General features: G+C 44.1%; 4 protein-coding genes across 34 annotated transcripts; 2 read left to right on the forward strand and 2 right to left on the reverse strand.

Annotated features, from left to right (window-relative positions):
• The first annotated feature begins 2,529 nt into the window (after window positions 1–2,529).
• Window positions 2,530–42,776, forward strand: TNFAIP6 (TNF alpha induced protein 6). The gene is made up of 6 exons (XM_029605459.1): window positions 2,530–2,677; window positions 10,948–11,085; window positions 29,922–30,083; window positions 31,624–31,852; window positions 33,230–33,270; window positions 42,548–42,776. The coding sequence occupies exons 1-6, from the start codon at window positions 2,584–2,586 to the stop codon at window positions 42,697–42,699; spliced, it is 816 nt and encodes a 271-aa protein (XP_029461319.1). The 5' UTR covers window positions 2,530–2,583; the 3' UTR covers window positions 42,700–42,776.
• Window positions 42,777–87,562: 44,786 nt separating this feature from the next.
• RIF1 (replication timing regulatory factor 1) lies at window positions 87,563–525,765 on the forward strand. Of its 3 annotated transcripts, none has more exons than XM_029605462.1 (36): window positions 87,563–87,826; window positions 88,263–88,379; window positions 101,883–101,961; window positions 115,462–115,558; window positions 115,770–115,900; window positions 115,998–116,092; window positions 127,165–127,354; window positions 134,634–134,726; window positions 134,821–134,959; window positions 146,116–146,267; window positions 185,934–186,048; window positions 197,622–197,795; window positions 240,908–241,018; window positions 252,930–252,992; window positions 256,818–256,918; window positions 258,475–258,561; window positions 262,952–263,025; window positions 263,447–263,627; window positions 264,734–264,841; window positions 274,187–274,336; window positions 288,536–288,635; window positions 311,349–311,628; window positions 315,863–315,902; window positions 327,056–327,258; window positions 346,129–346,228; window positions 347,565–347,693; window positions 366,974–367,119; window positions 405,589–405,678; window positions 405,763–405,817; window positions 431,799–434,603; window positions 451,369–451,518; window positions 463,501–463,578; window positions 463,692–463,807; window positions 484,669–484,822; window positions 493,502–493,610; window positions 525,090–525,765. In XM_029605462.1, the coding sequence occupies exons 2-36, from the start codon at window positions 88,270–88,272 to the stop codon at window positions 525,299–525,301; spliced, it is 7,017 nt and encodes a 2,338-aa protein (XP_029461322.1). In that variant the 5' UTR covers window positions 87,563–87,826; window positions 88,263–88,269; the 3' UTR covers window positions 525,302–525,765. The 3 variants fall into 3 exon arrangements, with proteins under 3 accessions (XP_029461322.1, XP_029461320.1, XP_029461321.1); XM_029605460.1 differs by having other exon boundaries at window positions 87,563–87,785; XM_029605461.1 differs by having other exon boundaries at window positions 87,826–87,963.
• Window positions 525,766–541,647: 15,882 nt separating this feature from the next.
• NEB (nebulin) lies at window positions 541,648–962,906 on the reverse strand. 28 transcript variants are annotated; one of them, XM_029605469.1, is made up of 161 exons: window positions 962,815–962,904; window positions 962,095–962,181; window positions 961,425–961,489; window positions 953,389–953,433; window positions 949,837–949,998; window positions 946,987–947,094; window positions 945,243–945,347; window positions 940,360–940,464; window positions 928,036–928,140; window positions 917,484–917,588; window positions 915,177–915,281; window positions 913,680–913,787; window positions 912,388–912,504; window positions 903,768–903,869; window positions 903,569–903,676; window positions 903,357–903,461; window positions 899,554–899,652; window positions 897,685–897,789; window positions 895,291–895,398; window positions 895,085–895,198; window positions 894,225–894,422; window positions 893,049–893,156; window positions 889,702–889,800; window positions 887,383–887,487; window positions 887,186–887,293; window positions 884,849–885,160; window positions 884,542–884,748; window positions 883,676–883,780; window positions 881,957–882,064; window positions 881,092–881,403; window positions 880,049–880,255; window positions 878,145–878,249; window positions 876,461–876,568; window positions 874,298–874,609; window positions 871,980–872,186; window positions 871,479–871,583; window positions 871,206–871,313; window positions 867,522–867,833; window positions 867,017–867,223; window positions 858,051–858,155; window positions 848,080–848,187; window positions 846,826–847,137; window positions 846,514–846,720; window positions 845,496–845,600; window positions 843,186–843,293; window positions 842,438–842,749; window positions 841,620–841,826; window positions 839,909–840,013; window positions 832,986–833,093; window positions 822,469–822,780; window positions 821,701–821,907; window positions 820,994–821,098; window positions 810,338–810,445; window positions 792,744–793,055; window positions 791,717–791,923; window positions 791,068–791,172; window positions 788,027–788,134; window positions 786,958–787,269; window positions 786,564–786,767; window positions 785,793–785,897; window positions 782,874–782,981; window positions 782,084–782,395; window positions 778,531–778,734; window positions 776,572–776,676; window positions 774,378–774,485; window positions 772,408–772,719; window positions 770,700–770,903; window positions 769,362–769,466; window positions 767,103–767,210; window positions 765,441–765,752; window positions 765,153–765,356; window positions 764,650–764,754; window positions 763,825–763,932; window positions 762,441–762,752; window positions 757,267–757,470; window positions 748,189–748,293; window positions 747,200–747,307; window positions 743,568–743,879; window positions 742,904–743,107; window positions 742,398–742,502; window positions 733,214–733,321; window positions 729,732–730,043; window positions 717,565–717,768; window positions 717,265–717,369; window positions 717,056–717,160; window positions 715,382–715,693; window positions 713,381–713,584; window positions 712,634–712,738; window positions 712,420–712,524; window positions 711,782–712,093; window positions 705,582–705,686; window positions 702,863–702,961; window positions 702,433–702,534; window positions 700,560–700,667; window positions 698,967–699,278; window positions 698,692–698,796; window positions 698,504–698,608; window positions 696,687–696,791; window positions 694,871–694,978; window positions 694,665–694,778; window positions 692,925–693,122; window positions 689,993–690,097; window positions 689,382–689,486; window positions 689,198–689,302; window positions 688,751–688,858; window positions 686,462–686,575; window positions 678,408–678,605; window positions 677,571–677,675; window positions 676,623–676,727; window positions 674,368–674,475; window positions 670,834–670,941; window positions 670,503–670,610; window positions 669,873–669,977; window positions 669,077–669,181; window positions 668,487–668,585; window positions 660,500–660,610; window positions 658,053–658,157; window positions 657,507–657,611; window positions 654,192–654,296; window positions 653,307–653,411; window positions 651,475–651,579; window positions 649,468–649,572; window positions 649,166–649,270; window positions 647,378–647,482; window positions 645,310–645,414; window positions 642,301–642,408; window positions 638,551–638,655; window positions 635,237–635,341; window positions 634,436–634,540; window positions 632,885–632,995; window positions 631,044–631,154; window positions 630,086–630,196; window positions 629,705–629,806; window positions 629,350–629,454; window positions 628,035–628,133; window positions 618,297–618,407; window positions 618,065–618,172; window positions 617,212–617,316; window positions 615,489–615,593; window positions 614,673–614,783; window positions 613,583–613,693; window positions 608,967–609,080; window positions 607,233–607,337; window positions 604,268–604,372; window positions 603,422–603,526; window positions 602,642–602,734; window positions 601,179–601,271; window positions 599,105–599,197; window positions 598,561–598,653; window positions 595,920–596,012; window positions 587,256–587,348; window positions 586,383–586,475; window positions 583,938–584,030; window positions 579,494–579,586; window positions 579,010–579,102; window positions 577,588–577,695; window positions 569,793–569,976; window positions 547,831–547,923; window positions 543,996–544,136; window positions 543,790–543,896; window positions 541,648–542,568 (listed from the first exon to the last, which is right to left on the reverse strand). In XM_029605469.1, the coding sequence occupies exons 3-161, from the start codon at window positions 961,458–961,460 to the stop codon at window positions 542,395–542,397; spliced, it is 22,428 nt and encodes a 7,475-aa protein (XP_029461329.1). In that variant the 5' UTR covers window positions 961,461–961,489; window positions 962,095–962,181; window positions 962,815–962,904; the 3' UTR covers window positions 541,648–542,394. The 28 variants fall into 28 exon arrangements, with proteins under 28 accessions (XP_029461329.1, XP_029461326.1, XP_029461323.1 ...); XM_029605466.1 differs by having other exon boundaries at window positions 543,790–544,136; window positions 961,425–961,482; window positions 962,815–962,905; XM_029605463.1 differs by having other exon boundaries at window positions 543,790–544,136; window positions 962,815–962,905.
• An 80,608-nt stretch (window positions 962,907–1,043,514) lies between these two features.
• ARL5A (ADP ribosylation factor like GTPase 5A) lies at window positions 1,043,515–1,118,418 on the reverse strand. Of its 2 annotated transcripts, none has more exons than XM_029605492.1 (6): window positions 1,117,921–1,118,372; window positions 1,110,878–1,110,938; window positions 1,096,047–1,096,194; window positions 1,077,806–1,077,889; window positions 1,051,089–1,051,240; window positions 1,043,515–1,044,306 (listed from the first exon to the last, which is right to left on the reverse strand). In XM_029605492.1, exons 1-6 carry the CDS (start codon window positions 1,117,964–1,117,966, stop codon window positions 1,044,258–1,044,260), a joined length of 540 nt encoding a protein of 179 aa, XP_029461352.1. In that variant the 5' UTR covers window positions 1,117,967–1,118,372; the 3' UTR covers window positions 1,043,515–1,044,257. The 2 variants fall into 2 exon arrangements, 1 of the variants encoding a protein (XP_029461352.1); XR_003857339.1 differs by lacking the exon at window positions 1,043,515–1,044,306 and adding an exon at window positions 1,091,944–1,092,103 and having other exon boundaries at window positions 1,051,198–1,051,240; window positions 1,117,921–1,118,418.
• Window positions 1,118,419–1,137,741: the final 19,323 nt, after the last annotated feature.

Here is a 1,137,741-nt window from a genome sequence, read left to right on the forward strand (position 1 = left end):
TGGACCAATTTTCAAAGATGGCTCACTTTGTGGCATTACCTGGTCTACCTTCAGCCCGGAATTAGCTAAACTATTCATCCGCCACATCTTTCGCCTCCACAGACTCCCGAGACATATACTCTCGGATCGAGGTGTTCAGTTCATGGCCATATTTTGGAGATCACTATGTAAAAAGTTCAATATTGCCTTAAGCCTCACATCAGCCTATCACCCTCAGGCCAATGGTCAGACAGAGAGGACAAACCAAACCCTGAAGCAATTTTTTCGGGCATATGTGAACTCTTGCCAAAAGTCCCCCTGGTGGTCCAGCGGGGGTCCGGGAGCGACCTCCTGCACACGGGCTGTCGGCTGCCAGTATTCAAAATGGTGCCGATAGCCTTTGCCCTCACTATGTCACAGGGGCTACCGGTGCCATTGGTCGGCCCCTGTGACATAGTGAGGGCAAAGGCTATCGGCGCCATTTTGAATACTGGCGTGCAGGAGGTCACTCCCGGACCACTGCTGGACCACCAGGGGGACTTTTGGCAAATCTTGTTGGGTTCAGGAGGGTCTCCCAAGACCAGCAGGGGTCCGGGAGTGACCTCCTGCACGCGGGCCGTCACCTGCCAGTATTCAAAATGGCGCCGATAGCTTTTGCCCTCACATGTCACAGGGGCCGACCAATGGCACCGGTAGCCCCTGTGACATAGTGAGGGCAAAGGCTATCGGCGCCATTTTGATTACTGGCAGCCGATGGCCCGAGTGCAGGAGATCGCTCCCGGACCCCCGCTGGACCACCAGGGACTTTTGGCAAGTCTTTGGGGACCCTCCTGACCCCCACAAGACGTTCATTCTTATTTGTTTCCCAGCTAAAATTGAATTAACTACAACCCCCCACCCTCCTGACCCCTCCAAGACTTGCCAAAAGTCCCTGGTGGTCCAGCGGGGGTCCAGGAGCGATCACCTGCACTCGGGCCGTCAGTTGCCAGTAATCAAAATGGCGCCGATAGCCTTTGCCCTTACTATGTCACGGGGGCTATCGGTGCCATTGGTCGGCCCCTGTGACATAGTGAGGGCAAAGGTATCGGTGCCATTTTGAATACCTTCAGCCAAGGGCATGGGTGCAGGAGATGGCTCCCAGACCCCCGCTGGACCACCAGGGAGTTTTAGAAAGTCTTGGAGGGGTCAGGAGGGTGAGGGGTTGTAGTTAATTCAATTTTAGCTGGGAAACAAATAAGAATGAACACATTAACGTATCGGAGGCCCCCCTTGCCGAATGCAACGTATCTGCCCCCCGACAAATATGAATTCCGAATGCAACGTATGGCGTCTCTCTGCACATCCCTACTGCGAACCATTACCGTGTCATCTCTACTGAGGAACCGTCATTGGTGTACCCTGCTATGCGGACCATTACTTTCTCATCTCTGCTAAGGAACCCTCATCGGTGTACCCCGCTCTGTGGACCATTGACATATCATCTCTACTGAGGACCCTCACCGGTGTACCCCGCTCTGCGGATCATTGCCGTATCATCTCTACAGAGGAATCCTCTCTCCTGGGTATACCCCACACCACAGACCCTATGGCACCTCTGTGTCTGTGTGACTTTCTTGCTACACTCCCCGCTCCACAGGCAGTACCTCTCTCTCTCTGCTCTCTCTCCAGTACCTGTTGTCCTGCACACCCAGCAGCTGAGACCTCGCCTCCTGACGGTGAGGCTCACGGGGCTCTTCCCCGTGGGCGGTACCACCTCTCACCTTGGCCCAGGGCCCACAAACCCACAAATCCTAACACATGGATCCCGAATATGGTCACTAGATGTCACCCTTGAGCAGTGATCATGACTCCCTCCCCCTGGGAGCTATGAATGTTGCCTTTACAGCATCCCCAGCTGATCAAACTCGGGAATTGAATGAGGGACCTTCCACATGGCCGTCTATAGCACTGAGCTACTGGGCTGGTTCCTTAAGGAAATTTTTAAATAGCCCATGGGGCTTGCAGACCTGCAAATACATTGTACCTGCAGATTTGCAAACTTAATTTTAAAAAGGAAACTCCCTGCAGAGTTCCCCTCTGAAAATCTGGGATGATGGGGGAATGTAGTAGCTTTGTACCTGCGTCCTTTGCAGCTGCTTTGAAGCAGGTGCAAAGTATTCATGTGAAAGTAATTTTTTCCCTCCTCCGACATAACCCTGCCCCTTTTATCCCATAGAATTACGCACGTCGTTGACAGTGTACATACATTTCCTACTCTTGTCGGGGGGGGGGGGGGGGGGGAGAACACAATTTTCAAATTGTATTTTTATGTGGGCAAACACATGTTTACTCATATAAATTCACCCGAAAATTGCCTTTTCCGGGTGAGAAGTACATGAGATAGGATAGTAACTCATGCTAATGTATTCATGCCTCACAGTAATTGCAAGCTACTACAGCTGAACATTCCATTGGAGCATGCTCGCTGATCTCAACCATAATAAAAAAAAAAAAAAAAGGCCTTTAAAAGATCTGGCTGCCAGATGTTACAGCAGTACTTAAGCAGCTGCTGACAAAGTTTTACCTCTCAGGAAGTTGCTTTTTTTTATTCGCTCCAGCTGAAAAATGATATTCGTCGTTTTCTTCTTTGCTGTTCAGTGGGACAAGGTTGCTGGCTGGGGATACAAGGATGGAATACTGCACAACTCCATCTGGTTAGGTGAGAAATATTTAATTTCACATATATTACTGTAGACAAAGCTTTCAGCTTAGATGAAATGTCCAAAAATAATATTAATAGTCATTTACCAGTTAGTCCAATTATCTGTCTAGCTGAACATATTCATTATATTTGTTAAGGTACTGCAACTGTATGTATGATATGTAAAATATACCATGAAGAATATGCAAGCAATGTAGTTACATTTCTTTCTGCTTTGCTGCAGGGAAGGTCTTGTAAGTAAAAGTACAGGATATCATAAAGCACCGTAAAGAGAACACGATTAGACGATTCCTGCATAAGCTCACACGGAGACTTGCATAAACTTGAAACTTAACATATTCAAATGAATTCCTCTTTCCATGAGTGAAAATACTGTGGATTAGATTTTTTTGTTCAAATATGGTTGGGTCTTGCTTTGCATGTCAACTTAGAAATAGGAAAACATGAGGGAAAAATCCACTTTAAGGGAGTCAACTTGGATAGCAAGATCTAGAATCTATGGCACTCCAGTGATTTTTTTTTCCCTGTTTCTCTTGGTACAACATGTGGCACCCAAACTTAAGAGTCATTCTGTTCATCTTTTTGCTTAAGATGTTCCACTACAATTTTTTTTTTTTTAAGAAGGTGTCTTCCTCCTTGTTATCTTTCCAGCCCACAAATGTGGTTATTTATTTATTTTATTTCTTTAAAAGTATTCATTACCCGCCCCTCCACAGCAAGTCCAGGGCAGGGTAACCCAAAAACCTGCATAATTTGTTAAAAACATACGATAAAACAGGACACATCCTCTTTTCTATAAACGTTGAAACTTTTCCTTAAGGTGGAATCTGTCTTTTTTTTGTGTACACAGCGAAACTTTCATATTAAACTTCCATCGTGGAAGTCCAGATAAAGGAACCTTTTTTAAAAGTCCTGTTTCCTTCAGTGTGTTTCTGTATTTCTGAACAGCAAATATCCTATTAGACTGAAGGATCTCCATGTTGCACTGAACAACCACAGAACACCACAAGTTACTGAAATGTTGTACATATCACTTTACGTTTTCATGCTGCATTTGTTCGTTAGCCATCAAATGCAGAAACAAATTCAAAATGTTTTCCTCAAAGGAGATAAATATGTTCATACACTCTTACTTTGTTCTCTGTGATATGGATCTTTCCTTATTGCTGGCATAAATTATGTATAGACCGTCTTTTCCAATGATTGAATGAACATTCATTAAAAAAAAAAAATAGGAGATCTCGCTAACGAGGTTCAGGGTACAGATGCAATACCCATGGTTTGGGGAAAATCTGGCATGACAAAACAGAGAAACTGTTATAATATGAGTTTAATAATACAGCTGTTAACAAAATGTGAAGTCAACAAATGGAACAGAACTGAAATGGTATGCGGCTGAACTCTCCGAGGGGACCCAGCTGTCTGTTATCCTAGGGGGAAGAGCTGAGAGAAACCTGTATGCCATTCACAGTCAGTCTCTGCAGAGAGTTACTTCATGATATGAGATTTCCTGCCACACAAGGAGACTGGGTTTTTGGAAATCTGACATCACTGAAATGAGATACATGGTTAGGGCGCTTAATTGTTACTTTCTCCGCCCATATTCAAAATTCTAGGATAAAAAATCCTCTCTTTACCTCATTGCTACTTCAGTTATTCCTAATAAATGGTCAGTTATTTTTATGTGCAGAGTGCCAAAATGTTGTGCATCAGAAGGGAAATAAAGTGGTAATAATATGCAAAGAAGAGAAGAGAAATCCCAGGCTCTGGCTGGGGGTTCAGGTGGGGGCTGCTCACTTCTGTTTTTACTTTGCAATTTTCTTCTGCTTTCTTCGCAACCAAGAAAGTTGTGTACATTTTTTAAGTTACAACCTATTCTCTTGCCGCTTCAGAACACAACTTCATACTGAAAATATCATATGACAGAGCACGAGGCCTGCAAAAAACTCTAAAAGGTAGATTTGGATTCTGTCCAGTCAGAAGCAAGTAATCAGCATACCCAGTATGCCTTAAATAAATAAATAAATAAATAAATAAATAAATAATTCTAAAATTTCCATGTGAGTCCACTGTGCTCTGGAAATGAGGCACCTTGCAGACTAGCAAGTCGCAGGTTTAGTTCCAAAGGCGGAAGGGTTGGTGGGGGTTGGGAGGGGTGGAATATCACTTGCCAAACAGCATTGGGGAAGTATTTGGGGAAAAGGAAGAAGGGATAAATAGTGTGCTGTACAGGTGGGAAAGACAGGAGGCAAGAGGACAGTAAAGTGGGAAGGAACGTGGATGGTACAGCAGTCGGGGTAAATGGTAGATTGAAAGGGAAAAGAATAGCTGCACTGTGCTGTGGAAGAAAGAAAAATTGGGGGGTGGGGGTGTCAAGGAACAGGTAGGCATACGGGATGTTTGGGGGCCCATGAACGTCAGTGCAATGGCACATCTGCAAGATAAAAGGTGAAAAAATGTAGGCCCACCCGAGGGTCTGAATAAACTTATTCAGGCCGAAGCAGCTCCATTTCTATAAGGAAAAGGCTGAGCCGGTCTTGATGTTTCACCCACTACATGCATTAACCTGTTCTTAAGAGACTGGAACTTCCCACCCATGCACAGAATGTGAGTAAAACCAGGACTTGCTCAGAGCCTCCCCCGAGACCTGGAGCTATTTGGTAACCCTGGTCTGGAGTCGTATGTGTGACTCCCAGGACGAGGCCATAATAGCTCTTTTGGTCGTGGTGGGGGTGAGTGTGTGTGTGTTTGGGGGTTGGGGGACACAGAGTTATAGACATCTAAGAATGCTATAGTGGTTGTTCTCACTCAGTGACAGGAGCCCAGAGCTGAATGAAACAAAAGATGTAGCTTGTGTTTCATATTTAGCGTGAACACTAGGAGTGCGCAGCTGAAAACTTTTTTGGTGGTTTTTTTTTAATGCATATTGAAACCCATTTAGAGTGCATTAACGATTCAACAAGCATTAAATCAATATAGTGCACACTAAAAAAAATGAGCAAGTTCTCACTGAACGGAATCGCATGACAGCACATCCCTGATGAACACAGGCATGAGTTCTTTCCATAAGGTCATGGAGATATAGAATTGGACCTCCAGTGAGGTACACTTCATTATTTGCCTTGCTGAACAAATAGTATTCTACACAGAAGTTTTATATTCCCAAGGAGTTGCAGTTTATTTTGCCGTGATAGATATTTACAGAAGATTTAGGAAAAACAGTCTGTTTACAGTCGATATGTCTGCTTGGGCTGGAACGATACTTTTTTTCCTGTCCCCCTGCTCCTCTGTGCTAAAGGGCAATCTTCCCAATGGGATCATTTACGTTTTGGTCTATAGATCCCAGAGCAGAGGGGATATCTTTTTGTTTAAGGCAGCAAGAGTTCAACATCATCCAACCCAAGCACTTAGGTCCAGCAGCAGGTTGCTGTATAGCTGCCATCTCAAGGCTCAGGTTTGTAATCCTAATCCCCCCTCCCACTGAAGCATGATTAGAGATTGATCAGGGATGCCATTCCTCAGAATCTACTCACAGAGCTCCTGGAAGTGTGGCTCAAGATACTGGTAAGTTTGGGTCACTTGATCATATGCAGCCTGCCCAGTGCCCTGCCTGTTGCTTAGGACTGAAAATGACAAATGGGTCCTATTCAGAAGAGGGAGTTATGGGGTCATGCTGGATTCCCACAGTGCCTCCAGAGACGTCTGGCATCCTGACTCTTCACAGAACCACTATATAATAATGTATATAGTAACATAGTAGATGTTGGCAAAAAAAACAAAAAACAGTCTAACTGGCCTATACAGTCTGTCCAGTTATTCTGGTCCACATTGCTAAGGATGTATCTCAGCTGCTAGCCACAAAAGCTTGGCTGTTTGTAGGATACTGTAACTCGGGCACGCCATAGCTCACGGACGACCGCCCCTCCCACCCTTGACCACGCGACAACAGAGTAGGTAAACCAAGATAACCTTTATTGAGTGGAAGAAACGGCCACAGCCAAAATTAACATTATAACATTATTACTTTATATTGCAGCAGCTTAAATGCAATTGGCATTATCTAAAGCCCACGCCCTCACCGGTACCTTCGTTGTTCTTCCCACCCCTCTGTTTTTTGGAGACGGCAGCCCTCCATCCTTCCGCTCCGTGAAGGGGAACACCCGCCACTGGCACCCCGCTCCGTGAATGCCAATCCCGCCTTCCGCTCCGTGAAGGGGAACACCCGCCACTGGCATCCCGCTCCGTGAACGCCTCCGTGGCTACTGCCGCTTCGTGCAGTATTCTGCCGCCTCCTCCCACCCCTGGCCTTGCGGGCCGCGGTTATTGCTTATGCCAGGCCTTCATTGGGCCACCCCCAGACCGGCCATTATCTCGGTCTCCGCCATGCTTAGTTCTATCCATGCCCCCGCTTTCCCCCTATGCAAAGTCCTTGGTGCTGTGCTCCTTCCCTTCCCCCTCCCCCAACACCAAAAACTTCCCCCCCTAAGCAGCGACACATCCCCTTATGCTCCGGTGAGGGCACCCGCTGCTCCTTTTGTTATGGCTGTGACGACTTATCCCCCAATCCCAGTGCCCCCTTGCGCTGTGGGGTGGTGGGAGGGTTGCTCTCGATTCCAGGCTGCAAATGTGCTCCCCCCACCCCGCCCTACCTCTGAGCTCAGAGACGCCGCCCTTCTTTGTCTCATTGGCTCATGCTCAGGTTTGAACTGGCCCCTAATCCTATTGTCCGCCCCTTTCCCCACCTAGCCCAGCGCCGTTGGGCTGTGCCCCCCCCCCCCCCCCCCTTCTTGCCTGCAGCATGTCTGCCCAGTTATACGGCCCTTGCCTCAAGAGGCAGGGCCTCCTATTTTTATCTAAGCCCGTTTCTGTCATCTTCCTCTGTAGTCTCCTGGAGAAGTGTCTGAGCTGCTTCTAGGCATCATGGAATACCCCCTGCCAGCAGAAAACATGTATTGTGCAACCAGAGGGGGTGCACTAGACTGCACTATTCTCTGTGCGACAGTATAATTTACTTCAATTAGGCAAAGGGCAATACAAAATTGTGGCATGGATATCTCTTTGTAGTCACCCATTTGCATGCATTAGGCAGAACTGAGGCCACTGTGAATAAAGCATTCAGTAGCACTATAGAAATGTTAAGTAGCAGCAGTAGTATACTGCATCAGGTTGGAACTGGAAGGCTAAATGTTTGTGTGATACTGAGCGCTTATTATCTACTGCAGATTTTGCACAAAAAGCCCTAAAATGAGACTCAAAGATATACATATTATATGTATACCCTGGGGGAGGGGGTGGGGGGCCGATACAATAAATGCATTCAAATACCTCTCAACAATTATAACGCAAAGAAGCAAGTATTTTTCAGAGAAAAGAATAGTTTAGAACAATGAGTTACAGTGTGAAGCTCCAGGGGAGCAGACTGAGGAGTAGCTTGAGGAAATAATTCTTCACTGAGAAGCTGGCAGATGTATGGAATAGACTTCCAGTGGAATTGGCAGAGACAAAAACTGCAACAGAATTCATGAAAACATGGGATAAGCACAGAGAATCCTTAGTGAAGAATTGACAAGCAAAGCCAGAGATCAAGTGGGGACTAGAAGGGCCACATGATCCGTATTGTAGCTGCTGTGATGTTCTGTGCTACTCCTGGGGAAATTCCCATGCAGAATTTCAAATTAGTGAGGCCTGGATATGAAGAAGGGAGAGAAGGTATTACAAAGGGAGCTACCAAGGTCCTTGAGATACACACCACTCTCTCCTCTCCCCAACCCCTCCAAACTGGTACCCACCAATTTGAGAATCCCCCCCACATTCTCGTTCCAATATTTCCAGCTGATGCCACCCTTGGAAGAGCTATTGCCTTCCAACACTGTGTGGCTGTCAGTGGGTTTGAGCTGCCAGACGTCAGCACAGTTTGTAGCTCAGAGCTCCCCTTGAACTACATGGATTGCCAAAGTAATATCTCTGATAAGCAGAAGCTCTTGTTGGGATGCAGTATGATAGGACTCCTAGGGAAATTCTGTAGCAATAACAAAAATTCTGCATGTTTCAGTGAGAACTTTTTTCTGTACTATAGTTTCAATAAAAGATACTGATTATATTATTTTGCCAAATAAAGAATGCAGAATTTTAAGAATTTAAAAATATTGTGTACATAATCTTTAAATCTGTGGCATAGAATTCCCCCAGGAGTAAATACTAGGGGGTGAATTGTCAAAACTTCACGTGCATAAAAATGATCATATACGCGCATAGGTAACCTCTACTCACATATTCCATATTTTATAAAAGTTGAAAATACATGCATATTTTCACTTTCACACGCACACATATGCATGTAAAAAAGAGTGGTCTAGAGGTATTTCAGGATGTGGCCAACACTTAATGGGCATAAGCTGCTATTTTAAAAGCACATGCGTAAATTTGCTAACTTACTTGCATATTTTTATACCTGCTAATTAAAGTGATATGAAGCGTGTGTATTGCATAGTACTGACTAGAGATGTGAATCGTGTCCTCGATCGTCTTAACGATCGATTTCGGCTGGGAGGGGGAGGGAATCGTATTGTTGCCGTTTGGGTGTGTAAACTATCGTGAAAATCGTTAAAATCGTGAGCCGACACACTAAAACCCCCTAAAATCCACCCCCGACCCTTTAAATTAAATCCCCCACCCTCCCGAACCCCCCCCCCCCCACAATGCTTTAAATAACCTGGGGATCCAGCGGTGGTCCAGAACGGCGGCGGTCCGGAACGGCCCCCTCAATTGAATCCTGTTGTCTTCAGCCGGCGCCATTTTGCAAAATGGCCGCCGCAAAATGGCGGCGGCCATAGACAAAAACGATTCGACGCAGGAGGTCGTTCTGGACCCCCGCTGGACTTTTGGCAAGTCTTGTGGGGGTCAGGAGGCCCTCCCAAGCTGGCCAAAAGTTCCTGGGAGTCCAGCGGGGTTCAGGAAGCGATTTCTTGCCGCGAATCGTTTTCCGTACGGAAAATGGCGCCGGCCATACGCGGGGGTTCCGGACCGCCGCTGAACGACCTCCTGCAGTCGATCTCCTGCCGGCGCCATTTTCCGTACGGAAAACGATTCGCGGCAAGAAATCGCTTCCTGAACCCCGCTGGACTCCCAGGAACTTTTGGCCAGCTTGGGGGGGCCTCCTGACCCCCACAAGACTTGCCAAAAGTCCAGCGGGGGTCCGGAATGACCTCCTGCGTCGAATCGTTTTTGTCTATGGCCGCCGCCATTTTGCGGCGGCCATTTTGCAAAATGGCGCCGGCTGAAGACAACAGGATTCAATTGAGGGGGCCGTTCCGGACCGCCACCGTTCTGGACCACCGCTGGATCCCCAGGTTATTTAAAGCATTTGGGGGGGGGTTCGGGAGGGTGGGGGATTTAATTTAAAGGGTCGGGGGTGGGTTTTAGGGGGTTTTAGTGTGCCGGTTTTCCTGCCCTCCCTCTTCCCCCGATTTACGATTTTTTAACGATAAATCGGGGGAATTGGTATTGTATCGTGGCCCTAACGATTTTTGACGATTTAAAATATATCGGACGATATTTTAAATCGTCAAAAAACGATTCACATCCCTAGTACTGACTGGATTGGAGGTCTGGATGAACTGGGGGAGCTCAGGCTGAAGTACCAGGAGGGTCTCAATGACCTGTTGAAGGACTGGGTGAACTGATGGACTAATTGGTAAACTGGTTAACTTCATTGACGCGTACATGTTTTAAATTGGCCTACATATGCACGTAAATTGGGACTTATGCAAGTAAGTTCTACTTTACTTTTGCATATAAAAACTGCACACAAATATTTTTGAAATAGGTAGGAAAAGTGAATGCATTCAATGCATTGATATACGCGGTTTCAATGCATTGCATGTATTTGCACATAAGCCTACATATGCCTGTATGTTGCGGGGTAGAGATACGCATATTTTATAAAACCCGCATACATCATACATACAGGTTACAAAATATTTGCGTGGAACTGCTGGCAACTATATACATGCATGAATGTTGCCAAGCTCATTTGTTTGAAAGTTATTGTCTCTGTTTCTATGTTACTCTTTTATCTAAGAACTCAGATTTCCCTATGTGTACTCTCAGTTCCCTGTAGGATGGGTCTTTACAGCCATTTATCATCCCAAAAACAATCATTACAGAAGGGTTGTTACTTTTATATGCTATTGATAATTATATCAACTTGTCTGCATGCACTAAATGTCTGAGAAATACTGAAATTATTATCAAATTCTGTTTCACAGAGCAAGCAGCAGGTGTTTATCACAGAGAAGCTCGGGCTGGAAAATATCAACTCACCTACAATGAAGCACAAGTAGTCTGCAAATATGAAGGAGGAAAACTAGCTACATATAAGCAGTTGGAGGCAGCACGGAAAATAGGTATGAGTCTTCTCTGGTTCCAAGTTCCTAACTGGGGATCTCAGGATTTAAATTTATGAACCTCTGGCTCCAAACCAAGGACTCCACTGCCAAGAGGACTCCCCTACTGGACTAGTAGGATAGTCATTCCACCAACTGTAACCTAATCACCATTTTACCCTTCCTCACTCTATTATATTGTATAAAAGTTGGTAATAATAGACCGAGGGAGTAGTGCATAGAAAGCCCACAGGACTCCATTACTTACTGTACATCTTATACACTATTCCAATTTAAATAATGTTTTTTGTCTAAGAAGAGACACTCATTAATGACTACGGGTCAAATCTTCTAAGTTGCACATGTTTGTGGTGTTAGCAGTTTAAAAATTGGAGCATAATTTTTGCAGTTGTCTATGTTAATATTTGGAGGCAAAGAAGCTGCATCTTGGATATTCATATTCTAAACCAAATAAAATTGCTCACATAATAAGTCACAAAAGGGAGGATTTCATCTGGAAAATTACTGTACTGCCTGAGAATATATTACTAGCATGCAGCTGAATGAACATAAGAACATAAGAAATGCCATGCTGGGTCAGACCAAGGTCCATCAAGCCCAGTATCCTGTCTTTGACAGTAGTCAATCCGGTTCACAAGTACCCAGCAAATCCCAAAAAGTGGATCCAGTTTTTGTTACTTACTCCTAGGGATAGCAATAGCTTCCTTTAATCTACCTGCCTAATAATGTTTGATGGACTTTTCCTCCAGGAACTTGTCCAAATCTCTTTTAAATCCCTCTATGTTAGTCACCTCGATCACATTCTCTGGAAACAGATTCCACAGTTTGATTGTGCACAGAATGAAAAAGTACTTTCTATGATTTGTTTTAAATCTGATGTTTGTTAGTTTCATGGAGTATATATCCCCTTTGTTTTAATATTATTTGAAAGGGTAAATAACCATCCTTTATTTATACTTTCCATCCCTACTCCTGATTTTATAAACTCTTATTATCGGGTTAATACAATACAGTGCGCTCCAACGGAGCGCACTGTTAACTCGCCATTGGACGCGCGTTTTTGATGCGCTAGCATTACCCCTTATTCAGTAAGGGGCCGAAAACACGCGTCCAATCCTCCGAACCTAATAGCACCAGCAACATGCAAATGCATGTTGATGGCCCTTTTAGGTATTCCTGCGCGATTCAGAAAGGAAAATGTGCAGCCAAGCCACACATTTTGCTTTCAGAAATTAGCGCCTACCCAAAGGTAGGCGCTAATTTCTTCGGGCACCTGGAAAGTGCACAGAAATGTAGTAAAAACTGCTTTTCTGTGCACCCTCCGACTTAATATCATGACAATATTAAGTCGGAGGTCCCGAAGGGTAAAAAAAGTAAAAAAAAAAAATTTTTTAATTTAAAGTCGGCCCGCGGCTGTCGGGTCGAAAACCGGATGCTCAGTTTTGCCGGTGTCCGGTTTCCGAGCCCGTGGCTGTCAGCGGGCTCAAGAACCGATGCCGGCAAAATTGAGCGCCGGCTGTCAAACCGCTGACAGCCGCCGCTCCAGTCCAAAAGGAGGCGCTAGGGACGCGCTAGTGTCCCTAGCGCCTCCTTTTGTCTGTTTTTACCGCCTGGCCTCATTTAAATACAGAATCGTTTGCTCAGGAGAGCAAACGTGTGCTCAGGAGAGCGGGAGAGCGTTTGCCCGCTCTCCCGCGTTTTTACTGTATTGGCCCGTATGTTTCCTCTCAGCTGTCTTTTTTCCAAACTGAAGAGCCCTAGCCTCTCATCATAGGAGAGATTTTCCATCCCCTTTATCAATTTTTGTCATCCTCCTCTACACCTTTTCTAGTTCCGCTATATATTTTATTGAGACAGGAAGACCAGAACTGCACACAATATGTTATGCTGGTGGACCCTTGGACCGAGGGAGAGTTGATGTTACCTGTGGGGAGGAGCCCAACAGGTCCCCACTATTGGTAGGCGAGGCTGATGAAGAAGAGAGACCCCGCTGGAGCTTCACCACTGCCAGCCCATATTCCCCTTAGGTTGAGCCCTCGGGTTCTAGAGCCAGCTGGAATTACGGGGGATCTCTGAAGCGATGAAAGTCTAGGAGGAAGAAGAGATACTGAGGTGTAGGCCCAGTCCAGGAACAGACAGAGAAGCACGAGGTCAAGTTCCAGGCAAGGGTCGTGGCAGGCAGCATATCTCGAAGTCCAGTTCCAGGCAAGGGTCGTGGCAGGTAGTGTATCTTGTGGTCAAGTCCAATCCAAGTCAAAAGCCAAACCAGTCTGAGGAAAGGGGGAAGGAACTCAAGAATGACAATATACTTCGCAGGAGCGAGGAGACTTATTGCCAAGGCGTCAGCTGGAAGCAGGGACCTAACTTATATAGTCCCTGAGCAGTGATGTCATAGGAAAGGGCTGCGGACATTTTCTTGCTGTGGGCCCTTTAAATCCAGAGGAGTGGAGCATGTGCATGCCTAGAAGGAAGCCAGGGTACAGGAGAGTTGACGGCGTCCCAGCTGCGAGGCAGCAAGGTGGCAGCAGCGGCGTTCAGCCGCGAAGAAGGGAGAGACCATGGCGAGGAGCTGGTGGCACAGGGTTGCGGAGACAATAGAAACAGACGGCAGCTCAGGGCCTTGAAGAAGGATGGCTGTGGCTCCCCACCATTACCAGAAGGCCCGGGTGCCTCCTATTCCATGACTTTTTAATTTCCTGAGCAGTCTATCATAGGGAACTTTGTCAAATGCCTTCTGAAAATCCAAATACACTACATCTACCAGTTCACCTTTATCTACGTATTTATTTACATCTTCAAAAAATTCTAAAAATTGGTAAGGCAAGACTTCCCAGTACTAAAACTATGTTGACCATTTCCCATTAAGCCAGAATTTTGTTTTTTAGAATGGCTTCCACCATTCTGCCCAGCACTGACATCAGGCACATTGGTCGATATAGATGATCCTTGGAGCCCTTTTTAAAAATTGGATTCACATTGGCTACCCTCCAATCTTCAGATATCATGGCTGTTTTAAATAATTAGTTACAGGTTACTAGTAGCAATTTCATATTTGCATTCTTCTAGGACTCAGGGGTGGATATCATTCTGTCCTGGTGACTCCAACTATCTGTTCAGTTATCCTAGCACTAAGAACTTTACATCTAGAGCCATCATATCCTTCTATAAAGCAACCCAAAAGATATAGCACAACATGATGTGCTTAGGCACCAAGCAATATGAATAATTCAGAAAGCAGACATTTACTGCAGTTAATCCTTATCTGAATGGGATATTCAAGCATTGCGTCCCAAATCGCTAAAATGCAACTTCAATGAAGTCACTCCCAGCTGTTCTCAGAACCAAACCAAAGGTTTCAACCAATGAGGAACTCCCTTGTATAATTTTGTATTGCCTTCTGAATAAAGTGCCAAAAATTTCATTTTTCTTTTTGAAAATTGCATATATACATTATACATTAGTGGACTGGAAATGTTAGCCGGTGCTTAAGAATAGGGGGAAAGTTGTGTGTGCAGGAATGGACGGCACTGGAACAAAGCTGGACAAAGCTTGGAAGACAGGGCTTATGACATAAGCCTCAAGCGAGGACTTGGAGACAAGAAGCTAGGGACTTGGAGGACATGAAGCTTGGAACGTGGAGCTTGGAAGCAGAGACATGAAGCTTGGAACTTGAAAGCGGAGACATGAATCTTGGAGCTTGGAAGTGTTATGGTTAAGTGTATTTTGGTGGATCCTTGAGTGCTGTGGGAGATGACCACGCCCATGGGGAGGAGCCCCGTGAGGAGCCACAGCACTTGGCTAGACTCAAAATGCACAAAACACAGTTCTTTATTAAACAGCTTGAAGAGAGCCACCAGAGGTGGCAGTAGTGAGGCAGTCTAGTGAGACTCCCTCGGCAGAGGGAGCCCTTCTCTCCTTGATGATGTCAGGAGGTTTTGCAGCAGGTTTCCCAGCTAGGAGATACTGTGGATGAGATAGACTGAGAGTTAGACTACTCACTAGGTGTTTTGTTGTTGGTATGCGAATCCACCAGGTATGTTGTAGAAGGTACAGGCACCGAGGCAGGGAGCGCAGGCCCTCGAGGAGCGAGTACCTATTCCCTGTAAGGCACCTGAAATAAAGCAGAGGGCTCCCGAGGAGCGTGTACCCAGGTTAGCAGTTACCCCGAAGGGCATAGAGAGAACTTCCAGCAGCAGCACAGAAGCGGCAGAGTAGCATAGACAAGAACAAATTTGATTCCTTGCTATCTCAATGAGCTAGCAAACTAGTGAAAGTAATATACCTGGATGGCGTGACGTCAGCATGAGGGAATGCCCTTGAGGTTCGCGCCAAGGGTGGTACAAAGACGTGGGTTGCGGGCATACGTGCACCCTAGTAGGTACCTGGGAGGAGCAATGGTGGGAGGCTGCACCATAGCCGTTCTGGGGACACCGGAGAGGTCGGCTTGTAGATGCTGCAGTAGCCATCTTTTCTGGGTAAGTGGGAGGAGCCATGAATAAGGTGAGGCAAACGGGGTGAAGCTGTCTAGCACCAATGGATGCAACAGGAAGACATGGAGCTGTGAAGCTTGGAGCTTGGAAGACATGGAGCTGTGAAGCTTGGAAGACATGGAGATGAAGACTTGGAACTTGGAGACGAGGAGACAAAGACTTGGAACTTGGAGATGAGGAGACGAAGACTTGGATCTTGGAGGAAACACAAGAGGATAGAGCAGGACCCCTCAAGTGCCCTACGCAGCCCATAGGCTGGTCACGGACCACCTTGCCCCCTACGCACCCTACACAGCTTGGACTGGTTGCAGACCACGAGGGGAGTGGGGTGAGCTAGGAAGGTCTCATAGCACTGGAGCGACAATACCCATGGTTCCTCTGGAGTCAAAAGGGTAAAGTCTTAGAACTTGGGAACTTGAGGACCGGAACCTCGACATTAAAAACAGGAACCTCTGGAGGCATGAAACAGACAGGACCTGGAGCATTAGGACCGGGGTGAAACATCAGGACTGGAACATCTGCAGAACTACTGGACAAGGAACATCAGAGGAACATCTGGACATGGAACATCGAAGGACAACTGGGAACGGAACCATCAAGGGACCGCTGGATAAGGCTGGAGCGGAGTCAAGGGACTTGACTGGAGTGGAGTCATGACGTCTCACTGGAGTGGCTTCACGGACATCACTCTGGAATGGACTCACGGACATCAGGACTTGGATCGGACATCAGGACTCGGACTCACAGAGATCAGGATTTGGGTCAGATCTCAGGACTCAGATTCATGGACAACAGGACTTGGGTCAGACAACAGGACTGACTCATGGAGATCAGGACTTGGATTAGACATCAGGACTCTGACTCTGACATCAGGATCTGGATACACGGACATCCAGACTTGAAACAGGCATCAGGACTGATGAGAACTCTTCAGGAGCATCTAGGTAGATGCGAAGACAATGGAGGACTGAAACAAGGCCTTCTTATAGTACAGACCCAGGAAGAAGGCGGAGACTGGCATTAGATGGGGCCGCGGCCACTTCCTGCCACTGGTCCTTTAAAAGGAGGAAGGAGGCGTAGCCGTGCGCCTAAGGAAGGCTGGAGGCAGGCTGCAGGACCCTGGACAGCAGCCCTGCAGAGGATGAAGAGGCAGGCCGTGTCAGCGCATTTCAGCCGTGTAGGAGGAGGGCCCAGAGGCAGGCGACTTCAACGGCGTCCCTGCTGGGTTGGAGAGCAGGCCCGAGGGCCTCACCCAGCCGCGAAGAACCTTGAGGGCAGCCTCCTGGCTGGGAAGGAAGCGGCGTCCGAGGGCAGGCAGGCCTGACAGATCAGCGGCGGCATCCAGGCCGCATGAGGCCTGGTCATCTGCGGCTCCAGCCCTGAAGGCGGCAGCGACTCCGAGCTGCGGGGGGCAGCAGAGGTAAGGCCCTGTCCGCGGGTACCGCGGGCAGGGGCGCAACACACATGTGACAGTGATTTGCAAGTGTCAAAATTGTTCTCATATACAGTAATGGGAGGTGTGCAGTGGCGGCTGCATTCTGGCCTGTGCTTACATCAGCTTTGAGCAAGAATATATAGTTTTAGGTCTGTGACCTGCCAAAGATGAAAATATAAATATGTATTTGGGTAAATGGACCACCTCCTCTTCCTCCTGCACACTCTAAATACAGGAAGTCCTGAGTCCTGCAGCATCCAAGTTCCAACATTCCTGACTCTCATTGCTGCTGATTTTAGACTCCGCTCTGAACCTGTCTCCTGATTTGGCTTCTGACCGACACTGAATGTGCAGAAGGCACTGATGTCAGCACGTCCAAACCCGCATGCAAGAGTCTGGCACTGATGTTAGTGACTGCGAGAGGAACATGCGGAGCTGCATTAGGAGCCCCCAGCTCCAGTCCCGCAATGATCAGTGAGCCACAGTGCCAGTTGCTGGACTGCCAGCATTTAGCTGAGGCAGTGAATGATAGCCATTGCCAATAGGTGTAAACAGGATTACCACATGAGGAGGCAAATTTGTTTGCGTTTTGAGGTGGGCAAAGTCAGCCCACATTTTGTGCATGTGGGGTTGGTGAGAAGGAAAGAGTGAATGTGGCTTGTGTGTCTCAGGGTGATGACAATTAATATTCTCATAGAGCTGCACTCCCTGAATCCCTACAGAATTGATCCGGATATACAGACAGCCCTCAGACCTAAGACACAATTGGCTCCTGTAATAAATTCAGGGTTATTTTGCTGAAAATAGAGTACTAGTCCTTAGTGAGGGCAAAGCCGGTGCTAGCATTTTTGCTGCCTTGTGCGAAGAACTGCCGTGCTGCCCATGCCCTGCCTCCCCCCCCCCCCCCCCAGGTTCTGTTTTTTTTAACACAAAACTTTTGTTGTTTTCCCCAATAACCAACACACAGTAGAAACTGTCCGCCTCACGCTCTGTCCCAGACTCCCTTTCGCTACCAAAAAAAAAAAAATGCCCTGCTCCCTCTGGCAATTCAAACTATCAAAATTGACAAACTCCCCCAAACTATTTTACTTCATCCACAGGTCCAAAATTTCTATATTGTGCAGGAATGATCCTCAGGTGTTCCTTACCTACCTACCGGTACATAAAATTGGTGCCGACTAGGTGCTGTAGCTAGCACCAGTTTGTTGTATAGTCAAACATGCACTGATATAGCGCCAACCAGAAAACCCTGGAAAACAAAAAAAAAAATCCACTTGGAACCCATATTTTGTAACGTGTGTTAGGTGTGGGTTTGGCCCTTGGACAGCCTTGAGTAAACTGAATGACAACAATATAGTAAAATTACCATACCAGAACAGTACTAACTGCAAGCACTCAAACAGGAACAACCTATCCATAAAAAGATAAAAGCAAGTTTGCTTACTGTAAATGGTGTTTTCCAAGGATAGCAGGATGAATTAGCCCTGCTATTTGGGTGACATCATCGATGGCGCACTCTAGCGGTGACTTTCTTCAAGATTCAAAGTCTTTTGTGCTACACATGCGCAGCACTTCCCGCGCGCAGCTCGCGGTCACTGTCTTCAGTTAATAAAAAACCTAGAAGGTATCGGCCCCTAGTGTATAGAAGCAGAAAACATGTACAGGGAGGAGGGTGGAAAGCATGGCTAATTCATACTGCTATCTATGGAAAACACCATTTACGGTAAGCAAACTTGTTTTTTCCGTCGATAAGCAAGCTGAATTAGCCCTGCTATTTGGAGTCCCAAGCATATAAACAATAAATCGAGGGTAGGGAGTAAAGGTTATGGCTTATCTTACCTACTATTCCATACCCTACATATCTTCTGGTTTGTTTTTTTTACTCCTTAGTGGACATGGTTTTCTGGTCTTTTACACAGGACCAGCTGCTATCTGCAGCTGTTAAATAGTCTAAGCAGTAGTGAGCAATCAAGGTGTGAACTGAGGACCAAGTAGCAGCTCTAAAAATGTCCTCTATGGGAACATTCCTCAGATGTACAATGGAAGACACTCTTGTTCGTAGTTGATGTGCTGAAACTGAACCTGATATGGGAATCTGTGTTAAAGTGTGACAGAATTGAATGCAGTTTGTGATCCAGTTTGATATGGTTCTTTTGGAAACTGCCACTCCTAAAGAGTTTGAGTTGAATGATATGAATAGTTGGGAAGACTTGCGGTAAGGCTGAGCTTTTTGTTTATAGTAGGCCAATGCTCTTTTGCAATCTTAATGTATGTAGCATAGATTCTCTCTTATTGGCATGAGGCTTGGGAAAGAAAATTGGAAGTGCGATGCTTTGATTGATATGAAAAGCTGACACTACCTTGGGAAGGAATTTAGGATGAGTTCAGAGAACACCTTTGTCATAGTAAAACTGTAGGTAAAGTGGGAAATGAACCAGAGCTTGAAGTTCACTTTCTCTTTGGGCTGAAGATATTGCCACTAGAAAAACCATTTTCCAAGTTAGATATTTCAAATGAGAAGACTGAAGTGGTTCGAATGGGAGTTTCATTAAGCTGGATAAGACTATGTTGAGATCCCAAGGGACCAGAGATTTTCTGACTGGAGGGTGAAGATTAAAAATCCTTTTATGAAATGAGATATTAAAGGATGTGAGGATATGGAGATGCCGTTAAGTCTTTCATGATAAGCTGCTATGGCGCTGAGGTGTATTCTTACTCAGGGCCAGTGCAAGGGTATTAGGCACCCCAGGCAAACCTTACAGCCTGGTGCCACCTCCCCATACACAATTTTATGCATTTATAACAGATTTTACATGAAAAATAATATTCTGAGGTAAAAATAATATACATGTTATTGTGATAGTTACATGCACTGTTGTAATGCCAACAAGAAAACTTTGCAACTTGGAATTCAAATGGCATCACACCTATTGTAACATGTTTCATGTCGGCATGGTCCTCTTGTATCAACACAGTACTATCTGCCAACACTCAAAAACAGTCACAACCCTACCTATGAAAAGGAATACCACAAATATTACACCAGAATCAAAAATATCAATATACCTTCTATCAGGAAAACAGAAAAGGCCAAGCTACTACAGATCCCTACAGAGAAACCACATGCTAACAGAATGCTTCACCTCAGTCTCGCATGCAGAACATAGACCCTCATCAAATACAGAATAAAGCCACCATAAAGTATAAATAGAAATGTGCAGACAAAAACTAAATTGTAAAACGCAACACGCCAGACTCTATACAGTGCAACTATGGAAAAACAAAAAATGTCCTCTATGGGAACATTCCTCAGATGTACAATGGAAGACACTCTTGTTCGTAGTTGATGTGCTGAAACTGAACCTGATATGGGACATTAAATAAAATCAAGATACATAAATCATTAATCATAATAGTAAAATCATACTAATAAAATAATTTCAAAACAGCTGATGAATAGAATAACCAATAAAGACTCATGCAAATTTTGAAAGTTTTCCCAAACACCAATAAAATATTTCAAAACAGCAAACACATAAACACCACCCTTAAAATAAGGATAAAAAATCTCCCACACTCATACCTGGGAACTTTTGATTTTCAGTCTGAGCTTGCCATGGATTAATGGGAGGACGCGGTGGTTGTGATACAAAGACTTTCTCCTCTCTCCTCCTCTCTCACTTTCTCCTCTCTCCTGCTCCAACACAAGCATACTCGCTTACTCACACATATTCATACACACACTCACTCTCTCCCCCACATGCTTTCACATACACATACACTTGCTCTCTCTCCCCTACATGCACACACACACACACATACATTCTCCTCCCATGCTTTCTCAAACACAAATGCTCTCTCTCCCCCACAGACTCACTCTTCCTCACATGCTCTCTCACAAACACTTACTCTTTTTTCCCCCACATGCTCTCATTTATTTATTTATTTATTTGACATTTTTCTATACCGACCTTCATGGTAATAACCATATCAAATCGGTTTACATAAAACAGGGAGGAACTTTAACAATAAATAATAAATAGTCATTTAACAGAAGGAGCAAAGTTACAATCAACAAGGAGAATAAACTTGGAAGCGTAGGTAGCTGGAAAAAAGAGTAGAAGGAGACAAATAGCTGAGAACATAATAACAATATACATATACACATGCACTCACACATGCTCACACACATGTACTCTTTTCTTTTATTCTTCCTTCTAGGTGTAGGCAGCAGCAGCAGCTTTCTTCTTGGACTTCCACAGTATCAGGAGGCCTCCACTGTCTTCCTCGTTCAGCAGATATGCTGCCTCTCTTCTGCAGCGCATCCAGCTGATCCTGTCTCTCTCCTGCTGTGCGGCCCGGCCAATCGCTGCCTCTCTCCTGCTGTGCGGCCCGGCCGATCGCATCTTTCTCCTGCTGCACGGCATGTGTGATGCTGCAATTGACCCTCTCAGTCTTTTCTTCCGGCCACTCCTTCCAGCTACGATGACTGGGTATTCTTCTTCCTGCCTCGCAGGCCCACAAAACATTTCCTCTTCCAGTTCTTGAGAGTTGTGCTCTATATGGCTTTCTTTGACAGTAGAAAGGCTTCCTAAATATCCTCAGGGAGACTGGACTGCTACATTTTGCTCTTTTAATTGAGCTACTGTGTCTTTGAATTTCTCCCCAAATAAATTGTCTCCTACGCAAGGAAGATTTACTAGTTTCTCATGGATGTCTTCTCTGATGGAACTAGAATGGAGCCATGCCATGCCATGCGATGAGCTACAATGGCTGTGGCTGAAGTTCTGGAGGATGTCTCAAAGGATTCATATACTGTTCTTAGTAAATGTCTCAGACCTTCTTTCATATCATAAAATGATTGAAGTGTAATTGGTTGGCCTGACTCTATATGAAGAAACGGTTTTAACAGCTGAAGAGATTCACAAAGGCATTGGACAATGTAAAATTGATGCTGTTGTATATGAGAAGTGAGCATCTCACTTTGAAAATATCTTCTAACATTTTCATCAAGAATTCTATGATCTTTTATCAGGGGAATGGATGAATGTAGCTTGGTCTTTTTCACTCGCTTCATCACTGACTCTACAACTACCGATCAATGGGGAAGCTGAACTACTCCATAGGTGTTGGACTTCTGTAATCTGAATTTCAAATCTAGTTTTCTGGAAATGGGAGGAAATTGATTGGGGAGACTCCCTTGTTTTTGAGAGAATGGAGACTAACAGTTTGTGCAATGGTACAGCTGATGGTTCAGCAGAAACATCCAGAATTTTGAGGATTCCAAATTCTTCCTCCCTAGGGTCCGGTAATTTTCAGATTTCCACTCCCAGAAGGTTCATCAATTTTTCAATAAATTGAGAATGTGAGGTCTTCAGGCAGAAAAGAATGGTCAGGAAGTTCCTCTGGCGGATCAGAAGGTATATCAATAGAACTTTCTGGAGAATGGTGCCTGGGGAATCTATAGGTATCGAGTGAGGTGAATGCTCCTTTTCCCTAGATTCCTCTGGGGTAGGAGAGGAGAAGGATTTAGGGGAGGTGTGTGAAGGAGCATCCCCTGCTGGATTTTAAAAATGAGGAGGTATACTTGCGGATGTAAGGATGAGAATAGATTTGTTATAATTGAAGAAATTTGGCTTATGGCTTCCCATGAACAAGATGTATTTAAATTCTCTTGATGCTGGAGAGAGGGGAGAAGAAGGATCACCTTTCGTTGGTATACATCTTGCCCGCAAACCTGCCTTCCAGGGGCATTTTTCCAAGCCCCGACGGTCGCAGAGAGAGAGCGGATGGTAGTGGGCGGAGCCCCGGGCCGGAAGAAGGAAGCAGCCCATAAGAACACACTGCAGGAGGCCAGAAATTGAGAGAGAGGGGAGAAGAAGGATCACCTTTCGTTGGTATACATCTTGCCCGCAAACCTGCCTTCCGGGGGCGTTTTTCCAAGCCCCGACGGTCGCAGAGAGAGAGCGGATGGTAGTGGGTGGAGCCCCGGGCCGGAAGAAGGAAGCAGCCCATAAGAACACACTGCAGGAGGCCAGAAATTGAGAGAGAGGGGAGAAGAAGGATCACCTTTCGTTGGTATACATCTTGCCCGCAAACCTGCCTTCCGGGGGCGTTTTTCCAAGCCCCGACGGTCGCAGAGAGAGAGCGGATGGTAGTGGGCGGAGCCCCGGGCCGGAAGAAGGAAGCAGCCCATAAGAACGCACTGCAAGCGGCGCGTAGCAGAGCCGGCGCGTCGCTGAAGCTGTGCGCGCTAAATGGGCGCGCGCTCATCGGACTTTGCTGGACTTCGCTGGACTTTGCCACTGCCACTGCTCCAGGTATTTAATTTACTAAATAATTTCGAATCTCTCCCCCCCTTTTGAACTCTAGCAAATAGAGTGGCAATTAAGAGACCTAGTGAAAGCCTGCAGGTGAGAGTTGCCAACATGCCAGCCAAAAGAAAGGGGAAAGTGAGGGTTTTTCCCTCTCTGCCCTCTTCATTAGCTTCCCCCCTCCAACAGGCAATCACAAATTCTATGGTCTCACCTATCTCGCAAACTCAGAGAGCCAAGGAACCTGATGAGTTGGGAAGTGTGGGAGGACTCCCTAACTCCACAGAGGAGGCTTCTTTAAGTCCAAATATTGGACTTCCCCCAGTTTAGAGGAAATCAGGACAAAGCAATGGATCAGCCCTAATTGAGATCAGTTCCCAAGAGGTTATGGCAGGAGAGATACGAAGCCCTGCCACAAGCCCAGAGGAACTAAGGACTGACACTGATGCAGATATGCCATCTACTAGCAGAAAAGTGGAATTGCCTGCCCGACCTGAACTGATAACATTGGACTCAATCTGGGAAATGATGGCAGTGATGTCAGTAAATATTAAGGAATTAGAAGGGAAAATGGACATTCACAATACGAGATATCTGCAGGAATCTGTTCAGATTCAAGACCATTTAAAGAGATCTGATGAAAGGATTAAAGATTTAGAAAATAAAGATATTAAAAATCAGGAATTTAACAGTGCAGTTGTTAAAGATAGGGAACAAATTGCTAATAGATTAGAAGCACTTGAGAACAACGCAAAGCGCCTTAATGTTAGAATTTTAAATTTTCCTAGAGTGACAGGAGAAACACCTGTGTTCACTCTTACAAAATGTTTCCAAGAAGCGCTAGGCGTGGCCCCAAGTGAACTTCCTATAGTCAACAACTGCTATTTTCTTCCAAAGACTTCAAGGATGAGAAATTTATCTGAAGAGATGTTCCAGGGAGACTTAACGAGGTTTTTGGAAGATTCAAATGTGAAAATTATTGATTGGGGAACCTTATTAGTAACTTTTTTTTCTGTTAATGATCTGAACAAGATAATGAAAAAGTATTTTAACAGGTTTCCCATTTTATATTTGGAGAAACCAGTTAAAATTTTTCCTGATTTGGCAGCGATGACACAACAAAGACGCAGGGTATTTTTATCCTTACGTCAGGAGGTGTTATCACTGGGTTTTTCCTTTAAGTTAAGATTTCCCTGCAAGTGTCTCGTAACTAAATTGCAAGAGTCATATATTTTCTTTTCCCCTCATCAACTCAAGGTGTTTCTTGAGCATAAGAAGGAACAGCATCCTCCAACATCTTCCCCGATAGACCAATAGGGTAGTAAGGCAATGAGATGGGTTTTTGCCACTTGTATGTTTTGATAAATAAGTTTTCTCTATATTCTCCCATTATTACTTTAGCTAGAGATTCATTGTCTCTCCATTTGTATTGTTATTGAAATAGGTTGGAACTCAATTCAGGGTTGATGGGTATGTTTTTGTTTTTTTTTTTTTGTAAAATTATCATTGATTTCCAGCCTGTGTATTTCGTTGAATACAATGTATGATAATTGTATTTGAAAATGATAAATAAAGAATGAAAAAAAATCCTCTTGATGCTTTGGTTGTTGTGGATTTATGTGTGGAGAATGGGAGAACATCTTCCAGCGGAGGATACCTGGGGTGAGAATTTCTGAAGAAGGTTGAGGTGCTCAAGAACCCTGTTCTTCCAGAGGAGGATGTCTTCTTGGAGAAAGTTCCTCCTGTAGGTTTGATCTTTCCCATTCAGAGTGGGAAGATAATCCAGAGCACTCCGAACAGCTGCTTTGCGAGGAACCCAAGCTAATGGACAATGGCAATATGCGTCAAAGTAGAATGCTTCAATTTGTGAGCTCTTGATGGTGTCAAAGCATCGTGCGTCAATCTCAGTGCGGCACATAGCATTGATGCTCCCTTCAGCTCCTGCATCGTGCGCCAAATACTTTGCGGTGAGATGGCGCACCTGTGTCAGGTCCACATGGGGCTTGCCTGGCTTTACCTGTTGTGATCCAAGTTGGAGTGATTTTTTTTGGCCTCGATTCAGTGGAAAAGGTATTCTTAGGCACATTTTGAGACTTCATCTGCAAGCCCGGGGATGATTGAATTGAACGTCATGGAGTGAGCGCATAAGAACCTGCAGTCGGTGAATGACTCTCCCGGAGGCTGGCTATTTTTGCGGCCCTTTGTCTCTGGGCTCTGTGGGACATGTATCCACAGTCCCTACATAATTCTTGCTCATGGTCCGGGCCCAGGCAAATATAACAATAATTATGATTGTCAGTTACAAATATTATGTGTCCGCACTGACAATACTTGAAGCTCATTTTTTTTTGAGGCCATGATTTTTATTTATTTATTTATTTATTTATAAGCTTTTATATACCGGCATTCGTAGGACACATCATGTCGGTTTACAAGTAACTGTGAAAGGAGGAAATTACAATGCACAATGATAGAGGGCTAGCTAAGGGAGAGGGGGGAGGGTCGAGAACAGGGAGGAGGGGGGAGGGAGGGGGAAGAGGGAAGAAGCAGGGAGGAAGATAAGCCAAAATTACAAAGGGAAGAAAAAAATTAACAAATAACAAAGCATGTCACAAATGTGTTAAACAGAATAAACTTATAAACAGTTAAAAGCGAAACCATATGATCTTATGTACAGAGAAGCAATATTGCAAGGGGGTTAGGTGGGGGGTGATGCTGGGGTGATGGAGCTGGAGGGGGATGATCAGGGAGCTAGATTGGTTCAATGGAGATCGTTGTCTGGGTTTGATTAGAGTCCGGATAGGCCAGCTATCCAGAGAGTGGGGCCGGCAATGGAGAAGTTCCTTTCTCTGGTGGAAGTGAGGCGTGCCGTTTTGAGTGAAGGGGTATGAAGGGTACCTGCAAGGGAGGTTCTGGTGGGGCTGTTAGAGGATCGGAAATGTGGCATTTCTTCGAGCCAGGGGGAATTGTTCTTGTGTAGTGTGTTGTGTAGAATGGTAAGTGTTTTGTATAGGGTGCGGAATGAAATGGGGAGCCAATGTAGATCTTTTAAAATGGGAGTGATGTGATCCCTTTTCCGGGTATTTGTTAGAACTCTCGCCATGGCGTTCTGTACAATTTGTAGGGGTTTGATAGTGGAGGCAGGGAGGCCCATGAGGAGGGAGTTGCAGTAGTCAAGTTTTGATAGAATGGTAGTTTGGAGAACTGTGCGGAAGTCATGGGCGTGGAGGAGGGGTTTAAGTTTTTTAAGAATGTGGAGTTTGTAGAAACCCCCTTTTAGAAGCAATCTGATGTGGGGTTTAAAGCTGAGGTGTTGGTCTAGGGAGACGCCTAGGTCTCTTACAGAGAGAGGAGGTATGTGAGTTTGTGTAGTGTTTTGAGTAGTTTGCTGGAGAATGTGGTCTGGTTGATTTGAAAGGATGAGAATTTCTGTTTTTGATGCATTGAGCGTGAGGTGGAGATTGGAAAGCAGGGAATTGATTGATACAAGGCATGTTTCCCATAACTGTAGAGTTTCCTTGAGGGATTTCTGAATGGGGATAAGTATTTGTACATCATCCGCATTCAGGAAGAATTTCAGGCCTAGGTTGGAGAGTAAATAGCAGAGTGGCAGTAGATAAATATTGAAGAGGGTGGAGGATAGGGAGGATCCTTGGGGAACACCTTGTGTGATGGGTATCTGTGATGATTCAGAATTATCAATTTTTACTAAGTATTCTCTATGGGTGAGGTAGGATGAGAACCAAAAAAGGGCTGTGTCGGAGATGCCTATCTCTGCCAGTTGGGATAATAGGATTTGATGGTTGACCGAGATGTCTAGGAGTGCAAGTAAGTAAGATTGGCCATGGTCCATGCCTCTGAGGACAGTATCTGTTATTGCGAGTAGGAGCTTTTCAGTGTTACGATCTTTACGAAAACCATATTGTGAGGGGTGTAGGATGTTGTGGTCTTCAAGGAAGTTGGTAAGTTGTGAATTGACTACTTTTTCAAGGATTTTGGATATAAAAGGCAGATTGGAAATGGGCTATAGTTTGTGGGGTCAGTGTGGTCGAGGGTAGGTTTTTTTTAGGAGGGGCTTGACGATAGCAGGTTTAAGTGGGTCTGGGACTAAACCGGAAGTAAGGGAGCAATTCATTATGTCTGCTAAAGGTTTTGCAATGGTTGTGGGGATGGAGAGGAGAACATAAGAACATAAGAAAATGCCATACTGGGTCAGACCAAGGGTCCATCAAGCCCAGCATCCTGTTTCCAACAGTGGCCAATCCAGGCCATAAGAACCTGGCAAGTACCCAAAAACTAAGTCTATTCCATGTAACCATTGCTAATGGCAGTGGCTATTCTCTAAGTGAACTTAATAGCAGGTAATGGACTTCTCCTCCAAGAACTTATCCAATCCTTTTTTAAACACAGCTATACTAACTGCACGAACCACATTCTCTGGCAACAAATTCCAGAGTTTAATTGTGCGTTGAGTAAAAAAAGAACTTTCTCCGATTAGTTTTAAATGTGCCCCATGCTAACTTCATGGAGTGTCCCCTAGTCTTTCTACTATCCGAAAGAGTAAATAACCGATTCACATCTACCCGTTCTAGACCTCTCATGATTTTAAACACCTCTATCATATCCCCCCTCAGTCGTCTCTTCTCCAAGCTGAAAAGGGATAGTGTCTGCGATGTGGGTGGCCAGTCTCATCTTTCTTAGGATGGATTCGACTTCCTTCGTGGTGGTAAGCTCAAGAGCTCCAAGGTTACCTTTGCTGTTTTTGGGAAGTGGGTCGAAAGTGGAGGGTTTAGAAGGGAAGCGGAGGAGAACGTTGGCGACTTTGTTCTTGAAGTATTTTGCTAGTTCTTCGCATTTGTTTTTGTTATTTTGTTCATGGGTGGAAGGAAGGGCTGGTTTTGTGAGTTCTGCAACATATGAAAATAGGGCTTTTGGATTGTATTGATAATTATGAATTTTAACTGCATAGAAGTCTCTCTTGGCTCAGAGGGTGGCTTGACGGTAAGTATGTAGGATATGTTTGTAAGTAGATTTGTGAGTGGGTGTGAGTGTGATAGTACTGAAAAGTGCTGTTTGGGAGAGTGAAAAAGAAAAATGTCCGTGCCTGAGTGCAGAAAAAAAGTAACTGAAGAGAGTGACCATGAGCTGCGTGCGGGAAGTCTCTCGTGCAGCACAAAAGATTTTGACTCTTGAAGAAAGTGTCTGCTAGAGTGTGCCATTGGTGATGTCACCTGAATAGCATGGCTAATTCAGCCATGCTATTTGGAAAAATATTATACCAGGCCCTAAAACACCTCCTATTAGGAAAGCAGAACAAACCAATCTGCTCTTACTTCCTACATAGAAACTACATGCTAGCAGAATTCCTCACCTTACTTACACATGAAGAACACAGACAGACCCTCACCAAATACAGAATAAAGAAACCATAAAATACATATAGAAATGTGTAGACAGAAATTAAACTGGAAACTGCAACAACCTGGAATCTATATGCAATGAAGCAATGGAAAACAGAAACATCATCAGTCCTCATAAATCATCAAACAATAAAAACTAGAAATATAAATTGAACATAATAAACAATACTAATAGAAAGAATATTGCCAAACAGATGGCAAATAGAATAACATCCAATAATTAAGAACTCATATTTTAAAAAATTTTGAACAGCAATAAAATATTTCAAGATAGCAGACACATCAAACACCCAATATTTAAAACAAGAAGGGAAGAATCACCTGCTTCCCAAACCTGAAAACTTTGATTTCCAGTCACACTAAGCTTGTCGTGGATTAGTGAGGGTGGCATAAATTTTTAGCTCCCTCAAGATAGGTTCTCATTCACACACACACACTCACACACACACACACACATAAATATTGCCATCCCCCCAGGCAGGCCCCCATTCACACACACACACATACACAAACACACACATACACACACATCAGGCAGACTCCCTGCTTTTGCAAGTCACTGTTAAGGGTTTGTTTTTTCTCACTAATCGCCCTCTGGAGGCCAAAAAGAATTTGAGTGAATCAAGTCCTAAGTGTGCAATCTGCAAAATGTTCCCAGTGAAATGGAATATTGCTTTGGTCTCCAAGAAAGGATCCTGGAAAATATCTTTACAACAATGCCCAGCAAATGTCCATAAAGATTCTAGCATAGATCATTTTACAAAATGAGGGGAAGGCTGAGCCCCTTTTATAATGCTTGCTTAGATCTATAGAAGGATAAAGAATTTATGTTGCAACCTAGCTTGTACCAAAAAAAATATTGGAATCCTACATTTACTCTCCAGGGTTTTCAACTTGCCAGAGCATATGCATTTGATTTTACTTTTCCTAAGAACAGAATAATGCTTTTGTGTAAGGGAAGAAGTGCTTTTTTGTACTATAATTCACAAATCTCCAAGCAGGAGGGAAAAGAGGATTTATTACTAACAGGATATTGTTTCCTGTGAGAGTTGATTTCATTGCATGTTGAACATCAGGAGCAAAATGTTGTTAAACTAGGAAGCAAGTTCTGACTAGCTTTAATATTTGTATAAAGCAAAATCCTCTAGGAGCTATAACACTTTCTTTCTTTTTGTAGGTTTCCACATATGTGCGGCTGGATGGTTGGACAATGCCCGAGTTGGGTATCCCATAGTAAAAGCCAGCTTTAACTGTGGGTTTGGAAAAACTGGCATCATTGATTATGGCTATCGTCTGAACAAAAGTGAAAGATGGGATGCTTATTGCTACAACCCCAATGGTGTGTTATTATCATTCTTTTCAATATACTGAATTTAGCATGCCTCGAAATTTCATACTTCAGAAACATGCATGAAACCACCAGAGAAGTGAATGGCCTAGGGAAGCACATTTCTGGAGCCTAGAAGGCTTGAAACGTTCAAAGGAGAGAAAGAATATTATTATTATTATTATCCAATTACAGTTGATAAACAGAGGTACAAAAATACCTAAACCGTGTATTGCATAAGGACATAGGCAGTGCTGTTGACACTGGGAACTTGAACATCCAATGAATTCTCACGACTGAAGGTTCAAGTTTATATCCACTGGACCTTTTCCCTTAGTTATCATTATTAAGGGTTGAAACGGGGGAAAAATGTGATTATTCTCTGTCCCATCAGGCTCTCCAATCTCTGTTTCTTCCTCTGCCTCTGTCACTCTTCCAGTCAACCTGCCCACAGTGCCATTCATCTTTCCCTCTTTTCTCTCTCTTCATCACCTGTTTACTTCTCTTGCTCCTCTCCCCATCACCTTCCTCTCTTCCTCATCTCCTCTTCCATGTTCTTATTTTCCCCATCTTCTCCCTCCATCCTCATTTCTCCCTATCCCTTCCTACCAAGCTTGCCTGTCCCTCTTCAGCTTCCTCTATACCTCCCTACCCCCTCTGTTTTCTGCTTCCTTTCCCCCATTCTTCCCCTTCTGGAATAGTGTGCATTCTCCACTAGAATAAGGAGTATGGAAAATAATCCCTTTCACTAGGATTCACATCAGATTCCTGCTCAGAGCATCATTACCTCCCTTTCTTTTTCAGGTTCCTTTCTCCTTCTACCTTTCAAAAGTGCTTAAGCTTCCTCTCCCTTACCCTCAGGATAGATAAGTCAGAGTGGTAGCAGGCATGCCACAAGCATAGAGTCACAGAGAGAGAGAGCATGCAGTTCCAATTCCCTTAAACAGGAAGCATGAAGGAAAAGGGGAGGATGAGCACCCTTGATGATCACCAGCACATGCTTTGCAGTGCCAGCTTGCTGCTCATCTGACTTACTTGGTGGAAGGGAGAGTAAGACAGGCATCCATGCTATCTCTGGCAGCCAGGGTGTGATGGACTCCATCAGACCATGGTGAGTCCTCTTCTTTCTCTTACCTAAGCTAAAGAGGGTCAGAGAAAAGTGCTCGTTCAATGCATTAGTGCATATTGCCTGACATCAGCACTGAGTAGAGAATTGAATGGTTGAGACCAGGCTTGTTCCGGATAATGGGAATTTTCTAATAAAAGAATACCAAATAATGGGAGGTTTTCCAGATAGCAAAACATATGAAGCAAACCAATTTTCGTATGCTAGAAGTTTTCCAGATAATGGAACACAGGTTGATGCCTATGATTTAATTTTTTTTTTTATAATTGGCATTTCAAATAAAGAAGCTTTGGCTATAGGGTGCTCCACTGCATATGAAGCAAAAGAGAACAAAATAATTACTGTGATTCAAAACAAGTCATTATAACCTCCCAAACTTCTTCTAGATGACATCGCATACCCTAAATTGTTTTTTCTTTCTCTTAGGAAAGCATTGTGGAGGTGTTCTGACAGACCCAAAAAGGATCATTAAGTCACCGGGCTTCCCCAGTGAATACGAAAATGAACAAATTTGCTACTGGCATATTCGAGTGAAGTTTGGCCAGCGCATTCATCTACATTTCCTGGAGTTTGATGTGGAGGATGACATTTCTTGCCTGTCTGATTACCTGGAACTGTACGATAGTTATGATGATCTTCATGGCTTTGTGGGCAGGTATGCCTGCGAAATTTATTTTATTTTATTTTTAGATTTTTATATACCGGTGTTCCTATATGAAATAAAGAAGAACGAAAGGATGGATCGGTTAAAATGGACTTTATTGAAACTTGGGCAAGTTTCAATAAAGTCCATTTTAACCGATCCATCCTTTCGTTCTTCTGCTTTCCGCTACATTGGATCGGCTACCAGTTTGCTTTCTTGGACCATCCCTATATGAAATAAAGATCACATCGGTTTACATTGAAACAGAACATGAAAATTGCCAAAAGGCATTACATAGAACAAGGTTATGAAACTTGGAACAGTGTACATAAGTTCAAAATTTAACAATAACGTTGTAACACTGATGACCAAAAGATAAAGGAGAAAAAAAAAAAAAAAAAGACTTAAACGCTGAACGACCTCCTGCAGTCGATCTCCTGCCGGCGCCATTTTCCGTACGGAAAACGATTCGCGGCAAGAAATCGCTCCCGGAACCCCGCTGGACTCCCAGGAACTTTTGGCCAGCTTGGGGGGGCCTCCTGACCCCCCCCCAAGACTTGCCAAAAGTCCAGCGGGGGTCCGGAACGACCTCCTGCGTCGAATCATTTTGGTCTATGGCCGCCGCCATTTTGCGGTGGCCATTTTACAAAATGGCGCCGGCTGAAGACAACAGGATTCAATTGAGGGGGCCGTTCCGGACCGCCGCCGTTCTGGACCACCGCTGGATCCCCAGGTAATTTAAAGCATTTGGGGGGGGGTTCAGGAGGGTGGGGGATTTAATTTAAAGGGTCGGGGGTGGGTTTTAGGGGGTTTTAGTGTGCCGGCTCACGATTTTAACGATTTTCACGATAGTTTACACACCCAAATGGCAACAATACGATTCCCTCCCCCTCCCAGCCGAAATCGATCGTTAAGACGATCAAGGACACGATTCACATCTCTAAAGACCATGCTCTCTCTTCTGCAGCTCCAGGCTCTGGCCTGGAGCCTCGGACTGCTATGGAGAAAAAGCACACACTGACCATTTTCCTCCATGACTTTTCTCCACTTATCAAACCTTAAGACACCTTCTTAATGGGAAGTATCTGAAAATATTCCAAACCGCCCCTTTCCGACATCAATGCTATGTGTCTGTGAAGACACACACATTCCAAGTAAGGAACAATGTCCCTTTTGGACCCCTTACATATCTATAGGATCAAAAGAAAATATGAAAACAATCATTCCATTGGTCAGTAAGTAGAAGAAAATTTTAGCTTTATTGAAATTAGGAATGGGTGAACCAGCTCAGATTTAATTACAACCTCCTGGTAAAAATGTATTTTCATTACTTTGGCATATCTTTAAATAATGTTACATTTCTGACATCATTTTAATTATATTTTTCAGATATTGTGGATTTGAGCTCCCAGATGACATTATTAGTACAGGTAATATTGTATAACCCTGAAGTTGAGAAACATTACTCATTGTACATATCATTAGAGGCACAAGATTGCCCCCTCCTTCTCCTCCCCTCCCTATTTTCGATTGGGTTATGAGTCCTGTTTTCAATTACACACACTTCCATTGTGGCTATTGAGACATCACACTGAAGCTGGATGACAAATTAGCTGCAAACACATCCAGACACAAATCTGGCTCAAAGGGTGCTTAAGGTGCAGGAACGTATTAGCTCAGCCAATCTGAGTGGGCAATTCAAAATCTTTAGCTGTGCAAAACATTTTCCAAAGCGTCTGAATTGGGTGTTCCAGATTTTTGTCGTGGTATAAAATGTGAGTGTATTAGCCCCTTTTTCAAATAATTTCTGAAGAAGTAGTTTGCGCGGCCTCTAAAGCCCATGTGCAGCCTCTTTGGATAATTTTCAACTTGGTCCAATAAAAGGTGTGGCAGGCGGCAAAGATTCCATCTTTCTCAAAGACCAGTGCATCTACTAGAACTCTAGACTACGTAAAATGAAAGGAAACCATCAGCTAACCACTTCACTGTCCAGCTAACGCAGCGCTTTAGCCTTGTCTCCGTTGTCCTTTCCTATGGCTGGCACATTATTGCAGTTGCTATAAGAGGAGTTTCCAATGATCATCTTACAAGTCTCAGAAATAAGGGTTAACAAAAACCCAAGCAAACAAATAAAGTGATACCTTTTATTGTGCAAACTTAATACATTTCAATGTCGATATTCAGCCGCTATCTGACTGAGAAAGCTAGCCGGATAAAATTATCCGGCTAACTTGGCTGATATATTCTCAGTGTGACGGCACCACTGAATATACTTGACTATCTTATAATTAGCCAGATAAGTTTATCTGGCTAACTTTAGGCAGTCAAATATCAATCCTAGACTTATCTAGCTAACAATCAGAGCCACTAAGCCACGATGCTTTTTTGTGGGGGGGGACCCCTCCCCAAAAAACATTGTGGCTTAATCGCGCATGACAAAACATCGCAGTTAGAGGCCCTTTAGGTGCGAAGGCAGCCCCAACCTCAAGAAACTGCCATCGCCTTAAAGGGCCGACTGCATTAAAAAATGCATGGCAAAAAATATGAAATTGAGCAGAAGTCAAAGCCCAGGGCTGCCACTCAAGGTGGCTCCAACACCCCAGGGTTAAAAAAAAAAAAAAGAATAAAGTGCATGTGTGGCAATGCACCCCCCACCGCCCTCAATCCTATTTCCCATAAAGTCAATGGCCCTCCCACCCCTTTCCATTTAAATAATGGTTGCCATGCCCCCCCCCCCCCCAAATAGTTATACACACCTGTTGATGGTTATAGTGCCGAATGGCCTAGATCTGATCCCCGGATCTTGCCCCAGTCACATGATCGGGTCAAGGTCAGGTTGGCACCATCCACCCCAGGAGCAGGGGGCACCACTGAACCACTGATGGGGTTTTTCTTGTACATTTGGAAGGGACGGGTGGGGGGCACTATATCCCCAATGAATGTGTGTAACAATTTTGGGGGGGCTGTGACAGCCATTATTTAGATGGAAAGAGGGAGTGGGGGTGGCAGCCCTGGGTTGAGCCGGGGATCAGCCTTGACCTCCCCCCCCCCCCCCAATGAACTTCATCTTTTTTGCCGTGCATTTTTTTATGCAGCTGGCCTTTTTTTGTTGTTTTTTATATTTTATTGATTTTGAAAGACATATATAAAACAATTACATTGAAATGCAAAGCATAATAATACATGCAAACCCTGAGAAAACAAAACATGGGAACAAATTGTGAAGAGACATGCCAGGAACAATTCTGATACATTGGTAACTATAATCACATCTCGTTTCATTCTGCTGGATTTACAAGGATCATAAAACTTGAGAATTCTCCTTCCCCCCGTTCCCCTTCCCTCCCCTCCCTTCCCTTATGCAGCTGGCCTTTTAAGGCGATGGCGGTCCCTTGAGGTTTGGGCCGCCATCGTACCTAAAGGGCCTCTAGCCATGTTGTTTGTTTATTTTGTTTATTTATTTATAAACTTTTAATATACCGACATTCGTAGAACACATCACGCCGGTTTACAATTAACTCAAAGAAAGGAAAATTACATTGAACGAGGAGCAGGGAGAGGGGAGCAGGCAAGAAAAGGGGAAGAAGAAATGGGCAGGGAGCGAGAGACTAAGGGAGAGATAAAGGAACGAAGTGAAGCGGAAAGAGCGGAGAGTAACCATAATAAGTATAATAGACAGATAGTTAGCCAGATAAGTAACTCCATTCCAGAACTTCCCCGTCCTACTCCTTACCCTGCCAGATAACTTTTTAACCAGATAAAAAGTTCTCCAACTACATAGCAGCCATTGATTGCAGCTGAATATTGAAATGGCACCACTTAGCTTTATAAGGGACTCATTTTCTTAGCATTTTTCCCATAGACACAGAATGGGAGAAAAGTCTTAGTAAATCAGACCCTAAGTTGAAACTTAACCAGCTAAGTGGCGCTAAATATTGACCTCTTTTTGGAGCTCTTATTCTTTTCCTGGGTCAGAATAGAACGAGCAAAAGATGATGTTACCAGAAAATAGAAGTGAATCATAAAAGGCATTGCAATGATAGTGTGAAGGGGAAGGGGAGTTGGGATGTAGTTAATGGGTGATCAGAAAGTGACAGTATAATTTTATTACTCATAATATGTTAAACTTTGGTTTTTAAATCCTTTTTTGTCAGTTCTTAAGTGTCTTATCATTTTAACTTTAAATGTCTTATATTCATGGATTACTTTGCATTTTTCTTAAATTATCCTGATTACAAAGGTTTTGAAAAGTGCTTCTGTACGGAAGTGTCACCTTAGTCTTCTCTGTAATGTTTGATCTTGTGTCTGTGAATTGATTCCTGCCTTTAATGTCTGGTCTGTTTCACTAGCCCGGAATGCTTCTTCACATTTTCTGCAATGAATAATATACACAAACGGGTAGATTTTTACTCGGCCACGCGAGTAAATTCCAGCCTTTACGCGCATGGCCGGGCCTTGCGAGCGCCGAGCCAATTTTCAACAAGGCCCGGCTACCACACGTAAAGGCCGGTATGTGCACAAGTGCCGGCCTTCCTGCAAGGGGCGGACCCAGGGGCGTGTTTTGGGTGGAGTGGGGGGCAGGCCAGGACAGCGCCATTGTTCGCTGTCCCGGAGCCTTGCACACCGGCCGGCTTCCGGCTCGCGCAACTTACTTCAGGTCGGGCCCTGAACTAAGTACTGAAATAAAAAAAAAAAAAGAATAGGTAGGGTTTAGGGAGTGGGAAGGAGAGGAGAGGGAAAGGGGAAGGGAGTTTAGGGTAGGGGGTAGGCTCCAATTAAGGAGTGGACTGGGAGGGAACTGGGGAAGGTCGGGATGTGTTGCCATGCAGAAATTACATAAGGCCCCCCCTTGCATGCGCCGCATGCACATGCGCGTGTGGATTATAAAATCCAGTGTGCATGTGCGCAGGCCCCCAGATTTTATAACATTGACGCACCTGCGTGCGCACGTTATAAAATCGGTGCATCCATGTGTGTGCGCACACTTCTTTTAAAATCTACCCCTATATTAGAGGAGAAGTGAAAGTAGGATCCTCTTGTGTTGAATGTCTTTCCCATGGGCTGGATTTTAAAAGGGTTACGCGCATAAAGTACGTGCGTAACCCTTTTAAAACGCCCCTGCGCGCTGAGCCTATTTTGCATAGGCTTCCGGCGCGCGCAAAGCTCTGGGACACACGTATGTCCCGGGGCTTTCCTGGGGGGGGGAGCGTGTCGCGATCCGCGCGTCATCGGGGGGGGGCGTTCGGGGGCGTGACTCGGCCGACACATCATCCAGGGGCGGCACCGCGGGCGTGGTTTCAGCCCAGGGGCGTTCCAGGGGCGTGGCCGCGGCCTCTGGACCAGCCCCCGGACCGGAACATGGTGCGCGGCAGCCGGCCTGGCGCGCACAAAGTTACGCCTGCCTCGAGCAGGTGTAACTTTCGCGACAGAGGTAGGGGGGGTTTAGATAGGGCCGGGGGGTGGATTAGGTAGGGGAAGGGAGGGGAAGTTGGGGGGAGGGGGAAGGAAAGTTCCCTCCGAGGCCGCTCCAATGTTCTGGCGGGTCCGATGTGTGACCTGTTCAATAGATCCCTAGAAACGGGAGTGGTGCCGAGTGATTGGAGAAGAGCGGTGGTGGTCCCGCTTCACAAGAGTGGGAACAGGGAGGAGGCTGGCAACTACAGACCGGTTAGCCTCACTTCGGTGGTGGGAAAAGTAATGGAGTCACTGCTGAAAGAGAGAATAGTGAACTATCTACAGTCTGGAGAATTGATGGACCAGAGGCAGCATGGATTCACCAGGGGAAGATCCTGTCAGACAAATCTGATTGACTTTTTTGACTGGGTAACCAAGGAATTGGATCAAGGAAGAGCGCTCGATAATCATATACTTGGATTTCAGCAAAGCTTTTGATACGGTTCCGCACAGGAGACTGGTGAATAAAACGAGAAGCTTGGGACTGAGTGCCGAGGTGGTGACCTGGATTGCAAATTGGTTGACGGACAGAAGACAATGTGTGATGGTAAATGGAACCTTCTCTGAAGAGAGAGCGGTTTTAAGTGGTGTACCGCAAGGATCGGTGTTGGGACCGGTCCTGTTCAATATCTTTGTGAGCGACATTGCGGACGGGATAGAAGGTAAGGTTTGTCTTTTTGCGGATGACACTAAGATCTGCAACAGAGTGGACACGCTGGAAGGAGTGGAGAGAATGAGATGGGATCTAAGGAAACTGGAAGAGTGGTCGAAGATATGGCAGCTGAGATTCAATGCCAAGAAGTGTAAAGTCATGCATATGGGGAGTGGAAATCCGAATGAACTGTATTCGATGGGGGGGGGGAAAGGCTGATGTGCACGGAGCAGGAGAGGGACCTTGGGGTGATAGTGTCTAATGATATGAAGTCTGTGAAACAATGCGACAAGGCGATAGCAAAAGCCAGAAGAATGCTGGGCTGCATAGAGAGAGGAATATCGAGTAAGAAAAGGAAAGTGATTATTCCCTTGTACAGGTCCTTGGTGAGGCCTCACCTGGAGTACTGTGTTCAGTTCTGGAGACCGTATCTACAAAAAGACAAAGACAAGATGGAAGCGGTACAGAGAAGGGCGACCAGGAAGGTGGAGGATCTTCATCGGATGATGTACGAGGAGAGATTGAAGAATCTAAATATGTACACCCTGGAGGAAAGGAGGAGCAGAGGTGATATGATACAGACTTTCAGATACTTGAAAGGTTTTAATGATCCAAAGACAACGACAAACCTTTTCCGTAGGAAAAAAATCAGCAGAACCAGGGGTCACGATTTGAGGCTCCAGGGAGGAAGATTCAGAACCAATGTCAGGAAGTATTTCTTCACGGAGAGGGTGGTGGATGCCTGGAATGCCCTTCCGGAGGAAGTGGTGAAGACCAGAACTGTGAAGGACTTCAAAGGGGCGTGGGATAAACACTGTGGATCCATAAAGTCAAGAGGCCGCCAATGAAGAGTGGGTGACTTGCCAGAATGATGGCTACTGCCTGGACACAATACCCTTATTCAATAAACATACACCTGCTTACTGTGACTCCAACATCGCTCTAAGCTTCAACAGCAAGAGGAAATGTGAAAAAAGGATTTGCACTTACAAAGAGGGGAATAGCTGGCTTGTTATGGCGGTTACTACCCCAAACCAAATATGCCTGATACTTCACTTTCAATGCATATACAGCATAGCTCTCTGCTTCAACGGCAGGGGAGAAGAATAACTGATACTTCACACATCCAGCAGAGCTCTCTGCTTCAACGGCAGGGGAGAAGAAAAAAGGGTTCGCACTCACAAAGTGGGGAGTAGCTGGCTTGTTACGGCGGTTACTACCCCAAACCAAATGTGCCTGATACTTCACTTTCCATGCATATCCAACATGGCTCTTTGCTTCAACGGCATGGGAGAAAGACTGATACATCACGCATTTCCAGCATAGTTCTCTGCTTCTACAGCAGGGGAAAAGAAAAAACTGATGCTTCACGCATATCCAGCATAGCTTCAACGGCAGGGGAGAAGAAAAAAGGATTCGCAATCACAAAGCGGGGAGTAGCTGGCTTGTTACGGCAGTTACTACCCGAAACCAAATGTGCCTGATACTTCACTTTCAATGCATATCCAGCATGGCTCTCTGCTCCAACGGCAGGAGAGAAGAAAAACTGATACTTCACGCATATCCAGCATAGCTCTCTGCTTCAATGGCAGGGGAGAAAAAAACTGATACTTCACGCATATCCAGCATAGCTCCCTGCTTCAACGGCAGGGGAGAAGAAAAAACAACCAACAAGGGCTGTACAACATAGTCTGGGTAAAACAAATAAGCATGGGTGTAGCTTGCTTATTGCGGCGGTTACTACCCCTACTACCCCTAACTAATCAAGCTAGATATTTCACTTGGATGCAGCTCCATCACTGCTCTCTACATTAATGGTGGGGGTGGAAGGGAAATAGAACCAAGAGCTAAGAGAAACAGATAAGTATGAGAGAAAAAAAATGTGTGAAGCTTGCTGGGCAGACTGGATGGGCCATTTGGTCTTCTTCTGCCGTCATTTCTATGTTCCTATGTTTCCAACTCTAGTTGAGTGGCAATGCTAAAATGCAAACTCAATATTTGTTGCAGAGCCGGATTTAAAATGATAGTGCCCATTGGCAAAGAACCGAGAAATCAGGCAGCAGCAAGGGGAGTCCCAGTTTTTGGGTGCCTTAAGATGTTGGCACCCAAGGCACTTGTCTATGTAGCCTAATTCTAAATCTAGCCCTAATTTGTTAAAAGTGCCTTTTTAAATTGTGACACTTCAAAGCGGATTACATTCAGGTACTCTAGGAAGTCCCTGTCCCCAGAGGGCTTACATACCTACACAGTAACATAGTAATTGTTGCACTGTGATGGAAGGGAGCGCTAGGGGGCGCTCCCCAGTGTTGGACAAGGTGTGTGTGCCCTTGCGGGGAGGCTGTCCTTGTCTGGGAACTGAAGAACCGGGGCCCTCCACCGGACCTGCACACTTCCATGAGGCCACCAATACAATGGTGGTCTCTGAGTGGTCCTCCGACCACTCCAAGCCCTTTCAGACCTGCTGCTGGATAACGGCAAGAAGCAGCAGGCTGTACAGAGGTCAGGGGCGGAGGAAAACATCTGACACAGGATGAAGATTCAGGCGTTGAGGAAGACGGAGACTCAGGCGAGGCAAGGCATGGCAAGGCAAGGCATGGCACGACAAGGCATGGCATGGCAAGGCAAGGTTAAAATCAAGTAGTTAAAAGTCTGGAACCTCCAAGCAAGCAATGTCCCTCCGGCGCCCTACACAGCCCAGCCGGGCTGGTTGCGGACCACACAAGAAGGCATCAGAATCAAGGAAATCCAAGGACAGGATGAAACAGACATGCGGGCAAAGTCCCTAAGGCGCCCTAGACAGCCCAGCCGGACTGGTCACGGACCACACTGAAGGACAGGCCCTGCCCAGGGAAGGGCAGACATCAGGCTTACAGACATCAAGGCAAGGCAGACATCAGACACGGAAGACGTCAGGACATCAGGACATCAGGAACCAGGCAGGTCTGACAAGGGACGAGAAGGCTCCTTGGCACAGTCAGATGGAAAGACCCACCAGCACCCTACACACCCCAGCAGGGGTGGTCGCGGACCACTGGGCCACTACATGCCCTACTCAACCCAGCCAGGCTGGTCATGGACCACGAGGGACGGGTCAGAGCAGAGCTGAGGACATCTGGACACTGGACGAAGACATCAGGGCTGGATTGGAACATCAGGAAGAGACCAGGAACGGATTGGGATCCCAAGAGAATGTGCCAAGCTGGAGCAGAAGACGAGGAATCCTGGAGAAGGACTGGCTCCTTGCGAAGGCAAGGAAGGACTGACCTGCAGAGCCTTTTGTAGGCAGAAGAGGGTGTTCCAGGAAGTGACATCATCAGGGTGGACCAGGGAGCCACTCCTTCGCTGGCCCTTTAAGTTAGAGGAGGCGCGACCCCGCGCCTAAGGAAGAGGAGGACAAGCAGCAGGACCCTGGACAGCGGCCTGGCTGAGAGAGGAGGAGCTGGAACTGGGCCGTGCAGGCCCCGACATTGGAGGTGGCATCCTGCCGCTGAAGAGCAGGCCTCTGGGAGCGGCACCAGCCGCAAGAAGACCCCAGGGCCTGCGGCTTCTGGCCCACATCGAGGAGAATTACGTCAGCAGCCTCCAGGCCGCAGGACAGGGCAAAGTTTGTGGCTCCCTGCTGCGGTGAAGAACCCTGGCACGGCTCCTGCCAGGCCGGCAAGATGGCGGCGTCTGGCTGCGGAGAAAGACTGGCTTGATGGCGGCTCCTGCTACATGGAGGATCCGGGGGCGGCTCCAAGCTGCGAGAGAGGCCCAAACGGCGGCGGTCCGAGCCGGGAAGGTGGCGGCTCCTGCCGCATGTGAGAACCCCAGCGCGGCTCCTGCCGCACCGGCACGATAGCGGCCCGGGCAGCGAAGGTAAGAGTCTGCTTGCGGCCCTGCTGCGAGCAGGATCGCAACAGTAATGATGGCAGAAAAGGACCAAATGTTCCATCCAGTCTGCCCAGCATGCTTAAGGTAGTAACTACCACTCTGTGCAGTTAATTCCCATATTCTTCTTAAAGGTAGCAACTCTCGCTCTGTACAGTTATCCCCAAACCTTGATACACATACAAATTTCTGCTAGTAACATTTTTTTACTGGGTGCTGAACTATTTTGCGTATATGGAAAAAATGCTTAATAAATAGGGCCCTAAGTGTGTACCTGAGGCAATAAAGAGTGAAGTAACTTGCCTAAAGTCATAGGGAGCATCAGCAGGATTAGAACTTTCCTGTTCACAGAATGCTACTCTAACCACTAGGCTACTCCTCTACTCCTTCACTTCATTATTGACCTCATTTTCAACAGAGTTTTCCCATTCTATATTTTTGGCAAAACATTTGAAAACAGGGCCATCAGGCCATATCTCCTAAGCATTTTCCAATAGAGAAAGAATAAGAGAAAGCACTTTGTATATTTGGTCCTATATGTCAAATGAAGAACAATCATGAATGGCCCTGTATTTTGCATTGGCAAAGTAGAAGTAGAAGCTGTTGTTTAGACTTTTAAATAATCAATGATAATAATTCTTCAAAATATGATTGGAGTGACGCAATTGTCAACCTTGCACATTTGAATGATTCCAAACACGAAATAACTTCTGAGTTTTTTTCTTTTGCAGGAAATGTCATGACATTGAAGTTTGTGTCAGATGCTTCAATCACAGCAGGAGGCTTTCGAATTAAATATATTGCTGTCAACTTGCCTATGGCAAAGAAATTTTGGCGTGATGCAACCTCTGCTCCTGAAACAAATACCTACTCCTTAAACTGACATTATTTGGCAAAGTCTGAAAAGGCTTTTTACTGATACAATTAAAAATAAAAAAAGATAACAACACCCCTTTTAAACTTGTGTTTGTTGTATTTTTAATTGGGATTGCTCGCACATAATGCTTCACCTGCGTTTGAATTTCTATCTAATTTGAGTATAGCTCTAAATTCATCATCCTGCGCAACTTCAATATTCACGTCAACTCCATCCCTATGTTACCAACCTGTGAGCTCTTTCTTAATATCATGGCAGCTCTAGTTAGTACAACATGCAACTCATAAGACCTCGTTTTTATTATATAGTAATAAAGTAATGATGGTAAAAAAGGGTCAAACGGTCCATCCAGTCTGCCCAGCATGCTTCGTAAGGTAGTATCTGCCGTGCCGAGCAGGGTAACCTCATGTTTCTCTGAAAGGAAGTAACTGCCACTATGTGCAGTTATCCCCAAGCCTTATAAGGGTAATAATATTTACAATCATAGCCAAGCAACTGTCAAACCCCTAAAAAGTTACTGCTAGCATTATTTTTACTGGGTGAGGATTCTTCTTGAAAATTCAGACCATGCTGTTTGACATGCTTTATTCTTTGAATTATTATATAACTTAGTTACAGTGCTAGAGATTCCTTGGTCTGACCATTGCCTCCTACCCCTGAAATTTAAACCATTGACTGAGAATTTAGGTGCATTATGTAAGAAAGTTTCTATAATGAAAAGTAGTCATATTGATCCTGATACATTTAAAGGAATCCTTATACACCTCCTAGATGATTTGAAATTTAATACAATCTCTTCAGCTGTCAATACTTGGCATGAAAAAATTCAGTTGGTGGTGGATGACATTGCTTCTATGAAATGTATCCGCTTGTGCCATATAATTTCCACTTTTTAGTATGCAACAGAATTAATATCCTTCAAGTGCCTTGTTAGGCCGGCTGAAAGGCGCTGGAAGAAACTTAAAAGACCTTTCCATTTGGGGGAACATAGAATATTACTCACCAAATATTCTGCTTGTGTTGTTGAAATAAACAAAAGATTATTTTACTCGTAAAATCCAATCTGCTAACCAGAATGCTCGTGAACTGTTTTCACTAGTAAAAATATTAACCCAAGCAGATAAAAAAAATCAAATCATAATATACTGCCCTTTAACTGTGAAGAACTTGTTAGTTTTTTCACCAACAAAGTGCTTAAACTTTGTGATCAGTTCAATGTTGGTACAATTACCTTTCCAACTTCACTTTTAGATCTTTCAGTCAATTGGAGTGATTATGCTATGTACACCGGACTGGAAAACATAAACACTGCCCAATTCAATTTGTCCATGAAACTCACGTGGAACCACTTTGCTCAGAGAAACGATATTGCAACATCCTTGTCATCCACTGTAAATTTATCTTTGAAGGAAAGTGACTTGCCATTGTCGCCAAAACAGGCATCTGTTCACCCTATATCTTCCCTTCTTTTCTTTGTGAAAGGTACTGCAGTAGTAGTGTTAAAACAATTAACAGATTACCTCAACAATCATTCTCTGCTTGATTGCGATTAATATGGATTTTACAAAAACTTGAGCGCAGAGGTTTTGTTAGTTTCTACCTTTGATTCGGTTTGCAGAGGTACTAGTTATCTGCTAGAAATTTTGAGGTCAATATTCAAAAGCCATTTAGACGGATATCTTAAAGTTATCCGTCTAAATGACATGATTTGGCTAAAATCCAGCCCCTTATCCGGCTGGATTTTAGCCAAATAAAAAAAAGCATTCTGGGAGTATTTAAGGGAGGAATTAAGTTATCTGGCTAACTTAGCCGATTTTATATTATAATGGCTAGGTTAGCCAGATAACTTTAGGCCTGCTTGTTGCCAGAGAAGGTAGTTAGTGCAGTTAGTGTAGCTGGGTTCAAAAAAGGTTTGGATAAGTTCTTGGAGGAGAAGTCCATTAATGGCTATTAATCAAGTTTACTTAGGGAATGGACACTGCTATTAATTACATCAGTAGCATGGGATCTTCTTAGTGTTTGGGTAATTGCCAGGTTCTTGTGGCCTGGTTTTTGGCCTCTGTTGGAAACAGGATGCTGGGCTTGATGGACCCTTGGTCTGTCCCAGCATGGCAATTTCTTACGTTCTTATGTTCTTAACGTGGGTCTCCGGGCCCAACTCCCACATGACCACCACTAATCTTTAAATCCCAGCAGGCAAGGCCTCCTCCCCTTCAGATGCTACTAGATTTAAAAAAAAACCCCACATTTACCGGCACCTGCCCTCCATCCCTCTCCCGTGCCCTTTCCGGTAAATATTTAAAAAATAATGCCTCCTCCCTCCCCCCCCCCAGACCTCCATCCACCACAAATGTGCCCTTACGTGGCTCAGGATCACAGTCTGTGACGGTGCCGGGTACTTCCAGCCAGTTAGGTTTTAAGTTATCCGGCTATGTGTAGCTGATCCAGGCCAGCTGCATCATTGGACAGGGATGGTGCTGGTTACTTTGGCAAAGGTCCTGGCTCTCACATTGAAGTTTGTTTGCTAAAGCAGTCCCCGCTTGAAATGTAGTTGTTAGGATTTGTAGGTTAGTGGGCCCTTGGCCCGAGGTAAGAGGTGGTACTGCCCACGGGGAGGAGCCCCATTGAGTCTCACCATCGGGAGGCGAGGTCTTAGCTATGAGTGTATAGTCCAGAGGCACAGGAGGAGTGGAGACTGAGGTGTGCTTGAAGGTAAGTCATCCAGGGTAGGTCCCTCTAGAGGTGGAGGACTGGACAGTGCATGTACAGTAAGAGAAAGCGAGCAAGAGCGACCCCCTGGGGGGGAAGCCACCGGGATAGTCACACAATGGAAGACGAAGGCTACCCGAGACACGGGAAGCCTTAGAGTCTCTGGCAATGAGGGAGCACGCTAACCCCAAGGAGCGGGGTGGTGCTGCACAGTCACAAAGGGAGGCAAGCGCTACCCCGAGGGCAGAGAGCGAGTATGTAGCAGGAAGAAGGGCGCTGTCCCGAGGAGCGAGAGAAGCGTGGCACAGTCTAGATCACTTAGTGCAGGCAGTGGGCCGCGGAGCGGGGTACGCCAGTGCAGGTTACAGGAAGCAGAGTGTTGAAACAGTGGGCCCCAGGGCAGGGTCCACTGTTACAATGTTTTTGTTATTGTCTGCAAAGCCTGTTCTCTGTAAAGCCAGTTGCTAAATTATTGTTCCCTGTAAACTGAGGTGATGTATCTTCTTACGTGCCGCGGTATATAAAAACCGCTAAATAAATAAATAAATAAATAAATGATGGTCTCCACAGCAGAGTGAACGGCAATGGTCCGCAGAGCGGGGTACACTGAGGGTGAACTCACTGCAGAGTAGAACGGCAATGGTCCACAGCACGGGGTACACCGAGGTGGAGGCTCACAGTAGAGTAGAATGACAATGGTCCGCAGAGCGGGGTACACCAAGGTAGCGAGTCACAGAAGGAAGTCCCTGGGCTATCCCCGAGGAGCGGGGGTAGGCAGACAGCTAGAGGCGTAGGGCCCTCCGAGGAGTGGATAGCCAGAAACAGGAACAAGGCCCCCGAGGAGCGGGTACCTGAGAGTGACTCACGCCAGTTGTAGCAGGAATCACATCTGTAGCGAGAAGAGCAGGATTCAGCTAGGAGGGAACTCGTTGCCAAGTCGATTTGAACCAGGCCCCGATGGTGCTTAAAAGTCCATGGCTAGTGATGTCATCATGGGGGGATACCTCTAAGGTTCCCGCCCTGGCATCCTTAAAGGAGGGACCTGCAGCGTGCATGCGCGCCTTGGGAGGCCTGGGAGCAACCTGGCGGTCGATGGCGTCCTCGCTGCCTTGGAGAGTCCTGGAACGAGACCCAGAGGGTCGGAGGCGGCTAGTTACAGCTGCGAGTCTTCAGCAAGGAGAGAGGGCAGTGGCACACGAAGTGAGTAATAGCGGTCGCAGCTGTCTGCGACCGACGGTCATAACAGTAGTGAAGATCACTAGGTACTAAAAAGGAAGAATGACATATCCACATAGACTCTGAGAACTTCTTCTCTACTCTTCTATCCCTGTAAGTGGAGCCTTGTCTTGCCTGCATGGCTTTTCTATCACCTCCCCCACCCCCACTGTGCTTTCTGAAACCCCTCCCCCATCCTACTCCTATGACATTTTATCTAGTTCCTCTTTTTACTGCAGTCTTTCATCCACCCATCCTTTCTTCCTGCCACCATGGCTGCTCATCCTTTCCCTCTGCTGCTGTACCTTTGGACCCATTATCTGCTTACATATGATTATCCAGATAATCATATGTAAGAAAAATTTGTAAGTGAAAATCATACATGAGGAGGAGAAAAACGACAAAGCAGGTAGAGGAGGTTAAGAAACTGACAATTAAAAAATGAAACTAAGATAGAAACTAAAAATAAAAAATAAATGATAAAAAAAAGGAAAAAAGAAACCAAAAACCACCAAATTTAAAAGAAAAAGAAAAATTTTAATTTTTTAAAAAAAGAGGGGAAACAAGTAAACCAAAACTACTGAACAGGGAAAAAGTCATATGAGAAAGAATATGGAAGACTAAAAACTTACTTGTATGCTAAAAGCGCTGAAAGTTGTCAGCTGATTGCTGGAGAAGAATAAATAAAATACACAGAACAGGTGAGCAAAATGAGAATGGCATCGGGCCAGTCAGAGGTCGAACAATCTGAGGAACCGAGTGTACAATACCTTAGTAGTTAATATGCAGCTCAAAGCAGGAAGTCAGGAAAACAAGACATAGTTGTGAAGCTGCGGGAGTGACAGTGACACCAAAGCATTGAATAGTCTGAAACAATGTGACAAGACAACGATCTCAGTGGTAACTCAAAGATAAAAGGCTCAAAAATAATTATGTAGCCCAGTAATGGGAGACTGGACTGTTCAAAAAGGCATTTCTCAAGTTTGGCGTAGAGATGGTGGTCCCTAAGCTGCTGGAGGACGGTCTGGACATGAGAGCGATGGGAGTCAAAGTCTTTAGAGAAGATCAAGATGTCATCCAAATAGACTATGACGAAGGAGTATAGGAGGTCTCGGAAGATCTCATTCATCATTCTCTGGAAAATGGCAGGGGCCTTACATAGCCCAAAGGGCATCACTACATACTCATAGTGTCCATCTCATGTATTTATTTATTTATTTATTTAAAAATATTTCTATACCGTCTTTTCAAACTAGTTTGATCAAGACGGTTTACAAGAATCAATTATATAGATCAAGTTAACCAAAAGATAAATTAAATAAAATATAATAAAAAATTAAAAATAAATCAGCAAAAAGTTAAAGAAAAGTACAGAAAAAAAAAATACAATAAACCATCATAATCCCTGCTCAAAAATAAGTAAACTAATTTTTTACAAAAAACAGATAAAGAAAGAAAGGAAATAAGTGAGCCTAAAACTTTAACTTGTACAATCCAGGTTCCTAATAAGTGTATAATCAAACAGTCAGAAACTGCAGAGTACATGGCTTATAAAGGTGGGGTGTTCAATTTTCAAGATGACCATATGCAATCTTAAATAAATAAGTTTTTACTGCCTTCTTAAATTCATTATGACTGGAGATTTGACTGGAGATTTGCCTTAAGGTGTATTGAACGCTGTCTTCCAGATGCCCTGGGTTGAATGCAGACCAAATTATAGGCCCCATGCAGATCCAACTTGGTAAAGATCCGGGCCCCCTGGAGCTGATCAAATAGCTCATTGATGAGCAGAAGTGGGTACCGGTCTTTTCGGGTAACGGCGTTCAGGCCGCGGTAGTCAATACACGGCCTTAAGGTACCGTCCTTCTTCTTTACAAAGAAAAATCCGGCGCCCGCAGGGGACGTGGAAGGCCTGATAAATCCTTTAGCCAAGTTTTCCTTAATGTAGGCTGACATGGCCTGAGTCTCGGGAAGCGAGAGTAGGTATGTTCTTCCCTTGGGAGGCATGGTACCGGGTAACAGCTCGACTGGGCAGTTAAACTTCCGGAGAGGAGGTAAGATGTCGGCTTGTTCTTTTGAGAAGACATCTTGGTAGTCAGCATAGGGCGTAGGAAGTAGAGAAGGGTCATGGATGTTAGCATAGGTACAGACGGGTTACCCGCCGTAAGCAATCTGGCATCGAGAACTCCACTCGATGAACTGGAGCGACTCCCAGTCGAAGTGGGGAGTGTAGTTGTAGCCATGGTAGACCGAGGACGATGGGGTGTACCAACCGTTTCAGGACCAAGAGAGGAATTTCTTCATCGTGGAGAGTCCCTACAGTCAGCCAGATGGCTAGGGTGCGATGGGTAATGCGATCGAGTAAAGGTTCCCCATGGATGGAGGCTATTCGTAGTGGAACGTCCAGGGGTTAAGTAGGAATCCGGAGTAATGTGACTAGGTCTTCCAGAATAAAATTCCCACCGGCCCCAGTATTCACGAGGGTGGTGGTGGAGAACGAATGTGCCTCCCTGAAGAGGGAGACGGGAAGCAGCAGTTGAGGGCCTGTAACAGTAGTGTTGAAGCTCAGGACCCCCGCCGGGCTTAGGCTTTGGAGTTTCCTGGACACACTGGACAGATCTGGATATGGTGGCCTGAACACTCACAGTAGAGGCAGAGACCAGACTTCCGCCTTCGGAGGTGTTCCTAGGGAGTAAGATGACCGCAGTTGATCTGTATCGGTTCCTCTTAGGACTGGGAAACCACTGGTGGTGCCCTTGATCTGGGGCTAGCAGACCGAGGTGGTTCCAGAGCTGCTCATTGTATGACCCTTACTTCCCGATGCCATTCCCGGAGGCGGTGGTCAATCCACCCGACCAATGAGATGAGGTCCTCCAACGACGCAGGAATCTCTCAGTCTGCCAGTTCGTCTTTCAGAGCAGATGAGAGTCCTTTGAGATATAGGGCCCGCAGGCAGTCTTCCTGCCATCCCAATTCCGTTGCCAGGGCTTGGAACTCCACGGTGTATTCTGTGAGGGAATGGGACCCCTGGCGGAGGTGGAGGAGATGGTGCCCGGCGACCGCCTGTTGGCCTGGGTCATCGAAGATGCATCGGAACATAGAAATGAATTGAGGGAGCTGCCGTAGTAAGGAATCAGAACACTCCCAAAGTGGGGAGGCCCATGCCAGGGCCTTCCCCTCCAAATGCAAGAGAATAAAAGTGATCTTTGTCACTTCGTCTGGAAACAGAGAAGGTTGTAGCGCAAACTGCATATAGCACTGGTTAATGAAGCCTCGGCAGAGACGAGGGTCCTCATTGAATCGGCGAGGAGCTGGGAGGGCCAGCAGTGCCTGTGAGGGCGATGAACCAGAAGAAGCACTATTAACAAGAGTCCCAGGGTTGGCCATGGCGGATTCTGCCAGTTGTGACCATAGTCCTTCGACTGAGGTGGCCAATGCCTCGAGGGATTGCTGTTGCTCCCGGACACGTGTAGCCAGGCCCAAAATAGCCTGCAGGGCGGAGGACTCCACTGAGTCCATGGCCTTGGCAACCTGTTGCGCTGCAGATGGACCCTTGGCCTGGCGCAGGATTGGTATGGCCCTCTGAGGGTTCCCAGAGGGCGCCTGCTGCCAGGAGGTGGAGCACACGAGGAGACAGAGGCAAACTGGAGCTTCGCCAATAACGGCCCGGGGGCTCCGCGGGTTGAGCCCTTGGATTCCCGGACTGCCTGGGCTTAATTGGGCCTCTGGGGGACTCCCGGAGAGATAGCGGAGAGGTGCGTCCACCAAAAGTAGAGGTGCGCAGCTGACGGTGAACAAACGAGCTAGACCGGAATAGAGGTTACCGGACACCACAGGTGCAAAGCAGGAACTGAAGGTCTTCCGAACAGGGTAGGCAGCGCCTAGTGGTCTAGCTCGAGGAAGGCCCAGACAGCGTCAAGGCAGGTGGACCTGGTGGTCTCGGGAGAAGCAAAGAGAGTGTCCGAATGGAGGGCAAGGGTGAAAGCCAGGATATCCGTCCGAGGATGGGCAGCCAAAGCAAGGATCAGTTCCAGATATGTCCGAGCATGGTCAGAGGCAAGCAGAGGTTAGTTCCAGGTATCAGTCCAAGCATGATCAAAGGCAAGGAGAAGTCAGTTTCGGGTATCAGTCCAAGCATGGTCAGAGGCAAGCCGAGGTCAGTACCGGGTATCAGTCTGAGAAGGTACTACCTGGGTAGCGGAACATGGAACAAGGACTCAGGAACGAGGGAACTCAGGAACAGATGCTGGAACACAGGAGGACTCACAGGAATACAGGAGCAACGCAGGAACATTGGAACAAGCACAGGAACAAGGAACACTGGAACAAGCATAGGAACAAGGATCACAGGAACACTGGAGCAAGCACAGGAACAAGGATCACAGGAACACTGGAGCAAGCACAGGAACAAGGAACACTGGAACAAGCACAGGAACAAGGAACGCAGGAACACTGGAACAAGCACAGGAACAAGAGCAGCAACTAGTTTCACCCTGAGGTGATGACCCGTTTGCCAAAGCGAAGAAGCTAAAACTGAGCCCAGCCTTTTGTTGCGTCCGTCGCTGCTCGATGCCCTCACTCCACCCTCTTTATCTCTGTGGAGACTCCCTCTGGGTCTGATGGACGGTTAGCTGCCGCGGCATCTTCTTGCCGTCTCCCTCCAGCGTCCCCGGACCAGCACGAAGCTGCGGATCCGCCATGTTCCTGATGATGTAGGGCGCGCACGTGTGCTCCGATTGATGTACCAGCAAGGGCACAAACCTCAGGGGTGTCCCCCTGAGATGACGTCATCCGCTTCCAATATAAAAGGTCTCCGTATTTGCTAACGAATCGAGTTAGCAAGGGTAACACTACCTAAGTTACTCTGCCTCCTCGGACTTACTAGGGGTACCCACTCCTCAGGGGCCTCGCTCGCTTTTCTTTATTTCAGATTGCAAATAGGAACCGGTACTCGCTCTTCGAGGGCCCATGTTCCTGAACACTCTGAAGATTCTCTACTGCCTGGAAGCTATCGCAGATACAGACATTTGTGAGTTACCATCGCTCACTCAGAGCTTTCCCTGGAACCAGGTACGCGCTCCTTGAGGGCCTAACTCTGGCCAGCTACTGAGCTTCCTAAAGACCTTATGTGAGTTTTGTCATACAGTTCTGGCTATGAACACAGCATTTATTTTTATTTATTTATTTAAGTTTTTTATATACCAACATTCAAGACAAAAGTCCCATCATGCTGGTTCACATGAAAATACCCTGTCTACTCACTATCTATAGTTTCTCTACAGCTCAGCAACTCTGGGATCGCTGGTCCAGTATCTGAGGGACTTCAGCCCTGCTGGGCATATCAGCTCACTACTGCCACCTCTGGTGGTTCTACTAACCTGCCTAATAAAAGAATTATCTGTGTCTGTCTCCATACCCAAGCCTAGCCGGTAGTCCCTCTCAGGATATCCTCCTGGGGGCGCAGTCATCTGCCATCGGCCCAAGGATCCACCTATCTACACTCCTCTACAGCTGAGTGTCCTCTCCAAGCATTCTGCTGGTAACAGATTGCTACTCCTTCTCCATCAGGAGCCTTCAGCAACAGATTCATTACAGATTGCTATTCCACAGTCTAAACCCTAACAGAGGACCGGAAGGCTCATCTGCATACTGCTCCCAGCATCCCCTGGGAGAGGAGTCCAGAGGTCACCGCAAGCGATCCAGGGATTGACTTCCACGCCCCAGCTTCCAGAGGCCCCGCACGGTTTGCAGTAGAGGAGGACCGGAAGGCTCATCTGCATACTGCTCCCAGCATCCCCCGGGAGAGGAGTCCAGAGGTCACCGCAAGCGATCCAGGGATTGACTTCCACGCCCCAGTTTCCAGAGGCCCCGCACGGTTTGCAGTAGAGGAGGACCGGCAGCATGCACTGTTAAAATCTTTCCTTTGATTGAGTGAAGATTAATTTAACCGTGGTTTAAGAGGATTGGTAAGTATAGTTTTCAGAAATTTTTGAGCTTATAAAGGTTTGGTGAAAGGTGAAAGTAAGGGATATATTCTTTAGAGTTTGTGTGTGTCTGAAGTAATAAGCAAGCCAGAGATAGTTAATTCTAGTGTCTGTCTTTCCCACCCACTCAACCCCATATTTTTAGGCACAAGACACTTTCTCATTAAAAATCAATCAGGGTCTTATCTAAAACATAATATTGTACCAACCCTTATTGAAAGTTTAATCATCCCCTTGTAGGACACTAGCTGATTAATTATTAAATTTACCTGTAAGTTTAAAGTACTCTCATTCCAACTCCCTTAATATCCTAAATTTAACTAGGAACTCAATATTACTAAGATGAAGGCAGCAGTCCAGCAGCAAGAGGGGGGCTTTCCAGGCTTTTGCATTGAGTGTCACATGTATGATTTTTTACCCACTGGTGAGAGATTGTATGTGTGCACTTGGTGAAAGAGCTCCTGGCTCTCAGGGAACAAGACCGATTTCTGAAGGCTAGAGTAGCAGACTTGGAGGAGCTGAGGGAGACAGAGAGGTACATTGACGAGACCTTCAGGGACATAGCCAAGTCTCAAATCCATTCTGGCAGCCCCAGTGCTGCCTTGGATCAGAAAGGTCTCTCATTAGGAGAACATCACCCTGGTGTAGCAGGAAGTGATCCTGTAGCAAGGACCTGTTCTCCAGGTGATGTATTGTCCTCTCGCACTGAGGACAAATCTCCCAGAGCTACTGCACAGAAGGGAAGGGTTAGGCCGGCCATCATAGTTGGTGATTCGATTAGAAATGTAGATAGCAGGGTGGCTGGTGGACGTGAGAACTACCTGGTAACTTGCCTGCCTGGTGCGAAGGTGGCAGACCTCACACATCACCTAGATAGGATTATAGACAGTGCTGGGGAGGAACCGGCTGTCGTGGTACATGTGGGCACCAACGACATAGGAAAATGTGGGAGAGAGGTTCTGGGCAGGATTGAACAACGCTGGATCTTCACGTTAGACACCGTGTCCCCAAAAGGTTTAAATCGGGAGATCGAATGGTTTTTATTTATCTAGCAGGTTAGGCTGACTTACTGCTTGGGTGCACTACAGGAACGGGAACCAATGAAATCATTTTTTTTCACTCACGTGGTTCCCTCCCCTGTAGTTTTGGCGCCTCCTTTAAATACCTGTCAAGTTTGAAGGGCGTTGCGCTCCCTGTCACTGTCAAAACGCTGCTGTCAGGTATGTTATGCTTGTGTGGAACTTATTTTGGTCGGTTGTAAGTCCCTTTTATTATTCTGACTCTCTATTAATTTGTTTATGTTCTAGCTTTTGTGTGAATTCCAGCGGTGGCGATCCCCCCCGATGCAGCCCGCGGCGAAACACGGGACCGTGTCGGGGGACGCCATTAAGCCGGTGCTCGTATAACCTTGTGGAGTTGCCATATTGAAAAAATAAAAGACATCCTGTTTTATAAGACTGTTTGAATCAGTTTTGTCAGGATTACACATCCTCCTGCACTATATGTACATTGAGATTTCAATTACCCCAATATTGACTGTGTAAATGTAACATCAGGACTTGCTAGAGACATAAAGTTCCTGGATATAATAAATGATTGCTTCATGGAGCAATTGGTTCAGGAACCAACAAGAGAGGGAGCTATTTTAGATTTAATTCTTAGTGGAACGCAAGATTTGGTGAGAGAAGTAATGGTGGTGGGGCCACTTGGCAACAGTGATCATAACATGATCAAATTTAAACTAATAACTGGAAGGGGGGCAATAAGTAAATCTGCAGCTCTAACACTAAATTTAAAAAAGGGAAACTTTGATAAAATGAGGAAAATAGAAAAAAACTGAAAGGTGCAGCTGCAAAGGTTAAAAGTGTTCAACAGGCTTGGACATTGTTTAAAAATACAATCTTAGAGGCGCAGTCCATACTTATTCCGCGCATTAAGAAAGGTGGAAGGAAGGCAAAACGATTACCTTCATGGTTAAAAGGTGATGTGAAAGAGGCTATTTTAGCCAAAAAAAATCCTTCAAAAACTGGAAGAAGGATCCATCTGAAGAAAATAGGATAAAACATAAGCATTGTCAAGTTAAATGTAAAACATTGATAAGACAGGCGAAGAGAGAATTTGAAATGAAGTTGGCCATAGAGGCAAAAACTCATAATAAAAACTTTTTAAAATATATCCAAAGCAAGAAACCTGTGAGGGAGTCGGTTGGACCATTAGATGACAGAGGGGTTAAAGGGGCTCTTAGGGAAGATAAGGCCATTGCAGAAAGACTAAATGAATTCTTTGCCTCCATGTTTACTAATGAGGATGTTGGGGAGATACCAGTTCCAGAGATGGTTTTCAGGGGTGATGAGTCAGATGAACTGAACGAAATCACTGTGAACCTGGAAGATGTAGTAGGCCAGATTGACAAACTAAAGAGTAGCAAATCACCTGGACCGGATGGTATGCATCCTAGGGTTCTGAAGGAACTAAAAAATGAAATTTCTGATCTATTAGTTAAAATTTGTAACCTATCATTAAAATCATCCATTGTACCTGAAGACTGGAGGGTGGCCAATGTAACCCCAATATTTAAAAAAGGCTCCAGGGGCGATCAGGGTAACTATAGATCAGTGAGCCTGACTTCAGTGCTGGGAAAAATAGTGGAAACTATTCTCAAGATCAAAATCGTAGAGCATATAGAAAGACATGATTTAATGGGACACAGTCAACATGGATTTACCCAAGGGAAGTCTTGCCTAACAAATCTGCTTCATTTTTTTGAAGGGGTTAATAAACATGTGGATAATGGTGAACCGGTAGATGTGGTGTAATGGATTTTCAGAAGGCGTTTGACAAAGTCCCTCATGAGAGGCTTCTATGAAAAGTAAAAAGTCATGGGATAGGAGGCGATGTCCTTTCGTGGATTACAAACTGGTTAAAAGACAGGAAACAGAGAGTAGGATTAAATGGTCAATTTTCTCAGTGGAAAAGGGTAAACAGTGGAGTGCCTCAGGTATCTGTACTTGGACCGGTGCTTTTCAATAAATATATAAATGATCTGGAAAGGAATATGACGAGTGAGGTTATCAAATTTGCGGATGATACAAAATTATTCAGAGTAGTTAAATCACAAGCAGACTGTGATACATTACAGGAGGACCTTGCAAGACTGGAAGATTGGGCATCCAAATGGCAGATGAAATTTAATGTGGATAAGTGCAAGGTGTTGCATATAGGGAAAAATAACCCTTGCTGTAGTTACACGATGTTAGGTTCCATATTAGGAGCTACCACCCAGGAAAAAGATCTAGGCATCATAATGGATAATACTTTAAAATCGTCGGCTCAGTGTGCTGCAGCAGTCAAAAAAGCAAATAGAATGTTAGGAATTATTAGGAAGGGAATGGTTAATAGAACAGAAAATGTCATAATGCCTCTGTATCGCTCCATGGTGAGACCGCACCTTGAATACTGTGTACAATTCTGGTCGCCACATCTCAGAAAAGATATAGTTGCGATGGAGAAGGTACAGAGAAGGGCAACCAAAATGATAAAGGGGATGGAACAGCTCCCCTATGAGGAAAAGCTGAAGAGGTTAGGGCTGTTCAGCTTGGAGAAGAGACGGCTGAGGGGGGATATGATAGAGGTCTTTAAGATCATGAGAGGTCTTGAACGAGTAGATGTGACTCGGTTATTTTCACTTTTGAATAATAGAAGGACTAGGGGGCATTCCATGAAGTTAGCAAGTAGCACATTTAAGACTAATCGGAGAAAATTCTTTTTCACTCAATGCACAATAAAGCTCTGGAATTTGTTGCCAGAGGATGTGGTTAGTGCAGTTAGTGTAGCTGGGTTCAAAAAAGGTTTGGATAAGTTCTTGGAGGAGAAGTCCATTAATGGCTATTAATCAATTATACTTAGGGAATAGCCACTGCTATTAATTGCATCAGTAGCATGGGTTCTTCTTAGTGTTTTGGTAATTGCCAGGTTCTAGTGGCCTGGTTTTGGCCTCTGTTGGAAACAGGATGCTGGGCTTGATGGACCCTTGGTCTGACCCAGCATGGCAATTTCTTATGTTCTTATGTACTCCCTCTACAGGAGCTGAGCATATCAGATTGCTAACTCCTCCTTCCACAGAAGCAGATTCATTACAGATTGCTAACTCCTCCCTCCTTGAGGAGTAGATCATAACAGATTGCTAACTCCTCTCTTCATAGGAGCTAGTTCATAACAGATTGCTAACTCCAGTGGATCCGGCTTTAAATTGGAAAAGCAGAACTCCTGGGAATCCAGCTTAAGGTATGAGATGTCAGTAACCACATGGACCCGGCACACCTCTCCGCCTTGCAGGCTATACCGGGCCTGGCTCAAGGCATCTCAGAACAGCAAGAAACCTTGGAGAAATTTACTGCAGCATTCCATCAGCCTCACACACAGAAGATACAAGGCACAGCTTCTACCCAAGAAGGTCAGTTACAGGAGGTAACTTTAAAGACTGCTGTTCCACTGGCTGCTCCTATTTGCTTCTCCGGAGAACTCCAGAAGACTCGGGGCTTTTTGAGCCAATGAAGCTTACATTTCACCTTACAGCCTTCATTGTTTCCCACGGGCTTCTCTAAGACCACCTACATCCTGTCATACTTGGATCAGAGAGCCTTGTCGTGGGCATCTACCTTGTTGGAACGCAAAGACCCTATTTTGCAGGACATAGAAGGATTTATGGACTTGTTTAAAGCCATTTTTGATGACCCTGCTCGTATGTCTGTGGCCGGGTTTGCTTTAGTGGACTTGAAGCAAGGCAACAGATCATTGGCTGGATTTGCCATAGAATTCAAGACTCTTGTGGGGGTCAGGAGGCCCCCCCCAAGCTGGCCAAAAGTTCCTGGAGGTCCAGCGGGGGTCAGGGAGTGATTTCCCGCCGCGAATCGTTTTCGTACGGAAAATGGCGCCGGCAGGAGATCGACTGCAGGAGGTCGTTCAGCGAGGGTTCCGGCGCCTCGCTGAACGACCTCCTGCAGTCGATCTCCTGCCAGCGCCATTTTCCGTACGAAAACGATTCGCGGCGGGAAATCACTCCCTGACCCCCGCTGGACCTCCAGGAACTTTTGGCCAGCTTGGGGGGGGCCTCCTGACCCCCACAAGACTTGCCAAAAGTCCAGCGGGGGTCCGGAAGGACCTCCTGCCGTCCAATCGTGTTCGTCTATGGCCGCCGCCATTTTTCGGCGCCATTTTGGAAAATGGCGCCCGCTGAAAACAACAAGATTCAGTAGCAGGAGCCCGTTCCGGACCGCTGCCGTTCCGGACCGCCACTGGACCCGCAGGTTATTTAAGTCATTTGGGGGGGGGGGTTCGGGAGGGTGGGGGATTTAATTTAAAGGGTCGGGGGTGGGTTTTAGGGGGTTTTAGTGTGCCGGCTCACGATTCTAACGATTTATAACGATAAATCGTTAGAATCTCTATTGTATTGTGTTCCATAACGGTTTAAGACGATATTAAAATTATCGGACGATAATTTTAATCGTCCTAAAACGATTCACATCCCTAATTAATTGCATCAGTAGCATGGGATCTTCTTAGTGTTTGAGTAATTGCCAGGTTCTTGTCGCCTGGTTCTGGCCTCTGTTGGAAACAGGATGCTGGGCTTGATGGACCCTTGGTCTGACCCAGTGTTACGAGCGCGCGCGGGCGCGGTCGTCTCGAACTGGTGGTGAGCCCTTGGGCCACGGCGAAAGCTAGGGAGGAGCCCCAGCCACACCGTGGGAGGTGAGCTGAGCAGGCATGGTGAGCCAGGCGGGTACAGAAGCAGGCACAGAGTCTGACCCTCAGCCGGACCTGCACGCCCATGGTAGCCAACACTGGGAAGTTGACTGATGAACGGTCCTCCGACTGTTCCCGGCCCTTTCGGACCTGCTGCTGGGAACGGCAATGGGCAGCAGGCCGGACAGAGGCGAGGGCAGACAGAGTCCTCTACACTGAAGACGTCAGACGGGGGCTGAAGCAGACATCATAGACAAGGCAGGTGCAGACATCGTAGACAAGGCTGGAAGGAAACATGGCACTGTCCATCAGGGCGCCCTACTCAGCCCACCCGTGGGACTGAGTCGCGGACCACCCCATCCCAGACGCGCCCTACACAGCCCAGGAAGGCTGGTCGCAGACCACGCTGAGGAAAGGAGGGTGCAGGGAAGACAAAGCGGAAGATCCAGGCGAACAGGAACTCCGATGCTGGGATACTGACATCCGAAGCCCCATCGGCTGGCAGGCAGGGAAGCTCAAGAGCCCGGGGGACGAATCCCTCCTGTTGGCCACTCCAGGGCCCATCAGGACAGAAGGCTCAGGAGCCAGACGAGGACATCAAGGAAAAGCAGGAACTGGATCAGGCACAGGAACACATCAAGGCAGACATCAGGAACACATCAGGTAGTGGATATCCGGACCAAGACAGGACAAGGAGCCATCAATACATGGAGGACCTGGATCGGCAAGGTTACAGGCGACTGTAATACTCAATCCGAAGGCCAGTTGCAAATGACAAGAAAGTCCTTATATACTGGAGGTTGTAGGCAACTCCCTAGGAGGAGCTTTATTTATTTATTTATTTATTTATTTATTTATTTAAGTTTTTTATATACCAACATTCAAGACAATAGTCCCATCATGCTGGTTCACATGAAACAGGAGTGCAAAATAAACTTAAACTTGAACAATAGTGCGGAAAAAGCAGTTACATGTAACAAGGAAAATTGAACTTGGGAGTGAGAAGGAAAAAGGAAAAGGAAAACCAGCTAATTACATATAATTACATTGTAAGAGGTAGCTAATAGTGATGTTGATGGTGATGTGTGTTGATTGTTAGGAGTTAAATAATATTGGAGTTAGGAAAAGCCTGCCTGAACAGCCAGGACCGCCCACCGCTGGCCCTATAAGTGGTGTAGAGAGCTGCGGGCCGGCCCCTAGGAGAAGGGCGTCGCCAAACAGGAAGTCCAAACACAGAGGCATGCAAGCCACAGGCAGGCCACAGGAACAGCTAGGCCTCTCAGGCCCTGGAGCAAGTCCCGGATGGTGCACAGGAGAGGCCCTGGCTTCGAAGCGGCCTCCAGGAGGAAGGTAAGAGACCACCTGTAGCGCAGCAACAGGGGGGATCGCAACACCCAGCATGGCAATTTCTTATGTTCTTATGTTCTTTCTTGCGCTTGAATTTTTGCTTTCTTGATTAGTTTCTTCATCTCCCTCAGTTTTACCAGATATTCTTCCTTGAGATCCTCCCTTTGGGATCTTTTATATTTCTTAAACACTGTTCTTTTATCTTTTATTTTTTATAATAATAGCAGTTTATGGATTTTTCCTGTAGGAACTTATCCAAACCTTTTTTAAACCCAGTTACACTAACTGCAGTAACCACATCCTCTGGCAATGAATTCCAGGGCTTAACTATGCATTAAGTGAAAAAGAATTTTCTTTTATTTATTTATTTATTTATTTGTTTATTTTATTTAGAGACTTTTTTATACCGAAGTATAGCAGAGTGCCTTCACCCCGGTTTACAGAGAAAAAAAACAACTTCATACATGGAACATGTTATAACGCAAGTACAACTAAGTGAGGTTAACATCTCAGCAAAGGCAGAGTATAACATATTAGTAGGTAACAATTTACAAATCAGTATAGATGATTCTTAGAAAGGAAGGTTTGGGATTCAAGGTAAAGACTAAGGTTCTTCTGATTAGATTGTGAATGATTGTCTAAACAACCATGTTTTGAGTTTTAAATGAGATTTTAAAAAAAGATTTCTTTTAAATGAGCTATTTGCTAACTTCATGGAGTGCCCCCAGTCCTTCTATTATCTGAGAGAGTAAATAACCGATTTACATTAACTTGTTCAAGTCCTTTCATGATTTTGTAGACGTCTATCATATCCCCCCTCAGTCGTCCCTTCTCCAAACTGAACAGCCCTAACTTCCTTAGCCTTTCCTCATAGGGCAGCCATTCCATGCCCCTTATCATTTTGGTCACCCTTCTCTGCACTTTCTCCAGTGCAGCAATATCCTTTTTGAGATGAAATGACCAGAATTGCACACAGTATTCAAGGTACGGTATCACTATGGAGCGATACAGAAGCATTATGACATCCTCTGTTTTATTTGACATTCCTTTCCTAATAATTCCTAACATTCTGTTTGCTTTTTTGATCACTCCAGCACATTGGACCAATGATTTCAATGTACTATCCACTAGGGATGTGCACTGAATTTTCTTTTGTGTCATTTTCAGTTTGGGTCCTTATCTGATTTCATTTTTAAAATGGTTCGGGAAGTGTTTATTTTGGGTTTCCCTAATTTTGGAGTTAGTGTGCACTAATGGGACTTAGTGTGCACTAACTGCATGTTACATGCCTGGTAACAAGTGTAAACAAGTGATAGCATCAAGTTCTAGTGCAAAAGCATGTAATACAAATGCATATTTACAATTTGCCAATCCCTTTTTATTTTCGGAAAAGGGACATGACAGTTTGGGATATGCATACTTTGAATTTCCCTGGTTTGAGTCTGTGTGTTTGGGTGGGGGGTGACTGGTGAGAGGGGAAGTGACTCGGGTGAATGTACGGGGTGACAGGTGGGAGAGAGACTAGTTGGGGTGGTGACTAGAGAGAGAGATTCAACCTGGTGTGTGTTGGGGGTGACTTATCACCCCATACAGTTAACCCAGTCACCCCCGAAACACCCACACACCACACCCTGCCTCTCTTTCCCACGTCACCCCAGTCACTTCCCCTTCACCAGCAACACCCACACACGACAGCCTGCTTCTCTCTCACCAATCACCACCCCAAGCAGTCTCTCTCTCCCTAAATGTTACAATTCCTGGTCTGAAGAAGCCTGTCCCTACCTCTCAACACCGGGTCCGAGCTGCAGCCCTTCTCACTCCGGGTGCACCTGCTGGCCACCGCCACATTCCTGCCACTTCCCTGTTCCCTGGCTTGGCCCTGAAGTGCTCCTTCACCAGGAGTCTGGGTCTCTTCTCCAGCGAATCTTGTAAAATAGGAGAACGATGGCATCTATGAGCCCTGCAGGAAAGACTTGAGTGGACTCTCTGTCCTGACTGGGATAACGCAGAAGAGGCAAATGAACATACTTGCACTGGTGACTTTTCTCCTTTCTCTAGCTCTGAAAGCTGAAGGAGATTTTCTGGCAGCAACCCTGCCGAGGGAGTTTGCTTCCTAGGTGGTACACGTTCAGTGGAATTGACAGCCATTGATTTAGGATTAGCTATCTTGGTTGATGCATCGACCTGCATCTAACGTGCACACCATGCATCAAGAGGTTTGTGCTTCTACTGCTTTGAGACTACATGGTGCATCGATGCACTGTGCATCAATCTGTGTCATTGTGTTTGCAATGCATCGATGGCTTTGGACGCATTGGCACCTTGCTTGCATCATGTTTTCCGTGTCAGATGCTCCTACGCCTTGTGCATTGACTGCTCTGGTGCTGTTTGCATCGTGGTCCTTTTTTCTAATGCACCTTTGGCCATTTTGGCCTTCCTTTTTACAGGTAGCACGCTGGGACTTTTGCCCACCTGGCTACTCCTTGCCATGGTCTCTACCAGGCCCATGGATGAAGATCTTCTTATCAGGTCTGGGTGATGAGATTTTGGCCCTGGGATGAGGGCATGGGGTGGCCGTCGTGTGAGGGGCAAGGGCACGTAACTGCCTATCAATGATCCCTCTCTGAGCTCCGATATTTTTGTGGCCCTCTGTCACTGAGCCCGAGGGACATCAGCCACAGTCCCTACAGGAGGCCTGGTCATTTTCGGGACTGAGGCAGAGATAACAAGTATGGCCATCGGTCACAGACATCATCTTATTGCATTGGCAATACTTGAAGCCTGCTGCCTTCAGCATAATAGCACTTAAAAGTGCTATTTTGGGGCTTCACATACAAGCTGATCCAACAAATCAGCGCGGTAAACAGGCGCTCACTGTTGAGCGCCTGCTTTCCTAATGTGCACCCAGCCACCTCTCCTGGGTGTGCAATCGAATATTTAAATGAGGGGTTGCACTGCCAAGGAGGCGCTAGGGACAAATGTGCACCCTTAGCGCCTCCTTGGCACAATATTAAGTCAGAGGAAGTACAGAAAAGCAGTATTTTCTTCTTTTCTGTACACTTTTTGGGCTGCTCAGAAATTAATGCCTGCTCTGGGCAGGCATTAATTTCTGAGGGTAAACATGTGTACGTTGGGCGCACATTTTTTTGAATCTCGGGATTATAACTAATAGCCTCATTAACATGCATTTGCATGTGATGAGTGCTATTAGTTTCTCTGGGGGTTGGACACATGTTTTGGACGCACTAATCCTCTTATAGAATAAGAGGTTGTAGACGCGCATCCAAAACCCGCGTACAATCACTGTATTACATCGGCCTGCTAGTGAAGGAAATTTCTCTGAGGATAAAAAATGCATAGAGGTACGTGCCTGCGCTACCGCCTGAGGAGCAAAGAAAAAAAACAGGAGACTCGCAGGATATGCACAGGAAGAGCCACGCAGGCATACAGCTCAAAGCTCTGCGAGCTTGGAGAGACAGATCCTCCCCGTGATGCCCAGATGATGTCACTCAGATAGCATGGCTAAACAAGCCTACTTATCGATGGAAAAGAAAAGTTAAACAACCTCTTCAGAAGTGAAAACATAGGTCAAAATCTGGATTGCTCGGCTATTTTACAGAGGGCTTAAATCTCACTTAAGCATTTGCTCCAGTGAACTGTGTCAAAATATCCCTTTTCAATGCCACAGGAAATTGCACCTCAAAACTGGATCTTCGAGTACTATGAGATATTAAATTGTACAGGAAGCTGGTCAAGGCATTCTATTTTAATACTGCTTTTAGTGAATATTTTAGGTATTGTTTTATATTCTTTTTAGCACTGATTGAATTGTCTGTACTATGTAGTGACTATAAAAAATGTTAACTGCACCGAACACTGTAATGGAGAACGGGGGTTATAAACGCTGCTAAATAAATAAATAAACGGAAAGAAAAGTGGCATAGTTTTAGGTCCTTATGAAATACGGCACATTTTGCTTAGTGCAGTTTCCTTTGTGCAACATGTTGGTCGAGGTCTTAGATTCCTTTGTTAATTAGTAATCTATCTTTGATGACATATCATGCATCTCAGTTCATTAAAACCTTATTAAAATGCCAGGGTTTTCCTTTCGGTTCTTCTTCTTGTTACTTCTCTTTAACTGTAAATATGATGCAGATGTACCATTTCATAAGAAAAAGCTTAGCCTGGCTTTCTTTTTCCATATGAGATAGCCACAGAGATTGTCATCCACTAGTGGGGGAGGGGGGACGTGAGGAGGGGAGATTAATCTGAAAGACCACCAGGGAAGAGCAAAAGGCAGACAAACACTTGTTCTCAGATAAAACAAAGCAGTCCCCAAGGTCGTTTCTCTTTTTATGTACAATAAATTTTGCAAATATTAACAGTTTATATATATTCCGTCCAATAAGAGCTGGCATGGATAAACTGTCATTTGTCATGCAGTTTGCTACAGTTCAGAAATATCCCGGCCTCAGTCCTGGACAATCCTTCAGGCAGTTGTATACAAGTCTCTACATGAACTGAGCACTCTGTGCTTTATTCCATTCCAATCATTTAGATTAGTGTTTCTCAAACCTCTCCTGGAGGTACGCCTAACCCAGTGGTCCCCAACCCTGTCCTGGGGGCCCACTAGCCAGTTGGGTTTTCAGGATATCCACAATGAATATGCATGAGAGAAAATTTGTATGCACTGCCTCCATAACATGCAAATGGGGACCACTGGCCTAACCGGTCTGGTTTTCAGGATATCCCTAGTGAATATGCATGAGAAGATTTGCAAAAATTGGAAAATGAGCCCATACAAATCTATCTCATGCATATTCATTTTGGTAATCCTGAAAACCCGACTGGCTAAGTGTGCCTCCAGAAAAGGATTGGGAAACAGATTAAGATGACCAACACCTGGCTCCCCATATATTACTCTGGGGTTGTCTTGACTAGAGGTTGGAAATGAAAATAAGGGGTAACCTGCATAGTAACATAATGCTTACTGATTGAAAATATCCTAAAGGCCCCTTATACTGGGAACTTGCAGTTCCAACAAGGATATTCTCTTTCCCAGAACAATTAAGAGAAACAAGATCTTATTTACTTAGAGCCCGACTTCCAGGATTTGAAACAATGGTCATCAACTGCATTGGACCAGCCAAAACCGTTTTACACTGAGTTAGCCCAAGGAAAACATACATTAGGGATGTGAATCGTTTTTTGACGATTTAAAATATCGTCCGATGTATTTTAAATCGCCAAAAATCGTTAGAGGCGATATTTAATAGGAATTCCCCCGATTTATCGTCAAAAATCGTAAATCAGGGGAAGGGGGAGGGGAGGGGGAGGGCGGGAAAACCGGCACACTAAAACATCCCTAAAACCCACCCCGACCCTTTAAAATAAATCCCCCACCCTCCCGAACCCCCCCAAAATGTCTTAAATTACCTGGGGTCCAGTGGGGGGGTCCCGTTGTGATCTTCCACTCTCGGGCCACGAGTGCGTTGATAGAAAATGGCGCCGGCGCTACCTTTGCCCTGTCATATGACAGGGCAAAGGTAGCGCCGGCGCCATTTTGGTTCCTGTCCCCGACGTCACGAGTGTAGAAGATCGCTCCCGGACCCCCGCTGGACCCCCAGGGACTTTTGGCCAGCTTGGGGGGGCCTCCTGACCCCCACAAGACTTGCCAAAAGTCCAGCGGGGGTCCGGGAACGACCTCCTGCACTCGAATCGTGTTGCTGTAATGAAAAATGGCGCCGGCCGTATGGCCGGCGCCATTTTGCCATACAGCCATATGGCCGGCGCCATTTTCTATCAATGCACTCGTGGCCCGAGAGTGGAAGATCACAACGGGACCCCCCCCACTGGACCCCAGGTAATTTAAGACATTTTGGGGGGGTTCGGGAGGGTGGGGGATTTATTTTAAAGGGTCGGGGTGGGTTTTAGGGATGTTTTAGTGTGCCGGTTTTCCCGCCCTCCCCCGATTTACATGATATTTTAAAAAACAAAACCGCGACAATCCGATTCCCTCCCCCCCAGCCGAAATTGATCGTTAAGACGATCGATCACACGATACACATCTCTAGCATACATACACAAGGTGGTTCAAAATAAAGGACTATAAGGACTGTCTTAAAGCTGTTGCCAAATATTATCACACCACATAAATAAGTACCTGTAACCTCTGTTCACCTTCCTTTCGGACACAAGGGCACAGCAGGGAGTTATAGAGCCATCATGCATCTCATCAGTCTCCAAATCTTCCAAGGGAGGGGGTGGGGGAAAGTTGCCTTCTAGGCCCTTATATTTTGGACCTCTCAAAGACCTCCAGCAGCAAAAACCACACTGCCATACAGGTTTGGGTAAAAATAAAATGTTACATAGTAACATAGTAATGACAGCAGAAAAGGACCAAATGGTCCATCCAGTCTGCCCAGCAAACATCCCATGGTAGTATCTGCCACGCCGTGCAGGTTACCCCTATGTTTCTCTTAAGGGTACCGAGGTACTTGTGAAATGGTAATAATTCAAAAAAATGTACATCTTCTTCAGGTTACATCCACATATAGAACAAAATCCAGTCACAAAATTCACCAACACAACAACATGGCCATTTCTTTATTATTTGTGACAAGCCCTGAACCTAGGCCCTGTGTCACTAGAGTTTTGCTAGAGTTGCCAACTGTCCAGTATTTGATTGGAAAGTCCAGTTTTCTGTTTTTTTGTACAGTGTCCAGTTACAGTAGTAAGCCAACACTGTAATGTCCGGCCAAGCTGTGTGGTGGGGAAATGACTTGAAGGCAGCCCACAGAGCCTGCACCGCTGCCTCCAGTTGGCTCATGCAGCTCTTGAATTTATATTTTGCACAGATGCAGAAACAGTACAGGGGAGAGAGGCATGTGCAGCGGGAGCTCATTCTCTGCATGGAGCCGCTGAGCTATTCTTACATTTGCCAAGCAGTTTGAAAGAGAAGGACCACTTCTCGCTGCTCTCACGTCTGCAAGCCGACTGGCCTGATCAAAGGAGAAGAAGAGTGCTGTCTACTTCCATTCTGCCATCGCATCCACACTGGGTTCATTAGCCGAAAGGAGAGTCAGACAAAGTTTCTGTAAGGGTGGTGCTGTCCTTCCTCTTTTTACTCTCTGAATCTCTCCAGGCTGTTACGGGACCGGGCCATGCCCTGGTCCCTCCACTCACCTCGGGGCCGGCCCGGACGACGCTCTCTTCAGCCCCCTGGGCCTGCCCTGCTGCCTGCCACGGCGTCTCCACTGTGAGGGAGATGCCGCCAACTCCCGTCGCTGGCCCCGCCCCCCAGGCGCGCGCGGGGACTCCTTTCTTAAAGGGGCCAGCGCGGGAAAACCAAGGACTGCCGGCAGATGATCTCAGACGCTGCAGGGTATATCATCCTGCAGCTCAGAAGAGGATCTTCGCCTTGCAACAAGGTTCCTGGCCTTCGGTCTGCTGTTGCTGCGTTCCTGGATTGCTCTTCGTTCCGACCCGGCTTGTCTCCTGACTCCTCTCTGCCTCATCCTTGGTTCTGGTTCTTCGTCCCACTTCTGCTCTACCCTCCTTGCTGGATTGATTCTTCCGGACTCCGACCCCTGGACTGGCTTTGGACCGCTCTCTGGACACCGACCCCTGGACTGGCTTTGGACCGCTCTCTGGATACCGACCCCTGGACTGGCTGCGGACCGCTCTCTGGACACCGACTCCTGGACCGGCTTTTGGATTTTCTTCAACTTCTCTACAGAGACTACCTACGACCTGCTGGAGGCGCCAGCCATCTGGAATCCACGACCCGCAGGAGGCGCCTGCATCCAGACCGTCTTCAACCTTCTGGGAGTCGCCTAAGTCCCAGCGGCCGAGTCCCTACGGGCTCCTCCTGGGGGGACTCCGGCTTCCAGGGTGAATCTCCAAAAGTCCCAGCGGCCGGACTCCTAAGGGCTCCTCCCGGGGGGAGTGCCGGTCTCCAGGGTGAAGACTCTTCAATCACCAAGGTCCAACATCGTTGATCCTCCCATCAGGCATCGTGTCCTTGGTTGCAGAGGACTCCACCGGGAAAACTTGGAACGAGGATTCATTCGGCCATCTAAGTCCCCGGCAGGAGCCGGCTTCTTCTTCGTGGCTAAGAAGAATGGATCACTCTGCCCCTGCATAGACTACCGTGGTTTAAACAGCATTACCCGCCGTGATCGGTATCCTCTGCCTCTGATACCGGAGCTCCTGGACAGGCTACAAGGGGCCAAGGTATTTACTAAGCTGGATCTCCGTGGGGCCTATAACCTGGTGCGGATCCGTCCTGGAGATGAATGGAAAACCGCATTCAACACAAGGGACGGTCATTATGAATACTTAGTTATGCCCTTTGGCCTCTGCAACGCCCCGGCAGTTTTTCAAAACCTCATGAATGAGGTTCTCAGAGATATGCTTCACTCTTCGGTCATAGTTTACTTAGACGATGTCCTTATTTACTCCAAAGATCTGGAGACGCACCGCCAGGAGGTTCGACGAGTGCTACAGAAGCTGCGAGACAATCAATTATTCACCAAGTTGGAGAAGTGTACTTTCGAGCAGGATTCCCTACCCTTCCTAGGGTATATTGCATCCTCCACTGGGTTTCTTATGGACCCTGAGAAGGTTGCTGCGATCAAGGACTGGCCACAACCTCTGGGAGTGAAGGCGCTCCAACGCTTCCTGGGTTTTGCCAATTTCTACCGGCAGTTCATTCCCCACTATTCCCAAAGGGTGGCTCCGTTAACGGCTCTTACCAAGAAGGGCGCCGACGCTAAACATTGGCCGCAGACGGCTATACAAGCCTTCCAGGACCTAAAAGAAGCCTTCCTCCAGGACACCTGCCTCCGCTATCCAGATCCTCAAAGACCATTTATCGTGGAGGTTGATGCCTCCGACGTAGCGGTTGGGGCCGTTTGTGTCAATCATCAGAGAAAGGAAGAATTTTTCCGTGCTCCTATTTTTCCCGCAAGTTCTCCCCTGCTGAAAGGAACTATGGCATAGGGGACAAGGAGTTACTAGCCATTAAGCTCGCCTTCGAGGAATGGCATCAATGGCTGGAGGGGGCCCAACACCCGATAACCGTCTATACCGATCACAAGAACTTGGAATACTTGTGTCACGCCCAGCGCCTTAACCCTCGACAGGCACGCTGGTCCCTCTTTTTCAGCCAGTTCAATTTCACCCTACGTGACCGACCGGCATCCAAGAACATCCGGGCGGACTCCCTCTCGCATACCTCTGAGGCTGAAGAGGACTCTTCGCCGCCACAGTACATCCTGGATCCAGCCAAGGTCCTCTTAGCAGCTGCTGAGGTGGCTCCCGCGGGGAAGACTGTAGTTCCTGTTCGTTCCCGTAGGAAAGTATTAGCCTGGGCCCACGATTCTCTGACTGCCGGACACCCGGGAATAACCAGGACCTTGAATCTCCTATCTAAATTCTACTGGTGGCCGCAACTGAAGAAGGACGTTCGTCTCTACGTCCAATCCTGTCCCATCTGTGCCCAGCAAAAACCCCTGCATGGACGCCCCTGAGGTCTTCTTCAGCCTTTACCAGTCCCTACCGAACCTTGGACTCACCTGTCCACTGATTTTATTGTTGACTTACCAGCCTCTGACGGGAAGACGGTGATCTGGGTCACAGTCGACCGTTTTTCTAAAATGGCCCACTTCGTGCCTCTCGCTAAACTGCCATCGGCACCGGAACTGGCCACCCTCTTTACTCAACATGTTTTCCGCCTCCATGGTCTCCCGTCACATATAACCTCAGACCGCGGCCCGCAGTTTACTGCAAAGTATTGGGAGGCTCTCTGCAGGAAGTTTGGCGTGCAGCTTCACCTGACTACGGCCTTCCATCCCCAAGCCAACGGGCAAAGCAAGCACACCAACAGGACTCTGAAGACATTCCTTCGCTCCTTTGTGGGGGATCTCCAGGACGACTGGGTGTCCTTATTACCATGGGCAGAGTTCTCCTATAACCGGCACAAGCACTCTGCGACGGACCAATCCCCGTTTCAGTTGGTCTATGGGAAGGTTCCTAGACCTCCTCTACCTCTATCTCTGATGGTGCCATCTCCAGCGGTCCAATTTACGGCACAGCAGTTGCACCAACTATGGAGAATCACCCAGGAGAAACTTCATCTGGCAGCAGCCAAGGCTAGGAAATCTGCGGATAAGTCTCGCCGGCCTGCTCCGGTCTTCCTTCCGGGGCAGAAGGTATGGTTAAGTACCAGAAACATTCATTTACGGACTCCATCTATGCGCTTGGCCCCTAAGTACATTGGCCCATTCGCAATACTCGAGCGAGTCGGGGCAGTCTCCTATAGATTACGTCTGCCTTCCACGTTGAGGATCCACAACGTGTTCCACGTATCCCTACTCAAGCCTGTGATCCTCTCCAAGTTTCATACGAAACCGCCCGAGCCGGCTGCCACCACAGCGGATCCTGATATCACATACACTGTAAAAGATGTCCTGGATGTTCGATTCCACCACCGCCGGTGGGAATACCTCCTCTCGTGGGAGGGGTATGGCCCTGAGGAGAATTCCTGGGAGCTGTCATCCAATATCCTGGACAAGAACCTCCTCTGCCAGTTCCATCTCGACCACCCAGGTAAACCCAGGCCTCCGGGGAGGGGGCGTAGGAGGGGGGGGGGGGGTACTGTTACGGGACCGGGCCGTGCCCCGGTCCCTCCTCTCACCTCAGGGCCGGCCCGGCCTGGACGATGCTCTCTTCAGCCCCCTGGGCCTGCCCTGCTGCCTGCCGCGGCGTCTCCACTGCGAGGGAGACGCCGCAGACTCCCGTTGCTGGCCCCACCCCCCAGGTGTGTGCACGGGGACTCCTTTCTTAAAGGGGCCAGCGCGGGAAAACCAAGGACTGCCGGCAGATGACGTCAGACGCTGCAGGGTATATCACCCTGCAGCTCAGAAGAGGATCTTCACCTTGCAACAAGGTTCCTGGCCTTCAGTCTGCTGTTGCTGCGTTCCTGGATTGCTCTTCGTTCCAACCCGGCTTGTCTCCTGACTCCTCTCCGCCTCATCCTTGGTTCTGGTTCTTCGTCCCGCTTCTGCTCTGCCCTCCTTGCTGGATTGATTCTTCCGGACTCCGACCCCTGGACTGGCTTTGGACCGCTCTCTGGACACCGACCCCTGGACTGGCTTTGGACCGCTCTCTGGATACTGACCCCTGGACTGGCTGCGGACCGCTCTCTGGACACCGACTCCTGGACCGGCTTTTGGATTTTCTTCAACTTCTCTACAGAGACTACCTAAGACCTGCTGGAGGCGCCAGCCATCTGGAATCCACGACCCGCAGGAGGCGCCTGCATCCAGACCGTCTTCAACCTTCTGGGAGTCACCTAAGTCCCAGCGGCCGTGTCCCTACAGGCTCCTCCTGGGGGGACTCCGGCTTCCAGGGTGAATCTCCAAAAGTCCCAGCGGCTGGATTCCTAAGGGCTCCTCCGGGAGGAGTGCCAGTCTCCAGGGTGAAGACTCTTCAATCACCAAGGTCCAACGTCGTTGATCCTCCCATCAGGCATCGTGTCCTTGGTCGCAGAGGACTCCACCGAAGTCCAGTATCTCAGCTAACTCCGAGTCTCCGAACCGCCTCCTGGTTGGGACACTTGCTGTGGACCTCTACAGCACTCCATCTTCTGTCCCGACCGGCCCAAGGGTCCACGAACACAACACAGGCTGGGTAAAAGGAGCATGGCGGCAGTGCTAGGGGGAAACCAGGGGATGGATATTTGTATGCTGTCCCAAGCAATTATCAAGGTGTGTGTGTGTGTGTGTGTGTGTGTGTGTGTGTGTGTGTGTGTTTCGAATATTGCTGGCCTGGTGGTAGTGGTGGCGGTTGGGGGCGGAAATGAGCTTGTTTGTGGTTACATGTTGCCTCCTCAGTCTCCTCTGTTTCAGTTGCTGGGGGCTAAGAAAGGTGTGGGAGAAGGAAAAGAGATTCGGGAGATGGAGATGGGCACTGGCTACCTCTTGGGCTTTTTCCTGGCCAAGGCTTCTTCCAGAATGTTAATGCAACTCTTGTGTCACTACCGATGGACACCTCCCAGTGTTGCTAGGTGAAAGCAGAAAATGGGAAGGGGGAGGGGGCAAATAAAGTCTCATGCTAGGGAGAAAGTGGGGCATGCTGAGAAGATGGTCAGGAGGATGGTGGTCAGAGGATGAGGAGGAAAGGGGCTCAGGGAAATGGTGGGCAGAAGATGGGGGTCAGGAACACTGGGCAGAAGGTGGGAAGTAGAGGGAGGCTCATGGAATAGTGAGCAGATAGTGGGGGTCAGGGTGATGGGGGTCAGAGGGGGAGGAGAGGGAAGGAGCCAGGGTGATGGTGAGAAGAGAATGGGAGAAAAAGGAGGCTCAGGGTGGCTCACCGGAATGGTGGGCAGAGGATGAGTAGGAGAGGGGGGCTAGTGAACAGAGGGTAAGGGTCAGAAAGATAGTGAGCAGAGGGTGGGGTTTCGAGTATAGTTTTTGTCTGCACGTTTCTATTTCTAATTTGTGGTCCCTTATTCTGTATTCGGTAAGGATCTGTGTATTCTGCGTGTGTGAGATGAAAGTGCGTATGGTTTCTGTGAAGGGACTCTATAGCACTATAGCAGTCCAGCTTGTTCTGTGGGAGTTTATTTATTTATTATTTTATTTTATTGATTTATTTACTTTTATGTACTGGTGTTCGATTTTACATATCACATCAGTTTACATTTAAACAAAATTTGCAGGAACTCATGCTTTACCTTTGTCAAATACATTAAACATTTAAATATGGGGATTGTTAACAAGGGATATAAAAGAACATGGGGAATGGCTAACACTACGGGATGCTCGAAGGGGTGCACAAAGGAAAGTGCTGCTTTGTCGCACCCCTGTGGAGCGCGACGCACAGCACGCGACGCCTGGTGTTCTGGCGCTGTTTAACGTCCGTCACAGTCCTCAGTGACGTCAGAGGGGGCGAGTCTCCCGATCAAGGATCACACACCGCCCTTCCCCTCTCAGTTCCAGATGGATTCTTTCACCTTTTTTTTCTTTCTTTATGTCTTTCTCATCACTGTTAGTTATTTCAGGGAGCCCGGTGGTGATGGTGTATGGCATTCCTGTGCACAGGCACCCGGTGTTCTGGCGCCATTTAATGTCCATCACAGTCCTCAGTGACGTTAGAGGGGGCAGGTCTCCCGATCAAGGATCACACACCGCCCCTCCCCTCTCAGTTCCAGATGGATTCTTTCACCTTTTTTTTCTTTCTTTCTGTCTTTCTCATCACTATTAAAAGAGGTGCATTGATATTCTAGGGCCCAGTGCAATATCTGCAGTGCCGATAAGTTAAATTGATCAAAAGTAACCAGGCCCGGTGCAACTGGGTGTGCAGACTGTGGCACACTCAGTGGGATGGTGGTGGCAGCGGTGCAAGTAAGGGCAAAGGCTATGCCGAAAGATGGAAAGAATCCCCACGGCCACCAAAAATGAGGATAGGCTTTCTTAGCTCTTAAATTAGTGGCAATGTGTTTCTTTCAAGGTGTGTGTGTGTGCACTGCCACGCACGCCACACCTCAGACTCCACATGATCCAACCCGGGAGGAAAACAAGAAGAGGAAGCTTGTTCCGCCGCTTTTCCTTCCTCGTGTGTGGGCCTTGTAATATTCAAACTGGCGGCCTTCACTTCCTCTATGCTGATTTTGCGATGCACAAAATCAACATGGAGGAAATGGAAGTCTGGCCAGTTTTAAGCACGATACCGGGTCAGAACATGGGGAGGAGTGGTGGAACAAGCTTCTGCCACTGATGACTGATCTCCTGCTTTCCAATGCTGCAGTTTCCCCCATTGCTAGACTGGGCTGGCAAGAGAGAGAAAGAAGCTCCAAAGTGCTGTCAGCAGAGCTCATGTCGGCAGCCAGAGAAAGAAAGGAATGAGAATGAGAGGCCCCCAGCTGTGTAAGAAAACATTTATGTGTGAGAAAGAAAGCATGAGTGTATGCGCGCGTATGAGGAAGCATGTATGTGTGTGAGAAAGCATTTGCGTGTTTATGAGAAAGCGTGTCTGTGTGTGTGTGCATGTGAGAAACCGGGTGTGTGTGTGTGAATGTGAGAGGGTGCTTGCCTGTGTGTATGTATCTGAGAAAGAGAGGGCGTCTGAGCCTGCCTGCCTGCGTGTGTGTGAGAAAGCGTGTCTGTGTGTGTGTGCATGTGAGAAAGCATGTATGTGTGTGTGCATGTGAGAAAGCGTGTCTGTGTGTGTGTGCATGTGAGAAACCGGGTGTGTGTGTGTGCGCGAGTGAGAAACCGGGTGTGTGTGTGTGTGAATGTGAGAGGGTGCTTGCCTGTGTGTATGTATCTGAGAAAGAGAGGGCGTCTGAGCCTGCCTGCCTGCGTGTGTGTGAGAAAGGGAGAGAGCAGGCCCAGCCTGAATGACAATCCCAATACCAGGGCCCAGGCCCAGGTCTGGATGCTGGAGATCAGGCCATGGAAATCCTCTTTGGTCTTCTATCTTCTTAAAATTACATCCTCCAGAGGGGGTTTGTTGGATGCTATGGGATTCTGAAATAAGATCACAGAGCAGAACCACTTCCAAATCCAGGAATTTTATTCTAAAACCCATCGCAGTGTATATTCCTTAGACATAACCATTTAAGACCTAGGAGGCGGGCAGCAGTGAAGGTAGCCCAGTGAAGTACTCCAGGGGTCCTCAGCAGAGGAGACCAGTCTCGCATTCGATTAAGTAATAGGCAGCGCGGCGTAGCAGGGACAGGTCCTGGATGTAATCCTGAGCGCTGAAGCTGAAGGTGAGAAGGACTGAAGGTAGTACTCACTGAGCAGAAGCTGTACTGAAGAAGGTCCTGGCAGGCAGACGTTGTTCAGTGGCAGGCACCAGATTAGGGAGAGCAGGCCCTCGAGGAGTGAGTACCCATTATCCCAGGATAGGCACCTGAAATAGAGCAAGAAGGGCCCCCGAGGAGCGGGTACCCAGGTTAGCGAAGAATACCCCGAAGGGCAGAGAGAGCTTCTTGCAACAGCTGGAAGCAGCAGAGCAGCTTAGACCGGAGGCAGTCCAATCCTTGCTAACTCAGTTTGTTAGCAAACGAAGGGCAGGCTAAATACCAGGATGTGATGACGTCACTCAGAGGGGACGCCCCCGAGGTTCCCGCCATGACGTGGATATAGACGTGGGTGGCGTGCGTGCGCACACCCTAGGAGGCCCTCAGAAAAATCATGGCGAACACCTTCACAGTTGCCAATCCAGGGATGCCGGAGAGAGCGGCATGAAGACGCGGCAGCAGCCATCTTCTCAAGGCTTGAGGAGAGAGAAGGAAGAAAGGTGAGGTACAGAGGTCGAAGCCGTCTGTGACCGACGGACGCAACAGTACCCCCCTTCAAAGGGCCCCCTCCAGACTCCTTATCTGGTTTAGTTTTTTGAGGATGCGATCGATGAAATTGGATCCATAAAGTCTAGAGGAAGTGAATGAAGCATAGGTCGGCCCCTGTGACATTGTGAGGGCAAAGGTAGTGCCGGCGCCATTTTGAATACTGGCAATACGGCCAGAGTGCAGGAGGTCGCTCCCGGACCCCCGCTGGACTTTTTGCAAGTCTTGTGGGGGTCAGGAGGCCCCCCCAAGCTGGCCAAAAGTCCCTGGGGGTCCAGCGGGGGTCCGGGAGCGATCTCCTGCACGCGGGCCGTATTGCCAATATTCAAAATGGCGCCGGCGCTACCTTTGCCCTGTCACATGGTAAGGGCAAAGGGCCATCGGCGCCATTTTTTTTAGCACAGCTGATAGCGTGGGAACGGGAGATCGCTCCCCGCGGCCCCCCTGGACCACCAGGTATGTGTAAAAAGTTTTTTTTGGGGGGGTCGGGAGAGTGGGGGAGGCTAAGGGGGTAATTTTAAAGGGTCGGGTGGGTTTTTTTTTTATCGGGCCATCGGCGCCATTTATATTAGTGGCAGCCAAAATGGCGCCGATGGCCCGAGAGCATTAGATCGCGCCAGGACCCCCCCCCCCCCACTGGACCACCAGGTAATTTAAAACATTTTGGGGGGGGTTCGGGAGGGTGGGGGATTTGTTTTGGTGAGCCGGTTTCCCCGCCCTCCCCCCCTCCCCCGCTCCACGATAAATCGGGGGAATTTCTATTGTATCGCGACTCTAACGATTTTTGACGATTTAAAAAATATCTGACGATCTTTTTAAATCGTCAAAAAACGATTCACATCCCTAATCTGTAATAGCTTCAGGGCAGTAGAGAATCTTCAGAGTCTTCAGGAACATGGGCCCTCGAGGAGCGAGTACCAGTTCCTATCTGCAATCTAAAATAGAGAAAAGAGAGCGAGGCCCCCAAGGAGCGGGTATCCCTGGTAAATCCGAGGAGGCAGAGTAGCTTGGACGAATCCATATTCCTAGACCGAGTACGATTCGTAGTCCTTGCTAACTCGAATTGTAAGCGCAAGTGAAGACCTTTTATGTTGGAAGCGGATGACGTCAATACAGGGGGACACCCCTGAGGTTCGCGCTCTTGCTGGTACATACTTCGGAGCGCGCGCACGCCCTACATCATCAGGAACATGGCAGATCCGCAGCGTTGAGCCGGTCCGGGGACGCAGGAAAGAAGCGGCATGGAGACGCCGTGGCAGCAAGCTGTCCATCAGACCCAGAGGGAGTTGCCACAGAGGTAGAGAGGGTGGAGCGAGGGCGAAGAGCAGGCCCGAACGCAACAGTGAGCTGAGCCGGATCCATGGAGTTAGCAATCTGTTACAATAACGTGTGTTTTGTGGATCCTTGGGTGCTGTGGAGATGACCACACCCATGGGGAGGAGCCCCGTGAGGAGCCACAGCATACACACAAAACACAGGATAGTTCTTTATTAGACAGCTTGAAGATCTCCACCAGAGGTGGCAGTAGTGAGACAGTCTGTGGTTGAAGTCTCAGGGACCTCGGCAGAGGGAGCCCTTCTCTCCTAGATGACGTCAGGAGGTTCCACAGCAGGTCTCCCAGAGAGGAGATATTGTGGATGAGATAGACTGAGAGTTAGAGTACTCACTAGGTGTTAGCTGTTGGTATGCGATTCCACCAGGTATGTAGTAGAAACTACAGGCACCGAGGCAGGGAGAGCAGGCCCTCGAGGAGCGAGTACCTGTTCCCTGAAAGACACCTGAAATAAAGCAGAGGGCCCCCGAGGAGCAGGTATCCAGGTTAGCATATACCCCAAAGGGCAGAGAGAGAGAGAGCTTCCTGCGGCAGCACGGAAGCGGCAGAGTAGTGTAGACAAGAATGGATTCGAGACCTTGCTAACTCGGGGAGCTAGCAAATTGATGAAGGTAATATACCCGGATGGTGTGACGTCAGCATGAGGGAACGCCCTCGAGGTTCGCGCCAAGGGTGGTAAAAAGACGTGGGTTGCGCGCGCGCACCCTAGTAAGTACCTGGCAGGAGCAATGGTGGGAGGCTGCACCATAGCTGTTCTGGGGACGCCAGAGAGGTCGGCTTGTAGATGCGGCAGTAGCCATCTTGCCCAGGTAAGTGGGAGGAGCCGTGAATAAGGTGAGCAAACGGGGCGAAGTCGTCGAAGACCAACGGACGCAACAGATGTTTCATTATGAAATTTCCCCCTGCCCCAGAGTCTACTAAGGCAAGGGTCTGATATTCCAAAGGCCCGCAGATTAAAGATACTGGAAGAGAGAGTGGAGGAGAGGGTGCAGTTAGACCTAAGAAGAGTCCTCCCACAGGACTTAGGGCTGCCAGTTTCCCAGACATATAGGGCATGTTTGTACAGCATGACCAACTTGTCCACAATATATGCATAGTCCTAACCTCTTTCGGAATCGTCTCTCTTTGGAAGTCAAATGACTGCGGCCCACTTGCATTGGTTCTTCTTCGCCAGCAGCAGGCCCTGGGAGTGTAGGCCTGGGTACAGACTTGGCACGAATCTCTGCTTGAAGTGGTCTTCTGGGACTCGACCTCTTGTACTTTGTTGCGAATTCAGTGATCAATCTTTGCTGCCAATTGCATAAGTTCTGCTAAGGTCTCAGGCATCTCACGAGTTACCAGTTCATCTTTCAACCTGGAGATCAGACCTTCAAAAAATAGGGTTTTCAGGCACCTAGGGTCCCAATGTAATTCAGAAGCCAACGTCTTGAATTCAATGGCGAAGTCTGGTAAAGGTTTGTTACCTTGTTTTAGATTAACCGAAGCTGATCCTGCTACCGAGTACCGAGCAGGGTCGTCAAATACAGACTTAAACAGTTCAAGAAGCCCGGCAAGATCATTCAGGATAGGATCATTGCGCTCCCACAGAGGTGAGGCCCAAGCCACCGCTCTTCTGTCCAGATACGAAAGGATATAGGTGGTCTTGGCATACGCTGTAGGAAAATGGTTAGGTTGCAGAGAAAAGTGCATGCAACATTGATTAATAAATTCTCTACACTTCCAAACTTCACCCGCGAAGCGTGTCGGAGCAGAGAGAGAGGCACTGTAGACTTGACTGTCACTTCTGGTGGTGTAACTTCTTTACCTGCGGCAGCTGGTGTATTCATCTGTGCATGAAGCTGGTTAAAGGCAACAGTCAAGTTATCTAGCGAATTCTGTTGTTCGGAGATTTGCTGGGCCAGGCCCGGAATGGCCTGCAAAGCGGTGAGCTGAGCCGAATCCATGGAGTTAGCAATCTGTTATGGTTATGAGGTGTTGGAGTGGATTCTTTGGTACTGCGGTGATGGCCACTCCCACAGGGAGGAGCCTCGTGAGGAACCGCAGTACTAGGCTAGACTCTATACACGCAGACACAGAGAAGTAGAATTTATTGTACAGCTTGATGGTACTGCCCAGGGCGGGCAGCAGTGAAGGTAATCCAGTGAAGTAGTCCAGGGGTCCTCAGCAGAGGAGACCAGTCTCACATTCGAGTAAGTGATAGGCAGCGCAGCGTAGCAGGGACAGGTCCCAGATGTAATCCTGAGCACTGAAGCTGAAACAGATTGAAGGTAGTATTCACTGAGCAGAAGCTGTATTGTAGAAGGTCCTTTAGGCAACAATGCAGGTTAGACACCAAGGGTAGTGCAAGTTTGAGCTTTATTTCAATGGAGACATATATTTTGTATTTGTTCCCGACTAAGGCCGAGTTTCGCCCCGCCAGGGGCTGTATACAGATGAACACTATGTTTACCAGAAAATTCTCTTAAACTTAGTACACCAAAAATCAAGTGGTCTGGTGGTTTCAGTAGTATGGTGGTCTAATGTAGTCTCCGCTCAAGTACGACTACATTAGACTGAGCGGAGACTACATTAGACCACCATACTACTGAAACCACCAGACCACTTGATTTTTGGTGTACTAAGTTTAAGAGAATTTTCTGGTAAACATAGTGTTCATCCATATATAGCCCCTGAGGCAGCCCCTGGCGGGGCGAAACTCGGCCTGAGTCGGGCACAAATACAAAATATATGTCTCCATTGAAATAAAGCTCAAACTTGGACTACCCTTGGCGTCTAACCTGCATTGTTGCCTAAACGGCTTTCTTAGATAGCCTACCCTCTTGCTTTATTGGTCCTTGTAGAAGGTCCTGGCAGGCAGAAGTTGTTCAGTGGCAGGCACCAGATTAGGGAGATCAGGCCCTTGAGGAGCGAGTACCCGGTATCCCAGGATAGGTACCTGAAATAGAGCAGAAGGGCCCCCGAGGAGCGGGTACCCAGGTTAGTGAAGAATACCCCGAAGGGCAGAGAGAGCTTCCTGCAGCAGCTGGAAGCGGCAGAGCAGCTTAGACCGAAGGCAGTCCAATCTTTGCTAACTCAGTTTGTTAGCAAACGAAAGGCAGGTTTTATTGTAACTGCAACCCTTAACTTTCACTTGTATATTGTTACTATTACTACTACCTTTTTTAATTTTTGTTATTTATTGTTATTTATGACCTCTTGTTACCTCTTCACTTGTTAATTGTAAACCGACATGATGCGATACCCATCGCGAATGCCGGTATAGAAAAATAAATAAATAAATACCAGAATGTGATGATATCACTCGGAGGGGACGCCCCCGAGGTTCCTGCCATGACGTGGATATAGATGTGGGTGGCGTGCGAGCACGCACCCTAGGAGACCCTCAGGAAAATCATGGCGAACACCATTGCCATTGCCAATCTGGGGACGCCGGAGAGAGCGGCATGAAGACGCATGAAGACGCAGCAGCAGCCGCCATCTTCTCAAGGCTTGAGGAGAGAGAAGGAAGAAAGGTGAGGCACAGAGGTCAAAGCCGTCTGAGACTGATGGACGCAACAGGGGCCTAATGCATTTTGATGAATGACCCTGTTAGCTGGACAAACATGCTGAATATGGATCTAGAAATAAGGTAGAGCGACAAAGTACAACATTGCTGTCTTGCTTCCAAGAGAGCTATGTAATACAAAGATCCAGTGATATTTATATGCATTCCCTTGTCCGCTAGTATGCTCCTCCTCCCAGGGCCTGGGCAAGCTACTCAGGTCTTTCTTTGATCTCATATTTCAATCACTCTTCCTGCTGCAAGGTAAGGGTGTATGCCCCTGTTTACAATTTGATCTCATTGCACAAGTTAGCAGAGTCGGGTTTATCCCCAATTGTTTTCGGCTCATATTATTTGCCCAACTATTGGAAACCAGGTCTGCAATGTATTTGTGATGAGATCATACCAGCCTACTTGTTGCATCATGTTATCATCACATGTACAAAAGCTGCAGAAGAGGCAAACCTGTTGATAGCTAAAAAAGCAAAAGGTACTGGATAGTGCATGTTGGTGGTTATTAATGGATACATCCATCATTGCATTTGAATTAAGGGGAATTTAAGAGCTTCTGCCTTCTGCTGACTTAACAGTGCCTAGAGTGTGGAAGAAAGTTCTATTCAAAAAAACAGGACTGTGGGATAAACAAATTGGATCTCTTACTGGCAAGAAGATGGAAACCATGGAACAGTGGTTCAACCAAAAACCACACTGAAATGATTGTATTGTGCATAGGGCAGACTGGATGGGTCAGTTCAGTCTTTTTCTGCCATCATTTCCTGTTATAGCCAGTGACAGATTTATTATTTTACCTCCCCTACGCACTGTGAATCATCCCCCTCCCCCCATACAAGGGACAACAGAACAGAAGGTCTAAGGCACAGCCTTCTTTGCTCTGCTGTGTCTGCTCCAGGGTCACCTCCTCCCTTCAAATCCCTGAATGACAAGAAGAGAGAGGCTGATTAGGAAGCAGAATAGCTTTTCTTTGTTCTCTGCTGTGTGCGCTGGCCTCATCCCTCTCCTCCAGTTCCCTGCACGGGACAGGAAAGGAGAGACTGGAATAGGAAGTAGAACAGTTTTTTGGTTTTTTTTTGTTCTGTCCCTTCCAGCCTCGCCTGCTATTCTTTGCACTGGGAGGAAGCAGAAAGAAGGCTGTTCTCTGCTGGGTGAAAGTTGGCACAGCTGGGAGTCAGCAAATTTACAGCTGGTCTGCTGCCTCCAGATTTTTGCCACCCTAGGCACATGCCTGGAGTGCTTATTGGCAAATCTAGGCCTGATTATAGCTATCTTCTGGAATACAGGCACCAAAAAGAGGTGAAATAAGTGGAAATAGAAATAATTGGTTGTCATGTTCAATTAGGAGTCACCACTCAGGAAAATGATCGAGGTGTCATTGTTGAAAATACTTTGAAATGTTCTGCTTAGTGTGCAGCAGTAGCCAAGAAAGCAAATAAAATGCTAGGGATTATTAGGAAAGGAATATAGAAAAAAAACTGAGAAGATCATAATGCCTCTGAATTGCTCCAAGGTGCAACCTACTCCTGGGGGAATTCTGCGCTACTGCGGAACGCAGAATTTGCACAGAATTCCCCCCTGCGCAGAATTTGGCAATTCTGCGCAGAAAATAGCAAAGGAGACCCCGGCGTGCCGCGAACGGAGTGCATCCCGCGGCACACACTCTGTTCACGGCGAAGATGAAGGCCCGGCACGCCGTTCGCGGCACACGGGGGCCTTCCCTTTTCGCTGCGAACAGCGTGCTGGGCCTTCATCTGTGCCGCGAATGGAGCGCGTACCGCGGCATGCTGGTGAGAGAGAATGTGTGTTAGAGAGGGGAGGGGAGAGTGAGAGAGAGCATGGGGGGGGGGGGGATGCCAGTGAGAAAGAATGTGTGTGTGAGAGAGGGGAGGGTGACAGAGACCATGGTTGGTAAGAGGGGGGTGGGGAGGGTGAGAGAGATCAGGAGGGTGTGAGAGAGAGCATGGGAGGTAAGAGAGGGTGGGTGGGGGGTGGATGCTTGAGCGTGGGTTTCAGAGAGGGAGCCTAAATGAGAAGAGGGATTGTGGGGGAGGGTGAGAGACAGCTTGGTTGGTAAGAGGGGGAGTGGGGGGATGCTTGAGTGTGGGTTCCAGAGAGGGAGCCTATATGAGGGGAGAGTGACAGAGAGCGGGAGGGTGTGAGAGAGAGCATGGGAGGTAAGAGGAGGGGGCTGGGGGGATGCTTGAGAGTGGGTTTCAGAGAGAGGGAGCCTTTATGAGGAGATTGTGAAGGAGTGTGTATGAAAAAGGGATTGTGTGTATGTGAGGTGCTAGCCTGTGTGAAGGGATTATGTATGTGTGAGACAGAGCCTGTGTGAAGGGCTGCGTGAGAGAGAGATATTGGTAGCCTGTGTGAGGATGTATGTGTGAAAGAGAAAGGGAGCTTGTGTTGGTGTGTATGCAAGAGAGAGAGGGTCCCTGTATGAGGGGATGTGTGTGTGCGAGAGACTGAGGTAGCCTGTATGAGGGTGTGTGAATGTGGAAGGGACACTCTTACAGTGAATTTCTAGGGAAATTCTGCTCAAAATATTTAAAATTCTGCAATTTTAAGTAATAACTTTTTTCTGAAATAATTTAAAATGTAATTACTTAAAAACTGTCATGTAAATTGTGTTATTTTGACCAATATAAAATTTGCAGAATTTTCAGGTTTTTTGTGCAGAATTTTCAGTTTTTGTGCGCAGAATTCCCCCAGGAGTATTGCAACCTCTTCTTGAGTATTGTGTGCAGTTCTAAGAACATAAGAAGCTGCCATACTGGATCAGACCAAAGATCCATCAATCCCAGCATCCTGTTTCCAACAGTGGCCAATCCAGGTTACAAGTATCTGGCAAACAGATCCCATGCTATTAATGCCAGTCATAGCAGTGGCAATTTCCTAAGTCAATTTGATTAATGGACCTCTCCTCCAAGAACTTATACAAACATTTATTAAACGCAGCTACACTAATTGCCCTAACTACATCCTCTGGCAACAAATTCCAGCCGTCTCTTCTCCAAGCTGAACAGCCCTAACCTCTTCAGCCTTTCCTCATAGGGTAGCTGTTCCATCCCATTTATCATTCTGGTTACAATTCTCTGTCTGTACCTTCTCCAGTGCAACCATATCTTTTTTGAGATGTGGCGACCAGAATTGTACACAGTACTCAATGTGTGGTCTCACCATGGAACGATACAGAGGCATTATGACATTTTCCATGTTATTCATCATTCCTTTCCTAATAATTCCCAACAATCTGTTTGCTTTTTTGACTGCTGCAGCACACTGAGCAGACAATTTCAAAGTATTACCCACTATGATGCCTAGATCTTTTTCTTGGGTGGTAGCTCCCAATATGGAACCTAATATTGTGTAACTACAGCATGAGTTATTTTTTCTTATATGCATCACCTTGCACTTGTCCACATTAAATTTCATCTGCCATTTGGATGCCCAATCTTCCAGTCTCGCAAGAACCTCCTGCAATTTATCACATTACGCTTGTGATTTAACTACTCTGAATAATTTTGTAGCATCTGCAAATTTGATTACCTCACTTGCTGTATTCCTTTCCAGTTCATTTTTAAATATATTGAAAAGCATCAGTCCAAGCACAGATCCCTGAGGCACTCACATTTCAAGAAAAATATAGCAGAATTAGAAAAGGTACAGAGAAGGGCAACCAAACTGATAAAAGGGGATGGACAATTCACCTATGAAGAAGGATTAAAGAGGTTAGTTAGGTCTCTTCAACTTGGAGAAGAGACAGTTGAGGGGAGATATGATAGAGGTCTATGAAATAATGAGTGGAATGGAACAAGTAAACGTTAATCAGTTGTTCACACTTTCAAAAAGTTCAAAGACCAGGGGACACACAATGAAGTTACTAGGTAATACATTTAAAACTAAGAGAAAATATTTTTTTACTCAACGCATAATTAAGCTCTGGAATTCATTGTCAGAGGATGTGGTGAAAGCTATTAGAGTAGCTACATTTAAAAAAAGGTTTGGACAAGTTCCTGGACAAAATCCATTAACCATAATTCAGGTAGCGCTGCAGAAATCCCCTGCTTATTTTTGGGATAAGCAGTTTAGAATCTATCTATCCCTTGGGATCCTGCCAGGTACCTGCAACCTGGATTGGCCACTGTTGGAGAAAAGATACTCGATGGACCTTTAAGAACATAAGAAATTTCATGCTGGGTCAGACCAAGGGTCCATCAAGCCCAGCATCCTGTTTCCAACAGAGGCCAAACCAGGCCACAAGAACCTGGCAAGTACCCAAACTCTAAGAAGATCCCTTGCTACTGATGCAATTAATAGCAGTGGCTATTCCCTAAGTAAACTTGATTAATAGCCGTTAATGGACTTCTCCTCCAAGAACTTATCCAAACCTTTTTTGAACCCAGTTACACTAACTGCACTAACCACATCCTCTGGCAACAAATTCCAGAGCTTTATTGTGCGTTGAGTGAAAAAGAATTTTCTCCGATTAGTCTTAAATGTGCTACTTGCTAACTTCATGGAATGCCCCCTAGTCCTTCTATTATTCGAAAGTGTAAATAACTGATTCACATCTACTTGTTCAAGACCTCTCATGATCTTAAAAGACCTCTATCATATCCCCCCCTCAGCAGTCTCTTCTCCAAGCTGAACAGCCCTAACCTCTTCAGCCTTGCCTCATAGGGGAGCTGTTCCATCCCCTTTATCATTTTGGTTGCCCTTCTCTGTACCTTCTCCATCGCAACTATATCTTTTTTGAGATGCTGCGACCAGAATTATACACAGTCTCACCACGCTGCGACCAGAATTATTCACGGTCTCACCATGGAGCGATACAGAGGCATTATGACATTTTCCGTTTTATTAACCATTCCCTTCCTAATAATTCCTAACATTCTGTTTGCTTTTTTGACTGCTGCAGCACACTGAGCCAACAATTTTAAAGTATTATCCACCATGATGCCTAGATCTTCTTCCTGGGTGGTAGCTCCTAATATGGAACCTCACATCGTGTAACTACAGCAAGGGTTATTTTTCCCTATATGCAACACCTTGCACTTGTCCACATTAAATTTCATCTGCCATTTGGATGCCCAATCTTCCAGTCTTGCAAGGTCCTCCTGTAATGTATCACAATCCGCTTGTGATTTAACTACTCTGAATAATTTTGTATCATCCGCACATTTGATAACCTCACTCGTCGTATTCCTTTCCAGATCATTTATATATATACAAGCCGTTAAGCCCGTTAAAACGGGCTACATCCCTCTGTCTCTCACCTCCCCCTCATTCTCTCTCCCCTCACTCTTCACCACCTCCTCCCCCCCTCCCTCACCCACTCCTCCCTCCCTCCCACTCAGTCTCACTCACTCCCTCCCTCTCTCTCCCGCTCAGTCCCACTCACTCAGTCCCACTCCCTCCCTCTCAGTCCCACTCCCTCCCTCCCTCTCAGTCCCCCCTCTCCCTTTCACTCAGTCCCACTCTCCCTCCCCCCTCTCACTCACTCAGTCCCTCTCTCCCTCCCCCCTCTCACTCACTCAGTCCCACTCACTCCCTCTCCCTCAGTCCCCCCTCACTCACTCCCTCCCACCCATTCTCTCTCTCCGTCCCTCCCACTCAGTCCCTCCCACCCACTCTCTCTCTCCGTCCCTCCCTCCCACTCAGTCCGTCCCTCCCTCGTTACTGGCCGCTACCGCCGCCGCCCGCTGCCGCTACCGCCGCCCGCTACTGCCACTGCCGCCGCCATTTTTTTTTTTTTTACGCACGGCTCTGACCAACGTGCTGGCCCGCACATGCGCGGTAGAGCTGCTCTCTACTGCGCATTTGCGGGCCGTCGGTCAGAGCCCATTTATAAGGTAGATTGAAAAGCACCGGTCCAAGTACAGATCCCTGAGGCACTCCACTGTTTACCCTTTTCCAAGGACAGAATTGACCATTTAATCCTACTCTCTGTTTCCTGTCTTTTAACCAGTTTGTAATCCATGAAAGTGTAACCACGGATAGGTAAGGGGTCCGTATCCGCCAGACACAAAAGGGTCACAATTGCCCTGACTAGAACACGGTCGCCCGGTCTAGAACTGCGAGGCCATTCACTCTCTTTCACACAACAAGAAACCTATTCCCGCTACTTTACACTTTACTCGTTACTTATAATTCTCTTCTTTTGCGCGTGGCTTTCGGAATACAATTCCTACTAACCCACGGCGTGGGGTGTGATCAAAGCCCCCTCGGTCCGCTTGGGGATGGACCGGTTAGTTGCTACTCTTTTAGCTATTCTTTACTTTTCCCACCATTCCCATAATACTCGCCTGCAGGGTTCTTCCGATCGTCACGAAAGCCTTCTTCCCAGATCACCAGCCCAGAGGTCTCAGAAGACTGTCTGTGGAACGGTCCCCTCAGAAACCTGATCGCTGAACTCAGCGGTGGCCACTCACCAGGTGCGCCTGGGGGATCGCTCCGCCACCAACCTACCGGACTCACTGGGGGGCTAAAATAGCGTCCCCGGTACCTCCTGGCTGGCTCGCCAAATGTAACCGTCTCTTTTTTAGTCAGTAAGGAGGCCCAGACAACTGATCCGTAAAGATAGACTTTTATTGCCAGCAAGATGCAGCTAAGACAAAGGCTTAGTACAACTGCATGCCACGCCCCCTCGGGAGCAAACTTTTATGCACTTTACAACTCTTATCTTTCACACATGCGTTCTGGTTTTTGCTGAACAAACAATTTACAAACTGCTGAACAAGCATTAGCTAGCGTGGTCCCCTAGTGGGTGTAGCTTATGATCATACTGTCGTTTCGTCATTTAATTGACGTGTTAGACATTTTACAGCGGCATTCGTATTAATGCAATACAAATTATTATTCCAAAATGGAGTTACGTTACGTATTAGTGCGCAACTGCGTCACTACACATTACGTGTCATTTGCTTTGCAAACATTAGTACATTCAAAATGGTTGTGCGTTTCACTGCTGGCATGATTAGTCGGAAGACTTTCAGTTGTTTCATTTTTCAGGGGTCATAAAATTGAACCCCTTCAAAAGGACATCTCCTCCTATCCCATGGCTTTTTAGTTTTCTTAGAAACCTCTCATGAGGGACTTTGTCAATCGCCTTCTGAAAATCCAAATACACTACATCTACCGGTTCACCTTTATCCACATGTTTATTAACCCATTCAAAAAATGAAGCAGATTTGTTTGGCAAGACTTCCCTTGGGTAAATTCATGTTGACTATGTTCCATTAAATCATGTCTTTTCTATATGCTCTACAATTTTGATCTTGAGGATAGTTTCCACTATTTTACCCGGCACTGAAGTCAGGCTCACTGGTCTATCGTTACCCGGACTTTGGCAAGTCTTTACAACAGATAACCATCATCACCATCAGACCTACTAGGATATCATAAGCTTTGCAAGAAATGTACCACTGTTTATTTATAACAAGATATCCTAAAACATATCTTGAATTTTATTAGAATATACAAACGTAAGAACATAAGAAAATGCCATTCTGGGTAAGACCAAGGGTCCATCAAGCCCAGAATCCTGTTTCCAACCGTGGGCAATCCAGGCTACAAGTACCTGGCAAGTAATGCTTCTCTAACTTTTCCAGGATCCCTGTTCATCCCGAAATTTAGCAGGGCTATGAAGATATTCCGTTTGTGTAAGGAATAAGGATACGTTGGCGAATTTGACCACCTGCAGCAGCCAGCCAACCAACGAAGGCATGAAAGAAACGAATTGCTCGGCGCTCATATGGCTGCCGCCTCGATGAGTTCGGCGCTCCTGCTAAATTCCGCGCCATTTTGGTCGGGTACAGAGGAGACAGCGAGGAGTCGCGAAAGGTGGGTGGAGTTAACGAGAGCGCGGGAGTTCTGCGGAAGAGGTAGGAGTTGCAGAGAGCGCGGGAGTCCGGCGAAAGGTAGGGGGGGCGTTACGGGAGCTTGCTGGAGCCCGGTGGAAGGCGGGGAGGCGTTACAGGAGAGCGGAATAGCCCGGCAAGGCGGCGGATGACTGAAAGCGGTAAGGCATGGAAGAAAAGGAAACAATTACCAGGGAAGCGAGACGGGCGAGAGATGAGACGCCCAATCACCCGCTAGGGCCAGGGCTGGAGTGCAAGGGAGACGGGGCCTGGGGAGGGGGGTGGGTGAAAGGCCGCGCTCTCTCCTGCTGTTGGGCGTTTTTGCGTGGCTGTGTACGTCGGAAGTTGAGCCCAGTTTGGGGGGGGGGGGAGGGGGTGTTCATAGGAGTTTTGTGACGGGTGTTGTGGTGAGTAACGCCCGTCTCTCTCTCCCTCCTGCTGTTTGCCCTTTTGCTTGCAGCGGCATCATGACTGCTGTGTGCGCGGAAGACTCGCCGCTGCTGCCGCTGCTGGAAACCTTGGAGGACTCGTCGGTGTCCCGAACGGAGCAGACCGATGCTTACCTTGCCATAGCTAAGTAAGTGCTGGCGTGAGCGAGGGGCCCAGTGTTGCCAGTTTGTAGCTCAGGGTAACCTAGCTCAGCAGTACTCCAGTGTTCAAAAGAGCGACCAAGTAAAAGGCTAATATAAATAGTATTTCAATAATTCTATTACTGATTAAAATACAAATGTAGAGTGTTTGGCAACATCCAAATGTACAGGTGGATATGCAAAACAGCATCAAGCAAAAATCAAAAGAAATTTAACTTTTTAATAAATCCTTAAATGCTCTCACAATTTTATACATTAGCAGGGCAATTTAAAAAAGCTGTTTCATGACACAAGTCTTAGAAATCCTAGGAGAAATGCAGATGCTCATATAGCTAGGTGCATGTAGCAGTCTATCAGGCCGATACAGTAAGGAGCAGTAGGAAGAGGTGCGTTACGGCCGGGTGCACCCGCGTTTGCCGCACGCACAGTTCGGATCACCTTCTGCTCGATACTGTATTGAAATAGCATGCAAATGCAAGCCGCGTCCGAGAAGCGTCTGTGAAGCGTTAGGCCCGCGCAATCCATTTTACTGTATAGAGCGCTATACAGTGCCTATACAGTATCCTGGGTGCGCTGGTACCTGTCATTTCAAATGTCATTTGAAATGACAGGTACCAGGGGGGATTGCGAGTCCTCTCCCCCCCACCCGAAGCAAGGCAGGGCGAAAATTAAAACAAAAGTGAATAAAGTGTAATAAAAGTGAACTTACTGCATGTGAATTTTCTTTGAACAGTCCTCTCTCTCTCCTCCCGAGACGCGTACTGCGGCTCCCCTGCCTCCCGGGGGGAGCCGGCGCGAAAGCAGCTTCCAGCAGCCCCCGCCAGCGGTGAATGAATGCACGCCTGTGTACGCCTGTGTGTGCAATTTGGGAGCTCAAGGCGTGACGTCACGATGTTTGGCATCACGGCGTGTGACGGTGTTCGCTAATGCACTGCCATGAATGCACGCCTGTGTGTGCAATTTGGGCGCTCAAGGCAGTGCATTAGCGAACGCCGATGTCAAACGTCGTGACGACACGCCTTGAGCGCCCAAATTGCACGCACAGGCGTGCATTCATTCACCGCCAGCGGGGGCTGCTGGAAGCTGCTTTCGCCGCCGGCTCCCTCCGCCTGGATGAATGCACGCCTGCCGGCTCCCTCCGCCTGGATGAATGCATGCCCGCCGGCTCTCTCCGCTGGATGAATGCATGCCCGCCGGTGAAGGTGAGTGAATGAATGCATGCCCGCCGCGTACGGGCGTGCATTCATTCACTTTCGCCCGTACGCTTTCGCCCGCCCGCTCGTACGCTTTCGCCCGCCGCTTTTGCCGCCGGCTGCCCCCGGGAGGCAGGTGAGCCGCAGTGTGCGCCTCGGGAGGAGGGGAGAGAGGACTGTTAGAAAATTCACATGCAGTAAGTTTATTTTTATTACACTTTATTTACTTTTGTTTTAATGACATGTCGAGCCAATTTTTGCCCTGCGCCTTGCTTCGGGAGGGGGGGATTTTGACCGGAGCCTGCCTATTGCTGTCACACCACACTAACGCCAGGGTAAGGGTCCCGGGGGGTGAGGGGGTCGTTTGCCCATGAAATTTCGTCTCTCTGACCTGACACTCCACACTAACGCAGGGGTAAGGGTAGGCAGTAAGTTAGCAGGTTAAACGCGCGGCAAAACTACAGGTTAAAAAGGAGATCATCGGGGCGCACATTGCTGTATGGGAGGGAATAGCTAATCGGAGCATTTACATCTCATATACATGCTGCGGGCGGAAAGGGTTACCGGTTGATTTAAAGAAGAGGTAAGGATGAGTTAAAAGGGATAGTGAATCGCAGGTTGGACTTACGCGGCCAAATTGTGTGTTAGAAACGGGTTAGAAGCAGGGTAACCGCGGCCGCGCTTTACTGTATCGGCCTGTATATGAGGGACTTAGGAGGCTCTCAAGTAATGGTAACTTTTTAGATCATATTGAGATGTCTGATTCAAAACTAGCATCTGGGTCTGTCTGGCAGGCTGCAAATTCTGTAATGTAACTAGAATTCCTAGGGGAAATGCAAGTACTTATCTGGCAGATTGTCTGGCATCCTACACAGGAGACCTGAAAAGCTAGATGTAGTTGACTGTTTAGATTACAGAGCCCTGTGTTTATGGGTGCTGGGAATCTTGTATGCTATTGTGCCCAAGATAATGGAGTACAAAGAAGTAAAACAAGACTGTTCTGGGTAAGCAGAAAACTGGCAGGTGGGATTTATCCTGAGCGGTATGGACAGAAAAACTGGGCAGACTATATTGGTTGGATGATTTCTGCTGTCATTTGCTCTTATGAGGGCTTTGAAGATTGACTACATTTGTATAAAATTATGTGCTTAATGGGGCTGGAGTTGGGTCTGGATTAGCAATTGCACATATACTTTTGCAATTTCAAAAATGTGCATAATTTTAACTGGAAAAACACTTGTGCGTGTGCGCATGTAAACTTTCGTTTAGGAATTTTCAAAAGGGGAGGTTTTCCCTTTTGTAAACTGATGTAAAAAGCCCCCAAGGACTTTGCTTAGGCAACCAGTTTGAAAATTGGCCTGACAGATGCAAAATGCAATTTACTTTAGCTTAGCGGTTCTCAACCAGGGTTCTGTGACACATTTACTCCTGGGGGAATTCTGCGCACAAAAATGTTATATTCAAAATAACACAATTTACATGACAGTCTTTAAGTAATTATTATATAAGAAGTACCATAAAGTCCGAAAATCCTGTATTCTTGATTCAACGAACCTATGTTAGTTTGACTCTCATAATAGGCTTCATCGTATAGTCTTAGAAACAACTTTAAAATTCCGCCTTATATTTAATCATCGGTCAATCGCTATTCAATTTTTTAAGATTTTTTTTCATTTCCCATTATTTGTGCAAATAGACTTGTAACGAATCTGGATAAATTCTTCAAATTGCTTCACCACATCACTTATCTTAGAACTGTAATTTTCTCCTGCGCTGATATAGAAGCCTTCTGCTACGAAGAAGCTGCCTTCTGCTACAAGGAAGCTCTGCCCGACACAGGACGTGTTTCAGATTTAACGATCCTTTTTCAAGGGCTTAAATCATATTGCGATGGTCAGTGTTCAAATATAGCATAGTGCCGTTCCATTTCCGGTCCGGTGTCGGGCAGAGCTTCCTTGTAGCAGAAGGCTTCTGTGGTGAAGCAATTTGAAGAATTTATCCAGATTCGTTACAAGTGATTTTATATATATATATATATATCACATGTAATATTGTATGGACTACAGTCTATTTGCACAAATGGGAAATGAAAAAAATCTTAAATTGAATAGCTATTGACCGATGATTAAATATAAGGTGGAGTTTTAAAGTTGTTTCCAAGACTATACGATGAAGCCTATTATGAGGGTCATACTAACATAGGTTCATTGAGTCAAGAATATGGGATTTTCGGACTTTATGGTGGTACTTATATAATTGTCACATATTTACATAAGGGTCCAGTTGAAAAACTGTAGGTGACCGAGGCTTGCTAAGTGATTTTCAGTCTTTAAGTAATTACATTTTAAATTAATACAAAAAAAAGTTATTACTTAAAGATGCAGAATTTTAAATATTTTGATCGGAATTTCCCTAGAAATTCACTGTTAAATGCCCATTCCACTCGCTCTCCCTACTTCCCTGGCCACTTTGCATACGCGCATGTATTTTTCCAGTTAAAATTATGCACATACTTTTGAAACTGCAAAAGTATATGTGCAATTGCTAATCCAGACCCAACTCCAGCCCCACTAAGCACATAATTTTACATAAATGTAGTCAATTTTCAAAGCCCCTCATAAGAGCAAATGACAGAAATCATCCAACCAATATAGTCTGCCCCAACTCCTCCACCTGCCAGTATCTCTCCCCTCCACCTCTAGGCTCAACCCCTTCCATTCTATTGCCAGTCCCAGAGTTTGACCCCATTCTCAGTAGTGCCCCTCACACGGGCTCCCTCTGTCCCTCCCTCTCTAATACACATACCCTCATACAGGCTCCCTCACTCTCTTGAACTCACACACATCCCCTTTTTCATACACACGAGCTTCCAATCTCTCACACACATACACACTCCTTCACAATCTCCTCATACAGGCTCCCTCTCTCTGAAATCCACACTCAAGCTTCCCCCCGCTCTCTTACCTCCCTTGCTCTCTCACCCTCCCCTCCCCCCTCTCTCTCTCCGGGGCCTTCCTTCTTCGCTGTGAGCGGAGTACACTCCGTGGCACACGGGGGGGGGGGGGCTTCCATCTTTGCTGTGAACGGAGTGCGTCCCGCAGCACACATGGGACGTGCTCCGTTTGCAGCATGCCGGGGTCTTCTCTGCTATTTTCTGCGCAGGGTGGGAATTCTGCGCAAATTCTGCACTCTGCAGTAGTGCAGAATTCCCCCAGGAATACAAATTGAAGCATCATCAAGAGTGGGGAGGTACTACAAAAAATGTGACAGAACGCATAGGGTTCCTGTCTAACAAAAATGTGTGCCTGCTGGCTGAGGAGAGCATGGAGCCGAGAGCTAGGTATTTGAAAATCTAATCACCGATCCCTGTTGCTGCTTTCTCACCATTCCCTTTGATCGCTACTTCTGCCAGCCCAAGCCAAAAATGTTGCAGGTGTGCTGGCTCTGTCCCCTATGTGACACCACAATTTGCACTACCATGAGCAGCCCGAGCTGGAAATGCATCTTTCTCCCACCTCGGTAGTTGTGATCACTTCTGCCACTGGCTTGGAATGGAAATGTGGTTTTCTATTCCCTCTGCTATTGCTGCAATCACCACCGCTGCTGGCTGTGGAGGATGAGATGGCTCAAGTCGCTTCTCCTTTCTCCTCCTGTTGGCTCTGATTCTTGTGTGGAGAGGGTGAGATTTATAAGGGAGACTGGTGGGGAAGGGCTATTGAAAGGGTAAAAGAGTGAGTTTGGGGGATGGATATGAAAGAGAAGGGAAGAGCTTGGTGCAGTTGTCACTAAGGTGGAGGAGGAGCCAGGGGGTAACTAATGCCCTTCCCTAAAATAAATGGTTTATGGGATTGAGATTAGATGGGGATGGAAAAGAACTCAGTTTGGGTCGGAGTGTGCAGGCTTGATGGTTGGATGGGAACTCAAGGATGGGGAGGGGAATGGGGACAGTGGGTACTAAGCAGTTTGGGTGTTGTGTGTAGGGGTATGTCTCAAATTTAATCCTGGTCAATAAGGACTAAACTTGGTATCTATCAGAAGTCTCCTTGACACTAGAACTCTTAGAACATAAGAATTGCTATACAGGGTCAGACCAAGGGTCCATCAAGTCCAGTCTCCTGTTACCAACAGTGGCTAATCCAAGTCACAATTACCTGGCAAGTACCCAAACATTAAATAAATCTCAAGCTACTGTTACTTAATAATTAATAGCTGTTTATGGATTTTTCCTCTAGGAGCTTATCCAAACCTTTTTTTAAACCCAGCTACAGTAACTGCTGTAACCACATCCTCTGGTAATGAATTCCAAAGCTTAACTATGCGCTGAGTGAAAAAGAAATTTCTTCGATTTATTTATTTTTTTATTTATTTTAAATGAGCTACTTGCTAACTTCATGGATTCTCTCCTAGTCCTTTATTATCTGAGAGACTAAATTACCGATTTACATTAACTTGTTCAAGTCCTTTCGTGATTTTATAGACCTCTATCATATCCCCCCTCAGTCATTTCTTCTCCAAACTGAACAGACCTAACTTACTTAGCCTTGCCTCATAGGGCAGCTGTTCCATGCCACTTATTTTGGTCACCCTTCTCTGCATTTTCTCCAGTGCAAGGCCCTTTAAATTTCCCCTACCCGCGGCGATCCCGACGCCGAAGACGTGGTGATCGGGTTCGAGCCGTCCCTCCACAAGGCCCTCCGTTTGCCGCACCACCGAGACCGGCCAATCAGCGAGCCCCCTGCCTGCCAGCCAATCACATACCAGAAAAGGGATTTAAACTACAGAGCTCCACAGGCACCGACCATTGCCACAACTGCCGCTTAGAGGAAGGGGAGGCCTGCGCGATTGGCGCCAGGACCCGCCGGGGTAAGGCCCTTTAAATTTCCCCAACCCGTGGTGATCGGGTCCGAGCCGGCCCTCCGTTCGCCGTGCCGCTGAGACCGGCCAATCAGCGAGCTCCCTGCCCGCCAGCCAGCCACATACCAGAAAAGGGATTTAAATTACAGAGCTCCACAGGCGCTGTGCGCCGAAGGAGCGTGTCAAAGGGGCAGGCCCCTTTGTGCGCCCCTTCGTGCAGCCCCTGAGAGAAGCCGCTTCAATCCCCACCACCGCCTCCCTCGCCGCAAGTCAAGCTTTTTCCTCGCTAAACAACCACTTACCGCCTCGACCTGCGAACCTAGCCACCTACCGAGCAACGCTGCCAGCTTCCAACCCTTCTCACCACATGGGCTCTCCCCGGTCAACTTACCCCACCACCTGCCTACAATCGAAAGCCCGAAGTCAGAAATTGGACTTGAAGCTCAATTGAGGCCTCTGCCCATTATACACAGGCTAGCCCCCTCCGACGATAGGCGTCACGCTGGCGTAGGAGCGCATCTAAGGACCCTAACCATTGGATTTGCACCTTTGTACTGCCCCTATATCTCCTAAGTTAACCTTACGACTACCCTAGCTGAGCTTTCATGCCAATCTAAATTCTCCACCTTTCCTGTCTCACATCACTACCCCATCCCCCGCCATCCTAACACTCCCGCCTCACTCCCCCTCATTCCTCTACCTCCCCAATACACATTATCCAGACATATTCACATATCCAGATATTCTACCTCACACTCTTTCCCCCCAATCATGTTACAGCATCACATTCCCATTATCAAATACAATAAATTCAGATACCTCAACCCCTCCCCCCCCTCGGCAGCACACACACCTTAAACACATACTACCAACCATGATTTCCCCCCCCCACTATCCCAGATAATCGTCATCACCGCTCTTTCCCTTATCCTTTTTAATGCGCAATCTTTATGCAAAAACCCCCCCATACTCCATGACCTACTCATTGACTAACACCCAGACATATGCGCAATAACTGAAACCTGGCTTAAGGAAACGGACTTGGTCCTCCTTAATCAACTCCCCAATAATTCCTACGACATATTCTCTATCCCCAGGCCCAAAAAGAGAGGAGGTGGTATCCTTCTAGCTGCTAAAAAAGAACTCAAATTGATCCTTCAACCTATAGCTTCTCCCCCTAAAATTGAAATAGGCCACTTCAAATCCCATACAATTCAAATTTGCCTAATATACGCGCCCCCCACCCCCAGGTACCATAGATAGTGATCCTTCACCCCTTATTGAACACATAGTAAAAAAACATCAATACGGACACCCCAACAATCATCTTAGGCGATTTCAACATACATGTTGACAGCCTAACTCGCACATCCTCTTGTGATTTATTCCTAGATTCCCTAACTGCCCTTGGCTTCACACAATTCATAAACTGCCCCACCCACAAGGCTGGTCACACCCTTGACCTCCTATTCTTCAATTCCCCCATACAAACAAACGTACCTACCTGCACTCCCATCCCCTGGTCAGACCATTACCTCATCAGAGCTTCCTGCACAATAACGAAACCACCTTGCCTCCCTTACACAAACAAGACCATTCACTACAGGAAAATCTGCCGCAGTGATGACCTTATTTCAGCTATCTCCAATAAACTAAATGACCTCTATCTCACAAACGCAGACACAGCTCTATCCTCCTGGCAGAACATCATTACCTCAATCGCTAACACTGTTTGCCCTGTGCAAACTAAGAATATCTACCCACAGAGCAATAGCAAAAAAACCCTGGTATACACAAGAATTGAGAAACCTTAAGCAACATCTTAGAAAATTAGAAAAGAACTGGCGTAGCAATCCATCCTGACACACCAGGCACAGTTCAAATTCTCTCTACGTACATACAGTGAACAACTAAATAAGACCAAAAGAGATTACTACGCATCCAAAATACACCAATTCCAATTTAACCCCAAGGCCCTATTTGACTATGTTTCCACCCTCACCAAATCTTCACCCCCTGACATACCTGAAGATGTGGCGAAAACGAAATGCGAAGAGCTTGCTACATTCTTCCATAATAAAATCAGCAAGCTGCTAACACAATTCCCTACTACCACATCCCGCACACCAGTCGCTCCCTAGAAACCCTGTTAAGGGCATGTCCACCCTCGACTGCACTACTGCCATTGAAGTAGAATCTTTCCTCAAGAAGGCCAGGCCATCCTTCCACCCCTCTGACACGATTCCTACCAAACTCCTCTTAACTATTCCTAAACTTATTGCTAAACCCATAGCCAATATCATAAACTCATCAATCAACTCCGGCCATGTACCAGACTCCCTCAAGCAAGCTATTGTCAAGCCTATTTTGAAGAAACCAAAGCTTGATCCCTCTGACCTTTCCAACTACCGCCCCATTTCAAACCGCCCATTCATCTCTAAACTGCTAGAAAAAACTATTAACAAACAACTCACCGAATTTCTTGAGGACAATCAAATTCTCTACCCCTCTCAGTACGGCTTCAGGAAATTCCACAGTACGGAGACCCTTCTACTCTCCCTTTCTGACCATCTTTTAAAAGGTCTTGACAAAGGGCAATCATTCCTTCTCACCTTTCTAGACATTTCTGCTGCCTTTGATACCATTAGCCATCACATTCTTCTTCAATGCCTCACTGAGATTGGAATCTCTGGATCTGCCCTAAGCTGGTTCCAATCATACCTCAGTATTCGCAATTTCAAAATTAAATTAGGAAACCACAATTCCAAAGCTATTCCACTTAACCAAGGAGTCCCGCAAGGCTCCTCCCTGTCATCCACCCTTTTTAACATTTACTTCCTACCTCTCTGTCATCTTCTCTCCAGTCTCAAGCTGCCCCACTTCATCTATGCAGACGATGTACAGATACTTATCCCTATATCAGACACTCTCCCGAATGCCATGAAAATCTGGAATTCCACGCTTCTCTCAATCAACAAACTACTAAACTCTATTCATCTTTCCCTCAACACCACAAAAACTGAAATTATGCTAGTCACGCCACCAAATCATCCCATTACTCCTCCCAACCCTCCTCTTTACAGCTCTCCCAGGGGTCACCCTCGACAGTCACTTTAATCTTAAGAAGTTCATCAGCAATACCCTACGAGATGGTTTCTTCAAACTCCAAACCCTCAAAAAATTGAAACCTCTACTACACCCCCTGACTTCCGCACTGTACTTCAAGCAATGATCCTTTCCAAACTTGATTACTGTAACTCCCTTCTCCTGGGGTTCCCTAAAAACGTCATTCAACCCTTACAAATTCTCCAAAACACCACCGCTCGAATTCTAACCAATACATGCAGAAACGAGCACATAACACCTGTACTCATGATCCTTCACTGGCTCCCCAATCCTTCACGCATTCAGTACAAATCCCTTTCTCTCATTCATAAAGCCCTTTACAATCCTGAAATCCACTGGCTTAATGGCTCCCTTAAATTCCACCAAGCCAAGAGACCCTCAAGACACCAATACCATGCAAACCCTTTTGCACAAAACCACTAAACTTGCCTCCACCGGAGCTCGTCTATTCTCAGTATCTGGGCCAACCCTTTGGAACACTATGCCAGTAGATCTACGCCAAGAGGCTTGCCATAAAACATTCAAACGAAAACTCAAAGCATGGCTCTTCACTAAGGCATACTCATAGTGCTCTTCACCTCAATATACCCATAGTGCTTCTCAACACTATCCTTGTTGCTGACTGTATTCTCTCCCTTCCCACACAACCGCTTATCCTCCTTTCTCCTCCTCTCAGCCCACCTACAGCCCCTTCTTAATTCCCCTCCCTTAGTCCCGTCCCTCCTCCCTCAATGCACCACTTTCCCACGTCCCTACCCTCGACAGATCCTTCAGTTCTAAATACATAGTCTCGCATATGATGTCTATTTCTCACAATCACAATTATCTTGTAAACTTAACTATTATGTCATGATTTATATAACCACACATATGTATATTTTGTAAATAGATCCTTGCAATCTATGCAATTCTTCTTTCCCTCCTGCTTCCGCCCCCAAACATTTCTCCCAATGTTATCTATGTTTACCAGTAACTACTAGTTAAGTTTCTATATTAAGCCTCGTTTCTAATTTTTGTAGTTTTATTCACTGTTTTCTTATAAGTTCTATGTAAGGCCCTTGTTGCTGATTCTTGAATTTTACTGTAAACCGATCTGATGTTTCTTTACGAAGTTCGGTATATAAAAGCCACAAATAAATAAATAATAAATAAATACATATCTTTTTTGAGATGCAGCGACCAGAATTGGCACACAGTTTTAAAGGTGCAGTCTCACTATGGAGCGTTAGAGAAGCATTATGACATCAATTGTTTTATTTGCTATTCGCTTCTTAATAATTCCTAACGTTCTGTTTGCTTTTTTGATTGCCACATCACACTGAGCTGATTTCAATGTATTATCCACTATGATGCCTAGATCTCTTTCCTGGGTGGTAACTCCTAAGATAGAATCTAACATTGTGTAACTATAACAAGGGTTATTTTTCCCTATATGCATCACTTTGCATTGTCCACATTTAAATTTAATCTGCCATTTGGAAGCTCAATCTTCCAGTCTTGCAATTTGTCACAATCTGCTTAAGATTTAACTACACTGCATAATTTTGTGTCTTCCGCAAATTTGATTACCTCATTCATCGTAACCCTTTTCAGATCATTTAAAAATATATTAAAAAGCACTGGTCCAAGTACAGATCCCTGAGGCACTCCAATGTTTACCCTTTTCCATTGTGAAAACAGACCATTCAATCCTATTCTTTCTTGTTTTTTAACCAGCTTGCAATCCACAAAAGGTCATTGCCTCCTATCCCATGACTTTAGTTTTCTTAGAAGCCTCTCATGCAGGACTTTGTCGAACGCCTTCTGAAAATCCAAATACACTACATCTGCCATTCACCTTTGTCCTCATGTTTATTCACCCTTTCAAAAAAAAATGAAGGAGATTTGTGAGGCAAGACTTCCCTTGGGTAAATCCATGCTCGCTGTGTCCCATTAAACCATGTCTAGCTAAATGTTTTGTGATTTTATTCTTTATAACATTTTCCACGATTTTTCCCAGCACTGAAGTGATGCTCACCAGTCTATAGTTTCCCAGATCACCCCTGGAGCTCTTCTTAAATATTGGGGTTACCTTGGCCATCTTCCAGTCTTCAGGTACAACGGATGATTTTATTCATAGGCCACAAATTGAAATTTCAGACCTATTTCAGTTATATTTTAGTTCTTTTAGAACCCTAGGTTCCGGTCCAGCCGATTTAGTACCACATCTTCCAGGTTCACCATGATTTGGTTCGGTTCATCTGAATCATCACCCTTGAAAACTGTCTCTGGAATGGGTATCTCCCCAACATCCTCTTCAATAAACCCGAAGCAAAGAAATCATTTAATCTTTCCCCCATGGCCTTATGTTCCCAAATGCCCCTTTAACTCCTCTATCATCTAATGGTCTATCCGACTCCTTTGCAGGCTTTCTGTTTTGGATATATTTTAAAAAGCTTTTGTGAGTTTTTGCCTTTACGGTCTCCAACTTTTCAAATTTTCTCTTAGCCTGTCTTATCAGTGTCTTAAATTTTAACTTGCCAGTGCTTATGTTTAATCATATTTTCTTCCTATTGATCCTTCTTCCAATTTTGGAAGGAAAGTCTTTTGGCTAAAATAGCCTTTCACCTCGCTTTTTAGCCATGCTGGCAATCGTTTGACCTTCCTTCCTCCTTTCTTAATGCGAGGAATACATATGGACTGTGCTTCTAGGATGGGTTTTTTTTTTTTTTTAACAATGTCCACGTCTCCTTCATTCTGTGTGTTACTTTTCGAATATGTTGAACCCCATCTTGGGTGAATTTTATTAAAAAAATGTGGGTATTAAATTCAAATAAAGAGAACACTTGAGATAGGATCACATGGGAAGGGAAGAGAGGACTGGGTAAGGAGCTGCAAGGAGGTAAGGACAGGAGATGAGGCATTTGGGAAGGGATCATGGGGGGAAGGGTGTGCAGCACTCAGAAAAGGACCATGGAGGAAGGGCAGGAGGGACAGAACTAGAAAAAGGGGGCTGCAGGAAGGGTCCATAGTTGGAGGGAAAGCAGGGCACGAGGAAAGGCACTTGGTAATAAGCCATGGTGGAGGTGGGGAGTAGCAGCTATAAAAGATCCATGAATGGAGGGCAGAAGGGAGAGCACAGTTTATATCAGAAAAAATTATTTAATACTCAATTTTATACTTTAAAAATGATTCTGGTATGTTTACTCTCTAGGAGCAAGAACTCGCAGATTTATGATTAAACAAAACTAAAAATTAAATTTTATAAATAATTGCTATTGTGGTTTGACTATTGTACACTGTTCTGATCAATCTGGTACTGGGTTGAATGGTATATACAATTTGGATAATCAGTTTTCTGTATGGCATCTAACTGTGTGTAAAAATTAGAGATGCTTGTGGGGGTCTACAAAACATTTGGAGGCTGAAGGTTGGGAATACATGATTTAGCACATATAAACTCAGTCAAGAAGTTGTTGCAGTAATGTTCTTAATCTCTCAGCTATATTTTAGTTTATTGCTCACATAGTGAAGTTCTTGTTGTTTCTGCTTATTCCCAGTCCAGGTAAAGGTCAGTCCATCTGTCTCATAGCTTTCCTTATTAGTGGAAAGATGTGTTCCTCCATGCTCTGTTTCCAGTGTCCATTTCCAAACCAGAATCTACAGATAACTGAAATTTTTGTCCAGTTAAAAGCTGTGTTGTATTGCAGGCGCTCTATAGAGACCAGATCTGAAAGTGACAGATCCATGTGTTTTTTTATTGCAGCAACAAAACCAATTTCTGCAGTTTAGACCCCAACAATATTCAGGGGAATTGAACTGTGTTCCTCTACATTGGCCAAACCAGGAAGGTTAAAGCACCTCTATTTTTTGTAAAAAGTAGTGTTTGAAGTGGTGCACTGAAGCATTTAAGCATATCTCTTTCACTCTAGATCGGCACTTCAGCAGTAGAAAAAGCTAGCTAGAATTTAGAGGCTGAACAAACTCTTGACATGCTTTGTCATTTATATAGATGTGTTGTATTTTACCATTGAAATGTATATGCCTGTTTTGGGCATGATTATTTAAATCAGTAAGGTACTGTTTAGAACACTTTCTATTCCAAAAATATCTAAGGCTTAAGGATAATCAGTGCCAGATTTTTTTCCATTTTTTGAATCATGCTTAACAGCTCATATTGTCGAAGCCATGCAGAATGGGAGAAACATTTTAGTTTACTTAGATTGTGGGAACTGGCCATGTCTGCAGAGAAATATTTGCTTGTCATTACAATGCTGCTATTTTGATTTGGTCTTAAATGTGATATTTTCTCTCTCCTTCCCCCACCTATGTTTGAAGTCGTCTGAGTGGTGAGGAAGGCCAAATATTCACTGGATTAATTGGAAAACAGTTTACTAGACTTTGTAAAGTATTTAAGGTATGTATAAAGTATTAACTTTTTTTGATTATTAGGTAAAAACTGTCAAACTCTGATCACATGATTTCAGTTCCACAGAACAGTGGCAAAAATTACCTTTCTTTATTTTAAATCTCTGGTAATCTGAAACTACTAAGTACTTTGAGGCCTGGACAAAATAAATATTCTATTAGGTGCTGCTTTCTTGACAGCTTGGAGACTATCACTGTTGATACAAATCTGTTTTCCAGAAGAGTTTTACTGTTGACAGTGTATGGGGATAAATGAAAGCAGCAGTGGTTTATACTTGTACATTTTGGTCAGATTTGAAGCATACAATGATCCCCTGCTCCAACCAGTTGTTGCATGTTTAACAGAATTGATAGAAAAATATGTATTGTCAAATTTTAAGTCTTGCCATACCTATCCTCCATCCCTTTTGTCTGAAAAGCCAGAATGGTGAGAGAGGTCTAGGGATATTATAAATGTACTGGGCAGAAATGAAAAGAAGCTTGGCAATCTTTTATAAGGACTGATGAGAAAAACATGCTCTAAAATAGATGAAAAATACAGAAAACTATTCCTGAAGGTGAGGATCAACAGTTGAACAACTTTTAGACATGTCTATAGCAGTGTTTCCCAAAACAGTGTGCTTCGGATGTGATTTGGTGTGCCATGGAAAAGTCACCACTGCCTGATGCTCACATCCAGACCTGGACTCTGCTCTCAGCAACAAGACAACTAGTGGTGGTTTTTAAATGTGTAGGAGCTGCTTTGAGAACATGTAATCATTCTTGCCGCCTCTTCCTAGCTGGAGAATGATTACCAGTGTGGTAATAAGCAACATGCTGGGCCTCCCTTTGTGCAGCACATACACGTGATACAGCACCTCCTTTATATTTTTTTTTCTCCTGAGCTATCTCCTTTTGAGTCCTCCTAGCATCTTTATATCTAGGCTGAGAGAGATGGGCAGGATGTGCACCAAGCTCTGAGATGTCATTCCTTCTTGAATGTTGGGAGCAGCAGTGAAGGAGCTGTGGTAGCAAAGGTAATTTAACTGAGCTGCATGCCCACACCACATCAACTTCTCTCTTCTTCTTCATTTGCATATAGAAGGAGCAGGTCCATTGTGACCGATTCATGTAAGTCTCTGACCCCCCCCCCCCCCCCACCCCCCCATTCTCCCTTTGTTCTAAAATTTAGAAGAGAGGCTGGTGGAGCTTCCATTGTTTCCCTTGCTGCTCTTTTAGCCCCAAAAGTCCTCTTCATGCCCGCAATGCGTTTTTGGTGAAGTCCAATATGCCACACACAATTTTTGTTAGTGTAGGTGTGCCTTGGGTTTGAAAAGGTTGGCAAACACTGCTGCTTCAGGATACTTTCTGTTTGGTCAGAAAGTTCAAATTGTCAACACATAATGGTTTTCAATTAAAAAAAAAAAGCCTCATAATAGCACAATGTCCTGTAATGCAGAATTCTATGCTTAAGTAGGCTAAGAGTTAGGAAGACGAAGATGGCACTTGTAGTTCCTAGCAGAATTGCCTTTGGTGAGAGAGAGAACAAAACCTGCTAGCTCAGGCAAGCTGCACCCATACCTTCTGACCAGAGGAGTTCACCATAGTGGCCAGCGCTCAGCAGGAGAAAGAAGATAGAAGGGAGGAAACCACCTGTTGAAGAAATGGCATATTGTCATGCTAGTGTGCAAGTGACTTTTGAAGGCGAACATTAACCTAGAAATTGTTCTTTCTTTCCTGTTTGACTGTGAAGTATGAATTTCAGATAACATTCATTTTAGTTTTCAGGTTTTCACTTTTGATTGATATGCCAAATTGGAGTGCTGAAATCACAAACACCTAAATGGAATCAACTTTGAATTGTATGGGTTAAATATTCACCTTTTTTACGTAGGAGGTACATGGGCCTTGTTCAGGTCCTGATCAGGACTTGCTGTTAAGTAGTATAGCAGAAGCCTTTACAAGGAGATAAAATTAGTCTTTTTTTTTTTTTTTTTTTAAACTTTATATTCCTCAGCATCCCTACCAGACCAGTGGGTTATCCCCCTGCAGATAGAGAGAACCTTTGTAAAGTAGACTCCACCTCTCCATATAGGGAAAGGCTATTTACCTGTAACTCTTAAGCAGGCCTCAGTATGGCCCATTAAAAAAAAATAAAATAATAATTTCCTCTGTACTCAGGCAGGGCCAGTCCACACCAGTGGGATTATGTACAGTATGCCAGTATTCTCCATCTCCAGTAGATGGTGGACATGCATCTCTCTACTGGGGATTGCTTGTAGTAAAAGAAGAGAAGTTACAAGACGTAGGCGCACCGCTTGAGATCCCGAGGTGACATCCCGTTTGGTCCCTCCCTTAGTTGAGGGTTTCACAGAGACACAGACAGACAGACACAGACACTTTTGTTTTTAAGGCGGTTAGAGAATGAGGGAGAACTGAGCAGTGAAGGCTTGTGCCCTCTCCTCTCCCACAGCTGGTGACTCAATCATGCCCTCAGTCAGGGAGAGCTGAGCTCATATCTTAAAAAAACAAACAAACAAACAAAAAACTGGTTATAGCCCCCCCCCCTTCTTTTTCCTTACCAGGCCTTCTTCCCTCTGCATTTGTTGCTCTGCATCTTAGCCCCTTTCCCTCTCACTTCTTGGGAGAGTTAATGTAGAGCCAGAGGCAACTCAGGTTCGGCGGGTTGAGCAGCTTTTGGCTAAGCCCCACTCCTCAGGCTTGGTTCTGTCAGTTGCATGGTAGGCTGTGGCAGCGAATTTTTTTTTCCTTCTCTCCCCGCGCTCAGTTGTATCCACGCATTATTGTTCTGCGGCAGTGTGCTAATGTACACGCACGAGTACTTGCACGTAAGGCTGTGGCCTATATTGGTGCGTGTAAGGCCGCGGCCTAGATTAGGGCGCATAGTTATGTGTATACTCCCAGCCACTGTTGGTTGGTGTGCAGGATGCTACCCAGTGCAGGAAGACCATGGCACAAGGGGCAAAAAGGTCTAAGCGCCTTCAATCTGTGAGGATTGCCATATAAGGGCAATCCAGCCATCGCTTTCTCTATGCCTGTGTCAGCACTGTGTGGATGCTCATGGTGATTTGGCTGCTGCAGATTTTGCTGATGTTAGGCCATCCCCTTAGACTATAGTGTCTCCAGAGAAGAGGTGTGCAGATGGTGACACAGTTGTGTCCCCTCCCTCTTTGTTCCTGATGACAGTCATCTCCAACAGAAGGGTCGGAAAGTGTCAGGTTTGGACTTATGGGCCCTGGTTTGTATCCATCCTCCTTTTCTAGGGTGGAATTTTTCCAGGGCTTGCAGACTTTTCTGCAGGGTGCCAAGTGAAGGCGAAGCAACCTATTGAGAAGGTTTGCGTGCTCTGGGTTCCCACTCATCAGCCACTGAGGGCAAGCACCATAGGGAGGCTGTCCCTAGTGATGTTCAGGGAGATGTGGATCATATGTCAGATGACTCCAAAGGAAACTTGGATTTCTCCCCTCCGGAAGAGGTAGAAATTCCACCTGATTTAGATTTGCATTGGACTTTGTTCTGTTTTTTTCCACAAAGATGAGTTGTTGAGTGTGTTGACTGAGACCCTGAAGACGTGCGGTGTGGACTTGCAAAAGAAAGATCCCGTATTAGTCACCATACACAAATCATGTTTCTCTTCCTGGATCCAATTCAAGAATTGATTGACCTTGAATAGAGTGCCCTGTAGGCAAGTTTTTTAAAGGGGGTAGAACTTTAATGGGTTTATACCCTTTGGATCCGAAGGCAAGGAACAGTTGTGATTCTCGAAGATGGATGTCTTGGTATGCACTGTTACTAAGCTAACCACCATGCTGGTGGAAGGAGGGGTAGCTCTAAAAGATGCTCCGGGTAAGAGGATTGAGGCTATTCTTAAACAAGTTTTTGAGGCCATGGTAATGTATTTGAAATTGCTTTTTGCTGCCTGGTAGTTTGGAATGGTTTGCACATCTCTCAAGAGATGCAAGGAGTGGGGTCCATTGGCGATTGGTGATGGAACTGGGAGCTGCATTCTTGGCTGATGTCGGTTGTGACTTGGTGCGGATGGCCGCTAAAGGGGTGACTTCTGTGAATATGGCTAGGCGCCAGTTGTGGCTACGAACTTGGTTGGCAGACATTTCCAAGTCCAAATCTCACAAGGTTACCCCATAAGGGTTCTCTCTTTTATTTGGATGTGAGTTGGAGAAGATGGTGAAAGCTGGAGTGAATTCAAGGCTCCTTGATTGCCAGAGGACAAGAAGGCAGCATTGCGTCCTTTTGCGGCAAAGGTTTGCTCCAGGGATTCCCATCCTTTTCATCCTTACAGAGGAGCAACTAATCATAGTTCTCATCTCTTCGGAAGATCTCTGTACTTTTGGCCTAAGAAACCTTGTTAAGATGAGGGTTCTGGGGGCGAACAGCAGCTGCAGAGATTCCCGTCCTTTTTGTTGTTACAGAAGAGAACTACTCATAGGTCTCTTCCCTTTGGAAGATCTCTGTAATTTTGGCCTAAGAAACCTTGTAACGATGTGGGTTCCAGGGCCAGAGCACCTCTATCTTCACAATGGTGGTGTGGGGCTCACCTACTGGATAAGGAGATTGATAAAACCGAGAGAGAATGTCCACCTAAGGTGGGCCCAGATTATGATGGACCAGTGAGTCCTGGAAGTGGTAAGGAATGGCTGTGCTCTAGAATTTCTCCAAATTCCTCCAGATGCATTTATGGTCTCCATGCAGCTCTCTACAGAAGAGAGTGGCAGTGGAAACCATGTTAAGGAGGCTGTTGGATTTAAAGGCTGTAATTCCTGTTCCCAGATCGCAAGAAAATACGGTGCAGTATTCCATTAATTTTGTCATTCCCAAAAAGGAAGAGGGGTTCTTTCAACCCATCCTGGATCTGAAGGCAGTCTGTTGACATTTGCATGTAACTCATTTCAGAATGGAAACTACGTTCCGTAGTAATGGCAGTACAACCAGAGGAGTTTCTCATGTCTCTCGACCTGATGGAGGCCTATCTACATATTCCTATTCACCAGCCACATCAACATTTCCTTCGCATCACCGTTCTGGGATGTCATCAATTTCGTGCCCTGCCCTTTGGGATGGCAACTGCACCTTCTCCAAGAGTCATGATGGTGGTAGCAGCTTCTCTGCACAAGGAGGGCATTCTGGTTCTTAAGTGGACGACTGGTTGATTCAGGCCAAAAATGCAAATAAGTCACTTGGCATCTTGTAAGGTGATCTCCTTGCTTCAGGAGCTAGGCTGGGTGGTGAACTTGCCCAAGAGCAGTTTACAGCCATCTCAGACACAAGAGTATCTCTGCGTGTGATTCAGTATGGAGCAGGGCAGTGTGTTTCTAACGGAGAGTTGCATTCAGAAGTTAGTTACTCAAGTTCAGGCACTGAGATGGACTACTTGCTCGACAGTGTGGTCTTGCCTGCAGGTCCTGGGATTGATGGCAGCTACATTGGGTGTAGCCCTCTGGCGTGAGGGCAAACATGCCGTGCCCCTTCAGTGCGGATTGCTCTCTGGGTGGAATCCGCAGTTGCAGGAGTACACGGTGAGACTTCACTTGCCATTGGAGGTGAGCCTCCAGTTGCAGTGGTGGTTACAAGCCGATCATCTCAGGGAGGTTGTTTCCTTGGAGACACCAGACTCTGGTTAGTGCTCATGACTGATGCAGGCTTTCTAGATTGGGGGGGGCTCACTGTTGAGAGTTGATGGCACAAGGCTGGTGGACCATCAATCAGTTGGAAGTGTGTGCAGTTCAACTGGCATGCTTGCTGTTCACCAAGCAGCTGTAAGCTTGAGCGGTAAGGATAATGTCTGATAGTGCCACGACAGTGACCTGCATCAATGAAGGCAGAACCAGAAGCCACCAGATGTTGCTGGAGGTAATTGCACTCATGGTGTGGGTAGAACAACATCTCTAGGACTTATCAGACTCCCACATTGCCAGGAATGTAAGGGCCAACTTTTCAGCAGGCAGGTCTTGGATCCAGGAGAGTGGGAGTGGACAGACGAGGTCTTTTAACTCAGTGATGTGTTGGGGGGTCACCCATACCTGGATTTACTGGCGAGCTCCAACAGTGCAAATGTATCAGTTCTTCAGTTGCAGAAGGGTTCTGAGTGCTGTGCATTGATGCTGTCGTTCAAGCTTGCCATGGAGTGGGGTGTGTTATGCCTTCCCGCCATGGTCAATGATAGGCAGGGCCGTTCAGAAGATTGTGAGTCAGACCGAGACTGTATATCTGGTGGCTCTGGATTGGCTCTGGAGGCCGTAATATGTCAATCTTCAGAAGCTACTTGTGGACAGTCTTCTCAGATTACCACTCAAGAAGGATCTTTACCCTCCATTGCCTCAGGTACAAACTTAGATTGTAAGCCCGCTGGGGGTAGGGAAATACCTACAGTACCTGAATGTAATCCACTTTGAAGCTCTGTGAAAAGTGGAATATAAATCTAAATAAATAAATCTATTGCATCAGGGGCCCATACTGCATGATGATCTAGGTCTGTTTTGTCTTACAGTTTGGTCCTTGAGAGGGCTCTGTTGCTGAAGCCTATTTATTATGCGGTGATTTCCACTTGGCTCTAGGCCAGGAAATTTTCTACATCTCCAGCATATGTTAGGGTCTAGAGAGTGTTCGAGAGCTGGTCTGAAGAGCATGGTTCTCACTCTCTTAAAGTTGAAATTCTACTGATTTTGGAATCTTTGCAGGAAGGAATGATTAAAGGGTTGGTCTTAAACACTCTGAAAGTGCAAGTAGCAGCTCTTGCTTGCTATAAGGGGGTAAGTCAATGGTGGACCCTTGTCTTCCCTTCCAGATGTGTCCTGGTTTATGAACGGAGTTAAACATCTATGTTCTCCCTTGCAGCTACTGGTGCCTCTTTGGTACCTTGATCTGGTCTTGTATTTTTGGCGGGTCCTTCATTTCGGCCACCTCATGGTCTCTTTGCAGCTGCTCACCTTGAAAACAGTGTTTCTGGTAGCAATCTGTTTGGCACCATGCGTCTCCTGAGCCACAAGCTCTTACTTGCCTTGAGCCGTTTCTGCAAAAAAACTCTAGGGGTAGTACAGTTTAGGATTGTACCTTCCTTTTTGCCAAAAGTAGTTTTGGAGTTTCGTTTGAATCAGTTTATTTCCCTGCCCACGCTGGACAGGAATAGAGTTGAGTGTGATTGTCTGTCTGCATTCCTTGGATGTCAATCAGCATCTTGTGCGGTACTTTAAGATTACTTGTATTTTCAGGAAGTCTGACTGTTTATGCCTCAGGGTGGAGGTAAACAAGGAACCACCGGTGAGACAGGTGATTTATAGCCCGTTGGGTGAAAAAAGTCATCACGGCCACCTGTGTGGATGCAGATGTCCCATTACCTAGATTCCACTAGAGCTCAGGCGGTTTCCTGGGCAGAGCTTTGATTGTCTCCTGTTGAGATTTGCCGAATAGTGACATAGCCCTCCTTACACACTTTCTCCAAGCATTACTGCTTGGACATTAGGACTCAGGAGGACACGGCTTTTGCACATGTGATGTTGATGGGACCATGGGCAGCCTTCTGCCCTTTTCAGGAGTAGCTTTGGTATATCCCACTGGTGTAAATTGGCCTGCTTGAGTGCAAAGGAAGGAGAAACTACTACTTACTGAATTTTCTTTCCTCTAAGGAAAACAGGCCAATCCACAACTCACCCTGAGCTGCCTACTTTATATGTGGACAGTGAAGAATAGTGTTTCTGTTCCTTCATTTGAAGGACTGGTAAGTAATATAGCCAGCTCCTAAGATTAATTGATAACTTTTTTTGCAGAGCTCAATATTTCCCAGTTGGTTGGAATCAGGAGTGGTTGACAGTTAATAGTACTGTTCAAATTAGTTTGTCCACAGTTTAGCTTTTCTAGAGATACTGGCAGGCTGATGTTGGGGCAGGGCTATATGAGAGTGATGTCAGCAAGTCAGCTTTACTCTGTCTTCATCTGCTGGTAGGAATGCATAACCCACTGGTGTGGATTGGCCTGCCTTCCTTAGAGGAAAGGAAATTATCAGGTAAGTAGTAATTTCTCCTTTTGTGCCCTATGAATAAAACTTGTACATTCTGAAAATGCAGGCACAGAATTAAAATCCTGTTCTTGTGGGAAAAACAGAGTTATAAGCATTACCCTTGTGCAGAAATTTTAAGTTTCTATAGCAAGAGTTAGCAATTTCTGTGGTAAACTTTTCAAAACTCTGTGGCAGTTCTGTCGGATGTGCATAATTTTACATGTATTTGCAATTCATATAAATGTTTGTTTTACTTTAAAAATAAAGTCCTTTTCTGAAATTTGTGTCCATTTAAATTTTATTACAGGTTAAAGGTATTTTGTAGTTATTGGTACTGGAGGAGACAGAGAATTGATTTGGAAATGGGTAGAGGAGGAACCTCCAAAGAGAAATGAAGGGATCTCTGGCAGGAGGGTTACAATGATAGGGGAGAAAGGAGGATAGAGACACTAAGGGAAAGGGAATGAGAGGAGATGTAAGGGAGGGGGAGGAGAATGGGGCGGGTGAGGAGAAAGAATTGACCACGCACCCGGTTCCTACAGACATCTGTTCTCTCACTCATTACACCTGGGTTGTTCCAGATCAAGTGGACCAGGGGCCTGCGCTCAACCTCCTCCAACTTGAACAACATTTTACACGATGTTCTCTAGCATCTCAAACAAATCTGTACTACGTTTTTTACCTGGATCTCCATTGGTTAGAGAGCTAGAAGCAGTTGAATAGAGGTCACCACTGAGTACCATGCTCTGTGCAACCTAAAATGGCCATTTTGTCCAGGTACTATAAACAGACAACACCTCTCAGGCCTGAAATTTTGTGGATAGTGTACAACCTCTGGTGGTAAGTCCCAGTCAAAGTTTGGAACATAACGTGAGCTTCCTCCCTTATTATGGGCCATCAAAGTATATGAAAAATTTTACAAAAGAAATATAAGGCCTAATTTGACTCCTCATTGCTTCTGACCTATGCTTTGATTCAGGCCCTAACTGGTCCAGTAGCCATGGCCCATATGTTTAAGATTTGCACTAAGGCTTTACAGGCAACTGGAAGCAAAGGTATAATTACATAAAGACACAATATCACTTTTATGAAATTTTTGCCAATTTTGAGGTGCAAATCTCTACTATGTAGTTTTTAAATCTTTTCTTTTTTGTCAGTTGAAAGAGCATCTATTTTTTTTTTTCTACAAAAGTCAGTTTCATTTTGAACCCGATCTTGCTTTTGTCAGAACTAAGGCCCTCAATGATATGCATTTGCATGTGTGGGTGCCCTATGTAAAAAAAATAAATAAAAATAAAATAAATAAAATAAAAGGCATCTTTGGCGCCCTACTGTGTAACATGCAAATGAGCTAGAGAGATGAAATTTTACAGTGCGGCAAAGCTTGTGCTTACCATGCTTGTAGCTTGACATATCTTGTTTTGACATACTTTTATCATTGACCCCTCAAAATGGACACTTTATTGTGCTATTTTCTGCATGCAAGCCTGACCATGCAAAAGTATCACCTTCACAAGGAACTATGGTAATGTCATGTTAGCAGTGTGTTATGGCAGAGATTTTGGGAGCATGCCCTGGCCTGTGAACCATTGTGTGCTTTGTGGTATCAAATTTTTCTTTGTGCCAAAGGAGGACATTGAAGCAAAAAGACCTGTTCCTGAACATACCCAGATCAGTCCAGACAAGTGGGTTTTATTCATTCCTACCAGCAGATGGAGGTAGAGAACAAAACTTTGGGCACTGCCACATATACGAGAATGCTACCTGCAGTCCCTCAGTATTTTTCTACCTCCAGGAGATGGTAGAGGTGCTAACCCTGCAGTACTGACTGACTGGATATTTTAAGGAAATTTGCTCCCCGAGATGACAGGCTCCTGCAGAAGGGTCGTCCCTTGGGTTGAGCCGGGCGAACGGGGAGTTGATACCCCTGGCCAGCTTCAGCCCGGGACCACTGACAGCCAGTGATCTTGTTCCCTTGGTGGGCCCGAAGCCCCTCCACCTGCCCAGGAAAGGGAAGCACCCTTACTTTTATTTTTGTGCTTTCCTGTGTGTCTGGGCCATTAAATCTTTGTTGTAAAAAAAAAAAAAAAAAGTCACCGGCAGCTGTCTGCTTTTGCAACAGCAGCCGCATGTGAGCAGGCTGAATGCAACAGCAGAAGCGTGTAGCCTAGCAGGCTGAAATCCTCGGCGAGATCGGGTGCAGGCTGGGCAATAAGTGGGCGGATTGGGGGATCATTCGGAGGAGGGTTGTCCCGGTCTGGGCAGATTCACTCCAGTGGGGGCTGGCTGTACTCCTGAACGAGCTGCGCAGTTTTCAGTCGCAGCAGCGGCCTGTTCACTGCGCTGATGGGAAATTCTTGGGGCAGTGCGCCCTCTTCAGGGTTTGACAGCTGCCACGTGCTGCGCCTCTCCCCCTCGCGATCCGGGCCGCGTGGAAGCGCAGCAAGCATAGGATTGCCTGTTTGGAATTTTATTTTGCCTTGCTTTATTTCTTGGTGCTTGTTTTGACAGACAAGCAGCTCAGAGAGACCTGCAGGGCCTGTGGTAGCCTGTTGGTCAGCCTGAATGACTTCCTTTGCACGGCGTGTGCTGGAGGGGGGGGGGGGGGTCTGAAAGGCAAGCAAAGCCGCAGAGGCATTCGTGGACCGCAGCGGTGGCGCTGGGATCACAGGAGGGAGTGGCTATGGCTGCAGAGACGGAGCTGGATAGGGGGGCTTCTACCCCGCTGCTCCTGTCTCCCATGGTTCGACCTGGGGAAAACGGTCTGGATGTCTCGGGCCCTAGCAGCCCCAAGAGCCCTTCTGGAGCCCCTGGGGATTTTTGCCCAAATTTGTTCTTTTACTGCACGAGCCTTCCTGGCTAGGCAGGCAGGTAATTGCGGTGTCACAGAAGGCCCAACAGGTTCAGCAAAGCAGGGGAAGGTTCTGTGGGCCCGCAAACTCTGCCTCCCGAGGGACGGCTAGCGTGATTGGAATCGGACTCAGAAGATTCAGATGAGTCTAAGCAGCAGGATGAGGTCTCCTCGGAGGCCTATCAGGATGGGGACCCGATTGGGGGTACCCCTCTGGACCCAGGGGACTCTAAAACTGAACAGGGGACCTTGGAGGGTCTGGAGGCTGAAGGCGATGATCCACGGGTGATCCAGCTTTTCAAGAGAGAGAGGAGCTTCGCCTGCTTATACCTCAGGTGTTGGAGGAGCTGGGGATTAAGCTCACCCTGGAGGATTCAGATGCTGAAGGGGTTAAACTGGTTCTGGATGGCCTATAGAGACCCCCCCAGCGCTTTCCCAATTCCGAAGAAGATCCAGAAATTGATCAACCAAGAGTGGGATTCCCCCGACTCGGGTCTGCGAGTTGGCAGAGCGATGTCCAAGCTTTATCCGCTTCTGCAGCACCATCTGGACGTTCTCAAGGTCCCGAAGGTGGATGCGGCAGTTTCGGCAGTCACTAAGAAGACCACTCTTCCGGTGGCTGGAGCTTCTGCTCTGAAAGATGTTCAGGCTCGGAAGTTGGAAGTGCATCTCAAGCGAGCTTTTGAGGGCCTGGGGCAGGCAGTGGTATGTGCAAGTCTGATGCAGCGGGCCTGTTTGTATTGGATCCAGAAGCCACAGGACCAGTCGGCCTCTGGGACTCTTTCCCGACCTATCCTAGACCTGAAGAAAATCAACCAGAGTTTGAAGGTACCACGCTTTCGGATGGAGACGTTGCGCACTGTAATTGCGGCGGTACGGGGAGGAGAGTTTTTGGCATCTCTGGATCTCGCCGAGGCTTATCTGCATATCCCCATCTGTCAGGAGCACCAGAAGTTTCTTAGATTCATGGTTCTGGGACAGCACTATCAGTTTCAAGCGCTGCCGGCTGGTCACAGCCTCGTGGACCTTTTACAAAGGTGATGATGGTAGTGGTGGCAGCGCTGCGACAGAATGGATTACTGGTGTACCCATACATGGACGATTGGCTGATACAGGCGAAGTCACTAGAGGAATGTGTGCAGTCCGTGGACTGAGTTGGGTAACACCTGGAATCTCTAGGTTGAGTTATCAATGTGCAGAAGAGCCATCTGGTCCCCTCCCGTTCCCTCGAATACTTGGGAGTCCGTTTCGACACCCAGCAGGGCAGAGTGTTTCTTACAGACAGGGTGAACAAAATTCAGGGGCAAATAGCACGTCTGCTTTGTCTACAGGTGCCGAAGGTCTGGGATTACTTACAGGTCCTGGGCTTGATGGCGTCCACATTGGAACTGATGCCCTGGGCGTTTGCTCATTTGAGGCGTCTGCAGAGAGCCTTGTTGTTCCATTGGAATCCTCTGTTGCAACAATATTTTCTGCCCCTGGCTCTGATGGAGTCAGCCAGGGCCAGTCTGGCCTGGTGGATAAGAACATAAGAAAATGCCATACTGGGTCAGACCAAGGGTCCATCAAGCCCAGCATCCTGTTTCCAACAGTGGCCAATCCAGGCCATAAGAACCTGGCAAGTACCCAAAAACTAAGTCTATTCCATGTAACCATTGCTAATGGCAGTGGCTATTCTCTAAGTGAACTTAATAGCAGGTAATGGACTTCTCCTCCAAGAACTTATCCAATCCTTTTTTAAACACAGCTATACTAACTGCACGAACCACATTCTCTGGCAACAAATTCCAGAGTTTAATTGTGCGTTGAGTGAAAAAGAACTTTCTCAGATTAGTTTTAAATGTGCCCCATGCTAACTTCATGGAGTGCCCCCTAGTCTTTCTACTATCCGAAAGAGTAAATAACCGATTCACATCTACCCGTTCTAGACCTCTCATGATTTTAAACACCTCTATCATATCCCCCCTCAGTCGTCTCTTCTCCAAGCTGAAAAGTCCTAACCTCTTTAGTCTTTCCTCATAGGGGAGTTGTTCCATTCCCCTTATCATTTTGGTAGCCCTTCTCTGTACCTTCTCCATCTCAATTTTATCTTTTTTGAGATGCGGCGACCAGAATTGTACACAGTATTTCATTCCTGTAGTACCACAGATCAATCCAGAGACCTGTGTATATAGTGTGGATTTATTGGAGGTTTTCAATACTGATCACTTATGTTAAATTTGGAAATAAGTTTTCCATTGTCTTTTTGGGCACCTTCACCTTCCTCCAGCTTGTTGGGGGGTGGAAGTTTGTTTAGAAGCTTATGATTATTACTTGTCATGTTGGCTTGGGTACAGGTCAGTGCTGAGGGGACTACAGGTGGCACACTGGGTTACGTACAGTGTCAGTGAAACTTTCTCTGTCTCCATCTGCTGGCAGGGAGGCAAAACCCAGCATTCTGGACTGATCCTACAGGAACGAATATTAGCAGGTAAGAACCAATTTTTCCTTTTGGCATTCAAAAGCATAAATATACAAGAAGTTTTGTTATAATGGCATTAGTGTGCAATATCGAGTCTGGGCAAAACAGACTTTCTTCTTATAGGCAGAAATCCTGTTATATTACTAATACATTTTTTTTTTAACAGGTACATATATCTATACAGGATTCAGAACTCAACAATGCTGCACTACAGGCATTAGGATTTTGTGTTTTTAATGCACAGATTGCATCAGAATTGTCAGGTAAAAATACTCAATTTTCTATTTCAGATTTAGTGTTGTAATTAAGTTGGTAGATAGAAAAACGTGATTAGCCATTGCATTTCGAGAATACCACATTTGTATTGTTCTTACATACCATATAGGAAGTGGCCTAAACTCTTTTCCAAAAATTACTGTTGGCACTATATGTAGCTAGCTTTTGATGATCAGTGTGTGTATTATATATTTTCAGCGACAGAAATACAAGAATTGCTTTCAAGTCTCAACAGCATAGCCATAGAAACATCAGACAAAAACACTTGCACTCGAGCACTTTGGGTGATCTCTAAACAGAGCTTCCCTCCTGAAGAAGTTGGAAAGGCGGTATGTGGATTGCATTTTTGTTTTAAAGCTTTTTAAAACATTTACATAACCTTTAGAGACTTTAAGTATTTGCTGCTTTTTTTTTTTTTTTAATCAGGTACCATGTATACTTTCTACATTAGAAACCGTACTTAATAAAGATGATGTTCAGTCTATGGTAGTTGAACATGAAGCACTGAATGTTGTTATAAGGTATGTAATTTCACACTGCATTTTTTTCTCTTGTTATATTTCCTATTTGGTGTATTATTCCTTATAGGACAGACAAACATGGAAAAGTAGGGTTTCCCAACAATGCTGCATTTGTTTTTTAAAAGCATGATCAGGATATGATTTGTCTTGTAAATGGACTTTTTCTCCTCTGCAATAAACCTTTGTTTTATTTGACCTGACCAGATGCATGCGTTTTGCTCCCCTTCCAGTTTCTATTTCTTTTTTTTTTTTTTTAAATTTCTGAATATTTGACAATAATGAGCAAAGAACAAACTTTGATATACGGTTACAATAGTAAATATTTTTAAGTCACAAAAACAAACTTCAGGAGATACAATCGTATAATCCTGTTTTACTTTACAATCGAACCTTAATAAAGAAATTAAGGGGGAGTAATTTCTATATTTGAGGAATTAAACACAATCTCATAAAAAGAATATTAGAGGCGACCGAATACATTTATTAACTTTATGCCCCAGTACTATCTATGGCACTGTTGTGTCTTCTACTGTCTAGGAGTTGTTTTAAGTGATCTGGGATGAAAAAAACAAAGGTATTGTTAGACATCCTTATAATACAGCGACATGGGTGACGAAGTAAAAATTTCGCCCCTATCGCTATTACATCAGGTTTTAGTAACAAAAACTCTTTACGCCTATTTTGAGTTGGTCTGGCTAGATCTGGAAACAGATGTACTTTTTGACCATGAAATAGAGCATTCAAATTTTTAAAGTAAGCTTTCATAATAAAGGCAAAATCCTGCTCAGAATAGCAGGAAATAAACAATACAGCTCTATCCACCACCTCTAAATCAGAGTTCTCCAAATAATGAGTCAAATTAAGAAATTCTGAATTCGTCTCTCCTCTTTGTTGAGTTGAAACCACTCTCTGAACCAGGAAATTTATCTTTTTTAAAGGCAGGTATTTTTTCTTCTTGGATCTTTAAAACATCTTTTTAAATATCTTCTCAATGTAAACAGCGGTAATTCTCCCATTATCTTGGGAAAATTCAAAATTCTAATATTTCCAATGGAGAAAAGTGAATAGTGGAGTGTCCCAGGGATCTATTCTGGGTCCACTGCTTTTTACTATACTTATAAACATCATGGAAATGGGGACAGCAAGTGAGATGATCAAATTTGCCGATGACACCAAATTATTCGGTTATTAAATCACAAGCGATTGTGAGAAATTGAGAGAACCTTGCAAAATTGGGAAACTGGGCATACAAATGAAATTTAAAGTGGACAAGTGCAAAGTGATGCACTTAGAGAAGAGTAACCCAAATTATAGCTGCCCAATGCAAGACTCCACATTAGGAGTCACCATTCATGAAAAGGATCTAGGCATCATAATTGATATGTTGAAATCTTCTGTTCAGTGTGCAGCAGTAGCCTAGAAAGCACATAGAATGCTAGAGATTATTGGGAAAGGCATGGAGAATATCATAATGCCTCTATCGCTCCATAGTGCAACTTCATCTTGAGAACTTTGTACAGTTCTGGTCACCACATCTCAAAAAAGATATAGCAGAATTAGAAAAGGTACGGAGGTCAACCAAAATGATAAAGGAGATGGAACAATTCCCTAATGAAAAGCTAAAGAGGTTGGGATTCTTCAGCTTGGAGAAGAGACTGCTGAGGGGTAGATACGATAGAGGCCTATGAAAAGATGTGTAGTAAAATGAGTAAACGTTAATTGGTTCTTTACTTTTTCAAAAGAGTGCAAATTAATAAGAGAACATTATTTTCCTGAACATACTCAGATCAGTCCAGACAAGTGGGTTTTGTCTCCCTACCAGCAGATGAAGTCAGAGAAACAAAACTTTAAGGCACTGCTACATAAGAGAGTGCCACCTGCAACCTGTTCAGTATTTCTCTGACTCCAGCAGATGGTAGAGGTGCAACCCTGTAGTCTGAGATTAAGAAAAGAGAAATTGAAGTAGGAGAATTTCGGAGGAAGCTCCCTGAGATGTTAGGCTCTTTGGACCATCCCTCAGGTTGAACCAGGTGTCGGGGGGTTGGGAACCCCTGCCTTGTGCTTGTCCGCACCAGGGGCCCTGAAAGCCAGGGGCTGGTTCCCTCAGGGCCTCCGAGGCCTCTGTCTACAAGGACCCAGAATCAGGGAAATACCCCTGTGTATATTTTTTGCCTTTTTTATCTGTGATGTTAAAGTTTAAAAAAAGAAGAAAGAAAGGAGTAGAAAGGCAAAACAGCTGGTTGCTGGGGGGCAGAAGGTACGGCCATGAGGCAGCGAGGGCCTCAGGTCTCGGCAGACCAGAAGGTAACTGCTGCCCCAGTCTGCGTGTTTCCTGGGGATCCCAGGGGGAGCAGCATTAGCGACCAGGCCTGTAGCGGAGAAGGCGCAGCAGCAGTTGGTGCATCCGCGTTTGTTTTCCTGCGCGTCTCTGGGGGCTGTGCTGAGGCCAGAGAGCAGCGGTCTTTTCAATGGCGGTGCCTGGCTGATTTTTCCGCGCCGCGGGAAATGGCTCAGCATGGTTAAGGGGAAAAAAAAGGCACGTGCCAGAGCAGTGATTGAGGCTGGTGGTGATTGCAGGCCGATGGCGACCGAACCACGCAGAGAAGTGTGCTACACGTGTGGCTGGAGTCTACACGCTTGAATTCTCACTCCCTCTATCCTGGTTGCGCATCGGGAGAGGAGAGTTCCTCATCGGGGGCGCACTGGGGATAGCGGATTTCCTGCCATTCGGGGGGGGGGGGCTTCGGTGTTGGCTGCTGTGGGTCCGGGGGGCTCCGCGAGGCAGCTGGATCCACAGAGGGCTGTGGGCAGGAGTCCTTTTTTAAGTAGGGAACCCAGAGATTCCCCTCTTCAGTTTTCTCCTGTGGTTCAGGGGGACTCTGAGGGGGAGACTGACGACAGCCTGGAGCAGGGGATGGATGACCCTGAGGGATTTTTGCCGACATTTAACCTCTTGATGCATAAAGCCTTCCTGGCAAGGAAAGGGGGGGCAAAGGGGAAGTGGGCGAGAGTCAGGCCTCCCCAGTCCACACCAAAGAACCCAGAGGGCTGCAGGTGGGTTTGGGGACCACCTGCTTCATCTGGGATTGCATTAGGCGGAGTCAGATGTGGACCCCTGATGGGGGGGGAGGGGGGGAATGCATGGATGATCTGCAGGATGCCCCTTTGGATAACCAGGGTTTGGTTCCAGACGGTGACGTGTCTGGGCACCGGATGTGGACCCGGATGTGACTAAGGATGACCCGGATCTGGATGAAATATTGGTCTTGGAGAAACTGGGGTTTGGGGATTGAGTCCGTTCCAGGATGGGCTGAGACCCCCCCCCCCCGAGTGACTTTCCCTTACCTAAGAAGATCAGGAAGTTGGGAAGCTATATTTCCTGATGGAGGAGACTTTGGAGATAGTGTCAGCAGTCACGTAAAAGACGACCATCCCCATGGCGGGGGCTGCCATTTTGAAGGATGTGCAGGACCGCAAGTTGAAGATTCACCTAAAGTGGATGTTTGAGGTCCCTACGCAGTCTTTGGGCTACTATTTGGGCCAGCTTGATGCAGAGGGGTGTGGGGGTGCAGAAAGCACAGGATCTGGCTTCGTCAGGAGATGGTGCCCCGCAGTCAGCTTGTTTAGAGGCTGGGGTGCCTTATATAGCTGATGCGTTCTATGATTTGGTCGCATGACAGCCAGGAGTATCGTCTCGGTGGTGGCAGCCCGCAGGTTTTTGTGGCTGTGCAATTGGTCAGCGGATATCTATGAAGTTTGCTCCTCCTGGCTTTCTACCCCACCCATGGCAACTGATTAAGAACGCTGTCTTTGATTAATCCATATCTCTTGGTACCTTGTATTATAGTTGTCGTATACATTGTTATGCTCCTCAGCATTATATTTATTTATTTAATTTATTTATTGGAGATTTTTTATATACCGCGGTACGTAAAGGTCTACATCACTTCGGTTTACAGAAAACAATAACATAGCACAATGCTTTACAAGTAACAAGTTATACAGTAAAGAAAACAATAAATAGCAACAGGTTTTGCATATAACAGTAAATAGGAATGTGAACAATTAACTTCAACAGTAGTTGACAACTTTATACAGAAAATTAATTTTTTAAATTAGACATTGATCATCTATGGTATGCTTGTTCAAACAACCAAGTTTTGAGGTTTTGTTTGAACGTTATATATAAAGTTCTTGATACTGTAGCTGCCTAAAATACCCCTGTATATAGTCCTGGTTCTTAATACATATATATCTTAACACATTTATATCTCTTATATATATTTTGTTACTTTTCTTTTGATTGTTCTTTGTAAGGGCCATGCCCAAAAGTTATTAGTTGTATGTAAACCGATACGATGTGCAAATAGCTATCGGTATAGAAGAAAATCTAAATAAATAAATAAATAAATATGTGGTAGAAGGCTCAGCTGTGAAATCTTTCAAAGGGAAGTTTCTCTCCAGGGAGGATTTGGATCAGCTGATGCAGACATTGGGGAAACAGGCTGCCTGAGGATAAGCACGCTAGTAGGAAGGTGTTCCCGCCTCAAACCTGGTTCAGGGATTTGAGGAGATTTTGGTCTGGTAGGACCACCTCCAATGTGTCTGCGGAGCCGATGGGCAACCGCCAGCAGTCCTTTCATGGAGGCCGTAGAAGCTCCAGGGATGTGGCCGGTCAAGGGGCTGGTGGTGGAAGGTCAACACAAGGAAGCCAGGGTGTCCTCCTGCATAGAACCCATAGGGGGCAGCTTGTCCAGCTTTTACGTGGCGTGGACCAAGATTACCTTGGACTGTTGGGTGCTAGAGGTCATAAGAGACAACTACAGTCACATTTTTGTGCTCAGGGAGGCCTTTCTCGAGTCTCACGAGGCCTCACAGCAGGGTGGTGGATGCTGCAAAGATTACTGGATCTGCTTGCCATAGTGCCCGTGCTGCGGGAGGTACAAGGGTAGGGCAGGTACTCCATTTACTTTGTGGTTCCCAAGAAGGGAGGGCACCTTCCATCCCATTTTTGACTTGCAGAAGGTGAACAGGGCCCTTTGGGTGCCAGTTTTCTCTACTGGGAGACACTGTGCACGGTTGTAGTGACAGTCTGCAAAGGAGAGTTCCTGGCGTCCCTGGACTTGACGGAGGCATACCTTCATATTCCGATTTGGGTGGACCATCAGAAGTTTCTTCATTTCATAGTGCTGGGTCAGCATTTTCAGTTTCGGACCCTTCCTTTTGGACTGGCGATGGTGCCACGAGCCTTCACCAAGATGATGATGATGATGGTGGTGGTGGCTGCGGCCCTATGCAAGGAAGGAGTTCTGGTTTGTCCATACCTGGATGATTGGCTCATTCGAGCAAAGTCAGAGGAGGAGTATGAGAGGTAGCTTCAGCGGTGATGAACACTTTGCAATCACTAGGTTGGGTCATAAATATGTCAGAGCCATCTGGTTCCAACCCAGTCCTTGAAGTACCTGGGGGCTCTGTTTGATACCAGGAAAGGCAGAGTGCTCTTGTCGGAAGACTGAGTGAGGAGGTTGCAGGCACAGCGACACGCCTGTTTCGTCTTACGTTGCCAACAACTTGGGATTACTTTCAAGTGCTTGGTTCCATGGCATCCACGTTAGATTTGAGTTCATGGGCGTTTGCGCACATGAGACCTCTGCAGCTTTTTCTGTTGTTCAAGTGGGACCCATTGTCGGGACAGTATTGTCTGCCGTTGCCCTGCTGTGAGAATCCAGGCCTTCTCTCTATTAGTGACTGTCTCAGCACATTCTGATGAAGGGAATGGACCCTGAAACCCACGGATGCAGGTTTATGTGTTTTCGGACAATATGACAACAGTGGCGTTCATCAACCATCAAGGCGGGACAAATAGGTGGTGGTGGCTCTGGAGGCACAATGTTTGTTTGTGTAGGCAGCGTGCCATCTCGAGGGCATAGCATCTTCGCATGTTGCAGGGGTGGAAAACACAAGCAGACTTCCTCAGCAGGCAGCATCTGGACCTGGGAGAATGGGAGTTGTCCCACAAGGCTTGGAACCACATTTGTGCCTGGTGGCGGGTTCCCCAGCTGGGCCTCATGGCGACAAGCTTCAACGCAAAGACAGTTTTCTCAGTTGCAGACGTTTCGGTGGGTCTGGAAGCTCTAGCCTTCCCAACAACAAACACGAATGAACCCCAAACCAAGCCCTAACCCCCACAGACAAGGAAAACACCACTCGCACCCAACACACCATAATTAAATGTCTATCCACTCTATAGTCTTTATGCTATATCTATCAGGTTATTACCCATGATGTTTCTCCCTAGCATCTAATATTGTAACATACTAACACTGTCTCAGTTTCACCATATGTGTATATTTAACATGCTCCCCATGCCATTGCCACAGATACACCCTACATCAACTGTTACTGCTTATTACGATTACAAATGCTATTTATTGTTTATTACTATCACTACCATATTGTTTATTACGATCACAAATGTTATTTAACTATTTACTATTACCACCATCGTTTTTAATCATGTTACTGTTACTCCGCACTTTACTGCTTCTAGTGTTCTCTGTACCAAACAAAAGGAAATGTTTGACTTCCTGCACTTTTTAAGTTTTATATGTAAACCGATGTGATATGCAAATCGAACACCAGTATATAAAAACAAATAAATAAATAGTGTGCCCTAGATCATCGGGGATCCTGCTCTGTGTTTCTTCCTTGGCCTCTGGTCGGTCAAATTTTCAGGCATATAGAGGCACATCCTGGTTCCGTGGTGTTGATAGCGTCTGAGTGGTCGTGGTGTCCGTGGTTTGCAGATCTGGTGCATCTGGCGGTGGTCGGAGCCCTTTGGCTGGCTCATCTACCAAAGTTGCTGCATCAGGGACCCATATTTTCGGATTGAGAGGATCCCTTTTGTCTCACTACTTGGATTTTCAGAGGTGGCAGCTGTGTCTGGAAGGTTATTCGGAGCAGGTTATTTCCACGTTTCTTCAGGCTCATTGACCTGCCACTTTGGCGTATATTCAGGTCTGGAGGGCGTTTGAGTCTTGGTGACTTCGGAGACAGGTGCATCTCCTGTCAGTGGAGGTTCCTCTCTTTTTGGAACTTGTGCAGCAGGGCTTGTCTAAGGGTCTCACCTATAGTTCCATTCGCATTCAGGTGTCAGCTTTGGGCTGTCCTTGGGGCAAATGGTGAGGGAGGTTCTTGGCCTCGCATCTGGATATGGTGCGTTTCTTAAGAGGTCAAGCATTTGTGACTTATGGTCTGGAAGTTATACCCAGTTTGGAGCCTTAATTTGGTCTTGAGTTTTGTGTGGGGCTATGTTTGAGCCTTTGAGAAGAGCGACATGGAAGGCTTTGACTCTGAAGGCAGTGTTCCTAGTGGCTTTCTTTTCGGCCAGACAGGTTTTGGAGTTACAGGCTTTGTCTTTCAAGAATCTCTTTCTGCGGATTTCCTTGTGGACGGTCCCCTCTTGGTCTAAGGTGGGTGACCTCCTTTCATGTTAATCGGTAGACCTTCCGTATTTTCCGGATTGGTCTAAGATTCCCCTAGGGGCAGAGAGCTACATCTTTTGGATGTGAGGAGAACTCTGTTGCGTTATCTGGAGCTGTTGAATAGTTCCGGTGTTGTGATCACCTTTTTGTCCTGTATGGGGGCAGGATGAAGGGAGAGAGAGAGCCTCTAAGGCTATCATTTCCCATTGGTTGAAAGTGTCTATTTGTACGGCCTATATCTGTAAGGGCTGTCAGGTTCCAGCGGGGCTAAAGGCGCAGTCCACAAGATCACTAGCCACTTCCTGGGCAGAAAGTCAGGTGCTGTCGACTCAGTAGATTTGTAGGGCTGTGGTGTGGTCCTCATTGCATGCTTTCACCCGACATCACTGCGTGGATATGAGGGAGCAGGGCGAAGTGTTCTTTGGTGAGTGTTCTGTGTGCGGGTCTTTCGGGTTCCCGCCCAGCCTAGGGGTGCTTTGGTACATCCCACTTGTCTGGACTGATCTGGGTTTGTCCAGGAAAGGAAAATTAGTTCTTACCTGCTAAATTTCATTCCTGTAATACCACAGATCAGTCCAGAGATCCATCCCGTCACTGCTGAAAGACTGTTTTTTTGCCAAATGGTGGTTCAGGTTGGTTTGTATTTCAGGGTATTTGGGCAATTGTTGATCATGGTTTGGATTTTTCTGATTTAGTTTTTGGGCATGTTTTGGGGGCTTCCAACCTTATAGTTTTCCCTGTTAGCCCAAGAAAGTGGTTTTGGGGTTACATCTTGGCTTGGGTACAGGTCAATACTGAAGAGGCTGCAGGTGGCACTCTCTGTTATGTAGCAGTGCCTGAAAGTTTTGTTTCTCTGTCTCTATCTGCTGGTAGGGAGGCAAAATCCACTTGTTTTTGGACTGATCTGTGGTATTATAGGAATGAAAATTAGCAGGTAAGAACCAAATTCCCTTTTTTACTCAATGCATATTAAGCTCTGGAATTTGATGCTAGAGGATGTGGTGAAAGAATATTAGTGTAGCTACGTTTTAAAACAAAGATTTGGACAAATTTCTGGAGGAAAAGTCCATAAACAATTAAGGTGTACTTGGGGAAATCCACTGCTTATCCCAGTGATAAGCATCATGGCATCTATCTGTTATGCCCCTTAGGATCCTGCCAGGTGATATGGATTGGCCACTGTTGGAGACAGGATGCTGGGCTTGATGGACCTTTGGTCTGACCCAGTATGGCAAGTCTTACGTTCTCTGTTCAAGTTCCTCTATTTTGGGGGGATGTTACATTTGGCTCAGTTGAGGCCCATCATAAACCACTCTGCTCATTGGAGCAGAAAGGGGAGAATTTAAAGTATTTGCTTTGATACAGTAATACTGAGGTGCTGCAGTTGGCACAGTAATCTATAGCAGAGGTGCACATGTGATATTTCAAATCACTGAGAGGGCTGGAGTGGGGGAGACCTAAGATTTCCCCCTTGGAGTCTGGCCCTTTGAGGGATTTTAGATGCTGCAGAAGTGGGGCGATTTGGGCACAGGATTACCACAGAGAAATTTCAGATAAAGTGTCCGTAAAAATATTCTTAGGAATTTGGCAACCTTGTTACCTTCCCAAGAACTCTACCACCTGCCTCCCCCTTCCTCAGCATCTCTCCATTGATGCTGGGGGAGGTGACTGGTACAGGAGTGTGTGGATTACTCTCTTCCATTCCCACATATCCAATACACTCTCTTGTTCTCGCCTACTCCCTTCTCATCCCTTTACTTAACTCCCTCTCTTTTTCTTACTCTCAAATCCCTTCCTTCCTGTCATTCTCCCACATTCTTCCCATCACTTTCCTCTCCTCATACACATTCCCTTCCCTCCCTTCCTCTCAGGCTTATGTCCCTCACCCTCCATTCCCTTCCTTTCACACTCTTCCTGTTCACTTGTCCTCTTCTGTTAGAGAAGCTGGGATCCCTGCCAGTATCGAGGCCCTCACTGCACTGGAACCACTTCTTTTGCTGGTGGGGATTTAGGTCTCCAGCAGCATTTTCTGCACCACTTGGCTTTCATTTGCTGACAGAGGGTGGGGACCCCAGCAGGATTTCTGTGCTGCTGGACCTTCTCTTTTTCTGGTGAGGTTGGGGATCTTGGCCACCATTGCAGCCTTCACTGCTTCATATGAATTTTTCAGCATTGTGGCTCTTGCTGTGTCCACTGGGACAACTTATACTGGCAGGGGTTGTGAAGCCCACCAGCACTGAAGCCCTTACTGCCACCATGTGTGTGTGCAAAAAAAAAAAAAAAAAGTAAATCTTTGCAGGCCATTTGAGCTGCAGACAGAATGTTTGGGCTATAAAAGTAGTTTTGGGCCTGTTGTGATCTGAGGGCTATAGCTTGAGTACCCCTGCTCTATAGGGTAATCTCAGCAAAACAATTTTCTGTCTCCATCTGCTGGAGGGGAGCAAAACCATGCATCTGGACTTGTGTGTTAGGATTTGAGGAAATACAAACTAGCAGGTAAGAACTACATTTTTCCTTGTCTTAGTCACCAGATTATTTAGTATGCATGCTTCTTAAAATGTTGTGCTAAACAGAATGAGAATGAGCAAACAAATATTTCAGAAGATAAGTGAGAAATGTGGAAAACAAAGTAGAGATTTTTATTGCTATCTGAGAACTGAGCGCTACAGGACTGCTTTGAGATACAGGCCTAGAGCATTATATCTCCACCGCTGATCTATGGACTGGCACTGTTCCATTGCATTATTTTTGCTGGTCTGCAGCACTGAGGTGATCAAGGAAGTGAGACCAATGCCATCACTCCCCTGTTGCACACTGTACACCACAGCAATACCCTCTAATATCCTTCCTGGCCATTTTTTTCAGATGGCTAGCCCCAATGACATGATCACTGGAATGGTAGTTGTAGCAGCAGCATCTAAATATTAAGCAGCTGGCTAGAAACAGCATGCACTCCACGCTCAGGCGCTGCCTCATTTATGGAAGCTAGGAAGGAGGCAGGGCCTGAGAGCAGAGCAGGTTCTGGCTCCGTCTCCAGTGGGCAGTTTAACAATTAAATGCTGCAGCTTCTAAGGAGAAAAAGGGGGAGGGTTTTTAAACTGATTAGCTAAGATGGAGGGGGGAAGGGGCTTTTTATTTTCTTTAACTGATTAGCTGACTGTGAGGGAGAAAGAGGAAGGTCTTTTTTTTTTTTTTTTTTTTTTAACTGATGGCTGACTGGGAGGGAGAGGTTATTTTACTAAGAGCAGAGCAGTTGCTATTTACCTTCCTAAAATTGTGGACCAGCTGCATGACTGATCCATGAGAATGAGCCACCTCCTCTGCTCTTCGGTTCTTTGGGGGGTGGAGGCCACCCTCCCCTCCTAGTCATCAGCTCTGCAACTGGTTCAGATAATTTAAAAGAAGGTAGCTAGCTGAAGTTCATATAAACATTTGTGAAACACTAGCCTAGAGCACTGCATGTATATATCTAGATGGATGGAGTAATATCTAGGTAGATGGATGGATAGGTATAGCTACATAAATAACCAACCCTTTACCATTTCCCTGACTTTACTGATCCTGCACTTTTATTGTGGGTAATTTCAGACTTCTAGAACAAACTCCTGCTCAGATGGAAGTGGAGGCTGTCAGGTGGGCAAAGCTGATTATTCCTTTGGTGGTTCATGGCGCGTATAAGGTGCGGTTAAAGGGTGCCACTGCACTAGAGATGGGAATGCCACTTCTGCTTCAGAAGCAGCAGGAGATAGCAGTCATAACTGAACAGCTAATGACAACAGTAAGTAGAAATTTGGGGGTTCATTATAACAGCTGAGTGCCTGGAAATATTTTTATAGCTGTAATAACTGGATTCTTTTTAGACTCTGGAATATCATGTTTCAAATTGCACTTGCATGTTCATTTTTCTTTTCGCTGTAGAGTTCCTCGATCACAACTTCCTGTTCATACCCCAGATCAGTCCAGACAAGTGGATTTTGCATCCCTACCAGCTGAAGGAGGCAGAATAAAAGCTTTTCAGGCACTGCTACTTAACAGTGCCACCTGCAAGACTTGCTAGAGACATAAAGTTCCTGATGTAATAAATGACAGCTTCATGGAGCAATTGGTTCAGGAACCATCAAGAGAGGGAGCTATTTTAGATTTAATTCTTAGTGGAACGCAAGATTTGGTGAGAGAAATAACGGTGGTGGGGCCACTTAGCAATATTGATCATAACATGATCAAATTTGAACTAATAACTGGAAGGAGGACAATAGAGCTGCAGATTTACTTAACACTAAACTTTCAAAAGGGAAACTTTGATAAAATGAGAAAAATGAAAAAAACTGAAAGGTGCAGCTGTAAAGATTAAGTGTTCAACAGGCAGGGACATTGTTTAAAAATACAATCCTAGAGGCGCAGTCCATATGTATTCCACACATTAAGAAAGGTGGAAGGAAGGCAAAACGATTACCGTCATGGTTAAAAGTGAGGTGAAAGAGGCTATTTTAACCCAAAAAAAATCCTTCAAAAATTGGAAGAAGGATCCATCTGAAGAAAATAGGGTAAAACATAAGCATTGTCAAGTTAAGTGTAAAACATTGATAAGATAGGCAAAGAGAGAATTTGAAATGAAGTTGGCCATAGAGGCAAAAACTCATAATAAAAACTTTTTAAAATATATCCGAAGCAAGAAACCTGTGAGGGTGTCAGTTGGACCATTAGATGACCGAGGGGTTAAAGGGGCTCTTAGGGAAGATAAGGCCATTGCAGAAAGACTAAATGAATTCTTTGCTTCCGTGTTTACTAATGAGAATGTTGGGGAGATACCAGTTCCAGAGATGGTTTTCAGGGGTGATGAGTCAGACGAACTGAATGAAATCACTGTGAACCTGGAAGATGTAGTAGGCCAAATTGACAAACTAAAGAGTAGCAAATCACCTGGACCGGATGGTATGCATCCTAGGGTACTGAAGGAACTCAAAAATGAAATTTCTGATCTATTAGTTAAAATTTGTAACTTATCATTAAAATCATCCATTGTACCTGAAGATTGGAGGGTGGCCAATGTAAACCCAATATTAAAAGGCTCTAGTGAGCCTGACTTCAGTGCCAGGAAAAATAGTGGAAACTATTCTCAAGATCAAAATCGTAGAGCATTTAGAAAGACGTGGTTTAATGGAACACAGTCAACATGGATTTACCCAAGGGAAGTCTTGCCTAACAAATCTTCATTTTTTTGAAGGGGTTAATAAACACGTGGATAAAGGTGAACCGGTAGATGTAGTATATTTGGATTTTCAGAATTCATTTGACAAAGTTCCTCATGAGAGGCTTCTAACAAAACTAAAAAGTCATGGGATAGGAGGCGATGTCCTTTCGTGGATTACAAACTGGTTAAAAGACAGGAAACAGAGAGTAGGATTAAATGGTCAATTTTCTCAGTGGAAAAGGGTAAACAGTGGAGTGCCTCAGGGATCTGTACTTGGACCGGTGCTGTAAAGGAATAAGATGAGTGAAGTTATCAAATTTGAGGATGATAGAAAATTATTCAGAGTAGTTAAATCACAAGCGGATTGATACATTACAGGAGGACCTTGCAAAACTGTAAGATTGGGCATTCAAATGGCAGATGAAATTTAATATGGACAAGTGCAAGGTGTTGCATATAGGGAAAAATAACCCTTGCTGTAGTTACAGGATGTTAGGTTCCATATTAGGAGCTACCATCCAGGAAAAAGATCTAGGCATCATAGTGGATAATACTTTAAAATCATCAGCTCAGTGTGCTGCAGCACTCAAAAAAGCAAACAGAATGTTAGGAATTATTTTGAAGGGAATGGTTAATAAAACGGAAAATGTCATAATGCCTCTATCGCTCCATGGTGAGACCGCACCTTGAATACTGTGTACAATTCTGGTCGCCGCATCTCAAAAAAGATATAGTTGCAATGGCGAAGGTACAGAGAAGGGCAACCAAAATGATAAAGGGGATGGAACAGCTCTCCTATGTGGAAAGACTGAAGAGGTTAGGGCTGTTCAGCTTGGAGAAGAGGCGGCTGAGGGGGGGGATATGATAGAGGTGTTTAAGATCATGAGAGGTCTTGAATGAGTAGATGTGACTCTGTTATTTACACTTTTGAATAATAGAAGGGACTAGGGGGCATTCCATGAAGTTAGCAAGTAGCACATTTAAGACTAATCGGAGAAAATTCTTTTTCACTCAATGTACAATAAAGCTCTGGAATTTGTTGCCAGAGGATGTGGTTAGTGCAGTTAAGTTAGCTGGGTTCAAAAAAGGTTTGGATGGGTTGTTGGAGGAGAAGTTCATTAACGGCTATTAATCAAGTTTACTTAGGGAATAGCCACTGCTATTAATTGCATCAGTAGCATGGGATCTTCTTAGTGTTTGTATAATTGCCAGGTTCTTGTGGCCTAGTTTGGCCTCTGTTGGGAACAGGATGCTGGGCTTGATGGACCCTTGGTCTGACCCAGCATGGCAATTTCTTATGTTATGTTCCTTAGTATTTCTCTGTCTCCAGCAGATGGTAGAGGTGCAAACCTGCAGTCTATAGATTTAAAAAAAAAAAAAAAAAAATGAAGAAAATAAGGAAAAGAGAGAAGTTAAGTTCTGTCCTTTAAGAGGTGGTGCTCCCTGAGGTGCTAGGTTCCTTCATGGGCCTCGAGCAGAGAGGGGCGAGCCAGGGGGTTGGTGATCCCTGACTGTTTTCAGCCTTCCTCTTCCAGAAGAGGTGAAAGCCAGAGGTCCTGGTTCCCTCCCTACCTCTGAGGTCTTCAGTCCCCCAGCCTACAGCCGAAGTAGGAAAGTATACCCTTCATTTTTACTGGGTTCTTGGTTTATTGCTTGAACTGTTCCTTTAATAATAAAAAAAAACAGAGCAGTGCAGGGCTGATCGGACGCTGAGTGCTGAGCTGCAGGGTTGAGAAGCAGGCACTTTTGTGACCAGAGAGTGTTTTCGCCCCAGCAGGGAGCTGCTTTTAGCTGTGCTCCTGACATTGGGGTGACCTGTGGTGCTGGCAATTGCTCAATGATGCCACTCAGCGTGGGAAAGTGTGCCGGGCCTATGGAGTGAGGCATTCGCACCTCAATGCAGCCTCACTGTTCTCCAGCCGTAGCTCAGGAGGAAACCTCTGCGGAGGCTACAGTTGGCAAGCTGGATATGGTAGATGGTTTTGGCAGTGATACGCAGAGGGAAGCTTCTGGAGTTGACTTGGATGGAGGCCTATCTGCATTTCCCCATATGATTGGACCATCAGAGGTTTCTGTGGTTCAATTTTGGGCTCTTCCCTTCTGGTTGATAACAGCACCATGAACCTTCATGAAAATGAGGGTGGTAGTGGCGGCGTCTCTCAGAAAGGAAGGAACATAAGAACATGCCATAATGGGTCAGACCAAGGGTCCATCAAGCCCAGCATCCTGTTTCCAACAGTGGCCAATCCAGGCCATAAGAACCTGGCAAGTACTCAAAAACTAATTCCCTGTACATACCCGGATCAGTCCAGACCGTGGGTTGAGCCTCCTTTCCAGCAGGTGGAGACAGACTAAAACTTGAAAGGCTGTCCTACATGAGGACAGAGCCTATCCTGTAACCCTTTAGTATTTGTCTCCGGCAGGTGCATCAGCTCACCCTTCGGTCTACTGATTTCGGCTAGTTAGCCGGCTATCCTTTTTATTTCCTTGGATCAAGCAAGTAATTCTTTTTAGTAGTTAGATTGGCTCTTTCTTTCTTTAAAAAAAAAAAAAAAAAAAAAAAAAAAATTTTTTTTTCTGTGCAGGAGATGGTACCGTCTCCTGGCTCTTGCCAGACTCGGGGGGGCTTCGCCCCTTGTGCGGAGCATAGCCTGAGTCCGTGGTTGCTTCCAGGTGTGGGGACAGAGTCTGGTGGTCCAGTTCTCGTCTCCCCCTCTTCTGGCTGCCGAGGGGGCTTAGAGCCCCAGTGCTGTGCTCAGTTAAAAAAAAAAAAAAAAAGTGTCTAAAGGTTTAAAAGTTATTTCTTTAACTTTTTACAGCACTTACAAAATATTTTTCACATTTTTATTCTTTTGGTTCTCAGGGGGCTTGAACCGGCAGCCAGACAGGCAGGAGTCAGCAGGTTTTCTCCCCTGCTTCACTCCTGCCGGGGGCTGCCAATCATCTCTATTTTTGATTTTTTTCTCCTCAGAGCGGCTTCCCTCATGCTGCGGCCGGCAGTCTGCCTTGCCCGTGGGCAGACCTCGTCGCGATTTTAGCTAACTCATCAGGGCAAAGCCAGCGTTCGATGTGGTAAGTCGCGGAGAAGTTGCGGTCTCTTGGCTGGGTGGTGAACCTGGCAAAGACTCTTCTGCAGCTGTCTCAGTTGTTGGAGTATCTGGGGGCGCACGTCCAGACAAGGTGTTCCTTGCCGCGGACAAGATTACAAAGTTGCAGTGGCAGGTGCTGTGGCTACTACATCTGTTGGTGCTCAGTCTGGGATGATTTGCAGGTCCTGGGCTCTATGGCTTCATCCTGGAATAGGTTCCATGGGCGTTTTCTCACTTGTGGACTCTTCAGAGGGCGCTTTTGTTCCGTTGGAGGAGTTTCAGCTTCTGTTAACACTTCAAGAGGGTTCCAGGGCCAGTCTCTCTCGTGGTGGCTGTTGTGACCCACTTTGGAGAGAGGAGTGGATCTGGATATTCCGAACTTGGGTGGTAGTGACTCCGGATGACAGCCTCAAAGGTTGGGGGGCTATGTCAAGGTCAGTGGTCATCTGTGGGAGATGTCCTTGTCAATCAACCTTTTGGAAATGAGGATGGTTCGCAGGGAGTTACTGGCCTCTTCTGCCGTGGATTAAAGGGTGACAGTATGCGTGTTCTCGGACAATGCGACTACAGTGACATATGTCAGTCGTCAAGGCAGGACAAGGAGATGACTTGTGGCTTTTTCAGGCCCAGGAGCAATTTCTCTGACCTGAGAAACATCTAGCGGGATTAGTGGAGGCTCATGTGGCTGGAGTGGATGAGGTGCAGGTGGATTATCTCAGCCGGCAGCAGCTGGATCTGGGGGAGTGTGAGTTGGCCACAGAGGCTTTGGCTCTTTCGGACTGAGTGGGGCCTTCCCCACTTAGATCTGATGTTGTGAGGGAATGCCAAGGCAAGGCGGTTATATGACCGCTGGAGGGGGAGGTCAGGTCTGAGGGGATTGATGCTCTAGTTCAGCCTTTGCCAACAAGATGACTCCTGTACGTGTTTCCCCCATCACCTCCTGTAGGGTTAGTGTTGCGTCACATAGACTAGCATCCTGGACGGGTGATCCTTGTAGTGCCAGAGAGGCTGTGACTTGCGTGGTTTGTGGTTCTAGTTCATCTAGCAATAGATGGTCCCATCTGATTTGGTTCATCTGAAGAGGTTCCAGCAAAAAGGAACCATCTCTTTGCATCAGGCAGATCAGCTTTGTCTCACAGCTTGGCTTTTGAAAGGCGGCAGTTTTGTTTAAAGGGGTACTCTTGAGCTGGTGATTGCTACTTTGCTCCAGGCTAGGAGTCCAGCCACTTCTCTGGCGTATATCAGAGTGTGGAAAGTGTTTGTTTGAGTTGTGGTTTTTGGCAGAAGGCCTAGAGCCTTTACGAGTGGACATCTAAGTCTTAGCCTTTTTGCAGAAGGACTTGGCAAAGGGACTGGCCTACAGTTTGCTTTGAGTAGAGGTAGCAGCCTTAGGATGTTTTTGAGCAAGCTATGAGGGATGCATTTGGCTTTCCATTAGGACATTGCTTGTCTTAAGGGAGTGAAGCTTTTGCGCTTGCCGGTCCGTAGGATGTGCCCATCGTGGAACTTTAATCTGGTGTTTCAGGTTCTGTATGGTCCTTTGAGCTGTTAAGACAGGCATCTTTCAAAGATGTAACCTTGAAGACCATCTTCTTAGGTGGCTATTTGTTTGGCCAGGCAGGTTTCGGAGCTTCAATCTTTGTCATGTAAGTCTCCTTTTCTGTGGATTATGAACGACAGGGTTTTGTTGTGAACAATTCCTTTTTACTGAAGGTCTTCTCTTCCTTTTATCTTAACCAGACAGAGGAGCTATTGGCATCAGACACGACACATGTGAAGGAGCTACGCTTATAGGATGTTTGCTGGGCGAGGTTGCATTGTGTTAAGGTCACTAGCAACTTTCAGCGGTCAGATCTTCTGTTTCCACTTTTCTATGGCGTAAAGAAGGGAAATAGGGCATCCAAAGCCATGATTGCTCACTGAAGGAAACAATTTTCTTGACTTATTTCTGATAGGGTTAAACATTTCCAAAGGGGTTGCAGGGACATTCTACTAGAGCGCAGGCAGCCTCCTGGATGGTGTCAGCTGGTATCACTGCAGGAAATCTGTCAGGTGAAGACATGGACTTACTTGCACACTTTTTACCAAACATTAACAATTGGATGATCGGGAGTTGGAGGAGGCCATGTTTGGGGAAAGTGTTTTATGTGCGAGTCTTTCGAGTGCCCACCCAGTGTAGGGGAGCTTGAGTACATCCCACTTGTCTGGACTGATAATGGGTATGAACAGGAAAGGAAAATTGGTTCCTACCTGCTAATTTTTGTTCCTGGAATGCTGCAGATCAGTCCAGAAGCTCATCCCCTTAGAGACTGAAAGATCTTTGTCACTTCTGTATATTGATAAAGCTGATCTCTGTGATGTGGTCATTTCCTGTGTATGTTCGGGGCTCCAGCTGTGTTTTTCTCTGGTTGCCCTAGTTGGGGAGTTAGTTGGTTTTTCAGAGTAGAGATCTTGGCTTCAGTACAGGTCAATACTGAAGGATTGCAGGTGGCACTCTCGGTTAAGTAGCAGTGCCTGCAAACTTTTTATTCTCTGCCTCCATCTGCTGGTAGGGATGCAAAACCCACTTGTCTTGACTGATCTGTGGTATTCTAGGAATGAAAATTAGCAGGTGAGAACCAGTTTTCCTTTTCTTGTCTGTTTTTAATTTTTTTGAACTTTATAAAATTGAAATGGTGCTAGTCTTGTGCAGAGAATGGAAGATACTTTACTGTTTTTTGTCTATTCCTTTTCCACTGTTTTTTTTTTCATTATTCTTCTGTATTTTTTACTTTCAGAAAATTATTTCAGAACTTCAGAGATTATTCTCAACTAAAAATGAGACGTTTGTTTTGAAACTGTGGCCTCTCTTTGTCAAGTTACTTGGAAAGGTAAAACATGAAGACGTAGCTTTCTTGTTGGTCTTAATATTTTTTTGACAATGAATTTTACCCAATTTCATTTTCTTTACTTCTAAAACTGCAGACATTGCATCGTAGTGGGAGTTTTATTAACTCCTTGTTACAGTTAGAAGAGCTTGGATTTCGAAGTAGTTCTCCACCAGTTAAGAAAATAGCATTTATTGCTTGGAAAGGCTTAATAGATAACTTCGCTTTGAATCCAGGTAAGCTAGGCATTGAAAAAATCTTGTTGGTTTCTTTTGCATTTTAGTTTTGAAGCACTAGAAAATTAATTTTTCTAAACAGGCTAAATGATCTGACCTCTCTTATTGTATGCACAGTAATATAAGATTTGCCAAACTGGGTCAGTCTATGGCTGAAGCCCAGTATCCTTCTCTAGACTGTTGCAAGATTTTGGTGGTTAGGGCCTTTATAAGATGTGTAGAATTATCTATCTGCCGTAGTGCAGTTCCATTTTCTAGAAGTCGGATATATTGAAACTGGATTGTGGCATTCCTGACTTATGTTAATAGCCTGTGATCTGTCTTTCATAAATGTCTTCTCCATATTTGAACAGTGTGCTGTCATCACATTGGTACACTAGAAGCTGAAATTACGTCTTACCTAATTTCCTTTCCTCAAATTTATTTATTTATTTATTTATTTATTTATTTATTTAACATTTTTTTATACCGGCATTCGTAGGACACATCATGTCGGTTCACAATTAACTGAGAAAGGAAATTACATTGAACAGGGGGGTTTTAACTGGGAGATATTGGATAATAATTGGATAAAAAGAACAAGGTAAATAGCGAAGTACGAGAGAAAGAGAAAGCAAGCATGGATAACTTAAATTGGAAATTAAGGCAAGCCAGACCACAGCAGTGGGTTGTGCACTCCAACCAGCAGTTGGAGATGGAAAGCAAAGACCCGCTGTGCTCAGGTGCCAGCCAGCCAGTATTTCTCCAAAAGTAAACTGTAGACACTAACCACTAATAATAATTTTGTGGCCTACAAACACTATTTAACTTAACCTTGTGGATTCTTTTAATTTTTTTTTTTTTTTTTTAAATAATGGAAACGCTGGACTCGGCTCCACTAACAATAGTCCCTTAGGACAGAGTATTTTAGAAGAAGAACAGAACTCACCCAATTCATGGGAGTCAAGCTGCATTAAAGATCCTGGAACCTCATTCTTTTCTGGACAAGGATCTAGCAACACAGAAAAAAGTTGGCCACCTTAGGGCAGCCCCTGGCAGGAAGGTGGACTGGCTTGCCTTACTTCGAGGAAAGGAAATTATCAGGTAAGATGTAATTTCACCACCTTCTTCATCCAGGTAATCCAGTCCACACCAAAGCTGCTACAAAAGGCAGGAGGCTGCCTGAGGCCTAAGCAGCACTGCCCTAGCAAAGGTGGAGTCCTCCAGCGCTGCCACATCCAGTCAGTAATAACTGGAAAACGTTTGCAAAGAAGACCACGTCGCCGCTGTACAGATCTCTGCCGTAGAAAGCAAACACAATTCTGCCCAAAAAACCGCCTGAGCCTGTGTCGAATGCGCTCTGATTTTTGGAATCCACATAGGCTGCTGACACTACTCCTTTAATCCAACGAGCCACCATGCCCTGAGAAGCTGCCTCTCCCTTCACACCCCCCCCCCCCCCCAATGAAGAACAAAAAGCCTATCCAAGTTCGAAACAACATTTCCCTGTACGTACCAGGATCAGTCCAGACTGCTGGGTTATGCCTCCCGTCCAGCAGATGGAGTCAGAGAGAAACTGAAAAGGCACCACTCATATACCCTGGTGCGCCCCCTGCGATCCTTCAGTATATCTCTGACTCCAGCAGATGAGAGAGCATAACCTGCGGTCCTGATCTCCTGTAAATTGGGAGGGGGTTTTCCCTATCAGGTTTGACTTACGATTTTCTGAGGAATCCTGTGACTGGATCAATTTAATTACAGGCCTAGTTTAACACTGTTATTTTCTGAGGAATCCTGTGACTGGATCAATTTAATTACAGGCCTAGTTTAACACTGTTAATAGGAGCAGTAGCAGGCAAGGCAGGGCACTGCCCTTCAGCCTTTTCCCGGAGTTTCTCTCTGCCCTGCCCAGTGAGAGGAGGGGAGAATTAATCGGTGGGCCGGTCACTCTCCCTCTCCGCCTCCTGAGAAGTTTAATTCCTCGGAGAAGTTAGTCAGATGGGTATGCTACACCCTCTGCAGGCTCCATTGTATAATTGAATTGTGAGGTTTTTCATAGCTGCCGGTAGCAGCGCTATACACGTTTCAAAAAAAAACAAAAAAAAACGAGGTAATTTATTTTTACTCTGCCTGCCTTACTCACTGTGGTCTCCGGAAGGGGTGGCTTGTCACCCGGCCCCTTTTCGCGCCGTTTTTTCTTCTTAAAAAAAAAAAAATGCCCAGAGGGTCAGTTTGTACTGCATGTGGGGAGCCGGGCCGCCGGCTCTCCCGCGAGGGCCTTTGCTCCCGGTGCCTTCCCGGGGGTGAGGGCTCCTCGCGGGGGCCAGCCGTGGCCGGGAGCTCTCCCTCACCGCGACTTGGGGCTCGGGCAGCGTCGGGCAAAACGCGGCAGTCCTCGCTGCCGGTATGAGGGAAAATTCGGCGGCCATTTTAGAAGTGCCTGATTGCAATGCCGTTTCGTCGGAGGAGGGAGAGGACCTCCCACCGCTGTCCCCACCGGACCTTAGCCCCCACAGACCCCGCGGTTTATCAGGGCTTCTAGATTTGCCACCTATGGGAGCCAAGGGAGGTTCTTTAAAAAGACCTCATCCATTTACCTCACAATATGTTCTTTTGCTCCATAAGGCCTATATGGAGGCCGAAGCTGAATGGGAGCAGGGTGCTCCTGCCCCAGATAAATGTGGCAAAATTTCTACTAACTTGGGAGGGGATCCAAATCCAGATCCTCCTCCTCCTCCTCCTCCTCCTAAACCTTTACGGCATATAGCTCCGGACCCTATTTCACCGGACCCACCCGTTCCGGATTCTGGTACGGAGGTGGGGGGTACGGACCCAGCTGACCCAGTTGAAGGGGACGATCCTCTCATTCTTCGGTTATTTCATAAAGAAGAATTAGATCCCTTGATCATTCATGTTCTTCAAGAACTAAGAATTCCGGTACCCCAGATTGAAACGAATTCCCAGCCAGGGGATTTTGAGTTAGACGGGCTTGCACACCCTCACATGCTTTTCCTTTTCACAGTAAACTGTTTCAGCTTGTATCCAAGGAATGGGATAATCCGGAGGCTACTCTGAGTCAGCCGCGCTATGGATAAGCTTTACCCACTCCCTGCTGATTCTTTGGAGCTCCTTAGGGTGCCAAAGGTGGATTCGGCGGTCACTGCCATGGCAAAACATACCACCATCCCCGTAACTGGGGGTACGGCCCTTAAGGATCTTCAAGATCGGAAGTTGGAGATGTTGCTTAAGCGAATCTTTGAGGTTTCAGCATTGGGAGTACGGGCGGCCGTTTGCAGTTGTATGGTACAAAGGGCTACCCTTCGCTGGGTACAACAGATGTTGACATCTCAGGATCTGCCTCCGGGGGAAGCTGAGAAAGCAAACCGCATAGAATCCGCGGTGGCCTACGCCGCGGATGCCTTCTATGATCTCCTCCGCACTTCGGCACGGTCTATGTCTTCAGCAGTGTCCGCACGGCGGTTACTCTGGCTGCGTCACTGGGCAGCAGACTCTTCCTCCAAGGCCCAACTCGGTTCCTTTCCTTTTCGGGGCAAACTATTATTTGGCACAGAGTTAGAAGACCTTATTCGATCTTTGGGGGAGAATAAGGTGTTCAAGTTGCCAGAGGACAAGCCGAGATTTTTTCGTACTTCGGGTAACTTTCGCGGGCGATTTCGCGGGCAGCGCTGTTTTCGATCGGGGAGGGGTTCCTCTTACGCTTCAAGACAGCCGTCTACGCGTTCCCAAGCATGGACTCCTTCCTTTCGTGGTAGAAGGCCAGCCCGCGCAGGGGCGTCTCATACCTTCGCCACCTCTAAGGCGGCTCAATGAAGGGACGCAGGTCCATTCCTCCGTCCCGGAGGTCGGAGGACGACTCTCTTACTTTCGGGAGGAATGGGCCGCAATTACCACCGACCAATGGGTCCTCGACATTATAACTCACGGATACGCCTTAGATTTTGCACGGCCCCTGCGCGATTTGTTCCTTATCTCTCCCAGCGGTTCTCTGGTAAAACAACAGCGGATTGCTCAAACCCTGCAGCGGTTGCAGGCGATGGGAGCCATAGTGCCAGTACCGCCCGCCGAACAACGCACAGGCCGTTATTCCATCTATTTCATCGTTCCCAAAAAGGAGGGCACATTCCGCCCTATTCTGGATCTCAAGCGGGTCAACAAGGCATTGCGCATTCCGCGGTTTCGGATGGAAACCCTGCGCTCAGTCATCGCTGCGGTCCACAAAGGAGAGTATTTGGCTTCCTTAGATCTCACAGAGGCTTACTTGCACATAGGAATACAAGAGTTCCATCAACGATTTCTCCGCTTTATGGTCCTGGGATCTCATTTCCAGTTCTGTGCCCTTCCGTTCGGACTGGCGACCGCTCCAAGAGTATTCACCAAGGTAATGGTGGTGGTGGCAGCGAGCCTCCGGAGGGACGGAGTATTGGTCCACCCGTATTTGGACGACTGGCTCATTCGGGCAAAATCGCGTCGTCTCTGCGAGGTCGCAATTCAGACAGTACTCCACCGACTACACTCCTTGGGTTGGGTAGTCAATTATCCCAAGAGCCAACTGATTCCCTCCCAGAGTTTGGAATTTCTGGGCGCCTCGTTCGATACAAGAGTGGGAAAAGTTTTCCTGCCGCAGGCAAGGATGGAGCGTCTGATGGCGCACGTTCGTCGTCTCCTAGCCCTTCCCTTGCCAGTGGTATGGGATTATTTACAGGTTCTTGGTTATATGGCGTCCACCCTGGATTTGGTTCCGTGGTCTTTTGCGCATATGCGGCCGCTACAGAGGGCGCTTCTGTCGCGTTGGGATCCCAAATCAGAGGAGTTTCAGATATCTTTGCCACTCCTACACCCAGCAAGGACCAGTCTGCAATGGTGGTTGGATCCGGTCCACTTGCTCCAAGGCATTGATTTGGAACCACCCCAATGGATCATTGTCACGACCGATGCCAGTCTGACGAGGTGGGGAGCAGTCTGTCAGTCTCAATCCGCTCAGGGACGTTGGACGCTTTCTCAGGCCAAGTGGTCTATCAATCGTTTGGAAACCAGGGCGGTTCGCCTAGCGTTACAGCACTTCCTGCCTTTGATTCGGAACAGAGCGGTTCGGGTTTTGTCCGACAATGCAACCACGGTGGCGTATATAAATCGGCAAGGCGGTACAAGGAGTCTTCCGGTAGCAACCGAAGCCAGCCAACTGATGGATTGGGCAGAGGAGCACCTGTCTCGGATTGCTGCGTCGCACATCGCCGGAGTCGACAACATTCAAGCAGACTATCTCAGCCGGCAGCGATTAGATCCGGGAGAGTGGGAACTATCTCCCGAGGCACTCAGACTCATCTGTCACCGGTGGGGGACCCCCCGGTTGGACCTAAGGCGACTCGTTCGAATGCCAAGGCGGTTCGCTTCTTCAGTCGCAGAAGGGAACACGGGTCGGAAGGCGTGGACGCGCTAGTTCTTCCCTGGCCCGCGGAAGTTCTTCTGTACGTGTTTCCACCGTGGCCATTGGTGGGAAAAATATTGCGTCGGATCGAATCCCACGCAGGACCCGTCGTTCTGGTAGCTCCGGAGTGGCCAAGGAGGCCATGGTTCGCCGACCTCATCAACCTAGCGGTGGACGGCCCCTTGCGTCTCGGTCATCTGCCTCGTCTCCTACGGCAGGGTCCAGTATTTTTCGACCAGGCCGATCGCTTTTGTCTAGCGGCTTGGCTTATGAGAGGCGGCAATTGAGAAAGAGGGGATATTCTGAGTCGGTCATTACTACTCTTCTACAGGCTCGGAAGCCCTCTACCTCGGTTGCTTATGTCAGGGTATGGAAAGTTTTTGACTCTTGGTGCCAGGGTTTGAAAGTGTCGTCACGGCAGGCTACGGTGTCTCATATTCTGGCTTTTTTGCAAGAAGGTCTAAAGAAAGGTTTGTCCTATAATTCTCTTCGTGTGCAGGTGGCAGCCTGCGACCTCCGGTACGCCCTATCTGTCCTTCTTGGAGTTTAAATTTGGTTCTCCGGGGTCTATGTACGTCTCCGTTTGAACCGCTACGAAGGGCTACTCTCAAAGATCTCACTCTCAAAACAGTTTTTCTCGTCGCTATTTGTTCTGCTCGCAGAATCTCTGAACTTCAGGCGTTATCCTGTAGAGAACCTTTTCTCCGTATTTCTGACTCGGGGGTTTCTCTGCGTACCGTTCCTTCCTTTTTGCCTAAGGTAGTTTCCGCCTTTCACGTCAACCAGACTGTGGACCTACCGGCCTTTGCGGTGGATGGTGCTGAGGTGTCTCGGCACCCGGAGCTTCGCAGGTTGGATGTTCGAAGGACACTCTTACGGTACCTGGACATTACCAACCCTTTTCGGTTGTCTGATCATCTTTTTGTCTTGTGGAATGGTCCAAAGAAAGGCAATAAAGCTTCCAAGGCTACTATAGCCCGCTGGTTGAAGGAGGCGATTGTTTCTACTTACATTTCTCAAGGTCGCGCCGTTCCGGACGGTCTTAAGGCTCATTCTCTGCGTTCCCAAGCGGCGTCTTGGGCTGAGAGTGTTTTATTTCCTCTCAGGAAATTTGCCGGGCGGCTACTTGGAAGTCGTTGCACACTTTTGCTAGACATTACCGATTGGACGTCCGCGCTCCGCCGGTAGACTCGTTTGGCAGTGGTGTGCTTCGTGCGGGACTGTCAGGATCCCACCCCGTTTAGGGCAGCTTGGGTACTTCCCAGCAGTCTGGACTGATCCTGGTACGTACAGGGAAAGGAAAATTATGTTCTTACCTGATAATTTTCGTTCCTGTAGTACCAAGGATCAGTCCAGACGCCCGCCCATGTCAGTGCAGAGTCCTGCGTCTGTCGTGTTTCCTTTTCAGATTCCATTGTTTTTTCCGAGCACTTGTTCTATTTTTCATATGGTTATGTTTCATGGCTTTTGCCTGGTTTCCTCGTTTTCCACATGTTCATATTTATCTTGATCTAGTCACAGAGAGTTGCCATGCCATTGTTCCTAAATTCATACTGCTTTGTTATGGATTATACTGAAGGATCGCAGGGGGCGCACCAGGGTATATGAGTGGTGCCTTTTCAGTTTCTCTCTGACTCCATCTGCTGGACGGGAGGCATAACCCAGCAGTCTGGACTGATCCTTGGTACTACAGGAACGAAAATTATCAGGTAAGAACATAATTTTCCTTTTTGTAACCTTCAGATAGCACTTTCTGCTGCACATCCAATGGCTGCAATTTCCAGTATTCCTAACCATCCATATCCTTATCCAAGGTATCACAACAGACTGGTTTAAATGAAATTCCAAAACCACCTTTGGGAAAAAAGGCAGGTACCATCCGAATCTGCACCTTATCTGGAGTAATAATCAAAAAAGGATTTTGCACGACAAGGTTTGCAATTTTGAAATCCGCCTTGCAGAACAAATAGCGACCAAAACACAGTCTTCAGAGTCGATAACTACAAGGAAATACCCTGGAGAGGAAGAAAGTTCGGACTCGCCAGAAAGAAGAGAACCAGATTCAAATCCAAGGGTACTGGGAAACACAAGGGAAGTCTAAGGTGTTTTACTCCCCTCAAGAATCTAGATTCTTCTGGGTGAGGAGAGAGTGGCCTCCCTTGCATGCGGCCTCAGTAACATGCTATAGCAGCCACCTGTGCCTTCAGCGTGTTCAATGCTAATCCCTTACTCTGACCTTCTTGTAAAAATTCCAAGATTAAGGGAACAGGTGCCAAAGTGGGCAAAGAAGCATGATGCTGTCACAAGTGCTCAAATGCCTGTCACACGCGAATATATGCCAAGGAGCTGGAAAACTTGCACGTTCTTTAAGAGTTTCCATCTCTGCCCCTGAGTAACTTTGCTTCCACTCCAGGTGCTGCAATAACTGAATTACCCTGGTGGTCAGCACTCTGCTCTCTTCCAGTGACTCAGCTCTGATTAGCCAATCGTCCAAGTACGGATGAACTTAATGCCTTCCTTTCTGGAAAAAGTCCTGAGTGCTGTGGCCAAACCGAATGGCAACTCTTGGAACTTGTAGTGCTGACCTAACAGTGCAAAGTGCAGATATTACTGATGCTGCTTGCGAATTGGAATATGAAGGTAATCTTCTGATAGGTCCAGAAAAGTGAGAAATTCTCCCTTCACCACGATCACTGATCTTAATGTTTTCATCTGAAAATGGGTAACCCGGAGGGCTCAATTGACCCCCTAGAGATCCCAAATAGGTTGAAACAAACCCTCTTTTTTGGGACCCACGAAGTAAATGGAATAGCGCCCTGTGCCCTCCTGATCCTTTGTAACAGGAACCACTGCCTTTATGGTGAGCAACCTTTGCAGCGTGGACTGAACCGTTGACGACTTTTCTACGGAGTTGCAGGGGTAAACCATAAAAGTGTCAGGACTGATAAGTTCCAAAGCATATCCATCATGAGCCACTTCCAAAACCCACTGGTTGGAAGTGATGTGGGTCTACCTCCGATAAAATTGAGACAGGCAACTGCCTGTCTCCAGCACCGGAAGATGGACCCCCAAAAGTTCATTGGGAGGAACATAGGGTTCTGGAGCCGGAGACACCATCTTTGCCTGGCTTCCTTGGCCGAAAGGACTGAGATTTCCCAAATATCTAAGATCTCTGGAGGAGCGAAAACACCAAGAGCTCCAAAATTGCCCCTTGGCTTGAGAAAACTGGGGCGTCTACTCCTTAACCTCCGGTAACTGAGGAAATTGACTCTCCCCATCGATCCGCCATCTTCTCTAACTCCTCCCCAAACAAGGACCCCTTAAAAGGTAACTTTGCAAGGTTTGATTCTGAAATATCAGCAGACCAGTTCCATAGCCATAGGAGCCTTCGGAGTGCATCACCGAAGCCACCCCTTGAGCTGTCGTGTGTGCCAAATCATAGCCAGTAAACGCCATGAAGGCAGCTTCTGGCTCCAGATATGGGCCATTCTCTCCCAGAGCATCCTGGGTCTCATGGGCTATCTGTAACTCGGCTCTGGCCACCATACAACAGTAAGCGGAGATTTGTGGCCATTGCTTCAAAGGCCTGCTTCAAAATAGCCTCAATCTTCCGATCTTGAGTATCTTTTAAAGCCGCACCTCCTTCCACCAGAAAGGTGGTCCGCTTTGTTACAGCACAGACTAATGTGTTCACCTTAAGAAACTGGAATTGCTCCCTAGCTTTAGGGTCCATAGGATACAATCCCACTAAGAAGCGACCTCTTTTAAAATTAGCCTCACGTGTGCTCCATTCCAAATCTGTCAGCTCCTGGACAGCCTTGTGCAGAGGAAAAAACCAGGATGCCTTGCGCATGGTGATCATTACAGGGTTCCGCTTTGGATCTTTGGCCGCTGCTGGCAAGATCTCCTCACACCCAAGGGCTTTCAAGATCTGTAAAATTTAAACCGCACATCTTGTCCCTGTGAAAAAGCTGCAGCATAGTTCTATGAGGCTCAGCATCTAGGGGAATCTCCCCTTCTTCCAATAATGGATTGTCAGGATTCCCCCACCCCCGATGATTCAGACACATCTGAGTCTCCTGAAGGGATCCCTGTCCTCTCTGCCTTCTCCCTCCATCTGCCACCTTCTCTTCTTCCTGGAAGGAGTCAAGGACGCCCTGGAATGCTTTCTAGGTCCTAAGGAGGAAGACTTCTGAAGCGGGTGTTTCTTAGCCTCTTCCCAGAGAGCTCCTTGCCCCTGACAGAAGGCTTGGAGACCCTTAAATTCCACCTACGAAATGGCAGAAAGATCCATCCCCCGGGATAAGAAAGATCTATCCCCTGGGATTGGCAAAACCCTCTCGGAACCCACTCCCGATGGGATTGGCAGGAGAGAAAGGGTGGGGAGGAGGACTCAGCTGCTCTGGTAGGAGTCACCACCACAACCTCTGCCTATAAAGTGGGGGCCTCTGAGGTCCTGCAGGAACAAACTCCCCAGTAGACATTCCCCCTGTTCCCCCACACCTTTTGACTCACATAGAGTGACCTCCTAAGACTAAGGACCCTCATATGGCGTGCTGAGCAGATGCGAAGCTTCTTCCCGTGCTGCTCCCCCTGTGCCATTTCACACGCTCTTCCTCTAAAAGCTGAGCAAACGTGTCCCACCGTGTGCCTCAGCAGTTCCTGCCAATCAAAATGGCACCTGCTGCGTATAGTTTGGTGCTGAAACTTTGCCGGTTCTAAAATTAGCTTGTCAGCCCTTCTGAGTTGCTCGGCGGCTCAGCGAGGCTGTGATCGCAGCTCTCTGCTGCCCAGCCTGCAAAAGATCGCGCCAGCAACCGTTCCCAGCACTGCTCGGCACGTGCTATTTTTAAAATTTACTTTTCACAGACAAAACCAACAAAATAAGAAAGAGGGACAGGGAGAGGGAAAGAAGGCAGGACCAGACTGAGAAGAGGACAGTGCAGCAAGGCTGAGCCCAAGGTCTCTTTACCCTACCGGATCTCTTCTGCTTCCTGGAGGAAAGCTAGGACCGCAGCCTTCACTTCACACCTGTCCTTTATTTTTGCTTGTCTGCTGAAATTGGTTCTCAGACACTCAGCTGAGGGAAGGACCTACTGCTTTCACCATAGGAGGTCAAACTGGCCTGTTCAATCCAAGCAGTCAATGATCCACAAGCACAGATGCATGTCCTCTACCTGCTGGAGACTGAGAAAAACTGGCTGGCTAGTGCCTGAGCAGAGCTATTATATGAGGGTGACGTCAGTGAGTCTTTGTTCTCCATCTCCACCAGCTAGTTGGAGTGCACAACCCACTGGTGTAGATTGGCTTGCCTAGATGATGAGGAACAATTGCTTTCTTCTGCTAAGTGTTAAGTCTGTAAAGAAAATGCAGTTATGAAATATTAAGTAAGATAGGTTCCAAAAATGAATTTTCAAATCCAAGAGATGTTTTGGAACAGACAGCTCAGTTTTGGTGTTTTCACTCCAAACTAAATACTGCCTTGTACTACAAGACACTACACACATTTCCTTGCATCTGAATACACAAAAGATGAGGGAGTAGATATTAACCATTCTTAGGGAAAAAGTTGTCTTGTAACATGTAACAGCCAGAATATCCAGTTTGCTAATAGTTTAACTTATGAAACATCTTTCTGAAAATATAGCACATTTAAACATTGTTTAAAATGCAGTCTCTGCAGAATTATATTGATGCCTGCATGTAACAACAAGTTTTTGTTTTTGTCAAGATATATTGTGCAGCACAAAGAGACTAAAGTTGCTAATGCAGCCGCTGAGTTCAATCCATGTGAGATCAGAGTCTTTGGCCTTAACAAAACTGGAGGTCTGGTGGTATTTACTTATGAGGCTTGGGCCTCAACTTCCTGTGAACTTCGAACAGGTAATGAAACAGTAGTGTGACCATTTATGGCAAAACATTTCTATTTTAATATGATTATTTTTAAATATTTCTTATAAATATCTCTTGTTGTAAAACATTTTTGGAGGTAGTTTATCACTTTAGCCTGTGTAACTCCCCTTCCTGTAGAGATCTTACATACTTGGAAAAGATCTTATTGTGTAATTGGGTTTGCTAATCAAACCTTGTCCAACATATATATATATCAAAATATTTTTGAATTGGGCCCTTTGTGCTTGTGAAAAGTTACTTTTCACTTACTAACTTGCTCCAAAATCTCCTATGAAAGTAATTTTTAGAATAAATCAGTTTTGTGTCCCTGAGCAGTGAATGCAGTGGTAAAGAACTTATCTAAAACATTATTCTGCTATTTCCCTGTACGTACCCGGATCAGTCCAGACTGTGGGTTGAGCCTCCTGTCCAGCAGATGGAGACAGACCAAAACTGAAAGGGTATCCTATATCAGGGCAGAGCCTACCCTGCAACCCTTCAGTATTTGTCTATCTCCAGCAGATGGATCAGCTCAACATGTGGTCTCCTGATTTGGGCTAGTCAGCCTTTCTTTCCTTTTCTTCCCTTTGGATCAAGCAAGTACTTCCTTCCTTCGGGATTCTATTAGGATTTAAAAAAAAAAAACAAAAAAAAAACCCAGTCAGATTTTTTAGGTTTAGTTGCCTTTGCAGGAGATGGTCCTGTCTCCTGGCTCTTGCCGGACTTATGGGGGCTTTGCCCCTTGTGCTGGGCATAGCCTAAGTCCGCGGCTGCTTCCCTGGTGTGGGGACCGAGGCTGATGGTCCAGTCATTCGTCTCCCCGCTCTGGCTGCCTAGGGAGCTCAGGGCTCCATTGCCTGCTTCTTTTTTTTTTCCTCAGTGAGGCTTCATTTAAAAAAAAAAAAATAATAAAAATAGGAGGAAAGTAAAATAAATAAGCTTCAGTTTCTTTTCTTGGGCAGCCAGACAGAGGAGCATGCAGGCTTCACTCCCCTGCCTCCTCTCCTGCCGGCAGTGCTGTTAATCATCTATTTTTTTTTTTTTTATTTAGATACCAGCTGATATTTTACTTAGCTTGCGGCTCCTCTTTGCTGCGGATGCCGTGGCCAAACGCCTGCCTAGCCTATGGAGAGCCCTCATCGCGCGAGCTGCTCTGCTCAGGTCCCTCCTCGGCAGGGCAGGCAAATTTAGCTCGGGAACGAAATCCCCCGCGCATGGCCAGGCCATTCCCGGGTCGGCAAACCGCGGGAACGGCGGCCATCTTGGGGATTTTGGCAGCTCCCGATTTGGAGCTGCTGGGGAGCAGATTTTAACGGATTTTCCCCCTGATTTAAGCCCCGAGCTGCACCAGGATGTGGTCCCCACCCCCCCCCCTCCGGTAAATCCAGGTCCTGGTTTTCTTCGGATTTTGTTCTCCTCCTGCATAAACCATATTTGGCCAGCTTGCAAGGAGGAGGAGGAGGACCCTTCCCCAGGCCTCCTCCCGCCGAAAATTCTGCGTCCGGCGCCGCTACCCGCTCTCCCTGTCCCGGAGCCCCAGGAGTCAGGGTGCGGGTGGTCCCGGGGGTGGCCCCTATTCCTGACCCACCGTTGGCCCCAGTCGATCTGGATCCCATGGCAGATTTGGCGAGCGCACTCCCACCCCTGGAGGGGGATGCTCTTAGGGTTCTCCGCATGTTCCAAAGGGAGGAGTTGGAGCCCCTCATCCCCTTTGTCCTTCAGGAGCTGGGGCTGGAGGGGTCCCCAGCGGACACACTTACGGCCTCTTTGCCCAAGGATATGGACCCGGTCCTGGCGGGACTCAGGGCTCCGGCAAGCGCTTTTCCCTTTCATCTGATGCATAAATTGCTGCTCCTGCGGGAATGGGAGACTCCCGAAGTGGGACTCCGGGTAGGGCGAGCTATGGACAAGCTCTATCCCCTCCCGGAGGAATGCTTGGACATTCCCACCGTGGACTCTTCCGTTTCAGCGGTCACCAAGCACACCACTATCCCTGTGGTGGGATTGACTGCTTTGAAGGATGGTCAGGATTGTAAGCTTGAAGCCCATCTGAAGCGTATCTTTGAAGTCTTGGTCCTGGGAGTCCGAGTGACTATCTGCAGCAGTCTCATGCAGCGGGCAGGTCTCAGGTGGGTTCAACAATTACTCGGCACCCAGGACCTCCCGTCTGCAGAGGTGGAGCAGGCTGAACGTCCGGTTTTCAACCTATGAGCCGCGGGCCGACTTCAAATTTATTTATTTTTTTAACTTTTTGTAATTTCGGGACCTCCGAATTAATATCGCCATGATATTAAGTCGGAGGGTGCACAGAAGAGCAGTTTTTACTGCTTTTCTGTGCACTTTCCCGGTGCCCGGAGAAATTAGCGCCTACCTTTTGGGTAGGCGCTAATTTCTGAAAGTAAAATGTGCAGCTTGGCTGCACATTTTCCTTTCTGAATCGCACGGGAATACCTAATAGGGCCATCAACATGCATTTGCATGTTGCAGGCGCTATTAGGTTCGGGTGGGGGTTGGATGCGCATTTTCGACCCCTTACTGAATAAGGGGTAACGCTAGGGCGTCAAATGCGCGTACTGTATCGGCCTGTCATTTAGATATAAATCAGCAGCCTGATCTAAATCCTTGGACTTATTTTTAACTAATTGAAATGATCTGTTTAAAAACCTTTCAGATTAATCAAGTTTTGCATTCATATTAGAAATTGAGTTGCCAGTGGTGTTACAAACTTTGACATCTGGAATAGTTTCAGGGCAAAGTGAAATTGAATTGCATTGTGTGTTAGTTTGACCCAGTGAAGTAAGTATAGCTCTTGAACTTTAGTCACAAATGTGTTGTGTTTGAGAAAAAAATCACCTACAAATTGTTGACCCTTATTTTTAATGTAGATAACTAATAGAATTATTCTTTCCCTGTCTAGACTCTTGGGTTTTGCCTCCCTGCCAGCAGATGGAGACAGAGAAAGTTTCACTGACACTGTACATAAACCCAGTGTGCCACTTGCAGCCTCCAGCAGATGGTAGATGGTGAATAACCTGCAGTCTGGAGAGAGGAAAAAAAAAATTCTGGATCCTCCCGGGGGTTGTGAGGTCCTGGTGGGGCCACCCCCCCCCCTGGTATGAGGCAGACGAGCAGGGGGTTTGTGTCCGTGGGGTGGACATCTGGTTGTCCAGATCCCTCATCCCCCACAAGACAGTGGTGAAACCTGCTGGCAGTTCTGCACTGTAAACCTAGTGGAGCAGGGAAGTTTCCATTTTATATGGTTTGTCCTGGGCTGGGTCACTAAATGTTTGGCGAAAGGAGTTGGTTATAGCCAGTGGACTGGCTCTTTTCTGATCTGCTATGCGGCCTTCGTTCCTGGAACTTGAACCTCTGTACCAAAGGAAAGTATTTTGTTTCTGTGTGTCTTTATTTGTTCTCAGAGTAAAAAAACAACAAAAAACAAAATAAAACAAGGAACTAGATAGAGGAATTTGTGAAGCAACGAGGATCGGGAAGGGGGGATGGGGAAAAGCTACCTCAGCAGCTACTCTTCCTGCAGAGGAGACCAGGTGTTGGCTCTATGGTGCAGAGGGCCAGTTTCCCTGCTTGCCATTGAGGTGCTAGTGGTGTCGCAGAATGGATAAGTTAATTGGTGCCCTTCCACCGGTGCATCCGAGGGAACCAATGGCCCTGATTCCTTCCTTCCTCACCGGTACTCTTGTCATCGGAAGAAGAATAATCACCAATCTCCATTCCGCCCTCGAGTGCTACCACAGACACATCCATCGATGTCACCGATTCCATTGGTGCCCCCATCGATGCCTTCGATTCCACCTTCAAGGCCATCGATGCCTAGGCCCGGACCTTCCGGAATAACACCATTACTCCCTTCTGATGAGCATATGGGAGCTGGTGATGAGCCATACAATCCCTGGACTGATGATTCGTCCCAGGATACAGACAATCTGCCTTCACAGCCGTCTTCTCCTGATGAAAGGAAGTGTTCTCCTCCAGAGGACTTGTTCTTTATCAATTTTGTAAAAGAAATGCCTGAAGCAGTTCATTCCAGCTTCAGACTGAAGAGGACTCTAGGCATCAGATGTTAGAACTTCCAATTTCTTGATGCTCCTAAGGAAATCATGTCTATCCCTATTCATGACATCCTCTTGGACCCTTTTAAAGAGAAATTGGGAGCACCCTGGCTCTGTGGCACCTGTCAACCGTAAGGCAGATGCCACCTATCTAGTTCAGCCAGCCCCTGGCTTCCAGAGAGCTCAACTAGATCATCATTCAGTAGTTGTGGAGTCAGCCCAGAAGAGGGCATGACGCTCCAAACCCCACTCTTCCATTCCTCCAGGAAAGGAACAGAAATTTCTGGATGCGTTTGGAAAGCAAGTATTTCATGGGTCAATGCTCATCTCTTGCATTGCTTCCCATCAATTATACATGACCCAGTACAATAGGGCCCTGTTTACGAAGATTCAGGAATTTCCTGAAGCCTTACCTCTGCAATTCCAGGACCAACTTCATGCCCTAGCACAAAAGGGTCTAGATGCTAGCAAACATGAAGTTCGGTCGGCATATGACATCTTCGACACCACCTCCGGAGTTTCGGCGGCAGGAATTAGTGCGAGAAGGTGGGCCTGGCTAAAGTCTTCAGACCTCAGACCAGAAGTACAGGACAGGTTAGCTGACTTGCCCTGTGCTGGGGATAATCTTTTCGGAGAAAAGATTCAAGAAGCAGTGGTGCAACTCAAGGATCACCAGGAGACACTGCGCCAGCTCTCCTTACTGCCTTCTGATCTCTCGTCCTTTTCCAAAAGATCTTTTAGGAGAGACTCCAAGAGACAATTCTATCGGCAGAGAAGATTCTATCCCCCGGCGTCCAGGGCTCGAGCTTCTAAGCCTTACCAAAAAGGCCAATCCAAACAACCTCGAGTACAGAAGTCTCAGCCAGTCCCCCCAGCCAGGTCCAGCGTCTGGCTTTTGACTCCTTCCTAGAGAGCAGTATCCAGTCTCCACTTCCGACCATTCCCGTCGGAGGCCGGTTGTGCCACTTCTCCAAACCACAGATCAGTGGGTACTCGCTGTAATAACCCAAGGTTACCACCTCAACTTTCTCTCTGTTCCACCGGATTCCCCACCTCGGCTGACGTGGGAACATCCGACCACTCACCGCTTCTGGAGCAAGAGGTCTCCCTCCTCCTCCAGTCCCAAGCAATAGAACCAGTGCCCCTCTCCCAACAGGGGCAGGAATTCTATTCCCGGTATTTCCTGATACCAAAAAAGTCAGGTGGAGTTCGCCCAATACTGGACCTTCGCAACTTAAACAAATACCTACAAAGAGAAAAGTTCAAGATGGTGACCTTGTGTTCTCTTCTTCCCCTTCTCCAAAGGGAAGACTGGCTCTGCTCTCTAGACCTCCAGGACACCTACACACACATTTCCATTACTCCGTCACATCGTAGATTCCTGTGCTTCTTAGTAGACCCGAAACACTTCCAATATAGAGTGTTGCCATTCGGCCTAGCATCTGCCCCATGAGTCTTCACCAAGTGCCTTGTAGTGGTAGCTGCCTTTCTCAGCAGTCAGTGTCCACGTCTACCCCTATCTCGACAATTGGTTGATCAGGGCTCCTACTCAGCAAGCTGCACTGATGTTTATAAGTCTCATGTGCCATACCCTGATCTCCCTAGGGTTTCTCATAAACTATCCAAAATCCAGGCTAGTTCCCTCTCAAACCCTATTGTTCATAGGGGCCGACTTGGACATTCTAAAAGCGAAAACCTTCCTACCTCAGGATCGAGCTTTCACTCTCGCTTTTCTGGCCCATCGACTGCAGTCTCGACAACACTCAACTGAACGTCACTTTCTGATCTTACATGGTCATATGGTCTCCTCTGTGCATGTCATTCTCATGGCCCGCCTGGCCATGAGAGTAATGCAGTGGACTCTAAAATTGCAGTGGATTCAGTCTTCTCAGCCAATGTCCACAATTGTCCACATCACCAACCAGCTCCGCTTAACGCTGGCTTGGTGGATAAACCAATCCAATCTGCTTCAAGGCCTTCCATTTCAGCCTCCAGCCCCTCAAATAACCTTGACATTTGTTCAAGATGTTCCATCTGGTTACAAACTCCTTATTTTCTGTGTGTAAATGCGGCTCCTTTTGCATATGAAGCCCACGAGGGATCCTCTTGACTTGGCAATATTCAATTAATGTCAAGGCATGCAGTTCTACACGAGTTATACGTTTCTGTAAATTGATTATTTCAGCCCAAGATAGACTTTCAGCAATAGTACCAACATTAGAGAAGAAAGGAGTATCTGTTAGTACTGCACGAAAAGCCTCTTCCGAGTAACTAAATGTGAGGTCATCGGCAGCAGTGCCCATCTAGTCGCTCCTGAAGAAAGGAGAAGATCCAACACGCAAATAGGAGGAATGCTGCTCTCCAACACACTCAGAGCAGAAAGAATCATACAGTCCAAAAACTCGTAGTGTTGCAAAATAGGAAATTGATTTCCTTTTATTTTTTCATAAGCGGCTACTCCAGAAGCTCAATGCGATATACCATAGTTTTCAACCAGGTCCCCCGACACGGACAGTGTTCCCACCCCTTCTGACGGTTGTTTTTTGATTACCTTAGATATAATTTCACTCTACTCAAACATCCCACAAGATGAAGCCCTGACTCTGAGGAAATTTTGAATCTCCGTGCTGCTCCTATCCGCATCTCTACTGCTTTTTTGTTAACGCTAACACAATTAGCCTTAAAAAAAATTTCAATTCGAGTCTACTATCTTTCAACAGGTTAAAGGCACTGCCATGGGGGCCACCATGACTCCCAGTTTGGCATGCCTTTGTCAATAAGTTTGAAGAACTATTTGTCTATCCCTCCTCATAGGCCTCTTTTATTCATTTTTGGAAGTGTTACATTGATTATGTTCTGTTGATTTGGACAGGCACTGATGCACAGTTTTACATGTTTTTTGATTGGCTAAATTCATGTAATAGACATTTGCAGTTTAATTTTAGCATCAGCCCTCATAGTATAGCATTTTTGGACATTACAGTTTCATTTTCATCAGGCACTTTTTCCACTTCCATTTTTAGGAAATTTATGTAATACCCTTTTGAAATTTGATACCCTCCACCCTTCTCATTTAAGAAGGAATATACCAGTGGGATAATTATTACGGCTTCGTCGCCTTTGTTCATCCAAGGCTGAGTTTGTACATCAAACTAAGCAAATGATCTCACTGTTTCAAGAGAGAGGGAACCCTCGCTGGGTCCTACAAAAGGCTTTCAAACGTGCACTTTTTGTTAACCGTGATCTTTTATTTTTGCCTCAGTCTCGGTCCTCTGACAGCTATATAAATTGCATTTGCCTTTTTCTACCCATACCCGTGATCTCACAACCATCATTAAACATCATTGGTCTATTTTAGCATTACATGATTGTTTAAATTTTCCCTTGAGATTTTCTTTCCGACGAGGTCATAATTTGAGGGATATTTTGGTACATTCTCAACTTATTGACATTACCATTTCCAACTCTTCTTCCCACTCTGGTTTTATACCTTGTGGACATTGTTCAGTATGTCCACATGCTCTTTCTAGTACTTGTTTTCAACATCCTACTACTCAACACGTTTATGACTTGAAATTTTCCATTACTTGTGCTTCGCGGGGGGGGAGGGGGGGTCATCTATGTAATCATTTGTCCCTGTCCCAAGTTGTATGTGGGTAAAACCATTAGGCCGGTACGAACTAGGATTATTGAACATTGGTCCAACATTCGGACCGGCCACGAAACCTCTTCTTTGGTACCCCATTGGTCTTCGCACGCGCACTCTGAATCTGATCTTAAGTTTCTAGTTATTGACATTCTCTCCCCCATTACGAGGTGGTAATTTTGCAGAAATTTTGACACGTAGGGAACAAAAATGGATTTTTAGATTGAATTGTTTAGCCCCGAAGGGACTTAACAATGAAATAGAATGGTTCCGCTTTATTTGACTGTAATTCGTTTGCCTTCTGTATGCTCTCTGATTGGTGAATGTTATCTGTGTTGGTGTTCTCTTATTGGCGCTATTTTTCGCGCCATAATACATTCCTTTAAATGAGCATCTCTGTTAGTATTGCCTGCTCTCCTCTGACTTTAAATTGGACTAGACTTAATGTATGTGTCCCGGCACTAGTATGTTAGTTTGCCCATTGCATTACAGTCCTTTGTTATCACTGATGTATAATTCTCTGTTTTAAGTGGTTGAAATTATACACTGTGTTCAGTCCCTCCCGACACAGCTCTGAGCGAAACACGGTCCGTGTCGGGGGACCTGGTTGAAAACTATGGTATATCGCATTGAGCTTCTGGAATAGCTGCTTATGAAAAAATGAAAGCAAGGAAATCAATTTCCTATTTTGCAACACTACGAATTTTTGGACACTATGATTCTTTCTGCTCTCTTTCATTGTGTGTGGATAATAATTGGAGAGCAGCATTCCTCCTATTTGCGTGTTGGATCTTTACCACTGGTTCAGTGAGAGAAGGGAGTGGGCAGGGTTTGATCGCCTGCACTCACTCCTCTCTCCAGCACTGCTCATCTGTTTTCCCCTGCTCGGCATTTTCCCGCAGCTCGGCCCTGTCAGTCATCTGCGAGCTCTTTCCTGTTTAGCCCGCGGGAAGCTTTTTGCTACGGCTCCTCCTTGAGGGGGTTTGTGTTCGTTGCCTGCCGGGCAGGGAGGGTCCCTCTGCGGCACAGTCAGTCAGTGACCCGGGGGCGTTTCTTTTGTTGCATGGCCAGGCTGTTCCTGTCTCAGCAAACCGCGGGAACGGCGGCCATTTTAGTTTTCCGTGCAGCTCCTGATTTGGTGCTGCAGGGGGGAGGGGATTCTGATTCGTAGGTTTCCCTAGCTGATTTGAGCCTCAGGCCGCCCCCCCCCCCCCCCCCCCCCTGGAAACTAAGGCCATGTTTTTTCTTAAGAATTTTGTGCTGTTGCTGCACAAAGCTCCTCTGGCTAAGTTTTACGAGGATGAGGACCCTCCCCTAGGTCCCCCGCCCGACCACATTCCGCGGATTCCCACTCCGCTCGCTCCGGCGGTGCCAGATGCGCCAGGCTCCGTCAGGATTAGGCTGGTTCCGGGGGTACCCTCCCCCGCCCCCCCGATCTGCCTCAGCCATTCGCTGCTCCGGGCCAGGATCCAGATGCAGTTTTATTTCTCCAGGATCCCCCTCTGAGGGGATGACTCCCCGGGTGCTCTGTTGGTTTGAAGGGGTGGGGCTAGAGCCCCTCCTTCCTTTTCTTCTAATGGAACTGGGGGTCGAAGTCCCTCCAGATGCGGCGGTTAGTCGCGATGCCAGCTCACGTGGGCCCGTTCCTGTCGGGACTCAGGGTGCCTCCACGTACCTTCCGGTTCCATCCCATGCACAAGCTGCTGCTCCTCTGGGATGGGAAGCTCCCAAGACTGGTTTCCGTGTGGGGAGGGCTATGGACTAGCTCTATCCTCTTCCCGGCGACTGCCTGGAGATGCTTAAAATTCCTAAGGTGGATTCTTCCATCTCTGTGGTCACCGAGCCCACTGCTATCCAGGTGGTAGGCGCCACCGCTCTTAACGATGGCCAAGGCCGGACGCTTGAATTTTCCTCAGGCGTATCTTAGAAGTCTTCGTTCTGGGCATCCGGACGACGATCTGCAGCAGTCTCATGCTGCGGGCAAGTCCTAGGTGGGCTCTACAATTGCTTGGCACCCAGGACCTCCCGTCTGCAGAGGCGGAGCAGGCTGAACGACTGGCAGGTGCTGTGACGTATGGGGCGGATGCTCTCTACGACGACTCTGTGTACATTCCAAAGCGATGGTCTCCCTGTGTCGGCCAGACGCCTCTTCTGGCCGCGCAACTGGTCGGCGGACCCTTTTTTCCAGTCCCAATCGGGCACACTTCCTTCCGAAGGTAAGTTGCTTTTGGTGAGGACCTGGAGCAGCTTAATGAATCCTGGGGTGAGTACTTGAGCCATAAGCTGTCGGAGGACTGTCCTCAGCAGGCTAGGTCTTACTTCCCACACATTCATCCACAAAGCCCGCTTCCCAATGAGATCTGGCCAGCCTCCGGTGGACATCTCTCCCGTTTTTTGCAAGAGTGGGTCAAAGATCACGTCGGACCAGTGGGTCCTTGAGGTGGTAGAGAAGATTTACGTTTTGGAGCTTGTTTGAGTTCTGCCGGATCTGCACATCATCTCTCCTGGCGGGCATCGGAAGCAGGCGGCCGTCTGCCAGACTCTCTCGCCAGGCTTCAGGATCTGGGAGCCGTAGTCCCGGTGGAGGAACAAGGCGTCGGCCAGTATTTCATCTTCGTCGTCGTGCCCAGGAAGGACAGTTCTTCCGTCCCATCTTGGATCTCAGGATGGTCAGTTGGGCCCTCAGGGTACCCCGTCTCCGCCTGGAAACCCTGAGGGCGATGGTTCGCCCAAGTGAATATCTGGTCTCCCCTCGTTTTGCTGGAGGCTTATCTCCACATACCCATTCGACGCAAGCACCAGCAGTATCTCCGCCTCCACATTCTGGGCCAGCACTTCCAGTTCCGGGCCCTATCCTTCGGACTTGCCACTGTTCCGCGCATCTTTACAAAGGTCATGATGGTATTGGCGGCCACTCTCCAGTTAGGAGTACTGGTCTTGTAAACCAGGGGTCCTGAGTTCAGTTCTCATCAGTGCCTTCAACTATGCTTTTTGCAAGCCAAAAAAAGAAAAAAAAAGGCTTGTTTTCTTCTGGAGGGAGCACCGGGCCGGAATCTTAGTCCATCCCTGCCTGGTCGATTGGCTTGTGCAGGCAAGGTAGTTGTCTCTCTGATGAATGGCGGTCGACCAGGTCCTTGCTCTTCTTTCCTCCCTCGCGGGGATAGGCAATTTTTCCTAGAGCAACCTTCATCCCTCCTAGCTCCGGGAAGTTTTGGGGGCATGCTTCGATACCCGAGTCGGCACAGTATTCCTCCCAGACGCCCGGGTGCTCAAACATATGGACCACGTGCGCAACCTTCTCTCGCTCCCAATTTCCATGGCAGGGGACTACCTCCAGGTACTGGGGACCATGGCCTCCGTTCTCGACCTGGTCGCCTGGGCTTTGCAAATATGAGACCATTACAGAATGCCTCGCTCTTCCGCTTGAAGCCCGTGTCCGAACGATTTTCAGGTGGTGCTACCACTTCCCGACTCTATCATCGCCGACATACAATGGTGGCTGTTACTAGCGCCCCTCTTCAAGGACAGACCTTTACGGATTCCGAGGTGGATCATAGTCACCACCGATGACAGCCACTTAGGGTGGGGCGTGGTCGGCCTCCCAGGCTACGCAGAGATACTGGTCCCCAGTCCGGTCCCCAGTGCAGTCCCCCGGCGCATCAATCGCCTTGAGGCTTGAATGGTGCTCCTGGCCCTCACGGTTTTTCTTCCTCTGATCCGCTGCACGTGGTGCGCGTTCCCTCGGACAATTCCACCACAGTGGCCTATACCAATCTGCATGGGGGCCCCAGGAGTTGCCTGGTGGCTCTCACAGCCGGCAACCTCTTTGGGGGCGGAACGGCACCTGTGTCGCCTGACAGCCTTCCACAGGGCAGGCAAGGAGAATGGACAAGCCCATTGCCTCAGTCGTCACTGCCTCGATCCCGGCGTGTGGGAGTCATCAGACGGAGCGATGGATCAAATTCTTCGCAGGTGGGGGTCCTTCTCGCCTGGACCTCATGGCTACCTTGCACAATGCCAAGGCTCCGAGCTTCTTCAGCCGCTGGAGGGAGCACTGTTCAGAGGGAGTGGATCCCCTGGGCCTTCCGTGGCCTCACGACGTCCTTCTGTACCTGTTTCATCCATGGCCCCTAGTGGGCACCATTCTCAGAAGAGTATAGCTTCATAGGGGTCCGGTCATTCTCATAGCACCCGAGTGGCCCTGCAGACCATGGTTCACGGACCTGATAAAGCTGGCGGCAGACGGTCCTCTCCAGCTCGTCCATCTTCCATGCCTACTCTGGCAGGTTCCCGTATTTTTTGACCAGGCGGATCGCTTCGGCCTGGCGGGTAAGGCGGAGATTGAGGAAGAAGGGGTACAAAGAGGAAGTTATTTCCACTCTGCTGCTGGCTCAGAAGCCATCTACTACTCTCGCTTATGTTCGGGTCTGGAAACTTTCGAGACTGCGTATGCAGACTTTGGCGTACCAGCTCATGAAGCCCCGATACCCCAGGTTTTTGTCTTTCTCCTCCTTAAGGACCTATCTAACGATTGTTTTTCAGCTCCCTGTGAGTCCAAGTGTCCGCCCTCGGCTCCCACTTAGGCAGCGTTGTTGGTTGTTCGGTGCTGGCTCACCCAGGTGTCGTTCATTCCTCCAGGGGGCAAAACGCTTACATCAGACGGTTCGGGCTTCTTGTCCTTCGTGGAGTCTTCACTTGATTCTTCGGGCGCCTTGCGAGGCACCTTTTCGAAGCTCTCCACCGGCTTACTCCTTAGGATTTGATGCTTAAGGCTGCGTTTCTGGTTTCCTTCTCCCTAGCCGGTACCTTCCTTCTTGCCCAAGGTTGTTTCTTCTTTCCATGTCACCCAGTCAGTGGACCTCCCAGTTTCCTCCTGACAATATAGCGGGTACGTTGGGGATGGTTCTTAGGCGTCTTGTTGTGCAGCGGGCTCTGTAGCCTTTTATTCCGGTTACCAATGTGTCCCGAGTCTCAGCTCAGCTCTTGGTCCTCTGGAGAGGGCTCAATAGGGGCTTCTAGGCTCCCAAGACTGCGAGTGCTCGTTGATTGCAGGAGGCGATATCTGTCATGGCCGAGCGATTCCGGACGGTCTTCAGGCTCATTCTTTGCGTTCTTAGGCTACGTCGTGGGCGGAGAGTCCATTGGTCTCTCCTCAGGAGATATGCAGGGCAGCTATGTGGAAGCCCCTCCATACTTTTAATCTTTTTCGTCTGGATGTTCAGGCACCAGTATTTGCGTCCTTCAGACGGCAGGTCCTTCGAGCGGGACTGTCTCGATCCCCCCTATGTAGGGAAGCTTTGGTACATCCCACGGTCTGGACTGATCCGGGTACGTACAGGGAAAGGAAAATTAGTTCTTACTTGTTAATTTTCGTTCCTGTAGTACCACGGATCAGTCCAGACGCTCTCCCGTCTTTACTTGTCCGCTCGAAGTTTTCTTCTTGGCCTTACAGTTTCTCTTGAAAGTTCTTTTCTTGGATTCTCTTTAATGGCACCGGAAGCATCACTTAAGATGACACTGGATATTGATACAAGAGCGCTAATTTACAGAGTTCATTCAGTTATTCTGTTGTTCACTTAACAATTTTATTGATTATCTCGTTACTTGCTTGACCTTATACTCGTCCGTATACTTTTCTGCTTTGACAATGGTTATACTGAAGGGATGCAGGGTAGGCTCTGTCCTGATATAGGATACCCTTTCAGTTTTGGTCTGTCTCCATCTGCTAGACAGGAGGCTCAGCCCATGGTCTGGACTGATCCGTGGTACTACAGGAACGAAAATTAACAGGTAAGAACTAATTTTCCTTGTAAGTGTCTTGTTTCTTTTCTCTCTGTATCCAATTTAAGAGATATTGGATTTAAAGAAGGTAAATACAGCTCTCAAGGTTCCCCATTTCCACATGGAAACTGAGATCCAACTCTGAAGTACATCATAGAGGCGGTACGCAAGGGAGTGTTCTTGGCATCTCTCAACTTGATAGAGGTATATCTGCACATAGCCATCAGGCCAGAGGTCCAGAGATTCCTGAGGTTCATGGTCCTAAGGGAACATTTTCGGTTTCAAGCCCTTCCATTCGGCTGGCAACTGCTCCATGTATCTTCACCAAGGTGATAGTGGTGGGGGCAGCCGCATTGCAAAAGCAGGGTGTGTTGGTGTATTTGTAGCTGGATGACTGGCTCATTCATGTGAAATCAAATGACCTCTGTCGATAATCAGTATAAAAGGTACTGATGCGCTTGAAGTCTCTAGGATGGATGGCGAACCTAGCAATGAGCCATTTAGTCCTCTTACAAACTCTGCAGTATCTGGGAGCTCAGTTCGAGATGGTGGTGGAGAGAGAGTGCTGAAATTGCAGAGTCGGATTAGGCTTCTGCTAGAGCTTTCAGTCTCCGGGATCTGCAACTGTTTACAGGTCCTGGGTTCTATGGCATAGACATTGGAATTAATGCATTGGGCGTTTGCACATTTCCCTATACGTACCCGGGTCAGTCCAGACAGTGGGTTGAGCCTCCTGTCCAGCAGATAGAGACAGAGAAAAACTGAAAGGGTATCCTATATAAGGACAGAGGCCATCATCTGTCCCTTCAGTATTTCTCTGTCTCCAGCAGATTCAGACAGTTGAACCTGCGGTTCCCTAGATTTATTTCCTTTTCTTCTCCTTGGGGATTTCTCCTCTCTTCTCCCTCGGGGTTGATACAGGATCTTCTTAGTCTCTCCCTGCAGAACGCGGAAGTGACCACCGGTGTGCCAGACCTTGACAGGCTGCTAGCCCTCGGAGCGATAGCCCCGGTTTCCCCCACAGGAGCAGGGATCCGGCCAGTATTCCATCTGCTTCGTCGTTCCCAAAAAGGACGGATCCTTTCGGCCGATCCTGGATCTCAAAGAGAGTCAACCGGGCCCTCAAGGTCCCCCACTTTCGCATGGAGACTCTGAGAGTGGTCATAGTGGCAGTTCGCACGGGCGAATACCTCTCCTCTCTGGATCTTATGGAAGCCTGCCTTCACATCCCGATCCGGCAAGATCACCAAAAGTTCCTCCGCTTCAACATCTGGACAGACACTACCAGTTTCGGGCGCTTCCGTTCGGTCTAGCCACCGCACCCCGCACATTTACCAAGGTCATGGTGATAGTGGCAGCCTTTCTCCGGCAGGAGGGAGTTCTAGTCCATCCGTATCTGGATGATTGGCTCATTCGGACAAAGTCAGAGGTCCTGTGCGTGACAGTGGTCAACAGAGTCCTGTCTGTCCTCTCCTCCCTCGGGTGGATTGTCAATTATTCCAAGAGCTGCCTGAAGCCCTCCCAGGTCCTTGAATTCCTGGGAGCCCGTTTCGACACCCGCTTGGGCAAAGTGGTGTTACTCGAAGCCCGGGCGCTCAAGCTCATGGATCAAGTGCAACATCTGATCTCTCTCCCGGTCCCCATGGCTTGAACTATCTCCACGTTCTTGGCTCGATGGCTTCAACTATAGATTTGGTTCCTTGGGCTTTTGCGCATATGTGTCAGTTACAGAAAGCCTTGCTGTCCCGCTGGAAGCTGGTCTCGGAGGAGTTCCGAACGCCCCTACTGCTCTCCTATGCTACCATCGCCGACATACAGTGGTGGCTTTCTCTCGTCCATCTATTGAAGGGGATGCCCCTGGAAACACCTTGCTGGATCGTTGTAACGACAGATGCCAGTCTCTCCGGCTGGGGAGCGGTGTGTCAGACTTAATCTACGCAGGGATGCTGGTCCCCAGTTCAATCCCGCTGGCACATCAATCATCTGGAGGTGTGAGCGGTCTGCCTGGCACTCAAAGCCTTTCTGCCTCGGATCCGTCGCGTGGCGGTGCGAGTCCTCTCGGACAATGCCATCTCGGTAGCCTACATCAATCAACAGGGGAGCACCAGAAGTTGCCTGGTGGCCTTGGAAGCCAGCAAGCTGCTCGCCTGGGCGGAATGTCACCTGGAGCGGTTTGGTGGCCTCCCAGATAGCGGGGAAGGAGAATGTTCAAGCTGACTTCCTCAGCCGGCAGCGTCTAGACCCCGGAAAGTGGGAGTTGTCCGACCAGGCGATGAAGCTTATTGTGCGCAGGTGGGGGATCCATCACCTGGACCTCATGGCCACTCTGAACAATGCAAAGGCTCCCAGATTCTTCAGCCGCAGAAGGGAGCACTGCTCTGAAGGGGTGGATGCCCTGGTTCTTCCTTGGCCCCATGACATTCTTCTGTGTTCCCACCTTGGCCTCTGGTGGGAAAGGTTCTCAAAAAGATAGAATTTCACAGGGGACCTGTCATTCTCATAGCACCGGAGTGGCCTCGGCGGCCATGGTTCACGGAACTGGTGAACCTGGCGACGGACGGTCTTCTTCGCCTCTGCCACCTCCCAAATCTGCTCCGTCAGGATCCAGTATTTTTCGATCAGGCGGATCACTTTTGTCTAGCATCCTGGCTTTTGAGCGGTGGCGTCTGAGGAGGAAGAGCAAGACTGATATACTTCACTTCAATGCAAAGCCAGCATAGCTCTCTGCTTCAACGACAGGGGGGAATGAAGAAGGTGGATCTATATTCAGGCAACAACCAACAAGGACTGAATTATATAGTCTGGATAAACAAATAAGCATGGGTGTAGCTTGCTTATTGCAGTGTTAATACCCCTAACTAATTAAGCTATTTCACTTAGATGCAGTTCCTACACTGCTCTCTACATTAATGGTGGGGGTGGAAGGGAAATAGAATAAAAAAGGTTACTAAGAGCCAAGAGAAACAGATAAGTATGTGAGAGAGAGGAAAAAAAAGTACGAAAGCTTGCTGGGCAGACTGGATAGGCCATTTGGTCGTCTTCTGCCGTCATTTCTATGTTTCTATATATGTAGGAAGAGGTCATATCTACTCTGTTGCGGGCCTGCAAGCCATCCAGCTCCCTCGCTTACATCCTGGTCTGGAAGGTGTTTGAGAAGGCTTGTGTCGTGGCCTTTCCAAAGGTTTGTCTTTCAATTCTTTGAGCGTGCAAGTTTCGGCTCTCGGGTCTTTCCTTGATACTCTCGATGGTTACGCGGTAGCGGCTCATCCGGATGTCGTTCGCTTCCTCAAAGGGGCAAAGCATTTGAATTCGCCTGTACCGGCTACTTGTCCTTCCTGGAGTCTTAACTTGGTGCTTCGGGTCCTTTGTGAGGCGCCATTCGAACCCCTCCGGCAGGCTATGCTTAAGGATCTTACTCTTAAGATAGTGTTTCTAGTGTCTATTTGCTCCGCGAGGAGGGTCTCCGAGCTCCAGGCGTTGTCTTGTAGGGAGCCCTTTCTTTGCTTTTCTGATTCAGGTGTTTCTCTCAAGACGGTCCCATCCTTCTTACTGAAGGTTGTGTCTTCCTTCCATGTCACAGTCGGTGGAACTCCCTGCTTTTTCCACTGAGGATGTTGCCAGCACCTCTGGTGGTGACCTGTGGCATCTCGACATAAAGAGTATTACTTCAGTATTTACACGCCACCAATGATTTTCGAGTCTCTGATCATCTCTTTGATGGAGTGTTCCAAATAAGGGAAACAAGGCTTCTAAAGCTACACTTGCTTGTTGGTTAAAGGAAGCGATTGCTTCGGCATCTGTCTGTCAGGGTCGACCGGTCCCGGAGGGCTTGAAGGTTCATTCTTTGCGTTCGCAGGCTGCCTCTTGGGTGGAGAGTCAGTCGGTCTCTCCTCAAGAAATTTGCAGAGCAGCTATTTGGAAGTCTCTGCATACTTTTGCTTGTCATTATTGCCTTGATGTACGGTTAAAACATGCATTAAAATAAAAATATGCATTAAATACTCCTTAATGTACGGTTAAAATACGCATCATCCACCTCCCCACTATTGTGATGCGCATTTACCAAGCACCACGTAGACAAATGGGCCATCTGGTTCTATTATCCCCCCCCCCCCCCCCCAACCTCACCTTAGACAGAAATGCACACCTTCTAGACTACACATCCACGCCACTCTCCTCCTTCCTTGAACTTCTTACCCCCCATCTCTTCACCACATATCATACCCCCCATCTTCTCATTACATGTCACCCCTGACTCCCATTGAGCTACTCCTATAACGACACATTCCATGACACTCCCAACCAGTGAAACACCACTATGACTTATTCAAGCTAAGAGACAATTAGCACTTAAAATGTTAAATAGAAAATGTTATCAATGCTGCTAAACGTTATATTGCTGTTAGTAAATGCTAAACTTTATATTGCTGTTAGTAAAGCACAATCATTATCGATTACCAATGCACAAAATTATAAGACTATAAGCACTTCAAATGTTAAATAAAAGGTTATCAATGCTAAACGTTATATTACTGCTAACAAAGCACAACCTATAGCGGTTACCAATGTACAAAATTATCTGTTATGATTTAATGTAATACGTTATTATATCTGTAAACTGGAGTGAAGGCTTGTTCCAAACTTCGGTATATAAAAGCACACAAATAAAAATAAATGATGTCCAGGCACCAGTTTTTGGCTCCTTTGGTAGGCAAGTGCTTCGAGTGGGACTGTCTCGGTCCCACCCTATTTAGGGAAGCTTGGATATATCTCACTGTTTGGACTGATCCAGGTACGTACAGGGAAAGGAAAATTAGTTTCTTACCTGATCATTTTCATTTCTGTAGTACCACAGATCAGTCCAGACTCCCGCCCTTCTCGTCATCGGCTCATGTCGTTTTTCCGCTCGAAGCTCTCATTTCACAGAATATTGAATTGATTACTTTTTATCTGAAATACAAGGCATCGGAGGTACTCATTATATTACTTCTCATGTAAGAGCAAATACTTACCTGTTGAACCTATGGGTTCCATTTGAATGTTCCAGTTTACATTTTATTACTTGCTTGATCTTATTTTGTTTTATCTTTAACTGGTTCTTGTCTGCTTTGATAACGTTTATACTGAAGGGACGCAGGGTGGACTCTGTCCTTTATATGGGATACCCTTTCAGTTTTTCTCTGTCTCCATCTGCTGGACAGGAGGCTCAACCCACTGTCTGGACTGATCTGTGGTACTACAGGAACGAAAATTATCAGGTAAGAAACAAATTTTCCTATGCGGTCTATACAGGGAGGCTCTTCTCCCACTGGAATCCGTTATTGGAAGAGTGTCATCTTCCTCTTCCATTAGAGGGGGAAGCCAGGGACAGTCTTTTGTGGCGCTTACTTGCACCAATCTCGAGCATGGTGCGGAATTGGAGATTACAAATTGGATAATAGTCCCCATCGATGCAAGGCTCTCTGGCTGGAGGGCTGAGTGGCCAGATCAATCTGTGCAGGGCCAGTGGTCGAAACAGGAGGCGTATTGCCTGCCAATCGGTTAGAGACGAGAGCAGTGCATTTCACATTGCTTGCCTGTCTGCCAAGGTTATGCAGTCATCCAATATGGATCCTATTAGACAATTCCATGACTGTAAACTACTTCAACTATCAAGGCGGAACAAAGAATCGGGCAGTGGCTCAAAAAGCCCGGGAAATGATTCTCTGGGCAGAAACCTTGGAGCGGCTGGCAGCTTCTCACATCGCTGGAGTGAACAAAGTTCAGGTGGATTTTCTCAGTTGGAGAAAGTTAGACCCCAGGAAATGGGAGCTGTCTGAGGCAGCGATGCGTCATTCACGGAAGATAGGGATATCCTGACCAAAGAGAATACCAAGGTGTTGTGGTTTTACAGCTCCTGAATAGAGCATGGTACAAAGGAATTTGAGCTCTGGTGCTGCCGTGGACTCAAGGGATTCTTTTTTGTGTTCCCTTCCGTGGCCTCTGGTGGACAAGGGATTACGCTGGATAGAGAAACATCCAGGCATTGTGATCCTGGTAGCTCCAGAGTGGCCACATTGACCATGCTTCCCAGATCGGATCAACATGGCTATAGATGGGCCCCTGAGGTTTGTGCATTGGTCAACTGTTTTTCCACCAGGGCTCAATATTTTTGGGTTAGGCGGTTTCTGTCCTGCGAGAAGACGACTGAGATGGAGGGGATATTCCGAAGTGGTTATTTTCTCCTTCTACATCCTTTATATATGTGCAAATTTGGAGGATCTTCAAGTCCTGGTCTGCTGTTGACAGAGTGCAGTCTGTCTGTTCAGGCTATGGAATTTGCATATTTTAGCTTTTCTACAGAGAGGATCTGGTCAAGGGACTGGCTTTTAATTCTGAGTGTCCAGGTAGCGACATTGGGTTGTCTGCAGGGTAAGGTGCAAGAGTATCCTCTATCCGCACATCCAGATGTTCTATGGTTCCTGCAGGGAGCTATGAACTTGTGTCCTCAGGTGTGGAACATTTGTCCATCTTGGAATCTGAATCTAGTCCTTAGAGGCTCGGTTTGAACCACTGAAGAGAACTATGGTTAAAAACTTGACTCTTAAAGTGGTTTTCTTAGTGGCATTTTGTTCAGCCAGGAGAATTTCAGAGCTCCAGGCGCTGTCGTGTTGAGATCCCTTCCTACAGATGTCTGATTCAGGGTTATCTTTATGCATGGTGCCTTCTTTTCTGCCTGAGGGTAGTCTTGGCGTTCTATATTAGTTAGACAGTAGAGCTTACAGCTTCTATGGATTTGGATTAGTCTATGTCTCATGCAGGGGTGTTTAGGCTCTTAGATTAGAGCCATAAATTATTGAGATATCTAAAGGTCACTTATGATTTCCATAAATCGCATCACCTCTTTATAAATTGTATCACCTCTTTGTACTGTGGAGTGGTCCAAAGAAGGGAAATAAGTCATCTAAGGCTGCAATTGTCTGGTGGCTGAAGGAAGCAATCGAGTCAACTTAAATTTCTAAAGGGTGCACACGGCTGAGTGTTTTAGGGGTGCACTTGACGCATTCTCAGGCAACTTCCTGGGCTGAATCACAGCAGGTGTTGCTGCATGAAATTTGCTGGGAGGCTACTGGGAAGCCGTTGCCCACTTTTGCTAGACATTATTGCTTGGATGTCGGGGATCCAGCTTCCATGTGCTTCTGTGAGAGTGTTCTATGAGCGGAACTCTCCACATCCCACCTGAGTTAAAGGGATCTTAGATACATCCCAGGAGTCTGGACTGATCTGGGTATGCACAGGGAAAGGAAAACTGGTTCTTACCTGCTAATGTTTATGTAGTACCACAGATCAGTTCAGAGGCCAGCCCATCTACTGGGGGGAGAGTCCACCGCTTGTACTGTTGCTTTGTATATAGTGCAGAGGAGTTAGAGGTTTTTAATGCTAATTGCTTATGTTAATTTTGGTAAACGAGTTTTCCATTGTCTTTTTGGGCAACTTCACTTTCTTCCAGCTTGTTAGAGGGGAGTGAGTTTGCTTAGCAATTAATGGTTCTTGCTGTCATCTTGGCTTGGGTTCAGGTCAATACTGAGAGACTGCAGGTGCACACTGGGTTAATGTACAGTGACAGTGAAAATTTCTCTGTCTCCATCTGCTAGCAGGGAGGCAAAACCCAAGAGTCTGGACTGATCTGTGGTACTACAGGAATGAAAATTAGCAGGTAAGAACCAATTTTCCTTTAAGCCAGTACTTCTCAACCCAGTCCTCTGGGCATACCTAACCATTCAAGTTTTCAGGATATCCACAATGAATATTCATGAGAGGTTAGCATTATTATCGCAATATTCATTATGGATATCTTGAAAACCTGACTGGTGAGTACTCAAAGGGCTGAGTTGAGAAGAACTGCTTTAAGCTACCAGGGCTCTTATTGTATCTGTTGTTTTGTCCCTGTACTTTGAATATGAGCATTATATTTGAGTGCTGTTATATGTATTGGTTACACACTAAAAATAACTTTACAGTATTAATCTCCTGCCCTGCCAACCCCCTCCCCCATCAAAACAGTAAGAACATAAGAACATAAGAAAATGCCATACTGGGTCAGACCAAGGGTCCATCAAGCCCAGCATCCTGTTTCCAACAGTGGCCAATCCAGGCCATAAGAACCTGGCAAGTACCCAAAACTAAGTCTATTCCATGTAACCATAGTAGTATAATGGGTACACGATCAATCAAACTGATTGACAGGTGAGATAAGGATGACAGCAGCCAATCAGCGTTCACTTCCGGTCTAAGCCCCGCCCACGCCCCGCCCACTCCCCATAGAAGTGAATGGGGGCGTAGCCACGCCCCCTCCCGCCTCCTCCCGCCCTCAACCACGCCCCCGGCCACACCCCTTCCGCCACAGGCCCCACCCCTTCCGCAGCAATCAGTGTTCACTTCCGGTCTAAGCCCCGCCCACTCCCCATAGAAGTGAATGGGGGCGTAGCCACGCCCCCTCCCGCCCCCTCCCGCCCTCGACCACGCCCCAAGACCCACCCCTTCCGCCCCAAGTCCCACCCCTTCTGCCCCGGCCCCACCCCTTCCGCCCTGGCCCCCGCCCCAGACCCCGCCCAGACCCCATCGATGCTCCTCCCCTCCCAATAGAAGTGAATGGGGAGCCCCTCCCACCCCAAACCGCCCCCCCACGATGTCACGGATGACCCCGCCCACACCCCAACCCCAAGCCACACCCCCCTGTGACGTAGCGGGTATGACATCACCGGAAGTCCACCCCACACCGCCCCCCAAAAACACACCCCCTAAAACGTCATCAGAAAGGGTCCTGTCGCTTTTTTAATGATGTCAGTATTAATGGACTCTGGCTGTTTTTGATGATTTCACCGGAAGTACAATACAAAAGTCCCGAAATATGCGCTCCTAGAACCTCCTGATGCCTTTTAATGATGTCGGAGCCGGTAGTATGCTTTTAGGAGGCAGGAAAACTGCAGGAAATATGCTTTTTTTCTAGCCACTCTGTTTTTAAAAAACCAAACAAAATACAAGCTGATAGGAGGCAGAAAAACAGTGGCTCGTTCTGTTGACAAGGATTTGGTTTTTTTTTTAAAACAAGTGATTGAAGCTACCGGTGGTGAATTGTATGAACTGCAGGATCAAACTTTGCAAAAGACAGGTTTTTTTTTTTCCAAAAGACTAGGGACCGGGTAGTATAAAGGGTACGCTGTCACTCAAACCCCCAAGCCAAACCCCCCAGTGATGTCACCAGAAGCCCAAGCCCACCCCTCCAAGCCCTTGCTGTAGATAGGCATGCCCCAATAAAAAAAGTTACCAGCGAGCAGGCAGGAAACTGTGACTCATTCTGTACACAGAGACAGGGGAGAATCCAATTACACCCCTTCCCTCCGCACCCTCTGCCTCAATCCGACCTTCCCCCAGACCTAAATCTGAGCAGAGGATAATTGAAAGCAGTGGGGGGTGTAGGTTTGCAATGGTGAAACACAAGGCTTTAGTTTTGTTTTAAAAAAAACAGACTTCTGTATTTTACAGCCATATAAAAAAACAAGAATGCACCAGCGGATCTTAAAGAAAATTTATAATGAGCCAGGAAATACCGGCAGTTTTGGCGGTATAACACCTCTTTTGCAGGCAGCTAAAGCATGTATGCCGTCTGTGACCAAGAAACAAGTGATTGATTGGCTTACAGAACAAGATGCTTATTCTTTACACAAACCTGCTAGGGTACGATTTAAAAGAAATAAAACCATAGTGTCAGATGTGGAGTTTTGTTTTAAAAAAACAGACTTCTGTATTCTCCCCCACAACCCTTCCCTCCTCCCCTCTCTGTTAGACACGCCCAAACTTGCAAGACCGGATATAGAAATAATCATGTGATAGTGATCACGTGAGAACAATCTTCAAGCAGAGTTGTTGTAATTGTTCCTGAAAATGGCCGTATATGAAACACCTAAGCGTCTTGAAATGAAAATCGTTCAACAGCCAAAACTAAAGAGGAGCCACAAGCGAAAGCGGAGGGCAGAAGAAGAAGGAGGAAGCACTGACCCAGATTTTGATGAACTTCCGTTGGGGCAAAAGCTTTTTGATTCGCAGGATCCAAACTTGATCAATGAAAATGCTTTAGATTCTGAAGATTTAGAGCTGCACAAAGCTGCTCTGGATGCCGAAGCAGATTATTTGTTGGAAAAGCTTGAGTGTAAGGTAAGAAAAAAATCTCTTTCCTTCTAATGATGCATTTTAGGGGTGGCGTGTTTGGGAGCTATCTATAATAGAGAGTTTGTTTAGAAGAGGTTTTAATTTAATGTTTTACATTATGTTTTATAGGAAAATGAAGGATCTTTACAAACAGAAGAATATGGAGACACACCAGGTATCAAAATGAACTGTATTTGCTGCTTCTGTCCAAATATAAAAGAACCAGATACATGTGATCAAAAAAAAAACAACAATCCTGAAGATGTGCACGATTTCAGCTGGTGGAGCTATATAGGATTCCCAAAACCACCACCTGTGCATGGAGTTTTTCGAAAAACAACATTTAGATCGATCGTAAGGGTGGCTGTCTATAGTATTCTTAAAAAATGTCTGTCTGGCATACGGTATGAAAATTGCGAAGGCTGTGTTCTCGACGATCCGAGTCAGGATGATCATAGTTGCGTTTATTGGACTGCCTCTGACACACAGGAACAATTAAGGACCGCTTGTAACAGGTTGTGCCTAGAACGTGTTTTGAATCTTGTGGTACTAGCTGCATATAAACGAGGTGTATTAAGCCTAAACAATGACGATATGAATCTGATCATATATCTTATACACAGTGTGAAAACTGCTGAAAATCCTGTTCAAAAACTAAACAGTTTGCTTAAACCTACAGATGAGATTTTAATGATAAAATATATAAATGCCATCATCTATGGTAGAAAACACCAGTCCTTTTTTAAAAATGTATAATAAAGCAGTCTTTGTTTTTTCTTGTCTGTATTTCAGAAGTATGTATTGACAATGAAATACTTTGTAATATTTTAACAAATTTTACCATGTGTATAAATTAGTTAATAAAAACAACTAATAAATATATCAGAATTAACAAAATGTGTCAATTGTGCTTTAAGGTGATATGGAAGTTTTTAGGGGGATATCTTATGGTTTTATTAAGTCTCTTTGATATCAATGCACAGGCTGTAAAATGTTTGATACAGCAACTATTTCATTAACTAAGGAATGTATATTGCTATGAGCTATGTGTGTGTGTGGGGGGGGGGGGGGAAGTTGTCTGGATCCAAGATCTGTAAATGGTTAATCTAATCAGAATGAGACAATGTTTGGAAGGGAAAAAAAAAGACCAGAATGACAAGACATTCAAGAGAGGCCGATTTTTATTTTGTAAAGTGCCCCAAGACCTAAGAGGGCTCTGGTAACACACTACCTTTCATGAACAAAAGGGGGGGATGTATATTGTAATGAGGTAGGTGCGGATAGCTGTCTGGGGCACATAATCTAATCAGGGAAAAACAATGGTCAGCAAAACATTAAATCACAAAAAAAAAAAAAAAAAAAAGGTTCAATATACTATAGTTTTGTGAATGGGCTTCAGATCTAAAGAGATATTGATAATACATACAAAAAGCCCTGTAAATGATAACCCAAGCAAGAGAACAATCTTATTCTATAAGATGTCCATCACATGACAGAGAGGCCAGGTAGCTTTTTTTTTTTTGGTTTCAATACACAGGTTTTTGAGGTTTGTTGGTGGTTACGCCCCACCTAATGCTGGTGATAAAAGGGTATAGCCGGTGACCAGAAAAGATTCAGCAGTCTGGAGTTTGAAACAGAAATGGATTCTTCAAACAAAGAAAGGCAGAAGCCTGTGTTTATTAATAAAATGTCACTTACTAAACGCAGAAAACAAAGGAAATTGAAAGGTGAGTTAATAGTTTTAATGTATATTTTTAGATATGATTTTTAAAAAAACAGTAGTAAAAACAGTGTGTGTCTGATTTTGCAATATTTTCCTGTTCTAATGATAAAACAGACAAACACTGTTTTTACTACTGTTTTTTTAAAAATCATATCTAAAAATATACATTAAAACTATTAACTCACCTTTCAATTTCCTTTGTTTTCTGCGTTTAGTAAGTGACATTTTATTAATAAACACAGGCTTCTGCCTTTCTTTGTTTGAAGAATCCATTTCTGTTTCAAACTCCAGACTGCTGAATCTTTTCTGGTCACCGGCTATACCCTTTTATCACCAGCATTAGGTGGGGCGTAACCACCAACAAACCTCAAAAACCTGTGTATTGAAACCAAAAAAAAAAAAAAGCTACCTGGCCTCTCTGTCATGTGATGGACATCTTATAGAATAAGATTGTTCTCTTGCTTGGGTTATCATTTACAGGGCTTTTTGTATGTATTATCAATATCTCTTTAGATCTGAAGCCCATTCACAAAACTATAGTATATTGAACCTTTTTTTTTTTTTTTTTTTGTGATTTAATGTTTTGCTGACCATTGTTTTTCCCTGATTAGATTATGTGCCCCAGACAGCTATCCGCACCTACCTCATTACAATATACATCCCCCCCCTTTTGTTCATGAAAGGTAGTGTGTTACCAGAGCCCTCTTAGGTCTTGGGGCACTTTACAAAATAAAAATCGGCCTCTCTTGAATGTCTTGTCATTCTGGTCTTTTTTTTTCCCTTCCAAACATTGTCTCATTCTGATTAGATTAACCATTTACAGATCTTGGATCCAGACAACTTCCCCCCCCCCCCACACACACACATAGCTCATAGCAATATACATTCCTTAGTTAATGAAATAGTTGCTGTATCAAACATTTTACAGCCTGTGCATTGATATCAAAGAGACTTAATAAAACCATAAGATATCCCCCTAAAAACTTCCATATCACCTTAAAGCACAATTGACACATTTTGTTAATTCTGATATATTTATTAGTTGTTTTTATTAACTAATTTATACACATGGTAAAATTTGTTAAAATATTACAAAGTATTTCATTGTCAATACATACTTCTGAAATACAGACAAGAAAAAACAAAGACTGCTTTATTATACATTTTTAAAAAAGGACTGGTGTTTTCTACCATAGATGATGGCATTTATATATTTTATCATTAAAATCTCATCTGTAGGTTTAAGCAAACTGTTTAGTTTTTGAACAGGATTTTCAGCAGTTTTCACACTGTGTATAAGATATATGATCAGATTCATATCGTCATTGTTTAGGCTTAATACACCTCGTTTATATGCAGCTAGTACCACAAGATTCAAAACACGTTCTAGGCACAACCTGTTACAAGCGGTCCTTAATTGTTCCTGTGTGTCAGAGGCAGTCCAATAAACGCAACTATGATCATCCTGACTCGGATCGTCGAGAACACAGCCTTCGCAATTTTCATACCGTATGCCAGACAGACATTTTTAAGAATACTATAGACAGCCACCCTTACGATCGATCTAAATGTTGTTTTTCGAAAAACTCCATGCACAGGTGGTGGTTTTGGGAATCCTATATAGCTCCACCAGCTGAAATCGTGCACATCTTCAGGATTGTTGTTTTTTTTTTGATCACATGTATCTGGTTCTTTTATATTTGGACAGAAGCAGCAAATACAGTTCATTTTGATACCTGGTGTGTCTCCATATTCTTCTGTTTGTAAAGATCCTTCATTTTCCTATAAAACATAATGTAAAACATTAAATTAAAACCTCTTCTAAACAAACTCTCTATTATAGATAGCTCCCAAACACGCCACCCCTAAAATGCATCATTAGAAGGAAAGAGATTTTTTTCTTACCTTACACTCAAGCTTTTCCAACAAATAATCTGCTTCGGCATCCAGAGCAGCTTTGTGCAGCTCTAAATCTTCAGAATCTAAAGCATTTTCATTGATCAAGTTTGGATCCTGCGAATCAAAAAGCTTTTGCCCCAACGGAAGTTCATCAAAATCTGGGTCAGTGCTTCCTCCTTCTTCTTCTGCCCTCCGCTTTCGCTTGTGGCTCCTCTTTAGTTTTGGCTGTTGAACGATTTTCATTTCAAGACGCTTAGGTGTTTCATATACGGCCATTTTCAGGAACAATTACAACAACTCTGCTTGAAGATTGTTCTCACGTGATCACTATCACATGATTATTTCTATATCCGGTCTTGCAAGTTTGGGCGTGTCTAACAGAGAGGGGAGGAGGGAAGGGTTGTGGGGGAGAATACAGAAGTCTGTTTTTTTAAAACAAAACTCCACATCTGACACTATGGTTTTATTTCTTTTAAATCGTACCCTAGCAGGTTTGTGTAAAGAATAAGCATCTTGTTCTGTAAGCCAATCAATCACTTGTTTCTTGGTCACAGACGGCATACATGCTTTAGCTGCCTGCAAAAGAGGTGTTATACCGCCAAAACTGCCGGTATTTCCTGGCTCATTATAAATTTTCTTTAAGATCCGCTGGTGCATTCTTGTTTTTTTATATGGCTGTAAAATACAGAAGTCTGTTTTTTTTTAAACAAAACTAAAGCCTTGTGTTTCACCATTGCAAACCTACACCCCCCACTGCTTTCAATTATCCTCTGCTCAGATTTAGGTCTGGGGGAAGGTCGGATTGAGGCAGAGGGTGCGGAGGGAAGGGGTGTAATTGGATTCTCCCCTGTCTCTGTGTACAGAATGAGTCACAGTTTCCTGCCTGCTCGCTGGTAACTTTTTTTATTGGGGCATGCCTATCTACAGCAAGGGCTTGGAGGGGTGGGCTTGGGCTTCTGGTGACATCACTGGGGGGTTTGGCTTGGGGGTTTGAGTGACAGCGTACCCTTTATACTACCCGGTCCCTAGTCTTTTGGAAAAAAAAAAACCTGTCTTTTGCAAAGTTTGATCCTGCAGTTCATACAATTCACCACCGGTAGCTTCAATCACTTGTTTTAAAAAAAAAACCAAATCCTTGTCAACAGAACGAGCCACTGTTTTTCTGCCTCCTATCAGCTTGTATTTTGTTTGGTTTTTAAAAACAGAGTGGCTAGAAAAAAAGCATATTTCCTGCAGTTTTCCTGCCTCCTAAAAGCATACTACCGGCTCCGACATCATTAAAAGGCATCAGGAGGTTCTAGGAGCGCATATTTCGGGACTTTTGTATTGTACTTCCGGTGAAATCATCAAAAACAGCCAGAGTCCATTAATACTGACATCATTAAAAAAGCGACAGGACCCTTTCTGATGACGTTTTAGGGGGTGTGTTTTTGGGGGGCGGTGTGGGGTGGACTTCCGGTGATGTCATACCCGCTACGTCACAGGGGGGTGTGGCTTGGGGGTTGGGGTGTGGGCGGGGTCATCCGTGACATCGTGGGGGGGCGGTTTGGGGTGGGAGGGGCTCCCCATTCACTTCTATTGGGAGGGGAGGAGCATCGATGGGGTCTGGGCGGGGTCTGGGGCGGGGGCCAGGGCGGAAGGGGTGGGGCCGGGGCAGAAGGGGTGGGACTTGGGGCGGAAGGGGTGGGTCTTGGGGCGTGGTCGAGGGCGGGAGGGGGCGTGGCTACGCCCCCATTCACTTCTATGGGGAGTGGGCGGGGCTTAGACCGGAAGTGAACACTGATTGGCTGCGGAAGGGGTGGGGCCTGTGGCGGAAGGGGTGTGGCCGGGGGCGTGGTCGAGGGCGGGAGGAGGCGGGAGGGGGCGTGGCTACGCCCCCATTCACTTCTATGGGGAGTGGGCGGGGCGTGGGCGGGGCTTAGACCGGAAGTGAACGCTGATTGGCTGCTGTCATCCTTATCTCACCTGTCAATCAGTTTGATTGATCGTGTACCCATTATACTACTATAATGGGTACACTCTTTTTGCCTTAACCTCTACTTTTGACCTTTTGACCTTCAACTCTGCTCTGCCGCTCCTACTCACCAGCATGGCTGCTTCCTTAACACACAAGTTTGACCTTCATCTCTGCTCTATTGCCTCTATTGATCAGCTACACTCTTTTTGCCTTAACCTCTACTTTTGACCTTTTGACCTTCAACTCTGCTCTGCCGCTCCTACTCACCAGCATGGCTGCTTCCTTAACACACAAGTTTGACCTTCATCTCTGCTCTATTGCCTCCATTGATCAGCTACACTCTTTCTGCCTTAAGCACTACTTTTGACCTTCAACTCTGCTCTGCCACTCCTACGCACCAGCATGGCTGCTTCCTTAACACACAAGTTTGACCTTTATCTCTGCTCTTTTGCCTCTATTGATCAGCTACGCTCTTTCTGCCTTAACCACTACTTTTGACCTTCAACTCTGCTCTGCCGCTCCTACTCACCAACATGGCTGCTTCCTTAACACACAAGTTTGACCTTTATCTCTGCTCTTTTGCCTCTATTGATCAGCTACGCTCTTTCTGCCTTAACCACCACTTTTGACCTTTTGACCTTCAATTCTGTTCTGCCGCTCCTACTCACCAGCATGGCTGCTTCCATAATATATAAATTTGAACCTTCCGCTATTCAACAGCATAGAAACTGCCTTGACCTAGTCCTTTAACTGCTGTCTCTTTCTTCATCTCAGTTCTTTCCTTTTATGGTAATCATCCGACAACTTTCACACTTAAATACCCTTACCCACAGCCTCATCCAATCACCACCACCCTGCTCACAGCTGGGTAATGGAGACTGATCCTGTGCAAAACGCTCCTTCATCAAGTTGTGAGCGTTTTTTGAAAGACAGCAAAGAAGGTTTAATTTGTGAAAAGTATAAAATATAATGTAATTCAGTATAAAGTATTTGATTTTAAATTAAATGTATTCAAATTGTTGATATATCTTGATACCAGATGCATTACACCCCCATTTTTGTAAGGGCTTGTAGTTAAGGCTAATTGTATAGATACATTTCTAGGGTTATTTTAAATTTAGAGATTCAGAACTACAAATTATTCAGTTTCATTCATTCCTGTTACATTTTTTATTTCAAATACTGACATATATTTTGGATTTTGATACCCAAAATATAGAATTCCTAGACTGTCTTTTGGTCTGGTTTCAAAGTGGAGATTATTCTCAAACTGTCTTTATAGATGTTACTTTTTGCAAATCACATTTAATTATAGCAATTATTTTTATTTTTTCTGTTTTGTGCTTTTTCACTGATGACAGACGGGCAACAAAGAGCTAAAAATAATTTATTTTTGTATCTCATTTTTCCTTAAAATTGAGAATGTTTTTGAAAGAAAATGAGACTGGCTTTTGAAGGTGTTTTCTGAGAAAACAGACTAAAGGATAATTATACCATAGTAATAAAATCAGATTGTGTAGATAAACTCACTGTATTAATTATAATTACTACTCCAGTCTAATAAACTTTTAAAATAAGAATCATAAAATGTATACATGTGTACAAACAATACATACTGAAGAAAAAAAACTAAGGGGTAGATTTTTAAAAGAACATGCGTATGTCCATGTGCTCGCACTATTCGTCACGCGCACATGGACGCGCAATTTTATAACATGCGCAAACATGAGCACGGGATATTATAATCCACTCATGCATGTGTGGGCGGCGGGCGGCTATTTTATAAAATTACGCGATGCAATTGGGCCTCCCCGAGTTCTCTCCCAGTCTGCTCCAAAGGAGCGAATTTGGAGGGAACTTCCTACCGTCCTATCCATACTCTCTCTCACTTCCCCTCTCCTCTCCTCTCCTCCCCACCCCCTAAACCCTTTCTCCTACATTTCGTTATTTCTGTTTTGTTGCTTACTGCTCCGTTGGAGCAGAAGCAACTTGCGCACACCGGCCAACTGCCGGCACGTACTTCCCCAGCACAGCGGCAAATGGCTACTGTATCGGCTGCCTGCCTTTTGCCTGCCCCAACCTTGACCTGGACCTCGACACCACTTTATTTATTTATTTATTTAGAATTTTTATATACCGACATTCTTGAAAGAAGATATCAAATCATGTCGGTTTCCATTGAAACTGAACAATCGCAAGCGGCGTTACATTGAAACAATCGTCAGATAACAGATAACATTATAAGTAGAACAAGTCTTATAAGTAGAAACAAACGCGGCAGTGACGTTACAATAAAACAAGTTGTCAGATAACAAATAACATTATAAATAGAACAAGTCTTTTAGAACAAAAACAAACCGATGGTGGATGTGATTGAGAACAAAAAGCAAATATAAATATAGATAGAGCATATAAATATGGAGCATCAAAGCAGTGATAATAGGCATTTCACAAATAAGGTAAGCTTGTTGTATGCCCTGATCTCGGCTTTCTACGTGACTTTGTCTGACTGCTCCTTATAGGACTCTCACCTAAGCCCTGCCAGCCCCTGGAACCCAAGGACTCAACCTGTGGGGAACAGGGTTAGTATAGGTGAAGTCCTAGTCTTAGTCCTTGTAAGAGTGCGTCTACCAGCTGTCGGTGTGGAGATATAGAGAGTTCACCTATTAGGCTACGTCAACCATGCCACAGCCAAGAGCTCACATCCGTATCACAAGGCAATAGAAATAAGGCTCCCAGTAGGGAATGGGGTCCCCTAATCAGCAATGGTTCCCCCTTCCCAAGATTAGAAAAATACCTGAGGTCAAAGATATTCTCCAAAGACTGAATCTCCCAGTTCTTTCGGTTTCAGGGACAGAGACCCCTATGAGGGTCTCTAAATGAAATCCTTAGAAGTTCTCTACACTGTACTGAGATGTTAACTAAATCTTTCTGGGTAAAAGGCCCAAAAATAAAAACTACATAATATGCCCATGTAAAAAACATGCGATAGGAAAAAAAATGCACCTAAATCTGCATTAAAGCCCTGATGCAGAAAAACCACGGAAAAAAACAGCATTAGAAATAGCACTAATTTAAAAAATGCTACAGCATTCCTTATTGGCTGGTAAAAGTGACATGGGCCAAACTGTGATGTGATTGGTATTAAGAACATAAATAAATAATAATAGAATAATAAAAATGAATAGTTACCTGGGACTGAAGCAGGAGCAGGACAAGCAAAAGCAGAGTTCCAGGGGTAGCCAGAATTTTTTCTTTAAAGAAGTAGAGCTGTCATTGAGGTTATTTTTTGTGTAACAATTGCTGCACTTGTAGGGAGGAGTGTGGACAAGAGAGAGAGAGGGCTTTGAAAGCCCCAGGGCTGTTTAGACATGTCCCAGTGCTGTTCGAGGCATGTCCCAGGGCTGTTTAGACATGTCCCAGTGCTGCTTCAGTCCCAGGTAACTATGGATATATTATGTAGTTTTTATTTTTGGGCCTTTTACCCAGAAAGATTTAGTTAACATCTCAGTACAGTGTAGAGAACTTCTAAGGATTTCATTTAGAGACCCTCATAGGGGTCTCTGTCCCTGAAACCGAAAGAACTGGGAGATTCAGTCTTTGGAGAATATCTTTGACCTCAGGTATTTTTCTAATCTTGGGAAGGGGGAACCATTGCTGATTAGGGGACCCCATTCCCTACTGGGAGCCTTATTTCTATTGCCTTGTGATACGGATGTGAGCTCTTGGCTGTGGCATGGTTGACGTAGCCTAATAGGTGAACTCTCTATATCTCCACACCGACAGCTGGTAGACGCACTCTTACAAGGACTAAGACTAGGACTTCACCTATACTAACCCTGTTCCCCACAGGTTGAGTCCTTGGGTTCCAGGGGCTGGCAGGGCTTAGGTGAGAGTCCTATAAGGAGCAGTCAGACAAAGTCACGTAGAAAGCCGAGATCAGGGCATACAACAAGCTTACCTTATTTGTGAAATGCCTATTATCACTGCTTTGATGCTCCATATTTATATGCTCTATCTATATTTATATTTGCTTTTTGTTCTCAATCACATCCACCATCGGTTTGTTTTTGTTCTAAAAGACTTGTTCTATTTATAATGTTATTTGTTATCTGACAACTTGTTTTATTGTAACGTCACTGCCGCGTTTGTTTCTACTTATAAGACTTGTTCTACTTATAATGTTATCTGTTATCTGACGATTGTTTCAATGTAACGCCGCTTGCGATTGTTCAGTTTCAATGGAAACCGACATGATTTGATATCTTCTTTCAAGAATGTCGGTATATAAAAATTCTAAATAAATAAATAAATAAAGTGGTGTCGAGGTCCAGGTCAAGGTTGGGGCAGGCAAAAGGCAGGCAGCCGATACAGTAGCCATTTGCCGCTGTGCTGGGGAAGTACGTGCCGGCAGTTGGCCGGTGTGCGCAAGTTGCTTCTGCTCCAACGGAGCAGTAAGCAACAAAACAGAAATAACGAAATGTAGGAGAAAGGGTTTAGGGGGTGGGGAGGAGAGGAGAGGGGAAGTGAGAGAGAGTATGGATAGGACGGTAGGAAGTTCCCTCCAAATTCGCTCCTTTGGAGCAGACTGGGAGAGAACTCGGGGAGGCCCAATTGCATCGCGTAATTTTATAAAATAGCCGCCCGCCGCCCACACATGCATGAGTGGATTATAATATCCCGTGCTCATGTTTGCGCATGTTATAAAATTGCGCGTCCATGTGCGCGTGACGAATAGTGCGAGCACATGGACATACGCATGTTCTTTTAAAAATCTACCCCTTAGTTTTTTTTCTTCAGTATGTATTGTTTGTACACATGTATACATTTTATGATTCTTATTTTAAAAGTTTATTAGACTGGAGTAGTAATTATAATTAATACAGTGAGTTTATCTACACAATCTGATTTTATTACTATGGTATAATTATCCTTTAGTCTGTTTTCTCAGAAAACACCTTCAAAAGCCAGTCTCATTTTCTTTCAAAAACATTCTCAATTTTAAGGAAAAATGAGATACAAAAATAAATTATTTTTAGCTCTTTGTTGCCCGTCTGTCATCAGTGAAAAAGCACAAAAACAGAAAAAATAAAAATAATTGCAATAATTAAATGTGATTTGCAAAAAGTAACATCTATAAAGACAGTTTGAGAATAATCTCCACTTTGAAACCAGACCAAAAGACAGTCTAGGAATTCTATATTTTGGGTATCAAAATCCAAAATATATGTCAGTATTTGAAATAAAAAATGTAACAGGAATGAATGAAACTGAATAATTTGTAGTTCTGAATCTCTAAATTTAAAATAACCCTAGAAATGTATCTATACAATTAGCCTTAACTACAAGCCCTTACAAAAATGGGGGTGTAATGCATCTGGTATCAAGATATATCAACAATTTGAATACATTTAATTTAAAATCAAATACTTTATACTGAATTACATTATATTTTATACTTTTCACAAATTAAACCTTCTTTGCTGTCTTTCAAAAAACGCTCACAACTTGATGAAGGAGCGTTTTGCACAGGATCAGTCTCCATTACCCAGCTGTGAGCAGGGTGGTGGTGATTGGATGAGGCTGTGGGTAAGGGTATTTAAGTGTGAAAGTTGTCGGATGATTACCATAAAAGGAAAGAACTGAGATGAAGAAAGAGACAGCAGTTAAAGGACTAGGTCAAGGCAGTTTCTATGCTGTTGAATAGCGGAAGGTTCAAATTTATATATTATGGAAGCAGCCATGCTGGTGAGTAGGAGCGGCAGAACAGAATTGAAGGTCAAAAGGTCAAAAGTGGTGGTTAAGGCAGAAAGAGCGTAGCTGATCAATAGAGGCAAAAGAGCAGAGATAAAGGTCAAACTTGTGTGTTAAGGAAGCAGCCATGTTGGTGAGTAGGAGCGGCAGAGCAGAGTTGAAGGTCAAAAGTAGTGGTTAAGGCAGAAAGAGCGTAGCTGATCAATAGAGGCAAAAGAGCAGAGATAAAGGTCAAACTTGTGTGTTAAGGAAGCAGCCATGCTGGTGCGTAGGAGTGGCAGAGCAGAGTTGAAGGTCAAAAGTAGTGCTTAAGGCAGAAAGAGTGTAGCTGATCAATGGAGGCAATAGAGCAGAGATGAAGGTCAAACTTGTGTGTTAAGGAAGCAGCCATGCTGGTGAGTAGGAGCGGCAGAGCAGAGTTGAAGGTCAAAAGGTCAAAAGTAGAGGTTAAGGCAAAAAGAGTGTAGCTGATCAATAGAGGCAATAGAGCAGAGATGAAGGTCAAACTTGTGTGTTAAGGAAGCAGCCATGCTGGTGAGTAGGAGCGGCAGAGCAGAGTTGAAGGTCAAAAGGTCAAAAGTAGAGGTTAAGGCAAAAAGAGTGTACCCATTATACTACTAACCATTGCTAATGGCAGTGGCTATTCTCTAAGTGAACTTAATAGCAGGTAATGGACTTCTCCTCCAAGAACTTATCCAATCCTTTTTTAAACACAGCTATACTAACTGAAATTCTGTCAAACTAAAATTTATTTATTTTTATTTATTTAAATCTTTTTCTATACCGTCGTTAAGGTGGGTACAGTCACAACGGTTCACATAAAGGCACATAAAGTAATGCTATTGTAATCTTACATTTTACATGGGTGCCATACGGTTCGGTAACAGTTTTTAAGCAAGATTAATTAGTAAATAAGGTTGAAAAAACATGTCTAGTTCAATTCTATAGCAGTTTGAGTACAGGACTCATTCTCTAATTGTAGCTTTATCCTTTACTGCAGAGTTCACTTAAAAACTACACACTTAGTGATTACTGTTGTGTGGTTGGGTGTTTCTTGTTCGTACCATGCATTTCCCTTAAAAAAAAAAAAAAAAAATAGGAAATTTAATCATACTTGGTGACAGAGTGAAATAGCTGTTTCAAAAGTGGTTTTAAAATAGAGCAGAGTTAAAATAAGTTTGGGGGTTGACCTGGTAACTAGAAGCATTGTACACTGCCAGTCATAAGGTCTTTTTTTGTTCAAGACTCGATCATGTTTAGTAATGGTACGTTATGATAGTAATGTGTTTGGTTTCTCGTATAGAGAATTCTAAACATTACTACCTAGTAACTAACTTGCTCTCTGCAGGTTATTCTCAGTTTAAGAGAGAGTCATTTGATCTAAGGGCTCCTTGTGAGTCCCATAGATTTTAAACCCTCATGGGCAAAGGTATGGAGAAGCATGCAGGTTAGAGGGAAGGAAGTAGTCGCAAAGTTGTATTCCCTGTACGTACCAGGATCAGTCCAGACTGCTGGGTTATGCCTCCCTTCCAGCAGATGGAGTCAGAGAAAAGCTGAAAAGCACCCCCTAGATAACCTGGTGTGCCACCTGCGATCCCTCAGTATTTCTCTGACTCCAGCAGATGCAAGAGAGCATAACCTGTGGTCCTGATCTTTGTCTAAATTCCTGTTTGGGATGTTTCTTCTGACAGGTTTGATTTAAGCTAAGTGGTTAATTTACAAAATCTCTTCAATTTTGTCAGAAGGGCAGCTAGCTGTAGGCAGGGCATTGCTTAGAAGCTGTTTACCCGGAGACTTGTGCCCTGACCTGGTGAGCTGCAGGGGAGGATATTACCGGTGGGCCGGTCACTCTCCCCCTTACTTGCTAACCCAGAGAAGTAAACTTCCTCTGGTGGGTGCTTAGACTGGTTGCTCAGGGATGTTTGTTCCCCTGTTTGGGGGTTGAGATATATATATATATATATATATATATATATATATATATATATATATATATATATATAAAAAAGACAGTGCAAGTTGTTAGAAACAGGTGCGCTTTTAAAATCAATCGGCTCTAGCCTGCCGCAATCTCCCGGGCCTCCGCAGGGGGTGGAGTGTTTTGCGCGCTTTTTTCATGCCACATTGGTCCGCTTGTGGGGAGCTGGGGACGCTGCTCTCCCGCGAAGGCCTCTGCTCCCGATGTCTCCCTGGGAGCGAGGGGCCTTCGCAGCGGCCGATTTCGGGACGGGGGTCCGCTTTGCCGTGACTGCGCGGTTCTCAGAGCTAGCAGTCACCTCGGAGGCAGAGGCCTGGCCCACCCCCGATTGGCGGCCCTCTTGCTTCCATCAGGCTCCGATTCTGATTGTCCGTCCTGGAGTTTAAATTTGGTTCTCCATGGCCTTTGCGGTTCTCCTTTTGAGCCTTTGAAGCGGGCTACGCTGAAGGATTTAACGCTTAAGACAGGGTTTCTCGTGTCTGTACGGCTAGACGGGTTTCAGAGCTTCAAGCGTTGTCCTGTAGAGAGCTGTTCCTGCGCATCTCTGACTCTGGAGTTTCACTTCGGACAGTGACTTCCTTGCTGCCGAAGGTAGTATCGGCCTTTCATGTCAACCAGTCAGTTGAGTTACCGGCGTTCTCAGATGAGGATAGGAATTCTGCTCAGGATCTGAGGAAATTGGATGTCCGCAGAATCCTCTTGTGGTACTTGGAGGTAACTAATCCTTTTCGATTGTCGGATCATCTTTTTGTCTTGTGGAGCGGTCCTAAGAAAGGGACTAAGGCTTCTAAGACTACCATTGCCCGCTGGTTGAAAGACACTATTGCTTCGACTTACATCTGTCACGGGCGGCTAGTACTGGATGGTCTTAAGGCGCATTCTCTTAGGTCACAAGCAATGTCCTGGGCAGAAAGCCAATGTTTGTCGCCCCAAGAGATTTGCCGGGTGGCCACTTGGAAATCTTTGCACACGTTTGCTAAGCATTACTGTTTGGATGTCCGGGATCCGAAGGTGGATTCTATTGGCAGCAGTGTGCTTCGAGCGGGACTCTCCAGGTCCCACACCTTTTAGGGCAGCATGGGTACATCCCAGCAGTCTGGACTGATCCTGGTGCGTACAGGGAAAGGAAAATTGGTTCTTACCTGATAATTTTCGTTCCTGTAGTACCAAGGATCAGTCCAGACGCCCGCCCATGTGCAGGAGAGTCCTCTCAGCTACTTGTATTTTCTCTTTGCAGATTTTTCGAACATTGCACACCTACACGACATAGTTTTTTGTCACAAGTTATAGTTTTTAAGAGGTTAATATTTGGCTTGATCTAGTCATTGGTTGTTAAATTTTACTTCATTCTGCTTTGATATTGATTATATCAGGTTATCTAGGGGGTGCTATTCAGCTTTTCTCTGACTCCATCTGCTGGAAGAGAGGCATAACCCAGCAGTCTGGACTGATCCTTGGTACTACAGGAATGAAAATTATCAGGTAAGAACCAATTTTCCTTTCTGTAGTGCACTGCCCATGTGTCTGCCCTCTGTCCCACTTACAAAGTAGGAAGGCTTGAGACAGGTATGGGGCTTTTTTAAATTTTATTTTTTAAAAGTTGGAAATGAATGAAGGCCCTGAAGGTAAATACATCGGCCAGGAGTTGGCAGTCCCTGGCACATGTGCCATTCTCCCAGCATGCTCCTTCCTCTAATATAGATATCCTGCTCATTTTCAAAAGTCTTATGCTGGCTTTAATCTCTTTTGTGTGAAATTAGCAGAGCTGGTTTTCAAGTTTAAAAAAAAAAAATGGGTCTAGGTGGTTAGAAGAGCCAAGATTTTACCAGCCTTTCCTGTTCGCCCCTCCTCCCTTTCAGATGCAGGATTATGTAAATGTCAACAGCATCTTAAGATGTGTGATTTGGATACTTCCCCAAAAAGGTTACTGATTTCTGAAATAGTAAACTATTTTAGGTAACAAAACAAGAAATACTATTTATTTTACACTTGAGTTTTGATCAAAAATTTCCATGGATAATACTTAAAGGTTGCATTTATCACACATTCCAAATGTTCTTTATTTTTTAGTTGATTAGTGCACATTAAAACTGACTTATGAACACTGGGTTGTGTAGTTTCTTCTGATACCAGAGTTTCCTCCTTGAAGTTCATAAAGTACCATTACAATGTTACATTTTTTCATATGAACTGTTTCTTCACTACATCCTCTTTAGGTGTGATGTATTTCTTAGTTTTTACACCTGTTTTTGATTAAAATATTAAAACACATGGCCACACCCCTTAGGATTCTTAAGAAACTCAACATAGCAATGCCCCAATTTGTGAATTTAAGGAAAGGTTATTTCTAAATCCAGGTCATTTCAGGAAAGAAAAATGAAAGTGAGCATTAATGATTGAACTTTCTATCAAATTCTTTAAGAAAAGCTATTTTTTTTAGTAGTATTTCCTTTGCATATTAGTAACTCTGCTTTTCAACATCTGGCTTTACTTAGTTTTAAGAGATTTTCAAGGACCTCATCTGAGCAGTTTCATCTAAGTTGAGACCTTGGGAGACTACAGTTTTTTGAGTGCCATATTATTCTTGTAACTCCTTCAAAATATTAGGTGCTTAGTTTTTAAACATAACATTGATTTTATTACTTGAATTTGTTTTCATAGGTTTGTGCTCCGTTGATTCAAAATACTTTAAATACAGATTCTTCTGCTGCACCTCAAGGCACTCCACGCGGAGCAGCTAATCAGACTTTAAACTCAACTGCTATACAGAAAGCAGGTGGAGTAGGACTTGCTTTTATTGGGACTTGGGCAAAGAACTGTCACATTTGTATAGACTAAAAACATAAAATACTTGAGTAATAAAAAATAGCTAAATAGCTAGAGATTCTGCCAGTGTTGTATTTTTCATGCTGTAATATATTCTTTTTTTGGGTGGGGGGTGGGAGGATATATTCATTTCTGTCCCATGGAATTGTTTACTATCAAGCCGATGCAATATCGGCATAGAAAAAACGGGCACTCAATCATGAGCGCCTGCTCTCCTAACACTCACCGATCAACCTCCAGGGTGCCCGATTAATATTTAAATCAGCTGCCATGGTAAAGGAGGCACTAGGGGAAATTGTGCTTCCCTAATGCCACTTCGGCAGCGGGCGCCCCGGAGAGGTATCTGTCAGTGGGTTAGGAAAACGGATGTCTGTTTTCCTAACCCGTGCACAGTCACGGGTTAGGAAAATGGATGCTCATTGTGTCCCTTTTCCTAACCTGACTGCCGGCACACTTTAAAAAAAAACATTATTATTATTTTTTTTTTTTAAAGGTTCTCCATTTTGTTCCGACGACTTAATATCGCCATGATATTAAGTCTGAGGAAGTACAGAAAAGCAGTATTTTCTGCTGTTCTGTATACTTTAGGATGCTCAATTAATGCCTGCTCCAGGCAGGCATTAATTTCTGAGGATAAAAATGTGTGTGTCGGGTGCCTGTTTTTTTTTTTTTTTTTTTTTGCATCAGCGGAGAATAGCTAATATCCTTATCAACATGCATTTGCATCTGATGAGTACTATTATCTCTGCTTGGGGTTGGATGTGTTAATCCCCTTATAGCATAAGGGGTTGTGGACGCGTGTTCAAAACGCACGTCCAACCATTAGTTAACCAGGGTGGTCGACTGAGCGCACCGTATTGCATCACCCTGTATGGTTTTGTAGATGGAGGTCTTTTTGTTTACGTTCCTGAACATACCCAGATCAGTCCAGACAAGTGGGTTTATTCATCCCTACCAGCAGATGGAGGCAGAGGACAAAACTTTGGGCAGTGCTACATATCTAAGAGTGCCACCTGCAGTCCCTCAGTATTCCTTTGTCTCCAGCAGATGGTAGAGATGTTTACCTGCGGTCTCATCTGATCTGATGTTTGGAAGATTTCTGCTCCCAGAGGTGATAGGTTCCTGTTGAGGGCCATCCCTCGGGTTGAGCTCGGCAAATGGGGGGCTGGCTATCCCTGGCAGTTTTAGCCCGCGACCCCAGGACCACGGATAACCAGGGGACTGGTTCCCTCAGTGGGTCCTGAAGCCCTCCTCCACCTGCCCCTTGGACTCAGAAGTAATCCCCGGTGGGGATCCTTTTCCTTCCTGAGTTTTTGCTGCTGGGGTTTCTTAAAAAAAAAAAAAAGGTGGCACAACTCTCTGTCTGGGCTGCTGGTCAGGTGGCCTGCTCGGCGGGATCGTCGAGGGTCAGCCTCAGAGGACCCGGGCTGTGCGGGGGGGTGGGGGAGGATCGGCCTTTGCCGCCTCAGGGAGGTGTACCCCTTCTTTGCGTGTTAGTACGGCGATGCCCGCATGCGTTTCCCACAGTGTCGGTGCTTTTGTTTTGCGCCGGCAGGAACTTCATGGCGGTGTGCCCTCTAGTTCCTGCTCTGCGGTGGCCGTGTGCTGCGCCCCCTCATCCCTCGCGAATCCAATGCAATAACAGGCCGCTGGTTAGAGGCCTGCTGGGCCTGTGGAATCCTTTGCATGGAATGTGCGGGGGGGGGGAGGGGGTGTTGTCGGCCAAGCCTACAAGAAGGAGATCTTCGCAGTCATCGAGGGCCACGGTAGGGCCTCAGGCCTGTTTCTTCCCCTGTAGAGGGGGAGCTGAGTAAGGGGGCCCAATCCCGGGGCTCCGGAGATTTCCCCCCCCATCCCTTGTGATACAGCAGCATGTGGAGGGGGGCGTGTGGGCTGGATCTCGGTGGCCCAGAGGGACCATCAGGGGACCAGAGGGGCTTCTCGCCCAAATTCGTCTTTTTGCTCCATGAGGCTTTCCTGGCTAGGGAAGCCGGGAAGAGGCACGTTAAAGACAGTTCTTCAGACTCCTCTAAGAGGCTGAGGGATGACCCGTTGAGCTCCATGGGATCACGGGGACAGCCTCATGGACCCAGCTCAATGCGCTTGGGCTCAGATATCAGGGATTCGGAGGACTCTGATGACCCTCAGGATGAAGTTGGCTTGTTCCCGATGGAGGACCCAGATGCTGGCCCGGATGGGGGAATTCTCCAGGATCCAGATGACCCTAAGGATGATCAGGGAGCCTTTGAGGGGCCCAAAGCTGAGGGCGACGACCCGCGAGTGGTCGGTCTATTCGAGAGGGGAGCTGAGACCCCTTATCCTCCAGGTGCTGGAGGAATTGGGGGTAAAGCTCTCCCTGGAGGAATCTGATAACGAAGGGGTTAATCTGATGTTGGACGGGCTGCAAAAACCCCCTAGTACCTTCCCCATTCCTAAGAAGATCCAGAAGCTGATCAGCTGGGAGTGGGACTTCCCGGACTCTGGCTTGAAAGTGGGGAGACAGCAGTCCTTTTGAAGTCCTGGAAAGTCTTCTAGAGGCTGGTCTGTTCAGGGAGCAGGCGGACTCAAGTCTTTCCAATGAAGCCAGGCAGATCCTGTTTTACAAGGAGTGGACCAAGATCACTTCCGACCAGTGGGTATAAGAGGTCGTCAGGGAAGGCTACGCCTTAGTTTTATTCCCATCTCAGGTCGACCTTTCTGGAATCGTGCTGTCTTTCCCAAAGCAAGAGAGTGGCCATCGAGGGAACCCTCCAAAGTTTGTTAGATCTGGAAGCGGTAGTCCCAGTTCGGATTTTGGAGCAAGGGCAAGGAACGTACTCCATTTATTTTGTGATTCCGTAGAAGGAGGGCACTTCTCGACTTTTCCTGGACCTGGTTTGAAGGTTCCACGTTTTCGGATGGAGACGTTGCACACCATGATAGCAGTGGTCTGAAAAGGAGAGTAGCTTCTCTGGACCTCACTGAGGCCCATCTGTATATCCCCATTTGACAGAACCACCAGCAGTTTCTCTGTTTCAGGGTGCTGGGACAGCATTTTCAGTTTTGGGCCCTTCCCTTCGGCCTGGCCACCGCTCCTCGTACCTTCACGAAAGTGGTGGTCGTCGCGGCCTCCCTGAGGAAGGGCAGAATTCTGGTGCATCCCTGTCTAGACGATTGGCTGTTCAGGGCAAAATCACAAGAAGAGTGCGCCTGGTTGGTGTGTTCTCCAACGGAGTCGCTGGGTTGGATCATCAATCTGCCGAAGAGTCACTTGGTTCCTTCTCAGGTCCTGGAGTACTTGGGCGCCTGTTTCGACACTCATCAAGGAAGACTGTTCCTCACTGCGGACAGGGTGGTCAAGATCCAAACTCAGATCGCCTGCTTCACCTTCCAGTTCCCAAAGTCTGGGACTATCTACAGGTCCTGGGATCGATGGCTTTGACGTTGGAGCTGGTGCCTTGAGCGTTCGCTTATGTGCCCCCTGCAGAAGGCATTGTTGTCCCGCTGGAGCTCCCTATTGGAACAGTATTTTCTGCCACTACCTCTATCAAAGATGGCCAGGTCCGGTCTGGCGTGGTGGATGACAAGGAGCAATTTGGAGAAAGACATGCCCTTCAAAGTCCCGGATTGGGTGGTGGTGACCCCAGATGCCAGTCTTCAGGGCTGAGGAGCGGTGTTCCTGAGCAGGTCAGTGCAGGGCATCTGGACTGTGTCGGAATAGTCGTGGTCCATCAATCGACTGGAGACATGGGCAGTGCGCAAGACCCTTCAAGTGTTTGTACCCTTGGTCCACAATCGAATGGTAAGAGTGTTTTCAGACAACTCGATGATGGTGGCATACATCGACCACCAGGGGTGAGCCAAGAGTCACGCCGTGGCCCGGGAAGCTCAGCTCTTGTTCGGATGGGCTGAACGCCATCTCAAAGGTCTTGCTGCCTCACACGTCGCAGGAGTGGACAACGTCCAAGCGGATTATCTCAGCCGGCAGCAGTTGGACCGGGGGAGTGGGAACTTTCCATGGAGGCCTGGAATCATATTTGTGCCCATTGGGGGACTCCTCAGCTGGACCTCATGGCAACAAGATCCAATGCCAAGATGGAGAGGTTTTCCAGTCGCCGGAGGGAGACCGGGGCGGTGGGTCTTGATGCTCTAGTACGTCCTTGGCCTGCCAGAATCCTTCTGTATGTTTTCCTTCCATGGCCCCTCATAGCGCGGGTGCTCAGGCGAATAGAGGCTATTCCATGTTCGGTGATTCTTGTGGAGCCGGAGTGGCCGCGACGCCTGAGGTTCGCAGATCTGGTACATCTGGCAATGGATGAGCCACTGCGTCTAACTCACTTGCAGAGCCTTCTACAGCAAGGTCCCATATTTTTGGATCGGGCGGATCGCTTCTGTCTCGCGGCCAGGCTTTTGAGAGACGGCGGTTGCGTCTGAAGGGGTATTCGGAACCAGTTACTGCTACCCTCCTTCAGGCTCAGCGGCAGGCTACATTCCTGGCCTATTCCAGAGTGTGGAAGGTTTTTGATTTCTGGTGTGGGCAACAGGATTTGGACCCGCTGCTTGTTTCCATCCCACACATTTTGGCTTTTTTTTTAGCTCGCTTAAGATCCAGGTCTTGGCTCTGGGTTGCCTCCGAGAGAAGGTACAGGGCAGGTCTTTGTCTTCCCACCCTGACGTTGTGTGCTTTCTAAGGGGTGTTAAGCATCTGCATCCCCCTGTACAGAAGATGTCTGGAATGGAATCTTAACTTATTGTTGCGGGTTCTTTGCAAGGATCCCTTTGAACCTTTGGCTCGAGCATCCTTGAAGACTTACCTTGAATGTCTTTTTGGTAGCCATTTGTTCGGCTAGACGGATCTTGGAGTTGCAGGCTCTTTCCTGCCGTGATCCTTTCCAGCTGATATAGTCTGACATGGCTTCCTTGCGTACAGTATCTTCCTTTCTCCTTAAAATGGTTTCAGCCTTTCATGTGAACCAGATGGAGTTACTGGGATTTCCGAACTGGTCCCATGATTCCTCTCTGGGACGGGCTTTCCATCTTTTGGATGTGCGATGCGCCCTGTTACGTTATTTGAAGATCACCAACTCCTTCCGTCGATTTGATCTTTTTGTGCTATTCGGGGGTCCAAAAAAGGGAGAAGAAGGTGTCTAAAGCTTCCTTAGCTCGCTGGTTGAAAGATATGATTTGCTCGGCCTATGTTTCTAAGGGCCGTGCAGTGTCTGTGGGGCTTAAAGCCCATTCTGCTTGTGCTGAGGCGTCGTCGTGGGCCGAGTGTCAACTGGTGTCTCCTCAGAGATAATATAGGGCTTCGGTTTGGTCCTCACTTCACACTTTCACTAACAATTACTGTTTGGATGTGCACGCCCCTGAGGCGACTTCTTTTGGTGAGTGTGTGCTGAGAGCGGGTCTTTTGGGTTCGCGCCCGGAATCGGGAGGGGCTTTGATAGATCCCACTTGTCTGGACTGATCTGGGTATGTTCAGGAAAGGAAAATTGGTTCTTACCTGCTAATATTTGTTCCTGTAATACCACAGATCAGTCCAGAGGCCCACCCTTGGGATCTGTGCCGAAAGACTGCTATTTCTGCTGCTGGACCTTTAGGCGCTCACGAAAATGGTTTCAAAGCTAGGTTGATATTTACAATGTTCTGAAGTTTTCCCTGTTGACTGTGATTGGTTATCCAGTTCAGGGGTATCCATCCCAGAAGCTTGGTTCACCCTATTGTTAAATTATCTTGGCTTGGGTACAGGTCAATACTGAGGGACTGCAGGTGGCACACTCAGATATGTAGCAGTGCCCAAAGTTTTGTCTTCTGCCTCCATCTGCTGGTAGGGATGAATAAACCCACTTGTCTTAACTGATCTGTGGTATTACAGGAACAAAAATGAACAGGTAAGAACCAATTTTCCTTTATTTCAACTGTCATCCATGAATGGATAAGTCTGACTGTTCTGCAAATAATTGCTAGTTTTTCCTTCTTGTATGTATATAGTTCTTCCTGCCTAACAAACTTTAGATTTTAGAGAGAATTGTCCTAACATTAGCATTAGTTTTCCACGAGTTCATCTTTATAGAAACTGTACGTACTCGGATCAGTCCATATTCCTGGGTTTCGCCTCACTACCCACAGATGAAGACAGAGAAAGTTTCACTGGCACTGTACATAACCCAATGTGCCACTTGCTGTCCCTCAGTATTTCTCTGTCTCCAGCAGATGGTGCAAAACTTGCAATCTGGAGTATATAAAAAAGAAAAAGAGAAGATAGATCTCCAGTTCCTCCCAGGGGTTTTTTAGGTCCTGGTGGAGCCATATCCTCCCCCCCGGTTTGAGGTGGATGAGCAGGGGGTTGGTGACCCTTGATGGCAGCTTGCTCCTAGATTCCAATGGCTCGTGTATCTGATGGTCCAGATCCCTCATCCCCCACGAAGCAGCGTTGGTTCTGCTGGCAACTCTGCATTTTGGGTCCTGTTGGAGCAGGGAAGTGTTGCATATCTGTTCCTCTCTGTTCTGGGACTAGTTACAGCAGTGGATGCAGTTTTAAAGTTTGTGTAAAAAAAAAAAAAAAAAAAGCAAGAGCAACTAGGATGCAGTGGAAATGTTGTGCTGGTCTCTCAGGGTCTTGATTCTTGCTTCAGAACTGGTCGCACGAGGGTTTCTTGAGGTTCAGGTAAATGGGGTGGTGATAGCGGCATGCTAATCGGGCCGCTTGGCAATGGTGTGAGGCAGACAGTGCCATTCATGTGCATACTTGCAGTCGCGCCTAAATTCAAACTGCTTGGTGTGGGGAAAGCACTTTGGGAGAGTCCATCACTAGACCGATGGTTAAATGAGTCTCGCAGGTGATGTGGTCTAGCGCTGAGGCTTTCCCTGTCAGCGCGGGAATGGCGGTCATTTTAGATTCCCTAGCAGCATCTGCAGGAGAGGCAGGAGAATCCTTTCCTCAACAATTGCTGGCGGTTCCCTGTCCCACTGAGGTGCAGAGAGGAAGAGTCTCAAATTCTCGTAGAGGTCTTCTGCCGGTTTTAATTTGCTTATGCGCAATGCTTGTTTGGCGGAACAGGCACCAGGGGATGCTGGTTCTTGGCCGGTTAAGAGGCATGAGCTGTTGAGAAGCTCTTCAGGCCTTTGTTGATTTTCGGTGCCGGATATTGAACGAATCCAGGCCTAAACGTGCTGAAGGTGCAGTCAGGCTTTGCTTAGCCGCGTGGTAGGCCATAGTGGCAGTTCTTTTCCTGTGCGCATTCTTGCCACATGGCAGTTGCATGCACAGGGCCCTGTGCAAGTAAGGTCATGGTCTAGATTTGAGCATTTACATCTGTGACAGACCTGAGTGCATATTTGTGCAGGTGCTTGAGCGCATACAACTGCAGTGTAGTCTTGAGCATGTATTTGCCTATGTCCTGGAGGGGTGCTCATACATCCAGGTGGTGTTGGTGTGCGCACAAGAGGCTGCCTAGAGTAGAAGTTCAGGAGAGCTAGCTTCCGGGAATGAACAGGTCCAAGCATCTTGCTGTGAGCAATTCAGTCCTCGCACTCTCTCCATCTGTCAGCGCTGTTTAGATGCTCATAGCAATTTGAATGCCACAGCTTTTGCCCATTTTGGGACATCCCCTCTGCCTATGGTGTCTGTGGGGGGGGGGGGGGGGGGAAGTGGAGTAGCAGGCGAGGCAATGATCAATTCTCCTCCTCCCTTGTTTCTGAAGGCAGAAGCTTCCCCAAGAGAGAGAGAGGTTGGAGAGAGCAAGGTTGGGCCTATAGTCTCCAGTTTATATCCATCCTCCTCTTCCTGGGTGGAACGTTTCCAGGGCCTGCAGACCTTTTTGCACGGTCACCCAGTGAAGGCAAAGCAACCTACTATGTAGGGATCGCGTGTTTGGGCCTCCCATTGTCAGTCATGGTAGGCAAACGCCACAGGGAGGCTGTCCCTGGTAATGTTTAGGGGGATGTGGATCATGAGACATCGGAGGATTCTGATGGGGAGTTGGCTTTCTCACCTCTAGAACTGGTAGAAATTACATCTAATTGAGAGCTGCCTTGGATTCTGTTCAGATTTTCTCCTTTTTCACAGAGATGTCTTAGTTGGTTGCTCAGACCCTGAGCACGTTCTTTGTGGCCGGAGGTCAATTTAAGTTGTCCTGTTTCATTCCCCCCATATCCAATTAATGAGTTAATTGGGCTTCAGTGGAATGCTCCTGAGGCAAGATTTGAAAAGGGGAAGAACCAATTTTCCTATATTCCATCTTTCGTGGCTCAAAAAAAAAAAAGGACATTTGGTGGATATTAGATTTCAAAAAAGGTAAATGCGGTTCTCAAGGTTCCCTGTTTCTGCATGGAGACTGAAGTCCAACTCTGAGGTATGTCATAGCAGCAGTACGCAAGGGGGAGTTCTTGGCATCTCTCAAGCTGACAGAGGCGTATTTGCACATAACCATCAGGCCAGAGCACCAGAGATTTCTGAGGTTCATGGTCCTAAGCGAACATTTTCAGTTTAGAGCCTTTCTTTTTGGCTGGCGATGGCTTCATGTACCTTCACCAAGGAGGTGGTGTCCGCATTGCAAATAGAGGATGTGTGGTGCATCCGTGTCTGGATTACTGGCTCATTCATGGGAAATTGGAGGACCTCAGTCTACAATCAGTACAAAAGGTACCGATGCGCTTGAAGTCTCTAGGATGGGTGGTAAACCTGGCAAAAAGCCATTTAGTCCCCCCTCAACTTTGGAGTATCTGGGAGTTCAGTTCGACACACTGGCAGAGAGAAAATGTTTCTCATGAAGAGAGATTGCTGAAATTGCAGAGTCAGATTAGACTTCTGCTAGAGCTTTCAGTCCCAAGGGTCTGGGACTATTTACAGGTCTTGGGTTCTATGGTATCGACGTTGGAATTAATGCATTGGGCATTCGCACATATGCGGCCTATATAGGGGGGTGCTCTTCTCCTGCTGGAATCTGTTATTAAGAGTGTCATCTTCCTCTTCTAATAGAGGGGGAAGCCAGGGACAGTCTTTCGTGGTGCTTACTTGCACCAATCTCGAGTGTGGTGCGGAATTGGAGATTACGAATTGGATAATAGGTCACCATTGATGCAAGGCTCTCTGGATGGAGGGCGGTGTGGCAAGTTCAGTCAGCACAGGGCCAGTGGTCGAAACAGAAGAATCGGTTAGAGACGAGAGCGGTGCGTTTCACGTTGCTTGCCTGTCTGCCAAGGTTATGTAGCCATCTAGTATGGATCCTATCAGGCAATACGATGATGGTAAACTACATCAGCTGTTAAGGCAGAACCAAGAATCTGGCAGTGGCTCGAGAGACCCAGGAGATGATTCTTTGGGCAGAACACTTGGAGTGGCTGGCGGCATCTCACATCACCAGGCAGATTTTCTCAGTCTGAGAAAGTTAGACCCCGGGGAATGGGAGCTGTTGGAGGCAGCGATGTCTCATTCACGAAAGATGGGAGAAATCCCAACCAAAGAGAATACCAAGGTGGTGGTGTTTTACAGCCCCTGAACAGAACACTGTACAAAGGAATTGCAGCTCTGGTGCTGCCGTGGACTCGAGGTATTCTTCTTTGTGTTCCCTCCCATGGCCTCTGGTAGACAAAGGATTACATTGGGTAGAGAAACATCCAGGCAACGTGATCCTGGTATCTCCAGAGTGGCCACATCGACCATGCTTCCCAGATCGGATCAACATGGCTATAGATGGGCCCCTGAGATTTGGACATTGGTCAACTGTTTTCCACCATGGCCCAATATTTTTGGGTCAGGCTGCTCACTTTTGTCTTGCAGTTTTGCTTCTGTGAGGAAACAACTGAGATGGAGGGGATATTCGAAAGCGGTTGTTTCCACCTTCTACATCCTTGATGAATGTGCAAGTTTGGAGGATCTTTGAGGCCTGGTCTGCTGTTGACTGAGTGCAGTCTGTCTGTTCAGGCTACAGTGTTGCATATTTTGGCTTTTGTACAGAAAGATTCTGGTCAAGGGACTGGCTTTTACAGGTACTGACATTGGGTTGTCTCCAGGGTAAGGTGCAAGGGTATCTTCTGTCCGAATATCCAGATATTCTATGGTTCCTTCAGGGAGCTAAGAACTTGTGTCCTCAGGTACAGAACATTTGTCCATCTTGGAATCTGAATCTAATCCGTAGAGGATTGTGTGAGGCTCTGTTTGAACCACTAAAGAGAACTACGGTTAGGTCTTAACTCTTCAAGTGGTTTTCTTGTGGATATTTGTTCAGCCAGGAGAATTTTGGAGCTCCAGGTGCTGTCGTGTTGAGATCCCTTCCTACGGATATCTGATTCGGGGGTATCTTCTTGCATGGTGCCATCTTTTCTGCCTGAGGTAGTCTTGGCTTTCCATATTAGACAATAGAGCTTCCAATTTTTATGGATTCGGATTTGTCTACGCCTCATGGAGAGGAGCTTTGCTTCTTAGATGGAAGCATGCATTATCAAGGTATCTAAAGGCCACTTATGATTTCCATAGATCGCATCATCTCCTTGTAGATTGTATCACCTCTTGTACTGTAGAGTGGTCCAAAGAAGGGAAATAAGTAGTCTAAGGCTCCAATTGTGTGGTGGCTGAAGGAAGCGATCAAGTCAACTTACATTTCTAAAGGGTGCCCGCTGCCGGAGGGTTTAGTGGTGCACTCAGGCGAGTTCCTGGGCTGAGTCACAGCAGGTGTCACTGCATGAAATTTGCTGGGCGGCTATTGGGAAGCCATTGCCCTCTTTTGCTAGACATTATCGCTTGGATGTCAGGGCTCTGATTTCCATGTACTTTAGTATGAGTGTTCTATGAGCGGAACTCTCCAGGAGTTAAGGGGACATCGGGTACATCTGAGGAGTCTGGACTGTTCTGGGCATGTACAGGGAAAGGAAGATTGGTTTCTGCCTGCTAATTTTTGTATCTGTAGTTCCACAGATTAGTTCTGAGACCCACCCATTTACTGGGGGGGCGGGATAGTGCGCCACTTGTACTGTTGCTTTGTATATAGTTCAGAGTTGTTGGAGGTTTTTAATGCTAAACGCTTATGTTAAATTTGTAAAACAAGTTTTCCATTGGTTTTTTTAATGCAACTTCCCTTTCCTCTGGCTCGTTAGAATGGAGGGAATTTGTTTAGAAATTTATGGTTGTTGCTGTCACCTTGACTTGGGTACAAGTCAGTATTGAGTGTCTGCAGATGGCGCACTGGATTTTGTGTAGGTTAAACTTTCTCTGACTCCATCTACTGGCAGGGAGGCAAAATCCAGGGTCTGGACTGATCTGTGGTACTATAGGAGCGAATATTAGCAGGTAAGAACCATATTTCCTTTTGAGTTTGTGAGGGTTAGAAAGACAATTTCGTTCAATAGACAGCACTTGGATATTTACAAGGATGCTAATTTTTGGGGTCTTAATAGACAGTAAGCAGATGGGATGGTTTCTTGTTTGCTAAGTTCCATCAATGTTTGGAACTATATATGTTTTCTGTATATCTTACTCAAATCTCATGCACATATGTACTTGTGATATATTTGGAAAATTCAATAAACATGTATGCTTTTCCATAGGCTCCTTCCCTTTCAGCACTCCTGCCACGCCTCGAATGAACTTGAATTCTAGTGTAGTTGGAACACCAGTGATCCCATCCATTCAACTTTTGGGCATTGAAATGTTGCTTCATTTCTTGTTGGGTCCAGAGGTGTTAACATTTGCCAAGGAAAACAAACTTGTACTCAGTCTAGGTAGGTGACCTTCTTTTATCAGTATACCCAGGACACTTGTTAACACTAAATAGGTTAAATAATTTTTGTAATTTTAATGAATGCAGGAAATTTCAACACTTTTTTAAAATATAATTTGAAAAGTTCAAGCTTTCTTTTTTTAAGAAATTTTAAACTATGGGTTTTCCAGTGATTCACTGCCATGCGGAGAACCTGGTTATGCTTCCTGGGGTATGTCTTCACTTTTCATGTTGGCTAGGGATGTTGCAGAAACAGCATTCACTGTCTTTGGAGGGGAGTGAGTGTTGGTCATCGTGCAGTAGTGACACTTAGTGGTCTGATTTAGGGCCAATGATTGCAGGGTTCTGGAAAGAGCCCTGGTACCTGGCCCTAGTCGAAGACTGTGACTACAACTGACTAAAGTTAGAAGGGGATATAAAATAGGTGGAAAACATCTGGGTAGTCACAAAAGAAGGCACTTTGGGGCCACATTCCAGCCCTGGTTCCAGTTGTGCTGAAAGCCAAAAGGAGCAGGCGGGAACTGCCCAATCAATAAAGGAATCTTCCTGTTTCAACCAGTCAGAGCAATATTAACAAATGGGTTATGCCTACCAACCAGTAGATGGAGACAGAACAAAATGCTTGCTGACATCACACTTTATATGCATCTGTGCTGATCTCAGCCTGCCAGTATTCTCTGTCTCCAGTATCCTGTGCCATATCTGAAGGCCTGGTTAGATTGTTTCCACAAGAAAGATGTGGGCAGCTCCTATAGCGAAAGGCTCGTCCTCCCTCCCCCAGATGAGCAGTCTACCAAGATAGAGAATCCTTGAAAAACAGCGGCTGTCAAGATGAAAGTGGGTTTTTTTTTTTCCTCATCTCTCCATTATTAAAGCAGAGCAGGAACTAGGAGACTTCCAGTCTTTCTGTTTAGGACTGGGCTAGTTCACACTACCCATTTTCCTTCCCCTACCACCTTCATTGAATAAAAAAAAATAAAGGGAGAAAGGGGAGTTACAGGGTTCCTTTCCCTGTTTGTGGCTGATAAAGTTAAAATAAGCCAGGTCCTGAATGATGAGAGAGGAGCAGCGGTACAAATAGGGACACAGAGGCACAAGCAGTGGAGCCATTGGAGGAAAGTTGCAAGGCACGCTCTAGTTTCTCCCAAGCCACGTGGGTGAAAATATTTGCTGGGGACACAAGGCTTTCATGACAGAATGCAGGAAAAAGACTATGCGCTGTAGCAGCTGCAGGACCAACAGGCAGCTGAGTGGGGAAGCAGAAACTTTGTGCTGGGAGTGCCTGGGTGAGAGGGGGAACATAAGAAATTGCCGTACTGGGTCAGACCAAGGATCCATCAAGCCCAGCCTCCTGTTTCTAACAGAGGCCAAACCAGGCCACAAAAACCCAGCAAGTATCCAAACATTAAGAAGACTAAATGCTACTGATGCCAGTAATAGAAGAGGCCATTCCCTAAGTCAACTTGATTAATAGCAGTTAATGGACTTCTCCTCCAAGAACTTATCCAATCCATTTTTAAACCCGGTTACATTAACTGCACTAACCACATCCTCTGCCAACAAATTCCAGAGCTTAATTGTGCGTTGAGTGAAAAAGAAATTTCTCCAATTAGTCTTAAATGTGCTACTTGCTAACTTCATGGAGTGCCCTCTAGTCCTTCTATTATCCGAAAGTGTAAATAACCGATTCACATCTACTCATTCAAGACCTCTCATGATTTTAATCTTATTTCCGCCCCCCCCCCCCCCCCAGCTGTCTCTTCTCCAAGCTTAACAGCCCTAACCTCTTTAGCCTTTCCTCATAGGGGCGCTGTTCCATTCCCTTATTCATTTTGGTTGCCCTTCTCCATCGCAACTATATCTTTTTTGAGATACGGTGACCAGAACTGTTCACAGTATTCAAGGTGCGGTCTCACCATGGAGCGATAGAGGCATTATGACATTTTCCATTTTGTTAACCATTCCCTTCCTCATAATTCCTAACATTCGGGCTGATTCAGTGAAGTCCGCGGGAGAGCGGGCGATTCAGTATTTAAATGAGGCCCGGCGGTAGAAACGGGCAAAAGGAGGCGCTAGGGACACTAGCGCGTCCCTAGCACCTCCTTTTGGCCTGGATCGGCGGCTCTCAGCGGGTTTGACAGCCGACGCTCAATTTTACCGGCATCTGTTCTCGAGCCCACTGACAGCCACGGACTCGGAAATCGGACGCCGGCAAAATTGAGCGTCCGGTTTTCGACCCGACAGCCGCAGGCAGACTTCAAAATTTTTTTAAATTTTTTTTTTTTACTTTTTTTACCCTTCGGGACCTCTGACTTAATATTGAAGTCCTGCAAATCCCTGAGGGCTGCTCCTCCAGTTACAGGAATAGGTGTCCTAGCCGTGACTGCGGATACCGACGCATCCACCTTCGCTACCTTAAGTAGTTCCAGGGACTCCTCGGGGAGTGGATTCAGTCTGTCCATAACTCTGCCAACCCGCAGAGAGGCCTCTGGAGTCTCCCATCCCCTGGACAGCAATTGGAGGAGCATAGGATGAAAAGGAAAGTTTTTGAAGGTGGCTTGAGCCCTGGTAGGACGGGATCCCCCCTCTTCGGTGCAGTGCTGGTGGCGGGGGCCTCAATATCTAATCCGGCCAGGACATGTGTGATAAGCGGAACCATCTCATCGCTCTGGAAAAGGCGTAGAACCCGAGGAACATCCCAAGGGCGTCGGGTCATCTAGATCAGGGTCCACTGCAGGGTCCATCGGGGGTGGAGGGTCAGGACCAGTTGGATGGGCAACCAGCTGAATCCTAGAGGATCCCGAAGGGGCCACTGGAACGGCAGGGAAAGAAATACAGTAGGGACAGTTTTCATTTCAGGAGACAGACCGCAGTGTTTTCCTGCAGGTCGGGGTCTCCCGCCTCCCAGGGGGTTGTGAGGTCCTGAGGGAACCATCCCCCCTGGTTACAGAGACTGTGAGTGTTGTGGGTTCAGGACCCATCGATCAATACATTCTACTATTGGGGGTGATACCGGCAAGCCTGGCTCACTCCCCCCAGTAGGTTCAGGACACAGAGGCGCCGGACAACTGGGGGAAGGACAGCCTGTGCGCCGCGTGTGTTTCCGGGGGCGAAGGTGCCTCTGCGGCCCCGAAGGGGGTCATTCTCCTGGTCCAGACAGTGATGGGCGCATTTGGAGAGCTGCCGGATGCGATCCCTGCTCCGTTCCTGGGCAGCGCAGGAACGGGCGCCATTTTAGGTCCCTCGAGGTCGGCGGCTCAGTCTGTGAGCGCCATTTTGCCTCCGTTCGTGGTAGCGCAGGCAGCGCCAGGGGAGGAGGAACTTCCTCCCAGTTTGTCCCTGCAGTGCAGGGTCCCTGAGGGGGACAGGCCCGTGGATGGGGCAGGCCTAATGCTGATGATGATGCTGCAGGGGATACAAATGATACTTCATTGGAGTCTTCATTTTCCTTCGATTTTGTTCTACTCATGCATAAGGCTTTTAAGGCCCACAAGGCGGGTAAGAAGAGGCCTCTCCTCATGGACTCCCAGCCCCGGCCTCCGAAGCAGGCTCGGACTCCTCAGGACGCGGGTTCCTTGCCTGGCCAGCGACCAAAGCCCTTAAGAACCCCGGTGGCGGACCCAGATTCTTCCTCAGCATCGGAGGACCAAGGCGACCTGGAGTTGCCTTCCCAGCCCCCGAGGGGGGGGGGGGTGGAGGGAGATGCAGAGCAACCACAAGGAGGGCTGAGGGGAGTCCATGGGACGGACAGGGATGATCCAAAGGTGGTCCGTCTTTTTCGCAGAGATGAACTAGGACCTCTTATCCCTGCTATCCTGGGGGAGCTAGGAATTCAGCTTCCTCAGGGGAAGTCTCGGCTTGGGGCTACGGACCCTGTGGTGTTGGGTCTCCGGGGGCCTCCTTTGTCCTTCCCCTTCCATTTTTCAGCCACAGATTTGCTTTTTAAAGAGTGGGACACTCTGGACTTGGGCCTGAAGGTGGCAAAGGCCATGGATAAGCTCTATCCCTTACCCGAGGAGGCCTTGGAACTATTGTGGGTCCCTAAGGTGGATGCAGCAGTGGCTGCGGTCACAAAGAAGACCACTATCTGGTCACGGAGGGAACAGCCCTGAAGGACCTGCAGGATTGTAAGCTGGAAATTCAGCTTAAACAGATATTTGAAGACTCCGCCCTGGGGATTCAGGCAGCAATGTGTAGTAATTTTTTGTTGTGAGCAGGTCTACGTTGGGTACAACTCCTTGCCAAGGAGTCTTTATCCCAGGAAGAAGCTCTACAGACGGGGCGTCTGGAGGCTGTCATTGCCTACAGTGCGGATGCCTTTTACGATTTGTTTCGCACATCAGCCAGGACCATGGTATTGGCGGTGTCCGCTCGACGTCTCTTGTGGCTACGTAACTGGGCTGCGGACGTGTCTGCGAAGGCTCAACTAGGCTCCCTGCCGTTCAAAGGTAAGCTGCTTTTCGGCAAAGAACTGGAGGACCTAGTCAAGTCCTTAGGCGAGAATAAGGTACATTGTCTGCTGGAGGATAAGCTGAAGTCGAGAGGAGCTTTTCCCTCTAGGTCTCGTTTTCGCGGAGGTTGGAGGACCCGGACTTCTCGAGGATCAGTTTCTTCCTTTCGTCACAACACCAGTAGGCAGCAGTCCTACACTCTGTCCTTTCGAGGGCAGCGTTTTGGTAGGCCTGGCTCCGGCCAGAGCACACTGGGTGGAAAGACCTCACAATGATGGGCAGCCGGCTCATTCCTCGGTCCCAGTGGTGGGCGGCAGACTGGTTCTGTTCTATGAGGAGTGGGCCAAAATAACGTCAGATCAGTGGATCCTTTGTGATAAGACACGGTTACACGTTAGATTTTGCACGTATGCCCCACCAGTGATTCCTGGTCTCTCCCTGCGGCCAGGCACCAAAGCGCAGAGCGGTACAAGAAACGCTGCAGCGGGTGCTCGACCTCAGAGCCATCGTGCCGGTGCCGTCGGAGGAGCTTCGAAAGGGCCGGTACTCCATTTATTTTGTGGTGCCAAAAAAAGAAGGAACCTTTCACCCCATTCTAGACCTCAAGCGGGTCAACAGATGCCTGTGGATTCCTCAATTCCGTATGGAAACACTAAGATCCGTCATTGCATCGATGAGACGGGGGGAGTTTCTGGCATCTCTGGATCTCACCGAAGCGTATCTGCATATCAGCATCCGAGAAGATCATCAAAGTTTTCTACGGTTTTCTGTCTTGGGACACCACTATCGGTTCCAGGCATTACCATTCGGACAAGCCACACCACCCAGAACATTCACCAAAATAATGGTGGTAGGGGCGGCGCAGCTCCGCAAGGAGGGATATCTGGTACATCCGTACTTGGATGATTGGCTGATCCGAGCAAAGTCGGAATTGCATTGTCAGGAAGCAGTCCATTGGTTGCTGCAGTTGCTATGGAACCTTGGTTGGGTGGTCAACCTGGCCAAGAGTGGACTGGCTTCCTCCCAGTCCTTGGAGTTTTGGGGGGCTTTGTTCGACAGTCGTCAGGACACGGTATCCCTAACGGAAGAGCGTGTAACCAAGCTTCAAGGTCAGGTTCGGGCCTTGTTAGCCAAGTCTTCTCCAATAGTTTGGGATTATTTACAGGTGCTGGGTTCCATGACATCGACTCTGGAATTGGTTCCTTGGTCTTTCGCTCATATGTGGCCTTTGCAATCAGCGTTACTCTCCCGCTGGAACCCAGTCTCAGAACAGTTTCATATTCCTTTGCCTCTGATGGAATGTGCTCATTCCAGCCTAGGCTGGTGGCTCAACCCAGGCAACTTAAGGCGGGGGGTGCCTTTGGTGATTCCGGATTGGACAGTGGTCACGACAGATGCCAGCATTTATGGCTGGGGGATGATTTGTCAGAGGAAGTTGGTGCAGGGCAGGTGGTCCTCAGAGGAGGCTCGGTGGTCCATCAATCGCCTGGAGACCAGAGCGGTGAGATTGGCTCTGCAAGCGTTTCTTCCGATTCTCCGTGGCAAGTTGGTGCGGGTTCTATCCGACAATGTGACCACGGTGGCTTATATCAACCGTCAGGGAGGAACAAGGAGTCAACCGGTAGCATTGGAAGCTTGTTTGCTGATCTCCCCCCAGGCAGTCCCTCGCCGACAGCGCGGCTCATTCAGCAGCAAGGCAGAAAAAAAAACAGCTGCCCACATTTAAAAAACCGCACCGAGAACGCCGCGATCGGAAGCCCCGCCCGCCCTCCAATAGGAGCCAGCCCAGAGGGGATTTAAAAAGTCTTCAGCCAGGCGCCGCGCGTCGCGCGCCGAAGGAGCACAACAAAGGGGCCTGCCCCTTTGTCTCGCCCCTTCGTAGAGCCCCGAGGAGGCTCGAGCCATACCTGCGAAACAACCTAAACCCCCAACATAGGCAACAGCCAGCAAAGTTATGGAACAGACCTTTTCACCAGTATGGAATAAAAGTCTACCTCTCCAACAACTCTCCAGCCACCTCTGAGACCCCATACAAAGGGCATCACCCCCTACCCTCCCGAAGCGCACAACGCTCAGCCCTCCCATCCAGACAGACGCAAACAGCTCGCTCAAACATCCAGCTCTTCAGCAAACAGACTCATGCTTCACTCTCAATTTGACCTAAGCTCTTATAACATTCCTTCCACAGTCAGACTAGCCTTCCACCACGACCCACTTCCTTCCTAGAGAAGTCAACATGCAAATCTTCCCTATTCCTATCATATACCACCGCCACCTCCATCACACAAAAGCCTTTCAACAACCATCAAGACACACTACCAGATCTCTCATTCCAATCATGACGTCTCCGCTCACGCAGATGCTAGGTCTCACCATGTTCTCCCTTACCCTTCTCAACGCACAATCGCTGACAAAGAAAACACACGTCCTCAATGACTTCCTCTCAGATTCAAAGCCAGATATTTGTGCTATCACAGAAACCTGGCTAAAAAGCTCAGACACAGCCCTAATAAACCAGTTACCGACTCACCTCTACGACATCATCTCGATCCCCAGAAAAAAGAAACGAGGAGGTGGTATTCTTCTAGCCTCCAAAAAGGAATTCAAACTTATTTCACTTCCAATCAAAATCATCACATCTACAAAACTCGAATTAGGCCTTTTCAAATCTAAACTCCTACAAATTCTTCTAATATATGCTCCGCCAGGACTTCTGGACTCAGATATCTCCCCCCTAATAGAAACAATAGCCAAATACATCAACATGGACTCACCAGCCATAATAATGGGGGACTTCAACCTCCATGTAGACGCCTCTCCCCTCACCCCTAACTGTGAAGCACTCCTTTCCACCCTGGGTGCAATGGGCTTTAAACAAATCATAGAAAAACCTACCCATAAAGCAGGACACACTCTGGACCTCATCTTCATCAATTCTAATATATCTTATAAAAATGATCCTATCTGTACCACAATTCCCTGGTCAGACCATTCAATAATTACAACCACACTCATGACTCAAGAAAACCCTAAACCTCCTCAACCACCTTCCACCATCCAATTTAGGAAAACCTGCACTTCTGACACACTCAGTGATCAACTCACCAAAGAACTCCCCAACCTGAACACCACTAGCCCAGATGCAGCCTTCCTCTCTTGGCACAATATCACTGAGGCAATAGCAAATAAATTATGTCCTAAAACGGTGAAAATAATCAACTCAATACAGAAGAAGAAACAACCCTGGTTCTCCCCAGAACTCAAGCAGATGAAACAAAACCTCAGACACAAAGAATACGAATGGCGTAAGATCCCCAACTCCACTAATTTATCTGATTACAAACGCACCCTCCACAACTACAGGATCACCATCTTAAAGACAAAAAGAGACTTCTATGCCCACAGAATACACGACCTTCAATTTGATGCCAGGACCCTATTCTCTTACGTCTCCCAACTCACAAAATCCCCTACACCCACCATTCCAGACGACCAAGCACAAACCAAAGCAGACGAATTAGCACTCTACTTTCAGAAAAAAACTGCAGACACATTAGCACGCCTACCAAACAATGCAACTCCACCCTCCATAATTTTCAATTCCAGGACTTATATTGGGGCCATCCTTGATTCCTTTGAACCTACAACACCACTGGAAATCGAATCTATACTTAAGAAACTAAAACCATCAAACCACCCAACAGATCACATTCCAACTAAACTACTGCTTCTCATCCCGAATACTATTTCCAGAGCATTGGCCAACATTATAAATTGCTCACTCTCCCAAGGAATCTACCCGGACAGGCTGAAAACCGCATCCCTCAAACCACTCCTGAAGAAACCTAACCTCGACACAAGTGAACCCTCCAACTTCCGCCCCATATCCAACCTCCCTTTTTTAGCAAAAATCATGGAGAAAGTTGTTAATACACAACTTTCCGTATACCTGGAAGAGCACAATATCTTTCACCCATCCCAATATGGCTTTCGTAAAGCAGCTAGCACAGAAACCCTACTTATCTCCCTTGCCGACCACATCCTCATGGGCCTAGACAAAGGTCAATCTTTTATCCTAGTCCTTCTGGACATTTCATCCGCATTTGACACCGTGAACCACTCCATCCTACTAAATCGCCTAGCAGAAATCGGATTAACAGGATCTGCACACAGCTGGTTTAACTCCTTTCTAAGTAACAGAAGCTTCAATGTAAAAATCAATAACAACGAATCCCCAGATGTCAAATCAACATTAGGAGTACCACAAGGCTCCTCCTTGTCTCCCACACTATTCAATATATACCTCCTGCCCCTCTGTCAACTGCTCACGGACCTAAAATTAAAATTCTATCTCTATGCAGATGACGTACAGATTCTGATTCCCATTACAGAATCTCTCACTAAATCCCTCGCCTTTTGGGAAATCTGCCTCAAATCTATAAACAGTCTGCTCACCAACCTGAATCTAGTTCTGAACGCAAATAAGACTGAACTCCTAATCATCTCCTCGGACCACTCGGCCTTAATCAATCCACCAGCAGGCAACACCCAGATCACGCAAGTAAGGGACCTTGGAGTAATCATTGATAACCGTCTGAATCTTAAGAAAGCCATCAATAACACTACCAAGGACTGCTTTTATAAATTACAAGTCATGAAAAGGCTCAAACCCCTCCTCCACTTCCAAGATTTCAGGACAGTGCTCCAAGTCACACTCTTTTCCAAAACAGATTACTGTAACTCTCTTCTCCTCGGGCTCCCTACTTCATCTATCAAACCATTACAGATGCTCCAAAATGCTGCGGCAAGAATCCTGACTAATACCAACAGAGGAACACACATCACCCCCATACTACAGAACCTGCACTGGCTGCCAATCAAATATAGAATATTACACAAGGCTCTCACTATAATTCACAAAGTCATTCACAACCAACAACATCTAGACCTCCAGATTCCTCTCAAATTATACACATCAGACAGACCGATTCGAGAAGCATATAAAGGCACCCTGCAACCCCCTACAACGAAATCTACCCGCCTATCATCTACCAAAGAACGAACCTTCTCTACAGCTGGCCCTGCCATCTGGAACAAGATGCCCACAGAACTCAGATTAGAACCATGCCCGTCTACCTTCCGCAAAAAACTTAAGACATGGCTCTTCACCCAGGCCTTCACTTAACCAACAGTTCCAGCAATCCCTCACTAATTCAGACACTGACTCCTACCTAAACTCTATGACAAGTGTAGCCTATACACTTACGCCTCTTCTCATCATATTATTGTATTATCTAATTTGTTCAGTTATGCCTTCTATCGCTCCGGCTATTCTAGCCCTCCAGGTTAATAACCCTTGTTATATGTAACTTACATTTCTTGTTATATGGTTGACTTTGTTATTCCCCTCATGTTATCTGTAAACCGATCTGATATGAATTTCTTTCATGAAGGTCGGTATATAAAAATGTTAAATAAATAAATAAATAAATCACTTGGGCAGAACGGAACTTATTCAGCCTAGCGGCCTCCCACATTGCCGGGGTTGAAAACGTTCACGCGGACTTCCTCAGTCGACATTGTCTAGATCCCGGGGAAAGGGAGCTCACGGACGAAGCCTTTCATCGCATTTGTGCCCATTGGGGAACACCCTGTATAGATCTGATGGCAATGTTCAGAAACACCAAGGCGCCACGCTTCTTTGCCCACCGCAGGGAACCGTGCGCGGAGGACGTGAACACCATGGTTCTCCCCTGGCAGGTGGATGTCCTGCTTTGTGTTTCCTCCTTAGCTGCTTATTGGTTGAACTCTTCGCAGAATAGAATTGCATCCAGCGAAGGTGATTCTAGTAGCTCCCGAGTGGCCGTGGCACCCATGGTTTGCGGATCTGATCAATCTGGCCATCGGTCCTCTGAGGTTTCAGGAGCTACCGGACCTACTCCATCAGGGTCCGGTTTATTTCGACCAGGTCGAACGCTTTTGTCTAGCAGCATGACTTTTGAGATGAAGCGTTTGAAATCCCAGGGGTATTCAGATGCTGTGGTAACTACGTTGTTGCAGTCCCGTAAGGTCTCCACTTCCTTATCTTATGTCCGGATCTGGAAGGTTTTTGATGCATGGTGTTTCGCCAGCGGTGTCGTATCTACCCGGGCGGGAGTCTCGGACATCTTGAGCTTTCTTCAGGGTGGTTTATCAAAGGGCTTGTCCTGGAGTTCCTTGCGGGTGCAGGTAGCAGCGATCTGTTCTTTGCACAGTAACATACAAGGGGTGGGCGTAGTGGCTCACCCTGATGTGTCTCGATTTTTGCGGGGAGTGAAGCATTTGAGACCCCCGGTGCGAGAACCGTGTCCATCTTGGAATTTGAATTTGGTTCTTAAAGCCTTGTGTGCGGCGCCCTTTGAACCTTTGCGTAGAGCGACCTTGAAAGATCTCAGAGTCGGCGCGCAGAGGCAATTGCCTCTGCGCGCCGACTGTCTGAGATTCAAGCATTGTCGTGTAGGGAACCCTTTTTGAGGATTTCTGATTCAGGCGTTTCCCTGCATGTACAGTTCCATCCTTTCTTCCCAAGGTGGTGTCTTTCTATTTGAATCAGTCTGTGGAGCTTCTGGCTTTTTCTGATTGAGAAAGGTCAGTCCCTGATTTTAAGGATTTGAGGAAGTTGGATGTTCGCCGAGCTTTGCTGTGCTACCTGGAACTTACCAATGAGTTCAGGGTGTCAGACCATCTCTTTGTACTCTGGAATGGATCTCGTTGGGGTAATATGGCTTCTAAGACCACAATAGCTCATTGGTTAGAGGCCATCAATTCTGCTTATTTGTTGAGTGGTCGGCTATTACCCATGGAACTCCGGGCTCACTCTACTCGATCTCAAGCCGCTTCCTGGGTGGAAAGTCATCAGGTGTCCCCAGAGGAGATTTGTAGAGCGGCTTCGTGGAAGTCACTCCACACTTTTGCCAGATTACCATTTGGATGTTCAGGCGTCAGGGACATGGGCATTCGGAGCAGGGGTACTGCGTGCGGGCCTCTCCGGATCCCATCCCAAATAAGTAAGGCTCTGGTACATCCCAGGAGTCTGGACTGATCTGGGTACGTACAGGGAAAAGAAATTTAATTTCTTACCTGATAATTTTCGTTCCTGTAGTACCACGGATCAGTTCAGAGTCCCATCCTATTTCAGGTCTTAACAGATTTTGGAGAGTCCACGCTATTGTTTTTTTCTGAGTTCTTTTTCTTGCAGACCAGTTGAGTTCTACTGAATGCTTTGGGTGCTGATCCCATTTGGGGATTTCATGAGCCGATTTCAAGTTGTTAGGTTATTGTATATAGTTTGGGTTTTTTGGAATCCATTATGCTTTGACATTAAGTAATACTGCCAGACTGTAGGTGGCACCATCCTAGATAAGGCGGAGTTTTGTTGCTAAACTTCTGTCTCCGTCTGCTGGGGGGGGGGGGGGGGGCGAAACCCAGGAGTCTGGACTGATCCGTGGTACTACAGGAACAAAAATTATCAGGTAAGAAATTAATTTTCCTTTCCCTTCATTTTGCAGGAACTGGGAATTGAGTTGCCCCCGGCGGATTTGGTTATGGCCGCAATGCCTGCCAACATGGACCCGGTCCTGGCGGGACTTAGGGCTCTTCCATGTACTTTTCCTTTTCACCCTATGCATAAGCTAATGCTCCTTAGGGAATGGGAGTCCCCTGAGGGCTATGGACAAGCTCTACCCCCCTTCCTGAGGGCTGCTTGAATGTACTTAAGATGCTCAAGGTAGATTCCTCTCTCACGGCGGTTACCAAACCACACCATCATCCTGATGGTTGGGGCTACGGCTCTAAAGGATGTCCAGGACCGCAAGTTAGAATTTTATCTCAAACGCATATTTGAGGTCCTGTGCTTGGGAGTTTGGGCAACAATCTGCGGCAGTCTCATGCAGTGGGCAAGCCTCAGGTGGGTTCAACAATTACTCAGCACCCAAGACCTCCCGTCTGCAGAGGCGGAGCAGGCGGATCGCTTGGAAGGAGCGATTGCATATTTATTTATTTAACAGTTTTTTTTTTGTTTTTTTTTTCACAGAAGATCACAGAAGATCGTACAGGGCGGATACCCTGTACGATCTTCTGTGAGTGCAAGCCAAGGCAATGGTCTTCGCGGTCTCGGTCAGGCGCCTCCTCTGGCTGAGAAATTGGTCTGCGGACGCCTCTTCCAAAGCGCAGTTGGGAACCCTTCCCTTCAAGGGCCAATTGCTTTTTGATGAGGACCTAGAGCAGGGGTCAGGAACCTTTTTGGCTGAGAGAGCCATAAACGCCACATATTTTAAAATGTAATTCCATGAGAGCCATACAATATGTTTAAAACTAAATACAAGTAAATATGTGCATTTTATGTAAGATCACACTTTTAATGTACAATAAGTCTCAGAAAATATTACACCAGGCCTTAAGACACCAATACATCTCCTATTAGGAAAACGGACAAAGTCAGGCTGCTATAGAGTCCTACACAGAAACAACACGCCAGCAGAAAACCTCACCTGAATCACATGCTGTCCCTCACCTAACATAGAATAAAGAGACCAAAACGCATAACAAGAAGCATGCAGAAAAAACTGAATTGGAAACTGCAACAAGCCAGAGTCTCTGTATGCAGTGTAACAAAGGAAAAAAGAAACATCACCCATCCTTATAAAACAAATCAAGAAATATAAAATCATCAGCAGTAAAACTGTACTAACAAAAAGAACATATTTCGAAACAGCTGAGTGGAATATCCAATAATTAAAAACTCATATAAAACATTTCCAGATACCAACAAAATATTTCAAAATAGCAGACACAAAGATCCAGTAATGAAAAATAATAAGGATACAAAATTTTTTTTGCTCTGCATACCTGGGAACGTTTGATATCCAGGTGTCCTGAGATTGTTCTGAATTAGCAGGGGGTGGTTTGCTTGGAACTTTCTCCTCTCTGTCACATACCAGCACTCTCTCTCACACTGGCTCTCAATGACACACCTATACACACATGCTCTCAGTACTCACATATACACATGTTTTTTCTCTCTCATATAGGCTCTTAATTACACATTTACACATATGCTGTCTATCTTTTCACGCTTACACACACACACACACACAGGCTTTCAATCACATAAATACATGCTGTCTTTTTCTCTCACACACAGATTCTCATTCACATGCTTACAAACATGCCCTCTCTTTCTCTCATTTACACACAGGCTCTCAATCACATACTAACATGCTCCCTCACCTAAATCAGCTCTCAATCACACACAGACACACATGGTCTCTCTCTCTCATTGAAACACAGGCTCTCAATCACATACTCCATCACCTAAACCAGCTGTCAATCAGACACAGACACACATTCTCTCTCTCTTACTTATACACACAGGCTCTTAATCATACATACACATGATTTCTCTCACACACAAAGGATCTCAATCATACACACATACTCTTTCACACAAACAGGTTTTCAATCACAAACTTACACATACAGGTTCCCAATGGTAAACTTACATTCATGCTCTCTCTCTCTCTCTCTCTCTCTCACAGGCAGGCTCTCAATCACAGACATACTCTCTTTCACATATACAGGCTCTCAATCATTCACATACATGCAATCTCTCACTCACACACACAGGATCTCAAACACACATGCTTGCTCGCTCATTCACTCTCTCTCTCCCCCACCCCCATCCCGGGAACTCGAGGCAGCAGCAGCCTCCTCCCAACGCTAACCTTCATTTTCAGCCCTCGCGGAGGCGGAGTCCCATCGGTCGCGGTTGAAACTCTTCATTTTCCTCCGAGCCGCGCTGCAGTCTTCTTCCCGTCGGACATTAGCGTGGCCTCTTCTTCCCGCGCAGGCACCCGATGCTCACCACTTCCTCTTCCGGGCCGCGGGAAGAAGAGAGCGCACCGGCGTGCTCTCTTCTTCCCGCGGCCCGGAAGAGGAAGTGGTGAGCATCGGGTGCCTGCGCGGGAAGACTCCCGCGCAGGCACCCGATGACTCCAGCGCTGGCACCCGGCTGACACCCGATGACTCCCGCGCAGGCACCCGGCTGACTCCAGTCGTGCCGCTGACTCTCTCTTCTCCTCCCCCCCCCCCCCCCCGCAGCCCGGAAGAGGAAGTGGAGAGCATCGGGTGCCTGCGCGGGAAGAAGAGACCACACTAGCGTGGTCTCTTCTTCCGCGCAGGCACCCGATGCTCACCACTTCCTCTTCCGGGCCGCGGGGGGGGGGGGGGGGGAGGAGAAGAGAGCACGCCGGTACCGCTGACTCCAGCTGTCCTGCCGCGTTCCGCCCGGGCTGACAGCATTTTAAGCCCAGGCGGCGGAGGACCAGGGAGCAGCTGGGTCAGCGGGGAACCGCGACGTGTGGCGACACTTGTCCGCGAGCCAGATGCAGCCCTCAAAAGAGCCATATCTGGCTCGCGAGCCATGGGTTCCTGACCCCTGACCTAGAGCAACTTATCAAATCCCTGGGAGAAAATAAGGTTCATAAATTGCCGGAGGACTGCCCGAAACAGTTTGTCCTTCTTACCCTCTCGCACTAGGTTTAGGGGGCAACGCCGTTTTTCCACCAGAGCAAGGGGCTCGTTCCCGAGGGGTAATGCTTCCCGATCTCAATCCTGGCCTCACTCCTTTCGGGGACATCGGCCCTTCAGGGATAGTAGCCAGCAACACCCGGTCACCAAGTCCTCCTTTCAATGAGATGGGGCCGGCTCATTCCTCTGTTCGAGACTTAGGTGGATGACTGTCCCAGTTTCTCGTGGAATGGGCCACCATAACGACGGATCTGTGGGTCCTAGAGGTAATAGAAAAAGGCTACGCGTTAGAATTTGCTAGAGACATACCGGATCTTCACCTGATCTCCCCCTGCGGAAGTCTAAAGAGGCCTGCGGTTGATCAAACCCTGCGCAGGCTGCTGGAACTGGAGGCCATAGTCCCAATCCCAGTGGAAGAACAAGGGTCCGGCCAATATTCCATCTACTTCGTCGTGCCCAAAAAGGAGGGCTCCTTTCATCCAATTTTGGATCTCAAGTGTGTCAACCGGGCTCTCAAGGTTCCCCATTTTCAGATGGAAACCTTGAGGACGGTGATAGCGGCAGTTCGATCCGGAGAATTCTTGGCCTTGCTCAATCTGACGGAGGTCTACTTACACATCCCGATTCGCTGTGATCACCAGCGGTATCTTCGGTTCGAGATACTGGGCCAACGTTTTCAGTTTCGAGCACTCCCCTTCGGTCTTGCCACGGCGCCGCACACTTTCACCACGGTAATGGTGGTAGTGGCGGCCACCCTGCGTCGAGACGGAGTCCTAGTCCATCCTTACCTAGACAATTGGCTCATCCGGGCCAAATCAGTCTCTTTGCCAGCTGGCGGTCAGCAAGGTCCTGTTGTGTCTGACCTTTCTGGGGTGGGTCATCAACTTTCCCAAGAGCAAGCTTCAACTCTCCCAGACATTGGAATTCCTGGGGGCGCGATTCGACACTCGAGTAGGCAGGGTATTTCTTCCGGAGGACTGATCGCTCAAACTCAGGTGCCAAGTGCGCAATTTTCTCTTGCCCTGCCAATGGCCTGGGATTATCTCCAGGTTCTGGGGTCCATGGCCGCCTCCACTATCGATCTGGTCCCCTGGGCTTTTGCGCATATGCGTCCGTTACAGAAAGCCTTGCTACCCCACTGAAAACCGGTATCTGAACAGTTTCAGATGCCCCTGCTGCTCTCAGAGTCTACCGTCGCAGAACTGCAGTGGTGGCCATCGCCTGCCCATCTTCAGAAGGGGATGTACCTTCTGACACCGCAGTGGATCGTGGTAACAACGGACGCCAGCCTCTCCGGCTAGGGAGCTGTATGCCAGACCCAGTCTGCTCAGGGGTATTGGTCACGACCCAATCTCGCTGGCACATCAATCGACTGGAAGCTCGAGCGGTCCGACTGGCTCTCAAGGCCTTCCTTCCCCTACTCCTCCACAAGGCGGTGCGGGTCCTGTCGGACAATTCCACTACTGTAGCCTACATCAATCGACAAGGGGGCACCAGGAGTTGCCTAGTCGCTCTGGAAGCCAGCAGGCTCTTCGCATGGGCGGAACGTCTCCTAGAGCGCTTAGCGGCGTCCCATATTGCGGTGAAGGAGAAAGTTCAAGCAGAATTGTCAGATGCAGCGATAAACCTGATCATCCGCAGGTGGGGGTTCCCCTCACTTGGATCTGATGGCCACCATGACCAATGCGAAAGCTCCTCGGTTCTTCAGCCGCATACGGGAACATTGCGCGGAAGGGGTGGACGCCCTGGTCCTTCCCTGTCCCCATGACAATCTTCTGTACGTGTTCCTTCCCTGGCCGTTAGTGGGCAAAGTACTCCGAAGAATCGAGCTTCATCGTGGGCCTGTCATTCTAGTGGCTCCGGAATGGCCTCGCAGACCGTGGTTTGTGGACCTCGTGAATCTAGCCACGGATGGTCCCTTACGCCTTGGTCATCTTTCCCATCTTCTTCGGCAGGTCTCGTATTTTTCGATCAGGTGGATCGCTTCTGTCTAGCGGTCTGGCTTTTGAACGGCGGAGATTGAGAAAGAAGGGATATAAGGAAGAAGTTATATCCATTCTATTGCGGGCCAGGAAGCAGACTACCTCGCTTCCTTATGTCAAGAGTATGGAAGGTTTTTGAAAATGCGTGTGTCGCTTTGGGTATTTCGGCTCGTAAGGCTGCGATTTCCCAGGTCCTTCCTTTTCTCCAGAATGGTCACGCCAAGGGGTTGTCTTTCAGTTCCTTGCGAGTGCAAGTCTCCGCTCTCTGTTCTCTCTTAGGTACCATTGACGGTTACTCAGTGGCGGCTCATCCAGATGTCATCCGTTTTCTCAAGGGAGCCAAGCACTTGAATCCTCCGGTCCGGGTTACTTGCTCCTCGTGGAGTCTTAACTTGGTTCTCCGGGTTCTCTGCGAAGCTCCTTTTGAACCTTTAAGGAGGGCACTTAAGGATTTGACTCTCAAAACCGTCTTTTTGGTGTCCATTTGTTTAGCCAGAAGAATCTCAGAGCTCCAAGCGTTGTTGTGCAGAGAACCTTTCCTACGTTTCTCAGATTCAGGGGTATCCCTTAAGACGGTACCCTCTTTCTTGCCAAAGGTCGTGTCTTCTTTTCATTTCAATCAGTCCGTGGAACTACGGCTTTTTCTTCATCAGAAGTAGCAAATACAGCTGGGGGTGATCTGCGGCACCTTGATGTGAAAAGGGTCTTGCTGCGTTACCTTCAGATTACAAATGAGTTCCGGGTCACTGACCACTTGTTTGTTCTGTGGAGTGGGCCAAATAAAGGTAATAAGGCTTACAAGGCCACTATCGTGTGTTGGCTAAAGGAGGCCATTGCATCTGCTTACATCTGTAAGGGTTGGCCAGTGCTGGAAGGCGTAAAAGCTCATTCCTTACGGTCTCAGGCTACTGCTTGGGCGGAGAGTCAATTGGTCTCTCCGCAGGAAATATGTAGGGCAGCTACTTGGAAATCCCTGCATACTTTTGCTCGTCATTACTGTCTAGATGTACAGGCTCCAGTTTTTGGCTCCTTCGGGTGGAAGGTTCTTCGAGCGGGGCTGTCTCGGTCCCACCCTGTTTAGGGAAGCTTTGGTACATCCCACGGTCTGGACTGATCCTGGTACGTACAGGAAAAGGAAAATTGGTTCTTACCTGCTAATTTTCGTTCCTGTAGTACCATGGATCGGTCCAGACACCCGCCCGTACTAGATCTGATATGTCCGCTCGAATGTTCTGTCTTTTTTCTACAGGTTTTTTCAATTATCTGATTTGTTGTCTACTATTTCTAAAGGCACCGGAATCATCTACCAGATGAAAATAAAATTGTGTGCAAGAGTGTTTTTCTTCATACAGAATCCTTTCAATTGTTCACTTGTTCAATTTGTTAGTTTTTCTTATTGCTTGCTTGATCTTTGGGAAGTTATATCTGCTTTGAAAGTACTTTATACTGAAGGGGTGTAGGGTAGGCTCTGTTCTGATATAGGATACCCTCACAGTTTTGGTCTGTCTCCACCTGCTGGACAGGAGGCTCAACCCACAGTCCGGACTGATCCGTGGTACTACAGGAACGAAAATTAGCAGGTAAGAACCAATTTTCCTTTTAGCCTGTCATATCAATGTTTTTCACTTAACCTGACAATGCTTATGCTTTTCCTATTTTCTTCAGATGGATCCTTCTTCCAATTTTGAAGGATGTTTTTTTTGGCTGAAATAGCCTCTTTCACCTCACCTTTTAACCATGCCCTTAATCGTTTGCCTTCCTTCCACCTTTCTTATTGCGTGAAATACATCTGGGCTGCGCGTCTAGAATTGTGTTTCCTGAACATACCCAGATCAGTCCAGACAAGCGGGTTTTATTCATCCCTACCAGCAGATGGAGGTAGAGAACAAAACTTTGGGCTCTGATATACAAGAGTGCCACCTGCAGTCCTTCAGTATTTCTCTACCTCCAGCAGATGGTAGAGGTGCTAACCCTGCAGTCCTGACTGACTGGATATATTAAGGAAAATTGCTCCCCGAGGTGACAGGCTCCTGCAGAAGGGTCGTCCCTTGGGTTGAGCCGGGCGAACAGGGGGGTTGGATGCCCCTGGTCAGCCTGAAAGCCAGTGGTCTGGTTTCCTCGGAAGGCCCGAAACCCCTCCGCCGGCACAGGAGCAGGGAAGTACCTTTACTTTTGTTTTGTGCTTTCCTGTGTATCGGGCCTTTAAGTTTAAAGTTTTGTTGTAAAAAAAAAAAAAAAAAGTCACTGGCAGCTGTCTGCTTTTGCAACAGTAGATGCAAGTAAGCAATCTGAGCGACCTAGCAGGCAGGCCACCTCGGCGGGATTGTCGGGTGCAGGCTGGGGCAGTAAGTGGGCAGATCGGGGGATTATTAGGAAGAGAGTGGTCCCGGTCGGGACAGTTTCACTCCGGTGGGGACTGGCTGCACTCCCGATCGAGCTGCACGGTTATCAGTTGCAGCAGCGGCCTGTTCAGCGTGCGGGCGGAAAATTCTTGGGGCAATGCACCCTCTTCAAGTTTTGACAGCTGCCATGTGGTGCGCCCCTCCACCTTCTGATCCGGGCCGCGTGGAAGCGTGGCAAGCATAGGATTTGCCTGTTGGTTTTTTTCTTTTTGCCTTTATTTTTTGGTGCTTGCTGTGACGGACAAGCAGCTCAGGGAGACTTGTAGGGCCTGTGGCAGCCCGTCGGTCTGCCTGAATGACCTCCTCCTCTGCATGGAGTGTGCTGGAGAGGGGAGGGGGGTCTAACAGGCAGTCAAAGCTGCGGAGGAATCCACGGACCGCGGCAGTGGTGCTTGGGTCACACGAGGGAGTGGCTATGGCCGCAGAAGCGGAGCCAGATAGAGGGGCTTCCCCCGGGGTTCCAGAGGGTCCCTGCCGCTCCTGTCTCCCTTGATTAGACCAAGGAAAAAAGGTCCGGATATCTCGGGCCCTAGCAGCCCCAAGCGCCCTTCGGGGACCCCAGTGGGATTTTCACACGAATTTGTACTTTTGCTGCACGAAGCCTTCCTGGCTAAGCAGGCAGATAAGTGCGGGGTCGCAGAAGGCCCGGCGGGATCGGCAAAGCAGGGGAAGGTTCTCTCTAAAGGTGCTGCGAGCCTGCAAATTCTACCTCCCGAGGGACGGCTAGCGCGATTGGAATCGGACTCGGACAAGTCTGAGGAGGATGAGGTATCCTGAGAGGCCGATCAGGAGGGGGGGACCCGATTGGGGGTCACCCTCTGGACCCAGGGGACACTAAAACAGAACAGGGGACCTCAGACGGTCCCGAGGCTGAAGGCGATGATCCACGGGTGATCAGTCTTTTCAAGAGAGAGGAGCTTCGCCTGCTTATACCTCTGTTAGAGGAGTTGGGGATTAAGCTCACCCTGGAGGATTCAGATGCTGAAGGGGATAATCCGGTTCTGGATGGCCTACGGAGACCCCCCAGCGCATTCCCTATTCCGAAGAAAGTTCAGAAGTTGATCAACCGGGAGTGGGATTCCCCCGACTTAGGCCTACGAGTAGGCAGGGCGATGTCCAAGCTTTATCTGCTTCTGCAGGACCATTTGGATGTTGTCGGCAGTGTCGGCAGTCATTAAGACGACCACAATCCTGGTTGCTGGAGCTTCCGCCCTGAAGGATGTTCAGGATCGGAAGTTGGAAGTGCATCTCAAGCGAGCGTTTGAGGTCCTGGGGCTTGGCCTGCGAGCAGCGGTCTGTGCAAGTCTGATGCAGCGGGCCTGTTTGTGTTGGCTCCAGAAGCCACAGGAGCAGTCTGCCTCCGGGATTCTTTCCCCAGTCCAGGCGGCCCACCTGGAGGCGGGGGTTGCCTATGGTGCGGATGCCTTGTATGACCTGGTGAGAACCATGGCCCGCGTTATGATGTCGGTGGTGGCGGCCAGACAACACTTGTGGCAACGTAAATGGTCAGCGGACCTGTCGTCAAAATTGCAGCTCTGTAATCTGCCCTTTCAGGGGAAACTACTGTTTGGTGAGGATCTCTATCGTCTGATGAAGTCACTGGGAGAGACGAAGGGTGATAGGCTGCCAGAGGATCGAAAGTCTGACCCGAAACAACCCAAGAAAGAGATCTAGGTGTCATAGTGGATAACACATTGAAATCGCCGGTTCAGTGTGCTGCGGCAGTCAAAAAAGCAAACAGAATGTTGGGAATTATTAGAAAAGGAATGATGAATAAAACGGAAAATGTCATAATGCCTCTGTATCGCTCCATGGTGAGACCGCACCTTGAATACTGTGTACAATTCTGGTCGCCGCATCTCAAAAAAGATATAATTGCGATGGAGAAGGTACAGAGAAGGGCTACCAAAATGATAAGGGGAATGGAACAACTCCCCTATGAGGAAAGACTAAAGAGGTTAGGACTTTTCAGCTTGGAGAAGAGACGACTGAGGGGGGATATGATAGAGGTGTTTAAAATCATGAGAGGTCTAGAACGGGTAGATGTGAATCGGTTATTTACTCTTTCGGATAGTAGAAAGACTAGGGGACACTCCATGAAGTTAGCATGGGGCACATTTAAAACTAATCGGAGAAAGTTCTTTTTTACTCAACGCACAATTAAACTCTGGAATTTGTTGCCAGAGAATGTGGTTCGTGCAGTTAGTATAGCTGTGTTTAAAAAAGGATTGGATAAGTTCTTGGAGGAGAAGTCCATTACCTGCTATTAAGTTCACTTAGAGAATAGCCACTGCCATTAGCAATGGTTACATGGAATAGACTTAGTTTTTGGGTACTTGCCAGGTTCTTATGGCCTGGATTGGCCACTGTTGGAAACAGGATGCTGGGCTTGATGGACCCTTGGTCTGACCCAGTATGGCATTTTCTTATGTTCTTATGTTCCTCTTGGCCTCTCTTTTGGGAGTTGAGGCGTTTTCGTCAGCCGAGGTCCTCGGGGGTCTCGGCCCCACGGCAGTCCTCGCACAGGCAACAGTCCTTTTGGAGGTCTGAAAGGTCATCTAGAGGCAGATCCATCCAGGGAGCGGGTGGCAATAAGTCCTCACAATGAGATCCGGCAGGTCCACTCCTCATCTCTGATAATCGGGGGCAGGCTGGCCCAGTTCTACGGGGAGTGGACCAAGATAACTACCGACCGGTGGGTCTTGAGCGTGGTGAGAGACGGCTGTGTCTTAGAATTTTCTTGCCCTCTGCAGTCTGTGTTTCTGGAGTCGCGTTGTCTTTCCTGAAGCAAGCGGACGGCAGTCCAGGAAACGCTTCAGCATCTAAGTCTGGAGGCGGTTGTGCTGGTACCAGTGTCCGAACAAGGCAAGGCAGATATTCCATTTACTTCATGGTGCCCAAGAAGGCAGGCATATTCCGCCCTATCTTAGACCTGAAGAAGGTCAACCAGAGTTTGAAGGTACCAAGTTTTTGGATGGAGACGTTGCGCACCGTAATTGCAGCGATACGGGGAGGAGAGGTTTTGGAGTCTCTGGATTTCAGAGGCTTATCTGCATATCCCCATCCGTCAGGAGCACCAATATATTTCTCAGATTCATGGTTCTGGGACAGCACTATCAGTTTGAAGTGCTTCCTTTCGGACTGGCCACCGCCCCGCGGACCTTTACGAAGGTGATGGTAGTAGTGGCGGCGGCTCTGCGACAGGAGGGCTTTCTGGTACGCCTGTATTTGGACGACTGGCTGATCTGGGCGAAGTCACTAAAGGAATGTGTGCGGTCCGTGGACCAAGTTTGGTCACTCCTGGAATCTCTGGGCTGGGTCCTAAATGTGCAGAAGAGCCATCTGGTCCCCTCCCGTTCCCTCGAATACTTGGGAGCCTGTTTCGACATTCAGCGGAGCAGAGTGTTTCTCACAGACGACAGGGTGAACAAGATTCAGGGACAGATAGCGCGTCTGCTGTGTCTACAGGTGCCGAAGATCTGGGATTATTTACAGGTCCTGGGCTCAATGACGTCCACATTGGAACTGGTGCCCTGGGTGTTTGCCCACTTGAGGCCACTGCAGAGAGCGCTGTTGTCCCGTAGGAATCCTCTGTCACAACAATATTTTCTGCCCCTGTTTCTGACTGAGCCGGCCAGGTCCAGTCTGGCCTGGTGGATGACGCGGAGCAATCTGAAGAAGGGAATGCCTCTCGAGGCCCCGGATTGGGTGGTGGTCACCACGGATGCCAGTCTTTTGGGCTGGGGAGCGGTTTGTCTGGGCAAGTCTGACCAGGGCCTTTAGATGACGTTGGAGCAGGCATGGTCCATCAATTGCCTGGAGAAGAGAGCGGTATGCAGAGCTCTAGAGCAGTTTCTACCCTTGGTCCATGATCGGATGGTGCGAGTTTTCTCAGAGAACTCTACCACGGTAGCTTACATCAACCACCAGGGCGGAACCAAGAGTCCTGCGGTAGCGCAGGAGGCACAGCTGCTGTTCGAATGGGCAGAGCTTCATCTCGAGGGAATTGCCACGTCGCAGGAGTCGACAATGTCCAAGCGGATTACCTCAGCAGACAACAGTTGGATCCGGGAGAGTGGGAACTCTCTCTGAGGGCCTGGGAGCTCCTCTGCGAGCAGTGGGGGACCCTGCAGTTCGATCTCATGGCAACGAGTCTCGATGCAAAGGTTCTTCAGCCGCCGGAGAGAGTCCGGGGCGATGGGGCTCAATGCCCTGGTATGTCTCTGACCACTGGTGTCCTCCTGCATGTCTTCCCTCCGTGGCCGCTGATAGCGAAGGTGCTCAGGCGAGTAGAGGGTCACACGGGGTCAGTGATAATGGTGGCTCCAAAGTGGCCTCGCCACCCGTGGTTCGCGGTTCTGGTGCATCTGGCAGTGGACGGTCCGCTACGCCTGACCCACCTACCGGATCTCCTTCATCAGGGTCCTGTATTTTCCGATCGGGAGGATCGCTTCTGTCTCGCGGCCTGGCTTTTGAGAGGAGGTGATTGCGTGTGAGAGGGTATTCAGTACCTGTAATTGCCAGCGACGCCCCTTCTCCAAGCGCGACGCCCTTCTCCAAGCGCGACGCCCTTCTCCAAGCGCGACGCCCTTCTCCCTCGTGAGCCTGTTCCAGGGTATGGAAGGTGTTTGAGGCCTGGTGTGGACACCAGGGATTGGACCCTCTTCAGGTTTCGGTGTCCCATATTTTGTCCTTTTTGCAGGAGGGTTTATCCAAAGGATTAGCCCATAGTTCCCTTTGAGTTCAGGTTTCCGCTTTGGGCTGTCTCACAGGGAGAATACAGGGGAAGGCCTTGGCTTCCTATCCGGGTGTGGTGCGTTTTCTACGGGGAGTCAAGCATCTCCATCCACCTCTGCATTGCATTTGTCTGGAATGGAACCTCATTCTTGTGTTGCGGGCCCTTTGCGAGGAGCCTTTCGAGCCTCTGAGCCGGACATCTTTGAAAATCCTTATTCTGAAGACTGTCGTTTTGGTAGCTACCTGTTCGGCTAGAAGGATTTCGGAATTGCAGGCACTTTCGTGCTGTGATCCGTTTTTCCGGATATCGTAGGATAAGGTGTCCTTGCGAATGGTGCTTTTGTTTCTTCCTAAGGTGGTGTTGGTTTTTCATGTGAACCAATCAGTGGAGTTGCCCGGGTTTCCATATTGGGATAGGGATCCCTCGATGGGTCGGGAGCTTCATCTTTTGGATGTGAGACGAGTGGTACTGCGTTAATTGAAAGTCACTAACGCTTTCTGTTCTGATCATTTGTTCGTCCTGTTTGGGGGAGCGAAGAAGGGTGAAAAGGCATCTAAGGCATCTTTGTCTCTGTTGAAAGAGACGATCTCTGCAGCTTATGTATCCAAAGGAAGAGCAGTTCCAGTTGGGCTTAGAGCTCATTCGACTCTAGCTCAGGTGACATCTTGGACTGAGTGTCAGCTGGTGTCTCCACAGGAGATCTGTAGAGCTGTGGCGTAGTCCTCATTGCTCACTTTTACCAAGCATTATCGTTTGGATGTGCAAGCCCCGAAGACGGCCCCTTTTTGGGGAGAGTGTTCTTCGAGCAGGTCTTTCGAGTTCCCACCCAGTATAAGAGGGCTTTGGTACATCCCGCTTGTCTAGATTGAGCTGGGTATGTTCAGGAAAGGAAAATTGGTTCTTACCTGCTAATTTTCGTTCCTGTAATACCACAGATCAGTCCAGAGGACCGCCCTGAGGATCTCTGCCGAAAGACTGCTTGGTCTACTGCTGTAGTTATTTGCAAAGCAGATTTGTCATTTTTTGACTTTGAGTTCTCGGTTGAATGTTTTCTGCATTGTTATCTAGTTGGTCAGGGATATCCATGTTGAGAGCCTTGTTCGCTTTTTATTTTACTTATCTTGGTTTGGGTATCGATTAATACTGAGGGTCTGCAGGTGGCACTCTCGTATTTCAGAGCCCAAAGTTTTGTTCTCTACCTCCATGGTAGGGATGAATAAAACCCCCTTGTCTGGACTGATCTGTGGTATTACAGGAATGAAAATTAGCAGGTAAGAACCAATTTTCCTTTTTAAACAATGTCCATGCCTGTTGAACACTTTTAACCTTTGCAGCAGCACCTTTCAGTTTTTTTTCTATTTTCCTCGTTCTATCAACGTTTCCCTTTTGAAAATTTAGTATTAGAGCTGTAGATTTACTTATTGTCCTCCCAGTTATTAGTTTAAATTTGATCATGTTATGATCACTAATGCCAAGTGGCCCCACCACCGTTACCTCTCTCACCAAATCCTGTGTTCCACTAAGAATTAAATCTAAAATAGCTCCCTCTCTCATTGGTTCCTGAACCAATTGCTCCATGAAACAGCTGTTTATTACGTCCAGGAACTTTGTCTCTAGCATGTCCTGATGTTACATTTATTTATTTATTTAGCATTTTTCTATACCGACTTTCCAATAACAAAATTATTGATCAATTTGGTTTACATTTTAAACAATAACAACAATGACAAGTAAATGTCTTACAATGAACAGGTCGAATTAACTTGGATTAAGATATATGGGGGTAATAACATAATTAACATGAGAGGTGCCTAATATAGGCTAGAGGTTGGGTTTTGATAATGGACTGCCAAAGATAATAGACTGCCAAAGATAATAGGACTGCCAAAGATCATGTGATTTCTAGAGAAGATCTATATAGTTCTCTAGCGTGTTACCACTGAGGGGATATTGGCAGGGATATTTCGCAGGTTGATGTTATGGGAAAGCTTGGTTGAATAACCAAGTCTTGAGTCTTTTTTTAAATGTAGTGGAGCATTGCAGTGATCTGAGCTCTGATGGGAGAGAGTTCCAGAGTTTAGGCCCAGCTGTGGAGAAAGCTCTTTTACTTAATGCTGACTTCATCGGTGGAATTTGAAGGTTGTTTTTGTAGGCTTGTCTCACTGGTCTGGAAGGTGTGTGGAGTTGGAGAGGGAATGTGAGCTCGAGTGGTGCCAGGTTGTGTATTGCCTTGTGGGTTACTGAGAGCACTTTGAATAGTATTCTGAATTTGACGGGAAGCCAGTGTAGGCTTTTTAAGATGGGTGAGATGTGGTCTCTTTTGTTGGACTTGGTTAAGATCCTCGCTGCAGCGTTCTGCAGCATCTGTAGTGGTTTTATGGCGTTGGCAGGGAGACCCAGTAGAAGTGAGTTGCAGTAATCTATTTTCGTGAGAATGATTGCTTGTAGAACTAATCGGAAGTCTTTGAAATGTAGGAAATTACCCCTCAATATTGGGGTAATTGAAATCTCCCATTATTACTGCACTGCATTTTTGACATTTTTAAAGGCTTTGAGGGACAATGAGCAGTTGGTATTATCAGGGCACACGGTAGTTAGCGGATCCAGTAGCAGTGGTGGCCATTATAGATGCCAGGATGAGTCCAGGCCTCCATTTTCTTTTTAAGCACCGTGGAGCAGGAGACAAATGTTTTGAATTTCAGATCCTCAGCTCAAAAAAAGGGCCATTCCTGTTCATACCCAGATCAGTCCAGATGCCTGGGTTTTGCATACATACCAGGAGCTGGAGACAGAGAAGAAAAGCCACCTGCAGTCCTTCAGTTTGACTTCTTATTTCTCTGTCGGGTAGAGGCATAAAGCTCCTGCAGTCTTGGGAAGAAAAAAAAAGATGTTAGGAAATGCTCCCAAGTGCATTAGGGCCTGATAAGGACTTCCCCTCGAGTATGGCAAGCCTTGTGTGTTTCAGCCTGGAGTTGGGGGGATTGAAAGCCGGTGGTCAGGTTCCGTACCTTCCTATGGAGGTCTCCTGAAAGCCCACAGGAGAGAATCAGCACAGGGAAGTATCTTTCTTTTTGGCCTTTCTTCCCTGTGGGCTGGGTTGCTTCCCAGGAGAGAGTTACTATGCCTGTTTAAAAAAAAAAAAAAAAAAAAAGAGAGCACTCCAAGGAACACTCCATGCCCAATCTATCAAACCTTTTAAACTCTCCTCCACCATGAACAGAGCTTTTTCCCTTGCCGGCCCAGCCATATGGAACTCACTGCCACATGATATTCGCATTGAGACCTATACTCCTGCCTTCAAAAAGAAACTTAAAACCTGGCTCTTCCAGCAAGCTTACTCCATCTCACCCCCCATTACTTAATTGCCCATTACGAATGTTTTTCTGATATCCTGGTACGAACGCCTTTTTGCCTGATGATTTTGTACTGTGCAATAATCTGTATATAGGTTCTGTTATAGCTCAATCCCTTAGCATATACCCTTAGCATTTCCTCCTTGATGTTTATATTTCATGTAAGGGCTCCTCCCAACTATTTTTATGTTACCTAGTTACTATATTATCTGTTATTTGTAAGGGCTCTGCCCAATGGTTTTTTGTTCACTGTAAACCGATGCGATGTGCAAACGGTCATCGGTATATAAGAAACGTTAAATAAATTAAGAGTAGGGCGATGTGATTTTGGGAGAGGAGCTCGTTATGCTCAGGAGAGCTCTAGACTAGTGACACGTGGGATTGCACTGATTAAGTTTGGAGCACACTTTCACAGGCTTGGGGAGCAGCATGGCAGAGCTGGTAGCACATGCAACGTGCTTGATGGTGGCTTCGGAGCGTGGAAAGTGCTGCTGCGCCTGCAGAGAGCAGCGATGACACTTGTCTGTGGTGGAGCTGTGCAGGAGCTGCAAGTCGGGAGATGAAGGTGGTTCCAGCGCTGGCAATCCCCCATTCCTGAACATACCTAGATCAGTCCAGACAAGTGGGTTTATGCATCCCTACCAGCAGATGGAGGCAGAGAAAAAAACTTTGAGACACTGCTACATAATCGAGCATGCCAGAGCAAAAAGGCCCCCCCCCCACCCCGCCCCAAGCGTTGGCAACTACTACTCCTCACTCCGGAAAAAGATAACCAAAGAACCAAACCGCTGACTGCTGCGGCCCTGCACTGCAGGCCGACTCTCCTGGCTGTCCCTCAATCAGTGCTTAGCTGCTTTTGTTTAAAAAAAAAACAATTTACTATCAAAAATAGAGAAGACAAACACCCCTGCGAGGAAACCTCCCTGAGGGTGCCAGAGGCGGGCAGGAGAGGACCTCAGGGCATGAAGAGAGAACCAGTCCCCTGGCTACCAGGAGCCCTGGAACCTGTGGGCAACAGCAGCCAGGGGTATCCAACCCCCCCCCCCCCCCCCCCCCCCGTTCGCCAGACTCAACTTGAGGGATGGCTCACTAAGGAACCTGGCAGCCTCGAGGAGCAGATCCAACTCTCAAACTCTGGATCAGTCAGGACTGCAAGTATCCACCTCTACTATTGCTGGAGACAGAAAAATACTGAGTAGCAGTGCCTCAAAGTTTTGCTCTCTGCCTCCATCTGCTGATGACCCTAAGGTGGTTAGTATGTTTAGAAAAGAAGAGCTGTTTCCTGTCATTCCCCAGGCTCTGAAGGAATTGGGTATAAAGGTCCCCAAGAAGAATATGATCACTCGGGTGCAGATCTGGTCATAGATAGACTTGGATGGCCAGTGAAGGCCTTTCCTTCTAAAAGACAAGAAGCTGGTAGTAATAGAATAGGAGGCACCTGAAGCTGGTTTTAAGGTGGGAAGAGCTGTGACAAAGCTTTACCCTTTGGCAGAAGATGTGCTGAAGCTGCTACAGCTACTGAAGGTGGATACATTGGGTTTTTGGCTATAACTAAGAGGACCACCATAACTATGGTAGGGTCAGCAGCTCTAAAAGATGCTCTAGACCAGAAGTTAGAGATTCACCTCAAAAGGATGAGGTTTTGGGTTTTGGTATTCACTCTGCAATTTGCAGCAGTGTTTTAGCACATGCCTGTTTGCGCTGGATTCATCAGTGCCTGTTCAAGACTTCAACAATATCAGCTTCAGGGTCCGCCAAGCAGGCTGAGCGCTTGGAGGTGAGAATGGCCTAGTTTATATTGCGGATGCGTATTATGATTTGCTCTGCACGTTGGCGAAAATTAAGATGTTGTCAGTATCAGCTAGGTAGCTCCTGTGACTGAGAAGCTGTTTGCTAGATGTGTATTCCAAGTCTTAGCTTGGAAATTTCCTGTTTAAGGGAAAACTTTTATTTGGAGAAGACCTGGAACATTTGATTAAGGATCTGGGTGATTCAAAAGGGCATAGGTTTGCAGAGGACAAGCTCAAGAGTTAGGAAGAAGGGTGCCGTCCAGGTCTAGATAAAGAGTTTCAAGAAGGTATTGTCCCGGTAGGGTGGTTCTTCCATCCAGAGGCAAGGGTCAAACAGGTCGCAGTCCTTTCGTGGCCTGCCGCAGCCCCTCCTGAGACAGCTCCAGCCAGGGAGCAGGATTAAACAAGGCTACACAATGAGGCAATGCAGGTCCACTCTTCCCCTGAAGCTATTGGAGGACATCTAGCTCTTTTTATGAGGAGTGGACCAAAATAACTTCGGACCAGTAGGTTTTTGAGATCATAAATGAATGTTATGCATTGGAGTTTTCTCACCCACTGTGTTAAACATATATGATGTTCTTTTGCTCCTCTTAAACCAAGAGAAGCAGTACATTCTACCATGGAGCAGTTAAGACTCCAGGACACAATAGTTCCAGTGCCCGTAGTGGAACGGGACAGAGGAAAATATTCCATCTATTTTTTGTGGTCCCAAATAAGGAGGGGAATTTTTGTCCCATTCTAGACCTCAAGAAGGTGAACAGGGCTCTAAAGGTGCCACGTTTTTGGATGGAAATGTTGCATTTAGTTATTTGTGGTGGTCCGCGAAGGGGAGTACTTAACGGCCCTGAATCTGACAGAATCATATCTGCACATCCCTATCAGGGACGAGTATCAGAAGTTTCTACGCTTCCAAGTGTTGGGGAAACATCAGTTTCGGGCTCTTCCATTTGGCCTAGCAACTGCACATTGGACGTTCACCAAGGTGATGGTGGTAGCCATGGCATTATGAAAGGAAGGGGTGCTGGTGTACCCGTATTTGAATGACTGGCTTATTCAAGCAAAAACAGAGGCTCTGTGTCTGGACTTGGTATGACGGCTCATGCAGCTTCTATGGGCCCTGGGCTTGGGTGGTCAGTATGTCAAAGAGAAACCTGGTTTCGACTCAATTGCTAGAATATCTAGGAGCCCAATTCGATACCAGTTTAGGCAAGGTGTTCCTAACAGAAGAGTGTGGAAAGTGCAGTTGCAGGTTAGTATAGCTGTCAGTTCCCAGAGTCTGGGATTATTTGCAGGCCCTGGGTTCTGTGGCGTCTATGCTAGAACTTGTTCCCTGGGTGTTCGCACATACGAGACCTCTCAAGAGGGTTCTTTTGTCCTGCTAGAACCCTCAGTCGGAGGAGTTTATTACTGCTGTCTCTAAAGGGAGACTCCAGATCCAGTCTGTTGTGATGGCTTTCTCGAGCATACCTGAAGAAGGGAGTGGAGTTGGAAATCTTGGAATGGTTGGTTACCTATGATGCTATTCTCAAGGGCTGGGGTGCCGTTTGCCTAGGGCAGACGGCTCAGGGGTGATGGTCGGTAGAGGAGGCATCGAGGTAAATCAATCATTTGGAAATGAGACCAGTATATGAAGGCCCTCGTCTCTCTCTTCCGCTCCTGAAGGATCCATGTAATGAGTCCTGTTGGACAATGCAGTTACAGTGGCCTATGTCAGTTGACAAGGGCGAAATCAGTCTCATGGTGTCCAGAGAAGCGCACTATCTATTCCATTTGGCAGAACAACACTTGAGAACTCTGGCAGCATCTCATGTGGCCGGAGTAGACAACGTCCAAGCGGATTTTCTTAGCTGTCAAGCCTTGGATCATGGGGAATGGGAGCTAATGGAAGAGGCCATGGTTCTCATTCGATCCAGTTGGGGAGTTCCGCAATTGGATCTGATGGTGTCGAGAGGAAATGTCAAGGCCCGTCACTGCTTCAGTCGCAGGCGAGAGAGGGAAGCATAAAGTCTCTATGCCCTGGTTCTCCGGTGGCCAACAGGGATTCTGCTATATGTTTGTTCTCCCTGGTCTCTCATAGGAAGAGTGCTCAGATGCATTGAGACTCGCCCGGTGGAGATGATCTTAGTTGCTCTGATGTGGTCGTGTTGGTCGAGGTTCGCAGATCTGATCAATCTGGCAATAGATGGCCTGCTAAGATTTGGGCATTTTCAGGGGACCTTGATCCAGGTGGATCACTTTTTGTCTCGCAGCCTGACTTTTGAGAGGCACCGCTTTCATTTGAAAAGCTACTTGGAGGAGTTCTTTACAACCTTCCTGCAAGGTGGGGGGGGCCATTTACTTCTTTAGCTTATGTCCAGGTGTGGAGAGTGTTTGAGGCATGGTGCCTCGCTGAGGGTGTAATATTTCTTCAGGTTTCAGTGGCCTGCATCTTGGCCTTTTTGCAGAATGGCCTCAAGAAGGGGGGGCTGGTGTTCAACTTTTTAAGGGTTCATGTAGCAACCCTAGACTATTTTAGGGGTAAGGTGCAGAGCATGGCTTTAGCTTCACACCCAGATGTTAACTGATTTCATCAGGGGGTAAAGCATCTGCATCTGCCTGTGTGGCGGATTGTCCATTTGTGGAATCTGAATTTGGTATTGAGGGTTCTTTGCAGTCCACCATTTGAGCTGTTGAGAGAGGCAACATTGAATGACCTAATGTTGAAGGTGGTTTTCCTGGTGGCAGTTTGTTCTGCCAGACGGATTTCAGAACTTCAGGCCTTGTGTCTGGATTTTTTCCTTTGGTTTATGGAGTATGGGGTGTCATTGTGCACCATACCTTTTTCTTACCGAAGTTGGTTTCTGCTTTTCATTTGAATCAGACACTGGAGCTTCCCTCCTTTAGGGGCCTGAATTCGGGTCTACAAACTAGGGACTTGCACTTGTTGGATGTTCGGGGGTTGTTGTGCTATTTGAAGGGTGATCAATAGCTTCCATCATCCAGAATATCTTTGTCCTTTTTAGAGGAGCAAAAAAAGGGACTAAAACATTTAAGGCGACTATCGCAAGATGGCTCAAGGAGAACTTTGCGTCAGCTTATATCTGTAAGGAATGTTTGGTTCCTGAATGTTGTGGACCCATTCTACCAGGACGCAGATGGCCGCCTGGGTGGTGTCAGTTGGTATCGCCACAAGAAATTTGTCAGGTGGCAACTTGGTAGTCTTTGCACACTTTCGCTTGACATTACTGCATGTATGTGTGAGCATCACAGGAGGCGAGATTTGGAGAAAGTGTGTTGCTAAGTGGGTCTTTGAGGGTCCCACCCAGTGTAGGGAGCTTGGGTACATCCCAGGCATCTGGACTGATCTGGGTATGAACAGGAAAGGAAAATAGGTTCTTTCCTGCTAATTTTCATTCTTGAAATATCACAGATCAATCCAGATCCCCACCCTCTCTGAAAAGACCACTCAATTCTCTGCTTTGGTTCTAAGTTCTGATTCTTCCATGCAGATATTTGGTTCTTTGACTGTTTTTTGTTTTCAAATTCCATGTTGTACGATGGGGTCCGGTTCTAGGGCTTAACCTTTCCCCTGCTTTTGTAAAGGGGGACAAATAGTTTAGAAGTTTCACTCAGCTTGGCTTGGGTACAGGGGTACTGAGGGATTGCAGGTGACACACTGCCTAAGTTCTACAGGCTCAGCAAAGCTTTTCTTCTCTCCATCTGCTAGTAGTGATGCAAAACCTATATGGTATTCCAGGAACGAAAACTAGCATGTAAGAACCAATTTCCTTTTCCTTCCATTCCCCCCCCCCCCACATCCCCACCCCCCTGGATTTTGCCTCGATGTCCAATTAATTTGTCCGTTGTTTGCACCATACTTTCTGCATGCTTCAAAATTTGGTTCTGCGTTCCATCTGGATCTTCCTGTTTGAGGACATCAGGGTCCCAAGGGGTTGCAAGGGCAATTTTGGAGGAAGGCAATATTCTTCTGGATGGGGATGGCACTTTGTCCACAGTTCAACTTATTCATAAAGAAGAGCTGTCTTCTCTCTATCTCCCTGAATGTCTCTAGGTAGAATGTAGATGAGCCCTCTACTTCCTCAGAGGATCCTATTATGGTTAACTTATGGAAGCCCTCAAAGCGCTTTCTGCTGCATAAAGCAGTGCAGGATTTGATTGGTCTAGAATGGGTATCCCGGAGGCAAATTTTAAAAGGGGGGGGGGGGGGGGAGGTGGTCTTTTAACGTTAGCAGCTGCCACGCATTCTTACGTCGGTCGTCCTGTCTAGATTGGCAGGTCTGCGCACCCATATTTTTATTGTTTTTACCTTTTACTAGAGATCACGCTGAGACTGTTTTGGAGGTAAAATGGCCGCAGCTTTATTTAAAACATAACATGTTAACACTGGCTACCCGAGCCGGGGGCTTTGTGTTCCGCTGCCCGCCGCCTGTTCCTAGCAAGGCAGCCCCGCTCTGTGGGCCCCCCGCCATGTCCCAAGCAAGGGGGCCGTCGCCTTTTACGCCTCCTGGCGCCATCGGTTACCATACTGTTATTCGATGACACCAGCATCGCTTGTCATCCTGCCCAACCGGCCCGGGTACCGGCCATCTATCAGCTGCGACAAAAACAGAAACATTAACTGCATATTCTCTATCTAACTAACATGAGTCACCTCACTGCGGGTAATAGTAAGAACTGTGGGAGGGTGGGTGGGTCTTGTTTCGCTCGTGCGAATCGGGGCGAAAAGGGGTTCCCCCCGCATGTTCGGCCCCTTTATAGGGCATGGCACGTCATCGGTGGGCGCCGCAGGCCTCCCTCTGATGACGTCAGGGCCCGCTCTCGGCGCAAGTGCTGGGGTTCTCCTCCTCTACGTCTGGGTAAGTGAGGCATGGATGGGGGGAAACGGGGGCGAGGGGTGGGGGCTCGCAGTTGGCCCTCCGGGCTCCCCTGCCCCTCCCCTTCCCCCCCCCCCCCCCCCCCCCCCCCCCGGCCTCCCGTCGTTTTTTCTCTTGGGCTCACTGCCGTTAAAGGTGGGCTCCGATAATTCGTTGCGGGCCCATCAATTAACGTTAGCAGCTGCCACGCATTCTTACGTCGGTCGTCCTGTCTAGATTGGCAGGTCTGCGCACCCATATTTTTATTGTTTTTACCTTTTACTAGAGATCACGCTGAGACTGTTTTGGAGGTAAAATGGCCGCAGCTTTATTTAAAACATAACATGTTAACACTGGCTACCCGAGCCGGGGGCTTTGTGTTCCGCTGCCCGCCGCCTGTTCCTAGCAAGGCAGCCCCGCTCTGTGGGCCCCCCGCCATGTCCCAAGCAAGGGGGCCGTCGCCTTTTACGCCTCCTGGCGCCATCGGTTACCATACTGTTATTCGATGACACCAGCATCGCTTGTCATCCTGCCCAACCGGCCCGGGTACCGGCCAAAACACGGGGTAGGGAGGCCCTTGCCCCGTGTCCCCCATTCAATAAAAGCTGTGGCCATTCTACCTGTGTTGTGCCTCAATGACATCTTGTAACGTGATATTGAAGATGTCGTATCCTAGGTCGGATAGGTGTATCCCATCCGGGCGGAAAAGCCCTGGGGACATGTCATCTGCCCATTGGTGCCTTATGTGATGTCCCCCAATTTTCTGTACCCATGAACCAATTTGCCTGTTCACTTTCTTTCTCCCCCGACCCCATAACTTTGATTCGCTCCATTTTGGTCTGGGAATGATGTCAGACCAGCATATGATGACACCTGGGTATAACTGTAAAATCTCCGTTATGTCGCATTTTGCCATACGGATCAGCCTCTTACATGTGATAGATTTCAAATCATTGCCTCCCAAATGCGTTATAACAACATCTGGTGGTGCCCTTGATTTCCTTTGTTGCCGCATCGTGGGCAGTAACTGCTCCCATTGCATGCCTGGTTTTCCCATCCACTCGATACTCCATCCTTTTTGCGCCATGCCCAAGTGTAGTCCATAAGGCCGGTCACGAGCTCTCTTGGCCGCCCATCGGACATAAGAATGCCCGATAATCCATGCAGTATGTTGCTGCTGCGTCCCATCTGTGAAAGACAAGCGAAGAATGCTGGTTAGCTGTTATGAATGTTTGTTTGCAGAGTGAACCTTGTCCAGCCGGACGTAAGTGTTAAAGGCGCCGGACCTCCAGCGCCCAATTCGCTTGATAGCCTCGGATTGTAAACCGGCTTGCGCTGCACTTGTGGCTGCACCAATCCTGAAGGAGTGTGATGTGAACTTTTTTGGGTCCAGCTCCATTTTTGTCGTGGATGCTTTTAAGATTGCAGTGAATTGGAATCTGGTAAGAGGTGATAAGTCTGCGTGAAGCAGCAGGTGCTCGCCACCGGTCGGCCGCACTGCCATGTACTGTCTCATATTGTCGATTGGGCATGTATCGCAGGCCGGAACTTTCAGGAGTGATAGCGTGGTGCCTCTTCCTTCCTGGTCAGTCTTTGACTTGTGTATGGTGATGGTTATTTTCTTCGGGGTCCATACCACGTTCTTCGCTAGCAGTCCGGTCCGTCCTTTATCTGCTCTGTTTTCAGCCACTAGTTCGCTGATGCGGAAAGCACCGAAGAATGCTAGAGAAAAGGCTAGTCGAAAGAGTAGGGTTTCGAAGTGAGATGAGCAGATGGAAGATAACTGTGTCCACAGTGCTCTGAGCAAGTCGTGCGTGATGGGATGTCTGGTATCTATGGCATAACCCGTCTGCCTCGCCCATCCGGACATTACTTTCTTGATGAGGAAGGACTTGGAGGGGTCACCCCAGCCCCTTGCTTTTGTGAAGAATGCAAAGCCAGCCATATGTTTGATGACGGTGTTCCGTGTGATGCCGTCTTCCTTTGCAGACACAATGAATTTTACCAGCAGGTCATCGCTTGTGGGGCCGGGTCGCCAGCCGTTCTGCGTCAGGAACTTGGCAACAGCCTCGTATCCTCTGCAGTAGGAATTCCAGGTTGAAGGGGCCAGAGATCTGCGTATTAAGTCTTGTGTGTTTGACGACCAATGTTCCATAATCGAGCCGGCATCTTCGTTCCCACGTCTTCTGCCGCTGGTACCTGCTTGCGAAACAGAGCCCATTTAGCGCGGGACAGGGAATCAGCTGCGCCATTAGATATTCCTGGCACATGTTTTGCACGCAGTGTGATATTAGTATGCAATGCTTCTAAGACGATTTCCCTGAGTAACGTGACCACCCTAGGGCACTTAGCCGTTTGCGCATTTAATACCTGCACCACGGCCTGATTATCGCACCGAAACACAATGTACTTATCTCGTAACTTTTCGCTCCAAAGTACTAGAGTTACCCATATGGGAAAAAGTTCAAGGAAGGTGATGTTCCTTGTGATACCGCTTGTTATCCAATCGTCTGGCCACCTCTCTGCGCACCAGGAGTTTTGGCATATAGCGCCAAAACCCCACCCTCCCGATGCGTCAGTGTAAATATTCAGCTCTACGTTGGACAGTGGTGCTCCTTGTAACACAGATATTCCATTAAACTTCTTGAGGAATGAGTTCCATATGGCAAAATCATCGCGGATGTGCTTGGATAAGCGCAGGAAGTGGTGGGGTCGCTGTATTCCCGCTGTTGCTGCTGCCAGTCGCCTCATGAATGCACGCCCCATGGGGATGACTCGGCAGGCGAAATTTAGGGAACCCAAAATGGATTGCGCTACCCATAAAGTAATCTTCTTTGATGCGGCCACTTGCTGGATGATTGATCTTAACTTGCTGACTTTCTCGTCCGGGAGTTTGGCTATCATTTGATTGGAATCAATCTCAATCCCGAGGAAGCAGATAATGGTTGCAGGGCCTTCCGTTTTTTCTTGTGCTAATGGGATCCCAAATTCCGCTGTAGTTTTCTGAAATTCTGCTAGGAGTTCGCCGCAGGAGTTGGTTTCTCTTGGCCCAACGAAAAGGAAATCGTCAAGGTAATGGATTATGTTATGGGAAGCTGTGCGCTTTTCTGTTACCCAGTGTAAGAAGGAACTGAATAGCTCGAAGTAAGCACAGGACACCGAGCATCCCATGGGCATGCATTTGTCGAAGAAATACTGATGATTGAATTTGAAACCCAATAAGGGAAAGCTCTCTGGGTGCACTGGGAGTAATCTGAATGCAGATTCAATATCTGCTTTTGCCATCAGGGCTCCACGGCCGCACGTGCGCACCAAGGCTATCGCCGAATCGAAGGAAGCGTATTGTACCGTGCATTCCTCCTGTGGTAAGTGATCATTGACGGACCGACCTGGGGGGTATGAGAGGTTCTGAATGAGTCGGTACTTTCCTTTTTCTTTCTTTGGAATGACCGCCAGTGGTGAACAAATCATGTGTGGAAACGGTGGTTCTTGGAATGGACCGGCAATTCTTCCGAGTCTGATTTCGGCATCCAATTTATCTTTTACAATGTCCTTGTGCTGCAATGCCGAGCGTGCATTGCTCGTGTTGATCTCAGCTATGTTTCCCTGGAAGGGGATAGGGAAACCTTGATGAAAACCCATGGCCAATTTGTGTGCTTTGTTCTGATTGGGGTATATGCTGAGCCATGGTTGCATGGCTTCCAATCTTACCGGGGAATTAGCTTTTTCAAATGGAGCCATTTTGGGTGGCTTTTGGCTTACTCCCTGCAGCCTGTTTTTTGGGACATCTTGATAATGGGTGGGGGAGGGCGCATTCGGTGCAAATATGCTTATATTTGCAATCGGGAAAGGAACAGCCGGTTTTATTAAACCTCCAGCATGTGCTGTCCTGAGACCTCGGTTGCTTAGTCATGAATCGGGTGGGAGGGGATGCCCTCCTTGTAAACCGTGACCTGGTTGCTAGTTCGGAGGGTTTGCGCGTCATCTGGTTGATCCATAGGCTCACATCTTGTGTGCCCCATGTCATGAAGCGGTTCTCCTCCATCTTATCCCGAAATTGTTCATCATAATTGAGCCAAGCCCAATTCTCGTGCTGCTGATATGCCTTTAAGATGGTGACTGCATAACTCAGCATTGGCCCGTATTGCGTGGGATCGTGGTGACCTACGACGCTTGTCATGTACATGAAAGCCATGGCCCAGTTGACGATAGTTTTCGGTATTTTTACTTCCTTACTCAGTGTTGTAGAAGCAGCCCTGCGTTTTTTGCGCTCTTCTGGTTTTCGTCGACCGTGGAGAATAGAGAAAATGTCTATATATTTTCGTTTTCTGATTTTTTTTCTTAATTTTTTTGGCACCCCCTCCCACAATTCGGACAAAGTGGTGAGGGCTGGTGGGCCCCTGGACTCCCTGTCTATTACCTTGGGGGTGACCTGACGGTCGCTGTCCGTCGATGAGTCAGAGGACGAGGTAGAGGTAGCGCTGCTAGAGCTAGAAGTAGATCTGCGCCTGCGCTTTGTCCTGTGTTTTGACCTCTTTCGTGATGTACCAGTAACTGCATCTGGGTGTTTAATGTTGCATCTAGACTCACCAGTGTCGTGTTCCCGGCTGCCTTGGCGTCTTTCGACCTGTGCGCTGGTGGACGGTATGCCGTCATCTCCACGACTGTCTAGCGCCACTGTGTTCTCATCGTGTCTTGGTGGTTCGTCCGAGGCCACGGGCGTGATGTCTGTGGTGCTGATGCAAGGATGCTCAGCCTCCGTTTCTGCTTCACCGCTGTGTCTGTTGATGTCGGTTGCAGGTCTCGTCTGCTGTGGTGGCTCTCTCCCTTGATCGCATTCTGCGCTCGGAGGTGGTCGCCAATACCACCACGGCGGCTGGTCGTAATATCTGCGGTTCGTTCCTCGCTGTTGCTCGTCTTCGAGATTCCAATGGGGTCGGTTGTTCCTGGGGTCGCCCTCCCATGGTGGCCTTGGATACCAAACGTTGTCTTCTTCTTGGTATCCTGTGAATCCGTAGCCATGCGTCTGTGTCTCCCATCTGGGCTGGAATCCTTGCGTAGGGCATCTGGGCTGTAGCCCTTGAGGTGGGTAGTAAACTTGTCGCGGCAAGCTGTCGCCCCCGCCTCTAACTGGTAACCTTGCATCCGGAGTAAACTGCGGTGCTGTGGAATGCACTGCTGGCTCCTCTGTGGGGGCGCCGACCGTCACTTCAGGCTCCACTTCGCGTGTTGGTGTAGTAGGTGTGTCCTTGCCATTATCGGACTGTCGATTCTTCCCCCTGAGTGTCCGACTCCTGCCTCTATTTTTTGATGCCTCATTTTTCTTTGCGGGTATGGTGTTCTGCTTGGGGTTTTTCTTCCCTTTTTCCAGTCCCTTTCTACTGGATCTGCGCGTTTCCATGTTGCAACTTGTGCTAGTACCGTCACCTGCTAGCGATGGGGAAGTAAAGAAAAGTTAGAGTGAGCACTCATTTATTACTTATTGATGACAAGGCATAGTAGGTCCTGAAGAAAAAGGGCGGAATGGGGAATTAAAATTATTAAAGCTTGGTAGAATACAGCGAACAATGCATTAACCAGCTGGCGGAGTAAAGGTGAAATATCAGGTCAAAGGAGTTGTAGCCCACATTTTGCTGCTCGGCGGCCTATGGTGATGCCTCCTAACGCTTGGAAATGTCCCTTATCCTGCACTCGTGTGCTTTTGATTGTCGCAGGAGAGAAAAACAATACTCAATGTTTCTAAAGTAAACCTGCTCAAGGTGAGGCACGAACTTAATACCTTGGCGTAACACCATGCAAGTATTGCCATATCAGTACCCCACGCTAACCCAAATGTGCCACCAGAGCACTTTTTTTTTTTTTTTTTTTTGTAAATCGGGACTTGCACCCTGGTTTTCTGGAACATAGTCCATGGCTCTAACCACTAGGCTATTCTTCCTCCGTAAAAGAGAGAGAAAAGAAGACACAAACTGACCCGCCGCATGTGTTTGGCTCAATTCTCGCCCCCCTCCCCCCCCTCTAGCTCGGCTTGCTGGGGGAAACCAATCCCCTCTTTTTTTTTTTTTTTTTTTTTAAATACGCTCAACCCTTTTTCAAAGCCTGAATTCTCCCTCGCAGCCGCTGGCGGTCAGAGGAGCGAGCCCTTGCAGACCAAGCCACCTGCAGCAGGGGGGGGGGGTGCTTGACTAGTGCCCACTCTCAACCTCCTTCCTTCCGTGGGATTCGAAACCCATGACCTTCCTTGTCTACCCTCGCGGGCGATGGGGTGGTAAGGGGGGGGGGGGGGTTGGACACCGAGCACTGGCAACACTAGCCCCCATCAGAAGAAAGAAAACATTTTCTCGTCGCCTAGTACCACTAACCGTCTCAGCACCTGATTAAATTTTGTGGTGTGCCTGACTGTTGTTGCGTGCATGGGCGTAATTACCAGAAAATCTCCCCCTTCCCCGCATTTGCCCTTGCGGGTCCCGTTATAGAATTGAATTGTAGCTCCTTGCCGCGTGTGCGAGCATAATCCGGACGTTCCCCGCCCTGCTCCCCCCGGGGCCTCACCAGTCGATCCCATCGACTCGGGGGCAGCAAAGGGACAACAGAGAGAAGGAAAAAACCTAACCCCGCAGAAGTAGCCCCGTCGCGCACCCCAAAGTTCGGAAATTCGCGAGGTTTTACTTGCTCTGATACTGCTTGCGAGGGAACCCTCCGCTGGGACGGCACGCACGAGGCGCGGTGCCCCAGTGTAAACCATCCTCCCATCGGCCAGCTTGTGGAGGGAGGAACGCGAACGGGAGCGTGAGTGAGGAGGGGGCCCACGCCACGGCACGGCTGGTCGTGCGGAGGGACAACTCCACTCTCGGCGCGCTGGTCGGCCCCTCTCAGCGAAAAGTAAAACTTTTATTCAGTTTTTGTTTTTTTTTTTTTTTGTTACCTGTGCTGCTGCGCTCTGCACTGCGTCGTGGGAGGCCCGGAGGACACCCGTCCTGCTCTCCTGCTTGTCTCCGCTCGCTCCCTGTCCTGCTCTTGTTTCGCTCGTGCGAATCGGGGCGAAAAGGGGTTCCCCCCGCATGTTCGGCCCCTTTATAGGGCATGGCACGTCATCGGTGGGCGCCGCAGGCCTCCTCTGATGACGTCAGGGCCCGCTCTCGGCGCAAGTGCTGGGGTTCTCCTCCTCTACGTCTGGGTAAGTGAGGCATGGATGGGGGGAAACGGGGGCGAGGGGTGGGGGCTCGCAGTTGGCCCTCCGGGCTCCCCTGCCCCTCCCCTTCCCCCCCCCCCCCCCCCCCGGCCTCCCGTCGTTTTTTCTCTTGGGCTCACTGCCGTTAAAGGTGGGCTCCGATAATTCGTTGCGGGCCCACCAATGTCTTAAGCTATACCCCTTGAGACTTACTGATAAAAAAAGAAACTTCAGTTTCCTAGGATGGGCGCTCTGGTTTATTCCATTACAAAGCAGACTTTTCCTTCTGCGGTTATGGTTTTGTTTCACATCTTCTCGTTCTTTCTGCACTTTTCTCCCTCTTCTCTTCTATCTCTCCTGATCCCATTCCCTTTCTCTCCTGCTCCCGACCCCTGCTCCCTGTTCATTGTAATTCCTCCTTCTCTGAGTTAATTGTAAACTGGCGTGATGTGTCCTACGAACGTCGGTATATTAAAAAGCTAATAAATAAATAAATAAATATTCCAGTCAGAGGCGATGCTGCTTTAAAGGATGCACAGATTAGGAAATTGAGTCTAAAAGAGTCAAATTGCTTTAACAAGTCTTTGAGGTGTCTGCTATGGTGCTGAAGATAGTGGCTTGCAGCTGCATTGTAGTGAGATCAGAACTGTTGATTGAAGTGTGCTTAGGAAGAGGAGTTGCATGTGTGTGGGGAAGTTCTAGAAGATACCTCCCACTTGGAGCCTGGAGCTGTGTTTCTCGCATCTGCCTCTTCTGATTTGGTGAAGAACTCTGCCAAGAGTATGGCCTCCATAGTAGCAGCAAGATGGCTGTTATGGTTGAGAAATTGGTCAGTAGATTCGATTTCTCAGTCCAATTGACAAAGCTCCCCTTTTAAGGAGGTGTTGCTGATTAGTGAGAGTCTAGAAAAGATGGCCAAGATTTGGGGCAATTCTAAAGTTACGAGGCTTACGTGGACAAAGGTAAACCTTTGCCCCCAAGCAAGTTGTAGTGAATTCCATGAGTAGCTATGTGGTCTGCCTTGTATTCCTTTTCACAGCATTACTGTTTAGATGTGAATGCTAGGGAGGATGCTTCATTCGCAGTGGAGGTTTTGAAAGCAGGTTTTGTAGGATTCCCCCCCCCCCCCCCCCCCCAAAATCAGGAATGGCTTGGGCATATTTAAGAGCACTTATTGAGTGCCTTACAGATTAGGTAAATCTCTCAAAGTGATGTACAATAAACAGAAACATTGGACATCGAACTAGAACTATTAAAACAAGAGTTTGAACTAGAACATACACACAATAACATCCCATTCACCTGGCCTGCTCTGACTGATTGAAGAGGAAGGAGATATTTATTATGTGAAACTTTCCAAAACCTGCCCTTTGCTGTTAAATGTGTTTTTCAGCTGTGAAAGAATGTCTGCGCTGGACATATGGTACAACTTTGGGTCATGAGTGCATTGTATATGGTTTGTTTTTTTCTAACAGATTAGTATTCCAGAAGCCCTGTGGTTTTATGGGATTTTAACCTTCAGTTTATTTTAAGAAGCTTCTTATAGAAAATACTGGAGGCTGAGATCAGCACAGATGCATGTAAGGGGTGATGTCAGCGAGCTTTATGTTCTCTGTCTCCATCTGTTGGTTGATGGGCATAACCATTTCATTTGGACTGGTCTAAAGGGAAGGAAATTATTAGATAAAATAACATTTATCTTTATTGGTTGTATTTAATTTAATTTTTTTTAAATTAAAGTCTGCATTTTGAGGTACTCTTACTTATGCAAGCTGATTTTATAAGAGATGTCCTTTCTTTCTAGAGCCTCTTCAGCATCCATTAATCAACAGTGCTTCCTTTTTCTGTAAACATGCCAGCACAATTCTAAATGCAATCCAAGAAGGCTTTATTGCTGTTGGAAAAGATGCTTCTGGTAAGAATATAAGAATATAAGATTTGCTATAATGGATTAGATCAAAGGTCCATCAAGCCCAGTTTCCTGTTTCGAGCAGTGGCTAATCCAGGTCATAAGTACCTGGCAGGAACACACAAGGTAAGGAGATTCCTTGCTGCTTATCCCATGGGCAGATTTCCCCAAGTTCAACTTAATGGCTTATGGACTTTTCCTCCAGGAACTTGTCCAAACCTTTTTTTAAATCCAGCTACACTTAACAGTTTTTATCACATCCACTAGCATGGTGTTCAGAGCTTAATTTTCCTTTGTTTTAAATGTACTCCTTATTAACTTCATTGTGTCCCCCCCATGTCTTTGTAATTTTTGTAACAATAAACAACCAATTCACGTTGATGCATTTCACTCAACTCATTATTTTATAGAACTCTTATCATACCACCCCTCACCCGTCGCTTCTCCAAGCTGAAGAGCCCTAATCTTTTTAGTCTTTCATCATAGAGGAATCATTCCATCCCCTTTATCATTTTGGTTGCTCTTCTCTCTACCTTTTCTAATTCTGCAATATTTTTTTTGAGATGTAACAAGAATTGCACGTACATAGACATTTTGATGAAGGCAGAGAGAACATATATATTACTTGTATGATCAAATTATTGGTAAATCTTGTATGTTTGTTTTATCTATTGCTGACCATAGTCTTTTTGTTGTGTTTAAATCTGAGTTCCCTGTACGTACCAGGATCAGTCCAGACCGTGGGTTATGTCCCCCTTCCAGCAGATGGAGTCAGAGCAAAAACTGAGAGGGCGGTCCCTCATAACTGGTGCACCCTCTGTAAACCTTCAGTATTTCTCTGACTCCAGCAGAAAGCAGTTGCACCTTCGGTTCCCCAGTTCATTTAGAGGATAGTTTACAGAATTTCTTTATTCTTTGTTTTCTTCTAATTCTTTCCTTGGATGGATCATAGTAATAAAGTTTAAAAAAAAAAAAAAAAGCCTGTGTTCAGCTTCTCTGGAGACTTGCAGGCAGAACTTTGTTTTCAGTGCCAGATCTGTCTTGTACATTCCGTTTTGTTGTTCTGTTGTTTATGGGGTAAGTGTTTACTTATTTCTTACAGCCAGTATTTCAGCTGCCTTATGGGTGAATGTTGGTGGTCCAACCTCTCCCCCATGACCCCCTGCTGACCTGAGATGCCATTTCTTCCTCGGGGCATCCTAACTGTTGCAGAGACGCGCCATTCCTCTGACTGAACGGGAGAGCGGGTTGTTTCTGACAGGTAACAGCACTGAATTTCATGTTCCTGTGAGGAGCTGGGTGCAGGGGGAGGGGTGGTCCAGTCCCTTCCCCCGTGGAGACCCCTGAGAAGTCTCATACCTCAGGGGTCTCATCAGAGAAGTAAAATCCCTCTGTCATTTTCACATCCCTGAGAAGCCTCATACCTCAGGGGTCTCATCTGAGAAGCAAAATCCCTCTATCACTTTAGGCTGTCTGGAGGGGAAAAGAAAAAGGGAAAAGAGGAAAGGTTTTTACTTTTTATTAATCAGTACCCTGTACAAGGATCGGCAGCTTACAGGGGAAGGAGTGGAGAGCAGTTTTCTCTCTCTCCCACTCGCAGCAACCAGGCACAGAAGGACTTTGCCATTTCCGTGGCAACTCCTCACCCCCCCTCCCTCCCGATGCCTCGATTGCCATTCTGTATCCACATATGGAGAGCCAGCCTGCTGCACCTGTTTCTTGGCCAGATGGGGGGAAGGGAATTCTCATTTTTCTACCGATGTACTTTTATTACACCTAATTTAAGCCCTGTGCAACCGGCTGACCTAGAGCCTGCCTCTCCTCCAGATGCGGCCCCTTCCCCGGGGGGACTTTAAAGAGACAGCAGGCCTTTTCTTCTAACTTTGTGATTTTAATGCACAAAGTTTTTTTTAGAAGTGGAGGCTGATTGGTAGGAGGAGGGACTTATACCAGCAAAGGTCCCCAGGTCATCAGGGGTGTTGGATCCCTCTAGGGGACAGTCAGGACGGACAGCTGTTAATTCCTTGGGGTCTTTAGCTCCTAATCTGCCGGACCCTGGTCACAAGACCTTCTCCTTGGGGATGCAGACGGGGACACTGATGGGTCCGCCCCAGACGAGTTGGACCAGATCATTAAATCGCTTGGAGAGAATAAGGTGCATAAATTGCCGGAAGATCGTCAGTACGCGGACCCTGTTCAGAGGCCAACGGCGTTGTCATCAGACTAGACCGGTGCCTCACAGGACTCCCTCTTCGAGGTCGCAGTCCAGGTCTCATTCCTTTCAAGGCCGGAGACCGGCTCGGAACTCCTCTACGCACGGAGCTTCTGCTACATCTACCCAATGAAACGTTGCCGGTCGACTCTTCAGTTCTCAGGATAGGAGGCCATCTTCCCCTCTTCTATGAGGAGTGGATCAAAATCACCTCAGACCGGTGGGTCTTGTATATTCTACAGCACGGTTTCGCTTTAGAATTTGCTCGACCGCTCAGAGACAGGTTTGTCTTCTCTCCGTGCGGTCTCATCAAACAGTGCGCAGTGCGACAAACACTGGATCGGCTCCTGGATTTGGGTGCCATTCTCCCGGTACCGGAACAAGGGTTTGGCCATTATTCAGTCTTTCGTAGTCCCCAAGATGGTCAACAGGACTCTCAAGATACCACACTTCAGGATGGAAACCCTGCGCTCAGTGATTGCTGCGGTACACCGGGGAGAGTTCCTCACTTCCTTGGACTTGACAGAGGCTTATCTTCATATCCCCATCCTGTAGGAGCATCAGCACTTCCTCTGCTTCAAGATTTTAGGGCAGCATTTCCAGTTCCAGGCCCTGCTATTTGGCCTGGCGACCGCACCTCGCCACCTTCACCATGGCGGCCCTACGGAGGGAAGGGATTCTGGTTCATCCCTATTTGGACGACTGGCTCATCCGGGCGAAGTCCACTGATTTGTGCCAGCATTCAGTGGAAAGAGTATTACTTCTCCTCCAGTCATTAGGCTGCATCGCCAATTTTGCCAAGAGCAGCCTCACTCTGGCGCAGTCACTCGACATTTTGGGAGCTCATTTCAGCACCAAAGTGGGCACAGTTTCTCTTTCTTTGGATCGGGCCCAATCTCTCCTCTCCTCAGGTTCAGTGCTCTCGGAACCTCCGACTTCCCACTGCTTGGGACTATCTCCAGGTGCTGGGCTCCATGGCCTCTACTATAGATGTAGTGCCTTGGGCGTTTCCCACATGCGTCCCTTGCAAAGAGCATTACTCTCCCGTTGGAAGTCTGTGTTTCTGGAATTTCAGACTCTTCTGCGGCTTTCATCTCTAGCCAAGGGCAGCCTGACCTGGTGGCTCAACCTGGATCACTTGCTAAGAGTGGTGGACCTAGAGGTTCGCAGTGGGTGATCATTACGACAGATGCCAGCCTCGCCGGCTGGGGGGCTGTGTGCGGACGCCAATCGATGCAGGGGCAGTGGATGCCAGTTCAGTCAGCGTGGCCCATCTGGAGACAAGAGCGGTTCGTCTGGCACAGAAGTGCTTTCTGCCTCTAGTCCAAGGCCGAGCAGTCCGAATCCTCTTCGAAAATGCAACGACAGGGGCATACATCAACCGTCAGGGAGGGACAAGGAGTCTCCATCTCGCTCAGGAGACGAACAAGCTAATGCCATGGGCAGAACTTATTTGTCCCATCTGGCGGCATCTCACATTGCAGGCGTACACAATGTTCAAGCGGACTTCTTAAGTTGCTAACGCTTAGATCCCGGGGAGAGAGAGCTGTCCCAGGAAGCAGTGTCACTCCTCTTCACGCGATGGGGGACTCCCCATCTCGATCTGATGGCCACTCAAAGGAACGCGAAGGCTCCATGCTTCTTCAGTCACAGAAGAGCAAGGTGCAGAGGGTGTCGATGCCTTAGTCCTCCTGTGGCCGCAGGACCTCCTGCTCTACGTCTTTCCGCCTTGGCCCCTAGTGGGAAAGGTGCTCCGAATAGAGTCACCAGAGGCCCATGATCCTGGTAGCTCCGGAATGGCCTCGATGGCCATGGTTTCCAGACTTGGTCAACCCTAGTGATTGAGACATCTGCCGAACCTTCTCCGACAGGGCCCAGTATTTTTCGACCAGGGAGATCGCTTCTGTCTCGCGGCCTGGCTTTTGAGCGGTGCCGGCTGAGAAGAGGAGGGTACCCAGAGGCTGTTATCTCCACTCTTCTCAAGGCTAGGAAGTCTTCCACCTCCATGTCCTATGTCCAGGTCTGGAAAGTTTTTGAGTCTTGGTGCCAGTCCACACAACTTTCTCCACGTCATGCGACAATACCCCAGATCTTATCTTTCTTGCAGCAAGGTCTGGAGATGGGATTAGCCTACAGTTCCCTCAGAGTACAGGTGGCAGCCCTTGGTGCCCTCTATCCTCAGGATGGAACTACTCTTTCATCGCACCCTGACATAGTCCGGTCCTTACAGGGAGTAAAGCATGTGAAACCACCGATACGCTTCGTGGAGCTTGAATTTGGTCCTTCGAATTTTAGGCGGTCCACCGTTTGAACCTCTGAAGAGAGCTACCCTCAAGGACCTCACTCTCAGGACAGTATTCCTGGTGTCTATCTGTTCTGCTCGCAGAATTTCGGAGCTTCAAGCCTTGTCATGTAGAGAGCCTTATCTACGCTTCACGGATTCAGGGGTATCCTTGTGTACCGTCCAAAGAAACAAACCGGAAACCGATCCAATATTGCAGTAGCAACCAAGAAAAAAGAACCAGTAAACACCAAGGATTCTTGATTCTTTATTCAGCACTAAGCATCAAAAAAGCCTGACTCAAGCAAAGTTTCGCTCATTTGAGCTGCTTCAGGGGCTAATAAAACACATATAAAAACATATGAACAAATAAATACATGTAAATACATTTAAAAACATATGAAGCCATATATACCAACATATCATAAATAATTAAAAATAATAAAACACAAAATGAGATGTACATGAATGTCAACATATACTTAAAAACAAACAAAACAACTTTCATTCAAATAATGCATCTTTATGTATGATTCCAATTATGAAAATGTATAGATGCAAAATATGACTTATGATGGGAGGGATCAAAAATGAAAATAAAACTAGAAAACTTGTGTGACTTAAATGAACAATCTGATTAGATGGAATGGACAAAGAACATCTAAAAAATGTGAATAAATACCTATAGCACAAGATGCCAAAGTGTAGCCTGCATCCAGCAGATCGACTTCACTGTATGTACTAAAAAAACAAACGTGACATCAATTGTAACAAACAATAAAAAAATTAAAAATATGACTGGCAAACATGATAGCGATGGGACAACACTGAATCATTCAAACTACCAGAAGCATACAAAGTTACTTAATGCTAGTGTGCAACTTTGTACCATTAGAGGTGACAATGAAATTTAAACCACAAAGGTAATTTATTTTAGACACCAAAAGACACTTAACACTTGACACATTAAGGAAAAGTTCTAAAAACCGCCAGAATATGCAAGAAAACGCAATCGCCGCAGCGAATGGTTCACCGCCCAACCAGGAATAACTCACTACCGGCATTTGAATGTCATTAATGGCGCCAAAAAATATTAATTTTTTTATTTTAAAACGGGAAAGCCAAGATGAAAACTAAAATAAACATTAAATTAATAATAAACAAACGAGTAGGCAAAAATTAGTATATCTATAAAAAAAACCTGGTGTATCTAAAAAAAAAAAAAAAAAAAAAAGAAAAACTGGAGAGACTCCGATTTAGTTGCAGCCATAGCGAACAGAGGCAATGTGAAAAACAGTAAGATAAATGGTAGGGTGTCTCTCCAGTTTTTTTAGATACACAAATTTTTGCCTACTCGTTTATTATTAATCTATTTCCTAGCGTGTAGCAGATGGACTCAAAACAAGTGGGGTATAGTGTGCTCGTGCTAGCAGTTGGAGACGGATCTGACGTCAGCACGGGTACATATACCCCCGCAGGAAGTGCAGCAATTCAGTAATTTCCGACTCCAAAGCAGTTTGGAGCTACCTCACGCTCGCTGAGCGTTTTTCCAAATTCTAACGACTAAATTCATAGAAGAAACCTACTTGAAGACGAGCACCGCACTCCTGCGGTGATACCATTCGGTCCCTCCCCCAGTTGAGTTTCCCGAGGCGATTTCCGTGGTCCCCTCGGAGGTAAGATCCTTGGTCCGGTGGCCGACTCGCAGCAGGGACCTAGCCCCCGAGGGAGAAGGGCTCGGGCGTGGCATAGGCAGCCTCGATCCCGGCGTGGACTTGGCCCCCGAGTGAGACGAGTTCGGGCGCGGCCTAGAGGCAGCGGGTGCACTTCCTCGAGCACAGTGGTGACTGTACTTACCCTCTCCCCCCGCAGCCGGAGACCGCCCGGGTCGCAGCCGGGAAGCGCCGAAGACAAGGTAAGGCGTACATCTTTACTTGTTGGTCTCCGAGGAAGCGAGGATTAGCAGAGTCTGCCTACGTGGCAACCCGCCAAGGGGGTCGCCATTTTGCCTGCCTGCTCGCCTTCTGCCCTGGTTCGTCAGCCGTGCAATAGGCGCATGTTGCTAAGCGCACGTGGATAGGCGCCCGTTGCTAAGCGCACGTGGATAGGCGCCCCTTGCTAAGCGCACGTGGATAGGCGCACTTTCATGGGTGCACGTGGCTACGCGCATGTTGCTAAGCGCACGTGGCTACGCGCATGTTGCTAAGCGCACGTGGCTACGCGCACGTTGATAAGCGCACATCTTTCGCGCATATTACAAAGTGCAGACTCCAGCTGGGTTCACAGACGAGATGGAGCGTAAGAGAGCCCATGTGTCAGCGGAGCCGGCACCTCCAGAATCAGGCATAAGCCTCTGCTCTGCATGCAACCTCAGAGCCACTCAGAGCGAGGAAGCAGACTCTCTATGTGCCCAATGTGAAGAGACCCTGGGAGTTCCAGGCCAGGACCGGTCGCAGCCCAGCGTACTTGCCAGTTCCTCAGGGAACACCCCGGACCTAGCAGGCAGCGGTGAGCTGCCAGGGAACCCGAGAGACCTGGTGCCCCTAAGGTCAGATCCGGCTTCGCTCTCCTGGGTGGAATTATTCAAGGGGATTCATGCCTTTGTCACAATGCAGTCTGCTCCCCGAACGGGTCCATACGTACCGAATGACCCGGGCCCTGGACCCTCAAGGCCTAGGCACGGCCACTCGCCACCTGGAAGCCCCACTTATGGGGATTCAGATTGCTCTGAGGAAGATGACGAGCCCCCCGAGGAGGGAGAACTCCCCTCTGGGATTGAACCATATCGGACCATGAGGCGTTTCTTTCTGAAAGAGGATCTCCCAGGCCTGATCTCACAATGGCATGCCTGCGATTTGCCCACAGACTTCGAAACAGAGCGGTCAGAGTGATGTCGGACAACGCCACCACAGTGGCATACATCAACCGACAGGGCGGAACCAGAAGCTGACAAGTATCCCTAGAAATAGCCCCCCTGATGACTTGGGCAGAGGCAAATCTCCAGGGCATCTCCGCCGTCCGTATCGCCGGGAAGGACAACACCACGGCAGACTTCCTCAGCAGAGAAAGCCTAAACCCGGGGGAATGGCAGCTGTCGCCCACAGCTTTCCAGATGATTGTGGATCAGTGGGGGACGCCAGGCATGGACCTACTAGCGGACAGGTCCAACGCTCAAGTACCCAGATATTTCAGCCGCAGGCGGGATCCTCTATCCCAGGGGATCGATGCCCTGGTACAGCCATGGCCTCAGGGGGGATCCTGCTATATGCTTTTCCTCCATGGCCCCTGCTGGGCGCCATTATGCACAAGATTCAGCAGCACAGAGGTCTAGTTCTTCTAGTGGCCCCGGACTGGCCAAGAAGACCCTGGTATGCGGACATGAGAAGATTACTGGCAGGGGATCCACTACCACTGCCTCCACACAGGGACCTGCTGCGGCAAGGCCCCATCCTCCACGAGGATCCAGCTCAATTCTCTCTTACGGTCTGGCCATTGAGAGGGCTAGACTGAAGAAAAGAGGATACTCGGGTCCGGTGATAGATACACTCCTCCGAGCACGCAAGTTCTCCACATCACTAACATATATAAGAATCTGGAGAGTATTTGAAGTCTGGTGCGACACCCACAGCACCAATCCACATGCCGCTAAAATCCCTATCATTTTGGATTTCCTGCAAGATGGACTTCAGAAGGGTTTGTCCCTCAATTCCATCAAGGTTCAGGTGGCAGCGCTATCCTGCTACAGTCTCCGGAGTGACAGCAACAGCATCACCACACACCCAGACGTTTCACGTTTCCTGAAAGGAGTCAAACACATTCGCCCGCCACAGAAGTGGCCAGTGCCCCTGTGGAACCTCAACCTAGTTTTGGAATTTCTAGCGGGATCCGCCTTCAGGCCCCTTCGAGGCCTGTCCCTCCGTTTGTTGACCTTGAAGATGGTGTTCCTGCTGGCCGTATGCTCAGCACGCCGCATCTCAGAGCTACAGGTGCTGTCCTGCCGTGATCCGTTTCTCAGAATCACTCCAGAGGCTATCCATCTTTGCATGGTTCCTTCCTTCTTACCCAAAGTAGTCTCACACTTCCACCTCAACCAAACCATATCCTTGCCCACCACGGAAGGTTTGAAGAAGTCTGAAGAAGGCCGAATACTGCGCCATCTCGACATCGGCAGGCTACTGTCCAGATACCTGGAAATGTCAGAAGCAGTACGAAAGATGGGACCACCTGTTCGTCCTTCACGGCGGGAAGAAGCAAGGGGAAGCGGCCTCACGGGCAACCATCGCCCGCTGGATCAAAGAAGTTATCAAGGCAGCCTACATAGAGGCGGGAAAACCACCACCTCTACGGGTCAAGGCTCACTCTACCAAGAGCGCAAGCGGCCTCTTGGGCAGAAACTAGGATGCTGTCGCCTGCAGAGATATGTAAAGCGGCAACGTGGTCCTCCCTCCATACCTTCTCCAGATTCTACCGTCTGGACGTCCAGGCCAGGGAGGACACAGCATTTGCGAGGGCAATCCTGAACGGACCTCGGGCAGCCTCCCACCCAGTCCGGGAGTAGCTTTTGTACATCCCACTTGTTTTGAGTCCATCTGCTACATGCTAGGAAATGTAGAGATTACTTACCTGATAATCTCGTTTTCCTTAGTGTATGCAGATGGACTCAGCATCCCGCCCGGCTGCCGGTATACATGGGGATTCACCGACTCACGGTAAGCCATGTTTCTTATAATAGGCCATCCATCCTGTCGGGTGTCGACGCCTTCCAGTTGAGAACACTGGCGGTCTCCAGCTACTATCAATCCGTCAGGGTAATCCTGTTCATTTAATCGATCGGTCAGCTACACATATATCTATACAGCTTTTGCAAGGAAGATTACTGAATTGCTGCACTTCCTGCGGGGGGTATATGTACCCGTGCTGACGTCAGATCCGTCTCCAACTGCTAGCATGAGCACACTATATATACCCCACTTGTTTTGAGTCCATCTGCATACACTAAGGAAAACGAGATTATCAGGTAAGTAATCTCTACAATGTTTATTTTAGTTTTCATCTTGGCTTTCCCGTTTTAAAATAAAAAATATTTTTTTGGCGCCAAAAAATGGCATTTATACGCCTGTAAGTGAGCCGAGTGAGCCATTTCCGGTTGGGCACTGAACTATCCCCTGTGGCGTTTGTTTCTGCCCTGCATATTTTGGCGTTGTCAGAGCTTCTCATTAAAGGTGCTTCAAGTGACGGTAAGTGTAGTTTTTGGTGGTGCAAGATGCAATGATCACAGATATGTCACCATTGTGGTTTTAACCTTTAATCACTGATTAGTGCTGAGTGACTCAGTATTTATTTTGATTTCATGTATTCGGCGTTGTTCCTTATATTTACCCTACTTTCCATGGCCGTATATAATTTAGGTTGTCAGTTCAGGTTTAATACTTTTAGTATAGTTTCCCACTTAATTTTTGTCTCTTTGCCTATCTCACAAATAACAAATACGTGTGGTTATTTATTTTATTTTTATCATAGTTGTCCCGTTTATTTTTTGGCGCCATTCAAATGCCGGTAGTGAGTTATTCCCGGTTGGGCGGTGAACCATTCGCTGCGGCGATTGTGTGTTCTTGCATATTCTGGCGGTTTTTAGAACTTTTCATTAATGTGTCAAGTGTTAAGTGTCTTTTGGTGTCTAAAATAAATTACCTTTGTGGTTTAAATTTCATTGTCACCTCTAATGGTACATAGTTGCACACTAGCACTAAGTAACTTTGTATGCTTCTGGTGGTTTGAATGATTCAGTGTTGTCCCATCGCTATCGTGTTTGTCAGTCATATTTTTAATATTTTTATTGTTTGTTACAATTGATGTCACGTTTGTTTTTTTTAGCACATACAGTGAAGTCGATCTGCTGGATGCAGGCTACTTTGGCATCTTGTGCTATAGGTATTTATTCACATTTTTTTGATGTTTTGTCCATTCCATCTAATCAGATTGTTCATTTAAGCCCCGCAAGTTTTCTAGTTTTATTTTCATTTTTATTATATTTTTTGATCCCTCCCATCATGTCACATTTTGCATCTATACATTTTCATAATTGGAATCATACATGAAGTTGCATTATTTGAATGAAAGTTGTTTTGTTTTTAAGTATATATTGACATTCATGTACGTCTTTATCATTTTGTTTTATTAATTTTTAATTATTTATGATATGTTGGTATATACGGCTTCATATGTTTTATGTTTTTAAATGTATTTACATGTATTTGTTTATGTGTTTTATTAGCCCCTGAAGCAGCTCAAATGAGCGAAACTCGGCCTGAATCAGGCTTTTTTGATGCTTAGTGCTGAATAAAGAATCAAGAATCCTTGGTGTTTACCGGTTCTTTTTTCATCCTTGTGTACCGTACCATCTTTTTTACCAAAGGTAGTCTCGTTCTTTCATTTGAATCAGTTGGTGGAGCTGCCGTCCTTCCAGGACGAGGATTCCAGAGAGCTTGGACACCTCGATGTCAAGTGCGTCCTCCTTTGATGTCTGGAGGCTACCATTGCTTCCATTTATCGGATCACCTCTTGTCCTCTGGAGTGGTCCCCAGAAGGGACACCAGGCTTCTAAAACCACCATTGCCCGCTGGCTAAAGGAAGCAATTTCTACGGCGTACGTTGGCGCTGGGCATCCACTGCCAGACGGTATAAAGGCTCATTCTCTCCGAGCTCAAGCAGCCTCCTGGGCAGAAAGCCGAGCAGCCTCTCCACAGGAGACTTGCAGAGCGGCTACCTGGAAGTCGTTACACACATTCGCAAGTCATTATCGCTTGAATCTTCAACCACCGATCATGGGCTCCTTTGGGGCTCAGGTCATTCGAGCTGGGCTATCAGTGGCCCACCCTACTTAGGGAAGATTTGGTACATCCCATGGTCTGGACTGATCCTGGTATGTACAGGGAAAAGAAAATTATTCCTTACCTGCTAATTTTCATTCCTATAGTACCATGGATCATTCCAGACGCCCACCCTATGGATTGTTGGGGGTTCTTTGGGATAATCTTTCAGCTCGACTGTAATTATGGGACTGATTAAGAGTTCAGGTTGCAAGTTTTTTGCTTAGATTTGTTTACAGTTGATATTCAATTTTGTATTGATCCATGATATTCAATTTGTATTTATCCATCCAAGGTGTTTTTCCTTATTGCTTGGATATTCTTAACACTGAAGGTTTACAGAGGGTGCATCAGTTATGAGGGACCGCCCTCTCAGTTTTTGCTCTGACTCCATCTGCTGGAAGGGGGACATAACCCACAGTCTGGACTGATCCATGGTACTACAGGAACGAAAATTAGCAAGTAAGGAATAATTTTCTTTTTTTGCTTGAGCAAATGAAAAATTAATTCCTGAAATTATTGTAAGAGGTGGACATATTTTTGCTTTCTCTTTAGATGCCATGCTAAATGTCATTTGGAAGGATGTGATTGCATTTGTTAAAGCAGCTGTTGAAGCTGGTAAGTGTTAACATTTTCTCCATATGTTGTTGTTACCTGAATAAAATGCTTAAAGCCAGCAGCTGTAGAGAAAAACATTTTTTATTAAATGCTACAAAATAATATAAGGCCTCATGGAGACAGATTGGCAGAATACTACGCAAAGCACAGTATAAAACTCTCTCTAATGATTTTACTGATAAGCCATTATATAGGATTTTACAGTTGTACATTTCCAACACTTAAACTAGGTAATATGATTATCAAAATTTCTATGATTGGCTTTCTACTATAAACCAGCAGTTCTCAACCAGTGTGTTGCGAAGCTCTGGCAGATGTCGCGCACCCGCTGCTTCCCCCCCCCCCCCCTCCTCCTCCTCAGTGGGACTAACACTGCTGCCATTCCTGCCTGCAGCATATTCAAGCCCAGAGGGGAACAGCAGCAGTGTTTGTGGAAGCCGGCAACAGAAACATGACATTTCCTTCTTCCTTCCCCTGTGGCACGGAAGAGGAAGTGATGTTTACCGGGCCCGCAGGAAGAAGAATAGGCCATCCTGCTGCTGCCGCTGCAGAAATCATGTCCCAAGGCTCCCCCTGGTCTTGCAGTGATAAGGCAGCATGCAGCTGTTTGCTTGTGCTACGATCATCGCAGCACAGAGCAGTCAGGGAGCAACTGATAGGCTGCTGGGATTTCCTGCCACGTGGCTGTTGGGGCAGCTAATGGATGGAATTCTCCAACAGCCATATGGCAGGAAATCCTGAAGCTGAAGATCAGTTCTGGCTAGCCACTTTTGCTAGGGGCTGCAGGAGTACGGCTCTGCTGCCCACCTCTCACCCTGGCCTGTCTCAGACTTCTTCTCTTGCCTGCGTGACACATGCAAGAAATATAAAAATAATCAAACTGCATAAAAATAGAAGGCTGGGGTGGGGAGAAGAAAAAGCATAGTATTACATTCTCAGCTGATTGTGTTGTGATCGCAAAGAGAGTGAGCCAGCATATGTGTGATTGAGACTGTGTAAGTAAGAGAGAACCTGTGTGAGAGCAAGAGACTGCTGAGGGACGTGACTGTGTGTGAGAGAAAGAGATTGGTTAGGGTCATGTTTGTGTGTGTGAGAGAGAGCTTGGTCAGGGAGCTGATTGGTGTGTGTGTGTGTGTGTGTGTGAGATAGACTAGTCATGGGCCTAAGGAGGAGAATCATGAGGACAGAGCTTCAGCAGCCATTGCTGTTTCTGGTGTGTGCTATTGGCCTACAAAGGAAGGGAGTAGGAGAGTTGCTGGAGAGGGTAAGTAAAGGTGGCTTTTTAAGTTTCTTTCTTGATTGACTGCCATTTTAATTATTGGATATTATTGAAATATTTTATTGGTGTTTACAAAATTAAAAATTCTCTTAAGTTTTTAATGATGGGATGTTATTCTATCAGTTGTTCCTTGTACGTACCAGGATCAGTCCAGACCGCTGGGTTATGCATCCCTTCCTGCGATCCTTCTGTATTTCTCTGACTCCAGCAGATGAAGGATGGCATAACCTGCGGTCCTGATCCTTTGCAAAATTCTTTATTTGATTACTTAAGTCTAAGGGGTTCTTCTAACCTTAGTGCCTTTGACTAGATCAACTTGTTATAAGTAGCAAGCTAAAAAAAAAAAAAAAGGTAAAGAGTACAGTTCACTGGCTAATAGCAGGCAAGGCTGGGCTTCTGCCCTACGTCCTTAATACCCGGAGAATCTTTACACAGCCTGGTGAGTTGGGGGGGATTTACTGGTGAGCCGGTCCCTTCCCCCCCCCCCCCCCCCCCCCCCCCATACAGGTCCAGAGATGTCTTAATTCCTCTGGTGGGAGCTACTACCTGTAGATTAAGCTCAGGGATGTTCATTCCCCTGGATGAGTGGCTCTGAAAAAAAAAAGGAAAAAAACCTTTCAAAACAGAGCTAGCCTGCTGAGATCTCCTAGGGCTCCGGAAGGAGTGAATTTATTCACTCAGCTGATTTTTATTTACTGATTAGCCTATCATGCTGCGGGGATCGCAGTGTGCAGCTTGTGGAGAGCCGGCAGCGCAGCTCTCTCGCGAAGGCCTCTGCTCACGCTGTATCCCTGGGGGCGAAGGTCCTTCGCAGCTGCCGATTGCAGGGAAAAGATCTGCTCTTCTGCAATCGCGCGGCTTAGGAGGCAGTCAGACAGCTCAAAAGCAGAGGCCTGCCCCGTCCACGATAAGCGCGGGAACGGTGGCCATTTTACCTGATTCGGGTCCCGATGCTGCTCAGGGGGAGGGGATTTCCCTCCACTTTCCCCGCCTTCATTGAGCCCTCAAAGGCCTCTAGATTCGGAGCATGATTCTTCTCCTCCCCCTGCCTTGCCTTGGGGGGGGGGGGGCGCCCTTAAAGAGACAGCACCCATTTTTTTCGCAGTTTGTTTTATTGCTTCACAAGCCTTGTATGGAAGCTGAGGCAGACTTGGGTTGCCAGTATATTCCTCCTGCTAAGATCCCTAGGCCTGCAGAGGATCAAGGGGCTTCTAGGACCCGGCTTCCCCGTCCCGTCCTTGATGAGGAAGTTCTGGCGTCTTCCACTCCTCCGGAGTCTGCGCTCCCGAACCCCTCCCTGGTGTCTACGAGTGATGATGTTGACAATTCCGCTCCGGTGGAGAGGGATGATCCGTGGGTGTCCGATTATTCCGTAGGGAGGAGCTAGACCCTTTGATTCCTCATGTGCTAGCGGAACTGGATATTCAGGCGGATTCTGTCGGGTCTGCGGGCTCCTCCTAGAACCTTTCCTTTCCACCCGATGCTTTTACAGCTTAAGACCCAAGAATGGGATGCGCCTGAAGCCACTCTACGGGTTAGTAGGACCATGGTCTAGTGAATTTTTATTGCTTGTGGTAGGTAGCAAATTGAAAGCCTGGAAAGTGACATCCTCTGTTCATAGAATATCTACTGTATAGGTAGTGAAGACTTCCCCATGTTTTCCTGCCCTTATATCAGCCTTGTTCCGTAGGGACTACGTCTAACATTGATAGGATAATTCAATGCTCTTGGTTCTTCAATTTTGTGTTCTCTGCATCATGTAGCTGTGATTATTTTAGATGGTAATGGCTTCTAGTCTTTTCTGATCTGGGCTAAATTTGAACGGATGCCTGAGTGGTGAAAGTCTTGCTAAACCTGTTATATCCACTGAGAAATCCCTTTAACCTTAAGAGAAACTAAATTGTTCTTCCCCCTTCTATGACATTTGGTCTGTGCCTTAATTGAATATTGCACAATTATTCAGTGAACTATCAGATTTGAGTGACCACAGCCATTACGCAAATATTTGTCAGCGGTCTGCATGGGAAGTTTGCAAATAAGATGATTTATATCATAAGAACATAAGAAAATGCCATACTGGGTCAGACCAAGGGTCCATCAAGCTCAGCATCCTGTTTCCAACAGTGGCCAATCCAGGCCATAAGAACCTGGCAAATACCCAAAAACTAAGTCTATTCCATGTTACCATTGCTAATGGCAGTGGCTATTCTCTAAGTGAACTTAATAGCAGGTAATGGACTTCTCCTCCAAGAACTTATCCAATCCTCTTTTAAACACAGCTATACTAACTGCACTAACCACATTCTCTGGCAACAAATTCCAGAGTTTAATTGTGTGTTGAGTAAAAAAGAACTTTCTCCGATTAGTTTTAAATGTGCCCCATGATACCTTGCACTGGTTTCAATGAGGTATTCCGATTTGATCATAAGTCCCTTTGTTCCTCCATGTTTTGGCATATCCAAGCAGCTACTTATGTTGTGTGTAAACTTTAAACCTTTAGGATTATCTGTCTAATCTTGACAGGCATTTTTCCTTCTCACTTTTAGGTAATAAGCGAGAACGGCAAGGTTCAGAAGTGTTGACACTCTTGTTAAAGACCTTAAAAAACATAGTTGTGTCAAATGCTCTTCCTGTACAGAAAACACTGGTACGTTTCTTTTTAGTACAAAATATACTTTGATGAAATCTACATGTTTGAGGTAATCAATGTGTTATAAAAAAAATTCTTTCAGTTTAGGTTAGCAAATATCTGAAGGCAGGTGCTTAGACATGAAACCTTTGGCAGTGTGGAGAATAAAGGTAGAAGTAAAATTGTGTATGTTTTTTTAAATTTTAATATAGACTGTATCCCTCAAGATTGGATTTAGTCTGGAGACCAGTATAGTGTAATAGATTAAACATGAGAAAAATAAGAATAAAACCCCCAAAAACCATCATTAAATTTTAAATAGTTTTAGTTTTAAGGAAAGAATTGCAAGTTAATTCTTCAAGGAAAGTTAATGCTGATTCTGATGAAGGAATATTTACACGCTGTATGGAACATATAGATTGTGCCAGTTATAAACAAACAATTTTGGTCCTTTATTTTGATACATACAACTGAAAGACATGATTAATTTTAGTATTATCGAGGGGGCCATGATCTGATTAGAAATCCAGGGGGAATTTTCTGAGGTTCAGTGTGTGTGGTTTTAATGCTTGGTCTTTTGTTTCTAATAATAAAAAGATTGTCAGCCCAAGATACTTAAAGTTCATTTAGTAGATAACTATACATGAGGAAAACTTGCATGCACAGCCTTAGAAACACCTTGTATTTCTCAAGTTTGCGACATCAGATGGGATTGCTAGGACCCCCCAGCTTGCCACAATGCTGCAGCAGGTTCCTTGGACATTGCCTTTCTTACAGGACAAGCAGTATGGAGGTCCCTCACATAGGTGACATTATATGGCATCTGGCATAAATCTTTGACTTCAAAACTTCTAAAAGCTTAGAGTATGCCCCTTTGGGCATGTGCAACCATGGCTACTCTCCAAAAGTCTCATCTTCTCTACAGAGCCCGCAGGATGCAATTCATCTGTCAGCTGCTGCAGTGAAAGTTTCTGGAGCTGCAGGAACTTTCTCGCAAAACCCTATGGATTATTTTTCTTCTTTTAGTCCTTTAGTTAGGTCTTTTTTGTCTATTTTTCTTTGAACAGCTTGGAAAAATGTATTCTTACGTGATAATTTCATTTCCTTGAATCCTGTTACACCTGTTGAGAAACTTTCCTTCAAGTTGGGTCTGCACAGTTTTTGAAGCAGTATACCTTCATTTACAGAGATTGAGACAACTGGAGGTTTGCTTTTTGCTGCTCCTTTCCTTTTTCTTCCTCTTCATTTATCCAAGAAGTTTGGAAGTATCATTTCTTTGGAGGCTTTTTTAAGTGTTTAAAATTATGTACACGTTTGAGTTTGAATCTTTGTTTTTTCTTCGGCTTTGGCATAAGAATACTGGCATTTTCTGGAGCTGCACCATCGAAGCTACCAGTGATGATGCCAAGGAAAAAGGTGTGTCCTCTGTCTGCATCTGCTAGTAAGGGGAGATGGCCCACATATCTGGTCTTGTTTAGCAGGATTCAAGGAAAAGAATTTAGGTAAGACTAAATTTCTCCTTTTGGGTGCTATCAAAATGGCTTGTTTAACAGACCTTTTCTTCTTTCCCAAAGACTCTTCTTGAAGCTACAATTAAAGGACTACCTCAAAAAGTACTGGGTTCACCAGCATATCAAGTGGCCAATATGGATCTTCTAAATGTAAGTGCTGGGGGAGTGTATTTTCATAGAATGCATACTAATGTAGATCACTGTTTTCATCTACTCAGATTATTGGCTTTACACCTATGACTGTATGCTCTGTTTCCTTTGTATTGAAATGCTTCTGTGGGGTCAGTTTCCACTAACCTCTTTAGCAGAAAGCTAAATGGGTACTTTTGTGTTTGTGTTTCTAGATTAATGATTGTGCATAGTTTTTATAAATTGCGCATTGCCTATTTTCTTCTCTAATGCAGTTAAACCTGTTTTAAAGAAGATTGTTTATCAGATAATGTGTGCTAAAATTCTCTGTTGGTTGTATTTGTGTCATAGTTGTTTAACTGAAATGCTCAGACAGACCATGAGGTGGGAGGAGAAACCAGGCTGTGCTGCAGATAGCAAGAGATGATGGCCTTGCACTTTAGCAGCCCTTGGTGGCAGCTGTGATCTATTGCATTCCTGAGTTAGAATATGTACATCAGTACTGACTGTTCAGAATATCATAGTATTCTGGATGGTGGAACATAACCTGGGCTTCTTCTGTCACTTCTCTATTGTACTGTGGATGTAGAATCTCAAAACTAGAATTCTTCTTCATCCAGTCAGACCAGTGAAGGCCAGTGGGTTATGCACACCAGCCAGCAGGCTCGCTGCTGTCGCTCCTTATATATCTCTGGGCTGACACCAGCCTGCCAGTATTCTCTGTTTCCAGCAGATGGTGGACAAGCATTTTATGCTGTGAACTATGGCCTGGTAGGCCGAACATAGGGTGCTCCTGAGGTGAAAAGCTTACTCTAAGTATAGTAAGCCTTTTGTGCTGCAGTGAGGTTCATATTGCCCGGCTGGCAAACCAGCTAGGCCCTCACCCAGCAGTAGGCAGACGCGCTGATGCTAGAACTAGAGCTAGACTTCACCTAGATCAACCTCTTCCCCCGCAACTTGAGCTCTTGGGTTATGAGGCTAGCAGGACTTAGGCGACAGTGATCCAAAAGAGTGTTCAAAGGTAGACCAAGACTCAGGGCATGCAGCCATCAAGACTGAGATGGTCCAAGCTGAGGTCAGAACTAGAATCAGGTCAAGACAGATGAGTCAGCGGAACAAGACAGATAAGACGACAAGGCAGGGAGACAGGGCAAGGACAGGAACAGAACATGGCAGGGGAGGACAAGATGAGGTAACAAGTTCTACAGGCTAAGCAGGGGACCTGGAAGCTCTCCTGATGTTTAATTCTCAGCCTGTAGTGATGCCATCCCCACGGCGCCTCTCTTGCTTTCCCGCCATGGGACCTTTATCAGCAGGTGTGTGTTGCACAAGCATGCCTTGGGGGTGGGGGGAGGGGACGACCTAGCAGGAAGGAAACATGATGGCATTCAGCTGCGCGGCTATCTAAGGGGAGTGCTGCTGATTGTGGTCTGATGCCGCAACTGGCAGATGTAACAGTGCCCCCTCTCCAGATCTCTTGCCTTTGGCTCCTAAGAAGAACTTTGATGGAATACTTTCTTGGACAAGCAGGATGGTATACCTCACGCATGGCTGACATCAGATGGAGCCCCGATGTGGAAAACTTATGTCAAAGTTTCTAGAACTTTGATTAGGCACACTGAGCATGTCCTATACCACGCGTCTGTGCGTGGTCCTTCTCCAGTCTCTTCTTTTCCTCAGAGCTGTAAGCCTTACAGTATGAGTGAGCTTGCTTTGACTGTTTTTGGCATAGTGGAAAACTTTTTTTTCTTTTCATCACATTTTTTTCGAGGTTATTGGTATCCTGTCCTTTGCTGGGTCCCTTTCTGTTCTTCCCCATAGTGTCCTAGTCAGGGTTTTCAGCGTTTTTCATGGTAGATTCCCCCTGTGTCAGTGGTGCATTGATGGCCGCCACCTTTGTTTTGTGTCTGGGGCCCCCTTTTGTTTCATTCCCTCATGGCCATGTCCGATTTTCGTTGATGCCCCCAGTGCCTGAGGAGCATGGCCATCACAGGTCCACATGAGAGATGTTTCCTCTGTTTGGGGGCATTGAATGATATCTGGGGTTGTCGCCTGTGCACCTAAATGACACCGAAGGGACTTCTGCTTCAATTCAACAAGATGGATCAGTTCTTCAGGTTGAAGTCTGAGCCATTGGCATCTGTAGTATCTGCCCCGGGCTGCTCTCGCTTTCGCCGCCGGCTGCCCCCGGAAGGATGGGAGAGAGGACTGGGGCTGCCCCGGAGACCGGCACCCATGGACACGGCCAGGGCAGGTGAGCGGGGGCTGGGGAATGGGATTAGTCGCAATCTGAAGAGTGGCTTTCCTGGCGCGTTGGATTTTAGGTTGGGCAGGCAAGAGTTTAGGTTATGCTTGGAAACAGGTCCTTCCTTCCTGTTCCGGAGCTGTCAGCGCGCCCGCACGGGAGACCGGCACCATGGACGCGACCAGGGCAGGTGAGCGGGGGCTGGGGGAAAGTTTGCCCGATCCTGGCCCTTGTCCTGGGGGGTGAGGGGGTTGTTTGCCTGTGAAATTTCGTCTCTGACCTGACGCTCCACACTAACGCAGGGGTAGGGGTAGGCGGTAAGTTAGCAGGTTAAACACGCGGCAAAACTGCAGGTTAAAAAAGCGATAATCGAGGCGCACGTTACTGTATGGGAGGGAATAGCTAATCCGATCGTTTACATCTCATATACATGCCACGGGCGGAAAGGGTTTCCCGTTGATTTAAAGAAGCGGTTAGGATGGGTTAAAAGGGATAGTGAATCGCGGGTTGGACTAATGCGGCCAAATTGTGAGTAGAAAGCGGGTTAGAAGCAGGGTAACCACGGCTGCACTTTACTGTATCGGCCTGTTGGTTTTGTACCTGAGGCAATGCAGGGTAAAGTGACTTGCCCAAGGTCATAAGGAGCGACAGTGGGACTCAAACCCTGGTCTCCTGGTTCGTAGCCCACTGCTCTAACCACTAGGCTATTCCTCCTCCTATTCTGTATCTCATTAGTTTAAGAAAACAGAGGTAGGCGATCTATAATAGCCGTCAGGATAACAAAGAAGAAGAATAGATGCCTTGATCTTTTTCAAATATTTTATTAAAGTAGAGACGTTTTTTTTTAAAAATGCCCGACTCAGGCCGAGGTTCGCAGCTCAACAGCCGCTGCCTCAGGGGCTTAGATAATCATGATTCTTGAATGTGTTTTAGTGTTGTAGAATCATAAAGGAACAGATTATTGTAAATCAGCAGTGCAATGCAACTTGCAGTGCACAATCCAGCGTTCAGTCTCTACTCGTTGTCTGTAAGGTATCTATTCTTCTTCTTTGTTATTCTCATTAGTTTAATTCAGCAGGTATTAAAACTAGGTATACTCTTATTGCCATGCCAGTTTCAATACTGCTTTGTATATAAATTGTGTGGTTTCTTGATATCTAGGATTTTAGGAATGGTACATTATTGCATGATTGTTTTGCATGCAAAGGGACTAGCTTATGCATCTGAATTTTAGTTTTTGTATATTGATGTTGAACTGCTGGGAAGGGGAATGGTATATTGGCTTTCTGCCCACTTCCACATACGTTCTACAGCTCCTCGCTATCTCCTTCACTTACCTGCTCATCCTGTACCAGAGGTGGTCAACTCTGGTCCTTGAGAGCCATAAACAAGCCAAGTTGTCAGGATAACCACAATGAATATGTATGAGAGAGAATTGAATGGACTCCCTTCATTGTGTATATAAATCATCTCAAGCATTTTTATTTTGGATATCCTGAAAACCAGACTTGTTTTGTGGCTCCTGAGGACCGGAGCTGGCCACCCCTGTCCTATATCTTTCCTCATAACCATCGGGCAAGTTGCTCGTATCTGTGCCCTTCTCCACTGCCAGTTTTTGATTCTGTACTTTCCACCTTGTTGCTCTATGTGCCTGGAACAGATGTCCTGAGTCTGAAATGCTTCCTCTGGCAACAATCAAATCCAGTCTAAAATCCTTTTTTTTTTTTTTTTTTTTTTTTTTTTAAAGAATACTTTTAACTCTTAACCATTTCTATGGAATAAATACACATCCCATTAACTCTTGTTTGCCATGTATGTTTGTCTTGGTTAGATTGTAAGCTCCATGGATGGTCTCTTGTATATGTCTCGTAGCACTTAAAAAATGTTTTAAGTTAGTAGTAGTAGTACATACACACACTAAGAGTTTTGTTGCTTAATCATCCAGATGCATGGCTTTCTGAGCTTGATGCAAAGTGAATTATTCTCCTATTTTGGACAGCTGTGAAACTTAAATATAACATCTGACTTGTTTAGAAGTACGGGTTTCCAGACCCTTTACTAAGTGAACATCTCAATAGAATACTTTCTGGAATGAAATTAGCTGTGTTTTAGTATTCTGAAGCACTGTTATTTTAAGGCTAGCTAAATATTTGTTTTTTCCTTTAGGGAACTCCAGCTTTATTTTTGGTTCAGCTGTTTTTCCACGACACTCTCTTGGAGTATTGTGTAAAGGAAGAGCGGTAGGTGCCCAAAGAAATGTTTATTTTTACAAACAAGGTTTCTTAAGATTGCTGTAACTGGGAGTATATAAAATTGGGGGGGGGGGGGGGGGGGGGGGGGGGGAATTATTGATCATGGTGATTTAGAAGATAAATAACTGGAAATTACTGTTGGGAGATTGAGAAGGAAAAAACGCTACAGAGATATATGCACATGTGATTATTCGTATCTAATGTAAACTTGTGTAAATTGTGTATTTTGAGAAGTTCTAGTGGGCTATCCAGGTAAAACTGACTTAACTAGCAGGTATTCTGTGGTCTGCACGAAGTACTATGACTGCATTACTGACTTGAAGCACTTAACTGGATCAGAGAAATCTGAAATAATGTATTAGTTCTGATGTGTGCAGCATTTTCTAGTAATATTTTATTTTCTCTTCAGGTTTTTTGTTAATCTTGAAACCCTTGTAAGCTATGTACTGTCTGGCCCGACCTCTCCTCTGACTTTTAGTGAATCTGTACTTGGCATTCTCAACCAGAGTGCTACACTATTGGAAAACAAGGAACATCTCTGGAGAATGTGGAGTATTGTGGTCACTCCTTTAACTGAGTGGATTAATCAGGTATAATACTGTATGCTTAACATTTTTGCTGTTGTATTGTGATTTGTTTCTGAAAGTTACATTTTTTTTTTATAAATACCCATTGATTAAATAAAGCCCATCCATTTTTGGAATACTTCTCTCACTCCTGGGTTTGTTCACCAAGTACAAACTGACTAGGATACAATAAGTAATTTTATATGAACTTAAGTCTTCATTGCTACCCTGTGAGGCTCGTTACTTATCTGTCAGCAGAAATATCCAATTTCTTTTTAAGACTTATTTTACCTGAATTCAGCTGCTTTAGAAGTCACTGGCCAAATTGAAGTCTTTAGGAGGGCATACCTCAATGTATTCAAGATCCTCTGCAAAGTCTTGCACTCTCATCATTTCTGTGTGATCTTCCTTGTTTGAGCTTCTGTGCTGGTGGTTTTATATGAAGTCATGGATGGAGCTTAGCTTGTCATCATAGGAATATGCCTCATGAATGGCTGTCCTTTGGTGCAAACCAGTTCATAGACACCTGGTTGATTTGCATTTTATGGCAAGTCTTCCAAATATGACTGAGTTTGCTATCATAACTTGATTAGTTCTTCTGGCCCTGAGGGATGCCTGACATCATCGGAGTTCATTGATCTAGTTCAGAGTTTAGACATTACATGGTCATCATGATCTTCTCAGGAAATGGAAAATGCTATTTTCCATCTGGTTAGTTCAGATGTTTTTCTGTAAAATACTGGGCTCTGCTCTCAGGTCCTTGCTTACAATTGCCTCATATTAGTGACTCGTCTTTTCCGTGACTGCCAAGATTCAAAGCTATACTGCTCATTCCCACTGCCCCCCCCCCCCCCCCCAATTGGATATTTCTGTGGTTTGTAACTTCTGTTAGCTAGAACAGAGAAAAAAACACCAGTTTGTATTTTTTGTGTTTAAATCCTATAGCTAGAAATATGTAAAACTGACAGCTACAGACCTTTAACAAATGATACTTAAGAATCTTAGATGTTCTTTAATGCACCTTAATTTATCTACTCTGAATTCTTTCATAATTATAGTAAACATAAAAAATAGCAAGTAGGTTCCAAGGAATTTACAGTATGTTTAACAAGTTGTTTGGTTTGTTTCAGACTAATGAGGTAAATCAGGGAGATGCTTTGGAACATAATTTTAATGCTGTGCACAGTGCATTGACTCTACCCATTATCCATATTTTCCAGTTGCAGGGATTTCCACAGGTAAGAAATAAGACATAAATGTATGGCTGCATAACAATGTATTATTAGGAGGGAAAGTAGAAAATGAGAGGTCAAGGCTGTTTGAACACTATAGTGTAATTTCCTTTTTCTCAGAGGACAAACAGGATGGTGACCTCATCAGATGGAGCCCGGCATGGAACTTTGATCTTAAAGAATCTAGAACTTTCAAACATACCCTACTGAGCATGTGCAAACATAGTCATCACCCTGCCCCCTAGACAGAGTCCCTCTGTCTTTTTTTCTGTAAAGCCATGTGTTCACGGTATTCAGCGTTGCTCTCTTCCTCAGTCTTTGTAAGTTATCTTTTTTTCTAGAGCTGCAGCTGTTTTATTTACTCTACCTTACAGTAGTTTTCTTTCTCTTTTTCTTCTCTCCTCTGTCTGCCAGCCGCATGGCAGGACTTAGTCAATGTGTAGTCTGGTTGAATCTGTTTCTTCCTTTCCTTGCTCTTTTTATTTTTGTACCTTTTGTCTGGTGGTGGCAGGACTGATTGAGTGCAGTCCGTGGGTGATCTGTGTAGGCCGCTGAGCCTGGGGGACTTGATGGAGGTAAGACAGTGAAGAGATCGAGGACCATACCATTCCTGTGTGTGTGTGTGGGGGGGGGGGAGCTCATCCTCCCCACACCCAAAGGAACTAATCTCCACGGGCAGGAGCCCCGGATGACGTAGCCTCCCCTCCTGCTTGCCAGTGATGGCAGTGCAGTCTCCCTGGGAGAGAGGGTGAGCAGGAGCCTGAGCAAGCAGCTTGCAGCTGCACCTTCATTGCCATGCCCAGTAATAGTTGCCCATGCACTTCTGTGACAGTGCACAGTTAATCTGATGCATTGATGTCAGGTCCGCGTTGGAGACTAGGACTGCTGTTGAGCGCCATGGTCATCCTTGATATTATCAAGGGGCTGGAACGCCCTCGATACTGTAAGGGCCTTCCATGCTGTAGGCATTTGTGGATTCGAGGCACAGGAGTCATCGAACGCCTGGGGCTTCGAGGTGGCAGACCCATCCATGCCATGGATGCCTCAGTTGCATTCCATGCCATGGCTGCTTCTGTTCAATTCTATGCGATGGATGCCTCAGTGAGGGGCGTGGCCTTGATGCCATGGCCACCCTTGGAGCCGTCGAGGTGTGTGACCTCGTTGCTATTGTGGTGCAGAGCTGCCTTGTTACCATCGACATCCTCAATGCTATCGAGGTGCAGGGTTGCCATGAAGGCCATCTGGTGCTGGTCATCCCCATGGCCATTGACTGCCGGGACTCTTGGGACCCCTCAAGTGCCACAGAAGCCCTCAAGCAGTAGGGACTTCTGCCTTGAATGGATCTAGCGCCTGGGTTGCCTTTTACTTAAGGCTCCCTGGAATGCTGAGGCATACTGGCATAGTGGTCTTGTGCTCTTGAGGCACCTTGGCAGTGTCCCGACGGAGCAGTGAGGGGCATTGTGTGGTTCCATCAGTGGTCTAAGGCTATCGCGCACCATGGATGCAGATTCTCGGGCTCCCTGAGCCACTAGGGCCAGGAGGCATCGCAGGCGTCGCCTGCATACGTACACCATTGGTGTTAATGAGCGCTAGCGAGGCTATTGTTATTCATAGCTGCTGGTGAGAGATATCATCGAGCTCACAGTATCGATGTCCTCAGACAGGTGAGCCGAGGGGAACAGTCGATGGCGCTGGCAGTCATCTTTTTCCTCTGGGCAACAATGAGGCATGTCAGGGCTGTGTTGGGGCTGCAGAGCCTTTGCCTGCAGGCGTGCTTGGTACCGCCGGTCTATCGATGCCTTCAGGCACTGGGGTCTCTTGGTACCGCTGGGCTGTTGATGCTGTGGAAGCCCTGGGTGCAGCGTTGTCTGGTGCCCTGGATGGTGATCCATTGTTGGTGAGTGTGAAAGGGCTATGGGACCTAACACTGTGGGCACCAGTGGATTTGGTCGGTTGCCATGGACTTTGCTTTTGTCGTTCCATGAGGGAAATGGCAGTGAGCCATTCCTGATGCTGTGTCTAGCCTCTTTGATTGTTATTAGGTACTGGGGGGCGATGCTATGGAACCCCACCCACCACCCCACCTCAGCAAACAGTGATTGTAACTCAACTCTCAACGGGAGAGTTGAAAGGTTTTTGGGATCGGGAGGCCCCGATTCCCATTACTACTCTCCCTTCAAGAAGGGGATATTTGATTGGGTTTCCCTCTGGGAAGGTATGTCACAGCTTCTGACTGGCGATTGCTCTCGATTCCTCGTGAGCTCAAAAGCCGGTCGAGTGATAGCGCACTTCTCAGCAGGTCTAGTTCACGAGGGAGCCTTTTCATCCAGGAGTCACCTTGATACCTGCTGAGCTCCATGGGCTGTTCTGGCCTGTTATTCTCGTCTTTGGGACCCTACCTCAGTGAGGAGGGTTCTAGTCCATCTAATGGGTGAGTATGCCTTTCAACCTATTGCTATATCCATGCCTGAGGGAGTTGGGGGACAAGGGACCCTGCATCAGAGGTGCTGCTCTTAGTTTCTGTGGTTTTTAAGCTATACTCCCTCCCCCCCCTCCCCATTTTAGAGAGAGCCCTGTCTGCGGACAGGGGAGTCTTGTCTCATGCAACTGTTCTATTACTGGACCACGTGTTTCCTTGGGGGAAGTATTTGCAGTCATGGCTGCGATATTAATTCCTGAGCCAGATGTTTCGCATTCTGTTTCAAGATCACCCTGGCCCTGCCCTGGTACCATTAGGGTTTTTGTGCTGGTGAAGAAATCCTGTAAGACGGGTTGAACTTGCGGCAACCCAGCTTCCTTTCTCTTAGTGGAATATTTCTGTATTTCTTCCTTGGGGAATTGGCTCTGTTTCAGCTGTTCCAAGTAGGCTGAGGGCTCTATCTTGGTGGGTGACCCCCTACTGGAATCGGCAGTGGGTTATTTGTTTAGGGTTGGGATATACACCTAGCGACTTGTTTACCCCGGCAGTTCCAGTAGTTTGCCTCCTTGTGTTCTCGCTTCCTCAGTCTTCAAGTTGGGATGCCGGGAGGAGGAGAAGAAAAGCTAAGGCATTTGTAATATATCTTAGTGTATACCTACAGGGGAAGATACACCACGTTTTCCCTATATTTTTGCCAGGCTCTGACCAATACTGCTTTTAGCTTTTCTTTCTTCACTAGGTTACCCAAAGTGCCTTCCTGTTCACCTGACCGATCTGTAGACAGGATGTATAGCCCTGCCCTTGTCAGGGTGCTGTGTGGGTGAGCTTCAGGCCTAACTTCTCTCCCTGCTCAGGAGTTGGGCTAGTGATCTGTTCAGGGGTTGCCCTTCATCCCTTGAAACTCTTGACGCTGTCCTGCATGGTCAGCTAGGTCTGATGGCTGTCTTCTAACACCGAAGGAAATTGCTGACCAAGAGTCCTTCTCTTGTTTATATCTCTAGGCTTTTTCTGTACCCAGGAGGTTTTAGGCCTATTTCATTGTCTGATCCAAAACTCTGCTTGTTTTCTGATCCAAAACTCTGCTTGTTTTCTGGTCCAAAACTCTACTGCTTGTTTTCCATGATATACGGAGTGTGCTGCTGCTGGTACTCGCATCATTCCTCTGCCTTAGGTGGCTCTGCAATGCATGAGAGTTTTGTGTCTGTCATTTCTATGGCTTTTCTTTGTAGGACCCAAACTCTTCTCCAGCCTGGACCCCTTGTGGATCAGCTGCCTCACAGGCAAAAGGGAGACAGGTAGTGCTTCTGCATTGTGCGGTTTCCCGCTTTCTCCTGCTTGGACAGCCTATAGCTAGAGATTCACCCATGTCTGAGGACTATCATCCTGCTTGTCCTTTGAGAAAGCAGAGTTGCTTACCTGTAACAGGTGTTCTCCGATGACAGCAGGATGTTAATCCTCATGAAACCCACCTGCCTCTACTGGGAGTTGGTTTCTCTATTTATTAGCTATATTATGGATTGAGGGACTCTGCCTAGGGGGCAGGGTGATGACTACAGTTGCACTTGCTCAGTAGGGCATGTTTGAAATTTCTAGATTCTTTGAGATCAAAGTTCCATGTTGGGCTCCATCTGATGTCACTAACATCCTGCTGTCTTTGGAGAACACCTGTTACAGGTAAGCAACTCTGCTTTCTTCATTGGCAAGCAGAGCTGAATTAGCCAAAACTCCTAGGTGACGACATCTGATGGCCAGGAACAGATCTGTCATGTGCACGGCATTATGACCCCTCAGTCTTATCTGACCTATCACATGGATGTGCTCTCTAGTGTGTCTTTTTCTTTTGGCTTCATTGCAGTCTTTTGACTACCTGCTGCTTCAGCAGCCCTTCAGTAGGACTTTTAAATACTATTAAAAAAATTTTTTAAAAGGGGCATCTTATGCAACTCTTAAGAATTTTAAAAGTAAATCCAAAGGCTGAGAAGCTTGCCATTAGTGGTTTCAAAGTCTGCATTTGTGGGTGCCAGATTTCCATTACCAATGCCCATGAGATGTGTTGCAAGTGCCTGTGCCTGGATTGTGATGTGGCAAACTGCTTCAACTATGGCTGTAGGTCTTCCAGGGTGCAGCAGAATCGGGCTTGGAAAATACAGGACTTCAGAAGGGTGCTTAAGGATAAAAGCTGTTATGAGTCCGGATATTGGAGTCATCCTTCACAGAGTGGGATGTCATCTGGCTCCCATCATGTGGAGCCAGGTGGGGATCCCTCTGAATCGGGAAAATCCCATCCCCTTGCGATGCTGGTTCCCAGATCTGTCTTTGATCAGGGGTTGAGTAACGCAAAAAGGCCTTCAATGTTGCAGGAGACATGGAGCAAGGTGCCTAAAAAGGGTCTGTCTCTGGGGAAGGACTTGTTGGAGCCAAAGAAGCAGAAGTTGGGCCCTGTGCCTGGATGCCATCTTCAGTGCAAAAATAAAGCTACGTTGGTGCAGGTGGCATCTTTCATGATGTGTAAATTCCCAAGATGCTGACACAACTTTTCTACACAGACTGCAGCTCTGCGAAGGTGCAGTCTGTGGCATCAGCATGAAGCAAACCCTCAACACCATCAGCACACTCTATGCCAGTGATGGCTAACCTATGACACGCCGAGCCGTTTTTGCTGACACGCATAGCGTTTCGGGACTATCGATTTTTTTTTTTATCGGCTGTGCCGAGCCTTTTTTTTTTATCGGCTGTGCCAACCCTTTAAAATTAGTTTTTTAGTATCCCCCCACCCTCCAGCCCCCCCCCCCACAATGCCCTCGGGCGCAGGGAGGCGCATGCGGCGCAGCGACAGGCAGATAGGCAGGGCCGTGGTGAGGATCACTTCACCACAGCCCAAAGAAAAAGATCGTGTTGAATGCGCTGATGCTCCTCCTCCTTCCTGCCTGTGCGGCCCCGGAAGTAAACGTTGCCGGAGCCGCGTGGGCAGGAAGGAGGTGAAGCATCAGCGCGTGCAGAAGAGGAGCATCGCTTGCGCTTACGGGCCGCCGCGAATCTCAAATCGCAGCGGCCCGAGAAGAGGAAGAAGCCCGGTAGCAGGGCCGCTGCAGAGCCCATCCTGCGGCAACCCGCGAAGAGGAGGCCCAGAGGTGAGAGAGAGGCTGAGGGTCTGTGTGTGTGTGTGTGTGTGTGCGTGCGTGCGTGCATGAGATGAGTTGAGAGATTGTGTGTGAGGACCTGAATGTTTGCAGAGACTGCATGTGCTTGAGCAAGACAGCATGTGGGAGTGAGAGAGAGCCTGTGTGTGAGAGTCAGACAGCATGTGCCAGTGAGAGACTGTGTGTATGAATGGTTGTATGAGAGAGAGCATGTGACAGTGAGAGCCTGTGTGTGTGAGAGAGAGAAATGCATGTGAGAATGAGAACCTGACTGTGTGTTTGAGGGAAGAAGATGGAGAGAAAAGAAACAGAAAAAAAGACAATATAAAAGGAATTGGAAAAAAAAATAAAGGGAAGGTGGAAAAAAAAAAGCCTGTGACCAACCAATTAGAAAACTAAGATCAGACAGCAAAGGTTAAAAAAATATATATTTTTAGTGATTGGCACATGTAATCTTTGGGAATGTGCAAGAATAGCAACATCCCCAATAGTCATGTGGCAGCAGTGACAGTGGCAGCAGAGGAATGAGAGAGGTTCCGAGGTTGCTGGCAAAAGAGGGGGTCTGCCTTTAGTGTGTTCATGTGTATGAATGGGACTCTGCCTGGGGGTGTGTGTGTGTGTGAATGCATAGGTGCCTGCCTGGAGGATGGAGCGGGAGTGGTGTGAAAATGAATGGGAGCCTGCCTGGGTGTGTGTGTTTGTATGTATGTGAGGGAGCCAGTGAGTGTGAGAGCATGAGTGTGTATGAGAAAATCCAGGGGAGTAAGAGTTTGTGTGGGAGGGGGGGATGGAGGGGGAGAGAGTGTTTTAATTGAAGATTTAGCAGACGAAATTCAGCAACAAAAAAGTCACTAAGCAGGCAAGGTAAAGAATTATTTGTTTTTGCTTTATTAATAAATACAGTACATATATTAAAATTATAACTTCTTGTTATTAGAGCTACAAATATCACAATTATGGATTTTTCTAGAAGTGACACACCACCCGAGTTATGCTCGGTTTTTTTATGAATTTTGACACACTGAGCTCAAAAGGTTGGCCATCACTGCTCTATGCAGAGACACATGGTTGCCAGTCCTGTCTCTGCCGGCGCAGAAGACAGTCTGGAGCAGACAATAGGGATGTGCATTTGTTGCTCCATTTGTTTCATTTGCTGTGGTGGCACATGTGTACCTTGTGGATTTATAGTATGTACGTAACTTATTGTTAAACACGTATGTGCATATTAAATATACTCTAGAAAATGGAACAACAAATGCATATCCCTAGCAGACAATAGCCTCATCTTTGGATCCATGTACTTCAGTGTTGCAACAGAGTGAAAAACAACCCTTATGGGTCTCAGAAAACGAGAGAATACTTCTGACCCCAGCCCAAAGGCCACATCACCCATGAAGCAGTTAACATAGTTGGTGAAGGATAGGAGGTGGAGTTTGGAGCTGCTCCTGAACAAGATGAAATATTTCCACATAGTGCATGCCTTACCACAAGAGTTGCTAGCTATAGGTCTAAACCCACAGAAAATGAGGCAGGATTCATCTTTTCCAGGGAAGTCCTTTTTTTTGGGGGGGGGGCTGCTGAAGACCTTTTGCAAGAATATGCATTGCGACATGTCTAAAAGAGGATGAGATATTCAGCATGAAGGGTGTTCAACTAAGAGGGGAAGGGGAAAAGGCTGTTTGTCCATTTCCAGGAGTCTGTCTGTCTATATAGGGAATATAGTGTGCACATATCACTTCCAAACTCATCACAAAGAAAAATATTCTGCAAGACTTAAAAGTGGACTTTCAGTGGAACAGATTTTTAAACAGAAATCTGAGAAGAATCTGTCATCTGTTTAATGGCAGTTTTTATGTTGCTAAACTGATTGCAGAGAGTGGGGACTCCTTTACAGATGGGGACATTGTAAAGCAGTGCATGGCTGCAGGGTTGTGCCCAAATAAGAAATGTGGGGATAACTTGTCTGTCAAGTTGTAAACAATATTTAACAATTTTGATTTTATTTCCACTTGCACTTGATGAAAGTAATGATGTAAGTGACAGGTGCAGCTTCTACTTCTTATCCATGGGGTTAACTCTAATTTCAACTTCTAAGGTGCTTGCTAGTCTCCTAAGCCTCAAGGGAACAAAGGAAGGGACATTTTTGCACATCTTTGTGAAACAGTTGGTAATTTGGCTTTAGACTGGGCAAAGTTAGGTGTGACAACTGATGGTGCTGCAGGCATGGTGGGTAAAAGGAAGGGACTCAGCCACATAAATAGGGAAATGGATGAACGTGGTCTTGCACATCCAGTACAAATCTTCTACATAATTCATCAGCAAGCATTATGCTGCAGCAGAGTAGTGCAGTGAGAGTCCGTCATGAGGGTACATTGTGTACATTGTAATTTTTATCCAAGCAAACGGTCTTGATCACAAATAATTTCAGGAATTTTTCTCATCTTGACTGTGTATGAAGATGTGCTGTACCACACAGAAGTGCGATGGCTGAGTAGGAGTAGAGTTTTAAAACATTTTTATGAACAGCTTTCTAAGATGAATGTATTTCTATTGACAAAAGACAACTGTCCCTGAGCTCCCCAATCAAGAATAGAAATGGTACCTCACCGTTTCAACTGAATGCTTGAACTATCTTAATCTATAGCTGCAAGGCAAAGTCATTTGAAAGTACTCTAAGTCTGTTTGTAAAGCACATGAAAGAGGGAACTTGGCTTATTTTTCTGCTGAAGCACCAGGAGTCCCATTGCGAGTATAAAAAAAAAAAAGTGCTGATGTATTGAAATGTTGCAAACTGAATTCCACAAAGATTTTGTGAACTAATTATCCATGTCAAAGATATTCGATTTTTTTTCAAAGTCCATTTTCAGCTGATGTATATGAAGCCCTGCTGCCATATCGGGTTGAGTGGTGAATTGACAATCTAGTGATGTCCTGAATGACTTGTTTAAGTCAGTGACTTATTCAGACACCAAAAAATGGTTCTTAAAATGTCTAACATCTTTGGCAGAACCTATATATGTGAACAAACATCAAGAACGAAATTACTTAAATCTTGGATGAGATCATGAATCACTTGACAAAAATCTGCATCAGTCATTGAGACTATGTGGCTACCTTAGAGCATGTCAGTTAGAAACAAGCCCACAATTCACGCTGATTAGAAGAAAAGATAAAACCGTAATTTCACTGAACTTAAAATATTTTCGGAATATGAAGTGTAACTATACGTTTGAGATGTTTTCCTGTTGTATCTTGTCAAGAGCAACTTTTTATAATTATATGGGTGACGTTGAAATTAATAAATTTGTGCCACAGCAAGATTTGTTTGATTTATCCCCTACTTTTCAAACTTCCAGTCCCCTCTCCCCTTCTGCTTTTCCCACCTGCTCAGCACAGTCCATGGCCTTCTGAATAGTTCCAAAGGTCCAGTATGGCCTCATTCCAAAAGGTTTGGGAACCTTCTAGCTTAGGACATGTTAAGTGTATTAAATGAATCTCATCTGCAATGCATTACCAACCAGGGTTTTGCATTTTTAACTTGAAAATCTGAAAACAAGAGTAATAACCTGCATTTTTCTTGTAGTAAGAGGTAAATTATTTCGGTTCTTCCTTAAATCCTTAGTTTCCAAGCCTGGCAGAACTGCATACCAACATATCCACTATGTAGTTTCAGGGCATATTCAGCTGGCTAGTTGAAATGCTGGGATGGGAAAAGTTCTTTAGAACATTTCAGTAAAATGTCCCTATATTAGCTTATTCTAAAGGCATATTTATATCTGTTTGGTTGTAAAGCCCACAATGAAGTCATTGCTGCGCACCTGGTCAGAACTGTATAGAGCCTTTGCTCGCTGTGCGGATCTTGTGTCAACAACTGAGGAGAATGTGTGCTGCGAGGAGCTCTGTGCAAAAATACTGCATGGAATAGAAGATGAAGCCTTAATAGTGAGTATTGTAAATATCAACCGACAAATATTATGTTGCAATTGCATTAGAAGTAATGTTAGCATCCATATTTGGCCTCAGATTTTATATATAACTTCTACTAAAATGTACTGACTGAGGATCTTACAAACATTTCACTGTGGCTCCAATTTTATAAATTTCAAGAGTTCAGAAAAGATGTAAAATTTGCTGTTTGTACATTGCTCTGCTAAATAAGTAGATTTATGTAAACCGAAGGGTCATATCTCAAGCATTTGTGCTTGAAAATTCTTAAAACATTTTGGAATCTATACATTAATGGGCATACCTTTTGCTCCAGTGAACGTGCTGCTTTGTGCTGCAGACATGGGTTGATTAAATGATGAAAGGAACTCCTTTGACTATTTTACTGTTTTATAATTTACATTAATCAATAGTATTTTGTGTTGCTTTGTTTGCCTCGTACAGTGTGACATTCATTATATAAGAATTAAATCATACCTCAAATTCTTCTAAATTTTTACTGCTCATAAATGCATGTTTCTTGGACTGCATTGATTCAGATCGCAAGTTTCTTGTCTTGACTAGAAAAATCAAATTAATTGAACAATGAGTATTTGCCATATAATATGGCCAGTATCTTAATTTGGTATAGTTATTAAATAGCTTAATTAAATTAATTCCTTATTGTCCATTCCAGGTTAGTCCAGACAAATGGGTTATGTCCTCCTGCCAGCAGATGGAGACAAAAGTTCAAAGCTGACCACTCTGTTTCACAGTCTCTAGCAGATGGTAGAGACATGTGGACTAGTGCTGCAGCTGGGAGTGGGCTGCTCCCGGTTAGGTTGTAGACTCAAGTTCTCAATGCAGCATAGGCAGAGCCATGGGGTGCTCTGGGTAATACTTCTATTAGGACAAATTCTTCCTTCCCCCCTTGAGAACCGACTCAGTTGGGGTCTGAGTTCCTGTACTGATGGGTCAAGTACTGTGTGAGCAGCTGTCACTTTGTTCCCTTGATGAGTCTGACAGCAGGAGCTACTGACAGTACACACTTGTCTATTTTGGGGGAGCAATGGGGAGGCAGTAAAATATATTAAAAAAAAAAAAAGGGGGGGGGGGACCTGATAGCACAGCATTTTCCTTGGACTGCTTCACGGTCTCCTGTGATGTGTCAATTTGTACTTGATCAGAGGGTCTGAAGTTATCAACCCCCTTCCACCCACCCCTCCCCCACCACCTATTTGCTTCTGGTATGGCTGTAGGGAGGAGATGTGCGCTTCAGGTATATCATGGCAGCTCAGTGTATCAACCAGCGCATTCTGCTTGGCTTGCGACTAGGCAGATGCGATCCACAGAGGGTTGTCACCCTACCAAAAGGTGGAACTGGGAGGGTCTGCAGATTAATCCCTGGTTCCTATGGTGGAAAGCAGCACTGTAGTGCACATCAAATAGGACCCAATTAATGTTCCCTTTATGGTAGGATCAGCAACCATTTTACCGCCACGTCATCCCAAAACTAAATTCAAGCATGCTAGACTGTTTCCTTTCCCTTTCCCTCCAATAGTCGAACAGGGAATTTGTTGGGACCATGTAATTTTCTCAGACACAGCAAAGCTTGTGCAGTTCCAGTTCTCTAGAGATATATTTCAGCAGGTGACATCACAGGCATGTTAGAGATCCTCTCTCCCACCCTCTGCTAGCAGAATGATGGAGGGAATACCTTGCAGAAGTCTCTTCCCTTCCACAAAAATGAAACTTCCTGTGGGTCTTTCAAGGCCAAATTAGGCTTGTGCTTGCTGTAGCCTGTTAAAAAAAAAAAAAAAAAAAAAAAAAAGACACAGAACAAATCCTACCAAATATTTAATTACCCCCAATGGGAGTGGTGAAAAGAAAGAAAGATACTTGGTATGAAAAATTACACCAATTAAAGTGTAATCATTAGTCAAAAAAACTTCCAGTAGTTGAAAGTGATTTTTATAACTCAATATAATGAGCTCTCTTCAAAATCCTTATACAAATTAGTGGATAAATAAATTGTAAAAATGACTTACTTTCATACTTACATGATATGCAAGCTATTACGATGTACAAAGTCCAACGTGGCACATGTTTTGCAACACGGCAGCCTCAGGGATACTCCTTAAATGATTACAAAAGGATACATTAGAACAAACACAGTTTGTATTATTCTAATTGAAAATAAAACAAATCTTTCATAAAGATGATTCTCAGTGAAAATAAGGGGCCCATTATTCAAAGCGCATTCAGCGCTATTTAGCCAGATAAGCAGGACTTATGCAGCTAAGTAATGGCCTCTGGATATGCATCTGTGTTCATCAGCCACTGTTTAGCCGTAAAAGTCCCTTATATGGATAAAAGTTACTTGCACAAAAAGTAGGCGTGTACTGGGAAGATCTGGAGCAAATCGACTTAGCTTATAACTTATATGGTTAACTACTGATATTCGGAATTAGCCACATAAGTTTACGTCTAAGTTTAGATGCCCCATAAAGCAAGTCTAAACTTAGCCAGGTAGACTTATCCTGCTAAGTGTGTGCATATATTCAGTGGCTGGCCTGTGCCGCTGAGTCTACATTGGAACTTAGCCGGATTAGTCATATCCAGCTAACAGGGTAATTTATCAAATAGCGTTAAGGGTTCTTCGCATGAGATAGCACCATAACATATGGTGTGATGCAAATCAGAAAAAGAGGAGGAGTTAGGGGCGCGAGTGGGCTGGGTTCACCGTTTTGCGAATCCCTATCGCACGGCTTTAATGCCTATTTTTAGCTACACCTTTTTCAGTAGCGTTAAGCCGTGCAATAGGTTGTGTTAAGACTTTATCGCATCTTGCGATGTATTCTTAGTAGTTTTGAAGTTCCAGGAGCATCAGAATAGCTAACAAAGCCATCCGAGAGACAGAGGGAGACTAGCCATAATGCCCTCACACTAGGTGGGCCTCTCTATGGGAGGCCCACCTAGTAACTCGAGGTGAGGTTTAGGTATTAGTGTTGGGGTTAGGGACCACTTTGACATTCAAAGTGAGATGTACGAACAGAACAGTGCTCTCTTGAGAAGATTTGATGACCTTCGGAGTGAGAAAACTCACTCAAAGATTAGATTTGTGCATTGTTCTCTCAACCTAGCTTGATGTTACCCAAGTAGAGAGTCCCATCAAGCTAGGTTGAGAGAACATTGCACAAATCTCATCTTTGAGTCAGTGTCCTCACTCCAAGGGTCATCAGATCTTCACAAGAGAGCACTGTTCTGTTCATACATGTCACTTTGAATGTCAAAGTGGCCCCTAACCCCCTACACTAATACCTAAGCCTCACCTCGAGTTACTAGGTGGGTCTCCCATAGAGATAATAAATACCTATCTATTGTGAGAGCATTATGGCTTTTCTCTCTCTCTCTCCCCCTCCCTCAGTGGCCCTGATAGTAAACATGGTCCCCCCCAGTGGTTGTATGTAGGAAATACAATTCTGGCACTTATCTCAAAGTGCGAAAAAGTTATCGCATTTTGCAGTAACTTAGCGCTTCGCAGAGGTATTACAAGCCCCTTTTTCTATCTCATGCGATATTTAGTGCATTTTGATAAATCCAGGCCTAAGTTACTTAAACAGCCAGCTTTCAATCTTGGACCCTAGTTTCCTAAGTAGAAACTGTCTACATAACAATACTCTTAACAAAATGGTGCATATACCAAATGATGCACTGTTTATATTTTGAAAATATCCAATGAACAGTTGAAGAAAAGTTTTCATTGTGATGAATGCTTTTCTCTAAATTTATTAGCCTCTGAATATTGGGAGCACTAATATAAAAAGATAAACTTAATCTGCAACTAATTTGAATTATGGATTATTACAAAAAAATGCCACTCAGTGTCTGCTTTATTCCTAGGTGCTTGTAGGTTTGCATCCCCATATGTTTCCTGCTTCATTTGACTGTTGAAGATGGGATCTTTTCAGTGAGATATACCTGATTCCGGCCTTAAATTGGCCAAGACTAAGGGGACCTATATTTCTTTCCTAAGGAAGAGAAGGATATGGTGTTGGATCACCTGGTAGGGAAGGAGGGAATGTCCTTGTCTTTTGAGACCATAGTTAGTGGATGGAATCACAACATTCAGTGCCCCCCCCCCCCCCCCCCTCATGATAGAAGGATTGAGTCGATGGTTATCTATTTCAATCTTGCGTCCCTTTTGTTTTGTCCCGTCATGTTTGCCTATAGTTTTAAACGATGCCTCCAAATGTAGGAGGGCTATGACTGTCACGGATCCCCATGATAGATGTGTCCTCTGCCTGGGGGCATTGCATGACATCTGGGGTTGCAGCAGATACACCTAGATGATCCCGAAGGAATGTCTGATCCGATTCGGTAAAATGGAGCTCTTCTTTGGGTCGGAGAAGGCCAAGCCATCAGCATCAGAGGCATTGACACTGATGGACACGGAGCTATTGATATAGGTGGGGCCGTCTGTTCCGTTGATGCTGTCAGCTGTTAGGGGCACCAGGGACGGGCCATCGTTGAGCTCCTCTAGGCTGAGGACAATCGGGTTCCTTGTCATCTGCCTCAGCACCGGGGATGGACCCTGTTGAGCATCAAGGGAAGCCGAAACTTCGACACCAGTCACCATTGATGCATGTTGCCAGGCATGAGGATGGGCTAGCTCACACTGTGATGACCCCGTGGTGAGGAGAGCCAGTTGTCCTCCAATGCCGAGGGTGCACCACCTACTTAATTGGACCCTGTGCAATCCACCAATCCTTTTCTCGGTTCCAAAGAGGATCTGGTCATACCTCTGTCCCTGTCTGTTCTGGCATGGGCAATGTTAGAGGAAGAGCTTGAAGGGCATGTGTAGCTGGCAGTTGAGAAGGTGATGCAGAGCATCTGTGCTGTGACACAGATGCCAACACCGGTGCTAGAATCTCTCTACATGCTCAGCGGTGAGTTACCGACTTAGCCAGTGTCAGTTCCCAGGATGGTATCTATGCCCGTCGGGACATCGCTGCCACCCTCTGATGATATGGTGTTTGTGGCTGGCTCCTCGAAGGAGGAAGATCTGCCCAGGCCAGCTGAGACACTGAGGCCTGTGGCATCCTGTCTGGTTCTGCCGGTGCCTGTGCTGCTGGCAAAGGTCGAGTGCCAGGGCCCAATCTCGTCAATGATAGTGGGAATGAGGGATTCTTACCCCCTTGGGGATGACTCAACAGTGGTATCCGATGCCTCCAGTGGTCTCCCCTCGGATCTGTCGTCTCCAGAGGAGCGAAGGAAGTCCCTGCTTGAGGACCTCTCCTTCGCACAGTTAGGTTGATGGCAGAGGCTATTCCCTTTCATAGAAACATAGAAATGATGGCAGAAAAGTTTACCCAGCAAGTTTATGGTAGTATCTTCTGTGCCAAGCAGGTTACACCCATGCTTATCAGTTTCCCAGACAGTAAAAGTCAGGGCCCTCATTGGTTGCTGTTTGAATCCAATTCCCCATTACGCTTGCTGTTAAAGCAGAGAGCCATGATAGAGTTCCATCAAAGTATCAGGCTTATTGGTTAAGGGTAGGAAACGCCACACAGCAAGTTACCCCCATGTATTCTTTTCTTCATTTCCATTCTCTAGCCTTTAGAGGGAACCACCATGTTTATCCCATGCCCCTTTGAATTCTTCCACAGTTTTCATCTTCACCACCTCCTCCAGAAAGGCATCCGAAAAATCCACTACCCTCTCCGTGAAGAAATATTTCCTGATGTTGGTTCTGAGTTGTCATCCCTGGAGTTTCATTTCGTGACCACCTAGTTCTACAGATTTTTTATTTTCCCCCAACGGAAAAGGTTTGTTGAAATTGCATCACTAAAACCTTTCAGGTATCTGAATGTCTGTCATTTCCCCACTGCACCTCCTCTCTTCCAGGGTATACATATTCAGATCCTTCAGCCTCTCCTCATAGGCCTTCTCATGCCAACCCCACACCATTTTCACTGCTCTTCTCTGGACCGCCTCCATCCTTATTTTGTCTCTCTTGGCTGAGGAGGATGCCAGGCACAAAATACTTGAAATCCTCCAGTTCATGGAGCCTCCTAAGGAAATCGTGACAGTCCCAGTGCATGAGATCTTTAAGGAACTGCTTTTGAGGATGTGGGAACACCCCCTTACAGTGCCTCCTGTGAACAAGAAGGCGGACACAGTCTATCTTGTCTAGAAGGCTTCCGATTTCAACAAGCCATAGCTGCCCCACCAATCTGTGGTAGTTGAGTCTGCTCTCAAGAGAGCCAAGCATTCTATGACCCATTCTTCGGTGCCCCCAGGGAAGGATCCACAGAGTGCTAGACACTTTGGGGGGGAAGGTTTTTCAGGGGCCTATGCTCACTGCCCGCATAGCTTCCTACCCAGCTGTACATGAGCCAGTACTTGCGGGACATCTGGAAGCAAGTTCAGGAGTTGGCCAAGCAATTGCCTAAGCAGGACACGCTCATCGCTGGTGCATAAGGGCCTGAAGGGTGGAAAACACAGGTCTGCGTGACCTACGATGTTTTCAAAACAGCATCGAGGGTTGCTGCAGCAGGAATCGGTGCCCGCAGAATGGGATAGCTGCAGGCCTCTGATCTCCAACCAAAGGTACAGGAAAGCCTTGCTGATATGCCGTGTACTGGATAGAATCTCTTCAGAGATAAGATTAAGGATACGGTGGCATAGATTCAGGACCACCATGAGACCCTTCAGCGAGACTCTGCTAGCACTCCGGACCTGTCCTCAGAGAAGGGCTACCAAAATAAGGGGAATGGAACAGCTCCCCTATGAGGAAAGACTAAAGAGGTTAGGACTTTTCAGCTTGGAGAAGAGATGGCTGAGGGGGGATATGATAGAGATGTTTAAAATTATGAGAGGTCTAGAACGAGTAGATGTGAATCGGTTATTTACTCTTTCGGATAATAGAAAGACTAGGGGGCACTCCATGAAGTTAGCATGGGGCACATTTAAAACTAATCGGAGAAAGTTCTTTTTTACTCAACGCACAATTAAACTCTGGAATTTGTTGCCAGAGGATGTGGTTAGTGCAGTAAGTATAGCTGTGTTTAAAAAAGGATTGGATAAGTTCTTGGAGGAGAAGTCCATTACCTGCTATTAAGTTCATTTAGAGAATAGCCATTGCCATTAGCAATGGTAACCTGGAATAGACTTAGTTTTTGGGTACTTGCCAGGTTCTTATGGCCTGGATTGGCCACTGTTGGAAACAGGATGCTGGGCTTGATGGACTCTTGGTCTGACCCAGTATGGCATTTTCTTATGTTCTTATGTTCTTAGAAAGTCGGCAAGATCAGGACAGAAATAATCTTTCGTTTGCCAAAGGAAGTACTATCCTCTGCCTTCTCGCTCCCGTTAGCAACACCAGAGCTCTCGCAGCTGTCCCAGGCAACAGAGAGCTCTGAAGTCCCGGCCAGCGCCTATCAACTCCAGGGATGGTATTCTGACAGATTGAAAGGAGTGTAATCCAGTTACCCATACCCGGGTCGATGGATCTGTCTATCGGGGGAAGCCTGCAGTTCTTTGTGAACCAGTGGCCCAGTGTAACCCCAGACCAGTTTGTTCTTTAAATTGTCCATCAAAGGTACCGATTGAACCTATTAGATGCCCCACCAAATTTCCCTTCAAACCCATTTTGGGGTCCAGTAGCACAACAGGAGATACTGCTAATGGAGCCTCTCCTCTCTTTTAACAGCCAGAGCAGTCAAACCTGTTCCTTCAGGGCAAAGAGGGGTGGGGATTTTACTGCAAGTACTTCCTGATTCTAAAGAAAACAGGACAACTCCGTCCCATCCTAGATCTAAGGGTCTTGAACAAATTCATCAGAAGGGAAAAGTTCAAGATGTTTTCACTGGGCACCTTGATCCCTTTTCTAAAACATGGGGACTGGCTAAGTTTCCTCGATCTGAAGGACGCGTATACACACATTGAGATCTTCCACAGTCACCAGAAGTATTTGTGATTCGTGGTAGGAAAACAGCACCTACAGTATCATGTTGCCATTGGGCTTGCATCAGCCCCATGTGTATTTACAAAATGTCTGGCCATGGTGGCAGCGCACCTCTGTAGCCTGGGAGTACATATTTTCCTTTATCTGGAAAATTGGTCAAGAGTGCCTCTCGGGCAGGGGCTGTCAGGTCCATGTGCTTGACCATCTGGGTGTTGGAGTCTCTAGGGTTTGTCACCAACTATCCAAAGTCTCATCTTAGCCCATCACCTCAATTGGACTTCATAGGAGTCCTGCTAGACCAGCTCAGGGCAAGGTTTTTCTGCCTCGACAAAGAGCCATCAACCTGATGACCATTGTGGCAGAAATTCAACAGAGCCAGCAGGTGTCAGAAATATAGAAATGACGGCAGAAGAAGACCAAACGGCCCATCCAGTCTGCCCAGCAAGCTTCACATTTTTTTCTCATACGTATCTGTTTCTCTTAGCTCTTTGGTTCTATTTCCCTTCCACCCCCACCATTAATGTAGAGAGCAGTGATGGAGCTGCAACCAAGTGAAATATCAAGCTTGATTAGTTATGGGTAGTAGGGGAAGTAGGGAAGTCAGCTTGGCACATGTTAAGGTTGTTGGATGACGTGGCCGCAACAGTTTGTCACTCCCTTGGCATGCTTGTACATGTGAAAGGCCCAATGGACCCTGAGATCATAGTGGTGTCAGTCCATAAAGAGCCTCCAGGACAGCATCCAAGTCACCTCGCCCCTCTGGGACTCTGTCCTGGTGGCAGATAATTTCAAAACTGGAACGGGGGATCCCTTTTCAAAGTCCCCCCTCCACCCAAATTGTCTTAACCACAAATGCGTCCACCCTGGATTGGGGAGCTCATGTAGATGCGCTCAACACCCAGGGTATCTGATCTGCCCAGGAAAGTTGTTGCCAGATCAGTTTCCTGGAACTCCGGGTAATCAGGTATGTGCTTTGGGTTTCAGAGATCAGCTGCCCTACAAAGTCGTCCTGATTCTGACAGCCAACTAGTGATGTATGTCAGTAAGCAGGGAGTTACGGGCTCATACCTCCTGTGTCAGGAGGCAGTTCAGATGTGGTACTGAGCCCTCTCTCATGGAATGGTGCTCAGGGCCATGTACCTGGCTGGAATGGAGAATGTTTTAGCAGACAGACCGAGTCGTGTCCTCTGACCCTATGAATGGTCTCTGGACCAAGGGGTCGTTAATTGGAACTTCCGCCTCTGGGGAAGCCCGGATGTGGATCTGTTCGCAGCATCTTAGAAAGGAAAGGTCCCTCAGTTTTGCTCCTGGTGCAGGACATGCGACAAACCAGTCTTAGATGTCCTCGCCCAACATTGGGGCTTGGGTCTTCTGTACGCATATTCTGTGACTCCGCTGGTAGTGAAGACACTCTCTTGAAGCTTCCTGAGGATAAAGGGACTATAATCCTCACTGCCCCTCACTGACTGAAACAGGTCTGGTTTCCACTCTAGTGGAAGTTATCCGTCCGGAGACAAATCAATTTGGGGACTTCCCCAGATTTCATCATACAGGATCGAGGCAGGTTGCAACATCTCAACCTCCAAGCCCTGTTGCTCACAGCCTGAATGTTGAGGGGGTAATTCTGCAACCACTCAATCTCAGAGATTGTGTCTTGGGCCCTGGTGACTTCTAGAAAGCCTTCCACTAGAAAGTCCTATGGATTAAAGTGCAGGAGGTTTTCCGTGTGGTGTGAGCAGGCCTTAAGATCCTTTCTCCTGCCCCACACAAAAACTACTTGATTACTTTCTATACCTATTGGAAGCTGGCTTGAAGACAAACTCAGTTCATCTGAGTGCAATTGGTGCATACCACAATGGTGTAGATGGTGTGCCGATCTCTGTATAGCCTATAGTTGTGCGTGTCATGCGACATGTGCTTCGGTTTGACTCCCTGAAGGCCTCTCACTGGTGAAAGCTCCTTTTGAGCTGCTGCACTCCTGTGGCCTCTGAAATATCTGGCCTGAAAGGTCATATTTTCAGCAGCGATCACTTCAGCACACAAGGTCAATGGGCACCAGGCATTAGTGACTTATCCATCTTATCATAAATTCTTTCATGACATTGTGGTCTTGCGTATGCTCCCTAAGTTCCTGCCTAAGGTGGTGACTGACTTTTATCTTAACCAGTCCATTGTCCTGCCAACATTCTTTCCCAGGCCCCATTCACACCAAGGTGAATGAGCCCTGCACAGCTTGGACTGAAAGTGAGCCTTAGCCTTTTATCTGGAGCAGACATAAGCCTATAGACAATCCATTCAGCTTTTTGTTTCTTTCGATAGTAATAAGTTGGGCATTGCTGTTGCCAAACAGACACTCTCTAATTGGCTAGTGGACTGCATCTCCTGTTATGCCCAGGCAGGACTGCATCTTGGGGGTCATGTTAAGGCTCATTCTATTCGAGCCATGTCTGAATCTGTGGCCCACTTGCGAGCAGTTCCTGTGGAGGAGATGTGACTGGCTGCGACATGGTGTTCTCTTCACACATTCACATCTCAGTATTGCTTGGATAGGGATGGCCAACGAGGTAGTAGGTTTGGCCAGTCTGTCTTTCGGAACTTGTTTGAGGTTTAGAAGCCAACTCTGTTCCTGCCTGGGTCTAGTTGTTTGTGTTCAGGCTGTTCCCCCTTGTTACCAATAATACCATTGGCATCTGTTTTGGGTGTTTTGTTGGTCCCTTTTCTGTTGGGGGACAGCCTGGAGCTAGGGATTCACCCATATGTAAGGACTACCATCCTGCTTGTCCTCTGAGAAACAGTTACTTACCTGTAACAGATGTTCTCAGAGGACAGCAGGATGTTAGTCCTCAAAACTCACCTGCAATCCAGCAGAGTTAGGTTTCCAGTACATGGGTTTCCTTTTTATTTTATCTTTGTCTTTGAAGGGGACCCCCGTGTGGATGCATGCCATAGTGCATGCCGGGCTTGCTTAATTTATTTTATTTATTTATTTAGAGTTTTTTTATACCGGCATTCGTGATTAAAAATCACATCATGCTGGTTTACAAATAACAGGGGGGTGTGAAAAAAACCCAAAACGGAACATTAACAAGTGCAAAGAGGTCATAAAGTTACATTACAACAAGGTTGATCTAACTGGGGAAAGAATTAGAGCAAGATAACTGAGCAGTTAAGGATTAAATATTTACATTATATTTAATGAGGCTAAGTCAAAGTTCTAGAATGTTTGACATAAGTTTTCTGTGCTGGGCGCCATTTGATGTCACCCATGTGTGTAAGGACTAACATCCTGCTGTTCTTGGAGAACACCTGTTACAGGTAAGCAACTCTTCTATTTCAGGTCTCCCAGAAAGGGCTCCTCTTAGGCATTTCCTCACATGGATACACAGGGGTATTCCTGCTTATCTTCCCTAGGGTTACTAACATATTTCTTAGATAAGTTATCATAGATTCCTTAATGACAGCTATCAGGCTCTTCCCTTGTGCTAACCATGACCCTGGATACCTGCTGGTCAAGGAGTAGAAAAGGCCTCCCTATGCAGAGATGTACCTTGGTTACTCATTTATTCAGATGTCAAATATTCAGGGTCAAGTTAGTGCAGGAAAGCCATTTGGCCACAGTTAGGGTGATAGTTGTGGAATTCCTAGCTGACTGATCATCTCAAAGAGCAATTAACCTGAATGTAGCCTAGGACTTGCAGAACAAACAGGAGATCTGGAGCCCTTGAATTCCAAGGCCATTTCTTCTTTTGGATACAATGTTTCCTTGTGTGCCAAAGACTGAGGAAAATATTGCTGAAACAGGCTACAAACCAGAGAAACAAGGGTTCAAATCCCACTGCTTGTGACTTTGGGCAATTCACTTTATCCTCAGTTGCCTCAGGTACAAATGTAAGGCCTTATTTTTTCCTTAGTCACAGAATGGAAAAAAAGCCTTAGTAAATGAGGCCCTTGGATTGTAAATCCTCTGGGGATAGGGAAATACCTACAGTACCTAAATGTTATCTGCATTGAAGTGCCAAAATTGCTGTAGATCTTTCTTGGGAGGTTAGAAGGAGCCTGAGCACATAGCTTTCATATGTGTTTCCTGTATGGAATTGATTTGGAGTCTTTCATGGTTAATTAGCACTGATGTAGGGACAGGAGTCCTGGTGGAGAGCCAGTAGGTCCAGTTTGAGGGCCAGAGCCAGCTGTCTAATATTCCTAGAAATCCTGGCCTCCATCATAGAAGTCAGCCTGGGTTGTGGTTGTCATTGTAATGCCATTAGTTGGTGTGAACAAGCTGAGGGAACTTAGCAGCTTTCGCATACCATGTTGACTCAAATTTGGTCTGAGACAGTTCCCCTGCAGGACCTTGCAGGACCTCACATGTCCAACAGTCTTCACACAGATGGATATTTTGAGCTGACACTCTTGAGACTCTGAAGTTTTGACCTACTAGGGGTCAAGTAGGCCCATTTTCCAGCCTTGAAAAGCTCCAAAATGAATTAGTTCTTCAGCTGGAAAAAGAAAGCAGGAGTTTGAGGAGAAGAGGATTTAGATATCCTGATAGAACCATAACTGGCTTCTTATCTCCAGCATGTTTTCCCACCAGGAGCTTGGACATTCCTGGGACCAAGTTCTGAAAGTGCAAGTAGGGATGCTCCTTCACCCTTCTCCATAGTCAGAGAATTCTTCCCTAGTAGATCCCTTCCATTCTCTTTTGCAGTCTTTTCTGTTGAGAGAATCAGGCTACTTAGGGTCAGGGGTTACAGCTTTTGGTACAAGTAGTGGACCTGACTTAGTTTGGAGGCTTTGAGGTCATTTTATGGAGGAGACCGTATTTCTCTTTGAGGGATCTATTCCTTCAATTTTGTCCTTTCATCAGAGGAGACTGGGATGAAGGCATAACCCATAAATCTTGCAGAGGGCAGGGACCAACTCTGGCTTACTGCAAGGGACACAGTCTCAGAAGCTCTCTTGCTACTCTTGGATGGGATACTTCCAGGGAGTCAAGAATACATGTCCTCTGCCTGAACCTAGCCCTGAGCCTAGTTTTGAAGAGAGCTAGCCTCTTCTAGAGCCTCATAGGGTAGCATCTCTTATTTTATTGAAATCTCTTTGGTAGTCTTTGGTAATATTAAAGGAAAGGGTATCTCTGTACCCAGAACTGTCCCTCTTTGGAGAGTAGTGCTTCTCTTCTGTCTGAATCGGATTTGTCTGACTTATGGTGAGAAAGTTGAGTGATGTAGACCAAAACAGAGTCAACTATTCTCAGTCCATTTTAGGTCACCTTTTGAGTTGTTTATAGGTGACAAGATCCTTCTGAATTTTGAATAGGTCTTTGGTGTATTGATGTGTCCTATTAAAGCACAGTGGTTTCTAAGGTATCAGTTTCAGAAAGATCATGGACATGAACACTTTAGCTTGCTGCAGTAAGAATTTGCAGATCCCAGAGGACTGATGAGGGCGCAAGAGTCCTCATAAGCAGTGTCAGTATAAGTCTTTCTTTCCAGAGGATAATGGCAGGGTAATGCTCTTGTCTCCACTGTATCTCTTCTCTAAGTATCTCATCATGGGTGTGCAGCCTTGAATGCAAGAACTCTGAGAGCTATCATGGCTTCCTTTCACTTGGCTGGATGGACCTTGGGTACATCCCACTTCTCTGTATTAGTCTGGCATGGATGATAAAGGGGGTGAAATTTAAACTCTCCTGTTAATTTCCTTTCCTTTAGTCCTGCCAGACCAGTTCAGAGCCCACCCAGGGAAGCCATGGCAGATGGGGGGGGAGCTGTATCTGACAAGTTCAGAAAACTAACAGCAAGCATGATATTGCCCACTCTGAAGGTCCTTAGCTTAATCATGACCTTGGTGTTGATTTTTATTCATGGTTTAATGCCCATGGAGTGAAGTGTTTTGGCTGCATCAGCTTTGGTTTTGGTGGTGATTTGGAAACCAAACAATTGCCTTTGGTTGTCTTAGCTTTTACATAGGATGCTGAAGTACTGAAAGAAGCATGAGAACTCTGTAGGGGGAGTGAAGTCAGATTTTAGCCTTTTTTTTTTTTTTTTCCTCGCCAACTCCAACTGTTGAGAGGGAGACATAACCCATTTGTCTGGACTGATTTGGCAGGACTAAAGGAAAGGACATTAACGGCACATTTTTCAATTTCACCCTATTCTGCCTATATTTAATTATAGAATAAATACACTTTCTGTGTTTTATGGTAACTAAATTTAATGTTGTAAATAGTTTTTTATTTTCTTCCTCAGAGCTTGTCGTTGCTTGATGGTATTGCTCAGTGTGTCACTGTTGTAGTTGAGTGCATCAACTTCTCACCATATAATAACAAGTTTCAACCAAAGATTAAAGGTGAGATTTGTGATTATTTGACATTTTAGGAGCATACCTATTGCAAATAACTCTTTTTTACAAGTTGTCTAGAGCAGGGGTGAGCAGACTTTGAGCCATGGCTCCTCCTTCCATTCATGCAATTGGTTGGGGTCCCCCAAGACACACGCCACTCAAGACAGGCACAGACACACAGACATATACTACACCTATTCAGAAAAACAGACACACACAGAGAGGTATAGACACAACATACCCAGACAGACAAACACAGCCACATTCACCACACAGAGAGAGAGAGAGAGACAGACCATCTCACACAGTCATAGTCCACACACTCAAACCAAAGCACACCAGACCAAAAGACATAGGCCACACACCACAATGGTAAGACTGGAAAATAAAAATAAAACAGGGATGGTAACTTTAAAACAAGCACGAGCATGCCCATATAAGTGCATATGTGGGTGCGAGCACACATGCACCTTAATTTTATATTTTATTTGGATTTATTTACTACAAATGAAAGAAAGCAAGTATAACGATGAAAAAGAAAAAAATACATAAAAAGAATACACATACTGCATCTGAGTCTTCATTAAATGGAGATCGCCAGAAACCTTTTGAAATGTTATCAATACAGGAGGATATTTAAAAAAACCCAAAAAAACAATAATCTCCAAACAAGCAAAATTACCCAGCCAAACTATCCAACAGCCTTATCCTTAATATAAGTTTCAGGACGTAGATCAGTAAATACAAATGTGTTTCTTTGAAAAGTCACCTTTTTTCTTAAGTACCCATGTAAATGTATTGTATCTCCTATAGCAATAACTGTTTTTCAACTAAAGAAATTGTTTCCTATAACATTGTATAGTTCAAGAGACATCAGGGAAATATCTATCTGTTGACCACAAAATAGTCTTCCTTTGTTTTTACAAAATTTCTGAAAAATCTGATCCTTGTTCTGCTGTAAAGAAAACGTAACTAGAAGGGTAGCTGTTACGGGAATGTCATCAATAGAACATTCAAGAAAAGCAAAGTAGAGGGGTGGAGCAAGATGGCATCTACTTATTGATCTTTCTAGCTGCATAGAGCCCTTTTCCTTCGATTTTCTATGTTGCCTATATCATTATGGTTAAGCGAAAAGGGAAAGTTAGAGTTTACCCGACTGAGCTCTCATGTGTCCCTGGTCCGGGGCAGATTGAGCAATTTGTCCGAGAGAGTGCCCAGTCCAAAGTATCTTCTGTGAGAACACCTTGCAGAGAAGACTGTAGGGAAAGGATTTGCTACAGTCTCCTGAGGCTTTGGACATCTCACTGAGTCTGGAGGAAAGAAGGCTAGTATATCAAGTCGGAGAAAGTTTTGCGTCTCCAGTTAATGACATCATTCTATCTGACACATTGAGGAGGGCTGGATGGAAGCCACAGAGCTGGCAGCATCAAGTGGTCCTGAAGAGATGATGGTCAGGATGCCAGAAATTACCCTCATGAGAGACCAAGATACAATTGTTTCTCAAGAAGGAACATATCGCAGTATGCTTCAGGTGAGATTACAGAAATCTTTGACTAAGACTCAAGTATTTACTTTGGAAGAGATTTGGCTAACTATTGAAGGTCTTGGGAGAGCTTTGCATCTCCAAATTGCCCAGGTTGTTGTAAACTTAAGATACTAACCATGATTTGGTGACCAGGAAAAATCTATGGCAGAGTGCTCTAAAAGAGTGGACACTATGGAGCAGAAAGCTGAGCAACTTCAAACAAATGTCACTGCTCTGATTAAAGATAATTCTGTGATTCACAGAAAGTTGGAGAATCTTAAAATATCTCTAAAGTGAAGTCTTCGTTTGATTAATTTTTCTAAGATTGATTTGATTTTTCTAAAAGAGATGTTTAGAAAATATCTAACTGAAGTTTTAAAAGTTCCAGCTGAATCTGTTCCACCAGTTGCTCATGTTTTTTTACCTGCCTGCATTCCAAAAGGAGAAAATCGCAATTTTAGAAGGGGACTTAGTTTCAACTCCTTATTGGACACTGGAAATTTAACAGCTTTTGTAGAAGACTCTTGTGAAAGTCATATTAATGTTGCAACCTTAGTGGTTAATTTGGTTTAGGAACCAAAGTTTGGATTATGAAATTATTCTTTCAGCATAGATGAGTTATTTTATTGTAAAATTAGAATTTTTCCTGATGTAGCTCGTGCCACTCAACTAAGACATAGACAGTTTCTGTTAAAACACAAGGTATTGCAGATTGGTACTGCTGTTCTATCTGAAGTATCCAGCAAAATGCTTAGATATCGAAATGTTAGCTATGGAGTTCTTGAACCCAGCCAATTGTCTTTTTTGTTTTGTGTGTGTGGTAATGTTCCTTCTGTATCACGATTGATTCTCTGTTTTCTTGGTTAAGAGTGAGGGACTATCCACATTGTGTATCCCATCACCCCTTCATGAGAAGATATAACCTTTCTATTTTTAGAAAGATATTACATTTTTGACAATGCGGAATAATTATTTATCGAAATAGACATTATCTCTGTTACTTTTTTTTTTTTAAACAATTCAAATGCAAACAGCCTGGTCATTGGAAAATTTTAAAAACACAGATTCTTCCTTCTCGTGCCATTTTCAGTATTCTCCAACTGAAAATACTGAAAATGAGGGCAGCTATCTGAGAATTCACATTAAGGAATTATCTATAGCATTCAAAAAGAGATCTTGCTCTTGAATTTTAGACCTTGTCTACTGTAATCTTTCTCAGTTCTGAACTCTAACAGTCTTATCAGCCTCAGATACTACTCACCAAATATCATAGTTATATTGGAAGGCTCCTCAATATCATCTTGATCAATAGGAAGAGATATTGTAGAAGGTTAAGGTACCCGCTGAACTAAACTATTGGTTTCTGAAGGTACCACAAAAGCTCCTTCCTAAATATCAGAATTAGAAGCCCATTTCATCTTACTACCAAATCAGGAGATATAGAAGATAAATCCACTTCCAGATGAGTCTTAAGACCACTCTGTTTACTAGGAGAATTAGTTTCTCCCGCAGTTCTAGTGACTAAAAGTGTAGCAGCATCCTAATCAGGCTGTGGAGGGGCAAATTCATACCTGGAGTTAGTGAAGTGCTCGAATTCAACGACGACTCTTTATTTCTGTCCATACTGGTATTAGCTGGTAGCCACATTACGTGATGGTCCATCAGGCCTTGGATGGGAGTTGTAGATATAAAAATCTTGCCCTTCCTCTTCTTGCCCATTGAAACTCCTCACGAACCAGAAAAAAAAAATCATGCAATAGGTATGTGCCGCAGCCCCAATGGTTTTAAAAGGCCCAAACGTAGGCAGTTGATGTAGCCTGTGAGGAAGGGGGAAGGGCAATATCTGCCTAAGTCTCACCTGCTCTCCTCCTCCCGGCTAGCGATCCCCTATGCACATGAATTTTATTTCCTCTTCATCCAGGCAGGCCAGTCCGCACAAGTGGGTTATGCACTCCAACTAGCAGATGGAGACAGATCAGCTGACTTGCTGATGTCACACTCATAGCCCTGCACAGACAGCCTGTCAGTATTCTCCGTCTCCAGCAGATGGTGGGTGAGCTTCCTGGGAGGCAGCAACGGGACAGCATAGCATAACCGCAGACAGATGCAGCCTTGCTAGCTGAATTGAGTATGCAGGCTCCTGAGTGTGGCAAGGAACTTTTATTCACCCGGTGATTTACCTCTAGGCAGTATCTGTGCCGCATGGGGAGGTCTCTGTACGAGCGTTTGGTGATTTGTGCCATGGGCTGTCTCTGTGCTGCATGGCGGGGAGGCCTCCATTCAACCGCAGTAACGTAAACTGGTGGAATCAGAGCCTCTTGGAGAGTGCGGGAGGTTTCCATGGCTGTGATTCTATCTGCGGCAGCAGTCTGAACAGACCGAATCTGGTCACAGACTCCATTTTGTTAGTTCTAATGTCCTCGTACTATGTGGTGCAAATTTTCGCCAGGTTTGACAACTATGGGCATGGGTGGCTCAAGAGAGATTCTCTGGCACCCCTATACCAGGATGAAAAGCATGGATCTCCTAGGTTGCCTCTATTTATTTTATTTTATTTAAAAGTGTTTGTATACTGTCTACAAACAGTGTTTAATCAAAACGGTTTACATAACTAAATAAAAAAACAAACATAAGTAAAGGTTAAACTTAAAAAACGTAAGATTATAAAAAGCATAAAATTACAAAAATACTCAAAAAATAAAAAAGTATCTAAAACAATTTACATAAGATAAATCAATATATAATAATGTTGTGCCATTTTATTTGCATGCATGAGAGAAAAGAGGTTATGTTATTTAGAATGTGATATGGAATGCTGATTGAAATAGGTGTGTTTTAAAGGATTTTTTGAAATGTTTAGAGTTGGATATGGATCTTAGAGAGTCCGGTAGTGCGTTCCATAAGATTGGTCCAATGACTGAGAATGCTCTTTTTCTGGTGATGTCAAGACGGGCCTGTCGTGGTGATGGGATATCTAGAAGGTTTTTGTCCAGTGATCTTAGATGTCTAGCGGGTTTGTATATTCGGAGAATGGAGCATAAAGTAACAGAATTAGGAGTGTAAATGAGAGAGTGTATAATGGACAGGATCTTGAATTGTATTCTGTGTGGTAGCCAGTGTAATGATTGAAGTATCTGGGTAATGTGATTTTTTATGGAAGAGTTTAAGATACGTGCTGCTGCATTTTGGATCAGCTGAAGTGAGTGAAGTGTGTTATCTGGGAGACCTATATAAAGAGAATTACAGTAATCAAGCCCCGAAAAGATAAGTGATTGAAGTATAGTCCAAAAATCGTGAAAGAAAAGTAGAGGGCAAAGCCGTTTCAGGAGTTGGAGCTTATAAAATGAATTTCTGGTAATTGTGGATATGTGTTGCTTTAATGAAAGGTCTGAATGGATGGTTATACCTAAGTTTTTTGCAGATTTGGAAATGGGGATAGTGATTCCATTAAATACAAGTTGGGAGGGGGGACCTATGGATGAATCTGTAATTGATGAGAGATGGACTATTTCTGGGTTTTTTTGGATTTAGTTTCAATCTGTTGTGAGAAAGCCATGTGTCAATAGTTGTGAGAGATAAGGATACTAAAGATAATGTATGAGTCCAGGAGGTGTTGTATGGTACCATAAACTGTATGTCATCGGCATAGATTTTAAGTTGTATGTTAAGTGAGGCTAAGATGCGGCAAAGTGGTAACAGATATTAAAAAGAATAGGGGATAGAGAAGAACCCTGTGGAACACCCGATGCAATAGAGTATGGTTCGGAAGAATGATTGTTATATTAACTTGTTGAATACGATCAGATAGAAATGAAATAAACCATTGTAATACAGCACCCGAGATACCTATAGATTTAAGAATAGAAATGAGAATTTGGTGATCAACAGTATCAAAGGCTGCGGAAATATCTAAGAAGACAATAATGTGATCTGTGTAAGAATCGAAAGCCCGAAATATAGTGTCAGATGAAGTCAATAGAAGAGTTTCAGTGGAGTGACCCTTGCGAAATCCATGTTGATTTGTATGTAGTATATAATTTTCTGATAGATAATTTGATAGTTGAGATAACACTACTGATTCGATCAGCTTAGCTAGGGATGTTAATGTAGCAATGGGTCTAAAATTGTTAAGATCGAAATCTTCCTTTGATTTATTCTTAATAATTGGAAGTATGGAAGTTTTTTTGAGAGAAGATGGAAAGAGACCATTTTCCAAAGATTGATATACTAATAGTGCTAAAACATTTCTAGCATGGGGACCTAAGGCTTTGAAGAAAGTACCAGAGCACGGATTATCGGGTGAGTTGGAAGGGTTTTGTTTTCTAATAATGGTTTGTATAGTGTTTTCAGAAACTGGTGTAAATTCGGACCATGTATAAGTAGATTCAAGGTTATTATAAGAGGGTAATGGTAACTTGGAGAGTTGATTTGAAATGTCTGTAACTTTTGATTTGAAATGATTAGCAATTTTATTACATAAGGCCGTGTCAAAAATGGTGGAACATTCTTTTTGGGTGGTTGTTAGGTTTTACTATATTGAATAGTATGTTAGGGTTTCCATTAGCTTTAGCAATTTGATTTGCATAGTAAGATTTTTTTGCTAGGTTAATGTTTTTGTTATATTGACATAATAAGGAATAGTAAGCATTTTTTGTTTCAGGAGTTTTATTCTTCCTCCATTTGCGTTCAAGTTTTCTAAGTGAGGTCTTTAATGAATGCAGAGCTTTAGTATACCAAGGAGCATTTGTTTTATTTTTTTTTGTTTGATTGTATTTTTATTGTTTTTAAAGGAGCAATTGAGTCTAATGAAGAAGAGATAGCAGAATTCCATTTATCAATGGTTTCCTGAATATTAGGAGCTAATGTAATTGGTAAGTTGGGTATTACTTTATCAAGGAAAGAGTCTATGGTGGTGAACTTTTGTTTGACTATGGATTGCAAATCCTTTTTGTTTACTGTTTTTGTATGGGTGATATTGAGGGAAAAGTTAATAAGATAATGGTCTGACCATGGTATTGCAATGATCTTGGTTTTTTCTGGAATATTGGAGAAAAAGCTGGAATTGATAAAAACCAGGTCTAAGGTTTGACCTTTTGTATGTGTGGGGGACTGAATGAGTTGTTCCCAGCCCAGGCCTGACATGGCGTCCAGAAAGGCATTTACTGTGGGTGAGGGGCATGTAATATGTAAATTGAAATCGCCTACTATGATAGTTTTACTTAAATCAACTGGAAGAAAGGTTATAAGCTCAATGAAACTTGATAAGTCTGATTGTAGGCATCCTGGTGGAGAGTAAATAATACAGATGTTTAAGAAAAAAGTTGTTATAAGTAGTACTTCATGGCGACCTGAGACAGTGAGCTGTTTTTTTATAGGTGAGAGAGAAGATTTAATAATGGCTAAAATACCACCACCTCTTCTATACAATCTGGGTTCTGAGAAAGCTGAATAAACCTGATGGACATAGCGAGTTTAGGAGAACAGTGTCGGTTTCTGATAGCCATGATTCTGTTATTAGGAAAAAATCAGGGTTATTTTCAATATTAGATCTGGTGGAATCAGATGCTTTTTCTTGTCCTGTAGTATTAGGTTCAGGCAAGTATTTTGTTTGTCTGGCCCAAAGCACAGTTCGCCCGCCTCAGCTTCTAGCAGGCTGTGTTTAAAAAAAAACAAAACAAAACATATATATATATATCTATCTATCAGAAGGCAGTGATATGGCCAAAGGAAGGCTTCATTTTCTGAGGGTTGCAGAAGCCCAACTGGAATGGTTGAACCAACTAATTAGTGAAGAAGAAATAAAGGTGGAAATCGGGTAAACTAAATCATTGAAAGCCCCAGGGCTGGATGGCTTTAGTGGTGAATTCTATAAAATCCTGCTGGAATAATTAATACCCTTTAGCAATATCTTTCAGGCTTTATTGAGTAAAGGCATATATCCTGTAGGAGATATGGCCGAAATCATTGTTATCCACAAAAAGGGCAAAGAATCATTGCTAGCTTCTTACCACCCTATCTTCCTCTTGAATTTTGATCAGAAATTATTGGCAAAAATTTGGGCTAATAGACTAGCTGTCATATTGCCTAAGGTGATTAAAGGTGGATAGGTGGGATTTGTGCAGGGCAGGTACGCACTGGCGAATGTTAGACTGGTAATGACAGTGATGACATGCTGTAGATAGCAAGAAGACCCCTTTTTAGTTGTCCGCTTTGACGCTGAAAAGGCGTTTGATAGAGTGGAGTGAGATTACTTATTTGAAGTTATGGAAATAATGGGTTTGAATGGCCATTTTCAAAAAGCTGTGAAGTTTTATTTTAAACCAAAGTATAAAGAACCGCAGCACTTGTTTTGTGTATCAAACTGTATGCAACCAGAAAAACAAAGTATAGAAGCTCTATCCACAATGTGCTCTTATCCAAACGTATTTGATATTCTTTTAACAATTTTAATTTAGAAAATGTATCTAAGACCGCATCAGCAAGCCAGACGACGGCAGTGGAACCCACTTGCCGTCCGGACTTCTCGTCATGTGCGGCGTGATGTTAAATAGATTTTTTATGTGTAAAGGTAGCTTGTTAATTGTCCTCTAGATCCCGTTTATGAATTGAAAAATGCATCATATCCCAAATAGCACCCGACAACGGCCGGTGTTTCGCGATCAGAATCGCTTCATCAGGAGCAAATTTTACAACCAGTTTTTGTTACGGCAGATGCTATAAAGTCAAGAGGACACAAACAATTATATGAAAAGAATAGATTCAAACCAGGTACTTAGCTTGGCGTTGAATGCAGCACCACCAACCTTTCTGTTGGACCAAAATGTCTCTTAGAATCTTGCAGCCGTACGGGACAGAAAAACCTTGGACGCCTTGTCCTTTTTAAAAGCCCGCGCTTTTACGCACGTCATGACGTCATCACGAAGCTGTCGTCATGGGATGATCGTAATTGAAAATTTGTCTTATTGATCTAATGAACCAGGTTTAATTAAAGGAAAACTTGCAGTTCTAATGACGAATTTAGACCCTCAGGTTCCACTGTTTTAAGCCGATGAATCCATCGCTGTTCTGCTCTTAGGAGGCGGTTATTAAAATTCCCGCCTCGCCAATTTGGAGACAGTTGTTCTAAGACACAGACTTTTAACTGTTCAAAACTGTGTTGAAAAGACATACAATGTACTGTTAATGGGGCAGAGATCCGGCCTGTTGAAATACATGACCGGTGCTCAATGAGCCTGGTCTTGAGAGCACGTTTCGTTTTGCCTATGTATAACCTATTACAGGGGCACTGTATCACATAGATCACTCCAGTGGACCGGCAATCAGTGAAATTTCTAAGTACAAAAGTGAAATTCTCACGGGTGAAATGTATTGCTGATGTAGTAATCATAACTGAACATACTGTGCATTTTCCACTTGAAGTGTGAGCTCCGATAGTAATTTTAGGTTGAGGCATCGTTGTATCAGAGTGTACTACCAGGTCTTTGATATTCGAACTCCTGGTGAAGGCAAATCTGGGAACATCAGACAATTCATGGTGAGTTTGTAGAATGTGCCAATTGTCAAACATGATCTATTTCATAGTCTGAGACATAGAGGAGTAAGGCAAAACACAAGTTAGTGTGTCTGAAGTATCTGGACTGTGTGGTAGAAACAACCAATCTCTATTTGTAAATCTGGCCCGACTGAGGGCTCGCTTAACGCAGCGTGAAGGGTAACCTCTTTTAATAAAACGGTCTGTAAGCGATGTGGCTTGATGTCGAAAATCATCCATAGAAGTGCACAATCTTCTTAATCTGAAAAATTGGCTCACTGGCAAGTTTTCTTTGAGAGCACGAGGATGTGCGCTGCTAAAGTGTAGGAAAGTATTTGAAGAGACCGGTTTTCTGTAAATTGAAGTTTCAAAACCTAGATGTCTCTTCTGGATTTTTATATCCAAAAAATGTATCTCTGTAGAACTTGTTTCAGAAGTAAAATGTAAATGACTGTTGCACCCATTCAACCAAAGTAAGAAATCTTGAAACGATGATGTTGTCCCCTGCCAAAAAATCAGTATGTCATCGATATACCTCTTCCATATTTTTATGTATTGATGGAAAGGGTTATTATTGTATACCCAACTTGTTTCAAATACTGCCATGTAGAGATTCGCCAGATCCGGTGCCATGGTGGCACCCATAGCGGTGCCACAAGTTTGATAGAAAGCCCCTTCGAACGCAAAAAAATTTTTTGTAAGGGCAATCTCTAATAATGTTGTTAGAAAACTGGTGGGGATCCTGTGTGGTCGAGGTCTCTCTTCGAAAAATGTTTTGGCTATTAGAATCATCTCATCCTGGGGGATACTGGTATATAGTGCTTCCACATCCAGGGTGACTAACAACAGCTGAGATGTGTCTTCATTGAAAGATTCTAAATATTGAACAATTTGTTGCGAGTCTCTGATGTATGATTCTTGTATTGCCACAAATGGTGCCAAAAAGAAATCTATAAAACGAGATAGTGGTTCAAGTAATGACCCTCTACTGGAGACTATTGGCCTTCCAGGAGGCTGTTGGATGTTTTTGTGTATTTTTGGTAAGTGATAGAAAACCGGGATGATTGGAAACTTATTTACCAAAAAAGAAATCTCATGTGCAGTCAAGAACCCTTGATCTGCCCCTTGTTGTATCAACTGTTCAATGGACTGTAAAATCGATGCTGTGGGATCTTCTTGAAGAGGTGTGTAAAATTGTCTGTTGTGGAGTTGTCTCAAAGCCTTTGCTTGGTATTGATGACTATCCATAAGCACAATTTTACCGCCCTTGTCTGCGGGTTTAATAATAAGATGATGGTTATCTTGTAATTCTCTTAGAGCTTGAACATCCAATCGTGTCAAATTTGTATACAATCGATCCGTAGTGAAGGCAGCCTTGAGATCAAGGCTTTTTTTTTTACGCACGTCATGACGTGCGTAAAAGCGCGGGCTTTTTAAAAGGACAAGGCGTCCAAGGTTTTTCTGTCCTGTACGGCTGCAAGATTCTAAGAGACATTTTGGTCCAACAGAAAGGTTGGTGGTGCTGCATTCAACGCCAAGCTAAGTACCTGGTTTGAATCTATTCTTTTCATATAATTGTTTGTGTCCTCTTGACTTTATAGCATCTGCCGTAACAAAAACTGGTTGTGAAATTTGCTCCTGATGAAGCGATTCTGATCGCGAAACACCGGCCGTTGTCGGGTGCTATTTGGGATATGATGCATTTTTCAATTCATAAACGGGATCTAGAAGACAATTAACAAGCTACCTTTACACATAAAAAATCTATTTAACATCACGCCGCACATGACGAGAAGTCCGGACGGCAAGTGGGTTCACTGCCGTCGTCTGGCTTGCTGATGCGGTCTTAGATACATTTTCTAAATTAAAATTGTTAAAAGAATATCAAATACGTTTGGATAAGAGCACATTGTGGATAGAGCTTCTATACTTTGTTTTTCTGGTTGCATAAAGTTTTATTTTAAACCAGAGGCTGTTTTTGTTAACTTTACCCATTCTGACACCATTACTATTGAGAGAGGAACTAGACAGGGTTATCCCTTGTCTGTTGTTTTTGGAGCCTTTATTGTGCACTCTTCAAGGGGGAATATGACTTTAAATATGCAGCTTTCGCAGATGAAATTTTGATTTTTCTTACCAAACCAGTGTCCTCTCTAGAAGTGCTACTGCAACTTTTTTCTCATTTTGGAGTATTTTCTGGATTTCGATTGAACGCTGACAAATCCGAAGGCTAGCCTTTCTGTCTTCCTTAAGACCAGTGGGGAGGTTGTTTTCCTTTTAAATAAGCTGATACGGTATTTAAATTCTTAGGTTTGGAAATGTCCGCTAATCCGGTGAACTCTCTAGTCTAAATCTGACTCTGTTTATGGAATATATCAAAAAAGGAAGGGGAAGTTCCATACTTAGAAGGGACTACCTTTATCCTTGGTTGGGAGAATCAATCTCTATAAAATAGTGATCTTTCCGAGATGGATTGAAGAGGGAGTAATTACTATAACGAGAAAAATTTATGTATACGGTTTAAACCAAGAACAAAGACAGCTGTTTACATTCACAGTATATTATTACATTACATTGATCCCAAGTTATTAATCGACAGTATTTTATCCTCTGCCATTCAGGAAATCTCTCAGATGCTCTGGGTTGAAGAAAACAAAAGCATTTCCAGATAATTTTATTACACAGCTGCATGGATAGCGCATTTGAAATGTTGCTCCTAGAGCATTTACTTTGGTGCGCATCAATAGAAAAGCCTTCGTCTTAATTGTGTTGGTCTTGCCAGGTCTGGATATATGCGAACAGTCTCTCCATAAAATTGTGTATTTAAATTTTTAAAGTACGCCTTCGTTATGAAACTGAAGTCCTGTTCAGAGTATAAGGAAACAAATAAAAGCCTCTTGAAGGAGGATCAACTTGGTGGGGGTGTGGCACTTTGTCCTCTTTTTGCGTCCTCTTTCAACTCCCATCACAATTCGGATTCAGGAAACACAGAATCTCTCCTTCTCTCATTAATGGACAACATCCTGATGGGCCTCGACAAAGGTCAATCATACCTGCTAGCTCTTCTAGACATCTCCGCTGCATTTGACACAGTTAACCACACAATCCTCATCAACCACTTGATGGAAATAGGCATCTCAGGCTCTGCACTCCTCTGGTTAAAATCTTTTCTAAGCGACAGGTATTTCAAAGTTAAAATAATCAAAGAATTTTCCCCCATAGCGTCCAAGCAAGGAGTACCCCAGGGTTCCTCGCTTTCCCCGACCCTATTCAACATCTATCTTCTCCCCTTATGCCATCAATCGTTATGGTGATTACACCCACTAATGGACTCTGACACCTCCAGGTTAAAGCACCATTATGCTTTAACCCGTACGCCCTATGGTATCACCTCATATTTATTTCCTGCCTTATCTTCTTTCCAGCTTGTTGCAAGCTTCCAAGTTCTCTTACCCTGTTGATTGTAACTTTTTGACTCATTCCTACCTACTGTTTTTTGCTGTACTTGAATTGTTACCCCAGTTATTTTCATGTTAATTGTAAACCGATCCGATATGGTTATTTACTATGAAGGTCGGTATATAAAAACTATTAAATAAATAAATAAAAATAAAATCTACTCAAAAATCTCAATCTCACCTACTTTATTTATGCGGACGACGTGCAGATCATAATCCCCATCAAGGATCCCATCTCAGACACTTTAAACTATTGGAACAGCTGCCTCCATACTATCAATATCCTTCTCATGAGCCTCAGCCTGGTTCTCAATACATCCAAAACCGAACTTCTGGTCATCTCCCCCAACGATAATAACCCACTAGCCAGCACCACAAATATACCATCAGTAAATCAAGTGAGAGACCTTGGAGCCACCCTAGACTCCAGAATGAACCTTAAAAAATTCATTAACACCACCACGAAAGAGGGCTTTTATAAACTTCAGGTCCTAAAACAATTAAGACCTCTCCTTCACTTCCATGACTACAGATCTGTCCTTCAAGCCATACTATTCTCAAAAATTGATTATTGCAATGCTCTCCTGCTCGGTCTCCCGGCCTCCTCCTCCAAACCTCTTCAGATGCTGCAAAACGCTGCAGCCAGGATCCTTACAAACACTCGCCGGATGGACCACATCACACCGATACTAAAAATACTACATTGGCTACCCACACACTTCAGAATACTCTTCAAGACTCTGACCATCATTCACAAATCCATATATCAGCAATCCTCTCTGCAACTTACCATACCCCTCAATTTACACTCCTCATCAAGGCCAACCAGATCTGCATACAGAGGCTCCCTCCAGGTTCCCCCTAGCAATTCCACTATACACAACTCCATCGAAAAACGAGCGCTATCAACCGCTGGTCCACATCACTGGAACTCCCTCCCACCAGACCTACGCCAGGAACATTGTCATCTCACATTCAGAAAAAAATTGAAAACATGGCTCTTCGCCCAAGCTTATCGCTGAAGAAACCCATGGTAGCCGCAAGGACCACCACCCCTTGGTTGCGGCCTCTTTCAACCTCAGTAAGGATCTGCTTTCTAGAACCGCTCGCATATATTAACTTTTCAATTGAACTCCATTATGTAAATTTGTATTTAAGTTTACCAGATAAGCAACCACTCTTTGCTTACCTGCCCTTCTATACATTAGAATAGAAATTGTTAATCTATCCCTTTTCTTCAAACAGCCTGGTTCTACTTCCCTGTTTTAATGTAACTTTCGCTTTCTGTGTTAACTGGTTTCCCCCCCTTGTTTATTGTAAACCGGTACGATAAGACCTAGTCTTGAGCATCGGTATATTAAAAGAACTTAAATAAATAAAATGTCTGGGAGGGTATAGAGTCCAACAGGGTAAAGATCATACAAGAGAGTAAATGCTCAGTAGAATCTATATGGGTAGAAATCCCATGTGTGTTGGGTAAGAGTATAGTGATAGGAGTATACTACCGTCCACCTGGACAAAATGGTCAGACAGATGATGAAATGCTAAGAGAAATCAGGGAAGCAAACCAATTTGGCAGTGCAATAATAATGGGAGATTTCAATTACCCCAATATTGACTGTATAAATGTTACATCAGGACTTGCTAGAGACATAAAGTTCCTGGATGTAATAAATGATTGCTTAATGGAGCAATTGGTTCAGGAACCAACAAGAAAGGGAGCTATTTTAGATTTAATTCTTAGTGGAACGCAAGGTTTGGTGAGAGAAGTAACGGTGGTGGGGCCACTTGGCAACAGTGATCATAATATGATCAAATTTAAACTAATAACTGGAAGGGGGACAATAAGTAAATCTGCAGCACTAACACTAAATTTTAAAAAGGGAAACTTTGATAAAATGAGGAAAATAGTTAGAAAAAAAACTGAAAGGTGCAGCTGCAAAGGTTAAAAGTGTTCAACAGACTTGGACATTGTTTTAAAATACAATCCTAGAGGCGCAGTCCATATGTATTCCGCGCATTAAGAAAGGTGGAAGGAAGGCAAAACGATTACCGTCATGGTTAAAAGGTGAGGTGAAAGAGGGTATTTTAGCCAAAAAAAATCCTTCAAAAATTGGAAGAAGGATCCATCTGAAGAAAATAGGATGAAACATAAGCATTGTCAAGGTAAGTGTAAAACATTGATAAGACAGGCGAAGAGAGAATTTGAAATGGTTGGCCATAGAGACAAAAACTCATAATAAAAACTTTTTAAAATATATCCAAAGCAAGAAACCTGTGAGGGAGTCTGTTGGACCATTAGATGACAGAGGGGTTAAAGGGGCTCTTAGGGAAGATAAGGCCATTGCAGAAAGACTAAATGAATTCTTTGCCTCCGTGTTTACTAATGAGGATGTTGGGGAGATACCAGTTCCCGAGATGGTTTTCAGGGGCGATGAGTCAGACGAACTGAACGAAATCACTGTGAACCTGGAAGATGTAGTAGGCCAGATTGACAAACTAAAGAGTAGCAAATAACCTGGACCTGATGGTATGCATCCTAGGGTTCTGAAGGAACTCAAAAATGAAATTTCTGATCTATTAGTTAAAATTTGTAACCTATCATTAAAATCATCCATTGTACCTGAAGACTGGAGGGTGGCCAATGTAACCCCAATATTTAAAAAAGGCTCCAGGGGCGATCCGGGTAACTATAGACCAGTGAGCCTGACTTCAGTGCCGGGAAAAATAGTGGAAACTATTCTCAAGATCAAAATCATAGAGCATATAGAAAGACATGATTTAATGGGACACAGTCAACATGGATTTAGCCAAGGGAAGTCTTGCCTAACAAATCTGCTTCATTTTTTTGAAGGGGTTAATAAACATGTGGATAAAGGTGAACCGGTAGATGTAGTGTATTTGGATTTTCAGAAGGCGTTTGACAAAGACCCTCATGAGAGCTTCTACGAAAACTAAAAAGTCATGGGATAGGAGGCAATGTCCTTTCATGTATTACAAACAGGTTAAAAGACAGGAAACAGAGTAGGATTAAATGGTCAATTTTCTCAATGGAAAAGGGTAAACAGTAGAGTGCCTTAGGGATCTGTACTTGGACCGGTGCTTTTCAATATATATACAAATGATCTGGAAAAGAATACGACGAGTGAGGTTATCAAATATGCGGATGATACAAAATTATTCAGAGTAGTTAAATCACAAGCAGACTGTGATACATTACAGGAGAACCTTGCAAGACTGGAAGATTGGACATCTAAATGGCAGATGAAATTTAATGTGGACAAGTGCAAGGTGTTGCATATAGGGAAAAATAACCCTTGCTGTAGTTACACGATGTTAGGTTCCATATTAGGAGCTACCACTCAGGAAATAGATCTAGGCATCATAGTGGATAATACTTTAAAATCGTCGGCTCAGTGGGCTGCAGCAGCCAAAAAAGCAAACAGAATGTTAGGAATTATTAGGAAGGGAATGGTTAATAGAACAGAAAATGTCATAATGCCTCTGTATCGCTCCATGGTGAGACCGCACCTTGAATACTGTGTACAATTCTGGTCACCGCATCTCAAAAAAGATATAATTGCAATGGAGAAGGTACAGAGAAGGGCAACCAAAATGATAAAGGGGATGGAACAGCTCCCCTATGAGGAAAAGCTGAAGAGGTTAAGGCTGTTCAACTTGGAGAAGAGACGGCTGAGGGGGGATATGATAGAGGTCTTTAAGGTCATGAGAGGTCTTGAACGAGTAGATGTGACGCGGTTATTTACATTTTCGAATAATAGAAGGACTAGGGGGCATTCCATGAAGTTAGCAAGTAGCACATTTAAGACTAATCGGAGAAAATTCTTTTTCACTCAACGCACAATAAAGCTCTGGAATTTGTTGCCAGAAGATGTGGTTAGTGGGTTCAAAAAAGGTTTGGATAAGTTCTTGGAGGAGAAGTCCATTAATGGCTATTAATCAATTATACTTAGGGAATAGCCACTGCTATTAATTGCATCAGTCTTCAACAAACATCAAAATAAGGGAATGCTTGTGTAATGGTGATTTTGTGTACGGTGGCTATATTCAAGGGCAACCAATTTGAGGCTGTCCTTTTATTCGCCCCGTCTATTTCTCTTTATTATCGTAATCTTGCAGTAATATAATTTTTTAATAGCGATATTTTCTTTTTTCTTTTTGATAAAACCCCAACTCTCTGTTTGCTGAGGCGACCCGTGAGTAGATAAATGAATACTTATCGAGGCATCTGTCTCTATTCCTTCTTATAGGGTCGCGTCTGCTTGCCCGACATGGGCCATGTTTCGGCACGGGTGTGCCTGCTTCAGGGGCTACAGGAGGGGTAGCTACTGCGTCCTTGCTGGGTACACAGTGGCTGGTGTATCTTCAACTATGTAAAATTAAATACAAGTAATCTAAGTTTACTACTTGTTGTAACCGCGTATTTTTCTCACTCACCATTTTCAAGTCGCAGGAACTTACTTTTGTATTTACCGTGCTTCTGTTCGTGGGCGACGCCTCCTTTTCCCGTCTGAGGCGCGTATGCCTATTCTGTGCTTTTATACTTACCGTGGGTGTACATCCATTTTCTTCACTAAACCGAGGCTAAATCAGGTGTGCTAAATGAAAATGATTATTGACCTGTGGGCATTTTCCAAAAAACCTTGTATGCACGGTATCTTAACTACTTACTGCTTTACCTTGTGGAATCTAGATTTTCCTTCTTCCGTAGCCCTACATACCCTTAAATCTACATTTAATTGATTTAGATCTCCTGAACTGACCTTCGAAGATGTGATGCGGACCTGGTGGGAGACTGATTTGTTCTTCGGGGATGTGGTGCGGACCTGGTGGGGGACTGAACTCTCTCACGTCCGTCTAGAATCTTAAAAAGGAGCCTCAGGGATACAGAAGGAGGCTATAGAAATCGGACATTATTACATGAGAATGCCGCATACACCTTAGTAGCAACAATTCTAGTAGAGCCACGCCCCTCAGCTAGCAGACACGTCCCTCCCCCCTTTTTTTAAGATTCTAGACGGACGTGAGAGAGTTCAGTCCCCCACCAGGTCCGCACCACATCCCCGAAGAACAAATCAGTCTCCCACCAGGTCCGCATCACATCTTCGAAGGTCAGTTCAGGAGATCTAAATCAATTAAATGTAGATTTAAGGGTATGTAGGGCTACGGAAGAAGGAAAATCTAGATTCCACAAGGTAAAGCAGTAAGTAGTTAAGATACCGTGCATACAAGGTTTTTTGGAAAATGCCCACAGGTCAATAATCATTTTCATTTAGCACACCTGATTTAGCCTCGGTTTAGTGAAGAAAATGGATGTACACCCACGGTAAGTATAAAAGCACAGAATAGGCATACGCGCCTCAGACGGGAAAAGGAGGCGTCGCCCACGAACAGAAGCACGGTAAATACAAAAGTAAGTTCCTGCGACTTGAAAATGGTGAGTGAGAAAAATACGCGGTTACAACAAGTAGTAAACTTAGATTACTTGTATTTAATTTTACATAGTTGAAGATACACCAGCCACTGTGTACCCAGCAAGGACGCAGTAGCTACCCCTCCTGTAGCCCCTGAAGCAGGCACACCCGTGCCGAAACATGGCCCATGTCGGGCAAGCAGACGCGACCCTATAAGAAGGAATAGAGACAGATGCCTCGATAAGTATTCATTTATCTACTCACGGGTCGCCTCAGCAAACAGGGAGTTGGGGTTTTATCAAAAAGAAAAAAGAAAATATCGCTATTAAAAAAATTATATTACTGCAAGATTACGATAATAAAGAGAAATAGACGGGGCGAATAAAAGGACAGCCTCAAATTGGTTGCCCTTGAATATAGCCACCGTACACAAAATCACCATTACACAAGCATTCCCTTATTTTGATGTTTGTTGAAGAATTATTACTGCAAGGGAAAGAGGTTGGTTGATGTATAGTGAACATTAATTGCATCAGTAGCATGGGTTCTTCTTAGTGTTTGGGTAATTGCCAGGTTCTTGTGGCCTGGTTTTGGCCTCTGTTGGAAACAGGATGCTGGGCTTGATGGACCCTTGGTCTGACCCAGCATGGCAATTTCTTATGTTCTTATGAAGATATTTTTTAAAGGTAATTATGGATAGTTCACCCATAATTTTAGGGAAATTCAATAATCTCATATTTAAGTGTCTTAGGAAATTTTCAACTGATTCCAGTCTCCTAGAAGAGGTCAAGCAATCCCGGACACTACCTACAGAAGTATCTTGTAATTTTTTAACATCAGCTTTGATGGTCTGAGTAGCCAGTGCCTGCTCATGCAATGCCTCTTGGTGTTCTTTTGCTACGAAGTCCAATTTTTTCCCCATATTTTCCACCCGACGGGACTGTTCTCTGAATACAATGGACATACCTGCCACCAGGTCCCACAGTGAGTCCAGTGTAACAACCTCCGGTTTTATAATCTCAGCCATCTGAAAGATGTTTTCTTCAGGGTCTCCCACCGCGACTCTTTTCTCTCCCGCCGAGGGGCCGGTACCACCAACCGCTCCTCTCTCCTCGGTCCTCAGAATGCTCGACCCTCAAGTACAGACGATTCATCTGGGTAAACGCCGACGTTCCTAGCCGACTGAGGCTATGCAGTGACATTCTTTGCCCCAGTAGCGACGGCGGTAGGTGGCGGAGAAGCCGCAGGAGGTTGTCTGGAATCAGGCGGGCTCAGTGAGACTTCCCCGGGTGACAGCGGGGCGCCTCTCCCTGCAACGCCATTGGGGCTGGAAGCCCACGAAACCTGTGAGGGAACAGCCAACTCAGAAACTAGTCGCTGCTCTGATGGAAAACTGGGCTTGGCCAGGTAAACCCTTATTTTCCCTTTTCTCTTATGAGGCATCTTTTCTTTGCAGCTTTCAATAGGTAACAAAAAGCAGGAGCAGCATTGAGAGCGTCTGTTCAGGCAGCCATCTTGAACTCCCTTCCTCTTGTAAGTGTTGGAATTTAAAGGAACCTGGTCCAAGATTATTCTCTTTGCTCATGGGGGGTTAGTTTAATGTATTTATTGCCTTGAGACAGTGATACTGAAGAGCTGCAAGCTTCACAGTGTATAAAGGGGTAGCATTGGCAAATCAGGATCTTGTATATCTCTGGGCAAAACTTAATTGTGCTGGTCTGGACTGGAAAGAAAATTGACAGGTAAGAAACCTAATTTTACCTTTCAGTTTGTAACTTAACGAATTTACTTGGTAAATTTTCTTCATGGTAATTTTTGTATTTGTATACAGGTTAAATGTTTACAAATAATTGAATGAAAAATTGACTTTTTTGTGTAAGGAGAGGAGAAATGATATGCAAAATTATGCAAATTTTTCACAATTACTATAGAATTTTGACAAATCTGCCAAAACATTTGCAGGGAATTGTGCATAACGAGAGAGAGGCAATTGATATTCTCCTATAAAATGTCCTTCCAGTTAGGGTCCTGCAAGGAACATGCTGGTCAGGTCATACCTCAGACCATATTGAACAGATGTTTAGCACTGCCTTCTTTATAGCTGAGTTATGCTCCTGGATCTCCAGGAGGAAGTTGGTTCCTCCTATCTTGCAGATCATCTTTGGGAGGAAATTCAGAAATTTGTCTTTGTAATGGACTGTTCTCTACAGTTTCCCAGTGTAATTCTAGAAAATGTATGCATTTAAAAATTGACTAATAGATGAAAATATTTCATGGTAATGGGAAAGTTTATTTTCCAACTTTTATATTCTATACACTCAGCAAAAGCTGTCTAGAATGGTGCACAGCCAACAGAATACATAATACAATCTTTATTAAAATAACCTACTATAAAACAAATAGAAAATTATGACTGAACACTTGAATCCAATTCTGATCTTAGACAAACAAGAAAAATCCTCTATCCCTAAACTTTAACACCTCCCCCCCACCCCCACCCCTGAGGAATAACCTTGCATTTACCCTCTCCCTGAAAGCCAAATAATTAGACTGAAGCCTAATATCCAGCAGGGTAGAGTTTCATTCAGGAACCCTTTAACCTCTTTAACCTCTTTAACCACTGGAATTAAGTACCATAAGCTCCTATTAAGCACATAGGTCTTAACCAGCTGTTTAAGATATCCTGTCCCTGACCCCTGCTTGAACTTAAACATCAAAACCATGATCTTAACTTGGATTTGTTCCTTAATTGGCAACTAATGAAGCTTATTAGTAATGGTCACGCTCTGGCCCACCGAGGACTAGAATAAACCAACCTTGCTGCATGTTCTGCATTATTTGTAAATGCTGCAAAGTTCTCTGAGATACCCAACACCACCCCATTATAATAATCCCAAACTGGGAGACTAGTGCTTAAATACTGTTCGGAATGCTGCAAAGATCAACAAACTTCACTTTCTGCAACCGACACACTTTAAAAAAAAAAATCTGCCTAACCTGATTAGAAATTTGATACTCAAGACATTTCTTCATCACACACAGCTCCCAAATTCCTCACCTTTGAAAGAACTACTCTCTTCCTTAATAATAAGGACCCCAGGTGGGGAGGATGGAACCATTGTCCTTTCCTGAAACAAAAAATCCATTCAGTCTTTTTACCATTTAAGATCAATTTATTTCTCTCAGTCCAGTGCACAGTCTTCTCTAAACCATTCAGAGCTTACTGCAAAAAAAAAAAAAAGATTAAAATCTTGCCCTATAGGCCATACCAATTGCATATCATCTACGTATTAAGACACTTTAAAACCCAAAGAATGAATAAAATGGCCAAGGGGCTATAAAAAAAATATTTAATAAAAATGGGTACAAGGGAAATCTCTCAGGGACCCTGCACTGAAATGGAAAACAACCTGAACATTTCCCCCTAACCTTCACCACTGCTGTTCTGTTTGAGAGAGAGAGGATCAATCCACTGCAACACTAGCCTCCCAGTTCCATATATCCACAAGAAGTTAGTAGGATCTTGTGATCCATTAAACCAAATGCACTTGTTAGATCCAAAAAAGTCAAAAGTGCTGAGATACCCCTATCTCTTAATTGCAAAATGCACATTTCAGAGCTAAATCCCTTTCTGAGTCCTGATTGGCACTTATCTAACCCATCAATCTCCTCCAAATTCATAGATAATTGCTAATAGGCCTTTTTCTCAATTACTTTAGCCAAAAAAGGACTATTTCGTCACTAGTCTGTGGCTAGCACAATCTTTCTTCAGCAAAAGAGAAATCGCCATTTGTTTCAACGGAACTGGCAAACAACTCTCTAACGAAGATGAATTTACAATTGTCAACCATTCTCAGGGGATTGTTTTATCAGAAAAGATGAACACAGATTAAACACATGTATTTAACATGTGGAAGATTTTTATTCTTAAATGCTAGCACATAACTTTGAAAGGATATCCTCTGAGAATGTTGATTTATATTAACTGGGAGATATCAGACTCACGTCGCTTTGTAACTCACACACTCTCTCCCCCGTCCTTTAACCCCCTTTCCCCCAAAAATTACAGACATCGTTTGTATGGTAAAATAAAGGCCACAGTTTATTATCAAGACCCGAGCCCTCAATTTTTAATACAATACTCAAATACCCCCATATTTTAAACATTTCAACTGCGCCCCCCACCTCTTCCAGTGGTAGAGCTCCTCTTAATCACCGCCTCTGAGCATCGGCCCCCCTCTTGCTCATTGGCAATCTTGTGCAGCAGCCCCCCCCCCGCGCTACACAAGATTCCCCCCCCCCTTTCAACTTTTAACAACAATCAAATCAACAACCTTTTGGGCTCGGGTTTACCGCTCACTGCGACAATGCACTGCCTTTCATAACATCGAACTCTATTACACTTCCTTGGGCGGGAGGGAGGGAAAGCCTCTGCTCACTGCCTCAGCCGTTCCTCACCGACTGAGACGCGCAACAGATACCCTTTCGACCCTTTCCTCATATACCCAATCCCCTTGCTACATTTAAACTTCTTCTCTCCTATTGGTTCCTTATGCTATCTTAACCACCTCCCCCCACCCCCTCCTATCTCCCCACCTAATCTCTGCACTACCCGCTTGCTTCACTCCCGTTATGTACGCAGCACGAGACAGGCTCGTTCTGCTTCACTATCTTTAGAGGAAAAAAGTAAATTTGAGGCTAAAATGACATCTAAGAAGAAAGTTAATATAAGAAAATATATTTAATGTATTAATTTTATTTTTCCCTTAGCCCCACAGACTCCTACAGATTGGTCTAAGAAGAAACAGGAACCCCTTGGAAATCTGACTTCATTAGTGAAGCTTTTGGTGAAGATGATAAATTCCTTTCATGCACTTAATTCCAAAGAGACTCAGCCAGAAACTCCCACCACTGCCTTAGTTTGTGTTGGCAGCTCTATCATTTGCATTCTGTCCAGCTTTGTCAGCCATATTTCTTTGACATCTGCTATCAGAAAACTATTTGCTGTTTTAATACCGCCACTCACAATATTTTATGAAAAAAAGTCAAAGTAAGTATTGTAGAAATGTTCTTTTTGCCCTAGTGGTTTATATCTTATTACATTTCAGTTCTAATGTGAAGTAGGAGTAGTAGATGTAGTATGCCCACTTGTACTGACGGTTTAATCCCAGCATCAAGTTGCTAATAGTCAGCTACATCTTTCTACCACAGAGCCCCATTTTGCAAATTTGGGCAAAATTTTCTGGACATTTATTTTCCTCATTGTCAGGCTTGGTGCATAGCTTTGCAGGTTCCTTGTGATAAAAGCTGTAAAAAGGAAAGGGACTTTTACATCATCTGTATTAGCTGACATTTGTGTGTGCTTATTTGCTCCTTCACAAAGTGCGCAGGTACAGTGATCTGTCCCTTCAGCAAGAAATGTGAATTTACAGGAATTATGAAAAAAATGGATTTGTGGTTCCCTGAAAAATATAGTAACATCGTAAATGATTGTCAATAAAGTCCAAAATGGTCCATCCAATCTGCCAAGTGAAATGTTTAGGGTTGTAATTACCATTCCAAGTTATCCCTATGCCTTCTGTTCATGGTTGTAACAGCTTTTCCATACAGGTTATCCCCATGTAGAAACATTACATCAAAAGTTACCACAGATTACTCTGTTTCTTTATTTCAGTTATGTAGCCATTAGCGTTCATCTGTGCTTCTCACACACTTTTTAATTCTGTTGGAGAACATGGCTTTGTTTTTGCTAAAAATACAATTAAGAGTTCATCTGTTTTCAGAATAGGCTCATTAGTTTTTTAAAACCTTGCTAAAATCTTGATTTGTAAAAAGCATTGATGTTTTGGATTTGACTACCTTTAATAATCTTATCTTAAAACAAGAAATAATTTATGCCAATAGGAAATATATTTGCATGCCTTTCTATCAGGTGCTAAATTCTAGGAGTGCATTCATTAGAATGATTCTCAAGTGCAAGAATTGCTCCAGTTTTTCCCCATTGAATATACTGGGGTATTTTCATTGATTAAATCTGGAGGAAAACATTTTACAAATCCACCTGGTGGAATGTATTGCTTTCTTCAAATTTTTTGATTACCTTTCTTTTCATGCTCTAGATTCTTTTCCATGCCTCGTTATCTTTACCAATTTAGCTTTCTGGTTTTTTTTCTCTTCTGTCCTCCTTCCTTGTTTACCAATTGCTCACTTTTTATTAAAATTAAAGAAAACCAGATTTCTAGTCAGTCCAGACAAATGGGTTATGTTCACCAATCAGCAGATAGAGACAGATCAACAGGCTCACAGATGTCACTCCTTCTGTGCCTCTGACACCAGCCTGCCAGTATTCTTTTTTTATTTATTTATTTTTATTTATATTCTGCTTTTTTCAGCGCTTCAAAGTGGATTACATTCAGGTACTATAGGTATTTCCCTATCCACAGAGGGCTTACAATCTAAGTTGTTGTAGCTGAGGCAATGGAGGGTAAAGTGACTTGCCCAAGGTCACAAGGAGCACCAGCGGGACTCAAACCCTGGTCTCTTGGTTCGTAGCCACTAGGCTACTCCTCCACTCCACTATTCTGACTCCAGCAGATGGTAGGCAAGAATCCTGTGCTTGTGCTGTGAACTGTGGGCCGGTAGGCTGAAAGGGAAAATTATTGCAGAGTTTCCTGAGGTGAAAGATTTAAACTCCCTCCCTCAGTTGAGCATAGGCTCTTGATTGGATTAATTCAAATTAACTCCATTTTGAGGAATGGCTAGTTATTGAGAAGAAAGCTGTGTGCTCCCCCTCTCTGTGGAGCAGGAAAGGATAATGGGCTTCTAGGGGAACTGACTTCATCTTTTTCTCCCTTCTGTTCTCTCTTGCCCCCACTTTCCCTCCCTCCCTATTCAGCTGCTCTGTGTGTTTTTTCAGGCTCAGTATTTGCTGCTTCTTTAAATACTGGAGTGTTAAATTTCTGGGAACAAAAAAAAGCCAGCAGCACTTAGCCAGGTCTTGAGGAGCCAGTTGCTGCACAGTGGCGATTATGTGGCTGTGTTCAGCATATTGTAAGATCCAGTACCATCATCGAACTAAGTAGCTGAAGATAGTACCACACCAAATTTATGGCCACCACAAAGGCCACAATTTCTGAATCTTCTGTTATGTCAGACAAACACAGCCCATCTTTGTGTTGCAACACAACCAAATAATCTAGCCCATGATAGGTAGTGCTTCAAAGGATCTCTGAGCATCTGGGGCTGGTAATCCTAATGGCACTGTATGTATTGGCCATGCCATTCTTAGTATGGAAATCTCATGCATCGGATACATGGCAGGCCTCTGAAACTTCCATCTCACAAGGAAGAGTTTTTGCAAGGTCCGGTTTTACATGACAGTTCAGATTTATTTTGTCTTATGACTTGATTCTTTTCAAGGACTTGAGTCCTGAAGAAGTATTTTTAGGATGTAGTTACCACTCCCTTGAAGGCTAGGAAATTTTCCACATCCTTGGCCTAGGTTTAGGTTTGGAGAATATTTGAGGACTGGTGTACTGAGCATCGTTGTACTCCTGAGAAGGCTTAGATACCATTTATACTGAATTTTTTTTACAAGGTGGTCTTGCTAAGGGTTTTGGCTCTTAATGTCTTAATAGTGCAAGTTGTAGCTTTTTCTTGATGTAGGTAGGCCTTTATCCTCACATCTGGATGTCTGTTGTTTGAAAGGTGTTACGCATATTAGGCTGGTATCAGACCTGCAATTGGAAGTGTCCTTTCTAGCAGGAACTCAGTTTCTACTCCTCAAGCCTATTTTGCTCAAGTTGCTTACCTTGAAACCTGCCTTCTAGTTGTCCTTTGATCTACTCTGAGAGTTTTGGAGTTACAGGCACTCTTGCAGAAAGCCCTTCCTTTTCATTATGTAAAACATGGTTCAGTTACATATTATCCATTGTTTTTGCTGAAGGTAGTTCTGGATTTCCATCCGACTCAGTGATCTCCCTGCCTTCTTACAAAGTTAGTATGGTTGCAGGGTATGATAGTGGTGTTTGAGCCTTGGATGTCAAGAATCTCCTTTTAGGATATCAAGGTCACTAGGGCCTTCAGGAAATCAGACCATCTTTGTTCTATATGGCAAAGTACACATGTGTGAAGCAGCCACCAAGAGTATGTGTGTTGGATAAAGGAGCTCCCTTGCCTAAACAATTGTGAGCGCATACTGTTAGGGCTCAGGTTACCTCTTGGGCAGAGATGTTTGGTATCTCCTTGGGATATCTATAAGGCAGTGACTTAGGTGTAGATATTCAAAAACAAAGCTGAGCTCTTAAATCTAGGCCTCTAAATTAGATGCCTATTAGGCACCTATTTTCATCCAAACTTAGGTGCTTAAGTTTTCAGCTGAAAATTCACATAAATTTAAGATCCTAAAAATCTAGTTCTGAAAATCAGTGCTAAGCGCCTAACTTTTCCTGCCCTAACTCCATCCCCGTAGCCACCTACGTTTTAGGTTCCTAAATGTAGGACCCTAATGAAACTAGGAGCCTAAATTTTAGACAGACCTAGAAAATTTTCAGAAGGGTTAATTTAAGATGTCTCATTCCAGGTTGTCAATTCCTTTCCTAATAATCCCTAGCATTCTATTTGTTTTCTTGGCTGCTGTTGCACACTGAGCAGAAAAGTTCAATGTGTTAACTGTGACGCCTAGGACCTTTTCCTGAGTGGTGACTCCTAATGTGGAACCTTACGTTGTGTAGCTATAATTTGGTTTACTCTACCCCTAAATGCATCACTTTGCACTTGTCCACATTAAATGTAATTTGCCATTTGCATGCCATGTCTCCCAGTTTTGCAAAGTCCTCTTGCAATTTCTCACAATCCTCTTCTGATTTAACAATTTTGAATAATTTTGTGTCATCAGCAAATTTGATAATCTCAGTTGTTCCCATTTACAGGTCATTTATAAATATAATAAAAGAACAGTGATCCTGGAACAGATCCCTGGGGCACACTACTATTCACCTTTCCTCATTAGGAAAATTTACCATTTAACCCTACTTTGTTCTATCTTTTAACCAATTGGCTATCCACAATAGAACACTACCCCCTATCCCATGACATTTTAATTTCCTAAGAAGTCTCTCATGAGGGGCTTTGTCAAATGCTTTCTGGAAATCCCTCTGTCACCTCTTTTTTTAAAGTTTCCTTTGTATGGATGTGTGCCGCATTACTGAACATCAAAAGTTGGGAAGGAATGGTAACTAAATGACAGTGACACCTTTTGTTGATTACTTTTGTTTTCTTTTCAGGTCTCAAGCTGTTAAAGTATACAACAGTCTCAGCAGCAAAGTAAGTAATACAAAAAATTAATTGTGATAGATATGAAGTCATTGTGCATGTCATATCCTCAGTTACTGATTTGACTAATTAAAGTAAATAGAGTTTATAGAGGCATATAAATACTGCTTATAGTATTAATTGCCTTAGTGATACCATAAAATGTATACTTTCATTTTGTAGAAATTTAATGAAACTTTTATCTAGACTCTTCTTCATACATCAGGAGCCTGTCACAAGTTTGCAGCATTGAGAAAAGTAATTTGGTTACTGTTAGCCCACTTAAATACATTTATATAACCAGAAAACAAGATGTAGATAGGTGATAATTTTTTTGGTGTAAAAATGTATTTCTGACAAGCTCTTGAACGGTTGTGTACCTTATATTAAGTCTGTGCAAAATTATCCATTGTATGACAAGCCATATTCTACACTGATGGCACATTCCAGAAAATTAATAAATATTTAGAGGATTAATGATAGTTATAGGGAAACATTTTTTCTCTGAAGATGAGCAGTTAACCAAAGTCACAACTGAGTATTATGACCTGCTTAGCACTGCATGAACATTCTTCCAGAATTCTTTGGATAAGTGCTAGTCCTTTCACCTGTGCATGCACAGCAGATCCCTTGCTGCTGCAGTGCCACATATCCCCTCCTTCCCTTTTTGTCTGCTGAGATCATTATACATGTCTTACTGTGCTGTAGAGCAAAACAATAGCTAAAAAACTGCACATTCCTGAACATACCCAGATCAGACCAGACCAGTGGGTTATTCATCTCTTCCAGCAGATGGAGTCAGAGAATAAAACTTTGAGGCACTGCTATTTAACTGGGAGTGCCACCTGTAGGACCTCAATATTTCTCTGACTCCAGCGGATAGTAGAAATGCACCTGCAGGATGTTAGTTATTTAGTTTAAAAAAAAAAAATAAATAAAAGGTTTTTTTTTGTTTTACTGTAACTTTAGGTTCCAGATCATAGTCACTCCCTGAGATTAGTTTTCTTCGTGGGCCATCCCTCAGGTGGAGCCAGGGGCTCTGGTGGGGCCTGACTGGACTCTGTCAGCGTTCCTGAGAACTCCTCGGTGGGGATTGCATCCGTTCCCGGCGGCGACTAAGTGGGCCCCAGTCCAGCGTATGTCGCTGCACAGGAGGCTTAGTGGGGGATCCCGTGGGATGCAATCGGGAGACATGGCACCAAAAACTAAAATGTCTGCCTGCAGAGTGTATGACATGACGGCAGTGGGTCTGAACTCACGTTCCCTTTGCCCGGCGTGCATTTTGGGGCTAGAAGACCCCTCGAGCCGTGCAGGAAATCTCGGCAAGACGTCAGCAGGGTCTGCTCCCCTTGCTGCCAGGGAGGCATTGCAGGAGACCGCAGGGTGGTTGGGTGATTCTCCCCCCACTCTTTCCCCAGTCAGGCAAGATGCCTCGGAAAGGGAGGGTGAGGCAGCTGACTGTCCCCTGGGATCGGGGGAATTTTCCCCAGATTTTATTCTCCTTCATAAGGCCTACCTGGCTAGGAGAAGTGGAGGAAGAAGGCGGGCAGGGGATTGCCTGCAGTCCCTCACCGCTAAAAAGTCTAAAGTGGCTGCTTGGGGGAATGGCGATATTCTTCAGCGCCAGGGTTTGTGCTGTGTAGCTGCAAAGGCTGGTCCCAGAGACAGTGAGGACTTGGATCTGTCCCATTTGGACCCCCTCTATGCAGGAGCTGACCCGGAGGCGCCGCCATCCCATGACACAGACAGGGCAAAAGATGACCGTGATCCCGATGAGTTCCCGGTCCAGGAGGGAGATGATCCGTGGGTAGTGCATCTATTTAAATGGGATGAACTGCGCCCCCTCATCCCGCAGGCGCTGGAGGAATTAGGAGTGAAGGGCACTCAGGAAAAGTCTGATAATGAGGATGTTAACACAGTCCTAGATGGGCTGAGTGTACCCACTAGCGCTCTTCGGTTGCCCAAGAAGATGCGAAAGCTGGTGAATCGGAAATGGCACTCCCCAGATGCTGGCCTGAAAGTGGTCAGAGCGATGGCCAAGCTTTACCCTTTAATGGAGGACTCCCTGGAATTGCTGAGGATCCCGAAGGTGGATGCAGCCGTCTCAGCGGTAACCAAGACGATATCGGTGGCCAGGGCAGCGGCCCTGAAGGATGTCCAGGATCATAAGCTGGAGGTGCAACTCAAATGGATGTTTGAGGTCTCAGCGCTGAGTCTTCGGGCAGCTGTCTCAGTTTAATGCAAAGGGCCTGTCTCTGGGTTCTGACGTGGATGGTGGAGCGTTGCAGGCCACGTGTCTGGAGGCAGGCATAGCCTATGTGGCAGATGTATGATTTGGTGCGTACGTTGGCTCGCTGTATGGTCTCCTCGGTAGCTGCTCTTAGGCTGCTATATTTACGTAACTGATCGGCCGATTTATCGTCTAAAGTCCAGCTCTATAATCTTCCCTTTAAGGGGAAGCTGTTGTTTGGAGAGGACCTGGATCAGTTGATGAAGGTTGGGCAGAGACAGCGTCGGGCAGGGCACTGGGAGGAGAAAAATCAGCCCAGTGAAAGCCAGGGCTCCCCTCTTCTTCGTAGAAGCTGTAGGAGGCAGATTGTCTAGCTTCTATGAGGAGTGGGAAAAGATTACCTTGGACTGTTGTGTGCTGGAGGTGATACGAGAGGGCTACGCTCTAGATGTTTTGTGTCCGCCTCGGAAGGCCTTTGTGGAGTCCCACATGGTCTCATGTGTCAGCAGAGGCAATGTTGGGGATGCTGCAAAGGCTGCTCGCCGTAAAGGCCATTGTTCCTGTCCTTCTGTAGGAGCAGGGTCAGGGAAGGTATTCCGTTAAATTTGTGGCGCCGAAAAAGGACTCCTCCTTTCAGCCCATTCTCGATTGGCAGAAGGTGAATCTGTTCCTTCGGGTTCTGCGCCTTCGCATGGTGACGCTGCGTACCATGTTGGCAGCAGTTTGCAAAGAAGAATTTCTCGCTTGCCTAGACGGAAGCATACCTGCACATCCCCATTTGGCAGGAACATCAGAAGTTCCAGCTCAGAGCCCTCCCATTCGGCATGGCGATGGCACCCCGCACATTCACCAAGATGATGGTGGTGGCTACAGCTCTTCGCCAGGAGGGAATTTTGGTCCACCCATATCTGGACGATTTGGTTCGAACCAAGTCCAGGGAGGAATGCGAGAAGTCCATCTGAAGAATGGTCATGTTATCAATGTGCAGAAGAATCAGTTGGAGCAGACTCAGTCGCTAGTTTACTTAGGGGCCCACTTCAACACTCAGCGAGGTAGGGTTTTCCTGGCAGCGGACCGGGTGTCAAAGTTGCAGTCTCAGATCAAGCATATTCTTTGTCTGGAAGTGCCTAAAGTGTGGGATTATTTACAGGTTGTGGGGTCCATGGCATCCACGTTGGACTTGGTCCCGTGGACGTTTGCACCCATGAGACCACTGCAACACACGCTGTTGTCCAGGTGGAGTCCCTGCTTGGAGGTGTTTCATCTTCCCTTGCCTCTGCTTTGGGAGTGCAGGTCCAGTATCTTGTCCCAGTTTAGAGAAGGAGATGGATCTGGAGCCTCCGGACTGGGTGGTGGTCTCCATGGACGCAAGCCTCTCCGGCTGGGGAGCGGTGTGCTTGGGCTGATCAGTGCAAGGTCTGTGGTGAACGGAGGAGAAGTTCTGTTCCACCAATCACCTCGAGATGAGGGTGCTCTGAGCCATGGAGGTTTTTCTGCCCCGGTCCAGGGTCATATGGTTTGAGTATACTCTGACAGCATGATGGCTATGGCATACATTAATTGGCAGGGCGGCACGAAGAGTCATGCAGTGGTGTTGGAGGCCCGGAGATTATTTGCCTGGGCGGAGCATCATCTTGAAGGCCTAGCCACATCGCAAGTAGTGGGAGTAGACAATGTGCAGGTGGACTTCCTCAGTAGGCAGCAATTGGATCCTGGGGCGTGGGAGTTGTCCCCGGAAGCGTAGAACCACATCTATACGAGATGGGGGCACTCCCCAATTGGATGTTATGGCGCGACGGCTGGAGCCTCCAGCTTGGGTGACAGTGTCATCTGATGCCAATCTTTTTGTGAGTGCATATTGTCTAATGTCTCAAGGGATCTGGAGTTTTACAGAGTCCATCAATTGGATGGAGTTGAGAGCCATATGGTTGGTGCTCCTGAATTTTGTCCCTTCCCCATCCCTTTCCACTTTTCAGGGTGTGAATTCTCTTGGAAAATGCTATGCAGTAGCATATGTGAATCACCATGAATGAACTAAGAGTTTTCAGGTAGCAGAAGAGGTGGATCTGATCTGCAAGGGTGTGGAAGGGAATGTGAGGGTCATATCAGCTAGTCACGTTGCAGGAGCGGCACTTGTTCTGATATTATTCCTTAACTAGAATGCTCTAGGTCAAGGGGGGAGGAGTTAAGATGGCCGACTAGACTGGTTGTCGGTGAGAGTTGCTCCTTGACGTCTTTTCCTTGGTGGCGAATAATGCCGCATTCTGCGTGAAAGCGCTGGGCTAAGGAGAGCGAAACAGCTGCTGCGACCCAAGCTGTTTCTTTTACAGGCCTGATGAACGCTCACCTGATCCGGAGAGGAGAGGAGTCAGGTGGAGGAGATTCGCTGCAGGGTTCCCGGGAGGAAGAGGAATCCGGGACCCTGCAAGAACTGCAGACATCACTATCCCCGATATTACGTATTGCTCCCGAAAATCCAGCAAAAGCCAGGCTGGTAGAACGACTCCGAGAGGAAGAATGAGGGGCAGGAAGTGAACCCGCTGATTTGGGGATTCACGAGCTGGAGGCCCCACCCGGAAGAGATGGGACTCTGTCCATACTACCCGCCGGCTCGGGAGAAGCAACAAGCGTCGGAGAAGTTCATCCAAGAAGTGCAGAACTACCTGCCCTGGTAAGACCAGAGCATATTACACTAGAAGAAATTTGGCAGGCGATTCAGACTCTGAATGTGAACTTGCGGATGAAAATAAATCCTGTGTTAGACGCTCAAAGAATATTGGAACAGCGGGTAGAGAATATAGAAAAGAATGTGACTGAGAAATGTGAAAATACAGAAATGTTAAAGGAGGAAATTCAGGAAAGTAAAAATCTTTAGTTGAATTTGGTTAAAGAAAATAGAGACTTAACGAATAAAGTGGAAAAACTGGAAAATCTGATAAGGGGTAAAAATTTGCGGATACTGAATTTTCCAAAAGAATCTTTAATATCTGCTAAGGAAGCTATAAAAACAAATATATGCTTCAAACCCTAAAAATATCAGAAAATGCTTTGCCAATAATATCGAAGGCATTTTTTGTACCACCATTTAAAAAAGGCCCCTTAAACCAAGAGGGCCTTTAACCACTTTTACCAGCTTCTCCTCCGGTGAATATATCTGAAATATTGGAGTCAACAAATGAGGAGCTGTTAGTACATTCCGCAATGGTTGTTACTTTCCGTATACAATCAGATAAAGAATGGATCTTGAGACTTTATTTTAGTCATCGATAAGAATTGTTTATGGGATTCAAAATAAGCATATTTCCTGATGTATCAAGAGTTACGCAGAAGAAGAGAAAAGAATTCTTAAATTTAAAAAATAGTGTTCGGAATAGGAGCATTCTATTTAATAAAATTTCCTTGTAAGTGTATCCTGAAGTAACAGGGGAACACACATTTTTTACACCAGAACAGGTATTGGATTTCCTGGCAAATAAAACACCTGGGGACGTAGGCTCAGCATAACTTGGAGAACACCGTAAGAAGCTTGTTATATACGTAAAAAAAAAAAAAAAGAAACCTCTCTGTATAACAGTCTAGTTAGTTTTTCTTCTTGTGTTTTTGGGAATTCTAGTGAGGTTGTGTGTACCTCCCCCCCTCTTAAGTGTGAGGACTTGGAAAGAGTAGATTTCAAATGTTTTGTTAAAGCAAGTAATACCTATATATATATATATATAATTGGTTTTGTGAATTCTCCTTTTCTGTATATGCATTTTGATTATGAATGTATAATTGATGATTAGAAAAATAAAATTAAAAAAAATAAAGAATGATCTAGGTCCAGGAGAATAGAAGTGTCTACGGAAGTGTTTTCCTTGTTTGTGGACAGATAATGGACTCCGGAGATAGACAGGTAATGGAACTGAAGAGGCAAGGACATTTTTTCATTGGCTTTAAGAATTGAAGTCAGCCAGACCAGAGGTCCTGATTTAGACCATTCTGAGGCAGTTTTGATGCAGTTCCAGATGATTAAGAAGTGAGGCTCTTTGACCTGAAGATACGTGCCACATTCAGATAAGTTTTCAGACCCTTATTTACCCTGATGCAGTTTTGATTACAAAACAGCTAATGCTGGAAGAATGCTGTTGCAACATCAACTTTAGTGAACATTGTTTGCATATTGATTTTTAAAGACTTATTTGATACTGTTTTGATGGCACTCACTTGCATATGAGTTCTTGGGGGAAGTTCATTTTTATTTTGAATTGATGTTGAGACTTTATTTGGCACACATGCACTTATACAGTGATTGTCACTATACCTGTACAGAGCAAAAAAATCAATAATTTCAATTGGGGTTAATGATCAAGAAGACCGCTGCTGGTTCTGTTCTAAGCCAGACGAGTCACCAGCTTGCTGAAACCCCTTTTATTCATTTGCTGTCAAGCTTAATTACTTTTGCATTTCTGCAGTTAGTTTATCTACCTTGGCTCTTTTATTGTTTCATCTTTTGAGCACTAATTTTCTTTAACTTGAGTATGAGAACAGATCTGGCAGGGTCCTCCTGATTATGGACTAGCTTCAGTACTTACCTTGCAGTGGCGTAGCTACGGGTGGGCCTGGGTGGGCAGTGGCCCACCCACTTTCCATTCAGGCCCACCTAAATTTCCTTGCAAGACACTGCAGCCAATAAAAGCAGGCAGCATCAGCAGGCACCCAAGGGAGAACAAAAAATAAAATCAGCTGGTGTGTTGCGGCTCCCGGTGTCCCACAGCCCCAGTAATACTTCCCTTTACCTTCTTCCTGCCCCCGCGGGCCAATGGGAAACCTCCTATCTTCTTCCTGCCCCCGTGGGCCAATGGGAAACCTCCTATCTTCTTCCTGCCCCCGTGGGCCAATGGGAAACCTCCTCCCTTCGACCTGCCCCCGCGGGCCAATCGGAAGCCTTCTTCCTGCCAGTGGAAGGAGGAAGCCTCTGATTGGCTGGTGGGGCAGGAAGAAGGGGGTCATCAGGGTGGGAGGAGTGGCAGTGTTCAAGCCACGGGCTGGAAATGCAGGGCAGGGAGGGTGACTGGGGTGTGTGTGAGACAGAGACTGGGCAGGGAGGGTGACTGGGGTGTGTGTGAGACAGAGACTGGGCAGGGAGGGTGACTGGGGTGTGTGTGAGACAGAGACTGGGCAGGGAGGGTGACTGGGGTGTGTGTGAGACAGAGACTGGGCAGGGAGGGTGACTGGGGTGTGTGTGAGACAGAGACTGGGCAGGGAGGGTGACTGGGGTGTGTGTGAGACAGAGACTGGGCAGGGAGGTGACTGGGGTGTGTGTGTGAGAGACAGAACTGCTGCTCCTGGTATGTGCTTTCAAGGGAAAGGAGTAGGAGAGTTGCTGGAGATGGTAAGTAAAAGTGGCATTTTAAGTTTATTTTTCTTGATTGACTGCCATTTTAATTATTGAGTATTATGTGATGTGTCTGCTGTTTTGAAATATTTTATTGATATTTGGACAATGTTTAATAATTTTTATGAGTTTTGTTGGATGTTATTCTGTTCATCAGCTGTTTTGAAACATTTATTAATATAGTTTTACAGTTATTTCTGTGTGGGGCTCTATAGCAGCTTGGCTTGTTCTGTTTTCCTAATAGGAGGTGTATTAGTGTTTAGGACCTGATTTAATATTTGTAGTGTTGCCTTTTCATAGATAGGGTTGTTATATGTTCCATAATGCAGGTGTAACTTTCTGCAGATTAATTTCTGTGCATTATTGCAGATCCTGGGACTGTTAGGTGCTATATTTCTCTTTCCATTTCTCCAGGTTTGCACTGCATGCAGAGTGGCTTTTTTTGGTTTTCCATTCCAGTTTCTATCTCCATATTTATAATGTGTGGTCTTTCTGTACTTTGGTGAAGGTCGGTTCTGTGTGTGTGCCTGAGGTGAGGTATTTTACTAGCATGTAGGCAATTGTATCAATCTTATTTGTGGATGCAGAGTGTATGTTTACATGATGATAGCTTAGTAAATGACAGGGCTGGATAGCCTTTTTCTCCTGTCTACCCAGTTATCCTCTCCACACTGCTAAGGATACATCCCAGCTGTCAGCCAAAGGGTGTGACCACCTTCAAGACATCTCTTTATCCAGAACAGTCTTTTTTTCTGTTCTTCCTTTGTAAAGAAATGGGGATGAATGTCAGGAGCCCCTGGATTCGATTCAGCAAATGTCAGCATCAGAGGAAGACTAAAACTAAATAGTTGAGTCATAGGAAAGGAAAAGAAATCTTCAAAGATATTTATCTGTTTTATTGATACAGATTAATAAGGCATTTGCTCAATTATGGTAAATATTTTGGTACAAATTCAATGATGAAGGAACCCTCTTTCCTATTTTCTTAAACTTATCAAACGCAGTAATTCATGACCATCATAATAGGCATCATTGTGTGGTAAAGTATACCTTTGTCACTCTGCCTTATGCTTAATCATAGGTCAGTCCATATTTTTAAGTGTTTTTGTTGCTTAATTCACCCCAGTGATATACCCCAAATTTCTAGCAATAATCTTGTGTTACATCAATTCAAGGTTACTTTTGTTGAAAATTATGAACCAAACTTATCTGGATAATACAATGTTATTACTTCTTCTTAACCACCATCGACTTTGAGCTTGATGCCCTCAAACTGTCAGCAATATGAGAATTCACTATATTGCTGTTCTATGCCCGACATTGCACAATGTTTCAGACTAGCATCGAGTCCTTCTTCAAGGGCGTAATATATTCCACAGCATGGCGTATCTTGGCGTGGCATCAAGCTCAAAGTCGATGGTGGTTAAGAAGAAGTAATAACATCGTATTATCCAGGTAAGTTTGGTTCATAATTTTCAACATAAGTAACCTTGAATTGATGTAACAAGATTATTGCTAGAAATTTGGAGTATATCACTGGGGTGAATTAAGCAACAAAAACACTTAAAAATATGGACTGACCTATGATTAAGCATAAGGCAGAGTGACAAAGGTATACTTTACCACACAATGATGCCTATTATGATGGTCATGAATTACTGCGTTTGATAAGTTTAAGAAAATAGGAAAGAGGGTTCCTTCATCATTGAATTTGTAATTAGTTTGAACCTAGTTCCATCTTAAAAGTACATTGCCTTTCTGAGCTTTTTTCAAGTAGAAATATTTTGGTACAACATTCCAGAGGGTTTTAAAACATCTCACAGAATACTGTGATGTATGATGAGATATCTGTCTTTATAGTAGACTAGTATATGGTTCTTTGTAAGTTATGAGATACTGCCACTTGAGATCTCTTTAAGTATAATTGAAATGCTTTCATAACTATATATTAGGTTTAGCATTGGTAGCTGCTTGAAGTAATTGAGTTTAAAATATTAAAAGTATAACAGCTGTAGCAGATTATTTAGAAATCTATTGTCAGGTGTGTGTGTGTGAAAGTATTTATCAATAAGAATATGAATTCCATGGCTCAGACTTTTAGTGCCCACCCATGTTAACCTTGGGCCCAGCCAAAAATTCATTTCTGGCTACGCCACTGTTACCTTGTGTCTGGACTGGTTTGGCTGGATGGAGAGAGGAGAAATTTAGGCCTACTTGATAATTTCCTTGAGTCCAGCCAGATCAATCCAGGCCCCTTCCGGACTGCCAGAATGGTTTGTTCTTTTCTGCTGTGGGTATGTATGCGGAGCAGAAATTTGTCTGCAATTCATATTTTATATATAGTTGGTTAACTGCAATTGACCTGTTTCCATAGCTTAGTCTCTCTGGTTGAGGGAACTTCATGTTTGGTCTTCCTGGTTAACCTCTGATTTAAAAAAAAAAAAAAAAATTGGTTTTCCCATCGATAAGCAGGCTGAATTAGCCATGCTGTCTGGAGACATCCTCCAGCGGCCCTGGGAAGGAACTTCTGTCCAAGATCACAGAGCTTTGACTGTTTGTGCCTGTGCGGGTCTTCCCGCGCGATCGTGATTTCTCCTCGGTCTGTCGTCTTCCGCGCTGCTAGCTGCATGCGGAACTCTTCTCAGATTTTTTCACGGAAGTGAATCACTCAAACAGCACTTGTAAGTGCTACCATGGCACCCAGGCCGCCTGGATTTAAATACTGCCAATGCGGCAAGGTTATGTTCATCACAGATGGGCATAACTATTGCTACATCTGCCAGGGCCCTGAACATATGCATGGGATCCTATATATTGGGTGACATCTGTAAACTTGTTCTCTGCCTCCATCTGCTAGTATTGGAACATAAACCCATGCATCTGGACTCAAGGACAGGAAATTATCAGGTAAGCCTAAATTTCTCCTTTCCATAGAAAGATGTGTGTTCTTTCTGATTAAGGCTGTATGTCTTTACAGACAAGGCCTTAAAGGTAACTTAAAAACTATATAAGAATACAGGATATTTGTTTTAAAATGTAGGAACATTTTAAGCTCAAACACAAAATAACTCTGTGAAAGTTTCTTTGCACATTACCACACAATGCAGTTGTAAATTGTTCCCCTTTCCCCACACTGTTACTCACAATTAACACACAAATATACCTGAACAGGTGGCAGAAAGGGCACCCAAGTATATTCAGCCTCTGCTATCTTTTCTGTCCTTTCACTAAATCCTTTAACTTTTAAAACACACTGACCTTCTAATCCAAGCTATAATTTGTACGTAGGTGCAAGCAGCATCAACTCAAGCTCATTTTCAGTTGACTTTATAAAGAGATGAATGGAAAGACTCATGAAAATTTGTCACCAGTGTATTTGGTTAACTCAGTAAAAATGTGTAACCTGCAGCTTTGTCTACTGATCTTTATTTCTACTTGTTTGCATCATCCTGTAATGCTTTGGAATGGAAAAGGAAGCTCTACTGAAAATCTGGCCGCCTGTGCTACCAGTTTGCAGTTTCAGACTTGCACACTAAAGCTTGTACATCTTCCATTTTTCAGCTGGAAAAACTACTGGGAGACCTTCTTCATTGTTTGCAATCTTGCTATACTGGGACTTATGACAGTGAACTGCTGGATGACTTGTCTTCATTACTTTGTGTTATATTTCCTCATAAGAGCAAACAGATCCGCAATCAAACCATTCAGTTCTGGAATGCAACATTTGCTAAAGCTGCAGTGCTAAGATATCATGAAGAACTTAGGTATGACACCATTTAATCTATATTTATAGTATTGTAATGAAGATTTGAATATGCACCCTCTTGTGTTTCAAAATGAGTTTTGCTCTATATATGTCATAGATGTATAACTTCATCATGATGTTAAAATTTTAGATGTCACCAAATCTATACTGCAGTGGGGCAATTGAGTCAGCAAGAATTTTTTCAAGTATACTCATACAACTGACTGAAGCAAAAGATTTCATTTGCTGAGTAACCATATTAAAACTTTTTGTATTATAAGGGTACAAAATATTTTGCAATGCTTAATTTGTAAACACAATTACTTCATTTGGAACCATAATTAGAGACAGTTGACTTTTAAAAATAGCAGAACCAATGTTTTTCTCTTTATCTATTTGATTTTTTTTTTTTAAACTGGCAACAAATTATTTGTCAGCACAGAGTGATTGTCAAGGTCCTTTTGGTGATTTTGAAATGAGAAGCATATTCTAATCTTTTTTTTTCACCCTCCCTTCCCCCACCCCAACCACCACCACCAGGTTGTGGGCAGTCCCAGTACCTCTTATAGAATGAGAGATGGAAAGTGAGAAGTCCTTTTTTTAGACTAAACTCTTCAGTTCCACTGAAATGCTAGCAAAACTTACTCCTACAGCATTTATTATACTGTCCTCTCCAAAAAGCAAAATATCACCTCTGTGACATGCCTGTACTCTGGCTTATGGGGCTGATGTTATGTACTGCAGTCCAGGTCAGAAGCAATTCAGTATCCCAACTTTATACTGCTAGCTAAAAAAAATAATTAGTTTTAATACATGCTACTTGCTATGTTACTATTTATCAATGAATAAGCATAAGAACATAAGAAATTGGAATGCTGGGTCAGACCAAGGGTCCATCAAGCCCAGCATCCTGTTTCCAACACAGGCCAAAACCAGGCCACAAGAACCTGGCAATTACCCAAACACTAAGAATTACCCATGCTACTGATGCTATTAATAGCAGTGGCTATTCCCTAAGTATAATTTCCTAGCGTGTAGCAGATGGACTCATTACAAATGGGTATAGTGTGCTCGTGCTAGCAGTTGGAGATGGATCTGACGTCAGCACGTGGTACATATACCCCTGCAGGAAGTGCAGGCGCTCAGTAATTTCCGTCTCCAAAGCAGTTTGGAGCTACCTCACGCTCGCTGAGCGGTTTTCCAAATTCTAACGACTAAATTCATAGAAGTCCTACTTGAAGACGAGCCCTGCACTCCGGTGATACCATTGGGTCCCTCCCCCAGTTGAGTTTCCCGAGGTGATTTCCGTGGTCCCTCGGAGGTACGAGCCTCGGTCCGGTGGCCGATTCGCGGCAGGGACCTAGCCCCCGAGTGAGAAGGGCTCGGGCGTAGCATAGAGGCAGCCTCGGTCCTGATCCGTTCGCGGTGAGGACTTGGCCCCCGAGCGAGATGAGTTCGGGCGCGGCCTAGAGGCAGCGGGTGCACTTCCTTCAGCGTGGCGGTGACGGTAATCACCCTCTCCCCCCGCAGCCAGAGACCACCCGGGTCGCAGCCAGGAAGCGCCGAAGATCAGGTTAAGGCGTACATCTTTACTTTGCTGGTCTCCGAGGAAGCGAGGATTAGCGGGGTCTGCCTGCGTGGCAGCCCGCCTAGGAGGTCGCCATTTTGCCTGCCTGCTCGCCGTCACATCTGCCCTGGTTTGCCGCCTCGCCCTAGCGCTCAGACCAGACTCAGCGCACAGGTGACGGGCGCGTATGTTAGGCGCCCGAAAATAATTGGGGGCACGTTGCTAGGCACACGCTGCTAGGCGCACGCTGATAAGCGCACGTTGATAGGCGCACATCTTCGCGCATATTACAAAGCGCATAGAGATAACAGACACGATGGAGCGTATGAGAGCCCATGCGTCCGCAGAGCTGGCGCCTCCAGAATCAGGCATAAGAGCTCTAGGCCTCTGCTCAGCATGCCACCTCAGAGCCACACAGAGCGAGGAAGCAGACTCCCTATGTGCCCAATGTGAGGAGGCCCTGGGAGTTCCAGGCCAGGGCCGGTCCCAGCCCAGCGTAATTGCTAGTTCCTCAGGGAACACCCCGGACCTAGCAGGCCGCGGTGAGCAGCCAGGGAACCCTAGAGACCTGGTGCCCCTAAGGCTAGAACCTGCTTCGCTCTCATGGGTGGAATTATTCAAGGGGATTCACGCCTTTGTCAAGATGCAGTCTGATCCCCGAACGGACCCATACATACCGGATGACCCTACCCCTGGACCCTCAAGACCTAGGCAAGACCACCCGGAAGCCCCACTTATAGGGATTCAGATTGCTCTGTGGAAGAAGAAGAGCTCCCCGATGAGGGAGAACTTCCCTCGGGGATAGAGCCGTATCGAACCATGAGACGCTTCTTTCTTAAGAAGGATCTCCCAGACCTGGTCTCTCAATGCCTGTCAGAGCTGGCTATCCCGGGCCACGGCACCCCAGGGGAACCTAGGATGAACCCCCTGCTGGAAGGCCTTCGTCAAACGGCCCACCACTTCCCCCTCCTACAAGCAGCACAGCAGCTAATCGATCTCGAGTGGAATGCGCCGGAGGCCTCATTCAGAGGGGGTCGGGCCTCGTCTGGCATGTACCCCCTGGACCCGGCAACCAAGGAGCTGCTGGCGTGCCCCAAGGTAGACGCCATAGTTTGCGCAATTGTGAAGCGCACCACCATTCCGGTGGAGGGAGGGGCGGCCCTCAAGGATGCACATGACCGGCGCATGGACGCTATTCTGAAACAAGCCTTTGAGGTGGCAGCCATGTCCCTATGAATTGCGACCTGCTGCACCGTGGTGACGCGTTCCTGTTTATCACAAGCCAGGAATAACACCCCGGGAGAAGAAATGGAATCAGCCCTCTCGTTCCTCACTGACGCTGCCTCCGACCTAGTCCGTACGGCAGCCAAGGGAGTGTCATCCTCAGTGGCAGCCAGGAGACAGCTCTGGCTACGAAATTGGTCGGCCGACTCCTCCTCCAAGACGCGCCTTACAAGAATGCCCTTTAAGGGATCCCTCCTGTTCGGCAGTGACCTCGAGAAACTGGCTAACAAATGGGGCACCTCTCCATTGCCCCATCTACCAGAAGACAAGTCGAGGAGGAACCAGCGCCCTTTTCCTAGGCCGTCCAGAGGTAGAAGCTCTCAACGCTTCAACCCTTACAGTACTCGCTACCAAGTACCTCGTTCTCAGACCAGGAACCAGTCCTTTCGGACCAGGCACAGCAAGCGGGGAACCGGCTCGGGTTTGGGTCCCGGCCGCACCCCACAATGAGAATCAGCCGACCCATCTGGGGGAAGAAGCCATAGGGGGCAGGCTAACCTTATTCTACCGCAGGTGGGTCGAGATTACTTCGGACCAGTGGGTCCTCTCCATTGTCCGGGAAGGGTATTACCTGGACTACTTCACCTCCCTCCGGACAAGTTTGTGGAGTCTCCTTGTCCACCCCTCAAGAGGGCGGCGCTGGAAGCTACCTTGGGAAGGCTCCTGTCCCTAAATGCCATAATCCCAGTGCCTGCATGGGAGATAAATTCTGGGCATTACTCCATTTATTTCATCGTGCCCAAGAAGGGGGGCACCTTCAGACCCGTCCTGGACCTCAAGTCGGTCAACCGGCACTTAAGGGTCCCAGGATTTCACATGGAAACTCTGCGGTCAGTCCGAAGTGCCATACAGCCAGGGGAGTATCTCACATCCCTGGATCTGTCAGAAGCTTACTTGCATATCACAATCCATCGGGATCATCAGCGCTACTTACGCTTCAAAGTCCTGGGACAACATTTTCAGTTCCGGGCTCTACCCTTCGGGTTAGCCACCACGCCACGGACCTTTACCAAGGTAATAGTAGTGGTGGCGGCGTCACTCAGGAAGGAAGGAATTCTCGTCCATCCCTACCTAGAAGATTGGCTGATCAGGGCAAAGTCACCGGAGGAGAGCCACCAGGCAACCAACAGAGTTATATTTATTTTATTTTATTTATTTTAGTTTTTTCTATACCGGCATTCGTGAGAGTATCACATCATGCCGGTTTACAATAAACAGTGGAGTGATAAAAGGTACAGTGAACGAAATAAATAACAAGTGCTAAACAAAGAGATAGTTACAATAAAACAGGGATAAGTACAACTAGGAGCAAGAAGAAAAATGATAGGAACTTTAACATAGTATATTAACCGCAGTATGACTGGGTACATTACGAAGAGTTATGTGATTTACAATGGCTTGTTCATTTGAACTAATTGCAGTTTTTTACATAAGGGTAGTGATCAGAAGTATTGGTTTTCTGCAAATGGGTAGTGCTTGGAGGTTGGTTATAGGTGAGTTAAGAGTTTAATCAGAGTCTTGGAAGGCTTTTTTGAATAGCCACGTTTTGAGTCTTTTCCTGAATGTTGGGAGGCAAGGTTCCTGCCTTAGCTCCGTTGGGATGGAGTTCCAAAGAGGAGGTCCTGCTGTGGAGAATGCCCTGTCTCTGAGAGTTATGTGAAGGGTGGTTTTGGAATGAGGTACCTGAAGAGAATCTTTATGGTGCTCTCTTATGGGTCTGGAGGATGTATGTTTTTTGAGAGGGATTTGTAGGTTGAGCGGAGCGATTTGTTGGATAGCTTTGTATATTGTGGTGATGGACTTATATAGTATTCTGTAATGAATCGGCAGCCAGTGTAAGTCTCTGAGGATTGGGGAGATGTGATCTCTTCTCCGTGTATTTGTCAGAATTCTGGCTGCCGTGTTTTGAACCATCTGAAGAGGTTTAGTATGTGATGATGGGATGCCTAATAATAAGGAGTTGCAATAGTCTAACTTGGAGAAGATTATTGCTTGTAAGATTGTCCTGTAGTCATGGTTGTGGAACAGTGGTTTTATTCGTTTTAGGACATGCAGTTTATGAAAGCAGTCCTTGGTGGTTTGGTTTATAAAAGCTTTTAGGTTTAGCCGATTGTCGATGATAGCTCCCAGATCTCTCACTTGGGCTGTTTGTAATTTTGCTGAAGGATTTGTGGGGGGGTAGCTGTTCTCAGAGGATATGAGAAGGAGTTCAGTTTTTGAGGAATTTAGGATTAAATTCAGACTGGAGAGGAGAGAGTTGATTTCTCAAAGGCATGTTTCCCATAGGTCTAGGGTTTTTTTTGATGGATTCTTTGATGGGTATCACAATCTGGACATATCTCTCCTGGAAAGCCTAGGATGGGTAGTCAACACAAACAAGAGTTCCCTACAGCCTTCGCAGTCGCTGGAATACCTAGGAGTCCGATTCGACACCCAGGGAGACAAAGTCAGCCTGACCTCCAAGAGGAAAGTAAAACTCCGGAATCATTTGCAGACTTTGCTGAGCGCCACCCGGCCCACAGCTTGGGATTACCTACAGGTCCTCGGCCTAATGGCCTCCACTCTGGAAGTGGTACCATGGGCGCGGGCTCATATGAGACCGTTACAACGCGCCCTTCTATCTCGGTGGAGCCCACGATTACAGAACTACACCATGCATCTACCTCTACCGGCCAGAGTACGGCATCAGTTACGGTGGTGGCTGCAGCCCGGCCACATGAGCCGGGGGTCAAAAATGTCCTCTCCAACCTGGACCCTGCTCACTACAGATGCCAGCCTGAGCGGCTGTGGAGCACACTGCGAAGAACTAACCGCCTAAGGGCGGTGGAACAGAGAAGAGTCGGGGTGGAACATCAACAGACTAGAGGCACGGGCAGTCAGAATAGCATGCCTGCGATTTGCCCACAGACTTCGCAACAGAGCAGTCAGAGTGATGTCGGACAATGCCACCACGGTGGCAAAGATCAACCGACAGGGCGGAACCAGAAGCCAACAGGTATCCTTAGAAATAGCCCCCCTGATGGCGTGGGCGGAAGCAAGTCTCCAGGACATCTCCGCCGTCCACATCGCCGGGAAGGACAATGCCACGGCAGACTTCCTCAGCAGAGAAAGCCTAAACCCGGGGGAATGGCAGCTGTCGTCCACGGCCTTCCAGATGATCACGGATCAGTGGGGGACGCCGGGCATGGACCTACTAGCGGACAGGTCCAACGCTCAAGTACCCAGATATTTCAGTCGCAGGCGAGATCCTCTATCCCAGGGGATCGACGCCCTGGTACAGCCATGGCCTCAGGAGATCCTGCTATATGCCTTTCCCCCATGGCCCCTGCTGGGTGCCATTATACACAAGATTCAGCGGCACAGAGGCCTAGTTCTTCTGGTGGCCCCGGACTGGCCAAGAAGACCCTGGTATGCAGACATGAGAAGACTACTGGCAGGGGATCCTCTACCCCTGCCTCCTCACAGGGACCTGCTGCGGCAAGGTCCCATCCTCCACGAGGATCCAGCTCAAGTCTCTCTTACGGTCTGGCCATTGAGAGGGCTAGACTGAAGAAAAAGGGATACTCGGGGCTGGTAACAGATACACTCCTCCTTGCACGCAAGTTCTCCACATCACTAACTTATATAAGGATCTGGAGAGTATTTGAAGCCTGGTGCAAAACTCGCAGCACCAATCCACATGCCGCTAAAATCCCCATCATTTTGGATTTCCTGCAAGATGGGCTCCAGAAGGGTCTGTCCCTAAATTCAATCAAGTTTCAGGTGGCAGCGCTATCCTGCTACGGCCCCAGGAGTGACAGCAACAGCATTGCCACACACCCAGTTGTTTCACGTTTCCTGAAAGGAGTCAAACACATTCGCCTGCCACTGAAGTGGCCAGTGCCCCTGTGGAACCTCAACCTAGTTTTGGAATTTCTAGCGGGACCTGCCTTCAGACCCCTCCGAGGCCTGTCCCTCCGTTTGTTAACCTTGAAGATGGTGTTCTTGCTGGCCGTGTGTTCAGCACGCCGCATCTCAGAGCTACAAGCACTGTCCTGCCGCGATCCGTTTCTCAGGATCACCCCAGGGGCTATCCATCTTCGCACGGTTCCTTCCTTCTTACCCAAAGTAGTCTTGCACTTCCACCTCAACCAAACCATATCCTTGCCAACCACGGAAGGTTTGAAGAAGTCGGAAGAAGGTCGAATACTGCGCCATCTCGACATCGGCAGGCTGCTGTCCAGATACCTGGAAATGTCGGAAGCAGTACGAAAGACGGACCGTCTGTTCGTCCTTCACAGTGGGAAGAGGCAAGGTGAAGCGGCCTCACGGGCGACTATTGCCCGCTGGATCAAAGAAGTTATCAAGGCGGCCTATGTAGAAGTGGGAAAACCACCGCCTCTACGGGTCAAGGCTCACTCTACCAGAGTACAAGCGGCGGCCTGGGCAGAAACTAGGATGCTGTCGCCTGCGGAGATACGCAGAGCGGCAACGTGGTCCTCCATCCATACCTTCTCCAGATTCTACCGTCTGGATGTCCAGGCCAGGGAGGACACAGCATTTGCAAGGGCAATCCTAAACGGACCTCGGGCAGCCTCCCACCCAGTCCGGGAGTAGCTTTTGTACATCCCATTTGTAATGAGTCCATCTGCCACACGCTAGGAAATGGAGAGATTACTTACCTGATAATCGCGTTTTCCTTAGTGTAGGCAGATGGACTCAGCATCCCACCCGGCTGCCGACATATTATATATATATATATATATATATATATATATATATATATATATATAGGGATTCACTGTTCCAAGGTAAGCTATCTTTCCTTACATTGGGCATCCACCCTGCCGGGTGTCGACGCCTTCCAGTTGAGAACACTGGCGGTCTCCAGCTACTGTCAATCGGTCAGGTTAATCATGTTCAGTTAATTGATCGGTCAGTCACACATATATCCATAAAGCTTTTGCAAGGAAGATTACTGAGCGCCTGCACTTCCTGCAGGGGTATATGTATCACGTGCTGACGTCAGATCCGTCTCCAACTGCTAGCACGAGCACACACTATATCCATTTGTAATGAGTCCATCTGCCTACACTAAGGAAAACGAGATTATCAGGTAAGTAATCTCTCCATTGATTAATAGCCATTAATGGACGTCTCCTCCAAGAACTTATCCAAACCTTTTTTGAACCCAGCTACACTAACTGCACTAACCACATCCTCTAGCAACAAATTCCAGAGCTTTATTGTGCGTTGAGTGAAAAAGAATTTTCTCCGATTAGTCTTAAATGTGTTACTTGCTAACTTCATGGAATGCCCCCTAGTCCTTCTCTTATTCGAAAGTGTAAATAACCGAGTCACATCTACCCGTTCAAGACCTCTCATGATCTTAAAGACCTCTATCATATCCCCCCTCAGCCGTCTCTTCTCCAAGCTGAACAGCCCTAACCTCTTCAGCCTTTCTTCATAGGGGAGCTGTTCCATCCCGTTTATCATTTTGGTTGCCCTTCTCTGTACCTCCTCCATCGCAACTATATCATTTTTGAGATGCGGCGACCAGAATTGTACACAGTATTCAAGGTGCGGTCTCGCCAAGGAGCGATACAGAGGCATTATGACATTTTCCGTTGTATTAACCATTCCCTTCCTAATAATTCCTAACATTCTATTTGCGTTTTTGGCTGCTGCAGCACACTGAGCCGACAATTTTAAATTTCCTAGCGTGTAGCCAGATGGACTCAGAACAAATGGGTATAGTGTGCTCGTGCTAGCAGTTGGAGACTGATCTGACGTCAGCACCGGTACATATACCCCCACAGGAAGTGAAGCAACTCAGTAATTTCCGTCTCCAAAGCAATTTGGAGAGCCTGCATGCTCGCAGAGCGTGTTTTCCAATACTACTTTCTATTTTTCTACTTTCTATATTCTACTTACTAAATTTCTACAGGAACATCGAGCCCCGCACTCCTGCGGTGATACCCTCGGGTCCCTCCCCCAGTTGAGTTTCCCTGGGTGATTTCTGCGATCCCTCGGAGGTTTAGGCCTCCGTCCGGTGGCCGAATCGCGGCAGGGATCTAGCCCCCGAGCGAGAAGGGCTTGGGTCGGGCTGAGAGGCGCCTCGGTCCCGGCGTGGACCTAGAGGCAGCGGGTGCATTTCCTGAAGCGCGGCGGTGAAGGTATTTCCCCTCCCCCCCGCAGCCGGAGACCGCCCGGGTTCCAACCGGGAAGCGCCGAGGATCAGGTAAGGCGTATATCTCTTACTTTTGGTCTCCGAGGTACGATGATCGGCGGCGTTGCCTGTATGCGGCACGCCGGGGAGGTCGCCATTTTGTCGGCCTTGTTCAGGTATTGAGCGCCCATGATAGGCGCCTGTATATGACTAAGTGCATATTATTGAGCGCATATTGTATATCATTGAGCGTATATCGCTGACCGCATATTATTGAGCGCATATTGGATATCATTGAGCGTATATTGCTGACCGCATACTATTGAGTGCATATTGGATATCATTAAGCGTATATTGCTGACCGCATATTATTGAGCACATATTGTATGTTATTGAGCGTATATTGCTGCCGCATATTATTGAGTGCATATTGTATTGAGCGTATATTGCTGCCGCATATTATTGAGCACATACTGTATGTTATTGAGCGTATATTGCTGCCGCATATTAAGCGCATATTGTATTGAGCGTATATTGCCGCCGCATATTAAGCACATATTGTATATTGCTGCCGCATATTATTAAGCGCATATTGTATATTGCTGCCACATATTATTGAGCGCATATTGTATTGACCGTATATTGCTGTCGCATATTATTGAGCGCATATTGTATTGAGCGTATATTGCTGCCGCATATTATTAAGCGCATATTCTTAGCGCTACATTCACAAGCCGCGATGGAACATTCGAACGCTCCTGCGGCGGCGCCTCCTGATTCCGGCGTAAAAGCTCTTGGCCTCTGCTCAGCATGCCAGCTTAGAGCCATGCACAGCGAGGAGCCAGACTCCCTTTGTGCCCAATGTGAGGAGGCAGTGGGAGCCTCGGGCCAGGACCAGTCTCAACCGAGGTTTGCTGACAGTTCCCCAGGGGCCACCCCGGATCTAGCGGGCAGTCTCGACCAATCTGGGGCCCCGGGGGACCTGGGACCCAGACGACTAGAGACCGCTTCCATTTCCAGGGTGGATCTCTTTAAGGGGATCCATGCCTTTGTACAGATGCAATCAGCTTCCCGTCCAGGCCCTGCTGCTGCTCCGGCTGATCCTGCCCCTGGACCTTCGCGCCCTTATCGTGGGCACCCGCCTCCAGGCAGTCCAGTTCAGGCGGACCCTGATGTCTCAGAGGACGAGTCCGAACCCCCCGAGGAGGGGGAACTTCCCTCGGGGATTGAGCCATATCGAACCATGAGGCGGTTCTTTCCCAAGGAAGATCTCTCCGACCTGGTTTCTCAGTGCCTGGCGGAGTTGGCGATTACAGGTCCCAGCACTACGGTGCCCTCTACGCAGAACCCTCTGCTGGAAGGTCTTCGTCCTACAGCCCGCCATTTTTCCTTCTTGCAAGCAGCACAGCAACTGATAGATTTGGAATGGGCTGCACCAGCGGACTCATTCAAAGGGGGTCGGGCCCTGTCGGGCATGTACCCCCTGGAACCGGCAATCAAGGAGATGCTGGCGTGCCCTCAGGTGGACGCCTTGGTTAGCGCTGTGGTCAAGTGCACTACCATTCCAGTTGAGGGGGGGGTAGCCCTCAAGGAGCCTCACGACCGGCGACTGGACGCCATCCTGAAACAGACCTTTGAGGTGGCAGCTCTATCTTTGCGAATCGCAACCTGCTGCACAGTGGTGACGCTTTCCTGTTTATCACAGGTCAGGAACAATGCTCCGGCAGCAGACATGGAGTCAGCTCTCTCGTTTCTCACGGATGCCGCATCCAACCTAGTCCGTACGACAGCAAAGGGGGTCTCATCCTCTGTAGCTGCCAGGAGGCAGCTCTGGATACGGAACTGGTCAGCAGACGCTCCCTCGAAGACACGCCTCACCAGAATGCCCTTTAGGGGTTCTTTCCTGTTCGGCAGCGACCTAGATAAACTGGCCAGTACATAGGGCGCCTCTCCAGTACCTCGACTGCCGGAAGATAGGTTCAAAAGGAACCAGCGCGCCTTTCCAAGGCCCTCCAGAGGTAGAAGCTCCCAACGCTTCACTCCCTATAGGAGTCGCTACCAGGCACCTCGTCCTCAGGCCAGGAACCAGTCCTTTCGGACCAAGCAGCATAAGAGGGGAGCCGGCTTGGGTTCACGTCCCGGCCGTGCCTCCCAATGAGAATCAGCCGATCCATCTGGGGGACGGAGCCATAGGGGGCAGGTTAACCCTCTTCTACCCCAGATGGGTTGAGATTACGTCGGATCAGTGGGTCCTCGCCATCATCCGAGAGGGGTATTTTCTGGACTTCCATCATCTCCCTCCGGACAGGTTTGTGGAGTCTTCGTGTCCAATACACAAGACGGCGGCATTGGAAGCTACCCTGGCGAGACTCCTGTCCTTGAAAGCCATAATCCCAGTACCTGCATGGGAAATGGATTCTGGGCACTATTCCATTTATTTCATGGTACCCAAGAAAGAGGGCACTTTCCGGCCCGTACTGGACCTCAAGTCAGTCAATCGATACTTAAGGGTCCCAGGGTTTCGAATGGAAACTCTGCGCTCAGTCAAGACCGCAGTACAGCCAGGAGAGTTCCTCACGGCCTTAGACTTGTCAGAAGCCTACCTGCATATCCCGATCCATCCGGATCATCAGCGCTACCTACGCTTCAAAGTTCTGGGACGCCACTTCCAATTCCGGGCTTTGCCCTTCGGGTTAGCCACGGCGCCGCGGACCTTCACCAAGGTGAACGTAGTGGTAGCAGCGGCGCTCAGACGGGAAGGAATCCTTGTCCATCCCTACCTAGACAATTGGCTGATCAGGGCGAAATCACGAGAGGAGAGCCATCGGGCAACCAACAGAGTGATCGCCCTTCTGGAAAGCCTAGGATGGGTAGTCAACCTCAACAAGAGTTGCCTACAGCCTTCCCAATCACTGGAATACCTGGGAATCCAGTTCGACACCCAGGCAGACAGTCAGTCTCCCTACCAAGAGAAGGTTAAAACTTCAGACGCATCTCCGGTCCTTGATGGGAGCCAGCCGGCCCATAGCTTGTGATTATCTGCAGGTTCTCGGCCTCATGGCATCCACCCTGGAAGTGGTACCCTGGGCAAGGGCCCATATGAGACCTCTACAACGCTCCCTGCTCTCTCGCTGGAGCCCCCGCTTCCGGAATTATTACGTGCATCTACCTCTGCCAGCCAGAGTGCGGACCCAGTTACGGTGGTGGTTGCAGTCCAACCACACGAGCAGGGGGTCGAAGATGTCCTCCCCCACGTAGATTCTGCTCACCACAGATGCCAGCCTGAGCGGATGGGGAGCATACTGTGAAGAACTCACCTCCCAAGGGCAGTGGAACAGAGAAGAGTCAGGGTGGAACATCAACCGTCTAGAGGCACGGGCAGTCTGGTTAGCCTGCCTGCAATTTGCTCACAGATTGAAGAACAGAGCAGTCAGAGTGATGTCCGACTACGCCACCACGGTGGCATACATCAACCGTCAGGGTGGAACCAGAAGCCGACAGGTGTCCCTAGAGATAGCCCCGCTGATGGCTTGGGCAGAGGCGAATCTTCAGGACATTTCCGCCGTCCACATTGCCGGGAAGGAAAACACCACGGCAGACTTCCTCAGCAGAGAAAGCCTAAATCCGGGGGAATGGCAGCTGTCGCCCACAGCCTTCCAGATGATTGTGGATCAGTGGGGGATTCCGGACATGGACCTATTAGCGGACAGGTCCAATGCTCAAGTACCCAGATACTTCAGCCGCAAGCGAGATCCGTTCTCTCACGGGATCGACGCCCTGGTTCAGCCATGGCCTCCCGGGACCCTGCTATACGCTTTTCCTCCGTGGCCTCTGCTGGGCACCCTTATCCGCAAGATTCAGAAGCACCGGGGCCTAGTTCTTCTAGTGGCACCAGACTGGCCAAGAAGACCCTGGTACGCGGACATGAGAAGACTACTGGCAGGGGAGCCCCTTCCCCTGCCTCCTCTCAGGGACCTGCTACGTCAAGGTCCCATCCTCCACGAGCATCCGGCTCAATTCTCTCTTACGGTCTGGCCATTGAGAGGGCTAGGCTGAAGAAAAGAGGTTACTCGGATAGATAGATACTCTCCTCCGAGCTCGCAAGTTTTCCACATCCCTCACCTATGTAAGGATCTGGAGAGTATTTGAAGCCTGGTGCGACACTCATGGCACCAATCCACATGCGACCACAATCCCTATTGTTTTGGATTTCCTGCAGGATGGACTTCAGAAGGGTCTCTCCCTCAGCTCCATCAAGGTTCAGGTGGCGGCGCTGTCTTGCTACGGTCCCAGGAGGGACGGCAAGACCATTGCACGCACCCAGATGTTTCTCGCTTCCTGAAAGGAGTCAAGCACATTCGTCCGCCACTGAAGTGGCCAGTGCCCCTGTGGAACCTCAACCTTGTTTTGGATTTCCTCGCGGGATCCACCTTCAGACCCCTTCGGGGCCTGTCTCTCCATTCTCTAACTTTGAAGATGGTGTTCTTGCTGGCGGTGTGTTCAGCACGCTGCATCTCAGAGCTACAAGCGCTGTCCTGCCGTGATCCCTTTCTCAGAATCACTCCTGAGGCAATCCATCTTCGCACGGTTCCCTCCTTTCTACCTAAAGTGGTCTCACAATTTCACCTTAACCAAACCATATCCTTGCCTACCACGGCGGGTTTGAAGAAATCAGAAGAAGGGCGTTTACTACGCCATCTCGACATCGGCAGATTGCTGCCCAGATATCTGGAAATGACACAAGAAGTACGAAAGACGGACCATCTGTTCGTCCTGCACAGCGGAAAGAAACAAGGTGAAACGGCTTCTCGGCCCACCATCGCCCGCTGGATTAAAGAAGTTATCAGAGCAGCTTACGTAGAGGCCGGGAAGTCACCGCCTCTACAAGTCAAGGCTCATTCTACCAGAGCACAAGCAGCATCTTGGGCAGAATCCAGGATGCTGTCGCCTGCAGAAATATGTAAAGCGGCGACATGGTCCTCCCTCCATACCTTCTCCAGGTTCTACCATCTGGATGTCCAGGCCAGGGAGGAGACAGCATTTGCGAGGGCAGTCCTACGCGGTCCTCAGGCAGCCTCCCGCCCAGGCTGGGAGTAAAGCTTTTGTACATCCCATTTGTTCTGAGTCCATCTGGCTACACGCTAGGAAATGTTGAGATTACTTACCTGATAATCTCCTTTTCCTTAGTGTAGACAGATGGACTCAGCATCCCGCCCGGCTGCCGGTATACATGGGTTCACCGATTCAAGGTAGGCCATGTCATTTTCTTACTTAAGAGCGTCCCCTTTGCCAGGTATCGACGCCTTCCGGTTGTGAATGCTGGTGGTCTCCAGCTCCTATCAATCGGTCAGGGGAATCTTGTTTCACTATTTCATTGATCGTCAGTACACATACATCCATAACAGCTTTTGCAAGGAAGATTACTGAGTTGCTACACTTCCTGTGGGGGTATATATACCCGTGCTGACGTCAGATCCGTCTCCAACTGCTAGCACGAGCATACTATACCCATTTGTTCTGAGTCCGTCTGTCTACACTAAGGAAAAGGAGATTATCAGGTAAGTAATCTCAACATTTGGTCATAACTTAAAACCGGAAAAGTTGATCGTAACCTGAGTTGTTTGTAACTCGAGGCAGTCGTAACTCAAGGGCCCACTGTAGTTACTTTGGAAAAGGGTAGCCAATGATAAAGGGGATGGAATGGCTCTCTTATGAGGAAAAGCTAAAGAGGTTAGGGCTTTTCAGCTTGGAGAAGAGACTGCTGAGGGAGAATATGATAAAGGTCTATAAAATCAGGAGTGGAATAGAACGGTTATTTACTGTTTCAAAAAATACAAAGACTAGGGAGCATGCCATGAAGTTAGTAACATATTCAAAACAAATTGGAAAAAATGTTTTTTTCACTTAAAAGTGCAGTTAAGCTCTGAAATTCACTGCTTTTATTTATTTAAAAACATTTCTATACCGTCTTTCACAAATAAAATTTGACCAAAATGGTTCACAAAGTTCAAATATAAAAACAAGGTAAAAAGAAGTATAAATATCTAATTAAAAATAAAAAGCTAACTAAACACAAAATAGTGAAGCCACTATTAAAAAAACCCACCCTCGACCAAAATGACCCTGCAAACTACAGGCCCATCTCCAATCTGCCTTTCATATCCAAAATCATGGAGAAAGTGGTCAACACGCAACTCACAGATTTCCTAGAAGAAAACAATATTTTACATCCTGCTCAATATGGCTTTCGTAAAGACTGAAGCACCGAAAAACTCCTACTTGCAATAACGGATACCATCCTCAAAGGCATGGATCACGGCCAATCTTATATACTTGCCCTTCTTGATATCTCTGCCGCCTTTGATACTGTGAACCATCAAATCCTAATTTCACGCTTAGCGGAGATAGGCATCTCTAACACAGCCCTATCCTGGTTCTCCTCATACCTTGACCACCGAAAGTACATAGTCAAGCTTGATAACTTTGAATCCACTCACAATCCCCTTGCACAAGGCGTTCCCCAAGGCTCCTCTTTATCGTCCACCCTCTTCAATATATACTTACTTCCACTCTGCCACCTCCTTTCCAAATTAGGACTAAAATTCTTCTTATATGCAGACGACGTACAAATACTTATTCCCATTCAGAAATCCATCAATGAAACCCTTCAGTACTGGGAAACATGTCTGACATCCATCAATTCTCTCCTCTCCAATCTACATCTAGCACTCAACGCCTCTAAAACTGAAATCCTCATCCTAGCAAATCAACCAATCGACTCGATCCACCAAATGATCCAAAATGCCTCACAAAACTACACACTGCCACCCAGTGTCAGAGATTTAGGTGTCTCCCTAGACAATCAACTAAGCTTCAAACCTCACATTAAATCACTTCTAAAAGGGGGCTTCTATAAACTTCAAGTCCTCAAAAAACTGAAGCCCCTTCTCCACGCCCACGACTTCCGCACTGTTATGCAAACCACTATACTATCCAAACTCGACTATTGCAACTCCCTTCTCCTAGGCCTCCCAGCCTCCACCATTAAACCCCTTCAAATCCTTCAAAATTCCATGGCAAGAATCCTAACAAACACCAGAAAAACTGACCATATCACTCCCATACTCCAAGACCTCCACTGGCTCCCCATCACCTTCCGTTCCCAATACAAAACACTTACCATCCTCCATAACACACTATACAATAACAACTCACCCTGGCTTGAAGATATGCCACAATTCCGTCAAGCTAATCGCCCCACTAGAAACTCCCTTGCTGGCACTCTCCAAACCACTTCACTTAAAATTGGACACCTTACCACCACCAGGGATAGAGCCTTCACCATTGCGGGCCCCACCCTCTGGAATTCCCTCCCCGCCAAACTCCGCCTAGAACCGTCCCTGAGCCATTTCAAAAAAGGAATCAAGACATGGCTCTTCAAACAGGCATACCCCAATTCCTCTCAAACCTAGTCCTTTCCCTCCTCGAACCTCCTCAGCTCCCGCTCAGCCTACCTACCTTCTCCCTGACCTCCCCTATACCTTCCCTGTACCCCCTCCTCCCTCCCCTAGCCCCCCTCATCCTCCGCCTACCCCGCCCTCCTCACCCCGTAGCAAGCTCTCCCTGAAAATACCCTGGCTCAGTTGTACCACTGTTTTCCCTCCACACCCCCCTGCTCCTTTTCCCTTTCTCCTCTCCCTTCCCGCTCCCTCCCTCTTTTCCTCCCCCCTGCACCAGCATTTATCTGTACATACGTGCACTTGCCTCCTTCATACTGTAAATAAGTTCTATATGCTAAGTTCTTAAGTGCACATGCCCCCTTAGCATTGTATATATTTCACTTGCATATCTAACCCTAGCATGAATGCAAAAGTTGTAACTCTGCTCGTTGACTCTCTTCACCTGTACTTTTATATATTATCCAGTTAGCCCCCTTCCCCGTTCATTGTAATTTCCTTTCTTAGTTACTTGTAAACCGACATGATGTGTCCTACGAATGCCGGTATAGAAAATGTTAAATAAAAATAAATAAAAATATAAATAAAATAAAAATAAAAAATGAACAAAATAAAGTAATAGATAAGAAAAAAAATACAATGTATAATTATAAGCCCTAATTCTTTAAAGGTAACTATACTAATTTTACAAAAAACAAGTAAAAGTCAGAAATTTTAAAATAAATCAAAATGTCCCAAAGTTTTCACATGGTTAACAGCAGCATGAACAATAGGTAAATGAAATTGTTGAATAGACACAAATGGTATATAACTCTTTAAAATTAAGTGTTCATTCCGTCATGTTCTGCAAAAGCTATCTTAAATAGGTGAGTTTTTACTGTCTTCTTGAATTCTTTATGGTTAGTAATTTGTCTTAATGTATTAGGAAGCGAGTTCCAAAGTAAAGGTCCTGCCACCGAAAAAGCTCTCTCTAGTTATATTTAATCTTGCCAGCCTAACTGTAGGAACATCAAGTAAATATTTATTAGCAGATCTAAGGTTTCTAGTTGGTTTGTATAACCGTAATGTAGTACAGAGCCAAGTTGAATCCGGATCATGTATTAATGAATGGATTAGAGATAATACTTTGTATTTCACACGGAATTTGATAGGGAGCCAATGTAAATTGAATAAAATGGGAGAAATATGATGTCTCATAGGTGATCCTGTCAATAACTGAGCTGCAGAGTTTTGAATCTGTTGTAAAGATTTTAAGGTGGAGTCAGGTAAACCCAGAAAGAGACTGTTACAGTAGTCTAAACCAGAAAAGATAAGAGATTGAAGAACCGTTTGAAAGTCAGATTTGAATAGTAATGGTTTTAATCTTTTTAAAGTATGTAATTTAAAGAATGAATTTTTTACTAAATGAGAAACATGATGTGTTAGAGATAGATTAGTGTCTTATTGTATTCCTAGGTTACGAGCTAGAGTATATGGTTAAGGCAGTTAGCATAGCTGGGTTTAAAAAAGGTTTGAACAAGTTCCTGGTGAAGAAGTCAAACTATTATAAACCAAGCAGACTTTAGAAATAGCCACTGCTTATCACAGCATGATAGTAGCATGAGATCAATTATTGTTTGGTGTCTTGCCTGGTACTTGTGACCTGGATTTGCTGCTATTGGAAAGAGGATACTAGGCTCGGTCTGACCCCAATGGCAAATTCTTATGTTCTTATTTCCACTTGCTTTTCTGACTGCATCTCTTATTGCTATACTTATAGTAAATCAGGACAAGAACTTCAAAGTAAGGTGAAAGCTTACCACAGCCTCCTCAGCTTATCTTTGCTTCCATAGAAGATATTTGCAAGGCTGCCACCTGGTTGTCTCTCCCCACTTTCACTGTTCATTACTGCCTAGAAAATGATTCATATCAAGATAGCAGTTTTAGTCAAGCATTTCTCAAAAGTTTTAATTCCTTTAATTCTCCCATCACCTCATAATAAGGGTTGCATGTTGGTTTTTTTTTTTTTTTTGGTTTTTTTTTTTTTTACTAGTGATGTAAGAGCACAAAAGACTTTTAATGCAACCTTCTGCTTGAGAGTCCCCACTTGTGTAGCCGATTGTCCTGCTTGTCCATGGAGAAAGCAAAGTTGCTTACCTCTAGCATGTGTTCTCTGTAGACGGACAAATAGGCCCCACAATCCAGCCCTCCTCCCCACAAATTTGCAGATTAGCTTGCTACAAAGACTGAGGAGTCTCATGCTGCAGTAGCTGAGTGGAAACACGTGCACTTGCTCAGAAAACCTTCTCTTTCTGAGCTCTGAGAGAGCCTTTCCATCTCAGTACTATTAAATGACATTGTGTGACTGATTATGTACTGTCTACAGAGAGCATCATTTACAGGTAAGCAACTTTGCTTTTTATTCTGTCTTAAAAGATTTTTTTTTCTTTACAGACCTATATTAAGTAAAATGAAACAAAAGGTTCCACTTTTGTTGCCTGGTTTTGAAAGTGTTGACATAATGGAGGAGTCCAGTGGCCCTTATTCTGATCCTGTAAGCATCTGTTTAATGTTCTTATATAATTATATCATTTGCTTTATTGTTTAAGATAACGTAGAGAGCTTCAGTAGCAGTGATTTCTTATCAGCCTTAATTAAAAATAGATGTTCAGGAAGTTTAAAAATGCAAAAGATTTGTCAAAGTGCTATCAAAACAATACTGAAGGCATTCTTGATGGATATTTCATCATTTATTCTATCACACACTGCTGGGTAGCATTAGAATTTAGCTCCCTCAGTGTTCTAGTGTATATATTAGTTAGAATATTATAGAGGTGTGAATCCTAGTGACCCAGTTCTTTCAACTCCCTATAATTCAAGTATAAGCAAACTTTTTTTGTATGCAGGGCTATTTTTGTGGCTTTTACCTGCACCAGTGGCTGGGGGGGGTGAAGGGGAGATTCCTCTCCCTCAAGAGCTCGGTCAAGTTGTAGTCCGAGGAAAAGAACAGCACAGGTTTATACTCCCAGATTACATAATAAAAGAACACTAATGCTATGCAATATTTTGCTATACTCAGCAGAATTGGTCCTTTTTTTTTATTGCATAGCCTGGGAGTACAATAGAAGACTGAGGCCAGCGTTCTCCCCATTATCCTACTTCTGAGTCTTCCTCCCTCCTACCTGCGCGGGAAGCTGGCTTCCTGTTCTTATGTCCCATGGCAGCTGCCTTTTCTTCTACTTATGTGATGGTTGGCTTCTTTTGTGCCACGTAGCAGTTGGGTTTTTTTTCTATGCAATCAATGGCTGACTCTTTCCATTAAAGTACATAATGGCAGCTACATCCCCCTTTCATCTGGTAGAGAGCAGGGGAACATGGATGCTGTAATTCTGCGGCTGTCCCTGTTCATATCCTCAAAAGTCCACACTATAAGGCCTTTGATGTGAGCAATAAGAGCTGCGGAGCTATAGGATGGCAGGCTAGTCAATCTATTAATTCAGTGAACTCCTTTCAAAGATGAGCATGCCAGATCAAAGGGTTCTGTAAGCCAGTTTTGGCCAGTAAGCCATAGTTTGCCCACCACTGCTTAATTATCATTTCGCAGATGTTTTAGCCATGTATAAGAAGCACAATTGAAACTAAACTGGAATTTAGTGGTTTGAACATTGTAATAAGTTTGATTTCATATATATACATAGAGAGGGATAAACGCTAAATAAAATACTTGATCTGAAATACTTCTAGTGTAGTTGAGAGTGTTAAATATGAATGTAAATAAGCATATATAAGCTAAATGCACTGTACATACTACTAGCAGCACATCCTAAAGAGGATTGTGACTAGTCTACACATCTTTTCATTTAACATTAGAAATTTTTTCTTTTAAACAGACAGAAAATTCTCAGTTAAACCCAAAGATAAGTGGAATTGAGGTCAAGTCAACTGGAAAACGTGATTCCTTGCTGTTCCGAACTGAAGACTCAAAAGAAAATACCACAACTCATGGAACGCACGTTAAAGTAAGATACTCCAGAAAATTGTATTGATTAACAAGCAAAACATGTGAATGCAAGGTTGAAGAATGTGGCATAAGTAACCTTGGATATTAAATGCAAAGATAAGATGACATTACTGGGTAAAAGAAATACTTCCTTCAGATACCTTCCTGTATCCTGCAATCTTTGGGTAAAGATGGCAAATATTGGCCATTTTCACCTGACATGCTTATGTAAGGTAGTTGTTTTTGTGTGGGTGTATTATAATTTCACTGTCATAGTTCTTCAGAATTCCCCAGTAATTTTTTGTGTTGATTTTGATAGAGCGTAGTGTACTATAAGCAGTCAAGTTTCTTTAATTGGGATATATGGTTGACAGTATTGGTAAGAATAAGTGGGCAGACTGGATAAGGCCAGTTTTAATCTGCAATATTCTCATATGTTACTAGTATTTTGTGTGTTCTCTGTATCAAAAAGTCCCATTTTTGCTCATTTGGACAACTTAACTGGGACAAAAAAAAATGTTTTCATAGCATTTAGAAATGAAATAACTTCAGGTGCTGTTCCAGTGGCATGCCCTCAGAGACCTGATTGCATGTTTGAGCTAGACACTTAACATCTTGGTCCGACTGAAGCTGTATGTGCTGTGTAGGGAGATTGCATTTGAATAATGGGAGGAAGACATTTAGAAAGTAGTCACTCTAGTGTAAATGGAGTGTAGATGAATGCATTTATCCAAATTGATGATATGGTGAGATTACAACTTACCTGATAATTTTCTTTTCTCTAGAGCAGGGGTCCCCAACCACCGGGCCGTGGGAGTTTTTTGCCGGTCCGTGGCGCCGCCAAGCACCGGCAGGTGTGTCGCGCGCTCCCGGTCTCTCCCGCTGCCGTTGCCACCGGGCTGTCAGCACGTTCAAACCCAGTGGGAACGGCAGCGGTGCTAGAAGAAGCTGTGGCACCCGTGGCTGGCCTTTTCTCCTTCCCGCGCCTCCCCCCCCCCCCCCCCCCCCCCCCCCCCCGGTGACCCGGAACAGGAAGTGATACGCGGTGCGCGGGAAGGAGAAAGAGCCGCGTGATAAAGTAGTAGCGGCGGCTGCAGCATCGGCCCCCAAGCAATTGAAGCAGCCGGTAATCGGGAAAGAAGACAGCAGCTTGAGCCTCCCGTGGCCGATGGGATTTTTCTTTCTTGGCCTGCGGGGGCTGCTGCAGCTCCCATTTGTGCTCCGGAGGGGAGAGGAAGTGAGTGAGAGAAAGAGAGAGAAGCAGCCAGCCAGCCTGTGTGTGATTGACTGGTCAGAGAGCTGATGTGTGTGTGTATGTGAGAGACAATGAAAGTGATTGCTCAGGGAGATGACTGATGTGTATGTGAGAGTGTGAGACATTAGTCAGGGAGGTGACTGATGTGTGTGTGTGTGAGAGAGAAAAAGCATGGAAGTGAGAAATCTGGGTATGTGAGAAGCATGGGAGTAAGAAGCCTGGTGTTGTGGGGGTGTATGTGAAAGAAAGCATGGGAGTGAGAAACCTGGGTGAGTGTGCATGCATGAGAGAGAGAGACTGCTTGGTAAGGTGACGGTGTGTGTGAGAGAAAAAGACTGGTGTGTGTGAATGTGAGAGAATGTGATTCAGGGAATAAGAAGCCTGTGCACATGGACAGAATGGAAATGAGAGAGAGACTGGTGTGGGTGGGTGTGTGAGTGTGTGTAACAGAGAGAAAGTAATTATGGGAATGAGAAGCCTGTGCATGTGAAGAGAATGAGCATGGGAGTGAGAAACCTGGGTGTGTGTGACACACAGCATGGGAGGGAGAAGCCTGTATATCTGAAAGAGAACATGGGAGTGAGAGACTGGTGAGTGTGTGTGTGTGTGTGAGAGAGAGAGAAAGTAAGTGATTATGGGAATGAGAAGCCTGTGCATGTGGAGAGAACAAGCATGGGAGTGAGAGACTGGTGAGTGTGTGTGTGAGAGAGACAGAGAAAGTGATTATGAGAGTGAGAAGCCCGTAAATTTAACTAGAACACGGGAATGGGAAGCCTATGTGTGTATGGCATGAGAGAAACTGTTCAGGAAGGTGACTGGTGTGTGTGCCAAAGACTGTTTGGGAGATGATTGGTGTGTGAGAGACAGAAACTGGTCATGGGGGCATGACTGGTATGGTGTGTGTGTGAGAGACATGGGCACTAAGGAAGAGGACCAGGAGTATAGAGCTTAGCCACTACTGCTGCTTCTGGTGTGTGCCACGGCCTGCATGGAAGGGGAGTAGGAGAGCTGCTGGAGGGGGTAAGTAAAGGTGGCTTTTTAAGTTTATTTTTCTTGACTGCCATTTTAATTGTGTGATGTCTGCTTTTTTTGAAATATTTTATTGGTGTTTGGAGAATGTTTAATAGTTTTTATGAGTTTTTAATTGTTGGATGTTATTCTGTTCATAGCTGTTTTGAAACATTTGTTCTGCTTATTAGTATAGTTTTACAATTATTTCTGTGTGGGGATCTATAGCTGCTTGCTAGTTCTGTTTTCCTAATAAGAGGTGTATTGGTTTTTAGGACCTGATTTAATATTTGTAGTGTTGCCTTTTCATAGGTAGGGTTGCTCCTGTTTGAGAGTATTCCATAAATCAGGTGTAACTGTGTGCGGATTCGTTTATGTGCATTACTACAGATCCTGGGAGTATGTTAGGTCGGTTCTGTGTCTGTTACCGAGATGAGATATTTTGCTAGCATGTAAGCGTTTGTATCGGTCTTATTTGTTGTGTTTTCTCAAGAGGACATGCATTGGTGGTAAACTGCTGTCTTTTCATAAGTAGGGCTATTGAGCCTGGAAGTAGAAGGAGTTTGAGTTGCTGTTACTGAGATGTCACCAGAACCAGAATATCTTTTTTGTAGGGTGAGTTGTATGGGGAATGTCATAATTCTGCTTTACATCCATTATTGTGGGTCAGGGGGGTTCCCGTGGATACAAACTGTACTTTTACAACTAGCCCCGTGACTATCATGGGTCAGTGTGCCATGCATGTGAGAACCTATGGTGAGTTGAGTCACATTCACATTATAAATGTCATAATTAAATGTGTGCACTAAAATCCAACCCCCTCCATAACCCCGCCCCCATATGACCAAAGCCCCGCCCCTGCCGGGCCATGGAAAAATTGTCTTGCTTGAAGCCAGTCCCTGGTGCAAAAAAGGTTGGGGACCACTGCTCTAGAGAAATTAGGCCAGTCCATTGCATCGGTTATGTATGCCTACCAGCAGATGGAGACGGAGATTGGCAGGCTTGCTGGTGTCATGCCTCATATAGCCTCGTGCTGACACCAGCCTGCCAGTATTTTCTGCAAAAGCAAACTCTGGACAAGTCTGATTAAAAACACTGTTCCTTTAGTAGATAATAGTATTCATCATTATTTTAAACTTCCAGAAGGCTAAACAAAGAAACAAAAAAAACAAACCTAGAAAATCAACCCCACTACATAAACTCGGGGAGTGTTCTTTTTTTTTAACTTGCCAAAACCTCACCCATAGAATCTTCCTGTGTATAGCATCTCACAGCCAACAAGAGCTCCCAAGAATCTGAAAGGTCAAAATTAACAGCATCTGGACCCTTTTCCTAAGTTATAAGTGAGGTCCAGTTTAATATATCATAGGCCTCCGCAAGGTCTTTTCCTTTGGCAGAGCCAGTTGTGGGAATATGAAACTTCAGTAATGTTTTTTATGTACCTTCACAGGAGGATAAATAAAAGCTATATAGCTTATGTCCTTCCAGTTGCTTGGGAGGGATCTGAATGTTGTGTTGCCACAAACAAAATATTGTCCAAGGAGAGCAAAACCCTGTGTCGCATCTGAACTATCTGCCCAGCAGTGGTCAGTATAATATCCGCCTCGGTATAATCGATTGAATACTACTCCAGCAAGGGTCAACTAGGGTGTCATTACAGGAGCCTTTTCTCAGAAATTTTGGGGTACCCTTATTGTTGACAAACATCCAACAGAAACCTTGTTTCATGGACCAGTTATGAGCAGTCCAGCCAAACTTATTAAGAACCCAGATACAACTATCAGAGGAATTACCCAAAAAAGGGACCGTTACCTCAGTTTGAAAAACAAGTGAAAGCTTTAAAAGTGGGTTTGAGCAAAAAGGAAGTGTTAACTAATGTAATAGAACTGTTGTCCCATGTGACAATGTTTCAGGAACCATTACTTATTGGGTTGAAACCATTGAACCAGTAGATAACATTGGCAATCAACTGTGATGGAATCGGGATAAGCTAAGAAGTGCATCCCTGCACTAATGGAAAGGGGAGTTTTGACACATACCCAACACTCAGAAATGTTCAGAGTGGAAGTTAGATTGGTCACATACTTAATTCCAGAGTTCTCATGAAGTATGGCATCAGTGGCAGTAATACAGAAAATAAAGAACAGGAAGGAAAACATTAGAAAGCAAAAACAAATATAAAATGCAATAAAAGTAATTGAAATAAGTAATGAAAATGAAATGCAAATGTGCTTAAGAAGTGGAAATAAGTTAGTCCATGAGCAGTAAAAGGACAAGGGCGAAGGTCAGTTAAGAGAGTCCAGGTAGTTTCTCCAGCAAGAATAGCAGCTGTAGGAGTAACTGTCTCGATCTGAAATGGACCCGTATGCACAGGGACTTTCCAAATCTTGTGTATGAAGTTCTTTCTGTAAACAAGATCCCCAGTGTGATATCGATAAAGTGGTAATAGCAAGGGTGGTACTTCAGTTGTTATGGCTGTTGTTTGCTGAGTGGCCACCTGCAATTTATGGACAAAAACAGAAAGGTGGTCAGGGAGTGCAGGGGTGCTGGGAGCATTCCCCACCAGAGCAAAGCTCAAAAGGAGTAATCTTACACACTCGCAGTGGAGTGTTTGAGAATCATTAACGTGGCAGGCAATGCTTGTAACTACGATTGGCCAGTGGTTATTATCTGGCGTAGCTTAGTTTTCAGCAAACCATTGCATTGCTCCACCAATTTGCTGGAGGTAGGAGAGCATATGCTAACATGCCTCCAGTCGACTGCCACGTGTCCTTTCAAGTCTTGTAAAAGACTATTCCTGAAATGTGACCCATTATTAGTAACTATTTTGTGTGGTGCTCCAAATCCGGGAATGATATGAGTCACCAGTGTCTCAGCCATAACCTTAGCTGATTCCTGTCGGCAGGGAGTAGCCTCTATCCATTGAGAAAATGCACACAGACAAGTAAATATCTAAATCCTTTACATGTGTCAGTCATATCTGTGAAATCACAATGCCATTCCAAGTAAGGACCTAAGGGTTTAGGAATATGTTCCTCTGGGATATATATTCCATGCCTGGGCACAGCAGTTGTACATACCTGACAATAGGAAACAAGTTTCTTCACATTGGCTCATTAGATTACATGCCCAAATAAGTTTGGACAAAGCCATCTGCATAGCAAATGCTGACAAATGGTGTGAGTAGTGGAATTCATGTAAAAGCAAATATAATGTATCAAGTGGACAGCAAGGAAGCCCATTAGGTCCAAACTACCCCACTCATTTTTCATATGTGGCCCCATTCAGACTCTACCTATTCATTCCTTCTTTAGAAGCATATTGTTGGAAATCAGCAACTGACAGCACAGGGGATACAGAGGAACTATTTTGTGTTTGTGCTACTTGTAACTGTAAGTCACGGTAGCCAGAAACAGCCTCATTGGGGCAGTGTCCGCCAAGCTGTTTCCTTGGGTGAGCCAATGATCAGGGCTCTGAGCCCACTGCCAACAAAGAGCAGTCTCAATTTTATTTCTACCTCTTTCTTGTAGAGTCCCAATAATTATTTCCCAGAGTAGCAAATTAGCAATAGGTTCACCCAAAGCTGAAACAAAACCTCTTGTGCCATTTTCTTAAATGTTCATGCAAAGAGGCAATCACATATTGTGAATCGGACACACTAGTTACTGGCTCTGTGGATGATGCATTTAAACAGCACATAACACAGAGCTGCAAGCTCTGCCTGTTGGACTAATTCCCTATGACTGAGGAAAAGGTGGTAGGATGGTACATTTTGGGGTCAGTACTTTTTTTTTTTTTTTTAACAGGAATGGTAAGTGATGCTGTCCTATCTACTAAGATCCATTGCCTTCAGGCTTTGTTAGAAATTATGGCCCATGATTATGAGAGAGTTTTTCATGCACAAACCTCAAAGTTTTATTTTATAGCTTTGTGAATATTTCTCAAGATCACCCGGTCCTGGAGGGACTCGGGTGCATTCTACCCATTCTTAGATCGAATGTCAGCAAGTTTTGCCGCAGGAGAGCTGTAGAGCGGCTACTTACAAATTGTGGCCCTCTTTTCCAGGCATTATTGCTTAGATGTCCAGGCCCCAGAAGCCATGAGTTTTGGTGAGAGTGTGCTTCGAGTGGGACTCTCATAGTCCCACCCTGTTTAGGGAAGCTTTGGTACATCCCAGGAGTCTGGATTGATCTGGGTACGTATAGGGAAAGGAAAATTGGTTCTTACCTGCTAATTTTTATTCCTGTAGTACCACATATCAGTCCAGAGTCCCGCCCACTGGGGAGAGTCCACTCAATTTGTTCATCTGGCTATTTGGGAGTATTGTGAAGAACGTCTCAGCTTTTGATTACTCCTACACAGGTTTTTGTGAAGATGAGTTTGTTTTCTGGTTCCTCTCCCCTCATTCAGGGGAATTTTATTATTCACTGAGTTGGATTTTGTTGTGTTTCTATTATGCTTGGGATACAGTTCAATACTGAGGGACTGCAGGAAGCACTTCGTGTTAAGTGTCAGTAAAGCTTTCTCTAGAGGGGAGGCAAAACCCAGGAGTCTGGACTGATCTGTGGTACTACAGGAACGAAAATTAGGTAAAAACCAATTTTCCTTTGAATATCTTCCTGTCTGTCAGGTACTGGTAAGTAAGGGAAAATTCTAATTATAGTAAGACCTGGTGACAAGCACCTACCTTCCCAATTTTCCTTTGAATATCTTCCTGTCTGTCAGGTACTGGTAAGTAAGGGAAAATTCTAATTATAGTAAGACCTGGTGACAAGCACCTACCTTCCCTGGAAGGTTTAGCCTGCATCAGCCTTCTGATTCCTCACCCCTAACAGGGAGGACAGAGAAAGAAAGGGCTAAACAATACAGACTGGCCTAATTTAACTAGAGGAAAGCAAATTATCAGGTAAGTAGTGATTTCACCTTTCTCACAGGACAAGCAGGATGGTAGTCCTCACATATGGGTGACATCACAGGATGGAGCCCAATCACGGAAAACTTCTGTCAAAGTTTCCAGAACTTTGACTGGCCCCTACTTGGCATGCCCAGCATGGCACTAACCCTGCAGCCAGCAGGGGTCCCCTTTCAGTCTTCTTTTTTCCACGCAGCAGTAGCCTCGCGGTAAAGGAGCTCTGCAGAGATTCCTGACAGGAATTTTCCTCACGGAATTACTAAAAGTTTATTTGCCCCACAGGGGTCCCTCCTATAACTTTTTTCAAGCCGTGGAACTCCGGTAAGTTTTTACCCGTTTTCCGTCGATTACCATCGAGTTTGGCCCTCGCGGCCTACTGGCTGTCGACTGTACCTCAATTTTTTCTATGGCCATGGCGTCGGGGTGCCGTCGGTGTCTGGACTGTACTCGCACCACGTCTATCACAGACCCTCATAAAGGCTGTGTAATGTGTCTTAGACGAGAGCACGATGTCCCAACCTGCACCAAATGTGCCTTAATGACACCAAAAGGTCGCAAGGCCAGAATGGAGAAGATGGAACTTCTCTTCCGTGCTCCATCCCTGACTCCGTCGTTGCATCGACGTCGTCGGAACCGGCACCATCAACTTCGCGCCAGTATCGACCACCGGCTGGTGACCATCCGGCATCGACATCTCGGCCTTCAACACCTTCTACTCCCCCTCAGGACCGAGGCGATCGCAGAGAGAAACATCGCCACCGACATCGTAAGCCTCGGATCATCGAGGGAGCGAAGCCATCATCCGAGCCACCATCGAAAAAGCCCCGTCCAGAAAAGGCACCGACCCTTTTCGGCAACCGGGTCACCGAGGCAACCCTCACCCGAAAGGGGATCGGGAGCCACGACTCTGCCTTTAACGGTGGTCCCTCCGGCTATGCCTCTGCCTCCTTCTGTTCCGGGGCTGCTTGCACCAGGTCTTCGAGAAGAACTGGACCGGATGGTTCAGGCAGCCATGGACAAGGCAATGCAACGACTCCAGATTCCTCCGGCACTGACACGGGTACCGATTGTGGAACCGAGCACCGACCCGATTCCAGCAGCGTTGGCACCACTGCTATCCAGGATGGAAGTGCTCATTGCTGCTTTTCCACCGATGGACCCCGGGTCTCCGATGGCTCTGGTGCCCTCTCCAATTACTCTGTCATTGGGTGGAGAAACACCGTTCTGCATCCCTCCATCCGGAGTCCTGCCTCAGCCATTGATGCCGATACGTCCCTGGCCACCGATACAATCATTGGTGCCGATACGTCCGTTGGCGCCACCAAGCCATCCATCGATGCCCTCTATGCCTGTGCTGGTGCCTTCGATGCCTTCATCGGTGCCTCCGATAATTCCTCCGATTCCTTTGGAGCCTAAACCAGGACCTTCAGGTATCCCAACACCCCGTCCCCCTCTAGTTCCTAGAGGGACAGGTGCTGATCTTTATGATACCTGGACTGATGATTCCTCACCAGACACCGATGATTTACCTTCACCCACTGAAAGTAGGAAGCGTTCTCCTCCAGAGGACCTCTCCTTTATAAATTTTGTGAAGGAAATGTCTGAATTGCTTCCCTTCCAATTACAGACTTAACAGGATGACAGACATCAGATGATAGAGTTGCTCCAATTCCTGGATGTTCCCAAGGAAATAACCTCCATCCCTATTCACCAGGTTCTTCTAGATCTCCTCAAGAAGAACTGGGAGCATCCTGGCTCCATTGCTCCAGTACACAGAAAGGCTGACACTACCTATTTGGTGCAGTCAGCTCCAGGCTTTCAGAAAACTCAATTGGATCACCAATCTGTAGTTGTTGAATCTGCACAAAAAATAGCAAAGAGATCAATGCCTCATACCTCTTTTCCCCCAGGCAAAGAACAGAAGTTTTTAGATGCCATTGGCCACCAGGTATTCCAAGGCTCAATGCTCATCTCCCGGATTGCCACCTATCAGTTCTATATGACCCAATATAATAGGGTCATTTTTAAGCAGATACAAGACTTCTCAGATACCCTGCCTCAATTCCAAGATCAGCTTCAAACCCTAGTGAACAAGGGTTTTGAGGCAGGCAAGCATGAGATCAGATCATCCTATGATATCTTTGACACTGCCACTAGGGTATCTGCAGCCACTATTTCGGCAAGAAGATGGGCCTGGCTCAAGTCTTCTGACCTTCGCCCTGAAGTACAAGACAGGCTATCCGACCTGCCCTGTGTGGGGACAATCTGTTTGGCGAACAGTGGTGGAACTTAAGGACCATCATGAGACCCTAAGACAGCTCTCTCTGATGCCTTCTGACTATTCTTCTAAGCAGCCCTTCAGAAAGGACTCTAAAAAATAATTCTTCCGCCCGAAGAAGTCCTACCTGCTACCAACCGATCCCGTGCCACGAGACCTTTTCAAAAAGCACAGTCTTGTCAAAACACGTAAACAAAAGCCACAAGCAGCTCCTCAGCCAGGGCCTGCTTCAGGTTTTTGACTTTCACCTAGAGAGCAGCAGCCAGATTCCACTGCCTCACATATCAGTGAGAGGTCAATTGTGCCACTTCCACAACATATAGCACTCAATCACCTCAGACCAATGGGTACTGGCGATAATTGCTCAGGGTTACCAGCTGAACTTTCTCTCCGTGCCACCAGACTCCCCACCTTTACCGATGTGGAGAACTTCCGATCACTCCATCCTTCTGGATCAAGAGGTCTCCCTCCTTCTCCAGTCCAAGGCAATAGAACCCGTGCCCTACTCTCAGCATGGCCTAGGGTTCTATTCCCGGTACTTTCTTAGAGGAAAGAAGTAGTTAGAACGAATAAGCAATTATTCTTAAGTTTTTTTTTTTACCCGTCCTTTTATTCATAATTTTATTTTGTTTAAATATCTTATTGTATTTTAACTACCAGAATTTATTGTTGCTTTTATGATTTTATGATTCTATGATGTGAACCGTTGTGATGTTTCTTGCGAATGATGGTATACAAAATTTTTAAATAAATAAATAATCCCCAAAAAATCGGGAGGCGTTCGTCCTGTTCTGGACCTACGGGCCCTCAACAAGTACCTCCAGCGAGAGAAGTTCAAGATGGTAACCTTAGGCTCGCTTTTTCCTCTTTTACAAAGAGGAGACTGGCTCTGCTCTCTGGACCTCCAGGGCGCATACACTCATATTCTGATAACTCCATCTCATCGCAAATACCTGAGGTTTCTAGTAGGCCCCAAGCACTATCAATACAGAGTGCTTCCATTCGGCCTAGCATCTGTGCCACGAGTCTTCACAAAATGCCTCATAGTTGCAGCCTTCCTCAAGACCCAAGGTGTTCACGTCTACCCATATCTAGATGACTGGTTAATCAGGGCTCCCACTAAGCAAGGTGCTCTGTTGTCCCTCAATCTAACATTATACACTCTAATTTCATTAGGATTTCTCGTCAACTACGACAAATCCTACTTAGTCCCATCTCAAACCTTATCGTTCATTGGGGCAGACTTGGACACCTTGCAGGCAAAGGCTTTTCTGCCTCAACAGCGAGCGCTCACTCTTGTGTCTCTTGCACCAGCTGCAGTCTCAGCAATCCGTGACTGCCAGTCACTTTCTCATCCTTCTGGGACACATGGCGTCCCCAGTTCAAGTCACACCAATGGCACGTTTGGCCATGAGAGTCATGCAATGGACTCTACGATCGCAATGGACTCAAAGCGTTCAGCCCCTGTCGACCATGGTCCACGTAACAGTCTCACTCCGTCAGTCTCTTGCCTGGTGGAGGCATCAGACCAATCTCCTCCAAGGCTTGCCCTTTCAGGCTCCAGACCCTCAAATAACTCTCACCACCGATGCTTCCAACCTCGGCTGGGGAGCCCATGTGGCCAATCTGCAGACACAAGGCTCTTGGTCTCCAGAGGAAGCCAAACACCAAATAAATTTCCTGGAGCTTCGAGCAATAACATATGCTCTCAGGGCATTTCAGGATCACCTCTCAAATCAAGTTATCCTGATTCAGACGGACAACCAGATGGCCATGTGGTACATCAACAAACAGGGAGGCACAGGCTCCTTCCTTCTGTGTCAGGAAGCTGCACAGATATAGGCGGAAGCTCTCTCCCACTCAATGTACCTCAGGGCCACCTGGTTGCCGGGAGTGGACAATGTGTTGGCAGACAAGCTGAGTCGCATCTTTCAACTGCACAAGTGGTCTCTCAACCCCTCTGTAGCGAACTCCATTTTCCAACAATGGGGATTTCCTCAGATAGACCTCTTTGTGTCTCCTCAAAACCGCAAAGTAGAGAACTTCTGTTCTCTTATTCGCAACAAACACTCTCAGCCCAGAGACGCATTCTCCCTCTTCGTGGGCAACCGGTCTGCTCTATGCATTCCCTCCACTTCCTCTTCTCTCGAAGACTCTCGTGAAGTTACGTCAGGACAAGGGAACCATGATCCTGATAGCGCCTCACTGGCCATGCCAAGTGTGGTTTCCAATACTGCAGGATCTCTCCATTCGCAGGCGCATTCCCTTGGGAAAGGACCCACTTCTGATCACTCAAAAACGATGGGTGCCTCCGCCTTCCCAATCTTCACGCCTTGTCCCTGACTGCATGGATGTTGAAAGGTTAATCCTTCAGCCACTTAACCTTTCTGAACCAGTTCCCGTGTCTTGATTGCTTCACGGAAGCCTTCCACGAGAAAAGCTTACTCTTACAAATGGAAGAGGTTCACGTCATTGTGCTCTTCTCAGTCCCTTGATCCCTTTTCCTGTGCAATCACGAAGTTTTTGGACTATCTCTGGCATTTATCAGAATCAGGTCTAAAGACTTCTTCCATCAGAATGCATATCAGTGCGGTAGCCCGCCTTTCCCATAAAGGTTCTGGGGATGTTCCTATATCAGTACAACCCCTTGTAACACGTTTTTTGAAGGGCTTGCTTCACCTCAAGCCTCCACTGCATCCTCCAGCCCCTTCTTTGGACCTTAATTTGGTTTTGGGTCGGCTCATGAAACCACCATTCGAGCCTCTTCAATCTTGTGAACTTCGATATCTCACATGGAAAGTGATTTTCCTTTTGGCAATCACTTAATCTCGCAGTTAGTGAATTACAGGCTCTAATTACCTATCCACCTTACACTAAACTTCTGCAGGACCGGGCGGTACTCCGCACTCACCCTAAATTCTTAACTAAGGTAGTTTCGGATTTTACCCTCAATCAATCCATCATACTACCTACCTTTTTTCCCAGGCCCCATTCCAATCCAGGAGAGCAGGCTCTGCATACCCTTGACTGTAAACGGGCTCTAGCATTTTATCTAGACCGTACAGTTGCCCACAGGAAGAGCACTCAATTGTTCGTCTTCTTCCACCCTAACAAATTAGGGCAACCTGTGGGTAAGCAGACTCTCTCCTCCTGGTTGGCGAACTGCATATCCTTTTGCTATCAGCAAGCGGGCATTCCATTTCAAGACCGTGTTAAAGCACACTCTGTGAGGGCCATGGCAACTTCAGTAGCACACCTGCGATTGGTGCCGCTTCCTGACATTTGCAGGGCTGCCACCTGGAGTTCTCTCCATACCTTTGCAGCCCATTATTGCTTGGACAAAGCTGGAAGACAAGATTCCATCTTCGGCCAGTCTGTCCTTCGTAACCTGTTTACAACGTGACGAACCAACACCCTTCCGCCTGCCCGGTGGGGTTCAGGATGCCCTCTACCAAATTCCACTCCAGTTGCTGTGCCTGTTGCACGCCTTTGGGTGCATTTTGGTGCATGTTAGGACATCCTCAGCTCGGTACTCACCCATATGTGAGGACTACCATCCTGCTTGTCCCTGTGAGAAAGCAAATGTTGCTTACCTGTAACAGGTGTTCTCACAGGACAGCAGGATGTTAGTCCTCATGAAACCCGCCCGCCGCCCCGCGGTCTTGGGTTCGTTACGTTTCTTATTTTATTTTTCGTCACTGCCTGTAGCTTTCAAACAAGACTGAAGGAGGACCCCTGCTGGCTGCGGGGTTAGTGCCATGCTGGGCATGCCCAGTAGGGGCCAATCAAAGTTCTGGAAACTTTGACAGAAGTTTTCTGTGATTGGGCTCCATCCTGTGATGTCACCCATATGAGAGGACTAACATCCTGCTGACCTGTGAGAACACCTGTTACAGGTAAGCAACATTTGCTTTCTCTCTGTTCGGTTAGGCCAGTCCATCAAGCATGGGATGTACCAAAGCTGTTCCCTGTGTGGATAGGAAGCTGCTGGAGTCCCTCATAAAACCATTGTAGCAAAGGAAGCCTCCTTCCTTACCTGCACATTAAACTGTAGTACTTTGGTTAAGGGGGGGTAGTAACAGCCGCATCAGCAAGCTTACTCCCCCCCTTCCCCCCCCCCATGCTTATTTCTTTCCCCAGACTGTAAGTCAGTGTTCTTGTTGGTTGCTGTCTGAATCCATTTCCCCTTTTCCTCTTTCCCCCCTGCCGTTGAAGCAGAGAGCAATGATGAAGTTGCATCAACAGTATGAAGGCTTATTGGTTAAGGGTAGTAACTGCCGCACCAGCAAGTTAAACGCATGCACTTTTTTCTTCATTTCCATCTTCTATACTTTAGGGATCCACAGTATTTATCCCATGCCTCTTTGAATTGTTTCACTGTTTTTGTCTTCAAAACCTCCTCAGGAAGGGCATTCCAGGCATTCACCACCCTCTCCATGAAGAAATATTTCCTGACGTTAGTTCTGAGTCGTCCTCCCTGGAGTTTCATTTAGTGACCCCTAGTTCTACTGATTTCTTTCCAACAGAAAAAGTGTATCAGCTGTGCATCATTACAACATTTCAGGAATCTGAAGGTCTGTATCATATTTCCCTTGCACCTCCTCTCCTTCAGGATATATATATTTACATCCTTCAACCTCTCCTCATAAGTCATTTGGAGACCCCCTGCCATTTTGATGACTCTTCTCTGGACAGTCTCCATCATGTATCTGTCCCTTTTGAGATATGGTCTCCAGAACTGAACACAGTACTCCAGGTGAGGCCTTACCAAGGATCTGTACAAAGGGATTATCACCTCCCTTTTCTTATTGATTATTCCTTTCTCTATGCAGCCCAGCATTCCTCTGGCTTTAGATATCGCCTTGTCACATTGGTTCGTCATCTTCAGATTGCTAGACACTATCACTCCAAGAAACCTCTCTTTGTCTATGCACAGCAGCCTTTCACCCCCCATCACATACAGCTCTTTTGGATTACCAAACCCCAGATGTATGACTGCACTTCCTGGCATTGAATCCCAAGCTACCATATCTTCGACCACTGCTCAAGCTTCTTTAAATCACATCTCGTTCTCTCTACTACTCCTGGCATGTCCACTCTGTTGCAGATCTAAGCATCATCTACAAATGGACAAACTTTACCTTCTGTCCCTTCTGTAATGTTGCTCACAAAGATATTGAACAGAACCAGTCCCAACAGAAATCCTTATGGCACTCCGCTTAACACTGTTCTCTCTTCAGAGTAGGTTCCATTTACCATTACATGCTGTTTTTCTCTCTGTCAACCAGTTTGTAATCCACGTCACCACCTTGGCACTCACTCCCAAGCTTCTCATTTAATTCAAAAGCCTCCTATGTGGGACCATATCAGAAGCTTTGCTGAAAATCCAAGTAAATCACATCAAGCACTCTTCCTAGATCCAATTCTTTAGTCACCCAATCAAAAAAATTATTCAGATTTGTCTGACAGGACCTTCCTCTGGTGAATCCATGCTGCCTCAGGTCCAGCAATCCTTCTGAATGTAGATAGTTCACTACCCTTTCCTTCAGTAGAGTTTCCATTAATTTTCCCACCACCGAGGTGAGGCTAACTGGTCTGTAGTTTTCAGCCTCCTCTCTGCTACCACTCTTGTGAAGTGGGACCACCACTGCTCTTCTCCAGTCACTCGGCACCATTCCCGTTTCCAGAGGTCTATTGAACAGATCATGCAGCAGACCCGCTAGCACATCTCTGAGCTCCCTCAGTATCCTGGGTTGAACCTCATCTGGCCCCATGGCCTTGTCCACTTTCAGTTTTCCTAGTTCTTCCTGTACATTCTCTTCTGTAAATGGAGTTTCATCTACCCCATCTCCATATAAGGTCTTGTCAACCAGCAATGGTCCTTCTCCATGGTTGTCTTTAGTGAGCAACGAATGGAAGTATTTAGTATTTCCGCCATTTATTCATCTCTCTCCCCACAGTGCTCCTTATCACCTTTCAATTTCACTATATCACTTGGGGCCTTCTTTCTTTCTCTGATATATCTGAAAAAGGTTTTGTCTTTTCTCTTTTCCTCTTTGGCAATCTTTTCTTCCACTTGACTTTTTGCCTTCCTGATTTTTTTCTTTGTCTCCCTCAGTTTTAACAGATGTTTTTCCATGTGTTCCTTTTTTGGGGGGATCCTTTATACTTCTTGAATGCTGCTTTATGCCTTAATTTTTTCAGCCACCTCCTTAGAGAACCAGATTGGTTTCTTTTTCCTCTTACTCTTCTTTACTTTCCTAACATATAGATTTTTTGCCTTTGTAATAGCTCCTTTTAATTTGGCCCACTGTTGTTGTCTCACCTGTTTTCTCCCAGTCTTCCTCCAGGTACTTCCCCATTTTGACAAAGTCCATATTTGTGAAATTCAAAACTTGGATTTTTGTGTGACTTCTCTGTATTCTATTTGAGATATTGAACCATACCATTTGATAATCACTAGTGCTCAGGTGAGCCTCTACCCGAACATTGAGATATTGTCCCCATTAGTGAGCACTAGATCAAGAATTGCACCTTCCCTCGTGGATTCCATTACCATTTATTTGAGCAGAGCATCTTGAAAGCCATCTACTATCTCTCTACTTTTTGTAGATTCGCAGACGAGTTGCTCCAATCCACATCCGGAAGATTAAAATCTCCAACGAGCAACACTTCTCCTTTCTTTTCCACCTTTTGGATGTCCTAGATCAGATCTCTGTCCAGGTAATCAGTTTGGATTGGAGGCCTGTAGATCACACCAGTAAAAATGGAAGTACCATCTTTTCTTTTTAGGATGGTCCATAATGCTGCTTCTTTACCCCATCCATGTTACTTGCAATCCAGTTTCTCGTATATTGTTTTTGACATAAAGAGCTATTCCTCCCCCTTTTCTGTCCTCTCTGTCCTTCCTTAAGTTATAGCCCAGGATGGCTACATCCCAATCATGAGACTCCGTGAACTATGTCTTCGTAACAGCCGCACTGTCCAATTCCGCCTCTACCATTAGGGTTTGCATTTCTGGGATTTTATTGTTCAAACTACGAGCATTTGTGGTCATAGCTTTCTAGCTTCTCTTCCTAGTTGCCTTTTCTGGGGTTTTTTTGCTTTTTTTTTTTTTTTTTTTTTTTTTAAAAGATTGATTTTTTTACTTTCTTTTCCCACTTCCTGTATTGCTTGGGGGTGACGTTCCAATTTCACTGGCCACCTCCTGCCACCCCCACTCTCTAGTTTAAATGCTTATTAACGTATGACCTGAATCTTTCTCTTAGCATCCTCTTTCCTGCAACGGACAAATGTAGGCCATCCTTACCATATAATCTTTTATTGCTCCATACATGGCACCAACCTCTAATGTATCCAAAACCACTTTCCTTGCACCAGGTTTTGAACCAGACATTGAAATTATGTATATTGCTTAACCTTTCCTTTCCCTTTCCATGACTAGGTAATAATTCTGAAAAGGTATGTATCCAATCTTCTCCCCTAGATTTTGGATATCTTCCTGTACCTTGTGGACACCATTTATAGTGAGGTCATTGGTTCCCAGATGGATAACATTCCTATCAGTGTTCTTACTTTTTTCGATAACTGCATTGACCGCCTTGTTTGCATTTCTATTAGTTGAGCATTCTGGAATGCATTTACCCTTTGTGCCCCCATCAAATTGTGTTCCAAATTGGTTCCTCTGTTGACAGAGTCTCCCAGAAGAAGCAGCTTTCTTTTATGACAGGTGACCATATTGAAGGGTTTCTGTGTACATTGGGTGACTACTTCCTTTTCAGATATCACTTCATGTTCTTTTGCTGGGGCTTCTTCATTTTCCAAAGCAGAAAAGCATTAAGTGTAATAGTTGAGATACTGGGTATCTCTTTATCACAGGCCTTATTCTGCCCGAGCCGACTGTAATCCAGTTATTCCTGGGATTCTGAATCTTGGATGTCTGACTTCTCTGTGGGATTAAGGATGGGTATTCAGGATGCTAGCTAGTTGGGGGGATTGGATGACTTATAGTCACATGTCTTGTTCTACCAGATCCCACAGTAAACCATTTATTCTTGGGATTCTGAATCTTTTGTGGAAGCTGAGGAAGATATTCCGATTGCATCAAGATAGGACAGGTTTTGTGAAATCTGAACAATTCCTCTTTCAAATGCATCAAATGCTTTTTCATTGCCGACAGCTGAAAACAAATTGGACAACCCTTAAATCTCCAAATGGTAGGCCTTGGGACATAAGCACCACAAATGTTACACTGAATAAAAGCCATTCTAATAGTGACTATAATACAAGTTGTTAGATTTGTACTTTAGTCTTTTATTATTTTCTTAAACAAGTCCTTAGAAGAACTATTTAGGAAGAAAGAAACCTGTGAATGGAAGGCAGGGTGGGAAGGGAACAAACAGCTCCTGCAGATACCAGCCTTTGTTCTATAAATTACAAACACAGTTATTTCAATCCACACTAGCCAGGAGTCTAAATTAGAGATTTCAAAACATGCAATAACAGAGGAAAGAAATATAGTAGAAAAGGGAATGTCAGCAAGAAATCAGTCTATATTATGGCTAGCAAATTAAAAATTAAATTTCTCTGGTCACAAGCACAGGTATATGTTTCTCTGAAGAGGCACCTGAACAATTGGTTCTCTTCTATTTAAATTACTTCTTAATCAACCCCTGCAGAGCATTGTGAGTCACCCAGAAAGTCTAAAAACACTGGCTAGATTAAATAGATGAGATTTCAAAACATGCATCAACAGAGGAAATCATACCTATAACGGTGCTGGGGCCGACGTGCCGCAAAAGCACAGTAGAGAGCGGCTCTGCCGGATGTGCCGCACATGCACGGGCGAGAGAGCACTTCGGTCAGAGCACGTAAGACAACATGGTGCCGGGAGGAAATGAAGCCTTGTGAGGGCTGCCTTGGAAACTGTTGGCGTTCTTTACAGCAGACGCACCGTTTTGTGGGCTCAGAGTGATGTGAGCCGGGCTGAGGCGGACAATATACGCCTAGCGAAGTGGCGGGAAGGAGCAGCAGTGGCAGTATCCGAGCGGCGGGCGGGCCAGCAACGAGCCCGGTGGTGAGGCTCGCGAGAGAGAGACACCCTGGAGACCTCCCATCTCTGTTTCTGCGCCGTCCCGCGAGAGTGGGGCTGCGCTTAACGGGACCCTGGGATGGCGGGCGAGCGGCCATCATCTTGCGGCAAGAATGAGGGACCCGAGCTGCTGCTACCTCTGGTGCGACAATATCGGGAGAGGGAAGAGGTTGTGGATGAGGTGAGAGAGGAAGGAAAGGGAAGATGAGGGGATGGCAGGAAAAGGGAAGAGGATATGAGTGAGTAAGTGGGAAGGGTAAGAAGTTGTGGAGAACAGAGCAGCTGTGACTGACGTGCTGGTTTGACCGATGGAATCTCGCCCGTTTGAACGGGCCTAACGGCTAGTATAGTAGAAAAGAGAGCAATGCCAGCAAGAAATCAGTTTATACTATAGCTAGCAAATTAAAAAAATTAAACTTCTCCGGTCACAAGCATAGGTATGTGTGTCTTTGTGTACTTATGCTGTTAGGTGTATATAACCCATGTGTGATGTGCCTAACTGAATGTAGAGGAAAGTTATTTGATACAGAAGAGCCGTTTTAACAGTAGGAAGTGTTTGAAAATATTTTCGCTCTTTCCTGGTGTAATCTAGCTAACTACTAGAGAGGAAATATCTTTAAATGATTTTTATATTATGTATGTTGGAGTAGGTGCCCTTTTTGACATAGAGCTATATGTGCTACGTTTCCATTTAAAATAGTAATTGCGTAATGCCTATATCTCTCCATTGTCGTCTTTTTTTCCTGATATTCTAGCTGAAGTTAGACTTCTCATCTTCAAATACAAAATCTAGTGTGAAGCTCTTGGAAGAAGAAAAATCTGTTGATTTTGTTTTTATCCCTCCTGAAACAAAGCAACGACTGCTGACAGAACACCAGAAAGAAGTGCTTCGGACAAAAAGGTTTGTGATTGATGTGCACACCAAGCCTGATATACAATTATTGTTTGAAATTTTCCATTATGTTTTTAGATTTAATTTCACTTAGATTGTTGTATGCAGATTTGTCTTGCATGTTCATTTTCGATATTAAAACCTGACTTGTGATACTTGGATATGTTTAATCTGGCAACTCTTACAAGAATATTCAAATGATTCAGCTTTCATTTCTTGAACCTTGTGTACATCTTGACATTGATGTTTTATTTAATAGTGTATTTTCCTAAGGTTCAGATGTGCAAATATGTTTTGGTTTTGTCTGATTGGGTGAGGGAATCTTTGGCACTTATCTCTAATATAAAAGCTAGATCTATTTAAAAAAGAAAAAACTTACATTTTTAAAAATCAGGATATAGATAGTTATCCCAGGACAAGCAGGATGCTAGTCCTCACATATGGGTGACATCGGTAATGGAGCCCTATGTACGGAAAAACTTCTTTAAAAGTTTCCATGAAACTTTTGACTGGCACCAGAGTGCCTACTGAGCATGCCCAGCATGCCATGATATTCCCTGCCACAGGGGTCTCCCTTCAGTCTTCTTTTTTCCGCGAAGCACTTAGCATCGCGGTATAATTGGAGTCCTGAGGTGAATTCACCACCTTAAAAAAGTTTATCTTTTTCGGAAAAAAATTAATCCCACCGCAAGGGTTTCCCTTCGACAACACCGCGGTAACTTTTTTCACCTTCGGTTTCCGGCCGGTACCGATATTTTTTGGTCATCGCCGTCGACGGCTGTCTGGCAACATGGCCTCCGGTTTCAAAAAATGCCCGAACTGTGCGCGTAATATGTCGATACCCAACCCGCACTTGGAATGTGTTCTTTGCCTAGGCAAAGATCACAACATAAAATCATGTAATTTCTGTGCGGAGATGACCTCAAAAGGCCGTCGTCTCCGAGCTGAGAAAATGGAGCAATTGTTTAATATACAATTGCTTCCAAAGGCATCGACTTCCGTTCAGTCATCGCCATCAGGATCCGTCCGTCAGGTCCTATTGAAGAAAAGTCGTCCGGAGGCGGGAGACGCTTCAACGCCTTCCCCGTCAATATCATCGAAGGCATCCACTTCTGGGAGTGAAAAACAGAAGGAAAAACATCGACACCGGCATCGATGACGCCAAGCACCGATGACCGAAGACCCATCGACAGGTACGGCCTCACCCGCAAAAATACCTCTGACGAGTGCGGAGGCTTCGAGGCCTACTGATCCAGGGCGATCCCCACCGATATCGGTGCCGGGTTCCGTACCCCCTCAGGGCTCTGAGGGGGTATCGGCATCGCCATCACCGCCTCCCTCCATAGCTGCTCTGGTATCACCAGCTATGAGAGTGGAACTTGACTCATACATAGTCAAGCGGTGCACCAGCTCTGCGCGATGCGATTCCGCCACAGCCACCGACACTTCCATCGATGCCGATTCCGATGCGGGGAGAACCATCACACTTGAAGCCGCCGGCACCGACGATGCCACGGGAACCGCTCCCGATGCCTACCCCGGTACCCTCACCGGTGCCACCGATGACTACACCGATGCCAGTGGAGGATGTCTCGATGCTTCATCCTTTCATCACTAAATTGGACACTCTGCTGGATATCTTTTCAAATAAAACACCAGAAGAGCCTATTCCAGGCCCCTCTGGAATACCAAGACCTCCAAGGCCTCATTCTCCTCTATTACCAGCAAGGCCTAAAGCACCATCCATCATACCGGTCACTCCTCACACTCCACAAGAGGTGGCTACTGACACCAGTTCTGAATATTCATCAGATGCAGATATATTTTCAGAACCCTCTCCACCTGACGACCACAGGAAGTCACCTCCTGAGGACCTTTCCTTTACAAATTTTGTAAGGGATATGGCTGATACCATCCCCTTTCAACTACAAACAGAGGTGGATGCAAGGCAGAAAACCTTGGAGGTTCTACAATTTGTAGATCCTCCTAAGGAAATGTTGGCAGTACCTGTTCATGAAGTGTTTCAAGACCTTCAATACAGAATATGGGAACACCCAGGATCAGTTGCAGCAGTCAACAAAAGGTCAGAAGCAACTTATTTGGTACAACCTATTCCAGGTTTTCAAAAATCACAGTTGCCGCACCAGTCAGTCGTAGAATCCGCCCAGAAAAAGGCGAAGCGACTGAAATCACATTCATCTACACCACCTGGCAAGGAAAGTAGATTTTTGGATAACCTAGGACGTAAAGTTTTTCAGGGTTCCATGCTGGTATCCAAAATAACATCATACCAGCTTTATATGAACCAATATCAGAGGAACCTCTGGAAGCAGGTTCAAGACCTAGCTCTTTCTCTCCCTGAGCAGTATCAAGAGCCATTCCAAAATGTCATCCATAAAGGCCTCGAAACAGGAAAACAGGAGGTCAGAGCCACTTATGACTGCTTCGAGACTGCAGCAAGACTTTCTGCTTCAGGCATAGCTGCACGCAGATGGGCATGGCTAAAGGCCTCTGATCTCCGTCCAGAGGTGCAAGAACGCTTGGCTGATCTTCCTTGCTTGGGGGGACAACCTTTTTGGGGAGAAGGTAAAGGAAGCTGTTGGGACTATGAAAGACCACACAGAAACCCTAAAGCAATTATCCTTACTACCACAGGATACTCAGCCTTCCACAAGAAGGGTTCCAAAGCGTGATACCAGACGTCCTTACTATCGTCCACGAAGGTATTATCCCCCAGCAAATAGACCCAGAGCAGCCCGTCCACCTCAACGCCAACAACCTAGGCAGAGGCCTCCAAGGGCACAACTACCACCACAAACTGCCACTACATCTGGTTTCTGAAACAACCCAGAGAGCAGCAGCCTTGTCAACCCGTTCCCACATTTACCAGTAGGGGGTCGAATAACACATTTCCAAAGCATTTGGGCCTCCATCACCACCGACCAGTGGGTGTTATCCATCACAGCTCACGGTTACAGACTAGATTTTCTTACTGTTCCAAAAGAAAACCCACCACTTCCATCTTGGACAGTAAATCAACATTCCATGATTCTTCAAACAGAATTATCCACCCTTCTGAGAGCCAGGGCCATAGAACCAGTTCCTGGACCTCAAAAGGGCAGAGGATTCTACTCCCGATATTTCCTCATTCCAAAGAAAACAGGAGGCCTTCGACCCATTCTAGACCTCAGAAATCTCAGCAAATTTCTAAATAAAGAAAAATTCAGGATGGTATCCTTAGGCACCATTCTACCTCTTCTTCAAAGGGGAGATTGGCTCTGCTCTCTGGATCTTCAAGATGCCTATGCTCACATTCCCATCTTTCCTCCTCATCACCAGTACCTGCGATTTCTGGTAAAGAATCAACATTTTCAATACAGAGTGCTGCCATTCGGCCTTGCATCAGCCCCACGAATATTCACAAAGTGCATGGCTGTAGCAGTGGCACACCTCCACAAACAAAGAGTGCACGTGTTCCCTTATCTGGACGATTAGCTCATCAAGAGTCAATCAAAAGAAGGAGCTCTCACTTCTCTCAAGCTCACTATCCATGTGCTTCACTCCTTGGGATTTCTCATCAACTACCAGAAATCCCATCTGTCACCAACTCATCTTATACAGTTCATAGGTGCAGAGCTAAATACTGCAATGGCAAAAGCTTTTCTTCCAAGAGACCGTGCTCAAACACTTGTCCTCTTGACTCACACTCTTCGAAACCAATTCCAGGTAACAGCTCACCAGTGCCTCATTCTTCTAGGGCACATGGCTTCCACAGTTCACGTAACTCCCATGGCCAGATTGACCATGCGACTACTGCAATGGACACTCAAAGCACAGTGGATACAAGCCACTCAACCAATGTCCACTCCCATTCATATCACACCAGAGCTCAGATCTGCACTCATCTGGTGGACATCAATGAGCAACCTGCTCAAAGGCCTACCTTTCCAGCAACCAGTTCCATAAGTAACTTTGACTACAGATGCATCCACCTTAGGGTGGGGAGCACACATCGGTCATCTAAAGACACAGGGCAAGTGGACGAAGCTCGAAGCCTCTTTTCAAATAAACTTCCTGGAGCTTTGAGCTATACGCTATGCGCTGCATGCGTTCAAGGACTGCCTATCACACAAGACTGTTCTGATCCAAACGGACAACACAGTAGCCATGTGGTACATCAACAAACAAGGGGGGACAGGTTCTTATCTCCTTTGTCAAGAAGCAGCACAGATTTGGGACTGGGCCCTGACACACTCAATTCTTCTTCGGGCCACTTACCTAGCAGGCATCCACAACATAGTAGCAGATCGCCTAAGTCGTCAGTTCCAACCGCACGAATGGTCCTTGGATCCAGCAATAGCATCCAAGATCTTCCAACGCTGGGGTCAACAGACGATAGATCTCTTTGCATCCCATCTCAACTACAAAGTGAACAATTACTGCTCTCTACTCCGACAGCAGAACAGCCTACCAAAGGACGCATTTGCTCGCTATTGGAATTCAGGACTGTTATACGCGTATCCACCGATACCACTCATAACCAAAACACTAGTGAAACTACAACAGGACAAGGGGACTATGATACTCATAGCCCCATATTGGCCTCGACAGGTATGGTTCCCCACACTGCTAGATCTCTGTCAGGGATCCAGTTCGCCTGGGAGTAGCTCCCAATCTCATAACTCAGGAACAGGGTCAGTTGCGCCATCCCAACCTTCAATCCCTGTCCCTGACAGCATGGATGTTGAAAGCTTGATCTTACAGCCTCTCAACCTTCCATTCTCTAAATCTCAAGTACTTATAGCTGCACGTAAACCTTCCACTAGAAAGAATTATTCCTACAAATGGAAACTGTTTACTTTGTGGTGCACTCAGAAAGATTTAGATCCTTTCACTTGCCCCACTACCTCGCTACTAGATTACCTTTACCATCTCTCAGACTCTGGTCTTAAGACGTCATCTGTAAGGGTACACTTAAGTGCAATCTCAGCTTACCATAACAAGCTGGGAGATGCACCTATCTCCACACAGCCTCTCGTCAGTAAATTCATGAGAGGCCTAACTCACATTAAACCTCCAGTTCATTCCCCAAGCATACAATGGGACCTGAACGTAGTATTAACTAGGCTTATGCGTTCTCCATTTGAACCCATAAATACCTGTGACCTTAAATACCTTACTTGGAAAACGGTATTTCTCATAGCCATTACATCAGCTAGAAGGGTCAGCGAACTACAAGCGCTAGTCACATACGAACCTTTTACAAAGTTCCTACATGACAGGGTAGTCCTCCGTACACATCCAAAATTCCTTCCTAAGGTAGTCACGGAATTTCACTTGAACCAATCAATAGTTTTACCAATATTCTTTCCTAGGCCTCATTCCCATCAGGGTGAAAAAGCCTTACACACTTTGGACTGTAAGCGTGCGTTATCCTTCTATTTAAACCGCACAACAGCCCAAAGGAAATCCAGTCAGCTGTTTGTTTCCTATGATCCAAACAAACCAGGTAAAGCAGTGGGTAAGCATACTCTGTCAAACTGGCTAGCAGATTGCATACAATTTTGTTATGAAAAAGCAGGCCTTACTCTTCAAGGGCGAGTAAAAGCACACTCAGTCAGAGCAATGTCAACCTTCGCTCTGTGCCTATTCTGGACATTTGTAAAGCAGCAACATGGAGTTCTCTTCACACTTTTACAGCTCACTACTGTTTAGACAAAGAAGGAAGACAAGATTCGGCCTATGGACAATCCGTCTTAAAGAACTTGTTTCCAGTATAATCCCAACTCCTTCTACATCCAACCTGCTGTGATCTTCGGCTGATTCATTTCATCAACAATACTTCACTGTTGCTTCACTACAAAATGACTCAGCCTCTAGCTTGCTAATCACCCATATGTGAGGACTAGCATCCTGCTTGTCCTGGGATAAAGCAAAATTGCTTACCTTGTAATAGGTGTTATCCCAGGACAGCAGGATGTAGTCCTCACGAAACCCACCCGCCACCCCGCGGACTTGGGTCCGATACGTTTTATTATTTTATTTTTGGCTAATACTAATTTCTACAAAACAAGACTGAAGGGAGACCCCTGTGGCAGGGAATATCATGGCATGCTGGGCATGCTCAGTAGGCACTCTGGTGCCAGTCAAAAGTTTCATGGAAACTTTTAAAGAAGTTTTTCCGTACATAGGGCTCCATTACCGATGTCACCCATATGTGAGGACTACATCCTGCTGTCCTGGGATAACACCTATTACAAGGTAAGCAATTTTGCTAAATTGGGATTTTATGGTTCATTTAAGTATGTCATATGGCTAAATTCCCAGCTTGTATTTTAACAACTATATTGTGCTGCACAATACAATACAGGAAAACAATTTCAGAAATTAAATTAAAATTAATAATCATGAATTATATACACAAACTAAAAAATAACTGTGGCCACTTAGTTGTTACAAATTATCAAATGCCTGGCTAAAAACTGTGTTTTTACTGCCTTTCTAAACTTTATGTAGTTTGCTTCTGAGCAAATATCAAATGGTAATGTATTCCACAACAAAGGAGCCTGGTAGCTAAAGGATGAATCCCTAGTTGATTCAAGGTGAGTTACAGACTGCATAGCAAGAGATAATAGACCTTTCTGAAAAGAACGTAGGGAACATAATTGGGTATAAGGAACTAAAAGTCTAGCAAGATATAATGGATAACCAGTGTGTAACGCTTGAAAAGTGAGACACACAATTTTAAAACTGATAATTGGAAGCCAATGCAATTCTAACAGAATAGGAGTAATATGATCAAATTTCTTAAGGCCGTAAATTAATCTAATTGAGGTATTCTGAAACAATTGTAATTTTTTCAATTGATAATTTGGTAAGCCTTACAATAAGGAATTGCAATAATAAATTCTTGATGTTATGATTGCATGAACTAGTTTTCAAATCATGAAGCTCTAAAAAAAAAAAAAAAGTTCTTAAAACGGTGGATGTATCTGAGATTTAAAAAAAAATAAAAAATTTGGCCTTCTGCACAATAGATGAAACTTGATGGACCGTTCTGAGTTGAGAAGTAAGGATAACTCCCAAAGTTGTTAGTGTTTTTCATAGGAATTATAGTTTCTGCCATAACAGGAGTCAGTAAAGAAAGAGATGATATAAGATTGAACCAAAGTGCCTCAGATTTTGTGGGATTAATTTGTAGATGATAATCAAATAATCAAAAAGCAACATGATCCAAATGAGTTCAGAATATTAAGATCAAAATTAGAATGAGTTTTAACAGACATGGTGATCTGAATATCATCTGCGTAAAATGAAGGTAGACATTTCATGATCCTGGATAAGAGTAGCCAGTGGTGAAATTAAAATGTTGAATAAGAGTGGAGAAAGTATTGATCCTTAAGGAACTCCAGTGGGCAGTGACCTAACATCAGATGTCTGATTAGCCCAGTCTACTTGAACTGACCACTCTGTAAGATGTGATATAGACCAATGAATGAATGATTAATGGTATTGAAAGCTGCACTCGTGTCAAGAAATACAGTGTTTGCAGCATTTCCTAATTCTGAATGAAGTCTGTCATTTGTTAGTGAGAGTAAAGCAGATTCTGTACTATGATTAGTGTGAAATCTGGATTGATTAGGATGTTAAACATTTGTTTTCTGGACAAAATCATTAAGTTGGTTGAAGACTACTTTCTCAATGATTTTTTAAATCATCGGTAAATTGTAATTCAGCCTATAATTGGCCAGAATATTAGCATCCAAAGATCTTTTTTAGATTGGTTTTACTCTTGCAACTTTCAGTTGATTGGGAAAACAACTGTTAATGAGTGATTATTAATCATAAGAGAGGTTCAAAAAGAGAAAGAGATGGTTCTTATATTAGCTTAGAAGGAAAAGGATCCAATTTTGAAATAAGGTGAAGAGTCTTAAGAGAACTGAAACCCAACTATTGATTGGATGTAGAACAACTTGGAGTAGCCAGCTGGGAATTGGTAGAAAAAGATTTACTAATAGTCTCAACTTTATCCAAGAAAAAAGATGCAAAAGAATTAATCGTAAAATTAGAATTGTCAGGAGAAAGCAGAGGGTTGATTTGCCAATGTTGAAACTAAAATAATTGTATGGGATGATTTAAGGCTAATTGAAACAAATCTCCTTACCTGGATGATACCATGGATAATAAATAATAAATAACATAATACTTATTAGACCAAATAAGAGGGGCTATATTTTCAATTGCAGTTGACAAAGCATTATTCCAAGCCCATGTTCCAGATAAGATAAAATACTGGATATAGAAGGGGTAGTATGTAGATTGGCTCACATTGTTGAGGCACCCTGAAGAGGTGAGGAAGGAAAAGAAAGCAGTGAAGAATCTAACAAAAAACACCAGATACCCAGATCTATAAATAACTGTATTTGGGGTTTTCATATCTTGGACAGCATAACTGGAGAGAAAAGGCCTGAATTTTATACAGGTCTATTGAGGTAATCAGACATAGTTAGATCCCACTGGATCTACAGGAACTAGGCTTGGTAAAATTATGATGAAACGTTTTGAAATAAATTGGCCTGTAACAAGGCAACATCACTGGTTTAGTTTTGTCGCTTAGTGAGATGACTTTGCAGTGGTTGCATTCCTTTCAGCCAGAGTCAGGTCCTAATGGGGTCAACAGTCCTTACGTGGAAGTTATGCGGGCCTGGGAAGCAGGCAACATAAGTTATCCCCTATGCTTGGCTCACAAATTAGTACCACCGAGATATCTTGTTGCCAGTATATTAATGGGGCAATGTACCTGGATGCAGGCTTGTAAGTTTAAGCATAAATGCAGCTGTGGAGAGGTGCACCCAGCCATACAGTGCCAAAAGAGAACTCAGAGCCCCAGAATCCTTGCACACAATGACCACATGGCTCAATAGGTATCTAAATCTTAAGGATATGCCATTACTATGAGAAGGTATTGTGCTGGGCTTCATAATTCCATACAAAGAGCTGAAGGGCACATTCCAGGTAAAGAACGCTGCATCTGTCCAAATAAAAGGGCAAGTACGGTTAAAGCTCCAAATGAAAATTTATCTGGATAGTGTACCTTTGATCCATCCATAATAGCCAATTTGTGAATCTCACCATTGGGTTTAGTGCCCAAAGAGAAGGGAAAATTTTAGGCTGATTCATAACCTCTTTTATCCTGAAGGGCTGGTAGACAGAAGTTTTGTAGACCAAGTATACTGTTCAGTGCAGTATGTGGCCTTTGATAAGGCAGTCAAACTAGTGAGGGATTCTGGATGTGGGAATCTGATGTCGAAAGCCAATGTTGAGTCAGTTTTTTGTCTACTTCTGGATTCTTTCAGGTTATTTTCCTTGGAATATAAAACCTATTTTGACAAGTGAATGCCCATGGGGTGTTTAGTTTCTTTTGCATACTTTGAGGCTTTTAGCACTTTTGTGCATTTGGGTAACAGAGCAGCAGGGTGGCATAGGGTCAGTCATGCATTATCTTAATGATTTCTTATTCATGAGCCTAGTCAGTTGGAAGTTTGCCTGTGTTTATTGTATGTATTTAGGGCCATAACTAAGGAATTTGGCATCCTGCTTGCTGAAGAAAAATAGAAGATCCCCACCCATAGATTGCTATTTCGTGGATTCCATGGCAATAGTGTCTTATTTGCCAGTTGATAAGGTATGGAGGTTGTCCTAGGCAGTACAACATACATTGGCAAGCCTAATCTCTGATAGGACAATTGAATTTTGTATGCAGGGTCATTCCGATGAGTAGAGTATTCATTCTCAGGCTAACATTGACCATGGCAGGGTAAGGCCAAAACACCACTTTATACAGCTATCAAATGTTTTGAAAAAGGATCTCTGTGTGGCAAGCACCAAGGTTATGGATAGGGACTTAATGCTATTCTCTGCTTCAGGAGGGCAAGATTTGAATGTCTTTTTCCAAGATAGTTGGTGTGCAAAGTCTTGGCCTGAACAATGTCACTGTATGGGCAAAACAAGAAACATAGCCTTCCTAGAGTTATTTCCCCATATTGGTAGCACTGGAATTATGGGGCAAAAGTCTAGCCAATAAGCGGGTGTTGTTTTGCTTGGACAATACAGCAGTAGTAGCTGCCTTCAACAAGCAAACAGTAAAAAGCCCAGATTTAGCAAGTTTAGTGAGGGTAGTGGTTCTATATACATAACAGTAATGATGGAGAAAAAGACCAAATGATCCATCCAGTCTGCCCAGCAAGTTTCTTATGGTAGTAACTGCCCTCTATGCAGGTTTCCACCATGTTTGGGTTAAAGGTAGTAGCTGCTGCTCTGTGCTGGTTATCCCCAAGCCTTATGCTAAATGTAATATTTAAAAGTAAAACCAAGCAACTATCAAACCCATAACAAAATTACTGCTAGCAACATTTTCATAGGGTGAGCACCCTTCTTGATAATTCAGGCAATGCTGCTTGAATATACTTTGCTTTAGGACTTGGCTGTAGAAGCAGTTCTGTGCTTTTTCCTAATGTTTGCATATCAGTACCCCAGACTGAAAACTGGGGCCCAGCTCTGGCTGTCATCTGGATACAGTTCCTCTTTTTTTTTCCCCATCTGCTGTCGATGCGGAGAGCTATGTTGCAGTTGCATCAAAAACATCAAGGCTAACTGGTTAAAGGTAGTAATCCCCATGCCATCTGTTATGGGTAGTAACTGCTGCTCTGTGCAGGTGCCCTGTGCACCCTATTTTCTTCATTTTAACCTCTAGCTTTTAGGGATACATAGTGTTTATTCCATGTCTTTTTTTAAACTCATTTACTGTTTTCGTCCTCACCACCTCTTCCAGAAATACATTCTAGGCGTCCACCATCCTCTTCATGCTGAAATATTTCTTGATGTTACAAATATTTCCTGCATTATATTTAAATGTCAATAAAGGCAAAGCATTATCTCAGACATGCACAGTGAATAGCTCATGCTTTGTTTCAGTTTAAGTGGTCAGTTTCAGAATGTTGGTGCTGACAGCAGATGAACAAGGAGCAAAGATTCTACCCAGCCTATGGAAACTTGGGGACAAGATGTTGAGCGTCTTATAATGAAGTCCTTGGTGCCCAGCATCTAGAAAGCTTATCGAAGAGGATAGCGGCTGTTTTTGGTTCCCACTGCACGAAAGAAGGTTCATGCCAGGGATGATCTAATCCATGAGGACTTATGGTTAGTGCAGCAAGGTTAGCTTTAGCTGACATCACCTCCTTCACCAAGTTGTGGGGACAGGTTGGCACAATATCTTTCCTCCAAGCTTGAAACTGGAAGGGGATGCAGGTGAAGCACTTGTACTATGTAAGTCACTAAACTACCAGATATTAGTGAAGATTTGGGGGGCTGTGGCGAGTGTTTCTCCTTGTACGAAACAATGTTATTTCAGACAGCCTTCTCTTGCATTTTTCGCAGCCTTGAGAGTTAGTGATTTAGTGCCTTCCACAAGGTGACCAGGGGTAGAAGAAGGATTGCGGGAAGATGATATAATGTTATAAAAGGGCGGGTTAAGGATCAGAAGATGTAAGACAGACCAGGAAGAGGTGGTAAGGGTGTGTGGTTTAGTTTGTGGGAAGTGATGGATGTAGTCACTTACCCTGTAGCTGATACAAAGTCTTTCATGCAGATTAGGAAGATTGGAGAGGGGTTCTTTTCTGGTTCATTGGGATGGATCTGCCCTTTCCATTCTTCATTTTTCATCTGGTTTAAAAAAAAAAAAGAAAACAAATCTCAACCTGTCAGCTTTTGGTATTCACTCCTTTTGCATTGGTGCGGCAATATAGGAGGGGGCTCTCATCCAGTAAGCCCAAAAAGATTTGGAGGTCAGGCAGATTTAGAAGTTATGTAAGACGGCACATGGTAGCGATGCGTTAATTTATAGGCAAGGATGAGGTGTTGCGTCCAGGTAAGCAAAGTATTTAACCAAATCTGTTGGTTTGTGTTCTAGGGCAACGGGGATATGTGTGGCCATGCAGCTACTCATACATTTTCTGAGCAGGGAAGAGAGCATTAGAAAGGCCGTTGGGGGGGGGGGGGGGAGCATTTGATATTTGTGGCATCAAGAGTCAGGATTTAGTGAATGGATGGATGACAGTGGCATAGATGGGACCAGTTACTCCTGATGCTAATCCATGAAGCTCGTACAAAATTTACACCTTGGTAATATTGATACATTTTGGGGGGACAATGGCCTGGTGGGCCTAAAATGGGTCAAGCTCATCTTAAGAATCAAGAAAGACGTAGCACAGATAGCAGTAATATTTTCTAGGTCACAAATGATATGGTCCGATGATATTGCATGGCGATTGGACAGGGAGATGAAAAATATCTAAATCAGGAGAAAGATGTGGTAATTTCCAAATTTTTCCTTTTAGGGAGTTTGGCATTGAGGCATGACCTGATTTCGATTGCCTGGGGTACCTCTTTTTGACATTGGTATAGACATACTATTGTACATATATTAGGATGCAGTGCAGACAGCTTTATAAACAGAGAATGAAGCCACAGCTCTTGGAGGAAGTTAGAATAAGCAAGGATGCTGTCCTGTCTGTTGGCTAGAGTTTTCACAGATTCCAGGTTCAGCATAACTGTAGGAAGACAGACCCACATAAATAGATCAGTACTTTAAGGCATTGCTGAATTTCTTTATAACATTTCTATTCCATCACTAGCAATCATACTGTACTAAGCGGATTACAATACACATACAATAATAAAAGCAAACAACTTATAGCATTTATTAATAAATATTTAAACAGCTTGACTCCTCTATCATCTCCTCTCTGACAAAACGGTGGTAATTAGTTATGAGAGAGCTTCAGAAAACAATGGTTTCAGTTTCTTATAAAACTGTACATACATAATCTGACATCAGATGGCGTTCACTATGCAAATCATCCCTCATTATTGGACCTATAACTGAAAAGGCTACTCTGAGATGGCCTTGCTTAGCTGAAGGGGCAGATAGCAGCTGCCTTTCCTCAGAAAGCAATACATGAGAGGGAACTTACGGTTTAATCAGACTTAATAAATATTCTCATCCATCCCTATGAATTGGTATATAAAAAGGTACAATATTTTGAATCTTATATATTAAGGAATAGGTAGCCAATGTAATTGTTTTAACAATGGTGGGACGTTCATTTAATGCACTACCCATAACCAAATGTGGTGCAGCATGCTGAAGTAACTTAAGTATTTTTCACAAAAGTCAAATTCTGCCTCTTACATGGGTCACATTTCTCTATATATTGATGGAAACCTGATTCATTTTAAAGATACCATGCAAAATCTAAAGTTCCTCTTGGTTTCCTGTCTTTCACACTTCAGATTCAAATGGGCTTATAGTCGGGTTACTTTAAGCTGAGGTTATTGCATCACCTGAGGTAAATCTTAAACTAAAACGATTTCCGTACTATTGTCCAAGCTTTTGTGCTTACCACATTGGATTATTGCAACTCTATACTGGCCTTCCTCTCTTATTTGAGAGCCATTAAAGTTCTTCGGAATTCCACTGCCCATCTTGTTTTGAGGAGTAGACCTTAGAAGCACATAACACCTTTTGTTGCAACAATTACCTTGGCTCCTGTTTCAACTGCACATTTACATTTAAAATTCTTATGATTAAGTCCTTGTGAGGGTGACTGAGCAAATCACCTAAGCTGGAGCAGAAAAACACACTGACTCCAGCCTTTTCAAATTCAATTTCAAGTATTTTTTTTCTCATACATAGTACTTTCACACAATGGTAGACTGCCTTACCTCAGGACAGTGTACTTATAACCTTCAAAGAGGGCCAGGAGCTCCTTGCTCCTGGAGGTGTGGAGGCCGCCTGATCCCAGGTGGGCTTACTCTTATCCTGCCCCAGCTGGTCCCACCCTCAGGACCAGGTCCCGCTCTCTTCCTCTGTGGGATTTAAGGTAGACAGGCAACTAGCCTGGTTCTGCACATATAAAAAAAGGGGGAAAACAGGGTTGCTTCATCACATAACCCCCCTCCCCAGCTTGGACCCATTAGTCCGAGCGTTTTTCACTCCCCCTGGATCCCATCCAGGGAAGTGCCTCACATCCCCAATCCCTTTCATCAGGCTTGGGATCAGGGTTCTGGGTTCGGGATCACCCCCAAAAATGAGGGTTACCCCACATACTAATAGTGTCTACCCACAGTCCTTTATTTGAGTCCATTGCTGGCTTTGGGTTCAAATTCCACCCTAGTTGGGACCTTTGGACTGGCTGTGGGACTTGTAGTGAATACTTCTTACTCTTCTTTTCAGTGATTTGTGCCTCCTCTGTGCAATCATGGTCAGTGCCCTCCAGTGGCTGTCAGCACCATGCCTTGGCTTCTCTGTAGCCCCTCTTACTGGGGTCTTTACACTCTCTGTCAGGGCTCTCTGTGGCCCCTCCTGGGCTTTCAGTCGCATCTCTGTCTGGGCTCACCACATCACCTCTATCTGGCTTCTGTGTAGCCCTTCTCGATTGGGTCTCAATGGTTTCTGCGGCCCTTCCATCTGGCCCCATTGGCAGCTCGTCTCTCGGGCTTCATCATGCTGCCTTCCTTTGGCCATGCAGTGCTGCATCTGCAGGCCACTTGGTACCGCCCCCTTCTGGGCAGTCTGTGTTGCCCACTTCAGAGCAGGCTATGAAGTTCCAGCATGAGCTTTCCTGTATCTCCCTTGAGGGCTCTTGCCACTCAGGAACTATGTTGGCTTCAGCCTCTTCGCTGCTTTCATCCCTCTCTGGAGTCTTTCTGAAATGCTGATCCACAATCAAGTGATTCACTCAGTTGCTGTACTCCCTCTGTGCACTTCTTTTAATGCCTCTGGCTTCTTTTCTCTTTCAACTGCAGTGCACCCACTGGACACAGATCAGGTTTTCTATAGAACTGCCCAGTCCTCTGGCAGCTGCAGTCTCTTACAGGGACCAACTACTACTTTCTGCACTTGCTAGCAGTTTTACTTTGACTGGGTTATGCCCTTTTCTAACCTCAGTGCAGAACTGCTCTTCTCTTTTTTTTTCTCTCTCTCTAAAGGTAAAAAATAGTTTAAAAAGAAAAAAAGCCCTGCCTCTCCAACACTACCCCTACCAGCAGATGGAGGCAGACAAAACTGATTTCTTGTGACATCACAGCCACTATTTCGGAGGTGATATTAGCAATAGGAATCTAGTATTTTCTACCTCCAGCAGATGGTAGGTCTGTATTAGTGCAGCAGGCCAACACTGGATCTCGATCAGGAGCCAGTCTACTGGCTTAGGCCAGCAGTATGAGCTCATATGTGTCTCCCAGCCTCTTCTGGAGGTACCTAGTTGAGCTGAGGGTTGGAGCAGCCTGAAAAAAAAAGAAAAATCTGAGCTCTATGGAGTATTCTGTGAGGAGGTTTTCTCCTGCTCATGTTCTTTCCACTTTCTTTCCTTCCACCCACCTCGTCCCAGCAGCAAAAAAAAAAAAAAAAGGCAGCGGAAGAAATCCCCTCTCACTGCCTACTTATGGTAAGGTTACAGGGAATATGCTATTGGGATTTGCAGTCGGGTCTCAACTGTTGCTAAGGGGACAGAGTGCATTGGGGGGGGGGGGGGGGGAGACCACCCTCGTGGTTGTTAGAGAGGGTGATGGAAAGGCCTGCCTGAAGTGTCTGGCAATGCCTGGAAAAGGGCCCAGTCTGTGGCATGCGTCCGCACTGGGGAAACTCCCGATCATTACTCTACAGCAGGTTTAGCGCTCACTTCACCTCATTTTTCCGTCTGCCACTTTCTGCTGGGCCTGACACATGGTTGGCTAACAGCCATCTTGGATTCTCCTGTGCTGCAGGTCTCATTCTGGGGCAGCGCTGGGAGTTGGGGGAGGACCCAGAAGGCCCTCTGATTTTGGCTCCAGTGATTCCTCTGGCAGGGTCCTCGCAGAGGGATGTGTTTGCATCGACCCCGGGGGAATTTTTCACCACAGTTCTTCCACTTCTTGCGTCAGGCCTTCTGTGCCTTCACTCAGTCACTGGAAGGCCCCTATCAAGGCCCCCGGAAGGTCTGGGCTTGGGTCCTTCCTCCCATCCTGGTCTTAATTGAGAGGGTACAGCCAACACTTGAGGCCCCTGGGCTTTCCTGGGAAGACCCCATGGATGTGCAGGACTGTGAAAACATGGGAAACTTGGAGTCTATAGAGGAAGAAGAGATCCCTCTTGGCCTGGAAGATGATTTGATCATCTGTCGCTTCCACTGGCATGAGATTAGTTTTTTAGTTGAGCAAGTAGTTGCGTGTTTTCATCTGGAGGAATTAAAGCTGCAGGAGGCTTATGTATGAGACTCCATTATGAAGGGCAAACGTAAAACCATTACCGCCTTCCTACTCTATGTGGAGGAGATGATGGCAGAATGGGAGTCCCCAGAGTCAGGTCTGAGGGAAGGTCAGCCTCTTGCAGCGCTTGTACCCATTCCATAGACGGCACTACAGACGTTTTTTTTAGGTGCTGGTGGTAGATGCCTTGATTATGCCCTTGATCAGGCATACCACTGTCCCTATTGGGGGGAGGGGGCGATCCCTTCCTATCCCAAGGGCCCTTCAGGTGCAGCATCCTCTGAGGAACTTATTTGTATCCTCAGCAACAGAAGTACAGATTTTAATCTGTTTGGCTCTAGTGGTCCAGGCCGTTCTTCGCTGGATTCAACAGCTTCCGGAAAGTGAAGATGTGGCCAGGATGGAGTCTGCTGCAGCCTTTTTGGGAGATGTTTTGTATGATTTGTTGATTTCTGTCTGATCAGTGGCTCTTTCTGTTGCCTCTTGTGGCTACGCATTTGGGCAGCTGGCTCTTGGTCCAAGACTCAGCTGGAATATTGCCATTTAAGGGCAAGTTGGGGTTTGGAGAGGATCTAGATCATTTGGTTAAGAACCTTGGTGATCCCAAGTGCCTGACAGAAGATAAGGTTTGCTCCTTTTATAGAACCGACAGAGGCCATAGGCAGTTCCAGGCAATACTGCTGGCCAATACTTTGGTGCCACCTCCGCTACTTATGCCTGATCAGAGGATGAGGTCAGTTTTTTGTGGAGACAGAAGAGATGCAGACTCTTCGGGGATCGGTAGGGCCTCTTCCTGAAGGTCCATAGATTCACTCACTTTTGATGCCTATAGGAGGTTGCTTGCAGGAGTTCTATAGGGAATGGACCCACATAACGATTGATCAGTGAGTACTGAGATCATTCGTACAGTTTATAAACTGTATCTACATTGCCACATTCAAGAACTCTTCATGGTCTCCCTTTGCTCTGTCCTAGTCAAGCCAAGGGCAGTTTTTGAAATCTTCCTGAAATTACAGCTCTTGTAATACTGACCTTGGCCCCTTCGCAAAGGGGCCAAGGTCGATATTCCATTTACTTTGTTGCACCCAAGAAGGATGGGTCCTTTAGCCCATCCTGGATCTCGGGGCCATAAATCGCTGTCTGTGGGTTCCACACTTCTGCATGGAAAACCTGAGGTCTGTTCTGATGACTGTTTGGCAGGGGGAGTTTCTCTGCCAGCTGAACCTGTCTGAGGCTTATCTCCATATTCCTATATGGGATGAGGGTCAATAATACCTGCAGTTTTGTGTGTAGTTCCAGAACATTTTCAGTTCTGGGCATTACCCTTCAGTCTCACAGCTGCTCCACCGGTTTTCATCAGGGTGATGGTCATGGTGGTAGAAGCCCTCCGGCACGAGGGTATAACCATGCCCCTGTATCTCGTGTTAATTCTGGCACTGATTCACGAGGAGGTGGCGCAAGTGACCCATCGAGTGGTATGGTTTTTAAAAAGTTTGGGCTGTGTAGTCATTTTTGCCAAAAGTTCACTTCAGCCTTCGCAGACCCTGGAGTATCTGGAGGTGCGATTCGACATGCAGTTGGGGGAGATGTTCCTGATGGATGACAGGATGTGCAAAATACTTGGTCACATTCAGGGTTTTCTAGACCTTGCCTTGCCCTAGACATGGATTATCTACAGGTGCTAGGTCTGACGGCAACTCTGGACTACGTTCTGGTTCCATGGTCCAAGACTCGCATGCGCTGCTCCTGACTCTGTGGTCTTTGCAGTAACAATATTACGGAGTTTGCTTTCCATTGAGCCCTATGGTTCACCATTTGTTGAGCTTGTGGCTGGTGCCCAATCATACTGAAGTGCATCAGTATAGCTATGACAGATTGGATTCTGTTCATGATGGATGTGAATCTCTTGGACTGGGGGCTCATTGTCAGGATCAGGTGACTCGGGAGTTAGGTCTGGAGGAGTCCTCATGGTCCATCAATCATTTGGAGACCTCCCACTGCTTTAGGGACAGGCCGTCAGAGTCCTGTCTGGCAATACATATGTGATTCAGCAGGGGGAAATCAGTAGTTGCAGAGTTTTGGCAGAGAAGTGTCGCCTTTTCTCAAGGGTGGAGAGAGTTGGATTCGCTGGGGATTGATGCTCTGGTACATCCCTAGCGAGAGGGGGAACTTTTCTATGCCTTCCCCCATGGGCACTCGTAGGCTGACTGCTGTGGTAGATAGAACTGGAAAGCATTCTGGTGGCTCCAATTTGGCCACACTGGCCTTGGTATGCTGATTTTGTCCGGCTTCATGTGGACCAGCCTTTTCGCCTCCTGAGAGAGTAGGGCCTTCTGGCTCAGGGACCCATAGTCATGGAGGATCTTGCTCCATTCTGTCTTAAGGCCTGGCTATTAAGCAGAAACAGAGCTGCAGAAAGGGATAAGAACGTGAACATAAGTTGCCATACTGGGTCAGACAAAGGGTCCATCAAGTCCAGCACCTTGTTTCTAACAGTGGCCAATCCAGGTTACAATCACCTGGCAAGTACATAAAACATTAAACAGATCTCATGCTACTAATGCCAGTAATAGCAGTGGCCATTCCCTAAGTCAACTTGTTTATTAGCAGTTAATGGACTTCTACTCCAGGAACTTATCCAAACATTTTTTTTTAAACCCAGCTATACTAACTGCCCTAACCATATTATCTGGCAATGAATTCCAAAACTTAATTGTGAGTTGAGTGAGAGAGAATTTTCTCAGATTTGTTTTAAATTTGCTACTTGCAAACTTCACGGAAGAATAGTTCTTCAGATAATAGATCTAATAGTTCTATTATCTGAAAGAGAGAGATTCACATTCACCCGTTCTAGACCTCTCATGATTTTGTAGACCTCTTATCATATCCCCCCCTCAGCTGTCTCTTTTCCAAGCTGAACAGCGCTAACCTTTTTAGCCTTTCCTCATAGGGGAGCTATTCTATCCCCTTTATCATTTTGGTTGCCTTTCTCTGTACCCTCTCTAATAGTACTGTATCTTTTTTGACGTGTGGTGACCAGAATTGCACGCAGTACTCAAAGTGCGGAGTGATACAGAGGCATTATGACATCCTTCATTTTATTCACCATTTCCCTTCTTAATTTTTCTTAACATTGTTTGCTTTTTTGACTGTTGCAACACACTGAGCCGACTATTTCAGTGTATTATCCACTATGATGCCTAGATCTTTTTTCTGGGTGGTAAATCCCAATATGAGACCTAACATCATGTAACTACAGTGTGGGTTATTTTTCCCTATGTGCATCACCTTGAACTTGTTCACGTTAAATTTCATCTGCCATTTAGACACCCAATCTTCCAGTCTTGAAAGACCCTCCTGCAATTTATCACAATCCGCATGCGATTTAACTACTCTGAATAATTTTCTCAATTGCAAATTTGATTACTTCACTTGTCGTATCCCTTTCCAGATCATTTATAAATATATTGAAAAGCACCGGGCCAAGTACAAATCCCTAAGACACTCCACTGGTCACCTTTTTCCATGAGAAGATATCGCCTCCTTCCCATGGCTTTTTAATTTTCTTAGAAGCCTCTCATGAGGGTCTTTGCCAAACACCTTCTGAAAACACAAATACACAACATCTATTGTTTAACCTTTATCCTCATGTCTGTTCTGTCTACATTTTTTTTTTGAAGGAGTTAAGATTTCAGTTGGGTAAATCCATGCTGACTGTGTTCCATTAAACCATGTCTTTCTATATGCTTTGTGGTTTTGTTCTTTAGAATAGTTTCTGCTATTTTTCCTGGCAGTGAAGTCAGACTCACCAGTCTGTAGTTCCCAGATCACCCCTCGAGCCCTTTTTAAATATTGGAGTTACGTTGGCCAAGTATAATGGATGATTTTAATGGTAGTTTACAAATTTTTACTAATATTTATTTATTTATTTGTTTTTCTATACCGATATTCGATTCAAAATATCACACCGGTTTACATACGAGTTGTCCAAAGGCAAGCCTTATGGGGACATGACACATTTTAACATGATACATTTTAACAGATTAATCGAGAAACAGAATATAACGAGAAACTTGCATTACATAACTCTTTTAAGCTTAAATATGTTCTGACTTAGCTTATTATGTACAACGGGTAGAATTGGACAGGAAGGGATAAGGAAGGGGGGGTGGGGGTCGGGGTTAATTTTCTAGGGGGAATGCTTTCCGGAAGAGCCAGGTTTTGAGATTTTTTCGGAAGGAAGGTGTCGAGGGATCCATTCTGAGAGGAGCTAGGAGGTTGTTCCATATTTGGGGGCCTGCTGTTGATGCAGCACATTCTCTTGTGGAGACTCGATGAACTTCCTTAATGGAGGGAGTGGTAAGTAAGGCTGTGTTAGTAGAGCGGAGGTTCCTTGTGGGGTTGCAGGGGAGCAGTGGGCCTTGTAACCATCTAGCCTTGTCATTGTGAATAGCTATGTGGATAAGCATGAGGATCTTATATTGAGATCTGAAAGGGACGGGTATAGGCTTGATGTGATCCGTTTTTTTGCTGTTTGTTAGTGATTTGTGGCTGCATTCTGAGTGAGCTGGAGAGGCTTGAGGGTGGTAGCGGGTAGGCCTGCTAGGAGGGAATTGCAGTAGTCTAACTTGGCGAAAAGGAGGGATTGTAGTACTGTCCGGTAATCTGGAGGATGTAGCAGAGGTTGGAGTATTTTAAGGATTTGTAGTTTGTAGAAACCTTCCTTTAAATGTCATATCCGATAGCACTGTATTTTCCAACACACCCTCTTCATATTAAAATGTCTTTCTCGTCTAATCCCTCTCGAATATACTACATGTAAATACCCCTCGTTTAACATTATATGTTAAAGTTATCACTTGATTGTCTTTTGTTAAGCTACATGTTAGTTATCATTTGATTGTTCCCTGTATCTCGTTGTTTAAAATGTAAACCGGAGTGAAGGCCTTCACCAATACTTCGGTATAAAAAAAACCTATAAATAAATATCAACACCCTGATAAAGTTCAATTCCTTGTCCAGGGTGACTCTGAGGTCTCCGGCTGTTATGAGAGTTGTGCATTTGGGCGGAGTTGTCAGGTTCGTGGATGGAGTTGTAGTTTTCCCGGAAAGGTGCAGAATTTCCATTTTGTTCTGGTTAAGTGTGCGTGCCATTTGGGAGAGTATACATTTTATGTCAGAGAGATGGGATTCCCATTGGTTTAGTGTATTCTCGATGTCGTCTCTGATGGGAAGCAGAATCTGTACATCATCGGCATATAGGAAAGGCCTGCTTTATCCAGATAGTTACATAGTGGGAGCATATAGACATTGAAGAGGGTAGGGGATAGGGAAGATCCTTGTGGGACTTCCTGTGAGAGGGGTATTAGTTCTGAAGTGGTGTTTTCATGAGTAACTTTATAGTACCTGTTTGCGAGAAATGATTGAAACCATTGGATGGTAGTACCATTGATACCAATTTCTTGTATTCTGTGGATTAGGATCTCATGGTTGACCATGTGTCAAATGTGGCTGTTATGTCGAAGTAATAGGAGGAAAGAGGTGCCTTTGTCAAAACCTCTCAGTATTGTATCTGTGAGGGTGAGTAATAGTGATTCAGTGCTGTGATATTTTTTGAACCCGTGTTGAGCAGGCACCAGTATACTTTGGTTTTCTAGGTATTCTGACAGTTGTTGGTTCACTGTTTTCTCGATGATCTTGGCCAGGAAAGGCAAGTTAGAGATGGGTTGGTAGTTGGATAGGATGGTCGGGTCTAGTTGGGGGTTTCTTTATGATCGGCTTTACCACGGCACCTTTAAGGGAATCCGGGAGAACACCTTGTTCCAGGGAAAGGTTGACAATGTCCGCGATAGGCCTTGCTAGGCAGTTTGGGATTAATTTGAGGGTTTTCGTTGGGATAGGGTCGAGTGGGTGTGCTGCTGGGTTTATCTTCTGGACCATGGCTTCCACCTCAGTGGAGGCGATGGTTTCAAATTTCGACCATTTTGGTGTGAGGGATGGTGGTGTGGGAGGTTCAGGGTTTCTTGGCTGGGTTCTTGAGGTCAGTTCAGATGTTTTGTCTTTAAGGAATTGGGCTACTAATTTACTGCTATTAAATCTGCTATTAAACTATTATAAATTATTATATTATATTATAAATTTATATATATATTATTATATATATAATTTATAATTATAATTATAAATTATTATATTATAAATCTATTAAATCTACTATTTACTAGATGTGAAATTTCATTTTTGAGTTTTTTCAGAATCCTGTGATGTATACCATCTGGTCCAGGTGATTTGCTACTCTTTAGTTTGTCAGTATGGCATACTATATCTTCCAGGTTCACCGTGATTTGGGTCAGTTCACCTGAATCATCACCCTTGAAAACAGTCTCCTGAACCGGTATCTCCCCAACATCCTCCTTAGTAAACATTGAAGCAAAGAATTCATTTACTCTTTCCTAGTGCCTTATCTTCCTTAAGAGCCACTTTAACCCCTCAATCATCTAACGGTCCTACCGACTCCCTCGCAGGTTTCCTGTTTCAGATATATTTTAAAAGTGAGTTTTTGTCTCTACGGCCATTTAAAATTCTCTTAGCCTGTCTTATGAATGTTTTACATTTAACTTGACAATGCTTATGCTTTTTCTTATTTTCTTCAGATGGATTCTTCTTCCAATTTTTAAAGGACATTTTTTTGGATAAAATAGCCTCTTTGTCCTCACCTTTTAACCATGCTGGTAATTGTTTGGCCTTCCTTCTTCTTTAATATATGGAATACATCTGGACTGCGCTTCTAAAGTGGCATTTAAAAAAAAAATGTCCATGCCTGTTGTACATGTTTAACCTTTGCAGCTGACCCTTTCATTTTTTTTTTTTATGTCTTCCTCTTATCGATTTCCCTTTTGAAAGTTTAGTGTTAGAGCTGTAGAGTTATATATTTTCCCCCTTCCAGTCAATAGTTCAAATTTGATCATGCTATGATCACTATTCAAGTGGCCCCATTACACAAAATCCTGTGTTCCACTAAGAATTTGATTTAAAGTAGCTGCCTCCCTCGGTTCCTGAACCAATTGCTACATGAAACATTCATTTATTCCATCCAGGAACTTTGTCTCTCTAGCATGTCATGATGTTACATTTACCCAATCAATATAGGGATAATTGAAATCTCCCATTGCTACACTGCCAAATTGGTTAGCCTTCTTGATTTCTCCTTGCATTTTGTCTGTCTCATCATTTTGGGCAGGTGGGCGCTACTATATTCCTGTCACTATACTCTTACTCAACACATACAGGATTTCTACCCATAAAGATTCTATTGTGCATTTATTCTCTTGGATGATTTTTATCCTGTTGGACTCTGCCCTCCTGTACAAAGGGCGCCACCCCCCACCCCCCACCAAGTTGATCCTCCATATTATTGTGGTATAATTTATATCCTGGTATTGCACTGTCCCATTGGTTATCCTCCCTCCACCAGGTCTCTGATATGCCAATTATGTCTATCTCTTCATTCATTACTATATACTCTAGCTCTCCTATCTTGCTAATTAGACTTCTGGCATTGGCATACAGACATTTGTTTGTATTAACAACCTGCTGTTCAGTTGATAGGGATAATTTGGAATCATTTAGTTCAGGTGATTCTTTACTTATAGGAACATGGACTACTTTTGAATGTATTGGAACTTCTTTGTTGGGATGCCATAACTCCTCTGTTTCATTAGTATGGGGTTATCAGGTATTCATGAAAGAACAGGCGCTATTTGCCAACCCCCCCCCCCCCCCCCCCCAAAAAAAAAACCAGCCCAAAACATGTGAGATTAAAACTTTTATTAGAACATATTTATACACAGAAAACACTTAAAATACGTTTGTGAGTGTAATGGTGGAAACACAGTGGCTTGCAAAAGTATTCAGCCTAAAATGTTAGCAGAATTGTGTGGATTACAAATAACACACAGATTGTTCAAGACAGTATGTTTATTGTAAACCAATATGCTCTTAAAGTAAATTCTCAGTCTGCTCATTATTCAGTAATGGCTTCTTTCTAGCCACCCTCCCATGCAGGGCAGTTGTATGCAGAGCTCTTGATATGGTTGACGGGTGAACCTCCACTCCAGTCTCAGCCACTGAACTCTGTAGCTCCTTCAAAGTGATTGTTGGCCTCTCTGTGGCTTTCCTTACAAGTCTCTCTCTTGCTCTGAAGCTGAGTTTTGAGGGGCTGGCCTTGATCAGGCAGTATCTTAAATGGTATGATGCAGCTTCCATTTCTTCACAATTAATTGATCCAACAGTGTTCACTGGGATATCCAAGCACTTGGATATTATTTTATAGCCTTTTCTTACCTTTTGCATGTCTATACGTTATCTTTATTTTCCTTAGAATGTTCTTTGGTCTTCATTTCCACAACTTTCCTTCTGATTCACAGGCTGGCAAATAGTTCTGGAATTAGAGGGGATCTTTAATCTAGAAAAGCTGGATTGTTAAGGAAATATCTTTCATCTTTGTAAACTTGGAGCTTCCACAGCACAGGGGTTGAATACTTATGCAAGCAGCATTTAATTTTAACAAAAAAATGCATAGAAATAATGAATTGTGACTTTGAAAATCTACTTTATTGCAAACCAGTATGCTCTTAAACATACTGTCTGGAACAATCTGTGTGTCAATTGTAATCCACACATCTGACTTTAGGGGGTTGAATACTTTTGCAAGTCCCTGTAATTGTTGTAGATCTCACAGTTAACTAAGAAGAAGGTCTGACAGTCGATGACAACAGCCAATACTACTTCATCCTCTGTATTGTCAGCATTTTCACGATACATATTTTCATTGAATCACTTCCCCATATTGGCTGGTAAGAAGATGGTATAGCAAATATCCCGGCATCTCATTCTATGACGCATTTGCAGTATTGCCAAAAGAGTTGCATTGGCCATACAGTTTCTTGTCTTGGACTTAATTACATTTACTTGAGAGAAGACTCTCTCAACATATGCATTACTCAGAGGCAGTGCTAAAAGCGAAAGAGCAAATAATGCCAAATTCCCATACGTGTGTTCACCACTAGCATATCTGTAGTTGTAAACTTCAGTCCAAAGAGCTTCCGGGTTTGTCATCAGCCATGTTCCACCGCACCAAGCTGATTGAGTTATACTGAATGTCTAGCATTCTTGCGTCACCTTTGAATAACTTGATAAGTTCCAGAGCATAAAGTGGCTGTTTCACTTGAAGATAGTATTGCAGAAAGGTCGAAAGATGTCAGTGATTGCCACAGCAATATATTTTCTGGGAGTCTCTTCTTTATTTGTTTTGTGGCAACGATTCTTTACATCTCTCGCTTTCCTCCGAAATCAACTGCCGCTATAGGCAGAAAGATAGATGCATCAGGAAGATTCAAAGCAATAAGATTCTCATCAGATGATATAAATGCAGGGATCACGAATTGTGACAATATCGAGAAAATAATGACAGACAGCAGGTTGTCTTGCATCACAAAGTGATTACCAGATTCCAGTTGTAATTGTTAAACTGCAGTAATGGTATCAAAAAATGCAGGTATAACTTATTGACAAGATCGTTGTACATACTTGACTAAATTTCAGCATAGTGACATCTTTCCTTGACTTTGCACAAGTTAAAGTGGAGTTTTAATTCATCCCACTGAGACAGAACACATTTGCAGCAATTACACATGGACGACCATCTGGTGTTTGAAAGCTGAACAAGTCTGGGTTTCTTGTCCATCATTTATTGTCCTATACAAGTTTGCATAGTTTCTCTGTCGCTGGGTACTGAGAAAACCAGGAATATGGTCGTCCAACTAAAAACTCTAAATGCTGGGGCAATTGTTGGACATCTTGGCTCGACCACAGCTGAAGTGAGTTACACATGCACTTAACCAACTGTAAATCCGCATTTACTAGTTTCAGGTTGGTGTACAGTTTTGTGTTTGCTGTATCCATCAGTTCCTATTCCAATGCACTTATTGAAATCATTGCTCAGTTTGTGCTTTTTTGGGAGTTTTTTTGTTTTTTTTTTTTGTTTTAGAAACTCCATCACAAGCGAGGTAGTATCAGCTGTTTCACCCTGCAAATCAATTAGACCAATGAATGTAGAAACAATTCTATTTAAAGCTGTGCTGAACTATGTCACAATAACAAAGTTGTTTCATCAAGGTTGTCTGTTTTCATCAATAATGAGTATGACCGGTGTGTCATCTATAAGTTCTTCGAGTAAAATGGGCGCAATCTCATTGCAAATTAAGACTCTACATTTAGTTCTGTGAAGCCTAATATCTTTGTTATGCATCGCCGCTGTCAACTCACATAGGTGATCAACAATAGATGCTGCACAGTGACAGGCTATAAAACAAGCATACTTCAGTTCCTGCTGTTGCATGGTTATGTTAAGCTTTACTTCAGTTAATATCAATGTCTGTGAGTCGCATAGATTATTTTTGTATGTGTTTCTCCATTTTAGCTTGTTGCAGGATGTCTGCATGATGTGCACAAATTTTGCATTTACAAAATTAGCACGTAGCCTTACTGTCATTGCCAATAAAAGGAACAGTAGGTACGGAAGTCTTGCCTACAAAAGTTGTCTGGGTGAAGAAATAAAAAAAAAAAAAAATATATATATATATATATGACATCAACAATGGTGTGGAACAAATAAAAAACAAAACGAAACAAAACCCCAAAAACCCACCATTACAGGTTACCATGGCCCATTAGTTTTTACCTGTATGTCAGCAGGTATGGACAAGCTTTCTTACAAAGGTTGTCGTCTGAAGCTGCTTAGTGTGGAACAAATTAAAAACAAAACAAAAAACCCCCCACCATTGCAGGTTACCATCGCAATTATTTTTAACCTATACGTGAGCAGGTTTGAAGTCTATGGACCATTGGCCTGGCTCTGTCCCCCTCACACTCATTTCCCCTCCCCATCCCCTCCAAGCACAACTCTGGCCCCCTCACACTTATTCCTCCCACTCCCCCTTCCAAGCACATCTTTGGTTCCCTCACTCATTTCCCCCCCTCCCAGCATATCTCCAGCTCCCTCACACTCATTTCTTCCCCTCTGGCCCCCTCCCCCTCTGGCTTCAGTCCAGACACCTCTTCTCTTTTCTCTTCACTCCCTTCAATGTTCAGCCCTGCTATACTGCATAAGAGCTTCCTCTCCTCTGGAGGTTTAGAAAATTGTGATGCAAGGCAGCCAGAGTACCGCGTTGTGCTGTGCTGTGCCTGATTTGGTCACCTGATGCAGTTGCTTGGTTCTATTAGGCCAGTTCCTGCTGTGCTGTGTTCTGCCCATGTGCTCCTCTGGTAACCTTTGCAGCTTTGCTATGCTGCCAGAACATGCCTCCTCCGGGCAGACTCCTCTTGGGTGATGTAGCCTGGCCTCAAGGAAGCTTTCTCCATCTGCACTCGGCTACTGAGAATCCTGCCTGAGTGCCTGGTCTGCAGAGTGCCTGCCCCAGTGCCCTGAGATGGTCTCATTGTTCTGTGTAGTAACACTCACACAGGCCGATACAGCACTGTTAACCCGCATTTGGACGCGCGTTTTCGACGCGCTAGCTTTACCCCTTATTCAGTAAGGGGTAATAGCGCGCCGAAAACTCGTGTCCAACCCCCCTGAAACTAATAGCGCCCGCAACATGCAAATGCATGTTGATGGCCCTGTTAGTTATGCCCGCACGATTCAGAAAGTAAAATGTGCAGCCAAGCCGCACATTTTACTTTCAGAAATTAGCGCCTACCCAAAGGTAGGCGTTAATTTTTCTCGGCACCGGGAAACTGCTTTTCTGTACACCCTCCAACTTAATATCATGGCGATATTAAGTCGGAGGTCCCAAAAGTTACAAAATTGTAAAAAATGTAAAAAAAAAACTTAAAATGGGCTCGCGGGTTGAAAACTGAATGCTTAATTTTGCCGGCGTCCGTTTTCCAAACCCGTGGCTGTCAGCGGGTTTGAGAACCGAAGCCGGAAAAATTGAGCGTTGGCTGTCAAACTCGCTGACAGCCGCCATTCCTGTCTAAAAAGAGGTGCTAGGGACGCGCTAGTGTCCCTAGCACCTCTTTTTACCGCGGGCCCTAATTTAAATAAATTAATTTACTGAATCGCGCGCACAGGAGAGTGGCCTGTGCGCGCGCCGGGATTTTTACTGTATCGGCCCAACAGTGAGTAAGGCAACCGTTAAGTTCCTTCTTCCCAAATCTTATTGCTCTTTTCCTCTGCTGGGGCTGCGCTGCACTGATGCTTCCTGATTGTTATAGGCCATGTGTGCTGTCCCGCAAAACGTTTTGGATGGGTCTGAATGAAAATTGGTTTGGCCATGGCCCACCCAGGTGAACTCGTAGCTACGCCACTGCTGTGGACAGGTCTCATTGGCATAGCAGCCAGTCACAAGAACAGCAGGGCACAAGTCCCGCTCACCAAGCCAAAAACACGATTTAGAAAAAAAAAAAAAGCCTATATTAAGCAACTCACAATTACAAAAAAAAAAAGGTGAATCGCTAAAAAAACCCCAAACTCATGGGAAATGAGAGGTTGGCAACACTGATTAGTATCCTTTGAAGATACCATGCACTGCTGAGTGACTGTCAGTTTTCCCCCTTCTAGTTTAAAAGCTGCTCTATGTCCTTTTTAAAAAATTATTGCCAGCAGCCTGATTAAGGTGGAGCCTGTCCTTTTGGAAAAGCCCCCCCCCCCCCCCCCCCCCCCCAAAAAATGCTGCCTAGTTGCTTACAAAACTGATTCTCTCTTCCCTGCACCATCATCTCATGCTCCAGAGCTCTGCCTGCCTCTGCGGACCTGCACATGGAACAGGGAGCATTTCAGAGAATGGTACCCTGGAGGTTCTGGATTTCAGCTGTCTACCTAAAAATCCTAAATTTGGCTTTCAGAACTTCCCTCCCTCATTTTCCTTTATTGGTGCCCACATATACCATGACAGACAGCTCCTCCCCAGCACTGTCTAAAATCCTATCTAGTGATGCATAAGGTTTCACCACCTTTGCATTAGGCAGGCAAGTTACCAGGCAGTCCTCACGTCTACCTGCCACCCAGCTATGTACATTTCTAATAATCGAATCACCAACTATGTCAGCCGACCTAACCTTTTCCTCCTGGCAATACCCCTAGGAGACTCGTCCTTGGTGCGAGGGGGAAAATACATCACCTGGAGAGCAGGTGTTTGCTACAGGATCATTTCCTGCTGCTCCAGGATGATGCTCTCTGACCAGTAGACCTTCCTCTTCCAAGGCAGCACCAGGGCTGCCTGATTGGAGTTGGGACTTGGCTACTATGTCCCTAAAGGTCTCAACTATATACATCTGTCTGCCTCAGCTCTTCCAGGTCTGCCACTCTTCTGCGGTGATTTCTGGGACACTGCTAAAGTCCCAGAAATGGTCTACTTACTTGGCTTACATTTGGGTCTGATGAGTGTTTGAGCACTTCTGTGAGTCCAGGGTGGAGTCCCCTTAGAGAACTGCAGTTTCCTGTATCTTAACCTTACTTCGGGGAGGGCTAGACAGAGGGCTGGAACTGAATTCTCTGAAAGTGCAGGTGACAGTTTTTTCATACTACTGGGGGTCCATTTTGGGGGTGACTATAGCAGCTCATCTTGATGTGGCTCGTCTTTTTGAGGGGCATGAAAAGATTGCGCCTTTTTGTCCTTTGTCCCACAGTGGAATCTCAATCTAGTGTTGTGAGGTCTAATGGGGGCCCCATTTGAGCTTCTGAAACAGAGTTCATTGAAGGACTTGTTGCTAAAAATGGCCTTTCTAGTTGCAATTTGTTCTGCAAGGTGGGTCTGAGTTGCAGACCTTATCCTGTTGAAATCCTTTTCTGGTGATTTTGCCAGATGCAGGAGTTTCACCCAGTACCTCCTTCCTACCAAAGGTCAATTTGGATTTTCACAAAAGAACATAAGATATATACTGGGTCAGACCAAGGGTCCATCAAGCCCAATATCCAGTCTCCAACAGCAGCCAATCCAAGTCACAAGTATCTAGAAAATACCCAAGCCCTAAATAAATACCATACTACTAATGCCGGTAACAAGCAGTGGCTATTTCCTATTTAGTAATAGCACTTATGCAAACCCTTTTTAAACCCGGCTACACTAACTGCATTAACCATATCCTCTGGCAATGAATTCCAGAGCTTAATTGTGCGTTGAATGAAAAGAGAATTTTCTCAGATTCGTTTTAAATGTATTACTTGCTAACTTCATGGAGTGCTCCTAGTTCTTGTATTATCCGAAAGAGTAAATAACCATTTCACGTTTACTTGTTCAAGTCCTTTCATGACTTTGTAGACCTCTATCATCGTCCCTCTTTAGTCGTCTCTTCTCCAAAATGAACAGCCCTAACCTCTTTAACCTTTTCTCATAGGGGAGCCATTCCATACCTTTTATCATTTTAGTCGCCCTTCTCTGTACTTTCTCTAGTGCAACTATATCTTTTTTGAGATGCAGCAACCAGAATTGCACACAGTGTTCAAGGTGTAGTCTAACCGTGGAGTGAGTGATACAGAGGCATTGACATCCTTCGTTTTATTTTCCATTCCCTTCCTAATACTTCCTAATATTCTTTTTACTTTTTTGACTGCCACAGCACACTGAGCTGACAGTTTCAATGCAATATTAACTATGATGCCCAGATCTTTTTCCTGGGTGGCAGCTCCTAATATGAACCTAACATGTATCTACAGCATGGGTTATTTTTCCCTATGTGCATCATCTTGCATTTGTCCACACTATATTTCATCTGCAATATGAACACCCAATTTTCCAGTCTAGCAAGGTCCTCCTGTAATTTATCACAATCTGTTTGTGTCATCTGCAAATTTGATCACCTCACTCATCGTACCCCTTTCCAGTTCATTTATAAATATATTAGAAAACACCCGTTCAAGTACAGATAAATCAGACCATTGTACTTCTGGCCTTTGCCTCGGAGGAGTGTGGTCCTGAGTATCATTCCCTCATGTGTTTGGATGTCCAGAAACATATCATTCATTATCCCAGGACAAGCAGGATGATAGTCCTCACATATGGGTGACATCATCAGATGTAGCCCTGATACGGAAAACTTCTGTCAAAGTTTGTGAACACAGTCAGGAATAGAGTTACACGGAGGCTTGTCGAGCACTGAGGAAGTTGAGGAGGGATAAAAGAACATCTCTTTGGATTTTATGAAAAGAAAAAAAGGATAAAAAATGAACATGGATAAACCCTGAGTAAGACATTGGATGTCGAAACATGCACAAGTCGGGATTATTCAAGACAATTTAAAGCTAAGTACAGTGGTCAAATTTCTGACGGTCTAACAAATTATAAAGTGTGTTACACAGGAAGAAAATATATGGACATAAGATTGAAGTTAAAATAAAGAAAAAAGAGGGGATTCTCTGTAGCCTATCTCTGAAAGGTTTTTAAAATATATGTTTGGAATAAAAATAACGGAGGTTGGAGGGTGTGTTAATGATTAAACAGCAAGGCACTGAGGGGGTTGCCTATTAACAAATATATGAAACCATCCCCTGTCCTATCAAATTTTCCGGTGTAATTTCCAGTTTAAGAATATAAATTTTGAGTAAGGCAACAGTATATACCTCAAATATACGTGCCAGGTGGGGGTTTTTTTGGTGTATAATATTCTCAGCAACAGGGGTCTCCCTTTAGTCTCTTTTTTTCCGCGGTGCTATAAGCATCGCATAATAGGAGCTCTGTGAGATTTTCTCTCACTTTTTCCTCACGGAAAACATAACTTTTCAGTCACAAACTTTATCACTCAGGGCTCCCTTCGACATAGTAATCGGTGAGTACTTTTTTGAATCATTTTTTAGTCGATTCCTGTCACCTTCACTCGGTACCCGCAGGCCATTGACCGTTATCCGGCCTATTTTCAACATGGCCTCCGGATTAAAAAAATGCCCAAATTGTAACCGAACTATCTTGATCACCAACCCGCACAATGTTTGTGTTTTATGCCTGGGATCAGGCCATGATGTCTGGGCTTGTACAACTTGCGCCCAGATGACACCTTAAGGGCATGCGTGCCCGGTTGGATAAAATGGAGGAACTGTTTCAAAAACTCACTCCATCGTCACCTTTGACATCATCACCAAAGAAATTATCACCCTCTGTTGAAAAACATTGAGGTAAGAAAAGGGCCGATGACCGTCCGTCACAGACCCCATCCAGATATTCCATAGCGTCATCGACATCTAAAGAACATCGTGAAAATAGACGCCATTGGCACTGTTCCGTATCAGATCCATCAGAGGGAACGACATCCACATCGGCACCTAAGGACATCGAGCCGATGCCGAAGCGAGTCCGGGTACTAGAGCCAACATGTCCCTCTGTACCCGAGATACCGAGGCGCTCTCCACCGGGATCGGTGTTAGAGGCTGTGCCACCACGTTCAGTCGTGGAAGAGCCAGTAGCGCCAGTCTTACCTTCTCCTGTGACAGTGGACCCAGTCCCAGTCTCCAGGGAAGAAGTGACTTCCATGGTCCAGCAGATGGTCATTGAGGCGTTCCAAAAATTCCAGCCTCCTTCTATGCCAGCACAGATACCGACGCCAGCATTGACACCAGAACCGTCGATTTTTCAACCTCTACTGAATAAAATCGACGCCTTACTCGGAGCTTTTCTGACACCGATGACGCTGACAGCTCCCCCGATATGGCCATCGACACAATCGATGCCAAAACATCCACTGATGATTCCTTTGATTCCAATCCCAGGTTCATTGGAGGAATATGGGAGAGACTCGGATTCCGTCCCGAGGCCATCGGGCCTTCAACACTTCCAGGCACAGACATTACCTTCGATGCCTCATCAGGTGATGCTGGCCATCGATGCCATCGAGACATTTTGATTCCCCAACAGTGCCTTTGCTGCCTCTAATACCAAAGCAGATTCCAACTCAACCATCGAAGTCTGCTTCTAAGACAAAACATCACCAACAAAAGCATAAACCAGGTCCTTCTGAGGCACATTATCAACCTCAATACAGTCCTTGGGATTATGTAGACACTGACACTGATACAGATGATTTATAGTCAGAGCCTTCTCCACCAGAAGAGAGGAGGAAGTCCCCTCCTGAGGATTTGTCATTTGCAAATTTCATAAAGGAAATGGCAGATACAGTTCCTTTTGAATTGCTTACCAAAGAAGATACAAGACTCTTGAAGCGTTGCAGTTTGTGGATGCACCAAAGGAGGTGATGGCAATACCCATTCATTAAGTGCTTCTAGAGCTACAGCATCGATTATGAGAACATCCTTGCTCTGAACCAGCTGTAAACAGAAGAACAGACGCAACATACCTGGTATAATATACCCCAGGTTTCCAAAAACCGCAATTGCAACACCACTCAGTGGTCATCGAATCGGCTCAGAAAAAAGCCAGAAAACAAAAACCACCCTCTTCTACCCCACCAGGAAAAGAACAGAAGTTTTTAGATGGCCTAGGAAAAAAGGTTTTTCAAGGATCCATGCTGGTATCTAGAATTGTGGCATACCAGCTTTACATGACGTAATATCAAAGAAACTTCTGGAAACAAGTTCAGGATGTTGCTGATAACCTTCCTCAACAACAACGGGCACTAAATACTCTTATTGCCAAAGGCCTGGAATCTGGCAAACACGAGGTACAGGCAGCTTACAACTCATTTGAGACATCCGCCCGTCTATCAGCAGCTGGAATCAATGCACATAAGTGGGCTTGGCTCAAGGCTTCGGACCTCAGATTAGAAGTCCAAGAGAGACTGGCAGATCTCCCATGTACTGGAAACAATCTCTTCGGAGAAAAAATTCAGGGTGCTGTCTCACAACTCAAAGACCATCATGAGATACTCCATCAGCTCTCCAAGTTACCATCTGATCAGCCTTCCTCCATTCGAAAAACTAATAGAAGAGATACCAGGAGGCCTTTCTATAGACCTAGAAAGTACTAACCACCTGCTACTTCAGCACGTTCTTACCTCCACCGCAAAGAGGACGTGCATGCCAACCAAAGCAAACAAAAACCCAGCCACCTCCACAAACTGGTCCAGCAGCTGGTTTTTGAAATACATCAAGAGAACAGAAGCCTCTCCACCAATCCTATGCCCCACTTTACCAGTAGGAGGTCGACTCCATCATTTCAAACAACAATGGAGTATCATTACCAAAGATCAATGGGTATTAGCATACTGAATCGGGGATACCGTCGCAAATTCAAAACAGTACCCCTGCAGTCGCCACCCAACACATTTTGGACAAGAATGTCATCACATCTCAACTTCAAGTAGAACTCTCAACACTGCTGACCAGCAGGGCTATCAAACCAGTTCCCTGGTCTCAGTAAGGCAAAGGTTTCTATTCCTGCTATTTCCTAATTCCAAAGAAAACAGGCGGCCTCCGCCCTATCTTAGACCTCCGTAATCTCAACAAATTTCTTCAAAAAGAAAAATTTTGGATGGTATCCCTGGGAACTATCCTTCCATTGCTTCAACGGAAGATTGGCTCTGTTCTCTAGATCTTCAAGACACTTATGCACACATACCCATTTCCAGACAAACATTGCAAGTACCTACGATTTATCATGAGGAAACATTACCAATATCGAGTCCTGCCATTCGGACTTGCCTCTGCGCCTCGAGTATTCGCAAAATATCTAGCAGTAGCTGCTGCACGTCTAAGAAAAAACAGCATTCATGTTTTTCCCTACCTAGACGACTGGTTAATCAGAAGTCCACCCAGGCAGAGAGCTCCGTCTGCCTTAAAAAGCACAATAAAACTGTTGCACTACCTGGGATTTCTAATCAACTATCAAAAATCCCACATCTAGCCGTCAGCTCCTCACTTTCATCGGAGCAGACCTCGACACCACAGTGGCGAAAGCTTTTCTTCCAAACGACTGTGCCAACAATTAGCACGCTTGGCAAACTCAATAATCCACAGCCAGTTTGCCTCTGCCCATCAGCTTCTAATACTACTAGGACAAATGGCCTCTACAGTGCATGTTACCCCTATGGCGAAGTTAGCCATGAGAAGAACTCAATGGACTTTGAAATCTCAATGGTTCCAAGCTTTCCAACCACTGTTGTACACAGTTCAAATCACCCACCAATTACGCCTTTCGCTCCATTGGTGGACGAATCAAGCTGCCTTAAAAGCAGGCCTCCCTTTCCAGCAATTAATTCCACAAGTCATCTTAACGACAGATGCCTCCAATTTGGGATGGGGAACACGTCAACAGCCTTCAAACACAAGGGACTGGACTACACTCGAAATTAAGTGTCAGATAAACTTCTTGGAACTTCGAGCAATACGTTATGCCCTGTATGCCTTCAAAGGACTGCCTCTCCAACAAGACTGTGCTGATACAAACGGACAACACAGTAGCAGTGTGGTACATAAACAGGGAGGCACGGGCTCTTATGTACTCTTGTCAAGAAGCAGTGCAGATTTGGGCCTGGGCTCTCCAACACTCTTTGCATCTCCGAGCAACTTATCTGGCAGGCATACAAAACGTCCTAGCAAACGATCTCAGTCGGCGTTTCCATCCTCACGAATGGTCTCTGGATCCCGGTGTAGCGAGCAAAATCTTTCAACGCTGGGGTCGCCCAACCATAGACCTCTTTGCGTCCAAACTGAATCACAAAGTGGAAAGATTCTGCTCCCTCCACGGCCGTCAACAAACGTTCCCCAGGGACGCCTTTGCTCGCCCCTGGAACACAGGACTTCTATATGCGTATCCTCCGATTCCTCTCATATCCAAAACTCTCGTGAAGCTACAACAGGACAGAGGATCAATGATCCTCATAGCCCTGTACTGACCTTGACCTCTCGATCGGAGAACCAATTCGCCTGGGTACAGCGCCCACTCTTATAACTCAGAATCAGGACAAGTTGTATCATCCCAACCTGCTAACTCTTGCCCTGATAGCTTGGATGTTGAAAGCATATTTCTGCAACCACTTAATCTTTCTACTCAAGTTTCTAAAGTTCTCGTAGCTTCACGAAAGCCTTCCACACGTAAATCTTACCACTTTAAGTGGACAAGATTTACCAAGCGGTGCACACAAAAAGGTTTTGACCCTTTCTCTTGCCCCACTCCTTCTTTATTGGATTACCTGTGCCACCTTTCGGATTCTGGTCTCCAGACATCCTCTGTAAGGGTACTCTTAATTGCCATAGCGGCATACCACAAGGGAATAGGGGATGCGCCAATAACAGCGCAACCCCTAGTGAGTCGGTTTATGAGAGGCTTACTCCACCTTAACCCTCCCACTCGACCACCGGTTACTGAATGGGATCTTAATTTAGTGCTAACGAGACTCATGTGATCCCCGTTTGAGCCTCTGCACTCCTGCGATGAAAGATTTCTTACATGGAAAGTATTTTTCCTAGTAGCCATTACATCTGCTAGGAGGGTCAGTGAGTTGCAAGTTCTTGTCACATACTCACCCTACACAAGGTTCTTACATAACCGGGTAGTTCTTCGTACTCACCCCAAATTCCTACCAAAAGTGGTAACGGATTTTCACCTCAAACAATCCATAGTCTTGCCTACTTTCTTTCCAAGACCACACTCTCACCAGGGGTGAAAGCGTTTTACATACCTTAGATGTAAACGTGCACTAGCTTTTTACCTGAATCGCACGACCAGTCCATAGAAAATCCCCCAACTCTGTTTCTTTTGACAAAAATAACCAGAAGTTGCAGTGGGAGAAACATACTCTCTCCAACTGGCTAGCAGACTGGATCGAATTCTGCTATAAAAAAGCAGACATTCCTTTCCAGGGGAGAGTAAAAGTGCACTCAGTAAGGGCTATGTCTACATCAGTAGCACACTACTGTTCTGTGCCTATTGCTGATATCTGCAAAGCTGCAACTTGGAGTTCACTTCACACCTTTGCAGCACATTACTGTTTGGTCAAGGAAGGACGACAAGATTCAGCCTTGTACAATTTGTTTTAAAGAACTTATTTCCAGTATAGTACCAACTCCTTCTACATCCATCCTACTGTGATTTCAGGCTGCCTCATTTTTTCCAACAGTACACTAGTTGTGCTTGTTGCACAAGTTGTATGCTGTTGGTCCAATACAAGAATGACTCAGCCTGTAGCTTGCTAATCACCCCATATGTGAGGACTATCATCCTGCTTGTCCTGGAATAAAGCAAAATTGCTTACCTTGTAATAGGTGTTATCCCAGGACTGCAGGATGTAGTCCTCACGAAACCCACCCACCACCCCGCGGAGTTGGGTCCGAAACGTTTTATTTTATTTTTTTCGCTCCCGCTTACTGCTACAAACGAGACTAAAGGGAGACCCCTGTGGCTGAGAATATCATGGCATGCTGGGCATGCTCAGTGGCTTCACTGTGCCAGTCAAATGTTTCTAGAAACTTTGACAGAAGTTTTCCGTATCAGGGCTCCATCTGATGATGTCACCCATATGTGAGGACTACATCCTGCTGTCCTGGGATAACACCTATTACAAGGTAAGCAATTTTGCTTTACCTGGAGGTTACTAATGCTGTCTGCAAGTTCAACAAGCTATTTGTCCTTTTTGGAAGTCCATGAAAGGGAAGGCGGCCTTCAAGGCTACATTAGGTTACTGGATAAAGGAGACACTGGAGTCAGCTTATGTACTGCAGGGCAAAAAGCCTCCAGAGTTGGTGCGTGTGCAGTCCACCTGGGCTCAGTCAGTGTCCTGGGCAGAGGTGCATGCAATTGCGCCAGTTGACATTTGAGGGCAGCTACTTGGTCTTCACTTCATACCTTTTCAAAGCATTATCAATTGGACATACTGGCATGGGGAAGGTATGTGTTAGAGTGGCGGGTTCTCTGAGCAGGCCTCTCTTCCTCCCACCCAGGTAGATGAAGCTTTGGTACTTTTCACTTGTCATGGCTGGACTGGTGTAGCAGGAATAATGGAAAGGAAATGAGCAGCTAAGGAAATGTCTCCATTTCATTTCTATAAAGAGTTTTCAAAATAATGTATTTTGTCTAGAAAGAAATGCCTGCCAAATACATGCATCAATACCAAATCTGTTTTTCTGAATGCAGAATTATGTACCTTGTTTCCTGTTTGCATGTTTGCTGGCTTATGTCTTTTTCCATATAATAAATATTGAAATGAGCTTATCTAAATTTTGTGTTCCAGAGTTGATATTCCTACCATGTACAATGATTTGGATGCATCTCAGGATGTTACTTTATTTAATCAATATACTCAGAGCCAAGAAGACTCCTTGTAAGTATGAACAATAATGGAGTCTGACTTGTTTTCAAGATTAATGTTGGACAGCAGATGTTAATTTTTATTATTTGTTTATAGAGAAAAAACAAATGTCACAGAAACCAAGAAGGAAGATTGTGAGAAGATGTCAAAGGTAAAATGGTCAGGTTCCCACCCTGAGTATATTGAAATGCTTGCCACTTTCAAATTCTAAGCTTCTCTTTATTTAGAGGGCAGTTTTTTCCATGGGTAAACACTTGACTGAGTATGTAAAAGAGAAAAGACTTTTATATATATATATATATATATATATATATATATATATATATATATATATATATATTTATTTATTGCTCTTCTGTAGATGAAAGGTAGGGTGAGGTTAGGTCAGGAAGAAGAAAGGGTATGCGTAATGTTACCATGTGGCATGCACCAGATGGATGTTCAGTGGGAAATTTCCCTTGATACGTGTGGAAAACAATTCAGGTATTCATATTCTCTTCACCCCAGGGTTTCAGCAAGTCGCATGCAAGCGCTCTTAATATGGGTTATAACTAGGGTTGCCTGATTGTTTTCTAGACAGTAAATATTTTTGGGGTCCTGCATGGAAAAAAGATGACTAAAATGTTAGGTAATGTCCTGAATTTAGCCTACAGCTGCAGCTTAACATCTGATCCTCTACATGTATTTTGTGGCACTTGCAGTAGTTTGGCCCATAGGCTGGTAAAAGCAAACCTTTGCCAGAGTAAAGAAATTCTAGAACTAATGGTCATAATATGAGGCTCAGGAGTAACATCAGAAAATATTTCTTTACTTAAGGATGGTGAATGCATGGAGCAATCTCCCAGTGGAGATAAGGCAAAAACAATAATGGTTTAAGAAAGCATGGGACAAGTAGAGAGGATCCATTAATTGCAAAAAAAAAGTGAGGAGAAAGTCATAGATTTACTGGGATCTATGGCACTGTAGCAGAAAGTAAACTGGGCAGACTAGTTAAAATCAGTTTGTTCTATTTTTCTCTTTTTTTTAATGTGAAGCGTGGCAGTAAAACTTGCATGTGCAAAAACCCTCACTGCAAAGATATTAAACATCTCCAGATATTTGAACATTTGACAGTTGAAGATCAAGAGTCCAAGTTAAACAAATTAAAATATTCATTCTCACAGGACAAGCAGGATGGTAGTCCTCACATATGGGTAACATCACAGGATGGAGCCCGGTACGGAAAACTTTTCTGTCAAAGTTTCTACACAGCTTTGACTGACAATGGCACGCTGAGTGCACTGAGCATGCTCAGCCTGCAATTATCCCTGTGAGCCACAGGTGTCTCTCTCAGTCTTCTTTTTTCCGCTCTGCAGTAAGCATAGCGGTTAGGAGCTCTGTGAGAAATTCTAACACTTTTCCTCATGGAAATACTTAAACTTTTACTTCACAAACACTTTTCCCTGCACGGGTCTCCCTCCGCGTACGTTTATTCGATGCTCGGTGAGTACTATGCCCTGTTTTTTCGGCCTGTTCCTGTCACCTTTCTGGCCTGCCAACCGACTGCGGCCTTCCCTCTCCCTATGTTTTCAGTTAGCCATACATAGCCTGCGAGTGCCCCTCTGTGACACACTGCCTGGTTATTAGCGCTAGTGGGACAGGGACTTCCACGGTTTCCGTTGCTGCCAGGGCCTCTGTCGATTCAGGTACTTAGATTTCCTCAGTACCCTCGCGCAGTCGATGCCCCCATCGCTACCGTCTGTACCCCCTTCAGACCGTCCTGGACTCTTAGATGTCATCGGTACCCCTCCCCCCACGGTACTCTGATGCCATCGTCCCTGCATCATTTCTATCGGTGCCATCCATGTTTTTTTATCCATGGCACTGAATTTTCCTTGGGTTTCATCGGTGCCATCATTGCCCGGGTGGATACCAGCAAGGTACACCTTGTCTCGTCTCTGCCATCCATGCCTGGGTCTGCCACCATTGCCCGGGGCACTTCCCTCGATGCCAGGATCATTTCCATCAATGCCATCCTTTATTTTATGGATGCCATTGATGCCCAGGTCCTTTCCATCGATGCCCAGGTCTATTCCATCGATGGGCTTCGATGCCCAGGTCTGTTTCCATCGATGGGCCTCGACGCCCCTATCGATGCCGGTATCTTTTTTCCGATACCAACAATGGTTTTTTGATTATTCGATGCCACATCGTTCCCATAGATACCTACGCCGATGCCGTCAGTGCTCAGTCACTGTCATCATTGCAATGGCAGAGTCATCGACGTCTCTTCATATATATTTTTGACGATACCCTCGAGGCCGCTGAGGCCGCCATAGACACCGTCAATACCGACATAGCACCGCCACGTAATGCCCTCACCTAAACACAGTGCTCCATGCTTTGGGTTCTTTTTAAAGCCCCGTATTAGCCGACGACACTACATAGAGCCAGGAGCAGTGCAGGCAAGCTGATAGTCGCCATCCAAGACAGCGAGGGCATCCATCTCTGCGCTGGGGAAAGACCGGGCCGAGCACCATGGCATGCATCGTCACTGACAAGGTGACTGTCCGCCACAGACGCCATCCAGCACATTGGTGCTATCCTTCTCGATGCTGGACAATGCTCGGGCCGGGCAACATCACCACTACCATCGGTACTGTTCCGCACAGTTTTAGCAGTCCTTGGTGCTCCAGAAACATCGGAACGAGTTCCAAAGAATTCTGCGCTGGTGTCATGAGACATCGAGCCGCTACGATGAGGGTCGGGTTCACAAGCTCGTTAATCGGCTCCTCCGTTTCCGAGGCATGCCCCACCGACATCGGTGGGGGATTGTGGCCCTCCACAAAATACTACCGTGGTTGTGCCAGCCACGCTCAGCCTGTCTCCTCTATACCTGCGCCACCATACCAGGCATCAGAGTTGAGACGGGCGTCTACTCCCTCGATGACTCCATCAATCTTCACCAGCTCGTCCTTCGGCGATCACACTCAGATGGTAAGTAACCCCGCTTCTGCGGCATTCCCATTGAGATGTGTTCTCTAATTCGGGCCACATGGTTCGAAAAGTTCTAGGTCATGTACCTTACAAGAACAGTATTAGTGTCACATATCGCTATGCCAGCTATGTCAGCCACAATACCAAGAGAACCTCTCTATTTTATTTCTTTGGGACTGCATCAGGGCATCCTCCCTTCTTCAGCAACGAGGCTCTGTACTGATTAGTGCTCTGGCTTCTGGTTCCTGCTTCAGAACAAAAGTTCCAGGTGCATTCGCTGATCTGCTAAACACGAGATCCAGCAAATACTGCCTCAAGTGCAAGTCCATCTCGAAGCTTGACGACAGGTCTCGATGTCTCCTTGTACAGCACACAGAAATGCGGGTAAGATTTTACCGCTCACACTCCCGTGGGAGGTTACATGATATCCAGATTACATCAGCCCCTCCAGTTGGACGACACCTGGTCTCCCAACTGGCCGGATATCAGAGCAGCCACCCCAAGGTTCCCGGTACACTCCCCCAGATACTACAAAGCGCAGAGAGGGAAGGGGGGGGGGAGTTGGGGAGTTTTAAGTACACTACTCTTTCTTTCAACAGAAAGTAGTTACTCTCTGCCCATCCTGGACCTCAGAAATACCAACTTTCTTCAGAAGGCACAGGTAAAATGGTATCTCTTGTTACCATGCTTCCATATCGCAGTAAGTACATTACCTCTAATTTTTCTATGTGCTTCATGGCGAGTCAACAATATTACAATCCCAAGCTCTGCCGGTTGCACCAGCTTCGGCAACTGGGGTATTCATTGAATCACTATCATTGAATGCTGCTTCTCTGCGGAGTGCAACATCATTCATGCTTTCCTTGCATGGACAGCTGCATAGCCACAGTCAGTCTACGCAAGGAGCTCTAACTTCTTCATAACTCACTATACATTTACTAACTGGGATTACTGTTACTGCCATAATCCCTTATACAACACTTCTGGACACCACAGTCACAATGACCTTCCTGTCCAGCATACGCGCAGACATTCTAATAAACTCTTACATGTCCCTGCGTGCATTTTCCATAACCTCAGCCCCTCAATTCTTCATTGTTGGGCTATGGGGTTTTTTTCACTATGCACGTTCCTCATAGATCCAAAACTGCTATGGGTTAGATTGAGTGAAATTCCATTATCAGTGGGTCTAAGCTGTTCAACCGCTTTCGTCCCTCATATATATTGCAGATCTAGAACCAAAACCTAATCTGATCCTGTTCATGCTCGCATTTCCTCAGGGTTGTAAGTTTGACCTAAAATCTTCTCAACCCAATATGCGTCTATTCGCTCCAGGCGCCGTTTCACATAAACTTCCTGGAGCTTGTAGCCATGAGTTATACCCTTATGCCTTCCAATACTGCCTCTGCAACAAATCTTTGTGCATACACTCTATGCATCCTCGGGCCACTTATCTAAGAGATTTACCGAACCCACTAACAGACCTTCTCCATATAGGTTCCATCCTCTCGAATGGTCTCGGACTACGTGTGTGGCGAGAAATCTTATAGCGCTGAGGTCAACTGAACTTGCCCTCTGCATCTGAATCGAACCATACGGTGCATAGATTCTACTCCCTACACATGTTTCCAATGCGTTCCCATAGATGCCTTTCTTCCATCAAGGGCCTCTTCAATGTGTCTCTTCCGCTGCCTTTCATAGCCAGCACTCTTCTAATGCTGAACCGGGTCGGGGTTCACTGTTCCTCAGACCCACGTCCTGGCCGAGACCAGTATGATTCCCATACTTCTCAATCTATCACACTAGTAACCAATTTGCCTTCTCACCAGTCAGTCACAAATCATAGACTCACTGATGTTCTCAGGTACTGGTAGCGTCACAAAACCTTCCACACATAAATCCTACCATTCAAAATGGCAAGATTTACCACATGACGCATACAAAAGGGTATTACCCTTTTTCTTTTTTCTATACCATTCTTTTCTCTTGCTCTCTCGGATTCTGCTCCCCAGACATCATCCACATAGGTACATCTCTGTTCCAATTGGTCCATCGTTTGGGAGTGGGGATACCCGCTTAACGGTAAACCCCTTCTGAGTCAGCTTACCATGGATTATCCACTGATCAAGCCGCCTCTGTTTTCACTAGTCACGGAATGGAACCTATATCTTATCCTTATAAGTCTCATACGTTCTCCGTTCGAGCCTTTCCATTCCTCTCAATTTCACAGTTTGACATGGGAAACATTTTCCCTCATAAATGTCATTTCTGCCAACAGAGTCAGTGAGTTACACACCTTGTTACATACTCATCCGACCCAGCGTTCCTCCGTGACCGAGTGGTTTTTACATATACAACTTCCTATCTTTCTTAAGGTAGATGTTGCATCTCACCTTACTCAGCATATACTCTGCCCATTTTTCCCAACACCTCTCACCAAAGCGATAGGGTTTTTTTCCACTCCTTGGACAGTAATAGTGTACTTGCATTCTATCTAGATCGCACTACACTCCATAGGAATTCCACTAACTCTTTCCTTCTGTGGCAAGAGTCAACCTGCGAGTTCCACTGGGCAAACAGACCTATTCCTCCTAATTGACAGTCTGTATCTCTTTTCCTACCAACAAGCAGGCATTTCACTACAACACTGTGTGTAACCACACTCTGTTGCGTCCGTCCCTGGAGCTCTCTCCATACCTTCGCAGCCCATTATTGCTTAGATACAACTAGCCAGCATGCTCCATGTTTGGCCAGTCCGTCTACTCATTCTTTTCGGTTTAACTACCCAACATCCTTCCACCAAACCCGTTAAGGGTTTCAGGATGCCCTCCGTTCCAAAGTCCACCCCCATCATTGCGCCTTCCGCGCGTCTTGGGTGCATTTGGTGCACTCTCGGGCATCCTCAGCTCGGTACTCACCCATATGTGAGGACTACCATCCTGCTTGTTCTGTGATAAAGCAAATGTTGCTTACCTGTAACAGGTGTTCTCACAGGACAGCAGGATGTTAGTCCTCATGAACCCACCCGCCACCCTGCGGAGTTGGGTCTGTATATGTTTTTACTTTTATTTTAGTTTCGCTTGCGCTTTTATCTATAAGATGAGACTGAGGGATTCACCTGTGGCTCACAGGAATAATTGCAGGCTGAGCATGCTCAGTGCATTCAATGTGCCAGTGTCAGTCAAAGCTTTGTAGAAACTTTGACAGAAAAGTTTTCCATACAGGACTCCATCCTGTGATGTCACCCATATGTGAGGACTAACATCCTGCTGTCCTGTGAGAATACCTGTTACAGGTAAGAAACATTTGCTTTTCTGATGTCTTCCATTTTAATCTTGGGTAATTCACGTCAGCAAGCAAGTACTTAACCAGTTGTAGTTGATTAGGAACAGGTTCATTTCCAGTGCTCGCAGTACTCACATATCATATATTCTACTTTCCTAGCATGTAGGCAAATGAACTCAGGACCAGTGGGTTTATGCACCCCTGCTAGCAGAAGAAGTAACTGACGTCACAATATATATATAACCCTGCAGTGACCCCAGCTTGCGCAGTACTTTGTCTCCAGCAGATGGTGGACTTGCATCTCCCTATAGGGAAATGCTTTTTGAAAGGAGAGATGCTTTTTTGAAAGGAGAAATTTGAAATTCTGAATTTAGGAAAAGAATGCCCTGCTCTCCTGCAGTGATACCTAAAGGTCCCTCCCCCAGTTGAGAATTCCTGAGGTGATTTCTGTGGTCCCTTAGAGGTGTGCCTTGGGCCAATAGCTGGGTTTCCCAGTGTGAATTTAGCTGCTAGTTCAGCTGAAAGGTAGCGGGTGCAGGAGGCCAAGCGTGGTGGTGATGGCAGATGCCCTCTCCCCCCGCAGCAGGAAACAGTCTCTGTACTCAGCTGGTAAGTGCTGAGCTCAGGTAAGATTTAAAAATAAAGTTTTACCTGAATCAGAAACAGTTTAGAGGGGTTTCAGGACTTCTTCCGGTTTCCATTCTTGGAGTTCTGTGCCAACATTCGTTCCCGCTTCCATTGGAGTTGAGAAACAGGGCAGCCTGGCAGGTTGAGTGGCCCCAATGGGCTAGGCCCCACCCTTAGGATTTGTTCTTGCATGCCAGGTGGTAGGCCACGTGGTTGTTTTCGCACCCTCTTGTGCGTGTTCTGCTGCCCTTTATAGGCCGTCGGTGTGCGCAGTGTGTCTGTTTTTGAGTGCGCTTTTTACGCGCACAAACTTTTGTACGCACTTGGCACACGGTTTGTGCATGAGCCTTGCCACGCTTTAATTTTTGAGCATGAGCCATCCGCACACTTACTGCAGCAATAGTGCATGTAAGCAAGAAGCTTAAGCATCTTCCCATTTGTGTTGCCTGTCATATTAGAGTTTCTTAGCCTGACCTGGTTTCTAACCTGTGTCAGCACTGCTCAGACTTTCAGGGAGAGTTGTCTTCCTCTGATTTTGCTAAGCCTAGCTCTTCCCATCCTGATCATGGGTTGGTCATGGCCTTGACTGGGGGGGAAGCCAGATCTTGGTTCTCCCTTGACTGGCTCTGCTGGCAAGGGCAGTTCTGTGGGACCAGCTCCAGTTCCTTCTGGGCTTGGTCTGGACCCGGTTGCCTTTTTCTTGGGTGGCATTTCTTCAAGGCTTACAAGCCTTTCTTCAGGCGCAGTCCTCCACTTCCCCCATTTCTGTCCAGTTGGACCCTCAGCTGGTGGCTCCTTCCTCTTCCAGTCCTAGGCTTAAGACCTAGAGCTTGCCTCTGCTCCCTACAGGTATTCCCAACAGGAATCCAGATGGCACTGATGATGAAGTTGATCCTGATTCCCTGGAAGATAGGGAAATTCCTCCAGGGCTTGAACCGTATCGAACCATGTTGCGGATCTTTCATAGAGATGAACTGCCAGCCCTGATTTCCCAGACCTTGAAACAGTTGGGAGTTCCTGGTTTGGATGCTATGTCAGAGCTGAGGAAGAATCCCGTTTTGGTTTCCTTATGGAAAGCCTCTTGTTTTTTTCCTGGTGATGGATGCCATCCAGGAGTTGACTGATCTGGAATGGGATGCCCCAGAGGCAAATTTTAAAGGGGGATGGACATTGGAAGTCCTTTACCCTTTGGATCCAGCTGTGAGAGAACGTTTGTGTTTTCCCAAAGTGGATGCTTTGGTATGTGCTGTGTCTAAGCGGATGACTATCCCTGTAGAGGAAGGAGCAGCCTTGAAGGATATACATGATAGGATTGAGGCTATTCTTAAGCAAGCCTTTGAGGCAGTGACGATGAATTTACAGATTGCCTCCGGTTGCGCCCGAGTGGCAAGATCTTGCCTGTTTCTCTCTCAGGAGGTTAATGAGTCTGGAGAGAATTCCAGAGTGGTTAAGGCGCCTACTGCCGCCTTTTTATCAGACTCAGGCTGTGATTTGGTTTGGACCTCGGCCAGAGGAGTGGCTTCTGTGATCGCGGCCAGGTTTCAAAAGAAAATTATTCCTTACATGCTAATTTTCGTTCCTGTAGTACCAAGGATCAGTCCAGACAGTGGCTTATCTCCCCCTTCCAGCAGATGGAGTCAATTAGAACTTTGAAGGATGCTTCCTTATAAGTTAGTGCACCCTCTACTAATCCTCAGTATGGAGTATATCAAAGCAAAGAGGAAAATCAGGATGGATCAAGAACAATAGAATTAAGTAACAAATAACAGTGTGCAAAAGGCACAAAACAGTGTCAAACAACAAACTTGCAGAATGAACCATTAACCAGCCAAAGGAAAAAAGGCACTGAAGAACAGTTTGAGCAGAGAGACAATCCCAAACCCAATAAAACAGTCAGGGAGGGCGTCTGGACTGATCCTTGGTACTACAGGAATGAAAATTAGCAGGTAAGGAATAATTTTCTTTTCCCTGTACATACCAGGATCAGTCCAGACAGTGGGATGTACCAAAGCTTCCCTACATAGAGTAGGCCCCAGAAAGCCCTACTCTAATGACCCTAGAGCCAAAAGTAGGTGACTGTATGTGTAGACGATAATGACGAGCAAAAGTATGTAACGATTTCCAAGTTGCCTCTCGACAAATCTCCTGGAACGAGACTGATTGCATCTCCGCCCAGGAAGCAGCCTGAGCTCGAAGAGAATGAGCCTTGACATCCGCCGGAGGTTGTCAATATGCTCCAATGTAGGCCACCGAGATCGCCTCCTTCAGCCAGCGAGCAATGGTAGTTTTCGACGCCTTGGCCCCCTTCCTCAGACCATGCCAGAGAACAAAAAGATGGTCCAACAAGCGAAAATCATTAGTGACTTCCAGATAGTCAATGAGGATACGCTTGACACCTAGCTTGTGTAGATCCGCCGATGCGTCCGCTGAGAAGGACGGAAGCTCTACCGTCTGATTCAAGTGGAACTCTGAAACCACCTTGGGCAGAAAAGCAGGCACAGTGCTCAAGGAAACTCCTGAATCCGTAAAACGAAGGTAGGGCTCTCTGCATGATGAGAGTGCTTGAAGCTCGGGCAGAACAGATAACTACAGGAAAACAGTCTTGAGAGTGATATCCTTGAGGGTCGCGGAATGCATGGGTTCAAAGGGTGGACCGACCAAGATTCGGAGAATGAGATTGAAACTCCACGAAGGATAAAGAGCGTGGACCGGGGGTTTCACGTGCTTCACCTCCCTGAGGAATCGGATGATATCCGGGTGAGAGGAGAGGGAAGTTCCCTCTCATTGATGAAGTAGAGAGCCTAGGGAAAAGACTTGTACTCTCAGCGAGTTGTAGGCCAGACCTTTGTCCAGTCCCTGTTGAAGGAAAGATAGGATCTGAGCCACAGAGGTGGTCCGTGGTGACACAGGTATGGAGTTCTCAAAAACTTTCCATACCCTGATATAGGAGATGGAGGTAGACGTCTTTCTAGCCTTGAGGAGGGTCAAGATAATGGCCTCTGGGTATCCACGCCACCTCAGCTGGCGCCTCTCAAAAGCCAGGCCGCAAGATAGAAGCGATCAGCCTGGGCAAAAGATACCGGACCCTGATGCAGCAAGCTTGGAAAGTGACCCAGACGAAGAGGTCCAGCCCACTGCGAGGTTGATAAAGTCTGCAAACCACGGACGACTGGGCCATTCCGGCGCCACCAGCATTACCGGACCCTGGTGGGACTCTATTCTCTGGAGCACCTTGCCCACCAAAGGCCAAGGGGTAAACACGTAGAGGAGAACATGACTTGGCCAGGGGAGGACCAAGGCATCCACTCCCTCTGCGTCGTACTCTCTTCTGCGACTGAAGAACTGAGCTGCCTTGGCATTCCGGGAGGTTGCCATTAGATCCAGATAGGGGGTCCCCCATCTGAGTAACAGGAGATTCACCGCCTCCTCTGAGAGTTCCCACTCTCCGGGATCTAGTTGTTGACTGAGAAAGTCGGCTTGAACGTTGTCTTCGCCTGCAATATGGGAAGCCACTAGGCGGGAGAGATGAGTCTCCGCCCACGCCATCAACCTGTCTCCCGAGAGACATGCTGGCTCCTCATGCCCCCTTGGCGATTGATGTAAGCCACAGTGGTCGCATTGTCTGAGAGTATTCGGACTGCGCGATGATGGACGAGAGGTAGGAAGCGTTTCAATGCCAGACGCACTGCTCTGGTCTCCAAGCGATTTATCGGCCAAGTTGCTTTGGAACGGCGTCCACTTCCCTTGTGCAGAACTCATCTGACACACCGCTCCCCAGCCAGAGAGACTGGCGTCCGTCATGACAATAACCCATTTCGGGATGTCCAAAGGAACACCCTGGAAAAGATGAGACAGGTTGAACCACCACGAGAGACTGCCCTTGGCTCCCTGCGGGAGAGGAAGGATGGCATGGAAGTCCCGAGACACCGGCTTCCAGCAGGAGAGCAAGGCGAGCTGTAAGGGACGCATATGTGCAAACACCCAGGGGACCAGATCGATGGTAGAAGCCATGGATCCCAGGACCTGGAGGTATTCCCACACCATTGGAAGCGAGAGACCGATGAATCGCTGTATCTGAGCTATGAGTGTATGAGCCCTGTCTGAGGGCAGAGGCACCTTGCCCAGCGCTATGTCGAAATGCGCCCCCAGGAAGCCCAGAGACTGAGATGGAGAAAGGCTGCTCTTGGCGAAGTTGACCACCCAATCGAGGGAGTGAAGAAGCGTCAACACCTTGTCGATCGCCCGGTGGCACTGGGCTGAGGACTTTGCCCGAATGAGCCAGTCCAGGTATGGGTGCACCAAGACTTCCCTCCCACCGGAGAGCAGCAGCTACTACTATCATTACCTTCGTGAAGGTTCGAGGAGCAGTCACAAGACCAAAGTGTAGAGCCTGGAACTGGAAATGCTGTCCCAGAATCTTGAATCGCAGAAAACGCTGGTGCGCTTGGAGGATGGGAATGTGTAGATAAGCTTCCATCAGATCCAGGGAGGCCAAATATTCTCCGGAGTGTACCGCCGCTATCACGGAGCGCAAGGTTTCCATCCGAAAGTGGGGAATCTTGAGGGTCCTGTTGACCATCTTGAGATCCAAGATCGGGCAAAAGGAACCTTCCTTCTTGGGGACTACAAAGTATACCGTCCTGTCCCCCCCCTACTTCCGGGGGGGGACAGGACGAATCGCTCAGAGCCAGAAGCCTATCAGGTGTCTGCAGGACTATGAGTTGTTTCTGGACTGGGCCACATGGAGAGAAGAGGAACCTGTCTCTTAGCGACCGAGCAAATTCTAACGCGTAGCCGTGTCTTAGAATATCCAGGACCCACTGATCTGACGTGATGTTGACCCACTCCTTTTGAAAAGGGAGAGACGTCCCCTATCCTGGGGATCGGGGAATGGGCCAGTATAGCTTCATTGTGAAGACTTGGAGGATGTCCCCTGTGTCGGACCAGAGCGGGGCTGTCTTCGGGCATGAAAGGACTGAGTCCAGGATTGAGATCGAGAGGACGGCTGACGAGGAGCTGCAGTCCTTGCCTGGCGAAAATGACATTGATTCCTGAATCTGCTTCTAGTGGAATTAAAAGACCTAGAAGAACAAGGGCGATCCTTTGGCAGTTGTGTACCTTATTCTCTCCGAGGGACTTGATAATCTGGTCCAGATCCTCCCCAAATAGTAGCTTGCCCTTGAAGGGTAGGGATCCCAGCTGCGACTTGGAAGAAGAATCCGCCAACCAGGTGCGAAGCCAGAGGATGCATCTAGCCGAGACTGCAGAAACCATGGATCTGGCCAATACTCAGAATGTAATATAGAGCGTCTGCTCCATATGCTATGACGGCCTCCAGGTGGTCTGCCTGAAGTGCTTCCTCAGGAGGCAACTCCTGGAAGCTGAGCAGCTGTTGAAGCCAGCGGAGGCCTGCACGCTGAGCGAAGGAACTACAAATGGCCGCCCGGACCCCCAGGGTAGACACCTCGAAAACTCTCTTAAGATAAACTTCCAGCTTTCGATCTTGTAGATCTCGCAAGGCTGCACCACCCATTACTGGAATGGTAGTTCTTTTCGTCACCACTGAGACTGCAGAATCTACTTTGGGAACCTTAAGAAGGTCCAGGAAATCATCCGGGAGAGGATATAGCTTATCCATGGCTCTGCCGACCTTGAGGGAGGTCTCCGGAGAATCCCATTCCCTGGATAACAGTTGAAGGAACATGGCATGGGAAGGAGAGGACCTATACAGCGGACGTAGACCAGCCAGAAGGGGGTCCCCTTTCTTCGCTGGTGGATTAGGCTCAGGCGAGTCCTGAGGGGCCTCAATGTCCAATTCCTGTAGGATATGTGGAATTAGGGGGACCAGCTCATCCCTCTGGAAGATCCGCAGGACTCTAGGATCATCCCCTTCCAAATGAGCCGTAGTTGAAGGTTCATCCGGATCTGGGTCCTGCTGAGGAACAGACCCCCCCCCCCCCCCCCCCCCCCCCCCCCGCAGAAGGGTGTACCAAACGGACCCTCGGAGCGCTTGAGGTGGTCAGAGGTACCCCTGGTCCCGGGACCGCTGACCCTTGGGCACTCCCCACAGTCTGGGCATTTCCCAAGACCTCAGTGGAATCAGCCATTCTGGGTACCTTAGGAGGAGGAGGTCCCACCAAAAATTCCTGGTGCTGGCCCATTCTGGCCAGGTAAGCATTGTGAAGCAGGAGAACAAAATCCCTGGAAAACGGAGGTGGCCCCGATGAAGGAAGAGTGGGAAGATCCCCTGATGGGGAGGAAAAGGCTCCAGAGGTGGAACGGGTGTCAAAACCGCAGCTGAGATGAAAAAGGAGTGTCCTGCTCTTCTCCTGTTAGCGCTGGAGCAGCCGAGTCTGGACACAAAATGGCCGCCGTTCCCACGGTCAGCGGGATCGGGGCCAGCCCCTGAGCGTCGAGGCGTGCCAGAAGACTAGAACCAGAGCGGCCAGGCGGTTGAGAGGGTCCCTCCCCACCAGGGAGGCAAGCTGTGCAAATCCCCTCGCGGGAGAGCCTCGACCCGGGCTCTCCACAAGCGCAGCACCTGGACGAACGAGGCATGGGGAACCCCAACGGAGCTGCGAGGGAACCAGCTGTTCTTAATGCGAGAAACAGGCAAGGCTTAAAGCTGCGGGAAGCAGCGGGAAAAACCTACGCTTCAGCCTGTTTTTCCTCACGCTCACCAGGTTCGTGGCTGTAAGAAGCAGGTAATAGCCTCTGCTTCAGTCCTGCTATCTCTCTATCCCTCAGCGACCCACAGATAGAGGCACAGAGGAATAACGCCTCTGTGCCGGCTGCCCCAAGGAAAACGGCGTCTCGGGCAGCGGGTCGGATAGCAGCCCACAGGTAGAGAGGTCAGCACCACAGACTTGCACCCCATAGAGAGGAAGAGAGGAAATAACCTGTCAAAAGGAAATAAAAACAAACTTACCCCAGCAACAGAGATGGGAGGGGTGGGGAGAGCTGCAAATAATACTGCCTGCAAGCAATAGAATGCTCCCACTAAAACAGAAGAGGCTACAGGAAAGCTCTCCAAATAATTCCCTCAGAAAATTCAAAATTCAAAGATTTTTTTTTTATAATTAGATTTGATCCATCCAAAAGAGAGGAAAGCTGAGGAAAATAGAGAAAATTCCTAAAATAGCTGTCTTGTCATCTCAGTGGGGAACGAAAGCCACCACTGTCATCTGCTGGAGTCAAGAGAATACTGAGGATTAGTAGAGGGTGCACTACCTTATAAGGAAGCAACCTTCAAAGTTCTAATTGACTCCATCTGCTGGAAGGGGGAGATAACCCACTGCCTGGTCTGATCCTAGTACGTACAGGGAACTCTTGTTGCGAAATTGGTCAGCTGAGACGGCTTCCAAAGCCAATCTTACCAAGATGCCCTTTAAAGGCTCGTTCTTGTTTGGGAACAAGTTGGAGAAACTGGCCAGTAAGTGAGGTGAGTCTCCAGTGCCTCGGTTGCTGGAGGATAAGAAACAGTTACTGCACCCCTTTGGTATATGAGTTGTTTCCAGGGTTACAGGCATTTTCATCCCTACAGAGGGACGACCTTTCAGCAGACTTGGCCTTTCGGTAGGTCTCCGTCCTTAAGCCCTCAACAGCCCAAGAGAGGTGCAGGCTCAGGTGGTGGACCTTCCTGAGCTTCCCAATGAAGGTTTGCCGACTCACCTTCCGGAACAGGAAATAGGGGGACGTCTCTCTCTCTCTCTCTCTCTCTTATTGGAGGTGGGTCAAGATCATGTCAAACCAGTAGGTCCTGGAGGTGATACATGAAGGGTATGCACTAGAATTTTGCAGTATTCCTTGGGACGGGTTCATGGTGTCCCCTTGCCACTCTCCGCAGAAGAAGCAGGCAGTGGAGTTCACGCTTCAAAGGCTCCTCAGACTGAGGGCTATGGTTCTGGTGCCCACGTCTCGAAGTATGGGGCGATATTCCATTTATTCTGTTGTGCCTAAGAAGGGGAGGGCTCCTTTTTTTCCCATGTTGGATCTCAAGAGGGTCAACTGTCGCTTGAAGTTGACTCATTTTCAAATGAAAACCTTATGCTCTGTAATAAGGGTGGTGCAGTCAGGGGAATTTCTGACCTTCTTGGATCTGTCAGAGGACCTTCATATTCCCATCCAATTGGAACACCAACACTTTCTGTGCTTTGCAGTGTTGGGGCACCATTATCAGTTTCGGGTGCTACCTTTTGGTCTAGCCACTGCTCCCAAAACATTTTCCAAGATGATGTGATGGTAGCAGCGGCCTTGCAAAAAGAAGGAATCCTGGTGCCACCCATATTTGGATGAATGGCTGATTCGAGCCAGGTCTCAGGAAGAGAGCTGCTTGGTGACACACAAGGTGATCTCCTTATTGTAGGAGCTCAGTTGTGTGGTGAACCTGACCAAAAGCAATCTTCAACCATCTCAGTCATCGGAATATCTGGGGGTTCAGTTCGACACAGGGAAGGACAGAGTTTTCCTACCGGAAGTTCGGATCCAGAGATGTCTCGAGTGTATCAGTTGATGAACACCATTTGCCCGATGGTGTGGTCCTACCTATAGGTCCTCAGCTTGATGGCATAAATATGCGTCCTCTTCAGTGCTCTCTGCTATCTTGTTGGGACCTGCAGTCTCAGGGTGGTTTGGCTCCACTTGCCGATGGAAATCTGCTCCGTCTCCAATAGTGGTTGCAGGAGGATCATCTGAGAAAGGGAGTTCCCTTGTCCTCTCTGGCCTGGTTGGTACAACAGATGTGAGTCTCCATGGTTGGGGGGCTCACTGTCTGGAGTTAACAGCCTAGTGGTGCTGGAATGCCGAAGAGTCCTGCTGAAACATCAATCGCCTGGAGGCCCGGGTGGTACCCCTGGCATGCTTGCAGTTCAGCCACAGGCTGCGGAATCAAGTGGTTCATATGATGGTTGGACAACACAACAATGGTGGCCTATATCAATCACCAGGGAGGAACCAAGAGCCAGAAATTGTCGCAGGAAATAGTCCAACTGATGGAATTGGCAAATGTCATCTGCAGATGATCTCGGCCTCTCACATTGCAGGAAAAGACAGCAAAAGAGCGGACTTTCTCAGCAGGGAGAGTCTGGACCCAGGAGAGAGGGTGTTGTTAGCCGAGGCATTTCAGCTGACTGTGGATCGCTAGCGCCTTCTGTTCCTAGACCTGCTGGCAACTTCTCGAAATGCAAAGATTCCTTGCTTCTACAGTTGCAAGAGAGATCCGTGGTCCCTGAGAAAAGATGCTCTCGTACAGGTCTATCTGGAAGACAGATTGCTTTGTGCCTTTCCTCCGTGGCCCTTGCTAGACAGGATAATTCGCAAGATCAAAGGCCACAGAGGGCTAGTACTCCTGGTGGGCGCCGGACTGGCCCAGGCATCCATGGTAGGCGGATTTGCGTTAACTCATGGTGGAGTCCCCCTTTCGTCTTCTGACTCACATGGATCTGCTTCATCAGGGACCGGTTCTTCATCAGGATTTGACTCTATTCTGTCTTACAGTTTGGCCTTTGAGTGGGGCTCGCATGTTAAAGCATTGTTATTCCTCTGCTGTGGTTGCCACTTTACTCTCAAGTTGTCCACTTCCTTGGCTTATGTGTGGGTTTGGAGAGATTTGGAGGCCTGGTGTGAGGAGCGGGGTGTTCTTCCTCGTCCAATTAAGATCCCTCTCATTCTGGATTTTTTGCAGAATGGATTGAATAAAGGCTTGGCCTTTAATTCCTTGAAGGTGTAGGTTGTGGCTCTTGCCTGTTTCAGAGGCCTGGTGACTGGAGTTTCCTTGTCTCATCCTGATGTGGCCCGTTTTTTGAAGGGAGTGAAGCATCTTAGACCTCTCTTGAGGTTATCGGTTCCATTATGGAGTCTTCATTTGGTGCTGGACTTTTTGGCGGGCCCTACGTTTGGACCACTGCGTAGCCTTTCCTTACAGTTGACTTTGAAGACTGTGTTCCTGGTGGCTATATGTTCTGTGCGTTGGATTTCTGAGCTGCAGGCCTTGTCTTGCCAGGAACTGTTCCTTCAGATGATTCCGGGGGTGTTACAGCTGCGTACTGTTCCATCCCTCTTGCCCAAATTAATCTCGGACTTTCATTTGAATCAGTCCATCTCCTTCCCATCCCCTGGATAAGGTCAGGGATGCGAAGGAGTTTGGCTTTTTTGCTCCTTGGATGTTAAGCGTTTTGTCGTACAGTATCTGGAGGTCTCAGTCTTTTCGAAAGATGGATCACCTGTTTGTTCTCCATGGTGGGAGTAAGCAGGGCGCTCCGGCTTCGTGGGCTACCATAGCTCATTGGGTAGCGTTTTGCGGAACATCTCCAGTCATCGAGGGCTGGTTGATATTATTTATTTATTTATTTATTTATTTTTTGTTTTTATATACCGGAAGTTCCTGTATACAATACATATCACTCCGGTTCACAGGTAACAAGATAACTATCGCCGGGATGGCGGTTTACATGGAACATATCAAACGATTAATCTATTATAGAGTAAAATACAACTAGGATCAACTTAAAAACATATAAATAAGGCAAATGAACTTTACATTATTATTGTAATAACAGGAGGGTTATTGCTCTTCTTGCACTTAGCTCTCAGTATATTAGTAGCTTTATATTGACCAAGATGTCCCTGGTATGTAGATCTATTTATCTTCACTTATATTTTGCAGTTCTATAAATATTTACTGTGGATTGCAGTTAACATATAAAACTTAACATAAAGTTTTGCATTTGTAAGGTTACTGGAGGAGACAAGTTGCCCCAGAGCAAGGGTCTCTTGCATCAGGATCTGGTGGTTCAGAAGGCTCTGACTTGGTTTTGTATTATGTCTCGGCCCTTGTTGACTAAGAGAGCATATTTTCAGAAGATTGTGAATAGTTTAAGATCCTGGAAAATGTCTATGTTCTTGGTGTATTTGAGAATCTGGAAGATATTTAAGGAGTGGTAGCAGTGAAGGGAACTCTGGTACCATCTATCTTGGAATTTTTACTGGAAAGTATGGATAAGGATTTGGCCCTTGCCTCCTTTAAAGTGCAAGATTGCATCTATTTAGTGTTACAGAGGCCGGTTGATAGGCAGGCCTTTATAATCTCATTCAGATGTCTCATTTCCTTCAGAGTGTGAAACAGATTCAGCCTCTGGTGAGGGAATTTGTACCCTCCTGGCATCAGAATTTGTCCTGCCTCTTTTGAGCCTTGGAGGGAGGCATTTCATTCTTAAGGCAGTGTTTTTAGTGATTATCTGTTCTGCTAGATGCATTTCAAAGAAACAAGTTTATCTTTGGGTTGGTTATCCTTTGGGATAACCTGGCAAAATGGATATGTCTACATTCTGACCTTCTTTGAAAAGGGTTTGAATCAGGGGGTTAGCCCTTAAGAACATAAGAAATTGCCATGCTGGGTCAGACCAAGGGTCCATCAAGCCCAGCATCCCATTTTCCAACAGAGGCCAAACCAGGCCACAAGAACCTGGCAATTACCCAACACTAAGAAGATCCCATGCTACTGATGCAATTAATAGCAGTGGCTATTCCCTAAGTAAACTTGATTAATAGTCATTAATGGCCGCCTCCTCCAAGAACTTATCCAAACCTTTTTTGAACCCAGCTACACTAATTCCTGAGATTACAGATTCTGGCTACTCTGGTGAGTTTTCCCTTTGAGCTGCTTAGTCATGCTTCTCAAGAGATTTTTCTTTGAAGATTGCATTCTAGTGACCTTGTTCAGCTAGATATATTCTGAATTGCAGAGATCGCTACCTAATGTTTTTTTCCGCAGTTTGTCTTTGTCCTGTGCCAGCCTTCTTACTGAAGATTGTTGTCTTTTTATTTGATGATTTCCTCAGATTCAAGGAGTCTGTTATGAATGCATCAGACCACATGATTAACCAGAAAACACATTCAGTACACTTAATATTGCTCCAAAAACTACACATTATAAATGCAGCATTGAAAAGGACCTTCATAACACCTGTGTTAAGAACTTGTTGTTCAAGGCTTCTTTTAAATACATCAGATCATAATTAATCATTGGTCCATAGTTATCCTTGTTTATGTATAGGTAAATGTTTTTAAAATGTTTTTTACTTGCAAATGAAAACAGGTATTTTCCTTTTAAATATTAAAAAAAACAAAACAAAAAAAGCCCCACAATTGCCCGACACAGTACTGTTTCAATTGCCCTCATCAGGAGGCTTGTACTGCACTTTTTGTCATGGTTGACCTTCCAGAATGTATCTGTAAAGCACAACCAGGTTAGTGAACAAACAAACCATAAAACAGAATAAAATAAAACCACTGCTAATGATCTGCTGGAGCACATCTTTTTTATTTGAACCAGGCAATATCTCTCCTATCAAAGAATCGGGGAATGTCAGAGCAAGGATAAATCTTGCTGCTACTTAGATGTTTGTTTGAATTTTCCTCAGATATCAAAGGTGCCTAATCTTTGAAGAGGACAGGTAGGCTATTTTGTTTTGTTTAGTGTATCTCACATGGGTGAGGTGGCTACAGAATAGTCTGTCCCCATGGACCAAAAAGAGAGTTCCCTTGGATTATTTCTTGAAAGGCTTTCAGGCTATGTAGACACTTTGTTTTTCTATTGGGGCTGAGATGACCTTGGGGTCCAAGGCAGGAGTGGTTGTCTCAGAGATTATTTGTAAAGCAGCCACTTAAATTTTACTTACTTTTGTCTAACATTCAGTTTAGATGTGCAAGCCAAAGTGTTCCAGCCTTTGCAACAGGCTTTCTCAGAGTAGCCCTGTTTTCTTCTCACCCACTTTGAGCTCAGGTACTTCCTATGCATCTGGACTGCTCTAGCAGGATGATAAAGGGGAAAAAAATGTAGTTTTGTCTGTTAACTTTCTGTCCTTGTATCCTGCTAGACCACTCCAGAATCCTGGAGTGGTCTAGCAGGATACAAGGTTTGCTTGGAGTGGTCTAGCAGCTGCATTTTCACTTGTCTTTGGATAAGTGCTCCTCAGGTCTCGAAGGTTCTTAGTCTTTCTTTATGAGAGATCCCACAGATTCTTTTTCTCCACTGTATGGACTTCCTTTTCCTTTTCTATTCCCTGTTATAATTTTAGAGGGGGATTACACTTGCAGTGGCTCCTGTTCAGACTGTTTCATAAATTTTGTAGTTTGGTCATACAAGGTTTCTCTACTCTACTGCTTTGAATAAAGATACTGGCAAGTTTCCAGGCTGCAGCTATCAATGATGTTACTGAAAAAATCATGATTTTATATGGCAGATAGACCAGTCCAGAAGTATGTGTTTATGCTATCAGTATTCATGAAAAGAAATTAATAGGTTAGACCAGTGGTTCTCAACTGGTGTGTCGCCAAGAACACGCATGCGTGTCGCCAGACTTCCTGGTCCCCCGCTGACCCAGCTGCTTCCCCTACCCAATCGCAATAGATCCTCCGCACGGGCTTAAAATACTGATAGCCCGGGCGGAACGCGGCAGGACAGCTGGAGTCAGCAGCACTGGCATGTTCTCTCCTTCCCGCCCCCCCTGCAGCCCGGAAGAGGAAGTGGTGAGAAGCAGGCTCGTGCGCGGGAAGAAGAGACCATGCTAGTGTGGGCAGCATCGGCCCGAAGAAAAGAAGAGAGGTGCGGCCTGAAGGTTGAGCAGCGCAACTCGAAGTAAAATGAACATCAACCCTCATGGCCTTTGGGACTCCTGTCTCTGCAAGGGCTGAAAATGAAAGAGGTTACTACTGCCTTTAGAGTTGGGAGGAGGCTGCCGCTAGTTTCGGGGGAGGGGAGCGTGAGTGAAAGAGCAAGCATGTGTTTGAGATCCTGTGTGTGTGTGTGATAGCATGCATGTGAATGATTGAGTGCCTCTATATGTGAAAGAGAGTATGTATGTGATTGAGAGCTGGTTTAGGTGAGGGAGCATGTGATTGAGAGCCTGTGTGTAAATGAGTGAAAGAGAGAGAGCATATTTGTAAGGATGTGAATGAGAGTCTGTGTGTGAGAGAAAGACAGCATGTATGTGTGTGATTGAAAGCCTGTGTGTGTACTCGTGAAAAGATAGCATGTGTGTAAATGTGTAATTAAGAGCCTATATAAATGAGAGAGAAAAAGCATGTATATATGTGAGCGATTGAGAGCCAGTGTGAGAGAGAAGAGAAAGTTGCAAGCAAACCATCCCTCCTCCTGCTAATTCAAAACAATCTCAGGGCACCTGGACATCAAATGTTCCCAGGTATGCAGAGCAAAACATTTTTCGTATCATTATTTTTCATTACTGGGTCTTTGTGTCTGCTATTTTGAAATATTTTATTGGTATCTAGAAATTTTTGATATGTTTTTAATTATTGGATATTCCATTCATCAGCTATTTTGAAATCTGTTCTTTCTGTTAGTATGGTTTTTACTGCTACTGATTTTTATATTTCTTGCTTTGTTTTATAAGGATGGGTGATGTTTCTTTTTTTCCTTTGTTACACTGCATACAGAGACTCTAACTTGTTGTGGTTTCCAATTCGGTTTTTGTCTGCATGCTTCTAGTTATGGGTTTTGGTCTCTTTATTCTTTGTTAGATGAGGGTCAGCACATGTGATTCAGGTGAGGTTTTCTGCTGGCGTGTAGTTTCTGTGTAGGGCTCTATAGCAGCCTGACTTGGTCCGTTTTCCTAATAGAAGGTGTATTGATGTCTTAAGGCCTGGTGTAATATTTTCAGTGTTGCCTTTTCTTAAGTAAGCTGTTTAATGTTTGAGTACTGGAAATTGGTGCTGTTTTGGTGTGGGATGTTTACTATTTATGCAATCTCTGTTCAGACAGAAAATGTATCTTTCCCTTGTGTCATTCTTAACAATAAAAATAATTACCAGACCTTTATTTTTTATTTCTGCCGAGAATTGTAATGAGCAGTGTGTCACACATGTGAGCTTGGTCTGTCAGGTGTGTCATGATGGGGGAAAAGGTTGAGAACCACTGGGTTAGACTGCATTGCTCCATATGTAGAAATACTAAAACTTCCTCAAAGTAGTAACGTAGTAAATGATGGCAAAACTATTTTAATCTATTGGATATTTCATCACTCCCATAAATATGTTCTGTTCTGTGATGGTTTGCCTCTGGAAGCTTTCAGTGACTGGGAGCCAGAACATGCCAATGCCATCCATCCTAAAGCATGTTTAAGTACTAGATATGACCATGGGGTTAGGGGAGGCGGTAGGGTTTGAAAGCAGTGCAACTTATTGCCCAATTATAGTTGGGTGAACTGAGGCAAAATGACATGCCCTCCTGAGATCATACAGGTAGTGCTACTAGGAGTTGAAACCGTCCAAGAAATTCGTCTAGATTTGACTATTAGCCCATGTTCTTATTCAAAGAAAACAAGATTTCAATGAATCTATAGTCTTCAAATAAAATCTTCAAAATTAAACATTTAATTGCTGTTGGAGGAATTTTTTATGAAAATTTGAGTAAAAAAATTGAGTGAAAACTGGTGTTCATACACTATATAGTAAGGATGTGAATCGTTTTTGAACGATTAAAATCATCGTCAGATAATTTTAAAATCGTCCAAAATTGTTAGAGTGCACGATACAATACAAATGCCCCCGATTTATCGTCAGGGGCATTTGTATTGTATCGTTAAATAGGGCGCGAGAAAACCGGCACACCAAAAAACCCTAAAACCCACCCCAAACCTTTAAAACAAATCCCCCACCCTCCCGAACCCCCCCAAAATGTTTTAAATTACCTGGGGTCCAGTGGGGGGGTCCCGACGCAATCTCCCTCTCTCAGGCCACGGCTGTGTTGAGAAATGGCGCCGGTGGACCTTTGCCCTTATGTGACAGGGCAAAGGTAGCACCGGCGCCATTTTGGTTCCTGGCTCCCGACGTCACGCGTGCAGGAGATCGCCCCCGGACCCCGCTGGACCCAGAGGGACTTTTGGCCAGCTTGGGGGGGGGGGGGGGCCTCCTGACCCCCACAAGACTTGCCAAAAGTCCAGCGGGGGTCCGGGAGCGACCTCCTGCACGCGGGCCGTATTGCCAATCTTCAAAATGGCGCCGGCGCTACCTTTGCCCTCACTGTCATACGGGCGACCGATTTTTAACGATTTAAAAAAAAAACAAAAAACAAACACGACGATAAGATTTCCCTCCCCCCAGCCAAAATCTATCGTTAAGACGATCAATCACACAATTCACACCTCTACTATATAGTGCCAAAATCATTATCTAATCACTTAAGATTAAGTTTATATAATCATTACATACCTTTGAAAAACACTCAAAATAATACTTTTTAGAAAATGTTTATATGACTATGTAAATATACTAAAACTCTACTATTAAAACTTTATGTTGTAAACCCCTGGATCTTCCTTTGTTAATGTTGTACATAATCTTTCATTGAATGTAGTCACTACCCTAACAAGAGGTCCCAGTTTCACCCAATTAAGGCTTCCTCAGGGGACAATATATCAATATGCAAAAATAATCATACCACTTATCTTAAAAGAACATACACAAAGAAATTCCACTCTCTTCTGTTTACAATAATTATACAGTATAAGCATCTCACAATTGTTTATTACCTGCAAAATAAATTCCAAAGGATCACTATAATTTTAACCTAATATACTCTACTAAAAACTTAAATTACAAAATAGTGCTTTTGCCGATATGTAAATCAAATTGACCTCTCACCCCACCGTATCATATCAATTAATTCTTTAATCATTATGCCAGTGGACTCACTATGGACATTGTTTTTGGAGAGCCTTTTAATTTCACTGCATGTCAAACATGACATAAACATCAATGTCACATGATTAACACATTTGGATGAACATGCTTAAATCTTTGGATAAACATACAACTTATTTATAATGTCCCAATTTAACCCATTAGAACTCTGTGTTCTCTCTAAAAATGAAATATAAATTCTCACAAGATCAATGTAAGTGATATATCCCTTCCTCTCTTCAGCATCACTTGGTCATATCAATGCATTTTTTTTTTATTTTTTTTTTATTAGTTTAAACAAAATTTACAAAGGATTATCACTTTGTACAGAAACAAAGAAACATAACTTTCTCCATTTTTGCAACTTTACAGTCACATTAAGAAGAATAACATTTTCAAATATCTTGGCCTCAAATATATAACAGAGGGTGTAGAGCCAGAAATAAGAGGAGATATTCTTTAGAAATTCTTACTAAAGAAAAAGTTTAATGGTCAATAACAACTATTCTTCCTTTTCTATGACTCCACATTTGAAGCATCCTGAACTGGGGGATTACAAGGCAATCTTTTCCTTTTCTCTAATAATTCTTTCATTTGTTCAGGTACAAAGAAAACATAAGTAACATTGTCTAGTTTTAATATACATCGACAAGGATACCTGAGTACAAAACTTGCCCCCAGCGAGCGGGCGTCCTGTCTCATTGACAGGAACCCCCGCCTTCTCTCCTGGGTAGCCTGTGCCAAATCAGGGAAGACCTGCACCGATTTACCCATGAATTCTGCTCTCATGTTGGAAAAGTAGTTCCTCATTACCAGACTGAGGTCTTGAGAATAAATAAAAGAAACTAAGAGAGTAGATCTCTCTATTACTTCTGGCATAGAAGTCTCCAGAAAAGTTGTTAAGTTAGCAAGATCAAGCTCTGGAGCAGCTTCTTCACCTCTAGGCCTTGCATGAGGCATAAAATACACCTTATTCAAAGCTGGAATATTTTCAGGTGCAATCTTCAAAATTTCCACCATGTATTTCCTCAAAGTTACTCTCGGTTGTTCGCCCATAACCTTTGGGAAATTTATAAACCTAAGGTTTAAATTCCTTGATTTATTTTCAAGCTGTTCCAATTTCCTATTAATGGCGATACGATCTTTCAGCATAGCTGCTTGCAATTCCTGAGACTTCTTTACTTGCTCTTCCAATAATCTTTTGTTGATGTTCTAAGTATTTTGTTGATGTTCTAAGTATTTTGCATTGTATTCCTGGGTAAAACCTCCAATTTTCTGGGTCACATTTGATTGTTGTTGAGCTACTTTATATAATACCATCCCCATTTTGGTTATCAGCTCCCAGAGAGCATCCATGGATACAACCTCAGGTTTAGGGAATAAAGCATTTCCTGCTTTGGGCTCAAATTTAAAGAAATCTTCACCATTGAAGGCATTCATTGTGGAAGCAAAGTCCAAATTCAAGCTTGCCGCCTGCGGCCCTGCCGTCCCTTCTCCTGTCTCCTCCAGGCCTGCATTTTCTCTCCCACTCCCCGCGGTGGTTCCTGCTGCTGTACCCAATTCCCCGATAGGGATCGATAAAGCACTCACCGGGCTCAAGGAGTCTCTGGGGACCGGCACTGGAGGCATCCTGGGGTCTGGAGGACTGAGTAGTTTCTCCTGGGTCTGCCACGGCTCCTCCCGTGGCAACCTCCGCGGAGCATGTCGCCTCCAGTTTTGAATAGTTTGCAGTCAGCTCCGCTATCGTGCGCTGCCCGGGCGGCAGGGGTAACGCTGCAGGATACACGCGAACCCGACCTTTCCTTTTCGGGGGCATTTTCGGATATTCTCCGATGAAGAAAACAAGCAAGTGAAGAAATCCGGAGAGCGTCTGATCGGAGCTGCTACACCGCCGCCATCTTGGCCACACCCCATATCAATGCATTTTTAATTAAGGTGCCTTTCCAATCTCACTGTATGTCAGACATGACATGCCCATACTATCATTTAAATAATAAATCATTGATGTCACATGATCAATTCTGTCACACATTTGAGTAAAAACAATTAAACTTTTAAGCATATGAGTTATTTATATAAATGCATTACTTTCAATGTCACAGTTCCCATTAGAGCTTATAGTGTGCCAGAGGAAAATAACATTCCTGCTGGATCAGTGCATATGATATATTCCCACCTCTCTTCAAAGTCACTTGAAGTAAAATAAAACTTTTAAAACATTCAGTTTTTCATATTAATCCAATGTTTAACCAAAATAGCTTGTGTTTTCGTCATATTTTTTATTTTGAAGTTTTTATTTGAAGATTGATTCATTGACATATTATTGTCCCCTTCTTTGAGTAGGTTATATTGGTGGACTTGATTTTTACATTTGTAATTACCTTTTTATTAGCCCATACAGCTAACTTTCTGTTATAAAAAAATTCTGCAGTCTAAGAGTGGAGATTTTTCTTTGGAAGGGGAACTGTGTTTTTCAAAGTGTTTGAGTAATTTTAGATTTGATTTTATTTGGTTTTAATGTCATTTTGTGCATATTTTTTTTTCAGGATGAAAAAGTGGATATTGAAGTATCCAGTAGTATTCAAGAACTTGCAACTGAACCTACAAAGAGAGTACCCCTTGTAAAAAATGAGGATGAGTCGCAAAAAGAAGGTGCAAAAGGATTTAGCACCAAACAAGTGCAAGAGAGTTTCAATGAATCTGCCTGTAAAGAGTCTTCAGTGTGTGATGTTTCTGTTGGGGAAAACACCTCAAATGTCAGCAGCACATCAGGTTCATCTGACATTGTTTCAGGAACACCACCACATCCTGCAAGCAGAAGGCAATCTTTCATTACCTTGGAGAAGTTTGACAGTTCAGGATCTAGGCCTTTTAGCCCTTCTTCCTTAAATACATTTTCAACCAGCTTAGAGACTGTTCTAAAGTCTAATAGTGAGGAAGCTATGAATTCGGCGGAGATGTTAATAAAAGAGGTTGAAGAACTTGGAGAAAAAAATATAAGCACCTCAGTACCTGAACCTAAAAAAGCAGTTGGAATAAAAAGATCAGCACGAAGGTCTATCAATTCCGAACACACCGACAACCAAATGAAGTTACCAGAAAGACATGACAAAAATGAACAAGAAGGCTTGAATATTTCTGTACCTACAGAAAATATTTCTGCTGCTGACAGAGATCTTCAGTTGGAGGGGAGAGAATGTATTTCAGACACTCAGTCTCCAGTTATAGACTCCAGTATGCTGGAACCTACGATAGGGGATAAGCAAGTAATAGATTCTGACATAGAGAGACTGAACTGTTCAAAACCAGATGTTGAATCTAAGGAGAATACACCCCCTGAAGTGGTACCAGATCAGATTAGCATTGATGACACTCAATCTCTGCAGACAGCTTCTAATCAGAAATTGCCGAGACGTTCTTCAAGGCGTCGATCAGATATCTCTGGTAATGTAACAGACAGTCAAGATAAAGAAGAAAATTGCCAGCTAAAAAAGGAAGTAGATAGAGATGAAACGATTTCTCAGAAGAAAGTATCACATACAAAAGATGAAAGTTTACTGAGGCAAAAAAATGCTGATGAGAGAGAGAAAAATAACAATGATTCACATGAAAAGACTCAGGAGGAAAGTGGTAACAAAAGAGAGTCTCTTTCTGAAGACGAACTAAACAAAAGTGCCAAAACGTTTGAAGCAGATGGCTTAAAGTTGCACACAAATGTTCTGCAGGATTCTAGATTAGATAAAGGGAGCCAGAAAAAAAGTAGAGAGCGCCCTAGATACCAGACAAGAAGATCAGCACAAGTATTGCTTCCTAGTGTTGTAAAGTCTGAGACCGACAGCTTACAGAAAAATATTACCAAGAGGAAGAGAATTGGAAAAGTTACAGCTAAAAGTAGAGTAACCCTGGAAAAAGACAGAAGGGGGAAAGAAAAGTCAGAAAATAAAAATATAGCCCTACTTCTACCAGAAACTGTGACCAATTCAGACACTTTTACTAATATGAAAATTGAAAGTGAATCCAGTTCTGACATGGAGGATACGGTATCTTCCCAAATGTGTGAAGTGCAAGATGAAAAGGAGTCTTGTGAAGTTATTAGCAAGTTGACAGGACTAGATTCAAAATGTTCCACAGGTACAAGTAATACAAGTCTAGACCTAGGTCAAACACATGACGTGAGAGAAGACCCTTCTACAAAGTCATTTATTTCTGAACCATCTGTAGAAGTAACAGAGAGAAATGAAACTGATGTCAACAGAGATGTGAAAGAAATTTGTAGCAATTTAGGAAGCTTTTTGACAGAGCCAACAGTTGGGGATTTCTCAACTGCTGTTTCAGATGCCTTTCCACATTCTGAAAACAGTCATTTAGACTGCCAGCACAAAAGAAGCAAACGAGTGAGACGGTCTAAGAGCTGTGACTGTTGTGGAGAGAGATTGCATCTGCATGAAAAATCTTTTGCAGAAGTAAAAAATGCAGAGAGCAAAGATGAAAAAATGGAACAAGAAAAGATGCCACTGCAAGCGAGTAAAGCAATGACAGAAACTACTTCAGGTGACACACAATTTGATGATTGTGTCTTTACAGATGTTTGTGCAGTAAGTACACCACTGCTTTCCATGAATCGTCCAAGCATTTTTAAGGCTTCTGTGAGGGAAGTGAAATCTGATCTAGAATCAGAGCAAGAAAATGCAGTTGTTCCAGAAGGTGAGAGAAATAATGAAATAAGAGAAGAAATGCAGAATGTGCTATTAAATGAAAAATCTGGGCCAGCTATTGAAATAGCACAATCAATGGAGCAAAGTGTTGAAACACCAGTGCCGCCTTCAGATTTTTCTTCAAAAGAAGCCATTGAGCATGACCCCACTTCAGAAACTGAAAACAAGCAGCCACTATCTCTTGGATTAAATAAGGAAGTAAACGAAAACAAGCCAGTGGAAGAAGTAGCTGATGCAGAGATGATTGTTGGTAATATTGAAAATAGAACAATTGATGAGCCAAATACTGACAGTGTGCAAAATATGAAAGAGAGAAGTGAAAAACAATCAGTAGAAACAAACTGTGATACACATTGTGAAACAAAAGACATATTAATAGACCCAGAAGGTGCATCGGATTCCACCAGAGCAGAAAATGTAACTACTGCTGAACAAATCTTAGAGATGGATAGAGATGTAGGTTCTCCTCAGAAGCTGAAAGGACTTGATGCTGTAGCTCTGGTCACAGTTAACGAAAGCCCTAGTGGCATGCAAGCACGCTGTGTCTGGTCACCCTTAGCTTCTCCATGTACTAGTATTTTAAAGAAAGGAGTGAAGAGAACGCAAGAAAATGATTCTCCGTCTCCAGTTAACAAGGTATTGGTCTACAGGTATTAAACATGTTAAGCACTGTGCCTGGTTACTGCTACAGAATAAGGCAGATCCCAGTACTGGGATCTTCTGATAACACACTCAAAACTGTGTGATTGCAGAGGAGGTATGGTGGTAAGAGTAAAAAGGAGAGGGGAAGAAAGAAGCTAATAGATAAGGTAACTGATAGGAGGGCCACACAGAATTGGAAGAAATCTTTATAACAGCATGAGAAAACAGAAAATAATTTGGGTCAAAATGAAGCAAAAGAGAATATAAGCAAGATCAGGAGACAGTCTGAATATTGTGGTGATTTTGCTTTAAATTCTAGTTAAACTCTGTTAGCTATGCTGCCATCTTCAGAGATTACACAGTAGAGCTTATCAAGATGGCAGAAGCAAGAATCAAAGATGACATAGCTAAGCATTGCAACAAATATGCTAGAAAAATAAGGTATTCCAATAATTGATAAAAAAAAAAATGTTTACTGATTTTTGCTGACCCACTATAGCATGTGATGTATCATTCAGAAGCATAGTTGCAACCTGCCTTTCAGTTTATTTCCTAACAGACTTTTTATTACTTCCTGGCAGTATGATTCAAAGCTGAGTGTTAGGAACCTTGTCTAAATTTTCCTTCTGGTCCAAAAAGGAAGATATACATCAATATATAGCTAACATAAGTAAAAAAAATAGCTACTTGAAGAGATTAGAAAGAGAACATTAAGAAACTGAATGCTGATCTAGCAAGATATACCAAAGGTTACGATCTCTTATTTTGGTCTGAACTAGACTAGTTTTGCATTGGATAACCATTTGGCCTTATTACTTTTCAAATGTGACCTTATTCTCATCCATTTTAGTTCTTAAATTGAAATATACTGAAAGATCTGTTCAGGATTTTTTATATATTTATAAAGTAGTACTTACATGTCCTAGTTTACTTCACTAAACTGTATGTCATGATGTAGGCAAGATTGCGTAATCTCATTGGAATTATATTTAAATTAATTGTATGCTGGTTTACATCATATGTTATCAAGAGGTCTGTCTTTAAAAGATCCAGTGTAACTTATTGGTGAATGTTGTTAGTATGAGCTATGGTTTAATGAATATTGCATGCTTAAATGTAGAATGTGGTTGGATATGCTAAATTTACAGTTAGCGTGCGCAATTTATTCTTTTTGTCACCAAAAGTAAACTACTATGGTTCTCAAAGGTTACAAATAGTGTCATTTTCAGAGTAACCACGGTGAATATGCATCCGGCTATATTTGTACCATTTGGTCTCTAGATCAGGGCTTCTGAAATCTGACCTAGAGAGCCCACAGTCAGGTTTTCAGGATATCTACAACAGGGGTGTGCAGTCATTTCGTTTATGTGCACATATAAAATTGTGCTTGTGCACACATTTATGATCTTATGCACATAAAACAATGAAGCGCATGGAAATGAAACAAAAATGTGACAAGAAAGGAATTAAATACCCTGAGGAAAATTTTGCACATGCACATCCTTAATCCACAATGCATATTCATGTAATGAATGTCCATACATTGAATACACTGTGTATGCAGATTTTTCATGTCTATTCATTATGGATATTCACCAGGACAAACTTGGGAATGCCTGCTGTAGGAAATATATGGAGGTAAATAGTCTGGTTACCCAGAAACCAGACATTTCCAGCACTTGGGGGACAAGATTTGAACCCCCACTTGTCATCCTTTGGTGACATATTCTGCATAGTTGCCAGTACAGTGAAAAAAGGTGTTCAGGCAGTGTTTGTTGTAGTAAAATATTTTTTCCTATAAAACTATTTTCTTTTGAATTTGTAGTATAAAGCACTGATGAATTATATTACATTTGTGCAACTTTGAAAGGAAAATTGGCCGTGCAGGAAAAAAAGGAGAAATTACTACTTACCTCATAATTTTCTTTCGTCTATGGAAGACAGGCCAGTCCACACCAGTGGATTATGTATTCCTGTGGGACCGAGCAGTGATCCCTCAGGCCTGGAGGCACAAATTTAGTCTGTTAAAAGTACTTCCATCTTTATTTTACAGCTGCAATCAAGCAAAACAATAGAAGACTGTTAAGACTTCATAATAGTGTACTCTTAATACTCACAGCTTCTTGCAACTTTACATGATACTCACAGCTTCCTTTATAGCTCAGTGTTTGGACAGCAGTATTCTACAGGAGATGCTTTTCTTCCTGGAGGACCCGGGCCTGGTCTGACTATCCCCACCTGGGTCCCAGCTCTTATTCCTCCCCTGCTGAGCTCTTTCTCTCTCTCTCAGGAAATTAAGACATTTAGCCTGGTCCTACAGAGGTTTAAGGGGGAAATTAGGGACACTCCATTATCCCCTCCCCCCCCCCCCCCCCATCAGCTTGGCCCCATTGGCTTGAGCATTTTCAGTCCCCCAGGATCTCATCCAGGGAAGTGCCTTACATCCCCGGCCCCACTTATGTTGAGTTTGTTGGCTCAGACGCTGAACATGCTCATCAAGGCCCGCGTCTCTTGGCTCAGACCCTGAACATGCTTAGTGTGGCCAGAGGCCAATTCTAAGGTAAGCATCCTGTTTCTCTCCCCCCCCCCCCCCCCCCCCCCAATATCTAATTCAAGAGAAAGTGAATTTAAAGAAGATAAATGCAGCTCTCAAGGTTCCCCATTTCCTCATGGAAACTCTTGGTCTGTCATAGCGGCGGTATGCAAGGGAGAATTCTTGGCATCTCTTGCCTTGACACACATCCACACATAGCCATCAGACCAGAGCACCAGAGATCCCTGAAGTTCATGGTCCTAAGGGAACATTTTCAGTTTCGAGCCCTTCCCTTCAGCTTTCGATGACTCCCATGTATCTTCACTAAGGTGATTGTGGTGGGGGCTGCCACATTGCAAAAGGTGGGTGTGTTGGTGCATCCATTCTGGACAACTGGCTCATTCGAACAAATTCAGAGGACCTCTGTCAACAATCAGTACAAAAGGTACCGATGCGCTTGTAGTCTCTAGGATGAGTAATGAACCTAGCAACGAGCAATTTATCCTCTTTCAAACTCTGGAGTATCTGGGATCTCAATTAGACATGCTGGTGGAAAGTGTTTCTCACAAAAAGAAAGTGCTGAAATTGTAGCGTCAGATTAGGCTTCTGCTGGAGCTTTCAGTGCCCAGGATCTTGGGACTATTTAAGGGTCCTGGGTTCTATGGCATCAACATTGGAATTAATGCATTGGGCATTCATGCATATGTGGCTTCTTTGCGGAGCTCTTCTCTTCCGATGGAATCCATTATTGGAAGAGTTTCATCTTCCTCTTCCTTAGTGGGGGAAGTCAAAGATGGTCTTTCATGGTGGCTTACTCATACCAATCTCAAACATGGTGCAGAATTGGAGGCTCCGAATTGGGTAACAATCATCACTGATGTAAACCTCTCCCGATGGAGATGATGTGACAAGATCAGTTGGCGCAGGCCAGTGATCAAAACAGGAGGCCTCATGGTCTGTCAGTTGGTTAGAGACAAGAGCGATGCATTTCATGTTGCTTGCCTGTCTTCCAAGGTTATGCTATATGAATCCTATCAGACAATGTGACGACTATGGCCTACCTCAACTGTCAAGGCAGAACTAGGAATCAGTCAGTGGCTTGAGAGTCCCAGTAGTTGATTCTCTGGACAGAGCAGCACTTGCCGCGAATGGCACCATCTCAATCGCTGGAGTGAACAATGTTCAGGCGGATTTTCTCAGTCGGAAAAAATTAGACCCCCGGAGAATAGGAGCTGTCGGAGGCAGCGACTGTGTCTCCTTCACGGAAGATGGGGGGTATCCTGAACAAAGAGAACACCAAGGCTTCACAATTTTACAGCCGCTGAAAGAATACGGTACAGAAGGACTTGGAGCCATGGTGCTACCATGGACTCGAGGGATTCTTCTTTGTCTTCCCTCCGTGGTCTCTGGTAGATGGGATTATGGCAGGTTGAGAAACATTTGGGCAACATGATCCTGGTAGCTCCAGAGTGGCCAAATCGACCATGCTTCCTAAATCTGATCAACAGGGCCATAGACAGGCCCCTGAGGTTCAGACATCAGTAGACTCTTCCTTCAGGGCCCAATATTTTCCGGTCAGGGCGCTCACTTCTCTCTCAGGGCTTTGCTTCTGAGAGGAGTCGACTGAGAGGGAGGAGATGTTCTGAAGCGGTTATTTCCACCTTATTGCAGGCTTATTTCCCTCAAGTCCAAAATGAGACACCATAGACTGAACAGGCTGAGGCCGCACTCCATCAACAGCAGACCAGGACTTGAAGATCTTCCAAACTCACACAAATGTCAAGGATGTAGGTGACCTTCTACATCCTTGACATTTGTGTGAGTTTGGAAGATCTTCAAGTCCTGGTCTGCTGTTGATGGAGTGCGGCCTCAGCCTGTTCAGTCTATGGTGTCTCATTTTTTGGCTTTTCTTCAGAAAGGTTCTGGTCAAGGGACTGGCCTTTAACTTTCTGAGAGTCCGGTAGCGACATTGGGTTGTCTCCAGGGTATCCTCTGTCCGTGTGTTCTACGGTTTCTTCGGGGAGCTAAGAACTTGCATCCTCCGGTGCAGAACATTTGTCCATCTTGGAATCTGAAACTAGACCTTAGAGGATTGTGTGAGACTTGGTTTGAACCACTAAAGAGAGCTTGATTTAATCAATAAAGAAGAGCTATGGTTAAGGACTTAACTCTTAAAGTGGTTTTCTTGGTGGCTATTTGTTCAGCCAGGAGAACTTCAGACCTCCAGACACTGTGGTATCTAGATCCCTTCCTACAGATGTCTGATTCAGGTGCTTTATACATGGTGCGTTCTTTTCTGCCTGAGGTAGTCTCTGCATTCCATCTTAGAAGGTGGAACTTCTAGTGTTTCCAGATTTGGATTCCTCTACACCTCACATGGGGGAGCTTAGGCTGCTAGACGGCAGACGTGCATTATTGAGGTATCTAAACGTCACTTACGATTTCCGTAGATTGGATCACCTCTTTGTACTGTGGAGTGGTCCAAAGAAGGGAAGTAAGGCGTCTAAGGCTACAATTGTGTGGTGGCTGAAGGAAACAATCGAGTTGACTTATATTTCTAAAGAGCATCCGCTGCTGGGGGGTTTAGGAGCACACTTGATGTGTTCTCGTGACTTCCTGGGCTGAGTCAGAACAGGTGAAATTTGCTGGAAGTCATTGCACACTTTTGCTAGGCAATATTGTTTTGATGTTAGGACTCTGGCTTCCATGTGCTTTGAGTGTTCTACGAGCTGAAATCTCCAGGTCCCACCTAAATTAAGGGGAAATTAGCTACATCTCGGTAATCTGGACTGATCTGGGTACGTACAGGGAAAGGAAAGCTGGTTCTTACCTGCTAATTTTCGTTCCTGTAGTACCACAGATCAGTCCAGAAACACCGCTCATTTACTTGGGGGGAGAGACCACCACTTGTTCTGTTTTGTATATAGTGCAGAGTTGTTGGAGGTTTTCAATGCTGATCGCTTATGTTAAATTTTGGAAACGAGTTTTCCATTGTCTTTTTGGGTAACTTCACCTTCGTCTGGCTTCTTGGAGGGGAGGAAATTTGCTTAGAAATTTATGGTTGTTGCTGTATCATCTTGGCTTGGGAACAGGTCAATACTGAGGGACTGTAGGTGGTACACTGGGTTATGTACAGTGTCAATGAAACTTTGTCTCCATCTGATGGCAGGAAGACAAAACCAAGGAGTCTGGACTACAGGAATGAAAATTAGCAGGTAAGAAACAATTTTCCTTTCCTGCAAAATGGTCTGGCTAAGAGTTTTGCTCTCAATTTTTGAAAGTACATCTTGTAGCTGTTACCTGCTGTAGAGGCCATATTTTTAGGGTGTGTCTTCTCTTCTGAATGTGACTTGTTTCCTGCAGGGAATGTTAATCAAGCTTCTGATTAGAGCTCTTTATCTTGGAGAAGAGATGGCTGAGGGGAGATATGTAAAGGTCTATAAAATGAGTGGAGTAGAACGGGTAAATGTAAATTTCCTAGCGTGTAGCCAGATGAACTCAGAACAAGTGGGTATAGTGTGCTCGTGCTAGCAGTTGGAGACGGATCTGACGTCAGCACGGGTACATATACCCCCACAAGAAGTGAAGCCACTCAGTAATTTCCGTCTCCAAAGCAGTTTGGAGAGCCTGCACGCTCGCTGAGCGTGTTTTCCAATACTACTTTCTACATTCTAACTTACTAAATTTCTACAGACGACGAGCCCCGCACTCCTGCGGTGATACCCTCGGGTCCCTCCCCCAGTTGAGTTTCCCGGGGTGATTTCCGTGATCCCTCGGAGGTCTAGGCCTCGGTCCCGGTGTGGACTTAGCCCCGAGCGAGACGAGTTCGGCGGCTTAGAGGCAGTGGGTGCATTTCCTCAAGCGCGGCGGTGAAGGTATTTCCCCTCTTCCCCCACAGCCAGAGACTGCCTGGGTTTTAGCCGGGAAGCGCCGTGGATCAGGTAAGGCGTACATCTCTTATTTTTTGGGTCTCCGAGGTACGAGGATCGGCGGCGTTGCCCACATGCGGCACGCCGTGGAGGTCGCCATCTTGTCTGCCTCGTTCAGGTATTGAGCGCCCATGATAGGCGCCTGTTGATGAGCGGATATTGCTGACCGCATATTATTGAGCGCCTATTGTATATTATTGAGTATATTGCTGACCGCATATTATTAAGCGCATATTGTATATTATTGAGTGTATATTGCTGACCGCATAATTATAGAGCGCACATTGCATATTATTGAGCATATATTGCTGTCCGAATATTCTTGGGCGCATATTGTATATCATTAAGCGTATATTGCTGACCGCATATTATTGAGCGCATATTGTATATCCTTAAGCGCATATTCTTGAGCACATATTATTATTAAGTGCCGGCGTCCTGCATTCGCCAGCCGCGATGGAACATTTAAACGCCCCGGCGTCTCCCGTGGCGGAGCCTCCTGATTCCGGCGTGAAAGCTCTCGGCCTCTGCTCAGCATGCCAGCTTAGAGCCACGCAGAGCGAGGAGCCAGACTCCCTTTGTGCCCAATGTGAGAAGGCCGTGGGAGCCTCGGGCCAGGACCAGTCTCAACCGAGGTTTGTCGACAGTTCCCCAGGGGCCACCCCGGACTTAGCAGGCAGTCTCGAACAACCAGGGATCCCGGGGGACCTGGTACCCAGACGACTAGAGACCGCTTCCATTTCCTGGGTGGATTTGTTTAAAGGGATCCATGCCTTTGTACAAATGCAGTCAGCTTCCCGGCCAGGCCCTGCTGCTGCTCCGGCTGACCCTGCCCCTGGGCCTTCTCGCCCTTATCGCGGGCACCCGCTTCCGGGCAGCCCGGCGCATGCGGACCCTGATGTTTCAGAGGACGAGTCCGAACCCCCCGAGGAGGGGGAACTTCCCTCGGGGATTGAGCCATATCGAACTATGCGGCGGTTCTTTCCCAAGGAAGATCTCTCCGACCTGGTTTCTCAGTGCCTGACGGAGTTGGCTATTCCTGGCCCCAGCACTATGGAGGCAGCTATGCAGAACCCCGTGCTGGAAGGGCTTCGGCCTACAACCCGCCATTTTCCCTTCCTGCAAGCAGCACAACAACTGATAGATTTGGAGTGGACTGCGCCAGAGGCCTCATTCAAAGGGGGTCGGGTCCTGACGGGCATGTACCCCCTGGACCCGGCAATCAAGGAGATGCTGGCGTGCCCCCAGGTGGACGCCTTAGTTAGCGCTGTGGTCAAGCGCACTACCATTCCAGTTGAGGGGGGGCGGCCCTCAAGGAGCCTCATGACCGGCGACTGGACACCATCCTGAAACAGACCTTTGAGGTGGCAGCTCTATCTTTGCGGATCGCAACCTGCTGCACAGTGGTGACGCGTTCCTGTTTGTCACAGGTCAGGAACAATGCTCCGGCAGCGGACATGGAGTCAGCTCTCTTGTTCCTCACGGATGCCGCATCCGACTTAGTCCGTATAACAGCCAAAGGGGTCTTATCCTCAGTGGCAGCCAGGAGGCAGCTCTGGATACGGAACTGGTCAGCCGATGCTCCTTCTAAGACACGCCTCACCAGAATGCCCTTTAAGGGCTCTCTCCTGTTCGGCAGCGACCTTGATAAACTGGCCAGCACATGGTGCACCTCTCCAGTACCTCGACTGCCGGAAGACAGGTTCAAAAGGAACCAGCGCGCCTTTCCGAGGCCATCCAGAGGCAGAAGCTCCCAGCGCTTCATTCCCTATAGGACTCGCTGCCAGGCACCTCGTCCTCAGGCCAGGAACCAGGCCTTTCGGACCAAGCAGCACAAGAGGGGAGCCGGCTCGGGTTCAGGTCCCGGCCGCACCTCCCAATGAGAATCAGCCAATCCATCCGGGGGACGGAGCCATAGGGGGCAGGTTAACCCTCTTCTACCCCAGATGGGTCGAGATTACGTCGGACCAGTGGGTCCTCGCCATCATCCGAGAGGGTTATTATCTGGACTTCCATCACATCCCTCTGGACAGGTTTGTGGAATCCCCGTGTCCAATCCACAAGAAAGCAGCATTGGAAGCTACCCTGGCGAGGCTCCTGTCCTTGAAAGCCATAGTCCCAGTACCTGCATGGGAAATGGATTTTGGACACTACTCCATTTATTTCATGGTACCCAAGAAAGAGGGCACTTTCCGGCCCGTATTGGACCTCAAGTCAGTCAACCGATACTTAAGGGTCCCGAGGTTTCGAATGGAAACTCTGCGCTCAGTCAAGATCGCAGTACAGCCAGGGGAGTTCCTCATGGCCTTAGACTTATCAGAAGCCTACCTGCATATCCCGATCCATCAGGATCATCAGCGCTACCTACGCTTCAAGGTTCTGGGACGACACTTCCAATTCCGGGCTTTGCCCTTCGGGTTAGCCACGGCGCCGCGGACCTTCACCAAGGTGATCGTAGTGGTAGCAGCGGCGCTCCGACGAGAAGGAATCCTTGTCCATCCCTACCTAGACGATTGGCTGATCAGGGCGAAATCACGAGAGGAGAGCCATCGGGCAACCAACCGAGTGATCGCTCTTCTGGAAAGCCTGGGATGGGTAGTCAACCTAAACAAGAGTTGCCTACAGCCTTCCCAATCACTGGAATACCTGGGAGTCCAGTTCAACACCCAGGCAGACAGTCAGTCTCACCACCAAGAGAAGGTTAAAACTCCAGACGCGTCTACGGTCCTTGATTGGGAGCGAGTCGGCCCATAGCTTGGGATTATCTGCAGGTTCTCAGTCTCATGGCATCCACCCTGGAAGTGGTACCCTGGGCAAGGGCCCATATGAGACCTCTACAATGCTCCCTGCTCTCTCGATGGAGCCCCCGCTTCCGGAATTACTCCATGCATCTACCTCTACCAGCCAGAGTGCGGACCCAGCTACGGTGGTGGTTGCAGTCCAACCACACGAGCAGGGGGTCGAAGATGTCCTCCCCCACGTGGATTCTGCTCACCACAGATGCCAGCCTGAGCGGATGGGGATCACACTGCGAAGAACTCACCGCCCAAGGGTGGTGGAACAGAGAAGAGTCAGGGTAGAACATAAACTGTCTAGAAGCACGGGCAGTCCGGTTAGCCTGCCTGCACTTTGCTCACAGACTGCGGAACAGGGCAGTCAGAGTGATGTCCGACAACGCCACCACGGTGGCATACATCAACCGTCAGGGCGGAACCAGAAGCCGACCGGTGTCCCTAGAGAGATAGCCCCGCTGATGGCTTGGGCGGAAGTGAATCTCCAGGACATCTCCGCCGTCCACATTGCCGGAAGGGACAACACCACGGCAGACTTCCTCAGCAGGGAAAGCCTAAATCCGGGAGAATGGCAGCTGGTCCCCCACAGCCTTCCAGATGATTGTGGATCAGTGGGGAACTCCGGACATGGACCTACTAGCGGACAGGTCCAATGCTCAAGTACCCAGATACTTCAGCCGCAAGCGAGATCCGTTCTCTCACAGTATCAATGCCCTGGTTCAGCCATGGCCTCCAGGGACTCTGCTATACGCCTTTCCTCCATGGCCCCTGCTGGGCGCCCTTATCCACAAAATTCAGAATCACAAGGGCCTAGTTCTTCTGGTGGCACCAGACTGGCCAAGAAGACCCTGGTACACGGACATGAGAAGACTACTGGCAGGGGAGCCCCTTCCCCTGCCTCCTCTCAGGGACCTGCTACGTCAGGGTTCCATCCTCAATGAGGATCCGGCTCAATTCTCTCTTACAGTCTGGCCATTGAGAGGGCTAGGCTGAAGAAAAGAGTTTACTCTGAGCCGGTGATAGATACACTCCTCCGAGCTCGCAAGTTTTCCACATCCCTCACCTACGTAAGGATCTGGAGAGTATTTGAAGCCTGGTGCGACACTCACGGCACCAATCCACATGCGGCCACAATCCCTATTTTTTTGGATTTCCTGCAGGATGGGCTTCAGAAGGGTCTCTCCCTCAGCTCCATCAAGGTCCAAGTGGCTGCGCTGTCATGCTACGGTCACCGGAGGGATGGCAAGACTATTGCCACGCACCCAGATGTTTCCCGCTTCCTGAAAGGAGTCAAGCACATTCGTCCGCCACTGAAGTGGCCAGTGCCTCTGTGGAACCTCAACATAGTTTTGGATTTCCTCGCGGGATCCACCTTCAGACCCCTTCGGGACCTGTCTCTCCGTTCTCTAACTTTGAAGATGGTGTTCTTGCTGGCTGTGTGTTCAGCACGCCGCATTTCGGAACTACAAGCACTATCCTGCCGTGATCCCTTTCTTAGAATCACTCCAGAGGCTATCCATCTTCGCACGGTTCCATCCTTCTTGCCCAAGGTTGTCTCACAATTTCACCTCAACCAAACCATATCCCTGCCAACCACAGCGGGTTTGAAGAAATCAGAAGAAGGGCGTTTGCTACGCCATCTCGACATCGGCAGATTGCTGCCCAGATATCTGGAAAGGACAGAAGCAGTACGAAAGACGGACCATCTGTTCGTCCTTCACAGCGGGAAGAAACAAGGAGAAGCGGCCTCTCGGCCCACCATTGCCCGCTGGATTAAAGAAGTTATCAGAGCAGCCTACGTAGAGGCCGGGAAGTCACCACCTCTACAAGTCAAGGCTCATTCTACCAGAGCCCAAGCAGCGTCTTGGGCAGAGTCTAGGATGCTGTCACCCGCAGAAATATGTAAAGCGGCGACATGGTCCTCCCTCCATACCTTCTCCAGGTTTTATCGGCTGGATGTCCAGGCCAGGGAGGACACAGCATTTGCGAGGGCGGTCCTACGCGGTCTTCAGGCAGCCTCCCGCCCACTTCGGGAGTAGCTTTTGTACATCCCACTTGTTCAGAGTCCATCTGGCTACACACTAGGAAATGTTGAGATTACTTACCTGATAATCTCCTTTTCCTTAGTGTAGACAGATGGACTCAGCATCCCGCCCGGCTGCCGGTATACAGGGGTTTCACCGATTCAAGGTAAGCCTTATCACTTCTTACATGAGTGCGTCCACTCTACCAGGTGTTGACATCTTCCGGTTGGGAACGCTGGCGGTCTCCAGCTACTATCAATTGGTCAGGGGAATCCTGTTTCACTAATTAATTGATCGGTCAGTACACATATATCCATAACAGCTTTTGCAAGGAAGATTACTGAGTGGCTTCACTTCCTCTGGGGGTATATGTACCCGGGCTGACGTCAGATCCGTCTCCAACTGCTAGCACGAGCACACTATACCCACTTGTTCTGAGTCCATCTGTCTACACTAAGGAAAAGGAGATTATCAGGTAAGTAATCTCAACATTGTTGTTCTTTCAAAAACTACAAAGTCTAGGGGACTTGCTATGAAGGTACTGGAAAATACATTTAAGACAGAGAATTTTTTTTACTCAACGAGTAATTAAAATCTGGAATTCATTGCCAGAGAATATGGTAAAAGCTGTTAGTGTAGCTGGGTTTAAAATGGTTTGAACAAATGCCTGGAAGAAAAGTCCATAAACCATTATTAAGTTGGACTTGAGGGAAATCCACTGCTTTTCCCTGGGGTAAACAGCAAGGAATCTATCAACCTTTTGGAATCCTGCCAGGAACTTGTGACCTGAATTGACCATTTTTGGAAGGGAATACTGGACTTGATGGACCTTTGGACTGACTCAGTATGGCAAATCTTATGTTCTTATCCTGTCTCATGCTCCACCCAAAAACTTCTGAATTACCTGGAAATTACAGTCCAGTTAGCCTCACCTTGGTAGTGAGAAAATTAAGGGAGACTCTGCTGAAGGAAAAAGTAGTGAAGTATCTACAATCTGGTGGATTGCTGGACTCAAGGCAGCATGGATTCACCAGGGGAAGATTCTGTCAGACAAATCTGATTTACTTTTTTGATTGGGTGACTAGAGAATTGGTTCAAGGAAGAGTACTCTGTGATCTGCCTGGATCTCAGCAAACCTTTTGTTACGGTCCTGCACAGGAGGCTCATGAAGAAAATGAGAAGCTTGGGAGTGGGTGCCAAGGTGTAGTGGATTATAGAGTGGTTGACTGACAGGAGACAGCATGTAATGGTAAATGGAACCTATTCTGAAGAGAGAACAGTGTTAAGTGGAGTGCCATAAGGATCAGTTTTGGGACCGTTTCTGTTCAATATCTTTGTGAGCAACATTGCAGAAGAGATAGAAGGTAAAGCTTGTCTGTTTTCAGCTGATACTAAGATCTTCAGAAGAGTAGTCAGACCTGAAGGAGTGGAGAGAATGAAAAGTGATTTTAAGAAAGCTTGAAGAGTGGTTGGTTGAAAATTTGGCAGCTGGGATTCATTGCCAAGAAGTGCAGAGTCATGCATCTGGGGTGTGGTATTCCAAAAGAGTGGTATGCCCATGGACTGGGAGAAGGACTTTGGGGTGTAATACTCCTGGCAATCTGAAAGTGGAGAAGCAATGTGGCAAGGCAATAGCTAAAACCAGAAGAATGCTGGGCTGCATAGAGAGAACAATAACCAGCAAGAAAAAAGAGGAGATAATGTCCTTGTACAGGTCTTTGCTAAGGCCTCGCCTGGAGTACTGTGTTCAGTTCTAGAGCCCATATCTCAAAAAGGATAATGTCAGGACGGAGGCTATCTAGAGAAGGGCGACTAAAATAGTGTGGGATCTATATCAGAAGATTTATGAGGGGAGGCTGATGGATCTAAATATGTATATTCTGGAAGAGAGGAGGTGCAGAGGAGATATGATCTGAGAGTCTGTATACCTGAAAGATTTTAAGGATGGACAAACTTTGAACCTTTTCCATTGGAAAGGAAACTGTAGAACTAGGGGGTCATGAAATTAAACTCAGGGGGGATGACTCAGAACAAACATCAGGAAAATGTTCTTCGCGGAGAGGGTGGTGAAAACCTGGAATGCCTTTCTGGAAGAGGTGGTGAAGACAAAAACAGTAAAATTCAAAAGGGCATTCTCGCCTGATGCTGCCGCCACTGACATTGAAGGTGTCATACATTTTGGAGTCTGTTCAGCCGCAGAGATATATTTATTTAGATTTATATTCCGCTTTTCGCACTTTTTCAGCACTTCAAAGCGGATTACATTCAGTTACTGTGGGTATTTCCCTATCCCTAGAAGGCTTACAATCTAAATTTGTACCTTAGGAATGGAGGGTAAAGTAACTTGCTCAAGGTCACAAGGAGCAACAGTGGGTCTCCTGATTCATAGCCTGCTGCTCTAACCAGTAGGCTACTCTTCCACTCCTTGATAGAGGTTCGAAATGAAGAAAAGGGTTCATGGGCGTAACCTGCAAGGAAGGGCAGATTCTACTCTTAACAGAAGGTGTGGGGATTACTATCCTTACTTAGCCTTGATGCTTTTGATGCAGCTGCAACATTGTTCTCTGCTTCGGCAAGGGGCAAAATGCAAAAAGGGGAATAGGATTCAGACAAAAGCAAATGCTGGGCCCCAACTTTTAAGGTCCAGGGTATTGATATGCAGACATTATGAAAAAGCACAGGACTGTTTCTACGGCCAAGTCCAAAAGCAAAACACATTCAAGCAGAATTGTCTGAATTATTGAGAAGACTGCTCACACCTTAAATATTGCTAGCAGTAATTTTATGGGTTTGACAGTTGCTTGGTTTTAATTGTAAATATTACTATTTATTTATTTGTTACATTTATACTCTGTAAAATCCGACATTAGGCTGGGGGGTAACCTGAAAGGGGTAGCAGTTACTACCCTTACCAGAAACTTGCTGGGCAGTCTGGATGGACCATTTGGACTTTTTCTGCTGTCATTACTATGTTATATATGTTACATTTTTAAATCAGGACTTAAAGACCAGCTCAGGGTTCACCTCAATGCAGTGGTCACTTACTACCCCCCATGTAGAAGGTTCACCCTTCTCTGTTCAACCTTTAATTGTTTGTTCATTGCAGTCTACTAGTAAAGTGCATGAAACCTCTCATGAAGTTTCCTGCTGTGTGATGGGACCTCACATGATATTGACCCAGTTGATGAAAGCTCCCTTTGAGCTTTTAGACTCCTGTGAGCTGAAGTACCTGACCTGGAAGGTCATATTCTTGGTGATGGCTACATCGGTTCGCGGAGTCAGTAAGCTCTAGACCCTAGTGACTTATCCTCCTTATACCAAGTGTATTTTTTCACAATAGAATGGTTCTGCACATACATTCTAAGTTCCTGCCTAAGGTAATATTGGACTTTCACCTTAACCGTCAATCATCCTTTCAGCATTCTTTCCCAGATCACATGTCCATAAGGGTGAATAAGCGCTACACAGTCTTGACTCCAAGGGAACCTTGGCTAACTATATGCATAGACTGAAACCTTAAAAAGCCCATTCAGCTTTGTTTCTTTCGACTCCAACAAATCTGGAATTGCTCTTGCCTAGGGCATTCTTTCTAATTGGCTAACAGATTGCATCTCCTCCTATTATGTCCAAGCAGGCATGAATCTGGTGGATGACATCAAGGCTCATAGCGTTAGAGCCATGGGAGAATTGGTAGCCCACATAAGATCAGCCTCCAAGGACGATATCTGCAGGGCTGCAATATGGAGTTATTTCCACAGGTTCACATCATACTATTGTTTGGACCACAGCTTTGACTCCAGGGACTTTAGTCTGTCCTGAGGAATCTCTCCGATGTGTAGAATCCAACTTTGTCCCTGCTAGGGCCCATTATTTTTGTTGGGCAGTCTATTACTAGAGATTACCTCTTGTGAGGACTGCCAGTCTGCTTATCTTGAAGAGTTGCTTACCTGTAACAGGTGTTCTCCAAGGACAGAAGGATGTCAATGCTCACAATACCCACCCACCGCCCTTTGGAGTTGGTTCTCCAAATCTAAGCTAAATTATGGACCAAAGGAGGCCTCGCATGGAAACTTTGTGCTAAGCTCTGTTTGATTATGTCTCCAGTGTGTGAGGACTGACATCTTACTATCTTAGAACACCAGTTTCAGATAAGCAACTCTGCTTGCTTTGTTGGCCAAAAATGTTAAGTCAGGAAAACAAATTTTTTTCTCTTTTTTTTTTTTTTATGCAGCTGTGATTTTGCTTTGTTTTTAAAATCCTCTCTCAGTCCTAGAATGTGTATATATCAAATCTCATAAGGACTTGTCATCAACAGAACTTATGCTTTGGCCAAACAATTCTGAAAACATGGCTTAGTAGATAGAATATCAGGTTATGAGTCAAATAGTCATCCTGCTGTCATCAGAGAACACCTATTAAAAGCAAGCTTTATTGGTTTCTCTGAGGACGAGCAGGATGACCATGCACGCAGCCAAGTATTGCCTTCAACAAAAAAGAAAACACGACACTGCTAATGTGGAAAGAAGGTATAGTTGTATAAAAACAAGAACAGGTATTTTATCTTTTTAAAAATACATTATATTTTAAAGTCACTAATACAAAATAAAATGGACCCGGGGGGGAGATGGAGTTGGATTCTACCCTTCAACAGACCTTGGAAGATAGGCTGACCAAATGTACTGTTGCATTGGGAATCTTTCTAAACAGTAAGGGATATAAATGTGTGGACTGAGCTACACATCATAGCTTTGCACAGCTTTTCCATTGAAGATTATGATAGATGGGCCACTGATGCCTCTCTGATTTCTAATATTGACCTTCTAAAGTCAAGCCTGCCTTGCATAACACAGAAAAGCAATCTACTATCCAACTAGAAATTGGTTACTGCAATCCCAGTTTTAATAGGGTTAAAAAAAACAAAGCTGTGTGGATTTCTGTGGTTTGGTCTTCTCCACATAGAAAATTATTTGGCAGTTCAAACTGTGCAGGGCCTGTTCATCTCTATGACATTGCTTGCTTTTAACATGTGTTCTCTGAGAGCAGTAGGGATGCCCAGTCTTATGTTCCTGCCTTCCTCCCCTGTTGGAAACATATTTATGCTTTAGCAAAAATATGTGAGGTGGGCTCCACAACATGCCCAGGGAAGCTTTTGTAGAACACTCTAGGAGATGCCTTTGCATTGATTCTGTTGGACATCACCCACATGTGTAGTCATTCTGCTAATCTTGAACACTTTAGGTGAGCAGTTTTGTTTCATCAGATGAATATAAACTAGCAAAGTTTTTCCAAAGAACTTGAAGTAATTTTAAGGTCATCCATTCTAGAGTGTTTACTTTTCATTGAAAACCATTGAGCTCAGGGGTCTGCTTTCAATAGACTGTGCATTAACTGTGATTGTTTCCAAGATGTTTATATATAAAGATATATATAGATAGGTAGATAGATATAATGGTATAACGTGTATATACATTTCTACCCCAGATGCGTAGAGTCTCCTTTGCCGATCCAATTTACAAAGAAGAATTGGCTGATAACATAGATCGTCGAAGCCCTATTGTTAGATCCAATGCTGTTTCAAATGGCTCACCATCAGCTAGAACCCTCAAAATTTCACCAAATATGCAAGGCAAGGTAGGTTTTCTTGTATGTTATTTCAGGATGGGCATTATATGACTTTGATACTATTAAGTGTTATAAGGATATAGGGCACAGCTGTAATTTGTGCATAGATTAATAGTGAGAAATAGGAGGGTGAGCCAACTTTGCACTAGAAGAACTGCCTATGAAAAGAAACATTGGTGATCTAAAAACATTTCAGTTTTATTTATAATCAACTAAATATCTACGAGGCTTGAGGCAAGATACAAGTAAATATCACAAAAATAACTACATCAATAGCATAGTGGATTGGCCACTGTTGGAAACAGGATGCTGGGCTTGATGGACCCTTGGTCTGACCCAGTATGGCATTTTCTTATAAAAATATATCAGTATAATACTCCTTGGGCTCCCCTTTTTGGCTGACGTTTTTTTTTTAAACACATAGCCACAAACATTAACAAAGCAAAACATTATACACAAAACTCATGCATAAACATACATGATAAAGCTATATATCGTCACATAGTCTACAAAGAAAGAAGATCTAATTGAAACAATGAGGAACACCTTAAAAAAAAAAAAAAGGTAAAAAGGAACCTATTACATGCATGAAGGACACAAACTTATTAACTTTTGGTGGAATTTATCAGGTATTTGTCTAAGCCATTCATCAGCTGCAACTCAAGATAGTCTCACCTCAGTTCTTAGGGTCTTAAAAGCAATGCAGATGTTCCAGCTCAAAAAAAACCCCCACATTACCCATAATAAGCAGCGATTTATACAGAAAGTATATGGACACATTGGCGCCTAAAGAGAAAATCTCTTGCACATTGCAAGAAATGTTTTCATGTGCTTTTGGATTACCCTTGATACATCAGGAAATATCCACATTTTTGGCCATAGAATGATTGGCACTTCTAAAAAAAAAAATAAAAAAATGTAAGATAGTCTCTGTCCTGGGATAACGCAATGGTCACTGATAAGGTGGCTTGTTTTGCCACCTATCCACTAAGGCCTTCTAAAATGCCAGTCAGATTTAAATGTTCCAGAGATAGGTGTCCTTACTCTGGTCTGTATTTTCGAAAATGGTTAATTTGATTCTAGGAGGGTGTGAAATTGCAGAGAACAGTGGAAATGAAGTACAGATACTACACACCATATTAAATTTATAGACTTGGATGAAGAAAGGATTTTTGTAATGTATTGAGAAAAGACCATTTGTTTTTGCTGTAAATCTACAATTAGGGTGGTCTTAGAGGCAATAAGGGCTACAAAATGTGGCCTTTGTCATTGGTATTGCCGGGTTTCTGTGGAACTACAGGAAACGGGACCCAGCTAGAACCAGAATGTGCTTTGAACCACATGGCACTACAGTGTTCCTCACAGATCCTCCATATCCATATCGCCTCCTTTGCCCTGTAGGGGCAAAGGAGGCGATATGGCGTGAAGAACCACTGATGTCCTCTTCACTAGATTTGATTGATAGTGAGGCCTGGGATGGAGGGGGTGACGAAGGAAGTGGGATTCCTGTTCATATGCTGGATCGATCCAGACGAGTGGGTGTATACATCCTACCAGCAGATGGAGGCAGAGAACAAAACTTTGAGGCACTGCTACATAACCGAAAGTGCCACCTACAGTCCCTCAGTATTTCTTTGTGTCCGGCAGATGGTAGAGATGCATACCTGCAGTCTGGAAGTATTTAAAAAAAAAATAAAAAATGACAAGGGGATTCAGCTCCCTAAGGTGTTAGGTTCCTTCATGGGCCATCCTTCAGGTAGAGCAGAGGGTTGGCAATCCCTGTCAGGACTCGGCCCTTTTTTGGCAGGGTTGGGGGAAGACAGCCAGGGGCCCTGGTTCCCTCTCCCCCTCTGGGCCCTTTTCTCCCTCGGTGTGCCTAGTTCCTCAGCAGGTAGCCTCCAGAAGCAGGGGAGTAGTGCTTTCCCCCTTGTCTTTTTTTGTTCTGGCCCTGTTCTTTTAAAAAAAAAAAATAAAAAATAAAAACAGGAGCAGTGAAGCCAGGGAGGCTGCAGCAGCATTTCTGTGCAGGGCTGAGGAGCAGGTAAGTTTTTTGTTTTGTCTGCTGGGAGGCAGGCAGGAGGGAGTGGGCCGAATTGCCTGCCTTTATCATGGTTAGTGCTGTATTTCAGCACCTGGACAAGAGAATCAGTGTGATCACTGAGGCTCCATTTATTTTTAGGCCTGACCACATGTGCAGGCTTGCTCCCTGCCCCGACATGCCTGTTCCCGCGCAGTGTGACAGACTTGGCTGCAGCCTGAGGCAATCTCGCCTCAATGCGGCCTCATTTTGCTGGGATTGTGTGTCAGGTGAGGAGGGCCGGGATCTCGGCAGGACCCCTGGGAAGCAGTGACAAAGTGCAGGTGGCTGGGTCGGCTCCCGAGGCCATTAGAGTAGTTGGCAGCCATTTTGACAGCACATGCCGAAGTGCAAGCTACCATTTCAGAGCCCATGGATTCCCCTCCATACTTTTTCCAGTGGGAAAGGACCCTGCTGCTGGCAGGGGACTGGAGAGGGTGGTCTCAGGTCTCAGGTTGGAGTTTATCAGGACTTTTCCTCCTCGGACCTGGAGGCCCTTTCCACAGGCTTTGTGCTTCTCCTTCATAAGGCTTATTTAGCCTGGAAGGAGTTAGGAGCAAAGAGGCCTTTGCTTAGGAAGTCTTGGATGACCAAGAAGGCTAGAGGGCCTGTGGAGTCAGGAAGGATCCTGCGGCAGGCCCCGGAGGAGGGCAACTCATCAGATAGCATGGATGATTCTGACCAGCTCCAAGGGCGTCCGGTGGCACAAGAACAAGGATCCTTTGAGTGCCCTGGGAGATCCGACACAGACCCTGGACCGAGACCCATTGGTGGATTTGGAGGATCCCCATGCAAGATATGAATGCTCAGGACTCTGAGGTATTTCCGGTCATGGAAGATGATGACCTGCATGTGGTTTGGCTGTTCCGCAAAGAGGAACTGGGTCCATTGATTCCCCAGGTTCTGGAGGAGCTGAGCCATCAGACGTCCAGGAAGAAGCAGACAAAGGAGGAGTGAATTCGCTCCTGGAGAGATTGTGGGGGCCTCCTACTGCTTTTCGTTGTCAAAAGCAGGTGAAGAAGTTGGTGGATTGGGAAATCTCCTGAGGAAGGCCTGAAGGTCATGAGAGCCATGGGTAAATTATATCTCTTTCTGGAACAGACCTTTGAGTTATAGGGAATTCCCAAGGTGGATGCAGCCGTTTCGGCGGTTACTATGAAGACTACCATCCCAGTGATGGGAGCGGCGGATCTCCAGGATAGGAAGCTGGAAATTCTGTTTAAGCGGTATTTTGAAGTCTCAGCTTTGACTCTTCGAGCAGCAGTGTGCAGAAGTCCGATACAGAGAGCCTGTTTGTCCTGGGTGCAGAAGGCACATGACAAGCATTCAGGAATGGCATCTGAGACAGCGCAGGGGGCCCGTTGAGGTGGGAATGGCCTACGTAGCTGATGCTCTGTACGACATGGTACGGACTTCTGCCAGGAGTATGGTCTCAGCAGTAGCGCGCTCAGGCTCTTGTGACTATGAAATTGGTCGGCGGATGTGTAGTCTAAGGCCCAGCTTTCTAACCCCCTTTCAGGGGGAAGCTTCTCTTCAGAGAGGATTTGGAGAAGCTCATGAAGCAGTTGGGAGAATCAAAAGGCAATAAATTGCCTGAAGACAGGAAGGGTCCAAGGAAGTCCTTTCTGCCATGATACCGGTTTCGTGAGTCCAGGAGATTTCGAGCAAGCAGAGCCCCTGCACAAGCTTCGCAGAAGCAGAATTCAGGCAGACAGCAGCCCTTTCGGAATCAGCACATGTCCCCTAGGGCCAATGGGTCCCAAGGGGGGAATGGAAGTAAGGTCAGACAATGAAGGTGTGATGGTCCATTGCTCTCAGGAGGCTATTGGAGGGAGGCTTTCTTTTTTTTATGAGGAGTGGACCAGAGCAACATCGGACCTGTGGGTCCTGGAGGTGGGAAGAGACGTTTACGCCTTAGAACTTTCTCGGCTGCTCAGGGACATCTTTGTAGTCTCCCGGAGTAAGCAGGAGGCGGTGCAGGACATGCTCCCGCAATTACAATTTCTTTGCGTCATTGTTCCAGTGCCCCCTCTCCTGAGGGGGCAGGGCTGGTATTCAATGTACTTCGTGGTGCCAAAGAAGGAAGGGACCTTTCGGCCCATTCTCAATCTGCAGAAAGTGAATGGGTGCTGAAAGTCTTCTGGGTGCTGCAGTTTCAGATGGAGATGCTGCACCCAGTGACAGCGGCGATGCGCATAGGGGAATGTTTTAGCATCCCTGGATCTGTCGGAGGCCTACCTTCATATCCCTATTTGACCCAATCATCAGCGGTTTCTGAGATTCATGATTTTGGGAGAACTATTCCAGTTTCGTGCTCTTCCCTTTGGGTTATCGATAGCGCTGTGCACATTCACAAAGGTGATGGTAGTAGTGGCGGCCGCCCTCGAGAAGGAGGGCATCATGGTACACCTGTACCTGGACAATTGGCTCATCCGAGTGAAGTTGAAAGTAGTGTGGTCGCTCAGTCCAGCAGGTGCTCCAGCTTCTGTGAGGGCACTTGACTGGGTGATGAACCTCACAAAGAGTCATCTGAAGCCGACTCAGTCCTTGGAGTATCCAGGGGTTCGCTTCGATACCCGTCTGGGGAAGGTGTTCCTGACTTCAGAGTGAGTCTTTAAGCTGCAGAGTCAGGTTCTTCGGCTGCAGACCTTGGCAATGCCCAAAGTCTGGGATTACCTACAGGTCCTGGGGTCCATGGCTTCTGTGCTGGATTTAGTGCCATGGACTTTTGTTCACATGCGTCCTCTGCAGGGGGCGCTGTTATCCCTCTGGAACCCGCTGTCTAAGGAATTTCAGCTTCCATTACCATTGCCAGAGGAGGCCAGGTCCAGTCTGTCTTGGTGGCTGTTGTGGCACAGTCTCGAGAAGGGAATGAATCTGGAAATGCCCAACTGGGTACTTGTAACCAAGAATGCCAGCCTCTCCAGTTGGGCGGCATTTTGGGGAAATCGGCTCAGGGTCAGTGGTTTCCAGAGGCAGCTTGGTCGATCAATCGACTAGAAACCAGAGCAGTGTGCAAGGCCTTGTTGGCGTTCCTTCCACTCATTCGATGCAAATCAGTACGAGTATTCTCGGACAATACAACGACAGCGTACATCAGTCGTCAGGGCGGTACATAGAGTCGTCTGGTGGTGTTGGAAGCACAGGGGCTGTTCCTATGGGCAGAGAAACATCTGGAGAGACTAGCTGCTTCTCATATGGCCGGAGTGGACAACGTGCAAGCAGACTTCCTCAGCAGACAGTGTCTAGATCTTGGGGGAGTGAGAGTTGTCGGCGGAAGCCTTCATCTTGCTATAAGCAAGGTGGGGCAAACCAGTGATAGATTTCATGGCGACTCTGGCAAATACGAAAATGTGTTGCTTTTTTAGTTGCAGATGGGAGGTTGGATTGAAGGATATCGAAACTCTCATTCAACCGTGGCCGACACACCTCTTGTTGTATGTGTTTCCTACGTGGTCGTTCGTAGGCCAGATGCTGCGGCACATCGAAACTCATCCAGGCAGGGTGATTCTGGTGGGCCCTGAGTGGCCGTGGTGGCCATGGTTTGCGGACCTTCTGAGTCTTATGGTAGATGGACCTGTTCGCTTGGCTCATCTCTCAGGGTTATTTCGTCAGGGACCCGTATTTTCAGACCGGAAGGATCGCTTCTGTCTAGTGGCCTGGTATTTGAGAGGCGGCATCTGTTTGAAGGGATATTAAGAGCCGGTGATTGCTACTATGCTTCAGGCAAGGAGGCCTTCCACTCTAATGGCTTATGTCCGTGTGTGGAGAGTATTCAAATCATGGTGTTTGCTGAAGAGGGTACAGCCCTTAGAGGTCCCACAGTTATTGGAATTTCTGTAATGTGGGTTATCTAAGGCAGTGGTTCTCAACCTTTTCCCCATCGAGACACACCTGACAGACCACGCTCACATGTGTGAGACACTGCTAATTACAATTTACGACGGAAATAAAAAAGAGGTCCAGTATTTTTATTGTTAAGAATGACACAAGAAAAAGATACATATTTTGTCTGAACAGAAATTGCATAAACAGTAAACATCCCACACCAAAACAGCACCAGTTTCCAGCACTTAACAGTAACCAACTTACCTAAGAAAAGGCAACACTGAAAATATTATACCAGGCTTTAAGACACCAATACATCTCCTATTAGGAAAACGGACCAAGTCAGGCTGCAATAGAGCCCAACACAGAAACTACACGCCAGCAGAAAACCTCACCTGAATCACATGTGCTGACCCTCACCTAACATAGAATAAAGAGACCAAAACGCATAACAAGAAGCTTGCAGAAAAAACTGAATTGGAAACCACAACAAGCCAGAGTCTCTGTATGCAGTGCAACAAAGGAAGAAAAGGAACATCACCCATCCTTATAAAACAAATCAAGAAATATAAAATCAGTAGCAATAAAACCATACTAACAAAAAGAACAGATTATTTCAAAACAGCGGATGAATGAAATATCCAATATTAAAAACTCATATAAAAAATTTCTAGATACCAATCAAAATAGCAGACACAAAGACCCACTAATGAAAAATAATAAGGGAGGGGGAAAAGCCTAGAGGTTAGAGCAGTGGGCTACGAACCAGGAGACCAGGGTTCAAGTCCCACTGTCGCTCCTTGTGACCTTGGGCAAGTCACTTTACTCTCCATTGCCTCAGGTACAAAACTTAGATTGTAAGCCCTCTGGGGATAGGGAAATCCTACAGTGCCTGAATGTAAACCGATGTGATATGTCTGTATATAGAAAATAAATAAATAACATTTTTGCTCTGCATACCTGGGAACGTTTGATATCCAGGTGCCCTGAGATTATTTTGAATTAGCGGGAGGAGGGATGGTTTGCTTGCAACTTTCTCCTTCCTCTCTCTCTCACACTGGCTCTCAGTCGCTCACATATACATGTGCTTTTTCTCTCTCACTTATATAGGCTCTTAATTACACACTTACACACATGTCTATCTTTTCAGGCTTACACAGGCTTTCAATCACACACAATACATGCTGTCTTTTTCTAACACACACTTATTCGCATGCTCTCTTTCTCTCATTTACACACAGGTGCTCAATCACATACTCACATGCTCCCTCACCTAAACCAGCTCTCAATCACACACATATGCTTTCACATGTACAGGCTCTCAATCATTCACATACATGCTCTCACACACACACAAGCACGCACGTTTTCTCATTCACTCACTCTCCCCAGAACTAGCAGCAGCCACCTCCACTTCTAACCCTAAAGGCAGCAGCAACCTACTTCATTTTCAGTCCTCGCGGAGAAAGGAGTCCCATCGGCCGTGGGGGTTGACGACATTCTTTGTTTTTCTCCAAGCCGTGCAGCTCATTCCTCAGGCTGCGCCTCTCTTCTTTTCTTCGGGCCTACGCTGCCTGCCACTAGCATGGTCTCTCCTTCCCACGCACGCACCCGCTGCTCACCACCTCCTCTTCCGAGCCGCAGGGGAGCCGGAAGGAGAGAGCATGCCGGTGCTGCTGACTCCAGCAGTCCTGCCGCGTTCCGCCCAGGCTGTCAGCATTTTAAGCCCAGGCGGAGAACCTATTTTGCTCGAGAGGAGGAGCAGCTGGGTCAGTGGGGGAACGGGAAGTGTGGTGACACACCGGTTGAGAACCACTGATCTAAGGGGCTGGCGTATAATTCCCGCCGGGTTCAAGTAGCAGCTTTGGGTTCTCTGTATGGCAGGATTCAGAGAAAGCTGCTGGCGTCTGATCCAGATGTGGCTCGTTTTTTGAGAAGAGCAAAGCATTTGCCATCCTCTAGTGCAGCAGATCTGCCCAGCATGGAATCTGAATTTGGTTCTTCGGGTGCTGTTTGGGCCCCCTTTTGAGCCAATGCGAAGGGTGTTGAAAGATTTAACTTTGAAGGCTGTTTTCCTGGTGGCTACCTGTTGAGCTAGATGAATCTCTGAGCTGCAAGCATTGTTGTGTAGAGAACCTTTCCTCCGTTTTTCGGACAATGGAGCCTTCTTATGAATGGTTCCTTCCTTTTTCCGAAGGTAGTGTCCTCTTCACCTTAACCAGTTGGTGGAGCTTCCTGCCTTTTTGAACTTGGTGACCAATTCTTCGATGGCTCGAACTTCACTTATTGGACGTGCATCATATCCTTTTGCGATATCTCAAGGTGACTAATCCCTTTCGGAGATCGGATCATCTGTTTGTCATGTTTAGTGGAGCAAAGAAGGAAAATAAAACTTCCAAAGGCATGATTGCTCGCTGGTTGAAGGAGATAGCGTCAGCTTACATCTGCAAGGGCCGACCGGTGCCGGAGAGGTTGCGAGCGCATTCCACTAGGGCGCAGGCGACCTCGTGGGCGGAATGTCAATTGCTTTTGCTGCAGGAAATCTGCTGTGTGGTGACGTGGTCTTCTCTTCACACTTTTACCAAACATTATCGTTTAGATGTACGCACTCCAGAGGAGGTGATGTTTGGGGAGAGTGTATTGTACTCAGTCTTTCGAGTTCCCCGCCCAGAATAGAGGGGCTTGGGTACATCCCACTCGTCTGGACTGATCCGGGGTACGAACAGGAAAGAAAAATTGGTTCTTACCTGCTAATTTTCATTCCTGAAGTACCACAGATCAGTCCAGAGACCTTTCCCTATCTTTCGAAAGACTTCCTTGCTTCTGGATGTTGCTAAGCTGAGGTTTGATGTAGACAGTGAGAAGTGTACATAGTTGGAGATATGTTTTTTCTGTTAACTCAAAAGGGCCTAGTTCCAGGAGCACCAGCTTTGTCTCTGTTTGCCCTTAGTGTGGGTGAAGGTTTAACGTAATCATCTTGGCTTGAGTACAGGTCAGTACTGAGGGACTGCAGTTGGCACACTCAGTTATGTAGCAGTGCCTCAAAGTTTTGTTCTCTGCCTCCGTTTGCTGGTAGAGATGCATAAACCCACTCATCTGGACTGATCCGTGGTACTTCAGGAACGAAAATTAGCAGGTAAGAACCAATTTTCTTTTGGCAGGGGGTCTGAGAAGGGATTGTTGCCAAACGGGCCGATACAGTAAAAATCGCGGGAGAGCGGGCCAGCACACAGGTCACTCTCCTGTGCGCGTGATACAGTAAATAAATGTATTTAAATTAGGGTCAGCAGCAAAAAGAGGCGCTAGGGACACTAGCGCGTCCCTAGCACCTCTTTTTGGACAGGAGCGGCGGCTGTCAACGGGTTTGACAGCCGACGCTCAATTTTGCCAGCGTTGGTTCTCGAGCCCGCTGACAGCCACGGGTTCGGAAACCGGACGCCGGCAAAATTGAGCATCTGGTTTTCGAGCCGCGGGCCCATTTTAAACTTTTTTTTTTTTTAAACTTTTGGGGCCTCCGACTTAATATCGCCATGATATTAAGTCGGAGGGTGCACAGAAAAGCAGTTTTTACTGCTTTTCTGTGCAGTTCCCTGGCGCCGGCAGAAATTAACGCCTACCTTTGGGTAGGCACTAATTTCTTAAAGTAAAATGTGCGGCTTAACTGGCATTTTACTTACTGTATCGCACGGGAATACCTATTAGGGCCATCAACATGCATTTGCATGTTGCGGGCGCTATTAGGTTTGGGGGGGGGGGTTGGACGCACGTTTTCGACGTGCTGTTACCCCTTACTGAATAAGGGGTAAAGCTAGCGCACGTCCAATCATGGGTTAACAGTGCGCTCCACCGGAGCGCACTGTTAACCCGCCTGTATCGGGTTGAAAGTGTGTGCAACGCCCCTTACCTCCAGACAATTCAGGCATAGCCTCCCACTGTGTGCTGTATTCTAGGGTCTGATGAGAATCACCTGCACTTCCTGAAGCTCTTTTATAGGCCAGGCAGCCAGCACTTCCTGTGTGCTTGGACTGATGTCTAGTATAAAAGGACGTACAGCATAACCACTCAGCACCTCAGCAACAGATCTCCTGCTGTGCTCCTGCCCACAGTGCTAGTTGCTTCATGTTCCTGTCTTATTCCTGCCTGCCTGTGCTCTGGTATTCCTGCCTTGTTCCAGTTGGTCCTGCCTTATGTGCCAATTTTCCATCCAGCCCTGCCTTATCCATGTCTCCCTGGTCTTCAGCTACTCCTTGGCTTCACTCCTCAGTGACTGTCTTTGTCTGCTGCCTGTCTCACCCCCAGCACAGACTCTGATCACTCTTGCTCTGCCATTGGCCTGCAGCCTGCCATGTGGGAGAGAGCTACCTCACAGTACTCCCTCCTCACACTGGCCCAAAGTCCACATTGTGTCATGTTAGTGTGCATGTTTGTGTAAAATTGGGAGAGGGTAAGAGATGAGGATCAGGGATAGGTGGCAGGGGTGGGGAGGATAGAACTAGAGGGCCAGGGTAGGGAGGTGAGGGTACATGGAGAAGCAGGACTGAAGCTGAGAAAATACTTTCTTCCACTGTCTCCTATCCCACTCCCTCCTGATCCAGAAACCTCCTTCCTTCCTGATCCTAGATTATTTTCCCCAGTCTTCCCCCTTCTCCAATCCTAGATCCTTTCCCTTTTTCCTTGCTCACCCTTTCCTCTTGTCCCTTTTCTTTGCCCTCCTTTACTGTCACCTTTCCCTCTCTTCCCAAGCTTTCTCCCTCTTCCATGCTAATATCCAAGATTCCTATTTGCCCAAAATTAGTACAAACGCACAAGCAAGGTGGAAAACTATTGTATTTTTGTGATTTATCAACTCTTCTCCAAGTTCTACTCTAATATTTCTATTTATAGAGAATTAAATACCAAAAGCCGATGATATCAACCATGTTTTTACTTTTCTCCTTCAACTCACACAGTAGACTATTCCTCAGACTAGGAATTGTTGTTGAAAAGGACCTATTTTGTAAACACTTTAACATTCAGAAGCTGTAAAAGATCCTGCTTAGCTGAGGGCAAACTCCTACTTGCCCCATACCACTTCAATCTCCCTTTTAAATGAGGGGACCTATACTCATAACATTTTAAATGCCAACAAGTTTTTACATTTACCAACGTACATTCACAGGTAGCCAATGTAATCCCTGTAACAGAGAGCTTACAGAAGTCCTTCTAGTGCTGCTCGTGATAATTTCAGTAGTGGTCTGAATTAATTGCAATGTACGAATCAATTTCCTTGGAAGCCCCAAATAAAGAGCATTGCAGTAATCTAAATGGGAAAGTATAAGTGCATCGGCCACTGATTTTACTGCTGATAAATCTAAAGGCCTTAACTGCCTTACCATTTTCACCCTAAGTACTCCATGCCAAAAGCACAATATGCCGCCTCATACTCAACCCAGAATCTATCACGATCCCTGGAGTTCTAACATCTTCCTTGGGGACCAAGTCAATCCATTGGTATATCACTGGCCACCAAATATTGCCGTTTTTGAGGGATTCAAAAACAGATATTAATGTGCAAAAAAAAGATAATTTATGTAGATGTGCTTTACAATCTGTTCTTGAGCTACTATAAGAAACTAAGGGCTCTAACTACTAGTTTTATAGAAACATTGTCCTTACTGAGTAGGTTATAGCTTGGTATAGCTACCTCCCAGTCATGGTTCTCTGTGTACCATGTGTCTGACTGCCATTATATCCAAACCAGCCTCTTCCATGATTGCCTCCAGATCTCAGATCTGGAATTTTATTTTCCATATTACAAGTATTAGTGTATATAGCATTCTAGATATTGACATTTATTTCCATTTTTCTACAGATGATATTAAATGTTTTACTTGGTTTTGTTATCTCATCCTTGATCATGGTTTCTATCAAACTGTAGCTAATCTGTTATTTCTGTACAAACTAAAATGTTAAAGGCAATTATAGCACATGCAATATAATCACTGGAACAAACATCTGAACAATGAGTTAATATAACAAGTTTTGAAAATTTTAAATTATAAAATTTATATAAGGCAGTAACTACAACTTTCTATCTCTTTTCCTAGCATATTACTACTCCAACCAAAGGGTTTCTTTCCCCAGGATCTCGTAGCCCAGGATTTAAGAGCTCAAAGAAGTGCTTGGTATGATATACTTCAGTTCACTATAAGTAATGTTACCAAATTAGGTGACTTACCTTCAGTAACAAAACAATATTCAAAGAATTTTAATAACTTTATATCAATTTTATCATCAGATTACAGAAATGACCAAAGAATCACGTTTATCTCCCAAAGAAAGTATTTACCCCGCATTGGTGAATTGTACAGCACCAGTTGATATCATTTTGCCACAGATAACATCAAATATGTGGTAGGTAGACTGCTTTTTAAGCTTTCAGTGGAATCTTTTAATTCACTTTAAAGGATTAAAGCAACAGCACTCATTTTTAAATGTTTTTTTCAAGTTGGGTTTTAGGCTGCATTTACTGAATATCTTGACCTGAAATTTGAATAGTGACTTGCATATTAATATAAATTGAATAGGCTTGAGAAGTTCAATTTAAAGTGGTGCCCAGCAATGTTTTTTGTTTGGAAATGAGATCTTAAGGTGAATTATCCCACAAGGATCAACACTATCAGCCACACTATTTAATATCTACCTTCTTCCACTATGTCAATTTTTTACTAGTCTCTGCATCACTTATTTACGCCGATGGCATTCAACTTCTCATACCGGTAACTGATATTCTCGATAAAGCCTTCAATCTCGCTGCCTCATACCTTAATAACATAAACAATCTCCTAAACCAATTGAAACTTTGTCTCAACATGGACAAGATGGAATACATACTCATCCAAAGAAAAACTCCCACAAATATATCAAACAACTCCATTCAAATAAATAATACTAACATCACTCAGTGACAAAGTGAAGGACCTAGGAATCTGGATAGACTCAGAACTGAATCTAAAAAAAACACGTATCGGCAAAGGTCAAAGGAGGCTTTAACAAATTATTGATACTGAAATGCCTAAAACCACTGCTAAATCATTCTGACTTCCAAACCATCCTACAATCCTTGATCTTCTCAAGCTTCGACTATTGTAACTCTCTGATGTTAGGTCTACCCAAATCTACCACCCAGCCTCTCCAAATCCTTCAGAATGCAGCAGCTAGAGTTCTAACCGGAAAAAAGAAACATCACACCTGTCTTAAAATCACTTCACTGGCTTCCCATAGACAAATGGATAGAATTCAAAACACTATCCATACTCCACAAAACCATACATGGGAATGAAGTCAAATGGATCAACGACGATATACACACACAAATATCTCGGCGCAACACAAGATCTACAAATAAGGCATTATTAGAAATTCCCACAGTTGCAGAAGCTAAACTTACTACAGTACGCGAAAGAGCATTCTCAATAGCAGGGCCGACCCTCTGGAATACACTCCCTGAAAATCTAAGACTACAAAGTAACATCACAATGTTCAAAAAAACTCCTCAAAATCTGGTTATTCCAACAAACCTACAAAGAAGGCATCGGATAAGCTAAACAAAGTGGTACCACACATATCACACACTTAATCACTATCCTGTTAAATAAGCCTATCCAACATTACATATGGTTAACCAATGTTCGTTAAATCTCATGTAAACTGCTTCTAATTCTTAATACTTCTCTAAATAGCTTATAATTCTCTATTACTTCTTCCAAACTTTATAATCCCACAATGCATCTGACATGTATACTATTGTTTTTACTCACAATTTATATCCTATTTACGTTCAATCACAAATTGTATCCTATTTATGTTTGTTTCATTGTACCTGTTTGCTGTTCCATGTACTATTGTTTTCTCTTGTAAACCGTTGTGAAGGCCAGCTCCAAACGGTATATAAAAACACTTAAAAAAATAAATTATAGGTTCATATCTTCTCTGTTTACTGATTAAAAATTGCATCTTTTACTTAGTTACTGCAGGGTAAAAATTGCATTTTAATTTAGGATGATTCTTTCTAGAGTGAACATCATTGGGCTATACCTTCTTATCTCGAGTTGTCTGGTCCAGAAATAATTGGTATAAGCTTTACATTGTTCTTTACCTATATATATCACAAAAGGCCCAATTTAAGAAAAATTGACTGAGCTGACTGAAATATAGGACTTTGCTTAAAATATATTTAAAAGCCCTAAACTTTTTCAGAATTGCAAATATATTCACTGTTTTGGATCCAGTTTCTGAAAAAAATTAATCTCTAGCTATGTGTATACTCTGGACCAGCTTTCCAAGTGACTGTGCTGGAAATATTCCAAATGGGTAGTTTAGAATTTTCCTTTTAGTATAAATATCTTCTCAAAAAAGGTCAACTGTTTTGAAACACACAGAAATTTAGGAGCATTTCCTCACCTATTACCAAAAGGTCCTCCTGTAGCTATAAATTCTATTTGTTTCCCTCAGCTTTCTCGCTCTTCTGTAAACCCACAACCCCGTCCCATCCATTTTTAAATTTAAGTCTTTATTGAATGCCAGTGCATGTTACAAAAACAATTGCCTTGAAGAGATGCACTATTCATGAACAAAGCATTCATAATCGTTTGAGAGCAGACATTAGCCATTGTTTACAGTTCTTCCTATGAGAGGTAGCTACAAGCTGTCTAAAATTATTTGCTTATTTATATCTGGGCTAAGTATATTTCTTGTCTGATTTTGTGCCTTTGGGAGAGGGTTATTTTACTTGTGAAAAAAAGTCCTAAAGTGTGTATTGGGGCTGAAAAAAAAAAAGGTTCCATAAGTTTTACCAGTGTGTCTAGGAGAGGAGGGGCTCTTTGTAGAATTTCATTGCTCTAGAGACCAGCATTTGGGAGCGGACATTAGCCATTATATACAGTTCTTCCTGTAAGAGGCAGCTATAAGCTATCTGAAAAAAAAAAATTCTAGCAAGTAATCTGAACTGTTTATTTCCTTCCTCCCTCCCTCCCCCTCTACCCATCCAACCCTGAGTTTACTTTTCTTATATAGTGTTCCCTGGACTCCTAGATAATTAGCTTCAATTACTTCATCTCTCATAGTAGTTCCTTACAGCTCAGATAGTTGTAACTTAAGCTGTCATATTGCTTGCAAAAATTGGTTTTCATATTCTACCCATTAATCTTTACTGACTAACACATACTTGTCGTTTTTATTTCAAATACATATTAAAAATCTTTGCTAGAACCTACATTTTACCTTACCTTATCTATATGATTTTAAGAAGTTAGTGATAATTTAACAAAATGTATTTAATTCAATGTAACAGTTGTGGTGCTTATGTCCCAAGTCCTGTCATTTGGAGAATCAAAGGTTGTCCCTTTTTCCTTCTGCTCTCTGCAATTAAAATGGAGCTGATTCATCTAAGGGAAGAATTGTCCAGGTTTCAGTTAACCTCCTCTTCCTTGAACCATGCAATATCTCTCGCCCATCTCCCACAGAGGTTTCAGAAACCCAGGAAAAATGGTTTACAGTGGGCTCTGCTAAAACAAAACAAGTTACAGACAGACACCCACCTTCCCCAACTTTTCAGCATCCTGTGCATCATCCCCCACTCCCACAGAGATGTCAGACATCCAGGATTCAAAAACCCAGGAAAAATTGGATAACAATGGGCTCTAGCAGAATAAGGACTGTGATAGACACACCCACTCTCCCCACTGTTACCCCTACATAATGGTTTTTCTACGTTAGAGAATGAAGAAAACTCAGCAATAGATTTTGAAGTGATTTCTAAAAGTGAAGTCACCCAATGCACCCAGAAGCCCTTCAACAGAATCACATTTCATAAAAGAAAGCTGCTTCTGCTGGGGAGACTCCATCATCAGAGGAACCAATTTGGGAGCACATTTTGATGATGATACAACAATTAAATGCCTTCCAGGATCCTCAACTAGTGGAAATGCAAACAGTCCAAGTCATTGAAGAAGAAAGTAGTAACCTTGATATCAGTGTTATCATCTATCTGGGAACCGATGACCTCAATAGAAATGGCATCCATGAAGTACAAAAAATTTCCAAAATCTAGGGAAGATAAGATACACTGAATAGACTATTGCCTTTTTGGAAGTATTACCTGTTCATGGAAAGGGAAATGAGAAGCTATGCCATATAGATCATTTCAATTCCTGGCTCAAAACCTGGTGTACAGAAAGTGGTTTTGAATATATTGGAGGCTGGGGTCGTGTATGGAACAGTAAAAGGCTATATAGTAAGGATGGCCTACATTTTTCTGTAGCAGGAAGGAAGATGCTAAGTGAGAAATTCAGGTCATATATTATCAGACATGTAAATTGAAGAATGAAGGTGGCAGGAGATGGCCAGTGAAATTGACCTGTCACCCCCAAGCAATACAGGAAGTGGGAGGAGAAAATAAAATCAATCAGCCCAAAAAAAAACAAATGTGTCTAGGAAGTGCAACAAATCAAGGGAGAGAGAAAAATTGGGAAGCTATGACTACAAATGCTCGTAGTTTGGGCAATAAAATCCCCCAAAAAAGACAGTCAATGATAGCTTACTATAACAAACTCAAGCACTAAATAGATCTATTTGTTTAATATTTTTCTAATTATTTATTCATTATGAAATTTCTCTTACAATTTAAACATCATTCAAGAGATAAATCTATCTACTCATCTATTTCTAATTCCCTGATATCCACCACATGAAAAACAGACACACACATCATCTATATCCCACAAGAAGGGGAAAAAACCCCGAAAAACACCTGAAAAAAAAATACATATACAACTGTTAAAAAGGTTTAAAAAAAAAGTCCCAATAGTTAAGTTCAAAAGAAGATCTATCAAACAAAGCCTCCGGAAAAGTCAATACTATGGAATTCCTTTAACAAGTAGCAATTCATTCCAAAGAGTTGATACGCCTTACTCTGCCTGCACTGCCATTCCCAAAATGCAATTACAGCGTACACAGGCTAAATCGTTTAAGGTCCTTTGGTCCCGACTCCACGCTATGTCGGACTCAAGCTTAAGTATAGTAAAGTGTGTACTGTCCCGACTTCATACATTCATATATAGGAGTGGAGGAGTAGCTTAGTGGTTAAAGCAGTGGGCTATGAACCAAGAGACCAGGGTTCAAGTCCTGCTGTCACTCCTTGTGACCTTGTCACTTTACTCTCCATTGCCTCAGGTACAAATGTAGATTGTAAACCCTCTGGGGATAGGGAAATACCCTACAGTACCTGAATGTAATCCACTTTGAAGCGCTGAAAAAGTGCGAAAAGCAAAATATAAATCTAAATATATCTCCGCAGCTGAACAGACTCCAAATGTGGCGGCAGTGGCAGAATCAGGTGAGAATGTAGCGATTTTAAAGCGTCCCCAACTTTTCAAACCAAACTCGCTCCAGGATCGCTCTTGAACACTTCCATGCGCTGAGTTGAACAAACAGTCATGGTCACCGCACCCAACATTGCAGTATTTCAGCAGCAACAGCTGCCTGCATTAGGTGACTAGCACAATTATTCTAAAACCAAGACAAAACATAAAATAAATATCAATTTTGTCATATACCAGACCAGAAACACAAAAGACAGGACACCACGACTGACCCCAAGCAGTCCATCTTAACCAAACTGTGATGAATGGTATTAATATCGTGTGAGTGTGCTCATGTCATAAAAAGAGGTAAATCTCTCCCCCCCCCCCCCCACAAAGAAGTTCAACAGACGATCCATCACAAAAATAAAGTAATTTACTACTCACAAAAATAAGAGAAGAGGGGAAAAATGGGTAAAAAAGTCAAAACTCCTTTTATATATGTATATATAGAGAGAGCCCGTAATATACCTCTACCAGATATCCCTCTCAAAGAATTTTTAGAAAAAAAAAATAGGTAAGATTTAAAAAAAAAAAAAAAAAATACAGAGAGGAAACTGTTGATTTATACCTCATGCTCTTTAGAAGGGAAATATCTCTAAAGAAGGGCACTCAACTCAATCTCTTTATTGAGACCCGTGGGGCCACAGTGTTCCACTGGAAGATGTAACGTTGCTCCTTAAACACCAACAATCTGTTGAAATCTCCACCTCTAGGATGTGGAGTGGGTTTTTCTAAAGCCACAGAGGTCAAATCTTCAATCAGGTGGCCTGAAGACTCCCAATGTGTAACCAAGGGGGCTTCCTGCCTACCACACCTAATATAGCTGATATGTTCCTATATGCAGATCTTCAATTTATGAGTGGTTTTCCCTATATAACATAAGGAACAAGGGCACCATATTAAATCACTCCAATTGAATCACATGTCCTAGATCGCAGTGTAAATGGACTTCTATTGGGCAAAGCCACCATCTTGCCATTGAAAGACAATGAATAGACACTACATCTCCCACAGGCAAAGTGTCCTCTTTGGGACTCCTGTGTCAAAGGTATGGGCAAAGCAGAATGGACCAAACGATATCTCAAATTGTGGGCACAAGAAAAAGCAAAAGTCAGTCCTTCATGAAAAACGAGATGAAGCTTCAAAACTTCCCAGTGTTTCAAAATACTTTTCCGAACCTACCACGTGTCAGGTGTAAAAGGTAAAACACAAACCAACCTAGACTGTTCCCATGACGTTTGCAGATGCAAGAGGAGATCCTGATTAGCCCAGCGATCTCTTTTCCAAGACTGTTTTAGAACCTTATTAGGATAACCCCTTTCAACAAATCTGTCAACATATCATGAGCCTTATGCATGTATTCAGTGTGGATGAGCAAAGTTTTCTTAGTCTTAAGAACTATCCTACGGGTACGTTCTGTTTCTATTTCAAGGGATGACAACTGTCAGAATGTAGCAAGGTGTTGTGATCTGTCTCTTTTTTCCTAAACTTTGAAAAATGAAACCCCCTCTTCATCATAGGAGATAGTGCGACTTTGATACATTTTCTAGATATAGCTAACTTAAGATGAAAACTGAAAATTAGGGTCCTGGGTATTAAGCCATGACAAAATATCATCTGTCAATCCGCGAACCTGACCAAAATAAAATATCATCTGTATATGATCTCTATATTGGGAGACAGTTATTTATTTATTTTGCATTTTTTATATACCGACAACCGTTTGCACATCGTATCGGTTTATAAATAACTTGGAACTTATAGGGCTAGGCCTTTACATGGAACAGTAAACTATCATAACAGAGAAACAAGAAACCAAATTACAAAAAAAGAAGTTAATTTACAAAATTATAAAGATACTCAGTGTCAATAATACAGGTGTTCCAGATAACAATCATATGGTGGGAGTGGCGGGTTTACTGTTATCAGTGGGAGGAATTTGCGAGAGAGGTTTGTAAAAACAGCCAGGTTTTGAGGTTTTTTTTTAAATTTAGGGGTAGAGGTTTCTGTTCGTAGTTCAAGGGGCATGGAGTTCCATAGTGTGGGGCCTGCGAGGGAGATAGCTCTTTTTGTTGTGGTAGTGAGTCTAGTAGATTTGATTGAGGGAGGGCGGAGCGTTCTTTGAAGAGTGGACTGAATTGGTCTTGTGGATGTATATGAGATGAATGGAGGGTTGATCCAGTGGAGGTTTTCATTTAGAATACTTTTGTGGATGAGGGATAAGGTTTTGTATAGGATTCTTGATTTTATTGGTAGCCAATGTAAGTCTATGAGTGTGGGTGTGATATGATCTCTTTTTTTTTGAATTGGTAAGGATACGGGCAGAGGCATTTTGTAAAAGTTGTAAGGGTTTGATGTGGGAGGAGGGGAGGCCAAGGAAGAGAGAATTACAGTAATCAATTTTGGAGAAAATAATAGCCTGTAGAATAGTGCGGAAATCTGTGAAATAAAGTAGAGGTCTGAGTTTTTTAATTGTTTGCAGCTTGAAGTAGCAGTCAGGATAGATTTAATAAAAGGTTTAAGGTTGAGTTGGTTGTCAATCATGACGCCCAGGCTGCGTGTGTGGGTGGGGAATGTGTAGGACTGGGATGGGGGGATGGGGGTGGCAGGTTGTTTGTTGGTAATAAGTAGTTCTGTTTTTTGAGGATTGAGAGCTAAGTGCATGTTTGTGAGTAAGTGGTTAATAGAGTTTAGGCATGATTCCCACTTTAAAAGGGCAGATTGCAGTGTGTCACTAAAAGGGAGAAGGATTTGCACATAGTCTGCGTAGATGAAGTGCTTGATGTTAAGATTGTTGAGGAGGTTGGATAGAGGGAGCATATATATGTTAAATAAGGTTGAGGAGAGGGAGGAACCTTGGGGGACACCTCGGTCAAGTTTAATTGGGTCGGATTTATTATTATCAATGAGTACTGTGTAGTGCCTATTTTGAAGGTAGGACTTGATCCAGGATAGTGCAGTTCCTGATAGACCGATGCTGATAAGAGTTTTGATAAGTATGTCGTGATTGACGGTGTCGAACGCTGCAGATATATCCAGCATAGCTAGCAGATAGGAGTTACCGGTATCCATGCCTTTGATTATAGTGTCAGAGACAATAGTAGGGTTTCCGTACTCCGGCATGTTGTGTGGTAGAGAGGATATTATGTTGTTCAAGGTAGTCGGAAAGGTGATTGTTGACAAGCTTTTCTAGGATTTTCGAGAGGAATGGGATGTTTGAAATAAGTCGGTAATTAGATAAACTAGAAGGGTCAAGGTTGGGTTTTTTCAGAATGGGTTTTACTACTGCTTGTTTGAGTATGGAAGGTACTGTACCTTGTTCCAAAGAGAGGTTGAAGATGTTAGCAAGAGGTTTAGCAATTATTTTGGGAATAGAGAGGAGGAGTTTGGTTGGGATTGTTTCAGAGGGATGCGATGAAGGTTTCATTTTTTTAGGATGTTTTCTATTTCTAGGGAGGAGGCAGAGTCAAAAGAAGAAAGTGTGGCTGACTTGTTGGTAGGAGGAAGCACAATGTCAGAGTTGAGGGGAAATTGTGCAGAGAGAGAGGTGACTTTTTGAAAAAAGTCGGCTAAGTCGTTACACCATTTTTTGGAGGAGGATTCTTGTGGTTGTGATGGGGGGGGGGGGGGGGGTTCTGGTGATGTTAGTGATCATAGAGAAGAGAGCTTTGTGAACATTGTGGATCTACCGAACCTGCCCATTTAAAGATTGGCAGTGTTCAGGGCCATTGAGGCCCCCATGGCTACACTCTTAATTTGTTTAAAAAACAGTCTCTAAAACAAAAGAAATTTTGTTTCATTGCTATAGAGGTTAAATTGACCAAAAACTCAGTTGAAACCCAACAGGGATTCGGTCTCCATTCTAAATAGTCACAAACGATGTTAATAGTATCGTCCTGTGGGATATTTGTATAAAGTGAGGCTACATCAATGGTAACCATGCACATTTCTGAAATAGAAACAGTACTGCTTTCTAAAATATTGATAATATGACCTGAATCTCTTATATAAGAGGGTAACTTCTCAACAAAGCCTCTCAAAAATCTGCCCACAAATACTGAAAGTGGTTCCAAAAGCAAACCCCTAGATCAGCGGTTCTCAACCTGTGGGTCGCGACCCCGGCGGGGGTCGAACGCCCAAAACACAGGGGTCGCCTAAAGCAGGGGTCCCCAACCACCGGTCCGCGGACCGGGACCGGGCCATGGGAGTTTTTTGCCGGTCCACGGCACCGCCAAGCACCGGCAGGTGTGTCGCGCGCTCCCGGTCTCTCCCGCTGCCGTTGCCGCCGGGCTGTCAGCACGTTCAAGCCCAGCAGGAACGGCAGCGGCGCTAGAAGAAGCTGTGCACCCGTGGCTGGGCCTTTTCTTCTTCCTGCGTGACCCGGAACAGGAAGTGAATCGCGGTGCACGGGAAGGAGAGAGAGCCGCGCGAAAAAGTAGCAGCGGCTGCAGCATCGGTCCTCGAGCAATAGAAGTAGCCGGTAATGGAGAAAGGAGACAGCAGCATGAGCCTCCCGCGGCCGATGGGATTCTTCTTTCTTGGCCAGCAGAGGCTGCTGCAGCTCCCATTTGTGCTCGGGGGAGAAGAGGAAGTGAGTGAGAGAAAGAGAGAGAAGCAGCCAGCCAGCCTGTGTGTGATTGACTGGTCAGAGAGCTGATGTGTGTGTGTGTGAGAGACAATGAAAGTGATTGCTCAGGGAGATGACTGATGTGTATGTGAGAGTGTGAGACAGTCAGGGAGGTGACTGATGTGTGTGTGTGAGAGAGAGAAAAAGCATGGAAGTGAGAAGTCTGGGTATGTGAGAAAGCATGGGCGTAAGAAGCCTGGTGTTGTGGGGGTGAAAGAAAGCATGGGAGTGAGAAACCTGGGTGAGTGTGCATGCATGAGAGAGAGAGACTGCTTGGTAAGGTGATGGTGCGTGTGAGAGAAAAAGACTGGTGTGTGTGTGTGAATATGAGAGAATGTGATTCAGGGAATGAGAAGCCTGTGCACGTGGAGAGTGAGCATGGAAATGAGAGAGACTGGTGTGTGTGTGTAACAGAGAGAAAGTGATTATGGGAATGAGAAGCCTGTGCATGTGGAGAGAACAAGCATGGGAGTGAGAGACTGGTGAGTGAGTGTGTGTGTGTGAGAGAGAGAGAGAGACAGAGAAAGTGATTATGAGAGTGAGAAGCCCATATATGTAAGTAGAACACGGGAGTGGGAAGCCTGTGTGTGTGTATGGCATGAGAGAAACTGTTCAGGAAGGTGACTGGTGTGTGTGTGTGAGAGAAAGTGATTGAGTGAGAAGCCCGTATATGTAAGTAGAACACGGGAGTGGGAAGCCTGTGTGTGTATGGCATGAGAGAAACTGTTCAGGAAGGTGACTGGTGTGTGTGTGTGAGAGAAAGTGATTGAGTGAGAAGCCCGTATATGTAAGTAGAACACGGGAGTGGGAAGCCTGTGTGTGTATGGCATGAGAGAAACTGTTCAGGAAGGTGACTGGTGTGTGTGTGCCAAAGACTGTTTGGGAGATGATTGGTGTGTGAGAGACAGAAACTGGTCATGGGGGCATGACTGGTATGGTGTGTGTGTGTGAGAGACATGGGCACTAAGGAAGAGGACCATAAGTATAGAGCTTAGCTTCTACTGCTGCTTCTGGTGAGTGCCACGGCCTGCAGGGAAGGGGAGTAGGAGAGCTGCTGGAGGGGGTAAGTGAAGGTGGCTTTTTAAGTTTATTTTTCTTGACTGCCATTTTAATTGTGTGATGTCTGCTTTTCTGAAATATTTTATTGGTGTTTGGAGAATGTTTAATAGTTCTTATGAGTTTTTAATTGTTGGATGTTCATAGCTGTTTTGAAACATTTATTCTGCTTGTTAGTATAGTTTTACAATTATTTCTGTGTGGGGATCTATAGCTGCTTGCTAGTTCTGTTTTCCTAATAAGAGGTGTATTGGTTTTTAGGACCTGATTTAATATTTGTAGTGTTGCCTTTTCATAGATAGGGTTGCTCCTGTTTGAGTGTATTCCATAATACAGGTGTAACTGTGTGCGGATTAGTTTATGTGCATTACTACAGATCCTGGGAGTATGTTAGGTCGGTTCTGTGTCTGTTACCGAGATGAGATATTTTGCTAGCATGTAAGCGTTTGTATCGGTCTTATTTGTTGTGTTTTCTCAGAGGACATGCATTGGTGGTAAACTGCTGTCTTTTCATAAGTAGGGCTATTGAGCCTGGAAATAGAAGGAGTTTGAGTTGCTGTTACTGAGATGTCACTAGAACCAGAATATCTTTTTTGTAGGGTGAGTTGTATGGGGAATGTCATAATTCTGCTTTACATCCATTATTGTGGGTCAGGGGGGTTCCTGTGGATACAAACTGTACTTTTACATCTAGCCCCGTGACGATCATGGGTCAGTGTGCCATGCATGTGAGAACCTATGGTGAGTTGAGTTATTCACATTATAAATGTCATAATTAAATGATAAGTGTGCACTAAAATCCAACCCCATCCATAACCCCGCCCCCATATGACCAAAGCCCCGCCCTCACCCCACCCTCACGGGGCGAGGGCGGGGCGAGGGGTCACCGCAACATGAGGAACTGTATTGCGGGGTCACGGCATTAGAAAGGTTGAGAACCACTGCCCTAGATGATATTGATCTACCCGGAGGTTTAATAAGCCGTTTGTGGATTTTCAGTAACACAAAAAAAAAACCAGACATACTGGAAATTGTACTGACAGGAAACCTCATTCTTAGGTGGTAATCCAATGTGCTGAAACTGCCTCTTCAATCAGCTGATCTATTGTTAATTTGAAAGATGAGGTAGGATCCGCATGAAGTGTCTGGTAAAATTCTCTGTTAGCCAGTTGTATTTCAGTCTTCTCAACGTAATCGCCGGTATTGAGAATCACGACTGTACCCCCATGGAGTGAATTGTTACTCATTAACAGGTCAATACAGTAAAGTGCGGCCGCGGTTACCCTTCTTCTAAACCCGCCTTCTACTCAAAATTTGGCCGCGTTAGTCCAACCCGCGATTCACTATTTCCTTTAACCCATTCTTACCGTCTCTTTAAATCAACAAGTAACCCCTTCTGCCCGCGACATGTATATGAGATGTAAACGATCGGATTAGCTATTCCCCCCCCCCCCCCCGCGTTAGAGGCAGGGGTAAGGGTAGACGGCAAACTTTCCCCCAAAAGAAAACCTAAAATCCCCTCCTCCTGAAGCGACTGGACATGTAAAATATGTAAAACCTAAAATCCCCTCCTCCCGAAGCGACTCGACATGTAAACTATGTGAATAAGTGTAACCAACTTACTTTTTGTTTCTTTTTCAGCTTTCTCTGCCGTCCTCCGGAGGGGGCAGCCGGCGGCGAAAGCTGCTTCCAGCGGCCCCCGCCGGCGAAGACGGACGAACGCACGCCCGTAGTGCACGGGTGCTCAAGCCAATGAAAGCACATGGACGGGCGTGCGTGACGTACGCCATGACGTCACGCACGCGCGTTCATGTGCTTTCATTGGTTTGAGCACCCGTCAATTTGGGCGCTCTAGCCAGCGAAGCGCATGACGTTACGGCATAAGCTTCGCTCACTCTAGCCAGCGAAGCGTACGCCGTGACGTCATGCGCTTCGCTGGCTAGAGCGAAGCGCACGCCCATCCATGTGCTTTCATTGGCTTGAGCGCCCTTGCACTACGGGCGTGCGTTCGTCCGTCTTCGCCGGCAGGGGCCACTGGAAGCCGCTTTCGCCGCCGGCTGCCCCCTCCGGAGGATGGCAGAGAAGGCTGATAGGGCTGAAAAAGAAACAAAAATTAAGTTGGTTACACTTATTCACATATTTTACATGTCGAGTCGTTTCGGGAGGAGGGGGGTTTTAGGTTTTACATATTTTACATATCGAGTCGCTTCGGAAGGAGGGGATTTTAGGTTTTTAGGTTTTACATATTTTACATGTCGAGTCGCTTCGGGAGGAAGGGGATTTTAGGTTTTTAGGTTTTCTTTGGTTAAAGTTGGGATCCACTTCCTGGTGCCTGTCATTTCAAATGTCATTTGAAATGACAGGTACCAGTGCACCCAGGATACTGTATAGGCAATGTATAAAGCACCTATACAGTAAAATGGGTTGCGCGGGCCTAACGCTTCACGGACGCTTCTAGGACGCGGCTTGCATTTGCATGCGATTTTAATACAGTATCGAACGGTAGGTGAGCCGGACTATGCGTGCGGCAAACGCGGGTGCACCCGGCACTAACGCAGCTCTTCCTACCGCTCCTTACTGTAGCGGCCTGTGTAGGAATTCCATAGTATTGACTTTTCAGGAGGCTTTGATAGATTTTCTTTTGGACTTTTTTTTTAAACTATTGACTTTTTTTTAACCTTTTTAACAGTTGTATATGTATTTGTTTTTTTCCCCTTCTTGTGGGATATATGTGTTGTCTGAGTGTATATATGTGGTATATATGGCAGTCTGTTTTTCATGTGGTGGAGTTCCTGTTGGATATAAGGGACTTAGCAATAGATGAGTAGATAAAGATTTATCTCTTGAATGATGTTTAAATTGTAAGAGAAATTTTATAATAAATAGATTTCATAATATATATTAAATAACAATAGATCTATTCAGTGCTTGAGTTTTATAGTGAAGTATCGTTGACTGTCTTTTTTTGGGTGTCCTTTAAGCAATATTGTGATTAGACAGTTTGGAGCAGTTTTTTGTGTTTTGGCTGTTTTTTCAATAAAATCCCAGACCTGCAAGCCCTAATGGTGGAGGAGGACTTGAACATTGTTGTTAGAGACATGGTTCACGGATTCTCTTGATTGGGGTACGGCCATACCAGGCTATAATTTAAGGAAGAACAGAGAGGACAGAAAAGGGGGAGGAGTAGCTCTTTGTCAAAAACAATATCCAAGCAACTGAATAAGCAAGGTATGGTAGAGAAGAAGCATTATGAGCTGCCTTTAAAAAAAAAATGATGTGCATCCATTTTTACTGGAGTGGTTTACAGGCCTCTGGCTCAACCAGAAGAACTAGACAGAGATCTGGTTGAAGACATCCAAAAGGTGAGAAAGAAGGGAGAAGTGTTGATTGTTGGAGATTTTAATCTTCCGGAAGTAGACTGGAGAATCCCTTCTGCAGAATCTTCCAGAAGTAGAGAGATAGATGCCTTGCAAGGGTCTCTGTTCAAACAAATGGTAATGGAACCCACGAGGGAGGGAGTTATACTCTACCTAGTGCTCACAAACAGGGATAAAGTCTAATGTTCAGGTAGGTGCCCATCTCAGCACCAGTGATCATCAAGCAGTATGGTTTGATATAACAAATAGGATACAGAGAAGTCGCACAAAGATCTGAGTTTTGAATTTCAAAAATACGGACTTTGTCAAAATGGGGCCATACCTGAAGGTAGAACTAGAATACTGGGAGAAAATGAGAGAGGTGGAACAGTGGGCCAAACTAAAAGGAGCAATTACAAAGGAAACAAATCTGTTAGAAAAGTAAACAAAAGTAAGAGAAATAAACCGATCTGGTTCTCAAAGGTGGTGTCTGATAAAATAAAAGCAAAAAGAACAGCATTCAAGAAATATAAAGGATCCCAAAAAGAGGAACACAGGGAAGAATATCTGGTGAAACTGAGGGAGACGAAGAAAGAAATCAAGAAAGCAAAAAGTCAGGTGGAAGAAAGGATTGCCAAAGAGATAAATCAAGGTGGCAAAACATTTGCCAGATAGAGAAAGAAGAAAGGTCCGAAGAGGTATAGTGAAATTGAAAGGTGACCAAAGATCAATGTGTGGAGAGAGACTAAGAAATGAACGAAAACTTAAACAAATACTTCATTTCGGTCCTGAAGGACTGTCACTAGTTAACAAGACTGTGGATGGGGGTGGAGTAGACAAAACTCCATTTACAGAAGAGAATGTATGGGAAGAGTTAGGAAACTGAAAGTATCAAGGCCATGGGGCCAGATGAGGTACATCCCAGCATACTGAGGGAGCTCAGAGATGTACTGGTGGGTCCGCTGAAAGACTTTTTCAATAGGTTCCTGGAAATGGGAGTGGTGCCACAAGATTGTAGAAGAGCAATGGTGGTCCTGCTTCACAAGAGTGGAAGCAGAAGGGAGGCTGGAAACTACAGACCAGTTAGCCTCGCCTCGGTGGTGGGAAAATTAATGGCGACTCTGAAGGAAAGGATAGTGAACTATCTACAATCCAGTGGGATGCTCAACCCGAGGCAACATGGATTCACCAGGGGAAGGTCCTGTCAGAAAAATCTTATTGATTTTTTTTGATTGGGTGACTAGAGAATTGGATCAGGGAAGAGCACTTGATGTAATTTATTTGGAGTTTAGTAAATCTTTTGACAGTCCCAAATAGGAGACTTGTGAACAAAATGAGAAGCTAGAGAGTGGGTGCCAAGGTAGTAGCATGGATTGCAAACTGGTTGACTGACAGGAGACAGCATGTAATGGTAATGGAACCTACTCTGAAGAAAGAACAGTGTCAAGTGGAGTGCCACAGGGATCGTTTTTGGGACCAATTCTGTTCAATATTTTTGTGAGCGACCTGGCAGAAGGTATAGAAGGTAAAGTTTGTCTGTTTGTGGATAATACTTAGATCTGCAACAGAGAGGACACGTCTGAAGGAGTGGAGAGAATGAAAAGCGATTTAAGAAAATTTGAAGAGTGGTCAAAGATTTGGCAGCTGGAATTCAATGCCAAGAAGTGCAAAGTCATGTATCTGGGGTGCAGCAATCCAAAAGAGCTTTATATGATGGGTGGTGAAAGACTAACTAGCACGGACTGGGAGAAGGACCTGATCTTCTGAAGATGGCAAAGCAAAGGACCTGATGGTCTGAAGATGGCAAAGCAAGGTGATAGCTAAAGCCAGAAAAATGCTGGGCTGCATAGAGAGAGGAATAATCAGTATGAAAAAAGAGGTGATAATGCCCTTGTACAGGTCCTTGGTGAGACCTCACCTGGAGTACTGTGTTTAATAGTGGTTCCCATATCTCAAAAAGGATAAAGTCAGGATAGTTGCGGTCCAAAGAAGAGCAAACAAAATGGTGAGGGGTTCCATTGGAAGACTTATGAGGGAGAGACTGAAGGATCTGAATTTGTACACCCTGGAAGAAAGGAGGTGCAGGGGAAGATATGATACAGACCTTCAGATATCTGAAAGGTTTTAATGATGCACAATCGTCAAACCTCTTCCATTGGAAAGAAATCAATAGAACTAGGGGTCATGAAATGAAACTCCAGGGAAGACGTCTCGGAGCCAATGTCGGGAAATATTTCTTCACGGAGAGGGGTGATGAATACCTGGAATGCCGTTCCGGAGGAGGTGGTGTAGACAAAAACAGTCAAGGAATTCAAAGGGTCATGGGATAAACATGGTAGATTCCTAAAGGCTAGAGGTTGGAAATAAGGAAAAGCGTGCATGGGGGTAACTTGCTGGTTTGGCAGTTGTTACCCTTAACAATTAGGCCTTGATACTGTTAATGCAACTCCATCATTGCTCTCTGCTTCAACAGCAGTGAGAAAAGGGGAATTGGATTCAGAAAGCAACCAACAAGGGCCCAGACTTTTATGATTTGGGGAACGAACAAACATGGGGGTAACTAGCTGATGCAGCGCTTAGTACCCTTCACCACTAAGCCTGATACTTTTGATGCAACTCCAACATTGTTCTCGGCTTTCATGGCAACGGTTAAGGTAAATTGGATTCGAACAGAATCCAAGGGCCCTGACTTTTAAGGTCTGGTAAACTGATAAGCATGGAGGTAACCTGCACAGTGCAGCAGATAATGGCATAAGCTTCTGGGCAGAATGGGTGGATCATTTGGTCCTTTTCTGCCATAATTTCTATGTTTCTGTTTCTATAATCAACTAACACTTCAACTAGGGGAATGGTTGACATTCATTTGATTTGACACACATCATCTCTGAAAATAAATCCAGACATAATTTCTCAATTATAAAGGAGGTCACTAACTAAATGACTTTTCGAGGACAAGCAGCATGATAGTCCTCACACATGGGTGGCATTGGATGGATCCCGGTCTGGAACGTTGATCTCAAAGATTCTAGAACTTTCAAATATGCCCTACTGAGCATGTGCATCTGTAGTTATCACTCTGCCCTCAAGGCAAAGTCCCTCATTTCTCTTTTTTTCCATGGAGCTGTGTGCTTGCGGCAGTCGTGTGTGTCATGGTATTCAGCTTTGCTCTGTCCTCACAGTTTTTATAATAGATTTTTTCTAGAGCTGCAGCTTTTTTCTTTCCTTTACCTTATGGCAGTTTTTTTTTTCTTTTCCTTTTTCTCTTCTTTCCACTGTCTGCCAGCCACATGAAGAGCCTTAGTCACTGTGCAGCCTGGCAGAGTCTAATACTATCCTTACTAAACTGCAGGTGCAGTATTTATTTATTATCTGTATCCCCTCCTTGCTCTGTCTGTTTTGTACCTTTGTCAGGTGATGGCAGGACTGACAGAATGCAGTCCGTGGGTGATCCATTTAGGCTGTTGAGCCTGGGGATTCACCTGAGTTCTATCCGGGCAGGAGTTCATGTCATTTCACCAATCGATCAGCATCGAAGGAGGTTCGGTCAGTGAAGAGATCAAGGACCACACCATTCCTGTAGCGGGGAGAGCTCATCATCCCCACATTCAAAGGAACTAGTCTCCACGGGCAGGAGCCCTGGATGACTTTGCCTCTCCTCCTGCCTGTGATGGAAGTGCAGTCTCCTTGTGAGAGAATGTGAGTAGGAGCCTGGGCAAGCATTGAGGGTGCCAGAGATGGCACTATATACCGTCAAACTGTTAAAAACCTGGTCAAGCGCCATCGAAGCCCAGGGTGTAGCATCGTTTGATGTCATTGATGTGATCCAGCTCTTCGGGCACTGTCACCACAGTTGGCACCAGTGGACACTGATGCCACCGGACACCATGGGCATAGTCTGTCACCTTGGACTTCGCTGCTGCTGTTCTATGATGGAAGCAGCAGTGATCCATTCCCGACACAATTTCAAGGGCTGTGTTCAGCCTCTTGATGCATTATCAGGGATTTAGGGGTACCATGGAGGCGATGTCATAGAACGCCACCCACCACCATGCCATAATCAGAACCCCAGTGCTCCTGGGGACGCCATCGTCACATTATTCCTATTCGCCATTGGAAGTTAGTGCAACAGTGGAGCGCAGCATGCGCATTCTGGTTCAGTAGGGGTCATCTACTCCAAGCGCCTCAGGTGCTGGCAGGAGGTATTCTCTCTGGCTGTGCAATACACAGCCATGCCAGGGTTCTGCCATCATCGTGTCAATTTATCAGCCTCCTCGTCTGTTCTGCACCATAAGGTGCTAGGGAGCACTGGTGAGGAAGGCACCATCACACACTATTTTTTGGCAGCGTGCAGCCATCGACTCTAACAGGTGGTGCTTAGTCCTTGCTGTGCCATGGGATTTTACCCACAAACATGGCGAGTGGGTTGTTAAGTGAACTGCCATCCATAGGATGGGATACTACTGTATGAGTTCTGGTCAGTGTGCTTTTACAGCAGAGGGCATTATTCTTCCAGTTGCCCTCTGCTGGATCTCTATTGGTTCAAGAGCTAGAGGCAGCTGAATGAAGGTCCCTCTTAGAGTACTGTGTTCTACGCAACACAAAATGGCCACTTTGTCCGGGCATTGCAACCAAACTCCTCCTGTTAGGGGCCTGAAATTGTGTGGCTTATTACAACTTCTGGTGCTAAGTTCCAAGGCAAAGTTTGGAAGCTAACATGAGCTTGCCGCCCATTTTATTGGCCAGCAAAGTAAGTGAAAACTTTTACAAAAAGAATTAAAGGCCAACTTTGACTCCTCATTGCTCCTGATGTATACTTCAATTCAGGCCATAATTGGATCAGTAGTCATGGCCCATGGCATACATCTAGGATTTTCACTAGGAGACTTTGCAGCCAATTGGAAGCAAAGATATAGTTACATAGACATGTCAACTTTTTATGCAAATTTTCTCCATTTTTGAGGTGGAAATATCACTACTGTATAGTTTTTAATTTGTTTAAGAACATAAGAAAATGCCATACTGGGTCAGACCAAGGGTCCATCAAGCCCAGCATCCTGTTTCCAACAGTGGCCAATCCAGGCCATAAGAACCTGGCAAGTACCCAAAAACTGTCTATTCCATGTTACCATTGCTAATGGCAGTGGCTATTCTCTAAGTGAACTTAATAGTAGGTAATGGACTTCTCCTCCAAGAACTTATCCAATCCTTTTTTAAACACAGCTATACTAACTGCACTAACCACATCCTCTGGCAACAAATTCCAGAGTTTAATTGTGCGTTGAGTAAAAAAGAACTTTCTCCGATTAGTTTTAAATGTGCCCCATGCTAACTTGTTTCTTTCTAATGTCATTTGAAAGAGCACCTTTTTTGCTACAAAAGTCACCCTGCTTTGACTTGGACCCAGGCTTGTTTTGGTCAGAATTACAGACCCAAAGACGAGCATCATTTGTATAGGTGATGAATGCACTATGTTAACAAGAGCCATCTTGGTACCTAGCTGTGTGAAACATGCAAATGAGTTAGAGATGTGAAATTTTAATATGTAGCACAATTTACTGTGCTTACAACACTTTTAGCTTTTGACATTCATTTGTTTAGACACATTTTCATGAATTAGTCATCAAAGTCAGTGCAAAACTTTGTATGCTAATTAGTTACCTTGCACTGGTCAGCGATGGCTGAGCCACTGTCAATTCAGCAAAATTGACAACTCTATCACCTAGGGGTCAGTCCAGTACCAGTCACAGGTTTCCAAGCTTTTATTTAAGCACAACACTAGAAAAGGCAAAACAATCCATACTAGAATTGCTTAAACTTTTGAAAGTTAGTCACAAATATTAGTCCAATATTCATCCAAGTTGACTCTTGTTTTTTGGAGAATTCTATTGATATTCAAGAATCTACTAGTTTATTAGTAACTTGTGTATCTGAAGTTAATCTTATTATGCAACATTTTTTTTTGGTAACAGAAGAGTTTGGGTGTTTCTGAACATTTGTAAACAAACACAGGTTAGAAGGACTGCTTTCCTCCAATTTAGGGAGAGTGTTATTGCTTAGGTGGGGGGTGGAATTTTTTCTTTAAAATATCCTGTAAAATATATTGTTGATCATTGTTATATCTTCTTTGAGCCTAATCAGCTAGTCTTACTAGATGATAAAACTGTGAATCCTCCATCAAGCCTAGACTAAGGTGATAGAACGATATTGGTAGATTGTGCTCTTTAGATCAGGAGTTTTGTATTAAATGGTCTTTTTTTTTTTTTTGTCTTCCTTTCTCTTTTTTGTGGATCTCTGTATGAGATTTTGCTGTTTAATTTTTTCTTAATGTATATTACTTTGGTATTTAATATGTAATCTCCAATGTGGTCAAGCATTGTTTGCTGCTTGTTGAATATGTATAAGAGTTAAAAATAAAAAATAAAAAATAAATAAAAATAAATAAATCGGCAGCTTGCTTGTTTGTCCTTTGTTTCTAATATCCAAGTGGGGAAACATGGAAGCAATACTGTTTTTCAAAGGATCACAAAATCACTTCTGTATTGCTTCCAGAAGACCATGTTTAGACATTGTTGTAGACCAACTACATAAGCCACTGCCTGTGACCCAGTCACACATGGGTTTTTTTTCTCTTTTTCCCATAATGGAGAGCTGTATCTGTTAGAGATAGTATACATAACTAAAGTAAAAGAAAATAAATAAATATATGTTAGGACCTAAGCTAACAAACTTGCTAAGTGTAAAACCTTAAACAAAGCCATTCTTGTTCCATCCTTCAATGTTCAATAAACCAATTGACTTTTTTTCTCTCTTTAGGGCAAGAGGACTAGGGCAGCTTATTCGAGCAAAAAATATTAAGACAGTAGGTGACCTGAGTACTCTCACAGCTGCTGAAATTAAGACACTTCCTATTCGTTCTCCAAAAATTTCCACTGTTAAAAAGGCTCTTCGAGTGTATCATGAACAACAGGTAATTTCCTTGCTGGTGATATTTTTAAATATATTTAGGATTTGTAAGGATGAATTCTGTGAAATCTTTTTCTTGAAATAATCTTATTTAAACAAGTTACTCCTTGTACTTTCAGTTGATACCATTGGAACAACAAGTCATAGTTTGACTAAATTGAGTTTGTAAATGTCATTTAAAAGCAGTTATAAATGTTGAGTCATTGAGATGAACATGACAGATGCAGCCGCCATAAAGAGGAGCCTTTTCTCTCAGAATGGAGGTAATAAGGGAGCCTAACTTCACTGACTTCCATATCTGTACTTGCAGCCTTGTTAGAACCTGACACTTATGACAAGGGAAGTAAAATCAAGATACCTTCATTGGTGTGGTGGTCAAGAGTTTTCTCTCAGGTTTAGCTCCCTGTGTTTAACCTAATCATCATCAATTCATGTCCATCATACCAGCTTAGAGCAATGATGGCAATTTGTGTGTTTAAATTATCAGCTGGGCACACCTTCTCTATTAAGTAAACCGGTGCTGCTTTTCAACATAAATTTGTGTTAAGGGCCTGGACAAGACTGTCCCAATTCTGGAGATTTGCTCGTAGCAGCTGACACCTGTGATTTAGTAGTTAGCTTTCCTATGGTGATTCTGATACTGGTGAAATTGTATCTGCTATGTAAATATGTAAGCCAGTGACCACATTAGTAATCCATCTTGATGTAACAGACCATGATTTGCTTCAAAACCCATTCCTGTACATACCCAGATCAGTCCAGACCAGTGGGTTATGCACTCCCACCAGCAGATGGAGTCAGAGAGCAAAGCTTTGAGGCACTAGTATCCCAAGTGTGCCACCTGCAGCTCATCAGTATTTCTCTGACTCCAGCAAGTGGTGGTCATGTATACCTGCAGCTCTGTGTGAGACTGATTTTTCTTGCTCCCTGAGGTGCTAGGTTCAGTGTCTGGGCCATCCCTCAGGTAGAGCCGGGCAGTTTACCCCTGGTTCCAGGTCCCCTGATAGCCAGGAGACTGGCTCCCTCAGCGACCCAAAGGCTCCCCCTCAGTGTCTGCGATACAGGGAAGTAGCCCCTTTGGGGATTTTTTTATATTATTCTTAGCTTAGGCTTTATTTTTTTCTGTTACTAGAAGTTAGTTTTTGTGTGTAAAAAAAAAACAAAAAACAAACAACCCAGCTCCAAGTTCCCTGTTCACCACGGCTCCCAGGGTAAATCAGTCTGCCCGGGGGTGCAGAGCCAGGCAGAACCCTGGAGAGGAGAGTGTTTCAGCCCTGGTAAGAACCTCCGAGGACGTTTTTAGGCTCCCTGCCTCATTTTTACTGCCGGCTCCGGAGCTGTTTTTACCATGGCGGGCATTTTGGGTTTTTTCTTTTTTGACCTCCCATGCAGCTCCCCAACGTTCCTGGGGCTGATTTTTGCAGTGTTTTTGGTGGGAGTCAGCACGGCTGGGTGGCAGCACCTGTTTTCTTCCGGGGGAGGAGTTATATGCCCTTTTTTGCAGGAGGAACATGGCAGAAACTCCTGTGGTGGAACCCTGTAAGGCTTGCCGGGGTATGGTCAGTTTTAGATCCCGTCACTGTACAGACTGTGCACTGGGTGGGGAAGGGACCTCAAACAAGAGGACCAAACCTAAAAAGTCTGCATGCAGGTCAGGCTCTGCGGCTGGGTCTAATGGAAGGAGCCCACCCCCCCACTGCGCACTCTGTGGAAAAGGTCTTCCAGGATGACCCTCCCCCACTGTGCAGACTCCGAGACTGGAGGAATCGAGAGACATGGGCACTGATTCTAGCAGTGACACGACGGGACCAGGGGGATTTTCAACGGAATTTGTGCTGCTCATGCATGAAGCATTTCTGGCTCGCGAAGCGCAGAGCCCAGGATGGGAGCATGGGCATTCCCAAGCGTCCCCATCTGCGAACTGATGGTCATCCGTCGCGGGCAACTTTGGCTCGAGAGGATCTAGTGGGTGCAGTCAACCAGCAGGGAAACTACTCCACTCCACCCCCGAGGGACACCGTTGCAGATCAGGATGAGGTCCCACCAGACGTAGATACGGGCGACAATGATCAGGATCCGGTAGAACCTAGTGCGGAGGGGGATGAACCCCATGTAGTCCGGTTGTTTAAGATGGAGGAATTGCGCCCCTTTATTCCCCAGGTGCTTGAGGAATTGGGGGTGAGACCCTCGCTGGAAGATTCCAACAGCGAGGGAGTGAACGCAATCCTGGATTGTCTCCGGGGTCCACCTAGTGCTTTTCCCATCCCAAAGAAGATTCAAAAGCTCATCAGCCGGGAGCAGGAATCCCTGGTGGCGGGGCTTAAGGTCGGCCGGGCGATACAAAAACTCTATCCACTAATGGAGGAATATTTAGAACGCCTCAGGGTACCGAAGGTGGATGCGGCTGTAACAGCGGGGACCAAGAAGACGACCATTCCAGTGGCGGGAGTGGCTGCTCTCAGAGATGTGCAGGACTTGCAAGCTAGAGCTGCATCTGAAGCAGGTGTTCGAGGTCTCCTCCTTAGGACTTTGGGCGGCGGTGAGTGCCAGCATGATGCAAAGAGCGTGTTTGTTGGACTCAAAACCATAGGATCCATCGTCTTCTGGGACTTTGTCAGCTTCTTAGGTGGCTCGTCTGGAGGCGGCGGTAGCATATGTGGCGGATGCCTTATATGACTTGGTGTGTTCGGTGGCCTGAACTATGTTCTCCTCGGTAGTGGCTCGGCGACTCCTATGGCTCCTCAATTGGGCAGCAGATGTTTCCTCCAAGTCACAACTGTGCAGTCTGCCTTTTCGAGAGAAGTTGCTGTTTGGAGAGGATTTGGATCAGCTGATGAAATCTCTGGGGGATTCCAAGGGCAATAAACTGCCGGAATATAGAAAGTCCTACAGGAAATCATTCGGTCCTCGATTCCGTTTTTGGGATTTCCGAAAAAGCAGTCGGGAGGAGTGTTCCAACTTCTGGTTCCAGACAGACCTCTTCCTGTACACAGTCCTTTTGCGGCTCCAGTAGTCCTGCCAGAGGTGGTTTTGGTCAGGGAACCGGAACTGGGAAGCCTGCCCAATGAAATCAGGCCTGCCCACTCCTCAGACAGGATGATTGGGGCAGGTTGCCCCAATTTTACGAGGCGTGGGCCAGGATGACCTCCGATTGCTGGGTGTTGGAGGTGGTAAAAGAATTTCTCGGCCTCTCATGCCGATCTTTGTGGAATTGCGATGCGTTTCCCGCAACAAGCGAGCCACGGTAGAAGACACACTACAAAGATTGCTGGCCCTGAAGGCGATCGTCTCTGTGCCGTCCAAGGAACAAGGGAGGGAACGGTACTTCATTTATTTTGTGGTTCCCAAAAAGGAGGGCACTTTCCGACCCGTCCTGGACCCTAATAAAGGTGAATCGCTGCTTGAAGGTGCCCCATTTTTGAATGGAAACACTTCAGTCATTGCAGCGGTTCGGAAGGAAGAGTTTCTTGCCTCCTTGGATCTCACCGAGGCTTATCTACACATTCCAATTTGCAGTGCTCACCATAGATTCCTACAATTCAATATCCTGGGTCAGCATTTTCAGTTCAGGGCGCTGCTGCTCAGACTAGCAACGGCCCACGCACCTTTACCAAGGTGAAGGGTCGTGGTGGCAGCGACCCTCCGGAAGGAAGGGATAATGGTCCATCCTTACCTCAACAATTGGCCGATTCGAGCCAAGTCACAAGAGGAAGGTGAGCGGACGGTTCTTCGTGTGATCCATTGTCTCCAGTCCCTTGGCTGGGTAATCAACGAAGAGAAAAGTCATCTGACTCCATCAGAGTGTCTGGAGTATTTGGGAGCTCGTTTCGACACACTCCAGGGCAGGGTGTTTCTCACGAATGACAGGATGTACAAATTGCAGCAACAAGTGCGTCTCTTGTTACAGCTTCCAATCCCCATTGTGCGGGATTACAAACAAGTTCTGAGGTTCATGGCTTCAACATTGGAATTGGTGCCTTGGGCCTTCGCTCACCTGAGACCGTTGCAGAGAGATCTACTGTCGCGGTGGGACACAGTGTCGGAGCAATACCAGTTGCCCCTGCCTTTGCAGCGAATCAGGTCCAGCCTGCAATGGTGGCTGTCGGAAGACAACTTACAGAAGGGGGATGCCCCTCGAAGTCCCAGATTGGGTGAACATGACAACAGATGCGAGCCTTCAAGGCTAGGGAGCAGTGTGCCTTGGTCTTGCGGCGCAGGGAACCTGGTCCTTGCTAGAACGGTCATGGTCTATCAATCGCCTAGAGACAAGGGCAGTCTGCAAAGTGTTGTTGGCATTCCAATCCCTGGTGCAGGGGAGAATGATTTGAGTCTTCTCGGAAACGCCACCACGGTGGCATATCTCAATCTCCAGGGAGGAACCAAGAGTCTGGCTGTGACACAGGAAGCACACCTCCTCTTCAAGCTTCATCTGAAAGGCATCGCAGCCTCTCACGTGGCAGGCTTGGACAATGTGCAGGCGGACTTCCTCAATCGTCAACAGCTAGATCCCGGGGAGTGGGAACTATTCCGGAAGGGTTGGAATCACATTTGTGCCCGATGGGGAGTTCCCCAACTGGACCTCATGGCGACCTGTGTCAACGCCAAGATGGACCGGTCCTTCAGGCAAAAGAAGGAAATCGGGGCAGTAGGAGTAGACGCCCTAGTCTGCAAGTGGCCAATCAGAATCCTCCTGTATGCCTTTCCTCCATGGCCCCTGATCGGGCACATTCTCCAGCATATAGAGGACCATCCCAGTTTGGTAATTCTGGAGGCACCAGAGTGGCTGCAGTGGCCATGGGTTGCAGACCTAGTACAGTTGGCGACAGACGGCCCGCTACGCCTAGTTCATCTGCCAAACCGCCTGCAACAAGGGCAGCCTGGTGTTTGAGAGGCGGTGGTTACGGATGAAATGTTATTTGGAACAGGTGATTTCCACCCTGCTCTAGTCTAGGCGGCCCTCAACATCTATGGCATACACTCGAGTGTGGAAGGTGTTTGAAGTCTGGTGTGACCAGCAGCGTGTAGTGCCGTTGTCTGTGACCATTCCTCAGGTCTTGGGGTTTTTGCATCAGGGATTATCTAAAGGTTTAGCTTATGGTTCCCTGCATGTTCAGGTTTCGGCCTCTAGCCAGCCACTCGAACATTGTTTCCTGAAAAGGGGTGAAGCACCTTCGTCCTCCTCTTCGTAAGTTATGCCCGGAGTGGAATCTCAATCTGGTGTTAAGGGTGCTTCATGATCCCCCTTTTGAGCCTCTGGGACACGCTTCCTTAAAGGACCTCACCTTGAAGACTGTGTTCTTGGTAGCCATCTGTTCCGCGAGGCATATTTCAGAATTGCAGGCTCTTTTCTGTAGGGATCCCTTCCTTCGCATCTTGGCTGATAGGGTGTCCCTGCAAACAGTCCCTTCCTTTTTGCCGAAAGTGGTGTCAGCCTTTCATGTTAATCAGTCCGTGAAATTACCTGGATTCCCTGATTGGGTGACCCCTGCTATGGGAAGAGATCTTCATCTGTTACATGTCCGCCGGGTTCCCCTTCTGTATTTGAAGGTACTAACTCTTTTTGAAGATCGGATCACCTTTTTGTGCTCTTTGGAGGTCCGAAGAAGGGTGAAAAGGCATCTAAGGCATTCTTGGCTCACTCTTGGCTGAAGGAAACTATGTGCTTGGCCTACATCAGGAAGGGCCGCCCCGTCCCGACTGGTTTGAAAGCTCACTCGAAGAGAGCATAAGCGGCATCTTGGGTGGAGTGGCAGTTGTCACCTGAGGAGATTTGTAGAGCCGCAGTCTGGTCTTCCCTGCATACCTTCACAAGGCATTATCGTCTGGATGTCAGGGCTCCGGACCAAGCGCTTTTTGGGGAGAGCGTCTTGTGAGTGGGTCTTTCGGGTTCCCACCCGGTGTAATGTGGCTTTGGTACATCCCACTGGTCTAGACTGATCTGGGTATGTACAGGAAAGGAAAATCTGTTTTATCCTGCTAATTTTCGTTCCTATAATACCACAGATCAGTCCAGGATCCCGCCCGGGTGCTACTGCCGAAAGACTGATTTACCTAACCGTTAGCTGCTGTACATAGGGAATCTATCAGAATGATTCTATAATATTTTGGCTTTTGTTTTGAGCCGTGATTCAAACCTGATTTTCAGGTATTGGGGTAATTTGTTTCGGACCCTTGAGGGAGTTTTTTCCTGTTTGCCCTTGTTTCGGGAATTAGATGTTTTTTTGTCAATTATACTTTGCTTAGGTATCGATAAATATTGATGAGCTGCAGGTGGCACATTTGGGATACCAGTGCCTCGAAGCTTTGCTCTCGGACTCCATCTGCTGGTGGGAGTGCATAACCCACTGATCTGAACTGATCTGTGGTATTACAGGAACGAACATTAGCAGGTAAGAACCAAATTTCCTTTATGTATTCCCCCTAGATCCAAAGAGTAGATATTACTATGGTAAAGTGACTATATCTCCTTCCCTGGGGCTTTTATCATTCCCTTTGTAGCCCCTGATAACTTAATATGCACAAGTCAAGTCCATATAAGAAATGCTATACTGGATGAGACCAAAGGTCCTTCAACGTCCAGGATCCTGTCTCTCATAGACTAGATTTTGAGCGGGAAGCTCTGCAATCATGTAGAAGGTAAACCCATCTCTGTACAGCTTTTTGTTGTCTGATGTAGGGCTTGCTTCACTTGAAGCCTTCTATCAAGCTTCCCAGTGTGTCATGGGACCTCAATGTGGTATTCACTCAACTGAAGAATGCCCCCTTTGAGCCTGTAGATTTTTATGAGCTGAAGTACTTGACCCAAAAGGTCATGTTTTTGCTGGTGGTCACTTCAGCCCACAAAGTCAATGAGCTCCAAGCCCTGGTTACTTAACCACTTTTATAGCAATTTTTTAACAATAAGGTGGTTCTGCACATGCATCCTAAGTTCCTGCCTAAGCTATTGTCAGATTTCTGCTTTAACCAGTCAATTGTCCTTCCAGCATTTTCCCAGACCATATGTCCGCAAAGGTGAACAAATGCTACATAATTTGGACTGCAAGAGCCTTAGTCATTTTTTTTTGTTTGTTTTGGAGTGGATGGAAGCCCGTAGAAAATCCACCTAACTTTTTTGTTTTTTGACACCAACAAACCTAGAATTTCCATTGCCAAATGCACTCTTATTAGATTGGCTAGCAGATTTTTTTCCTGTTATGTCCAGGCTTGTAGTGTCAGAACCATGGCAACATCTGTAGCCCACCTAAGCTTTAGTCAGCCTCAGTGGAGATCTGCAAAACTGCATTGTGGCGTTCTCTCCGCACATTTACATTGTACTATTGCTTGGACAGGGAATTCTGATAAGCTGGTTTGGCCAGTTTGTCCTGAGGTGTCTTAGGCACAGAACCCAACTCTATCCCTCTTACAGGCCGATATAGTACAGTGTGCTCCGACGGAGCGCACTGTTAACCCTCTATTGGACGCACGTTTTTGACGCGCTAGCGTTACCCCTTATTCAGTAAGGGGCCGAAAATGCGCGTCCAACCCCCCGAACCTAATAGCGCCCGCAATATGCAAATGCATGTTGATGGCCCTATTAGGTATTCCCGCGTGATTCAGAAAACAAAATGTGCAGCCAAGCCGCACATTTTGCTTTCAGAAATTAGCGCCTATCCAAAGGTAGGCGCTAATTTCTTCGAGAACCAGGAAAGTGCACAGAAAAGCAGTAAAAACTGCTTTTCTGTGCACCCTCTGACTTAATATCATGGCGATAGTAAGTTGGAGGTCCCGAAAGTTACCAAAAGTAAAAAAAAAAAAATTTGAAGTTGGCCCGTGGATCGAAAACCAGATGCTCAATTTTGTCGGCGTCCAGTTTCAGAACTCATAACTGTCCGCGGGCTCGAGAACCGACGCTGGCAAAATTGAGCGTCTGCTGTCAAACCCGCTGACAGCCATCGCTCCAGTCCAAAAGGAGGCGCTAGGGACGCGCTAGTGTCCCTAGCGCCTCCTTTTGCCTGTTTTTACCGCCGGGCCTAATTTGCATAGTGAATCGCGCGCACAGGAGAGTGGACGTTCGCCCGCTCTCCCACGGACTTTACTGTATCGGCCCGTTAGATAGAGCCTGTTACTTAGGTTCCAAGCTGTCATTATAAAAGGACATAAAATTCAAAAATTACATGTTGCCACTAAAAAAAAAAAAATGTTTTTGCTCATTGACTGTTTCTGGTATTTCCTTTTTTGTTTGTGTGTGTGTGTGTGTAAGGAGGTATGTAGCTAGGGATTCCCTCATGTGTGAGGACTGCCATCCTGCTTATCCTCTGAGAAAGAAGAGTTGCTTACCTGTTCTCTGGGGATAGCAGGATGTCAGTCCTCCCAAAAACCACACACTGCTCCTTGGAATTGGTTTCTGCTCCTTGGAATTGGTTAATGCCATGCATCAATGCATGGCATTAACTTTGATATCAAATTTCTCTGCCAAGCAGCATCCGATTCAGTCAATGTGTATGGACGGACATACTGCTGTCCTTTTACAAGTAAACAACTCTGCTTTCCTGATGACAGAAGATAGATAGATATATAATTTTTTTTGTTCCCATTAGGAAAATAAATCCTTTGGGGAATAAATGTTGGAGATAGAAACCATATAATGGATAAGGTGTGTTCATGCTCATGTGTTTGACATATTGTTTTTTTAAACAAATTCTAGATAAAGTCTCGTGGACTTGAGGAATTTTTAGTCCTTGAGGATGTGGATAAGCCGGTGAATGGCTTAGATGATAAACATTTTACCCCAGAAGAAGAAAAGCTCGAGACAGGTACTTAAAATCATTGGTTTTACTTCCATTTTTCTTGTGTTCTTTTTTTTTTTTCTTGCTTCACTTATGTGGTACCTTCCCATAACCACAGACTAGTTAGGTTTTGTTTTAAATGAATACGTATTTTTATGTCAAAAACGTTTTATTGAGTAACAGAGAAAAACACCACTGATGGTTTCAGAAATAACAATGAAGTATAACAACGAAAAACAGTTAGCTTCATAGCCACTTACATTCAGCAAGTCACTCAGTTTTACAATATGGGCCAGAAGCCCCTTCACAATACCCTGGAATCCTTATTCTTACCCTTACCCCCACACTTCCCCCCTCTCTGCCCCCCCCCCACCTCCCCTCCCAGAAACCCTCTCCTAGGCTTATTACAATGAAAACCTTAAGCAATACTGTTAAGTTGAATAAAACAACCCACTACACATGCTCAATACATCAAGAATTAAGGGTGTTCAAGATTAAGCTCCATGGACGGTGCGGCAGTGTTTGAAGATACAGCTCCCAGATGTGCAAGAATTTTCGCCGATACAAAGGAAAGGTGCAAGCCAACAGTGCCTCCAGGTGCAGCAAGTCATGAAGTTGATTGCGCCAGGTCCAGTAAGAAGGAGGATCTTCAGAACCACAGAGGGCCTTACGCAGGAACACACAATGTCCCCACTTACGGACTTGTAAAGGTGGGAATAAGCCAAAGAGCACCAACTGTGGCCCTGGAACCAAAGCAATTGACAATAAGGCAGACAAATATTGTAGCGGATGCCCCAGAAGCGCCTATTGAAAGAACAGCCCCAAAACATGTGAAGTATCATGCCCGTCTCCCGCTTACATTTCCCACATCGGGAGGCACCAATTTTATAATGTGCCGCCATATTAGGGGGGGTGTAAGCACACCACAAGAATTTAAATTGCAGTTCCCGGAGATACACATTCAAGGCCACTTGCGAGATGGAGCGAAATCCTTGCCTGAGCAGCTCGCAGGATACTAAATTCTCAGCATCCTTATGCCAGCGAGAGACTAAAAGCGCAAACATTCCCTCATCTGGCCTCGTAGTTAGCTGCCTATAATAGTGGGTGAGGAAGGGACTCTGGGATTGGGTAATAGCAAAAAGCGCAGCCCAAGTCTCAAAGTGTATAGGAGAGAGATTCTGCGGGCAATGTGTGAATGTAATGCCGCAATCGCAGATAGGAAAAAACATGGTGCTTTGATAAATTATACTGCTCAGAGAGCGAGGCAAAGGACGCTAAGTGACCATCAGCATCTAGCACATGTCCCAAGTAGATGATGCCCTTGGAAAACCATTCCTGAAATCCCGCTGTGTGAGAACCTGGCTGGAAATCCACATTTCCCTGTAACGGTAAAAAATAGGCGCATTGCCTCAGTAGAGAGAACATCCCAGTGACCCGGCGCCACGCCCTGCGAACCGGAAACAACAACCAGGTAATCAATGGGGAAAAATATCGTGACCCGAGAGTTTTCTCAGCCGCAAGGTCAATATAGATCGATTCACCCAACAGCCAATCTCAAGCCACCCAGAGATTCCCCACCACATTATACAATTTTAAATTGAGAATTCAAACCGCCCCGCCCCCCATCTCACTTGTAAAGATCGGAACAGAATATGGGCCTTCCGTCCTCCCCAGAGAAAGGACCTCAACGCTTTCTCTAGAGTCCAATGATCTCGCCATTTAATCAGCAAGGGCAAATTTTGAATTAAAGCCACTTGGGCAATAAGATCATCTTATAGAGGTTTACCCTCCCCATCAGAGATAACGGAAGTGATTTACACATGGCCAATCGCATCACCGATTACTGGAGAAGAGTGGACACATTTAAATCACATATCTGAAGCTGTGTAGACTGATAAATCCCCAGATATTTAAATTGGCCATCCGCCCACTTCAAAGGAAACAAAGGTCCCCAATTAACACGCAGCAAGTCCGGATAGGCCAATGCTTCTAATTTTTCAATATTTAATTTAAGCCCCGAAAAAGACCCAAAAGTTGTGAAGATTTGTAAGAGATTTGGTGTAGAGGAACCGGGATGGGTGAGAAAAACCAAAATATCATCCACAAAAGCAACATATTTGAAGAGGCTCCAACTGCAAAAGAAACAACAAAGGTTACAGAGGGCAACCCTGACGAGTACCTCACGTTATATGAAAGGGCTCCGATTGGGATGCATTGGCCACTAGGATCACCATCGGTGAGTCATATAAGAGCTGTAGTGCTTTATAGAAAAACCCCATGATACCAATGGGACCGCAACACAAAAAAGAGATAATCCCACTCTACACAATCGAAAGTCTTTTCGGCATCGAAACTGACTAATAATATGATCAAATTTGATTTAATGACTGGAAGGGGGACAGTAAGCAAATCCACGGCTCTCGTGCTAAACTTTCAAAAGGGAAACTTTAATAAAATGAGAAAAATAGTTAGAAAAAAACTGAAAGGAGCAGCTTCAAAAGTAAAAAGTGTGCAAGAGGCATGGTCATTGTTAAAAAAAAAAAAAAATAATAATAAAAAAAAAAATACCATCCTAGAAGCACAATCCAGATGTATTCCACACATTAAGAAAGGTGGAAAGAAGGCAAAACGATTACCGGCATGGTTAAAAGGGGAGGTGAAAGAAGCTATTTTAGCCAAAAGATCTTCATTCAAAAATTGGAAGAAGGATCCACAGAAGAAAATGCATAAACGTTGGCAAGTTAAATGTAAGACATTGATAAGACAGGCTAAGAGAGAGTTTGAAAAGAAGTTGGCCGTAGAGGCAAAAACTCACAGTAAAAACTTTTTAAAATATATCCGAAGCAGAAAGCCTGTGAGGGAATCAGTTGGAACATTAGATGATCGAGGGGTTAAAGGAGCACTTAGAGAAGATAAGGCCATCGTGGAAAGATTAAATGATTTCTTTTCTTCGGTGTCTACTGAAGAGGATGTTGGGGAGGTATCCGTACTGGAGAAGGTTTTCATGGGTAATGATTCAGATGGACTGAACCAAATCACAGTAAACCTAGATGGACTGAATCAAATCACAGTAAACCAAGATTGACAAACTTAAGAGTAGTAAATCACCTGGACCGGATGGTATACACCCCAGTATTCTGAAGGAACTAAAAAATGAAATTTCAGACCTATTAGTAAAAATTTGTAACCTGTCATTAAAATCATCCAGTGTACCTGAAGACTGGAGGATAGCTAATGTAACCCCCATATTTAAAAAGGGCTCCAGGGGCGATCCGGGAACTACGGATCGGTTAGCCTGACTTCAGTGCCAGGAAAAATAGTGGAAAGTATTCTAAACATCAAAATCACAGAACATATAGAAAGACATGGTTTAATGGAACAAAGTCAGCATGGCTTTACCCAGGGCAAGTCTTGCCTCACAAATCTGCTTCACTTTTTTGAAGGAGTTAATAAAACATGTGGATAAAGGTAAACCTGTAGATGTAATGTACTTGGATTTTCAGAAGGCATTTGACAAAGTTCCTCACGAGAGGCTTCTAGGAAAAATAAAAAGTCATGGGATAGGTGGCGATGTCCTTTCGTGGATTACAAACTGGCTAAAAGACAGGAAACAGAGTAGGATTAAATGGACAATTTTCTCAGTGGAAGGGTATGGGCCTCAGGGATCTGTATTGGGACCCTTACTTTTCAATATATTTATAAATGATCTGGAAAGAAATACGACAAGTGAGGTAATCAAATTTGCAGATGATACAAAATTGTTCAGAGTAGTTAAATCACAAGCAGATTGTGATAAATTGCAGGAAGACCTTGTGAGGCTGGAAAATTGGGCATCAAGATGGCATAAGAACATAAGAAAATGCCATACTGGGTCAGACCAAGGGAAAAATAACCCATGCTATAGTTACACAATGTTAGGTTCATATTAGGTGCTACTACCCAAGAAAGAGATCTAGGGGTCATAGTGGATAACACATTGAAATCGTCGTTTCAGTGTGCAGCGGCAGTCAAAAAAGCAAACAGAATGTTGGGAATTATTAGAAAGGGAATGGTGATTAAAACAGAAAATGTCATAATGCCTCTGTATCGCTCCATGGTGAGACCGCACCTTGAATACTGTGTATAATTCTGGTCGCCGCATCTCAAAAAAGATAAAATTGTGATGGAGAAGGTAAAGAGAAGGGCTACCAAAATAAGGGGAATGGAACAACTCCCCTATGAGGAAAGACTAAAGAGGTTAGGACTTTTCAGCTTGGAGAAGAGACGGCTGAGGGGGGATATGATAGAGATATTTAAAATCATGAGAGGTCTAGAACGGGTAGATGTGAATCGGTTATTTACTCTTTCAGATAGTAGAAAGACTAGGGGGCACTCCATGAAGTTAGCATTGGGCACATTTAAAACTAATCGGAGAAAGTTCTTTTTTACTCAACACACAATTAAACTCTGGAATTTGTTGCCAGAGAATGTGGTTAGTGCAGTTAGTATAGCTGTGTTTAAAAGAGGATTGGATAAGTTCTTGGAGGAGAAGTCCATTACCTGCTATTAAGTTCACTTAGAGAATAGCCACTGCCATTAGCAATGGTAACATGGAATAGACTTAGTTTTTGGGTATTTGCCAGGTTCTTATGGCCTGGATTGGCCACTGTTGGAAACAGGATGCTGGGCTTGATGGACCCTTGGTCTGATCCAGTATGGCATGTTCTTATGTTCTTAATAGGTAAGGCTCTCCCACTTGCTGACAAAGCGCCATAGCAGCCATGCGAATATTATGCAGTACATAGCGTTTCTGGACAAACCCAACTTGATCTGCCCGAATGAGCTGAGGCATAAATCCAGCCAACCGATCTGCTAAGATTTTAGCCAAAAGTTTATGATCCACGTCAAGGAGCGAAATGGGTCTGTAGGACTCCGTGCACGTAGGATCTTTACCAGGCTTCGCGATTAACGTGATGTGTGTGCCATATTTCCCCGAACTGGAAAAGCGGTATCCTCTATTAAAGCATTATAAGTACGAGTTAATGGAGTCACAATAGAATCAGCTAGGCACTTGTAAAATTAGACGGTGAAACCATCGGGATCCGGAGCTTTACAGCGCTTGGAGTGCTGAATGGCCAAGCGGACTTCTTTCTCAGAAATCTGAGAGTTTAAATAAGTCACTTGTTCCGCCATCAAGGTCGGTAGCATATAGTTACTACAAAACCGGTCACGATCCAGTGGGTCCGTATTAGTCGCTGGATGAAGCTTCGGATAGTAGTCACGGAATATGGAGAGAATAGTAGGGGTGTCGCGCTAACACTCCCCAGATATACGTAAGGTCGCGATATGGCAAGGTGTCTGATCAGAGTGAAGAAGATTCGCTAACATTCTGCCTGGCTTATTACCATGTTGAAATAGACGAAATTTGTAATACAAAATGCTTTTTTTTTTGCACGTTGGTATAAGGCCGTGTTAAGGGCACCCTGAATGGCAAAATAATGTGTCCGATTCGTAGGTGTGTTATCCCGAGCAAGCACTTGCCTAGCCGCAACAGTTGAGAACCCAGCATAAGTATTTGGCTATTTATTTATTTATTTATTTATTTATTTAATTTGTCTATCTGAAATAGGTATCTCGGGATCGGCTTTACTATGGTTTCAGTCATTCCTGAGCAATAGAACATACAGCGTTAGATGTGGACGAAGTGAATCCAAGCCAAGAAACCTCTCTCAAGGAGTCCCCCAAGGATCTTCTCTCTCCTCCACATTGTTCAATGTTTACCTTACACCGCTATGCCGGTTACTCTCTAAATTGGGTCTTCAACACTTCATCTACGCAGATGATGTTCAAATACTCATACCTATAACCAGCACAATCACAAATGCACTGAGTACCTGGAAGGTAGCTTTATTAGAAATTAAAACAATCCTCACAGACAACCAATTGGCTATAAATACCAATAAAACTGAATTTATCATAATCTCACCTCCAAAACATACAATTTTGATCAACTCTGATATTTCTCAAAACAACTCCTCTATTTCACAACAAGTACGCAGCCTTGGTATCATCATTGACAGCAATCTCACGTTTAAAAAATTCATCGCGGACACGGTAAAAAATGGTTTCTTTAAGCTATACACTCTTAAACGTATTAAATCTCTATTATACCAATATGATTTCCGCACAGTCTTACAAGCAACTATTTTATCAAAAATTGATTACTGCAATGCTCTGTTACTGGGTCTACCTAAAGCCACCATTCAACCTTTGCAAATGCTGCAAAATGCAGCTGCCCGCATTATCACTGACATAAGCCGCCATGATCACATCACTCCAGCTCTTCAGTCTTTGCACTGGCTACCCGTGGCTTACAGGATAATTTATAAATCTATGTCGCTGATACACAAAGCCATTCAAAACAGAGAAATGCTCTGGTTCACAGATCAACTGCAATTCAAAATGTCTTCCCGCCCAACGAGATTCCAGAATTTAGCCAAACTAAATATCCCAGCACCCAATCTGACTAAACTCTCTAGTACAAAAGAACGATCTTTCATCATTGCTGGATCAACTATATGGAACACCATGCCCTCTGAATTACGCCAGGAACTCTGTCACAAAAAATTTAAACGAAACCTTAAAACCTGGCTATTTAAAAAAGCCTACTATCAATGATCTGTATCCTCAACTACTCTTCCTATCCGCCACAATCTCTCATATATTGCTTATATTCTTTTAATACATAGTTATATACTGTATTGTATTTGTTCAGTTACCATGTTAAATTGTAAAGCGCAATGCTGAATTACTGTTTGAATGTAAACCGAGGTGATGTTATTTACGTACCCCGGTATAGAAAAATCTATAAATAAATAAATAAATATTTAGCATGGAGCGGCAGCGCTCCACATAGGCAATAATCTCCCCACACAGTACCGCCTTGGCAGTATGCCAAAATAAAATAGGATCCTCAACATAAACTTGATTAGTGCAGGCATAGGCATCCCATTTCTCTAACAAGCTAATGCCCCTCCCCGACACCCCCTCCTTCTGGGAGGCCGGAGGCCCCGTTCTATCTAAGTGGGAATCACGGAGACTATTAAAGCCTCCCCCAAAAGCAGCGCGCAGCCCATATAGGGGAGCAATTTACCACAAATTGACTGGAAAAACTCCAAGCGAGGGTTATTGGGAGCATAAGTATTACACAGCACCACAATTTTGATACAGTTCCACAATCAAAATGAGTAAGCGACCCATAGGATTTTTAATTTCCTTTATAATCTGGAGTGGGAGACTCTTATGAATCAAAATAGCAATGCCCTCAGATTGGGTTGTGGCGGAGGCATAGTAAACCTCACCCACCCAGGTCTTACGCAAGTTTTGGTGTTCAAGATCCGTGAGGTGTGTTTTTTGTAAATAAGCCACCATGGCGGACTTTTTCTGCAGGGCTGAGAGTATTTTTGTACGCTTGATGGGTGAGTTAATACCGCACACGTTCCAGGAAAACAGGGGGACATTCCTGCTAGTTATCCCCTAGAATATCAATGTGGAGCAAACAAGAAGAGAAAAGAACCACCTGTCAGGCAGGGACCCTCCCAGCCAAGGCCCCCACTCCAGAAGCATCAGAGCATAGAGTAAGATATACCAATAGAACAACCAATACAAATCACAGTAGTTCAATGAGAAGCCATAGGAGATATACGTACCCTCCCAGTATCCATTACCAGTTCTATCCTAGCAGAGCCCACCGGACTCCTGGAGATCATCACTAGAGAAAACCACCCCCACCCCCACCTAGTACATGTACAATAGTGGAGTCCAGAGGAATTTTTAAAGGTAATTCTGAAGCAGAAAAAAAACAGAAAAACAAAATTGGTGAATACATAGAGTGCATATCAAAAATATCCACGGGCACCACAGAAAATAAAAAAGAAATAAATGCTGGCCACCTCCACAGGCCCAGGCCCTATCAATTGAGATGGCGGACGTGGCTTGCGACCTCCCAGCTTCATCCCAAGATGTTAATAACTCAGAGCCGAAGCGAGCTGTGATTGGCCCCGATGTATTGAGAGTCTACTGAGGTGTCTGTGAGCCCTAGCAAGAAGAAGAGAAGAAGAAAAAAGAAAAAAAGGACACTCTCCCGTGCTCCCTGACCAACAATGAAAAATGGTAATCCAGGGGGCAGGCAGCCATATGACACACCAGAGCAAAATTAGGTGCAGAGCAGTCAGGCCGCGAAGGTCCCAATGGAGGAGTTGAATTCGCAAAGCAGAAACTGTCCAGCAAAAGCATGTCTCCAAGCCAGGCCAGACCATCTTCATGGACAACAGTGGGAGAGAACAAGAGAAACCAAAGCGGTAACTCGACAGCAGTAGGTTTGAGAAAAAAAACCCGCCAACCTATAATCCGCATTCACTCAGGGCGGCGCCAGTTAGACATCGCACATCATACGTGGCCCGTTGATGCCTTCAGATCGGTGCCGACAAAGAAGCTTGGCCGCGTTCTCTCTCAGCGAGGTATGCCTGCGCCGATTCTGCATCATTGAACCATCGCAGCTCCACAGCAGTATTTAGACTGAGACAGCTGGGTAGAGCAGGACTGCTTTTTCACCGAGGGCATAGAGTCAAGAGGAGATCGGTGCCATTTTACGACGTCGCTGCGATACAGCCATGGAGAAGTCTTGAAAAATCAAGACCTTATGATTTTCATAAGAAAGCGACTTATCGGCTCGTACTGCAGCCATTATGGCCGCTTTATGGGAAAAATTAAGCACTTTGGCAATGACCACTCGGGGTCGAGTTTCGGACGTACGCAGATGCCCCAGCCTGTGTGCACGTTCAATGCGCAAGGGGCCAGAGGTGAAGTGAAGGCCTAGGGACCGAGGCACCCAATCCTCAAGAAATCCCGCCAACTTGCTTTCTTCTAAAGTCTCTTGGAGACCCACAAAACGTAAGTTTGAACGGCGAGACCTATTTTCCAGGTCTTCAAGCCGTTCAGTATGCTTAACGAGGGAGGCCTTAATGGTGGAGAGGTCCAGTAACAGACTGGTGACCATCTTGCAGGTCGGAGATATGCTGTTCCGCGGCGGCAAAGCACAATTCATAAGCTGCTAAAGATGAAGATAGTTCAGTGAGCTTAGCTGAAATAATGAATAGCTCTGGCCGTAAGATTTCTTGCTTCGCAGTTTTTATATCCGAGAACGTGGGCATTGTCACCGATTCAGGGCCCTCATCCTCGGTGAGGGGGGGGGTCAGCCGGGCGACTTCTCTCGCACTCTTTTTCTTTATTTTTTTGCAGCCAAGAAGTCATACTGATTACCAAAAGTAAGCCCAATAAGTGCCTGAGTAGTAAGGAGTTTATAATTCCTCAATGAGAAGAGATGGGGTTAGATAAGCAGAGAAGGGGAAGCAGAGAAGGGAACGCACGTCTGATCCCTTCACTGCATCACGTGATCTCTCTCATGAATAAGTATTTTTTTTATGATGATGTGAACCTGAGAGTCTTCATTTGGATTAAAATCAGCATTTTGAGTATATGATATAACAGTGTAACTTATTTTAATGACTAATATATGGTGGGTGTTTGGAGATTTAAAGAAATTCCCTCTAATTTTGTTCCACATTAAAAGACAAATTTGTTGCAGTACGATATTACTACTTTTATTTTAAGCACTACAGTATATTACCTGGGGAAGATCATACTTCAAACTCTTAGTGGATGCTATCGAAGTTAGTATATTCAGCAAAGACATATATATATATAAGTTCTAGAATATGCAAATCAGCAATACATGTCTTAGATCATGATTAGTTTAACAGGTTGGCATGACCTAGGTCCTAATTAAAATTAGTTAACTATACAGCAAAAGAAAAGGTTCATGAGTCATAATCTATTTTCTACCAAGTGCAATTAATTATTCAACTTTGGCAAAGTGGTACTCTGCATATCTAAGGATTGTTTAGACTTCAGTATTTTTCCTCATTTTATCTAGTGCAGGGAGCAAGTTTTGCAACAGCTATTACATACCTTTATTCCGAATCTGATAATGGTTAGGCTCTGATTAAAAATTCTTGACTTTGGCTCTACAATGTTTGCAGGTATAGCAAGAGCTAAGTATAGCTTTAAAGAATACTATTCTGCTACCATAAACTAAGTTGGACAGAGAAGTACAATAATTATTTTTAATTTCCTCAGGTGCCTCTAGAAACATCTTGTAAGTACAGTGTCTTGTAATGGTCTTCACACCCTTGTACATCTTTTCACATTCTGCAGTTTAAAAAGTATAAATCAAAATGCATTAAAGTAGGAGTTTCCTCTGCCCTCAGGCAGGCCAGTCCACACCAGTGGGTTATGCACTCCTACCAGCAGATGGAGACAGAGTAAATCAGACTCACTAATGTCATTGACATATAGCTCTGCCCAGACACCAGCCTGCTAGTATTCTCCATCTCCAGGAGGGTGCTGGTAGCATCTCCCACTTGCTGTAGTGGAACCTTGTTTTCCCATACAGGTGTGACCAGATTTTTTAAGAATGTTAAGCCTCTGCAGCTACTGGTGCCTCTTTGGGACCTTAATCTGGTCTTGCGCTTTTTGGCGGGTCCTTTATTTGGCCACTGCGGGATCTTTCTCTGCAACTACTCACTTTAACAGTTTTTCTTGTTGCAATCTGTTCAGATTAACGGATCTCCGAGCTGCAAGCTCTTTTGTACCAAGAGCTGTTTCTAAGAATATCTCCAGGGACAGTACAACTTAGGACATTTTTGCTGAAAGTGGTTTTGGAGTTTCATTTCAATCAGGCTATTTTCCTACTCCTGCTGGTCAGGGGTCGAGATGAGCGTGATCATCTGTTGGATGGTGTGGAACTTGAAGATCACTCGCTCTTTCAAGCCATCTGATCGACAGGTTATGCTCCATGGTGGAGATAGTGAAGGTTACCTGGCAAAAAGGGCAACTATAGCTCTCTAGGTGAAAGAAGTCATCACAACCGCCTATGTGGATGTAGATGTTTTAGTACCTAGTCAGGTCAGGGCGCACTCCACTAGGTCTCAGGCGGTTTCGTAAGCTTCGGTTGTTGACTCCTGTCGAGAGTTGCTGAGTAGCGATGTGGTCCTCCCTACATACTTTCTTTGAGCGTTATTTCTTGGAATGTTCAGGCTCAGCGCGTGCTGTGTTGATGGAGCTGCGGGCAGCCTTCCACCCTTTTGGGGAGTAGCTTTGGTACAGCACACTGGAGTGGATTATCCTGCCTGAGTTCAGAGGAAAGAGAAATTACTACTTACCTGATAATTTCCTTTCTTCTAAGGAAGGCAGGCCAGTCCACAACCTGCCCTGGGCTAACTACTTGTTTTTAGTTCATCCTTTATATGCAGATGACGAATGTTATTTCTGTTAATTTGTTTCAAGAACTGCTAAGTGATATATCCGACCCGTAACATTAGTGCATGTTAATTCTTTTGGCTGACCTCAGTGTTATCAAATTGGTTGGAACCATGAGTGGTTGACTGTTCATACTCATGTACATGTTCAAGTATAATCAGTTTGTCCACAGTTTGGCTTTTCCAGAGATACTGACGGCGGATGTTTGGGTAGGGCTATAGTCAGTGACATCAGTGAGTCTGATTTACTCCATCTCCATCTGCTGGTAGGAGTGCATAACCAGCTGGTTAGGATTGGCCCACTTTCCTTAGAGGAAAGGAAATTATCAGGTAAGTAGTAATTTCTCCTCATCACTAAACTTTCAGCATGAAAGAACAATCATAGAAATATTCCAAAAGAAATTAGAATGAAAAAACAAGTCTTGATTGTATTTCTTCACGCCCCTCATCATAGCAAACCCAAATTAGGTACTGATCTGAAAATAAAATGGCCATAAGACCCATAATAAATTCAGTAAAGCCCACCTATGTCGTCAAAGTAATTGAGCTGATTCAAATACTCCTGGATGAGGAATCAAGATATTTCTGTTGCATGAAGTGAATTTAAAGAAAAGGTCAAAAAATGCTGAATAAATTGCTGCCAAAAGAACTCCATGATAATGTTGTTCAAAGCTACAGATTGCGAGAAGACTATAGAAGGATGTCAGTGTGTCTGAATATTCCTTTGGACACAATCAGGTCCATCATTATAAAGAGGAAACAGTTTGGCACCACCAAGACCCAACCATGATTAGGCTGTCCCCTCCAGTCAGTAGTCATGAGTTAAGGAAACCTCTGTGGATGGTCACTGTTTTTTTGTGGGTTTTTTGGGTTTTTTTTGGGTTTTTTTTAAAAGTAATCTTGGGCCTCACAAACAAACTACAGAGGTATCTGGTTAAGACTGGGAAAAATATTGACTGTTCAACAATTTCAAGATCACTCTACAAACATGATCTGTATTGGAGGATGGCAAGAAGGAAATCACTGCTAAAAGAAATTCATAGGATGATCCACATAGTGTTTGCAAAGAAACACTTAGGGGACACTGCATGCATGTGGGAGAAGATTTGGGGATCTGGTGAGACTAAAGTGGAACTTTCTGATCTCAGTGCTATGCAACGTATGGTATAAAACAAATGCAGCAGGGAATTGTGATAGGCTAGGAGGCAGATATAGACTTCTGCTCTTATGCCACACTTTTGTATGCTTGCATCTACTGGCAGAATCTGAAGAAACAGACTGAGACTGAAATGCTGACAGTGTAAAATACATGGATAACTTATGAAAAAAAAACATGGCAAAGAATACAAGAAAAGCAGGGATGGAGAAATTTAAAACTGAAAAAATAGAGGCTGGAAAGGAACAACTTATGCTGATAATGTTGGAAGAAGTGGCAAATCATCTCACTAAATGTGTATTGGCTGTACTAAATGCAAGTTAGCAAAATTCCAGTCTACTTGGAAGAAGTTCAAGGAGAAAATAACTGTGTACAGTAGAATTGGAGTGAATGAAACTAACATTTTGGAGCAAGAAAAAAACACTGGGAAACTTACAAAGTTGAGATTTCTGCAAAAGAAGACTGAACAATTGGAAGAGAGTAGATGACCAAGAAAACAGAGTTTGGCAAAATATTTGCTTTATGAGGATTCCGGAAACCATAAAAAATCAAGAACTGCAACTTTTGCGTGAACAGATTATTCCAGAAAAGCTTGGTCTGCAACCCAGATAACACATTTTAAAATACAAGCTAATATACAGAATGCAAGTCTACAATGAGATACTAGAATGCCAGAGGCCTGTGATTGCTTACATCCTGAACTATGCAGGTAAGGTTAGGCTTTTTCAAGCTTACCAATCAGTGAAAAACTTGGAATATGACAGGAGGAAATTACTGTTTCAAGATATTTCAGTGCAGACTACAGCCAAATCTTAAATATTGTCTTAGAGTCCAATAGCAAGTGGGAGAGTTGTAAATTAAGTGAATGCTTTATTATAAGAAAGTACAAAAATGGCGGGAGTTTGCTGAGCATAATCATCAACACTGCTCTACATCCATTTTGTATTGGAAACGGAAAAAGCTGTCATATGGGGAGATATAATTAATTATATCTCCGCTAAATGTAGGCCCTTAATTTTATTTATTTATTTTATTTATTGTTTTTGTTATACCGAGTTTCATGATAGGCATCACATCAACCCGGTTTACAAATAACAAGGAGTGTAAAGCATAACGTAACGTAAAAAACAATATTTTCAATAAGAACCTTGAACTTTAAATACAGTGAATCAGAAAAAGGGAGAGGGAAAGTTACAAAAAACAAGGAAAATAAACTGGGGATGGAAGGGGAGAAATTGAACAGCACAATATTTACATTTCAGCCTATTGATACATTAGAATAGCAAGTGAAAAAATAAGACTATGAAACGGTACATGGGTAATCAAATGAATAAATATGACACAGTTGTGAATGGTAATAGTATGATAAATATTCAGCAGGAATTAGTGAGAGAGGGTTTGAGGTTGGTTGGTTAATAAATCTATACTTGTTAATAAATCTATACTTGCATTACACAAGCAGCATGCCACTCATAAAGCGCAGTTTAATACTTTTGGGACCAATGATTGGAAGGAAAAATTCCTGACCACTCCATTATTGAATGATTGTCTCCATAAGAGGGCGATGGGCTCCTTGTTTGCTTTAAAACATCGGTTCTATAGATATGGTAACAAGTCGGGCAGGCTTTTAGATAATCTGGTGAGAACACAGAGGGGGTCAGTTCATGTGATAGGTCAGAAATTTGGGGGGTAATTTGTGTACACACAGGTAATTTTTACCAACAGTTGTACACACAGCAGAGGAGGAAGATCCCACTGTGCGAGCAAATTTTATGGCTAATGTACAACTACCTCAATTGGATGCCAAAGTTTTAACGAGGCTTAATGCTCCAATTACATCAGGGGAAGTAATGGGAATCATTAAGGAGTTATAGTCCTTTAAATCTCCAGGACCAGATGGGCTGCATGCCATATTTTACAAAGTCCTATGTGAACATGTTCAGGATCCTCTTAAGCATCTTTTTGACACTATGGTCCAGATGAGGAAAATGCCAGAATCCCTGCGAGCAGCTGTAATAGTAGTACTTCCTAAACTGGGAAAAGACCCAAATGATCCTGCCTTGTACTAACCTATATCACTTTTAAATCTTGATAGAAAAATATATGCCAAATTGCTTGCTAATCGGCCTTGGAAATGAGTATGCATAATAAAATACCAGATTCCCTTGTGGGTTAGATGTGATGTGGAGAAGGCCTTTGATAGCGTCTCTTGGTCTTTTCTCAGATATGTTTTGGTAGAGAATGGAATTGTTGGAAATATCCTGGAGGCCATACAGGTACTTTATTCTAACCCAATAGCTTATATTCAGGTCAATGGAGCCCTATCAGAAGCTTTTCCTCTATACAGAGATATGAGGCAGGGATGTCCATTATCCCCCTTATTATTCATTCTGACCTTAGATCCCCTTATAAGGAAGATTAAACAAGACGATGCTATGCAGTAGATTCGGATAGGACATTTGGAAAATAAAATGCTTTTCGGTGACGATACTTTGACATTATCAAGGGCTCAGCAATCTCTCCCAACAGTACTGGATTTAGTTGCTGAATTTGGAAAATTTTCCGGGTTAAAATTAAATCTTAATAAATCAAAGGGCTTAGACGTGAGTGGGGTGCTTCAAGAGAGTTGGTCATCTTTTCCATTACGGTGGGTGGGAGAAAAGATTAAATATTTGGGGGTCATGATACATTGAAACCCTGCGCAATGATATAGTTGTAATTTAGTACCACTGTTAAAGGAATTCCAACAGAAAACCCAAGCCTGGATGGCATATCCGGTATCCGTTTTGGGGCGAGTAGCTTTGTTGAAGATGATCTTAATCCCGAAGTTACTATATCTTTTACAAATGGTCCCTATCATACTTAAGAAGGATGTCAAATTTTTAAATAAACTGTGTTCTAGATTTATTTGGAATCTAAGAAGGTGAGACTTCCAGTATCCAAGATCACTTACCCTAAAATGGAGAGGGGTGTAGGGTTTTCTCATATACAATATTATAATATGGCGTATAACCTGATGATCTCTCCTGGCTAGGCAGAAAGTGCAGTGGCAATACTTTAGAGCTGGAGAGACTGTTTTCCTCTTCTCTTAATTTAAAATATATATTAGATGCTCCCCAGGCAGAAGCTTCCCCACTTGATTTCTCACTCAATTTTTCATATTTCAAAGCAGTTATATAAAAATGGACATCAAAATGATTAAAATGCTTGCAAGAATGGTCAAAAGCAGAATATCAATGCAATAGTGTGGTAAATATCAGAGGGGAAATCTGTAAAAAGAAAACAGATTAAGGAGTGTTGAAATCTTTTATGAAAATTTGCTAAATTTGAGGGTTCAAAGGAGACTAGAGAGAATTTCTTTGAAGACCCGAATCCTCCCTCCTTTAATTGAGGATGATCTTCTTAATCCCGTAATTACTTTGGAAATTTAAAAAAAAAAAAAAAGGGTTTATGCCTTTGCGAGTTACAAAACACCAAGACCTGATGGTTATGGGGGAGAATACTGTGCAACATTTAAAACAGTGAATTTCACCTCATTTGGTATCAGTTTTCAAACCTGTACTGGCAAACGTCATACCATCTAGTCAAAATTTGACATTTAGCACAGGGTTAAAAAAAAAAAGGCTCTCTTTTTGCCTGCCTCATATAAGCCAATCTCTGATTCAACTTGATAGCAAACTGCTGGCTAAAATAACAGGCTGAAGAATTTCCTAAACTGGTATTACCAGATCAAGTGTGGGATTTGTGGCTGGGAGGCAGACCAATGGTAATTTTAGAAAGTGCTAGCATCTTTCTATCAGGCTACAAAATCTCATGAGCAACTTTGGTTAGTATTAACATATGGAAAAAGCCTTTGATAAAGTAGAATGGGAATATTTATTTTGGATCCTGACTAGGTTTGGATTTCAGGGCTCTTTTATGCAGTATATTCAGAGGCTTTATGAGAGCGCTACAGCTAGAATTCTGATAAATGGAGGTCACTGAAGAATTTGGGTTGTTATAGGGGACTAGGCTGGAATATCCCTTTTCCCCTTGTTTATTTTATCTCTAGAACCATTAGCAGCTAAATTAAGAGATAAACATGCTTTTAAAGGTATTAAAGAGGCTGTGAATATAAGCTAAATCTTTTTGCAAATTGATTTTCTGCTGGTGACAGATGTTGCTAATTCCATTCCAAATATATTGACTATATTTTGGGCTTTTGGTTCATTTGCTGGTCTAGCTATAAATTTTCAGAAGTTTGAAGCACTTACTATAGATCCTAATTTGTGTAAAATCTGGAGGAGCAGAGTTTCCTTTTCTTTGGGCCAAGCATGAAATGGAAAGACCTTTATAAAATGAATGTGTCCATAGTATTAGGAAAGATGTACACCCCATTGAAGGAATGGCAATATATATTATTCCTAATGATGGATAGATGTGCTGATTTTTGGGAAGAAAATCATTTTAATCTTTCTTTGCATTCTATAGATGCTACCAAGTTGATTGAAGAGAGAAAATATTTTCATTTTTCTAAGAATCTCCATGCCTTTCTGTGGAGAAAGATGGCAGCTAAAATAGCTTTATTTTGAATGAAGGAACTCTGCATCATCTTAACACATTTTCTGTTGATAAGCAGGCTGAATTAGCCATTACATGTGGATGATGGCATCCAGAAGCGCCAAACACTCGTATCTCCAAGTTGGAAAACTTTTATTTATTTATTTATTTATTTATTTATTTCGAGGCTTTTTTATACCGAAGTATAGCGGGATGCCTTCACTCCGGTTTACAGAATAAACAACTTATACATAGTGGTGACCAATTGGTAACTTATACAAATATGAATATAACATCTTATATAACTTAAATAACTTGGTAAACAGGTTGGTGACAAAACAGTCACTGGGGCACTCTAGCAGGGAGCTGAGATAGGGTGGGGGGGGCTAGGGGGAATCAGCTGAGGCGGGCTGGATAGAGGGCTGTGTAGCAAAAATTGAAGAACAAGAGACAAGGAGGAGAGGGCGGGAGGGGGGGTGAAGGAGGATGGGATGCCATAGGGGTGGTAGGGAGAGGGGAGGGGTGGGAGGTCAGGGAGGGGTTGGGGGAGGGTAGGACGGGGGAAGAAGGTGGAGGTGTTTGGGTATTAGTTAGGGAGGGGGTGGTAGAAGGAAAGGAGGGGGGAAGAGGGGGGAAGAGGGATGTGGATGGCTTAGCCGACTCCGTCGCGGAAGGTTAGGTTGAAATACCAGGTTTTGAGTTCTTTTTTGAACGATTTGCTGTCATTGAGTGATCTTAAGTAATGGGGAAGGGTGTTCCATAATGGGGAAGGGTGTTCCATAATGGGGAAGGGTGTTCCAACTAATTCTCACACCATCAACCAAACGTTATCCAGCCAGTCCTACTAGACGTTATCCAACCAGTCCTACCGCCTTCTCCATGTAAATATCTATAGCTTATATTATAGATATTGTAAATATCTTTATCTAATGTAAATATCTTTATCTAATGTTATCCTCTCCTTTTTTTCTTCTCTTCTCCCAGTTTTAATTCCCTTGTTATTTGTAACTGCTCACTTCCACAGGTTACTCTGTTGTTCATTGTACACCCCTGTTATATGTAAACCGGCATGATGTGATTGTATCATGAATGCCGGTATATAAAAATCTTAAATAAATAAAAATAAAATAAATAATTTGGGTCCTGCGACGGAGAATGCTCTGTTCCTCGTGGCTGTTAGTTTGGCTATGCTGGGGGAAGGTATGTCTAGGGTCATTTTGCCTTCTGTTCTGTGGAGAAAGATGGCAGCTAAAATAGCTTTGTTATTTTGAATGAAGGAACTCTGCATCATCTTAACACATTTTCTGTTGATAAGCAGGCTGAATTAGCCATTACATGTGGATGATGGCATCCAGAAGCGCCAAACACTCGTATCTCCAAGTTGGAAAACTTTTGAGTTCTACTGAGCATGTGAGGGAGTTCCTGAGTTTCCTGTCACTTTTTTGACAGAGCACAGCACAGATGTGATCTATTGCCTACATTTTTTTCTTTAAAAATCTTAAGTACTTTATTCAATATATTTATTCTTCTAAAGTTGCCTTGTAACCTCTGCAGCCCCGCAACACTTTTCAATGTTACTTAAAATAAATAAATAAAAGCTTCTTAAAGTGCAGCCTTTCCTTCTACCATGTCTGGGCAAGAGAAATAATCAACCACGGTGAGTGGTTTTAAGAGTTGTATTTGAGGGAAGATTATGTACCTCACTGATGGCCAAGGATTGTGTTTTCAATGCCTCGGACCAGATCATCAACAGAAGAACTGCTGTTTCTGTGGACACATGGCCTCATGCTTTCAAAGGTCCAGGGCTCTTAAAATTGAGAATTTGCATAGAACTGTCCAGAATCGTAATAGGTCGTCATCCCATAGTGCAGCCTTGTCTGCCTTACTGGGGAAGGAGTTGATTAGGAGCTCATCAAAAATCCCCCTGTCTGCTCAGGCCAAAGCCATGGGGTTGAGTTCCACCAGCCACCTGGCATCAAAGGCAAAGCTGTATCAATCACTGGAACCATCACAGGCTGTATCAAAAACTTAAGCATTTTAAGTGCTATGTATCAGCACTGGTGCCAATGACATGGACATCATCGGAACCGTTGGCACCAATAGCATCAGTGACACCTGATGCACTTTCTAACGAAGGCATTTGGCACATGAAACTCCGATGTATGATGCACCACACTCAACACTTGATGCTTTGAGGTCACAGAAGCCTGTGGTCTTCAAACATAATCTTGTGATGCACACTGCGAGAACCCACTATGCAGCTCCAATGCAACTAATGCAATATCGCTGCACATCTTTAAAGACCCGTGGAAGCATGCAAAGGCATCCAAACATTCTACCCTATCAAAGCTATCAACACTTCCACCTCACTTTGATTTATCAAGTTACTTTGTCAATACAGCTATATAGAGGTTCCCTATCATGTAGAAGCCTGTCTTGGTTTCAGATGAGTATATTCTGCCAAGTAAGCCAGGCCAATGGACACATCAGTTGCTCAACCAAATTGCAGACTTGGTGCAATTTTCTGACCAAGGAGATGGAGCATTCCAGCCTTTCCTTTCCACTCTTGCCATAGCAATACACCAGATCAGAGTCCTGATATCACCTATAGAGTACCTACAGAGCATTCATCATCAGCACCTATAGAACATTCATCATCAGAACTCTTGCTTGCTGTTATTCATAGTCTATTGCAGCAGATTCGAAGAGGTGTTAGACGAGGTGGCTTCCCCTCCCTGTTCACCCTCTTCATCATTTGAGACCTGGATAAGTAACTCTCTACCTTTTAGGCTCAGATGAAGACTTTATCAGCATAACCTCCAATCCTCTTACAGATCCTCTGGAACACATCTCACCACCAGAGGAAAAATATGGATACCTCACTGGGCATCCATGTCTGCAAAAGATAGACCCCTGATCCAAGCTCCTAGGGCTTCTTCAAATACTAGACATTCCAGCCAAACCCGCAGCCCATCCAGTTCAGTTCATTGCATTCTCAATGCTGTACAAATGAGAATGATGGAAACTCCCATTTTCCTAGCGTGTAGCAGATGGACTCAGGACCAATGGGTATAGTGTACTCCTGATAGCAGTTGGAGACGGATCAGATTTCAATCTGACGTCAGCCCTAGTACATATACCCCTGCAGGAAGTGCAGCTTTTCAGTATTTTCCTTCTCCATAGCAGTTAGGGACTACCTGCACGCTCTCATAGCATTAGAACAAATCCTACGGAGAAAAATCCCAAATTCAGAAGACTTACCTACAGACAATCCCGCTCTCCTGCTTTGATACCCTCGGGTCATTCCCCCAGCTGAGAATTTCCATGGTCCCTCGGAGGTAAGCCTCAGTTCAGCGGCCGATCCTCGGCAGGAACCTAGCCCCCGAATTCGGGCGCAGCTGAGAGGCAGCGGGTGCATTCTCGAGCGTGATGGTGAAGGTATTTGCACTTTCCCCCCGCAGCCGGAGACCGCCCAGAACGAAACCGGGAAGCGCCGAAGACAAGGTAAGGCAGAAATCTTCTTCTAAGACTCCGGTCTCCGAGGTTCGAGGAGTCGCACAGGTCACCGGCCGGGACCAGTGCCGCCAGGTTGATCCGCCTTAGCAGGGCTAGTCCCCAGTTAGATCCAAGGGTCCTACCACATGGATACCCTCCGAGGTGGTCGCCATATTGCCCGCGTGGTCACAGTCGCCATTTTGGCCCTATTCGCCACTCTGTCTGCCGCCTCGACCCGGGCGCACAAAGCTAGCTAGGCGCACAAAATACATGTGCGCATAAGGTTACACGCACAAATGCCATGCGCATAAGATACGCGCGCAGCATGCGCTTACTGGGTCAGGCGCATATCTGCGGCTTAGGCACACACCTGCGTGCACACAACCCGCACACACATCTTCGCACCGAAGTGCATAAATATTTACGTGCCTATATCCATGGCACCACCGGAAATGGACATCAAGGCTCAAGGCCTCTGCCCAGCATGCCACATCAGAGCCGCACAGAACGAAGAGGCCAACACCCTGTGCGTCCAGTGCGGGGAGGCCCTGGGAGATCCAGCCCAGGGCCAGTCCCTCCCAGGGCCGAGTACTAGCTTCTCAATGAGTACCCCAGACCTAGCAAATTCCAGCGTGACTCCCCCTCAAACGGGGACCCCCAGGGACTCAGCGCCCCCTAGCTTGGACCCAGCATCCATCTCATGGGTGGAATTCTTCAAAAGCCTACACACCTTCATTCACATGCAGACGGAGCCTCCGGCAAAACAGCTGCAGCCTCCACCAGAAGACCCTTATGTCCCAGGCCCCTCTAGGCCCAGACAAATGTTTCCATCGCCCAGATGTCCCACCTACAGGGACATGGATAACTCTGAAGAGGAATCGGAGCCCCTAGCAGAGGGAGAACTCCACCCGGGGACAGCCTCACTGGACCATGAAACGCTTCTTCACCAAGGACGAACTCCCAGACCTGGGGAGCTTGCTATCCCAAGCACAAGCGCTTCAGGGGAACCTAAGACGAATCCCCTGCTAGAGGAACTCCGCCAGACCTCCCGCCATTTCCCTCTGTTACAAGCCGTCCAGCAGCTAATTGACCTGGAATGGAGTGCTTCAGAGTCCTCATTCAAAGGGGGACGGGCTATGGCAGCCATGTACCCTCTGGACCCGGCAGCCAAAGACCTTCTGACATGCCCAAAGTGGATGCCATGGTCTGCGCGGTCTTGAAGCGCACTACCATCCCAGTGGACGGAGGTACAGCGCTCAAAGATGCTCATGACCGAAATCTGGAATCCATCCTTAAACAATCCTTTGATGTTGCCGCTATGTCCCTACAAATAGCGGCCTGTTGCACCGTGGTGACACGTGCCTGCCTATCACAGACCAGGAGCAACACCCCTGGGGAAGCCATGGAACCAGCAGTATCATTCCTTGCGGATACTGCTTCTGATCTGGTGCGCACAGAGGCTAGAGGTGTGTCATCAGCTGTGGCAGCTAGGAGGCAACTCTGGCTCCAAAGCTGGTCAGCAGACGCATCTTCCAAAACGCAACTCACAAGGATGCCCTTCAAGGGGATCCCTCCTGTTCGGCAGCGAACTAGAGAAACTGACTAACAAATGGGGCGAGTCCCCATTGCCGCGACTACCGGAGGACAGGAATAAGAAACACCAACGACCCTTCCCCCGATCTTCCAGGGGCAGAAGTTCGCAGCGCTTCAATCCATACAGAAACTCTTATCTACGCGCCTTGTTCTACAGGCAGGAACCAGTCCTTTCGGAACAAGCACAATAAAAGGGGAACCAGCTCGGGCCCCGGCCCCAACCACACACAATGAGATTTGGCCGACCCGTCCAAAGGAAGAAGCCATAGGGGACAGACTTGCCCTATTCTACCAAAGATGGGTCGAGATAACTTCAGACAAGTGGGTCCTGACCATCATTCGAGAGGGATACTTCCTGGACTTCCTCCGAACCCCTCAGGACAAGTTCGTGGAATCCCCCTGCCACGACCCCTCCAAGAGGGTGGCAGTGGAGGCTACTCTGACCAGATTACTGGCCCTAGAGGCCATAACCCCAGTGCCTCTGCAACAAATAAATACTGGACACTATTCCATTTGTTTTATCGTCCCCAAGAAAGAGGGAATGTTCAGGCCCATCCTGGACCTCAAGTCTGTCAACCGCCACCTGAGGATCCCCCACTTCCGCATGGAAACCCTACGCTCTGTAATAAGGGCGATACAACCGGAAGAGTTCCTCACATCCCTAGATCTGTCAGAAGCCTACCTGCACATTCCGATCCATCAAGAACATCAGCGCTTCCTTTGCTTTAAAATCCTGGACCGTCACCACCAGATCCGGGCATTACCCTTCGGGTTAGCCACAGCACCTCGGACGTTCACCAAGATAATAGTGGCGGCGGTGGCGGCGGCAACACTGAGGAAGGAAGGAATCCTCGTACACCCTTACCTAGACGATTGGTTGATCAGGGCGAAATCCCCAGAGGAAAGTTGCCAGGCAACCAGCAGAGTCAAGACCCAACTGGAGAGCCTCGGATGGGTGGTCAACACAAAGAAGAGCTGTCTGCAATCCTCACAGACCCTCGAATACTTAGGAGTCCGATTTGACACCAAGGAAGACAAGGTCTTCCTGACTCCGGCAAGGAGATTAAAACTGATGAACCAGTTGCGAACCTTGCTGAACGAACTTCGGCCCACAGCATGGGATTACCTACAAGTCCTCGGTCTCATGGCATCCACACTGGAAGTAGTACCATGGGCATGAGCTCATATGAGGCCCCTACAGCGCTCACTCCTATCGCGATGGAGCCCACTGTCTCAGAACTACACCGTACGTCTACCGCTCCCGGACAAAGTTCGAACCCAACTACGGTGGTGGCTACAAGACTGCCACCTGAGCCAGGGAAAGAGACTATCCTCACAGACTTGGATCCTGTTCACCACGGACGCCAGCCTACGAGGATGGGGAGCACACTGCGAAGAGCTAACCGCCCAAGGGCAGTGGAACGCAGAAGAGTTGGGGGTGGAACATCAATCGCCTAGAAGCCAGGGCAGTCAGACTAACCTGCCTACGGTTTGGTCACAGGCTCCGAGACAAAGCGGTCAGGGTAATGTCGGACAACGCCACAACAGTGGCATACATCAACCATCAGGAAGGAACCAGAAGCCAACAGGTGTCCCTGGAAATAGACCCCCTAATGTCGTGGGCAGAAGGGAACCTCCAGGAGATCTCTGCCATCCACATCGCTGGGAAAGACAACATCCCGGCGGATTACCTCAGCAGAGAAAAAGTCTAGACCCAGGAGAATGGAAGCTGTCGACCACAGCGTTCCAACTGATAGTGAACCGTTGGGGAAAACCAACCATGGACCTTCTGGCAAACCGGTCCAACGCCCAAATACCCAGTTACTTCAGCCGCAGACGGGAACCTCGGTCCGAAGGCATCGATACCCTGGTTCAGACATGGTCATAGGAGACTGCTATACGCCTTTCCACCGTGGCCCCTACTAGGCGTGATCATTCACAAGATAAGTCTACACAGGGGACAGGTTCTTCTTGTGACCCCGGACTGGCCAAGAAGACCGTGGTACGCAGACATGCGGAGATTACTGACAGGAAACCCCCTGCCACTACCTCCACACAGAGACCTGCTCCAACAGGGACCAATCCTCCACGAAGACCCAGCTCGATTCTCTTATGGACTGGCCATTGAGAGAGCTCACCTGAGAAAGAGCAGATACTCAGGAGCTGTAATCGACACCCTACTCCGAGCACGCAAATTCTCCACATCTCTAAAATACATAAGGGTGTGGAGAGTATTCGAAGCCTGGTGCGAGGACCACAACATCTTACCTCGCTCAGTCAAAATCCCCGCGGTCTTGGAATGCCTACAGAAGGGATTGTCCCTCAACTCCATCAAGGTATAGGTGGCTGCATTGTCATGCTACGGTGCCAAGAACAAGGGCGGAGGCATAGCCTCTCACCCGGATGTCTCCCGCTTCCTGAAAGGAGTTAAACACATCCGACCACCCCTAAAGTGGCCGATACCTCTTTGGAACCGCAACCTGGTCCTGGATTTCTTAGCAGGAGCCTCGTTCAAACCTCTCCGAGGCCTGTCTCTCCGACTGTTAACATTGAAAACAGCCTTCCTGCTGGCAGTCTGTTCAGGTTCAGGCTCACCCCTGGTCTCACTTCCACCTTAACCAAACCATCTCGCTACCATCGCCAGATGAACATAAGAATTCGGAAGAGGCCAAAAGTCTACGTGACCTCAACATCGGCAGACTCCTGGCCAGATATCTGGAGATGTCGGAATCCATACGAAAGACAGACCACCTGTTCGTCCTTCACAGCGGGAAGAAGCAAGGGGAAACGGCCTCACGAGCAACCATAGCCCGCTGGATCAAGGAAGTCATCAAGGCGGCCTATGTAGAAGCAGGCAAGCCGCCGCCTCTACAAATCAAGGCCCATTCTACTAGGGCCCAGGCAGTGTCCTGGGCAGAAACCAAGATGCTGACACCCGCCGAGATCTGCAGGGCGGCGACATGGTCCTCCATCCACACCTTTTCCAGGTTTTACCACCTGGATATTCAGGCGCGGGAGGACACAGCATTCGCAAGGGCAGTACTAAGTGGGTCATGGGCAGCCTCCCACCCGGTTCGGGAGTAGCTTTTATACATCCCATTGGTCCTGAGTCCATCTGCTACACGCTAGGAAATGGAGAAATTACTTACCTAATAATTTCGTTTTCCTTAGTGTAGACAGATGAACTCAGCATCCCACCCACGGCTGCCATTACTCATGAGAGCCTCGGGGGACAGCTCCGAGAGCAAGGGAATCAAGGGTAAGCCATGCTTTCCTTCATCTAGGGCACCCATCCTATCCGGCGTCGATGTTTCCCGGTTGAGGACACTGGCGGTCTCCAGCTATAGCCAATTCAACCGATTTCAAGTTAATCAAATTAACCAGGTTATAAAGTTAATCAGGTTATTCAAGTTATGAAGTTATGCAAGTTATTCAAATTAGTCAGTCTCACACATATTCACAATGCTTTTCGAGGAGAATACTGAAGAGCTGCACTTCCTGAAGGGGTATATGTACTAGGGCTGACGTCAGATTGAAATCTGATCTGTCTCCAACTGCAATCAGGAGTACACTATACCCATTGGTCCTGAGTCCATCTGTCTACACTAAGGAAAACGAAATTATCAGGTAAGCAATTTCTCCATTTGGTCACCTCAACCGCTAGGAAGTTAGACCTCAAATTCAGAATCCAGGAATCGCCAACCTTTGGTCTTTTTAACAATATATTCTGCTGCCCCTTCTGACCAGGCTGCATCAAATTGAATACAAATAGAAATCTGTACAATAGGCCCAGTCCAAACAGGGCCTAGTTTTTTATCTTTCCAAAAAATCTGTTTCTAATTCTCCAGTAGGGAGAAGAATCCAACACTTTGGAGGAATAGCGTCCAAAGGACCCCTGGGTCATTCAAATTGTTCAGTATTGGTTGTCCAGTTGCATTTCTTCTGGCCTCCATCCCTTCCCATGTTGTTCAGCACGCCATCCAGATATATCACAGGGAGGGGTTGTAACTTGAAATGCCTGAGCAAATACATACACTGAGAGAAATTCAAAATGAACTCCCATAGCATGATCCTACCTTTCATAAAGAAGGAATGGATGTGTGCCTTGCATTTGAAGGATGCAGATGCTCACATACCCATCCACCCTTCACATTGGCACCTTCTCCACTTCCAGGTGGATTCTCATCAGAACAAAGCATTCCTGTTTGGCCTTTTGTTAGCCCCGAGAGTCATAGCATCTCTCATGTGCATAGCTACTTCTAGTGGCTCTTGAACATATGGCAGTAGCCATCCATGTAGACAGGTTAGCAGAACCACATATCCACTGCCACTGCCTCAGGATGGTTAGATCACAACTATGAAATGGGAGTTGTAGTGATTACATCCACGCGTTCTCAAAGAAGCCCTTCATCAATTGCTCGCCTTTGAAATGGATCTTGCGACACATGCCACTTCCAAATGGTGTGAAGCACATACCCAAACTCTGTAAACACAAGACCTTTGGATTCAAGCGAGCTACTATAGGATCAGTCAGATATGCTCTTTCAACTTTTGTGCTTCATCTTCAGGGAAAGTGCATCCTGATTCAAATAGACAGCCGGGTTACCATGCTTTATGTCAACAAGCAAGGAGGAAACAGGTTCATGGTCTCTCAAGAGGCCCTAAAAATCTGGCATTGGGAAAAGAACAATCTAGATGCTCTTCAGGCCACTTTCTGCTAGGTTATTGTTAAGATGCCATAGAAGAGAGAGTACAACAAGAGTAGAGGAGATATCACTGAAGATAGTTTACAGTCATAGAATAATTTATCAGACAATTTGAAAGACCATGACAATTGATGACATTACTACCGTATAACTGAGCACATAGTGCTGTAGTAACTGTGTCTGAAAAGGGCAACTGAAAATCTTACATTCTGCCTATGTAGGTAAAAAAAAAAATGTAATGGGACTAATAGATTCAGGTGTATGTGTCAAATTCTGAGAGAATAAGGGCATATTTATTCATAGTATATACTCATGTAAGGATACAAAACCTCTGGAGAGAAATATATTTCAGAAATCCAGAGATTTAATGTGAATTTATCATGTGATGGTGTAGAAACATTATTGGCTCTGAGAGAAACAGAAGACGGGCTCCTAATAAACATGAGCAAATGATAGATCTCTATTTGAGGGATAGGAAGTGCATTCTTAAGTGGATAGATGACTCTTTACCCATGAAAAATATGTGGTCACATCTCATAGAAATCTTTCAAATGGAAAAAAACAAATGTATGGCAAGGCACATCTGGTTTTGGGAAATTTATGATCAGTGAAAGGCATTTTTATATACTCTTCCAAATGATATAAAAAATGGATCCTTATATAAGAAACATCATTGGAAATGCAAATGAATATGAGATCTAATATTATACCATGTCATAACAGAGTAAGACTTGTATGGGAAATCTCACCGTGAGGGGGGATGTATGGGCATAGATGAGATGAATGCATGTGATAGACATGTGTAAGGTCAGTCAACCAGGGAAAAAGAACACACGAGTGTAGTAGAATGTAGGAAATGCTGGAAGATATATATATATATAGAGAGAGATACTTAACTGAGGGATGTTCTTTATTGTACAAAGCTATGATGGAAATGTCTGATCCTTCTGTTCAATAAAGTTATTTTAAAAAAACACAGCATATTACCCTGCTAATACCATCCCTGCAGTAAAGCATAGTGATGGCAGCATTATGTTGTGAGGATGCTTCGCAACAGTGTGGACAGGGAAGCTTAAGACTGAGGGAAAGAAAAATCATGCAAAGTACAGGCAGATACTGGGAGGAACAATTATTCCAGTCTACCATAGACCTAGGGCAAAGTAGAAGATTCACCTTTCAGCAGGACAAGCATCCTAAGCACACAGAGCAACAGTGCAGTGGCTCAACAAGAAAATGAATGTCCTTGAATGGTCCAGACCTGGATACAGTAGAAAAATCTGAAACAGCTTGAGTTCTTCTGCCAAGAAGAGTGAGCAAAAACCACATCATCCCGTTGTGCAAAATTGATAGACACTTATCCTAAATGACTCATGGCTGTTGCTGCAAAAGAGGCTTCTAGCAAGTATTGAAAGACTTATGTAGTCAAGACTGTTCCTACTTTTCGAATATATCTGTAATTCTCTTGTGACGAATGTATAAAGTATGTTGGATAGATCAATAAAACAAACCGCTACTCTAAAATATTTTGACTTGTAATTTTTAGACAGAAATATGTGAACAGTTGTGATGACTTTTACAAGGCACTGTACAACTGCAGTGGGTGCACCTGCCCACAATACACTGTGGACTTGCTGCATGTAATAGCCACTGATGATCATCCAAGCTAGTAACAAAATGCATTTTGCTTTTCATTTACTAATAAAATTACTGTGAAGTAGGGCAAAAGACTTTGGGAATTTCATTTGTTAAGAAAATGGTTCAAATTAATAAGGCAGTAAGTGGGATAACCAGGTGTTAAGTTTTTAAAAGCAGCCTCAAAAGGGTGAGTGTTTAGACTGGCTTTGAATAAGCCAAAAAAAGGGAGCATGATACACTAACTCGGGAAGACTATTCCAAGCAAACGATGCAGCATGGTGAAATGCATGGTGTTGGGAGCTGGCAGTAGAAGAGTGACTTGGCTGATAAGTGGAATTCATGAGGAGGGATGTAGGGAGAGGAGGAGAGGCAGTGAGGAGCTACAAAGTGAAGGCTCTTTAATGTGAATAAGGAACTTGAACTATATGCAGAAACTGATAGGGAGGCCATGTAGTGACTTGAGAAGAGTTGTGTGGACATAGTGACTTTGTTGAAAGAAGTACACCTGAATTTTGGTTAAATTGTAGTGGAAAGGGATGATTTACTCAAGACTTGTGAAGAGCAGGTGGCAGTAATCTAAGGAAGGTAATGCATGTGAATAAAGGTTCTGGTAATGTGTTCTGAAAAGAAGGGATGGATTTTGTTGGTATAAAAGAAATGACACTAGCAGTGTTTTGGATGTGTATATAGAAGGAGATGAGTTGACGATAACGCCAAGATTTTGGGCTGAAGGGACTGGGAGGATGACTGTTCTCCACAGAAATAGATAAAGGGGGGGGGGAGAGGAATGATGAGTCCTGTCATGGCTATTTTGATTGCTGCCTGGATGTCCTACCACTGAGACAGACAAGCAGGCTGTAATTTGGGACTGGATTTCTAGTGTAAAGAGAGAAATCTGGGAACCTTCAACATAAAGATGAAATCAAGGGAGGAGATTAGAGCAACTGAGGAACTGGATGGGAATGATTCAGAGGAATAAGTAGTTAATTTGGAAAAGGAGAAAAGATGGGCAGAGTCCTCCATTGAAATTTCTGAAGAGGAGGGGAAAGGGTGACGGCGGCCAGAGAGAGGGAGAGGTGACCTGGTTGAGAATTCAAAACTAATTTTGTAAATTTTGTCATGGAAGTAGTTAGGCATAGTCTGGTAAGAGGTGGGGAGGTGAATGCAGTTTGAGGAAGCAATTGTGTGGCAAAGAGATGGCAAGAATGTCAGATGGACACAGTCTTGCTTGGAAAGCACAATAACAAACTGGAAGGAGGTCTGCATGAATATGAAATGACGTTGGGATGGGATTTTAGCCAGAGATGCTCTGCAGAACAGGCACAGGAATTTAGGAAGCAAATGCTGGTGCTGAGCCAAGGCTTGGGATTTGGTGTGCCTTACAGGAGGACAGGTAAAAGGGAGAGAAACTGGTAAGAGTGTCTAAAGCAGAGGAGAGTTTTATAAGAAGAAACTGCCTCATCAGCTGATTCAGTGTAGTGGAGAGGATACAAAGGTCAGCAGCCTGGAGATTCCTGAAGGTATTGGTGGTGACTGGAAGAAGCAATTGAGGGGGTGGGGGGAGAGTGGTTTAGTATGAAAGTTATCAGACAGTGGTCTGATTGGGGAAGAATTGAGGTGAAGGGTGAGATGCAGTAGTTAGAAGAAATAACTAGATCAGTGAGGCAAACTTCAGTCCTTGTGTGCCAAAAACAGGTTTTTAGGATATCCGCAATGAATGTGCATATGAGAGAGTTGCATGCACTACCTCCATTGTATGCAACTCTGTGTCATGCACATTCATTGCGGATATCCTGAAAACCTGGCCTATTTGTGGCACTTGAGGACTGGAGTTTGTCCTCGCCGAACTAGATTAAGACAGTGGGTAATGCTGGTGAGTTCAGGGGTGTAGAGCAGAGGTTGTCAAGGGATTTTAATCTCCACATGGATACACTCATACTTATGCCTCAATCTTCAGGATTAAGTGAAAGGGAAAACGGTTCAAGGAAGAAGCAAAGTCAGAGAGCAGGAGGGGGGATTTATCTGGGAGTCAAATGACAGCTACCTGGAGAGGTAGTAGGATGAATAGGTAGATGGCATGGGCCTCAAAGGAAGGAAAAGGGGCGGGATTGAAGTGGAAGGAAGGTGTTACACTCCTCTTTCTGAGGGGTTTTAACTTTCCATTTCTGCCACCGTGGCGACTTCCTATGCGAGGTGAATGGGAGAAAAGATAACTTCCATGACAGTCACAACTGAAACAGAGTCCTTGGAGGAAAGCTAAGTCTTAGTCAAGGTGAGAAAATGAAGAGTAAATATATGAGAGAGGTCATGAATGTGGCTAAGCTGGTTGGAAATAAAGCAGATATTCCACAGGGGGCATGAGACAGGAAGGGGAATAGGGGTGGTTGGAGGGGAAACAGTTTGTGCACAGATGTGGTGAAAGCTGCCTTAGAAAACTAGGATTGGGACAGGAGGAGCAGGAGAATATGAAGATGAGACATGGAGCTGTGACAAGGATGAGATGCGTTGATGGCTGGATCAAAGGAGGAAACTTTTGAAGCAAGAGCGGTGCACGGGACAGAAGACAGAATGGCTAGTGAGGTGAAGAATGTAGAGAATGGGAGCAGTAGACTTGATAGATTATAAAAATTGAGGATGTTTAGCCTCAGGAAGAATAGATGAAGCCATAAGAAATAGAAAGGGAATACCTATTGACCTGAGGTAATGCTGTAGCGCGCACCACCTCAGCAGCTGGTGGAAGCCCACGTGTGTTAAGGTACCCTGACCTAAGGTGGGAGAAGTATACAGATGCACTGGTTTACATACATATTTAAAAACGGATCCTATTTTGCTAATAGAAAATGGCTTAAACTGAGCTACTCCATTAGAAAGAGCTAAAACAATTACCAAAAAATGTAGTTTGCCTATTTTTAGGCCTCAGTTTACTGCTTTAAAAAAGTCTTTTGTGTATAAGTGATTGCTGAATGCCTTAATGGGTTTTAATTCATTAATGATTTCTCTCATTATTTCTCTCAAAATTTGACAGGTCCAGCTGCTTCAGCTTCAGATACCAAGCCCTCTACCGGCATTCTGACTAAAATCAATACTATTGCCACCCAAATAACTGCAGAAGATCTCAGTATTTATTCAGGGGACCAGCTGTTTGAGATGCAAGAAAGACTCAGTGGCATGTCTAACTGTATTATCAGACATCTACAATCCCGATGGAAGTCCGGGTCTACTGAGAACTCTGCTTAACCTGTTATGGCCATAAGGACCTGTAGAACTGTAGATGTTAGCTTTCAGTTTGAAACTCCATGTGACAAGACATGCAGTTTAACTGTGCTGAACTGTAGTAACCAGTACCATCCAGATCTCTGTGATTGTCATTGGCTTCTACCAGTATGTGCAGTGAGGCCATTATGTTTTAAAATAGCTGACCAGCAAGTCAGCTGTATCAAAATGCTGTGCTTATTGTGTTCTAAGTTTCGTATTTCCTCTCTGGTAACTTGCCTGATCGTGGACCAGTCAAGAGTGCAGTATCCAGACAAAACCTGAAAATATAAGGATAATTTTATTTAAGACATTTACACTTCCCATGGGCAGTGGTTATATACATACCCCACATTTCATGTAGAAGTATGCTTTAGCAGTGGTTTTGGTGAAACTGTGTTATAAATGTTTTATGGGAAAACACTAAAAATACTTAAAAAAAAACAAACCATGCTTGAACATTGAAGCTATAAATTTTCTTTTACTTCAGATAAACGACAGCACTCTTTAAAATGAATATATTCTTTCATTGCTTGAGTGCACACATTACAGAAGGCAAAGCTGCAAAACGTTTTAGAAAAGCATTTCAAAAATCTGACAAAAATAGGGAAAATAAAACATGTATGTCTTTTAACCTGGCAATATTGACTTTTTCCAAGTATTCAATATGCCTATGGTAAAAGGTGAGAAATTGTACATTTCATGTATTTCAAATTTGAATATGGAGCAGAGCCAGCTGTATTATGCATAAACACAGCCCCATTCAGAAAATTAAATTAGGAACCTGCCAATAAGGTATTTTGTCTAAACCCATTTTAATAGCTGGGTAAGATTTAAAATCTTTGCAAAGCTGAGACATGGTGCATACATTTCAGTGTGCAGTTTTTAGAGGATGAGATGCATCGTGTCAAGCCAAATACTTTTTATGTACTTTTTCTTGCTGATATGCAAGATTCTTCAAACATTCTGGGAATAATCCTTTTATATGTTTGCAAAAGACTGAAATTTTAATTCCAAAAACTTGAAAGTTCCTTAAATTGAAACTTAAAAAACCATCCCATTTTTGTTCATTGAATCCTGGTTACATGCAAGTTGCTGCATCTCAAGTAGTTGCTGCTGCTTAGAAATGAAATTGTCATTAAATATGTACCATATGTAGTGTTGAAAGAATGATTCTATCTCATGGGGGCCAAGGAGTTAAAGTACACTATCTCCATATTTATGTTAATTTACCTTTCAGTATCATTCCTTGCTCTGTAGTCTGAATAAATAGTTCCCATAGGGTTATCATCCTGATATTTACCCTCATTTTAGTAACCTTCCAAATAGTCTGGAGAATTTTAAGTTGTTTTCAATCCAGGTTGAATGTTTCTCACTGCATTTCATAGCCTCGGTTCACATTTCTTAACAAAGTTTAATGATGTGCTATTCTGCAGTTTATCTACAGTTACTCCTATGGGGTGCTGTGAGATTTGACATGCATGTTGGTTTTTGTATACTATGTATAGACTTAATTGAAGCTGTTCTAATTTATGAGCATGACCTTCAGTAAATTGCATGAAATGCCCTGCAGCTTCTTTTAAGACCTGGTTTACAAGGGTCAGTGGTTTATTTAGATAGAAACCTAATTTGTAAATATAATATAATATTGTCAGTATGGACAGAGCATCTTAATGTGACTGCTACAAATGTTTTTAAGGAAATGTGTGTGGAAAAAATAAAATTAATATGCATAATTTGTTAATGGAATATTTATTCTAAGATTTTTTTAAATATGTATGAATGACTGACTACATCTAATTTTCTTGATTATAGTTTTCAAGAATTGTACCTTTATAACATTGTGTAAATGTTTTAAGGATGTCCTTCTTTCGTTTGAAAGGAATGATTTGTTTTGAAAACTAAAAAAAAGAACAATTTTGCTCTGGTTTGTAACAAAAAAAAAAAAAAAATTAGCTGGCCCTGGAATTCTACAATCCGAATTCTAGAAAAAAAGAGTTCATAGTTGTGTTGGTCTTTTTTCCCCCCTTAGCCTACCCTCACCCCAAACTTATCTACTTTTCAATATATTTATAAATGATCTGGAAAGGAATACGGTAAGTGAGGTAATCAAATTTGCAGATGATACAAAATTATTAAGAGTAGTTAAATCACAAGTGAATTGTGATAAACTGCAGGAGGACCTTACAAGAATGGAAGATTGGACATCCAAATGGCAGATGAAATTTAACGTGGTTAAGAACAAGGTGATGCATATAGTGAAAAATAACTTGCTGTAGTTACACGATGTCAGGTTCTATATTAGGAGCTACCACCCAGGAAAAAGATCTAGGTATCATAGTGGATAATACATCGAAGTAGTCGGCTCAGTGTGCTGCAACAGTCAAAAAAGCAAACAGAATTTCAGGAATTATTAGGAAAGGAATGGTGAATAAAACGGAAAATGTCATAATGCCTCTGTATCGCTCCATGGTGCGACCGCACCTTGAATACTGTGTACAATTCTGGTCACCGCATCTCAAAAAAGATATAGTTGCAATGGAGAAGATACGGAGAAGGGCAACCAAAATAAGGGGAATGGAACAGCTCCCCCTATGAGGAAAGACTAAAGAGGTTAGGTCTTTTCAGCTTGGAGAAGCGACGGCTGAGGGGGGATATGATAGAGGTCTTTAAAATCATGAGAGGTCTAGAACAGGTAATATGAATTGGTTATTTACTCTTTCGGATAATAGGACTAGGGGTCACTCCATGAAGCTAGTAAGTAACACATTTAAAACATTGGAGAAAATTATTTTTCATTCAATGCACCATTAAGCTCTGGAATTTGTTGCCAGAGGATGTGGTTAGTGCATTTAGTGTAGCTGGGTTTAAAAAAGGTTTGGATAAGTTCTTGTAGGAGAAGTCCATTAACTGCCATTAATCAAGTTTACTTAGGGAATAGCCACTGCTATTACTGCCATCAGTAGCATGGGATCTTCTTAGTGCTTGGGTACTTGCCAAGTACTTGTAGCCTAGATTGGCCACTGTTGGAAACAGGATGTTGGGCTTGATGGACCCTTGGTCTGACCCAATATGGCATATTCTTATCATAAGGTTCACGGAGCAGGAGTAATCCCTAGTAACTCCATTCAAAAGCACTAGCGGAGCAAAAGCATTCTTTTAAATATGAAAATATGGCATTTTTATACCAGTTCTGGAACCCATTTTCAATACGTTAGCTGTCACTGCATAAAACTGATACATACTGTATGAGAAAAGAATCTGCGCTTACAAAAAAGGATGATTCAGCCCACTGGTGCTTTTGAATGGAGCACAAACAGGGCAGAAGCAGCTAGGGATTGCTGCTGCCCTGTGAAATTTACGATTCCAGAAAACTCTAATTAGGAGTTCACATACTTTACTGTGGCACAAACTGCATATTTTACTTGTTAAAGGTGAAACTATGGCATTTTTGTATCCGTTTTGGAGTCGCACTTTCAATAGATAAACTGTCACTGCACAAAACTATTCTTGAGCTAACTCTGATACATGTGAGGCAAGAATCTGTGCGCTTACCAAATAAGTAAAATGTGCAGTTTGTGCCTTAGTGTGTTCTACTGCACTTGTCACAAAGGGGTGCTTAATAGGAATATGCATTTGTTTAAAATAAGTTGACATTCCAAAACAAATATGACACCCATTTTTTTTCTTCAGGGGGGTCCCACAAATGAAATGAGTTTTTTATTCCCCATCCATTTCTCTGGGCCATTGAAATCTATTGACCATAGGAGTAATGGGAAGCAGGTGGTGTTAATTGTAACTATATAGCAAGTTAGCCACCTTATGTCATGAAAACACTTATGCAACAAGAACTAATGCGAGGCAAACACAAAGACCTGATCAATATATCTGAAAAGGACACACTTATTGAAAATGCAGTCACACCAGTGGTGTACACTGGTTAATAAATTACATTTCACAGTTTTGAAACGGGGGACCCCGACACGGCCGTGTGTCGCATCGGGCTGCGTCAGGGGGACGAAGCACGTAAATAATTTTCTATCGGGAGTTTCAAGTGAAAAGAAACCTGAACTGGATGGTTAATTAACATAAGGGATCCTTAAATGCACTAAATTTAGTGAGAGCCGTGACTTGTGAGTGAGACACAAATTTATGACTAAAATTCCAATGGGTGCTAGTCAGTTCTAGAGAAGGGGGTCAAATGACATGAACTGCGGGCGTGCGGGAAAATCCCATCGCGGTTAGAAGAGGGTATGGAAGCTTTAAATCATGGGACTCAATGGGGGAACCTTATAAATTGAAAAGAAGCACTGCGGACCCCGGGCTGTCTTTTTGAAGATTACTAAGCTTCTAAAAGTTCTTAACATGGCTGATGCTGCTTAGGAGGTTGGTTTCTCCTCCCACCCAATCAAGCTGCCTGAACGAAGAATAAAAAGATGGCAACTTGGGCACATACACTCCTGGCTTTCTTTCACTTGCCAGGGAGGGAAAGGTTACTAGCCATCGTGCATCAGTGAGACCCACCAGTTGATTTCAGAGCACGCTTGTAGCTGGATTCAAAAAAGGAGCCGTTGTCCGCCTATCTCAGAAAAGAACGACTATTGGGCTACCTGGAGAATGCACTGATGGCACAGATCTCAGGAAATGGTGAATAAAGCCTTATAAGCAAGCACCATTATTGCTCCAAGCCCAAAAATATAGCAGTAAAAAGCTCAAACAGTTTCCCTAGTTCCTCCTGCAGACTGTCAGGTCTCCAAAGGTCTATTGTTATGTCCCTTCTCCCCTTTGTTTCTCATGGGAATGCTTTATTTTTAGATACATAGTAATAAAAAATCAAATTAGTAAGTAAAACCAAAAAACCTGCACGATGCAGCAATCCTACCAGTTAGACCACGGTGGCCAACTCTGTGGTCCTTGAATGCCACAAACAGGCCTGGGATTCAGGATATCCACAATGAATATGCATGAGATAAATTTGCATAAAGTGGAGGCAGTTCATGCAGACCACTCTCGTACCGTAGTCATTGTAGATGTCCTGAAAATCTGGATTGTTTGTGACTCTCCAGGACTGGTGTTGGCCACCCCAGATTTAAACTATCCATACTGAACTGTGACTGAATGGCATCTGAGCATGTGGCTCCTAGCCACTCAGTTTCTAAAATTAAATTTTCTGTCTACAGAGGAGTGCTTGATATATCTGAAATGGTTCTGAATTATTGTCGCAGCAAACCTAGGACATTTGTTCCTATATGTAGACTCTATTCTGTATAAAGCTGCTTACTGAACTGTGTCCTACTAAGCTTATGTGCCAATGCGTCAGTATGTGCAGCTGCAGGATATTGGCTGCTCAGCAAAAAGCGAAGGACATGGGAATGGCCCATTCTGTATTTACGGTTGTTTTTGCTCTCTCTCACGCTACCTGCATTTCTCTCTTTCCTCCTATCTCCCCCACCCCTCGCCTCTCCTGCTCCCATCCCTTGCCCCCTGTTCATTGTAATTCCTCCTTCTTTGAGTTATTTGTAAACCGGCGTGATGTGCCTTACGAACGTCGGTATATTAAAAGCTGTTAAATATAGGATGTATGTGTGGTCTGTGTGGAAATCTACTACAAAGGGAAATGCAGAAACTGATAAGAGATGATCAATGTTTTCCTACAAGGTATTGTGGGTAGATGGAAATAGGAGGAGAATTGGGCATTTGAATCCGAAAGGAAGAAAGAGAACAGATGTTGGGTTACAGGTGGTCCAGGGAAAGGAAGCCAGGCCAGAATGACCATATAGAAATGATCAATACATGGCAAAGGAAAGCAGAAAAAAATGTATATAAGCCTTGTAAAAATGTGAGCTAAGGAATAGCTTAGGATATCCAGCGACTTGCTGACCCTGCACTTTTCCTTCATAGACCTTTCTATTGTGATTGGCAGTCATTTATTTAGCATTTATTTACCCTAATAAACATTTTTCTAAATTTCTAAAATGTCTCTGAGTCTCATGTCTGGTATATTTGGGCTAAAACCATACACTTTGGTGAGCCCGATGTGATTACCAAGCATGGCCTGGAGGGCTGCAGAAGCTGTTTTCTCCATATGACCGTAGAACCTTGGAATACCCCGACTGAGACGAATGGGAAGAACAGATGAAAGTAAGTGCAGGAATACGGTAGGATCGGAGATTGTAAGTATAATCTTTTTTCTGCTTCTTTATAAGCATAAGTTTTGTTTAGTTACTTGTAGATAAAGGTGTGCTATCAATTTATTCTGTTGTGGGGATGCCCACTTGAGTTTCAGCCACCTTTTCCGCAGATACTGAAAGTTGATTGTCTGACCCTAATGCTAAGCTACCTGTAGATTTAGTTTGTTCTGCTTTTCCCCTCAGTAAGAAACTTATACAGGGACTTAATAAGAAATGGTTTAAAGCCACCAAATCGAGCTCATATGTGAGTTGGCCGGAAGAGGGTTCCCTTTCTGGCTTTGTTCTTGCTGGATTGCGGAATTTTCTCAATGAGCATAATTTTGTGACAAGCATCTGCAAATTTTAGAGTTATGGGTTCTGGTACAGAGTGAGGTTAGGTTGCTGAACTGAAGCATTGGCTCTTCAAATTAACCCTTTTCCCCAGGAAGCTTCCTTTTTCAATTTTCATATGAACATAGCCAGATATGTGATTAAATCATGTTTGGCAGATCCTTGTTGGGATATGGATTATATGTGGGAGGGACTTAAAGTATGGGGAAAATATGAAGAGCGAGGAGAAAATCCCACTACTCCCTTGTTTCCTTTGATATTTAAGCGTCTTGATGGATACATGTACAGCCAGTCCCTATGCATTTTCCCTGGTCTTTTACTGACATGCATAATTTAGTGACCAAACTCCCACGTTATCCCTTGGTGCTGGTTCATGAATAGATGCCTTTTGAGAGAGCCACATCTGGCTTCACTTTATGCTTTGGGGACCTTAAGGCAGACCTAGCTTCCTTGCCTGGAGTTAATGTAGATCTTCTCTCTAGAGAGGCTAATCTGCCCCTTGTCACTCAGACCCAGTTTAACTTCGATGGGCTTCCCTTTAACAAACACTGAGCCCAAATATGGCAAGCTATGCGAAAATTGTATCCCACTGTTAAGGATATATCTGGTCTAATGTCCCGTCGCTGGGATGCTTCCCAGGACATCTTAGTGTTCTTGTCCTCCTTTTAGGAGGAGTGGTCACAACAGACCAAGACCCGTCCTTTGATGCATCTGGCATGTTGCCCTTGTTTTACCAAGCTGTAAAAAAGACATTTTCACAGCCAGTACAGAATCATTTAGATGGTTTTATGGAAGGGAAGACATGGCAGGAAATTCAGGCACCTTTTACATTTTGTCTGTCAGTATTGTGCTGAGTTAGAAAAGCTACAAGAAGAGTTAGTGAAATTGCAGTCTCGTTTGCGTGCTATGCAGCTTAAAGCTACTGAACAGGAAGCTGCAAGGAAAAAGTCTGACAAAAATTCAGGCGCAGTTCAGTCTGAGGAGTCTGATCAAGATCCCGATTTTGATGATTTGTCGGAATTTGATGAGGAGCAGCTGCTTCCCCCTATGAGCTGGCCAGCACTGATTCAGTGGCAAGGTCAGGGAAGAAGACAGGGATTTGATAGAGGAAGCTGTGGCCCCAGAGGACGTGGCTGACAGAGTGGCAATATTCGTCAGAATGTTGATTGTTGGAATTGTGGTAAGTGGGGTCACTTTGCTTGTTCGTGCCCCTCTAATAGAGGGACACGGGTAAAGGAATGGGTTTGCCAATCATGAATGTCGTGAGGGTGGGTTCCCCACTTGGGAACCATCCCGTGACCACCTGGATTACTACGGACCCCAGACCCCAATGACTGCAGACATTAGTGCACCTGCATATAGGGACACGAGAGCCACTTGTCACATTGTACATTAATGGTTATCCTGTTGAAATGTTAATTGATAATGGAGCTACCAGCAATGTTGTAACAATCCTGCCACCCAGTGTTCTCTTGTCTACCAAAACCAGACCCACTATGGGGTTTGAAGGGGTTACTACTCAAACCCAGTTGAATGTTTAGGTCAGAGACCAACAGCTCCCTTTCTGTATTTCCCACACTGTCCTGTTAACCTTTTAAGCAGGGATCTTTTAACCCAACTCTATTTTGAGCTGTCTTTCCTCCCCTATGAGAATGCAGCATTGCGACTTCAGCAAACGTTACATTTTATTGCCAGATTCCCCAGTATGGGCTACCCCGGAATCTCCATTTGGGTTAGCCAAATCAGCACAGACTATTGATTTAATTTTCAGGAGGGAGAGCAGGGACCCTGTAAGGCCCAGTATGAACTTTCCCTGGAGACAATAAGGGGACATTTCAGAATTGTTATCTCATGGGATTATAGAGCCTTCACGCTTCCTGTACAATAAAGCTTTGTACCCAGTTTTGAAAGACAATAGTCATTGGCGTATGGTCCATGACCTTTGTCATCTTAACTACCAAGTTGATCTTGAATTTCCCTGTGTGGAAAACCCTGCCACCTTACTGCAGCATCACACCATGGGCGCAGTACGTACTGTCCCGGATTTCTCCAATGCCTTTTTCTGTGTGCCACTGCATGCATCCTCATACCCCCTGACTGCTTTCCAGTATGAGGAGCAGAAATTTCAGTGGACTAGACTCCCCCAGGGTTATTTGGAGAGCCCCTCTTCTCTTTTCCACAGTTTTGGCCAAGGCTCTGGTGCCTTTCCAAGCGCAATTGCCAACTGATAATAACACTCCTACAGTATGTGGATGACCTGCTCCTCACCATCCCCTCATTTGTTTCCATGCACTTATGGACAGATTGACTACTGCTATTGACCGATAGGAGTTTAAAGTCAACCCAGCCAAGGCCCAGATTTGTCTCCTTAGAGTAAAGTTTTTGGGTATATGGATTGGTCGAGGGAAAAGAAATAGAACATGGAGAAGGAAGCCCAGAGAGTGGCTACACCTGAAACTGTGACACAGATGAGGTCTTTTAGGGCTGTTGAACTTTTGCAGATTATGGATCCCTGCCTATAGTGCCTGCTCAAAACACCTCGGGAGACACGTTAATGGAGATGTTAAGGGTTCTGACCCCATTGTGCTCCCACAGGAATATCAAGAAATCATCTCAGAGATAGTGCAGGCTGTCATGATAGCGCCCCTTTTATCACTTTGTACGGTGGGGCAGCCTGTTTACAGTGGCCATGTGGGCTGGGCAGCTGCTGTCGCTCAGGGCGAATCTGAAAACCCCTTGGCGGGCTTTTCTGGGTCATTTTCAGCATTTGGACTCTCTAACTGAATGTGAGCAAGCAGTTGTGGCGTGTGCACAAGCAGTTTCAAAATTACACAATCATATACCGGGAGTTTATATTTCCTTGATGGTCCCCCATGCAGATGTACAGTTATTGAAAGATTCTTTAGTCAGTTTCTCAGCCCCTAGATTGGGCAAGTATCAGGCAATACTGCTGAGTTCCAGAGTTACAGTAAAAACCCTTTCCTAAGAAACCACCCTATGCCTTTCTGTCTCAAATGTTGCAGGCAATACCATGGAGTCCAGAACATGTTTGTGGTGCAGCAGTATTACCTTTACTTCTCAGCACTACAGTAGGGGCGAACCCTCTACTGCAGGGGTGGGCAATTAATTTTCCCATGGGGCCGCATGAGAAATTGAGATGGTTTTAGAGGGCCGGACTAATATAATTAACTCAGTTCTCAATAGCCCTACTTATGAAAAGACAGCAGTTTACCACCAATGCATGTCCTCTGAGAAAACACAACAAATAAGACCGATACAAATGCTTACATGCTAGCAAAATATCTCATCTCGGTAACAGACACAGAACCGACCTAACATACTCCCAGGATCTGTAGTAATGCACATAAACTAATCCGCACACAGTTACACCTGTATTATGGAATACACTCAAACAGGAGCAACCCTATCTATGAAAAGGCAACACTACAAATATTAAATCAGGTCCTAAAAACCAATACACCTCTTATTAGGAAAACAGAACTAGCAAGCACTATAGATCCCCACACAGAAATAATTGTAAAACTATACTAATAAGCAGAATAAATGTTTCAAAACAGCTATGAACAGAATAACATCCAACAATTAAAAACTCATAAAAACTATTAAACATTCTCCAAACACCAATAAAATATTTCAAAAAAGCAGACATCACACAATTAAAATGGCAGTCAAGAAAAATAAACTTAAAGCCACCTTTACTTACCCCCTCCAGCAGCTCTCCTACTCCCCTTCCCTGCAGGCCGTGGCACACACCAGAAGCAGCAGTAGAAGCTAAGCTCTATACTTATGGTCCTCTTCCTTAGTGCCCATGTCTCTCACACACACACCATACCAGTCATGCCCCCATGACCAGTTTCTGTCTCTCTCACACCAATCATCTCCCAAACAGTCTTTGGCACACACACCCCAGTCACCTTCCTGAACAGTTTCTCTCATGCCATACACACACACAGGCTTCCCACTCCCGTGTTCTACTTACATATATGGTCTTCTCACTCTCATAATCACTTTCTCTGTCTCTCTCTCTCTCACACACACACACACACACACTCACTCACCAGTCTCTCACTCCCATGCTTGTTCTCTCCACATGCACAGGCTTCTCATTCCCATAATCACTTTCTTTCTCTCTCTCTCTCACACACACACCAGTCTCTCACTCCCATGTTCTCTTTCAGATATACAGGCTTCTCCCTCCCATGATGTGTCACACACACCCAGGTTTCTCACTCCCATGCTCACTCTTCACATTCCCATAATCACTTTATTTCTCTCTCTCTCTCACACACACACACACACACCAGTCACCTGATCTCACTCATGCATACACACACACACAGGCTTCCCACTCCCCAGTTCTCTTTCAGATATACAGGCTTCTCCCTCCCATGCTGTGTCTCACACACACCCAGGTTTCTCACTCTCATGCTCACTCTCTTCACATGCACAGGCTTCTCATTCCCATAATCACTTTCTCTCTGTTACACACACACCAGTCTCTCTCATTTCCATGCTCACTCTCCACGTGCACAGGCTTCTCATTCCCTGAATCACATTCTCTCACATTCACACACACCAGTCTTTTTCTCTCACACACACAGTCACCTTACCAAGCAGTCTCTCTCTCTCATGCATGCACACTCACCCAGGTTTCTCACTCCCACAACTCCAGGCTTCCTTCGCTCATGCTTTCCCACATACCCAGACTTCTCACTTCCATGCTTTTTCTCTCTCACACACACACACATCAGTCACCTCCCTGACTAATGTCTCACACTCTCACATACACATCAGTCATCTCCCTGAGCAATCACTTTCATTGTCTCTCACATACACACACACACATCAGCTCTCTGACCAGTCAATCACACACAGGCTGGCTGGCTGCTGCTCACTCTCTCTTACTCACTTCCTCTCCTCTCCCCCCCCCCCCCCCCCCGAGCACAAATGGGAGCTGCAGCAGCCCCCGCAGGCCAAGAAAGAAGAATCCCATCGGCCGCGGGAGGCTCATGCTGCTGACGCCTTTCTCGATTACCGGCTGCTTCAATTGCTCGTGGACCGACGCTGCAGCCGACGCGGCACGGCTCTTTCTCCTTCCCGCGCACCGCTCCGTGTATCACTTCCTGTTCCGGGTCATGGGAGGGGGGTGCAGGCGCGGGAAGAAGAAAAGGCCAGCCGCGGGTGCCACAGCTTCTAACACCGTTGCCGTTACCACTGGGCTTGAATGTGCTGACAGCCCAGCGGCAACGGCAGCGGGAGAGACCGGGAGCGCGCGCCGCGGACCGGCAAAAAACTCCCATGGCCCGGTCCTGGTCTGCGGACCGGTGGTTGGGGACCCCTGAAAAAAGACCACGAAAGGCGGAACTGTGACATACCGTATGTAGGAAAGAAACTCGAGCGAAGGCACGCTGTCCGATTGGCCGGTGCTTGCCCAGCACCAGCCAATCGGGCAGTGTGCCTTCGCTCGAGTCACTCCCTACCCCCCACCGGACGCTGTAAAAAAAAACAAAAACAGTTCATTCTCCGCTCCCTCGCTCCCCGATTGGCCGGCCAATCGGGGAGCGAGGGAGCGGAGAATGAACTGCTGCCTTCCCTCTGCAAGGGAAGGCAGCAGTGCCTCATTCCCCGTCTGCTCTCAGCAGTGGGCGGGCCGGTCACAGACCGTAGGCGGGCCGGATTCAGCCCGTGGGCCGCCCCTTGCCCAGGTCTGCTCTACTGGGAGCCCTAAGTTGGTTCACTGGTAGGCCCTGCAACCATGGAAAGGTAGGGTTCGCTGCCCTTGCCTTCCTGCCTCATACAGGCAGCGCTCGCCTGGGTTTTGTCACAGTCTCCCGTGCAAGATCCGGACATTAATATATATATACACTGATTTGCACTATGTAGTCTCCTCTCTAACCCAGCATCTTAGGAAGTGGCACAAGAGAGGCTTTTTGGGGGCCAGAGGGTCACCCATATCCTTGTGGATTGCTATTTTAGAATTATTAGAGAGCAGACATGAGAAGGGATTAAAAACTTGTTTATTGGTTAAGGGCCCAGGCAGGAAACCAAGACTGGATCTCTTACTGTAATGCAGCTCAGGAAGCTACTGCCAGCTTGCTTTGTGCAGTAAAGGCTCAAGCTCGACCTGACATTCACTGCTATGCAGATTTTTGCCCCGATTAGTGAGACTGCATGCAACGTGAGAGACACTGGGATGTGAGCGCAGAGGAACGTGGAATATCTGGTACTCTTAAGAGGGTTTACCCTCTGTGCCTGCTTCGGTATAATTCCTCATTATCCATGCATTATGTTATCCTGAACATTTGTCAGCAGCTGTGATGTTTTCATAGCTGTCTACCTACCTTTGGGCTCTGAAATTAGAGTAGAAATGAACTGAGTTTGTGAAAACTGTGTGCAATGCTATATCTATGTTTTTACCCCCCCAACGAGGGCTTCGTGTACCACACAGGCATTTACCCGTACCCCAGGGTCCCTTTCTAGAATGGTCTGCAGATTTTACTGACATGGGTGCTAGGGTGTTTATTAGGATTGCTCTGTCCATTCTCCCACTGGCTGGAGGTGTATCTCTGCAAGCATGAGACAGCAGAAGTTATGGCACAGACACCGTTAACACAGATGCTCCCCTATTTCGGACTCCTGCCCACATTTGCACAGACAGTGGTTCACATTTTCGCAGTGACTTACTCTCCCTGCTAACACAAGTGCTGATTTGTTTCTGTTTACTGACCTACTTCCAATGGACTAGTTGAATGATTTAATGACCTGTTAACAACTCAAATGAGGAAAATCCTCAATACCCTGCCTGGTACTTGGCTGCAGGCTTTGCCTACTGCACTATTGAATCTTAGAAATTCCCCAATGAAGCAAACAAGGTTGACCCCATTTCAACTCTGTACTGGCCACACTAAGCACCTTGACCATTTGTACACCCCCCGTTGCTACCCAATATCCTAATTCTTTGTCCACCTATGTTTCTGGATTACAGAAAGTCCTTTGGGAGCTGAGGTCCCGATGGTTGCAGACTGACTGGACGCCGCCTCCAGATTGTACCACCCATGCTCCAAGAGATCTGGTCTATCACATGAATTATACCCACAAGACATGGAAGGATCCAGTGTATCTAGGTCCCTGCAAACTGACCACACTTAACCCCTGCCGCTGCTCCTTTCTACCATCTTACAGACACTCGCCCTTGTCCATTTATTCAGAAAGCATGAAAATCCATGTGGTTTCCCTGATGGTGATTTCTGTAATAATCACTCTTGCAACGGTAACTTGAGTTTTAATTTTATGTGTAAGGGACTGAAAATATTTAGTAACATTACTTGCTATGATGTCTTATTAAAATAAAACCTTTATCATCACAAACGTTCTATGGTATTTTCTAGTTCCATGACTTCTAATACTTATATGCATCTGCTATTTGAGTCAGCTAAACAATTAAATATAACTGATTGGTATGTTCCCTTTTACCTCTATCTACGGAAGTTTGTTTGATCACTTTAACTGATCATCCTGTCCCACTGCTCGCTACTTTTCAATGTGATATGCCTTGGTGTGGATCAGATATTCCCTGTTGCTGCTTGTTTATTCCTTTTTAACTTTACTATGGTAGCAGCAAGTCATCTCCGGCTTCTATCCCTCCTGCTTGTGCTTTAGCTTATTTCTTTAAAGGACCGCAGCTGCGACATTTTCCTCCTTGCCCTTTGTGTATGTGGGGGCGCATCCCAGTTTTGTTTCAGGTCCTAATTGTACCTCCCCGTTGTTGCTCTGGGGTCTTACATCTCAGCTTTCTGCCTGTCTCTGTCTAGGAAGGACAAACGTCCCAAATCTACTCTTATGTAGCAGCTTCCAAGTCAGCCTATCTGTGGTAATGAATCTCATATTACTTTATCTCCTGTTTCTTATGCTTTGAATTGCACCGCTGTTCTGGCCTGTATTGGTGATTACCAAAGCATTTGTCGTAAGGGAGCTCCTGATATGCCCCTGCTTTTGCCCCTTGTTTTACTGGTTGAGGAAGCGTATGAGTCTATGCCTGCTGAAACCTAATGGTCTAATTTTACTCATACTCAGCAGGGCCTCCCTAACTGTAATTCCTTGACCCCTTGGGTCCCAGTAGCCCCTATGTTTCTCACTAAAGTGCTTAATCATAAAATAGACCATCATAAATGTGCTACTGATCAGGAGGCTGTCACCTGGGATCCCTTGACATATATAGAGAGGGATGGTTTTCTTCCAGCCTCTGCCCTCATTTCTGGAGCTGAGCATAGCACGGCCCGCCTCATCACGTATTCTGCATCTACTGGCTATTATAGCGATTTTTAAGAATACTACTGTTGAGGCTTTAAAAATTACCATTCTGCCCTTCAGTTACGTGAGATTACTAAAACCCTTCAGGATCACCCTTTAGCTTTGGATTTGCTCCTGTTATCCCAAGGTGGCTTGTGCCATACTTTAAGGACATATAATGGCCACCAGTGTCGTGTGGAAGTTACTGACTGTATTCTTATTCTCAATTTAACCAAGCACTTAGCAGAAAATTACAATTTACCTTCTGGCTGGCTAGCTGACCCTGAATGGCATAAACCCTTTCTATTATTCTGGGAACAAGGAAAAGGCCGGGGTATGAAAATACTCATCTTGCCGTTGACCTTGGTGATTGTATAATTTTAGCTTGCTTTGTAGCTTGTGTCAGAGCTCTATTAAGTTGTATGATGGTCCACCTTTTGCCTGTAACTGTACCAATTGCTATGCCACCCCACCTCCTTTCCCCCCTTTACCAGCATCGTTTGATGATTTTCCTCCAGAAACTTCTGCTGTCATTTCTTCCACTGTTCCTACTCATGTTCCCATACATGCTGAATCAATTTATGTTCCTGAAGCTTATTCTTGTATCTTACATGGCTTAGAAATGCAGGTTTAAATCATATTGTGTGTCTTTGTTAGTATTGATATTATTAACTAACAGAGACAGTTGTATTTTTGATCCTCTTACATATTATGTTTCCTTTACCAAACATTTCTCAATGAACTATTTTGGTTTCTGGCTCATTAACTGGCTTCATCTCTCGGTGATTCTAGATTTGGGTTGGTGATAACATTGCTGGTCTTTCTTCTTGAACTGCTTGTTCCTGCTCTGCATCTGGGTATGTTATACAGTATTGACTTGCTGCATCATACCTGATTATCTGCCTTCCTTTCCTTTGTTCTCTGGACTTTTCCTTCGCCATTATGAACCTCGTTTCAGCAGTGATTCAAGGTTCAAGAGAGAAATGTATAAAGCTGCTTACTGAAGTGTGTCCGACTAAGCTTGTGTGTCAACGTGTCAGTATGTGCAGCTGCAGGATGTTAGCTGCTCAGCAAAAAGTGAAGGGCATGGGAATGGCCCACATAGGATACATGTGTGGTCTGTGTGGAAATCAATTACAGAGGAAAATGCAGAAACTGAGATGATCGATGTCTTCCTACAAAGTATTGTGGGGAGATGGAAATAGGAGAATGGGCATTTGAACCTAAAAGAAAGCAAAGGAAGCCAGACTAGAATGACGCTTTTAGAAATGATCAATACTTGGCAAAGGAAAGTAGAAAAAAATGTATATATGTGAGATAAGGACAAGCCTAGAGTGTCCAACGACTTGCTGAGCCTGTGCTTTTCCTTCCCAGACACATCTATAGTTATTGGCAATCATTTATTTATCATAATAAACATTTTATTAAATTTCTAAAATTTCTCGAGTCTTGGCTCTGGTATATTGGGACTAAAACCATACAATTCCTAAAGCTAGTACGAATACTGCAGACATGAGAGCTTTATTAGTCACCAGGATACAGTGAATATTGACCCCAGTACAATCAGAGGAAAAAGAAAATGCATGCAGTGTTCAACAAACAAAGGTGGCAAGGCTTCCTTTCAATAGGTTTTACATATTCAGAAGTTAGTGTACTTGATGGTAACACAAATAAATGTCTTAACATTTTTAGAACACAGGAAAATAGAGGCATGACTCCCTAAGTTTTTTCTCCCATTCTCTATTGTTGAAAAGGCTTAGTGTATCAGTCCTTAATTCTGGGGGAAAGTTAGACCTTTTTTATATATCTCCTTAGTACTTTGATACACTCTGCACTGCATAGAATCTTAAAATATTTTTATCCTCATTTGTCTGAATAAACATTTTGTGGCATCATAAAATGTGCGCCATATACAAGTAAAAACTGTAAGGACAGGACAAGTACATTCATGGATCTTTTGTGCAAATAGGTTGTTACTGCATACAGTCTTAAATATTGTAACCTTGGTATGTTTACAACTGATTGTGTTCAGTCTGACCTCACTATTAAGAATTTCCTTTGAAGAAAATATGCAACATTTTCTACATGCTGAATTTTTATGTGTTGCCACACGGTATATGGAAGTAAAAACAATAAGGCGACTTGGAAACTGGTTTCTCATTAGGGGCAGTCATGTTCACGTGGGCATATGGTGCCCTATATTTTTCTTTTTTTAAGCATTATGGCTTTTGGAAGGTTTTTTTGTGTTCAGATGGCTTCTACATAGTTGGCTGGAAGCATGCCGGTCTTGCCAGTTCTCTGTACAGTTCCATACATCCAGCCTTCATCAATAGCCTGAACGTTTAAAATGGCATCCCCATCTCTGAAGGACACTTCATCATCATCTACAGCTGCGTAGTCGTACATGGCACGGAAGGTTTTCTGTATAACAAAAATAACATCCAAAGTGTTATTTTCAGGCTCACTGTAATTACTTATTTTTATAATTGTTTTTTGTGCAAGTGAAAAATGACATGAAGCAGTTGCCAATATATACTAATAGTTTACACAGAATGAACCTGATTTATTCAGGCCCCCTCCCCCTTTCTTACCTCATCAACCACCCCCACCCCTCTTTAGTTCTCCTATAACCCACTCCAAATGGAAAGCTTGAATCCAAGGGCCAGACAGATGGCTGCTGTTGAAAGGGACTGCTTTGACCACCACCTCCACACTCTGATTGGCTTTCATTGACAGAATTTAGGTCCAAGCATACCATGGAGTAACTCTGTAACTATCCGTGGTGTCATGCAAAAAGTGTTACTGCACGGAGGAAGGGGATTCAGCAGCAGCAACAGGTTTAGGTCCACAAGGAGGACCGGCCTTAGACCCAGTGGAAACTGAGTTAGACAGAGGCATAAAGTGGTGAGTATGAAGCAGCTGGGGGTGATGCGTGAGGTGATTGGGGACTGGAAGGGGATGAGCGAGATGGCTCCTGTTTTCCTTCTCCACACTGCCCTACTTTGTTAGAAAAGTAGTTCCCAGTGCTGGTCTGTGCACACTTGTTTTTTCACCTGTGGACTTTGTACCAGTTTCAAAAGGAAAGTGCAAGCCGCCTTTCACGTTAAAGGTTATCCCAGGAAAACCACCCACATGCATCTATACCTGCTTATTTATATGGGTGTGTTTTTTCTGAGAAAGAGTGGAGACAGGTGCAAACCCCTCCCTAGCACCAGCCCCTCCCCCAGAGGGTAAAGCTGCACGTATAATGATGCTGCATGTTTAATTTTACATCACACTGTTCACAAATGTAATAAGATGCAATTAATCAAGACAATGAATAACCATAAACCAGCACACAGGGCGGGCAATTTTCTAAAAGCCCATTTCTGTGGATATAGATTGTTTTGCCTACACAGAAATTGCTTTGAAAATTACCCTCAGTATGACCACAGTTCTTGTAGCTTGCAAGTTTTAGTCTGCGGTCTCATGGTTTTCATGCTTACATATTTCTAACAAGTTGTATTAGGCCCACCAATGATTTGGAAGCATATTTCTTTAACCTATGGGTTGCGGGTAGAAGGGATTTTGTGTGCATTTACATATTCTATTTATCAACACAACAAAATGATTACTAATTCAAATGTTTGGTTAGTCACTTACACCAGCCGTAGAGGGGTGAGATGGGACGGACGATACTGTTGTCTGCTGTGTGGCGACTGAAGAAGACCTTTGTTGTGGCAGCTCTGTAGCTTTAGCTTGTTTGTAACCTACATTAAAAAAAAAAATGGTTGTAACAGTAGACCATGCACACAAAAGGTCATCCAAATTCAATGTCAGCAAATAGTAATAGCGGGTTTTCTTCTTACCTGTTGTCGTTGTGGTAAAGAGGCCGCCATTGCTGTAATAGGACAGGTGGTGCTCAGATGCGTCAGATTTCTCATCTCCCGCACTAAGGCTCAAAGCACTGGCAGAGCGGGAATGCTCACGACTTCGGCGCTGAGCTTGCACTGCAAAAAAAAAAGAAAACAGGAAACTGATGCATCAACTTTCAGGTGTATGAAGTACCTTGCTTCAGCGATGCTACAATTACTGTCGGAATACATAGTTCCCACCATGGTTTGTTATTGCAATTAGAAAGGCATGGCATTCATTGTGAGGACAATTTCCAAATTGTTTGCACTGGTACAAAGTCCTCAGATCCTTTTTACTTGCAAACCACCAATTTTCAAAGAAAGAGGACATGCATTTTTTTCTCACCTTTTTGTATGGGTGCTTTTTTTCCATGGAAAATAATCTGGATAGAACTGAAAATGCAATCAACACCTACACATTCCCCGGCAACATCTCTAAATGTTGCTTAAAGTATGGTATGGCATGCCATTTTTACTTTTAGCCATAGTAAGAGAGGGTAGGCTTCAGGTGGGCCAATTTGTGTGTAAATGGCTTTTATAGCTGTCTTCTGTTAAGTGAAATATTCCACTATGGAAGAAGTGGGCTGGTCGCAATTCATAATCAACCCCACCCACAAAGCTGGACACATGCTACACCTAATATTTGCTAATAACACTACCTGCAGAATCAACTTGTCTCACTATATAGTACCATGCACTGATCACCAATTTATAAAAGCAGAAATAACCCTCCTCAACACACAGTAAAATAAAACAGGAAAAAGATAGAACCACAATTACTTGAAGAGCCCATTAAAAACCAAATTTCTGAATTTAAACCTGATTATGCCTCATCAGCATTTGACTCCTGGGAAAAAAATCTATGACATAGCTGTTAACCTATGCCCAAACCAGGAAAAAAACATACCAGAATGAACACAGCACATCTACAAACAAAAAAAAAAAGGAAACCCTGGTATTGTGAAGAGCTAAGACTCGCTAAACAAACCCTGAGAAAATCTGAACAGCAATGGCGGAAATGCCAATCCACGAAATCACTAGAAATATAGAAATTTCATTTAACAAAATACTGGGAACAAATCAATAAAGAAAAAAAAAAAAAGACTACTACACTAAACAGATTCATGGTGTAATTAACTCCAAACTATTCTTCAAAACTCTTAATCAAGGACCCATCATCCTCAATCTCGAACACCTACAACGTTTCAAAGGGATCATGCAATGAATTTGCCACTTATTTATTAAATAAAATCAATAGATTAAAACCACAATTCTCCACCTGCCTACCTACAAATGAGCATGAAGAAAAACATGGACAAGCAAAATGGAACTCATTTGACATGGTATCAAAACTTGAAATCAACCAAGTCATCACAAAATCAAGCCTGCTATACACCCACTAGACCCAATCCCTGCAAGTTCACTGAAAATGATACCCAGCGTAATTATGCCAACAATCACAACCACTCACTAACAGAAGGATGGGTCCCCAATAAAGCAAAGCAAACTGTGATTAAACCCATCCTTAAAAATAAATCAGGCAGAACTGATGGTTGGGACAACTATCAACCAATCTCCAACCTGCCTTTCATAGCTAAAATCCTAGAAAAAGCATAACTAGAAAGCTAACTAAAAGACAATATTCTATACTCAAACCAATTCGGCTTCAGAAAAGATCGCTCTACAGAAACTCTTCTCATTTCACTAACTGACCCTATACTTCAGAGGTTTTTATAATGATGAATCCTCTATCCTGGTACTAATTGACTTAACAGCAGCCTTCAACACCATAGACCACACCCTGCTATGCCATCAGCTGAGAGAAATTGGAATAGACGAAACTGTTATCAAATGATTCTCATCCTTCCTAACAAATAAAACTGGACAATCATTATGCCTAGTACTAGCAGAATTAAGAATCAAATTTTTCCTCTGTGCAGATGACATACAATTCTACATTCCATTCAACAAATCATTTGAAAAAATCATACATGAAGGCAATACAACAAAGACTAAATCAGATGAAATTAACACTAAACACAAAAAAACCACCCCTGAAATTGTATGTTTGATGAGAAATTCCACAATAATCAAAGTGCCACTCCTAGACCTAGGAAACATGAACATTACTCCCTCAAATCAGGTTCGAGACCTAGGAATAAAGATTAATAAAAATTTGTCAAGGAAAAAACATGTAAGCAAACTAATTAAAATAGGATACTCCAAGCTTAAAAAATTATATTGACTAATACTTCTACTATCAATACAGACTTCCACACGATTACTGCAACTCCCTGTTACTAGGCCTACCTTCTGACCTAATAAAACTGTTACAACTACAACAAAATGCCTCAGCCAGTCTGCTACTAAGGACAAGGAAATTTGACCACATCACCCCCTCGTTGCTAGTACTGCACTAGCTTGCCATACAATACAGAATTCAGTATAAAGTACTGACTCTAATTTTTAGTATCAACAATATTAACCCATGCTTATTAGAAGTGACTCTTCAACCCTACACACTGCGGAGAGCCTAACATTGCAAGACAAATGCCTACAACACGGAGCTCACAGTGAACACAAATAAGAGACCGCATGTTTTCCATAGCGGGCCCCAAGTTATGGAACTCTCTCCCAGAGCCACTATGACTGATAACAGAAAGAAAGAGTTTCAGATGGGAACTGAAAACATGGCTCTTTAGAAAAGCCTTACAATCTAACATAAAAGCCAACAAACTGACAACATTGCTATCAAACCTCTAAACATTAGTAAATTGAGTAAAAAGAATCAAATGATATTAAGCATAAAAGTCTACAGCATGGGTATGGCGCACAGGGCAATGAAATGGCACCTTAATTAATGCATACTTGATAAATGTGTTGACCTAGAATTAGTATTTTTAATTGTAAGAAACTAGATAATGCACGAAACTAAATAATGTATGAATATGACCTTGACTATATATAATATTTTATATATATATATATTAACTGTTTGTATTAAACCCAGCAAATTGTCCCAAAAAAAATCCCACCCTACAAAGTGATCAATAATTTTTTGAAAAATTTTACTTTTAATTAGAAAAAAAAAATTTTTAATTGGAAAAAAAATTAATTGGGAAAAATTTTTTTTTATGGGATGAGGTAAGTTTCATATGTATTCTGATGCATGCCTCCACGGCCTTGCTTCAGTATTCATGTATTTGTAATCATAAACTTACCACCCTCCCACACATACTCCTATGTTTTATTCTATCATTCTTTATTTATTTTGTTTAAAAAAAAATAATTTATATTTATAAACTCGTTTGACTCTCAGTACTCCTTGCAATACCCTATTTTTATCTATTATATTTCCAATTCGATGTTCATTTTAAACAGAATGTCTCTATCTGTATTGTTGGTCAAATCGGTTGAACGGTTGAACTCCCCAGTAAAACTTTCTCAAAGCACCTGAAACTCTTTTCAGTCTCCCATAATCTTTAATCAATTGTGTGCTTGGTTATAAACATCAATCTCAATCAGGATTTTCCTTATATTTTATTTCTGAACTCCTGAAGCAGAGATTATTTTTGCTGTATTAAACCCAGAACATGAATGCTGACCTAAAATGGGAATGTTGACCCAGAAACCAAACAATAACTTTGTAAACTGTTGTGATCTTATTTTGGAACGACGGCATATAAAACACCTAAATAAATAGATAAAGTTCCTGTTAGACCTTAAAGCATTGCATCATATATCTAAATGGCGGATAACAATAAACATGCACACATCGTTAAGTACGGACCAGAGAGCATGTGTAAACTTCTGGACTGAATGTTGTCTTCTGCTGGGTCATAGTCAAAGACAGAGCCAGGATTAGTACGCCACACACGAAGGTCTGTTGAAAAGCAGAAATACATTACAAAATGTGAAATTCCTGAGAAATATAGCAAAGTTTAATATCTTGTATGTATGAGAGGTGTATTATAATCTAACACAAGACAAAGTACAAAGCCAAGATTAGGAACAAGACCTCGTGCCTCCGCATGACACTGGAGAAAATCAATTTATCATTGCCTCAGTTTACCCTACTGCAATAAAGCCACAATATTTTTATGAATGTGAATATGAAGGGTGCACGAATGGACAATAGCCAGGGCTGAACCGTTGAAAATAGATGCTATTACTCACAAGTTGTAAGCTTGTGCTAATTCAACCTCTTTCTTGTATTTACCATGTGTCCAATATAAATGCACATTTTTCTCTCTGAGTATGAAAGTCATATGTCTGTTATGAGTTAATATATCTTCCAAACAACACCCTCTAATCACAAAAAATATGTGCTGTGCAAAGCACTAACAAAATGAATTTAATGAAAAAAATGTTTCCTCAAAACACATTTTTTATTGGAGTGTGATGGTAGTAAGATTATAATAACTGTTCCGAACATTTATGAACTTAATATTTTTTAAGGATCCATCAGTATAAAGAATACAAATATTCATTAGTTGGGAACATAAAGATTAAGTTCATATTACAGATTATTATTTTGCTAAAAAATTTCTTAAAACATTGGAGGGTGGAAGGAAGTTAATGATTAAAGAAAATATGGCTGTGATAACCCGGAAGGTATCATATGTTTAACCCGATGTGAAACTACCATCGATGGGGGGAGGGAATTTTACAAAGTGATGTGAGGCGACGCAATTGAGCCTCCCCCAGTTCCCTCCCAGTCCGCTCCAATTATGGAGCGGACTGGGAGGGAACTTTCCTACACCTAACTCTAGCCTCCCTCCCTCTTGCCCTCTCCTCCTCCCCGCCCTCTAAACCTATCCTAAGTATCCCAAATTTTTTATTTTAATACTTACTGCTCCTTCGGAGCAGAAGTATTCTGCGAGCACCAGCCAGCTGCCGGCATTCGCTACCACGCCCCCCCCTGGCTGCCCCTTTTCCCTTGGCCGTCACTTCTGCACGTACCGGGGTTTATGCGCGTGGCTGGGCCCGTTGTAAAATGCCTGCAGCATGCACAAGGCCTGGCCACACGAGTAAACCTTTGAACATTTACTTGTAAGGTAGCCGGATACCCATATCTGGGTAACATAACCAGGATATTCAACAGCACAGCCGCGCCACTGAATATACCCAGATAAGTTACAGGCCGATACAGTAAAGCGCGGCCGCGGTTACCCTGCTTCTAACCCGCTTTCTACTCACAATTTGGCCGCGTTAGTCCAACCCGCGATTCACTATCTCTTTTAACCCATCCTTACCGCTTCTTTAAATCAACAGGTAACCCTTTCTGCCTGCGGCATGTATATGGTATGTAAACGATCGGAATAGCTATTCCTTCCCATACAGTAATGTGCGCCCCGATTATCGCCTTTTTAACCTGCAGTTTTGCAGCATATTTAACCTGCTAATTTACCACCTACACTTACCCCTATGTTAGTGTGGAGTGTCAGGTCAGAGAGATGAAATTTCACGGGCAAACGACCCCCTCACCCCCCGGGACAAGACCTTTAGAGGAGCCAGGATCGGGCAAACTTTCCCCCAGCCCCCGCTCACCTGCCCTGGTCGCGTCCATGGGTGCCGATCTCCCATGCGGGCGCGCTGACAGCTCCAGAGCAGGAAGGAAGGACCTGTTGTTTCCAAGCATAACCTCTAAACCTCCATAACTAAACTCTTGCCTGCCCAACCTAAAATCCAATGCATCGGGAAAGCCACGCTTCAGGATCGGGCAAACTTCCCCCCAGCCCCCGCGTACCTGCAACGAGCTGACAGAAAGACCCTTGGATAGTCCCCATTGCAGGAAGGTGAGGACTACAGCGACCGAAGGCGAATGCGTCGAAACACCCCACTCCTCGCAGGCATTTTCAAAAACCTTCCAGACCCGGACATAAGTCAGAGACGTAGACTGCTTGTGAGCCCTAAACAGAGTGGAAATAGCCTCTTCCTTGTAATCTTTTTGCCGCAAACGTCGCCGTTCGAAAGCCATGCCGCTAGACAGAAGCGATCCGCCTGGTCGAAAAATATGAGACCCTGCCGAAGAAGATGGGGCAGGTGGCCGAGATGAAGAGGACCGTCCATTGCCAGATTTACCAGATCCACGAACTACGGCCTGCAGGGCCACGAGAATGACCGGACTGCGATGGAGCTCTATTCTCCGGAGAATCTTCCCTACTATCGGCCATGGTGGAAACATGTAGAGGAGGACGTCGGGAGGCCAAGGAAGGGCCAGCGCGTCCACTCCCTCCGAGCAATGCTCCCTCCAACTGCTGAAGAACTGGGGAGCCTTGGTGTTGTCCAACGTCGCCATGAGATCCAGGTGAGGGGGACCCCACCTGTGAACAATTAATTCCATCGCCACTCACTGGGATCGAGATGTTGACGACTGAGGAAATCGGCTTGAACATTCTCCTTGCCCACTATGTGGGAGGCAGCTAGACAATTCAAGTGCCTCTCTGCCCAGGAAAAGAGCTTGCTGGCTTCTAGTGCCATCAGACGACCCCGAGTACCCCCCTGTCGATTGATGAAAGCCACTGTGGTGGAATTGTCCGACAGAACTCGAACCACTTTGCGGCAGATCAGGGGAAGAAAAAACTTGAGGGCCAGGCGCACCGCCCGGGCCTCCAGGCGATTGATGTGCCAACGGGACTGGAGCGTGGACCAATAACCCTGAGTCGCTTGAGATTGGAAGACCGCCCCCCACCCAGAGAGGCTGGCGTCTGTCGTGACTATGATCCATGAGGGAGTCAGAAGAGGCATCCTCTTGAGGAGGTGCACCGGCGAGAGCCACCACTGTATGTCGGCAATGGTAGAATCGGAAAGATGCAGGGCCTCCTGGAACTGCTCGGACACTGATTGCCAGCAGTGTCCATTGCAGCTTTCTGTAATGGATGCATATGCGCAAATGCCCAGGGGACCAGGTCGATCGTGGAAGCCATGGTCCCCAGAACCTGCAGATAATCTCAAGCCGTGGGAAGCGGCAGGGAGACAAAGCTGTCCACTTGATTGATCAGCTTGAGTGCCCGTAAGTCTGGGAGAAAAACTTTCCCGACCCGAGTGTCGAAGCAAGCTCCCAGGAAATCCAGAACCTGAGAGGGCTGAAGATTGCTTTTGGAGAAGTTGATTATCCAGCCAAGCGAAGTGAGGAGGGCTAGTACCCTGGCGACTGCACAAGCGCACAGGGCGGAGGACTTGGCCCTTACAGGCCAGTCGTCCAGAAAAGGATGGACTAAGATTCCGTCCTGGCGGAGCACAGCCGCCACGACTACCATGATCTTGGTAAAGCTGCGAGGAGCGGTGGCAAGGTCGAAAGGAAAATCCCTGAACTGAAAGTGCTGGCCCAGGATATGAAATTGAAGAAATTTTTTATGTTCTTGTAGAATTGGTATGTGGAGGTAAGCCTCTGTCAGGTTGAGGGAGGCTAGAAATTCGCCGGGGCATACCGCTGCTATCACTGCCCTCAGGGTCTCCATTTTGAAATGGGGGACTCTGAGGGCCCAGTTGACCCTTTTGAGATCCAGGATTGGGCGGAAGGTATTGTCCTTCTTGGAAATGATGAAGTAAATGGAATACTGGCAGGCGCCGTGTTCTTGTACTGGCACCGGAGTGATCGCCCCCAGTTCCTGGAGCCTGTCCAGGGTTTGACAGACCGCAGACCTCTTGGATGGGCCACAAGGGGAAACAAGATACAGATCCGAGAGGTCCCAGGTAAACTCTAACGCGTAACCGTGTTCTATCACCTCGAGAACCCAGTGATTGGTCGTGATTTTGGCCCACTCCTCGCAAAACAGAGAAAGACGCCCACCTAAGTTTCGTACGGAGGAATGGACCAGCCCGATCGCATTGGGGAGCAGACTTGGTGGCCGGGTGCTGTTGGCTACCATGTCTCAGAAGCCGCGATGGCCCCGAAAGGAATGAGACCACGACTGGGACCTGGAAACGCCGCCTCTGGGATATGAACTACGTGCCCTGTTGCCGTACCGGCGTTGCCCCCTGAAGCGGGTACGAGTCGGAAAGAAAGACGTAGACTGTTTAGGGTGGTCCTCCAGCAGCTTATGGACCTTGTTCTCGCCCAAGGATTTAATAAGCTGTTCCAGGTCCTCACCAAAAAGCAACTTGCCCTTAAAAGGAAGAGTGCCCAGCTGAGCCTTCGATGAAGAGTCCGCGGACCAATTGCATAGCCAGAGGAGGCGTCTGGCCGAAACTGCGGAAACCATAGCCTTAGCCTGGACGCGAAGCAAATCATATAGGGCATCCGTGCCATATGTGATGGCGCCCTCCAAATGTTCCGCCTGCTCCGCCACTGCAGACGGGAGGTCCTGGGTGCTGAGTAATTGTTGTATCCACCTAAGGCTTGCCCGTTGCATGAGACTGCTGCAGATTGTCGCCCGGACCCCCAGAGCTAGGACCTAAAAAATCCGCTTCAAATAAAATCCAAGCATGCGGTCCTGAACATCCCGCAACACTGTGGCACCCACCACTGGGATGGTGGTATGCTTAGATACCGCGGTGACCGAAGAGTCCACCTTTGGAATTCTCAGCATGTCCAGGCAGTCCTCGGGAAGCGGGTAGAGCTTATCCATAGCCTTCCTGACCCAGAGACCCATCTCAGGGGCTTCCCATTCCCGTAGGAGAAGCACTCTATGCATAGGATGGAATGGGAATGTACGCGGTAGTGCCCTAAGTCCCGCCAGGACCGGGTCCGCATTTGGAGGCATTGCCGCCACCACAGAATCATCCGGTGGGGCATCGATTCCTAATTCCTGGAGCACAAAAGGAATATGAAAGGTTCTAGTTCCTCATGCTGGAATAAATGTAGGATGCGGGGATCGTCGCCCTCGAGCAGGGGGGCCTGAGCCGAGGCCTCCCCATCGAATTCATCAAGAGGGTCCACGGGGAGCTGTGGGGGGGTCCATCGGGAGGGGGAATTCCAGGATCATTTGCACCCTGACAGGGCCTTGTGGATCAAGAAACGCGGCGGGAGACGGCGCGGACATCCGAGGGAGCTTCGGGGGGGGGGGGGGGGGGGGGGGAAGAGGTGGTGGTGGTCCACCTCCTCCTGTAGGCTAGCTAAATACGATTTGTGCAGGAGCAGCACAAAATCTGAAGAGAAACGGGCCCGGGATGATTTTTCCGTGGGGGGAGGGGGGGAAAGGGAGGCAAGGGGGGGGGGTCCGTTTCACTCCCCCGAGAGCGGCGAATTCGTCTCCTCTGCCCCTGGAGAAGCAGAACCTGCATCAGGTGAAATACTCAAAATGGCTGCCATTCCCGCAATTTCTCGGGACGGGAACAGCCTGGCCATGCGTCAAGGAGCCCGACCCCGGGCTCGAGTTACCTGCGCCGCCACGGATGAGCCCTCCCCACCCGGGAAGCATCGGGAGCACACCCCATCTCTGGAGAGCCAGGAGCCCGGCTCTCCACAGGCCAGGCATAAGTTAGAGCGCGGCATAAGCAAAATACACACAGTCGCGAAGAAACAAAAAACAGCTGGAGGGGGGCGGAACCAAGATGGCTACACGTATTGAGACCTAGCCGGAGCTCTCAGCGTTTGTGCTCTTTTTTCCGCTTAAAAAAATGCCAGCAAAAAGGAAGGGTAAAGTCCGGACTTATCCGCCGGACTTACCCGTCTGAACTAACTCCTCCTGTGACTATCCAGACTGAGATAACCGGCTTCTTGAGTCCAGCAGTGATCCCTCAGAGAACTAAGGAGCCCAATGAGCGCGATGGCGAGGAGGAGCCGTTCACGCCTGTGGGGGAGGTGTCTCTAAGCCCGGAACAGAGGGCGCCGCCTGTGCAGGGGCTGACGGAGGAGATGAGGAACGGAGGTATGGTGGATACCCGGGCCGAATCGAACCCAGAAGCCACTTCAGAAACTCCCCTTGGCGTTATTTCGGGCTTTTGTACTTCAAGCCCGATGGAAGAGCAGAGAGGGGAAGGAACAACAGATTCCAGAGTTCGTCTGGGAGAAGGCTCTTTCCCAGAGACCGCCACGAGGAAGGAGCTGATTGCTATACCATCATGCCCTGCACAGGTAACACTTGATTCCCTCTGGGACTTTATGGCCGGGATGGCCACAGCTATTAACTCTTTGGATGGGAAAATAGACCTTTCTAATTCTCAGAGCGCTCAGAAAGCAGTCGCCTTGCAATCTCAGGTTGATGGCTTAAAAGAAAAAGTAATTACTCTGGAGCAGGAGAGTAAACAATTTCAACAGTATAAAATTGCGGCTATAAAAGACAGTCAAATATTATCCAGATGGATGGAATTTATTGAGAATAAATCCAGACACCTGAACTTGCGTATTATTAATTTTCCTAAGGTAGTGGGGGAAATCCCCTATACTACCCTTAAGAAGTTTTTCCTGGAAAATTTGGAAATCACAGAGGCAAATATACCTTCTATAAATACCTGCTTTTTTCTTCCTGCTTCAACGCGTTCAGGAAACCCTCCTAATGCTCCCCTTGATGGGAACCTAACAGGGTTTTTGGAAGACTCAACACTGGACGTAATTAGCAGAGGAACATTGTTGGTATCTTTTGTAACAGTTAAAGATATTGGTTTCGTGATGAAAAAATATTTCAGGAAGTATCCTGTTAATTTTCATCAGGCGGCAGTGAAGATTTTTCCTGACTTAGCCCCGGCTACTCAAGCCAGACGTCGAGGTTTTCTTAACCTCAGACAGGAGGCTATAGGGCTGGGCTATGTAGTTAAAATATTATTTCCTTGCAAATGTTTTCTTACGAAAGGTAATGAGCGTTATGTTTTCTTCACTGTAGATCAGTTAAAAGAGTTCATAGAGGCGAGGAAGTTGAACATACTAACTTCGTAAAAAAAAAAAATGACACTGCTGTTACGTGCATTATATCATACCTATAAGGGAGCCCGGACCGACGTGCCGCAAATGCGCAGTAGAGAGCAGCTCTACCGCTCATGCGCGCACATCGGCCAGAGCGCAGCGTGTCAGAAAAAAAAATGGCACTGGCTCCTTAGGAGCGGCAACGAGCAGTAGCTCCGGTGATGCGCGCGAGGGAGGGACACGCCCCTGTCTGCCGGTTGTGGATGAGCTGTGAGGGGAGGGAGGTGAGAGAGAGGGAGGTGGAGGGAGGGGGGAGAGAGTGGGGTGGAGAGGTGAGAGGGAGGAGGGATGTGGGGAGAGAGTGAGGGGGGAGAAGAGAGAGAGGGAGGTGGGGGGAGGAGAGAGAGAGGGAGGTGGAGGAGAGAGTGAGGTGGGGGGAGGAGAGAGAGGGAGGTGGGGGGAGGAGAGAGAGGGAGGGAGGAGAGAGTGCAGGGAGGAGAGGGAGACTAGAGGGGGGAGATGAGGGGGGGGGGGAGTGGAAAGGAAATGGACCAAAAAATTTTTTTAAATGTAGCCCGTTGTTACGGGCTTAACGGCTAGTATGGATATAAAGAGAAACAGCGTGAGCTTGTCTCACGCTGTGAAGTGTAACAAGGAGCAAGCAGAGCGAGGAGAGAGTTAATAGGAATGGGGGAGGGGGTGGTAACTCATGGAGACAGCAGCAGTTTGAATTGCTACTTCGCCATTGGTTACAGGGAATAAACATTTCTGGCGCCTTTTTCTGTGGTGCTTCAGTTAACCGGGGAGCAGCGAGGCAAAAGGCAGTGCTTGCTTTCCCTCCCACCCGCCCTTAAATGTTGGTTGTAATGAAAGTGTGTATTAAAAGCGTTCGTTGTCGCAGTGGAGGCGGAAACCCGAGCCCTAAGTTATAATTTTGTATGTGTTTATAAAGGACATTCTTGGGGGGGGGGGGGGGGGGGGGTGTGAATCTTGTGTAGTTTGGGGCTGCTACACAGGATGGCCGGTGAGCAAGAGGGGGGCCAATGCTCTGGCCGCCAACTTACCCTCGCAGGAGCTGCGGCGGGGTAAGTGGAAAGGGGTGAAGAAGCGTCTTACCATTCGGACAAAGTGGTAAGAGAAGTACCAGAAGAAGAAGGGGAGGAGGAGGGGGTTGGGGGGAATGTTTTGACTAATTGTTAAAAGTTGAAGGGCTCGGGTTAAGTTATGAAATAAACTGCGGCCCAATGTAAAAGCCAAATCATACGGGGTTTGTCTTTTGTACAAGGGAGGGGGGGGGGGGAGGGTTGTGTCAGCGAGCGAATAGTCTTGCCTACCTATGTTACTAATTTACCTAGAATTTCCTTCATGATCCCCCCCCCCCCCCTTTTAACATGATCTATTCTGCTGGGTTGTGGCTCTTAAACACACAGAAAAATGTTTAAAGGTAAATGATTTCAATTTACCCTTTCGCCATTTCTGTAAAGAGATTATATACCTTGATAGAATTTTGGTTTAAAAAGTTTGTTTTCTTTTGAAATGGGTTGTAAAGGGAAAACTAATCCATATAGAATGTGATTAAGACTCCACAGTATTCTGTATAGGCAAATTGTTTTGTTTGTTTATGTATTAAAAATGAATAAAGAAATAATTTAAAAAAAAAAAGAAACAAAAAACAGCTGATAGGGGAGTCCCAGAGGAGAGGAGCAGGAGATCGAACCCCGCTCCCTCCTACAAATGAAAATCTTGCTGCCTTTATTTTTCTTTTTTTTTTTTTACTTGCACAACAAAAGTTCAAAATTTGACTGTTTCCCTTTTTTTTTTTTTTTTATACAGGCAGTTACAGGGGAATGCGCTTCCCTGGACGTGCACCCGAGGAATGGACGTCCCAGGGCAAGGCAGCAGGCTAAGGGGGAGTGACTGGCACCACCAGTATCGCCCACAAGAAGGTCACCGGGAAGGGAACCTAGGCTGAGCAAATGAAGGGGGCCAAGCCCCCCCCTAGGAACCCCAAGAGTGAGGGAGACGACAGGGCTGTCTCCCTGACACAGTCAATAAAAATGACAGAAATTTAAAAGTTGGGTTTTTTTTTTTTTATACAAAGAAATCACTTGAAAACAATACTTGCTTGAGCTTGCCCCAGCGAAAAGCATCGAAGAAGAAACCCCCAAGGGGAAAAGGGGCAAGCTAACAGGGAACCACAGGGTGAGCTGTTCCACCTGCTGGAGACAGACAAATACTGAAGGGCTGCAGGGTAGGCTCTGTCCTGAGATAGGATACCCTTTCAGTTTTGGTCTGTCTCCATCTGCTGGACAGGAGGCTCAACCCATGGTCCGGACTGATCCGGGTACGTACAGGGAATGGCCCCACGCCATTAAACTGCCAGAGGGAAGAGGGTCAAATAGGAGGAAGTGACAACCTTCCATTCTCTTTGTAGGAAGAGGGAAGAATGGGGGGGGAGGGTGCGTAGTTGGGTTAAGTAGTTAAAGGATCACCCAGGCTTGGGGTCTTGATGAGAGAGAGGTCAGTGGGGGGAAGGGTGGTTGAAATAGAGAGGGTAAGGCGGCAAGAGGATTGTGCAGGGTTTCAGTTGCCATCTGATAGGGAAAACGCTGACTGACACCATTTTGGAAGATGGCGTCAAATGGGCTCGGAGCTGGGGGGTGTCCTGGGCCCTCCACTGATACCAATGAGCTCCTTAAAGGTACAGGGGATCAGAGGAGGCTGCGGTGAGGGTCCACTAGGCCACCAGGATGATTTTTGGGGATTGGGGGGAGGGTGGGCCCCTACCTAGGTTATCTCTTATTGGAAAGAGGGGGATGGGGGATAAAGAGGTGGGGGGGGTAGATAAAGTAAGGGTGTTTTGGACCAGGGATTATTTCAAATCATGGGGAGGGGTTTGGTGCAGAGGTGGGACATTGCCACATTTATTTATTTATTTATTTAGAGTTTTTATATACCGACCTTCTCGATATACATAATCGAATCAGGTCGGTTTCCATAAAACAAAACTTTCGCAAGTAAGGCGTTACATTAAACAATAAAACAGAGTATTGAACTAAGGCGTACAGCATAACATAAACAATAAACTGCGAATAGAACAATAAAACGTAAATCAATAAATATAAATCTTATATATAGATATATATACATAAATATATATATATAAATAAATATATAAAATATAAAATAAAAATGCTTATACATTTGTCAAATATCATGAGTAAGAGGTATTAACTGCAAATTATTGGTGGATGAAATGAGCTGGTAAAGGTAAACAGGTGACAGTGGGCATTTAAAATGGCATAACTATGAGACGAGCACGAGCTGAAGCTGAAGCAACAAGAAAGGGTCTTTCATAATAAGAGAACTGTCCAGGTAGTGCGTGTTTTGGTCCTGAGGGTGTATGGATGGTCATGGACTTTATGTTGAACTATTTTGTTCTTTGACCGGTGTCAAAGTGTTCCTGTGATTCCGGAAAGGCTTGCCGGAAGAGCCACGTTTTTAGGTTTTTCTTGAAAGTTAAATGGCAGGTTTCTAGTCGAAGATCAGGCGTAAAGAGTTCCAAAGGGTGGGCCCGGCTGTGGAGAGTGCTCGTTTAGCTAGTGAAGTCTTAATCGGGGGAGCATGTAAAGAACCTTTGTAATTATATCTAATTGGTCTATTTGATGTGTGAAGGCGGAGTTGTGAGATAAGATTTAGGTGTGCGTTGCCCATGATATCCTTGTGGATCATTGATAAAGTCTTGAAGGTGATTCTAGCTTTTATAGGCAGCCAGTGGAGGTAGATCAGAATAGGTGTGATGTGTGCTCTTTTGTTTGTGTTGGTGAGTAACCTTGCCGCCGTGTTTTGTACCATCTGTAAGGGTTTTATGGATGAGATTGGCAGACCTAGCAGAAGAGAATTACAGTAGTCTAACTTGGACAGAATTATGGACTGAACTACTAAACGGAAGTCGCTGAAGTGGAGAAGTGGTTTCAGATTTTTGAGCACTTGAAGTTTGAAGTAACATTCTTTTGTTGTATTGTGAATGAAAGATTTAAAGTTGAATTGATTGTCGAGGCGCACCCCTAAGTCCCTGACGGAAGGTGAGTGGTTGATGGGTGGTATTGTGGATGGTGTTGTGCTTTGGGCCTTGAAGAGAGTGTGGTTTTCGTCAGGCGAGATGATGAGGATTTCTGTTTTATTTGTGTTGAGTATAAGGTTCAGGCTGGATAACAGGGAATTGATGGATAGTAAGCAGTTGTTCCAATGAGCCCAAGTTTTTTGCAGTGATTCTGTAATGGGAAGAAGTATCTGAATGTCATCAGCGAAAATATAGTGCTTTAGCTTGAGACTGGAAAGTAGGTGGCAGAGTGGAAGCAAGTAAATGTTAAAAAGGGTAGGGGAGAGCGATGAACCTTGAGGTACTCCTCTGGTTGATTTGATAGGAGGTGATTCTGCATTGTTGATTTTGACTTTGTAGAATCTATTTTCCAGGAATGATTGAAACCAACTGTGAGCTTCCCCTTGGATTCCTATCTCTGATAGCCGCTCGAGGAGGATGGTATGGTTAACTGTGTCGAATGCGGCGGATAGGTCGAGCAGAGCGAGGAGGTATGATTGTTTTCTTTCAAGGTTGTAGAGGATGGTGTCAGATAGTGATGTTAGTAAGGCTTCTGTGTTTTGTGATTTCCTGAAACCGAACTGAAAGGGGGAGAGTATGTTGTTCTCCTCCAGGTAATCTGACAGTTGCTTATTGACGAATCTTTCCATCACTCTTGAGATTAGTGGTAGGTTAGCGATGGGGCGGAAATTTGCAGGGTCTGTTGTTGACAAATTAGGTTTTTTTAGTAAAGGTTTCAGAATGGCTATTTTGAGTTGTTCTGGGACCTTTCCTTGAGTTAAGGAGCAGTGTATGATGTTTGCTAATGCTTTGGAAATGGTGTTGGGAGTAGATAATAAGAGATTGGAGGGAATGGAGTCCAATGGGTGAGAGGATGGTTTAAGTTTATAGAGGATGATTTCAATTTCCAAGGATGATGGGGTCTCGAATGATGATAGGCTGTATTTTTTGTTGTGAGTTGAGGTGTTCGGTGGTGTTGAAGTCATATGTTGGGTGGGGATTGTGATTGAGGTGCTAGGGGGTGTTGCTGTCAGATGTTGGGTGGAGATAGGCTTGAGGAGGTTGGTGATCTTGTTATCGAAAAAGCGCTAGTTCCAATGCTTTGTCTGCTGCTTGTTCTTCTGGGATGATAGGTGGAGAGGGTTTAGTTAGGGATGATACAAATGAGAATAGGGCTTTGGAGTCGAAAGCGAAGTTGTGGATTTTTTTTGCAAAAAAATCTTTTTTGGCTTTGAGGATAGCTAGTCTGTAAGTGTTAAGGTGGGATTTGTAGTTTAGAGTTGAGGTGGTGGATGGAGATTTGCGCCAGTTGTTTTCTTTTTTCCTAAGTTCTTGTTTAAGAGATTTTAATGTTGGAGTGTACCACGGATGTCTATTGGCTTGTGGTGGTTTCAGAGATTTGGTGATGGAGGGGCAGGATATATCTGCGACCTCATTTGTTATCATAATCCAGGAGTTGATGGCTGTTGAAGCGTCTGTGAGGTCCAGTCTGTCGAGTTCTTTGTTGAGCATTTTACTAAGACTGTCAATGGAGCAGGGTTTCCTGTAGTGAATGGTGGTAGTTGTGTGGGTGAGACGAGGCTGGTCTTTGATTTCAAGTTCTGCAGTGATAAGGTGGTGGTCTGACCATGGGACCGGGTCACATGAAGGCTTGGTGATCGAAGTTATGCCATTATTGAGAAAGATCAGGTCTAGGGTGTGACCCGCTTTGTGCGTGGGATCTTTGACAATCTGATTGAAGCCAAGGTAGTTTAGTGCTGTGAGAAGGATGTCACAGTTTTGGGTAGGGCGGGCGCTGTTTACATGTAGGTTAAAGTCTCCCATCAGTATAGCTGGTTTGTCCTGTCTGAAGTGTTTGGTTGTGAGTTCAATTAATGGTGAAGGGTCAGTATCTAGCGTACCAGGTGGTGAGTAGACTAGGGCTATTTGTAGATGGTCTGAGTTGAAAAAGGTAATTTCAGTGTTGTTTATTGTAGTGGATAGTTGTGGTGCGAGCCCTAGGCTTTTTTTGGAAGCTAGCAGGATCCCTCCACCTTTTTTTTTGGTTCTGGGGATTGAGTGTACGTCATAGAGGTGTGTGGGGAGCTGGTTCAATAGAACTGTGTCAGTGGGTTTCAGCCATGTTTCAGTAATGGCGCAAATGTCGGGGTTGTTATCAGTCAGGTGATCATTGAGGAGGTGGAGTTTTTTAGTAATCGATTGTGCGTTGAACAATGTGAGCGTAAATAGGGTTAGTCCTAGTGTTTGAGAGATGGGAGAAATCATGATTGGAATCAGTCTCTGTTGTCGGATGCCTAGAATCCTGGGTTTGTTGGTTGAGAGTTTAGGCTTGTAGGGGATTGTAGGTATAGGGTTAGGGTGCATGATGAGGTGCTGGAGAGTGGAATTGAGTCCTTATGTGGGAGGTGATATAAGGATTAGTTGTCCTAGAACGATGGAAGAGTGGTTGCTGGATAAGGATGGAAGAGTGGTTGCTGGGTGAAGGATGGAAGAGTGGTTGCTGGATAAGGATGGAAGAGTGGTTGCTGGATGAGGCTGGATGAGTGGTTGCTGGATGAGGCTGGATGAGTGGTTGCTGGATGAGGCTGGATGAGTGGTTGCTGGATGAGGCTGGATGAGTGGTTGCTGGGTGAAGGATGGAAGAGTGGTTGCTGGATGAGGCTGGATGAGTGGTTGCTGGATGAGGTTGGAAGAGTGGTTGCTGGATGAGGCTGGATGAGTGGTTGCTGGATGAGGTTGGAAGAGTGGTTGCTGGATGAGGCTGGATGAGTGGTTGCTGGGTGAAGGATGGAAGAGTGGTTGCTGGATGAGGCTGGAAGAGTGGTTGCTGGATGAGGCTGGATGAGGCTGGATGAGTGGTTGCTGGGTGAAGGATGGAAGAGTGGTTGCTGGATGAGGCTGAATGAGGCTGGAAGAGTGGTTGCTGGATGAGGCTGGAAGAGTGGTTGCTGGATGAGGTTGGAAGAGTGGTTGCTGGATGAGGTTGGAAGAGTGGTTGCTGGATGAGGCTGGATGAGTGGTTGCTGGGTGAAGGATGGAAGAGTGGTTGCTGGATGAGGCTGGATGAGTGGTTGCTGGATGAGGCTGGATGAGTGGTTGCTGATGTCGGCAATGTGGCTTGTAAGTTTGTATACAGATGCAAGCTTACAAACTTTACCTCTGAAAGATTCAGCCTGATCTAGTTGGTTTAAAATGGAAGCTTGTGGAGCTGATGAGAATTTTTCCGGTGCCGGTCGGCAGGGGATAGCGGCCCTGGCACTGGGACGCTCCAAGGGGCGCGCTAAGGGGCAAGCCCCTTAGGTCGCGCTCCTTCGGGCGCGCGACGCCGGGTGTGGTCGCTGCAATTTAAAGACCCGGTTGCCGCCCTCTGATTGGCCTAGTGCCTTGCAGTGGGCGCGGCTGACTCACCGTGTGGGGGCCGGTGCTGGGGTCCTAGTGCGTTCTGCCGTCTGCAGTTTCCCCTCGCGGTCACTAAATATTTTTGAGCTGTTTCCGGCTAATTTTTAAAAGCGTTGTCCTCTTTTTTCTTTTTTCGAGTTTTTTTGTTTTTTTCCGTTTTTTCCGTTTTTCCATTTTTTCCGTTTTTTCCGTTTAAAAAAGATAAAGGGCACATTGTGCCCTTTATCTTTTTTAAACTTTTCATTGTGGAGCTGCCTTGGGTGGTGGCCCTAGGGTGGACAGGGGGGAGGGGGGGGGTCTAATAAGACCCCTGGTCCCTTTTTTTTTTTTTTATCATTTTGCAGGGGGTTGTGTCTCATGTCAGGTCACATGGCCCTTTAATTCTAGCGCCAGAGCATTGGGATGCTCCCATGCTAAATTAATGTTTTCAGAAAAGGTGTAGATAAAATAACATGGCTGAAAAAATTTGAAGCAGCATTATTTTATTTACATACAGTTTACTATGAATTAGCAGCTTTGTATGCATTATGTGATTTTATGCATGTAAAGCAGCTAATTATAATAGGCAGATTTTTTCAAAAAGCAAGCAATTTTGTGAATATTGCATGATATCGCTGCAATAGGGCTATAAAGGAAAATTGGTTCTTACCTGCTAATTTTCGTTCCTGTAATACCACAGATCAGTCCAGACCAGTGGGTTGTGCATTCCCACCAGCAGATGGAGTCAGAGAACATAGAACTTTGAGCACTGCTACTTAACGAGAGTGCCACCTGCAGCCCCTTAGTATTGACATGTACCCAAACCTAAACAACAAAACTTTACTTAAAAGGCGAAGGGGGTTGGAACCCAAAAACTTAACCGCCAACCCCTTGCCTGGAACAGATTAAAAAAAAAACAAAACACTAGACCACCTCAAAATTTGCCCCTTCTGGTACATTTGCAAAAAGGCCAAATTGTTTCTTCAGGAAATATCACCTCTCAAGGTAGTCTTTCGGAATCTGAAAAGGGGGATGGGTCTCTGGACTTATCTGTGGTATTACAGGAACAAAAATTAGCAGGTAAGAACCAATTTTCCTTTCCTGAACATACCCAGATCAGTTCAGACCAGTGGAATGTACCCAAACACTGGGCGGGAACCTGAAAGACCCACTCGCAGTACACCCTCCCCAAAGGACGATTCATTTTGCGCCCTCACATCGAAACAATAATGCTTGGTGAAAGTGTGCAGGGAGGACCAAACTGCCGCTCTGCAGATCTCCTGAGGCGACAGAAGCTGACACTCAGCCCAGGAGGTAGCCTGGGCTCTAGTGGAATGAGCTCTCAGACCCACGAGCACCTGACGCCCGCAGGCAACATAACCCATGATAGCCTCCTTAATTCAGTGCAAAATCATCGCCTTCGAAGCCTTGTCACCCTTCTTGGACACCCAAATAAGACAAACAGATAGTCCGAATGCTGGAAGTCATTAGTAACCTCCAAATAGTGCAAAAGAACACGACGCACATCCAAAAGATGAAGTTCCCTCTGCTGAGGAGAATCCCTGGACCAGTTCCGAAATCCTGGCAGATCCACCGCCTGGTTCACATGAAAAGCAGAGACCACCTTGGGCACGAAGGAAGGAACCGTGCGCAGCAAAACTCTATCATCGTAAATCCTAAGAAAAGGATCTCGACACGACAAAGCCTATAACTCTGAAATGCGTCAAGCAGAACAAATGGCTACGAGGAAAACGGTCTTCAAGGTCAAATCCTTAATGGGAGCCCTCCGCAAAACACCCGAAACACCAGGTTCAAACTCCAGTCTGGACATAACGGGCATATGGGAGGATATAAATGCTTTACTTCTTTGAGGAAACGCGAAATGTCTGGATGCACTGCCAGTGACCGACTGTGAACTCTGCCCGACCTAAGGCAGCCACCTGAACCTTAAGAGAGTTGAAAGCTAAACCTTTGGCCAACCCCTGTTATTTATTTATTTATTTTTAATTTTTATATACCGATGTTCCTGTATAGAATACATATTGCACCGGTTTACAGAGAACTGAACTGTCGCCCCAGGGGCGGATACATTGAAACAAGGTTGAAACGATATTTACAGTGAACAAGTGGAATGCATTAAAACATGATTAACATACATAATTAGTACAATTAAAACATATTTACAGTGGAATAAGTGGAACAGCGGCTATGAAGAACAATTTGGAGGATGCTGTAGTAAAATGTTATACGGAGTGTAGAAGTGAAGTATGGTGATAGAATAAAGATAATGCTAGCGACTATTACAGAAACAATGATAAATTACCATACGCTATTGGCTATGGAATAGTAAAAAAAAATACAGAGGAGTGAGGAGAAGTAAATATAATAAATAATAATAGGAGGTCGTAAATAATAATGAGGGAACAAAAGATAGCCTCATGGGGCAAGTCTGCTGGGACTTCTAGTCCCAAAGGAGTAACCAAAGAGGGCGGGGAAGGGAGGGTCACCATAGGAAAGCAGGGGAGAACTGAAGTAGCAAGCCGGGAGGTTAAGAAGGGTGTCATCGGACCTTAACTCTCCGGGAATGCCTGGCTGAATAGCCATGTTTTTAGTTTCTTTCTAAAACCAAAGGACAAGGTTCTTGGTGGAGGTCCGGTGGGAGCGAGTTCCAAAGGGGAGGACCAGCTGTGGAGAGGGCGCGTTTCCTTAGTGAGGTTTTGGCTGGCGGGGTGTACAGCATGTCCTTGTATGCTCTTCTGATGGGTCTATTAGAAATGTGCGGCTGAAGTTGGAAGGTTATGTTGAGGGGGGAGATGTTGTGTAGGGCCTTGTGATCATCATGAGGGCTTTAAAGAGTATCCTGAATTTAATTGGCAGCCAGTGAAGCCAGTGTAGGAAGTCCAACACCTGGAGAATCTCCTTTGACAAAGGATCCAAGGAGCGCTGGCGGCACCATGGCTCAAATAACTTCCAGACCCTAACATAGGCCATAGAAGTAGAAGGTTCACCTGCCTGAAGAAGAGTGGAAATGACCTGCTCGGAATATCCCTTCAATCGTAATTGCCGGCCCTCAAACGTCAGGCCTCGAGAGAGAAGTGATCCTCCCAATCCGAAAATATGGGCCCTTGACGGAGTAGATGCGGTGCACCAGCTGTAGAGGACCTTCCAAGGCTAATCACACCACATCTACAAACCACGGGCGACACAGCCACTCCAGAGCCAACAACACTACACTGCCTGGATGCTGCTCTATGAGTTGTAGTAGCTGACCGATGAGAGGCCAGGGAGGAAAGGCATAGAGAAGAATGCTCGTGGGCTACGGACATACCAGAGCATCCAGTCCTACCGAGTCTATTTCTCGATGACAGCTGAAGAAGCATTCCGTCTTCGCATTGGCTCGAGTTGCCATCAGATCCAACTGAGGCATGCTCCACCTGGTGCAAATGAGGTTTCATGCTTCGGGAGCTAACTCCCACTCTCCCGGATCATGCTGTTGCCTGCTGAGGAAGTCCGCCTGTACATTTTCCATGCCCGCGACATGAGACGCAGTGATTCCTTTGAGATGGCGCTCTGCCCAAGCGAACAATAGCCTCGCCTCCAATACCACCTCGACACTCCGTGTCCCGCCTTGCCAGTTGATGTAAGCTACCATCGTCGCGTTGTCCGAGAACACTCGAACCATTGTATCCTTGACCAGAGAAAGAAGTGCTTGGAGGGCCAGCCAGACAGCCCTCTTCTCGAGGCAGTTGATGGACCAGGATTTCTCCATGGAGACCAAAGCCCTTGGGCGGATTTGTTGAGGCAGCCTGCACCCCATTCAGATAGACTGGCATCTGTGGAGATAACCACCCAATTTGGAGGGTCTAAGTCTGTTCTAGGTTGCTGCGTGAAAGCCACCATGATAGACTGACTCTGGAGTCTGGAAGGAGAGGTAACGGTATATGGAACTGTTCCGACACTGGACTCCACCGCGATAACAGTGCACGCTGCAACGGACGCAAATGAGTGAACGCCCACGGGACCAAATCCAAGGTGGAGGGTATGGATCCCAGAATCTGTAAGTGATGCCAAACCATCAGATTCTTCCTTTGAAGCAGGGCTTGGACCTGATCCTGCAACTTTGTTACACGGTCCCCTGCCAGAGAAACCTTGCCTCGGAAAGTGTCGAAGAGTGCTCCCAAGTAGACCAACGACTGTGAGGGCTCCAAATGACTTTTCTGGACATTTAGGACCCAGCCAAGTGACTGCAAGGTGAGCATCATCCTCTGAACTGACCTTACACAGTCCTCCTGAGACTTTGCTCGGATTAGCCAGTCGTCGAGATTCGGGTGAACAAGGACTCCCTCCTTGCGCAGGAACGCCACTACGACCACCATGACCTTGGTGAAAGTACGTGGAGCCGTTGCCAGGCCGAAAGGAGAGCTTGAAACTGGAAATGTTGGCCATCACCTTGAAGCAGAAGAACCGCTGGTGAGCCCGGCAAATCAGGATGTGGAGATACGCCTTGGTGAGGTCTAACGACATGAGAAACTCTCCTATGCGTACCGTGGCCTCCACAGTTCTCAACGTCTCCATGCGAAAACGGGGAACTTGCAAACACCTGTTAACTTTCTGCAGATCCAGAATGGGACAAAAGGTGCCCTCTTTCTTGGGAACCACAAAGTAGACCAAATACCGTCCCTTGCCCTGTTCTGCCAGAGGAACTGGAACAATGGCCTGCAGATCGAGCAGCCATTGTAGAGTCCCCTGTACTGCCTTGAGCTTGACCCGCGAAGCAACGCGAGACTCCACAAAGGCCTCCTGCACCGAGCGTGAAAACTCGAGAGTGTAACCATCCCGGACCACTTCCAAGACCCATCAGTCCTAGGTAATCTTTTCCCACTCTGCATAGAAGCTCGACAATCTGCCTCCGACAGCTCCTATGACAGAATGGGTGCCCATGGCTTCATTGGGTAGGTTTTCCACAACCAGCACCCTGGCCCATGGACTCTCTGCCTGGGCGCCGACCTCCATGAAAGGACTGCTGACGTCCCAAGGCCGGCCTGGAACCCAAAGGAGCTGAAGTCCTACCAGTGCGAAATCTGCGAGAATCCCAAAAACGAGTCCGTGGGGGAAAAACCTTCCCCGAAGGTTTCTGATCCTCTGGCAATCGGTTGCCCTTGGACTCCCCCAGCAATTTCACCAACTGGTCGAGATCCTACCCGAAGAGAAGATTGCTCTTAAAGGCGAGGTTACAAAGTTGAGACTTGGAAGATAAGTCTGCTGACCAATTACACAACCAGAGCAGTCTATGAGCCATAAATGCAGTCACCATACTACGCGCCGAGGTCCTAATCAAGTCATACAACACGTCCGTGACATAGGCACCTCCTGCCTCCAAACGCGTGGCTTGCAAGGGCCCCCCGCCATCGGGACTGGGGGTTGCGGCTGCCTCCTGAACGCAGCAAAGACAGGCTCTCTGCATGAGGCTGGTGCAAATCGCCACCCTGAGACTCAGCACTGAGACCTCGAAGACTCGCTTCAGATGAATCTCCAGTTTGCGGTCCTGAATGTCCTTCAGTGCAGCAAACCCGGTCACAGGAATGGTGGTAGTCTTAGTCACGGCAGACACCGCTGCGTCCACCTTCGGTATCTTTAGAAGATCCAAAACATCCTGTGATAGTGGGTACAGCTTTGCCATGGCTCTTCCCACTTTTAAATCTGCATCCAGCGAGTCCCACTCCTGGGTCACTAGCTTGCGGACCTTCTTAGGTAATGGGAAGGAAGTCAGTTGGACCCCGAATCCCATCCAGGACCGGGCTGACACCTTTGCTGTCCGATTCCTCCTGTGAAACTTTGATCCCCAAGATCTCCAAGATCTGGCGAATGATAGGTCTGAGCTCCTCTTGCTTAAACAAGTGCACTACGCTGGGATCATTGCCTTCCGAGGGTGGGAGGTTATATTGGTCCGGGTCGTCCTGTATCACATCACCCATATCCTGGGTGAGTCCCAGATCTTGATCCGCCCCAGGGTCTGAGATATCCCTGAGTGGGGCCGGCAACCTATCCCCACCTTGAGCCCCTTGGTGAGCCCCTGCAGGGTGATGGCGGTCCGGGGACCTCGTGGGCATCCGCTTTGGTGGAGGTTCCACCAAAGGGTCTAGCTGCGCTGCTCTCTTCAGGCTCTCCTGTTTCCTAGCCAGGAACGCCTGATGTAGCAGGAGCAAAAACTCAGGGCAAAACTCCCTTGAATCAACACCGGAGGGTCCGGTAGCCCAGGGTCATCCCCAAATGTGGAAATTTGGTTCACCGTAGAAAGAATGGGAGGGGCCTCCTCCTCCCTCGGCAGCCACCGCGAGTTACCCTCCCCCACCGAGGAGGACCGTGGCCCAGAGGACCGGAGCCCTTGCCTGCTTGCTGCTCTCCCCGAGGAAGTTCCCTTCTGCCCTGAAGAACAGAGAGAAAACAGGGAACTAGCATTTATGGCCTGCCCTGACACCCCACACATGCGGCAGGTTCCCAACTTAGGCCGGGGTACCATTGAGAAAAAATTCCAATCAGAAAACCTTCGTGTGACTACAGGAGCTAAAAATAGAAAACCCCCCTGCCGACACGAAATTGCTGTGAGGAGAGCTGCCGGCGCAAATATAAAAAAAGAGGTCCACACGCGCGCGAAAGCCTCCCCCCTCCTGCCGACCTACCCGGAACCCCGGGCCGTCGTGAAGACCCATGGGGTTAAGCTTACCAGTCCAGCTGGCCTGCCGACTAAACAGCACAGCCCATCTCCCAAATGAACTCCTCCTACCTTAAAAGGCTTCTTCTTTGCTTTCTTTCTAAACTGAGAGAGTTGGAGTCTGAGGAAGGAGTGAGAGGAGCCTCCTCAGTGCTCAAGGAAACCAGGAGCCCCTGGATATCGAGACACTGGCAGCGATGCGGGCGAGACACAGGCAGGGGTATCCAACCCCCTGGACGCTTGGCTTCAACTGAGAGATGGCCCATGAAGGTGCCTAACACCTCAAGAAGCTACAGAACTAACTACAAACTAGCCTATCCTAGGAAAAAAAACTTTCCCTAACCTCTTTTTTTTTTTTAACTGACTGACTGCGGGTTTGGAACTCTACCATCTGCTGGAGTCAGAGAAATACTGAGGGGCTGCAGGTGGCACTCTCGTTAAGTAGCAGTGCTCAAAGTTCTATGTTCTCTGACTCCATCTGCTGGTGGGAATGCACAACCCACTGGTCTGGACTAATCTGGTTATGTTCAGGAACTCATGTTAAACAGTCATATCGCAGCTTGATAAATCTCCCCCTAAATGAGGAATGTATGTAATGTTTCCTGAAAATATAATGCATGGTTTCTGAAACAAATGTTTTTTATATGAAGCTCACATACATAGCTCATATAGACAATTGTTTTTTGAATTATATTCTGAAAACCAATTAAAATGTAGCTCTGAACAGAAAGAAAGAATTGAGAGTATTTTGTATGTGGTGGGTCATGGGAATACCTGTCATGTTTTCTTGGTCCTGGTCAGTTCGCTTTCTCTCCATTTCCACCACTCGCCTTTGAATGCCACGATAATTAATGTCACTGAAATCCTGCATGTTCTTCTTCACGCGTTCTGTAATGGGGTCAGTAACCACAGGTGTGAAGCTGCCTTTGTGTTTCTCAAAGTCCTCATGGTATTTTACCTTCAAGAAAAGCACAGCAGTGTTGCATTATTAGGAGAATCAGACTGCATAATAAAGTTCTAAAAAAAATCAACCCTGTACATCTTCTGAGGGTTTGGGTATATTTTTTTGTTTTTGTTTCCATGAACTCTTAATTTATCATGGATTATAGTGAATTAAATAGTAAATCTAGCTTCACTGTAATTTGTAGCACAGAATTCTTGTAGCACATATGCATCTTGTGGCAAACTAGATTCTTTGCAGGTTGTGATAATCCTTTAAAATGTATCTAAAGGTTTTGTATATAGGTCCCTTCTTTAGGCAAGCATGCCTACACGGACGCCTTTGTGTAATATCTATATACTTAGAACTGGATAAGAAGTCCATTTACAAAGCTGTGCACCATTAAAAAAAATCATATTCAAATAAACCAGCCATTGTTAAGTCACATTTTTTAAATTCAGATATCTAAAAAGGAGTAGTGCTCTGCTGTGAATATTGGCACATTCTCTGTGTGCGGTAAAGCATTAAACCAGAAGGCGAGTCATTCTAAGCACTCAGTGAAAACTGATATTCATACTGAAGCAGATTCTGTATGTTACTTTTTTACATATTTATGTACAGAAGCAACTGTTTTCTCCCAAGTGAAAGCAGAGACGATTTTAATTGTTTAGAATGTATACAATTGAAGGGGGATCCAGAAAATTGCAATTCAAGACCCTGACCATAATCTGGGTGTTTCCAGTAAGGTGGGATCCGTCTATTTATTTATTTGATTTGTATTCTGCCTTTAATGCACTTCAAAGCAGAATTCATTCAGGTACTGTAGGAGGCAACTAAATCCTGAATTTGATTGTGAATTTCTTAATTTTACTTTTATGGATTTAAAATTAAACCATATCTGTCTGATCTAGGGCTGCGATCCACTTAAGAGGAGGCACGACAGGCTTGTCCTGGCGTGCCGTAGTTAACAGGGTTCGAGCGCGCCGAGCGACATGGGGGGGGGGGGGGAGTAAGGTGATAGGGTAACCAATGGGAGCGCAGCGATTCAAATCGCTGCGATACCATTGGAGGGCCAGGAATAAGTAAGGAGAGAGGACTGAGGGAGCGGGCAGTTGGGAATCCGCCAGCATAGCAGAAGCAGGGTTTTGCTTTGCTGTGCAGCGAACTCCTAACTGTCGTTTTTCGCGGTTTTCTTGCGCCCCCATCCTTGACCATGAGGAGAAACAAGGGCAAGCAGGGTAGCAGGCCCGCGGGAATTCATCTGACGGGCTCGAGGCCGAGGAGCGGGAGGACGGACCGGCTGCCGGGCCGCAGGACTGATGTGCACGGCTCTCCGGTGAGTGAAGGCAGGCCTGCCTCCCCGCCGTCCCCCCTCCCGCCTGTCTCCCCTGCCACCCCGCCGGTTGCGGTAGCTCTAACAGACTCGGGAGAGAGCGGGCCCGAAGCCACGTCCCCCGACTGCGATAGCAGCAAATGTCTGTCGCCTAGAGCACCGCCAGTTCCCCCCTCGTTCGGCCTGCCGGCTGGCGGATCCCCACCGGCTCACCCCCTGCCCTCTGGCCCTTCGGCCCTGGTCCCAGCAGGCGGCCCGGACCCGCCCCGAGCTGGAAAAGCCCCGGATGGGGCACTGCATACCCGCCCACATCGGGTTCGGCGCGGCCCCCGCCTTTTTTCCCCAGAGGAGAGACTCGGAGGCAAACATTTTTCAGGAGCTCGCGGACATACCCAGCTCCAAGGGAGAGGTCGCCTCCCGGTACATCCCCCTCCCCCACCCCGTAAGCCTAGCCGCAGCGGCATGGGGATCCCGGGCCGCTTTGTAAGGGTGGCTGCCGCGGTGAACAGGGACATAGGGAGAGGGCGAAGCCCAGGCAGACCTGGCCAGGCGAAGGAGAGCAACCAGACAGCCCATCAGGGCCCTGTTGGCACTGCTCCCCCAGCGGGTGACGCCGGTGCTCATAACCCGGCAGCCTTGATTGCAGACATCCTGAGCCATATGGCCAGAGCAGGGCACGGGTATATGGCAGGGGATACGGGGCGTGGGCCAGAAGATAATCAGGGAATGGGCGGTTGGCTAAGAGAGCTGAGTTCCCCATTAGGGGATCAAATCTTTCCTAGGGAAGCTACCGGGATGCTTGGCCAGTTTCAGGCCCGCTGGCATCCCTCAGGGGACAGGCAGATGTGGCAGGGATTTTGTAAAGGATAGCCGGGACTTTAGGGCAGGAGGTTTCTCTGCAGCGCGCATCGAGGAAGATATGCCGGGCCCGTCCAGCTGTGAAGCGTGGAGGGAGAGCGAGGGAGCAGTGCGGAGTCGGGTGCTGGGGAGCCCAAGGGCTAGTGCGCGGATGGAGTCGAGGCCGGGAAGGCCTGATGGGGCTGCAGGAGGGCGTGCCGCCAGAGACGACTATGCAGCAGGTAAGGGGGCAAATGGGGGTGAGAAGAAGGGACAAAGGAGAAAGAAGAAGAGGTTGCGCTCCAGTTCCAGTGCCGGATCGTCGACCTCTTCTTCGTCCTCAAGCAACAGCAGTTGCAGCGAACAGGCGATAGGGGTTGAGGGGCCCAAAAGCGACGTGGGGCAGCCAGCACTAGCTTCACTCACTGAATTGTGGGAGGAGGTGCCCTCTAGACTGGTGAAACGCATTAGGAAACGGAAATTTATTAATATCTTCAAATTATTGGAAGGAAGAAGGGGGGGGAGGAAGATGTCTAAAAAAGATAAGAAACGGAATAAGAAGGATGGTACGGGGCCCAGAATTGCCAAAAATATTGTGAATTGGGTGCAGGGTTTCCTACGCTTAGCTAGCGTGGTAAGTCATTTTGATCCCTCGCAGCATGGAGCGTTATTATCTTATGCAGATAGTATTTTAGGAGCCTTTAAGGACTATGAAGGTTGGGCATGGCTCAACTACGATGAAAAATTTCGGGACAAAATGGCAGGCAATAAATTTATGTCTTGGGGTTCGCAGGATATTCATCTTTGGCTTACCCAGATGACTAACAAGGGTGCGAGTGCGGGTAAGGGTGGGTCAGTAGGTACGGGAAACAGCGCAAATATAGGAACGGGGTTTGCCGGGGGTTCCAAGGGTGCTTCCTTTCGGTCAGGAACTTTTCGTAAAAGCGAAGGAGGCGTTAAAGGAGTCGGGGGAGGAGCAGACGTGTGCTGGAGATTCAATAAACTCACATGCCTGTTTCCAGATTGTAAATTTAAGCACGCCTGTGCCACGTGCGGGGGAGCTCACTCTGCCCTCAAATGCCAGCAGGTACAAGGGTCCGTGGGTGGTAAGGGTTCCAAATAATGCATGTTTAAAGTATAAGGCCGAATCACCCATTGCACTGGAGGCTTTGGAGGAAGGTTTGCGCTCCTACCCGAATAGGAGAGCTGCATCATTGTTATTAGCTGGTTTTTGTTGGGGTTTTATTATTCCGTATGAAGGTCCGGGCGAAGGGGGAACACGAAGGAACTCGAGGTCGGCTTATCGGCTGGGGGGGGTAGTCCAGGATAAGCTTCAGGAGGAAATCCGGTTGGGGAGAATAGCGGGGCCTTTTCCTAACAAACCTTTTGAGAGGATGCATTTGTCGCCGCTGGCGGTTATCCCAAAGAAGGTACCAGGCAAGTTTAGATTGATTCTCAATTTATCTTCTCCGGAGGGTGCTTCGGTGAATGATTTCATTCCCAAACATGCTTGCGCGGTTAAGTATGCATCCTTTGACGACGCCTTGGCCTTGGTGAGAAAAGCCGGACCGGGCGCATTATTGGCGAAAGCGGACATAGAGGCGGCTTTTCGGTTATTACCTATACATCCTTCCTGTTTTCCTTTGTTGGGGTTTTATTTTGACGGGTTTTATTTTATTGATCGCTGCTTACCGATGGGTTGCGCAGTGTCGTGTGCCTTTTTTGAGGCATTCAGTACTTTTATTCATTGGGCTACCACATGTTTTAATGGTTGTAGTAATTCCTTACATTATTTAGATGATTTTTTGTTTGTGGGACCGAGTGATTCGAGTTCATGTCAGGAGCAGTTGGATGGTTTCATGCGGACTGCTGATCATTTCGGCGTGCCAATTGCGAAGGACAAGACTGAAGGGCCTTTGACGAAATTGATTTTCTTGGGCATAGAGTTGGATTCCGTGGACATGGTTTCCAGGTTACCCAAGGAAAAAATTGACCAGTTAATGGCCTCCATTAGGGTGGTTAGATCGTCAGTGAAGGTGACTCTGAGGCAGATGCAGTCGTTAATAGGCTCTCTGAATTTTGCATGCCGTGTAATACCGATGGGACAAGCGTTCATTCGGCGTTTGTCGGCTCGGACGGCGGGCGTACGCGCGGGTCATCATTTTATCCGGGTAACGAAAGCGGTGAAGGAAGAATTGGGTATTTGGGAGAGTTTTTTACAATCTTTTAATGGGTCGTGCCTAATTCAGGAGGAAGAAATTTCAAACATCGAATTAGAATTGTTTTCGGACGCCGCGGGGGCATCCGGGCTGGGCGTGTATTTTGGTGGCAAATGGTGCGCGGAGCAATGGCCTGAGATGTGGGTTACTGAAGAAATTGTTAAAAACATTACCTTCTTGGAATTATTTCCCATTATAGTGGCTTTGACCATTTGGGGGGCAGAGTTGGCTAACAAGCAGGTGATCTGGTGGTGTGATAATTTAGGAGTGGTTCAGGTTGTAAATAGACAAGCGGCGAAATGTCCCAGAGTATCCGCATTGTTGAGAGAAATGGTTATGTTATGTTTGAGGTGGAATGTGACTGTTAGAGCAAGTCATGTGCCGGGGACCTTGAATCTTATTGCTGATGCTCTCTCTCGTTTCAAGTGGGATGTCTTCCGCGCAGAAGCTCCGCATGCGAACTCAAAAGGAGAGCCGGTCCCAGCACACCTTTGGGAGCTCGGCATGACGAGAAATGGCAGTTGATCAGGCACTCGGTGGCATCAGCCACGTGGAAGTCGTACATGGCAGGACGAGGAATAGTGTCTCGTTTTTGTTTTCACTGGGATGGGGAGGGGGGGAAGTGAGAGAGAATGAGGTGGTACAGTTTATTTTATGGGCTAAAGATGCGGGTTACACTTTGGCATCGGTTAAGAGTTATTTAGCGGGTTTCGTGTTCTTTCAAAAGATTGGGGGATGGGGCAACCCAGCGGGCGGTTTTCTAGTGAAAAAGATGTTGGAGGGTTGGGGCAGGGGGGACGGTTACTGCATGGATCAGAGGCTGCCCATCAGATACACAGACTTATTAGAGATTGCGGGAGGTTTGCGTTCTGTATGCAGTTCGCAGTTTGAGCTTGTATTGTTTCGTTTAGCCTTTTCCTGGGCTTTCTTCGGGGCGTTTCGAGTGTGCGAATTAGTTGCAAGGTCCAACTCAAGGGCAGGGGTGTCGGGGGTTGATGGTGAAAGACGTACGGATATACGAAAAAAGGGTGACACTTTATATTAGGAAATCCAAAACAGATCAAAAAGGTAAAGGGGCATGGATTTCATTGGTACGGGCCGGCAATGAATTTGTGTGCCCGGTGCGGGGGGCATTGGAGTACTTGCGGATTAGACCAGGGGGTGTTAAAAATTTTTTGCTGCACGAGAATGGTAGTCCGTTAACTATCTATCAATTTACTGCAGTATTGCGCAGGACGGTTAGCCTGTTGGGGTGGGACGTGCAGCGATATAGTTCCCATTCTTTTCGCATAGGAGCGGCCACGACTGCTGCCGAATTGGGGTGGTCGGCACGTCGAATTCAAGAATTGGGACGCTGGAAGTCGGCAGTATTTAGGAGATATGTTCGTAAGTAGGGGGAGGTGCTGTGCATTGGTATATGTAACACAAGCCTTTTGTTTTTCAGAATCTGAAGGGGTGGAGGTGCATAGAGAATGTGCTTGGATTGTGGGCCATTCTTTTGTGCATCGTGCACAACGGAGGGCGCGGAAGAGGCCTTATGGCGAAAATTTGAACATTGCTCACGAAGACTTGAGTGTACAGTGGTTCGGAAAAGGGGGCATGAGGTGGGGGGAGCTGCGGGACTTCTTACAAGGCAATATTGCGAGACGGGGTGTGCCAAGGTTCATATTATTACATTTGGGGGGAAACGATATTGGCCGGTATACGTGCAGGGAATTAATTATGATGATGCGAAAGGACTTAGCCTATTTGATGAATTGCCTGCCGAATACGAAATTTGGCTGGTCCGACATTATAATTCGGATCGAGAAGGCAGAAGAGCCCATATGGTTCAACGGGGTAAAGAAATTGAATAGACAAATTGGAAAATGGCTGGTTAGAGAAGGGGGGTTTTGGATTAGGCATACCTGGTCCTGGGAAAAACTGGGGGGTTATTTTTTGGGCGATGGGGTTCACTTGTCGGAGGTTGGAATGGATCTCTTTAATGATGCCTTGGAAGAAGGGCTGAAACAGCAGTTGATTGTAGAAGGCCGCAGTGGGGGAACAAAACCAAACTAGTTGTTTTGTTAGTGGCGGAAAAACCCGAGCTAGAGCTGTAATGTATTATTTTATATTGTGAAAGCCATGGATGGGGGGGGGGGAAAATGCTCGTGTAGTTTGGGGCCACTACATGGGAAGGCCCAAAGAGCAAGGAGGGGGCCGAAAATGCTCGTGTAGTTTGGGGCTACTACACGGGAAGGCCTAAAGAGCAAGAGGGGGGCTGATGCTCAGGCCGCAAGCTTACCCTCGCTGGTGGACGTGGCGGGGTAAGCGGTGTGGGGGGGGGGACGCCGGCTTACCGTTGGGCCGCGACGGTAAGCGAAGAGAGGCATGCGGCCGAGAAATGTAGGGGGGGGGGTTAAGACTATTTGGTTTATGTTATGTTAATTTAACAGCTCGGGTTATGTTTAATAAACTGCGGCCTTTGAGGTTTATAATGCCATACAGTGTCATGACTATTTTGTGGAATGATTGGGGGAGAAAGGAAAGTGATGGAGAGAGCGGTTGGTCTCGAATACCCATGTTATCCTACCTCCTTACAATTCCCCCCCGTTATAGCCAATGCTTTGGATCACGATCCCCTTAAACTCATCTGGCTGGAAAGATTTTGTGTGATAATCCAGGGCTGTGATTTTCTGGCCCATTTCTTCTTTACAAATTAGGGGTAGATAATCGAACCAGCCGTGGACTGGCCAATCCTGTGGGTAAATATTAGCCCGCACAGTTTGCCACAAAATGAAACCAAAAGTATGCATGTACTTTTGGTTTCATTATTGCTTCTAGAAAATATTACCCAATTACGTCTGGCCAATAAATTAGGGGAACAAGCTTTGTATGACCTGAACTACCGCAGCCCCTGCAACTTGTTCCAGGATGGTATTCCATGCGCCCACCACCCTTTCCATGCAAAAATATTTTTTGATGCCATACCCGTCTACCCCCTCACAACCTCATATCATGACCTCTAATTCTAGAACTTCCTTTACATTTAAAAAAAAAAAAAAAAAAGGTTTTCTAGCGAATGTTGTTTTGCTGCTCCACGACATCGGAACACACAATGCGTCAGGCTTTCAGCACACCGATCTTTGCACTTTAAAGCTAGACATTAGTCAGGACATATTACCATCAAGATTTGAAAGCTTCATTTAAAAAAAAAAATGCTATTGATGGGCCTGCACAAAGAAGAGAATAGCAAATTACCGTTGAGATATGGCGTTGAGTTTCACGGACCCTCCTCATTTCTGGCGTATCCAGGACAAAGGCAGCCTTGCCCTGCACTTGCTTCCGGAAACTGTCTGAATAAAGAACCTGGGCAAATGAGAGAGAGGGAGTAAGTATGGTGGTGCATGGCCGCCCCATAATCTTTAGAGGCACGTGAAGGAGGGGGTAACCATACTAAACCAGGTAGGAAAGGAAGAAGAGCAGGGTAAAAGCCCAAGCCATTGAGATTTAACAACCTTGAACAGTCCTCTTTCTTTTATCAACTCAGAATCTGACATAAGGAGCGCTTGTTAGAGTCAGACACACACACACACGCACGCACAAAAACTTTCCGCATTGTTATGGGCTGCTGTATGGAATCTCAAAGCATAACAGAAAATTTGTGTCAAATCAATGGAATCAAAAACTAGTAAAACTGTGGCACAGCCTTAATCCTTAGAATTGCTGCAAATTGTTTCACTACTGATTTTGTGCAGAATGAAAGTCTAGGGTATGAAAAGACTGAGATAAAATGAAGAATTCACTTTCGGCCCATTTTTAAAAGGGCCACGCACGTGCCGCGCGCATTTTAGAATGGGCCCAGCCAAAGGGGCGGGTGGGGGGCATGGTCTGTGAGGGCTGGGACAGCACCATTAGCTGCTGTCCCGGGGAAGCATGCGCCGGCTGGCGCACGGAGACTACTTCTGCTCCCAAGGAGCTAAGTATAAAAATAAAAAAATTAGGGATAAGTAAGGTTAGGTTAGGGGTCAGGGAGGAGAGGGGAAGAGGTAGGAAGGTTAAGGTTAGGGATAGGAAAGTTCCCTCCCAGTCCGCTCCTTAATTGGAGCGGACTGGGAGGCCCGACTGCATCGCCGCGCGTAATTTTCTAATATTCCCACTCCCCGCACGCAGAGCAGGCCACCCGCCCACACATGCATGCGCGGACATGAAAATCCGGCACGCGGGTGCACATGGGACCTGTATTTTATAACATGTGCGCGCGCCGGGAATCGCATACACATGGACGTGTCCACACTCCTTTTAAAATCGACCCCTTTGTGCATGATTCACAATGTTTGCCCCACACATACTGGACCTGACACATACGCAGAGGTGTGGATTATGCCAGCGGTTAAACGGTTAGGAAAGGATTTGGGAAATCCTATTAGAATAAATTCTAGAAAACTCGTATTTCAGGGAGGTGAAAGATCATAGCACGGGGCGGAATGGGAAAGGAAGCTCTAAGAGGTGACTGGGTATATCGTAGTGAAACAAATATTTAAGATCTAAATATATTAAGATTACAGGAGCATTAGGGTTGAGATGAAATTTGTAGTTAAAAGCGGAGAAAGGGATAAATGTTTTAATGGTGTTAAAGCATTGTGTTTTTAGGGAAGTATTTTTGGTTTTCCTAGAAAATACCGCGCTAATATTTTCTTGATTGCGTTTGACTCTCTCCATCTCTGGAGTGACAGTTGTTGGAGTTGCTTTTCCCATGTCCTCTTTGTATGAAACCTATAGGATGCAAAGAATTATCCAGAAATCACATAGTAGAATGTCATGGATGGATCACAGTTTAAAGCCGAGTTAATGTTTTAAGACCACTCACTTCCACTTAAGAACATTTATGAGGCAACACAATTAAAAAAAAAAAAAAAGTTATTTGATGAAGCACTAGGGATAGCACACCTTAAGATATTCCAAAAATCAAATTAAAAACATGGAATTGTAAAGATCAAAAATTAAAATTCCCAGAAAAATAAAGTTTAAATTAAAAAATTAAAATGTAAAAAACCAAAATAATGCAAGATGTAGTTAACAATTTCTGGATCAAGTTAGGAATAGAAAAACATTTTGCAGACATGTTATTTTCTAAGGGAAGGTATTGCTGGTTTCTGGTGAGTACCATGCTAATGTTTTCTTGATTGCGTTTAACTCTCTCCATCTCAGGAGTTACAGGGGTTGCTGTGACTTTCCCCAAGCTCTCTTTATACAAAACCTACGGGTTACAGAAAAAGCATCTTAATCAGAAGTAAAGAAAACAATCTAGATTCCAAACAACAAACTCTTGATGTACTTCTTTCCATAATATTTGACCACTGCATGAGTGGAAAAAAAAATCTCAAAGACGTTAGAAAGTTTTTTAATAAAGAAAATGAAGAAGAGAGTCAAATTTTAGGAATATACAGGCTGATACAGAAAGAAACGCGGGAGAGCGCACAGGCCAGTGTACTGTGCGCGCGATCCAGTAAATAAAAATATGCTAATTAGGGCCAGTGGTAAAAGGAAGTGCTAGGGACATTAGCGCGTCCCTAGCACCTCCTTTTTGACAGGAGCGGCGGCTGTCAGCGGGTTTGACAGCCAACGCTCAATTTTGCTGGCGTCAGTTCTCAGATCCGCTGATAGCCACGGATTTGGAAACCGGACGCCGGCAAAATTGAGCGTCTGGTTTTCAACCCCTGAGCCGCGGGCTGATTTTAAATTTTTTTATTTTTAATTATTTTTTACTTTTGGGACCTCCGACTTAATATCGCCATGATATTAAGTCGGAGGGTGTACAGAAAAGCAGTTTTTACTGCTTTTCTGTGCACTTTCCCGGTGCAGGCAGAAATTAACGCCTACCTTTGGGTAGGAGCTAATTTCTGAAAGTAAAATGTGCAGCTTGGCTGCACATTTTACTTAATGAATCGCGCGGGAATAACTAATAGGGCCATCAACATGCATTTGCATGTTGCAGGCGCTATTAGTTTTGGGGGGGGGGGTTAGGCGCGCGTTTTTCGACGCGCTATTACCCCTTACTGAATAAGGGGTAAAGCTAGCACGTCAAAAATGAGCGTCCAACCGCTGGTTAACAGTGGGCTCCGCCGGAGCGCACTGTACTGTATCGGCCTGATAATAAGAGTCAGCAGAGACTTGGATTCAGTTTTCCTTGTAAGGTCCTGATTCAAGAAGGAATTGTACAGCTGGTAGAGAAAAACATTGTTTAAAACAGTGCTGTGGTTCATGGCTGCAAACAGCCTATGAGAATAAATTAGGAGGAAAATCTGAGTTTGCATGATCTCTCTTCCCTCAGGCAACTGGGGCAATGACCAGTTGTGAGAATCTAGCCTAAAAGACCCCTGGAAACTGCATCAACCTTACTGAATAAGGGGTAAAGCTAGCGCGTCGAAAACGCACGTCCAACCACGGGTTAACAGTGTGCTCCACCGGAGCGCACTATACTGTATCGGCCTGATAATAAGAGTCAGCAGAGATACTGTGGCCTCTTTCTTGGATTAAAATCATCATAGCCTCTATGCGACTCTTTTAGAAACATTAAATTTGATGCCAGATAAGGACCCTAAGGCTGACTTACTTTCTGGTGCATGATACAGAGCCCAGCTGATCTCTGGTTCTCTCTTCACTTCTTCACAACTAGTGATCCTCTGTACTTATCCCTGGCTTTCTTGAATGCTGTCACCATTTTTTGCCTCCAGATCCTCACCTGGAAGGCAATTTTATGCATCTACCATCCCTTCCATGAAGAAATATTTTCTGACATTACCTCCAATTCTACCCCTTTGAAGTCTCATATCATGAGCTCTTCTTCAGGAACTTTCTTTACCCTGATAAAAGTTTGCCCCTTGTGCATTATTAATAGCTGCAAAGTGTTTGAATGTCTCTGTCATATCCCACATGTTGTTGCACCCCTCTAAGATATAAATATTTAGGTCCTTACATCTCTGCACCATTTTGGCAGCACTTGTCTGACCTGCCTTTATTCTGGCTGTATCTTGGGAACAATACAGGAAGGCCTCAGACTTAAGATACAATTGGTTCCTGAAAATCATGTCTTACGTCGAGACCTTGCAAGTTGAAACCAATTGTCCTCTAAGAATAATTTTATAAATGGGAAATTCAGGGCTGGTGCTTCCATTAGGCAAACTAGGCTGCCACCTAGAGTGCCAAAATTTTGAGGGTGGCAAAATCCAGCCAGCGCAAGCTCCAGAAGGGTATTGTGCTGGAACCACTGTCACCAGCAGGAGGAAGCGCTGTGCTGGACCTGCCACCAGTAGGTAAGTTGGGAGAGAGGGGTACATAATCAAAGGGGTGCCAAATACTCTTGCACCCATTCAGGAGGAATTACTTCCATTACCAAAACCCTATTTTCACCAAAGTAACCCAAAATTTAGTAATAGTTAGTACTGTAAATAGCATAGACACATTTTAAATAATTCCTTTTTTTTTGGTCTGAAGAGGAAAGTGCAAAGGAATGTCTATTGCACTGACTCTGTTTTCAGGATGACCAAGCACCATGGTGGTCAGCACCTGAGGCTGTTGGGAGAGGCTCAGGTGTCTTAAAGTTGAAACTAGTCTTGTAAGTTAGATAATGGGTGTCAATTTAGAAAAGCTGTAACTCTGAATTGTAACTCAACGCCTTACGTCAAGGATTTCCTATACTCAAAATGAGATCTCACTAATGGCCTCTACAGTGGCATTAAACTGGTCGCCCCATCTAAAAAAAAGAAAATACATAGTGGAACTATAAGAGAAAAGGTGCAGAGAATGGCAACAAAAATTATGAAGGGGATGGAACAGCTCCCTTATAAAGAGAGGCTAAACAGGTTAGGGCTCTTCAGCTTGCAAAAGACGTTTATAAAATCAAGAGTGGAATGGAATGGGTAAATAGGGAATAGTTATTTACCCTATCAAATAATCCTATAACAATGGGACACCCCATGAAACTAACAACCAGTAGATTAAAAACAAATCATAGAAAGTACTTCTTCATTCAACGGGCAAACAGTGGAATCTTTTGCTAGAGATCATGGTTAAGGTGACCAGCATAGTGGGGTATAAAAGAAATTTGGACAAATTCCTGGAGGAAAAGTCCATAAAACATTATCAGCCAGGTAGACTAGGAAAAGCCATTGCTATCTCTGGGAGTAACAAGAAATAGATCTGCTTGTGCCCTCGACTGACCACTGTTGGAGACAGGATGCTGGGCTCAATGGCTCTTGGTTTGACCCAGCCTGGCACTTCTTACGTTCTTATTATCACCTCCCTTTCCTGCTAGTTATACCTCTCTCAGTGCACCCTAGCATCCCTCTAGCTCTGGCCACTGCCTTGTCACACTGTTTCACTATCTTGAGAAAATCAGATATGATTACCTTGAGCTTTCTTTCATGCTTGGTGAACAATCTCATATTTATTTAATAAAGTTTTTGTTTTTTTACGCTCAGCGGTTTCCTTCTGCTGCTTTGTACTTGCAGCTCAACTGGAATCAGGGTTGGGATCTGGCACCATGAACCTACATTCTCAACCACCTCAGGAATTTTTCCCATTATTTGATATCCCTCGCCCCCAACATACCTAAATATGGCCATGCCCCAGTGCTCCCTCTGGAATCCTGCGGCCGTGGCTAACCAGATGTCACACTGAGCAATAACCACGACTCCTCCTCCTCCTCCCACAGGGGTATGAATGCTGCCTCTGCAGCATCCCCAGACTCAGCCAATCCAGGGAGTTAAAGACCTTTGTAGCTCAGGGATCAAACTGAGGACCTTTGGCATGGCAGTGCATATTTCCACCACTGGGCTGCTCTTGCCCCTGAATAAAGTTGAATCTTTTTTTAATTTTAACATGTAAAAATAAAGGTCATAACAAGTTGCAGATGCTATCTTTCTATTGGATAGCAATATATTTTTGACTACATTTAAAGAGCTACACTCTTATCAGGTCAAAACAAAATGAGTAGGTTCAATGAAAAGGTCTCACCTACAGCTTGCTGGTTTGCTACATACCCAAGTGGACTAACATTGCAACCATACTGCCCTTCTGTTCAACATAATTTTTTTAGAAACTTCCTGACTGAATATTTTGAATAAAAGGAAAGTATCTGAAGTGAAAAGGAAAGGACCCACTGAACACTTTAATGCTACCCTCCCCGCTTACCCTGACATTACAAGGAATCCCTGAACCTGTTTTGGGGGGCACGGCAGTAGAAGGGACGGAGAAGTTACCCAGAGAAATACAAGAGTTCTACAATCAGAGTTTTAGTGCCGTAAATCTGAACTGACCATTGAGTCTGGAGAATTCAAGGTGCATCCACTGACTCAGAATACTGACCGAATACCACCAGGACATTTTGGAGCACACAATTTAAAAATGAGAAAAATGCATTGAACTGGTACATTTAAAGCAAGGACTATCTGATTCTTCCTCCACATGCCTCAATAGGTGATCCTTAATGAGGCTCCGAAAAATAATGACAAAAATTTCAAAATACAACAGTTAAAAGCTTGAAGAGATATTAGCAGAATAAAATATTGTAGACTTCAATAATTACATATTGATTTTAAAGAATGTACCGAGCTAATGTTTTCTTGATTGCGCTTGACTCGCTCCATCTCTGGAGTGACTGGGGTTGGGGTCGCTTGCCCCAAATTCTCTTTGTACAAAACCTGAGAAATACAAAAAGTCTCCAAAATCACAATAAAATCTAAAAAAAAACAAAAACAAAACAGTACCACTGAATTTTAAAAATACAAAAAATCTTTCAGTTAAAATGGTAAAAAGACAAATTGTTTACTGCCAAAAAAAAAAGTATATATAAAAATAAAAAAGTTAGAAAATATTTGGTACAAAACAAGTTCAAAATCATTAGATAAAACAGTAAACACAAAGAACAAGTAACAGATAGACTGATACCCATTAAGCACAGCTAGAAAGATGCATCAATGAAAAAACTGGACACAAGATTTTAGATAGTTACTGAGGATAAATAGAAGAATTGATCAGGATCAGGAGGCAGGGATTTTGGGTAAGTACTGAGGATAGAAAAAAGGATTATCAATTAGGAACAAGAGGCAGGCTTTTTTTTTTTTTTTTTAGATAAGTACTGAGGATAGATAGGATTGATCAATCAGGAAGAAAGATATATTCACTTAATTATTCAGTTTAAAAAAAACAACTATCTGATCTACCAACACCCCAGGGGGAAAACCTCAGTTATGTGTAAAAGTGTGAATAGAGAAAATACATACTGTAAAAAATAACCAGCACCATACACAGACACACCTCTGTGAATAATAGCCATAAAAAATATTTCACTTTTTGTTTCCAAAAGTAGGTTTTTAAAAAAAATTTAAATGGAGAATAAGAGATAATGTACACAAGCAGAAAACTCCCAACACTCATTGCACCTAACTCTTTCTCAAGAGAATGAGACCTTGTAGTGCAGACTCAGCTGGTTGTTTTCTACAAAGAAAAGCAGGTGTTAAAGAGCTAGAGGGGGTCAAATGTGACTCATATTTACTGAACTTGGATATTGTTTTCCCCAGTGGTGCAAGACAGGAAGAAAACCATCAGTAAATATGGTTAATGTCTCTTTAAACAGAACACTGAATGCATTAAGAAAAAATAGTGCATCCAGAATCTACACAGTCACCAACCACCCAATGGGGCCGGTGCAATAAAGTGCGCTCAACCGAGCTCACGGGCAAACGCGCAGTCAGACGTGCGTTTTGGACATGCTAGACTAACACCCAATGCAAAAAGGGGATTAAATGCACATTCAAACAAACGCGCGGCTAATAGCGCTCATCACGTGCAACTGCCATGTGAGGCTATAAGCTATTACCCCCCTCCCCCCCCGATGCAGAAAAACACCGGTCGCCCAACACACTCTTTTTAACGCGACAAATTTAACACCAGCCCCGGAGTTGGAGTTAAGTCACACCACAACCCGGCGTGCACAGATGTACAACCGATTTTATAACATGAGCGCGCAGCCGCACGCATGTTATAAAATCCGGGGTCGGTGCGCGCAACGGGGCGCACACTTGTGCACCTTGAGCGCGCCAAGCCCTAGGGGAGCCCCGATGGCTTTCCCTGTTCCCTCCACCCCCCACCTTCCCCTCCCTTTCCCTACCTAACCAGACCCCCAGCCCTACCTGACCCCCCCAACCTTTATTGCAAAAGTTGCACCTGCCCCCGGGCAGGCTAGGTTGCAGGACCGAGGCCGATTCGGCCCGCCCCACCCCTTTCACAAAGCCCGGGACATGCGTGCGTCGCTGGGCCTATGCAAAATAGGCTCGGAGCATGTAACCCTCCTGTGCGCGTAAATCCAGCTGGATTTACCCTCGTAGGGCTTTTAAAATCTGCCCCATATTGTACATGTAAATCAACTGCGGGGCGAGAAAATGGAGGCTTGCATTGAGGGCCCATTTTCCTGACACACGCACATCCACAGCTCCTGGGTGCCCGATGCACTAGGGACGCACAATTTCTCCTCAGAACGTGCCTTATAGTGCAGCAGCTCATTAGAATATAGCATCAGGCTCCCAGGAGAGGTGGTTGGGCGTTCATTAGGAAAACAGGCACTCAATACGAGTGCCCATTTTACCACTTTTGATATCCCATTGGCCCCAATACTGTGATTCTTCCAGGCATGATTAGCTTAAGTTTATGGGACCAGATACAAAAGGCCATAAGGGATAGTCTGATCCAGTCCTGGTTTTTTAATCCACTGCACACGTGTAGTCCTGCTTTTCTCTAGGAAAAGCAGGATTACATATCCATACATGCAGTTAGGTAAAACCAGGATTGACTCCATGTGCCTCTCAAGAAGCAGTAATTTACCTTAAGTCAAGCAGAAACTCCTGTTCTATTTAAAGAGACAGTAAATTGGAATGAATTTTATATCATTCCTATGACAAAAAAAAAATCACTTATTGGTTAGCATGTCATTCTTGTCAAGTAAGATTGTAAAAAGGATTATTTTACAGTGTTATTTTTTTTCTCAGATTGAATACCGAGCTAATGTTTTCTTGATTGCGTTTGACTCTCTCCGTCTCTGGAGTTACAGCGGTTGAGGTTCCTACCCCCAAGCTCTCTTTGTACAAAACCTGAGATACAAAAAGAATCCAAAAAGAAAAATAATACATACAACTCTCTGCTTTTTACAACCTGTAGTATCTGAGTGGGTTCACTTCTCATTTCTATTTTACAAAACTATCTCAATGTCTCCCTTGGCAGAGACATATAGAAACATAGAAACGTAGAAATGACGGCAGAAAAAGACAAATTGGCCCATCCAGTCTGCCCAGCAAGCTCCCACACTTTTTTTTTCCCATACTTATCTGTTTCATCAACCACCAAGTTCAGGGCCCTTGTTGGTAACTGTTTGATTCATATTTCCCGATCTACCTTTTATTTCTACTCTATAACAAGCAAATCATAACATATGGAAACAGGGACTTAGAATATTAAAAAGTCTTGTGTTAGCTGAGCTAGTCATGCTAATCTCCAGTGGACAAGTTGACAGTGAAGGGGATTGTGAGGAGTTTAGTGCAATTATGGGTTAAATCAAGGTCCTTATTTTCAGTGTTTTGATCTGCACAGGCAGTCTTTTGCATAGCTTCTGAGCAAGCCTAATATAAAATGAAACATTTTAAGAGAAGCAAAAGGTTTACAAGGAGTGGATTAAAAAAAAAAAGGCTCAAATATTGTAGGAAAATAAATAAAAAAAAAAAGCATTCAAAATTACAATAGTATGCCAGGAAGGACGGCTTGTGTTAGAGGACCTCTTTTATAAGTTAAGGGTTCATCTTGATTGCAAACGGTTAAAATAGTGAAAGGGGGAAAGGTTTGGGGGGGGGGGGGGGTGTCACTTTCTTTGTAAATACCGAGCTAAAATTCTCTTGATTGCGTTTAACTCTCTCGATCTCTGGAGTAGTGGTTGTTGGGGTCCCAGTCCCCAGATTCTCTTTGTATAAAACCTGAAATATATATGAAAGTGCCCAAAAAAAGAAAAGGCAAGAAAAAATAAAAAATAAAACATATTAATGATGATAATAATGTTAACAAATCCTCTCATTTAAGCACTATCCCTTCTCCAGTTGGCCCAAAAGAACTGTTAAGGGTCCAAAAAAATGTTTTGTTTTGTTTTTTGGGGCAAAAGACAGCGCTAAAAGGGTTAAAAGAAATGCTTTTTTTAAGTTCCACATTTGAAATTGACTGTCAAATATGTATTGGATCAATTGACGATTTTTTAAAAGTATCATGAATTAACGTGAACAATATGAGTCACACAACATCTCAATAACTGATGTCGACCTTCCTGTAAAACAAAGTTGATGTCACTTATTAAGGAGTTCCCTCTGGCTTCTGACCTGACAAGCAGCTAACAAAATCCTGCTGAGCATTACTGAAGACCGGCCTGGTGTTTGTGTGCATGTAAAAAGTGCGGCTTGCTGAGCCGCACAAAGCCACCTGTGACACCAGGAACAGGCTGAGCCTCACACAAAGCCCTATTGTTTTCCAACAGCGCGCGGCGCATACACACACCTAACAGCTATAAAAGAAAAAAAACCCCTACATTAACAATTATAAAATTTGTTTTTCGTTCTTTAAAGCCCTTAGTACTGAAACAGGAGTTGAATCCCCCTCGGGATTATGAGATAGGGCAAAAGATTAGTTTATGAAATGCCAGAAATATGGCTCTGCACCTTGTATCGCTCATAATAGAGTTTTTCGTGATGTGGCAAGAGTCTGAATTGGCCAGTCTGATTAAATAGTTACTAGTCTCATAGATAGGGCCTGATTCATTAAGAGGATAACTTGTAAAGAACTGCGTACATGCCCATGTATGCGCATATAAGGTCATGCACAGATCCACCCTACTATTTTATGATACACATGGGTTATAAAGTATGCGCAAATCTACCCTGCAACATCTGCGCGGATGTTTAGATATGCGCGAACATAGAATTAACTTTGCCAGATAAGTTGGGAAAAGAAAGCACTACTTATCCAACTAAAATAGCCACAGAGGTCTTAAAAAGCATTATTTATCAGGATAAGCAGGGGTTTTTGAGTCTTATCCGACTAAATGGCGGCATTTAGAGGCAGCCACTTAACCGGATAAGTCAGAATTTATCCAGCTAAGTGCCACTGAGCCATTGAATATACATGATGCAAAAAAAAAAAAATCGCTTATTTTTCAAAACTATTTTAAAATCATATGTGCAGATAATTTATGTGTGAAAAATAAGCAGGACTTACCTATTTACGCATGCAAGTCAGCAAATTTACCCAAATGCATACGTAAGGAATTTAATCAGTTTTCTGATTCCTCCACAGGTTTGCCCAGCCCATCTCCATATCATCGAGACCCTCCTAGTTCTTCAGCCTGAACTCACCCCATTTCACCCACACCTCCCACCCAGCCAATAATTCAGTATAAATCCATTTGATATCACTTATGCAATATAACTTACAAGTGTAAAATTACACGTGTGAGTTGCCAAATCTACACACAAAATTCTCTCTTAAAAGAGCTGTTGGCCCTGCCTGGAAACACCCTTGGACTGCCTCTTTTCTACACATGTATATTTGTGCATAAACCCTTACTTACACTAACTATTTATGCATGTACTGTGTGTGCTCATTTTTCCATGCTCAACCTTTTGAAAATTTAACTGTAAGGCTTTTCTCCCATTCTGTATCTATGGGGAAAAAACACCTTGATCAGTCAAGCCCAGAGAACCCAACTAACTCACCATGTGACAGGGAAACAGAGCTCGAAGAAAATAGGAAACTAGGTTGTAGGCATAAACGCAGAATTGGTTCAGGCCTTCTGAAACTGGGACCTGTGCTGACTGGAAGAAACAGAAGAAGTGAGCCAGCCGCCAGAGTTTTAACATGTATGGGTTATGTTTAAAAACATATTAGAGCAGGGGTCCCCAAAGGTTTTGGAATGAGAGCCCTATTGGACCTTTGAAACTACTCAAAGGGCCAAGACGTTTGTTGAGTGGGGAGTAGGGAGAGGCTCTTGGGTCTCAAAGTTTGCAAAGTAGGGAATAACAAACAAAACCAAACTTGCTATTGCACAAATTTAGAAATGTAGTTCGACAGCACCTGCTGCATCGTCCAAAAAAACCTTCTCTCAGCAAGGTACAACAGATGAACATCATAAATGATGTACATTTACTGTTAACATTCTGAAAATACTAAAGTTCAGTGACGGTTATGTTTCTACATTTTCTTCTAATTAGTGTGAATTACAGCTTTTTTCTGGCTGACGTGCTCCATGGTGGTCAAATTCAGTCTCAATGACTGATCTTTTCAATGATTCTTGATCTCATCTCATATTTAAGTAATTTCATTCTTGAGAAGGTTTGCTCACATATAGGTGTTGCCAAAGTTGATGGACGTATTACAAGGCAATTTTTTTTAAATGTCTCAATACATCTGATGGGGAAGGGCAGCATAGAATTTAAGATTATTTGACTTGAATTCAATCAACTCAAGCTGGCAGGAAGTCAGGGTTTCATCTACTTCAGTTTCATATGGATTCTGAAAAAGGCTCATGTCTTGTCATGGTCATGTTGCTCACAAAAATGTGTGCTGGATTTCAGTTTGCAATATTTCCAGTATGTCAGCATACTTTTTTAAATGAGCCAAGTTTCCCTCCTTCACGTGCTTTGCAAGCAGTCTTCGTTTACCTTCAAACGCCTTTATATGTGAATACGTCACACATGAGTTTCACTTCACCTTCCAGCTGTAGATTAAGGCAGTTCAAGAATCCTCTTATATCGTTTGAAAAGGTGAGGTACCATTTCTATTCCTGACTGGCGAGCTCAAGGACAGTTTTGTTCTTTGTCAATAGAGATGTATTAATTTTAAGAAGCAGTTCATAAAAATGTTTTAAAACTCTACTCCTACTCAGCCATCGCACTTCTGTGTGGTACAGCACATCTTCATACACAGTCAAGATGAGAAAGATTCCTGAAATTATTTGTGATCAAGACCGTTTGCTCGGATAAAAATTACAACGTACACAACTACCCTCATGACGGACTCTCACTGCACTACTCTGCTGCAGCATAATGCTTGCTTCACCTAAACTTTGGAACACCCTACCTAAATTCCTGAGAACCCAACACGACCTAAAAATATTCAAAAAGGACTTAAAAACACTAATGTTCCGCAAATTCTACACTGACCCTCAGACGTCTGATCATTCCAACTCTCAACTGAACTCTCAGTTATAAACCTCTTAATACATTCTCTTCACCCTGAACTGCATACCCTCCTCTTCCAACCTAATAATGCTCTCTGGACTTGATATGCTTATTTCTGATATTGTTCAAATTGGTTTTTATTGTTGCACAACTGCTAAGAAAATGTATAACGTTCACATTGTTTTTTCTGTTACACAACTGCTAAGAAAAATGTATATTTTTGTAAACCGTTATGATGGCTCTACCGAATGTCGGTATATAAAACTCAACAAATAAATAAATAAATAAAATGTAGAGGATTTGTATTGGATGTGCAAGACCACGTTCATCCATTTCCCTATTTATGTGGCTGAGTCCCTTCCTTTTACCCACCATGCCTGCAGCACCATCAGTTGTCACATCTAACTTTGCCCAGTCTAAGGCCAAATTACCAAATGTTTCACAAAGATGTGCAAAAATGTCCCTTCCTTTGTTCCCTTGAGGCTTAGGAGACTAGCAAGCACCTCAGAGGTTGAAATTAGAGTTAACCCCATGGATAAGAAGTAGAAATTGCACCTGTCATGTACATCGTTACTTTCATCAAGTGCAAAGGAAAATAAGCCAAAATTGTTAATTTTGTTTTGGGCAGCTGGATAGACAGGTATGTCCCCATTCTTTCAATTCTTTGTGTAATTGTACTTGTTAAACTTACAAAACGGAGAGCATGCTTCTTGTTGGGTACACCCCTCCAGTAACTGCAGCCATGCACTGCTTAATGAAGTTTCCATATGTAAAGGAGTTCCTATTATCTGCAATCAGTTTAGCGACAAAAAAACTGATCGCAGAAACATATTTCTGTTTAAAAATCTGTTGCTGCATTGAGAGTTCACTTTTAAGTCTTGCAGTTTTGTCACATCACACCTTTCGTTGCAGAATATCATTTTTCTTTGGTTAAGTCTCAAAGTAATAACATAGTAACACAGGGGCCGATGCTCAGCCGCGCGCACTGTATAACCTGCAGCCGGACGCGGGATAAATAGGCGCTAATCCACCCCCTAATGTAATAGGGGGATTAGTGCCTATTTAACCCGCGTTGGACGCGGAGTGAATGTAATAGCGTTCATCACATGCAAATGCATGGGAATGAGCCTATTACTCATTCATTCCGCATGCAAAAAGATAAATGTGCGTCTCAGATGGACATTTATCGCTCAGATATTAACGCCTGCCTGGAGCAGGCGTTAATAGCTGAGCGCATTGAAAAGAAGTACAGAAAAGCAGAAAAAATTGCTTTTCTGTACTTCCTTTTTAAAGTAAAAAATAACTCGGCAGACCACCGAGTTATGAAGACCAACGCCGGTAAACTCGGCGGCCATTTTCATTACTGGCAGACAGGCAGGTTATGAAAACCGAGGTCGAGTTTACTGGCGTCTGTCTTCATAACCGGCAGCTGAGATGGGTCGCGTTAGCAAGGAGGCACTAAGGTCGCGCAAGCGACCCTAGCGCCTCCTTCCTAGTGCGACCCCCTAATTTACATATTGCATGGCGCCCCCCCCCCTTGCAGGCGCCATGTGTGCATTAAGAAAGCAGGTGCTGAAAAGTCAGCGCCCACATTCCACGAAGATTATTGCATCGGCCCCATAGTACATGATGGCAGATAAAGACCAAAGGTCCATCCAGTCTGCCCAGCAAGTTACTGCTCCATGCAGGTTACCCCATGCCTTCTGTTAAGGGTGGTAGTAACTACCGCTCCATGCAGGTTACCCCTATGCTTTTTGCTAAGGGTGGTAATAACTGCTGCTCCAGACAGGTTGCCCCACGCTTTCTGCTAAGTGTGGTAGTAACTGCCACTCCGTGCAGGTTACCCCATTCTTTTTGTTAAGGGAGGTAAAACTGCCGCTCCATGGAGGTTACCCCATACCTTATGCTAAGGGTGGTAGTAACTGCCAGTGCATGCAGATTAACCCTATGCCTGGATGGTAGTAACTGCCGCTCCAGGAGATTTGTCCCAATGCCTCCTGTTAAGGGTGGTAGTAACTGCCACTGTGCAGGTTACCCCATGCAGAAGTGTTACACCTAATATTAACATAGGTTACACCATTTTTTCATTTCCATCCTTTAGCCTGTAGGGAAATTCAGTGTTTATTCCATGCCCTTTTGAATATTGTATTCCCTAAATACAGATAGAATCCTGACAAATAAGACGAGCAGCCTTTTACCAACACTGTACAAAAAAATAACTGAACACTCTTCACACCAAATCTCTCTTCCTCTTTTCCCCCTTATTAGCCTTATAGCAGTGTATATTCTTGCACAAGGTCTTCAGCAGACCCCCAAAACAGGAACTCCTAAAAATAAGAAATACCTCAATTTGTAGAAAGTTAAAGGAAAATAGTAGGGAGGGAAGGCACGGGAAAATACTATACTTAGATGGTAACTTTGAAACAGTCGTGTGGGGGCACGTGTGCGTGTTTGCTGGCTCACATCATGAGACATGGACATTTTATAACATATGCGCATATATACGTGTATGGTATAAAATAGGCTGAACATGCACACGTGTGCGCAATTTTATGTAGGTGCGCAATTATGTGCACAAATGCCGCTTCTACCATGTAAGTGGGGGGAGTTTAGTAGACACACATACCTACCAGTTTTCCCAGTTTGTTCCCAATTCGCCCAGGCAAGGGATAGGACTTCCAAACCCCCCAGGTTTAATAGTCTCTCTTCCCCCATTAACCCGACCCTTAAAAACCTGCTGACATGCCTATATTTTTTGGTTTTATGACTTACACACCATCCAAAGCAGAGGTAATGTTCTATGGCGGGGACCCCGGCACGCTTGTGTGCATAAGTATTTATGGTCTGGTTTCATTGAGAAATCCAGGAACGCCCACGATCCGCTCCTTTTTGAAAAAAAAATGTTGTGCGCGTGGTGGAAGATACGCGCATACTTGGGCGCCTTTTAAAATCCGCTCTGCGCGTGCTGGCCCAACTTGTGTGCCTGTCTCCCGATTTGGGCGGGCGCCAGGCTTTTAAAATTCACCTATTAGTACAGCAGCTTAATTCCCATGCCTCTCTCACATGTCCTTATTACAAGTCAGCGACGAGGTGTACAGAAGGATTCACGTCGTCGTCTTGCCTTACCGCTGCTATCCTAGCACAAACAAGTAAGAACAAAGTCAATGCAGATGAATGTGCTAGGGCAGCAGGGGTGTTCTCACAATCAACGGTAATTACACTCCCATTAATTATTTTCAAACAAATTCTTAACAGTAAAACGATTTTCATGCTTGAAAACATTTAATGACTGAGCAGGGGGCATAAGCTGGGAAAGTGCAGGGGAGGAGTGCTGGGGGGGGGGGGGGGGGGTGTGCCACTGTTGCTGGGCACAGGCGGGAGAGCAGAGAGGGAGATACTGGGGTGCAGGGATGACTGCAAACTGCAGAAAGAAATTCTTCAACTACTAAAACGATTTTAATTTCTCCTGTTGCTTTTCACCCCTGCCCAGTGTCCCCCATCTATGCCCCCACTACCCATGCCCAGCAGCAGTAGCACCCCCCTTCTCTTCTGCCCGCTACCCAGCATTGTCCTCTCTTTTGCCAAACCTCCTCCCAGGTGCTCCATAAAACATTGGGACCATTTCTCAGAGAAGCCAATCACTGCATTCACTGCTGCTGGGCATGGGTGGGAGGGCAGGGAGGGAGATACCAGGCAGGAGCAAGTAGCATCAAGAGAAATGAAAATCTTTGGTTTGGGGTTGTTTTTTTCTCTCACCGCTCTTCTTAACCACCATGCCCTTTTCCTATCCCTTTCTCTCCCAGCAATGAAAAGGAGTTGATTTGTACAAAGCATCTAGCAGAGACTGCAGTGTACAAATCAACTCCTCTTGTTAGACTTTTCATGGCTTATAAGACTAAAATTCTTTAGTGATGTCAATTTTACAACGAATGCCTCTGAATGTGTCTGTAGCACCACCCCCTAACGCTACCCTCGTACTTTAGGAAGTGAGGAGTGTCTTTCCTCGCATTGCAATACGCGCAGTCCTTTTAAAATTTACCAGATACTGTTGTGGGTTCCACCCTGCTTGGAGCGAGTGCAACTTTGAGCAGGGATAATCACACGCATTCCCCACCAATCAGGGAGGAATTTGCAAAGCAAAATTTCTGTGCTCAAGTTCACTTTGAAAATGCTTGGTAAATCTGTATGTACATTGCACATAGTACGCGCAGAGCTTATCACCATGTGCAAAAGCTTAGCCGTAACTAAACTCTTCGGGAAATTACAGGGTCATTCATCATAGTGCGTTAGGCCGTTATCGATGACCTTAGGGCCATAACGCCCGCAATAATGCCATAACGCATGCATTATTTATCGCATCGTGCAATGCGAATGCAAATTTTTGAAATTTGTTCAAAGGGGAGGGGTTTGGGCAGGGTCTATGAAAATGAGGGACATTACACAGTGTGCCATAGTGTAACAGGGTACTATCAAGCTAGAGCAAAAGAATATTGTAGAAATCTCATCTTTCTGTAACTTTCCTCACTCAAAATCACATTAAACCTTCACTGATGTGCACCGTGCTGTTCACACGTCTCACTGTGCATGTAAAACTGGCCCCAAAACCCTAGACCATCACCAAAACCTCTCCTCGAGTTACTAGCTTGCCCTCCTATAGTGATATAAATAGTTAACTACTATAAGAACCTTATAAAGCATCTCTCCCGCTCTCTCCGTGTTAAACTAGCACTGTGTGCTGTAGCTCTAAAATTATCATAGCCACACTCCTTTTCCTTATCACGGTCATTATTCATGCAAAATTTATAGCATTTTGATAAATCTAGGCCTAAGTTGAAATAGTGCAAAAAAAAGAATGAATAGTACTTTCTAGATATGAGTAAATATCAACATAGCAGAGGGAATATGAATAATCATGTACAACTAAGAAAAATATTATGCTTTAAATAGGACTATGCCACAACAAGCACAAAACTATCGAACCCTGTGAGAGTCTAATATTAATTTTGCATATAAATTCAATGCTAAAAGAGCTGTTAGATTAATAAGGCTTCACAAATTTGCTCAGGGAAGGATAAAAACGTTTCAAAAGAGTGAAAATATTAAATCAACGCTTACACAGAGTTAGTTGGACTGCCCACAATGTACTTCTACGTTTTACTGCACTGCACACCACTGCACCCGGTGAAAAAGTCTGTGTGCAGCTGAAACATTTTCAGCTGTCAAAAAAAGAGAGGGTAAGACCAACAGGCTTTAGGGGTTAAAAAGCTTTCCTTATTATTGTGTTAATGGGACTCTGTTTTTATTGTATTTTATTTTTACAAATACCGAGCTAATGTGTTCTTGATTTCGTTTGACTCTCTCAATCTCTGGAGTGACAGGGATTGGGGTTCCAATCCCCAAGTTCTCTTTGTATGAAACCTGAGAAATACAAACAAAAGTGTCTAAAAAAATAAAATAAAATAAAACCCCAGCAAGAAATGCTTTTTAGACTTCTCTAACATAAACTTTTCGGAATATATTAAAAACAGCAAAAAGCAGTATAAAAAAAGCAGTAGAGTTAGGCATTGAAAAATGAATATTATAATTGCTCCAAGCTAATTACATATATATGGGACCATGAAAAAATATAGCTCAAAGACTTTAAAAATATATCATTTTAGAAGGCATTTTCCTTTGCAAGTCTAATTTTTAATCTCCTGGGCTAGCAGTGCTGCATCTCTTTTGTCACAAATACCTGTAGGATACAAGAAAGTCATCGGCGATTGCAATAGCAAGGAAAAGACAATAAACTGCTGGGTGCTGAACAGTCAACTGTTATATTTTAGTGCAAATGTGCAATGCACCAGCAAACAGCTGATCAGGAAAGGAACAGAGCAATTAGTGAAATGAAAAATATATCAAAAGGGAAAAAAGGTTTCAAGAGTGCAAGTTTGAGAGAAAGCAGGTGAAAAGGATTTAGAATGATATAAACCATATTAAAAAAAACAAACACAAACAACAAGATATGAAGGGAAGGTTAGATCTTTGTAAAAATGGAATACATGGGATTTGTTTAAGAGGCAGTTCTTGTAGGGCTCGATTCACCCAAATTTGGGACTTAGAATTTGAGTATGTTTACTTGCCAAAGTCAACGACTTTTGACTCTCCTCTGGAAAGTTTTCTGTGTTAAAAATAAATGTGGCTCGGAGACCTGGCACATTTTGGGAAACATTTTAAAGATCCCCCTCCATTCCCAGGTGTTTAGCCCAGCCCCAGCCGCCCACTCCGAATCATGTAGCTCGAGATTAGCATCGTTACAACCTGCGTATGCCTCATTCTCCCTTTCCTAAGCGCAATCACTCTCCTGATTTCACCGACCTCTGGATTTGGCTGGAGGAAATGCCATGAGCATGCTCCAGTCACAATGTCGGCTTGAACTAAGGGCTTACACTCTAGTCACTACGACTTTAAAGTACTTTTAAAGTTCAATAACATAGCCTGCTATCCTTTAATATCCCCTAAGTCTATCTCCCCTACTTCATGATACAGATGCCCTCTTTATACGATGTTCCCAGATATCTCTGTTCTTCTATTCAGGGTATCTACACTGTGTTATCTTGTTTCGTTCATTCTCCTAGTTATGTCATTTCTCATTATTGTTAATTTTTAAACTTCAAACATCGTTCAATGTAACTGGTTGTTTTGTATGTAAACCGGAGTGAAGGCAACCCTGCTATACCTCGGTATATAAAAAATGCTAAATAAATAAAATAAATAAATAGTCACCACATTGCCTCATTTAAACATGCTCCCGTGTTTGAGTGGATATTAATGTGCAAAAAGGGTGGGTTTACAAGTAAAGTTTGTGGAATGCAAGTATGAGCGCTTGAGATGTGACAGTCTGTGTGAGACAGAAGGCAAAAGATGTGAATGTAAGTAAAGCTGGATGGCTCAGAATAGGTGAAGAGAGATAATATACATTCTATATTGGCAAACCTGAGTGTAAAAATATGCCAACGCAGCTTCTAAAAGGCGAACACCACAATCCCTGGCAGGAAAAGTGGTACTGGCACTTCAAAATTTTGAATGGGAAACTATTAAGCTCAAGTGAAGGTTATTAAGTATGTTTTTAAAATATGGCAGCAATTTTCAAACAATCCACCCAGGGCACTGTCTGTGTGTGCTTTCTTTCTGTGGACCTTGCATCTAATTTTCAAAGGGAAAAATGTGCGATATTTTCCCATTAAAAATTGGCCACTGTTACAAAGGACCCACTTTGCACCTGATTTTCCGCAGGCAAATTTTCAAAATCCAATCTACGTGCTTCGTTTTCCATCATCACTGCCCTGCCCCTCTCCTTCCCTCAGCCCAGCTAAAAACACACGCGCTATGGAACCCCGCATGTACTTTTAGTTGGATTAAGGATGGGAAATTTTCAGACACCCGATTTACCTGGGTCGTTAATTTGAAAACTGTACTTCCCATGAAAAGTGAAAGTAGGTGCTTTCTTCCAGATAGAATGTGTCTGCTTCCTCTGAGAAGCAGAAACATTTTAAACAGGTTGAAATTGGTCCCCTAAGACATAACGAGAGAGATGAGACTGGAACAACGTTCCAGGCCAGATAAACACCAGCCTGAATCTGGAGTAAAGATATTTCTGCCTGAGAGCTGCCAGAGGTAAATAAAAGCCGCACGTTTTTGTGAGTGGACTCCTGCATGGTCTGAATAGATATACACACCGTATATATTTTGAGCCACAATGAATCTTGCTTTGTTTAATATGTGCTTTGAGGGTGGCTATTACTCAGGGATATTTTTTCCTCCCCAGTACTTGCCCTGCAGAGGCCAAAAGGTTTTTGGGTGAATCAAACCCCTTTAGCATTTTTCCGGGGAACGATGATGGCAATCAGTACGTTCTAAGTGTTAAGAAGCTCTTTGTATTATCGAGTTAAAGGGAGCTCTTTTCTTTCGTTTTATTCTTCAGTACCGAGCTAATGTTTTCTTGATTGCGCTTGACTCGCTCCATCTCTGGGGTGACAGGGGTTGGGGTCGCCTGGCCCAAGTTCTCTTTGTACAAAACCTGAGAGATACGAGAAAGTGTCCAAAGGGGGGAGGGGAAAAAAAATGACAGCAAGAGATGCACAAATTAAAGGCGCAATGCTCGGATCTGCGGTAAGAAGCGTTCACCTTTCTTTGCACGTCACACAAGTGTTCTAGAAGTCGGACACAGAGAAGCGCCAGTGCGGATTATTTTTGTAAGCAACTGAGTTCAGCTGAAAAGCAATTTGGAAGCGTTAAGAGGCACGGTAGTGTGGCAGGGGCTACTATGTTAATTTTACAGCGGACCTCACCAAATCTTTTAAAGCAGGTAATGCAGTGTAAAACACTCAAAAATGTTAGAATAGAAAAAGGCGAAGGGATGAGTAATTATTGAGCTACGGAGGGGGAAAAGTGACTATGGCAGAAAGATGTTATGCATTGTTATTTTTAAAGGGTGAGGGTTAAGGTAGTGTTAAGCCTTTATGAAATACCGAGCTAATGTTTTCTTGATTGCGTTTGACTCTCTCCATCTCTGGAGTCGCTCTGGTTGGGGTTCCTACCCCCAAGATTTCTTTGTACATTACCTGCAGGGGATAAGGAAAAGCACCCAGAGAAAGACGGTCAGGGAGTTAGCAGCTCACACATCTTTAACTTCTCTCTGTAGGAAGGCACACTGACTGAAACCACACCAAACTGACATTTTAGATTTCTAGTTTATACTTCTTCTTTTAGATAACTTCTAATGCTAAATGTGTCAAAAAGTTGTCCTTCCCAGAATTATATATACTGTAAATGTGTTGGTATTTTAACTTTTCTTTGCTACCTTGCATGGCTGCTCTCCCTCTGTTTTCTTTTTTCTTTTTCAAACTATTATAATATCCAGGCTTCACATTCTCCAGTTCTCTCATGCCGCCATCTTTCATATGCCAGACGTGCCCTCGGCCACCTCTTCTGGCTCCACAAAGAAGTTGCAGTGAGCACAAGACCTACTTCAGCCTGCCAGGGTAAGAGCAGCACCTGTGTCTACATCCCCTCCCCTATATCAGGGGCTGTGGGTGCCATGCCAGCCGCATCCTCATCCCACGCAAACTGACAATCAGACCCAAGTCTCCCACCGTGCATCATGCTAGCCTTGGGATTAATGTGTTAATACAGCAGCGCTCAAACTGAACATGGGATGCCCTTCCTCCCACCAGCAGGGTTTTCAGGATAGTCCTAAGGAATATGCATGAAAAGGCAGTGCATGCAAATAAATCTGATGCATGTTGATTAGGGATATCCTGAAAACCTGACTGGCAGGGGGTGGGAGGCTGAGAACTAGTTTGAGCGCCAGTGTATTGATGATAAAAATCAATTGACACTGCTGGACTGCATGAACTTTTGCACAAATAATAAGTTTATCAGTTGGAGCTTTCACTTTCATTCAGGGTAGCTTCCTATGCGATTTATTCTTTGTTTTTTTCACTGTTTACCATAACTCTTGTCTCAGGACCCAGCCACAAGAATAGTGCTATGCACAACTAATGAAAAAAAACACACTGCATAATACATCCAAAAAGGCAATGAAATAAATGAGTTAAATTGTTAGGAAACAGCAATAAAGCAATTAGCATTCGAAGAGGTCAGACAAAATGGACAGGCAGATGAAGAAGGGGATTGTCACTGGCAGAGGGATTTTAGCTTTGCAGTTAACGCAGCACTAGAAGTTAAAGAAATACATTCAGTACTTAGAGGGCAATTTTCAAAAGCCATTTACTTGTGCAAATTGGCTGTCTGAAAATTGCCCACTTTTTCCCTGGGTACAGGTACTTGAGGGGATCAACAATAAGTATACTTTTACCTGTGGGAAAAAGCAGGCAGGCACAGAGGCAGGGTGAGGTCAGGGGAGGCAACAACGCCCGTAGTTTTGCATTTTCAAAACCATGATGTGGTTTTTCAGAGAAAAAATATCCGCAGAAAACAACAGGTGAAAATCTGTAAGGATACTTTTTCCTGGGGCAATTTTGAAAGGGAAAGTATACATGCCCTTTCCTTCTGAGGACTGCTGCAAAGTCAGCAGGGAAAAAGCACTCACGGACTTTGCAACAATGTGGGCACTTTTTAAAAATGGCCTCCTTAAAGTACCAATAGGCCATCACGATCCCAGAGGGAAGTGCTGACAGCACCGCTCGGTTCTACGGGGCTGAAAACAAACCACATTTATTTACTTATTTTATTTATTTAAGTTCTTTTAATATACCGATGCTCAAGACAGGTCTTATTGAACTGGTTTACAATGAACAAGGGGAGAAACCAATTAACAGCAAGGCGTATAAAAGTTACAATAAAACAGGGAGTGAGTAACTTGGTCATTAGAAAATGAGGGATAGATTAAACAGTAAAAACAGTAAGAAAACATCCAGGCAGAGACTCTCCCAGCCTTTTCTGCAGTGTACAAGTTCACAGATTCTGGTAGTGCCATAGCAAGCTGCTGAGCTGACATTAGAAAGGAAACAGCGGATGGTTTAGTAGGGTAAGCAAGGAGGTGCTTTCACACAGACAAATCTAGAAAGTATCAGCCACTACCGAGCTGATGTGCTTCTGTGTCTCCTTGACACGTTTCACTTCGGGAAGGTCAGGAATTGGAGTGCCTTGTCCAATATGTTCCTTGTATTTAATCTACAAAGTTAAACCCATTGAAAAGCAAAGGATCTATATTAAGCACATTAAACATACTCATGTTTAATCTTTGCATCTATCGTACAAATACAAAGATACTTTAAACTTGCAGTTTAGACCGTAGTAGTACGCGCATGTAAAACAGGTACTATATATAAACAAACACAATAGTAGACATACTAATATGTATTTATGTAGTGCCTTTGATCCAGATAAGAACTCAAATGTGCTAAATTGTTGCTCTAAATGTCCAATCTCATTTGGATAAACTGAGGGCTAGGGACAAAATATAATTTGCACAGGTGAAGCCAGCATTGCCAAGAAAGCAAGATTTGGGCTCACAAATCTCAGACACTCTTCTGATTCCTGGCACATTCTACCTATTAGACCCCCCATCCCCCATCCCTCTCTGGGTAATGAATGTAATTTATTTATTTATTTAACACTTTTCTATACCGACCTTCATGGGCAAGCCATATCAGATCGGTTTACATCGAACCAGGAGTAAACAACTGTAGTGACAACAAACTTAAAAACAAAATTTTTATAATTTTTATAATTCATATAGTCGATTTTTATAATTTTTATAATTCATTTTTATAATTCATTTTTATAATTCATTTTTATAATTATTAATTCATTTTTATAATTATAGAAATTTGTATAATTCATATAGTCGATCCAGCAAAGTAACACTGCAATCTCCCTTCATGCCAGAAAACTGGGCTCGTATCCATGGGAACAGCAGCTGTCCCAATGGGGAAGTCTTGTACTTGGTTCTTGGCTGACCAACACTGTCACGGAAGATGAAAATGTACCAAGCTTTCGGCAATGGTTAAAACTAATCACCACATTTGCTCAAGCTTGAAATATTCTCAGTGTGACTAATGGAAAGCAAATGTACACGTCCTCTGAAAAGCAGGACACTTCTTGGGAAGTCACCACCTACTTCCAATAGTACTAATGTTGAAAACACAAACTATAATACAAAAATATAAAATTTGATGTTCCCAAATTCAAACTTTACAGTCCTGTCTGTTATGGGGTGGAGGGGAACCTCAGCGTAGGGTTAAAGGACATGTGTGCAACTGGATTATTCAGGAATCTGAAAAAGCCAATAGTTAATCATTTTCCTAATACAAACTAACCAGAAGTTATATAAGCATAAGCACTTATTTATTAGCAAATATTTTCTTAAAGTGAACAATACTTTTTTAACCATAACTCTAACTACAATTAGGCACATGATACTGATTCTGCCAATCATGTTATAAAACCACTTGTTAGCTCTGTGTAAGGCAGCCGGAGGGCCAGTGGCATTATTTGAGGTGGCTTAGCACAGGGGACAAGCAACAATCCATTAACTGTACCGTGCTAATTGCATCTTGGGTCCGTTTAATTCTCTTCATCTCTGGGGTCGCCTCAATAGGTGTTCCTGTCCCAATATCTTCTTTATATAAAACCTTAATATTCAGAATAAAAAAATATAACAAGTTAAGAAGCAGAAAATATAATGTGATGCTTTTGTCTGATATCAGGTCTCGAGAGACGCTAAAGCACTTGTTATTGTGGGTGACAAAGTTCGGTTTCTCTGCATGGACCACTGAGTACCATCTCAAGAAAGAATAGATCTTGAACACCATGAGTTTGAGTGTCTTGTCTGATGGAGCCAGTAGGGGGGTCAGTCATGTTGTTAAGGCAATGTGCTTGATTTTGGGAGCAAGGGAAGATGGCTGTTGTGATGGATATATCAAAAACATTACACCTGTCATGCAAAGGGACAAATTTAGTGCGATGGGGGAGTACGTTTGCTGCATGTCAAAATGTTTTTTGTTTTTTTTTTTAAACAAGTCACAGCACGTCATGGCTGATGGACACCTTCACAAGGCAAGCAAGGTGCACAAAAGTGTTACTTTCATAAGATCTATTGTGATATTTCCAACATAGACAAAACCAGTTTCCTATCGGGTAAGCACTTAAAGAAAGGGAGAGAGTGTCCGATGTAAGCAGTAGCAGGAAGGATGAGTGGCAGTAAATGTTAGCTTGAGCTATAACCTCTGTAAAGTTAGCATGGGACACTGAAATGTATATGTATTGGAAAAAAAACTATAATTATTTGGGTTAGCACTGAAGATGTGTAAAAGATGTACCGAGCTGAAATTCTTTTGATTTTCTTTAACACGTAGTATTTCAGGCGTGTCCTTCACCACCATTACTTTTCCTTTAATGTTTTTAAGATCATACTGGTATTGAAGCTGTAAGACAAAACGTGACAAGAAAACCGTGATGTTAATACGACTTGATCAGAGTGACATACAAACTTAGCATCGGGAGGCCTAAGGACTTCTCGGCCACAGATAACAATGATTATTATATCAGCGCCTTTTTAACCCTTCAACTGCTGCTTCTAAAGTCATTTTCACACAATTTCTATTTGTAAAAATTCTGCTGCAGCTTAAAGCTATATAACTCGAGAACCAGAAGATTGTGATTTTCAGTGGTTGGGTTTCTGAATGATTTCACAGGTTGAAATCACGTTTGAATTTTGACTAAAACAAAACCATTCGCCGCTCTTCCTCCTTTTCTTGTTTGCTAAAGATGGCTTACTGATGATGCCCATAAGACCAAAATCACAAAACAAGTACAAGTACAGATGCCGTGACTAGCGCAGAACTTATCAAAGTATTTACTTTTTAGGAGAACGAGAATGCACATTTAAGTCTGAATGGGCAAGTTACAGTATGGAAGGGATGTAAGCGCTTCACACTCCCTACAGTACTAGAGATTATTTTTCTATCTTAAGGATCTTGGGGTACAACCCTTTAACTCTATAAAACAAATAAAAAGGGGTTCAAATGCTGACCCAAAGGAGCAGCTTCCCTATTTGAGCCAGCACGGGATCCGTATCTGCTAGGGCCCTCACTTATCGCCCCACTCCCGCCATAACGACAATACTTATTAGATACAAGGAAAATCTGGGGACGGCCAGTACATACAATGCTGAAGTTCTTTTGGTTCTCGCGGACCCTCTGCATCTCTGGTGTGTCCAGGACTGTCTCATAAGACGACATGGTTCTCTCGGCATCCTCTTTATACTTTTTCTGCATACAAAAAAAATGGGAAACTGTTTATGCATTGTTTTATTTGATGGGCGACTGAAGGCTAAACAGCAGAGCAAATAATGTACAGCACTAGAACATGAAAAAAATGAGCCTTTTCAGGGGTTTATACTACTGTAGAATAAGAAATATCAGTAGAATAAATATGTCAGATATTAAAATAAAATTATATTAGTCCTGGGGAATTGGGAGGGCTTATTCAAAAGCCATTTAGACGGATAACCCAAAAGTTATTCGTCTAAATGGCAAATTTGATATTTTCAGCCACTTATCAAGTTAAATTATAGCCAAATAAGTAGTTATATGGCTATAGTTTAGCAGATAAAATAAGGGGGCATTCTGGAGGTGTTCCAGGGAGGAACTGAGTTACCCGGCTAACCTTCCGAATATCAGATGGGGAATCAATGGAACAGGGGAAATGGTAGGGACAGAATCTGTAACAGAATTTACATTAAAAAAAACCATGGGCTAAATACAGAAGATCCTTAGTTGTGAGAAATTAAGGCAAAAGCCAGAGGCAGAGTTGCTTATGCATTACTGCAACAGGAAGGGTAAATGGGCAGACCCTAGTCAGGCCTTATGCTCCTTAATTGTTTCTCTATGTCTGCCCTTGAGGTAAAAATATCACCTGCTTCGCCATTTACCTCTCAAACCTTAAAAAAGGGTCAATGCCCAAACTTCAGGAATGTTTCTTCTCTTTAATTCCCTCTCTAGCAACAGCAGTTACATCATATACCCGACCGCCACAGCACACACACATCATAGCAGCAGCACCTACATCAGTACTATGCACACCCATCAACAACCCATTCATCATAGCACTGCCCAACCCAAAGCAGGCGCATTTAAATCAGTATCATGCACAACCAGCAGCAACAGCACTCACATCACTGCACTGCACGCCTGTTAGCAGTATACACATACCCTCCAACAGCACTCGCATCATAGCACTGCACTGCCATCAGCAGCAGCACTCACATCAGTATCGTGCACGCCCAACTCACATCACTGCCTTGTACAGCCATAGCAGCAGCATTCTCATCATAGCACTGCACTGCCATCAGCAGCAGCACTCACATCAGTATCGTGCACACCCAACTCACATCACTGCCTTGTACAGCCATAGCAGCAGCATTCTCATCATAGCACTGCACTGCCATCAGCAGCAGCGCTCACATCAGTATCGTGCACACCCAACTCACATCACTGCCTTGTACAGCCATGGCAGCAGCATTCTCATCATAGCACTGCACTGCCATCAGCAGCAGCACTCACATCAGTATCGTGCACACCCAACTCACATCACTGCCTTGTACAGCCATAGCAGAAGCATTCTCATCATAGCACTGCACTGCCATCAGCAGCAGCGCTCACATCAGTATCGTGCACGCCCAACTCACATCACTGCCTTGTACAGCCATAGCAGCAGCATTCTCATCATAGCACTGCACTGCCATCAGCAGCAGCGCTCACATCAGTATCGTGCACGCCCAACTCACATCACTGCCTTGTACAGCCATAGCAGCAGCATTCTCATCATTGCACTGCATGGGCCTTCAGCAGCGGCACTGATAGCGGTTTCATGCATATTCAGCAGCAGCAGCATTCACATCCTAGCACTGCACGCCCATCAGCAGCAGCACTCGCATTATAATTGTACACCCATGAGCAGCGGAATTCACATTGTAGTACTGCGCACCCACCAGCAGCAGCACTCACATTACAGCTGTACACCCATGAGCAGCGGAATTCACATTGTAGCACTGCACACCCACCGGCAGCAGCACTCACATTATAGCTGTACACCTATGAGCAGCGGAATTCACATTGTAGCACTGCACACCCATCGGCAGCAGCACTCGCATTATAATTGTACACCTATGAGCAGCAGAATTCACATCCTAGCACTGCACACCCATCAGCAGCAGCAGCACTCACACTGTAGCACTGCACACCCAACAGCATCAGCACTTACACTGTAGCACTGCTCACCCATCAGCAGCAGCACTCACACTGTAGCACTGCTCACCCATCAACATCAGCACTTAGACTGTAGCACTGCCCACCCATCAGCAGCAGCACTCACACTGTAGCACTGCACACCCATCAGCAGCAGCACTCACACTGTAGCACTGCACACCCATCAGCAGCAGCACTCACACTGTAGCATTGTACATCCAACAACAGCAGAACTCACATTGTTGTTATAAACCCAACAGCAGCAGCACTCACATCATAACGCTGCACACCCACCAGCAGGGGAACTTAAATGAGTATCATGCACACCCATCAGCCACACTCACGTCCAAGAGAGCCGTGCACATCCTAAAACTCAGGGGCAATAGTACGTAAAGAAAGAGGTGTCCTGCCAACACCTCGCCTTGCCGACCGCCAATAGAAACGAAGATTACTGAATATCTAATCAGGATGCCAAAAACAAATTCCCTAAGGCTGGCACAGCTGAGAGGCCTTCCCTTGTAAAAAGAAAGAAGGGGCACCACGTTTTTCAAACTTTCCCACGAAACCTTTTGGCCAGATCGTGCAACCAAACTGTCCTTGCATTTCCTTCCTATTCCCTGAGAAAGGATTCGCTTGTTCCTTGAGCCTCGATCCCCTTATGGACTGCAGAAGCCTTCTCTTAAAGCAAAGGCAGTTGTTTAGATTTCCAGCCCCTTTCCTGCTCTGCTGCTTCTCGGCGAGTCTTCTCAGTGCTGGCTTTGTGTTATGTTTCAAATAAACCCTGCCCGGTATAAGGCCCATCACGCAGAGGCTGCTGGATGTGCCTCTGTTCCAGACGTACCGCACATCACAGGGGGTGCACTTGGGGTACTTTTTCACTTGCCTTGCTGGAAAGGTTTTTGACTTGCTGAGCATGAATGATCTCTGGGGTGTCAACAACAGTAGTGTAGTTGGCTTTGTCCATTTCCGCAGAATGTTTGTATTTAATCTGGAAGAAGGAATAACAAGGTAAAGAGCTGATACTGTTTTCAACTTTTTCCCAGCTTAGTTTCAGAATTAAAGAAGACCTCTTACATTTTTAATGTTTTGGTTTTTTTTTTAACCTTGTACTTTCCTCCTTCTCCCTTGGGCTTTCAGCTCAGCTGGAATTAGGGCTAGGCTCTGCCTTCATTCACAACTACCGGGGGATTTTGTCTCCTCCCAATGAACTTAACTTTGCTCACTAGCATGACAGCCCTTCCAGAACTTGCAGTCATGAACCTCAAACCTGGCCAACAGCTGTCACCACTGCACGATGACGATGACTCCCAGCGGTGGATTTAGGCCCCTGGTGCCATTAGGCATGCGGTTAGCTGGCGGCACTCTCCCTCTCCAAATCAGGTCCTCCTTTGATGACCCGCGCACACCTCTCATAGGCATTACCCACTCTGCCTATTGCTAAATCTGCCCTGATGTCTCCTCCTCCCACTCTTTCAAGGGCTGAATATTTGTGTGTGTGTGTATATATATATATATATATATATATATATATATATAGATATATAGATATATATATATCTATATATATATATATATATTTTTTTTTATTAGAAAAGGTTGCGTGAATGTTATGATCCAGCAACAGCATGCACTTTCAAAAAAGAAAAGTAATTTCAATGATTCAAAATAACTAAGACGCATGTGCTTCACGAGAGCCTGGGAATGCGTTTCCTCTATCTCGGTTTCTGAGCAGGTGGCAAGCTGCAGCGCGCAGCGGGTGTAATCCGAGGAGTCCTAGCAGCAGCAGCAGCAGAGCCTGCCTGTCACTAACTGTCTTCGGGAATGGGCATGTGAGTCTGGAAAGGAGTTTAACTCCTAATGTTTGGGTACAGCCTCGTAAAAAATAAAAATACCTTTACGAGTGCGGCAGTAGCTGTTGGTAGTCACTTAGAATCTTTTCTTGTTAGCCTGCATCCTGAAGGGACAAGGCTTATAAGATCACAAAGCCTCTGTGCATGTGCCTGTGCCTGTGTGTGTGTCTCCCTAAACACTTTTGATATCCTTTCCACACCAGATTTTCAGGACATGGTAGGAGGGTGCTTGAGGATCTGATGGAGGCGTTTTGGGGGATTCACATATACATGCAGGACATGCATCCCAGAGAGAAGGCTCCGTTAGTTTTATAGTGTATAGAATCTCTTGTTAGATCTAAGTAAAGTGCTTTGAAAGGTCTTAATGGGGCCAGTATAAAAAGGTTTGGACTGGACCAGTTTATTGCTATTGGAGTGTTTTTTTATGCTAATGCCTAACTATTTGTGCAAATTGGTGGGCTGAGCTTTTTTTTTTTATTTTAACCAAAGCTTGTCAATGCAAATGGAAAGGCATTCCCCAGAGCAAACGAAAGTACACTGGGATACAGGAAAGGACTGTAAAGTGAGCAACAAAACCTGGCAAACAGGCCGCATCTCTTACTTCAGAGCCAGATTTGGAAGGCAGCTGTTGGGCTGACATTGAGGAAACACAAAGTACACATCTGTCCCAGGTTAGGCGCAACATGATGCACAGCCCTTAGCACTACATCAAGGTTTAAAAGCCTCTTCATATATCAGACCCCCATACTCCTTCTCCCAGCACAGACCTGGCTCGCAATGTCAGTGGCATTCTTGGCTCTCATGAAGTCAGGCGTTTCCAAAGCGAGCCCTGACAGACCTCGTCCTTTGATTTCCAACTCCAATGCTTTCTTGTATTCTTTCTGTTGAATACAATTGTAATTTATTTGGGGAAAAAAATTAATGTACATAGGTAATGTACGTGAGTAACTGTTCAATTAATAATTTTTGCACTCTCAATTTTAACTAATGCATAAAACTAGATATAAAATGGAGTATACCTAAAAGCACCTAAAATCAATATGCGGTATAAGCTGCTGCTTTGATCATCACTGCCTTATTATATTACAAAATTATCTTACAAAATACATTCAAATGTATTATACTATTGAACTATAAAGTACATTCAGTACATAAGTGCCATGCTGAATCACACCAATGGTTTAAGTCCAGCATTCTGTCTGACAGTGGTCAGTCTGGGTCTCTGGAAGTACCTGGGAGATCCAAATGGGAAGATCAATTTCCTCTTGCGAACCTTAGTCTACCAGGTTGTTAATAGACCTGTCCTCTAGAACGAGGGTTCTCAACCCAGTCCTCGGGACACGCCTTGCCAGTCAGGTTTCCATGGATATCCACAATGAATATACATGGGATAGATTTGTATGCATTGCCTCAATTCTATGCATAGAGGCAGGCGCATGTCTCGAGGACTGGGTTAAGAACCAGTGCTCCAGAAACTTGTCCAAACCTTTTTAAAAACTCAACTATACTATTAATCTTGACCACATACTTTAGCAACATATTCCATGATTTAATTGTATGTTCACACATGGGTGACATCATCTGATGAAGTCCAGCATGGAAAAACTATGTCAGAGTTTTTAGAACTTTGACTGAACCTCACTGGGCATGCCCACATCACCTACTATGCAACACATCCATGTGGGGTTCCTTCAGTCTTATATGTAGCAGCTGAAATGAAAAATGGAGAAACCAAGTCCATGGGAAGTGGATGGGCTTCATGAGGACTGACATCCCCCTGTCCTTGGAGAACATCTGTTTCAAGTAAGCAACTCTGGGTAATCCCTAGCTACAGGCTGCCCCCACACCGAAAAAGGGGCAACAACAAAACCAGTGCCAACAGGCACAGCAGCAGTGTTTTTGTTGGCAACAAGTCTTTTTTGTATTATATTCTTAACCTATTTGGGGGCAGCCTGGAACAAAAACAACAGACTCTTGGCAGGAAAGAGTTGGGTTCTTTACCTCAAACAAGCTCTGAAGGACAGATCGATCAAACCTGCTGTTACATCGGCCATCATTATCCAAACAGTAATGAGTTGTGAATGAGTGGACATAACTCCACTTTGCAGCCTTTCAGATTTCCTGTACAGGGATTGATCGCTGGTGAGTCACTGATGCTGCCATAGCTTGGACCAAATGAGCCTTGACATGGCCCATCAGATTCAAGTCTGACTGGGCATAACAGAAGGACATGCAATGTGCTAGCCAATTAGAATTAGACAGTTCAGAAATTGTGATCTCCAGCTTGTTTGCATCAAAATCTATGGGGTAGATTTTATAACATGTGTGCTGATTTTATAACATGCTCGCGCATATTATAAAATTGAGTGGCCAATTAAGGAGCGGACTGGGAGGGAACTTCCCTACCCCCTACCTAAACTCCCGCCCTCTTCCCCTCTCCTCTCCTCTCCACCCCCTAAACCCTACCTATCTACCCTTGTTTTTTTTGTTTTCATACTTACTTCAGGGCCCAACCTGAAGTTAAGTTGCATGCACCGGCTGATTGTTGGCTCGTGAGTCTTCGGAACAGTGTTCAACAGCGCTGTCCCGGCCAGCCCCCTCGCCCCTCCCTGCCCAGACCCTGCCCCCTGGTCTGTTCCTTTCAAGAGGCCTGGCACTTGTGCTTGTACCATGGTTTACGTGCATGGTCAGACCTCTTTGAAAATTCGCCCGGTGTGCGCAAGGCCCGGCCCCGCACATAAACCTCTGAAAATTCACCCGTATGTATATACTTATTTATTTATTTATAGAAATTTATAGCCTGCCTTATTACCAGCAAACTGTTCAAGGCAGGTGGACTTTCTATGGCAGGGCTTCCCAAACCTTTCCTGGGGACCTCACAGTCAGTCGGGTTTTCAGGATATCCACAATGAATATGCATGAGATACATTTGCATACCATGGAGACTCAGTATATGCAAATTTGTCTCATGCATATTCATTGTGGATATCCTGAAAACCCGGCTGGCTGTGGGGTCCCCAGGACAGGTTAGGGAAGCCCTGTTCTAAGGGCTTCAGTCCACTCCAGGGAGATGGCTAATGCTCTCTTGCAATTCAAACTGTTCAGTGCTTGTTCACCTTGGTGAACATGCGACCTGGGAAAAAATGTTGGAAGGAAAATTGACTGGTTAAAATGGAATTCTGATACCATCTTAGGCAAGAACTTAGGATGGGTGCAGAAGACCACCCTATCATGAACAAACTTGATATAAGGTGGATAAGTTATTACAACCTGAAGCTCACTAATCCTGCATGCCAAAGGGATCGCCACTAAAAATACAACCTTCCAGATCAGGTACTTTAGTTCACAGGAGCACAGTGGCTCAAAAGGAGCTTTTATCAGCTGGGACAAAACCACATTGAGGTCCCATGACACAGCAGATGGACTGATGGGAGGCTTCAAATGAAGCAGACCCCACATGAAATGTACAACTAAAGGCAGTACAGAAACGGGATTACCTTCTACATGGTGATGGCATGTACCAATCATACTAAGGTAGATCCTTAATGAGATGGGCTTAAGACCAGCGCCAGATAGATGTATAAGGTAATCATGCAATTTTCATGAAAAGCAGAAGAAAGGATCTAGGACCTGTTGTTCACACCATACTGCAAATCTCCTCCAGTTCAGACCATAGGACTTTCTAGAGAAAGCTTTTATTCAAGCCAAAAAAATAGGAGACATCCTCTAAGAGGATCATCTTCTCAACATCCAGGTGGTGAGTGGAAGGGACTGAAGAATGGAATGATGCAACCTGCCTTGATACTTAGATATGAGGTCTAAGGGAAGCTCCAGCCTGATTGGTTCCTGGATGGACATCTCCCATAAGAAAGGAACCAGATCTGTCTCAGCCAAAAAGGGGCTTTGAGAATCCTGGTCCCATTGCCTTTCTTGAGCTTTAACAGAACCTTCGCCACTAGAAGAATTGGAAGATATGCCTACAGAAGGCCTCTGCCCCAATGCAGAGCAAAAGCATCCAAGGCTAGCTTGCTGCATGCCCTATGGTGGAAATAGAAGAGTGGGACCTTCCTGTTCCAGGGAAATATGAACAGATCCACCACTGGAGTTCCTCAGTGATGAAAGATCTAGTTCGCTATCCTCTGTTCCAGGGGCCACTCATGAGGTAATAATGACTGGCTCATTCTAACCACAATCATGTTCTCCACTCTGGTCAGATAAGTGACCCTGAGAACCATTCACTGAGAGATAGCCCAGCCCCACAGCTGGATGACCTCCTGAAACAGGAGGTACAAGCTCAAACATCCTTTCTGGTTGATGTAATATATCACCACTTGATTGTCCATCCGTACAAGAATAACTATGACACAATTTTTCTGTGCCAGGATCCATCAGATGATGTCATCAATGTGGGAGGATTCCCATTCTGCTTGTCCTCGGAGAAAATAATGTCTTATATTTGTTTCATAGTGTGTTCCCTGTCCTAGTACTATTTGAAAGAGTAAATAATTTCCTTTGAACTTCTTCCACCCCACTCATGAATTTATAGACCTCTATCATATCCCCTCTAAGTGGTTTCCTCTCCAGGCTGAAGAGCCCTAACCTGTTTAGCCTTTCTTCATAAAGAAGCCATTCTAGACCCTTTCCCATTTCTAACATTCTTCTCTGTATTTTTTCTAGTAGTCCTATATCTTTTTTTAAATGTTTCCCTTCTAAAAATTCCTTTACTCCTATGCATTTTGGTGGGAGACAGAGAAACTCTCTGTGATCTTGCCAAATATCCTGTCTTAAGAGCTTTCAAATGCTGGCATGGAAGGTATAGAAACAGAAATGCACAACAATACAGGGAACTGCAGCAAAAGAAAATGTTGTCATAATGCAGGACTAAACCTGGAAGAAGTTTTCTTTGCTTGTTATAGTAGAAAACCGAATAAAACAGCTAAAGTACAGATTTTGAGGTCCATATTCCGTCTCTGGCTGGCTAGGAAAGTTAGCCGGTTAACCTTATCTGGCTAATTAGCCAGGATATTCAGCAGCATAGGCACACCACTTAACATACCTGGCCATTTTAAAGTTAGCTGGATAAGTTTTCCTAGCTAATTTTAGGACTGCTCTTTGGCTGTCCTAAATTTATTTATAACTTATCGAAGCGTCTTACAAACATGAGTAACATCAGAAATTTAAAGATGAATTTTTAGTTCTTCATTGCCCGTAAAAAAGCAGATTTGATAAAGGTATAGCACATAAGAGTAACAGGATTTTCGGCTTCCTAACAGGGTTTTCATATGCTATGAATTCAAAATTGCATTAATTTGCCTTATGGATTCGTTGGGTAGAAGGTTCCTCTTTAATGTCATTCTGGTCACCATCTGGCTGGTTGGCCTACCTCATTCAGGATCTGAGTTGCGTTCTTTGCTCTCAACAAATCCGGAGTCTCCTCCAATATAGTCAGACCTTTACCTCTGATGGTTTCATCTAGATCCTTTCTGTACTCTTTCTATGGAACAAAGAAAACAAGGAAACTGCAGAAATAGCTCTCAAAGATATTTCTGCCACATTTTTTGCATTAAACAAAAAACATTCTTCAATTTTCTGAACATCAAAAAGTATAGGGGTAGATTTTAAAAAGGTGCATGCAGGAGTACTTGTGCACGCGCTACCCGGCGTGTGCACATGTACACCTGATTTTATAATTTGTGTGCACAGGCGCGCACAAGTCATAAAATCAAGGGTCGGCGTGCGCAAGGGGGTGCACAATTGTGCACCTTGCGCGTGCCGAGCCACGCTGCCTTCCCCATTCCCTCCCAGGCCGCTCCAAAATCGGAGCGGCCTGTGAGGGAACCTTCCTTCCCCCTAACCTGACCTTCCCACCCCTTCCCCTAACCTTTCCCCCCCCCAGCCGTACTCTAATCATCCCCAAAATTTTTGTTTTACCTTTTGTGCCTGCCTCTGGGCAGGCGCAAGTTACGCGCGCCGGCCAACTGTCGGCACGCGATCCCTCGACACAGCGGCAATGGCTGCTGTGTTGTAGGCCTCTGGCCCTGGACCACCCCACCCCACCCCCTTCCTGCCCCTTTAGTAAAACCCCGGGTCTTACACGCGTCCCGGGGCTTTACGTGCGTCGCCGGGCCTTTTGAAAATAGTCCCGGCGCGCGTAACCTTTTGAAAATCCGGCCCATAGGTTTTCTTTTCCTTGGAGACAAACAGTTACAGAAAGACTATGGATGAACATATAATACAAGAAAAAAAAGTATAAACAGTTGACGTTTTGAACAACGCACGAGTTACAAGTGTTTAACTACAGAATTAGAATTGACTTGGGCATACAGATGTTGCTAGTAGCTATACATTTACATGAACACATGCGTCACACACTGGGTTAGGTGATAATGAACAGGTGTGAGAAATAAAATGGGGAAAAAGAATTAGTGGATTAATCTAACTGGTAACAAATTAAAATACAGAGTGGATGCTACCTCGCTTGCTATTTTGGTTGCATATTTGACATGTATTAGTGATGGTGTGACCTCCAAACCAGCAAGGTTTTTGCCTTTAATGTACTCTTCAAAGTCCTTCTTATATTCTTTCTGATAAGAGTAGGAAGAGAAAAATTAAATATTCAATGCATGTAACTCTAAACAATGTGGATAACTATCACACAAAAAGTGTCATTTGTATGATGTATGCACAGGGCCTTAATCCAATAACTCTGTACTTGTGTCTCATGGGAAATAGCACTAGGCTGTGTGTTTCTAACTGCCAATGTAAAGAGAGGTCTGAAGAGGTGAACATGACAGCAAACACTTTATGGAATACCAAAACAATATGACCCAAATATCTTATACAAGTGTTTAACTTGTATAAGTTTACAAGCATAACAAAACGTTTTCACATTCCAAGCCGCCAGGGAATAGCTGCTTGAAAGAAAGTTAGAATAGGAGAAGGAAAATTATTGACATCAACCCACAAACAAGGATTATACATCATCATAACCACCAGTTCACATAGAAAATGATTTTTTAAAAAAGATTTCCTAGAATCTCTTGTACAATTTTTTTTCTTGGCTGTGATAACCTAGACATCTAATACAAGCATTTAAATTAAAACTAAGGTGTAATCAGATACTTTTCCAGATGTTATGGCTTATATACACTATATTCTTATTTATATATGATTAAAATGTATCCTTCTGATACACTATGCAAAATGCACTCCTATCTATGAGACAATTTTGCTTGTTTTCATGTTTAATAGATTCTATGATTTAACTTTGTGCTAAATATTGATCTTACCTCACTCTGCATTTGCTGTGCTTCCTTGGCAGTGACATATGTTGGAGTTTCAAAATCCAGCATGGCTTTTCCTTTTTCCTTCTCATACTTTTCCTTGTATTTGACCTGATAATGCAAGACATGGGGAAGTAGCTAAAGCAGTGGCTAGGAAAGCACCATTAAATGTGCCATATATTCATCTCATTTTGGAATGACTGTTTACTCCAGTTCTGCAATCTCCTGCATGTGATGTAAATATTCAAACCTCTATTGACTATTTTATTGTATATTTTATGAATCGTCTGACATACTGTTTTATTAATCATCTATCATAAAAATTATATGAAAATTGGTTCTTACCTGCTAATTTTCGTTCCTATAATGCCACAGATCAGTCCAGAGAAGTGGGTTGTGTATCTCTACCAGCAGGTGGAGTCAGAGAGCAAAGAACTTTGAGCACTGCCATATATAGAAGAGTGCCACCTGCAGTCCCTCAGTATTTCTCTGACTCCAGCAGGTGGTAGAGATGCACTCCTGCAGTCTTAGTTAGAGTCACTTGGAACCCACCTAAGAACTAATTTATTTGGGAGCACTGATCGATACCTTGCTTGGCAAAGTTTTTCTGGCTGTGGACCGGGTGACAAATTTACAAGGTCAGATCCATTCTCTTCTTCGGAGGAAGAGTCCCACAGACTGGCATCATCTGCAGCTCCTGGGCTCCATGGCTTCCACTCTGGACCTGGTCCCATGGGCATTCGCTCACTTACGACCTTTACAACCTCTATTGACTATTTTATTGTATATTTTATGAATCGTCGGACATGCTGTTTTATCAATCATCTATCATAAAAATTACAATTGAATTATTATTGATCCTCAAGAAAAAAACCATTTATTTCAATTTTTGTTGCATTTAAAATGTATATATAAATTTTAAACATTTTATAAACAAAATTCATTGCACAAATCTATCTAAAAAATATCAACACAGCTGTCTTTTGAATACTGTTTTGTGAGGACTAAGGTTTATTGCATGAATCATTTCATCTCTGAACAGCCATTGCTTTTATTACTTTTTTAGCATGTGGGAATAATTCCCGTTTTCTGGAAAATTCTATTATCCAGAATAGCCTTGGTCCAATCACTCTGGATAAAAGGAATTCTGCTATATTGACTGTATTTTTTTAAAAATGTTTTTCTGTAGGAAGATTAAAAGACATTCCCCTGAGACATGTAAATGTCACCCTAACAAATTTGTGCTAGGGCATTTGATATTTTTTAAACAGATTGGTTCAATTAATTTTTTTATTAAACATTTAGAAAAATAGTTTTAAGTGCAACAAATATTGATAGCAATTATTTTTTTCATTGGAGTTCATGATTATTTGAATTATTGGTGCTAACAGAAACAAATTGTGTCAGAAGATTCATAAAGCTTATGATTATCTTATTGATAATGAAGCAGAGTAACTGGGATGCTTGAATTAATTTTTGGAAACCTCTCTGAGGCAGATATTCAGCCAGCCATGTGTGGATAAAGTCAACCACACATTCACACAGAAAATACTGCACATATTTTGGTACACATAAGCCAAAAATGGTTGAAAATGAAAGTTGCATTTTCTAGGTAAGATTTACAAATTTCAGGAAACTAAAATCATTAGGGCTTCAGTTAATAACTTTATATACCAGATGCTATACGCTGGGTATAACATTGTGACAGAGTAAAGCACAGTAAACTTACTTGACTCTGCAGTTCAGATGCCTCCTTTACGTGAAGTTGTTCAAGTGTATCTGGCACCACATGGTAGTGACCCTTACTCTTCTGAAACTCCTTCTTGTACTGGTACTGAAGGGAAGGGCCAAGAACCACCTCAATAAAAGCCTAATAACATCGCCTCAATATGCCCAGCCAATCAAAAAAGACTCATGTTATGTATAAAAAGAAAGATTAAAAATGAGAAAAAAAAAAGCAGATTTCAAAAATGTTAAAAAGGATATTTTTCATCTTCCTGGACCACTTGAAAACGAGCAAAAATATATTTAGAAAAAAAAAAGAAAAAAATTAGAAAAAAGCGATATATCTCATAAAAAGAGGAATAAAAATTCGAAAAGGATAAAGTGAATTAATTAATTAATTTGTTATTTCTTGGAATTCTCGGAGTCATTTTTGATCAATGTTGATGTTCTTTAAACTGCGCTACTACAGTTTATGCTGTAGTGCAAATAAAAGAAAAACTTTAGTTACAAAAAAAGTATTAAAGAAAGAAAACATGAAAAGTAAGAAAACTGGTAACAGTTAGTGAGGCATGAGCAGAGGCAGGGGGGCAGGAATTAAAGGGGTTAGCGGATGTGACACAATCAGTGATTCCCATGGTGAAAGAAGGCTGAATACTACAGAGCATGGTTGTATTAATGCTGCTACTTTGACAGGTAAAAAATCAGTAGGCAAGAGAGAAGGGATCACTACCAGATGATGTTCTATGAGCATTAAAAGAGGCAGGTGTTATAGGACCATTAGCAGGTAAGGTCAAAAAGGCAGCAGTAAGAAACAGGGGGGCATCAATTCTACACCATGTTGTTAGTAAGGAGCTTACGTCACTGGCGAGCTTGCTGGTGCTTGTGATGTGATGCATCGAAAGGGATTCAGACATGTCCGTCACTGGTTTGTGGATCTTCTTTAGATTATCTGCCTTATATTTCACCTGCACGCATAAAGGATCAAACAGTAGTCAGTGAAGAAGACCACTACAGGATAAAAGGCATCACTGGTAATGGATATGACTCTACCAAGCAAGGCTCAATTTATTTTAGAGTCTGTAAACTTACTTCGCTAGCAAGAGTGTGAGCATCCTTTAGGGTCTGGTAGATCTTGCTTTCCTTTAGGTTGTACTGTGGCCTCTTACTCCTGTCCTTTGCAAAATTCTCTTTGTATTTCACCTGATTTTAAAGAACAATAGTACAATTATTTCTTGGTTTTCCACAGCTATTTCTGATCCCGCTTCCAGTCAAAAGCCCAAGTTAGGGACCTAGAGGTACTGGCAGAGGATTTTAGTTGTTTACAGCAAAAGGCACATCATCTACTGGACACTTCGTATGATCATGAGAGGCATAAGATCTCAAAGAGCACCCGATTCTGAATTAAAAAGGAAATGACTGGGAAAAGTTGCAAACCAAGACTTGATAGTTGTGAAACACCGTACTTTTAGATTCCATTCTCCATGCTAATCTGAAAATACAAGTTATCTTTTGAGCCACAAGAGACAAAACAATCATTCATTGAAGTGCTAACTGAAATAAAGGGTAAGGATCATCAGAATAAGTTTCATGAATATTTCTCATAATAGAGGGATACTAATTAGAAAGAGTCACTTTACAAAAACTGCAAATATATTCAATACGTGTACAATATACATGTAGGCATATATACAAACACATGTATACTGTTCCGCACATGTACTGTATTTCCCATGAGAAATTATGAGTTGGTTAATATAATTTAACAGAGTATTAGCCCAGCCAATTGCTGGTTATTTGCTTATGGCAGCAGACCAGTCAAATATTAATTGTGAACAGTATCTGTCGTGTAACTACAATGTAATTAATCTAGTAACAATTAGTGTCACCAATTTTAATATTTTATTATTAAGATAATTAACCATAATCAACTGAGAAGTTATGAGAGTTTCCCTGGAAAACTGAGCTCCATATCCTGGATCACTCTCCCGTTAGCAAAACAGGAAAAATGCCACTGGCAGGACAGGCTGCCGGTGATTCAAATCTTCCAAAATTAAAACTTTTTGATTCAAAGAATTTGGGGTGGGAGGGGGTATCAATGTAGGGGGGTATCCCCTTCCCTGTTTTCTGTACTTTCTCTCAGTTACATGTAAACCGATATGATGTACCCATGAATACCGGTATACAAAAGTGTTAAATAAATAAAATTAAAGTGCGATCATTTTGGTCAATTACCATGGCTGACATCTGAAAATGAGGGCACCAAAATCCCCCCTCCTGCCGATGCAGTGCTACTTACTACCCTAACAAGCAGCAAAAATAGTGTGTGTGTTATTTTTACTACAATACCGTGCTGTATTGTGGTGATCTGTGAAGAGAGTTACTGAGCCCACGCGTGAAGGATAGATTTGTGCTTGGAGAGGGACATCTTCAAATAGTCCATGAAGGCCTAAACTGGGTGGCTACAAAGTACGTGCAGGCTTTAGCCTGAATGTTCAAAGCATTAGCCTTGAAAATCTGCAGCTTGTCTCTGTACGTACGTATACGTGCACACGAGAAGTTGCACCCCCTCCGGAGCAGGTATAGCTTTCAGTGCATACATTTATAGGCGTGCTTCCAAAAATCAAAAGTATCGGGCTAATTCTGACACGAGTGCACGTGTGCCCGTACATGAATGTATCAGTGTGAGAGTGGCGAGGTGCTTGAACTTTAAATCATGCGTGCACTCGCGCGTGTATGATTTAAAATATGCTTACCGCGCCTAAGTAGAGTGACTTCACGCATCTTACATAAGACTTTGCTGATTGAACACATGCATGTAAGCGGATTTCACAACATGCTCGTGCAAGGGACATTCCCAGTTTTCCCAATTTTTCCACCCATTTGCCCAGACAATCTCGAGGTCATCCAGATCCCCCCTGGTACTTCATCCTTCCTGCTCCCCAGGTGACCAGGATCCCTCACCCTGTCGTGCAAGACCTAAAACATGAGATCTGCAGACTTGCTCTTCATCAGGAGCAGCAGTAAAGTTGAGCGGCTAACAAGCCGCTGTGCGCTGCGACCTCCGGTTTTAAAATACAGAATTACACGTGTAAGAGTTGGCCCTGCACCACCCCACCCTGGAATGCCCATGCCCACCTTTTTTCCGCTTCCTTATTTTTTTGCTCTTGCACAAATTGCGGCTTTTAAAATCCATTGTTGCTCACGCGAGGCCCACATACTCACATTTTTGCAAGAGCAATGCTTTTAAAATCGACCCCTACGTGTGTAAATGCTCCCACTCGCCTCGATACTGTCCGAGTGTGGGAGAAAGTACATGCATAATCAAGTGTCATAATGTCATAATGCCTCTGTATCACTCCATGGTGAGACCGCACCTTGAATACTGTGTACAATTCTGGTCGCCACATCTCAAAAAAGATATAGTTGCGATGGAGAAGGTACAGAGAAGGGCAACCAAAATGATAAAGGGGATGGAACAGCTCCCCTATGAGGAAAGGCTGAAGAGGTTAGGGCTGTTCAGCTTGGAGAAGAGACGGCTGAGGGGGGATATGATAGAGGTCTTTAAGATCATGAGAGGTCTTGAACGAGTAGATGTGACTCGGTTATTTACACTTTTGAATAATAGAAGGACTAGGGGGCATTCAATGAAGTTAGCAAGTAGCACATTTAAGACTAATCGGAGAAAATTATTTTTCACTCAACGCACAATAAGCTCTGGAATTTGTTGCCAGAGGAGGTGGTTAGTGCAGTTAGTGTAGCTGGGCTCAAAAAAGGTTTGGATAAGTTCTTGGAGGAGAAGTCCATTAATGGCTATTAAACAATTATACTTAAGGAATAGCCACTGCTATTACTGGCATCAGTAGCATGGGTTCTTCTTAGTGTTTGGGTAATTGCCAGGTTCTTGTGGCCTGGTTTTGGCCTCTGTTGGAAACAGGATGCTGGGCTTGATGGACCCTTGGTCTGACCCAGCATGGCAATTTCTTATGTTCTTAAGTTGCACATATACGCTTCCCCACCCCACCCCCAGATCTCTGTTGGTTTGCGTCTGTCTGGTTGGTCTTTGGGGTGCTAGAGCAGTGTATGCATGCATGCACGCACGCGTGTGTGTGCGTATATGTGTGCGTGTGCACGCACATGTATGTGCGTATACGAGTGTATGTGCATATGTATGTGTGTTTCTGGCTGGATATGTGAATGAATGCGAAAGAGTGTTTGGTGAAAGGCAAGTGGAAAAGCACAGGCTTCCTCTAGCAACTCTTTGCCCCCTATTTCTCCTTTTTCTTTTGCAAGCACACCAGCACCAATTAGCTGCTGCACAGCCCTTCCAGGAGCATGAGGAGTACAGTCAAGATGCGTGGAAAAGTAAATCGGTCATCTGTGAAAATGTATCCAGCACTTGAATAAAAAGGTCATTGAGGTGCGCGCTGTTCTCGCTCAAATGTCTGCTTCTCCTGCAGTGCTTGTTCAGGCCTCCCCTCCGGTGTCCTTTAATATTCCCACTCTCCTTCCCCCTGTCTCTCTTTGCTTCCCCTTTTCTTCTCTCTCTTTCTCACTTTGTCTCTGCTGCTGCAACCAGAGTGCAATAAGACACTCCACGTCAGTGAAACATAGAAACATAGAAATGACGGCAGAAGAAGACCAATAGGGCCATCCAGTCTGCCCAGCAAGCTTTCACACTTATTTTCTCATACTTATCTGTTACTCCAACCGCTGAGTCCAGGGCCCTTATTGGTAGCTTTTTGATTCTAATTTCCTTCTACCCCTGCCACTGATGCAGAGAGCAGTGTTGGAGCTGTATCAAAGTGAAGTATAAGGCTTAATGTTTGAGGGTAGTATCCGTCATATCGAGCAAGTTACCCCAATGTTTGTATTCTCATACTGCTCAGATCAATGCCTTGTTAGATGTTGGCTGGATGTAAATCCTATTCTTCATTCCCCCCCCTGCTGTTGAAGTAGTGAGCTGTGCTGGATATGCATTCAAAGTGAAGTATCAGGCTTAATTTGTTAAACGCACGCTTATTTGTTTACCCAGACTGTGCAATTCAGTCCTTGTTGGTTGTTGTCTGAATATAAATCCTCTTTTCTTCATTCCCCCTGCCATTGAAGCAGAGATAACGTTGAAGCAGAGCTTTACGCTGGATATGCATTGAAAGAGAAGTATCAGGCTTAATTGGTTTGGGGTAGTAACTGCCACAACAAGCAAGATACTCCCACGCTTATTTGTTTACCCAGACTGTGCTACATTGTTGGTTGTTGCCTGAATGCAAATCTTCTTTTGCACATTTCCTCTTGCCGTTGAAGCATAGAGCAATGTTGGAGTCGCATTAACTGTGTGAACATTTATTGAATGAGGGTATTAATCACCAGGTAGTAGCCGTCATTCCCGCAAGCCACCCCCATACCTCTTCTCTTCATTCCCATCCTCCAGGCTTTATGGATCCACAGTGTTTATCCCATGCCCCTTTGAAATCCTTCACAGTTTTGGTCTTCACCACTTCCTCCGGAACAGTGTTCCAGGCATCCACTACCCTCTCCGTGAAGAAATACTTCCTAACATTGGTTCTGAGTCTTCCTTCCTGGAGTTTTAAATCGTGATCTCTGGTTCTGCTGATTTTTTTCCAATGGAAAAGGTTTGTCGTTGACTTTGGATCAATAAAACCTTTCAAGTATCTGAATGTCTGTATCATATCACCCCCTGCTCCTCCTTTCCTCCAGGGTATACATATATAGATTCTTCAATCTCTCCTCATAAGTCATTCGATGAAGACCATCCACCTTTATGGTCGTCCTTCTCTGGACCTCCTCCATTCTGTCTCTGTCCCTTTGGAGATACGGTTTCCAGAACTGAGCACAGTACTCCAGGTGAGGCCTCACCAAGGACCTGTACAAGGATAATCACTTCCCTTTTCTTACTCGATATTCCTCTCTCTATGTAGCCCAACATTCTTCTGGCTTTAGCTATCGCCTTGTCACATTGTTTCGCCGACTTCAGATCATTAGACTCTATCGCCCCCAAGGTCTCTCTACTGCTCCATGCACATCAGCCCTTCACCCCCAAAGAATACATTTCTTTCAGATTTCCACACCCCATATGCATGACTCTGCACTTCTTGGCATTGAATCTTAGCTGCTATAACTTCGACCAGTCTTCCAGCTTCCTTAAATCCCGTCTCATTCTCTCCACTCATTCCAGCGTGTCCACTCTGTTGCAGATCTTAGTATCATCCACAAATAGACAAACCTTACCTTCTATCCCGTCCGCGATTTGGCTCACAAAGATATTGAACAGGCCCGGTCCCAACACCGACCCTTGCGGTACTCTGCTCATCACCGTTCTCTCTTTAGAGTAAGTTCCATTTACCATCACACATTGTCTTCTGTCCTTCAACCAGGTTGCTATCCAGGCCACCACCTTGGCACTCACACCCACGCTTCTCGTTTTATTCACAAGCCTCCTGTGCGGGACCATATCAAAAGCTTTGCTAAAATCCAAGTAGATGACATCGAGCGCTCTTCCTCGATCCAATTCCTTAGTCACCCAGTCAAAAAAGTTGATCAGATTTGTCTGACAGGACCCTCCCTTGGTGAAACCATGCTGCCTCTGGTCCATCAATCCTGCTGCTTGTAGATAGTTCACTATTCTTTCCTTCAGCAGCAACTCCAATACTTTTCCCACCACCGAGGTGAGGCTAACCGGCCTGTAGTTTGCAACCTCCTCTCTGCTCCCACTCTTGTGAAGCGGGACCACCGTCGCTCTTCTCCAATCACTCGGCACCACTCACGTTTCCAGGGATCTATTGATCAGGTCACACAGCGGAGCCGACAGCACATCTCTGAGCTCCCTCAGTATCCTGGTATGAACCTCATCAGGCCCCATGGGCTTTGTCCACCTTCAGTTTTCCTAGCTCTTCCCATATATTCTCTTCCGTAAATGGAGTTTCATCCATTCCACTCCCCTCCAGTTTCTTGTTAACTAGTGACGGTCCTTCTCCAGGGTCTTCTTTAGTGAACACCGAACTGAAGTATTCGTTTAATATTTCTGCCATTTCTTCATCTGTCTCCACCCTTGATCCTTTTCACCTTTCAATTTCAGTATACCACTTTGGACTTTTCTCCTTTCACTGATGTATCTGAAAAATGTTTTGTCACCTCGCTTTACCTCTTTGGCAATCCAAACAAGTGATGCTGGGAGGTGTAGGCCTTTCTCTATCCTGCAATCTCCAGATAATACATGCTTAATGTTCATCATTTTCATGTCTATTACCATAGATACATCAGAAAATGAGTTTAACACTGCAACTGCAATAATTCCATTTACCATGTCTTAAGAGATGCAATAAATGGTAGATGGGAAGACGGGTTTATTGCCCGGTAAATGGCTTGAGCATGTGATAAGTATGTTTTTGTACTTTAGGACAACAGTCTCTTACTGTTAATTTGTGTCTATTTGGGTGCCTGATCTCATCCCCACCACCCACCACCTGCTGCCTTATTTAAGGAAAAAGAGACAATCTTTGAGGGAAAGACATATTTGGGGGGGGGGGGGGGGGGGAGGGGATCAGAATGCTTCCACCCTCCCCAGATCCAAATACATTCATCTATATCAATCAATCTTTCAGCACTTTAATTCTCACAAATACTGTAGCAGGATGAAAGACTGGAACATAATAAGGCCTGTGTACTAATGGGTATTAGTGTTAATGGAGGTGTTAGTTAACATCCATACACAAAGCAATTTAATGTGTGCTATTTATTATTGTTAACACTGGCACCCCATTGGTAATGCTAACACAAAGGAAAGTGATCCAATCATAAAAAGAATTGAATTACCTTATCAGGTATTAACACTTGATGTAGTATCCAGCACTAATACCTAAGACACTTAAAAGAGCCTACTTAGGCCATAAAAGTTAACTATAACTCAGGAGGTCTAGTTAAAAGTAGCAGCCTAGGCTGTGTTAACTTAGACCTCCAGGGCCAAACCCTCTCACCCTTCCTGACCTAGACAATGGCCTTATCAGCCATTCAAAACCTCATCCCCGCCACCCAGCTGGCAAGGGTACGTATGGCCTGACAACCCTCACTACTCATATCCTCCAGGCCGGACCATATCTTTGGGAGAGGGAGGAGGAGTTTTGGGGGAGTGTGGGGGGGGGGGGGGGGGGTTGCCAGTTCATCCCAGGTCAATCAAACAGGCTGATCCAGTTCAAACTTTGCTCCCTGCATGCAAGAAGTTGTAATCCTAATTGTCCCATTGATTTTCCTTAGATAAACAGAACTACATCTCCATACACGCAAGGGAAAAAAAAAACCAGGATGGGATTAGTCTGTTTGGTCCACCTCAGATGAATTTGCCACCCTAGTTGGGAAGGCAGCAACGGCCCATTTTTGAGTTTAGGGAGGTGGTGGGCATGGTTCCTCAAGCTAACCAGTCCTTTCTCTTTGTATGCAGGGCCATGCTGCCATATTCTGTATCTCATTTGTTTCGTACACTGAGACAATAACTGCTTACGTTTCTTGTATGTTAAACTGAAGAATTAAAAAATAAGTTAAGAAAATGGAATTATATGACAGGGTAGTACACAGATCCCCCTATGTGCCTATAATCAGTTCCGGAAAAGTAAAAAAAAAACCAAAACTATAAGAACAAATGAATGCAGTTTTAAAGCAATGATTAAAATGATGACAATAATTAGAAACTTATTGTGATGATCCCTTAAATATATTATGACATCAATTATGCTGAAACAAAAAATGGTTTCCAGAAGCATTAGCAAACAGGACAATTTCTGAAATGACATTATTAGTAACAGAAGATGCGGGGCCCCAAAACACATTCCTTTCTTTTGAAGGCCAGAAACTCATTAGCACTGTCCTCTTTGAACTATTGATGTCCTGCTTTTGTAGCACTGCCTGCCTCTGTTCCTTCTGGAGCTCATACACTTGGAGAAGGCATTGATGATATTTTCCGCAGGCCTTGTAGGCCTGAGGCCACTTTGTATTACTGAGGCTGCTGGCACGCACACGGCAGGTACAAATTGTCCATGTACATTGTGCCTGCACTAAAGCAGGGGAAAAGTATGCATCAGAATTTACAAGCAGAGCTTTTGAAATGAGCATACTTTACATTCCTTTGCCCTGCAGCCAAAAGTATGCACCATTAAAGATCGCATTCTGCTACTCTACTGCAGCTGTAAATCAACGAAGATAACCAATTCGCAGATTTAGCAACAGGCTGGCCTCTAGTCTGTGAAATTCAGAAGCCTTGCAATAAATCTTAGCAGGACAGAACCAACCTGAATATCTTTGGTGTGGCCTAAGGAAAAATGCTGCAGCTCAGTGCTCTGGCAGGGCACTATTCCCACTGGCAGGGCGTCACTGGTGCTAATGTCAGCCCTGCCACAGTTTAAATATCCCCAAATATTCACCCCATTTTTATTTTTTTTTTAATATTCCACTTTTCGCACTTTTTTCAGCGCTTCAAAGTGGATTACATTCAGGTACTGTAGGTATTTCCCTATCCCCAGAATGATTTGGGACTTCTGCTGAGCAGAGACTGCTGACAGGCGAAAAGGGCTTAGGTTGTACATTTTGCCTGGGTGAATTCGGGCCTGATAAGTGTGATTTTACACGTAGGAAAAGTCCCTTCAAAGTGGGTGATAGAGACTTGGCCAACAGAAATAAAGTCTGAATCAAGTCCACGGTTTATTTTAGATGCACCAGAAAGAAACTAATCAATAGAATGGAAAATACAGAGCAGCTGAGCAGGGAAGTCAAATGATGCATTGTCAATGATAAAAGGAATGTGGCTTCTCTTAGAGGAAATACAAAAAGAGGACGTGGAATAAGTTAGGGCAGCCTCCTTCATCCCAAAACATGACTGGCCTTGCTTCCTGCCTATGCTACCTGTTCCAAAAGAGAAAATGCTGGGCCTCGGGGACCCTCATACACCAGCCCTAGTAATGAAACCTCCAAGGAACAGCTCAGTCCACAGAGAACTAAAAACTACACAGATGGCATCACTTTCTTTGCTGGTTTTGAAGGATTATTAAATAGGGCATCTTCAGTAATTCAACTGTTTCCCCATTTTTCGTGCGGTAAGTTTTCATGAAAATAGTGTCAGCTCCAAGGTTGCAGAGACTCCTATATATATACTCTTCAACGTAATTCAGCAGCTATGGACATCTACAATTCAGGCAGGGTGCAAGTACATGCAAGTACAAGCACAGGTTTGGAAAACACCCCTTTTATCTCTTGGCTTTCTTATGAGAAATACTCAGGGGCTTTTATACACTCCTGTAGTGGCAAACTATGATACAGTCACCATTTTTCAATGGGCAGGATTACCAGAAATGGATGGCAAAGCACGATCAGCATTATGGCTTTTCCTGCAAAAATGCAGCTGCTGTGGTGAGCAAGGCTCTTCAAGTCAGACCAATTTTCTCTAGGATTCTAAATGGGCCCCTTGGCAAGCTTTGAGGGTCTGCATCAGTGTTTCTTTGTATAGTCATTTGTCGAGTACCCTGCCCAACCTGGGCTACATGCTCAGCCATAAGGAAAAAAAGGGTGTGTTTCGTGAAAAACGGACAATTCTCATTCCATTTTTTCTTTTTACATTCTGCACATCTGATACAACAGGCCTGATTTATCGAGACCATGTCCAAATCAGGCCTGCATGTCATCAGAAGAGTGAAATCAGCACATTTCCCATTTGCAAGACAAGTCCTTTGCATTTCGCTAAAAATGACAAAGATAGACTGGAACATGGAAGAAGACGATCATTCAAAGATCTGGCATTCCCGTTCTTTTACTTTAAATCTGTCTTACGTGACTAATGAGGTCACTTGATTTCTTAAAGTGTCTCATCCATGGAGTGTCATAAGATGCAGCTCCATGCCCTCGCATTGCTCCTTTGATGTATTCGGCCTACAATGTGCAGCAAGATGGCAAAGTCAGAACATCAGAGGACACCAGACAGTTAGGAGCACATGGCTGCTGTAAAAGGAAGACGCTGCTGCAGTCCTTGCCGGAAATGTATTCTTGCTGTCCCCTTTGAGGGGAAAAGTCTTGATAAACCTGGCCACGTGCCTTTTTTTTTTTTTTATGTTCACCACTCTTGAAGAATGAAACCGGTTCTCACTAAGCCAGGACATTTGCTTAACATGGAGCTGCCCACTGCTCCCCTCAGACATTTGCAGCCCTGTCAATGATTTGCTCTGTAGCATTAAGAAAATTATTATCATTTACCAATGGAATATTAACGCATATTCCTATAGACCCTCAACAGTACTTCAAAATCATTTTCCAGTTTGAGGAAGTTCTAAAAAAAAAAACCAGGTAAAGAGATCATGAGGTAGGAAGAAGAGTCAAAAATAATATAAGGAATTATCTTTTCATTTAAAGGGATGTGTATGAGGGATAGATTTAAGATTTTGGCACCCATAACCAACACTGGAGAATGGGATATGATTTTCCCCTGGGGATCAGGGAATGGGAGAAAGAGCCTAAGGTTTTATGGTAGTAACCCTTTGAAGCAGTGCCAGCCCCTAAAGAAAGTGGGAGCAGGCTCATTCTTGGCCTGGGTATTTGGCACCCTAGGCAGTTGCCTATGCCTAAATCCAGGCCTGAGTAAATACCTGGAACAGCCTCCCAGTGGAAGTGAGGGTGGAGAGCAAAAAGGATATCAGGGATAGAACAAATATTTAGGACTTTAGTGGTAAGGATGTGAGGGTAAGTCAGAGATCCAGTAGGGTCTGTAGCTACAGCATACGTAGGGAAAATGGGAGAACTGGATGGACTTGGCAATCATAATCTGTCATCAAGTTCTCAGTTCTTGGTTTCTGGGTTGATTATGTAGAAAGTCTCCCCGACATTATGATAGTTCATATTTTATAGGGTCACCCAGCCTTAAGAGTAAAAAAAAAAAAAAAAGAAAATAGTATTGCTCTCCATTCAGCCAAAATGGCTAGACTTCTTTGACTGGCAAATTGTTGATGGCACGCTAAGCTCTGGAAGGGAGATATGAAACTTTTTTTTTTTAATTTACTTGTGTGAGAATATTTCAAAAGAGCTGATTTTCAAGATAACTGTTAAAGTTCAGTTTTAAAGTATTTCACAGCATAAACATATCTTGTGTTATTACCTGGCTTGTAAGTTTGGATACTTCCTTGGCCAGTTCAATATCTGGTCGATCAAGTATGGTTATACCTCGACCTGCTTCTCCACGTGCTTTGGCCTTATATTGAATCTAAAGAGAAGATGTACAGTTCATTGCTGTGTGTACAATATATGTATACAAATCTATTTGTCTCTTTGACTAAACACAGTTCTTGCAAACAAGCAATTTTAAGATTACAAGTGCTGGAAAAGGTGAAGGGAGTTCCGATAAAATGGGGAGCAATTTAGATGACAATCTGTCTTTATATCACTCAGCATTGTAAAGAGAATCCAGTTTATTCAACAATTATATAAGAGACAGACTGCATGCAAATACTCACCTCACTAACTAGTTTGGCAACCTGGGTTGCCTTCTTGATATCAGGTCGATCTGCTATAGAGGTATAATGGAGGTTAGTCTTGGCATCTTTTTTGTAAGCCACCTAAAGAGGAAAACACATCAACAGGTATAATAAATATTCTATCGTTAACAAGATGATCTAATAGCACTTTGCTCTAATTATTAACTAAAGAGGATTAGCACAAAAAAATATTTCTAAAGGCTTACTTGAAACTAATTGAGAAGAGAGAATATGAATGTAAAGAAACAATCTTGTTACCATGTAGCAGAAAAAATGGGCATAACTCAAAATACTGATAAATGTGTTCGCCGTTAGAATTATTTACTGAAATAATGCTGATAATGCAAGAAGAAACCTTACATTGCTCTGGCACTTCGCCACATCCATGGCATGTTTTATTTCTGGTGGCTCCAACATAATAGAGTAATTAGACTTGCCCTTCTCCTTCTCAAACTTCTTCTTATAATTTTTCTAATCAAAGCAGAAACAAGAAGTTATACAACATCCTTGCAATGCACTCACAGATGTGGAATTACAGAGGATAAAAGCATCTTCCCAATAGCCATCACTGGGCTTCTCATTGCCATCCCTGTCCTCTTAATAGTCATCACTGGATGTTAATGGTCATCCTTGGGTATTATCATAAATCACTAATGGTCATCCCTGTATTGTAATAACCATCATTGGACTATAACAGGTATCACTGGACACTAGAAGTCATCATCAGGCTCTATGTATGGTCAAGGGAATGTGGAGATCCAGTGTGCTGCACCCCAGGACTTCCCTATTCCATTCTCACACTGATCCCGACGCATTTTATTCAGGAGCAGATGAAGCAAAATTAGCGTCATGTTTCAAAGCTGGTCACCAGGACAAAATGTACGTGAAAGAGCAGGATATCTGAAGCCATCCTGCTAACCACTGCATAGAGGGCAACAGAATTCTGTAGCCAAAAGGTCATTTTCATAGACAATTTTAATTTGTTGCTACGTTTAACTTAGCCAGTTTTTGGTAGAACCTACCATATTAAATTAGCTGGGGCTAAACACTTCAGCAAAAGTGCATGAAGTTCAAAAGGTTTTATATGTTCAAATTATACACAGCAGTAAATACATCTCTGCAGGACAAAGTCAAACATCTCCCGAGCCAGATCAAATATCTTTATCACAATATGAAAAAAAATAAAACTACCGATATTGGACCACAGTAGAATACTTAATTTTAGAACAGAAAATGAAGATGATATATTTTAAATAAACATTTTCATATTATCATTAGCTAGTTAAATTATACAGAGGATGATACTAAAGTCATTTACCTCACTAAGAATCTTGGTCATTTCTTTAACATGAGCTGTCTGCTGCGTCTCTGGCAGGGTGGTGAAAGATGGGAACGGAAGCAGCTTTTTACCTTCTTTTTTGTATTTAGTCTGATGAAAACATAAGAATTTATTTTAGAAAGCAAAATGTCAAGAATAACTTCAGATAGTATTTTCTCCAGTCAGGATAATAGGTCTAGAGTTTGTAGAGCACCCCATTCCCTGTACAAATGCACTAACTCAACATGCAACGTATTTATTACTCACTTTTCCATTTTCTGACAGTACTAATTGTTACATAAACCTCTGGTGCCCCATGCCCCTGTCCCCCAATGCCCAGAAATGCCAAAGCTGAAACCTCACTTTGCTGGAGCTTTCCAAGCAAGATGGGTATAGAATAAATGTAAAGGAAAGAGGAGAGCAGAGTGGGAGGGGCATAGAAAGGAAAGTGAGTAGGGCCGGATTATGTAAATGAAAGCAAAGTAGGAGGGGCCTGTAAAGAACAGGAGAGTGGGCGGGGCATGCAAAGGACAATAGAGTGAGAGGCATAGAAAGGAGAGCACGGGATAGGAGAGTGTAAAGGCAAGCAGGGTGGGGGGGGGTATGAAAAGGAGCTTGAGTAGGGCAGAGCATGAAAGGGTAGCAGGATGAAAAGGATGTGTAGAAGAGGGAGGGGTCAGCAGCTGTTTCTGTGATGCACATGCATTCTCCTGCCTGTGACTTGGCCAAGCCACAAATGTCTCCTCCTCCTCCACATCAGGAGTGCCGGATCTTCTGCTGTCACAGAATTTGCAGGACAAATGACTGGCTCTAAATGCAAGATTCTCCCCTCCTTACCCCCTATCTAGAAAAGTCTTTATTTTGTTTGAGCCCAATTCAAATTTTCTCTGCAGGAGATAAACCTCATAATAAAGGTTTGTATAATATCATAAAGATTTCTCTGGTCTCTATTGATGGATTAGTGTCCCAAGATCATTCTATTTATGTCTCTCCTAAGTTCCCTATTCTATTAGTCAGCAATAACTCACTCTATCTATCTAATACAAATGGATCAATATGTTGGCCTTTTCTGTTTACAGTTCATAAGATCTGATGTTGAAGCTAATTTAAAACATCTTTCTCTGGAGGTCCAAAATTAACCTGATAAACTGATCTGGCTAACTTTGGAGGGCTATTCAGTAGTACAGCTGCATTATTGAATATAAGTTTATCTAGCTAACTTTAGGACAGCATTACAGCATGATCAGTGCTAGCTGGATATGTTGCCTCAAATATTCAAAAGTCAGCATTTAATCAGGTAACTTGTGAATTATCTGGCTAAACGCCTCTGAATATGGACCTCTTGAATGAAACTTTTGCAATTACTTTGAATAGTATGTGCTTTGAATGATGTTGCACCAGTTCCCTGACGTCTTGTACGTTGTAATGACAATTTTTAAACCCTGCAGACTTGCAACTCAGCAAAGTTTCCCTTTGACAATTTGGGATTGAAAAACATTGCAGGCATGGATTATACTCCTGCTTCATCTTGCTCTAATCCTGCCTTCGATCCACATCTTTATTGCCTTTGATTAAAAGTACCTGCGTTGTGAGCAGTGAGTATATTTTCTTTCCCCACTGAGTGAGAGAGCAATTTTCACTAGTGGGGATTCACCCAAGTAATTCATTTGTTAACTAGGCAAATCCCTTTGAAAACTGCCATCTCCATGTATTCTTACTAATGAGAACAACTTGCATTTATATCGTATCTTCTTTCTACACCGAAACACAATGCATTTTATCATAAAACGCTGAAAACACACATCTTTCTTCCATCAGATAAAAGAGTATTGTTTTATTACCTCTGATGCAAGTGAGCTGGCAGATTTAGCATGGATTATCTGAGGTGTGTCTGGAACCACCCCAAAAATTCCCTGATAGGTTCCCTTTTCGTACCTCTCTTTGTACTTCACCTGCAAGAAAAGATATCGCGCAAGGTTAAATCTGTGAGGCTCCTGTCTACAGTTTCCTTTCGTTCTGGACTCTGCCTTGCTGTCTTTGTCCAGCACTGTATTCCATCTTTCTTGACTTCTGATAAAAACCTCAGGCAGATGTGTGACAGCTGATTCATGCCCCCTTGTGACATCAGGGATCTCTCTCTCATGTGTCAGTCCAGCCTTTTGGAATGAACATCTATGTACGTGTGCAAATGTTCAATTCTTAGTAGCTTTCTATGTGCACTACAATGGTATGAAAACTAAACATAAATGCTTTGATTACATCATTTTTTGTCTAAATTTACCTTTCCTGGCCAAATATATATATATAAATATATATATATGAGGTTCATATTCAAAAGCCATTTAGATGGATAATTCAGAAGTTTTCCATCTAAATGGCAAATGTGGAATATCCAGCCTCTTAGTCATCTAAATTATAGCCAGATAAGTAGTAATCTGGCTGTAATTTAGCCGTATATAAAAGTGGCATTTTGGATGTTTTCTAGGGAGGGGCTGAGATATCCAGCTAACCTAGCTCATAAGCGGGCCTTTTGTGGCCAGATAACATGCTACTTAACCGGATATCTTTAAAAGACAGAGGCAGCGCTGGAAGCGTAAACTTCAACATAACGTATGCTTCTTCTTTGTGGGTGGGTGGGAAGGAAGGCGGGGAGGCAGCCCGATGGGACCAGGAACCAGCGTAGAATACTGGGCACTTCCTCAATCTTTAAAAAGTTTCTTTTTGGGTGGGGGGGGGGGGGGGGGAGAGAATATGGCCTGACAGGGTCATAATACCCAGCTGTGTTTGAATATAGCCGGTTAGGATTTTAGTTATCTGGCTATATGTAACCGTACTTTAGGCTGCTATTTTCAGTGGGATAAAGATCCCGCTGAATAGATGGAACAAGTTATCCAGCTAACTTTAGCAGGATAATAATTTGTCCTCTAACCGGCCTACTACATATGGACTTCATATCTATAAATATAGAAAGAGAGAGAGAGAGAGCCTGTATTGTAGATCTGACATTTGTTGCATCCTATAACTACCATTTGTATGTACAAAGTGCTGTTTTGGTAAAATGCAACAGTTTACTTCACTGATCATATCAGCTAATGCACTACATGTGTAAACTGATGTTTTTCTTCTGTGTCTTTAGGTTTCCAGCTCAATCAGAACTTGACTTTCATGTGGGCTGTGGTACAATGAGCCTTTATTCACAACTTCCTGGCACTTCCCTAAACATGTGAGGCCCCTGTTATCTAGCCTAGTCATCCCAAGGGTCCTCTACCTGAGGACCCCTCCTATACCTGGCACAAGCATATTCTTAGCCAGCCAGTGTTACTAAATGTGCAATGACTGGGACTTCCTCCTTTCCCTCTAGAGCATCCCCATATTTCCTACAGAATACTCACATCACTATTCATTTCTGCATTCTTTAGTGCCAACACAGTATTCTTATCATCGGTGACAGACAGCTTGCATCCCTTGAGGAATTCTCTGTCCAGCTTGTACTCATACTACAAGAAGGGGGAGAGAAATTTACCAGCAAATCAACTAAACCCACACAGAAAGAAGCTCACTGCATGCTCGATTGTAGTAACATTTATTCAGACATTCAGTTTTGAAACAGCATTATCAAACAAATTTGCCTGTTTCTTGATTTGCTTTCTTTTTTCATTTTATTCCTAGGCCTCCCTTCTTCTCTGTTTTATGCATTTTATTTTTTATATATTTTTTTATAGATGTTCATGCTTTTTCAAATAAAAGGTTTGCATCTTTTAACCCTTTGTTTTATAACAATCCTATTTCACTGAGCCCATTTTTAAATTATTCATCCTATATTTCTGCTCCACATGATGCCACATGTGTTTCTGACATGCTGAGAACAGCAGCACCCCAATTTATTTAGCTAAATAATGTTGGGAGTCACTTAGTATGAAGAGTTTTGACGTTTTAAACAGTTCTTCCTTAGGAATAAATAAAATAAGGACCCAGGAGTTGAACTGCCCTACAAATTCTGTAAAGTTGGTCTTCTAGTGGTGCTGCTGTAAGAAACCGATTTACATATTTCAAATACTGAACGCAGTAGAAACAGAGACTAATGTATATAAAGCACTGTAGTCAAAGCTGATAAGGATTTCCTCGCCCTGTTTAATCAACAAAGAGCAAGATTCTCAGACCCTCTTTCCATGATATCTCATAGCGTTCCTTACATCACTTTGCTGCATGGTTGTCTTTGCATTTTGGATGAAATCGGGTCTGTCTGCAGTCCATATCCAGTGAGCCTTGGTTGCTTCATACTTCTTCTTGTAGTCCAGCTGCAGAAACAAGAGAAAGATGAGGTGGAAGCCTATCACGTATTTCTGTTTCTACCTCCTTATGGCAGGGTTGTCTCTCATTTTGGGGCCTATGTAAAAATAACTCATGCTAAAAACGTCTAGCGTGCCCTGGCAATTAAACAATTAAAATAATGTGCAAGTTAAAATGCCACTCAATGAGTGATTCAATACATTTTAGAATGGCTGTGATAAAAGATGTCAACACTAGTATGGTTATGCTACTGTTGTGTATGGGAATCAATAAAATGCATTGGCTAAATAGCATGTGCATGTTATGTACTAGAGGGAGGATAAATAGCGTGATGGTACTAAACTGAGTATGTTTAGTTCTCGTTTCCTCTTGGTTCCTCCTGTTTGCTTCCAAAGGGTATGGAAGCAAGCCTGACATATTAGGATTGTTTATCAGTGCAGAGGGAAAAATTGAGAATTTTACCACATTCCAGGAGAGGAGGTAAAAAGAGAGCAGATTTGCAGGATTGCAGAAAACTGACATATATGTATGTTTAGAACCATCTGTCTTCTGTGTCAGTAAGGGTCTTCAAAGCGCAATGTGAGAGGACATGGTTGAGGTCAGAAGGGAGCATGGAAGGGGGTGACCCAGGGAGGAATCTGGATGCTCTGACTCAGAACACCAGCATCTGATCATTTTCTTCTTTATAACCACCTTATAGCATAGGCACCACAGTGTCTGCATCACACAGTGCTTCAAAGCTCACAGAAATGAGGCCTGTGCTTAAAAAAACCCAATTGGTCAGCTCATAGAAGCTTCTGGTTTGTGGATTGCTTGATTTGTGTAATTCAGGAGAAAAAAACAAATAAAGCAATAAAAAAAAGTCAAAAATCGAAAATGAGGGCTCCTGCCCGCCTGCCAAGAGAAAAGCCAGGGCCAGGATCCCCCTGACCTCACTTACCCAGTCCGGAGAACATCCACCAGTGAGGCGCCTAGGCCCAGGCTAAACTCTAGGCCTTGCGTAGGCCACCTTGGCCTAAGCAAGGCCTACACCCCAGCCAAACCTGGGTCCTGAAGCTGGAGCCGAAGCCTAGGCTGAAGCCCAGACCTAGGCCTGATACTGTGACCCAGCCCAGAGGTTGGGTCCTGATGCCAGGGCCATGGCCAAGATCCAGGCTGGGTCCCAACGCCAGGGCCTTGGTCTGGACCCAGGCCCAATGCTGCAACCTGGCCCAGAGGTCATGTCCTGATGTCTGGGTCTTGACCGGAGCCCGGACCCAGCCTGACAATGTGACCCAGCCCAGAAGTCGTGTCTCGACGCCAAGGTCTCAGCCCGAACACAGGCCCAATGCCGCAACCCAGCCCAGAAGTCAGGTCCCGATGCCGGGGCCTTGGCCCAGATCCAAGCCCAATGCCGCTACCCGACCCAGAGGCCAAGACCCGTCACCTGGGCCTCGGTTTAGGTCAGAACCCAAGCCAAGGCCTGACATTTTGACCAAGCCCAGAGGACAAGACCTGAGGTCTGGGCCTTGGCCTGGGCCAGAGCCTGACACTGCAACCCAGCCCGGAGGTTGAGTCCTGATACTAGGGCCATGGCACAGATCCAGGCCCGATGCCATGACCCGACCCGGAGGCCGGGTAATCATGCCGGGTCCTTGGCCTGAACCCAGGCCCGATGCTGTGACCTGGCACAGAGGCTAAGGTCCGATGCCAGAGTCGAGGCCTAGAACCAGGCCCAACGCTGCGACCTGGCCAAGAGGTGGGATCCCGATGCCTGGGCCTTGTCCAGAGCCCAGACCCAGGCCTGATAGTGCGACCCAGCCCAGAGGTTGGGTCCCAATGATGAGGCCTCAGTCTGGACCCAGGCCCGACCATGCTGACCTGGCCTAGAAGTCAGGTCCTGACGCTGGGGCCTCAGCCCAGACCCTCGCCCAATGCCACAACCCATCCCAGAGGCCAAATACCATCACCTGGGCCTCAGTCTAGGTCAGAGTCCAGACCCAGGCCTGACACTGCGACCCAGCCCAGAGGTCAGATCCTGACACCGGGGCTGTGGCCAGAACCCAGGCCTGATGCTGGGGCCTGGCCTGGAGGCCGGGTCTCGATGCCTGGGCTCCGGCCTAGGCCAGAGTCTGGATCCGGGTCATGACCCAGATCTAATGCCAGGGCCTGGCCTGGAGGCTGGGTCTCGATGCCTGGGCCTCGGCCTTGGGTCAGGCCCAGGCCTAGAGCCCAGACCTCGCACTGCTCCCTCATCACCCTCTTCCTTCTTCTGAAACTGTCCACTGGGATTGCGCCAGTGAGATGAATACCCCAGAGTTAATTAACTCCAGTGCAACCCCAGTGGATAGTGTCAAAAGAAAGGAGAGGACAACAAAGGAGCAGCACGAGGCCTGGGCTATGGGCCCGGGCCTGACCTGAGGCATCGAGACCCGGACTCCAGGCCAGACCCTGGCATCAGACCTGGGTCCTGGCCTGGGTCCAGGCTCTGGCCCAGGCTGAGGCCCCAGCATTGGGACCTGACCTCCAGGCCAGGTTGTGGTATCAGGCCTGGCTCCTGCCTAGACTGAGGCCCAGGTGTTGGGATCCAACCTCCGGGTTGGGTTATGGCGTCAGGCTGGGTCCGGAATGAGGCCCCTGTATCAGGACCCGACCTGTGGGCTGGGTTGTGGCATTGGGCCTGGCTCTGGGCTGCAGTCTAGGTCAAAGCTCGGACATCGGGACCCGCCTTCTGAGCCAGGTCACAGCATTGGGCCTAGGCCCTGGCTCTGGCCCATGCCCAGACTTCAAGACTAGAGGCCCTGCCTTACCATCACATACCTCTGACAGATCAGGTAAGAGACCCCAGCCAGGACCTCAGTCTATGCCCTAGGTGAGGTCCTGGCTTTGGGCCTGGGCCTAGGCTAAAGCACCGGTGTCACGCTAGGGCATAGGCCGCAGCCCCTACTAAATACTTAATAAGCATTTTTCCACCCAGAGACAAATAGGGGAGAAAGCCAGGGCTTAGGATGTTCAGAATATTAAGTATTTCCTGTAGCACGGCATTGTGTTTGTCTCAAACTAAAATGTTTTACTGAGTTCTCCCAGATATACTTAATCGTAATAATGATAGAGAATAAATATGAGATACTTTATGTCAGTACTCATGTGGACTCCAACTTATGCCTCACACAACAAACATATACATTCAAAAAGGTTTGCAGAAAGAAGGAGAGAGAGAGAGAAGAAATAAACTTACATTGCTGATGCATTTGTAGGCCTCCTTCGCGGTCTTGATCTGAACAGCATCGGGAATAAGGTTGCAGTGGCCCCTACTCTTTTCATACAGTTCTTTGTACTTCAGCTGCAGAAACGAATGACATTCAGAATATTTCTTAATGAAGTTTAAATAGGAGAAAGCGATGACGTGGCATAAACAGTCTTTAAAAAGAACGTTCAGTTTAAAAGAGTGCATCAACTTTTAACTAGCGGATCAAGCTGACATGCTCCTTCATGATGTACAGAAATGAAATGTAATGCTATATATATATATAATCTCAAAAGAAGGAAACCGCTTTATACCAAAAAGCTGTTTCTGCCTCGGTGCACTCCGCATCCCTCTCTCAGCCTGTAAGGGAGTTTCTCTAGGGCCATATGGCCCCCTGGCAAGTTCAGAAGGGGTGCCACTGGTGGGGGGGGGGGGGGGGGGGCAGGGAAGAGAAGGGGGGTTCTCTTGATACATGGGACTCCTGCAACCCACAAAAAAATCCCTTTTGCATTTTAATATAGTGGATTTGATAGACCTCAGGTCTTTTTTCAACTTAACCAACTGTGCAAGCTTCAAAGACAATTTTTTAGCTCTCTTTTTCAGTCAGCTAAGCCTGCACGGTCTTTTACATAATAAATATACCAGATAAAGAAAGGCCCAATCAGACTAGAAAATAATACCATACTCAGCAGCTAATATTCAGCATGGCATATCAGAAAAATAAGCCCAGTCCTTATCATTGCACAAGCACTGCCTCACGGCATCTTTTATACGTTTATTGTTTCAATACTTTGGCTCTGAAGAGAAACATCCTCACCCTTTTAACCAGTAAGAAAGAAAATCATTTTTGTTCCCAAATATAAACAGAGATAAAGCCTCTCTAACCCCCAATAAAAGAGAAAAAAACCCCCCAATACAAGTCAGTCTAATGTAGACATTGTTACATTTCAATTGTCAAGTTTTATATGTGTCTGCCAAATGTAGTATTCAGATATTTATTCCATTTCATTAAAAAAACAACTTGAAAAATACTTGATTTTAAGGCAACAAAGAAATTATTGGCCAATTCAATTGCTCCCTTTCAGAAAATAGTGGTGCTTTGTTTTAGTGTGCTAGCAGCTTCCTTTACAGCTCCTGCATTTCGCTTTTCTGTGATTTGAGGCCTTTTTTCATGGGTAAATGCGAGGGTGAGCCCATCTCGGATATCATCCCTCCAGGCACCACTGGAGCACTTTCGGATCCGTGCCCCTGCAAGCCGGGCATTCTTTGGAGACTGCGACTCTGGGCGCGGTGGCCCTCGTAATCAAGTCAGGTAGAATCTCCCACCCTGGATGCGCTGCAGCCAGCCAAGCTCTGACTCCTCTCTCTTCAGTGTTTTACCCCCATGGCCCAGTCTGCTGAGGACCTTGTGGATTCCGACAGGAGCTCAGCTGGTTCGTGGGGTCTCCCTTCATGCTGGGTGATATTGAAGTGGGGGGCTCATTTTGATAGAGACAGCTGTTGATGGCCCACAAATGAGGTCCCTCTACCATCAGGCCCTGTAATTTTGTTGATTTGTTTGTTTTTTTTATTATTATTATTATTACTTTAGAGTCTTCTAAGGAAATCTTTTGGGGTAAAGGAAATTTTTGAAAAACTTATCCCTCCTAAATAGGTTATGCTTGAAAATTTGTGCTTGGCTGTTTTAAGTTTGGCAACCATAGTGACTTGGTGGAAGAGTTTTTTTTTTTAGAAGAGATTTAAAAACTAAAACCATTCAGCAGGGTATGGTTATGTTAACAACTTTGGAAAGGGTTGATGAAATTGAGTCACGGTAAGTTGAAAAATTGTGAGACATTTTTGTAAACCTGAGAATTGACTTAAGACTAGACACTATATATTGTAAATCTTGAAATTGTCTGGGAATTCTCCCTTCCGGCTGTGGCTAAGGCTTTCTGTGGTCAACACTAGCAAAGGTGGTTTGGGCTTCTCTTTAAATAAAGCTCCAGGAGATGGGGACATGAATCTCTCCGACACCTCGGATAATTTGTTTCAGCTAAACCCTCCAAAACCTACCTTTAGTAATTTAATTTGCTGTTCAGTCTGACAAAGAATGGATTGTGAAAACCTTGCTTCCCATTACAAGAAGAATCTTTCTTAGGATTAAATAAATGATGTATCAAAATCCATCCAAGTTCACAGGTAGACATTTCTTACATTATGCCCACAGTTTATTGATAAGGGGGCAACTCCTCTTTCTTTTCTTAAGCTAATCTTGGATCCTTTTCTACATTTTGGGGCTGTTAGTGAGATGAAGACCAGTTTTCTTTTATTGTTCTTTTGTGTGTTGTAATATTTGGAGTTTTTTCTTACTCGCATTCTTGATTGTATTTCGTACCATAATAATTTCGGCAGAAATTATTCCAGTTCTTAAAACTCCACCCTTGCACTTCCTTTCTGGAGATGGTAGCAGAGGAGCATTGTGCTGCGTAACATCATTTTAACCAAAGCAGGAAAATGCCAAGGTCACCCATTCAAGGATTTGATTACAGCACACAAAAACATTAAAAAAAACCAGCAGTTTCCCCTTTAACTAATAGAACATCTTAGTAATTAATGTTTGTTTTATGACTTTTGTTAACAATGAATTATTTTATTTCATAACTTACTGGAGTATATTTTTGAAAGCTAAGGCAGGAGCTAGGGATGGATTTTCAAAACCTTTTATGCACATAAATGTGCATCTGAAAATTGCTATGATATACCCTACTTTTACATGTGTAGGGGCGGTTCTATAATGAGGCAGCCGCTTCAGGTGCAAACTCAGGGGGCAGCAAAACCTGCCCCTCCCCCTGAACTCTTCTCACGGCTGCCAAAACAACAAAGGACCCACGGGCTTCCGGTGGATAGTCCTGGGGGAATTCTACACTACTGCGAAGTGCAGAATTTGCACAGAATTCCCCCCCCCCCCCCCCCATGCAGCTGGGGTCTCCTCCATCTTTTATTATGCGCAGAAAATGGCAAAGATGGAGGAGACCCTGACATGCCGCGAGTGCAGGACGTCCTACTCACGGCGAAGATGAAGGCCCCAGCGTGCTGCAAGCTGAGCCTCTCCTGCTCGCAGCGAAGATGAAGGCTCCGGTGAGAGTGAATGTGTGTAGAGGGGTGTGTGTGTGTCTGTGTGTGTGAGAGAGAATGCGAGCCTGGGGGTGGGGAGAGAGCATGTGTGTGTGTGTGGGGGGGGGGGGGAGTGCAGAGGGGGGCAGAGGGGGCACCATCTCATCCCTCGCCTCAGGCAGCAGATTGCCTTGAGCCGCCCCTGCTCCTTTGTGTAAAGTAGGCAGTTATATGGGCAGGTTGGCTGACTGCATTAAGGAGATTTTCAGCATCCTAAAACTACATGCGCTTTCATAATGCTACACAAACTTGAGTGCATGAAAAAGAGGTGTTGCGGGGGACGTGTATTAGATGTGCACATGTAACTCGTATATTTAGCATTCTATCAACTACAGTTTTCAAATTCAATTTAGGCAGGCATCTTGTGTTTGAAAACCAGCTTGTTTTGTTCTAGCTTCGAAATACACGCAGAACCTTGCAATTAACAAATTAAACCCAATAAGTGAATATAGGTACTATTTATATACGTATATGAGATTTGCATATTATTTAGAAAACAAGTAAGAGCACCCTGTACAGTACAATTAAAGACATCATTCACTGTATATCCAAACCTTGCAGATAGTACAGCAAGGCTAAACCTACCTCACTTATTTTGTCCTTCACGCTGCGCATGTGTAGTAACAGTGGTGTGTCATGGATAGTGGTGTAGCCCTTTGCTTTCCCCCTGTTGTATTCCAATTTGTAAATAATCTGAATGCAGGGACAAACAAACACATTACTTTACGAAAGTCATAGATATTCTTTAGCACAAGCTGATTTTCAATACATTGGTTGGAAAACATTCTGAGTAACTTACGGGTCTATCCTGTAAAGTGCGGCCGCATTTACCCTGCTCCTAAGCCGCTTTTTACTCACTTTCCGGCCGCGTTAGCCCTTCCTGCGATCCCGAATCCCCTTTAACCTACTCCTACCACGTCCTAAATTCCCCGGGCAACCCCTTCCGCACGCGGCATGTATACTGCATGCAAACGAGCGAATTAGCTATTCCCTAGCATCCCGTATCCCGCGCCCCGACTATCGCTAGTTTTCCCTGCCGTTTTGTCGCGCGTTTAACCTGCAAACTTACCGCCTACCCTGACCCCTGCGGTAGAGGCAGGGGTAAGGGTAGGTGGCAAGCTTTCCCCCAGCCCCCGCTCACCTGCCCCGGCCGCGATCATGGGTGCCGGTCTCCATGGCAGCCCCAGTCCTCTCCCCTGCTCCCGAAGCCAAAAAAAAAAAGCGAAAAAAACATTGCAGCCCACCTCTGATGTCCGGACTGGGGCTGCCACGGAGACTGCAACAGCGAAGCAACGGCGAAGCAAAAAAATGGCGAAGCAACGGCGAAGCAAAAAAAAACCAAAAGCAATTTTGGTTTTTTTTTTCCAAAAGCGACAATTTTGGTTTTTTACCAAAAGCAACTTACTTTTGGGATCTGTCAAGATCCCAAAAGTAAGTCGCTTTTGGACGCCTGCACAACTTACTTTTTTGCAGCCATCAGCAGGAACACGATCGTAGCTCCTCCCGACGAAGACGAAGATGGCCGCCTGCACGGGGGAAAGCGTGCAATTGGCCGCTGAAGACGTGACTCACGACGTTTGGCGTCACGGGATGTGACGCCACGTCTTGAGCGGCCAATTGTACGCTTTCCCCCGTGCAGGCGGCCATCTTCGTCTTCGTCGGGAGGAGCTACGATCGTGTTCCTGCTGATGGCTGCAAAAGTAAGTTGTGCAGGCGTCCAAAAGTAAGTCGCTTTTGGAAAAAAACCAAAATTGTCGCTTTTGGAAAAAAAAAAAAAATTGCTTTTGGTTTTTTTTTGCTTCGCCGCTGTCAGTGTCTCCCCTCCTCCCGGAGCAAGGCTGCTTTTCGCGCCCTGCTCCGGGAGTAGGGGAGACACTGACAGCGGCGAAGCAAAAAAAAAAAAGCGAAAAAACCAAAAGCAAGAAGTAAGTCGCTTCGCCGCTTCCCTCCTCCCGGAGCAAGGCTGCTTTTCGCGCCCTGCTCCGGGAGGAGGGAAGAGTGAAGCGGCGAAGCGACTTACTTTTTGCTTTTGGTTTTTTCGCTTTTTTTTTGCTTCGCCGCTGTCATCTCTTCTCCCCCCCTCCCGGAGCAAGGCTGCTTTTCGCACCCTGCTTCGGGAGGAGGGGAGGGGGGACTGGCAGTCCCGACTTCCTGGTATCTGTCATTTCAAATGACATTTGAAATGACAGATACCAGCGTGGCGTGAAGCCTTAGGCCCGCGCACCCAGGATACTGTATAGGCGCTCTATCCAGTAAAATGGGTTGCGCGGGCCTAAGGCTTCACGGACGCGGTTTACATTTAAATAAAATTAGTGTTCAGGATCGAGCGGTAGGTGAGCTGCACTGTGCGTGCGGCAACCGCGGGTGCCGCAGGCACTAACGCAGCTCTTCCTACCGCTCGGTACTGGATAGACCTGTTAATAAATAACTCAAAAGTTGTAGATGAAAAGTATTGTCAATATTTTTAATTATGTTTTCATTTCTTCCTTCCCTTTCACCATAACCTCCCATTTCTTCCTTCCCTTTCACCACAACCTCCCATTAATGTTCCAAACCTTTTTTTAACTCACTTTCATTATAAACATACCAGATGCCCTTCTGCATGTAGCACGTGGTTTTACAAATTCTTACCTTTGCAAAACTAAACTGTCAAAATTAATTTCTTCCATTTAGAAGCAGAAAGGTTTTAATTATCACTCCTAATGTAGAAAAAGGGGCCTGACCAATGTCAAGACATCAACTGAGGACTTCTCTGGCACAGCCAGTATCTGTCTGGTCTGTCTGCCATCTGAGCTGGCTTGGCCCCATTGTGGCAGCAGATTAGCAGCCCCCAGTATGCTCATGAGAAATTGGAGCAGAGGACATCTCGAGCGCAACTGGGATCTGCCTGCCATCTAGGCCAATGTGCCACAGTGTGGCAGCAGACTGGAGATCCCCAGAGTTGTCATGGTATGGTCTAAACAGTTAGAAACCTTGCTTGAACATGGAGCCTTGCCTGGTAGCATCCTGCCAAGAGCTAACCACCAAGAAGAACTGTGGCCTTGCTTGCATGTGATGGGCCTTTGTTTCCAGAGGCAATTAACCTATGTTTACCCCCTAGCTCAGCTCCTCCTCTCTTATGCCCATTTTCCAAAGTGGGAGGCCTGGGCATATATATCTATCCCCCTGTTTATATAACATATATACATACGTAGATGGGAGGGCTAGAGTACAGAGACTAGATTCTTTATCAGGTCATTAATGAAGCCACGGTCTTATATATTTCCGCTCAATGACGTGGCCTCTGTACTGACTGTGTATTATGCCATTGTGATACGGGAAAGAGAGAGCCTGGATTGATCATGACTGCCTCCTGTTGAGGTTCTAATTCTCTATGTGCATCCACTCACCCTCATCCCCAAGCTTGCACATGCAAAGTCTTACTGGAATTCCTCTATGTAAGGTCGGGACTATAGATATCAGTCTGAGGTCCGAAGGCTTAAAGATACTGGACCTTATTCCAAAAAGGATTTATTCCCATCCTGTGTCTACATTAAAAATAAAAAAACCTGACTTGAATAAGGCCCATTGTATTCTGATATCAACCATACTTACATCACTTATCTGCTTGTCAGCTCTTTGGGCTCGATGATGTTCAGGAGTATCCAGAATAGATGTGTATTTGTCCTTATGCTTTTCATAAAGTTCCTTGTATCTCCACTGATTACACAAAAAAAGACAAGTTGTGTAAAGCAGGTAATACATATGAGTAAACTGATTATCCCAAACAGCAAGTACAGAAGAGACTGTATCTAGGAAATCAGTGGAGTTTAACATGCACTAGCTGGGCACATTCACTTTTTTAAGAACTGGATTTAACTGGGAAAATAAAGCAGACCAGTATGAAAGATTTATTATACATTGCTTCAGATACTACTTACTATCAAGGGTATCCAGAAAATATTTATCTTTGCAATGATTAATTACTATAATCTATATGGGATACTTTTTCCAGTTCAAACAACTGTATGATATAAGCAAGTACTGACAAGATGGATTCATTTTTCAAATCACCTATTATTATGCTATCTGGTACTATGAAAATATGGGATATCATGGTCACAAATAAACAAAAGGAGTGTGCATCTTAGAAAATGCAGTGACGCACACAAAGTGCAGTGCAAACATGTAAAGAGATATTTCAGCACAGACAGAATTAAATCTGAGCTGCGGTAGGGTAAATGATTTCTATGAATAAAGCACTCCATGCGGCATGCCCAGAAGGCACAAGTTTCAATTTAAAGTACCCTTCCAGTATACATTTTCTTTGCTATTGAAAGGGTCGGTATTAAGGACATAAGAGTTGCTTCCAGTGACATCTTTTGCATGCATTACCTCCCTAATAAGGCGCTTTCTTTTGGTCTCCCCCCTCGGCAGACTCTCCTGTTGCTTGACCTTCCCAGATGGCTTGCTTCAGCAGCTCTCCAGTTTGAAGGATCTTTCCTCCAAGGTGCACCTTCTGCGCTGCTCGTGGGCTGACATGGAGTCTGCCACACTAATGGCTGCCCGTCCTCCCCCCCAGCCTGGGTCTGTACCATTCGTGTGCCAGCACATTATAGTTAGTGAGGCTGGGATGGGATTGGTGAAGGAAGAGATTATGAAGTACACAAAACCCTACATTTGGTAGGGGAGATTAAAAGGTATGCCGTAAATAACGGCCGAGATGAGATATAAACAAAGATCTTCAGAGCTTGTTCACTATATTACGGTTTCATCCTAGCGGAGGGGAAGAGCAACCTTTTCCGGTATAGCCCCAGAGGTGCAATTCAAGAGGAGCTGGAATGCTTTCTTTTTCCTTCAGTAGGAAAGTGCTAACATTTACTTATTTTAAATCACTTTTATTCCACACATTCCAAAATCAATATGTTCAATGCAGATTCCAGTTTAACATTCATACATTCTGTCACTGGGGGTAGGTCTTTTCACTGTATTAAAGTTACAGTGAAATGTCTCTAAAGTTTAAGGATAATATTTTCATGCAGTCAGATTATGCTACATTGCTTTAAGTTATCAGCCATTCTTCTGCTTTTCTTTAACCACATCCTAGCATGGTCATGGGAGAAATTCAAATGCTGAGGACCTGATTTACTAAGAGCATTCTTGATATTACTAAGGTTTTTCTGTGCCTAAGCTATTCGGTGTTTATAGAAAACAAGCTGAATAAATCAGATCCTAAATATGGTCATGTATATCTGAACAAAAATGTTTTAAAATGGTTATAAAAGATGGCTCCTTTTTTCTTGAAAGCTTGTCATTTGTGGCGTGCTGTTATTGTGGGACACGGGATGCGAACAGCGGGATTATCATTTTGAAGAATTCTTCTTGCCCCTTCCAGCAGTGAGAGAAAAATGGCAATGAGGGTTGGTTTGCACGCCGGGCCCATGCTCGTCAAGACAGGCGAGGCTGGGCGCGTATTCAGGAAAGAACATAAGTCAGAATCGCACTGAGGGGAAAAAAAGACAGCTAATGGGCCGGCAAAGAATAGCAGAAGAAGCAGTTCTGTAAGATGATTAGCCTACACGTGACTGACAGGGAGGGAGTAAAGCAAAAGGCCTTGCAAGAGATGAAGAAAAGCATAAAGCGGTCCAGAGCAGGCAGGCCAGAAAGAAGTGGTTTGTATTACCTGGCTCCACATCTTTGAGTTGTAGAGAGCCCTCAAAAGATCTGGCCGCAGAATTTCATTGCATCCTTGTTGCAGCATCAGCTTGGCCCTGGTTTTATATTTTTTCTGTCCGTGCAAAGAGCAGTAAAGCATAGGAAAGACACAGGAAGACAAAAAACAGCAACACCTTAGACCCCGGCCACTTTCTGCATGAGATTTCAGCAAATATATTACATGTTCTTGCGTTTACAGGATAATTGACGTCATCCGTACTGAACTTATTGGTCTGCATCAGTCAGAGAATGCAGAATCTAACTATCATCCAGATGACTTCAACATTATTGATCCAATGCCTTCTATAAATCACTTATAGTAAACAGAGCACAAAAAGACCAGCGCAAACATGTTATTTTCTCATTTCTGCTCCAATAATTAAAATCAAATAACTAAATAAAACTGTCTTCTTGAACTGAAGCAATGATACCAAAATAGGAATATTAATGTATGTTCAGTGCTAAACATATGCTTTAAAATATTCATCTGCTTGCCTAAGAGTACATAAGAGTCCACTCAGAAAAGCTTGTGTACTTTTTGAGTTGCAGAAAAGACTGAGAAAATGCTACCGCATCATAAGGCACAAGCTATAATAGACTTTGCTTCTGACATGTTCAGAGATAGATGAACAGTCGTGCAAAATAGTTCTGCAATTCACACTGGCCAATATGGTTGTGTAGCCAATGTGCTTGCCTGCAGTTTTGTCTAACAGATATCTGGCGTCATGCAGAACAGTGCTGTACTTAGTTTGCAAATTCTCATAGCCAGCTTTCTAAAATTTCTGCTCAAAACAGTATAATTGGCGATAGCATAACAAACAATTCAAACATCAGAAGTACAGAAAATAATTCCCTATCCCCTTCAGTATATAGAATGCTGGGGATATCCCTAAATCAGACCCCCAATAGCAGTCACTCAGGTATAGTGAGTTGAGAACAGAAGTTTGTACATTACAGTTCATATACTGTATACATGATGGAAAGGAATCAGAAAATGTCTCCATTTTACATTTAAAAAAAAGAAAAGCTTCATCACTACTAAAGGTTAAAGTTTGCAGCCCTCATTTTGAAGATGAAATCAAAGGCATAAAATAGCTCTCTCTTATTTATGAAATACCATTAATATAAAACGTTCTAGTGGATTAATTTTGCATTGTATTATAAGAATAAGTTAATAATATTGGACATCATCCATTTTAATACTATGTTTCATTTATCATCCAAACTGGGCAAATGACAAAAAGAGGGGGAATAAAGAATACCATTTACTTCAGCTAATTTTGTTCACGTGGAAATGACCTTTTCTAATATTTTGCTTAAAACGGTAAAATTGTGATTAGAAAATCCAAATTTTACCATTTTAAATAAAATGTATATACACAAAGACAGAAAATTAATAAATAGCTTAGCTATACCGATATAGAAGTACGATGTGGATGGTAGTAGATAAATATAAAGGCAGTGAGAAAATGTCTACAGTTGTAATGGTGCTCAAGAAGCTGGGGAGTTTGTTTTAAGGCATTTGTCAAGCAGGTCTAGGTTAGCTGCACGCAGCGAAAGGTTCCACGTTATCTCTTGGAAAGAAGGTCCTGGCTTTATGTGAAGAGGCTCTCCCCGGATGGACAATGAATGGTAATTACAACGCTCTTTGGTAAAAGGTTTCTCTTTACAGCTAACACAACAGAGAAAGAAGGAGAGAATACACAATGATGGCATCATTCAAGAGACTGCTAGTCAAGCCGTATACTTTCCTTACCGCATCCAACAGCGCTGTGGCATGCTTATAATGGGTCAGCAGGGGTGTTTCAGCGGTGTCCTGGAACTTATCCTTTATCTTTTGGAAGGTCTCACGGTACTTATACTATGGAAAGAAAGAGATACGGTAAAATAAACCGGCTGGAGCTATTAGCAACACAGAACAATAAGGAGTATGATAACGTTTCACTAACAGCGTTGTTCAAAGCAACGTTGTGATTGCTTAGAAATGATAAGTTTCAATGTACAATTTAAAACGGATGAATAAAACCAATCTGAAATGTCCTATTGTGCTTCCCATACCATGCTGTAGAGTGCCTTGTTCTGTTCTGCCAACAGAAGGTCGGGTGTGTCCCATACGTAACAACCAATGCCCTTCAGCCATGTTAGATCCTCTTTGTATTTATGCTGTAGAGAAAAATAAAGTATCATTGTACCTGATTATGACTACGTAATAGTTCCTAGTAGTTTCTAGTAAATTATTATAGTCATTATCTATGCTGTAAAGGTCCACTTTGTTTAGACCATCCCCTTCTGTTTTGCATATGTCAAGCAGATGTTCCAAAAGCTAGCAATAAAGTTTGACAAATGTGTTCAGTGTCTTTGCTAGCTGAAATATTTGCAATCCTGACACAGCCAAAGGACATTTTCACAAATTATTTCTACAAAAAGGTTCTTTATGAAAATAATTAAAAACATCAGATACAAAAATGTAGCATGCACGTCACTAAAAATTTTACATGCATGCTAAAACACCACAATGAGTGATGCAGTAAAGCTTAGCATGTAGACCAGGGGTGGCCAACTCCAGTGCTCAAGAGCCACAAACAAGCCTGGTTTTCAGGATTTCCTCAACAAATGTACATGGAATAGATTTGCATGCACTGTCTCCACTGAATGCAAATGTATCTCACACATATTCTTTGTGGACATCCTGGAAACCAGGCCTGTTCTAGCCATCCCTGATGTAGGCACTAAAAGATTACCACAATTGTGTGCACACCTATTAGCAGGAACATTAACTGATAAACTGTATTTTCTAGGCGCCATTAGTTTCTGAGTTAAATAATGTATACACACAAACTTAATATGCAGAGTCCCCATGCTGACAACCTGTATAAAAATAAGTCTGGCGTATGGGACTGGATGTCAGTGCTGAGGGGAAAAGCAGGAGAGCATGTGGAATACAGGAAAGGATGTGAAAGGAGAGCAGACAGTTCCAGAAGAGGACAAACCAGACATGAGGGGATGCCTCTGTATGTTTTTGGTATCAAGTATCTTGAAAGAGCGGAATGGGAAGATGTGGCTGGTGAAAGAAAAGGGAATGAAAAGGGTGATCCAGAGAGGAATCTGGTTACCGTGTACTTTACTCTTTCTTGAGGACCCCCCCAGCACTGAAAATCAGCCTCACAATTTTTTGGACATTCTGAAAGGTCTTAGTGTACACATTAAGGGGCGGATTTTAAAAGGGTTACGTGTGTAATATACGCGCGTAACCCTTTTAAATCCGCTCCTGCATGCGCCGAGCCTATTTTGCATAGGCCCGGCGATGCGCGCAAGCCCCAGGATGCGCGTGTGTCCCAGGACTTGAAAAAAGGGGCGGGGCGGGGGCGGGACAAGGCCTCCCGCACAGTGGCTGTGTTGGGATATCGTGCGCCGGCACCTGGCCGGCGCGCGCAACATACGCCTGCTCAGAGGCAGGCGCAACTTATAAAATAATGGTGGGGGGTGATTTTGGTAGGGCTGGGGGTCTGGTTAGGTAGGGAAAGGGAGGGGAAGTTGTGGGGGGGCGGAAGGAAAGTTCCCTCCGAGGCCGCTCCGATTTGCGTGCGCCGAACCTGGATTTTATAACATGCACGCGGCTGCGCGCGCATGTTATAAAATCGGGCGTAGATTTTTGCACGCCGGGTTGCGCGCACAAATCTACACTCGCACGTAGCTACTAAAATCTAGCCCTAAGCTTTAGTACGTAAGTCCATAAATACTAAATTTGTTTCTATGACACGAACAAGAGTCTACCTAAAATGAACTTGAATAAAATAATTATGTTTTTGGCAAGAAGGAGAATTTTAAGTTATACAATGCATATAAGCATTTGCCCTATTCAAATTTTTTTTTTGGTATAGAAAATGGCTTGACAGATAAGCTTGACAAAATGATCTGGTTTTATTTAATAAATCAATGCACAGCAAGCAGTAATGCTTCATTGTCTGACTTTGGCATTGTCGTCAAATTGTTAGCATCTGGAATGTTTACTTGAATAAAGACACATGGCAATATTGAAAGAAATCATTAAAAATTAAAACATACATCACTAATGGAATCAGTAACTGCACGATGATGGAAGTGCTCAGGACGGTCAGGAATGGATCTCCAGATACCCAACTGACTCATGTATCTTTCCTTGTATTTCACCTGTATTGAGACAAAAGGAATTTTAAGAGGTATTAAAAAGAGTGTTCCCAATTTAAAACAATAAAATCGAAAAATTAAATTATCAAATTTCAGTGTGTCGCTCTAACTCCAGCCACTAAAATGCTGAAGCCTAATTTTCCATTTATGAGTCAATTTCAGCATTTCTAGTTTCCAAATTGGGCATGCTGCCTACAGTACGTGACTGTAATCTGCTTTGACGTGTCTGAGAGTGGATTAAAAAAAATAGTCCCCATACTTAATCTAGCAAGAGGGCTCGACCTACTTAAACATAGCTCTCAATTTTTCCTCCCCTTATGAAAATATCTAACCACATATATTTTTACCAAATAGTTGTAAGAGTGCCACCACAGCATTCCTAACTATATGTATAAAAGTCTTCACAGCTTCTGGATGTGTAATGTCAGTGAGAGTGGGTGCATGTAGTTTTCCATGACGCTCCCCACTGGCATTCTGTTCCTCTGGTCTCCTGTCCAGAGAGAATGCCCAGGCCTGAGGACTTGGGAGACTTTTTTTGGGAATCCAAGGAGGATCTTGAGAGTTGAGTGGATAGAGGGGTGATCCAAATGAAGAGGGGAGTTAGTCTCATATTCCTTATACCCCATGGAAGATTACCTAAGAATTAGAACTCCCCCTTGAGAGTTGAGTGGATAGAGGGGTGATCCAATTGAAGAGGGGAGTTAGTCTCATATTCCTTATACCCCATGGAAGATTACCTAAGAATTAGAACTCTCCCTTGAGAGTTGAGTGGATAGAGGGGTGATCCAAATGAAGAGGGGAGTTAGTCTCATATTCCTTATACCCCATGGAAGATTACCTAAGAATTAGAACTCCCCCTTGAGAGTTGAGTGGATAGAGGGGTGATCCAATTGAAGAGGGGAGTTAGTCTCATATTCCTTATACCCCATGGAAGATTACCTAAGAATTCTGGAGTGAGTTTCTGGTTGGAGTCAGCTTGAGGACTGGCAGACTAGGAAATGCTTTCAGAGTTACTGTTGAAGGAATGTTATCAGCACAGATTCATCTGAAGTTCTGCCAGGAGGGATTTCCTGTTTTCTGCTAGGAAGGAGACTGCATCCAGCTTACAGGAACCATTTAAGAGAGGTACCCAAGGAGGGGTCCCTTTTAAGAGTACCTGATGCCAGAGGGTGTAGATTTATTAGTGCTGTATCTGTGATTTCTTGAATTTTCCTTGCTGTATTGAAATCCACTATTTCAGAGTGTGCCTGTTATGAATTTTCCTCTGCAATCAAGTAACCAGTAAAAGAATTTCATTTTTGAATAACTCCAATTCATTCTGTTGTGTCCTTTGTTTTATGACTGAGACTTGACAGACAACTTCAAGAAGGACTAAGGGCCTTGAAGGACAACATTTCTGCCTTTCGGGAAAAGAACCCAGTAGCAAGGGTCAAAGGGTGCCTCTGTACTCCCAAGCGAGCCCCTAAACCTTACCAACTGGTGGCACTGGAGAAGGAGTTACATAGTTATAAGACCTGTGAACTTTAGATTAGTAACTTAGCTAAATGTCAGTACAATTGTTTCAACAGGGACACTGACAAGTTTGGCTCTGTCTCCATCTGCTGGTGCGGAGGCACAACCCAGGAGTCTGGACTGATCCGGTACGTACAGGGAATGAGGATTTGCATAAAGTGAAAACACAAACGTTAGAAAAATAGAACAACTGTAGTGAGCGTGCCCCTGGTACATACCGCACTGACGTCATCGGTGACCTTGCGATGATAGACAATGTTCAGGGCATCTTTCACCGTGTGATATTTGCCCCTTTCACTTTCAAATGTTTCTTTGTAACGCAACTGGAAAAAAGAAATGCCCCATCAATTATCTTTTTATAGTCTAATACTTATTAAAGATAGGAATTCTTAATTTATTGATATTTAAATGATAGGTACAGTACGTAATAGTCAACTTTACAAAATTGCCTATTGATTTGATATGATACTGCAGTAAGTTCCAAACAATACAGAGCACCCACAGCTAAAATGAACTAATTCCCAAATCTAAAAGGCAAAAAGGCTATTTTTAGTCACTTCGGTTGATTGTTAAAACGGAACCAGTAGTTTCCACTTTTTTCCCTGCGAGATTTATGTCATTCCTGAAGGCTCCTCTGCTCAGGCACACTATTATAACTCGAAGTAACCTGGGATGTACAAATGAAGAACCTCATCAGAATCCCCTGACACAGGAAAAGGTATAAATAAAGCCATGACTTCTCCATCCCGAGCTTGCTGTCATTTCATGGGAGCAGCAATCTCACCCACCACCCCTGAATCCTCTGTGCTCAGAGATATAGGGGACCAGGGGAAGCGAGAGAGAGATTCTATTGAATCATCTTTTACTAGCTAGAATCTCACCAAATCTGAATACCCAGCAATATTACTGAACTCTAGAAACTCATCCAATGTCATTTTAAACATGGTTACTGGATCAGTCTAGAAGTTTATTTCACTTTCAAAATAAAAAGATTTCTATCACAGTATCCCTTTCCCTCCTTCAATATTCTTTTATCAAGAAGAGGCCTAGTTGAGTTGTTAAACAGTAACACAACAAGTGGCCAATGTCTGTAGGATACCTACATCACTAGCATTCCAGTAGGCCTTCTTTGCCCTGATGAGGATTGGAGTATCTGCTACAGTGGTGTATTTGTGCTTCAGCTTCTCGTATTGTAATTTGTATTTTTTCTAGAGAAGGAGAGAAAAAATAAAAATACAGTTAACTTCAAGGGCATTTATTTCATTGCTGTAGACAAGCCAGAGTACTGCCATTTGTTCTGTATCAGGGATCTAACAAGGGGTGGCCAAGAGGAGTAGTCAGTCACTCAGGACACCAAGCCCCTTAGAAACAAGCACTAAGACCCGCACTCCAATTAAAGAGCGGACTGGGAGGGAACTTCCCTAACCCTAACCCTATCCTTCCTCCCTCTTCCCCTCTCCTCCCCAACCCCTAACCCTACCTAGCCCCAATGTTTTTATTTTTATACTTACTGCTCCTCGGGAGCAGAAGTTAACCCCGCACACTGGCTGCCTGCCGGAGCACACTTCCCCGGAACAGCGTCTAATGGTGCTGTCCCAGCCTGCTCCTCCCTACCCAGACCTGGCCCCTGGCCTGCCCCTTTCGAAAGGCCCGGCACTTCAGTGCATAACAGGGGTTACGTGCGTGGCCGGGCCCTTCCGAAAATGTGCGTGATGCGCACAGGGCCCGGCCACGCACGTAACCCCCGTAATTCACATGTGCAGGGCTTTTAAAATGTACTTGATCCCCTCAGTTCGACATGCACAACTGTTTAGTACCAGGGAGACATCTTGTTCTATAGCAGCACCAACTCAATGGAATCTCATTCCTTTTGAATTGAGGTCTTTGGATGATGTTAAAAGATTTAAATTGGCTTTAAAAGAGTTTTTGCTCCGGGGTGCCTATAATATGTAACAGTCTGATGTAAGTGAGAATTCAGTTGCCGGAGAATAACAAGTGAGATTATTGTTATCAGTAAAAAGTGAGAATATTGTGAGTAGAGAAATTGTTATGAGTCTCGGCTAATACCAACTGATGAGTGATAGAAAATTTGACTCCGTGTTAATGTATAATTAGTACCACTATATGGTATTATTTATTTTTAGTTTCTGTGAAACTGAATTTTTTTTTTGTGTGAAGTATGTGTTAATTAATGTTTTTATTATGTGTGTTTTCTTTGTTCATCGCCTAGGCCTATTTGTGTTAGGCGATCAATACATTTTAATAAATGAAATTAAATGAAATAAAACCATCGCGCCATCCAGTCTGCCCATCCACCACTTCCATTTAGTTTTTCAATTCATTCCTTTCACTCAGAGATCCTCAGTGCTTGTCTAATGCTTTCTTGAACTCTGATTCAGTCCCTGCATCTACCATCTCCACTAAGAGGCTGTTTCATGCATCTACCACCCTCTCTATAAAGAAATATTTTCTTAGATTACTCCTGATTTTACCCCCCTTTCATCCTCATCCCCAGACCCCTCATTCCAGAGCCTCCTTTCCACTGCAAGAGACTTGCCTCCTGTGCATTTAATCCTTGGTGGTATTTAAATGTCTGTATTATATCTCTCTTTTCCCTCATTTCCACCAGGGTATACGTGTTTAAATCTTTAAATCTATCTCCCTAGGCTTTATGATGAGAACAGTTGAACATTTTTGTAGCCACCCTCTGGACAGACTCCATCCAGTTTATATCCTTTTGAAGGTGCAATTTTTAAAATTGTACACAGTACTCCAAATCAGGTCTCCGCAGAGACTTATACAGAGGCAGTATTGCCTCCTTTCTCCTGCTGGCTAGGCTGGCTATGCCTAGGCACCTAAGTAACCTTCTGGATTTTGCTGTCGCTGTTTCTACCTGTTTGGCAATCTTAAGATCATCAGATATGACTATCTCCAGATCCCACTCTTGTTTTTGGCACAAAATTTCACCACCTACACCAGGGGTGGCCAGCTCCAGTCCTCAAGAGCCACAGGCAGGTCTTTTTTTCAGGATATCCACACTGAATATGCATGAGATAGACATGCATATACAATGGAGGCAATGCATGCAAATCTATCTCATACATACTCATTGTGGACATCCTGACCAGATCTGTTTGTGGCTCTTGAGGACTGGGCTTGGCCACACTGTTCGTCTTTAATACCCAAATGCATGACCTTGCTTTTTTTTTTTTTTAGCATTAAATCTTAGCTGCCAAACTGTAAACCATTTTTCAAGCTTCACTAGAGTCCCCTCATGTTTTCCACACCTTCCAGTGTATCTAAGCTGAAAGGTGTCTACTCTTGGAGCAAGAAAAATGAATGAAAGGCAAAAAAAAATCAAGAAGAGACTTGCTCTCCCTACTAGCAATCAAAAAGGGGCTTGAGAATCAGAATGGAGCGAGAAGAGGGTAGAGAGAAGCAGGGATCAGGGTGGGAATGGGAAGGAACAAATGCACTTACTTATCCCTGGCGCTAAGATACATTCTTACAGCTTTGCTTTGTATTCAGAAGCATAGTTCATTATTTGACGTTTTTAAACTGGGCGTTTCATATTCGGCCGCTGAGCGACTCAGCTAGTTAGCAGGATAAAGTTACCCGGCTATCTTAAAGTTAGGACAGCCCTATGACGTGACCAGAGTTAGGCAGTCAGGTTAACTGGCTAATTCCACTCCTCCCTGGGACACCTGCTTCTCACCCCTGGAACGCCCTCATCTTATCCAGCTGAATATAGCCATGTAAGCCATTTAGATGGATAACTATTAGGTCAGCCGTCCAAATGGCTTTTGAATATGAACCTCATCATCATTTGTATCGCATGCTTTGCAATAGCTCAGAATGGAAAACAACAAAATATAAAAACATAGAATTTATATTCTGTGGACCTGATTCACTAAGGGTTTTTCCCTTAGACACAAAATAGGAGAAAAGCCTTAATGAATCTGGCCCTCTGTTTGTCCAGAGCTGTAATTGCATTGGTTGAAGGGGCTGCCTGAATTACAACCTCTAAATAGCACCAATATAACTTTAAAATCCTTTTGTGGCGTGGCACAATGTGGGTTTTATCTGATATCGGAGTTACGTGGTCATGGGCTTCATACCACAAGTCATACCTGTAATATGCTAGCTGGACATCGATTTTTGGTATTGCATGTTAGATAACCTGTGCAGTGCACTTAAAGAGCACACTGGATTAGAGAATGCAAACAGCAGTATTCCGACACGTTTGCACCCTATCACTATGAATCATTTTTTACAATACGGTATATTTTTACAAAGTTGTATTTTATCTTAAATGCAAACATCAGGAAATGTAAAAAATAAATAGTGCCAATTAACAACTTGTGATAGCCTCTGAGTTTATATAAAAACCAGTGCTGGATGACAGTTATCAGTCTTACCTCACTGACCAGATCCTTCACGTGTCTGGCAAGTTTCAGGATAGGTGTCTGGCCATCTGCATGGTGATGGGGTCTTTCTTTGGTAGCCACTTCTACATACAGATACTAAAGAAAAAAGAGAGACAACAAGATGTAAAAGACAGATGAAACCGTTTTTATTTCCCCTGAGTATTCTGGATTGCAATTAGAATATAAAAGACATGTTTTATTTTTACAAATGCTTGTCTTTTATGTGTTTTCCTTGCCCTCAAGCATAGATCATTGATGCATAGCTTTTTTTCCAGTGCTTAACTTTATATTCTATTACTATGTTTCCAGTTCTATATACTGGCAGTGTTAGCTGTTTCTTCATTTTGGTGGTGGATTCTTGGCATCTGGTTATCGAAATTACAAGATGAAGCCACTGCGTATATACCTCCTGTATCTTTTCAACATAACTATGTTAATCTCTTTTCTTTACTTATGACCTCAAAGAGGCCACAGGGAAGCAGATGGGGTTGGCTGCATGTTCAGTGACTAAAAACTTTACATGTATCTGCTTGTTACCTGGCTCTGTATCTGCTGCCCTTTCTTGGCTCTTAGGAAGTCAGGCGTGTTGAGAATAGAAGTGTATTTTGTCTTTTGCTTCTTGCCCACAGCTCTGTACACCACCTAGAAGAAAATTAAAAGCTTGATATTTTCTGAGCAACAAATGGTTACATACCATTCAGCTGTTGTCAAAACAATAAAATGATAAGATTACAGCACCGAGAAAGTAAAAATAAATACATTTTGATGCAGTAACTGGCTACAGAATTGTAAATTTGGTGGGATAGACTCCAATAATTTGCCAGTACCATCTACAGCTTTTGGTACTTCATGTATTTTAGTACATCTCAGAGAGCAGCTTAATATGGTTTAAAAGCATGCCCTATACAAACATTATGAACAACAGAGAGAACACCCAGTCCATGGCGTTCCTTCCTGCCCTTACCGAACAATACGGTAGAAACAACCCTGAAAGAGACCAAGTACTGAATGCTAGGAGGTCAGATGATATGAAAAGATTTTGGTAAGATAAATTGACAGGCCCGACATAGTAGCAGACAGACTAGGGACACACATTAATCCTAATGTAATTATATTACAGCAAAGTGATCAGTGAAATATGCCTTAGCCTCATGTTTCATGGCAAAATCAATTAATGTATGTATGTATGTATCTACAGGTAGAGGTGTAGGTATGGGAGAAAGAGGCCGAAATACTAAGCTGTGATAAAGTAGGCCATTATCACACATTATTCGATGTATAATGGCCCATGTTAATCGCATGCAAATGAGTCTGGAGGTAAATAGCATGAACTACATTTCCTGAATGAATGTAGCCAATTTTGCAAAATGTTTAACTATACCTGCCTAAGGTGTAGTTGTTTCTTGCAATAATAGTTCTGTGTTGACACTGGCATTTTTTAACGCTCTTTATTTTGCTATGCAATCGTGACTAATGAGCAGATTTGCATAATTATGCAGATCATTGCCTAGTTTTGCATAGGTGTTGCACCAAAGTTCACAACGGCTAAATAACAAGACAGCAAATAAAAGGCACAGAATTTCACAAATGGAACAGCAGGTGTTGTTTGCCATTTTAGCGCACGTTAAAGTGTTTGCAAACTTCGTCGTTGTTTAGTACACGGGCCATAGATAGAGAGATGGAGAAAGAGAGAAACTGAGCCACTGAGGAGTCCTGAAAGTCCTTTTGAAAGGTTATTCTGAGAAATTAAAGGCTTATGAGTTAATGATCCAGTAAAATAACCTTAATGACAAGACCTGAAAATTAAACACAAGTGACTATACTGCTGTGGAAGAGTCTTTCAGGCGGAAATGTAGGCAGTTTGAACAAGGTCAGCCCCTGAAAGAACTATCCCAAGTCAGAAGGCATTTTTACAAGGCAGTAATAGAATGTGCTAAAAAGATCATTTTAACCAGGAATAGTCGCAGAGCTACCACATGTAGGCAGCCAGTCGCAGAGTGACTTTCATACCTGGGAACTTTCTATCTCCACTTAGCCTGAGATTTTCATTGATTAAAAGCAGGGGGGTGCCCTGAAGGGGCAGGATAGGCGGTATGCACACAGGTTTTTTCCTCTTTCAAACACACACACACACAAACACATTTGCATGTTCACTCTCATGCTCTCTCACACACATACAAGCTCACTTTCACACTCATGCTCACTCACATTCCTCTCATTCTTCCCCCTCCCCACCCACACATGCCCATTCACATAGACTTCCTCCCTCCCTACACACACAAACTCACTTACGAATACATAATATACATATTCCCCCTTCCCATACAATCCCTCCCCCCCCATACTCACTTACTTACTATCTCTCTCCACTCCAAACCTACCAGTGACAGAAACTTCCTCCTTAGGCTCCCAATGTCAATGGGACTCCTTACAGTCATGCCATCTTCATCTGCTGTGGCCATTGAGACTCCTCCTTACAGTCATGTCATCTTCATCTTCTGCCATTGGCCTATGGAACTCCTTCTTCCAGCCATTCCATCTTCATCTTCTACTTCTTCCCTGAGCTGAAGGGATGCTCAACTTCTTCCTGCCCCCTCAAGCCAATCAGCGGCCTCCTCCTCCTTCCTGCCAGTAGGGGACAACCAGACGCTTCCTCCCTTCTTCCTGCCTGTGGGCAGGAGAAAGGGAGGAGGTCTTTGATTGGCCCACGGGAGCAGGAGAAAGGGAGGAGGTCCCCCACTGGCCTGTACAGGCCAATCGGATGCCTTCCAGTCTCTGCAGCCACTGTAGTAGCAGCAGCAGAAGGGCACGCAGAGATTTTAGGTGTTGGCCCAGAGACCCAGCAATTCTATTAGAATTCCAGAGTCTCCGGGTCAAATCCGAAGAGTTCCCATGTATAGTGACTTTGATCTCCAGAGGTCTACTTTACTGGTATCAAATGGTAACTCTATTAGACAAATGGAATTCAAAAACTAGTTTCTTACTTCGCTCAGATGTTTCTTCAGTTCCTGGACTCTCCTGTATTCTGGGGTGTCCAGAACAGTGATGTACTTATCTTGTGTCTTCTTTGCCGGGGTGGTGTACACATAATGAGACTGCAAGGGAAACAACCAGCAATGACAGAAGCTATAAAATTCCAGATAAAAATAAGGCTAATGCCTGGTTTATCTTAACAGACACAAAACTGTTGATAAAATAAAAATTATCTTGAAAAATCAAAATGCCACAGTGCCATTTGTTCTGGATACATTTTACATTAGCAATTGTGATATAATACAGTTAGTTTTGCTAAAGAGGATCTAAGGAGCGTATTTATTAAGGCAAATTAAAATTGGACATTAACGCTTGCTGGGATTTTAATTGGACATTAACACTTGCTGGGATTTTAACACCCAATTTACTGAAGTAGGAGTGGACAAACTACTGGTCCGTCCCCTCCCTTTTTTGTGGCCCACCTACCTCGACTGTGTTCAGTATTGTCTCTGGCCGACGTCGCACAAACACCATCCTCCAGCAGCCAGCCTGATGTTATCAATGTCATTTCGGGCCTTTGCTGATGAGGTTGGGCAGATTGCTGGAGGACAGCAGTAACATGGCAGCAGGATGGAGACAATGTAAAATGCTTCTCTTTGGTGACTACAGCCTCTTTTCAAGACCCTGCAGGAGGAGAAGGGCCAATTGTGTGTGTGTGTGTATGTATGTGTGTGTGTGTGTGTGTGGGGGGGGGGGGGGGGCAGCCAGTCATAAAATATTTTTAAAAAATAGCCTTCTTTGTTAACAGCACTTTCCTCCCTATTCCCAGGCAGCCATCCAGCCCATTAGTGCAGCCCAAGGAAAAGGTGGGAGAGAAAATAAGACTATGGAGTCCTAGTACCTGCTCCACTCAAGGGGTCATTTCATTGTCACAGTGCTCCAGAATGCCCCGTGAAAGAGCTTTAAAAGAAAACAAAAGTCTGCTAAGTGAATGGGGTGTAATCTGGGGAGGGTCTGTTCCTTCATACTGCTTTTTTTCTCTTCCCTGTCAGCTCTTGCAATATTCAGCTGCACACCTACGCTACTGCCTTCCAGGCAGCTCTCATATCATTTCTTTGCTGTGCTGTCTTCACTGACTTCCTGCTAAATTTTGCTCCTTGTACAAATGTCTGATTACTACCTACAAGTTCATTTCTGGTCTTGCGTAACTGTTTTTCATTTTCATAGCTTCTCTGGAATTCATTGCCAGAGGATGTGGTGAAAGCTCTTAGTGTAGCTGTGTTTGGACAAGCTCCTAGAGGAAAAGTCCATAAACCATTATTAAGGTGGAGTTGCAGATATCCCTGCTTATTCTAGGGATAAGCAGCTTGGAATCTATCTACACCTTGGGATCCTGTCAGGCAGGGATGGTGGAAGCACTAGGCAGACTAGATGACCACCTAGGCCGCCACCAGTCAGGGGGTGGCATCGGCATGGTCTCTCACTCTTCCTGCCCACATGTCTGGAAGAGAACATGCCGTGGCGCAGTCCCGCACAGGGGGGGGAAGAGGGAGAGATCATGCTAATGCCAACGTAGGCGGAAAGAAGAAGAGCACGTCCTCACTGCAAGAAGATGCAGCATAGACCTGGGCTGTGCTGCAATGAAGAGCAGGAAGAGCAGCAGCAGCCAACCAGCGTGGCCACACCCACTCAGGAAGTGGTAACGTCAGCCCCGGTTCCTGTTTGGCTGTAGAAAGCTGCGCAGTAGGCAGAGAAGCGTCAGCCCCCACAGGCCTGAAGAAAGAGGAGGAGTACCGTGGGCTGCAGGGGCTGAAGGACGAGGCTGTTGCTGTTGGCCTTGTGCTGCCACGGGAGAGGAAGTGAGTGATCACGTTTGTTTGTGTGTGTATGAGAGAGGGCATGTGTGTGTGTGTGTGTGTGTGCGTATATGAGAGAGAGGACATGTCGGTGTGTGAGTGTGTATGTATGAGAAAGAGCATGTGTACATGTATGAGTGGGCATGTCTGTGTGTGTGCATGTATGAAAGAGAAAGCATGTGTGTGTGTGTGTGTGTGTGTGTGTATGTATAAGAGAGCAAGCATGTGTATACATATGAGAGAGAGAGAATACAGTTTATGAGCAACAACCCCTCTCCTCCCCCCATGCTAATCCACAACAATCTCAGGGCATCTGAAATTCAAAAGATCCCAGGTATGGACACAGCAGGGGATTTTTTAAAAATCTTTATTAATTTTAATTATTGGGTGCTCTCTGATTTGTCTGTTGTTTTTAAATAGTTCATTGGTGTTTGGAAAATGTATATAAGAACATAAGATATGCCATACTGGGTCAGACCAAGGGTCCATCAAGCCCAGTATCCTATTTCCAACAGTGGCCAATCCAAGTCACAAGTACCTGGCAAGTACCCAAACATTAGATAAATCGCAAGCTACTATTGCTTATTAATTACCGTAGAAGCAGTTTATGGATTTTTCCTCTAGGAACATATCCAAACCTTTTTTAAACCCAGTTACACTAACTGCTGTAACCACATCCTCTGGCAATGAATTCCAGAGTTCAACTATGCGCTGAGTGAAAAAGAATTTTCTTCAATTTGTTTTAATTTGCTAATTTCATGGAGTGCCCCTGGGCCTTTTATTATCTGAGAGAGTAAATAATCAATTTACATTAATTTGTTCAAGACTTTTCATGATTTTGTAGTCTTCTATCATATCCCCCCTCAGTTGTCTCTTCTCCAAACTGAACAGCTCTAACTTCTTTAGCCTTTCCTCATAGGGCAGCTGTTCCGTGCCCTTTATCATTTTGGTTGCCCTTCTCTGCACCTTCTCCAGTGCAGCTATATCCTTTTTGAGATGCGGTGACCAGACTTGCACATAGTATTCAAGGTGCAGTCTCACCATGGAGCAATACAGAATCATTATGACATCCTCCGTTTTATTTGCCATTTCCTGCCTAATAATTCCTAACATTCTGTTTGCTTTTTGATCACCACAGCACACTGAGCTGACAATTTCAACGTATTATCCACTATAACGCCTAGATCTCTTTCCTGGGTGGTAACCCCTAAGATAGAACCTAACATTATGTAACTACAGCAATGGTTATTTTTCCCTAAATGCATCACTTTGCACTTGTCCACGTTAAATTTCATCTGCCCTTTGGAAGCCCAATCTTCCAGTCTTGCAAGGTCTTCCTGCAATTCATCACAATCTGCTTGAGATTTAACTACTCCAAAGCATTCCTCCAAACCTAACTATCACTGCAACAACCACCAGCTCCAATGCTGTAAACCCAATCTCTAAGTGAGCCTCTAAGCACTTAGTTACACAATAATATTAAGACTGTTTATACCGTTACTAAGTATTCTGTATAGTTACATAAGGAGTTAATACTGTTTTATACTGTTCACTAATTTATTCTGTAAGAAATAAGATGCATATGCCTTATTCATTCTAATCATTTGCTGATTAGACCGTTTATACCGTGACTAATATAATTACATAAGGGTGTTTTAATATTGCTTTATACTGTTTACTAAGTTACTCTGGAAGAAATAAGATGCATATGCCTTATCTGTTCTAATCGTTTGCTGGAAACCGATGTGATATCTCGGCTCGAATGTCGGTATATATAAATAAATAAATAAATAAATAAACAAAAATAAATAAATAAATACTCTGCATAATTTTGTGTCATTCACAAATTTGATCACCTCACTCGTTGGGCCCCTTTCCAGATCATTTATAAATATATTAAAAGCACGGTCCAAGTTCAGAAACTTGAGGCACTCCACTGTTTACCTTTTTCCACTGTGAAAACTCTCTATTTCCTGTCTTTTAACTTGCTTGTAATACAACTTATATGACCAGCTTGTATAACTTAAATTACTGAAAGTTGTTCTATCGTCAGCCATTATGAAATATTTATTCTTTTTATTAGTATGGTTTTACTCTATTAATAATTGATATTTATTGATTTTATTGTTTATGTTAAATTATTATAAATGCATAATTTTGTGTGTAGGAAGGGTGTGACCGGGGTCGAGGGCAGCAGACTGTAAGTTTTGACTAGGGCACATAATAACCTTGTACTGACTCTGCTGTCAGGTATTTCTGACCACTGTTATACACAGGTTGATGGGCTTGATAAACCCTTGGTCTGACCCAGCATGGCAAGTCTTATGTCCTTATGATCGTAGGCCCCTTCCATTTGATATCCAGGATGCTGCATCTGTATTTTTCTTCCAAATCTGGGGGAAACTGTATTTGTTTTTAGTGTTTCTTTGATGAGAGAGGGAACAATTTTAGATCTAATTCTCAGGGGAACACAGGATTTGGTGAGAGAGGTAACAGTGGTGGGGCCGCTTGACAACAGTGATCATAATATGATCAAATTTGAATTAATGACTGGAAGGAGGACAGTAAGTAAATCCACAGCTCTAGCACTAAACTTTCAAAAGGGAAGCTTTGAGAAAATGAGAAAAATAGAAAAAAACTGAAAGGAGCAGCAACAAAGGTAAAAAGTGTGCAAGAGGTGTGGACATTGTTAAAAAATACAATCCTAGAAGCACAGTCCAGATGTATTGCACACATTTAAGAAAGGTGGAAGGAAGGCAAAATGACTACCGGCATGGTGAGGTGAAAGAAGCTATTTTAGCCAAAAGATCTTCATTCAAAAATTGGAAGAAGGATCCAAAGAAGAAAATAGGGTAAAGCATAAGCGTTGGCAAGTTAAATGTAAGACACTGATAAGACAGGCTAAGAGAGAATTTGAAAAGAAGTTGGTCTTAGAGCAAAAACTCACAGTAAAAACGTTTTAAAATATATCCGAAGCAGAAAGCCTGTGAGGGAGTCAGTTGGACTGTTAGATGATCGAGGGGTTAAAGGGGCACTTAGAGAAGATAAGGCTATCACAGAAAGATTAAACGATTTCTTTGCTTCGGTGTTTACTGAACAGGATGTTGGGGAGACATCCATTCCGGAGAAGGATTTCATGGGTAATGATTCAGATGAACTGAACCAAATCACAGTGAACATAGAAGATGTGGTAGGCCTGATTGACAAACTGAAGAGTAGTAAATCACCTGGACCGGATGGTATACACCCCAGGGTTCTGAGGGAACTAAAAAATGAAATTTCAGATCTATTAGTTAAAATTTGTAACCTATCATTAAAATCATCCATTCTACCTGAAGACTGGAGGGTAGCTAATGTAACCCCAATATTTAAGAAAGGGCTCCAGGGGCGATTCAGGAAACTACAGACCAGTTAGCCTGACTTCAGTGCCAGGAAAAATAGTGGAAAGTGTTCTAAAGATCAAAATCATAGAACATATAGAAAGACATGGTTTAATGGAACAAAGTCAGCATGGTTTTACCCAAGGCAAGACTTGCCTCACAAATCTGCTTCACTTTTTTGAAGGGATTAATAAACACATGGATAAAGGTGAACCGGTAGATGTAGTGTATTTGGATTTTCAGAAGGCATTTGACAAAGTCCCTCATAAGAGGCTTCTAAGAAAAGTAAAAGGTCACAAAATAGATGGCGATGTCCTTTCATGGATTATTTATTTATTTATATGGTTTTTATATACCGGTGTTTAGTTGAAGGACCATCACATCGGTTTACAAAATATACAATTTAAAAATTCATGATACATACATCAATACAATAAGTAATAACATTATCTAAAGCTATAAAATTAAAAATAACTTAACGATGAAAAAACTTATATAAAATCTATGTTCGCAGCTTCTACATTGGTTAAAAGATGTGAAACAGAGAGTAGGATTAAATGGACAATTTTCTCAGTGGAAAACAGTAAACAGTGGAGTTCCTCAGGGATCTGTACTTGGACCGGTGCTTTTCAATATATTTATAAATGCTGGAAGGAATACGATGAGTGAGGTAATCAAATTTGTAGATGATACAAAATTATTCAGAGTAGTTAAATCACCAGCAGTTTGTGATAAATTTCAGGAGGACCTTGTGAGACTGGAAAATTGAGCATCCAAATAGCAGATGAAATTTAATGTGGTGATGGATATAGGGAAAAATGTGGTGATGCATATGTGGTGATGCATATAGGGAAAAATAACCCATGCTGTAGTTACATGATGTTAGGTTCCATATTAGGAGCTACCCCCCAGGAAAAAGATCTAGGCGTCATAATGGATAATACATTGAAGTCGTTGGCCCAGTGTGCTGCAGCAGTCAAAAAAGCAAACAGAATTTTAGGAACTATTAGGAAGGGAATGGTGAATAAAACAAAAAATGTCATAATGCCTCTGTATCGTTCCATAGTGAGACAGCACCTTAAATACTGTGTACAATTCTGGTCGCCGCATCTCAAAAAAGATATAGTTGTGATGGAGACGGTACAGAAAAGGGCGACCAAAATGATAAAGGGGATGGAACAGCTCCCCTTTGAGGAAAGACTAAAGAGGTTAGGGCTGTTCAACTTGGAGAAGAGACGGCTGAGGGGGGATATGATAGAGGTCTTTAAAATCATGAGAGGTCTAGAATGGGTAAATGTGAATCGGTTATTTACTCTTTCAGATAATAGAAGACCAGGAGGTATTCCATGAAGTTAGCATGTAACACATTTAAAACTAATCATAGAAAATTCTTTTTCACTCAACGCAAAATTAAACTCTGGAATTTGTTGCCAGGGGATGTGGTTGGTGCAGTTAGTGTAGCTGGGTTTAAAAAAGGGTTGGATAAGTTCTTGGAGGAGACGTTTATTACCTGCTATTAATCAAGTTGACTTAGAAAATAGCCGCTGCTATTACTAGTATCAGTAGCATGGGATATACTTGGTTTGTGGGTACTTGCCAGGTACTTGTAGCCTGGATTGGCCACTATTGGAAACAAGATACTGGGCTTGATTGACTCTTGGTCTGATCCAGTATGGCAATTTCTTATGTTCTTAAAAAGCACCAATGACACCTTAGCACCTGCCCCGATATACCAAGCAGGACACCCCCATGAATATGATGATCCCCCATCCTGGAGATACCAATAAGCCCCCACCATGGGTTCAAAGATCCCACCCATCCTCAACCCATGTCAGCAAGAAAGGCTACCCCACTGGGGCAATGTCCCCATTCTCCTTCCATATCTGCTCTTCAGAGGTCTTCCAAATATATGTTGAGGGCAAGCAGCAGTCTTCCTCTATCATTCCTTGCTGGTGCTGACTACTGTAATGGTAGCTGCAGACTTCATGCATTTCTTTGCCTTGCACAAGCAGGGCAAAGGAGTGCATGGAGTCATTGGTTGGTTTTATGGCAGTTGTGCTAGTGGGGCAGGACTTAAAACTGCTCCCTGCTGCCCCCCAGTATTCATTTTGAAGACCTCAGAGTGAACTGGTAGACAGGGTAGGGGGGCTGGTCCCATGTGGGATCTTTCATGTTGACTCAGGGTAGGGTGGGGAGATCTTCCGCTCCACAGGGTGGCTTTGATGAATCTCTGGGAGATGGAGGGAACCTTCAGCCCCACAGGGAAGACTTCTTGCTCACTCAGTGAAGGTGATGCCACCCAACTCAGCAGACTAACATGCCTGCTGAGGCAACCGAACAGAACTTTTTAGGACTGAATTGCTTAATTGTCTTTTATTGTCTAATTTGCAGTGTTTAGTTTAATTTTACAGTAGAAAGATGAGATATAAATTGAAAAAATAAGTAAATAAACTTAATTACACATCCAGTCTTGCCTGTGCTGGCAGGATACTACAATTTGCACTAACTACATATGAATATTAATGAGGCACTTGGCATACATTTGCATGAGATTCAGTCCATTTAAATATCCCTTGTGTGAAATTTTCTGTTGCTATTAAGGTTGGCTTTAATGTATGTTAAAAGCATTTGATGCACGTGTAGGAATTAATGCCCTTTAGTAAATAGTTCACTAAGTATTCTTTCTGAAAGAGAAACATTTTAAATATTGTTCCAATAATCTGTGGTACATGCAGTAATCCTGTCTAGTGAAATGCACTTACCCAGAGCTTACGTAGGTAACGGGCACGGACCATGTCGGGGGTATCAAACAGGAAGCATCCTAAGCCTCGCAACCACTGCAGGTCCTCTTTGTATTTATTCTAGGAAAGAGAATGTTAGGGCAGAAAATAAGGATTATGCTAAAAAAAATAAAAAATCGGCCAATGTAAATCCGAACATTAATTACTAGAAACAAGACATAAATGTATTCTAGGGGGACAATTCGCAGAACGACCTGCATAACTGTAAATTCCTCAGAGACTTCTCCCTGTGAACATTGCACGAGTTCTGAATGAGAAGGTCCAGGCATTCTTTCCCTTGGAAAACTGACTAGGGACAAAAATACCCCGCAAAGATCTGCACCTGCTTTAGGTTTAAAAATGGAAAACCAAGTGCATTGTTGCTTCCCCCAGACCTACCCTGCCTACTTTTCCTGCGGGTATAAGCGTACATGTTGTCGATCCCTGCGCACACCTTTTCTCGCAACTGTCAGACAGCCAATTTACCCAGGGGAGCGATTTCCCTCTGCACGTCTTTCGTTTGATTTCCTTTTGATAATATTGTGAAAAGGATGGCTAACTTTTATACTCACATCGCTTGTTATGTCTCCAACATAGCGGTGGTGTACGAGTTCCGGTGTGAAGGGCATGGAAATCATCTGCCCTCTCCTCTTAAAATACTCTGACTTGTAGATGAGCTGAAGATAAGAGGACAGAACAAAGATTGATTTATCAGATGGAAAGGCTTCTATGGGCTTTTTTTTGGTCATATATATATATATATATATAGAGAGAGAGAGAGAGAAAGAGAGCTATACAGAGGGATATATATATAGAAAGAGAGAGAGAGAGAGCTATATAGAGGGAGATATATATATATATATATATATACACACATATGGTCCATTTTCAGCTGCTGTGCAGCTCAGCTAGTTAGCCAGAGAAACATGTATGGCTAACTAGCAGGGTATATTCAGCGGTGTGTTCACGTCGCTGATTATACCCAGCTATCTTAAAGTTAGCCAATTAAGTCTAACCGGCTAACTTTAGGGCAGCTCTACAGTCCAACCAGAATTAGATGGTTAGGTTAGCAGGCTAACTCCAAATATCGTACTTAGCCAGTTAATTTACCCTGCTAACTCCGCTCCTCCTCGGAACGCCTACTGCCTGCTCACGGAACGCCTCCATTTTATCTGGATAAATTCTAATTACCCAGCTAGAATTTAGCCTGATAAGGGCTAAATATAACTTAGACGGATAACTATTATAACTATTAACTATTATGTTATCCATCCAAATGGCTTGTGAATATGGACCTCACATGTATATATAAGCGTATACAAGCCTGAGAATAACTTGTTCCAGTATGAACCTAAAGAAAAGGCTTACATCACTGACTGCTTCTTGAGTAGCTCTCACTTGACGGATTTCTGGAGTATCTGGTGTAGTGTGGATTTTGTCCTTTAATTTATGGTATAGCTGTCGGTAGAGTCTCTGCAAGGGAGAACAGCAAACAATGCACCCACTAATGACTGGTGTGTTTGAGAATAATTACACAAGTAAACGTCTGGAGGGACAAACCAGGTTATAATGCAGAATCTAAACAAAGACAGGAGATAGATTTATCAAGCACTTTCACATTGTCATAAATAGGAAGGAATATTTTGGTACGTTTGACCTTCTACACTCTTGCCTCAATTTAACATGCACACATTGAAGAACATAGAAAGTTAAACGGCATTCCTTTTATAAGCTTTTTCCAAATCAATGCTATTGCTGATTGGGCCCCCAAGTCTTCCTCCATCTCCAATACTCTAGAAAATACAGAAATATACCAGACTAAGAAGGCATTTTCAACGCAGAAGTATGCAAAGGCCTGAGTGTCCTACTCTGTACTGATGTTTAATGAATTTCTTTAAACCGATAATGATGTTTTAGTTGCCTTTAAACAGAATTATAAGCATATACACAAGGTACTATGTAAAATTAAACCTTATTAACTGGGAACGATCACAGTACCTCGTTAAGGACCTTATTGACATTCTTTATATTGACCATGCGAACATCGTTGGGCCCGAGGGTGTAAGCCTTCGCCTTTAGGTGCTCATAGGCTTCTTTGTATTTTAACTGTAAGGCACAAAAAAGAACAAGCTATGAACTAGGCAAAAAAATATCTGCTTTACCTTAGTTGTCACGTACGAGGACCATAAATATACATGTAATTTTCTGAAGAGAAGCAAGTGGGATTTTAGATCAAGTGCAGAGGGAGTTACTGTGTGCAGTAAAGGCTGAAGAGAGAAAGCAATCAGTAGCTATCGTATTACTAAGTCACCCATATATTTGTACTTACATCGCTGCCAATCAGCTGGGCTTTTTTAGCTTGAGTAATATTCGGCAAATCAGCTGGGAGCTTATATCCTTTGGGGAGGAAGTGAACACCAGCCTCGCGATACAAATACTGAATGCGAAAAAAAAAGAGGAAAATGAGTCACAAGCAGAATCAATGCGATCTTGAACTGCAAGGTTATTTGCGCTGTGCTTACTGCATCATTTATTTATTTATTTATTTATTTATTTATTTAACAGTTTTTTATACCGACCTTCATAGTAATAACCATATCGGATCGGTTTACATCATACTACATTGAATCTCTTGCAGCATTTATTTATTTATTTATTTATTTATTTATTTAGGATTTTTATATACCGGCAATCATGAAGACATATCTTGCTGGTTTACATAGAACAGGAGTGCATTATATACAAAAACTAGAACTGTGGTGACGGAAGGTACAGTTACATTTAACAAGGGAAGCCGAACTTGGAGAAGGAAGAGAAAGGAGAGAAGAGAAATAGTTAAACAATCATACATCATACTACATTGAATCTCTTGCAGCATTTGTTTGGGTCAAGGAGTTCCAAAAATGTTCTGTGGTTATTTCTGTTTCGCAAGTACCTCTTAGAAAAGCGGCCATGGATGGGAGAAGAGCTGCATAATGCTTGCCACCCTGGCTCACCGAGGGGAGGAGTGGGGGGTGAGGGTGGGGTGGAGGGCTTCAAATAAAAAAAAACAAAAACTAGGAAGGGCCAGAAAGTTGAAACTGATTAGAGGGATTTAAAAAGGCAGCTGGAGGAGCAGGAGCTCTCTGCCAGGATCCAGGGGAGAGGGGGGCAGGGCACTAATGGTAAAGAGGAGAGCAGGAAGGGTTTAGGCAGCAAAATTGAAAGCAACCCACCGACCACTGCCTTGAGAGCAGAGGCAAAAGGAGAGGTGAGAAGGAGAAAAGAAAGAGAAGGGGGAGGGCGTTTCACCAAGGCTTTATTATAGGTGTGAATATTTCGTTTCTACATTTTATTGTATTTACGTATTATGATTTTAATTGTGAACCACTGTGAGCTTTTTTTTTTTTTGTGAATGGCGGTATACCACATTTTATTACAATTAAATCAAGAAACAGCTGGTGAGGGCAGCACCTCACTGCATGCCTAACGGAGTTACTAAAAGCACTTAGGTTTCATGAGCAGAGGATTGGGGCCTGGGGAGGAAACGTATGGCAGGATAACAGTAACAGTTCTAAAATAATGCTGTTTATCCAAATCCTTTAGGAATAAGGGAGGTTTGGGGAAGTCGCTGGAGAAGGTAAGGCTGGAGTAACCTGCATGGAGTGATCAGCATCAATGAACCTGAGGCAGCCAGACGTTGAGGCAACAGCCTCACTAGTTTTGATAGCTGTTAGATTATCACAAAACCTAGTGGTACCCTCCTTTACGGGCTAATACAGTAAAAGTCTCGGGAGAGCGGGCGAATGCCCGCTCTCCCGTGCGTTCGATTCTGTATTCAAATTAGGGCCTGAGGCAAAAAGAGGCACTAGGGACACTAGCGCGTCCCTAGCACCTCTTTTTGGACAGGAGCGGCGGCTATCAGCGGGTTTGACAGCCAACGCTCAATTTTGCCAGCGTCGGTTCTCAAACCCGCTGACAGCCACGGGTTTGGAAACCGGACGCCGGCAAAATTGAGCGTCCGGTTTTCAACCCGCGAGCCACGGGCCGATTTCAAAAATTTTTTTTTTTTAACTTTTTTTTAACTTTCGGGACCTCCGACTTAATATCGCCATGATATTAAGTCGGAGGGTGCACAGAAAAGCAGTTTTTACTGCTTTTCTGTGCACATTCCCAGTGCCCGGAGAAATTAACGCCTACCTTTGAGTAGGCGCTAATTTCTGAAAGTAAAATGTGTGGCTTGGCTTCGCGCTGGATCACGCTTGAATCGCGCTGGAATACCTAATAGGACCATTAACATGCATTTACATGTTGTGGGCACTATTAGGATCGGGGGGGGGGGGGGGGGTTGGACACGCGTTTTCAACGCACTATTACCCCTTACTGAATAATGGGTAAAGCTAGCGCATCGAAAACACGCGTCCAATCATGGGTTAACAGTGCGCTCCGCTGGAGCGCACTGTTAACCCATGATTGGACGCACTGTACTGTATCGGCCTGTTAGTTAGCAGAAGGGGAAGGGCTGGAGAAAGGAGCAGAGTAATTGTTTTTTGCTTTGAGGTGTCCACTCCAGCTTCACCCCCTCCCCCACCCCCAGCATGTGGATAGAAACAGGAGAGGAGGGGCTGGAGCAGGCACAGCGGAGTCTGCAGTCCTCTATGATCCCAGAGACACTGGACTCAGCTGAAGACAGAATGGGAGAGGAGGATAAGGAGATCCCAGAGCAGAAGTCAATAAGCTAGGAGTGATTTATGGGCTGGGATGGGAAGGGAAGAAGAGTGCTGAAGTCAAGAGGGCAGGAGAATACCACTGGGGTCACCTCTGAAGGGGGAAAGAAAGAGTGTGTGTGGATTAATGGGGTGCAGAGGGATGGAAGAGAGAAAGTTGATATGCATTCTCCCTCTGTTTCCTGCACTAATCAACAGCAATCTTAGCGTGAACACAATTCAAAAGTTTATAGGTATGTGGATGGCCAGCATTGTATCAAAGCAGATGAAGACCTGCCAATCTGAGCGGAACATCCCTGATGTGGACGTGATACAAACCTGAAAAAGTCCATCATGAAATGAAATACAGCAAGTTAAAGCCCAGAGTCACACTTACACTTCCTTAATTAGTCATTAGACTTTGCTTCACTTCTAGGGATTTCATTGTAGTGAAAAGCAACAAACAGTATTGCCCAGGCCGTCCCCAGGGCCCTGTTGTTAGTCCTGTGCAAACCCCATTTGCAGAGCCAGATTCAAGAATGATCCTGAGTCTCTCACCCCTCAGACAGCTGGCAAGAGCTGAGGGTCTTGGAAGCGGCAGAAGGGGGAAAGTGAACAAGTTGCATCAATCTGCAGTATACCCTGGTAGCCAAAAAAAAACAAACCAGAATAGCCAGCCTGCAGAGATGGTCAGCTTTATTAGTCACCAGAGGATATGCAAAATCATTCATGCTTTAAATAGGAACCAGACAGGTTGAGGAAAGGAAGGAAAAAGCTTTAGAGCAACTCAATACACCTCCACCCTGGACCTTCCACTTCCCCAATCCTTAGGGAATTATAGCATCCCAAGTCGGGCTCATCTCCCCCTTGTGTCTCGCTCCTTACCATGAGAGAAAATACCCACACAGGAATGGTGGTGTTGGATTCAAGCTACAGCATTGCCCATTCCTCTTGCTCGCTCCCTCTCAACCCCTGGAAAATGAAAACCTGCACTACATATAAACACATCTCTGTATCCCTTTAGATTCAATGAAAGCAAACCAATTCCAGGCCTCCCTCCCTTGACCCATTGGTATTGCTGCTCACGTACAAACTTCTGTGGTCAAGAATGGCCAGCTACGATGCATGACCAGGCAGAAGCTCACATGCATAAAGGTACATCAATTCCTGGTACTCACTTCACTCTGTATCTTGTGAGCATTCTTGGCTCTATCCAAATCTACTGTTTTGGAGGTAGGAATCAACTTGCCTCTAATATTTTTTTCATAATTAGAGTGGTACACAACCTATGGAATTAAAAAGCAAAGTCAGTTTCTGCATTATTCCACATTATTCATGTTTTGTAAAAGTTTTCTTTTATTGTTGCCACAGAAACGTTGGGGGGGTGGGGGAGGGGGTTTGTAGTCAGTACATTGCGCAGGATTATGGTTTCAAACACAAAAAAATACATTCATGTAAAGCCTTTTCTTTTTTACTAAAGGAAAATTTTAAGCACAATTTCAAATCCTGCTTTTCAATCCTAAGTACCTCTATGTAATACTTCTTACGGATTTATGTTTGTTATGTATATTTTAACAGCTTGAAGCAGGGAATGTCTCTTATTTATGTCTGTCAGGGCTGGATTTGGGTATATGGCACCCTGGGTGAAAAGTGCCCTGCCCTCCCACCAGTTGGGATGGAGTCTGCTGCTGCCACCAGGCCTCTCTTCAGTCGCGTTGGGATGGGATGTGCTGCAGGATGGGTGATACTGGTTGTGCCCAGGGCACCTTCAGCTCATGGTGACCGTCCAGTTTGCCCACCCCAAAATCCAGCCCTGGTAGTCTGTATAGGGCTGCGAATGTCTAGTAGCACTTTAAATATGATAAATAGGAACAGTAGTAATTAAAATCATTAAAGAAGATTCCTAAATGTTAGGAAGATCAGCAGTAAGGCAGGGTGGTGCCATATAGAGAGCAATTATCAAGCTGTCCGTGATACTTCTGCAGGCAGCGAGCAGAAAGTTGGCAGGTCCTTTTCACCCCTGGATTTTACACCAGTTTTCAACAGGAAAACTTTCGCTTTGAAAATTGCCAAAGGAAAAGTACCTGCTCAGCTCTGCACCTCCTTTGTCTGCAGACACACTTTTTTTCAGGGTAAAGTTGCATACACTTGTTTGAAAATGTAAAAGTATGCAAGTGTTTATAATCCCCTTCCAAAGGCCCCCACCCTCCCCTCGGAAACACCTCCTTTCATCATAGGTAAAATTACGTGGGTAATAGCACTCAGTCGTAATTTTACCTGCACATGGAGTGGGCAATTTTCAAAGACCCCCATTTCCACATGTAAAGTGTATTCCCCATTTTGTATGTCCTGCAAAATACTTAGGAATTCAGGTCCTAAGGAAGTTGCAGCATTCATTTGTTAAAAGTTTACTGATCATTTTTTGTTATCATACTTCTAGATCTTAGAGTGTTGCAGAATGCTAGGACATGGATCCTTTGTTCAGATTTGCCATGGTGGGTATTATTCATGGACTAAAAATACCTCAGTGCCTTAACACACTGGAGAAATTCAGCATTCTTAATGTAGTAAGATATGCTGAAAATCGTTAAGGTGAGCTTGCGCTTTAAAATCACTGTTGGCAGGTGCGCGCATGTTATAAAATCGGGGGTTGGCACTCGCAAGGGGGCGCACAATTGTGCATCTTGCACGCGCTGACACCCTCGGCCTTCTCCCGTTCCCTCCCCATAATCTAACATTCCCACCCCTTCCCCTAACTCTCTCGCCCCCTAGCCCTATCCTAACCCCCCCAATTCCTTTAAGTTACCTTTTGCGCCTATTCCAGGCAGGCGCAAGTTGCACATGCTGGCAGCCTGCTGGTACACGATCCTCCAACACAGTGGCAAATGGCTACTGTGCCGGAGGCCTCTGGCCCCGCCCCTTTTTTGAAGCCCAGCGACTTAGACGTGTCCCGGGGCTTTACGCGTGTCGCCGGACCTTTATAAAATAGGCCCGGCGTGCGTAATTCACCCCCCCTCCACGCGCATAAGGCTTTTAAAATCCAGCCCAAACTGTTTGTGAGCTTCCATGCAATATCAGTTAAATTACCTGCACTAAAAGATTTGCAAAAGCAATATTACAAAAAAAAAAAAAAAATTAAGTTTATCTCAGGGAAGTATAATTAAACATTTCATGCTAAAGTCTATAGGTAAAGTAGGTGCATTATTTATCTATTGAGCTCATTTGCATATAATGCCCACACACAAAATAAAGTGTGCGCTTTCACCAAGTTTGGCTCACCTAAGACCACTGATCTTCTAGTGCATTTAAAGGGAAATGACAGCACAGTGAAAACAACTTTGCTAGTTAAATAAAACCAATAATCTTCCTTGATTATTACCATTCTTATTTTCTGAAGCAGTACATTAAGTCAGATATATGGAAAGAGACTTACATCGCTGCTCTGTTTTCCACTGGTGACAGCCTGATCATATAAGGGAGTGTGAGTTACCAGGCTGTAAGTTTTCTTCATTTCCGCTGCCTTTGCTTTGTATGTGATCTAGGAAGAAAAGGATATTCAGTTTATTCTATGAGGCTGTTGTTTTTCAGTTAGAAAATGTAGCCAGGTATGGCATTCCAACTGTTTAACTGAGAATAGATTTTTTTTTTATTTTCCTTAATTCTAAATTATGTTTTTATTTTCAAAAACATTACATTTTTAAAAACAGAGCTCCCCAAATAGCTATACTGTTTTTAAACTTTGAAAAGTGGAATAAAGCTTTGTTATTAGTGTGATCTTAATGGTGATTATTACAATAACATAATTATTACTAATTATAATAATAATAGCCCAGAAGATCCTTCTCATGGGTTTGGAACCCAGCTAGGTCAATCACACCAGGTTCTGTATAGCATCACATTAATGAGAGATATCTTGCACTGAGATGACCAAGGTCTGAATCTATCAAGTTCAATCTCTTTGATTGCTACCCACATCTCATGTTCTGCCGAGTCATGGGACGAGGACTATGTCTCCCTCTATATATAAGTGGTATCCTCCAGAATATAGTGCAACCATGGCTCCCTCCCTCCCTCCATTACCTGATTATAACCCTGCTTCCTCCACAACCCAATACAAGTGTGCCCTTGAGTCCTCAAGAATGAATCTCTTTCAGAATAATGAATTTAATAGCAAAGCTTTAGAAAAACAAACAGAATGTCCTTTCCAACTAACCAACCAAATAAATAAATAATGTTCTTTCCAATTTCCTTTTTCTGCTGGAAAAATACAACCCACTTACACTTAATTTTCTAACTTTTCTTTTTTAAGTAGGAACAATTTTTTCTATTGAAAATTACTTTTATTTTGTTTAAATAAAAAAATCTACTACAAATTACATACATCATTGCGCAGATCATAGGCATGTTTGGCATGGAGAATTTCTGGAGTGTCCCATACAAAGCACCCGGCACCTTTCAGCCAGTTCAGGTCATCTTTGTAGACAATCTATGATGAAAAATAAAGTTAACGATAGTAAACATAAAATCTTATTTGCAATATAAAAAATCACATAAGCCTCTTTCCTCAATGACACTTTAGTCTTTACTAAAAAGACATGCATTCTGAAGGGAAAATGAATGATTGATTTGTTTAAAAGTGCCGATCAAGAAAGCCGGATAAATACAAAGGTCTTGTTGAGGTCTCTGCAGCATATTTGCACCCAGTGGCACTCTTATATACAATAAGAGGCCCCAGATTTGGGTATATCTTAACTTGCAGCTCAGACAGGACATTAAATAGAAGAAAGTGTGTTCAAGGAAGAAATGTTGCTAATTTATGAATGCTTTTATTAAATATTTTAGATCTATAAACTGATTTTCACGGATGTGCTTAAAGCTGAGTACAACAGATTAAACATAATACACGAAAACAATATCGAAATAAAATGTATCTTAAATAAATGAATTAGAATGAGTAGTTTTTGGAAGGCAAGAGAAACAGGACAATTGGAGGGCATTAATGTCCTGTGTCTGCACCAATCAGTCCACTGCAAATTGAACTGAATATTTTGTTTAGCTTTTAATTTTATGCTTTTAATTAACTGAGCCATATTTTAAGTCATGGTGCTTAGAGCTGAGAGTTGACATTCATGTTTCAAGGAAAAACCAAGATATATGGATAAATGTCATTTTCAGGACAGTAAGCTCACACTAGGGCAATAGAAAGGACGAAGCTTACATCGCTAAGCTGGTCGTGGACTTTTCTAGCATGGACGTAGACCTGAAGGTCAGGCAGGCAGATCCATTCATGGAGATGCTTGCGATAGTCAATTTCACTGACTTTGTCCTGTGTTTTTCTGGCAGTAACAATTTCCAGCATGTCTGGAACAATGTTGATTTTCATCTTGTTCTTTTCATAGGCTTCCTTATACAAGCGCTGCAATAAAACAAACCATTTACTTTTGAAGAATGCATTTCTTGGAAAAGCTAGAGTTAGCACATTACCAATAAAAAACCCCCCCCAAAACTATTTGGAAAGAGAGCTATAAAGCTAACCTGGTGTATTTCTATTCCATATTATAAATATTTTCATGTTTATGCACACTTTGCCCAATAGTTCATGTGGAAATATGTAGGCATATGTTACGGGAAAAATAATCAAACTGCCCGCATTGGTGCAAATACCATAGGCACTTGATATCCGCAGGATTTGTACTAATTATGGTCATGAGCACAAAGTAGCTGCAGTATTTGCAATTGCATTTTGTTGGGGAGTGGGAGGGGGAGTAATTTAAAGGAAAATAATGCACATACATTTAAAATATGATCTGTGCTGATTAGTTTCCTCCCTCAAACTAAACATGCCCTCAGGAACACCTCCTAACAAAGCAGGTTAAGTAAAAGTACGTGTGTGCTTCTACCCATGCTAACAGTGGTCAATTTTCAAAAAGCCAAGTTATGTATGCACAAAGCATTTTACTTGTTTAAATTGGCTTCCAAAATTGCTCCCTCCGTGTATACAATAAAGATTTAGTAATTATACAAAAAAGAAAAAAAGGGTAGCCATTGTGCCAGATTGCCAGGATGCAATCCGTAACGGGGCATCCATGTGCTGACCCAATGCTGCCCCGGCCTCACCTGCCCCCCCCCCACTCCCCACCCTTGACGTAGCAACTCTCTCCCCAGGCTAACAGCCACATGGGCTGCATCTTACCACCTTGTTGCTGTGCCATGATGGCATCAGCCATGTGGCTTACTGGCCCACACTTCTGGGTTATCACCCCAATCACTGGCACATCCTGATGACATCAGCCTTCAGCGGAGAGGAGCACACCAGCAATGTGAGGCTACATTTGGCCAGCTGTGAGTTTTAGGAAATACCAAGGGCCAGAGTTTTGGGAATTATAAAAGGGGAGGCAAGCATTTGTTCTCGCCCTTCAGCCATTGCTTCCAAATGGCCCAATCAATTCTTTTTCAACTTCAACACCATAAGACCAAGACAAGGTAGGCATTAGAAAACTGCAGAGTGGCAGAGGCCTGGGCCCAGGAGAGAAGAGGGAATTAGACATTAGATGGGCTCAAGTGCCCAGATTAGATGCCATTGTTAAGCAACTAATAAAGGCGATGGCAATTTATTATCACTTGCAAAGGTTTATATGATGTGTTTAATAAGTTCATGATAGTAGAGGCAGCTGGGCCAGGAGGAGTTGCAGTTGCCACTGTTATAGATTTGCAAAACATCTAAACACATTAGTTAATTTGCAATAATCTGATTTACAAGCCACAATCACTTTGGTTGCCAGGTTGCATGTTAATAGCACAGATGAACTTGATGGTATTCAACACTGGGAAATAAGTGGATTCTTCATTCTCTGCTGCATACAACAGTAAAGGAAAATTGGTTCTTACCTGCTAATTTTCTTTCCTGTAGTACCATGGATCAGTCCAGACCGCTGGGTTATGCATCCCTTCCAGCAGATGGAGTCAGAGAAAAAACTGAAAAGGCACCTCCTCTTAACCCGGTGTGCCACCTGTGATCCTTCAGTATAATCCTTACTATAGCAGAATGAATGTATCAAAAAACCAAATTGAGGAACCAATGGCTACATCAAACCATAGTTTAACCAAAAAACTGTGTGACCTATATACAAGGAGGGAGACTTTGCTAGTCAAGTAGAATCTTGAGTGTTTCATGAAAATACACTGTAGTATAGAAGAAAAAACAGACAAAGTAGGACACCGAACGGACTCTCCAGATCAGAATACCCTGGGCGGGCATCTAGACTGATCCGTGATACTACTGGAATGAAAATTATCAGGTAAGAACCAATTTTCCTTTCCCTGTACATACCCGGATCAGTCCAGACTGCTGGGATGTACCCAAGCTGCCGTAAATGGGGTGGAACCTGGAGAGTCCTGCTGGAAGAACACTGCTGCCAAAACTGTTGACATCCGGAGCTCGGACGTCCAAATGGTAATGTTTGGCAAAAGTGTGAAAGGATTTCCAGGTAGCTGCCCTATAAATCTCCCACGGCAAAACACACTGGCGTTCAGCCCAAGACGCCGCCTGAGACCTGATCGAATGAGCCTTCAAACCTTCCAGGACTGGTCGGCAATGACAAATATAAGCCGAAGTGATGGCGTCCTTCAACCATCGGGAAATAGTAGCTTTGGATGCCTTCTGACCTCTCTTAGCACCATTCCATAAGAATAAAAGATGGTCAGAGAGTCAAAATGCATTGATCACCTTCAAATATCGAAGCAGAATTCTGCGAACATCTAACCTCCTCAAATCCCAAGCCTGAAGGGACTCCCGATCTAAATCCGTGAAGGCCGGTAATTCAACGGTCTGATTCAGAGGGAACACCGATACTACCTTCGGTAGAAAGGAGGGCACTGTTCTAAGGGACAACCCTGTATCTGAAATCTGCAGAAAAGGCTCCCTACAGGACAACACTTGAAGCTCAGAAATTCTCCTCGCGGAAGTAATAGCCACGAGAAAAACTGCCTTGAGTGTTAGATCTTTTAAGGTGGCCCGTTTGAGAGGCTCAAAAGGAAGGCCGCACAAACCACAGAGAACCAGATTCAAACTCCAAGAAGGACACACTGGATGAATGGGGGGATTCAAATATTTAGCACCTTTGAGGAAATGTGCCACATCCGGATGAGCTGCCAGAGCTATCTCGTCAATCTTACCCCTTAAGTAGCCCAGAGCCGCCACCTGAACCTTGAGGGAACTACACGCGAATCCTTTCTTCAGACCCTCCTGCAAAAATGCGAGAATATGAACAATGGAGGCACACCGCGGGGCCATGTTCAACCCGTCACACCAGGAATCGAAGACCTTCCAGACGCGAACATACGTAAGTGAAGTAGACGCCTTCCGCGCATGAAGGAGTGTGGAAATGACTGAATCCGAATAACCTTTCTTCCTTAGCTGCCGCCTCTCATAAGCCAAGCCGCTAGACAAAAGCAAGCCACTTTATCGAAAAATACTGGACCCTGACGAAGAAGATTGGAGAGATGACCGAGCTGGATAGGTCCGTCCACCGCCAAGTTGATCAAATCTTCAAACCACAGCCTCTGTGGCTACTCCGGGGCTACGAGAACGACTGACCCTATGTGAGCCTCTATTCTCCTTAAGACCTTGCCCACTAACAGCCAGAGAGGAAACACGTAGAGCAGAATGTCGCAGGGCCACGGAAGGACCAGAGCATCCACTCCTTCCGCTTTGTGTTCCCGTCTGCGGCTGAAGAACTGGACTGCCTTTGCATTCCTCTGAGTCACCATCAAGTCTAGTTGGGGCACTCCTCACCGATGAACCAAGAGGTGCATTGCCTCCTCGGAGAGTTCCCACTCCCCGGGATCCAGCTGTTGACGACTGAGAAAATCTGCCTGGACGTTGTCTACTCTGGCTATGTGAGAAGCCGCTAGGTGGACAAGATGGCATTCCGCCCAGACCATTAGTCTGTCCATTTCTTCAGCCACCGGATGACTTCTTGTTCCCCCTTGCCGATTGATGTAAGCCACTGTCGTGGCATTGTCGGACAACACTCACACCGAACGATGATGCACAAGGGGAGAAAACTGCGCAACGACAGGCACACTGCTCTGGTTTCCAAGCGATTTATGGACCACTTCGCCTGCTGAGCTGTCCATCGCCCCAGTGTGGCCTGCGATTGGCACACAGCTCCCCAACCGGAGAGGCTGGCATCCGTCATCACAATCACCCACTGAGGCTTCTCCAGGTCCATCCCTTTCTGCAAGTGGTCCGGGATGAACCACCAATTGAGACTGGATCTGTCGGGCTCCAGGAGAGGCAATGGGACTTGGAACTCTTCTGACTTCAGGTCCCAACGAGAAAGTAATGCCCTCTGCAAAGGTCTCATATGAGCGAAAGCCCAGGGGAATAACTCTAGAGTAGGCGCCATAGAACCAAGCACCTGCAAGTAATCCCACGCTCGGGGCAGCGGTAGGGACAATAGTCTGCGAATCTGTGCCATTAGCTTGTCGATCCTCTCCTGCATGAGAAAGACCATGCCGATCAACGTGTCAAACCAAGCGCCTACAAAGGTCAGTACCTGAGACAGGACTAACTGACTCTTGGCAAAACTGACGACCCATCCGAGAGTGAAGACGGTGCAAAACCGAATGAACCGCCGTCTTGCAAAGCTCCTCCGACTTTGCTCGTATGAGCCAATCGTTTAGGTAGGGATGGACCAAAATCCCCTCCCGCCTGAGAGCTGCTGCTAGAACCACCATTACCTTAGTTAAAACAAGGGGAGCCGTCGCCAAACTGAACGGAAGTGCTTGGAACTGATAATGCTTGCCCAGGATCATAAATCTGAGAAACCGCCGATGACACTCCTGGATCCCTATGTGCAGATACGCCTCCGTCAAATCTAATAAAGCCAAAAACTCGCCAGAGTGGACGGCCGCAATAAAGGATCGGAGAGTTTCCATACAAAAACGAGGTACCTGAAGCACCCTGTTCACCTTTTTGAGATCCAAGATCAGATGGAATGAGTCTTCCTTCTTGGGAACCACGAAATATATTGAATATCTTCCTGTTCCGTACTCCGCAGGTGGAACCGGGGCGATGGCTCCCAGAGCCTTCAACCGATTGAGTGTCTGAAGTACCACCGACCGTTTGGCATGGGACCCGCAGGGAGAAATCATAAACAGGTCTCGTAGAGGGCGACCAAAATACAAAGCATAGCCGTGTTCTATGATGCTTAGGACCCACTGGTCCAATGTAATCTTGACCCACTCTTCAAAAAACATTGACAGGCTGCTGCCAATCACCGGAACTGGAGAGGAGTGGGCCAGCACACCTTCATTGAGAAGACTTGGTTCCTGTCGATCCCTGAGGAGCTCCGACTCGGGGAGGTCTGCGGCCACGAAAGGAATGAGTCCAAGCCTGTGACCTCGTAGATGGCTGATGTGGAGAAAAGGAAGTGACTCTGCCCTGATGAAAACGACGCTGCCCTCGAACATGAGCACGAGTCGACCCCAAAGTCCGTGAAGGTCTAGGTCTGTCCTCTGGCAACTTGTAAACCTTGTTTCTCCTAGGGACTTGGTAAGAGCTTCCAGATCATCCCCGAACAAGAATTTCCATTTAAAGGGAAGATTGCCCAACTGGGATTTAGAGGAAACATCCGCGGACCAGTTGCGGAGCCACAAGAGCCTCCTAGCAGAAACTGCTGAAGCCATCATGCGCGAAGAAGCCCGAAGAATGTCATAGAGGGCATCTGCGGTGTATGCGACTGCAGCTTCCATCCGATCCACCTGCTCCGCCTCCACAGAGGGGAGCTCCTGAGCAGTAAGCAACTGTTGAACCCATCTCAGGATCGCCCTTTGCATGAGACTACTGCATATTGCCGCCCGGACGCAAAGCGCTGACACTTCAAAAATCCTCTTAAGAAGAACCTCCAACTTCCTATTCTGAAGATCCTTAAGCGCAGCAGCGCCTGCTACCGGAATGGTTGTCCACTTCGCGACCGCCGAAATGGCTGCGTCCACCTTAGGAACCTTAAGGATGGCTAAAGATTCCTCTGGCAGTTGATAGAGCTTCTCCATAGCTCGACCCACCCGAAGACTCGCCTCCGGAGCATCCCACTCCCAGGTCATGAGCTGCAGCAACATTGGGTGGAAAGGAAAGGTCTTAGGAGGAGCCCGTAGGCCAGAGAGAACGGGATCCACATTGGAAGACTCCGCACTCGGCTGTGGAGCCTCAATCCCCAGCTCCGTCAGCACGTGAGGGATCATGGGGTCAAGCTCCTCTCTCATGAATAACCGGAGGACTTGTGGGTCCATCACCCTCCACCGGGGTGGACTTATCAGCGTCTTCATCTGTATCCCCACAAGGGGGTCCTGAGATGGTGGATCTAGCTGATCTGGAAGCCGTGCTCCCGCGCCACCAGAAACTCCGCAGCCAGACCGAACTCTAGAGGGGTCCAGTCCCTCAGACAGTCTGGTAACCTTTACAGGGGGAGGATCCAATGGCTGAAACCCAGCCTCCGCTTCCATATATGCCTTGTGCATTAATAAAATGAATTGCGAAGAAAAGGGATGCTGTTTCTTTAATTCCCCCACTCCCCCGGGAGGGGTCTGCATTGGCAGGAGAATCAGGCTCCTCGTTCCACGGCCTAAGGGGGCTCAAAGTCGGTGGAGACAGCTGTGGAGGAAAATCCCCTCCCCCTGCACCCAGCCGCGGATCGGCGCGTGATGGAGCCAAAATGGCCGCTGTTCCCGCGCTGGCTGGGATTGGGTCAGGCCAAGGCCTCTGAGTGTGCCGATTCTTCCCTGCACCTCGGGCCCGTGAAGCCGACACTCTGCTGTCGCTCCCTGATGCCCCCAATGGACCTTCCCTGCCCAGGAGACATCTTGAGCACAGGGCATCGCGGGAGAGTTGGACTGCCGGCTCCCCGCATGCAGAGCAGCAATTTCCCCGTGGCATGTTTAGCTGGCGCTGACAAAATTGAAAAATTGAAAAAAGTTGAATCGCTTCTCTGGAGGCCCGTGGGAAATAATCCTGACCGCCAAAAAGCATCTGCCTCTCCTTTTTGCATGTTTTTTTTTTTAAAGATCCAGTCAACCAGGGGAAATTACAAAAAAACGATGTCCCTGGGATAGCAGACTTGGCACAGGCTGCGCCAGAGGAATGGACTCTTCTCTGAGTGCTAGGGGGAGGGACCGGCCCACCGGTAAATCCCCCTACTCACCATCCACGAGGACCAGCTCCGGGCAAACTGGTTCCCAGGGTCACTAACTCCAGCTGCAACTCTACCTTGGGGGAGAGCCTTGGGAGTACAAGCACTGCTCACCTCCTGACTGGAAACCTCTTTTTTTTTTTTTTTAAACTAGCTTGATGTAGCCATAACAATTTTAAAGGAACCATAGCCTAATAGTCCAACCAAATTATAAATCTTTTTTTTTTTTTTTTTAAAGGATCAGGACCACAGGTTCTGCCACCCTCATCTGCTAGAGTCAGAGAAATACTGAAGGATCACAGGTGGCACACCGGGTTATGAGGAGGTGCCTTTTCAGTTTTTTCTCTGACGCCATCTGCTGGAAGGGAGGCATAACCCAGCGGTCTGGACTGATCCAGGTAGGTACAGGGAACAAAAATTTTAGTGGCTTGAGTATTCAACTAAAGTAAGTGAAATCAGTCTCATTGGCTCAGCAAGGTCTTGTGAAGTTGCATTCACATATGATGGTAGTAAAAATGCAACCTAAAATATTGCAGGTTTTTACATCAATTTCAATCAGAAAATGAATAATCTGTGGAACAAATACTCTTACAAGATGAAGACATCTGACCCACTGACACCTTCAGGGTGGGTAATTTTCAAAGGGACTTCTGAGAGTAAATCAGTGCTTTACCCATGGAAATAATCCTTTCGAAAATTGCCCGGCTAATATGTGCATAAAATAACGTGCATATTCCCTGTATGCATATAATTTTAAGTGCTTCGGAGAGAGGCATTCCCATAGGAGTGAGGGAGGCATCTGGGTGAGGTTTGCATTTACTTTCGTACTTACCGATTTTCAAAAGTATGCATGCAAATCTCACCAAACCTTTCCCTGCACAAAGTAGCAGGTGTAGCTTAGTACGGGTAGTTTTTATGGGATAATTTTTAAATCAAACTTGTCTGTGTAAGTTCATTTTGAAAACTGGTGTAACTAAGGCATATAACAGCCCACAAATTTATGTGGGCTATTTTAAAATTACCCCCTTAATGAACTGCAATGCAATTCAATTCATGGACATTTTCTCCTATACATACTTACATCAATGTTAAATTTGCCTACTCTAAGGCATCTTGCTGTGTTGGGATCATCCTGAACACCTCTGGGTAAAGTATAGAGTGCTTTAAACTTCTCATATTCTGCCCGATATTTCACCTATACAGAAAAGAAAAATAGAGATGATTCACTATGGCCTGAAAAGCAGACTATTTAACTGATTATGTCACTTGGTGAGTTTGACTAGATAGATAAGGTTGCCCAATCTAGAGCAGTCTTTGTTAGATTTTATAACCAATAAGGGAAAGAATTTATATTTAATTAATACCAAGGAACAAAATGCATAAAGGAAAATGATACTAATTCATATGTGCAAGATTCAAGGAAGCTGTCAAGGCCTAAGTCAATAGCTTACTGTTTTAAACAATTAACTCCAGGTGCCCACATGGATTGTAAATTCTTTGGAGCAGGGATTAATTATACTGATATGTAATTTATTTGAAAGCATCCTGGTTTAGGCTACTATACAAATGCTTAAATAATAATAATAATAATTTTCCATCATACAAAATAACACATCAATAAATACTTGGTACCTCCTCTGTTTCACTAATTGAAAATTATGTATTCTATAAATCTGTTTTGATTTATCCTGATAAAATATCCCTTTGGTAACAGCACATCCTAAAAAAACATGGAGGCTACAATACCGAAACAGCACCTGTCTCACAGAACTGTGATATGTGTGTTGTGTCATCAGGGTAAGCAATGCTAATGCCGGTACAGTCCGTACTGCCTCGAGTTCTTGCAGCAATTTTTCCTGTCCTGGGGTGAAAGTCACCAATCCTTTTAATTGTTCCCACAAACTAGAAGTTCATGTACTAAATGCTAGTATCCAGAGACGGCAGAAACATAGTACTCCTAAATTTTTTGATGGTTCTTGGTGGTTTAAATTTGGGTGGGGGTTAGAGTAGGGCTAGGGGGGGAAAGGTTAGGGGAAGGGGTGGGAAGGTTAGGCTAGGGGGAAGAGAAGTTCCCTTCCAGGCCGCTCCGATTTTGGAGCGGCCTGGGAAGGAACAGAGGAAAGCTGCGTGGCTCAGCGCACGCAAGGTGCATAATTGTGCACCCCCTTGGGCGTCGATCCTGGATTTTATTACTTGCGCGTGCCTGCAAAATCAGGCGTACATGTGCACGCGCCGGGTAGCGCACGCTGCTTTTAAAATCTACCCCTGTATGTAGAGGCTGCTGTTCTTGACTAATACATGGTTTCAACACAATAAGGGCATGAGTTAAGGCTTCGTTCCCCTCCACCCCCCCCCCCCCCCCACCCCTTGAAACTTAAATTGATCACCAACACGTGGTCAGAGCAGAGCAAAGTTTTATTATTGGACGGATTCGGCCGCAGCCTCATAGCAAAGCAAAGCAATGCAGCATGAAAGACACAATGTACTTATCCACTAATCATTAACATTCGATCACAATAACCCCTGGTGACCAAAGCGCCAGAACCCCATATGCCAGCAGCCACTGGCAACCCAAGATACGCCCGGCCGTAGAAGCCAACGTGTCGCCAGTGTCACTGGCCTCACAAGTCCCCGACCATAGAAGTCAGTTGGCCTTGGTTGAGCCCTTTCCTTCTCCCCTGGCCTCCGCCAAAGCACCAGGGGTCTGGATCTTGATCTGTCAGGCCGCTGGCCCTAGCACAGTCTGTATCTCAATCAATCGGGCCACTGGGCCCTGCCACGACTCTGGCCCACCTCTTGACCTTGCTCCCCCCTGCGGGCAGCTGCCCTCAAGGGAGGGTAGGGCGGGAAGCCGGCCAGACAGCGAGCCGGGGCAAAAGGAGCCGGCAAGGAGGCACCCTTTTGAATTCCCCACCTTGGCCAGTCGTGAGCTCCCCGATCCCTCTCTCCTCCCTCTTTCTCTCTCCTCCCTACCCTCTGCCCCTAGTGGACTCCCCGTGCCCTCTCCGACCCTATTGTGCCCTGCTCCCTCATTGTAGTCACAGGGTCTTTATTGTAACACGTTCCTCTTTCCTTTTACAGATTTAAAGTGCATACCTTCCTTCCTCCCTCCCTCCAGACGCAGCCTCCCTGGTGAAACATGGCCATGTCAGGGGAGTGTACTCATATCTATATCACCTTACTATTCGTTTAATGCCACAAGGAACAGCTGAAGATATTGTTGGCCACGCACCTCTCTGCCTGCCTTATCAGCATGCGTGACTGTTGATTACTCCACGCTTTTGTCTGCCTACATTATGTACAATACCACACTGAGCTTTGAGTGTAGAATTAGTCACCTGCCATATGTCTGTATTTAAGTTGCACTTACATAACTGGGAAGATGCTTCTGCTGTCTGTGAAGAGCCAATGAGAAGGAGTCAGATGGCAGCTTGTAACTGATGGCTTTTATTTTATCCCAGGCATGCTTGTACAGGTTCTAAGAGACAAAAACCATGTCTGCTATTATTTCTGAAACATTCACAGTATCTTCCGCACATTACAATACAAAATGCAACACACAACTGGGTAGCATTTCTATATTTATTTCCCTACCAGAAAGAAATCAAAGCGAAAGGCAAAACGTTGAGGCACTCGTGTGTCATAAAGCTTTAGGGCCTGATTCATCAAAGTCTTTTCCAACTGAACAGGAGGAAATCTTTGTGAATCTGGCCCTTTGGAAATAGCATCTAATTTAAAAAAAAAAAGAAAGAAAGAAAGAAAGAGGTAAATGTATCATTCTGACCAGCATTTAGAAATTACACACATAAAAACTTACAGTGCTGAAAAGGTCCTTCAGGCTGTGAATTCTGTTATAATCCACTGTTTCCAGAATAGATGTATACTTATCCTTGTTATTATGGTAATCTTTTTTATAGTTCACCTGCAATAAACAAAAGTTTATTACTTCTTCAGTTTAGTTACTTGTTTCTTAGCACGAGTAACAAACGTTCACAACTTACATCGCTGGCCTGAATGCCGCTCTGAACAGCCGTCACGTACACTGGCGTATCAGTTACCATACAATAGTTTGGGAAGTTTTCTTTGCCTGCTGCTGTGTATTTAAGCTGCAGATGAGAAAAGAAAAGGAATCCTGCATCAGTTTGGGAAGCCACAACTAATTTTGCATGCATGTATTTATTTAATTTCTGGTACGCCTACTGCCATGCACTGCTCTTCAGACCCAGTACAGTGGAAGCTCACCATGTGCTCTGGAGGATATGCACAAGTATAACCTGAAATATTGCTTTATCGTTTTTAAAATCTACATAATGTGAGACATTCCTGTCAGTCTGCTCTTTGCACAGACAGCTCCTAGATGGGTCAACGGATTTTTCTGAGTGAAGGGCCACGCGAAAGCTTAGGACCCCCCTAGATTCTACCAAATGGGCAAAGGGCTCAAATAAATGTTTCCGATTGTAAATGCCTTTAGTTTACTTTCAGAAGCAGATGGAAGTAGTCGATTTTCTTTAGAACTATTCCACCCCTTGCATACATGGGTTTAACAAAAACTTTGTAACACAACATAATTTATTTCACAAGAACAGAGAAACAACCATTGCATGTCACTTACTTGACTCTGCAGGTCATACGATTTCTTGGCATGTAGGATTTGTGGAGTATCCCAGACATAACATCCAATGCCCTTCAGCCAGTTTAGATCATCTTTATACAGTATCTGTAACGAGGAATAATACTTAGGAAGCAACATTCTAAAACTGGAAAAAAAAATCCCTTACTGCAATCATTTCACACTCCTGTCGTGTGAATATTTCTTATTTTCTTTTTACTCTATGGCTGTGAAGGTATCCAATCAGTATGTTAGTATAAGAGTGCAAGAAGGCTGGGAGAGCTCAAAGGATGCAGACTACAGCTCATCCCAAAAGATGAAGGAAAAAGTTTTAAGATGAAAAGCCTTTTCCTGGTCTATGCAGACATCATAAAGCTGAATGTAGAAAACATTTTCACTCCTTTCCTACACGTACTACCACTTTATTCGGAGACATCATCAGTGGGCTTAATGTGTCTTATCCTATAGGCACAAATTGGGAGAAAACCTTTCAGAAATGCCTGCCACAGAGTTTGATTGAATGTATTACAAAATATCATTGAGGCCAACTGATATTATTTTTGTGACTAAGCGCTTTGGGAGAAATGCATCAAAGGACTTGAGTAGCAGATCCAAGACTGTGACTCTGCAACTTACAGGTGTTGCGCTCCTCCCACGGCTGGACCCACAGGAGGCGCTTACCTCCATGGCCCAGAGGCCACCCCGAAGCCTCATTCCTTTCGCGGCATGGAACCGTCCCTGGAGTTCCGGCGCAACAGGCCGCCGCGGGCCTGTCTCCTTTATCTGTGGCACAGAGGCCCCAGTGCCGTTCCTTCCTCCGTGGCTGGGGCCGCTGACATCATCCGCTTCTTTGCGGCCAGGAGGCCGCGTCCCCGGTGCCCTCTTCACGGCTGGAGCTGCCCTCTGTCCTCCGGTGCGGCTTGGAGGCCGCCTCCCACGTTGGGCCTGCCCTGAGGCCCAGCTTCCTCCTGCTCCAGCTCCTGCGTCTTCGGCAGCAGGGCCGCCACTGTCCAGGGTCCTGCCCGGCTTCCTCTAGGGGCGGGCCAGCCTCTCTTCTCTGGACTTTTAGGGCCAGTGCAGGTGTGGCCCTCCGGTAGCTCCTCCCAGGGAGTTGCCTCTCCTGCCCTACTTAAGGGCCCTGAAGCCATTTCATCGTTGCCTTGGCAAGGAGTTAGTCTCCTTGGAGCAGTCCTCCCTTGGACTCCGTGATCTGCTCCATTGGACTTCTTCAGTTCCAAGTTCCATTGGATGTCTCCTGTCTTCTGTTCCAAGTTCCTGTGATGTCTTCACGTCCTTCGTCTCCGATGTGTCCATGGCTGTGCAAGTCTCCTGAGGTTCCTGGCTTTTAACTTTCCTTCGCTGAGTTCTGCCTCAGTGTTCTGGCTCAGAGTTCCATCTCTGGGCATCTGGCTCCGAGCCCTGTCTCGGAGCTTTCCCTTGAACTGTGTCCAGGTCCTCAGAGCTCCTTGCTTGAGCCTTTGTCTCTTCAGTGTCCAAGTCCTCGCCTTCAGTTCCAAGTGTCAAGTCTTCTTGTCAGAACTCCTTTCCCAGACAAGGTTCGTCTCACCGCAGGGGCACACACACTCTCCGCCCCCCGCTGGGGAGCACCCCCTAGCATTCCCTTCCACTGCAGCGCAACAACAGGGTATTTATTGTTATAAAGGAGGCTTAATTTCTCTAACTGCCATTGGTGAAAAGTATAAAGTGTGGAGTTACTGTGCTGACATTAATGATGCCAAGTGACCAGACAAGATTAGAGTGATGCAGGCACAGTTGGTGTAGCCCCAAAAATACCCCTAATGGGATGCTAGATTTTTGGAAGGTCCCAGAGAGTTGGGGGAGGGCAAAAGCTAGGAGCTTAAGAGGAGCTGAACCTGAGTTTTCTTTGAGGAAGGAGTGCCAGCCAAGAGCTGGTGTGAAGAAGAAACTAAAGGCCGGCAGCCTGTGAGTAGCAGTGTTTCCAAATTGTGCAGCGGACGGGAGGGCCGGAGTTAAGGGACAGACAGTCCAAGGGTGGAAAGCCACTCAGAAATGAGAGAGGGCTAAAAAAGCTGTTAACTGACATATAACTACGTTAATCTGTTTTGCAAGGATTTTGTTGATGGAAAAAGATAAGCTACCTCATTGTTCAAGTGCCCGAAAATAAAAGGACAAGCTGAGTGAACTCCCAAAACTGTTTCTGCAGTGTTTTAAATCATTGAACTGTTTCTTTTTGGAGTGAACGGAGGAACATTCCTTTTCCACTAAGTGGAGGAACCACAGTGCCACCAGAGGGCTGAAGGAACTGACTAGGAGGGAAGCTGTGTGCTTTTGAAGAGTTTCCACATAGATACAGACACAGCTTCAGCTTCCTTCACTTACAGGATTATTGCTCTTACTTGCAAACAAAACACTTAATAGATCATATAGGTATCAAAGAAATTCTAATTAAGCCAGTTCCACCACTGACAGAACTGTGTTTAAAAAGTAAATCCCCTACAGATTTAAAAGCAGCCTAAAAAAGTGAGTGTTTACCCTGGATTTGAATAGGGCCAGAGAGGTAGCATGACCCACCGACTCAGGAAGTCTATTCCAGCACAATAAGGTGGAAAGCACGGCGTCGGGAACTAGTGATGAAGGACACAGATAAGAGCAGCTAGCCCAATGAATGGAGTTCACGAGGTGTATGTAGGAAGCAAGAAGAGAAGCTGATAATCTAGCTGTCCTGTTTCTTCTTTTGATTACTTATTTCTTTTTCTAATTTTTCATAACAAAATAACATGAAGTGAGACAAGCTATTACTCTTTACCTGATCACAACTTTTACTTATTGCATCTTAGAGTTGCAAGTGTGAAAGCTATCGATTTCGATTTAATATTCTGATGGCTTTGTTTCACTTCAGTAAAACTGTAAGTTCAAAAAAATGTGCATTAATGCAGTATAAAATGATACATACGTCACTTAGAATATCATGGGCTTTTCTGGCATGGATGACATCATTCTCTTCGGGTGAACACGTCCACTCGTGAAGGTAGCGGCGATACTCAATATCGCTCAGGATATGCTGGCATCTCTTCACCAAGATGTTATGTAACATATCATTTGGAATATGAATCTTTGCCTTGTGGTCCTCATAGTTCTTTCTGTAAGGCAGCTGGAAAGCAAGCAAAAATAATGTCAAAGTGTATGTTAATAACTGAACAAAATGCTTTCTGGCCTAAATACTCAGAATGTCATGGGGGATGAATCATTTCTGTTGGAATGGTTCCAGCAAAGAACTAGAAACAGAGAAAACTGAGAACAGAAAAAGCCTAGTTTCCACCACCATATGCTCATTGTTGTACAAAGGACATGGGGCACAGGAATCCAAAGCTAATTTCAGATTCATTTTGAAAACTATGGAAAAGATCCAATCTGGTCAGAATTTTTAAAATGTTGAATCAAACATGTCCATCCGCTCTGCATATATAGGGGTAGATTTTTTAAAAATGTGCGTTCGCGTACTTTTGTTGGCGCACCAGTCGCAAACAAAAGTACGCTGGATTTTATAAGATACGCGCGTAGCCGCGCGTATCTTATAAAATCCTGGATCAGCGCGCGCAAGGCTGCCGATTTTGGGCAGCTGGCGCGCGCCGAGCCGCGCAGCCTGCCTCCGTTCCCTCCGAGGCCGCTCCGAAATCGGAGCGGCCTCGGAGGGAACTCTCTTTCACCCTCCCCTCACCTTCCCCTCCCTTCCTCTACCTAACCCACCCCCCCGGCCCTATCTAAACCCCCCCCCTACCTTTGTCCACGGATTTACGCCTCCCGGAGGGAGACGTAAATCCACGCGCGCCAGCGGGCCACTGGCGCGCCGAGACGCGACCCGGGGGCGGTTCCGGAGGGCGCGGCCACACCCCCGGACCGCCCCGGGCCGAAACCACGCCCCCGGGCCCGCCCCTGAAACGCCACGTCCCGCCCCCAAAACGCCACGTCGATCGCCCCGCCCCCGACACGCTCCCGACAAAAAACCCCGGGACTTACGCGAGTCCCGGGGCTCTGCACGCGCCAGCAGGCCTATGGAAAATAGGCCTGCTGGCGCGCAAGGCCCTGCTCGCGTAAATCCAGGCGGATTTACGTGAGCAGGGCTTTTAAAATCCGCCCCATATAGTATGAAAATATCTCTCATTAGCTCAATTAGTTTTTGGATTGTTGAAATAGTGTTCCTACACATCATAGCATCATAATGTTGTTCAAATTGAGCAAAGCATTACAAATCCCCTGTGGCAGACAACTTTGTTGCTAAATAACTGCCTGTGACCTAGCTAAGCTGTTTCAAGCCAATGTTGAGAACAGCCAGTTAAGCTGAGGGTAATCAGTCAGATTACAGAATCCTCTATCAAGGGGGACTATTGACATAAGAAAATAAAAACTTAGAACAGACATTTTAAACATCAAAACCTGCAATTGTTTTGTTTTCCTTTTTTTTAAATTTTTTTTTTAAATTTTTCGCTTCAATTGGAAATTTCAATCAGGCTTTTTTTTTTATTGCCTATTGGAACTTGATTGGCACAAACCTTTCATTTTCTATCGTAAACAATATTACATTATTTTTAAAAAGATTTTCACCAAATAAGAAACTTTGCTACATGATATGTATAAGAAAATGCCAACATGCTATAGACCTAAGCTGAAAATCTGAAGCAAATGTTGTCCTTACCATGCTCCTCATTTTTTGGAAGGATAATGAATGAACAACACCAGGGAAATCAGAGATGTGTTTGCCTGCCAGATAGTGGCCCTTCTGCTTTTCATAGATTTCCTTATATTTGAGCTGAAAAGTAATAGAGAAATCACATTATAACAAACAGAGGCAAACATTTAAAAAGAGGAAAAAGTCAAACTCAAAGACGTGTGCACACTTACCTCACTTGAGACTAGGTTGGCATGCTTGGCTCCAACAATGGGTATATAGTCCGGAGGCAGATGGTAGCCATAGGCCTTGCTGCCTTCCCATATACTTTTGTAAAGATTCTGGAATCAAGTTTATGTGGATACATAGTCAATAGATATACACATGTAATCATAATTAATATATAGCTGGTATTTACTATATTTGAGGAACAACTTGTGAAGAATTATAATAAATAAAGTTGGAGCTACTCCTATAATATTAAAAGGGAAGTTTTCAGACCAACTGGGTCATTATCCCCATGGCCCTGCAAGCCTATTTTCAAAGGGAGACCATGCCAGGTTTCCCTTTGAAAATGTGACCATCCACTGAATGGTTTCAAGGCGTTCATTTGCACACTGCTTTGAAGAATGAAAGCCCCATACATTATCTTTCCTCCTCGACCTCTGTTCAGTCCATCATTGCCCGTTTTTTGAGCGGGTAAGAGTAAGCCCCCTGTTCATAGCGTGCAAACTTTTACCTGCTGAAAGTGATGGGGGGGAAGGCATTTTGGCAGATAAATCCCTATTGAACTACAGAAATCCCTTTCAAAATTGCCCTTCTTAGGGGAAATTTTCAAAATGATGCGGATTTTTGAACCAGTTCTCAAAGAGAAAGTATGTAGGTACCATCCCTTTGAAAATTCCCTAGGGAAAGAATACCCACAGAGATTTGCATCTGCATTTTCTTTGGATACTTTTTTTTTTCCCCTACAAAACATTACTTCTAGTTTTGAAAATGCAAAATGATGTACATTGTTGCCTCCCCTAACCTAACACTGTCTTTCCCACACGCAAAGGTATATGCATTCTTGAGCCCCATACACACTTTTACCCGTGTACTGGGTGGACAATTTTCAGATATCCTATTTACCTGGGTAAATAACTTTTGAATATTGTCATCTAAGGACCTAATTCACAAAGAGGTCGATAGTAAAAAAAAATGTGCTAAGCATTTACGTTGACTAAGTCAATTTACCAGGTTATCTTTGCACGGATGTGCTTCGTCTGCTAATTGTGTAGTTAAGTGCCTGGCTAAATCTACTCTCTCAAATTTTAGGCCTGGTGGCTGGTTAGATTTAGCCAATTAGCGCTGAGCATTGCTATAACCATCTAAGTTCAAAAGCCTGCAGCAGGAACATCACCAACCTGGCCTCCTTTTTTCCCCAAGAAAAGTTCTGCTGCTTGTAATTTTAACTATACAAATTTACCAAAGTGGCCTCATTTCTAAACAGCTTGATTTATCTAGATAAAATCTGAATATCGACCCCTAAACTATTTCCCATTGACACCGAATGGGAGAAAAGATTTAAGGAATTGCATCCCATATATTTAAGGACCCCTTGACAGACTCTTATTTCACATTAAGGAGGCTTTATGTACAGTGGCTTGAAAACTTTGATTTTGGTTCTTGTTTTATTGCAGACTGCAAATAAGGCTTACAAACCCTCCCCCGCCCCATAATCAAATATTGTAAAGCAAACTTTGCTCTGTTTATTCTGAATGATTAAATACATTACTTTTTTGTAAGTCAGCATGATTTCCTCAGCCACAACCTAGAAGATTCTCCTGCCCTTCCATGTCATGAAGCAATATTGTTTGCCAAAAAACCAGCAGCGGAAATTTCAGCCAAGTGATGTGATAGCCTCCCTTTGCATCCCATCAAATTATTGGAAAGGCTCCCACATACTGTGCTTAATGTAATGCAGTTCCATGGTACTGGAGCAGGGCTTAGAAGCAGAATATATTTGCAAGGGATATGTCAACCTAGAACATGTCTAGCAAAACTTACATTACTCGAGAGTCGGGACATTTCTTTGGAGTGGGTCAGCTGAGGAGTTTCTGCCGAGCCAATTAATTGGCCTCTCTCCACATTAAATGTTTCTTTGTATTTCACCTGAGGAAGAAAATGAAACGTGCTGCTAGATGATGCCAAGAAAATGACATAATTATTATCAACAAAAAAATATCACATAGATAAAAAGGGCCCGGTTACGTTTCGCTTGGGGCAATACCGGAAGGGCGGAATACAAACCCGTAACACAAATAAATAAATAAATAGGAGTGATCGGCACTTTATGGGAGCGATTTTCAAACTGCCAGCACTGCTGCCCAAGGTCCGTTGGTTCCTCCCCCCCTCCTGCTGTCTTTGCACCAGAATCCAAAGGCTAAACGCACCTGCACCTCGAATTGGAAAATTGCCTACAGGAAAAAGAACTCACCGAGATTTGCACCTCCTTTTCCTGCGGATAATCTCTGCGACTAAAACTATCATGTTCCTAGTTTTTGAAAAACCAAAACCATGGTTGCAGTTTTCTCCCCTGAGCTAACCCCAGCTCAGGAATGGCCACACTACGATGCGGGCAGAGATGTGCGTCTCCTAGAGCTGTGCCGGCACTTTTATTTGCACACAGGGTGGGCGACTGATGTGGCAGTATTTTCCCGCTAATTGTCTAATATCTCCATATATGCATAGCTGTTATCCCTACTTATTGTTATACTTAATGTCCTCCTAGTAAGTACATGCCTGGGTCATGTCCAATGTGAGGTTTGGTACACAGTGGGGTAGATTTTAAAAAAGTGCGCCTTCGCGTACTTTTGTTGGCGCACCAGGATTTTAGTAGATACGCGCGTAGCCGCGCGTATCTTATAAAATCCTGGATCGGCGCGCGCAAGGCTGCCGATTTTGGGCAGCCGGTGCGCGCCGAGCCGCGCAGCCTGTCTCCATTCCCTCCGAGGCCGCTCCGAAATCGGAGCGGCCTCGGAGGGAACTCCCTTTCGCCCTCCCCTCACCTTCCCCTCCCTTCCTCTACCTAACCCACCCCCCCAGCCCTATCTAAACCCCCCCCCTACCTTTATCCCTGGATTTACGCCTCCCGGAGGGAGACGTAAATCCACGCACACCAGCGGGCTGCTGGCGCGCGGAGACGCAATCCGGGGGCGGTTCCGGAGGGCGCGGCCACGCCCCTGGGCCTGCCCCGGCCCGAAACCATGCCCCCGGGCCCGCCCCCGAAACGCCGCGTCCCGCCCCCGAAACGCCGCGCCGATCGGCCCCGCCCCCGACACGCCTCCCTCGAAAAACCCCGGGACTTACACGAGTCCCGGGGCTCTGCGCGCGCCAGCAGGCCTATGGAAAATAGGCGCGCCGGCACGCAAGGCCCTGCTCGCGTAAATCCGGGCAGATTTACGCGAGCAGGGCTTTTAAAATCCGCCCCAGTGTGTTTACATTTCAAAGCCTTTATTAATTGAAATGAAGCAGCTAAAAGTATCTGAGACTGGAAAGGAAGAATTCTAGACCAGGTTACCCTATGCAAGGTGAAGCATAACTTGCATATATCCCTCATAAAGAATAAAGGTGAGGGAAAATCAAAAAGTAAAAAACCCCTCATGTTTCCCCACAGCATCCTATTTTGATATTTATTGCAAGATGGGAGGATGAGAATGGTTGAAGAGGTTAGATCAATGGGAATGAGTACTGATGAAATATGTTAACGTTTTTCCCAGTTTGTACTTCAATCCTAATAAAGCTATATAGTTCATGTATTATAATTATTATTTAAAAAAATTATTTTACAGTGGCAAACTCTAGTTATTAAATGAGTTACTTACATCACTTTGATTGATAGCGTTAACTCTAGCTAACACAATCTCCGGAAGGTCGACCACATGTGTAAAATTTTCATAGTTGTCTCTGGCATCTTTCTTATATATTCTCTGTAATAAGAAAGCTACATTAAAATGCGATACACATTTTGCCATTTCTTGTCATACTTGTCATTCGTCATAATTTCACTCACCTCATTCACTAGCTCCTGCGCTTTCTTAACTTTCCTATGCTCCACTGAATCCAGAGGAATCCATCCACAGCCACGAATCCATTCCAGATCAGACTTGTAGATAATCTAAGGCATTCAAATAAGCCCAAGAAAATAAATGTAAACGAATATTAGATAGCAGAGTGAGCATAAAATGAAGTGAATTCTTTTGTTTCAACATTGATGTTGCATGAGACATTACCAAAAAAAAACACCCCCAGTTTACAAATGAGATTTACAAACAAATGCATACTTACATCACTCTGCAGGTCGTAGGCTTTCCTCGCCTGGATGCAGTCATTTTCATCTGGATGGCAGGTCCATTGGTGCAGGTAATGACGGTAATCAATATCACTGGCCAATAATTGACCTTCCTTAGCTGCATGGATTGCGACCATATCCCCTGGTATTGTAATCTTGGCTTTATTTTGTTGGTAGTGCTTTTGGTACTCTCTTTCATTCTGCATCTTCCCTACATGCTTAAACCACATCAACTTGGGGTCATCCTTCATGGTTGGGACTCCAACATAGTGACCTCTCTGCTTTACATAGTCAGACTTATATTTAAGCTAATGGGGGAGAAAGACACATTTAGATGACAACAGAGAAAGCACCTCATATAATATATATTTATCTGTTACAAATGTATTACAGTGCGCATACAAAGTCCTTGCATGGAATGTAATCATGAACAATTCTCTTTTTACAGTTTCTGGTCCGTTTCAGAGACGAATATGAATTACTACCAGGAATTTCTGTTTTAATACATTTTTCTTTAATTTATAAACTCCCTTCACAAGCTGATCTCAAGATGGTATGCACAAGCAACATTAAAAGAGATGAGTGTTTCCTTCAGGAGTAATTCTGCTACGTTTGCCTGGAAGATGGGTCAAAAAGGGAAAAGCCTCTAACTTCTCAGTTGAGAAGATCCTGCAGGTCAGAAAACTTTGTCCACCATGAGCCTCAAGCCAGTCCAGATTAATACTAGTGTATTCTCCTGGCAGGCTTCAACAAACATAGGGCCTCATTTTCTAAAGTATCGCAGGCCTGCAATACTTTAGAAAATCACGCTAACGGGGGGCGGGGGTTGAAATGGGGGGGGGGGCGGTCCTGCGCTAGCCGGCAGCGATCGCACTGCCACGGTGCGATCGCTGCCGGTTTCACACCCAATAGCGCCACCGTGAAAGGTGGTGCTATTGGGCGCAAAATAGGACGTGAAAAGGCTCCTTACCTTTTCGCCGCCCACGCCTTCTTTGCAGAGTCGGCCCCGGTGACGCCCCGACTCCTCCTCTTCCGGGGCTGACTCCGCCCCCATATCACTAATGCAAGCTTGCGCTGATAACGCAAGCCTGCGCTGCTAGCGCAAGCGTGCGCTAGTGTTGGAAAATGAGGCCCAGAGTGGCATATAGGGCACAAAATGTTTTCCCACATATGAAGTCCATGATGATATAGAGCCATTAATTTGATACACATGCTTTGAACTGTACTTAGTGACTTTCCAGAGGATAATGCATTTTGCAAAGGACAGATGACACTGGATCTCTCTTTCAGGAATACACAAGATGAACTTAGGGCAATAATTGTTGTCAACTTTAAATGTATCCAATGATGGATAATCTTTGGGTTTGGTTTTTTTAGCAAATGCTACCTTCAAATTTATTATTACTACTACCTACAAAGACTTCATCGATATGACAAAAAAGCCACACGGCTATAACTATTAACAAGAAAAATTCTGTTTCTGACAAATTCTTTTCAAAGGAAAAAAAATAAGGAGCTTTAAAAATTCTAGTTTCTGCAGAGACAGTATGGAAACCAGATTGGTAAGGAAACCAGAACTCGGGTATTACCTCACTCTGAATCACGTTGCCATGCTTGGCATGAGAAATTGGTATAGCATCACCAGGCAGATGGTAACCAGTCGCTTTCACTTTCTCCCAGTCTTCTATATATAGTTTCTGTTTGAAGAAAATAGAGATGAGAAACTTATGCAGGATATGAAACAATCTGCTTCTCAAAGTAGGGATATAAAAGGTAAGAATTAAAAAATGCTATCTGCAGTGGAATACCAAACTCTTACATTTTGTCTGAGAACCATCTTTATTCCAGTTACTCACGTAGGAGAGAATACTCTATGGTAAATATATTAAAATCTCAATTACGTTCAAGAAGTCTGATTTGAAATCTAATATATAACACTCTCTCTACAACTGCAGGCTTAAATGTGAGCGCGGAGAATGGAGAGCAGAGGGCAGAAGGATACAAACGAGAATAAAAATGTGACAGCTCTGTAGCCTCAGTAAGAGTTGGTTCTGATGAAGTTAGAAACCCAAAAGACATAGGGGAAAACTGTCAGGCAAACAAGTCGAGAAAGCATGCAGAGCATGGCTTCAGACATACTTTCCAACCTAGATTTGTAGAAGGAATGTTGTGTGTCAGTGAGTGTGTTTGTATGGAGACGGATGCATGAGGTTGTGCATGGGGGATGTGTTTCTGAGTGGATGGAGGGCTGTGCAGGCATGAAAGGGTTGTGTGAGAGGATGTAGAGATTTTGGAGGGATAGATGGTGTGTGTATCTGGGAGAAGGTGGGTATGTATGTAGATATGAGGGGATGGGGTGGGGTGTGTGAGTCTGTGTTGATAGGGGGTTGAATGGAGGTTGTTTGTGGAGGGTTGTGATCAATGTATGTGGGTTGGTGAAGGGTTGTGAGTGTTCATATTGATGTGTTTTTAGGGAGGCTGTGAGCATGTTATTTATTTATTATTTATTTGATTTATATTCTGCTTTTTCGGCACTTCAAAGCAGATTATATTCAGGTACTGTAGTAATTCTCTCTCCACAATCTATTATGGGGTGTGTAGAAGGTGTGTTTGATGGTATGGGTGTGGGTATGTGTGTGTGTGTATGTAGGGGTATTTTTGGAGGGGATGGCTGTGTGCAGAGGTATATATTTGGATGGGTAGGAGTTTGTGTGTGGGAGGAGATTGTTTGGAAGGCTGCATATAGCAGGGTTGTGTGTTTTTGGGTATAACTGTGTGTGTGTTGGTAGGGTGTGTGGTTGTGTGGGTAGTTGGGCAGGTGATGTGTATGGGGTGTGTGGAGGGGGTATGTAGGGGGTAAGAATTGAGAAATGACAGGGAGGTGGCTTAGAAGACATTTTATGGCATCATCCTTGCCAGTTATTATCCCTATCTGTCTCTGTGGGAGGTGGGGGTGGTGGTGTGTGGGTGTATATGTGTGTGTGATTGTGATAGGGGAAAATGTGCATGTGCGTATGTGTCTGTGGGAGTGTGTGGGCATATGTGGGAGTCGTGGATGCATTTGGGTGGATATGGATGTGGGTATGTGGCGGTATAGGAATGTGTGTGTTTCTACCTATTGGTGCCATCCATCAGCTGCTTCAGTTATTTTTTCCTGTTTCTGTCTACGTTGCTCTGTGCCAAAATGCTGGAAGAGTGATGGGGAGCTTTTGAAACAGAGCACTGATCAATATTCTGCAGCCACTCTTTCCCACAGAAACCCAATATTTCTAGATTTCAAACTTGGCTGAGATAGTCACTCCTGGTGAACAGATGGATGGACAGAAATTGATCTCTTTCACATTATTCTTTCCAACTTTTGGTATGTTGGAAAGCATTAAAAAGTGTATATACTTGAGTTAAGACTATTCTTATTAAACAGCTCTCCAGTCGGTTTGGTGCTGTGTTTTAAGACCTCCATACATTTTTCACGAGCTTGGCTGCCTCCCGTGCCGTTATCATTTGTGGGGTTTCAGCGAGGGTGTAATTCATTTTTGCAGCATTCCAGGCTTCATGGTACTTAATCTAGGAAACAAAAGGTAAGAACAATGAATGGAGTGTACAGCCTTCTACAAAATGCCATATCAAAACTACTCTTGTGACCTGTTGAGTCAGCCCAAGATTAATATTAAAATCTTCCTCGCCCAAGAATAAATCAGAGAAAAAGTTCAGATTTTAATAGCTATGACTCTTTTCTATTTTACCTCATTAAGGGTCTGATTTACTAAGGCTTTTCACCCATTCTGTGTCTATGGGCAAAAATGCCTAGTAAACAAGGCTCTAGCTTTGTAGTACTGAAAATGTAACCCCAAATTGGTAACACAAACTACGTGAAAATGACTTCCACACTTACATCGCTCAGGAGTTCCCCAACGTGCTTAGCGGTGACATAATCCACTCGGTCAGTCACTGGGGTAAATTCCAGCGTTTCTGGTTTAGTGCGGTATTTTCCCTGGAAACAAAATGCAGAATCAAACAGACTGAGCAGCAATCAAAGGTTTCCACGCATATTTACACATATAAAAATCACAGTTTGCATATTCTGTGCCCCCCTCCCTTTAGAGCAGATTCATGCTGAGGAAGAAACATGCAATGATTGTATTTTCAAATCGCCTCATGTACTTTTCAGAATAAAGTTTGCATCTGCTCCTTTGCAGGCGAAAGGTGCACGAGTACAACAGAGCTCGCAGGGAGTTTCCCTTTGACAATGAGCATGCCTGCAGCCAGCATCAGAATTCACCCTCTGCTCATAGTACATTACATAGTACATAAGCATGTGAAAGGGTGTGCAGCCCTAGCAATCACTATAGTGCTATTTTACATATGTAATTTGGGTAATCTGAAGCGCAGGGAGAGAGCATGATTAGCTGGATCGATCACCTGTGTGTCGGGATTAGAAATCAGGGTTCTAGACCCAGAATTGCACCCTCTCCATGCATAGGGATGGCCTGGTTCTTATTCTATTCTGCTTGATAGTTTCATGATCAGTTGACTAACTTTGGTTCTTAAACAATTTTGGATTGTGTAATCTTCCTTAAATTTCCATTATTGTATCCATTTGAAGGCAGCCATGTCATAAGAACAGTGAAACTGCGGATTGTTTTGAATGAGGTTTATACAGCAGTATACCAGTTGGTAAGAAATTTGATGATTAATTTTGTTTGTCTTTTCACACGGAATGTCTTCAATACTAACAGGACCGTTCCCTGAAGCAAAACACTGTCAGTGTTGGGCAGAGGTTCCCATGATTTTGGCCAGCTAACAAATCCATGTAAAATAGAGAGCTAAGAAGCTAAGTACTGCAAATTCCAATATTGGTTTTAGAGTCCCAGTCATGGCATTGCTGTAAATTCATTCACTGGAGACATAACTTTGTAGCTTTCAGTAGTGCTCGCATGGACTTTAGAGCAGCTATTGAGATTTTTAAGTGCAAAAAGAAAAAGAAAAAAAGCAAACTTTACAGTATAGGAGCCTGGTACATGATTAAATCATTGTGCATTTGCCGATTCTATTGGCTGCATTGCACAAAGGATGATACCAGCATGGTAGATTATTATTATGGACTTTCGTATAATATGGGTTATTTCAGGTGTCATTGTGTGCCAACTTATGGATGGGACCTGCTTTGGAGAAATTTAGGCAAGGGGTATGCCACTGTGCGTACATAGTTGTAATACTGAAGATATGATTTATTGGTGGTATTAATGTGCGCCTCAGACCCGCACGTCCACTTATAAAGAATGTTTACTTTTTGATTCACTCGTGTGTCGGGTGGAAAGGCGGGGGGTGGGGGTGGGGGAAGGAGGACATAAAAGCAGTTCAAATGCCAAATGTGCACCTGGATGTGGTGCGCATTATCTATTCAAGCAAATGAGGGGCGGATATTCAAAAAAAAGCTGATACCCTAAATTTAGGTCCCTAACAGGGTCATTCTTTAAACTGCGGAGTGCCGTTATCGCAGTGGTACAATTTAAATCAGGGGAAGGGGAAGAGTGTGGGCGGGGATATGGACCGGCAGCGCTGTGGGAGATGTTGTTTTCCACATTATCGCCGGCAGTACCGCGGGAAATAACAACACCTTTTCCCAAGGCACTACGGGGGCGAAAGTTGAGGCCCAGGCACAACCACAGCGGGCAAAAATGCATCGCCGCGAAGCAGCCGGTTGCATATTTTCATTTTTTTCCCATGGTTCATCATTCTGCTATATTTATAGCGGAATGATGAATCCCGGGGTAAGTTAGGTACCTATTTTCAGTCAAATTTAAGAACCTTGTTTTCAGCTGAAAATTCACATACATGTAGGGCCCTAAATCTTAGGCCCTTAAATTTTGACCTTCTATTCATTTGCCTTGATTTAGGATAATATATTAAGTGCCTAGTTCTGAAAATCAGTGCTAAGCTTCTTATTTTGTCTCCCTGCCCTAACTCGTCTCTGTAATCACCTACGTTTTAGGATCGTAAATTTAAGAGCCATGTGGAACTAGGCTAGTAAATGTAGGCACTCAGCCCTAGTAAATTTTCAAAAGGGCCAATTTAGAAGCCTAACTCCAAAAGTTAGGAGCCTAAGCTCTTTGGAAATTGGCCCCAAAATATTTAGCATTTATTCTAAAACATTCAGGGGGCAATTTTTCAAACAGCTCCTCTGGTTGCAAAGTACACGGGGACTTGGCACCTGCAGACTTTGTACAAATTTTCAAAGGGAAAGCCCGCTTGAACTTTCCCTTTCAAACTGTCCACGGGAACAACTAGCCTATGGGCAAGTGAGCTACTGGCCCAACGACTTTGTACCTGCTTTTCATGCAGGTTAAATATGGCTGGGAAATAGCATGTATATGTTTGGAAATGCAATGCACATGCACGAATTTCTAATCCTGCCCAAGACATGCCACTGAGATTGTCTCACCTTACCCTGGCAAAAAGTCTAGATGCGTACTTTTAATGGGGTTAAGGATGGGCAAGTTTCAGATAGCCCTTTTACCCAGGTAATCAATTATGATATCGATAAGTTATTAGATTAGTCATTAATGCAACTCTTTATTCAGTTTTAACACAAACGTAAAGTATCACTGTACCTCGCTTATAAGGTCCTGTGCAAATTTAACTCTCTTGACAATGGGAGAGTCAGTTGGAATCCAACCAACACCACGCAACCATTCTAGATCAGACTTGTAAATTGCCTATAGAGACAAAGCAGGGCATTACAAATGACTACTTGCTTCATTTCAACATAACATTATAGTATTATTAATCACTATCGGGCCGATACAGTAAAGTGCGCTCCAGCGGAGCACACTGTTAGCCCACGTTTGGCCGCGCATTTTCAATGCACTATTTTTACCCCTTATACAATAAGGCGTAATAGCGTATGGAAAACACGCGGCCAAACCACCCCCCCCCCCGAAACTAATAGCGCCCGCAACATGCAAATGCATGTTGATGGGCCTATTAGTTATTCCCGCGCGATCCAGAAAGCAAAATGTGCGGCGAAGCCACACATTTTACTCGGCCGGCACCAGGAAAGTGTACAGAAAAGCAGAAAAAACTGCTTTCCTGTATACCCTCCGACTTAATATCATAGCGATATTAAGTCGGAGGCCCCAAAAATAAAAAAATTAAAAAAAAAAATTAAAAATCTGCCCGCGGGTTGGAAGACAGATGCTCAGTTTTGCCGGCGCCCGTTTTCTGAACCTGTGGCTGTCAGTGGGTTTGAGAACCGGTAAAATTGAGCGGTGGTTGTCAAACCTGCTGACAGCCACCACTTCTGTCAAAAAGGAGGCGCTAGGGACGCGCTAGTGTCCCTAGCACCTCCTTTTACCGTGGGCCCTCATTTGCATGTGGGCCGATACTGAATCGCGCACCCCGGAGAGTGGCCTGTGCACACGTCGGGAGAGCGGGCACTCGCCGGCTCTCCCCCATTTCTTTCTGTATCAGCCCGTATATAACTATGCAATAGTTTTTCTTCACTAATATTGAAGGAGTGTGTATGCTCCATGTTTCCTGTTAGTCTTTGGGAAATATTAACTGAACTCTTGTAGTGTACAATATCCCACCTGGCACCTGAAAAAGAAAATTATTCCTTACCTGCTAATTTTCGTTCCTGTAGTACCATGGATCAGTCCAGACAATGGGTTTTTCCCCCTTTCCAGGAGATGGAGTCAGTTTTTTCTCTGACAGGGCGCTCTCCCATAATCTGGTGTGCCCTCTGTAACCCTTCAGTATAAAGTATAACAAAGCCCGAAAGAAATACCTTGGATGGATCCATATAAATTGCATAATAACTATAAAAACTGTAAACATGTATAATTGCAAACTTGCAACCAGAACTAATAGTCAGTCCCATACCGGTCCTGAAAAGATTAGACAGTCAAGCTGAAAGTTTTGGTCCCAAAAAACCCACAGAAATCCTTAGGGTGGGCATCTGGACTGATCCATGGTACTACAGGAATGAAAATTAGCAGGTAAGGAATAATTTTCTTTTCCCTGTATGTACCAGGATCAGTTCAGATAGTGGAATGTACCAAAGCTTCCCTAAGTAGGGTGGGCCACTGATAACTCAGCTCGAATGACCTGAGCTCCAAAAGAGCCCACAATCGGCAGTTGAAGATTCAAGCTATATTGACGTGCAAATGTGTGCAACGATTTCCAGGTAGCCGCTATGCAAATCTCCTGCGGAGAGACCGCTCAGCTTTCTGCCCAGGAGGCCGCTTGAGCTTGGAGAGAATGAGCTTTTATACCTTCTGGAGGTGAACACCCAGCGCCAATGTACGCTGTAGAAATTGCTTCCTTTAGCCAGCAGGCAATGGTGGTTTTAGAAGCCTTGTTTCCCTTCTTGGGGCCACTCCAGAGGACAAAGAGGTGGTCTGATAAACGGAAGTCATTGCTAGCCTCCAGATAACGAAGGAGGACACACTTGACATCGAGGCGTCTAAGGTCTCTGGAATCCTCGTCCTGGAAAGACGACAGCTCCACTGACTGATTCAAATGAAAAGACGAGACCACCTTTGATAGAATAGATGGTACAATACACAAGGATACTCCCGAATCCGTGAAGCGTAAGGCTCTCTACCTGACAGGGCTTGAATCTCTGAGATTCTGCGCGCAGAGCAGATAGACACCAGGAATACTGTCTTGAGAGTGAGGTCCTTGAAAGTAGCTCTTTTCAGAGGCTCAAAAGGTGGACCTCCTAAAATTCGAAGGACCAAATTCAAGCTCACGAGGGGCATACATTTCGGATCGGTGGTTTCACATGCTTTACTCCTCTCAAGAACCAGACTACGTCAGGGTGTGACGAAAGAGTAGTTCCATCCTGATGATGAACTAGAGCACCAATGGCTGCCACCTGAACTCTAAGGGAATTGTAGGCTAATCACATGTCCAGACCTTGCTGTAAGAAAGACAAGATCTGGGCTATGATGGCATGACGTGGAGAAAGCTGTGTGGACTGGCAGCAAGAATCAAAAACATTCCAGACTCATATGTAGGAAATTGAGGTGGAAGTCTTCCTAGCCTTGAAAAGAGTGGAGATAATCGCCTCTGGATAACCCTGTCTTCTCAGCCAGCACCGCTCAAAAGCCAGGCCGCTAGACAGAAGCAATCTATCTGGTCAAAAAATACTGGACTCTGTCTCAGGAGGTTCGACAGATGTCCCAGGCAAAGTGGGCCGTCGACCGCTAGGTTGACCAAGTCTGCAAACCACAGCCATCGAGGCCATTCCAGAGCCACCAGGATCACGGACCCCTGGTGGTTTTCTATTCTTCGGAGCACTCTTCCCACCAGGGGCCAAGGCGGAAACCATAAAGTAGGAGGTCCCGCGGCCACGAGAGGACTAGGGCATCGATGCCCTCTGCGCCAAGTTCTCTTCTGCGACTGAAGAAGCGCAGAGCCTTCGCATTCCTTTGAGTGGTCATTAGATCTAGCTGAGGAGTCCCCCATCGCGAGAAGGGACACTGCCTCCTTGGATAGTTCCCACTCCCCGGGATCTAAGCACTGGCGACTTAAGAAGTCCACTTGGACATTGTCCACCCCTGCAATGTGAGATGCCGCCAGATGGGACAAATGGAGCTCTGCCCATGGCATTAGCTTGTCCGTCTCCCGGGCGACATGAAGCCTCCTTGTGCCTCCTTGACGGTTGATGTACGCCACTGTCGTTGTGTTGTCAGAGAGAATTCGGACTGATTATCCCTAGACAAGGGGAATGAAGTGTTTCAGCGTGAGGTGAACTGCTCTCGTATCCATACGGTTGATGGGCCAAATTGCCTGTGCTGATGTCCAATGGCCCTGCGTCGAGTGCTGTCTGCACACTGCCCCCCAGCCGGCGAGGCTGGCATCTGTTGTAATGATCACCCATGGCGGGACCTCCAGGTCCACCCCTCGTAGCAAGTGATCGAGGTTGAGCCACCAGGTCAGACTGTCCTTGGCTAAGGGCGGTATCGGTAGAAGTGCCTGAAATTCCTGAGACACCGGCTTCCAGCGGGAGAGTAATGCTCTTGGGAAGGGACGCATGTGTGCAAACACCCAATGTACTACATCTATAGTGGAGGCCATGGAGCCCAGCACCTGAAGATAGTCCCAGGCTGTGGGAAGCTGTATGTCCCGAAAGCGCTGAACTTGCTTGAGGAGAGCCTGAGCCCGATCCAATCAAGAGAGACAGTGCCCACTTTGGTGTTGAAATGGGCTCCCAGGAAATCGAGGGACTGTGATGGAGTTAGACTGCTCTTGGAGAAATTGACGACCCAGCTGAGCGATTGGAGAAGAGTATACCCTCTCGACCGCGAGCTGGCACTGATCCCTGAACTTTGCCCGGATGAGCCAGTCATCTAAATAGGGATGGACCAGAATCCCGTCTCTCTGCAGGGCCACCGCCACCACCACCAATACTTTGAAAGTGTGAGGAGCGGTCGCCAGGCCAAATGGCAGGGCCTGGAACTGGAAATGCTGCCCTAGAATTTGAAGCAAAGGAAGCGCTGATGGTCCTTCAGGATGGGAATATGAAGATAAACCTCCGTCAAGTCCCCGGTGCACCGCAGCAATAACTGAACGCAGGGTTTCCATCCGGATGTGCAGAATCTTGAGAGATCTGTTGACCATCTTGAGATCCAAGATTGGTCAGAAGGAGCTTTCCTTTTTGGGGACTACGAAGTAGACAGAATAATGGCCGGACCTGTGTTCCGACATCGGCACAGAAAGAATGGCCCCTGAATCCAGGAGACGATCCAGAGTTTGTCGCACTGTGCCCTGCTTTTGAAGTCCACAAGGGGAAAAGACAAACCTGTTTCTGAGAGGTCAAGCAAATTCTAAAGCGTAACCATGCTGTAGAATATCCAAGACCTATTGGTCTGATGTAATCTTGACCCACTCTTCATAGAAGAGGGCAAGGCGTCCTCCTATTTGGGGAGTTGAAGAGTGGGCTGGCAATGTTTCATTGGGTAGATTAAGCAGAAGCTCCTTGTGCAGAGGATTCTCGAGCTGGCCTCCTGCCTCGAAAGGAATGAGACCAGGATTGCAACCTTGATGAAGGAGTCCTGTGAGTAGCTGGTCTAGTCTGATGAAAACATCGTTGGCCTCTGAAATGGCTCCGTGTAGTGTTGAAGGTTCTGAAGTTCCGAGGGCAATCTTCCGGAAATTTATGGACTTTATTCTCACTGAGCAATTTGATGATCTGGTCCAGCTTGTCTCCAAATAGTAACTTACCCTTGAAGGGAAGTAAGCCCAACTGATCCTTAGAGGAGGAATCTGCCTACCAGTTTCTGAGCCAGAGGAGCTGTCTAGCTGAGACTACGGAGACCATAGATCTGGCTAGGACCCGAAGCAGATCATATAGCATGTCTGCGCCATAAGAGATAATAGCTTCCAGTCTTTCCGCCTGCTGTGCCTCCTCAGGAGGGAGTTCCTGAACACTGAGTAGTTGTTGGACCCACCGGAATCCTGCTCTTTTCATGAGGGAACTGCAGACAGCAGCCCTAACGCCCAAGGCGGACACCTCGAAGAACCTCTTCAAATATACCTCGAGCTTGAGGTCCTGAAGATCCCTCAGGGCGGCTACACCCATCACCGGAATAATGGGCCTCTTCGTGACTGCCGTTACCGATGCATCCACCTTGGGTACCTTAAGCAGGTTTAGCGACTCCTCCGGGAGCGGGTACAATTTGTCCATGGCTCTGCCTACCCTGAGAGAGGCCTCCGGAGTCTCCCACTTCCTGGACAACAACTGGAGGAGCATCGGATGAAAAGGGAAAGCCTTTGCTGGAGGGCGAAGACCTGCCTGAACGGGGTCTCCCTTCTTTGCCGTCATACTAGGTCCCAGAGGATCCTGGGGGGCTTCTATGTCCAACTCTGCCAGGACATGAGAGATAAGCGGGTCCAATTCGTCCCTCTGAAAAAGTCGTAAGACTCGGGGATCATCACCCTCCAACTGAGAAAATGGAGTAGGAAAGAAAAGACAGATCTGTCACTGAAACAAAGTTCTGCCTGCAAGTCTTCAGACAAGCTGGACACTGAGGATTCTTTTTTTTTTTTTTTAAACTCATAACTATGATCCATCCAAGTCAAACAAAAAGCAGAAAAGAAAGAATGAAGGAATTCTGTAAAAGTATTCTCGCTAAATTAAGAGGAGAACTGAAGGTGCAACTGTCATCTGCTGGAGTCAGAGAAATACTGAAGGGTTACAGAGGGCACACCAGATTATGGGAGAGAACCCTCTCAGTTTTTGCTCTGACTCCATCTGCTGGAAGGGGGGTGGGGGGGAACAACCCACTGTCTAGACTGATCCTGGTACATACATGAAATATATTTTTAAGTGGACTAATGTGGCAACCACACTACTATAACTAGAAAAAAAGGCTATGTTTAATACTTAGACAATATAGGTAATGTTAAGTGTTTTGTACAACAGCAGCTATTGTATATCTCCTAATGTTATAATTAACATACTACAATATGTTGACAGAAATACCCAAGGTTGATTCATAGGTAAAAGCATGCAACCCTCAGTAATTTTCCCATCAACTAAGATAGAGAAAAATTGAATAATAATAAAAGGGACAAAAAAATGGTGCACAGATCCAAAAACAATAATAATCACTCTTCAATAAGGCTGCCTATGCTCTATGTGTATGTTTACTCTAAAAATATATTAGATTAATATGTTTCACACAATATTCTAAAATATCATGTCAAGATGTTTTGAATCTAATGTCCTGGAATATATAATGTATGAATGATGTGCAATGAAAATTGCTAAATCGAAGGGCACAAGAAACATTTGACAACTTACATCACTCTGGAGGTCGTAGGCTTTCCTCGCCTGGATGCAGTCATTCTGATCCGGATGGCAGGTCCATTGGTGCAGGTAATGGCGATAGTCGATATCGCTCACTAACGTCTGGCATTGCTTGGCCGAGAGGACTGACATCATATCTACTGGTATGTTGATTTTGGCTTTTGCTTTCTCATAATCTTCCTTGTAAGCCAAGACACTGTGCAGCTTGCCTGAATTTGCTAGCCACGACAACTTCTGGTCATCCTTCAAAGTGCGGCTTCCAACATAGTGTCCTTTCTGTTTCTCATGAGTTAATTTGTATTTATACTGGATAAAAAACAAAGAGAACCATAGGCATTAAAGCTTCCTAGAAGCTGGGGTTCCCCCTGCATCGCTTTAATCAACTTTGAGGATGGATTACATGATTGCAAGCAACCCCAGTTGAGCAAGTACTTGTAGAAAGGCATATGACTTTTCCTACGTTGATTCGTCACACTTGCTTTTATTAACGTGTAGCAGGAAACAAAAAAGGAGTAAAATATGTTTCTTTCCCATTTCCAATTGTCCCCTATAACTGCCCAAGAAATTATTGGTCATTTTATTTTAATCTTCAAAGATATGATCCAACACAGCTTTTTAAGTCCCATACTTACATCACTGGCAATTTCCCTTGAGGCTCTGGCAGATTTAATTGGAATGGCATCAGCTCTGAGGTCGTAGATCATCTTCACGGCATCCCAACCTTTCCTATACAGTTTCTTAAAATAAAATAAAATCGTTAATGTAGCAACATTTAAGATAAAATATAGCAATGTAAAACAACTTTTAAATGTTTGTTATATAAAAAAACAACATAATAAGACTTACATTGCTAACATTAATTGCATTGGCTCTTGATAGCACAATCTCAGGAGTGTCTGGCATCACATGTATGCTTGTCTTGTCCTGGTCCCAGACTTCTCTGTACTTCCACTATTTTTGAAAGAAAAACGATATTGTAAAGAGCTAAGACAATACAGGCTATAGTTTGACTTGCTTCAAAATATTGTGATGCTAAAGTTTAAAGAACAACAAATTTGGAATGATAGTAAAGACTTAGATGTACTGTTCTTCTACCATTTAGTAAAAAACAATGACAACAGTACATTTTTAAGGACCAGCCTGGTGGTCTGTGGCAAATGCTATGAGCTGCCATGTATATTGTCCCCAATTCAATTTCTGGATCTTGTCTTCCAGACCATGGATCAGCCGGTGCTGGGAACGCTGTGATGACAGTGTAATTCACAGCCTTTTGCTGGGGAGGGGGGGAGTGGGAGCCATGGTTATCTATCAGGGCAACACTATATGGTCAGATATAGAAACAATGATACAAGATTCCATAAGGAGCTCTGGTGCATGGCTCACCGGTTCAGGACTGTTGCTGCCATGACCAGATTAAAAACATTAGGAGGAGCTATTAAAATAGGGGGAAATCCCCAGGTAATTGTAAAGGAAGGCTCAGGGCAGCAGGATTCCAGCCCCGGTTCTGATTTAGCTAAAAGAAAACAGAGAAAGGAGGAACAAGTGGGCCAATAAACAGACAAATAAATATATGTTTGAAATGAATTTACATACATCACTGATCTGTTCTGCATTAGTTTTAGCCAGTAAGACAGAAGGTAGGTCAACAATGCTGGTGTATTTCAGTTTTTCTGGAGGCTGGCGGTACAGTCGCTCATTCAGGATGTCTTGGGCATTCTTCACTCTGTTCACTTCTATGGAGTCATTGGGCATCCAGCCGCAGCCACGGATCCATTCCAGGTCAGACTTGTATATTGCCTGTGACAGTCAAAAAGGGAGAAAAATCAATTTCATATGCAATTAATTACAATCTGCCCTCAAAATCCAATTTTTATATGGTGCAAAGTTCAAAGTTCAATAACCAAAAATAAACAATTCATTCAGCAAATAAATATAGTAGTTCATGTTATACTGAATCATAGAAAGCCACTTCCAGTCTCATAATGCACCCTGTATCCCTCACAGCTTCTGAACGTCTATGTCTAGGTCCCTTTGGAAATGTGAGATAAATAAGACAACTAGACATGGCATCCACCTCTTTACGTCCTATTGAAGGCCTTTTCTTTCACATATCATAGATTTCCCTCAGCGGACAAATAATATGTGGAGATTGCAATCTGACAGACCTCCTCCCAAATTCCTACTGGGTATAATGACTATTTGCAAAACAGGTCTGCAAATGAGTCATGTGATTGATTAATAAGCCCCCCTGCCAACCATGTATTTTAGCAGTCCCTGACAGAAAAGACTTCCCCGTATCACTTAAATCCATGCTTTAGTTTACTTTAGTTTATTATTTGCTTAGTTGCCTTTCTAATAATAAATCAAATCCGTGCAGCTTCCCGCCCTTAATTAACAGACCACTGCACATCTACCGCTGTTTGAGATAAGCTGACATTTGCAAATGCCCTCCCTCTTTCAGAGTCAATTTCAATCAGCAGAAAAATGTCCGCTGCTTATTAAAGCTGAACTGCCTATAAATTTCCTCCGCAATGCTACCCTATTGAAAGTTCCCAGGTTTCTTATATAGCAACAGTTACAATTAACTGAAGAAGGGTCAGACTGCCCAAAGCCTTTAGACTCTGTAAATATCTGAAACATTGGCTCTGCAGATTTTGAAAACCTTGAAGCAAATAAATGTTAAATTTTAAAATGCAGTCATTTTCTGAAATGTTTTCCCTTCCTCCAAAGTTGACAGCCCAAAACAGGAGTCTTTGTCATTTTTGGAAATAAAAATGTCAGAAGCACAGACAACTACATCTGAGTCATATGTCAAGTTGTGTGCAAGAGAATTAAAATATAAGATTAGTTGTAATGATCTCATTTTATCATTCTAATTTCCAATGTCATTATGCTGTCAAAGGAGATCCAAGAATAGCTGCTGTAGCAGCTTTTACTATTTTCCAGGTTATGTGCAATTGTATTGTAATGATAGTATAACATTGTTTTGGTTTTTGGAAGCCGCTCAGAACTTTTGTAATTGGGCAGCCTATAAATATTTTAAATTAAAAAAAAAATATAATAAAACAGACTTTTTATGAATAAATAATTACTTCGGCCAGAGTTTTTTAAACACTTTCCTCAAGTATCTCCTAGCCAGTCAGAATATTCCCAAAGAGTACGCATTAGATAGATTTGCATGCACTGCCTCCATTATATGTAAATTTACCTCATGGATAGTCATTGGGGATTTTCTGAAAACCGGACTAGCTAGAGGGTATCCAAGGACAGGGTTCAAAACCCGTGTTTTAGGCCAAGAGACAAGACGAGGTTCACCAAAGCCAATCATTGACTGCCTTTTCATTACACTGCAAGAACATTTAATATAATACTGTCTTAATCTGCATTTTTATATTATTTTTTGATCAGATAAGAATGTTTTAAAGGTGTAGCAACAGTGTGCATGAAACCTGATTTCACTAAGGTAAATGACTTCTTGAAAATAAAGATATAAAATGAAACACCATTTCTGCAAATGCCCTCTCAGTTGTGTATCTTTCTCTCTGTTATTGCTTATATAAGGTACACAGATAAGATGTGCCTAGGAACACTTACATCACTCTGGAGGTCGTAGGCTTTCCTCGCCTGGATGCAGTCATTCTGATCCGGATGGCAGGTCCATTGGTGCAGGTAATGGCGATAGTCAATATCGCTCACTAACGTCTGGCATTGCTTGGCCGAGAGGACTGACATCATATCTACTGGTATGTTGATTTTGGCCTTTGCTTTCTCATAATCTTCCTTGTAAGCCAAGACACTGTGCAGCTTGCCTGAATTTGCTAGCCACGACAACTTCTGGTCATCCTTCAAAGTGGGACATCCAACATAGTGTCCTTTCTGTTTCTCATGAGTTAATTTGTATTTATACTGAATAGAGAGAAAAGAACCACAGACCATAAAGCATTTCTCTTTGGATCATAAATGACTTTTACCAATGTTAAGCAAGTTTAAACCTATATTCTATGTCATCTGTTAACTTTCTACTGATACCTGGACATTTAACATCCCTGTTACTCATATTTGACATAAAGAATTATGAAACCTAACCCCTCTTTAAACATTCATTCCTGCTTTTGTTCTGTATTTCTTTATGCTTATATCTGTTGTTTTTCTTAATGGCTTTCTATCCCCAGCTGTCTTTCCATTTCCTTACTGATGTATTTACTTTTACTTAGGCTAGTATACTTTGAAGAACTTATAGCTCTTTTCTTTGTAGAGTCACCAAAGAGTCATTTCTGTTTTGCTTCACCGTTTTCTACTGGTAAACCAGTTCTCAATGAGTGTTACAATGCATGATCAATAAAACATATATTACAATAATAAATCAATAAATACATATTCATATGGCATGTCACGTTTCATGATGTTTCTCTCATCCATCATTAAATGCATGACAGAATCATCATCAAATTAAGGGGTCAATTACCAAGCATTTTTCCCATAGACAGAGAATAGGAAAAAAGCCTTAGTAAATCAGGCCCTAAATCAGCATAAACAAACATTCCAACCTAATAAATCACACATTGGGGTAGATTTTAAAAAGGAGCGCGGGGCAAATGGCCGCTGTGTGAGAGGCCTCTGGCCCCGCCCCATCCTCTCCCCACCCCTTTTTGCAAGCCCCGGGACTTACACACCTTTTGAAAATCCGGCCCATTTTGTTTAAAATGGGATAGAGAAGCTGTCCATATCATTTTACTGATCAGTAGTGGAATGCACCTTAATCAATCTATATGTTTAATAACACATTTTTAGAATTATGCTAGGGAGGGAACCATGAAGATAGGTAGCCACCTGAAGGAAGAGGGAGAGAGAGCCAGAAGCCAGGGAGAACAAGAGCAGAGGAAGGGACTAGCAGGTCAATCAAAAGAGAAACGTGAAGGAATAGAGCAATGGCCAGATCTAGGCAATTAGTCTGGGCTGGTGCCAGGACTGATGAAGAATTGACCTAAGAGATCCTGGGAGAGGAGGTGATCAAATCCTTCCCATTACCACTCCTCAGCAGTCCTAGGATGGATCATGCGATCACAATGCAGGTGAGTAAACACTTTGGGAAGGGAAACCTGACTCTGCCTACATCCATGTCACACATGTGTGCATTAAGGATCAAAATAGTTTTCTATATCATTTGGAACTGCCCCTATAACTACCAAAGGTTTAATGGTCATTTTGGGGGAGCTTTCAAATCTTCAGACATGATCCAGCACTTGGCTTCTTAAATCCCGTACTTACATCACTGGCAATTTCCCTTGAAGCTCTGGCAGATTTAATTGGGATGGCATCAGCTCTGAGGTCGTAGATCATCTTTACTGCATCCCAACCTTTCCTATAAAGTTTCTAAAAATAGTAAAAAAAGAAAACAAAACACATTCATGTAACAGCAATGCAAAGTCAATATTTACATTGTTGTAGTATATTAAAAGCAACATAATAATACTTACATTGCTAACATTAATTGCATTGGCTCTTGATAGCACAATCTCAGGAGTGTCTGGCATCACATGTATGCTTGTCTTGTCCTGGTCCCAGACTTCTCTGTACTTCCACTATTTTTAAAGAAAAGTGATCTTGTAAAGAGCTAACACAGTATAGGCTATAGCTTGAATTCTTTCATAACATTGGGATAATAAAGTTTAAAAATGAAAAAATTTGGAATAGTAGCAATGTCTTTGATGTACTATTATTCTCCTATTTAGTACAAAGTACTATCAATGATAAATGTTTGAAATAAATTTGCATACATCACTGATTTGTTCTGCATTGGTTTTAGCCAGTAAAATAGAAGGCAAGTCAACAATGCTGGTGAATTTCAGTTTTTCTGGAGGCTGGCGGTACAGTCGCTCATTCAGGATATCTTGGGCATTCTTCACTCTATTCACTTCTATGGAGTCATTGGGCATCCAGCCGCAGCCACGGATCCATTCCAGGTCAGACTTGTATATTGCCTGTGACAGACAAATGGTCAGAGAGGGAGAAAAATCAGTTTCATATTTATTTATTTTATTTATTTATTTGCTTGCTTTTATATACCGACATTCGATCTCGATATCACATCGGTTTACATAAACTGGGTGAATAGGGCAAGGTATGCCTTATTTTACAATGTAACATGGTAACTTGTCATAGAAGTAAAGAGAATAGTATATATTTTAACATTAATAGGGTATATTTTAATATTAATAGAATAGTATATATTTTAACATTAATAGGATTTTAACATTTATAAGATTAGGGTGATAGCATTTAATATAACGTTATAATATAAAATTAAATACAGAATTACAAAGCAGATAGGAATTTTGTAAAAATTAAGGCTATTTAAATTATTGCTATTTTTAATAGGGATGTGCATTCATTTGAAATGGTATAGAGATTTGTTTTTGCTTTCAAAATGAAATGACAGAAACCCCCCCACAAAATTTTGTGTTTTTTTCTCCTATCACTTTTAGTGCTCATTTTTCTGAATAGTGAGCCCTGTCTGGAAACAGTGTGCACTATTTCCAAAACAGTATATATATATATCCCAATGTACCCAAAAAGATCATTGGGATTCAGGAGGAAACCCCACCCCCCAACCTTCCTCCCGCACCCCCCAAACCTTAAAAAATTGAAGAAGCTCCCTCGATGGACCCCAGGGCGCCTCCCTAGCTCTGGGTCCCTGACTAGGGAAAAGTCCGGGGATCAGACGTCTGCTACATGGCCTAGGTCCGACTAAATGGCAGCCACTGATTGTAGCCAAATATTAAAATAGTGCCATTTAGCCAGAGAAGTCCGAACTTATTCGGCTAAGTGACGCTGAATAGCGGGCCCCTAATTTCCATATGGTACAATTTTCATAGTTCAAATGCCAAAAATAAGGAATTCAATCAGCAACTTAATATTGTAGTTCATGTTAGATTAAATCATCGAAAGTCACTTCCAGCCTCATAATGTGCTGTTACCTTATCAGCTTCTGAAAGCCTTTGTCTAGGTTCTTTTGGAAATGTGAAATAAATATGTCAACTGGACATGGCATCTACTGCCTTACATCCTATTAATGGCAATTTCTTATGGCCTCTTTCACCTATCACCTGTCAGCGCTACTGGCATTTAGTATTCAGCTAAAATGGGAGGAGGTGAGACCATGCCCTTCCCCCACCTGGCTTGGGTTGAGAGATTCAGGACTTAGCCAGTTAGTGGTGAATATCAGGCACTAACCAGTTAAGTCATCTTAAATCGCCCTTCTCCCCCCAAAAAAATCTTCAAATAGACAGCTAACTTTTTAAATTGGAAAAAAGTGCCAGACTTGTAAACCTATCTCATCACTCTCTCTTTCCCTCTAACCCTTCAGGACTGAATCTCTCAACCCAAGCCAGGCGGGGGAAGGGCGTGGTCTCAGCTCCTCCCATTTTAGCTGAATACTAAGTGCCAGTAGCGCCGACAGCCTGCCGGCATTAGTAATAACTTCTTTACTGCACTGTCAGCAAGGGAACCATGGCTTGCAATGGCCTGGGTTAGATTTTGGCGCAGGAGTGGCCATCTCCACTCCTCGTGAGCCAAGTGGGCCTGGTTTCCAGAATATCCACAATGAATATGTAGGAGGTAGACTTGCATACGCTGGAGTCAGTACATGCAAATCTATCTCATGCATATTGATTGTGGATATCCTGAAAGCCTGGCCTGTTTGTGGCTCTCGAGGACTGGAGATGGCCACCCCTGCTTTAGGGGATTGGAAACCTGGGCATTAAGGCACATATATTTTTTTAAGAAGAAAAAGAAGGGTAAATGTGTTTTTGGAGCTGCACTACCTTTCTTTATATTATTTTGAGCAGAAGGGGGAGGAGAAGGGTGCTTTGGGGTAGGAAAGCAGTACCTCTCTCCCTGCCTCCCTTCTCTCTCTATTTGAAAAATATGGCCCCACAGCAGGGGCATCTCCCCTCCTTCCCTGCTGCCCCGTTGGGGTCCCTTGTTCCCCTTCCTCCCTCCCACCTGGCCTAATCCTTCCACAGAGGAGGAATTTGAAATCCAAGCAAACATGTTAAGAAACAGATTTCAAGAGAGAGGATACCCTCAGAAAGCAATACAACGGGCTTATAAGAGAGCCAAATTAAGTGATCGCCAACAGTTGTTACAATACCAACCGAAAAAGGAAGAATCCAGAATGGTGAGTGTGCTTCAACAATCCACAGCAGTAAGAGTCATAAACTCAGCTATCAAAAAACACTGGCATGTTTTAACACTTCACGATGAGTTTAAAGTACTCCCCTTGTTTGCCACCACACGGGACAAAAACATCAGGGACAAACTAGTGCATGCTCAATTAGCATCCACTGTTCCCTCAGGAGAAATAAGAGGCCATCAGACTTGTGGCCACTGTAGTTTGTGTACACAGGCTGTAACAGGGAAAGAATGGGTGGACCCGGTCACCAACTACAGAGCCTGGAGAAAATCAAATACAGACTGTAATTCTAGTAATGTTATTTATGCAGTAATATGTCCCTGCCCCAAAGTTTATATAGGTCAGACCAACCGTCCGGTATGAGTAAGACTAGGGGAACTATCTCACACAGAAGCACCATTCCTTTCTCACTTACACATCACATACACACGCACAGAAGCCCCACCCTTCCTATCTCACATATACACCACATACATACACACACACAGAAGCACCATTCCTTTCTCACTTACACATCACATACACACGCACAGAAGCCCCACCCTTCCTATCTCACATATACACCACATACATACACACACACAGAAGCACCATTCCTTTCTCACTTACACAACACATACACACGCACAGAAGCCCCACCCTTCCTATCTCACATATACACCACATACACACACACACACCATTCCTTTCTCACTTACACATCACATACACACGCACAGAAGCCCCACCCTTCCTATCTCACATATACACCACATACACACACAGACAGAAGCACCATTCCTTTCTCACATACACATCATATACACACACACACACAGGTGATTGCCTAGTGCTTCCACCGGCCCTATCCTGCTCGTGCTGCAGGGCTCGTCACTGCAAAACAGCCACGCAGCGCCCTCAATGTGAGCAGGAGCAGAGGAGGCCACGTGATCCGCTAGACTGGCCCACCGGGGGAAGCCCAATCCCCCGATAGGCCAATCCACCCCTGGATCCCGCCACGGCCTTGCAGGTCCAGTGCTCCACTTCTGGTTCTGAAGGGGTCTGAACGCTTCAACCTGACAAAGGACTTCATGTACCAGAATTCCCTGCTTCATGACGGGTTTACTTACAGTCTGCAATACAGCTGTAATTAGGACATTGAGAAACTCTCTGTCAGCACATTGCACATTTTCATTTTTTTTGGCTTCGCTGTTCTTATTCTCTGATAAGCTTTCACTGCTGTAACCTAGATTAGAACAATGGATGTATTATGTGATGGGCTGTATTACTGCAGACTCGCGAATTCCTTTCCAGAACTGCAAGTCCCAGCAGCCTCTCCTGCAGAACATGGGAGAAGTTTCACGAAAGTTCCAGGGTGTCTAGGGAGGGGGTCAGTAGCCCCTTCAGCCGGAATATGCTCGCTCAGCAATGCTTAGAACGCATGTGTAAAAGATAAGAACTGTAAAGTGCATAAGAGTCTGCTCCTGGAGGGGAGGGGCATGCAGTTGTACTGAGCCTTTGTCTTAGCTGCATCTTGCTGGCAATAAAAGTCTATCTTACGGATCAGTTGTCTGGACCTCCTTACTGACTAAAAAGAGACGGTTACATTTGGCGAGCCTCAGCCAGGAGGTACCGGGGACGCTATTTTAGCCCCCAGTTGGTCCAGGGGATTTTGTGGCGGAGTGATCCCCCAGACTTGCCTGGTGAGTGGCCACCGCTGAGTTCAGTGATCAGGTATCTGAGGGGGTCATTCCACGGAGATCCTCTGAGACCTTTGGGCTGGTGATCTGGGAAGAAGGCTTTCGTGACGATCGGAAGAACCCTGCAGGCGAGTATTATGGGAATGATGGGAAAAGTGAAGAATAGCTAAAAGAGTAGCAAATAACCGGTCCATCCGTGAGGGGACCGAGGGGGCTTTGATCACACCCCAAGCGGTGGTTTGGTAGGAATTGCATTCCGAAAGCCACGCGCATAAAAAGAGGAAAAAGAAGTAACGCGTACGATAGTGGGAATAGGTTTCTTGTTGTGTGAAAGTGACCCTTTTGTGTCTGACGGATACGGACCCCTTACCTATCCGTCTTCCCTTCCCTCCTTTGTCTGTGAATTCTATCCTGATGGGAGGGGGCGGTTCGACTCCATTAAAAGTCATGACGGAACACTATAGGGAAGTGTTCGATAGACATAAATGTACTAAACCCGGAATGATTCAACGATGCACCCATAGGTGGCCCAGTTTGTGTGTAAACTGGCCTCCGGTAGGAACTTTCGATTTCCAAACGGCCACGAGGGTCCAGAAAATAGTTAGTGAAGAAGGGAATCCGGGTTGCCCTGAGGATATACCGTACATAACTGCTTGGATTGCAGTTATTGAGAATCCTCCGTCGTGGGCAAAGAAGTTAGTGGAGGGAGCCGCCCTCGTAATGGTGGCTCAGGCACACAAAATGGGGAACTGGAAGTCCCCATTATTAATTAAGGATTGTAATGTATGTAACTGCTATCTGTGAATTGCAAGCACATGTACCAGGGATTCTTTGTTTTTAATTGTTTTAAACCCTAATAAGAAGAGATTTTGGTTTACAGATGCTGCACAAGACTACTATACAACAAATTAATGTACAGTGTTAAGTTAAAATACTGATTTGATTGCTGGAGAATGCATTTACTGGTGTTGAAGTTTAGAACTTGATGGCAGTTAAGGGTTAACGGCAGAGATAATTACAGGAGAGAGGAGGGAATCGAGCCAGAGGAAAAAAAAAAAAAAAAGACGTTGAGCCAGTGCGTAGTGCATTCAATATGGCTGTGCGTTTCAATGCTGACGTTATTAATCAGAAGCTTTCAGTTTTCTCATATCTTCTATCCCAGTGTCCTCCCTATGCTTATCTTTCTATTCTCTAATACCATGTTAATTATTGTTCTTACTTGTCTCCTATATATTATCTGTTATTTAAAAGTTACATTGGAACGCATGATAAAGTATGAACTCTCTTTTGCTGACGCAGTTTATTTTGAAGCTGTCTCTGGGAAATTTAGAGAAATGATTAAGAATGGGTTCTTTGTTAAAGTTTTTCTTGTTGCTTCTTTGGCTAGCAGTAGTTAAATATGCAGAGCTACTCCCTGTTTTAAGGAACTGGCAAGATAAGACAGCCAAGCATGTGCAGCGCTGACTGTGGGAATTACAGGATGCCGTTTGTAAAAAAAAAAAAAAAAAAAAACCGGAGAAAACAAAGACTTAATATTAAAAATTTTGATTCAGTGGCAGGCGCAAGATAAGGATTATTGGAAGTTGTGGGCAAGAGAAGGGGCCACTATGCAAGATTAGGAACAAGAGCAAATATGAGTCGGCCCAAATGATAAAGTAGTAGCCCCCACACACACACATATATATATATATATATATTGCAATTATGTTCTTTTACCACTGGTGGGGGCTGGGCTCTGGCTATTACCATATGTTCTTAGTGGTTGCAATGTAATTGGTACAAGGCTTCCAAGGGTTTGATCATCACTCCTGCACACCTAAAGCCTGCAGATCCAGGTTGACTTTATTGAATTAACCCAATGCCAAACTTACAAGTAAGAAGGAAGCAATGTTTTGCAGCTTCTCAGCCTCGTCAGAACTGATTTGCCTCCAGGCGCAGGTCACCTATTCAATTTCCAGATGGACAGTGATCTTTTCATCGTATTTTGAGATGTATGGGAACAGGGATCAGGAAGAGAAGAAAAGGGCCCGTCCCTGCAACCAGGAACTTAATAATAGAGACCCGACATCCGAAAGAAGCTGCAGAAGGCCGAAGGCTTTGAGGGCATGAGCCTCAGCCAGTTAAAAGCTATAGCAGACCAGGTATGTGGAAATAGAGAAGTGGAAGAGAAAAGAGAGAAGCAAGTAGAGACATGAAGGAGAAAGTGACTGTTAGCCGCCGCTCTCGAGGACACGCGGACGGGAAGGAGCCAAGACAATGGCAGACCGCGAAGAGGAGGGGGAACAAGACCCCCCCTTTGGGAAAGAATCAGTGTGCGTACTGCAAAAATGAAGGCCATTGGAAGAGAGACTGTGAAGAATGGCAAAAGAAATACGGGAGCCCTGCAGTGAATACTAACGACAAAAATGGACCTGCACCGACACAAAAGGGCCGAGGAGGAAGGAGATCGGACAACCCCCACTGGCAGATGGCGGGGGAGGCGACAAGGAGCATACAGCCTGAAGAGACCGGGAGGGAAGAATCCCCACTGACCCTCTGGTGGAGATCCACGAGGTAACACAACAAAAATCAGGGGCCTGTTGGACTCAGAGGCCAACGATCTGTCATGACTGCACCAATCGGCCCCCCCGACGAAAGAGACTGTTTCTATAGTGGGTGCCTCAGGTCAGGTACTCACTGCCCCTCTGCAGAAAGAATGAAGTATACAAGTAGGCGGGACCATGGTATCCCTTATCGAATGGAACCTGCTGTGTAAGCCTCAGACCACATTGAGATTTCAACCAACAGGGGAAGTTAAAGCCTCCTTCGGGGACCATCCAGTGATACTCATCTGTCCCCTCCAAGAAGAATGGAGACTACATCTTCCCATAGTCGAACGAACCATCGAACATCGATATGAAAACAACACCCCCCTCAACAAAAACGAAGACAACTGATGGATAGTGTACCCCAAGTATGGTTCGAACAGAACCCGGGAGGAATAGCTATCGACGCTACCCCCATATGGATAGAGATGAAACAGAATGCACAGGTGATTAATCAACCTCAATACCCCATTCCATATATGGCCAGACAAGGAATCCAGATACACCTGCAAAGACTGTATGATTTGGGCATTCTTCGGCGAATCCGATCTGCTTGGAACACCCCTTTGTTGCCAGTAAAGAAGCCTGGATCTAACGACTATCGACCAGTACAAGACTTAAGAAAAGTGAATAGTCAAGTAGCAGATCTAGTAGCCCTCGTCCCAAATCCGTATTCAATCTTGGCTCAAGTCTCTCCTGCATCAAAGTGGTACAGTGTAATTGATCTCAAAGATGCCTTCTTCTCCGTCCCGGTGGAAGAGGAATGTCAGAAGATTTTTGCTTTCACATGGGAAGATGCAGATACTGGAGTAAAGCAGCAGTACACATGGACTCGGTTGCCTCAAGGGTTTAGGCACTCACCTACGCTGTTCGGTGAGCAACTGGCAAAAGATTTAAAGATGTATCAAGTAAAGTATGGGCCAGTCATACAATACGTGGATGACCTTCTGTTGTTTCGAGAGACGTACCTCGAATGTGCGGTATCCACTCTTCAGCTGCTAAAGACGTTGTACTCAAAAGGGTATCGTGCAAGTAAAAAGAAAGCGCAAATCTGTGAATTGGAAGTAGAGTATTTAGGCTTCCAAATACGTGGAGGAACCCGATGTCTGGGGATTTCTCGCACCAGTTCTATAAGAGATCAACCTGTACCCACTTGCAAGAAAGAGCTCCGGGTGTTCCTTGGAGCTGCAGGATACTGTAGGCTGTGGATTGCTAACTATGCAGTTATTGCCCAACCCCTGTACGACAAGCTGCGGGGTAAAGAGGCAGAATCTCAACCCTTCCAATGGGAAGGAAACGAACTGGCAAGCTTACGTCAATTAAAAGAAGCCTTAATTGAACCACCTGCCTTAGGATTGCCAGATGTGATGAAACCATTCCATCTATTCGTCGACGAGAAAAAAGGCATGGCCATAGGGGTATTGACTCAAACCTTAGGCTCATGGGAGCGACCTGTTGCATATCTCTCAAAAGGAATGGACAATGTTGCAAAAGGATGGCCTGGTTGCCTTCAAAGCATTGCGGCTGCATGCTTACTAATTCCAGAAGCAGTCAAATTAACTTTTGGTCAAACTCTGAACGTAACAACTCCCCACACCATTCAAGGACTGCTAGAGACCCATGGACCAAAATGGATGACTAATTCACGTCTTGTAAAGTATCAAGCTCTGTTATGTGAAACTCCTGAAATTCAAATACAAGACAGCAAAAACTTGAACCCGGCCACTCTTATGCCGGCACCTGAACCAGTTGCCCATGATTGTGAAGAAGTCATGACTACAATACATTCCAGTAGACCAGACCTGAGGGATCAACCCTGGCAAGGAGCTTGGACTTTATTCACTGATGGGAGCAGCCAAATCATTCATGAGATACGTTCTGCTGGATATGCTGTTGTATCCGAAGATGAAATCATTGAGGCTCAACCTCTTCCCCCAGGAACGTCTGCACAAAAAGCTGAACTAATTGCCCTTACTCGAGCTCTGCAGTTGGCAGAAGGACAAACTGTAAATATCTATACAGACTCTAAATATGCCTTCCTTACAATTCAAGTGCATGGAGCATTATAGAGGGAAAACAATTGAACAATGCATCAGAAGTACGTGAATTACTAGACGCAGTTTGGCTACCCCGCAAGGTGGCTGTAATGCATTGCAAAGCACACACCAGGAAATCAAACCCTATTGTCAAGGAAATCAGAGAGCAGATGAAGCAGCAAAAAGGGGCAACTCGGGAACCCTTCCAAGCAGTATTAATTGCATCGAATCATCAGGCTTCAGGCAGTCCTGGAGCTCATCACCAACGACTGCTTTCGCTCTTAAACTCTGGGCAAAACAAAATACCAAAATTATGACTGCAGTGTACCAGAATAGATTGGTTTTAGATTATCCTCTGGCCCAGGAAGGAGGGTTTGTGGAACATTTAACCTCTCCAATTGTTGTTTACAGGTAGATGACCAAAACAAGGTTATCCAAGACATCACTGATCGCATGGTCAAGATGGCACACGTCCCTGTCCAGCAATGGAATAGTGCTTGGGACTGGACCAATGGATTCCGTGGTTGGTTTTCCATGATCGGTGGATTTAAGAGCTTGTTTGTTATCCCAGCCAGTTTAATTCTGTTTTGTTTTTTAGGACCCTGAATTATTCCTTTCTTGCTCAAACCGCCTTCGTCGGGTGATGAAGGACATTGCTGAACGCAAAACAGCCACGCAGCTTCTGTCACTGTACATGTATTCCTCTGAGCCTATAGAACCTGTTTAACCATCCTCATGTTTTATCCTGGGCCATCTTCCCATACATGACAAGTTCGGGCTACAAAGGGGGGTGGAGCCAATAGGGCCCATCCGTCTCAAACCCGTGAAGAAACCATCGGACTGTTTGGGAAATTAGGGCCCCCTGAGAACTCAAATTGCTAATTTTCCTTGTTTCTGTTTCTTTCAGCTCCACAGTTGCATTGTGATGGTGTGATACTTTTCATAAAAAATGATAAGTATCAAAGGGGGGAATGAAGGGGTCTGAACGCTTCAACCTGACAAAGGACTTCATGTACCAGAATTCCCTGCTTCATGACGGGTTTACTTACAGTCTGCAATACAGCTGTAATTAGGACATTGAGAAACTCTCTGTCAGCACATTGCACATTTTCATTTTTTTTGGCTTCGCTGTTCTTATTCTCTGATAAGCTTTCACTGCTGTAACCTAGATTAGAACAATGGATGTATTATGTGATGGGCTGTATTACTGCAGACTCGCGAATTCCTTTCCAGAACTGCAAGTCCCAGCAGCCTCTCCTGCAGAACATGGGAGAAGTTTCACGAAAGTTCCAGGGTGTCTAGGGAGGGGGTCAGTAGCCCCTTCAGCCGGAATATGCTCGCTCAGCAATGCTTAGAACGCATGTGTAAAAGATAAGAACTGTAAAGTGCATAAGAGTCTGCTCCTGGAGGGGAGGGGCATGCAGTTGTACTGAGCCTTTGTCTTAGCTGCATCTTGCTGGCAATAAAAGTCTATCTTTACGGATCAGTTGTCTGGACCTCCTTACTGACTAAAAAGAGACGGTTACAGTTCCAGTTGGGTGGGCCTGGGTCCAAATTGGGTGGGCAGCTAGAACAAAAAGGGATGAGCGGGTCCAGCTCCTCCCGTTGGAACAAGCGTAAGACCCGCGGGTCGTCCCCTTCGACCGGTGGATTCTGAGTTAAAGGATCTGCATCCGGATCAGGCTCCGGGAGCTGAGGAGGTGGGGTAGGAGGATGGGGCAGGTTTTGTACCCAATTAGTCCCCTGGGAATCTGGGAGCTTGGGTCCCTGGTCTGTAGATACCCTAGGCACCTTGGCAGGTGGAGGGTCTATAGGAACCTTCACAGGTGGGGGGTCTTTGGGGGGGGGATCCTCCTGCTGCAGCAAGCTAGCGACATAAGCTCTGTGTAATAAAAGCACAAAATCAGTAGTAAAATGAGAAGGACCTTTCCCTGGAATTGGAGGAGGGGGGGATATCGTCCTGAGGGTCCAGGATCAAATCCGGAGAGTTCACGGGGCTTAAATCCAGAGGGGATTGATGAACTACAGAATCCCTTCCCCCACCCGGCAAAGAAACAGGCTGGATATGTGCAGCAGCAGGAGGCCGGCTCTCCACATGTTGATACAAAATGGCAATCGAGGCATGGGGTGAGGAGTTGCCATGGGAACGGCAAAGTCCTTCAGTGCTATTAGGACATTGTTTTATCAAATATAGGGTGGCAGGGAGAAAAGGGGGAACTAATGCTGGGTCAGGGTTGTAATTGAAGGGTTGGAGGGAGAGAGGGAAATGGTCCTCCTGCAGCAGAACCATTTTGTTTTACATTGAAGGATTAGAGAGAAGGAGAGAGTGATGAAATAGGTTTAGAAGTGTGGCACTTTTTTTTCAAATTAAAATATTTGAGGAATTGTTTTTGAGAGGGGCGATTTAAGAGGACTTAGCTGGTTTGTGCCTGATATTAACCACTAACTGGCTAAGTTTAGCAAGGGAACCCAGCCACACTAAACCTATACGGTCAATTTTTGATTCAGGTGACTCTTCAGCAGAAAACCTAGCTAGCTAGATTCAACCAAAACATTCCTAAAGATAACTGTCTAAAGTTAGTAGTTTTCTTACCAGCTGAGTAGGTTTTTAAATCCTGACCTCTTATAAGCTTCCCCAACAGTGTCCCCTCTTAATAATTTCCATTTTATAAGAATTAGGGGCTCATTTACTAAGGTGTGTTAGATCATTCGCCTTCAAGATCTAACAAATAGCAAAAAAAAAAAACTTGGCACAGCAGATTCTAAAATAGATGAAGGCAATGAAAAATTAAAATGTTCAGCTTCATTCTTTTTCAGATTTTTTTCATCTTCCTCCAAATTTGAAAGCCTATTAAAGGTTAAATCAAAGTAGAATTTTTTTGGAATTACAAATTTCAGGGTCTCATATATATTTGACTCAAAATTCTAATTCTGTGCAAGGGCCCTGCAATAGTCTAGATTTTTTTTTAACTGATCTTATATTTATATTTCATTTAATTTTTGTTTGTAATGTCATTCATTCATTATATCATCATAATGTCATTGTGATATAATACTGCAAAACAGTTCCAAGCAAACCATAACTCAGCATTTCAATTCCATTAGAATATTAATCTGACAGATTTTTTTTATTAAGTTCATAATTATTTATTTAGCTCGAGAGAAGAGGACAAAGATCCACAGAGTCCAGCCATGCACTGACTTTTCATTACACTGCAAGAACCTTTGATATAATTCTGCCTTAATCTGAATTTTTATGTATTTTTGATCATATAAGTATGTTTTATAGGTGTCATTCATGAAACCTGATTGCACTAAGATAAATTACTTCTTGAAAATAAAGATATAAAATGAAACACCATTTCTGCAAATGCCCTCTCAGTTGTATATCTTTCTCTCTGTTATTGCTTATATAAGGTACACAGATAAGATGTGCCTAGGAACACTTACATCACTCTGGAGGTCGTAGGCTTTCCTCGCCTGGATGCAGTCATTCTGATCCGGATGGCAGGTCCATTGGTGCAGGTAATGGCGATAGTCAATATCGCTCACTAACGTCTGGCATTGCTTGGCCGAGAGGACTGACATCATATCTACTGGTATGTTGATTTTGGCCTTTGCTTTCTCATAATCTTTCTTGTAAGCCAAGACATTGTGCAGCTTGCCTGAATTTGCTAGCCACGACAACTTCTGGTCATCCTTCAAAGTGCGGCTTCCAATGTAATGGCCTTTCTGTTTTTCATGTATTGCCAAGTATTTGTACTAATAAATAAATGTAACAAAATACAATAAAGATAGTCAATATATATATTATATATATATATAGAGAGAGAGCGAGCACAAATGTATGTATACCTGCACATATTATATTTATTATATTTCTTCAATCCTTGCAATTATGTAAAAATGAAAAGCATTTAAGAATATTTTGAAAACTGTAATGTAAAATGTTTCACACTTTATATCACTAAACCTCCAAACTTCAAAACATAACTGCTTTACCACGGAATAGGTTTTATTACATATTTTTTTAGGACTATTTTTACAAATTTTGGGACGACAGAAGTATTAGTTTAACAGGTAGATTATATATCGCCCGCGTGTGTAAAATCGGAGGTTACGAGTGTGGCCAGGTCTTGCATGCGCCATGCGCATTTTAGAAGGTGCCTGGCTGCGCATAACCCCCGTTACATGCATAAGAGCCAGGCCTCACATAAGGGGCGGTCCGGAGCTGGAGGTGGCCATTTGCTGCTGTGCCGGGTGATCGCGTGCCGGCAGACTGCCGGTGTGCGCAATGGTAGGAGCATTTAAGGGGTTGGGGAGGACAGGGGAAGAGGGAGGGAGTATGGGAGTAACGGGGGAAGGCTGCAATGCAATGCCGACGTACGCATGTTATAAAATTGTGTGTCCATGTGTGCGCACCGGGTAGCGAGCATAAATGTACATGCGCATGTATGTTTAAAAATCTACCCCTAACTGTAGAAATACGGGTAGATTTTTTAAACATGCGCGTGAAAAATGGGGGTTACGCGCGTGGCCGGGCCTTGCGCGTGCCGCACACATCTTCAAAGGGGCCCGGCCACGCGCGTAACCCCTGTTACGTGCAGAACTGCCAGGCCTCCTGGAAGGGGCGGGCCAGGGGGTGGGTCCTGGGCAGGGAGGGGCAAGGAGAGGGGGGCGGGCCGGGACAGTGAGCAATACCACTGTCCCGGAGCCTCACACTCTGGCCAACCGCCGGCGTGCACAACTTACTTCAGGTTGGGCCCTAAAGTAAATTCGAGGAAAAAAGGAAAAAAAGGGGAAAAGGTAGGAATTAGGGGTTGGGGAGGAGAGGGAAGGGGAAGGGGAAAGGAGGTTAGAGTAGGGGTAGGGAACTGAGGAAGGCCACAATGCGTCATTGCACAAATTTTGCAAAACTGTCCCCTCCCTTGCGCGCACACAGATTACGAAATCCGGCACACATGTGCGCGCAGCCTGCCGATTTTATAACATGCGCGCGCCAGTGAGCGCATGTTAGCGCATCCATGTGTGCGCACCGGGTAGCGCGTGCACATGGACATGCTTGTGCACCTATTAAAATCTACCCCATAGTGCAGAGTCCCAAAGATGATTAATTTGACAGGCATAATTCAAAGCATAAAAGATCAATTGTCATACCCTATACTATGGTTTAGTTTGGAGAGGTGCATAGAAAACATTCTCTGATTTATACTGTAATGATTTTTAAAAGCTGTATCTCAGAGTACTGAGAACCAGAATGTAATAGAAAAATTCTTGTTCATATAGAACTATTCATAATGAGTGATATATTTATTTGCACTCTATTTCGTGTCCTACAGCACCTGAATGTAATCCTGAAAGGTGGAATAAATAATGCTCAAAAGCATGTCCATGAAAGGATTTTGAAGCACATCCTTGGTGCAAGCCCTTAGCATACAGGAAGTGCATTTATGAGTAAAGAAAGTGAGAGGTGACACAAAAGTGAGGGTCTTGGACTTCAGGAGTACACATTTTTTTGAAACAGGGAAGCACTGGCAGAGTGAGAGGATCTAGGTGTGGTAGAAACTATAGGAGCATCTGTAAAAGTAGCAATTGCTTACGTTAAGAAAGCTTAAGTAAGAGAAAAGGGGCTACTGTGGTTATCAAAAGAGGCGACTGAGAAAAGCTAAGGGGTGCAAGGGTTAGCCTTGAGAGGTTACAGAGGATCCCAGAAAGAGAAGGAAAGGAAAAAGTTAATGAAAAAGCTGAATCAAGGAGCTAAGACACAGTCAGGAGTGTGTAAATAGCACAAGTGCCATGCCCAAGCCAGACCAAGGTCCATCGAGCCCCACATCCTGTCTCCGACAGTGGCCCGATCCCAAAAAGTAGATGCTCATCCCCAGCAACAAATACTGGGTTTCCTGTTGACGGAGTTTTCTTTCAGGAACTTATCCAAACCCATTTCAAACCCCGCTATGTTAGTTGCTGTGACCACATCCTCTGGCACCAAATTCCACAGCATAAAAGCGCACTGAGTAAAAAAAAAAAATACTTTCTCCAATTAGTTTTAAATCTACCACCTGTGAATTTCAGGGCAAAAGCCCAAACAGAGGAAAATAGCTAAGGCAGTAAAGCAAGGCAGCAAGTCTTTTTTTAAAGATATGTTAGTGAAAGGAGGGCATGCAGAAACGGGATTGCAAATCAGATATGAAACCTTATCTTGGGGATGAGGAAGTTAGTGGGGCCGATGTAATAAAATCCAAGCTAAAATCAAAGTCAGATTTTAGTGTGGATTTTTATTTAACGCAGTCCCTACGGGATGCAGGAAGTTAATGACATGCAAGAGTTTAACAAAAAGTGCACTAAACAGCTTTTCTTGCACGACAGCCACTTTGCAAGTCATTACACCTTTATAACCACGCTAAAATTAAAAAAAAAAAACAAGTTCCATGACCTTCCGGATAGAACTCCCACAGCCCAATTATGGCCGGGCCAGCAAGCTATGCCTCCCATCCCATCCCCTCCCGAGCATGTCAAATCCCGTTCCTCGCCAGGCCGAAGTGAAACATACCCCTCCTCTCCCAAACCCTTTGCTACCCTCCCTCTCTCATTTAAAAAAATAAGTTCGGCTGGAGTGGAATCCCCCTTTCCAAACAATTCTCTCACATTTTCAGAAACATAAGCAGGGCCAGAGTAGAAACCGCTCCCCCTCCCCTCCCCGAATCTCTGTGGTGTACACTAAGCTTTAGTCCAGATGCTCCTAATATACACAAGGACTAGGAAAGTGATAACTGGTAGATTAGTCTCAAAGTAAGTTCTCTTAACTTCATGAAAAGCATATTTAGCCATTTTCATTATACATCTATAAGGCAAACAGCTTTGTTTATAGCTGAATACACACATTTTCAATTATAAATTGTGTTTATTGTACAATAAAAGACTGGGAAAAGTACCTGACTTGCAATGTCCATTGCTGCCTTGGCACTCTTAATTGAAATAGCATCAGATGTCAAGTCATATCCTTTTTTCTTGGCTTCTTCCCAGGCCTGTTGATATAGTTTCTGTGAAAGACATACAGATGTTATGAAGACAATCAAAATAACCAGGCTGATGCTTACTTTAAATATGGTACCATGTAGAATTATTATACCAGTAATCCAAGTCAAAAGTTGCATGTTTTCTTACCTCAGTGGAGGGCAATAATCAAAGCCATTTCCGCAGGGAAACAGCATTTTACCCATGGAAATGGGCTTTTTCAGTTAGGTCAAAAGAATTCACATTGTGGAAGAAAATACATACTTTTACCTGCATTGTTTTGAGGTGAGTTTTTGTTTAATCAAAATTGCGTACATTGTTTCTGATGGAAAAATTAAGCACAGAGAAAGCAGATGCAATTCTCTGTACATAATTACTCATTAGGCAGTGATTACAGCAAAACTATGCGGGTAGTATTGCTTTCATTATTGTGGTCAACCCCACGGAGCAAAATTACCTATGGGGTTTGCAAGACCACATAAAAACTGATTAATGCCCCCAATAAGTCACATTAATGAAAATTAGGGATGTGCATTCATTTTAAACTAATGCAAAAAATTAGAAATGAGGCTATTTTCCATTCGTTCTAAATAGAAGGAACCAACTATAGCACCCAACAAAAGTAGCTGAAAATTTTTAGTTATTTTCATATTCATTGTATTTTTATAAAAAAAATAGGCCTCCTGCTGTCTCAACCATGCTCCTGCTTTGCACAGTTTAACTTGGGGCCTGAATCTACCAAATGAACCTCCCTTGGTCGAGCCAGGGACTTTATTCTGACTTCTGTTCCCAGAAGAATTCAAAGTATGGCTGTAACACAAAATGGCACCGACTATTTCAGAGGAAGGCACCAAAGTTATGTCAGGACAATACTGTCCACCAGGTAGATGGCACCATTTTTAAAGTTCCAGACCCAAGACAGGAGTGGGTAGACTTTGCTCTTGCACTTTAGGCTTTTTCAAGCCCCTAGAAAGGGGGCAAGTAGGAGCAGAGATGGGAGTTCCCCAGTCCAGGAAAATTTGAAGAGGGCAGCGGAGGGGGGGGGGGGGGGGGGGCCTGTGGAGGCATAGGCCAGCTCTGAGCCCCAGGCTGGATTTGAATAGTGCAGAAGGGCAGGCCCAGGCTTGGATTAAACTGTAGAAGGGCAGGAGGATGGTTGAGGACCATGGGAGGCCCTGTTTGTGATTTTTATTGGGTTTTTTAATATTTGTTTTCTTTCTTGTTTTTTAATGTTAGTTTTCAGTTTGGAAAATACAGCAAACCAAGAAACTGCTACATAAACCAAAAAAATGACATATCTTCCTTCAAAACATGAAAAGCAAAACGAAAGTTTTAGGGCTGACAATCCCTAATATATTATTCATCATCTAGCAGCACTAACTATAAGACATCATATAGGGGTAGATTTTCAAAGCAGCGCATAGGCGTACATGTTCGCTCGCTAACCGGCGCACACATGTACGCCCGATTTTATAACTTGCGCACGCAGGCACGGCAAGTTATAAAATCAGAGTTATAAAATTAGGGGTCGGCACGCTGCCTTCCCCCGTTCCCTTCCCCCTAACCTAACCTTCCCACCCCTTCCCCTAACCTTTCCCCCCCCCAGCCCTACTCTAACCCCCCCAAAATTGTTATCTAACCTTTTGTGTCTGCCGGCAGCCTACGGGCACGCAATCCTCCAACACAGCGGCAATGGCTGCTGTGTCAGAGGCCTCTGGCCCCGCCCTCGCCCTGCTCCCGGACCGCCACGCCCATGCCCATGAGGTTTTCTCATCAATTCTAATAAAACTTGTGGGTAGACATCATTAGAAGGGTAAAGCCATGCCAGTATGTCAAGACTATGTCAACATGGCATCGAAAATGACATGAATAGCCTATTGCACCATAAAGAGGCAAAAGAGGTACCAGTAATGGCAGGAGTTCTCCACCATCAGAGGGGAAAAACAGCAGCAAAAGGGGGAAGAACATCCCAAGGCTTCAAAAGAGGGCACCAATAACAGTTGCATGAACCCTTAAAGGCAGCACGAAAGGCAAAGTATCACTAAGAGAGGCATCAAAATTCTAAGGCATCATGAAGAGGGAACAAAGCGGTAAAGGTGACAGAAAGATCCCCAAGGCACCAACAAAGAAACAAAGCAGAACAAAGAGAGGCATCAAAACACTAAAGCACCAGGAGAAGTGCAAAGTATCTCCCTACAGTTGCAAGAACATCTCAAGGTATAGAATCTGGAGTAGGGCAGCAAAGCAAAATGGCAGAAAGAACCCCAAGGTATAAAGTCTGGTTATGGCAGAATGGTTGAGAGTTTCAGAAAAACCCCAAGGTATAGCATAAGGGGTATAGCAGCAAGGCAGAATGGAATGGGAAGAGGCTGTCTTCCTGTTGAAGCACTTGTCAGATTTAGTACAAGAGAATGATCTATCATCAGTATCACTTTTTTGACATAAGCTTCTATTACATTCCCTACTTGAAATGGATCTTGTTGCTGGGTGGAATTTTGATTTCTTATGAAATTTGCTTTCCAATTGAAACTTTTGTCAGAATCAGAATACGTAAATGGTCTTTCATCAGTGTGGTTTTCCTGGTTATTTGTGAGGTTTACTTTATTAAGAAAGGTTTTCCTATATTCTATAGCTGAAAACAATCTCTTCCCTTTGTAGATTTTCTGGTGTTATATTTGTTCTCTCTTCCTATTGAAACCTTTATCACATTCAGAACATGTAAAAAAGTTTATCATATACATCTTCTTTTATTTTCTGCCTGCATTTCTTCCATCTGACTGAGGGCTTTTGGGGACAACCTACCTCAGTATAACCAAGAAAGAAGGGTGGGAGAACTAGGCTGAGATCCTAGATATGTACAACAAAACAGTAAGGTAAAGATCCAGAAAAAAAGATGAGATGGGAGAAGAAACTTGCTTCTTTTTTCAAATTTGTTTTCTGGGTACATAACACCCCAGTATGTAGAATATACAGTATACAACAAATATACAGGGTGGGAGAACTAGGCTGGGATTGAGGAGGGGTACAACAAAGCATAAAAGAGGTGGGGGTGGAAGGAAAAATGTATATTTTATCTTTTTCCACATTTATTTCTATCAACAAAACACCTCAGTATAACCAAGAGGTAAATAAACAGGCTGAGGTTCACAGAGCAAACAACAAGGATGCACCAAAACTCTCATGCTAGTACATAATAGATATGGCAGGTAGGCAAAGCAATAGCAGCAAGACCCCTAAGGTGGTACATCTATGGCATGGCAGGTAAGCAGAGTGACAGCAAGATCTTCAAGGTGCTTTTAGCATCTTGCCATTCGCATGAAAATTCTGGAAACCCAAGCAAAGGCAGATTGATTTTAAAAAAGATGAGCTTTTCCAATAATTCTGGTGCTAGCTTTGAGTGATGAAGGCTCGCAATGTTCCCTGTCTAACAGGCCGATGCAATAAAATGGATGCAAAAATGTGCATCCAAACTGGATGCACGTTTTTTGAACATGCGTACAATCACCTCTCCTGGGCGCTCAATGCAAAAGGCAAATGAGCCACTGCACTAAGAAGGACACGCTAGGGATAAATTGTGCTCAGAGCCACAGGTTAGAAAAACAGATACCCAATTAATGGGTGTCCTTTCCCCTAACCTGACCACCAGCAAGAATTATTTTTTTCATGCTGCTTTTGGGCTTTTTTGTGGCTTTAAGGGACGTTTTTCAAATGGCTCAGAGCGCATAAAGACTTATCGCCAGCCCTGGACCTGATGTTACGTTTTCTGTGTTAAAACGTGCACGTCGAGCACACGGCAATGTTTTGCATCGGGGAAATAGCTAATAGCCTAATTTACATGCATTTACATGTGATGAGTGCTATTAGCTACACACTGGTTTCTATGCATGCTTTGGATGTACTAATCCCCTTATTGCATCGGGTGTTAGCCTAGCGTGTCCAAGCACTCGTTAATCTGTGCGCTAGGCTCAGCGCGATGGTATTGCATCAGCCTGATTGAGACTATGGCCCTCCTTTGCTGGAGTGGGCTGAGGGTCTCTCTTGCCAACTGCTTTAGCTATGGCCTGTTTCAGGGGAGATGGTTCTTTGCGGGCAACATGGCTTTGGCATATTGAGGTGGGGGAGCAAGTGGTAGCTGACAGGGTGATACTCCTGTTTGCACTATTGTCTGACTTAGCCACTCTTTCCGGTGCTACACCCCCCTTATGGCTCAGTCTCTGGCACTCCTGTTCATTCACCCTAGCTATCAACATCTCCTTCATGAATGTGAGACGATGAAACTAGAGGGTGCCATGCCCTTTCACCCATGGATCACAAAGTATAGCAAGCATGTATGCATTGTTTTGTGTGAAAGGTTTCAGTCTCTTTTGCGCCTGCTGCTGCAAGGAGTCCAGAAACAGCAATAGATCTGCTTCCATTCCCTCTGCTCATGGAAGCCTTCTAATTTTTCCTCCAGAATATTTACTATAGGGGTGACATTGTCCAAGTAGGAGCTTCTGGAACTCCAGTCCTCAGTGGCATTCTTGAAGGGCTTAGGATTTGTACTACCTGTCTCATCACTACCCAATCATGATGCCCAGATGCAATGCACACCTATTTTTATTTTCAGAGGCAGATTATGAAAGGGTGTCTGCTGCTCCACTAACCTCTGTAGCATCATATAGGTGGAATTCCAGCAGGTGCCAACATCTTCGATCAGATGCTTATGAGGTATCTTAAATTCATCCTGCTTCTCAAGGAGAACCTGCCCTACCTTCATACTTCAATGGAAATGCCCTGCTATTTTCCTGAACTTCTCTATTAGATCCTTCAGGAATGGATTCCGGTCATCATTGGGCCCTAGCCCCAGGATATTCCTCACCACCAGGTGCAAGTGTGTACAGCAATGGACACCCTGAAAACTCCCCATTTTCTATTGTCTTTACTATATTTGCACCACAATTTGTCACAAAGAAACCTGCCTGAACACTCTTGCCTTTCTGGTCAAGCTGCCAACCCTTCAGAATGTTTCTTATGGTTGATAGAATATTGCATGAGGTATGGAGGCTATGCATCAACTGGGTGTGCAGTAAAACTCACCTGCACCCTGATCTCCATCCCTACAATAGCTGATACCTTCCCCTGCCTCAGCCAGGTCCCACCAGTGTGCTGTCAGGGAAAGGTAAGAGTGCATAGCATTTGTGCTGTCCAGATATCACTAGTGTAATGTATACTGTTCCCCTTTGTTTTAGCCAGCTGCATCTGCATATGACTGCAGCACTAATTGTATAGAATGAGGATGAGAACATGCAGCAGATGTTTAAAGCTCGAATTCTCTACCACCTGCAGGGGCTGGTCATCAATTATTTCCCCAATGCTCCTCATTATTATTTTAGTTGCTGCCTGCCTCTTGCCTCAGAACAGTGCTACAAAATACCACCCCATTTCCTCTATGGTGGTTTACCACTTTGCATGCATGACTGGGGACTGCTGGCCTGCCACCTGACATCTGGACGCAGTGGTGGAATCAGCGTGGGGAAAAGTCTTCCCCTTTTCAACACTTTTTCTTTGGCTTTTACTTGCCATGACAGAAGGGGTCCCCAGGCTAGTACTGTCTAGGGATGTGAATCGTTTTTTGACGATTTAAAATATCGTCCGATATATTTTAAATCGTCAAAAATCGTTAGAGCCGCGATACAATAACAATTCCCCCGATTTATCGTCAAAAAATCGTAAATCGGGGGAAGGGGGAGGGGAAGGGGGAGGGCGGGAAAACCGGCACACTAAAACAACCCTAAAACCCACCCCAACCCTTTAAAATAAATCCCCCACCCTCCCGAACCCCCCCCAAAATGCCTTAAATTACCTGGGGTCCAGAGGAAGGGTCCCGGTGTGATCTTTTACTCTCGGACCTCCGGTGCTTGTAGAAATGGCGCCGGCGCTACCTTTGGTTTTTCCGTATGGAAAAACGATTCGCGGCAGGAGATCGCTCCCGGACCCCCGCTGGACCCCCAGGGACTTTTGGCCAGCTTGGGGGGGCCTCCTGACCCCCACAAGACTTGCCAAAAGTCCAGCGGGGGTCCGGAACGACCTCCTGCAGTCGAATCGTGTTGTCTACGGCCGGCGCCATTTTGCGCAAAATGGCGGTGCAAAATGGCGCCGGCCGTAGACAACACGATTCGACTGCAGGAGGTCGTTCCGGACCCCCGCTGGACTTTTGGCAAGTCTTGTGGGGGTCAGGAGGCCCCCCCAAGCTGGCCAAAAGTCCTTGGGGGTCCAGCGGGGGTCCGGGAGCGATCTCCTGCCGCGAATCATTTTTCCGTACGGAAAAACGATTCGCATGCAGGAAGTCGTTCCCGGACCCCCGCTGGACTTTTGGAAAGTCTTGTGGGGGTCAGGAGGCCCCCCCAAGCTGGCCAAAAGTCCCTGGGGGTCCAGCGGGGGTCCGGGAGCGATCTCCTGCTGCGAATCATTTTTCCGTATGGAAAAACGATTCGCATGCAGGAAGTTGTTCCCGGACCCCCGCTGGACTTTTGGCAAGTCTTGTGGGGGTCAGGAGGCCCCCCCAAGCTGGCCAAAAGTTCCTGGGGGTCCAGCGGGGGTCCGGGAGCGATCTCCTACGCTCCTGACCTCGGGGGACAAAAAACAAAATGGCGCCGGCACTACCTTTGACCTGTCATATGATAAGGCAAAGGTAGCGCCGGCGCCATTTCTACAAGCACCGGAGGTCCGAGAGTAAAAGATCACACCGGGACCCTTCCTCTGGACCCCAGGTAATTTAAGGCATTTTGGGGGGGTTCGGGAGGGTGGGGGATTTATTTTAAAGGGTCGGGGTGGGTTTTAGGGTTGTTTTAGTGTGCCGGTTTTCCTGCCCTCCCCCCCACTGGACCCCAGGTAATTTAAGGCATTTGGGGGGGGGGGGTTCGGGAGGGTGGGGGATTTATTTTAAAGGGTCGGGGTGGGTTTTAGGGATGTTTTAAAAAACCCAAACGGCGACGATCCGATTCCCTCCCCCTCCCAGCTGAAATCGATCATTAAGACGATCGATCACACGATTCACATCTCTAGTACTGTCACATTCCCTGTTGCCAATGCTAGCGAGTACTACTTCTGCAGGTGATACTGCGTACCAGTATTTATGAGATGCCTCACTTGCTTCCCTCAACTAATATCCTTCCTGCAGTGAGTACACTGAGCAAAACATGAGTCTTCCCTTACTTTAAAGTGCTTCCAGATCAGAGGCTTCTTCTGTGATCCCTTCTCTATATCCTTGGAGGTTGATGCTAGCACTGGAGTTGAGGTAGAGAGTGAACCCTGAGGAAAAATGCCAGGGGTATCACTCACACTCTCCAACTGCACTGCCTGCACTTCCTGGGGTTTGATCTCAACATCATCAGTATCATCTCTCCCCAATCACTGAAATGGAATCTAAGGCGCTGACTAAACTTCCAAAATTCTCTTTGTCTACTAGCTCTTCAATATCTAATGATTCAGAGAATCCTAGCCAAGATTCTTCCTCTGAATCAGTTTGTGCAAATACTCCCCTTCACTGCCTCAGAAGCAGGAACCAAAGATCAGCGTGCTGCTGGCTTTGAGTATTGCACTTCTGCTATCCCTGCCCTGCTAATGCCAGTTTTGAATCACTCTCCCATTTTTCCCTCTGTTCCAAAGCAAGAGGGAGAGGAAAAAAAGTGGTGGCACATGTTCTCTAAATTTCAAATTCTTCTGTATTGAACAGCCTTTTTCATCTGCCATTCTGGATCTAAATAAGTCCCTCCTTAATTTAGATGCTGACTAACTTTTTTATTTCTGCCTCTGCCAACCCTGCCAAAATCTCCTCCTCTCTCTTTTCCTGACATGATAGAATTTTCTGAAGTGCACTGCCTACCAAAGGTTTGGATATTACAAATGAATTTATTGATACTGTAACTGTATCCCCACTCACAGTACCATTCACTGTATGGAGAACTGTATGTCACACACTCACAGACACATATACAGTATGTGTGTGCTGTGCTGTGTGCAGTAGTGCTGACTGACTCTGCACAAAAAAAATGTTAAAGATTAACAGACAAAAAAGATTGGCAGCTTGGTAAAACTCTTCTCTTCAATCTCTGAGTGTGTTATGCTCACCTCACTGTCCACAGACAAAAGAAATCACTAGCACTACCACAACTGCAGTCTCTACACTGCCTCTCTCCCTGGCCCTTCCACAGTGGTAGTGCACTGCCTCTCTTCCTGGCACAGTGAGACCACTACAGCATAGGGAAGATTAGAAGCATCCATTTACCAGTACCAAATCAAAATGTTAAGCTTTTTAAAACTTCCAGAGAGCTTCTCCTAGCACGCCCTTCTCTGTGAAGTGTTAGAGACTGCTTCTTGCACAAGCTTGGACTTTACAGTGGGAGGATCTTATCGTTACTTGATCTAGATAGTAGTTATAGGCAAGTTAAAAAGATGCTGCATCGTGATTTATCCTCTGAATAGTCTCCTTGCCAACTTGTCCTACCTTGGCTCTGATAAGACTCTGAGGTCATAAAGCAAGAGCTGGTTGCTGTAGTTACCAGTTGCTTTTTTCTCAGCAGTACAAAGCCAAAGACTTCAATGGGCCAATGAAGTGAATGGGAAACAAATATTATGAAGAATAATTGTTTAATTCATGGAAATCTTTATTCATTTCAGGAGCCACAAATGAAATAAACATGGACTCATTCATTATATTTTGCCCATTCACATCCCTAGCTGCCACTGTTCTACTCCCTCAGTTTCAAAAGTTTTCATTCAAAAAAGTATAAAACTCATGGGGTGAGGCAGAAGATAGCCGGAACGACCAAGCTTTCTCCTCAGTTCTTCTAAATCTGTGTTTATTGGGCATATTAAAAAATTACATTTTGCCTTGATTCAGCTGAAAATTTAAGTAAATGTAGAACGCATAGTGACAACACCAATTGTGTCAATTAGTGCATGTCATTGAGCTTGCTATGACTGGGTCATCATGTTGTCTGAACAGTTCATTGGACCATTTCAACACCAGTCACATGAGGCAGTATGAGATATCACAATAATGGATTTTTCTCAGCCACTTCATGAATTCCAGGCCCTTGTTTTTGTTTGTGCTCTACTTACATTGCTGAAGTTGACAGCATTGATTTTGGACTGCACCATTTGTGGAGTGTCAGCAGGAAGGATGAACTGTGTTTTCTCTTTATCCCATGCATCTCGGTACAGAGACTGAAAGAATGACATAGTAGATACAAAGTCATTCAACACTATATTTCAGGTGCTCTTATACTGTGTCATAAGCATTTTTATCCTCATATTATGACTGAAGAATACTAAGCTTAAAAACACAATACATAATGCTGGAAGCACCCTGAATGCAAGATCAACAAATGACTTAAATAGTAAATGCATTTGAGAATATGAAATATGCAGAAACAGTGTGAATTAAAAGATTTCCACAAACAGTAATGGGCATTCTATTAAGTAAAACCTACTGAACTGCAATATCTTTACTAATAACACAGACATATACAATACAATTTAAGACAAATTGATATATTTGTCATATCAAAATTATTAAGTCTGATTCTACAGTAGCTCATTTATACCATTACAGAAACCAATCTTACTTCACTGATTTGTTCTGCATTAGTCTTTGCCAGGACAATAGCTGGCAAGTCAACAATGCTGGTGAATTTCAGTTTTTCTGGAGGCTGGCGGTACAGTCGCTCATTCAGGATGTCTTGGGCATTCTTCACTCTATTCACTTCTATGGAGTCATTGGGCATCCAGCCGCAGCCACGGATCCATTCCAGGTCAGACTTATACAAGGTCTGTGCCAGATCAGGTAAAAAAAAACCCAGCAAAATCAGTTTATCTAAACTCCAAACACTCTTAAAGACAAAAGTCTAGCATTTATTATTATAATATTAAATTATATCAGTTAACATACTTAATATCTATTTAGCATTTTATAGAAAGATGTGATATATGCTATATAAAACAATGAAATTAAAAAATAACTAGTTAACAATAACATTAATTAGCAAAATTAATTTTCAATCAAGACTATATTTTATCTTCATTTAATGTCATTTTTATATTCTTCAGAGATTTTTTTCTTGAATAATATTTTGTCTGAATAAAGGCTTGCTATTTCAGTTTACGAAACTGTTTCAGGGGATCTGTTTATTTGACATGCTCATATTCCTTGAGAAGTGAAACATTCTATCATGCTCAAATACCCTCACAGATACATGACCTACATGTGACACCATCAAAAAGAACACTTACATCACTCTGCAGCTCGTAGGCCTTCTTTGCTTGGATGACGTCATTCTGGTCAGGCAGACATGTCCACTGGTGCAGGTAGTGACGATAGTCAATATCACTAACCAGTTTCTGACAATTCTTGGCCAATATAATTCCCAACATATCCACAGGGCTACTAAATCTGGTTTTGGATTTCTCAAAATCTTTCTTGTATACTCTGTCGCTCTGGATCTTGGCCACATGTATGGCCCATACTGACTTAGGGTCATCCAGGAGACTGCGGAATCCCACGTAGTGACCCAGCTGCTTCCGATAAGCCGCTTTATATTTATACTACGAAAGTGCAAAAAAATATCATGAATGCAAGAATAAAAAACATATTTCTCAATTATTTTATTTTTATTTATTTAAAAATATTTATGCTTCATCTATAGTGACAATGCCATGCTAGGCAAAGAATAGCAGCTATATTTTAATTGATAGTTAGATAGTAATAGATAGATAGAAATTCATAAATTAACTGGCCACATAGGAAATACATTTAGAGACTGATATTCAGCACCACATAGCTGGATAAGTTCCAACTTATCCGGCTAAGTGGCACATTTAAATATTTGGCTATGGTTAATATTTATTCAGCTAAGTGGTAGGAGGGGAATGGGCATAATGGGTAGGAGTTGAGTTAGCCAGATAAGTTATCCGGCTAATTCCAATATTCAGAGTTATCCGGCTAACTCTGGTCAGTCCATAGATTTGGCCTAAAGTTAGCCGGATAAGCTTATCTGGCGTACTTTAAGATAGCCAGATATATTCAGCAGTGAGGCTATGTTATTGAATTTATAAGGTAAGTTATTCAGTTAATTTTATCTGGCTAACTAGCCAGACTGCACGGCGGCTGATTATCAAACTCATTAGGGATGTGAATTGTTTTTGAACGATTAAAATTATCGCCAGATAATTTTAAAATCGTCCTAAATCGTTAGAGTGCACGATACAATACAAATGCCCCCGATTTATCGTCAGGGGCATTTGTATTGTATCGTTAAATAGGGCACGGGAATTATTTGGGGGAGGGCAGGAAAACCGGCACACCAAAACAACCCCTAAACCCACCCCGACCCTTTAAAACCAATTCCTTACCCTCCCCCACCCTCCCGAACCCCCCCCCAAAATGTTAAATTACCTGGTGGTCCAGTGGGGGGGGGGGTGTCCCGGCGCGATCTCCTGCTCTCGGGCCATCGGCGCCATTTTGGCTGCCACTAATTAAAATGGCGCCGATGGCCCGATAAAAAAAACCCCCCACCCGACCCTTTAAATCGACCCCCCTGGACCACCAGGTAATTTTAAAAGGTTTTGGGGGGGTCGGGAGGGTGGGGGTCGATTTAAAGGGTCGGGTAGGTGTTTTTTTTAAGCGGCGCGGGCCTCCCTAAAAAAAAAAAAATTAGCGATGTGAATTGGAATCGGAAACGATTCCAATTCACATATCTTAACGATCAGATTTTTCCACCCCCCCCAGCTGAATCTGATCATTAAGACGATCTGGCACACGATTCACATCTCTAGAACTCATAGAGCCTGAATTATTGAGAGGTCGATATTCAGTGCCACTTAGTTGAATAAGTGAGGACTTCTCTGACTAAGTGGAGGCGGCTGAATTTCTGGCAGCCGTTAGTGGTTGCCAATTAGCTGGATAAGTACTAAATGGTGGGGGAGGAGCTACATATCCAGATAACATAGCCAGATAAGTAGAGATATTCAAACGTATCTGGCTATGTTAAATTGATTAGTTAGTCCTGCTCAATAGCAGATCTAGAGTGAGCCAGAAATGACTTATCCAGCTATGTAGCAATTTATTTGGGGATATTTGGCAGCATAGCTGTGCTGCACAATATCCCGTGTGAGTCAGCTGGAGGTAGGTTGGTGGGGGTTGGGGGTCTCACAGACCCAATGTTTTTTGGGGGGATAAGGGAAGGGGAGGGGAGGGGAGAGGGAAGGAGCACTATACCCCCAACTAACTGGGACTTCTATTGGAGTGGGGGGCAGTCACAGGTCATATTTTTTTGGGAAGGGAGTGTGGGGGAACACTTTTTAATGAGTACAGGGTTGGGGGTGAGGGGGCATTTGCTGCACATCCACTTAAATCTTTTTTTTTTTTACTTTGGGGTATCGGGGCTGCCTCGAGTGGTGACTCTGGGTTGTGTTGGGGGTTAGCCATGACCCCTGTTCAACTTCATCTTTTGCTGGGCACTTTTTTCCTTTCGCATAGAACTTTAAATGTAAAACGGGAGCCTCGGTACCTGCATTTAGGTCCCGGGGCTCCCGTAATACATTTTATGATTCCCCCAGCAGGTGGTCTTATTTTATCACAGCTGAACACTTTCTCGGTCAACTTTAATAAAATATTAACCTGAAATTGCCTAGTAATGAGCTGCTTTGCATACATTTCCAATGTTCATGCATGCAAATCGCATGCAAAGCAGCTCATTGTAATAAGCAAGGGAATCTGGGCAGGGCCATGCAAAACATCGCACATATCATGTGACATCACGTGATATATGCTATTTAACACACGTCAGAGCTCTACCTCCGCTTGATGCATTTCCCAGTTATTCCAAAATCTTTGACTATCAAGCCCCCAAGAGCTTTTCCCCATTACTTGCTGACAGGAAAGCCCTTACTAAATAAGGTTTATGACATTTTTACAGGCCTATTCACTAAAATATGCTACTGTGTTACCACACTTTAAGACGTGATAACTCACTTTGGGGGACATTTTCTATAGCTTTCCATGTGAAAAGTCCCTTTTCTCGTGCGATCACTAAAAAGGGGCGGAGTTGGGGCGGCATCTGCCCCGGAAGAGGAGGAGTCGGGTTGGCACTGGGGCGGATGCCGTGAAGACATTGCGAATGGCGAAAAGGTAAGAACCCTTTTCGCTGCCCATTTTGCGCCCAATAGCACCACCTTCTACGATGGCACTACTGGATGCGAAAGCCGGCAGCGATTGCTCACGGAGGTGCGATTGCTGCCGGCTATCTCAGGCCCGCCCCCCCATTACCGTGGGATTTTCGAAGGTTTGCGACCTTAGAAAATCCCGGCCTTTATTAAAAACACTAGTGAATAGGTCCTATTTGCTATAATGTAAGCAGCATTAAAATCAGCAGTTAATAACATGCATTACAATGACCAATTTTTAATGTGGCTTGGTGAATAAGGCTGCATAAAATTATGGACTATTTAGCAGTTACTCTTTGACTGGTTTGGCCTGAAACAATCATAGAAAGATTATTTTTCAAGCACTGAGAAAAAAAGTAAAATAAAAAAATACTAACAAGGTATTTAACCTCTGTTCTTAAATAGTAGTAATGTTTTTGGGAGCATGCACATCCTTTAGTTAGCAAGAAATAAGCAACAGGATCCTTAGCTTTGGATGGAGATGAAGCAGGGTTGGCGATACTGCCAAAGAAATGGAAAATTGGCAGACCAGATGGGTATTCCAGTCTTTATCTGCCATCATATACTATGTTGTTTATGTTTCTAAATATATTCTAGCCACTGACTTCATCTGACGTCTCTGAATCTGTACTGAGTGTTCTTTATAATATCATGAACTGACACAAGAGAGGATGCCTGAAGATGGAAATAAAAAGTCATACATCACTAGCAATTTCTCTTGAGGCCTTGGCCCTCTGGATTGGGATGGCATCAATCCTCAAGTCGTACCCATCCTTCTTGGCATCTTCCCAGCTTTGCTGATAATGTTTCTATAAACAAGAAGCAAACGAATGAACTTACACCTACGGTACTTGCAACATTCACAACCGTTTTGCATTGTTATTTAGGCAACAATTATTATAGGAGAATTTGATTATGTGCCTGACAAGGACCAGTAGGAACAGTGACAGGCCTACGATAAATATCACAAAGTTTATTCCTATTTAAATAATTTAAAATATATATCTCAAAGACATACAGATATGTTGAAGTTCTTAACATTGTTTTATAGTGTAACGTGTAATTTAAAAAGAGTTCTGCTACAGGCACAGAATATTCGATAGATAAACTGGTCCTTAAAGCTGCCTTTATATAGGGTAATGTTTCATGAGCTGGCCTGCAAGTTTATTTTCAAAAATTTCTTTCCCAGCATGATCCGTAAGTACCAAGGTACCACAGAACTTGAAGATGCAAATTCCTCTCTAGGAAGTACGATCAGGTACTTAACAATAAACTCCCCACAAGTACCTTGCAGAACCGGCACTGATCCCACTCTGGCCCTTCCCCCTGCACCACCCTTTTCCCCCTGTTGACTACATGGGTTGCTTTAACCCAAGGGGGGAGGAGCAATTTTTAACATCTGTTTACTCTCAGAGAATGCCATTGGAAATCGCCTCATAGCTCTGAATAGAAGGCTAATAGTTGAAAACTTGCAATCAAAGGAAGAAAGACCAATATCATGAATTACATTGGGTAGATGATGACAGATGATGGGAAACTAATTTAAGGGTCACTGGAAGCTTAGCTTCTTATTCATTTTCTAACCATAAAGGGGATCCTATATAGGATCAGTCAGTTAACAAATAAACAAACATATTCACTGTACAATTATACACCACACAAAAGCACTTGACTCTTATTTAAATCTTACATTGCTGATGTTGACAGAGTTGATTTTAGACAGCACCATTTGAGGAGTGTCGGCAGGAAGGGTGAACTGTGTTTTTTCTCTTTCCCAAGCATCTCGATAGAGAGACTAGTAACACAATAAATATTGAGTTATTCCATTGGAAACACATTCTGGAAAAATTAACATATCCTTTTTTTTTTTTTTTTTTTACCAGAAAGAGTAACAGGAATCCATAATTAAAGAACAAAGAAGACATATTTTCAATTTTTTTTTCTATGAATTAGGGAACATCCTCCTTTATGGTTTAAATCCAGATCGGTTTAAATCTTGATTTGGATCTAGGAATTTTTGACTAATTTTTATTAGATAATCAGAGTCCTCTTCAGCTTGACTTTAAAAAAAAGTATATATATGTATATTAATGCAGAATTATGTGAATACTTATAGACACTATTCAAAGCATTTGAGCACTTGAATGCAAAATCTGCAGATGTTCACATCCAAACAAGTGAAAAAGTTCCAAGCCAGGTACACATGAAGCTCTAAGTCAGTCATGAAGGAACCCAATCCAATCAAATGCAGTTATCCAACAACCCTACCCTTGCACTCACTCCTGCTCCTTCATTAGCTAGGGTGGAGTTCAAATCCAAACCCAAGAAGAATTGCTCACTTATTTTTTTCATTGCAACAGAGAAGACGTGTGGCTGAGGAAACAGGGTTTAGCTGTGAGGCTGGAAATGTATGTGCTCTTAAATTTCTTTCTTCATTCTCTAGTACTTTTCCCCTAAATCATATTGGCTACCTAATTGCACTAGGCATGAGAATGAATAACAATAGTCTAGAAATGGGAAACCTCTCTTGAATAAATCTGTTTCCTCTATAACATAGCTCTTTTTATATGTAGTTAAAGCTACCAACTAGCTCTGGGTTATCAGGGACTGGCATAGCTGGCAGGATCTTGCCCTATCCAATTCATATCTAGTATTTATAGTTTTAGTACATTAATGGAAAAATTCTGCAAATTATTTTGTGAGGCAAGGCCAGATGAATTTTCTGCAGTTGCTGAAATCCCATTCCAACATGACTGTTTTCTATTCTTTCACGATTGTTTTTAAGAGGACCCGAGCTTCACTGCACTATTTAACGTTAGAAAAGTGTACAGGATAAAAATTGTTGAGGTTGATATTCAAAAGGGTTTGTCTGTCCAACTTTTGAATTTAGCCAGACAAACCCAAAGGTCTGAATTTCCGACCCCAGCAAGCAGTAAAGTTTTTTTTTTTTTGAACATTGTGTTTATTGTATTCAGACATAAACATATCACACAACCGCTCAAGAAGCGCAGTTAACAATATAGATAACTATATGACAACCAACAAAGAATAGGTAAACGGATGGCCTGGGAATCCAGGTATTTACGTACAGAATAGATTAACACAATAGGATATCCACCCGCCCAGGTACATCCCCATGGAAGATACCAACACAGAGAAGGCCAGTTGCATATATATCATGACCTCAATACCATGAGCCTAATCAAGTATCGGAATCCATAACCGTGTATGTCCAAATACAAATAGAGATTCTTGTTTTCTCCCCTATCCCAAACCCTCGTCCCTTATCCCACCCCAACTTATTCCCACCTCCCCTCCCCCTTCCTGAAGGTACAGACTAGGGTATATGGGTTGTGGTCCGTTAAATATGGGTTATAAACCAAAACATAAGAGGCATCAACACAGTACAGTATAAGCATATGAACACGGGCAGGAATGTCAAGCCAGTAATGGAGGACCGTCTTCCCCAAGGTCCCAGCCCTAGTATTCCGTCTACGAGGAAGGTGTTAAGTGATGCCAGGATGCAAGCGGTCCCTACACTACGGACGGGCTAGGTCGGAGATGCTGTAAAAAAGGGTGCCATATTTGCTCTACGTCCACCTTTGGTGTGGGTTGTTGCCGGTATATATAGAGTTCATGAGAACAAAGCCTAAACATAAGTTTAAACCAGAGATCCCACACTGGTCCCTGCGTACCCAACCAGCAGGTGAGTATCCCCTTCTTTCCCAATACCGCAGCCTTAGACAAGAAGCCCAGGAGCCCTGCACGCAGAGGGCCCACCGCCATGTTATCCGGTGGGATCCCAAAAAGCCACAACTGCGGGTCTAGCGGGATGGACTCCTGCCAGATAGTCTCACAAAAAAGCCTGATAGCATTCCAAAAGGTTTGAATAGCCGGACATTCCCAAAATACATGGAAATAGCTCCCCGGTGAAAGTCCACATTTCTGGCAGATAGGGGAATCACAAAGATGAGCCTGACAGGCCCGCACAGGGGATATAAATCCCTGCCACAAAAATTTATATTGGGTCTCTCTCAGGTCTTCTGTGAGTGTAATAGAAGCAATCTGGGAAAAGCATTTGAGGAAAACTGCATAAGGTAAGGAAAACAAAGGCCACTGTTCCCATCTATTATATAGCTTTTTCAAGCTGGTATCAGAGATCCCGTCACCCAATTCTCGGTAAAACTGAGAAATTTTTGGCCTTCGAGAAGCCCGGGTCGAAAACAGATTTCTTAACCGTTCGGTGATGGGGAGCTGTTTCCAGTTAATACAACATGCCTGCATAAAGTGACTAATCTGTAAATAAGCAAAATAGTCCACTTGGGGAATATGGAATAATTGTTGAAGCTCACAGAAACTATACAACTGCCCCGTAGCGGGGTGTAACATTTGGTAGACATAACTAAGTCCTAATTGTCGCCAACGGTGGAAGGCCATACCATAGGTACCCGGTAGGAAGTATGAGTTATGAGTCAGGCTAAGTAAAGGAGTAATACCCTTAGGTTGCCCAAGTATTTTACAAATCTGTAACCAGACCTTCCTACAACTGACTACCACTATGTGATCTTTGATCTGCTGTGGGACATCAGTGTCCTTCATGTGTAGCAAAGAGTTAAGGGAGGGAACCCCGTACCAGTCTCGTAGCAAAGAATTCGGTGTATAATGCGACGTGTCCCACAACCAGTCCTGTACCAGTCTCAACATGCAGGCCAAATTGTAGAGTATCAAATCTGGACAGCCTAAGCCACCTTTCTGTTTATGTAGCTGTAAACTGTGTAATGAAATACGCGCCTTCCGACCTCCCCACAGGTATTTCCGCAGATCTTGGTGGAGGGTATGAGTGTCATGTGAAGTGAGCAGGAGAGGCACCATTTGTAAAACGTATAACCATTTGGGGAGGATGACCATTTGAAATAAATGGACCCTCCCCTTCAAAGATAAGGGCAGTGCCCGCCAACGCTCAAGTGTGGTATGAGTGTATGTCATAAGTGGTCGTATATTGACCCCGTAGATAGTACCCAAATCTCGTGGTATTTTCACCCCTAGATATTTTAACACGCCAGGAGCCCATCTGAGGGGAAACAAACCCAGCCAGCTGTCACGGAGCTCTCCTGTTACATCCATGGCTTCGGATTTTTCCCTATTTATTTTGAGCCCCGCAAAGGAGCCAAAAAGTTCCTGTATACTTAACAACTGAGGTAGGGACTTGGCGGGTTGAGATAAAAAGACAAGGACATCGTCAGCAAAAGCTGCCACTTTGAATGTGTCCCGTCCTCCTTTAAAGCCCAAGATCCTCGGGTGGTCAACTATTTTTTGCAAGAGTGGATCGATAGTGAGAATGTATAACAGAGGGGACAGGGGGCAACCTTGCCGGACTCCCCTTTGGATCTCTACCGAATCCGAACTTACTCCATTCACTATAATCTGTGAAAGAGGGGCCATATATAATAACCGGATAAAGTTAACAAAGTCCCCATCCAGCCCATATCTATTCAACACAGAGAACATGTAAGACCACGACACCCGGTCAAACGCTTTCTCTGAGTCAAAACCTATCACAAGCGCAGGAATCGCCTTTTGCTGACATAATTGTAGCGCAGAGATAAGCTTAATAATATGACTGGTGGCCGATCGACCCTGAACAAACCCCACTTGCTGCTCCGTGATCAACGTTGGAATAATCAAAGCCAATCTGTCTGCTAAAACCTTGGCCAGGATCTTTAAATCACTATTAAGTAATGACATTGGTCGATACGCCTCCGGCTTTTGAGGGTCCTTCCCTGGTTTAGGAAGAACTATGATATGGGCTTGGTTAAATTCCCGGGGAAAACAACCCCTTGTCAGGCCGTCTTTATAGAAGTCAGTTAAGGGAACTGCAATTTGCGACTTAAGCATTTTATAGAAATCGTACGAGAACCCATCGGGGCCCGGTGATTTCCCAGAAGCCATGGATGTAATAACCCGCATCACCTCATAAGATTGAAGAGGGCGATTCAAGAACTCTTTCTGTTGTGCAGTAATCTGGGGTAAATGGATATCAGAGAAAAACTCCTGTTCATTGTGGGTTGGTGTGGAAAGATCCGCCCGATACAGGGCAGAGTAAAACTCCCGAAAAACCTCTCCTATGTCCTTAACTGCAGATACTAAATGTCCTTGAAAGTTTTTCATGGAATAGATTAATGATTTGGATCGAGTCGCCGGTACGAGGTTTGCTAATGGTCTGCCCGACTTGTTCCCATATTGAAAGTAATTATGTTGAGCTACCTGCAAAGACTGGCTGGCTCGAATATGGAGCACTGTGTTCAGTTGGTTAAGGACGCTAAAATATGCCTTTCTCTCGCCGTCAGAAGGATTCGAAATCCAAGCCTTCCGAGCCCGTTTTGTAAGGGATTCCAAGCGTAATATATCTGCATTGAGCCGCTTATATCTGGCACTGGTATAACCCAAAATGTCACCCCGTAGGACGGCTTTACCCGCTTCCCAATATAAATGTGGCGTGCAGGCATGTTGAGCATTATGCTTAGCATAATCCAGCCATTTGTCAGTTAAGAAAGCTTGGAAATCTTTGTCATTTCTAAGATGCGCAGGAAACTTCCAGTGTTTTTGCCCAGCCATTCGGGGCGCCAGATTCAATGTCAATGAGATAGGGGAGTGATCAGAAATAACCGGCAGTTCAATATCTGCTTTAGCTACCTTCGGGAAAACCTCCCCATCTATTAACATATAGTCTATACGGGAAGATGTTCCATGAGGATTGGAAAAGAAAGTATAATCCCTATCCAAGGGATGCAGGGTCCGCCATATATCTATAACTCCTAATTGGGAACATACCCCCTCTACCCCTTCTCCTCGCCGGGAAAGCTTTTGCCCACTGATCTGTGTCCTATCCAGAGAACCATCCATCACACAATTAAAATCCCCAGATATTAGTAGTGTTCCCTCCCTGTGAGTCAAAAGGAGACCATTTAAAGATTTAAGAAAGCGCTGGGGATTTGTCGTAGGTGCATAGAGGCAGCAAATAGTAACTTGTTGGCCCTGCCACTTACCAGGGTCGGACATAGAGTGAGTGGGTACAAAGTCGGTGGATTTGCTTATAAGAATCGCTACCCCCGCCTTTTTATGTAGCGCTTCAGCAAAGAAGCACGTCTTCACCCAATCTCTTTGTAGTTTCAGAGATTCTTTGGCACTTAAGTGGGTTTCTTGAATACAAACTATGTCTCCCTGTAGTTTTTTTAGATGAGATAAAACCTTCTTACGCTTTATAGGGGAACCAAGGCCATGTACATTCCACGAAATTAAGCGAACCATAAGGTTAACCAAGTGATACAGGAACAAAAAACGTTTCTGAACATATGGCTAGGGTCAGAGGTCCCAGCCGCCTCTGCCCTACACCAATCACCCCATTCCCTCCATAACATCCCTGAAGTGCCTCTACTGTGAGCTGTACCATATCGCTGTCTATATACCCCTCCATTCGACCAATCTGTACCCACCATCCATACCCCCACCCACCATAAAACATATAACCAGATATACCCAAACTGAACCCTACCCCTTCCCCCCCCCACCCCGTGTGCAAACTCCCCCCCTCCCCCCAAAAAAACCCCTAAGAACCTTAGAATAAAGATATGATCGATTCCACATTCTCATATGTGGTGCCAGATCAGGGGGACCGTAAAGGGTGTCCGGGTGCCACGGCCAAAATAACTATCGGAACAGTCCAATTTACTCCACAACTGAAGCATAACTCAAAAATAAACCACCATAACATTGCAGGTTCAGAGACAACAGCGTCTAAAAGCCTGCCATCATGGACAGTCCAAGTGAAAGTCCCACTCGCGCAGCCATCGTCTCCAGCTAGCTGTAACCCATTCCGGTTAGGCCAGCTATTGGTCCTGCCTGGGAAACCAGTGTTCATAAAGGAAGAATCCGCAAGCCGAAAGTCAGGTTGTAGGAGAGACAGAGCCATTCATACGGGTTTGCAAAAATGTCATGGCCGCCTCCGGTTCCCGAAACACGTGGGTAGTATTGTCATGCCAAATCCTAAGAATGGCTGGAAACTGTAGTGTAAAACGAATCTTCTGGTCAAACAATTTGGAGCATACGGGAGAGAATTGCTTCCGTTGTTGGGATACATGCGCCGAATAGTCTTGAGTAATCCGGATTCTATGGCCTTTATAAGTAATCTCCTGATTTTTCTTGTAATGCAACCAGATTCTTTGCTTGATAGCCGAGTTCAAAATTTTTGCTATCGCCACTCTGGGTCTGGGGTCAGTCGGGCGTTTAATCCCCAGCCTATGTACTCTTTCAACTTTAAGTTCGCCCTGGAGCTCTGGGAGACCAACCGCGTCCGGCAGCCACCCCTCCAAAAACATCCCGAGGCCTTGGTCGTCCACCTGTTCAGGGAGACCTAAAAAACGTAAGTTGTCTCTTCTTAGGCGATTTTCTAAATCGTCTAGTTCTTGCTGGCATTCCTGCAGCGATTTCGCCGTCGCAGTCACTTTCGCGCCCTGCTCGCTCAGCCCCTCCTCCACCTCCACGACTCTGTTTTCTAACCCGTCCATCCTCGGACCAAATTCAGAGATCTTAGACTGTACCTCTGCCAGTTGCTGTCGAATCCCCGCAAGTTTAACATCCAGCGTTGTCTCCAAAGTCGTCTGCAGGAGTTCTACGGTTAAGGGAACAGGTGAAGAAGGGCCCGATTCCTCCGTGCCGGACGCCATCTTAGAGTCGGCAGATTTCACCTTCTCCTTTTCTTTATCCCGTTTCCCGCTCCTGGAGGCCATAGGTTGTGGGGATTTATGCATAAATTTAACAATCGACATCCGATAGCACCTTTCCTGTGGTCGCCGCTTGGATTCGCCGGTATTTGGAGGTAATATTTGTGATTTTCCGGCCGTGGCACCCGGAGCTACGGGAGAGCGCGTCTTCCCTAGCACATCACCCCACGTGACCCCCAGTAAAGTTTTAACTGACTAAAGTCATTAATTACCTACTTAATATTTAGCCAGGCAAGAAAGAAGCATTTTGTGGTCATGGCTTAAATTTATCTGGAATTATCATCACTAGCTGGATAAAGGTATCTGGTTGTGAAAATTTCAACCGAAAGTTAGCCAGATAACAACCCCCCACCCCCCCAAAAAAAAAACTATCAACACTTCCACCCCCAAATGTGAATAAAAAATGTTGCATGGCCAAGCAGCCCTTCCTAATATATGCAGACCTAGTACTGCATCCAAAACAGACCCACCTCCTGCCCCCAATATAACTTTAAATTGTCCTGCAGGAAGCAGCACAGATTCTCCCCAACCCATACCTGTAAAAACATTTTGCCAAAAGTCCTCACCCCTCACCCCCAGCACTGTCCCGAAAGCAGAGAAGGAGCAGGAGAGGCTGTTACCTGCTCCCGCTCTGCTGAATACTAAGTGCTGATAGCTCTGCCAGCTACCGGCACTTAGCATGAATTTATCCACTGCACTCAAGCAATAACTGATCCCTTCACTGACAGCTGTGATTTTTAAAAATGTGCACATAAATCTAGATGAAGAAATTACATCTGCTCTGAGCATGGTGTCTAAGCTTGTGGGTGATTCAGGAGCAACCTGAACATTTTCAAAGTGTCTTTAAATGCAAAGAAAATTCAGCCTAAAGTCTGCAGATAGAAAGTATCCTCAGACTTTAACCTTATTCAGGCTGTTTGAAAATTACCCTTCCTGTGGGTAAAGCTATGAGCACAGAGCTTCTATGTGCATTCTTTTTCCTATAGCATGAAAAGACTTCTTGTAAGTAGGGTTTGCATTAGGTACATACATTGGAAGTTTCAAAAATATCGTATGTGCATACGTTTTCTCTGAAAAAATATGTAAGAGAAGGTGTAAATGTGTGTGTACAATTTTTCTGGAATAATTTTCAAAGGGAAAGCACATGCATACTTTTCTTTTTAAAATTAGTGTGATGTCTATGGGTAAAAAGTACTTGCAGATTTTGCACAAATGTGAGTAATTATAAAATTACCTCCTTTGGGGTAATTTTCAAAGGAGTTACATAAGTAAATGTAACATACTGTCACAGCAATTTTCAGAAGCCATTTACTCAAGTAAAACCTAGTTTTACGCATGTAAATGCTTTTTAAAATCTGGCCTTTTGTGTTTAAGCAAAAAATGCTTAGTACATAGGTTCCAAATATATGTTTGTAACAGCCTGAACAAGTACACCAGTGTTGGACTTTATCTTACAATGTATATATTGATTGGATTTTTCAGAGGTTTTCGCAGGAGTGTCATGAAATGTTAGACAAGGCAAATAATAAGATATAAGTGCATTATATAGATGGAATAGAAATCAAAGATATGTTGAGCCATAATGCATAGAGGAATTAAAAACAACCAAAATGATTTGTTTTAAATTAGGGTAAGACCTTAACTATAGTCAGGAACACCAGTATACCCAGTTTTAACCAAGGATAACCCACACCCAAAGAACTGAATAAATGATCACCACAGATTTTATTCCAGATATTTAGAGGGCCCTTAAAATGATTGGGCAACCGAATTGCCATCATCAGAGAAAGTCTTTTAAAAGAGTCTTATAGAGAAGTATACTTAGATGGAGATATTTTATTTACTTAATGACTATAGGCAGTGGGGTGGTCTCCAAAATCATTCTAGTTTTGTTTGTAGAAAGCTTATTTCCCATGTTATGTAAATTATACTCTACAGAGGGGATGCCACCAAAAAATAAATATATGCTTATGTGTAAAAAGCCTTACATCACTGATTTGTTCCGCATTAGTCTTTGCCAGGACAATAGCTGGCAGGTCCACAATGCTGGTAAATTTCAGTTTTTCTGGAGGCTGGCGGTACAGTCGCTCATTCAGGATGTCTTGGGCATTCTTCACTCTATTCACTTCTATGGAGTCATTGGGCATCCAGCCGCAGCCACGGATCCATTCCAGGTCAGACTTATATATCGCCTGCAAAAATACATTCAAAATTATACATACAAGCAAAATAAGTGCATGCTTCCAGAAGAAATTAAACTGAAAATACATTTTATTGAGAATTTTTTCTCTAAATGTTTAGATATTTAGTGAGGTTGGGTCCTATTTTAACCCAATAGAAACAGTCAATCTCAAGGTCGACCTTTTTAGTAATGATTTCAACAAGTAAGGGTCTGATTTTTTGAGGCTCCTCTCCCATTCTGTGTCAGTGGGAAAAGACCTTTCTAAATTAGGTCCTAAATTTGCTAATAAGCCTCAGTCTTAGAAAATATTTTCCCTTTCTGTGAGTATGGGGAAAAAAGCTTAGTTAATAGGCCCTTAATTTTCAGAACTCACTTTGGAGTTCCCTAAACTAGAGCTGCTAATCACACAGAGCTGTGTTAAATTACATGGGTTTGTAGTGCTTTTATGCACCTGTCATTGACAACATTAAGGATATGAAACCTATTTTCACTTCTCATCTAAACCAGGTTAGTGTTAGAAAGCCTAAAGCATTATGGACTAGATTTTCAAGGCAATTTAGTCACCTAATTATGGAATTAGATGGCTAGACTGGCTCCTTTGAAAATCTAGACCTACAGAGAAGCTAGATTTAACTATTCAAATTCTGGGTAATTCCATAATTGGACTCAGTTTGGGTTTGGAGCAGGGGGAGCAACCAGTGCTATTTTTCAGTCATATCTGGCTAATTTTTGGTGGCTATCTTTGTGCACAGGATTAGCTGTTTTAAATCTAGTAATGTTCAAATTTATCTGGTTATATTTAGTCGTATATATTCAGCCGCAATCTATCCAGCTGGATTGTGGCTGAACTTCCCTAAATCTGGCCGGCTAAAACTTAGCCAGCTAGATCAGAGGTGAGAAAATATTTTGAGCGGTGGCCCCCCTTCCATTCATGCAATTTATTGGGCCCCCACACACCGATACACACACACACATACATATGTGAAGGGTATTTACTAGGCAGCCACACTGCTCAAAGCCCCCATTTTGTTTCTCTTTAAGTTGCTGAAAGGAGTAAGCTCACACTTACACACGCACACTTGGGCACAGAAAGGCAGACACACTATACCCAGACACAGAGAGCAATAGATACCTCATACCCAGACAGACACAGACACCCCTCACCCAGATCAACAATAAGCAAAATAGATACCCAGACAGACATAGACATAGAGACCCCGCAGACATATGTTTACCCCATTCCCCGACACAGAGAGAAAAAGACAGCCCACATATAAACACAGACACCCCAGAGAGGAACAGAAACTCAACACCCAGGAGGTGAGGAGAGAGAGAGGCTCTAGGGCTGGGAGCTGCCCGAGTCCGGTTTTGCTTGCTGGAAGCGAATTGAGAAATAAAAGAACTGTTTCCTGGGCTTGGAGAGTGGAGACCCGGATCGAGGGGGCGGACCCGGTGTGACATCATCAGCAGGAGCCCCGGGACAGCATAAAAAGAAGGGCCCTGCGGCGATCGAATCCGAGGTGAGGAGAGAGAGAGGCTCTAGTGCTGGGAGCTGCCCGAGTCCGGTTTTGCTTGCTGGAAGCGAATTGAGAAATAAAAGAACTGTTTCCTGGGCTTGGAGAGTGGAGACCCAGATCGAGGGGGGCGGACCCGGTGTGACATCATCAGCAGGAGCCCCGGGACAGCATAAAAAGAAGGGCCCTGCGGCGATCGAATCCGAGGTGAGGAGAGAGAGAGGCTCTAGTGCTGGGAGCTGCCCGAGTCCGGTTTTGCTTGCTGGAAGCGAATTGAGAAATAAAAGAACTGTTTCCTGGGCTCGGAGAGTGGAGACCCAGATCGAGGGGGCGGACCCGGTGTGACATCATCAGCAGGAGCCCCGGGACAGCATAAAAAGAAGGGCCCTGCGGCGATCGAATCCGAGGTGAGGAGAGAGAGAGGCTCTAGTGCTGGGAGCTGCCCGAGTCCGGTTTTGCTTGCTGGAAGCGAATTGAGAAATAAAAGAACTGTTTCCTGGGCTCGGAGAGTGGAGACCCGGATCGAGGGGCGGACCCGGTGTGACATCATCAGCAGGAGCCCCGGGACAGCATAAAAAGAAGGGCCCTGCGGCGTGCAGCCGCCGGCGCGCTGCCGAAGCCGCGCGCCAAAGGGGCGCGCACCTAGGTAAGGAAAATTATGGGCAAGAAAAGGAAAAGTAAGAGCTATACTTCATCGCCATCAGCCCCATTGTTAAGAAAAATAGGACCGATGGACTCTCATATAGTTCTTATGTCAGAGTCCACCGTAAGAGGGAGTCAGGAGGGAAACTCTATACTAGAAGTTACCCTCAGCCCCAGGTCCACACAACCACCTTTACAGCCAGTAATGGATGGTGTACAAACAGAAGAAGCAGTGGTAGGACCCTCTGGGAGTCATGCCCCAAGCCCTAGAGGACATGGGGAGACCCCAGGGGAAAATACACATTTCCAAATGTTAACATTGGGTGGCGAGGCCACAGCCTGTAATACTAAAGTCAAATTGCCATCATTAATTCCTGATGCTACTAGTGAAGGGGAGGAGTATAATGAGGAGCCAGAAAATGTAACATTATTGGATGTTTGGAAGTTATCTGTGAAAATAGATAAGAAAATGTCTAGATCAATATCTAAAATACATGCTTTTTCTGATGAAACAAGAGCAAAGCTCGAGGAATTAGATAATAGAACTGACAAAGTAGAACAGGCTGTGGCAAATTTGAGCCCTTTAGTAAATAATTTGCAGGCTGTTAATACATCATCCATCAAAGATAATTTGATACTGCATAATAGATTAGAATCAATGGAGAATGAATTAAGATCTTTCAATTTAAGATTATTGAATTTTCCTGTGTCCAGGTTAATGTCATCTGAAGAATTGTATAAAAAATATGCAGTTGAAATTTTAAGTTTTGAAGTAGAAAAAATTCCTGTAATTTCTAAGATGTATTACTTACCTAAAAGTAAAACGATCCAAGGGCTAGAAGGGGGAGTTGACATATTGCAAAGCCCAGGAGTATCCACATTTTTGGAAGACTCCTTGGACAGAATTGATACAAGAGCAACTTTATTACTTTCTTTTTCTTTAAAAAGAGAGAAAGACTTGTTCTTTACAAAATATTTTCAAAATAAAGATAATATTTTTTGTGGACATAAGATACAAGTCTTTCCCGACGTTTCCCGAGCCACACAGGCCCGTAGGAAACAATTCCTATCTTTGAAGAAGCAGGCTCTAGATATAGGGGCCAGCTTCTTCTTAAAATTCCCGTGCAAATGTCAAATTATGTATCAAAATAACAAATTTGTTTTTTTAGACCCTACTCACTTGGAACGTTTTCTTAGGGATAAATCCTAAATTGGTAATAAGGGAATGGTTGTTAAATAAAGTAAAGACACACTATGAGACAATAGTTTCTCCTCTCCTCCTAGACGTGGACTGGAACAAATTGAAAAATTATGGAAAAATTTCGAAAAGAATTTACCTGTATTCTTGTTTTATATCATTCTTATGTAAATGTTATAATTCAATAAATATTAAATTAAAAAAAAAAGAAACTCAACACCCAGACAGGCACAGACACACGGACATACTATACCTAGACAGACACCATACAGAAGAAAGATACACACAGACAGACACAGAAAGAGCAAAGACACAAAACCCCCAGACGGACAAGCACAGGCAGGCACATCACACCCAGAAAGAGATGCAGGCAGACAGACCACATCACAGTCAGAGATATAGACCACAGTACATCAAACAAACACACATACTCCACACCCAGACAAACCCTGATCTAGAAAGAGACAAATAATAATGGTGAGGGCTGAAAAATGTTTCAAAAAACTTAAGATGCCAGCAAAATATTTTTTAGGAGATGAGGAAACACTCCATCCTACCCTCCCCAACTTTTTTTTTCTTTTTTTTATTAGGTTTATTAATTTTTCTTATATTTCTCTATTTTTGTATTTTTCTTAGTTGCTCATTTTAAAAATTTTCTCATGTTTTGATTTGCTTATTTCTCTCTCCCCTCCATTTCTCTATTCTCTCTGGCCTCTTTGCCCACTCCCCTCCCCAATTTCATGACTTCTTTTCTCCTGGAAGGCAACAGCTGTGATCTCGCTCCCTGGGAAGGGACCCAGCGGCAGCAGTAAAGTCCTCCTGTGCTGCGCCCGAAGGTGGCAGGATCTTCCTGGGTTATGGAGCACCGCAGTATTCCCATGCCCGGTTCTGCTGCAGAGTAAGCAGCTCCCCACTTGGGCCCGCCACACAGTATATCTTCCTGGCCCACCAAAAAAAGACACATTCCTAAGCCATGGCAATACTTATTTATTTAAGGTTTTATTTATTTAAGGTTTTTATATACCGGCATTCATGACAGAATCACATCATGCTGGTTTACAATTAGCAGGGGGAGTGGGTGAAACAATGATGTTACTATGCTCTGGCAGCTCCCTCCCGAGCTTGAGCGCCTTCATGGCACTGAGCCTCGACAACGGGGCCATTTTTTCTTCCCTGATTGGGGAGCTGGGGTTCCCCCTTTCAGGATTGTTCAAGAAGCCCTCCCAGTTTGCTCATGCCTGGGCTAGATTTATACCACATGCCCTTTTGAAAATCAGCATCTAAAACTACTATCAAGCTGGGTATCACATTTGATCCAAGTGCATATATTTTCAGAGCAGTGGTAGGAAATAGTTGTTCAGCTTTTTCACTGGTTAGGCCTCTGTGACTCATTTTTAAATGTAACATCAGATCTAAACGAAGAAAAACATTGATTTGTGCCTAATGGCTTTATTATGCAAATTATGACCAAGTCACTGGGTACCATGTGTGTGGAAACATTATAATAACATAATTAACATAATTCAAGATGGAAGTAGTCCAATATATATATTTCTTAGTATACCTAACATCATTGTTGATAAGATTTCAGTTCAAAGATTAAAAATGCAATTTTATTTTACTTACATCACTCTGCAGCTCGTAGGCCTTCTTTGCCTGAATGACATCATTCTGGTCTGGCAGACATGTCCACTGGTGCAGGTGGTGGCGATAGTCAATGTCACTGACCAATTTCTGACAATTCTTGGCCAATAGGATTCCCAACATATCCAGTGGAGTATTATATTTGGTCTTGCATTTCTCAAAGTCCTTCTTGTACTCTAGGTCACTCTGGATCTTGCCTGCATGAACGGCCCACAATGACCTGGGATCATCCTGCAGGCTGCGGAATCCCACGTGATGGCCTCTTTGCTTCACATAGGCTTTTTTATATATATACTGTTAAATAATAATAATAATTTTGAATTTCTGAAAGATTTGTTTGTGATTAAAATATGCATACCACATAAAACCAAAATTTAAATACTATAAAATTATATTAAATAATTATTAACTAGTATATACTCATAACTAGAAAATTAATTCATGAAATAACTGCAGGAAAACATTAGAATTTCCTGGACTATTTATTTCTCAATCATATAAAACATGTGATTATATATTATACATTATGCAATATATATATATTGTGCCATGCTGGGTCAGACCAAAGGTCCATTGATCCCAGCATCCTATCTCCGACAGTGGCCAATTTGGATCATTAGGAAGCATTCAGCAGATCCCAAAGAGCACATCCAATTCCTTGTTACTTACCCTAAGGGATAAGTAGTGGCTTCACCCACGTCCACTTGGTTACAATTGTTTTTGTACTTTTCATCCAAACCCCTTTAAACCCAGCTGTGCTAGATGCTTTCACATATCATCTGGCAACAAATTCTACAGCCTTATTGGGTATTGAGTAATAAAGTACTTTCAATTTGTTTTAAATCTGCTACTGCTAGTTTCATAGAGTATCTTTTAGTCCTAGTAGTATTTGAAAGGGTATGTTTTTCTAAAATCTCCTATCATATCCCCTCCCAGTCATCTCCAAGCTGAAGAGCCCTAATTTTCATAGAGGAACCATTCTAGCCCTATTTTCTTTTTCTTTTTTTTTGGCCTTCTCTGTACCTTTTCTAGTTCTGCTATATCTTTCTTGAGATGGAGCAACTAAAACTGCATATAATACTCAAGGTGCATTCACACCATAGATCTATACAGAGGCACTATGAAATTCTCAGATTTATTCCTTCTCAAACCATTCCTAACATTGTATTTGCTTTTTCGACTGCTGCCAGACACTGAGCTGAGGATTTCAATGTTATTGTCCACAATGACTCCAAGGTCCATTTCCTGGGTAGTTACTCCTACTTTGGAACCCAGCATTATTTGCAATGGATTTTGAATCTCTGTCCTTGAACTGGCTGTTCATACACTGAGCATAATCTTTGAAATTAGAAATGGTACCACTTACATCACTTGCAATGTTCCTTGACTTCTTGGCACTTTTGATAGAAATTGCATCCACTCTCAAATCATATCCCTTCTGCTTCATGTCCTCCCAACCTTGTTTATAAAGTTTCTGCAAAATGAGCATTTATGAGAAAAATATGAAGAAGTTCAAACGTACACTCACAAAGAAATTGCAGGTTCAACATAAAGCCATCGGAGACTGAGAGGTTTTTTTTCACAAACAACTTTGCACAATAAAATGTGCAAAAATACCCTAAAATGCACAAAAACTAAAAAATGTCCGGGTTTTGCACATTTTGTCTTGCACAAAATTTGCAAGTTTGCCACTTCATAAATAGTAAACTTTTATGCATAATCTGCTTTGTGTGAAAGATATGTACATTCAAATTAATGACACAGAAGGACTTCAGGTTATCCACATGGGTTCCCTATGCTGGATCCCAATGCTACTCTAATTGTAATTTCTGATTTTGATTGTAAATTGTTCAAATGCCACTATTCATTTTAATTTGTCTTAATCCAGCTTGAGACCAATTTCGGGAAAAGGCAAAATATCAAATGCCTATGAATAAATAAATAAATAATTTTGCATTTGATGAAAACCAGCACATGAAGATGGTTTTGCAGACCAATTTTCAGAAAAAAGATAACTACACCTCAGTGAGATGTAGTTCTCTTTTTTTCAGTCAGGCCTTGCAGTAAATGGAGCTCATTTGCATCCACAGAAAAACTGGGCGTGAAATCCCGCGGGTTAGCACATCGGTGTCTAAAAAATTTACATAATACCTACTCTGGTAATAATTATTAATTAGAAAATTGTTCTTACATTGCTAATGTTGACCGAATTGCTTTTAGCCAGCATGATCTCAGGAGTATCTGGCATAACGTGGATTGTTCTTTTGTCTTGGTCCCAGGCTTCTCTGTATAGGTGCTGCAGAAGAGGAATCAAGCAATACATTGGGTAATAAACATAAAACAGGCTTTGTTTTTACAGTTACCCTTTTAACATCTTAGCACCATATGGTGTGAGTTATTTAAAAGAAAAGAGAACTATTTAGATGTGAACATAATATCTATCTAGAGAGCATATGCTGTACAAAAATTACAATATTTTCGTTTTTGTAAGTTATTTTTAAGGGTTTTATACACTTCAGTTCTGAGATATCACATTTCACAAATTAAAATAAAGTAGGACATTTTAGGCAGTCATGGTGCATGGGTTTTGCGGCAGGAATTTGTATTAGCTCATAAGAGAGAAAGCATCTATCCCATCACTGCCTCTGACAGAATTCTATTTCATTTGCTTAGGTGGAAAATGGTAAAACCTACCTTGCTTATCTGCAGTGCATTGTTTTTAGCAAGAATCAGTTCCATGGTATCGGGGATACAGGTGAACTTGAAGGTGTTCGGAGGCTGACGGTAACTCTTTTCGCTGAGGATTTCACCGGCCTTCTTCACCTTTTCAACCTCCAGCGAACCAATAGGAACCCAGCCGACTCCTTTCAGCCAATCCAGGTCTGATTTGTATACTGCCTAGAAATGGAAGAAGTAATCTTAGAAAGTGATAAAATCATAAATAGATAATTATCCGGGGTACAAGTAGCAGCAATAGCTTACATCACTCTGCAGCTCGTAGGCCTTCTTTGCTTGGATGACGTCATTCTGGTCAGGCAGACATGTCCACTGGTGCAGGTAGTGACGATAGTCAATGTCACTGACCAGTTTCTGACAATTTTTAGCCAATAGAATTCCCAACATATCCACAGGGCTACTAAACCTGGTCTTGGATTTTTCAAAATCTTTCTTGTACACTCTGTCGCTCTGGATTTTGGCCACGTGTATGGCCCATACTGACTTAGGGTCATCCAGGAGACTGCGGAATCCCACGTAGTGACCCAGCTGCTTCCGATAAGCTGCTTTGTATTTGTACTGTAGAAAAATAATTAGATTAGTTTTTATATTTACATTATCCCACTGAATATTCAGGATAATATTACATTATCCGGCTGCTAACTTTAGCCGGATAACTTATCTGTGGAGAGATTAATATTCAAAGCTGGCTGGTTAAGTAAGTATAGCATCTGAATCACTAAGGGTTTTTCCCATAGACACAAAAATGGGAGAAAAATCTTAATGAATCTGGCCCTTAGCCAGCTATAACATATCTGACTAAGTAACAATGTATATTCAGCGGCACAGCTAAGCAGCTGAATACATTCATATAACCATGCGCTTAGCTATATAAGTATAACCAGCTAAGGGGTTCATTTTATATCAAATCATATTCTATGTGGATTGCACCAAAAAGTCCCTTATCGTGTGTGATACCAAGATCGGGGTGGAGTCGGGGCAGCATCAGCCCCGGAAGAAGAGGAGTCGGGGCGGCACCGGGGCTGATGCCGCAAAGACTTCGCCAACAGCGAAAGGTTCACTTCTTTATCGCTGCCAGTTTCACGCCGAATAAGTACACCTTTTATGGTGTAGTTATTCGGCGCGACGCCGGCAGCGATCACACCGCAGAGGTGCGATTGTTGCCAGCTATCGAAGGACCACTCCCCGCTTCGCCCCCCGTTACTGCGGGATTCACGCCGCCGCGGTGTTTTTGTAAATCCAGGCCTAAGTTTAGACCTGCATTTGGCTTAGCCGCATAACTTATGTGGCTAAATCTGAATATCGGCAGTTAGCCACGTAAGTTGTATGGCTAACTTGCTCTGCCCTGATCCACCAACTACATGCTCATAACTTATGCGGCTAACTTTTTAGCAGTAAAAGTGACTTATACAGCTAAGTGGCAGCCGCTGAACAAGGGCGCATATTTAGCGGCCACTACTTATTCGCTTAAGTCCCGCTTATTTAGCTAAATAGCACTTGGCGATTTTTTAATACTGACCTCTAGATGTTTTCTTAAATATTGGCCTCACTGTCCAGGCTCTTATTAGTTTATGTTAATTACATTATTTGCTCTATTTGTTTTGTTTGATATATGTTCCTCTATTCCATTTGTATTAAAACATTATTTTAAACACTGTTTTATACATTTTCATTCGTTTGGCACAAATCGCATGTAAATCTTCTAGAACCTTAGCCTGCTGACTTACAGTGTAATTGTGAACTTCTAGGCTAGCTACTCAAACTTCCTAGTATTCGAAACAAGCTTTAAATTGAAATAAAAATTACATTGCATTGCACAGGCTACAGGCATTTTGAAAGAGAGATAAGAAACAGCAACACTTTGGTATAATCACTGAATCTTGAAAGTCTCATGAAATAATTACTTACATCACTGGCAATGTCTCTGGATGCCTTAGCAGACTGGATTGGAATGGCATCGAGTCTCAGGTCATAGCCTTTTTTCTTTGATTCCTCCAAGGCATGTTTGTATATTTTCTACAAAGACAGAAGGCTATATTTTTACTCTGTGAGTGTCGCGTTTAGTATATCTCTTCTTACATCATATTAAAAGACAAAATGACAATTTCTGGGTCCAAAAAGCATTATAGTGAAACCGTGTCACAAAAACCCCACACCTAGCATCTGCCCAGAAGCGCCAACCTCAGTACTGTTCTGCAACCTCATGGTAGGCAACACAACAAAGATACTAAGTGCCATAGGTATTAGTCTTGAACACAATGTAAGTTGTTTTTGACTTGTACATCAAGGAAAATAATTTCACTCTCACTCTGCAGAATTGCAACATTCAACAAAACCAATATTGAATTTATCACTTATATTTTTATAACATTACTTGTTCCCCTTATTTGTTACACAAAGGAATTAAAAAAACAAAAGAGGAAGACTGGCTAAAAGTTAAAATTGTAACTTACAAAATATATTGATGACCATGAATCCCTCCCCATCACCCTCTCCCGAGGAGTTCCACAGGGCTCCTCCCTGTCCTCCACTTTTTCAATATTTACATGCTGCCCCTCTGCCGTCTCCTATCCGACCTGGGCCTTACCCATTACATTTACACAGACGACGTCCAAATCCTCATCCCAATCACCAATTCTATCTCCAACTCCCTGCAAACCTGGCAAAACCACCTAACCTCCATCAATTCCCTGCTCTCCAACCTGAAACTTGCACTAAACACCTCCAAAACTGAACTCCTCCTACTCACGCATGAGCTTCCACCCACCTCCCCCCCCCCCAACCTTACTCCACCAAGCATGAAGCCTTGGGTTACTCTGGACTGCAACTTCAACCTCAAAAAATTTATCAGCTCCACCATCAAGGACTGTTACTACAAACTCCACGTTCTGAAAAAACTCCAACCCCTGCTTCACTTCACTGATTTCCGCACAGTCCTCCAAGCAGTAATCTTCTCTAAAATCAATTACTGCAATGCTCTCCCCTCCTTGGACTCCTACTTCTTCCCTCAGACCACTGCAGATGCTCCAAAACGCCATCACACGCATCCTCACTAGCTCACGTAAATGCGATCATATCACCCCCATCCTTAAAGACCTACGCTGGCTCCCCATCTCATCTAGAATTCTATACAAGACCCTCACCTTAATACACAAAACCCTTCACAACCCAGACATGCAATGGTTCGATGAGTCCGTACGCCTCCACACTCCCTCCAGACTCACCAGATCCTCTAACACCGGCATCCTATCCATCCCCTCCACCAAACACACTCACCTCACTTCCACCAGAAACCGAGCCCTATCCGTCGCCAGTCCTCACCACTGGAACTCGATGCCCACTGACATCCGTCGAACCCTCCACCCAGTCCTTCAAAAAGAAGTTAAAAACCTGGCTCTTCGCTCAGGCCTTCTCATGACCCTCCGCCATTCACACCCTGAAACGCTAACCTCCTGCCCCTCCTGTACATACTCCCCCCTATTGAAAGTTACTAATGTTTTTATGTTTGATCGCCTTGCATTACTATCTCCTGTTTTACTTTTCCTCTAACTCTCTACCCCCCCCCTCCTATCCATCTGCACTTTCTTCCTCTCTAGTTCTTTTTTCCCAATATTTATCCAACCAACTGTTTTATTGTAACTTTTATTTCCATTCCTCTTTCTCTCTGCATCCTTTGTTATTATGTAAACCGAAGTGATGTCCATATGAACGTCGGTATATAAAAGCGTTTAAATAAATAAAATAAATAAATATCCAGTCTACTTAGGAAAGGTAATTTTATAACATCGCCAGTAACTTATGTGGCAGCAATGTGCATAAGTTACACCAATGTATAAAACACATTGTTGCACATAAATTAACTTTAAAATTACGCAAAAGTAATGAAGAAACTCCCCTGCACCAAGGCACACCTGCTTTATGCAACCTGTATGTGTAAATTTACACACTCATTCTTTTTAAGATCAAAAGCATGCATGTAAATCTAAACTCCACCCCAGCTCTGCCCCTCCCGGGATTGTGATTGTGAAAGAAAATGCCAAATAGGGTTTTGGTACTCTTTTAAATGAACAAATCACAGACAATTTAACAATGAGCTGTTTATGAACCTAAATCTATATTTTATGCATGTAAATGGCTTTGAAAATGTACCCCTTAATGAGGACTTACTTCACTGAAGTTAATTCGATTTACTTTTGCTTGCAGGATTTCTGGCGTGTCAGGCATGACATGGATTGTTCTCTTGTCCTTCTCCCATGCTTCGGTATATAGGTGCTAAGAAAGAAAATGTGATTCAGTTATTTTCCTTCTGGGGAAAATAAAGATCTTTCCAAATTCAGTCCAAAACTGCAACAAAGTGCAGAAAATGAGAATATTGCATGGAATAATAAAAGATCTAGAGAAAGTGCAAGGCAGGCCCCCGAAGTGAGCTACAGCAGCTCTCACAAGCATCTGGGTAGGTGGGCAAGGCCCACAACATGGCTGATATGCAGAATACCAATTTTCCCCACAAAAAGCCACAATTTGGAAAGAGGAGGGGAAGAAAATGGGACAAAGGTAAGGCTTTACCAAATGCCAATAATTATGGGAAATAAGGATGAAAAATTTTGAAAAGACCCAAAGACATGGGCTAAAAGGATGATAATCATAAAGGCAGGAATCAGCTTTGGAGGGTTATTGAGTTTATAGCGTCAACTTGGACTGGCCTAATAAATAAATACAATTAAATGAGATGTAGCAAGTGAATTACAGAATTCATAAAGATGTTAGCAAAGAAAGAGGAGTTGGACACAAGGATATTACAGAAGGTAGCAGATTTTATCATTTAGGAGTCATATCCAAGAAGTGGGACTGTCAAATTTTTTAAATTTGAGTTTACAAAACTTTTTTTTTAACATTTTATTTAACAAAAAGATCACATCTAAATGACATTACAGTTACTTTCCAAACAGACAGCCATTGAGTCAGCAATCCAGAATACAGAGCGTTTTCTTGAAGGAACTTGAAGGAAAATTTGCTTACAGCAAATTAATTAAAGCTATTATATGATCATAAAATTATCTAGAACTGTTTCACATAATGAAATAAAAGTTACAGTAATAGAAAAAAGCACTGCCTTCCAATGACTCAACCTTAATTTTTGGGCATTCAATAGAGCACTGCCAAACTCAGGTCTGCCGTAACTTTGGCAAGTCTTTATTTTTTAATAGTCAAGAGGAATGATATTTTGAAAGCACAATATGAATATAACACATTTAAATCCCATTACTTATCAGAATCTGTGCGTAACTTTTGTGCCCCACAAAACTTTGAAACTCACCTTAGAAGTCAGAATTAGGATATTCCGAAACTTTTTACCATCATTTGCCTTGCTTGAAATAACTGAGACAGCCTTTGCTATGAAGCACTTACATAGGGATTTGCTTACGAAACATTTTTTCCATAGACACAAAAAAAAAACCCCTTTACTACATAGGCCCCGAAGAGTCTGTTGACTGGTAAACCAACCTTGTTCATCGTTTCTGCATTAACCTTGGCTAGCTGCAGCTCAAGGGAATCCGTTATGCTGGTAAATTTGACTGTTGATGGATGTTGGCGGTAATTCTTTTCGCTCAGAATATTTGAGGCTCTCTTGTTTTTCTCATCATCTAGAGACCCAATTGGGACCCAACCAATACCTTTCAGCCAATGAAGATCTGCTTTATACAAATTCTGTTAGCAGTAAGAAAAAAGTAAACTATTTTAATAACATCTAAATATATATGTCTGAGTGTAGATATCACTGTCATAGTTTCAAGGTTTCATTTGGTATAACACTAATCCTAATGAAACATGAATTAAGCAATTTCTAAATAATGCATAGGAATTCACAGTTTTGAGGGAACAACTGGGTTCAGGGGTAAGAAATCTTGTCCTAGAGAAACTAAGAGGCTATTAAATGCACTAAACTTTGCACATTATTTTATTTTAGGATGCAATATTTTTGTACAGAAAATTTTATGAAAATAAGCCCAGTATAATAATGAATGGAGTTTTTCTATGGATTTTAATGTGAAATGCTTAATTATATACAGACTATCTCCTTCAAGTGGAGATTTTTTTTTTTCACAAAATTAGAATTGCAAAACTATTTAAGTGAAATTTTACTTTGTGTTCATAGCTAATAAACTGCTTTGTATATTTTTCCATTACCCTCATTAGCAATGAATTTGTGAAAAAATTCATGCACTAACAGGGCCATTCATCAAAATGCGTTATGGTATTAACACACGCAATAACACGTTAATGCATGTGTTAACGCCATAGAGCATGCGATAATAATGCTATCACACGGTGTAGATGAAAATTTCGGGAAGAGACGGGATAAGGAAGGAGTTTGGGTGGGAATTATTAAAATGAGGGGCAATATCACACCATGCGATAGCATAACGCATGTTATCGCATGGTTTTAACACCAGAAATAACTACACCTGTTTTCCTGGCGTTAAGCTGTGAGATATGCCTGGAATGGCTGTAATGTAATATGCGATACATTTTTAGAATTGCATTTTGGCCATTTCTGGGCTTGGGAGGGGAGAAGGGGAGGAGAAAGAGAGAGTGCATCTGGGGAGGCCCTCACAGTGTTCAACTATTTATATGCCTATAAGAGGGTCATCTAATAGCTCAAGGTGAGGTGTTGGTGGTGGTTTAGGGGCCAGTTTTTCATGTAGAGTGAAATGTACAAACAGCACAGCACACCTCTGTGTTGATTTGACATTATTTGGAGTGAGGAAAGTCTCACAAAAATGAAATTTTGTACTATGTTATCTCACCCTAGCTTGATGGTACCCTGTTATAGAGTCCATCAAACTAGGGCCTTATAAGTGGCATTTATCAATTTAAGTTCATATTGTGGACAACACTATACATAAATATCAACTTTGTTATTGCCCTCACCCTAAGAACATAACAATCAAATAAAAATAATAGGAAACAAAATATAGCTTTTCCACTTTATCTTGGATTTTTAAACTGAGATAATCATGTTACAAGACTACAATACTGAAATACTCTCTAATGAATTAGAAACATAAATTTTACTTTTAAAATTGATATTTTTTTGTTTACTTTCCAAGTCAGGAGAGAAGGTAGAGTAAAGCAGCCCACAGGTAATCTGCCTGGTCTGTCTGGGGGTAAGGATGGTAGTTGTACTTTCTACAGTTTAAGGCTCACTTACATCACTCTGTAGATCATAGGCTTTCCTAGCATGAATAACATCATTTTGATCTGGCAGACAGGTCCATTGGTGTAGAGGGTGTTTGTAATTGATATCGCTAACCAAAGTTTGACATTTCTTGGCCAACAAAATCCCCAGCATATCCACGGGACTATTAAATTTGGTCTTCCACTTCTCAAATTCTTTCTTGTACAATCTGTCACTCTGCATCTTGGCAACATGAGCAGCCAGTACAGACTTGGGATCATCCTGAAGACAACGGAATCCAATATGGTGGCCCTGTTGACTGCGATAAGCAGTTTTATATTTGTACTGGAATGTAAAAAATGACAACATACAATTATAAATTAATTGACTGTATTTACTTTGGTTTTATTATCTAATTCAACAGATGTTTCAGATGTGACCCGGTTCTTAAAAAAGAGCCTCCTTGCTCTATTGAGCCTACACTATACTGGGACTTGGACATAAATACAAACTGGATAGTGTTTCAGACTTGTTTTACTGAGCCTAGGGGTGTTCAGCTGCTAACTGCCCCTTGGCACGAGGAAAAAAGGAATCAAGGAGTTTGAAAATTTTTTTTTAAAAAACGATTGTTTTACATCTTTGAGTTGCTGTTTACAGAATCCACCTCCTAGGGGTTAACAAGAAAAGAAATGATCTGGATGGGAGGGTGGAAGCTTCACAGAGAAACAAGGACCCCCAGGAGCCAATGGGAGCTGCAGAATCTTTTCACCAATCAGGGAAGACCTGAAAAAAACCACCAGCACATTTGGAGTTTGAATCTCTCTTGGGCAGAGGATGGCAGAAAAGGCAGGAGAGACGCAGCTTCCTGCCTCTGAGGAGTGTTCGGGAACAGTTCAGTAGTGATCTAGGGACAGGAGAGGAATGTCTGCACTTATCCATAGCTAGGACTGAGAAAGGACTTGGACTGCTGCATCTCGCCATGTGGAAAAAAAACAGCTAAATGAATGGAGTTTGTTTTCTGGAAGAGTGCACCAGTTACTTTAGACACTGCTTTTGTGCCCTGTCCTTCCTGTGTGATCAGAGAGGGACAGCATTTGAAGACAGGGGAAAATAACCCCACCAGCCCTGCCAGATTTCCCCAGAAATTCTGACTCTACAGCTTATGCTGTCCAAGGAGCTGCACTGTGGAGCTGTCATCCAGTTGCCAGCAGGGCTCCCAGGGATTCAAAGCCAGGGTCTAGTGGGCTGGGAGAAAAGCGGGCATCAAATACAAGGGAAAATGAAACTTCAGTTTGCCAGCACTGGGCCCTAATTGTTTTCTTTTCTGCACATATATTGATGTCAGAGATATTTGTTTCCTTTCTGGGTACCTGGTTTTGCCTTATTTATGCATATGGTTACTGTTATAAATGTTTGATCAGGTATTTGTATAGTGCATGGAAGGGAATGAGACTATCGCTTAGTTCACCATTTGGCGGTGAGGTTCTGCTTCACTTTACAGGTATTGTTTGCTCCCAATTACACTATTTGAGTGTTTGCTAGTAAATGTTTTGCAAACTCTTGACCTGGGTCTCCCTGTGTGGAAAGGTAGGGGAACATTACTGCCCAGGAAAAAAGCTGTGGGTGAAGACCTTGGTGTGGTAATGGAGGTTCTTGGGACACTGGCGAGCGAACTTGCATGAAATTATAATATTGGTTCTTTTATGCTAACAAGTAGCTCCCCCTCCCTTGGCACTGGGTAATCTAAACTCACATTTATATAAGCACCTGCAGACATCTAGAAGTACAAAGATGAAGACCTGGTAGTATAGCGTGACTGTCAAAACAAAAACGTTTAAAACTACATACACCATATGCATCATTCCACTGAAAATATCTTCAACATATGACAATGTTAAACTCCCTTAGAAAACTTGATAATCAGTTCTTAGCATCATAACAATGAGAACAAATAACACACAGGACAAAAGACTTCATAGAGGACAACAGAAATCACGCCTTACATCACTGGCAATGTCTCGGGAAGCTTTGGCAGCTTGGATTGAGAGAGCATCAATTCGCAAGTCATAGCCTTTCTTCTTTGATTCCTCCAGCGCATGCCTATAGAGGCTCTTTGGAAATAAATAAATAACTGGTGAGTACATTTGTTACACAGGACATTTATTTAATTTAGTTATAATCTGCATCTTTGGTGCTTCAAAGTGGATTACGTTCAGGTAGTTCCCTGTCCCCAGAGGGCTAACAATCTGAAAAGTGAATTTTAAAAGCCTGGCGGGTTCCAAAACCGGGAGCTGTGCGTACAAGTCGGGCCGGCACGCACCGAGCGGATTTTAAAAGCCACCCGTGTACGCGCGTATCTCCCTCTGTGAGCACAAATGAAAAGTTCCAAAAAGGAGGCGGGATGTGGGCAGGGCTGGGCGTTCCTGGATTGTAACTTGAAATCAGCACGTAAATACTGGAGTCCCCTGCAGCGTAACTTTAATTCTGCTAGGAAGAACGTGCAAGTTGTAAAACAAAAAAATCTAGATAGGTCAGCGGGGTTTTAAGGGTCAGGTCTAAAAGGGGAGAAGGGAGGCTGTTAAACTAGGGATGTTTGGAAGTTCTTAACTCTTAACTCGACAAAATGAGAATGAACTGGGAAAACGGCTAATGGCATTAGCTCATGAGGCTTTCAAAATCCCACTTATGCGGTAGAAATGGCATTTGTGCACACAGGCTCCCGTGCACAGTCAGGCTATTTTATGTTGTTTTATATGTTATAAAATGGATGCGTCCCCCGCTGTGGGCTGACGAACATGTGCACTTTTAAAAGTTACTGTCCCAGTTTGTACCTGAGGCAACAGATGGTAAAGTGACTTGCCCAAAGTCACAAGGAGCAGAGTGGGATTTGAATCCTTGTTTCCCTGGGTCATAAGCCCTCTGTTCTAACCACTAGGCTACTCCCGCACTCTATGAAAATAGAAGATGAATATGACCCTTAAACAAGGTAACACAATTTAACTTGCAGGATACTGTATTACTTCAACTTATCCTCAAAACCTAATCAATGCTTTTATCCATCTATCTCCTCCTTTGAAAGACACTATGGTGGAGTTGTCATTTTTCTCCGTTTTGTATATGCTTTAAACTTTATCATGGTCTGCAATGGCAGGATCTTGTAATGTTAAATGCTTTGCGAATGCTTCACTAATTACACAAAGCAGGATCATCCAGGCCCTATATCAAGGCCTGCAATGTGGGAAAGTCATCAGCACTGGGGCAAACTGGGAGCACTGGAAGCAGTGGTTGACCAATGAGTGAATGAACACTTTCTTTATGGGGATCTTTGGGTGGGCATGTATTTTTATTTTTCAGATGTCAGATAATCCTGTGTCTCCCTAATGCGAGTGAGGTTGGGTTATGGTTGTTTGTTGGATAGGGGGAGAGGTTAACTTTTGATATTATTGTATTTTATGAGGTAGGTATTGCCACTGTACAGCTGAGATAATTAGCCAGATAAACATATCCAGCTAAATTAGCCATGATATTCAGTGCACCACTGAATATACCCATCTGTCTAAAAGCTAGCCAGATAAGCTTATATGGCCAAGCTTAGACCTTAACGTATCTGGCTAACTTAGCCAGATAAGGCTGAATATTGTCTACGTTAGCTGGATAAGTATCCACACCCTGGAACGCCCTGCCTGTCCACCATTTAATTATCTGCCTAAGCAGCGCTCGCTGAACATGGCCGAATATTCAAACAGTTCGAACTTATCCGGCTAAGTGGCATTGAATATCGTAATTCTGACTTTTGGGACTTTATTTCGACTAAATGTCCACCCAGTCCATGTTTTGCTTTCTTATACTTTAGATGTAAGTAGGAAGAATAAAGCCCTCCCGTCTAATCTGTGCAAGATTGATAGCATTTGGCCAGAGAGGAGAAACCAAATTGCATCATCCAATTCAGGGAGAGAAATAACATTTCTCTAGTTCAAGTCCATCTTTTGTGCACCTTTCATTTTAGCAGAAAAAAGCAATAGCAAATAGTCTCCCACTAATTCTATACAACCAAATGATAAGATAAAAAAATACTTTCGTGAGGAAAGCTATGTAAAATGCAGAAAAGGAAAATGTTAAATTTAAATCATTTTCTGCATTAAAAGTTGAGGGCTCATTTTTTCCAGAGTAGGAAGGTGTTCCTTAGATTTTGCTTACATCGCTAAGGTTGATTTTGTTCTGTCGTGACAGTATGATTTCAGGTGTGTCTGGCATGATGTGGATTGTCGTCTTGTCTTTATCCCAAGCCTCCGTATACAAACGCTTAGAAAAATAGAATAATTGAGGTTAAACAACCTGGAAAAAATAACTTTCGTGATCTGATACATTGCAACATAACAACATTTTCCAAGGAAACAGAAAGCAGAATAACATATGAAAACATCAAGATTTTATAGTAATGTATGACACTGTATAACTATTCTTAGATCCTTTAATGCAGTAAAAATAAAAATAATTTGAAGAAGAAGCAGCACCCTGAGTATTACAGTTGATCTTTTTTTTTTTTAATTATGGTACTTGATTCAAATACTTTACTAGTTTCACTGACCTAGATTTAGATACCTAAGTTAAGTGCCTCATGCTGAAAACCAGCACGCGACTCCTAACTTTCTTTGCCCATTCTAACTCTGCCCCGCCAGCCATCCACGTTTTAGACTCCTAACTTTCTTTTCCCATTCTAACTCTGCCCCTCCAACCATCCACGTTTTAGACTCCTAAACTGAGGAGTAAAAATAGGTTCCTAAAAATAGGCTCTTAAAAATAGGCTCTTAAAAATAGGCTCCTAAATTTAGATGTTCAGCCTTAGTCAATGTTCAAGAGAGACAATTTAGAAGCCTAATTCCCTAATTTAAGCTCCAAAACCCTTTGAAAATTAACCCATAACCTCAGATAATTAGTGGCATACTGAGGGGGAAGGGAGGCCAAAGCTTCTAATCAGTGGGCTGCGGGGGTGGCGGCAGAGAAGCCCGGAAGTGGATTCAGGTTCGCCATTAAAAAGTGCTTCTGTGTCAGCGCCTGCTGCTCTTCCCTACCAACACCTTCACCTCTGCCTGCATAACCTCTTTGCCTTCCTCTTCGGCTGCTAATTGCAGCCAGTGATTATGAGGCAGGAGGTGGATCAGTGACAGGCATTGCACAGATGCACAATAGTGCTTGCTGAGGAGCGCAGGAGGCACATGGAGCTGAGCCCAGAGAGCCTGCTTGAGCACCGCCACCAGCAAAATTCACTCCGAGGGCCCAGCCCTAGAGCACCACCACTGCCCCCACCTGGGAGCTGACCAGATTTGGCCCAGAGACTCCGGAATTCTGAAGGAATTGTCGGGTCTCCAGGCCAAACCTGCAAACTTCCGGGTACAGCAAAGAAATGCCAGCGTGAGCCCCGGAATAAGAAATCATCTGGGCCTGTGCGGGCAGAAAGGAGGAGGAGGAGGAGTGTCAGCTGCATGAACAGACAGGAAGAAGGAAGAAGAATCCCATCGGCCCACACAGCCACAATCAGGCCAGGTTTTCAGGCTACCCAAAATGAATATGATTGAGATAAATTTACATACAATGGAGGCAATGCATGCAAATCTATTTTATGCATATTCATTTTGGATATCTTGAAAACCAGGCCTGTTTGTGGATCTCAAGGATTGGAATTGGCCACCCCAGAAATAGTGCAATATATCATTACAACATATAATAAACACAATAATAATAATAAAAGTCCCTAATACAGAAATACCATGTCCCTACTCTCACTAGGAGAATGAAAAACCATATCATAGAGCTAAAATAACATTCCCTACCCTAATACAGCAAGTTCCTCATTAAACAAAAAATGCTACATAGTAAAATATATCATAATAAAAAAATAATGCAGTATCACACAAATGTGTGAAACATTTAAATTAGCTGATAAAATGCAACAATATCAAGTCAGCTTATTTGAATGTAACATACTTTGTGTTTTGTAATGCATCCGCATTAACACCTCGGTTAACAACACCTTCTGGTAATTACATAAAGAGTGATAAAAACATCCACCTGCTCAAAAGTAAAAAGATGCATTGACAGTATGAAAGGCAACCTTGGCAGAGAGTCTGAATAGTGATAAAGCATGTCAGAGCTTACCTTGTTCATCGTTTCTGCATTAGCTTTGGCCAATTGCAACTCTAAAGAATCTGTCACACTGGTAAATTTAACGGTGGATGGATGCTGGCGATATTTCTGTTCACTCAGGATGTCTCCAGCTCTCTTGGTTTTCTCAACATCCAGAGAGCCTATTGGGACCCAGCCAATGCCTTTCAGCCATTGAAGATCTGCTTTATACAAATTCTGTTGAGTTCAAGCATAAACTTTATCATTTAACATACAAAGCAAAAAGCTCATTAGAGGTGTTTTAATTTAAATATTACTGCCTATTGAAATAAATGCCATAAAAGTTTATATTTGCTGTTCTATTATTATCCTGATATTTGTTCTGCATATATACTTAAAACAATTTTATGTAAAGTACCTAGCTGTTACTATATTATAAAATGTATATAAAACACAGTAATATACAATATAATACTACTTCCAGGGAATCACTCAGATTCTCAGTAACAAAAAAATATCTGAGAATATACAGGATCCAAAAGGAATATATATAAAATATGATGGCTTTAAATTAAAATTAGCCTCCAGCAAATGAGAACCTGAATTGCTCACCACTGTATTGGTAGTGAATCCACTCTAGCTAATTAAAGGGGTCATTTATCAAAGGCTTATCACATTCGATACGGCCATATCACGTGCGATAGCATGCAAAATCAATTGGGGGCGGAGTCGGGGAGGGGAGGGACAGAGTTGTGGCGGGGAGGGGTAGAGTCGTGGCAGAGAGGGGGCGGAGTCTTCGCCGCTGGCAATAATGTTACTAACATTATCGTCGGCAGTAGTGCGCCCAATACCACCTTTCACAGTGGCACTATTTGGTGCGAAAGCCGGCAGCTGGCGCCCGCCCCCCGTTTTCGCTGGATTCATCATTCTGTGATGAATGATGAATCCAGGCCTAAGTGCCTCAATGTGCTAATCATCTGCACATCTTGCTGGCATGGGACTGTCTGCAAAAAATGAGGTCACAGCACATGACTGTGCCAAACATTGTGTGCCTGAAATAACATATTTATAAGAAAAAAAGTTGATATAGACATGTAAAACTTAACACGAATGAGTGGTGGATGTGTAGAGATGGTGGAGGCAGAAATAGAATCAAAAGTTAAGGACACGTGTGATGAGCGCAAAGGATTCTCAGCTAACTAGATGAGCCTTGAGGTCTCTGTCTCTATGTTTATTTGGGAGGGGATCATTACGCACATATTAAAACTTCTTGGAGTAGTATAGTAAATTGAAACAAAATTCCCAAACAGGAAGACTAAAAGAGGAACCAATGAACCAATAATAGGCATAAAAAAACAGAACTGTAAAGAAAATTGAAAAAGTCTTTAACAGCCGAAGGCTACAATGTCTCATCGGCCTTCTTGTTTCCCAGGAATGGCTTCTGACATGAATACTCTAAATCAGTGGTTCTCAACCCAGTCCTTGGGGCACACCTAACCAATCAGGGTTTCACAATATGGAGGTAGTGCTTGCAAATCTACCTCATGCATATTCATTGCTGATATCCTGAAAACCAGATTGGTTATGCAAGTCCGCAGGACTGGGTTGAGAACCCCCTGCTCTAAAGCAAAGGACAGTAAGAGGCTGATTCATTAAGGCTTTTTTCCCCATGGGAAAAGACCCTGATGAATCAGGCCCTAAATGAAGCTGAAGGTATGATACAGGGCTGGTGGAAGCAGTAGGTGGCCTGGGCGGCCATCTAAAGCAGCACAGTTTTGGCAATAGCAGGATGGGGCTGGGCCAACATTAATTGGTGCCCGAGTCTTGCCAATGTGCTCCCTGCTGCTTCTTCTAACTCCCTCTCTTTCTTGGCTTTCAACAGCACCACAATCCGGTTTCATTTCCAGATTTACAGCAGTACTAAAACCACCAGCCTTGCTCGCAGGACCTCACCTTTGGCAGCAGAAGCATCCCCTGGGTCCTAGAGCTGGGAGAGAAAGAAGAGAAATGCTCCTAGGATTGGGGGTGGGGAGGAACTGAGAGGTGAAAAGAAATGCTTCCGGGGCTGGGAGGTGGAGAGAGAGGAAGAGGACTAGTCCTGAGGCAGGAGAGATCGCATAGCTGAAATTTCACCTTGGATGCCTAATGCCTTTGCACTAGCCTGGTATGATATCAAATGCAACAAACATAACATACTTAATAATTGGCATAGTTTAAGACTAGTAATAGTTTACTGTTTATTCATAAAAGATAGGGGAGATATGATAAAGACATTTAAATACCTCCTAGGTTTCCATGCACAAGAGGTAGGCCTCTTTCAAAGGAAAGGAGGCTCTAGAATGAGGGGCCATGGGATGAGGGTGATTCAGGAGTAATCTATGGAAATATTTCTTTACAGAGAAGATAGTCAATGTACAGAACCGCCTTCCCGTGGAAGTGATGGAGACTAGAACAATATCTGAATTCAAGGACGCATGAGACAAACATCTGAGGGAGTGGTAGGATTTGTAAAGCTGAATAGATTGGTATGGATGGGCAGACTGAAAAAGCCATATTTTTGTTTTCTGCCATCATGTTCTATGTTTCTACATTAAATTATGGCTTCTGAGTTTTGATTTAAACTGACAACCCCTGATAAAATCCCCCTCAAGGAGAAAAAGTGACTCCTTGTATTAAAGCAAAAACACCACCATAATATCAACCCAACACTCTTTTCATATTTTCAATTGAAAACTGCCTGACCCACTATTGCCCCGACATCGACCACTGTCTGACCAACTGCTGCCCCAATATTCCTCCTCTTGCCAGTTCCATTGCTCAAGTCTCCATAGCTTCCATACTCCTATGTTCTCCTTATGAGGATAACACTTGGGTATAGAAAGCATATAGTCTCAAATTTAATGAGAACCACACAAAGACAAGCAGCAGCAGAGAGAGGACCAGAGGTGGAGCTAGATGTGACAGTGGAAGTAAGAGTGGTGGAGATAAATGGAGAAAGAGCTGATCACAGGGAGCTGGTGGAAGGTAGAGAATGGGAGTAGCAGTGGAGAAGTCCAGAGCAGTGGTAGTGTGAGTATGCTGGGGGCAGGCTGTGGAGGATAAGTATGCTAGAGAAGGAGCTGCTGGAGGGCAAGCTTATAGAGCATGGGCTGGTGGAAAGGGGTGGAACGTGCTGGAGATGGATGGGTGAGAGATGAGAATGGGCAGAGGATGGCCTGACCGGGTGGGTGAGAGTGATGAGTTGGTCAAGAAGAGGGTGATAGCATACAGAGAGTATTGGGGAAAAATCCCCCAAATTAATCTCATTACAGTTTCTGAAACATGGAAACAATTAAAACATTGATTTTATTCATGCACATAAAAACCTCAAAATTGTTTTATAAATACATAGAATCAGAAGCCCTAAAACAGGGTAGGGGATTGCTTCATGAATAATTTAACTGAGTCTCACATAGCTCATATTTGATTATTTCAGACTCATACACATTTTTATAAATCTTGCATATTCAATGTCATTTATGTTTTCAAATTTAGACCATGTTATGGCTGTATATAATAATTTATATATATATCAATTTATACTTACATCACTCTGGAGATCATAGGCCTTCCTAGCATGAATGACATCGTTCTGGTCTGGCAGACAGGTCCACTGGTGCAAAGGATGTTTATAATCAATATCGCTGACCAAAATCTGGCATTTTTTGGCCAAAAGGAGACCCAGCATATCTACAGGACTATTGAACTTAGTTCTCCATTTTTCAAAATCTTTCTTGTATTCTCTGTCACTCTGAATCTTGGCTACATGTATGCTCCAAACAAGTTTGGGATCATCCTGCAGGCTGCGGAATCCAACATGGTGGCCTAATTGTTTTCGATAACCTGTTTTATATTTGTACTATGCGAAAAAAAATAAAAAATATATAACATCATTAATCATAATACTTTATTAGTTATAGCATATGTTTTAGTTGAGAACACAAATTCTAGTTCAATAGAGGAGGTGGCAAATTAAGTAAGCTGAAGTAAAATGGCTGTAGTAGAAAGAACTTTCCAACAGTTTAATCTAAAGTTTATTATTCTGCATAATCTTATCCCACAACAGACAATCAATTATGAAATAATCTTGGTTCAAAGATCCTTAAGTAGATAGTAGAATATGATTTCCAATAAAGAACAAACATTTATTACACATCTGTGTAAATTGTGAGGACAATACTTGATTAGCGACTGTCTTTGACTATTGGAAAGATTTGCTGTTTCATATATTCTTATATCAACTAAGTTACAACTTTAATTGACAAATGGATGTGTTGTCATGCAAAGGAATGGATCATCTTTGAGCAAAATAATAACTTCTTTGCAGTTTTACTTACATCACTTGCAATATCTCGGGAAGCTTTGGCTGCCTTTATTGGAATGGCATCTGTACGCAAGTCATAGCCTTTCTTCTTAGCTTCCTCCATGGAAAGTCTATAAAGTTTCTTAAAAGAAAAAGTGATTTGTTAGGATCAGCTGTGGGTCTATTGATTGCACCAAGTGTGGAATTGGGCACACTAGATTGGCAAGTGTTCCTCATTTGCTATCATAGGGGGTCATTTATCAAAATGCGCTAAGGCGTTTTCGCATGCATTAAGGGCTTATCGCATGCGAAAAGTCCCATTAACGCATGCAAAAGCACCATATCGTATGGTGCAATGCAAATTTCAAAAAGAGGAGGAGTTGGGGGCTGAGTTTGCCAGTCTGCAAAATGCTATCACACAGACTTAATGCTGATTTTAACTACACCTTTGTGAATAGTGTTAAACTGTGCAATAGCTTGAGAGAGAGAGAGAGAGAGAGAGACTAGTCATAGGGTCCTCTCCCTAGATAGGTATTTGTATCCCTATGATAGGCCCACCTAGTAACTCGAGGTGAGGTTTAGGTATTAGTGTAGGGGGTTAAGGGCCACTTTGACATTCAATGTGAGATGTACAAACAGAACAGTAGTCTCTTGTGAAGATTTGATGGCCTTCGGAGTGAGGAAACTCACTCCAAGATGAGATTTGGGCAATGTTCTCTCCACCTAGCTTGATGTTACCCAGGTAGAGTGTCCATCAAGCTAGGTGGAGAGGACATTGCCCAAATCTCATCTTGGGGTGAGTTTCCTCACTCCGAAGGCCATCAAATCTTCACTGTTCTGTTCGTACATCTTACATTGAATGTCAAAGTGGCCCTTAACCCTCTACACTAATACCTAAACCTCACCTCGAGTTACTAGGTGGGCCTATCATAGGGATACAAATACCTATCTAGGGAGAGTAGGGAGAGGACACTATGGCTAGGCTCGCTCTCACTCTCTCTCTCTCTCTCTCTCCCTTTCCCCAAGCTCATTAACAATTGTTCCCCAGTGGTTGAATACAACAGGTCTGGCACTTATCGCAAAGTCTGAAAATGTTATCGCAATTTGCGCTAACTTAGCTCTTCGTATAGGTAATTAGCGCAAATTGCGATAAACTGTATATTAGCATAAAGCACGCCCCTTTTGCTATCGCATGCGATACTTATCGCATTTTGATAAATCCAGGCCATAATTTGTACGAGGTAGAACCATGGTCGAGTGCTGCAATACTGCTTCCACTCCCTCAAGAGCAGAGGCAAGGGAATAGATAATAAGGACAAACAAAGAGTGGAGCAAGGAAGCACAACCCAGCAATACTAAAGGCCATGGGGTAGCTGAGTTAATGCTAGCATACTACAACTCCCCAGAAACTAACCAGGTCAGTGCTGGTAAGCTGATGGTGGCCAGGTAATGTTCAGTAAGTCCATGGGGACCTAGGATGTCAGATGTTAATTTTGGTAACTGTTTAGATGATTTTAAAACTTGGTATAAAGTCAGCTAGAGAGCTGAATTTGGGATTGAGCATGCAATCTTGTATGCTAATCTAACCAGGATGCTAGATAAACACCAAGTAACATGAACGGAGTGGCAGCTACAACCCTAAACAGCAGTAGTTTGACTACATCCAGCTTCCAAGAAAGCACTGGGATAAACTATGTGGAGCTGTATAAGGCTTCCAAGAAAGACTAGGGAAACCTGCAAAGAGTGATCCATAGTTAAAACCCAAACACAAATGAGCATGGGGAGGCCAGGAGTTTTGCACAATGGTCTCACAAATTTTAGTATGGATTATTCTAAAACTTGGCAAGAAGACAAAGATGGAGCCCTGGATATTGGATTAAGCATTGAATTTCTAAGAATAAAACCTAGAATGGCCTACTAGTGGAGATTATGGAGGCCAGCACTGTGGCAGCTTTTGGACAAGTTTGGGAATGATGTGGCAGGCAATGATAGGAGGAGTTTGAGAGATCAGGAGGAAGACATGGGTAAAGGGGAGTTGGTATTGGCATGCATATGGAAATTTGTATGTTCTTTTAACCAGGATGGTAGAAAATCAGTGAAAGAATCTCAACTGGGCAGACTGGATGGGCCAATTGGTCTTTAATATTTCTTTGAAATATAAGACAGCTACATATTTTGTTGTTGGTTATTTTGATATGTGCTGTTATGTTACATTGCAATTATGATATATTGTTAATAACACTGGGGTAGATTTTCAAAGGGGTACGCGAGTAGGAATCGCGTGTACCCCCCGAAAACCTACCCCAAACCCCCCCTGCGCGCGCCGAGCCTATTTTGCATAGGCTCGGCAGCGCGCGCAAGCACCGGGACGCATATAAGTCCCGGGGCTTGCATGGAGAGGCGTGTCGGGGGGCGTGTTAGGGGGCGTGGCGGTCGTGACCAGCGTTTCGGGGGCGTGGCGCGGGTGACACAACGTTTTGAGGGCGGTGCAGCGGGCATGGTTTCAGCCCGGGGGCGTTCCGGTGGCATGGCCGCGCCCTCTGGAACAGCCCCCGGGTCAGGTGATGGCGCACCAGCAGCCCGCTAGCGCGCGCAGATTTACATCTGCCTCCGGCAGACGTAAATCCTCCGATAAAGGTAGGGGGGATTTAGATAGGGCCGGGGGGGGTGGGTTAGGTAGGGGAAGGGAATGGAGGCAGGCTACGCGGCTCGGCGTGCGCAGGCTGCCCAAAATTGGCAGGCTTGCACGCGCCGATCCCGGATTTTAATGGCTACGCGCGTATCTATTGAAATCCCTCGTACTCTTGTTCGCGCCTGGTGAGCGAACAAAAGTACGCACTCGCACAAAATTCTAAAATCTACCTCACTTTATTTTAAAAAAATAGCTCTATACATGGGTACATACATAGACTAACAGACCCCAATGGAAATAGAGACATGCAGATCCACTTACATCACTGAAGTTGATTTTATTTTGTTTTGCAAGCAGAATCTCTGGTGTATCTGGCATGATGTGGATAGTAGTTTTATCTTTGTTCCACGCATCCACATACAGGCGCTAAAAGAAAGAAATAGTAACAAAATAAAATAGAAAAAAAAATAATCTTGAAATTATTCTAAAAACTAGCAATGTATAGATTCTCCCGGATAAGTGGTAAATAAAAATTGAAAAATCATAAAACCAAAACAAAGAGAGGGAATTCAATATTTAACGGAGATCACAAAAATATATAAAAGGTGGTAAAAGAAAACCAATACACCAAAACCTGAATCTCCAGCCTTACATCTTGCAATGGACTTTAAGCTGAATCATATATGGCATAAACCAAGCAATTATTTACCACCTCATGCATTAAACTTTATTCCAAACATGTTATCTCTATTTCTTATGCTGACAATATCCACCGAAGATAATAAAACTCCAAGCTTATCTTAAATTAAAAAATATGTGCCTCATGTCTATGTATAAGATGGTCAGAAACAGCACCCATAAGAGTCAATTTTCAGCCTTCGGAAATCTGGCTAACTTAGACCTAGATTCATCATTTCAATATAAATATAGTGAAAATAGTGCCCACAATAAAAAAGAGTGTGGTTAGGCTAATTTTCCTGATATCACATCGCATAGGTATTTTCTGCAAAGCATGATACATTTATCGCACCGCATGTTATTTTCACATTGCACACTGAGTAATTTATACTAATCAAGCAAGGTAAAGCTTACCTTGTTCATTGTCTCTGCATTAGCCTTAGCCAGGACCATTTCTAATGAATCTGTTACACTAGTAAATTTGACTCTATCAGGGTGCTGACGGTACTTCTTCTCACTCAGAATCATTGAAGCTCTCTTGTTTTTCTCATCATCCAAGGAGCCAATTGGCACCCATCCAATGCCTTTTAGCCAATGGAGGTCTGACTTGTAAGAAATCTAGAGTCAAAGAAAATAAAGTTATATTACATTAGGTGACTAATTTTATTACATTATGAAAAGCATGTAGCAATGCTTCAAAGTGTTTGAAGCAAATCTACAATGAAATAGATACAGATCAACTTATATTGATCAACTTAAACAGTGCAAAGTGAAAATATATTATTAAAATATTCAAACAGATACATACATCACTCTGAAGATCATATGTCTTTCTGGCATGTACAACATCATTTTGGTCTGGTAGACAAGTCCAGTTGTGCAAGTAGTGCCTGTAATCAATGTCGCTGACCAAAGTCTGGCATTTCTTGGCTAGCTGGATTTCCAGCATATCTACTGGCGTATTGAACTTTGTCCTCGATTTCTCATAATCTTTCCTGTACTCTCTGTCACTCTGTATCTTGGCTACATACATGGCCCACACCGATTTCGGATCATCTTGCAGACTGCGGAATCCAACATGATGGCCTATCTGCTTACGATAAGCTGTTTTGTATTTATACTGTAAGAAAGTGAAATTGTATTTGATTAGCACTCCTTCTTTGTACAAAAGCTCTAAGTGGGTAGAGGGGAAGTAATCTGCATGGAGTGGTGATTACAACCCTAAATAGCAATTGTATGATTGCATCAGACCTTCAAGAAAGTATTGGAGAATTCTGCATGCAGAAGGTTACAACCGTAAACAGCACTGATATATCAATATCGGGCTGGTAAGAAGTCTGATGTTTTCTCCATGGAGGGACTTTGGTTGAAACCTAAATGTCAATGAGCATGGGGAAGCTCATTGACCTTAGTGGACAAGGAATAATTTAAAAACTTGCTTTTTATAAGAAGCAAAGCTGAAAAAGGCAAGACCTGAAATGGCCTAATAGCAGGAGTGGTGGAGGCAGTCAGTGGAATAGATTTTGATTATGCTTGGGATAAATACAGGGGAAAGGGGATAAGAGGTCAGGTAAATGACATGGGGAAAGGGGAGTCAGTGTTGGGTTGCATATGAGAAGTAATGTGTTTTTCTTCTCAAAGTGGACAATTCCGAACTGGGAACTAGATGGACCATTTTGGTCTTTATCTGCCCTCATTTACAATGTTGCTATGATACTATGCAATCTTTTAAACTACGTAGCAGAAATTAATTTAAATCAGTTTTGGAATTAATTGCTAAAGGTAAATCCAAACATGAGTTCAGTAAATATGTTAGAAAACAAGAACCAATGTCTAGGAGCCTCGGCTAAGAAGATGAGTACAGGAATGATTCTTACGTCACTGGCGATGTCTCTGGATGCTTTGGCTGCTGTAACTGAAATGGCATCAGGACGGAGATCATAGCCTTTCTTCTTCAGTTCTTCATATCCTGACTTGTAGAGTTTCTGTTGAAAAGAAATGAAAAGGTTCCTGCGATATCGGCCTGACCATTAATAAAACAGTTATATTGATAAAAGTGATAATAAAAGAATAGTTGTTGTCTGTCAATGTCTTCACCACCATCCCTGTTTATTACAGCAGGAATGAAATCTGTTTCCCAGAAACAGTCATTTATTGAACTTGTCTAACTTTCCCTTTCACGTTAAGAGTTTCCTTAGCAGGGGGTCACAAGGAGCTCATTTAAACTGCTAGGGAGTAATGTTATAACAATCTGCATGCATTTATGGGTTGTTATATGCCCAAGTTACACCGATTTTCTGGCAAAACTACATTCAAGCTGTCACAACTGCTATTTGGTAAGTGCAATTTTGCAGAGAAAATTTGTGCACGTATTTTTATAATCACAAAGTAGGCATACAAGACCCAACCTCACCTAACCTCACCCTCTGGAATGCCTCTTCCATAAGCGTGCTCATAAGTTACACGCGTAACCCTTAAAAAAAATCCCTGCGCGTGCTGAGCCTATTTTGCATAGGCTCGGCGGCACGCGCAAGTCCCGGGATGCGCGTGTGTCCCGGGGCTTGCAAAAAGGGGCGGGGCAGGGGAGAGGGCGTGGACAGAGCCTGCAGGCACAGCGGCCATTTGCCGCTGTGCCCGGGATTGCGGGCCGGCCCTAGGCCGGCGCGGGTAAGCTACGCCTGCCGGGAGGCAGGCACAACTTACCCAACAAAGGTAAGGGGGGGTTCTAGGTAGGGCTGGGGGGCGGGTTAGGTAGGGGAAGGGAGGGGAAGGTGGGGGGAGGTGGAAGGAAAGTTCCCTCCGAGGCCACTCCGATGGAGGACGGCTGCGTGGCTGTGCGGCTCGGCGCACGCAAGTTGCACAATTGTGCACCCCCTTGCGCGCGCCGACCCTGGATTTTATAACATGCGCATGGCAGCGAGCTCATGTTATAAAATCGGGCATAGATTTGATTGCACCGAGTTGCGTGAACAAATCTACGCCCGTGCACACCTTTTAAAATTTGGCCCATAGTGTGTATGGGTGTTTTTTTTCTGCATTTAGAGGTTGCAAATTTTTCTAAAGGGCCATTTCTGCGGATAATGCACTATTTCACCTGCAGAAATCCCTTTGAAGATTACTCTTCTAGAAGTTCAATTTTACAACAACTCACATAACTTATGCAATTCAAAACACAGATATTACGCCAGTTTTCTAAATGAAAATATGGGCATAAATATTGCACTTAGTAAATTATCCAAAATTGTGCCCAAACTCATCTGCACAAAATTACACCAGCTCTTTGCAGGGCGTAAGTTGAGCATGTTCATTTAGGTGAATACATTTGAAAAGCAAATTCCAACTCCATCCCCCTGGAACGCTTACATTTTGTATGCATCAAAGCAGGTGTGAAATCAGGATATGCACACACTTATGTACACAAACAATATAACAAGCCAAATATAGTTCATGCAGAAACAGTTTTGAAAATTACCCCCTTGCTGTGATGTCACTCGAATTGACTTTCCAAAGCAGCCACTTATAATTTATTAATTTAAACAGCAGTCTTTTTTTTTTTTTTTAAATCCAACCTTCAATTTGAGGTTTATTGGACTCAAAACACATGCCACTGAAATCCTAAAGGAAATCACTTTTTAAAGGTTTAAAAAGAGTGAGGGAACTTCCGTGGCTCCTGGTTAGGATCCATGACTGCTGCTGTGCTCCTAGCCTGTCATAAAGCTCAGCGTATGCCTCTTCATGCGTGCATCACATCATGCTGATCAGCAGAGCAAATAAGCAGTCAAACCAGGTCGTATCCAGGAGCTCCAGAATTGTTTCTTAATTAATCCTTTTCACAATTTTTAACTGAGCATGCAGAAATGACATTTCACAAACCCCTTTTTCTGGATCTGCTGGTCCTGGGGAGCTCCCTCTGCCATCCTATACCTCATCTCCCAGCCCCCTCCCTCCTCGCCCAGTACAGTCCCTAAATATGACACAGGGACTCTCTGAGTTGGGGTAAGCACATGGATGCAACTTCAATTACTCAAATTAATTTATTCAATATATGCAACTGGATAGAATTCAGTTTTGATTTGTTAATTAATTGATTCAATTAGACATCACCTTCCTATGGGAAGTAGCCTCCTAACCGAATGAAGTACAAGAAACGTTCTCGACTTCCCTTAAAGTTCACAAATGGGCGGTGTCAAGTTCTGCAGGTCTGGAGGCCCGATCCAGATATACAAACTGTGACTGGCCTGACCTCCCACCATTCCAATGTTTTTCATGGGGATGAAGGCTGCACCCTCTGCCTCCATTTCAAATTTTGTGCCTTGTTCACTTCAGCAGTGAACGGAGGACCCGTCCCTGCCATAATGGCATGTGAGCAGGTCACCACAGCCATACATCATCATAAGTGAACTGTAACAACTTTATTGAGACTTGGCAGGTAGCAGTAAAATACTGGTTAAAAATCACATCGATGCATGAATGAACCCCGAGTTTCCACCAAAGCTATAAAGAATAGAACCCTATCTCCCCTTACCCGCCCAAATTCCCCTACTAACATATCCCAAGGCACAAAGTCCCTGATCCTGACATGTTCCTACTACAGCATTAGTGGAAGAGTGAGTCATGCCAGATGCAATAATCAGAGACAGAGGCCAGGCATGCAACTACCAGGAGCCTTTAATCCTTATCCCTGCCTCCCCAGCATCCACTAGCCACCCTGTTGTGCCTGGCCTTGTGCCTCGACCACACACACACTGAGGACACCGGTCTAGAGTCAAAATCCATGCTGCTCTTCACACCTAACCATGTTGCCACCTCTGACCATGTGGCTGGCAGCCAAGTTGTGCCCTTAGCTGGATAGCAGAGGCGGTGGCCTCAAGGTCTAAACCTGATCAGACAAGCACACAAAATTTATAGTCAAACTTACCTCACTCATATTGATTAAGTTAGCTTTAGCCAGAAGGATTTCGGGTGTGTCAGGCATGACGTGAATCTGTGTCTTATCCTTCTCCCATGCTTCTTTATAAAGTTTCTGGATGAAAACAAGTATGTCAGTATATATATTTGTACACATTAAAGTAATACATTTAGAATCTAGATGTACTAAAGGATGTCAATATTGAAAGTGGGGTGTTTAGCTAGCTGCACAAACCATGGGTTTTAAAAATCCAGTCAATCTGACTGCCCTAAACGTAAATGGCTAACATTTAACCCAGCTAAAAAGTTAGCCAGACAAGTCTGGGGCAGGATCATGGTGATTTACGGAGAAGCCATTTATCCAGCTAAATTAGCTGGATTAACACTGATTTTTAATGCTATTATTATTATGTATTCAGTTTATGAATTGCATGTACAAAACAGCTCAATGCAATTTAAAATACTTTGCACAGAACTTTTATTTATCCAGATAAATCTAGGAGTGACATATCTTATGGAGAAATTCTCTTTTGCTTAACCACAATGCCATATGTACATTGTATGCTTTATTATGTTATGTGAACCAACTTATTAATTCATTTCTTGAATCCTTGCAACTATGCCAAATGAGAAAGTACACATTAAAAAGATGGTCTTACCTTGTCCATGGTCTTAGCATTATTCTGAGCTAGAACCATGTCCATAGAGTCCATGAGGCTTGAGAATCTAAATTTGTCTGGGTGTTGGCGGTAGCTTTTCTCACGTACTGCCGCCATAGCTTTCTTATTCTTCTCATCTTCTAAAGAGCCCAGTGGCATCCATCCAATGCCCTTCATGTAGTCATTGTATTCAGATTTATACACATTCTGAAACAAACAAAATGATGGTCAAAATAAGTCATTAGATAAAAAATAAGAGGTAGATTTTCAGACATACGTAAGGGCATATATTTGTTCGCGCAACCCGGCGCAAAGAAATCTGCGCCCGATTTTATAACATGCGCGCACAGCCGCGCGCATGTTATAAAATCCATAGTCGGCGCGCGCAAGGGGGTGCACAATTGTGCAACTTGCGCGTGCCGAGTTTCGTAGCCTTCCTCCGTTTCCTCCCTTCCCCTACCTAACCCGCCCCCCCAGCCCTATCTAAAAGCCCCCCCCCCTGACCTTTATTGTCGAAGTTACGCCTGCCTCTGGGCACGTGTAACTTGCGAGCGCCGGCCAGTTGCCGGCGCACCATCCCTCAGCACAACCACAATGGAGGCCTCGGCCCCGCCCCCGGAACGGCACCCAACCCACGGCGCCGCCCCTGGAATGCCCCTTTTTCGAAGCCCCGGGACATACGCGTGTCCTGGGGCTTGCGTGCGCCACCGAGCCTATGAAAGATAGGCTCGGCGTGCGCAGGGGCAGACAGGGGCAGGTTTTCGGGAGTTACGCGCGTAACCCTTTGAAAATATGCCCCTATATGTGTTCAATTATTTACATTTAGCTTTTGCAAACTAATTTAATTTTGTATTACTTTACTTTCAGTTTGTGAAGAGATGACTAGATTAAACCTCTGTCTTTCAAGCTATTGCTGCTGCTTTGATGATTATAAACATGTGTACTGCATACAAACAAAATAAGCCATGTGGCACTTTCCCCACAAAAGTTATGTTCTTTCTTGAATTCAAAAGAAAAGAAGACTTACATTACTCTGTATTTCATTAACCTTCTTGGCATGAACAACATCAGTTTGGTCTGGTAGGCAGGTCCAGTTGTGCAAGTAGTGCCTGTAATCAATGTCGCTGACCAAAGTCTGGCATTTCTTGGCTAGCTGGATTTCCAGCATATCTACTGGCGTATTGAACTTTGTTCTCGATTTCTCATAATCTTTCTTGTACTCTCTGTTACTCTGCATCTTGGCTACATACATGGCCCACACCGATTTTGGATCATCTTGAAGACTGCGGAATCCAACATGATGGCCTATCTGCTTACGATAAGCTGTTTTGTATTTATACTGTAAGAAAGTGAAATTATATTTGATTAGCACTCCTTTGTACAAAAGTAAGTAGGTAGAGGGGAAGTAATCTGTATGGAGCGGTGATTATAACCCTAAATAGCAATGGTATGATTGCATTAGACCTTCAAGAAAGTATAAGAAAATTGGTTCTCACCTGCTAATTTTCGCTCCTGTAGTACCAATGGATCAGTCCAGATTCCTGGATTTATTCATCCCTGCCAGCAGATGGAGACAGAGTAAAGTCTCGCTGACACTGCTTGAAAAGCCCTGGTGCCACCTGCAGTAGCTCAGTATTGATCTGTACCCAAGCTGAAAAAACACTATGTGCAATAAACTGACTAAAAACTTGTCAACAACTTGAAAAAATTTATAAGTTTACAACAAAGAATGGAAGTTTGCTGAAAAGGTTATAGCTGAGTAGATGACTCTCCCCTCCAACCCGGGTGGGTTCTGGACTGATTCGTTGGTACTACAGGAACGAAAATTATCAGGTAAGAACCAATTTTCCTTTCCCTGTACGTACCCGGATCAGTCCAGACTCCTGGGATGTACCAAAGCAGAGAGGGTGGGACTTGGAGAGTCCCGCTCGCAAGACATCTTCACCAAAAGACCTGGAATCAGAAAATCCCAAATCCAATGCCTTGCAAAAGTATGCAGCGACTTCCAAGTCACCACTCTGCAAATCTCTTGCAGAGACACCAACTGAACCTTCACCCATGAAGCGGCCTGAGCCCACATCAAGTGGGCTCGCAAACCCTCAGGAACTAGATGGCCCTTGAGAATGTACGCCGACCCAATAGCCTCCTTAAGCCACCTAGACACAGTTGCTTTGGAGGCATGGGTACCTTTCTTTGGACTGCTCCATAAAAAAAATATGATCAGATCTTCTGAACTCATTAGTAACCTTGAGATAGCGAAGCAAAGTTCTGTGGACATCTAACAACTTAAGCTCTCGAGCATGCTGCGTAGAATCATCCAAGTCTGCGAATGCTGGAAGTTCGATAGTCTGATTAACATGAAAAGCAGAGATAACCTTTGGGACAAAGGAGGGAACCGTATGCAATGTAATCCCTGAATCAGAAATTTGAAGAAATGGATCCCTACATGACAAGGCTTGCAATTCCGAAATCCTCCTGGCAGAACAGATGGCCACCAAGAACACCACCTTGAGAATCAGATCCTTAAGAGTCGCTCTACGAATTGGTTCAAATGGAGCGTCACACAATACTTGCAGAACAAGATTAAGATTCCAGGGAGGACATACTTTCCGCACCGGAGGACGCAAATTCTTAACTCCCCAAAGAAATCTCTACGTCCAGATGAGAAGATAAGGAATACCCTTCAATCTTTCCTTGCAAGCAGGCAAGAGTCTCTTCCTGTACTCTAAGAGAATTAAAGGCAAGGCCTTTAGCTAAACCCTCTTGTAGAAAAGACAAGACTTGAGAAATCGAAGCCTGAACCATATGTATTCCTTGTTCAGTAAAAGCGATCTACCTGGTTGGAAAATACGGAACCCTGACAGAGAAGATCCGGAAGATGATTGAGGCGCAACTGACAGTCCACCGCTAGATTGACTAGATCTGTGAACCATGGTCGATGTGGCCATTCCGGAGCTACTAGGATCACCTTCCCGGGGTGCCTCTCTATTCAGTGCAATACTTTGCCCACCAGAGGCCACGGCGGAAAAACATACAGCAAGATTTCCCGAGGCCAAGGCACTACTAGAGCAGTGACTCCCTCTGCCCCGTATGCTCCCCTACGACTGAAGAATTTATTTATTTTATTTATTTTACTTTATTTTAGTTTGTAGGTTTTTTTTATTAGATATCTTTGAATTTAAGTACATTGTTGTAAACCGTTTTGATCAATATTTGTATTGGTAAACGGTATATAAAATACGTGAAATAAATAAATAAATAAATAAATAAAAAATAAGAATCGAGGGGCTTTCGGATTGAGCCAAGTTGCCATCAAATTGACATGGGGGCGACCCCACCTTCTTCGAATGAGCCGCATCGTGGACTCCGCCAACTCCCACTTGCCTCGATCTAAGCTCTGACGACTGAGAAAATTGGCCTGGACGTTGTCGACCCCTGTGATATGAGAAGCTGCTAGCTGTTCAGTGCTGCTCCCCAAAGGGGAGGAGTAGCAATTGATAATACTCCGTAGGCGGAGTTATCGATCCGTAGTGGGTAGGTTCCCCACAGAGTGACAATCTGTATGGTACAGCTCTAGTAGTGTGGGGAAGAGCACCCAAAGTAAGTTGGTGAATCCCTGGGCTGATGGCAGATGACAGCGCCCCCAGGAGGATACCCTGAGAGGGACCACCGGCTAGGCTGGAGTATGGAGACTAGGGATGTGAATCTGGCTTCAGACGATTGAAAATATCGGACGATATTTTCAAAATCATCAGAAATCGGGGGCTCCCGATAAGAGAGCCCCACAATTTTGTTCCTGGGGTTCTCTTATCGTTTTGTGGGAGGGCAGGAAAAACGGCACATCAAAACAATCCCTAAACCCACCCTGACCCTTTAAAACTGTTCCCTTAGCTTCCCCCACCCTCCCAAACCCCCCCAAAATTTTTTACAAGTACCTGGTGGTCCAGTGGGGATCCCGGGAGCCATCTCCCGCTCTCGGGCTGTCGGCTGTCACTAATCAAAATGGCGCCAATGGCCCTTTGCCCTTACCATGTGACAGGGTATCCGTGCCATTGGCCGGCCCCTGTCACATGGTAGGAGCACTGGATGGCCCGCGCCATTTTTAAAGATGGCACTGGCTGTCCATTACTCCTACCATGTGACGAGTACTGGTTCCTATATGCAGTCTGGAATAAGAACTCACAATATCTGTGTATAAGATGGCTTTTGGAATAGACGAGAGTCTTTGGAGAGTTTTAGGAACATAGGCCCTCGTGGAGCGAGTACCGGTTCCTATTGGTAATAGAACTCACAGTGTTCACGTCTGCGATTGCTTCCAGGCAATAGGGAATCTTCTGAGCATACAGGGACGTAGGCCCTCGAGGAGCACGCACCGGATCCCGTCTTAGAACCTGAAATCAAGAAGAGAGAGTGGGGCCCCCGAGGATCGGGTACCCCTAGGTAAGTTCAAGGAGGCAGAGAAGCTTGGGCAAATCGTATCCAAGGGAGAGTGATTCGAGTCCTTGGAAGCGGATGACGTCACTACGGGGGGACGTCCCCGAGGTTCACGCCCTTGCCGGTACAAACTCTGGAGCGCACGCATGCACCCTTACATCATCAAGAATATGATGGATCCGCAGCATCAGGCCAGCCCGGGGATTCCGGGGAGAAGCGGCAAGGAGACGCCGCGGCAGCAAGCCGTCCATCAGGCCCGGAGGGAGTCACCACAGCGGTAAAGAGGGTGGAGCGAAGGTAAGAAACAGGCCCGAACGCAACACTAGCTGAATCAAGAACTGCTCCGCCCACTGAAACAATTCTTGAGCTTCCAGTGCCACCCCCTGGCTCTTGGTCCCACCCTGATGATTGATGTAAGCAACCGTTGTGGCCTTGTCTGATAGAACCCTGACCGAACGACCCTGAACGAGGGGGGAAAAGGCTTGAACAGCCAGCCACACCGCCCTAATCTCCAACAGGTTGATAGGCCTTGAGGCTTCCACCGCTGACCAAGTGCTCTGGGCTGACTGCCGCTTGCAGACCGCTCCCCAACCAGAGAGACTGGCATCCATAGTGAGAACCACCCACTCTGGAACTTTGAGACTGACTCCATGCTGTAGATTGGAAGACTGTAGCCACCACGAGAGGCTGGTCTGTGCTGACACATCCAGCAAAACCAGTAAATGAAAAGCCTGCGATAGGGGATTCCATTTGTCCAACAGGGCCCTTTGAAGTGGACGCTATGCACGAAGGCCCATGGCACCAATTCCAGGGTTGAGGCCATCGAACCCAGAACCTGTAAAAAGTCCCAGGTTCGGGGTATCTTCAACGCCAACAAGTGTCAAACGTGTGACTGTAGTTTGAGTATCCTCGCCTGAGTGAAAAATACCCTGCCTTGGCTCGTGTCGAAAACTGAGGTATTCTAGCACCTGAGACGGCTCCAAGTGACTCTTCATCCGGTTGACCACCCAGCCGAGAGACTCCAACAGGCGAACAACTTTCTGGACTGATGATCGGCAGCCGTCTAACAATTTCTCTCAAATTAGCCAATCATCAAGATAAAGGTGCACCAACACCCCTTCGCATCGTAGAGCTGCCGCCACCACCACCATCACCTTGGTGAATGTGCAAAAAGCCGTCGCTAGACCGAAAGGCAGAGCCTGGAATTGGAAATGTTGACCCAACACCGCAAACCGCAGAAACCGCTGATGCTTTAGATGAATAGGGATATGCAAGTACACCTCCGTCAGATCCAGGGAGGCCAAAAACTCCTGAGAGTGGATCGCCGCAATTACTGACCATAGCATCTTCATTCGAAACCTTGGAATCTTTAAGGACATGTTGACCAATTTGAGATCAAGGATGGGTCGAAACGTTCCGTCCTTATCGGTACCATGAAATAGATGGAGTAACGACCCCTGCCCCTTTTGTGAGACGGTACCGGGACCACCGCTCCCAAACTGCACAACCTGCGCAAGGTCTCCCAAACTACACAACCCTTCGCTCTCGCATGGGGAGACCAAGAAGAGGTTGCGAACGGGACGTGCAAACTCTAAAGCATAACCGCCTCTTATCACTGAAAGGACCCACTGATCCTGCGTGATTTTGGTCCACTCCCTGTAAAAATCTGCCAGCCGGCCCCCTATATAAGGAATGGCTGAGTGAACCGGCCTTGCTTCATAGGAAAGATTTGACTGCTGCTGCTCCCCCTGCCGAGGGAGCTCTAAAAGGTCTTCGTCCGCCTCGAAAGGACTGGCCCCAATTTGAGCCCCGCGGCTGAAAAGTCATTTGTAACTGCTACCCTACGGGACCTCTAGAAGGACGAGACCATCTGCCGTCCCTGAAGCGGGCCCAGGATTGAAATGCCTGGCGATTCCTTTGCTTGTCCTCCGGCAGCTTGTGCACCTTTATCTCACTCAGTTGCTTGATGAGCTGTTCTAGCTGCTCTCCAAACAAGAGACGACCCTTGAAAGGCAAAGAACCTAACTGGGCCTTAGAAGAAACATCCTCAGACCAGTGATGGAGCCAAAGTAAACGTCTGGCTGCGACCACTGAACTCATAACACGCGACAGTGAACGCACCAAATCATACAGCGCATCTGCCACATAAGCGACCGATGCCTCCACGCGATCTGCATCCGATGGGTCGGAACCAGGAGGTGCATCCTGAAAATTCTGCACCCATCTCAGACATGCTCTCTGCATAAATCCTGCGCAAACGACGGCCCATAGCCCCAAGGCCGCACTCTCAAAAACCCTCTGAAGAACATGCCATACTGGGTCAGACCAAGGGTCCATCAAGCCCAGCATCCTGTTTCCAACAGTGGCCAGTCCAGGCCATAAGAACCTGGCAAGTACCCAAAAACTAAGTCTATTCCATGTTACCGTTGCTAGTAAAAGCAGTGGCTATTTTCTAAGTCAACTTAATTAATAGCAGGTAATGGACTTCTGGACTTCTCCTGGACATCCTTGAGGGCCGTGGCCCCATGACCTGCAGAAGCGCAAAAAGCTCCAAGGTCTGTTCTGGCAAGGGGTAGAGCTTGTCCATAGCCCTACCTACCTCCAACCAGAGTCTGGGGAATCCCACTCATGCTCAATCAACTGCCGCACTGACCTATGATACGGGAAGGCGGAAGGAGGAGCCCGAAGGCTTTCCAGAACGGGGTCCGCTCCATCCAATTCTGGAGCCTCCTGAGGAGGTTTTAAACCCAGCTCCTCAAGAACCTACGGAAGCAAAGGTGCCACCTCCTCCCTCCAGAACAACCAGAGAATCTTGGGATCATCCCCTTCTGCCACTGATGGCATTCCGTCATCACCTTAATCTGGGTCCAGAGAAGCCAGATCCTGTGCTGAAGAGCCCGGCGCTGTGCCTGCCGGAGGGGCCGGGACTTGAGAGCCCCCAATTGCCCCCCCTGGAGCTGAGCACCATCGGGATACCCGAGTTCCGTGGCCGCGTGGACCCTGAATCAGAACCCGGAGGCTGCAGACCCGGACCCTGCGGAGCCAGAGGCAAACATGACCCCCCTAAACCATCCTGCTGCGCCAGGTAAGCTTGGTGCAGCAGAAGAATAAATCTGTCGAAAAAGGCCGCGAACCCGGAGGCAAAATGGGGATCTGGTCTCCCCCAGGTCCCTGAGGTAAAGGACATGGATGATTTGCCCCTCCGGAGAGCCCCTGCACATCGGAGGATCCGGGATGGGCCGGGGAGAACCGCAGTGGAAGATCTCCCTCCTCTTCCAAAGATGGCGCCGCTCCCATCTCAAGGGAGCCGGCAGCAACGGGATCCTTGGGAGGCTGAAAAATGTCCCAACCGCGGCAGCCATGCACTTACACAAACGCCGGCATTTAGAAACCCCCGGGAGGAGTGAGGTCCCTTCCCCCTCCGAAATGCACCACGAGCAGAGCCCCAACAGACTAAGCCACGCTGGGACAGCTCCACACGAACGGCAAGCCGAGCCGCGAACCTTTCCGGCAAAAGCAGTAAGTATAAAAACTAAAAAAAAAAAAAAAAGAAAAAACAATCACTAAAAACCGGCGCGACCCGCGGGAGTGGGGGAGCAGGGGGGAGGAGTCGCCCCGGAGCCTTACCCTTCAGCCGACTTCCTCTTCCTCTGTAAAAACTTTTTTTTTTTAACTTTAAACAAGTTAAACAGTGACAGGAAGACTTAAGAACATAAGAACATAAGAAAATGCCATACTGGGTCAGACCAAGGGTCCATCAAGCCCAGCATCCTGTTTCCAACAGTGGCCAATCCAGGCCATAAGAACCTGGCAAGTACCCAAAAACTAAGTCTATTCCATGTAACCATTGCTAATGGCAGTGGCTATTCTCTAAGTGAACTTAATAGCAGGTAATGGACTTCTCCTCCAAGAACTTATCCAATCCTTTTTTAAACACAGCTATACTAACTGCACTAACCACATCCTCTGGCAACAAATTCCAGAGTTTAATTGTGCGTTGAGTAAAAAAGAACTTTCTCCGATTAGTTTTAAATGTGCCCCATGCTAACTTCATGGAGTGCCCCCTACTCTTTCTACTATCCGAAAGAGTAAATAACCGATTCACATCTACCCGTTCTAGACCTCTCATGATTTTAAACACCTCTATCATATCCCCCCTCAGTCGTCTCTTCTCCAAGCTGAAAAGTCCTAACCTCTTTACTCTTTCCTCATAGGGGAGTTGTTCCATTCCCCTTATCATTTTGGTAGCCCTTCTCTGTACCTTCTCCATCGCAATTATATCTTTTTTGAGATGCGGCGACCAGAATTGTACACAGTATTCAAGGTGTGGTCTCACCATGGAGCGATACCGAGGCATTATGACATTTTCCGTTTTATTCACCATTCCCTTTCTAATAATTCCCAACATTCTGTTTGCTTTTTTGACTGCCGCAGCACACTGAACGACGATTTCAATGTGTTATCCACTATGACACCTAGATCTCTTTCTTGGGTTGTAGCACCTAATATGGAACCCAACATTGTGTAATTATAGCATGGGTTATTTTTCCCTAAATGCATCACCTTGCACTTATCCACATTAAATTTCATCTGCCATTTGGATGCCCAATTTTCCAGTCTCACAAGGTCTTTCTGCAATTTATCACAATCTGCTTGTGATTTAACTACTCTGAACAATTTTGTGTCATCTGCAAATTTGATTATCTCACTCGTCGTATTTCTTTCCAGATCATTTATAAATATACAAGCCGTTAAGCCCGTTAAAACGGGCTACATTACATTTTGTTTTCAGTCCATTTTCTAACACAGCACCCTTCTACACTTTTTCTCCCTCTCTCCCTCTTTCCCTCGTTCACTCCTCCCCTTTCCTCCACTCAGTCTTACTCACCCTCTGTCTCCCACTGCCTTCTTCCCCTCACTCTCACCTCCCTCCCCTTCCCTCAGTCACTCCCACCTCACTCCCCTTCCCTCAGTCACTCCCCACCCTCTCTCAATCCCATCCCCTCCCCCTCAGCCCTCCTCCACTCCCTTTTTCTCTGCTCCACAACTTCTTACCTTTCCACTTACTCACATCCCTGTCTCTCACCTCTCCCTCATTCTCCCTCTCCCCTTCCACTTACTCACATCCCTGTCCTCATCTCACCTCTCCCTCATTCTCCCTCTCCCCCCTTCCACTTACATCCCTGACTCTCACCTCTCCTCATTCTCACCTCTCCCCTCACTCTTCCCCCCCCCCTACCTCCCTCCCACACACTCACCCACTCCTCCCTCCCTCTCACTCAGTCCCCTCCCCCTCACTCAGTCCCTCCCTCCCAGTCCCTCCCCCTCACTCAATCCCTCCCTCCCCCTCACTCAGTCCCTCCCTCCCTCCCACTCAGTCCCTCCCTCTCACTCAGTCACTCCCTCCCTCTCACTCAGTCACTCCCTCCCACTCTCTTTCTCTCCGTCCCTCCCACTCCCTCCCTCCCACTCAGTCCATCCCTCCCTCTCTCTCTCTCCTCCCTCCCTCGCTACTGGCCGCTGCCGCCCGCCGCCGCCGCTGCTACCGCCGCCCGCTGCCGCCGCCCGCTGCCGCCGCCACCGCTGCCGCCTGCCGCCGCCATTTTTTTTTTCCTGACGCTGCCTAAGACCGACGTGCTCGCCCGCACATGCGCAGTAGAGCTTCTCTCTACTGCGCATTTGCGGCACGTTGGTCAAGCGTCGTTTATCTAGTTAGATTGAAAAGTAAGGGTCCCAATACAGATCCCTGAGGCTCTCCACTGTCCACTCCCTTCCTCCTAAGCTGAGAGGAGCTGTCCAGCTGTCTAGCACAAATAGGAAAATTGGTTCTTACCTGCTAATTTTCGTTCCTGTAGTACCATGGATCAGTCCAGGAAAGCTGGTTTTGCCTCCTCTCCAGCAGATGGAGACAGAAAAAGACTTCGCGGACTCTGTCCTATACCCCTGAGGTGCCACCTAGGTGCCACCTAGTGTCTGCCAGTATTATACTGTACCCAAGCAGAAATTAGAAAAACCATAACGGCAACTATAAAACCACTTCCCCCTGAGGAATAGAGGAAATGAAAACACCGGAAACCTTATGAATAAATGAATAAATGAACAACATGCCCAAAACCTTTCCCTGAAAAGGGGGGCATTCAATAAAACTTGCAGAAAAATTGATCAGCTACCGGCCGAGCGGACTCTCCATTTTCCCCCCGGTGGGCATCTAGACTGATCCGTGGTACTACAGGAATGAAAATTAGCAGGTAAGAACCAATTTTCCTTTCCCTGTACGTACCTGGATCAGTCCAGGACAGCTGGGATGTACCAAAGCTTTCCTAACCAGGGTGGGACTGAGAGAGTCCCGCTTGAAGTACACTGGTTCCGAAAGAACCGGGCTCTAGAGCCTGGACATCCAGTAGATAATGTCTGGCAAAGGTATGACGTCCAACTGTCTTAAGTCCCTAGACTTGGAAGCAGAAAGATCTAGGCCCGCCAAGGATGAGAGCGCCACCGTCTGATTCAAAAGAAAAGAGGACATTACTTTCAGAAGAAAGGAGGGAACCATTCATAAAGTAACTTCTTTATTAGAAATCTTTAAGAAGAGCTCCTGACAAGATAAGGCCTGTAGCTCCGAAATGCACCAATACGATAGCCATGAGGAAAATGACCTTCAACGTCAGATCTTTTAAGATCACCCGTATCATTGGCTCGAAAGGCGCATTACAAAAGGGCACGGAGAACCAGGTTGAGCTTCCATGAAGGACAGGGGTTCCGAATCGGAGGACGAAGATGTTTAATGCCACGCAGAAAACGAACCACATCCAGATGAGATGCTAGAGCGAGGCCCTGTACCTTTCCCCGAAAACTACCGAGGGCTGCCATCTGAACTCGTAGGGAATTGAAGGCTAGACCTTTTACTAGACCTGCCTGCAGAAAAGTCAGAACATCCGGAATAGTAGCTCTGGACGGCTCCACCGCGTGGTTCAGGCACCAGTCCTTGAAAATACCCCAAACTCTGACGTAGGCTATGGAGGTAGAAGGTTTATGGGACTGTGAAAGCGTAGTAATCATCTCCTCTGAGTAACCCTTATTTCTCAATTTCTGCCTTTCAAAAGCCATGCCGCTAGACAAAAGCAATCTACCTCTGTGAAATAAACGGGACCTTGTCGCAGCAGACTCGGCGATGGATGAAATCTCAGCGGGCCGTCTACCGCCAGATTGAGAAGGTCCGCAAACCACGGGTGTCTCGGGCACTCTGGCGCGACGAGTATCACTTTGCCTGAATGAGCCTCGATGCGGCGTAGAATCTTGCCGACCAACGGCCATGGCGAAAAGACGTACAACAGAATGTCCTTTGGCCAGGGAAGCACCAGAGCATCTACACCTACCGCTCCTGGCTCTCTTCGCTGACTGAAAAAATTGGAGAGCTTTGGCATTGCGATACGTCGCCAACAGGTCCATCGCGGGCCTGGACATCGGTTGCACAGGAGACTGAAAGCCTTGGTGGAGAGTTCCAACTCTCCTGGATCCAACTGGTGGCGGCTGAGAAAATCGGCCTGCACCTTGTCCACTCCGGCAATGTGAGAGGCTGCTATCCTGTACACGTGCTGTTTCGCCCAGCTGATTAAAAGTTGAGCCTCTATCGCCAACGGACAACTCCGAGTTCTGCCCTGACGACTGATATAAGCCACCATTGTCGCATTGTCGGAGAGAATCCGCACTGATCTCCCTTCTACTAAGGGAAGGAGGGCCTGTAGCGCCAACCAAACTGCTCTGGTCTCCAACCAATTGATCAACCAAGAAGACTCTGACCTCATCCACTGACCTTGAACTGCTGTTCCTCAACAAACCGCTCCCCACCCAGAGAGGTTGGCATCGGTGGTTACCACTATCCAAGAGGGAATTTCCAAATCCACACCCCGTCGTAATTTGGACACAGCCACCAAAGAAGACTGGACCGTGCCGAATCCATCACGGCTGGGAGCCTGACGAGAGGAGGATCCAGAAGACCGTGAGGCCCAAAAATGACAATTCCCCCGGAATCTGGACCTCTGAGGAAAAGAGCCACTGTTCTTGGGCCTCTCCTCTGGCAGCTTGTAGAACATATTCTCTCCCAGAGACTTAATCATGTCCTCCAACTGTTGGCTGAAGAGCAGCTTTCCCTTGAAAGGCAAGGAACTCAGCTGAGCTTTTGAGGAGACATCGCCGACCAATTTCTGAGCCAAAGGAGCCTACGGGCCAAAACGGCAGAGACCACTGTTCTTCCCGACGTGCGCAGGAGATCATACAGTGCATCCGCACTGTAAGCCACCGACGCCTCCAAATGACCAGCTTGAGCTGCGTCCACTTCCGAAAGGGATGCCATAAATTGTAAGTGCTGCACCCAACGCAGGCTCACACGCAGAGCAAAACTGCTGCACATGGCTGCCTGCACTCCTAGGGAGGAGGTCTCAAATATCTTTTTAAGCTGTACCTCCAACTTTCGGTCCTGCAAATCTCTTAGGGCCGTCGCTCCCGTGACTGGGATGGTGGTCTTTGTAGTGACTACAGAGACTGCCGCATCCACCTTGGGTACCCTGAGCAGCTCCAGCGCATCCTCCGGTAGCGGGTACAACTTATCCATAGCGCGGCTGACTTTCAAACCTAGATCCGGAGTGTCCCACTCACGGAACAAGAGGTCAGTGACCGACATATGAAAGGGAAAAGAGCGAGCCAGACCTCTTAGACCTAACATCACAGGATCCACCGCTCCCATACGCGAATCCTCCTGCAGGACTTCAATTCCGAGTTCTTCCAGAATATTCGGGATAAGTGGACCCAATTCATCTCTCCGGAACAAGCGTATTACCTTGGAATCATCACCGTCCACCACAGAAGCACCTCCCTGCTTGGGCACCAGGGGCTGACCATCCTGGCTGCTTCTACCCCCTGAAGGTCTTGCGGGGAAGGGTCTCCTCCATCAGATAGATCCAACGAAGACAAATCATCTGGACCTGCTACGGATCTGAGAGGGCGCTTAGACTTAGTATGCTCCCCCACCGGCGGGGACTTGGGACTCTTACAGGACGAGGGAACCACAGAGACCTTGCCCCTCTTGCGTTTGGACATTCTCCGTGCCTTGAACATTTTGTGAAAAAACTTCACCAAGTCCGAGGAGCATGACGAAGAAGACCCATCTGAGGCCCCCTCAGGATCACTATCCGAAGTATCAGCCCGATCCTCCTGCGACCTGCCCCCGTCCCTGGAGGGCCCCGGTCGTGGGGAGAGAGGTGGCGGGGAACTCCATGCCTCCATCGCGGCTCTCTCTGCATCCCTGAATGTTTTCAAAATGACCTCCGTCCCTGCACTAAGCAGGAACAGATCAGGTGGCTGCGGCTGAGCTGAAAGCCTCCCAGGATCTGGGCACCGTGAAGAACTGCTGCTGCCACGGGGATTCCCCTCAGCGGACCTCCCAAGACACAATCTGCACAGATGCCGGCTCTAGAGAGGCAGGTGCGCTCGCTGCCGCACATGGAGCAGGCCGCACCATGAGGCATAGCCTTGGACTAAATTTAGCTCCGATCAGCTGAGGTAAGCGCGCCAAAAATAGACCAGGCGACAGGGGCCTTCATGCAAATCGAAACGCGGAGTAAGGCAGGCAGAGAGGAGCTGGAGAGAACGCTGGACCGGCCAACCAGAAACATTTTTTACCTTTTTATTTATTTTCACAGTGCTATGAAGGCTGTGCTGAGCTGTCTGCCACGGTTGAGCGAGCCGGGCTCCCCGGTATCACCCGCCGGCGGTAGTAGTCCCCGGGTCTTCAACCCCCTGCTCTTTTGCCTCTGATTCCAGGGGGGATGGTCCCACCAGAACCTGGGAGGCTCAGAGAAACTTGCTGCGCCTTCTGCTGCTGTTTTCCACAATCTCGAGTAAATTTTTTATTATTTTTTTTTAAAGAGCTAGAAACCTTCTAAGACACATCTACTGGCCTGGCCAGCTGGAGCTGGTGATCCTGATCCACATTCGGTCCCTCACCAGGGGCTTGCAGAGGAGACTCTCCTTCATCCACCCCATCTATATCTGAACTGTCCACCTGACAGGAAAAGGACCGGAGAGGGCGTTTGGCCTTGGGGGCTTCTATGCCACTGTGTGACTTGGTACGCTTGTGGAGTGATGAAGCTCCTGTCCCAGCCCCCAGCGACAGTGGGACCTCACGGGTTACCTTAGTACCCTGGCTTTTTGTGCTTTGAAGGCTTTATGCAGCAACAAAACAAAATTGAAGGAGAACGAGGAAGAAGACTCATCCGAGTCCTAGATCTGTGCTGCCTGCAAGTCGCCCCCCCCCCCCCCCCCAGGGGCAGCAGGACGCAGTGAAAGAGGTGGCGGAGAGCTCCCCTCCCCCAGGGCAGCCTTCTCCTGCTCCCTAAACATTCACAGTAAGGCTTCAGTACCTGAGCTGAGAAGAAAAGGGTCCTGAGGCTGTCGCAGCAATTCTGCCCTCCCAGGGTCCCTGCGTGCTCTAGAGCTGCTGCGATGCGATTTCGCTGGAATCTGCTTCCCTGAAGAGCCTTCCCCTCCCAACAAGCACCCGGTACAAACTCCGGCCTGCAGGCTGCACCATGCGGCATGATCCCCGAGCTAAATTAGGATCGGCGTCCAAAAAAAGAACCAGCTCGACCAAGACAAACCCCCAGGAGCTTGTAGGAACTGAAAAGGACGGGGAAAATGGCATCGGAAGGAAGGGGGACCGATGGACCTTCTCCGCCTGACAAACAGGCTGTGCAAACCCCAGCGCAGGAAATCCACGCACGCGCGCACTACCACAGGCCAAGCAGTCCGCACCATGAGGCATATCCCCAGCCTCGATTTTGGCTCTCCCCGAAAAAAGAACCGCGACGAACGAATGGATTTCCCTGTCAAAAACAGGGCTGGGAAAGCTGTGAAAATCAACGAAAACAGAGCGGCGCACGGCCAGAGAACCCCAAAACACCAAACACACAATTATATATATATATATATATATATATATAAAACTTCACCACAGCTACCATTATCTTGCTAAAGGGCTTCAGTGCTGTTGTCAGACCAAGAGGGAGCATCTTGAACTGAAAATGTTCCTGTAGGACACAAAAACAGATACTTCTGATCTTCCTGCTTAATGGGAATATGAAAGTAAGCCTCTGTCAAATCTAGGGAACCAAGATATTACCCCTTTCATACTTCCATGAGAACTGAGTGAAGATCCACTCCTTTCACATCTAGAATAGGCCAGAAAGATCCTTTTTTTTTTTTTTATTTCATGGCTTCCAGGCAGTAACCGGAGAGGGAGGCAGGAGGGCAGGCAAGGCAAGGCAGCTGCTCCACAGAAAGCAAATAAACAAGTTTTATCACCCCCCCCCTTTTTTATTTTTAAGATCTACCCCCACCCCTGGGCTCTACTTAGTCTCCTCCGGGACTAGGAGCATCTAGAAAAGCAGGCTGGCACTGCTGGCAAATACCAGTGGCCTGGCCCTAAGCGTGCTTTAGAAACCTGTTCAAGTAATTATTCTGCTGCATCACCAGCTGTTTCCATTTGCTACAGGCAGAAGATACTGGATTTCCTCCCAGCTGCACCACCCCTAAGTAGTGGTAGGGATGTCACAGCAAATGTGTGCTCTGCCTCCACCTGTATGGTGGTGTAACAGGATGAAATGGAAGAAGTATTCTCTGAATGCTATGCTCCTGTCCTGTGCAACACTTTGCTGATCCACATGATGTGGTACTTGCACACCATATAAGAAGGGCCCCAGGAATTAGAGATACTCCTTCAAGAGAAACAGAGTTCAATCACATGATATGATTTGAGGAGTATGAAAAGCATTGTGTGTGGCCTGTGAGTCTCTTGAAATAATATCAAGCGTCACTGTAATGGCTAGTGATGCCTGCAGATTCTTATGGCTATGGGCTCATCTTTTTGTGAGAATGTGTAGGAAAAGCTTGCAAATATGCCTTGCAGTGCTGGAAATCTCTTCAGAGGTAAGGGAAGGAGTGGAACTCATGAAAAATCACCACTCTGTACTTCAAATCTTATCTACTGCCATCTCCAAAGCATATACTACATCTTGGTTTCGTAGTGGATCTACTCATGGCGAAGTAACTGAGCTGTAGATAGAAACATAGAAATGACGGCACAAAAAGACCAATTGGCCCATCCAGTCTGCCCAGCAAGCTCCCACACTTATTTTCCCATACTTATCTATTTCATCAACCAGCAAGTTCAGGGCCCTTGTTGGTAACTGTTTGATTCAAATTTCCTGCCATCCCCTGTCATTGATGCAGAGAGTAATGTCTCATACCCCACGGATGAGTCTCATACCCCACGGATGCGTCCATTTCCGCAACTCAAAGGAACTGTTGTTCGACTAATTGCACTATCTTATAACTTGCTTAATTCATATACACTATGTAAATTTGTACATAATTCTTATCCTGTAAGCACCCTCTCCTGCTTTTTGCCCTTCTCTCCAGTTAGAATTTGTTTAACCTATCTTTTCTCTAACAGCCTAGTTCCACGTTCCCTGTTATAATGTAACTTTTGCTTTCTCTGTTAACTGGTTCCCCCTAGTTTATTGTAAACCGGTACGATAAGACCTGGTCTTGAGCATCGGTATATTAAAAGAATTTAAATAAATAAATAAATAAATATATATATATATATATATATATATATAATTTTTTTTTTTTTTAACCTGGCTGAAGACAGGCTGGCTGAGGGTGAGTGAGCCGGGACCCCCCGGATTCAGCCCTCGCCATGGCAGTTTCAGAGTTCCCAACCCTCTGCTCTCCAACCTCAAATACATGGGGGGATGGTCCCACCAGGATCTGCCAACCCCCTGGGAGGCTACTCGCAACTGTCCGATCACTGCTCTAACCAAACTTTTTTTTTTTTTTTTAATTTAAAGGGATCCTTAAACTAAGCTTCCCTTGTAAAATCAAGCGCTAAGAGACTAAAGTCAGACCAAATCCAACCCTAAACTCAGCACCTCTATCAGACACTAGGTTTTGCACCTCCGCCATCTGCTGGAGACAGAAAAATACTGGCAGACACTAGGTGGCACCTCAGGGGTATAGGACAGAGTCCGCAAAGTCTTTTTCTGTCTCCATCTGCTGGAGGGGAGACAAAACCAGCTGTCCTGGACTGATCCGGGTACATACAGGGAACAGCTTTTTGTATAAGGTGGAAATCCCCTGAAAAGAAAAAGAAGAAGGGCTGGAAGCCGCATGGCAGGTCTCGTGAGGGGAGGGATCTGGACCACCAGATGTACACCCCATGGCACCAAATTGGACCTTAACTGGTCCACCTCAACCGAACAAGGAAAGGTTCCACAAGGAACCAGTCCCCTGGGCAGAAGGCTCACCTAAAAAGATAGAAAAACCTAAAAGCAATGGTAAAGAAAAAAGACTGCAGGTTTATGCACCAGCCATCTGCTGGAGACAGAGAAATACTGATCTACTTCAGGTGGCACCAGGGCTTTTCAAGCAGTGTCAGCGAGGCTTTTCTCTGTCTCCATCTGCTGGCAGGGATGAATAAACCCAGGAGTCTGGAATGATCCGGATACGTACAGAGAATGGAGAATTCTGCATGCAGCAGTGGTTACAACCGTAAACAGCATTGATATATCAATATCGGGCTGGTAAGAAGTCTGACCTTTTCTCTGTGGAGGGACCTTGGTTGAAACCTAAATGTCAATGAGCATGGGGAAGCTCATTGACCTTAGTGGCCAAGGAATAATTTAAAAACTTGCTTTGTATAAGAAGCAAAGCTGAAGAAGGCAAGACCTGAAATGGCCTAATAGCAGGAGTGGTGGAGACAGTCAGTGGAATAGATTTTGATTATGCTTGGGATAAATACAGGGGAAAGGGGATAAGAGGTCAGGTAAATTACATGGGGAAAGGGGAGTCAGTGTTGGATTGCATATGAGAAGTAATGTATTCTTCTACTCAAAGTGGACAATTCCGAACTGGGGAACTGGATGGGCCATTTTGGTCTTTATCTGCCTTCATTTACAATGTTGCTATGATACTATGCAATCTTTTAAACTACATAGCAGAAATTAATTTAAATCAGTTTTGGAATTAATTGCTAAAGGTAAATCCAAACATGAGTTCAGTAAATATGTTAGAAAACAAGAACCAATGTCTAGGAGCCTCGGCTAAGAAGATGAGTACAGGAATGATTCTTACGTCACTGGCGATGTCTCTGGATGCTTTGGCTGCTGTAACTGAAATGGCATCAGGACGGAGATCATAGCCTTTCTTCTTCAGTTCTTCATATCCTGACTTGTAGAGTTTCTGTTGAAAAAAATTGAAAATGTTCCTGCGTTATAGGCCTGACCGTTAATAATATAGGTTATATTGACAAAAGATACGATGAAAGAATATTTCTACTGTGTTTTAATTTCTTTCTCCACCATCCCTGTTTCTTTCAGCAGGGAATGACATTTGTTTCACAATAACAGTCATTTACTGGACTTGCTTACGTCTCCCATTCACAATAAGAGTTTCCTTAGCAGTGATCAGAATAAGCTCATTAAAAATGTAATAGTGAATTTTCAAAATGTCTGTGTGTAAAAGTTAGCGTATACATGCATACATAGCCTCTATTCGCTTATTCCGTGTTTTATAAAAGTCCAAAATACACACGTATTTTCACTTTCGCGCACGCATATACTCGTGTAAAAAAGGGTTGGTCTGGGGTGTTCTTGGGTAAGGCCAAAGGCTTTACATGCAAGTTGCTATTTTAAAAAACACTGATACGCGTACATTTGCCAAATTATGTGTGCTTTTTTACACCTGCTAATTAGCTGGCATACATGATTTTAAACACATAAATTATGTAGTACTGACTGGGTGGGCGGTCTAGGTGAACAGGGGAGTGTTCAGACTGAAGAATCAAGAGGGTCTAATTGTTTAAAGAGCTAATTTGACTCACACACACTTATGTTTTCAAATACACTGCTTTATGAGTGTAAATCCCGACCTATGCGAGTGAATCCAACTTTATTTTCACATGTAAAATATATGCCTGTATATTTTTAAAATACAGTAGGTGGGTAAAGCAAACACGTTCGATGCATTGGACTACAAGGCTTCAATGCATTGCATGTATTCACACGTTGGCCTACATATGCATGCATGTTATGGGGTAAACATACCTGTATTTTATAATATGCACATATGTAATATGTGCATGTTATCAAATACTATAGTAAAACTACATGCGGCCACATATACATGTATATGCCACCTTGTGCAGTTGTTTGAAAGTTATCCTCCCTGAGAGAAATCTTATAACAGGCTGCATAAATTTGTTGAACATAAGAACATAAGAAATTGCCATGCTGGGTCAGACCAATGGTCCATCAAGCCCAGCATCCTGTTTCCAACAGAGGCCAAAACCAGGCCACAAGAACCTGACAATTACCCAAACACTAAGAAGATCCCATGCTACTGATGCAATTAATAGCAGTGGCTATTCCCTAAGTAAAATTGATTAATAGCCATTAATGGACTTCTCCTCCAAGAACTTATCCAAACCTTTTTTGAACCCAGCTACACTAACTGCACTAACCACATCCTCTGGCAACAAATTCCAGAGCTTTATTGTGCGTTGAGTGAAAAAGAATTTTCTCCGATTAGTCTTAAATGTGTTACTTGCTAACTTCATGGAATGCCCCCTAGTCCTTCTATTATTCGAAAGTGAAAATAACCGAGTCACATCTACTCGTTCAAGACCTCTCATGATCTTAAAGACCTCTATCATATCCCCCCTCAGCCGTCTCTTCTCCAAGCTGAACAGCCCTAACCTCTTCAGCCTTTCCTCATAGGGAAGCTGTTCCATCCCCTTTATCATTTTGGTTGCCCTTCTCTGTACCTTCTCCATCGCAACTATATCTTTTTTGAGATGCGGTGACCAGAATTGTACACAGTATTCAAGGTATGGTCTCACCATGGAGCGATATAGAGGCATTATGACATTTTCCGTTCTATTAACCATTCCCTTCCTAATAATTCCTAATATTCTATTTGCTTTTTTGACTGCTGCAGCACACTGAGCTGACGATTTAAAAGTATTATCCACTATGATGCCTAGATCTTTTTCCTGGGTGGAGCTCCTAATATGGAACCTAACATCGTATAACTACAGCAACGGTTATTTTTCCCTATATGCAACACCTTGCACTTGTCCACATTAAATTTCATCTGCCATTTGGATGCCCAATCTTCAAGTCTTGCAAGGTCCTCCTGCAATGTATCACAGTCTGCTTGTGATTTAACTACTCTGAATAATTTTGTATCATCTGCAAATTTGATAACCTCACTCGTCGTATTCCTTTCCAGATCATTTATATATATATTGAAAAGCACCGGTCCAAGTGCAGATCCCTGAGGCACTCCACTGTTTACCCTTTTCCACTGAGAAAATTGACCATTTAATCCTACTCTCTGTTTCCTGTCTTTTAACCATCTTGTAATCCACGAAAGGACATCGCTTCCTATCCCATGACTTTTTAGTTTTTGTAGAAGCCTCTCATGAGGGACTTTGTCAAACGCCTTCTGAAAATCCAAACACACTACATCTACCAGTTCACCTTTATCCACATGTTTATTAACCCCTTCAAAAAAATGAAGCAGATTTGTTAGGCAAGACTTCCCTTGGGTAAATCCATGTTGACTATGTTCCATTAAATCATGTCTTTCTATATGGTTTACAATTTTGTTCTTGAGAATAGTTTCCACTATTTTTTCCGGCACTGAAGTCAGGCTCACTGGTCTATAGTTACCCGGATCGCCCCTGGAGCCTTTTTTAAATATTGGGGTTACATTGGCCACCCTCCAGTCTTCAGGTACAATGGATGATTTTAATGATAGGTTACAAATTTTAACTAATAGATCAGAAATTTCATTTTTTAGTGCCTTCAGAACCCTAGGATGCATACCATCTGGTCCAGGTGATTTGCTACTCTTTAGTTTGTCAATCTGGCCTACTACATCTTCCAGGTTCACAGTGATTTCATTCAGTTCGTCTGACTCATTACCCCTGAAAACCATCTCCGGAACTGGTATCTCCCCAACATCCTCATTAGTAAACATGGAGTCAAAGAATCCATTTAGTCTTTCTGCAATGGCCTTATCTTCCCTAAGAGCCCCTTTAACCCCTCTGTCCAGCCGACTCCCTCACAGGTTTCTTGCTTTGGATATATTTTAAAAAGTTTTTATTATGAGTTTTTGCCTCTATGGCCAATTTCATTTCAAATTCTCTCTTCGCCTGTCTTATCAATGTTTTACACTTAGCTTGACAATGCTTATGTTTTAACCTATTTTCTTAATATGCATCCAAGTTACACTGATTTTCAAAGAGAATTTAAGTGTGTAGGTTCTCTTTGAAAATTATCCTGGCAAAGCTACATTCAAAAGTTACACCTGCTTTTTGGGATGCATAGTTTGGCAAGAAAATTCATACACATAATTTCTATAATGACAAAGTATGCACGCAAGTCCCAGCCTCACCTAGATTCCATCACCTGGAACCTCTATTTAAGCCCACACACAAGAGTATATTTTCAGAGAGGTTATGTGCGTAACATTAGCATATGTGTGCATAAGTAACCTGATTCCCATACTTGCTATATTATAAGCATTAAAAAAGTATGTGCATATTTTCAGTTTTGTGCGCACATTTACCTGCTTTCCTACACAGGTCCAAGAGATAGATGCGGAAGTTGCTATTTTATTTTCATATACATTAGGCCACCTAATTCCCACAATTTTACATCTGCTATGTAGGAAAATGGTGGGAAAAGTAATGGAGTCTCTGCTGAAAGAGAGAATAGTGAACTATCTACAGTCCGGAGAATTGATGGACCAGAGGCAACATGGATTCACCAGGGGAAGATCCTGTCAGACAAATCTGATTGACTTTTTTGACTGGGTAACCAAGGAATTGGACCAAGGAAGAGCGCTCGATGTCATATACTTGGATTTCAGCAAAGCTTTTGATACGGTTCCGCACAGGAGACTGGTGAATAAAACGAGAAGCTTGGGAGTGAGTGACAAGGTGGTGACCTGGATTGCAAATTGGTTGACGGACAGAAGACAATGTGTGATGGTAAACGGAACCTTCTCTGAAGAGAGAGCGGTTTTAAGCGGTGTACCGCAAGGATCGGTGTTGGGACCGGTCCTGTTCAATATCTTTGTGAGCGACATTGCGGACGGGATAGAAGGTAAGGTTTGTCTTTTTGCGGATGACACTAAGATCTGCAACAGAGTGGACACGCCGGAAGGAGTGGAGAGAATGAGACGGGATCTAAGGAAACTGGAAGAGTGGTCGAAGATATGGCAGCTGAGATTCAATGCCAAGAAGTGCAAAGTCATGCATATGGGGAGCGGAAATCCGAATGAACTGTATTCGATGGGGGGGGAAAGGCTGACGTGCACGGAGCAGGAGAGGGACCTTGGGGTGATAGTGTCTAATGATATGAAGTCTGCGAAACAATGCGACAAGGCGATAGCAAAAGCCAGAAGAATACTGGGCTGCATAGAGAGAGGAATATCGAGTAAGAAAAGGGAAGTGATTATTCCCTTGTACAGGTCCTTGGTGAGGCCTCACCTGGAGTACTGTGTTCAGTTCTGGAGACCGTATCTACAAAAAGACAAAGACAAGATGGAAGCGGTACAGAGAAGGGCGACCAGGAAGGTGGAGGATCTTCATCGCATGACGTACGAGGAGAGATTGAAGAATCTAAATATGTACACCCTGGAGGAAAGGAGGAGCAGAGGTGATATGATACAGACTTTCAGATACTTGAAAGGTTTTAATGATCCAAAGGCAACGACAAACCTTTACCATAAGAAAAAAATCAGCAGAACCAGGGGTCACGATTTGAAGCTCCAGGGAGGAAGATTCAGAACCAATGTCAGGAAGTATTTCTTCACGGAGAGGGTGGTGGATGCCTGGAATGCCCTTCCGGAGGAAGTGGTGAAGACCAGAACTGTGAAGGACTTCAAAGGGGCGTGGGATAAACACTGTGGATCCATAAAGTCAAGAGGCCGCCAATGAAGAGTGGGTGACTCGCCAGAATGATGGCTACTGCCTGGAGACAATACCCTTAGTCAATAAACATACACATGGTTACTGTGACTCCAACATCACTCTAAGATTCAACAGCATGAGGAAATGTGGAAAAAAGGATTTGCACTCACAATGACGGGAGTAGCTGGCTTGTTACGGCGGTTACTACCCCAAACCAAATATCCAGATTACTACCTCCACCTTCCTCTATTCCTGATGCCTTTCAACTAGCTTGATCACTCCATTCTTATACTTCACTTTCAATGCATATCCAGCATAGTTCTCTGCTTCAACAGCAGGGGAAAAGAAAAACTGTTACTTCACACATCCAGCAGAGCTCTCTGCTTAAACGGCAGGGGAGAAGAAAAAAGGGTTCGCACTCACAAAGCGGGGAGTAGCTGGCTTGTTACGGCGGTTACTACCCCAAACCAAATGTACCTGATACTTCACTCTCGACGCATATCCAGCATGGCTCTCTACTTCAACGGCATCGGAGAAAGACTGATACATCACGAATTTCCAGCATAGCTCTCTGCTTCAACGGCAGGGGAAAAGAAAAACTGATACTTCACGCATATCCAGCATAACTTCAACGGCAGGGGAGAAGAAAAAAGGATTCACACTCACAAAGCGGGGAGTAGCTGGCTTGTCACGGCGGTTACTACCCCAAACCAAATGTGCCTGATACTTCACTTTCGATGCATATCCAGCATAGCTCTCTGCTTCAACAGCAGGGGAGAAGATAAACAACCAATAAGGGCTGTATAACATAATCTGGGTAAAAACAAATAAGCATGGGTGTAGCTTGCTTATTGCGGCGGTTACTACTCCTACTACCTCTAACTAATCAAGCTAGATATTTCACTTGGATGCAGCTCCTCCACCGCTCTCTACATTAATGGCGGGGGTGGAAGGGAATTAGAACCAAGAGCTAAGAGAAACAGATAAGTATGGGAGAAGAAATGAGGGAAGCTTGCTGGGCAGACTGGATGGGCCATTTGGTCTTCTTCTGCCGTCATTTCTATGTTTCTATGTTTCTATATGTTTCTATTTAAGTAGCAAAACTGATATCAGACTCGTTTGTTGTCTACTCATTTGTTGTCTGCCGTATTTGGGTGGGAGATCGGGGTGAGATGGGGGAAGTTCAAGGTGAAGTAGTACTAGAAGAGTCTCAGGGAACTGGAGATGGACTGGGTGAACTGGCAGAGGCATCGGCAAACTGGTGATTTCAGTAACCTGTACACATTTTAAAATATACTGACTTCTGGAGGATTTTTCATGTTATTTCTTTTTAATGCATAAAATATACGCTCATATGTTTATAAAACAGGGAGAGAAAGCAAGTGCTTTCATTGCATTGCTAATATTCACACATACTAAAATCTAAGCACATACTTTCAGAATTATATTACGCTGTATTTTATAAACTGCAGCAACCCCCTGCACAGTTTATAAAATATTACAATAAATGGTCACACACGCAAATACAGTAATGCGTGTTACAGGTGAATTTTCAAAGGCTTACTTGTGTAAAAAAGACCAGATATATATAGACATGTATATGTGGCCCGATCACACATGATGCCTGTTTTAAAAAGGTGCTATATGTATGTGTATATGCACCTTAGTACGTAATATTACATGCACAAAAAAGGGGCAGGTTGAGGCGGGATTTGCATGTACCTGCATAATAAGATATTTTAAAAGTGATGTACGTGCAAACATCATCCAATTTACGCACATTCATTTTCTGCTGCTCTTTTATTTTTGGACTTGGCATTTGGCAGGTTGATTTCTCTGGGTGTATGGACACAGGACCAGGCTAGGGGGTAGAAAAGAATGTAGCAGGGACAGACTGGGACCTGTAGCAGGCAAATGGGATACACTGGCTCATACTGAAGGGTGACTTGGTCATACCAGGAGTGGGGGGGGGGGGGGGGGGGGGGAGGGGTAGAAATGAGTTTACCTGGGATAGACAGGGTCAAAGAGGGGAGTGGGAGTAAGTGTATCTGGGATTGACATGGCCTTACTGGGTGGTAATTGGGACAAGCTGGGCCATACTGGGGTTAACTAGATCAGACTGGGGGTAACTGGGACATACAGAGCTCTACTGGGGGCGGATATACTTGCATATTTTACAGGGATATACTGGGATGCCATGTACAGGAGTGTGGTTTACACATGTAAACATTACACATGTATATAATGGGGTAGATTTTCAGAGCCCTGCTCGCCTAAATCCGCCCAAAACCGGGCGGATTTACGCGAGCAGGGCCCTGCGCGCCGGTGAGCCTATTTTACATAGGCTCACCGGCGCGCGCACAACCCCGGGACTCGCGTAAGTCCCGGGGTTTTCGGAGTGGGCGTGTCGGGGGGCGTGTCGGGGGGCGGGGCCGGATTGCGCGGCGTTTCGGGGGCGTGCCGGCAGCGTTTTGGGGGCGGGTACGGGGGCGTGGCTACGCCCCGGGGCGGTCCGGGGGCGTGGCCTCGCCCTCCGTACCCGCCCCCAGGTCGCGGCCGGGCGCGCAGGGGTCCCGCTCGCGCGCGGGGATTTACGCCTCCCTCTGGGAGGCGTAAATCCCCCGACAAAGGTAGGATCGGGGTTTAGACAGGGCCGGGCGGGTGGGTTAGGTAGGGGAAGGGAGGGGAAGGTGAGGGGAGGGCAAAGGAAAGTTCCCTTCTAGGCCGCTCCGATTTCGGAGCGGCCTAGGAGGGAACGGGGGTAGGCTGCGCGGCTCGGCGCGCGCAGGCTATACGAAATCGATAGCCTTGCGCGCGCCGATCCAGGATTTTAGCCGATACGCGCGACTATGCGCGTATCTACTAAAATCCAGCGTACTTTTGTTTGCGCCTGGAGCGCAAACAAAAGTAGGCTGTTCGCGCTCGTTTGAAAATCTACCCCAATGAAAATAGGAAAAAGTACACGTTTGTTAGTTACGTAAATACGTGTGACTTTCATGTGTAAATTCTCCTTACTGATGTGGTATAATTTTTCCAATTATGTGTACAGAGGTGGTTTATATCAGGGGATCTCAACAGTCCCAAAGTTTCTGGATATCCACAATGATAAAGCATGAGACAGATGATTAACATACAATGCATGCTAATCTAGCTCATGCCTGCTCATTGTGGATATCCTGGAAATCTAACTGCCTAGGTGTGTCCCGAGGACTGGGTTGAGAATTCCTGGTGTATACTAGGGATACCAGCAGGAGCCATCTTCTCTGGGACTACTGGATCCAGCCTGTTCTTTCTCCAGGAGGAAAGCAATGTGCGAAAGACATGGACTTGAAAACACATGCCATTCAAATCCTAAAGGAAATCACTTTATCAAGGTTTTAAAAAAGCAAGAGAACCGTACTGCCAATATGCTCCTAGCCTGATGCAAAATTTCCTGTCAAAAAGTACAGCATGTGTCTCTTCATGCATGCATTACATAATACTGTTCAGCAGAGTGTTTAAGCAGTCATTTCATTTACGCAGATGACGTTCAGATCCTGATACCTGTCAAAGAATCAATCACAAAAACGCTCACTTTTTGGAACAGTTGCCTACAGTCTATTACCACCCTCTTTACTAACCTTAGGGGTAGATTTTCAGACGAGCGCGAACAGCCTACTTTTGTTTGCGCTCCAGGCGCAAACAAAAGTACGCTGGATTTTAGTAGATACGCGCGGAGCCGCGCGTATCCACTAAAATCCTGGATCGGCGCGCGCAAGGCTATCGATTTTGTATAGCCTGCGCGCGCCGAGCCGCGCTGCCTCCCCCCGTTCCCTCCAAGGCCGCTCCGAAATCGGAGCGGCCTCGGAGGGAACTTTCCTTTGCCCTCCCCTCACCTTACCCTCCCTTCCCCTACCTAACCCACCCGCCCGGCCCTGTCTACACCCCCCCCTTACCTTTGTCGGGGGATTTACGCCTCCCGGAGGGAGACGTAAATCCCCGCGCGCCAGCGGGCCTGCTGCGCGCCGGGCCGCGACCTGGGGGCGGGTACGGAGGGCGCGGCCACGCCCCCGAGCCGTAGCCACGCCCCGTACCCGCCCCCAAAACGCGGCCGACACGCCCCCGGAACGCCGCGACGACCGGGCCCGCCCCCCGACACGCCCCCCGACACGCCCCCCTCCGAGAACCCCGGGACTTACGCGAGTCCCGGGGCTCTGCGCGCGCCGGGAGGCCTATGTAAAATAGGCTTCCCGGCGCGCAGGGCCCTGCTCGCCTAAATCCGCCCGGTTTTGGGCGGATTTAGGCGAGCAGGGCTCTGAAAATCTACCCCTTAATTTAGTACTCAACACATCTAAAACGGAATTACTAATCATCGATCAAGAGGACAACAAACATGCTCGGACACTCCACAACCTCTCTTCACTCCAAATATCTACTACCACTAATGTAAGAGATTTGGGAGTAACTATAGACAATCGGCTGAATTTAAAAAAATTCGTCAACAACACAACAAAAGAATGCTTCCATAAATTACGCATTCTAAAAAATCTGAAGCCCCTCCTTCACATGCAGGACTTCCGAACAGTTCTCCAAGCCATCTTATTCTCAAAAATAGATTACTGCAATGCTCTACTAATCGGCCTCCCAGCTATCACAACCAAACCATTGCAAATGCTACAGAATTCTGCAGCAAGAATATTGACCAACACCGGTAGAGGAGACCACATCACTCCTGTCCTTATGTATTTACATTGGCTCCCTATCAAATACAGAATTCAGTATAAAGTGCTAACTATGATCCACAAAACGATTCACTCTCTAACTTCCCTCGAACTATCCTTCCCCCTGCAACATCACTCAACCTCCAGACCAATGAGAACAACATACCTAGGTACACTCTATGTTCCCCCGGCCAAGTCAGCTCTCAAGAAACGAGCTTTCTCAATTGCAGGACCATTACAATGGAACAATCTGCCCTCGGAACTCCGAACAGAACCCTGCCTGCGGACGTTCAAAAAAAAACTGAAGACCTGGCTCTTCTCAAGAGCATTTACTTAAAGTCCCATACTTGTCCTTACTTTTTAGAACTTAGGTTCAATCGTGTCTAACCGATCGAAGTTCCCCGTAACCTCTATAATGTACTCCCTGTGCTGATTATCATGTTTTTCCCTTTTTCGATATTCCCTATATTCCACTCGTTATGCTTGTTCAACTACAGTTCTACTCTAGTACAATTTTGTTAATTATGTTCTTATTGTTTGCTGTACAAGGTTTAGTTGAATTATGTTCTTATCGTTTGATGTAATTTCCAACTGTTGGTTCACTGTAAACCGAACCGATATGTACTTGTACATGATCTTCGGTATAGAAAAGTATTTAAATAAATAAATAAATAAATAAAAACCAAGTTGAAAACACATTAGGCCAAATTTTAAAAGCCCGGTGTGCGCAAAAACTGGGCCGTGTGCGTCCAGAGCGCATTTTAAAAACAGCCCGGCTATGTGCGTATCTCCTGATACGCACGGAAGTGCCGGGCTCAGTAAAAGGGGCGGGACATGGCGGGGTCTGGGCGGGGCCCTGTCCTGGGTAAGCGTGCACCAGCAAGCTGGCCAGTGCACGGAACTTACGTCAACTCATCTGAGGAAGTAAGTTCTAAAACAAAAAAATGTAGAATATTTAGGTGGGGTTTAGGGGCTGGGGAGGAGAAGGGGAAAGGGAGGAAGGCTAGGTAAGCAGATAAGGAAGTTCCCTCCTAGTCCACTCTTTAGCTGGAGTCTTGGGGTCTAAACCTGAACAGACAAGCACACAAAATTTATAGTCATACTTACCTCACTCATATTGATTAAGTTAGCTTTAGCCAGAAGGATTTCGGGTGTGTCAGGCATGACGTGAATCTGTGTCTTATCCTTCTCCCATGCTTCTTTATAAAGTTTCTATGTTGGAGAAAAGTATGTAAATTTGTATATTTGAGTACATTGAAGTAAAACATTTAGGATCAGATAAACTAAAGAAGGTCAATATTGAAAGCAGAATGTCTAGCTACTTCCAAGGATATAGCCAGACAAACCGTAGGCTTTAAAATGACTGCTTTGAATAGAGACACCTACTATTAAATCCAGTTAAAAAATTAGCCAGCTAAGTCTGGGGGCAGCAGTTTTCTTGGATAACTTACCCAGTTTTCGTGGATAACCTACCTAGTTAAGTTATCCAATAAATGCCAATTTTTGTTATTATTTTTAATTATTATTATGTGTTCAATATTTGTATCGCATTTTAAAAAAACAGCCCAATGCGGTTTACAATACTTTGCACAGAAAAAATTTACAAAAGAAATAAAAATAAAATACAATAATAATGTTAAAAGCACAAGGAATAGAGACAGAACCTGAATAAAACCATATAAAAATGTTAACATATACAGCATTTAACCAAAATGTTTCCAGACTGCTGGATAGCAGCCCTAAAGTTAGGTGGATAGCCTAATCTGGCAAATATGCCAAATAATAAAAATACATATAAAAAGCAATTGTCTTACCTTGTCCATGGTCTTAGCATTATTCTGAGCTAGAACCATGTCCATGGAGTCCATGAGACTTGAGAATCTAAATTTGCCAGGGTGTTGGCGGTAGCTTTTCTCACGCACTGCCGCCATAGCTTTCTTATTCTTCTCATCTTCTAAAGAGCCCAGTGGCATCCATCCAATGCCCTTCATGTAGTCATTGTATTCGGATTTATACACATTCTGGAAGAAAATGATAGTTAAAACAAGTAACAGTATCAAACAATGTGTGTTCTCTGAAATGAATTTAATTTTTGATTACTTTATTTTCAGTTTGTGAACAGAAGACTAGACTACATCCCTGTCTTTCAGATTAGTACAGTTGTAGATTCATTACAATAAAAAGGAGTTATGTTCTCTGTAAAGGGGATTTTTAAAACTACAAACCAATGATATTAAAAAGATAGACCAACGACGAATGGGCTGAATCATTCCAGCCCCATACTGAACAAAAGGGCCACCCCCATATAGGCTTGTCTTCCTGAAAAAAACCTGATAAACGACTGAGCAAGGCTACATGAGGGGACTGAATTTAGCCTTAATTATGTTTTCAATAGCCAAAATTATGGTCAATATTTCTGAAACCAAAGAATGAGAGAAAACCTAACTTCATTCCCAGTGAGAATAGCTGCTGCTTTGATGATTATAAACATGTGTGCTGCATACAAACAAAATAAGCTATGGGCCACTCCCCCCCAAAAAAAGTTATGTTCTTTCTTGAATTCAAAAGAAAAGAAGACTTACATTACTCTGTATTTCATTAACCTTCTTGGCATGAACAACATCAGTTTGGTCTGGTAGGCAGGTCCAGTTGTGCAAGTAGTGCCTGTAATCAATGTCGCTGACCAAAGTCTGGCATTTCTTGGCTAGCTGGATTTCCAGCATATCTACTGGCGTATTGAACTTAGTTCTCGATTTCTCATAATCTTTCCTGTACTCTCTGTCACTCTGCATCTTGGCTACATACATGGCCCACACCGATTTCGGATCATCTTGCAGACTGCGGAATCCAACATGGTGGCCTATCTGCTTGCGATAAGCTGTTTTGTATTTATACTGTAAGAAAGTGAAATTGTATTTGATTAGCACTCCTTTAAATTTTCACAAGTGTTGCTTCATCATACAAAAACTCAATGTGGGGGGAGGGGGATGTATTGGGGCAATTGCATGAACCGCTCATTACAACCAGGGGCGGATTCGCCTACTGGGTATCTGGATATGCTCTAGTAGGCGAGTCAAGCAAGTCACATAGCTGCAGAATCACTTGCTACAGGCTTCTTGAAGCTAAAGAAGAGGAGTCCTTTCACTCAACATGTTAAAGCAGTTGTAAAATCTTCTTATTTAAGCTGCAGATGCTAAGGAGTGTATGCCCTTTGGCTGGTGGAATGTAATGATGAGATCCTGAACAGCTTCATGAGTGTGAGTGCTGTCTGTGTGAATTTTGTGACAGGAAGGAGAGGTATATCTAAGACCCCCATAGGGTTCCAGAGATTCTACACCTTGGAGGAAACTGGGGTGATATATAGGAAAAGACTGCCCCTACTGAGAACCGTGAACAGAGACTATGGGGAAGTGAACTGGGGCCTGGAGGTTCTGGGAGTAACCTGGAGGTGTGAAGTATAGGGGAAATGAACGGGGGCCTTTGAGACTCTGGGGGTAACCTAGCAGCGAAAAGGTACAACAGCAGGAGAATGAACTGCCTTTGTAACTGGGAGTTTGTCTGGAGAAATGGCCCATTTGCTAAGAAAAGGTGATCTATAGCGGCCTGGCTTATTCTGTTTTCCTAATAGGAGGTGTGCTGGTGTTTTAAAGCCTGGTGTAATATTTGCAGAGTTGCTTTTTCATAGGTAGAACTGTTACTGTTTGAATACTGGCAGCTAGTGCTGTTTTGATATGGGAGGTATACTATTTTGTAATTGTAATTTAGTTTATTTATGACTTACTGAGCGCCAAGTCCACACCCATCATGCATTGCAATATGCCTAATACCATATGGGTTGCAAGTGTCTTTTTTGCTTTTTATACTGGATTTTCTAATTGGCACCACAGCTGTGCATGTAAATATATTGTATGTGATATTTTTACCTTAGAAGACTGCAATTTGTCTTTTTCATGTAAAATCTGATATAAATGCATAATTTTTTAATTGTTGCTAGGTAGACTGAGGATGGGGTGGGTGCATGGCTGTAAGGTTTGCCTAGCGCATCTACTTCCCTTGCACTGGCCCCGAAGGTGGGTGAGTGATACTGCTGGGGAAGGATATGGAAGGGTCGGGGGGGTGGGGAATATAAGTGATTTTTCAATAAAAAATATTTTTTTACAAATCCCATAACAGTGATAACAGTGTAATAAAATTACAGGTTTAAGAAAGTACAATAACAGTTTCAAGGTTTCAGATTTCATTTCAGGCCATGGAGGGATAACGCATATTTTGTTAGAACTGTTTCTCCTGGGGGAAGTTTTTATATTAGAAGATAATATAGTTTTGAAATAAAGAAAGTATTTTGCTAGATTATTTTCTGTTGATGTATTTGTAGATATTTTATGCTTATTGTTGTACTTATATTCTTTTGTATACCACACTGGATCTCTTTTGGATTGGAAGGCAGTTTATAAAAGTGAATGTTATGGCCTCCTTGAAGATTTTCCTGCTTCTTTTGTGACAAGTGTTTCATTTTTTCTGTCAGTTTTGGGAAATGTGTGTCTCTGATGCCTTCGTATTTTGCACAGAAGGAAATGTGTTTCTTTTTCACCAGTTTTGCACTGCCAATAGACTAAGTTCTGGGGGGTTTCCAGTTCAGTTTTTGTTTGCTTATTTCTATTTCAAATCTGTTGTAACATTCTTTATTTGGTAAGAGTCTATCTGTGTTTTACATGTGCAACCAAGATTAGGTATCTGTAGCAGTCCAGTTTATTCTGTTTTCCAATCTGCACTTTCAGTAGAGTTCGAGGACATTGGTTCTCAACCTTTCATCACTACTGTGCCCTTTTGAAGAGTTTTGGATATCTTGTGTGCTCCTAGGGTCACAACATTCTAAAATTCAAAGCAAATACTATAGCCCCATTCAAAAAGGTGTAATAAGGCATTTGTCATGAAAAGAAAGTTGAAGGATATGTGCTAAATTATGGTAAACAGTTTTTTCATAACACCCCATACTTTGCAACAGTGGCGTAGCCAGAATTGATTTTTTGGGTGGGCAGTAGGGATGCAGGTCTGAGACCTACTAGTTGTATTCTTATTGATAAATAATGCCATATACTGCACCTTACAATGGCTTTCTAAGTAGTTTGCAACAGCCATCATGCATCATGCATGAAACTTTAAAATAATTTACCTCAATTATTTCAAGCACTTACTAGAATTAAAATTCCTTATTAATCTGAATCTATTTTATATTTATTGCAGTTTATAAATGCACAAGTATATTGTTTAAAAAGCAAAGAAAACAATCAGATCCAATCATGTATAATAAAACAAAAATTAATGTATTCTTTCATGAATCCTCTTTTCAGAAAGCCAGGAATCATCATAACTACAATAAAGTATAATTAATCATCAGAACAGGTGCAGAGCAGAGTTAGGACAATTCACATTACAACTAACTTGAAAAAAAAAATTCAAATTCTGTTGCACCTCAGCAAAAAATATCCCTCCACTGCTAATTTGTGAAGTAACACAAACTCCCGCAAAGAAAGAGACATCTAGAGCCTCTCCATACCATACAGTCACAGCACTGACTATCAGGATTCAAATAACAGCAACCTTACGAAAACGCAGCAATGCAAATACTACACTAGGCCCTAAAACAGTAATACATCACCTACTGGAATAACAGAACAAGTTGGACTACTACAGAGAAAATACACGCTAGCAGAAATACCATATTTCAGTCACACACATGCAAACAGAGACCGACCCTTTCCTATAATAATAAGAGTCTACAAATTAGAAACAGAAACATGCAGATAAAACCAAAATAGAAAGCATGAGAAACTAAAGTCTCTGAACTGAGGAATACTGAAGAAAGAGCAAAGTACAAAAAAATAAGAAATGCACATTCCCAAAGATGGCATATTTAAATTGCTATAACTCAGCTCAGAGCGACCAAATTTTAAATGGAAAAGGTGGATATTCTGGATGCGTTCAGCAGTTCCAACAGGTTTAAACAGTACCTTTGAGTGGTATTCTTTGTAAAGCAGAAGTGACGTATGAATGACGTCACTAGCGTAGGGGGTTTAAATTTCAGCTGGGAGAGAAACCGGAAGAGAAGAATAGATAAATACGCTGAGAAACGCCATGCCGCTTTGAAAGTGAGTACTGCTTTGTTTGAATAGCAATATGTTAAAATGTGAATAATAAAGATGGTGATATATGTGATTTTTCAGATGCAGATATGAGCCCTTGACGAAGGACATCACAGAGTCCGAAACACAGTACAGTGTCGGGCACGAAGAGAGCAGTGGGTGAATTGTCCTCATTGCTAAATGTTTGGGCAGAAAAATTATGATGGGTTTACGGCAGCAGAAGTAATAATAGTGATAAAGTCAAGAAGAGAACATGTGGAATAAGATGACAAGATAAGTGATTTACATTAAGTTATCCATTGGATTGTAACAAAGATTTTAAATGCATGGGTGTGAGAAGCACATAAAAAATTGAAAAAAAATAGAGTTCTAATAATGGACTGACCAATGATTAAATATAAGGCAGAGTGATTAAGGCTGTATACCACTACACAATGATGCCTATTATGATGGTCAAATAATAATAGTAGCGTCTTAAGAGAGGGGTTAAAGAGGAATTGTGGTCATAAGAAAGATATTATATTTAAATTGCTAACTTCTCAAAATATATTTTTTTTTACCTTTGTTGTCTGAACTTTGTATTTTTCTAATCAGTTGGTCCTGGTCTCTCTTTCCTATTTTTTCCCTTGTCGCTAATTTCCTAATTTCTTTTCAGTGTCTCTCTTCTACTACTGCCTTCTTCCCTTCCTCACAAACAGAAACACACACGCTTTCTCTCACAGACTCCCTCACACATTCAAGCTCTCGCTCTCATATCTTCTCCCCCCACACATACAAGCTCACATTCTCTGCAGACACACACACAACCTCTCACTTTCTTACCCCTCCCCAGGCTCTCATTCTTATGCACACACAAACCCAGGCTCCCATTCTTACCCACACTTAACACACATTAAGCTCCCATTCTCACCCACACATTCAAGCACCCATTCTCACTCACACACAAACCCAAGCTCCCATTCTTATCCACACATACACATTCAAGACCGCGCAAAGCCCCCCCCCCCCACCCCCAAAGCAGGAAGATCAGTTGGCCTCTCCTGCTGCTGCAGTTGGCCTCTCCTGCTGCTGCCTGCTGCTATCTTCGGGCTGCATGGCCCACCGATCTTCCTGCTTGGGGGGGAGGGAGCAGAAGCTGTGCACGGCGCTTCTGCTCCCCCCCCAAGCAGGAAAATCGGTGGGACATACAGCAGCAGGAGCAGCCATGGGCCACTGGCAGAACCTATACAACCAGCGACCCGCAGTCTCTCCTCCTGCCGCCAGCCCGCCGCTTCCCCATTTGTACTGCTCCATTACCGTACAAATGCATGGAATGGCACACCTGGTAGAGCCGGGTCTGCGCCCTCTTTGTCATCGTGCCGGTGCTTTTCTTCCAGTTTGGGCCTTGGTCCAAATTGGGTGGGCAACTGCCCACCCAAGCCCACCAGTGGCTATGCCACTGCTTTGCAAGATATAATAAATAAATAGTGGAAACAGCAATCATTTTATATGGAAGACTGCTATATAGGTTAATTTGAATCCTTGACAGTGTGTGTGTCTGAGAAGAAGAGTGTATGTGTGTGTACATATAATAATAAAATTTCCTCATTCTGAAAACTGTCTGACTTAGCTTGTGTGTGTGCATGTGTGAGACCGAGCCACTGGCTGGCAGCATTGTTGCCTCATTGCTTAGCAACTGGTTCTAGAACTGATTGGTTGGCAAAAGACAAAGAGCAGGCCAGGAATCTAGAATAGATATATAATTTCTAAAATATAACCAAACATGTGTGTGGGAAGGGGGAGGGGGTATGTCTCAACCAACTGCATGAATGGGAGGGGGCCTACCCCTGGTCTAAAGTGTGCTCTATTTTTTGGTTATTAGGAAAAATGTCATTTGTTTGCAGATTTTTTGACTCGTCTGCCAGGTCACATGATGAACTGAAACCAGAACCTCTCAAGGGTGTGCTTGGGGGCTCATGCTGCAGAGAAAGCGCATCAGGTTGTCGGATGCCTTGTGGGCCAGTTTTGAACTGATATTTTCCCTCAATCAGTTAGTATAGCTGTGTTTAAAAAAGGATTGGATAAGTTCTTGGAGGAGAAGTCCATTACCTGCTATTAATTAAGTTGACTTAGAAAATAGCCACTGCTATTACTAGCAACAGTAGCATGGAATAGATTTGGTTTTTGGGTACTTGCCAGGTTCTTGTGGCCTGGATTGGCCACTGTTGGAAACAGGATGCTGGGCTTGATGGACCCTTGGTCTGACCCAGTATGGCATGTCCTTATGTTCTTATGTACAACCTTAGAGGATAATTTTCAAAAGGCTTTATGCACTCAAAACTGGATTTCACGTGTATAAATGCACTTTAAGTAGTATGTGGGCTTTTGAAAATTGCTAGAATATTCATTATTGTATTGACAATAGGTTTTACCCAACCTTTCTATAAATGGGGTCTCATTGATTTCACTTCTTGTGTTCAAAATTCTGGGTTTTTATTTGAGTCTCTCTTGGTCTTGAAATCTCAGATCCCTATCCTGTTGAAATCTGCCTTTTATAAATTATACATGGTAAGAAGTTTAAAATATATTGTATTTATGCAGGATTTCCATACAGTTGCCCAAGCTTTTATAATTACATCATTAGATTACTATAATGCTTTATATATTGGTCTTCCTAAAACTCAGTTGTGAACTCTCCAATTGATACAAAATGCTGCTGCCCCGCTTATCATTTCTACTTCCATTTCGATCATATAACTCCTGTGTTAAAGCAATTACACTGGTTACCTGTGCAATAAACCATATTATTTAAGGTGCTTTCATTAATTTTTAAAGTGATACTTGAAGGGAAATTTCAATAGTTGAAAGATATTCTGTTTCATTCCCTTGATGGATATTACGTTCACAGAACCAGGAATTATTAACTATTCCTTCAATCAAGAAAGTAAAATTAATTTAAACAAGGGACTAGACTTTTTCTATAGTGGGTCCTAAATTCTAGAACTTTCTTCCAACAGAATTGCATTTCATTTTGGATATGGAAGAGTTCCATAAGAGTTTAAAGCATTACCTTTTTATACAAGTGTAGCAAGCTTATCATGTGTTAGAACTTTACAATGTGGACTGAGCTGCATCTCGATCTGAGTGACGTGCTTTGGACTTGATAAAATAAGGGTTTTCAACCCTGCAGAGATTGCAAGCTGCTGCAGCCAAAAACCCATATGTGCTCTCCTATGAATGCCAAATGTTCTACAAGAACCAGCATCCAGCACTCACAGTGTTAACAAGTTGGAAAAAGGGCTGTACTGTTTAGCCTGCCCAGAAAACAGCAGTAAATAGCCAGAAGAGGAGGAAGCCAAAAGAATGCTGGGAGACCATTTAAAGAAGAAAAGGCACAAATTTGGCTGGCTCTGTCTGTGTGTGAAGGATGAGAATGGTCAGGAGTTGGATCCAGCAACCAGGAAGAGAAGAATGCATCTGGCAGCCCTGCAATCAGTTCTTCTTCTGAAGAGCTAATTATTGAGAGGGAGAGACAGAAGTCTGTGCTCTGAGGAAAGAGAGAGACTGACAGCTGTTCTTGCCTCATAGATGAGCTACATGTAAAATCCCTACAGGGGACAGTGGAGCCAAGAGCAGAGAAACTGAGAGACTTTTTTCCAGAGCCATGAGCACATGGATGGATCACCTCCTAAGAGTCTGAGTTAAGTAATTTAAACTTTGTGAACCCCCACCCCCTCAAGGGAGAGAGGGGTAAGGAGCATGCTACCATTTAAGTGAACTGCAGCAGAGAGAAAAAAAAGGACAATGCAGCTATGAAATATGAGCCGCCAGCCCAGGAAACACAGAATGAGATTGAAAAGGTTGCCAGACCTCTTAGTGTGAAGGTGCTTAAATGACCATAATTGAGTCAGAGACTCAAGTAGAGGAATTTGCATGTCACAGCCCCCGGACTACTGTTGGTAACTTGTAATGAAATATGACTTTAAATCATACAGAACTATGACTGGAAAAGTTCTACATTGGAGAATTCTGAATGAGAAAGGGATTTATGAGAGAAATGTATTGAATATACAGTCCTAGGAAGCAAACAGATTCTCACCCTGACTAACAAGGGGAGTCAGAACCTTGGGTACCCAGTTCTCAGACAACAGAGAAAAAAGCTAGGCAGGATGGGTGTGCATACATTCTCTTCCCATAGCCTTACTTGGGTCTTGGTCTTTTGGCTAAGAGAAAGTGACCCATCCAGGCTGGGTAACAACAAATGACTGGCCGTGAGCCTAGTGAAGCTAAAATCACTAAAAGCTGAGACTGCAGAGGGCCTTAATCACTGAACGCTAAACAAGCAACATGTTTAGTGGAGCTGTAAATCCAAGCCAGGAAAAGCCTCCCTACCAAGGGAAAGGAACCGAAGGACAGCAGCAGATCCAGAGGTAGAGCAGTCCCCCAGCAGCAAAGGGACACCAGTGGCAGATTGAGTGGTCACCAGGAGGGTGGGGACCCCAATGGCAGATTGGGAGGTGACTTGGGGTCCCCCTTGAGCAAGGGGACCCCAGCGGCAGATCAATCGGTCCCCCAAGAAGGCATGGACACTAGCGGCAGAATGAGTGGTCCTGCAGCAGCAGATCGAACGATTCCCCCAGGAGGGCATGGACCCCAACAACTGACTGGGAGGTGGGTTCATGTCCCAAGCACAGTGTGGACCTCAAAATTAGAATGGACCTTTCAATGGAGCAGAAATGGCACCGGGGAGGTGGCAGCAGTTTAGATACAACAGAACCCCCAAGCCAACACTCCCCACCAGCCCAGTTGCATCTTTTCACATGGGTGAGACTAGAGATTAAAAAAAAGGGGGCAGGATAATAATAATACTTGATTAAGCGGGAACTCAAGAGGTCCCTTCTATTCTATATGGTGGTATACTGTGGGGGCCAACAACCCCAAATTGTCAAATATTATATGTTCTTGCTACCTAGTAGAAATGTATATAGTTGCGTGGCCTGAGACTACTAACCATGAGTAGATAAGTGTGCTGTTTGACATCCTATTAGCAATATACATAGTCATTCCTATGTACATTGTATATTCCTATATAGTCTATAGTACATTCCTATATAGTCTAATAAATCTGTATATATTTGTACGCACTGACAGCCTTGTTCGCAGTCCCATTTGTTTTCCTGGGGTGAAGGGAGGGAAATCCCACGCACTAACACCTTCTTTCCCAGGTGGAGGCACCATGCGCTAAGAACGTGAGGACCGACGGAGTCTGCCCTAGGGGAGCTCCTGCCAGGTGGATCCCAGACCCAGGAATGCCCTGCGAGGTAAGTGGTCAAGGGGACATTACATTTGTATTGAGAGTATCTTAGCAGAGGAGAAACAAGGTTTATTTGCTTGCCTTTTGTTCTCAAATTCAGTATATCATCTTAATTGCTTCAGCTTTTCAGACAAAGTCAAGCATAACCCTTGCGGGGAAAGAAAAACTGGTGGACTGTGATCTTTCTCTAAGAGACTGAAACCAAGCCCGCTTTCAATTATTACCAAGTAAACTATTTGGGGAAGCTCCCCAGGAGAGAGAGAGATCTTTCACACACTACGGTGCTCATCTATTTGGTTTGTCATCTAGTCAGCTCCACCATCAAGAGGGGTTTCTAGCAGGGATCGGGGCCAGCTCAGCAGCCATTTGCCTTTGGGTCCACACAGCTTTTTCTGGCAAGCCGCATTGTCATCCCGTAGTTGGGCTTCCCTTACTAATCTGGATTCCTCGACTGAAATGAAAGGCAAGCGGAGGATGCAAAAACAGTGATAAGGGTTCTAATATCCTGATGTTATGGGATGCACAGGGGGAAGGCACCCGGAGCTCAAGGCAGAACGTCCTCCACGCTCACCGCATCACGTGATCTCTCCATATATGCTACTTTTTTGCAGATAAATCTTTTTGAAAATTACCTCTTATAATAGCAGTGTCATGATTACATTGGACTTCCAAGCAGGGCCGGTGCAAGGATATTAGGCGACCTAGACAAACTTTCTGCTTTGCGCCCTCCGGCCCCAATGTCATTCACTCAGACAGGCACCCTCTCTTATACACACTTAGGTTCCTTGTCTCATTTACACATAAACCCTTACACAGGCTCCCTCCCTCTCTGCTCTCTCGTAGACACACACACAATCCCTCTCACTCACACACACACAAAGGTGCAGCTCGTAGCCCGCCAAGACTCTGCTTCTCTTGGCCACGAGCAGGATGGGCACTGCTCACAGTCCCATATGGCTACTCTTTGCCGCCCCCTAATGGCTGGCACCCTAGGCAACCGCCTAGTTTGCCTATTGGGATGCACCAACCATGCTTCCAAGAAGGAATTCGAGAAACCTGCATGAAGCAGAGGCAACAGCCCTAAACAGCAGTGTTATAAAAGTTTCCAGCCTCCAAGAAGTCCGGGGTGACATGCATGGAGAGAGCAAGGTTGAAACCCAAATGTCAATGAGCTTGGGGGAAAATGGATTATTTTTATCAGACTTGCCTACCTTGATGGTGTTGGGATAACTACAAAATTTAGTATTAAGACTTAGGAGACCAGGGTATTTGGCTTAAGTCTTGATTTTCTAAGACGCAAAGAAGATGACAAGGCCTAAAATGACCTACTTAAGCAGAGGTGGTAGAGTAAGAGATTGAGAGGTCAGGTAAAAGACACGGGGAACGGGAAGTCGGTGTAGGGTTGCATATGGAAACTAATAATTCCTTCTATTCAAAGTGAACAATTCCCAAATGGGGGAGCTGGATGGGCCATTTTGGTCTTTATCTGCCCTCATTTACAGTGTTACTATGATCTTAAACTACTTAGCAGAATTATTTTAAATCACTTTTGGAATTAATTGCTAAAGGCAAATCCAAACATGAGTTCAGTAAATATGTTAGAAAACAAGAACCAATGTCTAGGAGCCTCGGCTACGAAGATGAGTATAGGAATGATTCTTACGTCACTGGCGATGTCTCTGGATGCTTTGGCTGCTGTAACTGAAATGGCATCAGGACGGAGATCATAGCCTTTCTTCTTCAGTTCTTCATATCCTGACTTGTAGAGTTTCTGTTAAAAAAAATTGAAAAGGTTCCTGCGTTATAGGCCTGACCGTTAATAAAACAGTTATATTGACAAAAGATATGATGAAAGAATAGTTCTGCTGTGTCAATTTCTTAACCACCATCCCTGTTTATTGTCAGCAGAGAATGAAATCTGTTTCCCAGAAGAAGCTAATTTATTGACCTTGTCTCTGTATCCTGTTCATTTTACTTAGCAGGGATCACAACCATTTTATTTAAACATCTAGGGGGTAATTTTACAATGGGCTGCATGCATTTTGGGTTGTTATACACCCAAGCTGCACTGATTTTCAAAGCAAACTTAAGTATGTAAGTTTGCTTTGAAATTTAACCTGGCAAAACTACATTCAAGCAATCACCCCTGCTATTTGGTATGCACAGTTTTGCAGAGGGAATACAGAGGCATACTTTTTACAATCACAAAGAGATGCTCTAGATCTCTGACTAGATGGTCTTATCCTAAGCCCTGGGTTTGGAAGATAGGAGAGGGGCGTACCATTCTTAACAGTGCCTCCTCTGAGGCTTGCTGGAAAGGGTAGCACTGAGCTCCTGATTGAATTTGGGGGAGGGGAGCGAGTACAGAGGATGGTGCGGCAGTTTTGGTTAGCATTTCAGGAAGTAGCAGCCGTTTCTTTTCTCCAGTTCCAGGCCTCATGGGCAGAGATACTTGAAGAAAAGAAAATTGGTTCTTACCTGATAATTTTCATTCCTGTAGTACCATGAATCAGTCCAGACCATGGGTTATGCCTCCCTTCCAGCAGGTGGAGACGGAGAAAAACTTGAAAGGCACTCATAGTTAAGCTGGTGTACCACCTGCATCCCTTCAGTATATATTATATCAAAGCAGAGTAAGACTAGCAATGAATCAAGCAAGAACTTTAAGAACTTTAAGAACATATAAACTTGTAACCGTAGTTTTCTTTCTTAATATGCTGCAATAACATAATCTGAATATGCGTGCGTGGACTTTACTGATTCCCCTGTTATCTACTCCTAGTCTTTGGGCAGGCGTCTGGACTGATCCGTGGTACTACAGGAACAAAAATTATCAGGTAAGAACCAATTTTCTTTTCCCTGTACATACCCATATCAGTCCAGACATGGGATGTACCAAAGATTCCGTAAACTGGGTGGGACCTCGTTAGTCCCGCATGCAATACGCCACTGCCAAAATCTCCATGCGCCTGAACGTCCAAGCAGTATTGGCGAGCAAAAGGGTGGAGCGTTTCCAAGTAGCAGCTCTGCAAATCTCCTGAGGCAATACCAATTGGCATTCGGCCCACGAAGCTGCTTGAGAGAGAATAGAATGGGCCTTCAGTCCCAGAGGAATAGGTTTTCTTTTAAAAATATATGCAGACGAAATGGCTCTTTCAACCATTGTGCAATCATTGTCTTAGACACCTTGTGACCCTTCCTGGGACCGCTCCATAGTACAAACAAATGATCTGAGAGCATTTGTGACTTCCAAGTAATGTAACAAGGTATGTCGGACATCAAGCCAACGCAGCTCTCGTGCATGTAGTACATCATTTGACAAACTAGGAAAAGCCGGAAGCTCAACTGACTGGCTTAAATGAAAAGATGAGACCACTTTGGGCAAAAAGGACGGAACCGTTCAAAGAGAAACCCCCGAGTCAGAGATCCTCAAAAAAGGTTCCCTACAGGAGAGCGCCTGCAAGTCAGATATCCGGTGAGCCAAGCATATAGCCACCAAAAATACAGGTTTCAAGGTGAGATCCTTCAACGTTACTGCTTTAAGCGGTTCAAACGGTGGATCACACAATACTCGAAGAACCAAATTAAGACTCCATGATGGACATACTGGATGGACAGGGGGCTTCAAATGCCTTACTCCTATGAGGAAACGCACCACATCTGGATGTGAGGCCACTGAGCTACCAACCAGAGTGCCTAGGGCTGCCACCTGTACCTGGAGGGAATTAAAGGACAAGCCCTTGGTTAATCCATTTTGCAAAAAGCTTAACATCTGAGCAATCATAGTGTGTCTGGGAGGAATCTCTCTCTCACGACACCACATCTCAAAAGCTCTCCACACCCTAATGTATGAGAGGGAGGTAAATGGTTTTCTGGCTTGTAGCAGTGTAGTGATAACTTCCTCAGGGTACCCCTTCTTCCTCAATCTCCTCCTTTCTAAAGCCAAGCCACTAGACAAAAGCGAGCTGCCTGGTCGAAATATATAGGCCCTTGATGGAGAAGATGTGGAAGATGCCCGAGCCGAAGACGACCATCCATGGCCAGATTGACGATATCAGCAAACCATGGACGTCGGGCCCACTCGGGAGCTACTAGGATTACCCTCCCTGGGTGGACCTCTGTCCTGCGAAGCACCTTGCCTACCAGAGGCCAAGGAGGAAACACATACAGGAGAACTGAGGTTGGCCGGGGAAGAACTAGCGCATTGATGCCTCTGCGCGGTGATCTATCCTGTGACTGAAGAATTGAGGAGCCTTGGTATTGACCTGCATTGCCATCAAGTCCAGGTGGGGAGTCCCCCATCTGCGAGAAATGAGATTCATTGCTCGGTCCGAGAGTTCCCACTCTCCTGGATCTATGCACCTGCGACTTAGAAAGTCCACTTGTATGTTGTCCTTCCCGGCGATGTGAGATGCCGCTAGCATTGCCAGATTCCTCTCTGCCCAAGCCATAAGTAGCTCTGCTTCGTCGGCTACTGCTTGACTTCTGGTACCTCCTTGATGGTTGATATAGGCCACTGTTGTCGCATTGTCGGAGAGGACGCGAACTGCCTGATGGCATAAGTGGGGAAGAAAGTGCTGCAAGGCCAAGCGATGTGTTCTGGTCTCCAGGTGATTGCATCCGGACTCCTCCGGAGACCATCTGCCCTGTACTGAAAGATGCTGGCAGAAAGCTCCCCAGCCGGAGAGGCTGGCATCCGTGGTCACCACTGTCCAGTGTGGGACTTTCAGATCCACTCCTTGAGACAGGTTGAGCGGGCAAAGCCACCACCCAAAACTGGACCTGGCGTGTTCAGTGAGTGGCAGAGGGAATTGGAAATTCTCTGACTTGGGATCCCACCGGGAAAGTAATGCTTGTTGTAACAGTCTCATATGAGCAAATGCTCAAGGAACCACCTCCAGCATGGATGTCATTGACCAGAGAACTTGAAGGTAGTCCCAGGCCTTGGGCAGTAGAAGAGCCAACAAGTGACGAACTTGCCCCATCAGCTTGTTTCTTCGATCCGTCGAAAGAAAAACTTTTCCGACCAAAGTGTCGAAATTGGCTCCCAGAAATTCCAATGTCTGAGAGGGAACCAGGTTGCTCTTGGCCTGATTGATTACCCATCCGAGGGAATCCAAAAGAGTGGTCACCTTGCGGATCGCTTCCTGACAACAATCCCTTGACTTTGCCCTGATGAGCCAATCGTCTAGGTAGGGATGAATGAGGAGGCCTTGTCTCCGAAGAAACGCCGCCACAACCACCATGACTTTGGTGAAAGTACGGGGTGCGGTCGCGAGACTGAACGGCAGAGCGCAGAATTGGTAATGCATTCCCAGGACCATAAAGCAAAGGAGCTTCTGATGATCCTCGCAGATGGAAATGTGCAAGTATGCCTCCATCAAATCCAGATAGGCCAAGAATTCCCCCTTGCGTACAGCCGCGATGATTGAATGCAGAGACTCCATGCGAAAATGTGGCACCTTGAGAGACTTGTTTACCTTTTTGAGGTCCAAAATTGGCCAGAAGGACCCTTCTTTCTTTGGAACTACAAAGTAAATGGAGTACCTTCCTTTCCTCCAGTGTTCTGGAGGAACCGGGTTTACCGCTCCAGAGCCAAAAGACGTTTGAGAGTCTGACGAACAATCTGCCGTTTGACCTGTGGACCACATGGAGATATTAAGTAAAAGTCTCTGAGAGGCCGAGCAAATTCCAAAGCGTTGCCTCCTTCTATTATGCTTAGCACCCACTGATCGGAAGTAATTCTGGCCCATGCCTTGTAAAATTGGGACAGGCTACCCCCTACCCGAGGGATCAAGGGATGGGCCTGCTCCGTCTTATTGTGTAGCCTTGGAGGCGAGATAGGAGGAAGAACCGCCCTCTTGGGCGTTTCTGCATCCCCAAAAGGACAAGGACCAGGTTTGGTTCTGGCCACCAGTTGGCGCTGTATGGCCACTTGTTGCCTGTTCTGCCAAAACCTCCGTTGTCCCCGAAAACGAAGCCCAGGTCGGCGTTCGCAGTCCAGCCAGGACTGGATCCACTGTGTCTTGTGGGGAAGCATGTGGTGGGAGCTCCACTCCGAGCTCAGATAGAACTGCAGGAATGAGGGGTTCTAATTCCTCTCTCTGGAGCAAACGGACCATCTTTGGGTCATCCCCCTCCAGAGGGGCCTGTTTGCCCTGCTCATCATCCAATGAGACTCCTGCACCTGCAGCCGCACAGCCCGGCACCACCAGAGCGGCTGAACCTCCTGAAGCCACAATGCCTCTCAACTTCACGACCCGTACAGACACGGGCATGTCCGTGCACTTGGCTACCTTGGGGAGTGGTCCCTGCATGGGTCTCATAGGCAAGGCACCACCTTGCATAGACCTGGAAGCCAAAAATTCTTTATGTATAAGGAGGACAAAATCCAAAGAAAAGGGATCAGAATCCACATCCTGTCCCCCTGGGAAAACAGGATCCTCCTGTTAAAAATCCTGGTCCTGATCTAAAGTATCACCAGGACTAGCAGGGACTGGAGACAGTGCTGGAGGAAGCTCCCCCTCTCCCACAGGCTTTGCCTGAGCTGCAGAAAATGTGCTTAAGATGGCCGCCGTCCCTGTACTGAGAGAGAAGGGATCAGCCTGCAGCTCACTCTGAGCAGGTCTTTTGAAGCCCTCGAGGCTTGGTTACTGCTGCCACATGCTGGTTCTCCACATTCCACACATACAGGTGGTTGTGGCATTGTGGGGGGGAAAAACTGCCCAAAAAACATGAAAACACGGTGAAATTAGTCAAAAACATGGCAATTCTGATGGGGGGGTCCTGGATTGCAGCAGACCAAAAAAAGAAATTTTCTTTTTTTTTTGCATGTGCTCAGGATTAGCAAAGGGTAAGAGAGGGACTGGACCACCAGTAATCTCTTTCCCCGGCTGCTTACCTTGCTGGAGCCCCACGGGGTTCCAACCCCAGCTCCAATAACTTGCCACCAGAGAGGATGACCCCGCAGGATCTAATAACCCCTTGGGAGGATTGGGAAACACTTCCCTCTGCAGAAGAACTTTTTCTTTCTTCTTCTTTTTTTTTTTTTTAAACTTGCTTGTTTCACAACTTATAGCTAGTTCACTCTTAGTTACTTTTAAGGGATAGCCTAAACCCCAGAAACAGGGCAAGACTGCAGGGTTTGCATGACCTCCATCTGCTGGAGACAGAGAAATACTGAAGGGATGCAGGAGGTACACCAGCTTAACCATGAGTGCCTTTCAAGTTTTTCTCCGTCTCCACCTGCTGGAAGGGAGGCATAACCCCATGGTCTGGATTGATCCGGGTACATACAGGGAAAGGGAGAGATATTTTCCTGTACAGGGCACAACCTGCATGCAAGGTTATGCCTCAGGTTTTTGGAATAAGTGAATTGTTTTTGTGAAATCATTTTGGAAGGTTTTTTGTTTTTTTTCACTTTTGTGAATCTCTCATCCTGGCTTTAGGAGAGAAAGGGATAGAGAAGACTTGCTGTGCCTATCTCATAACTTGGGGGGGGGGGGGGGCATTGTGTTTGATAGAGTTTTGAGAAGATATTTTTGTATTTGCAGAAAGTTTGCTGCCACTCTTCATTCCCAGAGATTAAGGAAAGAGAAGATCTGACCTTTTGTTCTAACCACGGGACCTTTCGACCAAAGAAAACCAACTATATAGTTTTGAGAGGAGATGAAGAGAAAGAAATGTAGGACATTTGGAGTCTTCCCCCCTGGCTGTAGGAGAAGGCCTGGAATATATCTGGACCTCAGGTGCTGTTGGGGAAGGGGGTCTCCCTACACTTGTCCCAGATGGGTGGGGATATCCTATCTTTCCACACCCTGAAGGGTAAGAATATCTCAGGACCCAGTGCTAAGGGACACCTTTACAGAGAGAGGGAAAGAGAAGAAGAGTAAGGAAATGGGACATGGATGCAACTGGGAACACATTTTTTTTATGCAAATGGATTAAATTGAACTAATCACAGTAATGTTTTAATTTGGAATACCCAACCAGAGTGAATTATCATAATATACACTCAGTGAGGAGGTTCTCACATTTGTGTCTTGGGCCTTGGAGACGAAATCATGATATGCACCCACTTTTATGTATACAAACCCCTGGCAATTTTATAACAAGTCATTTACATGCAGAAACGGTTTTGAAAATTACCACCTTATTGTGATGTTACTTGATGTTACTTCCAAAGGAGCCCTTTATTATTTAATCATTAGTCCATTTTTTTAAATTCAACCTTAAATTCTAAGTTTATTGGACCTGAAACACATGCCACTTAAATCCTAAAGGACATCACTTTTTAAAGATTTTAAAAATGGCAAGGGAACTTCCGTGGTTCCTGGTTAGGATCCATTACTGATACTGTGCTCCTAGCCTGTCATACAGCTCAGCGTATGCCTTTTCATGCGTGCATCACATCATGCCGTTCAGCAGAACAAACAGTCAGTCAAACCAAATCGTACACACATTTTGAATCCAGGAGTTCTAGAATTGTTTCTTAATTAATCCATTTCACAATTGTTAACTGAGCTTGCAGAAATGACAATTCAAAACCTAAGAAGACACACGCACAAAATTCATAATCAGACTTACTTCACTCGTATTGATTAAGTTAGCTTTAGCCAGAAGGATGTCGGGTGTGTCAGGCATGACGTGAATCTGTGTCTTATCCTTCTCCCATGCTTCTTTATAACGTTTCTATGATGAAAAAAATAATCTCAGTATCACTTATATGCAGATTAAAGTAAAACATTTAGGATCATATATACTAAAGGAGATCAATTCTGAAAGCGGTTTATCTTCCTAAATTTTGGACTTAGTCGAACAAATCGCAGGATTTAAATTCCCACCAATCTGACTGCCCCAGACCCAGCTGGCTAATTTTTTTATCCAGCTAAAATCCTGGGTAGGGCAGGGCAGGGGAGTACCAGGGAGGGACTGGTTATCTGGCTAAATTATCCGTACAAATGCCAACTTTCAGCATTAGCCAGAAAACATAGCCAGATTGTCCTAAAATTAGCCGAGTATACTGATCTGGCTTTGGCATAGCCGGGTATATTCAGCAGCACAGCAAAGTTAGGGGGTCATTTATCAAAATGCGCTAAGGCGTTTTCGCATGCGAAAAGCTCTAAGCCCTTATCTCTCTCTCTCTCTCATCTGAGTTCCCTGGGACCATTAAAAATGGTCCCCCAGTGGTTGTATGCAGGAAATACAACAGGTCTGTCATGTATCTCAAAGTGTGAAAACGTTATCGCAATTTGCACTAACTTAGCTCTTCGCATAGGTATTAGCGCAAATTGCGATAAACTTTCTATTTGCATAAAACACGCCCCTTTTGCTATTGCATGCAATACTTATCGCATTTTGATAAATCCAGGCCTTAGCCAGTTAAGTGGCTGAAAATGTGCTTCAATAGTTTTCCTTTTTGAGGTCAATTTAGAAAGGCTATTTTCCCATTCTTTGATAAATCAGGCCCAATTTGTGTACGAGGGAAAATGTTTAAAACATCTAGTTCTCACTAATAATTTGTTCATACAATTAGCTCCTGAAAATGCATACTATGAATTACAGATGATTGAGATATATCAAGTTGGGCATGAAGCATATAATCTCTAATTATATTCAAACTCTTTTCTAGTCTAGCTTTTAAATGTTTAGCAAATGTGGGAGTTTCTGCAAAATAAATTCACTGAAATATTCATTGAACCTGGTAAATTCAGATGTTTCAATGAATGGATCGTCAAGCTATTTTTTTGTATGGAAAATGTGAAAATTCTAAATTGGATCCAAAAACCCACTTCAGATCCTTGAAAAAGATGAATCTCTTGGACTGGAGGATTCACGCTGAGATTCTTCTGTATTAAGTTGTTACAGACTTTTGCGAATTATTTTTAAATTTCACCCAAATCCGCCATGGAGAATTCCATAGGTTTCCCTGAAGTGACTGGCTAAAATCCAAAAGTTTTGTCAAACCTGAATGAGGCTGAAATTCAGCTGTTCTGTTTTTTGATCATACATTATTCACACATCTCCAATGCATAAGCCAGAGGATCACGATTCTTTAACTTGCCAACATATTTGATTGAACATAGACATGAATGCCACACAGCCTTGAGTTTAGCTAGTCTACATAAATCTAGGAGTGACATATCTTATGCAGAAATTGCCTTTTGTGTAGCAATGCTACATGTGCCATTTATATTAATATGACATCGTATGCTAGGTGAACAAACTTATTAATTCATTTCTTGAATCCTTGCAACTATGCCAAATGAGAAAGTGCACATAAAAGAGATGGTCTTACCTTGTCCATGGTCTTAGCATTATTCTGAGCTAGAACCATGTCCATGGAGTCCATGAGGCTTGAGAATCTAAATTTGCCTGGGTGTTGGCGGTAGCTTTTCTCACGCACTGCCGCCATAGCTTTCTTATTCTTCTCATCTTCTAAAGAGCCCAGTGGCATCCATCCAATGCCCTTCATGTAGTCATTGTATTCGGATTTATACACAAGCTGAAACAAAAAACAATGGTTAAAATAACTGTTTCAAACAATATGAGAATAACCTTAAAACGTACACACATGCACTAAGATGCCAAAATTCCTTTATTTCCAGTTTGTACAGAAATGACTAGATTATACCCCCATCTTTCAAGCTGTTGCAGCTGTAACTTAAATACAACAAAAGGTTTAAGTTCTCTGTAAAGGGTATTTTGAAATCTGCAACCCAGTAATATTAAAAGATAATCCAACAATTTATGGACCATATTCCCTCATGGGCTGAATCATTCCAGCCCCATACTGAGACTTTACTGGAAAGGGTTTAATTCATCAAACATATGGGCCAATGTATGTTTGTCTATTTGAGAAAAGCCGGATAATTGACTGAGATAAGGCTAAGCAAGAGGACTGAATTTGGCCTTAATCATTTTTTCTGCAGCCAGCATTAAGGTCAATATTTCTGAAACCAAAGAATGAGAGAAAACCTAACTTCATTCCCAGTGAGAATAGCTGCTGCTTTGATGATTATAAACATGTGTGCTGCATACAAACAAAATAAGCTATGGGCCATTCCCCCAAAAAAGTTATGTTCTTTCTTGAATTCAAGAGAAAAGAAGACTTACATTACTCTGTATTTCATTAACCTTCTTGGCATGAACAACATCAGTTTGGTCTGGTAGGCAGGTCCAGTTGTGCAAGTAGTGCCTGTAATCAATGTCGCTGACCAAAGTCTGGCATTTCTTGGCTAGCTGGATTTCCAGCATATCTACTGGCGTATTGAACTTAGTTCTCGATTTCTCATAATCTTTCCTGTACTCTCTGTCACTCTGTATCTTGGCTACATACATGGCCCACACCGATTTCGGATCATCTTGCAGACTGCGGAATCCAACATGGTGGCCCTGTTGCTTGCGGTAAGCCGTCTTGTATTTGTACTGAAATTTAGAAAACAAATTTGAATTATGGTGCTGCTAACCTAATTCCATCCTGAAAAGTCATTTGCAGTTGCCAGGTCTCAGCCTGCATAGAAATCATGGATTGCACATAGTGCCTTATTCGAAATTGACCTTGTACCATTCTGTACCTATGGAAAATATTGTTACTGAAAAAGACTCACTCTTGTTTACACCATGAATCAACTAATTAGAGTGGTTGATCCAAGGTTTATTATACAGGTGTGGACCAAGATTTCGGTGTGCACCATTCACAAATAGAAAATAGGACGCATAACAACAGTGGTTCTGATGGAATACTCTGGAGATTGTTGCTCAGCGACGGCTGATGGAAGCTGAATAAGATCTGGGGTAGCTTGCTTCGTCTCGAGTGGTGGTGGGAAGGGGTTGTTTTGATAAAAATGGAAATGTTACTTACATCACTAGCAATATCCCTGGAGGCTTTGGCTGCTGTAATTGAAATGGCATCTGGTCTGAGGTCATAACCTTTCTTTAGTTCTTCTTCCCATCCAAGCCTGTAATGTTTCTGAAATGATAAATAAAGAGTCGTATGGTACATGCATTTTACAGTTTTTGGCATTGCGGCATTCACTTTCTGTTTATCAACTTTAACTTATTTTGCTGGAAAGCACTTTGTGAGATCACATCTTAGGCGTCAAATTTCCTAAAGCTTTTCTCCTATTCTGTGTCTAAGGGGGGGAAAGGCTTAGTGAATCAGGCCATCAGATTTGATAGTCTTCAGAAGCAATAGAGATAGAAGAATCGCCTTTTCTTGGGAAGAAGATTCAAGCTTTCCCTGATGTCTCCAAGACCATCCAGGCCAAAAGAAAGTTTTTTTCTGGCTATAAGCCAGGATGTTGCCTCCTTGCAAGTGGAATTTTATTTTATTTTTTTTTTAGTAAATTTAACAAATACATCCAAGATAAACTTGAACAAAAGAGTAGTAAAAGCATGCAAACAGCATAGATGCATACACAAAAAGAAAAACAATGATAGCTAGATGGAAAAAGCAAAATATATATTAGTACAGAATTCTATTTAGTCCCCAAGAGTGGGAAACTCCAAGAAAAGAAAACTCAAGAGCCAGGTGTATTATCCTGAAATTTTAGGATTTCTTCAAAACTCCCTAATGAGACATCAGAGGAATGAATATGGGTTTCTTTATTTTTTACCACCAGCAATAGTATTTTTTCAGTTGGATACACTGAAGGCTGTGGTAGCTGTACTTTCTGCTTCCTGCCTTCCTTGTTATTATGGGAATGAGTCTCTTTATAGATTTATTTAGCAGCAAGAATTAAATGAAATTGATATATGATCTAAAGGTAGCATGCTGTTCTCTAAATTTCCTCTATCCCTTTGTGAACTGGATTTCCACCTTTTGAAGGCTGGGATTAACCTCATCTATGGGGTGAGGGGGATTTACTTGATGTACAGACAATGTCTCCTACATTGGGCATATTGAGATTTAAAACAGTAACTGGTGGAGTTTAAAAGTGCCACATGCACCAAATACATGCATATCTCCTGGTACACGCACAAATCAAAAAGGTTTTTTTTAAAAAGGGCGGGCCGAGTCTGTAACATGAAGTCTGTGTGTAAGTATTTACATGCACAAGTACATAACTTTACTTCTGCTTTGGATGGCAGTAAGTTATAAAATAAAAAAAACTAGGCTAGTCAGTGGGGTTTTAAGGGTCAGGGCTAACAGGGTAAAAGGGAAGCAAGTTAGCTAGGGGATTTAGGAAGTCCTCTACTTTACTGGAGAGAACTGGGAATGAACTGGGGAAACAGGTAATTGCGTCGTCGCGTGTGTCTACTAAGATCCCCCTACTTACGTGATTGAGGCAGCATTTGCGCGCCCATGCCCGTGTCAATATAAAATCGTGCACACATGCACGTGCACATAGCATGTATACACGCATATTCGCACATATGTTCTAAAATCGCCACTTCCATGTGCGCGAGGCGGCAAACGCACGCACATGGGCGCAGGTCTTAAAATTCAGCTCTTAATTTCTACAAAGATTATTGGGAACACAAACAGTTTTTGCTTTTCAGTCATTTTTCTTTCCAACAATACTTCAATTTCTTCATTATCTAAAACATATTTGCACTAAAGTTACACAATGTATACACAATCAAGTACATTTTAAAAGCCCACCGTGCGTAAAAAACTGAGGTTACGCGCAGAAGTGCCGGGCCCTGAAAAAAGGGGCAGATGGGGGGGGGGGCGAGATCTGGGTGAGGCGGAGGCTGGCCAGGACAGCAGCCATTAGCCACTGTTCCGGGGAAGCGCGCGCCGGCAGCCGGCCAGCGTGTGGAAAATACTTCTGCTCCAGAGGTGCAGTAAGTAGTAAAAAAAAAAAAAAAAAAAGCTGATTGCATTGCCACGTGCAATTTGAAAATCCCTCCCCCTGCGCACGCGAGTCACGGTCCGCCCGCATATGCGCATGCGGATGTTATAATCCCGCACCCGTGTGCACGCGAACATTCGGTTTCATATCATGCGCATGCCGGCACGCGCATGTTATAAAATCGGCACGTCCATGTGCGTGTGCCAGGAACCACGCGCACGTGTGGTTTTGAAAATCGACCCACATATGAAGTATGCCATACACCTAGAGGTAAGATATAGGGCCTTAGTCAAAAATAATTTCTCCCCATTCTGTGCCTATGGAAAAGTCTTTATTGTGTAAGGCCCACAGCCTCTAGCTTTAAAGTTCCTTACCTGGCTGAATATCATCTTGTTCAGTTTGGCCTGTTCAATCTCTGGTGTATCTGGCATAACATGAATCTTTGTCTTATCCTTCTCCCAAGCATCAATGTATAAATGCTGTTTATAAAAAAAAAAAAAGGGTGGTAATTACAAACTAACTTTATAGTATCTACTTATACAGTCAGTATAGGAATAAATCACATTAACTCATTTGTAGATTGATAAATTTAGTCCGTGTTTGAGTTTTCATCTCAAAATATAGTATCTCTTTAACTGAGATAATATACAATGTAAATCTGCACCAGCAGGAAATGTTAATGTTCTGTCAGCTGCAACCCCTTCTACCTCCCTTTCATTCATCCTTCTCATTATGCTCCTCTACTTCCCTCATCTTCTATATTCTATTGTCTATGCTCCTTTACTTTTTAACCACCTGGGGGTTTTTTTGTTTTTATTTTTTTTTTTACAAGGAAAATATCAATCCAGAAGAAAACAGACAAAACGCAGAAAACATTTGAGAGTCAAAGGAAGAGATCCAGAAATATGGAAGGAGAGTAAGAGAAAAGAAAACTACAGTAGATAAAGAAATCCGATAACCAACAAGCAGGCCGATGCAAAACTGTGCGCCACACGGCTCAACGCAAACAGCCACCTCTCCTGGGCGTCCGCTGCTGAGGAGGCATTAGGGGCATGTGATTTCCCCTAGCGCCTCCTTTTTACCACGGCACCCGATTTAAATATTAAATCAGGCACCCGGGAGAGGTGGATTGGCAAGCATTAAAGGAGCAGGCGCTCAATCATGCCGATATTGCTTTGGCCTGAAAGCCAGTAATCCAGACTGAGATCTCTTACAAACAGACTACATAACCAGCCATTTTTATTGGAAGCTCCTCTTTTTGTTTTTTTTTTTTTTAGCATGGTCCCTTTTTTGTTGCATTTATTGTAAAAGACAACACTGTGCATTTCAGCCCTCCTCCCTGCTCCAGAAAAGTGATTATTTTTCCAGATCATCTACGCTCTGTCTTCTTACCTTATTCATAACCTGTGCGTTCTGTTTAGCAAGCTCCATGTTCATAGAGTCGGTCAAGCTGGTAAAATGAAATTGACTTGGGTGCTGGCGATATTTTGCTTCACTCACGATTTCAGAAGCTCTCTTGGACTTTTCCACATCAAGAGAACCAATTGGGATCCAGCCCATTCCTTTGTACCAAGTATTATAGTCCTGCTTATATTCATTCTATCAGAACGAAATTATAAAGAGAACCATGATTTAATGAACTCTGCTGCACTCAGAGGCAACAGAACATAACAAGAATTATATAAGTGGAAAACAGAAGCTTACATCACTCTGAATTAAATTCCTGGTCCTGGCCAGCTCCAGGCTCTGTGCATCTGGCAGGAGAACGTAATTGTGGATGAGCCGCTTGTAGTTAGTGTTTGATATAGCCGCTTGAGCCTCCTTTGCTGCCATGACACTGAACGTAGTCACAGGTGTATGGTACTTGGTCTTGGTCTTCTCATAATCTTTCTTGTATTCTCGCTCTGACTGCATCTTAGCTACTTTCATGAAATGGACCAGCTGGGGATCATCTTGTAGACTGCGGAGGCCAACAAGTTTCCCTTTGGCCTTCTCATAGCTCTCTGTGTACTTGTACTGTAACAAGTTAACACATGCTAAAAATAATTTCTCATTAACAGAGGAATAGATTAAATACATGAAAACAATGTTTTACTAATGATTGCTTTTAATACATTTTAAAAAAATAGTAATGTTGCATTTATACAGTAACTCGTTTCCTAAGACCTCAGGGCATTTTATAAACAAGTTTGATGACATTACTATCAAATCATCCCTCATTTTATTAGCCTTAAATGAGATAAATGCTAAATGGACCAAGCAAGGGTTTGAATTTATGAGCCTCAGGTTTATATGCATGCTACAGAAAATCTCTGTTGATAGCAAGTTACCCCTCCCGTAATCCTTAACATTATCTCAAACTGTTCTAGTTGCTGCTTCAATGTTTATGCCGTTGTGGGGAAACTACTCAAGCAAGCTTGTGAGAAATTGCAGGCTGCTGAGGAGAGTATATGATACCTGCTAGAATGGCAGCCAAATTCTGCTGCTTTTCACTCCCAGCCTGCAGCAAAATAGGGAGAACACTAACTGCTGTGGTAACAGAAGCTGCTGCTCTGAACACCTCTCCCCTTCCTCCTTCAGGACGACACTTGCAGCTCAGAGCCAGTCTTGCTGCTAGTCTGCCGGAGAGAAGCACATCTCCTCCATCTACTCCTAAGGCGTGTGTGTATTTTTCACTTTGAGCCAGCTTTCTCGATCACCTTTGCTGGCTCTGGTTGCTTCTGGCCCCCCACGTCAAGGAAGGACATCTGTGTGGCAGATAGCTGACTCCTAAGAAGTGTGTCTCAATTTCCTACTAAAAGTAGTGGTGGCTAAATTATCGCAAAGGTTTTTCAAAATGGTTTGTTTTTATTATCAGGTCTGCCATAGATTTAAATAACAAGTAAATTACTTATTCATCTAATTGACAATTAGACAATATTTAATGATACAAGTTTCTTTTTTTTTTTAAGGACTTACCTTACTAGCAATGTCTCTAGAAGCTTTAGCAGCTTTGATAGAGATAGCATCAACTCTGAGGTCATATCCTTTCCTCTTAGCCTCTTCCATGGAAGATCGGTATTGTTTCTGCACATTTAAATAAAACAAGTTTTACAGTGTAGGGGAGTCCCCAAACTGCCCCTAACCAGTGCATCAGTGTCTCAACAAATCCTATATGAGGTGCGTGATATCAGAGTAGATTAGGAGTGTTAGAAGAGGTTTGACACTCCCCATGGGCGGTGTCATACGTTTAACAAAACTCCTGTGCCCTCGTAGTTCAGGGCTCTTCGAGCCTCTCTTTCTAAGCGAGAGGTTCTTTGGAGCTCTCCCTCAAAGAAGAAAAGTTCTTCATGGGGAATGTATCTCAGCAGAGCGGTGCTGAGAGCTGGTTCCTATCCTGGGAAGGTGGCTAGGGCCCAAGATCACTGAGCCCAGGCCTTCAGAATTGGGGAAGTCATGCTGTGGGGTCCTGGAGTGATTCTTGAGAGTTTTGGTGAGGAACTCCAGGTGAGGGGGAAAAAACCCGTAAGGGCCTTGAAAGACTATTTACCCCTGTGAGGGAAGAACCCAGGACCATGGGTGAAGCAGTGGCTCATTACTTCCGCCATGAGCCCTCCGTGCCAGGAGAAGTTGGGGCAGGCGCCTCAACTGTTAAATACATGCATTTACTTATTTATTTACTTATTTCCGATCATGACCCACATGCCACCATAGGAGCTCCATGTGAAAAGAACAACAAAAATAACACATTTTCACTTCTTAAAAACTAACCTTTCTTAATAATCATATTGACATCCAGATCTCATCTTGCGTGACTTGTAGTAAAGAAGTGCATTTCCTATATATTAAATGAAACTTTTATTATGCATTGATCTAGCTACCTTTCCTAGATCGTACTGGGTGAATTGGTGAATGCATCGATGTTCAGCAAAGCACAAGGCTGGGCACAGAGCTCACCGGAGGCTGGACAGGGGGCTTCTTTCTACAATGCAGTCCCATCCCATCCTGCATTAGCACTGCCTCCTTCAGCTCAACCAGCAGTACTCTACCTTCTTGGGAAGTAATTAAAATGAAGACAGCCATGTTCAGAGTAATCGTCACTTGAAACTTGATATTGACTTTTCTTCCCCAACACAAATTTCAATGTTTTCCAGTTTCAACAAGAACTGCTTAGGTCTTATGAGGGCCAGGGAAAAGATGAGATTGTTTAATTTTGTATGAAAGCATAATATTGCCAGTGAGAGGAATCGGAAGCTTGTCTGCTGTAATCATGTTTAACTATATTTTGTATTAAAACTTCATAATTCAAAGGAATAAGGATTTTCAACATAAGGAAAATAGGGATTTCCAAATACTCTAAAGGATACATCGAAAAAGTGGCTAAAATGTCTTCCCTCCTTCCACTCCCCTCCCCTCTAAATGTATTTTAATTTTTGACATTTGGTAGCATTTTTTTTTTGTTTCCTTATCTATTCACCTAAGTTTTGGAGCTGCCACGCTTCTTTCTTTCTTTTTTTGCTTTTGAGTTAGTTGCCTTAGTCTATTGAAGGAGCGGTAACCCTGGCTATGGCTACAAAGGACAAGTTTGCCAGTGAAAATCTTAATTTATATTTCTCCAGCTAGATCATGATTTGAAGACCACATTGTAAAAAAAAAGTCCAAATCATGCTCCAAGGCCCTGATTTTTTTGATCTAAGAACCCTAAAGTCCTTTTATTTTAATGACCTGCTAGAGGATTTACACCCCACTATATTTTGCATCTCTGAAACCTGGCTGACTGACAAAGATAATGTACTCTTAAAGCAAATTTCCCACCCTAACTATGAGGCATTTCATTTTCCTAGACCCAAACGAAAAAGTGAGGGTTTATTAATAATTTGTAAAAAAAAGAACTTAAGCTAGTACTTTACAAAATAGAGAGTAATCCTCCCTGCCAAGTTGCAATTCTAAAATCTCCACAACTAAACATGGGATTGCCCTATTGTCCTCCAGGTTTACCACAAAAAGTCTGCTCACCATGACAGTTGACATTGCTAGTAAAGTCTCTGCCCTGCTGGTAAGGTAGGTAATAATTAAATAGTTCCCGAGACAGCCGTCCTCGGGACTATAAACAACCACTAATTGAACTATTCGCTAAGGTGTTTCCATCACCAGATTTCACCTTAATTGTAGGAAACTTTAACCTCCATGTAGATAAAACACAGAGAAACAAAGCTTGTGAAATGTTTCTAGAGACAATTGAAGCTTTGGGATGGTCCCAATTTGTTTTCAAAGCAACTCAAAACGGGACATATTCTAGACCTAATATTTGCCAATACCAGTAACTGTCTAATCAATACTGTTATGGTTGTGGACCCTTGAGCCGGAGCAAGTGGTAGATATCCACCGGGGGATTGCTCCCAATGGAACTCATCTCCAGGAGGTGGTGATGGTGACAAGGTTAGCAGTCCGGGTCTGTGCAGGCAGTGAAGAGTGAAACCAGAGTCCAGGCAGAAGATCCGGGACAGGCAACGAAGAAGCGGAAATGGTGAAACAGGCCAAGGGTCAAGGTGGGAAGCAGACCAGCAGAGATGAGAAGACAAGCCAAGGTCAAACCTGGAGATCAAGCCGAGGAATGGAGACAGGAGCAGGAATGAGGCAGGAACTGGAGCAAGGCAGGAACGGAGAGTGGAGCTGGAGCAAGGCAGGAACGGATGCTGGAACTGGAACAAGGCAGGAACGGAAGCTGGAACTGGAGCAAGGCAGGAATGGAGGACGTCTGTAGCAACTAGCACTCAAGTAGAGAAGACCTGTTGCAAAGGCAATGTTCAGAGGGAGCTGTGGGGTTTAAACACCCCTGCTGGATGACGTCATCTTCCGGGACCGGACTTGACATTCCCGCTCCTGTCCCTTTAAAGGGCGGGACCTCCCACGCACACGCCTAGGGAGAGCCCCGCTGAAGAGAGGAGGACGGCGTTGGCAGCCATGCGGCAGGCCGTGGGAGGCCGGCCGCAGAGCGGAGTGTGTTGTGGCGAAGAGAGGCAGTGGAGCAGGTAGGGGGGCCCAGTCGGGGGTTGCCGTGACCGAGAGCCGCAACAAATACCTCTCACAACAGACTGCCCTATTCTGATCACCAATTAATAAAGGCAAAAATAACCTTTCTCAACTCAACCAATGAAAGCATAGATAATAACCATACTTTTACCTTCAGGAAAAAGATAGACATGTAGGTACTTGCAGAATCATTAGAAGATAATTTCCTTGAACTAGTCAATCAAATGCTTGCTCAGCATTTGATTCCTGGGATCAGATAGTCAATGACATAGCAGAAAACCTCAGTCCAGTCTAAACAAAAACCATTAATAAAGAAAGGAATACCTCTAAACAAAAGAAGCCCTGGTACAATGAAGATTTAAGATGCTTAGAACAGAACCTTAGAAAATTAGAGAAACAATGGCAGAAATGCCCATCTTCTGAATCCCTAGGAAAATAAAAATCTCTCCTAACAAAATATCACACACTAACCAATAAAGCAAAAAAGGATTACTATGCTAAACAGATTCACGGGGTAATATTTAATTCTAAATTGCTCTTTGATGTTGTTAAACATCTAATTAAGGACCCATCATCTTCCATTTCGAGAAACTATAACTTCTCAAAGGCCGCTTGCAATAATATGCCACATCCTTTTTAGATAAAATCAACAGGTTAAAAATTCAATACACTACCTGTTCTCCAACAAGAGCACCTGAAGATTCACATGGCCTGGTTAAGTGGGCCATGTTCGAAAGAGTAACAAACCTCAAAATCAGTCGAATCATTGCTAAAAATTAAGCCTGCTAATCACCAACATGACCCAATACCAGCCAGTTCCTTGAAACAAGTAAACCATGTTATCACCCTAACAATAACAACCTTAATTAATCATTCTCTATCAGAAGGAATTGTACCACATGGATTAAAACAAGTGTGATAAAGCCGATCCCCAAAAATAAAAATGGTAGAATTGACAATTGGGACAGCCATCGTCCAATATCCAACATGTCTTTTCCATCAAAAGTACTTGAAAAAAACAGTATTTACCCAACTGGTAAATCACTTGGAAGACCAATATATTTTCTTCCCAGATCAATTCAGATTTAGGAAACAATCAACTGAGACACTTCTCTCATTAACGGACTCAGTTCTACGAGGATTTGATGTGGGTGAATCTTATTTTCTCATGCTAATCAACTTAACAGCCGCCTTTAACACTGTGTGAGCCATACCCTATTGTGCCATCAGCTGTGCAACATTGGGATCAAAGGTGATGTTCTCAAATGGTTCCCTTCCTTCCTATCTAATAGAACATTCCAAGTCAAACTGGGCAATCACATATCTGATACTTTCTAAATTGATACAGGGGTCCTTCAAGGCTCTGCACTCTTGCCAATATTCAATATCTATATGCTCCCACTGTGCAAACTACTGGTGGATTTAGGAACTACATTCTTCCTATACGCTGACAACATACAGTTTTACATTCCACTCTCCAAAACATTTGAAAACACAGCATTGACACTTTCAACCTTTATGAAAGCAATGCAGCAGGAACTATTGAAACTTAAACTAACATTAAACCCAAAAAAAACTGAAATCATTTGGTTAAGGAGAAACTCTTCGATAGCTAAACCATAGACTCTAAACCTAGGTCATTTTCAAATTACTCCTTCAAACCAAGTACGGGATTTAGGTATCCAGCTAGATGACAACCTTACTATGAAAAAGCACATCAATAAATTAATCAAGACAAGTTATGTCAAGCTGCATATATTACATCGATTGAAACCTTTATTAACTCTTGAAGACTTCCAAACTGTATTGCAAACTCTAATTTTCTCAAACCTAGACTACTGTAATTCCTTATTGCTCAGTCTTCCCACATAACTCTTAAAACCATTACAAGTACTACAAAATGCCACTGCAAGAGATTGAAGGGTTATCTGAAGTGTTATCTGAAAAGAAAGAAGAAACCCAATGCATACAGAATTCCATAATACAATCAGTAACCAAAAGAAAAAGCTCACTATGCTGGGTGACTCTGTCATCAGAGGCACTAATCTGGGAACTCTCAGTGAGGGAAACACTATAGTTAAAAGCCTCCCAGGATCATCGGCCAGAAGAAATGCTATTCAAACATTGACAGTAGGACATTAGAATGTCACCCCCCAAATACAAATACAAATGCAATAAATAAAGGCAAAGTGGATAACAAAAGTCAGCTAAATAAGTCACACAGAACAACTGGAAAGCTATGTGCACAAATGCTCATAGTTTGGGCAATAAAATCCCAGACCTGCAAGCCCTAATGGTGGAGGCGGACTTGGACATTGTTGCTGTCACGGAGACGTGGTTCACGGATTCACATGATTGGGATACTACCATACCGGGATATAACTTATTAAGAAAGGACAGAGTGGACAAAAAAGGGGGAGGAGTGGCTCTTTATGTCAAAAATAATATCCAAGCATCCGAGCTGCAGGGAAGATGGGGCAAAGAAGAAGTGGTTATCGGTGTGGTTTATAGGCCTCCAAATCAAATGGAAGTTCTAGACAGAGATCTGATTGAAGACATCCAAAAGATGAGTAAGAAGGGAGAAGTGGTGATTGTTGGAGATTTTAATCTACCGGATGTAAACTGGAGAATCCCTTCTGCGGAATCTAACAGTAGTAGAGAGATAGTGGATGCCCTGCAAGTGGCTCTGTTCAAACAAATGGTAATGAAGCCTACGAGGGAGGGAGCTATACTCGATATAGTGCTCACTAATGGAGATAATGTCTCTAATGTCCGGGTGGGTGCCCACTTCAGCACCAGTGATCATCAAATGGTATGGTTTCATATAACTAACACGATACGGAGAAGTCGCATGAAGACCAGGATTTTGTGTTTCAAAAACACGGACTTTGTTGAAATGGGGAAGTACCTGGAGGAAGAACTAGAAGGATGGGAGAAAATGAGAAATGTGGAACAACAGTGGGCCAAACTAAAAGGAACAATTACTGAAGCGACTAATATATATGTTAGAAAAGTAAAGTAAAGCAAGAAGAGAATGAAACCTATCTAGTTTACAAAGGAAGTGGCTGATAAAATAAAAGTTAAAAGAACAGCATTTAAGAAATATAAAAGATCCCAAAGGGAGGATCACAAAGAAGAATATCTGGTAAACAGAGGGAGACGAAGAAATTAATCAAGAAAGTGAAAAGTCAAGCGCAAGAAAGGATTGCCAAAGAGGTAAAGCGAGGTGACAAAACATTTTTCAGATACATCAGTGAAAGGAGAAAAGTCCAAAGTGGTATAGTGAAATTGAAAGGTGAAAAAGATCAATGGGTGGAAACAGATGAAGAAATGGCAGTAATATTAAACGAATACTTCAGTTCGGTGTTCACTAAAGAAGACCCTGGAGAAGGACCGACGCTAGTTAACAAGAAACTGGAGGAGAGTGGAATGGATGAAACTCCATTTACGGAAGAGAATGTATGGGAAGAACTAGGAAAACTGAAAGTGGACAAAGCCATGGGGCCTGATGAGGTTCATCCCAGGATACTGAAAGAGCTCAGAGATGTGCTGACGGCTCCACTGAGTGACCTGTTCAATAGATCCCTGGAAATGGGAGTGGTGCCGAGTGATTGGAGAAGAGCGGCAATGGTCCCTCTTCACAAGAGTGGAAGCAGAGAGGAGGCTGGAAACTACAGCCAGTTAGCCTCACCTCGGTTTGGGAAAAGTATTGGAGTCGCTGCTGAAGGAAAGAATAGTGAACTATCTACAAGCAGCAGAATTGCTGGCCCAGAGGCATTAACTGTGTGTATGTTTATTGAATAAGGGTATTAATCACCAGGAAGTAGCCGTCATTCCCGCAAGCCACCCCCATGCCTCTTCTCTTCATTCACATCCTCGAGACTTTATGGATCCACAGTGTTTATCCTACGTCCATTTGAAATCCGTCACAGTTTTAGTCTTCACTACTTCCTCCGGAAGGGCATTCCAGCATCCACCACCCTCTCCATGAAGAAATACTTCCTGACATTGGTTCTGAGTCTTCCTCCCTGGAGTTTTAAATCGTGACCTCTGGTTCTGCTGATTTTTTTGTGATGGAAAAGGTTTGTCGTTGACTTTGGATCATTAAAACCTTTCAAGTATCTGAAGGTCTGTATCATATCACTCCTGCTCCTCCTTCCCTTCAGGGTATATATATTTAGATTCTTCAATCTCTCCTCATAAGGCATTCGATGAAGACCATACACATTTTTGGTCGCCCTTCTCTGGACCGCCTCCATTCTGTCTCTGTTCCTTTTGAGATACAGTCTCCAGAACTGAACACAATACTCCAGGTGAGGCCTCACCAAGGGCCTGTAGAAGGAGATTATCACCTCCTTTTTCTTATTGGTCATTTCTCTCTCAATGCAGCCCACCATTCTTTTGGCTTTAGCTATCGCCTTGCCACATTGCTTTGCCGTCTTCAGATCGTTAGACACTATCACCCCGAGGTCCCTCTCTTGCTCTGTGCACAACAGCCCTTCATCCCCATCACGTATAGCTCTTTTGGATTACCACACCCCAGGTGCATGACTCTGCACTTCTTGGCATTGAATCTCAGCTGCCATATCTTTGACCACTGTTCAAGCTTCCTTAAATCACGTCTTATTCTCTCTACTCCTTCCGGCATGTCCACTCTGTTGCAGTCCTTAGTATCATCCACAAAACAACAAACTTTACCTTCTATTCCTTTCGCAATGTCTCTCACAAAGATGGTGAACAGGACCAGTCCCATCACCAATCCTTGCGGCACTCCACATAACACCATTCTCTCTTCAGAAGAGGTTCCATTTACCATCACATGCTGTCTTGTGTCTTCAACCAGTTTGTAATCCATGCCACCACTTTGGCCCTCACTCCCAAGCTTCTCATTCTATTCACAAGCCTCCTATGCAGGGCTATATCAAAAGCTTTGCTGAAATCCATGTAAATCACATTGAGCGTTCTTTCTCGATCCAATTCTTTAGTCATCCAATCAAAAAGATCAATCAGATTTGTCTGACAGGATCTTTCCCTGGTGAATCATTGCTGCCTCTGGTCCAGCAATCCTCCTGTCTGTAGATAGTTCACTATCCTTTCCTTCAGCATCTCCATTACTTTTCCCACCACTGAGATGAGGCTAACTGGCCTGTAATTCCAGCCTCCTCTCTGTTCCTACTCTTGTGAAGCGGGACCACTACTGCTCTTCTCCAATCACTCGGCACCACTTCTATTTCCAGGCATCTATTGAACAGGTCACGAAGCAGACCCGCCAGCACATCCTGAGCTCCCTCAGTATCCTGGGATGAAACTCATCAGGCCCCATGGCTTTGTCCAATTTCAGTTTTCCTAGCTCTTCCCATAAAACTTAATTTACAGAAGAGAATCTGTCTGTTCCATCCATTCCTCCAATGTCTTGTTAATTAGTGACGGTCCTTCTCCAGGGTCTTCTTTAGTGAACACCGAACTGAAGTATTTATTTACTATTTCCATCTTTTCTTCATCTCTCTCCACACATTGATCCTTTTCACCTTTCAGTTTCACTCTACCACTTCAGACTTTTCTCCTTTCTCTGATGTATCTGAAAAATGTTTTGTCACCTCTCTTTACCTCTTTGGTAATTCTTTCTTCTACCTGACATTTTAGCTTTCTTGATTACTTTCTTTGTCTCCCTCAGTTTCATCAGATATTCTTCCTTCTGTTCCGTTTTTTGGGATCCTTTTTATTTATTGAACACTGTTCTTTTTGTTTTTATTTTATCAGGCACCTCCTTTGAGAACCAGATCAGTTTCTTATTTCTCTTGCTTTTGTTTACTTTTGTAACATATAGATTAGTTGCCTTGAAATTGCTCCTTTTAGTTTGGCCCACTGTTATTCCACCTTTCTCATTTTCTCCCAGTCTACTAGTTCTACCTCCAGGTACTTCCCCATTTCAACAAAGTCCGTATTTTTTAAATGCAGAACTCAGGCCTTCATGTGACTTCTCCGTATCCTATATGCGATATCAAACCATACCTTTTGATGATCTCTGGTGCTGAGATGGGCACCCACCCGGACATTAGAGATGTTATCCCCATTACTGAGCACTAAATCAAATATAGCTCCCTCCCTCATGAGTTCCATTACCATTTGATTGAACAGAGTACCTTGCAGGGCATCCACTATCCCTCCACTCCTATTAGATTCTGCAGAAGCGATTCTCCATTCTATGTCTGGCAGATTGAAATCTCCAACAATCAAAACTTCTCCCTTCTTTCCCATGTTTCAGATGTCTTCAACCAGATCTCTGTCTAGTTCTTCCATTTGAGTCAGAGGCCTGTAAATCACTCCAGTAAAAATGGATGCACCATCATCTTTTTTTTTAGGACTGCCCATAATGCTTCTTCTCTACCCCATATTCCTTGCAGTTCAGTTGCTTGGATATATGGTTTGTTTACATAAAGAGCTACTCCTCCTCTTTTCTATCCTGTGTGTCCTTCCTTAACAAGTTATAGCCCGGTATGGCCATATCCCAATCATGAGATTTCGTGAACTATGTCTCCATAGTCTGGGATTTTATTGCCCAGACTATGAGCATTTGTGGCTGGGAGGAACAAGAAAACCAGAGCCATTTTTCCCAATTCTGTGCCAATGATAAAAGACCTTACCAAGAACCTCAGAAGTGTCAGGCTGGGTCATACCAGTGGTCTATAGAGCCCAGCAACCTGTCTCTGACCATGGCCAATCCAGGTCAATAGCAAGTACCCAGCAGACACTAATGGGGAAGTTGATTTCTTGTTGCTCCATCCCAGAAGTAAGCAATGACAATAGCAATTCTCAAATCTGCCTGACTAATAATTATTAATTAAACTGTCACCCAAAAACATATCCAAACCTTGATGAATCAGGTTCTAAATATTTCTGAGTGATTGTGCACTTACCTCACTTATGTTGTATGCATTTACTTTTGCCAACAGAATTTCAGGCATATCGGGCATTAGGTGAATCTTTGTCTTGTCTTTTTCCCAAGCTTGTTTATACAGGTGCTAGAAAAGAAATTGTTGTCCAAATTAAACTAATAGAAAGCAAGACATTAAAACATTCTGTACTAACCACCAAGCTGTCAATTTGTATTAAGCCTTCAGTGCATAAGTAAAATCGGGCATGAACCAGCCTAACCTTAGCCAGTAGCCACTTCAGAATTATAGCCAGCTCACCTAAGCCAACTTCAAACTTGGGATGGTGATAAAAAGAATCACCACATTTTAGATTTTATTTTTACCTGCCTCCTCTTCTTCCCCTCTGCTGCACGGGCAATAGGAAGTCCTTTATGATTATTCCATAGACTGCTAACCTAAAGGTGAATTTTAAAATCCCTAATCGCGCCGAAGCTGAGAGATATGCACAGAAGTCAGGCCGGTGTGCGCTGCGTGGATTTTAAAAAGCGCGCATCTCCTGGTAAGCACTCAAGGGTTTTTACAAAAAAGGGGAAGGGCAAGGGCATGGTCTGGGTGGGGAATAAGCATTCCTAGATTTCTCGGTGAAATCTGCACGTATTTACACGCAGTCCCCTCCTGCATAACTTTACTTCTGCTATGGATGGCGTGTAACTAATAAAACAAAAAAAACAATGCAAGTGAGCAACAATTTAAGAGTTGGTGCTAAAAGGGTAAAAGGGAAGCTTATTAACTAGAGGGGTTAGGAAGTCCTAGGCTTTAACTGAGCGAACTGGGAATGGACTGGGGAAACCAATAATCGCGTCGGCACGTGTTTGTACCAAAATTCCCCCACTTGTATGCGTGCGTCCATATAAAATTGTGTGCACACGTATGCATGTACAGCCTACTTTATATCATGAGAGCATATACGTGCATATGTTATAAAATGGCCATGTCCATTAGCGCAAGCTGGCATATGCGCATAGATGTGCACCCGTGCAGCTGTAACTTTTAAAATGCCATGGGTATATACACACATGATATAAAATAGGCTGTAACGGGCGTACGTGTGCGCGCAATTTTATATGGGCATGCACATGTGCATGCAAATTCCGTCTCTACCTTGCAAGTGGGAGGATTTATGTATATATTAGGGATGTGCATTCGTTTGCGATGAAAAGCAAATGTTGCTTACCTGTAACAGGTGTTCTCACAGGACAGCAGGATGTTAGTCCTCACATATGGGTGACATCATCAGGATGGAGCCCAATCACGGAAAACTTCTGTCAAAGTTTCCAGATCTTTGACTGGCCCCTACTGGGCATGCCCAGCATGGCACTAACCCTGCAGCCAGCAGGGGTCCCTCTTCAGTCTTATTTGAAAGCTACAGGCAGTGCCGAAAAATAAAATAATAAAACTTTCAGAACCCAACACCGCGGGGCGGCAGGCAGGTTTCGTGAGGACTAACATCCTGCTGTCCTGTGAGAACACATGTTACAGGTAAGCAGCATTTGCTTTCTCACAGGACAAGCAGGATGGTAGTCCTCACATATGGGTGAGTACAGAGCTGAGGATGTCCGAACATGTACCAAATGTACCCAAAGGCGTGCAACAGGCAAAACAACTGGGGTGGAATTTGGTAGAGGGCATCCTGAACCCTACCAGGCAGGTGGAAGGGTGTTGGTACGTCACATTGTAAAGAGGTTACAAAGGACAGACTGACCGAAGATGGAATCTTGTCTTCTGGCTTTGTCCAAGCAATAGTGGGCTGCAAAGGTGTGGAGAGAACTCCAGGTGGCAGCCCTGCAGATGTCAGGAAGCAGCACCGATTGTAAGTGTGCTACTGAAGTCGCCTTGGCCCTCACAGAGTGTGCTTTAACACGGTCTTGAAAAGGAATGCCCGCTTGCTGATAGCAAAAGCATATGCAGTCCGCCAACCAGGAGGAGAGAGTCTGCTTACCCACAGGCTTCCCTAACTTGTTAGGGTGAAAAGAGATGAACAATTGAGTGCTTTCCCTGTGGGCAGCTGTACGGTCTAGGTAAAACGCTAGAGCCCGTTTGCAGTCAAGGGTATGCAGAGTCTGTTCTCCTGGGTTGGCATGGGGCCTGGGAAAAAAAGGTAGGTAGTTTAATGGATTGATTAAGATGAAAATCCGAAACTACCTTAGGTAAGAATTTTGGGTGAGTGCGGAGCACCGCCCGGTCCTGCGGAAGTTTAGTGTAAGGTGGATAGGTAACTAGAGCCTGCAATTCACTAACTCTGCGAGCTGAAGTGATAGCCAAAAGGAAAATCACTTTCCATGTGAGATATTTAAGGTCATAGGAGTGAAGAGGCTCGAATGGTGGTTTCATGAGCTGACCCAAAACCAGTTTAAGGTCCCAAGAAGGGGCCAGAGGACGTAATGGAGGCTTGATGTGGAGCAAGCCTTTCAAAAAACGTGTTACAAAGGGTTGTACTGATATAGGGACATCCCCGACACCTTTATGGAAGGCGGCTACCGCACTGACATGCATTCTGATGGAAGATGTCTTAAGACCTGACTCTGACAGATGCCAGAGATAGTCCAGAAACTTCAGAATTGGACAGGAAAAGGGGTCAAGGGACTGAGAAGAGCACCATGACGTGAACCTTTTCCATTTATAAGAGTAAGATTTTCTCGTGGAAGGCTTCCGTGAAGCAATTAAGACACGGGAAACTGGATCTGAAAGGTTAAGTGGCTGAAGAATTAACCTTTCAACATCCACGCCATCAGGGACAAGGATTGAAGATTGGGATGGCGTAGGCACCCATCGTTTTGAGTGATCAGAAGTGGGTCCTTCCCTAAGGGAATGCGCCTGCGGATGGAGAGATCCTGAACTTTTGGAAACCACACTTGGCGTGGCCAGTGAGATGCTATCAGGATCATGGTTCCCTTGTCCTGACGTAACTTCACGAGAGTCTTCGAGAGAAGAGGAAGTGGAGGGAATGCATAGAGCAGACCGGTTGCCCATGAGAGGGAGAATGCGTCTCTGGGCTGAGAGTGTTTGCTGCGAATGAGAGAGCAGTAGTTTTCCACTTTGCGGTTTTGAAGAAACGCAAAGAGGTCTATCCGAGGATATCCCTATTGTTGGAAGATGGAGTTCGCTACCGAGGGGTTGAGAGACCACTCGTGCAGTTGAAAGACGCGACTCAGCTTGTCTGCCAGCACATTGTCCACTCCCGGCAAGTAGGTGGCCCTGAGGTACATCGAATGGGAGAGGGCTTCCGCCCAAATCTGCGCAGCTTCCTGACACAGAAGGAAGGAGCCTGTGCCTCCCTGGTTGTTGATGTACCACATGGCCACTTGGTTGTCTGTCTGAATTAGGATGACCTGATTTGACAGGCGATCCTGAAAAGCCCTGAGAGCATATCTTATTGCTCGAAGCTCCAGGAAATTTATTTGATGTTTGGCTTCCTTTGGAGACCAAGAGCCTTGTGTCTGCAGATTGGCTACATGGGCTCCCCACCCGAGGTTGAAAGCATCGGTGGACCTGGAAGGGCAATCCCTGGAGGAGATTGGTCTGATTCTTCCACCAGGCGAGAAACAGACGGAGTGAGTCGGTGACGTGGACAATGGCCGACAGAGGCTGAATAGCTTAAGTCCATTGAGACCTCAGAGTCCAGTGCATGAATCTCATGGCCAAGCGGGCCACTGATGTGACATGGACTGAGGACGCCATGTATCCCAGGAGGATGAGAAATTGGCGAGCAGTCGCAGCATGCTGAGACTGCAGCTGGTGATCGAGAGACACGAGAATCAGTGCTCGTTGTCGAGGCAGAAAATCCTTTGCTTGTAAGGTGTCCAAGTCTGCCCCAATGAACAACAAGTTTTGAGATGGGACTAAATAGGATTTGTCGTAATTGACGAGAAATCCTGACGAAATTAGAGTGTGTAAGGTTAGACTGAGGGACGACAGAGCAGTTTGCTGAGTGGGAGCCCTGATTAACCAATCATCCAGATAGGGGTAGACGTGAACACCTTGTGTCCTGAGGAAGGCTGCAACGATTATGAGGCATTTTGTAAAGACTCGTGATGCAGATGCTAGGCCGAATGGAAGCACTCGGTATTGATAGTGCTTGGGACCTACTAAGAACCTCAGGTACTTGCGATGAGCTGGACTTATCACAATATGGGTGTATGCGTCCTGGAGGTCCAGAGAGCAGAGCCAGTCTCCTCTTTGTAGAAGAGGCAGAAGCGAACCCAAGGTGACCATCTTGAACTTTTCTCACTGGAGGTACTTGTTGAGGGCCCGTAGATCTAGAATGGGATGGACCCCTCCCAATTTTTGGGGGATTAGGAAGTACCGGAAATAGAACCCTAGGCCTTGCTGAGGGTATGGAACGGGTTCTATTGCTCTTGACTGGAGAAGGAGGGAGACCTCTTGATCCAGAAGAACGGAGTGATCGGATGTTCTCCACGTCTGTAGAGGTGGGGAGTCCGGTGGCAGGGCAAGAAAGTTCAGATGGTAACCCTTAGCAATGATTCCCAATACCCATTGGTTGGATGTGATTGAATGCCACATGCTGTGGAAGTGGCACAGTCGACCTCCCACTGATATGTGCAACAGAGGAATCTTGCTGCTGCTCTCTAGGTGGAAGTCAAAAACCTGAAGCAGGACCTGGTTGAGGAGCTGCTTGTGGTTTTTGTTTTCGGGCTTGACGAGACTGCGATTTTTGGTAAGGTCTCGTAGCACAGGATCTGGATGGTGGCGGGTAAGACTTCTTCGGGCGGTAGAACGACTTCTTAGAGTCCTTCCTGAAGGGCTGTTTTGAGGAGAAGTCGGAAGGAATCAAAGAGAGCTGTTTTAGGGTCTCATGATGATCCTTTAATTCTGCTACCATCCATTGGATCTATTCGCCAAACAGATTATCTCCGACACAAGGTAGGTCGGATAACTGGTCTTGTACTTCTGGGCGAAGGTCAGAAGACTTGAGCCAGGCCCACTGTCTCACCGAAATAGCAGCTGCAGACACTCTGGTAGAGGTGTAAAAAATGTCATAAGATGCTCTAATCTTAAGCTTACCTGCCTCAAAACCCTTGTTTACAAGGATTTGTAATTGTTCTTGAAATTGCTGAGGCAGGGAGTCTGAGAAATCTTGTATCTGCTTAAAAATGACCCTGTTATATTGGGTCATATAAAGCTGATAGGCAGCAATTCGGGAGATGAGCATGGCCCCTTGGAATACTCGGCGACCAATGTTGTCTAGGAACTTCTGTTCCTTTCCAGGAGGAACAGAGGAGTGAGGTTTTGACCTCTCTGCTCTCTTTTGTGCAGACTCTACCACAACCGAGTGGTGATCAAGCTGTGATTTTTGAAAACCTGGGGCTGACTAAACTAAATAAGTAGTGTCAGCTTTCCTGTGTACTGGAGCAATTGATCTAGGATTTTCTCAGTTCTTTTTGAGGAGATCGAGAAGGACCTGATGGATGGGAATAAAGGTGATCACCTTGGGGGCATCCAGGAATTGGAGCAACTCCATCATCTGGTGCCTATCATCCTGTTCCGTCTGTAATTGAAAAGGAATCAATTCAGACATTTCCTTCACAAAATTTATAAATGAGAGGTGCTCTGGAGGAGAACGCTTTCTGCTCTCAGTGGGTGAAGGTGATGAAGGTAAGTCATTGGTGTCTGATGAGGTATCATCACCCCAGGTATCTTAAGGATCAGCAGCCTTCCCTCTAGGAAGTAGAGGGGGTTGGATACCTGAAGGTCCCGGTCTAGGCTCCAAAGGAATCAGAGGAATTATTGGAGGTACTGATGATGGCATCAAAGGCACCGGTGCAGGCAACGAGGGTATCGATGGATGACTCTGTGGCGCCGATGGACGTATCGGCATCGATGGATGAGGCAGAACTCCTCATGGAGGGATGCGGAACAGTGTTTCTCCTTCCGATGATGTTGTCAGTGGGGAGGGCATCGGAGCCATCGGAGACCCGGGATCCATCGGTGGAAAGGCGGCCATTAGCGCTTCCATCCTGGACAGCAGCGGTGCCAGCACTGCCGGAATCGGGTCGATGGTCGGTTCCACAGTCAGTGCCGGTGTCGGTGCCGGAGGAACCTGAAGTCGTTGCATCGCCTTGTCGATGGCCTCCTGAACCATCTGGTCCAGTTCTTCTCGGAGACCTGGAGCAAGCAGCCCCGGCTCTGGAAAAGAAGAAGGAGGAAGAGGCATAGCTGGAGGGACCACCGTTAAAGGCGGAGTCGCAGCTCCCGAACCCCGATCGGGTGAGGGTTGCCTCGGTGACCCGGTCGCAAGAATGGTCGGTGCCTTTCCTGGACAGAGTTTCTTTGACAGCGGCTTGGACGATGGCGAGGTCGATGATTTCGCTCCCTCGATGGTCCGAGTCTTACGGTGTCGATGGTGATGTTTCTCCCTGTGATTCCTTCGATCCTGAGGGGGAGTAGAGGGTGTCGATGGCCGAGAAGTCGTCGATGCCGGTCGGTCACCGTTTGGCGGTCGATGCTGGCGTGAAGTCGACGGTGCCGGTTCCGACGACGTCCATGCAATGGACGGAGTCGGAGTTTGAGCACAGAAGAGAAGTTCCATCTTCTCCATTCTGGCCCTGCGACCCTTCAGTTGCATTAGGGCAGATTTGGTGCAAGTCAGGACTTCATGCTCGCGGCCTTGACACATTACACAGACTTTATGGGGGTCTGTGATAGACATGGTGTGGGTACATTCCGGGCACCGACGAAACCCTGATGCCATGGCCATTGAAAAAAAATCAAACCGTGGTACAGTCGACGGCCAGTAGGCCGCAGGGGCCAAACTCGATGGTAATCGATGGGAAATGGGTAAAAACATACTGGAGTACCGCGGTCAGAGAAAATTTAGAGGGACCCCTGCGGGGCAATTTAACTTTTAGTAATTCCGTGAGGAAAATTTCTGTCAGGAATCTCTTCAGAGCTCCTTTACCGCGAGGCTACTGTTGCACGGAAAAAAGAAGACTGAAGGGGGACCCCTGCTGGCTGCAGGGTTAGTGCCATGCTGGGCATGCCCAGTAGGGGCCAGTCAAAGTTCTGGAAATTTTGACAGAAGTTTTCCGTGATTTGGCTCCATCCTGATGATGTCACCCATATGTGAGGACTACCATCCTGCTTGTCCTGTGAGAATAGGAAATATAGACGATATTTCCTATTTCGTCGCGTTTCAGAGGGGTCGCCGAAACGATAGGAAAACCCACAAAATTTCATGTGGTTTTCTTATCATTTTTGGGGGGGGGGAGAGAAAGGGCACATTAGAAAAAACCCCAAACCCACCCCAATCCTTCAAATTTAATTAATTGCAACCCCCACCCTCCCAACCCCCTAAGCATGCCCGACCCCCCCCCCCCCCCCAAGACTTACAGAAAGTCCCTGGTGGTCCAGCAGGGTCCCGGGAGCGATCTCCCCCTCTCGGGCCGTCGGCTGCCACTAATCAAAATGGTGCCGATGGCCCTTTGCCCTTACCATGTGACAGGCGCTATCGCTGCCATTGGCTGGCCCCTGTCAAATGGTAGGCGCAATGGACGGCCAGCGCCATTTTTTAAGATGGCACCGGCCGTCCATCGCTCCTACCATGTAACAGAGGCCGGCCAATGGCACCAATAGCCCCTGTCACATGGTAAAGGCAAAGGGCCACCAGCGCCATTTTATTTACTGGCAGCCGACGGCCCGAGAGGGGGAGATCACTCCTGGGACTCCCGCTGGACCACCAAGGACTTTAAGCAAGTTTTGGGGGAGTCAGGAGGGTAGGGGATTGTAATTAATTAAATCTGAAGGGTTGGGGTGTTTTGGGTTTTTTTGGTTCAGGACAGCCGAAAAAAAATTGCCCGAACCGTGGGAAATGAAATTTCCCGCGGTGGGCTGATAACAAAGGCCGAACCAAAAGATTCGGCCGAATCACATCTCTAGAATATATGCGCCAGCACAATTACCAGTTTTCCCAGTTTGTTCCCAGTTAGCCTAGTTAAAGGATAGGACTTCCTAACCCTCCTAGTTCATAAGCCTCCCTTTTACCCCAACCCTTAAAATATCAGTAATTTGCCTCGGTTTTTTTTGCTTTATTAGTTTCACACTATTCATAGCAGAAGTAAAGTTACTTGGTAGGGGACCCCAGCACACAAATGTGCACGCAAATAGGTGCGGATTTCATTATGAAATCTAATAATGCCCATACCCCTCCCGTTTCTGTAAAAAAAAATTTGTGTGCATACTGGGAGATATGCACGTACTCACACGCTTTTTAAAATCCGTGTGGTGTGCGCTGGCTCAACTTCTGCGCATATCTCCCGGCTTCAGCGAGTGTAGGGCTTTAAAATGTGCCTTTTAAATTCTACTATAAACCTTCAAATTTAGGATATCAATATATTCACTGTGAACCACTTCGTCAACATGATAATGTGGAAAAATGGCACACAGTGCTACTAATCATGTTTGCGAATTTCAAAATATGCTATTTTCCCAGATGTAAATTTGTGTTCGCACCAAGTTGTTTGCAAAAATTCATTTAAATTGCTAATGAGGTGAACAATTGTGCAAGTCAGCGCAGTAGCAATTTTTCCATAGTGAATTTGGGTGTGGAAAATCACACAAAGTGCTGATTTTCCACAAAATTACATCTCCAAAAGACAGAGTTCGGGTGAGTGGTCTTGCAATAAATTCCACTATTTCACAGACCTTCTTGCCACAAAATCACTTCAAAGTCATTTGCATAATATGTCAATGAGGCAGTATTGTGAGAAAAATTCATAGTACTGGTTCGTTTTAGTGAAGAACCTCAACACTAAATATGATGGCCTCATATTAAAAAATCTTACTAATAAAGACTCAAGAATCTAATTTATTTGTGTTTTGAAATCTTTTGGAACTCATTCTAGACGGGTGAAACTCTTAAAGTTGACAAACACAGTTATCTACATATTTGATCCTATTCTTCCACCACTAATTGAATTCAGACATTGTCTTACCGAGTCCATGGTCTTAGCATTATTCTGAGCTAGAACCATGTTCATAGAGTCCATGAGGCTTGAGAATTTCAATTTGCCAGGGTGTTGGCGGTAGCTTTTCTCACGCACTGCCGCCATAGCTTTCTTATTCTTCTCATCTTCTAAAGAGCCCAGTGGCATCCATCCAATGCCCTTCATGAAGTCATTGTATTCGGATTTGTATGCATTCTGAAACAAAGCAATAACAAACATAAAATAAGACTGCCTAACCACTGAGAATAAATTTGCTAATAAATTTTTACACTGCATGCATACAGTTAACCAAACATGATTACTTTTGAAACTTTGTTTTAGTTTTAAATTTCAGGAACTTTTCAAGTATAAAGACATGCATTTTGCATGCAATTTTAAATATTACTTTTTATGTACAAGTGTAATATTAAAATGTGACATACAATTTACTGTTTATGTATACATAAGGCACTTAGACCTTAGGCCATGCCTTTAAAGTCTGTCTTTCACTTACATCACTTTGTATCTGCATCCTGTTTTTGGCCAATTCAAAACTCATGGCATCAGGCAGAAGTTTATAATCATGGATCAGCTGTTTGTAGTTTGTATTGGTGGTCACATCCTGGGCCTGCTTAGCGGCGGTAACGCTCAACATATCCGCTGGGATGTGGAATTTAGTTTTTGACTTCTCATAATCCTTCTTGTATTCACGTTCAGACTGCATTTTAGCCACATGCATGAAATGTACCAACTTGGGGTCATCTTCAAGACTGCGGAAGCCAATGTGCTTCCCTTTTGACTTCTCAAAAGCTAGTTTATATTTATACTGCAAATGAAAAAAAAACACCATTTACTGCAGATACTGAAAAAAATCAATAATATTCTGTCAGACTTCAGGTTTTCAGAGAATATTTACCCAATTGCATGAGTCTATGTAATGAATATAGTGGTAGTTAGTAGCAGATACAATTAAGTTCCTTTTTCTATTTACATTTCATGAAGTAGATAGCCAGATTTCCCCATCTAGTATGTGAGATATTCATATTCCTGTAATGGGGCTTAATGCAAAGATAATCAGTAGGGAAAAAGAACAAAGCATTTATTCCAAAGAATACTGAGCAAATGAATATCAGAAAGAGAGGGATTTTTTCCCTTAAATTTCCTTCCCATTTTCACTAGCATACAAGAAAAATACAGTAACATATTATATATTACTGCATCCCAGTGGTACTAAGTATAATTAGCACAGACACTTATGGTGATTACCTTCATTTTCCTTGCATGTTTATGTGAAAATAACTCAACTTTACCCACGTGAGTATGCTTGTGAGGTTACTCTGAGGGTCCACCTCAGTACCATTATCATACAATAACAATGAAGTGCTAATTTAGGGAGCATTTTTCCAATAGATACAAAATGGGAGAAAAACTTAAGTTAATAGGCCTCTAGCGATGTCAATGCTACAATGATGTTTTAAATAGTTAAATACTTTAATGACACACATTCTCAGGTCATATAGTATATACTGGGCCCAATATTCAGAACCATCGGGCCAGCCAGCTTTAGACTTAATATGTCAAATGGTGGGATTTTGAAATTCCACTGTGATCAGTGACTGCCATGTAGCTGGCTATAAAGATAGCTGGTTAAGTGAGGGGTAAGGTGGGGGCATTACAGAGTGGAACCATTTATCCTGCTAATAATGGGGCTTATTTACTAATCCACAATATTTTCCCCAGAGGGAAAAAATACTATGAGGTTTACTAAACTGTGGTATCTAGTAAAGTACTGCTGAGACTAATAGCTTGTAATGGCGGACCTCAGCTGTGGAGCTGCTATGAATTAAATGGCTGCTCTACCCCGAGAAAATGTCCCCCTAAGTATGGTAAAGATCTCAGGGGTATCTCAAGATCCACCCCTTAAGGCAGCGAAAGACCCCAATATAAACTTTAAATGACCTTAAATTGTGGCTCAGGCCTGTCCCCAAATCCCCAAAACTCTCCCCTTTTCAAAATCCTCCCAAAAGGCTGGCTCCCCCCAACTGGCCCTCCTCCTGGACTTACCAAATGTCCCTTTGTAGTCTAGTTGGATCCTGGAATACCCCTAGGTTATGCAATTGGTGGCAGCCATTTTACAAAATGGCACTGACTGCCCCTACCATGTGATAGGGCCAAAGACAAGCTGCTGGCTGGCTGGTGCCATTTTGGAAAATGCAGCCAGCAGTTCTGGAGCCTAGAGTGCACTCTGAGCCTCACTAGACTACCAGGGCAAGTTTTGTAAATCCAAAGGAGGACGGGAGAGTGAGCTATGGTAGAAGGTGGGGGGGACTGGACTCTAGAAGGAAATTTTGAAAAGAGGGAGGAATTTGGATGCAAAGCCTGCACTACAAATTAAATGCCTTTTAAATATTATTTTGGCCACTTCAAGGAGCAGTGGCAGGGACAAGGGCTCTTGAGATACTCTTGTGGTGTTTACCATACATGGGTGGGGTTTACGCAGGGCAAATCGGCCCCTTTAATTCATGATTCAGGGGCATCAGGATGCATTTTATCATCCTGATACTCCTGGGTGACCTTAGCTAGAACTCTTGAGCTACAGCAAACTTTGAATCAAATAACACACCTTGTGATTTTTGAGGCAAGGCTTGTTATTAGATTTGTATGTATTAGGCTAATAATAAGCTGATTAGCCTATATTTATATGAATATCTCAGCCAAGTTAACCGAATAAGTTTATCCAGATAACTTTAGGCAGCCAAAATAGCTGTCCTAGACTTATCCGGTTAACTAAAGCAGATAACGCTGAATATTGGGTCCATTATATCCAAGTAATTATATGGTCTATCCATTTTCACTAGAGCTTCTGTATTTTATTGTGCTAGTAAATATGTGAATCAGATGTGCTCAATATTTTCTCCAAGCACAGAAAATAGAAGAAACTCGTTAATATATTTGGTTGATGATATGAATTTGAAAATTTGTTTATGTACATTTCTCAGGTTGTAACTAGCATTAGTTATAGCGAATGCAGTCTATCATTGGCAATGATCATGAATCTTTCAACTCTTACCTTACACATTTTTACTTAGGAATTCTAATTTCAAAAAATTTCCTTCTAGTGTCTCTTAGTTCTTGTAAATTATTTGTAACGTTTACTGCAACTCTAGAAATTGTCTCTAATAGGGCCATTCATCAAAATGCATTATGGCATTAATGCCATAATGCATGTGTTAGCAATGCTATTACATTGCCTGGGCAAGGAGTAGAGTGGGAAGAGAAAGACAGCGCACCTCTGCAGAGGCCTTCACAGTATTCAACTATTTATAGCACTATAGAAGGGCCAGCTAATAACTCAAGGTGGGGTGTTGGTGGTGGTTTAGGGGCCAGTTTGACATGCAGAGTGAGACGTACGAATACCTCAGTGAAGATATGATGTCATTTGGAGTGAGGAAAGTCTCACAAACATGAGATTTCTACAACGTTTTCTCGCCCTAGCTTGATGGTACCCTGTTATAGAGTCCATCAAGCTAGGACGAGAGAACATAGTAGAAATCTCGTCTTTGTGAGACTTTCCTCACTCCAAAAGACGTCAAATCTTTACTGAGGTGTACTGTGCTGTTCGTACATCTCACTCTGCATATCAAACTGGCCCCAAAATGCTAAATCAGCACCAACATCTCACCTTGACTTATTAGCTGGCCCTCCTATAGTGATTATAAATAGTTGACTAATAGCCTGTCTGGTCTACTTCGCGAGTAGCAAAATACAAGTATCGCGGGATGCGAAAACGTTAATGCATCCTGTGATTCACTACCTCTGTGAAGCGCTATGTTAGCGTGTGGTACGGTAATTCTAAAATTATCATTAACATGCCCCCTTTATCTTATTGCAGGCATTATCCATGCACAATGATAGCATTTTGATGAATCTAGGGGTAAGTTTGCAAATACCCAATGTAAATTTTGAACTTCAAAAAAGTGCACAACAATAATTCACACATCACAGTAAGAAATAAAAATGCTTACATGGGCATTTCCAAAGGGATTCTGAAATAAATACTAATTAATTGATTATTTACAAATCTACAAATCCCTACATATCAGAATGGAGCACAGGGAACTTTGAAGGAAATATACCAATAATAATACAAGTAGTTTACTTATAGCACATAGCAAAGTAAGTGAAAGATGAAACTTACATCACTGGCAATGTCTCTAGAGGCCTTTGCTGCTTTTACTGGAATAGCATCTGGTCTCATATCGTATCCCTTCTTCTTTTCTTCTTCCCAAGCAAGTTTGTATAATTTCTATTTGAAAAGAAAAATGACAGTAACATCACAGGTGATATTTTGAAACTTTTGAAAAGCCTTTGTCTATGTTTTCCAATTCAAAACTTTAGGTAGGGTATTTTTAGGATATGAGTATACAGAAGGCAATGTAGCATGGGTTCTTGTACTCTTATTGTAACTTACATCACTCATATTCATTTGGTTCACCCTGGAGAGCAAGATTTCTGGAGTATCAGGCATAACATGGATTTTGGTCTTGTCTTTGTTCCATGCATCCGTGTAAGCTCTCTGCAAATGAGATATGAGAATACAACTCACTGATATGCCACTATACAATATGGAAGAAAGTGTATTAATACTAATAGACTATATTGCAAGCTCTAGTAGGAAATAGGTCACATTCATCCTACTTCAGCTGAAGCTCATGATCTCGTACGATTTCACAAGAGGCCTTGTTCAATAGATCTCAACACTTATGTTTACTGCCTGTCAGCTTATGCCAATTGCCTAACAATTATACAACCCAGACCATGTTCAAAAGCATCTTGCAATGTTATATTATTAATTGGCCAAAAATTAACCAGTGAAAGAAAGCCCATCTTAAATCAAGAAAAAGTATAAAAGAACAAGCTCTTTATTTTGAATTTCATTACCCAGATAAGATTTGATCTTATGGAGTCTCACCTTATTCATAACCAGTGCGTTACTTCTGGCAAGTACTTGATCCATTGCATCATGATCAATGGTAAATTTCAATTTATCTGGACGTTGGCGGTAATTTTTTTCACTAAGGATTTCTTTAGCCTTCTTTGCCTTCTCAACATCCAAAGAACCAATTGGAACCCAACCAATTCCTTTAAGCCAGTTATTAAAATCAGCTTTGTACAGGTTCTAACCAAACAGAAGAATGAGATACAATCATTTGTTAAAATGATCCTATATGAAGCATGGATTTGATCTGCAACCTCAAAAATTACTGACTACAAGAAGAAAGGAATGCGTCAAGGAATAATGGTAAATAACTGAATTAGTCTATGTTCTAAGTTCTATTACATTTGTACCCTGCCTAACCTAACCCAAATGATCATCCTAAACAACTTACAATTATTTGCATGCACATAGGCTCCCAGTTGATAAATTAAAATATTTTTTCCTGTTCATTAAAAGATGACTGACGTAGTAATAATATTATAGTATCAATACAATGCATATGCAGTGATAAAAACTTTGCAACATGGATGCCCATCTCCTTTAACTACTAGCCAAAGTACTCCACCCAAAACCTCTATCCTTCTATACCCAAAAGTTTAAAATGGGCATATTTGTAGCAATATCTTCTCCCATAATCCCACCAGTATTTACTTGATACAAACTAAAGCAGCCTATCTGCTAATACGTGTTTTTAACACACATTAGTTACCACTGTTATTTACTAATGTAAATACTGCAATAACAGTTTTATGACAACCAGTACAGTGCTAGCCTACTGAGGTGCTTGGCCAAGTTAAATACATCTCTTAAGGTATATTCAACTTTTTTAGCCAATCCAAATCATAACATTTAATGTAACTTGTAGTAAGCTATTTTAATATCAATGAGCAGGTCTGCATGTATTTACATGCAATACAGTACATTAATATTTTCAGTGCAAACACATTTTTTTTGGTGTGAACATATATTAACGCAGATTTAATGCACATTAAATACCACACTGGGTAGTTAACACACATTAACACACCTTAGTAAATAAGCCCCTGAATTCATATAACAATAATCATTTTTGGATTTTTAGTCTGCCTTTCCAAATAATACAACATTTTTCCCTGTCCCCTCAGCCTCAGAATCAGTACTGATCTTGTAAATGTCCAGGGAGCAAATCAAAATAATGAGGGTAGCACCAAATTTAGTATTTACAGAAGTATTAGAACACTGAATTATGAAATTATAAAAGCCAATTTTATAAATATGGAATGCTGTATCTCAGTTTCCCTGGGGAGCAAACAGTACTCTGTTGAGATATGCCGGAATTTAACATGGTCCATAGTCAGTCCTGCTCTGGTCATCTCAGTCTGGTTTAACCTCCTCAGTATGTCATGATAAACTTTCCATTTCACACAAGCTATCCTTCTCTAGATGATTATTGCGAGTGTACTGTTTTCTAAGATGTAACAGAGAGATTAGAATTAGAAAGTATTTGCGCTTGCAGCCTACTAACTAGTTGGACGATTTGTTGTAACACGAAATCCCAAGTGGAAGATTCAGATAGGAATTATCAAATATTGGAGCCTTAAATTTAGTTTGCCATTACACCTTCCTTGAAAACAAAGTGATATACATGAACACAGTAACAACATGAGGGCAAAAGAAGTAAGCTACTTAGCAGGATACATTTAGACTTATCCATTTATGTGGTGACAACTAAATATCCCGCCGCATTCAATGGCTGCTACTTAATGGGATAATTATTTAACCAGATAAATGAAGGGCAGGATAGAGCGCAATGGGCAGGAGCTACTTATCCAGTTAACTTAGCTGGATAAGTAGTGATATTCAGCCATATCCAGCAAAGTTAACCAGATAAGTTAGACCTGTTATTGACCAGGTCTAAAGTTATCCAGATAAAGTTATGCAGCTAACTAAAAGTTATTTGGGTATATTCAGCGGCATGGCTGCACCACTGAATATCCCAGCTTAGTGAGCTGGGATATGTTTATCCAGCTAGCTTCTCTAGCTGGCTATCATTTGAACATCTATCTCATAGTACAAATCTTACTCATAAATGATTCCCTTGTATTTTGTTCCAATTGCAAAACAAAGTAAACCAACAGCATAATAAACAAACAAAACTAGACAATTTTATGTAGACTAGCATGTTTTTTTTGCAAATGTCAATTATCCAATAGATTATTAGTTATGGCCTTTTTAATAGCCAGATCCCAAAATCTGCTCAATTGAATAAAATAAAAACCTTTCAGCAAAAAGTTAAGATATATATCACGTACATCACTCTGGATCTGCATCCTGTTTCTAGACAGCTCCAGGTTCATGGCATCAGGCAAGAGAGTATAGCCATGGATTAATTGCTTGTAGTTCGTGTTTGTAGTAACCTCCTGAGCTTTCTTTGCTGCTGCCACACTCAGCATATCCAGAGGAGCATGGTATTTTGTCTTGCTTTTCTCATAATCTTTCTTATACTCGCGTTCTGACTGCATTTTTGCCACATGCATGTAGTGAACCAGTTTGGGATCATCCTGGAGGCTGAGAAATCCAACCTGCTTGCCTTTCTCCTTCTGGTATGACTCCCTGTATTTGTACTGCGGGAAAAAAGGAACGCATGGAGATTGATCTCTAGGAATCTTGCTTACATAATTTCATTTCACCATCAGTTGTTGCTGTTTTGAAAGGCAATTATCTAACAAGTAATGCTCATTTATAAACCACAAGATAAAAGCAATGAATTCAAACACCAGGCCAAACATGGAACCCCCAAATCACTACAGTTGTAGGGCAGGGCTGGATTCAAGTTTCGCGTGCCCGTAGGCAATGGCGGGGAGGTCTTTGCCCCCATCCTTCCTGCAGGGTGGGGAGAAGGCAATTCCTTCTGCCGAAATCCTCCCCTCATAGGCTACTCCTCCCCCCCTCCCCAGGGCACCTCCAAGTCGCAGCATCACTTTGTCTCTGCTACTGGCACTGGTACCAGAGCAGCAGCAGCAGAAGCAACTGAAGGTTAAAATCATTCAGCGCGGGGCCTCTTCCAGCCTTTGTGCCCTGACAGGCCCTGAAGTGCCCCACCCCCCTCCTCAAGCACAAGCTTCCTGTTACCATGGAAACCCATGCAAGGGCCCATCTGTGAGGGTTGCAGGAGGTCCCTTGCGGAATTAAAAAAAAAAACAAAAACCAACGTTTAGTTGCTACCAGTGCTACTGCACTGAAGCCGGCACTGTTAGGCTCGGATTTAGGCATGGCAGTGGCGCTGAAGCTCCAATGCCTACAAACGTTTGGCACCGGAGGCGGTTGACTAGGCCAAATTCTGGGCCTGCTGCAGGGAATGCCTTCCACCGCCTCCAGCAACTAAAGCAGAAAAAAAACCCATACATGCAGAGAGCCAGCCTGGCCATTCTGATATAAGCATTTGTCCTATCCTGACCATTGAATGTAGGTCTCCCACAAAAATGCCTAAAATTTCTACAGCGAGGGCAGAATGCTGCAGCACGGATATTATCTGACTTCATGGATATTACCACATTAGCCCATTCCTCTGGAATCTACACTGGCCTCCAGTCCTATTCCAGGCTCAATTCACTTCTCCACATGCCTACTACGGTGTGCGCATTCGCTAGAAATGAAAAGGGAAGTTTTAACAAAATAATCCCGTTTCATTTTGGTTTTAAAATGAAAGAAAAACAAATATAATTTTGTTTGGTTTGTCCTCTCAACCTCATTCCCCGCTTCCCCCCCAGATCTTATCTATTGTTAAAAATTTTCTTTTTGGGGGGCAGAGTGAAGCCAGCACCATTATGGCAGTAGCCAGCCCAGGCCAGCACTATTTTGTACTGCAAATGTTTACAATAGCAGCAGCCTCAGTCTGCACTAGCAGTGATCAGGGATCACTTCTGCCCCGTGACGCAGTTTTCAACAAGAGGAGAAAAGGGGTCTATGAGGAGGATCAGGAGAGGACCCAGGAGTCATTGGCTGTGAACCAGACATGTTTGTTTTCTTTTTCCTTTTTTTAAATTTTTTTTTCATTTTAAATAAATGAAAAAAAAAAAATAAACAAAATAGAAAACAAAACAAAAAAAATGCCTGTGCACACCCCACCAGTCCCCATAGTCAACTCTCATAATTCTCAATCTGTATAAAGTTTTCAAAAGGTCAAATAATTTGCTATTATCATTTAGAAAACTATCGCCATTTCCTTTCCTATTCCATGGTAATTCGTTCTTGCCCCTTGAAAGTCCCTCTCTTACATAAGTAATTAGTATCTGATATCATTCCTGATGTCGGCCGATTGTTAATCAGGCACTGACCTCAGCTCTGAGCGAAAGTCAGGTACAATATGATGTTTTTAGGGGGGGAAATAGGAGGGTCTCACATTTCTGCTGCTCCTATGGGTTTCATTTCAAGGTTGCACTAGTTCTTCTGTCTTCCATTAAGATTATACTTACGTCACTGGCTATGTTTCTTGAAGCTTTAGCAGCAACTATAGGGATGGCATCTGGTCTCATATCGTACCCTTTGGCAAGGCGTTGGTTCCAGTCTGCTTTGTAGCAAGACTTAATAAAGGAAAAATAAAAAGGGTTGTTTTTTTTATTGGTTTATCAGTTTACTTTTATTTTTTCTTTAACAAACTGAAGAAAGGTTTACATCCTCTTTACATAAGCAATAATCTTGGCATGTCTTCATACTTGTATATATCCTTAGCATTTTGAAATGGGCAGACTGGATGAGCCAACTAGTCTTTTTCTGCCATCATCTACCATATTCCTTTGCTACTGTGTTACACCAGCACTTATAGGATGGTTGCTACTCACTTTATTCACTCATGCACAGCATAGAAAAGCAAGCAGATAGATGTAAATTTGTATGTATATGAAAATGAACATAGATAAATATATAAATTAGAGAATGAGTGAGAGGAAAAAAATATGTCTACATAAGTGAATTACGAAGGGATGCCCATTTCAATGACTGCTACTTGGACTAGGTAAAACAAAAAATATATTTGTACTTTTGAAGTACCATCTCTGCTGGTTTATGTCACATAAGGAGGCATATTCAGGAACAATGTCAGGAGATATATTTTTCATACAGAAGGTGATGGATGGCTGGGATACCTTCCCAGAGGAGACGGTGATCACAAGGGCAGTAACAGACTTCAAAAAAGCATGGGATAAATCAGAGGATCCCTAGTGGCAAGAGAATGGTAATGAAGCATGGGGCAAACCCTACTGATCGACAGTTGCAGCTACATTGTGTTTCCTGGAAAGCATGGGGTAACCTAGCTGCAACCCTACAGGGGGACATAGCAGTGGTGCCTTTTCAGCTTTTTCTCTGACTCCATGTGCTGGAAGGGAGGCATAACCCAGCGGTCTGGACTGATCCGGGTACGTACAGGGAACGGTGGCTTGGGTTCCAAGCAAAAATTGGATCTGATTTAGTTAGATATGCATAAAATTGCATCTAGATGGACCTTTTTTTGTTTTTATCTGCTGTTTATTTATTTATTTATTTATTTATTTAACATTTTTATATACCGGGATTCATGTAAAATTTACATATCATCTCGGTTTACATTGTAACTCAGAGAAACAGGCATGTAAGAATGCAATTACATAGAACAGGGCATAAAACTTGGATTATAGATACATAGAAAGGGATATATAATTATTATAAGGGATATATATATTATTAGGGATAATAGATACATAGAAAAGGGCATAAAAATTGGATTATAATGGAAAGGGGAGAAACACATATTGTATTAAAGGGCGCATAGATTATATTATAAGGGTCATGAAAAGAAACAAGAAAGAGGAACCATGTTTAGTCTTACTGAAGGTTCTATGTACATACTGGAATTAAGAAAACTTTGAAGTGAGCTGCTGTAGAGCAGGTTTTGCTAAATTGTACAAGTGGCATGAATGGAATATGCTGTAATTTGTCCTGTTGGCTAGTGTGGTGATTTACTATGTTATGTTTACTATGTTATGATGAATAAATCTTGATCCCTTTCTGACAATGTCCCTATGTTCTTAACTTTTAGGCAGTGAATTACATGTACAAACCTGAATAACATCTAAACTGTACCTGAGGCACAATGTCAGTCATTTTAAACAATGTCATACTTACATCACTTATGTTATAGGCATTAACTCTGGCTTGAAGTAAGTTAGGATGATCAGGCGGCAGAGTATACTTGTGCTTAACTTCTTCTCCAGAAGCTTTGTAAGTTAACTGAAAGATACAAATATATAGCTCTATAATGCCACATAATGCAGATGTGCAAACTGAACTGCATTAATACTGTTTTTTATGGCAAACTTCAAAAATTAAACCCGGTGAACAAATTTGGAAAAGATTACTTAATTTTTATCTTAACTTTCTACTAAATTTACTGCTAAAAATTAAAGCTTTTGTTCACATACAGAATGTGCACAGAGTAAGGAACAGTGATGACAGGAAACGTACCACAACTCTGTTCTAGGAGACGACGACATGTAAGACTGAAGGAGAAGATCAGTTTCTAAGTACACTCAATAATAACGTTCATTACTTGTCTAATGCTGATAGTGTGCACAGGATCATACACACCTCTTGGAATTTACCACTTATGTTTGCAATACACGGAGTTTATATGACTTGCTCAAGGGCTGTTGCAAAGGTTGGGCAAGAAGGGTGCCCACCATAGGCGCTATGCCATGTGGAGGCAGCAGGCCACCCTTTTGAATGTGTCGGCGGGCACCGGAAAGGGGTGCCAAAAGCAGCCCTTGCCCCGGGGCACCATTTTGTCCTGCAACCGCTCTGTCTCTAGGTTCACAACACAACCCTACCAGATGAATATAATCACTGATTTCTGGGTAAGGGCTATCCCTGAGAAACTGGACAGAAAGATAAAGATGTACCAGGTAGATCACAAAGACTCCTTTTAATGCTTCTAAGCCACTACCAACTAAGGCTCTATTTGAACCAATATGTGACCTGGAAGTGAGATGTTCCACATTCCCCTAAACATCGTAAACCTCAAAAGCTTGTGGATCAAAACAGTGTGTATATCTTTTCGGTCAGCACTAATGCACCACCCAGAATAATGTTTTTTTAATGGAGAAAAATAGCAATCGTTGTTGAACACTTAGGGGCGGATTTTCAGAGCCCTGCTCGCCTAAATCCGCCCAAAACCGGGCGGATTTAGGCGAGCAGGGCCCTGCGTGCCGGTGAGCCTATTTTACATAGGCCTACCGGCGCGCGCAGAGCCCTGGGACTCGCGTAAGTCCCGGGGTTCTCCGAGGGGGGCATGTCGGGGGCGTGTCGGGGGGTGGGCCCGGTCGTCGCGGCGTTTCGGGGGCGTGTCGGCAGCGTTTTGGGGGCGGTTACGGGGGCGTGGCTACGGCCCGGGGCAGTCCGGGGGCGTGGCCGCGCCCTCCGTACCCGCCCCCAGGTCGCGGCCCGGCGCGCAGGAGGCCCGCTGGCACGCGGGGATTTACATCTCCCTCCGGGAGGCGTAAATCCCCGGAGAAAGGTAAGGGGGGGTGTAGACAGGGCCGGGCGGGTGGGTTAGGTAGAGGAAGGGAGGGGAAGGTGAGGGGAGGGCGTTAGAGGATTCCCTCCAAGGCCGCTCCGATTTCGGAGCGGCCTTGGAGGGAACGGGGGTAGGCTGCGCGGCTCGGCGCGCGCCGGCTATACAGAATTCATAGCCTTGCTCGCGCCGATCCAGGATTTTAGTGGATATGCGCGGCTCCGCACGTATCTACTAAAATCCAGCGTACTTTTGCTGGCGCCTGATGCGCCAGCAAAAGTACGCCTATTCGCGTTTTTTGAAAATCTACCCCATAGAGTGATACATATATCAATGAGTTTTGTTAATTAAGAAGCATATCAGTAAACAATCCAGTAAAAAAAAGTATTCTGCATTCATTTTACAAACATTAATTTAATTTAAATATATTCAAAATAGGAAATAATGCAAGTTAAGTTAAAACAATGAATTCTCTAATCTCCCTATAATGGAACAGTACTATTAGTAAGAGAGTGCTCACATCACTCCGCTGTTTAGTGTTGGCTTTGGCCAGAACGAGTTCCATTGAATCTGGAATACTTGTGAATTTGATGGTGTCTGGGTGCTGGCGATATTTCTTTTCATTTAATGCCTCTCCAGCTTTTCTAACTTTTTCAGCTTCTAGTGACCCCAAAGGAATCCATCCAATGCCCTTGAACCAGTTGTTGTAGTCTGCTTTGTACAAATTCTGCAAAGGAGAAAACAAAGATTGGTGAATAATCACAATTACAGGAATGTGCCCATTCATTCCATGATCCCTGCAGAAACAAAGCACTGACACCTTCTATGCATACTGCATTTGCACTGTAGCTTATAGAGAAACTGTTTTACACAAGGTTTCATGATCAGAAAAGAGACCATCTCAGAGGCACACCACTTTCTACCATGACTTCCTATGGTTAAGAGGTAGTAGACTAAAAAACAATGGTCAGTTTACTCCTTAAAGCAACCAGATTGGTTAGTAATTCCAATGAAGTCTTTATTCTAAGAGCGACATCCTATAAGGAGTTCAATATTTCACGAACATTGTGTCAAAGGCAGAGTGATTAAGGATTTGCCTTGATAATTTATCACAGAATTGCTGCAAAACAATAGGATTTAGCACAGCTGGAAGTTATGGTTTCCTAGAAGAAAACCAGCCTCCTTTTAACTCAGCTGAAGAAGACTTACACTATAACTTTTTGAAGCATATTACTTTTGTCCAATAATCAATTCATATCCCCACTGTATTCTGTGATCACATCAAATTTCCTTTGACTTCAAGTCAAGCCACTCATTAATTCTGTCTTACCACAAGCCTGCATAGACATACCATCTTTTATTTTCTTTTTCAAATTAGTCCAATGACGTTCCTGATTATGCCAAACGCAAAGCAACCTTTCAGAAAAGACTTTTCTTGTTTCTGACATCTCAATTTTGAAAACAAGAAATGCAAGTAAAATATAAAATCTGTTCACCAATCTTTCCTTTGAAAGCTAGAGACATCCGTAAATGATAAAATAGAGATCAAGAAAAAAATCTTACATCACTCTGGATTTGCATTCTGTTCCTTGAAAGTTCAACACTCATAGCATCTGGTAAATAGGTATAGTGGTGGTGCAGCCGCTTGTAGTCCACATTGCTGGCCACTTCCTGGGACTTTTTAGCAGCTGTAATGCTGACCATGTCCAAAGGTGTATGATACTTGGTCTTCGTTTTCTCGTAGTCCTTCCTGTACTCACGCTCAGACTGCATCTTAGCCACTTTCATAAAATGGACCAGCTTAGGATCATCTTGAAGACTTCTAAAACCAACGTGTTGACCTCTTGCCTTTTCATAAGATTCTCTGTATTTGTACTATGAAAAAAAGGCACATTATAAAAGGCTCACAATGCACATCGCAGTCTTTAATCTTTATCTGATACATAAAATATGTTGTAGAAAAGGCAACTTGCCCTTAAAGTTAACTTTGTGTACTTTTGTGGAAGTTCTTCAGGTTGTTCTAATTAGTTGCAGTTCCGTGATTGTTCATTTAATACGCTACTGGCTGCTTTTCTGACTAGCGGAAAACTATATTTGTATTTGAATTACTGCCTGCTTGTTGGTTGTTTTGTTTTATTTTCTTTGTTGTTATATGTTGTATGCTATTTTGAATGGTCTTTCAAGATCAGGAAGGCAGCCTAGGAGAATTTGAAATAAACGAGGGCTAGCTGCTTTCTGATTGCTTGCTTACTACAGCAATGAAAAGCTCATAATTATAGCAATCTGATGAGCAAATAGATTTTGATTAGCATTATTAGAAAAATATCTAAATAATTTACACTAAACATCACCTAGGCTAAAACGCAAAAACAAATCTCTTTACAAAAAAGGAAAAGAAGAAGCTTTACCTTATGTTTTAGGTACTTACATCGCTGGCAATGTTTCTTGATGCTTTGGCCGCTACAATTGGAATGGCGTCACCCAACACATTGTGCCCTTTAGCGATTGTCTGGTGCCAGTCATGCTTATAATAAGCCTGCAACAGAGAATTCAAGTATTAACATTGCAAACCTGTAACAGTAACTGTCATTCAAAACAACATCTCTCTGAGACAAGCACTCAGAAGCATAACAGGAAGACGGGACACTGAATATTAAGTCATCTTTATTTTACAAGTAGATTCACACTAAGCTAACAGGCAAGATAAGCAGAACCAAACACTGTCAGCTTAAACTATACAATCTTTGTGCATCATTTAGAGTAGAGGTCTTCAACCTGCCCAAACTTAAGACCCACCTTTAAGTTTAATTGGAAACCTGGGAGCCACTTTTAATTTTAGCTTGATTGTGGTGACTTATTTGTAGTTCAATAGATGCACGGTAACCATTTCAAAGAATAGTGTGACACTGTGTACTAACCACAACCAACTACCCAATCACTCATTCCCTCACTTAACCCTCCCAGTCAATCATACTCTCCCACTTCGTGCTCAGGTTTCCCATTCCCACTTTATTCTCACTTCCCTCCTTTGTTCTCCTCCTCTCTCCCCTCTCCCCTCTCTTTTCTCTTTTCCTTCTCTTTCAGCTTTTGATTGACATGACACAAGCAAAACTTTCAGGCCAATGAAATGCAGTGCGTTCAGCCGAGCGCACTGGTTAACTTGTGCTTGGACACACGTTTTGGTCGCACATCCACAACCCCTTATACTATAAGGGGATTAGCACACCCAAAAGGCGCGTCCAATCCCCCTGTGACGCTAATAGAGCTCATCACATGCAAATTCATGTTGATGAAGCTGCCTGGAGCAGGCGTTAATTTTTGAGCAGCCCCTAAAAGTGTACAGAAAAGCTGAAAAGACTGCTTTTTTGTACTTCCTCTGACTTAATATCGTGGTGATATTAAATCAGAGAAACAAAAAGGAGGAGAATGATTAAAAATAGAAAAAGTGTGTGCCAGCGGTCAGGTTAAGAAAAGGGACGCTCAATTAATGAGCATCAGTTTTCCTAACCCGTGGCTATGCACAGGTCAGGGAAACAGACGCTCATAAAATTGAGCATCCGTTTTTCCTAACCCGCTGACAGGCACCTGTCCTGGGTTCCCGCTGCCGAGGAGGCGCTAGGGACGCACAATTTCCCCTAGTGCCTCCTTTTCACCATGGCGGCCGATTTAAATATTAAATCGGGCTCCCCGGAGAGGTCAATCGGCACACATTGGGAGAGCGGGCGCTCAATCAAGAGCGCCCTTTTTCCCCCACGCTGATATTGCATCGGCCAGATTGAGAGCAGCCACTGGGGAAAAGCAGAAAGAACTGGTGTCCCTGTGGCTGCTCCCTCTTTCCCAATTACTTATTGTTTGCACTTGCGCAGAGAAGCAATAGGCAACCCAGTCTCCTCTCCTCCATGGCCAGAACAACATGGCAGATTTAAAGAGTCACCGCTGGTGCCAGAGGCACCTCCTGAGCAGCTGAGGCATAACTCTTTCTAGGTTAGAACACAACCCCCAATAGTTGAAGACCACTGATATAGAAAGTAAAGACTTATTTCACGTAAGACAGCTTACATAAATATGTCATAGTAATCAATGTCGTTATTTATTTCTCTAACAATACATGGATTGCACATGCAGGGCACTCTTACAATCTACTTACATCACTCAAGTTGAGAGCATTGTATCTAGCCTGAATAAACTGCGGGACGTCTGGCGTTAGATTGTACTTATGCAAGTACTTCTCTCCTGATGATTTGTATAGTCTCTGTGGAACAAAAACAAATAAACCTTTTTTTTACTAACAGTAGGTCAATATTTTAGTAGGTGTTCCATCGGCTGCATTAAGAAAAACAGCTACAAACACAAATCACAGAAAATGCTTCCAGAAAATGTTTAGTTTGGGAACTTGATGGGAATAGAAAATGTTTAGTTTCGGAACTTGATGGACATGGGTTTCTTTCTCTGAGGACAATCAAAATAGCACTGACAGAGATAATAAGTCAGCTAAGAGCATTGGTTTATGTGCAAACAGATTTATATCATGGATGACTGCATTAATTATTTTAAAGCAAGACTAAACCTGATATCACTCTTGCTTCTTGGAGTCCCCATAATGATATTGACTTTTCAGTTAACCGTAGAAGAAATGATATGGTGTCACCCTCACAGGCTACGTAGGCATTGCTTTAATGATGGTGTTTCTGAGTTTGTCTGAAACAACTGTGTCAGTTCTACAGATGCCCACTCATGATCTGGAATCTAATCAATTTGGACTTTCCAGCACATAAAACAAAGCAAGAATGCTTAGAAAATGTCCACTCTGTTTTGGGGATCAGATATCTATAATCCAAGAAAGCAAATTTAAATAGGATCAGAGAGATCTTGAAGTACAAGCAAGGGAAAGCTAACTAGAGAGCAGAAAGCAGCTGTTTCTGCTGAAATATATGCCAAACACATCTAGCATATTGGAATCTCCTGTTCTACGATGATCACTTTATGGTGATCATTTGCTGATGCTGTACTTACATCACTGAGTTGAAGAGCATTGGTTTTAGCTTGAACCATAACTGGTGAATCTACTACACTGGTAAATTTGATGGTATCTGGGTGCTGGCGATATTTCTTCTCGTTCAAGGCATTTCCCGCCCTCTTAACGTTCTCTGCTTCCAGAGATCCAAATGGAAGCCATCCAATGCCTTTCATCCAGTTATTATAATCTGTTTTATACAAATTCTGCAAAACAACAAAAGAGAACGTTGCTTATATTTTTCAGCTCTTGGCAAATGCCAACTGTGAAATCTTTCCATTTAGAATAAAAGCGGGTGTCACTCACATCACTCTGTATCTGCATCCGGTTTTTGGACAGTTCCAAGCTCATTGCATCAGGCAGGTAGGTGTAATGATGAATCAGCTGCTTGTAATGAGTGTTACTGGCAATGTCTTGAGCTTTCTTAGCACTCATGACATTAAACATATCCACTGGGGTGTTGTACTTTGTTTTTGTCTGCTCGTAATCCTTCTTGTACTCACGGTCAGACTGTATCTTAGCTACTTTCAAATAATGGACTAATTTGGGATCGTCTTGTAAGCTGCGGAAACCAACAAGTTTTCCTTTCTGGTTTTCATATTCCTTCTTGTACTGCACCTGTAGAGAACAAAATGAAATGCAATGTTGGACAGTGGAGTGAGGGGAATAACGAAGAGAAAATTCCTGGGGGAATCTAAATGTGTAGCACTACACTGCATGCTTGTATATCCCCCTGTTACTAGTCATTTTGGTATGTTCCATTCATCCCTGGCAGAAGGCAATAATGGTTTACCTGGAATATACCGGGCCTGCTCTTGCAGAGTGTATGACAGTGTGATTTTGAGGAGCAAGAGAGCTGCAGCAAGCTGGTGTCTGTGGAATGGCAATTGTTTATATTAATCCTGCTCTCTGTTAGAGTCTCTCAGGTGCTCTGAGACAGGAACATGCACAGATTTATATACAATTTGGCGGGATTTCTAAGACTGCCCTGTATGAGTACAGAGAGAGTTAATACTGTAATATTCCTAGACAAGTCCAAGAGTTATCGGTAATTCTCCAAATTAAATATAAATAGGTGGAAAATCAAACTGAGATAACATTTGCTAATATCTTGGGAGTCACATTGTAAAGTAGTATCTGTATAAAGTTTTGGGAATGCCCATGCAGTTGTCAACCATCATTTTTAACGTTGTGCCATAGTGCTGAATAAAGACAAGTTGGAAACAACCAGCTGGTTTTAGTCATTACTGTACCCAACAAACAGAATGAAGGTAGCTTTGGGACGCCTTAATTGCACCCCTAATAGTTGTTGTGTCACTGAATGAAGACTGACACTGTACTGAAATGAGAAAGGGATGTTACACATGGATACTGCAGGCAACATGGCACCTGTGCATCTGGCTGACACCCAACATTTACCAACCTAGTGGAGAGAGAGAAGATCTTCGCTGCAGCTGCATGGCCTACAGAGATGCAGCCGCGGCCACATGGTCAGCCACGACACCAGGTTTGCCCTTCTGTCAGGTCACCCAGCTTCTGCTGGCTCATGTGCCTGCTCACTAAGCTGGCACATGGGTGGACAGGCTGCAGCATTATTGATCGGCTACAGGGATTCACAGGATCATTGGTAGGGGGACGGCAGGTAGGAATAAAAGAAGGGGCAGGACAATGCTTCGGCCCTCTTGCTTCCTGCCTCTGTACCATTGCCATAATTCCCACTCACCCTTCCTTGGCTTGGGGAGACTGGCAGCAGGGATATAGCTGTAGCATGGGCTCAAAGATACGACATGTTAAATGTTCACATCTATATGAACTGCTACCACTGGCTGGGTTTTTTTTTTTGCTTTGTGCCATTTTGAACTTGTACTAATTGTCAGATTGGCAGGGATGATGCAGTTTGAGGGGATGAGATGAGGGAAGGGCCTGAGTGGCTCCCAAGAGAGGGCTTTAAACACTGTGAGGATTTCTGACTGAGGACTTCTCAGGAGTAATCAAGGATTTCACTATCAGCAGGGCCCACTTGGCCCTGGTGAAGCAGTGGCCCATTTGACACCCCCCCTCAACCCCCCAGGGCAGTCGTGGCCTGCAGCTGTGGGCTGGCAGTCATGCTTTGAGTGTGCTGGGCTGCCTTGTGATACCAAAAGTAAAAAAATATGTAAAGTGATATATTTTTATTTGATTAACTTCATAGTCAAGAAATGTCTTATTCCTGTGATGTTCAGAGTTGGACAGACTCCCTAAGAGGACAAAAAAACCTTCTTTACCCAGGGGATTCGGGAAAGCACACGCCCTTGTGTCTTCTCTTTCCTCATTTTGGAGATGAAAATCAATCCGTGTATTTATGAAGGGCTCAGGTACCTAGGTTAAGTTCCCTTGTTATGGCATCTGATAATACTGCAGCCTTTATTTATTTCACTTGATTCTATGTGTCTCAGGGTCTAGAGACTTGGTATCGTATGTAGTTGTTTCCTGGTAAGGGACTAGGGGAGGCTGGGTTGGTCACAATTGTCCATGTTATAGAAATTAAATTTCATAAACAAATGTAAATACCAATGGTGAAATTTTAGGATGCCACCCCATTAAAAGTAGCAGGAATCACAGGTATAGTGCATGTTTGCAACCATTGAAAAGGACGTCGCTTACATCACTGACAGCACGTCTAGCAGCTTTGGCAGCTCTGATGGGAATAGCATCGATTTTCAGATCATATCCTTTAGATTTCAACTCCTCCAAGCCCATTTTGTAGTAATTCTAGAAAATAATAGGACATTTCTGTTCAACATTTAGAAATCAGTGACAACAGCGCATGTTATTCAGCCAATCAAGCGTGAACCACTTACGTCGCTGAGATTGTAGGCATTCACTCTAGCTTGGAGGAATTCAGGGACATCTGGGGGTAAAGTGTACTTGTGGATAATTTTCTCTCCTTCAGCTTTGTACAAGACCTGCCATAAGAAAAAATATACGAAACTGAATGTTTAATGGCAAAATTGTGCCACGCTGGTTCACATTTTTCACACTGCCCGTGCATATTCACTGTGAATATCCTAAAAATCGGACTGGTTAGGTGTGCCCTGAGGACTGGAATGAGAAGCACCAATATAAACATGGAGAAACAATACGCAACAATCATAGTCTGCATATGCCAACATAAACATTATTTCAATTTATAATGATTTCCAGAGTCAGTACTTCTGGTTCTTCTTGAACATGGCCTTCTTAATTCAAGCATTTTTATAATAAATACAAATTCTCTTATTCATCTTGTCTGCATGTCTTGACTGTATTGTAAGCTCCATGGAGCAGGCAGGGACTGTCTCGTAATGTGTTTATAGGGCACCGTGTACCTCTGTAACTGCTATAGAAAGAATCGTAGTAGTAGTTCAGTGTAAAACACTGACTCTGGCTATAGGATTCTGCCTTCAATGATTGCTTTCCCCATGCCAGATGTTAAAAGCTGACCATGAGAAAAGAAGGCAAAATCAGTTGCTATTAGGGAAGGATCATTTTAAAGCTCCCCATATAGTGAAAAGTCTGCATGCTCATAATATGCGCATACTTTACCAAGCACATTCAAAGCAAACTTATGAGCACAAGTTTGCTTTGAAAATCCTTCCTTAATTGGCTATGCACAGAATTGTTCATGCACAGAATTTTAAAACTGTACAAAGCAGGGCGTAACTTGTGCATGGTAACTTAACTCACACACTTTTGAAGATAACAAAAGTGTGCAGGCCATATCCTCAGCTCAAATTTGCCTTCCAGAACGCCTACTCCCAGTTTTTGCACAAGTATTGCTTGAGACCGAGTTATGTGCGTACATTTACATACACTGTGCCTGGGGCTACTTTAGAACAGAAATCTGGGTTTCATGCGCATAAACGGCTTGGGTAATCAGGCCCTAAAGTGACAGACAGAAGAAGAATTTACCGTAGAAGCATTTTCCTACGGCATCGTACAAGCTGCTAAGAGGGGCCAAGGTGTAGCTAAGACTTCTGCTCTAGATTGCAGCTCTTTAGCGACAATGCGGCAGAACGGGATCTTCCTTTCTCATCGGTGGTTGTGGTGGATATTTACGCCTAGGAGCTGTGCGCGGCTGTGCTTTTCATTTGGAATGCTGCACTCTTCTGAGGAGGGATTCTTTGTTTCAGAATTCTTTCTTTGTTAATTGGCTTACGTAGAAATAATGGGATTTGCACGGGGAATCTGTCGTCCGTCGTTGTGATTTATTTCTTTATTTTAAAGTTTTTATATACCGCTAATAAAATTAGTAACAATCCATCTAGGCGGTTCACAATGATACACACATTGGGCCAGATTTTAAAACCTACGTGCGGGCGTAGATTTCTGCACGCAACCCGGCGCGCACAAATCTATGCCCGATTTTATAACATGTGCGCGCAGCCGTGCGCATGTTATAAAATCCGGGGTCGGCGCGCGCAAGGGGGTGCACACTTGTGCACCTTGCACACGCCGAGCCCTAGGGGAGCCCCGATGGCTTTCCCCATTCCCTCTGAGGCCGCTCCGAAATCAGAGCGGCCTCGGAGGGAACTTTCCTTTCGCCCCCCCACATTCCCCCTCACTTCCCCTATCTAACCCACCCCCAGCCCTACCTAAATCCCCCCCTACCTTTATTATTTAAGTTGCGCCTGCCTCTGGGCAGGCGTAGGTTGTGCGCACCAGCCGAGTGCCGGCGTGCGATCCCCCGGCCTAGCAGGCCTCGGAGGCCTCTGGCCACGCCACACCCCAGACCGCCCATGCCCCGCCCCTTTTTTCAAGCCCCGGGACATATGTGCGTCCCGGGGCTTGCGCGCATTGCCGAGCCTATGCAAATTTGGTTTGGCGCGCGCAGGAGGGGTTTAAAAGGGTTACGCGCGTAACCCTTTTAAAATCCGCCCCATAATGATTAAACTAAAAACAATATGACCGGAGTATGCTGCTGGGGTAAAGGCTATACGTTCTGAACTATGACTGGTCCCAGAAAATATACAATGATGACTTCTAGGATTCATATCACAGGGATCTAAGGGTGCAATAGAATGTAAATCTTGCAGCTCACTTCCCAGTTGATCAGGATTGTTTTATTAATACACTGATTATATATTGAATACCAAGCATTAATCAATCATATTTGTTCATGTCCAGACCCAATGACTTACATCACTCCTTTGTGCTTGATTGATTTTAGACTGTACTACAATAGGAGCATCTTCAATTGCCGTGAATTTAATGGTACCTGGATGTTGACGGTATTTTTTCTGTTCAGAGAAAAGGAAACATGATTAATTTACACTAGCACAATAGTAAAAACTAGCTATATTATTTTCTTTAACTGGAAAACAAGGATCCATTAGTCTCTACAACCCAGGAACAGAACAGTCTAACAATTAGTGAGCAGAGAAGCAAACAGACAAATATTATAATGAGGTTGACGATATGCACCCAGTAAAACTGAACACTTTTATATTTAGAGGCCAGGAAAGCAGTCTATAAGCACAGTAAATAAATATTTTCACAAGAAATTAATAAAGAATTGCCAGTTAAAAGTTTTTAACCTAATTATTTGACCATTGTATGCATTTAGATTTTTTTTAATTTGAAATCTGAAAAGAACCACTACCGATCCATCCTCTATCTTCCATTTCCCATTTGATAAGATAATGTTGCTGAATGTTTCCTTTCTAATTTGCATATGGGGAAAATGCCAGAGTTTTCTAGTCTAACTGATAAAGACTATAATAAAAAAAAGGTCAGGGTACAGTATGTGGGTCCAAGCATCTGATGTACGATAGTGCCTATGAATAAAATAGGCCCAAAGACCTTGATCAAGCCTGGCAGGTCTCGCTTACTGAGAGGGGGACCTGCACACTGGCTGAGGCTAAATCAGCCCCTCAGAATGAAATTCCAGCTCCATCACTGCAATAATGTCAGAGCAAGACACCAACAGGGCATGAACGCAGGTCAGTTTGGGAGGCAGGACAGGAGCCCTAACTACTGGAGCAGTTCACAAGTCAGAGGGAACTGGAGTTGAGACAGGGGACATAACTGTCAAATAGCCCTTGCGGCCACACACTCAGGTATCGGGATTGGCTGGGGCTCAAATAAATCAGGTTGCTGGGAATCCAGAAGTTGATCCAAGCAACCAGAAGGCTGCCCATCGCTCTTGCTAATCGAACCTCTTGTGCTCCAGCCTTCCTGCTATTGAATTCCTGTTTCTAGTTCCTTGTTGCCAGCTTGCCATAATTCCTTGTTTCTAGCCCTTTGTTACCAGTTTGTTACAAGTTCCTGCTCTGGACCCTTTCCACCAGCTTCATGTTACCAGCTATCTGCCCTCCATGTTCAGGCCACAAAGTCTGAGCAACTGCCCTGACCCTATAAGTTCTTGGAGGATGGGAATCTGGTAGCCAATTACCAACTTAAAACTGGTTTACTTTTATTACCAAAATGTTTACATAGAAGCCAGTTAGTCTCACTTCCCACTTCTTATTTTGTTGAAATAGGAAACAATCTGGAAAATTAGTTTTAAACCACAGGTGCTCGTATTTATTACAGAAAGGAAATATACAGGTACAACTGTTTTCAAATAAGAGAACAATGTAATAGACCAGAGGTGAAGAGTGGAGTCGTAGCCTAGTGGTCAGAGCAATGGGCCCTGAACCAGGGAAGCCAGCGTTCAGCTCCCACTCAGGGATTGCTAAGGGCAAATTACCTCTCCCTCTGAAACAAATAAATGCGGTGAATTTAAATAAGCCTTGATGTTTTTGATGTAACTGCAACATCGCTCTCAGCTTCGAAGAAAGAGGAGGGGGTGGAGGAAAAGAGAAATTTGTATTTGGGGACAACCAACACGAGCCTTGACTTTTTTACAGTCTGGGGTACTGATGCGCAGACATTAAGGAAAAAAAACCACAGGACTGCATCTACAGCCAAGTCCATAAGCAAAGCAGGTCAAGCAGCACCGACTGATACATGAGGGTAACCTGCATGGCAGATAGTATCATGGGAAGCTTGCTGGGCAGACTGGATGGACCATTGGCCCTTTTCTGCCGTCGTTTCTATGTAAGAGGATAAATATAATCCTGAACTATTACAGTAAATCACTCCATATTAATCAGAATCCCTTGAAATGACAATCCAGCTTTGTGGTTAGACATGAGAAGGGAGGAGCCCTGGGTGGGAAGTGAACAGGAGATCTTGCATACTCATCTGTCCAAAAAGCAGGGCCAGATCTGGCATTAGGCAATGTTAAGGGTACCACACCATTGCCGTTTCCCAGATATCTTCCTCTCCTCCCATCTCTGCAGAGACACTGAGCCTGGCCAGCCCTCACCTGCATCCCGTACCTCCACAACCTCAGAAGGGGCAGCAACCCATAACGGAGCACTTAGCTCCCCTTCATGTAGTTGAGGTGGAGTCTATGCAGTTGCAGAAAGATCCCCGAGGCCGCCAAGAGGAGAACAGCATTCTGTGCATGTGTGCCCTCCTCCCCTGAGGAACTCCATCAGCCCATGTCTTCCCAGAGTATCCTGCTACTGACTGTGTGCCTGCTGCTGCTGTGATGGAAGGACCGCAAGGAGCTGGGCTCGTCCAGCCTGCCAAGGAGGAGAAATGGAGGGAAGCTGGCAAAGCTGAACCCCACTGTCAAGTAGAGGAAAGCAGACCGATGCCAGCCCAACATCCCATCCCCCCCTCCCCTCCCCGGTCATTAAAGGGGACCTCTCTCCTTTTCGATGGCTTCATTTTTTTTACAGAAAACAGAAAGGTCAGCTGTAGGCAAAGGAAAGACACTGAAGCTCCTGCTCCTAGGGGTGCATGAGATGTAAATCTGGTCCTGTCCCAGAGGGCAGAATACAAATAGGGGCCTTCATTTTCACGGGATCAAAGCCAATGGATGAAAATGACTATTTTCCAATGATTTTTCACCCTTTTGTGTGCCAGAATACTGATAAATTTTCAGGAAAAATAAAATAAGCATAAAAGTGGAATACGTATGACAAAAACTGACTTGGATAAGAAGTGATATGGGAACCGAGATAAAACCTTGGTAGTGTGGACAGGAATAACTGGGCAGAATGGATGGGCTAGTTGGACTTTTTCGGTCATCAACTGCAGTTCTATGATTTACACATTCATGGTCTGCAAATAACCAGGAGGAATCACAAAAATCACAATTAGGCATTGGTCACAACTAAAAATCACAAATTTCAGTTTGCATTTTGAAAATGGCTGAAATACCACACAGAGTGAGAATGAGTGATATATTGCAACCATTTTTTTCTCATGCTTTCCCCAGAATTATTTCAAATAGGTCCCAACCCCCTTTCTTCTTAAATTGATTGCACAAAAATGATTCACGGATCCAGAATCATGAATCACGATGTATGATTAAAAAAAAAAAAAAACCAGTACAGTAGAATGTGCACTAGAAGAAGCAGGACATAAGATAAACACTGCCTGCATAGTTTTAGCATGCCTTAGATATGTTTAGTAGTTATCAATTACTTACCTCATCAAGAATCTGTGAAGCCCTCTTGGCCTTTTCCATATCTAGAGATCCATATGGCAGCCAGCCACAGCCCTTCATCCAGCTATTATAATCCGCTTTGTAATCAACCTGGAACACCATGAGGAGGAAATGCCAGAGAAAGAGAACGCTGTGAGTGGGACACATTATCCATATGCATTTTGGTACTCAAGCTTTGCTTCTTTGTTCTCTGAATGTGATTGTATACTGGTGCTTTCCTTAGATGTTCCCTTTCCTTATCAAAGAGCCTTATCCTGCACCATGAGAATCTTCCTTTTTATTTGTAAAACCATGCATAATGAATTTAAGTTATGCATACAAAATCTCTAAAATGACAAGGTAATTTAAATTGCAGAAAAGTTGAGTTTTAACTACATGAGTTTGTGTTATTTTTCAATAATAAAAAAGGTTTAATGGAAATGGTGAAACATTCAGTTGGCCATATTTAACAAAGCAAAACATTTGCATCTGTCTCTTGAAGTCTGATTTGTATTGCATTTTGCATTGTGGATAAAATGAGGGCCTACACAATGCAAACAGAAATGGAAAAATCCATTGGATAATGACCATGTTACCCACATTTCCCACTTCCCCTTTAATGTATCCTACTGCTTGCATTATGAATTAAGATGCTTCTGCAGAGGTATTCATTCCCAGCACTTGAGGATCACCAACAGGTCAGTTTTCCGGGTATCCTTGATGAATATGCATGAGACAGATTGCATACAAAGGAGCCAGTATGCATGCATATTCATTAGGGATATCCTGAAAACCTGACCTGTTGGCAGCCCTTCAGGGCTGGGAGTGAATACCACCGTACTAGTGTCACCCCTCTTCAGAACTCCCCCCTCCCTGCTAATACAGGTAAAGGACAGGAACAGTAGAAATAACTAATTAATGGACTGTGAATATTAAAAAATATATATTATATGGTGGAGTTCTCTTAATTGGCTCACATTTTTTATTCCAAGGTAAAGATAAAATAAAATATAGTAGGGCAAAGAAAAAGACAAGAAATGAAGTGCTAAGAAACAGATAAGATGATATTTTTAAATAATATGGTAAGTTCTGCTTTCAATGTTCTTCTGCAATTGATTCCTGCAGGAGAATTATGTTACAGCACAGAAGTACTGCATAATCAGACCCTCAATTACTTACGTCACTCTGCAGATTGTATGCCTTCTTTGCGTGAGACAAACTAATACTATCAGGAGGATAGGCATAGTTATGCAGGAGATGTTTGTAGTCTACGTTGCTTGCAATAGCTTGCGCCTTCTGAGCCATATTGACTTGGACCATGTCCAGTGGGGCAGAGTATACGGTCTTTGTCTTCTCATAATCCTTCTTGTATTCAATCTGAAAAAGCCAATTCAACGGCTATAAGAAACACCTGCATTGCCACTGCAAGATAGATTGTGCTTTTGAATAAAAAAATAAATAAATAAAAATAAACTTTGATCCGACTTCAAAATATGATAAAATGTTTAGATGGAGCAATTTCATTAGAAGGGCTAGTGGTGGGATACATGGGTACTTCTGTAACTGCAAAACTTGTAGTGGATTTTCAGAAAGAAAATCTACCCATGTAGTTTCTCTATGAAAATTCACTAACATTCACATGGGTACAAAAGTACCACACATTTCCCCATTTACCTGTGGATGGGATAAAGCGGTAAAACCTATGGAGTGAATTTTCAAAGGAGTTACGTGGGTAAAAGTAGCAATTTTCAAAAGTCCATTTACGTGCATAAAACCTTTTGAAAATTGCCTCCTATATGTATGCATTATATTTCAATCTTCACCATACTTGCTCGACCTAAGCCCACCTCCTGAAACCCCCATTTTTTTTTTGGAGGAACTAACAAAGATATAAATATAGATGCATAGTGAATCTATTTAGCCATTCAGTGGAAACAATTTTCGTAACCCCAGATCCAGCCGGTTATCTCCTTAGTCAGATGTTTTTATTAAAAGCAGAGCCCCGAGACACAGTGCAAGGTGACTTGAGTGACACTTACGTCACTCTGTATTCGGGCCATCTTCACCGAATGCAGCATCTTAGGATCATCATGAATGCTAAGGGCTCCAACCAGCTTCCCTTTGTTCTTTTCATAGTCCTTCTTATAGGCCACCTGCAGGAAGAGCAAATATATTTCAGGCACAGCCCTGAATCAAGAACCAAAACTAAAAGTGCAATTGTGTGGATCCAAAATACGGCACTTACATCGCTGGCAATTCTTGCACTTGCTTTAGCTGCAATAAGTGGAATTGCATCAACTTTTATATCAAAATTTTTAGATTTTGATGTCTCCCAGTCATATTTGTAGCATGTCTAGAACAAATAAAGAACGATTTCACATTAAAATCCAAATGGCTATTAAACAGCACACAAATATTGGCTCAGGCAACTGTGATAATTAGTTTCCTTCTGGTACAAAGTCAAGAATTAATTTGATAATAAATACTCCCATGCAGTCTAAAAGAAATGAAGGATTTTTCATGAATAAGAGCTTCTGTTGTAAGAATTTAAAACTGATAGATGCACATTTTAATCATCATAATTATTTTCTATGGACACATCCTTTCAGTACTCAGCTTTGCCTTTTAAAACAAGTCCATACAGCCACATCATTCCTACATTTATTTATAAAAAGCGGCGACACATAACCGTGGGGGTCACTTTGTAAGGCTTATGGCGTGCGATAAGCCGCTATCGAACGCGAAAAATCCCTTTTCGCATGTGATAGCATGATCGGGGAGGAGTGGGGGCGGAGTCGGGGCGGCTCAGGGAGGAGTCAGGGCGGTGAGGAGGCGGACTCCGCGGTGTCTTCGCTGGCGGCGATACGGTAAGCCACGTTATCGTCGCCAGTAGCGCGCCCATTAGCGCCACCTTTCACATTTTTTCTAAATATTTTAGGTAATCAGAAACTCCTTGGTCTCCCCCATCTAAAACATCTGGTATGCCTAGAAGTGAAAAGGGCATAAATTTGGGGGTATTCGCACATCTGATAATTCTGAGATGATTATATGAATTTCCAATCAATATCAATGAATGCAGTGATGTCACTGGAATGGATGTAGCTTACATACCAGCTTGTAACCATGAATGGTAACTTAAAGTGAAGATAATTTGCAAATTTGTGATTTATCTTCTACACAACACAAAAGATGTTAGCACATTTTTTTGCTCTCTCTCGCTGTTGGCAATTTTCACACTCTATCATATTTGCTGTATCTGACAAACTCCTAATAATAAATTATACACTGATTATTATGACATATTTTTATATGTCGACCACTGATGTAGCCTACACCTATTGTAAACCCAAATTCCACTCTAACACACTTTCATCTCCTCCGCTGGACTATAAATACATGATGATCTCAGGAAGAACATCTCCTTATGGTGCCTAGGAAGAGAAGGGAACCTGGCAGATAGAACCATACATTCAGGGGATTTACAGTTTACCGTCATCTTCAAGTTTTGAAGAGTCACGGAAGAAAGGGAATAAAAAAAACAGCCATGCTCAAAGCATGGACACCTCGTGCTTTGAAAGCATGCAGTATTCAAAAGAAAACAGAACCAAAGATAAATGCTCTAGCACTACTACCCTGCTCACGTATCGCCTTTCACCAAGACACTTTATATAGACCAATAGCTCAGTTACTACGGCCCAGTTACAACGCTGTTCATCGTATTGACCTTGGAAGCATGTATGGCTGAGCTGATCACCGAGGTGAGATTTGAAACTGCTGACCACAGATTTCCACAGACGTACAGGCTGAGCAGAAAGGTACATTCAGTTGAACGGACCTTTTTGCCTGCACTTCAGCCCCCACTTTCTGCGCAAAAAACGTACTCCCAGTGCCGCAAAGAGTTTTGCACGCAGACAGTGCGCACTTCTAATCAGGAGTACTGCTTAGCAAGGAAATCCCATGCAAATGAGGGCATTAACTAGTACCACCTCTTATCTGGCCAGTGCACATTTTTTAACGCCGGAAATTTAACTCCAGGTTAGAGCTGGGGTTAAGTTCCCAATGCTACTGCACTGGCACTTAAAACCCCTAAAAAAGGGGAAAATAAGTTTTTAAATAGTTTTGAAATGTCTGCGGATAAGTACCGACTTATCCATCTATTTGGCAGAGGGTAACAGCTTTATCTGGATAAGTAGCGGTGACCTGCGCCAGATAGCCAGATAAATACTAACTTATCTGGTTATCTGGCAGCTGCTTCCCGCTGCCAGACAGACGGATAAATTGGTATTTATCTGGGTAAGTGGCAGTGATGGCTGCTGCTACTTATACCATAGCTGTCTGGGATGGCCCCCATCCCTTCCTGAGCTAAAATGTGCATTCGGCCTGTGCCAAATGCACATTTTAAAGTCTTTGCACATTTTTTAACTCCCAGTGAATTAGCATATCATTAGCTTACTGTATCAGGACTTTAAAAAATATATGGGCATTAAAACAAAGCAGTACACATTTTCTTCAGTACACATTTAGTCAGATTACTATATTGACCAGTCAGTAAGCAGATGCTTTAGACAGCCAGGCAATCTATCCAAAATAAGTAGGTAGATAGACAAAAAGACAGCCATCCAGACAGAACTATACTTACATCACTGAGGTTATAAGCATTAAGTCTAGACTGGAGAATAAAGGGAGCATCTGATGGAATACTGCACTTGAATTTCTCTTGTTCATGCTTGGCTTTATAATTCAGCTGAAATAAGATCAGAATGCAGGTATATATGTTAGAAGGGTGAACCTGTGACTTGATTTGAAACTTTTAAGCTCAGTACACAGGATTCAGCAAAGAATTCCTCAACTTTTTACAAATGTACTGCATAAACATTGACTTCTAAAAGGTGAAGAATGAACAATCATTATATTTTATATTTCTGTGCCATATCACTCTGAAATGCCCCAGATACTAGTAGATACTAAGTGCTCAATATTCAAAAAAACAGTTTAAGTAGGTTAGCTAGATAAGGCTTATCCAGCTAACTCTACAAGGGATCCACCCTTTTGTTCCCCTCTTCCCCCAGAATACAGACGTAACCACCCCATCACCCCACTAGGGCTTCCCCTTACCATCTCCCCGAGTACAGAATTGGCCCTGATGGGACCAACCTACCCCCTTAAAGGTCCAGGAAGTGAAGTTTGGGATAGGATGGAGCACTCATCCAACTTGCTCTGTTGATGCCAACTGTCAAAATGATGGCATGTGCTCCTTTGCCCTTCACATAACGGGCAATGGAGTGTAGAAGGTTGCCAGGAATTATTTTCTCAGTTGGTAGCAGTGAGACAGTTTGGAAGAGTGTTCCATCCTGTCCCCAACATTTGTTTCCTTGTCAGCCATGGGAGTAGGCAGGGGGATGAGAGGATCAGTCCTGTTGAAGCCATTTCTACACTCAAAAAGGTTAAGGCCTATGGAAGGCAACTTCTGCATTGGAAGGGTAAAAGATGTAGGGGATAAGTCACAGAGAGGCAGATTCTGCACTCAGTGGAGGAGGGGGGGCAGGCGGGAGATCAGAACCCCCATAAGAATTCGTGTATCTGTGTCTTGTAATGCGGATGCATTACTAGCAGCAGGAACACTGATGCATTGCAAGCTGCAGTAAAACTCACTTGGCATGGTGTTCACTAAAGGCTTTATATCTTATAGTTAATAGTGCATTAAATGTGCCATTAAAAAACATTCATAAAAATGCATGCTAATGAATTTTTTAATGTACTCCAGAGCGTAGGCCATCAAGTTAGCATGAAGAATAATTCAGATAAATCAATAGCATCCAAAACACCTAGGATCTTCTCTTAAATATGTTTAAAATAATTTAGTGTACTATGATAACTATTATTAACTAACAGCAGTTGTAAACTGTAGTGAGCAGCACCATAATTGTCTTTGGTGCACTCTGATGTTAAAATCAAGAAGCCACTGACAAACATGATTGCAGAAGAACAAAGAATGTTTATGATTTCAATTGCTAAAAAGCAGCCTCAGTAGAGTCTAGGAGAAAGTCTTCTATGTACAATCTTGTTGACATCATCTCAATGGACTATCTTATGTCCGGTCCCATGAGAACATGAACCTATAATTGTTTTCACACAGTCATAGGACTGAAATGAGACTTCTAGATACCATCTAGCTAATCCACAGCTTTCAGCCTGGGTCTATTGTATCTAAGCTATTAAAAACCTCTAATGACGGAGATTGGTCATTTGCTCCCGTCTTTAACTATCTTTTAACTTCTTCCTAATGTCCAGGCTAAGTTTCCCCATCTGCAAAGCAAGCTTACTACTTCAGGGACAGATGGACAACAACTAATCACTATCTTCTTTATAATTTCTAGGTATCTATCTTAATACTACTATCATGTCTTTCCTTCACTAGACTAGGTAAACTAACTCCTTCTGCTCCCTCTAAGATTTACTATCTAGATCGTCTGTCTTCTTATTTCATTGAATTATTCAATATACTTACGTCACTTAGTTGCCGGGAGTTCACCTGTGCTTGAAGAAGTACTGGAGAGTCAGCCACTTGAGTATACTGAACTTTGTCAGGGTGCTGTCTGTACACATACTAAAAATGGGAAAATAGACAGCAAACATACAGTCACCACTAGATAGACACTATTAATTGTATGCTGTAGATGCAACGAGTAAGGAAATTTCTTTCTCAGTTTACAGTCCAAGGGGGTCATTCACTAAGCTGGATGGCAGTTGGTGTGATGTCAAATTAATCGTGCATAGTTGCTGGAAGGGTTAAAATATTGTGGGGGGAGTTCCTGCGATATTTGACCCCTCCCACAAGAAAATATTGTGATATTACGGGGAAATTATTTTTCCTTGTGGAAAGATTCCACAAAAAAAGATCACTGGGAAAGGCCTCCTTTGCAAGTGGCTGCCATCTTCTAAGAGAACCAGCATCGGCTCAAAATATACCCCTCCTAATGTGCCAGAACACCCTCTTGGGGTCTGTGCAGACTCCTGCTCACCTCCTCGCTGCCTGTCGAGGCAGCCCCACAGTAAAAAAAAATGTTTAAAAAACCCTTATAATGTAGCGCAGCGATGTCCCACCCTCTTCCCAAAACCTCTCCCCTTTCAAAAAATATTTCCTTCCATTTCAACCACCCCGAGTGTCTCCTGCCCCCACCTTCTCAAGGTGCTCCCAATCCCCCCCTACATTATCACAAGTTCCTGCTGTCTAGTGGCACCCCACCCTCTCAGAACCTCCTCTTTCTTTCATTAAATCCCTGGTATCTAGTGCCCCTCCACCTAGTCCATCCCCCATACCTTTAGATGAAATCCCTGGTGACTAATGAGGCCCACAAAATCCCCTAACTCTGGGCCAATCAATGCCATCTTTCAAAATGGCACCGACCGGCCTTTGCCCCAGAGCATGATAGAGGAATAGGAGCGAAGGCCGGTGGGTGCCATTTTGGAATATGGGGTCGACTGGCTCAGAGCTAGGGGGTGTTCTGGGCCTCACTAGACACCAGGGTTTTCATCTAAAGGTATAGAGGGGGTCCAGGGGTACTAAATGCCAGGGATTTAATCAAAGGAAGGGAGACCAGGGGTTGGAGGGGCCACTAGACACCAGGGATTTGTGATAAAGTATGGCGGGGGTCTGGGGCAGGCGAGGAGGGGTAGGAATCCCTCGAGGGCATTGAAACAGAGGGAATATTTTTTGAAAGGGGAGGGGGAGGGGATTGCCCCATGGCATTATAGGGAGTTTTGTTTGGAGGGGGGGAGGGGTTTCACTGTGAGCTGTGCTCATTGGGAGTGGTGCTCATTTTGAGCCATGTGGCCTTTTAATTTCAGTGCAGGAGCATCAGGACTTGAGTTAACGTCCTGATGCTCCTGGTGAAAAATTATCTACATCTCCTGAGTTGTAGTTAATTTTTCGGCAAATAACACAACTGCGGTAAACCATGTTATTTTATTGCATTAGCTGCTTTGCACAAATTAGTACATTTTATGCATACAAATGCGTGCAAAGCAGCTAATTTCAATAGGGCGTGGATTTTTTTAACAAACTATTGCACAAAAATGCGAGTATCATGCAATAACAGCGCAAAATGTGTATATCACATGCTGTAACCTTATTGTGGCTTAGTGAATGACCCCCTAAGAAAGGAGATCTACTTGAGGTAGGAGGCTAGAGCTGAGTAGGAGAAGGCGTTCAGAGGAAGCGGTTTATTTTAAAGGTAATGCTGCTTTCTGAAGAAGTGTGTCTTCAAGTGGGATTTGTAGGTGTACATGGAATGGGTGTGGGATCTGGCAAACAAGAGTGAGTTCCAAACAGGGGACAGCAAGAGAGAGGACTTGGAGGAGAGACTGAGCTAAGCTGAACAAAAACAAACAAACAAAGCAAAGAGAATCTGTACTAAGTATAGGGTGGGCGAGAGGACCGGAGCAAAAAATGAGGGTTGAGATATTGGGAGGGGCGAGAGTGCATGAGTGGGAAGAAGATGTGTGGGGGGGGGGGGGGGGGGGGGGGAGCTTGAATTTAAAGTGGAAGCAGATGGAAAGCAAGTGAAAGGACAGGGTAGAGGGAGTCAGAGACAGATCAGGGCCTGATGCTCATGATGATAAGTAGAAGGGGGGTAACACTGCTGTGATGAGATTAGGTTCCCGCATGCTGAGTAAGGGAGGGAGTCCAGTCTCATAGGGGGCAATTTTCATACTGCCCGCAAGGCTGCAAAGCCCATGGCTACATTTTATCCGCAGTCTTTGCACCAGTTTTCAATGCAAACATTCGCACATGGCTTTACTTGGAACACTGCCTAAGAAAAAAATATCCCCACAGAACTGCACCTCATTTTTCTGCAGATACTTTTCTTCCCTGACTTGATCCCGCCCTGGGAATACCTCCAGTCAAAGTGCGGGCCTTGTGCATGTGCTTTTATCTGCACGTAGGCTTTGGCAAAGATAATGCACATTTTACTCATGGAAAGCCCTTTGAAATTCTCTTCCAGTGTTCATTTATGAAAGGATCTTGTTGACGTGCATGTGATTTCCCTATCAGCTCCTAGCATTCTATGCTCCAAATTTGAGATCACCTACATTCTGTGTATATTTCAGATTGTTTCTCTTTTTGTGCTGGTAACATGTTTTGTAATGGCTTTATTAAATTCGTAGAAATGAGTGGAAATGTCACTGAGTCTCTTTGACATGCAGCTGGATTAGAAAAGCAGGCGACCTGACCCTGAGGTCAGAAGGCGCCCCTGGAATTTTAGTTCAGAGCAAAGAAACACGTTCTTGAAGCTTATTTTAAGTATTGCGCTAATAGTACAGGCTGCTCCTTCTAAAGCAACGTGAAGAAAGCCAGCAGCAAAATATATCACAAATCTCACCAATAAATGTTATAATTGCCTCTGGGGCATAAATTGATAAGAAGCTGGCTGGGGCCATTTTTATTCAGAGGGCTCAGGGCCTGGAGGCCAGGGGGCACTCTGGGCCTCACAAGGCCACCAGGGATTGAAAGATATGATGGGGTTGAGAGGTCAAGGGTTGTGGACTAGGTGGTGATCTGGAGGGGTCCTCAGGCGTGGGGGAGTTTGGAGGCTGAGGGGTCAATTGATACAAAGAGAAGGGATTGGGAAAGGAGGGGAGCTGCCTCTGCCACGTGATTGTAACATTTAAAATACATTTTTATTGCCCTAGGGCCACCTCTAGAGGCAGGAAAGAGGTGGGAAAGAGGGGTCTCACAAGATCTCAATTTTGGGGTTTGTTTGGTTTTTTTACTATTTGAGATGGGGAAGCTACGAGCTGTTCGCACCCTTTAACATGATGGTGACCCCAGGCTGTGGGGCCGCCATTGTGCCTTATTTCTTTGGGCAGCTATGCTGTGGAATTTTTCTTGGTGATATTTTATTGCTGAGGAAAAGTAAATGACTGCCCCCCCCCCCCCCACTCTTCTCCCTATGGGTCAAATGAACCAAAATAACAGGATTAGAAAAGGGTTTGTTTTGGGGGGTTTTTTAAATAAGGAGAAAGTGTAACCAATTGGGTTTTGTGGGGTCCTTCCATAATACTGGCCACATACAATGAAGATGTACATGGCAGGGAATTCATCCCTACACATCCAGAACACACAGTCCCGAGAGAGGAAAAGGACTGTGCTCAATGATTTCTTTCTGAGGGCTGCAGGAAAACGCTCAAAACAAATTCAGTGCTTAGCAGAGAAGAGCAGCCTGCTTGCAAAGCTGAATTACACTACCAGAATGAATGCAATCTCCCTGTACGGTTGCCTGAATACAGAAATTATTGTTGTGCACATACGTCTTTAATCTTGTCTAACTTCTTGACTGTTTCATATTCCTGAGTGATAGTTTGTGGAAAGAAGCATTTGGTCTTGTCATCTTCATAATCTGCTTTGTAGATTTTCTAGGGGGTAGGGGAGAAAAGAAATGGGGTTAGGATGAATTTTTTTGAAAGGTTTTCAGGGTACCTTAAACGAACAAAACCTGAGATGCATATAGCGTTGGACTCACATCACTCCTCAATGATCCCACTTTTAGGCAGTGCAACATGTGTGGGTCTTCATAGCTGCCTAGGTAAGTTCCCAAAATATTCTTCTGATATTTATCCTTATAGTGAATCTGCATAGGAGGAAAGATCAGGTGAAATTTGACTGCATGCATAGATACATAAAAAGCATGCAGCAACGAAAAAAAACAAACCCATACTTACGCCACTAAAATTTTTCAAAACAGTATCAAGTTGAAACTTGGGCGTGTCACAGTAATTGATGCTTTTTCCTTTTGTTTTCTCATAATTTTGTTTGTATAATATCTGTAAAATACAAAGGAAAAGGTTATATGTAAGATTTTATTCTTGCTCCGCATTAGTACCATTTCCTTACAGTAGATAATATTCCTCCACAGAGGATTTCAGTAGCTGTAGGTGCATATAGACTTCCAGTAGGTACAGTCAGGTTAACTAATAACTACACAGACTAGACAATTTCCCTATGTGTGCATCTATGGTAAAGGAAGAAGAATCTTTGTATGTACAGAGTGAATGTTCATACAGTTTTCTTGCTAGTCTGACAGAGGCTGCATGAGGGCCTGACCTCAAACCAGTAGTCTGGGGGTCGTGTCTCCAGATGGATTCATTTTGCAAATTAACGGGAAGGAAGGAGCCTCACTCATAAATCAGGGTGCTTATTATTTATTTATTTATACCTTCGTAGGCAGCCCAAAGTGGTGTACAAAATCTAAAAAAAACCCTCTCCTATCCAACCGTACAAGTAAGCAGGTATACTGCGTCTGATCTCAATCGCTCTCATTTACTGTTAATGCCCTTCTTAATTCTTGCATTGTACCAAAGAAGCTTCCTTCTGGAGTTCAAAGCATGTAATATGCACATGCAACATGACAGGATGTGGCTAAAAGTTCTTCCTAATCAGACCAGTAGCACCCAGTACAATTGGGACTATTTCTGTATCTTTCTGCTACACTTTCTTGGTCTCTTATTGCATCATTTGGTACCTGAGGATCTTCTCTCTCTCCATTTGAATAGTCATTTGGTACTGACATTTATGTCAGCAATAACTTTTTTACGCCTTTCACCCTTACCATAATGCCTGGTTTTCTTGCATCACGTCTTTAATCGGTAGGAGAAGTTATGTCCCAGGTGGTCACAACTTCTTCATTCTCTACATTTCTCTCAGAGTCGTGTTCCCAGTGCTTTTCTGGTACAGCGATGTTATAACGTTTACACAATGTCCGGTGGATAAGATGTGCCACCTTATTATGCCTCTCTGTTTACAGGCCTTCTGACATCGGCACTTGACATCCAGTGATGAGGTGCTTAACTGTTTCCAGTTCTGTTTTGCAGAATCTGCATGTATCTGCTTTTACTGGGTTTTTTTCTATGCTAGCTGTGAATCATCCTGTGCTACAATTAGCAATCTCTCATCTTTAGGTTTAAGCTTACTTCTCCCTAGCCATTCTTGAGACAGGTTTGAAGGACATGGGGTTTCTGAAACAACCCCTCCCGCTATATCTGTGCTTTTCCTGATTTGCTTTCCTTGTTTACTAGTCAGATTCTTTAAAGAGTTTTGCTTTTGTTTTGCAAACTCTGTTGCTTCTTTCCCCTCATGTACTGGTAGATTTTCACGTGTTCCTTCCACTCGTCAAAAAAATCGTTCATGCTTAAGGATGGAAACTGATTTTGGCTGTTTACTTCGACACTTTTTGAGTACTGGGATTCGTTGATGATGTTAGGTGTGCTTGCAGGCCTATAATAGCAGTTCTATATGCAAAATCTGTTTCTATAAGGCCCATACTGCCTTCAGCTCTTGGAATGCACAATCTCTTACACCGTCCCATCAGATCTAGGGCACAGGGGTCACTCAGGGAGGGCCACAGACAATGCGTGGCCCCATGACCTCCTTAGGGTTTTGTCTCTTTATGGGACTCTTCTGAACATCAGTCCACTCAACAGCTGTTGTTCAAAATAAAAGTCTTTACTGTAAACTGGTGGTAGGAAAACCAAAATTCAAAGCACCTCAACCCATTGGTAGTGTAGTCCAGTATCACAACATGTAAAAATACACCACAAATCCAAATATAGTCTCTTTAACACACTCCTTCCCACAAAAGTAGGCTCTTTAGAACTGGTACCCTTCCTTCCTGGGTCCTCCCAGTACCTTTTGGATGGTGGAATCTTCTCTCTTCCTCCATATTTCCCTTCTGTTTCTCTCTAGAGCCTTTTCACTGAATTCCTTGATCAATATTTGACTGTGTGAATTTTCCCCAGAAAGGCTTTCTCTTCTATGGTAAACTCATCCAGTACTCTGAGGAGTCCCCTTCTCTCTTAGGTTTCCTCAGATTCTCTTCTGGTTTCAGGAACTCCTCCAACACACTCTGGAACTCTTAGTCCTGGAGTCCTGTTTCTCTTCTCCCAGACCTTCTCTGTGGAGGGACAAGGTCTACAAAGTGTCCTTTGCAAGGAGAGACACTCGCATACCTTCAGCGCAGAGCTAAGGCTGGTGCTGAATTCCTTAACTCTCTTGGACCCTCTGTCTGCATCACAAGGGTGCAGGGATTTTATACACCCGGGCAACTCCTCCCAGCGGGGAGTGGTACTCTAGCTTAGCTTGCTGACATCACTTTGGAGGCAAGGTCTGGTAGAGGCTTGGAGAGTTCTCATACTAGCCAAAATCACTACTTTCTTGCAGGTCAAGGGCAAAAACTATTCACAGGGGCACAGAATTTGACACCCTGTTACACTGGCATACATTGATTCTTATAGATTACTTGATAGACATGGAAAAGCTCTCTTGCTCTTATATCCAACTGTTTAAAATCTTAATTAGGCCAGTTTACTATTCAAAAATATAGGAACATGTGGGAATTTCAAGTTAATTGATAGTTTGTATCTTATTCGGTGTTAAAGTGCTTTTCAAAATCATTTTCAGTCTCCTACAGTTGGTCTTTTTTTCTCAGTAACTTGTATTGAATTGTTGCACCCTCATCCACCCCTAGATATTTATGCAACAGTCCTCAGTTTGAAAAATATTTTCACTTTTGCTTAATTTTCCCTTGTTTGAAGTTGCCTTAGCACCATTTATCCAGGCCAAATGTCATCCTGATGTCATTTGAGAAGATCTTATTAATTTCTTTATTGATTGATATTTATTTGTAAACATTTCATATTCCGCCTTAACCAATCTGGACTCAAGGGGAATTACAATCAATTTATAGAAGAATTCTTATACATTAGTGCTTACATTTATACTAAGCATATGGCAATTTCCAGAAGAGTTGGAAGGGGTGCTATGCATAGGGAAAATCTAGAAGGGTGTAAGGAGATAGAGGTTTGAAGAGGCAAGGAGAGGTTAGCTAAGGAGACACAAGAAGAAGTAGTAGTCAGGGACTGCTAGATGTCAAAAAGATGGAAGATGCACTGGAAAGGGTTCAAGAGTAGAAAGGAAGCAGCTAGTGCGGGGGAAGGTGAGTTGAAAAGGGGGAAAGCAGTCCAAGGGGTGGAGGGACGGTTGAGAGGACATGTGCCGTAGTCAAGTCACAAAAGGAATTTTTGTTGCTGTCTGGATGCTGTGGTCACAGTGATTGCAGTTAAGGAAAGGCTTAGTTAAATAGCCATCGTTGATAGCTTTTGATTTTGGGAAGCGAGTCAGATGTATTTCATACTAGTTTCTGTATTGCCTGCCTTCTTGTTAAATAAAGGGTTCTAAAAAATAACAGCCAAGCCCTGGTTTTCTTTCTGATAGCAAGGTGGGAAGTCTTAAGACAGAAAGACACTGGTACCTAATTTCAAAGTTTTGAGGCACAGCTGCAGAATGCGTGGAGTCTGGTGCAAGACAATCTTGCAGAAGCCAGGGGAGGGGAGAAAAGGAGAGCTAATTATGAGGAGTGAGGAGGTGTAAGATAACTGGAGTTGGGTAAGGTAATTCGGTACTGCGTTATGAACACATCTATAGACAAAGCAAAAGTTTTGAAATGTACTACTCTAAGTTGTTCTGCTACATGACAATCATAGGTTCTGTAAAGCTTCAAGTCATCGACAAACAGTAAATGCGATGTCCGTGCAACATTAGTGTCTCTGGAATTAAGGCAAACTCCATAGCCCAAAGAGTTAAGAAGAGTACTCAGTGGGTTCAATGCCAAACAAAACAAGAGTGATGAAATATTCCTCACTGGATGCAGATGTAGTGTAGTATGCCACATTTTCATAGTAAACTTGATGTAGTCAATCAATCCAGGATTCACTCTGTACATTTCAAAACAATATATTACTAAGGAGTAATAAATTGTTGGTCATGATGGCTTTATTCACCATCAACTCGTCATGATGGCTTTATTCACCATCAACTGGTCCTTGGTTCCATATACTCCTCTTCTGTTGGCCTTCTATTCTATTGCCATTATGTTATTAAAATCCATGGGATTATATATTCTCTCTGCCTCTATTGCAGAGAACAGCTTGTAAATTGTAGGTAGACATGTTATTGATTGATAATTTGGGGGGATGTTGCTTTGATCTCCCTTAGGAAGGAGAAGTCTTCTTCTGGTTATTAACCAATGTGGTGCTAATTCTGGTTAAATGATCAACTGATTTTTGCAGTTTACCAGATCTTGGTAAAGAGATACTAACTGCTTGAGTCCAAAACTGGGCACCACATCAGGGCCAGAGCTCTTCCAGTGTAGGGCTCTTTTTAACCTGGCTTCCAGCTCTCTTGTTGTTACTTCAGGTCATCAGATAGCTTTGATGTCTGCCCTTTCCATATTCTCCCCTGTGCTGGGTAGCCATTCTGCTTCTCTGTTATACTCTACAGGTCCTCATATACATTTCTCCAGAACTTTTCTTTTTCACCTTTGGTCAGTGGTGTTGAACCCTACCAATGGTCTTTCCCAGATCCTGATAGAGTTGCTTTGAGCTCTGTCTAAATATTTTATTTTGATATTTCTACTTTCCATATTCTTTATATCTGTGCAGATTTTGTGTTTCTGCTGCTATTTTCAATTTATAAATTCAATTAGTTCAGCATTTTTCAGGTCATGCTTTTCAATTTTTCTTATTATTTTTGATGTCCTCAATCCAATGAAGTATTCATCTACAATGACAATTCCACATGTAATGAGTTAATTGTTTCCTCTAGATGTTTTTTTTTCCAGGGAGGATTTTTTATTTTTCTCCTTTGCTTTTGGCCTTGTGTCCTTATTGTATCTCAGTAGTGATTTTCATTGCCCAATACTGTATCCAATTTATTTCTGTGATATCAGTAGATAATCCCTTTATGCAGATTATGGCCTTGTTAATCTTACTGATCATGCTTTTTCACTTTGGGTGTCAAAGTTATCTTAGTTAGTCTTTCCCTCTCCTGGGCTCCAGCTGACAACCAGTATCTATTTCCATATGAGTCAGCAACTCAACCGCCAGTTCCTTCATCTCCTGATCTCTCTTCCACATTTCCTTTTCACTCAGCTTCCTGGCCTGCCTTACATTGCTTTCATCCTCATGCATTGCACCATCCTCAATCACTGGTATCTTACCTGTTACCTCCAAATGCTCTGGTTGTTTCTGCTTCTTTCTCCTGGTGCTTCTCAGTTGTTCCAGCACACCTCCACTAACACTTCTTGTCAAATCTCCTCTTTCAGCATCTATTTCTCATTCTGCAGTAGCTCTTAAATGCTTTAAAATGATATCACTTACATACGTGCTTCTTTAGCTTAATTTTTGTTATTAGAGACCTTAAATTTGGGTCAGTTGATTTTAGCTGCTTTTCCTTGCATACTAGTCCTCTTTCTTCCAGTTTTTGACATGCTCTTTGCAAACCCTTGATTTAAATATAGGGTTTGTGGCATTAAAATTGGAATCCAGTCTATCCTTTCTGTCTTCAGTACTCCACATAACAGTATCTCTGCCTCTTATTTTATTAAATTCTGTGGTTTCTCAAGTGCTACAGCAGGTCCATGAACAAGATCACTATGGCCTATAGCTATACCAGGGTTGTTATCTTTGCCTGAAGGATCTGCCCTATCCCTACCACCATCATGAACCCTAGTGCTAAAGCTAAGGAAAGGCACATTTTTATCCTGGGTGCTGTCGGGCCAGTATGACTTTTCTTTTTCTTTCCCATCATACTTTAATAGTAGAGTTCACTAGGGGTGTGCATTCGGATTGACCGCATTAGTAAAACGCAACTCATATTTTTTTTTTACTTAAAAAATTGATTCGACATAAACGATCGGATTTCCCACATATCGAACATAGATATGTTCGATATGTGGGAAATCGCGATTGTTGAGCCAAAATAAAAATATAAACCCCCTCACCCTCCTTAATCCCCCCCCCCCGACTTACCACAACTCCCTGGTGATGGAGCGAGGAGTGAGGACGCCATTTCTGCAATCCTTGGCGAGAAGCATGTGACGTCGGCGGCACGTCGAGTGACGCCGGCGTCACGTGATTCCCGGCTCGTTCGCGCCGGACGGCTCGTTCGGCCCAAAAAGAACTTTTGGCCAGCTTGGGGGGGCCTCCTGACCCCCCCAAGCTGGCCAAAAGTTCTTTTTGGGCCGAACGAGCCGTCCGGCGCGAACTCGCCGGGAATCACGTGGCGCCGCGTCACTCAGACGCGGCGTCACGTGATTCCCGGCTCGTTCGCGCCGGACGGCTCGTTCGGCCCAAAAGAACTTTTGGCCAGCTTGAGGGGGTCAGGGACGTCACGTGATTCCCGGCTCGTTCGCGCCGGACGGCTCGTTCGGCCCAAAAAGAACTTTTGGCCAGCTTGAGGGGGTCAGGAGGCCCCCCCAAGCTGGCCAAAAGTTCTTTTTGGGCCGAACGAGCCGTCCGGCGCGAACTTGCCGGGAATCACGTGACGTCGGCGTCACGTGATTCCCGGCTCGTTCGCGCCGGACGGCTCGTTCGGCCCAAAAAGAACTTTTGGCCAGCTTGAGGGGGTCAGGAGGCCCCCCCAAGCTGGCCAAAAGTTCTTTTTGGGCCGAACGAGCCGTCCGGCGCGAACGAGCCTGGAATCACGTGACGCCGCGTCACTCGACGTGCCACCGACGTCACATGCTTCTCGCCAAGGATTGCAGAAATGACGTCCTCACTCCTCGCTCCATCACCAGGGAGTTGTGGTAAGTCTGGGGGGGGGATTAAGGAGGGTGAGGGGCTTTAAATTTTTTTTTTGCACATATGTACATATACCCAACTCATTGGATTTTTTTTATGTCCATATTGGCCGCAAGTGGGACCCCCTTTCGGACATAAAAAATATGAACATAAAATTTTGCTCTGCACATCCCTAGAGTTCACCCTGCCCAGCTTTACTCCAGTTGTTATACAACACGGTCACCACTTGAAGTGCTCAGCAAGACTTGGCAAAAGAATTGTACTCCATTCAGTTTTACTCTTTGTACTCTTACTTCAGACCTCTGTTGAATAAGAGGCTGATGCTCTGCCTTAGAGCCACTGGGTAGCTCTGGTAAGTTTAAGGTTGAGAAAGCCAGGGGGGGGGTGGTTGCATAGAGTCTGAGGCTATAATCTATAATCCCACCTCTGAGGAACTACAATATATTGGTCCTTAAGCTTATACAAGGGACCTCTGGGAACAACACCGTGTTCCCAGCAGTTTGAAGGCTGTTGAGCCATGCAGCAGAACCCAATGGGAAATCCGTGAAGTCTTGTTATTTGAAGTAAGTTGTATATATGCTTGTTAAAACAAAGAAACAGAGTAACTGGAGATACTGACCTTGGACTGGACTTACATGAATGACATGATCTGAATTTACATACATATGCTTAGAATTTAAATTCCTATTGTGTAAAGTCCTTTGAAATAATTAGACTTGTGTTTATGTTGAAATCTGCTACATATAAACTAGGACATTACTGTTATGTTGCTATTTTGAAAAAAAGTCAAGTTTGACACCCTAAAAGACTGTGGCTTGCATTAGCAGAGGCTTAAAACCTGACAGGCTGGTGACACCTAATTGACTAATAGATTAATTGAGGCATAAACTTTAGGGAACAAGAGTTCACATCGTCTACATGTCATGCATCTGATGAAGTACGAGCTTGCCCTCAAAACATTATGCCTCAATAAATCTGATAGGCTATAAGGAATTGGATACCATATTGGAATACAGTATATGGGAGAAAAAATGTTACTTTTTTTTTAGTAGACAAAATTATGTATAACAAAAGAAAAAACAGTCCATAGATTAAATTTCAAGAATATTAAATTAAAATTTATTTCAAGTTGCAGTTTTAAAATACTCTTGGAAATTAATCTATGGTCCGTTTACCTTTGTTAAGCTACAAGGTATTACCAGCCTTGGTATCATTTGCTTTTCATAAGAATTTAGAACAGGAGATAAGACATAGATTAGTCCTATGGATTACTCCCATACTTACAGTGACTCCAGAGGAACTATTCAAGGTGTTCTATTTTTCCAAACATTTAATAGGTTCTGAATCCGGAATTTTCTATTTCAGTACTGACTCAGGGGAGAATATTAATTGTGGAATATGATTTTGCTGTGATTCAAAGGAAAGCAGTTTCGGAAGACTGCTTTCCTTTGAATCACAGCAAAATTTCCTAAGCCAAGATTCAATCCAATGGAAGTCTGCATTCAACTAGATTAAGTACTGAATTTGCCTCTCTAATTAAAACATAGGTGAGCAAATTTACTCCAAAGAGCCATGCATCATGCGGGCTCAGTGTAAATACTCCCAAAAACATTATCAGTGAGAAGAGATTTCCTCACATAGCACCCCATGTCATCTCCTTCATATCCGGCTCCAAGGGGAAACCCAAGTTCAGAGGCAGAGTACTTACATCACTCAGGGCATTTCCGGCATGCTTCAGCTGTCTAAGCAATGGATTCTCAGTAGCTGGAAGCACATGATAAGCAGTAGCGCCTTTGGCCTTTTCATAATCTTTTTTGTACTTTATCTGTGGTGATAAGAAGAAAAACTGTTTTACTGAAAAGGACTCATGTCATCTTTAGTTTTATTTGTGCAGCTAGGTTCAATTGCTCAAATATATGGTGCGCCTTTTAAGGGGATACTTCTATAGTGCGTCTGGGTACCTCCTCAGAATCTTCTTCATGGTTTACTTACATCCCAGAGTACTGATATTAAGTTGCAAAGTAATAATTAGGGCCTCTATTTTCAGTGTTTAAAAAATTTCTAAATTTGTGTATATTTTTTTAGCTAATTAGGGGGTTTTTTTTGTAAATGTTTAAAATCAGTGATTTCACGTTGCTACAACATTATTGGGCTGCTTTTTTGGTTATTTCAAATTGCCAATTTTCTTAAAACGTATTATCAGAAGCCCTACTGTGTTTTCTTTCCCACAGCTTCAGCACAGTCCCGATAGTCCCACCACTCTTTATCTCCCCAACTCAACACACTCACTCCCAGCACAGCCCCAGTGCACTTCCACTATAGCCCCCCCCCCCCCCCCCAGTTCCAGCACTCTCCCTCTCACAGCCCCAGGACTCCCCCCTGGTGATTTGATCAGTTGAAACCAACAGGCCCGATTTTGACATCAGGGTCGATTGGTTTTAACCAATAATCAGAAGTCCTAGTAATAAGCTAGTGCAAGTAACTGAGATTTGTATTTTACAATGGCAATAATAATAATAATGATAATGATAATATTATCCTATGCAAGACTCTTAGAATACAAGTGATTGATGCAATGGAACATTCCACTTTTTACAGAGAGCCAAGGGTCTCTCACATCAGCGGCAATTTTCAAAGAGGTTCTCCATGGATAAACGAATGTAGAAAGCCCCTTTGAAAATTGCCCCTTCCCCCAAATGCAGGGAACCGGGACAGCGCACAAGAAGGGGCAAGGGCAGGGCTGTCCCGGAAAAGTACAGGTGGGGAGTTATATTTAATTTCCCACGTGTACTTCCTGGTGGGGAGTTCAAACCTGTAAACCTCAATGCCTGCCAGGAGGGGAATTTCAAAGGGAAAGTGCAAGAGGACTGAAAATTAGCCTCATCACATCCACATTTCTTTTGGAACAGGGAAGAGCGGGACAAAGATTGTCTGTTTGCTGTCACATAGGAACAAGGTTCGGCATACAAATAAGTTTGGGAATTTTTGTTTTTAACATACCGCACTGGCATTCGCCGCAGCTCGCTTGTTAACACTGTACTCTGGAGTCTCAGTCTGCATGAAATATATTTGGTCTTTCTGAGCCTCAAACTCTTCCTGGTATTTTTTCTAGAAATAAAGGAAAACAAGAGATGACGTGTCTCACACACACTAACAATTCATCATAGTCACGTGAAGAAGATGCACAACTCAGAGTTGGCTTTTCACACTCGGTAAAACAGAATGGATTAAGTTCCCCAAAATAAGTAATGTCTCACGTTGCAGGGGCGGATTGGCCTATCGGGGGAATCGGGCATCCCCCGGTGGGCCGGTCACGCTAGTCACGTGGTCTGCCGAGCGCGACGGTGACAGAGCCGCGCACGGCAGACCCCGTGGTGTCTCCTGGGCCGGCCTGGGCGGCGAATGCCCGGGCCGGTCTTCATCGGGAATCCACCGCTGTCACGTTGTTTTACAGTCGTTCTATGCCTTCTTCTCTTGTCTGTCTGGTGGGCATGCACCGGAAGTGCTTTATTAGGGATCCTCACACAACATCTGTCCTCTGCCCCAGATGCTATTTAAAGCTTTACTTTTAACACAGCCTTCTCCCTGGCTGCGCCGCTATTCGTTGGGGGCTGCAGCAGGACGGGACTGGGAAGCAGGGCCAATAGGAGTAAATAATGACCGAGGGCCACCTCCTTTTCTGAACTGAAACCTATTTCTACTTCTCCAGGAAAAAGACAGAAGGGGCCTGATTTTTAAGACTGCGTAAAGCCAAGTGCAAGCAGGGCTACAGGTCTCTTTGCGTGTGTGGTTTTGAAAGGGTTCATCTTTTGCTCTGGGCCATCATTCCCTGCAACGTCTGAGAAGGAGAAAATTCCACAAGAGGAAAAAAAAAATTCATACAGGCTGTTCCTGATTGAACTGGAAGACCCTTCCCTCCCTTACAAAAAAAAAAAAAGAAAGAAAGAAAGAAAGAAAGAAAAATGCGGCCAACAAAAGGAGAGAAAGTGAAAGAAGGCAGACAGGAGCAATTGACAGAATATTCATTGGTGCAGAAAAGGTTTGAGCTGTCCATAGGCCAGGGCATGCAGTACTCCGGCTGAGGGTGGCCTGGATTGGTTGGCACTGCACAAACCAATAAGCTCTGCCCCTGCATCGCCACGGAGCGACAGCTTAAGTTTACAGTCTTCTGCCTGTGGAACAAAGGCAAACGGGTAATGCATGTGCAGTATATAGGAGGCGATTTTCAAAAGGATTTACACATGTCAAAGCAGCATATATCGTAGCAACTTTCAAAAGCCCGTTTCTAGGCGTAAAGCCCAGTTTTATGCCTGCCTATCCTTTTGAAAATCACCTCCGTATTGTTTCCCTACAAACTCCTTCAGTTTGGCAGCTGCGATCATGCACGCTCTTAGCTTCAGGGTGTGTGTGTGTGTGTGAGTGTGTGTGTGTAACACAAATTAACAGCTGCCCAACAGGACTCTCATCTGTTTAAAGGCCGAAGGGGCATTAACTTACCGCACTGATATTGGCAGCATTCATTTTTGCAATTGCCACATCATAGCAAGGAGTCTGGCTCCACTTTCCTTTGACCTTCTTCTCATAGTCCTCACGGTATTTGCGCTGTGGGCAGGCAAAAGAGAAACAAAATGAAGCAAGTGACACAAGAGAGCTGGTGGACGTATTGGACGGGTTTTATGCAGTTCCTGATGTCCCTTCAGTAGGTCAGAAAACCAAATAGATTTGTAAGTCTCATCGGTACAAAAAATGTAAAAATATGACAAACAGAGAGGGAAAAGGATCAAAGTCCAAATCACATGAAACAATCCTTTAAATCTTTTAAATCACAAATGACAATATCATAAAAAACAGCTCCCAGATATTTTAATCTGCAGCCTCTCGCCAAGTAATGGGCCACAAGCTGTATTCAGCCTTTAGGGCAGTATGAAATTTTAATCATTTATTGTCATTTGCAAAAAGATATTTCCTTATATAATTTTTATTCCTAATATAAGTACAAGTATACCCAACAATGATTTTTATGAGTCAAAAATCTCAACACTCCCAATTTTTAAGCATCAAATAATTCTGAAAAAGTAGTTAAAAATAGAATACATAGCCCGAATAGTTGAAACGTTTAAACCAGCAAAAACAGCTTATCCACCACAATTCTCAGCATTCCCAACATGATTCATGTTTCAACTGTACATCAGTCTTCTTCAGGGGATTTTATTATAATTTCATATAGGCAAATATTCTCCAATTCCGAACGACAATACCCGTCTCTTCAAACAATTCAAAACATGGCGCCACCCATTTGAGACGCACTGGCGCCATGTTTTGAATTGTTTGAAGAGACGGGTATTGTCGTCCGGGATTGGAGAATATTTGCCTATATGAAGTTATAATAAAATCCCCTGAAGAAGACTGATGTACAGTTGAAACATGAATCATGTTGGGAATGCTGAGAATTGTGGTGGATAAGCTGTTTTTGCTGGTTTAAACGTTTCAACTATTTGGGCTAAGTATTCTATTTTTAACTACTTTTTCAGAATTATTTGATGCTTAAAAATTGGGAGTGTTGAGATTTTTGACTCATAAAAATCATTGTTGGGTATACTTATATTTATATTGGGAATAAAAATTATATAAGGAGATATCTTTTTGCAAATGACAATAAATGATTAAAATTTCATACTGCTCTAAAGGCTGAATACAGCTTGTGGCCCATTACGTGGCGAGAGGCTGCAGATTAAAATATCTGGGAGCTGTTTTTTATGATATTGTCATTTATGATTTAAAAGATTTAAAGGATTGTTTCATGTGATTTGGACTTTGATCCTTTTCCCTCTCTGTTTGTCTTTATTGTTGATTACTCTGAGAGGTGGTTGCTTCTGATTTTTGTGACTAAAACAATTTTTGCCACTATATCTGAATGACTGCTATGTTTGATCATTTCTAATTCATAGCATTTCCCTTAATTGATTACAAGATTTAGTTTCTTATGTCCATGAACTAATTTCAGCCTGCAAAGAAGATGGGACACACAGCAATTAGAGAACTTTTTGGAGAGTTGTACCTTTCGCTTCTGTCCAACTCCTTTTGCTTCCCAGGTAATTTATTTTTTTTTACTCTTCATTTGTTTGAATAATAATGTGGCAGATTCTGAACTAATTAATTCTATTTAAAATGGAAAAAAAAGACAAATCTTTGCCCAAACGAAGTCATTGCGGAGTCTGAGCAGCCACAGTGATGCTGCAGAAAACCATGTTCTTTGTAAATTGTAAACCATCGTATTCCACCAAATTAAAATAGTCCAAAAGCGACAGAGTGTGAGCCTTCAAGACCACCTAGGCCCAGCACAAATTATCTTAGGAAAAAAACCAGAGGATTTTTAAATTAAGGCTCCAGGGCTGGAGCCAGCAGCAGCCTCCGCCTTCCACACCGGCTGTAGCGGGGAACCGGTCCCAGGTGGGTGACTTGGCATGACCTGGCAGCAAATCTGCACCACAAAGGAACCCCCCCCCCTTCTTTTGTATGAAGAAGGAAGCTCTGTGGTCTCAAAAGCTCCTGTCTTAACAACATCTCTAGACTGTCTTTACTTTGCTTCAATAAAAGCTATTGCAGTCTATATGCAATGTTATGTCAATTAGAAACAAATCCTTTCCAGCATTCTCAACAGGGGTGAGCAAGCTTTTTGAAGTGAAGATTTTGCTGTTCATGGGATGAGGAGTATCGAAGGGAGCGGCTAGGAGTATCTGGTCTGACAGAGTCAAAAGGCTCTCTGACGCTCATGATCCACACGTGGCATGGCAGTATACTCACATCGCTGAGCTGATTGGACACTTTCTTGGCAAGTTCCACATCTGGGGGGTCGGCTACTGAAGTATATTTGGACTTTTGTTCATCATGCCCTTTTTTGTAGACAATCTGAAAGAACAAATCAAACACTAATACCAGCTTCCTTCAGTTTTATGTAAGCCTTCCTTGTTGTTCCAGTCTCAAAACAAGTGCTATGATCTACATAACGTAAGATCTTCAGAATGTACACCGAATTGTGATTTTCACAGAGCAAGTTTATTCAGCAACAGTAACAAGAATAAATATGACCTCTAAAATATTATTGCTATTGCTACCTGGAGAAATAGAGCAACATTCATAGAATCAGCATTCAGAAGTGACCACAGACTAACATCAATGTGCAGGCACCTCTGGAGTTAAACTACTTAGATACTCGCACACTACACAAAAGTGCACATAGGAAAATACCCCTAAACAAAGGGACCAGGATAGCTCTTCTGTTGCTGGAAAAATGCTTTGAAACATTATGTCAGCGACATAAAAAGGGCCTTGTTTTAATAACTCATGCAAAGGACAGCACCTCCGACAAAGTCACATGCCTAGCTCTGCACTGTTGTTATTAGGTGTGAGTCCAAGCCCTGGTACAGCAATGCAACCAGGTATATAACCTTCTGTCTCATGGCAAGAATGGCACCAATTGGGTCATGGGAACTGAGGAAATATAAATGTACGGGATATTTTTTTTTATCATACTATGCTGGATTTAACCATTCCAACATTAAAAATGGCCTCAGAGTGAGACTCATAATATTTGTATTCTTTTTACAAATTATTTCATACAGCTTTGCCAGTTTTGTACAAAATACAATATAGCTTTAAATAGAAACCTGAATTAATGAAAATAAACACCAACTTGCTTGGACTTGGTTTTCAAAGCTCAATGCAGCTCTTGAGCATTTTGAAAAAATATGATTACAGAGCAGAGCTAACGAAGCTTGTAAATGTGAAAAGCTGCTGCCAGCTTTGTGGTAAAACCTATTTCACCATTCACTTTAAGAGGATTTCTTGTCATTACAAGGTTCTGATGACCATCGGCAGTTCAAGTCCAAGGAGGCAGAAGATTAGGAATTAATCAAATATTATTGATATAAATCAAATGGAGATGATGGTACAATGTCAAGACACACAATGCCAGTGCAAGCCTGTGAAAACAATACTTGAACATCAGAATGAAACAAAGTTCATGGAGGACTGCAGACACCAAGCTGCATGTGATGCACAGGCACTAACTGCCTGGCTTGGTCTTAACTCTAGTGTTTGGCACCAGTGCTGCAAGGTTTGTCCGAGAAGCAGACGACCATCTCATATAGTCTTCTGCAGGATATCTATTTATGTGTTGCAGGAAATGCAGAGTGCCTTATCTATTGTGGTTGATAAGAAAATGGCCTGTGGTATATGCAAATATTTACAAGTAGCTGGCAGAGCCATATGATGCACCAACCATCACACTGTGAATCAGCTAATGTGTGGCTATCCTATATGCTGATCGACAACTATTTTCCATTATCTTTTCTTTGACTGGGTGCATTTACCAGCACGATATTTACTACCTCCACCAACCCATGTTAAGATTTTTGCTGTTGTGTTTACATCTAATGGGGCAACTTTAAGCAGCTGTGATCTGTTACAGCATCCACATTACTTGTCCATCAAACACAAAGGGCCATGTTATAAAATATGGGGTCGGCGCGCACAAGGGGGTGCACACTTGTGCACCTTGCGCACGCCGAGCCTTAGGGGAGCCCCGATGGCTTTCCCAGTTCCATCTGAGGCCGTTCCGAAATCGGAGTGGCCTCGGAGGGAACTTTCCTTCCACCACCCCCACCTTCCCCCACCTTCCCCTATCTAACCCGCCCCCCAGCCCTATCTAAATCCCCCCTACCTTTGTTGGATTATTTACGCCTGCCTCCAGGCAGGTGTAGGTTGTGTGCGCCGGCTGAGTGCCGGCATGCGATCCCCGGGCCCAGTGGCAGTGGTGAGGCCTCTGGCCATGCTCCGCCCCATCCATTTTTTCAAGCCCCGGGACATACGCACGTCCTGGGGCTTGTGCGCGCAGGAGGGTTTTAAAAGGGTTACGCGCGTATATTGCGTGCGTAACGCTTTTAAAATCCGCCCCAAAATGTTAAACGTGTCCACTTGCCAATGGCAAGAGTAACTCAGAACTCTGTATGCTGCTGAGCAGAATGGAATGGATTTTAAGCAAGGCAGCAACAGCAGCACAAGCAGATTTTTCCAGAAAAAAAGCAGAACAAAGAGGCTCGTCTATGGCAAGCATGAAAGATGTGGCTGCCTTTATGGATGATACTGAGGGCAACCAAATATGACACATGAGCTTGTAAAACTGAGGATTTCCCCTCACTGTACCAGTTTCTTCTGCTGACCGGTCTCTTTCAGGTTTAATGGCCTACTTGTGACCAACAATGGGACAGAGCAGGCTGCACTCTCTTGCTGTGATCCACTCTCACTCTGATCTGGCTGAAGGATTAAATATGGAGGAAAATTTAAATGAGTTCATAAGAAAAAAAAAAACATCTCAGGGATGGAAAACATTTCATCCTTCATCGACTAGGTCCTGCTGCAGGGAACATGCATGTTTCTCCTTGTCCTATACTGGAGGCTTAAGAGACTTTCCATAAACACAGATCTCAAGATATAGTGCAGGGCTCCCCAAATCAGTCGTAGGGACAGATACATTGCAAGGCCGGTATTTGCAAACTCATCTCATGCATACTAATTGAGGATATCCTGAAAACCTGACTGTGGGTTTCCTAGGACAGGTTTGGCAAGCCTTGCTCTAAGTGAGTTTGCAGTGAATTCTCTTTTAATGGCTCAACACTACAAACGTTACAAGCACTTATTCAGATGCAACTGAAGTTCCCCTTCAATTCTGGCAGCAGAGTCACTGCTGTTGGAGGCCATTTGTTGTTGGAGATTCTTATTTTCTCCCAGGATTTGATTTTGTAGTTGCCTATTATTTTCAATATTGGTAAAAACCTTTTTGCTGAGAAGAATTAAGCAATGGGATTAATTTCCTGGCCCACATCTAGTAGCTGGTAACTGTGGTCAGACTGATTTTTTTTGAGCGTTTTGGAAGTTTCATGATTTTTATGATTGGGAGGAAGTTTTGCTCGAGAGAAGAGTGGGGGGAAAAGAAGGATTTTTTTCCCCCCTGTGGCAATGATTTTGCATCTGAGAAGACTTTGGGAGAATGAAACAACACCATTTGGAGGAGAGAGGAGAAACCTGAGGCTCCACACAGGAGTTTCTGCCCAGGCAAACAGGACGGAGAGGTCTTAAGATGGAGTCAAGCAGTGGAACACAAGTATATGGAAGAGGAAATGCAACAGGCACAGAAGATCCATTTCATCCTGGATAGCCTAATATTCCACTCTCAGGAAGAAAGGGGACCCCTGAGGCCAAGAGGCCACAACGCAGATTAATTTTTGGACTTGAATTTTTGGAGCGATTATGGATGTAACATGAAGAAAATGTGTTTGGGGGCCATTTGATTACCATTTACCAAGTCATACAGTAAACTATTGGTTTTGGAATACCCTATTTGAGTATCCAGTCTGTTTATTTGGCGCAGGAAATTCTAGAGAGCAGAAGACTGAGCTTACATCCCCAGAGAGATTTTTTGCACAATGCCCTGGGTCCTTGACATATACCTTTCCCTCCCATTCAGAGAACCCATGCCCAGATGTGGGAAGACTTTACCTGGAATATGCCCTGGTATTGTGTCCACTTCCTTCATAGCTTACACTAGAAGAGAGGCTACACTTATAATGCCTTTTATTTTTCATTTTGGCTTTCCATAATACAGTAGTATGTCTACTGCAAATTACAGAGGCAACACATCTAGCAGTCAGTACTATGATCATTTCCAACAGACAAAGTACCATATAGGTACCCTTTATTTACACAACACTTTATCTTCTTAGGTACTACAAGGATTACATAGGGATTGTGGCCAGCTAGATTTATCACCTGTTGTTTTCTGTTCAGTTGTCCGACAGATAGGTTTATGGCACTCAGTTTAAAGCTGCAGTATTACCTGCAGTTATCAGAAAGCAGAAAATGGGCTCTTTCTGCTTTTCAATAAAGCTTAGCAGCATTCTATAATGATGGGTTAGACTAGGAAGAAAAAGCTTTTGAAACTTTTGAAAATGTAATTCTCATCAGGAAAGAAATCAAAATGAGAAAAAAATAATTGTAGGATACCACTAGGATCCCTACTAAGGAGTGTGGGCTAGTAGCTAGGTCAGGCAGCACAAAGAAGAGGAATGTGCCATCCCTGCCACAGCACCCACCTTGGAGGTTTGCTGCAGTGGCTTATTCCTGCTTCCTTATTAGCAAGTGACTCTCAGTGTCTATGTAGGTTTCTTGGTTTGAGAAAGTAGGAGCTGTTCTTTTCCAGTTTCATTAAGCTTTGAAGTACAGGCCCAAAGCCTTGGCTGAGGAGTCAAGTTAGTAAACAATTTATTTTTTCATCCTCATTGTGTAGTTAGAAATGTATTTATTCTGTATTTTTGAGAGTTGTTTATTGTGTGATTTTTGCTTTGAGGAAGATCTTTCCCAATCTTCCTACTCCAGAGAGAGAGAGAGCAGAAGACATTTTTATTAGTTATTCTGGTGTCCCTTAGTTGTAGGGAATCTATAGCCGATTTGGCAAATGGTTGAGAAGGAATGGATACCTAGCTGGTACCGTGCACTTGAAAACAGCCACTACAATAATGTTTCCCTACAGTGAACAGCTACAGGAGTGCCCACAAGGTACAAGACAGAGCACAGAAGAGAAATCAAAATCAAGCATAGGAAGAAATCAAAGGAGTATCCTTTGCCAATTTGGCTAGGACATCTTCATATTCCATCCCAGAAGAAATAAGGAACCCTGAAAGATAGTGTGAGGGTCCACAGAGTCACTGATTTATTGCGTTCAGTTGCATTATGGAAAATGTATCTGAGACATTTGTATCCAGTGTATAGAGTATTTATGATGAATATTTTCTTCAGTAAACTTTTATGAAGGATCATCACTATAGAAGTGTCTTTATTGATAGGCAGATGAGGATATTACACTTAACACCCAGGGTCTTGGAGGTTTATCTTTCTCCCCAATGGAAGACCTGCATTCAGGGCTGATAGAGTGTATCTAGAAGTTTGTTCCAATGTTAAATATGTGCCATTACACCTGAAGGGGAACCTGAGTCAAGATTAATAAAAATAAAATAATAATATTTTATATTTCTAGACCACCTTTCCAATTTTAGCTCAAGGTGGTTTACACATTTCAGAAATAAGTCCCTTCCCCAAACAACTTACAATCTAAAAGGTAGATTTTAAAAGTGTTGCTCGTTCAAAAACGGTCAAATACACGCATATGCGGACCGTGAGTGAGCAATGCAAAATTTAAGAATCCAGGAAGTGCACACGTCCATACCTGTGCACACATCAAGAATATGGAGGTGGAAAACGAGTGGAGCTTGGGAATTCCCAAATCTTACACATGTAACCCCGAGAGAGATTCTGTAAGAGTCAATATGACACTCTATATATCTCCCACTGTTAGAGGGGCACTTTCAACTCAGAGTGGGTTTTGAGAGGGCCATTGTTACATTGATCTGTCTAGAGTGCAAGGGTCTGCAGACCCTTGTAACACTGCCAACCCCCCCCCCCCCCCCAAAAAAAAACCCCCACCCTGAGTTGAAAGTGCCCCTCTTACAGTGGGAGATATTTAAAGTGTCATATTGTTTCTCTCTCTCTCTCCCTCCCCCCTGGTCACTTGTGCAGGCATGTTATTAAAATATGTGCATAAAGGCTGCACACATACGTGCAACAGGGATATTTTAAATATCTTGGGCGCACAATATAAAATTAAGCGTATCTCTGCTCGTGTGTTTATGGGCACACGCCCATACCTTTTAAAATTAGCCAGTAAGCAGGTACCCAAGGCAATTAGATATAAAGTGACTTGCCAAAGGTCACAAGGAGTATCAGGGGGAAATGCAGAATTTAAACATTGCTTTCCTGAATTAAAGCCCATTGCTCTAACCACAGGGTCAAAAGGAATAATAAATGTAGGTCAGTGACTTAGGAGGAAGTATTAATGTAAAATATTTTTCCCTCTGCCTAGTTAAAGTTTAATTCTAGTGACAATTGAACATGAAACCTTTTTTCTCCTAGTTGAAGAAGGAAATGTTTCACAGTAGGAGGGGTTCAAACATCTTTTTGAAAAACATAATAGAAAGGCAATATTCTCTTGTTTATGATAGGCTATTCAGGCTGCCTGGAAGTTTAAAAAAAAACAACTCTGGGCAGTCCTTCTTAAGAGGGGAGGATATTATAATTAACTAATCTTCGAAAGCCTATCAAGCACTATTGAAATTCAAACTGGTGAATGACAGACCTTTACTTCAGAGCTTAGTTAAGTGATACATTATTTATTCATCCCTGTAGCCATAACAGGCAAGGGATCAAGTACAAATGAGAATTATTAACCAACCAAAGCTGTCTCTTTGAAGTCTAGAAAGAAAAGACAGGGGCTTTCTTTATTTCAGGGTCAGAGAGAGAGGGAAAGAGACAGGGACTATGAAGTAATTAAAGAATTGCAGCCTCTATTGGGCTGAGAGAAAAAGAAAGGGAAAAAAGTTCTTTTCGCAGGTTATTTTCTAATGATCTAACCTGGCAAGAAATCCATTATCCAGTAAACTGAAACAAGCATAGTCTTTTGTTGTTTTGTAGAAAGAGCAAGTAAGGAACATTTTAGATCATTTGGGATTTTTTTTTATTTTAACTTATCTGTACAGTACAAGGATAGTTGCTCATATTCTATTAGTATTAGGCAAACTGAGTTAGAGAATAATCAGAAGAATTGTTACAATTTTATACAGCATAAAGAAGGAATTTTAATTCCATTTTGGTGAAGTTTTGATAAACTTCAGGCAGAAAGATCTCCTGTTCCACATGGAGAGTTAGAAGTCATTGTAAAATCTTTAAACAATCGACTGCTGAACTATCACCCAAGGTCTGTAGAGAAATTCATTGTAAGCATTCAGCAAATCCTTGAGATTGAACTGAGAAAACATTTGCTAATATTTAAGCCAGAATTTAAATGGTACTGACAAGTTTTTAATTTGTTTGAACTAAGAACTGAAGAAAAGGCAGTTGGGGAGAAAAAGGCAGTTGGGGAGTTGGGCAGTTGGGCAGTTGGGCAGTTGGGCAGTTGGGGAGTTGGGGAGAAAAAAAAGGCAAAAAGCTAAATATTCTTACTTTTTCCTTTGCTAATAAATTCTTCTTCTACTATAAGGATATGTGTTTTTGTGTCATATAGAGCATAAGATTCTAAAGGTATTCTATAAATGTGCATGTACTGGTTTTGCCTGTATTACTTGTAAGGTAATCATTTGTGTTCTTTTATTTTTATATTTTTTTCTGCTCCAGCCTCTGCTCCTCATCCATGGGAAAACCTCTCATTATGTTGGTATGTTACACATGCCCATTCTAAATCACACATTTGAGCTGTGGAGTTATTTATGTAGCACCTCCTTCCACTGGAGTTTATATTAATATCAATAGTAATAATACAACTAATGAAGTCCCCCATTTAAATGTCTTTTAAATGCACTCAACACACTCTGCTAATAACTGAATTTAATAACACAACAGGAGAAGACCTTAGAACTATTAATAAGAACATAAGAACATAAGAAAATGCCATACTGGGTCAGACCAAGGGTCCATCAAGCCCAGCATCCTGTTTCCAACAGTGGCCAATCCAGGCCATAAGAACCTGGCAAGTACCCAAAAACTAAGTCTATTCCATGTAACCATTGCTAAAGGCAGTGGCTATTCTCTAAGTGAACTTAATAGCAGGTAATGGACTTCTCCTCCAAGAACTTATCCAATCCTTTTTTAAACACAGCTATACTAACTGCACGAACCACATTCTCTGGCAACAAATTCCAGAGTTTAATTGTGCGTTGAGTAAAAAAGAACTTTATCCGATTAGTTTTAAATGTGCCCCATGTTAACTTCATGGAGTGTCCCCTAGTCTTTCTAGTATCCGAAAGAGTAAATAACCGATTCACATCTACCCGTTCTAGACCTCTCATGATTTTAAACACCTCTATCATATCCCCCCTCAGTCGTCTCTTCTCCAAGCTGAAAAGTCCTAACCTCTTTAGTCTTTCCTCATAGGGGAGTTGTTCCATTCCCCTTATCATTTTGGTAGCCCTTCTCTGTACCTTCTCCATCGCAATTATAATATAAATACCTTATTAATATATATAAGAAAAATATAGTCTCCTGGAGAACCAACCCATGTATTAGGTGCCAGGCCAAGCAACAAATATATTTTGGAAATCCCTAAACTGCTGTCTAGGTATGCTGTTTGTTGTGCATTTGGATGAATACTAATATTTTCAGTTGATTTTATCAGCACTACAGCAACCTGATCACCAAGTTGTTATTCTAGATTTGCATAGTACAAAGGGCCGACCTTAGGGTGAATGGGGATGACTTTTCTGGGCCCCGCACCACCCTGGTAGCTCCATTCCCAACACTTTAATTTCAGCATTCCAGGACCCCGCTGTGGTTGATTTGCCATGGGCTCTGTATCCTTCTTAGGTCAGCTTTTACAGCAATATTATATTTTATTTGCATTAACTACAATCTGAATTATTTAAAATAAATGTTTGATTATGGCATTATTTGTTTTAAACCTCTTCTTTGATCCTCTTTAAGGAGGTAATTTACAAAGACATACACGGTATTAGAGCATGTAAAATCGGGATACAGGATTATATGCAGTCTTTGTGCAGGGCAAGTACATTTTCATAGGGCTGGGTCTATGTGTGTACTGCTAGTGCACAGTGCATCGTGGACAATAATGCACGTACAAAGAAGGCATTTTGAGAGCATTGTGAGGGCATTCTGGGGTGGAGTTAGAAAGTACTTTCACACTCATATATTTTATAAGCAAAATACATGGATACCATATAAGACATGCTAGGCACTTTTACACCTGCTATTTAAGTAATGATAATTAAATCTCACAATTCTTTTTTCAACAATTTTGGGGCAATGGGTCTGGAGCAAGTAGTGGAGGGTGTGTGTGAACTGGTGAAGGCCTCAGCAAACAGGTGCTTGGAAGTACATAAATGAGAAAGTATTTTCATAAGCAAAATACACACATACACCATCTAACTTTCTAAAACACCTGCTTTTGCACATAAATTGAAGATTTATGTCTGCGTACATTATATATATATATATATATATATATATATATATATACACTTTTATAAAACAGGTGCATAAACTATGCTGATTCCCAGCATTTAAAGAAGCGTTTGTTTACTGAAGAATAAATTGTGCAGCTCTCACCACACAATTTATAAAATACAGGCATAACTCTGAGTGCACATACTTATACATGCACTGTTAAAAATGTTCCTTGTTTAGTTTTAGTTTTTTACTTGATTAATCGCAAATCTTACATTCAGAAATCAATGCAATGTACCCTCTTAGTCCCTGACAGATTGCTGTTAAACATCACTTAATGGAGAACACTTGTTTTTTTGTAAGACATTAATGAGCAATGATCCACCTAAGCATGCAGTCTGCTCAGAATCTTCTTGCTTTCATAAATGTCTTATGGGTAGCAGTCACTGGCATAGGCCATATTTTTGTGAGTTAAATTAAACTGTCCCCTAACAAGGGTACAGCACAATATTTAAACAGATACCAGCCATCAAGTTACCTTCAAGCGCAGCTGCTTTTTAACCACCTGAGATTATATCATTTCTGTAGCCCTTGCACGAAAGTCTGTTCGTTCAAGTCTTCATAGAAATCAAACCTTCCACTATCCTCTATCTGTGAATCTAATCTTTAAAGCGTACTTTTAGAAAGTGTCAACATCCATGCATCACTCAGAGCACAATGCAGTCTGTTCATTTCTCCACAAACACTAACCACAGTTTAATTATGATCCCATGCTGCTGCTAAGACTATTTCAGACATGAGGGTGACAGCCCACATATGATAAAGGGCCACTTTAATTACCAATGAGGATTTTATATTACATAGATGACTTGAAAACATGTGATATAAAATTAGAGATCTATATCATAAATATAGTTTCAATGATCTCATCTTTAAATAATATACACTAGTCTACTGAGTCTGTAACATAAAAATGTCAATCAAATTTGGACCGGAGAGCTGAAAAGCTAGTTTTTATTATCCAGAAATTATACCCTACAGATATCAAATTGCAAGTGAGAGTTGGATGCTATGGTTGGCTACAGTTAATATGCCTCTAAATGATATTTCAGTATTATATTCAATGGGAACATTCTTGTCCACTTCAGCCATAAATAGGAGAAAGCTTAACTAGACTGCAGAATTAACAGCAAAGAAATGAATTAAGTTGTAGAAAATTATGTGTCACATTTGGCACCCTGTACCTCGTAAGGGTCTGTTCCTCCAATGTCATTTCATTTGCATTGTTACTTACATCACTAAGAGCCTTCTGAGCTTTTGCAACCCTCCTAAGTTCTGGGCTGTCATGGTAAGGGTAAAACAAAGTTTTGTCTTCCTCCCAGTCTGCTGTGTACCGTTTCTAAAAGGGAAGAATCAATTAGTTCAAAAAGACTTGGAAACAAAGCATCGTTTTAAATAGACTATGAAATCAAATAGTTTTTTTAATTGAGAAAATCAGAAAATAAATGTTTAACCCCTTAAATGAACAATAAATGTTAAGTATTACTGTTGCAATCCACAGTCTTGATTAACACTGATGCCCAGCTGAGCTGAATGCTTGTGCATGTTCCATCAAATGTTCTGTAAGGGCAGTTCGGCCGGAGTGCCGGGCTGCCCCAGGCTAATGGGCGTGCCAGACAAGCTCCGGCAGCTCGAAGCCGGAAGGGGTGGGGAGCCCCGAGTCCCCGGATGAAATTTTGAATACTCCCTCGCGGCGCGACCGGATTGGAGAGCGCCGCGGGGAGTTTCAGGAGTAGGGAGTCCTATTTAAGGGCATGTGTACCGGCTGCGTGCCTCTGACCCGCGGGATTCCTGGACGAGCAGCGTGCAGATCATGGCTGAGGAGGAGCAGCTCATCGAGGTCGCAGTCAGCGACCATGAATCAGATGCTGAGCGCCCAGCGCATCCAATCAGAACGCATGGGGGGGCTCGGGGGCTGAGCAGGGGGGAGGCGGAGTCTGGTGCTCTTTCTGCAGACTCACTGGGCCCAATGGCGTTGGGGAGTGTGAGGGTTCGGCCCAGGGGGAACGTGTCTGTTATACCAATTGGTACAACTGCAGCTGTGGGGGCTGGGTCGGCAAGAGGGGGGAGGAGCAGGAGTAAAGGTAAAAGTTTACTGGCTGCTCCATTAGAAGCCGGTCCTGGGGGATTTTTTGACGTGGAAAATGTCCCTAGCACATCCAGCGGCGGGGTAACGGAGGCTGGGTCACGTTCGGGTAGGGGGTCCAGGAGGTGGGCTGGAGTGTCTAACCCTAGTGGGTCACAACCTGCTCAAACCAGGGGTAGCCAGGCACAGCGGGGGAAAATTGCAGCCAAAAAGGCTTTCCCCTTCAGCAGCATTCTGGGGCAGGTGGAATAGGGTGTGTGCGGACTCAGAGGAGTGTGTCCAGAGGCGGGGTGCATCTGGGTTAGTCAGTGGGACCAGAGCTGCTTGGGAGGGAGCTTACAACCAGGCAGGTCCTAGTACTGGGGCTGACTGGCCGGGGATAGTAGATGAGCAGGGTTTTGTGGGGGAGGGATCGCGCATGGCTCAGGATTGGTCTGGGGGAGAGTCTAGGACATCCTGGCTAGGATCGGCTCCTTTTCTGAGCGAGTGAGCCCCCCCCCCCCCACAGGGATACAGACAGGGTTTTGGCTTGGGAGGTGAGGGGGGAGTGAACCCCTGGGGATGCGCCCCCCCTCCCCCCCGTGAGATGGGACTACAGAGGACCTGAAGGGATACAAACCGCCACGCAGCGGGGGAGAATTTTTTTCCTCTGCTGGTTCGGCATGGGGGAGAGGTTATCCCCTGGGCTGAAGTTATCCTTATAGTGTGGATTGGGTTTCTTCTCCAGTGGCTGCTGTATCTTCTGCTGTATTGCAGGTAGGGTGACCAGAGCAACAGGACGTGAGGATAACCCCTGGCAACCTGGCAGAGACCTCACATACTGGATGTGGATCGGTTCCAGTGGGAGTGGCTGGGAGAGCAATGGATGCTGCGGCAGCTGGTGCCTCCGGGATGACCACGGCCCTCATGTCACAGGGTGAGTTAAGCGCAATGGGTGTCCCAGTGGGTGAGGTCGTGAGCGAGGACGGTGGGAATACGGGGCGGTCTGAGGGAGTGAGGCCATGTCACAATAATGTGTCCGGGACAAGCAAGGAGAGGGTGCTTCTGCATCCCAGGCGGAAGCCGGGATCAGAAAGCGGGGAAGGTCGAAGCATAGATGCAGGTGGAGTAGATACAGCTCCCCTAGTTCATCTTCTTCCTCAACCACATCATCTAGCTCCTCATCTTCCTTGACCACTGGTAAGGCCGCTGTAGCTAGTGAAGGGGGAGCACAGTCGTTAGACAGGGGCGCCCTGGTTTGTTAACCCTTTTGGAATTGTGGGAAGATGTATCGCACTCCATGTGGCGGAAAATACGGAAGCGTAGGTATATAGATATCTTTAAGCTTTTAGAAGGCCGCAGGGGTGGGAAAAAGGAGGACTGGAAGAAAAAAGATAGCAAGCACCCACAGGGGACACACAGGAAGGTTCCTAAGACGATCCTGAATTGGGTCCGCTGTTTCTTAAGAATGATTAGTGGTCCTATGCTAGCCTATGCTGATGCTATATTGGCTGCGCACAAGGACTATGAGGGTAGGGCATGGCTCAACTATGATGAGCACTTCCGAGACAAGATGGAGGAAAATAAATTTATGTCTTGGGGTACTCAGCATGTTGGGTTATGGCTAACTCAAATGACTAACAGGGCAACTCCGGCGAGTCAGAGTAGCGTTCCTCTAGGAACCTGTGGCGGGTTAGGTGTTAGGCCCTTTCAATCAGGGCCCATGCGGGAAAACTTGTGGCTGGAGTATCTGATGTGTGCTGGTGTTTTAACAGGTCGGTCTGCAATTTCACAGACTGTAAATTTAAACACCTATGTGCCAACTGTGGTGCCAGTCATCCGGCAACCAAATGTGCAAAGAAGGGAGTAGATTTATTTCTTTCTTTATTTATTTTAACATTTTTCTATACCGAACTTCATGACAAGCTTCATATCAGACCGGTTTACATCAAAACTTAGGGATTAACTGAACATAACCATAATAACAGGAAGGCCGAAGCACAGTTACAAATAACAGGGATAATGAACTTGGGGGCTAGAGTAGCCAGGAAATAAAGGACAGAAAAACTGGAGGATGAGAACGTATGTCTATACAGTGGTTGGGTCGGTCATTTAGTCTATTGGGCTAAATAGAAGTATTGTTGCTATGTTAGGCTTAAGGGAAGGCTTGGAGGAAAAGCCAGGTTTTGAGTTTTTTTCGGAAGGTAATCAGGCAGGGTTCCAGTCTTAGGTCAGTCGGCAGGTTGTTCCAGATGATGGGGCCAGCTGTGAAGAATGCCCGTTCTTTCGTGGAAGTTAGACGAGAGGATTTGGTAGGGGGGACTTGAAGGGTTCCCTTTGTGTGCCGCTCTGATAGGTCTTGCGGATGTGTATAGTTTGAGTGGGAACTGCAGGTCTAGAGGTAGTTGGTTGTGGATGGATTTGTGGATAATGGTGAGTGTTTTGTGCAAGATTCTGTATTTAATAGGTAGCCAGTGTAGGTTTCTAAGTATAGGAGTGATGTGAGTTCTCCAGTTGGTGTTGGTTAATATCCTGGTTGCTGAGTTCTGGAGCATTTGTAGTGGTTTGGTGGCAGAGATCGGGAGTCCTAAGAGGAGAGTGTTACAGTAGTCCGTTTTGGAGAATAGTGTTGACTGAAGGACAGTTCTGAAGTCCTGGAGATGGAGAAGGGGTTTGAGTTTTTTCATTACTTGAAGCTTGAAGAAACAATCCTTCGAAATCTTATTGATTGATTTTTTTAGGTTCAAATGGTTATCAATGATGACTCCTAAATCTCTAGGATTTTGTGTTCCTCCAGGAAGTCCGAGAGCTGTGTGTTCACCACCTTCTCGGTGAGTTTTGCTAGCAGCGGGAGGTTGGATATTGGTCGGAAGTTGGAGAGCTCATTTGTGTCCAGGTTGGGTTTCTTCAAGAGAGGTTTAATAGATGCTGTTTTAAGATCATCCGGGTATATTCCTTGGGCTAGGGAGCAGTTGATGATGTCAGCCAGAGATCTGGAGATAGTTCCAGGGATCAGGAGCAGAAGTTTCGTTGGGATGTGGTCCATCGGGTGGCTGGATGGTTTCAACTTCTTGAGTGTTGATTCTATCTTCAGAGGGGTGGTGGGCTCGAAGGAATCTAGAGTGGCTCTGGTGGAACATATGGTGGTGAAGTTTTGCGCTGGAGGTGTTGAGTTGGTAGGGAGGAGCACTAGCGTGTTTGCAATTTTATCATGAAAGAAGAGTGCGAGTTCATTGGCTTTGGATTGAGCCTGATCGTCAGGGATGGTAGGGGCAGAGGGTTTAGTGAGTTGAGATACATAGGAAAACAGGGCCCTAGCATCATACTGAATATCATGGATTCTGCTGGCATAATAGTCTTTTTTTGCTTGTAGAAGAGAAATCTTATAAAGATGCATGGTGCGTTTGTAGTCTGACAGAGTTGTGGTGTTGGGGAACTTCCGCCAAGTGCCTTCCTTGTGTCGGAGGTCTTGCTTCATCCGTTTAAGTTCCGGTGAGTACCAAGGTTGCTTCCTTTTTTGAGTCCAATTGATGATTTTCGTCTCTTTAGGGCAAAGTTTGTTGGCTATAGACTCCGTGATATTGCGCCAGGATAGAAGGGCTGAGTTGGGGTTGGAGGTGTCTAGATTGGGGAGTTCCTTGGAAAGATGTTCACTGAGAATGTCGGAGGAACATTTTCTTCTGAGATGGATGGTGGAGTGAGGTTGTGGTTGAGAGGGGTTTCCTCGAGTCGTGAGAGTAGCTGATATAGGTGAATGGTCGGACCAAGGGACTGGGGTGCAGTCTGGAGTGTTAATGTATGATAAGTGTGAGTTTAGGAAGATGAGGTCTAGTGTGTGTCCTGCCTTATGGGTGGGTTTATTGACAATTTGTTCAAAGCCCATTGCCTGGAGTGTGGATAGGAAGGTTTCGCAGTTGGGGGAGATCGGGGAGGCGTCGACATGCAGATTGAAGTCCCCCAGAATCATAGCAGGTGAGTCAATGTTAATGTATTTAGCAATGGTTTCTATAAGAGGTGAGGCGTCAGAGTCTAGTGAGCCGGGTGGAGCGTAAACAAGGAGAATTTGAATATGTTTTGACTTGAACAAACCGAGTTCTAGTTTTTTGGAGGAGGTCTTGATGGGTTGCTGGCTAAGATTCAATTCTTTCTTGGTTGCTAGAAGCAGACCACCCCCTCTTTTTTTGGGTCTTGTAATTGAGAAGATGTCATAAAGGTGTATAGGTAGCTGGTTTATCAGTGGGGTGTCAGAGCTTTTTAACCAGGTTTCCGTGATAGCACATACATCTGGTTTGGAGTCGAGCAGATAATCGTGAAGAATGTACATTTTCTTTGTGAGGGACTGAGCGTTGAAGAGGGTTAGAGAGAATATCGTGAGTCCTAGTAATTGGGTCAAGGGAGAGAGCATGATAGGGATGAATGATCTTGTTGACTGATTCAAGGTCCGTTGTGAGAGTTTGAAGAGGTGAGAGTGGCGATGATAGACGATGGGAATGGGGTAGGTTTGCATGGTACCTGCTCGAATGTTGAAGAGAGGATGGTGAGAAGAGGAGAGATCAGAGGATGGTGGTAGAAGCTGGTCTGGTTGGATATGGTTGCGGGGGCTAGGCAAGAGCTGGGTGGGTGCTGGTAGGGTGGAGAAGACTTGAAACCTATAGGGGACTGTTGACAGGGTGCCTCTTCAATGTTCCAGGGAGAAACTGGTAGCCTGTAGTAAATTGTGGAGAAGAGTGGTTTGTTCTGAGGTTATCTATATCCGTGACTTCATTTTCTTCGAAGGGAGAACTAAGCTGAGTTCGGGGTGGTCTCGGTTTTTTAGGTCTGAGAAGCTGGAACTAGTACTTTAGGTGGAGATTGATTGATAAGTTACGATCGGAGGATGGTGTAGTTTTGTTCCCAGTGGAATTATTGTAAGTCCGAAGAAGTGAACGCGTGGGGGCAGCCCTCTGGGGCTGCATGAAGGGGCGCACAAAGGGGCCTGCCCCTTTGTTGTGCTCCTTTGGCGCGCGACGCATGGCACGCGGCGCCTAGGAGCCGTTCAAATTTAAAGGCCAATCAGGGCTGTCCCCTGATTGGCTGTACGTCGGCAGCGTGCTCCCTCGGAGGAGGAGGAAGGTCGGCAGGATGGCGTCAGCGTTCGCGGAAGGAGGCAGGGGCTGCCTCGTGGTCGGCGTCGGAGGCGGTGTTTTATTTAGATTAATTTTATTTAGATTTTTTTATATTCCTCTTTTTGCACTTTTGTTTTTTCACTGCTTCAAAGTGGATTACATTCAGGTACTTGTAGGTATTTCCCTATCCCCAGAGGGCTTACAACCTAAGTTTTTGTACCTGAGGCAATGGAGGGTAAAGTGACTTGCACAAGGTCACAAGGAGCGACAGCAGGACTCGAACGCTGGTCTCCTGGTTCATAGTCCACTGCTCTAACCACTACTCCTCCACTCCTGGTCCTGGGCAGGTGGGAAAATGACATATATTTTAAGGCGCCATCCCTGGTGAGGGCTGAGGCCATGGAGCCTTGGCTTAGCATTTATCCTAGGGCAGGGGCTGCGAGGATAGTCAGGGAGGGATTTTCAGTAGGTTTTCACATCCCTTATACTGGTGTTATTGATCGATGTCGGGTAAAGCATTCTGCTGCAGGACTTAAATGAAAGGAAGTGATTGCCAAGAAGCTGGTGACTGAGCTATCTCTGGGTAGAATAGCAGGACCTTTTGAGGAGCCCCCATTTGCGAGAATGATTCTTTCCCCATTGGCGGTGGTTCTGAAAAAGGAACCGGGCAAATTTCGCCTCATACACAATTTGTCTTTCCCCACTGGCAACTTGGTCAATGATTTTGTACCTAGGGAGCTGTGTTTGGTGTCTTATGCTTCTTTTGACTCGGCAGTCCGGATACTTGCCCAGTGTGGGCCAGGGGCGTTCATGGCGAAAGCAAATATTGAGTCCACTTTCTCTGTTGCCCATACATCCTGATAGTTTCCCACTATTGGGTCTTCAGTTTTTGGGTAAGTTTTATTTTGTTAAGTGCTTGCCCATGGGTTGTTCATAAGAACATAAGAACATAAGAAATTGCCATGCTGGGTCAGACCAAGGGTCCATCAAGCCCAGCATCCTGTTTCCAACAGAGGCCAAAACCAGGCCACAAGAACCTGGCAATTACCCAAACACTAAGAAAATCCCATGCTACTGATGCAATTAATAGCAGTGGCTATTCCCTAAGTAAAATTGATTAATAGCCATTAATGGACTTCTCCTTCAAGAACTTATCCAAACCTTTTTTGAACCCAGCTACACTAACTGCACTAACCACATCCTCTGGCAACAAATTCCAGATAATAAATTCCTTTGATAAGTGCTTGCCCATGGGTTGTTCCATCTCTTGCGCCTACTTTGAGTTGTTTAGTACTTTTGTGCATTGGGTGGTGGAGCGGAGATCAGGTTTATCCAACATAGTGCACTATCTGGATGATTTTTTGTTTATTGGACCAAAAAATTCAGAAACTTGACAGGGACTGCTGGGTTGTTTTCTGAGGACCACCAAGGAATTCGGTATCCCAGTGGCATCTCAAAAGACGGAAGGGCCAGGTACTTCTCTAACATTCCTTGGGATTGAGTTGGTCTCAGTGAATATGGTTTCAAGATTGCCGGAGGACAAGCTTGAGAAGTTGAAGGAAATGGTAGAGGGGGCTTGGGGGTGTCGAAAATTAACCTTGCAGCAAGAACAGTCATATGTCAGGAGCTTGAACTTTGCATGCAAAGTTATCCCCATGGCAAGAGTCTTTTTGAGGAGATTGTCCTAGGCAATGGCAGGGGTACATAGGCCTATGCACCAGATTCAAATTTCCAAGGGCATGAAGGAGGACTTAGGAGTATGGCAGACATTTCTGGTGGAATTTAATGGAGTTTGTTTATGGCAAAGAAAGACTGTCTAGCCGAGACTTAGAGCTTTTTTCGGACGCTTCTGGGGGGAAGGGTTTTGGTATATATTTCCAGGGTTCCTGGTGCGTGTCTGCGGGGCCGGAGGAGTGGGTGCAACTGGGAGTTACCAGAAATATAGCCTTCCTGGAATTGTTCCCAATAGTAGCTGCATTACATATATGGGGGCCACGAATGTGTAATAGGAGAATAGTTTTTTGGTGCAATAATTTGGGGGTTGTCGAGGTGATTTGGGGGTTGTTGAGGTGAGAGGGCAGCTAGGTGTTTCTTAGTGTCTGAACTGTTACGAGAATTTGTATTATCCTGCATGCGATTGAATGTTACCGCCTGGGCGTGGCATGTCCCGGGGATGCGTAACAAACTAGCAGATTCTTTTTCTCATTTCAAGTGGGCTCTGTTCAGGACCCTTGCCCCTCCAGTGGATCCTGTCGGCGCATCCATGCCCAGTTCTCTATGGAGGTTCGGTAACTGTTGCGGGCATCACTAGCTCCTTCAACTTGGGCGGGATACCTAGCTGGAGCCGCTAAGGTGGTGGATTTTCTTTTGGCTTGGGGGTGGTGCTGGGGGCCGGTTCACGACATGGAGCTGGTTCAATTCATTCCATAGGCGCACAGGTCTGGGAGTACCAAGGCGGCTGTGTCCCAGCAGCTGATGGGATTTTTGAATTTTATGAGAGCTCATAGCTGGGACTTCCCTATGGGTCACTTCGCGGTGCGTAAGTTGCTGCTAGACTGGGCCAGAGGAGCGGGTGTGTCGCAGGATACCAGGCGGCCCATTACTCACTTAGGCAAAAACTACATTAAAGACAAGGTCTCTATTTTTCGCTCACTCAATGACACAGTAATTATCTAATAATATTTTTATTTTCCATTAATTCATTTCATTTGTGAACTATATAACCTGTATAAAAATACCTTCAATCTACATCATTACATTTTACCGGTATTTTTAAAAGTGTATAAAGGCCCATTACTCACAACATATTGGTGGCACTATGGGAGGTGGCCTCAATAATATGTTCGTCTGAATATGAGGAGTGCGTCTTCCACACAGCTTTTGTGCTAGCCTTTTTTGGGGCAATGCGCATTGGGGAACTAGTAGCCAGGGCTAGCAAAGATGTGGACGAACTGGTTTACAGCTATGTCATGTCCTAGTTGGAAAGGTTTTGTTAGGCTACTAATTAGGAAGTCAAAAACAGACCAGGCGGATAAGGGGACGGAGTTGGTTTTAAGGGCAGTGAAGGATTGCGAACTTGCCCAGTGGCAAATTTAGCGGGTTGTGTGGCCATCCGCCCAGCAGGAGGAAGTCACCTGTTGATTCATCAGGATCTGCGCCCTCTGACCAGATATCAATTTGAGGTGGTCTTTAGGGCAGGGTTGGTCAAAATAGGTTTGGGGGATGCCAATTTCAGGACACATTCCTTCCGAATAGGAGTGGCCACCTCTGCCACTGGGTCAGGATTGGGGGATGAGGTGATACAGAGGATTGGGAGATGGAGATCTGATGCCTTCCGACTATACATTAGGCCGGGGGTGGGGGACTATGGTACCTTGCATTAACTGTATTGTTTCTCCTTTAGATATTGCGCCCAGGTGTTGACAGGCTTGGGTCATTGGGCACTCCTTTGTGGCCTGGGCACATAAGCATGCATGTCATCGGCCGTATGGCCCTCACTTGGGTTTGGCTGCACAGAATGTGGCCGTCCACTGGCTGGGAAGATGCGGGATGTGCTGGTCGGAGCTCCTACCACTGGTGCGACATTCATTGAATTCCCAGTCCATCCCGGACGTGCTGGTGGTGCATTTGGGGGGTAATGATTGGGGTAAGGTATCGGGCAGACAGTTCATCAGCATGGTGAGGAAGGACCTTTCCACGTTAGTGTTATGCTGATCAGACATCATTCCAAGGCCGGCCGAAATAGAGTAGCGCAGTTAGGGGCGCTGCAGGGCGAAAGCCAATCAGCAGATTGGATCCTGGTTGAAGGTTATGGGGGGAGTGCACATAAAGCATGAATGATCCTGGGACCTGCAAGCCAGTTTATTTAGATCAGATGGGTTCACTTATCATTTATCGGCAGGGACTTGTTCATTAATGCAATCCAGGAGGCCTTGGAATGGGTGTTAGGAGGGAACCTATGGCCGCATCTTTGGGGAGGCACGGGATAAGTTTGCCTCCCTGCGTCTTTGGCGGTTTGCCCGAGTCTCTTTAGTGAAAGGTGGTGGCTCGACAGGTAGCCAGTTGGGGGCACATACTGGCTGGAGCATTACCCATTGGTCAACTGGCTAAACTGGGAACTAGCTCCTTGCTGGCCGGTGGTGGGGGCTGGAGTTAGGCAGCAGGTGCTGTCTAACTAGGACCAGGCCGGGTGGCCTGGGGGTTGGTTATCTTGCTGGCTGGTGGCGGATAACTGGAGTTATATGTCGTATAAGAGCTCGGGCTAGTTATATTGTTAATAAAGCTGCGGCCTTGATGTTCCCATACCAGTGTGTTGTGTACTTACTGAATATGAAGTGAAAGGGCAGTGAAAGAAGGTGGAGTGAGGTTCTGGCTGCGTCTGTTATGTAAGGGCAGTTCGGCCGGAGTGCCGGGCTGCCTGAGGCTAATGGGCGCACCAGACAAGCTCCGGCAGCTTGAAGCTGGAAGGGGCGGGTGTGGGGTGGGGAGGAGTCCTGAGACCCCGGATGAGATCTTGAATATTCCCTCGTGGCACAATCAGATTGGACAGCGCCACGGGGAGTATCGGAAGTAGGGAGCCCTATTTAAGGGCATGTGTACCGGCTACGTGCCTCTGACCCAAGGTATTCCTGGACGAGCAGCGACCCTTCCTCCTGCCCTTGTGTTATGTACCATGTTTGTAATATTGGTTTATGGCTGTCGCAGCTGGGGTTGGCGGTTTGCCTGAGCCTCTTTAGTGAAAGGTGGTGGCTCTACGGGTAGCCAGTTGGAGGCACATACTGGCTGGAGCTTTACCTGTCGGTCAACTGGCTAAACTGGGAATTAGCTCCTTGCTGGCCAGTGGCAGAGGCTGAAGTTAGGCAGCAGGTGCTGTCTAACTAGGACCAGGCCGGGTGGCCTGGGGGTTGGTTATCTTGCTGGCTGGTGGTGGATAACTGGAGTTATATGTTGTATAAGGGCTCAGGCTAGTTATATTGCTGCGGCCTTGATGTTCCCATACCAGTGTGTTGTGTACTTATTGAATATGATGTGAAAGGGCGGTGAAAGAAGGTGGAGTGAGGTTCTGGCTGCGTCTGTTATTGCTATTGCAATTCAAAGTTTTCACTAGGCCCCAGCTACTCTTCTCAGCCTACCACAATACAAGCTGCATATTAGAGTGTCCATATACCTCCAAGTAAGAAGAGCAGAGCTCAGCCAGCCCAGTTCTGGTTTTGATGAATATCTCCTAGCTGGCCTGAACATCTTTTACACGGTGTAAGAAAAGCATGCCATGGGTCAAATATCTCCAGATATTTATCTTATATGGATCAGGACTTTTGCAAAACTGAGGCCACAGTGATATACACCATTGGTCGTCAACCGAGTGCTTGGGGATTCCCTGATCTCATGTTCTTATGGTTTTTTGATCCATTTCTATTTCTGGATAGTTACAATGAATAGGCATGAGATACATTTGCATGCACTGCCTCTATTACATGCACATATCTCTCATGCCTGTTCAATTGTCAATATCCTGAAAACCAGACTGGTCAGAGCATTCCCCCAGGACTGGGTTGAGGACCATTATTTTAGACCATCTTATATATTTATGGACAGTGCCATATTCCATATAAGATTTACTGCATTTCTCCTATAAAGGAATTATCAATATAGAGTTGTCAGCGTGCCTAGTACTGTACAAAATACTCAAGACTACTATGCTCATGTCCCAGATGACGGGCAACCTAAGTACCTGATTCACGAAGGTTTTTCCCATAGACACAAAATAGTTAAAAGCCTTCATGAATCTGGCCCTACGTTTGAGTCCAGGGATGTGAAGTCACTTGCTGAAAATCACAGATCAAGTGGTGGATAAGAGATTGGAACTAGGATCTCCAGGGTCTCTGTTCTAATCACTAAGCTAAACCACCAATAAACAGGACAATAAATACCTATGCAACTGCAAGCTGAAGTAACCACTATTACCGTTCCCTCCCAGCATATGCAATGTATCTAGATCTGGTTTTCAAAAAGCAGAATTTAGAAGAGGGAATTATACAGACAGATTACAGATAGAAATCAACATTATTCCCTCTTAGGAGCAAACTAACAGCACAGAGGTTAGTGTAACAATGCCATACATATGGTATAATGCCTTATGTTAAAGTTATTGAAAACCTGAAGGATCAAGACCTGTTTTCCTCTCAGGTTTAGTATCTAGAAACAGACAATACAGTAACAAAACTGATTGCACCCTTTCCTTACTTTTCCTAAAGTGGATCCCGTCGTGTTACCTCTCCATAAAGACTGTATATGTATGTAAACATATATCTTGGCATAGCTTTAAACCTAGTTCAAGTACTGGTCTGCATTGGTTCTTTTGCACACATTAGTGCTAAATGTCCCTTACCTTGCTGAAAAGTGCAGTATTTTTAACAGCTTGCACAAGCTCTGGTGCATCAGGGGGCAATAGGTACTTTTCTTTCGTGTCTTCCCAGTTCTGCTTATACAGGACCTAACAGGAAGGGAAATATATAACATCAGATTTATTTATTTCAAATTTAGAACAAATATATATGAAATGCAGAGGAAGCAAACTTTTCTGAAGAAAGAATGCTTGGTTTGAGGCACCAGGAAGGTAGAAACAGTATCAGAAAATATTTTTTCATGGCAAGAGTTGTGGCTTCATGGAAGGGCTGGTAGTAGAGACAAAACAGTATCATAATTCAAGAATGCACAGGATAAACACAGAAGATTCTTAGCTGTGATGAAGCGAGGAGAAAGTCAGAGATTAACTGAGATCTATGGCAGAAGATGAACCAAGCGCGGGCCTCAGGGGCCCTGTGCCTCCTCACTTTTGGCTCAGGCTCCCACCCCTAATGGCAGGGTCATGTCCCATTTGAGTCAGCTCCTGAAAGATGCAGGAGTTAGAGGGTCCGGAGGCATTAGAATTAGGGATGTGCATTCGTTTTTCACGAATTAGACAATTTCAACAAAATTGTCTAATTCGTCCTGGTTCAGGACGAAAACGAATGCAATTTTTCCGAAATTTCGGAAAAAATGTGTTTTTTCGGGTTAGCGTGCGTTAACTCCCATTAGTGCGCGCTAACTTTAAAATGTTAGCGCACGCTAACCCGAAAATCAGCATCACCCAAAAAAAAAAGCCCGAACCGCAGGAAAAATGAAATTTCCCACGGCAGGCCGAAAACGAAGCCCAAACCAAAGTGCAGTATCGCTGTAAATCTCTAATTAGAATTACTGCCTCTGCCTTTAAGGAGGCAAACTTGAATGGGAAACACCACTGCCCTTGGGCCAGACATGTAATACTTTCAGGCCATCAAAATCTATATTTACTTTTGGCAAGTAATTATTTATCCCCTCCCTCCTCTCAGCCCCTTCAAAGTTCAAGAATGTCTGAGCTGGGTAGAAGCCGATTTACATAATTGCTTTTCAGCAGCCTGAGAGATTAACTCTTCTATAAAGTAGTTGCCTTAACCACAGAGGGACAGTGAGAAACAGGAAGAGCGTGAAAAGACACATAAAGAGTGCTGCCCAAAATTTTAAAAGTTTTATAGCTACTGCTATGAAGACCCATATTGGATGGGATAAGTAATGGGGATGGGGCAGGGCAGGGGGCTGGCCACAGCGTCCGCCCATGTTAACTTTCCCAGCTCCCCCCACCCCAAAATAAAAAAATCTGTTCTGGCTACTCTCATAATCCATAACATTGCAGCATTTAAAATGATGATATATAAAACATCTAAATAAAATCAATCAATAAAAGAAGTAAATTAGGCTAACTAGATCAGCCTTCTCGTCCTTTGCTGCCATAGGATCTCCTGTGGAAGTGAGGAGAAAGCCAGAGATCAACTGAGGTCTATGGCATTGCACCAGGAAGTAAACTGGCTGGATTAAATGGGCTTCATGGCCCTTTTCTGCCATAGGACTGTGGCAGGGCCACCAAATGGGCCCTGTGTCATAGAAGGTTCTTCAGAATAGATTTTGGGTGGGGAAGTTCCCAGGATCCCTGCCGGGGATTTGATGCAAGTTTGGGGAGAAAATATTGTAGGAGAGCAGAGGTTGCCAATCACTGCTCAGTGGATAGGATGGAGAAGGTGATATTCTGAACGGTCACTGGATGGCATGGTCTCTGATAAAATTACAAGATGCCTTTGCACTTTTTCCATATGGGAAAAGTGGCTAATGGATTCTTAAAGAACGATTCTTCTTTATGAGGTGTGGGGAGAGGAATCTTTCTCCAATGTAAATTGCTGGATTTAGGATTTCGGCAGGGAATGGGTTCGCCCAGGTTGGCCTCGTTTCTTAGAGGGCCCTGCAGGGTCTTTCCCTCTCAAAGGGGAAAGGTTTGAGGTAGAGTGGTGTTTCTCCGCAAGGGGAAACGCCCAGGACATCTGACCTGAGCTCCAAGGCCGGAGGAGAGTCCTGAGATCCCACCGCAGTCAGTGGGGAGAAAGGGGAGTGAGGACGCTTCAGAAGAGTGAGAACTGGGCACACGGGGGAAATCCCTCGCTGCTGCTTGGATGGGAGTCAAGAAGAAATATCTGGAGGGCTGCGTAGTTTCTGTGGAGTTTAGAGAGAAATCCTATGCATTCAACGCGTGAGTGCTGAAGCACTGAGGTGTAACATCTTATGCTAAGACGGTGAGCGACCAGGTCTACTGGGGTAAAGAGTTCGAGGGGAAGTCACATTCCTTTAGCTTATTTTTGATCGATTGGAATGGAGAGTGAGAGAGATTTTTGCAGGTAGTTCCTTTTATCAAGGGGAATGTGTATATAATTGTTGAAGCTCTATTATATTTAACCTTTCCTTGCTTTCTGTAACTAATGTAGCCTAGCTGTGTAAGCCTATGCACCCTGATTTAATCAGTGACTTTCACTTATGTTACATGCTCTGACTGCTGGTGATACCACCAGAAAATAAAAAAGCTGAGTTTGTTGGAATATATCCAACCAACAATATATCCTATTTTCCGGTTATGTGAGTGTTGGGGCAGTGAGAAGACAGCAGTCAGAGTGGATCACAGAGCGGATTTGGATACTGTGAGATCCCTATCCAGCTTAGGCATTCTACACACCCTCCTCACCTCTGTTTGACCCAAATCCTTTTGAACCCTACCAAGAGACTGGCAATCAGATGTCAGACCCTCTCACATTTATATGCTCCTTCTGGGTAGGGTTACAAGATTTCTAGTTCTGAAAAAGTGAAGGGAACGTCAAAGATCACCTGAGATCAATGGCATGGCACCAGGAATGAAACTGAGCAGACCAGATGGACCTTTTGGTCTTTATCTGCTGTCACATTCATGTTTCTATTTATAATTAAGAACATAGCTGCTGAGGGTGGATCCAAAATGTCTGACTGTCGGACACTGGCAGCTGAGTTCCTGATCCCCTATCCGCACTTTCCTGATTTATTTAAATTTTAACTTGTACTGTTGTTTCCAAGGGTAAAAGGAAAGGCAATGTAAAAAACTGCCACCACTCATCTCAGTTCCATAATACCTATGCCATCCATGGGTATGATGGCTTTTGTCACCCAGCTGCCTTTGGGTCCAATTAATCTACCCATGTCTTTGGAGGAATTTGGACCCCATGGGACCAACTTTCCAGACTATGCAAACTCCTCTGATGCCACAGGGAGCTTCAATGGCCAGTTGTGCAGCAGAGATTACAGCATCCAAAGTGATGTTGTTGCCTCCAGACAGGGGCAGCACGCCAACTACAAGGAGCCAGCACAATGTGAGAACTGCTGCTACTGCAAAGGCTTTGGAGGCGACGTCAGCAGAGATAGTTCAGGTGGTGGAACCCATGCATGGTTCCTCTAGCTGGAGCCTCAGTTAAGTCATCAGAAGCTGTATGACATCAGTTCAGCAAGCAACTCAGGTCACCATTATAGGGTTTGACAGCTGAAGAGTTTGGACCAGCCCCTGGGGCAGTTTGGAGAATAATGGTCTGAATGGAACAATGGATCACAAGTCAAATAAACACTTTAGATATATTGCTACTGGAATTGAAATTGCACACTAGATAGCAGGAAAAGGCAGTGCATGATAATATGGCTTGGGTGAAGGCTCCGGAGGACCAGTTTTGATCTTTTTAGACTTTAAGCAATGATTTTCTTAAAATGGATACTGTCTTGTCTGATAAACTGGAACATCTTAAAAATATTGTTAGGAAGAAGAACCTCTGCCTTATTAACTTTCCCAAGCTAGCCAGTATTGCCTGATGGTTATGTTTAAGAGGAATTTACATGAAATATTGAACGTCCCTGGAGACACCATACCACTGATTGCCAAAATATACTATTACAAGGAAGCAATTGGAAGAGCTCTTGGCGGGGGGCAGAGAAAGGGGCAATCTTCTTTTGATAGTTTCCACTTTTGCATTTTTTTTAAATCTTTACTGGAGATAGCTGCAGGACGAGTTACCTTTCTCATTTAAATCTCATAAAGATGTATTTTTCAGGCTGCTTTTCAGAACGGAGAGTCTATTTCTTAGTTTTAGATTCAAATTTTCCCCCAACATTTGTAGTTACTCAAATTAAACACAGGCATTTTCTTGTCTTGAACCCTTGTGCTATTTCCTTGTGTGCTTAATGCCTTTTCAAATGTTCCTACAAATATAAAATATTGTAATAATGATGTTAGTTTAGACCCTTCTCATTTCATAATTAATTGAAAGCCTGAGTATTTCGTCAAGCATTTGAACGGCTCTGAATTGCTTCTTATATAGTTTTATTATATTGATTGTTTTAAAAGTTGTATATTAAAGAATGTTTAAATTATGTTATAACATGCTTAGGATGGCTATGGTTGTGATAGATGGAATATAAAAACTATAAAATAAATAAATGCATTTGAAAACGTTTTTGCAAGATAAAGTTTTTCCAGAGGTAATTTCTACTCAAGTCAACAATAACAATCCTTGTTTTAGTTATGCGCACTGCCAGAACTTGGTTATTCTGATGCACTTATTTTGCTGTTTATTTAACAATTCTTATATACTGTTCTTCCAAACTTCACAAGGTATTGCTCAATTGATTATCACTTTTTTCCTTTATTTTAAATACCTGCTAAGTATGTTACTTACAGTAAAGTTTTCCCCCTCCTTCTTCAAGGCTTTGAATAGGCCAAAGCTACCTTTTACCCCTTCTTTCATATGTTTTGGGATCCTTTCAATGTGTAGCTTTCTCCAGCTGGAAGCTTTTGCTATTAAAAGATGATTTAGGGTTTCTTTGTGTGCTATGGGTTGTAATACTGGAGACGCCCCTTACCTTGCTGACTTGTTGGGACACCTTTTTAGCATGTTCTATGTCTCTTGCAGTTCCATCAACATGGCACATAGTCTTAGCATTATCACCTTCCATTCGATATTTAACCTATATCAACGTATACACAAAATCATTTACTTGCAGCATAAGAATTTCAATACAATACTAGAAAACCTGCAGACTTAAGACATATCATAAAACCAATTTCCAGAGCACAAAACATGGAGAGACCCATATGCAAAGAGCCAGTGAGCTGGCAAATTACCTAAAGTTATCCGGACAACTTTCTACGGATAGTCAGCGGAACCTATCTGGGTAAGGCTGCAACTAAATATATCTGGATAAAGTTATTCAGATGATGTCAGGCTAGATTTCTCCCCAGCTGGGCTTAAGCGTCTAACTTTGGTCAGACAGCACTGAATATCAGAGCTGATGGGCTAGTTTTACCAAGGCCTGGGAATGCCTCCAGCCCTGCCTCGTTTTATAAAGGCACCGATTTTCCCCATACAGAGCTTTTCCAGTCAGTGGCAAGGGTAGAGGCAGGTAATTTAAACCACAAAGATTTGTCCAGTTAACTCCCATAGTCAGTTGGGCAAATCTGTTGAATATCAACCTCACCATGTTTGGGTAAGTCTATGTCCTTTATTTGAAACATTTTTTACTTAATTTGAAGATAGTCTGGACTATTATCAGGAAAGTGGAAGCTTAAAATTAATTTCTGGTAGTTATACAAAATTTCATTACATACACATATTTGGGCGGATTTTAAAAGCCCTGCTCGCGTAAATCCGCCCGGATTTACGTGAGCAGGGCCTTGCGCGCCGGCGCACCTATTTTGCATAGGCCGCCGGCGTGCGCAGAGCCCCGGGACGCGCGTAGGTCCCGGGGTTTTCTGAAGGGGGCATGTCGGGGGCGGGGCTGAACGACGCGGCATTTTGGGGGCGGGGCGCGGCGTTTCGGGGGCGGGCCCGGGGGCGTGGCCTCGCCCTCCGGAACCGCCCCTGGGTCGGGTCTCGGCGCACCAGCAGCCCGCTGACGCGCGTGGATTTACGTCTCCCTCCGGGAGGCGTAAATCCATGGATAAAGGTAGGGGGGGGTTTAGATAGGGCCGGGGGGGTGGGTTAGGTAGGGGAAGGGAGGGGAAGGTGAGGGGAGGGCGAAAGAAAGTTCCCTCCGAGGCCGCTCCGATTTCGGAGCGGCCTCGGAGGGAACGGAGGCAGGCTGCGCGGCTCGGCGCATGCCGGCTGCCCAAAATCGGCAGCCTTGCACACGCCGATCCAGGATTTTATAAGATACGCACGGCTACGTGCGAATCTTATAAAATCCAGCGTACTTTTGTTGGCGCCTGGTGCGCCAACAAAAGTACGCGAACGCGCTTTTTAAAAAAATCTACCCCATTGTTTATTACTTCAGACCTGAAATATGATTTTAAACCGTACCCCCAAAATAATTCCTTTGAACAGATTAGAAGTTATTTACTCTATTCATGATTATCACAAACAAGTTGTGCTTAAGAACAGCCAAACAAATTTGTAACTGCGCTATCATATCGTCTCATTCCCCCCACTCACGGATCACCTTACTTCCAGCTTGAAACCTTGGTTTGCGCTGCATTTTCCGCAAGGCACAATGTGGCAGGACTGCTCCTGTAGACCTTTCCCTTTTGGTTCTCCACAAACAATGACAAAGCAGTATACCCAACAGTGCTTTCTTCAGGACATGTGTGGTGTGGAGGGATGCCACTGACCTCACTAAGCTGTGCCTGAGCTTTCTTGATTCTGCGAAGTTCTGGCGTATCAGCTGTAAGTCCTGGCGGCTGTCCCTTGTTTTTTTCATATTTTTCTTTATACTTGTTCTGAAAGACAATGAAGCTATTAATTAATTAGAAACATACCATGTGAGGCCAGCACGGTGGCTCAGTGACAAGTGCTGTGAGCTGCCATATACAGGACCTGGGTTTGACTCTCAGGTCAGGATGTCTGTTCCCTGGATTGACCTCTAATCAGCTTACGGCACCATCAGCCTTCATTCACAACTTCTTAGAGATTTTCCCTCTATTTTATTTTTTTAGATCCCCTTCCAACTCAGTTCCGTTCAGCCACTGCTGTGACAGCCCTGGACCAGGAGCCAGAGATCACGGCTCCCTCCACAATCCAGCTAATGTGGACCCAAGGTCTGGACACTAGGTGCCTTCACGGAGGAATGCAAGCACAGCCTCTGCAGCCCCAGCTCCAAAGGCTTGGCCATCAAACTCGGGTCTTCTGCATGACAATGCGCAGTACCTGCTACTAAGCCACCAGGCTGCCCAACTTATAGCTAGCTACAGTAAATTAAACCCAGTCCTCAGGAGCACCCTGGCCAGGCTTGTTCTTAAGGCTAGCCACAATGAATATGTATGAGTCTAAGAACCAGGTTGATATATAAAAATACATTTCATGCCTCTTCAATACTGATAAACTAAAATCAGACCTGCTGTGATTGATGTTCCTGAAAAATGGGTTGAGAATCACTGAATTGAGCCAATAAATTACTAGTAAAACAAATTTTGTAATTTTCATCTGCTCCCCATTCACTCTGAGGCTGGAAGGGGGGTTATTTACATTTCAAGCTGGAAGACAGTTTGCTTGTTCTATATGTTTGAAGCCCACAAGAAGTGCGAGGAAGCACGTGCCCGATTTTGCCCTAGGATGTGATCAGGCAATGCTTTGGGAACCTGAGGCTGGCTTTCTTCCTGCCCTAGACCATCTTGCTTTTTTACTTTCTGTGGAAGAGGTCAAAGCCCGCACATTTCAGAAGCCTTGAATACAGAGTGGCACAAACTCTGACTTTGCCCCCCCAGGGCCTGGAAATTCCATAGTTGTCCATGCCATCTGAAAACAAAGCACTGCCTGAGGGGTACCTGTCTCCTTCCAATAGCATCCTGATTTACAAAGTGAAGTAAGGAAATATCTCAATGCATTATTTATTTTAGAACCTACTGTACACGCATGCGGCCACACAGTGGCAATGTTGCACTATGAAGAGGATGAGAAAAGAGCCAGACGTTAGGGAATGCAATTGCTTGATACTAAAGAAAGCTCAGCTTCAAAACAGAGGGTTGTGAACATTTGTGCACCACTAATTAGTCGTCAGAATACACTGGGCCTGTAGGGTGTTCAAAACAACTGAATTAAATTGGCCAATTTTAGGCTTACAGTCATATTCTAGTGGGCCCAATATTTAATTAAAATCCACTTTTTAGCCTCTTAGCTTTAAGAGCTTAGTGAAACTAGGAAGTTAGATTTAGGGTCTCAGACCTAGTAAATTTTCAAAAGGGACAATTTAGGCACCTAACTCCAAATATTAGGAGCCTAAACCCTCATAGTGCATTGCTAGAAACCTGGTTCCATGCCTGTCAAACTCCAGTCCTTGAGAACTGTACACAGTCCTGGTTTTCAGGATATCCACAATGTATATTCATGAGCTTGCTTCACAAACAGTGCTTCTTCTTAATGGTCAATTCACATATTTTGGTTGTCCTGAAATTACACACCTGCTTGTAGGCCTCAAGAACCAATGTTCGACACCTATACAACATAAGGTGGCCAATACAAAAAAATCCCTAAAACAGAAAACTTATCCAGCTAAAGTTATCTAGATAAGTTATCCAAGACTCTCATCAAGAGAAACATCCCACTGAATATTCACAAATAAATGTATTTTGCTACCTTAAGCCAGATAGTGTTAAACATAACCAGCTGTGTTTGAATATAGCCAGCTAAGTTTATAATTATCCAGGTACATGTACCCACATCACTTTAAGGTTATGTAGCTATATTCAAATAAATTGTTGCTAGCAGTGACAACTCAGCGGCCACGTTAATGTAGAGGATGCAAGCAGGGATGGGAGAATTGAGGTTGGGCTTGGCTTGGAGGGTGGGAGGGAGGGGAAAGGGGAGGAAGGAGGAGAAGTGGAGCACTCTTACATTCTTGGGTTTTGGTCCACCATGTTTTAACAAGATTTTGGGAGGCTTAATTGGTGGGACCATGGGCCTACCGGAGCCAACTTATACTCCATTCAGACTGAAGGGCTCCTGGCTAGCAGCCAAGATTTTGTTTTTAAATCTCTTTAAATATTTGTTTTTAAATCTCTTTAAATATTCTTTGAACATAGCCGAATAAGCTTAAAGTTATCTGGGAACACGTTCCTGGATAATTTTAAAATTGCCCATAACAGAGTCTAGAGTTAACTGAATTACTTATTCATCTAACTCCAAATATCAGCCAGATAAGTAACCTGCTTAACTCAACCCCCTCCCCCCCAGAATGCTCCTTTTATCCAGTTACATTTTACCCAGATAATGACTTATCCAGAAAATTTTGCCAGATAAGTGGGCAATGATATTCAAATTGGATAATATGCAAGTTAGCCAGATAAATGCCTTTGAATATCGACCTCACAGCATTCTTAATGTGAAATTTGTTTTGTTCCAAATGAAGACCATATTGGTCAGTAACAAGAACTGAATGCTGCCAACATGGCCTGAATTTCTCATTCAGATGTTCTCGCTGACTGCAGGAAGAATACATAACAGCACCATACCTGTGGATGTCTTACCTGACTGAAGAGGTTTTGCATTTTGTGGCTGTGCGCTAGGTACGGAGTCATGAACTTGGAGGTGTCCACTTTCCTCCGTATCACCTTCTTTCTGGTTGGCATCTCTGATGGCTCAGTCGTAGCAGTAGTAGTCTCAGATTCCCCTGAAACATACTTGTGGGTCTGGGAACACCAGAACCGAAAAATGGTTACTTTCATAATTAGTAAGAATCTTTTTATAACTTTGCATCTTTGGAAGTTCAGATTCAGCAGATATATAACTATGAACTTGTTTTCCACCAGAAACAGAAAAGATTACGTTTTTAGCCAGATGACCAAATCTGTTTCGCACTATGCTGTTGGGTCTTTTGAGTTATTTGCACTTGGCATATTTTTATTACTGCTATCCTTTTTGGGTATTTTGATGTATTCATTGTTTTAAGGCATGGGAAGTTCTACAGAATACTTTATCATTAATAAAACACTACAAGAAAATAACCCGATGTGCCAAGAAAAGAACAAGGTTGGAAGATCAGAAGAACAAACAAAATCTATTCTTCAAGGTCCATTAAATTCTTGCAGTAAGACCCTGATTTAAATCACTGCAGTGCAGTACTTATCCTATGGTAAACCTTGTGATTATCCCAGGAGAGCAGATATAGCATAGATGTTACGAACAGGAGTGAGCATACGCCATGAGGATCTCACAAGTCTTAAAAATCAATCACAGCACTTGCTTAGTAAAAGGCAAAATCTGCAGAATACACAAAGCTAAACTTTACTAACAGATGGCAATATATTATGTGGTTTTACATTCAGCAGGGATGGTGTTAAAGCATCTCTAATTAATTCAAATATTTTAAGAAACTGCATTAATATGGGCATTACATACTTATAGGAAAAGAAAGGGGTGTTGCTTTTCCTTTCCATGGTGAGAGGGATTTGTTTTCTCAAGCTGGTTGAAGTGAGTTCCAGGAGGAGCTCACAAGCAGTGCTCTGGCAGTCACTTTCCCAAGCTCAAAGGGAGAGGAAGCCTTATCTAAGAGACTAAGTGCATGGTCTAAGTGAGAGAAGACGAGGCCAAAGGTTCTAATTGGGTTTCTAAGAGAAACAGAAGCTTGTTGGGACCAAGATAAGTCCAAATTTTCCTACAACCTCCTAGAATCTGTAAGTTTGTTGAATTTTGTAATTTTTATTTTGTATTTTGAAATTTTGTTGAAACTCTACAGACTGTATTGCCCTCTATTTTTGGACTGCTTTACTCGATTTTTGACTTCAGTACAATACATTTTTATTTTAGAACCACCACCATTGTGTGGACTTAATTATTGAGAGGCTATGTGGTGATCCCCCTTGGGTCTTGCAGTAATGTACGTCCCCTCACAGGCAAATCCTGATTCCAGAGCTGTACCAAGTTGGTCGGTGCTCTGCAACATCTGAATGTTGTCCCTTGGCTTCTACAGGGAATGCCCTGAGAAAAGGGATCAAATATAAAATACCAAGCCTTGGCTCACTAGAACAAGTTGCAAGCAGTAAAGAAGCTGGAACATTATGGAGAGGCAAGTGAAGTTCCCAGACTGTCTTCCAGAAATACAGTACATGTTTGCCACACAGCTGCAGCCTGCTTGCCAGGTGCAGTGCTGGGTTTGCAAGGGCAGGCGTTCTATATTCCTGAAAGGATTCACATCAATAATGGGCCCTGCTAGCCTCTGGCCTAGATTAAGGCACAAAGTGGAATAAGGACGTTAGCAATAGCTTTCCTAAAAGCTTGCATTTATTCTACGGGCATTCTTTTTTCATGCTACAGCAGGGTGATATTTGCCCCTGAATGTACACTATGGGCATGATATTGTTCAGCTACTTTTTTGCTGCAGGGTATCAGAAAGGGCTAATGAGGAGATTAAGCATTACATTTCTGCTCCCTCTCCAAGTCCACACACACTATGCCACAACTAAGCTATTAGGCAACCACATCAACTTCTACACCGTGGTATTAAGTGGAAATATGACTGTCAATTACGAGTGATACTAGCGATTATCCTAGTCCAAATTTACAAGCAAAGTATCAAAGTGAACTGCTTTCCAGTTAATGATGTCATGGTAGAAAAAAAACAAAGGTTGCATCATTCTGATGGCTGCTTTTAAATCACCTGTCCATGTATCTATATATTTATATATATTTTGAGATTTTAAAATGCTTTAACAGCTTGCTCAGGATCATCAACAGTCAGCACTCGTTCTCACAAAGCCAGACCTCTCCCCCTCTCTAGGGCACAGGCATAAACGTCCCTAAAAGAAGAGACAGGTGCTGCAAATAGTCTGCAAATGGTTGGGAAAGCCTCAAATGAGTGATTATTGCATGCGTTCAAGTGGGATGGAAAGCCCAGACATTGACCAGCCAGAGCTGCTATTTCTAAGAGTCTCAGCCAGGACCCGACCACAGAAATCTGTAAGTTACAGATGGCATAATGTCTCTGAAAATACGTCAATTGTGTACAAGTTCACCAAATCCTACTCTATTATGCCTTAGATTTTATATTTTGGGGAAGAAAAAAATGAATATTTTAAGCTGAGTGTAATTAGATCTAAAGGATTATTTCAACTTACAAGAGATCTGTTTTATAATATTCATTCTGTGCTATAAGTGAGTAGGGCTGGTCCCCCATTTTATATCAATGGGAAAAGCCCTTACCGATTAAAGCTTTAACTTAATTGAAAGTTCAGCTTAATAACGTGAATAAGAACATGTTTTAAACAGCCGACTCGTTCTTTCCTATATAAAATAACTTTTATTGTAACAATATTCTTTTAGATGTGGGGGGTTTTTTTTTTTCCTTTTTCTGCACATCTTCCCCTGAGCCCTTTCTATCCAGCTTGCATCAGAGAACCATCATTTTCTTTGTCTCATTCAAGCGCTCCAAGCTCCAGTCCTCGAAAGAGACAAACGGGTCCTAGTTTTCAGAATATCCACCGTAAATATTCATCAGATACGTCTGCACGCTTTTGGTGTAAGGAAAAAAAAAAAAAAAAAAGCTAATTGGACTGGAGGTGAGCACCTCTGCTGTAGCTTTTCCCCTGCTTTGTCCCATGCCCCGGATAAATATAAATATAAATATAAATGCTGTTCTTAAATTTCCCACTGTGTCTGAGAGAATGGTGCTTGGCCTTCCTTCCTGCTTGGGACTGTTCATGCTGCTTGCTTAGCTTACATATGCTTTGAAAAGAGCAATGAACTACTCTGCTGTCTGAAAGGTAGATGCACGTTATCTGTGAGATTAACGTTTTTACTAATCAGACCAGAATATACCATATTTTACTATGCATGCAGCCGACACGAGTCCTACCAAGATTCAACTTAAAAAGAGGGCCTCGTTTTTTTTCTCATGTTTGTGCGGTGTGCATAACTCAAACAATGCCCAAGCATTTCCTTAAGGCTTCCTAATGTCATTCTGCTATTTCCTTTACACACAGCACGGTGAAATAACCCTCAAAACCCAGAATGATTTACAATTTTGCAATCTCTGTGGCACAGAGGCTTGCAGCAGCCCATTTGCTTTTCCCAGTGTCATTTACCTCTGTCGGTCCACCGTGCTCAACGATGGTCTCTTCAATGTAGTACTACAAAAAAAGAAAAAAAGAACAAACTCCGTCAAGAAAACTCTAGCGCTCATTTCTTCTAAGGTGCCATGATTTATTTTTCAACTTGTTTTTTTTAAATAATTCATAGACCGTAGCTTTTTCTTTTTTTATCCGACCATTTCTTGATGTGCCCCTTTTAACTTTCTTGCTGGTATGTTGGTATTCTCTTCAAGCTAGAGCTATACTCCAGGGGGGGAGGGGGTCTGATTTGCATGAGTGATTGGTGCGACTTCTTTAGTAATATTATTTCACTTCCTCCAGGTATGCTCCAGTAAGTAATGTGCAAAACTTCATATTTAAATTCTAAGTAGGACAAAGCCAAAGCAAGGGAAAATATCAACCACATGGCTTATTCAATGGAAGCCCTGGAGAAACTAAAATATTGACTTCAAGATCTTGTTGGTGGGGGGGGGGGGGGGGGGGGGGGCGGAGGGGGAGGATGAAGCAGCTCTTGAATTCTCACATATTATTTCCTGGAGCAGAACCCACCATGAAATCATACCCACTGGGTATAATCGGGACTCTTCCAATGGGGAGAGAAGGGATAGTCATGCAATTGGGCTGCTACTGGGAAGGAGAGTCAATGCAATTGGGACACCTCTGGGAAAGAGGTAGGGGGAACCTGGACAATCAGGCTGCTTCCAGGGGCCAGTGCAATTCTCCGATCTCATGCCACGTCTCCCACTCGCAGAACGCTGGCGCCACAAGTAAGCATTTGCAAAACTCACTGGTTGGCTATTCCGATCAGTGAGCCTGCAAAACCTGAACATTCTCAATCACAGTGCCAGCCTTAGTTAATAAAATATTTACCAGTGTGCAACTCTGTAAACAGCTGCAGTTGAGTTTAAGCCCTGTATATTCCTGAATCTATCAAAGTTTTAAATACAGGTCCGGCCAATGATTCTTAACCTGGTCCTAGAGTTCCCCTCAAAAGATCAGAGGTTCAAGATATCCACTGTGAATATGCATGAGATGTAGTTGCATATATTAATCTCATTTTTAGTCCCAATGTATGCAAACATTATCATATATATTTATTGGGGTTATACTGAAAAGTAGACTTTTTGTGGGCTTGTAGGACTAGAGTGAAAACCACTGCTTTAAAGGGATTTCAGTTTTCTTTAAAGTGACTTTCCAATAATAAATCATTTTATAAAACCATGGCCTTTGAGTAAGACATATTTGACTGCTCTTTGCTCTTCAACAGAAATTTATAGAAATCTGTGAAAATGTTTACACCAAAAGTGAAAAATGGGGGTGTAAGATATTGTCTAGTTATGTGCAATTATTACCCCTTTTTGTCTTAATTTTTGCCTCACATACAAGTATTTAAAAAAACGAGCCATCATATTGTATTATTTTTTCTAGGGAATTCACCAGAATCCTGATTGCCCCTTTCTCCTTGATATTACACTAACTGGTTTTCACCTTTTCTCAAAATCTTTTGCCAGAATTTAAGTAGTGATTCAAATGATTCTACACTCTCTGTGACAAATCTATTCACAGAAGGGCAAACAGTGGCAAATACTTTCAATTATCCTTAATTTCTATGTCAAATTAGTTCAGTCTACCAATTGACATCACAATTTATTTATTTTTAGCATTTTTCTATACCGACCTTCAAAGTTAAATACCTTATCAGGTCGGTTTACATCGAACAGGGACATAAACAGTAAACATAAACAACTTATTATAATCAGGAGAAACAAAGTTACATTTAACAAGGACTGCAAAACTTGGAAGCTTAGAACAGCTGGAAATGTGTGTACAGCTACTAAGCAGTAAAAATATAAAATAGTAACAGAATAAATGGTCCATCCAAGTCTGCCCAGTTGAGGTTCATTCATTGTGGGTAGATGTACATATTAAATCCATTGTACAACCCAACTCCAACTCCTCATTCCTCCCATGTCTTTTATCTGTCCTCTCAAACCTTTTTCTACATTGTCCTCCACATATGTTCCAAGCATATCCAAAATCTGTCACAGTGATGGCCTATACCCCTCTGCCAATTGGCCTTGCCATCTTCAAATTTGCTTCTTTACTTAAGTCAATACCCAGGCCCCCGTCTCTGTCTAATGTACAATTTTTCAATAATCTCCACAGCCACTGAGGTTAAAAATGCTGTGGTAAAAAAAAAAAAAAGATCCAGTCTCCCCATGCACTTTGAAATTTGGATTTTAATCATGGCCCCTCCATTCAGGTCACTCAGCCTTCTTGGAAGCCTGATGCTGTGGTACCATTGCTGTTTATGGCTCTGACTGCCAGTCCATGCAGGGTACCTTAGGAAGAGGCTGGATGGCTGAATGAAGGCTGAGCCAACACTGGTAAAACCAGACCTAGATGCTTAGCTTGGGAGGTGTCTGGGCCTGAAGCTGTAACACTGGAGCAGGAGTGTAGAGCTGGATGCGGAGCAGGGAAAAGGCCAGAAGGTCTGGAGAATCCCAAGAGTATTTTGTAACAACAAAGGTGCGCCTCTGTTTCTCTCCATATATATTATCATCAATCAGGACATGCCTTGTGCTAAACCAATGGGTCCTTTCAAAGGCGTGACTACCTGCAAACCAAATAGCAAGGGTTTGCAGGCCAAATAATATCATTTCCTGTCATGTCATTTCATTGGGGGAAGGTCATCACTCAAATTTTGTTGCATTGGAAGCTATTTTGTTTTATTTTTTTTATTTCAGCAGATAATGCACACAAAAAAACGATAGAAAATAAAAATTTAATTTTGTTGGTTTTCTTTCTATTGTTCCTTTTTAAAATGATATGAAATGATATTGAAGGCATAATCCCTACTGAAGAGTAAATGTCCTCTTGCCTTTCTCTGTCTCTGTGGTTCCTCTGCAGCTTCCCTGCCTCTGCCTTCTAGCTTTGCTGGTTCAAACCCCGTTGATCCTCATAGCCCAATGCAATCATATCACTGCTGTTTAAGGTTATAATTACCATTCTGTGCAGGTTATCCCAATACTTTCTATTTAAGGTTGTAACTGCTGCTTCATGCAGGTTATTCCAATGCATCCTTAAAGGCTGATGAAATCATTTCATCGCTGCTGTGGGTTGTAACCATCACTTTGTACAGGTTACTCCAGTGCTTTCTTGGAAGCACAAAGCAGCAATACCACTGCTGATATGGTCTGAACTGTCAGGTTTAAGCAACTCAAAATGCAAGCTTAGGAATTCAATCATTTGAGTACTGTTTGATAGCAGCACAAGAAAAGCTATATCTGAAATTCATAGGTTGCGCTATTCTTCAGTAACTAATTATAAAGTTAGGGACGGTAACTTTCAAACCAGTGCATGTGCACACATACATCAGCCCTCACTCAGGTACACGCCCATTTTATAACATACACACACACATGTGCGCATGTTGTAAAATAGCCTGGCCGTCTGTACATGTGTGCCAGATTTTAAGTGGGCGCGGGCATGTATGCGCAAATGCTGCTTCTACCATGTAAATCGGGGTATTTTAAAAGGGCCAAGCTCCAGCACCATTCCCAGTTTTATCGGTTCATCCATAGCTCACCCAGTTAAGAGAGAGGTCCTCCCACCCCATCTGGTTTGATAGCCTTCACTCCCCCCCAGTTAGCCCTGACCCTTAAAATCCTGCAGATCGATCTAGTTTTCTTTCTTTTTTATATGTCATCCATAGCAGAAGTAAAGTTACACGACAGGGGGCCTTGGCGCATGCCAGGTTGCATAAATATTTACTCGCACATCTTAGATTTATGCGCCAAAATTCCCATGCCCCGCCCAGATCATGCCCACGTCCAGCCCTTTGGAAAAACTTTCGAAATGTGCGCACTGCGGGAGATACATGGGTCTCTTGGTGGCTTTTAAAATCCGCTCAGCGTGTGCGAAACCCAACTACTTTGCGCATCCCCTTATTTAACGCACTTGTCAGGCTTTAAAATTCACCTCATAGAGGTCGATATTGAAAACGCGTTCAGCGCTGTTTAGCCAGGTAAGAGGGACTTATGCGGCTAAGTAGTGGCCACTGAATATGCGCCCATGTGCAGCGGCTGCCGCTTATCCATACAAGTGCCTTACATGAAAAAATGTGGGCATGCCCTGGGTGGACTGGAGGTGGAGCAAGTTAGGCATATAACTTTTACACCTAACTACCGATATTTGGAGTTAGGCGTACAAGTGTATGTCTAGGTTTAGACAGCCCATAGAGCAGGTCTAAGCTTAGCTGGGTTAGATTTATCCGGCGAAGTGTGCATATATACCTATATTCAGTGGTTTCACCATACCACTGATTGTACAGCATAACTAAGGGGGTCATTTTCTAAGCCTATCGCACGTGAAAAGGGACTTTTTGCATGCGATAGCTTGCCGGGGGCGGAGTCGTGGCGGAGTCGTTGCCAGTAGCGCACCCAATAGCACCACCTTTCACGTTGGCGCTATTGGGTGCAAAAGCCGGCAGCGATAACATCGCGGTGGTGCGATGGCTGCCGGCTTTCGCAGAACCGCCCCCCCGTTACCGCTGGATTCACCATTCTGGGCGAGAATGGTGAATCCAGGCCTCAGTCAGATAAGTTATATCTGGCTAAGGGCCTCATTTTCCATCCGGCTCGCACGCGATAAGGGACATTTCGCACGCGAAAAGTCCCTTATCGCGTGCGATACCAAAATGGGAGCGGAGTCGGCCCCGGAAGAGGAGGAGTCGGGGCGTCACCGGGGCCGACTCCGCAAAGACGCCGCGGACGACGAAAAGGTAAAGCCCTTTTCGCGTCCCAGTTCGCGCCCAATAGCTACATCTTCTATGGTGGCGCTATTGGGTGCGAAATCGGCAGCGATCGCACCGCGACGGTGCAATCACTGCCGGCTAGCGCAGGCCCGCCCCCCGTTTCGGCCTCCCGCCCCTCATTCCCTAAAGTATTGCAGGCCTGCGATACTTTAGAAAATGAGGCCCTAAGTTACTTAAACAGCCAGTGCTGAAAACTAACTTCATAGTGATCAGCAAAAAGAGTAGATCTGATATTGGATTTCTTACAGCAGATCATAGGGAAAATAAGTTTCATGTTCATAAAATGACATTTAGCATCAGAGAGAAAGAAAACTGTCCCCTGAAGAGAAAACCTCAAATATCACAAAAATATCTAAGAGTTTCATTAAGCCTTTTGCTGTGCAATTTTGTTTTTCATTTTACCACAGCTTTTGCGGCAAATCACTTCGTAGTTAAAGCAATTCCAATTTTTACATGGTTTTGTTTACAATTGTCCCTAGTTTTTTTTTCTCTGAAAAAAACAAAATTATCCCCATTTTAAAATTTAAGGCTATTACAAATTCATTTAGAAAGGTTTTAATGTGGAAAATACTTACTTTTTCAAAATGTGCTTGTGAAATGTTTGGCACTTATTTAATTTGCAAAATTTTGCAGAGAAAGACACCCCACAATTACATAATCCAAGTTAAAAAATAATAAAGAAAGTCTTTGTCTATATTTTGTGACAAAATCCATTTTTGAATGTCTTTATATTTATTGAAAAACATTTGGATTACAACCTACCCAGGCACGTAGTTCCTTGTACAATATTTTGTCTAAATTATAAAATGTAGAAACTCAGAAAGCACTGCCCAGAGATTTTCTGAGTGTCCATTTATGACATGGGTTTTCAGATTTATGTCACTGTATTCACCCTTTGCTAGTTTTGACTGTTTAAAAAAACTCGCCCTGGTCCATATTGCACATAGTCCCATTAGAGCCTAATGTGTATATCCCAGAGAATATATCATAGGGACGTGACCATCTATTTCAGTAAGTCTCTGCTCACTGCTGAGTGTGCCTGACTCAGTCGGTAAATGTCATCCGGTCATCTTCTCAAACTGTAGTCAGTCACATTCCAGATCAGTCAGCAATGTCTGCGATGATTTACTGACAAGCTGACAAGCCTCTGGGCTACAGTGCATACAGTGACAGTGTACAATGGCATCTCACGGGAAGCATCTACAGCATTCTGAACATATTATGCTTGCAATTTTTACTTCAGCCTAACAGGGTCTAGTTTTTAGGATTTCATGTGAATTACTAGAAAATAAAATGGCACTACCAGATGAATTATTTTTTAAAAGTCCTATAATTTAAAATATTTGCCTTGTTATTGTGCTTTGGAGTCCACTGCAGTAAACTAAACCAGAGGGCTGATTTTAAAGATTTCAGCAAGTTCTTTGGATGCCTCGCTAATGACATCATATGCCATTGTTGCTATTTTATTCATAACTGCTCTACTATTAATAACTCAGCACAAGACTATCAGAGAATGTCAGCGTGCATCTCTAGACTATACTGCTTCTGAAATGTGATTGTGAAAAATCTCTAAATACGTAAAAACCATAGTATCGCTAGGGAGAAAAGGCTTCAGGAAATAGAACTGACTTGGTGCTTTCTTCAAACACAAAATATAACATTAAATTAAAATTATAAGAAAAATCCATGTGCCACTAAGAGATGTGGATATATGGAACTTTAGTTATAACCACATTAATATAACAAAGCATTATGGTAAAAAAAACCAAAGGACTGTCTTCATATACACATCAGAGGTGCTCAAACCAGTCCTCAGACCCACCTCCAGCCAGCTGGGTTTTCAGGATATCCCTAATGACTATGCATATTCATTAGAGATATCCTGGTTGGCTTGGGCGGGAGGGCCCGAGGACCCGTTTGAGCACCCCCAATTTGAGCACCCCTGACATACCGACCCTTGTCAAAGAAGTTTGCTTTGTATTACGCATACACATAAACCACCTAATTTCAACCAGTGCATCAGTTTAACCTTGTCTTACAGAAGAATACTCTGTGCCGTAATAGATTATTTCATTTATTGGCCAGGACCCTCTAATGTGGGGCTCTTTGATTCCAGCCTATGAGGAGCACAAAGCAGGTTGGGTTTCAGAGTAAATAAATTACAAGAACCTGCCTGGCTGAGTGCAGGTGTGTGTGTGAATATTCATTCTGAACATCCCAAAACGCAGTCCTCTTTGTGGGCCTTGAAAACCAGAGTTGAAGAGCCTCCCTTAGAATGATAAAGACATTCTGAAAATGATCTTAATGCACTCGGTGAGAGGGCTCGCTGGATAAAGGGAGCCACATATGTAGCGTACAAATGTATGTCTTAACAGTTCATCTAACAGAAACGGGGAGAGATGCTGCAGTCTTTAAGAGGGATGTGCATTCATTCTGTTAGTTTTTGGTGGTTTCTGCACATAATCTTTTTATGCATAGAATGGCATTTATGTGCATACACTTTGGAAAACAAGTGGAAAAAAAAATATGGGAAATTGTCATTTGAACTGAAAACAGATCAAACTAAAAATGTTCCTGTGCATTTCCTGGGTTTTTGCATTTTCTTTGCACGTTTGAAGCTTAAACAGGGAAATTTATTTCAGTTTCCCGCTAAGAGTAAATGACCCCATATGTTATTGGTTAACTGGCTGAATGTTTTCTATATGCTATAAATAAACATTTGGAGCAAGTTTTCTCTTTTTTTTTTTTTAACATTAGGCCAACTAATTATCTTAATTTAATAGAGAAAAGCAATACAGAAATATGAAACCACAAGAGATGAAATACATTTTTTGGATACTTGTAACGAACGTGGGCCTATAGTGAGATGAGTGCAGGGTGAGCTTCCCTATCATCTTGAATCTGCTGACTTCATGAATACCCCAATAGAGAACTCAACCTTTCAGGAGCATTTGGCATCTTACGGAGCTCTAGCAACTGGATGGGATTTCCACCTGCTCATTCCTTTTTGTGCATATTTTGAAGCATTTTTTGGAATGGGAAAAGGGCTAACATTGGAATGTCATTCTTCCCATACTATTTTATTTTTTTTACACTTCTGTTATAATCATTTCATTGGTTATTAAGTGAATGAAACAGTTGAGCATGTTTAAATCACTTAAACTAGTTGTTTTAGATAGATAGAATGGCTTGCAATTAATGGCTTGAAGCTTACCTCCACCACCTCCTCATATTCTTCGTCGTCTGCCATCTTATGAGTATTTCTCTGTCACCTACAAACTAATCACAAATTAAACTTACAAGACAATATTACCAATATTAGCCAAAAAACTTAACAGATATAGAAACAAGATATTAAGTAAATATATGAGGGGGGAGTTAATACATAAGATATTTTAAGATAGCATTGGAAATGCACCTTATGTATTGACTTCCCCTCTTACAGATACAATATAACATTTACACATAAGCCACTAATAAAATATGAATGCAGAATGTATAAAGCCAAAGTTGTGATGGGTTTTTCTCTCTCTCTATTCCTTCAGTCTTCTGATTACTGTATGAGTTGTTAGCTCATTCCAGCCACAACTCTGCAGAGGTGCTCCCTGGATTTAATACGGATGCAATTCATCCATGCCCACAAACTGAGCAGACTGACAGAACCTAAATAGTCCATGTCCTGAACCCTGAACGATGCCTTTTGTTTTCTCAGTCCAAAAGGGCGCAACATCTGCAGGCTTTTAATAAGCCCTATATATATCAGAGCAGTAATAACATGTCTTGCTTCTGTCCATTGTTAGGTGAAAAAAAACTTATCTATACAACAAATAAAATAAACATGCCAATTATAATCATGTAAAATGAAAAAAAATGTATAGAAAGACCTCAAGGTAACGATGTTAATTTCGATCTGTACACCATGGGCCTGAATTGATGATCCCCTTTTTTTGTTTCTGATGCTTTTTTCAAACCTGCAAAATATTAAAATCCACAAGGGTTTGGTTCCAAAACGGAGCAAGATTGCCCTCTAGTTCTAGCAGCTATAATGGAATGATTTATCTAGGCCTGCCGAGCTTGGAGGTCCCCGGTTACACATTAGCGAAGGAGAAGCTAACATCCATAGATGAAGTCTTGGAACAGCTGTTTTTTCCATTCAAAGATATTTGGGATGTAAGTTAACACCACCAAGTGATTGGCTGGTTTTGTTTAGCTAGCTAAACTGCAATTCCTTCTGAGGCAAATGGAGCCTACTGGTGCAAGTTAAATATAGGAACATATTTAATACTCTCTCTCTCTCTCTCTTAGTACCAATATATGAGGGGAAACATAAAAATATATTTGAATAAACTCTTAATTTAAAGAAGAAATCTAACATTTTGATGTGTAGCACTGATGATTGTCAAGGTCAAAGCCAGATACCAACTAATGGGGCACTTAATCATAGGGATTACCAGCGCTGGAGTTACCTCCAGACCACTTCTCTTGTAATTTGTTTTTCATTAATTGCAGACACTGGGCTTTGCAAGCATTTAAAAAGCTAGATAGCAAGTAACAGCACAGCAGCCAGTCAAAAGAGTGGCAGAACAGAAAATAAATGCTCTTACCAGTAGTATTTAAATAAATTTCCTTAGCAGCAAAGCCTCTCCAAGTCTTCCCTCCTGAGCAACGCTGGGCAAGAGCAAGCCAGATGCATCGGCTCCGAAATTATCATGTGGTCACGATAGCCAATCAGAGAGCAACTTGCTCATGTTTCAGAAGCTAAATATACCAAGTGAGCCTTTTGAAGACCACCTGTTCAACAAATCCACAGAGGAAGAGGGGCTCGCAATTCTTACCTCAGGCGAAAGCAAATGGAAACGTCCTCAGCACACGTTAAACTTGCAAGGAAAATGATAAGCAATGAGATCAGTTGTAGACCATGGTTTGCAGATCCATTACAGACCACCCTCGTTCAAGCTGCTGCACAAATGTTTGGGTAAAGCTTTTCTAGGGTATTAATGACATAATAACAAAATCCACAACATTATTTCCTAACATGATGCTTCTATGGAATGAAAACCAGTTGCCAAATCTTATATTATGAATATTCTGAATTTTATTTAGTGACTGATAGAATAGATTTTCTAATTACTACTGCAGTCAGACCTGCTTAAATACACTCTACTTCTCGCTATAGATTTTTATATATTAAAAAAAAAGCAAGCATCTATATGTAATAATGAATTTCTTAAAATATATTAATCTCATTATATAACAACTAAGTAATGTTTTTTTATGGCGAAAGCTTTCAGAACTAATATCTTGCCACCTCTTTTTCTATCCACAGACCATTCAAGTTCTAGTTTTCAACAACCACAAGGAGGTCTAGGTTTCAGAACATCTATAAGGAGTATTCATCAAATATGTTTGTATTTATATGGCTAAGAAATAGGCAAATTTACATAATTTGATTGGCCTGAAAACCAGACCTTGTTGAGTTTCAGTGACAAAAGAACTCTGTTCTATTTTATTCATTGACTTGTTTCAAGGCCTAGCACTAATTTGCAGGAAGTATAAAGTCTGAACATTTCTCATGCTTTACTATGCAGACAGAAATTGCAGGGTTTGTAGCATTTTGTACTCAGAGATTGTATTTAAATATTCTGTCTTGGTTAAACTAGTGATGTCAAATGTATGGAGCATCCCATTCAACCAATTTGGCTGACCACAGTTAGTTTGATGATGCACAACAACCTTCAAGATCAAAGACGTCCCTTTTTCCAATGTGATCACAAAGAAGGCACCTCTCAAGAAGGGATCTCTTTGATCTTGAATAGAGATACACAAAAAAAAAAAATCGAGATCAATCTTGAGCCAAACAAATTTCAGCATAGTCCAAGTTCAAAAGAATTTTTTGATTTCCCCAGATTCACTGTGAAATGGTATGTATTTACTTTATTTAAAATGTTTTATATACCAACTTCCTGTTCAAAAAGAACATTCAAAGTTGTCCAGGAAAGCATTGGATTATCTGTGCAAAATATAGAACCACCAATGCAGAACACAGCATGAAAATATTTAATAATACAAATAGCAATATCTTAATAACATACACATAAACCCCTAGAAAAAAAAAACAAGCCCAGCCAAAAGGAAACAGCATGACAGGCCACTTAATCAAAACCCTACTTTTCCTCCCATCACCAGCGTCAAAAACCAGTGGCAGGCCTAACCAATCACCCAACAGAGAGCATAACATCTACTTAGTGCAATATTTTGAATAATTTGAAACCTATGTGCAGCTTGTTTGGCAAGCAAACAAACAAGGCATTACAATATTCTGTGGGGTAACTAGCTGGTACAAAAGTAATGAGCAATGTAAAGTGTACTATGACAACTTACTAACTAATCCGTGAAGATCATTGAACTGGAACTTACATATTACAAACTATTGTCCTAACTTCTAATTAATTTGTATCTGATGTTGTGTTGACTTAGAACATGTATTTGTTGTTGTAGAGACCTAATTATGAATATTGACCTAGAATTTGATTATTGTTGTTTTTTGTAAACCATTGTGATCTTCTTTTAGAATGACGGTATATAAAACGCCGAAATAAATAAATAAATAAATAAATCGCCAATTTAAATACCTAGTTGTTCAATAGATGGCATGTGTGTTGTATTTAAGATTTTAGGTTTGTGTTTTAACATTTCATTTATGGCCCAGTTTACTTCCCTTTTTATATATTTTGTGTTTAAATAATAGTTTCTCTTGCCATTTTATATTATTATTTTTCCCCTCATTTACTTGTGTTACATTTTACCATTTTATATTAATTTTTATTATTTTGAAATTTGTATTATTTTTTATTTTGTAATACTATTGGTTTCATTTCATATGTGTTTAGTATTCTTTGTTATTCTTTGTTGTATATTATAATTTTATTAGTTTGATCATAGACATTTATGACTTCTTGATAAGATCTAAGGATGATCATTTATGTAATTACCCCATACGCAGGCACTTTGTCAAAACAAGGCCATGTGTTCATTAAATGTTTGAATTTTTATTATATTTATGCTTTTCTTGATATTAAATTTGTAATATTTTATCCTACATATTTTAGAACATTTGTTCTTTTATATAGTCTTTTGTGTGCCACACTTGTTTTCTCACACAGTGGCATAATACTGTGCTATGAATACAATTTCCCCTATAAAAGATTTTCCACAAACTGTGGCTACCAAGTGTAGCGTGCAGACCAGTAAATAATAACATAAATCTCAAAATACACCCTACATTGCATGTTTGTGTTTGATTCTGAGGAAGAGAACTTTTTTCCAAAAAAGGTTTAGTGCATTCTGCCCCACTTGAGAAACAAGGGTTAGTCTGGGCTGGCCTCATGAAAGGACTACAGCACTAGATATCTAGACATAAACATATTGAATTAGTTCAATAAAAATATGTCACCTGCAATTTGTTTGTTGACCCTTATTTCTACATATTAAAGTGGACTAATATGGCTACCACAATACTTTACACCTTTAACACTAACTAATGCACTGAATGTCTTTGTTTACTTTGATCAGCTTTGGTGACTATTATTTGGAAATGTTTTTTTCTTGATATTGATACCATGAATATTTGTCGTCTGGACTTACCTGGAATAAAGTACCCCATGAACATTCTTTGTAATTCCAATCATAAAAAAATGTATATGTAAATAGTGGGCCGGATTTTAAAAGCCCTGCGCGGGTAAATCCGGCCAGATTTCCATGCGCCGGCACGCCTATTTTGCATAGGCTGCCGGCGCGCGCATAGCCCCAGGATGCGTGTAAGTCCCGGGGCTTCGTAAAAGGGGCGGGAGGGGGCATGTCCAGGGGCGTGTCCAGGGGTCAGGGGGCGGTTCGGGGCAGGACCGGGGGCGTGGCGCCGGCCCGGGGGCGTGGTCGAGGGCTCCAGACCAGCCCCTGGGTCGGGTGATGGCATGCCTGCTTCCAGCAGGCGTAAATCTGCCAACAAAGGTGGGGTTAGATAGGGCCGGTGTAGATATCCAGAAAACCCGACTGATTGGAGGTCCATAGGACACGTTTAAGAAGCTGTAGCCTAACGAATCATAGGAGAAAAAGTAATCTATAACAGGGAAGGCCATTACAGTTATTAATTTATTTTTTTATTTTATTTATCATTAGATTTATAAATTGCATATACAAAGCTCAATGCAATGTACATCAAACAACAAAAACATAAAATTATGTTAAACATCAATAGAATTCATGTTTATGTAAAGCTGAGAAATAAATCCTAATTATCCCCATTATAGTCTAGTAACATCCTTTTGCAATGCATCATGATATTGTCTGGAATGTGTGGATACTCCCTGTACCAGTGTTGGATTCCAGCCATCAAAACCGAAGATTAGAACAAAACTGTCAAGAGTAAGTACAAAAAACCCCCAAAACAGCTACAGCATCTAAAAATTCATATATTATCAAGGACAACTTAACCAATAGAATTGATGACTTTCTTTTCTGTAAAGGCCTTCAAAGAGCTCTACAAGTCAGCTCAGCATTATCCAGAGTCGGTCAGAGCGCAAGTAAGTTAAAAACCAAAAGTTATTCAACTCAAGCAAATGAAATAAATATGTTAACAAATATATATGTATGCATGCACACCCGGAAAAATCAGTAAACAAATACAATCCCTAGGAATGAATGAAATTCACTTACTCATTGTATTTCTGGGTGTGAAAGCTATTTTATTGATTGATTTATTTGTATATTTATTTATTTGAAATTTATATTCCACCTTTCGAAAAAAATATTTGTCCAAAGCTCTGGTAGAGGCAGTAAACAAAATGTGTTCTGTGTAACAATAGCTGCTGCACTTTTCCCTTGTGGTGATGATCATGACTCTTTAACTATTAATAGAAAACATTAGATCATGGAAGATAGCATGGTAATATGCAGTGCACGGTCAAAATAGCACTTAAATCACATAGGGCACTTTATTTGCTGGTTTATTTTGGATCGTGATCACTTATTGTGAATATATCTTAACAGATCATGAGTCGGTAAAGGTGCAAGGAAGAGGAACTACAACCACATCAGGTACCTGTATCAAGGACAGCACAAGGATCCCTGGTGCTGGTGGCTAACTGAATTACCTGCATTGAATTTTACTTTGCAGGCCAGTGAGGGTCAGAGGTAAGTCGGGAGTGAGATCTAGAAAATGTTTAGTGCAATGGGACCACATGGGAGAAGGCTGCAGGTGTCTTTCACGCCCATGCTTCTCTGCAGTTGTTCCTTGCACCCTCAAACACAAAGAGTCAATTTTCACAGAAGGACAAGATGGAATTAAAAAAAAAAAAGGTGAAAAAAATAGTGTAGAGGCCATCAAAGCGATAAACAATCAGTTTCATGTAACAGTTATATAATGTCTGCAGAAGTGACTGTCACATTAATGTGGCTGCGATGTATTCATCTAGTTTTAAAAATTTACACAGCAGAGTAGTACTTACCTATAGCCTTTCAACCCTTTATAGACATGTATCTTGTACTGTATACTTTCATGCACTGATCTAAGCAGGAAAATGCCAGAAGGTGCCTTATCAGATTCATCAACTACTAGCAAAACGTTTGTATAAATTCTTGAATTAATATAGTTTATGGGCTGTCTTCATACTGGTGTAAATGATACAGTCACACTAGGCCTTGCACGTCTTCATTCTTCATTTTCCATTTTCATATCAAACCTTTTATGTGAGGTTATCAGAAATCCTTGGTTTTCAGGGATTGTCTCAATTGAGAGGCTTGTCTTTAGCAGCTGCTTATACTTGTTTTTGATTTCCAAGTCAAGCTCTATTAAGGAGTGCCATGAGGGCAGACAACCTCCTCCTCCTCTCCGTGCCCTGGGAAGAATTGCTGATTTTATGGTCTTCAGGCTTTTTGTGTGTTTTTTCCTCTTTGATTGTTTATGGTGTTTGTGGTGCTTTTTGTTGTTGCTGATTTAATGTATTGTATTTTTTGTTACTATTGTACACCTCTTTGGATGGTCCCTATTGTTAGGGCCAGGAATGCAGTCTATAAATATTTTAAATAAAAACATAATAATCATTGGAGGGTGGCCAAAGCGAGATCCATGGACAGCCCTTGTGCTGCTACCAAGAGCACAACTCCAGCAGGTCTGAGGTTTCTGCCACTGCCTATGAGGAGATCGGGAATTCTGCTTCTCACAATCTCCTGGAGATCCGCTGTGTAAAGCGCTGCTGCTGCCTCATCTGATTTTCTTTGGTTTTCTTTGAAAGATGCCATTAAACAACATTGTGGCGCTACAGCCTCACGGAACCCTTCGTCATGGTTCACGTACGCCACAAATCCTTGCCTGGCCGGATAATGCCCTTTCTAAAGTAGAAAGTTCTGTTTCCTACCTCCTACAAACGTTGTGAAACGTTGGTGACGTCGGCGGTTTCTGAAATCACTTCATCGAGAGGCAATTCGGCATTTACAAGAAGTCAAAGAAAGCTTTCGTACAAAGCAAGAGAATTAATTTTGCAAGTAAGATAAGGGCATTTGGGGATAATATTTTAATGATATGACGACTGTAGTATTGGGCACATTTTTGTACTTTTAATGAACACGAAAAAGATTGCAAAAGGGAAAAAAAATTTCATAACAAATAACCTAAAATAAGAGGTTTTTTAGACCCAGGATTGAACCACCTAAGTCTGGATTCAGTCTTCGACGTTTCCTCTCAGTGCTGAGGTCTTTTCCCCTTCATATAAAAATTTTTTAAAAAGTAAGTGTTTCATGACATATACACTACAAAGAGCAGCAGCAGAGGCCATTTTTGTTGGATTAGATTTCGCAGCCTTTGTCTTCCCTCATTGTTGTGAATAGGTACCATATTCCAAGCAGTCCTGCTTTCCAGGTCTCAAGGAAGTTCAGAGGTCTAGCTAGCTGTATTGCAAAATTAGAGCTGGTATTGTGTGGGAACATCTCCGCAGAGGCTTTATGTGCCAGTATGATGGTACATTCATTTATGTTTCTTTATGCCTCAGCACCTTTTTAAAAAAAAATCTTATGTCTTGAAGCCCTGAGGCCTTGGCCACTGTCTCCATTTCACCAGGCGTGGTTTGTTTCATTCCTCCATATCACCACAAGAACCTTATCAATTTGTATCATGTGGCATGGTATGGGTTGGTTTTTAATAACTACACCTTAAAAGAACCCCTGTGCAAATTCCTTGCCATAATACTTTAGAATTTAGGGTTCTGCAGGGTTCCTTCTTGTCCCTGATCCTATACAATATTTATCTACAGCCTTTGGATGCTATTACCAGAGACTTTGGCCTGAAGAGCTATATGTAGGCAGATGATGTTCAAATTGTTCTAGCTCTAGAAGGTAATTTAACAGATTCAGTGGGTAAATTAAATGAGTGCCTGGAGGCAATCTTGGGTTGGATGATAGAGAATAAACTGAAGCTAAACAGTTTTAAGACCAGATACTTTGGGTAAGTAACTCAGACATACCAGATATAAAGAACTTGCCAATGACAGTTCTCCCAACTTAAAAGCTCAGGTGCATAATCTTGGAATTATCTTAGGATCATCATAGATAGTCATATCTTAGTTGTTTCTAAGAAAGTTTTTGCAAGCTTAAGATTCTTTTACCAGCTTTGCCCCTATCCAGAGAAGGCAATTTCCAAGATACTCTTACATGCATCAGTCCTCTCCCATCTTGAATAGGGCAATGTCTTGTTTATGGGTTTACCTAAAACATTTATTTATAAACTATAAGTGATGTAAAATGTGGCTGCACAACTGACATTTGGTTGTAGGGTTAGAGAGCAAACCACCCCCCTTATGAAACATTTGCACTAGTTACCAACTGGATGACTAATCCAATTCAAGGTTTTATCTATGGCTTTTAGAGCTTTGAGAGGGGTTCCTCAATACTTAAAAGATAATCTAATTTGATATCAACTTAGCCAACTATTAAGATCTTCTGGGGAAACCTTTCCTAAATATTAGCCCACCTAGATACACACGCCGGTCTATTCCAGTTTACAGCATGTAAGCAGACCTAGTGTTGCATGACAGGCTTCTCTTTTAAATATAATATGATGTAGTTGGTTATGAATTACATTAGGGTGATTTTATTAGCATACTGATGGACTGAGTCTACGTTTTGCTAACTTTAATTAATGATAATAACCTTGTTAACTCAATGTTTGTTCGCTCCTGCTTCAAACACCAGGTTAGAGCTGGTAGTTTTGGGGCATCATGTAACCCATGAGACTGCCGAGGTTCTTTCAAAGAGCTGCTTCAAGGCTCTTAGAGTTGAGGATTCACTCTTATACCCCAGTAAGCTTTAATGTTTGGCCGGCTGCGGGATGACCCTACGACCGGCCATGTTCACCCCCAGACACCACAGCTCGCTCAGCGGCAGGGACACCATCATGTTGCTTTCTCCCAGGCTCCCCTTACGCATGCACATTGGATGCTAAAGGCCCCACTGTTTGAACTCAGGAGCTGCGCCGAAAGATGACATCAGTGTAGGCTGGGGATTTAAACCTTAGCTGTGCTTCCAGCAACAAGTCCTCCTGCCTTGCCATGTTCCAGCCTGCCTTGCCTCATTCCTTCCTTGCAGTTGCCTTTGCCCTGCCAGCTCCTGCCCAGCTTTCTTCTCAGACTGCTCACCCGTGCCTTGACTATTGCCTGGAATCTGAGGTTGCTTGATCTCTGCCTGCCCTGACCATTGCCTGCACTTCCTTGCTCCTTGTCTGCCACCTGCCCCAACCATATAAAATGTATAGCCTGCTAATCCAAAAATCTTAGCAGGGTACAACTTACATACATAATAAAACATAAAACAATAATAAAGACAAAACAGAATTAAAACAAAGTGTAATTAAAACAGTCCATAATCCTAAGCCCTCCCATATTTGATGCTACTAATATAAATCCTCTCTGCATCTCCCAAAAAAATAGCCCAGAGCTAAAGCTTTGCATACGCTTCCATAAAAAGATAGGTTTTTAACAATTTTCAAAAACTCTTCAAGTCCTGGATAACTTTTAAGGAATCCTGTCCGCTCTCTACAGGACTCTCGCATAAGTTCTGCCGGCCTCAGAACCCAAAGGCTCAACCTGCAGGGGAAGAGGCTGATATAGGTGAAGCTCAGTTCTGGGCCCCGAGAGTCCACCTCCTGTTGATGGGAGCCCAGCTGGGGCACAGATTTGGCAACGTCAATCTCACCACAGCACAAGGCTCACACACCTTGACATAAGTAAAACACCTCTGTACCAGTTTTGTTCAAATAATAATAGTTGAGTAGTTTACTGAGCTATTAGTGGAAAGGTAATGATTTGACAAAATGTGTACTGCCTTCTGATAACATCCATAACAGAACAACAAATCCAATCAAAGATAAAGTCCATGAACATACAATCTTACAAACCCCTCTCAGGTCAGTCCCTAGAAACCTCTCAGGCTGTGGGATTCCCTTTTCAATACCTGAATTAACTCTTAATTTTAACTCCTCCTCTGAAATCCTCTGGATACATAAGAGATTTCCTGCACCATCATGAAATCCTTCTTACTCCAGTGACTTCCTTTAGGATTCCTTCCTTCTTACTTCTTGATAGAAGTCTCTGCTGTCACTTGCCTTGGGTATAGAACCTCTTTTAGTGTAGAACAAACATTCCCAGGAGCTTGGACTATTTCTGAGTGCATTTACATTTTTTTGAACATCAAAACTCTGGAATGACTCTCAAAAATGCAAGAAACCTGGGATAGGTTTCCCTACAAAAGGAATCTTTCCAAGATTTATCTTTACAGCTGCTGCAAGCATCCACTTCCTCTCTTAGAGGCCTTGGTGCTCCAACCTTAAACCCTGGGCTTCTTCAGAAGAAAGAGCTAGAAGGAAAGGACACAAAACTTTCTGGGCTCCTCTACTATATTGAATTGACTCAACCTAAGATACCTCCTACAGGGGAGTATCTGAATACTACTATCACCTTCTTTCTGGCCTCATTCCTAAGGGTTTTGTGCACCAGCATATGATTATGTATTTTACTGATATTTTATGCCAATTACATGTTTTGTGCTGATTTTATGTTTTATGAAAGATTATATCTATTGTTTGTTTATAGTTTAGTTTTATGTTGTATGTTTCTTATTTTATTAGCTCAAATTTAGGTGTGCCTTGATCATTTTATATTTTAATTTATGTAATGTAATTAATTTTATATAGAAAGTTCAGTTTGATGATTTTGTTCTCTAATTATGTAATAATATGATTGTGAGCTGATTTGGGCAGTTTATGAAAAAGTGGCATATAAACTGATAAATTAAATCTTGTACAAAAGCTTCTGGCCTATGTTTAAAACAACTGTTATTATAAATATCCCATTGGTCTATGTTTGTTCATAATCCTTTTCAAATTTCCCTTTGGTATTCTGCTAACATAATCTCTTCCTATTTAAAGGACTTTTTTGAAATTAATGTAGTCAACCTAAACAGGTTTCTACATCTTCAGAGATTTCTTATGTCTCACATCTGCAGCTCTGGCCTGCGTCATTCTATAATTACAATTGCAGCTGCGTATAAAGGCTGGTAACACTGCAATAGTGAACAGTGTTGTGCGCTGTACAAAACTGTCACAACTTTGATTTTCAGGTTCTGCTAAACCTCTCAACAACCGCTGCTTTGATGTCATTATCAGTAACAAAATGATAAACTCCTCCACTTTTTTTAACAAATGCTTCAGAGAGCTGTTGAAAAATTATATACCTCTGTCTGTACTTTTTGAGGAGCACATCTATGATTAAATATCATTTGAAAGGTTTTATACACTTATAGTTGTCCTTTTCTTAAGCATGGTCCCAAGAAACACAACGGAAGACGATCCAATTTTGCAATGTAGCAACCAGAAGAAGATGGATCAGTGAAAGAGATTCTTTATTTATCACAGTACACAGGCCCAACTCTGGCCGAGTTGCCCTTTTCTTAAGCATCCACATCTGAGACAACGGTTGTGTTTTTTTTAAAATGGACCCTAGTCAGCTTGGGTATTGAAAAGTAGAAGGATCATGAAAGGCAGAGTGTAAATCAAATTATTATTGTTATACTTTAAATTGCATTGAAGTCCTCCAGTTAACTTTATAAGAGTAAAGGGTACACACTTAGAATTCCTGGTAGTCTATGGGTTTTGGTTTCTAGGATCATCCCTTCTTGTGTAGAAGCTGAACCTGAATGCTTGGCAAGATTCTTCCTTGGGCAATAGCAGTTTGTTAATCTTCTCGTTGTTTCTGACCAGCAACTCCACATATCTTAGTAGGATACTCAACTTCTTGTTCTTCTTCAAGCATTTCCTATTTAACTCAAATACTTCAGTTATCAATGCTCCAGTATTGCTGCTAGAGCCCCAGAGCCAATTCTATCAACATAGTACCTTCCCTTTCAGCGACAGTGAATACGATCCACAGGGAACAATAGACCTGCCTTGGATGACCTGGACAAGTCCAGCTTTGGGTTTCTAAATAGTCGTTCTACAACGCAAAATTGTCATAGCCAGCAAAGGTTTTCTCTAAGCTCCCTACTTCTTCACACCCAAATTGCAAACAGTTCCTGTTTAAATCCTTATTATTACTATTGCTATTATGTTAGAATACATTAAAACTTGTCAAATCATTTTATATATTCCCTGATTTCCTACCCACAGAGGTATAGTAGGTTCCTTTGATGTCTTTAATTATAAGTTTGCATACTGTTAAATTTAGGTCAGTGTTATTTACTTTTGGTTAAACAAACTTTCTTTAGCTCTCCATTTCTATAATTCATAGTGAATTTCATTACTTGTGTTGTTGATTTTTTATATTATTGCTATATGATGTGTGACCAACTTATTTTCTTAATGTTTATTTTCCCACTTGTTATTTACACATTGCAAATTAATCTTTTCTCTTCTATGTTGTTGGGTTTGATTTTTACCCCACATGGAATGTCATTATATTTTGGTAACAGACACAAAATATATGTGGTATGTATTGCTATTAAGTTAAAAAAAACCCCAGAACTTGGCAAACTTGTCCCTAGTGAAAGTGAACTGCATTAAGTAGTCATCCAAGTAATTACCTTGACTTCATGCTACTCACTTGTGACTCAGCCTCATTTTATTGCTTTCTGAACATTTTTTTGGACTAAAATCAAGTTTAAGGTCTGATTCATGAGCTGAAGATGGTCCCTATTTCACTTCTTCACTGAGATTGTGAACCTGTATAATATGGGAATTTAGTGCTCTACTGCTGGACCACTTTGTCGGTGGAAATAGAAACTGGATCCTAACCTAACTAGGAAGATTGCAATTGTGAGTGAGCAGACTAAATAGGCCATACAGTTTTTTCTGCCATCACGTTTCTATGTTTCTTAAAACTCACATTTTAAAAAAACAGGAAGTTACTGGATAACTAGTAAGTTAGACTGAAGAGAAATCAAAAGTCCATTGTATTCCACCATCCTGTTCTTGTGGACCACTTGGCCAGTCTGATTTTGAGGATAAAAACAATGAATATGCATACAGTGGAGGCAATGCATGCAAATATATATCATGTGTAAACCAATCCCTGGGTGCTGGCTGCACACCAATGAGCCAATAAAAGAATTTAGAGATCTACATTCAGACACAGTCTGTATAGCAAAGTTATCACTTTGGAGGCATATTCAACAGTGCAGCCACTGTATTGAAATTGGTGTAAATATTGCATGTGGTAGACAAAGGGGAATGCTTTATGTTAATTCCTAATTATCACGAGAGAGAGAGAGAACGAGAACCTACCTACAAGGCCCTTCTAGTAGTAAGCTATTTATATCTCTATAGCTATTTATATCTCTATAGTAACTCGAGATGAAGTTTAGGTAATAGTGTAGGGGTTAGAGGCCACTTTTACATGCAGAGTGAGACATATGAACAGAACAATACACTCTTATAAAGATTTGATGTTCTTTGGAGTGAGAAAACTCACCCAAAGATGAGATTTGTATAATGTTCTCTCAACCTAGCTTGATAGACTCTCTACTTGGGTAACATCAAAGTGTGTGTGTGTGTGTGTGTGTGTGTGTGCCTCCTGCCTTTACATGTCATGTCACACATAGCCTCACTCTGATCAGGAGATGTCAGGTTGCTGCCAGGTCATAGTATGTTATGTGTCAATGATAGTCATGTGGTGGCACAGTTTGCACATATGTATGTACCCTCAACATATCCACATTCTTTACCTTTAATCTATACCTACTACATGTTATGCTGCAGCTGTAATCTCTGAGCCCCATTAAAGCACATTGGCTGAGAACTCCTGTCCAAAATACTTTGATTATAGTTGTGTTACCAACATCACTGCACAGATTTCCATGCTTTCATGGTTGCATGTCGTTGGTGATGCGCATGTGTGTGATGACATCTGTGGACTGCTGATCTAGGCTCAGCAATAAATGATGTAACAGACTTCTACTGTTAGTTGTGAGCAGGCCAGGTGTGCTCCTACACAGTCCATGTAGTCCTCTCTGAATTGCATTCTGATTTGTCTAAGTCTGCTCAGTTGAACTGGTTAGGAGCCTACAAGCTGCCTCCATAGTAAACGTCACACAGTGCTGAATGTATAGGCCTAATGCTCCCACAGATGTCGTGTTTGCCGTGATAGGTGATGGCCTTTATGTGTTACTAGCTTGACAGACACCCATTTTGTGGCACCTAAGCCCTTCAGGGGACCATGTCAGAAGGTCACACTAAATAGGGGTGATATATGCCTCTGTCAGAAGTGCTTCCTGTGGGCAGCTATAGATAATATTTGGATAGGAAGGACTCACACAGCCTCATTAGCAGTTACTGCAAGCTGACACACACCTCTATGTTGTTTTATGACAAACATTGCAGGAACATAGGCCTTGCAGATGTGTAGGCGCAGGAACTGGAGCACGCAGTCCCTACTGCTAACATAAATGTGTTTGTCACTTGGTGATTGACGTGCTAGGTGTGGTTTGCTCTTTGGGTGTGTGTGTGGGTGCTGTGCTATTCGGAGGTTGCTCCCTTGGCCCTGCAATCCAATACTCCTTAGCGGGCAGTGTGTTTCCCTAAAGTGAGCACAGCCAACTTTTGCACAGAGTGGTTGCCCTCTGGAGGAGGTGTGCCTCTGACAGGGCAGCATATGGACACGTGGTAGAAATGGTCTGACTTCTTGTACTGCTCATTTTCCCCAAGTACATTCATGGTTTTATCTGTAGTGTTCACAGCGGGGTAGAGCTATGCAGGTGGGCATAATGACACATCCAGTATGTTGTACAACTTTAATGTTATTCTTAACATTTGGCTGTTGGTCTCAGCATCACCTTTCCCCCCCCCCCCCCCCCCCCCAATGATGTTTTACCACAAATCACTGGAGTTACTGTTATTATGGGGTGTGCTGCCTACCCACACCTAGGCCTGGTCCAGAGGCTTGGAAATGAATGGAGGGAGCTAGTGCTGGATAAGAAACTGGCCAGTGAATATGGAAATACTGTGACGCATGGAACAGGCAGTGTAAAGGACTAGGTAATGCTACGCCTAGAGGGCCAATTCAGATGAGTGCTTAGCATCAAGCTGCTTTACATGCTGCATGTACTGAGAAACCTGGTGCATAGGTTTGTTTGTGTGTGTGTGTGTGTGTGTGTGTGTGTGTGTGTGTGTGTGGTTGTTGTTGATTTGCTTGCCATGGGCCACAGGCATTGTGGAACTCCAATTACAAAGTCGCTTTTTTTCTCACACTGTTCTCATTTGGCACCGCTCCGTTGCTCATATGCACAGGTGACATAGAGGCTGCCAAACCAGCTCCCATTATTTTTTAACACTTAAGTCTGTGCTGTGCAGATGGTGCAATGGTTGGCCTACCGTCTTTCACCCATATGAAGGACAATATCTCATGGGGTAGATTTTAAAAGGGTGCGCACGCTATCCGGCGCGCACACATATACACCCAATTTTATAACATGCATGTGCATGTTATAAAATCCGGGGTCAGCTCACGCAAGGGGGTGCACAATTGTGCACCTTGCGCGTGCCAAGCCTGCTCTGAGCCACGCTGCCTTCCCCCGTTCCCTCCCAGACCGCTCCGAAATCAGAGTGGCCTCGGAGGGAACTTCCCTACCCCCACCCCACCCCACCTTTCCCTACCCTCCCCTGCCCTTTCCCCCCTACCTTTTTTGACTTTTTTTTTTTGTTGCAAAACTTACTTCAGCTCAGTTGACTGGCGCACGATCCCTGGCACAGCAGCAAATGGCCACTGTGCCTGGAGCCTATGACCCCCACCCCTGCCACGCCCCCGGACCATCCCACCCATGCCCCCCGCCCCCTTCCTGCCCCTTTAGTAAAGCCCCAGGACTTACCTGCATCCTGGGGCTTTAGGCCCGGCGCGTGTAACCCTTTGAAAATCCAGCCCTATGTGTGCAAAAGTAGATACGGTGCACCTGTGTGTGTCGATAATGGGAAGGGGCACCATTTCCTAAACACTGTACAAGCTTCACTTCTACAGTAACCAAACGTTCACTTCCACTACGCTGTGTACTTGGTGACTCTTGTAACACAATGTCAGCTGCAGTGTGCCAAGTAGGGTGGAAGAGTGAGTGAGTAGTGTGTGGTACACAATCTGCACAGGATGTAGAAGGGGTGCTGCAGACCAGGCTGACTTCCACAGACTGAGATTCCTATAGTCGAAACCCAAGCATACGCCTGATTTCGACTTCTCCAACACTCCCCAGTCTGGGTCATCACTCAACAATCCCAGAAACAAATACAATATCCTCCTGCCTAAAACTGACTACTTTTACATGACTGACCCGAATCTCTAGCATGTTAGATTTCAGTTATTTAAAATGTTGTTTCTCTCAATGTTTATGCTATTTAATTTAATTTTAATTAATTATTCTCCCAGTTCTTCATTTCCTTGTTCTATGTAAGACACCTGTGTTATGTCATTCCAAGTTCTATGTAAACCGAAGTGATTGGTAACATTGTTACCAGAACCTCGGTATATAAAAAATGTTAAAATAAATAAATAAATAAATAGTGGGCTGCCTTTGGGATCTGGATGCTACCTGTAAGGTCAGCCTTACCTTACACATATTATACAGACCCCCAAGCAATACCAGTACCAGGGTGGGAGCCACAGTGTGGAAGTGAGCCTGGCCTCCAGCACCAGCAGTGTCCTTCTATGACCTCTGGTGGTTGGCTGTGTACATTGTAGGACAGATTTTACTCTCTCACTCCTCATCCCTACTTGTGACGCAGCAGCTGAGTGTGTGTATAAGCACTCAACAAGTACACATCGTATACATGTATGAAAAAATGTATCTGGTCACATACCCTTGCACTCTTGCCAGAAATGAGGGGGCAGAAAATTAACCGTTGTGTCATGACGACTCCAACTTTGCCTTTACAACACCCAACATGGACATGCACTCTGTGTAGTGTGTTGCCCATGAAGGTACTGAGCAGGTCACATACAGGCGCATGTAAGCAGGAGTTGCTACCTAATTCACACACGGTATGATGGGTGAAGAAGGCAACAAGAGGCAATATTGAAGATCCCCAGTAAGGAGCTTCTACTTCACCTCTGGCTATCTTCCTTACCAGCATACATGCAGCTTTCATTGTTATGCAATAACCCATATGGTCTGGCATGCTCGAAAAACTGCACAATTGGAAAGAGGCAGGCCATACTAGCAAGCAAGGTCATGTGGAAAGCAAACCTTTAACCTTCAGTTAAAGGTTTGCTCTCCACATGAGCACTAAAATCACACATAAGCACTAAAATCACACAATGAAAAGACACAACCAGAAAACAGAATTTTCCAAACAGTGAGTATTTTTTTTTTTAGATAATATTTTTATTAGTTTTGTAATTGAAATACATAATAGCGTAAGAACTCTCCAGACAATTCCTCCTCCTCTGATACAAGTTGAAGCAAAATTAGTATATTACCCAGTGTTAAATAGTACATACACATATACAAGTAAATGTCTATGATGTATGTCCTTCAGTATTGGAACAGGTAATTATGGCCTTTGCTGTAACAATCAATATTCTGTTCTCAATAATAACCAGAATAATAATAAAGAAGAAAACACAGATAAGAGAACCACGTTAGAAGAACATATGAAATAGCTTCATTAGGGACGTTGTCTGTGTACTTTATTATCACTACTTTGTCCGGACTCCACATTATCACTGATTGATATCCCCAATTCCCTCCCTCCCCTCTCCTACCCCCCCTCCAGTCTTTCCTATTGTGTCTTCCCAAATAACAGGTAGATAACAGGTAAGGTGCAGGAGCTTTATAATATGGTGTCCGTGGTGCTAATGATATGGGGATATGGCCGCTAGTGGGTATAAGCGGTGCTAATGCATTGGACAACATATAGTGTGCAATTGATAGATTATTCTAGTGAGATTAATAAGATACATGCCATAAATAAATATTATTACTGGGACTGTTTATTTATTTATTTTCTATATCGACATTCATGACATGTCATATCACATCGGTTTATATCAAACATGGGATATTTAACATTAACAATAATCATACCTAGAGAGCTACTGATAAGAGTTAAGAGAAGAGGTAAGTTACAATGAATGAGGGTTACTGGAACTTGGAGGTTGGAAGAGTAAGGAGAGAGGAATGGTTGAGTAACAGTATAAATATATGGAATCACAACAGTAAGAGGAACAGATGAATGATATATGTTATAACAATAGTATATACAAAATAAATATGTAGAACAAAATAAAATATAGAGTAAAGAATATAATGTTACTGATTAAATGATTAAGGATAGGCTTGTTTGAACAGCCAGGGTCAGGGACTATTCCTTGAGACAGGGAGCAGTTTATAATTTTGGTCAGGGGTTTGGAGATGGTGTTCGGAATAGTGAGCAGTAATTTTGTCAGGATGGGATAAGGGTTTCATGTTAGAGGATGGATTTGATTTCAAGGGATGAAGTGAGTTTGAAGGAATCAAAATTGGCTCTCTGGTTGAGGCTGGAGGTGTAAGGGGGTATGGGGGAGGTGTTAATGGAAGTGAGAAGGGCTAAGAGGTTGGAGATTTTATTCTGAAGAAGGTTGCAAGTTCGTTGGACTTAGATTGGGCTTGGATTTTGTAAGATCTGAAACATACGAGAACAGGGCCTTCGCGTCGTAGTGAAAGTTGTGTATTTTGCGGGCGTGGAAGTCTCTTTTTGAACGTAGTATGGTAGTCCTGTAGCTGTGCATGGAGGTTTTGTAGGCAGTCAGCGAGTTTGGGGAGGGGTCTTTACACCACTTATGTTCTTTATGTCTTAGCTCTTGTTTTAGTTTCCTTAGTTCAGGCAAAAACCAGGGTTTTTTGTTCTTGAGGGCGGGATTGATTTCTTTAGCTGTTAAGGGACAAATTTTGTTGGTTACAGAGTTCGTGATGTTGAACCAGGAGGAGATGGCTGAGTCTGCGTTTGAATAATCTAGATTGTGTAGTTCTTTAGATAGGAGGGAACTGAGGTCATCCATGGAGCAGGCTTTTTTTTAAAGTGGAGGGTGGTCTTGGGGAGGGGAAGTGTCAGTTTTGCTTTTACCATGAGGTTGGTGGTGATCGAGTGGTCTGACCAAGGGACTGGGGTACAGGTGGGGGAAAGGTGTGCGTGAGGCAGGAGTTTATGAAGATGAGATCTAAGGTGTGGCCTGCTTTGTGGGTGGGGCCGTTGATGATTTGCTTAAACCCCATGGCCTTGAAGGAAGCCAGAATGGCTTCACAGTTAGAGGATAGCGGAGTCGCGTCGACATGGAGGTTAAAATCCCCCATGACAATAGCTGGGGAATCAGTGTTAATGTGTTTGGCAATTAATTCTATGAGGGGGGAGGCATTGGAGTCCAGTAGCCCTGGGGGGTTGTAAACTAAACATATTTGCAGTTGATTAGATTTGAAGAGGCCTATTTCGAATTTAGAAGCGGTCTTCGCATTCTGGGGGATTAGTCTGAGTTCTTTTTTGGCGGCTAATAGTAGGCTGCCGCCTCTTTTTTGTGTCTGGGTAGTGAGCATATATCGTAAAGGTGTAATGGTAATTGGTTAATTAACGCTATGTCAGTGTTTTTTAGCCAGCTTTCTGTGATCGCGTAGATGTCTGGCTTCGAGTCTAGTAGGCAGTCGAGAATGTGGGGTTTTTTTTGTGAGGGATTGAGCATTAAAGAGAGTCAGTGTGAAGATGGTGAGTCCAAGGAGTTGTGTGATGGGGGAGGTCATGATGGGAATAAGGGATCTCAGTTGATGGATTAGAGATGGGGTAGGGTGTTTTGTATGGTTGCAGTAGTGATATTTCATGATGGGGATGGGGAAAGGTTGCATCTTTGTTTGGGTGTAGAAGGGTAAGGTGTGGTGCCGGTAGAGTGTGGAAGGGGTGTAGGTGGATTAGTGTAGCAGTTGGGGTTAAGGGACATGTGACAGCCTGTATAAGGTTAAAGCTAGAAACACTGTTAAGGCTATAGACAATGACAAGAATGTAAACAATACTGATGAGGTAATGGCAAGAATGTCTAAAACAATACTGATGAGACAAGGGCAAGTATGTCTAAAACCATAATGATGAGACAATGACAAGAATGTAAACAATACTAATGAGACAGTGTTAAGGAAATATGCAAAATAGAGAACGTATGCGAAATGTGGAATCTACAATCAAAGACATGAGTAAAATTATGGATTCAATCATAGAGATGTAGGCTAGGTTAAGGTGTATATGTGGGGAAAGAGCAAATTATAGAAGCTGTTCCAGAGGCATGGATTGTTCGCTGCAGTGTGGTTGGAGCAGAGGATTATGGGAACCAGGGGGGTTAAGGGAAGGTGGGTGGGCAGGAGGGGTAGAGCAGAGGTGCACAAAGGGGCGCACTATGGGGCTGGCCCCTTAGTTGCACGACGCCAGAGGTCGGTGACTGCTTTAAGCAGGAGGCAGTCGCTTATGGGTGATGTCAGGTCGGCAGACTGTGATGACTCTTCTTTGACGCTGAAGGGGGAGGAGACACACGATGAGGTGGTAGGGCACGGTTGTGACTGCTGGCGGGCCTGGGCAATTCTTCTGGCGTCTTTGGGTGGCCGAAAGTGGGGTAGGAGCTGACCTGCTGCTTCCGATGATGCTGGTGGGTGGAATTTCAGGCTGCTAGGAGGCAGTAGGGAAATCGCGTTGGCGTCAGGCTGTAGGCCTCGAAGGTGGGTGCCTCGTGGGCGCGATGGGAGCAGGGGGCTGATCGGGCGTGCTCCGGCAGAGGTCTTGGCAACGAAAATATGGGAAATCTCCTCACGGAACCAGCCCAGTATTAAATCGCCACTTTAATCATTGAACAGCCCTGTCCAAAGTTGCGTATGTTGTATAATATAATTTAGTATGATTTGATTTGCAGTACCCAATCATGTGAGTCTTGCCATTTACCGCTGGAGGACTCAGTGTAATGGGTCCACCCAACTCTGATATATCTATGCTACCTTTCAAGTTTACACCATCCAGTGTAATATTGGGTGCGGGGCACTAAACTGTAAATCCAAAGCAGTAAGGCCACTGTCAATAGATCTCATTCTCAATGCATTCATGCAATAGCAATGTGACCAGGCATATTTCAAGGATTTTCTAATGTTGTGATCATAGAAGGAGACAAGTAAGTTAGAAAAGCGGACCATATTTCTTGGTTGGCCGCTGATCTTTTTGGAGAAGTACTCTGGGCTGTCACATATTTGAAGGAGCATAGGTGAATCATTTTTCTAAACCAATGTTCGTCATCAGGCCCTTTCTCCCCCAGCCAGTTTGATAGAATAACTCTCTGGTCTACAATGCCAGCTTTCCTAAGAAACATCCGGGTAGCCGAGTCCAGGGTGATATCTAACAAAGTTGTGGTTCTGAAGAGCCATAAGCTAGGATGTAAAGGTAGCGAACCATGGATAAGTTGTTCACATTGGAGCTTGATTTTTCCCCAAAATTGCAGTATTATTGAGCACTCACAGAAACAGTGGAAGTAGGTACCTTTGCATAGTCTACACTTCTGACACAGCTTGGAAGTGGTGATCTGCATCTGATATGCTCAGGTAGGGGTGTTGTATAGTTGCCAAAGAAATTTATACTGGGACTCTCTCAAAAGTACGTTATCTGAGATATCGGGCAAACTTACGTAGTTATTTTTAAAATCAGTGAATGAGAGAGTAAAAAGGGGCTACCCTTTCCACTTCGTATATATGCCTTATAATACCTTTGATTCAGTAATCTTCAGCAATGCCTTCACCAAGGCTAATATGGTAGGGCATTGTGTCCTCCCCACTTGTAGTACATCCCTGATCTGTTTTGTAGATGGAGTATCTAACAGTTGCTGTGAGTTGCTCTTTATAAAATGTTGTACTTGTATCAGGGCAAAAAAATCTGTAACTGCTACCTTAAATTGTTGTTGCAGTTCTGTAAGCATTAGGAGTCTTCCAGATATTGATTCAAATAACTGATAAACATAAATTAGTCCATTAGTCTGACATCATTTGAAAGTACCTGTCTATAAACCTGGAGTAAACAATGAATGATGGGCAATTGTGATCATTGGGGATAATCTGTGTGAGTGGCGGCAGTATGTGCACAACTGCATCCACGCCCTCCTACAGGTCCCTAGTAACAGGTGAGATCTAAGATGCAATGGTAATATTTGACTGACCAGTTGGAGAAGATAGTTAATTGAGGGCACGCCATACCACTCCAAAAGACTATGACATGGGGTAAAGTTTGATAGCGAGAGTATCCAGTCCTTCACATATCTTAAACAGAACGCTAAATTATACAATTGCAGGGTGGGAAGGCCCAAACCCCCCTCATCTATAGGTCTCATCATAATCTCCAGTGACAATCTAGCCCATCTGCCCTGCCAGAGATATGATCGTAAAGCTCGGAGGAATAGTTTAAGATCCCGCTTAATAACCCAAATGGGCATCATCTGCAATATATACAGCCATTTGAGGAGGAGTATCATTTTAAAAAAATTGAATGTGTCCTATTAGGAAGAGGGGCAGTGAGCTTCTTTGCATAGTGAGCATCTTATGCCAACTGATGTGTGCCTCCCCTTGGAGCCTGCCCATTTACGGGTGAGGTGAACTTACAAGCTGCAGCTCGTGTTGTGTCCAGCTGCTCAGCCATCCCCTCGAACATGTCCGGTCTCAGCCTCTCCATCAGTCAATCCTCCATCTGAGTCAGCTGGATTGGACAGGGTGCTCCGCCTCCAGTCACGCATTGGTACTTGGCTCTCGCCACCACCTTGCCCTTCATCTGGGCCTTAATGTTCCTGTATCAGAGGGCGACCAGCTCCCACTTCTTACCACATCGCTCTGCCTACTGATGGACTGCGCCAGGTTGTGTCATATCTGGCCCTTCACTGCTTTAGATGTCTTGGCCACTGGTTGCCAAACAGCTGAGGATAGTTCTGCAGGGACCCCTGCGATCACCAGGTTGTTATCCTGCGTGCTGAATTTTATGGCCCTTAGATGAGCACATGGTGCTGGCTGAAGAGGGTGCCACTTCCTCTTCCAGAGAGGTGTCCTCCCTTTCCTCACTCTCTGTCCTGTTCCCTTCTTCCCTCCCTTCCACACCTGCCCAACCAACTGCATTCCCTTCTGCCCTCTCTATTCCTACCTTGCCCTACTCCTCCCCCAAAACTCACCTGACTAGACCCATCCCCTCCTCCACTCTCCTATTCCTTCCATGCTGCCTCTCTCTACTCATGCACCTGTTCCTACTCTTACTCCAGACTCCTTCCCCTGCCACTTCTGCCCACATCCTCCATTTCCATCTCCATCTCCCCCGCCTATCGTGATGCCTCTTCTCTCCCCATCCCTCTCATGCTCCATCCTCTCCACAACCTCTAAGCACACCTCCTTCACAGTCACACCTCCTCACCACTTCTCCACTCTCAATACCTCCTCACCACCTCCACACAAAAAACAGACTAAGAAACAAAAATATTCACTCCAACAAAGATGACAAAACACAAAGGTAAAGGAAAACATTGGCCCACAGCAAAGAAGACAATACAATCAGTAATCACTATAAATCTCCTAGAACCCACCAACACCACCTACCTCCTCTAACCAAACTCCTGACACACCCTCAGAGGCACATCAGGAAGGTAGTATTTATAGTGTAGCAAAAATTAAGGCACTGTGCGATGACCCAATATGCTGCACAATGACGCAACACCTCGTGCGATATTTAACTATGTGATACGGTAGGCTAGCAATTTGAATAGGCAAGCCCTCTTTTTTTTTTTTCTCACCACTAGGGATTTGATGAACAGAGCAGAGCCCTGACTTGTCTCACAGATTCTAGGCAGGGTCTGCCTGAGCCCTAAGAGAAAGCCCTAAAAATCCAACACAGAAAAAGGCTCTACCACCTCTACTAAGTCCAAAAATCAACTACACCTTGCCCAGAGCTCTCAGGAGAGCTGCTTATAAAACCTACAGAGGGGGACGGCCATCCCAGCACCCTCAAGGGAAGGGACTAAACAGAATGCTACCTCCCCTCACTTACCTAATCTGCATTGCTCTAGCTAACACAAGGAGTACCCTGGGTCATACTGGTAATGTTCCCGGGGGGGGGGGGGGGGGAGGCATTACACATGCATATTCATCACATATATCCTAAACACCAGACTGATTGAGTGGCCCCAAGGACTGAGTTGAAGTCAACTATTCTAGTGAATATCCAGTAAAAGACAGAAAGAATTACTTGTTAAAGCTATTTTTCCCCTAGTCAAACAAATGTCTTAATGAGCACAAAATAGGCATCTCCCTTTCTGAATCAGTACCTGTTATCTCAATAGATTATCATACCTGTTCTTTTTTCCCTGTCTTCCATGAACTTATTCAACCTACTAAACATATCAACAGATATAGAACGGACAACATTCTTTCCCAGATAAAAGTACTTGACAAAAATTGTCTGAGGTATTACCATTAAATAGGTACATTCAAGTCCATGAAGTATTTTACAATCAAGGAGGATAATTTGAAACTATAGTGTGAAAAAGACAAGGAACCAGTGGAATCATTTGCAGAATAAAATAATGCTAGTCCCATTATTTGAATATGGATTGCATTTTCACAGCACCATTCTGTATATGTTCAAGATAAAGGACTTCAATTGTTTACAAAAATAAAATCATAAAGAAAAATGAGCATAAACAAAGACCTTGGCATCAAGAAAGTGACAGACATAGGCAATATTAAGTAGTTGCTTAATCAAGGCCAAGAAAAAAAAAAATATATTCAGTTATGTCTGTAGGTATTTTATGTACCTTCAGAATGAGCTGTTAAAACTGAAAGGTAGAAAGTCAATTCAATTGAGTTAGATGAGGGATGGCCAACTCCGGTCCTCGAGAGCCACAAAAAAGCCAGGTTTTCAGGATATCCATAATGAATGTGCATGAGATAAATTTGCATACAGTGCAGGCAGTGCATGCAAATCTTTTTGATGCATATTCATTATGGCTATCCTGAAAACCAGGATCGTTTGAGGTTCTCGAGGACCGGAGTTGGACATCCCTGAGTAAGATTATCAACAGCCTAAAAGACACAGTGTTGCATTTGAGAAGGACAAAGAGGCAGTAAGAATAATTAGCACAGAGGGCCTTAGCAATTGCTCCCTCAGAGCTGTTTCTGTGCTATGACTTCTGTGGAAACCAGATTGAAAGCAGTGAATATTATTATTATTATAGAGATAATCAGATTTTAAAATTTCCATTTTCTCATGTTAACTTTTTATTGAGAGGAATGGCATAAATGAAATAGAGTTTTGAATCAGGGGTGTTTTCCCGGAAAAGGGAATTGACAACAATTTTCAAGGGGTTAGGTAACATGTCAATTACATAATATTTATTATAAATATATATAGCCTGCTACTTCAGTGTTAGGGCCAAATTGGTGCAGAGGACACACTCCGTGCCGGAGCTAAGTCCCAGTTCTCTTCCACCAGTCTTTTCAAACCCTAGGATGTGGGTTCTCTCGATTGGGCGGGGGCATAGATTTAACCCAAGGCATGCAGGGGGATGGGGAACCTTCTTTCAGTCTCTCACCTCTCTCACGGAAGCCGCTCTCAGAAGGCTGCATGTCATGCTGGAAAAACAGGAGGAGGCTTGGAGTGGTGTTCAAAGGAAATTTACTGTAACTTAATATAAAGTCCAGTCTAAACATAGCAAAAAAGCATGAAAATACAAAGGATAATGAACACTCCAAGTAATGTAAGTTCCTTCTCTTTTGTCCACCCCTGAGCCAGTGTCCAGAATCCTTTCCCAATAAGGGGAAAGAGAAAAAACCCCACAAAAAACCTTCTCCAAGGGCAGGGAGATGGTGGTAGGAAAAATCTCCCTCCCTCTCACAGGAGACCAAAAAACCCTTTCTCCCAAAAATCCGTTTCTGGCTCTCTGATACCACTAACCCACTTTCACAGGGGGCAGGGACCAGCAGTATCCAGGTAGCTGCAACATGGCACAGAGCCACAACCTACTTCCCTAAGGCAGGGGGGCAAAAGCCCTACCAGAATGGGAGCAGGTCATACACAGAGCCCACTCTCTTCAAGCCATGATCCCTCAGAACCGGGAGGGCATTGGAGGGCCAGAACTTCACAGAAACCCCAAAGTAGCAGGCAGGGGCCCTGCTTGGGTTCTCCAGCAGCTACTCTCCTTCCTTTCTTAAAAGAAGACCACACCTAACCACAGTGCTCATGCTCAGACAGCAGGTTACATAGCCTGAGCTGGCCCAATCCCAGCACCTGTGACTGGGAAATTATCAGGGATGGTCTCCAAAAGATGATAACAGTCCCGTAGTGTAATACCAAAGGAAAAATAGTTAGGGACGGAAAAGAACCGTCTGCCACAAAGAATGGCTAAGTACAAACCACTACAAGGCTGATTTTCAAAGGATTTAGGCTCCTAACATTTGGAGTCAAGCCCCCTAAATTTCTCCTTTTGAAAATTTAGAAGAGCCGAGTGCCTAAATTTAGAGTCCTGGTTTCACTAGCCGCCTAAATTTAGGAACCTGAAAAGTAGGTTGCTACAGGGGCAGAGTTAGGGCTGAGAAATAAAATTGATTTTCAGCAATAAGCAACTCAGCGCATCCTAAACCTAGGTAAATAAAAATCCGTCCTAAATTTGGGGCCCGAAGATTTAAACTCCTATATTTAAGTGAATTTTCAGCTGAAAACTTAAAGGTGAATTTTAAAATCCTAATACGCGCCAAAATCGGGAGATATGTGCACAAAGGGCCAGATTTTCAAAGGGGTATGCACGTACCCCCCGAAAACCTGCCCAAAGTTCCCCCTGCGCGCGCCGAGCCTATGTGGAGTAGGCTCGGCGGCGCACGTAAGTCCCGGGGCTTTCCTGAGGGGGGGGGGGCGTGTCGGGGAGCGTGTCGCGGCGGCGCGTCATTTGGGGGCAGGGCCGTGGGCGTGGTTCCGCCCGGGGGTGATTTGGGGCCATGGCCGAGGCCTCCGAAACTACTCCCGGGCCTGGGAATCGCGCGCCGACAAAGGTAGGGGGGTTTAGGTAGGGCTGGGGGGAGTGGGTTAGGTAGGGGAAGGGAGGGGAAGGTGTGGACCGGCCTCGGAGGGAACGAAGGCAGGCTGCGCAGCTCGGCGCGCGCAGGCTGCCGATTTTGCACAGCCTTGCAAGCGCCGATCCCGGATTTTAACAGCTACACGTGTATCTATTAAAATCCCGGGTACTCTTGTTTGCGCCTGGTGCGTGAACAAAAGTACGCGTGTGGGCAAATTTGTAAAATCTACCCCAAATTGCGCCGGCGTGTGCAGAGCGGATTTTAAAAGGAGCCCACATACACGAGAATCTCCCACTACGCATACAAATGAAAAGTTCCGAAACGTTGCGGGGCGTGGGTGTGGTCTGGGCGGGGCATGGGCATTTCTGGATTTCAACTTCAAATTTGCATGTAAATACTTATGCACATAGGCACGCCCCGGGATCCCCTGCCGTGTAATTTCACTTCTGCTATGGAGAATGTGTATATAATAAAATTAAGAAAAATAGATAGATTGGAGGGGTTTTAAAGGTAGGAGCTAACAGGGGAAATGGGAGGCTATTAAACTAGGGAGTTTGGAAGCTATATCCCTTTCCTGGGCAAACTGAGAGCAAAATGGGAAAAGTGGAAATGGCGTCAGCGCACTTGTCTACTAAAATCCCCCCACTTATGTAATAGAAGCGCCATTTGAGCACATAAGCATGTACCTACTTAAAATTGTATGCACGGTCAGACTATTTTATATATTGTGCACATATATGCCTGTATGTTATAAAATGGCCGCATCTCTGGGTGCGAGCTGACAAATGCACGCACATGTGCGCCCGCACGCCTCTTTAAAAGTTATCATCCCTGGTTCATATCTTCAACTAAAAACAGGTGCCTTAGGAAAATTAGGTCCCTAAATTGAGGATCTTAGATTTATTTTGAATATCGGCCTCGGTATATGTGAAGCATTGTGGATTACAGATGTGTATTGTACCGGCAATCGTTTCCGGTATCGTTTTCGTAGAACTGTGGGAAATTTTGTTTCCCGCAGTTCTGACCGGTTTTTTGTTTCAGCTGTCCCGATCCGAAAAAAAAACAAACAAAAAAAAACACCTCAATCCTTCAGATTTAATTATTTACAATCCCCCACCCTCCCGACCCCCCCCAAAACTTGCCTAAAGTCCCTGGTGGTTCAGCAGGGGTCCTGGGAGCAATCTTCCGCTCTCTGGGGTCATCGGCTGCCAGTAAACAAAATGGCACCGGTGGCCCTTTGCCCTTACAATGTGACAGGGGTTATCGGTGCCATTGGCCGGCCCCTGTCACATGGTAGGAGCAATGGACGGCCGGCGCCATCTTAAAAAATGGCGGGGGCCATCCATTGCTCCTACCATGTGACAGGGGCCTGCCAATGGCACCGATAGCCCCTGTCACATGATAAGGGCAAAGGGCCATCAGCGCCATTTTGATTTGTGGCAGCCGACGGCCCGAGAGGGGGACATCGCTCCCGGGATCCCCGCTGGATCACCAAGGACTTTAGACAAGTTTTTTTTTTGGGGGGGGGTTTCTGTGTGCTCTTTCGCCCCCCCCCCCCAAAACAATAAGAAAACCACACGAAATTTCGTGGGGTTTTCCTATCATTTTCAGGGACCCCTGGTACATGACGAATTATGAAATATCGTGCAATATTTTAATTCATCATAAAAACGATGCACATCCCTATTGTGGATCTTAGTTACAGAAAATGAGGATTATTAAGATCAATGATGCAATTAGAAAAGAGAGGCAGATGTAAATAGTACAAGACCAAGGAAAGAAGATGACCAGAAAAAAAAGGGGCATGTACTGACTATGGTATACTTAAATTTTAACAAAGCTTTTGGATAAAGTAGGGTGGTTGCTATGTTAATCCACCTGCTTTCTGTGCAGCACAGTACTGCATGGCTGACTTAAATAAAATAAGCATTTAATAAAGTCCCTCATGAGACGCTCTTGAGGAAATTATTCATGGGATAGGAAGCAAAGTATTACTGTGAATTGAGAACTGGTTAAGAGACAGAAAAGAGAAAGTAGGGTTAAATGGTCTATTTTCTCAGTGGAGAAAGGTGAATAATGCAGTGCTCCAGGAACCACTGTTTTTTTTTATCATGTTTATAAATGGGAACAATGAGTGAGGTGATCAACTTTGCTGATGATACAAAAGTGTTCAAATTTGTTAAATCACAAGATAATTGTGAGAAATTGCAAGTGGACTGTATGAGACTGGGGATTGGGCATCCAAATGGCAGAAGACATTTAATGTGGAGAAGTGCAAAGTGATGCATGTAGGGAAGAGCAACCCAAACACAATACAAAGTTCCACATTAGGAGTCACCACCCAGGAAAAGGATCTAGGCATGGATTATATGTTGAAATCCTCTGCTCAGTGTGTGGTGGCAGCCAAGAATGCAAATAGAATGCTAGAAATTTTATTAGGAATGGAACAGAGAATAAAACAGAGAATATCATAATGCCTCTGTATCGCTCCATGGTGAGACCACACCTTGAGTATAGTGTGCAATTCTAGTCACCACATCTCAAAAAAGATATAGCGAATTAAATAAGGTACAGAAAAGGATGACCAAAATGATAAAGGTGATAGAACGATTCCCCTATGAGGTTAGACCTCTTCAGCTTGGAGAAGAGATAGCTGAGGGGAGAAATGAGAGAGGTCTATAAAATAATGAGTGGAGTGGAATGCGTAAACACAAATCGGTTGTTTACTCTTTCAAAAAGTATAAAGATTAGGGGACACACAATGAAGTTACTAGGTAATAAATTTAAGACAAAGAGAAGAAAATATTTTTTTATGCAACACAATTAAACTTTGGAATTCATTGCCAGAGGATATGGTAAAAGCTGTTAGGTTGGGTTTAAAAAAGGTTTGGATAAGTTCCTGGAAGAAACGTCCGTAAACCATTAAGGTGGACTTTGGGAAATCCACTGCTTATCCCTGGGATAAGCAGAATGGAATCTATTCTGGAATCACACTGAAACAAGCAGCAACCTACCTTGATTCAATCAAAAATTTGCTAAACCACCTAAAGCTTTGTCTAAACATGAGCAAGACGGAATGCATTCTAATAGAAAGAAAAAATGCAGGACCTAAAACCATATCATCACTTCGAATAGACGACATCTCCATACAACTTAAAGAAAATGTAAAAGACCTGGGAATTTGGATTGACAGTGATCTCAACTACAAAAAACACATCTCCACAAAAACTAAAGAAGGATTCCACAAACTACAAATACTCAAACACCTAAAGCCAATGCTACACCCCCAAGAATTCAGGACAGTCCTTCAATCTCTGATCTTCACCAGCCTAGACTATTGCAACTCACTACTGATAGGACTCCCTAAAACAACCTTAAAACCCCTACAACTACTACAAAATGCAGCAGCTAGAGTACTGACAGGCAAGAAGAAATCAGATCACATCACCCCCGTACTCAAGAGCCTACACTGGCTTCCAGTTGAAAAAAGAATTGAATTCAAGATCTTAACAATTCTTCATAATGCAATATACAAGGCAGAAAACACAGCCCTTGACAATATCATAAAGCTTCACAGAACACAACGGACAACCAGAACAGCAAGTAATCTAAACCTTGCAATACCATCTCTCCCATTAGCTAAACTTTCCACAACAAGAAATCGAGCCATTTCTATCGCTGGTCCAAATTTATGGAACGCACTACCACAAAAACTGAGCTCACAAAGTAACACTAAATCTTTTAAAAAAGAGCTCAAAACTTGGATTTTCAGCCAAACATTCAAAGACAGTATCAGTTAAGTTCACAGACAATGTCACTGATCACTTTGAACTTATCGAATATGTGCATCTCTGAATCTTACCTTTACCTCCAATGGTTGATTTTTTCACCCCTTAATATACGACTCCTGCCACTATAAACTAGTCTTTTTCGAATATTCTTGCTTTGTACAATATTACTTTCCATTCCATTTTACCTCGTTGACCAATCTGATAAACCCTGTTCGAAATTCCACCAGTTACTGCAACAAGTTTATTTCACCTGACCCAGCTACTGCTAACTGTTAATCTGTTAAATGTTAATCTGCTAAATGTTAAACTGTTAAATGTTTAAACCGTTAAATGTTAATTTCTACTGTCAAATGTATTTGGTTATTGTACATGTAAACCGGGGTGAAGGCACATCGCCATTGCTCGGGATAGATAGATAGATAGATAGATTGGCCTTTTGGGATTCTGCCAGGTATTTGTGACTTGGATTGGCCACTGTTGGCAACAGAATCCTGGGCTCGATGCACCTTTCATTTGACCCAGTATGGTAAATCTTGTGTTTTTAAGCCAAAAATCTGCTAGCTGATGGACCTCTTTCCAGTTAGTTAATAAAGTGGAAATTCCTTAGGGAAAAAGGCAGGACAAGAAGCCTAAGAATATAGAGAGAGATTGAACCAGTCCTGATAGGATTTAGTTTTATCTCCTGTACTTTCAATCCAGGACCATCTTGGGTTGTTAAAGAAGCCAAGGAAGGTTTATCAGAATGGGCTACCAGGATTGTAAATGCGTCCTTAATTGAAGACTGTGTGCCCAGTTCTTTGAAACTTACAGCAATTCACCCTGTACTTAAAAAAAACAAAAAACACAAACGTCTTTAGACCCAGGTGATCCTAATAACTACAAACTAATTGCTAATACCCTCGTTTTGTGAAAAGTTATCAAACATATTGTAGCTTCTCAACTGCAAGCATGGTTAGATGCCTCTAAATTTTTTTGACTCATGTCAGACTGGTTTTTAGATCACAACATGGAACAGAGACTATGCTGGTAACTTTAAGGGATGGTTTGTGATGCTCCCAAGATAAAGGTCTAAATTCTGTATTGGTTCTTCTCAATCTAAAATCTTTCTTTGACACAGTCAGGCATGCTATCATGCTAAACCATTTAAAAGAACCAGGGTTGTAAGATTTAGTCCTTGCTTGGTTCGAGCCCTCCTAGCTCACTGGTGGCAAAGAATCTCCGGGGAATGTTATGCTCTTCCCCCCTGAAATCTCACAAGAGAAGTTCCACAGGGCTCCATCTTCTCTCCCCTGCTTTTTAAAATGTATTGAAGACCTATTATGGATGTCATCAGAAAATGTAAGATTCATTTTTTTCTTCTGTGCTGATGATACCCAATTCTACACTTCAGTGAGCAAGAATGCTAATGATTTCCCATTGCTGTTTTTGCCTCCACCACCTGCATTTAAGAAGGCGTGAGATAAGCACAGAGGATCCCTATTTCCAAACAAGTAAGGAGAAAGCCAGAAGACAATTGGGATCCATGGCATTACACCAGGAAATAAACTAGGCTGTCTAGATGGGCCCAACGATCCTTTCCTGCAATCATATTCTGTTTTACGGTTTTATCTTAAAAGTGATGGACTTTTTGTAACTTTATAAATTTAAAAAAAAAAAAATCATAAATTGTTTTTAACCTATGATCAGAAAGTGAGAAAACAATTAGGCCCACACCTGTCCATCTCTGTAAGAGACATCCTTCTTCGAACCACAATGCACATTTTTCGAACTACAATGCATATTTTTCCCCACGCAACTCTCTCCCCACATCAGAAATGGTGACTCATCAAATGGAATGATATTTTACATAAGGTTGCAGCAGCATATCCCCCGCTACATCAGTCGTCTTCTTTGTCTTGACAGGTTGAAAGAATGAATGAAGTACTAAGTAGCTTATCCTTTGTCATTTTAGACTGTATCTTTCACATTCAAACATTACATAACAGCTGGATAAAACCTGCACAATATGCCCACTCTATTCATATTCTATTCTATTGATAATAACAAGGATATCTTTTCAGCCACTTCTCTGAAACTGGCTTACCTGAGGCAACAAGCCAGATTACAGAGAGTCTCTTTTTAAACTAGTGCTACTACAATAGACAGACAAGGACAGCTGCAGATTTTCTCTGTCTATTGAAAGGATCGCATCAGCACTTGCCCTTGAATAAGCCAGCGATGAAGGAGCTTCTCTGTCTGCTACATTATACATACCAGGAAACAAAAATGTAAGTTTGCTAAAGCCAGTTACAAATGCTTCTCATTGCATTGAAATGGCTACTTTTACATAAGAAAGTTTAGCTTGAATGGAAATCTATAATCTCCTTCTTAAAGCTGAAACTGTATTTAATAAAATGTAGGCTTTAATCAATCAGTATTCTTCATCTGTGAGACTGTTTTATATAATTTCACAGAATAAATAGTTATAATGAAATAATTGCTTAAGAAGGCGATTTAGAAAAAAAAAGTCATGAGATCCTATGGCTGTATTGGTTCATTGTCTTTAAAAAAAATTAATTCAACAATTTTTATATTTTGAATGTTTATTGCATCAATGTTAAAAACAAATTCCAGCCTAAGTTACATCATTCACAAATTGCTTACTGACATGGACATTTTCCATTATTTCTTTCCTCTCCCCTAGCACCCACAGTAGCCTGTTCCATTTCTACACCCGTATTGTATCAAGAAAAGGAACCGGCAATGCAACAAAGTTTTTCACAAAAGCTCTTCCATCAAAGCAACAGATGTTTTCCAAATCATATAAAAAATAACAAGAATATCCAAATCCAAATATTTGCCAATGAACTTTGCATTTAAATACGTCAACAGGAGTTGTCATTTAGCCGCAAATGATTAGTAGTCCGGGCGGTTCTAGTATAACATATACAGAACACACTGTCAGGCTTACTGATGCATCGCCTTACAAAAATATATAAGTTCTTGTTATTTTCTATATGATTTGGAAAACATCTGTTGCTTTGATGGAAGAGCCTTTGTGAAAAATTTTGTTGCATTGCCGGTTCCTTTTCTTGATACAGTTTTGATAATCAGGATCGTGGTTTGATGCTCTTTTGTGTTGGATACCATTTCTACACCCAACATACTGTGTATATATATATATATATATATATATATATATATATATACACAGTATGTTGCATACTACTGTATATATATATATATATATACACAGTAGTATGCAATACAATTATATCAGATCTTCATAAATTTCACCGTCACGCCTAACCCATGTAGCCAAGGACATAAGAAAAGTTTCCTACACTTGAGGAAATGCTTTCTATAAACCACTCACATTCATAGCTGATATCTTTTCCATGTTTAGTAAATTATGCATCTGTATTCTCCACATTGATAAACTAGGAGGTGCTTTGTCCATTCAGTGTATCAAAATAAACCTTTTAGCTATTAGATTTCCTTTAAAAAAAAAAAGCATGGAAAGTGGCACATTATTTGCTGTATCTCACAAGACAAAACTCTATCCTTTTGGAAATCGCCAGTCTCTGAATATTCCTTAGATGCATCCAGACTGCATTCCAGAACTGGACCATATTTGGCAATTCCAAACCCGGTGTAGATATGAGCCATCTGCATTTCCACATTTAGTACAGTTTCTAGACTTCGCAAAATGCGTTTTCAGTGCCCATTTAATAGATAGCTCGCCTGCTACCTGTCCACCCTGGTTCCTTTCATCTCCTTGGTTTTCAATTTAGAGATCAGTTTACAGATGTATTAGACATCAGATTAGTAAAGGTTTTGATCATGAAATTGTATTTCTATCTTTCTATTTTTATTTTATTTTCATTTTATTAGAAATATTCTGGTCCTTAGGCTAGTTTATTCACTGTTTTCTATGATTGATTTATTATCTATAGTATTATTTTATAGTATATTATATTATTTATTTTTGTTTTCTTTTAATTTTATCAATGTAAACTATTTTGATCAATTATATATCGTTAAAGACGGTATAGAAATACCTTAAATAAATAAATAAATTGTGACAGGTGCATCCCGATGGGCTGCTCGATCTCATGTACGTATTTTGAGCTGTTCAGCTCCTTTCTGCATTGGGTGGTTGAGCAGCGGTCGGGATCCACATGCATAACTGGATGATTTCCATTTTGTGGGTAGGCATGCGCAGGATTGCAGACACTTATTGGTCACCTTCCAAGGCATTGTAGAAGAGTTTGGTGTCCGCTAGCTAAAGAAAAAAACTGAAGGGCTATCCAGGTCAATTATTTTCCTGAGTATAGAGCTGGATGCAAAGCGCAGATCTCCAGACTACCAAGGGATAAGGTTCAGAATCTATGTGAAGCTATTCGAAGCATGTGCAGCACTAGGAAGGCAACATTGCGACAGTTTCAGTCCCTCATCAGGCTACTCAGCTTCCAATCCTGGGTTATTCCGATGGGGAGGTCGTTCATACGCTTGTGCGGCAAGGAAATATCACCACATCGTGGTTAACAGGATGGTCAGGCAAGACCTGCAGCTATGGGATGTTTTCCTCCAGGATTTCAATGGGGTGGCTTTTTAGCAGGACCCTCCCAGGGGTAGCCATGAATTAGAACTCTTCACTGATGCTTCTGGAGGCATGAGATTCAGCATATACTTCAGGGGAGCCTGGTGTGCTGAACCTTGGCCTGCCAGTTGGCACAAGTATGGGATCACTGAAGACCTAACATTGTGGTGGCTCTAAAGCTGTGTGTGTGTGGGGGAGGGGGGGGGTATCATATATCTAGAGCCAACATAATTGATCAGATAACATATCTGTAGTGCAGGTAATTAATGGTCTATCTGCAAGAACTTTAGGAGTAAATGCACTCATTAGACAGTTAGTCCTCACTTGCTTGCATTTTAACATTATATGCCACACAGTGCATATTCTAGGTTCTGAATATATTGCCAATTCTCTTTCCTGCTTTAAGTGGGCGTCTTTCAGGTGCTTCACTCCGGAGGCAACTCATTTCCCAGCTCCTGTACTCGAAGAGATATGGCACAGCTTGGCCCTCCAATGTTTGGGAGCTGATCCTGGGTTCCCTGGCAGAGCACACAAGAAACAGCTATTGCCAAGCGCATTGTCTGACTTTCAGGTCTTTCTTGCAGATGAGGGCAGGTCGGGGGTATGGCCCATATCGCTGCACACTTTGATTAGATACATCTTGCATTGTAAAGTCAGGGGCATAACAAGATCCTCAGTAGCTATCCGTTTGGTAGGCCTATCATTCTTTTCAAAGGCGCTGAGCTCAGAGGTGCCTGGTAAGCCATTTCCAGTCAAAAGGCTCATGATGATCATCAATGTCTAACACTAGACAGCTATTTAATATTATACATCTGGCCGAGAAGTCAGGGGTCTCAGGGGAAATTGCTTCTTTAGATGCGCAAAAGGCCTTTCACCGGCTGATCGTTTCATAGCTTGGGTAAAGGCTACATATGCCAAGCCTGAGGCATGTTTGCTGATTAACTGGGTTCACTTACCTTTAGTTGAGATAGTCTGTGAGACGTGACAGAGGTGCCCCTTATCCCTGCTCTTATTTGATCTGGCTATAGAACTGCTAGCGGAGGTGGTGCGTAAGGACATGCACATTTGAGGTATTACTGTCAGTAAAAGGGAAATTTGCATTTCTCTATATGCAGACAAAGTTCTGTTATTTTTGACAGATATGAGATAGTTGGGCCAGTTTGATGTGGCTCCTGGAACAGTATAGCAGATTGGTGGGTTACAGAGTCAACTGGGACAAATCCAAGCTTCTTCCTTTGAGTTCTAAAGTTACAATCCTGGCTTGCTTTTCTGATTTTAAGATAGCACGGACTGGTATTGTGTACTTAGGTATTTTCTGCCTAAAAATCACAATAAAACTTTACTCTGGTAATTACAAGGTACCTGTAGCTAAGATAAAACAGCTCTTCCTGTCTTTGATGGATTTGCCCATATCTTGTAATGACTGGAAGGGGGACAGTAAGTAAATCTATGGCTCTAGCGTTAAACTTTAAAAAGGGAAATGTTGATAAAATGAGAAATATAGTTAAAAAAAAACTGAAAGGTGCAGCTACAAAGGTAAAAAGTGTGCAACAGGCGTGGACATTGTTAAAAAATATCATCCTAGAAGCACAGTCCAGATATATTCCACTCATTAATAAAGATGGAAGGAAGGCAAAACGATTACCGGCATGGTTAAAAGGTGAAGTGATAAAGGCTATTTTATCCATAATATAGGTAGCCAGGACATTCACATGCTTGCACCCGCCCTTTTACAAAAGTTAATAGAATACACAGACAACAAGTTGGAATCAACAGGGCCGCAGCTTTATTACATAACACAGTAGGTACCTGAGCCCAGATACACTAAATTAGGTAACTCCCAGTAACCATCTGCCACCACCCAGCAAGATGATCAGTGCTAGTCACTCGGCTAGCAAGTTCCATAAGCCTTAAACTCAGTATTGTGACCCCTGCCACCTCCCAGCAAGGAACCGAGCCAGTGGACCCCCCCAACACCACCCTGCAAGGAGCCCATAGTAGACAACTGCACCCAATTGTCCTCATAAGTCAAGTTATAACAGGAGCCAGACTGAGAGCCAAGAAGGCAATGGAGCACTAAGCTCCCTAGGCAGCCAGGAGGGAGATGAATGGCTGGACCACCAGCCTTGGTCCCCACACCAGGAAGCAATCAAGGACTTAGGCTATGCTCAGCACAAGGGGCAAAGCCCCCCTAAGTCCGGCAAGAGCCAGGAGATGGGACCATCTCCTGCAAAAGGACCAAAATCAATTAAACTTAAAAAGGCTTTTTGGGGTTTTTTTGGAAAAATCCTAAGATAATCCCAAAGGAAATAAATACTTGCTTGATCCGACAAGAAAAGAAGGAAAAAGGCTGACTAGCCCAAATCAGGAGACCGCAGGGTGAGCTGATCCATCTGCTGGAGACAGACAAATACTGAAGGGCTGCAGGGTAGGCTCTGCCCTGATATAGGATACCCTTTCAGTTTTGGTCTGTCTCCATCTGCTGGACAGGAGGCTCAACCCACGGTCTGGACTGATCCGGGTACGTACAGGGAATGTATTGTTAACCATTTGATGGATTGCTTTGATGCTGCAGCCATAATCTGTCCATAAACATTGTTTGAATTCTATCTCGTGTGGTGGTTTTAATTTTAAAGGGAAGGTGTTGGGAGTGGGGGGGGGGGGGGGGGGGGGGAAAGAGTAGGAGGCAGGGGCGAAGGCTTAACCGCTGCCCATATTGAGTAAATTAAGCTTCTGTTTTCTCCGCATTGTTAAACGAGGGGGTGTTTTGTCCATTCAATGTCTCAAAATACATCTTTTAGCTATTAGATTTCCTTTAAAAAAAAAAAAAAAGAGCAGAGAAGGTAGCACATTATTTGCTGTATCTCACAGCCAAAATTCCATCCTTTTAGAAATCACCATTCTCTGAATATTCCCTAGATGCATCCAGACTGCATTCCAGAACTGGTCCATATTTGGGCAACTCCAAATCCAGTGTAGATATGAGCCATCTGCATTTCCACATTTAATACAGTCTCCAGACTTAGCAAAAAAGCAGTTTCAGTGCCCATTTAGGATATTCTATGCTAAATAAAGTGAAACTCTCTCACTGCAGCACTCTCTGCCAATTTAAAATATTGCAAGAAGCATTGCTGAAAGTCTTGCTATGAGATTTCTCCTCCTGGCATTTACACATTGTTTTACAGAAAGACTCAGATATACCTTCCCTCATCAGATTTTGTTACATAAAGTTCCTTTATACTAGTACAGCTTCAGCCTAGCGCACGCTACAACTGTCACACTCCCTCAGCCAATATGCTTTATTATAGGTTTCAATACCACCAGAGAGCTTCTTTTTGTTAAATGTATGGAAACCCAGATACTATAAAATGCGAAGTGGGAGAGCTACAGGCCTATAATCAGAGTGTTTAAAACAGCAGCACCTACAGGAAAAGTTTCTTTTGAATTCTAATAAGTATCCAGCACAATATGACTTGCACTTCTATACTGTAAAATATAACTCATTGCAAGTAATAGTTGCAAATTTCCATTGCTGATTGTAAACCATAAATACAGTGCAGACGTGCTCATTTTTTCATCTTAAAAATGTCAATAACTTCCTATTTGTAAGATCACGGAATTTGCCTAGTTAAGTGCACAAAAGTACATAGATATCATGATGACTGAATTATAGAACAGCAGAAATATGTGGATACATTTATATATATATATAGAAGTTGTACACACCTGAGCAGAGGCATTCCTGGGGGAGGAGTTTGGATGTAGGTGATTGTCAAAAGTATGTGTGTAAATTTTACCAAAATATTTTGAGTACATCTTAGCAGATGCAATGGTGTGCGGATAGTTTCGATGGGGTACTTTTCAAAGCAAACATACATGCATAAGTTCCCTTTGAAAATTGGCGTTAACTTATGTATGTGTGTATTTATTGACTTTCATATATGGGCTGTTACAAATTTACCCCTTGGGAGTCACAGAACCAGGAGCATAGTCACAGGTGGGATTTGGGGGGTTTGTGTGTTGCGACCGTCGCTGCTCGACGTCTCCACTCCGCCCTCCTCACCTCTTTGGCGACTCCCTCTTGCTCAAGTGGAAGGTTGGCCGCCGCGGCGTCTCACTGCCGTCTTCCTCCGGGGCCCCCGGAGCAGCTCGATGCTGCGATCCGCCATGATTCACAAGGGCCTAAGGCAGTGGTTCTCAACCCTGTCCTGGGGACCCCCCAGCCAGTTGGGTTTTCAGGATATCCACAATGAATATGCATGAGAGAAAATTTGCATGTTATGGAGGCAGTGCATGCAAATTTTCTCTCATGCATATTCATTGTGGATATCCTGAAAACCCGACTGGCTGGGGGGTCCCCAGGACAGGGTTGAGAACCACTGGCCTAAGGGCACACGCGCGGCCCCCGACTGATGTACCAGCAGTGGCGCGAACCTCAGGGGCGTCCCCCTGAGATGAAGTCATCAATACCGGATATATAAGGTCTTAGAAATCGCTAACTAATCGAGTTAGCAAGGAAAGGTGTTGATTAGGAGTTGGTTACGACCAGTTTCGCTCTCTCCAAGCAACTCTGCCTCCTCGGACTTACCAGGGGTACCTGCTCCTTGGGGGCCTCGCTCTCTCTTTGTTTTTCAGGTCACAGTCAGGAACCGGCACTCGCTCCTTGAGGGCCCATGTTCCCGGACTGGTTGCTGAATACTCTTTCTGCCTGGAAGTCATCGCTGCCTACTACACCAGTGAATTATCTTCTCTCTCTCAGAGCTTTCCCTGGAACCAGGTACTCGCTCCTCGAGGGCCTAACCTATTCCAACACCTGGACTACTTCTAGAGACTATTGTGTGAGTGTTACCATCAAGGTTCTGTTCCTGAACTCTGCATACCCTGCCTACTCACTATATTCAGTTTCTCTACAGCTCAGTTATCCAGGATCGCTGTTCCAGTATCTGTGGGACTACAGCCATGCCGGGCACTTCCAGCTCACTACTGCCACCTCTGGTGGTTCCTTATACTGTTCAATAAAAGAACTAGTGTGTGTCTGTCTCCATGCTCTGAGCCTGACCGGTGGTCCCTCTCAGGATCTTCCCCCGGGGGCGTGGTCATCTGCCACGGCCCAAGGATCCACCCACAACTACCTCAAACACCAACATTGTGCCCCCTCACTTTTTATTCAGGCCCCCACCCTAAGCAGCAGATTCATGCCTCATGTGCGAGTCAGCCCTTAAAGGTGCAGCAGTTAGAGGGCCTGAAAGCACTGGAATCTCTGCCAATTCATGACCCTCTCCTCCTTTAAGAGGGGTAACTTAAAGGGGAAACATCACTACCCCTGGGCTAGATGTGTAAAAATTTTGGGCATCCAATATTTGGTTTACTTTTGGCAGGTAATTATTCCCCTTCCTCTCAGCCTCTGGAAAGTTCAGGAATGCCTGGGCTGGAAGGAAGGATATTTATTGCTCTTCAGCATCCTCAGACATTTACCATTGTAATAAAAGGAGCTGCATTAAGCAGAGGGAGAGTGAGAAACAGCAGAGACAAGCAGGGCAGACTGAAGAGAGAAAGTAAGAGGATTTTGTGGCCATTGGCTTAAAGACTTACATAGGATGGGGTAATGGGTAGGGGTAGAGCTGGGAGCTAGCCCCAGTGCCTACCCATGTTACCCTTGGAGTTCCCCCTTCACAAAAAAATCATTCTGGCTACACCCGTGTTTGGAACTAAATTGTCAGTCCAGCAAGCAGGCAGATCATATGGCACAAACTTTTTTTTTTGCGAAAACTAATAGTCATGTCACAGGACAACAGAAAATATGCTTTTGATTGTAGGGAACAGGGCTGGAGGAACCACTAGGTGAGCTAGGCCTGTGCCTAGGGTGTCGAGACTTAGGGGGCGCCGCAGCAGGCGGCAGAATTTTGAAAGGGCAAAAAGTGCCCTTTCAAAATTATGCCAGCCCCCAACTCGCCCTGCCTCCCCCTCTGTGCCACCCTCCCGACGCCCCCCCTGGTGGTCCAGCAGAGGGCCCGGGAGCGATCTGCCGCTCCCGGAGCCTCGGCTGCCACTAACTAAAATGGCGCCGTGACCTTTAGCCCCTACCATGTGACAGGGGCCAACCAATGGCAGCGGTAGCCCCTGTCACATGGTAGGGGCTGAAGGCCACCAGCGCCAGGGTCAGATTGGCCTATCGGGGGATCAGGCTTCCCCCGGTGGGCCGGTCTAGCTGATCACGTGGCCGAAGTCTCAGGCTGCGCCGATCTTCTCTGTGTGTGTGTTTCTGTGTGGGTGTATGTGAGGTATATGTGATGTAAGAAAGGAATGGAGCTTTTGTGTGGGTGTGTATGTGATGTGTACGTGAGAAAGGAATGAAGCTTCTGTGTGGGTGTGTATGTAGTGTGTACATGAGAAAGGAATCTGCCAGTTTAAAAAAATGAAATATGATAATACATATACCTCAACTTTTGTGCTGGTAGAGCAACTTTTGAAAAGTTGGATGAAAGATGAAATTACTGAATTTTAAGCAACCCTCTTCTGGAAAATAAAAATTTAACTTAAAGTGGGTAGAGACAAATACTAAAGCAAAAAAAGATTAGAAGTATTTAAAATGTTCATCTCAGCAAAATCACAAATTTAAGATACCGATGCCAGATGGGGTTTGGGGTTTTTTTTGAAGCATAATTTAAGCATGAAGACTAGAATAGTTCCAATCTGAAAGTTTTGCTTTTTTTTTTAAACCTTTAGAAAATGTATATTTTTCAATGACTAAGACTGGAATCTTCCCATTTAAAAGGGAAGCTGACTAAGGATGTCTTTCTGTTCCATATCTCCCACAGGAATAATCATACGACTGATAGTTTGAAGAAAGACACTTGCTTTATTGCCTGAAAGCGTGAAACAAAAGAAGCTGTACGGTGTGGGTGGCTGTCCCTTGGGAGGACAGAACCTGAAGGAAGGGTGTCATTTTGCCTTCCGATAGGAATGTGGTTTTCTTATTTAAACGGTTGGGAGCATCACATTCACTTTTAGTAAAAGTGAAAAATCATGCAAGTCTGAAAGCAAGATGCTTCTGTGAGAGTGTAATGTGTATGTGAGACAGGGAGGGTGCTTCTGTATGCGTGTGGTGTATATGTGAGACAGGGAGGGTGCTTGTGTGTGTCAATGTGTGTGCGCGAGAGATATGGAGCAAGTTTTTGGCTGGCTTGTGGCTGTGTGAGAGGGCATGTGTGTGATTGAGCCTGTTTGTAAGTGAGATAGAAAACTGATCTCTTATAGCACTAAAAATAAGACAGGGATAGCGGGTCAACAAAGCAGCAAACGTAAACGCTAGTGTCCCAAAAGTTTAGAATATTATATAAACGTGAAATCACAGCATCATATAGAATGTATCTCAAGGAAGACCTCATACAAGGCATACATTGATCAGTGCTGATTAGCATCAAAAGTACACCGCCAATATAATCATGGGTCTGTGATGTGCTGATCAACTTTTTTTCTTTTTTTTTAGCTCAAGTGAGTGTGTGGTCCATTTTAGACCCGTATTTCATTATGCATAATAGCACTTAACTTAATGAAGTCGAGGAACGCCAAGAACATGGTCGCGAGGTCGTATCCAAAGCCAAGCCAAGCCAAGTTGATCAGCACATCACAGACCCATGATTATATTGGCGGTGTACTTTTGATGCTAATCAGCACTGATCAATGTATGCCTTGTATGAGGTCTTCCTTGAGATACATTCTATATGATGCTGTGATTTCACGTTTATGTAAGTGAGATAGAACATGTGTGTGATTGAAAGCCTGTGTGTAAGTAAGAGAGAGCGAGAGCATTGTGTGATTGAGAGAGACTGGCCAGAGAGGTGACGTGTGTATGTGTGAGAAAGACTGATCAGGGAGATGACTGGTGTGTGTGTGTGTGTGCTTGTGTGTGTGAGAGAGAGAGAGACTGGTTGGGGAGATGATTGGTGTGTGAGAGACAGAAACTGGTCCTGAGGGTGTGACTGGTGTGTGTGTGTGTGTGAGAGAGAGAAGAGACTGGTTGTGGTCCCTAAGGAAGAGGACTGTGAGGCAGCTTCAGCAGCTATTGCTGCTTCTGGTGTGGCCTGCAAGGGAAAGGAGTAGGAAAACTGCTGGAGAGGGTAAGTAAAGGTGGTTTTTTAAGTTAATTTTTCTTGATTGACTACCATTTTAATTATTGGTTAGTATGTGATGTGTCTGCTGTTTGAAATATTTTATTGGTGTTTGGTAAAGCTTTTCAAAATTTGCATGTCTTTAATTATTGGATATTCTATTCATCAGCTGTTTTGAAATTATTTTATTTGTATGATTTTATATTATGATTAATGATTTATATATCTTGATTTTATTGATTTGTTTCAAGAGGAATGGTGAAATTTTTGTTTTTCCATTGTTACACTGTATAGAGTCTGGCGTGATGCATTTTACAGTTCAGTTTTTGTCTGCACATTTCTATTTATACGGCTTTATTCTGTATTTGGTGAGGGTTTGTGTTCTGCATGCAAAGACAGATGAAGCATTCTTTTGGCATGTGGTTTCTCTGTAGGGATCTGTAGTAGCTTGGCCTGTTCTGTTTTCCTGATAGGAGGTGTATTGATATTTTAGATTCTGGGGTAATATTTGTGGTATTCTTTTTCATAGGTGGGGTTGTTATTCTTTGAGCATTGGCAAATAGTACTGTGTTGATACAGGAGGACCATGATGAAATATAATCACAATAGGTATGATGCCATATGAATTCCAAGATGCAAAGTTTTCTTGTTGGCATCACAACAGTGCATGAAATTATCACAACAACTTGTATATTAATTTTACCTCAGAATGTCATTTTTCATGTAAAGTATGTTATAAATGCATAATTTAAAATTGTGTATGGGGAGGGGGCGCCAGACTGTAAGGTTTGCCTAGGGTGCCTAATACCCTTGGCCCTGGTAGGGAATGCCCCTTCCTCCAAGTCAAAGATGGCCAATGTATTAAGCCGTGTTAGCTCTAGTGCAACTTTTAACTCCTATTGTTAAAAGTCGGTTTTTCAGGTCTAAACCTAACCCCAGGCTGTAATAGGGGTTTTAAAGGCCAAACACAAACAGTAAAGCAAGAGTAAAAAGCCATGCATAGTGCGTCTCCATGCAAATTGCAAGGTAAGGAGCTTATTAGCTACTACCCTGGAATGGAAGGAGGCATGCTAAAGGACAGACCCCTATAGTGCAGGTTGTTTTACCGCAGGAAATTTAACTCCTGGGTCAGAGTAAGAGTTAAACTTTCCATAGTAGAGCAGATTGAGCACCACCCCCCACCTCCTCACCCCCATCCAGTCTCTCACATAAGCCACTGCCCCCCCCCCCCCCACAATAAAAAAATAGTGGCAATCAAGGGCACATTCCCTCCTGAATAAAAGTTTGGACCGGTAGGCTGGCTGAACCTCAAACTCGCTTCCTCCCACAAAGAAGTGGCAAGAGCACCTTACATTCCCATCCCTCACCTCCTGATTTCAGCCTAAGGAGGGACTAGACCTCACCTCCTCCTGTGCGGGGAAGAGGATGCCAGTACAGCTTTCAGCAGTACCAGCATTAATATTAATTTATTCACGTCACTGTCTGCCATTGATCGTCAGCTGTCAATGAAGGAACCAATCAGTAGTAGCCAGTGAAATGAATACATTAATATCAATACAGATATGGCTGAGAGCTCTACCAGCAGTCCAGGAAGGAGGTAAGATCTACTCTCTCTCAGTCTGGAATTGGGAGGCGAGGGCCGAGAACGCTGATGCCGTGGCAACTGCTTTAGTGTGTGGCTGGGAGGGGGATCTGGCCGCTCAGCCCAATCAGTTCCCCACCCCCCCCCCAGCCCAATTTTTAACTTAGGGCAAGGAAGGATTGGGAATTAGCGACCACCTCCATTACTTTTATTTTTTTTATGGTGTATAGCTGTCATATCTCCATTGTTTTTAGTGTAAATTTACAGTTTTATGGGCATGCAAATGGAATCTGAGTGTAAAAAAAAAGTGCACTTTTACATTTAGTTTGTGTTACGTTCATGGGACAACCCTGTGAGTGGTCCGACACCTCCTTATTTAAAGGGCCAGCAGTAGGAAGTCTTGGCAGCACCCAGCAATGACATCTCTTCAGCCCTATAAAAGGGCCCTCACAGAACTTCCTGCCTTGCCTCAGCATTGGGTCATCTTGCCTCATCTAGGTACCTCAGTGTTGCCTCACTGGCCTTCCTGGGCTTCAGCTTTGCTTCATTGGCCCGCCTGGTTTTCAGCATTGCCTCACTCCAGCATGGTCTTCAGCCTTACCCTGTCCTGCTTGACTTTGTGCCTGGCCTTGTCTGTCTTACCCATGTCCAGGAATTTTTCCCTGGATGGCTCTGGTCTTGTCCTTCCTGTTCCCCTGTGTGCTGCCCTTCTGTCTAGTCTCTCTAGCTTTAAACCTTTTCAGTTCCTTCATTGTCATCTGGATCCGACCTTAAGAATTAGACTTCAAATACCCCTCACCAGTCGCCTGCCCTAACTCTCAAACTCTGCCTTAACTTGGCCTGCACAAAGTCTCTTTCACCAGCTGTCGGCACAGACCTTGGGGCTCCCCCCATAAGGCTACGCCAACTGTGCCACGGCAAAAGGGGCTCACATTCACGTCACCCGCAACAGAGTGCTTTTCTTCTACTCTTGGGGCATTTGCATGCCATTAGTTTACTGTATTCCAGGGGGCCTGCAGGTTTTTTTTACTCTGCACACAAAGCAAAACCCCCACTAAAATTTAATTTGACTCAAAATGGGTAAACCTATCATTAATGTTTCTGCTGCTCAGAAAAGGGGATGCAATGTACGGTAATCGGGTGAAAAAACTAGGAGAAAAAAAATCTTTCAGTGTTTGTTAATCACTATAACAAAATAAATACTTTTAAGTGGTAAATATAGCTTTTTCAATTGGCTGGAAATGAGATGTATGCATACCTCCATTAGCTTACTTTGTGCTGAGTACAATTTAAGAGATGATTAATCGCATGCTTTACTGCTAACAAGACCTTTCACAAAGCTAAAGACAGAATTTTCCCATATTCTGTATTATTTAGATCAGTGGTTCTCAACCTTTTTTCGGCCGGGATACACCTGACAGATGGTTCTCACATGTGTGATACACTGAACATATGACCATCTCGGGGCTATTTGTAAACATACCCCCTGCATCCACGGGACCCCCTTGACCCCTAACAATGGATGCAGAGCAGAACTAGGGCATTACCCATAGAACTCACCATGCAAAATAAATAAATAAATAAAAGATTCTGGTTCTGATGACATCTCAGTAAAAGCAAAACAAACTCGTTTTACTACCAGGCACAATAGCCCTCCTTATGAAAAGGCAATAATTTACCACTAATGCATATCCTATTGAGAAAACACAACAAATAAGATTGGTACAATTGCCTACATGCTAGTAAAATACCTCACCTCAGGCATACATACAGAACCTACCTTCACCAAGTACAGAAAAACCACAAATTATAAATATGGAGACAGAAACTGGAATGGAAAACCAAAAAAAGCCACTCTGCATGCAGTGCAAACATGGAGAAATGGAAAGAGAAATATAGTACCTAACACAGTCCCAGGATCTACAATAATGCACAGAAACTAATCTGCACAAAGTTACACCTGCATTATGGAACACATAACAACCCTATCTATGAAAAGGCAACACTACAAATATTAAATCAGGTCCTAAACACTAATACACCTCCTATTAGGAGAACAGAACAAACCAAGCTGCTATAGATCCCCACACAGAAATAACTGTAAAACTATATTAATAAATGTTTCAAAACAGCTGATGAACAGAACAAACAATTAAAACTCATAAAAATTAAAAATTGTCCAAATATCAATAAAATATTTCAAAACAGCAGGCACATCACATAATACTCAGTAATTAAAATGGCAGTAAATCAAGAAAAAGAAACTTAAAATGCCACCTTTACTTACCCTCTCCAGCAACTCTCCTACTCCTTTCCCTTGAAAGCACATACCAGGAGCAGCAGCGGCTGCTGAAGCTTTGTCCTCACGATCCTCTTCTTTAGGACCCACAAGTCACTCACACACACATCCCCCCCCCCAATTAAACCCTATGACAAGTCTCTGTCTCACACACAGACACCAGTCACCTCCCTTCCTAGTCTTATCGCTCTCTGTCTCACACACACACACCCCAGTCACCTCCCTGCCCAGACTCTCTCTCACACACCCCAGTCGCCTCCCTGCCCAGTCTCTGGCTCTCACACACTCCCCAGTCATCTCCCTGCCCAGTCTCTGGCTCTCACACACATCCTAGTCACCTCCTTGCCCAGTCTCTGTCTCTCACACACACACACCCGTCACCTCCCTGCCCAGTGTCTGTCTCTCTCACACACACCCATCACCTCCCTGCCCAGTCTCTGTCTCTCACACACAAACCCCAGTCACCTCCCTGCCCAATCTCTGTCTCTCACACACACCCCAGTCACCTCCCTGCCCAGTCTCTGTCTCACACACAGTTTGCTTAGAGCCCCAATGCTGTGTTCCCCTTTAATTTCGCAGTGGCAGATTTCCCAGGACTGCTGCTGCCTTCTCAGCCGCACTGAAGCAGCAAACATTTATTTTAAAAAAATATGCCACAGCACTCAAGCCTTTCTTCTGGCTGTCGGGATATCCCTAGGCTCCCGCGGCCTCCCATCTGCCTGCTTTTACGGCTGCTGGGAGCTTCAATTGCCCCGACTGTAATCAGCATGGCTGAGTGCCACTTTTACTTTAACGCATTTCTGCTGCGTTCACTGTTGCATCGAGGGGGGGGGGGGGGGAGAATCCCCGGAACAACCGGCCGCTTAGTGCTTGCGACTCACTGCCTCTTTGGGGAATCCCTACTCTATCGCGGTTGGCCTTTTTTCTTTGTGGCTCGCTGCTGTGTTTAATTTCAGCACTTCCAGCCCATGGCGGCCACAGGGTCGGGCTTCTTCGCCGCCACGGACCTGGACACTGTCACTCCTCCCAGTCCCCCTCAAACCACCCCACCCCCAGGCTAGGAGATGCCCCCCTACTTCCTGCCTCACTGGCCAATCAGAGGCTTCCTCCATCCACTGGCAGGAAGAAGGGAGGAGACTTCCAATTGGCCCGTGGGGGCAGGAAGAACAGAGGAGGCTTCCAATTAGCCTGCGGGGGCAGGAAAAAGGTAAAGGGAAGTATAAATGGGGCTGTGGGACACCGGGAGCCGCGACACACCAGTTAAGAAGCGCTGCTATAGGTGATACATTTCGCATGGACTAAGCTTATATTCTGTTATCACCTCTTTTTATATTGCAAGTTGCTCAATAGATGGTTTATTCAGCATTTAACATAAATAGGAACAAGTTTCCCTAATTATTGTTGTAGTAGTTAAAGGATAAGCAACCCTAGAGTCAAATAAGCTTAAAAAAAAAAAAAAGAAAATAAATACTGTTATACTTAATATACAATTCAATTGTAATACAACTTGGCATATTTTTATATCTAGCAAGCTGGTTTGAAGTATTAATAAAGGCAGTACTATAAAATATACTCAGTATATCACAGATTTCACAGAGTAAATAGGAGTTATTTCTGATCAGACAACTGTAGTTATTTGTCTGGTATTACTGACATGCATCTTTAAATAATGTGCTGAATTTTAGGGGCAGAGTAGACATCTAAAGAGAAAGTAAGAGAAAGCAGACCAGGATGATCTCCTACCAACTTTCAGGCCGATACAGAAAAACACACAGAGAGCCGGCTAGCGCGTCCCTAGCGCCTCTTTTTTGACAGGAGCGGCGGCTGTCAGCAAGTTTGACAGGCGACGCTCAATTTTGCCGGATCTGTTCTCAAACCGGACAGCCACGGGTTCAGAAAATGGACGCCAGCATAATTGAATGTCCGTCTTCCGACCCGCGGGCCAATTTTAAATTCTTTTTTTTGGGGGGGGGGGGGGGGCCCTCCGACTTAATATCGCTATGATATTAAGTCGGAGGGTGTACAGAAAAGCAGTTTTTTTTGCTTTTCTGTACACTTCCCCGGCGCCAGCAGGCGTTAATTTCTGAAAGTAAAATGTGCGGCTTGGCTGCACATTTTGCTTTCTGGATCGTGCGGGAATAACCAATAGGGCCATCAACATGCATTTGCATGTTGCGGGCGCTATTAGTTTCGGGGGGGGGGGGGGGGGGGGGGGGTTGGACGTGCGTTTTCGGCGAGCTATTACCCCTTACTGTATAAGGGGGTAAAGCTAGCGCATCGAAAACGCATGTCCAAACACGGGCTAACAGTGCGCTCCACCGGACACTGGAGTGCAATGTACTGTAACGGCCCGTTTGCTTGTCAAGGAGCTCCTTTTTCAAGCTCAGCTTCTGAGAGAAAAGGAGGTTGCAATACCATGCAGTGCTACAGTAACAATGTGTGTGAAACCTCCAAGTATCCTGTTTATTTAGGTCGATATTTAGAAAGTCTAAGTCTTTGAAATAAAATGTAAGTAGTTCAGTTAAACACAGAAGATGTGTGAATGTTAATTGCAATCAGTTTCTGGAGTCAACAATGGGGTCAAAATCCAACCATTATCATTCTAAGTAAAATATGGTGCTGCAGTGTGGATCCTTACCAAAATCCCCTGCAAGCTTTTCTCGAATCTAGAGGAAATCTCATGAGATTTAAAAAGTGAATATCACCAGCAGTGATGCTTACTAGTATGTACAAGATCCAGATTTGATTTAGGGATTTGACACCAAGAGTTTGGGCTAGCTGGGGCTAAGAATGCAGTGGAAGCTGTGCTCACAGACTCGAGGTATGGAGTCCCACTCCCAGCACAACAGTGACATTTGCCAGCTGCCTCCTGACCACACTTGTATAGGATTCCAGAGGGAGGCCTAAAGGGGAGGGGAAGAGAAGAGGGAATAATGGGGAAAATCCTTTGAGTAGCTGCCACCGATGACTCCTGGTGCAATAGCCCAGTTAGAGGAGGTTCCAGCTGAGAAGGAAGCTGTCAGGTAAAACCAAAGAAAAATCAAGGGTGTGCTGATAAAAGATGCACATATTTCATCTACAAAAAGTGTGAAAACAAGGCCAGCCCAGTAGCCGCACACCCTCATGGAAAAGACTTGAGTGTGATTCATGGGATGGGCCTCTGCTGCCTGGGTCAACTGAGACTTAGGATGCTGTGGAGACAAATGGTCACAGGCCCTTCAGGGAGGAATTCCATTCATCACAGTTCGGTAACATGAAGCGGGCGGACTTGGGACCACAGTAGCTGGGTTCTGGAGAGAGCTGAAGTTTATGAGTGGGCTAAGTTGGAGTGGGCTATAAAAATACTGAATGAAGGCTCATAGCACCACAGCAAGTTCCCACTGAGCTAGAAGTCCAAAAGGAGCAGGAGGAAACTGCTAGGGTAAAAGAGTGTGAAAATATAAGAAACAAAGTATTTTAGAACAAAGTTAGTGAAGAGACACAGAAATAAGACCCAAACAAGACCCAAACAAGAACCAAAAGGTGAGATGAAATAAGAAATGAACTGGATGATATTTTGAGCAATCTAGCAAGTGCAACACCCCTTAATGTACAACTTTAGGAAAAAAAAACAAACAGAATAGGAAGTTGGAAATTCAGTGAAGCTGAATTAATTCGAGTAGATCAGGAAAGGCATTTCTCAATTTGAACCTGTATGCCATCATTGCAAGGGAAGATGTCATTCATTACCAGGACTTGATAAAATTATGAAAATAATATGCTGTATGAATAGCCAGAATTCAGAAGGTGCATGCTGATTAGAGGACGAGCACGATTCACTTAAGACTAGTGGGCTAACTCTTACTTATCAGTTATTTCAGAAAAATAATTTTACATAAGATGAAGCAATGAAATGTAAAATGTGGCTATACAGAACTAAAAAAAACAAACAAAAAAACTGTCTAGCTTAATTTTTTAAAACATTAAAAAATGCTCTTAATTTTGTTTTTAATTTATTAGTAAGAGTACTAAAATTCTGGTCGGTTCAGTAAACCAGACTGAACAAAAATTACAAGTTACAATATGGTCAAATATTTTTCCTGTTCCTGTGTCTCTGATCAGAAGACTAGCATCAAAGTTACCATAGTGCCCTCTGGTGGCAATCTGCCTGTTCTGCACTGTGAGATAAAAAATTGGAAAATCAAGCAACCGATTCAAATTTTTAATTTAACTTTACTGATTTTAACAATGCACCAAAACAAACACTCAGATTATGCATCTGCACCCTCTCTCTCCCTCTCCCAGCTCAAAATGACAATCAGTCTCTTAAAGCTACATCCCTAGCTAGATTTCTCAAATATCAGCTGTTTTGCAGTTGTTCTCAACACTAGGCTTAGTGACTTACCTTCCAAACAAATTTAAATTCTGGGGGACCAAAATATGTGAATTGAGTGCTTAGGCCAAACATGTGCAAATATAGCTCACAATGTCATGAATATTCGCTAATATACAAGCAGGAATAAACCATTATAGCAATCCCTAGTGGGGGTGCTGTAGCAGATGGTACATTCTTCCACACTTCACTACATGACTTTGCTACTAGGCCACCCTCCTTAGTAAGTATGCCAATGGGGTCCCTATCTATATAAAAAAAAGAAACCGGTAAGGGAGGCACTTCAACCACTAGATCATTGCTTCTAACCCCAGTCCAGTTTTTATGATATCCACAATCAATATTCATGAAGATAGATTTGCACAATGGAAGCAGTGTATGCAAATCTATCTCAAGCATATTCATTGTGGATATCCTATGAAAACCTGACTGGTTAGATGTGCCTGAGATCTGGGATGAGAGAAACTGCACTAGATCAGGGATAAAAGGACACTGTAGAGGATTTTGGGGAGATACCCACACTGAAGCCACTCTTAGGTGATTCAGAGAAACTGAAACAAATCTCTGTGAAAATGTGATTCTGTAAAAAAAAAAAAAAATACTGCAGCAGACTGACAAACTAAGGGCCTCATTTTCCAATATCGCATGCGATACCAAAAAGGGGTGTACCTTATGCTAATAAGCATGTGTATTGCAAGTTGCACTATCACCTATGCGAAAGGCTGTTAGCCCAAATAAGGGGGGGGGGGGGGGGAGGGGGGGGGAGGGAGGGAGGGAGGGAGGGGGGGGAGAGAGAGAGAGAGAGAGAGAGAGCGCTTTGCCATAGTGCCTCCTCCCTAGACAGGTATTTGTATCCCTATGGGAGGCCCACCTAGTAACTCGAGGTGAGGTTTAAGTATTAGTGTAGGAGGTTAGGGGCCACTTTCACATTCAAAGTGAGACGTACGAACAGAACAGTGGTCTCTTGTGAAGATTTGATGACCTATGGCGTGAAGAAACTCACCCAAAGATGAGATTTGTGCAATGTTCTCTCCACAAGCTTGTTGTTACCCAGGTAGAGAGTCCATCAAGCTAGGTTGAGAGTAAAAACTGCTTTGGTGTGCACCCTCCGACTTAATATCATGGCGATATTAAGTCGGAGGTCCCAAAGAGTAAAAAAAGTAAAAAAAAAACAGAAACTTTTAAAATGGGCCGGCGGCTGTTGGGCCGAAAACCGGACACTTAATTTTGCCGGCGTCTGGTTTCCGAGCCCATGGCTGTCAGTGGGCTCGAGAACTGACGCCGGCAAAATTGAGCATCGGCTGTCAAACCCTCTGACAGCCGCCGGCTCTGGGTCAAAAGGAGGCGCTAGGGACGCGCTAGTGTTCCTAGCGCCTCCTTTTGCCCGTTTCTACCACACCACCTAATTTAAATACAGAATCGCGCGCACAGGCAAGTGACCTGTGCACGCGCCGGGAGAGCGGGCGTTCGTCCGCTCTCCTGCGGACTTTACTGAATCGGCTCGTTAATGGGCAAGAGCCAACATGGATTTAGCATACAGAAATTACTAATCTACTAGAATTTTTTGAAGGTGTAAATAAGGATGCTGGTTAATACTGTGTATATCTGGATTTACAGAAGGCACTCAAAGTCCTGCAGGAAATGTAAAAAGTCATGGAATAGGAGGATTATGGATTGATAACTGGTTAAGGGAAAGTGGAAAAAAAAAAAAAAAAGAGAAGAACTAAATGTTCAGTTTTTCCAGTGGAGCAGCATGCCCAAGGACCTGTACTGGGACCAATGTTGTTTAAGTTATTTATTTAAATCTGTAACAAGGAACAATGAGTGAGGTGATCACATCTGCGGACCATACAAAATTATTCAAAGTAATTAAAATGCAAGCAGACTGCAAAGAACTGCAGGAGGATCTTGCAAGACTAGGAAACTGGGCATCTAAATGGCAGCTGAAATTTAATGTGGACAAATATATAAAGTGACACAGCTAGAGAAAATGATTGCAACTATATGTACACAATGCTGGGTGCAGTAAAAAGATCCTGAAGTCATTGTGCACAATATATTGAAATCTTTAACTCAGTGTGCAATAGCATGAAATATATATAATCTAACTAAATACATAATACAATATAAACATATAGGGGTAGATTTTATAAAAGTACACCGGACTTTAAAGGATACGCGCGTGCGCAAGGCTGCCCAAAATCGGCAGCCTGCGTGCGCCGAGCCGCACAGCCTGCCTCCATTCCCTCCAAGGCCGCTCCGAAATCGGAGCGGCCTTGGAGGGAACTTTCCTTCCACCCCCCCACACTTTTCCCTCCCTTCCCCTACCTAACCCTCTCCCTACCTTTGTTTTAAAAGTTATGCCTGCCAGAGGCAGGCGTAACTCGCACGCGATTCCCCGGTCTGGGAGCTGTTTTGGAGGCCTCGGCCACGCCCCCCAAACCGCCCCCAAATGACGTGCCGCCATGACACGCCCCCTGATACGCATCCCGGGGCTTGTGCGTGCCGCCGAACCTATGCAAGATAGGCTCAGCACGCGCAGGGGGGATTGGGGTAGGTTTTCGGGGGTTACGCGCGTAACCCTTTGAAAATCTACCCCATAATCACCCTAAGGTAAACCAGCACTCATGCATTATTTACAAATCAAAACTTTATTTAGTATAATAAACTCAAGTTTTGTTTTGTTAATTGTACAAAAAAGGTACAACTGTCCCTGACACAAGGGAGGAAGGCATGTTAAGGTAGTAAGCAGTACACTTGGGGAAAAAACTTATCAAGCTAGCCAACATTTTGGTGTTTTGTTATGCACAGTGCAGATGTTTGCGTCTCAAGACTCTGACTAAGACCGGTTGGCCTTACTATAATGGCAACGTTTGGAGGCAGACACACAAACTTTCAAACTACTAGCAATAGAAGGTGCTTCTTTGTGTTCAACATCCCCCTGAAGAAGGCAGATGGTGAAACATAGAACCTTGTCGGGATTCTTCACAGCAGAATGCAAGAACGTTTAAATATTACTTTTCTCTATAATATGGGCATCCAGGACCTCACTCACTCACAACCGCCCTCTTTTACAAAATGACACCACAAAAGATTGGGTAAAACAGGGCCGCAGCTTTATTGACCAGGAGACCCGAGCCTTACAACAATTAACGCTTAACAATAACTTATCCAAAACATCCCCCCATTGACCGCCGACTTTCAGCCAGGCGGTCAGTACCAGCCAACCGACTCAAACACCCCCACCGGCCCCTACACCAAGATCAGACCTCCGCCGCCATTAAGCAAGAGGTTCATCCGGTGGACTCCCGCCGCTGGCGAGCAAGGAATCAGGCCAATGCGGCCCCCGCCTTCTGCTAGCAAGGGGCCTTCCACCCGGACAACAGCCCCCAGTTGCCCTCCCCCTTAAATGGCGACCAGCCTTACATAACAATATTGACTTACATTGGCTCGGGCCATCCGCAAAACCCACCCCGCTGCGACGACAAACCCCCAATAAATTGAACAAACAACAACAACATAATTAACATAAACAACAGAAATAACAGGGCGGGTGGGAGGGAAAACGAAGCCTGCCGCTCAGATGCCTCGAGCAACTGAGCCAGCCGACTCCACACCCGCACTACCCCTCCCCCGGAGACCCTTGCAGCCCCAATCCCTGCCCGCCAAACTGCTTTGTCCCGCCCCCCCCCCCAGCCAATTAAACCCCCCTTCCTCCCGGCCCGAGCGCATGTGCGCTCGCACCCAGCCCGTGCCCCTACCCCCGCCTAGCTGGCGCCGCCTCGCGACCCTCCTGCTGACCCTTCCCCCCCCCCCCCGCATCCTGGCCTCTCAGGTCCCCACCGGGCACTCTGACTCGGCCCGGTCCTGCCTTTATTCGTGGGCCTGGGCCCACATTACCCCGGCCGACCGGACACTGCGATCCGATCGGCCTTTCAATACATGTGCACTGATGTTGAATTGTGGCCACATGGTGACTGTTTAGAATAGGCAAATTATACTGTTTCTTTCAATGAATGTATTTTTCAATAATTGCCGGCCCAATTTTAAAAGGGCCATGCGTGTAAAAATGGGGGGGGGGGGGGGGGGTTGCACGCTGCGTGCATTTTCATAAGGCCCAGCCACGCATAAACCCCATTACATGCCGAAGGGCTGAGCCTTTCCAAAGGGGCAGGCCGGGATACAGCACCATTCAACGCTGTCCTAGGGAAGTGCGAGCTGGCAGCTGGCCATCGTGCGGAGATTACGTCTGCTCCCCAGGAGCAGTAAGTAACCGAACCAAAAAGAAAAGTAGCAGCTAGGAAGGGGTTAGGGCGGTTAGGTAGGGTTATAGGGAAGTTCCTTCCCAGTCCGCTCCTTAATTGGAGCAGACTGGGAGGGAACTGGGGAAGCCCTACTCCCATCGCTGCACATGGCCTTTGAAAATTCCCGCCCGCGCACGAGTTGCGGGCCATCCGCACATGAGTGCAGTCATCGGATTTTGTGTGTGCATCAGCACCGTGCATGTTAAAAAATTGGTGCGTCCATGTGCGTGTGCTGGGAACCATGCGTACATGGACACGCGCGCACACCCCTAAAGAGATAGCAATCACCTTTTTTTTTTTTTTAAAATGACGATGGTGTTTTAGGGAGCAACTGGTCTGAGTGTGGGGTATGTGTGTTTTTGCATTTTGAAGTAATATTTTTGTCTATCTATACATGACATTTTGATACTTTTTAAAAAATGTATGTATTTAATTATTGTGTTAAGCAATGTCAATCATTTAATATAGGGACAATTATACCTTTTTTGTACAATTTAAAAAAAAACCTGAGAAATAGTTTATTATACTAAATAAAGTTTTGCTTTGTACATAATGCATGAGTGCTGGTTTACCTTAGGGTAATTATATGTATGTATTAAGAGAGCACTTTAATTCATTGAGTAGGTTTGTCTGGTATCTATTTTAAACTATAGTACAATATATAGATATGGCAGTAAAGTTATCTAGAAATGTTCAAAAAAAAATACAGACTATGTATAATACTACAAGCACGGAACACTACTGCATAATGAACTAGATTATCTCACAGTAATATTTTATTCAAAAAATGTGTTTATATATAAAACATTCTAATCACATAAAATCAGACAGCCTTCTTGCTAACCCACGCTGCAAATAAACAAAGTGCAAACTGTGCAAAAATCAAGTCTGAGAATTCTGCTTTCCAGTATGTCTGTCAACAATTCTACTTTCCAACTAATCGCCAATTAAATGATGTTTTGTTATTCCTTCAAGTAATATTTAGTGAGTTCTTCATAATAAAATGTCCATATAAGAATACAAATAACTAGACCTTCTCTTCACTTTTTTTTGCACTTTTTTTTGAGGATTCAGTCAATTTAGGCACTGTGACAATAAAAAGACCAAAACACCTCTATTTTCCTCCGCAATAATTCCACAAAAATTCAAAAAACATTAGTATTTTTATGAATAAATGACCTCATATAGGCAATTTTAACGAAGCCTTACTATGAATGAGTGTGCTGAATAGCAAGTAGTTTGTATTGCACTACCACTCAGTATATAATCATTGGTTATTTAAAAGAATTTTTTCTTTTTTATGTGTGTCAATTCCCCTTGGTGACATTCATAAATCCATCAATGAATTCTTAATCTTTACATATGTTCAGAATATTGTATCATCGCTACTTAGCTTATTAGGCTGGAATGAAATGAAGAAACTGTCCGATTCTGTGCCATGAGGTTGGTTTCACCCAACACGGACCGTGTATTATATTATAAAGATCTAAATTAGGACATCCCAAGGCCCCTGCTCGCTGGAGTACATTTTCAAACACTAGACCGCAGGTGTAATGTCCGAGACCTGTATCTTCATGTCTTTGCTGGGGGTAGTTGATATCAGCTTATCTCGTAAGTTCTGCCTGCATGTTTGAGTGAATAATGGGATTGACTGGAAAACCTCATAAAGTTGTAGAATGTACCAATGGGACAGTATGATCCTCTGTATTTGATTCGATCTGCTCAAGAAAGGGATCATGCACACCATGTGAATCATATTTTGATGCAGTAAACTAGTCAAAAGTAAATACTGGTTAGCATAGAGAGCCCTTTTATGGGTTCACTTTACTACCTTCTCAGGATAACCACGCTCCAAAAAACCTCCTTCACAGTTCCCTAGATTGTTTATGGTATTCTTGAGTAGTCTCACAGAGATGACATCTTTAAAAATTGCCTAAAGGGCATACTATCGCAAAGATTCTTCAGATGAAAACTATCATAGTGAAATAATGTGTTCCTGGCTGTAGGTTTAGTATAAATAGTTGTTTTGAGTTGGTTACCATTTTTCATCACCAGAAGGTCCAGGAACGGGATCTGACATGTGTGATATTAAACTGTAAGTTAGGAATCTAGACATTGATCCAAGCTAAGAAATCTTCCAATGATGCCTCTGAGCCTTTTCAAATAAAAAAGATAACCGATGAAGGCACTCAAAGTCCTGCATGAGACTATATATAAGACACTATTCACAGAAATAAAGTCCAATAAAAAATATGATTAATACTGTGTTGGACCAAACAGATTTCTTGACTAGCTTTCAGGAGCTATACTCCCCTCATTAGATCAAAACAAAATGAATCTTCAGAGGCTCCACAGCATTTAAGCCCTGTTTGACAGTGGTAGCTTCATCTCTCCTCCATGATATTTAAATATTCTGCCTCTTCCATCAGCAACTTCTCTGAGCTATCCTTGCCTGCTGTGGTGGCCTAGGCAGTCTGACTGAAGACCCGTCTTGTCCCACTACCAGTTGTGAGGTTGGTTACATCTTTAAATTTAAACCCAGCTCATCACCAGCAGACTGAAAACAAAGGACAGCCTGGGGACATTATCCTTCACACCTCAGTCTGTACACACAACGTTTTACTTCTGTTAGTGGTTTTGTCTCCTTATTGTTTGACTAACCTAGCAGGTTTGGAGGTTAGCAGCATATTGCTTTCTGTTTAATTTAACTAACTTTGTTACTTCTAATCTTCCATTTATTTATGCACTGCTTATTTTGTATTTTCACTATGGGATCCTGAGAAAAGCGCCATATAAAAGCCAAATTTATGGTTAGAACAGCAAGAAGATACACATCCCTGTTAATATAATCCACAGCGTAGCCATACTCTGATCTAGCCAAAGCTAAATCTGTTGCTTCAGAAACAAAAATATCAACCAGATACACTCAGAAGACCTTTGTGTACACAATATTTTTTTTCCAAAAGAGGGGGAAAAAACCTTACATCCTGTACTGCTAAGGAGCTATACCCCCAATAAATTTTGTATAAACCAGTAACAGCAGGGAATCATAGAAATTATTATCCTTCACATTGCATCCTTATTAGTAACATAGCACAGTAGTTGGAGAAGACTTATAAAACTTGGAGGTTCAAATGGTGCTAATGATACTCTGACTTCAAGCACATCAATTAATTGACTGGCTGCCACCTGGGGTCTAATTTAATAAGTTTTTTTTTTTCTCTCAGAGGCTGAAGGGGGAAAAAGCCCTTAGAAAATAAGGTTCTTGGTGCTCCTTCCATAAAGCATTTGAATATTTATCTTGTATTGGCTTTTTCCCGATGCTGTGAAAGTAACTGAATTTACCTGTTTTCTGGGCTCTTAAGCTGTCTGATTTGTCACTGATGGAAGGAGCTTTCCACATCACCGATTGATGACTTTACTCCCCCGCAAAGATACCCAGGATAGGATATAAGGCAACCCACCTAAGGGCCCACCCCTTTGTATGCCCCTTAATGGGACTCTGGGCCCGGGCCTGGACAAGTTATTATGTTCAATTTAAGCTCACGTGAAGATAGCAAGCTGATGCCATAGTAATGATGATCAATAGCTAGGTATTTACTCTTTCATGCTTTGTGTGAGTTTTTAATGGGTGAGGTTATATTGGTGATAAATGGGTGGGGAAGATATGGAGGACTTCCTGTTATGATGCTCTCATTTCATTAATGTGAGAGTTTTAGCTTATCCTCACATAGAAAGATTAGGGTATTGTTTTAGGGAAAAAGTTGGAGAGTTTTATTCAGGTGGGTTACATTAATGCTAGGTTAGTACAACAAAAAGATTTCATTCAACATGAAACAGTACAGAATGATCCCTTTGCTTTTTTCTCAGAATTCATGGCATTATGCTCATTCTACTGTTCTTTTGAAAGCATTATGCCGGTTGGTTATTTATATTTAAGGAAGCACTTTCTCCTAGAAGAGAGGGGGCAGTGTTCTTATTTATAAGAAAACAATCATTAGGGGCACAGAACCCCACAGAGACAGAAACCCAGCCAGACAGGCACAGAGCACGGACATATTGCATCTAGACAAAAAAAAAAAAAAAAAGTAATTATAGACAGACAGAGCAAGGCATAGACAACACACCAGATATACATTCACAAGCAGACTGACAGGCAGAAAGACATCACATCACAACTATATACTAAAGGACACTAGAAAAACAGTCACACAGACCACACCACAATGGTAAGGGTTGGAAAAGTTTTCAGAAACCTTAGGTGCTAGCCAAAACTTTTTTTTTTTTTTTTTTTTTGCTGTTTTCACTTTTTACCTATTTTTTCTCTTTATTTTGTATATTTCTTAGTTTGCTCATCTTTATTTTGAATTGGTTTTTTTATACATATTTTGTCTTCATTCTCCCTTCATCCTTCACTTTCTCATTCTCCCTGGCTTCTTTGCCTCCCCAACCTCACTGCTTCTTTTCCCCTAGTGGGCAACTGTTGTGATCTCCCCCCCTGGGAAGGGAACCCTAGCAACAGCAGCAGGATTTTTCTCTGGCCTAAGGATGGCAGGTTTTCCTCATTTGTGGAACTCTGCAATGGCTGTTCTCATGTCCTGTTCTGCTGCAGAGTAAGCATCTCTCCCACCTTCACCCACCCCAGAAGGAGCAACCTCCTCTCCCTGGGCCACTGAAAGAGAAATGGCTAAGCTGTGGTAATGCTTTACAATGGTCACTAGGCTCTGGCAGCTCCCTCCCTCCCTCCTGAGCTTACAGTGCCCTCCACAGCACCGGAACTCGACAGCAGCACCATATATAAAATATATATAAAATTACAGAGAAAGTGGTTAACACCCAACTATCAGATTACTTAGAAGAACACAATATTCTTTTCCCTTCCCAATATGGTTTCCGCAAATCACGCAACACAGAAACCCTTCTCATCTCACTAACAGACCACATTATTATGGGACTGGACAAAGGACAATTCTTTCTTCTAATCCTTCTAGACATCTCGGAGGCCTTCGACACAGTTAACCACTCCATCCTCCTGAATCGCCTTTCAGACATAGGCATATCCAGCTCAGTCCACAGCTGGTTCAAGTCCTTCCTTAGCAACAGAAGCTTCAAAGTCAAGATCAACAACAAAGAATCACCATCGACAAATTCTTCTCTTGGTGTACCCCAAGGATCCTCCCTTTCTCCCACCCTTTTCAATATCTACCTCCTCCCCCTTTGCCATCTGCTAACAAGTCTCAATCTCATTCACTACATCTACGCTGACGATGTTCAGATTCTGATTCCCATAACAGAATCCATCACCAAATCTCTCTCGCTCTGGAACAACTGCCTACAATCTATCACCAGTCTCCTCAACAGTCTAAATTTGGTCCTCAACTCTGCTAAGACCGAACTACTATTCATCTCTTCCAACCAAGACAACCACCCTCCACAGACCCACCACAACTACCAGCACACCCACACTCAAGTAAGAGATCTGGGGGTAATTCTCGACAACCGCCTTAATCTAAAGAATATGATCAACACTACAACCAAAGATTGCTTCCACAGACTACAGGTGTTGAAAAGACTCAAACCTCTCCTATACTTCCACGACTTCAGGACAGTTCTTCAATCCTTAATATTTGCTAAATAGACTACTGCAGCGCTCTACTCATAGGCCTACCCAGCTCAACCACCAAACCACTACAGATGATACAAAACGCCGCGGCTAGAATTTTAACCAACACCAACCGGAGAGAACATATTACTCCCATTCTCCGAAACCTACACTGGTTACCAGTCTGCCACAGAGTCCTTCACAAATCACTCATCCTGATACACAAGTACATCCATAACCATCTTCACCTTGACCTTGAAATCCCTCTCAAACTCCATACTTCCAACAGACCGATTAGAGAAATCTACAAAGGAGCGCTACAAGCCCCTCCAACCAAAGCCACCCGCCTCATCTCGACCAGGGACCGAGCTTTTTCTATAGCAGGTCCAGCCATCTGGAACAACCTCCCCGCAGACCTCAGGTTGGAACCTTGCCTTCTAACATTTAAGAAAAAACTTAAAACTTGGCTGTTCCGACAAGCCTTCCCGGATCCTTCGGATACACAATAGATGATCAACTTGTTCACGAGCTATGGAACCGTGCTACTCCTCGATTTACTTCATATTTTAGTACCTTCGCTAATAATATAACCTGCCCTAGCCCGGATTCCATTATGACTTCTTGTTTTTAAGTTATTGCCCTACTCGGGCCTTTATTTTTCAGCTGTCAAGCTTCCAAGTTTATAGTCCTCACTTAATGTAACTTTGTTCTCCTTCTGACTATAAATTGCTGTTCCGTTTGTTACAGTTCTCTATCCCCGTTCGATGTAAACCGATCTGATATGGTATTTAACCATGAAGGTCGGTATAGAAAAATGCTAAATAAATAAAATATATTTCTTCTCAGATTGGGAAGCCACTGTGCGCACACACACACACACCCTCAGGGTTGTTCACGCATCCTTTGGGGGGGGGGGGGGATCCGTGCTCCTGTGTACTGACCCCTGCTCTTTTACATTAACTATAAACCTACAAACTTTTGTCATATCTATTACAATGTATCACATATGAGAAAAAATAAAGGAGGGGAGCCCAACTCCTAGTGTAAGTGATAATTACATAATTACATTAATTAACAGCACAAATATAGTATGAAAAGTTGTGGCAGTAGATCAGAGCACAAAAGGAATGAATATACGAAGAGAACAGGGCCCACGACAGCCCTAGAGAATACTGATAGTGATGAAGGAGATCCAAAGGATATTCTAAAATGATGTGATGAGTGTGTGAAGAAGAGAAACAAAGAAAGAGAATCCCAAAATGAAAGTGAGGATAGTCTGGCAAGGACTAGATGGTGATCTATGATAAATCAAGAAAGATGCCTCATGAAGAGATCACTGAAGATTCTAGCAAGGGCTGCCTCTGAACTATACAGAGTAGAAGCCAGATTGGAGTGGATTAAGAATGGCTAGAGGAGGAAGAAAGTCAACAGCAAAGCTAACTGGCATCCTTGCATAATTTGTTTGCAAAAGGGATGAGGAAGATGGAATGATAGCAGGACAGGTAAAATGGAGTGACCACAACCTCATCAAATCAACCACACTTTAAAGAGAGAGGTGACAAAGATATGTAAGGCGAGGCACCAGTGACAAAATAAAATTAAATAAAAAGGGTAGCAGGAAGGAAGGAAGCAGCTGATTGCCATAAATTGTAGGTCACTATCTGGTCACTCTGTTTTTTTCAGGTGGTGATATTTTATTGGACATGCTGTGGCGTATTCTGTTTTTTCACCCCTGATGTCAGTGAATCATGCTGTCCTTGATGCTGGCACTTGCCACTTTTGTTCAAAAAGGATACGCATCTGATCGAGGACGGTGGGGGATCCACATCATCTTACACTTCGTCATGAGACCAGTGCTGATCCTAGGACGCATTAAGCTAAATTGTTACATTATTTGTTTAAACCACCCCTCAATGCAGGATTAGCTGAAACAGACAATAGAGGGTTTGTCTCACTCCCCTACTGCTGGATGTTTGAAACAGTTGCTAGTTTTGCTGATTAGGGTGATGCTTTTGTACGCAATTTAAAAACAAAACATGTGAACAATATTTCTCCCAAGCATGGTAAATGATTGTATTAATTCAAAAGGATGAGATAAAATTGAGTGACTATTGAAAACAAACAGAAAAATTCAAATTTCGATTCTTCAAGCAAGATTGCATCATTTTTTAAATTAAAAAGACTAAAATTTGGATTTAAGATTTCAAATAAGAAAACACATGTAATTGTTTAAAAAAGATATATGGACAGTTTTTATAAAAAGTTATTGGTTTTAAAATCATTGGAAAATAATATTAGAAAAAAAATAATTTGGAGGTTAACTAATAATGGTGCTTTGGTCACCTGATCACAAATAATTAATTGCCGAGATCAGGCATCTGACCTTTTCCTCCTATTACCAGTGTGGTTGAGCATGTGTCTGAGGGCTTTTTTTCTATTTAAATTATTATAATAACCAAATGCAAAGAAAAAATTTCACTCAAGATAAAATATTTGGGACACATTCTCACTTACTTAAACGTTTATGCCCATCATACTGTGCAGGTTAGACACGGAAAATTTTGTGTTTCTGAAATCCTTTAGTGTGCTAAATTGTAATCATTGGTCAGTAGCAAGTCTCTATATATTCATATTGTGAGCCCACCTTTCATTTTTAAGCATATTTTCTCTGTATATAAAATAAGTTATATAGTAGAACACAAGCCAAATGTATCTTTAGCTTGTTAACTGGTCTGCAAAAAGGAATGGTTTTTCAGAATGCAAATTCAGAGAACTGTCTTCCTTTATGAAATCTCATCTTGACCAATGAAAAAAAAAAAGCACACTAAAGGATTTCAGAAACCCAATTTTCCGTGTCTGACCTGTGCAGTATGATGGTCAAACATTTAAATATGCGAGATTAATCATTTGTCCCATTATTTTGCCTTGAGTGAGGTGTTTTGTTTTTTTTACATTGTTTATCGATTCTTTTACTTTTCTGGGTTCTTTTTATTTGTATTAACCAAATAGCATCCTACAATTGATGCTGCTGCTTCTGGCTTTCTGATACCCCTTATGCAGGCCCGGAATGACTGGGTGTGCATACCATGCATTTACACGGAGCAACACACCTGGGGAGACGGCGGGCCAGTGGCAGCAGGGAAGACGGCGGGCCAGTGGCAGCAGGAGAGGTGGCAGGCCGCCAGAAGAGCCTAACCAGCTGGTGGCCAAAGGAGAAGAGAGAGCATGGGCCTCCTATCATCTTTGGGCCATATGGTCCGACTTCTGGGTATGGGTATGCATGCACACATGCAAGACACAGCTTCCGCTCTCCCCCCCACCCCAGCAGGAAGATCGGTGGGCCGTATGTCCCAAAGACAGGGGGCCTGCAGGGCCATGGTGGAGCTCATCCCTCCGTGGCCCAAAGACAGCACAGGAGGTCTGAGGGATTGTAGTGGGGCTCATCCCACCGTGGTCCGATGATAACAAGAAACCATGTGTGTGTAAGCTTGTGTGGGTAAATGAGAGCCTGTTTGTGTGCATGTGTGTGAGACTATGAAGAGTTTGTGTGTGCCTGTGTATGTTTGTGTGCCTGTGAGAGCCTATGCGTCACATATAGGCTCTCTCAGGCACGCACACACACAATATATCTGTGAGGGAGAGGCAGCCTGTGTATGTTAGAGAAAGGGAATGTGTTATTGTGCGTGTGTGTAAGAGGAGATAAAATTTGTGCAGCCCTACCTCCCCCAATCTATGACAATCTCAGGGTGACTGGAAATCAGATCCCATGTATGGAGAAATTTCTAAATTCTTATTAGTTTTAATTATTGGGTGTAATTTAATGATTCTGATCTTTTGAAATATTGTTTTGTTGGGGGGAAATAGAACATTTTTTAACTGGATTTTTTATTCATCAGATTTTTACAATTTTTTTTGGTGTTCAGGAAGTTTTCAATATTCTATTTACTGGTTTAAAATATTCTTTTTATGAATGGCTTTACTATTGTTTTATATTTCTTGATTTTATTTAATGTTTTATGAAGAATGGTAATGTTTCTGTTTTTCCATTGTTGCTCTGCATGTAGAGACTGGCTTTTTGCGGGTTCCAGTTCAGCTCTTCTCAGCACATTTCCCTTTATACTTTCTGATCTCTTTATTCTATATTTGGTCAGGGTCTCTCTGTGTTCTGCATATAACGACCAACGTGAGGTATTTTGCTAGCATGTAATTTCTGTGTAGGGATCTACAGCAGCCTGGTTTCCTAATAAGAGCTTTTATGGTGTTTCTAGGGCCTGGTGTAATGTGCAGTTGCCTTTTCATAGATAAGGTTGTTTTGGTATGAGAGGTTTACTATATCGTAATGGTAAATTATTTGTTCATGGCTTTCTGAAGGCCAAGCTCACATCCAATACACATTATAAAAAGTCTAATTCCATCAGAGTTCCAAGTGTCTTTTTTGCACCACAGGAGTGCATGTAAGTATAATGTGCATGTTGAAATATTTTTGTCTCAGAAGACTGTACTCAAATTTTACATGAAAAAAACTTATGGTGCCTTGCCTTACACATTTTGGTCACCACTCCTCTCCTTTTATATTTAGCAGGACAGATAGAATCCAGTTCAGGTGATTTGAGGAGTGGTATGAACAAATAGGGTAAAGTGACAGACTAGGAAAGTGACTGATGGAGGACAAATTAAAGAGTTGAGTGGGAAATGTAAATCTGTAAGAAATAGACAATATGCTCTTCTGTGATTTCAGGAAAGGAAGAAAGGGTGGCATGGACTAAGGGATGGGGAAAGGAATGAAGTGGTGGAGATAGAGGGACCATGGATAAGTCAAGATAAATTTGTGGACCTTGCCATGGAAGGCATCAACCATCTACACAAAGCATTAAGAATGAAGGAGAAAACTACAGCAAAGAATAGAGTTGGGAGGCATGTATGTCTATAAGATGACAGTATATTTTTTTAGCAAGGGCAACAACAGGCTGGAAGGAGGCGAGCATGAATTTGAAATGTAGGAAGGCAGCATGGGGATGCTATTTTAGCCAGAGATGTTCTGCAAAGCAAGCACAGAACACAGGAAATAAACTTAACAGGTGAGCCAAAGCTGGTATTCAGTCAAAGGATAATAAAAGGGTAGGGAAGCATGGTTATAGCAGAAGAGAGAATAGTAAAAAAAAACAAAAAAAAAAAACCCTCATCAACAAAACTGACAAAATAGTGAAGGAAAGTCAAGTTGAGACAGTAGTGAAGAGGAAGCAAGGGGCAATAGACAGAAGATTCCTACAGTTGATGGTGGTGACTGAACAAAGCTTTGGGAGAGGGTGGTTGTGTAAAGGTTAGCACAGATGACCAGAAAGGGGAATAAGATGGGAAAGCCAGAGGGAGAGCAGTTGGAAGATGGGGCTAGATTAAGGCAGTGGCCATGCTGGTAAGCAGAGGCACAGGGTAGCAGAAGTCAAAACCCTAATGAGGCATGGTGTCCTCAGGCATCCATAGCCAAGGCAGCTGGGAGAATGCAAACAAGCTGCAACCTCCTCAGTACATGTCTGACAGCCTGCTCAGTTGTCCCTGTCTACACTGCTCTAAGTAATCATACAAGCTTGACTGCTTGCAGGTGATCAGTCCTTATTCATGTGGTTTGGACTTAACATTCCAGATATGAGCAAACAAGTTTCCATACCTAAAACACCACCCAGGTCCTCCATTTCTTTTACCCAGCCTCATTTCACCTTTGGTATCTGTCCTAGATATACTTAAATTGTCAGTTATGGGCCGACCTAAAAAAAGATGGGGCATCCATTTTTACTGGAGTGGTTTACAGGCCTCCAAATCAAATGGAAGAGTTTGAGAGATCTGGTTGAAGACATCCAAAAGATGGGCAAGAAGGGAGAAGTGTTGGAGAGTTTAATCTGCTGGATGTAGACTGGAGAATCCCTTCTGCAGAATCTAACAGTAGTAGAGAGATAGTGGATGCCCTGCAAGGGGCTCTGTTCAAAAAATTGGTAATGGAACCCACGAGGGAGGGAGCTATACTCGATTTAGTGCTCACTAATGGAGATAATGTCTCTAATGTCCAGGTGGGTGCCCACCTCAGCACCAGTGATCAAACGGTATGGTTTCATATCACAAACAGGATATGGAGAAGAAGCACGAAGACCCGGGTTTTGCAGTTCAAAAACACAGACTTTGATGAAATGGGAAAGTACCTGGAGGAAGAACTAGAAGACTGGGAGAACAACAGAAATGTGGAAAAACAGCGGGCCAAAAGGAGCAATTACCAAGGCAAGAAAAGCAAGAGAAAAATAAAACCTATCTGGTTCTCAAAGGAGGTGGCAGACAAAATAAAAGCTAAAAACAGCATTCAAGAAATAAAGGATCACAAAGGGAGGAGCACAAGGAAGAATATCTGGTGAACCTGAGTGAGACAAAGAAAGTAATCAAGACAGCAAAAAGTCAAGCGGAAGAAAGGATTGCCAAAGAGGCAAAGCGAGGGGACAAAACATTTTTCAGATACATCAGAGAAAGGAGAAAAGTTCAAAGTGGTTCAGTGAAATTGAAAGGTGAAAAGGATCAATATGTGGAGAGAGACGAAGAAATGGCAGAAATATTAAACAAATACTTCAGTTCGGTGTTCACTAAAGAGGTCCCTGGAGAAGGACCGTCGCTAGGTAACAAGAAACTGGAGGGGAGAGGAGTAGATGTAACTCCGTTTACAGAAGAGAATGTATGGGAAAAGCTAGGAAAACTGAAAGTGGACAAAGCCATGGGGCCTGATGAGGTTCATCCCAGGATACTGAGGGAGCTCAGAGATGTGCTGGCGGGTCCACTGCGTGAAATGTTCAATAGATCCCTAGAAATGGGAGTGGTGCCGAGTGATTGGAGAAGAGCAGTGGTGGGCCCACTTCACAAGAGTGGGAGCAGAGAGGAGGCTGGAAACTACAGGCCGGTTAGCCTCACCTCAGTGATAGGAAAAGTAATGGAGTTGCTGCTGAAAGAAAGAATAGTGAACTATCTACAGTCAGAAGAATTGCTGGACCAGAGGCAGCATGGATTCAACAGGGGAAAGTCCTGTCAGACAAATCTGATTGACTTTTTTGATTGGGTGACTAAGGAATTAGATTGAGGAAGAGCACTCGATATCATCTACTTGGATTTCAGCAAAGCTTTTGATACGGTACCGCACAGGAGGCTTGTGAATAAAATGAGAAGCTTAGGAGTGAGTGCCAAGGTGGTGGTCTGGATTGCAACTGGTTGACGGACAGAAGACAATGTGTGATGGTAAATGGAACTCTGAAGAGAGAGCAGTGTTAAGTGGAGTGCCACAAGGATCGGTGTTGGAACCGGTCCTGTTCAATATCTTTGTGAGCGACATTGCGGACGGGATAGACGGTAAGGTTTGTCTTTTTGCGGATGATACCAAGATCTGCAACAGAGTGGACACGACGGAAGGAGTGGAGAGAATGAGACAGGATTTAAGGAAGCTGGAAGAGTGGTCAAAGATATGCCGGCTGAGATTCAATGCCAAGAAGTGCAGAGTCATGCATATGGGGTGTGGAAATCCGAAAGAACTGTATTTGATGGGGGGGGGGGGGGGGGGGGGGGGGGTGAAGGGCCGATGTGCACCGAGCAGGAGAGACACCTTGGAGTGATAGTGTCTAACAATCTAAAGTTGGCAAAACAATGTGACAAGGCGATAGCTAAAGCAAGAAGAATGCTGGGCTGCATAGAGAGAACAATATCTAGTAAGAGAAAGGAAGTGATTATCCCCTTGTACAGGGCCTTGGTGAGGCCTCACCTGGAGTAGTGTGTTCAGTTCTGGAGACCATATCTCCAAAGGGACAGGGACAAGATGGAGGCAGTCCAGAGAAGGGTGACCAAAAAGGTGGATGGTCTTCATAAAAAGACTTATGAGGAGAGACTGAAGAACCTAAATATGTATACCCTGGAGGAGAGGAGGAGCAGGGATGATATGATACAGACTTTCAGATACTTGAAAGGTTTTAATGATCCATGGTCAACAAACCTTTTCCGTTGGAAAAAAGTCAGAAGAACTAGGGGTCACAACTTGAAGCTCCAGGTAGGAAGACTCAGAACCAATGTCAGAAAGTATTTCTTCACGGAAAGGGTGGTGGATGCCTGGAATGCCCTTCTGGAGGAAGTGAAGTCAAACTGCGAAGGATTTCATAGGGGCATGGGATAAACACTGTGGATCCATAAAGGCTAGAGGATGGGAATGAAGAGAAGAGCCATGGGGGTGGATTACTGGAGTGGAGGCTACTACCTGGTGATTACTACCCTTACTCAATAAGTCTTCGCAAGGTTAATGCAACTCCAACATTGCTCTCTGCCTCATCAGCAAGGGGAAATGTGGAAAAGAGGATTTGCATTCAGACAACCACCAACAAGGACTGAACTTCACAATCTGGATAAACAAATAAGCATGGGGGTAGCTTGCTTATTACGGCAGTTACTACCCTAAACCAATTAAACCTGATACATCACTTTGAATGCATATATAGCTTTGCTTTCTGCTTCAACGGCAGGGGGAAATGTGGAAAACAGGATTTACATTCTGACAACATCCAACAAGGCAATGATCCGTGCAGTCTGGGTAAACAAGCATCGGCGTAACTCGCTTGATGCGGTGGTTATACCCTTAATCATTAAGCCTTATGCTCACCTTTGATGCAATTCCAACATTACTCTCTGCATCAATGGCAGGGGATGGCAGCAAACTTGAATCAAACAGTTACCAACGATGGCCCTGAAATTGGTGGTTGCTGAAACGGATACATATTGAAAAATAAGTGTGGGAGCTTGCTGGGCAGACTGGATGGGCTGATTGGTCTTTTTCTGCCGTCATTACTATGTTTCATTTCATTTCTGTGTTTTAACTTCTTCCACTGCTCCTGATAGGGGCCTGGAACACCCTATCAATCTCATCTCTTTAGCCTTTCCTCATAGGGGAGCCATTCCATCACCTTTATGATTTTGGTTGCTCTTCTCTGAATGTTTTCCAGTTCAACTATTTATTTATTTATTTTTTTGAGATATGGCAACCAGAATTATACATAGTACTCTAGGTGTGGTCTCACCATGGAGCAATACAGAAGTATTATGACAGGCTACAAACTGTTTTCCATTCCTTTTGTAATAATTCTTAACATTCAGAGTCATTCATCAAAATGCATTATGGGGTTAACACCATAACGCATGCTATAATAGCACTAGCGCATGGTGTGAATGCAAGTTTTGGGAAGGGGCAGGATTAATGAAAATGAAGGGCAATATCACACTGTTTTAACACTGGAAATAACTACACCTTTTTTCTAGGCGTTAAGCTGTGCAATATGACAGACATGGGCATAACCTAATTCAAGATAAATTTTTTTTAATTGCATTTCGGCTATTTCTGGGCTGTGGAGGCCTTTACAGTATGCAGCCATGTATATGCCTATAGGAGGGGCAGCTGATAGCTGGAGGTGAGGTGATGATTTAGGGGCCAGTTTTCATGCATAGTGAGATGTATGAACAGCACAGTACACCTCGGTGAAGATTTGATGTCATTTGGAGTGAGGAAAGTCTCACAAAGACGACATTTTATACTATGTTTTCTCGTCCTAACTCGAAGGTACCCTGTTATAGAGTCCATCAAGCTAGGGTGAGAGAACATAGTAGAAATCTCATCTTTGTGAGACTTTCCTCACTCCAAATGACACCAAATCTTCATTGAGGTGTATTGTGCTGTTCATACATACTACTCTGCATGTAAAACTGGCCCCTAAACCACCACCACTTCACCTTGAGCTATTAGATGGCCCTCCTATAAGTATATAAATACTTTACTATGAAGACCTTATAGATAGAGTGTCTCTCTCAGCGCAAGATGCGAAATAGGAAGTATCGCGGGATGGAAAAAGTTTATTGCACCCTGCGATACTACCTATGCGAAGCGCTGTTACCGCATGGTGCAATAACTAAAATTACCCTAAACACGCCTCTTTTCCTTATTGTGGGCATTAAGCTTGTGATATTACAGCATTTTGATGAATCTTGGGGATTTTTGCTTTTTTATGCACTACCACACACTGAGCCAAGTATTTCAAAGTATTATCCACGATGATGTCCAGATTATTTTTCTGGATGGTAAGTGTTAATACAGATATCAATCACATATAACACCCACAAACACACAAGTGTATTCCAGTAACCTTACTTGTTATCATTGAGCGAGTCTGAATGTAGACCGCGGGAAAGAAATAAATAAGGGAAAAGCCATTTGTGAAATATGCTGATGGAACGATGATGGACTTTGTCGGATGTCACAGAGAAGCAGTGTGGAAGGAGTTATTCCCCTGAGGCAGGACCTTTTTTGGTCCGAAACACGATCGTGTCTGGACTGGGACATAAAACGCGATGAGTATTATTGCTGGAGTTTGTTTGTGACTATGACTTGTTATTACAGCTTCAGAACATAGCATATTAGTTGCCAAGGTTGCGTTATAGCCTGGAGTCCGTCAGCACATTCTGGAGATCGATTTTATTAATTTGAAAAAAACATAAAAAATTGCACAAAAGATAATTAAAGTAATGTGACCCTACACCATATCAGAGTCTGCTGTGAAACACTGACTGAGTAAGGGGCCTACAAAATTTGATGGCTAATTGATATGCTAGTAAATAGATACCAGTTTAACCATAATTTTTGAAGTGTTAATACAGAACATACATCGTGTAATTACAGCATGGGGTACTTTGCCCTATGTGCATCATTTTGCACTTGTCAACATTAAATTTCATCTGCCATTTGGATGTCAGTCGCACAAGGTCCTCTTGTAATTTTTCACAATCTGCTTGAAATTTAACAACTCTGAATACTTATGTCATCTGCAAATTTGATCACCTCACTCATTGTTCCCTTTTCCAGATATTTTATAAAATATTTAAAAAAGCAATCAGTTCCAGTACAGACCTCCAAAATACTGTTTTTCTTCTCCACTGAGGAAACTGACTATTTAGTCCCACTCTGTCTCCTATCTTAACCAGTTTGCAATATACAATAGGACATTGCCTCCTCTCCTGTGACTTTAATTTTCTCAGGAGTCTCTCATGGGGGACTTTGTCAAATGCTGTCTGAAAATCTAAATACACTATATATATCCTTCAGCTCACCCCAAAAAAAAAAAAAAAAAGTGTTGAAGATTAGTGGGGCAAGACGTCCCTTGTGTAAATCCATGCTGGTAGTGTCCCATTAAACCATGTCTTTCTATATGTTCTTGATTTTGTTCTTTATTTATTTAGAATTTTTATATACCGACATTCTTGAAAGAATATCAAATTATATCGGTTTCCATTATAACAGAACATTCGCGGCTAAGACGTTACATTAAACAAGGCATCTGATAAATAGAAAGTAAATAATAATAAATCATAAATGGAACAGCAAACAGCATTAATAGGCGTAACATCAATAATAAATGGAACAGCGAACATAAATAGGCGTAACAAATAATAGATGAAACAGCGAACATATAATAATAAATGGGGCAGTGAACAACGTTGATGGACGTCACATAAAATAGAGCGTCTACTAGGGTATCGCTAGTAACCTATGGACTATCCAAATCAGGCGGAAATGGGCCCTAAGGGAAGTAAGTACATAGAAGATTAAACCAGGGTGTGAGAACATAGCATTAGCTACTAGGTATACTGGTTGAGAGTTAACTCCTAAGAAAATAGTAGAGTTAATATTGGCAGAGGATGACGCAGGGTGTGAAAGGAGGGGCAGGGTGCAGGTGTCAAGGGTAGAGCGGGGTAATGGGAGCAAGTGGACGGAAGGGGAAGGAGGAAGAGGAAGGTGGGAGGGCGGACCATGCTAAGGCTGTAGGACGATCATGGATCCCATAATGGACTGTTATGCCCTTTGACCAGTGTCAGCGTGTTCTTGAGACTCCGGGAAGGCTTGTCTGAAGAGCCATGTTTTGAGGTGTTTCTTAAAAGTTTGATGACAGGGTTCTTGGCGAAGCTCCGGAGGCAGAGAGTTCCAAAGGGTGGGTCCGGCTGTAGAGATTGTGCGTTTTCTTAATGAGGTTTTGACTGGTGGTGCATATAGAGATCCTTTGTAAGCGTTTCTGATGGGTCTTTCTGATGTGTGAGGGTGGAGTTGAGAGCTTAGATTGAGGTGGGCGATGCCGATAACGTCCTTGTGGATCATCATTAACGCTTTGAAGGAGATCCTGGATTTTATAGGAAGCCAGTGAAGACCGCGTAGGATGGGTGTGATGTGGGCTCTTGAGTTGGTGAGTATCCTAGCCGCAGCATTCTGAACCATCTGTAAGGGTTTGATCGTTATCGCTGGGAGGCCTAGGAGAAGAGAATTGCAGTAGTCTAGCTTTGTAAGGATGATAGACTGAACTACTAAATGGAAGTCGCTGAAATGAAGGAGAGGTTTCAGATTTTTAAGAACTTGGAGTTTGAAAAAACATTCTTTAGTTGTGTTGAGGACGAACGATTTTAAGTTGAAGAGGTTATCAAGCCGAACCCCTAAGTCTCTGACGGAGGAGGAGTGGTTGATGGATGTTTTTGCGAATTGGGATGCGCTTTGGGAGTTGAGGAGAGTGTGGTTTTCATCTGGCGAGGATCTCAGTCTTATTTGAATTGAGGATAAGGTTCAAGCTGGAAAGCAGAATATTGATGGAATGTAAACAGCTATTCCAGTGTGCCCAGGTTTTTTGCAGGGATTCGGTGATAGGAAGAAGTATTTGAACGTCGTCAGCGAAAATGTAGTACTTTAGTTTGAGGTTGGAGAGTAGTTGGCAGAGTGGGAGCAGATAAATGTTAAAAAGCGTGGGGGAGAGGGATGATCCTTGCGGGACTCCCCGGTTTGATTTGAAGTTTCAACGATTTTTCCCAGTACTAAAGTAGGACTCACCCATCTAGAGTTGCCCATATCACTCCAGGAGACCTTTTTAAAGATCAGTGTTACATTGGCCACCTCCAATTTCAGGTATTTTTAATAAGTTACAAATTGTTGGTAATAGATCCATGATTTCATTTGAGTTCTTTCAAAACTCTGGCCAGGCAAGCTGCTTCATTCTAGTTTTTCAAATCTTCCTTATTACATCTGCTAGGTTCATTGTGATTTAAGGTCTTACAAATCATCACCTTTAAAAACTGTTTCCAACACAGGTATCCTCCCAAAATTCTCTTCAGAAACACCAAAGCAAATAATTTAATCTTTCAACTTTGGACTTGTCTTCCATAAAATTTCCCATTAACCCCTTGATCATCTAACAGTCCAATCAACTTCCTCACAAGCTACTTGCTTAAGATATATTTTAAAGAGCTTTTATTATGAAATTTTCTCTATGGCCAGCTTGTTTTCAAATTCTCGTGTTGCCTGCCTTAGCAATCTTTTGCATTAAATTTGCCAATGCTTACGCGTTTTCCTATTTTCTTCAGATGGATCATTTTTCCAGTTTTTGGAAGAAATTTTGCCTAAAATAGCTTTTTTCACCGTACCTTTTAACCATGCCAGCAGTCATTTACTCAGGCCATTTGTATTTTTCAAGTTTCTTTGTATTTGATGGCCCTCCTCAAAACTGCTTTCAACTTTTACGGACCTTTGTTTTGTGTTTTTTGTTTTTTTTAAAGTTTTCCTGGGAATTTATCACGGTTTATGACAACAAAAAAACGGGAGAAATTCAGTGGAAAAATGTGATTCTTTTCTGGGCAAATAGAGTTTATTTTGGTGGACATAAGCCAGGACAATAAGACAATATTAAGCAGATTCTTCCCCTCACCCATTCAGCAGAATCCCTATCTCTATTGCTTGTCTAGCATCTTCCCTTTCCCTCTCCACCCTACAATCCTGAGACTCCTCCTCTCCCCATTGTAACAGCATTCCTTACTAGATCTGGCTCCAGGCTTCTTCTCTCTCCTTCAGCAGCATGCTTATTGAGACTCCCACACTGTGCAGTGCTACAAGTCTGCTTTTGTGCAGGGCCAGGGAGTTTGCCAAAAAGAGCTTCTGGTGTGCATGGCCTGCTTCAAATATTGCATTGCTGGTACTGGACAGCAGGCACTTTTGCTGCCTGGGGGGAGGCAGGACTTGAAATGCCACATCAGTAGCACTGGAGGAGTGCTTTCACTAGTAGGGGGACTTGAAAACACTGCAGGTGCTTTGGCTTACACTGGCCGGAAGCCTTGAGACACTGCGAGCTGCTTTTGATCAGCCTAAAATTAGGATGAAAATTAGAGAGTCATGTTTGAAAAAAATCCAGGAATTTACGAATGAAAAATTGGTTTAAACTGAAAACGAAGGACCCTATCAGTGTTCTAAGGTATAATTCTCCACAACTGAGCGCAATAGTCAAGGTGGGATTTCACTAATGAATTATACAGAGGCAACATTATCTCTTTTGTTCTTTTAATGACAACACTGGTATTACTGCATAAAACACTATAATACAAAATTTTTTAGCCCCAACCTCTCAAGCTGTGCAAGCTACTAGAAGTCAAAATTAAACCAGGCAGATATCAGCCTGGTTGAATAGGAGCCCACAGATTTTCCACCAAAACCTAATCTGGATCCACTCATTCACAAAGTCCACAAGGACTCCCCTAAAGATCTTTAGTAGATTTTCCATGAAGCAAGAGCAGTTGGCAGTATATGGATCACACGTTTTGTCTTCAATAAGCATTACCTTTAAAAAAAATTAAATTAAAATAATTTGATAAAAGCTTTCCACTTCAAACTTGCTAATTTTTTCAAAACAAATATTTTAAAGAAGTTCACACAGCCCTAAACCCCACTTTTTCTACACCATTGTAATACTATTTTTTTTTATAAACATTTGCACTTACCTTTGGGGTCAGTAAGCAATTTCATTTTTATAGTTCTTGTCTCATGTTTAATTTTGAAAAGGGACCCTTATTTTATGAAAGAACTCTAATCTGTTAATTTTTACCTGGATAGTTAGAAAAAGCCATTTTAGACATTGTGTCATTCCATTCATTAAACCGGAATTTGTTTCTCATTTTCTTAGTTACTTTGAGCTTTTAAAGCAGTGACACTACTTTTTGTGTATTGAACTACAGTATTTTGTTACAGACACACCAGTTACAATAACTGGTGAACACTAAACAATGCACATATTGACATCTATCCCACTAGATGTAGGCTCTCTCAAGTCTGTTCTGGTTTTCATGAGATCAATTTGTATACGGTGGACACCCATTACATTCACATTTCTCTCATGCATATCCTAAAAACCAGGAAATTGTAGACAGTACAGTCACCAGGAGAGTTTTGAGAAGTCCTACACTAGGCATACTATATAATGCTGTAACATAACTTGTAGCTCTAGTGAAGTTACTTCATGGTACAATACTATCAATGAGCTGCTTTCTACTATCTTTTGTAAGGAATGAGAAATCCGATAAATTCTAAAATAGCTAGAGAGATAGAAGGGGAGGAAGGAATTTCCTCCACAAAAAAAAAAAAAAAAATTTGGGAGGGAACAAATATTTTGATCCATGTGTTTAAAACTGCTTTTAAATACCAAAATACTCAGTATATATTCTTCCAGTTTCTTAATATCAGTAATAAAACTTAATACTACAGTAGTTCTGAATATACTTAAATGATGCATATTTCAGCAGGGATGGTGGAATAATGCTCAGGTCACTCTGTTGCTTCTACCATCCCAGAGAAATGCTTAATATTCTGAAAACAAATTAAGGAATGTATACAATTCTTCCTGATGCTGAAATAAAAGACTTGAGTAAAATGTTTTAACAGCTGAGCCCATATTTATAAAAATATAAATACGTAAATAAAATACACACAAAAGGATATCACCTTTAAAAATACTGAAACTAACAAAATTCCATGCAGACTGCATCCATTTAACTAAGCCTATGTGTTCTAACTTTAGCAAAAGTAAAAGAGAAAAACACTATTGCAAATAGTTTTAGGACAAGAGATTAAAATCAATAAAATCATAAGGAAATGACCACTTAGCAGTGAGATGCAATGGAAAGCGATAACACCATCACTTTCAACTAACAGTAAATCCTACTTGCTGCAAAATTAAATTTTTCCCCAAGAGTAACAAGTGGGATGATAAATTAATTTATTTCTGCTCAATTTGTTTTATAAACGAGACCTTTAAAGTTAAAAAGTTCTTATGTTATGTAACCAACCAATTCTTGCTCAATTACCCGGTAAAGGCTAAACAGCAAGTTCTCTGTAGACAACAGGATGAATTACCTATTACACATGGGTGACATCATCCGCTGGTACCTGACCCAATTCTCAAGAGTTCAGTAAAAAAACTTTACTGAGCAAGTGTGGACGTTCCCACATATGCCTACTGACTCATGAGCACCTCAGTCTCTTCCAGAACTTAAGCTTTAGCATGGTAGCCAACTCTCCAGAGAGGCAGGCAGTTATTAAGTATGGCTAATTAAGTATGACTATTTACAGATAGGCATATTTGCTTTCTCCATTGACAAGGAGGCATGAATTAGCCATAACATGTTGGGAGTCCCAAGCTGAAGATGACATTGAGGAGCAAATACAACCCAACCCCATTGAACGAAGTATGGATTACTGGGTGAACAGACTGCACAGAACTTCTGGTCCAAAGTTACTGTCTCTTCAGGACATGCTGTCCAGACAATAGTGGTATGTGAAGGTGTTTTGTTTACCCATCCCTGACTATTCTAGTTTAAAGCCCTCCTCAGTAGGTTTACCAGAAGCTGTGCCCCTTCAACAGGTGGGCCCTAGCTGTACTCAGTCCTTTAATCATCATCCCATGGTCCAAGAAGCCAAAAACACTCGTCATAAACAAACAATCATTCATTTATCTCAAAAATGCGAGCTTCCTTGCCTGGGCTTTCATCCTTGACTGGGAGGATGGAGAATACCACTTGCGCACCTACTTTATCCTCTCTCCCAGAGCGTCACTTTTCATACAATCTGTGAGGTACCAAGAAGCATCATTCGTGCCAACATGGATGAGCAGCATCAGATAGTAGTCAATAGGTTTGAGGATTTTTGACAATATATCATCTTGGATTTTGGTACCCAGCACAATTCCCGGGACATCATGCCTGGTTGGCAGATGGATGCCTCCATGCTCCTCAGAAGCAAGTCCCCAATCACCACTACCTTCCACCTCCTAGGTGCAGTGGTTGTTGATCCTGCAGGTTTGGGATCTGCACGTTCTGGTTCCACCTCATCCTAGGATTGTCCCTCTTCCTCCACATTCAAGGCTGCAGCTCAAGGGAAACTGAAGTCTGAATGTAAGGTATAGTAACCATAGAAATCTTGGTCCAGCTGTCATCTTGTGGGCCAGTTATACTTTTCCCTCTGCTTCAGTTCTTCATATTTGAGGCCTCTCTAAGCATTTTATCAATGTAGTCCTCATTCTCCCAGATGCTTCTCAGTCTTGCCACCACATCTTTAAGTTGTGCCACTTCATGTGTTTAAGCATATGTTAAATGTTAACTCTATATCACAAGTGGAAGACACCAGCCCCACACAATCATAAGCAAAAAAAGAAAAAAAAAAGTGTGGCAGTACGAAGGTAGAATCACTTCAAAGTTAAAGTATAACAGAGTAGCACAGAGACTGGCTTGATCAAATATCCAGAAAGAAGTTATTATATCCTCAAAAAAGCAGAGCTTAAAGGAATTAATACTGCCATGTCCCCCGACATATGTGTGTTTCATGAACAGGCTGCATCAGGAGGGAGAGAATATTGAAATCAAAGGAAACAAATTATATAGAGAAGAATACAACAGACAAACTACTAGAACTACCAGGAGGGGAAAAAAAATCAGGCATACCTGCATGCGTCAGCAACGAAAATTACTGTAAGGGTCCATATACTGCAAAAGCTGAAATGCCGTATGCTATGTGATAATATATCCGCTGGCCAGTTTCTTCAGATATGCCAGCTGAGTACTGATTTTGTTAAACACAGACCATGGCCCATCAATATTTAGTAAGAGGATATCCACACCGCATTGTTAAGAGGTCTTTTAAACAGGCACATTTTGTGAACCCTGAATGGCTTTTTTTTTGCCCACCGCTTCTAACGACCGCAACATGTGTTCTTCAGTACTCTGCCCAAGTCGGCCCATCGTGCATCATTAAGCACCTTTGGAGTGTTTTGTCTCTCCATTCGGTTTTCTCCACTACACCATATTTTGCCTTTGACAGAGGTTGAAGTTTACAGGACCTACTGGTTTCATCTATGCCATCTCCACTTGCACTGGATGTGCCTTTTTTGGATCATGGTCCACGAGGCTCGTACCGTGCATGGCCCCTTTCCTATCACTTACTGCGTTCCAGCATCCTTTCAGTTAGAAGCACAAGTTATCTTTTGACAGACTGCAAAACTACCTATGTAGTTTATCTGCCCTGCCCCCTCTTGTGTGTAGGTAAGACTATTTGCGTGGTCCACACCCATATCTTCGAACATTGAGGCTGCATACACTACCAGCGGCTAGAAGCTCCACTTATTTCATGCTGGAAGCAAGCTCAACACAGCATAAAGACCTCTGGGTTTGGTTTTTTTTGTAACTGATAGGGTTGTTCCTCAGTGTAGGGGGTGTTAACTGTGCAAACTTGTAATTAGAGAGAGAACAGAGCTGGATATTTTTTAAACTGCATACATCCCAGTGATCTCTTTTCCTTTTCCTGTTAGGATTTCCTATTTTAAGATGTACTTTTTCTTTCTCTATTTTAGCTCCTTTGTTGAGTAAGCAATATGCTTTGTGTCTGACAGGTTTTCCAACCCCTTGTTGTGAATGGCCAGTTTTTCAGGTTTTCTGACTGGTGGCTACTGGTCATGTGATTTTGGCACCTTTTTGAAAAAATTTGACCTTTTTCTGAGAACACAGTAATTTTTGTTGCTGACATACAGGTGTGTCAGATTTTTCCTCCTGACTGTTCTAGTAGTTTATTGCCTGTTGTATTTTTCTCTATGTAATTTGTTTCCTTTGTTTTTAATATTCTGTCCTTCCCAATGCAACCTGTTCACGAGACACAGCTGTATCAATTCTTTTAAGCTCTGCTCTTTTGAGGATATAATAAACTTCCTTTTGGATATCTGAACAAGCCAATCTCTGTGCTACTGTTAACTTTGAAGTGACTACCTTCATACCACCATATTGTTAACTCTAGATGTACTACATTTATTTTACTGAAACACTGCTAGCAACCAACATGTCATGTTACAGCTTGTCTAAGCATGAGTTACAGGCTACATTCTTTTCCCTCCCAGATTGGCACTAAGTTGTGCTATATTCTTGCATTTAAATTATGTGGACCAACCATTAAGTAAGAATGTAGTCAATGCAGTAAAAGCTAAAATACTGCTCCAATGTTCTGTGCTGCTACATTATATCGGGTAGAAAGCATAAGCAAAAAGGAGAAAAAAATCAAAAAAGGGTACAAACTGAACAAGGAAAAATAGATTTTGACATCAAGATGAGTTCTTTGCAATAACATGTAATAATGCTCCAAAACTGTCTATCAGACTGTATAAAAACAGCTCACTTTTTAAAGAAAGGCTGGACATATAGTGCTGTTAAACAGGGTAGGTACAGAGATACATCAATAAAAGAATCAACAATGAAAGTTTAGAACACTAAGCTAAATATGACGGACATGATTTTAATAGTAAGGACCCAATTTAAACATCTATTTGACCACACAGGACTTTATCAATACTTTATCTGATGGAAAAGCTTGATCAATCAATAAGACCGGACAATTCTGGCTATTTTGGAAATAAGATGTGATATATAGACATTTGTTCTTGGGCTTCTTTTCCTTAATGTTCCCATTAATACGTTCCTCTATTATTGCTAATGCCTTCTGTGACCATAATATGAAAAAAAATCTATCTAATGAAACAAATAAAGACAGTAAAAGGGTTGAATAGAGCACTTTTTTTTTTTTTTTTTTTACAGTAATCACCAAAAAAGAAATCAGGTAATGGGCTCAAATAGAGTTAACAAACAAAAAAAAAACAAACAAACCCAAAAATAAACACATGCTCCCACTTACAGACTTTTATATAAGAGAAAAATGTAGAAAAATAATAGTCCAAAAGGTAACATTTCAGGGGAGTACAGTAGTGTACAAAATATACCATGTGTGTTATAAAAAGTACAGAGGAAGTAGAGAAGTGAAAATTAAAGTGGTAGTTGCTTGGACATACTTTCAATTATAATCTGCATGAAATGTATTTAACTTCCAATGGTGATATCCTTAACAGGGCATTTATCCTCAGCTTGTGTTGTACTAATATACACATGCAATCAGCAATGCACAATAAAAATGTACACAAAATAAATTTCCCATTTGTAACATTTCACTTGTGTTAAAAATACTGCAGTTCATAACCAATGATTCATTCATTAATAAGACCAAGTAATATGGTCAACCAAGAATACAGATAAAACATGAAAAAAATACAGTAAAATTTAAAAACTCTTATCCCTTTCGTACTTACCAAATACAGACTATGCCAAATGGATTCAACACAAGATAAAGGTCAAAACAATGGCAGCTTTTAATACTTATCTTCAGAAAATATTAACGGCAGACAGCAGCACTAAAAAAATTGGAACTTCAGCTTTGCTTTCAAAGCAATTGTTTTAATTTCTTTTTGCATGGGATAAAAATGTTAAATCAATGTTCTATAAATATGCCAATCCAATAAGTCTGCCACTGTCACGGGAATCAAAAGTAAAGTACTGTTTATATTTAATGTCTGTGCAAAAAAGTCATTAGGGGGTCATCTGACCCTAAGTCTTGACATCATCCATTCAAGCCCTTGGCATAATCTGCAAAACAAAGAAATGATATTGCATGATACTGTACAAACTGTAGTTAAGTATAATCACAATACAATGAAATAATCCAGTATCTAGAATACAAAACAGAAAAATTAGACATCATTTAAGCGTATACCAAAATAATATCTAAACATCCACAGACAGTATTAAATGCAAATCAGTTTTGTTAATACCACTGCCAAAATAAATGTTTATGCCTGGAATTTGATCAAATACGGCAGGCCACATGAGACGTGCACTTATTTATTTATTTTATTTATTTATTTGTATTTTTCTATACCGGCATTCACGGAGTTCGTATCATGTCGGTTTACATAAAACAAGGGGTGAGAAATACATTATAACGTAAATAACTAATAACATAAGAGTATACATTAAAAGGTAAAACAAGTGCATGGAAGAAAAAAAGTTACAATAAAACGGGGTCATTCTAACTGGGATTAGAGTTAGAGGAAAGATAAACAGTTTAACGAGAAGTAAAACATTGTAATGATTGGTAGATAGAGACTGGACTTAAACAAAATTTTCAAATTGAACACATCAGATAGGTTTCATTATTATAACTTGCTGCATCCTAGGGGCAGAAAACATATTTGCAGGCTTAATGCAGTGGAGCAGAATAGAATTTTGATCAGAGGCAGCTCTCTGTTGCGAATGCCATAACTTCTTAAGTGAAACCATGCAGTCCTAGGTGTCCTGCCTCACACCATACTATAAACATGATGGTCATGCAGTACTGCCTGCCACCATTTTCTGTGGGGGAAAAAATTCGCTTGCATGCTAGTATTTTAGAAAAAGTTCAATAAGCTGATATCAATTCCTGTCAATTCCTGGACTCAGCATCTGCCCCTTGAGCCAGAAGGGCAATAATCACAGCCCTTCTAAAGAAGGTCCTAGCCATTGGCCAACATCAAAACTTGCTGGCCATACTAATGTACTGATTCCCAAGGGAGTCATGATTTGAGGTCCCTGGTCAAAGAACTGTTTGGAAAAAAATACGGTCTATAAATGTTAAGAAAATGAAATAAAGGAAAGCGTATAATGTGGGGGAAAAAACCCCAGGATAAAAGAATGCCCAAAGTACTCACAAATCAGAACGTGTAGGTACTTCTCTAACTTTAAGGGGATAGAGGCAATTATTTATTCCTTTGTAGAAGTTTTTAATTTCTTCTCAAAACTGAACTGTTACTTTGAACCCATACCAGAATTTAACTAAATATTTTTAGGTATTGATTCAGAATGGTTTGACCAAAAAGAAGATACTATACAAAAAAAGAAAAAATTTAAATATTTCTATTCCACCTTACACAGCTGGCGAGCTGCTTCCAGGTGGATTACAGTGTGGTATGTTACGTCAAAAATAGTGGAAACTATTCTCAAAATCAAAATCACAGAGCATATAGAAAGACATGGTTTAATGGAACACAGTCAACATGGATTTACCCAAGAGAAGTCTTGCCTAACAAATCTGCTTCATTTTTTTGAAGGGGTTAATAAACATGTGGATAAAGGTGAACCGGTAGTTGTAGTGTATTTAGATTTTCAGAAGCCGTTTGACAAAGTCCCTCATGAGAGGCTTCTAAGAAAACTAAAAAGTCATGGGATAGAAGGTGATGTCCTTTCATGGATTACAAACTGGTTAAAAGACAGGAAACAGAGAGTAGGACTAAATGGTCAATTTTCTCAGTGGAAAAGGGTAAACAGTGGAGTGCCTCAGGGATCTGTACTTGGACCGGTGCTTTTCAATATATATATATATATATATATATATATATATATATATATATATATATATATATATATATATATATATATATATATATATATATATATATATATATATATATATATATATATATAAATGATCTGGAAAGGAATACGACAAGTGAGGTTATCAAATTTGCGGATGATACAAAATTATTCACAGTAGTTAAATCACAAGCGGATTGTGATACATTACAGGAGGACCTTGCAAGACCGGAAAATTGGGCATCCAAATGGCAGATGAAATTTAATGTGGACAAGAGCAAGGCGTTGCATATAGGGAAAAATAACTCTTGCTGTAGTTACACGATGTTAGGTTTCATATTAGGAGCTACCACCCAGGAAAAAGATCTAGGTAATCAAAGTGAATAATAGTTTAAAATCGTCGGGTCAGTGCACTGCAGCAGTCAAAAAAGCAAACAATGTTAGGAATTATTAGGAAGGGAATGGTTAATAAAACGGAAAATGTCATAATGCCTCTATATCGCTTCATGGTGAGACCGCACCTTGAATACTGTGTACAATTCTGGTTGCCGCATCTCAAAAAAGATATAGTTGCAATGGAGAAGGTACAGAGAAGGGCAACCAAAATGATAAAGGGGATGGAACAGCTCCCCTTTAAGGAAAGGCTGAAGAGGTTAGGGCTGATCAGCTTGGAGAAGAGACAGCTGAGGGGGGGGGGGATATGATAGAGGTCTTGAACGAGTAGATGTGAATCGGTTATTTACACTTTCGAATAATAGAAGGACTAGGGGGCATTCCATGAAGTTAGCAAGTAGCACATTTAAGACTAATCGGAGAAAATTCTTTTTCACTCAACGCACAATAAAGCTCTGGAATTTGTTGCCAGAGGATGTGGTTAGTGCAGTTAGTGTAGCTGGGTTCAAAAAAGGTTTGGATAAGTTCTTGAAGGAGAAGTCCATTAATGGCTATTAATCAAGTTCACTTAGGGGCAGATTTTCAAAGGGGTACGTGCATAAGATACGCGTGTACTCCCCGAAAACCTGCCCCAAGCTCCCCCTGCGCGCGCCGAGCCTATGTTGCATAGGCTGCCGGCACGCGCAAAGCCCCAGGACGCGCGTAAGATCCAGGGCGTGCCGGGGGGGGGCATGTCGCGGCTGGCGTGTCATCGGGGGCGTGGCCGCTGCCTCCGAACCGGAACATGGCGCGCCGGCAGCCAGCCCGGTGCGCACAAGTTACACCTGCCTCGGGCAGGCGTTACTTTTGAAATAAAGGTAGGGGGGGGGGAATTAGTTAGGGCCGGGGGGGGCGCCAGAAAGAAAGTTCCCTCCGACGTCACGCGCACAGGCTGCCGATTTTGCGCAGCTTTGCGCGCACTGACCCTGGATTCTAGCCACGCATATCTATTAAAATCCGGCGTACTCTGTTTGCACCGGGTGTGCGAACAAAAGTACACGAATGCGTACTTTTTAAAAATCTGCCCCTTAGGGAATAGCCACTGCTATTAATTGCATCAGTAGCATGGGATCTTCTTAGTGTTTTGGTAATTGCCAGGTTCTTGTGGCCTGGTTTGGCTTCTGTTGGAAACAGGATTCTGGGCTTTGATGGACCCTTGGTCTGACCCAGCATGGCAATTTCTTATGTTCTTACAAGTTAGGGGGGAGTTATATTATGATGTGAATTACAAGGAGGTGCGTTAGGTGGTATCACAATAAAGGCACTACATTACAAAGTGAATAGGGATACATTACATTACTGCCAAGTTTGCATGCAGCGTAGCAGATATAATCAAGGTCTTTCAATAAGTCAAATATTTCATCTTGTAACTTAGTTTTTGAGTGTTACTGTTTCTTTGTGATTAGCCAATGCCAATCAGTAGGGTTGTGCACAAAAAAAAGTTTTGGTTTTGTGTTTCATTTTTAGCAATTCCCCATCCCATCCCCCACTGGTATCATTTCATTTAATGTTTATTTTGTTTCTGCCTTTGCAGAAACTAGATATATATTTAAAAAAACCCATCCAAAATGCGGTCTCCCCAGGCCTCCCTACACTTTATTTCATCCATCCCTAAATACCAGGCCCAATAACCTCCCCAAAGGAGCTCAGTATCCTGCATCAGAGTTTGGAAATGTTAAGGCAACCCAATTAGAACAGAGGCTAGGAACAATGGTCAGAGGAGAACAGTGACAGGGAGGCTGAGTACCAAAACAAAGAGGCAACAAGGACCTAGAATATGGAGGACTGATTAGCCTGCAACCCCACTCAGTGTGATCTACAATGAATCCAGTGACTGCAGAGAGAAATTCACAGAGACGCTGAGGAAAGTGCCATCGGACACAAGGTTTGGTTTTTGGGGGTTTTTTTTGGGTTTTTTTTTAAGTTTTTCACCATCCTAGAAAAGACAGCTCAAAAAGATAAATGCACCCAGACTTAAAAACGACAGCGAAACTCAATCCTGCTAACACAGACTAGATATACTGCAGGCAGGATCAGAGTGGCCCCAGTTTGCCTATGCTTGGAAAGAAGCTCAAGGCAGCATAGTGTGTTTGGAAAACCATTACAATGCACAGATAATGGACACAGACTTCCAGATACACCACCATTTGCCTGGCTTAATTCATCTACCGTATAAGGTACACAAAATGGGTGATATTTACCGCTCTCAACACTAATATGAATAATACATAAATCGTAAGAGAACAAACCTTTATTATCAAACTTTTTACCAAATCACATAAAAAGTGTCACAAAACTCACTCATTCACACATTCACTCAATTAAAATGACAATTAGAGCAGAGAAGTAACCCACCAGATATTACAAAAATGTAACGTTTTCAAAAACAAAATATTTCAAAATACAAAGCAGCACATGTATTTATGCATCCTGTGGTTATATAACACCACTTACAACTCTATAGGTGATTTTACCCAATAAGATAATTGTCTAACTTTTCTCTAATCTTCACTGTTCTCTAAGTTTGATGAAAGAAGATGCATACAGTGAAGAGCACCAGATGAAGACAATTTCAATTTTGCATGTATTTTGAAGTACAGATGCACACATGTATCGATTATACCTGATTATATAATAACATGGAAATCAAGGTTAAATACATTGAGAACAGTGAAGATTGGAGAACAGGTAGACAATTATCTTATTGGGTAAAATCACCTATAGAGTTGTAAGTGGTGCCATATAACCACAGGATGCATAAATACATGTGCTTTGTTGGATTTTGAAATATTTTGTATTTTGAAAACGTTACATTTTTGTAATATCTGGTGGGTTACTTCTCTGTTGCTCTAATTGTCATTTTAATTGAGTGAATGTGTGAATGAGTGAGTTTTGTGACACTTTTTATGTGATTTGGTAAAAAGTTTGATAATAAAGGTTTGTTCTCTTACGATTTATGTATAATTAATTCAGCTACCAACATCTCTATCCTCAGAGATCTCCAATAGTTTTGTGCACATAGACAGACTGCAAGGTTTACTGTGATTTCAACTACCGCAGGAGTGGCTAACTCCATTCCTTAAGACTACAAACAGGCCTAGTTTTCAGGATATCCATAATGAATATACGTAAGATTTGCATATGATGGAGGCAGCACATACAAATCTTTCATGCATGTTCATAATGGAAATCCTGAAAACCAGACCTGTTTGTGGCTCTTAAGGACTAGAGTTGGCCACTCCTGCACTATTGGATACAGTTTACTGTAGAGATTATAGAGCCTTTCAGTTTAGGAATTAGAGCAACTGTTTACTAAAAATCGAATATTCAAAGGAAATGTATTTGATGTGACATTCTTATAAAAAAAAAAATCTAAGTATTATTTCATTCTATGTTCTATTCTTTTCCCTCTATTGTCTGACCACCTGTTTTTTTTGTTTGGCCTTTTGGTGTTTCTTTAGACCTCCTGCCATGGGAAGGGTAAAGGTTAAAATGTTCATTAGGTGCCTTGGGATGGGGTCTGGAGGCTGTGTCATTCCCTGGTTCCTGTTATCCGAATACCCACACCTACTTCTATTACCCATGCAACTTCACTGTGGGGTACAGTTTTTTCCTGGCTGTCTTGTCCCCTCGCCTCACTTGGTGTGCAGTTCTACTGTTTTACCTGAGGAGGCATTACATTTACAACAAATATTAATTTATTTAAAAATGTGTATTCTGTATATATCCACAGTTCATGGCATTTTGCATACATAATTTTGTCAAAGGAGTGAGCTCAAAATAAGTCATTCATGACAATCAGGTTGATTCAGTAAAGTCAGCGAGAGAGCACGTGCACAGGCCCGGCGGTAGAAACAGCAAAATTGAGCATCCGGTTTTCGACCCGACAGCTGCCGGCCGACTTAAAAAAAAATATTTTTTTTAACTTTTTTTTACCCTTCGGGACCTTCGACTTAATATCACCATGATATTAAGTTGGAGAGTGCACAGAAAAGCAGTTTTTACTGCTTTTCTGTGCACTTTCCTGGTGCCCAAATGTGCGGCTTGGCTGCACATTTTACTTACTGAATCACGCGCGAATACCTAATAGGGCCATCAACATGCATTTGCATGATGCGGGCGCTATTAGGTTCGGTGGGTTGGAAGTGCATTTTCTGCCCCTTACCGAATAAGGGGTAAGGGAAAACACGCGTCCAATGGCAGGTTGGACGCGTGTTTCGGCCCGAATGTGAGAGAAAAAAAACTTAAAATGGGGCTCTCAATTTCTTTCAATATTTCTTAATATTTAAATTTATCACAAGTGTCAGCTACAATATCTATTTCTTCAGTTGTCGACAACTGTATAAAATTTAGCACATTTGAAAATGGAAACAAGGAATTTCCAAGCTGAGCCTGTTTAGATGTACTATACTGGGTACTGAACCATTACAGTGCCAAACTATTTACAGGTTTCATATTCTCTTTAGGAGAAAACTAGGACAAACCTTATATCTTCATATTAATAAATTACAGTATATGTATTGCACTGTCAAAAAAATCCAAAACCAAACACATTAAAAAGATACTTAAAGAAAGAGAAACATGCTTACCCTTCCCCAGTAAGAGCACAACATGCCTGAATGTGCCACTGGTGGTCTTTAACTGACGTTAGCTTTAGATATTGAGAAATTTCTGCTACAGACATGCACTCTTTTACATCTTGTTTGTTAGCAAACACCAGTAATCCCGCTTTCCTTAGGTCCTAGAAAACAAAAATATTTTACAAACATAGTGCATTCTATTATGACAAATATCCCCCCTTGAGTCCTATTATACCAGTAAGTAAACAGTCTGGATTTCAAACAGCTGTATTATAAAGTATTTCATCAGAGCCTCAGTGACCACAGGGTACAACATTTATTGCCCCCGCTAAGCAGGGTCATGTTTTTCTGTGTCCCTCTACAGAAATCTGTAACCAGCTACCAGGTTATTCTCATTCTGCTCCTCTACTACAGTTTTCATACTAACAGAGATAAAAAGGGGTTAAATCAGTACAGGTGTTAAACTTGTGAGCAGCAGCACCAGTCGTCAAGGTTTTAACCCTAGCTGTCAGCAAAGCTTACTGTGTTCTAATCAGACCTTGCTTGTCCACTTCTAGGATGGATCTCAGCTTGTTTTCAAAGTGCACATGTAATGCCACTCTGGCAAAGTAATGATTGAGCATACTTATTTTCTGTAAAATGGGCATGTATCCCTGTCAGCTGGGGAAGGGCCAAGAGATGTCCAGTGTCGTGAAAGTTTACTTTTGCTTCCGAGGAGATGTAAAATTTAAAAAGCCCTGCCAGGGATGGAAAAAAACAAACCGGGGGGGGGGGGGGCCCAAGATGGCGGCATAGCTGCAGTTGGTTGCAACCCTCAACCCTCTGCAGCACAGATTCCATTTTTCTCTCATTACCTATTTCCTCAGCTAGATGCCTCCAAAACAGAAAGGAGAGGTGAGGGTCTACCCTCACGGTCCCATCCTCTTCTTCAGGGAAGCAGGTTATTACCAGTGTATGCGACTCCCATTGCAGCTTTGCATGGACTTGAGGAATCTGGTGTGATTTGTGATGAGGGAGAGCCGCATGAACCTGTAGACGAGGCATCCCTAAGCCCGGACCTACGAGCTCCCCCAGCGCAGAGGGCTGTCGCAACAGGTGTCCCCGTGGCGCAGGTCTATTTCGTGTCGGGCCTGCCTGCAGTGGAGGGGGGGGGTGGGGTGTCGCTTGTCAGTTTGGTACCGCTACTACAGGATACATCTTCCCAGCTGGAGGGAAACGGTATAGGAACTGAGTGTGCTCCCCTTGCCCTTTCCATAGCTGGTTCGTTGGTCTTGGAGTCTATGGAAAGTCTGTCCCTCATCGGTCTGCCCTGGGAAGATCAGGCTGCCATGGAATAGCAAATCCTTTGATATTTCCTCCCACCCAGGGGTGGGAACACTGGAAGCAATCTGAGATTTGGTTGTCTGTTTTTGGGAGGTCTCTTAAATTGCTTAATACTAAGATGGATCGTTTTTCCTCAAACTGTTTCCAAAAATCTCCTGAGCTGCAAGAACAATTCTCAACTAACTCAATTTCCTTTATTGAGAATGGTGTTAAATCTCTTCAGAAATTGAATGTCTCTACAATCAAACATCGCAATGCTCTCTCAAGACGAGTCTAGAAATTGGAAAACTATGAGATACTTAAATTTGTGTTTTTTTTTAATTTCCCCAAAGTTTTAGGGGCGATATCATTTGTGACTTTAGAGAGATATTTTCAGGATGTTTTTGGCTTCTCAACTGAGTTAATGCCATCTGTTAATACTTATTTTCTCCCCAATAAGCTATCTGCTGCTTCGCAAAATGCTGAAACTCAATTTCCTAATTTCACAATTTTTCTTGAGAATTCTCCATTGGAGATTTTTGATCGTTGTACCTTACTGGTTCTGGTTTCCTTTATTTTCTCTGATTTGAGTAATGTTATGCAAAGCTATTTCAGAAATCTTTCTTCTCAGTTTTATGGAAAATCTGTTAGGATTTTTCCTGACTTAGCGCAAGCTATTCAACTTAGAAGGAAAGGCTTCCTAATTTCAAGGCAGAAAACTATCTCTTTAGGTTTTTCTTATACTTTACCTCTGCAAGTGTGTTGTCAAGCGCATATCTGAATGTTTTATTTTTTTCCTGCCTGAATAATGGACGTTAGAAGACCTGTAAACCTCTTTCCCAGTGTCCAACAATTAATACGGGCATTGTATTATTAGCTGAAATTCTAAAACTATGTGATAGCCATTTCTTGTCAACTATTTTCTTCTATTCTCCCAATTTTTCTTGGCCCCTTTCCTAAGTTGTACTGCTTAGTATTGAAAGATAGCACTTTCTTTTGGTTTCTTCTGTTCTTATGATGTTATATTTTATTGCTAAATTCCATACGTTTCTGTAACAAAGGATTTTCTTTGTTCTGATTATATGCACATCAATGTGCACCAGTTTGAAAGTTACCTTCCCTTTGAGCATCCCCAAAATTAAGACACTTCATTCCTTTCTGAATCTATAAGATTCATAATTGCCCAACTACAGATATAGCTCCATAAGGCGAGGGAAAATGGATCTTGTCAAGTTCTTTTCCCAACAAAGAGACCGAAGCACTAATTTGAATGCAAACATGTATGGAAACCAAGAAATTCTAGGGTTTTTATTCATTTTAGTATGCAAAGACATTTGAAAATCTTTCGTAAATTTTGACTTGCAGTAGTAAAACTCTGCACGTAGTCCATTACACACTAAATTGTATTTATATAATTAAAGAGCTGCTGTGATGCAAGATCACACAAAACATTTCAATTATGTATTTTACATTTGCAGGCTGGTTTTTTCATAAAAGATAACTACACCTCACTGTCAGGCCGATACAGTAAAAGTCGCGGGAGAGCGTCCGCTCTCCTGTGCGCACAATTCAATAACAAAAATATTCAAATTAGGGCCCACAGTAAAAAGAGGTGCTAGGGGCACTAGCACGTCCCTAACGCCTCTTTTTTGACAGGAGCGGCGGCTGTCAGCGAGTTTGACAGACTACGTTCAATTTTGCCAGCGTCTGTTCTCAAACCCGCTGACAGCCACGGGTTCGGAAACCGGCAAAATTGAGCGTCCAGTTTTCAACCCGCGAGCCGATTTTAAAATTTTTATTTTTTACTTTTGGGACCTCATATCACCATGATATTAAGTCGGAGGATGTACAGAAAAGCAGTTTTTACTGCTTTTCTGTGCACTTTCCCAGTGCCGGAATAAATTAACGCCTACCTTTGGGTAGGCGTTAATTTCTGAAAGTAAAATGTGTGGCTTGGCTGCACATTTTACTTACTGAATCGCGCGGGAATAACTGTTTCTCATGCTAGTTACGTAGACTTCCAAGCTATATCTACCACCTGTTTTGAATTGCTGTTTTTGTTCGCTAAGTTATTTGTAAAGCCAATTGCTGAATTAATGTTCGATGTAAACCGATCAGATGTTCCAAACGATTATAGATATATTTAAAAAAACCTCTAAATAAATAAATAAATAGATAGATAAATAATAGGGCCATCAACATGCATTTGCATGTTTCAGGGGCTATTAGTTTTGGGGAGGGGGGGGTGGTTGGACATGCGTTTGACACGTTATTACCCCTTACTGAATAAGGGGTAAAGCTAGCGCATCGAAAACGCGCGTCCAAATGGATCACACTGTATTGTATCGGCCCGTGTGTTGTAGATATCTTTTTGTTGGCTTCTTCATAGCAAAATGTTTGCATGCAATTTTTCTATGGAGTGGGTAAATGTAATACCAGGACATGATAGGGAGGTAAAATTTCTATGAAATAAATGACTGCTTCATGGAGCAGTTGGTCAGGGAACAGACATGAGGGGGGGGGGGGGGGGGGGGGGAGTCATTTTAGAGCAAATTCTTAGTGGAATGCAGGATTTGGTGCAAGCAGTAATATAGTAGGGCCTCTCAGTAACAGTTATTTTTTATTTTTTATTTATTTAAAGTCTCTTATATACCGATAGCCGTTCGCACATCACATCGGTTCACAAAGAACAAAAAACTTTTGGACAGCGCCCTTACAATGTGATCAGATTTGATTTAATGACTAGAGTGAAGACATTAAGTACATCTACAGCTATAGCATTAAATTTTAAAGAGATTTTGATAAAATGAGGAAAACAGAAAAAAAGAAGATTTATTTATTTAAAGCTTTTTTATGCCGCTATTAGTGGTCACATTATACCGGTTTACATCAGAACTGCAAATAGAAAATACATCAAACAGGTACTGGGGATAGGACTAGATAGAAAAAGGGAGAGAAGTTACAAAGGGTTTATATCAGCCATGGTCATGGTTTAAAAATACCATCTTGGAAGCCCATTCCAGATGCATTCCACACATTAAAAAAAAAAAAAAAAAAAGACAGAACTGCCAGCATAGTTAAAAAGCAAGGTGAAAGACTTTTTGTGGCTAAACTTTTCAAAAACTGGAAAAAGGATCCATCTGAAGAAAACAGGAAAAAGCATAAACATTGGTAAGATAGATTTAAAATACTGCTAAGGCTAACTAAGAATCTGGAAAAAAAAAAAAAAGCTGGCCATAGAAGCAAAAGCTCACAAATATTTTGTTTTAAATATATCTGAAACAGGAAACTTATTAAGGAGTTGGTTGGATTGTTAGATGATTGAGGAGTTAAAGAGGCATTTAGGGAGAATAAAGCGTTTGTGGAAAGACTAAATGAATTCTTTGCTTCGGTGTTTACTGAAGAGGATGTTGAGAAGGTAGCCATGCCAGAAAGTATATTCAATAGTTATGATTCATAAAAACTGAAACAAATCAGTCAACCTGGAAGATGTACAAGGCCAGAGTGACAAACTAAAGAGTAGCAAATAGCCCAGATCAGATGGTATATACCCAGAATTATGAAGGAACTAAAAAAATGAAATTGAAGATCTATTAACTAGTAACAGACCTATCATTAAAACTTTCCATTATACCTGAAGATTGGTGGGTGGCCAATGTAACACCAATCTTTAAAAAGGGCTTCAGGGGTGACCTGGTAAGTGACTGGGAAAAAATCATGGAAACCATTCTAAAGAACAAAATCACAGAACATAGAGAAAGACATGGTTTAATGGGACACAGCCAGTATGGAATATACAAGGGAAATCTTGCCTAACCAATCTGCTACATTGCTTTGAAGGGGTGACTAAGCATATTAATAATGGTAAACTAGTAGATAGTGTATTTGGATTTTCAGAAGGTATTTGACAAAGTGCCCCCTGATAAGACTCCTGAGAAAGTGAAAAAGTCATGGTATAGGAAGCAATGTCCTGTTGGAGACTGCAAATTGGTTAAAAGATAAGTAACAGTAGGACTAAATGGTGAGTAGTCTCAGTAAAGAAAGGTAAACAATGGAGTACCTTAGGGATTAGTACTGGGACTGGTGCTTTTAATATATTTATCAATGATCTAGAGTGAGGACTGATAAGCGAGGTGATCAAATTTGCTGAGAACACAAAATTATTTTGAGCTGTTAATTTGTAAGCGGATTGTGAGAATTTGCAGGAGGACCATTTGAGACTGAAATACTGGGCATCCAAATGGCAGGTGAAATTTAAATGTGGGGAAGTGCAAAGTGATGCACACAGGGTAAAGTAACCTACACCACAATTACATGTTGTTAGGTACCACTTTAGGCATTACCTCCCAGGAAAGAGATGTGGGAGTCATGGGCAATACTTTGAAATCCTTGGCTCAGCATGCAGCAGCAGTCAAGAAAGCAAACAATGTTAGGAATTATTAGGAAAGGAATGGAAAATAAAAATGGAGAATGTCACAATACTCCTGTACCACTCCATTTCAAGACCACCAGAGTACTGTGGGCAATTCTAGCTATATAAAAAAAAAAAGATATAGCCAAACTGGAAAAGGTACAGAGAAGGGCAGCCAAAATGTTAAAGGGGATAGAACACCACCCCTATGTGGAAAGCCTAAAGAGATTAGGGCTGTTCAGCTTGGAGAAGAGACAGTGAAAAGGGGTCATGGTAGAGGTCTATAAAATCATGAGTGGATTATTATGAGTAAGTATTAATCGGATACTTACTCTTTCAAAAAAAATTCAAAGACCATGAATTTAGCAAGTAGCAAATTTAAAACAAATAGAAGAAAATTCATTTTACTCAACCCACCTTTAAGCTCTGGAATTCATTGCCCGAGGATGTGGTTTAGGTGGTTAGTATAGCTGGGTTTAAAAAAAATATAATAAAGTTTGTACAAGTTCCTGGAGAAGAAGTCCATAAACTGTTGTTATTGACCAGGTGGACTTCGGGAAAGTCATTACTTATTGCAGAGTATTAGCAATATGGGATCTATTTACTGTTTTGCATCTTGCCAGGGACTGGCCATTGTTGGAGACAGAATTCTGGGTTTGAGGGACCCTTGGTCTGAGCCAGTATGGCAATTATGTTCTTATGTAGAAAAATTGCACACAAACTCAACCACCACCTACAGGAAATCCTACAGGTTAGCACACTAGCATCAAAGTATCAAATACCTAAACTATGGGTCAGAATTTTGCTTTTCTGAACTAGGATCAATAAAATTAGCAAATTTATAATTAAAACAGTAACAACTTACCTATAATTTATTTCAGATGACTATAGTACCATAAACTCCACACTGGTCATCTGACCTGCATTAACATATTGAGTTGGAAGATTTTTATAGAGATTTTTCCCAGAACACTTGAACATACACAGCAGTTTCCCCAAGATCAGCTGAACTTGCAGCTCTTAACTGTGTAATTTATCTTCAGAACTGTTTGACATGGAATAGCTTCCAAACAGGGAAGCAGATGGATAATGTGGTTTACTGTACTACTGTCAAACTATTTTTTCTTGTATGACAAGCAACTACAATGAAGTCACACCAAGGAGACTATCTAGATAAAAGGGCGGTTTAAAAAAAAAAAAAAAAAGGATAAGATGAACAAATCTCAACAGGCAGAACACAATGTTTTGGCAAAAGGAACATGCTTTTTGCCTTTATTCTTTTTTTGGCACAACTATAGAACAGACACGAAGACAACCCTGAAAGCCAATACAAATGAGTTCTAGGAGGATGGGAATTGGGCTCTATATTGGCAACAGGCCTTATAGGACAGACAGTCCAAACCTAGAGTCACAAAAGCCAACCACCGATGCTGAAGGCACTGGTTTATTTACATATCACCTAAACCAAAGCCCTAGGTGGTTTACATAAAAACAACAATAAGATTTAATAGAAAAAAAGTGGCTGAAATCAAGGTGGTGATAAATCTCTCTACAATTTGACCTAAAGTGTCTAACCTGGCCCTCAACATGCTCAGCACTAGTACACAGGACTGAACTAGTATCAGTGCCAACACAGCCAATACCCACAGAGAAGACACTGGAAAGCAGATTGCATTGGGCACCTTTATGTGATGGGTGCATCATGCAAGCATCTCCATGCCTTTGGTATACTGATGGAGTACTTTCCCAATTAATCTATCAAACAGACATGAGAATATCTCAAGTGACAAGAAACAAGTCTCATCGTATACTGGAAGTGCTCCACAAAGTTCAAAGGAAGGCTTCTGAAAGACTAGCAAACGAGTTTCTGATTATGTGGTCCTCCAGAAATGACCACTTTGGAGTCTGGGACATGACAACATCCGAGTGCTTGAAATGGGACGCTAAAGAGGAGCACCAAGATACCAACATCTGCATTCAATGTTTGATGCTAGTCTTCAACTCACAAGAAGAGTCCTCATGGCCTGTGATAGTGACTCAAATGATCAGAGAACAATTTATCCTAGGTCTATGCTCAAACTAATAAGTCAAAGCAGTTGAGTACTGCTTCAATGAGGTCTGCTCCCTGAATCTATATTGTTGGTTTTGAAGCCAGGTTCCATATGGACTTACTCAAGTAGTAGGCTCAAAAATTGCTCTTGAACGTCTCATGGTAAGACACTTGCACAGAAGCAGCTTACAAAGATGCTGTGATCTTCAGCCAAATGCTTGTTCTCCCAGAACAAGCAAAGTTCTCCCAGAAAATGTCCCATATGGGACATTTTCTGGGAGAACTTTGAACACCTCTTCAAGTTTCTGATTTGTTTTTTAGCCATGATTCAGAAAAGCAAGTTTGCTTACCGTAAACGGTGTTTCCATAGATAGCAGGATGAATTACCCATGCTGTCATGGGAACTGTCCATCATGGCCCGGGAGGCAGAGCTTCACTAGTAGAATACAGAGCTTTGCTCTGTGTGGCTGCGCATGCCTTCCCGCACAGAAGAACAGACTCTCCTCAGTCTGTGATTAAGTAGAAAAAACTGTGTTTGACTATCCAGGGAGGTGGGTGGGGCAGCATGGCTAATTCATCCTGCTATCTTCGGAAACACCGTTTACGGTAAGCAAACTTGTTTTTTCCCTGTTGATAGCAGGGCTGAATTAGCCATGCTGTCATGGGAGTCCTAAGCTCCCGATCACGCTTAAAGTCCACATAGATGTTGAATGGTTTATTCTCATTTTTTTTGCATGATCTACCCGATGGATAGTTAGGTATCAAACTTATGAAAAAACAGAATGTAGCATGGCTCTTCCTAACTTGACATAGTCTACTGCTTGTTGATCTAAACAGTAATGAGAGGTAAAGGTATGCAAGGATGACCATGTTGCTGCCTTGCAAATGTCAAGAGGTTGTACTTGACTTAGGTGCGCCATGGAGGCTGCTACTGCTCGCACTTGATGTGCGTTTGGATAAGATGAGAGAATTATCTTCTGTTTTTGGTAACAGAACTGAATGCACTGTGCAATCCAACTCAATATGGTCCTTTTTGCTACCGGAAGTCCTGGTGCATTTGGATTAAACAAGACTAATAACTGATGTTCGGGAAGTCGATTGTGTCCTGGACTTGTAATATGCCAACGCTCTTTTACAGTCCAATATATGCAACAGCTTTTCTCGATCATTCTGATGTGGTTTAGGAAAGAATGTTGGTAGTTCTATAGATTGATTTAAATGGAATTGAGAGACCACCTTCGGCAGAAAGGATGGGCGAGTCCTTTGTACCACCTTGTAATGGCAAAATTGAAGGTAAAGGCTATAATGCACCAACGCTTGAAGGTCACTGACTCTGCGTGCTGATGTTATGACAACATGGAAGACTACTTTCCATGTCTTACCACGCTATTTATTTATTAGGTATACTTACCACGCTATTTATTTATTAGGTATTATTTATAACTGTCAGCAATATATACTAATTCATTAATTTAATTAATATGTTCAATGTTTATGTTCAATGTTCAATGTAAACCGCTAAATGAAGCGATAGTTCTTGTTTCTTGTAAACCGGGGTGATATGTATTTTATACAGGAACCTCCGGTATATAAACCCTATAAATAAATAAATAAATAAATAAAATGTCGGGTATTTTATATGAACAGACTATTGGTTCAAATGGAAGTAACATGAGCTGTTCCGAGGTTGAGATTCCATGGTACCAGTGGTTTTGAAACCGGTGGGCGCAAGTGGTTGAGTCCTCTGAGAAATCTAGGTATCATTGGATGGACAAGTATGGGTTGACCCTATGTGGCCTGTGATATGCTGCAAGAGTACCAAGATGCACCTGGATCGATGACGTTGCTAGACCTGCTCTATACAAGGTGTAGAGACAGTCTAGTAAAACTTCTGGTATGCAATCCAGGGGATGAAGACCTTTAACCGAGCACCAGGTGGTGTATTTCTTCCACTTAAAACTGTAATTTCATATTGTAGATGGTTTCCTAGATTGTAGAATTACCTCTTGAGCAGTGATTGAGATGCCTTGTTCTGCTAGGAGTCGCTCAACCTCCACGCTGTTAAGAAGAGTCCCCCCTTCTTGCGCTAGGTCTATTTGATTTAGCAGTGTGATTGGTTCGTCTATCAAAAGATGGAGAAGGTGTGTGTACCATGGTTGTCTGGGCCAAGCTGGTGCTATCAGAATTAGTTGTACTGCATCTCGCATGCATTTCTGTATGGTCTTTGTGATTAGCGGAATTGGGGGAAAGGCATACATGAGAGGTTCCGTCCAGGGAATCAGGAATGCGTCCTGTGAAACTCTTCGATTGCTGTTCGATACGGAACAGAAACGTGGAACTTTCATGTCTTCTGTGGTGAAGAGATCTATGGTTGGAAATCCCCACCTGTTGAATATTGCTAATGCCACTTGCTAATTTAACACCCATTCGTGAGGGTAGAATATTCGACTCAGCCTGTCTGCTCGAGTGTTGATCACTCCTGGTAGATAGGTTGCTTGGATTTGTATGCAGTGACGATGTGCGTGTTCCAGAATCTGAATCGTTTCCTTGCATAGAGCCCAGGAACCGGACCCTCCTTGCTTGTTTATATAAAAATTGGCTACCTGATTGTCTGTATAGATCATGACCCTTCGACCTTGAAGTTGAGGTAGGATTGTCGAATCGCGTTTTTGATCGCTCGTAGTTCCAATAGATTGATCTGAAGATTTTGTTCTTGGGTTGACCATAAGCCTTGTGTTTGTAGCTGGTACAGATGCGCCCCCCAGCCCTTGCGAGAGGCTTCGGTGGTCAGGATTACATTGTGTTGAGGTTGACTGAACAAAGCTTCCTTGGTCAGTGTCCTCTGTTTGAGCCACCAGTCTATGTCCTTTGTCATTTTGATGGTCATTTGGTTACAAGGGGCTGTGAGTGTTGTCTCAGTTGTCTCTTCAATCCCCACTGCAACCTGCGAATGTGTAATCTGGTGTTGGGTACTGTATAGATGGCCGCTGCCATGTGTCCCAGGACTGTGAGAACCTGACGTGCTGTCGGATGTGGCGTTAACCATAGGGAGCGTAGTAAACGCCGCAACTCCACGGCTCTGTCTTGCGGAAAGAAAGCAGCGTAACTTTCAGGTAAAGCTCATGCTTACCACATAGCCATGGTGCTGGCTCATGTGGCCCACCAGAGGAGTGTCAGGATAGTGAGTCCTTACCTCATCTCCTAGAAGACACTAACTGAAGGATCTATAGAATTTGTTTTGGAAGAGCAATTAACCCCTACACAGAAACAGTTGGAAGCAGTTTTGCAAACTTATGCTGATGTATTTTCTACTAATCCAGGACTTACTCACTTTGCTATGCACAATGTCGACACTGGTAGCCATAAACTGAAGAAGAATGCTTATCAAGTATCTGTTGAAGTTGAGAAGCACATGAGGCAGGAGAAGTTATAAAGAAATCTCATAGACCCTTGTTCCTAAGAAAGATGGTACCAACCACTTTTGGAAACTTAATGAATGTGCTGTATCTGATGCCCTGGATGGATGAATTCCTAGACCACTTAGCTGGGGCCCACTATCTAACCCAGAGCTTTCCAAAGTGTGTGTCGCCTGCAGTTTTGCCAGTGTGTCGCGCAAGCCCGGTGCACGTGACACACCGGCAAGTGGGAGCCAATGCAGCCCGCCAGTGGAGCTCATCCCACTGGCGGCTGAGCAGTGAAATATCGCTGTGCTGTGTGCCGGAGACACACAGCAGGAAGATCGGCATGGCCGTGGTGGAGCTCACCTCACCACGGCCCGAAGAAAAAGGTCACGTCGAAACGTGCATGTGCTCCTCCTCCTTCCTGCCCATGCGGCCCCGGAAGAAAAATGTTGCCGGAGCCGCACGGGCAGAAAGGGGGAGGAGCGTCAGCCGCGTGCAGAAGAGGAGCAGCAGAGTTGTTGCAGCGGGCGAGAAGAGGAAGAGGCCCGGTAGCAGGGCCCCCACCGCGGATCGGCCCGAGAAGATCAGGGCCGCTGCCGTCGCCGCCGCGATCGGCCCGAGAAGATCAGGGCCGCTGCAGAGCCCATCCTGCAGCGACCCGTGAAGAGCAGGCCCAGAGGTAAGAGAGAGGCTGAGGGCCCGTAGAGTGCGTGTATAAGGTGAGTTGAGCGATTGTGTGCGTGTATGAGGTGAGTTGAGCGATTGTGTGTGGGAGTGAGGACCTGAATGTTTGCAGAGACAGCATGTGAGAGAGCCTGTGTGTGTGTGTGTGTGTAAGAGAGAGACAGCATGTGACAGTGAGAGCCTGTGCTTGAGCAAGACAGCATGTGGGAGTGAGAGAGAGCCTGGGTGTGTGAGAGTCAAGACAGCATGTGCAAGAGAGAGACTGTGTATGAATGATTGTATGAGAGAGAGCATGTGCCAGTGAGAGAGAGCCTGTGTGTGTGAGTCAGACAGCATGTGCCAGTGAGAGACTGTGTGTATGAATGATTGTATGAGAGAGAGCCTGTGAGAGTGAGAGCCTGTGTGTGTGTGAGAGAGAGAGAAAGCATGTGAGAATGAGAACCTGACTGAATGTTTGAGGGAAGAAGATAGATGGAGAGAAAAGAAATAGAAAAAAAGACAATATGAAAGGAATTGGCAAAAAAATAAGAAAGGGGAGGTAGAACAAAAAAGCCTGTGACCAACTGATTAGAAAACTAAGATCAGACAGCAAAGATAAAAAAAAAAAGAAATAAATTACTTTTTAGTGATTGGCACATGTAATCTTTGGTAATGTGCAAGAGTAGCACTTTCTCTATGCTGATTTCACAATGTACGAGATCAACATGGAGGAAGTGGATACCCACGGGGCCTGCACAGAGGAGGCAGCAGAATGGGCTTCAGTGCCAATAGCAGCAATCAGCGCCTCCCCAATAGCCATGCGGCATCAGTGACAGTGGCAGCAGAGGAATGAGAGAGGCTCCGAGGTTGCTGGCAAAAGAAAGAGAGGGGGTTTGCCTTTAGTGTGTGCCTGCCTGAGGGTGTGTCTGTGTATGAGAATGTATGGGTGTCTACCTGGGGTTTGTATGTGTGAGAATAGGTGCCGGCCCGTGTGTGTGAGAATGAATTGGTGCCTGCCTGGGGGTCTGTGTGTGTGAGAATGAATGTGTGCATGCCTGGGGGATGGTGAGGGAGTGGTGTGAAAATGAATGGAAGCCTGCCTGGGGGTCAGTTTCAGTGTGTGAAAATGTTTGGGAACTTGCCTGGGTGTGTGTGTTTGCGTGAAAATGTTTGGGAACTTGCCTGGGTGTGTGTGTTTGTGCGAGAATGTGAGGGAGCCAGAGAGAGTGTGTATGAGAAAATCCAGGGGAGTAAGAGTTTGTGTGGGGGGTGTGTGTGGAGGGAGAGAGAGTGTCTTATAGCTTGAGAGTGTGTCAGTGTATGTGTGAGAGAGAGGTTATGGTGGGTATAAGAGCATGAATGTGTATGTATGTGACAGTGTATGTGTGAGAGAGAATGGAAATGTGAGTATGTGTGAGAGAGAGAGGATAACCTCCTAATCCTTGACAATATCAGGGTGACTGGAAATCAAGAGCTCCCACGTATGGACAGCAGGGGCTTTTTAAAATCCTTATTAGTTTTAATTATTGGGTGTTATTTGATATATGTGCTGTTTTGAAATATTTTATTGGTGTTTGGGAAATTGTAAAAAATGTATATGATTTTAATGAATAGAAATTCTATTTATCAGTAGTTTTAAAATATTCTTTTATTAGCATGGTTTTACTATTATAACTGATGCTTTATGTTTCTTGATTTTATTTGTTTTATGAGGAATGGTGGTTCTGTTTTTCCATTATTAATACACAGAGTCTGGCTTCTTGGGGTTTCCATTTCAGTTTTTGTCTAATTTGTGCTCCTTTATTTTGTATTCTGTATTTGGTGAGGGTCTGTCTCTGCTCTGTGTGTGTGACCATGATGAGAAATTCGCTAGCATAGGAATCTATAGCAATCGGGTTTCTGAATTACTGTGTCCCGAAATTATGTTTGTCTAAAAAGTGTGTCACCAACATGAAAAGTTTGGAAAGCTCTGATCTAACCACTATGGACCTTTGCCATGGATATTGGCAGGTTCCCCTAACAACTGCTGCTCAAGCACTATCTGCATTTACTGCACCATTTGGCCTTCGTTGGAGACTTTAATATGCCAGATATAGACTGGAGAATCTCATCTGCAGAATCTAATAATAGTAGAGAACTAGTGGAGGCCCTGCAAGTAGCTTTGTTCAAACAAATGGTAATGGAACCCACGACAGAAGGAGCTATACTCGACTTAGTGCTCACTAATGGAGATGTCGTCTCTGATGTCCAGGTGGGCGCCCACCTCAGCAGCAGTGATCATCAAACGATATGGTTTAATATCACAAAAAGGATACGGAAAAGAAGCACAAAGACCCAAGTTTTGCAGTTCAAAAACACGGACTTTGATGAAATGGGGAAGTACCTGGAGGAAGAACTAAAAGGCTGGGAGAACGAGAGAGATGTGGATCAATCTAAAAGGAGCAGTTACCAAGGCAACTCATCTATATGTTAGAAAAGTAAAGAAAAGCAAAAGAAAAATGAAACCTATCTGGTTCTCAAAGCAGGTGGCTGACAAAATAAAGGCCAAAAGAAGAGCGTTCAAGAAATATAAAAGATTCCAAAGGGAGGAGCACAAAGAAGAATATCTGGTAGAACTGAGGGAGACGAAGAAATTAATCAAGACAGCAAAAAGTCAAGCGGAAGAGAGGATTGCCAAGGACGTGAAGAGAGGTGACAAAACATTTTTCAGATATATCAGTGAAAAGAGAAAAGTTCAAAGTGGTATAGTGAAATTGAAAGGTGGAAAGGATCAATGTGTGGAGAGAGACGAAGAAATGGCAGAAATATTAAACGAATACGTCAGTTCTGTGTTCACTAAAGAGGACCCTGGAGAAGGACAGTCGCTAGTTAACAAGAAACTGGAGGGGAGTGGAGTAGATGTAACTCCATTTACAGTAGAGAATGTATGGGAAGAGCTGGGGAAACAAAGTGGACAAAGCCATGGGGGTATGATGAGGTTCATCCCAGGATACTGAGAGAGTTCAGAGATGTGCTGGCGTGTCCGCTGTGTGACCTGTTCAATAGATCCCTAGAAACGGGAGTGGTGCCGAGTGACTGGAGAAGAGCGGTGGTGATCCCGCTTCACAAGAGTGGGAACAGAGAAGAGGCTGGTAACTTCGGTGGTGGGAAAAGTAATGGAGTCACTGTTGAAAGAGAGAATAGTGAAATATCTACAGTCGGGAGAATTGCTGGACCAGAGGCAGCATGGATTCACCAGGGGAAGATCCTGTCAGACAAATCTGATTGACTTTTTTGACTGGGTAACCAAGGAATTGGATCGAGGAAGAGCGCTCAATGTCATCTACTTGGATTTCAGCAAAGCTTTTGATACGGTTCCGCACAGGAGACTGGTGAATAAAATGAGAAGCTTAGGAGTGAGTGCTGAGGTGGTGACCTGGATTGAAAACTGGTTGATGGACAGAAAACAATGCGTGATGGTAAATGGAACTTTCTCTGAAGAGAGAGCGGTTTTAAGTGGTGTACCGCAAGGATCGGTGTTGGGGCCGGTCCTGTTCAATATCTTTGTGAGCGACATTGCGGACGGGATAGAAGCTAAGGTTGTCTTTCTGCGGATGACACTAAGATCTGCAACAGAGTGGACACGCCGGAAGGAGTGGAGAGAATGAGACAGGATTTAAGGAAGCTGGAAGAGTGGTCGAAGATATGGCAGCTGAGATTCAATGCCAAGAAGTGCAGAGTCATGCATATGGGGAGTGGAAATCCGAATGAACTGTATTCGATGGGGGGAGAAAGGCTGATGTGTATGGAGCAGGAGAGAGACCTTGGGGTGATAGTGTCTAATGATCTGAAGTCTGCGAAACAATGTGACAAGGTGATAGCTAAAGCCAGAAGAATGCTGGGCTGCATAGAGAGAGGAATATAGAGTAAGAAAAGGGAAGTGATTATCCCCTTGTACAGGTCCTTGGTGAGGCCTCACCTGGAGTACTGTGTTCAGTTCTGGAGACCGTATCTCCAAAGAGACAGACAAGATGGAGGCAGTCCAGAGAAGGGCGACCAAAAAGGTGGAGGGTCTTCATCAAATGACTTATGAGGAGAGACTGAAGAATCTAAATTTGTACACCCTGGAGGAAAGGAGCAGAGGTGATATGATACAGACTGTCAGATACTTGAAAGGTTTTAATGATCCAAAGACAACGATAAACCTTTTCCGTCGGAAAAAAAATCAACAGCGGGAGCTGCAGGACGGAGAGGAGAGAGTGGAACACCTACCTGTTTCCACTTGGACGGACTTTTAACATCTTATTTGTCCCTTGGAACAGCTGCGGGACTTTCAGACCCGGAAGGAGGTCGTCCAGTGACGTCAGCAGGGCGCGCCTGCCGCCTTAAAACAAGCAGCTGACGGCGCATTGTCGCAATCGGCGCACAGCCTAAGCCACGCGCTCCGTAAGGGGCGCGTGGCTTGGTCCGGCTTAGGCCGGTGAAGGCGGGAAGGCAGCCAGGGCCTTTTTTTCTCCAGATCAGCGGTATCATAGATCTTCTCAGTCTCGAATACTCGATTTCATCTACAGAAGTGTGAGTAAAACCCAGACTTATTGTGAATATTCTTTAGATTAACATTATGCCACATACTAAACGAAAGGGTAAAGTCAGGCAGGAAGCCTCAATACCTGAAAGACTTAACCCTATACAAACAATGATAACGGGTTTTTACTCACCATCAGGAAATTTAACCCGAGAGGCCTGTTATAGTGGTAGGTGAGGAGCAAACATCTCCACTATTAGGCAAAGTTAGTCTTAGTCCCGGGGCACCAACTGTTCCTACTCTGCCCAAGAGTACTGCCAGTACCAATGAACCAAGCTCACCCAATATACGGAAGGCGTTTTTTGTGGTGAGGAGGATCAAGGTACGAGCTCAGTACAATTAAGTGAGTTTGGAGGAGGTGATTTTACATCTCAAGTGGGGGAGCTAAAGGTCGGTGAGAAGATGTTGGAAACAGATGGAAGATCAAAAGAGCTTGGAGAGAAGGCTCCTTCCCCTGTCTCAGGGAACATTGCTAGACAAGAACTTGAAGTATTGAGTTTATCCTCCACTCCGATTGCTAGGCCTACAAACCTAAAACAAGTGTCTTTAGAAATGTTGTGGCAAGCTATAACAGCTTTGCAAAATAATATTGCTAACTTAAATGTAAATATAAAAGAAATGCAGAATGTGTTGTTGAATATTAATCCCTTGGTCACTAATAATGGTGCAACATTGGTAAAAGTAGAGGAAGAATTAACCTCAATTAAAAATGTTCAGACTAGTTTAATAAAGGGGGAAAATATAATTGCTAGGAAAGTTAGAAAACTCTGTTCGTTATCCAAATCTTAGAATAGTTAACTTTCCAAAATGTAAGTTAATATCTCCCAAAGAACAGTTGAAAAATTATTTTCTGGAAATTCTATCTTTAACATCAGAAAATTTATCTTTGATAACTAACGCCTTTTTTATAGGGGAAAGTAGCCAAGGTTTGAATATAGATCAAGAACTCAAGGATATAACTTTGAATGTTACAGAATTGAGACTTCTTATAGTGCCCAGGTAGAGAGTAGAGAAAATTTTACCAAAAGAGTACCTCTATCTTCTGATAGAGATAAAATTCTTAAACTTTTTATGTTACATAGAACCTCTCTCTATCTGGGCCAAAAGATTTGGATTTATCCGGATATAGCTAAGGAAATTCAATCTGGGAGGAAAAAATTCATAACACTGGCAAATCTTGGTAAAACTTTTGGAATTCGAACTATTATAAGGTTTCCATGTAAATGCATAATGTGGGTGGCCGGTTAAAAGTACATCTATTATGAGCCGGAATGTTTAGAAAAGTTCTTAGAAGAGCGAAGAGCCCAAAGAGAAGAGGGTGGGGCTTCAAACCAAGAATAAATGTTGGTATTATAAAGTGTATCTGAAATACTTCTGCAATTTGAGGTTTAAGGTTATATTCCCTTTTTGTTAAATTTTGCTTATTCAAGGCTCCCAACACTTGTTTAGTAATTGGAAATTAGGTGATTGTAATAAGGGAGTTTGTTAATTATGTAAATGAATACAGTGATGTATGTTTGGAACCTGTTTCCTTAAAAATAATTTTCATTATATGAATATTATATATACAATTTGATTTACTTTGTAAATTAAAATTATAAATAAATAAATACAAAAAAATCAACAGAACCAGAGGTCATGATTTGAAGCTCCAGGGAGGAAGACTCAGAACCAATGTCAGGAAGTATTTCTTCACGGAGAGGGTGGTAGATGCCTGGAATGCCCTTCCAGAGGAAGTGGTGAAGACCAGAACTGTGAAGGACTTCAAAGGGGCGTGGGATAAACACTGTGGATCCATAAAGTCTAGAGGACGTGAATGAAGAGTGGGTGGCTCACGGGAATAACGGCTACTACCTGGAGATAATACCTTATTCAATAAACATGCACACGGTTAATGCAACTCCAACATTGCTCTAAGCTTCAATGGCAAGAGGAAATGTGGAAAAAAGGATTTGCATTCACAAAAAAGCGGTGAGTAGCTTGCTTGTTACGGTAGTTACTACCCCAAACCAAATAAGCCTGATACTTCACTTTCAATGCATATCCAGCATAGCTCTCTGCTTCAACGGCAGGGGGAATGAAAAAAATGGATCTATATACAGACAACAACCAACAAGGACTGAATTACATAGGCTGGGTAAACAAATAAGCATGGGTGTAGCTTGCTTATTGCGGCGGTTACTACCCCTAACTAATTAAGCTAGATATTTCACTTAGATGCATTTCCAACACTGCTCTCTACATTAATGGTGGGTGTGGAAGGGAAATAGAACCAAAAGGTTACTAAGAGCCAAGAGAAACAGATAAGTATGAGAAGAAAAAAAAAGTGTGAAGCTTGCTGGGCAGACTGGATGGGCCGTTTGGTCTTCTTCTGCCATCATTTCTATAGCAACTATATATACTATGGTTCTTAGGGTATCCAATTGCGCTCCAATGAATTGAAGAATCTGTGTTAGATCAAGAATGGATTTCTGATAATTGATTACTATGCCAAGCTGATCTAAGCATTAGATTGTTTGTTGTAGTTGATGACGAAGTGTCTGGGGTTGTGATACTACTAGGAGCCAATTGTCCAGATATGGGAAGATGCGAATGCCCATTTGTCGTAAATGTGCCACCACCACTGCCATACATTTCTTGAAAACCTTGGGGGCCACCGAGAGACCAAATGGTAGGACTCTGTATTGATAATGCTTGTCCTGAAACTGAAAAGACAGGTAGCGCCATGAAGAGGGGTTGATTAGTATGTGGGTATACGCATCCTTCCTATCTATGGAACACATCCAGTCTTTGGGTTGAAGAAGTGTTGGATAGTTTTTAATGATACCATCTTGAATTTTTCCTTGAGAAGGTGTTTGTTCAGCTCCTGGAGATCCAGAATTGGTCTGTGACCTCCTGTTTTCTTTGGAATTAGGAAGTATGGTGAATAAAAACCCTTGTGTTGGGCATGAGGTGAAATTAAGTGAACTGCCCGTTGTTGAAGGGATAGTATTTCCTTCAGTAATTGGGGTTGGTGGTGTTTTATTATTGTGTGGGGTCGATGAGGGAGCAGAGGTTTCGATGAAAACTGTAGTTGGTATCCCTTTTCTACTACTTCCAGAACTCACTGATCGGTTATTGTCTTCCATTCTGTTAAGCGGGCTGAAATTCTGCCTGGCAGATGTAGATGTAGCAGTGGTGGCTCTTTCCTTAAAAAGATTACAGCGTTTTTGCAGAAGACGTGGTCTGCTGACTGTGGATGTTGACCCCTTGGGCGACCCAGTCTTTGATGCAGTTGGTGCTGTTGTTGACCACGCTGTGGTTGAATATAGTTTTGAGGACAATACGATTGGTATTGTCAGATTGGTCTGCGTTGGTAGGATTGCTTGCGAAGGGGATTATAGTATTTCCATTGTGAAGGATACATTGATGGTTGTATCAGGGACTGAATGGCCACCGCTTGTTCTTTCAAGTTGGCAACATTCTCCTGAAACCTGTCTCCAAACAGATTATCAGCTTTGCAGGGTAGATTTGCGAGTTTTGTGTGGACATCTTCGTGAATAGCACTTGAGTAAAGTTGCTATTCTTCTTGGCGCTATGGCTGATGCTGAGATTCGGGACGAAGATTCAAACACTTCATAAATCGTGCGCAAAAGGTGTCTAATGCCTTCTTCCATGTTTTGAACCGGGTTGGTGGAATCACCCATAAGCTGTTCTGAGTTTGGGAGAACGTTCTTCATTTGCTGCACACATTCTTAGATATATTGAACAATATAGAATTGATGTTGCTAAATGCGGGCAGACAGCATTGCTCCTTGAAATGATTTCTTTGCGAATTCATCGAGTAGTCTTTGTTCTTTACCCAGAGGCACTGATGCATGCAACTTGGATCTTTTAGCCCTCTGCATTGCTGATTCTACCACCAGCGAGGAATGAGGAAGTTGCTGGATAGACTAGAATGGAGATTGTCTCATTCTGAATTTTAAGTCCATTTTCCGGGAGACCCGTGGAATTGAGAATGGAGTCTCCCAAGACTTTGAGGACTGAGTCCAAGACCTTGTGAGATGGTAAAGACGTGGGCTCAGCTGGTATGTTGAATATTTTTACCAAATCTAAAGTCTTTGCCCTTGGTGTTTTTTGAACCTCAAGGTACAGTACCGACCCCATTTTCTCCAGGAATTTTGGGTAGGATAAATCCTTCGGTGGTGAGTATGGCTCAGAGGGGGGTCCTCTGGAGGATATGAATGATATCCAGTGGATGTAGCCAGTGACTTTTGGGGGGGGGGGGGGGGGGGGGAGATCCGGTTCTGTAGCGTACAGAGGTTCCTGCCTAGGAGGATGCTGTTCTGACTGTGGATGAGACTGGTCTCTTGGAGGCATTGCAGTCATCTCCTGGGGAGGAGGGTATTGAGAGATGCTGTGTTTCACTTCCCATTGGCAAGGGAGGTAACGTAAACGTCAATTGCATGACTTCAAAGAAGTCAGAGAGCGCTGATGAAAGTTGGGTAAATGCCTCTTTCGTCTGGGCCGGCATTTGTGGTTTTGACTGTCTTTGGACTCAGATGTGGTGTTGCTGTTGGTAGTGGAACAGCTTCAATAACCCCAGTATGCTTTCGTCGTGAATGAACCTCGTGGGTTACATTTCCCTTTTTCTTCTTTCGCAAAGGTTCCTGTAGTCTCATCCCTTCCTATATGTCTGGAACTGGATGAGAGATCTGAACATACCCTTAAGGAAGACAGCGATGACTCCGAGGAAGAGTGAGATGTGATATGTACATATTCATCCTCTGAGTGTAGGAGTTGTTCTGGGGTTTGATGTCCCAATGATGGGGATTGTTGCCGGTTTGAATCAACGTGTAACAGATTGTGTTGACTCTTTATTGGACAACTTGATATAGTCGACTTATGAGTCACTTGATCTTTTCCCTGGAAGTATGTAGTGTTTTACTCATCTGTGGGTTCTTTAATTGTGTGTCCCGTGCTTCTGGTGTAGAGGATGGCCTGTGCATTAAGGCTTTCTTACCATGCCTTGATGTTGCCGATCCATGCGCCGATCCCGGCGCTCCATGCGTCGAATTGGACAACCTATGCTTTGATTTTGTCACGTCGTGCGATGTCGATGCTACTGGTGTTGCCGTCAACGCTTTTGCAGCAATTGAGGCATCTCTGCCCGAGTTGATGCTGGCGGGGTGTCGGTGACACGAAGCATGGATGGATCCCTATGCCTTTTTTGAGGCCTTTGACTGCTGGCGTCTCTCAAATTGCTTGCGTTTGCCATATCCCCCAGTCCAGGAGATGTGCAGTTTCACAGATACTGCCCTCCTTACCTTCGGGGCTTTCTCTTTTGGCGGTCCTGGGGAGGAATGGGCCTCCGATGGGGGGGGGGCATAGGAACCCCCTACCGCCATTTGTAACTGTTGGATTTTTTGAGCCCACTATCGCTGAGCTCTGAGACATCCGGCCGCAGTGAGGATATGAGGCCTGTTCATGTTACGGTCCTAAGCACTGATAACAGTGATCATGTCCATCGGTGATGGACATGATCTTTCCACATGAATAGGGCTTGAAGCCAGAAGGCCTTGGATCTAACTTTTTTGACATCTTGAAAAACTCGCTGAGGAGAAACGAAGCCCCGCGCGCGGAAAGAGGAGAATCTGTTCTTCTGCGCGGGAAGGCACGCGCAGCCGCACAGAGCAAAGCTCTGTATTCTACTAGTGAAGCTCCGCCTCCTGGGCCCTGATGGACAGTTCCCATGACAGCATGGCTAATTCAGCCCTGCCAGCAACGGGAACAATAGTTGATGCAAGATCAGAGTAATAATTTTTTTAGCGTAAAAAAACCCCACCAAAAACAAAAACACAAAAAAAAAAAAAAACAAATGTGTGGAGGAGAAAAAAAAAAGTGAGGTACTAAATTCCATTAAATTTTGGTCCAAGTCAATCCATTTGAATTATCCCAAATACCTGAGTTACCAGAGCCCCAGTGGGCCCACTTAGTACTGCATGTTTTATGACTCCGCATACTACGATATATAATAATTCACAACTGCCCGATATCCTAAGCAGCTAAAACAGACTCCATATAATTTTATGACTTTTCATACATAGTAATTATCTTTGTTTTCTACACAGGCAGACTGTATTCACTATGAAGGATAGCAACTAACACTGAAAGATATATTTTAGATATACATTTTCTAGATGACAGTTTAATATTAATGATACTGTGATTGATATCCATTGTTTATATAAGCTACAGCAGCCTGCTTAGATATGCTTATTCATTCTTGTTTAAAGCAATAGGAAATTCTATATAGAATGGTATTATAATTATCACTATTGGCAGACATTAAGTTCAAGAGTATGCAGATTTCTGCTCAACTTTAGAAACAAATGGCATTATTTCTTCATCATCAGCATACAAAAGCGTTGCAAAGAGAAAGTTCTGAATGCTCCGTTTTTCTTCTTTGTCTTGGTTTCATATTTATAAACAGCTTTAAGAGAAATAGTTCTCTATTTCTTAGTGTCAATCAGTAAAAACATTTAAAAAAATATACACTTTTACACTGAAATACCCAAACCAATTTAATACCTGTTCCTTTTCCATTAATGATCTGTCAATTGCTTCTTTGTAATTAAAAGCATGGCTCTCAGATGAGGACCACAAATCTATTAAGGTAGTCCCATAAAAATTGCCTCACAACTTATTTATTGACTTTTATTTCTTCATATTAATAGCAAACACCCTACTATATTCTGTAACAAAAATAATTTGTTAAAAGGAATATTTTCTCCTGACCTTATGATCCTATTCTTATCTGGCTTATGACTTTTCATTCCTGGGTGATAGTATTTGCTTTGTAAGCAAGCCAAGATAAATAGATAACTTACTCTGGTGTCCATCCTTCCCCTTAAGCAGCTCACAGAAGCATTGTGATTTACAATCTAGGCTTTAAATATTTCGTGTTAGAATGCAAAGCTAATGCATATTCCAGAATCTCCCAAGATTTTCTGAAGGCAATACCCAGACTATACTGAAAACAGAAAAATACTAACTTTGCTACTGCTTACAATGCAACTGGGCCACAATGATCTAACATATACAGATAAGCCAAAGCCATATTCGCTTATTAAGCTAAGAAGTGGCAATGACAGAAAAAAATAAGCTACAAAAATATCTAAAATGTTTAATGAATGAGACTAATCAGCCAAAAACAGACAGAACCTAGTTGAGAACATTTTTTGGAGAGCTGAAGAGGCAGAAATTCTACAAATAGCAACTAAATGGCAGCAAGTGTGATCCAGCAGATATCCTCCTCTAAAATATCAAAGTACAGCAGGGACTGCAAAACACCAAGCATTCTCAAATGTTTCTAGGAAAGTTCTAGATGAGTTCTTGCACACAACCCCTTCACCAGGTCTCATTTCAATTGCTTGTCATTGGGAAAAAATTGGTACACAATTGTGGTATTCACAATTATTATAATTTGCTGAAATTCTGAAAGAAAAACTAGTAGAAATTTCCAACTTTATCCATAAGAACCTGCCAGCAAGCACCAGCATTTTGTTGGTTTTCCGTTTACATTGCTTCAGCTGTGCAAGCTGAAGTTTTCTTCACTTTTCATAGATGAAGAAAATTTATTGGCATGATCTCCCAAATTAGAAACTTACACATTTAATATAGTTTGAAGTAGTTTTGACTTTAGGCTGTCAGAATTGCAGTTATGTTGCATACTCAAGCTTGAATTTATTAGTTTCTGTACAGCTACAGTATTTTTAGCAGTTGCAACAAGTACTTTGATTCCTTAAGGTCGGTAAATGTTCAATTTAAATATGGGTTATATTAGCAGTTAGCTTTCAAAAGATGAACTGTATGAAGCAATAAGTGTTGAGGGATAGAGATGTCACAAATTCTAAAAACAATTTGGAGGAAAGTTACTCAAAAGCAAATTTATTGAACATATTGTTTCTTCGCTGGGATCTCTCCTCCTCTTCTATAAAACTAGGTGCTCTACCAACTCACGCTCACCTTAGATTCTAAAGCATTCTAGGACCTGCAGTCACATCCCCTAAGCTATTACACAGACTTGCAAAACAAACATGCTGACAAGGAAAAGAATGAATTGATGTCTTATATCCATGAGCTGCTGGCTGATCTCTGGAGGATTTTATATACTTTCTTTATTGTAACATCTTTAAAATTTACCTCCACTTAGCTTGGTGCACTGACACAGTAGTTTGTATCATGTCCTAGATAGCTAGCTGTTTCTACATTAAGGAAGGCATTTGGCTCAATGTGGCAATACTAATAAGAGAATGTACTGAAAATTGAATTGAAATATAGCTTTAACCATACAGACTTATGAACGTTAACAGATGAAGACTTCAGCATATTTCAGTGCCCCTTCCTAACGTTCAGTGTTTGCTTCTGGTTAGGGAACAGTTGTCATCAATATCAAATCACATACCTTTTCGTCAACTTGTGATCTATTCAATATCAGTTTTTCTTCAGACCAAACAGAATAAAATCCTTAACTCTGATTCATACAGTGCGGCACAAACACAAGCAGTCAAGGCTTTTTCCTTTAAGTACTTTTATTTAAAGCGTCAAACATCAGCATTTCACATTTAAACAAAACAGGCCTGCTATATTTAAAGGGGCTGCCATGAATTTTCTGCTTACTCACATACTTTAGCTTCACAATTCCCAAATACATTTTCAGGCTATTGTTAGGGGCCATTCTATGTACTCACATTCAGGCCAATACAGTAAAGTGCGGCCGCGGTTACCCTGCTTCTAACCCGCTTTCTACTCACAATTTGGCCGCGTTAGTCCAACCTGCGATTCACTATCCCTTTTAACCCATCCTTACCGCTTCTTTAAAACAACGGGTAACCCTTTCCGCCCGCGGCATGTATATGAGATGTAAACGATCGGATTAGCTATTCCCTCCCATACAGTAACGCGCGCCCCGATTATTGCTTTTTAAACCTGCAGTTTTGCCATGCGTTTAACCTGCTAATTTACCGCCTACCCTTAACCCCTGCGTTAGAGGCAGGGGTAAGGGTAGGCGGCAAACTTTCCCCCAGCCCCCGCTCACCTGCCCTGGCCGTGTCCATGGGTGCTGGTCTCCGGGGCAGCCCCAGTCCTCTCTCCCCTCCTCCCGAAGCAACTTTAACCAAAAGAGAACCTAAAAACCTAAAATCCCCTCCTCCCGAAGCAAGGCAGGCGAAAAGCAACTAGACATGTAAAGTATTGTGAATACGTGTAACCAAAGTAAACTTACTTTTTCTTTCAGCCCTCTCTGCCCTCCTCCAGAGGGCAGAGAGGGCTGAAATTGATGGGCCCCCAAGTCAGCCCTCTCTGCCCTCCTCCAGAGGGCAGAGAGGGCTGAAATTGATGGGCCCCCAAGTCAGCGAAAGCATATGAACGTACGCCGTGACGTCACGCACGCCCATTCATGTGCTTTCGCTGGCTTGAGCGCCCGCCGGCTCCCACCAGTAAGTTAACTTTTTTTACACTTGTTTTAATTTTCGCCTGCGCCTTGCTTCGGGAGGGGGGGAACCATCCACTTCCTGGTACCTGTCATTTCAAATGTCAGTTGAAATGACATTTGAAATGACAGGTACCAGCGCACCCAGGATACTGTATAGGCACTGTATTAAGCACCTATACAGTAAAATGGGTTGCGCGGGCCTAACGCTTCGCAGACGCGGCTTGCATTTGCAAGCAATTTAAATAGAGTATCGAGCGGTATGTGAGCAGGACTGTGCGTGCGGGGAACGAGGGTGCGCCCGGCACTGCCGCACTCTAACGCGGCCTTGCTGTATCGACCTGTTCGTTTGTCTATAGTGCCAAAAACAGATCATTTAAATTAATAAGGTAGTAAAAAACAAAACAAAACAAAAAAAACCCACACAGGAATGAATTCTGTAGCACTTTTCACGTTTACCTTTAAGCCAACAACGAAGGAAAGGTGTTTAAAAATGTGCTTTTGATGAGGTGCAATAGCCAATGATCAGGATCTAGTGAATTTCAACAAGATAAATTCCAGGACTGGCCATCACACAGAATTTGAACCTGATCTTAATGAAAGCTGTTGAACTTCCAGACAAGTGGTTTGAACACTGCATAAGTTATTTTCAGACATCTTGAAAAGCATTCAAAAAAGGAAGTTTTGAAAATCAATACATCTCAGAAGAATAAATCAGAGGCGGCAGCACATTTGTTTTGATCTTAAAGATACTATTTAAAAACAAAACAAAACACATTTTTCTTTTAAAAATGAATCTTAATTTCTAAGTTATAAGATTTTCCAAGAATAAAGGCTAGGTACATAATCCAAAAGGTACTCACCTCATGTGCTAACATTTTATAGAGCTCTTCTTTAGTTACAGATATCCTCTCTCTGTCCGTGCTATCCACAACAACTATTACAAACTAGAAAAAAAGAATTAAAATGGTTATAATAAAATCCAATACATAGTTTATGATAAATTACCTATTGCTGCAGCTCATGTCACATTGTAATGTGCGTAACATACTGAATACTAATAACTGAGATGCTGTATGTAAAAGTTTAGGCACCCATGGTCAAATTGTATATTTCAATGAGTAAGTGAACAGAAAGGAGAAATTACTACTTACCTGATAATTTCTTTTTCTTTAATACAGACAGATGAATCCAGAACCAGTGGATTATGCACCTCTACCAGCAGATGGAGACAGAACAAAGCTGACATCACAGAACATATAGCCCTACAGTGAAATCAACCTGCCAGTATTCTATGCAAAAGTCAACTGTAGACAGACTAACAAAACTTGATTATTAACAGGTAACCATTCCAGCACTCAGCCAACAGGAAACACTGAGCTCAGACAAAGAACATATTAAAACTAGTCTAGGGACTGGATTGACACTTACCAGTACTCCCTGGAATACATAGTCATGCAGGATGACCATAGCACAATCATACGGCAGCCAAGGGTGGGAAGCTGGATTCATCTGTCTGTACTAAAGAAAAGGAAATTATCAGGTAAGTAGCAATTTATCCTTTCTTAGCATTCAGACAGATGAAATCGGAACCAGTGGGATGTACCCAAGCTACTCCGAAATAGGGCGGGAAGCTGCCAACGGTCCAGTCAAAACCACATGTGCAAAGGCTGAGTCCTCCAGGGCCTGCACATCCAGAAGATAATACCTGGAAAAGGCGTGCAAGGAGGACCATGTTGCAGTTCGGAAAATGTCAATGGAGACAACAATCTAACTTCCGCCCATGACACTGCCGGAGTCCTAGTGCAATGAGCCCCAACCTGACTAGGCAATGGCTGCTCAGCAACCACATATGTGGCCGTGACAGCTTCCTTAATCCAGCGAGCTGTAGTAGCCTGCAAAGCCGGCTCGCCTTGTTTATTACCACCGAGAAGAACAATCAGGTGATCTGTCCTCTTGAGAGGTTATCTAAACCACTTGATCTGCCTCTTGACATCCGAGGTCCGCAACAGGATATATTCCTCCGCATCTCTATTCCTGACCCAAGATGGGTGAAAAAGAAGGAACAGTAGGCAGCTGTATTTCCCCCGGAGTCACCTGAAGGAACGGTTCCCGCCAAGACAAGCCCTGAAGACCAGATACTCTACAGCAGAACACTGTTTTCAAGGACAGTAACCACAAGGAAGCACAAAGATGTTTCACTCCTTTCAAGAAACGGGCCACATCTGGATGAGCCTACAAGGGTCCACCACTCACCTGATCTCTGAAACAGGCACAAGCAAATACTGGTACCTGAAAGGAATAAAGGGCCAACCCTTCTTTCCATCCATCCTGCAAAAATTCCAAAAGGAGGATGTGAACAAGGAACAACTCCCTCAATATTCACACCAAGCCTCAAACACTCGCCAAACTCGCACCTAAGCCAATGAAGTGGAAAACCTTCCTGCTCGCAGCAAGGTGGCAATCACCACAGTAGAATATCCACGCTTCAACAAGCGAGCCCTCTCAAGGGCCATACTGTCAGACAAAATCAGTAGGATCTTCATGAAGAACAGGCCCCTGGCACAGCAGATCCCTGTACGCTGGAAGGGAGAGAAAGCTAGGAGCCTTCACAGAACTGCATACCATGGTTTCCTGGGCCAAGCTGAAACCACCATCCCCCTGTGACTCAAACATTCGAATCACCCTGCCCAACAGGGGCCACAGGGGAAGGCATACAGCAGCTCGTCCTCTGGCAATTCCTGTACAAGGGCATCAATGCCCAAGGGCCTCAGATCTTCTAGCATTCTGTGATGCTAGAAGGGAATCGCAGGATGATGATAATGGTACAGAGTCCACATGGAGATTGAAATCCCCAAGGATAACTGCAGGTAAGTTTATGTCTGTCTATGTTTTTGGTAATGTATTCAATCAAGGGGGATGGGTTATTTTCAAGGAGCCCTGGGGGAGCATATATTAAGCATATTTGGAGATAGGGCGATTTAAATAGTCCGATTTCCAGTTTGTGTGTGGGGGGGGGGGGGGGGGGGGGGGGGTGAAGATCGGTTGCAGAGTTAATCTAAGGTTCTTTTTTGCAGCAAGGAGGCCTCCTCTTCTTTTCCTGGGTCTAGGAATAAAGAAGATGTGATACAGGTCGGTTGGAAGTTGGTTTAGTAAGAGAGTCTGAGTCCTTTAGCCATGTTTCAGTAATAGCACAGATGTCAGGACTATCAAGGAGGAAGTCACTGAGTAAGACTTTATTTGACAATAGAGTGCGCATTTAAGAAAAGGATTGTGAAGGTGGTGAGGCCAATTAGTTGGGTGAGGAGGGAGATCATGATGGGGAGCAGTGTTCTGTGGTGTGCATAGGGGTTTTGGGCTGGATATCACAAGCTATGGTAGCGTAGTGTTTGAGAGTGGGAATGGGGTGGGAACGCATAGTTAAGTGGAAGGTAGAGGATGCTTTGCCTGTGGGACAGGTGGGGGAGGAGGGGCCAATAATAAGAAGCTTCACTGGTGTGGAGGTGGGGGTGAGATAAATCGAGAGGGTGGGAGCAGGAGAGTGCGGGTATTGCAAAGAGGGGGTAATTAAAGGGTCACTAGGTAGTTGGATGTTGGCAAAATTGAGGAGTCAATCAAGAAAAACTCTGCGGAAGGCAATAATTATGGAATCAATGAAAGAACATAAAATATACTCAGTCGTATTATGTGATCAGTGAATTATAGAATCACGAGGAGGAAGGGTGGTAGGTGGACCGGGCAGGATGCCAGATGGTTATTAGAGAGGGGGGGGGGGGGGGGGGAGCACAAAGGGGCGCACCTCAGGAGAACAGCGTGTGTAGTCTCCTTTAATTTCTTTTTTTTTTTAAAGCAATTCCCCCAGTAGGGAGATGCATGTCCACCATGTGCTGGAGACAGAGAATACTAGGAGGCTGATGTCACTGCAGGGATAAATATACTGTGATATCAGCTTTGCTCCGTCTCCATCTGCTGGTAGAGGTACATAACCCACTGGTTCTGGATTCATCTGTCTGAACGCTAAGAAACTAATTTTCTACATGGTACAAAGTTAAGTACCACGATGCCAATATTCAAAAACAGATCAGTTTTCCAGCTGAAGTTAGTGGATTAAGTTATCCAGGATATTCAGCGGGATAAATATTCCACCGAATATTGATGAATAAATTTCGCCAGATAATTTTGAAAAACATTATTAGTCAGATTTAAAGTTATCTGGCATAAGGTACCCAGATAAGCTTATGTGACTATATTCAAAGAATATAGCTGTATAAGCATCAAGCAAAAGTAATAAACATGCACAAGTTTGGGTCAGAGTTCCCATACCCGCTTCCTAAGTGATGTACAAGTTGCAGCTGATGGGCCCATGCACCCTCCCACCTCTAGAATCTTTCAATAAGCGTGGTAGATTGAAAAGGCCAAGGAAGCGGGCCAGGCCTCCTCCCCACCACCACATCGGGTATGTAATTGATGAAAATGTTAGTATTCTTCCTCCAACACCCATCCGCTCCTGCCAGCGCTTTCAAAACAGCCTGAGCCATCAGACTGCGATACAAGCTTACCGGCTCCTGGGAGCATCATGCATTACCTTGACAGCAACACTGGTAGCATAGCATATGCCACCGGTGCTGCTTTAGGTGCAATACTTTCTCAACCACTTATTTGGCCAGACTTCACAGCATGTACTCGGGAAAGAAACATCAAGACACATGAAAAGACTTTTTACAGTCAAATACAAGTTGCAAAGGTTTAGCCAAGTACAATGTATCGTGCAATCTTTGTCTTCTTTACAAAATGACAGCTATCTTGCCTGGCAAAGCACATCCTACCTCTGTACATACATTCAATCACCACCTGTACAGTTCCAAGGTACTTCAGAAAAGCCTTCAACACAGGAAGAATAGGGCCTATGGAGGGTTGACAGTTCAAGCTCTTCTCTTACTTACAAATGCCTTCACTCTGCAGCACCTCACTACCTCTCCTCTCTTATCTCTCTCTACACCCCTCCTCGGGCACTCCGCTCGTCGGATAAGTCACTCCTATCCGTGCCCTTTGCTACTACTGTGCCAATTCTAGACTCCATACTTTCCACCTGGCTGCACAGTGTGCTTGGAAGTCTTCCTGAACTGGTGCGTCATGCTCCCTTCTCTTACCATGTTTAAATAATAATAATGGTATTAGTAGTAGTAGTAGTAATAGCAATAGTAGCAGCAATAGCAATAGTAATAGGCTCCACACTGCATTTTCAGCTATGTATTACCTATCTTGCAGGACTCCATACAAACAGCCTGAGCAGTCATGTAATTATAATGGGCTCTACCTTTATACATGTCCCTGCTAGCACTATATTCATCTTCCACATCAGAATGTGATCTACATTATAAGAAGGCTCTTTTTCTGCTCAGTACAGAATTCCTGCAGGGTGCCTAATATTAAATAAACCACGTCATCTAGAAACAAGAGTCCAAGTAGTGGCACTGCACAGTATAGAACTAAAGGATCACAGACTACTGCTCATTAATGGTCAATGGCCACAATACATCTGCCCTTTTCCTGCAACTGTTCTTCCCAGATCAGTACTGGCATACTCATGACTGCCACTGACTGGTCCTCCTATCAGCTGCAGAAAATATCCCCTAAAATATCCTCACACATTAACAAATCTAATGTGAATTGCCAAGGTGAAAGCTGGCAGTGAAGTTAAATTTTTTTTATTTTATTATGACCTTGTGTACGCAGAGTGTGGGGTGAGCTAAAAGGTAGAATAATGGACTTGGATCCATGACACTTTGGTTAAAATCCTACTTCTGCCCCTGAAATGCACTGTGACCTTCTGCAGGTCACTTACTTCCCACTATAGCAGGTGCCTTACACTGTAAGCTCTCTGAAGCAGGGATTCATTGTACCATTAAGTAATGGAGAAATGACTTACCTGATAATTTCGTTTTCCTTAGTGTAGCCAGATGGACTCAGGACCAATAAGTTTATGCTCCTCTGCTAGCAGATGGAGACAGAGTCAGGTTTCAAAGCTGATGTCACTCTAGATATACCCCTGCAGTGACCTCAGCCCTTCAGTATTCTCTTCAAAAGGCATTGTGAATGTACCATTGAAAAGACTTGATCAAAACTTAATTTAAAACTGATAACCATAACTGTACTTAACCAAACGCTGATCTAGGGGTTGGGCGACAGCTTACCCATAACCTCTTAAAATCTATATTCATTTCACGGACGATTTCCTTGGCACCATTCTTTGGCAGCCAAGCAACAAGGCCAACAGTCCAATCAAAAATAATCAATGAAGAATCGAACAAGGAAGGACAACAGAATTCTTAATGTCCTTTATAGCTTAAAACATTTTTACTGTATGTCAGGCAAATGTGTCAGCGTACCAACGAGGTTAACAGAAGCTTCACAGTCCCCCGAAACAGGCCATGTTTCGAAAAACTGCATCAGGAAGGAACCAAGAAAAGAAAAAAAGTGGCTAACATCAGAACAATTGTAGGAAAACAAGTGCAAGAAAAAGAACAAAGACAGCTGAAAACATGAGATCATAAACAGGGCACACATTTAAAAGTAGATCCAACACAAATGCTAAGATACATATTGGTTGATAAGAAATTACAAATACAATATATCAAAAAACTCATATAAAGAAAGTTATTTACTTCAGAGGAAACCATATAAACCAGACACAGAAATCAACACCCAAAAGATCAACATACAAAAAAAAAAAAAAAAATCACAATGGAAAGTGACTAATCAAAAAGTTCATATCTGCTCACAAAGCTTACCCAGGATAATCAGTAGGGATCAAAAAGTATTTAGGAGGCAAATTATGTCGAGGCTGAAAATCTAAAAGAAAAACATAGGGTCAACTAAACAGTAAGAGTACGGTAAAAAAAAAAAACTATGAAAAAATGATAAAAATAAAAAATACAAGAAAAAAAGGGTAAGAGAAGGAAAATAAAAACACACACAAAAAAAAAAAAAACTTCCTCTCAAAAGCAGACAAGGGTTAAAAATGTAAAAATACTTGTTAACCCATCAGCTTCTTTAAGGAAGAATTGGACATAGGTAAATAACCAGGCATGTTGCTACTCAGGCTAGTGTTGAAGACTGCTGCTAGATAGCAAGTGGATAAATCAGAGGTTTCAGTGTTAGAAGGAAAACAATTAAGAGATGAATTGTGGGTGAAAACGCATATAAAGAATATGTAAAGAACATGTGAAGGGACTGAACAAAAATTGCGCTACCAGATTGTAAATAGATGCAAAAAAGACTTGCAATGAAGTTCTAGTGAGAATTAATATGCCACCAACTCTTTAGAATTTTAATTCAGGATTAATCAACACTACAAAAAATATAGGGGTAGATTTTTAAAACATATGCATGATTTTATAACAGGCGCGGGCCCTTTCTAAAATGCGTGCAGCGCGCACAAGGCCCAGCCGTCCGCATAACCCCCGTTTTTTGGGGGTTTGTTTTTTTTTTTTTTTACACACACCGGCCATTTAAAAATCGGGCTGATAGAATAATTGTCACAAAAGGGGTTAACCAAAGAGAAAGTAATATTAAAGTTAAAAGTAACAGCCCAGACAGCATCTAGACTTACCTAGTCAGGAATGTGAGAAAACGCAAACAGGATTTGCCTCCAGGGCATCAAAGTAAAATTGTCTAAATAGGGCTAGAGGCGAGAGAAAAGCCATGTGACACCTGTCAATGGCTGTCAAGGTTCCCAAGGGCTGCCCAGAGCAGTGACGTCAAGGGGAATGTTCTTGATAGAAATAAGCTTAAACAGAAAGAGGAAGAAAAACAACAAGGGGGAAGGGGGGGGGGGGGGAACAAACAAGGGAAAAGAGGGGAAAAAAAAAGAAGAACATTTTTTACCTAAGTACTGCCCATTCATTACAGATATTCCAGCAATATGGGGAAACCTTGACAGCCAGTTGACAGGTGTCATATGACTTCTCACACCTCTAGCCCTATTTAGACAACTCCGATTCCCTGGTGGCAAATCCTGTTTGCGTTTTCACATTCCTGACTAAGGGCCTCATTTTCCAAGCCGCTCGCACGCGAAAAGTCCCTTATCGCGTGTGATACCAGGATGGGGGCGGAGTCGGCCCCGGAAGGGGAGGAGTCGGGGCATCACCGGGGCCGACTCTGCGCCGACGCCACGGACAGCAAAAAGGTAGGTGCCTTTTCGCTGCCTATTTCGCTCCCAATAGCTACACCTCCTATGGTGGCGCTATTGGGTGCGAAACTGGCAGCGATCACACCGCGACGGTGCGATCGCTGCCGGCTAGCGCAGGCCCGCCCCCCCCCCGTTTCGGCCCCCCGCCCCTCATCTTCTAAAGTATCGCAGGCCTGCGATACTTTAGAAGATGAGGCCCTAAATTAGGTAAGTCTAGATGCTGTTTGGGCTGTTACTTTTAACTTTAATATCACTTTCTCTTTGGTTAACCCCTTTTGTGACAATTATTCTATTTTTTTGCACTGTTGATTAATCCTGAATTAAAATTCTAAAGAGTTGGTGGCATGTTAATTCTCACTAGAACTTCATTGCAAGTCTTTTTTGCATCTATTTATTTACAATCTGGTAGCGCAATTTTTGTTCAGTCCTTCCACATGTTCTTTATACGTGTTTTCACCCACAATTCATCTCTCTTAGCTGTTTTCCTTCTAACACTGAAACCTCTGATTTATCCACTTGCTATCTAGCGCCAGTCTTCAACACTAGCCTGAGTAGCAACATTCCTGATTATTTACCTATGTCCAATTCTTCCTTAAAGAAGCTGATGGGTTAACAAGTATTTTTACATTTTTAACCCTTGTCTGCTTTTGAGGATAAGTTTTTTATTTTCCTTCTCTTATCCTTTTTTTCTTGTATTGTTTTTTTATTTTTTCATAGTTTTTTTTAACGAACTTTCACTGTTTGGTTGACCCTCTGTTTTTCTTTTAGATTTTCAGCCTCGACATAATTTGCCTCCTAAACACTCTTTGATCCCTACTGATTATCCTGGGTAAGCTTTGGGGGTCATTTTCAAAGGAGTTACGCATGTAAATGTGACATACTATCGTAGCAATTTTCAAAAGCTATTTACTCGAGTAAAGTGCACTTACTTGAGTAAATCCTATGAACAATTCAGTGGCATATATTGTAGCAATTTTGAAAAGCCCACTTACTTGAGTAAAGTGTATTTACTCGAGCAAAAACCAGTTTTGCTCGAGTAAATGCTTTTTAAAATCTACCCCTTTGTGAACAGATATGATCTTTTTGATTAGTCACTTTCCATTGTGATTTTTTTTTTTTATATGTTGAACTTTTGGGTGTTGATTTCTTTGTCTGGTTTAGATGGTTTCCTCTGAAGCAAATATCTTTCTTTATACGAGTTTTTTGATATATTATATTTGTAATTCCTTATCAACCAATCTGTATTTGAACATTTGTATTGATCTACTTTTAAAATATGTGTGCCCTGTTTATGATCTCGTGTTTTCAGCTGTCTTTGTCCTTTTTCTTGCACTTGTTTTCCTACAATTGTTCTGATGTTAGCCACTCTTTTTCTAGGTTCCCTCCCGACGCAGTTTTTCGAAACACAGCCAGTGTTGAGGGACTGTAAATCTTCTGTTAACTAAAGTTGGTACACTGACATATTTGCCTGACATACAATAAAAATGTTTTAAGTTATAAAAGGACATTAACAATTCTGTTGCCCTTTCCTTGTTGGATTCTTCACCCTTCTTGGGCAGCCATGGGTGGGATGTTGAGTCCATCTGTCTACATTAAGGAAAACAAAGTTATCAGGCAAGTAATTTCTCCATTTCCTAGCGTGCAGCCAGATGGACTCAGGACAAATGGTATGTACAAAAGCTACTCCTGATCGGGGCAGGAGGCTGCCCACGGCCCAGTTAGCACCGCCCTCGCAAAGGCTGCATCCTCTTGGGCCTGAATGTCCAGTCGATAGAACCTGGAGAAAGTATGTAAAGAGGACCACGTCGCTGCTCGGCAGATGTCAACGGGAGACAGCAGTCTAGCTTCCTTCCAGGATACTGCCTGAGCTCTAGTGGAATGAGCTTTAACCGGAAGGGGGTAATGGCTTTCCTGCCTCTACATAGGCTCCTGTGACCACCTCCTTGATGCAATGTGGGAGGCAGAGATCATCTGAAGATATAAGATCTATTTCCGGTGACACTTGCTGGCTCTTGGTTCCCCCCTGGCAGTTGATGCAGGCTACAGTTATGTTGTCTGACACCATGCAGACCGCCTGACCCTGGAGTATGTGGCTGAACTGTAGACACGCCAATCTGACCACCCAGGCTTCCAGGTGGTTTATGTTCCAGAGCGCTTCTTCCTTGGTTCAACACCCCTAGGCCGTCAGTTCCAGACAGTGAGCTCCCCAATCCCGGAGGCTTGCGTCTGTTGTGAGGATCAGCCAGTTCGGCGGGGACAGGCTTACACCCATGCCCAGGTGAGCTTCCTGCAGCCACCACTGGAACCAAGAACATAATTCCATTTGTAGGTGGAGGCGAATCGAATAGTCTTGAGTCAGCGGGTTCCAACGTGACAGCACAGAGTGTTGAAGTGGTCGCATATGTGCCCTCGCCCACTGTACTACCTTCAAGGTTGACGCCAAACAGAGGACCTGAAGACAGCGCCACATCTTGGGGCTTATGTCTGTCAACCAACGCGCTTGGGATATCAACTTCCTTATCCGTGAGGGCGGGAGGAAGACCTTGCCCTGCTTGGATTTGAACCAGACTACCAGATATTCCAAGGACTGGGAGGGCTTTTGTCCATATTTACGACCTAACCAAGCTCCTGCAGCAGGGACATCACCCGGAGACTCTCTTCCAATGACTTCGCCCAAATCAACCAGTCATCCAAGTACGGGTGCACCAGGATTCCCTCTTTCCTCAATGCCACCGCTATGACCACCATAATCTTGAAAAATGTTCAGGGGGCAGCAGCCAGACCGCAGGGCAGTGCCCGGAACAGATAACGGCAGTCCAGTACTGCAAAGAGTAGGAAATGCTAATGTTGGTGAAGGTAGGCCTTGGAGAGGTCCAGGGAGGTTAAGAACTCTCCCAGTTGCACGGCCATTATCATGGAGCACAGTTTCCATGAGGAAATGAATTATCTGTAGGTGTCTGTTGACACACTAGGTCCAGGATGGGGTGAAAAGAACCCTCTTTCTTGGGTACGATGAAATAGATGGAATAACGCCCCATATTTTCCTGGGGCATAGGTACTGGAATTACAGCCCTCAATTTGAGGAACCTTATCAAGGTAGACTCTACTGCCTGCTTCTCGCACTGGGAGTGGCAAGGAGACATCATGAACACATCCCGAGGAGTGCTGCGAAACTCCAGTGTGTATCCTTCTCGTATGTCAATTACTAGTTGGCATTCATTCCTACCCGTATGTCAATTACTAGTTGGCATTCATTCCTACCCGTATGTCAATTACTAGTTGGCATTCATTCCTACCCGGTCTGGCACTCTGTCTTCTCGTATAAAATGGACTCTGAGACATTCAGGTTATAGCACTGTTTAAGTTTTTTTTTTTTTTTTAATTTGTTCATTCTATGGTAACAACACTTTACCGGCCTTTCTTCTTTCCAGCTTGTTGTAAGCTTCCAAGTTCTCTCCCCCTGTTGATTGTAACTTTGACTTATTCCTACCTATTGTTATCTTTCGTTTACTTGAATTATTACTCTAGTTTTCCCTTTGTTAAACTGTAAACCGATCCGATATGGTTATTTACTATGAAGGTCGGTATAAAAAAACTGTTAAATAAATAAATAAAATAAATAAATAAAGTATGATATCCAGTATCTATTTGTCCGACGTGACCTCGACCCACCGCTGGCAGAAGAGGGATAGTCAACCCCTTATCTTCTCGTTCCGTGGATGGGTCAGCAAAACTTCATGGGAGAGTTTGGGCCGAACCTGAACCCGAACCTGCCCCTCTCTTAGGCAATCTGCTCCGAAAGGACCGAGACCTCCCCGAGGACAGAGACCTCTGAAATGTTGAGTTTCTGTAGGACCGAATGCATTGGGCACCCTGGATTGATCCCTCATAGGCGAGGGGCACTGCAACTGCTTTATCATCTTCCAGTAGCCGGGGCACTGGAGATTCACTCCACTTACTGGCCAGCTTTTCCAATTCACTTCCGAAGAGGACGGATCCCTTAAAGGGCATCTTTGTGAGATTTGCCTTAGAGGTCATGTCTGCTGACCAATTTCGCAGCCATAGCTGTCTTCTGGCCGCTATCGCTGAGGCCACTCCTCTGGCCGAGGTATGGACTAGGTCAGAGCCTGCGTCAGCTAGAAAGGCAGCGGCAGGCTGCATAGCTTCTCTGGAATACGCCCCCGTGTCATCCACCTCTCTAGAGAGGAGCAGGATTGAACGAGCCACCAGGGCACAAGAGGAAGCAATCTGCAAGGTCGTTGCTGTTGCGTCAAATGCTTGCTTAAGGATGAACTCCATCTGCCTATCATGCACATCCTTTAAGATCGCTCCTCCCTCCACTGGGATAGTAGTTCATTTCAAAACCGCGCAGACCAGCGATCCACTTTAGGGAAGTGCAGGCATTCTCTCGCCACCGGATCTAGTGAGTATATAGCTTCTAATACTCAGCCACCTTTAAAACTCGCTTCAGGGGCATCCCATTCCAGGTCAATCAACTCCTGGATGGTTTCCAGTACTGGAAATTAGCAAGAGGCTTTTCATAAAGACACCAGAATGGGATTTTTTGGTTCTGTCATGGAATCCACCCCAGGAACTCCCAGCATCTTCAGGGTCTGAGAAACCAGGACCGGCAATTTATCTCTATGGAAAAAAACAACATGGACCAATATAGTTCTAAACCCGGAGAGATTTCTCCATCTTCCAAGGAATCTGGATCCCCTTCTTCATCCATGCTGTTTGGTGAGGAGAGGCATGTCGAGGTCTGCCGATAGGGCTGGGAGAGAGGCCTTACCAGCTGTGGTTCCGTCCGGACAGATGCAAGTGAAGCAGACTGTGCCTGTACGAAGGCTTGAAGGCCTTGAAAAAATTCCACCCAAGAGAAGGTAGCCGGTCCATACCTAGCCCAGAAGGTATGGGAGTAGATGCTGCTGAATTCCCCTCTCCCATGGAAGATCCAGCCCCAGGATTATTCAGATCCGGGGTACTTCTGGTTAAAGGTTGTGGCTGACCCATCCTCAGAATGGGAGAAGTCAGACTTGTTAAAGTCTGGGGAGGTCAGCTCTCCCTGGGCCTCGTCACAGTGCTGACATAAGAATCCAGGTCAAACTGTGTAACCCTAATATGACAAGCAGCGCAAAGAGAATGGCGCTTATGTTTCTTTGCTGCTGGAGCCATTAGAGACGACAGCTGCAAATTCAGCCAGCTCGCGCTTAAAGACTTTTGTGCCCACAGATTGCGGGCACCTAAGCGGCTGCGGCGAGACGCATCCACAGCCTGTGCACTTGAGAATTCTGTGCCTATGTAGTTGTGCGCGTACGAATGCGCACGACATTGTACGTACACTTCTGCGCAGAGCTGGCATGCACCGCGCATACTGACGCTGTATGGAGGGCAATACACAGTGCACATGCGGCCTACCACGCGGTGTGCCAACTAAGCCTGGAGCAGGGCCTAGCCCACTGGGGAGGCTGATCAACCCACTCAGATGCCCAGTTCCCTTTACACCAATGGATCGGGAATGTCGTCGGTATGGCACTCCAAGCAAGGAGATCGGAGGAAGTCTTACCAAAACCCCTCCAACGTCTCTGCTCGAGAAATCTGTTTTGTTTTTTAAACTTACCTGGGCTCAGTGCTTACCGGCTGAGTACAGAGACTGCCTCTGGCTACGGGAAAAAGGGCTTTGGCAGTCACTGCTGCGCTCAGCTTCCTGCACCCGCTGCCTTTCAGCTGCTTCAGCAAAGTCCACACCGGGAACTGGCTACCGGCCCAAGGCACACCTCTGAGGGATCTCAGAAATCAACTCAGGAATTTTCAACTGGGGGAGGGACTTTTAGGTTATCACCACAGGAAAGTGGAGCTCAGTCTTTCTCCAGTTTAAAAGTTGAATTTCTTCTTCTAAAAGGTACAGCGATCCCGATAGGGAAAGCACATCCACATCTGCTAGGAGATGGAGAGATACTGAAGGACTGAGGTCACTTGGGTGTATCTAAGGTGACATCAGCTTTGAAACCTGTCTCTGTTTCCATCGGCTAGCAGGGGAGCATATAACCCATTGGTGCTGAGTCCATTTGGCTACATGCTAGGAAATTAATTTTAAATCATCCTAGCTTAGAGTGCAACAGAAAATGCCAAAACAAAATCTTGTGTTCTGCACACTGACTTGCACCTCATCAACATTCTGCTGCTAGTCTAGAAGTGGGATGCCCTCCCTCTTGGCTACCAATAGGAAAAGTAGGGGCAAAGGTGCTCTAATGAAAGACTAACTGGTGTACAAAGACTTAGAACACAAGCTACGGTTGGTCCAGGGCAGCCACACCATAAGGGTTATCCTTCACGTCTCAATGTCCAGCAAGGAAGCCTATATATGTGGCTGCATGTGCGCTCTTCTTGCGACTGACTGTTCAGCATACTGGTGTAGCAGGTGCTTTGTTGTAGTACTTTATATCTGACAAGTCCAGATTTTACACACTATCCATATTTCTGTCCTTTGTGCCTGGGAGCTCACGAAGTCAAAGCAATGCCCCGTGTGTGTGCAGTGAGTGATACCACTCATTTGGCTCCCACCTCTCCGATTCACTGTTACTACAGTGTATTACTATTCTTTTCTTTGTATTGTGGCCTTCCATGTTTTTGTTTTGAATATAACTGTCTCCTTTCCACTCCACCACTACAACATGCATCTAGCTCTGGAAACAGCATGACCCTTGTAGTCTAGGATTCACACTACTGTAAGCATGCTTGCCCTTGGAGTTTACTATAGAATGAAAGATGTGCCACATTTTAATAGGGGAGCTCTGTGACGATTCATACCTTGCTTTGAACTTTTTATGAAATGTTCTGATTGGATTTTATCTTTTAGCATAGAATGCTCCTGTTCCAGGTACAGCAAACAGGAGGATAGACTCTTCCCATTCTCCACATGCCACCAAAGAGACCCATCAGCACTGTAAAGAAGAAATCTTGCTTCTGGCTGAAGGGGTTGCACAAAATTGGAAAAACAAAACCTTTATATTGTTTTTCAGTAAAAGAAAAAACATTTCTGCTTTGTTTAATTTTGGTATTCTGTCTCTTTTCTAGGTTTAGTGACATAATAGATAGCAGTGCAGGAATATGAGTGCATATATACAGTTTAGGTATATATACCCCCAAGACAAGTTATGAGGATGAAACATGAATGATAGAAAGGGACATACTTAGGGAGACTGGTAGATTAGGCAAAACACCTTTATAAATACGAGTGCCATGCTGTCTGGCAGTGAAAGCAGCTTATCTCCTTAAAAGTGGTGAGGATGTCTCATTTTGGGAGCCAACTGACAATCTGTCCCAACACTTTTTACATATGAATGAAATATGATATAGTATAAAAGGAAAAAATTCTGCTTAGCTCCCATGGGAGGTTAATTAGGATCCTTCGTTTTCATTTTAAACCGATTTTCACCCAAATTTTAAGTTGATTAAAGAGCAGCTCCAGAGCTGCAGATGCAGCATCTCAAGGCCTACAGCAACTGTTGAAAGCCAGTATAGGCCAAAACATCTGCAGCATTTCAAATCCCACCCCCACCAGTGAAAGTACTCGCCCTCCTGTGCCACTGATGTGCTGTTTCACGTCCGCCTCTCCCTCCCACCAAGCAGCTAAAGTGGCTACTGCTTGATACCACCAATGCAGTATTTGAAGAAGACTATGCCCACCAGAAGCACTTTCTGACAGGCTCCCTGGCCAACAAAAAAAAAAAAAGTGCAGTGTTGCAGCACACAGAAGCCTTAGCAAGCATGCTACCGAAAGAGAGGGGAGAAATCCGGAGACACCACTGGTCAGAATGAATGTTGTTGCAATGGGTGGGTGGGTGAAGGAGACAGAGTGTGGTGAGAGGACGACGTATTTCGCAGGGGATGCAGGTAGAGATGGGGAAGTTGCCGAGTGGGTGAATCAGCTTAATATTCTTTTCTTGTCCACCAAAATAAAAACTGATATTTATCCAGAAAAACAACAGTTACATTTTTCCAGATTATCTCCTGTTTTTGTTCTGATCATGATAAACCCTGATAAATTCCTAGGAAAATTAAAAAACAAACAAAAAAACAAACTGAAAATGAAGGCCCATAAACATAATAAACACGTTTCCTCTTATGCAGGATAATGGGAACTGCGTAGCAAGAAGAGTAAATATATTCAGAATGGGGAGCTCTGGGAAGTAAAAAAAAACAAAACAAACATCTAAGTGGGGTAAGGGAGGGGGTGTGAATAACCACTTGTGGGCTGGTTAGAGGATGGGCAGAGGGCATTCATGGCATGTCTATTGTGGCTTTGCCTCCTGAGCATCCCAAATTTTACCAAACTGTGCCAAAAGATGTTCCTCCACCCCAAATATACCTTTTTAAAACAGCTGATATTTTGAAAATCCCAAATATTTGCCAAGCAGAGCACCAAGAACAGTATACAGTGGCTTGCAAAAGTATTCGATCCCTTAAAAAGTCAGCAGATGTGTGGATTATAATTGACCCTTACAGATTGTTCCAGACAATATATTTATTGCAAACCAGTTTGCTCTTAAAGTAAATTTTCAAAGTCACAATTCAATATTTCTCTGCATCTGAATCTGAAGGAAAGCTGTGAAAATGAAGACCAATTCTAAGGAAATTAAAGTTATAGACATGCACGAGATGGGAAAAGGCTACAACATAAAATCCAAGTGCTTGGATATACCAGTGAGCATTGTTGGATCAATTATGAGGAAATGGAAGCTGCATCATACCACCCAGACACTGCCTAGACAAGGCCATCCCTCATAACTGAGCATCAGAGCAAGGAGACGACTTATGAGGGACGCTACAGAGGCCAACAATCATTTTGAAGGGGCTACAGAGTTCAGTGGCTTAGACTGCAATGGAGGTGCACCAGTCAACCATATCAAGAGCTCTGCATTCAGCTGGCCTCATGGAAGGGTGGCTAGAAAGAAGCCATTACTGAAGAAAAACCTTATCAAAGCATGTCTGGACTTTGTCAGAAAGCATCAGTGACCTAGCTAAAATGTGGGATAAGGTTTTGTGGTCAAATGCACAAAAATGGAGCTTTTTGGAAAAATTCAAAATGCTATTTGTAGCACAAACTTAACACTGTCAATTCCTCAAACACCATGTCCAAAGTAAAGTATAAGGGTAGCAGGATCATGTTTGCAGGGATGTTTTTCCTCAGTGGGGACTGTGCATCTTGTTAAAATTGAAGGACGGATGGATGGTGCAACATGCAAGGAGATACTGCAAGACAGCCTGTTTCAGTCTGCTAAAACTTGGGAGAAAGTTCACCTTTCAGCAGGACAATGATCCCAGGCACAAGGCCAAAGCAACGTAGGAGTGGGATGAACAACAAAAAGGTGGATGTTCCACAATGGCCAAGTCAAAATCCAGATCTCAATCTAATCGAGAATCTGTGGCATTATTTGAAAATTGCAGTCCATAAGCATCATCCAACCAACCTGAACAACCTGGAGCAAATCTGCCAGGAAGAATGGGCAAACGGTGTGCAAAGCTGGTAGAAACTTGCAGCAAGAGATGATTCTAACAAGTACTAGTCTGAAGGGCAGCATTTTTCAGTTTTTAATTTTACAAAAAATGGAGAAATAATGAATTGTGACTGAAAATTTACTTTAAGATCAAATTGGTTTGCAATAAAACATACTGTCTGGAAGAATCTGTATAAGTGTCATTTGCAATCCGCACAAGTCTACTGACTTTCTAGGGGGTCGAATACTTTTGTAAGCCACTGAATGTGAATTAATTACCGTATTTTTCGCTCCATAAGACGCACCTGACCATAAGACGCACCTAGGATTCAGAGGGGGAAAATTTAAAAAAAAAAAAATTGTGCTAAACCGGCTCTGCGTCTGGGCGTCTTATGGAGCAAATTAGGGGAGTGCATAGGTTTTTTTTTTCTCCCCATTTTGTTTTCGGGTCTGGGGAGGGCCATTTCGGTCCACTCCCCAGATCAGAAAATTTTTCTTTCTGTGGGAACCCCCAAACCCCCCCCCCCATCCCAACCCTTTAAATTAACAACCTCCACCCCCCTGACCCCCCCAAGACCTGCCGAATTAATTTCCTGCAACCCCCCACCCTCCTGACCCCCCCAAGACCTGCCGAATTAATTTCCTGCAACCCCCCACCCTCCTGACCCCCCCAAGACCTGCCAAACGTCCCTGGTGGTCCAGCGGGGGTCCAGGAGCGGTCCGGGAACGATCTCCTGGGCGTGAGCCGTCGGCTGCCAGTAAACAAAATGGCGCCGACGGCCCTATGCCCTCACTATGTCACTGAGACCGACCGCTGCTATTGGTCGGTCTCAGTGACATAGTGAGGGCATAGGGCCGTCGGCGCCATTTTGTTTACTGGCAGCTGACGGCCCTATGCCCTCACTATGTCACTGATACCGACCAATAGCAGCGATCGGTCTCAGTGACATAGTGAGGGCATAGGGCCGTCGGCGCCATTTTGTTTACTGGCAGCCGATGGCCCGCGCCCAGGAGATCATTCCCGGACCCCCGCTGGACCACCAGGGACGTTTGGCAGGTCTTGGGGGGGTCAGGAGGGTGGGGGGTTGCAGGAAATTAATTTCAGGTCTTGGGGGGGGGGGGGTTGTAGGAAATTAAGTCGGCAGGTCTTGGGGGAGTCGGGGGGGGGGGGGGGGGGGTGTTTGTTAGATTTTTGTTTGTTTTTTTTTTATATTCGCTCCATAAGACGCACATACATTTTCCCCCCACCTTTGGGGGAAAAAAAGTGCGTCTTATGGAGCGAAAAATACGGTACATAGTTTATACAAAGTTAATCTCATAAATCCTATGTGGAGCTCACAATCTGTCATCATCTGTGTTTTATGTAAAAAAGTATACATTTTGAAATTTTAAAAATATACTTTAATCTCTTACTTCAGTGTTTGTGTAGTAGGTATTCCATGAAGAACGAAGAGATTCTTGCCCTCCAATGTCCCACATGAGAAATCGTGTATTGTTAACTATTATCTCTTCTACATTACTTCCAATTGTAGGTGAGGTATGCACAACTTCATTCATTGAACTGTAAAAGAAATTAAAAGCAGGAATCATACAATTTTAGTATGCAAATAGAAGAGTTCAATTACCAAAAAAAAAATTTTAAATTCGTAGAAAACTGAATGTGACATTCCACTTAAAACAGCAATACCACAAGTTAGAACAGCAGCTCACAGCCATACCCAACTGTGGGGCATAAAAAGTGGGCGCTGAACAGTCAGCGCCCGCTTTCTTAACACACCCCAGGTGGCCCCAAGGGGGGGTGCCATGCAATATTTAAATTAGGGAGTCGCGTTAGTAAGGAGGTGCTAGGGTTGCTTGTGTGCCCCTAGCGCCTCCTTGCTAACATGAACCCGATTGGCATCGGCGGTCCACCGGTTAAGAAAGCCAACGCCGAATTTATCAGCGTTGTTTTTTTCCTAAACACCGCACAGCCAGGGGGGTTCAGGAAACAGATGCTTGTCATTCAAGTGTCTGTTTCCTGCACCCGACTGCCAGTGTTTTGTTTTTTTTTAACTTTAATTTTGTTTTTCCTCCTACTTAATACCACAATGAAAGTAAGTAGGAGGCAGTACAGAAAAGCAGTTTTTTTCTGCTTTTCTGTACTGGTTTAAGGAGCGCTAGATGTGCGTCCTAGACTCACTTTTTTTTTTTTTGCATCTGGAGTGAATGCTAATAGCCTCAATCACATGCATTTGCACGTGATTAGCGCTATTAGACTCACTCCGCGTTGGACGCGCATTGAATAGGCGCTAACTCCCTTATTGCATTAGGGGATTCATTAGCGCCTATTCAACCTGCGTCGCACTGCTGCTTATACAGTGCGCTCAGCTGAGCGCACTGCAATTGCATCGGCCCCTATAAATGCTCACTCAGCAAAACTACAGGACTAATCAAAATTAGAACCACCACCTAAGTATAAGACAAGTTTTCTGAATTTTATTTAAGCCATGATTTCAATTAGTGTTGCTATACAATGATGTCAAACATGGTTTTTAACATTACTGAATTTTTTTTAAGCAAAAAACCAAATCTCCTTATACTATTTCAGATTATTCAGGTATTTTAATTTTTTCATTTGCAACACATGATTTAACATGCAATATGTCAGAAGTGAAGCACCTTAAAACTCTGGAATTTGGAGGCAAGATGGCGGCGTAGCCAGGCATGGACGCGCTGAGCTCCTGATTCTTGCAAAAATTTCTTTACAATGCCTGCTAAAAGGAAGGGAAAACTCTGAATCTTTCCCTTGGATTCGGAGGTTATGGCCACTCAGCGATTAATAACCTCGTACGTACCTGGTAAGACCGGAGAATTGGGAGGAGAGAACTCCGCTCTGGGGTCCACCGAGGAAGCGGCGGCTCTGCCTGGAGAAATCACACTTACTCCCCCGGACCCTCGAAGACCCGAAATCACTCCACTTCCCGCGAGCCCTCAGGCCACAGAGTCGCACACCCATGACGCGGCAAGCGCGACTTCTGCAGGAGGAGGCCAGAGGGCGGAGGACGTCAAAACTCCTTTGCAATCCACAGAATGCCTGGACATCTCAGGTGCTGACCATCTGAACCTGGTACCCCCAGCGTCTACTTCGACTCTGGAGAGAGTAACAGAGGGGATTGATGGAGCAATGGGCGCCCCTGGACAGGAAGGTTCGCTGGCGGGACTTTCTCCGGTGACGAAGGCGGGTGAGTCAACCTATAGACCCCGTTTTCGGATGCCTGGTAGGCCAGAGAGAATAACTTTGGAAGCGATTTGGGACATTATGGCTGCATTAGTGGAATCGATAGGGCAGTTTCAAGATAATTTGGAAGGTGTGGAACATAAGATGGAGGTTATCGACACTCAGATTCAGGAATTGAAGCCAAGACTGGAAACAGTAGAGGCTGAAATGGGAAAATCTCGAGAATGTAATGTTAAAATTATAAAGGATTTAAATGTATCTAGAAGATTGGAACATTTAGAAAAAGTATTCTCGTCATCTAAACCTGAGATTTTTTAATTTCCCGAAAATTGTAGGAGAGCTCCCCTATATTACTCTTAAGAAGTACTTCAAAGAAGTGTTGACATTTCAGGAGGAAGAAATACCTTCTGTAAATAAATTATACTATTTGCCTGTGTCTACAAGAAATAGAGAATTGCAACAACTTGATACGAATAAAGGGAACTTGACTCCGTTTCTAGAGGACTCTGCTAGTGAATATTATGAATGTGCCACACTTATGGTATCTTTCATAATTGAGAAAGATATAACTGAGATTATGAAAAGATACTTTAGAAATGTAGATATTCAATTTAGGGGATTTCTGATACGTGCATTTCCAGATTTTGCTCCTGTTACTCAGGATAGAAGACGTGATTTCCTTGTAATGAGACCACAAGTGCTGGCACTAGGTTTCTCTTATGTGTTAAAGTATCTATGTAAATGTATCGTAAAATCTCCAAAAGAATGTTATATTTTTTACTACCCTGAGCAATTAAATCTTTCCTAAATGCCAGGAGGGTAATCGTTACCCCCAGAGTAAAGCCAAAAGAAGGATCATAATAAATTAGGTGGTCTTAATCTACGTTATTGCCAAATTCTAGCATTAATGTTTCGTGCTATGTTCTTCTTATTTGCTGCCTCCTGCTGTTTAAGTTTCTTTAAGGGGAAATGCACTGTATTTGTGATTATTTGTTGGATGACTATTTAGACAGTACTTTGCTTATTGTATGTATACTGCATTTCCATTTTCTGTAAGTTAGTTTGACTTGCTGTAAAGTTTAAAATGATTAAAAATAAAATTTAAAAAAAAACTCTGGAATTTGTTGCCAGAGGATGTGGTTAGTGCAGTTAGTATAGCGGTGTGTAAAAAAGGATTGGATAAGTTCTTGGAGGAGAAGTCCATTACCTGCTATTAAGTTCACTTAGAGAATAGCCACTGCCATTAGCAATGGTAACATGGAATAGACTTATTTTTTGGGTACTTGCCAGGTTCTTATGGCCTGGATTGGCCACTGTTGGAAACAGGATGCTGGGCTTGATGGACCCTTGGTCTGACCCAGTATGGCATTTTCTTATGTTCTTATGTAACTTGTGATGCATTAAAAGCGATATGCAGATAGACTAAAGTCTATCCACACAGTGTGAGTTCCTGAGAACCCCTCTAGCACATCAGGATGAATATCAGTTACAGAAGTTCTAGAACTGGAGACAATACTTGTTTTGCTGTAACAATCAATATGAAAAAGGGATCTTACTATGTTGCCACCAGTCAAGACATTAAGGTGAATTTTAAAAGCCCAACACACACAATTATAGAATGCGCAAATACGTCAGGCTCATGCGCCTAGTGGATTTTAAAAGCAGACCAGATACGCGCGTAAATGCCGCAGCACACATCTCCGAAGCTTTAAAAAAAAAAAAAAAAAGAGGGCATTAAGTAGAGATGTGTGTGTAAATACTTTTGCAATGCGACATGTGCCAAGGCCTCCTGCCACATTACTTTTGCTATGGATGCTGTGTAAGTTATAAAATAAAAAGGCAAATCTGGGGGTCAGGGATAACTGGGGGGAGTGAAAACTATTAAATTAGGGGGTGTTTGAGGACCTCTCTCAACTGGGCATAACTGGGGATGAAATGGTAAAACTGGAAATGGCATTGCCTCGTGGCCCTTTTAAAATCCCAATTACATGGTAGAAGCAGCATTTGTGCACGCTTGCGCAAGCCCACTTAAAATTTGACGCATGTGTGCGCACGGCCAGGCTATTTTATAACGTGTACGTGTGCGCGCAAGTTATATTACAGCTGCATCCCTGGGCGCGGACCAAACGTGCGCACATGTGTACCGGTTTGAAAGTTATCGTCAATGCTTCTATCTACCATGACAGCAGAAGATAGTATTTTCAATAGAATCAGAAGGTCAAGAATAAAAAGGTCATCTAAAGAAGCTAAGGAATGCAAGAAAATGTTTCCCACCAAAAGGGCAATGAACACCTAAACAAACTTTCAGTGGATGTTGCAGGAGCCAGCCATGGCAGAATTTAAATATATGACAGTCGCAAAGGACCCTTAGTGGTGATGGGGAGGGGGGGCATGCTAGGGAAGAGAGATGGAGGAGAATGAGATGGAAGGCAACAGATAAAGTAAGGCCTGAGACAGCATGATGGGATAGGCCCAAATAAGCAGCCCAAGTAGACCCAGGAATCCTGATCTGCTGACATATTCTAGGTTTCTATGCAGTACTTGAGCAGAAGGACTCCAAAAGCAGTCAAATTTGATCAATACTCTAGGAGACAATAAGCACGCTATCTGAAGAGAAAAATCAAAATAAAACAGAAAATTGCAGGAAATGTATGTGCTGTGTTTTATTATTTTGGGTTTGTATTTGTGTTATTAGTGTTTAGTATTGCATTCTGTATGTCATGATTTATATATCGCTTAGTGCCTGTTTGCGTAAGCGATTAATACATTTTAATAAAAATAAAAGAAAGATTAGAAGATGTGACCCAATGTGTGTAAAACGAGAAAACAGGGCCAGCAATTTTTAAGTCATTTACCCAGATAAATTGACTATCTGAAAATGTCCCTCCCTTTACCTGGGCAAAATTAAGCACATAGATCAACGCACGTACTTTTAGTTGTATTCCCGAGGGCACACTTAAGTGGGAGGAAATAATGCACTTAGATTGCATTTTCAAATCTACACACGCTCTTTTCAAGGCAAAAAGGTACCCACAAAAAAAAAAAAAAAGGAGCAGGTGGAAATCTCTGCAGGTACACATTCCTGGGCCACTTTTCACAGGATAAGTACACTCGTACTTTCTCTTTGAAAACTGGAGCAAAGCGCATAAGCAGAGTGCCCTTTGCAGCCATGAGGACAGATTTAAAGACTGACCCCTTAATAAAGCAATAGGTAGTTGTAATTCTACATCTTAGAGACCGACACCTCACAAACAACTTTACAAAAGACACGCATGAGTTTGTCACTGAACTAAAGACCACTTGATACTACAGCTAAGTTCTGTGGTCAGAATCAACTGATATTGGAGCATATTTACAGCCATTCCGAAGTTTCTTTTCACAATTTAAGTTACTGTACCATTTCGTATGGCAACCAAACTCAGCAGTGACCCACAGGCCCAGAGAAAACAAATAAAGATGACCCACTGAAAACTGAAACCTCACTAATCAGGTTGGCCAGCGCTCCATGAATCTGAGGCAATGGTCACACTCTCATAGCAGCAGAGAGGCTAGCCAAACAGTTAACACTGAACAGGACCTTACTAATTGCAGGTAAAGATGGGACAGAACTGTAGCTGACCTAAAGAAAAGACATATCCCACAAAAAAAAGCACATTAACTGGCACTGGTTATCAGTATGGGCGGCAAAGATCACAGTGCTTTGTCAAACAGTATGAAATCCATAAAATGAATATTACAGGTTCTTTTCATCACTTTTCTTCATCTCATCAATAAATAATTGAAATGTAATGATTTCCAACATGTTTTCTCACAAATATGGGGAATTTCAGCTTCAGTTCTGTTGCACTGGGAGTGGACCCTTGGCCTGGTGCAAGATTGGTACGGCCCTCCGGTCGGACCCGGAGAGCGCCTGCCACCAGGAGGCGGAGTACAGGAGGAGACAGAGGCTAGCTGGAGCTTCACCAATAGCAACCCGGGGTTCCCTCAGGTTGAGCCCTTGGTTACCCGGGCCACCTGGTCTTAGGTGAGCCTCGCAGGGTCTCCTAAAGATAAAGTTCAAGGGAGTGCCCACCACGCACAAGGGTGCACTGTTGGTGCTCAGACAGAAGTCCAGAGGTCGTAGGAGGCCAGAATAGAGAGTGAGTGCATGGCAAGAATCAAGGCCAGAGTCTTATGCAGAATGGTCAGCCAGGAAGGGTCGGTAGCAAGGGTCAGTCCACACGTCCCGGGCAGGAGGTCGGGTTCCAGGTGGCAGACGAGAGTAGTCGGAGTTCCAGGCAGAGGTCAGGTCAGGCGGCAATCAAGGAGTAGTCAAGAACAAGCAGAGGTCAGTACCGTGAGACTAGACCGAAGGGTACTACCAGGGATGGAGAGACGAAGGAGCAGAAGATGCTGGAACAGGAGACACAGGAGATGCTGGAACAGAGAGACTGGAACTGAAAAAGGAATCATTTCGCCCCGCCCAGTCAGCCCGCTCCAGCAGTCTGCCTTGTGCCGAGTCGGCCTTCCATCCAGCGCAGCCACCCCTCTGCCTCCCTTGTCCCTCCCCTACCCTCGATCTACTGGCTTCCCCTTGCCCCTCCCTACCCGTCCTGTTATCTGGGCGGATTCAGGTGAGAGTGGACCCAAAAAAACAGCAAGGCAGGCGATCTAACAAAGCCGTGAGGAAACAACAAAAGAATAGATGCCCAAGAAAGTCTTTGCCAATTCTTTAATAGGTGGAGACGTATAAGGTAAGTTAAAATTGCCTGACTCAGGTAGAGTTTCGCCACATTCCAGTGGCTGCCTCAGGGGCTTAAATTTGAACACACTCAAAGATTCACAATGGAATTCTTATTGCCATCCGCAGTATGGACATATCTGATGTGTAATGGGTAATGCTTAACCACCTGTCGGTTCCATTCACTGATGGTTTCGCATACGTCTTCTGCAGATAAACTCGAATCGTCTCTCCTCTTGTCCATGTTTTGCATGCGGAACGATCAAAACTTACCTTATACGTCTCCACCTATTAAAGAATTGGCAAAGACTTTCTTGGGCATCTATTCTTTTGTTGTTCCTTCAGGTGAGAGTGGGCCTGAGTCAGCGGATATTGAGCAGGTGCCCTTCCCTGCCCCCTCCCTCCCTTATGGCGCCTGTTTTCCCACCCTCCTGAAATTTCTATGAATGTGCCCAGGACGTACCTACTTTCCCTGGTGCGATCCCCTGCCAGCGCCGGGCTTTACCCAACAACGCCTGCGGTCCCAAACCCTGCTCCTGGGGTCCCTGCCCCCCTGAGAACTAAGGTGGTCATGTCCAAACGGGCTTCCAGTCAGGCACCTCACTGCAGAGCTAAGGGTGCTCCGTCTGGTATATGATTTGCAAGCGGGGGCTCCCCGCCCCCTCATTTTCCGCCCCGTACCCCTGCCTCCCAACCCGTCCTCACCCTTGCGTGCAGGAAGGGAGCCGTTTTGTATCAGCCCAGCAGCACCCCCCCCAGGCAGGTGTTACTATCCGGAGGCACTGTGCCTAGGAAGCAATCTAGAGCTTTGGCGAGTGAGCAACTCCTGTGTTTAGCCAGGAGTGCTCGCTTAGGCAGGCGTTTAAAAGGAGCTGTGTCCCCTGCAAGTGACCAAAGTTTAGATCCCAATTGAGCATTAGGCAGATCAGAGAAGGGTATGGGAGCATTTGGGGGATGGCCAATTTGGAATGTGCCCAAGTCAGTAGAGGGTCCTTGCGATGCAGGAGTGGGTTCGCAGGAGTGTAATTGGGGCACGTTGGGAGTGGGGAGCCGGGGGGAATCTAATTCTTTGACTGGCGGGCAGTTGGCAGCTTTGGTAACTGGGACGAGAGCTCGGTTTGGGAGTACACCTGGGGGCAGCCTTGTTTTTCAGAGGCAGCAGATGAAGAGTTGCCTGGGACGTCTTGTCAAGAAGCATGGAGGGAGTGGGAGCATGATGCAGACAGGAGATTTGGAGAGAGAGGCGGCACATCATCTGGGGCTCGGCCAGCTCATGGAAGTGGACTTCGAATGGAGTTGTCGGGAGCAGGTGAGCATGATCGCAGTTTGGCTCATTCAAAGCTGAGGCACAAGAAGCGTAAACGTTTAGCGCATGATACCAGTTCCTCGTTAAGTTCGTCATCAAGTACTTCAAGTTCTTCGGAACCTGGGCCTGTTTATCGAGCTATACTGGAGGAGGGGCCAAAGCACACAACAGGTTTAGGAGCAGTGGCGCCCTTATCTGAATTATGGGAGGGAGTCCCCAGGAGGATTAGAAAGCGCATTTGCAAGAGGGAGTACGTAGACATTTTTCGCTTATTGGAAGGGAGACACAGAGCCAAAAAAGGTAAAAAGAAGAGTAAAAAAAAGGGGCAGGAAGGTAGGGCCTCAGGTACCAAAAAATATTTTAAACTGGATGCGAGGTTTTTTGCGGCTAGCCAGTGTAGTTGGGCACCATGATCCATTGCAGTACGGTGGTCTGCTAGCGAACGCCGACAACATCGTCGGGGCGTTCAAGGATTACGAAGGTTGGGCGTGGCTCAACTATGATGAAAAATTCCGGGACAAAATGGCGGGTTGCCGCCATTTGTCTTGGGGCAGCCATGACATTCATTTGTGGCTTACACAAATGACTTTAAAAGGGAGGCGAGCTAGTAAAGGTGCGGGCGTAGCTTTCGTAGGTAGTGGGAGTGCACAGAGTACAGGGGGAGAGAGTGGAGGTTTGAGTTCCTTTCGTGCTTCCGGGCACGTCGGTAAGCAGGGGGCAGGAACCAAATCAGCCATTAGGGGATCGGACGTTTGTTGGCGGTTTAATAAAGTCGCCTGCCTCTTCCTGGATTGTAAATTCCGGCACGTTTGTTCCTTATGTGGAGGTGCGCATCCAGCCACCAAATGTTCCCGGAGTACAGGCAGCGCTGTACCTAAAGGGGGAAAATGAGGGAGTATTACAGCGAAAGGCTGAGTCACCTATTGTTTTGCAAGAGTTAGGTGGCTCCAGATTTATCCCAATAGAGCAGGGGCAAGTTTTTTAGGTAGGGGATTTCAGGAGGGCTTTGTTATCCCGTATCAGGGCCCCGGGGAAGGAGGTAGTGGGAGGAATACAAGATCAGCATATCGCTATGCTGAGGTTGCCAGAGCTAAAGTTGAATCGGAAGTGCAGTTGGGGCAGATTGCAGGCCCGTTTCAGCGTAAGCCTTTTGCTAAAATGCATTTATCGCCATTAGCAGTTATTCCTAAAGAGGCGCCGGGTAAGTTCTGACTCATTTTAAATTTGTCGTCACCTAAGGGTGCATCAGTTAATGATTTCATTCCTGACAGCCTTTGTTCAGTGAAGTATGAGTCATTTGACAAGGCAGTGGAGTTGGTCTGGGCGGCGGGTAGAGGTGCACTTATGGCAAAGGCAGATATTGAAGCAGCTTTTAGATTGTTGCCTATTCACCCTGCGTGTTTCCATTTGTTAGGTTTTCGTTTTGAAGGGCACTATTTTGTGGACCATTGTCTGCCTATGGGTTGTGCAGTATCTTGTGCCTTTTTTGAGGCTTTCAGTTCTTTTCTTCAGTGGGTTGAGGAACAGTGCACAGGTGGAGCCAGTTTGCTTCATTATTTAGATGATTTTTTGTTTGTGGGGCCCAGTCAGTCCGAGTCTTGTCAGACTCGGACAGTTTTTTAAAAGTTGCCAGCGGGTTGGGGGTCCCCATAGCGCATGATAAGACGGAAGGGCCTGTGACTCAACTTACGTTTCTGGGTATTGAATTGGATTCAGCTGCCATGATTTCACGTTTACCAGAGGATAAAGTGGAGAAGTTACGGGGTTTGGTCCATTTGGTTCAAAAAGCAAAGAAGGTTACATTGCGACAGATGCAATTGTTGATTGGCTCACTTAATTCTGCATGTCAGGTTATCCCTATGAGCTGTGCTTTTATTCGTAGACTATCGTCAGCTACTGTGGGAGTGCGTGCTGGGCACCATTTTATTAGGGTAACTAGGCGGGTGAAAGATGAGTTAGGAGTGTGGGCCGCTTTCTTGGATTCGTTTAATGGGATATGTATCATGCAGGAGGCAGAAGTTTTGAATCAAGCATTAGAATTATATTCTGATGCGGCGGGTTCTTGTGGTTTTGGTCTTTATTTTTAGGGGCAGTGGTGTGCGGAGCCCTGGCCAGTATCTTGAGTGACAAATGGCATCACTAGAAATATCAATCACACCATATCCCAAAATAGGGAGGAATTATTTCAAAACGATATTATAAATTTAATTTTTGGGAAATCGTATCAGAATAAATGTACTTTCACAGTCGCCTGGCTCTTGCCCACATAGGGCTGCAACCAGTATTGTGTATATCGCACACACAGTCACCTCATTTACTTTTTCCCATTTTTATTTTAAAACCCCATCACGTGACCCACTTCTTAAAACCAATCCCAACACTTACATTTTCCAAATTTCTTTCACCCAATTTTTCAACACCTAAAGTGTTCCAATTCTCTTTCACCCAATTTTTCAATATATTTATCGCATTTCAATAGCACTACTAAGTCCTTATCTTTTCGCCGTTCTCTCCACTGCTTAGTAGCCTACTTTATAATATCGTTTTGAAATAATTCATCCCTATTTTGGGATATGGTGTGATTGATAACAGTATATGAGGATTGGAAGCCTTATATAATTCATTTTGTGTGAGATCACTAGAACTATAACATTTTTAGAATTGTTCCCCATCGTGGTAGCACTTGATATTTGGGGCGAAAGACTTGCCAATAAGCGAGTGGTATTTTGGTGCAACAACCTGGTGATAAATAGACAGTTGGCCAAACGTAACAAGGTGTCATTGCTATTGCGTGAATTTTTTCGCTGCATTAGTTGGAACGTCTATGTAACAGCAAAGCATGTAACAGGGACGAGAAATATAATTGCGGATGCCCTTTCTCGTTTCAATTGGCAGGTCTTCAGAGAGGCAGCGCCTCAGGCGGAGTTGGAGGAAGTACCTTTTCCAGAGTATCTTTGGACACTTGGCCTGATGCAGTGTGGTCATTGATCCGTCAATCAATTGCCCCGGCAACTTGGGCATCTTACACAGGAGGATGTGGGGTCGTGACACGTTTTTTGTAATCATTGGGATGGCGGGGTAGCCCGGTGGGGGAATCAGGTGTTGTACGATTCATTTTGTGGGCAAGAGAGAATGGGTATTCCCTGGCATCAGTGCGGTCTCAGTTGGCGGGCTTTGCATTCTTCCAGAAGATACGGGGTTGGGGCAGTCCATTAGTAAGCTTTATGGTGACAAGACTCTTAGGTGGATGGGGCAGGGGAGATGGATAAACGTTTACCCATTTGCTATGAAGATCTTATCGAGATGGACCAACATAACATAGGGAGCTGTCCTAACTATGAAGTGATTCTATTTAGCACAGCGTATGTAATGGCTTTCTTTGTAGCTTTGCACGTGCAGGAGTTGGTGGCTAGTTCACGTTAAATGTGCAGGGCACTGGTATACGGGCGGATCTGGTTTGGGTATATGAGGGGAAGGTTAAATTTTGCATACACCGTTCCAAAGTTGACCAGACATGTAGGGGGGGGGCATATGATAACATTAATACCAGCAAGGGATGAGGCTGTTTGTCCAGTTAGCTATATTAAGGAGAATGTGGCAGTCAGGCCAAAGAGGCCAGGTTCTTTCTTAATACACGAAAATGGGGAGCCGTTAACGGTTTTTCAATTTTCTACTATCTTGAAGCAGGTAGTTCAAACACTGGACTGGGATGTTACGCGTTTTACGTCCCATTCTTTCAGAATTGGAGCAGTTACTTCAGCTGCAGAATTGGGTTTCTCAGATCAAGCGATCCGGGCCATAGGTAGATGGAAATCCAGAGCTTTCACTTCGTATGTACGGAAATAAGGTTTCCGATCCAGGAGCACAAGTTAATCGATTTTCTTATTTTGCAGAGTTGCGGGGGATTGGAGTTATAAATAAACTGCGGCCTTTTTATTAACCTAAATATAAAATATAAAATGAACTGTCATTTGTAAAGGGTTGGAGGGGGTTTGGTTACCAGGGTATGCGGTACGAGTGTCTCCAATCTCCGTGTTACTAGCAGCTAAGTCCACACCGGGAAACCCAGCCACTGGACCAAGGAACACCTCTGAGGGATCGCGGAAATCACCTCAGAAATTCTCAATTGGGGGAGGGATCTTTAGGAATCACTGCAGGAGGGCGGGGCTTTCTTTTCATGAATTTAAAATTTCAGATTTCTCCTTTCAAAAGGCTCAAAGCAATTTCCATAGGGAGATGCACATCACCATCTGCTGGAGCCAGAGAATACTGGCAGGCTGGGGCCACTGCAGGGTTATATAGTCTGTGACATCAGCTTGCTCAGTCTCCATCTGCTGGCAGGGGAGCATAAACCCACTGGTCCCGAGTTCATCTGTCTACACTCTAGGAAAAAAGCAATTTAATGTCAGCAGCTTAGTTTTGTCTACAGATTTACTTTGCTGCATGGTACCCCTATAGTTTTAAGGGACCTATGTACTAAAGGTATTCTCTAGTTTTCTTCTTATGGAAAAAATGTCTTCATACACAGGGCCCTAAAAGTGGAGAGACTGAATTCTTTTTTTTTTTTTTTCCACTTTCTATAGGTTTCTCTTTAAGGACTGAAGCTCTGATGTCCTTGTTTCCAGTCCCCCCTCCCCAACTTCTTGTCTTTTTGCTTGTATCGTTCTCCCATTTGCTTACTCTACATTTTTAATGCATCCATAACACACCTACTTAACTTCCTTTTTGGCTGTCACTAACTATTGTATGTCTCAACTGGAAACAAAAAACCTCATATTTAACTTCTGCTCCAGAGAATGGATCTGGTTTCAGTCTGTCACCAATTCCTAATTTTACCTGTCCTCAGTCACAAGTGCAAGTGAAACGCATTAGGTTTAATAGAATACAAAATATTTATTTATTTTTATATACCGGTGTTCGATTTTACATATCACATCGGTTTATATTCCAACAAAAAATGTAGGAAATCAAGCTTTTCCTTTGTCAATACACTGAATAATAAACATGGAAATTGTTAACAAGGGAGATAAAAACAAGGGAATGGTTAACACTAAGGGTTGCACGAAGGGGTACACAAAGGGGTGCGCCCCTTTGGCGCACGGCGCCTGCTGGCTTGGCGCCTTTCAATGGTCCGGCTCCGATTGCTATGACGTCGGGGGAGGGGCGGGTCTCACAATCATTTGGAGCATAAATATCTCAATATGTAAGAAACCTATGCAATATTTTTTCCTATTTCTGTATACCAAATGTTTAGGGGTGAATTTGTAAAAAGGTACTTGCGTCAAAAGGCCCATATATATGAGTGTCTAGGTCAAGCAGGAACAACTTGTATTTTAAAACAGCCCAATTACGTGCATATATGCGCAAGCAACCTAATGCTTGGGAAAAAGGGGTGGAGTTCGAGCATGTCAGGGGCATTCTGGGATGCAGCCAACATTTACTCAAGTAAATACAGATTTTAAGTCCCATATGCCCGCAGCGTGTATCTTGGCTGTTAACCTTGCTTATTTACTTCTGCTCTTAATGAGATGCAAGGCTGAAGAACACTCATTTTAGGCCTCGATTAAAACAGCATGATTGATGCAAGTTAGAGATAGAGCTTTGTCTCTAGCAGGGCTGAATTTATGGAACGCTTTGCCATTAGAATTAAAATTACAAAGAAATTATAAATTATTTAAAGGAATGTTACAATCCTGGTTTTTTAAACAAGCATTCTGCAATGAGAACGGAGATAAGAAATGAAAGGCTGCACATTTTAAAACTATGTTGATCATCTGGAAAAGTTAGCATTTGAGATATATTGACAGGATTATAGATTGTACATGATAATGTTTTAGTATATGCTTATTACTTTTATTATTTCATAACATTTAATTTAATATTTTTATATAATTCAGATTTTATGAAAGAGTTTAGGAAATTTTATATAGTAATTGAAATTAGAATTATTGATATGAATCTTTGTAACCGATTTTAATGTATTGGCACTTTGGTTTTTTTTAGTCATTTTAGTTATTTTATGTGCCTTATCGTGAACCGTTATGATGGTAAACTACTTAATGACTGTATAAAAAAAGTTATTAAATAAAATAAAACAACTAGGTGAGGTGTCTGGCTAAACTGAGGGAAGTTCAGGCTAAAGAAGCAAAGCGCTCCGATCGATGTAGACTGGGCAAACTGGTGGACTAATGGGTCAAACTGACTACTTCCTTCCTTTTAAAATCTGCCCAAGAGCATGCGTTAAAGCCAATTCCTAAGGAAGATATACAAAGTATGTTTCATTGCGTAAGAGGTTAAAATTAGGAGCATGCATGTGTGTTTTAAGGGAGCATGTATGATATAAAACAAACCTGAGCGGATAATTTAAAATTCCAATATATGTATGCTCGTAGACATATGAACACATTTTAAAGTTAGCATATTAATGTACATACAACTTGACAGTGAAACAGTCATTGGCTAGGGATTTTCTTTTCTAGTACTATAATTCTACTGCTCTCTCTTTTGTAATTGTTTTTGCTACTAAATGAAGTTTGCCCTTTAGCACTATCTACACTGCACCAGACATATTGAACACTTTGTGATTTGGATATTAATTACTTGCCTTTCCACCTTTGCTCAGCTCAAGTTACAATTCAGCTTTACAATAGGAAGGTTCCATTGGAGGACAAAGTGACTTCCCCAAGGTCACACAGAGCATCAGTGGGAGAAGCAGGATTTGAACCCCCGTTTTCCCTTGGTTCTTATTCACTCCTCTAACTCCATATGTTGGAATATACATAGCTGTATTTAGGTAGAGTCTTGATAATAGACTTCAAACTACTGAAGTTTTGCTCCTTTCTTATGCTATACAGCCACATGCTGTATAAGTTTTCCTTTGACTATATTTTATACACAGTGATTAATGTCCTACAGAGACAACTTTTATGCTAATTGAATATGACAGTCAAAAGTCTCTAATATTTCATAACAAAATATTTTGTGCTTTAGTTTATACTTACAACTGGTAAAGAATTGTCGTCTTTCCTGCATTGTCCAACCCAACAATGATGACTTTGTGCTCTGGAATAGGAGATTTATATAATATGGATAAAATTCAAAGTAAAGCAAGTAGAAATTAAACATAATACATACACTAACCAATACAACTTTATCTTCAGGTTTCGCCTGCTATCTTTATTATTCTGCAGGACCATAACTTATTAAAAGTATGCATTGCTTCATTAAAAAGTCACAAATATTGTTTGTTAAATTTTGAAAATATTTATGCTAGAAAATAAGTTTAAAAAAAAAAAGTTTCCATTCCTGTACGCATTTTTTGATGGGACTGAATTCCAGAGATGCCATTATTTAAACACAAATGTTTTAAGACTTCACCAAGAAGAAAATTAATATGTTAATCCTTTAGAGGCATTAGAGTTGTTAAACCTAGCAGGTAAGTGGAACCAGAGGTACATATTCATTAGCAGCTTTCCCTTAGTGTCAAAAATAAATTTAAAAATTCTTTTGTTAATACATTCTCTATTATTTGCTTGTCTTATCTATAAAGGAACCCATACTAATTTATTATTTAAGTAAAGAAATCTTAGGAGTTAGTTATCAAAATCAACTGCAATACTTTTGCCATTTTGTACTCCGACCAATTTCACTGCTCTCTTACATCTCATACTCTTGTAGAGTTTTGATAATTCCTCAGTACTCTCATTCTCATCTGCTTTCTTATGTTAGACCACAATGGTTTCTTTTTTACTACTATACTTCTTAGTATGCATTTGACCTTAGTTTCCTGCAGCCTCTCTCTCTATATCAATATATATATATATTTGAGCTCTGACCAACGTGCCGCAAATGCGCAGAAGACGTAGTATATAAAACGTGCACTGTAGACATCAACGCTAAGTTTCTTCTTCGACTCTTCCAAACAAACATCTTGCCCGTTTTAACGGGCTCAACGGCATATATATTTCCTTTCATAGTCTAACTCCTCTGCCTCCTTAAACCAGTTGAGTAGAAATTTTAAAACAGCTTTATGAAAATTCAATAAGCCAATCTTATATTCCATTTCCATATGAACTATAATTCATATAGTGCAAAATACAGTAGATTAATTGGTCCTGAATAAAACAATCTTCTACTGTCAAATAAAAATATACCTTGGAAGATGGTGTATAAAAGCTTTCAAGACAAGAAGTCTTCTTTACAGTTCACTTTGAAAACGAATGTTTTTTGTGGTTCTGAACTAATGATCTTATTTTTCAGCAAACTTCCTTGTCAGTTTAGACAATCCATACAACATAAAGCTCTGAGCTTTCATTTATAGAAACCATATAAAACTATCACATTCTTTTTAAAAATTGAAACAATCTTTCACTTCATGATCTCTCATGAAAACTTTGAACATCTCTTCTAATATTACATACAAGATGTACATAAGTTATGAAGGTGGCAGACACTGCTATAAAACAAACATCAGATCTTACTGCAATTGTGTAAATGATGCTAATTAAGTCAATTCTATTCTAAGCATGTGAAAATAAGCATGTGAAAAAAAAAAAAGTTACTGAAAACATTTAGTCTAATGTAACTTCAAAAGTGAAAGTAAGATCTTGCACTCATTTTCCATGAAAACTGTACAGACCACTAATGGAATGCTCTTTACCGATCTATGAAAAACAAATCTATGAAGATGTATTAAATATTTTTAAAAAATGAGGATTTATGAGTCAGTAGATCACGAATCCCTGAACACTATCAAAATTTGCAGTTTGTGTGCAAATCCTTCCCCTTGCTTTCTGAAGCATGAAACCAAGGTGTTATTTTAGACTTTATTGTTAAAGTGTAGATAAGATCTTGTGAGATAATAGATATATTTTAGGGCAGGAAGATTTTAGGTCACTTGCCCAAGCCTTAGAATTACCCCTTTATTGACTGTAATGCAACTTACTATGGTTTACAAAAATGGTGCCTTGAATACTTTGATCTGTTTACAATGCTACAGCTTAAGTAATAATGGGGTGTAAAAAAATATTTTTAAAAAAAGGAATCATATGATATCCAGTTTGAGGGAATTACACTGGCTGCAGATAGCATCATAAAACTTAATGTAAGGAACTTACATTTTAAGGCACTACAGAAGGATAACCTGAATTACATGCATAATGGATAAACTGTTGACCTTTTATGAACCATAATGAGCCTATGCTCTGCTGATAAACGGTACCTGGCGATTGCATCATTTAAAGAGCTCTGCCTGTTAAGTAGAGCTTTTTCCATTGCAGGTCTACAAATCTGGACAGTCTGACTATCTAAAGCAGGAAGTTGATTTATTAATGTACAGAAAGAAATTGAAGACCCATCTATTTAAGAACGCCTTCAATACTGCTGGCAGCTGATCAAACCCTCATTTTTACAATACTGGTCTTGCTAGATTTTACAGATTGTGTGTGATATGTTTATTTTAAAGTTAAACTGAAATGATGTAATCCCCTTTGTACAATGTTTGATAGAAGGCAGAAGAAACATTTTTTAAATAATCAAAGTTGCACTGGTAATTAAAAAAAAAAAAAAAAAAAAAGACTAAAAATGCTAATTCTTGTGCTTTTATGTGAGCAAACCAGAGTGAATTTCTGTTTTGCTCTGTGGTAGACTGGCTGAAGGACATCTACAATTACAAAGGAGTCTGCAGATCTTATTTCAATGGATCAAGAGTGCTTGCTGGTTTTGTCTACGTAATCCTGTCCTATGTTTCACCTACTTCTCTATTTGATACTAGCCGTCATCTGTTGAACATTCAGACAATATTTACCTGACCCCGTCCATTCTCCCCCTCCCAAGCATGACCTAAGCAGTCTTCCCCTTTTCCTCCCTACTACCCGTCAAGTTACAGGCATCCACCATTAGCCCTCTGCCTCAGTCCCACGACTCTCTGCTCCAGGACATCCATCGCTCTCTCCCTCATCATCATCATTCCTCGGAGCTCTGATCAAGTTGCCCCTCTCTCTGGCTTTGCAACAAGCAAGCTAATGCACAAAGTTGCCTTGCAGCCAGATCCAGTTGCAGACAAACTCCATTTGAGCTATTGTACATACATATTTCACCCTTTATATTCAGTCTTTTCACACTGCCTTGTTTTCAATCCAATTTCAAATATCAACTGTTCAGCTTAGTATTGTCCACTTGCTGACTTCTCAGAACTTGTCTTTCAACTGCCTCAGACATTGCAATTTTGCTATTTACTATTAAAATGTTATAACAACGCAGAGTTCCCAAGTTTAGAGCAGCATTTCCCCAAACCCTCTCTTGGAGCTAAGCCTAACCAGTTGATTTTTCAGGATATATGTAATAAATTTGAAGATTGAGTCTCTAATGTATGCAAATCTATTTATTCATTATAGCAATCCTGAAAATCTAACTGGATAGCTGTGCCTCCAGGAGAGGGGTGGGAAACACTGGTTTAGAGTACCTGATGAAGAGTCATTATCTTCTCAAAAGTATAATTTTACATCAAATTCTTTCAGTCTTACTTTCCTTATTTTATTTTCACACTACCCAGAGATAACTCGGACAGTGTATGTTTAGCTACAAAGCTATAAGCACCTTTTTCGTGCATAATGGATTATTTTTCCATTAGTAACTTAAACTACTGGATACTCTTTCAGAACAGGAAGGGAAAACTATTGTGTTGTTTAACAGTGCTCTCATTGACTCTTTCAAGAATTACCATTATATTCATAACAGAGATTAATACAAGTTTGAACAGTTACTTATAAAAAAAAATATAAATCAAGAAGTTTTATTACCAACAGTAGTAGTATAAATGTTTCAAAACATGAACAAAATATTATGCATTAAACAGAAGATATAAACATACATCTTTACAATTTTAATACACAAGGGGCAAGGACAACAAACAAGTTAACTAGTAAATTGTCTAGACTAGCGGTTCTCAACCAGCATGTCACTTCATTTCTTGGACCCCCGCTGGCCCAGCTGCTTCCCCTGCCCGGGCAAAACATGGCAGGAAAGCTGAAAGAAACACTCAGCCTTACTAGCAGCATGGTCTCTTCTTCCTGCCCCCTGCAGCCCGGAAGAGGAAGCGGTATGCAGCAGCCGTACACACAGGAAGAAGAACCCATGCTAGGTATAAGTGGCGTGCAGCATTGGCCCGAAAGAAGAGCAGCATGGTCCGGAGCAAAAAGAGGAACAACGTCACACCACCCCCCAGCTGATGGGACTCCCCTTCTCGAGGCCACAGCTGTTGCTGCTAGTTGTTCTTGGGGGGGGGGGGGGGGGGAACAGAGAGAGAGACAGTGAGCATGTGTCTTTGAGAGCCTGTGGGTAATTGTGTGATTGAAAGCCTACGTAAGTGAATGCATGTGTATGTGTCTGACAGAGTGAGCATGTGTGTTTGTGATTGAGAACCTGTGTGAGAGAATGGAGAAAGTTGTAAGCAACCCCTCTTAATTCACAACAATCTCAGAGCACCTGGAAATCGAATGTTTCTAGGTATGGAGAGCAGAACATTCTTTTATCCTTATTTTTAGTTATTGGGTCTTTGTGTCTGCTGTTTTGAAATACGTTACTGGTGTCTGGAAATTTTTGATAATGAGTTTTTAATTATTGGATATTCCATTCATCAGCTGTTTTGAAAATCTGTTCTTATTACTATGGTTTTACTGCTTTTGATTTTATATTTCTTGATTTGTTTTATGAGGAATGGTGATGTTTCTCTTTTTCCTTTGACACACTGCATACAGAGTCTCTGGCTTATTGTGGTTTCCAGTTCAGTCTTGGTCTGCATGTCTCTATTTATGATTTATGGACGCTATTCTTTATTAGGTAAGGGTCTGAACATATGACTGAGGTGAGGTATTTCTGCTGGCATGTAGTTTCTGTGTAGGGCTCTATAGCAGCCTGGCTTGTTCTGTTTTCCTAATAGGAGGAGTACTGGAGTTTTAGGGCCTGGTGCAATATTTTCAGTGTTGTCTTTTCTTAGGTAAGGTGGTTACTGTTTGAGTGCTGGAAGTTGCTGATGTTCTGGTATAGTAAACCACCTATTTATGTAATTTCTGTTCAGAAAGAGTACTTATCTTTCCCTTGTGTCATTCTTAACAAGAAAAGTAATACTGGGCCTTTTTATTTTTCTACCATTGATTATGAGAACCACTGGTCTAGACTACTGTAATTCTGTTTCAGAGCCTTACCAAATAGCACTAGTCATTTACAACTGCTCCAAAATACAGCTGCTAGCTTCCTTACTGGGAAGAAAAGGAGAGATCATATTTCACCTTTACCTCACAATCTGCATTGTGGCTCCCAGTTGAAGACATAGTAATTTAAAGTAGTATCTAAGTTTTAAATATTTGCACAGAGGAACTCCAGAATATCCTGCAAATCAGTTTTCACAGTCAGTGCCTTAGTACTCACAGTCCTCCCTGTAATTATTGCTGTCTCCCGAGGACAACAGTATGGTTAGCTTCCACCAGACACATGGAGGTCGATATTCAAAAGCCATTGTGACAGATAATTGAAAAGTTATCCATCTAAATGGCTAGTTAGGGATATTCAGTGCCTAAATTCGGAGCAGAGTTTGCCTATGCAGCTAACTCTGGACAGCCAATAGGGCTGTCAAAGTTAGCCAGTTAGACATAACTAAGATAGCCAAGTATATTCTGTGGCGTGACTGCGCTGCTGAATATACCCTGCTAGTTTACCAGATATCTTTATCTGGCTAACTAGCCGAGCCATACAGCAGCTGAAAACTGACAAGATGGTATTTAGCTATTCTGGCCTTGTCATCTGGAATGCAATTCCATGAGAACTGTGGGATGAGTTGAATTGGATGAGCTAAATGATTGAATATTGAAACCCCCCACCCCACACACACACACACACACACACACACAGGTGAAAGCTTGGTTCTACAAGCAAATCTTTATAGACTTAGGTTTAAACAGTGGGCTGGTTGGAAAGATTAGATACACAAATTAAAGAATTGATCCAAAATGATTTGCCAGGTTACAGAAGTTGTAAGAGTTTGTCTTATAACTGATCTATGGGAGATCTTTTTTGGTAATTGTTAGTTGCTTTTAGAAAAATTATATATGCATTTTTTAAATTCCACTAATTTTCATGAAGTGATTTATCACAGTTTACAATAAAACAATCATAATAAACTAAAACCATACACAACATGCAAGATAAAACCAGAGCAAAACATTTAAAGTTGATTATAAATTAATGATTAAATACTTCAAAATAAAAAAGGCAAGAAGTTTGTGGGGGTGGATTTAATATATTTGATATTAAAGTATACTATTAAAAATGTGTTATTCTCCACTTTGATGCCTACAGAGAACAGCAGATTAAACAAATGGTCATACATAAGTTAGCTTGCAGATCTGCAAGTACTTTGAGGGAAGATCCCATTAAAACTGGTCAGGAACTCAAATATATAAATCTCTCTTTTGGCATGCCTGACTATCCTTGGTAGTTATGTTCTTTTCTGTGAGAATCAAGAGTCTACAATTTTACAAGTATTGCAGTTTCCACTGTGCTGAGCACTGTTTAAGTTTTCAGCCAAGATACTTTAATTTGACCAACATCACAATTATACAAGGATGCCAACCTGTGCGACCTTTTACGACCACATAGGTCCACTCAGATGAAAGCTCATGTGTCATCCTCTTCAAATAATTCTAATATGGGTCCAATTAAAAAAGTATCACAACCTGCTAAAAATCCACTTTTCTCCATTACCAATACAGCGCCTAAAACTCTTGTACCGCGGTTTAAATCCCAGACACAATAATTGTCCAATGTTTAAAACCCGCCAAACTTTCTGCTTCACCTTGATATCCAAGCATTGCAGAGACCCTGATAGAAAGCTTCTGAGAAACCCTGGAAACAGACGACTCTTCCTATTAATCCCAACAATAAAGCAGACCTGAAGCACTCCAAAGCTGCTCCGAAGACGCGGAATTTCAGCCTAGCGCTGGCCAAATGGCCACTGACTGTAAGAATGCATCCAACCCCAGCCTCTTACCCTGGTGGTTAAACAGCCTCCAAAGCTTGGTGAAAAGGATACCCATCCTCAGGGGGCAGCGGCGGCTGCAGCAGCCTGAGCCTCCTCCTTCCCTTGCTCTCCAGCACGGGCTCTACGACGCCGGGCACGGGCTCAGACTAAGGCCTGACGTGGACTTCTGACGCTCGACTGGCCCAGTCCCATTCGGGCACTGCGGCCGGACATCGCTTTAGCGGCTCTCGCCAGGCGGGCGGGCGGTCAGCCGCTCGCTTCCCAGCCTGGAGGAGGTAGAGAGAGAGAAGGAAAGGGGGGGGGGGGGGGGCACACTCGATGGGCAGCTGAAGGCCGAGACGCCTCAGTAGCGCGCTAGCGCACAGTCGCCGGGACAGGATGGTCGGGCGCCGTGACGTCACTACCGCCGGCCCCCTGCTTTTCTCGGCGCAGGAGGAAGGAGCGTCACTGCGTTCACACGCAGCGATTCAAGCTCGGGCGCGCGAGGCTCTGCGTGCCTGTGGAATAGTCTCGTGTGTCAGTCCGTGTCTCTCGTCTCTGTCAGAAGCCTTGTCGCACCTGTGCTCATTAACTCTTTTTTTTTTTTTAAGCCTCAGGTTAAGAGGCATTTTTTGTTTCATTTATCGCTTCCTTGGAAACTCATAGTTTAGTCATGTCATTGTAGGTCACGTTTTCAAGTGTCACTACCTACTTACTGTACCTAAATGTAATTCGCCTTTCGTTACCCTTCAAAAGGCATAAGATAAATCAAATAAATCTGGTCAGTTAAGGTTGGCAACGGGCTCCACATTGTCAGACTAGGCTTATTCATGCTGCTTTCCCCCCACTGCATGGACTTGTAGGCTTGCTTTTCTTACGGAAAACAAGGACACAAGAACTTCCCTTCACGTATAAGGCCAGAAGCAGGAATCCTATGGTCCGTTTCCTACTAGAATAACTTTCAAATAACTGCGTGCGGTAGCATACATAAGCATAAATGTCCATGAGCAGAACTGCACTAGTTTTACAAATTGCACATATGATAGAGATGCATTTTATAAAACATGCATATTTCTACCCTTCAGTAGAGAGTCCTGGGGGAATTCTGCGCTACTGTGGAGCGCAGAAATTTGCACAGAATTCCCCTCCAGCGCAGACTTGCCAAATTCTGGGCAGAAAATAGTAGAGGTGCCCCAGCAGGCCGTGAACAGAGAGTGTGCCGCAGGACAAGCTCTGTTTGCGGCAAAGATGAAGGCTCCGGCATGCCATTCGTGGCGAAATGTTAGGCCCCAAGGTGCCATGGAGTGTGTTCTGCGCGTGGCGAAGTTGGAAGGCCCCTGTGTGCCACGAACAGAGTGTGCTCCACTCGCAATGAAGATGGAAGGCCCCGCTGAGAGAGAATGTGTGCATGAGAAAGGGGGAAGGGAGGGTGAGAGAGAGCATGAGAGTTAAGGGGGGATGCTTGAGTGGGTTTCAGAGAGAGGGAGCCTATATGAGGAGATTGTGAAGGCGTGTGTGTGTGTGTGTGAGAGAGAGATTGGGAGCGCGTGTGTATGTGAGGGTGCTCACCTGTGTGAAGAGATTGTGTATGTGTGAGAGAGCCTGTGTGAAGGGGTGCATGAGAGAGAGACAGGTAGCCTGTGTGAGGATGTATGTGTGAGAGAGAATGGGAGCTTGTGTGGGTGTGTATGCAAGACAGGGCCCTATATGAGGGGATATGTGTGTGTGTGCGAGAGAGTGAGGAGCCTGTATGAAGGTGTGTTTGTGTATTAGAGGGAGCATGTGTGTGAGAGAGGGAGGGACAGAGGGAGCCTGTGTGGGGGGCAGTACTGAGAACGGGGTCAAACTCTGGTACTGGCAATAGAGTGGAAGGGGGTTGAGCCTAGAGGTGGAGGGGAGAGATACTGGCAGGTGGAGGAGTTGGGGCCTGAGAGGGCAAAGTGGCCAGAGGAGTAGGGAGAGCAAGTGGAAGGGATACTCTTACAGTGAATTTCTAGGGAAATTCTGCTCAAAATATTTAAAACTAGCGGTACCTGGCCATGCGTTGCAGTGGCAGAGTCAGGTTCTTTACCCTCCCTCCCCCTTCCCCTTGCTCATTTACCTCAGTCACTCATCCTCCTCCCCCTTGGTCACTCACCCCCTCCCTTGTCCCCACTCCAACTCTCTCCCCTCACACTCACCTCTCCCCTCATTCTCCCTCCCCTGACACTCACCTCCCCCCTCATTCTCCCTCCCCTCACTGTCACCTCCCCCGCCTACTGCCTACCCTTCAGATCAGAAAACCTTTGTCTTTCTATTTCTGTGGGAACACCCCCCCCCCAATCCCAACCCTTTAAATCAAATAATTACCCCCCCACACCCTCCTGCCCCCTCCCAAGACCTGGGAAATTAAAATTGTTGGTGCTACATGTGGTCTGTCCCTGGGCATCTGTGCGCGTTATGTAGCCAAATAGGGGAGTGCCTAACCAAATTTGCACTTCCAAATTTGTTTTGTGGTCTGGGGAGGGCTATTTTGGTGAGTTCCCGAGATCATGCAAGTTTAGTGTATGTATTTGTGTGTGAACCTTCCCCTTACCCCAAAAAACAACCCTATGAGAAAAGTTCTCTTAAACTAACCTGCCCCCCCTCCCCCAGCCCTGCGAAAAACAGTAGCCCACCCCCTGCCCCCTCAGAGTTGCCGAATGAATGAAACCTGCCCCCCCTCGTGACCCCTCCCCAAGATGTTCGCAATAAATTCATTACCACCCTCCAGACCCCCCGAGACCTGATAAAAATGTCAGTCGGTGGAGCGGGCGTTCAGGAGCGGTCCGGGAGCGATGTATTGGCGTTGGTCCGTCAGCTGCGAGCACTGAAACAGGTTCCGACGGCCCTTTGCCCTTACTATGTCAGTGGGGTGGAGCAATGGCAGCGGTAGGTTCTCTGACATAGTAAGGGCAAAGGTCCGCCGGCTGCCAGTCCTGAAAATGGTGCAGAGGGGCCCTCGCCCTTACTATGTCACATGGGCTACTGCCGCCATTGGTGTCCCCAAGTGGCATAGTAAGGGAAAGGGCCGTCGGCGCCATGTTGATTGCTGGCAGCCGACGGCCGTAGTGCAGGAGATGTGTCCCGAACCGGTCCTGGCCCCCCGCTGGAGCCTCCTGGACTTCTGTCAGGTTTTGTGTGTGTTGTGAGGGCCTGGGAAGTAAATACATTTGGCATGTGTGTGGGGGGTGTGAGGAGGGTGGTGGGTGTATTTTATCTGTAAAGGAAATAGTTATCTTCCGGCGAAAAAAGTGCGCGAATGTGTTAAAATGGAAGTGAAACGTGGACCTGGACTGGCGAAATGATTAGTGTAGCGTGGATTAGTGTAAGGTGTAACAGATGGCGCTTACGTCCAGCAGATGTTGCTGTTTTCTCGAAAAAAATTTTAAACCTATTTTACCTGTCACAGGTGTGACATATCTGTAATGTAAGTACGGAAGAACCTTCCTGTATGCGAAATGAAGGTTGTGTCCAAATTTGAAAGCAATCGGTTCAGTGGTTTCTGAGATTAGCGATTTTGTCCAAACTATTTAACATTTTTATTTATATAGATTCTGCATCTTTGGGTAAAAACATTTTTCCGTATTAATTAAAAATATAATTACTTAAAGACTGTCATGTAAATTGTGTTATTTTGACCGATATAAAGTTTGCAGAATTTTAAGGTTTTGTGCGCAGAATTTTAAATTCTTTTGCACAGAATTCCCTCAGGAGTAAATATATGCGCTTGTATAGGCTTTGCACAAACAGGCATAGATGTTAGGCATAGGCACATGCCTAGGGTGCCAAATTTTGAAGGTACCAAATAGCCAGACAAAAAAGAAGTGCAACTGTGGCAAGGAGGAGCCAGATCCATTTCAGCCCTAAACTCCAAAGTATGGGGCTACATAATAGACTACAGTTTAGTTCGATATCCCTCTTTCCTGCATATTTTTAAAGTTACTCTTAAGGATTAGTACCAATAGACACAGTTTCTCGATGAAAGAAGTACTGTCCCACAGATGTGGTGGTGTTCTAGTCAGATATAGTGTTCAAAAAGTTCTAGGCTCTGTTTGTGTATGAGGGAGAGCGCCTTGAGTAGGTCTCTCACATTCTGCGGGATATGTCTTGCACTGGATTGCCATCTCTTGGCAAAGTTGTTTTTGAAAGGTTTAATTCTTCACTGGAGATTCATTTTATTCAAATGCCACAGTAGGCTGCTAATGTGTAAGCATTCCTAATAGTAATCTCTGGGAAAAATCCTCTCCCACATGCAGTCTATTATGCAGTGGAGGTGTTTGAGGTTAGTGCTGAAATAGTCTCCAATAATCAGAAGAAACTTTTAGTTGTTTTCCTTGACATTGCTGCTGGGAGCATCTTAGCTCACCTCCTCACTGCTTGTCCTGCGTTATGATAACCATCATTACCATCAAACATGGCTCCAGAAGACACAGCCTCAATGTTATATTTGTTACTTTTATTTTCCCCTAAAGGCTTTTCTCTAGTTGCACCTGCTGCTATAATAGGATCTTTTAGTTCTCACATAATGCCTTAGCACTACCTAACACCTACTCAAGGTTAATCCTTTGGGCACTTGGAAAGTCCTGTCAAGCACAGCCCAGGCCCATCTGCACCTGTACACATAGACCTACACTGGCAAGCAGTGTTCATGCTACCCTCTGCTGGTTTCTAGGACCACTGAGACCCCACACAACCCAGGAGCACATAGTTCCTAGAAATGCACCTAAAGAACAAAAAAAAATAAAATACTGGGATCATCAGTCACAGGACAGAGCTAACAAAATAAAAAGTTTATTAACAAATAGCAAGAACAGTGAACAGAAAAAGTATTTAATTTGCAAACTGTAACAGATAACATTAACTGATGAATCCTTATTTTAACTAGATACTTTTCACGGTATTTATCCAGTACCTGGCAAGGTTCAGGAGAGGCTATCCCCAGAGGATGTGCAGAGCTGGAACAGGGCCTTGGCACAGATTTAATTCCTCTGCACTCCCAACCAAGACAAATTTTCTGGCAAATTCTGGGCAGGGTTACTCTGGAGCTAGTACTATGTAACCAATGAAAGCCTAAGGCACCAGCTTCTTGACCAATACCAATAGAGAATATTATAACATTACACTTAAAAACCTTCATAAAATCCAATCTAAAGGAATGCTACTATAAACTCCACGTCCTTAGAAAACTACGGCCCCTCTTACATTTCAATGACTTTCGCACCGTCCTACAAACCATAATCTTCTCCAAGATTGACTACTGTAACTCCCTCCTCCTAGGCCTCCCCTCCGCTAGCATCAAACCCCTCCAATTATTACAGAATGCAGCCGCCCGAATACTCACCAACACTCGCAGAAAAGACCATATCACGCCCATCCTAAGAGACCTCCACTGGCTCCCTATCTCCTCCAGAATCCTCTACAAAGCGCTCTCCCTCATACACAAAACCATACACAACCAAAACATAAATTGGCTAAACAACTCACTCCACTTCAATACATCCAGCAGACCCACCAGATCTGCCTATAAAGGAACCCTTCATATACCTTCTCTTAAAATCCCACAATGCTCCTCTACTAGGGTCAGAGCTCTCTCTATAGCAGGTCCCATAAACTGGAACTCAATGCCGCCCGACATTCGCATGGAACCTTGCACACTGAAATCCAAAAAGAAACTAAAAATGTGGCTCTTCAAACGAGCCTACCCCTAAGGCCCTCACCCCCTGGCACCTCCCTCCTTTCCCCCCTCCCCTTTCCCTCTCTCCTCCCCCCTCTGAGTTGTACCCCCCCCCCCTCATGTGATCTGCAATTTCTCTGCTCTGGAATCCTCGAGTTCCTTCAGGCTTATTTAGCACTTTGTCCATATTTACTAGTTAACTTCTAAGTTTTTAGTTATCACTATATAAACAGTTTTTTCTTCTTTCCCTTCATCTTGTTATATACTCTTTTTCTTATCATGTTATCTAACCAATTTGTTCCATGTAACTGTTACTCTTTTTGTTTAATTATACTTTTCCATGTAAACCAATACAATGTGCAAACGGTAATCGGTATATAAAAACCTTTAAATAAATAAATAGATGGATAAATACACTACCTTATTTATTTATTAAGGCTTTTATATACCGACTTTCTTGATACAAATCAAATCAACTCGGTTTACATCGAACTAAGCAGTAACTGTAACCAACCAGTCAACATGATACAATTTAAAGGAGCATAAAGTTACATTATAACAAGGATGCCTTAACTGGGAGAAGGAAAAAAAAGAGAGGGAGAACAAAGATAAATTACTATATACAATGGAATATAGGAGGGAGGCAGGAGCCGACCTCATGATGACTTGTGAGCATAATTAACGTTTGTTTATTTACATAAGTGATGGGATAGTTTTAAATCAGGCTGTTGGGCTATTGGCGGGGAAGCTTGTGGAAACTGGAGAAGTTTCTACAAGGCCTCACTTTGGGGGTATATAAATAGTTACTGCCGAAATCATTTTTGTATGTAAAAATTTTTTACGAATTTTTTGTTTACGGTCTGTAAAACCTGTTGTCTGTAAAGCCTGTTGCTAAATTATTGTTGATTGTAAACCGCGGTGATGTATCTTCTTACGTACTGCGGTATATAAAAATCTCTAATAAATAAAATAAATAAATAAATAACCTATTTGTACTAACTGCTCAAAATTGCAGAGAACAAAGGGAATTAGGCTGCTATCTGCCTGTCAGTCCTAAGATTGCAAGGGAAAGGAGGTCTTCTTACTAGGGAAGCAAAAAGGTCTCAGTACAAATAAGAAATTCCACCTGGCACAAAGATTCCCATTTCTCCACAGGTTCCATCTCAGAGCTATGGGTAGTGTTATCATACATTAATATGCACATGGAGAAAGCATCCTGTTTGCATTTGTGTTAGTAGTTAGTTATTTTATATTCCGTCATTCCAAGTGAAGATCACAGTAGTTTACATTATGATGTAACACAAATTGGTAAAATGTAAGTTTTTGTAAGATGCATTTTGGGGTTACATATACTTTGATAAGATACATATTTTGGTATGATATATACATTGGAAGAATTCGTGTGGGTCATATGACTCTAGGGTGATGTTCTTATACATCTCAACTGAGGGTGGGGGCAATAGGTTAGTAGGATAGGGATTCTGTTTAGTAAATTTACATGGTTGTAGGGGCTTGTCATGAGCTATTACTACATGTTAACATAATTCAGTAAGAAATGACCCCCCCCCCCTCCAGCTACATGGTTGTAGGGGCTTGTCATGAGCTATTACTACATGTTAACATAATTCAGTAAGAAATGACCCCCCCCCCCTCCAGCTAAGGAGGTGCAGTTAATGTGCACCAGTGGACCCATCCCTTCATCCTGTGATTCTAAGCCAGATCTTCCAAGCCCACCCACCCTCCCCAGTCTAAAAGGCCTTCCAGGATCATGAAATCTCTCACCCCAAATCCCCACTTATGTATACACCCATAGGTGCCCCCAAATCTTTACATACAGGAGAGAGCTAGCTAACCTCTTGCCATCTCTGGTGCCAAATTCAAAATAGTGCCGCCAAATCTCTATGACTCGTATTTAATATGCTTTGGCATGCAGGTCAGGGTATACACAATGCCATTTTGGATTTGGCGCCAAGGCCATTAGGAGAGAAACTGGTCCCCCTTGCTTTCAAAGATTTGTGGAGGTCACCTATGAAAATAAATTGGGGTTCTGGGGGTGAATGTGGGGGGGGGGGGTCATAATCCCAGAAGGCCATTCTTAAATGTTGGGTGGTGCAGGCTGCTTAGAAAGTCTACTTTTTCAGGAGGGGAAGGATGTGGACTGTGAATCAGGAAGGTCCAACTATTCCTGGTTACCTGGAAGGTCTGACTGTTCTAGGGGAATCAGAGGAGTTTTCTCTGCATTAACTGGCCCTTTCACTTTGAGTTGTTAACAATTTGAAACTTAATATGCAGAGCACGTCCTGCTTTATCATGGTCAAGTTGTCTTTAACATGACAATGTTAATGCTGCTGTATTCTGCATATTGTTGCTTTTGTCCATTGAATGTTAACGCTTAAGAGCATAAGAGCATAAAAAGTTGCCATACTGGGTCAGACCAAGGGTCCATCAAGCCCAACATCTTGTTTCCAACAGTGGCCAATCCAGGCCATAAGAACCTGGCAAGTACCCAAAAACTAAGAAGATCCCATGCTACTGTTGCTAGTAATAGTAGTGGATATTTTCTAACTCAACTTAATTAACAGCAAGTAATAGACTTCTCCTCCAAGAACTTATCCAAACCTTTTTTAAACCCATCTACACTAACCACATCCTCTGGCAATGAATTCCAGAGCTTGATATAATGCTGGTTCATACATAGACCACTTAGGGCCTGATTCATTAAGCTTTTTTCCCATAGATACAGAATGAGAGAAAAGCCTTAGTAAATGAGGCCCTTAAGATGATTGACTCCAGATTTCTCTGCAGAACCAGAACATCATTTACATTCTAAAGCAGGTAAGGGAGAGTAACATCTACATATTAAAGTAGGTAAGAATTATAATTTGGTTCCATAAATTAATAGATTTTCCATAATACTGCCAGCACCATTGTGACTATCTTTCCTGCTTTAGCTCATGGATTTTTCTTGGCAGAAAAGACAGCTTTATGCATAATGTAGAACGTTATTCTTCTGACAGAGAGGACATTGATGATGAGGTTGAATGCTTGAGAATGGGATGGGATGCCAGCTGCTGCCATTGTACTTCTATGGTTAGAAGCAGCTGGGATGGATGAGTCAAGAAAAAGGTTTATTAGACACAAAAGGGCTTGTTTTAGCCCTAACTCCTTTACCATAGGTGTCATTTTCCTGCTGTAGCTGCAAGAATTATTTAATCCATATAGTCCCCATATCAACATCAGGTCTCCATGTTCAGCACGCCATTCTGACATTCGTCCCGCTCCGTGGGAGGTCGAGGGATGTGGGCAGCCTGGCGGATTTGGCAGCCTATATAGGCTAGGCCTCGCTCCGAGGATATTGATGCGCACAGAGTGGTAGGCCGCAACAGCTTTTCACGTGCTTTATTAGGCTGCCCTCTACAGACTTGTCGATTTGGCGTGTGTCTCGCTATGCATCCAGTTTTTGGGAGCACAATAAAGCCTTAACCTCTGAGCGTCCACATTAAGCTCCGCCTAGTGGCCGCTTGCTTCCATCAGGGCACATCTAGCACTGTGCGCTTACTTTTTGTGCGCCTTCCTGTTGGCCACCTGGGTGAGCGCATGGGTGTGCATGCATAAATATTGGACGCATAACTTTTTGGGCACCTAGTTGACCGTCTAGGTGGGTGTGCATAACTATTGGATGCATATCTTTTTGGGTGCCTAGTTTAGCACATATAATAAAAAAAATATATAACACCGCCTCTGGCCACCGCTCAGCGCGTTGGCCATAATGGCACTTGTGCATAAGAAGTCTAAGCGCCTTTTTCTTTGCACTGCTTGTCATATTCGGGCATCCCAACCAGGAGTGCCTGCTGCATTGTGCCAGCGCTGTTTGGAGGCTCAGAGTGAATTGTCTTCCTCTGATTTCACTATGCCTGGTTCTTCCAAGCCAGATGTGGGTCTGGGTAAGGATGTCTCAGGTGGGACACCTGATTTTGGATCTCCCCAAACTAGTTCCTCAGAAGGGGAAGGTAGCATAGTGAGTACTACCAAGTACCTCTTGGTCTGGATGCTTCTACTTTTTTATGGCTAGTTTTTTCAGGGGTTACAGTCCTTTCTTCAGGCACAGTCCTTGGCTCTGTCCCAGACTCCTAGAGCAGAGACACAGCTGAGAACCGTGCCTTCTGTTATGTGCTGGAGTACCCCTCTAATGATAGTGGCTCTTTTGGCTGGAGATCTGGACGACATGGATGATGATGCCAATCCTGCCTCTTTTGAAGATGGGGAAATTCCCTCCCCCCCCCATGGACTGCCAGCCTTGATTTCCCAGACCTTGACTATGCTTGGCGTTCCTGGGGTGGATTCCGCTTCTGAGCCAAAGAGAAATTCTATTTTGGTTTCTTTGCGCAAAGTCTCTTGTTTTTATGCCATGATGGAAGCTATTCAAGAATAGATTGATCTTGTGTAGGGTGCTCCAGAGGATAATTTCAAAGGGGGGCGGATTTTGGAAGGCCTTTACCCTCTGGATCCAATGAAAAGAGAGTGCTTTTGTTTTCCAAAGGTAGATGAATTTGTGTGCAGTCTCCAAGCATACCACTATTCCCATCGAAGGAGGAGCGACCTTGAAGGATGCTCATGATAGATTGAGACTATCCTTAAGCAGGCATTTGAAGCTGTGGCAATGACCTTGCAGAACGCTTCTTGTTGTTCCTTGGTGGCTTGCTTTTGTTTGCTTCTCTCCCAGGAGATTGATGACTCTGGGGTACATTCCAGTTCAGTTATGGAATCTGCTGCTGCTTTTTTGGCTGATGCGGACTGTGATTTGATCCATACTTCGGCCAGATTGGTGGTTTCAATTGTGGCGGCCAGGCATCACTTAATGCGACCTTCAAGGCTAATCTCACCAAGTTGCCTTTTAATGGTTCGCTTTTGTTTGGCAGCGAGTTGGAGATGGCCAGTAAGTATTGTGAATCTCCGGTTGTAGCGTTCCAGATGCTTTCGACCCTATAGCGGAGCAACCTTTCATAGGACTTGGCCCTTCGGTAGGTCTGAGGCCTTTTGTTCCCAACAGCTCAGAAGAGGCGCAGGCTTGGGTGGTGAACCCTCCTGACCCTCCCTATGAAGGTTTGCTGCCCCGCCCCCGGGAACAGGAGATAGGGGGGGGTCGCCTCTCTCTTATCAGAATTGGGTCGCGATCACATCGGATCAGTGGGTCCTGGAGGTGATATGAGCAGGATATGCGCTGGAATTTCGCAGTATTCCTCGGGACATATTCATGGCATCTCCCTGCCACTCCCCGCAGAAGCAGCAGGTGGTGGAGGATACATTGGCAAGGCTCCTCAGGCTGAGGTCCCAGTGCCCACGTCTCAAGAAAATATGGGGCGATATTCCATTTATTTTGTTGTGCCAAAGAAGGAGAACTCCTTTCGTCCCATCCTGGACCTCAAGGGCATCAATCGTCATCTGCGAGTGAAGCATTTTCACATGGAAATATTGTGCTGTGTGATCATGGCAGTGCAGTCGGGGGACTTTCTGACATCTCTGGATCTGTCTGAGGCATATCTTCACATTCCCATCCAACTGAAACATCAATGATTCCTGCGGTTTGCCGTTTTGGGATGCCACTTTCAGTTTCGGATGCTGTCCTGTGGTCTGGCCACCATTCCCAGAACCTTTTCCAAGATAATGGTGGTAGTTGCAGTGGCGTTGAGAAAGGATGGAATACTAGTACACCCGTATTTTTGGACAACTGGCTGATTCGCACCGAGTTGTCGGAAGAAAGCCGCCTGGTGACTTGCAAGGTGATTTCCCTGTTGCGAGAGCTTGGCTGGATGGTGAACCTAGCCAAGAGCAGCCTTCGGCCTACTCAGTCACTGGAATACCTGGGAATTCAGTTCAACATGCAACAAGGAAAGATGTTTCTGCCGGAGGCTCAGATTCAGAAGTTGCTAGCCCAAATCCGCCAGTTGTGTCAACTCTGTGCCCAACAGTATGAGCTTACTTACAGCTCTTTGGCTCATTGACAATGACCCTGGAAGTAGTACTGTGAGCGAGAGCCTAGTGGTTAGAGCAGTGGGCTATGAACCAGGAGACCAGGGTTCGAGTCCCTCTTTGTGACCTTTGTCACTCTTTGTGACCTTGGGCAAGTCACTTTATCCTCCATTGCCTCAGGTACAAACTTAGATTGTAAGCCCTCTGGGGATAGGGAAATACCTACAGTACCTGAATGTAAACCGATGTGATATCTCAGATTGAATGTCGGTATATAAAAAATAATAAAATAAATGTGTGTCCTCTTCAGCGTTCCCTGCTGTCTCGGTGGAATCCACAGTCTCAGGATCAATTGATGTACTCACCTGCTGATGGAGATCTCCTCCCAACTGCAGTGGTGGCTGCAGGTGTCTCCCTATCTCCACCGGACTGGCTGGTGCTGACAACAGATGCAAATCTCCTTGGTTGGGGGTGCTCATTGTCAGGAACTGATGGCGCAAGGGTGCTAGAGTGCAGAAGAGTCTCTCTAGAACATCATTCGGCTGGATGCCAGGGCTGTCCGGTTGTCATGTTTACAGTTCAACGGCAGACTGCAAGGTCAATTGGTCCACATGTCAGACAGTGCCATGACTGTGGCTTACATTAGTCAGCAGGTGTCACTGGAAATAGATAAACTTATGGAACGGGCAGAAGTGCATCTCCAGATGATCTCAGCCTCACTCATTGCAGGCAAGGACAACGTAAGAGCAGGCTTTCTCAGCAGGGAGAGTCTAGACCTAGGAGAGTGAGTGTTGTCAGATGAGACATTTCAACTGATTCGGGATCGCTGGGGTCTCCCATTCCTGAACCTGTTGGCAACGCAAGGTTTCCGCTATTCTTCAGCCTCAGACAAGATCCGAAGTCATTGGGGATCGATACCTTAGTGCAGGAGTGGCCAGAAGACAAGTAGCTGTATGCCTTTCCTCCATGGCCCATGTTGGGCAGATTGAATTGAAGAATCAAATATCTCAGGGGGCTGGTACTTTTGGTCACTCCAGATTGGCCCAGGCGATCGTGGTATGTAGTTCTGCAGAGACTTCTGGTGGATTTGCCTCTTCCACTTCCATGCGCAGGAACCTGTTGCAGCAGGTACTTATCCTTCAGAAAGATTCAACAATTTTGTCTTACAGTAGTAGCCTTTGAAAGGGCTCACTTGCTGAAGCATGGATTTTCTGAGGCAGTGATTTCTACCTTGCTAAGAGCTTGCAAGTTCTCCACTTCCTTGGCCTATGTATGAGTTGGCGAGTGTTTGAGTCCTGGTGTGAGGATAGAGATGCTTTGCCTTTCTTGATCAAGATTCCGCTCCTTTTGGAATTTTTGCAGGATGGCTTGAACGAAGTATTGGCACTCAATTCCTTAAAGGTACAAGTAGCAGCCCTGGCCTGTTTCAGGGGGTCAGGTATATGGTGAATCCTTGTCGTCTCATCCTGATATGGCCCATTTTCTGAAAGGAGTAAAACATCTTTGTCCATCTTTGCCATTTTCCGTGCCCCTATGGACTCTTAGTTTGGTCTTAGATATTTTTGGCAGGGTCTACATTTAGTCCACTGCGTACTCTTTCATTGTGGTTGCTGACCTTGAAAACGGTGATCCTGGTGACAATTTGTTCAGCACGTAGGGTTTCCAAACTGCAGAGCTTGTCTTGCCAGGAGCCATTTCTCCAGGTGACTCCAGGGACGGTAACCGCTGCATGCTATTCCTTCCTTTTTACCGAAGGTGGTCACTGAGTTTCACTTGAATCAGACCATCTCCCTGCCATCTCTGGATAAAGAGAGAGACGCAGAGGAGTATTGTATGTTGCAACCCTTGGATGTCAAGAGACATACTGTCAGGTATTTGGATGTTACTGATCCTTTGTGGAAGTCGGATTGCCTGCTTGTCCTTTGCAGCGGTACTAGACAGGGAGAACCAGCCTCGTGGGCTACAATAGCTCACTGGATTAAGAAGGTAGTCACAGCTGCATACGTGGATGTTGGAAAGCTGTTACTTAGTCAGGTTCAGGCTCATTCCACTCGGGCTTAGGCAGTGTCATGGGCAGAAGTTAGATATTTGTCTACCGTCGACATTTGCTGAACTGCGACGTGGTCCTCCTTACACACTTTTCCAAGGTATTATTGCCTGGGTGTTTAGGCCTGGGAGGACGCAGACTTTGCATGTGCGGTTTTGACTGGACCATAGGTAGCCTCCCGCCCTATTCGGGAGTAGCTTGGGTACATCCCACTTGTTCTGGTTCATCTGACTGGATGCTAAGAAATGTGAAATTAGTATTTACCTGATAATTTCTTTTTCTTTAAGACAGTCAGATGAATCCAGCTTCCCTCCCTTGGCTGCTGTATGGTTGCATATTGCTTCTCCTGTATGCCTACATGTTACAGGGATTACTGGTTAAGTGTTACCCCAGTCCCTAGACTAGTGTTCTTATCTGTGCTCAGTGTTGCCTGTTGGCTGAGTATTGACATGGTTATCTACTTTTAATCAAGTTTTTTGCTAGTCTGTCCACAGTTGCTTTTGAAGAGAATACTGGCGGGCTGAGGTCACTGCAGGGTATATGTACTGTCATGTCAGCTTGCTCTGTCTCCATCTGCTGGTAGGCATGCATAACCCACTCATTCTGGATTCATCTGACTGTCCTAAAGAAAAGGAAATTATCAGGTAAGTAGTAATTTCTCATTACTGGCAAAGACAGTAACTTTTAAACAGCTGTGCGGATGGACATATACATGCATATGCCAGCTTGCGCCAATGGATGCGGCCATTTTATATCTTACACACGTATATGCGTTGGATATAAAATAGGCTGTATGCACGTACATGTGCACAATTTTATATAGTCATGTGCATACAAATGCCACCTCTATATCGGGTAAGTAAATACACATTGGTTTTATTAAAAAATCCAGGAATGCCCTGCCCACCCCATCCCTTTTTTTGAAAACCGTTTTGTGTGCATACCAGGAGATAAACACTACTCGCATCTTTTAAAATCTGAGTGGTGTGCACCGGCTCGACTTATGCACATATCTCCTAGCTTTGACATACATAAGGCTTTTAAAATTTGCCTTAAAGTGTTCCTATCAATATGTCTCACACTGTGGGCATGTATTGGCACAACCTACCTCAGTCATTGGTATAAAGAACATAAGACTTGCCATACTGGGTCAGATCAAGTCCAGTATCCTGTTTTCAACAATGGCCAATCCAGGTTACAAGTACCTGGTAGTATCCCAAGGGGGTAGATAGATTCCTTGCTGCTTATCCCAAGAATAAGCAGTGGATATTTGTAATGCCACCTTAATAATGGTTTATGGACTCTTCCTCCAGGAACTTAGCCAAACCGTTTTTAAACGCAGGCATATTAATAGCTTTCAGCACATTCTCTGGCAACAAATTCCAGAGTTTAATTATGCGTTGAGTAAAAAAATATATTTTCTCTTATTAGTTTTGAATGCATTACCTAGTAACTTCATTGTATGTCCCTTAGTCTTTGTACTTTTTTAAAGAGTAAACAACTAATTAATGTTTACTTGTTCCATTCCACTCATTATTTTATAAACCTCTGCTGTCTTCTCTGAGCTGAAAAGTCCTAACCTGTTTAGCCTTTCCTCATAGGAGAATTGTTCCATCCCCTTTATCATTTTGGTTGCCCTTCTCTGTGCCTTTTCTAATTCTGCAATATTTTTTTTTGAGATGTGACCAGAACTGCACACAATACTCAAGATGAGGTCACACCATGGAGTGATACAGAGGCATTATGATATTCTCTGTTTTATTCTCCATTCTTTTCCTAATAATCCATAATATTCTATTTGCTTTCTTGGCTGCTGCTGTACAATATGCAGAAGATTTCGATGTATTATCAACAATGACGCCTAGATCCTTTTCCTGAATGGTGACTCCTAATGTGGAACCTTGCATTGTGTAGCTATAATTTGGGTTACTCTTCCTTAAGTGCATTTCTTTGCCCTTGTCCACATTAAATTTAATTTGCCATTTGCATGCCCAATCTCCCAGTTTTACAAGGTCCTTTTGCAATTTATCATAATCCTCTTGTGATTTAACAACTTTGAATAATTTTGTATCATTGGCAAATTTGATCACCTCATTTGTTGTTCCCATTTCCAGATCATTTATAAATATATTAAAAAGCAATGGTCCCAGAACAGATCCCTGGGGCACTCCACTATTTACCTTTCTCCATTGGGAAAATTTACCATTTAGCCTTACTCTCTGTTTACTATCTTTTAACCAGTTGGCATTCCACAATAGTGCATTGTCCCCTATCCCATGACATTTTAATTTCCTAAGAAGTCTTTCATGAAGGTCAACTGGCTCATCTTTATCCACATGGGAGTGGAGGAGTAGCCTAGTGGTTAGAGCAGTGGGCTAAGAACCAGGAGACCAGGGTTTGAGTCCTTGTGACCTTGGGCAAGTCACTTTACCCTCCATTGCCTCAGGTACAAACTTAGATTGTAAGCCCTCTGGGATAGGGAAATACCTACAATACCTGAATGTAATCCACTTTGAAGTGCTGAAAAAAGTGTGAAAAGCGGAATATAAGTCTAAATAAATAAATGTTTATGCCCTCAAAAAAATGTAGCAAATTGGTGAAGCATTATTTCCCTTGGCTAAATCCATATTGGCTTTGTTCCATTAAACTATGTCTATCTATATGTTCAGCAATTTTGTTCTTTCTGATAGTTTCTACCATTTTACCTGGCATTGACATCAAACTCACCGGTCTGTAGTTTTCTGGATCACCCCTTGATCTCTTTTTAAAAATTGGTGTTACACTGGCAACCCTCCAGTCTTCAGGTACCATAGACTATATGTCTTTGGTATTCTTGACTGGATGTTAGCATAGTCACAGCAGTCAGTGTCTCTTGTGGCTAACTGCAGTAGTTTGCTATATTACCCATCAATGTCAGGCAGCAGTACCCGACTCCGATACATAAGAACTATAGACAGCACTGGCAAACTCTAGACTGTCATTCTGTCTTTGCACACTAATCACTGCAGGATGCCAGTATCCAGGCCCACTTGACTTCCACAGCTCCTCATCTGTCTGCTTCCTTTCTCCCCCTCTGTTCTGGACTTTCTTCCCTCTTACCTATTTAGCTCTTTCTCTGACCTTATCTTCCAACACACAGAGCGTGATCTTCTAAGAGTACCTTAAAATGGCAGTAGGGAGAGCACCAGAGAGGTGGGAAAGGGAGAATTTTGGTTGCCTTGCTAGTGGAATTAAGGATCAGCAAACAAGCTGCAGGTGATACCTTTTTAATTGGACTAACTTAATACATCTCTGACCATCTTTCAAGATTCATTCTCTCTTCATCAGGTCAGTGAAAGGGAGAAGCAAGTGAGAGAAGTAGAGAGGAATGGAGAAAGCTCAGATGGACATGTCCACAATAGGAGAGGGACTAAAATCCTACCAGAATTACAAAACATCATTTCCCTAGGATTTCAATGCAAATCAGAATTGGAAATGATCCAGTCAAGGCTTTTGATTTGCACAGCAAATGTCTGACAAATTGCATATTTCAGACTGCAATCCACCAAAACCCCTGAATTGAATAGGATGATTTCTGGAAAAGAAAAAATTGCAGCCATTTCTCAAGAGTCTTGCTCAGGCATTCCAATGGGACCCCCTTTTAAAAGCAAAGAAGGATCAAAGCAGGGGAGACCCTCTGATTGAAGGAGTGATATATACAGCACCAGACTGCATTCACCAGCACAAGCAACTGCCAGAACTCTTCACGAGTTATGCAACATAGTACATCCATTACCAATATGAATTTAAATATGAGTCAGGTATCTACATATGCATTCAGTCTCGAAAGGACAATGAAAATCGCAGTACAGCTCTCTGCAGAATAAACTGCTGAACAACTCCAAAGAGGATCATATCATTAATTCAAACTAAAGTCTGTCAAGCTATGCAGTTTGATAGGATCTCTGCAGTAAAGCAGGTGGACTGGAACATTACCTTTTCAACTTGCAGAAGATGAACCTTGGTGTTTCACATCCCCTGTTAAGGGAGCAAAAAAGCAGCCCAGAGGCTGAGCCCAGTGGACTTTTCTGCCTGAGAAAAAAATTGTATGGTGAGCCGATGGCTAAAATTTGTTTGGGTTGGTTTTTATATTTACAAATATTTGTCTTAAAAAGTGTGGTTAAAGTTTAATTTTCGATTGAAAAGCCAATTGATTGAATACGTCTTTCATGCTTTCGTGTTTTAGGATTTTCTTGCATCCTGAGTTGACTTTCACAGAGGACCTCTGGCTTTTTGAAGCACTCAGAGAAACTCTTCAAGTGTCAAGAGAACAAAGGGATTCTATAGCTTTAAAAGTAGGGACAATAACTTTCAAATAACTATGAACAACAGCATACACACGGATATATGGCTGTACACAGCTTTACCACAGTATTTTATAACATATTTTCACCCCGCCACACACATGCATGTATGTATGTTTATGCATGAATATATGCAATGCACTGAAAGAACATATATCAATGCACTGAACACATGCACTTTTCCTACCAGTTTTGAAAATACACGGGCATATATATTGCATGTTCAATTAAAATAGGACTTACTTGTGCAAATCAGCCAATTTAAAAGCCTGTACATTGTTTCATTTGGCCCATTAGAATACCCAAGCTTCATGAAATCTCATTCTCAAAAACAGATGTTACAGATCTAGCTTACAAAAAATTATCTCTCTGAACAGGTTCAAAGAAAATATGTTTAGTTCTTTGCAACTTAACTATACATTTACATGGAAACCATAAAGTGAATATTGCACCCAGGGCCAAAATGTTAGGTTTTTTAAGATGAAAAAATCTTCCTCCTTCCCTTTCTCTTGTTACATCTGAAAAGAGGGAAATAATTTGACCCAAAAAAAGACCTATTATGTAGTTGTGTTGTCCAATGCTTATCCTTCTCCTTAACAAAGGTAACTAATGAAGTAGATCACTCTAAATTTTCTACACTGGATTGCACCAGAAAAATTGAAATGTTCACCACAAGATTTTTGGGAGGCTGTTGATTAACCTCCCTCAAAGAATCTAAGGGGTCGATTTTAAGACGCACACGCATAAGTCCATATGTGCACAGTTCCCAGCACTACCCTAATTTTTCTTTTGGGTTTTTTTTTTTAAACTTACCTGCTCCTTTGGCACTTCCCTGGGACAGGGCCTAATGGCCACTGTTCCGGCCAGCCCCTGCCCAGACCACGCCCCCACCCCGCCCCTTTAGGCTGGCCCGGTCCTTTTGCGCGTATTGGGAAATACGTGTGAGGCCGGGCCCTTTTGAAAATGTGCTCAGTGCGCGCAAGGCCCAACCACATGCATGTCTTCTGGTTATTTGCGCATGCATTTTAAAATTCACCCATAATCTATCAGGAAGGTAAAAAAAAACAAAACATCTGCGAAATCAGGAATAACTCCCTTGGAGACCCTGTGGAACTCTAGATAAAACTTCCTTAGCATCTCCAAGGGCAAAATCCTAGGACTTTTAGGAAAATTAAGGAACCTGCACCCTCCTAATATGGTTACCCATATATTTCTACTTCTGATGTATAGACTGAAAATCTTTAATAGAGGCAAGTTCAAAATCTTGGAACATTTTAAATTTACCTTCCAAGTCCTCCACTTCAGTAAATAACTCCAAAATTCTGAGTGTGTTCATTCAAGGAAGAAGAAACATTTTTGTAAAGTAGAAGCCGAGTAATGAAATTTAGTAGAAACCGATTGATCTAATTTGTAAATGGCAGTCCACAGAGAGAATGGATTTTAAAAGCATTGCTCACGTAAAAATGGCCACATATGTGCATATGCAGGCCGCGTGCAAGCAAAGCGAATTTTAAGAAGCCAGGAAGGGCGCGCATACCTACATGTACGCGTGTTCAAAATAAGGAGGCAGAAAAGGGGCAGGTCATGGTCGTTGCAGGGGTAGGGGCCGAGACTGATGCGCATAACCACAAATTTTGCAAAGGCAACGCGCTTATGTTGCCTGTGTAACTTTGCTGCTGCTGCTCCTCATGAAGCGTAGGAACCTGGGGGGAGCGGGAGAGAGACTCTATATAGTGTCAATCTGATACTCTATATTTAGATACCACTCTAGAGGGGAACTTTGAATCGGAGTGGAT

This window comes from Rhinatrema bivittatum, chromosome 6 (genome assembly GCF_901001135.1).
Source record: "Rhinatrema bivittatum chromosome 6, aRhiBiv1.1, whole genome shotgun sequence".
NCBI classification, from domain to species: Eukaryota; Metazoa; Chordata; class Amphibia; order Gymnophiona; family Rhinatrematidae; genus Rhinatrema; species Rhinatrema bivittatum.

Bases quoted from the DNA above. Each gene is read 5' to 3' on its own strand.
- NEB (XM_029605466.1), bottom strand. From the start codon at position 961,460: ATGGCAGACGACGAAGAATATGAGGAGGTGGTGGAG. The intron at 858,156-867,016 runs GTAAGACAATGT...TTTCTTTTCTAG, and splicing joins ATGCTAAGACCATGGACTCG to CACCTGTATAAACAAGCTTG. The intron at 702,535-702,862 runs GTAAGTGTGGAA...TTTGTTTCCTAG, and splicing joins TTGGGGAACTCCTGAGCGAT to ATTAAGTACCATGAAGCCTG.
- RIF1 (XM_029605460.1), top strand. From the start codon at position 87,697: ATGGCTGCCGCCTCGATGAGTTCGGCGCTCCTGCTAAATTCCGCGCCA. The intron at 258,562-262,951 runs GTAAGTGCTGGG...TTTTTCCTTTAG, and splicing joins CCAATATGGATCTTCTAAAT to GGAACTCCAGCTTTATTTTT. The intron at 274,337-288,535 runs GTGAGTATTGTA...TTTCTTCCTCAG, and splicing joins TAGAAGATGAAGCCTTAATA to AGCTTGTCGTTGCTTGATGG.
- TNFAIP6 (XM_029605459.1), top strand. From the start codon at position 2,584: ATGATATTCGTCGTTTTCTTCTTTGCTGTTCAGTGGGACAAGGTTGCT. The intron at 31,853-33,229 runs GTATGCCTGCGA...TATATTTTTCAG, and splicing joins CTTCATGGCTTTGTGGGCAG to ATATTGTGGATTTGAGCTCC. The intron at 33,271-42,547 runs GTAATATTGTAT...TTTCTTTTGCAG, and splicing joins AGATGACATTATTAGTACAG to GAAATGTCATGACATTGAAG.
- ARL5A (XM_029605492.1), bottom strand. From the start codon at position 1,117,966: ATGGGTATCCTTTTCACCAAGCTTTGGAGGCTGTTTAACCACCAGG. The intron at 1,051,241-1,077,805 runs GTGAGTACCTTT...TTTGTTTTCTAG, and splicing joins ATAAAATGTTAGCACATGAG to GACCTAAGGAAAGCGGGATT. The intron at 1,044,307-1,051,088 runs GTAAGCATGTTT...TTTGTTTTGCAG, and splicing joins TGTGCTCTTACTGGGGAAGG to ATTATGCCAAGGGCTTGAAT.